Here is an 886168-nt window from a genome sequence, read left to right on the forward strand (position 1 = left end):
TGGGTTCACGCCATTCTCCTGCCTCAGCCTCCCGAGTAGCTGGGACTACAGGCGCCCGCCACCGCGCCCGGCTAATTTTTTGTATTTTTAGTAGAGACAGGGTTTCACCGTGTTAGCCAGGATGGTCTCAATCTCCTGACCTCATGATCCGCCCGCCTCGGCCTTCCAAAGTGCTGGGATTACAGGCATGAGCCTCCGCGCCCCGCCAGTACTCACGGTTTTAATTATAGTGGCAAGTCATGGGAGGCAAGTCAATGTTTACCAGTGAAACAGTAGTTAATAAATTATGATACAACCAAGTAGCTACTAAAAGCTAAGTTTCCAAAGAATATTTAAAAGTATTTTTTAAATGTTCACAGTACACGGGAAAAAAAAGGGTTAAAGAAAGAACTGCATACATATTCTGATCTCATGGGTGAGGGTGAGAAATATACACCCAAAGAAGCCTGGAAAGACATATCCCGAAATGTTAAAATTGATTATTTCTGGGAGTAGATACCAGGTGATTTTTGGCCTTCCTTTTACTTTTTGGTTTCTCTCAGATATTTTTTTGCATGTATTGCTTTTATACTTGGGGGAGAACAATAAATGGTATTTTGTGGGGGGGAACCACAGAAGATAGAAAAATCTAGTTATGCTTTTTCATTCTTCCCATTTTTAAATTACTAAGAATCAAGATGCTTAAATCTATGCATGAAATAAAAAAAGAAAATGTCTAGGGGATTCTTTAGTAATAAAAATATTTATCAAATCTAAAAGTGTAGAAATACTGCTTTATTGGATAAACTTACTTCCAAATTACTTTCATGTTTTTTAAGAAGTCCTAATGAGCATTCAAGAAGAAAACATGTACTGCTTCCACAGGAATAAGGACAAATAAAATGAGGTTGACGCTTACCACAAATGATATTTCCTAAAAGAAAAAAACGTAATATTTAACTTTTCTTCTGTTGAGGCAAGGTAAGTGAACTGCATACATCATAAATAAGATTTTCTTGGCTGGGCGCTGTGGCTCATGCCTGTAATCCCAGCACTTTGGGAGGCCAAGGTGGGCGGATCACGAGGTCAGGAAATCGAGACCATCCTGGCTAACACGGTGAAACCCCGTCTCTACTAAAAAATACAAAAAATTAGCCGGGCGTGGTGGCGGGTGCCTGTAGTCCCAGCTACTCGGGGGGCTGAGGCAAGAGAATGGCGTGAACCCAGGAGGCGGAGCTTGCAGTCAGCCGAAATTGCGCCACTGCATTCCAGCCTGGGCGACAGAGCGAGACTCTGTCTCAAAAATAAATAAATAAATAAATACATAAATAAAATAAAAATATTTTCTTGCTTTACAAGAAGGAAGAACTGAGATCCTGTTTTTTGAATGCAAGTTAAATACAAAATCCACTCTCTGACCAAGATGAGGGGAAAAAATCATTCTTCAACATTTCAATTCTCATGCAATGAAATCCAAAGGTCTGTGGAATCCACCTTTTCGATTCATCTACTGCCCGTACTTCCTCTTCTGAGAGACAATTATGGCATAGGCATTTACAGAGCAATCCACCTTCTCACCTTTTGTGGAGTCAAAGGAGACAAATTCCATTAACTTCATCATTTCTATTTCTTCCTCTGTTTTGCCCTCTAAGTCTTCCTCAGTAATTTGCCATTCTTTGCTCTTTGTTTCTTTCTTTTCCTCATCTCTTCTTTCGTTCGGCTGAGAAGGGGAAGGAGATGTGGATTTATGTCGTCTTGGAGATCGGGAGCGTCCTAGGTGCGGGGTTGGCGAGCGGTTCCTTCTCCCATCTCTCTCCCGAGACCTGGACCTTTCTTGGAGCCTGCGTTCTCTCTCACGGGATGTGGACCGGGAACGCCTACCTTTCCTCCGTGGGGAGCCGCTGCGACTGCCACCCATTTGGAGTCTCGCTCCCCGGAAACGACTGGTTTTTTCATGTTTGTTTGTTTGTTTTTTGGAGACAGGGTATTGCTCTGTCACTAAGGCTTGAGTGCAGTGGCAGGATCATGGCTTACTGCAGCCTCAACCTCCTGGGCTCAAACGATCCTCCCAGTTCAGCCTCCTGAGTAGCTGGGACTACAGGCACGTGCTACCACATCCGGCTAAGTTTTGTATTTTTTGTAGAGATCGGATTTTGCCATGTTGCCCAGGCTGGTGTCCAACTCCTCGACTCAAGCAATTCACCCGCCTCGGCTTCTCAGAGTGCTAGGATTATAGGCATGAGCCACCCTGCCTGGCCTCTTCTGAAATCTACTTTGTCTAATATTAATATAGTCTCTCTAGTTTTCTTTTGATTAATGTTAACATATCTGTTTGTGCCTATCTATTTATTTATTTGAAATGGAGTTTCGCTTTTGTTGCCCAGACTGGAGTACAATGGCGGGATCTCAATTTACTGCAATCTCCGCCTCCCGGTTTCAAGCGATTCTCCTGCCTCAGCCTCCAGAGTAGCTGGGATTACAGGCATGCGCTGCCACACTCAGCTAATTTTTGTATTTTTAGTAGAGAGGGGGTTTCACCATGTTGTCCAGGATGGTTTCGATCTCCTGACCTCGTGATCCGCCCACCTCGGCTTCCCAAAGTGCTGGGATTACAGGCATGAGCCACTGCTCCTGGCCAAAAATACAAACTATTTTATAGTTGAAGAATTTGCGGGGCGCAGTGGCTGACGCCTGTAATCCCAGCACTTTGGGAGCCCGAGGCCGGTGGATCACGAGGTCAGGAGTTCAAGACCAACCTGGCCAAGATGGTGAAACCCCATCTCTACTAAAAATACAAAAAATTAGCCTGGCGTAGTGGCACGCGCCTGTAATCCCAGCTACTCCGGAGGCTGAGGCAGAGAATTGCTTAAACCTAGAGGGGCGGAGGTTGCAGTGAGCCGAGATCGTGCCACTGCACTCCAGCCTGGGAGACAGAGTGCGACTCCGTCTCAAAAAAAAAAAAAAAAAAAAAAGAAAAAAAGAATTTATGTCTGTAGTTGTCTGAGGATTGGTTAGGGGTAGAGTAAGCAGGGATGAATGAGTAGAAAAGATTACAAAGGGGCACAAGGAAGCTCTTGGGGGCAATGGTTATGGTTAATTACCTTCCTTGTGGTGATGATTTCATGAAAGTATATATATGTCAAAAATTATTGAATTGTACTATTTAATAATGTGCAGATTATTGTTAAGGTTGTAGGAAATAATTGGGAAGTAATGAAAGAAAAAATTGATCTACAGCCCTGGCAACATGGTAAAACCCGTCTCTATCAAAAAAATACAAAAAAAATTAGCCAGGCATGGTGGTGCCCACCTGTAATCCTAGCTACTCGGGAGGCTGAGGTGGGAGAATCGTTTGAACCCAGAGGCAGAGGTTGCAGTGAGCTGAGATCATGTCACTGCATTCTAGCCTGGGCGACAGAGTGAGACCCTGTCTCAAAAAAAAAAAATTGATATATAATCTTACTACCCAAACATGAGAATTGTTAGTAATTTGATCACTATCAAACTCTACAGACACATTTTCAAATACCCAAGTGTTATCTGAATTTTTTTTTTTTTTTTGAGACGGCGCCTCGCTTTGTCTTGCCCAGGCTGGAGTGCAGTGGTGTGATCTCAGCTCACCGCAGCCTCTGCCTCCTGGGTTCAAGCGATTCTCCTGTCTCAGCCTCCCAGGTAGCTGGGATTACAGGTGTGTGCCACCACATCCAGCTAATTTTGTGTTTTAATAGAGATGGGGTTTCACCATATTGGCCAGGCTGGTCTCGAACTCCTGGCCTCAGGTGATCCACCCGCCTCAGCCTCCCAAAGTGTTGGGATTAGGATTATAGGTGTGAGCCACCGAGCCCAGCCTAAAGTTATTATTATTATTATTATTTTTTGAGACAGAGTCTTGCTCTGTCTCCCAGGCTGGAGTGCAGTGGCACAATCTCGGCTCAGTGCAACCTCTGCCTCCCGGGTTTAAGTGATTCTCTTGCCTCAGCCTCTTGAGTAGCTGGGATTACAGGTGCCCGCCACTATGCCCAGCTAAATTTTGTATTTTTTGTAGAGATGGGGTTTCACCATGATGGACAGGCTGGTTTTTAAAAAATTGTAATATTTTATTGTGTTAATAAAAATAGTTTGACATTTCTCACATTGCTAAGGTCAGTTTATATTTGTCATATAGTAGCCACTATTATTGCAATTTTACTGAAATGTGTATTTTTATTTTAATATTCACCCAGTCATCCAAACAACAGAACTTGAAACTTTTCCAGTATATCTCTCTCACTACCATAATCAACTAATCACAAAATTCTGTCATTTCTACCTTCTCGTCTCTCATATCTGTTACCTCCTTTCTGGTCTCATTGTTAATGTATTAGGTTAGACCCTCATTTCTCTTCTGGACAATTACAATAATGTGTCCCATTTTCTTTTCTTATTGCTAAAGACATAAAGCCAGGGAAGGTGAGGTGGCTCAGGCCTGTAAATCAGCACTTTGGGAGGCCAAGGCAGTAGGATCACTTGAGGCCAGGAATTTAAGGTGAGCCTGGGCAACATGGTGAGATCTTGTCTCTACAAAAAAGTTTTTAAAAAATTAGCTGGGGACCAGGCGCGGTGGCTCACGCCTGTAATCCCAGCACTTTGGAAGGCCCAGGTGGGTGGATCATGAGGTCAGGAGATCGAGACCATCCTGGCTAACATGGCGAAACCCTGTCTCTACTAAAAATATAAAACATTAGCCGGGCGTGGTGGCGGGCGCCTATAGTCCCAGCTACTCGGGAGGCTGAGGCAGGAGAATGGCGTGAACCCGGGAGGCAGAGCTTGCAGTGACCCGACATCAGGCCACTGTACTCCAGCCTGGGCGAGAGAGCAAGACTCTGTCTCAAAAAAAAAAAAAGTAGCTGGGCATGGTGGTGCATGCCTGTAGTCTGAGGTACTCCAGAGGCTGAGGTAGTTAGGAGCACTTGAGCCTGGGAAGCAGAGTCATCTGCAGTGAGCTGTGATTGAGCTAGTGCACTCCAGCTTGGGTGACAGAGCAAGATCCTGTCTCAAAATAATAGTAAGCCAATAAATTTAATAAAATATGAAAAGACAATTTTCCTTGAATATTTAAATGTTGATTACAAGCTGATCAGCTATGTATTTTGTGATTGTTATACATATATGTTTACAAATATATATAATGTGTATTTAAAATATTTCTTTCTTTTTTTTTTTTCTTTTTTTTGAGACGGGGTCTTACTCTGTCACCCAGGCTGGAGTGCACTAGCTCAATCACAGCTCACTGCAGACTTGACTTCCCCAAGCTCAGGTGATCCTCCCACCTCAGTTTTTGTATTTTTGGTAGAGACGGGGTTTTGCCATGTTGCCCAAGTTGGTTTCGAACACCTGGGCTCAACCAATCTGTCCGCCTGGACCTCCCAAAGTGCAAAGATTACAGGAGTGAACCACCATGCCCAGCCTTCTGTATTTATATATATATATTTACAAACACCATTAACATCAAGGGTTTTATTAATTTTATCTTTTTTTTTTTTTTTTTTTGAGACGGAGTCTCGCTCTGTCACCCACACTGGAGTGCAATGGTGCGGTGTTGGCTCACTGCAACCTCCGCCTCCTGGCTTCAAGCGATTCTCCTGCCTCAGCCTCTCAAGTAGCTGAGATTACAGGCACCTGCCACCACACCCAGCTAATTTTTGTATTTTCAGTAGAGACGGGGTTTCACCATGTTGGCCAGGCTGGTCTCGAACTCCTGACCTCAGGTGATCCGCTCGTCTCGGCCTCCCAAAGTGCTGGGATTACAGGCATGAGCCACTGCGCCCAGTCTGGTAATATTATTTTGATGCTTTCTCAGGATTACATTAATATTACAGACCCAAAAGAAAAGTAATACCATCTCACACAAACTGAGATGATAAAATCTGGGTCACAGATAATTTGATTCTTGGTTGAAGTATAGGGCTTGGCTGCTTCTTATAGAGTCATTTGATTGGTTTCTCTATTTCTAGTCTTGACACTCTTGACAAGCTTTTAAATGTTTCTTGAATGTAAGATTTTCCTGTCATCTTCCAAATAAAATACAAATTCCGTAGCCTGACCTGTAGTACCCTTGATAATAAAACAATTATCACCGGCAGCCTCAACCCCGGCTAGTCTCCCATACAAACAGGCTTCCCACCAGGCCCAACAGCTCTTTCTCAGCCAAATCCACCTCCCCTGGAGGACTCTACCAAACTTCCAGCAATTGTTTAAGACTCTAGGCACTCTAGCAAGACTTTTGCAGCACTTACATCTATAATTATTTATTAATAGCCTGTAAACCCTCAAGGGACAGGGCCAGGAACTTAATAACAGTTGTTAAAGTTTGCTTGAATTAATAAGTTTTCTCTTCTGTCCACGGGCACAGTGACCCTTCAAGATTGCTAACTAGAGAGGATTTTTCCTCGTGCAGATGTCTCGTGGTTTTGGTTTACATGTTTTGTGATCCTAGATTTTGTTATGGATTTGCCTAGTACAGGAATCACCTTTTCAGAGTCCCCTCAGGACTTTTATTTATTTATTTATTTATTTATTTATTTATTTATTTATTTATTTTTTGAGATGGAGTCTCACTCTGTCACCTAGGCTGGAGTGCAGTGGCATGATCTCAGCTCACTGCAAGCTCTGCCTCCCAGGTTCATGCCATTCTCCTGCGTCAGCCTCCCCAGTAGCTGGGACTACAGGCACCTGCCATCGCGCCAGGCTAATTTTTTGTATTTTTAGTAGAGACGGGGTTTCACCATGTTAGCCAGGATGGTCTCGATCTCCTGACCTCGTGATCCACCCACCTCGGCCTCCCAAAGTGCTGGGATTACAGGCGTGAGCCACCGTGCCCAGCCTATTTATTTATTTATTTATTTATTTATTTAATTTTAGCTTAATTTTAGGCTAGCCAAATGAAACAATGGGAGTGGAGAAGGAACAAAGAAATCTGTAACTGGTTGTGATCAATTAGTTGTAAACACCACTGGACTTGGACCAGCCTCCCTCGGGACTTCTTAAGGAAGTGAATCAGTTTATCGAGTAGATAGCACAGTGTCCAAACACTAAAAAGTTACCCAGCAGTTCTATGATTTTTCATTCTTGATTTTGTCCACAATTTTTGTTAGAGAACTATCTGGAGCTGAAGATTTATAAATGAGGCCCAACATTACTCATTGTCTTTATTCCAAGTGGTTCTTAGCATATGGCAACTTGTATTGTTTCTTATTTAATTTTAAATTAGTCATGGGCTGGGCGCAGTGGCTCACGCCTGTAATCCTAGCACTTTGGGAGGCTAAGGTGGGTGGATCACTTGAAGTCAAGAGTTCAAGACCAGCCTGGCCAACATGGTGAAACCCCATCTCTACTAAAAATACGAAAATTAGCCAGGCAGTAGTGGTGCGCGCCTGTAATCCCAGCTACTCGGGAGGCTGAGGCAGGAGAATCACTTGAATCTGGGAGGTGGAGGTTGCAGTGAGCCAAGATTGCACCACTGCACTCCAGTCTAGGGAACAGAGTAAGACCTGTCTCAAAAAAATAAAAAATTAATTAATTAATTAATGGAGTACTCACTAATCATGGCAGACGGTGTCTCACACCTGTAATCTCACCACTTTGGGAGGCTGAGGTGGAAGGATAGCTTAAGCCCAGGAGTTCGAGACTAGCCTGGGCAACATGATGAGACCTCATTTCTAGAAAAAATACAAAAATTAGCCAGGCATGGTGGCACACACCTGTAGTCCCAGCTACTAGGGAGGCTGAAGTGGGAGGATCGCTTGAGCCTGGGAGGTCAAGGCTGCAGTGAGCTGTGATCATACCACTACACTCCAGCCTGGGCAACAGAATGAGACACTATCTCCAAAAAAAACAAAAACAAAACAAAACAAAAACATAGATGTTCACTACTGTTCACTTGCAAAATTTCATGATAAAAAAAATAAACCCACTAAGACAGCATGAACAGGAGAGGAGTGCATAGGGGTGCATCTCCTTACATAAACTTTCTACCAGTCTGCTTTCAAGCCCTCCTTGTGCCTTGGCTGGCAGAAGTCTGTGGTGCCATCAAGTTTGGAAGCTTTTCAGAGTCTGTGGCTTGCTTCCTGTTGTCTTTTACTCACTGTGGGCTTGGGCTTTGGCTTTCTTTGGTTATTCAAGTCAACATCTGCTTTTCAGCTTCTAGTATAGTTGTCATTTCTCATCTGTTACATCTCCTATGGTGAATAATTTTATGTGTCAACTTTACTGGGCTAAGGGATGCCCAGATAGCTGGTAAAACACTATTTCTGGGTGTTTTGGGAAGAGATTAGCATTTGAATTAGTAAACTGACTAAAGAAGATCCATTCCCCTAGGCATCATTCAGTCCATTGAGAGCCTATATAGAAATAGAAAAGGCAGAGGAAGAGAGAATTCTCTCTTTATTTATTTATTTTTTTTGAGACAGAGTCTCGCTCTGTTGCCCAGGCTGGAGTGCAATGGTGTGACCTTGGCTCACTGCAACCTCCACCTCCCAGGTTCAAGCAATTCTCCTGCCTCAGCCTCCTGAGAAGCTGGGATTACAGGCACCCCACCACCACACCTGGCTAATTTTTGTATTTTTAGTAGAGATGGGGTTTCACCATGTTGGCCAGGCTGGTCTCAAACTCCTGACCTCAGGTGATCCACCCACCTCAGCCTCCCAAAGTGCTGAGATAACAGGCATGAGCCACAACACCTGGCCTTTATATGTCTTTGTATAGTACTTTCCAAAGAAGAGTTCTGTTAATGTTTGTGGTTATTACTGATTAGCTTGAATAGCAGACACAAATGCCCTGGGGGGTACACAAAAAACTTTCAAGAACATTGAAGTTATTAAAGCGATTCTCCTGCCTCAGCCTCCTGAGTAGCTGGGATTATAGGCATGCGCCACCGTGCCTGGCTAATTTTTGTATTTTCAGTAGAGATGGGGTTTCACCATGTTGGTCAGGCTGGTCTTGAACTCCTGACCTCATGATCTGCCTGCCTTGGCCTCCCAAAGTGCTGGGATTACAGGCGTGAGCCACTGTGCCCAGGGGTGCCTGGCTAATTTTTGTGTTTTTTGTAAAGATGCGGTTTCACCATGTTGGTCAGCCTCGAACTCCTGAGCTCAAGCAATCCGCCTGCTTTGGCCTCCCAAAATGCTGGGATAACAGCCGTTAGCCACCGCGCTCAGCCTGGAACCACCTTAATCAAGTGATCAAGGTCAACATTGCCAGTAATAAATAAGACACATGAACATTATGAATCTCATGATATGATTGAGGACATTCCATTTCCGTAATATTCTTCCAAAAAGCATAACCTCAGTTCAATCACAAGAAAATATCAGACAAATCCAAATTTTTTTTTAGACAGTCTGTCACCCATGAAGGAGTGCAATGGCACAATCTCGGCTCACTGCAACCTCCACCTCCCAGGTTCAAGCGATTCTCCTGCCTCAGCCTCCTGAGTAGCTGGGAGTACAGGCGTGCGCCACCACGCCTGGCTAATTTTTTTGTATTTTTAGTAGAGAGGGGGTTTTACCATGTCGGTCAGGCTGATCTTGAACCACTGACCTCAAATGATCCAGCCACCTCGGCCTCCCAAAGTGCTGGGATTACACGCGGGAGTCACCACGCCCGACCAAACAAACCCAGATTGAGGGGTATTAGACAAGATAATTCTTCAAAAGTGACAAGGGCATGAAAGACAAGGTAACACTGAAGTATTGAGACTGTAGTAAAGGTAGAACTAAAAGTATTTCTGGGTAGTATTCTGGAATATAAAAAGGATATTAGTGGGAAAATGAGCAAAATATGAATAAGGTTTTCAGTTTAATAGTATTTTACTATGCTATAATAGGATGTCTTTAAAAAATAGTATTTTACTAGATGTTAAATTTCTTGGTTCTGGCAATTGTGACATGGTTATGTAAGACGTTAACACTATGGGAAGCTAGATGAGGTTTATAAGGAAATTGTACTATTTTTGCAACTTTTCTATAAATCTACAGTTCAAAATTTAAAAAGAATAAATATGGCTAAGAATATGAAACACCCTCTCTGCACTTTTTCCACTTCCAGCGTTAACTTATGGCTAATGCTGTATTTTCATTCTAGGGTAAAATTGCTATATAAAGTCTATTAATATAAACAAAATGTGTGTGGAATGAAAACCTATGATCTAACGACTCCTTTTGATATGAATGTGGTTAAGTAACATACTCACTACATTTGCCAGGGACTCAACTTCCAGAGTCCTGCCTTTAGGCAGGACTAAAAATAAAACTCTCTAGAAGTTAGTCTCCACTTTGCCATTGATTCTGTTTTTTGTTTTTTCTCACTCTGTCACCCAGGCTGTAGTGCAGTGGCACACTCATGGCTCAGTGCAGCCTCAACCTCCTGGGCTCAATCTATTCTCTTGCCACAGCCTCCTGAGTAGCTGGGACTATAGGGGCACATCACCATGCCCAGCTAATTTTTTAATTTTTTGTAGAGACAGAGTCTTACTATGTTGTCTAGGCTGGTCTCATATTCCTGGACTCAAGTGATTCTCCCGTCTTGGCTTCCCAAAATGTTGGGATTACAGGCATGAGCCACTGTGACCAGCCTGATTCTGTCATTTTGAATGAAATGTGTGACTAGAAGAACTGAGTTCCTGCTCTCTGTACCTCTGCAGTCATACTTTTAACAGCCATAATAGTAAAACTTTAAAATTGGAATTTGTTCAAATGTCTTTACACCTCAAATGGAATAACTGACATTAAATAAAACACTAAAGAGATAACAGAAGTTTAAGCTTGTGAGCACAAATTGTGAGTTTTATTTAACTGCAAGTGATGCAACCTATGTAACACATTCTTTTCTCATCCGTGTTCTTTAACTGCTAATATTACCTTTACAGAGACAAACATTATAAAATGTGCCTGATTGGTAATTTATTAACTCTATCTGTCAAGTGATAATATTCTGTAGGCAGCCTTTGAAATGATGTTTTGAGAATTTATTTACAACCATTGAACACAGATGGTTTTGTAAAACTGACAATTACAGGCTCCTTAAACTCACAACATACATATATTTCAATATTTAAATAGCCTGTTTTCTTCAAAAGTAATTTTCTACTGCTTTTTCATAAAAATATAAAAAAGACAACATTTATAGTTTTAAAAACCTATATTTAACCCAAATCAAATTTTTTCTACAAATGATACCTCTTTCCAAAAAGTTAAAAAGACATCACAGAATACTGTGATGTTAAACCAAAGACTCATCACAATAACAGCATTTTACTTTTAAGAAATATTGTGCAGTATCTCCTTTTTAACCTTTCATGCTAGATTTCAACTATGTATATCCTATGTAAACACACCAGATTAATCCTAGTCATTCATATATATGCAGTAGACTGTCATATATGACCAGTTACCATACAAACTATAATACCATATTTTCAAAAATAGCAAAAAGCAATCTTTATGAAAGCTTAAAAAAAGCTTTTAATAAAAGGCGACCAACATTGCCCTAATTTTCAGTAAAAATTACCTCTTCTTCCTACCTTTCCCCCTGCTTTGAATGGTACCTTTTATTGCATGTTAATACACAAAGATATTTCTAGCACTTCTATTTAAGTTAGCCTCTTACATGGCTGCTTTCTTTTCTGATACACTGACTTTTAACAGAAGGCACCAAGATTAGACTCCTAAGAAGTTTCAATTTTTTTGTCCCTTTTTAGGTTCCTCTAGAATAATTTTCCTCAGAAAAGGATAACTTGAAAAACTTAAGGAACCAGAAGAAAATGAATGACGTAACACAGCAATTTGAAACTTACAGCATTCAAAAACTATAAATATATTAATAGGCTCCTTGAACATACCACTTAGGACAAAAAGTCAGATAACTTTCTGAACATAAATGTAAAAATAGAGCACATTTATTAATAGTAGGAAAACTCCTAAGCTTACAGTAACAACATATTAAATCTTACATAACATACAGCCAAAAGCATTAGAAATCCACTGCCAGATATCCTGACGCACCATCCTGAAAATATGTCTGATACATACCACTAACATATATAACAAAGTATGGCATTTATTTCACAGAGAGAAAAGATAGTTTCATCACACAAACAGATTTGCAGATTTCAGCTTTAAGTTCTAGAGATATATTTTAAAGATAAAAAAAACAAGATTCACCCTTCAAATAAAAGTCTCTCTCTATAAGCCATTATTAATATTCTCTATGCTCTTACAATGTAAAACATTTAGAAACTTTTGAATTCTAGAAATGTTCACCAGTTAACCTACTTGGCCTTAACATATTCTAAATTCCCTTTCAAGAATCACATCAATGTTTTCAGTCCATCAGTCCAATATGAATGGAGCAACTCTATTTCTTTTTCTTCTTCTTTGGTGGTTCATCGTCAGAGCTGCTATCTGTGCTGGTGCTACTGCTACTGGAAGAGCTGGAATCTGAGTCTGAATCAGAGGAGGAGGAAGAGGTTGTGGAGGAGGCTGAGGATGAGGAACTAGAGGAGCTTTCATCAGTGTCACTGTCCTCTGAGGAGGAAGAGGTAGATGTTTCTTCACTCTCTGATGAAGAATCACTGGCAGAACTGTCACTGCTACTGCTACTGGAACTGGTTACACTCTTAGACCTATTAGACAATACAGAGTTATATACATGGGAAGGTGACATGTAATAGAATGTTAAAAGCAATTTCATTTTTTTTTTCTTTTCGAGACAGAGTCTTGCTCTGTTGCCCAGTGTGGAGTGCAGTGGCACAATCTCAGCTCACTGCAACCTCTGCCTCCCAGGTTCAAGAAATTCTCTTGCCTCAGCCTTCCAAGTAGCCAGGATTACAGGTGCGCACACCGACGCCCAGATGATTTTTGTATTTTTAGTAGAGACGGGGTTTCATCATGTTCACCATGTTGGCCAGGCTGGTCTCGAACTCCTGACCTCATGATCTGCCCGCCTCAGCCTCCCAAAGTGCTAGGATTACAGGCGTGAGCCACCGCGCCCAGCCAAAAGCGATTTCATATGATTCCATATATATGCTTATATATTGAAGCTTTGCTAGCATGTTATCCTTAGGTTTGATATTTTGGAGATTGCCTGTTGTAAACCACAGTCCCTCTCTTTACAAGGCATTGTTACTTCAGCAACTTAATTCTCTTGGATGGAATTCAAGATAAGCATATCTACTATATTACATTTCAGAGGGAATAATGTCAGAATAAAGCTGCAGTATAACAATTGGGTCTATTTAAACCTCACGTAGCTTAGCTGGTGACTGTTTCATCATCTTTATTTTAACTACTTCAGACCAGATATGGCTGGCCAACAATTTCTTACCAGTCTATTAACACTTCCTATTCTAAGCCAAGAGAAGACAATTATTTATTGTTTCCACGTACAAGGACTCTAGAAAGTTGGAGTAAAAGGAGAAATGGAAGCAATGCATTTCCAGACAGGTTAAAAAAAGGAACTTATCAGAAAATAGGATGATTATTTAATTATAAATTGCAGTAAGAGGCTTCAGATCCAAATCTTATAGCTATTTTTTTTTGAGACAGAGTTTCGCTCTGTTGCCCAGGCTGGAGTGTAATGGCATGATCTTGGCTCATGGCAACCTCTGCCTCCCAGGTTCAAGCAATTCTCCTGCCTCAGCCTCTCAAGTAGCTGGGATTACAGGCATGTGCCACCACACCCAGCTAATTTTTCTATTTTTAGTAGAGACACGGTTTCACCATGTTGGACAGGCTGGTCTCCAACTCCTGACCTCAGGTGATCCACCCACCTTGGCCTCCCAAAGTGCTGGGATTATAGGCATGAGCCACTGCATCTGGCATAGCTATTGTTTTAAAATCACCTTTCCCATCCCGCCAATTAGTATTACATGTTATCTATAAAACACTGCTAAAACCACACATACCTTTTTTTCTTGGCCTTTCTTTCTACATTGGTTTCTCCAATGCTGATAAACACGAGGGGGAAAAAAGCTCCTGTTAATAGAGTGATTATACACAGCTCAGACAAGCCCTTCTACTATCCCCCAAATCATTTTACTCTGGAGAAAGATTCTGTGTTTTTATCACATACAGAGTACAGTATTTCTTATTATAAGCAAGTGGAAAGTCTGCCATTGTAGGCTGTATACGGTACATGCAGTCAACTTAACCAGCATTTAAGCAAGACAATGCATCTTAGCACGTGTATAAAAGTCAGGTAGGTTAGTAGTTAAGATGATTAAATTTTTTTAGTCTGGAACTTAGGCTGATATAGCTGTATCACTACCTCCTGAACAACAGAACAAAGCTAATAGCACAATAGCCCTAATTTGTAGTTTGAGTTCTCAGAATCATACAAATAGCCATTTCATAATTTTTCAAAAGCAGCCCTTTAATTTAAAATAACTATTTCTTTTTCTGCATGTCCCGTTATTTACTTTTTTTTTTTTTTTTTTGAGACAAAGTCTTGTTCTGCTGTCCAGGCTGGTGCAGTGGCGCGATCTTGGCTCACTGCAACCTCCGCCTCCTGGGTTCAAGGAATTCTTCTGCCTCAGCCTCCTGAGTAGCTGGGACTACAGGTGTGTGTCACCAAGCCCGGCTAATTTTTACATTTTTAGTAGAGACAGGGTTTTATCATACTGGCCAGGCTGGTCTCAAACTCCTGACCTCATGATCCGCCCACCTTGGCCTCCCAAAGTCCTGGGGATTACAGGTGTGAGCCACCCTGCCTGGCCGAGTTATTTACTCTTTAAAGACCAGAAATGTAATACTTCAAAACTATGCTCACTCACATTAGTTATAAAGTCTGGTAAATTTGAATGAAAGGGACAAATAGCTTGCTGCTATTATTCTGTCAAACAACATGCATACTAAATCAGGTTTTTAAATTACACAATTAGGCCAGGTGCGGTGGCTCACACCTGTAATCCCAGCAGTTTGGGAGGCCGAGGCAGGCAGATCATTTGAGGTCAGGAGTTCGAGACCAGCCTGGCCAACATGGTGAAACCCTGTCTCTACTAAAAAAAACACAAAAATTAGCCAGGCTTGGTGGTGCATGCCTGTACTCCCAGCTACCCAGGAGACTGAGGCAGGAGAATCTCTTGAACCTGGGAGGCAGAGGTTGCAGTGAGCTGAGATCGCACCATTGCACTCCAGTTTGGGCGACAGAGCAAGACTCTGTCTCAAAATAAAAACAACAACAACAACAACAACAAGAAAAAAACAATTAATTCTATCACCACTGTCCTGTAAATTTAACTTTTTTTTTTCTTTTTGAGATAGGGTCTCACTGTTACCCAGGCTGGAGTGCAGTGGCATGATCTTGGCTTACCGCAACCTCTGCCTCCCAGCCTCAAGCAATCCTCCCACCTCAACCTCTGGAGTAGCTGGGACTACAACACGCACCACCATGCCTAACTTTTGTATTTTTTGTAGAGACGGGGTTTGACCATGTTGCCCAGCCTGGTCCTGAACTCCTAAGCTCAAGCAATCTGCTCACCTCAGCTTCCCAAAGTGTTGGGATTACAAGTGTGAGCCACCACACATGGCCAATGTTTTTATATCCTGGCCTTCTCTATATTTCCTAGATAATGCTTCCATCATTGTTTCCTGAGTCTCCAAACATAAACATGTATTTATGTAAAGTTTTTTACACAATGGAATTACTTACTGAATTGTCATTTTGGGCATAAAATAAGAGGGTGAAGTATACTTATTAAATTATAACTGAATCAAAATTCAGCAATCTTTTTTTTTTTTTTTTTTTTTTTTTTTGAGATGGAGTCTCCCTCTGTCGCCCAGGCAGGAGTGCAGTGCTGGATCTCGGCTCACTGCAAGCTCCACCTCCCGGGTTCATGCCATTTCCTGCCTCAGCCTCCCGAGTAGCTGGGACTACAGGTGCCCGCCACTATGTCTGGCTAATTTTTTTGTATTTTTAGTAGAGACAGGGTTTCACCATGTTAGCCAGGATGGTCTCGATCTCCTGATCTTGTGATCCACCCGCCTCAGCCTCCCAAAATGCTGGGATTGCAGGTGTGAGCCAAGGTTCCTGGCCAGCAATCTTTTTTAACAGAGCCAGATTCATGTAATTATATATATTTTTAGACCAAAATACTTGTGAGATACAATTAGAAAAACAAAAGTAAATGTCAAAATAAAATTTTATTTATGTATTTATTTTTTGTAGAGGTGAGACTTGCTATGTTGCCCAGGCTGGTCTCAAACTCCTGTCCTCAAGTGATCCTCCCACCTTAGCTTCCCAAAGTGCTAGGATTATAGGTGTGCGCCTAAACTAGAATGAAAATTTTCATAACCCGTATTTCATTCTTTAGGACAGGGGTCTTCAAACATTTTTTTGCTTACATTCCTAATAAAATAATTTCTGGAAAACTCATACTTGCAATTCTAAGTTTTAATATTTGCAAAGGGCATATTATATACATATTATAAAAAGTTCTACAATAATTTAATACCTATTATTCACATAAGAACATATGAACATTTTTAACAGCTGATACTTTTTCTTTTTTTTGAGGTGGAGGCTCGTTCTGTCGCCCAGGTGGGAGTGCTGTTGCATGATCTTGGCTTACTTCAACCTCTGCCTCCTGGGTTCAAGCAATTTTCCTGTCTCAGCCTCCTGAGTAGCTGGGATTACAGGTGCCCGCCACCATGCCTGGCTAATTTTTGTACTTTTAGTAGAGATGGCGTTTCACCATGTTGGTCAGGCTGGTCTCGAACTCTTGACCTCAGGCGATCCACCCACTTCGGCCTCCCAAAGTGTTGGGATTACAGGTGTGAGCCACCACGCCCGGCCTTTTTTTAAGAAACAGGGTCTTGGCAGATACTACTTAGCCCAGGGCCTGGTGGCTAGGCTGGTTGTCTCCTTTCCAGTTGGAGGCTTCTGCTGCAAACATTCTCCGCCAGATCATGGGTCAGGCCAAGAAGCATGCGAAGTTGATCCCCCTTTTTGTATTTATTGGAACTGGAGGTATTGGAGCAGCACTGTTTCTCTCGCCTCTGACATTGTTCAATCCAGATGTTTGTTGGGACAGAAAGACTAACCCAGAGCCCTGAACAAACTGGGTCCCAATGATCAATACAAGTTCTACTCAGTGAATGTGGATTACAGCAAATTGAAGAAAGAAGGTTCAGATTTCTAAATGAAATGTTTTACTATAAAGCTCCTTTAGAATGAAGGTCTTCCAGAAGCCATCCGCACAATTTTCCACTTAACAGGAAATATTTCTCCTCTAAATGCATGAAATCATGTTGAGGTAATCTACTGGAGATTACACTGATTAATAAATAACTGAAAGTTGAAAAAAAACCCAAAAAACCCAGCATCTTGCTATGTTGCCTAGGCTGTTCTTAGACTTCTGGCCCCAAGTGATCCTCTTGTCTTGGCCTCCCAAAGTGCTGGGATTACAGGCATGAGCCACAGCATTTGGCTGATAGTATAAATTTTAATAACTATTACATTAAAACAAACTTATTGGTAATGTGTATATATATATATTTTTGGCGAGATACAGTCTCACTGTATCACCCAGGCTGGAGTGCAGTGGTGTGATTTCAGCTCCCTGCAACTTCTGCCTCCTGGGTTCAAGTGATCCTCCTGCCTCAGCTTCCCAAGTAGCTGCGATTACAGGGTGCACCACCGCACCTAGCTAATTTTTGTATTTTTAGTAGAGACAGGGTTTTGCCATGTTGGCCAGGATGGTCTCGAACTCCTGACCTCGAGTGATCCACCCACCTCGGCCTCCCATAGTGCTGGAATTACAGGCATGAACCACTGTGCCCAGTCCGGAAATGCATTTCTTAATGACAGATTTTTTTCTAGTTTATGTATCTATAAATAAATATTTCTTCATGGTAGAATGTGACCAGGTTTGGCATCAATTAAATTCCTATTTTTAAATTTTATTTTTTCAATAGAGATGGCTCCTTGGGAATTATTTCTTATTTTTAATTTCTTTTTTTTTTTTTGAGATGGAGTTTCGCTCTCGTTGCCTAGGCTGAAGTGCAATGGTGCAGTCTCGGCTCACCACAACCTCCGCCTCCCGGGTTCAAGTGATTCTCCTGCCTCAGCCTCCCAAGCAGCTGGGATTATGGGCATGCGCCACCACGTCTGGATAATTTTGTATTTTTAGTAGAGACGGGGTTTCTCCATGTTGGTCATGTTAGTCTCAAACTCCCAACCTCAGGTGATCCACCCGCCTTGGCCTCCCAAAGTGCTGGGATTACAGGCATGAGCCACCGCGCCCGGCTTAGTTCTTATTTTATTTTTATTTTTATTTTCTGAGACGGAGTCTCGCTCTGTCACCCGGGCTAGAGTGCAGTGGCGCGATCTCGGCTCCCTTGCAAGCTCCGCCTTCCGGGTTCACGCCATTCTCCTGGCTCAGCCTCCCGAATAGCTGGGACTACAGGTGCCCACCACCACGCCCGGCTGATTTTTTGTATCTTTTTAGTAGAGACAGGGTTTCACTGTGTTAGCCAGGAAGATCTCCATCTCCTGACCTCGTGATCTGCCTGCCTCGGCCTCCCAAAGTGCTGGGATTACAGGTGTAAGCCACCGTGCCCGGCTTAATTCTTAAGTGTTACATATTTAACCTAGAGAAACCCTAACCTAAATAGATTGATTGGAATGGAAAGACTTTTGTTATTTCCATGTCACTCGATTCTCTGCATTCCATCTGTTATATGCCACAAGTCACATAATAATATTCCATTAAAATATGCTTTTTAATTGACAATTCAATTAGGTCATCTTCAATTTTGTTGAGGGAAAAACCTTAAAAAAGAATTTACTCTCAGCTGGGTGCGGTGGCTCACGCCTGTAATCCCAGCACTTTGGGAGGCCGAGGCGGGCAGATCATGAGGTCAGGAGATCGAGACCATCCTGGCTAACATGGTGAAACCCAGTCTCTACTAAAAATACAAAAAATTAGCCAGGTGTTGTTGCACGCACCTATACTCCCAGCTACTCCGGAGGCTGAGGCACAATCACATGAACCTGGGAAGCAGAGGTCGAAGTGAGCTGAGATCGCACCACTGCACTCCAGCCTGGGTGACAGAGCAAGACTCTGTCTCAAAAAAAAAATTTTTTACTCTAAAAAATTATGGCCAGCTGGGCATGGTGGCTCATGCCTATAATCCCAGCACTTTGGGAGGCTGAGGTGGGTGGATTGCTAGAGCTCAGGAGTTTGAGACCACCCTGGGCAACATGGCAAAATCCCATCTCTACCAAAAATACAAAAAATTAGCCAGGCGTGGTGGTGTGCATCTGAAGTCTCAGCTACTGGGGAGGCTGAGGTGGGAGAATTACTTGAACCCAGGAGGTGGAGGTTGCAGTGAGCTGAGACTGCACTCCAGATTGGATGACACAGTGAGACTCTGTCTCAAAACAAACAAACAAAACTATTATGACCATTCACTTTCTCAGCACAAACACCACTATTCTGCCATCTAGGTTTTTATACGTGAGGACAATACACTAAGGTATGTTAGAGATGGGTGAGAGGTATACCTTTCTTTTGTGAGATTAGAGAAGCGTTGTTAGAAAAGGGGAAGTAGAAAAGGAGACCAGTAGGCAAGTTCTCATCAGATTTGTTTTAGGAAGAATTGTATATGAATGTTGATAATCTAGAAATTGGTTATCTATTCCTGCATAACGCTTGAAGAACTTTCACGTCACAAATTGGAAGACTGTTGCCTTGAAAGTCTAAATATTTAAGACACTATTATACAGCTAACAGCCCTTAGGAAGATGCTGCTTTTTTTTTTTTTTTTTTTTTTTTGAGACAGAGTCTCCCTCTGTTGCCCAGTCGGGAATGCAGTGGCACAATCTCAGCTCACCAAAACTTCCACCTCCCAGGTTCAAGTGATTCTCTTGCCTCAGCCTCCTGAGTAGCTGGGATTACAGGTACCTGCCACTATGCCCGGCTAATTTTTGTATTTTTAGTAGGGATGGAATTTCACCATGTTGGCCAGGCGTCGGCCTCCCAAAGTGTTGGGATTATAGGTGTGAGCCACCCCGCCCAGCCAATTCTTCTTTTTATAAACATAAATCATAGCATATTATATATTCTGTTCTCTACCTTAATTAATATACCTGGTACTTCTTGGATAGCTTTCCATGTCAGCTCATATAATCTATCGGTTAATTCAATTGTCATTTCATTGACAGTTGAGGCAAAAAAGCAAAATGATTAAGACCATGAATCTGGGGGACAGGCTGCATGATTTAACACTTACTTTTTCTTCTTACTAGCTGTATGACAATGAGTAAGTTATTCAACATCTCCTTGCTTTAGTTTCTTCATATGTAAAATGAAGACAATAATACTACCTACCTTAATAGTGTAGATATCAGGTTTAAATAAGCTAATACTTATAAAGACCCTAGAATAGTACTTGGCACACAGTAAGCATCTATTAAACATTAGTAACATTATAATTAAAATCTGGAGAACCACCATGAAACGTTTGGTCCTTTAATAAATTCTATATACACATTAAAAAAATATTCCTTTGGATACCACATGTAAACCTACCTTTGTTGCAATAATAATCTGTTTTCTTTTTCTTTTAAAGCTTTCTTTAGTTCTGCTGTCCTTGAGGGCCTATGTAGGTATTTTCTTTTTCCTGTGCATTCATAAGTCCAATGTCCAAATTCCAAGCATTTCTGACATCTTACATGTTGCTTATTTGCTTCACTACAGAACAAAAAACAGAATACAAGCCTTAAAATTCTGTCTTGTGACTTTCACCCTAAAAACTATAAAAAAATATAAAGGATAAAATTATGTTTACTCTTATGGTCCAATTCATAAAAATCAACATTTTACCCTTGTGAGATTTAATACAACAAAGTATAATAAGTGTAATGACATGGTTTGGCTGTGTCCCCATCTAAATCTCATCTTGAATTCCCACATGTTGTGGGAGAAACCTGGTGGGAGGTAACTTAATCATAGGGGCAAGTCTTTCCTGTGCTGTTCTTGTGATAGTGAATAAATCTCACAAGATCTGATGGTTTTAAAAATAGGAGTTTCCGGCTGGGTGTGGTGGCTCACACCTATAATCCCAGCACTTTGGGAGGCTAAGGCAGGCGGATTACGAGGTCAGGAGATTGAGACCATCCTGGCTAACATGGTGAAACCCCATCTCCACTAAAAATACAAAAAAATTAGCCAAGCGTGGTGGTGGGCGCCTGTAGTCCCAGCTACTCAGGAGGCTGAGGCAGGAGAATGGTATGAACCCGGGAGGCAGAGCTTGCAGTGAGCCAAGGTTGCACCACTGCACTCCAGCCTGGGCAACAGAGCGAGACTCCGTCTCACAAAAAAAAAAAAAAACAAAAAACCACAGGAGTTTCCCTGCACAGTCTCTCTCTCTTTTCTTGCTGCCGTCCATGTAAGATGTGACTTGTTCCTCCTTGCCTTCTGCCATGATTGTGAGGCCTCCCCAGACATGCTGAACTGTGATTCCAATAAACTTTTTTGTTGTGTAAATTGCCCAGTCTTGGGTATGTCTTTATCAGCAGTGTGAAAATGGATTAATACATATAATAAATGGTTAAAAGCATAGACCTTGAAGTTAAGATACAGTTGAATTCAAATCTTGGCTCCTCAATTCTGTTCCAGTTATGTGAGACTAGGGCATTCAGACTACTTTCCAGCTCAGAACTAGAAAAGACCGTCAAAACATTTTTAACAAGCTTCTTTAAGAATCGGAAAATCAGCCAGGTGTGGTGGCTCACACCTGTAATCCCAGCACTTTGGGAGGCTAAGGCAGGCGGATCACGAGGTCAGGAGATCGAGACCATCCTGGCTAACACGGTGAAACCCTGTCTCTACTAAAAATATAAAAAATTAGCCGGGCGTGGTGGTGGGTGCCTGTAGTCCCAGCTACTGGGGAGACTGAGGCAGGAGAATGGTGTGAACCTGGGAGGCAAAGCTTGCAGTGAGCCGAGATTGCGCCACTGCACTCCAGTCTGGGTGACAGAGTGAGACTCTGTCTCAAAAAAAAAAAAAAAAAAAGAATCAGAAAATCAGGCCGGGAGCAGTGGCTCACGCCTGTAATCCCAGCACTTTGGGAGGCTGAGGCAGGTGGATCAGGAGGTCAGGAGTTTGAGACCAGCCTGGCCAACATGGTGAAACCCTGTCTCTACTAAAAATACAAAAATTAGCTGGGCGTGGTGGTGGGCACCTGTAATCCCAGCTACATGGGAGGCTGAGGCAGGAGAATCATTTGAACCTGGGAGGCGGAGGTTGCAGTGAGCCGAGATTGCGCCATCGTACTCCAGCCTGGGCAACAGGGTGAGACTCCATCTCAAAAAAAAAAAAAAAAAATCAGAGAATCAACAAGGGGGTCAAGCTGACCAGCTGAAATGGCTCAGGTCTGTAATCCCAGCATTTTGGGAGGCCACGGTGGAAAGATTGCTTGAGGCCAGGAATTTGAGACCAGCCAGGCAGGACAACACAGCAAGACTCAATCTCTACAACAAATTTTGAAAAATTAGCCAGGGCCAGGCCTGGTGGTTCACGCTTGTAATCCCAGCACTTTGGGAGGCCAAGGGAGGCAGATAACTTGAGCTCAGAAGTTTGAGACTAGCCTGGGCAACATGGTGAAACCCTGTCTCTAAAAAAAACTACAAAAATTAGCCGCGTGTGGTGGCAAACAGCTGTAGTCCCAGCTACTTGGGAAGCTGAGATAGGAGGTGCAATTGAGCCCAGGAGTTTGAGGCTACAGTAAGCTATGATTGCACCACTGCACTTCAACTTGGGTGACAGAGGGAGATTCTCTTTTTTTTTTTTTTTAAAGATGAAGTCTCACTCTGTTGCCCAGGCCAAGAGTGCAGTGGCACGATCTCGGCTCACCACAAGCCTCCCAGGTTCAAGCAATTCTCCTGCCTCAGCCTCCTGAGTAGTTGAGACTACAGGCATGCACTATCACGCCCGGCTAATTTTTGTATTTTTTGTAGAGGTGGGGTTTTGCCATGTTGGCCAGGCTGGTCTCAAACTCCTGGCCTCAAGTGATCCACCTACTTCGGCCTCCCAAAGTGCTGGGATTACGGGCATGAGCCACTGCACCCTGCCTGATTCTGTCTCTTAAAAAAAACCAAAAAAGATGGCCAGGTGCGGTGGCTCATTCCCATAATCCCAGCACTTTGTGGGGCTGAGGTGGGCGGATTGCTTGAGGTCAGAAATTCGAGACCAGCGTGGCCAACATGGTGAAACCCGTCTCTACTAAAACAAAAATTGCCAGGCTTGGTGGCACACACCTGTAATCTCAGCTACTCAGGAAGCTGAGGCAGGAGAATTGTTTGAACTTAAGGAGGCAGAGGTTGCGGTGAGCTGAGATCATGCCACTGCACTCTGGCCTGGGCGACAGAGTAAGACTCCGTCTCAAAAAAAAAAAAAAAAAAAAGAATAATCAAAACAAGATATGGAAGAAGATAGAAATCTAGAATTAAGTCAACTTTTGTGCTGGGTGTGTCTGTCCATCGCAACAGGGTAAGCATCACATATTACAAGCTAGGGAGATAAACTCTGTGTCAGAGTTAAGACGAAGGGCTATACCCTACAAATAAACCCAAGTTCTTAGAAACTTCAGCCAACTTCTAGTTACCTAGAAGACTGAGAAAAATCCAGTCCCTGAAATTGGACTGAGATACAGCCAAGGAAGAAAAAGAAGTAAAAGAATTGAAAAGGAAGAAATAAACCTGTCATTTCTTATCGATAAAGTGTTAGGTACACTGTAAATCCTAATGAATCTACAGATAAAATATTTTGAAATAATTAGAATTAAGTGAGTTTAGCAAGGTTTTAAATTTGGGTCAGCAATTTTTTTTTTTTTTTTGGAGATGAAGTCTTGCTCTGTCGCCCAGGCTAGAGTGTAGTGGCACGATCTTGGCTTACTGCAGCCTCTGCCCCCCAGGTTCAAGCAATTTTCCTGCCTCAGCTTCGGGAGTAGCTGGGACTACAGGCACACACCACCACGCACGGCTAATTTTTTTTATTTTAGTAGAGACGGGGTTTCACCGTATTATCCTGGCTGGTCTCGAACTCCTAGGCTCAGGCAATCCACTTGCCTCAGCCTCACAAAGTGCTAGGATTACAGGTGTGAGCCACCGTGCCCAGTACAGGTCAGCAAATTTTTCTGTAAAGGGTCAGGTAGTAAATATTATAGGCTTTGTGGAACAAGAGGCAAAACTGTGGATGTTATATAGGTACTCATATAACATGAGAGAAAACAAATTTCCATATTTTGTGGATGAAATGAAGGCTCATATATAAACAACATTCTTAGCTTATGAGCCTCCAAAAACAGGTAGCAGGCAGGATTCAGTGACCATGGTTTGTGGAACCTTATATTAGCTATAGAGACACCATATAAAGACGAATTGAGTTTCTATATAACAAAAAACAGTTTTCGTATTTTGTTTGTAGAGATGAGGTCTCCTTATGTTGCCCAGGCTAGTTTCAAATTCCTGAGCTCAAGTGATCCTCGCACCTTGGCCTCCCAAAGTGCTGCGATTACAGGCATGAATCACTGCACCCAGCCACAAAAACAGTTTAAAAGGAACTTTTTTTTTTCTTTTTGAGATGGAGTTTTGCTCTTGTTGCCCAGGCTGGAGTGCAATGGCGCAATCTCAGGTCACTGCAACATCCACCTCCCGGATTCAAGCGATTCTCCTGCCTCAGCCTCCCAAGTAGCTGGGATTACAGGCGCCTGCCACCACACCCAGCTAGTTTTTGTATTTTTAGTAGAGATGGGGTTTCACTATGTTGGTCAGGCTGGTCTTGAACTCCAGACCTCAAGTGATCCACCCACCTTGGCCTCCCAAAGTGTTGGGATTACAGGTGTGAGCCACCGCACCTGGCTAAAAGGAACTTTTTAATTTAAAAATATTTTTTTTTTCTTTTTTAGAGAAGAGGTCTCACTAAGTTGCCCCGGCTGGTCTTGAACTCCTGGGCTCAAGCAATCCTCCTGCTTTGGCCTCCCAGATTACAGACATGAGCCACTGCATAAGTGAACATTTTAAAAAGATAATATTTATAATAATCCTAAAAACTACCAAATACCTAGAAAACAGAGAAAAGAAGTGTGAGACTTTTATGCAAAAACAAACCTTAGGCCAGGCATGGTGGCTCACACCTGTAATCCCAACACTTTGGGAGGCCAAGGCAGGTGGATCACAAGGTCAGGAATTCAGGACCATCCTGGCCACGATGATGAAACCCCATCTCTAATAAAAATACAAAAAAATTTAGCTGCGTGCAGTGGTAGACACCTGTAATCCTAGCTACTCGGGAGGCTGAGGCAGGAGAATTGCTTGAACCTGGGCAGCAGAGGATGCAGTGAGCCAAGATCATACCACTGCACTCCAGCCTGGGCAATACAGTGAGACTCCATCTAAAAAAAAAAAAAAAAAAAAAAAACCTGACTGAGATAAATTAAATACCAATAAAAGTAGCTAAACAAATAGAGAGATATACCATGTTCATAGACTGGAAGGTTCAGTATTATAAAATGTCAGTTCTCCCCAAATTCCTGTATAGATTCAAAGCAATTCCAATAAAAATCCCAAAAGTTTTTTTGGGTGCAGAACTTAACAAGCTCATTCTAAAATATGTACACAGCCAGGCTTGATGGCTCTCTCTTGTAATCCCAGCGCTCTGGGAGGCCAAGGTAGGCAGATCATTTGAGGTCAGAAGTTCGAGACCAGTGTGGGCAACATGGTGAAAGCCCATCTCCACCAAAAAAAATTTCTAAAACATTATCTGAGCATGGTGGCAGGCACCTGTAGTCCCCAGCTACTTGGGAGGCTGAGGCAGGAGAATTGCTCAAACCTGGGAGGCAGAGGTTGCAGTGAACCAAGATCATGCCACTGCACCCTAGCCTGAGCGACAGAGTGAGCCTCCATCTCAAAAAAAAAAAAAAAAAAAGAAAGAAAGAAAGAAAAAAAGAAAAAAGTGGGCCAGGCTCAGTGGCTCACGCCTGTAATCCCAGCACCTTGGAAGGTTGAGGCAGGCGAATCACCTGAGGCCAGGAGTTCGAGACCAGCCTGGCCAACACAGTGAAACCCCATCTTTACTAAAAATATAAAAATTAGCCGGGTGTGGTGGTGCATGCCTGTAATCCCAGCTACTTGGGAGGCTGAGGCAGGAGAATTTCTTGAACTCAGGAGGCAGAGGTTGCAGTGAGTCAAGATCACACAACTGCACTCCAGCCTAGGCAACAGAGTGAGACTCCATCTCAAAGAAAAAAAAAAAGTGTACAGAAATTCAAAAGGCCAGTAACAGACAAAATGCCCTTGTAAAAGAACAAGTAGGGAAGATTTTAATTAAAAAAAAAAGAAAGATGGATAACAGAAAAATAAGATGAAGTAGAATATGAAAAGATAGTACAAAAATGGGACTAGGGGCCGGTCACAGTGGCTCATGCCTATAATCCCAGCACTTTGGGAGGCCAAGGTGGGTAGATCACTTGAGGTCAGGAGTCCAAGACCAGCCTGGACAACATGGTGAAACCTCATTTCTACTAAAAATACAAAAAATAGGCCGGGTGTGGTGGCTCACGCCTGTAATCCCAGCACTTTGGGAGGCCGAGGTGGGCGGATTACAAGGTCAGGAGATGGAGACCATCCTGGCTAACACGGTGAAACCCCGTCTCTATTAAAAATACAAAAAAATTAGCCGGGCGCAGTGGCGGGTGCCTGTAGTCCCAGCTACTCAGGAGGCTGAGGCAGGAGAATGGCGTGAACCTGGGAGGCGGAGCTTGCAGTGAGCCCAGATAGCGCCACTGCACTCCAGCCTGGGTGACAGAGGGAGACTCCGTCTCAAAAAAAAATTAAAAAAAAAAAAAAATAATAAATAAATAAAAATAAAAATACAAAAAATTAGCTGGGCATGGCAACGCACACCTGTGGTCCCAGCTACTTGGGAGGCTGAGGCAGGAGAATTGCTTGAACCCGAGAGGCACAGATTGCAGTGAGCCGAGATAGCACTGCTGCACTCCAGCCTGGGCGACAGAGTGAGACTCCATCTCCAAGAAAAAAAAAAAAAAAAGGGACTAGGAAACACAAATTAACAATAAACATATGAAAAAGTATTCATTAGTAATCAAAGAAAAGCAAATTAAAACCCCAACAAAACACCACTACACAACTCCCAGAAAGACTAAAAATAAAAACTAGTAATAGCAAATGTTAGCAAAGATATGTAGCAAAAGAGGCCAGGCGTGGTGGCTCACACCTGTAATCCTGGCACTTTGGAAGGCTGAGGCGGGCAGATCACGAGGTCAGGAGTTCGAGACCAGCCTGGACAACATAGTGAAACCTCGTCTCTACTAAAAATACAAAAATTAGCTGGGCATGGTGGTGCGCGCCTGTAGTCCCACCTACTTGGGAGGCTGAGGCAGGAGAATCGCTTGAACCCAGGTGGCGGATGCTGTGGCCAGCCAAGATTGCGCCACTGCATTCCAGCCTGGGCAACAAAGCAAGACTCCATCTCAAACAATATATATATATGTAGGAAAAGAAACATCCATCCACTATTGATAAGAATACAAATTGGTACAACTATTTTGGGAAAAAAAAAAGCCTCAAAAACAACCATTTACTATAGTTGAAAAGATATGCTTACTCTATGGCCCAGCAATTCTACTTGTATGCAATAGAAATCTATGCACAAGTATACCAAAAAATATTTACAATATTGCTTTTCCTTTATGTATTATAGCTTTTAAAAATTTTCAGTCACAACCTTACAGAAAAGTTCTAACTCTGTTTCAAATAATTATTTTTCCTGAATCATTTGTAAGCTGCCCACTTGATTCCTCATCAACCCAGAATATTTTCCTGCATATTTTCTGTAAACTAGAACTTTCTCCTATATATCAATCAAAATCAAGAAATTAATGTTGATACATTCCTACTATTTACTCTTTTTTTTTTTTTTTTTTTTTTGAGACGGAGTTTTGCTCTTGTTGCCCAGGCTGGAGTGCAATGGCGCGATTTCAGCTCGCTACAACCTCCGCCTCCCAGGTTCAAGCAATTCTCCTGCCTCAGCCTCCCCAGTAGCTGGGATTACAGGCATGTGCCACCACGCCTGGCTAATTTTTTTTTGTATTTTTAGTAAAGGGGGGGTTTCCTCCATGTTGGTCAGGCTGGTCTTGAACTCCTGACCTCAGATGATCCGCCCACCCCAGCCTCCCAAAGTGCTGGGATTACAGGCGTGAGCCACCGCGCCCAGACCTATTTATTCTTTAGACCACACCTAAGTTGCATCAAATGTCTTAACGTCCCGTATAGCAAATTCAGTTCAGCACCACAGTTGCACTTGTCACATTTCTTTAGTCTCCTTCAGTAGGGAAGAGTTCCTCAGTCACGTCTTGCTTTTCATGATCTTGACACTTTTAGAAGATTGCAAGCCAGGTATCTTCACAGTGTGCTTCAATTTGAGTTGGAAAATTTGCTTCCAAGCCCACTCATGTGGCTATTTGCAGAAGGCTTTAGTTCCTTGCCATGTTGGCCTTTCCACAGTGCTTACAACACAGCTTCGCCCAGAGTGAATGACCAAGACCATCAGTTTTGCTGTATTCTACTGATCACACAGACCAACCATGGTATAATGCGTGATTACACAAGGGTGTACCAGGAGACAGAGATCATCATAGTCCATCTTAGAGGCTGGCTATCACATCTGATATCTCTGAGTATCTTTGGCAGGAATAAAACAGAAGTGATGCTGTGTACTTCTCATTGTATCCTATCAGGTTAACATAAGATTTCAATTTGTTTTATTACTGATGATGTTCACTTTGATCCCTTGATTAAGGAGTGCCTACCAGACTTCGCCACTGTGAGGTTTTTTTTTTTTTTTTTTTGAGACTAAGTCTTGCTCTGTCACCCAGGCTGGAGTGCAGTGGCGTGATCTCAGCTCACTGCAGCCTCTGCCTCCTGGGCTCAAGAGATTCTCCTGCCTCAGCCTACTGAGTAGCTGGGATTACAGGTGCGCACCACCACACTCAGCTAATTTTTGTATTTTTAGCAGATACAGGGTTTCACCATGTTGGCCAGGATGGTCTCGAACTCCTAACCTCAAGTGATCTGGCTGACTTGGCCTCCCAAAGTGCTGGGATTACAGGCAGAAGCCACCGCGTTTGGCCTGTAAAGTTACTTTTCATCCTTTTGTAATTGTGGCAGTTTTAAAATATGTTCACAAATTTTGTGGAATTGTAATTCCCCTCTCCTTGGGTGTGGCTTGGACTTCACAACTTGCTTCCAACTAACAGAATGAAGCAAGGTGAGGGAGTGTGACTTTGAAGACTAGGTCAAGTAGCTGCCATGTCATGAAGTTACTCAAGCAGCCTCCACAATGACCCATGTGGCAAGGAACCTTACCCTGCTGTCAATAGCCATGTAAGTGAACCATCTTGGAAGCAGATTCCCAGTTCTGGTCAAGCCTTCAGATAACTGCTGCCCCTGCCAACATCCTGATCACAACCACATGGGAGAGACTGAGTCAGAACCACTCGCCTAGGTCACTCCTCAATTCCTGACCCAGGGAAACTGTGAATTGATATTTATTGTTATAAGCCACTAAATTTTAGGAGTAATCTGTTACACAGCAATTGATAACTAATAATTATTTTGTGGGCTAATACTTGAAAATCCATAAATATCCTACTCCTCATTAAATATTTAGTTCCTTTATTCATGAGTGTGGATTAATGTTTTTCCATTTTATTCAATGGGTTATAATCCATCACCATCTTTTAGTCTGAGGCTCAAATTGTCACAGTTTTGGTCAGTGGGAGCTCCTTCAAGCTGGATTATGTGTTCTTTTGACATGGCTCCTTTATTATTTGGGTATTTCCTTGATTTCTGGTACAACAACAAAAAAATATAGGCTCAGTTTGTATTTTCCCTGCTCCAGCCTGAAACCAGCCATTTCTCCAAGGTGATCTGATAATGTTTGGAGCCAACATGGGGGCACACACGTGCTTGCTGTTACTGGGACATTGCGCTCCAGTTAGTGTCAGTGGACAGAGCTAGGGAACACACACACCTACTCACCTGTCAAATATACATACTTACATCTATATTTAATATTTTGAAAACCATGATTTCACACTGATAATTTTAATTCTAACCCAATTTCACAGATTTTTAAAATTTTTCTCCGCTTGATCTTAGCCAAAAAGCTGAGAAGCAATTATTATTTATTTTTCTCTTTTTTTTTTATTCTGAGACGGAGTTTTGCGCCTGTGCCCAGGCTGGAGTGCAATGGCGCAATCTTGGCTCACTGCAACCTCCGCCTCCGGGGTTCAATCGATTCTCTTGCCTCAGCCTCCCAAGTAGCTGGGATTACAGGCGCCTGCCACCACACCCGGCTAATTTTTGTATTTTTAGTAGAGGTGGGGTTTCACCACATTGGCCAGGCTGGTCTTGAACTCCTGACCTCAGGTGATCTGCCCGCCTCAGCCTCCCAAAGTGCTGGGATTATAGGTGTGACCCACCGCGCACAGCTATTTTTCTCTTCTATACTTCCTTCTTCAGGAAGAAACCTGGCTCCCACTATCCTTAATAGATTACTTATTTGGTCAATTCCCCTTATGTAACCAATTGCCCATTGTTGCCACTGCTGCCTCCTCCCCCATATCCTCTTAACTTCACTTGGAATCTGCCCTGCACCCCCACCCACGACTCCCATTGCCAGGCAGGCCCCCCCCAGACACATTTCTCTTTATACACAGGCTCTGGTACCCTATACCAAATTATACCTACTCACATACCCTGTGTGGATATTCTCTCCATGAGGAAACAACTTTTGTTAAACTGCCTCGTGTGGATATTCTCTCCATGAGGAGACAACTTTTGTTAAACTGCCTCGTGTGGACACCTTTGACCCAGCTTGGGATCTGACACCCTGCATTGGACTTCCCCACTACTGGATGACCTCTGCAACCTGCTGACATCACAAGCCAGTTCAAGCTCCTCTGTAGGTGCTCTCCTGACCCCACATTCAGCTCTAATATTTCAAAGCCAAGTTGACCCTCTGCATAGACACCTAGTGTGCTCTATTCTACCCAATACCTTTAGGATTGCATTGTTCAGGAAGGGAAGAGGAAGAACTATAAAAATGTCCATAGCATGATTTTTTTTTTTCATTTTTGAGACAGTGTCTGACTCTGCTGCCCAGACTGGAGTGTGATGATGTGATCATGGCTCACTGCAACCTGAATCTCCTGAGCTCAAGCCATCCTTCCACCTCAGCCTCTCAAGCAGCTGGGACCACAGGTGCGCACCACCACACATGGCTAATATTTTTAGTTTTTGTAAAGATAGGGTCTCACTATGTTTCCTAGGCTGGTTTCAAACTCCTGGCCTCAAGCAATCTTCCCACCTCAGCATCCCAAAGTGCTGGGATTGTAGGCATGAGCCACTGTGCTTGGCAGCATGATTTGCAGTATTCTCAAAATTGGAAATAATATGAAAGTAGAACAGAAGTTTGTGGTACAGAATACAGAGGAATACTTCATGGTAATAACAAAGAATAAATTACAGCTTCATTTAACATAAGATATAAGATAGACTCAAAACAATCCAAATTGAACGATTGAACGATTCTATACAAAGTTTAAAGAGACAGCCAGGTGTGGTAGCTCACTCCTGTAATCCCAACACTTTAGGAGGCCAGGTGGGTGGATCACTTGAAGCCAGGAGTTCGAGACTAGCCTGGCCAACATGGCAAAACTCTGTCTCTACTAAAAATACAAAAAATTAGCTGGGTGTTGTGGCACATGCCTGTAGTCCCAACTGCGTGGGAGGCTGAGGCCTATGAATTGCTTGAAACCAGGAGGCGGAGGGTGCAGTGAGCCGAGATCGCACCACAGCACTCCAGTCTGGGCAACAAAGTGAGAATCTGTCTCAAAAAAAAAAAAAAAAAAGACAAAATTAAACTCTAGTGCACAGATAGTAAACAAACCAAGGCCAGGTGTGTTGGTTCACACCTGCAATCCCAGCACTTCTTTAATGTTTTAAAGAAATCTTTACTCTTTTACTACATAGCTATATGATCTTCAGCAAGCTGATTTTTTTTTTTTTTTAATTACAATAGAGAAAAGGTCTCACTATGTTGCCCAATCAGGTCTCAAACTCCTGGGCTGAAGCAATCCTCCCTCCTTGGCCTCTCTCTTTTTTTTGAGACGGAGTCTTCCTCTGTCGTCCAGGCTGGAGTACAGTGGCGCAATCTCGGTTCACTGCAACCTCCGCCTCCCAGGTTCAAACGATTCTCGTGCCTCAGCCTCCCAAGTAGCTAGGACTACAGGGTGTGCCACCCTGCCCTACTAATTTTTGTATTTTTAGTAGAGACAGGGTTTCGTCATGTTAACCAGGCTAGTCTTGAACTCCTGACCTCAGGTGATCCTTGGCCTCGGCCCACCTTGGCCTCCCAAAGTGCTGGGATTACAGGCGTGAGCCACCACGTCCAGCCTGCGCTGCATTTTTATGGGCAAGAATCTTCTGCAATACTGTAAGTTTCCTATGACTTAAAGATTTGAGAAACAGTGCAAAGACAATGAAAGAAGCAGGCCCTCATAGAGTCACATAGCCAGGAAGGTTGGACTAGACAGAGCACTCAGTAATCGTCTTTTCTTTCTGTCCATTTCAAAGCCTTTCACGATTTTCCCTAAAAATGAAAATATGTGAGGGTGTTGGCGGTGGGGGTCCATAGTCTTCTTTTCCAAGCTTATAGGTTGTTTTCTCCATATTGAGAAACTGGTAGCTTGGGACCCTAGTCATTAAAAATATCCACCAGACATTCTGGAGTTTGTTTTTTATTGTTATAAATACGACATTCACAAATATCATCTAAAGCTCAGGTATGAGGCTGGACGCAGTGGCTCACGCCTATAATCCTGGCACTTTGAGAGGCCAAGGCAGGATCACCCGAGCTCAGGAGTTTGAGACCAGCCTGGGCAACACTGTCTCTAAAAAAAAAAAACAGAGAGAGAAAACAAATGAAGCCCAGGTATGATTAACATATTTTATATGTATGTTTTAAACACTCACAACTCACAAATCACCCCTAAAAATACTAATTTTCCATAAAGATTGCTGAGTTAGACAAACAAAATTTCGAAACAAACAAGATTACCATTTCTTTCTACCCAAATGAATTATCTATTCAAACAATATTTCATTTCTATTTGCTAAGGTAAGGCTGAGGGATGTATTGTAACGGTACAGGCTTTTTACGTGAAATGACGTTCTTTGATACCAAAAATACTAGGACACACTTGCCATATTGGCAAAGTTGTTTTTTTAATGCCTATTGTTGGCAAAAGCAGGGAATAGCCACTCTGTAAATGGACACCGCTGGTAAGAATGTAAAGTGGCACAAATTTTTCAAAGGGCAACTTGTTAATATGCAACAAAAAAATTTTAAATGTGCATACCAGCTGGGTGCAGTGACTCAGACCTGTAATCCCAGCACTTTGGGAGGCGAAGGCGGGTGGATCACTTGAGGTCAGGAGTTCAAGACCAGCCTGGCCAACATGGTAAAACCCGTCTCTACTAAAAATAAAAAAATTAGCTGCGTGGGGTGGTGCATCTGTAGTCCTAGCTACTTGGGAGGCTGAGACAGGAGAATTGCTTGAATCCCAGAGGCAGAGGTTGCAGTGAGCTGAAATCGTGCCTCTGCACTCTAGCCTGGGTGACACAGTGAGACTCCAGCTCAAAAAAAAAAAAAAAGAAAAGTACATACCAAAAAGAGAACATAAAAGATGATCATTTATCTAGAAAATACCTAAGAATCCAAACAATAGAGCAACTAGGCCAGGCACAGTGGCTCATGCCTATAATCCCAGCACTTTGGGAAACAGAGGTGGGAGGATCATTTGAGCCCAGGAGTTCAAGACAAGCCTGGGCAACATAGTGACACCCTGCCTGTACAAAAAATAAAATTGTGGCCAGGAGCGGTGGTTCACACTTGTAATATCCCAGCACTTTGGAAGGCCAAGGCAGATCACTTGATACCAGGAGTTCAAGACCAGCCTGGCCAATACAGCAAAACCCCAACTCCACTGAAAATACAAAAATTAGCCTGTAATCCCAGCTACTTGGGAGGCTGAGGCATGAGAATCACTTGAGCCTGGGAGGCAGAGGCTGCAAGGAACCGAGATCACGCCACTGTACTCCAGCCTGGGCCACAGAGCAAGACTCTGTCTCAAAAAAATATAAATAAAAAAATAAAATAAAATTGCTGAATGTAGTGGGTTGCAGCTGTAGTCTCAGTTACTCAGGAGGCTGTGGTGGGAGAATCATTTGAGCCAGGAGTTCAAGGCTGCAACGAGATATGATCATACAACTACACGCTAGCCTGTCTGACAAAGCAAAAGCCTGTCTTTAAAAAAAAAAAAAAAAAAGAGCTATTAGAACTAATAAATTAGTAAGGTCAGAGGACATAAGATCATTAGACACAAGACTACCAGCAACAACTGAAACTAAAAATTTTTTTTTTTTTGAGACGGAGTCTCACTCTGTCACCCAGGCTGGAGTGCAGTGGTGCAATATTGGCTCACTGCAAGCTCCATCTCCCGGGTTCATGCCATTCTCCTGCCTCAGCCTCCCGAGTAGCTGGGACTACAAGCGCCCGCCACCATGCCCGGCTAATTTTTTGTATTTATTATTTTTTTTTTCTGAGACAAGTCTCGCTCTGTCGCCCAGGCTGGAGTGCAGTGGTGCAATCTCGGCTTACTGCAAGCTCTGCCTCTCGGCTTCACGCTATTCTCCTGCCTCAGCCTACTGAGTAGCTGGGACTACAGGCACCCGCCACCATGCCCGGCTAATTTTTTGTATTTTTAGTAGAGATGGGGTTTCACTGTGTTAGCCAGGATAGTCTTGATCTTTTGACCTCGTGATCCGCCCGCCTCGGCCTCCCAAAGTGCTGGATTACAGGCGTGAGCCACCGCGCACGGCCTAATTTTTGTATTTTTAGTAGAGACAGGGTTTCACCGTGTTAGCCAGGATGGTCTCGATCTCCTGACCTTGTGATCCGCCCACCTCAGCCTCCCAAAGTGCTGGGATTACAGGCGTGAGCTACTGCGCCCAGCCTTTTGAAACTAAAATTTTTAAAAAACACTATTACAATACTTAGGGACAAATCTGACAAAAGATGTGCAAGACCTCTGAAAACTACAAAACACTGCTAAGAGAAATTAAAGATGACCTAAATAAATGGCGAGATATACATAAGCACGGATCAGAAAACTCAATACTGTTAGGATGTCAATTCTCCATAGGTTGATCTGTACACTCAATGCAATCCCAGCTGAAATCGCAGCAGCTTTTGGTAAGCTAATTTAAAATTTATCTGGAAATACAATCTAAAATAGTCAAAATAACTCTGAAAAAGAGCAAAATCAGAGGACTAACACGTGGATTCAAGACTTATTATGAAGCTACAGTAATCATGACACTACCATAGACTTTATAAATACTGTACATTAGGCTGCCCTAAATTTATAATTTTTTTAAATTTCAATAATAAATTAATCTTAGCTTACTACAATTTTACTTTATAACTTTTTTTTTTTTGAAACAGAGTCTTGCTCTGTCACCCAGGCTGGAGTGCAATGGTGTGATCTCGGCTCACTGCAACCTCCGCCTCCCAGGTTATAGTGATTCTCCTGCCTCAGCCTCCCAAGTAGCTGGAATTACAGGTGCCCGCCACGACACCTGGCTAATTTTTTGTATTTTTAGTAGATATGGGGTTTCACCATGTTGATCAAGCTGGTCTTGAACTCTGGACCTCAGGTCATCCACCCACCATGGGCCACCCAAAGTGCTGGGATTACAGGCATGAGCCACCGCACCCGGCCTACTTTATAACTTATAAATGTTTAAAACTTTTTGACTCTTTTGTAATAACCATTAACACACAAACACATTTATAGCTGTACAAAAATTTTTTCTTTCTTTATATCTTCATTCTATAAGCTGTTTTCTATTAAAATTTATTTTTCTTTTTAAACTTTTTTGTAAAAAACTAAGACACACACACATTAGCCTAGGTCTACACAGGGTCAGGATCATCAAGATGTCACTAGGCAACAGAAATTTTTTTAGCTCCATTATAATCTTATGGGACAACCATAGAATTAATATATGGGATCTGTTATGTGGTGCATGACAATATAGAGAGAGATCCAGTTATGGCCTGCATGGTTTGGTATTGTTCAACTTTTTTTTTTTTTTTGAGACAGACTCTCGGTCTGTCGCCAGGCTGGACTGCAGTGGCGAGATCTCGGCTCACTGCAACCTCCGTCTCCCGGGTTCAAGCAATTCTCCTGCCTAGCCTCCCGAGTAGTTGGGACTACAGGCGCATGCCACCACATCCAGCTAATTTTTGTAATTTTTGTAGAGATGGGGTTTCAACATGTTGGCCAGGATGGTCTCGATCTCTTGACCTTGTGATCCACCTGCCTCAGCCTCCCAAAGTGCTGGGATTACAGGCATGAGCCACCACGCCCCGGCCTTGTTCAACATTTTTATAAATGCCTTGTATGAGGACACAAATGTACATATTTATCAAACCTGCAGTTGACACAAAGCTGAGAGGGATACCTAATAACGATGGATGGCTGAATCAGGATCCAAAAGGTCTTGACAGGCTGCAACTCTGTGTCGAATCTAACAAGATGAAATTTAACAAGGACAAAGGTAAGTCTGACACTTAAGTCCAGAAAATCAATACAAGGCAGGGGAGGTCTGACTTGATGACAATTCAGGTAGAAAACAAGGTTTTTTAACTGACTGAAATCATAGCAAGGTTCAAAAACAAGGGAGTAAGAAAGAAATGGGGTTTAACTTTATAAATATTATTGTTTTTCAGCTCAACATAAACTTTTAGATAGATTTGAAAACACAACAGGCCACTTCAGGAGGTAAGTACACATTACTGGAAGTCTTCAAGCCAAGTTTGATGACGACTCTGGATGTTGAAGAAGGAGTAGTGGAATCTCATATAAGGTTTAATAGAAGAAATGACCCCAAATAATGCCTAGACTCCATAATTTACTTAATATAGGTAGATGTAAGTACAGTTTACAAGGTAAAAATAATTAAATCAATTATTTCATTCCAATTGATTTAGTAGACTGACTAGTTAAGTCTCCGAAAGATCTACTGAATGAGGAGTTCGTATTTAGACTTTTTTCCCCGTCTTCTTCTATTAGTCCAAAGACCTTTTTTTTTTTTTTTTTTTAAAGAACGATAAAGCCAGGTGCGGTGGCTCACACCTGTAATCCCAGCACTTTGGGAGGCTGAAGTGGGCAGATTACCTGAGGTCAGAAGTTCGAGACCAGCCTGACCAACATGGAGAAACCCCGTCTCTACTAAAAATACAAAATTAGCCAGGCGGGTAGCACATGCCTGTAATCCCAGCTAAAGGAGGCTGAGGCAGGAGAATCACTTGAACCTGGGAGGTGGAGGTTGCGGTGAGCCAAGATCATGCCACTGCACTCCAGCCTGGGCAACAAGAGCAAAACTCCATCTCAAAAAAAAAAAATTGATGATAGTGCTTTCTCATTTCTCATTACTAACTTAAAAACTATTTTAAATTTGTTGTTATGTAAGTAATATATGCTCCTTGTAAATAAAATTAAACCTTTTTGATGAATATAAAATGAAAAGTAAAGGCTCCTCTCCTGCTTTCCCCCCAAATTCTCTTGGACTTCGCAAGCCTCTAAAGGCCCTCCTTTGCTGAATCCCTTGGAGACTTACACTCTGTATACCACAACACTTTTTATAATATGCCACATGTTTGCTTCCCAACAAGACCAGAAGCTCCTTAAAGGTAAGATTTGTCTTTTACAAATCATGTAACTCATGTACCAAATACAGACATATTGTAGATATAAAAATTTGTTTAACTTTTGATACTTCTGAAACAAGAAATAGCAGTATTATTCAGATGCTAAGTCTTATTTTCACTTCATATTTAAAGTGGACATTGGTTTTGCCAATCCTGCATTCATTTAACTCCTCTGACCTATCCACCCTGGTTATCATTGGCTTATGGTCATCCATTCAATTGTACTGAAAGGAGAATAAGATCTCTAAATCAATCAGAGCTTCACAATCCCACAGGCATGGTTTAGCACTGGGCATGTAATCCAATCTAGACCAAAGAACTGCAATCAACTTGAAGCTGAGAGAATAGATAGGACCCTGGATACTGCAGCCATCTTGGGAGCAAAGAATAGAGCCTATCCAAATATGGAGCCAACAACGAAAGAGCAAGCATGAGAGACAGACAGGGAGAAATGGGATCCTGGTGACATCATTTAGCACTCCCTTTAAGTATCACCATCCCATTTTTGATCTCAGAATTGTCTGACTTAATGGTGGGCGCAGTGGCTCATGCCTGTAATCCCAGTACTTTGGGAAGCTAAGGTGGGCAGATCACTTGACATCAGGAGTTCGAGACCAGCCTGACCAACATGGTGAAACCCCGTCTCTACTAAAAAATACAAAAATTAGCAGGGCATGGTGGCGGACGCCTGTAGTCCCAGCTAGTCGGGAGGCTGAGGCAGGAGAATCATTTGAACCAGGGAGGCAGAGGTTGCAGTGAGCCAAGATCGCACCACTGCATTCCAGCCTGGGCAACAGAGTGAGACTCCGTCTAAAAAAAAAACAAAAAAAACCTGTCTGACTTCGAGCCTTCTTCCTTCACCAAGCTTACTACTCTAACTCCCTAAGTCTGTCTGTACATTTGAGGAACTCTTCTTATCAGGCCTGAAAGGGTAGATGGAAAGGAGAAGAAAAAGGGATTATTTGAATTAAAAAATATAAAAAGATATACAGATAAACACACATACATATACTAGCAGACTCTGAGCTACATATAGACATGAAAATGGAGATGGCATGAAATATTTATGAAAAAGAGGCAGATGTCTGGATGTGCAAAGGCTGTTGGAAAAAAAAGCTTTATAAGAAAGGGGTTGCCGCGCGCGGTAGCTCACGCCTGTAATCCCAGCACTTTGGGAGGCCAAGGCGGGCGGATCTCGAGGTCAGGGGATCGAGACCATCCTGGCTAACACGGTGAAACCCCATCTCTACTAAAAATACAAAAAACCAGCCGGGCATGGTGGCGGGCGCCTGTAGTCCCAGCTACTCGGGAGGCTGAGGCAGGGGAACGGCGTGAACCCGGGGGGCGGAGCTTGCAGTGAGCCAAGATTGCACCTCTGCACTCCAGCCTGGGAGACAGAGCAAGACTCCGCCTCAAAAAAAAAAAAAAAAAAAAAAAAAAAAAAGAAAGGGGCATCTGGGGTGACCCTTGCATTATTTGTCAGCTATGAATCTCTTCTGCCACTCTCTCTTGTTCATTAGGCGTAATGGCTATCTTTCAGTTCTGTAAAAAGTAAGTTTCAGGCTCAAAGCAATTATGCCACTATCCGGATGCTCTTTCTCAAAATCCTCGTATGACTGTTCCTTTTTCATCCTTTAAATCTCTGTTCAAATTCCACCTCTTCAGAGATGCCTTTCCAGTCCAACCAACCTAAAGTGGGCCTTTCCCTCTTTCCATCACAACAGCTTACTTCCTTCAAAGCTGTTATCACCAGCTGTATTTACAATTTGTGGTTTATCGACTGTTTCCATCACTAGAATGTAAGCTCTCTGAAAGCAAGGATTTTGTCTTGAACACCTCTATTTATACCCAATGTCTGGCACAGAACGGTAGGAACTAAATAAATTAATATTTATTGAAAGAGAGAATGAGTAGCAAAAGGTGGTAAGATAGCCTGGGAAAGCAATCGGCATTGAAGGCAGGGTGTTCCTAAGGAAGGCGCTAGAATAAGGAAGTAGGAAAAGGCAGCTGGGCTGGACACTGAATAGGAAACTGAAGGTTTACGTCGGCTGGAATAAAGGTGTCGGACCGGGGCTTCAGGGCTCCCCTGTCCACGCGTGGGGTTGGCGGAGGGGCATAAATCACTGAGTGACCAACTGTGGGCGTTCCTTTCAGAGAAACCAAACGCGACAGTTGTCTTCAAACCCCGCTCTGTCCCGTGCCGCAGACTTTACGCGGCTGTCTTCCGCGAAATCGCTAACCCCCGGTCACCAGACTTATCGCCCGGGCCCGAGCCCCCCGGGAGCCAGAAGAGTGTTTGAGAAACGGACATTCTCCGCCGGTCCCAATAGGGGTCCGACACCAGCCCGTTGACGCGCGTTTCCCCGCTCCCAGCCCTCCAGTGGACCCGAACCGGATCCTTACTTACGCTTGTCTCCGGGCTATTAGCCGATGCATGGGAGTCGCCATCTTAGCGCGGTCAAAGCCGGCCGCGCAGGGTTTTGGGAAACTCCTCGGAAGGGCGGGGCTTCCAACCGGGAGGCCGTAGACGTAGGCGGGGCCAGACAGGCTTCTAAGGGGAGGTATCTTAGTGCCGGCTGGTGGGTCGGGAGGGGAGGGGCTGGAGGGTCGGGAGGGGAGGGGCTGGAGGGTCGGGAGGGGAGGGGCTGGAGGGGCTGGAGGGTCGGGACGGGAGGGACTGGTGGGTCGGGAGGGGCCGGTGTCTCCAGTATGGGTCTCGGGTTCTCGGGCCGAACAGGGTTTCAAAGGATGATTACAGGCAAGAACATTATCTGTGGAAAATGAGGACAACATTCTCGAACGAGGGATACACATACAAAGACAAAGAATGAAACTTTGGTGTTCAGAAAACTAGAAGTAGTCTGGAGAATAGAAAGGAATTAGTTGACCAGGATTGAGACCATCAATTGAAAGAATGACTTTAGCAAGCCATGGAGTGCAAACATATACGTTATTTCTGTTTTTTATGTATTTCACAGCGTTGTTACGAGTACTAAATGGGACTGTATAACTAAAGCTGCTTTATCAAGCAGAAAAGGACTATACAAATATTTTAGAATATTTTAGCTGCACCTACATCTAATGTCAGCTCACGGAGCTATTATTCTCTTAAAACCCACGTTCTCTGAAATATATATAATTTTCTGAAGTGTGTGTGTGTTTCTGGGTCATCCATATTTTTTCCTTTTTTTTTTAATTTGAGACAGAGTCTCGCTGTGTCGCCAGGCTGGAGTGCAGTGGCGCGATCTCGGCTCAGTGCAACCTCTGGGTCCCTGGTTCAAGAGATTCTCTTGTCTCACACTCCCGAATAGCTGGGATGACAAGCACGCGCCACCATGCCCAGCTAATTTTTGTATTTTTACTAGAGACAGGGTTTCACCATGTTGGCCAGGATGGTCTCGATCTCCTGACCTCATAATCCGCCCGCCTCGGCCTCCTAAAGTGCTGGGATTACAGGCGTGAGCCACCGCGCCCAGCCATATTTTTTCAATTAATAATTAACACTTAAAATGTTTTAGGAGCTGAGGACAGAGCATTTGAACAAATAAAATCCGTGTACACATGGAACTTTCTACAGACAATGAATGAAGACTATTCTCATGGGCATAAGTACTCTAACGAAAAATATTTCAGAGTAAGGGATTAAAGAGTGATTAGGAGTTAGGGAAGGTGATGATGTGACCTTTGAGCACAACTTGTTCTTCAAAAAAATAGGCTCTTACATGTTGTGTTCTCCAGCTTGATTTTTTCATTCCTCAGTGTACTTATGAAAATGTTTTCCCGGCCAGGCGCAGTGGCTCACGCCTGTAATCCCAGCACTTTCGGAGGCCGAGAAGGGCGGATCACCTGAGGTTGGGAGTTCAAGGCCAGCTTGACCAACATGGAGAAACCCCATCTCTACTAAAAATACAAAAAAAATTAGCCGGGCGTGGTGGTGCATTCATGTAATCCCAGCTACTCGGGAGGCTGAGGCAAGAGATTCGCTTGAACTTGGGAAGCAGAGGTTGCAGTGAGCCGAGATCGCGCCATTGCACTCCAGCCTGGGCAACAAGAGTGAAACTCCATCTCAAAAACAAAAAAAGAAAAGAAAATATTTTCCCATGTCTGCACATACAGATCTAATTCATTCTTTTTATACATTATGTTATGGATTACATGGATATTCCCCAAGTATCCAGCCAGTACCCTATTGCTGAACAATTAGATCATTTACCACAACAACAGAAAGAGTAAATCCCCCGTGTTGCTATAAGATGACATCCTAGTAGGATTGCTGGGTCAAAGGACATGCACCCTGTTTTTCTTTTTTTTGAGACGGAGTCTACCTCTATTGCCCAGGCTGGAGTGCAGTGACACTATCTTGGCTCACTGCACCCTCCGCCTCCCGGGTTCAAGTGATTCCCCTGCCTCAGCCTCCCGAATAGCTGGGACTACAGGCGCCTGCCCCCGTGCCTGGCTAATTTTGGTATTTTTAGTAGAGACAGGGTTTCACCATGTCGGCCAAGCTGGTCTCAAACTCCTGACCTCAGGTGATCCGCCTGCCTTGGCCTCCCAAAGTGCTGGGATTACAGGCATGAGCCAACGCACCGGGATGGCGCTATTGTTTTTTTAAAAAATGTTTTTACCCTTTATGTTTTACCATTGGTTATTGTAACTATTCAGGAAACCTCGGTGCTGTAAATGGTAAAATTGGAATCTGGTACAAAAATCAAGTGTAGGTTTACCCTTCATATGCCTTGGCATAGAACAACAAGAACTCTTCTTCCAGTAGCATAAAAGAATTTAACTAACTTGGCTGGGCATGGTGTCTCACACCTGTGGAATGCAGTGACATGATCTTGGCTTGTGGATCACTTGATGTCAGGAGTTCAAGACCAGCCTGGCCAATATGGTGAAACCCCGTCTCTACTAAAAATACAAAAATTAGCCGTGAGTGGTGGTGCGTGCCTGTAATCCCAGATACTGGGGAGGCTGAGGCAGGAGAATTGCTTGAACCCAGGAGGCAGAAGTTGCAGTGAGCCGAGATTGCACCGCTGCACTCTAGCCTGGGTGACATAGCGAGACTTGTCTCAAAAAAAAAAGAATTACCCAGGCATGGTGGCACATGCCTGTAATCTCTGCTACTCAGGAGGCTGAGGCAGGAGAATCGCTTGAACCCAGGAGGCAGAGGGTGCAGTGAGCCAAGATTGTGTCACTGCATTCCACACTCTAGCCTGGGCGACGGAGCAAGATTCCATCTCAAAAAAAAAAGAAAGAAAAAGAAAAAGAATTTAACTAACTTGGCTAAATAAGGGAGTGGTTCAGAGCAGGGTGACCATTCATTTTGTAAAGAAGAGTGGCTATGCAAGGGGATTTGAGAGTGGCCATTCTGGGCCTCTGTGAGTAAGAAGCTCTGATTCTCCAAATGAAAACAGGATTGGCTCTTTCATCCACCTCTGGGCATGAGGGCATGAGTAGTGCCCGAAACTCCCCAGAATGAGGTGAGAGCTGCTTTCCTTAATTTATTTCCACTTTCCAAGAAGACCTAAAAACAAAATGCTCAATAGTTGTGTCATGTTTCCTTATCTTCAGATGAAGCTGCTTGGGTTCCTTAAAGTCCTCAGGCTTTGATGCAACACTTTGCTGTGACATAGATCATAAGGCTGTGTGATTGTGAGTCCAGGATTTGCTGGCTCCTCTGGTGATTTAAACTAGTCTGCAGTAGAAGAGAAGGAAATTGACATGCCAAGAGAAACAGAGATGAGAGACAGAAAAAGACCTACCTAGACTTGATTCGCTTTTCCTTCGATTATTTGGGGTTATCTCAGCTTCCTCAGTATATTCCTTTTTTTTTTTTTCCTACGAAGTCTCACTCTGTCACCCAGGCTGGAGTGCCCCAGCATGATCTTGGCTCACTGCAACCTCTGCCTCCCGGGTTCAAACAATTTTCATGCCCCAGCCTCCCAAGTAGCTGGGATTACAGGCATGCATCACCATGCCTGGCTAAATTTTTTGTATTTTTAGTAGAGATAGTATTTCACCATGATGGTCAGGCTGGTCTCAAACTCCTGGCCTGAAATGATCTGCCCGTCTTGGCCTCCCAAAGTGTTGGGTTTACAGGCGTGAGCCACTGCACCCAGCCTGCATTTCTTTTTTTATTAAGATAGTTCAAGTTAGGTTTCTCTTTCTTGACCCCAAAGGATCCTTGACTTTATCACCACAGGTAGGGTTTATCCTCATTTTACAAATAAAGGGACTGAGACTCAGGCATGTTAAGAGATTTGTCCAAGGCCCACAGCCTTGAGCTTTTTCCATTACACATCTATTTCTCCCTTCCAGCCAGTTTTGTTTGAGATAACACAGAACCAATTTCCTTATGTCAATTCAGATTCAATTGCAAGAAAAACAAAACAAAACTCTGGCCACATAAACAATGAATTTATTGGAAGTTTATTGGCTAGCTCATAGTATAGAAGTAATTGAACACCCAGGCCTTGCAAAGATCTTGAATCAGAAAAGTTCAGATCTCAGGACTGGGAACTTGTGTGCTTCCTCTTTAAACAATTGCCAGCAGATCATCAGGTTCAACCCCCTGCAGTATCTGTGTACCTAATATTGCCTCGGCTTGAGCTGAGGTCACACCACTGCACTCCAGCCTGGTAGACAGAGTAAGACTCTATCTCAAAAAGAAAAATACTAAATCAAGATTAAGTTTACATGGTGTGTAATGCAAAATAAAACAGTAATTATAATTTGTTTTATGAATAAGAATGGCAAGATAGCCTGTCTCCACAAAAAGCAAATATAGCTTAAGAACACTTTAGGGCCAGGCATGGTGGTTCATCCCGGTAATCCCAGCACTTTGGGAGGCTGAGGTGAGTGGATTGCTTGAGCCCAGGAATTTGAGACCAGCCTGGGCAAAATGGCAAAACTCTGTCTCTATCATATATATATATATATATATATATATATATATATATATATATATATATATATATATATGATAGAGCTATATTACATATATATAATTTTTAATTTGTTTTTATTTATTTAATTTTATTTTTGAGACAGTCTCACTCTGTCACCCAGGCTAGAATGCAGTGGTGCGATCACAGCTTACCGCAACCTCTGCTTCCCAGGTTCAAGCAATCCTCCCACCTCAGCCTCCCAAGTAGCTGGAACTGTAGGCATGTGCCACCATACCTGGCAAATCTGTGTGTGCATGTGTGTGTGTGTGCACGCCCAGGCTGCTCTTGAACTCTTGGGCTCAAGTAACCCACCAGTCTCAGCCTCCCAAAGTGCTGGGATCACATGCATATTAAAGCTTGCTGCAAATTTCCAAGTATTGCCAGCATTTGTAAATGTGTCCACTTTAGGTAATACAGTACACTTGTCCATTTATTATATGTTGGACCAGGATTATTTCTGTGACAAAATATTCATGTTCTGTCTCTGCATTTAAAAACTACTGTTTCTGGCCAGGCGCAGTGGCTCATGCCTGTAATCCCAGCACTTTGGGAGACGAGGCGAGCGGATCACCTGAGGTCGGGAGTTTGAGACCAGCCTGACCAATATGGAGAAACCCCATCTCTACTAAAAATACAAAATTAGCTGGGCATGGTGGCACATGCCTGTATTCCCAGCTACTTGGGAGGCTGAGGCAGGAGAATCGCTTGAACTCAGGAGGCAGAGGTTGCGGTGAGCAGAGATTGTGCCACTGCACTCCAGCCTGGGCAACAAGAGCAAAACTCCATCTCAAACAAACAAACAAACAAACAAACAAACAGTTTCTTTTCCATTTTCTCCAATGAAATTTTATTAGCAGTCACTTAAAAATCGATGTTCTGGCTGGGCGCGGTGGCTCACGCCTGTAATCTCAGCACTTTGGGAGGCCGAGGTGGGCGGATCACTTGAGGTCAGGAGATCAAGACCATCCTGGCTAACACAGTGAAACCCCATCTCTACTAAAAACACAAACAATTAGCCGGGCGTGTTGGCAGCTGCCTGTAATCCCAGCTACTCGGGAGGCTGAGGCAGGAGAATGGCTTTAACCTGGGAGACGGAGCTTGCAGTGAGCCGAGATGGTGCCACTGCACTCCAGCCTGGGAGACAGAGCAAGACTCTGTCTCAAAAAAAAAAAAAAAAAAAAAAAAAAAAATCGATGTTCTGAAGGGCTATTTTTTTAAATTTTAATTTAATTTAATTTTTTTTGAGATGGAGTCTTGCTCGGTCGCCTAGGCTGGAGAGCAGTGGCGCGATCTTGGCTCACTGCAACCTCAGCCTCCCGGGTTCAAGCGATCAAGCAATTCTCCTACCTCAGCCTCCTGAGTAGCTGGGAATACTAAAGAGCAGTGGTGCATTCATAGCTCACTGTAGCCTCGACCTCCTGGGCTCAAGCCATCCTCCAGCCTCAGCCTCCTGAATAGCTGGGATTACAGGCATGTGCCACCATGCTTGGCTAATTAAAAATTTTTTAGGGAGGGGGATAGAGACAGGGTCTTGCAGGTTCACGACCACATAGGCTGGTCTTGAACTCCTGGACTCAAGTGATCGTCCTGCCTCAGCCTCCCGAGTAGCTAGGACTACAGGTGCTCACCACCAGATCCAGCTAAAGGGCTTTTCATCATTGATAAACCCTCAAAGTATATTTTAATCCCTGGCATTTTTATGTGAACATACCTACTGCACTGCATCATGAATTTTATATGTGGTAGACTGATTCGTTAGGGCTCCTCAAATTGCAGGTGAACCAAAATCCATGAAAAAAAAGTGTATTTAAAGGATGGGAAGATACTGCAAGACGCCAGAGCAGGGAAACTAAGCACCTCAGCCCAGAACCAAGGATGTGATGCCTTTTGTCAAGACAAACTAGCCTCTGCTTTCCTCCAAGTAGTGATCTATTTCCTTCAGGCCTCTCTGGCTGAAAGTATGGCCACTGAAACCTTGGGAACACATTCTTATGATTCCACAGCCTGTCAAAGACAAAACCCAAGCAAATAAGGAAATTGATTTTATTCAGGCTGTTGTGATAGGGCAAGCACCTTAGATCTGAAGGTCAGACTCTTGACAGGGTATGTTTGTCCGACACTTATAGGGAGGAGTCGGTAATTCACAGGTGGGGTGTTTTATAGTTGGAATTGTTTTTGTGATCAAGCTGAATCTCAATCAGCTGAACAGGAAATATCTCTATGGCTAGCTAGTCTCAGAGGGACAAACAGTTCCCCTTATGAGACAAATAATGCAAATTTGGAGAGTCTGTGTCTGGTCTTGCCATAAGTAAACAGTGGTATCATCAGTGGTCTTATCTAAGTCCTATCCAGAAGAGTGATTCTTTGTAGTAAGCTGGGACAAAGAGTGTGTGTGTCAGCGTGGGGGTGAGGGGGGTTGGGGGGGCAGGTGGTTCTTAACCATCTCAGTTTTCCAGAAGTGTAGGACTTACACAGAGTTCAATGTTATGAAAACAGGAGAAAGACTATTCCACCAGCTGAGACACTCTGAAGAGAGCGCCATGTGCTTGGTCACATGTTTATCTGCTTATCTCTCCTTCAAATCATTGTGGTCCAGTGAGAGGAGGTGCTGTGAATAATTCAGCTTGTGTTATGCCCACTCCTATTGTTAGCATAGTAGAGAGAAGGGGGCCCGGGAAGATCAAGAAAAATCACCACCACAGTGGGCAAACTGTCAGAATTTAATTCCAGTGGAACTTAATTTGAAAACTTTTTCTTTTTCTTTCTTTTTTTTTTTTTTTTTGAGACAGAGTTTTGCTCCTGTTGCCCAGGCTGGAGTGCAATGGCATGATCTCAGCTCACCGCAACCTCCACCTCCCGGGTTCAAGTGATTCTCCTGCCTCAGCCTCCCAAGTAGCTGGGATTACAGGCATGCATCACCACGCCCGGCTAATTTTTTGTATTTTTAGTAGAGACGGGGTTTCTCCATGTTGGTCAGGCTGGTCTCGAACTCCTGACCTCAGGTGATCCGCCTGCCTTGGCCTCCCAAAGTTCTGAGATTACAGGTGTGAGCCACCATGCCTGGCCGAAAACTTTTTCTTATAGCAGAAAAAGACACAAACCTTTGTTCAAAATTAGATACAAAAATAGATAAAATTAGATAGTGGCACTGTAATGATGCTCCTAAGTTACCATGAATCTTTTTCTTGACCTTTAGACAGTCCAAGAAGTCTCACGTGACATCCCACGTTTCCTTCCTCATTCAAATCGCCCCTCCCTCTTTCAAATCTCAATTCTATAAAATTGAGATGGCAAGGCCAGGCGTGGTGGTTCACGCTTGTAATCCCAGCACTTTGGGAGGCCGAGGCAGGCAGATTACCTGAGGAGGCGGGCGGATCACCTGAGGTCGGGAGTTAGAGACCAGCCTGACCAACACGGAGAAATCCTGTCTCCACTAAAAATACAAAATTAGCCGGGGGTGGTGGCACATGCCTGTAATCCCAGATATCCAGGAGGCTGAGGCAGGAGAATCGCTTGAACCTGGGAGGCGGAGGTTGTGGTGAGCCGAGATCATGCCATTGCAATCCAGCCTGGGTAACAACAGCAAAACTCCGTCTCAAAAAAAAAAAAAAAAAATGAGACGGCAAATGTTAAGAAGCGTTGGTAATATTTCAAGTTACTCTGTTTTTGACAATTCTTTTGGCGGTACTTCCTAATTTCCCATCCTACCTCAAGGTGTAATTTGGCTTAATGTGAGCTAGAGGTCACAGAAATCCCTGTTCCAGAGATCCCTGTTCCCAACACCTAAGAGCTTTAAAGCCTCAAGATATCTGAATCAGTAAGGTGGGAAAACAGCCTATTGCAATAATGCTCCAGGGAAATTGGATTCCTTGGGCCAAAATAAGCAAATATAGACAGGAAGTCTTAGAGCTTAAGAAACACAGAAGAGTTTTTAAATCCTCACCTTTCCATTCCAACCAGCGAAAATGCAAACAGGGAAAAAGAGCTCAGAAATCTCTTCTTGTGAATAATTGGATTTCCAACCAGTAGTTAATTGGGCTTAATGTAATCACAGGTTATTCAATCAGGCTGCTATTGGTGAAATCTACGTGGTTTTCTTTTTTTGACCCTTAAAATTGTAACCCAGGTGTTACCTAGGGGCTTTGTTGAACTTGGAGAACTAGGTAATCTTGGCTACAACATCTAGGGTCTAAGGTAGTTGAAAGACGACTCTATACTTTTAGTGGTTTAATTTCACGTAGGCTTCACTGTCTCTGTTCCTGCTCCAGGTCACATCTGAATAAGAGGCTGCATCTCATTTGTGGGTGCTCACTAGAAATCCCACTGCACCAAGCATCTCATGATTTTATTGAAGGCTTGTGGGCTGCAGTAAAGGGTTGTCACATGCCAGATGATGTGACCACTGTCTCTCTGGCTCTCAATGACTTTCCTCACTTCCTCTCTGATCAGGACCCCTTCCAAAATCCCACAGTCCCTACATATTGCCTTGTGAAACTCCCTGGAAAGTTATGTAAATAAGTGTCCCCTCCCCTATATAATTTAACTCAAAGCCCACCCAGGCCTATTTGGATTCCTCTGCTCACTGGTACTCTGGTACCAACTTTTCCTCTAATTACATCAACACTGTGAGATATCTTTTAGGGTATTTTTTTTTTTTTTTTTTTTTTGAGATGGAGTCTGGCTCTGTCGACCAGGCTGGAATGCAGTGGCGTGATCTCAGCTCACTGCAAGCTCCACCTCCCAGGTTCATGCCATTCTCCTGCCTCAGCCTCCCAAGTAGCTGGGACTACAGGCGACCACCACCACGCCTGGCTAATTTTTCTATTTTTAGTAGAGATGGGGTTTTACCATGTTAGCCAGGATGGTCTCGATCTCCTGACCTTGTGACCTGCCTGCCTCGGCCTCCCAAAGTGCTGGGATTGCAGGCGTGAGCCATGGCACCCAGCCAGGGTATTTTCTTTTTTTTAGATGGAGTCTTGCTCTGTTGCCCAGGCTGGAGTGCAGTGGTGCGATCTCCTCTCACCGCAACCTCCACCTCCCAGGTTCAAGAAATTCTTCTGCCTTAGCCTCCCAAGTAGCTAGGATTACAGGCACGTGTCACCATGCCTGGCTAATTTTTGTATTATTAATAGAGATGGGGTTTCACCATGTTGCCAGGCTGGTCTTGAACTCCTGACCTCAAGTGATCCACCCGCCTCAGCCTCCCAAAGTGCTGGGATTACAGGCATGAGCCACCACGCCTGGCCATTTTAGTGTATCTTTCTAGTTCCTGATGATAGTTCTCTAAAAACTGGATGTTGGTGACCCTGTACCCCTAGCCACACTTGACTGAACTAGTTTGACTGATCTGAGCTGGGTCAATCAAGTCCTCTTACCTGAGAATTTTATGTTAGAACTAACGGTCTTTACTTTTCATCCCTGTGTAGGGCTGGTCCTGAAGCATGTATATTCAGAGCTGAGGGGCAGCCAGTGTCTGGAGAGAGAGAAATCTGGTCTACAGAGAAAGAAGGCTGAGGCAGGTGGATCACTTGAAGTCCGGAGTTCAAGACCAGCCTGGTTAAAATGGTAAAACCCTGTCTCTATTAAAAATACAGGGCCAGGCGTGGTAGCTCATACCTGTAATCCCAGCACTTCGGGAGGCCAAGGCGGGCAGATCATGAGGTCAGAAGTTCGAGATCAGCCTGGCCAGCATGGTGAAACCCTGTTTCTACTAAAAATACAAAAAATTAGCCAGGCATCATGGCACATGCTTGTAGTCTCAGCTACTTGGGAGGCTGAGTCAGGAGAATTGCCTGAACCCAGCAGGCGGAGGTTGCAGTAAGCTGAGATTGCGCCACTGCACTCCAGTCTGGGCAACAGAGTGAGACTCCACCTCAAAAAAAAAAAAAAAAAAAAAAAAAAAATTAGCCGAGCATGTTTGCACATGCCTGTAGTCCCAGCTACTTAGGAGCCTGAGGTGGGAGGATCTCTTGAACCCAGGAGGTGGAGATTGCAGTGAGCTGAAATGGCACCACTGCACTCCAGCCTGGGTGACAGAGCGAGACTCTGTCTCCAAAAATAATAATAATAAATAAATAAAAATAAATGTTTTTTGTAGAGACAGGGTCTCACTATATTGCCCAGGCTGGTCTCAAACTCCGGGGCTCAAGTGATCTGCCCACCCAGACCTTCCAAAGTGCTGGGATTACAGGTGTGAGCCACCGTGTCCGGCAACCATCACTACTACCTGTTTCCAGAACTTTTTCATTATCCCAAATAGAAACTCTGTATTCACTTAAAAATGATTCCCCAATCTGGCTGGGCACAGTGGCTCATGCCTGTAATCCTAGCACTTTGGGAGGCCGAGGCTGGCAGATCACAAGGTCAGGAGTTGGAGACCAGCCTGACCAACATAGTGAAACCCCATCTCTACTTAAAATACAAAAATTAGCTGGGCATGGTAGTGGGCGCCTGTAATCCCAGCTACTCAGGAGGCTGAGGCAGGATAATTGCTTGAACCTGGGAGGCGGAGGTTGCAGTGAGCCAAGATGGTGCCACTGCACTCCAGCCTGGGTGACAGAGCAAGACTCTGTCTCAAAACAAACAAAAACCCCATCCATTCTGCTTAGCCCCTGGTAACCTCTATTTTACATTCTGTCTCTGTGAGTTTGCTTATTCTAGGTACCTTATATAAGTGTAATCATATCCTATTTGTCCTTTTGGGTCTGGCTTATTTCACTTAGCATAATAATTTCAAAGTTCAGCCAGGTGGTGGTTCACACCCGTAATCCCAGCACTTTGGCAGGCCAAGGCAGGTGGACTGCTTGAGCCCAGGAGTTTGAGACCAGCCTAGGCAACATGGCAAAACCCTGTCTCTACAAAAAATATAAAAATTAGCGAAGTGTGGTGGCATAAGCCTGTAGTCCCAGCTACTCAGGAGGCTGAGATGGGAGGATCACTTGAGCCTGGGAGGTGGAGGTCTCAGCAAGCTGAGATTGTGCCACTGCACTCCAGCCTGGGTGACACAGTGAGACCCTATCTCAAAAAAACAAACAAACAAAAAAACAAAATAATGTTTTCAAGGTTTATTCATGTTCTAGCATTTATCTGGATTTCATTCCTTTTTATAGCTCAATAATGTTCCATGTATGGCTGGGCATGGTGGCTCCCACCTGTAATCTCAGCACTTTGGGAGGCCGAGGTGAGTGGATCACCTGAGGTCAGGAGTTCGAGACCAGCCTGGCCAACCAACATGGTGAAACCCCGTCTCTATTAAAAATACAAAATTAGCCGGGCGTGGTGGTGGGTGCCTGTAATTCCAGCTATTTGGGAGGCTGAGGTAGGAGAATTGCTTGAACCCAGGAGGCAGAGGCAGAGGTTGTAGTGAGCAGAGATCGTGCCATTGCACTCCAGCCTGGGCAATAAGAGCGAGACTCTGTCTCAAAAAAAAAAAAAAAAAAAAAAGAGTCTATGTATATAGCACATTTTGTTTACTCATCTGTTGAGGGACATGGGTTGCTTCCATCTTTTGGCTATTGTGAATAATGCTGCTATAAACATTGGTGCGCAAGTATCTGTTTGAGTCTTTGCTTTCAATTCCTTTGGGTATACAGGCACTTGTGAGTGGAACTGCTGGCTCATAGGTAATACTATGCTTGGCTCTTTGAGGACAAAGTATAATTTTTATTTTTTTGTTTGTATTTTATTAAGGAAATGTCTGAATCATAAAAGTATAAGTTTTAAAAAGTTATGAACATGCAAATATATAGTGAGGGTATGTCAGTGATTTATTTAACTGACTCATGAGACAGCCAGCAGGAGAACAAAGCTGATTCAATAGAGAATTCAAGAGACTCGTGAAAGAAAGAATGCTGAAGTTAGATTTCAAAATTAGATATAAAACTTGTTATTCTACAGAGCATAAAAACATACTTTTGGAGAATATTTTATCTTTTTCTTTCTTTTTTTTTGAGACGGAGTCTCACTCTGTAGTCCAAGCTGGAGTGCAGTGGCATCATCTCAGCTCACTGCAGCCTCCATCTCCCAGGCTCAAGTGATTCTTGTGTCTCAGCCTCCCAACTAGCTGGGACTATAGGCACGCACCACCATGCCTGGCTAATTTTTTGTATTTTAGTAGAGACGGGGTGTCACCATGTTGCCCAGGATGGTCTCAAGCTCCTGAGCTCAGGCTATCCACCTATCTCGGCCTCCCAAAGTTATGGGTTAACAGGCATGAGCCACTGTGCCCAGCCTTTTTTTTTTTGAGACAGAGTCTTGCTCTGTCGCCCAGGCTGGAGTGGAGTGGCACTATCTTGGCTCATTGCAACCTCCACCTCCCGGGTTTAAGCGATTCTCCTGCCTCAGCCTTCTGAGTAGCTGGGATAACAGGTGCTTGCCACCATGCCCAGCTAATTTTTATATATTTTTTTTTAGTAGAGATGGGGTTTCACCATGTTGGCCAGGCTGGTCTCGAACTCCTGACCTCAAGTGATCCCCCTGCCTTGGCCTCCCAAAATGATGGGATTACAGGCGCAAGCCACCACTCCTGGCGGGGAATATTTTTTTCTACCAGACACAAATAATTTACATCTCAGCTGGACATGGTGGGTGAGTTATGCTTATAATATTAGTACTTTGGGAGGATGCGGCAGGCGGATTCCTTGAGCCCAGGAGTTTGAGACCAGCATGGGCAAGATGAAGAAATCCTGTCTCTGCAAAAAAATAAATAAATTAATTAACCGAGCATAGTGGCATGAGCCTGTAGTCCCAGTTACTCGGGAAGATGAAGCAGGAGGATTGCTTGAGCCTGAGAGGTGGAGGCAAAAAAGAAAAGAAAAAAAAAAGAAATAATTAATATCTCTACCATACAAAAATTATTTGCTGCCAGGTGCGGTGGCTTACGCCTGTAATCCCAACACTTTGGGAGGCCGAGGCGGGTGGATCACAAGGTCAGGAGATCGAGACCATCCTGGCTAACACAGTGAAACCCCGTCTCTACTAAAAATACAAAAATTAGCTGGGTGTGGTGGCGGGCGCCTGTAGTCCCAGCTACTTGGGAGGCTGAGGCAGGAGAATGGTATGAACCCGGGACACGGAGCTTGCAGTGAGCCAAGATCGCGCCACTGCACTCCATCCAGCCTGGGTGACAGAGCGAGACTCCATCTCAAAAAAAAAAAAAAAAAGAAAAAAATTATTTTCAATTTATCAGTCTTCTATAAGTTAACATCTAATTTTATAGTCCGAGCCTTAATCAGTAGAAAACAGCAAGTCAAACAGTTACATTTTCTTTGAGAAGCACATGCCTATTAGATGGACTTATTAGACAACGATTTAGTATGATATTGAAAGGTCAAGCAAGCCAGGCGCGGTGGCTTATGCCTGTAATCCCAGCACTTTGGGAGGCCGAGGCAGATCACCTGAGGTCAGGAGTTCGAGACCAGCCTGACCAACATGGAGAAACCCCGTCTCTACTAAAAATACAAAATTAGCCGGGTGTAGTGGTGCATGCCTGTAATAACAGCTACTCGGGAGGCTGAGGCAGGAGAATCGCTTGAACCCGGGAGGCAGAAGTTGAGGTGAGCTGAGATTGCGTCATTGCACTCCAGCCTGGGCAACAAGAGCAAAACTCTGTCTCAAAAAAAAAAAAGAACTTCCATTGAAAGTCCTAGAAAAATACACTAACTTAAGGAAGTTGAAAGCAAAGCAAATGCTGAGTGATTGTGTGTGTGTGTGTGTGTGTGTGTGTGTGTGTGTGTGTGTGTGTCTAGGTGGGGAGAGATAGAATCAGCAAACCTGTGTACTCAGAGAAGGCAAATAAATGAAATCCTTGACTTCAGTGGTTCTCAAAAGAGGAGGCCTGGTTCTTTTATGTACGTTTCCCTTTAATTGCCACTTTTCTTTTTCTTTTCTTTTCTTTTCTTTTTTTTTTGAGATGGAGTCTTGCTGTGTCGCCCAGGCTGGAGTGCAGTGGCATGATTTTGGCTCACTGCAACCTCCGCCTTCCAGGTTCAAGCAATTCTCCTGTCTCAGCCTCCTGAGTAGCTGGGATTACAGGCGCCTGCCACCACGCCTGGCTAATTTTTTGTGTTTTAGTAGAGACAGGATTTCACCATCTTGCCCATGCTGGTCTCGAGCTCCTGAGCTCAGGCAATCCACCTGCCTCGGCCTCCCAAAGTGCTAGGATTACAGGCATGAGCCACCTCACCCAGCCACCATTTTTCACTCTTGCGCTTCTTAGGCCATATTCCTTGAACTGAGGCTGCACCTCCTCCTCTTCATCCTTGCATGCAGTGAGGTCTCAGGAACAGGCATGCAGGGGCCTGCCTACACTAGGAAAAGAATGGCCTGTTTCTGGGAATGATCTCCCAGAAGTTCAAGATGTGAGTTTATGGGATTTTAACTGCCAGGCAGAAGTGTTAAGAGCAGCCTTCCAAAACCAGCCAGGGACCACAGGTCTTCATTCTTTGTTTTCTGATCTGTCCCTTCCTTCTCCAATCTTCTTAATTTATCCCCTCCTCCCTAGGTCAGGCACGCAGGCATTGTCTCTCCCTATGTTACATGTGCCTGCATGCCCACACACCCACAATTGGGCTTGTAACTTTAAGTTCATAGTACCTTTGCAATCTGGCTTGCAACTTCATATTCAAAGTCCCTTTGAAGCTACTCCATGTACCCACTGAATACTGAGTTAAGATTTGACCAAATCAGACCCAAACAAATGAAGAGTAATGATGCACCTAGAGGAAAGTTTGGTTGGTCCAGGTACCCTGTATTCTATAGTTAGGCTATGGTATTCAGAGTCCTATCTTTTGATTCCTTCTTATCTTCTCATGGTGTGTGTGGGTTTTTGTTTTATTATTTTTATTTATTATTATTATTTTTGAGACGGAGTCTCACTCTGTCACCAGGCTGGAGTGCAGTGGCATGATTGTTTTATTATTTTTAGGTGGTTTCACTTCATCTCCCAGGCTGGAGTGTAGTGGCATGAACAGGGTTCACTGCAGCCTCCATCTACTGGGCTCAAGCAATCCTCCTGTCTCAGCTTCCAAAAGTGTTGGGATTGCAGGCATGAGTCACTGTGCCCAACCTCCTGGTGGTTTTGAATTAAAACAGCAACCTGATTTGGCCTATGGTAGGATCTCTAGAGGGATTCAATATGCTGCCACATAACTTTCCATTCCTTTAAAAGGGTTCTGTTATTAATGTTAAATTATTTTCGCCACTCTCCAAAAACAAGCCTACCCTAATGGATTAGATAGTGCACAGTCAGCCCCTTCAACAGAACAGTAAAGTTGGTAAGGTTTGTCTGCCTTTGCCCCTTTGAGCCTTCCTTCTTGTGCATGTGACTGTATTACATACTTCTTCCTAAACTCCCCTCATTTCTGTGGTTATCATTTGTCTTCATTCACGGGGAGATCTCAGACTGTTACTTTGTCTCCTAACCTTGGAAAGGAATTTTACTTTGAGAGAGGATGCCCTTGGAAAGAACATGAGAGAGAAGCCCTAATGGAGATATTTCAGGTACTATTCTAAAACTGCTAAAAGTGACTTTTTAATTTTATGTATGTGTGTGTGTGTGTATGTATGTATGTATGTATTGAGACGTAGTCTTGATCTGTCGCCCAGGCTGGAGTGCAGTGGCGCAATCTCGGCTCACTGCAACCTCCGCCTCCCGGGTTCAAGCGATTCTCCTGCCTCAGCCTCCTGAGTAGCTGGGACTACAGGGGCGCACCACCACTCCTGGCTAATTATTTTGTATTTTTAGTAGAGACGGGGTTTCACCATGTTAGCCAGGCTGGTCTCGAACTCCTGACCCCAGGCAATCTGCCTGCCTCGGCCTCCCACAGCGCTGGGATTGCAGGCATGAGCCACCGCGCCCGGCCAAAAGTGATCTTTTTAGTATAAGTAGGACCCTCATATATATATAAAGAAGAGTTTATTAAGTATTAACTTAAATGATCACAGGGTCCCACAATAGACTGTCTGCAAGCTGAGGAGCAAGGAGAGCCAGTCCGAGTCCCAAAACTGAGGAACCTGGAGTCCGATGTTTGAGGGCAGGAAGCATCCAGCACAGGAGAAAGATGTAGGCTGGGAAGCTAGGCCCCTCTCATCACTTCATGTTTTTCTGCCTGCTTTATATTCACTGGTGGCTGATTAGATGGCGCCCACCATCTAATTCCCAGCCTGCCCACCATCTACTTCCCTAGCCCACTGACTCAAATGTTAATCTTCCCAGGCAACACTCTCACAGACACTCAGGATCAATATTGCACCCTTCAATCCAATCAAGTTGACGCTCAGTATTAACCATCACACTGATCCTTTATCAAATTGCAAATATTCACACTCTGGGCAGGGCGAGGTGGCTCACACCTGTAATCCCAGCACTTTGGGAAGCTGAGGTGGGTGGATCACCTGAGGTCAGGGGTTCGAGACCAGCCTGGCCAAAATGGTGAAAACCCATCTTTATTAAAAATACAAACAAATTAGCTGGGTGTGGTAGTGAGCGCTTGTAGTCCCAGCTACTTGGGAGGCTGAGGAAGGAGAATCGCTTGAACCCGGGAGGCGGAGGTTGCAGTAAGCTGAGATCATGCCATTGCACTCAAGCCTGGGAAACAGAGTGAGACTCTGTCTCAAAAAAAAAAAAAAAAGTTTTGTAAGTTGCAGGAATGAGATGGCAGCTGCTATTACTGCAGTACAGTTCCCTGTAGGGGCCTCTATACTTAGGGACAGGACAGGGACAGGCCAGGCTAGAGCAGAGCTGGGCTGAGGAGGAGTCATGTTGGGCATCAGCAGACTAGGCCAATAGGGAGGACTTGGGGGTGGAGTTGGAACGTTAGCTGCCAGAGGTGGAAAAAAACCTAGTCTGGGGCTAGGTGAGGAGTGTTGGAGCCAGTGAAAATGTGAGTCATGTCAGGAAAATCACTGGTGATCAAGGGGCCTAGACGGAAGGTTTAAAATTTCAGAATGTCAGCTTATATGGCCCAGAGAAATCTGTGCAGTGTTCCCCCAGCACTTTTTTTTTTTTTTTTTTTTTTTTTTTGAGACGGCGTCTCGCTCTGTCGCCCAGGCTGGAGTGCAGTGGCAGGATCTCGGCTCACTGTAAGCTCCGCCTCCTGGGTTCATGCCATCTCCTGCCTCAGCCTCCCGAGTAGCTGGGATTACAGGTGCCCGCCACCACACCTGGCTAATTTTTTTGTATTTTTAGGAGAGACAGGGTTTCACCATGTTAGCTAGTATGGTCTCAATCTCCTGACCTCGTGATCTGCCCGCCTCGGCCTCCCAAAGTGCTGGGATTACAGGCGTGAGCCACTGAACCCAGCCTCCCCCAGCATTTAAAAGTTACAAAGAGGGAAAGCACTGGGACTACTAATGACGCTGCAAGCCATATACATTAAGTGAACCAGCCTGAATAAGGACAAAAAAATAGGGCTTAAGAGAAAAGGCCACTGGATGAGATCATAGTGCTGTTATGTAAGCCGACAGTTTGATAGCCAGAGTGGAGTAAAGACCCTGGGATTTTAGCCAATTTGGAGTTAGAAGTGAATTGTGAGGCCGGGAGCGGTGGCTCATTCCTGTAATCCCAGCACTTTGGGAGGCCGAGGTGAGTGGATCACGAGGTCAGGAGACCCAGACAATCCGGGCCAACATGGTGAAACCCCGTCTCTATTAAAAATACAAAAATTAGCTGGGCGTGGTGGCGCGTGCCTGTAATCCCAGCTACTCAGGAGGCTGAGGCAGGAGAATCACTTGAACCAGGGAGTCAGAGGTTGCAGTGAGCCAAGATCGTGCCACTGCACTCCAGCCTGGCAACACAGTGAGACTGCATCTCAAAAAAAAAAAAAAAAAGAGAAGTGAACTGTGATGGTAGTTTTTGTATCAAAAGAGCATTATGGGCCTGGCATGGTGGCTCATGCCTGTAATTCCAGCACTTTGGGAGGCCAAGGTGGGAGGATCACTTGAACATAGGAGTTCAAGTCCAGTCTGGGCAACAAAGAGAGACCCCCATATACACAAATAATTACAAAATTAGCTGGGTGTGGTGGCATGCACTTGTGGCCTGACTACTCAGGAGGCTGAAGCAGGAGGACGGCCTGAGCCAGGGAGGTTGAAGTTGCAGTGTACCATGATCAAGCCATTGCACTCCAGCCTGGGCCACAGAATGAGACCCTGTGTCAAATAAAAAAGCGTTATGCTTAGAAAAATGCTTGAGTGGCCATGCGAGGTGGCTCAGGCCTGTAATCCCAACACTTTGGGAGGCCAAGGTGGGTGGATCACTTCAGGTCAAGAGTTTGAGTCCAGCCTGGCAAAATAGTGAAACCCTGTCTCTACTAAAAATACAAAAATTGGCCAGGTGCAGTGACTCACGTCTGTAATCCCAGCACTTTGGGAGGCCAAGGTGGGTGGATCACCTTAGGTCAGGAGTTTGAGACCAGCCTGACCAACAAGGAGAAACCCTGTCTCTACCAAAAATACAAAATTAGCCGGGTGTGGTGGTGCATGTCTCTAATCCCAGCTACTCGGGAGGTTGAGGCAGGAAAATCGCTTGAACCTTGGAGGCAGAGGTTGCGGTGAGCTGAGATTGTGCCATTGCACTCCAGCCTGGGCAACAAGAGTGAGAGTCCGTCTCAAACCCCCCCCCCAAAAAAATTAGCTGGGCATGGTGGTGGGCATCTGTAATCCCAGCTACCTGGAAGGCTGAGGCAGGGGGAATCGCTTGAACCCAGGAGGTAGAGGTTGCAGTGAGCGGAGATCACGCCACTGCACTCCAGCCTGGGCAACAGAGTGAGACTCCAACTAAAAAAAAAAAGCTTGAGTAAAAAAAGCAGAAGACTAAACTATGTTCTCCCAGTATTTTTAACCCGGTATTTCTCTTTTTTCTTTTTTTTGTTTGAGAAGTCTTGTTCTGTTGCCCAGGCTGGAGTGCAGTGGCACGATCTCGGCTCACTGCAGCCTCTGCCTCCTGGGTTCAAGCAATTCTTCTGCCTCAGCCTCCTGAGCAGCTAGGACTACAGGCGCGCAGTGTTACACCCGGCTAATTTTTGTATTCTTCATAGAGATGGGGTTACACCATGTCGGCCAGGATGGTCTTGATCTCTTGACCTTGTGATCTGCCCTCCTCGGCCTCCCAAAGTTCTGGGATTACAGGCGTGAGCCACTGTGCCCAGCCATTAATCTGGTAGTTGTGTTTTTTTTTTTTTTTTTTGACAGAGTCTTGCTCTGTGTTTCAGGCTGGAGTGCAGTGGTGCGATCTCAGCTCACTGCAATCTCTTCTTCCCGGGTTCAAGTGATTCTCCTGCCTCAGCCTCCTGGGTTGCTGGGGTTATAGGTGTGTGCCACCACGCCTAATTTTTGTATTTCTGGTAGAGAAGGGGTTTCACCATATTGGTCAGGCTGGTCTCGAACTCCTGACCTCGTGATCTGCCCACCTCGGCCCCCCAAAGTGCTGGGATTACAGGCGTGAGCCACTGCCCCCAGCCCCCAGTATTTCTTATATTTCTATTTATGATTATACAAAGTTAAAGAGGTTTCCCACAGGACTTCTCAGAACCTTAAACATGGTAACATTAACCTATCGATATCTCCTAGAACAAACGCTGTCCTGTGAAACACAGTTTGGGAGGCCGAGGTGGGAGAACTGCTTGAGGCCAGGAATTCAAGACCTGTCTGAGCAATGTAGTGAGACCCCCATTCATTTCATTCTTTCTTTCTTTCCTTCCTCTTTTTTTTTTTCCCCAGAGTCTTGCTCTGTCGCCCAGTTTGGAGTGCAGTGGCGTGATCTCAGCTCACTGCAAGCTCCGCCTCCCAGATTCATGCCATTCTCCTGCATCAGCCTTCTGAGTAGCTAGGACTACATGCACCCGCCACCATGCCTGGCTAATTTTTTGTATTTTTAGTAGAGACAGGGTTTCACTGTGTTAGCCAGGATGGTCTCGATCTCCTGACCTTGTGATCTGCCCACCTGGGCCTCTCAAAGTGCTGGGATTAGAGGCATGAGCCACTGCGCCCGGCCTCTTTTTTTTTTTCTTTCTTTCCTTCCTTCCTACTTCTCTTTCTTTCTTCCATTTTTCCTTTCTCTCTCTCTCTTTCTTTCTTTGAGACAGAGTCTCTTTCTCTCACCTACGGTTGGAGTGCTGTGGTACCATCTCAGTTCACTGCAACCTCTGCAACCTCCACCTCCTGGGCTCAAGGGGTTCTCCTGCCCCTGCCTCCTGAGTAGCTGGGATTACAGATGCGTGATATCAGGCCCAGCTAATTTTTCTATTTTTAGTAGAGAAGGGGTTTCACCATGTTGGTCAGGCTGGTCTTGAACTCCCAACTTCAGGTGATCCACCTGCCTAAGCCTCCCAAAGTGCTGATGAGAGGTGACAACGTGCTAGCAGCCCTCGCTCGCTCTTGGCGCCTCCTCAGCCTGGCGTCCACTCTGGCCATGCTCGAGGAGCCCTTCAGCCCGCCCCTGCGCTGTGGGGGCCCCTCTCTGGGGCTGGCCGAGGCTGGAGCAGGCTCCCACTGCTCGAGGGGAGGTGTGGAGGGAGAAGCACAGGCAGGAGCCGGGGCTGCCCGCAGCACTAGTGGCCTGGTGTGGGATCCGGGTGGGAGTGGGTTTCGCGTGGGCGAGGGCTCAGTGGCCTGCACTCAGCGCTGCCGACTGGTGCCTGCTGGGCTTGATGGGGGGATGAACTCCCTCTGGGCTGCTGGAGTGCCCCGGCTAGATGCCACAAAGTCCCATGGTGAGTGCCATTGAGAGGTGAAGCCGGCTGCGCTTCTGGGTCTGGTGGGGACTTGGAGAACTTTTCTGTCCAGCTAAAGGACTGTAAACGCACCAATCAGAACTCTATGTCTAGCTAAAGGTTTGTAAACGCACCAATCAGCACTCTGTGTCTAGCTGGAGGTTTGTAAATGCACCAATCTGCACTCTGTGTCTAGCTAATCAGGTAGGGTACTTGGAGAACTTTTGTGTCTAGCTAAAGGATTGTAAATGCACCAATCAGCACTCTGTGTCTAGCTAAAGGTTTGTAAAGACACCAATCAGCACTCGGTCAAAACGGACCAGTCAGCTCTCTGTAAAATGGACCAATTGGCACTCTGTAAAATGGACCAATCAGCAGGATGTGGGTGGGGCCAGATAAAGGAATAAAAGCAGGCTGCGTGCCCCCCACCTTCCCCAACAACCAGCAGCGCAACCTGGTCAGGTCCCCTTCCACACTGTGAAAGTTTTGTTCTTTTGCTCTTCACAATAGATCTTGCTGCTGCTCACTCTTTGAGACTGCGCTGCCTTTAAAAGCTATAACACTCACTGCAAAGTTCTACAGCTTCACTCCCGAAGTCAGCGTAGAACACGAACCCACCAGAAGGAAGAAACTTCAGACACGTCCGAACAGCAGAAGGAACAAACTCTGGACACACCATCTTTAAGAAATGTAACACCGCGAGGGTCTGCAGCTTCATTCTTGAAGTTAGGGAGACCAAGAACCTACCAATTCTGGACACACTGGGATTACAGGCATGAGCCACTGTGCCTGGCTAAGAGATCCTCATTTTTACAAAAAAATGAAAAAATGAGTTGTATGTGGCAGCACATGCCTGTAGTCCTAGCTACTCAGGAGGCTGAGGTGGGAGGATTGTTTGAGCCCAGGCTGCAGTGAGCTATGAACGTGACACTGCACTCCAGTCTGGGTGACAGAAAGCGATCATCTAAAAGAAGAAATAGAGAAGCAGTGTAGTTGTGAGAAAATTGTGTGACCTTGAACAAGTACCTTAACCTTATCAGGTCTCTATAAAATAGGAAAAATATCACCTACCTGATGGGCTTGCTATGACGAGTAAAGGAATTATATTGGTATCAATACAGTGTCTGGCGTAATGCTAGCATATGCTGTAGGAATGCCAGAGACATGGTAATTACCATTATTATTGAGTTATTGGAGTTTTGGTGTTTAAGAAAGGGTTGTTGCTTTGACTAAAAGCATTGCTCCACTCACTGTAAGATCAGGGAAGTCAGAAAATCACCATTATCTGAGCAGGTAGTTTCCTTGTGAAGCAAAAAATTGCAGAAGCTGCTCCAGAGCGTAGGGCAGGATTCCACTGGACACTTGTCAGGGAGAAATATGAGTCCCCAGCTGATGGAGAACCTTTTGTCTTTTGTTGGGCAGCCTATGAACACTGTATATTTAAAAACAAACACTTCTGTGATTGCTTAGGACTAAATTTAATCGTTGTATTTGAGAGTGGCATTTAACAACTTCCTGCTTTTAAAATACTTAAATACCTAAGATACTCTGCCAAATGGAAAGAATTTGTTCTCCGAACACAGTGCCTCCAACATTAAATATTCTGGACACTTCGTTGGTTCGCAACTGTGATACTTGGAAACTTGCCACGTTAGATTCTTCAGGATTCTAAAATAACCTTTTCCTGACTTCATTTATTTAAATATCCCAGAATAATCTCTTAAGCTATAAGTTTGATGATCCAGGAAACTATTTATAGGAGGATGAGTACTCTCTGTGACTGATGGTAGTTATGTTTTATTTTGAGAAGGACAAATCATTAAAAAGATTGATAGGGCTGGTGGTATTTTAAACTGAAAGCAGTACCAAGGCAAACAAGGCAGTTGAGGTATGAAGTTGGAACATAATAAGATATGGGTGTAATTTTCATCAACTTAGCTAAGACCTAGGGAGGTCTTCCAATAGAAGGAAGGCAGAAACAGGCAGTAACACAGACAGTGATCTTTTAGGTCCACTGGACACTTTAGCTTAGGCAGCTCGGGTTGTTTGCTCAGTGATTAACAACTGAGATAAACAGATGGAGACAGGACTCTGTCATAATTAAGGTCAACAGTGTGCTTGGTATTATTGATATTGCCCCTAGGTAGGAGAAAAACAGAGGAAGGAAGGTCAAGGTCAACCTAACTTAAAAAAACTTTAAAAAATTGTGGTGAAATATACATAAAATTTACCATTTTCATCATTTTTAAATGTACAAATCTGTCACTGATCATGCACATTGTTATGCAACTACCACCAGCATCTATCTCCAGAACTTTCTCATCTTCCCAAACTGAAACTCTGTATCCCTTAACTCTCCATTTCACTCTACTTGTGAAACCGCTTTTCTGTCTTTATGTAGTTTATTGTAGGTGCCTGATACAAGTGGAATCATATTAAATTTTGAATATAAAATTAAAAATTAAAAAAAATTAATTTTGATTTGTTTGGCTTTCCACTTAGCGTATTTTCAAGGTTCATTCATGCTGTAGCATTTATCAGACTTTCATTCCTTTGTCTTTTCAAAGCTGTATAATGTACTGTTACGCGTATACACTAAATTTAGAAAACTCATTCATCTGTCAATGGACATGTGGATTGTTTCCTCCTTTTAGCTACCGTGAATAAACTACTATGAACATGGGTATACAATGTACAAATATGTCCCTGCTCTCGTTTTTCCAAAGGCTGTTCCTGGCTGCCTCTACTCTTTTTATTCCCAGTACCCTTTTACAGGTAGCACCTGGTACTTGTCTTTGAAGAATTAACAGGTTTTAGTTAGGCAAAATGTGAGAACAGTGTGGCCATTTGCAAGTTTTAATGGTAATCAACCCGGGTTTGGGGTTGCTCCTATAGAGTGAAGTACCTCCGGAGGTGGCAGGAAATGCAGGTATTTAAAGGGAAGGGCATACCAGGGCAATGTAATTTCTTCTTTGCTCATTCACTTTTAAAATGGCTGAAGGGCAGGTACTCTAGCCTTGAGACCTTCAACTCATGATGTACCCTCCAGCAACGGAGAATTTCTTTTTAGTCCTTAAACTATGGTCTCTATTGCTAGTTTTCCAAACTTGAACACAGCCTTTTCCTTTTCTGGGAAGTTGTCCTAGTCTCCACCATTCTGTGCATATAGCACTCGCCATTCTGTACTGGGGTCACCTTTACTTGTTTAGCCACCCTCATGATGGGGATGATCCAGGTTTTGCAGAGGTGAAACTTATATACCATTGGGGGGCCCTACAAATACACAAAACAAATAATTAAAACGACAAATCACAACACATTACTAGAGACTTGGAGATTCAGATTCTCCTTAGATCTCTCTGGGTAATTTATTAGAAATGCTTACATAGATTTGCTTCCTAATCTCAAGCTGGCTTCCCCTCTCCACAACTCAGCAACTATCTATTCTCCCAGGAGGCCATACAAGCGAGGGGCCCTGAAGCTTAACATTTATTAACTTCATGTAAAGGTCTGAGCGGACCTTTCAGGCCAGGCAGCGTGTCACTTGCCTGTGTTCCTTGTTAGGGCCTACCACCGGGTAGGTGCTTGGAATGTGCTGTGGATTAAAGGCTTAAATCCTGCGGGCCCCTCAATCTGATCTAAGGACATGAGTGGCTTAGAGAACGGCGCAACAAGGCTAAGCGAAAGAAAACAAAGCGGTGTGGCTGGGAGTGGGCTCCTTCCCTCCGCTGGTGAGGGTGCGATCTTAGACTCTTGAGAGAACCCGACATAAAGGCCGCGTTCCAATGGCGGCCTTCTCCCCTACCGGCCAACCTGCCCCGAAAAGAGCAGAAGGCACCCTGCGGGATCTGCAGATCAGCTTGCGTCTCATTCTGGGGCACCGACACGGTGGAATGCAAGACACCCCACTACCGGAAGTTTCTTTGATGTTAAGAAAAACGGCGGAAGTAGGCCGCAGCGCTTCCTCAGTATAGTGCCTCGAGCTGGCTCGCCTACTTTCTACGGTAAAGGGAGGTGCTCCACATCTCTATGCAGCTGTGCAGCGCCGCAGGTTCCATGCGCAGGCTCGGTTGGCTAAATGCGCTTTCCAGCCATCTTTCAGCCACCCAGTCCTTTCCCAGGTTCTCGAGCCAGGACGTGACGTATTCAGACGTACTGGGGGCGGGGCCTCAAGGGGAAAAGCGCCTGAGCCGGGATATCGCGAGAACATCCCGTTCTTTCGTAGCTCTGGTGCTGCGGCTCCGCTCTCGTCGCAACGAGATCTTTCGAGATCTTCTCCGCCCCCGCTACCGGCGCCTCCTCTGCGGCCACTGAGCCGGAGCCGGCCTGAGCAGCGCTCTCGGTTGCAGTACCCACTGGAAGGACTTAGGCGCTCGCGTGGACACCGCAAGCCCCTCAGTAGCCTCGGCCCAAGAGGCCTGCTTTCCACTCGCTAGCCCCGCCGGGGGTCCGTGTCCTGTCTCGGTGGCCGGACCCGGGCCCGAGCCCGAGCAGTAGCCGGCGCCATGTCGGTGGTGGGCATAGACCTGGGCTTCCAGAGCTGCTACGTCGCTGTGGCCCGCGCCGGCGGCATCGAGACTATCGCTAATGAGTATAGCGACCGCTGCACGCCGTAAGTGTGGGCCGGGCCTGCCGCGTGCACTGGGGTTAGGAGATAATGCTTGTTCCAGTCTGGGACCCTCGCTGCTTGGGGAACGCGGGCCGAGGAGTCGCCTCCGTTCCGAGCCGAGGTCCCGGTAGGTCAGGGACCCCCAGTAGGTATTAGGACACTAGGGGCCGCGGCCCACTATGAGCGTGGGTGTGTGCTAAGCGCGAGGGCCTTTTCCCCGGTGGCCCGTCGGCCGAAGAAAGGCTTCTGGCCGGTACTCGGACCAGCGGAGGGCACGGGTAGGAACTGGAAGGACTGCAGGCCTAGGATGTAAACGGATCGCGGTCCTTTTCTTGAGGGCAGAGACCAGGCCCAGGTCGTACTGAGTCTTTTGAGTCCAACAGAAAGCTCAGAACTTTGCACACAGCAGGCGCTTAATAATAGTTGAATCGAACGGGTTCTGGGGCTTGCCAGCCGCGAGACCGTGGAGCGGTCAGCGTCCCACGTGAGTGGGGGCGGGGCAGCGCCCGGAAGAGAGCGAGCTGGAGCAGCCTCAGGCACGGGTTCCGGATGGACTCGGGGTCTTGAGATTGGGTTGGCACGGATAGGAATTTAATAAAATCGGTGCTCTTATGATAACTTTGCAATCGCTTTTGTTTTCCACATTATTTCGGGATATTGTGCTATATTGGGTCACTCTCTGTTTTGTGCGCGTTAACCCCTCAATAGGGTTGCACTTTAACGATAATGCATTCTAACCAGTGTGTTGGCCACAATTGTTAGTGGCTCAAGGGCCCGCCTTGACTTCTAGAACCCATAGTAAGTTTTGGGACCAGCATAGACACAGTTCTAAAAAATGGTGGGTCACTCAGGTCTTTCACTGGTTACAGTGTCTGCCTTTTGAATACTTGTAGATACATTTTAATCCGTTGTCGTGTTCTTAGACAAAATCTTGTAAGAAGTTCTGTATTATTTGCCATTCAGGGTCTCTCTTCTTTTTTTTTTTTTTTTTTTCTTTTTTGAGACAGACAGGGTCTCACTCTGGCTGCCCAGGCTGGAGTGCAGTGGTGCGATCTTGGTTCACTGCAGCCTCGACCTCCCTGGCTCCTGGCTCAGGTGATTCTCCCACCTCAGCCTCCTGAGTAGCTGGCGTTGCAGGCGTGCGCCACCATGCTTGGCTAATTTTATTTATTTTTAGTAGAAATCGGGTTTCACTATGTCACTCAGGATGGTCTCGAACTTCTGGACTCAAGCAGTCCTCCAGCCTCGGCCTTCTGGAGTACTGGGCTTACAGGCATGAACCACCGTGCCCTGCCCAGGGGCTCACTTGTTATTGATTGATTGAGATGGAGTCTCGCTCTGTCGCCCCAGGCTGGAGTGCAGTGGCATGCTCTCGGCTCATTGCAACCTCGGCCTCTGGGGTTCATGCGATTCTCCTGCCTCAGTCTCCTGAGGAGCTGGGATTACAGGCGCGTGCTACCATGCCCGGCTAAATTTTGTATTTTTAGTAGAGACGGGGTGTTGTCGAGTTGCCCAGGCTGGTCTCGAACTCCTGACCTCAAGTGATCCTCCCGCCTCGGCCTCCCAAAGTGCTAGGATTACAGGCGTGAGTCACGGTGCCCGGCCCCAGGGGCTCAATTCTAAGGTCCATTATTTTCACCCTCAATTTTTGTCACATTTCTTCAGCAGGTTTCAGCGAAACTAGATTGTTCAGAAGTCTCACATTTCCTTTCCACTTGTCAAATTTCCGCACCCCCCACCTCCTAACCCAGGTGCTTCCCCTGAAAACTCATCCCAGAAGCCAAAACGGTAGTTTGCTGTCCCTTTGCTGAGTTTAGTCTTGTTAACAGCCCTATTAAGGTTTATTTATTTATTTATTTATTTTGAGAAAAGGAGTCTTACTCTGTTCCCTACGCTGGAGTGCAGTGGCGTAATCTCGGCTCACTGCAGCCTCCGCCTCCTGGGTTCAAGCGATTCTCCTGCGTCAGCCTCCCGAGTAGCTGGGATTACAGGTGTGCGCCACCACGCCTGGCTAATTTTTGTCTTTTTTAGTAGAGACAGGGTTTCACCATGTTGGCCAGGGTGGGCTCGAACTCTTGACCTCAAGTGATCTGCCTGCCTCGGCTTTCCAAAGTGCTGGGTTTACAGGAGTGAGCCACCGCACCTGGCACAGCTTTATTAAGGTTTAATTCATATACTATACAATTTAACCAGATGAAGTGATCGTTTTTAGTGTAGTCACAAAACAGTGCAACCATTACTGTAATCAATTTTAGAACATTTTTATCACTCCCCCAAAGCCCTGTGCCCTTTAGCAGTTTATTTTCCCTATTTGTACTTTTTAACAATGGGTAGTCTAACTTGGCATCTCCAGGGAAGTGTATTGTGCCCTGAAGTTTTTTTTTAAGCATTAAAGTTTGTTTTTAAGCATTTTAGTATTTGAGAATATCTTTGTATCCGTGTTTTCTTGGTCTATAAAATGTCTCCCCTAAGGAACTGAAAAGGCTAAAGCGCTGAGTTAATGTATTTAGTGTTTTGGTCCTTTCCTGCCCTGTGATTGAACACGCTTTAGTTCCAAAGGGCGCACAGGAAGAGAATCCCAAGTATGGGGAAGAACAGTGTTCCTATCCTTTCTTTTAGATTATTATCACATGCTCCTGTTTTTCTTTTAGAAAGACAATAGCTACAACAATTATACCATGAATTCTATTTGAAACTGAGTTGTTGCAGATAAAAAATTTGCCTCAAAGACATTGTGATATATATGACCCCATACACCACGGAATTGTGATAAGAAAATTCCATTTAAATAATTTTCCTTACATGTTTTCTTTATATTTTCCTTCATAGTTTTCATTAACTTACAGGCATGCCATACATTTCAAGTGATTTCTGAACTGTATGATTTTGATTCACTTTGATTACTCTGTTTTGGAGTCTTGGGCTAAATAGAAAATGGTAGCAGGAAGGTTGATTTTTTTTTTTTTTTTTTTTTTTTTTTTTTTGGTAGCGGTTATGGAGGAATGGATTTGGAGCTCATATGTAAAAAAGACTGCATGTTGTGGGTTTGTTTTAACATGAGAGTGGAAATGAGATGCAAGTCTTAGAGGGTTTATGATGGTGGAAGTACCTCGTTTCAGATATGGGTGTAACAATCTGGATTAGGTTTTTGAGGAGCCAGTGGAGTCTCATCCAGAAGAGACCCTTGATTTTCCACCCAATTTAGGCTTCCTTCATTTTATCAGATGTTGAGTGCCTCTGATGTGGTAGCCATTTTTCTAAGCACTGGAGGTACTGTGGTGAACAAATAAGGTCATGCCATTATGGACATGGCTGGTGGATTAAACCAAATACTAAACAAAAATATGTAGTAATTACTAACTGTGGTAAAGGGCAAGGTGGAAAAGTACAGAATACAGTGAGAGTATAGAATAAGCGGGTCTAATTTAAATTGGATGGAAGGACCTGGCACGATAGCTCATGCCTGTAATCCCAGCACTCTGGGAGGCTGAGGTAGGAGGATCGCTTGAGGTCAGGAGTTCGCAACCAGCCTGGCCAACATGCTGGAACCCTGTCTCTACTAAAAATACAAAAATTAGCTGGGTGTGGTGGCGGGCGCCTGTGGTCCCAGCTACTCTGGAGGCTGAGGCAGAAGAATCGCTTGAACCTGGTAGGTGGAGGTTGCAGTGAACCGAGATCATGCACTGCACTCCAACCTAGGTGACAGAGCGAGACTCTGTCTCAAAAATAAGTTGGGTAGAAGGTGCTTTGAAAGAAGTACCATCTGAGACCTGAGGATGAGTAGGATTTTACCTTGGAGGTCACAGTAGGTTTGAGGAAGAGTTGTTCCAGGCAGAAGGAACAGCAAGTGGGAAAGACCTGAGCAAGAAGAGCTGCATCCTTGATACATTGAAGAGCAGCCACGACTCTTTCAGCTGCTTGAGAGAATGCTGTGAGATGAATCTGAGGAATTAGGCAGAGCCTTGTAAATAATAATAATGATTTTTACCTAGGTGCAGTGGGAAGATTATTTTTTGACACGGAGTCTGGCTCTGTCACCCAGGCTGGAGTGCATTGTTGCGGTCATGTGCATACATGCGGCTAATTTTTGTATTTTTAGGTAGACGTGGTTTCGCCATGTTGGCCAGGATGGTCTCAAACTCCTGGTCTCAAGTGATCCGCCCGCCTTGACCTCCCAAAGTGCTGGGAATACAGGCGTGAGCCACCGCGCCCGGCCTGTAAAATTCTTTATTATGGCTCTAACACGTTTTCTTCAAACAGGTTATTTCTAACTTTTTGCTGTTACAAATAGTTCTTCAATAAGTAGCCTTACATATTTATGTTGTAATGTTAATGCTTTTATTTTTATTGTATAGATTTCCAGAGGTGAATTTGCTAGGGTAAGGGATATACTGTATATACTTAAAGTTTCAGTAATATTGCCAGAATTCTTTACACAAATATAACAGATTAATTTGCAGTAGGAACAGATGTGATTTCTCTACTTCATTGGAGATTATGAGAATTATAATGAGTTAAAACTATAACTTATACCTTTTTTTTTGCCATAGTGCTCAGAATAATGCCTGGGATTCAGTAAATACTGCCAAAGTATTTGCTAATAATACTATTACTTTTTGTATTTTTTATTAATTTTTTATGAGATTAGGACAGTAAGATGAAATCTATGGAAGTTTACCTTTTGGGTTCTACAACTGTGTACTTTTAAAGTGCAAAGGTTAATTACTGAGGAATTTGCTGTGTTTTTAGGAACAGCAAATCTCAAAAGTATGAGTTGTTTGGTCTGTTGGGTATCAGCTCTTTTTGGTACTTTCTAGTCCATGGCTAATGCAGTAACCAGAGAGTACTCTGATTAATGTCTCTATTTCCATTCTAGTTTTGCCTATCAGTTGTATGTGATAGTCTAATTATTGCGGTTTCTCTGAAAAGCTCATTTTCTCCTATTGTTGAAGAAAGTGAATTAGAGCAATGGCTGTTGTAATATCCTGAGAGTAGTTCTGCGTACCTTTTTTTTTTTTTTTTGAGACAATGTCCCACTCTGTTGCTCAGGCTGGAGTGCAATGGTGCAATCTTGGCTCACTGCAACCTCCGCCTTTCAGGCTCAAGCAGTTCTGGTGCCTCAGCCTCCCGAATAGCTGGGACTACAGGTGCATGCCACCGCGCCTAGCTATGCATACACTTATAAAAATGAAACTATACCTTTTAAAGGACCTATGCCAATTGCAGCTGTTCATAATATCCTCTCAGAATGTGCATAAATATTCGGTCAGTAGTTTCTTTTAAGAAAAGGAAAACAGTGATATTGTCTGGCTGAAAAAAGAAGTAATTTCTAGGACTTAAAGATTAGAACAGAGGGATCTTAAACTTGATTTGAATTAACTCCGTGCAATTTGGAATGGAGGAAAAGCAATGTCAGTCAAGCAGCAAATGTGTGAGTACTTCTTATGGATTAAGCAGCATTGACTTGGCATTGTGTGTAGTATAGAAGAAGTGTAAGATAGAGATTCCTGCTGTCTAGTTGTAATCAATGTGGTTAAAATATGAATAACATAAGCAGCAGTAAATAGAATGAGTCCAATTATGGACAAGGCTGTGTGATACAGACCTAAAATACCATGTTCAAAGGAGATGTAAGCAGTGGAGGCTAAACTGATGAGGAAAGGCTGGAGTGAGACTTGAACAAATAGGATTAGATAATACATGGAATAAAGGATTCAGATAGTTTGAGTGAAGGATGGAAGTAGGAATGAATTAAGGCTGGCTGTGGTGGCTCATGCCTGTTATCCCAGCACTTTGGGAGGCCGAGGCAGGAGGATTGCTTGAAGTTAGGAGTGTGAGACCAGTCTGGGCAATATAGCGAGACTCTGTCTCTATAAAAAATTTAAAACATTAGCAGGCTGTGGTGGCATGCCAGCTACTTGGGAAACTGAGGTGGGAGGATCACTTGAGGTTAGTGATCAAGGCTGCAGTGAGCCGTGATTGAGTACTACACTCCAAGCCTGGGCAACAGAGTGAGAACCATCTCTTAAAAAACATAACGGGGCTGGGCACAGTGGCTCACGCCTGTAATCTCAGCACTTGAAGAGGCTGAGGTGGGCGGGTCGCCTGAAGTCAGGAGTTTGAGACCAGCCTGGCCAACCCGGTGAAACCTTGTCTCTACTAAAAAATACAAAATTAGCTGGGTGTGGTGGTGCATGCCTGTAATCCCAGCTGAGGATGAGGCTGAGGCATGAGAATTGCTTGAATTCGGGAGGTGGAGGTTGCAGTGAGCTGAGGTCATGCCATTGCACTCCAGCCTGGCCATCAGGAGTGAAACTCCATCTCAAAACCCCAAAAACAAAACCAAAACAAAATAGGGCCGGGTGTGGTGGTTTACATCTGTAATCCCAGCACTTTGGGAGGCCGAGGTGGGGGGATCACTTGAGCTCCGGAGTTTGGGACCAGCCTGGACAACATGGCGAAACCCCATCTCTACAAAAAGTACAAAAATTGGCCGGGTGTGGTGGCTCACACCTGTAATCCCAGCACTTTCGAAGGCCGAGGTGGGCAAATCCCCTGAGGCCAGGAGTTTGAGACCAGCCTGGCCAGTATGCTGAAACCCTGCCTCTACTAAAGATACAAAAATTAGCTGGGTGTGGTGGCACGCGCCTGTAATCCCAGCTCCTCAGGAGGCTGAGGCAGGAGAATTGCTTGAATCCAGGAGGCAGAGGTTGCAGTGAGCCGAGATGGTGCCACTGCACTCCAGCCTGGGTGACAGAGTGAGACTCCGTCTCAAAAATAGTAATAATAATAATAATAGAATAATAAAAGAGGCTGGGTGTGGTGGCTCGTGCCTGTAATCCCAGCACTTCGGGAGGCCAAGGCGGGCGGTTCGCCTGAGGTCAGGAGTTTGAGACCAGCCTGGCCAAGATGGGGAAACCCTGTCTCTACTAAAAATAAAAAAATTAGCTGGGTGTGGTGGCAGGTTCCTGTAATCCCAGCTACTTGGGAGGCTGAGGCAGGAGAATCACTTGAACCCGGGAGGCAGAGGTTGCAGTGAGCCGAGATTATGCCATTGCATCCAGCCTGGGTGACAAGAGTGAGACTTTGTCTCAAAAAAAAAAAAAAAATTAGCTAGGCATGGTGGTACACACCTATAGTCCCAGCTTCTTGGGAGGCTGAGGTAGGAGGATTGCTTGAGCCTGGGAGGCGGAGGTTGCAGTGAGCAGATATCGAGCCACTGCATTCCAGCCTGGGTGATAGAGTGAGAGACCCTGTCTCAAAACCAGAAAAAAAATCCAAAATGTGTGTATACGTGGGGTTTGGAGTCTGATGGTCCTAATTTTGAATCATAGACTCTAATACGTTTCTGGGCACACTGACTTGACTTGAATCAGCTCTTCCTGTATACTAATCCCATTTCTCAGAGAATATAGGATTATCAAGTGTAGGATGCTTAGCACACCACCTGGCACCAGAAGGCTCTGTAATGAGAACTATGAAACAAGGGATCTTGACCTGCTTGGATGAGAGAGGATTCCTGCCATGGATAGGGATCAGGGATGTAGACTGCAAGATTTGAAAGTTCTTGTTGACTGGAAAGTAGTAGGTATATTTCCTTTAAATATTCTTGTCTTGCTTATTCCGTGTCAAAATCCTCAATAATTCAGCCATTGAAGACTTTTCAGAGCATTTGTTGAGGAGAAGCAAACTGATTGTGGTATATCAGTTTTACTTTTTTTTTTTAGGACTTACTAGATTTATTAGGATTACATAGGAGTATTTACCTAAATGTTAATAGTGGCCCTCTGTGGTGGGGGGAGGGTTGTGGAAGTATATATAATTTTTATTTTTTTCTTCATACTTGTCTGTTTTCTAATTTTCTACAGTAAACTTGTACCAAGAAGCATTGACCTATGTTCTAGTGCTAGCGCTAATATTCAAGTTAATCTTTTTGAGTATTCATATCATTTAAATATTAGGTTTCTTTATGTAAGCCTTTAGTTTTCAAAATCCTTCAATTTGTGCTGTTATACTTTTTTTTTTTTGCGACGGAGTTCGCTCTGTCGCCCAGGCCGGAATGCAGTGGTGCAATCTCGGCTCACTACAATCTCTGCCTCCCCGGTTCAAGTGATTCTTCTGCCTCAGCCCCCTGAGTAGCTGGGATTACAGGCGCGTGCCACCATGCCTGGCTAATTTTTGTATTTTTAGTAGAGACGGGTTTCACCGTGTTGTCCAGGCTGGTCTCAAACTCCTGACCTCAGATGATCTGCCCACCTCGGCCTCTCAAAGTGTTGGGATTACAGGCCTGAGCCAGCGCGCCTGGTGCTGTTTTACATACTGACCCAATTCAGCAAATTGATCATATTCTGTTTTCAGTTGTCGTTTTTTAATGGAAGTAGGACTTTTTTTTAAAATCCCACATCAATAGATAATTTTAAAGGTAGCTGACTAGATTTCAGTTCCAGTAGGTGAAACAGGACTTTTTTTTTTTTTTTTTTTTTGAGACAAGGTCTCGCTCTGTCACTCAGGGTGGAGTGTAGTGGCATGATTTTAGCTCACTGCAACCTTGACTGCAAGAACTGAGTTTTAAATTTTATTTAATTTTAAATAATTTAAATTTAAATAGCCACATGTGGCTAGTGGCTACTTCATTAGACAGCATGTATCTGTAACTGAAGACCTCAGATTTTACATTTTTCATTAAGACTTGGTACGTGCACACACACAACTGAAAAGCTTCATTAAACAACAGTACTTTCACATGCAGTGCATACATGTGTTTTCTTTTCTTTTTTTTTTTTTTTGAGACGGAGTCTTGCCCTGTCACCCAGGCTGGAGTGCAGTGACGTGATCTCTCCTCACTGCAAGCTCCACCTGCTGGGTTCACGCCATTCTCCTGCCTCAGCCTCCCAAGTAGCTGGGACTACAGGCGCCCGCCACCATGCCTGGCTAATTTTTTGTATTTTTAGTAGAGATGGGGTTTCACTGTGTTAGCCAGGATGGTCTCGATTTCTTGATCTCGTGATCCACCCGCCTTGGCCTCCCAAAGTGCTGGGATTACAGGTGTGAGCCACCGCGCCCGGCCGTGTTTTCTAAGTTGCTGTTCATGACTTCTTCCAACCCCTGATTGATTTTAGACCCACACATGGGTTGTGACTTACGGCTTATAAAACATTGTTTTAGCAAGGGAAATAAATGTGTTAGTATTGATAATGTAATTCGGTTTGTGGTTGGTGTTAAGTAGAAATTAAACCAAGTCCAGTTTTAAGAGGTAAAAAGGATTACCACCCCTCCCCACCACCCGACTGAGTCTTGCTCTCTTGCCCAGGCTGGAGTGCAGTGGCGTGATCTTGGCTCACTACAACCTCCACATCCTGGGTTCAAGCGATTCTGGTGCCTCAGCCTCCCGAGTAGCTGGGACTACAGGCGTGTGCCACCACGCCTGGCTAATTTTTTTGTTTTTTGTTTTGTATTTTTAGTAGAGACAGAGTTTCGCCATGTTGGCCAGGCTGATCTTGAACTCCTGACCTCAGGTGATCTGCCTGCCTTGGCCTCCCTAAGTGCTGGGATTACAGACGTGAGCCACCGTGCCCGGTAAACGATTACTTTTTATTTGGGGGCTGGGGTGGGTTGAGAAGGCTTTACAGACAAAATAGGTGGAATTTCTAGAGAATACGTGAAGGTACTAAGCATTTCAGACGTCAAAAGTGACATAAGCAAAGCAGGAAGATTGGGATACTTTATTCAACTTGTGTTGATTGTGTGGATGAAATACAGCTGGAAAATGGGATTGGGTTGGGAGAGGCCTTAGGTTCCATATTAAGGAATATAGGTTTTATTTGTTGGTAGTTGGTTTTGTTTGGAAGGTAATTAGAAGCAAGACAGTTTCAGAGTTACTGACATAGAATAGGAAATTAACCCTTCAGCAGGATTTGCAGGAAAGTTGGGGATTGTAATTATTTTGAGGAGATAAAGGTTTGAAAAAGGGCTGCAGGAAACAATGGAAGATGAGTAACATTGCCTTTTAGTTATGTTGTGATTGGGGTCATGGTGGGATATACCTTAGAAATTTAGATCTGGTGGTATTTAGAAAGATGGAGGTGTGCCAATTATTAGGCTTATGCTAGGCAGCCTTTTTGAGGTGGAGGAAGTGGGTAAGATTGCCTTGGGCAATTTCCTAAAGGGTAATATGGGCTTTGAGAGGAGAGACATTTACGTGGTAGTGAGGATTTTTTTTTATTTATTTGCATCTAGTGTCTAAAACAGAGATTTTATTTGTTTTAGTGATTGGTGGCATAGTTGCAGAAAGGCTGAGCTTGACACCTTTGCTTTTGAGGGGCTACTCCCAGCACTTTCTAGGCCCAAAAGCTTAGGATTTGGAGGAATTCTGATGAGGTCCTAGGGTGTACCATGTTTGTTCTTCCTGTCATTTAATAGAAGTCATGGCTTCCTGTGGCTGCCCTGGGAGATTGGCTTACAGGGGTTCTTAGCCATTGGTTGTGAAGGACCACTGAAGCCCAGGGAGGCCCAGCATTCTGCCAGTTTCCACAGGGCTCTTAAGTTTATGTTTCTACCAAATCAGTAGTTCATCTAATTTAGTCAGATTTGGACCAAGGCAGTATGGTTCCAGAGCTCTTATTTACTCTGTTGACTTGGAAGAATTAGGAGTTCAGGGAGGATGAGAGTCAAAGCTTCAGACATCACCTAGAGTCCTGACTTCATTGCTTTCAGGTTGCATGACCCTGGATAAATTTATTTACTATCTTTTTTTTTTAAGGCAGGGTCTTGCTTGCTCTCTTCCCCAGGCTGGAGTGCAATAGCATGATCACAGCTTACTGCAGCCTCAGGCTCCTGGGTTCAGGTGATCCTCCTGCCTCAGCCACCCCCACCCCGTGACTGCCCCATAGCTGGGATTACAGGTGCTCACCACCATGCCCAGCTAATTTTTTTGTATTTTTTTTTTATAGAGACAGGGTTTCGCCATGCTGCCCAGGCTGGTCTTGAATTCCTGTACTCAAATGATCCACTTGCTTTGGCCTCCCAAAACGTTGGGATTACAGGCTTGAGCCACTGCGCCCAGCCAAATTTACTCTTTTTTTTGTTTTGTTTTTGAGACGGAGTCTCGCTGTTGTTGCCCAGGCTGGAGTGCAGTGGTGCGATCTTGGCTCACTGCAACCTCCGTCTCCCAGGTTCAAGTGATTCTCCTGCCTCAGCCTCCTGAGTAGCTGGGATTATAGGCGCCCGCCACCATGCCCAGCTAATTTTTTTGTATTTTTAGTAGAGACGGGGTTTGATCATGTGGGCGTGGCTGGTCTCGAACTCCAGACCTCAGGTGATCTGCCCGCCTCGGCCCCCCAAAGTGCTGGAATTACAGGCATGAGCCACCACGCTCGGCCAAAATTTACTTATACTTATTAATGCCCTTTTTTGTTTGTTTTGTTTTTGAGATAGGGTCTTGCTCTGTTGCCAGGCTGGAGTGCAGTGGCACAATCTCGGCTCACTGCAACCTCCGACTCCTTGGTTCAAGCAATTCTCCTGCCTCAGCCTCTTGAGTAGGTGGGATTACAGGCACATGCCACCACGCCCAGCTACTTTTTGTATTTTTAGTAGGGACAGGGTTTCACCATGTTGGCCTGGCTAGTCTCGAACTCCTGACCTCAGGTGATCCGCCTGCCTCAGCCCGCCAAAGTGCTGGGATTACAGGCGTGAGCCACTGCACTTTTTAAGCGTAAGCACAGAGTTTTTATTTAACCTTCAAGCAGGTTTCAGTTTCGCCTTTCTAAAAGAAGCAGTAAATGGATTAAATCAGGAGATTGTGTATGAATTGGTGATTTAGAAGAATGTTCAGAAGTGGGGTTAAAGTTCCTTGTCAGAAATTCTGAGTCCTGGCCAGGTGCGGTGGCTCACGCCTATAACGTCAGCATTTTGGGAGTCCAAGGTGGGTGAATCATCTGAGGTCAGGAGTTCGATACCAGCCTGACCAACATGGTGAAACTCCATCTCTACTAAAAATACAAAAATTAGCTGGGCGTGATGGTGCATGCCTGTAATCCCAGCTACTTGGGAGGCTGAGGCATGAAAATCACTTGAACCTGGGAGGCGGAGGTTGCAGTGAGCTGAGATAGGGCCACTGCAGTCCTGCCTAGGCAACAGAGTGAGACTCTTGGAAAAAAAAAAAAATTGAGTGCCTGGAAACTAGTTGTAGAAAAATTACTTTTTTACTTATTTAATAGGGCGAGAGTTGTTTTCAGGGTTTGTAGACTATATTCTTGGTGAAGTTGTGAGCTGTCTTAAAAATGTTAATTGATACATTGATGTGAGGGTACATTATTTTATACTGGGATTTTGAACAGGAGACTTGAAAAGTAATTAGAGGATGGTAGAGACTGTCTAGCCCACCTCTCTAGTATTCTAGACAGGTAGTTATCACATCAGATCTGTGCTCCAGCATGTAAATGACAGGACTCAGTTGTAAGAGGCAACCTGTTCCATGGACAGATTTACTCAATAGAAAGGTCAAAATCATAGATTTGTACCATTAAAATATATGGCATTTTAGCTGATACTCAGATCTTGCCTGCTATGCTTTTGGATTTATTATTGTAGTAAGATTTAATTCTTAAGTGCTTTTTTTGTCTTCTAGGGCTTGCATTTCTTTTGGTCCTAAGAATCGTTCAATTGGAGCAGCAGCTAAAAGCCAGGTAAAGTTTCATTTTTTTCCTAAAATGACTTATTTCTCCTCTTCATCCATGTGTTCAGCAAGTAGTTGAATGCCCATTATGTGCCTAACACTGGTAGGCCTTGGGAATACAACTGGCAGATACAGACCTCTTCTCTGTTCCCATGTACAGTCAGCCCTCAGAATTCCATGGGTTCTGCATCTGTAGATTCAAACAACTGTGGATCAAAAATATTTTTGGGAAAAAATACAACACTGGAACAATAAAAAATACAAATGAAAACAATCCAGTGTAACAACTACTTACATAGCATTTACATTGTATTAGGTGTTATAAGTAATCTAGAGACAACTTCAGGTATACAGGAGGATGTGCATAGGTTATAGGCCAATACTATGTCATTTTGTCTAAGGGACTTGAGCATCTGTGGATTTTGGTCTAATTCAAGGAGTGCCCTGGAATCAGTCCCCTGCAGATACCCAGGAACCACTGCTTCAGTGAGAAGCACCTGGCCTTAAAATAGCATTAGCAGTATAATCTGTTTAATGCAAACTGCCAGGGTGTATTTTGTCCAGATCTTGTTAAGCAAGGCTTGCTTGTTCCTTGATATTTTACATGCTCCTTAAGTCTGTCTTGTTGGGCCTTTCATCTTACTCATATATAAGGTAAGTGTTGATCTTGTTAAACAAGTTTCTCAAGGAAGGAAAGCATACCTCTAGAAATACATTAAAGGACTTGCTTTTAGTTTACTCTGTAAACCAGGAACCTGACGTAGTTGCTGGTTTCTGAATAACCAGAGCAGCAGAACCCCAAGAGTTCTGTTATTCTAAGTGTCTGAGATATCTGTAAAATTAAGGAGTTGCATGTTTGACCTTCTTATGGTTCAGCCTGGAGCAACCCTATAGGGTGAATCTGTTTTTGAATGGGGCAGGGCCTAAAATTTATTAGCCTAAAAAAGTGGTGCTTGGCCAATTGGTTTTTAATTAAGTTGGATGTTTTATAGTTCATTTTCACAGTGTTCGAGATCTTTTAGGAGACAGCAGGTAGAAAATATTGGGCCATTTTGAAATCTCTTCCTTCTAAAATTTGAGCAAATCGCTCCTGTTTTTTAAACCTGCTTTTCATGATTGAGAGACAGTTACTATACTAAACTGGCTGCCCAGTTCTAGGTTGATACAGTTATTGTGTTACAGAGTTTCTGTTTGGCAGCTTGCTCGAGGAAGGCATGATTTGGGTGGCCTCATCTGTTTCATAAAAGGACTTCTGTGTGTTCCCTTTCATCTAGTTGATACAGGAGCTTACTACATCTCCTGCATTGGGAGGAGCAGCCTGTAAATCTTAAGCAGAAGGTCATTCTGGAATTTTTTGAATATTTTTGTCAGCATTTTCCCCTCATAAATTGTGATAGTTTATTCTAGAAGAATTAGAAAACATAGATAAAAAAGTGTAAGTCACCTGTTCAACCATTATCCAAAAATCATATAGACATTTGTCTTACCACCTTCTGAAAACTTTACCTGTTGATATTTCATTGTATGAATAGCCCATAATTTAAGCATTTCCCTGTTATTAACCATTTAGGCTGTTTCTAGGCGTCTGCTACTACAAATAATACTCTCCCAATATCCTTTTGTGTTCATTTTTGTGTACTTAGTATGATTTTTTTTTTCCCCTTTATGAGAAATTTGTTTCACTGGAATTTTTTTTCTTTTCTTTTTTCTTTTTTTTTTTTTTTTTGAGAGTGCAGTTTTTGAGAGTGCAGTGGCCCTGTCAGCGCAACCTCCACCTCCCAGGTTCAAATGATTCTCATGCCTCAGCCTCCTGAGTAGCTGGGGTTACAGGTGCGCACCACCATGCCTGGCTAATTTTTTGTATTTTTAGTAGAGACAGCGTTTCACCATGTTGGTCAGGCTGGTCTCGAGCTCCTGACCTCAAATGAGGCCCTGGCTTCTTTCAAAGTGCTGGGATTACAGGCGTGAGCCATGACACCCGGCCTTAACTAGAATTTCTAAATCAATTTATGTATTGCTGAGTTGGTTCCTGGAAACTTTCAACCATAAACTATGGGCAATTTTTAAAGGCTAAAAGTTATTTTATGTAAATGTTTATTAGAAGTTTAAGAACAGAAAATACTTATGCAAGTATAATGACCTGACTTCATGGGATATAGGAAGAGCAGGGCTCTATTTTTAGCCCTGCCACTCTGAGACCCATGCAAATCCCTCCTCCCTCACTTCGCATGCTAGTGGGCACCATTTAGAAAAGTTTAGGGTCTGAAGAAACCAAAACCAAGAAGGAGACTCTATATAAAGTTAAAATGTTGCTAATTTAATCTGAGGCTGTTGAAATAAAAAAAAAATTAGTAGTAGTCTTTCCACTCTTTGATATTCTTTCTCTTAGGTAATTTCTAATGCAAAGAACACAGTCCAAGGATTTAAAAGATTCCATGGCCGAGCATTCTCTGATCCATTTGTGGAGGCAGAAAAATCTAACCTTGCATATGATATTGTGCAGTTGCCTACAGGATTAACAGGTATAAAGGTAAGGTTGTCAGGTTAATGCCTTTTAATTAAAATGCATTATTATATTTTATCAGTTCAATATCTATCTGTACTTTTCTGATGTCAGATTGCAATGAAAATGCTTACAGTTGCTTAGGGAAAGCTTTTTTCTAGTAAAGACTATTTGACAATTTTTGAATGATCTGGATGTTGGTTGGGAGCCATGAGTGGTGCTCTTAATATGGGTTGGAGACCTGGGTAGTGATGGTTTGAAGTTAATACTGCCATTGCTGCTTGTTTTGCTCACTGATGCAGTGGGCTTTTTAGCATGATTTTAGGGAATGACTTCTGGAAGAGCAGGCAAAGCAATCACAGTTTTTTTTTTTTTTTTTTGAGATGGACTCTCGCCTTGTCACCCAGGCTGGTGGGCAATGGTGTGATCTTGGCTCACTGCCACCTCTGCCTCCTGGGTTCCAGCGATTCTCCTGCCTCAGCCTACCAAGTAGCTGGGATTACAGGCACGTGCCACCATGCCTGGGTAGTTTTTTGCATCTTTAGTAGAGACGGGGTTTCACTGTGTTGGCCAGGTTGGTCTCGAACTCCTGACCTTGTGATTCCCCTGCCTCAGCCTCCCAAAGTGCTGGGATTACAGGCGTGAGCCACCGCACCTGGTAGGAATCACAGTTTTAAGTCACTAGCAGATAGATGGACATACTCTTGGAGATAGGATTTAATTTAGAAAGAGATGTTCTTTTGGGGAAAAGTGAGTTTGGTCTTTATCTCTGGTACATCTAGTGGAGTCTCTGTGAAGTATGCAGTGAACTGATCACAGAAAAAGGGTAAGAGGCTGGGAGATGGATAGGGTGGACACATTTGCCTTTCTTGCACTCAGAGGTAGTAAGAGGAATCCATGAGGGGGGGTGGGGGCGTGATTGGCTTTCCAGGCAGGTGAGATTACGGAGAGATTTGGTTTTGGAGGCCAAGAATCAGGAGAACAGGCTGGAAAGCCAAGAGATGTTGAGAACCATGAGAAAAAGGTAGTCTGCTGTTGCAGTGTAGCTGATAATTTAGTTGTATTTAGAAGTGAAAAATTCTGAAAATTAAAGAATGATGACTGGGTTTTCTTAAAATATCTGTGGTAATTAAGGACAGTTTGAATGGGATAGTAAAAGATGAAGCTGAAGCACAGGAGAGAGAAAGGGGTTAAAAAGGGAGGTGAAGAAATGTGCAATACTTATTAGAAATAAGAAATAAAGAAATAGGATAGGTATTGGCAGATTTATTCATAAGCATTGCAAGAAGCAAAGGAGAAAAAGACTAGGAAGAAGATTTGGGAAACAAGTAGATGCAAGTCTAAAAGTGGTGGAATTGACCTCAGAATTAGGCAAATAGCAGGGAAGAAAGAGATAATTTAGAAAGGGCACCAGGAGGGATATTTCCCCATCTTTATCATGCAATAAAGTAAGAACTGTTCAATTCTAAACCATAATAAATTGTGGTTGGGCTGGGGAGTCAGAAGGTGGCACGCAAGCTTGAGTTAGGGCAGCAGCTAAAAGAAGAGAGCAACATGTTCTATTCTGGATTGTAATTTGGGAATATGGGCATGTAGGATGGGTTGGGATTGTTTTAGGCAGTCCTTCAATATTTAAAATTCGTAACTGTTATCACATTTGCAGACTTTTATCTGGAATAGGGCTTTATCTTGAAGCTTTGTTCATTATTGTTACTTATTTAAAATTTTTTTTTTTTTTTGAGACAATATCACTGTGTCACCTAGGCTGGAGTGCAGTGGCACGATGTAGGTTTACTGCAACCTCTGCCTCCTGGGTTCAAGCAATTCTCATGCTTCAGTCTCCCTAGTAGCTGGGATTACAGGCATGGACCATCATGCCCAGCTAATTTTTTGTGTTTTTAGTAGAGATGGGGTTTCACCATTTTGGTCACGCTGGTCTTGAACTCCTAACCTCAAGTGATTTGCCCGCCTCAGCCTCCCAAAATGCTGGGACTACAGGTGTGAGCCACTGCACCTAGCCCATCTTTTATTATTTAATTCAACCAGTATATATTGTGCCAGGTCCTGTTCTAGGTGCTGGAGCTATGGCAGTGAACAATCAGACAAATGCATGTCCTCATATTAGATTGAATCCTAATTGTGGAGATGGATAATAAACAGTAAACACATTAAAATACACATAGTATGTCAGATAGTAAAATAGTTTCTACCAGCAGCCTCTTTATGGAGGGACAGTGTGGGTCATGGTGAGCTACACTGATTTGTCTTTGCAAAGGAAGTTGTCTTAAGATTTGTTGTTTTACACTGTGGTCCTTCATCTCCAAGTATCGTGTTTGGTTGAAAGCTAAAATAGGCTATGCGTGGTGGCTCATGCCTGTAATCCCAGCACTTTGGGAGGCCGAGGCAGGAGGATTCCTTGAAGCCAGGAGTTTTGAGACCAGCATCGGCAACAAAGCAAGAACCCTGTCTCTGCAAGAAAAAAATAAATTAGCTAGGTATGGTGACATGTGCTTTTGCTCCCCGCTACTTGGGAGGCTGAGGCAGGAGGATTGCTTAAACCCAGGAGGTTAAGTCTCCAGTGAGCTGTGATCATGCCACGGCGCTCCAGAGAGAGAGAATGACAGAGAGAGAGACCCTGCCTCCAAAATAATAATAATAATAAAAAAAGAAGCTAAAAGTGACCTTCAAGGTATTACTTCGAAAACTAGCTTTTTTTTTTTTTCAATCCCCTCTTGAGATAATGTTGCATTGATAATGGGAAGCATTGTTCATTTTAGCTTTTAGGACTAGGACATGAAGAAAGAAATATAATAAGTCTAGGCCCCTTTGTTGTTTTCTTGCAGGTGACATATATGGAGGAAGAGCGAAATTTTACCACTGAGCAAGTGACTGCCATGCTTTTGTCCAAACTGAAGGAGACAGCCGAAAGTGTTCTTAAGAAGCCTGTAGTTGACTGTGTTGTTTCGGTGAGTTTGATCCCTATACATTATTGGGAATTTGCATGAAGAAGCAGAGAGAAGAAAGCTGCTAATTTCAAGTAAACTTGTTTTTTTGTCTCAGGTTGTAATGGTTATTTAAAATGTTTGTCAGGCCGGGTGCAGTGGCTCACGCCTGTAATCCCAGCACTTTGGGAGGCCAAGGTGGGTGGATCACCTGAGGTCAGGAGTTCGAGACCAGCCTGGCCAACATGGTAAAACCCCGTCTCTACTAAAAATACAAAAATTAGTTGGGCGTGGTGATGGGCACCTGTAATCCCAGCTATTCGGGAGGCTGAGGCAGGAGAATCACTTCAACCCGGGAGGCTGAGGTTGCGGTGAGCCGAGATCATGCCATTGCACTTCGGCCTGGGTGACAAGAGCAAAACTCTGTTTCAAAGAAAAAAAAAATTTATGAAACTAGTCTTCATTTTCTTACTCTCTTCTGCTGCTTAGCTTTTGCTCAGGCCTCCTTTGTTATTCTGCCTATTTAAATCTCTTCTGTTTTTCAAGGTGCATTCATCTCAGCCTGCCCACTTCTTCCTGTATTTTTTTCATCGCCTAGCATAGCACAGGGTAGCCACTCATTTGTTGAATTAGTTGGATACCCCTAATTGTAAATGGCACTTGTTCTGTATTTGTATTTGCTGTTGGTATCTAGCGTTAAAGACAAAGGCAAGGACTGGGCATGGTGGTTTAATCCCAGCACTGTGGGAGGCCAGGGCAGGAAGATTGTTTGAGACCAGCCTGGGCAACACAATGAGATCCCTGTCTTTACCAAAAAAAAAAAAAAAAAAAAAAAAAAATTAGCTGGGCATGGTGGCACACACCTGTAGTCCCAGCTACTTGGGAGGCTCATTCGAGCCCAGGAGTTTGAGGCTGCAGTGAGCTGTGATCACACCACTGCATTCTAGCCTGGACAACAGACTGAGACCCTGTCTCAAAAAACTTATCCAAAAAACAAAGACATGGCAGCAGTTGACTTTATCTTTTGCATATCCCTGTTAAGATGGAAGCCTGGCTACTGTAGTTTTGTGCTTTAGTTTGGTGGAATCCTTAGGGACTGTTGAAATATGTGTGGTTACATTGGCTTTGCCACCGAATCTCCTCATTCTGTAATTGTTACCTGATACTTTAGTTTCATGGCCTCTTTTGTCTTAATGTTGGTGCATTGATTGGCAAAGCAAGGACTGTTAGGTGGCTTTTTCACCCCAGAGTCTGTTGCCTGGCGGATTTCTTGGTCCTTGGTTATTGTAAAGTAGAATTGACATTTGTCAGAAAGAATTGGATTATAGTTGTGTACACCATTCTGGGGGTGGGCTTTATTCTTTATAGAAGAATGAAAATTCTGTGTTCCTTTAAAAAGCTCAGATTCAGTGACCTTGATTCCCCAGTGGCTGATACACCAGATCCTGTATTTCTTAGATGTTTCCTACCTTTCCTCAGCTCTTCCATTGGTCTCCCAGATTTGTTTCCATTCCTCCATCTAGTGCCCCTAGCTTTGATCCTGCATAACACTCTGTGTGGGAGTAAAATTTATGTAAAATATTGGAATGCGTAAGTGTCTTCCAGTTTTGGGTATCAAGTTAAAAGGTGATAGTGTTGAGTCATGTTTGGGTGGGGCCTCAAGATCACACTGGAGTTTTGGTAATTTGCTTAGGAGGGTTCACGGGCCCTAGCGTATAGCTATTCTCATGCTAAGATTTATTGTAGTGAAGGGATACAAAGCAAAATCAACAAAGGGAAAAGGCACATGAGGCAGAGTCTGGAGGAAACCAGGCACAAGCTTCCCAGAGTCAGCCTGTGCTTAACTCCAGCAACAGGTTGTAACAATACGGGTGAAATGTCCTCTACCACAGGAGTTCTGCCTAGCCTGGTCCAGGGTTGTTTTTTTTTTTTTTTTTTTTTTTGGAGACTGAGTTTCGCTCTTGTTTCCCAGCTGGGAGTGCAGTGGCATGATCTTGGCTCACTGCAGCTTCCACCTCCCAGGTTCAAGCCTCAACCTTTGGAGTAGCTGGGATTACAGGCATGTGCCACCACACCCAGCTAGTGGTTTATTTTTTTTTTTTTTTTGTATTTTTTGTAGAGATGGGGTTTCACCATGTTGGCCAGGCTGGTCTCAAACTCGTGACATCAGGTGATCCACCCACCACGGCCCCCCAAAGTGCTGGGATTACAGGCGTGAGCCACCACGCCTGGCTAGTCCATGGTTTTCATCAGGGGTCTGTCACATTGGTACCCTATACCTAGCATGAACCAAAATTCCAACTCCCAGAAGGAAAGCCGGTAGTCAGCACAAGCTGCATGTTTATATAAACAGTTTAGGTACAGTGAACCACTCTTAATCATTTAGGGAAATTTTTTCTATTGATTTAGTGAACTGTTTGCAAATCAAGGTCCTAGATGCCAGGCAAGGACCAACATGCAAGCAGGTGTTTTCTAAGGATAGCAGTTTCTGGCCTTTATATTAACTCTTCTCTGCAGTCACTACTTCAGCTGTTGGTATTTTGGTCTGCCATGTAATGAGTATATGTAAGGTAATGGTACGGCTATTTGTTTATCCTAACACTGCTTACTAAATATTCTAACTTTTCCCTACTAGTTTGAAATATTTTCTTGATCATATACAGAATAAATTGCTGTAGGTATTTGATGGTGTTCCTGGATTTTACTAACTAAAATTAGAATCTATAATACAGTAAGCATTCTTTTTTTTTTTTGTAGGTTCCTTGTTTCTATACTGATGCAGAAAGACGATCAGTGATGGATGCAACACAGATTGCTGGTCTTAATTGCTTGCGATTAATGAATGAAACCACTGCAGGTAAGGAGGACCGTTGATTATTTTTTTGACTTGGTTAATCTTGAAGATTGTGAAATTTTAAAACCCTGGGGTTTCTTGCTCTTTATTTTGCTTTCAGCACTGCTGCTCTTGCTTACCACTGTGGTCATGGTGTTTTTGGATACTGTGTCACTTGTGAAGAATTAATCTGACCAGTGCTTTTTGTGTACCTTTATAGCATGCATTTTGGTATTTAAACACATGCTTGTTGGGGAAGGAGAACACTTAGCGTGTGGAGCAGTGCTTTGGGTTAAAGACTGGTCTTCTCTTAGACTTGTGGACTGGTAGAGTCAGAGGAATGGGACATTAAGCAGCATCTCATGGACAGAACATGCGGGGATGTTAACATAGCATAGGGGTAGAAAAGATCCAGGAAAATATATTTGGAAAATGGGGGAAATGGCTTGGAGAAAATTATGCCAAAGTCCATTGGCAACTGTAAGGAAGTCTAAGTGAATATCAGTATTTAACTCTTGGAAGATAATCTTTTTCTTGAATAAATTATACAGTGCTTATAAAGAATTTGATTTCTAAAACATAACACATGTAGTTGCATTCGTTATATATAAAACCTCTTTTTTCCTGCTTAAATGAATTTTATTTACTTAGACGTTATTTTTAATTTTTGTGTTTTTTCTTCTGTAGTTGCTCTTGCATATGGAATCTATAAGCAGGATCTTCCTGCCTTAGAAGAGAAACCAAGAAATGTAGTTTTTGTAGACATGGGCCACTCTGCTTATCAAGTTTCTGTATGTGCATTTAATAGAGGAAAACTGAAAGTAAGTATATATTTTTTTTCCAGAAGACTGTTAGTAGTATGGTAATTATGAAATTTTGAGAGACAATGATTTTTTCTCATCTACAATATGGGAGAAACAATGCATACCTTACAGGGTTATTCAGAGGATTTTTTTTCTTTTCTTTCTTTTTTTTCTCTTTTTTTTTTTTGAGATAGAGTTTCGCTCTTGTTGCCCAGGCTGGAGTGCAATGGCGCGATCTTGGCTCACCGCAACCTCCACCTCCCAGGTTCAAGCGATTCTCCTGCCTCAGCCTCCCTAGTAGCTGGGATTACGGGCATGTGCCACCACGCCCGGCTAATTTTGTATTTTTAGTAGAGACGGGGTTTATCCATGTTGGTCAGGCTGGTCTCGAACTCCCGACCTGAGGTGATCCACCTGCCTCGGCCTCCCAAAGTGCTGGCATTACAGGCGTGAGCCACGGCGCCCAGCAGGAGGATTTTTTAACATGTAGTTCCTTGGTGAATTTTACACTGGGGATTGAGAGGGTGGTACAGGTGCTCTGTACTCTTGCTCATGAGGTTTTGAGTGTTCTGGAAAAGGGGTTTCTTTTGGATGCCAAAACAAACTGGACTAGGAATTATAGATTTCTAGAAAGCCTAAAGTTTAAGCAGTTTTGTACACACAGAAGTATAGAAGGCAAGGAGGGGCCAGAGGGTGATTGATCTCTGTCATAGTTGAGTTTGCTGGTTTATGCTAGTTCCACAGTAGGGTATAAAATTCTCTGTCTAGATGATTTTATCTAGAATTTGGTGAAGAACCAAGGATTTCTCAAGTGTTTGCTTTAATTATTTGAATTGTATATTAAAATTGTTGGTGCCAAGGTCTGAATTGACTGCCTTGTACCCATTGGAGATTGGTGGAGAGGGATTACCCCAAACTAAATATTTGGTAATTTTGGAGGCATTTTGAGACTTCATTTGTTATGGTCTTGTTTCTTTGAAAAATAGACGTTTCCACTTTATTTTCTGGTTTTATATTGTTTCTAGGTGGTTTTGTTTTTAAATAAAAAGAAAGCGAGTCTTTTAGATAATTGGGAAATGAGAGATTTGTGATTTTGCTTTTTGACAGCTATAAATGGTGGACCAAATGTAATTCTCAGTGTTTAAACTTTAATCACTAATAGAATTTCTAAGATCTATGCTATGCTTTCATCTTTTTAAACGGAAGACTCTGGTTATAATTTAGCCTGGCTTTGGATCAGAACGATGTGTATTAGTAGCCATCTGCTTCTGTTTTTCTAAATTGTCCTTCTGTGTTACCTGTCACCTGTCAGTTTTGCAATCCTTTTGATTACTTTTAAATTATAAAAATATTCATTACAAAAATCTCCCCAAATTGGAAAACATTTATGTGTAAAGACAAGTCTGGGCAACATGGTAAAACCCTGTCTCTACAAAAGTTAGCTGGGTGTGGCGGTGTGCTTGTAGTCCTAGCTACTCTGGAGGCTGAGGTGGGGGGATTGCTTGAGCCCGGAGTTTGAGAACAGCCTGGGCAACATGGCAAAACCCCGTCTCTACAAAGAAAATACAAAAATTAGCTGGATGTGGTGATGTGTGCCTGTAGTCCTAGCTACTTGGGATGCTGGGGTGGCGGGATTGCTTGAGCCTGGATGGTCGAGGCTACAGTGAGCTGAGATTGTGCCACTGCACTCCAGCCTGGGCAACAGAGTGAGACCCTGTCTCAAAAAAAAGAAAAAAAAATAAAGAAAAGTTACTTACAATCTTACCATTCTTAACAGCTTGATGTATTTCATTCTAATTTTCTAAGAAAACAGAATTGGAGTCACTATATTTAGCTCTGTGTCCTGTCTTTTTTTAAGTTAACATACTAAGAAAATTTCCCCCATGACGTGTAGCATTCTTTGAAGAGATTGTTTTTACTGGTTTTATTCCTTCATAAGGATGTCATCACTTATTTAGCCTAACTTCTATTACTGAATCTAATTAGATCTAGTTTGCTTCTAATCTGTTAGAGATTTGAAAACGGGTAACCCAGGCTAATTAGACTTCCAGGTTAAATAGAAACACATTGCGGTGAGCTAAGGCTTTAAGGAATCCTTTGGTAGTAAACTGCAGAGAGTTGAGCCTTTGGTATTACTCAGTTTTGTGATACTGAGTAGACTAGAAGTATGTACATGACATGTTAGTATATTTTACCTTGGACATGTAACTGCTATTGGTTGTCAGACTGGTGTAGTGGGGAGGGCATGGACTTTGGAATTAAGGAGATTTGGCTTTGAATTCCACTTCTACCACTTAGTAGCTTTGTGAACTGCAGTTTATCTCATCTGTCTAGGTCTGTAGCATTATCTGTAAATTGGGGATTATAGTGCCTATTTTTACAGTGTGGGGTAATAAGGATTAAATGATGTATACATTGCTTTGTTTTAACCTTAATGTAACCCTCCCTCTTTTTTTTTAGATAAACAACTTACCAGGTAAATATATATCATCTGTTTCAAAATCGATTGGTTAATTGTTAGATTAATTCTCATTTTTTCCTTAAGGTTCTGGCCACTGCATTTGACACGACATTGGGAGGTAGAAAATTTGATGAAGTGTTAGTAAATCACTTCTGTGAAGAATTTGGGAAGAAATACAAGCTAGACATTAAGTCCAAAATCCGTGCATTATTACGACTCTCTCAGGAGTGTGAGAAACTCAAGAAATTGATGAGTGCAAATGCTTCAGATCTCCCTTTGAGCATTGAATGTTTTATGAATGATGTTGATGTATCTGGAACTATGAATAGGTAAGTATATTACTATTTCGATGTTAAAGTGAAGAGTGAGTTTTCTCCACATATATTAACCTTTAATTGGCTAATTGTTAAAATAATCACGGAGGTTATATGATAATTTTGGTTCTATTTTAAAAATTAGAAGCCATTCAGGACCCTGCTTTTTATGTAAAGTTGGGTCTGGTTAATAATGTAGACTAATGTTTTTGTTCTGATAAATTGAATATTCCAACATGTTGATAGTTCTTTACATATGCATTTGTTATACACGAGATTTCAGTTTCCAAAAAATCAGGGCAAAGGGCTGTAATGCAGAATTAAATTGAATTTAATTTACCCAGTGACTAAGAAATTGTAATTTTTTTTTTGAGATGGAGGTTTTTGCTGTTTTGCCCAGGCTGGAGTAAAGTGGCACAATCTCAACTCACTGCAACCTCCACCCCCAGGTTCAAGCGATTCTCCTGCCTCAGCCTCCTGAGTAGCTGGGGTTATAGGTGCCTGCCACCACGCCCAGCTAATTTTTGTATTTTTAGTAGGGACGGTGTTTCGCCATGTTGGCCAGGCTGGTCTCAAACTCCTGACCTCAGGTGATCCACCCACCTCAGCCTCCCAAAGTATGAGGATTACAGGTGTGAGCCACCGTGCCTAGCCCGAAATTTTTCTTTTTGAAATATTCGGGTTCACTTGAGGGTGACAGCTCTTTTTGTATAGTGCTGCAAGAATTCTGGGTAATTGACATTTCGGGGTTATCCTCAGAAACTACCCAGAGTGTTATTGTTGCCTGGTTCAGTTGCTTGGATGATGGGAGTAAGATGTTCTTTTGGCTGTGAACTCTACTGGTAGAATTCAGGCAAGACTGATGGTGTATTTGGAGACATGGGCCTGAGCTATCCGTAAAAAAATTGAAATGGTGTTTATTGTTGCTTTGTATCCAAATTTTTAGTCACCTCTCCCCCTACTTGGAAGAGATGGCTTTCGTTTTTGTTAAGCAGCAGTCTTGTGTGTGTGTATGTGTGTTCCATGAAGTCTGGAGGTAAGCCAGTATGTTTAAGAAATTGTTAGTGAAATGTTACGTGTTTGTAAGAGCTAAGTAGATACTTATTAAGTAGTTTAAATTTTTTAAAAACTGAATTTGCCTGTGTGCTGTTGTTTGAAAATAGTTGTGGCCTGGTACGGTGGCTCACGCCTGTAATCCCAGCAGTTTGGGAGGCAGAGGCAGGCGGATCACGAGGTCAGGAGATTGAGACCATCCTGGCTAACATGGTGAAACCCCGTCTCTACTAAAAATACAAGAAATTAGCCGGGTATGGTGGCGGGTGCCTGTAGTCCCAGCTGCTGGGGAGGCTGAGGCAGGGGAATGGTGTGAACCTGGGAGGTGTAGCTTGCAGTGAGCTGAGATCGCACCACTGCACTCCAGCCTGGGCGACAGTGAGACTCCGTCTCAAAAGAAAAAAAAAAAATAGTTGTACTGTGATGGGGCATGGTGGCTCACTCCTGTAATCCCAGCACTTTGGGAGGCAGGTGCATCACTTGAGGTTAGGAGTTAGAGACCAGCCTAGCCAACGAGGTGAAACTCTTTCTCTACTAAAAATACAAAAACTAGCTGGGTGTGGTGGCAGGCGCCTGTAATCCCAGCTACTTGGGAGGCTGAGGCAGGAGAATCGCTTGAACTTGGGAGATGAAGGTTGCAGTGAGCTGAGATCGTGCCACTGTACTCTAGCTTGGGCAACAAAGTGAGACACTGTCTCCAAAAAAAAAAAAAAAAAAAAAAGTTGTACTGTATTTACATCATCAGAATACGTAGCTCTTATATGTTCTATATTATAGCCTTCATTTAGTGTGATTATTGTTGTTGTTATTTTTTTGAGACAGGATCTTACTCTGTCACCTAGGCTGGAGTGTAGTGGTGTGATCTTGGCTCACTGCACCCTCTGTTTCCTGGGCTCAAGTGATCCTCCTGCCTCAGTCTCCTGAGTAGCTGGGACTACAGGCACGTGCCACCACGCCTGGCTAATTTTTGTATTTTTTGTAGAGACTGGGTGTCACCATGTTGCCCAGGCTGGTCTTGAACTTCTGGACTCAAGTGATCTGCCTGCCTTAGCCTCCCAAAGTACTGGGGTTACAGGCACGAGATACTGTGCCTGGCCCCCTTCATTTAGTCTTTTAACATTCACCTTTGTTTAAATCGATGAAACCAGATTATTTGACATTATATTTCTTTTAATTAATGGTTTCTTCACTTAAAAACTTGAGGTGAAATTCAAGTATCATAAAATTAAGCATTTTAAAGTAAACAATTCACTGGAATTTAGTAAATTCACAGGGTTGTGCAATGGCCACCTCTATGTAATGGAAAAACATTTTCATCACCCCAGAATAAAACTTCATACCCAGTAGGTGATTATTTCCTGTTTCCCCTTACCTCTGGTCCCTGGTGATCAACAGCCTGTTTTCTGTTTCTGTGGATTTATCTATTCTGGATATTTCATATAAGTGTAATCATGTAATATGCGTCTGGCTTCTTTCGTTCTGACTTCTCAGTGTAATGTTTTTGAGGTTCATCCACATTCTGTATCAGTACTTAATTTGTTTTTTTGGGCAGATATTATTTTCTTGTATGGATATACCATATTTTATTCATCCATTCGTTTGCTGATGGACATTTGGGTTTCTACTTTTTAGCTATTGTGAATAGTGCTATGGACATTTGTGAACAAGTACTTGTTTTCAGGTCTTTTGCTTATATACCTAGGAGTGGAATTGCTGGCTTATACAGCAATTCTATGTTTAACTTTTTGAGGAATCTCCAAACTATATTTCTCAGTGATTATCCCCACCAGCGCCCTACTGGGTTTCAGTTTCTCCACGTCTTTGTCAACACTTATTTTCAATTATTTGGATTATTTTGGTAGATTACTAGTAGCTTTGTGTTAATTCATCGTTTTGATGGTTGGAAGTGCATTCTCCTGCAGATTCCTAAGGGATAGCACATGTGAATAGTGTTCCTTAAGTTCCTGCATGTTGATGACAGTTTGCCATGTTTATACTTAAAAGTCACTTTAGCTGGATAGAACATTCTTAGCTTTTCTTTCCTTGTTGAGGATCTTAAATGCAGTAACAATCTATTTTCTTTTGGTGTATAATATTGCTGTCAAAGTGTGACAGCATAGTTTTTAGATATTTGTCACTTGTTCTTTTTGCTTAGATGCCCAAATGTTTTTGATTTTTTTTTTTCTTGAAAGTCCATTTGGGTGTGGTGGCTCACACCTGTAATCCTAGCACTTTGGGACGTCGAGGTGGGCGGATGGCTTGAGCTCAGGAGTTCGAGACCAGCCTGGGCAACATGGCAAAACCTCGTCTCTACTAAAAATACAAAAAAGTAGCTTGATGTGGTGGTGTTCGCTTGTAGTACCGGCTACTCGGGAGGCGGAGGTGGGAGGATCACCTGAGCTTAGTAAGTCGAGGCTGCAGCGAACCATGATCACACCACATTGCACTCCAGCCAGGGTGATGAGAGTGAGACCCTGTCTCAAAAAAAAAAAAAAAAAAAAAAAACCCAATAATTTTACTACACTATATTTTGATGTTGGTTATTTTGCATCAGTTTTTTTCCAGGTACGCAGTGTGCCTTTTCATTATATAGTTTGACATTACAAATTTAAGTTTAATTAAAATTTCTTAAGTTTTCTTGAATTATGTTTTCTAGTATTCTGTTGTAGTGCTGTGGTTTTCTCTTTTGGGAATTCCTACATAATTATGTTGGATCTTCCTTGCCTATCTTACATATATATATATTTTTTTTTAGTTTGCCTTTTTTTTGTATTTGCCATTTTTGGTCCAGTCCTTCATGGCATTTCTCTTGTGTACTGTTTAGTTTTCATTTCTGACATTTATTCTTATACTTCTAATTCTGTTCTAGGTCTTTCTAATTCTGATTTGTTCTTTCATTTCCTGTATCACTTTTATTGAGATATAATTCACATACCATAAAACCTTACTATTTTAAAGTGTACAATTCCAGGGTTGTGCAACTGTGACCACTATTTAATTCTAGAATGTTTTTATCACCCCAAAAAGAAAACTTGTACCCATTAGCATTTACTCTCCATTTCCCTCCATACCCTAGGCAATTACCAATATGTTTTCTGTCTCTATAGATTTGCCTGTTCTTTTTTTTTTGAGACAGAGTCTCAGTAGGTCACCCAGGCTGGAGTGCAGTGGTATGATCTTGGCTTGCTTCAACCTCCACCTCCCGGGTTTAAATGATTCTCATGCCTCAGCCTCCTCAGTAGCTGGAATTACAGGTGGGGGCCACCACGCCCAGCTAATTTTCGTATTTTTAGTAGAGATGGGGTTTCGCCATGTTGGCCATGCTGGTCTTGAACTGCTGACCTCGAGTCATCCACCCGCCTCTGCCTCTCAAAGTGCGGGGATTATAAGTGTGAGTCCCTCTTTTGTTTTTGTGAAATATTTTAAAAATGTGGCTTAACTTTCTGAGATGTTTTCCCTCCCTCTTTTGTGTTTACTGTGTTGTTCTGCTTAGTTTGGATTTTTTAATCAGTAGTTTTTCTTCAGTGAGTTCTTTTTTCTTTGAAGATAACTTTAGGTAGGGCCCAGTTTGCTGTGGTTCCTGAATACCTTATTTGAGGACCTTTTATACTTGTTTTGGAGGATGCCAAACCCCTGCTGATTTCAGCTGCTGTTTTCAATTTGGCTCTCTGAGTTAGGTTATTCTGGAGTTTTCAGGTCAATTATATACCCTTTTGTTTCCTTCTGTTTATTTTGTACAGAGCTGATACTAAGCAGGAATTGTAGTTGTGGGTGGTTTGTCTCTGCCTATATGTATTTTGAGGTTTGTGGGCATATTTCATTACCTAGTTTTGTTGCAGGATTGTTTAAGCCCAGGAGATGGAGGCTTCTGTGAACCATGATTGTGCCACTGCGCTCCAGCCTGGGTGACAGAGGGAAAGCCTCTCAAAAACAAAACCAAAAAAATCTGCATCAAATTATCACATCATTCAGCAGTTGTATTTCTAGATACATATTCAAGAGAAATGGAAACACATGTCCACAGAAAAACTCATATGTGAATGTTCATTGCACTACTCATAATAGACAAAAAGTGGAAACAACCCAAATGTTCATCAACTGATGAAGTGGGTAAATAAAACATGCTATGTTCATACAATGGGATATTTTTGGTACTTGAAAAAAATGTAATACAGATACATACTAAAACATGGGTGAACCTTCAAAAGTTCACGCTGCTGAAAGAAGTCACAAAAGGCCACATTTTGTATGATTCTATTTATATGAAATGCCCCGAATTGGCAAATCTATAGAGACAGAAAGTAGATTTAGTGATTGCCTAGGGCTGTGGGAGTTGAGGAAAGTAACAGTTAAGGGTGATGAAAATATTCTTTTTTAGACTGAAAATGTTTTAAAATTGATTGTGGCGATGCTTGCACAACTCTGTATATATGAAGTCACTGAATTGTATACTTTAAAAATATTTTTGTACCAAAACCTCATGCCCAAAAGTCAATAATTACATACTTTATTTTTATCTTTTTAATTTTTAAAATTTATTTCTTTTTGAAACAAGTTCTCACGTTGTCATGCAGTCTGGAGTGCAGTGGTACTATCTCCGCTCACTGCAGCCTCACTCTCTCGGGTTCTAGAGATCCTCCCACCTCAGACCCCCAAGTAGATGGGAGTATAGGTGTTCACCGACATATCTGGCCAATTTTTGTATTTTTTGTAGAGACAGGATTTTGCCATATTGCTCAGGCTGGTCTCAGATTCCTGAGCTCGGCCACCCTCCTCAGACTCCCAAAGTCCTAGGATTACAGGTGTGAGCCACCTCACCCGGACGGGAATTATATACTTTAAATGGGTGAATTCTATAGCATGTAAATTATATTGCAATAAAACTTTTTAAAAAGAAACTATCAAAAAACCTCTACTGTCCAGGCATGGTGGCTCACGCCTGTAATCCCAGCATTTTGGGAGGCTGAGGTGGGTGGATCACCTGAGTTCAGGAGTTTGAGACCAGCTGGCCAATATGGTGAAACCCCATCTCTACTAAAAATACAAAAATTAGCCGGGTGTAGTGGTGGGTGCCTGTAATCCCAACTACTCGGGAGGCTGAGGCAGGAGAATTGCTTGGACCCGGGAGGTGGAGGCTGCAGTGAGCCGAGATACTGCCACTGCACTCCAGCCTGGATGACAGAGCGAGACTCCATCTCAAAAAAATACAAAAAAAAAAAAAAAAAATTACCCGGGCTTGGTGGCGTGCACCTGCAGTCCCAGCTACTCCGGAGGCTGAGGTGGGAGAATTGCTTGAACCTGGGAGGCGGAGGTAGCAGTGAGCTGAGATCGTGCCACTGCACTCCAGCCTGGGTGACAGAATGAGACTCCATCTCAAAAAAACAAACAAACCCCTACCGCTGTTGCCATCTTCTTAACAATCTTTTCCTTTGCTTTTCACAATTTTGATTTCAGATAGTTTCAGACATGCAACAAAGTTGGAAGAATTTTACAGTAAATGTCCTCATCCCACCACTTAGAGTCTACTGATAACATTTACTGTACTTGTTTTATTATATATTTGTTCATATATCCTATAAAGCCATCAATTTTTAATTTTTTTATTATTATTATTTTTTGAGATGGAGTTTTGCTCTTGTTGCCCAGGCTGGAGTGCAATGGCATGATTTCAGCTCACCTTAACCTCCGCCTCCCGGGTTCAAGTGATTCTCCTGCCTCAGCTTCCCAAGTAGCTGGGGTTACAGGCATGCACCACCACACCCAGCTAATTTTGTATTTTTTGTAGAGATGTTGTTTCTCCGTGTTGGTCAGGCTGGTCTTGAACTCCCAGCCTCAGGTGATCCGCCCGCCTCAGTCTCCCAAAGTGCTGGGATTACAGGTGTGAGCTACTGCGTGGCCTGGCCTCAATTTTGTTTTTAGCATATCTCAAAGTAAATTGCATCTGTATACTTCTTGCAGAAACTTAAATTGCGGACATCTATAAATGTAGACTTCTCCCCAAATACTAAGGTTTGCATATTAACCAGAATTCATTGTTTTTTGGATATATTTTTATATGACATACTCAGGTTTTAAGTGCTCATTTGCTGAGTTTCAACATACACATATATCTTTGTAACTAATGCCATTATTATGAAATAGACCATTATGTTGGAATGTTTCCTCAGGCTTCCATAACCACTGATGTGCTTTTTGTATTTTTCAGTCCCTAGATTAAGTTTGCCAATTCTGTAACTTCTTGTAAGTGGAATCATGTATTATGTAGTTTTTTGTGTAAGGCATTTTTTAGTCAGCATAAAATTGAGATTCATTTGTTTGTTTCACATGCCATTTGTTGTTCTTCTGTATTGCTAACTACTGTGCCATTGTAGGTTTGTTGTTATTGATGGACAGTGACTCTTTAGCTTTTTTTTCTATTAGAAGTAAAACATTTTAAACTTGAACATGTAAGATCTCTGGTTGCTACACATCTCACCAGTATTGAGGTTAGCAATCCTTAAGTTTTGCATGCTCTGGTGGGTGCATTCTATACTTTACTATTCTTTTTTTTTGAGATGGAGTTTCACTCTTTTCGTCCAGGTTGGAGTGCAGTGTCCTGATCTCGGCTCACTGCAACCTCTGCCTTCCAGGTTCAAGCGATTCTCCTGCCTCAGCCTCCCAAATAGCTGGGATTACAGGCATGCACCACCACGCCTGGCTAATTTTGTATTTTTGGTAGAGACGGGCTTTCTCCATGTTGGTCAGGCTGGTCTCAAACTCCCGACTTGAGGTGATCCACCCGCCTCAGCCTCCCGAAGTGCTGAGTTTACAGGCATGAGCCACCGCACCCAGCCTACTATTCTTTTTTATTGAGATGTAATTTAATAAAGTTACCCACTTTTCCCTTTTTTTTGGAGAAAGGATACCTATTGCCCAGGCTGGAGTGCAATGGGTTGATCATGGCTCACTGTAGCTTCGACCTCCCAGGCCCAGGTGATCCTCCTGCCTCAGCTTCCTGGGTAGCTGAGACTACAGGTGTGCGCCACCATGCCTGGCTAATTTCTTGTATGTTTTGTAGAGATGGGGTTTTGCTGTGTTGTCCAGGCTGGTCTTGAACTCCTGGGCTCAAGCCTTAGCTTCATGATGTGTTGGGACTACAGGCGTGAGCCACTGCACCCAACTAGAAGTCACCCTTTTAACGTGTATAATTCAGCGATTTAAAAAAAAATTTTTTTTTTTTTAGTATGTTCGTAGAGCTCAGCAGCCATCATCACAACTAAATTTTAGAACGTTTTCATTACTTCTTAAACCCTAAATGAGTGAGTAATCAGGCTGTGAAAAGACATTGAGGAACCTTAAATGCATATTGCCAAGTGAAAGAAGCCAATTTGAAAAATCTGCATACTGTAGGATTCCAACTATATGACATTTTGGAAAAGGCAAAACTATGCAGACGACCGGGTGCGATGGCTCATGCCTGTAATCTCAGCACTTTGGAAGGTGAGGCAGGTGAATCACTTGAGGTCAGGAGTTCAAGACCAGCCTGACCAACATGGTGAAATCCCATCTCTACTAAAAAAAAAAAAATACAAAATTAGCCGGGCGTAGGTGGTGCATGCCTGTAATCCCAGCTTCTCAGGAGGCTGAGGCAGGAGAATTGCTTGAACCCGGAAGGTGGAGGTTGCAGTGAGCTGGGATTGCGCCACTGCACTCTAGCCTGGGCAACAAGATTGAAACTCCGTCTGAAAAAAAGCCCTGCCGCCCCCGCCCCCCAAAAAAAACTATGCAGACAATAAAACAGTCAGTTACCTGGAGTTTGGAGCAGGGAGGGATGAATAGTTGGAGCACAGGGAGGGATGAATAGTTGGAGCACAGGGAAGGATGAATAGTTGGAGCACAGTGAAATTATTCTGTATGTTACTGAAGTGGTGAATACTTACACATTGTTAAAACTCATAAAACACTAATAGGAACTATCATTTATCAGCATTGACTCATTAATTGTAACAAATGTACCATACTAATGCAAGATGTTAATAGAGGAACTGGGCTGGGAGTGAGGAGGGGATGTATGGGGATTCTTGTTATGTTCATTTCTCTGTAGACCTAAAACATCTAAAAATGTGTATTAATATAAAAGAAAGAGACATGGTTGTGCATGCCTGTAGACCCAGCTACTTGGGAGGCTAAGGTGGGAAAATCACCTGAGCCTGGGAACTCACTGCTGAGGTTGCAGTGAGAGTGAGCCAAGATCGTGCCACTGCACTCCAGTCTGGGCAATAGAGTTAGACCCTGTCTCAAAAACAAACAAACAAAAAACAAACTCTGTACTCATTAGGTGTCCTTCCCATCTCTTCTTCTTCCCTTTTGTCATTGGTAGCCGCTCGTCTCCTTTCTCTGGATATACCTATTCTGAATATTTCACATAAATTTTTGTTCTTGTTTGACTTTAACCCAGCATAATGTTTTCATGTGTTGTGATATGTATTAGTTCCTCTTATTGTATTCATTCATTTGTATCGCTTTATACAGTTGATAGGCATCTGGGTTGTTTCAGCTGCTTGTGAACGTTGATATACCAGTTTTGTGTGTGAACATGTGTTTTCTGTTCTTTTGGCTATATACCTAGAATGGAATTGCTGAATCATATGCTAACTCTCTAACGTCTTGAGGAACTGCCAAACACTTTTCCCAAGTGGCTGCACCATTTTCATTTTCTATTACCTGGGAATGTATGAAGGATCCACTGTCTCCACATTTTGCCAGCACTTGTTGTTACCTGTTTTTTATTATAGCCATCCATTCCACATAAAAGTGGCATGTGATTTAATGTACTGTGTTTTTTGTTTTGTTTTGTTTTTTATAGAGGCAAATTTCTGGAGATGTGCAATGATCTCTTAGCTAGAGTGGAGCCACCACTTCGTAGTGTTTTGGAACAAACCAGTAAGTATTTTTGTGATTGAATTTGTTTGCGTATCTCAGACTGTTTGGAAATTGTTATTTATTATCTTACTTTTGCAAGCAGTGATAGAAATTTTTATTGTATGAACTAATTCAGTGGTATATATTAAACTTTTTTTCAACCTGTATCTTCCCCCTGCCCAAAGTAATCTTTTGAAATGTCTAGGGAAATCTAATAAAAGTTTCTCCAAGAAACTGAATTCAGACTGAAAGTTGGATATAAGCCTCACAATTATTTAATGGTGGTAAAAATTGTCTTTTGCGATGCTGATATGGTAGTCTTATAAGCTTTTCTGTCAGTGAATTCTTCCCTAGCTGGATGAGAGCTACAGCAAAGTGGGAAGGTAGGATAACCACATACTTATTTAACAAGATGCTTTAATTTTGTCTCAGGCTAAAAGGTGACTGTTTGATTTAGGAATATATACTAATTTTCCTAAAATCTTTCTTTGACAAACCATTTACCTGGACTTCACTGTTGTGTTGATTGCTATTTCAGAGTGTTGGGATATACTGTCAGCTTGGCACAGGCTTTCCTCTTTAGTGATGATGGCAAATGGGCTTATTTCCACACTGGGAAAGCCCATTTCTTTAAATAGCCCTTCTCAAGAAGTTATCAATGGTTGTTAGATAAAATGTGACCAGGAAATCAGGTGATATTAAGAAGTATTTTATGAGCAATAGCAGATCCTTTGATACACACCTTCTTTCTGATACGAAGAAACTGTACCTGTAGTTTATTTTTTATTTTATTTTTATTTTTTGAGATGGGAGTCTTGCTCTGTCACCCAGGCTGGAGTGCAGTGGTTCAATCTCAGCTCACTGCAACCTCCACCTCCTGGGTTAAAGCAATTCTCCTGCCTCAGCCTCCTGAGTAGCTGGGATTACAGGCATGCGCCACTACTTCTGGCTAATTTTTGTATTTTTAGTGGAGACGGGGTTTTACCATGTTGGTCAGGCTGGTTTTGAACTCCTGACCTCAGGTGATCCGCCCACTTCGGCCTCCTAAAGTACTGGGATTACAAGCATGAGCCACCATGCCTGGCCTCTACCTGTGTTTTAACGTGGACTATGTTTATGCCTTGGATTAGAACACTGGAGTAGCTGGATGTGATTCTTCTTTTTTTTCCTTTAATGTCAGGTCAGAATAACTCAGTGGTTTGAGGCCCTCTTATTTTCCTGATGGCTAGCGTGTTTGAATGTTTGGTCTGTTGATGTTTTAACACTTGTTTGTGTGAGATTGTGTGAGAAATTCAGGACCTGTACACTGCAGTACATTTGAGGATTCCTGGCCCTCACCTCCTAAATCCCACTAGCTACCCTTCCCCCATTATTTTGAGAATTAAAACACCTACTTGTTTCCAGATGCCACCTGCCTCTGTGAGTGTGGGCATGAGTATGTGTGTGTTGCGGAGGTGGGTGAGGGAGTTGGAGGAGTTTTGTTACACATCTGAGTTATTTCATCATGGTAAGATGTTATTGTTCTTTCATTTCATTAAAAAAATCTGTCTAATTCTTTAAAAATAGAGTTAAAGAAAGAAGATATTTATGCAGTGGAGATAGTTGGTGGTGCTACACGAATCCCTGCGGTAAAAGAGAAGATCAGCAAATTTTTCGGTAAAGAACTTAGTACAACATTAAATGCTGATGAAGCTGTCACTCGAGGCTGTGCATTGCAGGTGAATATTCTTTCTTTTATAGGTAACCATTTATAAATCATTGTAACAAGATGGCAGTGGTTTATGTATCTAATAACCTGGGATTAGCTCAGGGTGACTTCAGGGTGTTGAGATTCCAAAACCTTTGTTTTAAAATAGAGGTGATGTTCCTAAAAATAATTGTACTCTATAGCACATAAGATGAATTAATTGACTAGAAACATAGGTAACTCTGAGCCTGAAGTATGACTGGAAGTTTGGCCTGTTATGTATGTCTGTATGAAATAGTGTACATTAATTAAATAAGGGTTGGGGTTAATAGAAAAATAAGGAATAGCTAGATTATATAGGTAATTGACATGATAGAAGTTTGTAAAACTGTTCAGACACCATTAAATTACTAATATAAATATTTTAAAAAGACCATTGATTTTCTGAAGTAATTTGTATGTTTAAGTGATATTATCAGTTTATATTGTCTATACTTGTTAAACGGAATTTTTGAAAATTATTATTCTAGTGTGCCATCTTATCGCCTGCTTTCAAAGTCAGAGAATTTTCTATCACTGATGTAGTACCATATCCAATATCTCTGAGATGGAATTCTCCAGCTGAAGAAGGGTCAAGGTATCATGTTTATTAATCATTTACATATCTAAAGTTAATTGACTATTAGGTCTGAGTAATATGTTGCTTTTCATTTCAGTTTACATAAATCTGTAACATTTTATCATAGTGCATGAAGGAAGTGGTCATTTATTTTAGTCAGAATAAATTTGTGTCCTTAATTAGTTTCTCACACTTGATTCTGCTGAAATCATCAGTGCCTTTTATGTGCAGATTGACGTATATTCCTTTTTTACTGACTTTATATATAAAGATTCTTGGGAACTCTTATAATCTGGAAATAATACCAATTGAAAAGAGAGAGAAACTAACACTGTACAATAATTACAAACCTAGAACACATGGGTAAAAGTGTTAGGAATATCCTGAATTTGTGTTTTTGTCTTTTTCCTCCATTCAGTGACTGTGAAGTCTTTTCCAAAAATCATGCTGCTCCTTTCTCTAAAGTTCTTACATTTTATAGAAAGGAACCTTTCACTCTTGAGGCCTACTACAGCTCTCCTCAGGATTTGCCCTATCCAGATCCTGCTATAGGTAAGTAAAGAGTTGGAAATTAAAAAAGAAAAAAAAAAAAAAGCACAGTGGCTCACAACTGTAATCCCAACACTTTGAAAGGCTAAGGTGGGAGGATCACTTGAGCTGAGGAGTTCGAGATCAGCCTGGGCAACATAGTGGGACCCTGTCTCCATTTAAACAACAACAAAAAAAAGCTTATCTACTTGGAGAGTTCGCATAGTAGAAAGAACAAGTATGGTATTCTGAAATTTAGGGGCTTTAGATTGCAAAAGAAAACCTCTTCCAGTCTCGTTAGCAGGTTTAGAACCAGCCAAATGGCTGTTATTTAATTGGATCTCCCATTGTATCGGCAGTTTTTCTTGGTTAGCGCACATTGTAATTATAACTTATGTATAAGGTGGTGCTATATACTATAAGGAGTTAACGAAATTCAGTTTGGACCCTAACATACAGTTATAAGATGTATATAGAAAATAGCCAGGTGCGGTGGCTCACGCCTGTAATCCCAGCACTTTGGGAGGCCAAGGCGGGCAGGTCAGGAGATCGAGACCATCCTGGCTAACATGGTGAAACCCCGTCTCTACTAAAAAAATACAAAAAAAAATTAGCCAGGTGTGGTGGCGGGCGCCTGTAATCCCAGCTACTTGGGAGGCTGAGGCAGGAGACTGGCGTGAACTCGGTAGGCAGAGCTTGCAGTGAGCTGAGATCACGCCACTGCACTCCAGCCTAGGCGACAGAGCGAGACTCTGTCTCAAAAAAAAAAAAAAAAAAAAAAAAAGGATGTATATAGAAAATCATTAGGAGATGGTGATACAATATCAAAACATACTAGGTTTCAGAACCGTGTTATCTAGAGTAGTTATAGACTCTGGGAAACTCTTATCTGGAAATAATACTAGTTGAGAAGAGATAGAAACTAGTTATAGTATAAAGACCTAGAATATATGGGTAAAGAAATTAGGAGTATCCTGAATGGCATTTAGAAGCTGTGGAAAGTTAACCTATTCTTTTTTCCCCATCTGTAAATCTGTAAAACCAGGAATAACAATGATAATTCATACTTTGCAGAGTTCTGGGAATGAAGAAAATGTAAATAAAAACCTTGTACAGTCACTGGACCTAGAAATGGCAATTTACTGATAAACGACAAGCAGAGTGGAATCATTTTTTTTTTCTGTTTTGTTTTTTGAGTAGAGAATGTGACAAATCTGTTTTAGGAATTAATCTGAAAGTAGCATATAAAGATAAATGGAAATAAGAAATTGGAAGAAAGGAAAGAATCGGGAGATATTTGAGTTCTTAATTGGGGCAGGATAAGATAATAAGAGACTGTGAAAGAAGAAAGAGAAATCTGATGATTTAATAAGATTCTAAAAGGACCGATTTTGCTTATTTTAAGCATCATGTTACTGAGCTATCATTGAAAGTAGACATAATCTAGCAATGTAGGCATATATTCATGCTTGAATTCATCCTCTTAGGTTATGTGTTCTTTTGTCTCTCGTATGTCCCTAGCTCAGTTTTCAGTTCAGAAAGTCACTCCTCAGTCTGATGGCTCCAGTTCAAAAGTGAAAGTCAAAGTTCGAGTAAATGTCCATGGCATTTTCAGTGTGTCCAGTGCATCTTTAGTGGAGGTTCACAAGTCTGAGGAAAATGAGGAGCCAATGGAAACAGATCAGAATGCAAAGGAGGAAGAGGTAATCTAGACATTGTATACCACTTGTGATGGCCCAGAGGTGACTTGTCTAGAAATTGTAGCAAGCAGACTTGGTGGCAAGGCCGGAGCATTGTGACAGAGCTGCTGAGTGAGAGTGGGTTTGTATGTTTGCCCTTCCCCCAATATAAGTGAACCAGCAGTAGATTTTTATGCAGAATTTGTATAGAAGTGGAACACAAGTTGATTTCTTCTTTCAGATCATACACTTCTCAACTTGAGTTATTCCTGATTCTGGTTGTTGAAGAGTGCTCTGAGTCTCAGTTAATTATTTTCAAAAGTAGAATTGATTGTACACTCATTTGTTGGAATTATGCACTGGGTCTTGTCTTCATTGTGCATCAGAATCAAAGCTTTACAAAACTACAAATTACCTATGATTCCAGCACTTTGGGAGGCTGAGGCAGGAAGATTGCTTGAGCCCAGAAGTTTGAGGCCAGCCTGGGCAACAAAGTGAGACCCTCATCTCTACAAAAAGTTAAAAACAACAACAACAACAACAAAAAAACTAGCCAGGTGTGGTGGCACACACCTGTGGTCCCACCTGCATGGGAGGCTGAGGCAGGAGGATTGCGTGAGCCTAGGAGGTCAAGGCTGCAGTGAGTCCTGTTTGCGCCACTGCACTCTAGCCTATGTGTCAGAGTGTGACCCTGCCTCAAGGAAAACAAAACTACAAATGCTTGGGTTTCATCCCCACAGATTTTACTGAAGTTGGTCTGAGCTGAGGTAGCAGTAGTTTTAAAAGCCTCTCAGGTCATTCTAATATGTTGCAGGCATTGAGAAGCCACTGGTTCAGGCTCTCCACAAACCTTCTTTCATTGTTATTTTTAGGCTTTGTAATTTTAACGTGTTCGCCTCCCCGAGCACATGCAGTGGTCATACTTTTGAGGATGAAGAGAGGCTGACTTAGGAACTATTTGAAAAAGTTGGAACTTTTGAGAGAAAATACCTTTGAGGAAGCCTGGAGAAGCTTATGCTCTCTTCAGGTTGTATTTTGTAGATTGTATTAAATGATGCCACATTGTGAACTGTGAGTACTTAATGGTGTACAAAGCAGTTCCACAGTTATTCTTGTGTATGTAAGGGTAGGGCAGGGCGAGTGTTATCCTCATTGTACAGATGTATTAACTAAGATCCAGAGCGGAAAACTTCTGTGTCCTAGGTAATGTGGCCTACCTGGAATTTTAGCATAGGCCTTCTGATTGCTGGTAATTCAGCAGGAATTACATAACTATGTGACTTTGTCAATGTGTAATGAAGGTTGTTTAGTCTTCCTAATTGCAGGATTTAATTTGACCTGTTTTTCAGAAGATGCAAGTGGACCAGGAGGAACCACATGTTGAAGAGCAACAGCAGCAGACACCAGCAGAAAATAAGGCAGAGTCTGAAGAAATGGAGGTATGCATTGGGTGGTGTTTTTTTTTTTTTTTTTTTTTTTTTTTTTTTTGAGACAGAGTTTCAGTCTGTTGCCCAGGCTGGAGTGCAGTGACATGATCTCGGCTCGCTGCATCCTCCACCTCCTGGGTTCAAGTGATTCTCCTACCTCAGCCTGCTGAGTAGCTGGGATTACAGACGCCCACCACCACGGCAGCTATTTTTTTTTTTTTTTTGTATTTTTTAGTAGAGTTAGGGTTTCACTGTGTTGGCTAGGCAGGTCTCGAACTTCTGACCTCAGGTGATCCACCTGTCTTGTCCTCCCAAAGTGCTAGTATTACAGGCGTGAGCCACCACACCCGGCTGAGTTGTGTTTTAGAGTATGCACTGCAGTCTTTTTAAAGTACATGGTTTTGGCTGAGGGGCAGTGTCTTGAAAGATAGTTATACTAGAAACTCTTAATTTATTTGAACAATTTTTTTAGGAAGATTTTGTAGTGATTTGTAATGTGCTATTTGCAAGATGGCCTTTAAACTCTCTCCTGGTTGATACATGGGAAGAAAGCACTCAGGAATCCTAGTTTTACTAGGCTAGTGATTTATTTATGCTAGTTTCTGAATGGCTTATACTAAGTCTTTCTACCCATAATTTAATTCATTACTGATAAACAATAATGAAACTGAAAAAATTTTCAAAATCATCAATGATCCATGCCTTTTACTTTTTAATCTTTTTATTTTTTTGAGATGGACTCTAGCTCTGTCGCCCAGGCTGGAGTACAGTGGCATGATCTCGGCTCACTGCAGCCCCCGCCTTCCAGGTTCAAGCGATTCTTATGCCTCAGCCTCCTGGGTAGCTGGGACTACAGGCGTGCACCATCACGCCCGGATAATTTCTGTATTTTTAGTAGAGACAGGGTTTCTCCATGTTGGCCAGGCTGGTGTTGAACTCCTGACCTCAAGTGATCCTCCCACTTCAGCACCCTGGGATTACAGGCATGAGCCACTGCGCCCAGCCAAAATAACAACTTTTAATAAAAAGGCATGGGGCCTGGTTCAGTGGTTCATGCTTGTAATCCCAGCACTTTGAGAGGCCGAGGTGGGTGGATCACTTGGGGTCAGGAGTGAGACCAGCCTGGCCAACATGGTGAAACCCCGTCTCTACTAAAAATACAAAATTTATCCCAGTGGGGTGGTACACGCTGGTAGCTCCAGCCACCCAGGAGGCTGAGGCATGAGAATTGTTTGAACCTGGGAGATGGAGGTTATGTGAGCTGAGATTGTGCCACTGCACTCCAATTTGGGCGACAGAGCAAGACTCCATCTTAAAAAGTTATTTTAAATAATGGAATAATGGATTTAAATATATTTTGTGATTAATGTAAATAATGTATTTATTTCAAAAAGAGTAGTAACATTTTTGAATCCTTTACAACCTATTCTTTAATTTTGAGTTGTCATGTTTAAATTTTTTTATCATTGAAAATATCTTTTATTTATAAAATTACAATGTATAATCTCACCATCTTAGGAGTTTCTAATTTTAAAAAGTTTCTAATTTTTACAAATTTCTAATTTAAAAGTGACATTTAAAAAAGTTGGACAGAACCTTAAAGTGGCTTAAGTCCGTTGTATATTTTCATGTCAATTAACAAAATTTAATTGCTTTTCTTTAGCTGTGCAAGTAATATTAAAAAGGAAAATGGACAGGAAATGGTGCTTACAGATTCTTTAGTTGGGTCAGGCCTTTTTCAAGATGGAAGACCCTTTATGTTGTTGGGTGGGATGGGGGCAGCAGTGGCAGAGACAAGGACTTGTTCTCCTATATGTTTGTGGAAGGTGGGTGAAGAGAAGGGAGAAGTGACGGCTGCTTCCCCAATGCCTTTGAGCTGTGGGAGGGGGTTTTAGAGGTATTAGTTATCTAGGCTTCCTTGGGATGGCTCAGAAACTAAAGTGCCTTTTGCATAGCATTGCTTCTAAAGGCAAATGAAATAGAAATGATAGATAAATTTCAGCAGCCGACTTAAGTTAGTTATAGGAGGTGGGAAATGACATTAAGGTTTTGCTTTATCATAGAACAAATTGAATTCCAGATGAATTCTAAAGTTGAAAGTTGAAAAAGCTTGAAGTGAATATTTTTCTAATCTGTGGATGAGGAAGGGCTTTCAGAGTATGAAAGCAACATAAGTAATCTCAAAGGAAAAGATGGATAGATTTGACAGTCAAAACTTATATGTAGACAAATAATACAGTTAGAAAAAACTAGAAGAGTCGCTGTGGCTCACACCTGTAATCCAGCACTTTGGGAGGCTGAGGCAGCGGATCACCTAAGGTCAGGAGTTCGAGACCAGCCTAGCCAACATGGTGAAACCCCATCTCTACTAAAAATACAAAAATTAGCTGGGCAGGAGCCTGTAATCCCAGCTACTCAGGAGGCTGAGGCAGGAGAATCTCTTGAACCTGAGAGGCAGAGGTTGCAGTGAGCTCAGATTGTGCCATTGCACTCCAGCCTGGGCTACAGAGCGAGACTCCATCTCAAAAAAACAAACAAAAAAAACTAGAAGAGTCAGTTGTTTGTGGGGGAAAGAAACACTGCAATCCTAAGAGAAGAGTGGATAAAATATTACTAGGCAGTTTGAGGAAATAGTTACATATGGCTTGTAAGTGTCTGAAAAAGGTTAAAAGAAACTCATACTGAATAACAGTGAGATGATGTTAAATGAATTCTCATTTGTGGACAGGGTGCAGTGGAATGAGTTTTTTCCTTGTGAGAATATAAATAGTTACAGACATTATAGAAATCAAATTACCAATATGTTACTACTGATCCATAGATATTTCATACCCTCCTCCTCACTAACTTCATTTGAATGTCTATATGTTTAAATAAAGGTAGAAAAATTTTTAATAGTAATTATATATTGATACGGGATTGTAGGAGATATGTATTTTATAAAATTTACCATCTTAACTGCTTTTAAGTGTACCATTCAGTAGTGTTAAGTAGATAGACATTGTGGTGTAACCAATCTTCAGAACTTCATCTTGAAAAACTGAAACTCTATACCCATTAAATAACTTTCCATTATTCCCCTCCCCCATCCCCTGACAGCCACTATTCTGCTTCCATTTTTATGAATTTGACTGCTCTAGATACCTCATTGTATTTACTTATTTTTTATTTTCTAGATGTTATGGTAGTCCTAAGTTACTTAGATCATCATCAAAAGAGAACGAAGTAAAAAAAGCAAAAACAGTTTTCCAACATGACTCATTTTGAAGTTTAAGGTAGTCTGTATATGTGTTTGTTCTTAATGATTTCTATTGTTTTAGACCTCTCAAGCTGGATCCAAGGATAAAAAGATGGACCAACCACCCCAAGCCAAGAAGGCAAAAGTGAAGACCAGTACTGTGGACCTGCCAATCGAGAATCAGCTATTATGGCAGATAGACAGAGAGATGCTCAACTTGTACATTGAAAATGAGGTTGTTATTTAAAGTCTATTGGAACAATGAGCTAACAAATTAATGTTACCATAGTATTCAGACTCTGTGTCTAGTGACTTTTTGCATTTTTGATTGTTTGGACTTAGAGAAAATAAATTAGACTTTTGTGTGGTATTGTAAGGGCAAGTTGAAGCAATAGATCCCATGTTATGTCAATTCTTTTATGGTGGTACTAAGATGTCTGTATTGCTAGAAGCTCTGTTATGAAAATTTTGACATATAATGTCTTTGGTGTAGGGGAGGTATTGTTCATTTTTGAATACGTGGGTATATTTGTTCACTAGAGATTGGGATATTTGAGGTTGGTGGTCATGGAAGTTATTCAGTAGGAGAAATCGTATGGCATTAATGGTGGCAGTATTTTGCTTATTCCTTTCCGTTGCCAGTCAGTATGTAAATATAGTAACTCTTACTGAGTGATGCAAGGTTTGGGATTTGTGAGCACATTTATTGAATTAATTTTTGTCTATGAGGTTTCTTACCAGGTTTCCACTGGATCTTAGAATAGTTTTGTCTTATGGAAACTTCAGCATTTATACTGCGTGAATGAATTTGATTTTTCTTATCTCATATTAATACAGCAGAGGATATCACTTAGTGACATTGAACCAATAGTTTTTTAAATTTCTCTTGTCTTAAATTCTTTAATTTTGCTTTTGAGTGTCTACACCTTGATATTTCTATTGTTCTTTTTTTTAATCCCACCTACAAAACTCTTTTTGATATTCAAAGTCTGTCAAGGATTAGTCTTCCCACTTACCTTTGTTATGTGACTTGCAGAACTAAAAGGATTTGGGGAAGAAAGAGTCTCTACTTTTATAATTATATTGGTATTTAAGAGGAAATTAGTTGTCCTAATGTCTGATTTATACATAATATTTATTCTCAGGGTAAGATGATCATGCAGGATAAACTGGAGAAGGAGCGGAATGATGCTAAGAACGCAGTGGAGGAATATGTGTATGAAATGAGAGACAAGCTTAGTGGTGAATATGAGAAGTTTGTGAGTGAAGATGTAAGTCTGCCACAATATGCCTAACTACTGTGTGTCTTCTGTGAACATCTTTAAGTGGGTTAGAAGGGAAGTGTGCAGCTATATGTGTATAGTAGAATTATTAAAAATGGAGTTTTTCTGGGGGGGGCAAAATTTTATATTTTTTTATATATTTCTCTATTAGTACAGTGTTTAGTAAGGTTTGGTCTTTGTGCATCACGTTCACAAATCACTTTTGACACATTCGAATATTGTTATTTATCTTGTATCTTTCTTTTCTTTTCTTTTTTTTTTTTTTTTGAGACAGAGTTTTGCTCTTGTTGCTCAGGCTGGAGTGCAGTGGCGTGATCTCGGCTCACTGCAGCCTCCGCCTCCCAGGTTCAAGCAGTTCTCCTCCCCCAGCCTCCCGAATAGCTGGGATTACAGGCATGTGCCACCAAGCCTGGCTAATTTTTGTATTTTTAGTAGAGATGGGATTTCTCCATGTTGATCAGGCTGGTCTCTAACTCCTGACCTCAGGTGATCCGCCCGCCTTGGCCTCCCGAAGTGCTGGGATTACAGGTGTGAGCCACTGCGCCCAGCCTGTATTTTTCTTTAAATTGTTAAAGCTCACTTTTTCCTGTTTATTGTAACTCAGAATTTTTAGTTTTTTTTTTTTTTTAATTTGAATAGCTCTTGGGTACAGGTGGTTTTTGGTTACATGGATGAATTATATAGTGGTGAATTCTGAGATTTTGGTGCACCTGTCATCCACGTCCTGTACATCATACCTAAGATGGTAGTTTTTTTATCCCACACCCCACTTCTGTCCTCCCGCTTTTGAGTCTCCAAAGTCCATTATATTTCTGCATATGCTCCATAGCTTAGCTCCTACTTATAAGGGAAAACATAGCAGTATTTGGTTTTCCATTCCCAAGTTACTTCACTTAGAATAATGGCCTCCAGCTCCATCCAGTTGCTGCAAAAGACATTATTTTGCTACTTTTTATGACTCAGTAGTATTCCATGGTGTGTATATACCACGTTTTCTTTATTTTATTTTTATTTTTTATTTATTTATTTTTGAGACGGAGTCTCGCTCTGTCGCCCAGGCTGGAGTGCGGTGACGCGATCTTGGCTCACTGCAGGCTCTGCCTCTCAGGTTCACGCCATTCTCCTGCCTCAGCCTCCGGAGTAGCCGGGAGTACAGGTGCCTGCTACCACGCCTGGCTAATTTTTTTTTTTTTTGTATTTTTTTTTAGTAGAGATGGGGTTTCACCGTGTTAGCCAGGATGGTCTCGATCTCCTGACTTCGTGATCCACCTGCCTCGGCCTCCCAGAGTGCTGGGATTACAGGCGTGAGTCACCGTGCCCGGTCTACCATGTTTTCTTTATTTACTCATTGGTTGATGGGTACTTAGTTGTTTTTATTTTTTTATTTTTTTGAGATGGAGTTTCGGTCTTATTGCCCAGGCTGGAGTACAGTGGTACGATCTTGGCTCACTGCAACCTCCACCTCCCTGGTTCAAGTGATTCTTCTGCCTCAGCCTCCCTAGTAGCTGGGACTACAGGCATGCTCCACCATGCCTGGCTAATTTTTGTATTTTTAGTAGAGACGGGGTTTCACCATGTTGGCCAGGCTAGTCTGTCCTTACCTCAGGTGATCCACCCGCCTCAGCCTCCCAAAGTGCTGGGATTACAGGCGTGAGCCAGTGTTCCCAGATGCACTTGCTTTTACATGCAGTTTTTATTCTGAAATTTTTTAACTTACCGAAAGCCCTCCACGGCAGGGAGAATAATATAATAAAACTCCCCATACCTATCAAGTAGACCAACATTTGCCATCCTTGTTTTCTGTATCTCCCATCTCCTTACTCCCCCTGTATCTTATCTTATTTTTTTTGAAATGGAGCCTTGCTCTGTTGCCCAGGCTGGAGTGCAGTGGCCCCATCTTGGGTCACTGCAACCTCCGCCTCCTGAGTTCAGGCAGTTCCCCTGCTTCAGCCTTTGTAGTAGCTGGGATTACAGGTGTCTACCATCACGCCCGGGTAATTTTTTTTGTATTTTTAGTGGAGACGGGGTTTCACCATGTTGGCCAGGCTGTTCTTGAACTCCTGACCTCAGGTGATCCACCTGCCTCAGCCTCCCAAAGTGCTGGGATTACAAGTGTGAGCCACTGCACCTGGCTGCCCTCTGTATTTTAAAGCAAATCTCAGATACATCATTATATTCTATGCCTCTGACTGTATTGGGGATGTAATTTTTGATTGACCTAATTATAATATTTTCTTTATCATTAGGATCGTAACAGTTTTACTTTGAAACTGGAAGATACTGAAAATTGGTTGTATGAGGATGGAGAAGACCAGCCAAAGCAAGTTTATGTTGATAAGTTGGCTGAATTAAAAGTAAGTGACTCTTGAGAGCAGAGGTATCCAGAACCCTTGTTGAAGCTTCCTCTGAGGAGCTCAAATTTGGGAGGAATTCTCAAGTAAAGACAGACTGAAAATGATGTTTGATGAACTAAAATAAACCCTTTATGACTTAGGCTCATTATCATTCTCACTTTTAGAACCTTGTAATAACAAAATGATTTTTCTGAAAATTGACTTTAGGTTTGTAATGTTTCACTGAACTGGATGTTTAGTGCATTCTTGGTGTCAAGAGATAAAATGACTGCAAGACTTAGTACCTGCCCTAAAGGCACAGGGAATGCAGCTGGAGCAGGGCTGTTTCTGTTTATGTAGTTTGGATTCTTGATAAAAGCAAAGCATCTGGTGGTTTATTTTTTATTATTTTATTTATTTATTATTTATTTATTCATTTATTTATTTTTAAATACACAGTCTTGCTCTGTTGCCCAGGCTGGAGTGCAGTGGCGCAGTCTCGGCTCACTGCAACCTCTGCCTCCTGGGTTCAGGGGATTCTCATGCTTCAGCCTCCAGAGTAGCTGGGATTACAGGCGCGTGCCACCATGCCTAGCTAATTTTTGTATTTTTAGTAGAGACAGGGTTTCTTTTCACCATGTTGGCCAGGCTGGTCTTGAACTCCTGACTTCAAGTGATCTGCATGCCTTGGCCTCCCGAAGTGCTGGAATTATAGGTGTGAGCCACCATGCCTAGCCAAAGCATCTGGTTTTGTATTTAAAGCATCTGATCTTTTTTTTTTTTGAGACGGAGCCTTGCTCTGTTGCCGAGGCTGGAGTGCAGTGGCGTGACCTTGGCTCACTGCAAGCTCCGCCTCCCGGGTTCACGCCATTCTCCTGCCTCAGCCTCCCAAGCGCGGTGGCTCATGCCTGTAATCCCAGCACTTTGGGAGGCCTAGGCGGGCGGATCACGAGGTCGGAGATCGAGACCAAGGTGAAACCCTGTCTCTACTAAAAATACAAAAATTAGCCGAGCGTGGTGGCGGGTGCCTGTAGTCCCAGCATCTGATCTTTTAACATTAGGATTAAACATGAAAGAATTACATAAAATTGAGGCCTTTTGTTCAGAAAAGGTTGCAGATGCACAAGAATGAACTTTTTACATTTCTCTTTAAATTTAGCTCTGGATTACTTGGTTTCTTGTGGAACTGGGCCATTTTGAATCTCACTCTGTCAGTCGGGCTGGAGTTCAGTGGTGTTATCACGGCTTACTGCAGCCTCGACCTCCCATGCTCAAGTGGTCCTTCTGCCTTAGTCTCCCAAGTAGCTAGGACTACAGCTGTGCGCCATCACGCCTGGCTGTTTTAATTTTTTTTGTAGGGAAAGGGTCTCCCTGTGTTGCCCAGACTGGTATGGGTACTCCTGGACTCAAGCAATTCTCCTGCCTTGGTCTCCCAAAGTGCTGGGATTACAGGCATGAGCCACCGAACCTGACCAAGCACATCTTAATATCACTGTTGTATTAAGTTTTCAAGTTCCAGTTATTTCATAAATGATTTTTTTGTTTGAATCAGTATCCGTATAGGGCTCATAGATTTTATTGATGTCGCTTATAACTGTGTCTATAGTTCTTCTTCCGTTATTTCCCCATGTCGCCCCACCCTTTCCTTATTTAGTTTATGAGGAAATTGGATCATTGGTCCTGTAGGATTTTCCTCTAGTTGGATTTTGCTGATTTTCACCTCCCTGGTGGTATTTAACATTATTTGTTAAATTGATGGTTACATTTAGAGGCTCCATCAGATTCAGATGTTTAAGATTTTAAATTAAAACATTTTTTATTTTTGGCAAGTATACTTTATATTTAGTACTGTGTATCTCCATTAGGAGGCACCTAATTTTTGGTGGTCTCCCTGCTGTGTTTTGAGGGCTCAGGTGACAAATTGAAGCGATTCCAGATGGATCAGTGTTGAGGTATAGTTTCATTCCCCTCCTGAAGTAGCTTCATATTTCCAAAGGCCTGGAGAAATATATTTAACTTCTTATATATAGCACACGGAGATTAAATGTACTTTATCACTAGTTTTAGTGGAATCAGTACTCTGGATCGTTGAACTGCCGTATGAAGACTGTGTATTCTTCTGTTAAGAATCTAGGTCAACCTATTAAGATACGTTTCCAGGAATCTGAAGAACGACCAAAATTATTTGAAGAACTAGGGAAACAGATCCAACAGTATATGAAAATAATCAGCTCTTTCAAAAACAAGGTAACTTTTTTCTTTGTCCTACTCTTATTTTAGTAAAGTTAACTTTTTTTTTTTTTTTTTTTTTTTGAGACGGAGTCTTGCTCTGTTGCCCAGGCTGGAGTACAGTGGTACAATCTCGGCTCAGTGCAACCTCCACCTCCTGGGTTTAAGCAATTCTCCTGCCTCAGCTTCCCGAGTAGCTGGGATTACAGGCGTGCACCACCACGCCCAGCTTATTTTTGTATTTTTAGTAGAGATGGAGTTTTGCCATGTTGGCCAGGCTGGTCTCGAACTCCTGACCTCAAGTGATCCACCTGCCTTGGCCTCCCAAAGTGCTGGCTGGTATTACAGGCGTGAGCCACTGCTCCCGGCCGTAAAGTTAACTTCTGAGGCATTTACATAGCATTTTTTTCTCTTGTTCTCATTAACTTGTTTAATAGCACTTTTTATTTTGGATATTAATGTAATGTGTAATGTTTTATAGCGTCTTAATAAGAACCATAGGATTTGCTGTATCTCTTTAATAGGTGGAATCTGGAATTGAACAGTGTTGTTCAGTTTCCTTTTCGTTGGTGTTTGACTTAACATGCACTATCCTGGTCTTTCTAACACCTGAGGCCAGTAATTATCCACACAGTACCTTTATAAGGTAGGGGGTGGTATCAACATTTATAGATAAATTCCAACTTATTGAAGCCTCACTTTCCTTAAGCAACATTCAGGGTCACTAAATTGGGAGAACTGTCATTTAGCCAGAAGTCTGACTCCAAAGTTCAGACTTTGGAGTATAAAGTTCCTCCATTATACCCCAGGTTCTTGACATATTGTTAGTGTAAGAAACTTTGAATGATAAATTGAGCTTTTGTGGGTTTTTGTTTGTTTGTTTGTTTTTGTGTTTTGACAAGTTCTCACTTTGTCACCCAGGCTGGGGTGCAGTGGTGAAATCTCGGCTCACTGCAGCCTCAATCTCTCTGACTCAAGCAGTTCTCCTGCCTCAGCTACTTTCTAAGTAGCTGGGACTATAGGCACGTACCACCACACCCAACTAGGGTTGTCTTTTTTTTTTTTTTTTTGAGATGGCATTTCACCATGTTACCCAGGCTGGTCTTGAACTTCTTAGCTCAAATGATCCACCCACCTCAACCTCCCAAAGTGCTAGGATTATAGGCATTAGCCATCAGGCCCCTCCTTTTTTTGTTTTTTTTTCCTCCTTCTTTTTTGTGAGACAGGGTCTCAGTCTGTTGCCCATGCTCTAGTGCAGTGGTGTGATCGTAGTTCACTGCATCCTCAACCTCCTGGGCTCAAGTGACTGTCCTGTCTCAGCCTCCTGAGTAGCTGGGACTATAGGCACATGGCCCTCATGCCTGGCTAATTTTTGTATTTTTTGTGGAGATGGGCTCATTGTGTTGTCCAGGTCTTGAAGTCATGAGCTTAAGCGATCCTCCTGCCTCAGCCTCCCATAGTGCTAAGATTACGAGCGTGAGCCACCACGCCTAGCCCGAAAGGCCTTCTTCTTCTTTTTTTTTTTTGAGATGTAGTCTCGCTCTGTTGCCCAGGCTGGAGTGCAGTGGTGTGATCTCGGCTCACTGCAAGCTCCGCCTCCTGGGTTCACGTCAAAGGCCTTCTTTTAAAAATAGTATTCATTATAGTTTTGGTTCCGAACTAGCATGCTGAAACTTCAGCTCTCATATCTAATGTAATTTTTTTGCATTGTGAAATTATCTTCCTAAGATTTTGTATAAATCGGGTGCTGCTGTTTATCTTGTTGAAGCCTTTTAATTGATACCTTATGAATTTTCTTGACCTTTAAAATTTAAATCTATCCTGAGTGTATTCAAAAATTGTGGTTAGGTTTCTTTTGAATAATTCTGTTCAGATTGTGAGGCTAAATATGCTTTATTTTTTGAAAGATTATAAGTTTTTGAAAAATGGCAGAAACTAGACAGTAGTTGCGGGGAGGGAGGGTATCACACTTTTAGCACTTGTTTGACTGTCTCCTGGTTGCAGGAGGACCAGTATGATCATTTGGATGCTGCTGACATGACAAAGGTAGAAAAAAGCACAAATGAAGCAATGGAGTGGATGAATAACAAGCTAAATCTGCAGAACAAGCAGAGTTTGACCATGGATCCAGTTGTCAAGTCAAAAGAGATTGAAGCTAAAATTAAGGTAATTTAAGACTTTTTTTTAATAGTCTTTTCTTGACAGCCTTATTATTAATAGTCCTCAAGTGACACTTAGGAGGGAACTTTATTATAGTGTTTTAGCTTCTAGGTTGAGGATTGGGTGGTGGGAGAGGGCGGATTTGGGTTTAGCATGGCTTGTAAAATTTGTTAATTTTATAAGAAACCAGTTTTCTGTCTTACCCATTCCAGGAGCTGACAAGTACTTGTAGCCCTATAATTTCAAAGCCCAAACCCAAAGTGGAACCTCCAAAAGAGGAACAAAAAAATGCAGAGCAGAATGGACCAGTGGATGGACAAGGAGACAACCCAGGCCCCCAGGCTGCTGAGCAGGGTACAGACACAGCTGTGCCTTCGGATTCAGACAAGAAGCTTCCTGAAATGGACATTGATTGATTCCAACACTTGTTTCTATTAAAACAGACTATTATAAAGCTTTAAGTTGTCAACTTTGTTCTAAATATCAACTAGCGCAAGTGAATACTGAAGATTTCTTAGTCAGTTTTTAGGGGATTTTCGGGGAGGGGAAATAGGTAATGTATGGAGCATTTTCACTTCTAAATAGTTAGATACAGAAATTAAGTGCATTGTATCTTTTTCATAATGGTACTATTTAGAAGCCCAGTTAGTCTTACTGAGCTTATGCTTCACTCCTTTATGTTTAACCATGTGTCTACAAGAATAAGTTTGTTTTGGAAAGTTGAGCTATAGCTACAGCTCTAGCTATCCAGCAGACTTTTCATTATGACTTACATGGCAGGAGCTCTAATTATGCTTTAAAAATCTGTTGTGGAGATTGCTTTAAATGCTCCCTGCCTGGTGTGGGGATGGGGTCCCCCTCTTTGTGAGGGCTGGAGCATGGCACGGCATGGATTAACACGGCAGAGGAACAAAGGTGTGCTCTGAGCTTCTTCATATTTCACCTTCACCCTCACCTGTGTTCTCTTCCCTCTCTCCCAATAAAAGGGCTCCCATTATAAATGCCATGTACTTCTCTTGGGAAAATAGACCCCCTTGCCTAGAGTAAGTTGTTAACTGAGGGCTTTAAACCTGGAGGCTCTTCCTGAAAGTATGTTCATGAATACCCCAAGCATCAAGGTCTAAATAATTTTCAGAAGATTAGAATTGGGTAGATATACTGTTGGATATAGCCATGGTAAATTTAACTGAGGAATTAAATCCTTGTTAATTTTGGTGTAAAGATTTGTATCCTGGCCTGTTTATTCAGGTGGGAGATGTTCTGTATAATTTTGAGGTATAGCTTGAACTCCTAGAACAAGAGTTAAAAGTTCTTTTTAGCTCATTCACAATCACTTGTGTGTTAAGTGTTAATATCTGTCATGAACCTGCCAATTTGTACGTGTTAAGCAGCTGACAGATGATGCAAAAAAAACTAAGATACACTGGATTGTACTGGATGAGTCTGAAATTAGTGTTAAAGAAGTGTGGTGCCTGATGTTATAACAACACCTCATTCTTAACTGTGTGGCCAATGTCAGGTATACCAAAGCATTCCTCTGACTGCTTTTTGGGGCAGTGTTGACAGGAGTGAGGCATTTTGGAAACTCCAAGGGAAGCCTGTGTTTGAGGCCAGAGTTGGTACCTGCTTTAAGAAACTGTTACAGGGCTTGTTGGTAATGTTTTGAATCTTTGTAAAAATTGATATTCTGTATAACAGAGTGCCTCTCTGTTACTTTTGGCCTATGTTGTTAGAAATAAGATGCTATCTTGCATAGTTAGAATTAAGCGTTTGTCCATCTCTAGATAACATTGAAAAGTTTGAGTGTTACAGGCTCTAAAGTGCAATGGAGAACAATTGCTTAGGAGGAGGAAGGGGAAAGTATACTTATGTTGGTGTGTAAGCATGCATGGAGGCCTCGAGGCACCACAACAAGGCCAGGTTCTTAGCACATCCTCTGTTCTCTACCTGTCATGCTTCAAGAGTTCCAGCTGGCCTGCTGTGAAGCCAGTAGCTATTTTAAAAGTGCTGGCTGCAGGATTAAGCCAACCCTTTACAACTGGCCCAGACCGTAATGGCCATTTCTTCTTAAAAAAAAAAAAATTTTTTTTTTTTTTTTTTTTTTTTTTTTTTTTTTTTTTGGTGTGTGTGTGTGTGTGTGTGGGGAAGGGTGTGGGTGCTGGGATGGGGGTGAATTTCAAGTTGAAACACGATGATGTGGTCTGCTTGCTCTCTGCTTAGACAGGCTTTAAGACCAATTGGATTTTCATGGAGGCCAGGACAGAGAGTGGTAATTGATGGCTTGTGTACAGACAAGCATTTATCCAGGTTGCGTTATCCAAACTGATTTGTTAAAGCTCCAGGTCACGTTCTTACACTAAGAAAATCATTCAGTAAACATGAGACAAGTTTAGGAAAAACTAATAAAATAAACCTGTCTTAAACTTGAATGGTTTCCTTAATTCCATAATGAAGGCTGCTGGGTGTGTGTGTGGGGGTGTGTGTGTATGTGTGTGTGTCTGTGTGTATGTGTGTGTGGGGTGGGGGCGGGGGGTGTGTTTTCAATAAAAATGTTCTCTAGGAGTAGGAACCCTCTGAGCTAAATTTCACTTAACATCCGTTGAAGACTTCCAGTCTGAAGAGTGACAGCTGAAGCACACTGCCTACTTTGTGAGAAAATGTTGCCTAATTTTTCTGTACTCAAACTCTCCAGTTGAGTCTTGGCCCAGTTCCTTTGGTGTTAGGAATCCTTGTCTTGCTCCTGTGACTGGGCCTTACTTTGAGGGTTTTGTTAGCAGAAGGCGGGGGTTATGGCATAAAGGTAAGTGCTAGGACTTACACCTGGCCAAAGAACAGCGCGGTCCAGAGTGTGCTAGAATAGTTGGCGCCACTGGATGTGTGGTGTGGCTGCGTGGAATGTGTGTTGGTGTATGTATGTGGTGGTGATGGGTGTTTAAAGGGCACTAAGCCAGTGAAAAAGACCTTAACTGGATAAGGCATGGGTCTAGACGAGGAGGGGTCAGGGGTCTTGTTCCCTGGGTCATGCCCCTTGCACAGTCCTAGTCCTCTGGCTGTAGGAGCAGCTTACCTGCCAGGGCCTACCCAGGGCCTATTGTAGCCACGTGTCTGAGAAACGTGTGTCTAGTAGGTTTGGTTTCCTCCTGAGCATGTAAGTGGTTTCTGTAGGGGAATTGTTAGATGTGGTAGAAAGAGCTGAGATAGCTGGGTGTGGTGGTGTGCACCTGTGATTCCAGATACTTGGGGGGCTGAGGCAGGAGGATCACTTGAGCCCAGGTGGTCAAAGCTGCAGTGAACTGAGATTGTGCTATTGCAACTCCAGCCTGGGTGATAAAGTGATACCCTGTCTCCTTAAAAGGTGGGGGCCTGAGAGATCAGGGTTCTGTTGTGGGGCAGTGGGAGCTGCTTTGCAGGGGCACAGGGGGCCTGGGGGTTGTTGGAGGTAGTGGGACTTAGTCCACCTTTGAGGGGACAGCCAAATGAAGGGGAAAATTGCTGGTTTTGGTACCTGCAGGAAGAGGGAAGATGTAAGCATGGTTCCAGCTGAAAACCATGCTTTAGAAGTTGGGATAGTAGTTACTCTTTGTGGAGTAGTGACAACATGATGTGAGGCTTGGTGATGCTTGTTTTTTGATCTGACTTGATAGTGTACTCATGTACACTTGATCTATTTCAATAATTTTAAGTGGCTTTAACAGAAAGGTGTGTATTTTTTTTTTTTTTTTTTGAGATGGAGTCTCGCTTTGTCACCCAGGCTGCAGTGCAGTGGCGGGATCTTGGTTTACTGCAACCTCTGCCTCCCGGGTTCAAGTGATTCTTCTGCCTCAGCCTCCCGAGTAACGGACTGGAGGCGTGCGCCACCACGCACTGCTAATTTTTGTATTTTTAGTAGAGACAGGGTTTCACTGTATTGGCCAGGCTGGTCTCGAACTCCTGACCTTGTGATCTGCCCACCTTGGCCTCCCAAAGTGCCAGGATTACAGGTGTGAGCCACCATGCCTGGCCTACATTTTTACACACACAATGTAGGTTATAAAACTACATAGCCTCTCATGTTTTGAAAGAACATTAAATGGGTTTGCAATAAAAAAGCCAGAAGGATTTTCCCAGATGAAGTGGTTTTTAGGGTGGGATTGTGGGTGATTGTTTATTTTTGCTTGTTTCTGTTTTCAGAGTTTGCTACAATAAGCATTTAGGGCCAGGCATGGTGGCTCATGCCTGTAATCCCAGCCAAAGTGGGAGGATCTCTTGGGTCCAGGAGTTCAAGACCAGCCTGGGCAACATGGGGAGACAAGCCCCTACCCCCCACCGCCTCCTGTCACTAATAAAAGCATTTAGGAATTTTATAATGTTAAGAAAACTAGAAGTGTGTTTTAAGAAGAATGGCTCCAAGGTTTCAAACCTAGAATACGGGATATGATTGTACATGTGGAGCTTCTAGTCTTGAGTCATTGGAGATGTGGTGGGAGTTTAGATTGAGAAGTTTTCCTGGGTGGGGTTGAGACATCGAAGCTCCAGGTGGGTGTGGATGGAAGCTTTTGGGGCTGGAGTCGTGTTCCTCATTGACGGGATGAAGGCTTGTGTTGAGATGTGTTAGGAAGAGGAAGTAAAAGCTTTGAAAGAAGGAACTGCCAGAGAGGAGTTATGATGCATAAAGCATGTTGGGAGGAAGGGAGCTAGAGATGTGAGATGTGGCAGTGGCCAGCAGGGTTAGATGCTTCAGTAGGGTGGGAGCTGGGTGGGGTGAAGGGGCTTGAGGTGAGGCTGCAGGTGCTGAGTACTTGGTCAAGAAGCTTGGCCTCAGCCGCCCCGTCCGGGAGGGAGGTGGGGGGGTCGGCCCCCCGCCCGGCCAGCCGCCCCGTCCGGGAGGGAGGTGGGGGGGGTCAGCCCCCCCGCCCAGCCAGCTGCCCTGTCCGGGAGGTGAGGGGCGCCTCTGCCCGGCCGCCCCTACTGGGAAGTGAGGAGCCCCTCTGCCCGGCCAGCCGCCCCGTCCGGGAGGGAGGTGGGGGGGTCAGCCCCCCCGCCCAGCCAGCCGCCCTGTCCGGGAGGTGAGGGGCGCCTCTGCCCGGCCGCCCCTACTGGGAAGTGAGGAGCCCCTCTGCCCGGCCAGCCGCCCCGTCCGGGAGGGAGGTGGGGGGGTCAGCCCCCCCGCCCAGCCAGCCGCCCTGTCCGGGAGGTGAGGGGCGCCTCTGCCCGGCCGCCCCTACTGGGAAGTGAGGAGCCCCTCTGCCCGGCCACCACCCCGTCTGGGAGGTGTGCCCAACAGCTCATTGAGAACGGGCCAGGATGACAATGGCGGCTTTGTGGAATAGAAAGGCGGGAAAGGTGGGGAAAAGATTGAGAAATCGGATGGTTGCCGTGTCTGTGTAGAAAGAAGCAGACATGGGAGACTTTTCATTTTGTTCTGCACTAAGAAAAATTCCTCTGCCTTGGGATCCTGTTGATCTGTGACCTTACCCCCAACCCTGTGCTCTCTGAAACATGTGCTGTGTCCACTCAGGGTTAAATGGATTAAGGGCGGTGCAAGATGTGCTTTGTTAAACAGATGCTTGAAGGCAGCATGCTCGTTAAGAGTCATCACCAATCCCTAATCTCAAGTAATCAGGGACACAAACACTGCGGAAGGCCGCAGGGTCCTCTGCCTAGGAAAACCAGAGACCTTTGTTCACTTGTTTATCTGCTGACCTTCCCTCCACTATTGTCCCATGACCCTGCCAAATCCCCCTCTGTGAGAAACACCCAAGAATTATCAATAAAAAAATAAATTAAAAAAAAAAAAATAAAAAAAAAAAATAAAAAAAAAAAAGCAAAAAAAAAAAAAAAAAAAGAAGCTTGGCCTCTGAAATGAGGCATCAGTCTGCGAGAAAGGAGGTTGGGCAGTGTCCTGTGTGTAAATGGGGATGGTTCCCACCACTTACTTGAGACCATTGGGAATCTTGGAGTTGCCAGTACATTCCTTGGATGTACTTGGCTTTGGCTGGGGCAGCCCTGGGCCATGACCCTCTAACCTGGAATGCCACTGTTTTTGTGAACTGCTATTTTGAGCAGATATTGCAAGAAGTGTAGAAACTAAAGAGGTGACTTCTTAAGCATCAGTCTAGGAGGCAAATAGGGAAAATGGCCAAGTTGAGGTACAAGCAACACATCTGGAAAGATAAAGGAGGGTGTAAATTTCTGGAGGATCAGGGAAGGAAAGACCTCAGAGTATTTAAAAAAATACAGAATGCTTTCCAGATTTGCTCAATATCCATGGGCAAGTGCCAGGCTAATCCTGACCTTATTCCTCCAGTTTCAGCACACGTCATTAGGACAGGGTGAGTAGAGACTCTTTACTCTCCCTTCGTAAGTGGCATTCGCCAGCTTCAAACACAACACAGAAAAGACTACAGAAAGCTGTGTTTTTATCGGGCCTGTTCACTAGTGTGTCTGGGTTTACATCCTTCAAGGGCGAGATGGACTATTAGATTTGGAGTCCTGGATCAGTTGAGGGAGAGAAAGCACTGCAAGTACTTTATCACAAGTAAGCAGACCTTTACTCACCACATACTGGAGGTCTCCCATTTTTTTTTCTACATGAACTTTAAAATGTATTTTAAAATATCTATTATTTAAATTAGACTCAGCTAATGCTTGCAGAAGAGAAAGCTGGAAACAGATGGTCTTGGAAGACCAGTCAGTGGCCCAGCTTCCAGGATGTAAATCCCAGCAAAGGATTTCTAAGGATGAGCTGGGTCAGTATATATTCCACAAAAGGATGGTTCCAGTTATAGGGTACCTTTCAGGAGTGCCAGTGGGGAGCTTTGTAGGACCCGTGTAAGGCTGCCATGAGGAGCCGGTGAGCTGTCTGGGTTAGGAAAGTTGAAAGGGCCCATGCAGTGGTAAAGGAGGCCGCAGCATGAGTGAAGGTCTTTCCTCTGTGACTGGTCCTGTCCTTGTCTTCTACATCCCACAACTGAAGGAGGGACTCTGCCTGGGTTACAGCTGCCTCCGTGCAGCCCGGCAAGAAGCAGGGAATGGAGAAGGCGCTCAGTGAATACTTGAAGGCAGAAATGCAGTATTTTACTGTTTTCTATTATTTTCAATGAGGGGAAAAACGGTAAAACTCTTTTTGAAGTCATCAGACCTTCCATTTTTGGGGATGAGGAAAGAGTCTCACAGAACGGGTGGATGGCAGAGCCAAGAATTTTAATGCCAGCTGTTTTGAAGAGTGCTACTTTTCTGGAAAGTTGTATGGCTAGACTATGGGGCTTTTGCCTTCCAAGAAGTCGCCCTGAGTGTAGCATTAGTTGGAGTAACACTCCCTAAGAATCTGACGTTCCCCTCCGGCCAATTCTGATTTGGTCTTGTGTGAAATCGCAGTGCTTGTGTTGCCACATGGGGGCGCCATCGCTCTTCCTTTGCCGTGGTGGTTGGTTCCGTGCGTAGATCAGACTTCACTCCTTGAGGAGTCCCAGAAGTTTGGAGAACACAGACGGCCACCTCCTCTCCTTCTGGGTAGCTAAAAGCAAAATAAGTATGGTTTAACAGAGTCCTCAAGCTAGCAAGCAGGGGCTCAAGCAAGAAAGTAGGCCTTTTGCTACTAATCTCTTAGGTCCTTACCACCCAAAGTATGACATCACTGTTAAAAAGAAGAATCTTGGACTGCTCCCAGACCTCAGGTAGATCCCAGCCCAGTGCTTCTCAGTATACCTGGGGATCTTGCTAAAATGCAGATTCTGATTCAGCAGGTCAGAGTGGGGCTGAAGAGTCCATTTTTTTTCTTTTCTTTCTTTCTTTTTTTTTTTTGATGGAGTCTCACTCTGTCACCCAGGCTGGAGTGCAGTGGCGCGAGCTCAGCTCACTGCAACCTCTGCTGCCCGGGTTCAAGCGATTCTCCTGCCTCAGGCTACCAAGTAGCTGGGATTACAGGTGCCTGCCACCACGCCCGGCTAATTTTTGTAGTTTTAGTAGGGATGGGGTTTCACCATCTTGGCCAGGCTGGTCTTGAATTCCTGACCTCGTGATACACCTGCCTTGGCCTCCCAAAGGGCTGGGATTACAGGTGTGAGCCACCATGCCCGGCGAAGAGTCCATTTCTATCAAGTTCCCAGGAGATGCCTATCATGGACTGTGCTTTGACTGAGAAAGACAACCTATAGGAGCCTCAGTTCCTTCGCCTGTAAAACGGGGGTAACACCAGGCCTGTCCGGCATGTGAGATGATGCATGCGGAAGGCACTGAAGACAGGAAGAACAAAGGTATTGCTCACAACAGGTGTGCAACTTGCCCTTTAAAGTGCAGAGTAGCTGACCCAGACATAAGTAGTCCGAGTTACCATAGCCTCCTGGCCTTTCTTGTCCTTACCCCACCAGGAGCCCAGGCTCCAGAGGAACAAGGTAGAAAGTCAACCTAAGAACCAAAGATGTACCGCCCTCCCGTGTGACATGGTCATAGTCCCCGGATGGGGAGGGAGTGCTGCTTCCTGCCCCTGGGGTGACACGTGAATCCATCCCACCTGGATGGAGGAACGGAGGTCCCTCTTTCCTTTTGACTTGAGCCAGTCCAATGGACTCAGCCTCGTGTGATCCTATTAGTAGCTTCAGCAAGGAGCAGGAACAACACACTGACCCCTGTTCAAGGTGGAGTTCTGTAGCTGTGGGTAGAGACTCCTAGAAAGCAGCGATTTGCCTCTGAATCCTGGACATCTGCTGTAGAAAAGTGAGGAAGAGCTTCAGAATGCCTGGGCTCCGTGTGAGGCTCCTGAGGCCCAGTTTTATTTCCTTGCCTAACTTGTGGTGGAGAGGCCAAATATGCATGGCATAAAAGAGACAAGAAGGCCGGGTGTGGTGGCTCATGCTATAATCCCAGCACTTTGGGAGGCTGAGGCAGGTGGATTGCCTGAGGTCAGGGGTTTGAGACCAGCCTGGCCAACATGGTGAAACTCCGTCTCTACTAAAAATACAAAAATTACCCTGGTGTGGTGGCGGGTGCCTGTAATCCCAGCTACTTGGGAGGCTGAGGCATGAGAATTGCTTGAACCTGGGAGGCAGAGGTTGCAGTGAGCCATGATTGCACCACTGTACTCCAACCTGGGCGACAAAGCGAGACTCTGTCTCAAAAAAAAAAAAAAAGACAAGATTTCTTGGTGTATGAGGGTTCCCCCCTTCCTTCAAAGAGGATTGCCCCTTGGCATTCATCACTGTCTACAAGTTCGGTCTTGGTCATCTTATTTTGCAGATTTCTATAATGCCCAATCTGGAAAATGGGCAGAAGAGACAACACAGGAGAGGTGGAGGAGAAAGGGTGGGAGGAATCTCCTTGTGGACCAGCTCCCAGGCTCTCCTTTGAGGTAAAGCAGTGGCTCGAGTGTGCATCTGAATCCCCTGGGGGCCTGGTTACACAGATGACTGGGCCCGCCCTCCAAGTTTCAGATTCCATAGGTCTTCAGTGGGGTCCTGGAGTTTCATTTCTAACAAGCTCCCAGGTGAGCCTGCTGCTTTTGTTCTGTGGATAGAGAGTCCGGGTGACGGGTAAAGGAGAAATAACTGGGGCTGCTGATTCACATCACAAACAGCTGCGGGTGATGGAGGTTGTGGGCGGGAGGTGGAAAGAGCGAGGCTGAGTACAATGGTGAGGAGTAGGAGGAGAGGGAGAGGCACAAGCGTTTCTGAAGAAATGCCAAAGAAAGTTTGGTATCTCTCTGGAACTGTTTCTGAACACAGGACATTGTGTCTTGTGGGCTATGTGACTTGGCCCTAGCTTGGTTGTGGCCAGTGCTAGTGTGTGGAGCAGCTCTTCTCCGGGCGGCTGGCTTATCTCCATGATGCTCCTGGCTCCCTGGCCTCGCTGAGTAGTTGGCACGTCTGTGACTTCTTTATCCACGTGTGTCTTTTTCCTGGCCAGGTGGAAAGCTTCCCCAGGGTGGAGGAGATGTTTGCCAGGTTAAGGTCCCTTCTCTAATGGTACCCACAAGCCAAGCTGCACCCCTGTCTGCCCCTCTCCACCCCTGTCCTCAAAGTGGAGAATGGCTCTGTGGCTTGGAGGGGCCTTCACAGCCCAAGGGAAAGGCCTCAGGGTCTCCGATGTACCCGAGTGAGACATGCATGTCAGTCAATTTCCATTAAATCAGATCCAGCGCTTCAGCTTGCTCCACACAGCTTTTAAGGACACTAAAAATAAGCCCTAAATTGGAGCTCCTCAAGCAGCACTATCTGTTAATGAAATTGCTTCCTGTTAATTTGAGTTTACAAAATAAGTATCACCTGACAATCTGGCGTGGCTGTCACGGCATCCACCCCCAGGAATGGGCAGCTGGTGGAGGACTTCACCTGGGAGCTGAGGACTTTCTGGCCTCAAGTGCCATGGCAACCAAAGGGGACCCGGCGGTTACAACAAATGGGGAGACTGGACTTCGTTTGTTGGCTTGTTTGTCCCTTTCGTAACCATTCTCTGAGCGGTCAGCTCTTCGTCTAGCGGGGCCTACAGGTAAATAGATAATTAATAATCAACGTGCAAGGTAGCAATAAGAGAAGTACAAGGAGCTAGGGAGCAGCCTGAGGTGGTAGCCAGGAGCGGTGCGGGGGTAAAGGATGAGTGCATGTCGGTTGCATAAGTGAGTAGAGAGAGGGTTTGGTGAGGGAGCTGGAGGCAAAGGGGACAGCTGGACCACAGACATGCAGGGAGTGACCAGTAGTTGGAGTAGAAAGCTCAGGGCAGAGAAAGGAGAGAGATAAGGCTGACAAGATGCTAGCTGGGGCCTGCAGCACAGATGCTGTCAGTGGGTGAGGTCACATAAAAGGCTCCCCCGCCTTCTTTTTGCAGTCACTGCTTGATATAGGGGTTAGGAGGATGCTGCTCTTGAAAAGGGAGCCTTGTGATATTCAAGATGATAGACACCATCAGAGATGGGGTGGTGACAAGCAAAGTCAGATTCTAGGAAAGGGCAAAGGGTCCCTGGCGGGGAGGAATCTGGCCTCATGATACAGGAGGGAGGAGGGCATCCTTACCCCAGCCCCTGCAGCTTGAAGGCATCTGGGTGTGGGCATGGAGAGAGCTGGCCCCTGAGTCACAATGCCTTAGGCCCAGGCACCCTTGCTGGGGGGCACTGCTGCCTAAGTGTGGCATGCTTGAATAGGCAGGAGAGTGGGTCAGGAAGTTCAGCAGGTGTAGCACATCTTGGGGGCTGCTTGTGGCTCTGGGGCCTGGCTATGGAACCTGCTGATGCCTGGTGCCCCTTGTTAGACAGCAGCCAAGTCATCCATGTAAGCAACATCTCAGGGAGGCCTGAAATATTGGATGGAGGGAATTCCTGGGGCTCAGAACACTTGTATCTTTCATATTGAGACAAATGAGGGCTTCATTTGTACCTAGACAAAGGGCCTTGATTTTTTCCTTAGGGTATTGGTAAACCATGTTGAGTTTTTGTTTGGTTTTAGAGGTAGGGTCTCACTCTTTTGCCCAGGCTAAAGGACAGTGACATGATCATAGCTCAATGCATCCTCAAACTCCTGGGCTCTAAGTGATCTTCCTGCCTCAGCATTCTGAGTAACTGGGATTCCAGGCATAAGCCACCACGCCTAGACAGCCATGGTGAGTTTTAAAGCTAGGACACAGCCCTTCTCCTCCAATGCCTGGCCCTCAAGGGACAGGGAGTTGAGGGTGAAGGGGAAGGACTGGGTGGGTTTACAGGAAGAGAGGCTTTTGTGAGGATGCAAGTGGTTTGGGATGAGGGCAGAACTAGGGGGCTCAGACCCCAGTGGGCTCTGGGAGTGCTCACTATAAGACATGCTGGCTGTTATCCTCGTTCAACTAGCCTCTCTAATGTCTCACATTCTGTTGTAAAATAGCTCTGTGGCTGAGCTGCCCCTGGAAGGGTTGGCCCCCATTTATAATAGCAGTGATCAAGGCAGTTCCCAGATAATGTGTGACCTCACTTTTTCTCTGAAGCAAGTGGGAAAGAAGAATAGGTCCCTCCCGGGTGGCAGAGGATACAGTCCAGCAGGGTCAGGGCCCAATAGCAGGGCTACAGTTCTTAGGAAGGACACATGGGGCCAGGGGCGGTGGCTCACACCTGTAATCCCAGTACTTTGGGAGGCTGAGGCGGTTGGATCACTTGAGGTCAGGAGTTCGAGAACAGCCTGGCCAACATGGTGAAACCTCATCTCTACTAAAAATGCAAAAATGGAGTTGTGATGCGCACCTGTATCCCAGTTGCTCGTAGGCTACTCATAGGCTAAGGCATGAGAATTGCTTGAATCTGGGAGGTAGAGGTTGTAGTTAGCTGAGATCATGCCACTGCACTCCAGTCTGGGCAACAGAGTGAGACTCCATCTCAGGAGAAGAAAAAAAAAAAAAAAAGTACACACGGACGCTGCTCTTTCAGGCCAGTCCCTTGTGTGTCTTCTACTTAGCGCCCGCTTTGTTCCTAGTGGACCTACATGTGCTATCATTGGTCATTTTCTCCTCCTGGTGAAAACGTGGATTGACATCCCTACCTCCCTTTCACACTGGGCCCTTGGGGGACAAGCTAGGCAGTGTGTTAAAGGGTTTCTTTAGAGGTTCTGGGGATGTCCCCTTCATGCTGTTTTCTTGGGCCTTTTTCTTCTTTCATAGGCAGAGCTGATGGTGAGTAAACTTCCCTTTTCTTTAGCTCTATTTGTGTTAAAATGGCCCAGTTTACACTACACCAAAACCATGGAATCATGTGGATACTTTGTTAGGGCCCCTCCTGGGCCCTGGAGGTGGAGCCTCATGTTAGGGTGGATGCGCCTCTGCCCTGAATCTGCAATGGGCCAAGTGCAAAGCTGTGTTGTCAGTGCCAGATGGCCCAGTGATAGTGAGTGTACTGGTTTCGCAGGGCTGTCATAAAAAAGTACTACAGCCTAGGCAGCTTAAACAACAAAAGTTTGTTCTCTCACAATTCTGGAGGCTGGAAGTCTAAGATCAAGAGGCCAGCAGGGCTGGTTCCTTCTCAGGGCTGTGAGAGAATTGGCTTCACACTTCCCTCCTGGCTTCTGGTAGTCCCAGGCATTCCTTGGCTCATGGAGAGCCATCTCCCAGTGTCTCTTCACATAGTCTTCCCTCTCTGCAGGTCCCTGTGTATAAATATCCCCTTTTCATAAGGACGCCAGATTAGATTAGGGCCCACCCTAATGACCTCATTTTAACTTAACTCTAAAGACCTTATTTCCAAATAAGGGGATATTCTGAGGTGCTGGAGGTTAGGACTTCAACATATCTTTTTTAAGGGGACAGAAACCATTACAGCCCCCTTTGCCTGTGGGTTTCTTGGGGACTTCCAGGGCACACATGCTCAGGCAGGGCCGTGTTGGCTGAGGGTTTCTAGGATCGCCCTTGGAGCAGGCACAGCAGCTGGCCTGCCAGGAAGGGCTCTGGGCTTGAGGAAGAATGCCAAGGAACTGCGTTGAGAATTGTTGGGGCAGACTCTTCGCTGTTCTCCCTACCTCTGTGTCTCCCCAGTTCCTCAATGGGCAGTTGTGTAAGGAGGCTTGGGAGCAGAACTGGTTGCATGACTGGCTTCCTGGAGCCTCCACTATGGGAGTCCTGGGAAAGTTCCAGAGAACCTGTAGGCAAATCACATCCAAATGTGCATGAACCCACCCTCCTACTTGGCCTGTATATACGTGCCAAGAATCAGGCTGATCTGGGTTCTGGAGGGATGGGAGGGGCCTTGCCTGCTGGTCCAGGTTTGCATCGCTTGACCTGTAAATTCTGAAAGACAGGGGCTGGCGACCCCCTCTACCTCTCCTCCCAGGACCCGGGTGGTCAGGGCTGAGCCCCGGGTGGCCTGGGCTCTGCTGCATGTCTGTCCTCTGCTGTGTGTCGTGCAAGGTTCTTTTCTGCATGTTGTTCACAGGAGTTGAGTAAATTATGAGGACATCAACTCTAAAATGTAGCCTTGGCTTCAGAAACGTGGGACAAAATGGCAACAACTGAATTTCAGATGTAGAGCTCATCGCATTTAACATTTATGAGTGGCAGTAAAAGGGAAGGTTGGAATCGTATCTGCAGTTCCCAACCACAAGCCATAATTTTACACGCTCAAACATCTGTTTTAAGATTGTAGCAGAGAGTGTTGGGTAATTGGCTCCCTTTTGTCCTAGGCCCATCAGTTAGGCCCCATCAACTTTATTATAAATTCTCGGGGATTTATTAGTAAACAACATTTGGGGAGGCTGATGCCGCCGCACTGTAGCCAGGGAGCTTGAAGTGTCTGAGTTAGGGCCTCTGCATCAGTGCTTTCCTGGGCAGTCAAGAGCTTCTAACCCAGGGAGCCTCTACTTCTCAAGAAGCCCCTGGGGCAGGAGGGAGAGGGAGAGAAGCTAGAAGGTGCAGCTTCCTGGGAAGGAGGTTTGTTCCCACAGCCTGACCTGCCCTGGGGGCCGGTCTTGGGAGATTTGGGCACAGAGCTGTGCGATGGGACAAAGGTGGTCTCATCCTGGCTTCACCACACGTAAGCTCGGTAATGACGGGCAAAGCGTTTATGTTTTCTGTGCCTCCGTTTCCATATCTGTAAAAATGGAGATAATACTCCTATTTCCTGAGGTGATTGTGGAGATTAACATGAACACGTGTGAGGGCTCAGCACTGTCTGGGCACACGGAGAGACCTGGCAGGTGGGATATTAGTACCAGGGAAGTGAAAGGAGAAGGCGGAACTAAATAGCTGGAGAAGGAGATGGTTGTCTGCAGGAGCACTGGGGGGCCCTGGGGAGCCAACAGAGCTGCTTCACCCACAGTTCCATGTGGCTTCCAGGTGTGGGCCTATCAGGAGGGGGAAGTTGCTGACTGTACCTCCGTGTCAGGGCTGGGAGAGTGGGCGGTGTCCCTGCACTGCCTGGCCCCTGCTAGCTCTGCAGGCCTCATTCTAGCCCTTAGGTGGTCCTGGTGCATCCGCAGCCCTTTGCCTGACATCTTGTCCACCTGCCGGCCCACCACTCTGCCTCCACTCCTTTGGGGGTGCTGAGCAAGGCCTAGTGTGGGCTGTGGTTGGCTGCAGGGGACTCCCATGGGTGGGTGGTTCTTCTTAAGGAGGGCTGGGGGTAGGGTCTGGCCCAATTTACTTCCTTATTTGTATGTTGGGTCACTCACAGGACAGGAGGATAGTGGGAAACCAATTGGTCTGCAGGCATGAACATCAGGGTTTGTGTGGAGGGATTGCCTGGCTTGGAGCCTCTCTTTTGGGTTTATTGGCCTTGGCACAGCCTGGCTGGCTGGCCTGCCTGGAAGAGCTGAAGCTGGAGCAATTTCTCTGGGAGGTGCATGTCCCAGGATGGCTGCTCTCAGCCTGGGCCAGAGACAGGCTCAGCTTTCCTGTTCATGACCAAAAGCTCCAAACTGGCCTCCCTGGGTGGGGTGATGAGGAGTCCCAGTCTGCCCCAGAGCACCTGAGGGTAATGGGATCCCAGCAACAAACACACAGCCTGGCTGTGTAGCTCAGACAGCCCTGAGCCTGAATCCCCACTCCCCTGTGACCCAGCCCTGGAGCCTCTAATTAACCTCTCTAAACCTCAGCGTCTTCATTTGTGAACTGGGGGGTAATAATAGAATCCACCTGTGAAGATTGAGCAAGCTAATGCGTGGCAAATGCTTAGTGCCACACCTGTCACCTACTAAGCCCTAAATCAGTGTTAGCTGTTCTTGTTCATCAGGTTACATGAGGCGTTGGCATTCAGTGGGAGATAAACCTAATCCGGGCTTCTTGGTGAGGCATAAAGAACACAGCCTCTTGAGTCTCATGAGGCCTGGTTCAAATCCTGCCTCTACCGTCTGTGTGACCTTGGGGAAGTTACCACCTCTGGGGCTCCATGTCCTCCTCTGTAAAGTGAGCGTAAAAATATGACCTATCTCATAGGGTTATTGTGAAGATTAAATGAAACTGTCTCAGTAAATATAAGTTTTGTTGTTATTAATAGTATTATTCACATTCAAAGGAACTTTTTTTTTTTTTTTTTTGAGCCTGCTTCTCCAGCCCAACATGCCCTGGCCCAGTGTCCAGCTACGTGGGGGGTGTGTGGGGGCAAACCCTTTCAGTGTTTGGCATGAGAGGTGAGGATCCCCTGAGGCCAAAAAATTCACCCACAGTTTCCCTGGGATCAGCATGTATCCATGTATCCTCTCGCCCCCAACTCCAAACTGCCCAGGGAAGCCTTGAGTCTCAAGGCACAACCAGAAGCTGGTGTAATTTGCATTCAGGTCCTTGCAGGTCCAGGAGGGAAACGATATTTTTTTGCCCCAAATAGGAAATTAGTGGCAGGAGAGGCCAGCTTGGCAGAGAGCTTGTGCCACGTTGTCTGCCAGTTGGATTCAGAGGCATTCTCACTGGCAGCTAGAGCTCTGGTCTCACCCAAGAAATAAACCTGCGTGTCCCCCCCCCACCCCAGGGTGAATGCAGTGCTGCCTTCGGCCTTTGGGCACCCCTGGGAGTGACTACCCTGAGAGGCGCCAGCTTCTTCCTGTTACAGCCCAGGAAAGTGCACCAGGCCTCTGTTTTCCACCAGCAATAAGACTTTGTCTTGTGTGATCTCAAAGGCCTTGGAACAGGCCAGGGCCTCATCAGTAGGTGAGGAACAGTGACTCGGTGTCTGAGGTCCTGCCCCAGCCCACCTTCTACCCAAGTGAATCGGAGCATGCTCCCCAGTGGCTTCTGGTGTGCTTTGAATCAAACCCTCCCTCTTCACCAAGGAGATCTGGGTCTGGCCTCACCCTGACCCACTGTCTTCCTTCTCCCCTGGACTCCGGCTCCCCGAGCCTGCCTTTTATTCCTTGAATGTGCCCATGATTGGTTCTGAGTCAGGGGCTTTGTGTAGCAGTTTCTACTCCCTGGAAGCCTCCCCACACACACTGTCCTGCCTCCCTTCCTCACTTCCTTCAGGTCTCTGTTTCTTCCCAGAGAGGCTTTCCTTGATTTCCCTCTGCAAGAATGGCCTCACCAATCGCTCTTTTCTATCACCCCGTTTCCTTTACAGGTCTTATCACAAAAGGTGCAGAGTGAGGGGATTGAGAGGAAGGCCTTAGACCTAGACACACCTGGGGTGGCTGTTCTTGATCTCCCCGTTCACTGGCTGTGTGACCTTGGACAAGCTACTTACTCCCTCTGTGCCTCATACATAAAGTGGAGATAATAACAGGACTTTCCCTTAAAGGACTAGGTGAGTTAATCCATGTGAAATGCTGAGAATCATGCTTGCTGCAGAGTCAGTGCTCAGGAAATAAGAGCTATTATTATCACAGTCTATACTTCGTTACTGGTATTGCAGCTGCTGGACTATAAATTCTAGGAGGAACCACATCTAACCGGTTTATTGCTGTACTCCAGGATATCAAGGGTGCTCAGTAAATGCTCACTGAATAAACCAATGGTGCCAAGGTGATCACAGTGAATAGCAGAGCCTGGCCTTAGGTGCAGAGAGGCTTGTTCTGGGGCTTGAACTTTGTTCATTCCACACTGACAGCCCTGGGTCAAAACATTTCAAATTATTTTGACTCAAATACTCTGGTTCAATTTTATGCTTTCCCTCAGAAAAATGATTTATAAAACAAAAGGGTGTCCCTCCTTCCCACTCAGGCTTGGCACCGAGCTCTGCTGTAGCAGGAGCGTCTTGGTCACAGTGGTGGAGGTGAAATGGGGCAGGGGGCAGAAGTCAGCCTGGCCTTCCCTTGCCCTTCACAAAGGCTATCTGCCATAAAAGGCTATCCGCCCCGGTGTGCAGGGTGGGGAGTGCTGGGGACTGTTGGCTCTGCCTTCTGGTGCTCGGATTCCCATGGGGGTCTGCACAATGGCCTGGACTTTGCCCCTGGTGTCCACTGCAGCCCAGCCTGGTCCTTTGGCCCTGGGAGATGAGTAGAGAGGGGCCTTTGGGGCAAGGATGGCAAGTGCTTTGGAAGATGGGCCCGTGTCCAGTTTTCCTGAGGGGCGAATGGGAGAAGGGGCTGGCAGTGTGGCCCTCAGGGTGTGCCTGGCCCACTGAGCGGGAGAACACTCGGAGGTGTTGGCGTCTGCCTCCTGAGCAGCAGGGAGACAGGTGGCTGAGCCCACTTTGCTTACCTCATCTTGGACACTTCATGTGACCTCTGAGAGCCTCAGTCTTGTGTGGAAATAGACATTTGTCTTATTATCTCCTCTCCCCTCTGCATCTGCCATACTTTTAGGCCTGCGGCAGCACCAGGACTTAGAATTCCACAGTTCGGAAACCATCTAGGCAGGTGAACTGGAGTCTCCCCTCTTGGTGGCACCCCTGCCCGTCACGAGTGGCACTCAAGCCCCACATAGGTGTGGGAGCTGCACCCCTTTTCTTGTCCCCTCTGGGAAGGGACACTCCGCAATACTCTGCCCCTTCCTAAGAATTCCCTTTTCATAACGTAAGTGTTAAAAAGGCTGGAGAGTGTCTCCTCCAGCCTCTCTTCTACAGGCAGGAGGGGTGACAGGGTGGCTAGATGAAGGGCCCACTTGGCCACATCTTAGTAAGTTCTGCTCAGGTTGCCTAGGTGCTCTTTTTAGAGTGGGACTTTCCTCCCAGTGTCCTGAGTTTTGGGATTCAATCCAAATTCCAAATCAGGAAAATCCCATCTACCATCATTGACTGCTTCGTCAGGAGATCAGCCTGGCCAAGTAACAATTTATTGGAGGGGAGGGGCTTGCCCCTCTCCCACTTCCTCGCTCCCCTTCTATCTTCTCCCCCTCTTCCTATCTCCCCACTTGGCTGAAGTGTCAGAGCATGCAACTACTAGAACACCGCATTCACTCCACAAACATGTACTCACTACCTGCTGTGAACAAGACTCCCATTTCTGCCTTCTTTAGCTTGAGGTCCACTGGCAGAGGGTTTGGGGAGAGCTGCGTTAGGAGCCCAGGGGAGTGGCGCTCAGGCCCTCACCCTTCCCTGTCTCTTCTCCCCCACTCTGAACTCAGTGTCCATAAGACTTAGGGGCTGCTGGCCCACGTCCAAGCCTCCTCATTACTAATGGGACTGCAGCTTCATTTGTTTGATTTATGTTTAATATTCTACTGGTTTATACCTTTTCTCAGCAGCTTAATAATGATCCACAAACCTGTCTCTCTGGACTTAGATTTGGAAGGCCTGTGTCTCTGGGGGCCATTTTGATTTTACAAAATTTTTAAAGTAACCAGGGGTCTAAACCCTATCCTGGCTCAACATATTCACATCTGTTCCCTGACACTCAGCCCCATCGGGAGCCAGTGCCCAGCACACTCTCCCCCAACATTTTATGATTCCCTTGTATGTTCACGGGCAGGCTGAGATGGGGACCATGGTGGTATCTCAGTTGTGTTCTTTCTCCTTGCTCCAGGTCCTGTCTGCTGGGCACTGTCAGGTCCCATGGGCCCTGCTGACTCTGGCTCCTGTTCTGAAGGGCACTGTCATCTCTCCCTGGAGCCACTTTCTAGAGTACTTCAGGTTTACCCATGTGGCCCTGAGCTCATGCAGAAGTAGAAAGGTACCTCTTCCTTATTTGTGTTTGACTCAGCTGTGCGGTCCTGTAGTCAGGTGTTTGGGGTCCTTTAGCACTGCAGTGTTTGCATGAGAGAGGCTCTCAGGTTTCAATTTCTAGCTCTCTTCTTTCTTGCACCCAGGTTGAATCACCAGGGACAGAGCTGGCCATGCCTCCTCTCTTACTGCCAGGTTTGTCTCTGGGTCCAGTTCATCGTGCCTGGCCCTTTTTGTCTCAGGACAAGTCCTCTCCTGGGAGAGGCCTCAGTGTCTCAGCAGGTGGATACCTGGGGGCTGTCATTCCAGGCTGTGAAGCCTGCCATTCATGAGCCCAGCCAGGGTCACCCTGAAACATCTCTCCATATGCTTTAGGCTTTAGGGGGTTGTTTAGGGATGATATTTTTCTCTGAAGAATGTTGAGGGGCCTGTAAGATGAAGGCTGCATGTATGGGTGGGGACAGGTAAGGGAAGATGGAGCTGCCCATGGGTGGGTAGGTGATTCTGGTTTAGCGGACCCCAGATTTCTTAGAGAAATGCCTAATGCTAATTGTCCTATGGTCACTGGTGTTCCTTAGAGGGGCCTCAAGACTGTGTCTGGGAGAGTGCTGGGATGTACGTCCCTGAGGATACGGATAAGTGGCCCTGAGCTATTGTATTAGGATTCTCCAGAAAGACAGAACCAGTAGGAGATAAGGAAGGGAGAGAGAGAGAAAGAGAAAGAAGAAAGAAATGTGGGAGGGAATTTATTAGGGGGATTGGCTCACATGATTATGGAGGCTGAGAAGTCCCACTCCAGGCTGTCTGCAAGCTGGAGACTCTGGAATGCTGGTAGCATGGCTCAGTCCGAATCTGAAAACCTCAGACCAGGGGAGCTGATGGTGCAACTCTCAGCCTGAGGTCCAAGGCCTGAGAAACTGGCAGGCCACTGGTGCAAGTTCCAGAGTCAGAAGACCGGAGAGACTGGAGTTCTGATGTCGAAGGGCAGGAGAAGACAGATGTCCCAGTTCCAGTGGGGAAAGAGGGTGAGCTCCTCTTTCCTCTGCCTTTTTGTTCTCTCCAGGCCCTCAGTCATTTGGATGGTGCCTGCCCACATTGGGTGAGGGCGGATCTTCCTTATTGGGTCCATTGATTCAAATGCCAATCTCTTACGGAAACATCCTCACATACCCAGAAATAATGCTTTACCATCTGACTATCCCTTAATCAGTCAAGCAGATACCTAAAATCAACCATCACAGGCATCCAGTCTCACTCAAGGGAGTTATAAATGAAGGGTTGGTGACAAGGGTCAGTCTTGGGCCACTGGGGACTGACTTAAGACAGGCTGTCTTAGGGAGAGCATGTGCTGCCTCTGAGAAAGGCTGCTTGACCTATGACATTAAGACCCTGATCTTGTCCTTGTTCATTGTTTATTTATACAATAAGTTTTTACCGAAGGTGAATGATGAGCAAAATAGATGCTATGGCTCCTGGACTCTACTGGGGACAGACACTTAATAACCACACATATGAAAGCATTGCTGTAAACTGACAAGTGCTGTGAGGAAAATGTACATGGGCAGGGAGTCTTGCACCATGGGAAGGCATGTTTAAGCTGAGAACCTGAAAGATGACCTTGAGTTAATTGAGCAAGAAGGGTGGGGTGCGTGTGTGGGTAACGACGAGAAAGAACACACACATCCAGGCCTCAGACTCAGCCAAGAGGACTTGGGGCTTCCTTTGGGCAACAGGAATGATGAGGGGAACAGTTTCCTTATGCAGTGTGACCCTGTTCACTCCCACTCACCCTTTTGGGTGGGCTGTGGCTTCTCTGGAAATGATGCCCAGTGTTTTGCTTATGGGAAAAATCATTAGTGTTCAGAAGAAGTTTCTTGGCCGGCTGAAGATATCCTTTTTGCTTTGCTTTATTCATCGTTATGAATTGCAATCAAAGACATTTTAATGGGGAAATTGCTATAAAATGGGAGAGAAAACATTTCTTTGGATATTAGTTTTGTTTTAGTAAATTACAAAGTAGTGATTTAACTTGCCATCTTCAGGATTATTTCTGCCTCTCAGTGGGGTAATATAATCAGCGAGATCTACTACAGCCCTCATTTTCTAGAGAACACAGATAAATAATCTCCCAATATTCTCTTGAGCAAATTAAATTACCTGTGACATTTGATATCCCCCATACAGAACCAAGGGATGTCACTTGGAGCGTGAGGGTGTTTGTGGAGGATGCTAGAGATTCATGGGAATTCTGCAGCAAAGGAGACAGTGGATTAAAGATGGAAATTGGATCCCAATGGAGAATCACTTGAAAAGGATCCCTGCATGTGTAAATATATGCAGGAGTTTCCCAATGGCATTGCTGCACCAAGGCTGGGAGTCAAATTTAGCTATGTCCGCAGTCACATGGGAGTCCAGAGAAATGGAAGGAGGCTGGAGCACAGCCAGCCCTCTCATGATGCAGGCTATTTGCGCATCACGAGCTTTCCAGCTGACATTTTAGTAAATGTGCTGCCATAGTGACCACATGGCTGTTTATTTTTTTTTAATTTTTTTGAGACGGAGTCTCGCTCTGTTGCCCAGGCTGGAGTGCAATGGTGAGATCTTGGCTCACTGCAACCTCCGCCTCCTGGGTTCAAGTGATTCTCCTGCTCAGCCTCCTGAGTAGCTAGGATTACAGGCGCCTGCCACCATGCCTGGCTAATTTTTTTTTATTAGTAGAGATGGTGTTTCACCACATTAGCCAGGCTGGTCTTGAACTCCTGACCTCAGATGATCTGCCCGCCTCGGCCTCCCAAAGTGCTGGGATTACAGGCATGAGCCACCATGCCTGGCCCCACATGGCTATTTAATACACATTTTCTGAGTCTCTACTATGTGCCTGTTGGACACTGCTGGGGTAATAGTTTCCACATCTGTCCTCTGCAGAGCTCAGAGTGTGGAAGAGCAGTGAGACTTGAGTACCACCAAATATGTTGTTCATAGGACAGAATGTGGGCCAGCGATCATTCTGCCTGGGGCTCTCAGGGAATGCTTCACTGAGCTAAGGGTCTGGCTGAGCCTTGAAGGCTGTAAGAACTATTCCAAGCAGAGAAGGGAAGGGAAGGAAGGACAGTCCAGGCAGAAGGGACATCATGGGCAAGGGTGCAGAGGTGTGAAGTCCTGCTGTTGTTGAAGGCAGTGGGCAGGTGCAGTTTCCAGAGGGTGCTCTTTGAGGGGGAGAGAGTGGGAGGAGGGTGGGACCCAATGGTGAGGGGTCTTGAATGATAACTCAGACTGGGCTCCTCCTCATGGGCCTGTCTTCAGGATGGAATAGTTTTTGGGATTTTGGAGGAACCCATCTGAGACCCATTTCTTCAGCCTAATTCCATATCTAGAGGGGCTGCCTGTGGGAAAGAGAGAGAGGAAATGGGCACAGAGTGGGCAGTGGGCAACCTGGGACCTCATCTACTGCATCACTTTTACTGATACCCTATGTGTCTTTGGGTAAATCACTCAGCCCCTTTGAGCCTCAGTTTTCTCATCCCTAGAATGTGACAGTAACCCGCCTCTTCCCTGCCTGTTGGCTGCTGTGAGAGTCCGATGAAGTCACAGGAGCCCCAGGTACACAGAATGAGGCAGTCTCTGTCCCAGGGATAGGTATCTCTGTGTTTTCCCTGCCTTCTCTGCTGGTCCTGGGGAAGAAAAGGTTTGCCTGAGAGAGGAGCTCCACCTGAGCAGTGGTGAAGCTAGTGAAGAGGCAGGCTGGCTGGGTGGTGTCCTGGAGCCTCACTGCTGAGAGGAGCTAACACTGCCTGGATCGTGTGAGAAGTGGAAGAAGACTGCGGTGACAGAACAGCTCTCTCTGCAAGTGGCTGGAACAGATGAACTTGAGGGGCTTCTAGGGAGGGGGATAGCCTTCTGAGGGGCAAAGTTCAGTACACAGAGGGTGACTAGAATGGTTGGAGGAGGCCAGCCTGGCAACCATGGGGCCTGGGCTTTGCTGAGAGGGGTGTGCAAATTTGGGGCTAGGCCTTATTTGCTCAGGACAGTGGAGGTCCTGTGAGTCATCTTCAGTACCCTTTGCTTTCTGTCCTTGCCATGGTGCTTGGCTGTTCTTCTGAGTAGCTGCTAAGCAAATAGTTAGCAAATGTCAATTCGAAAAGGTCCCACATGGTTAGGGTGGCCTCATGTCTTGGTCTGGACTTAAAATAATGGTGGTAGGGTCTAGAACCGCACTGGCCAGTGTGGTAGCCACTAGCCACATGTGGCTATTGAGCATGTGGAATGTGCCTGGACTGAATTAAGATATGCTGTAAGCATAAAGATACACACTGGATTTTGATGACTTTGTACAAAAAATATAAGCTGAGTACATGGTGAAATAATATTTTAGATATATTGGGTTGAGTGAAATGAAATATATATAAAATATAGTATTATAATTTCACCTGTTTCTTTTTACTTTTTAACATGGCTACTAGAAAATTTAAAATTAAATGTGATTTGCACTATATTTCAATTGGACAGTGCTGGTCTAGAGGCTGAAGGGAGGAAGCATTGTAGATGAAGAGCTCTTTGCATCTCCAAAGAGGACTTTCTCCTGCCTAGACTGGCCACTTGAGTGGCAGCTGCTCTGGGAAGCTGCGCATTCAGTTAATAGCAGCCCCACATGGGTGGTTGTTCCCCTCTTCTGCTTTCTGAGCCTTCTGGGAAACTGTCTCTGGGCCAGGCAGTGATGGGGCTGGGATAACCAGAAAGTGTTGAGGATCCCAGACAGAGAACATATTCAGGCCTACAGAGGAGGTTACTGCATGGCCATTATTCATAAAGGCTCCTATTCATTAGACAGAGGTCTCTCTGGATGGGGAGCAGCTCATATTCATTCCTATAGCCACAAAACCTGGCACAGATCCTTCATACAGTAGGCTGACTGGATGGATAGGTGGATGGTGGCAGGATGGTTTTTTAAGGACACAAATGAAACATAGAGACTAAAGACAGTGCAGCTGGATGAATGGTGGCTGGATAAGGCTCAGAGAGATGGACAGTTGGGTGGCTGGGTGAAAAGATGAATGAATGAAGGGGTAGATGGAGATAGAGGGTGTTGAATCTGGGGGTGGATAGATGAAAGGGAGATGGATGGATGGATGGATAAATAGATGGAATGGGTAAAAGGAAGATGGATGATTAGGCAGCTAGATAATTGAATGGTGGGTTGATGGAGGATGGAAAAAGAATGAAGGGGCTCATCCCAACACAAGCAAGCATTGGTCAAGGTTTGTTGTGGACATTTTACCTCTTCTGCCCAGTGTGCAGCACCTTTCCCTAACTCTTTTTGTTTTGCTCAGACATGTCTGGAGCTTCTCCAGGCTTTCATTGGATTCTCTGGAGAGTTCTCATTGCTATGGCTGTGCTAGTCAAGTCTCTCTCCCTAATTAGAACTGTTAGCTTCCTGGTGGGCCACCTCTGTCATTTTGAGGGTTGGAGAGCAGGTTGGCAGGCTGGGACATGTGTATGAGGGTGCAGATGATGTGTTTGTTAGACTGTCTGGGAAATTCTTTATGACAATCATTGTTTTATACAAACATCATAGGATTCTCCAAATAATCAAGGAGTCAAGAGTGTGAGAGAGGAAGAGAGAATAGAAAGAGACCCGAAGGATTCTGAATGAATAGGATAGGGGAGAGAAGATAGAGATTTCTTTTTACAACCCTATTCCTGATGCTTGTCGGAGTATAATAACTGCCTTCACATGTACAGACATGACTATGACCTTCCAGAAAGTCCTTTCTCTGTAGCCCATTCTCCTTTTTCATGTCCTAGAAGGCCACATGGAAAGCCTGAGTCTCAGAACAAAGTACTGCCTTGGTATTTCTGGATTTGAGTGGTTTCTCTGGAGGTGGCAGGAGTGGGTGCTGAATGGGAAGCTCGTAGCCTCTCTAGTGACAGGGATCCTAACAGTACAGAGGAGAGAGTAGTCATTCATTGTCAGCTAGTGAGGCTGCATCACTGCCCAGGACAGTGGGTGGGGGCGCCTGAATTTTCTGCATCCGCAAAGGCTTTAATCTTTGTGATCAGCAGTCAACTCATCACCATTAATTGAATTACATTTCGAACAAGCTTCCTGGAGAGGTTCCACTGCAAATGGTGCAGAAGGACGGCTGGAGCCCTTCTGCACACCACAGCTTGTTCTGCATGCTGGGGAGTAGTCTGAATGTGTAGTTGCCGGCAGTACTTTTCTCAGGAGATGTCCAAACCTTCCTCTAGCTCCCTTTCCTCTTATTTTTAAGATTAAAAACCACCAAATATCATCCTCAATACCCTAAGTAGCAAATAAATCACTTTCCCTACTGTATAATTGAAAGAAAACTGGACCTCCTTTTATTAATACAATCTCAGTACAATTATGCATCTAAAGGAAATGCACAAGGCCCTAGAAGCCTTGTGAGGGTCATGAACAGAGTTGCTGAAGGTTTCCTTAGGGGGGTTGCCAATGGGGAGTTATTTGGCAAATTTCCTAAATGTTCTCTCTTACCCGTTTATTTCCCTGATGCCTGGATTTTCTAGCAACTGCTGAGCTCTCTGCTTTCTCTTCAAAATGCTCAATCTCTGGGCTGGCTTTCTTCTCTCTGGCTCTGGCCAAGACCATTTAAACAACTTCCAGCTCCAAACTTTTGTTTTCCTTCCAGCAAAGGCAAGCCCATCCTTCTGCAGATGATTTAGACTCTGGCTCATTCCTGTTCTCTTCTGGTTTCTCACCCTGATCAGTATGATGAAGGGAGCCCGCCAAGCAGTTTTGGCCAAACGTGCCTGGGGTAATTCTAGCTTTTGGATGTGCAGACTGAGCTATGAGTGGCAGCCTCTGAAAGATGAAGGCTGAGGTGGAGAGAAGTCAGGGATGCTGAATGAGGTGCCCTCAGAGTGCTCCTGCCATCCTGAGATTTCACCTTTAGAAATGTGTTAGAAAATTGTCCTTGAGTAACAGAAGCCCACTTATACTAGTTCATGGCAAAAATTATTATAAAGACATAGGAGTTGATTTCAGAGCCTGAGACCAGGAAGGAAGCTGGAGCTCGGGAATGGGCGGAGACTAGAACCTGGAAAGTTGTCAATTTCCTCACTTCCTCCCTTGCTCCCTCCCTCTCCTCCCTTCGATTCTTCTCTCTCCCTCCCCCCTTCCACTTCCTCTCTTCTCTCTCCTCCCCTCTTTTTTCTCTGTAGACCAGCTTTCTCTGGCCATAACGGGGAAGATGGCCACCCCCACACTCTTTGAGCTTTGCTTGGCTCTCAGTTCCAGTCCCACGAGGAAGTTAATAACTGAGTCTACCTGGAGAAGATTCTCACTGACCCACCTTGGGGCAGGTAATCTTCCCAGGTAATAGGTCCTGTCACCTCTGGCCAGGGAGATGTGCTTCTGAGGTGCACACATGGCTGCCGTGACCCACACTTGTGGTGTGGGAAGGCAGTTTTCAGGACAATGGGATGACCCATGGGCTGGGTGAGTCATCCCTTTAAGGTGTTTCCCGCAGGAGGCACTTATGTGACAAATCCATCACCCAAGTGGGGGAAATGCTTATGGGGCTCCTGTTGCTATTAATGTGGCTAATCAGACGACATAGGATTTTGCACTATTGTCTGAGCAGTTTTCCATGTTATTACAAACATTTTATAATAGAGACTTTAAGTGACTTTATTACAAATTACTTAATAAGAATCTCATTGTGGGACAGGTTTTAATTTTGTTTCTACTATTGCAGGTAAAACAACAGTAGTCATCCTTATGCATAGGCCTCTATCTAGGTTTTGGATTATTTTCTTTGAAATAGATTGCCAGAGGTGGAATTATAGGTTAGAGTTTTTATTTGCAAATGAGAGAATCCACTTTCTCTAGACCTTGATGTTTAAGGAGAAAGGAGTCTTTATAGAAGATACTTAGCCACTTTGGGGGATGGGTGCAAAGAACCAGGTTGGGATATGACAGCAAGGAATGATGTTGCTAGGATCAGTGCTCTGCCCCATTATGGGACTTTCCAGTGAAATATCGGTGCTGCTGCGGCCTGCTGACTGGCACAAATGACCCCAGGGCTGGTCTTCAGAAGCTCTGCCATAGATTCTCTAAAAGGACCAGTTTTCTCCAACAGCATACTACTAGAAGACTGAGCTGCTTGCACATGGCTGTCAATTCATCTCCCCTTCCATCCATATGGTTGGGTCTGATTGGCAGAACCCGGGACACATGTCCTCAGTGTAGAGTGAGGATGTCTGATAAGTGGGCTTTGGCTTTGTAGTACAGGAAGGTAGGACACATGAGACTGCCAAAATATCAAGCGGTTATTAAAAAGATGCCAGTTGTCTATGAATGGTAGATACCTACTATGTGTTCAGATGTAAGTTTAGAGGAAAAACTATACAGGCTGGAGCAATGGCTCAGTGATATTGTTAAAAGCTCAGGTGCTTTCTCTCTTCCAATGTGTTGACAGAGTGTCCAAGGAGGAAAGGAAGGTATGGGAGCAAAGGGGATTTATTCTTAAGAGCTCTCCCTTTCCAGGAATCAAAGTCTCCAGCAGGGCCGGGCACAGTGGCTCATGCCTGTAATCCCAGCACTTTGGGAGGCTGAGGTGGGAGAATCATTTGAGCCCAGGAGTTTGAGACCAGCTTGGGCAACATGGTGAAACCCTGTCTCTACTAAAAAAAAAAATATATATATGTGTGTGTGTGTGTGTGTGTGTGTGTGTGTGTGTGTATGAATATATATATGTATATGTATATGTGGTAGCCAGGCATGGTGGCGCACACCTGTAATCCCAGCTACTCTGGAGGCTGAGGCAGGAGAATCACTTGAATCCAGGAGGTGGAGGTTGCAGGGAGCCGAGATCGCACCACTGCACTCCAGCCTGGACGACAAAGCGAGACTCTGTCTCAAAAGGGAAAAAGAAGTCTCCAACAGACTTTCTTGTAATGGTCTAAGTCAAGTACCCACTCCTAGACCTATCTCTGGCAAAGATAACGGGACTACCCTGGTTGCATCAAGGCTGGGGACATTGCCACCCAGGCTGGAGTGCAGTGGTGTGATCATAGGTCATTGCAACCTCAAACTCCTGGCCTCAAGTGATCCTCCTGACTTAGCCTCCTTAGTAGCTGGGACTACAGGCACATGCCATCATGCCTGGCTATTTCCATTTTCTATTTTTATAGAGATGAGTTCTCCCTATGTTGCCTAGGCTTGTCTCTGACATTTGGCCTCAAGTGATCCTCCCGCCTTGGCCTCCCAAAGTGTTGGGATTACAGGTATAAGCCACTGTGCCTAGCCTCAGCTGCTAGGTTCTGTTAGCAGGAACGAGCAGCTCTTGGGAAAGTAATAGTATCTGCCACAAGGGGTATTAACTTTTTTTGTATGAACGTTTTAAGACTCTTGATGCATATTGCCAAATTATCTTCAAAGTGGTTGTACCAACTCAAATTCTTATGAACAGCATATGGGTCTATATGTTTTACCACATCCTTGCCAGCTAGTTTCACATATTTATTTATAACCATAGTACTGAACTCTATTCTTAGTAATTCTGATAGTTTTTTAGATTAAATGACCTTGAATTTTATAGAAATACAATCTTATGAATGAATAAGTAGAAATGATTTTAGTCTCATTTTTAATGGTTACATTTTATTTATTTATTTATTTATTATTATACTTTAAGTTTTAGGGTACATGTGCAGAATGTGCAGGTTTGTTACATATGTATACATGTGCCATGTTGGTGTGCTGCACCCATTAACTCGTCATTTAGCATTAGGTATATCTCCTAATGCTATCCCTCCCTGCTCCCCCCACCCCAAAACAGTTCCCGGTGTGTGATGTTCCCCTTCCTTTGTCCATGTGTTCTCATTGTTCAATTCCCACCTATGAGTGAGAACATGCGGTCTTTGGTTTTTTGTTCTTGCGATAGTTTGCTGAGAATGATGGTTTCCAGCTTCATCCATGTCCCTACAAAGGACATGAACTCATCATTTTTTATGGTTGCATAGTATTCCATGGTGTATATGTGCCACATTTTCTTAATCCAGTCTATCATAGATGGACATTTAGGTTGGTTCCAAGTCTTTGCTATTGTGAATAGTGCCGCAATAAACATACGTGTGCATGTGTCTTTATAGCAGCATGATTTATAGTCCTTTGGGTATATACCCAGTAATGGGATGGCTGGGTCAAATGGTATTTCCAGTTCTAGATCCCTGAGGAATCGCCACACTGACTTCCACAATGGTTGAACTAGTTTACAGTCCCACCAACAGTGTAAAAGTGTTCCTATTTCTCCACATCCTCTCCAGCACCTGTTGTTTCCTGACTTTTTAATGATTGCCATTCTAACTGGTGTGAGATGGTATCTCATTGTGGTTTTGATTTGCATTTCTCTGAGGCCAGTGATGATGAGCATTTTTTCATGTGTTTTTTGGCTGCATAAATGTCTTCTTTTGAGAAGTGTCTGTTCATGTCCTTTGCCCACTTTTTGATGGGGTTGTTTGTTTTTTTCTTGTAAATTTGTTTGAGTTAATTGTAGATTCTGGATATTAGCCCTTTGTCAGATGAGTAGGTTGCAAAAATGTTCTCCCATTCTGTAGGCTGGCTGTTCACTCTGATGGTGGTTTCTTTTGCTGGGCAGAAGCTCTTTAGTTTAATTAGATCCCATTTGTCAATTTTGGCTTTTGTTGCCATTGCTTTTGGTGTTTTAGACATGAAGTCCTTGCCCATGCCTATGTCCTGAATGGTATTGCCTAGGTTTTCTTCTAGGGTTTTTATGGTTTTAGGTCTAACATGTAAGTCTTTGATCCATCTTGAATTAATTTTTGTATAAGGTGTAAGGAAGGGATCCAGTTTCAGCTTTGACATATGGCTAGCCAGTTTTCCCAGCACCATTTATTAAACAGGGAATCCTTTCCCCATTTCTTCTTTTTGTCAGGTTTGTCAAAGATCAGATAGTTGTAGATAGGCGGCATTATTTCTGAGGGCTCTGTTCTGTTCCATTGGTCTATATCTCTGTTTTGGTACCAGTACCATGCTGTTTTGGTTACTGTAGCCTTGTAGTATAGTTTGAAGTCAGGCAGCATGATGCCTCCAGCTTTGTTCTTTTGGCTTAGGATTGACTTGGCAATGTGGGCTCTTTTTTGGTTCCATATGAACTTTAAAGTAGTTTTCTTCCAATTCTGTGAAGAAAGTCATTGGTAGCTTGATGGGGATGGCATTGAATCTATAAATTACCTTGAGCAGTTTGGCCATTTTCATGATATTGATTCTTCCTACCCATGAGCATGGAATGTTCTTCCATTTGTTTGTATCCTCTTTTATTTCCCTGAGCAGTGGTTTGTAGTTCTCCTTGAAGAGGTCCTTCATATTCCTTGTAAGTTGGATTCCTAGGTATTTTATTGTCTTTGAAGCAATTGTGAATGGGAGTTCACTCATGATTTGGCTCTCTGTTTTTCTGTTGTTGGTGTATAAGAATGCTTGTGATTTTTGCACATTGATTTTGTATCCTGAGACTTTGCTGAAGTTGCTTATCAGCTTAAGGAGATTTTGGGCTGAGAAGATGGGGTTTTCTAGATATACAATCATGTCGTCTGCAAACAGGGACAATTTGACTTCCTCTTTTCCTAATTGAATGCCCTTTATTCCCTTCTCCTGCCTAATTGCCCTGGCCAGAACTTCCAACACTATGTTGAATAGGAGTGGTGAGAGAGGGCATCCCTATCTTGTGCCAGTTTTCAAAGGGAATGCTTCCAGTTTTTGTCCATTCAGTATGATATTGGCTGTGGGTTTGTCATAGATAGCTCTTATTATTTTGAGATACGTCCCATCAATACCTAATTTATTGAGAGTTTTTAGCATGAAGCGTTGTTGAATTTTGTCAAAGGCCTTTTCTGCATCTATTGAGATAATCATGTGGTTTTTGTCTTTGGTTCTGTTTATATGCTGGATTACATTTATTGATTTTCGTATGCTGAACCAGCCTTGCATCCCAGGGATGAAGCCCACTTGATCATGGTGGATAAGCTTTTTGATGTGCTGCTGGATTCGGTTTGCCAGTGTTTTATTGAGGATTTTTGCATCAATGTTCATCAAGGATATTGGTCTAAAATTCTCTTTTTTGGTTGTGTCTCTGCCAGGCTTTGGTATCAGAATGATGCTGGCCTCATAAAATGAGTTAGGGAGGATTCCCTCTTTTTCTATTGATAGGAATAGTTTCAGAAGGAATGGTACCAGCTCCTCCTTGTACCTCTGGTAGAATTTGGCTGTGAATCCATCTGGTCCTGGACTTTTTTTGGTTGGTAAGCTATTAATTATTGCCTCAATTTCAGAGCCTGTTATTAGTCTATTCAGAGATTCAACTTCTTCCTGGTTGAGTCTTGGGAGAGTGTATGTGTCGAGGAATTTATCCGTTTCTTCTAGATTTTGTAGCTTATTTGCGTAGAGGTGTTTATAGTATTCTCTGATGGTAGTTTGTATTTCTGTGGGATCAGTGGTGATATCCCCTTTATCATTTTTTATTGCGTCTATTTGATTCTTCTCTCTTTTCTTCTTTATTAGTCTTGCTAGTGGTCTATCAATTTTGTTGATCTTTTCAAAAAACCAGTTCCTGGATTCATTGATTTTTTGAAGGGTTTTTTGTGTTTCTATCTCTTTCAGTTCTGCTCTGATCTTAGTTATGTCTTGTCTTCTGCTAGCTTTTGAATGTGTTTGCTCTTGCTTCTCTAGTTCTTTTAATTGTGGTGTTAAGGTGTCGATTTTAGATCTTTCCTACTTTCTCTTGTGGGCATTTAGTGCTATAAATTTCCCTCTACACACTGCTTTGAATGTGTCCCAGAGATTCTGGTATGTTGTGTCTTTGTTCTCGTTGGTTTCAAAGAACACCTTTATTTCTGCCTTCATTTCGTTATGTACCCGGTAGTCATTCGGGAGCAGGTTGTTCAGTTTCCATGTAGTTGAGTGGTTTTGAGTGAGTTTCTGAATGCTGAGTTCTAGTTTGATTGCACTGTGGTCTGAGAGACAGTTTGTTATAATTTCTGTTCTTTTACATTTGCTGAGGAGAGCTTTACTTCCAACTATGTGGTCAATTTTGGAATGGGTATGGTGCTGAAAAGAATGTATATTCTGTTGATTTTGGGTGGAGAGTTCTGTAGATGTCTATTAGGTCTGCTTGGTGCAGAGCTGAGTTCAATTCCTGGATATCCTTGTTAACTTTCTGTCTCGTTTATCTGTCTAATGTTGACAGTGGGGTGTTAAAGTCTCCCATTATTATTGTGTGGGAGTCTAAGTCTCTTTGTAGGTCACTAAGGACTTGCTTTATGAATCTGGGTGCTCCTGTATTGGGTGCATATATATTTAAGGTAGTTAGTTCTTCTTGTTGAATTGTTCCCTTTACCATCATGTAATGGCCTTCTTTGTCTCTTTTGATCTTTGTTGATTTAAAGTCCGTTTTATCAGAGACTAGGATTGCAACCCCTGCCTTTTTTTGTTTTCCATTTGCTTGGTAGATCTTCCTCCATCCCTTTATTTTGAGCCTATGTGTGTCTCTGCATGTGAGATAGGTTTCCTGAATACAGCACACTGATGGGTCTTGACTCTTTATCCAATTTGCCAGTCTGTGCCTTTTAATTGCAGCATTTAGCCCATTTACATTTAAGGTTAGTATTGTTATGTGTGAATTTGATCCTGTCATGATGATGTTAGCTGGTTATTTTGCTCGTTAGTTGATGCAGTTTCTTCCTAGCCTTGATGGTCTTTACAATTTGGCATGTTTTTGCAGTGGCTGTTACTGGTTGTTCCTTTCCATGTTTAGTGCTTCCTTCAGGAGCTCTTTTAGGGCAGGCCTGGTGGTGACAAAATCTCTCAGCATTTGCTTGTCTGTAAAGGATTTTATTTCTCCTTCACTTATGAAGCTTAGTTTGGCTGGATATGAAATTCTGGGTTGAAAATTCTTTTCTTTACGAATGTTGAATATTGGCCCCCACTCTTTTCTGGCTTGTAGAGTTTCTGCTGAGAGATGAGCTATTAGTCTGATGGGCTTCCTTTTGTGGGTAACCTGACCTTTCTCTCTGGCTGAATGGTTACATTTTTAAGTATTATTTTTATCTTATATGTATTGATGAGGCCTTTCTGAACAGTGTTAGATAATGGTGGTGATGAACTCCTTGTGTTTTCCTGATTTTTTTTTTTTTTTTTGAGATGGAGTCTCACTCTGTTGCCCAGGCTGAAGTGCAGTGGCACAGTCTCGGCTCACTGCAACCTCCACCTCCTGGGTTCATGCCATTCTCCTGCCTCAGCCTCCCGAGTAGCTGGGACTACAGGCGCCCGCCACCATGCCCGGCTAATTTTTTGTATTTTTAGTGGAGATGGGGTTTCACCGTGTTGGCCAGGATGGTCTTGATCTCCTGACCTTGTGATCCGCCCACCTCGGCCTCCCAAAGTGCTGGGATTACAGGCGTGAGCCACCGTGCACAGCCGTGTTTTCCTGATTTTAATGTCAAAACTACAGTGTTGTTTTGGTAGGTTTGATGTGAGTTGTTCGTTTGAGATATTTCTTATTTTCTCAAATTAAGCTATTGCTTATAAGATGCACCAACTTAATAACAGCTTTTGGAGGATGGAGTGGGGAGAGGAAAAAGCTACTTAATATTAACCTTACACATTGAAAGATACTCTTATTGCAATGAAGGTAAATGTGAAACAAACGTACCTTAGAATAACTAAAGGAAAAATTATATAAAAAATTTTCCCTTCCATTGTTAGTGTCATAATTAAATACACACTCAATTGATGTAAGCAGTATCCTCACAGAAGGTAAGTTCTTTTTTTTTTTTTTTTTCCTGAGTTGGAGTCTTGCTGTGTCACCCAGGCTGGGGTGCAGTGGCACGAACTCAGCTTACTTCCACCTCCGTCTCCTGAGTTCAGTCTCCTGCCTCAGTCTTCCAAATAGCTGGGATTACAGGCGCCTGCCACCACACCCTGCTAATTTTTGTATTTTTAGTAGAGACGGGGTTTTGCCACTGTTGTCCAGGGTGGCTTCAAGCTCCTGACCTCAGGTGGCCCGCCCACCTCAACCTCCCAAAGTGTTGGGATTACAGGCATGAGCCACTGTGCCTGGCCAGATAAATTCTTTATACAGTATATACTTTATGATGTTCAGCAAGTATCATTCTATTCTATTTTAGAATTTTCATGAGAAATGGATGTTGAATTTAACAAGAGTCTAAGCGTAAGGCTATCATTAGAAAGACTGATGCCCTGATATGAATAATTTCCTAATGCTAAACCATTTTTGCGATCCTGGGATAAACCCTACTTTATTGCTCTGTATTATTCTTTTAATAGTATGTTGAATTGTATTTCTGGTATTTTATTTAGGATTATTACAGCTATTTTCCTAAGTGAGGAGGATCCATGGGATTTTTTTTTTTTTTGCCTATTCCTGTCAGATTGTGGTGTAACAGTTATGATCATTTCATTACATAAACTCGATGGTTGTGCATCTTTTTTTAATGTGGTAGAACAGTTTATATGACAAAAATTAGCAGTTCTTGAAAGCAGATTCAACATCTGGACCTAGAGTCTTTTACGGAAGTAAATATTTGGTAACGTCTTCAACTTTTTTCTTGATTATTGGTCTTAAAAAGCCTTATAGGGTCAGTTTTGAGAATTTATATTTTCCCACAGAAATTCTTGTCATTGAGATCTTCAAATTCGTTAGCAAATAATAGCGAAGTATCTTATAATTTTTAAGTCTTCCCTTTATCTGTTTCATTTATTTATTTTTATTTTTTATTTTATTTATTTTATTTTGAGACGGAGTCTCGCTCTGTTGCCCAGGCTGGAGTGCAGTGGCGTGATCTAGGTTCACCGCAACCTCCGCCTCCTGGGTTCAAGCAATTCCCCTGCCTCAGCCTCCCTAGTCACTGGGATTATAGGCATGCACCATGATGCCTGGCTAATTTTTGTATTTTTAGTAGAGATGGATTTCACCGTGTTGGCCAGGCTTGTCTCAAACTCCTGGCCTCAAGTGATCCACCCACCTCAGTCTCCCAAAGTGCTAGGAGTACAGGCGTGAGCCACTGCGCCCAGCCTGTTTTATTATTTTTGAATTAATTTACTTAGCTCCTCTCTGCTTTTACTGAAGTCATCTGATGTTCTCCATCCAATCAGTGTTACGTCTCATCTCGTCTCATCTCATCTCTTTTCTTCTCTTTTCTTTTCTTTTTTTGATGGAGTCTTGCTCTGTCTCCCAGGCTGGAGTGCAGTGGCGCAATCTCGGCTCACTGCAACCTCCGCCTCCTGGGTTCACACCGTTCTCCTGCCTCAGCCTCCTGAGGAGCTGGGACTATGGCTGCCCGCCACCACACCCGGCTAATGTTTTTTATATTTTTAGTAGAGACAGGGTTTCACCATCTTAGCCGGGATGGTCTCGATCTCCTGACCTCGGGATCCACTTGCCTCTGCCTCCCAAAGTGTTGGGATTACACGCGTGAGCCACAGCGCCTGGCCTTTTTTTTTTTTCTTTTTTTTGACAGGTGGCGAGAATTGGGTTCCTACTTTGACCTGTGACTGTTTTGCTGCTGAGTTTCAGTGTTTCGTCATTGTTCTGTGAGTAAATGCTAAGGGGAAAGGGGCTTTGTTCTTTCACTCTCCGATGTTTCCTGAGCATCTAGAACACTTCCTGGCCATAGTAGTGGTGCAATACTTATTCATTGGGCAAATGAGAAAATGACTGTGGGGAAACAGGTGAGAAGCTGTCAGAAGCCTCCTTTTCAGGGAAGACCTCATAAGGACAGAAAGAAGTAGGCAACAGGTCTTCTCCTGTCTTCAAAGGTGAACTTTTGCTATGACCACTCCCCGCCTCACCCACCCACAACCACCGACCACACAGTTCGAATGGAATTCTTTCTTGGAGTTGTTGGTGGGTGACTGGTGTAAGGGACCGTTCCCTCTGAGCTCCCTGCTCCCAGGCCTGAGCTTTCAGGGCAGTGAGGCCTTCTGATCACAGAGATGCGCAGGCAGGAGCATGATGGTGGGGAGACAGGCGGGCTCCTGGAGGTGGAGAAGGTGACCGCTAGGGCAGGAGATGAGTCACTTGGATGAGGGGCTTGATGGAGGAGGTCTTGGGACAGGGGTTGAAGTAAGAAGACAGTTACTTTAGGTAAGGTTTAACTAATGGTCCTGGAAAGCTCTGAGCTTGAGCCCAGAATAGCTGAGCTGTGGCTGCTGACCATGAGGGTGACTGCATCAGACTCTGCCTTAGGGATGAGCGGGGCCCGGTGGGCTGGTCAGGAGAGGCCCTGAAGGTGGACACCTGCCTTCACTTCATCTTCAGCTAGAGTTGCCAGATAAAATGCAGGATGTCCAGTTAAATTAGAATTTCACATAAATGATGAGCATATTTCTTTAGTATGAGTTTGTCCCATGGATTTGGGACCTCTTGATTTACCCATCTCTGAGGCAGGGGACTCCCAGGACCTGGGAGGGGCTTCTCACTGGGAAGGCAGGAAGGCGCCTCCCTCTACCCTATATCCCCCCAAAATATTCCCAGCAAAAGGGAAATCTTTAGCCGCCAATGAGCAATACCCCTCCTCCCTCATCCACTCTTGCTTCTCAAATGGAAGCATGAACTAAGCACACTCTCTACACCCTCCTCTGCTTGGGGGTGGCCTTCTGGCCAGCTTTATAGGCTCTCCTGGACACAGAGAAGAGCGTGAGGAGTGCTTACCTCCCAGCAAGCCACAGTCAGTCAGAGCAAGGTGAGGCATAGGCCCCGGAAATAGGAGTCTAGGCAGGCTGGTGGGCTTCTGTAACCTAGGGTGAGGGGCATAATCAGGATGGTGGGCTGGAAGATGAGGTGGGGAGGAGGGGCAGGCAGGAGGTGACCAGAGGCCGAGGGGAGCAGCCCGATGGTGTAGAGTGGCAGGGGCAAAGCAGGAAGGTCCTGAGCACCCCCTCCCTGGTACTTCCTCGGTGCTATCTGCTCCCAGGTGCTCTGGAAAAGCTGAAGGTCAAATTCTAACCTTCTGGGCTAGAAAGTAAGCTTTGGGAAGTAAGTGTTGTGAAGGAGACAACCTCTAGGTATTGTCACAAAGTTTGTGTTACCCTCAGATTAGCCTCATTTATTTCTGGCAGAAGGTTAAAAACTACACAAATAATTTTTATGGACATAATTATGTTCTCATCCCAAAATAATGTGGCACAGTTCCATAATTACTCAGAAATGATAATTGTGTGAACAGCTATTAATTAGTGAATAGCTTTGGAAAAAAGTTTCAGTAGGTTTGGGAAGCATTGCTAATAACCCATTATGATATGTCTGGGGGTCAAATCACCATGTCATGTCAAAGCGTAGATTTATAGTTCCATTTTAAATCATTTCAAAATAATTAAGAATGTGCTGTGCATCTGAGTGGGCAGAGTTGAGGCATAAAAACCATATATCTGCATTAGGAAGGGAACGGATCATTTCCGGCCAAAATGGAGATCAAAGCTCTTTCAACATCCATTTGGCAAGAGCACTCACATTTTATGGCTTCTCAAGAAGTATCAGTGATTTTAGATAAATAGCATTCAGCTCTTCTTTCCCTTTCCCCATGGCCTTCTTGCAAGCCAAGAGAGGAAAATTACAAATCACCAGGAACTTCTGACCTTGACTTAGAATTTCAGGTGGGAGTCCAGCCATATGCGCTCTTCCTGGCAGAGTGGGGATATTTCTACATTACTCTTTGCTGCCTTCTAGAGTGGGTCTGGGGGAGACAGCTCTGCTCTTTCCTCTGAGACAACATTCTCTTTTTGGGGTATGTGTGCTAGAATACCTTTAGCCCAGCAACCTTCCTGCCTCCCTGGAACGTTAGGGCACCTCTAGTCTTTTGGAGCCGCCTTTCCTCCTGGGCATCCTTGGAGCCCTTGTTGGGGAGGGGAAGGAAGCTGTTCCTTACTGAGTGCGGATGTGCTCCGGGCCCTCTGCTGCACACTTCATGCACATGATTGCAGCCTCCAATTGGGCAGGTACTGTTATTCCTGTGCGGCCAGGGAGGAGATGGAAGCTCAGAGAGATGAGAGGATTTCTGCAAGCTTGGGAAGGAAGCCTACAGCTGGAGGGAATCTTTAGGTTCAATATGCCATATACCCTCAGATGTTCGACCCCTCTCCCCCACTCCCTTTTTTTCTTTTTTTTTGAGATAGGGTCTCATTGGGTCACCCAGGCTGGAATGCAGTGGTGAACAAAGCTCACTGCAGCTTTGACCTCCTGGTCTCAAGTGATCCTCTCACCTCACCCTCCTAAGTAGCTGGGACCACAAGCCTGTGCCATCACTCCCAGTTTATTTAAAAATTTTTTTGTAGAGACAGAGTTTCGCCATATTACTCGGGCTGATCTCCAACTCCGGGCTCAAGTGATCCTCTTGCCTTGGCCTCCCAAGGTGTTAGGAATCCAGGTGTGAGCCACGACACCTGGCCTGGCTCCCTTTGGTGACTTACCCATGATGAGGTCATCTAGTCCAGGCTTAAACACCTTTTGTGGAGTGGTGCTCACTGCCAATGACGTGTTCCATTCAGCATAATTAGTATACACCCATTGTTTAAACCAAAAATGCATATAAAGTAAAAGATGTTGGGTTCTCCTATGCCCCTGCTAATCCTATTCCTCAGAGGAAATCACTGTCAGCAGTTGGGTGTGTATCATTCCAAATACCTTCCTACGCTATATATATGTACACTGAAAACATATCAGTAGAATCATACATACTGATGTGCTTTTTCACTCAATAAATTGTGGATGTTCACTCAGGTGTATGTATGCACCTACATCATTCTATCTATTGTCTGTTGACCTAGCTCTCATTGACATGTCTTTCATCTCTGTTTTATCTCTTTCTATTTATTTGTATAGTTACTTCTGTCTTCCAAATATGATCTTCAAAATAGATCTTACCGTTTCTCTCACCTTGTCCATCTCTGATGTGGACTATTATCATAGCCTCCTACCTGAAATCCCTGCTTCTGCCCTGGCCCTGCCCTATAGCCTGTTCTGAACCCAGCAGGTGTAGTGGGCCTTTCAAAATGCAAGTTGCATCATGTCACTTCTCTGCTCAAACCCTCTTATGGCTTCCCTCCCATCAGAGTTAAAGCCCAGCTGTCCCACAGCTTGGAGGCCATCCATGCCCCGTCCTCCTGCCGTCCTGCTCCTTGTCTTTGGCTTCGTCTTCCCATTGTTTTCTCTGCCCCTGCTGTGCTGGCCTCATTGGTGTCCTTTGGACTTGCCAGGCCTGCTGCTACCTCTGGGCCTTAGGACTTACCATTCCTACTGCCTGTAAAGTTCTTTCCAGAAATCCAGGTGGCTTGCACTCTTACTTCCTTTCAGATTTTTGTTCAAATGTCAGTGAAGGCCTTCCCTCCCTACCTCTCTGTAGACTGATATGATTTCTTAAGGTGAGTTTAAAAAATCATCTACACATATACCCCAAGTCAAAGCTGGCATTATACTTACTGATGAAACAATGAAAGCATTCAAATTAAATGAGGTACTTACGTACCTGCACTGATAGTCTGGGAAGAAAGAGAAAGGACAAAGAACTGGAGGGTCTGGAGTGGTCAGTGATTGTCCAGTGTAGCAGTAGTCTAACAAGCTGGAAAGGGAGGGTGTGGATATGGTTTGAATTAATGATACTCATAGGGGAGTATTATTGGTGGATGACAAGGTCCAAGATGGGATGCTGAGCAGCCAAGATGGAGTGAACAAGGACACTGGAGTGAGGTGGTGATATGGTTTGGCTCTGTGTCCTCACCCAAATTTCATCTTGAATTGTACTCCCATAATTCCCAGGTGTCATGGGAGGGACCCCTTGAGAGATAATTGAATCATGGGGGTGGTTCCCACCTACTGTTCTCGTGGTAGTGAATAAGTCTCACGAGATCTGATGGTTTTATCAGAGGTTTCTGCTTTTGTGTGTTCCTCATTCTCTCTTTGCCTGCTGCCATCCATGTAAGATGTGACTTGCTCCTTCTTGCTTTCCACCATGATTGTGAGGCTTCCCCAGCCACGTGGAACTGTAAGTACAATTAAACCTTTTTCTTTTGTAAATTGCCCTGTCTTGGGTATGTCTTTATCAGCAGCATGAAAATAGACTAACACAGGTGGTGAAGGAAGTGAAGGTCAGGGTGCAGGTTGGGCCGTCCATGTGGATGTTGGTTGCCTAGGAGGAAGGAAGGCCTGAGGGTGGAGGGGAAGATGGGCACTAGGTGCCCAAGTCTCAGATGAGTTGCCCAACCTTGGTCAACACAGTGAGGAGGGTCCTGGTGATGGGGAAGTAATGATGTAAGAGCAGAGAGGACAGGGACTCCACTTCCCATCCCTGAGGGCCCTGGGGAGGTGGCATCCACTGTGGAAAGCCAGGTTTCATTCAAGGCAGAGAAGGCCTGAAGGCTGGTGATATGGAAGGGTTTTGACTAGAGGCTGGTGATATGGAAAGGTTTTTAAGTTGTGGAGCTGCAGCTCTGGAAGGCCCAGTGGAAGGCTGGGGTGTTAAGAGAGCCTGTCCTACAGACTTGCAAATAGTAAAAGTCTTAATAGAAAATTTCAGACATCCTAGGCCAGGTGCAGTGACTCACGCCTGTAATTCCAGCACTTTGGGAGGACAAGGTGGGCAGATCACTTGAGGTCAGGAGTTTGAGACCAGCCTGGCCAACATGGTGAAACCCCATCTCTACTAAAAATACAACAAACTAGCTGGGTGTGGTGGTGTTCACCTGCAGTCCCAGCTACTCAGGAGGCTGAGGCAGGAGAATCACTTGAACCTGGGAGGCAGAGGTTGCAGTGAGCTGAGATCGTGCCACTGCACTCCAGCCTGGATAACAGAGCGAGACTTGGTTTCAAAAAAAGAAAATTTCAGACATCCTTAATGTATTTATCATATTTATACTTATTTTCCTTCACAGTTTATCAATCTAAGTATAATTAGCATCTGATTGAGGCCAAATTCCTGCTTTCTATATACTTTATGATTCCACTGTTGTCTCAGTTGGCATGTCACCTTCCAAATCTGAGTAAAAGTACCTTCTGCTCTAATTGCATCCCCTCTTTCCATAAGTTCACACCCGAATCCATGAGCCCAGCTGGGGACCAGTATCCAAGACAGCTTCCGGCTGGATTCTCCCCAGCCACCATCCTCCTGAACAGCAGGCCCGGGGCATGGGCAGCTGTGGCAGGAGTGAGGCGCTGTCATCCACAACACTCCCAGAGAGGGCTGTTTGACCTCACGAGTGATTGCCCCAGAGACCCCATTTTTACTCATATTTCTGGGGAAATCTTACTTGAGGATCAAATGGGAGAGAGCCTATAAAAATGTTTAGCAAGTTGCTTGGTACATAGTAGGTTGTGTGTTTTGCTAGTCGAAGGCATTCTTCTGGCAGTGGGATGTCCGAGCAGCTTGTCTAGCCTTCTTGTTGCACAAACACTGCTGCTGCAGGCCCTGTCTATCAGAACTGTTGCTGTCATGGAAGAAGTTGCCGATGCACAACCATGAATCACAGTGTGAGAACTGCTCATAATTGCCTCATGTGTGTTTTCAGTTCTCAAATTTAAAACCATTTACTGCTGGGAACAGATGTTAAATTCAGGACGCTTGTCAATTGTTGGCGCGATACACAAAAAAAGATGCTTAAAATTAGAAGCCTGATTGAATTTTAAGTACAGTGATCACAGTGGTTGGAATGAAAATAATTGAAAGGGTAAACAGCTTATTGTGAGAGATGGAAGTACGCAATGGAAGGAGAAGCTGAATTTGAAATTGGAAAACTCATGATGTGGAATTGTAATAGGGATTCTACGATGATCATTAAGTTAATTAACAGTTAATTGTAATAGAAACTCTCTAACAGCACTTAAGGAACATTAATACCAGATAGACTCATTCATAACTTAGGTGATCACAAGAAAAGCCATGTGGATTCAATAATGATAACAATGATTACTCTTATGTGTTGTGCACCTACTATGTGTCAGATAATGGACTTGAACCTGTATCTATCTGATTAGCGTTTAGACCACTGATTGTTCTTGGAGACCACGAAGAACTGGCAGTCCCTTGCTTTGGCCAATTGAAAAAAATCATGCTAAAATGACATAAAATTTACCATTTTAATTATTTTGAAGTGTAAGATTCAGTGGCATGAAGCAAGTTTACAACACTGTGCAACCATCACCACTGTCCATTTCCAGATCCTTTTCATCATTTCAAACAAACTCTGTACATATTAATATTAAACAGTAAATTTCCAGTCTCCCTCATTCGCTGGTGGCCTCTACTATTCTTTCCATCTCTATGAATTTGCCTGGGCCAAATTTGGTAACACTAATGTCACCTCTACCTCACCCCAACTCCCAAACTGCTCATTGATGACAAGGTCTGCTGTCCTCATTGTGCTGATCCCTCATGGCATGCAGAGCTGGGCAGGCTGGCTGGAAACACCTCTGGACCCCCAGAACGTTCTCAGAGGCATTAGAACCAGAGCAACTTCATCTTGAATAGGAGCTGGGTAAAATAAGGCTAAGACCTACTGGGCTGCATTCCCAGACCGTTAGGCATTCTAAGTCATGGAATAATATAGGAGGTCGACAGGAGATACAGGTCATAAGACCTTGCTGATAAAACAGGTTGCAATAAAGAAGCTGGCCAAACTCCACTAAAACCAAGATGGCGACAAGAGTGACCTCTGGTCGTCCTCACTGCTACACTCCCAGCAGCGCCATGACAGCTTACAAGTGCTATGGCAACATCAGGAGGTTACCCTATATGGTCTAAAAAGGGGAGGCATGAATACTCCACCCCTTGTTTAGCACATCATTAAGAAATAACCATAAAAATGGGCAGCCAGCAGCCCTTGTGGCTGCTCTGCCTATGGAGTAGCCATTCTTTTATTCCTTTACTTTCCTAATAAAGTTGCTTTCAAGATGGACTTGCCCCGAATTCTTTCTTGTGCTAGATCCAAGAACCCTCTCTTGGGGTCTAGATTGGGACTCCTTTCTGGTGACAACATCACAAGGAGGTCGTTCTCAGAGAAGCCTGGACACCTGCCATCAGGCTGCGGTAGGCCTGCTTCCCCTGTGAAGGCCACGTGCTGGCTGCTGGCTGCTGGCTGCGTTCCTCATCCTGTCAGGGCTCAGGATGGAGCGAGCACGTGGAGGGTAAATCCTCCCATATTGCACACCAACTGCAGCAGCTGCTTCTAGTTTTGTGAGTGGGCTACAGCCTTCCTGGCTTCCAGGCATTTGGACATGTTGATGCTTCTTTCAAGAACACTGGCCCCTCACTGTCTCTTTTGCTTTGCAAAGCTAACTTATAATTCTTCAAGTCTTGGCTGAGAAGTTCTTCCAGGAAGCTTCACTGCTTCTGCCAGGGTGCCCCTCCTCTGCCTGGTATGGTGTCCAGCATCCTCCCAGGGTGTTCTGTGTGTCTTGTACCCCAGGTCTGATCACACTGGGCTGCCGGCATCTGCTCACCGGTCTGTTTGTCCTCCTAGCTCAGGGGTTGTATGAGGAAGACCCAGGTCCCATTCACGGCTGCAGCCCCCATCATTGGCACCAGGCCTGGCACATAGTTGTTATTTGGTAAGTGGGATGAATCCCCTCCATAGCCTCTGCACCCCGGAGAAAAATCACAGTACGTGGCCCCTTCTCTGCCTGTTTTGACTGGCATGTGCCCGAGTTCCCATGCTCCTGTACTCACAGGGTTGCCCAAACACATGGACTTCTGGGAATAGATGTATATGGAGGGTCCATGGAGAAGTGACAGAAAGGGGAGGAGGCTGCCAATCACCCCTGCTCAGAGGCTGCACTTTGGCTCCCTGAGGAGTAAGTGTATTGTGTTGCATAGAAATGGGTATTTGTTGAAATTCAGTGAGTTCAGGTCACGACTCAGTTTGTTTCCTTCTGAAGTTTGCTCCTCAGCTGGGATTCCTGGCTGCACATGTGAGCTGTGAGTGTCACAGTCTTGCTTGCTTCCTGTTGTGGTTGCTGGTGGACTGTGAGCAAAGTGAATTTTAATTTTCCTAAACCTACAAATGTTATTTCAGTTTGAAATGAAACAGAGATATCCTATTTCTGCCTTGTTATCTGTTTTGTGTGGTGGGTGAGAAAATTATGATGTAAATACTGTGTGTCAGGCCTGGATCTTACATAAAGAACTCGATGAAAAGCACCAAGAGGGTGCCAGCCATCCAGGGAAAGTTCTTGGTGATGTTGCAGAGTCCGAGTTCAAGTCTCCATTGTGAGGTCTTGACATGGAAGAAGCATGGCCAGCACTGTCCATCAGTGTGAACAGAGGACTGACATGCAGCTTGGGAAAGTCAGAGCCCCTCACGTCTCTTTCCTTTACTGAGTCCTTTCCCAAAGGTGCATCTTAGACACATGTGTCCATAAATTTGTAATTGCCACAAGGCAGTGAATGATTAAGATAGAGTAGATTTGAGTTCAGGTTCTGTCACTTATTAGCTCTGTGACTTAGGGCATGTTACTTACCTATTTGGGCCTTAGTTTCCTCATCTGTAAATTGGAGGTGACAATTCCAGCCTCCTAGAGTGGTTGTGAAAACAAAATGAGACAAAGCAAGTGCTCACCACTAGGCCTGGCACAGCGTGAATGTTAAGTATAGGGTAGGTATAGTTTTAGTTCAGTTACGACTTAGAATTGCTAGCACACATTGAATTTGGGTTGCAGTCTCCCATGTGCTACCAGACGGACTGGTTTCTATATTCTTTCTTCTTTCCGGAGTAGAATCATCCGTGATTCCTATCCTGAGACTAATTTATTCTGTGATTGAATAAAACATCTTCAGGAGGGTGTTCCAGGCAGCTGTGTGCCTCCCTGCTTAGGGAAGACTCTTCTGTCTCAGGTTATTCCTGCTTAAGGTGTTTGGCAATACAACCATGAAGGAGAAATGTTTGGTGTGGTTGGGGCAGGTAACAAAGGACTTCTTGTGGCAAGTCTGGGTGTCCCTATACTATCAATTGTGTGCTCCTCAGCAGGGGAGGGCTGTACGCACATGGGCATGTGCGCGTACATGGCCACGGAGGCCTCACTGTGCCTGCTGGGGGCCTGGGATTTGCCCAGCTGTCTAATGTTGACTAAAGCTGCTGCTGTGACAGATGTTCTTTTGCTTAGAGATTCACTGTGGAGTATTTAGTACAAGAACTTGGGGTAAGCAGTTACTGCTTGAAGATTCATACTCTACATTAAAACTTCTTTATTAGCAATCTGATTTAATGGGCAGATAATCCAGAGTCCTGGAGACAGTCATCTGCCACCGTTTGAACACATTTTATCAGATAATGGTGTGAGAACTGTCTGGGCAGCAGCCCTGCGGGGGCTCAAGTTGCTCTCAGAGCTCCCAGGATCTAGCAGAGGTTGTTCTTTTTTTTTAAGTGTCTAAAGGTATCCTCCGTTTCCACTTTATCTCAGTCCTGCTAGTTTTTATATGCAAAATCCCTGGTGAGTAGAGTCAGAGGGAAAGAGCTGGGCCTGGAAGTCAGGCTCTGCTGCTTATTTGCTATGTGACCATTTTGCCTCTCTGGCCTGGCCTTGTGACCATGTCACTACCTCTCATAATACAGGTTATGGAAAATTCCCTCACAGCCCCTCTGATGCAGAGTTCTGGTCTCACGGAGGAGAATGGGTGATCACTCAGCTCTCACCACCCTTGATGAAAGTGCTCTAAGCTCCCAAAGCTTTCCATTTATCTTCCAAACAGCCAGGGTTATAGGTCTCTTGAGAGGGTTGCTGCATGGGCCTGGCTATTCTGGGGTTAGGAAACTGTTAATGGAAACAAGATGCAACGTTTGTCAAACTCCCCTTGTGTTCTGCCTCCTGGGGTCTCTCTCATGGGTATTTTGTTCTTGGTTCTGGAAAAGTCTGAGGGATGGTAACAAAGGCAGCTGGAATGCCCATGATGCCAACAGATATGCTTCCTGCTCAGGACATGGGAGCCTGGTTTGCTGGTTAGCCATAGAATTCTTTTCTCTTTTATATTTTCCATGGTGTGTCTCGTATATTGCCTCTTTTCAAAAGCATTAGTAGGTAGTTTTCTTAAAACAAGAAAAAGGGGCTGGGTGTGGTGGCTCATGCCTATAATCCCAGCACTTTGGGAGGCAGAGGCAGGCAGATCACCTGAGGTCGGGAGTTTAAGACCAGCCTGACCAAGGTGGAGAAACCGTGTCTCTACTAAAAATGTGAAATTAGCTGGGCATGGTGGCACATGCCTGTAATCTTAGCTACTCGGGAGGCTGAGGCAAGAGAATTGCTTGAACCCGGGAGGCAGAGGTTGCGGTGAGCCGAGATTGCGCCATTGCACTCCAGCCTGGGCAACAAGAGCGAAACTCCATCTCAAAAAAAAAAAAAAAAAAAAAAAAAAAAAAGGAAAAAAAAAGGGAGAAAAAGAAAAATAGATTGAGCCAAAGCAGGAAGAATATTGAAAAGTAAGATCCTTATCTAGTTTGTCTAGCTTTGCAAAATCTTATTTATCTTGACTAATATTTCCATATTTCATCTTATTCTTCCTTATGTATTCATACATTAAATCAATGTGCTGTGACTTGCTCTAGTAAAGTGGAACTGAAGGTCAAGAATTCAATTGCCCAGTAGCCACAGGGATACTCTTTGGTGTAACACCTGACTGGTTAACAGATGGATTTCCGGTTATGGAATCCATCAGGGCCTTCAGTGGTCCTCACAGTTAACTCTCACAACAGAAGCGTGGCTGCTCATTTGTAAAGCCTGTATCTGCGTTTAAGTGCTTCCTCAGGCATATCCCCAGACTTGAGGGAATGGTGGCACATGTGTGCATCTGGCTTTCCATTCTCCTGCGAGAACCCCCTTCCTGGTGTCAGGAGCCATGTCTTGGTCCATAGGGCAAGGAGTGGGCCTGCAGGGCAGGCAGTGCAGGCTTATAGCAGATCACTTTGCTAAAGCTCAGAGAGCGTTGTTGGCCTGGAAAGAAGTTGTACCCAGTCGCTAGCTTTCCTCTTTCACCTGGACCCAAGCCTATAGAGGTACATGGCTCTTTGTGGTGGGGTTTGCAAGGGCATCAGAAAAGTCCCCCATTACCCTGAAACACAGGTAATTTCATTACCCTGAAACACTGTCCCCACCAACTTGCATTTGTGTTTGACATCCTAGGGCGCTACCCTTTTTGTGTTAAGACACTACCCGCCCCCATGAGGGAGTATCCATATAACTATGACCATGGTGCTGGAGGACACTGGTGGTTCAGCTCCTTTCTCCAAGGTCAGGGCTGGGCCCTGGGACCGGTGAGGTAGAATCTCCAAAGCCATATGGGGCCTGGGAGCTTTGTCCCATGTCACACTGTCAGTTTGTTTCAGAGTGATGCAGTCCTCGCCAGCCTGGTAAAGAAGAACTTAGTCACTGAAGTGAAGGTGTTTCCTGGGGCTGCTTGACTTCGGCCCTGGGATTCAGTAAATTCTGGGATTATAAGAGCTGAAAGGGAAACTGACAAGGCTGGGTGCAGTGGTTCATGACTGTAATCCCAACACTTTGGGAGAGGCAGGAGGATTGCTAGAGCCCAGGAGTTCAACACCAGCCTGGGCAAGATGGCAAGACCTCATCTCTACAAAAATTAAAAAAATAGCTGGGGTAGCCAGGCTTGGTGGCTCATGCCTGTAATCCCAGCACTTTGGGAGGCTGAGGCAGGAGGTTCATTTGAGGTCAGGAGTTCAAGACCAGCCTGGCAAACATGGTGAAACCCCATCTCTACTAAAAATACAAAAATTAGCTGGGCATGGTGGCGGGCGCCTGTAATCCCAGCTACTCAGGAGGCTGAGGCAGGAGAATCGCTTGAACCTGGGAGGTGGAGGTTGCAGTGAGCTGAGATCATGCCACTGCACTCCACCCTGGGTGGCAGAGCAAGACTTCGTCTCAAATTAAAAAAAAAAAAAGCTGGACATGGTGACACGCACCTGTAATCCCAGCTACTCGGGAGCCTGAGGTGGGAGGATCACTTGAGCCCAGGAGTTCGAGTCTGCAGTGAGTTATGGTCACACCACTGCACTCTAGACTGGGTGACAGAGTGGGACCCTGTCTCCATTAAAAAAAAAAATAGTGACATGGATTTAGCTGGTCCAAGTTCCTTGCAAGCCCCAATCTCAGAGAAGAGAAGGTGATTGGAAGAAGGTGATTGCCAGAGGCAGGTGCTGTGTGGAGATGGCCGGCCTCCGCTCCCTGTGTCCTCGTTGAACTTCCTATACGGCCAGCTTCCCCAGTCTCCCTTAAGAGGATGCCCTTAGCAGTTGGGCCCCTCTCCTTCTTGGTGTCCTTCCCTCCTCTGTAGCTCTGTATTTGTCTTTGCCAGCTCCTTAGCTTCTCTGGCTCAAAAAAATCTCTCAGTCCTATCTGTGCTGTGGTAGCCCCACTTTTTTCTCTTGGAGTTTTCTGGTGGCTCTCTGGGGCCTTAGGTGGGTCTCTGTATGCAAAGGGGCTGAGCTTCAGGCAGACGATTGGCTCGGGTGGGAAGGCCCAGCTTTCCTCAGTGTCCTTGTCCTGGCTTAGTGTCTGTGAGGGGCAAGGCCGGGGCTCCTGAGCCCTGACAGGAGGCCAGAGTGTCTAGAACAGGGTGGCTTGTAGGGATGGGTGTTCCTAACCCTAAGGAACTCTTCTGTTGGGGGCTGCCAGGGCACCCTCCTGAGGAAGTTGTGTTCCAAGCTCTGCCTGAGCTCCTCCAGCATGCATCTCTCCTGTGTTATGTTCCTGTTTCCGGACTGGGAACGACAAAGCTTGGGCCTGTGTGCTGGTGCCTGGCCTCTTCCAGGGGTTAACGAAGGTGCCAGGTTGGGGATATTTGAGGACTGGGTGCAGTGAGGGGGATTTTCTCTTGGAGCTCAGTAAAATGATCATGGGTAGAAAGAAAATGTTCCCACAGCCACAAAGCTGAAAACAAGGGGAGCATAAATAATTAAGACAGAAAATCCTTTGGGGCTCATGTCTGAGGTGGGAGATACAGATTTGATAATCAAATTTCATCAAAGTGCCACATGCAGGCTGGGTAGCCAGACCAGTGGGCAGCAGAACCAGGATGTCTCTCCAGCCTGGAGTGTGGCACCATCTGATGCAGGGAGTACAACAGAGATTCAGCTAATACCTGTAATTTCCAGAGAAATAATTTAGGTGTCACAATCAGAGCATGGAATTGGAGTGAAGAAAATGCCCAGGAGCTGATGAGTGTCTTCAAAAGGAATTGGAATTTCGTGCACATTTTTTTTTTTTTTTTGAGACGTAGTCTCACTCTGTCACCCAGGCTGGATCTTGGCTCACTACAACTCTACCTCCTGGGTTCAAGCAACTCTCCTGCCTCAGCATCCTGCGTAGCTGGGATAACAGGCACCTGCTACCACGCCCGGCTAATTTTTGTGTTTTTAGTAGAGACAGGGCTTCACCATGTTAGTCAGGCTGGTCTCGAACTCCTGACCTCAGGTGATCCACCCACCTTGACCTCCCAAAGTGCTGGGATTACAGGCGTGAGCCACCGCATCTGGCTCAAGCACAAATTTCATATTCACCGAAGATGAGCAGAGGGAGCCCAAGGAGGAAGATGTTTCTTAAATGTTGAGTCCCAGATCAGGCCCTGGGACTTTGCCTAGAAGAGATTGTGTAGAGGATCCTGATGGAGGGGTCATCTTTGTGGTCACACCCCAGACACTAGACAGAGAGGTAGGCCAGTTCTTTAGCCAGGAAAGAAGTGTGTGAGGAATGAAGTTCACTCTTGACTGCATTTGTTCAGGTCAGAACCATTTTGGAGGGCTCTTTCTTGGTCTTTTTGCCCTTTGCAGGCAAGGTTGTCTAAGGCAATGACTGTCCTTCCTGAGGGTTGGAACCATGAAAGCCTGGGAGTTGCCGCAACTAGGAGGGGACAGAGGCTCTTAAATACTGGACAGAGCTCATGGCTAGTAAAGACAACAGGAAACCAGCAGGTGCTGGTAGGTGTCACTTCCACCCTTAAAACCTCTCCCAGGCCGGGCGCGGTGACTCACGCCTGTAATCCCTGCACATTGGGAGGCAGAGGTTGGTGGATCACCTGAGGTCAGGAGTTTGAGACCAGCCTGGCCAACGTGGTGAAACCCCGTCTACTAAAATACAAAAATTAACTGGGCATGGTGGTGCGTGCTTGTAATCCCAGCTACTTGGGTGGCTGAGGAAGGAGAATTGCTTGAATCTGGGAGGTGGAGGTTGCAGGGAGCCGAGATTATGCCACCGCACTCCAATCTGGCAACAGAGTGAGATTCCATCTCAAAAAAAAGCCTCTCAAACATATATACAGTCATGCACCACTTAGGATGGGGATGCATTCTGAGAAATGCGTCCTTAGGTGATTTCATCATTGTGCAAATATCATAGAGTGTACTAGCACAAACCTAGATGGTACAGCCCAATACACACCTAGGCTATATGATATGGCCTGTTGCTCCTAGGCTACAAACCTGTACAGCAGGTTACTGTACTGATTACGGTAGGTACTTGTAAAACAATCCTAAGTATTTGTGTATCTAAACATAGAAAAAGTACAGTACAAATATGGTATTTATACATATATACATATATGGTATATTCTATGTATCTACATAAATACAAATATACTCATTGAAAATTCATAGTACTTGTGGGTATGTTTATGTGTGTGTTTAAAAATAGGAGAGGTAATAAATACATTCTACAAACTTGCTTTTTTCATTTAACAAAATTTCTTGGCTATCCAGCCACATTATCAGTATCTAAAGGTCTCTTATTTTTTAAAAACAGCTTCAGGATTGTGGTAGGCAGAAGAATACACTCTGCCCCCCAGCCCTCACCAGATGTCCACTGTGAATATATTATCTTCCATGGCAGAGGAACTTTGTAAATGTGATTATGGGTAAGGACCTTGAGAGGAAGAGATTATTTTGGATTATGAAGGTGGGCCCAATCTAATTAATGGGGGCATTAAAAGTGGAAGAGGGAGGCAGAGGGTAGGTCACAGAGAGGCGATGGGAGAAGGACCTGCTGTTTGGAGGGTGGAGGAATTGGGCCATGAGCCAAGTGATGCAGCAACCTCTAGAAACTGGGAATGGCTCTCGGCTTGCAGCCAGCAAGAAAAAGAACAAATCAGTAGGAAATGAATTCTCCCCGCAAGCCTCCAGAAAGGAACACAGCCTGGAGACACCTTGATTTTAGTCTGGGGAGACACACGCTGGACTTCTGAGTACCAGAACTGAAAAGGAATAAATTTGTGTTGTTTTAAGTTGGTAATTTGTCATGGCAGCAATGAAAAAGACCACAACAGTGTTCCTTGGGGTAGCCTCCCCATGGTTTATTTAGCTATTCCCCTGTTGGTGGCAGAAGTTTACATTCCTTATTTTCTTTAATGGAATGCTTTATGGGAAGTGTGTACACAAGGAAAGGTGTTGTTCTAGGACAGGGTTTTCTAAAAATATCTTTGATAATCTCCAGTAAGAAATACATTTTATGTAATGATCCAGTGGACATACCCACATATAAAACAAAACTTCAAGAAACTATACTTGTCCTCAATACCTGTGTTACATTCTGATTATTTCCTGGGCTACTCTATTCTATTCCATTCAGAACAAATGCTGGTTGCCAGCCACTAACTTTATTTCACAGTTCCTGAATGGATTTCAACCGAAAGTTTAAAAAAATACTACTCTAGAAGCCGCTTGGCTAGGCTATCATGTGGTAAACTAAGTGAACGTGTGCTCTGATCACCACTCAGCCTAGCAGGGACACCAAAAAATGAGGATTCATTTTTTTTTTGGTTCTTAATTTTGAGGATTCATTTTTTGATAACATAATCTACAATTCTGCCATCAGAAAATTTAGAAATAAGTGATTTTAGCATATGTTTTATGGTTTAGTATTGCTCTTATTCATTAAATTTAAAAACTTTTTATTTGGAAATATGGAGTCCCAAGAAGTTACAAAGACACTACATAGAAGTCCTGTGTGCCCATCATCCAATTTTCCCCAATGGTTACATCTTACATAATATTTTTTTGAGATGGAGTCTCACTTTGTTGCTCAGGCTGGAGTGCAATGGTGTGATCTCGGCTCACTGGAATCTCCGCCTCCTGAATTCAAGCGATTCTCCTACCTCAGCCTCCCAAGTAGCTAGGATTACAGGCACCCACCACCACGCCTGGCTAGTTTTTGTATTTTTAGTAGAGACGGGGTTTCACCATGTTGACCAGGCTGGTCTGGAACTCCTGATCTCAAGTGATCCACCCACCTTGGCCTCCCAAAGTCCTGGGATTACAAGTGTGAGCCACCATGCCCAGCCACATCTTATATAATTATAGAACAAGATTGAAACCAGGAAACTGACATTGGTATGATGTATTGTATGGTTAATATCACTTTATCAGTTGTGTGGATGCCTGTAGACAGTGCAATCAAGATACAGAACTAGTATCTTCCTGTAAAGATCTCCCTGGTGCTACCCCTTTAGAGTCAGACTCATGCCTCTTCCTCAGCCATTCCGAACCTCTGGAGCCACTAATCTATTTTCTGTCTCTATAAATTTGTCATTTTGAGAATGTTATATAGATGGAAAAATATGTGACCTTTTAAGATGGGTTTTTTTTTCACTTAGCATAATGTCCTAGAGCTCCATCCAAGTTGTTGCATGTATGAATAGTTCATTCCTTTTCATTGATAGTAGTATTCCATGGTATGGGTGTTTGACCATCATTGTATTAAAGGAGGTTTTTATTGTTTCCAATTTTTGGCTATTGTAAATAAAGCTGTTATGAATAACCATGTTCAAGTGTCATATGGATATATTAGTATTCCTCATTGACTTCTGGGTCATACGCAATTGCCAGTCATATGATAAGTATATATTTAATTTTTTTTTTTTTGAGTTGGAGTCTCACTCTGTCGCCCAGGCTGGAGTGCAGTGGTGCGATCTCGGCTCACTGCAAACTCCGCCTCCCAGGTTCACGCCATTCTTCTGCCTTAGTCTCCCAAGTAGCTGGGACTACAGGTGCCTGCCACCATGCCCAGTTAATTTTTTTTATTTTTAGTAGAGACGAGGTTACACCATGTTAGCCAGGATGGTCTCGATCTCTTGACCTTGTGATCCACCTGCCTCGGCCTCCCAAAGTGCTGGGATTACAGGCGTGAGCCACCGCGCCTGGCCGTATATATTTAATTTTTAAATAAATTGCTAAGTTGCTTTCTGGAGTGGCTATATCAGCAGTGTGAGAGAGATACAGTTTCTCCACTTCCTTGTCAGCAGTTGGCATTGTCACTATTTATTTTAGCTGCTCTAACAGCTATAGTGATAGCTCATTGTAATCTTGATTTGCGTTTCCCTAATGGCTAATGATGTTGAACATCTTTCATGGGCTTATTTGCCATCTGTGTATTCTTTTCAGCGAGATGTCTCTTCATGTGTATTGTTTTTTATTTTGAGAGTTTCATGCTAGTCTGTTGGGAGATGCGGTAGAAGCACAATATTTTTTGGTGATTTTTAGTGCTGAATGGATACTAAGCTTTGAAATTTCTGGTCTTTGAATAATCAGACATAGACAAAGTGACTATAGTAGTTTATACTTCTAGCACTTTTTGGGGTTCCTGTTTCCACATACCTTCATAAATATTTAATGTTGTTAACCTTATTCTTTTTTTTTCCAACTTGATGTGTCACAATTGATCCAACTATTTTAATCTGCATTTGACTGAATACTAGTAAGGATAAGCATCTTTTTATAATGTTTTGGACATTTGTATTCTCAAAAATGATCTGTTTGTAGCTTTTGCCACTTAAAAATGAATCTTTAATCACACAAATAAATTACATCTTATTTATTTATTTATTTATTTATATTTTGAGACAGAGTCTGTCTCTGTTGCCCAGGCTGGAGTGCAGTGGCAACATCTTGGCTCATTGCAACCTCTACCTCCCAGGCTCAAGCGAATCCTCCTACCCCAGCCTCCCGAGTAGCTGGGATTACAGGCCAGTGCCACCACACCCAGCTAATTTTTGTATTTTTAGTAGAGATGGGTGATTTGATTTGGCTGTGTCTCCACCTAAATCTCATCTTGAATTGTAGTTCCCATAATCTCCACATGTCGTGGGAGGGACCTGGTTGGAGGTTATTGAATCATGGCGATGGTTACCCTCATGCTGTTCTCATGATAGTGAGTTCTCATGAGATCTGATGGGACACTTCTCCTTCCTGCTGCCTTGTGAAGAAGGTGCCTTGCTTCTCTCTCACTTTCTGCCATAATTGTAAGTTTCCTGAGGCCTCCCCAGCCATGCAGAACTGTGAGTCAATTGAACTTCTTTCCTTTATAAATTATGCAGTCTCAAATATGTCTTTATTAACAGTGTGAGAATGGACTGATAACAAAGGGGTTTTGCCATGTTGTTCAGGGTGGTCTCGAACTCTAGAGCTCAAGTGATTTACCTGCCTTGGCCTCCCAAAGTGCTGGGATTACAGGCGTGGGCCACTGGGCCTAGCTTGTCTTATTATTCTTAATCATTTTTTTTAAAAAGGAAAATTATCGGTAAGGCTAAAGTCCCTTTGAACACCATTCTGTCTCTTAACATATCACCCCAACACTTAGTTGCTTAAAATGACAATCATTTATCCATGAGTCTACAGGTTGGATGGGTAGTTCAACTGATTTGGGCTGACCTTGCTCAGCAAGCTGGATGCCTGTGGTGTAGTTGGTCTGATGGCCTGGACTGGAATGACTTTGCTTTCCTGCTGTTATCTTTCATATCCTTCCATTAGGGTATTCTGGGAATATTCTCATCATGTGAGTCCAAGAAACATTCAAGCACTTTTTGAAGACCCTTCTTGCGTCAATTTTGCCTCTGTCCATTGGCCAAAGCAAGTCACATGGTTAAGTACAGAGTTAGTGTGCAGTGATACTACTAAAAGGCACAGATAGAGGGAGGCGTGAAACTTTGGGGCCACTAATGTAGTCAGTCTACCATTGTGCACTTTTGGCCACAACTAACCATATCCCTCCCATATGCAAAATATGCTCACCCCCATTCTAGGATCCCCAAAAGGTTATCCAATCACATCATTATGTTTGAAGCCTAGGATCTCATGATCTATATCAGCTCTGCTTGTGGCTCCTTGGATGAAATTTCTCTTGATCTGGGGACCTATGAACTAAAAAGATAATTTATCTCCTCCTCCCAACATACAGTGGTAAGACAGGGACAGGAAAATTGCAATAGGTACTCCTACTCAAAAGAGTGGGAGGCACATTGCATCACTGTCGGTAGCAATTCTACAATCCAGCTTGGAAAACATTGTCAGGTTCCCCTGTTTTGGGAAGAACTTCACTTGCAGATACCCCTTACCACAGGGGTGGTGAATATCCCTTGATTAACACCCAATTCTGCTCACTCAGAGTGGCTTTCTTTTCTTTTCTTTTCTTTTTTTTTTTTGAAAGAGGGCTTCTGGTTTCTATGAAGTTTTCAAATCCACTATTTTCCAAGGCCCTTGGCTTCACCCTTTGAGGTGTCCTCCTTTTTCCATTATCCTCCTTGGCCACTTCTGAAGACAAGATGTGCCCTTTAAGCAATGTCCTTCTCAGCCTTCTTCCTGTCCACAGACCTTTTTTTCATTTTGAATAATTTCTACTCAGACTGGGGGCATTTATGACAATGGAACATCCTCAAAAACATTGTGGGTTTTCTAGGCTTCTCATTGCATTTAATGCCATTTGTCAAAAGCCACACCCATAATTTTTTGAGAGCTTTCTTTTTTAGACTTAACCACTGCTGCTCTGGGTATGTCAGACATGTTTTAAAGACTCCTAGGTTCCCTTTCTTCAGGGACAAGAACTATAAGGCAATACCAAGTGTTCATTCAAGCTTCTGCTTATGCCAAGTTTTCTATTGCTCCATTGGCCAAAGCAAATACATAGCTAAGCCCAGTGTTAGTATGGGCAGGCAGTGCAAGAGGGCATGGATTCAGGGAAATATGAAAAATTGAGGCTTTAATGCAATCCATCTATCATAAAAGGTAATTTAAAAAATTTTGGTGTGATTTCTTGGGTGTGTGTGCACATAAATATTAACTGTATATGATTCTGCATCTTGCTATTTTCACTTAGTAATATCTTTTCTTTGATAAATTTCTTTTAACTGCTACAAGAATTTCATAGTACAAATGTATAGTGCATTTTACTGAGCCATTTCTGTGATGAACGAACATTTAGGTTATTTCTAATTTTTTCACTATTACTTTATACAGTCTGAGATGTACTTTCCCCCCCTCATTTTATCATCTCTGATATTATTATGATACCTTACAAGTATTTGGAAGTTTTATTCTTAGTATGTAGAATAACAATGCATCTTGTAATCAGTGTTGCTTTAGGTTTGATAAAATGTGATACAAATGTTTATGAACATTCTGCTTGGACTGATTGCTGAATCAGTTTAACCATTTATACTCTCAGCACTGCTTTCCATCCTGCCAATAATTGGTTCATAGTTAGTTTTTCGTGATTTGCCAACATGATAGATGTGAAATGGTATCTCACTGCAATTTTAAATTTACTTTTCTGATTATTAGTTAGGTTAAACATTGCTTCATATTTCTTGGCCATTTAGGTTTTCTTTCTGTGAATTATCTGTTTAGATCTTTTCCACATTTTTAGGGTTGTCTTTTTCTTACTGATTTGTAGAAATTCTTTATATATTATAGACACTAATCTTTTGTTGGTGTGTTGCAAATATCTTCTTCCATTCTGAAGTTTAACTTCTTTGTTTGTAGTGTTCTTTATTATACAGATAATTTGAGTTTAATGGAGTTGAATTTTAAAAATTAATTTTTTAATGGTTTGAAATTTTTGTGTCTTGTCTAAAATATTCTTCACTACTGTTACTACTAGTAGTAGCAGCTACTATTTCTCCAACAGTTACTATGTGCCAGGCACTGTTCTAAGTGTATTAACTAATTCAATTATCATAACTCTTTTGGATAGTTTTTATTATTAACCTTACCCTACACCTAGAAAACTGGGTGAACCAGTTTGTGCTAGGTTAAATAATGCACCACCCCAAAGATAACCACATCATTATTCCTGGAACCTGTGGATATTACCTAAAGGATGGATTTTATATGGCAAGATATATAATTGAGGTGAAATTATCCTGAATTATTTGGGTGTGCCTCCAGTGTAATCATAAGTATCCTCATGAGAAGGAGGCAGAGGGAGGTACCACACAGTAGAAGAGGAGAAGGCAATGTGGCCACAGAGGCAGAGGTTGGCATGATGCAGCCACAAGCCAAGAAATACCAGTACCACCAGGAGCTGGAAGAGGCAAGGAACATGGAACATACTTTCACATTATTGTCTATGGTGTTTTTCCTCTAATGAATTGCCTGTCTATCCACTTTCCCGTTGGGTTCTCTTTTTTCCTGGGAGATCTTCATATAGACTGGATACCTAGTTATGTGTATGATACATACATATTTTCCAGTGTGTAACATGACTTTTTGTGTTGCTTATGTTGTTTTTTGCCAAAATTTTACATTTTGATTTAGTCAACTTTATTATTTTTTCTTTATATACATCTGTTTGTGATTATTATGTATGTTTCTAGTGACAGGGTCTCATTCTGTTACACAGGCTAGAGAGCAGTGGCCTGATCATGGCTCACTTGAATCCTAGTCTCAGGCGATCCCTCCATCTCAGCCTCTGGAGGAGGTAGGACTATAGGCACCCATCACCACAACCAGCTAATTTTTTTTTTTTTTTTGAGACAGAGTCTCGCTCTGTCACCCAGGCTGGAGTGCAGTGGCACTATCTTGGCTCACTGTAACCTCCGCCTCCTGGGTTCAAGCGATTCTCCTGTCTCAGTCTCCTGAGAAGCTGGGATTACAGGTGTGTGCCACCATGGCTGGCTAATTTTTGAATTTTTAGTAGAGGCAGTGTTTCACCATGTTGGTGGTCTCAAACTCCACCATGTCAGGCTGATCTCGAACTCCTAACCTCAGGTGATCCACCTGCCTTGGCCTCCCAAAGTGCTGGTGCGAGCCACCACGCCCTGCCTAATTTTTAAAGTTTTCTGTAGAGGTGGGGGGTCTCACTGTATTGCCCAGGCTGGTCTTGAACTCCTGGCCTCAAGAGATCCTCCTGCCACAGCCTCCCAAAGCACTGGGATTACAGGTATGAGCCACTACACTTGGCCTGTTTGTGATTTAAGAAGATTTTCTCAAACTTTATATTGTCTTCAAAGCTTTCACTTTTTGGAATATTTAGGTTCTTTCATCTATCTGGAATTTAATTTTGAGAATAGTGTGTAGGGGCATAATTTTATTCAAAAATAGAGAGTCAGTTGCCTCAATACCATTATTAACACATCCAGTTTTCTCCCACTGACTTGAAATGATGCTATCTACACATGAACCCATTTCTGAGCTCTCAATTACATTTCTTTGGTCCATCTCTCCTTACTCTAAAACCAAACAATATTAATACCTGTAGTTTCATAACATGTTTTGATACTTGGTAGGGCAAGTTCTCCTCTTTTCATTTCAAAACAGTTATTTACTACGTTCACATATTTACATTTTCGTGTGCATTTTAGAATCACCTTATGCAAGTCCTTGCAAATCTTGTTTTGGTATTGGGATTGTGTTTGCATTGAATGTTTAGATTATTGGAAGGGAGCTGAAAATGTTATTATAAAAAATCTTACTGTTCTCGAAAATGGTTTCTCTCTCCGGGTCATTTTCATTATTGTTCAGTTAAGTCTTACAGTTATACTATTTCTTGCACATTTCTTATCAGGTGTATGCCAAGGCACATTATGGTACTGATATCTTTCCTTTCCTACTATAAAACTGGTTAGTGCTAATATATAGGAGCAATTGATTTTTTGCTATATAGAAGTTTGACTTGGTTGTAGTTGTAGTCGAATTTATGATTTTTTTTTTAACTTTAACAGCTTCTAGATTTTAAATTATATGAAGGAACGTTCTCTCCCAATCATGATGTTGGATATTCACCTGTGTTTTTTTCTAGTACTTGTATGGTTTCAGTTTTTAACTTTTAGGCCTCTGATCTGTTTGGCATTTATTCCAGGGTTTGGGTTAAAGGATGGACCCAGTTTTATCTTCTTCTCCATGACTATCCTAGCGCACCAACTCCATTTTATCCCTAAAGCCTATCTTTCCCCACTGATTTGAGATACTGCCCTAATGTAAACTAAATGTTCTTATTTCTGAGTTTTCTCTTCTGTTCCATTAATCTGTCTAGTCATGCACAGTACTCTACTGTCTTAACCATAGAAGCCTTATAATGAGTTTTCATGCCTAGTAGGGCTGGGTGTGTGTGATTTATTTATTTTGGCATTTAGTGGGCCCTTTCATTCTGCAGACACATGTCTATCTTCTGTTATGGGAGGTGTTTATTTTTCTTCCTTCTTCTTTTCCTTTGCTAATTTTCTTGTGTAGTTTCTATCATTCTATTCTTTGGTGACCATTTCTGGAAGAGCTCTGGGCCTCTGATTCATTCTTTAGATGTGTTAATTCTGCAACTCAGCGCTTTTATTATCTTCTTAATATCAACAGTTCAATTTTTATTGAGACTGGTTCTTTTTTCATTGCCTGTTCTTTTTACTTAATGGATGTGGTATCCTCCCATATTTTTCTAAGTATATAAAATATTCTTATGGTAAAAGATTCTGTTCGAGTCACGCTATTGACCCTGTTTCCTTTGAGCTCTCCTGTTTGGTGAGTTTGTCTCTCCCTCATGGCGTAGACAGTCCTCAAATGTTTGGAGATCTGTCATTGTGCGCTTATTTTTAATGGAGAATCCTTTAGCGCCTGTCTGTTGCCTGTTATGATAATTGCCCTATTCAGTCACCTCTGACCCAAGCCTTCTCTAGCTCTGGGTTTCTACTGTGAGCATGAAACATCTTGTGTTTTACCATCCTTTTCTTTTCTCCTCTCCTTTCCCTCTTTCTTTTCTTTCTTTCTTTCTTATCCTGGCCAATGGCATTCCTTTGCCGCTTTTTTTTTTTTTTTTTTGTCTTTCAGGGACTTCTCATATTTTGTGGTCAGCCAGAGTGTCCCTTCTTGTTTTGAGCATGAGTATATAGTAATTATTAAAATTTTGCCCAGTATTTGAATAGATTTGTTGCAGGAGTGGGAGACTATCCTTGATTCAGTTCATCATCTTGAAACTGCAACTTCATCATGTTTTCTCTTTTCTTTCCTTTTTAAAATTTTGAAATAATTTTTTTCAGGATTCATGGTAATTTTCCCCCAATTAAAAAATATGTTGGAATATACATAACATAAAATTTACCATCTTAACCATTTTAAAATGTACAGTTCAGTGGTATTAAATACATTAATAATGTTGTGCAAAGATCACCACCATTTTTCTCCCAGACTCTTTTCATCTTACAAAAGTGAAACTGTGTACCTGCTAAGCTACTTCCCGTTAGCACTCCCTCCAGCCCCTGGATGCCACCATCCTACTTTCTGTTTCTATGAATTTCACTACTCTAACGACCTCATATAAGTGGAATCATATAGTATTTGTCTTTTTGTGACTGGCTTATTTCACTTAACATAATGGCCTAAAGGTTTATCCATGTTGTAGCATATATCAGAATTTCTTACCTTTTTTTTGTTATTGTGTTGTTGTTTTTGAGACAGAGTCTCGCTCTGTCACCCAAGCTAGAGTGCAGTGGTGCCATCATGGTTTACTCCTCAACCTCCCAAGTTCAAGCAATCCTCCCAGCTCAGCCTCCCGAGTAGCTGGGACTGCAAGGTGCATGCCACCACACCTGGGCTAATTTTAAAATTTTATTTTGTAGAAACTGGGTCTTGCTATGGGCTCAAGGGATCCTCCTGCCTTGGCCTCCCAGAGTGCTGGGATCATAAGTGTGAGCCACCGTGCCTGGCATTCTTACCTTTTTATGGCTGAATAGTATGTGTATACCACATTTCATTTATTCATTCATCTACTGATGAACGCTTGGGTTGTTTCCACATTCCAGCTATGGTGAATAATGCTGCTGTCAACATAAGTGTACAAATATCTCTTTGAGACCCTGTTTTCAATTCCTTTGTGTGTATCCTCAGAAATAGAATTGCTGGATCATATGGTAATTCTATTTTTAATTTTTAATTTTTAATTTTTTTTTTTTTTTGAGACAGACTCTCGCTCTGTCACCCAGGCTGGAGTGCAATGGCGCGATCTTGGCTCACTGCAGCCTCCACCTCCCGGGTTCAAGCGATTCTCCTGCCTCAGCCTCCTGAGTAGCTGGGACTACAGGCACACGACACCACACCTGGCTAATTTTTTTGTATTTTTAGTAGAGACAGGGTTTCACCATGTTGGCTAGGCTCCTCTCAAACTCCTGACCTTGTGATCTGCCTGCCTAGACCTCCCAAAGTGCTGGGATTACAGGTGTGAGCCACTGCACCTGGTGTATTTTTAATTTTTATGGAAGCCTCATACAGTTTTCCACAGTGGTTGTACCATTTTACATTCCCACCAGCAGTGCACCAAGGTTCCAATTTCTCTACATCCTCTCCCACATGTTATTTTCTTCTGTTTTATATATTTTTTGATAGTACTCATCCTAATAGATATGAGGTGATAACTAATTGTAGCTTTCATTTGCATTTCTCCAATGATTACTGGTATTGAGCATCTTCTCATGTGCTCACTGGGCATTTGTGTATCTTTAGAGAAATGTCTATTCAAATCCTTTGCTTCTTTTTGAATCACGTTTTTGTTTTTTTTTGTTCTATTTTGGATATTAATCCATTATCAGATATATGGTTTGCAAATATTTTCTCCCATTTTGTGAGTTGCCTTTTTACTTTGTTGATATACAATTGTCTTCTGATGCACAAAAATTTTAAAGTCCAATTTGTCTATTTTTTCTTCTGTTGCCTGTGTCTTTGGTGTCATATCCAGGAAATCATTGCTAACTCCAGTGGTGCAAAGTTTTTGCCCTGTGTTTTCTTCTAAGGCTTTTATGGTTTTAAGTCTTACATTTAGGTCTTTGATCTATTTTGAATTAATTTTTATTACAGTGTTAGGTAAGGGTCCAACTTCATTATTGCACATGGATATTTGGTTTTCCCAGTATCATTTCTTAAAAAGACTGTTCTTTTCCCATTGAATGGTCTTGGCATCCTTTCAAAAATCATTTATTTGACTATGAGAAAGTTTATATCTGGGTTCTGTACTTCTTTGGCCTGTATGTCCATCTTTCTGTTAGTATCACATTGTTTTGATTACTGCAGCTTTATAGTATGTTTTGAAATCAGGAAGTGTAAATCCTTCCACACTGTTCTTCTTTCTCAAGATTCTTTTGTCTATTTGAGTTCCCTAGTGATTCCATAAATTTTAGAATGGGTTTTTCTATTTTCGCAAAAAAAATCATTGGGATTTTAATAGGGACTACATTGAATCTGTAGGTTGCTCTGTGTAATATTGATATCTTAACAATATAAGCCTTTCAATCTATGAACATGGAATGTGTTTCCATTTATTTATGTTATCTTTAGTTTCTTTCAGCAATATTTTATATAATAATTTTTGTTGTTCAGTCTTTCACCTGCTTGGTTAAGTTCCTAAGTTTTTATTGTTTTTGATGCTATTGTAAATGGAATTTTTTTTTCTAACTTTCTATTCAGGTACTTCATTGTCAGTGTATAGAAATGCAATTGATTTTTGTGTGTTGATTTCATATCCTGTTACTTTGCTGACTCATTTATTAGTTCTAATACTGTTTTTGTGGAATCTTTAGGGATTTCTACATAAGACCATATAACCTGCGAATGGAGAGAATTCTACTTCTTTCTTTCCAATTTGGATGTCTGAAAAGATTTTTTTTTTTTTACATTCCATCAGTACCTAGTTTATTGAGAGTTTTTAGCATGAAGGGCAGTTGAATTTTGTCAAAGGGCTTTTCTGTATCTATTGAGATAATCACGTGGTTTTTGTCATTGGTTCTGTTCATGTGATGGATTACGTTTATTGATTTGCATATGTGGAACCAGCCTTGCATCCGAGGGATGAAGCTGATCTGATCGTGGTGGATAAGCTTTTTGATGTGCTGCTGGATTCGGTTTGCCTGTATTTTATAGAGGATTTTCACATCGATGTTCATCAGGGATATTGGTCTAAAATTCTGTTTTTTTGTTGTGTCTCTGTGAGGCTTTGATATCAGGATGACGTTGGCCTCATAAAATGAGTTAGGGAGGATTCCCTCTTTTTCTATTGATTGGAATAGTTTCAGAAGGAATGGTACCAGCTCCTCTTTGTACCTCTAGTAGAATTTGGCTGTGAATCCATCTGGTCCTGGACTTTTTTTGGTTGGTAGGCTGTTAATTATTGCCTCAATTTCAGAGCCTGTTATTGGTCTATTCAGAGATCCAACTTCTTCCTGGTTTAATCTTGGGACGGTGCATGTGTCCAGAAAATTATCCATTTCTTTTAGATTTTCTAGTTTACTTGCATAGAGGTGTTTATAGTATTCTCTGATGGTAGTTTGTATTTCTGTGGGATTGGTGGTGATACCCCTTTATCATTTTTTATTGCGTCTATTTGATTCTTCTCTCTTTTCTTCTTTATTAGTCTTGCTAGTGGTCTGTCAATTTTGTTGATCTTTTCAAAAAACCAGCTCCTAGATTCATTGATTTTTTTGAAGGGTTTTTTGTGTTTCTGTCTCTTTCAGTTCTGCTCTGATCTTAGTTATGTCTTGTCTTCTGCTAGCTTTTCAATGTGTTTGCTCTTGCTTCTCTAGTTCTTTTAATTGTGGTGTTAAGGTGTCGATTTTAGATCTTTCCTACTTTGTCTTGTGGGCATTTAGTGCTATAAATTTCCCTCTACACACTGCTTTAAATGTGTCCCAGAGATTCTGGTATGTTATGTCTTTGTTCTCATTGGTTTCAAAGAACATCTTTATTTCTGCCTTCATTTTGTTATTTACCCAGTAGTCATTCAGGAGCAAGTTGTTCAGTTTCCATGTAGTTGTGTAGTTTTGAGTGAGTTTCTTAATGCTGAGTTCTAATTTGATTGCACTGTGGTCTGAGAGACAGTTTTTTGTGATTTCTGTTCTTTTACATTTGCTAAGGAGTGCTTTACTTCCAATTATGTGGTCAATTTTAGAATAAGGGTGATGTGGTGCTGAGAAGAATGTATATTCTCTTGATTTGGGGTGGAGAGTTCTGTAGGTGTTTATTAGGTCTGCTTGCTGCAGAGCTGAGTTCAGGTCCTGGATATCCTTGTTAACCTTCTGTCTCATTGATCTATCTAATATTGGCAGTGGGGTGTTAAGTTTCCCATTATTACTGTGTGGGCGTCTAAGTCTCTTTGTAGGTCTCTAAGGACTTGCTTTATGAATCTGGGTGCTCCTGTATTGGGTGCATATATATTTAGGATAGTTAGCTCTTCTTGCTGAATTGATCCCTTTACCATTATGTAATGGCCTTCTTTGTCTCTTTTGATATTTGTTGGTTTAAAGTCTGTTTTATCAGAGGCTAGGATTGCAACCCCTGCTTTTTATTTTGCTTTGCATTTGCTTGGTAGATCTTCCTCCCTTAATTTTGAGCCTATATATGTCTTTGCACGTGAGGTGGGTCTCCTGAATACAGCACACTGATGGATCTTGACTCTTTATCCAATTTGCCAGTCTGTGTCTTTTAATTGAGGCATTTAGCCCATTTACATTTAAGGTTAATATTGTTATGTGTGAATTTGATCCTGTCATTATGATGTTTGCTGGTTATTTTGCATGTTACTTGATGCAGTTTCTTCATAGCATCGATGGTCTTTACAATTTGGCCTATTTTTGCAATGGCTGGTACCGGTTGTTCCTTTCCATGTTTAGTGCTTCCTTCAGAAGCTCTTGTAAGGCAGGCCTGGTGGTGACAAAATCTCTCAGCATTTGCTTGTCTGTAAAGGATTTTATTTCTCCTTCACTTATGAAGCTTAGTTTAGCTGGATATGAAATTCTGGGTTGAAAATTCTTTTCTTTAAGAATGTTGAATATTGGCCCCCACTCTCTCTGGCTTTTAGGGTTTCTGCTGAGAGAAATGCTGTTAGTCTGATGGGTTTCCCTTTGTGGGTAACTTGACCTTTCTCTCTGGCTGCCCTTAACACTTTTTCGTTCATTTAAACCTTGGTGATTCTGACAATTATATGTCTTAGGGTTGCTCTTCTCGAGGAGTATCTTTGTGGTGTTCTCTGTTATTTCCTGAATTTGAATGTTGGCCTGCCTTGCTATGTTGGGGAAGTTCTCCTGGATAATATCCTGAAGAGTGTTTTCCAACTTGGTTCCATTCTCCCCATCACTTTCAGGTGATCAAATCAAACGTAGATTTGGTCTTTTCACATAGTCCCATATTTCTTGGAGGCTTTGTTCATTTTTTTTTACTCTTTTTTCTCTAACCTTGTTTTCTTGCTTTATTTCATTAATTTGATCTTCAGTCACTGGTAACCTTTCTTCCACTTGACTGAATTGGCTATTGAAGCTTGTGCATGTGTCACAAAGTTCTTGTGCCATGGTTTTCAGCTCCATCAGGTCATTTAAGCTCTTCTCTACACTGTTTATTCTAGTTAGCCATTCATCTAATCTTTTTTCAAGGTTTTTAGCTTCTTTGAGATGTGTTCAAACATCCTTCTTTAGCTTGGAGAAGTTTGTTATTACTGACCTTCTGAAGTCTACTTCTGTCAACTCATTAAAGTCATTCTCCACCCAGCTTTGTTCCATTGCTGGCAAGGAGCTGCGATCTTTTGGAGGAGAAGAGGCGCTCTGATTTTTAGAATTTTCAGCTTTTCTGCTCTGGTTTCTCCCCATCTTTGTGGTTTTATCTACCTTTAGTCTTTGATGTTGGCGACCTACAGATGGGGTTTTGGTGTAGATGACCTTTTTGTTGATGTTGATGCTATTCCTTTCTGTTTGTTAGTTTTCCTTCTAACAGTCAGGTCCCTCAGCTGCAGGTCTGTTGGAGTTTGCTGGAGTTCCACTCCAGACCCTGTTTGCCTGGGTATCACCAGCGGAGGCTGCAGAACAGCAAATATTGCAGAACAGCAAATATTTCTGCCTGATCCTTCCTCTGGAAGCCTCGTCCCAGAGGGGCAGCCGCCTATATGAGGTGTCTGTTGGCCCGTACTGGGAAATGTCTCCCAGTTAGGCTACACGAGGGTCAGGGACACTTGAGGAGGCAGTCTGTCTGTTCTCAGAGCTCAAACGCCATGCTGGGAGAACCACTGCTCTCTTAAGAGCTGTCAGACAGGGACGTTTAAGTCTGCAGAAGTTGTCTGCTGCCTTTTGTTCAGATATGCCCTGACCACAGAGGTGGAGTCTAGAGGCAGTAGGCTTTGTTGAGGTGTGGTGGGCTCCACCCAGTTTGAGCTTCCCTGGCTGCTTTGTTTACCTACTCAAGCCACAGCAATGGCAGATGCCCCTCCCCCAGCCAGACTGCCTTCTGGCAGATCCATCTCAGACTGCCACAGTAGCAATGAGCAAGGCTCTGTGGGCATGGGAGCTACTGAGCCAGGCACGGGAGAGAATCACCTTGTCTGCCAGTTGCTAAGACCTTGGGAAAAGCACTATATTTGGTCGGGAGTGCCCCATTTTTCCAGGTAGCCTGTCATGGCTTCCCTTGGCTAGAAAAGGGAAATCCCCTGACTCCTTCAGCTTTCCGGGTGAGGCGATGCCCCGCCCTGCTTCAGCTTGCCCTCCGTGGGCTGCACCCACTGTGCAACCAGTCCCAATGAGATGAACCAGGTACCTCAGTTAGAAATGCAGAAATCACCCGTCTTCTGCATCAGTCATGCTGGGAGCTGCAGACTGGAGCTGTTCCTATTTGGCCATCTTGGAACGCCCTCCTTTTTTTTTTTTTTTGAGATGGAGTCTTGCTCTGTTGCCCAGGCTGGAGTGCAGTGATGCAATCTTGGCTCACTGCAACCTCCGCCTCCTGGGTTCAAGCGATTCTACTGCATCAGCCACCTGAGTAGCTGGGATTACAGGTGCCCACCACTACATCCAGCTAATTTTTTGTATTTTTTAGTAGAGATGGAGTTTCGCCATGTTGTCCAGGCTGGTCTTGAACTTCTGACCTCAGGTGATCCACCTGCCTTGGCCTCCCAAAGTGCTGGGATTACAGGTGTGAGCCACCACACCCAGCTGAAAAGAATTTTTTTTTGAGACAGAGTCTTGCTCTGTTGCCCCCAGGTTGGAGTGCAATGGTGTGATCTCGGCTCACTGCAACCTCTCCCTCCCAGGTTCAAGCAATTCTCCTGTGTCAGCCTCCCAGGTAGCTGGGATTACAGGCGCTTGCTACCAAGCCAAGCTAATTTTTGTATTTTTAGTAGAGACAGGGTTTCATCATGTTGGCCAGGTTAGTCTCGAACTCCTGACGTCAAATGATCTGCCCGCCTCAGCCTCCCAAACTGCTAGGATTACATGCATGAGCCACTGTGCCTGGCCACTGAAAAGGATTTTTATTTATTAAAAAAATTAGAAAATTATATCCAACATCCAGAGTTACATTTGTATGTGTGAATAGATGATCACAATTTATGGTATATACTTATTTATTTGTACTTTAAATAATAAAAAGTATAGCAATGAGTTAGTTGTTTAAAATATGAAATACAGTAAAGTATAAAAGTTGGAATTCTCTCAAGTTTTTTTTTTAAATATATCAGTTATTTAATTAGGTTCTTTGTAAGACATTTAATTTACCAATTTGTGAGATAAACTCCTTTCCTCAGGGCAAATAGATCACAGGTAGCCCTGGAGATGAGAAATAGCTTTGATTTTTGATGAAATTTTCAAGTCTACATCTTTCTGATCAACCCTGCACTGCTTTGTAATCTCATATTTCTCTTTGTGTGTCAAAGATCTCACCTTCCTGGCTTCTGGGCTTTCTCAGCTGCTGCTTGACGTAAGCATCAGTGAGATTATTTGGGATTTTCACATTGCTGATATTAATTTTTATGGAGGTGGCAATGATAATTTCTGGTGTGTTCTATAAAGAGGAACTTGCTTGAAGACCAGAGGTCTAGTCACAAGTAGCTCAGCTGCTTCAGAAAAGCCACCCTCTTGTGTCTGTAGTGCCCAGTGATGATGGTCAGAGGGTCTCGGGAGCGATGCTGGCTCACAGTTTTCTTGGATGTTGACTGAAGGGTTTTTGCCGTGGCTTGGCAGCTTTAAAGGTACATCTTCAGTAGGGTAATATCTAGGCATTTTGCAAAGTTTACCCACCTGGGTACTACCATTCTCATCACCACCAGTTTTTTGGTTGTGTGACAGTGGCAAGAACCTTCTCCTTTTTCTTTTCAATCCTGGATTTAGTGGCTGAGTATTTCCTTTTTTACTGGAATACATAGCAGATAGGGAATATCTGCCAGTTCCTCTGATGAGGACAGGATTTCAGCTGTCGTGGGGCTTCCCCTTCTTGGGATTTTTGGCCGTGAGTTTATCCTTTTTCACCTTGCCACCAGCATCAGCCTTCTTGGCTTCACATTTCTTCTCTTTAGTATCTGGCTTCTTGACTTTTTACCTAACATCTTGCAAGAGCTCTCTCAAGATTCTTGAATTATTTACAGGATGGGTTTAACTTAAAATTTATATTCATTATGTAGAAAAGTACAGAGGAGTGTATAGCAAATACTGATGTGTAATCATCACTTACTCTTTGCTACTCTATCAAATGTCAATGCCATATTTATTTAGGTTAATTTTATTTAGATTAAAAAATAATAGAAAAAGTCTTATAGATACAGTTGAATTCCATTACACATCCTTCCCTTCTCCTATTCTTTTTACTTCTACTTCTGAGGTAACCATTAATATGGATTTTTTGGTTGTCATTATCATGTATATTTCACTGCATGTAAATGTAGCAATGGACAATGCATAGTGTAATATTTTGCATATTTAAAAACCTATATAAATGGCATATTGTGCACATCTTTATAAAATTTCCTTTTTGTTTTCTTTTTCCTTCTTTTTCTTTTTGTTTTTAGACAGAGTCTTGCTGTCACCCAGACTGCAGTGCAGTGGCATGATCATAGTTCATTGTAACCTCAATTTCTTGACCTCAAGTGATACTCCCACCTTAGTCTCCTGAAGCATTGGGATTACAGGTGTGAGCCACAACACCCGGCCTAATTTCCTTTTTAACCTTCCTTGACATTTATCCATTAATACATGTAAATCTAATTCATTCATTTAATATTTCATTCTGTAAATATACCACGATTTATCTGTTGCTTTGTGATGGTCATTTAGGTTGTTTCCAGCTTTTCTCTATTACAAACAGTGTTACTGTGAACCTTCTAAAAATGTTTCTTTGTGCATATGTACTAGAGTTTCTCTAGGGTATATACTTAAAAATGTTACTGCTGGATTGCAGGATGTACACATCTTTAACTTAATTAGATTTTGCCAAATTGCTCTCCAAAGTGGTGGTGTCAATTTGCACTCCACTAGAAGTGTATAAGATATTCTATGTTTCCAAGTGCTCACCAACACTGGGTGTTATTGAACCTGTTAATTACTATCACTCCTCTGAGGGTGAAATTGTATTGCAATGTATATTTAAACAGCATTTTCCTGATTATTAATGAGATTGAGTAACCTTTCATTTGTTTACTGGCTATCAAGTTTCCTTCTGTGATCTGCATGTTCATATCTTTGTCCAGTTTGTATTAGATTATCTTTTTCTTAAGAATTTCCTTATGTAGTCTGGATACTAATGCGTTATTTATTGTATGACTATAAATATCTTGCTTCAAATTATATGCCTTGTGTTTTTACTTTGCTTATGGTGTCTTTTGAAGTATAGACTTTAAAACACTTGTTTGTAAAATAGGTAGTATAATCACATGGTTAACACTATTGTAATTACTTAATTCCACTGGTGTACCTTTGTCTGTCCCTACAGCAATACAACTGTGTTTTAATTATTGTAGCTTTATAAGAAAACTTACCTGGTAAGATTAATTCTGTCATTCCCTGTGCCCCAGATTGTCTTGGTTATTCTTGGCCTTATTGGCATTTGATTGGATTTAATTGGAATTAGGCACTGCATAATGATGTTTCAGCCAATGATGGACCACATATGTGATAGTGGTCCCATAAGATTATAATGGAGCTGAAAAAGTGCTTTTCTATGTGTAGATTCGTTTAGATACACAAATACTTACCATTGTGTTATAATTGCCTATAGTATTGAGTACAGTAACATGCTGTACAGGCTTGTAGCCTAGGAGCAATATGCTGTACCATATAGGCTAGGTATGTAGTAGGCTATACCATCTAGGTTTGTGTTAACTATGATGTTCACACAATGATGAAACCACTTAATTATGCATTTCTCAGAACATATCCCTGTCCTTAAGTGGTGTGTTACTGTACATAACATTTATGGATTAATTTGGGGGAAAATTTCTATCTTTAGGATACTAGGCCTTCCTAGTCATGAACATAACATATATCATCATTTAAAAAATTTTATTTATTTATTTTTTTGAGACAGAGTTTCACTCTTGTCGCCCAGGCTCTAGTCCAATGGTGTGATCTTGGTTCACTGCAACCTCCGCCTCCCTGGTTCAAGCGATTCTCTTGCCTCAGCCTCCCAAGGAGCTGGGATTACAGGCCCCTGCCACCACGCCCGGCTAAGTTTTGTATTTTTAGTAGAGACGGGGTTTTGCCATGTTGGTCAGGCTGGTCTCAAACTCCTGACCTCAGGTGATCCACCCACCTCAGCCTCCCAAAGTACTGGGATTACAGGCGTGAGCCACCATGCCCGGCCATATCATCATTTATGTAAGTCTTTATAATGTCTTTTATAAACATATAATTTTCTCCATAAAACACCTGCGTACTTTTTGGTTAGATTTATTTTTTGGTATGTTGTATTTTTGTGCTATTATATATTATGTATTACTTAAAAATTACATTTTCTAATTGTTACTATTATATAAGATCACAACCAACTTTTCTATATCTATTGGCAAAGTTACCAAACTCTTATTAGTTCTTAATAGTTTATCTTTAGAAACTCTTGGATTTTGTATGCATTTACATCCACTGTAAATAATGATACTTTAATTTTTTCTTATGCAGTTCTTATGCTTGCCATCTGTCTGTCTCTCTACCTTACTACACTTGCTAGGACCTCCAGCTCCATACTGAAAGGAGGGAGCCATCCTTGATTTGTTGTTGACTCTAAAGCGAATGGGTTTAACATTTCACCTTAAATGTGATGTATTGTTTCATTACCTCCGTTAATTAAGATAATATTAATAGCGCCTATAACAAGCATCAAAATCTCAGTGTCTATAATAAGTTTATTTCTTGCTCAATTAAATTTCAAAACATGTATTGCTGATGGGTGGCCAGTCTCCAAAAGATCACTTAAGTGGGCTGGGTGTGGTGGCTCATGCCTATAATTCTAGAACTTTGGGAGGCCAAGGTGGGTGGATCACTTGAGCCCAGGAGTTCCAGAGCAGCCGGGGAAATCCTGACTCTACAAAAAAACACAAAAATTAGCTAGGCATGGTGATGGGTAACTGTAGTCTTAGCTACACGAGGGGCTGAGGCAGGAGGATTGCTTGAACCTGGAAGGTCGAGGCTGTAAGTGAGCCAAGATTGCGCCACTACACTCCAGCGTGGGTAACAGAGTGAGACCCTGTCTCTTGCAGAGTAGGATTTCATGGGCTAGGTCTGGAAGTGGTGTGCACCACTGATGCCTGCTTTCAAATCAAACTCCAGGTGATGTGCAGGCCTCTCCTTTAAGTCCTGATGTAGTTTCTTGTCATGTGGGGATCCATGAACTCAAAAGACAAGTCCCAGCCCCGCTACCCCCCGTGCCCCCAGTGAATGACCGGTGGTGTTGCAAGCACAGGAAAAAGCACAATAAGAATTTGTATTCAGAAAAAGGAAGAGGAGATACATAGCCGTGCCTGGTCAGTAGCAATGATTAAAAGCTGCCAGGTAGGCATTGGGAGGTCGCTCTGCCCGCTCAGTTTCAAGTGCCAGCAGTCTCATCCAAAGATCATTACTAGAGGGAATTCTCAAATCTGACTTATTTCCTAAGGAAATTGCCATCTATTCCTAATTTATTAGGAGTGTGTGTGTTTTTATTAAGCGGGGGGGGGGTCTTGCTGTGTTGCTCAGGCTGGACTTGAAGTCCCAGGGTCAAGGGCTCCTCTTGCCTCAACCTCTCGAGTAGCTGGGATTACAGGTGCATGCCACTGCACCTGGCAGGAGTTTATTTTTTATTTTTGTTTTTTTATTTTGTGACAGGGTCTTGCTCTGTTGCACAGGCTGGAGTATGGTGGTGCAATCTCAGCTTACTGCAACCCCCTCCTTCCAGGCTCAAGCAGTGCTGCCTCCTCAGCCTCCTGAGTGAGTAGCTGGGACTACAGGTGTGTGCGCCACCATGCCTGGCTAATTTTTTAATTTTTTTGTAGAAACGGAGTTTTGCTATGTTTCCCAGGCTGGTCTTGAACTCCTGAGCTCAAGTGATCCATTGGTCTCAGCCTCCCAACATGCTGGCATTACAGGTGTGAGCCACCATGCCTGGCCCAGAGTTTTTTTTAAACGATGAATGGGTATTGAATTTTATCAAATGTTTTTTCTGTATCTACTGAGGTGATCACAAATTTTTCTTCTTTAATGTGTTAATGGAGTGAATTACATTAATAGATTTTCTAAAGTTGATCTACACTTGTATGACTGGGATATTCCCTTCTTGATCACGAGGTATTCTAAAATCTGACTTGCTAGAATTTTATTTAGAATTTTTCTATCTATTGCTCTTGAGTGAGATTGGCCCATAATTTTCATTTCTTTTACTGTTCTCATATGGCATTTGTTTCAGGGTTTACTAGTGTCATAAAATGAATTGAGGAGCTTTTCCTTTTCTATTTTCTGGAACATTTTATGTAAGATAGAATTGCCTCTTAAACTGTCTGGGCCTAGTGCTTTTGTTTTTGTGTGTAGATTAACTATTGATTTGCTTCCTTTTGTAGACTTACCTGGGTTTTCCATTCCTTTTTGAGTTTGTTTTGGCAAACCATTTTTTCTAGGAAATGGTCCATTTCATTTAGGTTTTTATATGAATTGCATAACGTTGTTCATAGTGATCTTTTGTTTTAAAACATCTTTGCTTAATCTGTGAAAACTGTGTCTTCTTGTTCATACTTAATATTGTTTATAGTCTTTTTCCTGATCAGTCCTGCTGTGCATTTGCTATTCTATTAGTTTTTGTAAAGAGTCAGCTCTTGTTTTTTTCAATCCTTTTTATAATTTGTTTTCTACTTTTAAAATGTCTCCTCTTCCTACTCTATTTTTGGCCTTCTACTTTCTTTGGTTTTACTCTGCTGTTCTTCTTGTGATTTCTTGAATTAAATGCTCAGATCTCTGATATTTAACCTTCTATTCTTTTCTAATGTAGGCATTCTTTTGTAATGTATACATTTCTATTACTTCATGTGCAGTATAAAGCTCTGATATATATCTCTAATATATCAACTAGTATATTTATGATTTGATATATCTATGCATATCAAGATATATGTATGTATATGTATAGTTATATCTCTGGTAATTTAACTGGAAATATTTTCTAATTTCCATTATGATTTCTTCTTTGAGTTCTGGATTAATCATACCTTTTTTTTTTTTTTTGAGATGGAGTCTTGCTTTGTCGCCCAGGCTGGAGTGCAGTGGCACGATCTCGGCTCACTGCAGCCTCCACCTCCTGGGTTCAAGCGATTCTCCTGCCTCAGCCTCCCGAGTAGGTGGGACTACAGGCGCATGCCACTGAGCCCAGCTAATTTTCATATTTTTAGTAGAGATGGGGTTTTACCATGTTGTCCAGGCTGGTCTCAGACTCCTGACCTCAAGTGATCCGCCTGCCTTGGCCTCCCAAAGTGCTGGGATTACAGGCATGAGACACCGCGCCCAGCATAATTACACATTTAAGTCTCCAAATGTATGGAGATTCTTTGGTCAGCTTTTTAGTCACTGATTTCTATTTTATTGCATTGTGGTCAGATAATATGCTCTATGATTTTGATTCTGTGGTAGTTATTGGAAATTTTCTTTGGCATTGTACCTAGTAAATGGTTAGTTTTTTGTATAGTTTCATGTGAGTTTGAAAAAAAATGTATTTTTTTCTAAATTCTATATGTAAGGTTCTATATACATCTATGGATCAAGCTTATTGTGTGGCTCAAATATTCTGTATTTTCATCAGCTTTTTAAATTTATTTATTTATTAAGTACAGTGGTGTAATCTTTGCTCAGTGCTCTGCCTCCTGGGTTCAAGTGAATCTTGTGCTTCAGCCTACTGAGTAGGGATGCTACTATTACAGGCGCATTAGGATTACAGATGTGCCACCACACTCAGCTAATTTTTGTATTTTTAGTAGAGATGGGGTTTTGCCATGATGGCCAGGCTGGTCTCGAACTCCTGACCTCAAGTGATCCACCTGCCTCGGCCACCCAAACTGCTGGGATTACAGGCATGAGCCACTGCGTCTGGCCATTTTTATCAGTTTTTATTTGTTCAAGACAATTACTGAGAGAGCTATGATGCTCTCTCTCTCTCTGCTGTGATGATAGATTTGTCAGTTCCTCGTAACACTATCAATTTTGCTTTATATATTTTGAGGCTATGTTTTTAGAATTTGTTTTATCTGCCTGATGAGTGGACACTTTTATCAGGTAGTAACTGTCTTTATTCCTGCTGTTTGCCTTAAAGTCTATTGTCAGGTATTAATATGACTACAACAGTTTGTTTTTAAAAAATTATTTCTTGGTGTGTATTTCTAATCCATTGTTTAAAAAATTTATGTATATTTTATTGAGATATAATTCACATACCATAAAATCTATCATTTTAAAGTATACAATTCAATGGTGGTTATAGTTTATTCACACAGTTGTGCAATAATCACCACAATCTTTTTCCAGAACATTTTCATCTGCCAAAGAAATACTATAGTTAGCTGTCAATCTCCATTTTCCTCTCCCCCAGCCCCTGGCAGCCATGAATCTCTCTGTCTCTATAGATTTGCTTATTCTGGGCATTTCATATAAATGCACTCATATGACACATGCCCTACTGCTGTGCCTGTCTTCTTTCACATAGCATAAGGTTTTCAAGGTTCATTCAGGTTGTAGCATGAATCAGTATTTCACTCCTTATTATGGCTGAATAGCAGTCAGAGTTTTTTCTGATACTTTTTCATACTTTTTCTAGTTTCCCTGAGCTAATGGGTAAATTTTTCTCCAGATCACTGTTTCTCTGAAGATAAATTCCTTTGAGTGTCTCAGGTTTATTCAGGAATCTCAGTTGACAATGTTTCACCTCGCTTGGGTCCGAGGTTTTATCTCTGTTCACACTTGTGTATCACAACCCAAGCCCCAATTTGTCCATACTTTCTCGTATTTATCTTTTTCTTTATTGTTTTTTTGTAGTTTTTCTTTTTCTTGGCTGTACAATTTTAAAGGTATTTGTTTTCTTTTCTCCAGCATTTCTGGGTAGTAGTGGATTTTTTTTTTTAAACATGGTTCATGATATTGCCAGAAACAGAAGTCTTTTAATAAACATTTTAATATAAGATATAACATAATGCACAAAGTACATATAACATAAATGTACAGTTCCATGAATAATTATAATCACTACCAGGCCAAGGAATAGAACATTGTAAACACCCAAGAACCTCTCTTTGTGCCTCTTCTTTGTAGTAATCTCTTCTCTTTTCTCCTGATTCTGACTTTTGGGATAACCATTTTCTTGTCTCTCTTCATAGTTTTATTACTTATATGTGTCTGTGATAAAGGACAGTTTAATTTAATTTTGGCTGTTTTTGAGCTATGTCTACCCTTTTGTTTGACATGTTTGTGAGACTTATTTGTAATGTTTTGTGTAGCTGTACTTAGTTCATTTTCATTGCTGTATTCCATTATATAAACGTATCATTTTTTTCTTTGTTCTGCTACTGAAGGATATTTGCATTGTTTCCAGCCTTTGCTATTACAACAACTGCTGCAATGACTATTCATGAACATGTACCCTGGTGTATGTATTCCAGCAACATTTATTGAAAAAGTTTGTCTTTTCCCCACCAATCTGGAGTGCTACCTCTGCTATAGATAACATTTTCATATATACATATATTTATTTCTGATTCCTATATATATTTTTTTCTTTTATTATTATACTTTAAGTTTTAGGGTACATGTGCACATTGTGCAGGTTAGTTACTTATGTATACATGTGCCATGCTGGTGCGCTGCACCCACTAACTCGTCATCTAGCATTAGGTATATCTCCCAATGCTATCCCTCCCCCCTCCCCCCACCCCACAACAGTCCCCAGAGTGTGATGTTCCCCTTCCTGTGTCCATGTGATCTCATTGTTCAATTTCCACCTATGAGTGAGAATATGCAGTGTTTGATTTTTTGTTCTTGCGATAGTTTACTGAGAATGATGATTTCCAATTTCATCCATGTCCCTACAAAGGACATGAACTCATCATTTTTTATGGCTGCATAGTGTTCCATGGTATATATGTGCCACATTTTCTTAATCCAGTCTATCATTGTTGGACATTTGGGTTGGTTCCAAGTCTTTGCTATTGTGAATAGTGCTGCAATAAACATACGTGTGCATGTGTCTTTATAGCAGCATGATTTATAGTCCTTTGGGTATATACCCAGTAATAGGATGGCTGGGTCAAATGGTATTTCTAGTTCTAGATCCCTGAGGAATCGCCACACGGACTTCCACAGTGGTTGAACTAGTTTACAGTCCCACCAACCGTGTAAAAGTGTTCCTATTTCTCCACATCCTCTCTAGCACCTGTTGCTTCCTGACTTTTTAATGATTGCCATTCTAATTAGTGTGAGATGGTATCTCACTGTGGTTTTGATTTGCATTTCTCTGATGGCCAGTGATGGTGAGCATTTTTTCATGTGTTTTTTGGCTGCATAAATGTCTTCTTTTGAGAAGTGTCTGTGTCCGTTCATGTCCTTTGCCCACTTTTTGATGGGGTTGTTTGTTTTTTTCTTGTAAATTTGTTTGAGTTAATTGTAGATTCTGGATATTAGCCCTTTGTCAGATGAGTAGGTTGCGAAAATTTTCTCCCATTTTGTAGGTTGCCTGTTCACTCTGATGGTAGTTTCTTTTGCTGTGCAGAAGCTCTTTAGTTTAATTAGATCCCATTTGTCAATTTTGTCTTTTGTTGCCATTGCTTTTGGTGCTTTAGACATGAAGTCCTTGCCCATGCCTATGTCCTGAATGGTATTGCCTAGGTTTTCTTCTAGGGTTTTTATGGTTTTAGGTCTAACATTTAAGTCTTTAATCCATCTTGAATTGATTTTTGTATAATGTGTAAGGAAGGGATCCAGTTTCAGCTTTCTACATATGGCTAGCCAGTTTTCCCAGCACCATTTATTAAACAGGGAATCCTTTCCCCATTGCTTGTTTTTCTCAGGTTTGTCAAAGATGAGATAGTTGTAGATATGCGGCGTTATTTCTGAGGGCTCTGTTCTGTTCCATTGATCTATATCTCTGTTTTGGTATCAGTACCATGCTGTTTTGGTTACTGTAGCCTTGTAGTATAGTTTGAAGTCAGGTAGCGTGATGCCTCCAGCTTTGTTCTTTTGGCTTAGGATTGACTTGGCAATGCGGGCTCTTTTTTGGTTCCATATGAACTTTAAAGTAGTTTTTTCCAATTCTGTGAAGAAAGGCATTGCTAGCTTGATGGGGATGGCATTGAATCTGTAAATTACCTTGGGCAGTATGGCCATTTTCATGATATTGATTCTTCCTACCCATGAGCATGGAATGTTCTTCCATTTGTTTGTATCCTCTTTTATTTCCTTGAGCAGTGGTTTGTAGTTCTCCTTGAAGAGGTCCTTCACATCCCTTGTAAGTTGGATTCCTAGGTATTTTATTCTCCTTGAAGCAATTGTGAATGGGAGTTCACTCATGATTTGGCTCTCTGTTTGTCTGTTGTTGGTGTATAAGAATGCTTGTGATTTTTGCACATTGATTTTGTATCCTGAGACTTTGCTGAAGTTGCTTATCAGCTTAACGAGATTTTGGGCTGAGACAATGGGGTTTTCTAGCTATACAATCATGTCATCTGCAAAGAGGGACAATTTGACTTCCTCTTTTCCTAATTGAATACCCTTTATTTCCTTCTCCTGCCTAATTGCCCTGGCCAGAACTTCCAACACTATGTTGAATAGGAGTGGTGAGAGAGGGCATCCCTGTCTTGTGCCAGTTGTCAAAGGGAATGCTTCCAGTTTTTGCCCATTCAGTATGATATTGGCTGTGGGTTTGTCATAGATAGCTCTTATTATTTTGAAATACGTCCCATCAATACCTAATTTATTGAGAGTTTTTAGCATGAAGCGTTGTTGAATTTTGTCAAAGGCCCTTTCTGCATCTATTGAGATAATCATGTGGTTTTTGTCTTTGGTTCTGTTTATATGCTGGATTACATTTATTGACTTGTGTATATTGAACCAGCCTTGCATCCCAGGGATGAAGCCCACTTGATCATGGTGGATAAGCTTTTTGATGTGCTGCTGGATTCGTTTTGCCAGTATTTTATTGAGGATTTTTGCATCAATGTTCATCAAGGATATTGGTCTAAAATTCTCTTTTTTGGTTGTGTCTCTGCCAGGCTTTAGTATCAGAATGATGCTGGCCTCATAAAATGAGTTAGGGAGGATTCCCTCTTTTTCTATTGATTGGAATAGTTTCAGAAGGAATGGTACCAGTTCCTCCTTGTACCTCTGGTAGAATTCAGCTGTGAATCCATCTGGTCCTGGACTCTTTTTTGTTGGTAAGCTATTGATTATTGCCACAATTTCAGATCCTGTTATTGGTCTATTCAGAGATTCAACTTCTTCCTGGTTTAGTCTTGGGAGAGTGTATGTGTCGAGGAATTTATCCATTTCTTCTAGATTTTGTAGTTTATTTGTGTAGAGGTGTTTGTAGTATTCTCTGATGGTAGTTTGTATTTCTGTGGGATCAGTGGTGATATGCCCTTTATCATTTTTTATTGCGTCTTTTTGATTCTTCTCTCTTTTTTTCTTTATTAGTCTTGCTAGCGGTCTATCTATTTTGTTGATCCTTTCAACAAACCAGCTCCTGGATTCATTAATTTTTTGAAGGGTTTTTTGTGTCTCTATTTCCTTCAGTTCTGCTCTGATTTTAGTTATTTCTTGCCTTCTGCTAGCTTTTCAATGTGTTTGCTCTTGCTTTTCTAGTTCTTTTGATTGTGATGTTAGGGTGTCAATTTTGGATCTTTCCTGCTTTCTCTTGTGGGCATTTAGTGCTATAAATTTCCCTCTACACACTGCTTTAAATGTGTCCCAGAGATTCTGGTATGTTGTGTCTTTGTTCTCGTTGGTTTCAAAGAACATCTTTATTTCTGCCTTCATTTCGTTATGTACCCAGTAGTCATTCAGGAGCAGGTTGTTCAGTTTCCATGTAGTTGAGCGGTTTTGAGTGAGATTCTTAATCCTGAGTTCTAGTTTGATTGCACTGTGGTCTGAGAGATAGTTTGTTATAATTTCTGTTCTTTTACATTTGCTGAGGAGAGCTTTACTTCCAAGTATGTGGTCAATTTTGGAATGGGTGTGGTGTGGTGCTGAAAGAATGTATATTCTGTTGATTTGGGGTGGAGAGTTCTGCAGATGTCTATTAGGTCTGCTTGGTGCAGAGCTGAGTTCAATTCCTGGGTATCCTTGTTGACTTTCTGTCTCGTTGATCTGTCTAATGTTGACAGTGGGGTGTTAAAGTCTCCCATTATTAATGTGTGGGAGTCTAAGTCTCTTTGTAGGTCACTCAGGACTTGCTTTATGAATCTGGGTGCTCCTGTATTGGGTGCATATATATTTAGGATAGTTAGCTCTTCTTATTGAATTGATCCCTTTACCATCATGTAATGGCCTTCTTTGTCTCTTTTGATCTTTGTTGGTTTAAAGTCTGTTTTATCAGAGACTAGGATTGCAACCGCTGCCTTTTTTTGTTTTCCATTTGCTTGGTAGATCTTCCTCCATCCTTTTATTTTGAGCCTATGTGTGTCTCTGCACGTGAGATGGGTTTCCTGAATACAGCACACTGATGGGTCTTGACTCTTTATCCAATTTGCCAGTCTGTGTCTTTTAATTGGAGCATTTAGTCCATTTACATTTAAAGTAAATATTGTTATGTGTGAATTTGATCCTGTCATGATGATGTTAGCTGGCTATTTTGCTCGTTAGTTGATGCAGTTTCTTCCTAGTCTTGATGGTCTTTACATTTTGGCATGATTTTGCAGCGGCTGGTACCGGTTGTTCCTTTCCATGTTTAGCGCTTCCTTCAGGAGCTCTTTTAGGGGAGGCCTGGTGGTGACAAAATCTCTCAGCATTTGCTTGTCTGTAAAGTATTTTATTTCTCCTTCACTTATGAAGCTTAGTTTGGCTGGATATGAAATTCTGGGTTGAAAATTCTTTTCTTTAAGAATGTTGAATATTGGCCCCCACTCTCTTCTGGCTTGTAGGGTTTCTGCCGAGAGATCCGCTGTTAGTCTGATGGGCTTCCCTTTGAGGGTAACCCGACCTTTCTCTCTGGCTGCCCTTAACATTTTTTCCTTCATTTCAACTTTGGTGAATCTGACAATTATGTGTCTTGGAGTTGCTCTTCTCGAGAAGTATCTTTGTGGCATTCTCTGTATTTCCGGAATCTGAACGTTGGCCTGCCTTGCTAGATTGGGGAAGTTCTCCTGGATAATATCCTGCAGAGTGTTTTCCAACTTGGTTCCATTCTCCTCGTCACTTTCACGTACACCAATCAGACGTAGATTTGGTCTTTTCACATAGTCCCATATTTCTTGGAGGCTTTGCTCATTTCTTTTTATTCTTTTTTCTCTAAACTTCCCTTCTCGCTTCATTTCATTCATTTCATCTTCCATTGCTGATACCCTTTCTTCCAGTTGATTGCATCGGCTCCTGAGGCTTCTGCATTCTTCACGTAGTTCTCGAGCCTTGGTTTTCAGCTCCATCAGCTCCTTTAAGCACTTCTCTGTATTGGTTATTCTAGTTATACATTCTTCTAAATTTTTTTCGAAGTTTTCAACTTCTTTGCCTTTGGTTTGAATGTACTCCCGTAGCTCAGAGTAATTTGATCGTCTGAAGCCTTCTTCTCTCAGCTCGTCAAAGTCGTTTTCCGTCCAGCTTTGTTCCGTTGCTGGTGAGGAACTGCGTTCCTTTGGAGGAGGAGAGGCGCTCTGCTTTTTAGAGTTTCCAGTTTTTCTGTTCTGTTTTTTCCCCATCTTTGTGGTTTTATCTACTTTTGGTCTTTGATGATGGTGATGTACAGATGGGTTTTTGGTGTGGATATCCTTTCTGTTTGTTAGTTTTCCTTCTAACAGACAGGACCCTCAGCTGCTGGTCTGTTGGAGTACCCTGCTATGTGAGGTGTCAGTGTGCCCCTGCTGGGGGGTGCCTCCCAGTTAGGCTGCTCGGGGGTCAGGGGTCAGGGACCCACTTGAGGAGGCAGTCTGCCCGTTCTGAGATCTCCAGCTGCGTACTGGGAGAACCACTGCTGTCTTCAGAGCTCAGATGGAAATGCAGAAATCATCTGTCTTCTGCGTCGCTCACGCTGGGAGCTGTAGACCGGAGCTGTTCCTATTCGGCCATCTTGGCTCCTCCCATCGATTCCTATATTGTTTCATTGACCTGTTTGTCTAATGTTGCTCAGTTACATACTGTCTTAATTACTATAACTTTATATTAAGTCTTGTATTTGATAGAGTAAGTCCTCCCAAACTTTCTTTTTTTTTTTTTTTTTTAGATGGGGTCTCACTCTGTTACCCAGGCTGGACTGCAGTGGTACAATCTTGGCTCACTGCAACCTCTGCCTCCCAGACTCAAGCGATCCTCTCATCTCAGCCTCCTGAGTAGCTGGGACTACAGGTGCACACAACCACACTTGGCTAATTTTTGTAGTTTTGGTAGAGATGAGGTTTTGCCTTGTTGCCCAGGCTGGTCTTGAACTCCTGAGCTCAAGTGATCCACCTGCCTTGGCATCCCAGAGTGCTGGGATTACAGGCGTGAGCCACCGTGCCCAGCCCTTCCCAGACATTTTTCTTCAAGAATTTCTTAACTATTTTTGACATTTTAAACTTCCATATAAATTTTAGAATTAGCTTGCCAAAATCCTTTCTTAAAATTGTAATTGGGCGGGCAACTGTAGTCCCAGCTACTCAGGATGCTGAGGCAGGAGAATGGTGTGAACCTGGGAAGTGGAGCTTGCAGTAAGCTGAGATTGCATCACCACACTCCAGCCTGGGCAACAGTGCGAGACTCCATCTCAAAAAAAAAAAAAAAAAAAATTGGGATTGCAATTATTCTCTAAATCAGTTTGGGATAAATTAACATTGTTATATTATTAAATCTTCCAATCAACATGGTATATCTTTCAATTTAATGTTTTTAATGTCTCTCAAAGTTCTAGAATTCTCTTTAGAGAGATCTTATATATCTTTATTGATTTTATTCCTATTAAAAATGTTATTATAATGGTATTTTTTTTAAAAATGCATTTAAACTGTTGCTGTTATGGAAAAATATAATTATGTTTGTTGTATTAATTCTTCATCATCAACCTTGCTAAACTCTGTTGCTAATTTTAATAATGTATCTTGTATATTCATTTTAATTTTCTTTTCGTAGAGAGAGGGTTTTGCTGTGTCGCCCAGGCATGCAGTGGCACAATTATAGCTCACTGCAGCCTCGCTGGGCTTAAGCAAGTTTTCCAAGTAGCTGGGACTACAGGCATGTGCCACCATGCCCAGCTAATTTTAAAATTTTTTGTAAGACTGAGTCTGGCTTTGTTGCCCAGGCTGGTCTGGAGCTCCTGGCCTCAAGCAATCCTCACGCCTTAGCCTGCCAAATTGTTGGGACTACAGGCATAAGCCACCTAGCCCAGCCCCCTCATTTGAATTTTTTACATATACAATTATATAGTCTTGTTTCTTTCCAATTCTTACACCTTTTGTTTCTATTTCTTACTTTATTGATCTGGCTAGGACTATAGTGTACAGTGTACAGTGCTAAGTCAAAGTGGATCCTTGCCTTATTCCCTGTCTAAAAGGAGGCACTCTCAATGTTTTACTTTAATATTTTTACTTCAGTGAAGCATGTTTGCTATAGACCTTCATCTCTAATAATTAAGACAATTTCTGTTTCTACTTTGCTTAGAGGAAATCATGAATATGAATGAATTTGGGATTTTCTCAATGCTTTTTCTACATCTCTTGAGATGCTCATATGCTTTTCCTTTAAGCTGATAATGTGAATTACATCAATTTTTTTTTCTAATGTTAAATCAACTTTGCATTTCTGGGATTCATCCAACTTACACATAATGCACTATCCTTTTTTCTAAATTGCTGGATTTAGTTTGCTGATATTTTGTTTAGCATATTGGTATTTACATTATGAGTAAAATAGGCTTGTAATTGTCCCTTTCTGGGGTTGTTCTTATTTTCTAGTATTGCAACCTGAGTTGGGGATTTTTTTCATCCCTTTCTATTCTCTGGAAGAGTTTGTGTAAAACTGGTGTTACATCTTCCTTAAATGTTTGATAATATTCACTGGTGACACCATCTGGCCCTGGAGGTTTTTGGTTTTTCTTTTGAAATAATTACAGATTCACATGCAGTTATAAGAAATACTATAGCAAGATCCTGTGTACTTATGCTCAGTTTCCTCCAAAAGTAACATCTTGCAAAACCATAGTACAAGATCACAGCCAGGATACTGACATTGACACAGTCAAGATACAGGGCATTTCTGTTGCCATAGGATCTCACATGTCATCCTTTTATAGCCACACCCAGGTCCCTCCCACTGCATCCCCCTTCTGCATCCCTGATGATCATTAATCTGTTCTTCATTTCTACAATTTTGCCATTTCAGGAATGGTATATACATATATACAGTATGTAATCTTGGAATGGAATCATGTACAGTTTGCAATATTTTGGTATTGGCTTTTTCACTCAATTTAATTCTCTGGAGAGTCACTCAAGGTCGATGTGTCTATCACTAAGTCATTCCTCTTTATTGCTGAGTAATATTCCATGGTATGAATAGACTGCAGTTTGACTCTTCACCCATTGAAGAACATCTAGATTGTTTCCCATTTTAGTCTGATATGAGTAAAGCTGCAATGAACATTTGTATAGAGGTTTTTGTGTGAAGGTAAGTATTTCTGTGGGATAAATGCCCAAAAGTACAATTATTGAATCAAATGATAGTTAAATGCTGATTTTTAAAAAAATTGCCAAACCGTTTCTCAGAGAGTCTGTACCATTTTTTATATTCCCATCTGACATGCATGAGTGACCCAGTTTTTCTGCAGCCTCAGCAGTGTTTTTTGTCACTATTTATTTTATCAGAGTAGTATTTTCACAATTGTAATAGGTGTGTAGTGATATCTCATTGTGTTTTTAATGTGCATTTCCCTAATGGCTGATAATGTTAAATTTCTTTACATGTGCTTATTTAACATCTATATATCCTCTTTGGTGAAATATCTGCTTAAGAATTCTTTTTGCCCATTGTCTTTTCTTTTCCTTTTTTTTTTTTTTTTCTGAGACAGGGTCTTGTGCTTTCACCCAGGCTGGAGTGCAGTGGTGCGATCTCAGCTCACTGCAACGTCCAGCTCCGGGGTTCGAGCAATTCTCCTGTCTCAGCCTCCCAAGTAGCTGGGATTACAGGTGCATGCCACCATGCCTGGATAATTTTTGTATTTTTAGTAGAGATGGGGTTTTGTCATGTTGGCCAGGCTGGTCTTGAACTCCTGACCTCCAGTGATCTGCCCACCTCTGCCTCCAAAGTGCTGGGATTATAGGTATGAGCCACTGCACCTGGCTTTTTTTTTTTTTTTCCGCCTATCTTCCAATTGAATTGTTTGTTATTTTACCATAAGTTTTGTGAGCTCTTCATGTATTTTAGATACTAGGCCTTTGTTGGATATGTGGTTTGCAGATATTTTCTCCTAGAATGTTGTCTTTCTGTTAACAGGATCTTTTACAGAGCAAAAATGTGAAATTTTGATGAGGTCCAGTGTATCAAATTTTCCTTTTATGGATCATGCTTTTGGTGCCAAGTGTAAGAACTCTTTGCCCACCTGTAACTCTTGCCCCCATTTCCCTGTGAGGCCACTGGAAGGAAAGCCCAAGTGTGTGTGGAGAGACAAGCGCTGTTGGGAGAGAAGCAGCTCCCTGCCCTGCCCCTGTCTCTGGGCGCTCACTTCTCCATTCTTTCCTCACCTCCTGTATGATGTTCTTTAACATTTTTTATTTTTAAAAAATTTTTAAAAGTGTTTTTAGTGGTAAAATTGTTCTGAATGATTTAATCTTCCCCCTGAAGAGGAAGGGAAATCTGACCATTGTTTCTGAGGTAGAAGTTGGTGAGGCACTTACATACTTGGTGGTAGCCCAAGGGGAATTCTTGCCTGGGTGTAGGAATGAGTCCATCTTCTTCGGCTCATCTGTTTTGTTTTCCTTCCCTCCTTTGCGCAGGAAGGAATAGGTAGGATCTACAGGCTCTGTAATCGTGTCTCACTCTTGGGAGATAACAGTCTCCCCTCAGGGTGCCCCTGTTCACCAAAGACATGAGTCCTTGTTCCTGACTGCTGCAAAGGGAGCAAGGGTGGACAGGGAACCATGCTGTCTGTGTTGCACCTGTACCACTCACGAGTGAGTGTCAGTGTCAGATTTCTCTTAATCTTGATCACAGAAGTGATATAAACAGTTTACTGTAGAAGTTCTAGACAATAGAAATAAACATGTAGAGGAAAACCAGATCCACTTATAATCCCACAACACGGTGTTTAACATTTTGGCCTATTCCCACTTGCCCCTGACCCCCGAATTCTACTTTTTTTTTTTTGAGACAGGGTCTCACTCTGTCACCCAGGCTGGAGTGCAGTGGCGTGATCTCGGTTCACTGCAACCTCCACCTCCTAGGCTCAAGTGATCCTCCTACCTCAGCTGGGACTACAGGTGTGTGTCACCACACCCAGCTAATTTTTGTATTTTTTGTTGAGATGGGGTTTTGTCGTGTTGCCCAGGCTGGTCTCCAACTCTTGGGCCCAAGTGATCCACCCACCTTGGCGTCCCAAAGTAGTGCTAGGATTACAGGCATGAGCCACCAGGCCACCCACCCCCAACTCCGCCCGCCCCCGCACTCCAGTATTCTTTTATAAAATGAGAATATACAGCATGCATTTTCTTATATCCTGAAGAAATGTGAGTGAGCTTACCTAGCAGTGCATCAGGAGATGCTGATTCAGATTGCCCTGCAGGTTCCAGAGAGCCTGATCAGTGGGAGCACAGGGCCTGGCTCCTTTTAGGGTTCCCCAAGGGTCTGGTTTATAAGTCACATTCTCTGTCTTGTGCCCCAGGGATGCTGAAAGTCTCCCTGTTGTTGCTCTACCTGGGAGTGCATCCTCCCCATTGCATACAGGGTGGGTCCTGGGGGTCGTCACTTCCCATCCCTTCTTCCTGGGCCGCCCAGTTCCACTGGTCACTGCTGACCAATATCTCCTGCTTGGTAACTGGATTTCACTTTGGCAGGAGACTCTGGTTCAAGGGGAGGAACTCTGAACATGGGGATTATGGCCAGTGGCCTTGGATAAGTGAGAGTTAAGGAAGCATAAACTAATTTTCTTTGGATGGAAGTTTACACATAAAGATGATACTCACCTAGACTTGCAGATAATATGATGTACTATTTATTGCATAAATACATTTGATTTTAAAACAATATTAATTTTAGCTCTGGGCATATCCAGCCTTAGCTAACTGAAAATTGTAGCTCTGGGACCATCTGCTGGCTACTCTCCAGACTGCCACACTGGTCTGGGAAGCTGGCTCTCTTGGGATGGAGGTTAGAGCAAAGCCCCTGCTATAGGTAGCTTTTGCTTCCCGGGGTCTGCAGGGAAGTGAGGCTGGAGCAGCTGCAGTTCAGACATTTTCATGGTGGTGGATATCTCGGGCAGCAGGATCAGCAGTTACAGTATGCGTTCTGACCACAGACATAGATTCGAATTCTGGCTCTGCTGCTCTGAGCCTCAGCTTCCTCTTCTGTAAAGTGGGGATAATAATAACACGTACCTTGTTGGGTGGTTATAAGGTTTAAAAACAGGTGCTTATTAAGTGCTTATCACAGGGCTAGGCACATGTAGTAGTTTACACCTCCAGGAGAGATGGGGAGCAGTACCTTGTTTATGTCACTGTGATGATTAATGTTATGTCAGCTTGGCCAGGCCACTGCTAAAGACTGAATGTTTGTGTTCCCCACAAATTCATATCTTGAAAACCAGCCCCCATTGTGATGGTACTTGGAGGTGGGGCCTTTGCGAGGTGATTAGGGTATGAGAGTGAATGGGATTGGAGCCCTTAGAAAGAGGCTCCTGGAAGCTCCTTTGCCCCTTCCACCACGTGAGGACACAGTGAGAAGATGGATGCCTAGGAACCAGGAAGTGGCCTCTCACCAGACACCAAGTCTGTTGCTGTCTTGATCTTGGGCCTCCCAAACTCCAGAATGATGAGAAATAAATTAGTTTATAAGCAACAAAGTCTGTGGTATTTTGTTATAGCAGCCTGAACAGACTAAGACAGCCGTGGTCTCTGGTGTCTAGTCAAATACTACTCTAGATGATTCTGTGAAGGTATTTTAAAAATGAGATTAACATTCATTTCTTGGTTTTTATTTCTTGAGACAGTGTCTCACTTTCTTACCCAGGCTGGAATGCAGTGGTGAGATCATGGCTCACTGCAGCCTCAAACTGCTGGGATCAAGGGATCCTCCCACCTCAGCCTTCCAAGTAGCTGGGACCACAGGTGCCCACCACCATGTCTGGCTAATTAATTAATTAATTTTTTTTTTTTTTTTGTAGAGATGGAGTCTACCTGTGTTGCCCAGGCTGGTCTCAAACTCCTGGGCTCAAGCGATCCTCCTACTTTGGCCTCTCAAAATGCTGGGATTACAGTCATGAGCCACCACGCCCAGCTCAGATTACCACTTAAATCAGTAGACTTGGAGGAAAGCAGATTACCCTCTGTGATGTAGGTGAGCTCCATTCAATCAGTTGAAGGCCATAATAGAAAAAGACTGGCCTCCCCTTAAGGAGGGGATTCTGCCAGCAGGCGGCCTCTGGACTCAAACTGCAACTCTTCTCTGGGTCTCCAGCTGCTGCCTACCAGGCCGATTTTGGCCTTACCGGCCTCCATAGTCACATGAGCCAATTCCTTAAAATAGATCTCTCTTTCTGTCTCTTTCTTCATATATACACACGCACCCTAGGGGCCCTGCCTAATACTGTCATAGCATAGCCGTCTTTAAGCTCACTGAAGGCAGGTGCTGTGTCTCCTTTGTTCAGCCCTCTGTGGGTCATACCCGGCACAGTGCTGGCTCCCCGTTAGTAGCCTGGTGATTACTGGGCACTTCCCACTTTCTATGTCTCAGTTAGAAGGTCTGCCCCAGTGAGAGCCAAGAGTGGGCGGGGTAATGGATTAATGTCTGGAGCTATAGTGAATTTTTAGTGCCTGCCAGGGCAGATGGTGGGCACTTTTGAACCGGATGTGGTTGTGCATTTTGGGAGCTGAAACTTCCACATGGAGAAGAGAGACTTCTGGGTCCAGATGCCTGCCTTTGTCGAGCCACTCTTTGGACTGGGCCAGAGCACGACTATCGCACTGTGATGAGCAGGAACCTGCAATTGCGATGGAAAGGTGGGAGAAGGACGCAGAGTGGTTTTGCCTTAATCAGTTCTCACTTTAACAACTGCAAACAGACTGGCACCAGAAAAAGGTGACTTTTCTCAAGTTTTATTGTAAAATCCTCAGAAAAAGAGCATTTACAATGACAATAGTTTATGATAATTTGGAGTCATGGTTATACCAAGTGGTACTGTAAATACACCATGTGTTCAATACTGTGTAATAGGTCAAAGTAAACACAAACTTATTTCAAATGCCACATACAGTTACTGTGTTGGTACAAATTTCTACTAAAGTTGATGTATTAAAAATAATTTATATATATTTTATAAATAAGGAAAAATTCACATGTATAATAATTACAGGAAGCCTTTTGAGAAATACAGGTGATTACAGAAAATATATTTTGGAGGCTAGACAATGGTTCAAAATAATGTAATCTGCCTTGACATGAGAGATCCGAGAGTTTTCTGAGGTGGGGAAGCATGAGACTCGAATAGGACAAATGATGTGTGTGGCTTCACATCTTGAGGGTCACTCAGCTGCACTACAGCATGAAATGGTGTGTGTGACCACGCCAGCAAAACTCCATGCCCAGTTCTGCTTTGAGATAATCTCACACAGCCTTTGGGAAGCATGAGAAGCAAGGGAAAGGTAGGAAGCCACAGGGCCAGGCTAGGAAGGATGAGGGGGCCGGCCAGCCGCGGGAGCCAGGCAGGGAGGGAGTCGGGAACTGTGGGTCTGTGGTATGCGGCTTGCAAACCTGTTTCTCTCACCTGTCCCAAGTAGCACAGGACCCACAACGCTTCAACCTATGGCAGATGTCATGCTGGGCAGTGGATAAAGGTTTAGATTTGGGGCATTTTCTCAAGTTAGAGCTCTTGGGCCTCACAACCCAGCCAATACTGGTTGCTCTTACTCAGAAACAAAGCTCTGATCCTGAAGAGGGTGCCTCTGAAGGGCAGCAATCTCTGATCTGGCCGAGCACATGTCGCCAAGCTTGGTGTAGGGGTAAGTCAATGGTTATTGCTTTGTGGAGTGCTGGCTGAGCCCTCGAAAGCCCTCTAGGGCATGGCCCATGTTCTCTGGGGCCACATGAGCAAGGGCTGGTTCCATATATGTAAAGATGAGCTTGGAAAGAAGCGTGCATGAATTGTGTGTGTTTTTTTTAAAGTGCATGCTAAATACTCTGGTGCTGGCTAAAGAAGCCTCGCTATGAATTTTGGAGGATAATCCCCACTCTTGTATTCTCCATAATTTCATACGTTGTTATTTAGTTAAATTAGGCTTCCCCACTTGCTGCCCACAGCTCCAAAGGAGGATGTGGATGCACAGGACAATGCTTGTTGGTGTCCCAGGGTCTGCTGCATGGCTGCTGCCTAAAGCATGCAGACCCAAATAAGATGCTCAAATCCTCATGTGACTTAGCAGGTAACCTGGTATAGATAAAAGCAGGGAGTGGATTGCATTCCACTGGCTACCTGGGGTCTTGTAGTCACACTCTGAAGATAGGCACTGTATTTTTTTTTTTCCCTTGAATTTTTAAGCATCTCTGTTTTATGATCTCTATAATTTTGGAGAGAAACCAAGGCAGCTAGTGACTTTCTTGAACAAAATTTCTTTGCCTACATGCCAGTTTGGGAGGACATAGTAGTATCTGGCCTATGAAGGACTTCTGGCTTGTACCCCAAAGCAGGAAAGCGGCACGGGCAAAGACCACGGGGTAGGGGCTCGTGTAGCGGTCAGGTCAGTTGCTCCTTGAATGGTAGGAGCTGTTGTGGAATGGCTCATGAGCAGGGGGCCTGAGACACAGGAATGGAACAGGAAAGAGGGGAGAATAAAAAGGGAGTCGGAGGGAGGCTGCGGGGCTTGGGTCCTCTGAGAGATGATGCTTGGCTGAGATGTCGTGGTCTCGCTATTCCTGCTGGACGACACCTGACTTCCCTGATGGTTTCCAGCCAGCTCTCTCCAGTCTTGGTCATCTAACTCCAAAGGTCTGCAAGCGAGGGTTTGGAGGGTGTGATTCTGGGCAGCAAGGGGCTGTGTCCCTATGGGTTCTGGCTGTACTTGGAGTGGAACCTGGGGTCCTGGGTGGGGGAGGCTGTCGAGGACTTCTGTGGCAGTGCTTCAATCTTATGTTACCTGCCTGGCCTCCTGGCTGGGGGTGGAGGGGAGTAGCATTCCGGGGGTGCTGGGTGCAGGGGCAAGCGTGAGGTAGATTGGTGGATGCATAGGAAGGAGCTGGGAGTGGTAGTGTCAACTCTCCTGGAGGCTTGCTTCTGAAAAGGAGGTTTGAAGAGTGGGAGAGAGAGTTGTGGGATTTGCTAGTGAAGACGGTTTGTTGTCTGTAATAATGGAATGAAACACATCATGATAAATGATCAACTATACTTTTTAAGCCCCTTGTAGAAAAATATATCCAGAGTGAATCTGTTTCACATCTCAGTTCTGAAATCTTCTTTAGTTCACAGGTTATTGGTCGACAGAAAACAAGATGTGGCCGTACAAAGCCAACTCCTGGCTGCTTTCCTAAATGAAGACTCAGTGGTTGCAATCTCTATGGCAGCAGGCCGTTCTCTCCTTTATTTGGGGTTGAAAGCCGGCTTCCAGTGCCTACCTGGAATGGGGAGCCTTGTCTGGACAGATGGAGATGGGGAGATGTCTGGGTTGGGGGTGGGAATTGTAGGGGTTGAGTTTCTGTCTCTGGTGATGCTATCTCTAGGTCAAAGTACCTGAAGTTTGGTATTAGTAGTTGGCTCCAGCCAGGATTTACAGGGCTCTTCTAGCTTCTTCCTGGAGCTTGGGGAAAAGTAGGACACTCGAATGACTTGGAGACTGAAGAAATAAGCCTGGGCCAGCCCCAGGCAGGGTGGGCTGGGTCAGTGTTGGTGAGGCTGGGATGATAGCTTTGGCCGTGGGTGCAATGCCCATCAACCCTCCTCATGCAGGCAGGTCGTGCCATCGTCCCGAAGCTGACAGTCCCCCTTCCTGCCATCCGTCTGGGGCTGCCTGGGTGGGCTTTTGGACCCGGAGCCTTTATGCAAGGTTCTGCCCACTGGAGCAGAAGAATGAGGGCCTCTATTTCAAAGCCTTCCTGTCACCACAGGTGCAGATTTTTTGTCATTTTGGGAAAAAAAAAACTATCGAATTTTTGTAAAATTAATTTTATTTCAAAATGACTGAGGGGGTTTATATAAATAGCTTTCTTGATGATTCTTTTGGTAAAGTCAGTACTTCTTTAATAGCTAAGATATCAGTTGTGAATTGACCTTGTGGGTTCATTAGGAGGATTACCGGCTGGGCTTGCTACAGGAGGCCCCCCTGTAGTGAGGCATTTCCTCCCAGTGGCTTTCCAACTGTGTCCCATGAACCTCTGCTGGGGTGAAGTATGGGAGAAAGGGCAGGCCAGTCTGGCCTTCCTCCTCTTCCTCCTTCTCCTCCCACCCCTGACTCCCCACCCAACCAACTCTATTGGTTTTCCTGCCAAAAGGCATTTACCTCCCTGCATTGGTGACTTTGCCTCCTGGGGCTGGACTCCTGAAACCCTGACCTAGGCTTCAGGCCTGCTTCGATTCAGTTGTGTCTGGCATGCTGTCAGTGAGACCTAAGCCTGCCGTCTCCAGGAAATGCACTCTGAGGACAGCAAAGGGCAGCTATGCTTTTTTAGACACATTCCAAGATGGAAGGGACAGTGGGGGAGAAGCAGGTGCTGCAGAAGTTGACTCTGTCACTCCTGATTATTTTAAAAGGCCAGTTTGGGTCAAACTGGTCTTTGACTTAGGAATCCTGCTGCCCAGAGGGGCTCGTGTTCTGGTCTGGTAGTTGGTGGGACTTTTCCTCCTTTAGGCTCAGAGATCCTTTTTCTGTCAGGGGCTGATACAATGGAAATTTTTCCAAAAAAAAGTTTATGAAAGTTGGAGAATTTTAGTGGTAAAAATGGGAGATTGGGAGTAAACATAACATATCAAGATATTGAGGCAGGAAAAAAAAAGGGGTGAGATGGGTCATCCATGCATCCCAGCTACTGTGAAACTGCATTCTAGGCTTTTGAGGTGAGCTTCCTCAACTTATATCTACATAGCATATCTTTTAAAATAAAAAACAGACGTACCTGTCTAGGCGCACCCCTAGGAGTTACAGGGGACAGGCGTTTGGTGGACCAAGTTGCGTGAGACATACAAGTGATTGATCTCATGAGATCTGGGGCGGGGGATGCAGGTGGCTTGGCAGTCAGGCAGGAGTGAAAGGAGCTGTGTGTGTTGAGAGTGACACAGAGTCTAGGGTTTCCTCTCCTTGAAAGAGTTCATTCCTTAATGGCAAAGGAAAATCCTGGTCATGTCAGTAGGTGAAGGTGGCCAAATTAGCAAAGACGTCTGTGGTGAGACCACCTCTCCCAACCCGTGTGGCTTGCAAAATGATCATTCAAACCAGGACACATGTAAGTTCCACTCATATGTGGGAGAGGGAAGGCGAGCCTGTTTTTGCTGAGTCTCTGATCTAGGCGGTCTCCAGAGGGCTATGTGGGTTGTACTTCTTCGATGCCCATGTGAGAGTCACCACAGCCTGAGACACATAAGGAGAATGCAGTAGTGCCAGCCTGTGGCCTTCTGTTCTGGGTTCTGCAGTGTGTGTGTATTGATTGGGGAATGTGGGTAAGAAAACCCTCGCCGAAATGTGTTCTCTCTGCAGTGCTGATGCGGGGATGGGGTACCAGAGAGGAGTGGATGGGCCACAGGTAGGAAAACAAAATCTGTTTTGAAAAGGTATAGCTTCAGGAACTCACCTGGCCCCACTCGTGTCCTTGGGGTTTCTGCATTGAGCCTGGAGGCCACCCATACCTTGCCAGGCAAGCCCAGTCTGCCCTGAATCTGGGGTACCAGACCTGACTAATGAGATGTCTCCCTTCTGTGCTGAAAGGAGGCACACAGAACTTGTTCTGGTTTTTTGGGGTCCCAACACAGAACCGAGTCCTTACGGATGAGGTGGCCTGGTCTGCTCTTGGAGAAGCAGGGTGGCAATAGTCGACAGGGCCAGTATTCTCAGATGACCATTGTTCTTTCTGGCTGTGGGATGTGGGGTTGTGACCACCCCCGAGACTCGGCCTAAGGCAGGGAAGGATATAGTTGGACCTCGGAGAGCATCTTTCTGCTTACTAGCATTTGAGATTATAAAATTTTTTTTTAATCAAAAATTTCCAAAATAAAGTGAGTGATTTCCCCATCCCCCAAGATGCAGTAAGTCTTGTTGGCTCTCCCTCAGGCTTACAGCAAGTCAAATGGAAAGAAAAGCAAGAAGCAGCTGCGAGGGAGAAGATGCGGTCCCACGCGAGGACGGATGGGCTTTCAGTTCGGGAGGGAGGCCCCTGCTCCTGGTCGGCCTCTGCTTCCGGGCCACTCCGTCAGGGCAAAGTCTGGCTGGGTCTGGCAGTAAGGGACAATGACTATGTGAAGGCAACTGACAGAGGTGTCTGCTTGGAGAGCAGGATCCCTTGGTTCCATGATGTCCCCAGGTCACTCGGTGTGCAGCTTGGCACAGAAATGATCCCTTTACACAGCAGCATATGTTCTCATCGTAGCTCAAGGCATAAATCATACTTCCTAACGAAAAAACCCCAATCTTGGTAGCAGCGCATACCTTATACTAGGAAACTTGCAAGGAGACCAGTGTTGAACCACAAAGCGAGTACAGGTTTTTGCTTTTGTCTGTAAAAATGTACAGCGTACCTGCTTGAGGCTGCAGTGTCAGGACTAGGGGGTGTTCCTTGGCCCAGGGCTCTGCTCTGGGCCCTTCATACCTCACCCACCCACACCACTGTGGTCCCCCCCTTTATACCTGACACCTCACACCGCAGCGTGTTTTGTCTCCCATTGATGAGGAACAGTGACTCTCGGGCTGGTGTGAGGAGGTACTGTCCAAACAGCCCACTGTCCCTCATGATTCTGTGGGTACCCCCCCAGGGCTGAGCTGGCCCTGCGGGTGGCTCCTTTAAGTTCTTCAGCATGCCCACCTTCCCCGTGGACAGCTCCAGGAACAGCAGGTCCGGCTCCGTGTGCAGAGCCGCGTAGATGTTGTATTGATTGCTTTCAGTGAAGGAGCGCTGGAAGGCCAAGTCTGAGATGCCCGAGTTTATTTGCAGGTCATACAGGGTCTGGATCTCGCCCCGCACTGTGATCTCCTGCACGTGCAGCCAGGGGCTGTCAGCTGCAGCACTGACTATGAAGCGCCCGTCGGGGGATGTGTGTGGGGTGCCTGTTACATCACCATTGGGGCCAAGCACAGAGTCTGTGACACTGTCAACGAGCAGCTGTCGGGCAGCAGAGGCGGGGCTGTCCTGTCGGCACTGGATGAAGAAGTAGCCGCCCAGGTGGGTGTGTGCCATGGCCTGGGGCACGCAGCCATGGTGGTGCAGGCCGATGGTCTTGAGGGGCATCATTGTTTCCAGGTCCACCTTGTGGACTGCAGGATCAGACTTGTTGAAGATGAAGCCAAACCTGGGAGGGGAAGAACTGAGGTCAGAAGTTGCCTCCAGGGGTGGGGAATCTGTCATTTGTCTTAAACAATTACATCCTCTGCCTTTTCCCTTTATTATAATCCTTCAGTGATCTAATAGCCTAGTAATAAGATCTATCATTCTGCAGGGGATGTCTTCATAAACAAATAATCTATGATCTCAATCCAAACGCAGTGGAGTTACAAATGTTCCTGGATTTATGCTCTTGTAACATGCACTCATCGTTGGAAATGATTATGGAGGAAGGCGAGAGGCGCTTCAACTGCTTCTCCATTTATAATACTTATGAACTGTTTCCCTGAGGCCCATGCCAGCTAGAAAGGGGAGAGTCTGTGTCTGGATGGTGAGCATGGAGGAAAAGGGCAAGAGATCCCTGCCCCGATTCTGCCTGTTACAAAGATAAGAAAAGAGTTCTATATCCTTGCTGTTTTCTAGACTAACTGGCAAGTTAGAATTTGAGGATGCAGATGCAGCTGAACAAGTGCAGATGTCCTGTTAGTACCCTCTTCCCCTGGAAGGGAAACATGTAGGGGCAGTCTCTTCTCTGACCACATTGGTGATGCGGGTAGGAAGAACCCTGGGCATTGGGGTTGAGGACAGCTTTTCCCTCCGGAGCCAGATGGCCTGGTGCCGGCACACTGCCCTGCTAGCTGCAGAGCCTGGGGCAGGCTGCTTGCCTCTCTGAGCCTCAGTGACTGTAACCAGGTTAGCTCCTTCCTAGGGCTATTGGGAGGATTTGATCTAAGAGGGAACTTTAGCAGAGGGACTCAGGTAGGTGGGAGTTGCTCAAATCTGGATTTTCTAAAATTCCTCTTTGGAGGCTGGTTGGAAGTATGGAAAAGCCTGACTCCAGGCAGGACTTCCCTTTGATCTTGAGAGCCTGTGCCTAAATCCCTTGCTCACAGAGGCCTTTTGGTGCTGTGTACACCTGCAGGAATAGAGCAGAATCTCTTCTGTAGTTTTCTCTAGAAAAACTGTACCCCAGAGTAGAGGAAAATACTCCCTCCAAGGCACATCTTTAAAGCATCCTTAAAGAACCAGAGCATGGAAATAGCAAGAAAGAAAACTCTGCTCTTATAAGAAACTTTAAGTTAAAAGCCACACACAGGAACTGCAGAACCTCTGAGTGTGCCCGACCCTCAGCTGAATACAGCTGCTTTATGAGGGCTTCATCATTTAATATACTCTTAGAGGCTCTTGCACAGGCTCTCTCTGCAGTGGGAGGGTTCATAAAGTGGCTTTCTTCCTTGGGTGAGGGTGAATGGGTGCATCTCCAGCAACAACTTGCAAAAACGAATCATTTCTTTCTGCAGAGAGGTGCTTGATGGCGGATTATAGAAAGGTATAAATAGTGCTACAAGACATTTGGGGTCTTGATGGCTTAGAGACAGGCTTGGTCGTCTGGCAGTGGTAAGTTTACAGAAGATATTGGGGGCTCTCTGAAGTGAATACGGATGGGGACTGACCATGCTGGGCCGAGGTCTGCAGTTGAGGCCATGGCTCTTATTATTGGGTGGTTGTTTTAGGTAGTGGCAAACCATGGCAATCAGGAAGCCTTGTCTCGTTGTGGGCTCCCCACACAGATGCTCTGGGGGTTCCTAAAGTATTATGGGCTGTGGTTAGATGGGAATGTGGAAGAATGGTGCACTGAAACAAGACTTGGCTTTACATTTAGTCTGACTTTGCCAGTTCCTAGCTGTGTGACATTGGTCAGTGTCTTCACTTCTCTGATCCTCATCTATAACATAGGGGTTAAGACCACTGGGACTAGATTTTTGTGTCTAGCAAGCAGAGGGTGCTCAATTTACTGCTACTGTTTCTTTCTTTCCTCTGCTGTCTTTACCTTAAGGATGGGACTTCCTGACCTTTCTGGGCCACTGAGGGCATTAGGAGCTGGGTGCCTTCAGTATAATAGAGTTATTGACCCCAAGCAATGAGGACTAGGCTCTGGGTCTGTTTTACTGGACCTTCTCTGTTCCTTCGTGATGGGGTCCAAATCCAGCATGGGAGTGGAGGAGACAGAGAAATGAGCAGGTCCCATGCTGGGCAATGCTGCCCCTTGCAGGGCTGAGCTGGAGCGGGGAGTGCCTTAGAGGCATCATGGGCCAGTCTCACCTGATGTGGTTGATGATGAGGTTTGTTGGGGGAATGAAGAAATCATCCACTCCTGCAAAGGGTGTGCGGATGAGGTGCTGGCTCTGGCCGGTGCTGGCTTCTGTGATCACCTACAACACAGAGTGGGAATCCTAGTGAGGGCCCATGCAGGTGGGGGCTGAACCTGGAGACACCTGTACGCTCAGGTGGAGTCACCCCGGCAGAGGGGTGCTTGGGAGAGAGATGACTAACAAACCTCAATCTCAGGGAAGAGGCAGGAGCAAAGTGGGAGCAGTTCAGGCACATCCTAGGCAGGGACCCATTCTTCCTGAAAGAGGAAGTGGTGGGACAGGACTGATTGCCCGAATTGCTTCTGCCCCATGGTTAAGCCTGCCTTGCTGCACTTTGTCAGCCACCATGATGGCAGAGTGAGAACCTGAGGGGTGGTGGTGGGGTTTCCAAGGGAAGTAAGTCTCCAGAATGGAAACATCACTGTGGTTGCTCAGAGACCACCTCCTCTCGTAATGGGGAATCCTACCTTCTCAACATGTAAGCCAGGCTAGGGAAAGTGGGAGAGGGCTGTCAATCATGAAAATGTCACGTGGTGGAACTGTCTACTGGGAGTTCATTTTTCTCTGGTGCCAGATGCCTGGGCCAGTTTGTTGGTAGTCTCTGTCGGATGCTGCTCACAGGCATTCTCTGAGGTGCGACTCCAGGACTGATGAGAGAAAGCAGACATCCTACGGGATGCCACTCTGACATGCTGGGCTGTTGAGATGTCTTGCATTTAGAATGCTGGGAAGAGGTCCTGGTCTCACACAGGAGACTTGCTGTAGAAAGTCAACAATTAGGCCCTGTGCCTTGTACAAATTGGTAGTGACAGAGCACGGCTGCCTCTGTTTCCCTGGAGGTAACGCTTTCTCCCCTGTGGACTTGGCAGGAGACAAGAGCCTTTCCCTGGTGTGTGTCCCAGCTGCACTCATGTCAGGGAAGGCACAATGGCAGCTCTGAGCAGAAGCCAGGTGGTGTGTGAAGTCAGATAGGATGAGTGAGTGGTCTGGAGTCCCTGCCATGAAACCCCTGTGGTCAGGCTGGGCAGCCCCTCTGTCAGCTAGTGAGGCCCAAGCCAGCCAGACTGTGTCCTCCTGCCTTCTGCATATGCTCATCAGCCTTGAAGTTCTAGGCCACTGCCCAGAAAGCAGCAGACCAGTGGTCCGATGAGGGGCTTAGCCAACTTACAGGCCCCGAGAAGCCCAGACCCTCTGTGCAGGAGAGGAGGCAGATGCTGGGCCCCTGAACGGGAATGTGAGACACTTTTTCTAATCATGATATTGTGGCCACATGTGTAGAAAGGAGGGTCTAGATTTCTGCAGCCTGAGGCTTGGCCTGCAGGGTGAGAGCTGACTCTGGTGGGGGCTTGTGACTCCCATGGCTGAGAGCTCTGGATGCTTCTACTTTTTAGGAATGGAGCTGCCTTCTGGCTTTTACTTTTATGACAAAACAAACAGCACCTGGCCTGCCTCCTCAGGCAGGCTGGAGGCTTGTGTCTTTTTTCGTCTTGCTTTCCTCTGCAGTCAGCAGGCAGAGTGCTGGGCTGGAGTGATGCAAGCCATGATTTTCAGGTTTGAGGCAGTCCTCATGTTGCATTAGGTTATTTCTCTGTGATTTTTTTTAAGAGGCCAAATGATTACTTCTATGGTAAGCTCATAGGAAAAAACTCATAGAAGTGGGTGTTAAGAAAATATCAGCGTTAGGAAACTGGATCTTAGAGAGTCTGAAAAGAAAATGCCAGGGAATTCCAAGAAGCCATGCAATCATTGCTTGGTATCAGGCCTGTCATTTTAGCTCATAGTAGAGATGGAAAATTACAGGCTGTCATTGGTCAATGTCATTCACGCTTCACTGCTCTGACACCCTAGATTCAGAGGTTACTTCATCAAAACGCAGTGCCATGGGCCATTGAACTGATGTGGGCATGTCAGCCTCGTTTCTCTGAGTCACGAGTTCCTCCTCGGCTTTTTCTTGTGTCCTGACACACAGCTGGGCCCACAGTGCCCTAAAGATAGATAACTGTCAAGCCCCTCACATTTGCTGCCGTATGGGCTTGGTACAGGAGATGCATGTATGTGTCTGAATCTCAGGATATGCCCATCAGTTGGCAGGGTGGGGACAGCAAGGCTGGGCATCTCCCTCAGAGGGGTGTATGAAGCCAGCTGGGAAGTGGCATGTGGAGGGGTGGGAGAGAACATGGTATCCAGAGGACAGGCTGGGAGGCAGCTAAAAGCTGGCCTGAGAAAGGGGGTGGGCCAGAGAGTGCTGGGCAGCATTGGAAAAGATGCCAAACCTTCCAAACCTGGGTGCTGAGGGCGGCTTTGGTGGAGGGAGCCTCATTTGTACAAACACGTTCATGTAGTCTTCCCAAAGTGTGTTCAACAAATCCTTCAGTGTTGGATATTTAGAAACAATATTAGGATATTATTTTTAATCTCTTGCAAATACAAACAATGCAGTAACAAACATTGTATTTGTGAGAGATTAAAAATAATGTCATAGCTCAATTTTTGTCCACATCCATGATTATGGCCTTTGGAAAAATTCTGAGAAGTCAAGTTGCTGGATCAAAAATTACTCTTTCACTGGCCAGGCATGGTGGCTCACACCTGTAATCCCAGTACTTTGGGAAGCTGAGGCGGGCAGATCACTTGAGGTCAGGAGTTTGAGACCAGCCTGGCCAACATGGTGAAACCCCATCTCTACAAAAAATACAAAAATTAGCTGGGTGTAATGGCATGTACCTGTAATCCCAGCTACTCAGGAGACTGAGGCACGAGAATTGTTTGTTTGAACCCGGGAAGAGGAGGTTGCAGTGAGCCAAGATTGTGCCACTGCACTCCAGCCTGGGTGCAGAGTGAGATTCTGTCTCAAAAAAAAAAAAAAAAAATCTTTCAGGCTTTTGGTTAACACTTCCCAATGGCTCACCACAAAGACTATGCCAGTTGAATTTCCAGGAGCAGTTTTTGTGAGCAATGGTTTCTTTAATCCTAGCCCACAGTGATGAAGGTAGGTTTATTCAAATGATTTCATACTTTTTTTTTGTGATAATGCATATCCTAGACTTTCCAGTTATGAGAAGGGAAGCATCATGCTGTAATTCCTGGTATTATGCTTTCAGTGTTTTGCCATTTAGGCAAAGGTAAACTATTGGTTATTGGTTTTGGAGAAGTAGTCTTTATTATATTTAAAGAATTTCCTTCTATTCCTATGTTTAGGCTTTTTATTAAGAATGCCTGCTGTATTTAATTAAATGTCTTTTCAGTATTTATTGAAAACGTCCTACATGTTTTCTCTTTCAATTTGTTGGTGTTATGAATAATATAGACTGATTTCCTGACAGTGAACCATCGTTGCATCCTGGGAATGTGTTCCCTGCTTGAGCATTTAGACACATTCCTGGATTCTATGTCTTTTTCTTTGCGTGTGTGTGTGTGTGTGTGTGTAGTGTTTGTTTATACACATGCGTCTCTCCTGTGAAACTCCCTTTTTAAAATAAATTATCCTTGCATAATATTCCTGGATTTGTATGTTAGACAAGGACATGGGTCCAAGTCATCTCTTGGATTCCAGTCATTCCTGTAACCAAAACCAATTCTTCACAATTTATTCCTTTAAAAAAATCATAAGCCATGTGGTTTCAATGCGCTTTAATTTGAATTCAATTAAAAAGAATTTAACAAGTCAGCTTTTCCCAAACAAAACTTTATATTCTATTTTCTTTAGGAGCTCAGTGAATCTAAACATTAAGTTTCAATATAAAATCTTTAGAAACACCGTAAAACTATGTAAACAGTGGTAGTTTGCATCTCTTTGTTTGTAATCAATCACTGAGCCCATGAAATTCAAAGCCAGACAAATCCTTGTACTACTAAGGGTCATAAGCCAGAATGTCTTAAAAAATATCCTCAAAGCTTTGGAATCCAGTAAGAATTAGGAAATGAGTCGGAGTCAGACACCCCGAGCACAAACTAGCGCAACCCCACAAAACATGTTTGAGTTTTCATCCTGGACTCTATTTTTAATAGTATGTTAGAATTAAAAACAGAATTCTGCCTCTGTATTTATAAGTGAGATTAGTCTACAGTTTTATTTTTTATACTATTTTAAATCAGGTTTTATAATCACAATAACACTGGCTATTTAAAACAAACTGTGCATTTTCACCCTATAGTCTTGGGATAGTTCAAGTAAAATTATCTATATTTTGAGGACTTGACAAAACTCAGCTGTACATTTTTCTATGGTAGATTTTTCTTTAAAAAATCCATGGTAATTGCTCTAGCTCAAGTTTCTCTTTTCATAAGTCAGTCAGTTAATTTTTTTAAAACATTTTGCAAGCATTCACTCATTTCCTCTAGGTTCTAAAATTTGTTGCCTCAGAGTTGCAATGTAGTGTTATTTATTTTTTGAGATAAAATCTCATTCTGTCACCCAGGCTGGAATGCAGTGACACGATCTCGGCTCACTGCAACCTCCACCTCCACCTCCTGGGTTCAAGCGATTCTCCTGCCTCAGCCTCCTGAGTCGCTGGGATTACAGATGTGCACCACCACACCCAGCTAATTTTTGTATTTTTAGTAGAGACAGGGTTTCACCATGTTGGCCAGGATGGTCTTGAACTCCTGACCTCAGGTGATTCATCCACCTCGGCCTCCCAAAGTGCTGGGATTATAGGCATGAACCACTGCGCCTGGCCTATTTTTCAAGTCTTTTCATCCTCCTGTATCTGGAATAAAATTCCCTTTCTCATTCCTCATTTTGTCTATTTTTGTTTGCTTTTTTCTTTATTGGGGTTGTGAAGGATTCATCTTTTTTGTTTTGCTTTCTATTAATTTTAGTCTCTATTCTTTCTTGCAAGTTTTGTTCTCTTTCAATTTCTTAAATACTTCCTTTTCAGGCTTTTAAGACCCAAGAATTCCTTGGTACAGCTTTCTCTGTATCCTGTAAATTTTGATATGAAATAATTAATAGTCTCTTTTTCTTTGCTTTTGAGACCATTGGTAGTTTTCCTTTTAATTTCCTCTTTGATCCAATAGATATATCCAGGAATGTTTTCTTAATTATCAGAAAATATAGCCTACAACATCTACTTTTACAAAAATTTAAAGTTTCTTTAGTGATATACTTTTTTATATGGAGACATACTAAAAAATTCTATTTGACTGATGAAAGGCTTTCTATGTTTTTATTAAACCAAACTTCTTGTTTATATTCAATTTTCCTGTCATCTTGTCTCTTCGTATATTTTAAATCAAGCTCTTCTATGTTAATCACTCTTGTTTTACGTATTCGTTACGTTGTTTGTTTGATATAGATCAGCTGTTCAGCACCTACTGTCTCTCAACATGCTTAGTGCTCTTAACCCTAAATTCCACATTGCCTGACGCTACCATGCATGCATGCTTTTTTGTTCACCTGTCATCACTATTCTCACCCCTTTAAGGGCAACCTTTTATTATCACTTTATGTGTGTTTCTTGGAAAAAAGTTATTGCTAGTTTTTAAACCCAGTCTGCTCATCTCTGCTTTTAATTGGGGAATTCAGTCATATTTGATACGAGATATTCACTTCTCAACTACCAATTTCAAACAACATTCTCTGTATCCTCTCTTATCCCAATAAAATGAGGTTTAAAGTGAAGTTTTGAGTATTTTTACTCCCCCTTTCTGCATACTCCCTACTTTTGTTTATTTTTTGAAACAGGGTCTCACTCTGTCACCCAGGCTGGAGTGCAGTGGCATGATCTCGGCTCACTGCAGCCTCCACCTTCTAGGCTCAAGTGATTGATTCTCCTGTCTCAGCCTATCAAGTAGCTAGGACTACAGGTGCGTCAGCACACCTGGCTAATTTTTTTATTTTATTTTTTGTAGAGATGCGGTTTTCCTAGGTTGCTCCTGCTGGTCTCCGACTCCTGAGCTCAAGTAATCCTCCTGCCTCAGCCTCCCAAAGTGCTAGGATTGCAGGTAAGAGCCACTGCACCTGGCTCCTACTCTTTTTACTGAAACAATTTATCTTTAGTTACAGCTTGGTATCAGAATTTCTTTCATTGTCTCTCTCCTCATTCAAATGTCCTCACCTGGCACTTATTGTACATTTCTAGATAGCCTCTCCTCATCCATTTTACTTTTAATTTTAGATCTTCCTCTCCTGGTTCATTACTTGCCACTATCTCTGTCCACCTTGATGTCTCTAATCTGGCTCATCTGATGTTTGTCTAGTATCTTTCCTTAGGTGTGGCCCATGAGTGATGGGCTCCCTGAGTTCCTGCGTACCCGTATATCTTTCTTTTGTCCTGACAGGTAAATGATGTCTTGCTTGGGAATAGAACCCTTGGAGCGTGTAGATGGGATACCACGGTCTTCCAGCTCCTATTGCAGGTGAGAAGTCCACTGTCAATTTGATTAGTTTTTCTTAAAACTTGGAGTGCTGGAACTTTATCACTAGTGAAGAGATGTGTCATTTCTCATCAGTTTAGCCTGGACTTGTAGATTCCTTTTAATCTACAGGATTAAGTTTCTTCAACTTGAATATTTTATTGGAAACTTATTTAATGTTTGACTCCGTTCTAATAGTTATCTTTTCTTTCTAAACTTCTGTTCTTCCCACTTCACGGCTCAACCTCTTCATGGGTTTGCTCTGTGATTTGAGAGAGCTTTTCTTGTTCTTTATCTTTCAGACTACTATTTTGGGTCTCAGTAGAAACCATGCATTTTTCTTTTTTTGTTTTTTGAGACAGAGTCTTGCTCTGCTGCCCAGGCTGGAGTGCAGTGGTTCCATCGTGGCTCACTACAACCTCTGCCTCCAGGGTTCAGGCGATTCTCCTTGCTCCTGAGTAGCTGGGACTACAGCTGTGCACCATCACGTCTGGCTAAGTTTGGTATTTTTAGTAGAGACGGGGTTTCACTATGTTGGCCAGGCTGGTTTCAAATGCCTGACCTCAGGTGATCTGCCCACCTTGGCCTCCCAAAGTGCTGGGATTACAGGCGTGAGCCACTGTGCCTGTTCACATTTTTCATCTATTGCAGTTTTAAACTGGGAAATCTTTTTTGTTCTTTTTCTAGTGGCCCCTCCTCTTGAATTTTCTGAAGTGCTTTCTTATTTTTTGTTGGTATTTCTGGCAGCTGTATTTCTTTGGGCTGGTACTCTGTTCTGAGTGGCCTTTATTGTGGTGTCCAGGCTCTCTGATAGGTTATTACTATTTTTTGTCACCTCACTGGACCCAAGAATGGTTGGTGGCTTCCCCAGTGTGACAGTGGCCTCAGAGTATAGAAACTGAAGTTGTGAGTGATGCAGAGGTGCAGGTAGGTGGTCAGTCCCTAGAAGGAAGCTTCTCCAGACCCTGGTCTTTCTGCCCTCTTGCCAGTCTTGGTTCCAGAGGGTTCTACAGGGGAGTTAGCTCCATTTGCAGCCCTTCTCACCTTGGGTTCTGAGAGAGAGAGAGAGAGACCCTAATCTCCAGAGGCATCCATTATATGTAATGAATTAACTTTTCTCCTGTGCACCCAGAATGGTTCTTTGCACCATCTTTGGGAGAATTGAGAAAATGGGCATTCAAATCACTTTACAGGGCTCATTCCTCTTATGGATCCCTGATGGGCAAGGCTGGGCAGGGCATACTCAAATTGCTCAAGTCAGGGTTGCTATTGACCTTTCTTGGCTGATGGGGGAAGGGATCCCACGGATCTCTGGAGCCCAAGCTCTACCCAAGGGAGTGCTAGATGTTTGGGCTCCAGAGCCACACTGTCTAGGGTGGACTATAGGCAAATTATGGAAATTTTCTGTAACCTAGCACACTGTAAGCACTTGGTAAGTGGGCTTTTGTTTACAGATATAATTGCTGCTGCTTCTCCTTCTTCATTGGCTAACATCTGCTGCTTGCTTTGACACTATTCTTCAGCCTCCCTTCTGGACCCCAGAGCCTCATTCTGTTGGGACCCAGGAGCTATTGGCTCAAGAGAGGCAGGATTGTGGGGCTGGATGGGGATTGGGTGCCACATTCTGATTGTTGTGATGTCAGAATCCTATTCATCATCATTATTGCTGTCATCAATTGCCTGTGAGGGGCATTGGCCTGAGGCTGTTTCCTACTCTCTCCTTGAGCCTTTATGGATATATTTTGGATAAATGTAATTAGCTACCCGGGGAAGCAGGAGATACTTATTTTATAGGGAGAGAGTTCTTCTCTCAGTGGAGTGTGGGTATCAGCCTCCATGTGCTCAACATACCTGGAGACTTGGTCGGGACTTGTGCACGTCCCCCCAGCTCAGGACCCACACTTGGTCATGTGACTTGTCATAGGACAGCTTAGCCGGCAGAGGGTCCACACCTATGGACTTGAAAAAAAATAGTGACATGTTGTGAAAGCTGACATGATGGTCATTTCTGGGCGTTGTATGCATGGGCATCACTCCTGGGCGAGGGGAAAGCCAGTCTAGAAGCCTTGCCAATGGTTCCATTTGGGAACCCAGGGCAGAAGCTTCCCCTCTGTCTTTTTTCTCAGAGGCATTATTATTATTATTATTATTATTATTATTATTAATTTTTGAGACGGAGTCTTGCTCTTGTTGCCCAGGCTGGAGTGCAATGATGTGATCTCGGCTCACTGCAACCTCCGCCTCCCAGGCTCAAGAGATTCTCCTGCCTCAGCCTCCCGAGTAGCTGGGATTACAGGCATACACACCACGCCCTGCTAACTTTGTATTTTTAGTAGAGATGGGATTTCTCCATGTCGGTCAGGCTGGTCTCAAACTCCCGACCTCAGGTGATCCGCCCACCTCAGCCTCCCAAAGTGCTGGGATTACAGGTGTGAGCCACTGTGCCCGGCCCAGAGGCATAAAATTAGTGGTCAATAATGTTCCTTATTTTCCTGCATGTTACTTAAAGGGACCTAGACCAACATGGCAAAAGTCTGAACACAGAGGCTAAGTTTTTCACTCAGGAACCAGCTCCAGGGTTCCTTCGTTCTTCCTGAAAGTCTTGGACCCTCAGCATCCTTCCCTAGACTACTCTGTGGCCTAGATTCTGGTGAGTTGGTCCTTCCTCCTAGGTCATCTGAGGTGGACTTTGAGATCATCCATTATCACCCCTCTCTATCTATCTTTGTTCTACTCTGGGCAGTTTCTATCTTGCACAGCCTTTGACTGGCGCCTCTGGGTCTCAGACTATGGCATCAGCAGACGTGCTCTTTTTTAACTGCAGTACTGCTATCCCCTGATGATATAGCTTCTCCTATGGCCCTGTCAAATGAAAGCTGTTTTCTACTTCTTATAGATTACAAGCTCAAAAACTCTGTTCTATAATGCTCATGCCACTAGACTATGGCCCCCTGCTCTTCTTCTTGTCACTGGTCAACATTCTAGTCCTCCCTTTGCTGTCTTCCTCTCTACTACTCACTTGGTCACTAAGTTTGGTGCCTTCAATCCACATGGAAGAGTCATCCAAAGCCCTCCTTTTCTTAGTTCCTTCTTGGTTTCAATGATCTTTTCCTCCTCCCCACCTCAGCCACCTTATACTTTGTTTTATTTCACCCACTCATATTCTAGTATTCTAGTCTCTCCGATGAGGGGGAGAAAAACTGCATCATCTCTGCCTCCACTGGTCAAAACTTTTCTAAAGAAGTAAGCATTTCTCCTTAACTCACTTTCACCAAGTTTCTGAATTCGTGCCGAATTCAGAGACCATTCTGTAATCCTATTTGACATTTCAGTAAGATTCCACATGATTAAACCCTTACATACCCTTCCTTACCTCACGTGGCCTCCCGCCTCCCTGGCTTCTCCTCTTCATTCTGACTTCATCTTTGACTGTCTTCTCTCTTTCACTGGAATGCCATGGCTTCTAATAACCCTCTATACTCTGATGACTCTAGAATTCATTCATCTGTTGATGATCTCAACCTAACGTATAGAGAATTGAACTCTTGATTTTTCCCACCCTGCTGAAATATATCTCTTCTCCACTCATCACCATCTTTGAAGTCTCCCTTTACTCTCTTGCTTTAATTACTCTCTTGCTTTAATTAAAAACTCTTGTCCCCTGAGCCTTAAGTAGAGGCTGCTTTTTATTTTCTAGACTTTACATACCCCGAGGCCTTTGTAGCCTCCAGCTACCTGTATTTGTTCCTGCCAGTTTCTCTTCATTCACCAAAGGCTTTAGCACCTGACACTGTCTTCCTCTACTGAGAGCTTCCTAACCCATCAGTAATGATACCATCTTGACAACACATTCTCCTCCAGCTATCCTGTTAAACTTCCCTCAAGTTTGGACTTTAGCTGTTCTCTCTCCTTTCTGCTTAACCTTCTCCCATTGGATTTCATACTCTTATTCTAAGGTGGTATGGAGCAGGAGTCCAGAGAACTTAAGCCAAAAATCATTTAAATTGAGGACAGAATTTTTCACAGTCTCAATGTGCTGAGCAGCAAGGCTATGGCAGCCAAGAGATCTGATCCTGGCAAACAAGCCCCAGGATTAGGGGCAAATCAGAGGCAGGCTGAGCCCTACAGAAGCTTCAACTCAGTCTCTACTCTCTTTGCCTAGCAGAGGAAAGTGTAATCTTCTATATAGAGTGTTTGCCATTAAAAGGTTTATTAGAAACAGAAGATAGGTTGATAGAACATATCCAAATTGAAGCAGAAAGAGACATGTGAGACCCAATGGAAAGAATGGAAAGTCCTAACTTTTTTTTTTAAACAGAGTTCCCAAAGAAGAGGTGAGAGAGAACGAGGCAGCAGAATATATGAAAAAATAGTGGCTGACATTTTTTTTCAATCTTTTGAAAGATATCAGTATACATATTCAAGAAATACACATATTCTTTGTAAATCCCAAATCATAATACAAAGAATGCCATATGCACACACATAATAAACTGCTAAAGATCACGGAGAAAAATCTGGAAAGTAGAGAAAAATGATACAGCACCTTCAAAATAGCAACAATAAGACTATCAGCAAAAATAACTGAAGATAATGAAATGATACCTTAAAATGCTGAAAGAAAAGAATCGCTAACATAGAATTCTATACTCAGTGAAGAATAGAAAGTAAAGATTTTTTTTTTTTTTTTTGAGACGGAGTCTCCCTTTGTCACCCAGGCTGGTGCAATCTTGGCTCACTGCAATCTCTGCCTCCCAGGTTCAAGTGATTCTCCTGTTTCAGCCTCCCAAGTAGCTGGGATTATAGGCCTGCACCACCACGCCCAGCTAATTTTTGTATTTTTAGTACAGACAGGGCTTCACCATGTTGGTCAGACTGGTCTCGAACTCCTGACCTCAGGTGATCCACCTGCCCTGGCCTCCCAGAGTGCTGGGATTACAGGCATGAGCCACCGTGCCTGGCCTGAGAAATACAAAGTAAAGTAAAGATATTTGAAAAGAAAAACTGTGAGAATCTGTTTCCAACAGATCTTCAAGCAAAGTTGGTGTTAGAACTATTCAGGAATTAATGGCAAATGTGTGGGTGAATATAAATTAATGTCCTGTGGGGTTAAATTACATATACAGATAAAATTCATTACCACAACAATGCAAAAGTAAGGGGGAGGAGGGTTGAAGGAGTTGAAGTGTTTTATGGTTCTAGCATTATTGGGGATATTAAGTAACAATTTGTATGAGACTGTATTGATGCAATGATGCATGTTATAATCACTATTATGTTAACAACATAAAAGAGTGCATCGTCAACAACAGAATAATTAAAATGTTTGGCAAATCCACAAGAAAGCAAAAAGGAGAAAAAAGCAACATAAACAGGTAGGTCAAATAACAAAAGTAACATAGTAGATAAAAATCAACTATATAATTAATTATGTTAAACATAAATGTATCAAATACTCCAAGTAAAAGACTAAGATGATTAAATTAGATAAAAACCCAACTACACGTGGCTTTATAAAAGAGGACCTTAAATATAATGACATAGAAAGGTTGAAAGTTAAAAGGAGGGAACAATTATACCATGAGAAAACGAATTAAAATAAATCTGATTTAGCTATACTAGTGTTAGACAATAGATTTTCAGGCAAGCAGCATTACCAGAGATAAAGAGGGATATTTTGTAAGAATAAAAGGAAAATGATATAATTTTAAAGCAAAAATGAGTAGAACTTTGCGAAATATAGTGGAAGATGTTAACACACCTCTCTGCAGCTGATGGACTAAGCAGACAAGAAAATCACCAAGGATAGATCTGAACAATACAATGAACCAAGTAGACATAATTGACACATATATAGAATACAGTATCTAACATCAGAATGCACATTCTTTTAAAGTACACATGGAACATTTACCAAAATTGGTCATAAACTCAGTCATAAAACAAGCTTCAATAAATCTCAAAGGATCGATATTATTCAGAGTATGTTCTCTGGCCAGGGGAATCAATAACAAAGAGGCAGTTGGAACATGTCCCATTGTATTTGCCAAGAGAAACACGACCCTGGCTATTTCCAACTTTCTTCATATAACAAGCCTTTACTGGGGAAACTGAGCATTGTTGAAGAGATCCAACTCTGGTCTCACTTTAAATTTATACCCACAATTCTTAAGTGGGCCCTCATTGTTGCCCAGCAGTCCTATCAGATTTGCCTGGCCAGTTCAGTCTCATGTTGAACTTTTACCTCTCTCTTCAAACCTCCAGGCTTGACTGAGAAAAAACAACTCAAAAAGAAGTTCATCTAACTACCACCCATTGCATCACCTATTGTACTTGTGCCTGGATGTAAGATATTCCACTTCCTCCTGTTATAATGAAAGGATGTGATTTTATCTGGGGCTAGATCTCCACTTGTGTGCTTTGGATTTCATTGACTCCTGCCTAGAGTCAATGCAGGATGAGGATGCAGGAGAGAAAGAGAAGAATTGTGGGAGTAGTTATTCTCAGTAGCATATAGTGCTGTAATGTCACCTACTTTAAAAAGTTCTTTTGTCATTCCCTTCCAGGCATTGCCTCATTTCTTTACATTTACTCACCTTTACAGCAAAACCCTTCCATATGATTGCCTGTATTCACCATCTCCATTTCCTCACCTACGATTCTAACTTGAATCCACTCCAGCAGGCTTGCATTCCACCATTATCCTATCTGTTCCTGCCAAGGTGATCCATGACTCTATTGTACCAAATCCAATGGTCAGTCCTCAGTCTTCATAACATACACATGCTCATCACAGCACAACTCCCTTGAAACACACTCTTCTTTTAGCTTCAAGAATATCTCTCTTTATCCTAATTTTTTCCTATCTTTCAGGTTATTCCTCCTTGGTCTCCTTTATTGGTTTCTTCTCTCCTTACTGATCTTTAAATGTTGGAGTGCTTCAGGACTCCAATCTTGACCTCTTCTCTGTCTATACCACCTCTTGGTAATTTCATCCAGTTTCCTGGATTAATACAGTTCATATGGTGACGATACCCAAATCGATATCTCTAGCTTAGGCCTCTCCTTTGACTCCAGACCTGTTTATCTAACTGCTTACTTGACTTCTCTACTTACACATCTAACAGTATTTTAAACTTAAATCACCCCCCAATCTGCTCCCTGCCTTGCCCGAAGTCTCTTCTCTTCTAACAGTATTTTAAACTTAAATCACCCCCCAATCTGCTCCCTGCCTTGCCTGAAGTCTCTTCTCTTGTAGTGCATTAGTTTCATATTGCTGTAGTAACCAATTATTAGAGATTTGATGGCTTAAAACAACACATTTATTCTCTTACAGTTCTGGAGACCAGAAAGCCAAAATCAATTGAAACCAGCACTCCTTCTAGAGGTTCTAGGGGAGAGTATGGTTCCATGCCTTTTTCCAGTCTCCAGAGCTGCATTTCTTGTATCCCTTGGCTTCTGGCCCCTTCATCCCATCTTCAAAGACAGCAATTCAGCATCTTGTTTCAGTTCTCACATTGCCTTTTTCATCTTTGCAGTCAAATTTTTCTTTGCCTCCCTCTTATAAGGACATTTGTGATTGCATTTAGGGCCCATCCAGGTAATCCAGGATAATCTCATTTAAAAATCCTTAATTGAAACACATCTGCAAAGTCCCTTTTGCTATATAAGGCGACATCCACAGGTTCTGTGGATTAGGATGTAGACATCTTGGGGGCTATTATTTAGCCTACCACACATTGTAAATGGTATCACCCTTCTATAGTTGCTTAAGTTAAAAGACAACTTAAATCCTTTTTACCTCAAGCCTTATATTCAATCTGTCAGAAAGAATCTATCAGAAAGTCTTTCAGGCTTCATGTTTAAAATATGTCAAGAAACTGATCCTTTTTCACCACTCCCACTGCTGTTGTCATCTCTTGCCTGGATTACATCAGACCAGATCCCTGCTCCATCTTCCTGTTCTTTTGAGACAGAGTGTTGCTCTGCTGCCCAGGCTGGAGTGCAGTGGTGTGATCTCGGCTCACTGCAACCTCCACCTCCCGGGTTGAAGTGATTCTCCTGCCTCGGCCTCCCGTCAAGTGATTCTCCTGCCTCGGCCTCCCGTCAAGTGATTCTCCTGCCTCAGCCTCCTGAGTAGCTGGGATTACAGGCACCTGCCACCACGCCTGGCTAATTTTTTTGTATTTTTAGTAGAGACGGGGTTTCACCACATTGGCCAGGCTGGTCTCAAACTCCTGACCTTAGGTGATCCACCCACCTCAGCCTCCCAAAGTGCTGGGATTATAGGTGTGAGCCACCACACCCAGCCCGTTTGTTAACACAACCACCAGGTTGATTCTTTAAAGATCTAAGTCAGATTGGATCAATCCCCTGATGAAAGCCCTTCTGTGACTTTCTCACTGAAATGTCCTCACTTTGGGCTTTGTTTTAGCTCCTGACTGGCCTCCGAGGCCCTGTGTGAGTGGGCCCTTGCTTGGCCTGACTTCATCCTCCCACTCTACCCTTCATCACTGTGCCTTCTCTCAGAGTCTCGGTCCTACCTGGCATCTCATTCACCTTGAGGGAAAAGGCCAATTGAAAATAGTCTTCCTGTTCCTCTTTTGCTTGGAACCTGGTTTTTCATAGTCCTTATTACTTATAGTTCTCTAAAATTCTGATTTATGGTCCCCAACTAGAATATGAGTTCTAGGGAAATTATTGCTCATTCATGGCTGTTTCCCTACATAGTAGACAATCAATACTTCACGAATAATTACACATGAATCTTTTCTCCCTTCAGTCTGACCACCTGGCACAGGAGCTGGGGAGTATGCAGAAAGCAAAGAAGAATGTGGCAGGCTGTGCCCCAGAATTTGAAGTTTTCCTCACTCCATTAAAGAGGTGTACCTGTAGGACTTTCTGGGCTTGGATGTCGACCACAAGGACTCTGCTCAGTGCTGGCTGGGCCACATAGATGTACCGGTTCCGGACATTGACTGCAGATACCCACTGGCAGGGCTGGGTTGCATTTTTTTCTCTTTGAGGACAGATTTCTTCCTGCAAAGGAGATAGGCTGTCATATATCTTCTTAATTGCCCTTTCCCTCCAACATCTCTAGGTACTCTCTCCCCTGACCCTCCTCTGTGCCTTTCTTCCTCTCTCTTAGAATCCTTTGGATCCATAGAACAGGGCACCCAAGCCCTCCAACATCACTGACTTCTCACTTAACATTCCTTTAATCTTTTGGGGCTAAAACTCCCTTTGCACCCGCTCAGTTAGCAGCTTCCAGGTTCATGTTCTTCTATTCTTACGCTATCTTCTCCCTCTCCTCATCTTCATTTTAAAAACTTCTGTTCATGGCCAAACTTCTGAAAGAGTTGCCTATACTCCTTCTCCACTTCCCACCTCTTGCATGCTCCTTAACACTCTGGCTCTAGTCCTCAGAGCTGACGTTGTTCTCCCCAAGGTCAACATGGACTCCCCACTTATTACATTAAACCTGTGTTGACTCCCTCTGTTCCCTCCCCTCCATCCTCCCTCGGCGGCTGATCCTCTGTTGCTGGACTCTGCTCAGTGTGCTGATCTCTATATGCTAGGGTGTCCAGGGTTCACGCCTAAGTTTCTTCTCTAAAATCCACCCCCTTGTTAATCTCATTGAAACCTATGGCTTTAAATACATTCTATGTGCTCACAACTCCCAATTCATACCTTTAGCCCAGGCCTCTTCCCCGAACTCTAGACTTCAATAACCAACTGCCTAGCTCCACTTGGTTGTTCAAAATCAACTCTTGATTTTACTTCTTAATCCTGCTCATTCTACTGAAAACCTGGCAAGTCTGCTGTTTTACTTCCATAGGCCAAAACCTTACAATCTAGTGAAGTGAGGCCATCCTTGATGCCTCTAACCTCAGGCCCCATCCAATGTCTCACAAGTCATTTCAGATTTACCTTCACAATATATCCAGAAATAGGCTCTGACCATTTCTGCTCCATCACCCTGGCCAGGTCACACTACCTGCCACTTAGGTGACTGCTATAGCATCCGTGTATGCTCCTGGATTCCACCCTAGCCTCCCAACCTGTTCTTGACCCAGCGGCCACAGGGATCACTGTAAAATTCAAGTCAGATCATGTGACTCCTCTTTCTCAATTCCCCCTCACTCCCAATAACATTATTTCTTGTTCAGAATAAAATCCCAAGTCTTTCCTACAAGGCCCTCTACATTCGGTCTGCTGCTTTTCTCTCTTACCCACCCTACTCCATGCCATGGGCGTGCTCAGCACTCCTCAATCACGCCGCTCTCCTGCACCAGGGCCTTTGCCTTGGCTGTTCCTTTTGCTTGGAATGTTCTTCCCCAGATATCTACAGGGTTTATTTTCTCATTTCCTTCAGGTCTCTGCTTAGTATCACCTTATTGGGAGGTCTTCTCTGACCTCGTCTATCTCAGCTCTCCTTGTACCCTTACTCTCTTACCAGCTGCATTTTCCATTTACCACTTGACTTTCTGCATTCATTTGTCTACCTGGGCACAGCCTTTCCTCCTTCACTAGATTGTAAGTAAGTTCCTTGAGGGCAGGTCTTTGGTTCACTGCTATATGATTAGCACCTAGTACAGTGCCTGGCACAGAGTCAGTGCTTAAAATGTATTTGCTGACAGAATAAATGAGTGTAAAAGGGGACCTTCTTTTCCTTTGTCTTACATGATATACAGTCTCATGGTTTTCCTTGCGATTGTGGCCCAACTCTGTCTGAATCTTCTTTGTGGTTCCTCTTAGTCTGCCTGTCCCTGAACTGTTGGTGACTCCAGGGTTCTGTTCCAGATACCCATCTCAAATCACTTGCACATGCCCTTGTCTGTCCCATTTGGCCAACACTCACATGCTAATGGCACCCAGATCTGTCTTTATCTCAGAACCTTCTCCAGCTCCTGCTTGGTTCTCTCATGCCACCCCCCATTCTCTCCTAGGTGACTGCAATAGCTTTGAAACTAGTCTCTCTCCTTTTACTCTTGTTCTCATATTTAATCCTTATATAATCCCAACTTGCCTATGAGACAACTGCAGCTTAGAGAGGCTAGGTAACTTTTCTAAAGCTACTTAGTCTACAGAGGTGGGATTTGAACCCAAGTCTACCTGACTCTGAAGGCTATGCCTTTATCTGTGACATCACGCTGCCTCCTTCTGGAAAAAGTAGACATCTAAGCCAGCAGAGAGGCCTGACGTGGGATGCCCCAATCTCCTACTCACCAGCCCTTCAGGAAGAGGCTTGTCCCATTGTAATTCTCGTTAGGTGTTTGAGCATTTTCTAGATGGAAAATCGTTCTTTGGGATCATTCCCCAGCTCACCACAGTCTTATATTGCCTGAAACACCTTCAGGACCTCTCTGTGTCTTGTGTCTAGCTTCTTATCCAGGAAAACTGAATCCCGGTTAGGATTTGAGAGAGTCCCTCCAAGTTACAGGTTAGGTTACTACAAATATATGAGAAATTTGTGCCAATGTGATGGAGTGCAATTATTTAAACCTAATTGCTGGAACTCTTTCTAACTGGCTTCATAGCTGTTATTAATATATGGAAGGAACATTGATGGGAAATAACACTTCTAAAAAATAATGAAATAACTCAAATGAAACAGCCTGGAAAACAGCTTTTCCCAAAGCCACAAATGAGAGAAATGGAACAGCCTGAGATATACCAATAGCTAGCACAGCAATGCTTTAGGAACTTGCCTGGGCCAAGCCCACTTCCTCCATGGGCTCCAAGCCCGTAACTATTCACTGAGTGAATTGTGCACAGTTATTTCATTCTGTACAACTGAGGACACACTGTATCCTCAAGGGGAAGGCATATGGGGCATTGACATGACCCTTTGGGATTCAACACTATAGTCCTGTCCTCAAGGAGCGCAGGGTATCCTGCAAGGCCAAGTGGGAAACAAGCCAGAGGAACAGAGGCCTGGTGTGGGGGCCACAGCCCTGGGGGAGGCCTCCTAAGGCTATCCTGGAAGGGCTTTCCTGGATCCTCTATCAGCAATCATGCTCCTGCCTCTGCCCACTGAATGTTCCATCGTTATTTTCTACCTGGCCTTAGTTTCCTGAAGGCTACTGAGAAAACACATGTTTGGCAGCTGTCTGTTCACATTGCTGTCTCCATCGTTTGACTGTGAATTTCTGGAGGCCAGAAACCCATTTGTACCACCTGGGCCTCACCTGAGGCTCAGTGCAGAGAAGTGGCTTCTGGATGAAGGAATGAGAATTTTAAATTCTCAGCCTCATCTATTCCTCTCTTAGCCTGGGAAAAAATTTGGAACCACACCACATATAGCAAATGGAATTTTAGAAATCAAATGGCATGCCTGGTTAAAGATAGACTTTTAGGATTTTGCCTGTGTATGATGTAGAAGCTGCCCCAGGCACAGTTACTTACATAGCTCATGAAAATCTTTTCCGTGGGTTTGAGGTGCCTCTGGATCTCACAGTCCACAGGATGGATGACGATGATACCGTCGTCGGAGAAGACATAGAACATGTTTCCCACGCTGAGGCCTGGGAGGAGCAAATGGAATGGGCATGCCCTCCAAGCAGTCGGCCCCTGGGCAGGGTCACACGCAGCATTGAACACACAAGAAACCGGCCACGTGGATGCATCTGGTGCAGGCACGAGATGCAATTCCTGGTCAGGGTGGGGTAGAATGAGCAGCCAGCTTGTAGCTGGATGGGTGCAGAGAGGGCCCCCCAGGACTATGAATCAGTAAAGCATGTCACAGGCTACGTACAGCTGCCCTAAGTCATCTAGAGTTGGCCACAGGTTTTCAGATAAAAGCCTTGGCTTTGATGTACATTTGACCTTTCCTGTTCTGAAAGGGAAAGCCTCCCTTGATTGTTTATAATATACTAGTCACATCAGGATGGATCAGTGGATGCCAAAGTAGCAAAGGCTTTCATTTGCTTTTTTAAACCCATGTATGTACAGTGTCACTTCCTGGAATGTGGAGTCTAAGAATGCTGCCCTTTGCCCAAACTCTGTCCTGGCTGTGCTGGCCAACCCCTCTTTCCAGACAGCTTGCTCTTACTTCTGTTCCCTGCCCCCCCACCGCCCCCCACCGTTTCTCTGGCAGCCCGTGCCAGGCAGCAGAACCTACACTCCAGTCATGCCCCCCTGACCCCGGCCCAGGGCTGTAGCTGTCTGGGGAGAAGGTCTAAGCAAACCAGCTGAGAAGGGGCCTTGGGGACCAGCTAGCTCAGCCTCCTTATTTTAAAGACAAACTGAGGTCCAAGGAGGGAAAGGGACTTGTCTGAGGCCACCCGTCTCTGTGCCAGAGCTGGAGCTAGACCCTGGGCCCTGCATTCTGGCCTCTGTCCCTCATTCTGTCTCTATAAAGGGGGAACAAGGTACAAGGAGATGTAAGCTCTAGAGTGCTCCTTCCCTCTCCCTGTCTTTCTGTCTCCTCCCGACTCTGTCTCCTTATTTCTATCTCCCCTTTCCCTTCCTTTCTTCATTTCTTTTAAATCTAGAACATTAAGATCTCTGTAAATTCTAGGGTAAATATGTAGAAAAATCTCTTTTCTAGTTTTTTTTTTTTTTTTTTTTTTTTTTTTTTTTTTTTAGCATGCTGAGAAAACTGGTATGCTGGTTTAATGGACTATCTGGGCAAGTTTTTAGTGAGTTAGAAAACAACAAAACAGGAATCACTGTTTTACTTTTTTCCAACAACTCTGCATGCAGTTTTCTGGGCCTTGGGTCCTTGGCACCCAGAGGCACTAATGTGAGTGGTCCTTGCTGTTGAACAAGGGGCTGACTCTATGATAAACCTCAGCCGCCTCCAGCGTCTGTGCTGAGACAGGCTCTGGGCAGGAGGGCTCCTGCCACCAGAAGCAGCTGGAACCCAGCCTCTCAGAAGCTGTGAACACCAGGGAGTATCCAGCATAGCTCTCCATAAGCAATCCCGGGGGAATCAGGGGCGCTGGGCAGCCTGTTTCTCAAAAACCAGATGAAGCTCAGCTCCCGCCAAGAGTCAGTCTTAGCTCCACAGCATCTCAGTGTTTGGAGCCAGCACTCCAGCACACACCTGCCCTGACCCCATCTATCTCACCCACAGCGGGAACTTCTCTTCTGTACTCTTTCACCTGACAAACTGCTTCCACGCAAACCTAGGGGCCAGAGGGGTCAAAGTCCCCACTAAGCCACAAACTCCAGGAACAGCCTCCCAAGTCTGCTTAGAAAATCGGTAGTTGGAAGAACCAACATAAGATTGAAAGCATAATAGAGCCCACATGGGGTTTGTGGCTGTAGCTACATTCTGGGCTGAGTGCAGTACCTTGGCCTTGCTCACAGTCGGCCCTGGAATATGAGGCTCAACAAACAGTCATTCAACAAGTAATTGACTTCACGGGATACCCAGCCTCCTGATCCAGCTCCCTGGAAGCTGCCTGAGTGTAGCTTCTGCTAAGAGGGCCCGAAGGAGCTGTTTTTGCTTTTGTCTGTTCTCCTCTCATTTCTCCTGTTGAGACTTGTGTGTCCCCTGAGGCCTACTGGCCTCTTCATTTTGGCTCCTTATCCCTATCTCCAGACCTTGAGTTTCAGGAGTGAAGGGTACAAGCTACCCAGGCAGTATTGAATTTGTTCACTGCTCAATTGTTCAATATACCTACCAACCCTATGCCCCAAGGCGGCTGTGGGTCTTTAGCGGGCACTGGGGTCTTTGTAGCTGATTTCACATTCCATGGGGCCTCTTGCATTCGTGGTAGGTCTCTACTTCTGAAACTTGAGACCCTTTGTAGTAACCTCCCCTAAGGAAAACACCACCTCTTAAACACTTGAGTGACTGTGCATCTCAGCCTAGATGCTGCTAGTTCAGCAGCTGTGAGAGCCTAAGGGGCCGCTGTGATCAGCGACTGTTGCTATTGACAGCAGTTCCTCGTTTTCTGGGCTCTGCCTTTGTTTTGTTCCCAGACTTATCATGTCAGCTTTAGTTCCTGACGTTCAGGAAATTGTTCTGAGTATGTGTCTGCATGCATATGCCAGACTGCAGGTAACACCGTGTGAAGTTCTTGAGGAAAAAATGAGATGGGAAATGTCTTGGTTTTCAAAGAGGGAGATTTTGTGCTTAACCCATCAATCACATGGTACCTCCTGCTGCTGCCCACTGAGCTGGAGAATGAGTTGCCACAAGGGGATTTGGACTCAGATCTGGTTGTGGGGACACAGTGGGGACTGGGACCCGGGCATGCACCTGCACCCCACACAGTGACTCAGGCTCTGCCACCAGCTCCCACACATGCCCACTATATTTTCAGCCATATGAAATTGTCAATCTTAGACCACTTTGATGCACAAAAATGGCAACTTCATATGGCTCAACTTACTAAAGATTTGCTTGATAAATATGTTTCTAAACATCTATACATTTAAAAATATACATTGGCAGAAATCATGGCAGCTTTTTTCCTCGGGTTTTCCTCAATCAAAGCATATTTAAGGTACAGTGACTATCTAGTAGAGATCTACAACTTGTTTTGTCTTTTTAAAACCACACAAGATAGGCAAAACACTAAACCCAACACCAGTCAGCTACTGGAAAAAAGTTTAAGGCCCAGATCTGACCAGGAACCCTTACCAACTGTTCTGCTTCAGCAGAGGTTACAAGCCACTTTTAATGAAAGCTTTGCATTTAAAAATTTCTCATTAAAGACAGGAGTACATTTTAAATTTGATTCAATGCATATGCCACTTGAATTTGACATTGACTTCCTGCTCCCATAGGGCTGCTTTGTGTGGGAAAGCTGGTGGCAGATCATGGAAAGACGGCCCATCATAGAACCAAACACACGTGATCACAGGCATGACGCAAAACAATGAAGCTTGGTACCTTCCTCTCGCCACAGGATGTTTGCAACTGCAGCAGCAGAGAATGAGGAAAGCAGGAGTGTGATGGAGTCAAGGAAAAAGAAGAAAGCAGTGTTAAACCGTCACTGCAGTGATTCCATTTATGAAGATCCTGGTACCTAGTCCATCACTTACAGAATCTATACCACTCATTGCCCTAGGAACAGTATCTTGGGGGAAGCTCTGGACATGAACAAATGCTTTCAGGTCTCCAGACCCTTTGATTCTTAAGTGAATCTTTGAAATCATGCCCTAGGACCACAGAAGCTAATGGAATTTCTCACATTTCATGGATGATCAAGAGTAAGCAACATCTCTCCCAGATTTCCTGGACAACCAGCAGGAGAAGTGACTTTCAACTAGGATTCTCCTAAGATGACCACGTGAAATACTTCTGATTATCTACTTTGATGAAAATGGCTTAGCCTGGAGTCTTTGACCATGATTAACACCCATGTCTATGAAATCACACCTGCAGGCCTACCTGGGGAGCAGTGGTTATGAGGAGAGCACGCTTAGCACACCGATGGGCTGGACCCCTAGTGTAAAGGCTACCACACTCCCAATGGTGTGCATGTGTGCACAGGTCAGGTTCTGGGCCACTGTGGGACATCACGTGGATGAAGGGCAGAGGTTCAGGGCATACAGCAAGTAAAAAGCAGAGCTGGGACTCGACTATTTGGGTTTCCTTGTGTTCCTGGGCTCTGTCTGCTGTCCAGGGAATCTCCCTGTCTGTTTCCAGAGTTGTCTAGGTTGCCAGGGAAGGCCTGCTCACCTCTGGGTGCCCTCCAATTCCAGCTTTATGCAAAGAGGGATATGAGGCTTACCCCTGTCTTCACGGGCTCATGGTTGGCAGCTGTGGCCCTGGTCAATTGGTGCCCTCCCTTGCCACCCAACACCTCCCAGCCAGCTCAGTGAGAAGCATAAACGCGTGTCGACTTACGGGTCTTTCTAGCTGAGTCTTCAATGAAGAGCGAGGAGATATCTTCATCCACACCCACTTCATTTTTGGCAATGCAGGTGTATGCCCCTGTGTCTTCATACCGAACACTGCTGATGTGGAGTTCGCTCCCATTGGCTGCAGACAGGACAGTGCTCAGGGTGGACTGCTCAGCTGGAGACCCACTCACTTTCCTTTATGGGGCCATTGAGAGTGTTAGGGCTGCCCAGCCCCTGGGCAGCCAGCAGCCCTGATTATACGCCCAGGAAGGGCTGGCACATCTGAAATGCACTGAGGGTGAGCTGGACCTGAGTGACAGCTTCTCATCATTGCTGTCAGAAAGCCCCAAAAGATCTGTGTGAGCCCAGATAACAGGGAAATTTGGGAGCCATCTGTTCACTCCTAACCTGTCTGACTTATAAACAAATTATACCTCTCGTTTCCATTCCTGGAGTCTCAGCTTGATTTGAATGGGAATATCGCATAGACGTCTACCAAGGGCAGTTCTTACCTAAAAGGGAGAGCTGTTTGGACATCTGAGTTGAGACATCCACGCCGTTTTTCAGCCAAGTGATTCTGGGCATGGGAATGCCCTCAGCATGGCATCTTAGGCTGGCTGCCACTCCAGGCTCCTGTGCCTGGCTCTCTGGATAGACACGGATGACTGGCGGCACTGTGGGTGAGAGTCAGTGCTGGTGAGAAAGAGACGGCCCTGACCTGGACTTGGGCCTGTGGCCCAACCTGAGACCCTGCTCCAGAGGGGGTGAACCCAAGTAGGTGACTGGAGTTCTGTGTTTAACCAAATTATAATAATCCTGTCCAGCAACGCAAGCTCTAAAAGAAAGGGCTATAAAATAGATTGCAGATAATAAACATGTCAGACTTTGTACCCTATGACTCATGGCTTTCATCATTATTCTAAATACGATCAGAAGGCCATCCAAATATTTAATGCTGTTCAGCTGCTACATGTAAAGAGCAGCAGCCACTGAAATTTATTTCTGAATAAAATTTAGATACATTCCCTTTCTGTTATCAGAAAGCCATTGGATAGGGGTTAATTTCTTGCAGGAAATGTATCAGAAAGCACTTATGGCACTGACTGGCAGGGCCTCTGTTCTGGGGAAGTTCATTCATTTTCCAGTGGGCCATTCTCATTTCTCCACTTCTCAACCCCTGGAACATGGGTGAAAGGCCAGGTGTGCCCTCCTCAGCTTGGAGTGACTCAGCCATGGGCCCTGGCAGTCAGGTTCAGGGTTGGGGGTGTGAGCCTGCCCACTCACCAGACGAGCATGGGTGGGCAAGGCTCCAGCACCCTCCACAGAGCTCTGGCCCTTCCTACCCAGCCTGGCTGTGGGGAGGGGCCTGGAAGAAGCAATGAGGGTCTGGAGGACCCTCCCTCTTACCCCTAGCTCTGGGTCCAGGAGATAAGTATCATTTTTAGTGGAATTGAGGGTTCTTCCTTATCTATAACTTTTACTTTACACACTTTCAAAAAAGATTTGTGAGATGTAAACATACCTGCATATTAAACTAAACTAAACACACTGTCCCTGGAGATGGGGGAGATGGATTCTTCTTGAAGTGGACAGCTACATTTTCCTAGAGTTATCTGGAACTCCCTGTTGTTCAGTTAAAGAAAGCATCCCAGTACTTTAGAATAGAGAAGATTTTTCTTGGAACCAGAGCATAGAACAAATTGGTACTTATGTACAAAAGGCAATGGTGTGGATCCCGGGACCTGAGTGGGGTAGAATTTTTGTGATGCATGTGGGGTGGGCAGAGGATAAAAGAAAAACTCCACGGCCTCCCTGTGAGAAATGAACTCTGTAGCTCCTGTCACAGCTCCTCAGGGGCTGCTCATAATTCCATCAACTCAGTCTGAATTTCAAATCTTTTCTTGATCTGTGGGACACAGTTGGAGGCAGAGGTGAAAGCTAAATGGACAACTGCCTAGGGAGACAATCCCATCCTCCAATGGTCCAGAGCTGTTTCAATAACATGAGCTCAGGGCACCCAATGCCAAACCACACAGAGACCCAAAACAATAAAGTCAGAGTCCTTGCCTCAGTTTTTCTTTGTTTGAAGCCCTGGGGGAGAATGCCAGGGAGTGGCAGAAAAGCCTGTCACAAGTCAGGCCACTAGGGGTGGAGGAGGTCCACGGAGCTCCAGCGGAGGCATGTCTGGAGGACTGCTTCCAACATAAATGTGTAGCTCTCTTCTCTGACCCGTTTGATCCAAAGAGGAAAGAAGGAAACTTCCCTGCTTGATTCAAAGAGGAAAGAAAGAAACTTCCCTATACCTTGCCTTGGGTAGAGGGAGGAGTGGGGTTCCCTTTGAATAGATAGAATTTTGGTCGGAATTCAGTAACGCAGAGAGAGAACCAGGAGTACTGGCCTTGGGGGTGGTTGGAGAAGGTGGTAGCATAGAGCCACCAGAGTTCTAGAATAGGAATGGCCAGGACCTGGGGTTAATAAGCTTGGGTTCTTACTAGATCACTGTCTATTTCTACAAGCCTGCCTGGCAACCACAGAATAAACTTAAAGAAAGAAGAAGAATCAATGGAGACAGAAGCATAAATGAATGAATCAACCAGAAAGCTGAAGAACAGAACTGGTAAAGAAATCTAAGAGCTGTTTGTAAAAACCAACAAAACAGCCAAATTCCTGGGATGTTTGATCAATAAAAAAATAGAAAAAGAACACAGAAGGGATTAAAAAATATGAGAATGCTGTATTCAATTATTGGTAATAAATGTGAAAGTCTCAGTGAAATGGATCATTTAAAAGGAAACTTTAGGCCAGGTGCGGTGGCTCATGCCTATTATCTCAGCACTTTGGGAGGCCGAGGTGGGCAGATCCCTTGAGCCCACATGTTCGAGACTAGCCTGGGCAACATGGCAAAACCCCACCTCTATCAAACATACAAACATTAGCCGGGTGTGGTGGCACACACCTCTGGTCCCAGCTACTCAGTAGGCTGAGGTGGGAGGATCCCTTGAGCCCGGAAGGTTGAGGCTGTAGTGAGCCATGATTGTGCCGCTGCACTCCAGCCTGGGTGACAGAGCAAGAACCTCTCTCAAATAATAATAATAAAAATAAAAAAAAGGAAACTTGGAAGTACCAGCATTGAGTTAAGGAGAGAATATTTAAAACAACTGTAAAGTACTACTAACTCAAAAGGCACTCTGACAAGTTTTATCAGACAATTCCTTCATTCATTTAAGGAATGAATAATCCCTAGAGCATGGAACAGGGAAGATGTTCCAAATTACATCATGAAGGTAGCATAACCTGGACACCAAAACCTGGCAGAGAATGCAAAAAAGACTACACACTGATCTCACTTAGGACGTGATACACCAAAATTCTAAGTAAAATATGGACAAGTCAAAACTAGCATGGTATTAAAAGAACATACTGTGGGCAAGGGTAATATGTTTCAATGGCTAACTATTAGGAAATCTACCATTAATCATTCCAAAGTCAAGGAGAAAAACCATTTGATTCTCTTGCTAGACACTAGAAGGGCCTTTGAAAAAAGTTCAAAATCAATTTCTTGGGGAAAATCCCTCAATAAAATAGGAACAGAATGATATTTTCTTCGTGCAATGCAGAATATCTCTATAAAAAGAAGAAACGACACCATTCTTTTTCAAATGGTGAAACATTAATTTGGGAAAAAAGAAAAAGGACAAAGGAAGAGAGGCAATACCAGACTCCCAATGTCACACTGGATGTTGTCAATGGAAGGCAAGAAATGAGAGGCACAAATAGTACAAAGATGGAGAAAAATCATATGTAGTTATATCCAGGTAATGCACCAATAAAGTTATAAGGATTAATTGGTACGTAACGAGGCCAGTACTAAAATATACAAAATTAACAGCTTGCTTATACACCAGCAATGGCCAGACAGAAAATATAATGGAACTCAATGAAGAAAACAATATAACCTCACTGATGACATTAAAAAAGGCTTGGATAATTGGAGAGAGATGCTCTTGGATAGAAAGACTTAATATCGTTAGGAAACAAATTCAAAATTAAGCCATATGTTTAATCTAACTCCAATTAAAAAATCAGTTGGTAGGTGCCAGGCACCGTGGCTCATGTCTGTAATCCCAGCACTTTGGGAGGCTGAGGTGGGCGGATCGCTCGAGTCCAGGAGTTTGAGACCAGCCTGGGCAACGTTGTGAAACCCTGATTCTACCAAAAATACAAAAAATTAGCCAGATATGGTGGCATGCGCCTGTAATCCCAGCTACTTGGGAGGCTGAGATGGGAGGATTGCTTGAGCCTGGAAAGTTGAGGCTGCAGTGAGCCTAGATCATGCTATTGCACTCCAACCTGGGCAACTGAGGGAGACCTTGTCTTAAAAAAAAAAAATCAGTTGGTCAGGGCTTGACAAAACAATTCTGAATTTAGAAGAAAAAATATCCAAGAACAGCTGAGGAAATTTTGAAAAAAGGGAGTGATTGTCATTTTGCTATATCAGATATTACAAAGTTAGATAATACCAAATGTTGCAAAGTGGGGTGCAGGGAGAGAGGACTGAGGAAGAGCTGAGGGCGTTCTGAGTGTGGCACCGCCTTAATGATCTTGATGCATTTTACAAAGCTGTCAATTCAATACTGTGCAGCCAAAGTTTACTAAATGCCAGCCAAGTGTCAGGCAATGTCACACATAGAAGTGGGGAGATAGCCTCAGGCCCTACCCTCATGGAGCTTTCTGTCTGGGGGAAGTGATTCAAGAATGAACCATGAGTGAGACAGTCACTTCCAGAGGGAGCTTTGGGAGCACAGGGACAGTGGTCCCAGAAAATTGTCAGAATAGGGAACAGACTCCACCCTCTCACTTCACCCAGGAAGTGCTTCCTGATGTCTATGGTGCCTGTCCTTTTACTGGCGGTGGGCTTGTCCAGTGAACTGGAAACTCAAGGAATGAGCTTGCCTCTGTATGGTGGGTGGTACACCGGCCCCTCAGTGAGGTGGCCAGCACCAGGGCTGGACACTGGCCTGTGCCTCAGCCCTGGCCTCTGATAGGAATCCTGCAGACCCACATGAATCGCATAGGGGCAGGTCGGGGGAGCCTGGTAAAGCACGATGCTGGGCTCACCCCCAGCGTCTGATTCCTAAGATCTGAGATGGGGCTGGAGGATGTGCATTTACCTAACAGGTTCCAAGGGAGACCCTGAGTCAGTGGTGACTTGGAAGCTCTCCCAGACCAATTCAGGGCTAATTTTGAACCGAAGTGCATGCCAGTGTTCTAGAACAAAATGAAACCTGCCTGCAAGTCAAGGGTGTGGAATGAATCATTCCCTTAAAAATACATGACTAAATGCAAGACACCTGGGTCTCCATTAGCAGGGGCAAAAAGATGGCTCACATGTGCTTAGAGTGAGATGCACCCTCTGCTGGTCTTGAGGTTTTTTTGAGCCAAAGCGGGTAAGATGACTCCTCACTGGCCTCCAGCCCTTCAGCAGGACTAAAGAGGGGGCCTCAGATCTGCCTGCTCCACCTCCGGTGCCCCTGCGTCTCCCCAGTTTTGCCCCAACTCTCTACTGGGGATCACTAGGCCTCTTCTCCTCCTGCGCCTTATCCCAGATCATGCCAATCTCCACTAGAAGCCTAGGCCTCTGGGGCATCCCTCCTCCCCAGAACCTTCTGTCGTGCCTTCTGGAACTCATGTTCTGTCATTAGCAACATCTCCCACATCCTCAGACTCTTCTATGAGCACTCCTTCACCTTCTTGCTCTAGTGGAAACCTGGCTTCCTCCTGAGGACGCAGCTTCTCCTGCAGTGGCTTCAGGGGCGGCCCCTTCTCTTGGTACCACTAGGGTGGGAGGTGGGGTAGGCGTCCTCCTGGGCCCACGTTGCCACTTCTAGATCATTCTCGTGTCACACCCACCTCCTACCTAGACACCACCCCAGCTCGGACATAGCTCCCACGCCTCTCACTCCTGCATCCTGGTCCCCTTTTCTACTGGATTTTTCCTGTTAGCCCACAGAATGCTTTTATTTCTCCTACCTTGGAAAAAAAAAAAAACCCTTCTCTTTATCCCAGTTTCTCTCTCAACTATGCCCCATTTTTCTCCTTGAAAACACCCTGAAGTGTTGTCCATACTCAAAGTTAGAGCCAGCTCTGGGCAGCTCCTACCCGTGCCAGAGCTCTGGATCCAGCCTCCCACCAGGAGGATGGAGCAGTGTGGACAGGGAGGGTCTACGTGGGTGTGTGAAGTTCCTGGGGCCCTGCCAGGAAAGGTGGAGACCAAGCTCTCTGCCAGCAATGTGGCAGAGACCCAACTCTTTCCTTTGGCCCTGATATCCTCTTTTGCTTTTGTGTTAATCCACACATTAAAAATAATGTGAAATTAATATATCCTAGGCACACACATTCATTTTCTTTTTTCTTTGAGATAGAGTCTCCCTCTGTCGCCCAGGTTGGAGTGCAGCAGTGCTATCTCAGCTCATTGCAAACTTCACCTCTCCGGTTCAAGCAATTCTCATGCCTCAGCCTCCCAAGTAGCTGGGATTACAGGCACGTGCCACCACACATGGCTAATTTTTGCATTTTTTGTAGAGACAGGGTTTCACCATGTTGGCCAGGCTGGGTTCGAACTCCTGGACTCAAGCGATCCAGCCTCAACCTCCCAAAGTGCTGTGATTATAGGCGTGAGCCAGCACACCGGCCTCATTTTCTCTTAAATTTGAAAATCTTCAAGTGAAAATATTTGCATCCATAACACAAAGGCCCGCTGTCTTTGGGAAACACCGACCATTCCCAATGTGAAAGGCAGCGTAAATAGATCCTTAAGAGGCACAGTCACGAAAGTAGCATGCGGGAGTAATAAACAGATTCAGGAGGTTATTATTGTGTTTTTGGGAATGAATCGCTACTTGTCTGAACTGTGGGGAGGTCAAGGGTGTTTTTAATTTAATGGATTAATCATTTATGTCTGATTTCTTTTTCCTTCCTATGAAAGCAATGCAAGAGGTTTACCCAAAGTTATAAATCACGTCAGTGCTCGGGCCGCATCTCTGGGAGGTCTGGGCTATGGGCAAGTTATACTAATAATTTGAGAGAGGAAGTAGTTGCTGGAATGGTTTCTTTAGTCAACCAAATCAGGGCAGAGTCATGGAAGGGGAAGTCCCAGAAGGTGGTGGCCCCGCCTGTGCATGGAATCTTGACCCCACTGCTGGCAGTGTGGCAGCTCCAGGGAGAAGCAGCCTATATTCTATTCTTGGCTTGAACGTTTTCTCTGGGTCTTGATTTTCCAAACTGTATAATGGGAAGGAGGCTCTCTGAGGGGCCACCAGCTCTGACCATCTGTGTCCACCAAATATAGCTAAATTTGGCTTGAGTTACACCAACAATCACCCCCGTATCTACCCTACCTTGGACTGTGAACTACATCCTCTGCCAGGCATTTCCCAAGCATTATATACATATTCTATTTCATCAGACGAGGTTGAGGCAGCCAGCAGTGTGACCTAGAGGTCAGAGTATGGGGTCTGGATCCAGAGCAACACCCAGCAGTTGTGTGACCCCAGGCAAGTGACCTTTTTTAGCAAATCATCCATGAACTGGATTAAGATACGTGGATGGGAAGGTCCATGTGAAGGGCTGAGTACAGGGACTGACCAAGGCAAGTGCTGGGAAAACCCTGGCTACTGTCATCAGGAGGCAGTGAATTCTTCAGTTTCTGGGACTCCTGGCAACACAGGGCCTGTGAGAATCAAGGAAAAGCTTCCAAGCCTCAGTTTCTGTCCTGGCTTGGCTAAGATGAGGCTCATTGGGCCTCCTGGGGAGGGAGACGGACACAAGCCCTTGTCGGAGGAAATAGAGCCTCCTAATTGAACAAGTGATATGGTTCCATACCACCTGGAAGGAGTGGTGGATTTCAGTTTCTGCTCGCACTAGACCCAGAGGCCACAGCGGCTCACCAGCACTGTGTTGCCTAAGGGGCATGCTCCATGCTCCACACTGTCTGTGGCAGCCCCAGCTGCTGAGCGTGACTGGCCTGAATGGCTCACGCCATGGCACTTGGATTTGTTTCACCTGTGGAGGCTTTGGGTGGAGCCAAATATGAAAATTGGTCAACAGACTTTGCCCTTTCCACACGGTTCCCCTTTACTTATAAGAGAGATGATATATTTTGGGGTTAGATATTTCTTTAAGAAGACAGAATACAGGAGGGGGCGAGGGTTGATCTGAGCAGCAGTTTGGGGAGGCTATGAGGGGACAACATGCATGGAGCCATTTACTAACCATTCACCTGCAGGACGTGGGTCTGGAACAGCTGCTCGTGGCCGGAAGCATGGCAGGTGTAATTGCCCATGTGGATGGTGGTCACCTTGGTGATGTACAGGGAATCATCCTCTCCAAAGTCCTGCACAGGGCAAAGATGACGATGAGACTGGCCTCTTTATTGAACGGGCTGGAAACCATAGCTGTCTCCTGGTTTTCCAGAAATCCTGCAGCTGGGAGAGAGTTCCTTTCTGCCTGGCCCTTGCTCAGCCAGAGCTGTCTGCAGGGGTGAGCCGTCCTGGGCAGCAGCAACCCCATCTTGCCTCCACATTGTGGGCCCAGACCTCTGCATCTGTTTAAGGCCTTGTGTACCTGGCCCCTCCTCCACGAGGCCCGGTTTGAACACATCCCCCAGCACACGCCCTCTCAATTTCAAGCAACTAGGCCCACGTGTCCCCCCATTTACCGGCTGCCTGCTTGATTCTCAGGGGTGTTGCTCACCTGATGAGCAGCTCTGTTTCCGGAGGCCAGGCCTTGTTTAGAGCGGGGGTTAGCTGACTTTCTTAAGGGGCTAGCGAGCAGATATTTTTGGCTTCATGGGTAGCACAGTTTCTGCCAAATACCCAACTCCGCCACTACAGCATGAAAATAGCCTTCAAGACACATAAATTAATGAACGTGGCTGTGTTCCACTGAAGTTTTATTTAAAGTTGGTGGCCTGGATTTGGCCCATGGGCTGCAGTTGGCCTGCCTATGGTTTAGATCCCACCTCAATCCCAGCATGATTTCAGGCTGCTTGCAGAGATCTTGGTAACCCAAGGGAAGGGAAATAGAACTAAAGGGAAAATGGGGCAAACAAAAAAACCAGGGCAGGAACATCAAAGAGCACTAGGAAGGGCGGATGCCCATGGGTTCCACAGGAAATGGCTCAATAAGCCTCAGCACTGTCATCTCTGCAGCCTCACACGATGGGGTCTTACTGGGCCAGTGCACAGAGGAGGGATGGGCAGGAGGGGCTTTTGGCTGCATCAGAGTCCCCTGATGAGCACTGGGCACCAAGCACTTGCCCAGTCAGCTGCATTCCCTTTTGCAGACCTGTGCCCAATGCTGGCCCTTCCAGGCACCAACTACAGACATGCCAGGAATTGGAATTACCCGTTTTCTACAGAGAGCCCTCATCAGGTTGGGCCTTGGCTACCAAACATTTCCCAGGATATGGTGCTCAGAGCTGATGGTACAGAGAAGGCCCAGGCTCACTAATGAGCAAGGGGGTTGTGCACTGTCATCTGTGGGGAGTGATGGGAACTCAGGACATCCAGGATTTAGCTTGAGCTCTGCCATTGACCAATGTACCCAGTCTCTCTGGGCACTGGCTTCTCCACCTGTAAATTGTGGACAATATATACGGCCTGCCTGCCTTATGTGGTGTTGGGAGATCCGGTGAGAAAATGCATGTGAGTGTATTTTTGAATGTGGGATGCATGATATACACAGGGGATGTTATTTTTCTTGTTATTATTAGCAGAAGATGCAAAACTCCTCTTGACCCCTGGAGAAAACACCAAATCATCCCTCCTGCCTTTCCCTGGCCCTTTCTGAGCTCCCTTTTCCCACAGAAGCATTCTGGTGGCAGGAGAGAAGGCCGTGGTGGCATGAGGGCTAAAAGCAGCTGAGGGCAGCTCCCTGGGTCCTCCGCTGATACTCATGTGAGCTCCTGTTCCTGAAATGCTGATGTTCTCTCTTGCTAACACTCCAGAGGGCCCGGCCACAATGGTCCCGAAACCCCTTAAAGACACTTTCTGAGCCGGGCATGGTAGCTCATGCCTGTAATCCCAACACTTTGGGAGGCCGAGGCAGGTGGATCACTTGAGGTCAGGAGTTTGAGACCAGCCTGGCCAACATGGTGAAACCCTGTCTCTACTAAAAATACAAAACAAACAAACAAACAAAAAAATTAGCTGGGCGTGGAGGCGGGCGCCTGTAGTCCCAGCTACTCAGGAGGCTGAGGTAGGAGAATTGCTTGAACCTGGGAGGCGGAGGTTGTAGTGAGCTGAGATTGTGCCACTGCACTCCAGCCTGGGTGACAGAGCGAGACCCCACCTCCAAAAAAAAAAAAAAAAAAAGACACTTTCTGGCTAATTAGCTGGATGAAGGGGTGCCGGCCCAGAGTGAAGCTTGGGGTAGGGCAAAGGCAGGAAGGTAGATGGTGAGCACATGCAGCCTGCTTGCAGGGAGGGTCAGGATAAAAACTCCTAGCAGTGCTCTCAAAGAAGTAAAATGTTGCAGAGGGCTGCGGAAACCCTGAGAGTTTGTTGTGAAACACTGCTCTGCTTCAAAGAGCCCTTTTCTACCATTCTGCGGAAGCCTCCATGATAAAATAAAACACCAGATAGCTGATTTGTCCTGTATCATAAGAGTCATAAAAGGTTCATATCTAAGTTGTTTATGAAAAGTTAATGACTAGTCAATTCTGGGACCGACATATTTCTAGTCTAAGCTGTTTCCTGTGTCAAAACTTAAGTCTGGAGGAAAATCTGTTTAGCTTGGAGTCTCAGTGGTGAGATGGCATCCTGAAATGGTACAGCCATTTCAAAGGGAAAAGGGTGGCAGGGCTTGGAAACTCCTCAGCGTCCCAGTTGGTGGGTCCCAGGGCAGACACCATCCGAGAGGGCAAAAACCAGAGCTGCTTGCAGGGAGCCTGGCGCTGTGGACCTGCTGGCATTTTCCCTCCAAACTGCCTTCCTGAGCCTTCACATCCACAGCCCCTTCTCATGATGGCCCTTGAAGCTGGCCTCAGGCTCTGGCAGGCCCTGCCCTCATCACCACCTGTGTGGTGGTGTTTAGTCATCAGCACCACCACATTCCTCAGGTTGAGATGGGCCCTGGGCTCTGAGGGCTGTCCCAAGGCCACTGTTCCCAGATATCAACCTCAGGTTGATACCCATTAATACCAACATACGGTCTTCAAGAGGTTACCGTGTGCCGGGAACTTACACGTCACCTTGTATGTATTTAATCCTCAGGAAAAAAAAAACCCTGAAAACCCCAATCCAGAAAACAAAACAAAAGCCCAGTTCCCCAGGGGCTGAGACACTAGGCTCTCCTTGCAGATTCATTCAGAGTGGGGTCTTCTCTCACCACCTCCATCGCTCCTGCTCTGGCCAGCTGCCACCTTCCTGGGTGATGCCAGGGACCCCGGCTTCCGGCCCACAGACTCTGCCCTGAGCCAGCCACATCACGCCCCTCATACTCAGAGCCTTGTTTGCTGGGGGCCAGCCCCTCTCAGACCCTACTGCCTCGCACACTCCCCTTGCTGTTGCTCTAGTGTGCCAGGCATGCTCCCCTCCTCCCAGGCTGTCTGTCTGTCTCCCTCTCCTGCAAGTCTGCTCCAACCTTGTCTGGCAGCCCCATTTCTGGAGCCTAACCTCTTCCCCACACCCTGCTTGGCGCCTCCTGTGGACGCACTGCTGTGCCGCCTGCTGCTTTCTGTACTTACCTTGTTTGCTGTCTGTCTTCCCCTGCAGAATGTGAGCTCTGCAGAGGAGGGCAGGGAGGCTTGTGCCCTGTGTGCCTGTCACAGTCCTGGTGCACAGTGGGCCCTCAAAAAATAGCTGTCGAGGGGACTGTACAGGGCACCGAGCTAGGCTTTCTGAGGGGATTCTTTCAGTTTGACAGCCGAGGTGCCCACCTGCCTTCCTGTCCACTCAAATATTACCCAGCCACACAGGCTCAAAATGAGGCAGCTGGCGGGAGGAGCAGAGCACTGGTCTCAAGTCTCGTCCCCACTTCCCCACTTGTCCCCTTCTCCGTCCTGCAGCCCTCGGGAGAACTCGAGGCTCTTTTGCACTCCTCAGGCTGGGGCACGCTGGAATTGACCAAAGCTCAGAGCAGCAGGAAGAGATGGAAAAGCCCATCGCGCATGGATTCCCACCCGCTACTGATGACTTGTGCTGTGCCTCCAACACAGTCATTTAACCTCACTGTCTGTTTCTTTCCTGCTTACCAAGTACACATCCCTGCTCCCCAGGAGCAGAGACTTAACTCTTGGGCAATCACTCAGGTGCTGAGGGGTGTGTGTGTCAGCCCTTGGAGGACTTGAGGGGCTCCTGGGTGTGTTATGGCTCTTCCGTGAGAACCTAAGCATTACCTGTCTGTGGCTTCAGCTCGGAGGAGAAGCTGACTCTGTAATAAGTAAAATAACGTCTCTGGGTGAAAATGATAGGCATCATATAATTACAGAACAAAGCGCATATTGTTTTCTGGATATGAATACTGGCTACAGAAATCAAATTTACCTCATTGGATGTGAGAAGAGAAAATTACTTTAACAATTGATTTATAAGAAGCTACATAAAACTAAGCCTGCAATCCTTCCTCTCCTGAATGTTCTTTGAGATGCATCTGAATACTGCTATCAACGCTTGATTGCATCTCTGTACTTGTCTCTTTATGGATGGCTTTTTTTTTTTTTTGCTCTGATGCATAGAACTGTATTAGCAAAATCAAGGTTCCTTACAGAAATAAACAGATGTCAGATTAGACCATTCTTTGTATTGATGCATATCTGTTTTCTGGGAAAGAGACAATTTTAAAGACATGGTTCTCACCTTTTAAAAAGCGATTTTCTAAGTATCTGCCCTTAATAAAGAACACAATTAAATGAGACTTAAGTATTAAACAATAGTTAAGCAGAGATGAGATGGGGGATGTTGTCATAGTGATCCATGGGAGTCAGGTATATATGGAAATGAGTCATCAATACTGAATATTTAGAGACTAAATGTTCAACGCAAGGACTCCAGAGTAATATTAGAGTTTAGGTTAATGATACTGTCAATGTTACAAGTTCAGACTCAGTTGAGAAACAATTATTCAGAGCTTTTCCGACATTGCCCTCCTCAGGAGCACCCCTGGTTCTCTTTGTGGGAGGAGGGAGCAAAGGGGGGGTCTCTCCCCCAACAATCCTTCAATTCTGGCCCCCAGAATGCCACTAACTGTAGCATCTCACCTGCACAGTCAAATGCAGCAAACTTAAACACAGAGTGACATGTGGTGCCTCGGTGATGGCCATTCCTCGAACACGTCTAGACTTCCCTGGCCCTTATCCAGACCAAGCCAGGACCACATGCACATGTGGGTGAGCACACACAGGCATCCACATGGACACATGCAGTACATGCGAGTGTGCACATGTGGGTGAGCACACACAGGCATCCACATGGACACATGCAGTACATGCGAGTGTGCACACATGGGGGAGGGAGCGCACCCAAACATCTACATGGACACGTGGTACACATGATGATGTACACGCATGAGTGCACACACGTACCAACATACTGGCTCCCTAGTGCTGACCTTCCCGACCAACACTGAGGTTACGGCGACATTCACTTCATTCTAGTCCCTCATAGTGAGAGATGACAGCATGCTGGCAGCCCTCGCAGCCCTTGCTCGCTCTCGGAGCCTCCTCGGCCTTGGTTCCCACTCTGGCCATGCTTGAGGAGCCCTTCAGCCTGCCGCTGCACTGTGGGAGCCCCTTTCTGGGCTGGCCAAGGCGGGAACTGGCTCCCTCAGCTTGCCGGGAGGTGTGGAGAGGCGCGGGCGGGAACCGGGGCTGTGCGAGGGGCTTGTGGGCCAGCGTGAGTTTCGGGTGGGCATGGGCTCGGCGGGCCCCGCACTCGGAGTGGCTGCCAGCCGGCAAGCCCCGGGCAGTGAGGGGCTTAGCACCTGGGCCAGCAGCTGCTGCGCTGGATTTCTTGCCGGGCCTTAGCTGCCTCCCTGCGGGGCAAGGCTCAGGATCTGCAGCCCGCCATGCCTGAGCCTCCCCCACCCCCACCCCCCTCCCTGCCAACGTGGGCTCCTGCGCAGCCTGAGCCTCCCAGAAGAGCACTGCTCCCTGCTCCAGGGCGCCCAGTCCCATCAACCACCCAAGGGCTGAGGAGTGCGGGCGCACGGCACGGGACTGGCAGGCAGCTCCACCTGCAGACCTGGTGCAGGATCCACTGGGTGAAGCCAGCTGGGCTCCTGAGTCTGGTGGGGACTTGGAGAACCTTTATGTCTAGCTAAGGGATTGTAAATACACCAATCAGCACTCTGTCTCTAGCTCAAGGTTTGTCAACACACGAATCAGCACCCTGTGTCTAGCTCATGGTTTGTGAATGCACCATTCGGCACTCTGTATCTAGTTATTCTGGTGGGGACTTGGAGAACCTTTATGTCTAGCTAAGGGATTGTAAATACACCAATCAGCACTCTGTATCTAGCTCAAGGTTTGTAAACCCACCAATCAGCACCCTGTGTCTAGCTCAGGGTTTGTGAATGCACCAATCGGCACTCTGTATCTAGATACTCTGGTGGGGACTTGGAGAAACTTTGTGTGGACACTCTGTATCTAGCTAATCTAGTGGGGACCGTGGAGAACTTTTGTGTCTAGCTCAGGGATTATAAACGCACCAATCAGCACCCTGTCAAAACGGACCAATCAGCTCTCTGTAAAACAGACCAATCGGCTCTCTGTAAAATGGACCAATCAGCAGGATGTGGGTGGGGCCAGATAAGAGAATAAAAGCAGACCTCCGGAGTCAGAAGTGGCAACACGCTGGGATTCCTTTCCACGCAGTGGAAGCTTTGTTCTTTTGCTCTTTGCAATAAATGCTGCTGCTCACTCTTTAGGTTTACACTGACTTTATCAGCTGCAACACTCACCCTGAAGGTCTGCAGCTGCACTTCTGAAGCCAGCGAGACCACGAACCCACCAGAAGGAAGAAACTCCAAACGCATCCGAGCATCAGAAGGAACAAACTCTGGACACGCTGCCTTTAAGAACTGTGACACTCACTGCGAGGGTCCGCGGCTTCATTCTTGAAGTCAGTGAGACCAAGAACCCACCAATTCCGGACATAATAGACGGACTTGCCATCCTGCAAAGACCTGAGGAACCATCCTTTTTCTCAGAGTCCTCTCAAGAAAAAGAAGTCTCTGCAACTTGGAGCAATCTCTAAGTAGCTGTCTGAGCCCCCTGGAAGAGGGCTGTTGTGGGCAGCTGCATTCAGTGTGAGCAACCTGGAGTGGGCCTGTCCTCCTGCTCGTTCCCAGGTTCAGGCCTGGAAGAGGGAGTTGGAGGCATGAGAGAAGCCACTGTGGGGAGAGCACCTGGTTCTTCCAAGGCTCGGGGCATGTGTGGTCCCTGGCTGACTTGGGTGTCCTCTGGTGTGTGCGGTCAGTCTTCTTCTGACTGTGGATGCCAAAGGGGAGGCCCTTATCTCTTAGCGCATGACTCATCTCTTCGCGCATGACTCATCTCTTTGTGCATGACTGTATTATTCTCAGCGTGTCATGTGGTTCCTGTGCATAACTGAGCTCAATGAATATTTGCTGATTTCAGGGAGTGTGTTAGCCTAGGATGCTACCTCCTGGGAAGCCCTGAGAGGAAGGATAGTTAAGAATTCATATTACCCAGGGAGGTCTGGCCTTGCCCTCTTTGGCTACAGGGAGGCAATCTCTAGGCTCTGGAATGTCATGCCTCATAGGGGTCTCTTTATTTGCCTGGGGTCTTTGGGCCAGGTGGTACCAGTTCTGTCTCTAGAGGGGCTGGGGACGAGAGGGCAGCCATGTGGGCAGTATTTGAATGAGCTCCAGCAAAAGCTTTGGACACCGAGGCCTGGGTGAGCTTCTCTGGGAAATTGACACTGTGACAGTGACATGTCTGTGACTCCACTGGGAGAGGAGAACAGAGATTCCACGTTTAGAGCCCTCCTGGGCTCTGCCCTTTGGGCTTCATCACTTGGCTGACTTTAATCTGTACTCTTTTTGCTGTATTAAACTTTAACTGTGAGTATAACACTTACAATGAGTTCTGTTTTTCCAGCAAATTGTTGAACCTGAGGGTGGTTTTGGGAACCACCTGACTTCCAGTTTATGTCAGAAGTGAGGGTGTCTTCTGTCGAAGAGCCAACTTCAGTTGGCTCAAAAACTCAAATAGGGAAGTTCTGACCTAGTGGTATGCGTGTTGAAATTGCGTATAGGGACAAACCTGATTATCTGGGTATACACAGAGGCCCAGGCACCTGCAACAGAAGGCTCATGCCAGAGACATTGCTCTGAGCCCTCCACTTGTCCACCCTTAGAGGCCAGCAGGCAAATACCTCTTGACATGCCAGGACTCCAGAGTGTTATGTAGTAGGGGTGGCAGCTAATGGGGCCCTCTGGTGAGGTGCAGGCCTGAGCCCTTGAATGGGGCTTTGGCTCCTTGGCTAATTAGCTTGGCATCCCCAGCTGGGGCGGGAAGGGACTCAGGTTCTAGACTGCACTGTAGCAGTCATCTGAAGTTCCAGACCACCTCACACCTGCTGCTTTCCTTTGGGAAACCTGCAACCCTCTTCCTGGGGATCCTTGGATCCTGAATCCCCAGGCTGAGAAGGCCTTACCAAGGGTTTCAGCTCCTGACTCTAACTTGGACCACACTCACAGCCATGACAGCTGATTCCTGTCGTTGAGACACTCCAGAGAGGATTTAAATAAATTTCCTTCTATGGCTCATTTCAGGGACCAAGACGACTTTCAGTTAGGAATTTCCTCCTGACACTGTGTTCAAAACTCTTACACATTGTTGGAGAGGGCGTAGACTGGTGCAGCCATTTTGGAGAGAGATTTGGCAAAACCCATCAAAACTGAAAATGCATCACTTCCGAGAACTTATCTTACACGTCAACTTACACACATGTGCAAAGAGGTGGGTATAAGGATGTTTACTGCAGTCTTGTTTGCTGTAGACAAAACCTGAAACAGCTGCATGGGGCTGGGGAGGGGGAGTCCAGGAAGAGCAGTGCTTGGGCATGGCTCATGGGCTGCAGGACCTCCTGGTGACTCCCTTGTCCTTGCTTAGTGCAGAGAGTGCCTTGGAGGGGTAGGCTCCAATCTGTAGTGGCCAAGAGAGGCACCAATCGGCCTCCTTCATTGACTGGGCCTCTGTAGGGAGGCAGTGAGGCTCAGGGAGGAAGAGACTCTGTGGGGAGTTCCTGGGTTCTGCAATCAGGGTATAGAAGCTGAATCAGAACCTTCCTGTGGGACCCTGTACCTTGGAGATGGGGCCGGAAGTGGTCACTGAGTACAAGTCAAGCCCTGAGGCCAGGGCTTCCCCTAAGGCTTTCCCCTAAGAGGGGAAAGAGGACCTCGAAAGAGGCACTGAGAAAGCAAAGGCCAGAGGAGACACTTGGCAGGGCAGAGTCACCCCACAGGTTCCACAGGCTGGAGTACCATAGGCCCCGGCCCCCATATCTTGGAGATCTCTGGACACTACTCCCAATGGTTTGAGCACATTCAAAACTCTAAAGAACTGGATGTTCAGATGTTTTTGACACAAGCTACAGAGAATTGGCCAAAGCCTTTAAGTGCTTCAAATGTAGTGTTTTCTAAGATTTTAAAACAAAATGTACCCAAGCATTTAATGAGATTATTTTAATGCAGAGCCTACAACCACTGTCTATCGTGGTGCAAACAGCTCTCCATGCTAATCAAACGCCTCTCATCTTTTTACAATGAATTCATGACTGGTTCATATAAAGACAATAAAAATTAAATGAGTCATGAGCTCCTAAATCATTTTCTTTTGGTCTTTTTAATAACTCCCTTCCAAAGAAGAGCTAGCTGAGAGCATACGCTTCATTAGAATTATTTGTTCCTGGTTTTATACCATTTAGGTATGGGGAGAAAAGTGAACATTTTAACACATCCTTCAAACACTGCCACAAATACTTTCTTCTAATGGGTTTTGTTTTTTGCTTTTATCACCGTACTCTGCCTGCCGACATTAGAAAGCCCCAAATAGCGAGATTCAGTGAAAAAAAAACCCAAAACAAAAAAGAGTGGCTCTTTCAAGTCATTTGAAATATACTGAGTTTGTTGTAGGCCTTTTTGTTTTTTCTGTTTTTTTAAAAAAGAATACAATAGAAAAATGTTTTCTCTCCCTGAGAATATCCTGGCTAAACAATTCCACGTGCTGGTCTCAGAGCATGTTGCTTCCTTCCTTGCTGGGGCCAGAGGCCAGCAGCCAGTAAGAATAGGAGCTCCACACACAGGGACCCATATCCAATTTGATACATTCCACTGGGGCCTGGGAACTACAGACAGCCCCACAGCAAAGATTTGGAATTGCTGGGGGCTAGATATTATGTCCCACAAGCAAGAAACCCAGAGAGCTCTGGGCCAGGGCATGTAGGTGGCTGTAGGCCCATGGGCAAGTTCTCCACTCATCTGAATGAGTTAACCCCACGTGCCTCATGGGGCAGGGGTATGGGATGAGCTGATGCTTATGACCTCACAACCGGCACGGAGCCTGCACCGTGTATGAATGGTAACAACACTGGCAACAACACTTGTGATGGTTCAACCCAACAGCCATTACCTGTGACTTTTGAGATGCCCTGTCCCTGTTTCTGCCCGTTCCTGTCTCCTGGCCCTCAGGATCATAAAGGACAGTGAGGAAGACAGTTATGAGATGAAGGGTGGGTGACATTGTTGAGGCAGGATGTGCCGACTAGGTTTGGGGACAGTCACTTCACCCTCCGAGTGGCCGCTGTGCAGGCTGGGTGGTCAGAGAAGCAGAGGGCTGAGGCCCAGAATGGGTTTGCATGTTCTGTTTCTGCAGAAAGTGAGGCAGCACCCCATCCTTCCCAACCCCAATACCTAGAATGGGGGCCAGAGTAGGGAGGGAATGTGTGGATCTGCTTCTGAGATGGGTCTCACCCCAGCCCCCAAAGCCTGGACCTGAGTCCCCAGGAGACAGGGGCTACAGGGGAATCTCACCAGGGAATGGCCCCTTGTGGGGGCCCCACAGCAGGGGCTGGGGGCAAAGTCTCCCCTTCTACCAGACACAAGCACAGGCACACTCCTGGGGGCCGCCTGGCCCAGGCCCAGGTCATGCCGAGCACAGGGTGCTGCTGGTGGCCACGCCTCTGCTTAGCTTCTGAGGTGGGGGCAGTGGGCTGTGCCTCCTCAAGGACTGAGGTGAGTGGGGACACAGGGCCAGGTCAGAAGCACATCCAGACACACAGCTGCTTCAGTAACGAAACCCACAGTCAGCCAGGAAGTAAACAAATTACAGGCTGCACTTTGTTAGCTCTGGGGAACATGAACGTGAGCAGACACTACTGATTTCTCATCAAACAAACAGAAGGCGGCGTCATAATCCAGAGACCCACTGCCAGGAGGGGCTGCAGCATGTGCCCTGGGCTGCTGATCTGCTGGGGTGCACCTGTCTTTGGGGGCCTTACACCATTCGTCCATAATTCTAGCCTCTGCTCAGTGGTGGATTTGTTTTCCCTCTTACAAGCTGGGCTGGGTAAGGCTAAAGCCTCCTGCAAGGCAGTGGCTCAGGTGTCCTTAGGAGACATACCAGGTCCAGGCCCAGGCTGAACTTCCTGACAACCTTAAGAAGGCAAAGGCCAGGTACGGTGGCTCACACCTGTAGTCCCAGCACTTTGGGAGGTCGAGGCAGGAGGATCACTTGAGCTCAGGAGTTTGAGGCCAGCCTGGGCAACATAGCAACACCCCTCTCTACAAAAAAATAAAAAAATTAGCCAGGCATGGTGGTGCATGCCTGTGGTCCCAGCTACTCTGGAGGCTGTGATGGGAGGATCGCTTGAGCTCTGGAGGTCGAGGCTGCAGTGAGCCAAGATCATGCCACTGTGCTCCAGTCTGGGTGACAGAGAGAGACCCTACTGCCTAAAAAAAAAAAAAAAAAAAAGGCAAAGTGAAGACATCATGAACTGAACCACTGCCCCATCAGGGGAGCCTTGGGTGGAAGCCAGGGAGACCCTGGGGCACTGCTGCACTCCAGATGTGCCATTGGGGAAGTTAGAGAGGAGGAAGACTCAGAAAACATCAACAAGGCTCCCCTCACTTCTGGACCCTCTGTTATGTGAACTCCCTCTTGGATGCATGTTTAATCTTAGGCTGGAAAAGGCGCTCCAGACTCTTGCAGCACACACATCTGACCCTGTCACTCCCCCATCAAACATCTGCGCTTCCCCACTGCCCACAGGGCAATTGCTAAGACTCTTAATGTTAATATTCAAGGACCTTTATGTTCTAGCCCCAGTCTGTCCCTATACACTTCTTTCTCACTCGCTTATTCCTGTCTCCTGAAGCCCCAGTCAGAAGGGCTCCTTTCTCTTGCCCCCAGAACAGTTGTTAGTGGTTACTTCGCCTCCCTGGAGGCTGCGGACAGTGTCTTTGTTCTCTACTCTGGTACGGAGCTTGTGACTCTCAGGCACTTAGCAAGTGAGTCAACCCAAATGATGACTCCCCATGTACGCCACCTGGATGGGCCACACACGATTGGGTGACTCATAAGTGCTTCTGAGAGCAACATTACTCGCTGCAAAATCTGACTGGCTCCTTCTTACTTGGCTCCAGGCGAGAGGGGTACATTTACTTTCTGATCAAATATTATTCTGATGCTCAGGGCATGCTTGATGTTTGCAAGTCAGAAAAGTTTAATTACATGTGTCATTAGAATGGCATTCTGTAATAGCTCTGTGACTGAATTCATTAATAGAATTCTTAACAGATAAGACAAATTAATATTTTGTTGCTCACGAAAGCTTCTCATTAAGAGAGTAGTGAAAAAGTGGTTAATATTTTGTTGCCAATCAAGATGTCTCATACAAACGACAAAGAAAGGAGGCCCACGCTCCTTCGTGCTCTGTGATCTCCCCGCCTTGGGTTTTGAAGGCCGATCAGCTTGCCCCCGTGCAGCCGTGTTTGGGAGTCACCACTGATTACAATGCCGGTGATCGTATTTCATCTCCCACTGCCGTGGGGTGAACGTGGCCACTGAGACACCTCAGGCTGAGGGACTCTGGGAGCCTCATCAACCCCAGAATCTTTGCTGCATCAGTGTTGCACTCCTGGGCTGTTCTCCCCTAATTCTTGCTTCAAAAATGCAAGTGAATCCCGATGACCTGGCTTTAGCCCCCTTCAGCCTGATTTCTTCTAAGGTTTGCTTTCCACACCGTCCCAAGTGGGCCTACTGCTTATGAGCACCTCTTGTGTGCCAGGCACTGAGCTGGGTCCTTGGTACACTTCAGCCTGAAAATGCCCATGTAAGGAGCACATCATGCTTTTTCTCCACAGGCTCAGAGAAGTCCAACAGCTCACCCGAAGCTGCTCTGGATTTGCTGGAGGCAGAGAAGCAGTGCCTCCCTCCCTGCGTGAGTCAAGGCTGACGTGGACAGTGAGACCTCCGTCCCCACTGCGAGCAGCGGGGGGCATGCCAAGGTCCTATCTGCCTGACTAGGGAGCCTCACCCAGCTGTTGCTGGCTGCTTGGTGGGGACTCAGGCTGCAAGCTGCTGAGAATATTATTTAGCAGCAGCAGGAATAATAATACAATAATAATATTAATGATAGTAACAATAGTAATGATGACAGTGATAATAGCATTTATAGAACACCATACGTGAAGAGCCTTACATGCATATTGTCATTTAGTCCTTACTGGAACCCTATGAGGCTGGTACCATTATTTATCCCCATTTCACAGAAGGGAAAACTGGAGCTTAGAGCAGTCAAGGTTACTAGACTAGTAACTTTCCAAGGTTCTAGTTAGTAAGTGGCAGACCCCAGGCTCATGCCCTTCCCTAGGAAGCTGTGCCGCCTCCTTCCCTCAGGTAGGGGAGGTGTGCGTGTGTTTTGTGTGTTTGTACACATCGGGCTTGGACCCCTGCGGGGCTGGTGCTGCCCTGCTCCCTCGTGTAGGGGGTTCTGAGAAGCACTGGGCCCTGCCTATTTGCGGGCTACTGACTCAACCACGAGCAGCAAGTGTTTCCTGGGAGATAATGAGGGGCCATTCATCTCTGGTTGCACCCACAATTACCCAAATTGCTAACCTTATTGTGAAAAGTAGAAATGCAATTGAGTTGGTGCTGGAGGCATGTTTGAGGGAGAGGAAGACCACTCAAAGTAATTTAATTAACTGATGGCAAGTACATTAAGTGGAGTTTTGCCTCTGCTTTTATTTCTGATGTCTTTCAGTGGAGCGCCAAGTAATGCACATGAAATGCTCCCACAGACACAGGTGGAGCTGTCCCAGTACTGATCAATCTTTCCTGGCCAAACATGTTTAAAAGCTGGCACTGCACCTTGTGAGCAGGTACAGTAGAGGACATCACACTCACAAACATGCACCCCAACACAGTCCAGTCTTTACAGATAGGACACTGCTCTTTCTTGCTAAGTTCTCAGACAAGCCCTGGCCATCGCAGGCCCAGAAAATGAAGGGTTCTGCCCATCCAGCATCTGTCCAGCAAGCACCCACCAGGATTGTGCTGCATTGACATTCAAAATTGTATAGGATACTGGCTATGTTCACCATGGTGGGAAATCACAAGAAAACAATCCTGTCCAGTGTGACAAGGCTAGGGGAAGGGCACTCCTTGGCAGCTCTGCCCAGGGTAGAACCTCCAGAGTGGCCCCCTCTTTCCATCTGCTTCCCCCATGACCCCCAGGGTGTAGCTGAAGGGGCCTAGAGAGTAGGAGAGGACTAACTTTGGTGGTTCCTGCAGCATTTCATGCTGGGTCTCTCTCCCCACAAGTCTCAGAGTTGGAAGGGACCTCCAAGGTCACTGGGTTTAGCTGCCCTCTTGTGGCTAGCAGCATTGCTGACCACAGTCCCTGCCTGAGCTTGCATATGCCCCTTGGGATAAGGAGCTCAGCGCCTCCTGTGGCGGCTCTGTCTCCATGGTGGGGCAGGTTTGATGGCTGGAATGGGGTTCCATCTAAGGAGCCCAAATTGATCTCCTTTTGAGGTGCACCTTGTGCTAGTCCAACTCAGGGGGTCACACAGCCCAGGTCAGCTCCCTTTGCCCCAGCCCCTACCCCACCACCTTCGAGATGTTAGCAGGAACTGACCATTCATCCCATGGGTCTTTCTTTTCTGGGCAAGCATCCCACTGTGGACCAGCTGTCCTGTCCTGAGCCAACAAGGCTAAGGCTGCCCTCTCTTCTGCATGAAAATTATATTCCAGTTACTGTAACCTAAGACCCGTCAGCTGTCCTGGCAGCTCACTACATGGGTGACATCACTCTGTCTTCTCACATGAACTTCTGGGAAGCCACATCACCTCTTGTGCCAAACCTGGACCAATAAATATCCTTGAATTATGCCACTTCTTTAAGTCTAATAGAAGGGAAGTATTGCTAACGTTTTTCTTATAGATTAATTCATTGAGGATCGGCAGGTTAAGAAATTACTCAAAGTCACAAAGCTGACGTGGGTGATGCTGGGACCCCAACGGAGGCTGCCTGGTTCCTCAGGGCACAGACGTACCCCCTGATGGCCACACTAGGCTGCATGAGCTCAGTTGCTTTCTTCTTCCACACAGCACCACTTAACTCATCACACCCTCATTCCCTTACCCAGCAATGAACGTCCCCAAGGTGGGTCCCCTCTGGCCTGACCTGGTTTCCCTCTACCTTCTCATCTGGCACCTGGCATTTGTCTTCCAGCCAACCCAGCCCAGTGGCTCACCTCTGCCCTCCACAGGGACCACCCCTTCCCTGCACACAGCTGTCTACAGCCTACCCAGCACTAGGGCCCAGAACCTCCTCCTAAGGTCCCCCAGCCCACTGTTCTCTCAGCTGTGGAGCCTGCTGCTCTCTCTGCTGGCCTGTGGTCCATCTCTCTGAGCCCTGTGAGCAGGCCCACACAGTCTGTTCTCAGGGTCACCTCCAGGCCTTTGCTAATGCAGCCCCGTTCAGAGGCCTCCTGTCCCACCCATCGCATCTCTCTTCTCTTCCTTAGCCGGACATAGCATGGCCACCATTCATCTATTTTCTGCTGTGGTGGGACTTGGATTTTCTGATACTGCCAAGCTGACAACAGGCTAGAAAAGCACCAAACACAGGATGTTAAACTAAAACTCTCCCGTCCTGCCACTGTCTGTGGCATCTTACCCAGTGTACTCTCCCAGGGAGGTGCGCTTGAGCTCAGAGTGAATTCCAGGTGACTTACATTGATGTCTTCCAAGTCCAGGAAGTTCAGGGTGAGCCCGTTGCGCTTCCAGATGATTGGTGGCCTCAGGTCTCCATGGACGGCGCAGGTCAGCACTGTGCTCAGCCCCACGGTCACTGTGGTCACACTGACCCTGTCCTCGGGGGCGAGGCTGAGCTGAACCACTTCTGCAGAGGGAAAGGAGGAGGCACGGTCAGGTGCAGGCCCAGGGATTGGAGTCTCAACTCAAGGTGAATAGCCATGAATTTCCTGGGTGGAAGAGGCCCAGAAGGGCTTCACGACTCCCTGAAAATTGTTTACAATGTGCTGACTAAATGTAGAGATAGACACTTTTGCTGGGCGAGGAGCCAAGACTTAGGTCAAATGCCCAAAAGGCTATGTGAGTCCAAACAGGTCAAAAACCATAAGTAATGTGCTGAGGACAATCTGGGCCATAGATTTGTGTCAAGCCAAGAATGTGGGCTGCGAAGGCCAGGGGGCCCACCACAGAGAGACCGGGGGGCAGGGGTGCAGCGCCCTGCTCACAGCTCCCCTGGCCTATTGGAGTCTGGGCCTTGCTAAGTGCAGACAAGGTCTGCTGAGTGAGCTAACAAGTTTCTCATCCATCTGGGGTCAGTTTTAAAGGTTGCGCTGTCTGAAGTCTGGGGAATGAACTGGCTGATCTTTGAAGGTTTGTTTCTGTCTAAGGATTCGCTGAACTTGGATTTGGATTTCTGTCCTATGAAAATGCACTGTAGCTTTTAATTTTTTGAAGAATACTTCAGGCTGCAGAAACTATTAATCCTTGCCATTTTGAACTTGATAACTGGCATTAGGACTGATCATTCTTCAGGCAAATGGGAAGAATCTAAGATAGTTCTCTGCAATCACAAGCTTTTTGAAATTCTCAGGATTTATGAAAAAATTAATCAAACTCAGGCTGCTCAAATGACCAAATGGGATCAGGCTTTGGGGGACAGTCAGCGGCCCACTGATGGGACTGGCTCCCTTTTGCTCTTCCCCCAAATCTGTGCACTCAGGGAGGCTGGGGCAATAGCCAGAGGTGGCATGAGCTGAGGGAAGCAGGCTGGCTCTCGGTGCAGTGGGTACTATTTTGTCTATTCCCTATTCATGCTTACGACTCTATTGGGACCTGGGGGACCCCAACAGATGTATCCCCCTGAACTGGAACGAAGCAGAGTTGGGAGCTGAGCTCTGCTATTCTGCGGGACGCTTGTGAGCTGTGACCAGGCAGCAGCAGCCCCGCAGGCAGCACATCTGTGCTCACACCCTCTTGCCCGTGTGTGTGGGAGAGGGGAAGAGGGAGCGAAAACAGCCGCAGGTGCAAGGCACAGCAGAGCAGCTGAATTGAAACAGGGTCCTGAGGTCAGACCCTGAGCAGCAAAGCCCTCCTTCTTCCACAGATGCTGAGTGGCTCCGCCCTGGGCTCACAAAGATGAACAAGCTACGCTAGGTGCTTCATCAGTGCTGTTGGATGGATGGATGAGAAATGGAGAAAATGAAATAAAGAAGTAAAAGAGCCAATAGGCCGGTGGGGAGGGGACAATCACACACAGGAAAAATGTGACTAACGGTGAAGGAACCCTCAAGGAAAGATGAGCACCCAGTGATGGATGCAGACGCAACTGGCATAATATTTTACCAACAATAAAGTGATGCATTTCAAGTTCCCCCTTAAATCAAGTTCTGCTCACTACCCTCCCATCTCCGAGTCATGAGGCTTATTGCCCAGGGCAGGAGAGAGAAGGCACTAACTCTGTAGCATGACCCGGCCTTTGGAGAGGGGAAAGAGAGAGAATGAGAATTTGCTAAAATGGTTTAGCTCCCACCGTACTCTGCGGGTCTGTAGGACTCAGACCTCAGCATTCTCCCCAAGAGTAGAGGAGGCATCCTTTCCTCATCAGATGACCACGAGGCTCCCCTGGGCCACGAGGCTTTGTGCCGCTGCTCCTGCCACCTGGGGCAACCGCATGTGTCTGGGCAGAGAGCCAGAACCACCTTGGCTCCTGGTATGGAAACAGGCCCAATTTTCCCAGATAACTGAAGCTTGAGAAACTTAAATTTGTTTCATCTGAGTTCTTTTAACAGGAAACCAAACACCAGGCCTCCTAGATCACTGCATCCGGACAATGAGACACACCTGCTGCCTATTGACCATCTCCTGTCTTACCCCTCCCTAATTCCCTGCTATCTAAACCCCGAACTTTAGTCAGAGAGATGGATTTGCAACCGGTCTCCCATTTCCAGGCTGATGTCATTGAGATTAAAGCCTTTCTTCCCTGGCAATATTCCATCCACTCAGTGATGGACTTTCTGTGAGGTGAACAACCAGACCTAGACCGAACCCCTGGTGTTCAGCAACATAATATCTGGACCTGAGAACTGCCTTGGGCTGCCAGACCAAGGTCCAAAGGGAAGTGCTCCTGGCCTCAAGGGGCATGGAGGCCAGTGGTGGCTGTGGGAGGCCTTGCTTGGGGGAATATCCTGACCCGCGAGTACACCAGACTGTGAGCCCAGATCATGAGCACACCCAGGGCTGAGCTCAGCTTCAAGTGACCTCAGACAGGGCAACTCAGAGTCCCTTGCCGTGGGAAGTGAGGCCGCAGTGCACCACCACGCTGCTTCCCTGGACACTCAGAAGCCAGCCGGGGAGAGCAGCTGGGACGTGGGGTGGAAGCTAGAGACACAGAGCAGTTTTTAGACAGAGCACTACTTACGTGGACTGTTAAAATCGTCAGCTCGTGCTAATCTTTACAATGGATTGAGCATTTAGTTGTGCTTTTCTCCCATTGGGGTGAGGCTTGTAAAGTCAGGTTAGTTACAAAAGGAATCAGATTTTCCCTGCACGTCTGATCTGTGGTCAGACTAGAAGGAAAAGACCAATTGGGCCATCGGGGAGGGGCTCTTGGAGGCAGCAGCAGGGCTTCCCCTGGGCCCTAGAGATCCGCTTCTCAGGTGCGGCTCCCCAGCCACCTGTATCATATCTCTGGGGGTGGGTAATTAAAACACAGATTCTTGCCCCTCTGCCTCAGGCTGATGCAGATGCTCTGGTGGGCTGGATGGACATCCAGATTTTAACAAGTGGGCTGGGTGGACATCCAGATTTTAACAAGCATCCCAAGGGGTTCTATGATGGCCTGAGAACCACTGTGTTACAAGATGAGAAGGGCTCTGGGTACATAGAGAGGGGGAATGCAGGTGGGAGACAGGGAGACGAGGCAGGTCTGGTAGGCTGGGGTTTCCTGGGGCTCTAGATACAAGGCTAGGAGCATGGCCCCTCATTTGGAACATAGGACTGATGTGAAAGGTAGGATCCCTTCCTCCATGTGGCCCCAAAGTCATATATTCCAAGCGGCTCTAGAGAAAGGTCTGCAGGAGCCTCAAACATGGGGCTAATAGGAAACAAAAATCCAAGTGGGAGACGGAAGTCTTCTGTGTCCCTCCGGTCCTCTGCTGGCTGGGATAACTGGCTGCTGCATCCTCCCTGAGTTATTCCCAGCCATTTGCATGTAGAAGATGTGCACTTTGCGCAGGAAAAACTCGTGCAAAATTAGAATGTGTGAATACTGATAGAACCATCGTAGTTCTGCTCCTGTCAGCTACATGAATATTAACCAAACAGCAAATATTTGGATCACTTAAAATTTAATTAAATGAATGTTTTATTGGATTTAATTTGTGTCAATATTCCCCAGCTCCTTTCACAGTTCTGAAGGGATTTATGGCTACTGAGCCCTCTCCTTCCACCCTCACTCCCCGTTATTTCCTGGTCAACAAGCCTCCCCCTGGCGGGTCCTCCTTCCTTGCTAAATGGAAAGAGTAGGACTAAGTGGCTTCCCAGGGTGACTTCCAGGGAGAGTAAAAAATGAGACAGCATCATGTGCTAGGCCCCGAGTGAGCAGGGCAGGCCACCTGGCCCCCAGGCCTGGCTCTGCTGCTGACAAGCTCAGTGGCCTTGGCAGCTCCCTTCCTGTCACTGGGCCTCAGTTTAGACATGGATACAATGAGGGCTTGGGCCCCCCTCGCTTTTGACTCGGAGCCGATTATTCTATGTTCATGCCCCTGGAGACCCCCTGAGTCTTGCAAGTGCTCCCACTGCATCTTTTCTTGCCCCTAAGTGTCATCTGCCCCTGTTCTTTGCCCACTTACCCATGATGGTAAAAGTGACGCCTCAAGTGGCAGCACCAATGGGTGCCAAGTCCCACTAAGGCTTCCCTCCCGATACCCTTTGAGGACTCCCCTGCCCCATCCCAGGCCCCCTATAGCCTCCTTCATGGTCACCCCTCCAGTTTGCCCCTGCTGCCTGCAACTGTCTTGTTGCCACTGGCAGAACAAGGTACATCTCAGCCCTGCTCAACAGCTGTCAATGGCTCCCTATTACCCACAGATCACCACATAGAATCCAGAAGAGTCCCCAGTCTTGACCCTGCTGTGTCTCCAACATTATTTACCACTGTGCCAGCTGGCTCCCCATGGCATTTGTGTCTTCAGACCTCAGCGTGGGCCTGCTTGGCACCTGCTGCTCATCCATTCTGAGCTCCTCACACTATTGGCCCCTACCTCCAAGATGACCTCATGGGATGTTTCTGGGACCCTGAAGTTTTAATGTAAAGAAACACTTGGACAGATATTAGGTGAAGAAGATTGAAAGAGACTGTCCTGGTGAATTTATCAGAACTTTTTCAGGCTTAGTAACAGAAACACTCAGAAATGCTCAACTATTAATAGCTTAGGGGGAAAAAGGTGGTTTAGTTCCCACAATGGGAAATCTAAGGGAGGTGGAAGAGGTTGCAGGCATCCAGGGCCTTCGACAGTGGCATTCTCTACTTGGTTGCAAGATGTCCATTGGTGGCCCCACACTCACATTGTTTCTGTATGTGGGATCCCAGAGGAAGGGAACAAATCTTGCCTGAGAGCCCTGGAAAAAGCATGGGGGAGCTCTGATTGGCCACATACAGCTCCTGTGTTCTTCCCTGAAGCAAACACTGAGGGCAAGAGGACTGAGTATTGTGCAGGTGTGGGACTGATTGGCCCATCAGGCCTGGGCCGTGTGGCCACCTCCAGGGGCAGGGACTAGGTGTTTGGGCTGGGGTAAAATGGCTAATGGAAAGGGTATATTGGGCAGATTGACACCCTATGACCATCATAGGGATGCAGAGAGGGCCCCCTCCCTTCCCCCTATCTGCATCACAACTGCATCGGGAAGCCTGGGCATCGTGCGTGATCAGGGCAGATAGCCGCAGTCATACAGTGAAGACGGTAAGAATCGTCAGAACTGAAACCTGATTTAGGCTACTACAGTCTTGCCTCCACCCTGCGCCTTCTCTGGAGAGTGATGGGGGCAGCTTTCACAGGGAGGAGATGTGGCCCAACTAAGCAAACCCCATCATCCTGTTGAGCCTCACATCCTGATGGCGAGGGTCTGGAATTTGTGGAGATGGCCTTCTGTGTTCAGTGATCACACATCTCCTGAACCTCACCTGCGCTGGCCACATCTGCAGGGCTGTGGACCAGTTAAGCCCCAGGCCTGGTCTCTGCTCTGGTGGGGAGCCAGGCCACATGAGAGGAAGATGAAGATGCCACATGCAGCCCTCTAGGGGGCAACGAGTGGTCCTTCTGGCTCCTGGCTGTGGCTCCAATGCCCCTGTGTTGACTGACCATCTGTGGGCTCATTAGCCACTATGTGGGAAGGTTTCCAAGGTCCCTGGACGACCAAACGTGATATGCCCAGCACTCAGAGTGTGATCAGGGGTCAGTGAGAGAGGGCTCAGCCAGACGCTGTGTCTGGGGTGAGAATGTGTCTACACACTGAGGCTGGTGTCTTTGGAAAGAGAGGGCTGGGTTGGGGGTCAGAGCAGCCCATCAGGGAGCTTGTCTGGCACTACTGGGCAGAAGTCTGTGCCCACAGAGGGACTGACGCCCTGCTATGAGAACTGACATTGGAGAGCTGCTCTGCAAGTAGGGAATCTGAGGAGGGCAAGGGAGTTGGGGGGTTCTCAAAGCTCAGGGCTTCCCATGATATCCCCCTGGGATGAAAACAAATGGGTCACACTGCAGTGATGGCCCAAGTCAGTGTGGGTTGGTTGGCACAAGACAGAGCTTCCTGGACCACTAGCTAGGCTGCGTGTCCCACAGTGGGATTCTGGGCAGGGCTGTCTGGCACTCTGGTGCCTAGCACAAGGCATGGCACACAGTAGGTGGGCTCAAGGCCATGACCTATCTCTCTAGGCCCTTCAAACCAGTGCAGTAGCATACCCTTGGTTTTCCAGACATGAGATGCCACAAACACCCGTCCTCACCTTTCTCCCTGAGTCTTGGAGCTTGGAGAGAAGAGGCAGTCACAGGGAATTAATGGGCTTACCATAAGCAGGCTAACAAACACCCTTCCTGAAAGCAGGAGGCCATAACATTTCAGTTGTTGGAGAACTGGGTTTTAGTTCCTATTACAGGTTTCCCTTAATCTCAGGCGCTATTTCTCACACTGACTTGAACTCGATAAGACACTCATAAACCCATCAGCACCCTCTCAAACAGGATTCTGGTGCTTTGTAGTGATAGAAATTAAATTTCTCAAATTCTTGTCAAGCTGGTGTTAGTTTTCTTATGTCAGAAACACACTAATGGAACACATTCCTACTTGGATATTTGCCATTTTTCAAATGATGCCATTGGTGAAAAAAACCCTGTCAAAAGCTCAGTAACCTGCCTGCACATCAATATTTTTGACTGAGCCTCGGAGGGCAAACTCAGGCTCAGGGGCCTGCTTGGGAATGAGGGCAATTTGGAGAGAGCACAGGCCAGGCGCTTAGACACATCTCTCTAACTGCGGCCTCTTCCCACATTATTCTCCTTCTAAATTAATGTGCTTTCCTGAAACAAACCCCTCAGGTGACCTAGGTGCCACCAAAGAAGCTGGGGCATTGGAGTGACAAAGTCTATTGATCTGGTCCCATCCCTGTGACCAGAGTCACACTGTGAAGTTGGCGAGTAGGGGAGGAGCCAAGGGGGAGTGCGCATGCCCAGTGTCTCCTGAACAAACAGGGCAACATCTCCCGGACCTTGTGACTTTGGCTGGTGTTTACAGAGTGAAGCTGCTTTGGCGTATCCTGGTGAGCCGGGCAAGGCGGGTGGGAGGGATGGTGTGCTTTTTGTCTCCTCTGTTCCGTCTACCAGAGATTGTCACTCTGGGATCCTTTCAAATAACTGCTGAATGTTTGTGGATGGGAGGCTGGGGACAGGATGTCTTAAAGCCTTTCATCTTGACATTCCTGTTTAGAGCACCAGGGTGCATCCAGCCTGCACAGGTGGCTCTGTATTAGCCAGACTTGCTCCAAAGCCACACAAGAGAGCACTTGCATCTGTCCCAAATCTCCTGTTTCCTTACGTGTAACCAGATTCAATCTTCCTGCCATTGTCATTCCCTCTTGCTTGCTTCATTTTGGGGATGGCAATAAAATTACTAGTTAATTACCTGCGGGTCAGTGGGTAATTTACTTTTTCAACTGGCCTATGTTGCTTGATGTTGCTTCAACTTTTATTACAGTTTAGTTATCAAGTTCTGCTCTCTGGTGTGAACAAACACCTTTGTAAGCTGCATAAAGGCAGAGACTATATCTGTTTTATTTATGTTGTATCCCCAGCACCTAATACAATGCCTACCACGCAGAAGGGACTTAATAAGCAGTTTTAAGCAAGTGAACTATTAGGCTAGTGCTCAGTCAACAATTATTTATGGAGCTGGTACCAGGAGCCAGGATACAGTGGGAATATACTGGCAAGAAAAACAGGCCCAGTGCTTGCTAACCTGGAGCTCATGGCTTAGCAGAGAAGACAAGTGTTAAGTGGGGAGGGAGAGCAGAGGCCTGAACCTGTCTACAGACCCCAGGTTAAGGGCCCGTGACTCCTGTAAAGCCTGGTTGCCCTCTTTCTTGGTAGAGCCCTCCCTGTGTGCCTGGCAGACCTGTGTCCTGCTATCGAGACATCCTAGTCTGATGTAGTATCCTCCTTGTTTGCAGGAGGGGCCGGCCTGTGCAGGGGCAGGGTTACCTGGGCATCCCTCTAGGCTCTGGGGTTCCATTTAGCCTCCTCTGGCCAATACACCTTTTTAGTTTTGAGAAAACTAAACCTCAATGTGACTGCTGTGTGCAGACGAACAGGAAGTTAGAGCAGAACTCAGTGCCCAGGGGCTGTGAGATCACCATTCTGGGTATCATGGGGTGCCACAGTGTGGCAGGCAGGAGAGGCATCCATCAGAAGGAGCAAAGGGTCCTTGCTGAGGTGGAGAGCACAGGGCCTCCTGGTCAGCAGGAGCATGGCTGTCACAGTGCTGCATACCAGCTCTTCCACCTCCGCTGGTTCCTGTGTGTGGGGTAGCCTTGGTCAGCTTGGCCACTCTATGGGTCTCTCCCACCCTACTGAGTCTACACCCAAAGATGATGGGCATACCTCTGCTCAAGATATTTGCAAAAGGAGAGTATCCTAACTGCCTATTACTTTGGTGTCTTAAGGGGGAAAAGAATGTATTACCTTATGTAATTATACAGAGCTACTCAGAATTTACAAAAATTCATACAGATCTCTAAGGTTGGATCCAGAATCTCCTGAGCAAGTCAGTGGAGAAGAGCAAACAGTTTTTACCTAACTAGCAAGAGGGGGCCATGCTGTGTGTTTCCAAATGCCAGCTCATCTTCCAATTCCTGTGCACTCATTATGACTATTTCGTGGCCTCTCTTGGAGCCAGAATGGGGCCATGTCATTGGGTTTGACATGGTAGGTGATAGGAGGTGACCAAGCCTGGCCACACAACCTCTGTGTCATTGTCTTGGTTAGTTTTATGTGTTACCTTGACTGGGCCACAAGGCACCCAGATATTTGTTCGAGCATTATCCTGGGTGTGTCTGTGAGGGTGTTTCTGGATGAGATTGACATTTGAATCAGTAGACTGAGTAGAGAAGATTGCCCTCCCCAATGAGGGCAGGCCTCATCCAATTCGTTGAAGACCTAGATAGAAAAAATGAGCCTGGGTAAGAGGGAAACCCTCCTGTCTCACTGCTGAGCTGTGACATTGGTCTTTTTCCTGCTTTCAGACTGAAACTGAAACACTGGCTTCAACAGAAGCCAATGTTTTATTGGTTCCGTAGAAGACATATACATCTTCTGTTGGTTTTATTTTTCTGGAGGATAACACAGTCATCATCCATGCTCTCCTCTCCTCGTCTTTGGAGGTCATGCATTTGATGAGAGTGAAGAACATGGTCTAGTCACTGTTTAGGGAGAGCTGCCTGACCCCATCGGACTTGATGAGGATGGGAAACCAGCCTTTACTATACTACACTACTGAGATTTTGGGATTTCTATAGCAGCTGGTGTTAATTACATAACACACCCCCTCAGAAGGGAAAGAAATACCAGTTAACGTATTTCCACTGAAGAAGTCATAAGGAAATGGGAAACAGTCTTTTGACAGGCCAAGTCATCCAGGTCAGGAACCTTCTGAGAATGTTCTAACAAGAGTAGGTCCAACTTTGGCTCCAATCCCCAGAATACCTTCTGTACAGGGAGCTCACTCCTTCACTCCACATCTGTATCTGTTGCTACAGCGTCCAAACTGCTGGACTGAGGGAGCAAGGGCTGGGGGTGGGGGGTGTCTCAGAATAGGCTGGCAGAGAACATGCAAACAAATTACACAGTACAATAAGCATTACGGATAGAAAGAACAAGATGAGAGAATACCAAGAGAGTAGCAGGGGAGGGCTATTAAGGTGTGTGTGTGGGGGGTGGGTGCTGGTGTGGCGGAAAGCCTCTTTGAGTAGAGAATATTTAAGTGAAGATCTTTAAAATGAGAAGAAGCCAGCCAGGCCAAGAATGGGAGCAAGGACATTCTAGTTAGAGAAAACAGCCCATACAAAGGTCTTGAGGCAGGGTGGGGGCTTGGAGTGCTCTGGGAGCTGAAATAGACCAGTGCAGCTGAAGCACATGGCACAAGGCAAGGGCATGTGGCACAGATGCGGTCAGAGGCAGGAAATAGCTAGTTAGAGCAGGCAGAGCAAGGTAAGGACTGATGGCTGTAATTTAAGGAGATGAAAAGTGATCAGAAGGATTTTTTTTTCTTTTTTTTTTTTTTTTTTGAGGAGGAGTCTCGCTCTGTCACCCAGGCTGGAGTGCGCGGCACGATCTTGGCTCATGATCAGAAGGATTTTAAGTCAATCAGGGATGTGACATGATTTGCATGCTAAAGGGTCACTCCGGCTGTTGTGCAAATAACGGACTGGTGGGAGAGAGGGAAAAAATGCAGGGGGACCATTTAGGAGGCCAAGGCAGTAGTTCAGGAGAGAGACAGGTGGTGACTGTGGAGATGAAGAGGAAGGGACAGGGCTGGGAAATAGTTTGGATGGGGTGGGGATAAAAGAGGTGTCAGGAATGACTCCCGTGTTCCTGACTTGATCCTCTTGCATAATACGGTGTGATTTCCTGTGGTGAAGCAGGCTGGGAGGGGAGGTCCAGGGACCCCACACAACATTGAGGTCCCATCTTTGTCTTGATGATAACCCCCTAACCCTCCCAAGGCATTTGATTTGAAATGTAATTTGGGATCACTTTCTTGGCCTCCTCCAGTGAAAGAGATTTGAAGATGATTTCTAAACTGTGGCATTCTTGTTACTAAAAACCCTCCTCCAAGGAAGCAGAATAGATGCAAGTCTTTATCATCTGGGTCCCCGTCGTCCCAAGTTTCCTGGGGTTGGACTGTGTCCGGCGGGCCGCTCGAGCAGCCGAAGGCAGACACAGAGCCTCCCCTACTGCATCCCTTCACCATTTCCACCCCACAGCACAGGCTGTGCCCTCTCCAAATGGGGGACTGTGCTTCACATGCAGGGAGGGGAGAAGCCACTGGGTCCTGAAAGAACATGAATAAATATAACTTGTTTTCTGTTTAATTATCCAGTCTCCTGAGAATGCTCTGTCATGGCTGTGTTTTGTAAACAGGCATCTGCAGACCATTTTGAACGGTTTACATCAGTGTATTTGTTTTTGATTCCAATTTCCTGAGCGTGCCACAGTGGCTGATGAACTCCTGATGAGGGGTTCCTGTGCCAGCCGTCAGCTCTGCTGCTCCCAGGGACCACAGAGCTCCTGCTGCCTTCTTTTTGTAGAGGAAACATTGCTCACAGCCTCCCGGCCCCTCTCTAAGCACGGCTCCCAGGGACCTCCGCCCTCCACCTCCTGGTCCAGGGGAAGCCATGATCAGACTCTGTTTCCCACTATGAGAGACTCCTGGTATCCTGTTTTCAGGGCTCACCTGAGAAGCTCTTACAGCTTGTTTGCTGAATATTTAGTAACATGGCAGGGAGCTCAGCTGAGCCCAATTGTTGGAAGGGCAGGGGCACTGGCCCCTGATGGCCTGATTTGGACTTTGGCAGAGGGGTTCAGGAGTGGGGTTTGGAAGAGCCTCATCCCTCTCCAACTGGTGACACTGTGGGCACGAGCAGAAAGTGGAAACGTGGAGTAAGGAAGCCCTCTGGGGGCAGTGGTAAGAAAGGAGGCTGGAGATGTTGGGAGGAGGGCTGGCGGGGCCTGTGGTCTGGTAAGGAGTCTATGTTTGATTTTCTAAGAAGCTGTTGTAGGATTCTAGGCAGGAGACTAAAATGGTCTGATTTACACCTTTAAAGACCATCTGTGTATTGGTTGAGATGGTCTTCAGCTGCATTAACAGAAAATCCTGACTGGAAATGGGGCTGGCTAATTCGGAAATTCTATCTCCATCACGAGAAGGCCCCACTGCATGTTTCCTGGGCAGGTTAATTCCATGGTTCCCGAATGTCACCAAAGCCTCAAGCTCTCTTTTCTGCAGTCCTCAGAACGCTGTCTTGATGCCCGTCGGGGTTACTGGGAAGCCTACAAACAGGTGGAGGCATCACACGTAGGTACATATCCGGTGGAAAGGATGTGAGTTTTAAGAACTATAAACTAAAAATAAAATCCTAAGACATCCCCCAAATGGATGGACCCCCCTCTTAGCCGAGAAGACCCCAGAAAACTCTTAAAAACTGACTTCCCAGCCATGATGGGATAAAAGGTTGGACACGCCTTGTTATATCCACTCCGTTTTGCAGTTTAGACACAACAATGGACCAGCATTCATGTTAAAACAGAGCTCATGAGAGTGACAGGCCAGGCGCGGTGCTCACGCCTGGAATCCCAGCACTTTGGGAGGCTGAGGTGGGTGGATCATTGAGGTCAGGAGTTTGAGACCAGCCTGGCCAACATGGTGAAACTCCGTCTCTACTAAAAATACAAAAATTAGCTGGATGTGGTGGCACACACCTGTAATCCTAGCACTTTGGGAGGCTGAGGCAGGCGGATCACTTGAGCTCAGGAGTTCAAGGCCTGCCTGGACAACATGGCGAAACTCCATCTCTACAAAAAATACAAATAATTAGCCGGGCATGGTGGTGTGTGCCTGTAGTCCCAGCTACTCAGGAGGCTGAGGTGGGAGAATTGCTTGAGCCCAGGAGGCGGAGGTTGTCGTGAGCTGAGATTGCGCCACTGGACTCCAACCTGGGCAACAGCAGAGTGAGACCTAGTCTCAAAAAAAAAAAAAAAGTGACAGAATAGACTCTTTGTGGTAATAAAATACCCAATTATAAATGGGACCTAACGCCATGTCAGGCAAAGGTTAAGTCTCGCACCCCCTATGCTTGAATAAACTGCGCTCTACCTGCCACTAGGCTTTTCCTTTCCTCCAGCAGCTAAACAAGCACTGGCCTTGAGATAAGCAATGCTGGAACAACTGCAGCTCCCCTGGAGGCCGACTCACTGCCCCAGCCCCTGTTCTACAGGTCGCAACTACAGCTTCGACTGGATGAGAGACTGATTTCAGTAACTTTCTCCTGATAAGAGGACCACTGACCCTGGACTGATTCTGTCTGCTTTACACAGGCTGCACACTTGAGTGCCTTTGCATCCTGAAAAGACCTTTTCACCTAAAGGGCCTAATTGTAATAGAGTGAAATGTTAACTTTCCACTCCAAAGTGAAAATGGGTCATATGTTACATGCATGCTTGTTCAATACCCATGCGCCAGGACCACCTTCCTAAATGTCCACAGCTCCTCCTGTAACCTGTAGAATATGTCTACTTGGCCAACCACATTCAGCATAAAGCTCCGACCACAATCCCTTCTCCTTCCAAGCGCCTGTCTCTGGTCTTTGCTGCAGGCTGCACTGCCCAGCCTGCGGGATGGTAACCTTGCAGGCTGTAATCCTTTATAAGAAAGAAAGTCTCCTTTTCTAAATTGACACTTATGTGATTTTTTTTAAGTTAACAAAACAAAGAAGCTTCTCCAAGAGGCCCCCAGCTGACTTCCCCTCAGGTTCTTTGGCCAGATCCGTGTCACATCACTCCTAAACAAATGTGGAAAAGCCACCCTGACTGGCATCAGGTGGTGTGGGGGGAGGTGGGCAAACAGGTTCTGTCAGGAAGGAGGGTGGGGCTGAGGGTGTTGGGACAACACTCTGTTGGTTTGGGTGTCGGGGGGTGGGTGATAGAGGAGGCTGCCACCCAGGCATGGCGCTCTGGACCGAGCATGGCTCTGAGAGCAGGTGCTGGGGGCAGACTGATTGGGCCACCTGCTGGAAGAGGGGCCAACAGGCTTGACTGGATGGGGAGATTGAGGGAAAGGGAGGAATCCAGGATGAATACTGGGGTTTTGGCCTGAAAAACTGTGTGGGTGTTGGTTCCATTTGCTGAGAGGCTGAGGGTTAGGGTAGACATTTCAGCTGAGATGCAGAGTTCTGTCTTTAACCATGGAAGGTGGGCTGAGGGGTGGTCAGTTGGATATGGGAGTTTGGGGCTCAGGAGAGTGGCCTAGGCTAGGTGTGCAACCTTGAAATTTATTGATGCATAAGTAATACTTAGAAACACAGGATCACATGAGATCCCTGGGGAGAGAGTGTGGAGTGAGGAAAGAGATCTGAGGGTGGAGTTCTGGGACCCCCAATGTTTAAAGGCGAGAGGATGGGCAGGGGCCAGTGAGGAGGGTAGGGCTGAGGAAGAAGGGCCAAGGAGGGTGTGGCTCACTTGTGCCCAGTGTGGCCGAGAGCTCTAGGTGGATAAGGAGTGAGATTTGACTGTGGGCTTGGCAACACAGAGGTCATTTGGGACCTCTAATGTTTCGTTAGAGCACTGGGGAATGAAGCCATCTTTGGAATGGGTTGGACAGAGAACGGGAGGTGAGAAGGTGAAGAGGCATTCTTTAGAAGGGTTTTGTCATGATAGAGAGCAGAGAAATGGGATGGTAGACAGAAGGTCAAGGATATTGGCTTGTTATGTTTTTAAGGTGTTGTGTTTGTGTGCTAATGGGAGTGATTGGATAGAGAGGGAGAATTGTATGCTACAAGAGAGAGAAGGGAGAATTTCAGAAGAAAAGTCTCTGAGTGGGTGAGGCAGGGGCACGGAGCCTGAGTGGGGGCCCAGCCTCTGATGGGGCAGAGACCTTGTGCATTGTGACAGAAGGTGGGCAGAGCCTGGAGTATAATGGGGATGTGGGGAACTGAACCCAATGGTGGAAAGATTGGGTAAAACCCATTTGGTATACATTAGTGCCTCTCAAACAAAGTGAGTTTTCTCAAGAGACATTTGGTAATGCCTGGAGGTATTTTTGGTTGTCACAACTTGGGGAGGGGGTGGTTTCTTACTGGCATCTGGTGGACGCAGCCTGAGGATGCCATGGAACAGCTCAAAATACACAGAACAGTCTCCATGACAAAGAATTAAATGGCTCCAAATACCAATAGTGGCGCTGTTGAGAACTGTGCTATATATTAATAACCACAATGCTAGCAATAAAAATGTGACTTGCACACCCTTAAAATAAATACTTATTTTTCGTATGTTGGGAGTGGCTGCCCACCCACTGCCCTGCCCGAGGCAGGGGAGATCACCTGTGTGGATACATCCCTGTCCTAACTCACCCGTGTCTTGGTGGTTACACTCTGGGGAGGCCCCCTGTCATTCCTCATCCTGAGCTCGACAAGCCCAAACCTTGCCCGGGGGTGTGGCTATCACACTCTCCTGCAGACACCAGGCTTGGGGGGCTCACCTGCCGTTCCTGGTGGTGGAGGGTCTCTGTGCAGGCAGCTGACTGGGAGGGAGACTCAGAAGAGTGGGTGTCACCACAATTTGCCTTTGCCAAAACCTTTTCTGTGTTAGGCAGACGCATGGCAGCAAAGTTTTAAAGTATTGGGATGCGAGAAATCTCTTTCCCTTATATGGGACATTTCTCTCTCTCTTCGTCTTGGGTAGGTTCTTTAAATTATCTTGCAGTGAGAACCCTATCATGTCATGTATGCTTTGTCCAAGGACAGGTCTTGGTAAGAAAAATGCCTCGTTTCCTCTCCAAAGACTCCTCTGCCATCTGTCAGTTTGGAAATCTCCACATCTTGACCCATGGCAAATTGCTTCTCAGCAGCACTGATGTGGGGCTTGCCTTAGGAGGCACAGGCAGAGGCTGCCAGCTGGCTGAGTGAATGGTCCATTTTAGGGATGAATGAACCAAAATCTCGTCCACTCTCCCCATCTTAACAATTACAGCCAGGCACCCTCCCACTCCTCTGAAGCCACACTTTTCTCTTCATCCCCTCTGTGCTGCTTCCAGTAGGGACTGCAGCATTTGGTGGCAGGAGGTGGCCTCTTCCCTGGGAATGCTGGCCATAGGGTGGGTCTGTGCAGCACCACCTCCTAGGCCCCGTCCCCCCACATCATCTCGGAGGGAGCGGGCTCCTCTGCCTGGCACTGAAGGCCTGCCAGCACCTGATTTCCAGCCTCATCTCCCACAACTCACACTGAGCTGGACACAAGCGGAACTGCCGGCCACTCTCCAAATGTCCTGGGCCTTCCCCCGTCGCTGGCCACCAGGGAGGGCACCACCTCACAGAGGAGCTCAAAACTATGCAAATATGCCCAGATCATCTCAACTCAAACTTGGCAGCTGAAAGTCAATGTGAAAGTTCCAGGCTTTAGTGACATCTCTGCCCTGCCCTTACCCCACCCTGCCTCTGGAGGTGACACAGGTGTGGTGACTGCCCTGCACCCAGTAAGGATGCCTGTCTGGGGCCTCTGGGGCAGGGGTGGGGCAGGACACAAACCCACAAAAATAAATTTCAATGATCACAAAGGTAGGGGTGAAACTAAACGTTTGAAAAAGTATCCTTTGACAAATTTGCCATGTGGTGGGTTGGGTTTTGGAGAATTGGCCTGTAGTCTGAACGCAGGGGAGTCACTCCCCCTCCCACTAGGGACCCACAGGCTGGCAGGAGATGCTCCACAGGCTGCCCCTCCCCCAGCACCCCTGCACGGCTGGTCATGCTGGACCTGATGCCACTGACAGGCCTGTCCCATGTGGGGATGTGAAAGCGGAGACCCAGAGAGGTACTGTGGTACTGTGGACACTAGGGTGGGGGCCCTCTCCTAGGGGCCTCATTTGCTGTGCTGAGTGTGGTTGGGACTTCACAGCCTACCACCCACACGATGGGGGATTGTCAAATGGCTCCAACCAAAAGGTACTCTCCCTAGAGGCTGGTGGCAGCCCTACAAGTCCTGGTCATGTTGTCCGCACCCAGGCCCACATAGAGTGGCTAAGCCCTCGCTAAGGGTGAGCACACCATGACTACACAGCTGGCAGCCCCGAATCCCACTGCCTGAGCCTGAGCACTCCCAGGAGGCCCTCACTGGACATCGTGAGCCCAGCCAGCGCTGGCCAGACAGTTCTGAGCATGCAGAGCACAGAGCCCAGGCGTGGGGGCCCCTGTGGGCAAACCCAGGGTACACAGACCACAGCACGCACACCCAACATGGCTGCTGACTATTTTCAAGGTCCTGACCTTGGCAGCTTCTACAGACGGATTAGGAAGTTGTGGGCAGAACGGCTTTGTGCTGTCCTGAAACAACACTCTGGTTTAATGAGCTCCTTGTACACGCAGGGCAATTGTCAGTGAAATCTGCCCATTAAAATGCATGTGGTTTGGAAGGAGGCTTGGCCCTCTCCCGGCTGAGGCCGAGGCCCTGCCCGGCTCCTGCCTCTCCACCCTTCCCCAGGGCTGCCGTCCACATGGGCTCGGAAAGAAGGTGGTGAGCCAGGAATGCTGTGGAGCAAATCGCTGCATATCAGCAGAACCTGGGCTTCAGGATGCCTCTGTCCCTCTGTGAGAAGCAGGTGAGGCAGCTGCCTAGCTCTGCAGTCTCTCACTGATTAAGGAGTGGGGGAGTCTGTGGCAGCAGATGGTAAAGGACACTGTCCACTCCTGTCCTCTGCTTGCCTGGTGTCCTGGGAGCCAGGAAAGCTGGATCAGGCCTAGGACTCCCTCTTGGTCAGCCTGCAGCAGACAAAGCAGCCTCTGCTGCCCTGCTCAGAGAGAAGCCTGGGCAGTGGAGGTCCGGAGCAGTGACCACAGCTTCCCCCTTGTGGGCTCCTCACTCAGTGTCCTCAGCTTTGGGAGGGTCCTGACGTTTCTGGATCTCCCCCATGGGAACCAGAAAAGGATGTGCACGTCGCTGCCCCCAGTGCCTTCTAAGAGCACAAAGGTCCCCACAAGTCACACAGGTGGAGGGTCTGGCCTGCCAGTTGGGCAGGGTGGGCTCCTGTGCTGTGTCTCCACACGTGGAGTCTTCCCAATCCCATGTCTCAGGACCACTTTTCCCGGGAGGAGGAACGGTAGTAGGAAAAACTGGGTGATGATTCAACAGGTTCTGGGGATAGGGGAAGAAAAGGGAGGAGATGGGGTCTGGGAGGAGGAGGTGCAGGATTCTGGTAGGGGGTGGTGAGGAGGCGGGCACAGGACAGGCCCAACACCTGCCATCTGAAAGCTGCAGACTGTGTTTGCATGGGGCTGTGAGGGCCTGTCCCTGAGCCCTGGCTTAGGAGGGCCCCAGGACCCATGAGAGGGCCTGGGGCTGGGGTTAAACAGGCAGGGGCAGTAATGACAACCTGTTCTTCACAAAGCACGCTCATATCCACAGCCGCATAAGCCCCACAGGGAGGCCGGGTGAGGAACATCTGCCCATCACACAGATGAAGAGGCTGAGGCTGAATGAGGTGAAGCAATTTGCCCCAGGTCTCAAGTGGATCCTCTCCCCTGATGCCCAGGCTGGTCAGAGCAAGGGAAGCACCATGGCCATAGTGCTCCTGGGGTGCCCTTGCTAAAGGGGGGACTTGGTGTTGCTCTCCTGCCAGTGGATACCTGAGTCCATCACTGAAGATGTGTTTCAGAAACTGAGACACACCTGGGAAGGAACTGCCTGCCATGCTGTCAGTCATTAACACACAGGCAGAAGAGACTGCTAGATAGGTTCCAAGTGGGGGAGGTGTGATTTGCTTGGGGCAGAGGTCAGGGTCCAGAGAACAGGAAGAAGGTCATGAGACATAGGAGGCAAACCCTCCTGACCTCCACATTTCACTGGCTTGGCTGGGGCAAGAAGGGCTGCATTTAGAAGGCACGTGAGCTACACATTCAGGCTCAGCAGAAATGAACAGTATCATTGAGGAGCTGTGTCTGCCACTGACTCTGGAGGAATTTGCTTTCAATAGCATTAGCCATTTAACTGAAATTTTACCTTAAAAAAATGCCAAAACTAATGGGCTCAAATAAAATGTTAGCTATTATGTAGTAGTTTCTGAAAAATCCAGCTGGTCACAACTCAAGCTTTAAAGGGAGTTCACTTGGAAAATCAAGGAGCCAGAGACATCAGGTAATCAGAACAGAACTGATAAACCCACTCAACAGGCTTTAGCATGAGCACTGTCTTCACCAAGAGCGGAGGCTAGATTCCCCTTCCTGGGAGCTTCATCTATTGTCGCCCAAGCTCCCAGGTCATCAGTTTACAGCACAGAACACTTTGGGTCCGGTCAACTTTGGTCTGTGCCTTCCCACACCACATGATGGAGAATTCTATGCTGACTCCCAGGGCTCCAATTCCTCCCTGGCCTGTGTGCTGTCCCCTACTTTGAGTGAGACAAGTCACTACCCCCCTACATGGGTGTTGTTTGAAAGGCTGGGCTAATGCACATTTGAGTTCCTGGGTGACTGAGGAGTCCTGGGGAGTTCTGAGGACTTTGCAGGTCAAATGGGAGGTGGTGGAGGCCCGGCTCATTTGTCTTGGTAGCCCGGCTTCTGCAGGAGCATGGTCCAAGTGCAAACCTCACCTGCCTTCCTGCTCATCCTGAGACAGGGAGGAGGGAGTGAGCTGTTTCATTTTTTTTCCTAACTTTGGAAACCATAAAACATGGAGACAAGAGCCAGTCACTTTTGGAAGAGTTGTCAGGAAGCCTCTAGTGAAGGTATCCGATGGTATACTTGCACAGATGTGCAAAGATATCTGTGACCAACGACGCCAATTGCAGTATTATCTAGTGAAAAACTAAGAACAACCTGAATATCCATCATCAGGGGATTGGTTATTATGTTTTGGTTTCAAATAGAATTTGAAAGAGCCAGGCAGGCTGGGCGCGGTGGCTCGTGCCTGTAATCCCAGTATTTTGGGAGGCCGAGGTGGGTAGATCACCAGGTCAGGAGATCGAGACCATCCTGGCTAACACGGTGAAACCCCATCTCTACTAAAAATACAAAAAAATTAGCCGGGCATGGTGGCGGGCGCCTGTAGTCCCAGCTACTCGGGAGGCTGAGGTAGGAGAATGGCGTGAACCCGGGAGGCGGAGCTTGCAGTGAGCTGAGATCGTGCCACTGCACCACTCCAGCCTGGGCGATGGAGCGAGACTCCATCTCAAAAAAAAAAAAAAAAAAAAAGAAAGAGCCAGGCAAATCTATTTGTACTGACCTGAAATGGTTTTAAATGAGAAAAGCAAGTTGCAAAACAATGTGTGGAGTCTGATCCCAGGTCACAAAAATACCTGTGTGGTGTTTGTACATGCAGGAGAGAAAGCCTGTGTGGGTCCAAGCAAATTGCCAGTGGAATTTATCCATGAGGCGTGAGACGGGGGATAAGAGAGCAGTGGGATTTGGGAGGGGTTATCTTTCAACTTCTTATGTGCAGTAGTGTACAATTAGCATGTATTACTTTGAACAAAATATATTCCAGAAGAAAGGAAAGAAAACCGAGGAACATCCGTGTCTCAGGGTCTAACGATGGCCACATACAGGCAGCTGGACTTGAAGGATATGTTCTTAGGAACTCATGCTCACTTGGGTTCTGGAGTTTTTCAATCAGCCCAATGCTCTGGCCCAAGCCCTCACTAGAGATGGTCCTTTGTCTGGTCCTTTGTCTGCTCCATGTAAGGGGTGCTGGACCTGTTAATCCTGTTTGCCTTTGAGCTCACTTTGGTTGGGGTCTGGAAAGTTCTACCAGTCCCATCAGTGTGTCTCTCTCATCTTACATGCTGACTGCAGACTTCACTGCAGCTCGGACCCTTATGAATATGGGTTTGGTGAACACTGTGCTTGTAAAGCTTAGAGAGGAGGTCTCAAATTTGACGGCATCTGTTGCTGCCTATCCAGTTCCGATGGAAGCCTCCATGCCCACGCACCTGCTCTGCTTCTCTCTCTCTCCTTTCCTCTCAAGTTTCTTTAATTCAGATCAACCTTCCCTGGTAGCCCCTAACTCAATAAAGTACGTGTGCCTAACATGGCCCTTCCTGCAGGGTTCCACTTCATTATCTCCATAATCAAACCTGGGGCTGCATAAGAAGAGCACAACCACTCTCCAAGTGATTTAACAGGATGCTTTAATGATGTATTGAGAATGAACATTGATCCCAGGTAAGAGGTGCTAAACTGATACTTTAAAAGCACACCACCCATTTCGCTCTGATGGACTCTCCTCCTTAAATCACCGTGTTGTCATTTTTACGATGCAGATCTAGCTATTGAGGCTACAGGACTGTGAAATGTCATATAAAAAAGCCAATAAGAAAAAAATAAAATTAAGTTGCGGAGAGCGTGTATTAGCATTTCAAAAATGTTCTGTTGCATTATGCTATTATTCTCTCTCTGTCAAGGGGCACTGGGATCCTTTCCTCCCCATAAAGAGACTGTGCCACAGAATGTATTAGCGCTCCGTTCCTGAAACGGCGTGGCAGCTGAAGGGCATAGTTACAATAATGGCAAAATACATTCCGGACTAAATTTGATAGGACGTGGGGGCAGTCCGCCTCCTCTGATGACAAAGTCCTGATTGCTTCTCTCCTTGTTGGCTCAGTCCTGTGGCTTTCAAAGTTTTGACAAATGAATGTTTTCAGCATTTCTGCCCTGCAAGAAAGTGAGGAATGAGATCTGCTGAGGTGAGGGTCTGACTCTTGCATTTCAGATGACAATGCGGGGACTGGGATTTTGTAAAGGGCAGGTCACCCCTACTCTATGCTCTCCTGCCCCATAGCTTGTATGATAACCCCCACATTATCCAAAGCCCAGAACTACTCCAATTGCTGGGTCTAGGGTTGCATAGTCATAATCCGCTGTGCCATCTGGAAAGGACGAGTTTAATAACTCACAATGGGCCTCAGTCTTCAGGACTGGAAGCCTTTGAAAAACTTTACCTCCATCCTTGGAACTCAAACACTTGGCTCTCTGAGGTTCCATTGTAAGTTGGAGTTCAGTTAGAGCTACTTCCTGAGCTCTGCTTCCAGGCCTGAGTTGGGCCAGATGGAGGGAAGTGGCTGCAGCAGGAAGAGGCTCTGCTTGCCCGTCTTGAAGGGCCCTCTCAGTCTCCTGGGTAACTGTGGGAATGTGATTCCTTTCGATGGCTCTTAATTTGCCCAATTGGGGAAGATGAATCTAGTGCCCCTGGTAGGTGATTACATTAAGCCATTGAGACAATTGTAGTGCTTTATCTGGGACTTTTCAGAAAGCTGACTTGTTCTTTAGGAGCCATCGGCTTAATGGAATTCCACTGTGTTATTTTCCAGTGTGATGTGCTGCAAGATGGGTTTGATCAGCACTTTGGTTTGGGGAATATATTTTCATTTGAGAAGATGCCTCTGCTGGGCTTCTTGTGGCATTGGTTTTGGAAGCACAGATTCTCAGCCCAGCCGAGGGAAGGCCACGACACATACAGGGTGTGGAGAGCACAGACCTGCTTTAAACTTCTTGCCAGGAGTGGCTAGCCTTTCCTGCCCCCCACCGCCCCAGCATCAAGCCCAGCTAGTGAGATTCTGTTCTGAATTGAATTTTAGCCTTAATGAGATACCAAGTCCCTTCTGTTCTCAGTAACAGAGACCTTGAGAGTTTTTATTAGAGAGTGAGTGAGACAAAACTTTTCACTGTTTTTCATGTTCCTAATAACAGCCTAAGTCGTAACCTGAATTTTTATGTAACTAATTATGACTGTGACTTGGGTATGAAAGATTTATACAATCAGAAAAGAAATTACCTGGGTTATCTCTGAGCAGGCGGGGGATGAACTGCATAAGGAAGTTAATCAGTTTTCTAGGTCATACAAAAGGCACCTGCACGGTGCTGGGTGGCATGGCCAGTGGCAGAGGGAGGGAGGGATGCAGGGGATGCCCTCCTGGGACCTCAACAGAGCTGCTTTTCCTCCTCCACCCTGAAGAGCAGCCAGCTTTGACCGGGGGGCTTTGGAATCGACACTTTCTCCCAACATGACTTTCTCACCCCCAGCTTCCTAAGAGCGACTCATGGTACGCAACAGTTCCAGGGAAATTAAAACACAGTGAGGTGAGTGGCTTAATGGGAAACAGGAGACATCCCAACAAGGGGAATGTACCAGGAATGTCAATTCCTACAATCAGAAAGGAAGCCAGAATTCTATTAATTTTTGCACCTTAAAGTTTCATTTCAGTTAAAAACAGGGACTGAAAATTAATGACACGGCCATTTCTTGAAGCCAACAACCAAAGGAATGAGTGTTTGCCAAGAAGCAATAGCTCTTGTAACACTTACACTCACTGCATTCTTAACGCATTGTTTGTCTGTGGAAAAAGCAGTTTGCCCAGCGTGGTGGTAAGGAGGGCATGATGGAAAGCCGGCGTGGAGGGAGAGAGGAGGCACGCGCGTGCAGCGCCGTGACGTGCATTTAGTTACACGACGGCTTCTGGAGGCCCACAACTGATTAATATACACGGGCTTGTTCATTTACTCAGCATTATGTTTAATCATTTAATTTCGCAAGAGTTTTTAGATCTTTTAATCATCCTAATATTCTTCTTATTGCAACATATTACTAAGCTGTTAGTTCAGTTCAATTAAAAAGTGTCATCCAAAAGTAATTTATTCCATATGCGTCATTAAGTGGATACCCCAGATATGTCTGCATTTTAAAGGAATAATAACTCTTCCGATTTTATTAGTCTGTAAATGAGTGCGCTGCATTAGCACTAAAGGCAGCATCGCGAGTGGTGAATGTTTGTAGGCATTGATGTGGCAACAGATCTATAACTGTTTCTCTGGATTTTGTACTAAAACTCAGAAGAGAAGATGAAAACTTGGGCCATCTGTTAGGACTTGTAATTCTCAGGTGGCCCCTGAAACCCAGTTTGACTTTCTGATGCTGATAATATTTGTCATAGAACAGCCCTTCAGTTCCCCTTCTGGGAGCTTCTTGCCAGGGTTTGCCATCCCCTGCAGGAGCAGGACGGATTGGGCCATCAAGGGCCAGAGTTGCATGTGCTGGGGGCCAGCGCTGGGCATAGGGAGAGGTTAGTCCCTTGTCACAGTTCTGACCTTCCTGGTTGACTCTTGTGATATTTCCTCTGTTCTCTCCAGGGAAGTGCTGTCCAATGGTATGGCAATGCAAGCCACATATCTGATTTACATTTCTTGTAGCCAAGTAAAAAGAAGAAACAGCTGATAGTAATTTAATAATATCTAAACTACTCTTTTAACATAAAATCAATGTAAAAATTAGTTAATGAGATATTTACCTTCTTTTTCCACAGAAGGCTTTAAAATCTAATGTGTATTTTATACTTACATCTCAATTTGGACTAGCCTAATTTCAGGTGCTCAGCAGCCACACATACCTAGGACTTGTAACATAGCCATGTTGGAGACTTAGCTCTAGAGTCCTCCAGCCTGGGGCCCTGTGTGGCCTGTGGCTGTGGCTTACCTGGGCCTGTGGCTCCTCTTAATGGAGGAGGGAGCTACTTGGGGTCAGGGTTACCTGGGGGATCTTACTGAAGAAGTTGGCAGCCCTGTTCTTCGAGCTTCTCCCAAGGGGTGCAGAACAGTGGATACTGGCTACTGATGACCTCTGAGGCTTGACTTACCCTGAGGTTTCAGGAACCCAGCAGGCCCCAGGCTGGTGGAAAGAAACAGCTGCAAAGATGCTTGTGACCACGTATCTGTGTTCACAGGCCTTTGCGTAGCTGAAGGGAAACCTACGTTTGCAGGCAGCGGAAGGAGTAACCCACTCCAGGGATAACAGGGAGCTCTGCCCAGGGAGGGTCCATATCCGCCTCTCACTCCACCGTCCTTCCCCCAAGCATGAGTCAGGGCATGCAGGAGGTGCTGACACACAGCGGAGTTCCCTTCTGTGCCTCCAGCAGGAGACTAGCCTGATTACTGAGCTCAGAGAGTCAGCTTGGTCCTTAGCCTGCTGCATCCCACAAGGAAAGATTTACTCTCCTTGGGGAACAAAGTCTTCCATGATGAGACACTTAGGATATTAATGCCTGCACTTTGAGGCCCAAGTGTTCATTTTTCTTTGGCAAACTCTCAACATGGCCAGGGCGGTGGCTGGGGCTGATGGAGTTGCTTGCAGAGATGTCCTCTGGGCAGGCAGGGATGTTATTTAATACTTGAGTCTGGTGACAGCAGCCAAAGGTGGTTCCCATTTCCTGAACTTTAAGCAGTTAATCCCCTCAGCCTGTGTCCTATTTGGGCCAGCAGAAGAGCCTTGAGAAGTGAGGGACAAATAGAGAGACCTTGCAAAATCTTAATGCCCTTCTCTACTTTTGCAAAATGCTGTGCTTATTAATATCTCATTCTCAGAAAAAGGGCAATCTGTGCTTTTTTTTTTTTTTTTAGGAGAACAGCAATAAAAAAGGAAAATTAAATTAGCAACTCTGTCTGAGCTTCTCATCCATTCAAGTGTCTTCAACTTCATAACCTGTTAACTTACTTAAACTCTGGCCACCTATTTAAGAGGTTTCAAGAAGACAGCAGTATTCTGCCTGACCCCATTGGAATGTCAGCCTAAGAGACACAGGTCTGAAGCCTAGGGGCTGGTCCCGAGTGAGAGGGCTTTGGTGGGGTGGTGTGCTCAGACCGCCCACGTGACCCAGAAAGCTAATCCTTCCGTCAACACAGCAGTCCTCGCTCCAAAGCACACACTCAACTCCAAGAATTAGTCAAATACAATTACACACATGAGGTGGCCTCTCCACCCCTATTAAATAATGGGAAGATAAAACTGTCATCAGAGGAAAACATCACAAAGAATCTGTACTTAGTAACCAGGACAAGGTACCAGTAATAGCTGCTAACAGTTATTGGGTGCCAACTGTATACCTGACTTTGTCCTATGCATAGGACCTGCTACATAATTTACAGGGCCTTGTGTAATATAAAAATGCAGTTCCCTTTGTTTAAAAAATTATAAGAATTTAGGCTGGGCACAGTGGCTCATGTCTGTAATCCCAGCACTTTGGGAGGCCGAGGCGGGTGGATCACTTGAGGTTAGGAGTTTGAGACCAGCCTGGCCAACATGGTGAAACCCTGTCTCTACTAAAAATACAAAAAAGTTAGCTGGGCTTGGTGGTGCACGCTTGTAATCACAGCTATTCGGGAGGCTGAGGCAGGAGAATCACTTGAACCCATGAAGTGGAGGTTGCAATGAGCTGAGATTGCACCACTGTACTCCAGCCTCGGTGACGGAGGGAAACTCTGTTATGAAGTTCAAAATGTGGCCAGGCACAGTGGCTCATGCCTATAATCCCAGCACTTTGGGAGGCCGAGACAGGCAGATCATCTGAGGTCAGGAGTTCGAGACCAGCCTGACTAACATGGTGAAACCCTGTCTGTATTAAAAATACAGAAATTAGCCAGGCGTGGTGGCGGGTGCCTGTAGTCCCAGCTACTTGGGAGGCTGAGGCAGAAGAATCGCTTGAACCCGGAAGGCGGTGGTTCCAGGGTGCCGAGATCGTGCCACTGCACTCTAGCCTGGGCAACAAGAGAAAAACTCTGTCTTAAAAAAACAAAAAAAAAAGGAATTTCAAGATGTCGACAGCAGAGCATTAAAGCAAGCATGGGCCCCTTCTGAGTGTGGACCCCTGTGTGACTACACATGTCTCAAGCCAGAAGGCTGCATTGCATCAACTGGTTTAATTCTCGTAACAAAATACATACGAATACCCTCTCCATTTTACAGATGAGCAAAGCAAGGCTTAAAGAGCTAAGGAGACTGTGGGAATGAAGGTTTCGAAGTGGTCTGAATGGAGAAAGAAGCGGTGGGAGAGCTGAGTCATCATGCAGCACACGGCAAGGTAGCAGAAAACCCTGGAGAACAACAGCAGCCTGCCCCAGAGTCAGCCGTGAGCGCTGATTTAGTTTCAGGAAAACAATAACACTTTGTCCCATTAAATTAATGTTGTTAATTTGAAGTTTATTGGTTTTGCAGTTTGCTTTTATTTCATTTATAAATTTGTTTTAGCTTTATGGCTGTGAGAGAGCTCCCTGCATAAGGAACGTGTACCTGGTTTTATGTTTGTACATATTTAAGTAACATTATACTAAATATAACTCAAGTCAACAGAGAGCAATCACAATGTTTCCCCTCTAAGTGGGGTCTGCACCTTCCTTAAGGAGGGAAATACATCTCTTGTCCCCCAGGGTGGAAGCCATAGAGGGTGCTCACAACCCTGTCTTCAGCTGGCTGCCAGCAGGGCTGTCCTGGCTTGCTTGGGGCCTGTGATGCTGGACCCCAGTGGAGAGGGAGGGCACGCGTAGGTGGCTCCTCTGAGCAGGTGGCTGTCTACAGGCTGGGGATGGCAGGGCCCCGGAAGGTCTGTCCCGCCCTGGCCTCCCTCCTGGCTGCTGCCCTACATTCCTTTGTCTTGGCCCAGGGAGCCCTTAGCCTTATGGCAAATTCTTGAAAAGTGTCCCTGACCCAAAGGCAGGGAGGGCCCTGTAGGAACACCCAGGGTCTCAAGGCCATGGTGGGGGAAATAATAATGACCCCTCAAGACTGTGTCCCAAGCTGGCCCTGAATGGGTACCTTGGGGCCAAAGGCCATCCCTCCCCACTCCCCACCATGGTTAAGTGTCTACTCTTATAACAGGAGCATGTTTAAAACCAGGCATCAATATCTTGTTACTCTGTGCATATTCTCCACCAGCAATTTGATGCGAAGAGATAGATTTCTGACAGAGATGCATACCAAAGGCTTGCACAAGAACATTCATAGGACCATTATTTATAATTTTCCCAAACTGGAAACAAGCTGGTACATCAACCCAGGTGGCATATTCTTACAACAGAATATTATCATCAATGAAAAGGAACAAACTCCTGCTATAAATGAAGTGACAATAGGCAAATCTCACAGACATAGTTTGAAGCAAGCAGCCAGGCACACAGAGGTCATTCTGTATGAGTCCGTTGATACAAAGTTCAAACATAGGCAAAATTACTCTGTGATATTAGAAAGACAGGGTAATAGGCTGGGCGCGGTGGCTCACTCCTGTAATTCCAGCACTTTGGGAGGCCAAGGCGGGTGGATCACCTGAGGTCGGGAGTTTGAAATCAGCCTGGCCAACATGGTGAAACCCTGTCTCTACTAAAAATGAAAAAATAAATTAGCTGGGTGTGGCGGTGTGCCCCTGTAATCCCAGCTACTTGGGAGGCTTAGGCAGAATTGCTTGAACCTGAGAGGCAGAGGCTGCAGTGAGCCGAGATTGTGCCATTGCACTCCAGACTGGGCAACAGAGCAAGACTCGGTCTCAAAAAAAAAAAGAAAAGAAAAGTGGGATGATAATTGTGTCAGGTAGGAGGACGGGTATGGGGATTGGGTGCAGGCAGGAAGGAGGGCGTCTGAGGTGCTGGCGGCACTGTATTTCTTATGGGGACAGTGGTTGCACAGCATGCTCTTGTCTGCTTCATTGAGCTGTGCACTTTTCTATGTATGCTGCACTCCACTTACTATCTAAAAAATAACTGAAATATTATCATAGAAAACATAGGGCTAAACAGCAAATAGAATCTTTACAGAGGAAAGAATGTATTGCTATTCCCCATCAGCTTCCTTCTCTCTGCCCCTGGGCAAGTCCTGGGAGGAGCCTGCAGGAAGGCTGGGGCCCTCCTAGACCTGACTTGCCCCTTGGGGTGGCCCCTGATGCTCTGGATAAAGCAGCCTCACGAGTGGGGCTGACTCTGGGGGATCCTGGGGCCCTGGGCTTTCTTCCCCCACCGGCATGATGTAGGAGGAAGCCCTCTTCTGAACTGTTTTTGGGGGTTCATGCCAGGGACACTTGGTGCTGATGTGAAGCAAAAGATAAAGAACAGCCAGTCCGGAGTAGGTGGGGGCCTCATAGCAAAGACGCCACGCGACAAGGGATTTCATCACCCTCTGCCCATTCTTGTGACCAGAGCCGTGTGCTCTTCTGAGCTCAGTCCCGTGGCCTGGAACATGCGGCCCTCACCACAATAGCAGGAGGGTGAGCCTAATTCACAGGTGGGAAAACTAACCCCAGGAACCTTAAAAGATTTGCATGGGTGCCCCCAGGATCACCCCCAGCACATCAGAGGTGACTGGTCTCATGGCCTGTACAAAGGGCTGCTGGGCTGACACAGTGACATTCAGAAGCAGAGAGGTCCCATGACTGGCTGCAAGAACGGCCAGTCTATAGGAGGGCTAGGCATCCTGTCCAGAGGCCTGTCTCCCTAGAGCTCTGGGGTTCCATGTGGCATGTCTGTTTGGAGCAAAGGGGTCTTGTGAAGCCCTGTGTAACTCTCTCAGCTCCCCAGGCCCTCTGCCACACCTCGGCTGCAGTCTTGGCTTGTGTTCCCAAATCCTACTTGTCCTCCAGCCACATGGAGAGCCCTTCCATTTTCAGGAGTCCCAGCTCCCAGCAGGGCTCTGTCTGTGCTGGAACTTTCTTTCCCACGTTCTGTCAGGGCTGATACCAGCGTATGCTTCCTGTTCTCTCAGGAGTTGGGTGTGTCTTAGTGATGACTTTTTCCCTGCAACACAGTCTAAGGGAGCTCAGACCTGGTCTCCTGCCTGTCCCAGAAGGCCATACCAGGTGAGGTGGCATCAGGAAACCTCTTGGCGGACATGAGAGGTGCAAGGAAGACCTCAGTGGAGCACTGGACCCTAGGAGCTGAGCTCAGAGGGACATGTTCCTCCCTAGAGAGGGTTCCAATAGGTCTGCAGGCCACTGCCATCTAGAAAACGCCAGCCGCTTCCTCACAGCTATGCAGGGGCATTTCTTGCTCCAGACCAAGATATTAGGCAGGCATGAGCCCTTCAAGACAATCTGATCCCCTGCTCCTCCCACAGACGAATCAACTAAAGCCCAGATGGCAAGGTAGCCTCAGGTATACAGGGTAGTAACAGCCTTCCTGGGCCTGAGTAGCTGAAGATGTAGCTGCACATGTGTTTTGCCCGCCCTGCACTGGGAGGCCCCAGCAACTTGCCAGCCCTGGCCAGCAGGCTTATACTGTGTGGTTGCAACTCAAATGCTGCTGTGAAGCTGGGGGTTCGTGCAAAAGAATGTCAGTTTCTATAGAGAAGTTCTTTAGAACTGACTGTGTGTTCTCTGTACTCCTAGTGCCCTAGACCAGGGGTTCCCAATCTCTAGGCCGTGGATGGTCCATGGCCTGTTAGGAGCCGGGCTGCACAGCAGGAGGTGAGCGGCGGGCACTGAGTTCTGCCTCCTGTCAGATCAGCAGCAGCGTTAGATTCTCAAAGGAGCACAAACCCTATAGCGAACTGTGCATGTGGGGGATTTAGGTAATGTGCTCCTTATGAGAATCTAATGCCTGATGATCTGAGGCTGAACAGTTTTGTCCGAAACCATCTCTGTTCTGCTCCCCCACTCCCAGTCTGTGGAAAAACGGTCTTCCAGGAAACCAGTCCCTGGTGCCAAAAATGTTTAGGAATGCTGCCTTAGACTGTTGCCAACAGGTGGGGCCCAGGAGCCTGGCAAGGAGATGCAGGCTGAGTCTGGGTTGGCCACGTGCACACATCTCCTAGGATGGTCCAAGGGGAATGTGAGCACGGGGAGGGTGGAAGCCACAGGATCGGAGTGGTCAGGTGGGGTGGAGGGGCCACAGGGCTGGTAGGCCTATGAGACCCACGTCAGGGCATGAGGCAGGGTCATGTGGCAGGGGCATCCTCCTTGGGGCCTATGGTGGGTTGAGTAGTGTCCCCAACCCCTCACCAAATTCATGTCTATTAGAACCTCAGAATGTGACCTGATTGGAAAATAGGATCTTTGCACATATAATTACTTAAGGATCTTGAGATGAAATCATCCTGGATTTACTGTGGGCTTGAATCCGCTTACTGGTGTCCTTATGAGACGAGGAGAAGACATGGGGGACAAAGAAGGAGGCCCTGTGAAGATGGAGGCAGACACTGGAGTTACATTGCTGCAAGCCAAGGAATACCAGGAGCCACCAGAAGTGGAAGAGGCAAGGGCCTGGAGACTTTGAAGGGAGTGTGATCCTGCCAGCACCTTGATTTCTGGCTTCTGGTCTCCTGAGTGGTGAGAGCACACGTTTACGTGGTTTAAAGCCACCATGTGATCATCTCTCATATCAGCCCTAGGAAACCCATGGAAGGTCCTTATTGCACTCAGGGAGCAAATCAACCTCTAGTACCCTCTAGGCCTCAATGTGGCCACCTGCTCTGACCCCTGGCCAATCATTTCATTGCCAACCCCAGCCTCATTACATGGACAGGATTTAGGTGGCAAGTGGCAGGTGGGTATGGGGAGGGGGTGAGGGGAGAGACCTTGAAATGGCAGGTTGCAGGCTCAGTTGGCCCACTCAGACCCTCTGCAGTTAGCACAGAGCTCGCCACCTCAGAGCCCAGGCATAAATATTTGTGAGTTGAGTTATTCCCAGTCAAGACTGATGCCATTTGGGACATGGACTGGGCCAGGGGTGTGCAGATGAGGCATAAAAGTCATCCCCAAGCTGCTCTGAAAACTGCTCTCAAAATGTGGCAGCACCAAGTCCCCAGCCCCAAAGCAGGTCTCCAAGATACTGACCACAACTGGGAGGCTCCCCTCAGCTGCCTGGTCTTGCTCCTGGTGTTTTGCCAGGGCTTAGCAAAGAGCCTGGGAACACACATCCTCCAAAACCAAGGCCCACTCAGAGCCACAGGGTAGCCACTGAACACAGAGTAAAGACCACCCTCCTTCTGTGATGGCCTCCCCTACAGCTTCCCTGGCCCTCCACATTCCAGCCACGCTGGCCTGCCTCCAGCCCTTGATTACAGCAAGCGCCTCCCTGTCTCCAGGTCTCCTGGACATCTGGCTAGTTCCTCTCACCTCCCTGTCTCTTCCTTTACATTATCCCTCAGACAGGTGCCCTACCCATAACTACCCTATCTAGAGTAGACTGCCGCTGTTTTCCTATCTTTCTCCCTAGAACTGTAAGTTCTCCAAGGGCAGGAACCACATCTGGCTTTGCTTACCATTAAATGCCAGCAGCCTGCCCAGTGCCCCACACATGGAACGTGCTGGGTAAACAGTTGGTGGGTGAGCAGTGAGCCTGCACACCGGTCCCTGTGTCTGGGACACCCCCTGGAGTTGCTTTTGTCCTGCCCCTTCCACCAGCCCAACCTCCTTGGAGCCCTGAGCCAGCTGGTTCTCTCCTTTAGCTCAAATCCTGGGCCTGGTATTTGTGATCTGCATTAATGGCCTTGAGGGACACTTCAAGGTCTTGAGTCCAGAGACCTCAGAAGGTCCCTGCTGACTGTTGCCTGAAACCCTTTTCCTAGGAAAATATCTCTGAAATAGGTGGGACTTAGGAGGCAGATAATAACAGTAATAAAATCTGACATTCCCTGAGCACCCTGCCTCGCACTCTGCTAAGCCCTTTACACACATTTTCTCCTTGAACCCTCAGAACAATGTTTCTGTACAATTACTTCCATTGTACAGATGAGAAAACTGAGACTCAGAGAGGTAAATCTGCCCAGCTCTGCAGGATTCCCAAGCTGAGCTCCCTAAAAGCTGCTGCAGTCCTGGGCCAGGACTCTTCTATGATTTGGGCTGAATAGCTGGAACCAGAGAATAAAAGTGGAAGGCTGTGATGGACAAGCAGACGGAAGGGGAGTGGCCAGGGAGGGGTTTTCTTTTCTCCTGAGCTACCAGTTGAGGGTCTGCACTGGCAAGGCCCCCTGTTCTGGACTAGGGCAGTCCCAGCCCCCAGGACATGAAGAGGGGATATAGATTTTGGAGGATTTGGCTTTTCCAGGGCATGGGTTGGGTCTCAAAGGAGCAGGTCATGGGGTTTGGGTCAGGACTTCTGGGGAGTGTGGTGGCTGAAATTTCACTAGATGAGTTGTTGACAAACCTGGGTCTGAAATCCAAGGTTCTAGGCTCCCAGACTAGAGACCAGGCCAGAGCCTGGCCTATCAGGTGGGTGGAACTGGTCAGGAATCTGAGCACCTATGTTTTCCCCGAAGCATGAATTCATAGAGCACTCATGATGTGCCAAGCCCCATGTAAGCTCTTGGGAATGGCGGATGAGTGAGTCCAGGGGAGGCAGATGAGAAGAGACATGGGAAATGCTTGGTGGGCATCTGTGGTGTCCTTAAGGCCTCTCTGAGCAGGGGACACTTGAACTGAGTCTTAAAGGAGTTTGCCCAGAAGATGGGAAGGTAGGGCCTGAGGAGGGGCTTCCAAGCAGAGGAAACAGTATGTGCCCTTCTGTGGGCACACATGAACACGGCCAGGAGCACCAAACCACATGCTCAGGCAGTGGTAGAAATTCCTGAAACACTGGGGCCCCAGAGGAGTCTTCCTGGTAGATCCTTGCATGTTCCAGGGTAGGAAATCTGTGGCCATTTGGGGGAGAAGCCACCAGTTCTGGTTTCTGGCCAGCTCACAGTTGCATTGTTGAGTTCCAATTAACATTCACGGAATAATTGAAATATGTAATTGGAAAACTCAAAATGCATTTTAATCCCATTAGCAGCAGGATCATTTCTCCCATACGATTCTTCTTGGGGGTGAGCTGGAGGTGCAGCAGTGGCTCCTGTGGGTGGGAGCAGAGGTCTTCCGTTCTGGGAATGACAGCCATCCCCTCTTCGTGCCCTGGGGGCTGGGACTGCTCTGGTGTACCCTGAACAGAGACCTGAGTTGCTTCACCAGTGAGTGAAGCCTGCTGACTCCATCTGGTCAATGGGAACTGCCCTGAACCCTCACCTGGGCTCAGCCCCATTGAACCAGGGGTTTGTCACCCTTGCCCTAGTTGTCTGAGGCCCTGAACTACCGCTCTGAAAGGGTCTGTACTGACCTTGTTACCACAAAGAGCAGAAGCCCCTTTCCCAGGAAGACAACTTTCTCTAAACAAATACTACAGTCTTGCAATGCTCATCTGACACTTGTCTCTTTCCAAAGAGATAGCCATTAACACTTGTTAAGTTCTGAGAAATGATTTGGGAGCAGAGGGGCATGGAATGTCTGTTAGCACAAGGTTGGGGCCCTGGGCTGGAGGAGATGTACCCCACCAAAGTAAACATGCCATTGTTTTCTCACCAGGCACAAGGGAAACCTGCTGCTCACCTCTGAGAGCTGCTCATTGGTGACAGAGATTTTCAAGAGTGGTGGTGGAGAAACTGGGTGTCCTGAACCGTTTGCATCCTAAAGGTGTGCTGCGCTTCCTGGGGTCCTCTGGGCCTTTAAGCCTAGCGTGTGTGTGTGTGTGTGTGTGTGTCTGTGTGTGTGTGTGTGGCAGTGTTCTCCAAGGCTCTAACGGGGCCATGCCGTGCCTTGAGACTCCATCTGGTGGGGCTGGCCCTTGTCCAAATGGTGGACAGTGACCTGGGCCCTGTCTTGGAAAGATGTGTCCATTGGCAAGTGACAAAGAAAGCAATACAAGAGACACAGCTGGTGAGGAGTCTATTACATGGTCCAGATCCAGGGGGACAGTCTGCTTTCCACTTCTCTCTCTCACCTTCTTGTTCATCCCAAATAATGCCAGACACATGGTGGCATTCCTTCCTATACAGACCTGGGGCAGCAGATCCCCAGGGGTAAGGAAATTCTAGTGCTGCTTGGGGTAGAATTGAGAGCAGGCCCTGGAGATGTTTGACCATAAGGTGCATTTGCCAGGGGCAGTGGCTCATAGAAACCATTATGAGGAATTGGACAGTGGGCTGTTGGCTCACAGCACTGCATGGGTGTAGGGCAATATATTGGTCTGTTCTCACACTGCTATAAAAAACTACCTGAGACTGGGTTATTGATGAAGAACAGAGATTTAGTTGATTCACAGTTCCTCAGGCTGTACAGGAAGCATGGCTGGGAGGCCTCAGGAAACTTACAATCATGGCAGAAGGCAGAGGGGAAGCAAGCATGTCTTAATATGGCAGAGCAGGAGAGAAAGAGCAAAGGCGGAAGTGCTACACACTTTGAAAACATCAGATCTTGTGGAAACTCACTATCATGAGAGTGGCAAGGGGGAAATTTGATCCCATGATCCAATCACCTCCCATCAGGTCCCTCCCCCAGCATTGAGAATTACAATTCAACATGAGATTTGGGTGGGGACATGGAACCAAACCATATCAGGCAAAGACCAGGAGACACATGTAGAAGGCAAGATGTTATCTCCACAGATGTGGGAGGGGGCTGCCCAGCACTGTCCCTTCTCTCACGCTGATCCAGCCCCAACCTCAGAGAGACCATCTGCAAATTTGGAACTCCAAGCACATCATAAGGAGCAATTCTCACAAGTCCATGCTCCCAGGTCAGACTGCTGCTAATCAAAGTGTTGCTTCCTCTAATTAGAGTGAGTCAAGTCATTAAAAACACTATCCTTCAATTGTTGGAGTGTGACATTTCTTCTTGATCCTAAGACAGATGCCCCTCAGGGCAGAAGTGGGACTGGAGGGAGGGGAAGGAGTGGGCAGAGGGCAGCAGTAGTTTTGCTGCTGACGCCCTGCTGATGTGAGCAGTGCCTGCCCGGGCAGTCTCCTCCCTCTACATCCTTGCCATTATCCTCTTCCTCTTCCCACTCAACCTGTGCAGACACAGCCCCTGGCATGTGCTGCTCTGGAACCACTCCTTGGACTCTGCCTTGGACACTCGCTCTTTTTCTTAAGTCCTTGGGCAACCCTCCTGGAGAAGATTCAGGCATCCAAGATTTGGATGAACCCCCACAGGCCAGTCTTCTTGGCATTCTCTACTTTGAAATGATTATAAACTGTCTCAAGTTGGAGAGGATGCTCGGTGTCAGATGCTGGAGGATATCTGACATGGTCCTTGCCTTCCTTAACATATTAGCTTTTTGCTTGGAGGAAGTCCTGGGGTAGGGTAGGGGAGTAAACAGACCCACGGGAAGAGACAGGCTGAGTAGGGTGTCAGGGTGCTGTGAAAGGACTGGCTAGGGCACGAGACCTAACGAGCAGGCAGAGGTGCTCAGACTTGGTGAGGTGGGAAATAGGGAGCCAGCGAAGGCTCTGGAGTAAGTGGGCACAAGATGATAGGTGATGCTATGGAAGCCCCACTGGGCGGCCCTGAGAGTGGTCAAAACATGGCATTGAGTCAATAGGCACACCCTTGGTGTTGCCCCTTCTATGCCTGGCTAGTTCATGAGGGAACAGGGAGATTTGCACAAAGTTTATTTGTCTTCTGATTATAAATGGGCAGGGCACTGTTTGAAAGAAGAGAGAGAAGTCAAGAAATATTTGTAAACAATGAGAAGAGAAGCGAGAAGACAAATGGAAATCTTGATGGAGGTGGCACTGCTAAAATCTTGTAATAGTAATAATATTTCAGCTTTGACCAGTGTCCTGGCAGAATGAGGGGAACACATACAGCTCAAGTGAGGTTCAGTCAGGTGCCAGCTGGCTGGGACCCTAGCCTTTCCCTGAAGGCTGCCTCTGGTACCAAAGGTTCTCTCTGACTTGGGCAGGAAAGGTGCCCCATTCCCTTGGCCCTAAAATATTACCCTCAGAACTGCCATGGAGTAGGATCTGAATTCTCACATTTTCCTCTTAACAGTTCCAAAGGAATGATTTCCCTGTTTCCTCCAAGGCCAAGGGCATGTCCTGCCACCACAAGGAGCCTCCCTCACTCATCTCACGTGATCTTCCTCTGTGAGGAAGTCACACAAAGCTCCCAGCTGTGGAGTCAGTCAGTCACACAAAACTCCCTGGCGAGTCAGTCTCTGAGGATCACTCAGACTATGAGGTCCAATGGCTCCTTCGCTGCCCCAGCTGCACCCAGCTCAGCACCACCTGGCCCGGTTTGGTGATTCACTTTCCATAAACCTCAGGATGGGCCTGCAGGCTAGGCCACGCCCAGGCATAGACTTTGCCAAGACCTGTCCACTGGGCTGTCAGCACTCTCAGGGTTGACCACTTGCCCAGAGCACGAAGTCCTAGGAAGGGAGCTGGATCGGTGGCCCCACCTGCCAGGGCACCAATAACTAAGCTCTGTGCCAAGCCCTGTCCTGGGTGCCTGAGCACAGCAGAATCTGACCTGCCCTGTGTCCATGGCACTTGCAACCTAGGTGTGTGTGTGACATGGTCACGACACAAGGCTGACCTCTAAGCATCCCTGGGTGTGATGTTGTGCAGTGCTTAGGAGCCTGGGTTCTAATCCCAACTCCACCATTTACTGACTATGCAACCTTGGGCAAATTTCTTAACCTCTCTGGACCTCAGTTTCCTCTTCTTTAAAATGGGACTCAGAATCTGCCTCATAGACTTTTAGTGAGGACTGAATATGTGAAAAGTATTTAGCATGTATCAGGCACACGGTTAACACTTGCTAGGTACTAACAGAGAGGGACAACGGACCTTAGAGCTTTGGAGGCCCTACCCAGATCTCCACATTCAGGCATGTAAAAACACTTGCAATGAGACCTAACTTTTTCTGAAGAGATCTTGTTTCTGTGGAGCACGTTTTTGATGTACATCCACCCGCTACAAGTTAATCGCCTCTTCAATCTTGACAAAAACCTTTCTTCTCACCCATAGGCTATGGTTCAAAAGGCTTAAAAAGTCAACTCATGACCCCTGTGGCTCTCTGGAGCCCATGGATGTTGCCCCAGCTGGAGGCCACATCATCACATTGGGGACCCTCCACTATGCATCTGAAGCAAGGTAGGACTGCAGGCAGGGGACTTAGGGAGGGCTTCCTGGAGGAGGTGGCATCTGAGCTGGCCCACAGTGGACTGCAAGGATCCTAACAAGCAGATCAGCCTTCTTTGCTGCTTTTTGGAAACAATTTTGTTTCTCTCTGTTTTTACTTTAAGTGTCTGTGAGCGTCTGGAAGTTTTAAGACACACTGATCGCCTCAATGCTGCCCTCAGACCACATCTCTCCATGGGGCTTGAATGGAGAATTTTCAATCCCATAAAAAGAAAACCTAATTTGAGAAGTACTGATTGTAAATATCATTCTGTCTCTCTTACTTAAAAACAAACCCTTGACTCTAGGCAGCCCCTGCATTGCCTGGTTGCATTCCCATCTTTATGTTCACAAGTCCAAATACCAGTGCTTTTCAGGCAGAAATCCTCTGCTTTCAGTGTGTTAAAGCTTTGTAGGTTGGCCGGACGCGGTGGCTCACGCCTGTAATTCCAGCACTTTGGGAGGCTGAGGCGGGTGGATCACAAGGTCAGGAGATCGAGACCATCCTGGCTAACATGGTGAAACTCCGTCTCTACTAAAAATACAAAAAATTAGCCAGGTGTGGTGGCGGGCGCCTGTAGTCCCAGCTACTCGGGAGGCTGAGGCAGGAGAATGGCATGAACCCAGGAGGTGGGGCTTGCAGTGAGCTGAGATCGCACCACTGCACTCCAGCCTGGGTGACAGAGCGAGACTCCATCTCAAAAAAAAAAAAAAAAATGCTTTGTAGGTGACTATTCTACCGAGGAGGTGAACACTATTGCTGGGAGTCTGTGAATGACAGCTGCATGCACATCTCTTAAATCAGCAGTGGCTCAGGATGCTACCTGGGTGCTGGCCTATGATGGAGGCCGCAGTTGGGTCATTTCATTTCCTAAGATGCAGGCATAGGCATCCCAACCAGCTCAGCCCTGGATCTGCTTCTCCCCTGCCCAGAGCTTTGGATGGCTGTTCTTGGCCTCTCATTCCAGGCCTCTATAGTCTGACTGACCTGACACTGTGGTCCCCACTGCCTCCTGCTGCCCGCACTCTGCTCTAGGATGACAGCAGTGCCGTTTCTTGAATGTATTCTGTGTCCTCCAGCCTCAGTGTCTTTCTTTGCTCCCACTGTTCTTCCTGCCCTTTACTCCAATCACACACATCCTTCTGGATGCCATTCAAATGCCAAACACCACCTCCTCCAGGGAGCCTGCCTTCCATGACTGCCACATCACAAGCACTCTGCATCTCTCCCTCATGCCTTATCCCCAATCTCCTGCCTCAGGAAAGCAGAGAAAGGCTGTTTGTTTTGGACTTGGACTTGCCTGGATTTAATCCCAGCTGTGCTATTGCCCAACCTCAGTCATCTCATCTGTAAACTGGGGTTACTAATAGTACCTGTTTGAGGACTGAACTACATATAATATAAATGATTTAACGTAGTGCCTGGCACAAAGTAATGCCTCAGTAAAGAACAATTATTATTTTAAAAAATGATTAATGTATTTTGAGTATTCCAGCCCCACCTCTTACTAACTAGGTAGCCCTGGGAGTGAGTGACTTAACCTTTCTGAGGGTGGGGCTTTGCGGACTCTGCAGGCCTTAGATGAGAGTTTTGGAGACAGGCTGCAGGGGCCCTGTAGTAGAGGCCCCTCTGTCCCGGGGGTCCCCCATGGTGGGACAGGGAGCCCCAGGCACCCTCAGCAGCACAGCCAGGGAGAGGCTGCTGCCTGCCCCTCCCAGGCCTGTCTGGGTCTGCCCAGGCCCCACTCCTGGCCCGCTCACTGAATTGAACTGTTTGGAGCGATGTTGCTGTTCATCTGGAAACAGCTTCATATTCAGTACCCACAAGACCAAACACAGACCCTGCCCAGCCACGAGGGGCTCAAAACCTGTCACAGTCACAATGCTCAGAGCCCCCAGCAAGAAACTCATCAAGATGAAGCACCAAGCTTTTAAAGAGCCTCTGCCTGAGCCCCTTGGCCCTGGATGCTGGGACAGAGCCTGCCTAGGGAGAGCCTTTGTGTCCTGGAAAGTGAAGGTAGACCCAAGGCCCCAAGGTGCCTGTGAAAAGGGCTCTGGCCTCGCTTGACTGACCTATCCGAGTGGCAGCCCCTGTCAGGACAGCTGGACAGCGCTGGAGGGGGCATCTGGGGACTAAGCATCACTCCATTTTTCTGGGTCGCATGTCCACCTTGAGAATTATTCCTCGGTTACAGGAAAACTGTCTGCTCTCTTTCTACAAAGACTGAGGTGAGGGTCTGTCAGAGGCTGCTCTCCATACCCTAGAGGTGGTGCTGTGCCATCCTCCCGTCTCTGCAGCCTGGGCTCAGAGGCACAGCCTGGCCTGGAGGAGGCCCTTGGGCAAGGGAGCTCCACAGAGTGTATGCCCCTCTTTCATGCAGCATTTCTCAGGAGCAAGGTCAGATCCCAGCTGCCCTTGGGAACTGGGATAACAGTGGGAACCTTGGGGGCTGCGAGGTCTGGAGCCTCAGGGCAAAGCAGGGCAGAGCTGAAAATGAGGTCACAACCCCAACTGCCCCGCTATTGATCTGCCCACCTTTAGCAGGTACTTAATACTGAAGGAATTATATTCTTGAATCCCCACTCCTAATCCTTCTTCTGAGCCTTTCTCTTGCCTTGAAGTAGAGCCCTTTCCTTCTCTATCTGTCCAAATATATCCCACCTTCATTCTTCAAGATCCAGCCTAAGCCCATCTTCTTCCAGGAAGCCCAGATGGTTCCACAGCACCTATCATCCCAACCCTGTGGTTTAACACTTGATATTTACATACCTCCTTCTTGCCTGGGAGCCCCACTTCCCTAGATGGGTCAGGAGCTCCTGAGAGTGGGGCCTTGGCTGCCACTTTCTCCCCTTCCTGAATGAATGACTGCATGTGTCTCCCTTCCCCAGGATCCATGCTGAAGGAAAAGGCCTCTAAGACACAGGGCAGAGGGGCAGGTGTCCTGCTGTGGTAGGCACCTGTCTTCCAGCTTGCCCAACTCTGGGACTAGTCCTGCAGCCTGTCCTGGCACAGATGTAGCCCAAAGCCTGACATTCTGCCTCCAGAGCTGCCCAAAGACCAGCACCAAGCCCTTAACTGGTAACACAACCTGATGGTACCATGTCTCAGTGATGGGTGGGGGGACTTATTTCATCTGGCTCAGCCAGGCACAGAGTTGTTTATTTCAACTCTCTTTGGCTGTCAGTTCACTTGACGAGAAACAGAAATGAAGCAATGACTTCTGAAACAAAAAGAATCTTGTCTCAATTGCATTTGTATTCAAATGGGCAAAATAAATTCCAGGGCCTTTCTGAGAGTGTGCCGGGAGTGAGGCCTGCGTGCAAAGTGGGTGCTGATGGCTCTCCATCCCCGAGAGAGTGGCCAAGATCAAGAATTCAGCCTCAGAACAAACCTTCGGCAGCCAATCTGTTAGGCAGCTGCCCAGGTGCAGCACCAGCAGGGTGTGGCCCCTCGCAAAAGCAGCCTGATGATTAATTACTGTGTCTTGCCATCCAGGACTGTGAGGAGGAGAGTGAATAAACAACAGGGAATTTTATGTACCCATGATGAGCAGGAGACAGGTGAGACTGTTTGCTGCTCTAAGTGAACAGAATGTTTGGAGCTGCATCAGAGGGCACTCGCAATGCCTGCACCTCTGCTGATGCCCTCTGCCGCCAGCACTGGGCGAATGAGGAAAATGGAGCTGGGGGCAGAGCTCCTGTGAGGGCCATCGGGGAGTCCTTGAGCCTCTGTGGCATGGAGATAAGGCAAAGCTTCCAGCCTGGGTCTTCCCTCTTCATCTGGCATCCCTGCTTCCCAGCAGGCCAGCAGCCTTGGGGAGGGGTCCCACACGGGCGACTGGGGCCCCAGGGAGTTGTACTTTCCACTGGGTCTGTGGATTATGACATGGCTATCTGAAGCCCCTGAATTTTAGCTCTAGGCATTATGCCTAGGCTGTGTGGTCTCCTAGGATGAGGTAAAGCAGGAACCACAGCAGAGGGTGGCATGTGGCCTCCAACACAGTCCCCGCCCCTGGAGCCCTCTTGGATGGCTCTAAGCACTGCCCTCAGCTCAGTGACCTCAGCACACTTGGGGATGGACAGGCCGGCAGACAGGGGCCCATGGCTCCAGGCCACCTGCCTTTGGCCCGCGGTCCCTCGCCTGCAATGTGGGCTGCTTCTTTTCAACATGACCCCCTGTGGGACCCCACTGAAATGACAATACAGCTGAATGCTGGCCAGCCCGTCAGGGAGGAGATCGAGCCCAGTGAGTCCGCAGTGCTGGGCTTCCCACTCTTGTGCCGCATCTCCCAGCCCCTCAGTCTCCCTAGAGCCTCCGTCTCCGACTCCCCACCCATCTCCTGAGCCTGCGCTCAAGGTCACGTGCAGCTCTCAAAGACTCAACCGCCCACTTGGAAGCACTTAACAATCCGATTACAAAAGAAGTACAATGGGAAGGGGGAAAGTATGTTGGTGAGACAGGAGACACAGGAGGGGAGGGGAGTTTGGGGGAAGAGCGGGCCGTTGAGTCACACTAAGTGTGTGGTGCCTCTAAGTAATGACCCTTGGACCTCTTGGTCCCCTTGGACCTTAGGGACTTCTGAAGACCTGGTGCTGGAAACCTCATGTCTGGAGGCGTGGGTGGGACAAGACCCTCCCCAGGGCAGAGTAAATTGAGGGGAGCAGCGCACCTGAGTGTCTCAGACAGGCCCTCCATCTGTTTTTGTAAATCAGGTTTTACTGGAACACAGACACATTCATTTGTTTACATTTTATCTACAGCTGCCTCACGTTGCAATGTCAGAGTTCAGTGGCTGTGGTAGACACTGTATGGCTTACAAGGCCTAAGATGCCTACATCCTGGCTCTCTACCAAGAAAGTGTAAGGGGCTGGCAGGGGAAAGGAGCTCACTTTCAAATAAGATGGAGAACAGGTGGCCAAAAAGGTGGAGAGCAAATGAGCGTCTCAAGGAGGGAGAGGTCCGGAGGGCCTGATCTGCAGAGAGGTCAGACTGGATAAAGATAGGAGTGTTCTCTGCCTAAGCCAACCGCAGGGCAAGAGTGACCTGTTGCAGGCCTCAGTTCCTGTACAGGTGTAGGGGAGGTGGGGAGGGTGTGGACGGAGCACAGAGGGAAGCCAGGGGTCAGGATGAAGGCCATGGAGTTGATGAGAAGAGCCAGCCTTTCTGAAGATGCTTGGCTAGTTCAGTGGGAGGGGAGAGGGCTGTGGGCCATAGGGTACATGTTTTAATCAGCAAGCCCTGCGATTTCAGACCTAAGCCTTGAACACTTTTCTAAAATATCAGAGACTGCTTTCCTACCTTGGTTACAACTGTCCAGCAGCTTCCCAGACTTGGCCCTGCCAGGCCTTGAGTCTCCACCCAGCCCATGGAGATGGGCACTGGCAGATGGAGGATCGCAGAGAGAGGGGAGTGGCAGACCAAGGGCAGACCCTTGGGGTCGTGCTGCCCTGGTACTTCCCGAGCCTGGGTCAACTCGCCAGTTCTTTCTCCATCTCTGACCCCTTTTCCACACCAGAATGCAGAAAACAAGTCCACCTTGCCATGCAGCCTTCTCTGACCCGTGGCTCCCAACCCTTCCTCCTGGGGCTGCACTAGCCTCTGGGTTCTCTTTGTGGCACAAGAGCTCAGACCACCAGGCCTGCCTGGAAGGGGCCAAGGGGTGTGAACCATGCCCTTTCCTCCAGGCCCCAGTCCTCCTGCCTCTACATGCTACCTCCCAAGGCTGTGCCTCCCTGCCCCTACCTCGCACAGCTTGAGCACAGTGGCCGCTCCAGGAGGGGTTGAGTCAGCCCACTGGCCTCCTGGGGTGTGCCATCATGATTCATCACAGTGGTGCCACAGCTAGGCCTGAGGCCCACCTGTGAATCAAAAAAAAAAAAAGAAAGTGTGAAGTAGCAAACTCATCATTTGAGACTCTCATGCTTCCTGAGATGAGATGATTCCCATTAAAAAAAACCTTCATTTTCAGAAAATCCATGTTCACAGCTTGCTCTGTAGAGCCTGCCCCCACAAGTTATGATTTATATTTTATTATAAGGTGAAAAGAGACAAAAAAAAAATCCTCACAAGGGAAAAAAAAAAGCCCACTGACTCTTTACAGCAACTCCCAGGGCATTTGATTTAAAGGGACATTGTCATCTTTAATGTTTTCATTCCGAGGAATTAGAGAGCGCCACTGTGATAATTTAGAAGCTCCTGATTTAAGGGGCAGCCTTCGTGGTCTAGCTTCACTGTATTTCCCTTTTTATGATTCCAGAGAGTATTTTCTGAGAGATAACAATGTTGGGTGATATTTCTCCTTCGTCAGGTGGAGGCCTGAGAAGAAAATTAAAAGAGATCCTTTCTTCTCCCCTCTGTGGGGCCAGGCTATGGACTGCGGAGGACCGTCACAGCCACCTCCCGCCACTCCATCTCCACAGGGCCTGACCCTGCCTTCCGGCACCCCCAGAGCTAAGAAGGAGAGGCAGGCGGCCATCTTGGCCCTGTGGCGAACTCTCGGAATGGTCTTCACTGTTCAGCTCCTTCTCTCCCAACCGCCACCCCACGCAAGGGCCACAAGAGCCTCCCAGAATCATCTTTCTTTTTGTGCCCTTTTCTGTTCCCACTTTTGCATCTGTGTTCAGGTCTTCTACAGTCTCTGGAGTTTCCTAGTCCTCACTCTTCCCTGTGGGTGTCTACAGGTCGGTCCTCCTCAAACTGACTTTGACCACACCCTCCATGCTTCCCTGGCTTCCTTGACATGCCCAAACTCTGTGGCCTGCATGTCTTTGGCAGAGAATGCTCTGTGTTCACCTCAACCTGCATCCATTCCCTCCTGTGGACACAGCTGGACTACATTTCCCAGCTCTTCCTGTAGTTGAGGCATCCATATGACTGAGTTCTGGCCAGTGGAATGTGTCAGGAGGGATGGGTGCAAGGGCTTTGCTGGGCTCCAAAACAGCTCCTGCAAGCCTCTCTACTCTCTCCATCCTACTGTATACCGGCCAGATGCAGCATCCAGTAAAGGAATCTGAGGCCCCAGGAGACGGAAGAACCACATCCTGAAGGTGTCCGAGTCCCCATGTCACTGTGTGCACAGAAACTGAACACCAGCCTTGAGCTGTTACAGGAATGGAGAACAAATCTTTGCACTAATAAATATTGCACTAAGCCCCTGAGATTTGGGGGTTGTGTGTGATTGCATTTAGCTCCCTAACACACGCCCTTGCTGTTATCGTTCTAATCCCTCCCTCCTGCATCATTTCTTCTCTTTTATTTGTCCATGGCACGGGACGAGTTGGCCATATTAGATGGTCTGGAGCCTTCCCATCTGTTCTTACGCTTAGGCTGTTGCCTCTGACTGGGATGCCTTTTCCCACTCCCATACCTGCCTGTGAAATCCCATCGTGCCCTCCTTTGTGAAGACTAATAGCATTATTTTGCTTAGCTGTGTTACACCCTCCTCTCAGTTTCCATGGCGTTCTTTTGGCAACCGTCCCACAGCCTTTTGCCTTGTTTTTGCACACGTCTTGTTTTCCCATAGAAGAGTGGACTCCCTGGGGCCAGGGACCAAATCTTACTCATGGTCAACCTGTCTGTGTTGGAAGGTACTCTGTGTGGTGTCCAGGGTGTTAATTTTGGAGGACATCCCCTGATTTGAGTTTCATCTCTACCACCACGTGCAACTTTTTGATGCCTCCGTTCCTCTTCTGTAAAATGGGCATAAAAAGAGACCCTGCCTCAGAGAACCTGCTCTCAGGGAGAAAGGGAAACCCCCGTGCATGCTCCACGTGCCACCCACCGCCCCTCTTTGCTGCAGTCACCTGCTGACTCTGGGTTATGCCCCACCCCATTTCCTGTGTTGTAGCCTATGGCTAACAGCAGTCTCCCTTATATGCCACCTGTGTAAGTGCCAGGTGATTTAAACATCCAAGTTGATTACCTGCCAACTCTCCACCTTACAGGTGGCCATATCCTGGAGTCCAGACACTGTCATTACAAATTATAGCAGCCTGAAAACTCATATCTACAGGCATCCTACTCTCTGATCACCTCCCATCTCTTCTGGTTTATTCTGTCTGGTATCCAGACTCCAAGAATTCTTCAGCCCCACCGGGAATCTACTGACCAACTGTATGCCTGTCACCTGTGGTGATGTTGCTTCCTCCTTACCATGGAATTCCATGGAATTTAAATCACTGGAATGATACTGTTGCACACACTCAATTCCCTTACCCTCTCTTGACAACCCTCCAGCCCTGGTGAAATCTGTCTGGGTGCTGTCTGCTTATACCCGGGTAGCTGAACATGCTGGGGAAACGGCCACCCTGCTGACTAGTCTCACTTTGGATTCAGGACTAGGGCCCTCAAGTGGGTCCCGAAAGCTGCCCAAAGATCACTCCGCCTCCTCTGCATCTGTCCCTCTTTCACTCTCCTACACAATCGTTCCCGACCTTCTTCTCCCTCCTCAGACTTCCACATCTCTTCCCTTATCCTCACGCTCAGCCATGACCTTGCTTCCTGATTCACTGAGAAAACAGACGTCTGCACACGCACCCACCACACCGACCCACCCATCTCTGTCGGTTCACACTCTCAGGCTTCTTTCCTGTTAACTGGGTCTGCCGCCCATCCATCTAAGACAATCCCCAACCTGGGCCCTGGATTCCACCTCCCCTCGCCTACTCAAAGAAGTCATCTGGTTGTACTGCCTCTTCCTTCCACAGCCTCAGTTTCCCCTTTCTACTTGACTCTGCTCATCCACAGACATGCCGGTTGCTCACGTGTGTTTGCAAAAGCCTTCTTGGCCCTGCTATCCTTTTAGCTACTGCCCTATTCTGTTCTTTGCTGCAAAACTCCTCAGAAGATTTATCTTCATTTAGTTTCTCCAGTTCCTTTCTTCCCACTCCATCTTAAACCCAATCCAATGAGACTTTTGTACCCTCTCCCATCCCACTGCGTGGAAACTGCCTTTCAAGCCGAAGACCTCCAAATGACTAATACAAGTCTCTTTTCTTTGTCCTCATCTTAACTGAGCTTTCAGCACTTGGGACAGCTGACCGCTTCCTGACTCACTCTTCTCTTGGCTCCTAGGACATTGCACTTGCCTGGGTTTCCTCCCACCACTCTGGCATCTTCCTCTCATTCTCTTTTGGGGCTCCCACTCCTCTTCCTGACCTCTTCCCATCAGAGGCTCTTAGGGCTCTGTCTTGGCTTCTCTTCTCTATCCACATTCACCTACTCAGTGATCTCATCCAACTCAGAGCTTTAAATGCTGTCAGTATGCTAAGGGTTTCCAAGTTTCCATCTTCAGCCTAGCCCTCTCCTCGTCTATCCAACTGCCTGTTCAACACTGCCACTTGAATGTCTGATAGCATCTCAAACTCAGTATGCCCCCAAATTAACTCCTGATCTTCCCTCCCAAACCTCCTCCACCCATGGTCTCCTCTGTCTCAGTTAATGGCAACTCCATCCTTCCAGTCCTCATGCCCAAAACCCTGGAGTTATCCTGGACTCCTTTCTTTTCTAATAACCACATGCAACTCATCAGCAAATCTCTTTGGCACCGCCCTTCAGAATATACCCATGATCCAGCCTCTCCTCACCACCATCGTGCCCATTAGCTGAATTATTGCAACAGCCTCCTAACTTGTCTACATGCTCCTACTTTTGCCCTGTAACAGTCTTTTCTCAAAACAGCAGCCAAAGTGCTTCCTTTAAAATATAAAGTCAGATCACATCCCTTCTCGACTTGAAGCCCTCCAATAATCTAGTTTCACCCATTGTGAAAACAAAAGTGCTTAGGTTAGCTTCCAGGGGCCCCCAGGACCTTTGACCCTGCCCCCAGCTTCCCATACCACTCCTACCATCAGACCTATTTTTACCTAGGGGGCTAGGACACATCTTCCCCCAGTGACTGCGTGGCGAGTGCCCTCACCCCTTCAACACCTGGCTCACATAGCCCCTCTGGATGAGGCTTTCCCTGGGCTATCGTATTTAATTTTGCCCACCCCTGCCCTGCCCTGCCCTACCCTGCCCTCTGTGTTGCTGTTCTCAAAAGTACTACCCACGTTGTAATCTACGCATCCATTGTTGTTTATCTGTGTCTCCTCCCTGTAATACAAGTTCCGTGAGGGCAAGAGTTTTTGTCTGTGTTGAAACCTGTTGAATTTCTGCAGCCTAGAACAGCTCCTGCCAGGAAGTATTTGTGTGAATGACCGCACACTGCCTCCAGGGCTAAGCACTTTTCACCTGCAGGCCTGCCTTGGGGGCTGGGGCTGGTGGGCACACTGCAGCCTCAGGTGTAGGTTCTGAGGGGGCACCTCTAAGGTCACATGGGCAGGGAGTACCTGCCTACCTTGATGGTATCAGGAAGTCTTCCAGAGTTCATAATTGCACCCTTTGATGGAAGGCATTTTGAAAAAAAGCTCTCTACAGGAGAAAAAAGGACAATTTTTCATGTCAAATAGTGTTACCAAAAAAACTGATTTTGCACAAATGGTATCCTACGTGCAGGATCTCAAAGCATTTTGCAAATGCGTATTAATTGGTTATTACAACATCCCTGCCAGACAGAGGAAGAATCAACCTCCTGAATAAGAAGAGAACACTTGGTTTTCATGATTAAATCAGGCACAAAGATGGAATGTGTGAGCCCCAGGGTTCCAGGGGCAGAGGAGGGTGCTCCCACCTGTCCTCAAGCCAAGGCTCGGTGGGACTCGTGGGTGGCAGGTGGCCTCATCAGATGTGCTGATGGAGTGCTGGAGCCATCATGCATGGGTTGGAATTTTTGGTCTACTGGGTAACCGCAGGCAATGACTTAATCTCTCTGTGTCTCCGGCTCTTCACCTCTAAAATGAGACACGTGGTATCTTTTCATAAGGATTGAATGTCACTAAATGAGATAATGTTAAGCTGCTTAACACTCAGTCAATGTTATTAGTAATAACAAATGTCACAGCACAGCCACCAGCCACAGCCTCCTGCTCCCTGCCTCCTTCATGAGAATCCTGTGCACCTGACTGGCCCCAGCTCTCACAGAAATCTAGAGTGGGCATATGAAGTCTCAAGAAGTGCTTGCCAAATTGGGTTTAGGACCCCTGAGGCCTCACTGTAGTCCCTCCTGGACTCTGCTGGGTAGCACAGATTCTAGAAGCCAGGGTGTTTCTGATGGGCTGGCCCTTGTGGGACAGGATGCCAGGTGGGGTGTGCAGCGTCGGGACCAACAGTCCCCCATCCCTCATCTGGACCAGCAGTCCTCTATCCCTAGCCACTGGTACCTGCCAAGTTTGAGGCACCCAAGGGGTCTCCCGAAACAGACGCTGGTGACCAAGATTGTCTAGAATGACTTGAGAGGCAGCATAGCTTAGTAGGTAAGAACACAGGCTTGGAAGCTGAACTCCTGGGTTCAAACCCTGCCCTGTAACTCTCTAGCTGAGAGGTGGGCAAGTTACTCTAGCATGGTGCCTCTGGGCCTCATCTATAAAAAGGGGATAACGATAGTTCCTCTCTCATAGATTGCTGCAAGGATTAATGAATTCACTTAGAACAGCTTAGCATCAACTATGAATGCTGTATGATTACCTGAAATTAATTATGTGGCTTCAGAGGCAAGCTCTGCAACACATGGTGAGCCCTGCAATGCTCTGCTCCTTAGGTGTGTGATACCTGTACACCAGGTGCTGGGCAAGTGTCTGCCCATCCAGCCAACACTCCATCGTGGGTGGGCTTCCCCACTGTGGGCCCTGGACTAGTTTCTTAGTAATCAACTTGCAGACAGGATGACAGGGCCAGGCTTGTCACATCACCATTCTTTTCCCAGGGCTCAGTCCAGAACTTGCCTGGGGCAGATGGTAGGCATGAATGGATACATAAGAGCAAATATTCACCTGTTGTGTTGCTTCAATTTGGGGCGTTTCCTTAAACTCCTGCCTACTCAGAGCTGAAGCCCAAAAGCTTCCTAACCTGTTGGCTTTGTGACTTCAAAGACCATGTCTGTCACATCTGAGAGCAGGAAACTCAGCCATGGTGCTGATTCATGTGGCACCTGCGGGGGTGTCTCAGTTCGCTCTGGAAGCTTACTGCCCTCTGCAGAGAACTGAGGGACAGCCACTTGCCAGGCCATTCTCCCTGGAAGTGCCCATGGCATCAGAACATCTTCATCTGAGGATCAGGAACCGGGGCTGGAGACCAGGAGGCCAGTCCCTTTGGTGAGACTGAGGCCCCGGCCAGAGCCTTTGTGGTTGTGCCATTGTAAGGACCGCACTTCTCCCCTGGGATGAGGGCTACTCCCTGCAGCCTGGGCATCTTGGTAGACATTTGAGGTTACAGAGCTTGTAAGGGCCTGAGCCTTCTGAGACACTGTTTTCAAAAGGAACAGGTTGGGTGCAGTCAGTCTAGTCTAACACAGACTTTTTAAAGTCACACTGCTCACTCTGGGGCCTGGGAATATTTCATCTGCTCAGCTGCCTGGCCAGGGCTGCTTACAGAGGGGCTGGGGCCTGTGGTCTCAAGGGCAGGGATCATAGGCTTGGGCTGAGTCCGGCAAGATCAATTACCTCTCCTGACTTCAAAGGGAGGTGCACACATGAGTGTGAAGGCTCAGGAAGGGCCTACATGGCCAGATGTCCCCAGTCTCTCTCCTTATGTCCATTTAATGCTGAGTTCCTCCCTCCTCTCAAAAACCACTACTTCCCAGAGCCCTTAACCAGCAGCACATCCAGTTGCTTTGAGTTTCCCCCACCCTGTGCTGTCTCTGCTTCCCCTTCACATGGGCTGCCTTCAAATTCTAACCAGGCGGCGGCTGGCAGGTGGGAGGCAGGGAGGCTGTGGAGAGTCTGGCATGAATTTTCCAAAGTGGACAGTCAGCCTCTGAATGATGGAGAGCTGACTCTGGGTCTGGGGGCCCTGCTCAGCCCAGGCCTTTATTGTTAATTTAGAGAATTCGAGGGAAGCATCCAGAGGGGAAGCCCACTGGCATTCCTTTCCAATTAGAAGCAGCTACCAACTGCTTCTCCAACCAGCAGAAGCCAGAGCTCCCTGAAAGGCTGCCCCATCACCGCTCCTCCTTGTGTCTGGGAAGGTGTGTGCACATCTTTAGTTGAAGGCAAGGGGAGATAGGTGCTCTGTGATTGGGGGGCTGGGGAGGGTGAGACCCAGGAAAAATGAGCAGAACTTTGAACTGCATGGAATACAATTAGTCGGTACACTGTCTACAGGGCAGACATCTGCATTTAGCCTGAGACACACTGGGTTGCCTCCAGGGCTGCCTTTAAGGTGTGGCCACTATTGCTCCTTTTCCAAAGCCCCACCTTCCTCACAGCTGGCCCTTCTGCCACGGAACATTCCATATTTTCTGTGTTTTCCCAAACTCAGAAGCCCTTAGCTTTACCAGGAAGCTCTGTCCATCGCTTGGCCACCATTCACAGGACAGGCATTCTGTAAGTGCCCTAAGCCCTCAAGCCTCAAGGGTGTTGGTGGAGGCCCGGGATGCAGGATGGCCGGATCCAGCTGTACCTTGCACCTACTCTGCTCCCTCTGCACTAGGGGACATGAGGAAGGAGACATGGTGGCCACATCTCCCACAGGGACACAGTCTGCTTGTTACCAAGTCTGCTCTTTCACTCAGCACCTCCAGGTGTCAGGGGTGGCAGGGCCCTGGGCTAGCTTTGTTCTAGAGCTTTCTAGATGCTGAGTTATTTAACCTGTAGTACTTTTAGGCCCCGTTCCCCACCCAACCCTGTTTGTTCTGTCTGAGCCAACCAGGAGTCGACTCCACTGCCCTTAAATCCCCTACTGTGCCCTGAGCATGGAGCAGTGGCCTCCCCAGCTGTGGCCTGGTACAGTTGGCCTGGACAGTATTCAGCCTGGGGCTTCCTGCGAGCTCCTCCGAAGGCTGTCAGCCTTCACCAAGGTGTCAGCAATTTACCGAGGGATGGGTGTTTCGAACACCCATGAAAGGCAGGGATGTGACTTCTGTTTCCAAGCCATCGTTTCCCTGATGTTGAACCTGCTGCCAAGCATCAGCACATTTCCAAGCACCATGGCACAGAGGTAGACTATTGAGGGTCAGGACCAACACCAGGGCTGGAAGTGGCTCAGAAGAGGAGTCTCTGGAGGTGCATTTATTTGTGGGAGCTGAGAAGGAGTGGATATTTGATGGGGTTTGGGTTTGAGAGAAAGCAGCCCTCCACGGGACACCTGTTCTGAATAACAGCTCTGCTGCTCGGGCCCCGCTTTCTCTGTGGAGCCGGAAGCCCTGAGCTTTGTCAGGAGGTTGGAGGCGTCAACTGCTATGGTTCTGCAGGACAGTAATCCTGCTCCTTTCACACTGTCATCTGAAAGGGACCCAGGTGAAATGTGTCTGAAAACACCTGTGGCACACGGACTTCAGGACTCAGAAAGGATGCCACTTCAGGGGCCCTGCCATCTGCCGCAGCACAGGTGAACAGCTCCCAGAGAGGGTCTGTCTCACTGAGCCCACCCTCTGCCCACCCCAGAGTCACACATCATGGGGGAAGACACAAAGACTCCAAAGAGTCGTGGCTGGAGCAGAAGTGCAGCCAGCATCCTGCCAAAGTGCGCAGGTCTAGAACTGCCACACCTCGCTGTGAGTTGGGCTCTGCAGCCCCAACCTCTTTGGGCCTTGGTTTCCTTATTTTTGGAACTCGGAGGTCAGGAGAGGTTCTGCCTGCCAGATGCCTCTCATGGCATCTGGCACGTGGTGAGCACGCAGCCTGCAGTGTTTGCTGGGAAGCAACAGGCTCTGGAGAGTCATCAGCAACTCGCTAGTGGAGGCTCTGTCTGAAGGGGATAAGGAAGATGAGTAAGCCCAGAGACGCCACCCAGATGGAGAATGTGGGGTGGGCTTGGAAGTGCCGCTCCATACACTGCCCATCGCACCACCTGTGGAGGGGGAGAGAGTCCTTTGGGGCCCATTCCCACCCCACCTGGATGCGTTTTGCAGTCCCAACAAGTATATAAACAGTTGTTCTGCCTGAAGCACCGTCTGACGAAAAATTGCCCATGCCATCTGGAGAAGAACGGCTCTCCAAGGGCATAGCTTGCAGGCTGCCCCAGGCGGCTCGCACAGAGGCCTCCTTGCACCTTCCCTGAGAAGATCTAGATGGGGAGTGGGGCACGGGATGGGACTGTTGCTGCAGTGTTGGAATTCTAGTGGAAGCCCAAAATGGAAAGCCATTACCAAGTACCCCCAAGCTAAATAGTGACAGAAAGCCACCTCGTGTTGGCGACCAAACTGCTGAGCGGTCCTCAGCTCATCACCCTCCTCAGCCCACAGCCAGGGGAAGATTTGGATTCACCGGGAAGTCTGAGCAGAGGAGAACAAAACTCTTCTGCTTGTACCTGTGCTGAGTCCAGCCTATAGTTCCACAAACTAGTTACGAGCGTTCGCTTGTCCCAGTCAAAATCAGGATCCCAAGGGTCCAAAGATGCTATCAGCCTTCATATGTAAAGGCAAAAACCTGGGACCTCCAGAACCCCACCAAATCCTGTGTGAGCTAAATGAGAACTCGGGGCTCTGAACATATGGCCGTTACATGTGCCCCCTTCTACATAGACTCAGAACATCTGCTCCTCCATCCACGGGGAAGATCTCCCATTGGTTTATTTCCAGGCTGCACTTGTGATGACCTTTCTCTTCCTGCTTATCAAGAACACAAATAAATACCCAGAAAGATCAACTTCCACAGCCTCTGCCATCCTCTGACTTCACAGGTCTTCGAAAAAGGGAAATCAGATAAGACTTGGGTACAAACACTTTACTGCAGGGCACATTTTAATCCCACTCTACCTCTTACCTCGGGCCTCCTTATGGTATCCAGGGAGCCTCTGGGAGGCATTTGGTAAGGACAGATGCTCTGTTATAAAGGGTGCTAGGGTGGCTTGGCACTGTCCCGTGGAAGGCCAGCTTTGGGGGAAACAGGAGTCCCACCAGGACAGCAGTGAGTAAACGGGAGCATGGTGCCAAACCGAGGGGTGACTGCAGGTTCCATGTCCCCTCTCTGCCCCTCAGCCATCAGCTCACAGACCACTGTGTGGAACCATGGTGAGCTGCTCACCCGGCGCATGCCACACGTGGGCAACAGGATGATTCCACCATCAAGGGGAACCCTCAGGTCTGTTCTTCATTCTCTCTGGGAACTGCCACAACAGCTCTGAACATTTTCTCTTTACTACAACTTTTAAAAAGTCCACCATGGTCTTTAATCCTGGTGACAAATGTTTGTCAAGCACCTACTCTGTGCCAGGCTGAATGCCCACCACATGGAAAGTGCTAGGCTCCTCTTCCCTGCTCTGCTGGTCTTGTCCTCCCGCTGGAACAAGAGCCTTGGGCCATAACCACCCTGCCAGCTCTTCGAGGTCACCCCTACTTTCCCTTTGTCCTTTTGTGCCTCCTGCGTTTGTTACTGTATAGCCCTGCTGCCGTCTTTGCATACACTCATTAGTCCTGTGGCCTCTGACTATATTTCAACCACCTGGCGACTCTCCTGCTCTCAGCCTGCCTTGGTCCTCAACCCAGAGTGAGGGTGTGGGGAATGGCTGGCCTCTGGGCTAGAAGAGGTGCTCCTTAGCCTTTGGGGCTAAAGAGCTGCTCAGGAAGGGCCACGATAAGTAGGGATCAGTATTGCTGATGCTGAGAAAATCTCAGATGGGGCACTGGCTTATCTTCTGGGGGTTTCCAGCTCACTCCTCATCTGCTGCTTCAGGCAGGCAGTAGTAGCTCAGGTGTCCAATGCCTCTCTCTGCCTAGCCAGGGACTGTCTGTCCCCAGGGTCTGGCTCTCCAGCCAGCTCCTATCAGGGGCCACTTTGGTGCCAAGGCTTCTGAGTGCCCTGGCCCTGAGTGTGGCCCACAGCTCTTCACCCAGTCAGTCACTATGTCCCGTGTGAGTGGAGTTCCTCTTACATCCCCACCACTCCCTAACCCCAGGACACAGCTTGTTCCCGTGCAGCCCACAAGCTGGGCCTTGTAGTAGTGGTGGTGGGGTTCTGCAGGGCACTGTCATGGAGCCTGAGAACAGGTGACCAGAGAGGAAGGAAAGAGCAACAAGCTAGAGAACTGGTGATTGTGCCCTAAGCATCCTTCCTAGGCTGGTACAACCTCAGGCAAGGTTTACCTTTCAGAAGCATGCCAAGGTGGGTCTTCTCTACACCTCAGTACACCTGGTTATCACTAGGTACCTCAGAGCTCACACCACCCACACTCACGCTGAGACAAGGGCAGTGCTGGCAGGCCAAGGAGGCAGTGGGCTTGGGGGCACTCCCTGTTACCCTCAGTTTGGTTTCTGGGCTCCTGCCTGGAGCCTGGGAGGTAGCCTCGGCCATGCAAAGATTTCCCTTGAGATGTGAGCTCTGGAAGGCTCAGGCATTCACATCCTAAGCCCGTCAACACCTCCAATCCAAGGGAGCAAGCTGAGAAATCGGGAATGTGACCTTCAGTGCTTAATTGCACATTGAAGTCCTCACAAAAGCTTTGCAAAAACATGGAGATTTATGAGGACAATATGGTGCTATCCTGGTAAAAAGCTGACATTTAAATTGTTCTCATTTTATATCTTTGTAATGAAATTCTTTGTTTCCTCTGCAGCCATTTTTGAGTATTTACTAACATTCAGAGAGCTCTCTCCTGCATGCAAAATTTCGAGCTTTATGATGTCAGGCTGGGCTGTGTGACACATGAACATGAGGCTGTTCTGCAGCTCCTGGGGGAGTTCTTACCCCAGGAATAATGAAGGACAAGGTTTCCAGCCACCCCGTTCCTGCCTCTCCCTCCAAGAGGAGGGTTTAAAAAAATCACCAAAGCTTCATATTTTAATGAGTTTTCTTTGCAATTTGTATATAATAGATTTTCAATAACAACCTGTAATTAGTTCATTTTCTGCTATTCAATTGCTCTGCACGGAGGCCATTGACAACTTCCAGCTGGGATCTTTAAAAATGGAAAGTGCTGGAAGACTCAGCTCCAGACAATGACTAGAAAGTGCCCGGTCCCACCATGCAGCTGTTAGAAGTAAACGATTGAGATGGGAAAGGGGCAGTCTGGGTTTGAAACTTCCAAGTGTGGGAGAAGAAGGAACTGGTGCAGGGTGCACTGGCCAGCAATCATCAGTTCTGGTTCAGAATTGAGCCCTCTGTGGTGTAATGGGGGACAGAGATTGTTCCACCCAGAACCCCAGTGCACAGATGGGGGCCCCATTCCTGCCACCCCTGTTCCTCATGCAGATGAGTCACTCATCAGACACTTGCCAAGGGGCTCCTGACAACTTTTCCTGCACAGCAGGGGCAGGTGGAGGCAGATGCATGCACTCAGCTGTGTTTCTGTCTTTATATAGCAAGGGAGAGCCAAAAAGGACAGAGTCCAGACCCCAGAACATCAGGAGGTCTTAGATAACAGCTTTAGGTCCTAGGAGGTCTTAAATAACAGCTCTGGTTGCATGTCTGTCCCAACAGTCATCACCGGAGGCCTTCAAAGGCCAAGTCCAGCTCTCCAGCTGATACTCAGTCCCCTCTCCAGCGGCTTGCAGGCTGGCATACCTGCAGTGATGGGGACTCACCACTCACTGGGCAACTCTGGAGAGGCTGGGGAGGGTCCCCCTCACAGCCGAGCTAAGCTGGCCTTCTCCAAGCCCTGGCCTCTGAGTCTGAGTTCTGCCTCCGGGGCCCTAACTGTGGTGGCGGCCTTTCTACCCTGGGTATTGCCTCCTCCCTCAGTCAAGCCCCTTGTCCCTTGGGATCACATGCTCCCCTCACCTGCCTGGGACACCTTTTTCCTCACCCTCTGCCTAGTTATCTCTAGCTCGGCGTTCAGGTATCCACTCCGATGTCCCTTCCTGACCTCTTGGGACAGTTGGTCCTCCTGCACCCAGGACGCTCTCTCTCAGCTCCTACTTTGTTTATTGGGTCATCTTTCTGCCTCTCTACCCGCTGCCTCTCTACCCAGGTGGCAAGCTCCCCATGGGCAGGGCCTGCTGTGGTCTTGCTCACAGCTGAGTCTCTGCCCAGTGCTTCCCCAAGAGTGAGCTCTGTGTGCGTTTGCTGACCTAACACCACCTCATCTTTCATGGTTCTCCTCCTCTTATGCTTCCCAACCTCAATTCCTCACCCTTTCCCTGTGCTGCTCTCCCTGCCCTGGTCAGGTTCCTCTGAAAGGCTCAGGTTGGTGGCCTGCCTCTTCCATGCCACTCCACGCCAAGTGTACAGATGGGAGATGAGACCGGGCCTGTCCCTCCCTGCCCAGGAGCTCACCCTGCTTTCAGAGAGCCTCAGCCTACGGTAGCTTCAGGGCGGACCTGCTGGCCTTCCCACGGTGGTCTTCCTTCCGCATTTGTCCTCACCTGCAGTGGGGAGCTTGGGTATTTGTGGCTGACGGTTTTGCTCCAGAGGCCTGCCTTGCCAGCCTGCCAGGGCCCAGCATGGAAATACAAACCCATATTCTATGCCTATAAATTATTTAGAAGGTATGCAGATTTGCACAGCCAGCAAAGCTGACCTCCAGGTGAGGTGGCAGGAGTTGGGCCGGGTGGGGCTGCTGGTCTTGGGCTGCTGAAGCCAGGTTCTGCTGCATCACGAGGGATGTGGCTGTAGGCCAGCAGGCACGCAGGGCTGAGGAGCGGGCTAAGCGAGAGCCCTCCTCTGCATACGTGGCTGCCGGAGGTAAAGGTAATTACGCAGCCTGCCAGCCGACCAGAGCACTTACTCTGAGGAGGGTTGAATGGCCAGTTAGCGGCCCTCTGGTCAGGATGAGAGCTTTCTAGTGTGAGTTACTTTCATCTTCAATAAGGCATCATTAGCCCATGTGAGAAGCAGGGGCTTCCCTCACACCCAGTTGCTCATCCAGTGATTAGGGATGTCCAGGCTGGGGATGTCCAGCTGGCCTGCTCCAGCCAGGCTGATGCTTCTCTACCAAGGGCTCCAGCTGTGGGGCCCCAACAAGGCACTTCCTCTGCCCCTGTTTTCTCAAGGCCCCCTGGAGGCATGCAGAGACCCTCTGGGATCGCTGGCCACAGCTGCATGTCTGGACTCCTCTCCTTGCCCGATGTATTTCTCCATGTCCTTCATGCCCTCAATGAGCAACTCTGACCAAGGCCTTCCTGGGTGCCATACCCCATGCTGAGCAGGAGTGCAGGATGGGTGAAGCAGCCTCTATCCTCAGGGAGCCTGTGGTCCCTGAGGGGGAAGGACAACAATGGCATGGCACAGGGTGATGGGGCACACACAGAAATCTTCATCATTACCCTCACCGCCGCCATCATTGACCTGGTTAATGTTTGCCTAATATTTACTATAGGCAAAGTCTCATGCTACTAATCACTTTACATTAAGTAGCTCCTTTAGTCCTGAATAACTCTGTGCACGGTTGTTATTCCCATTTTACAGATGGGAAAATTAAAGCCCAGTTTAACCTCTGGTAGGGAACTGTCCAAAGTCACACAGTTAGTCAGTCGCAGAATAAAGATTCAAAACCAGGTCTAGCTTGGACTCTGGAGTCCACACTCTTAATAATCAGGCCACAGCCTTGTTAACCCAGGGCTGTGGGCACACAGAGGAAGGTGTGTGGGGCTTGGTGGAGGAAAGAGAAATTGAGAAAGACCTCCTGGAGGAGAAGACCATTGAGTTGGGGCTTGAAGTTTAGGGAAATCACTGTGAGGACAGTGAGATTCTCTTCAACGGAGAATGCAGATGTGTTGCAAAGTTTGTTTAAATGCATGAGAAAGTTCTAGAATCAGACACGCCCACTAAATCCTGACTCTGCTACCTGCTGACTATGTGATCTTGGGTTAGCTACTTCTCTGAGTTTCAGTTTCTTCATCTGTGAAACTGGACATAGTGTACAGTGCTGACACATGTTAAATGCTGGGTATCACTTTATACAACTGGAGTACTAAGAGCCTATTACTAACTACGGCGATATTGACAAGCAAAGTCATTCAAATGGAACACTGACTGTGAACCCTGTCCTCCAGCGCTGGCCTCAGGAGACTCACGTGGAAGTGGGCTTCTTGAAGCCCTCTCTATGTACTTGAAGTCAGGACAGCACCCCCAACTCTGTCTCTGGGAGGAGGTGGTGAGACTCACACCTTCTGTCTCCCAATTTTCTTTTTTTTTTTTTTTGAGATGGAGTCTCGCTCTGTTGCCCAGGCTGGAGTGCAGTGGTGCGATCTCCACTCACTGCAAACTCTGCCTCCTGGGTTCACGCCATTCTCCTGCCTCAGCCTCCCAAGTAGCTGAGACTACAGGCGCCCACCACCAAGCCCGGCTAAGTTTTTGTATTTTTAGTAGAGACGGGGTTTCACCATGTTAGCCAGGATGGTCTGGATCTCCTGACCTCATGATCTGCCTGCCTCGGCCTCCCAAAGTGCTGGGATTACAGGCGTGAGCCACCGTGCCCGGCCTTGTCTGCCAATTTTCAATTCCTCCCTTGGCCACTCCAGCTTTAACTGTTTTGTGCCCTTGAGAAAATGAGGGACCAAGGGCAGTGAATCAGTTCTTCGGCCACTTTATTTGCAAATCCTGTGTGGGAAAACCAGTGTCTTCCTTTGGGGTAGGGGGAGTCACTGGCACCCATGGTCTTGGCTTCAGCCAAAACTGAAACCAGCCCATAGGCATTGCTTGCTCTCCAAATTCAAGAGCCAAGTAAATTCAGATAAAATTTTTGATGAACCCCATGCTATTTAAAATCTTGTTACTTACTATCCAAAACTCAGGAATGAAATGGAGTAGAACAAAGCAGTATCCTTGCCATCTAAGCTCCTTGTCTGAACTCACCCTACCTAGATAAAGAGCCAGATAGATCTGGGTAGTGAGGATGCTTGCGGTTGCTTATTTTACCATCCTGCTCAACACAAGGTGGGTGTGAGGATTGGCTGAGATAGCATGTGTGGAAGTCTGGTATGGGGCCAGGCACTATTAGTTCCAAAGGATAGTGGTGTGGTAAACGAAACTGCACCATCCCTTCACTTTGCAACAGAGATGGTGAAAAAACAGATGTAAATTCACCAGGTGACCATATCATCTGTTTCATAGAGTTGCCCTGGCTGTAGTGGTAGTGCTGTAGATGAAAACACTGTTTTCCTTTCTGCTTGCCTGGAGCTTACACATGTCAGAGGTGAGGAAGGGTGTCTGGCTCCCCTACATTCAGCACCCCAGGTCCTCCTGACACCCTGCCTGTGTGGTCACCGGACCTTCACACGTGAAGCCCTTTATCTGCTAGCTGCTCAAAACCTTCCCATGCATCCAACACATTCGTGGGCTTTGATCTCATAGGAGTAATTAAAAGGACAACTATTTTCTAAAAAGCAGAAGAAACTTGCAATGAATTTGAAGTGAGAAAAATCCTTGTTTTAGCAACGTGTTTTCCCCTGATCCCAACCTGAGCACTCAGAACAGTGCAAAAACCATGCATCATCAAGAAGCTTTTTAGATGAGCAACTTTGAGGTTAATTTACTGTGATGAACAGACAGGGCCAGCACACACCTTGCTTATGGTGACCCTGGAGCCTGGGTCTCTGCCATGGCAGGGACAGGTGGCACTACTCCTTGTTGGGGTGGTGGGGGGTGGCGTGGGGAAGGAGAGGCAGAGGGCACTGCTGGAGAAGGACACTGAGCCTTTAGTTCCTAGATCAGCCTGTGGTTTGGGAAGCCAAAACAATGCAAAGAGAACGTTTAGTTGACAAAAGGAGGAAGTGGGGGCACCCTCATATTTCATTCCTGTCCCTGTACAGAGAGAGGCAATTGGGAGCCTTGGCTCCATCTGACAATCAGAAAGAGACTTAACTGACTCCCATGACTAGGCACTGCCTGCCACCCTGGAGGAGAGTCACCTGTTCCTCAGAGCCAGGAAGGGGGTACAGCCCCATCACGAACCAGCTCAGCACAGACATCCACCAGCTGTGGGACTCCTAGCATCACCCTCCACCAGCTGCAGACTGTGGCAAGCATGGCCCAGCCAGGGCCAGGCCAGCTGCATGGGAAGACATGATTCAGGAGACCACCCCCACAAACCTCAAAAACTGATAAATACAACTTCCTTCTCTGGGTACAACAGCCCCAAACCCATCATCCTTTAGTAAAGCGATTGACTCCGCATCGGTAGGCTACTGAGCTGGAGTCACCCCACAGACCTCACCCTGCCTTATACCCAAGGACGCCAGCAAAATAGAGACTAGAAAATAAAATGCTAATGCCTCAACCTCTGCCAGCCCATCAGCTCTAGTTTTTAAAATTAAATCCAGAATGTTGTTGCTGAAATGTTTGAGATATTACTTTCTGGGTTTTAGTGAGATTTCTTTAATGCCCATCGATTGCTGGGTAATAACTTGTACCTATATGTCTCATTTCAATTACCTATTTAAAATTCGCTGAACCATAAATCTATTACCAGAGCTATGGGAATTTAGTTTAGAGTTCCTGTGACTTTGAAAAACCATTGATCCCCATATGCTCCAAGTGGCTGCATGTCAAGCCTTTATAGTGGGGGTTAACTCATTTTGCGGCTTCCTTAATGGCTGTGAGTTTACGTTTTATTGCATATCTATTATTTGGGCTGGGCTGTGATGAATGGTTTGGCTGTCTGGTTCAAAACAAGTCCAAGGCGACAGCAGAATCTAATTTGCTTTAAAAATGATGATTATAAAGCTTTCCAAATAATAATCCAGGAACGAAGGGAGCTGACACCACATTGCTCTGTATGAGACATGTGGCTGGAGGTCAGGTAATGACGTCCTTCCCTTTCCAGGGTAGCTCATGTTTACAATGACCTTACTAGGGAAGCTGGAGAGGCCTTCTCTTTCATCATAGGCAATAGGGATGCTTCCATTTCCTTGAGAGCAAAGCCAAGAGCATGCTGTTTGGCCCCAGACCCACTCATGGGAACTGTGCTCATAAAGCAGAGGCTGCTATGGTACCAGGCACCAAGATGGTGCCCAAGCAGTGCTATAATCTGCTTGATGACGGCATCTGGGACATTAAGTAATGATGCCTGGTATGCCCCACAAATCCCTGAAGTCCAGTCTTGGCCTCTGGCTCTAAAAATGCACTGAGCTTTTCCTTCATAACTCCTTTGGCAGAGGGGTCTAGGCTCAGAGAGTGTTTTTGGGAATGTCTTGGAACTATCCCCAGAGAACATGTTGCTGCTTTCCTGACTCAGAGAGCTGCTGTTCCTGTAACCTGCCCTAGCTGCTCGAGCCTACTGTTGTTCATGTTCCATGGAATCATCAAGGAGTCTCAGTGAGGGGAGGTGGGTGGGGAAGATATTGCCAGAAGTGGACTCCGAGGGCAGGAGAGAGGGTCTTGTCCAGTGACATGCAGGTCAATGTATAACAACCGGCTCCCTAGAGAAGAAAAAATGTCCCCCCTTCCCCTTTTTGGTAGCATATGTGTGGTGTGAATTTCTATGATGTAAATATTCTCAACGTGGCCAATTTAAAGCGACCAAGTGTCTAACTGTTTGCTTGTAAAATTCCTGAAAATTTAACAATGAGCTCTCATGAACCAGGTGTGGGGAGTTGTGGATACTTCCACACATTCCAAATGCATTTCTGGAAATAATCTCTTTGGCCCACAAGACAAACACCTCCGCAGCAGGATAAGCCTACCAGTCACTCTCACCTTATTATGAACCAACATAGGCAGGTATGAGTTTGACTAGTGGGCGGGGAGGAGGATGACGGGGACCCTGCACAGTCACAGTAAATCAAGCAAAGCTCTGGAACCTGGGGTGGACTTTGGTACTAAGGATGATATGAACTGGAAAGGCCCCTGCAACCACGTCAAGCTCATGGACACTGCCCATAGGGAAGAATCATGCTTGCTTCTCTCCTCTTATGTCATCCAAGTACCTCTCTATTTGCCACAAGAGCCCTTCTTGCCAACAAATCACAAGGATCCCTCTTCAGGCCTTGTGAAGGTGTGGAATAGCAACAGCCCAAAGAGATGTCACTCTGAAGCAGGAATACTTTGCTGGAAAACGGGAGTCCAGGTAAAGGCTGGGGTTGAGGGAGGATACCAGGCTCTGTGGCTCAGGGTACTCAGTGCCCCTGGGGGTGGGGTGGGCTTGCACCCACCTCTTGAATGCCAGGGCTTGCACTTAGGAACTGTGAGCTGGCAGGTCACACCCAAGGGTATATGCATTGCCCACTTTAAGCAGAGCTTGAACATCTTCTAATGTAAGGGGCTTCATCTCTTTTGGGCCAAGGATGTCCCCTCTAGTCTCCAGCGTGGGCCCAGCACTGCCCTTTCCTCTCCTCTCTGCTGACCCCTGCCTGGAGCTACGAATGGCTCTTGTATCTTGCATTTCTTGTAAGTCCTGTCCCAGCACCACCTCTGGTTAATGTAATCTCTTGGAAGATCACCTCAAGTAAAAGATACAGGTCCTGAAGGCATCCCATCCACTTGCATATGCATGAGGCACTCTTTGGAGGGGCACTCAGAGTACCTCCTCTGTTTTCAAACAGCACCCACTTTCCCTTCTTCTCCAGGGATCCCCTGCCTCTCTTCACATTGGACCCTCACTCTCCATTGTCCTTGGGTAGTCACTGCTCCCTGCCGCTGCATGGCCAAGCCTCCAGGCCCTCCTGCAGGGTGTTTTTCTCCAGGTAGGGCTCCCCACATGGCCAGGCCCTAGCCTGAGGATAGCCCTAAAATCTGCTTCCTTCTCCTTCAGTCATAGAACCCCCAAAGGGTGTTCACAGTGCCCTCACAGCTATGCTTCAATTACAGTCCTGGGCCCCTCAAAGAGCGAGAAAAATCTTTATTAAAAAGGAACAGGGCAAGCCCTCTCTGGCCCCATCCACTCTCCGTTTAGTCTTTTCTTAAAGCTCAGGCTTGTTGCAGAACAAATTCACCAGCTTTCCTCTGTATAAGAAACCAACCTGGGAGACAACTGAGGACAGACTCCAGGCACCCAACAGCATTTTGGTGCAGAAGCACCTGCAGAAATAAGCCCTTTTCCCACTGGGACCCAACTTACGGAAGGCCATGTAGAACTCGCGGAGGGTCAGGGAGCTGTCACTGTTGTAATCGTCAAATCGGAGGAGGTCACCTGGTGAGCAACCAAGTAAGTCTTCATCCAGGTCCTGCTTCTTCAGCACATGCTGTGGGGTGAGGAGGAGAACAAGGCCAGAATCAGATGAGTTTAGAGTCATAGGCATTGATGAAAATGACTCAGGCCAAGAGGGAATCCAGGGACAGCTCAGTGGGCCTTGAGGGGTACCTGAAGCTCTTTGATTTTGTCTTGTCTGACTCCTTCATTTTATGGATGAGAAAACTGGGGTTCAGAGAGGGGAAGTGGCTTCCCCAGGTTCACACAGTGCTTGGGGCAGACTCTAGACTAGAGCTCAGGTGTGTCTTTTCCTTGTCTAGGCAGACAGACCCAGACAGTCTAAGATGGGAATCCTTGAGGCCACCTGCTCTACTGCTGTGTGCTATAGATGGGGAGACAGGAGAGAAAAGACCCCATCGGATAAACCCAGCAAACAGTGGCTGAACTCAGTGTGGGGACAGAGGTCTGCCAGCTTCCAGCTGCATAGAGCTGGAGGTCACTGCTGCATCATGCACCCACCCATCAGCCCTTACCCATGGCAGGCAGTGCTGCCTGGACACAGCACACTCCCAGACCCCTCCGTTCTATCCACCTAGACCTGAGCTTCCCCCCTGCCTGCCTTGTCCTGCCCAGGACACAGATGTCCACCCTTGTGACTCTGGCACGGAGGCTACAGACATAGGCTCTCGTAAACTCCTCTCTGGTTGTGGTCTGAGCCATAGGACACAGAGGCTGCCCAGCATGATCAGCCACACGTCCCAAGGTAACTAAGGGTAGAAATTCTAGGCACCCTCACTCAGCTGGAGCTACAGCCAGAAGCCAGTGTGCTCGGAACTGAAGGTCTTGCAGGGAAAATGCTCAGAAGGAAATCTCAGAAGAAAGAAAATGATTTTATTTTATTTTGGTGTGGGGGGAGGGGGGCAGAGGCATTTTCTCTTTATTTAACATTCTCAGCTTGGTCTGCTGTATTAAAGGCAATTTAATGTGATAATGTTAAAAAAATGACCCTTCACCAAGCAAGTAAGAGTGTTCGATAAAAGGGAGATCAACCATAATGCCTGAGATCAATCTTCCAAAGATGGAAATTTCCCTTTGTCTATTTCTGCATTGGAAATTGATTAACTTTTTATAGGACTGACAAGTTCTTCCCCAGCACCTTTGATTCAGTGTCAAGGAAAGGCCCACTTTAGCCGGGCTCTGCTTGGCAGATTTATGAAATGGACTTTAACTATATTAAATTTTAAAGAGGAAATCATTGTCCAATTACCACGCTTGTTAATGGCTTCAGGTGCCTCAGGCCACATATCTGCCAGGTTAGAATGAAGTGCCTGGTAAGGCTCTGTTTACCTGGAGCCATGTGGGCCTGGATACCAAGAGCTCATAGCAGCTTCTGTTCAAGACAAGCTGATGCCACCTGCCCTTGGTGCTCCCTGCTCGGTAGTTTGAGGAATTGCCAGGTGGTTCTTCCTGCAAGTAGCTGTAACTATCAGGACCTGGGATTTTCCCAGAGCAGCCTGAGTCACCTGCAGGTCCCTGGCCCTGCCCCTCAGGGTCTTAGCCAGAGCTGGGGCCTAGTGCTGATGGAGGTGGTGACATGCTGGCAGGGCGGTTGCCCCGGGGGCCATGGGCAGCAAGCCTCCTGGGATGCAGGCCTTGAATGGGCTTGCGCGAGCCACTCAGGTATGAGTGAACAGAGCAGAGTCATCTGAGATTCCCAACGTGCTTCCTGAAAGCAGGCTCAGGACTGGCTGGGACGGAGGGCCTATGTTCCAAAGCTTCTGGTGGCTACTCCTTACTAGGGTTCTGGAGGTACTTGTTGTCCCTACAGACCTTGAAGGAACCATGTGGTGCCTCTTGGTGGGAGCCATTCTCTCCAGGGAGATTCCAAGTGCCCTGAGGAGAGCAGGTGCATGCAAGTCAGCCTGCCAGGGTTTCATCTCAGTTCCATCATGTCCCAGGCAGTGAACAACTCAGGCAAGTTGTCTGATTTCTTAGAGCCTCAGTATCCTCATCTGAAAATATCTGTGAAGTGGAATAATAGTCGTCCCCTCCTTACAGCAGAGGATGGTCGAAAGATTTAAGGAGGAAATAATAATAATAAAAATGATGATGATGGCAACAATACTGATGACCTCTCTATTGAAACACACCATGTGGCCAGGCACAGTGGCTCACACCTGTAATCCCAGCACTTTGAGAGGCCAAGGTGGGCGGATCACCTGAGGTCAGGAGTTTGAGACCAGCCTGGCAAAATGGTGAAACCATATCTCTACTAAAAATGCAAAAATTAGCTGGGTGTGGTGGTGTAAGCCTGCAATTCCAGCTACTTGGGAGGCTGAGGCAGAAGAATGGCTTCAGCCTGGGAGGCAGAGGCTGCAACGAGCCAAGATTGCGCTACTGCACTCCAGTCTGGGTGACAGAGCGAGACCATGTCTAAAAAAGAAACATACCACATGCCAGGTACCACTCTAAGCCATTCACTATCTTAGCTCATTTAACCCTCATGATGACCCTGTGAGGTTCACAGCTGAACACAGAGGCACAGCGAAACGACATTGTCTCCCAAGGTCCACTAGCTCATACATGCTGGACGCAGCACTTGACCTTAGGCAGTTTGACTCTAAAGTCTGCATTCTTTGCCACTATCCTACATAACAACGAACTCTTCTGTGTTTATTAATCATAGGTCAAGGGCCTAGCTCAATGTCAAGCACATGGCTCAATGAATGTTAGGGCACTCCCCACCCCACTTCTTCCCAATGACCGGGCCACAGCCTTGAGAAGGTCCCTGTGCCATGTTTAAGATATCTTTAAATTGGCATCAAAGGTGGGAACCTGTCTTTATTATCCATCCACTGGGTGGACAGTCTGTGGTCACAAGAAAAAGGCTGCCCACCGCCCCCCACCACCCAACTCAGGGAGGCTGATCTCACTCTCCTTGCAGATCTTGTACCTGCCTGGTGCAGCTCTAGGGCTACAGACCCTTAGAAACAAACCAGTAAGCAGAAGTAGGAATGCAGGCCCCTCCAGCCCACCCCAGCTTTTCTACCATCAGGACCCTACAGGCTCCTCCCTGCAACTGGCAGTGGCTGTGGCCCCAGTGAGTGAGGTCACTCTTTCCTTGCTTTCTATGTTGCAGACACTAACTACCCCTGCTCCACCTTGTAGCTCGACAAAGGACATGTGTGCTGTGTTGAACACTGCAGTCTCAGGGGAGGGAGGCAAACCTCAGGGTGTAATGCAAGTGTTTTCCCAAATGAGAGCAGGGCTTGGTGGGGGTTGACGGGTAGACACAGGGCTTTCTGCAAACAAGCAGTCCGAGGTTTGGGTTCTTGATCTTTGGATACTAAGGAGCAGTGATGTCCTAAGGTAGAAGACTTGGGGACTTCCAGGTTATAGCTCCAATGGTGTTCAATGGAAACCAAGCACTGCTTCCTTGTAACTTTTCTGCTGAGTAACTAATCCTACTCAAGGAAGAAAAGATTGATTTCCTAGTCAAAACATCAGAGACCAGGCCCTCTGAAGTGAGTTTTTTGCCAGATAGCTGAGAGGGCCTGAAAGCTTGTTTGTAAATAGAGGCTAAAGGTGGCTGGTGGGAAGAACCTGACCTCATTTTGTTTGTGAGATGTTCTCAGAGGTATTGAACACATGCTCTTAGACACCAGGGGGCCGGGGTGGGAAATGGAAAACTGGATTCCTCCATCATGTGACTTTCACTGAACACGATGCCCACCTGAGCCAGTTCGGAGCTGCTGAGGTGGCCATTGCCATCTGCATCTAAGTCCCTGAACAGAGATTCCACCAGGAGGCGCTTCTGGGAGGCAGGGTCTTGTCTGCTGTCTCCTTCTTGGAGTGGCTGCAGACGGGTCTGGAGTGCCAGAAGGACATTCTTCAAGCGGGCGTAGCCGGCCATGGTGCACGTGTCACCTGAAAGAGAAGGTGAGGTTATTATTTTGAGACTTATCCCGTGGTCTTGAGAGAACATTCTTGCCGCTGGTCCATTCATCTCACTCACAAATAGCCACCAGGCGTTCACTATGTGCAGTGCACGGTGCAACTGTCGTCGATGGGACTTGTTTGTGTTCTGCTCACCAATCCATCCCATAAATATTGATGGAACATGGAATGCATGCTACACATGATGCAAATGCTGGAGGGAATCTGTCCATCTGACAAATATTTGTTGAGCACCACTACAAGCCAGACTAGAGTGACTGCCAGATGGAATGGGAAATTCTTCCAGCGGAATATATAGCGGCAGCCCCACAGAGGCTTTAGGAAAGCTACCCCCAATTCCATTTTGTAATCACTGGTTTTTGCCTTAATCCTACCTTAAAGGCTGCTTTTGAATACTTGGCCTCCTAGATTAGGGAGTTTTAGTTAACAGGACTAATAAGCCCTGCTTATGTTAATTAGGCACCCTCCCAGAGCTGGATTACTTCAAAACAAACATATACACAAGTCTATGACCAAGAAACAAAAAGAAGCTTTACAACGTTAAAACCGAAGCACACAGCTCGTTTTATCCCAGGCGCGCTTGCTGAACAGCATCAGAACCATGCAGTGTTTGGGGAAGTAAAGCCTGGGATGCATTGCAGCATGGCACAGTTTATCTTGCTGGTGACGGGCTTCTAGGATGGACATCACGCAGGGCAACGCCCATACACTGGGATTGCAGGAGTGTCAGCGGAGAGGGCAGCCCCTCCAGCCCCACTTCCCGACTCCCTGGGGGATGAGTACTTCCAGCGCCTGGCTTTGCTGAATCCTGGAGAATACGCATGGGCTCCTCACTGACCATTCCAGGTTGAAGGCCAATGGGTTGCTGGAGCCTGGGGCTCTTCTCCTTAATTCCAAGGCCAGTTTAGGGCCTGAGATAATATCCCAGAGTTGGAGAGTCAATAGAAAGAAGTGTTAGAGAGCATGAGCTCTGAGGTCCCCTGGGTTTGAGCTCTAGCTCTGCTGCCATCAGGCATGTAGCCTTGGGCAGGGTGCCTCAGTGATCTCATCTGTGAAGCAGAGATACCAGTGCCTCCCACAAGGGGTTGTTACGAGGATTAAGTAAGATGTGCACATACAGGCCTTTGCACCAGCATGGCACCCAGTAAGGGCTCATAACATGATAGCTACTCTCTCCCTTGACATTATGGGAACCACATTTACTGAAGAGCAATCATCAGGGAAGCTACTGGGGGGAAAGGGATGATGGGGAAGTCTGTCTGTCTGTTTCTCTCTTCCTCCCTTCCTCTTTTCCTCCCTCATACCCTCCCTTGATAAGCCTGGACAGCCCAACCACTTTTTCTTGTGCTTGTTTGTATTTCCAGATTTTCTTCCAATTTGGGGTCAATTGATTTCTGTCAGAAACAGATGCCCATTGCCATTTCCTCCTGCATGTTTATTTAGAAAAAAATCAATTGTTGTGTTCAATATAATCAGATCTATTTGCTCTCTGGGAGTCTTCATGCTCTGACAAGAACGCCTCTCTCCCACACCCTCACCTTGCTTGCATCCCTCTTTTGCCTGGTAGGATATTGATTCCTGGGGGTTCTTGGGGCCTCCAGTTGGCAAACCCAATTCTCAAGTCTGTAGAGCTACAGGGCATTGAAAATAGTGGCTTTGTGCCCCTACAAAACTTGATGGGTTTTTCCTTTTTCTGGGCCTGGATAAGGATAAGTTTTGGGGAAGAGGAGGAATAGTTTTGCCTGAGTCTAGCTCCTCACTCCCTGAAAGAGGCTGAAATTTTGTCCTGGCAAATAGACCAGAAGTGGGGGTACAGAATGAAAGTGGAGGTGGGGCCAGCTGCTGGGGTAAATGGAGATGGATGTGTGCCTGTGTGGAGGGTCTGCAGGAGCCAGCATTTCTGCAGCCCCCAGGACTTCCTGGAGTGGGGGGCATTTATACCCAGATACTGAAAAATTGATGTACACAGCAGGTGGATATGGTGTCAGGAAGAGGCTGTACTCAGAAACACCGGTGGACAATCAGGCTCCGAAGAACATGCTGCAGCAGGGCCACCTGAAGGTGAGGACAGGCTGGGTCAAAAGGGCAGGATGCCCCATCCTTGCAGATCCCCCCAACCTTCCTCCTGGACCTTGGTGGGGCGTAAACCACTTCTGAGCTGCCTGCTGCCCTGGGCAAGATTCCTTTCTGGGAGCCTCTTATTTCGTCTCAGGACCCCAGTGGCCAGGCTGGCCTAAGCATGGAGAGCGCCCTGGGAGTTCTTGGGGTCACCAGCTGGCAAACCCATTTCTCAAGTCTGTAGAGCTACACGGACTGGCGTCCCCCTGTGAGCAGGGGTCTGCAGCTGGACAACACCTCCAACACTGGCAGGTGGGGGAAACCATCCAGGTGGGTCTTGCTGGGATGGAAGTGGGGTGCTGCAGCATCCTCCCCAGGCTCGGCCCCACCTCACATCCTCACAGCTGCCTGTGAGCGCAGACTTCTGGCTGCTTCACCCTGGCAACTGCCCAACAGACACCTTCTGGTCAGGAAGGTATGTGCAGGTCTAGAAGTCAATCATCTGGGGGAAAGGGGTGGGCCCTCCAGGTCTCCAGCATCAGCTCCCTGAGCCCACGGTCCCACCCCCTGCTAGGGCCCACACTGTCCAGGCCACTCCCATCCTTTTACCAGTATTTATTTACATACTGTGTGCCCGATGCTGGGCAGCCTCCAGTCCTGGGCACTGTGGGTGCCTGTGGTGGGAGGCCAAGGGAGGGATGTTCAGGATGAGACCTGTAGGAGGAGGAGTTGTGGGAGGAAGCAGAGGGAAGAGCAGGCCAGGAGCAGGACTGCGCGTGCAGGAGCCATGGTGGGGCACGTCTGGAGACTGGTGAAAGCTGGTGTGGCTGGGCTAGAGGGGCTGAGTCAGGTGGAGAGTGAAACAAGACAGGCAGGAGAGGGCAGTGGGACAACCCAGGCAGAGCCTCCAAGGCCTTGGGGAAGTGTGTGGCACCGTACATCATGCTGTTCAAAACTTCCTTCGTCATTTCTTCCCTTTACTGAGGGCACTCCATGCCTGGGCCAAGCTTGCCACTGGGGTCCTGAGATGAACCAAGGGATTCCAGGAACAGAATCTTAAATCCTTCTTTACCCCAGGAGCAACTGTGCTTTAATGAGTTGCAAGAGAGAACTTTGCCCAAACTTAAATCATGAAGTCATTTGTCCGAAATTACTGAGCTCCTCTGGTGCCCGACAGCACTGGGGAAGGGCCATGGACCCTGGAGGAAAGGCAGCCTGATGCTCAGAGCTCTGCTTCTGTGCAGATGATCACTCGAGATCCCAAAGTCCAAACTCGCTTTTTGGGAAGGCTTTTGAGCCTTCATCTCCAAGGGCTGCCCTCTTGGTGGCTCCCTGCCTTCACTCCCTGCCTTTGTCATCCGAATTCCACAGGGCTTGAGGTGGAGTGGGGGAGGGAAAACTTCCTTCCTTGCCTTCTTCCAGCCCCCAGAGGCAGATGCCCCAAAGCTGCAGCCTCCAGCTCAGTCTCCCTGGATAGATTTCCTCCTTCACAGCTGGCCTTGGCTTCCAGGATAGATATTTTCCTAGCAAGGTGTGTCAAAGTCATAGGTTACCAAATTCCAGTTTTATTTTTACATTCCTGCCCCCTGCTGGTTTCACTGTGGGGTCAGATAGGAGTGACTTAGCTGTGTGAAGCACTGGGCATTTTGGACACCACCGGACATGTCTTCAGCTAAAGGCTCCCTCCCCTCTTCCAGCTTCAAACATTTGTCTAATTCTAGAAGAAATACATGCCCATCAGAGAACCACTTGGAAAGTGCAAATAAAAATAAAGAAAAAGAAAATAAATCATCCCGAAATCCACCTCCCAGATGCAGGTGCTGTCAACACACTGCTGGCCAGATGTGAAGCTGGGCCCTCTCCATGAGTGACACTGAGCCCATTATTGAAATGAGCTCTTTCACGTAGTCCAGCCCTCGTCTGCTGTGCGGGCTCCGAGACCTGTTTTCTGATCTTCCTCCTATTCTTCTCAAATTCCAATCATTGGCTGGGCGTGGTGGCTCACGCCTGTAATCCCAGCACTTTGGGAGGCCGAGGCGGGCGGATCACGAGGTCAGGAGATTGAGACCATCCTGGCTAACACGGTGAAACCCCGTCTCTACCAAAAATACAAAAAATTAGCCAGGCATGGTGGCGGGCGCCTGTGGTCCCAGCTACTCGGGAGGCTGAGGCAGGAGAATGGTATGAACCCGGGAGGCACAGCTTGCAGTGAGCCGAGATCACGCCACTGCACTCCAGCCTGGGTGACAGAGCGAGACTCCGTCTCAAAAAAAAAAAAAAAAAAAAATTCCAATCATTTTGGGCAAGAAAGTGTCAACACCCAAGGTTCATGTCTTTCTTATCTTCACCCCAGTCAGCCCTGCCCACCTGCCCAGCAATTCCACACAGGTGACTACAAGAGAGGTGGGGGGTATGGGGGGACCAAGGGGACTTCAGCAGCACTGATCACTGGGCATGCTCCTGCCCAGGGGCCTGGCATTGACTATCCCCCTGGCTGGAGTGCTATTCACCCAAATCTCCACCTGGTGTATTCATCTTGGCCTCTGCTTAAACATCACCTGATGTAAGCTGGCACCCCTTACCTTCATCACTCTCCGTGCCCTGACACTGTGTGTGTTGGGCCTGGCTCCCAGGTAGGGAGGGAATCAGATCTCTCCGGACAGGGGCAGGGTCCAGTCTTAGCCTTAGCCTTGATCCACAGGATACTTTACTCCTTCGGAGGGAAGGTCCCTGGGGTGTGTGGCAGAGGCTTGGGGACCACCCCACTCCTCCCTGGTGCCCCTGTGGGTGATGGTCAAGATGATGTTGAGAATGATAGTGGCAGGCCGGGCGCGGTGGCTCACGCCTATAATCCTAGCACTTTGGGAGGCCGAGGCAGGTGGATTACCTGAGGTCAGGAGTTCGAGAGAATGGTTCGAGAGAATGCCATAAGGAGCCCTGAGCTGGGGCCCGGATCCCATTGCCAGGGCCTCTCTAACTCAGCCTGGGATGGGGAGACTCAGAATACAGTTGAACTTCAGCATTGATTAATCCGGAGGCATGACTCTTCCAGAGAAAAGGTGGGATGCTTGCATATAACCTTGACGTCCATGCCTTGAATGAGGCTCAGCAGGGGCTGCCAGGTTGGGACCCGCAGGGGACCTGCTTCATGAGTGGGCAGGACCGCCGTGATTTGGACTGCACAAGTTTCTGCCCACATGTTTGGAAAGTCATTTCAGTGTTTTCTCTGAGTCTTGCTGGTTTCCAGGTAAAGAGAACTTTGTGTTGTTCTAAATAAGGGGATTTTGTCTTTGCCTTTGTGGTAACCTTGGCTAAGTCAAGCCTTACAGTGAGGTTTGGAGAATTTCAGGGAAGCCCCCTCCATAGCTGGAAATTCCCTATGCTCTGAACACAGCTGCGCTTTCTCATGCTGCCCCACCCCCTTCCTGTCTTCAGGCCCAATCCACCTCGTCTGTAGGAAGCTTGTCCACTTACACACACACACCCACACACACACACACCCCCACACCCACCCACACCCACCCACACCCACACACCCACACACACACACACCCCCACACACACCCACACCCACACACCCACACACACCCACACGGGACTGCCTTCTCCCTCAGCTTTCCTTTCTGCCTGCTATGAAATCCTTTCTGAGTGAGGCTTGCCCCAGCCTTAGTTTGGGCTCCCCCAAAGCAGTCCCTGAGATGAGGATCTAGGGGCAAGCAGCATATTTGAAGATGATCCCAAGAAGTGCTGGAAGGAACAGGAAGTAGACTGGGAAGGGAGAAAAGCCAACAAAGGGTTCACTCATGAGTGGGTTGCCGCCGTGGGCAATGGGGGTTCAATCCCATGGGGTCCTCAGAGGGACTGTGTAGAACACACCGCAGAATTGCTTCACTGAGGTGGGAGGGAGCCAGGATATTTTTCTACTGACTTCCATCCCTATTAGCTGAGGTTGCTCTTGGAGGAATTCACCACCTCCAGCTAGCAGTTCTGGACCTCCCAAATGAGGACTGAGTCCACGCCTGAGACCGGAAAATGTCCTCAGGCTGAAGCTGCAGGTGCCTGGGATTGGATGCTCTTGGCAAGTGTTATGGGGAATCGTCCATCCAAGCTGCACATCACCTCTGGGGTTGACTGAGGGAAGCTGGATGGGCGGCTTTCAGCATCTGCTATGTCCCCTTAATGGGATTACATGTTCTGAGCAGGCAGGAGTTGAAGTGGACAGCTCCCCATGCAGCATTACAGTATGAAATGCTTGTTGAATGAGAGGACCAGAGTCCTGTGGCTCCAGGGCATTTTCATGAAGCTGGAGCCAGGGTGATGGGCTCACCCTATAACAACCTTGTCTAAGGTCTTCAGGGGGACACAGACTTCATCTTAGGCTGCCGTGTCTACCTGATATTAACACTGCTAATGACAGTCACCACAAGGTCAGACAGAACACTGGGTGGAGGATCAGGAGACCACCTGACTTCAGCTGTGAGACCTTAGGAAAGGCATTCACTCCCCTGCCCTTCCTACTCCTATTCCCTATCTTCACATGGGGATAATAATAGCTTCTTACTGCCTTCCAGGGTCATAGCATACAAGGAAATGTGAGGACTTAGCAAGTGGTTGGCGAGGCCTGGGGTCTTCTCTTGGTGAGATGGGCTCAAAGCCCCAAGGGAGGGGTATGGCTCATTTGTCTTTGTCCCCTTTACTGTGGGGCCTGGGACAGGTTGGCAACTAAATCAGTGCTCATGGCTAAACAGAAGACAGAAGATGTCCTGATCCTCTCCCTCCCTCCTGACCGCCAGTGCACATGCCCCATCTGGGGCTTCTTGGGGAGAGAGGCTGCATGTCCTGGTAAGCCTGACACTGACAGCGTCATTGGCAGGCTCTGTGAAGGGCTCAGCCACCTTCCTGCCAGCCTGGGTGCCCTCCATGCCACAGGGCTGGCCTGGCCAGCCCCTGGCCCTGGCCTCAGGCTCCTTGCCAGCACATGCGTGGGGCTCCTCCTGCTCCCAGACCAGGCCTGCTTTGGCAGATAAAATATTGATCAGCTTGCCGAGGAGCCCAGAGTGTGATCCTATTTTCATGTCAGAACTTGGTAATGAACTACATTTATCAAGCCCGTTCTCCATGAGAAAGGTCAGTCGCAGATCCGGCTAAGTTGTTATGACACCTCATTAATCTAGTTCCCTCAATAATTGTCCCTCTTTGAAGATTCTAATGTTCTCTCATTCCCACTGCACTCCCTTCACACAGAGGAAGATGATTATAGCAGGAGAACAGGCACATCCACATTTAATTTTTGAGCAAAGGGAGATAGGTAGCAGGTAGCAGTCTCTGGAATTAAATGTCCATCAAAGAAACACTTTCTATTGCAAAACAAAGGGAAGCAAGGGAGACATTGTAAATATTCCATCAGCCACTTGTGCCCCTGCCAGACTGTGCTCAAAGGGACCATCTTCATTCTGTGGCAGGTGAAGCTCCTGTAAAAGGCGTGGGTGGGGCTGGGAGACTCCGAAGAGTCAAGGGGAGGGAGGCGTTGTGTAATGTGGGCAATGTGGAAAGTGCTACACAGGCTGTCGGGAGCTCAGATTCTGAGAGGGAGACAGGCCATGTGGTCAAGGCCCAAGCCTTGGATCCCAGGGGTGAGGCACCTGCATGGTGGTGGGGCGGGAAAGTGGGCTCTCTCTTGCTGCCCCGTCCTACTCTCTCACTGCAAGGTGTTTCTTCACCAACTCCTTCAGCCTCCCTCGCCTAACACACCAATCCTGCCTAACGGGCACCCTCGTGTGCTGCCCTGTTCTCTCTTGCCAGCCTTCTCCAGCCTTCAATTTCTGTGACTTTTTCATCCACTGTGGATCATCAGGCTCCCTGTTAGACTGTGAGCTCCTCCAGTGCAGTGGGGCCTTGCTTACAGGTGTACCCCCAGCACCTGGCCCAGCATCCACACATAGAAGGGGCTCATTCAGTGTCTGTTACCGGTATGACTGTGGAAGACAGGTGGCAGGTGGGCTTGGAGAGTGGCTACGGCCCTGCCCTGAAGAGGAGACAATCCCAGCCACCCTGCACCATGGTGACGGGTCTGGATCTCTGAAGGGGGCTAGTGCCTGTGTCACCCATCATGTCAGTTCCTTGGGGGGCATGCTGACCATGTGGTACATGTGGCCATGCTCACTGAAGCCCAGACCTCCATACCTCACCCAGTGGGGACAACCCAAAACCTGCAATGCTGTTCCCATGGAGTGAACTCCAGCATGGCCAGGCTAGGGGTGGTGGCAAGGTGGTCTCTGGACACTAGGTTGCATAGAAGTGTGGTGGGCACAAGGCAGCTGCCTGGGAATTGCTTCTGGAGAGGAGGAGGAAAGCTTCTGCCCTCTTGTCTTGGCATTGCTGGTCAGGAGAGCCGTGGATCACCCTGTGAAGAGGCCAGCTGAGCGCCCTGTGCTTGAAACAGCCACCCAGGTAAGGAGGCCTGTGGATGAATTTGGCTATGGCATAGCTTCAGGAAAGACCCTGTTTTTTGCCCCGGCTCTGATCAGTAAATGAACAGAGCCGACCCTGTGGACCATCTGTGTTCTTGGGGACAGCTTTATACACAGGCAGAATGTGGGGTCAAGGTGGGTGGGGGGAATCCCCAGGCCACTATAAGACCACAGCCCCATGAGTCTCCGGGGTGCTGGAATCTCCCTTCTTGGGGTCACTCTACTCTCAGGAGTCCCCCTTTGAAGAATATCCAAAATGTACTGGAGAGGGGAACGCAGGACATGGCTCAACATCATGAAAGAGCTCAGCTGCCACTGCTGGAAGCAATCCCTTTGGGGAAGGGGGCGTGGACCTAGGGGCAAAGGCATGGGGAAGAAAGACTTGCCTGGGTGGGGGATGGTGGGTCTGCTCTGAATGCCAACAAATGGGGTGAGGATCTCTCTTCCCAAACCAGACACAGGCCATCCCTGCAGAAACCACATAGTAACCAGCCACTCTCTGGAGCTGCAGTCACTGGGCTCCAGCCCCTCTTCAACCTGGCAGGGTGGCTAGAGCTCAGATCCCCAAACCTCACCTGAGAACCCCCCCAGAGAGGCCCAGGGGAGAGACAGGACATGCCCCCATCCTCTTGGCTGCCTGTCCCCCAGACATTAGCAACACTGGTTCCCACACTTTCCCCATTAGCCTGGTAAGTCATGTCATGTGCTGCCCCAGCAAAGCTTCGATCTTCACCACCAAAGCAAAAACCTGGCTTAATTGTCTGGCACCCATGTTATATAGCTCAGTGCGGCTGCGTTACAGGGGCCTCAGTTGTGATGTGTCATTCTGAGGTCTATTTTGAAACTGCTAAGCTGCGCAAAGAACAAGCAGGATTTTACTCCCAGCTCTAATTTAGGAGCTGCCGTAACTTTGCTGGAGTTTAGCTTAAGAGGAACAGATGTTTAACTTGATGTAAATTCATGAACATTAACAATCTTTCTGCTGCCATTTCTGGGAAAATTCAATTAACAATAAATGCCAAAACCAATGGGCTTATCTTTAAGATATATTTTAGCTAACATGATGTCGTTTCACTGACAGTGTTGACTGAGCCACAAAACTCTGAAAATTCCAAGAGACTGTTACACACATATGATACAGTCTTCTCACAATCCCCAAACAAACATGGACAGGTGTACTGGAAGTCGTGCCACTTGGTAACCCACTGCCGCTGTCCCCTGGGGTCTGTGACTTCTAAGTGAGTGGGTCACTATCCCCTTCTCTCAGCACCCTGTGGCGGTGTTTATGCCTGTCATTGGCCTAAAACCACTGGCTACTCTAGCCTTGAAGGCCCTCCCAGTGGTCCCAGTCTGGCTCCACTGACTTCCCACTCCCTGCCAGAAAGCCCGCCCGCAGAGCTTGCTCCCAGGTGCCCCACTCCTGGCAGACCCTCTCTTCAAATCTGACTTTTCTGCCAAGGCCCAGTTCCACAGAGCTGTTTCCATCCATTCCAAACCACACACTCTGGACCTTGGCTCTGTGAGCCTGGAGGGGTTTGTCCTTGTCCTATCTCCTAGACTGAGCTTCTTAAAGCAAAGACTGCTCCCAGCATCTTTGTATCTCTTGGGTGAATAACTTCACGTTCTTAGAGAACACTGCTAACAGGGACCTACGGTGGGCATACCTTCACCAGGTGCTGCAGCCTGCCCATGGCCTGGAGGAACTCAGCCTGCCTCCTGTCCCTTCCATCACTTGGAGCTTTCCCTGGAACACTCCTCACTCCTTAGTCCCAACACCAGAACCAGCAATGAGCCAAATGCAGTCATTAGACAGATGGGAAAACTGAGGCCCAGGGTGGGGAAGGGACGTGGCTGGACCACGGGGCAGACTAGTAGCAGATCCAAGATCAGAACCCAGATCTCCTGACCCTGGTCTTTCAACCACATAACACCAGGGCCTCAGGAAACTCAACGAAGAACCTGTTTACTCTGGCTTTCCCTAGAGGAAGCCCAGGACAGGCCTAGCTGAGGAAACGCAACGGTATGGGAGAGCTGCTATAGATTCTCACCTCTAGAAGGTCTGCAGGTCTGTTAGAAACAAATTTTCAGCTTCTAGAAGGGTAGCAAGTATGGGGTGAGGCCCGGAAAGCTGCATTTTAAGAGTCTGCTGATTCTAGCACAGATAGTCCACTGAGCACGCTTTGGGAAACACAGTTTTAGCAAACATGCTTACCTTCCCCCTACCTGACAGGGCTCACTTGGCCACCTTGCTTGAGAGCTGACTGGCTCTCAGGAGGGGCCTGGAAGGGAAAACTACCAGGGATTAAATCAGAAAGAGAAACTGGGTAATAGCTGGAGGGTGCCCGCCTCTCAGCCAAGACCCAGAGACAGAGCCGAGCAGTTCCTTCCAACATCCTGGCTCTTGCTTCCCGGTAAGGCATGGATGTGCTGGTTCCTCTAATTGGGAAACAGAGGCCAGTATAAGGGCTTCAGGGGGAGGAGGGCATGGCTACAGCACTGGGTCTGTCTCTTGTTGAGCTGAGCTGACAGCCATCACAGGCAGCTGAGTTTGCGGCTGAAAGGGTTGGTTCTCTCAAAGGTCACCTGCTGGCATTTGGCCATGCCAAGGTCCTGGGATCCTACATAAGGATTTTGGCGTGTGGGTACTCTAGCATCCAGGGACTGGCTGAGGGAAATCAAGTGGTTACAGCCTCTTAGATTTAGCCCCTCATCCTCCCAGGATTCAAAGAGGGCCTTGCATCAAGGCTGCCAAACTATTCTCAGTCAGTTTCCATCTGGTCTTTTCCCTGGAGTGTCCATATTTGTCATCTCAGCTAATTTTGAATTTTCTAGGTTGAAGGTACAAGGCTCACTTTGGAACCACAAACAGAATCTGCATGTCTAAGGCTTGACATGGCCTTTTACCCAGGGTTAAACACACACGAGGCCATGCAGACCTTGCGCCTGGTTCCCCGGCTGTGCTGCACTGGAGCAGATCCAGCCGACTCCAAGGCTGGTGGCAATATCCACCTCCACTTGCACCTGAATACGCAGACAATGCCTCATCTCAATTTGCACCCCAGCATCAGGTCATTTAAATTAACAAAACCACCCAGACCTTTGTTAGATAAATGGTACATTTGCTTATGAATGCCTGGTTCAATTGATGTTGCTATACAATCTGCTGTCTGACATTTACAATCCTCTCTTTTATTCCTATTAGAGAAAGCAAAATTGGTTGGATCCCTGGGAGAGGGATCCACATATACTTTTTATGGTTGACTGGCAGATCTGTCAGGTGGCCCCAGAGTGAAAGAGCACTGTATGAAAACATGAATAAATGCTAAAGCTCTCCTGGTATTAAGAACTTTATTTTTTACTATTGTGTTAGTGGAAAACCTCCACCAGCTAGATTCCCTAACAGGTCAGCATTCCTTGTGGAAGGTGGGCAACAGCTTCTTATGAACTCCGGCTCCCCCTTTGCCCTGTCCAGCAGCTCAGCCCTCCTCCCACTCTCCCTGTCACCAGCCCCAAGAGCAGAAGCAGTAGTGCTGGACTAGAGGTCAGTCACCAGGCAGGGAAGTCGGAGGGGATATGGGAGTGTGGGTGCCTTCTCCACCTCCTGTTTAATTTTATTAATTTTGTTTCCAAGACTTCCTTGGGAGGCTGCATCCTCCCAAACATCTAACTAAGGGGAAAAGGCCGGCTGTGGAGCTGGCAGTAACTTTGCTCAGCGTCAGCGAGGCAATGGCGTCAGTGATGTCCAGAAATGTAGCTGCTTTGAGCTTGAGCTACTGTGGCCTTTGAGTGGCCACTAGACTGAGTGGTGGGCACATCCATAGAGACACGGCCGGGTCTGAGGCTGTCGCTTCCTCCGCGAGTGATCAAGATGAGGGTTACTGGCTCCAGACTGAGGCTGATGGGTCAGGCAAAGGGAGCACTTAGCTCCCACATGGACTCATCGCACATGCAAGGAGTCTCTATAAACGGTCTCAACAAGGGCAGTGCTGTCCCCAAGAGGCGTTTTGGAATTTTGTGGGGATGTTTTTGGTTGTCACAATGATTGGAGGGCCTTGGTAGCACTTAATGGGTGGGGCCAGGGGTCCTAGCGATCCTGACCTTCACGGTACCATCCTGCACAAAAACTTCTGCTGGCCTGGTGTATTAGTCGGGGTTCTCTTAGAGGGCCAGAACTCAAAAGAGAGAGAGAGATATATATATATTTATTTATTAAGTATTAACTTACACACCTGTAACAGGTTCTGTTTGCAGCTCTCACAAGGTCCCACAATAGACTGTCTGCAAGCTGAGGAGCAAGGAGAGCCAGTCCGAGTCCCAGAACTGAAGAACTTGGAGTCTGATGCTCGAGGGCAGGAAGCAACCAGCCTGGGAAAAAGATGTAGGCTGGGAGGCCAGGCCCGTCTCTCCTTTTCACATTTTCTGCCTTCTTTATATTCGCTGGAAGCTGACTAGATTGTGCCCACCAGATCAAGGGTGGATCTGCCTTCCCCAGCCCCCTGACTCAAATGTTAATCTCCTTTGGCAACACCCTCACAGACACAGCCAGGCTTAATACTTTGTATCCCTCAATCCAATCAAGTTGACGTTCAGTATTAACCATCACACCTGGCATCTCATCTGAATTTTTAAATGTCTCACTCACGGCAGCAAAACATCTGGTTACTATTACTTGAGCCTAGAATCTAATGTGTTACACGACATTCACCCCCTTTGCCCCGGGTTTGGCAAAGGCATTCCAAGGATGCACCTCTGCTGTCAATTGTAGATTCTGTTTACTATTTTATCAAGAATCATTCACCATTTTGGAGAATCCCATCTCTAAAGCGACAACACTTGAATATTCAAGTTGTCAACATAACAGACGTGTAACAGGTTCTGTTTGCAGCTGTTGTATTCTTAGGGTTCCACGTGTAGGTGCTGACATCTGGCCTCCATGAGTGCAGCTGGTGCCCAGATATTTACATACTGAAAGGTTTATTTTATGCTCATCACTTTTCCTGCATTTCTCCTTTTTATCACATTGTATTAGGCTGTTCTTGCATTGCTATAAAGAAATACCTGAGTCTGGGTAATTTATAAGAAAAGAATTGGCTCACAGTTCTGCAGGCTGTACAGGATGTATAGCGCTGGCAACAGCTTCTGGTGAGGCCTCAGGAAGCTTTTACTCATGAAAGAAGGTGAAAGGGGAGCAGGTATCTCACAGGGCAAGAGCAGGGGCAAGAGAGTGGGCAGAGAGATGCCACACCCTTTTAAACAACCAGATCTCGCAAGGACTCACTACCGTGAGGACAGCCGTGAGGGGATGGTGCCAAGCCATTCATGAGAATCCCACCCCCATGATCCAATCACCTCCTACCAGGCCCCACCTCCAACACTGGGGATTGCATTTCAACATGAGATTTCAGGGTACAAATATCCAAAGAATAATACACCACACATATATGGGATAGAACTTAGATATATCCCTCATATCAAATATATGTCATATTTGATGACATGTATCCATTTCAAGATAATAAAGGGGGGCTTTACAAAAGATTTGCTATAAAAAGGTGGCTTTAGGTCTGACAGGGGGTAAAGACAAGTGATTTACAAGAGCAACCCAAATCTGTGGCCTTACTTCTTTTCACACTCCCAGGTACTGTGATTTTTAAAGAACAGCGGGAACAGTGTGGGAGTATGCCTGTGTGTGCATATGTGCTGAAGTGTGAGTGTGTCCCTGTGGTTATGCTGTGGACACACGTGCACCTGTGTGCAAGCTCTGCCAGCATGGTCAAAAACAGGGGGGCAGGGGATTCAGGGTCATGCCTGGGGGCCATGGAGGCTCCTGGCCTCTAGGAAGGCAGCCCACAGCAGCCCCAGAGGAAGAGGCATCACCTCTGTGCACTGGGGTAGAGACAGCAAGCCCCGCTGAGAGGGAAAGCAGCCCCGCATAGGTCCCGGCAGGGCCTTCTCCAGAACTGGGCTCTCTCCTGTCTCTGTTCTCCCAAGACACCCCCAGGCAGGGCAGGTGTGCCCTGAAATAACAGGTGGGGAGACTGGGGCAGTAGCAGTTTCTGAGCGGGCGTCTCACAGGCCTGGCAGCTCATGGTGTTTTTCTCTCCTCTGTGTTGATCTTCAGCTTCTGAGCCAAGCCAAAGAGTCACTGGGTTTTCAAGACAACAAGCAGAGATTCTGGTCCTCTGATGTGAGGGGTGCCTGGACTGCAAATCAATGCCATTGAACTGCAGTCTCCAGGAAGGAACTCCCCAAATGTTAACACATTCCACATTCACCTGCGGAAGGGGCTCCTGGGGTCATTTACTTTAGAAGAAAAGGTGTTACAGGGAAACTGCCTCAGAATGCTCTCAGAAAACGGGTCTGCTATAAGCCGGCGATACGTGCTCTTACATGAGCTTGGCAGGAAATGGCATTTCAGAGAAGAATGACCCAAACAGAGGGTTTTAGACCTGAGACGGCTCAGAGAAATTTCCTGAGGTTTGAAGATTTATCTTAACCTCTCGGACTTGAACGATTGACAGTAAATCCCTGGTCAAAATAAAACAAAACTCCACAACTCTGAAAGCGAACACCAGCCATTTCGGGAGATCTTTGGAGTATTTCCAGGGCTTGAGCCTCTGGGAGGAGAGTGAGAAGGCTCTCCTTCCCCGTCACCTGCACTGCTGTTCTGAGGATTATCTACACGGGAAACTTATCAAAATGTGGGCAGCCCGTGGAGGGAGCTGCAGAAACCCTCATTTCTGTGAAAGTCGGTGCCAGGCGGAACGTGTGGGTTTTTCAACCTGAAGCTTCTGAGCTGATGCGCAGGCTGTGGTCTCAGCTCACATCCAGAATGCAGGGCCTGGCAGTGTGAGAAGCCGGGGCTGCCGAGGGAGGGTTGGCAGTGGGGATAAACAGCAAACCAGGTGTGGGTCCTCCGAGCGCTCAGAAAGCCCTCCTCTTCCAGCGATGGAGTTTGATTCCAGACACATCTCAGCCATAATGCATCTGCACTGCTCACTCCCTGAACACCGGGAAAGGAGCGAAAGCAGCAGCCTGATGGGATTTGGCAGATGTGCTGGCTCTCACTAGACTCACACACTGCGCAATGACTCCAGCCTGCTCTCTGCCTCCATATTTATCAGTTCCCAGAGCCTGAGAATGGCCTCCTGGCTGCCTTGTCTGTCATGGTAATGGATTCAGATGCTTTGAGAGGTTCAGGATCCACAGTTGATGGGAGTGACAGGGACCCTCTTGGATTCTCCAAAGAAAAGTGTACACAGCTCAGAGAACACCTGGGGCCGGAGAGGCGGAGCCAGTGGCCTGCAGCCTGAGGGTCTTCCCATCTGAGATCCCAGCAGGAGCCCTATGCACCTGTGTCCCTGTGGATATGGTGCAGATCACGTGTCACAGAATTAGCATGTTTTGCTTCAGAATGTGTTAACCTGTCTTCTGACTTATGCTTTGAAAATGTGGTTAAAATATTCATAAAGAACTTTCCAGGCAGAAGGGCAAATACTGAGAAATCATCTGGTAAGTGAGGCTCAAGAAATGCCACTTGATGATGTCATGGCTCCTAATAAAAACAGGAGCCATCAGCTAAATAAGCCAATCACACTCTCACCTCCATTTTTGTTTTTACCACGAATGGTGCTCTGTGTTTGGTGAGGATAACACTCTGGTAAGAGTTTCACAAGGCTGGGGTGAGAAACTCTTTCATTTCTTTTGGAGGCTCATGGCACCCAGTATAGGCTCAGGTGCAGAGAGGACACTGGAGAATAGGTCCTTGCACGTGCAGGTGTCCTCTCTCTCTCTGTCTCTCTCTCTCTGTCTGTCTCTCTCTCATGCACACACATACACACACACTCACTCACACTCTCACACACAGCTGTGGATCTGGGTGTGCATCCCAGTGACACTGCACATGTGGCGGCAGCTCAGCCCCAGCCCCATCCTGCACCCTGTTTGCCTCTTGGAGGCTCCTATGCAGCTGGCCCATCACAAATCCCAGGTCATAGTGCCCAGGAGCAGGGATAAAGGTTTTGGAATGATGTAGTCCAGGCTCCTCATTTATTGATTAGGAAACTGAGGCCAAGGAACAGTGAGAGGCCTGGGGCCCCGGGCAATGGCGATGCAGCCAGGCCGTTGCCTGCCTGTCCTTTTGTGCCCCACATTCTTGTTTTGTTTTTCTGCCCATCTCCACCTCCTTTCTCTCCTGCTTCCAGCCTTCCAGCTCTAACTGTGATGGGAGAGGACAGGAATCTCTATAGCACAAGGACCACGTTGAAACCCTGCCCAGGCATAGGGGCCCCTTACTGGGCAAATCTTATTGTCACTAACACACTGGCACATCCTGCCTTTTACTGCCCACAGCTGTGGCTCAGAAATCCAGACGTCTGGGCTGGTCATCTATCTCATCCAGGGCTGAGAAATGTAGGGAACACAAAGATGGGATTTCCAGGTCTTTTAACTGACAGGAATGACCTGTAGCCGATTCCCAGAGCAAGGTACCCTTTGGAGCAAGCAGAGTCACACCCAGCGAGGGCATCTCCACGTCAGGCAGAGGCTGACCTGCACTGCGCAGGGCCTCCTGCATCAGGCAGAGGGTAGTGTCTGAGACTGAAGGGAAAGGAAATCTGGAAAGATCTATGTTGCAGGATGTTCTTCAGGGCCCTCAGACACAGAGCCATGAGTACAGCTGCTCTTGGGAAGGGCAGAGTGAGCTGGACCCCAGCCTGAGCCAAGAGGGCCCTTCAATGCCCCATGTCTGACCTCTGAGGCATTGGAAGGGCCAGGCCCCACCCAGGTCCCGAGGTCTCACCTAGAGCAGGAGGAAGCCTGAGTGCCAACAGGAGATCTTTGTTTTCTGCTCCACAGGTAATTTGTATCGCTTCCACTCAAAAGTCTGTCTTCCTTTGGGCGTAGAGTCTAGAAATGGTTCGAGTTCCAAACTGATATTGCAGCCGAGTTCCAAACTGATAAAGCATCTGAATCCATTACCATGACGACAAGTTCCTAGGTGATTGCTTCAAGTTCTACATGCAGCTTCCAGTCACAGTTGGCGAGGGTCCTGCCACGCTCACTGGGTCGTTCTCTTCCACACTCACATGAAGCTTTTCTTTACCTCATGGCCTCTGCTCTCTTCCCTGTTTCCCCTCTACCTGGGCACCCCTCTAAGTGGCAGTGCTGGTGTTAGCCACCCTTCTGCTTTGTCACAGTCATGCCCTCTCCTCTTTCAAAAGGCCACCTGAGTAGTGGGTATGCTTGGGTGGGTCACACTGGAATAGAGCATGGTGTGGGGTGCGTCTGGGCACTGGTAAGATTCTGTCTTTTGATCTGGGTGCTGGTTACGCAGATATGTTCTCTGTGGAAGTTCACTGAGCTATACACTTATGACTTATTCATTTTCTCTCTGTGTTATGCTTCAATGATATGTTTATTTAAAAAAGGTAACCTGATGTTTCTCAATATGTCTGAAAGACAGCAGTTGCTTTGAGTAGACAGTATTTGTCCTCAGCCAAGCCCAGGCCTAGGTACATGGGGGAGGGGTGGGAAGGTGCGGGGCTCACAGGAGAGGGTCACTGATATGGAAGTGGCGGCAGCTCATCTGGTCCCTGAGACTCTGCCATCCTGGGCTGGGCATCCCTTCAACCCAGGGCTGCCAGGAGGCCTGGGGTCTCTGGGGAGGAGGCTGGGTGGGGGTGTGGGTTTTGCCAAGCAGCCTTAGGAGAAGAATACAAGGCCTAAGAGTCAGGGGATCCCCACTGCCCCAGGGCGTCCTGGCCTCACCCAATACTCAGCTCCCAGAGGTATCTAAAGGAGGCTTAGTCCAGGAGCTAGGACACCTTGGGGTGTCCTACACAAACACTGTGAGCAAGGCTCCCGAAACACCTGGCGGTCTGTGCTGACACGGCACCACCTCCTCATGTTGAAGGCGTGGCTGGCCGTGGCTCCTGGCTCAGAGGTATCGGTATGGAGGCAGGTGCTCAGTTAGTCTGTTCTTGGTGAGGGTTTGTCATGGGCCCTGACATAAAACTGGGCCTCCTTGGAGACCTCTGAGCACACAGGGCCAATGTGTAAGGCCTGAGGAGCCTCTCACAGGCCATGCCCTGGCCTCGTCTGCCCTGCTCTCCCCTCCTAGGCTTCTCAAGGGTTTGAGGACTGAAGTATGGACTCAGGCACGGCTGGGACTCGACCTTCACGGCCCTGGCTGTTCAGCTCACGTGACACAAAAAGAGACGTCAAGGGTCTCCTGCCCAGGAGGAATCAAGATGGACTTTTCTGCCCCTTCCCCTCATGGTCCAGTCATGCCTGACTGGCCAGCAAGCCACCCCCGGACAGGCCCAGCCTCCCTCCCTCCAGGCCTTGCATGGTTGGCCTCCTCTACCTGAAATGTCCCCCTATCAACCCCTAAACTGTCCCCTGGGGACAGCTTCAATTTCTTTTTTTTTCTAGAAAGCCTTCCCTGAACAGCTCTCCCCTCCCCTTTCTTGGGGGGGGTGGCAATCAGAGTCCAAATTCTGCACTTGACTTTCAACATTAACTGCCCTATAAAGCTGATTCTTCCTCCAGCATGCAGTGTGATGCCCACCAAGAAGATGGGCCCTGATGCACCAACACTGGGATCCTTGGGACAGGAAGAGTTTTGCCTTCTGAATTATTATACCCACCACACCCATGAGGGGTGCTTCTTAATTATTTGGAATGAACTAATGGATCCCAAGCTATGTGGTTTGCATTGAGGGAGCAGAGGGACCTCTACTTGACAGTGGGAGATATTTATAACCATTCCAAATATCTGGCTTGGCAGAGATAGGCAACCCATAGCTTACCCTGCTCTGTGAATTCATGAGCATGTGAATTACTACCGGGACTTACTGTAACTCTAGATCCCAGATTGAACATAGACCAAATAGGCACAAGGTGAAGAGCTCCAAACCATAACCACGGGACAGCAGCCCTCATCATTTTGAGGCCCTGGAACTGTCCCTGACCCTTGCCGCATCCTCCCCAGCAAAGCTGGGCTGTCCAGCTCGGGGAGGAGGCAAGGGTGGGGTGGGGAATGAGCACAGCCAGCCCTGAACAGTCCTCATCACTCAACAAACAAGCACTGACCCCACCCTGCCTTCCACTACGCTGAGGTGTGAAGTGGGTGGAGAAGGGGGCGAGGCTCGAGCCCTGCTCTCCAGAAGCCCATGCCCCAGGACATGAGAAGATGTGGGCACAGCTGGCTGAGCGACTTCCCTTCTGGCTGTCTCTCTCCCATCCTGCTCCCCTCTCCTGACCACAGCCGCCTCTGCAGTCAGCGTTGAGTGCTGAGAGCTGTGTGAATGCTCTTCTGTTAAGGAGGGTGAGAAAAGGATGGTACGGATTTTATTCCCTGCCCCCATTGACCCAGGGCAGGGGTGAGAGGCTGACTGATGAAGTCACTGCCTAGACTTGTCATCAGGGCCCCCACATCTTCTTCAACACATCCTCCTGCCCACTCCATCTAAACAACCCTACAGCCAGTTCTGTCCCATGGTTCCCTGCAGGCCTGACCCTGTGTGCCTGTCTTTCTATTGAGCCAGCCAGGTCCTTCATCCTCCCTGGGGCCTTTTCTGATTCCCCAGCCTGTGCTTGTCTCCCTTGAGCCCTTCTAGGCATGTAGCATCTAATGCTTGAGGAGAGTGAGCACCATTTCCATGACCACACTGTGTACCCCGGGGCAGGGGCTGTGTCCACCCCTTCCCAGGCCTCTCCAGATCCATGGGGATGGAGGGCTCGCAGTATGTGCTCAAGACCTGTGACCACTAATGGAATGATGAATGATTTGCCCTATCACAGCAACACACCCCTGTCTCGGGAACGGGACACCTCTGGCAACTGGGCACAGGCCTGTGTTCGGGGATGGCGGGCTGCAGGCCCACAGTGCTCGATTTGGGATATCGTCCTCTCCGGTAAGGCCCAGAGCCCCCAACCTGCCCTTGCACCAGCATGGGGCTGTGGTGGGCAAGCTTACTTCCAGACAGCGTGCACCAGGATGATGAGGCAAACCATTGAGGGACATCATGATTGCATTCTAGGTGGGGGCTTCTTGCACCTGTGACCCAAATGCAAGGCCAAAGGTACATTTTCCAACTAGGAAGCGGGCTGTTAAGCGTCCTCTGCAACGGACTCTTGCCCACACTTTCCCTAGTTTTTAAATGCAGATGAGGTAGAACTCACGGGGGCAGCTGGCTCTGCTTGTTTAATTGGGGTGCATTAGCGCTGAATTGGAGCCCGAGGCTTCTTCGAGGAGTGGATCTGGGTCCATTTATCTGGATTGCATCCACCTGAGCAAAGCGCCGTGATTATAGCTTTTAAATGACTTCCTAGAGCTAATGGATCACAGAAAATAGTGTGGGACTAAAAGTAAATATAAAATGAGGGAGTTGGCTGGCTTGAAAGCTGGGCTGCCAAATGGGAATACCAGCAATAATTACATTTGAAATGCCACCCATGTCTTAGGACATTTTCCCAGCTTATGCCTCCAAGTTTCAGGCTGGATGTTACAGAGTCGATGCTGCACACCACTCAGAGCTTTCAACATGCTCCAAGTAGCTAAGGCTAGTTGTCCCCTCCATCAGAAAGCAAACATAAGAGCTGGAGAAGCATCTTTTAAAAAGTGAGCCAACTCAGTGGAGTTGATTTGACTTTTAAGGCGCTAGGTAGTGAGCATTTTGGAGGATAGGATACTGTTTGAAGAAATGGAGATCAAATGTGAAGACAGTCATGGTTCTTGCCTACAGATCACTTAAAATTGTGTGGCCTTAGATGAGGGGGTTTGGGTGGTGAGTATGCGTGCGGAGGGCTTCTGGCAGGAGAGCTCCAGGGGTGTCTTTCCATCACAGGATGTATCCGAGTGTGAGCTTAACTCTCTGGGTCCCTGGTGTGCACATAGGTCTCCCAGGTCACCCATGGGGAGATGTCTGATTGGCAGGTGTAAATGTCGATTGAGTCATGTTTCTAGATGACTCGGGTCACTCACTGGCCCTGGCCCTGATGACCCCCCGGGTGTGTGCCCCTATTCCTGTCTGCTCCATGCTTAGAGGCCCTGGTGGGGTGTGCTGACCCATTTATGCCAGTGCACACTCTGGACTGGCTCCTGCGGGAGAACACAAGAGTGGCCATGGAACTGGCCTCCACCATGCTCCATCTTCCCACCCTGGTGTTCTCAGGCCCTTTTAAAGGTGGTCGTTGCTGAGAGTATTTGGCTGCTTCTCCTGCCCCATGCTTTTCTAGGTTCCCAGAAGCTGTGGTTCTTTGGGACGTGGAGTGGCATAAGCTATACAGAAACTTCCCTCTGCTCCCCCATGGATACTCGGTTCCCTCAATCGAGGCTGGTGCAGGGGAAGCTTGGAGCGGTGTCTACTCACTATCCAGCCCAGTATCCACTATCCTCTCTTGAGCTCCTGATGTCCCACCCCACTGTTGGCCTGACATTTCCCCACATTGTCCCACAGGCCCCTCAACTCAACATGGCCCAAATGGAACTCACCATCAAGACTGCTCCTTCTTTCACATCCCAGCCTCAGCCGACAACCCCTCCACCCAAGCCCCCTGCTTCCCAAATCGCACACCTGGCACTACCTCACCATCTTGCCCATCCCCAGCCAATCAGTCCTGGCTCAGGTCATTTCTACCACTGTGTCTCTTAGGGTGCCAGTTTCCCACCACTCCTACCACCTCTGCTGTAGTTCAGGAAGCCATTAACACCCCCGGATGACCACTATGCCTCCGATCATGTCCCCACCAATCCTCCCCCACTCAGTAGCTGGAGGAATCTTATGGGGGCTCCCACTGCCTTCGGGCTGGAGCCAGGCAGCGCCCTCCCTGACTTGCCCTGTTATGTCTCCAGCCTCATCCTTCCCCACTCACACACCCGTTCTGGCGACCCTGCGCCACCTCAGTTCCTTAAACATGCCTACCATCACCTTGGGGCTACAACACCACAGCTAGAATCTTGCCCCCGCCCCTTTCCAAGCCTCTTCAGATCGGTGGGGCTGTGCAGAGGGCTGGCTTGCAGCATCTGCTCAAGACACGTGGTCACTGATGGAATGATGACTGCTTTGCCCTATCATGGTAGTGCAACCCTGAATAGGGAGCAGGAATAGGACACCTCTGGCAACTGGGCACAGGCCTGCTCTCAGGGAGGGAGGGGTGGAGGGCTTTGGGTCTTAGCTGGCACGTGGCTTTCCTGCATGTCACTATCCTGACCACTCCTGGCTGGGTTCAGTCTCCTGTGTATTCTGAGAGCCCTGGACACCCCCTCAGAACATCGATCATCTCTGCTTCCTCTACTTGTCCACATGTCCCTCCCACCATCGACATGAGCCAATGGGGGTCCTGGCATACAACTAGCACTCAACAAACATGTGCCAGATAAACAAAGGAACGAACACATGGCTTTGTCCAGAGTTGCTTCTACTGAGACATGCATGGCCTCTAAGTTTCCTTTGACCCTGAGTCCAGGCTGCCATAGGACAGCCCCTTGGTAAACTGAACAAGAATACTCCATGCTCACAGGCTTTCCCTTTTGCTTCCTCTGGAACTTTCCTCCAGTGAAATCCAACCCCTTTGCCTAGGTGAGAGCAGAAGAGAAACCATGACAAATAAATCCAAGTGCGAGGTGCTCTAGCTGAGAGCTCTGCCCCTGGCTAGGACCAGGCTTGATGACCTGGGGTCTGTTCTCCTCTTCAGAGATGGGGAAGGGAGCTCCACTCAGTGTGAAAAAGTATGGGGATTGGAGTCACTGTGGTTTGAGAATCCTCCCAGTTCTCTCTTTTGCTCTTATTTCCCTGCATGAGTGCTCACAGGATAGGCCGGAGGGCGTGGGGTGCTGTTTCCCCCCACACTCGTGTTCCAGGCATGGGGAGTCTCAGAGCAGAGCAGCACCCACTTGCTTGCTTGCTGGAAGCCCAGGGCTTCTCTCCCTGGGCCTCATTTCCTCATCTGTCAAATGGGGCTGATAACCTCTGTCCTGTAATTGCTATAGGAGTCAAGGCCCAGAATGGCACCTTGCCTGGCCTGGCTCCAGGGGAGGAGCACCCCGGATGGCAGAGAAATACTCTTTGAATTTTAGTGGTCAGATTTTCATCCCTCTGAGGCATGGGGTGAGTGTGGGGTGTGTGGAAGGTTCTGGGGGTCAATCTCTCTCCAGAGGAAACCTCCAGGGGTTTGATCCCAGGGAGTCCACAGGATCCAGGGTAGATGTCCCCTCCTGGCAGAACTGTGTGTGTGGGGTGCTCATAAGGTGACTGTAATGGAAACATAAATTGTCCTGCTTCAAGGCAGCCACTTCAAAATGTTGTAATAACCATTATAAACCCATTCTCTGCACACCCACTAATAAATACCTTAGTCCCACGTCACATTTCCTGGTATCTCTAAAGCCACCAGGAGAAGGCAGGAAGGCCATAAAAGAAACACAAAAACACAGTTGCAGATGAGCCTAAAACCCATTTCTTTGAAGCTTAATTGATGGGAAAACTTCTGGCCCTAGAGAACTTAAAGGCCTATCGTACAGATATTTGATTAAGTGTCCTCATATCACAGACCAAGCTAAACTGGAAATCATTATGCAATAATTGGAAATACACTAATAAAATGAGGATGTGGGTTTGCTCAGGACATAAAAAGGAATAAAATAATTCACTCAGATAACTCAACAAAAATGAGCAGGCTGCCCCCGAGACAGCTAGAAGAGAGCCTCCTGAGACAGTGCCTGGCCCTCTATTGTCAAAAGCTTTTAGGGTAAGTGGATGCATAGCTAGGCTTCAAAACCACCCCAAGGCCCAGGTGCGGGGTGCCTGAGGGCGCTCCAAAGTCACTGCCCACAGCAGGGGCCGCCAGCCCACTCTCATTCGCATCACACAGCAGGGAGAGACCAGGCTCTAAAGACAGTGTTCCTTAGACGACTTGTGCAGACATGACCTCCCTTCGAAACTAAGAGCTCAGGAGAGAGTTCACATTAACTTTACTAGTTAACGTGAATATGTTTGAGTTCCTGCTCACATTTTTTTTTTTTTTTTTTTACTTAGGGGAAAGTAAAAAAAAAAAACGTGTGCAGGAATTCAAACATAAAAAATATGTGCAGGAATTCAAACACATGCACATTAACTAGTTAAGGTCTCAGACAAGGTCAAGGTGACTCCCTAACCATGAGGTGGCTTCCCACAGGACGTGAGTTGGGCTCAGCGGCTGGCTCTCATACCCCAGAACACGGCTTCTCCTGGCATTTCCCTTGCACGTGGTCCTAGGAATTCCCACCAAGCCCCTGTGTGAGTGCATGTGAAGGAAGCAGCAGAGGATGAGGGACAGGCCGGTGGAGACCTCTCAGACAGGAACCCTTCCCCCTCTCTGTCTGGTGCTCTTTTGCCAAGGGAGCACAGCCACCTACCAACACCTCTGTTCTAACTCCAGGGCCTGTCACCTCTCTGTGCCATTCTCTCCAGCCCCCGCTCTCTGCTTCTCCATATCCCATATGTCCTGCCAGGCCCACCTTGAAGAATTCTTCCTTTAGGAAACCCTAGGTGTCAACCTTGAATGTGCCACTTATAAGCTATGTGACCTCTGGTAAGTCACTTACCCTCTCTGAACCTTAATTCTGTCATCCATGATGCAAGAACACTAACAGTATCTTATTGATGTAGCTGTGGCCCTCCAATGTATGACAGTCAACCCCCACCTCTCCAGCCTATAAGAGAGCTAGTAGCTTTGCCACCAGGCCTAGTACCTGCTCCAGCACTGTCTCCCAGGCACTCAGGGCTTCCTGTGTGATTTCTCTGAGGCTAGAGCCATCTCCTCACTGGCTCTGGCAACTCGCACAGACCCCACACAGGGTGGGGTCCACAGAGGCCCCAGGAATGGACAGGGAATCAGGCAGACGAGTGGCAGGAAAGGGAGCTGGAAGGAGAGCCTTCCTGTTGACAGGAGGGGGCACTGAAGGTCTGTGGTGAGGTCGCTTGAAGTTCAGGGAATGGCAGCATTGGCAGGAGGGAAACAGGCGCTGGACCCCCATGTGGCTGCAGAGAGAGGCGGCAGAGGTAGGAGGAGAAGCTGTGGGGTCAGGCTGGTCAACACCATGGAGGGGCTTAGAGGGCACCAGGGGCAGGTTGCAGAGAAGGGGCAGGGGAAATTTTAGCTTGGAGTCAAAGAAAACAAAACTGTGCCTCTGCCAAAGCAAGGAAGTGGAAAAATCCTGTGTCAATTATCTCTGAACAAGCAGCACCATTCATCTTCTACTTACAGCACTGCAGTGAGGAGGCAAGCTGTCAACCTGCTCATCCACAGCGCTTTTACCCCAACACCTGATGAAGGAGGAACATTTGGAGTCGGCCTCTGCCTGTCTGCTCTGGCCAGGGCTGTGTGTCCCATGAGTCTTTCTGGAGGGCCTACTATGGACGTCCAGCCTGAATCAGATGCTGCAGGTGAGCTGAGCAGAGACACCCCAGACACAGGGCAAATGTCAGTTAAAAGCAAATTAACATTGTAACCCTAAACATTCCCCTTTCATGGGGACTATGAGAAAACTTGGGAAAAAGAAAAAAAGAATGACCAGTGATTCTCAGACCCCTAACAAGGCCACATCGATTTGTGCATACCCCCTTGGTCGTTTGCCTTCACGCTGTGTGTGTTTGCACATGGCAGCCATAGAACCCATGGTACCCAGAGTATGCCTTTCCAATAATCTCCCAGAATACCCTGGTTTCTGATTGCTCACGGATCCTTATACCATAAGGGGAGCTGCTTCTCACCATCTCTAGAAAACCCACCTGCCTGTGATTGTCCTAATGACTGTGGGAGTTGAGGCCTTTCCTTCTTCCTAGAAGCAGGCCAGGGACCACCCCTGCCGGCCCATCGAGATGAAGGATGCTCTTGTCGCACGGGTGATTATTGTGCATCATCACAAGGGCTCAGGCCACTTGTCCTGGAAAACTTTTTTATTTCAGTTAGCAAGAGGTAAAGCAGGGTGCGGATTCCCTTAGCAACTCTGGAAGAAGAGAGAAAGTTCTGAGTCCTCTGTGAGGAGGACAGAGGGAGGGTTGACGCTAGCTCTGATGTGAAATGTCTCCTTAGGGCCACTAGCGGTGCCAACAGAAAGCAGACATACCTTGGCTGGGCTGGACACTCAGCACGGGTGTGGAGACAGCCTGCAGCCAGCATCTGGGCTCCCTGGGAGGCTGGCCCACGGCCACCTCTCTGTTCCTGGGAACACCTGAGCAACTTGGCAGCTTCATACAGAACGTGGAATACAGAGGACTTTTCAAAACACTGCGGCATCCTTCTGAACCCTGGGGCTTGAGAATCTTAGGTCTTCCAAAACCACACATATCAGAAATACACGTTTTGGTCAAACTGCTTAGCGCAGTTGAAAGAAGACTCTGACCTTATAATTGAAAAAAAGTTTTTTATAGCCGGGGGCTGTGGTTTGGTGATGTTTGGTTGTATTCAAGGCAGTAAGAGACATTTTATCAAGGGTGCAGTTCCCATCTACTGGGTTTCTGTTTACTCTGCAAGTCCTAATTCTGTATTGTCATTCTGTGAGCAACACCACTTGAATTCAATTGCTAGATTTTGAATTTCCTTAAGCAAGTTCTATTTAGTTGAGGCCAGAATCTCAGTGGGTGGTAATAAATATCAAAGCACAGGATGGTCGAGGGAAACAAAGTAAAAATCCCAAATCAAATACGATTATTGATCAACGCTGAACTGCTTTAATCATTTCTATGCTAATTCCAGATATATACACACATATTGGCATTTTCATTACATAAATACATTGATATTTTCAACTGAGAAAATATATTGAGCAATTTAAAATTGCAATCTTTGAAGAATGGCAAATAAATAAAAATATAGTAAAAGGCACAGAACAGAAAAGGCAGTGAATTCTTATAGGCCTGAGACAGCCTGTGAAACACCTTCAGATATTTAATATGGCACCACTTTCTTGAAAATTTTTAAAAGCAAAATATGCATACCATAAAAAACAAAAACTGCAAATAATACAATTGGACAAATTAAACACCTTTCTTGCCCCTTCACTATGGAAAAAATCAATTCCCTGATCCTTCCCTGTTACTTATACAGTCTAAAACATTAATTTTTACCTCATTACATTCTGTAACTATAAGTAATAAGTGTAAGTTTCTATTCATTGACTCTAAAAGTGAAAATGAATAAAGAACATTATCAACATTCTGATGATGTAACCCTCATCCATGGCAGAAAGATACAGTGAACCTCACGGCAGGGGAGATGTCAGCCCAGGTGACTCACCTGTGCTGTTTGAAGGAGATTATTTTAAGCTTCATAGTTAAATTGTTCTCTTTCTTCATCTTCCTTTAATTGCTCAAAATCGTGACATATTTTAGTTTGCTTAATATTTTATGATGTCTTTCTGGTTTAGCAATTTGCCTTCTCCAGAATTTTTAACTGCCTTAAAAAATTTATTGAGGGATAGCACATACGTATTCTTCATCATATCTCTGAGGTCTTCCAGTTTCTTCATCTTATTTTTGTTCAATGGAATTAACTTTCTTCTTGAAGACTTGCTTTTCAGAACCTTCTGACTTTCTGTTCTAACTTGAATGGATTCTCTCCCAGGTTTCTTACACAGTTGTCCCACAAGTCCTGCCGGGGTTTTGTTTCACTGGATACCTGGCTTAGCTCTTCTGTTTCTTGGACCAGCTCTTCTTCTTTCTAGGTTCCTTTTCTGTCTTGCTGGATTACACTCCTCACCCTCCATGCCCCCACTTTTTTTTTTTTTTTTTTGAGACGGAGTCTCGCTCTGTCTCCCAGGCTGGAGTGCAGTGGAACGATCTCCACTCACTGCAAGCTCCGCCTCCCGGGTTCACGCCATTCTCCTGCCTCAGCCTCCCAAGTAGCTGGTACTACAGGGCCCCCACTTTTTAAATCAGAAAGATATACAAGAAATCTCATTTCTTGTATACTGAAAATGTTTTTATTTGGTATAGAAGTCTAGGTACAAAATTGTTTGCCCTTAGAAATGTGAAGGCAAGTGTCTGTTCATATCCTTTGCCCACCTTTAGATGGGGTTGTTTTTCTATTATAAATTTGTTTAAGTTCCTTGTAGATTCTGGATATTAGCCCTTTGTCAGATGGGTAGATTGCAAAAATTTTCTCCTATTCCGTAGGTTGCCTGTTCACTCTGATGATAGTTTCTTTTGCTGTGCAGAAGCTCTTTAGTTTAATTAGATCCCATTTGTCTATTTTGGCTTTTGTTGTAATTGCTTTTGGTGTTTTAGTCATGAAGTCTTTGCCCATGCCTACATCGTGAATGGTATTGCCTAGGTTTTCTTCTAGGGTTTTTACGGTTTTAGGTTTTACATTTAAGTCTTTAGTCCATCTTGAATTAATTTTTGTACAAGGTGTAAGGAAGGAGTCCGGCCAACAAACATATGAAAAAAAGCTCATCATCACTGGCCATCACAGAAATGCAAATCAAAACCACAATGAGATACCATCTTACACCAGTTAGAATGGCGATCATTAAAAAGTCAGGAAACAGATGCTGGAAAGGATGTGAAGAAATAGGAACGTTTTTACACTGTTGGTGGGAGTATAAATTAGTTCAGCCATTGTGAAAGACAGTGTGGCGATTCCTCAAGGATCTGGAACCAGAAATACCATTTGACCCAGCAATCCCATTACTGGGTATATACCCAAAGGACTATAAATCCTATTCTACTATAAAGACACATGCACATGTATGTTTATTGCGCCACTATTCACGATAACAAAGACTTGGAACCAATCCAAATGCCCATCAACGGTAGACTGGATAAAGGAAATGTGGCACATACACAACATGAAATACTATGCAGCCATTAAAAAGAATGAGTTCATGTCCTTTGCAGGGACATGAATGAAGCCGGAAACCATCATTCTCAGCAAACTAACACAGGAGCAGAAAACCAAACACCACATGTTCTTACTCATAAGTGGGAGTTGAACAATGGGAACACATGGATAGAGGGAGGGGAATATCACACACTGCGGCCTGTCAGGGGGTTGGGGGCAAGGGGAGGGAGAGCATTAGAACAAATACCTAATGCACGCCGGGCTTAAAACCTAGATGATGGGTTGATGGGTGCAGCAAACCACCATGGCACATGTACACGTATGTAACAAACCTGCACGTTCTGCACACGTATCCCAGAACTTAAAGTATAATAAATAAATAAAAAATAAAAATAAAAGAACTGTGAAGGCAATTACCTCACTGCCTTCCAGTGTTGCTAATGCCAATCTGCCAACAATGATTCCTGATCCTTTGTTGATAACTTGTCTTTTACCTCTGGAAGCTTTGAGAATCTTCTCTTTATCCTAAATGTTCTGAAATATCAAGAGGATACGCAACTATACAACTGTGGGTCTTTTTTCATTCCCCCCTGCTTCTGTCTCAGTGGGTCATTCTTTTTGAAGGTCTATATCTTAGCTCAGCTCTGGGGAGTTTTCTTCTGTTATTCCTTTGGTAATTTCCTGCTCTTAAGTTTCTTTGTTCTCTCTTTCTGGGTTGATATTAGTTAGATATTGGTATTGCTAGTCATCTGTGTTTCTCAGTTTCTCTCTCGCCTTTTCCATTTCTTTGACTTTTAATCTAAGTTGTGGGATACTTCCTTGACTTATTCTTCGGCTCCTTCTATGGAAGGTTTAATGTTGGTGACTGCATTTTTAATTTCCAAGAAATACTTCTTGGGCTATTTTCCTTTCTCATAACAACCTGTTCTTATTTTATGGAAATGTTTTATCAAGTCCCTCTAAAGGTTTTTTTTTATTAGATTTAAAAATTTAAAAATTTTTCCTTTGTTCCCTATCCCCCACAGCCAGTTGCTCTTTTCCTTCCTGTTGGTTCTTCCCTTTTGTGCTCTTGGCTTTCTCAAAATGTCTCACGATCCCCGTTTGTCTGCTGCATTGTGCATGATGGGTTGATCAGTGCAGGCAGTAGACACCGGTGTGCATTGCCTGTGGCTGTGTAGGTCTCTGTCTCTTCCCCTGGGAGGGCTGCGTGTGAACTCCCTCTGTCGGGAGGTGTGTCACACAGCAGGCTCAGTTTAGTATGCTCCCTGGGCAGCGTACAGGTGACCCCACCCAATCCTCTTGACTTCTAATCTTTTTTATTTTTACTTTTTTGATACAGAGTCTCTGTTGCCCAGGCTGGAGTGCAGTGGTGTGATCTCAGCTCACTGCAACCTCTGCCTCCTGGGTTCAAGTGATTCTCCTGCCTCAGCCTCCTGAGTAGCTGGGACAACAGGCGTGTGCCACCATGCCTGGTTAATTTTTGTATTTTTAGTATAGATAGGGTTATAGATGGGGTTTCACCATGTTGGCCAGGCTGGTCTCGAATTTCTGACCTCAAGTGATCCACCCACCTTGGATTTCCAAAGTGCTGCGATTATAGGCATGAGCCACTGAGCTCAGCCTTGACTTTCAATCCCTTGAGGTCAGATGAACACCACGTATTTTCCTTTTCTTAGTCCTCAAGAGGACCTTGAATAAGACAATGATTAATAAAAACAAAAACAAACAAAACCTCCCTTACTATTCATTAATGGCCCACTCTGAGCCAGGTATGTTATAGCTGCATTATTTCTATTTATTTAATTCCATAAATAGACCTAGTTTCCACTTTAGAGATGAGGAAACAGACCCAAAAAGTGTAAGACACCTGCATCATAGCCAGGAAGAACCTGAGAGACTAGCATATCCAGCCCCTCACTCAAAAGACAAGGAAACTGAGGCCCAGTTTTGTCCAAAGCCATAGTTTGGTGAGGATAGTATTTCAGAATGATGGCCAGTGGTTTTTCATTTTCAGTGAATTGTTTTTTTCTCCTAAGTTCTTCCACCATTAAAATAAGACATGAGGCTGAATGTTATGGTCTCAGAGAAAAGTATGGTGCACAGAGCATAAAGGTATCAAACTCTTGGCTCTTGAAAATCATACCAGAGACCATTTTCTGAAAATGAAGGCTTTTGATTTGCAGAAAACAGGCTTTTGAAAGGTAATTTATGTCTGAAGCTGCAAAATCTTAGCTTTTCATAGCAAAGAATAAAGCTATGGAGTCCATAAAGTTTAGAGTCTAAGCAGAGGCACTGGGGAGAATGTGTAGGAATTTCAGAGCTAGTTTTCCCTCCCAATGAGAGATCAAGTCACTTGTCTGGGAGGGAGAGGGGAAAGGAATTTGGAGATGAGAACAGTAGAGACAGCCACTAGAAGGGGAGTCTACATCCCATTCTCCTGGGAGGAGCAGATCATAACCCCATAGGAGTTGGTGGGGGTCCCAGGATGCCATGGGAAAGGGGCTGCAAGCCTGTGAGAGCCCCCAAGTCTGGCCAGGTGCAGGAGCTGAGGGGCAGAAAGGGCAGGAGTGCTCACGGAGGTGACTGGGCGGGAGTGGGCCACTCTCAGCTGTGTGTCCTCCACTTCGCAACCTGTGCCTCTCTAGTCCAGCTGCTCAGAACTCATAGCCGGCTACCTCTGCTTCCTTGTGGAGGGACTGTTGGCTACTTACCTGTGCCTCAGTTTCCTCATCTGAAAAATGGGGATACTAATAGAACTTGCCACACTGGGTAGCTGTGAGGATTAAGTGAGATGGTGTACGGAAAGTCCCCAGCATGGAGCCTGGAACAGAGAAACTGCCTGGAAAATGCAGCTCTTATAAGACCAGGTTTAAAATCTACCCGCCTGAACCAGCAGAACTAGGGTACTCCTGCATGGAGGCCAATTAAAACAGCTAAGTCATCACCATCTTTTCAATAACTGCCACTTAGAGTCCTGACACCAGGGCTTGTGTGGTTTCTAATCGTATTCAGTGAGATCTCAGAATAGTTCTCTCAAGTACACAGACCCCGTGTCCTCGTGAAAATAAATAAAACACATCTTGTGACAACTTCAGTCCTCTTTGCAGAGGGAAGGCTGGGATATGGACCCCTGCCTATGTGTGAGACCCACAAACCCAGAGATGAGCAGTGGGTAGTCCTGGGGGAAGAACACCAAACACTCTTTTAATTGCTAAAAGATGGAGTGCAAGGGTGCTCCCCTGTTGAAAGCCTCTCTCTCTGTGTGTGTGTGTGTGTGTGTGTGTGTGTGTGTGTGTGTGTTTCTCCATGTGTCCTCTTCCCTGTAGCCCCATCTCTCTGAGGAGCTTCCAGCGGTGCAGAAGTCATTGACCCACAAGGCACAACCTCACTGCACCAAAGAAGCTAAGAGTGCAGCCAGCACAGCAGAATACTTCCAAATGTCATGCTGCCATGTGACTGTAAAGGATCCATAGGATGGACTTTATGTTTGTCATGCTGCCATGCGACTGTAAAGGACCCATAGGATGGACTTTGTTTGTCATGCTGCCATGCGACTGTAAAGGACCCATAGGATGGACTTTGTTTGTCATGCTGCCATGTGACTGTAAAGGACCCATAGGATGGACTTTATGTTTGTCATGCTGCCATGCGACTGTAAAGGACCCATAGGATGGACTTTATGTTTGTCATGCTGCCATGCGACTGTAAAGGACCCAAAGGATGGACTTTGTCATGCTGCCATGTGACTGTAAAGGACCCATAGGATGGACTTTATGTTTGTCATGCTGCCATGCGACTGTAAAGGACCCATAGGATGGACTTTGTTTGTCAGGCTGCCATGTGACTGTAAAGGTCCCATAGGATGGACTTTATGTTTGTCATGCTGCCATGCGACTGTAAAGGACCCATAGGATGGACTTTGTTTGTCAGGCTGCCATGCGACTGTAAAGGACCCATAGGATGGACTTTATGTTTGTCATGCTGCCATGCGACTGTAAAGGACCCATAGGATGGACTTTGTTTGTCATGCTGCCATGCGACTGTAAAGGACCCATAGGATGGACTTTATGTTTGTCATGCTGCCATGCGACTGTAAAGGACCCATAGGATGGACTTTATGTTTGTCAGGCTGCCATGTGACTGTAAAGGACCCATAGGATGGACTTTGTTTGTCATGCTGCTATGTGACTGTAAAAGACCCATGGGATGGACTATATGTTCTTTCTGTTCTTGGAGATAGTGTCATACACTTACCAAGAGTGATGGTTATTAGAGGCACTGAGACAAACCCCTTCTGGGGACCAGCACTGCTGTGCCCGCTGGGGCCCCAGTCTGCCCCTCTGTGTCCAGCCCCATGAGAACCCGCTGTTGCACGAAGGGCCCACACAGCATGGGCAGATCTTCCCTCCAGCCTCAGGCTCTCAGGGTTGACTACCTCCCCTGGTTCTTCACTCCCTCTCTTCCTTCTTAAGGTTTCTCTCAAGGTTTAGGTTCCTGTTTTCTTTCCTACAATCAAAAGCTCTTTGGTATGAGTGAAGATTAAATTTTCTGTAACAGGTACGATCCACATAATGGATTAAACAAATGATAAGTTTTGCTGTCTTTATGTAAAAGAATACAGAGGCGGGTGATCCAGAGCTGGCATAGTGTCCTCCATTAACTTGTCAGAGACCCAGGGTCATCTCAGTTCATCATTCTGCCATCCCCTGGGTGTGGCCCTGGGCTCCATGGTCCAGGATGAAGCTAGCCAAAATATTCTCCTTCCAGGCAGTGACAGGGAGGAAAGGAAGAAGGAGGACATCCCCTCTCTTCCTTAAGGTGGCTTTCTGGAAATTTCACATAACACTTCTGCTCCATCTGATTGAAAAGAACATGGTAGGAAGGCTAACTTAGCTATAAGAAAGGCTGGGAAAGGTAGTTTCTTATCTGAATGGCAATGTGTCCAGGTAACTTCAAGATTTTGTTACTAAAGGAGGAGGTGGGAAGATGTTTAGTGGAAGGCAACTAGTAATATCTGCATATGTAAATTTTTTTATTTTGGCCAGCAGAGGGAAAGCGGCACAGATGTCTCCACTGCCCCTTTGCTGCATTTCCAGTCCCTATACCTGAGCCCTTCTCGTAGCTTCTAATATTATTCCATTGTGTTCTGGCATCTGTTGTGTTTTTTTTCTGTCTATATAATTGTCCCTTTGTAGGTAATGTCTTTTATCTCTGGTTGCTTTTAAGTTTTTCTCATTATGTTTGACATTCTACAATTTTACCATTAAGTCTTGAATCACTTTTATAATTTTGCCTGGAACTTATTATACTTTCTCAATCTGAAGATGAAAGTATTTTTCAATTCTGGAAAATTCCCAGCCATTATCTCTTCAAACATTACTTTTTCATTCTTGCTATTTTCACCTTCTATAACTCCTATTAGATGTATATGGGTTCTTGTCATTGTCACCCATATCTTAGCTGCTGTTTTATGTTTTCCTTTTCTTTTTCTCTCTATGCTATATTCTAGGCTATTTCTTCAGCTGTCTTCCAAATTTTTAATTCTCTCTTCAGCTGCCTAATCTATATTTTTAATTTTTATTTTTTTTTGAGACGGAGTCTTGCTGTGTCTCCCAGGCTGGAGTGCAGTGGCATAATCTCAGCTCACTGCAACCTTCACCTCCTGGGTTCAAGCAATTCTCCTGCCTCAGCCTCCCTAGTAGCTGGGCCTACAGGCATGCACTACCTTGCCCAGCTAGTTTTTTTATTTTTAGTAGAGATGGGTTTTTGCCATGTTGGTCAGGCTGGTCTCAAACTCCTGATCTCAGGTGATCCACCCACCTTGGACTCCCAAAGTGCTGAGATTACAGGTGTAAGCCACTGCACCTGGCCTTATATTTTGAATTTTTAATTAAATAGCAATTAAATTTTTCCTATAAGTCTAGTATGGCTCTTTTTTTTATTTTTGAAGAGTATTTAGATCTGTCACAATTTCTTATTGCTTTAAATATTTTATTTTGCTTTTTTTTGTTGTTCTCAACTTTTTAGAATTGGGGGGTACATATGCAGGGATGTTACAAAGGTATACTGTGTGATGCTGGGGTTTAAAATATGACCAAATCCGTCACCTTGGAAGTGAGCATAGTACCCAACAGGTAGTTTTTCACCCTTGCTCAGTGCCACCCCTCCCCATTAGTCCCCACGTCTTTTGTTCTCACACACATATATATATACACACATATATATATACACACATATATATATACACACATATATATACACACACATATATATATACACACATATATATACACACATATATATATACACATATATATACACACACATATATATACACATATATATATATACACACACATATATATACACATATATATATATGGTTTTCTTTGAGACAAGTTCTCGCTTTGTCACCCAGACTAGAGTGTAGTGGTGTGATCTTGGCTCACAGCAACCTCAACCTCCTGGGCTCAAGTGATCTTCCCACCTCAGCCCCCCAAGTAGCTGGTACTACAGGGACATGCCACCATGCATAGCTAATTTTTACAATTTTTGTAGAGACCAGATTTTACCATGTTGCCCAGGCCGGTCTCAAATACTGTTCCCATCTTTATGTCCACATGTACCCAATGTTTAGCTCCTACTTATAAGTGAGAATATGTGATATTTGGTTTTCTATTTCTGCGTTAGTTCACTTAGGATAATGACCTCCAGCTGCATCCATGTTGTTGCAAATGACAGGAACTCCTTCTTTTTTATGGCTGCGTAGTATTCCATGGTGTGTATGTACCACATTTTTAAAAAATCCAATTCACTGTTAATGGGCACCTGGGTTGATTCCATGTTTTTGCTATTGCGAATAGCTTATTGCTTTAAATATTTTAAACACTCTTTAAAAATTATATTTTAATCAAAGATACATAAGCCCATAATTTACAGTCCAATAATTATTTAAGGTTTTTAAATGGAAAACAGCAGATCTGTCCTCTTCTTCCCATTTCTCTCCCCTTCCAGCCCATTTAGTTGGTTCTTTTGGAATTTACCTTAAAATATCCTACTTGTGCATTTGGCATCTATTAACTTCCCAGTATAAAGATGAGAATTTAGCTCTCTTTTACACACTTCCCCTACCCCCTTTACAAATAAACACCCTCCTGCTCCTCCACCCCTTCAATAAAGACAGATAGCATTTTGGTTAGCTCCGTGTTTATGTAATTGGGCCTTACAAATGCCATTCACAGCCAAGCCAGGAAATGCACTGTGAAAAGTTCTTTTCTTGAATGGCTTCTTTTCTCTCCTACCTAATTTTTGGTGATGAACAAATAACCCCTCTGCAGAGGAGGAAGCAAAGGTCTGCATGTGGGCTGGAGCCAGACTGCTCCCCGGTCTGAAGGGGCGTGCGAGGGGTCCCTTCCACACCCCCAAAAGAGGCCCCAGGCGTTCCTCCTGCCCTCCCCTGGAGTTTGGCAGGAGAGTGTGTGGGGCACCATTTCTCAGATGGAAATAACTAGGAGTGAAAATGAGGGAATGTTGTAGAAAATGAGGGACAGAGCTAGGTGAGGTGGGGGTGGGACAACCAGAGTCATACAATTTGGATCAACATTTTCTAGAAGTTTTTCTTAAAAAGTTGCCACCTGACAGTGTTATAGCAGAGGCCATAAGGCCAAAGACAAAAATAACTGTACACAAGCGCACACACACAGTTGCCATCTGAAATAACAACCCCAGAAGCAGGAAGGAGGCATGCTGCCTGCGGGGCTTTGTTCACCACGGGCCTCTGGGTTGCAGTGGCACTTCCCAGAGGCCAGTTCTTTGAGCAGCGGCAGGAGCCCTGAGCGTGCTGGACAGCGTTCTGGACATGCGGGGGCAGTGCTCATCCTGCTTGGCTCTTCCCTGCTGAGGACAGGCAGGCCAGAGTTACTGAGACTGGGGCAGAGGTCAAGGGGTGGGCTTTTGAAAACAGGCCCCTGCAGCTATTCTGCACTGGCCGCAGGGTCAGGAGCTGCATCCGGTCTTAATTCTGCTCCTGCTATGTGGCCTCAGAGAGGTCACTTATCCTCCCAGAACCTTAGTTTGTGCATCTGTAAACTGACCCCTATTATACAGGACTATTATAAGGATGGAGAGATAGCCGCCAAAAAGAAAAAAAAAGCACAGGGAGTTGATGATGCTACGGACCAGGTGGGAAGCCCTTAAGGCCTTACCAGGGTGGAAAGAGACAAGGGGCTAGAATGACACACGCATGAGCCAGCGCCATTTGGCCCTGCGACAGAGGAGCGCACAATCCCTATTGCTGAAATGGGAATGTGATCAGCTGGTTCTAAAAGGGGTTCCATGAATGTTTTCAAAGATGGATGGAGATGACTGGGTAGGCCTGGAAGCTCCTCCAGCTCAGCCCTCGTGGTTGAGTGTGCATTGAAGTTTTGACATGCAGAGGACATCCTGGAGAGCCTTGGTGGCCCAGGCCCAGGTCTCACTGAGGAAGTAAAGTGAATCCACACCCAGCAGTAACTGGCAGTTCCTTTTACTTCCTCAATGAGACCACGTAAGCTCCTTGTGAACAGAGTTTGAACTCATCCCTCCTGTGGCCTCAGAGAGTGGGCAAAGGGCGGGGCACTGGGCAGGGAATCCATGAGACCAATCCATAGATACTGGTATAACTAAGGGCACAGCACCAGTCCTCTAGCTGATGGCCTTGAGACAATCTTATAATTCAAAGGCCACAGCTGTGCCCATGCAGATCTCACGTCACCTACATCACACCTGCAGCCCCGGGAGCACCATCTTTCCACCAGAGAGTGAGACTGATGGCACCCAAGTGATGACAGTAATGTACATGCATGTGTGGGATGAGGAATGTCACTGCCGTGCTGGCCTGGGCCTAGGCCTGCTCTGTGCCTGCTGGCTCCTGTCATGCTGATGGTGGGCTCTGTCTACTGCTAATTGAGTCTAGGAAGCCCTGCTGTCAGCAGCGGTCTCTGGCTGTGGTTGATGCTGAACTCCTAAGGGCAGATTTTATCAGCCCTAAGCAGTTGTTGGTATGTAGTTTGCATGTTAAAAGAGGCGTAGCATCCTGACAGGTGCTACTGGAATTGCAGAATACATATTCACAGGTGCCAGCCACCTGTGCTAGACGTCTGTGCAGCCTGGCTGAGGAAGGCAGTGCTCTAGACACTTGAGTGCTCTCCTCAGCTATTCCCAGACAGCTTCCCAAGTTTTGAAAACAAATAACACTTAGCATGAAGCTAAATTGAATATGACTGAATGTTTCTTTGGGTTCAGAAGACACACTAAGCTCTAGCAGAAACTTAGGACTAGCATTAACAATGTCTAGTTTTGGGCTGGGCATGGTGGCTCACGGCGGTAATCCCAGCACTTTGGGAGGCCAAGGCGGGTGGATCATGAGGTCAAGAGACCGAGACCATCCTGGCCAACATGGTGAAACCCCATCTCTACTAAAAATACAAAAATTAGCTGGGTGTGGTGGCGCATGCCTATAGTCCCAGCTACTCAGGAGGCTGAGGCAGGAGAATTGCTTGAACCTGGGAGGCGGAGGTTGTGGTGAGTCGAGATCGTGCCACTGCACTCCAGCCTGGGCGACAGAGTGAAACTCTGTCTCAAAAACAAACAAACAAACAAAAACAAAAAGAACAAACAACAACACAACAATGCCTAGTTTTGTTTTAAAAGAAAGTAGGAAACAAATCTTCTAGTTATTTAGGTTTTAATGGCCAAGAAGGGGTTTCTAATCCTTTATTTCAGACTCAGAATTCTGTTTTTGTGCTGGTCCGTGCTCCCCTTCACACTCCTGAGAAACTCCTTGAAACCAACACCCATGGCTGTGCCCTGGTCCCATGGGAAGATGGATCGAGAACTGTCTGACTCTTAGTGAGGACCGATGTCCAGGCATCTCAGGAAATCCTCGCATGGCTAGTGTTTTATCTTTTAAGAGGAAGAGGCTCAAGGCCTCTTACAGAGGCTTGGGGGCCTGGGTCCCAGGGGGCCTTCTGGGTCCTGGAGGCCAGTTATAACTGCTGCCCAAACCTCCCCCACAGCCAAGGGCTAAGGGGGCTGTGCTGTAAGAAGTCCTGATCATGAAAACATAGTCTTTTCATGCAGACAGCTATGTACACTACGAAATAATTCTTATTTGCCATAGATTCAATCACAAACACATACTGTGTGCCCACTGTGTGCTAAGCCCTGGGGACACCACTGTCATCACCAATCAGCCCCTTCATTCATGGGCTCATGGCTTGTGGGCGCCAAGACAAATTTGGGCATGCCCAGGTAGTCCACTGATCTCTACCTGGATATGCCACTGAACCTGGATTTAGAGATGAAGTCTGGGAGGGACTCTAGGAGGAGGTACTGGGAGGGGGAATTTGAGAGGAAGAAGTATGTCATGGAGAGTTTTGATGGCCAGGGCCAAGTTTTAGACCCAAGGTCCAGCCACCTCCCCTGGGGAGAGGCCAGGCTGAGAAGGACAGGTAGACGCCCCTGCAGCATGTTTCAGGAAACCTCTCAGCTTTCTTCAGATGGGACTGGTTACCAGAGAGGCCCCAGGAGCCCGTTGATGAGTAAGTATATGGTAGTGACAAGTGAGCAGAAACCACTTTGTAAGTGTCAACTGCAGGGTTGCCACAAGACTAGAAACTTAAAGGGAAAAAAAGCATGAAAGACCCACCTGTGTGGTGTGAAGCATGGCTGCCTCCTGGCCTGCCTCGCAGGGATCCCTCAGGCCCACGCAGTCTTTTTGGCAGGGGACCCCTCACAGCTTCCTGCAGGACTTTTATGGGGACAATGCTGGGCATGCAAACGAGGCCCTAGGCCACATCACACAGCCCCTTCCCTGCCCATCAGGAAGAGCCTGTGCTGGAGGCTGAGCTGGTAAAGGGCCATGCCACCCACTTTTCCATTTCAGGTTGGTTTTACAGTCCAGGGCCAGAGTGGGGCCCAGCACCCAACTAAAGGTTGCAGTAACTCTGGAGTCTGAGAAGTCCATTGGGCACAAGTGTGGAGCTGGGGCGGACTGCAAAGCCCTGGACAGACCCCGGGCAGGGACCAATATAGCCTGCTGGTCAGTGTGGCTAGATCAGATCCCTGGCAAGTGGGACAGGAAGGACAGCATGTTTGAGATTTGGTGTGATTCACCTCAGCTGGCCTTGGAAGAGCAACTCTGATCCTTTGGCAGAGTCTCAGTCCCCCTCCTGTTTGTGCTGTCCCCGTGCCCTGCCCTGCCCCTAGGAGAACTCCCCGTTGGCCTCTCTGTCTCCTCCTCCAGACTGGAAGCACTTCCTTCACTTTCTTCCCTCTCTTCTGCCCCCAAGGCAGAAGCTCCTCTCTCTAGCTGCATCTTCAGCCTGGCTCACAGGAGATGCTGATAGATATTCATACAAACAACAAACTGGCAGTAAGGAAAAAAGGGACAGGGATTGGGAGCCAGGGAGCCAATTTCTAGTTGTGTTTGGCCTATCAATGTCTGTTTACAGTTTAGAAGGGGCTGATTTCAGCTAAGGCTTAAAGCTGACATCATCCCTTGTAAAGCAAAATGGAATTCTTCCCAAGTAACTTAACCGTGAGAACGGCCATTTGCTTCCAAACCTACAGGGCCCTTTCATTGCTTCATTGGCTTCTGCAGGCTCTGCAGACCCAGGTTTCTTGCCTACCTCATTTCTTAAGATTTACTCCTTCTGGCCTCTCTCCCTAGCACCCCCCACACCCCCTAAAATGAGGCCAAAGTAGTTGACTTGGGCTCGGAGACACCCATGCTGAGGTCCCCAAAGGAGAAGTGTGCTAGGGCCACAAAACACCTGGGGCCTTCCAGAGGCCTCTGCCGCCCCCAGCTTCTCAGCCCACTCCTGTTCTAGCTGAGTCTGGGCAGAGGCAGCACAGTCAGTGCTGGTGCCCACTCAGGAGGACCAGTCGGCTTGGGCTGGGCATAGAACTCCAGCCATGCTAGCCAGTCTGTGGTCAGCTCAGCCTGGCAAAGTGTGCAGTGGACCCAGGGCCACCTGCTATCTGCTCAGCTTGTCCTTGTCTGCTGTAGGATGCCACCTGGCCTGACTCATTTCAGCGCAGCATCCTCAAATTTCCTCTGACTGACCCCCATTCACATAGCAGGAACCTTATGATTACATGGAGCCCTCTCGGATAATCCAGGATAAACTCCCCTGGGTCTAGAGCCTTAACTTCACCTGCAAAGTCCCTGTGCCATGTAAGGGGACATACTCATAGTTTCAGGAAATTGGCTATAACTATCTTTGGGGAGGAGGAAGCAGCATCCTGACGAACACACTGGCCAATTCAGCCCGTCAGCTCCCAGCATCAACCTGGGAAGGCTGATTAGAGGAATGACGGCCTTACGTGTTGTTCTCCCAGTGAATCAAGCAGCAGGGGCAGGACTCTGAGAGCAAAGGCAGCCCCCAGCAGGGAGGGCGAGGGGGCCTGGGCTGGCTATGCCAAGTGCTGTCCTCCCCAGGCCCTGAAGCCCGTGCTGCTGATACCTTGTGTTCGCTTGCACGATGGGGCCCATCCCAGCCAGGGTTCTATTTCTTTTTTTTTTTTTTTTTTTTTTGAGGCGGAGTCTCACTCTGTCGCCCAGGCTGGATGGAGTGCAGTGGCGCGATCTCAGTTCACTGCAACCTCTGCCTCCCGGATTCAAGCGATTCTCATGCCTCAGCCTCCTGAGTAGCTGGGATTACAGGCGCCCGCCACCACACCCAGCTAATTTCTGTATTTTTATTAGAGATGGGGTTTCACCAGGTTGGCCAGGCTGGTCTCAAACAAGTGAATCACCCGCCTCAGCCTCCCACTTCTTTTAAGTAAAATGCTATTTCCCGATTGCAAAACAGCACATACTCCCTGAAGACAAACTGGAATATAAAGGAAAGAACTAAAAAGGAAATAAGTCTCCGATGATCCCAACATGCAGAGTGAGCATTCAGGTCTGGTTACCCATGTGGAAATTCTCACACGGTGGGGTCTTTCTGTATACCCTAACTTTTGTGCTCTTAACCTGTTGGCATTTCTTTTGCCATTGGCCGCTCTTCTAGCTAGAGCGTGATGTGTAACAATGCATAGGATTTGGTCCTTCCCTTCTCCTATAAATGACTTAATCTTTGGTGGCCATTCTGTGTGCCTTTCTCACTAATATTGGTAATGCTGCCACCTACATCTTTTTGTATCATTGTGATAGTTTCCTTGGGACAGATTCCTGGCAGTAGAGAAGCTGCGTCAAAAGGCGCATAGTAAACTCCAAGAAGGCAGGGACTGTATCTATCATTTTCCTGGTTTATTCGCAGTGTGAATTCCTGTGGATATGTGAAGACTGACTGACTATGGGAGACTGATGAATAAAGGTGATGAATTTCAAAAATATTCAGCCAAGGAAATGAGGCCAGACACAAAAGAGTACTTACAAGAAGTTTTAGAATAGGCAAACGAACTTATCATATTAGAAATCAGATCAGCAATGGCCCTTGGCAGGGCAGTGATGGGGGGACTGACTAGGAAAGCACCGGGAGGAAAGTTCTGGGGATGACAGCAATGGTCTGTATCTTGATTGGCATAGTAGTTACATGGGTGTGATGCCTTTGTCAAAATTCACTGAATTTAGCCACTTATTGTTGGCAGTAATATTAGTGTCTTGCTTCTTAAAGATTTAGAGTACACTTGAATTAATGAAAGGCCCCACATCTGCCCCACCCTCATTCAGCTTTTAAAAGCATTTCCTTTACTCTTCTTTGGCTTAATTGAAACTCTTCTCTGAGCCCCTTTTCCTACCCGTTCTGCTGCTGGTGATGGCCTCAGTTGTCCCTCACGGGAGCTTTCCCGGGGAGCCAAGGAGGCCAGGGCAGGTGTGGAAAGGCCTCTACCTGACTCCCCGTGCTGCTGAGACTGCCCTGGCAGACCAGGGAGCCAGTATTCTGAGCTCCAGCCTGCCTCAAGGCTCTCTGCTTTGTAAACCCCATAAGTGGGTTCCAAGAGAACAGATTTCCTGAAGTGCTGCCCAGGAATCAAACAGCCCTAACAGTGGACCCTCAGCGTGGCCTCCCTTCCCTGCAGGGCTGGGGCCTTCATGGGAACACACCCTGTCCCTCTCCTCTTCGTCCCCAATCGGGTACCTATAAAGTACACTCCAAGTACAATCTTCTCAACGTTTACTCAAAATAGGAAAGAGAAATTCTGGCGATTTTCCTCCCACCAGCACCTCGCTGTTCCTTGACCTTTTAAAGCCCATTTGATGATGAGAAAGAAAGAACCCACTGTTGAATTCAAAGCTGGCTCTAAGATCTGACCTTAACACATGAAAATGTGTTCTGGTCCAATGATCATTTTGCAGAATCTAAGTCTGAAAATATTCCTGCTTCAAATCTTAAGTTAAAAAACATAAACATCACTATAGTGTCTCTTAGAGTTTGTTTTCAGGCAATAATTTTTTTTTTTTTTTTTTTTTTGCAACAAGTCAGCTTTCATTATTTGTGAACAATCTTTAAATTTACCAAGTTTGATAGGCTGGAAAAGGAACCTAGACAAAGCAATAAAATCTCAACAGCAAAGTTCCTATTGATGTGATTACAGTTTTAAAGAAACAAGAGATGACACATTTAAAAAGTAAACTTTTTATATTGTCCAATTATGCTCAGTAAAAATAAAAATAAGCTCATAGAAGGGCTATGTTTTCAACGTCCACTTTAATTTCAGACAGTTAAGAGCGGCAATGCATTACCCTTCAAAAATAATAAATAAAGTTCCAGAGTAATTGAAAAGCCTCTTCGTCTCTTCTGAGATGGCGCGTCCCATTCTCTGTCATGTTTCCCAATTATCACCGTGAGTGATACTCCCTAACGCAGGGAGCTTAATTGCCATCTTACCGTGTGTTGCATTTACCGTGTATTCCTAAAGCAAAATTTGGGAAATTAAATCTTTGAGAATAAAACTGTTCAATCACAATAACACAATTGTGTAGGACCTTTTTTTCTCTTCTTGGAGTTTACAAACCTCGAAATTCTGCTCTGAGCAAGAAACCCATTTTAGAAATGAGTTAAATGACCCAGAGTCAGGAGAACATCAGATTAACTTTTTCTGAGCCCTTGAAGCCGAGAGCAAGTCTGAAACATGATTCCCGACCTCTTCTCGCTCTAATAAACTTTTCAAGGAGGGGTCGCATTCCGACCCTGCAGTGCTGGCTTCTTTCCAGAGCTTTCTAATGACTTGGTATTGTCTCTGGATGAAAACCATCCTGGGAGTGGGAGACCCTTACCTCTGCCCCTTTGTATGTTATCTTGAGATTTCGCGGTTGACTGCGATAATCCTTTATAGTTATTTACTATCTAATTGAGAAGCACCCTTTCTGTCATCTGCAGTTTCTTCTACAACAGCAGCAGGCCCTCTCTTGCTCTGCCTGAGCTCCAATCTTTCCTCTTTTCATCCTTATCTGCCCAAGGATCTCAGGGCTCCCTGGAGCATCAGACCAGCACATCTTGGCCAAAACGCATAGGTATCTCTTTCAGAGTCTTCTGCTCTTGCTTCCAAATGTCCCTTTTTACCCCAAAAATTTCCCTAAAAATTTTGAGACTGGGAATGTATAGCCATGAGGAAACCCAAAGGAGGTGTCAAATGCCTTCTAGTCCTGACAAGTTTCTCCCTCTAAGACAGTGGTTCTAAGTGGGGCAGAACTGCCTTGTAGTGGTTTTTTTGGCAATCACTGGGGCATTTTCAGCAGTCTCAATGATTGAGGTGGGGATGGGGTTGCTGTTAGTATTGAGTGAGCAAGGACCAGGGATACCAGACATTTTGCATTGTATAAGACAGTCCTTCACAACAATACATTGTCACATGCCCCCATTTTTTGGATATCCCATTGGATATTCACGTAGTTGAAAACATATTTATAATTATTTGAGCCTAGAACCTAACTCTAGTTATCCATGAATACAAAGTATTTTGTGCATGGCTTAATATACTTGGAATTTCTCTGGGATACAACTACTATAAAAACCAAGGAATGAGTACACATTATTTTGTTCAGAACTTTATCAACAGTTGTTCATCATTATCTCGTTGCCAATGGCAACACAGTGTTGTGGCATATGAGTTGCCAATTCCATAAACCTGTATCAGTTGTATTTGTAGAGGCTGCCTTCATGCCAGCATCTGGCTACATCATTATGAATTCCACTGTGGTCTTGCATATTGAAATATGTAATATTTTACTACAAATTACTTCCTTTGTATTTCTCATTTATATTTTAATTAGGACATCATATTGTGAAATTAAGTGTGGAAGTGGATTACATTGTCTATAATTTTCGTTTCAGGGCAATACATGGGGTGTTATTAAATATTTGTTCTAAAAAGTCGGCACTGGATCTGAAAGAGTTGAGAACCAGTGTTTGAAGATTTGGCAGTGGAACCCAGTCACTCCTCCCAAAAGAGGGCAGGAGGAGCCTTTGTTCACTTGCGTTTTTTGATAAGTTTTCACTCACCCAGCACGTAGCCTGAGCGCTTTCTCAGTGCGTCTGTGGGGCTCCCTGTCTATGCGTTCAGGATTTCTCTGATAGGTCTGGGGGCTGAGGCCTCTGGGCCTGCTGTGTGCCTGTGCACATGGGAAGGCAGCCCTTGCCCATGGAGACTGGAAAATGCTCCCTGTCCAGAGCAGGCAAAAGAACACAAGGGCGAGGCTGAGCACAGGAGGTGCTTCCAGGCCTGGCCCCTGCTCTCCGGGAACTCCTTCCCATAGTCTCAGCAGCCATTTCTAGATCCTAGTTAATTTCTATTTTAAAAGCATCATCTCATACTTTTATTTTAACTCATCAATTACTATGCCTTTAACCTATCTCCTTTTTAAATCACTCATTTTAAAATTCATTTTTTTCTTTCTTTCTTTTCTATTTCATCTTAAGTTTAATATCTGAGATTTAAATTCCAGGCTAATTCCTCCTCTCCTGTCTCCTATAGCTGTCAGCCCTTTAGAGCTCTTATTTTAAACCTCTTCTGTTTTATTGATTTCTCTCTCTCCTAACTTCTTCCCTTTTTACCTCCATTTGGGGTTTTATGACTGCGCTGTCATTCTTAAAGAAAAATAATTACCCTTCTTTATTTTCTCTTTTTGAATAATCTGCATACTTCACAGAGAAAAAAAACATACAAACAAAACCAGGTGTACAAATTACCTCATGGTTAAGCATGTGGTGGGGGGCAGCAGCGACAGGTACCAAGTGCCCACAGAAGCTGCCCACATTTCCATGAGTGGGGGTGTTCCAGGAGGCCCTCAGCTCTAGTACTGCTTTTCCTTTGGGGGATATCAGGTTATGGGGGAGTCATTTACGGTAGCCCCCTCAATCCTTGTTTTCCCCCAGCAACTCTGGAAATTCCCACCCTTAATGACTTTTCTTCTTCTACTTGTCACAATCACGCCTTCCCCCAAGCTTGGTCACTAACAGGAAGGTCTTCCCTGACCACCGCAGCCTGAAGTACTCCGTCCAGCCCTGAATTTGAATGGCCAGCCGCAATGTAGGTCTAACTATATTAAGTGCCTTTTCATTTCACTTTCCTTGCTCTTGCCTTAAAAATAACATTTAGCATCCACGTGGGAGGCCAACAAGGCTGCTCCTGAACCTCCAGCCAGTGTACTTGGCAATACAGCCAGGATGAAACCTGGGCTGAGGGCATCTCAGAGCTGGCAGGCCGTGGACCACAGGGACCAAACTCCTGCTTACTACCTTGGTCGAGCTGCAATTTCACATCCCAAGGGTTGTCTAAAATGAGGGCTGCCCACACCCTGCCCACCCCTGTCTTTCCATCAGCCTTAACAGCTTTGTGCAGGCCCTCTCACCGCTGAGCTGGCCTCACACTGAGCTAACTCTAGTGTTCTAATGGCTGGGTTAATTCATAGACGGCGGCTCAGAGGGCACTGAATTAACACTTGCCACTTTGCAATAACTCACCAGCCTTCCCGTAGATGCTTTAGCCCACCTCTGGGCCCTGAATGTGCTGCTGGGGACAGATCTTTAAATAATTCCCTTCTCACTGAACAGGGCAGCCTGGCTAAGGCAGGACACGCCTGACATTCCAGCATCAGCAGGCGATTGACAACTCAGAAATATGGAACCAAGAGTGCCCATGGGGTCAACAGTTTCCAACACTGCTCAGCAAGGGACATGTTCAAAGTGCATCTTGAGCTAGGCTCTGTTTCTGAAAGTCCAGGTCTCCAGACTGCTTGTAACAACTAAAGCCCGGTTCTGTTGGGGGTGTGGGGGTGGGTGGTGGTGGTCACAAGTAAAGCCTGCTGTCTCAAGGCCTGAAACTTCAGAGGGGACTCTGAGTGTACTCCCAGTGGGCACCTAACCTCCTGATCGAGGTGGCAGCAGGCCACCGCAAAGGAGGAATTGGCAGGGGCTGCCCCATGCCAGGGGCCTCTTACACCTGCTGAGCCCTGATTCAAGGTCCTATGATGAAGACTCCCTGCTCCTCCTGCAGGAATCATCCCTCCTGACACATTAGCAAGCAACGTTTGGGAAATTGTGCAGTTATGAGGCAGGCACCTAAATGAATCCTGAAGGAGATGGTACATTTTTTAAGCCACTTAATTGAATCTGTGCCAGTAAATCTTTTAGTCTTCTCTTAGCATGTAGAATTTCAATTTTGTCCATGGATTTTTGTGCTCAGCCCCCAGTGAAAATGAACATTTGTGCTGAAAAGCTTTTTATCAACCGTTCTCAAAATGTCAGTCCCCCTTATCTCCAAAGCCCACCGAAATCTTTGTGCCCGTGGTTTTAAAAATATATTCTGTGTATGCTGTTTCTCCCTTTCAGATTCTAGCATTCTTTATCTTGGCTTAATCAGAGTCATTTTTGATGTTCATCCCCCTCTTAATCTCCTTAGATTTCTTTTTAAGGTGAGCTTTCCACTTCAATCCAGCTTCACTGATCTATTAAGATTCTCTGAGGCCGCTGCCTCACAGATGAAGACACGCTTCTGTGGAAAGCCCTCAGAAAGCCCTCTATTTTAGCGCACAGAAGGTTAATTGCCCAGTTTTTAATTAAATCAGTCATTTTTCTTTAATGTTGTTTGTGGAACTCTGTAGTAAATTAAGCCATAAACCTGTCCTCCTTTTACGAGGAGTTTGAGTTTTGACTGTTGTTGCTTGCAGTCAAAACTCAAAAAGGCTGGTCATGGCAAAAGTTAATTTCTAAAATAATAATAATAATAATAATAATAAACCTTAATGGAAAAAGAACACAAGATATCCTGAAAGAGATCAACTTTTAGGGATTTTAATGGCAAATGTTTTATTTGGGGAAAGCTGCTTTTTAATAGTTTTCTGGTAAAATGGTAACAATCTCCAGCCAAGTTGCTGAGCCAGGGGGACCACCCAGGCAGGTCCAGATGGGACCTCCCCTCTGGGGTCTTTCAAATGCGGCTGTCATTTGAGCGGCCACCAGGGGACAGCATGCCCCCACCTGCTGATTTGCTAATCAGCACCCCTGCTGCCCTGAACCCCTGCACGAGGCAGGATGTTCTATCGATTTCTCCCTGGCCCTCTGGTTTCCCATGAGCCTAATCAGCGGTGCAGTCTTCAGTCCTTGCTCCTTGATTTGTCAGGAGAATGAGTTATCCGAGCTGACGCTCCCTGTGATTTGTAGGTTGGAGAACTCAGCCGTACTGCTGTGACCTTTTCAATATTCTGTTATTAGATGGGCTGGCCATTTCAACTTCCTCCTGAACAAAGTATCTTCAACATGTGCTGAAGAGGGAGAATGGCCAGTTAATCAGAACACCGAATGCTGAAAAGGTCGGACCAGGGCCACGGGTATTAACATTCACCATCTGCGTCAGCCTCCTGCAGCCTGCAAGCCTCACGACTGGCAGGGGCTGGTGGTACCCGACAAAGGGATGAGGGCTAGCCCTCAGCCCTTCTTCCACCCCTTGCAGACAGGGACTGCTTCTCCCAGTATTACCCTCCTCTAATGGGCAACCCAGACTCTTGTCATCCACAAGGCCCCACCTGCCTGGGCTTCTGGATCCTTCTCCAACATCATCTCCTACCACCCTCTCACTTTTGATGCTGCAACCACAGTGGCCTTTGTGTGCCACCTTGAACGTGTCAAGCTCCTTTCAGGTTCAGGGCCTTTGCACTTGCTGAGCCTTGGTGTGGGTCTCTCTTTCCCCTGATTTTTGGATGGCTGACTCCATCTCAAAATGCAGCTCTCATCTCAAATGTCATTGCACAGAGGCCTTCCGAGGATACCCCAGCCATTGAAACTCCGCATTGAAACATCTCCCTCAATGCTTTTCTTTATGGTCTTTACCACCTGTCATCCTTGTCTGTTCATGTGTTTATTCTCTGTCTCTATTCAAATGTGAGCAGCTTGAGGGCAAGGATACCGTCTGACATGGTCACTGTTGTATCGCCGGTGCTTGACACAGCACAAGTCCACAACAGGTCCTCAATCCATGTTTACTGACAGAGTGACAGTGACATGCAATTTATTTTTTTAAAAATCCGTAACTCTGACTCCTCTCTGGTCACTGAAAACTTTCTTCTGCCTGCTTCCCCATGTCCCTTTCCTCACTTTCTTCTTGGAGGAAACCCTCTGGTGACTCAAGCACACCCTCTGGTGACTCAAGAAGTCAGGTGAAACCCAGCACTCAGAATCTGAACTCACTGCAGCTCTTCAGTCCAAGGAACATCAACGGACCAATCCAAGATGGAAGCGTCTCACACAAGCACAAGGCGGCATCCTAATTTATAGTAATGGGACCATTTTCAAGACTCCAGTTTTGAACTGAGGTCTACTTAAAATACTAATAGCTTGAAAAGGCCAAAAAAATTCCTACAATTCCCTTTGCTTAATTTTTTGGTGCAGAGCATTCTAATGCTGTTAAATGATATATTTAAATGTTGAAGTATTTTAAATGAATATTTAAATGTATTGAAATGTTGAGCCAAACAACAGCAGGATGAGAAGGCATCCCCAGCCATTCAGGGTCCTCCCCTTGAAGGTCTCTCCTGAAATAGTGACTCTGTTAGCTGCTTGGGGGCAGACTTTGGTGGAAGACAGCTGTTCTTCTTTCCTGGAAGAGCTCAGCTGGGGACTAGGAAAGGATGAGACAGAGCCAACTGATCTGCTTAGGCAGCAATGAGAAGAATGGACACCAAGATGTCCATAGGCCCTACAGGGAATAAAGACTCAAGTCAGCCAGTAATCCCTGTTCCAAAGGCCTGAGATTCATGTCTATATCCCCACAAAGTGGAACAAGACTGGTTTTTAGCACCACAAAAATGTGTGAGGTTGGATGTGTTGTCTCTGAAACAATGTGGAAGATTTCAGTCCAGAATGTCTCTCTTTAGCCCCAAGGTAAACAAGAAAACAGCCATATGGCAATGCTTTATTCTCAGAAGTTTTCTAGGAATCCAACCAAAGCATCCCAGAAAGGCCTGCGTTTTTAATTCCTTTCCAATTAGACCCTGGGATTTTAGGACAGCAACATGGGGAGGCTTCACTGCCACAACATGTGACAAATTTCTGCTTTCGCTCCAGATCTTGGTCGGCAGCAGGCAGAACCATTTGAACAGCTGCAGCTTGGCCACGCTCTCTCTCCTTGGCTCTCCCGCACCTCAAGGATGAAAGATGTTAAGAAGTGCAAGGAAGCGGGTTTCCCTGCTACTGTGGGGTTTCTGCAGTAGGCCACATCAGGAGTTGGAAACAAAGATCAGGAGAGTAGAAAAGGAAATGTAAGCTAATGGTTTTAAAGAGCCTGCCAGCTATGATCCTTGGGAGAGAACAAATCAAACACAGTTCCACAGGTGACACAGGATGTACCTGAATAGAAACCTAACACAGTTTCACATTTCATTTGGCTGGAACTTTGTTCTCCATGTTCTGCTGTGAATAAACCCAGATCCAACAGGCAGGATCAAGATCCCAGAGTCTAAGACTTTGGTGGAACCAGGAGACCATCTCATCTAGCCTCTGCATAAGAAAGATACCCTTGTCCAAGGGGAGTTCTGGCCTTTGCCCCCTGCCCCTGGGAGGGGATTGCTAAGCCCTTGGACTGTGCTGCCTGATAAGAGCATCTTTGTTTAGCTGGGGGCTTTGGGCCATGACACAGTCTATGCTAACAATGTGATTTATGGTGGGAGGCCACGGACCATGTGGTGTCAGCTCAACCTCTGGAAGGCCAGACACTACGGTCAGCCATGCAGCCAGCCAGCCAGCCATATCCATGTGACTGAGTCCCAGTAACATCCTTGGATGCCAAGGCTCAGGCAAGCTTCCCTGGTTGGCAGTGCTCTGAGTGTATTGTCACACACCAGTGCTGTCTGCACAACTCCACTGGGAGGGGACACTGGGGAGTTATGTGCTTGGAACTCTTCTGGGCCCCATGCCCCTCTTCCCTCTGTTGATCTTAATGTCTCCTTGTGCTGTAATAAACCATAACCATGAGCATAAAGGTTTTTGTGAGCTCTGTGAATCCTTTTGGTGAATTATTGAGCAGCTGATGTCAGAAGTGAGGGTACCTTAGGGGACTGCCAACCTCTGTAGAAACTAAGGTCCAAAGAGCAACAGGAAGAGCCTGGGAGAACTCAGGTCTCTTGATGCCCAGTTGAGTTCCCTAGCACGGGAGGTGCATCACACACAGATTCCTGAGCCAGGAAACAAACGTGCACCAGAACAGAACCGGTGGGTAGTCATTCCTGTAGTCTAGCCCCATGGGCAGCTGTGCCCTTGGCCTTGCTGTCAGATGTACTTGGACCCTCCAAGCCAAAGTCTACTTGGTCCCCTCTTTGTCCCCCAACTGTGGACATGTTGGTTTGTCATCTAGCCCATTCTAATAATTCTATTTCACTGAATAAAGATCAGCTGGCAGGCCAGGACTTTTCCTAGTGCCAACTGGCTTTTTCTGCATAAAGGGGATTTTCCAGCAGACGGTGCTTCAGGGATTCAGTTTGTCTTATGCTGGGAAAAGTCAGTCTTGAGCCAAATGTAGGTACCCATCCCAATAGACGAAGAAGCCTCAGGGATGGACTTCCAAGGCTGGCTTGGTCTCCATGCAGGGTTCTGGCAGGCACACCCACACATGGCCTGCTGAATACCACCAGCCTCCAAAGCTACCCAAGTCTGTCCTTTTCTTGTTAATGTTAATCTCTGTATCTTCCAAAGTTTAATGCCCATCTGGCATTTGAGGCTTGGCTAAAGAGAATCATGCCTCTTAATAAAACAAAAAGCCAATTACACAAGTTGTTACATTTGGCAGCTGGTATCTTGCTAATTTGCAGCATGGGCGGTCCCTCTGTTAATCCCCTCCCTGGGCTCATTGCTCCTGTGTCTCCTCAGCAGGACCTGGGTGGAGAGCCACACCGAGACATCTCATGCCACTCACAGCAGAGTCTCAGAATATCATGATGAGAAGGGGACTGAGAAAACAGTAAGGCCAATCCCCTCTATTGCACAGAGGGAGAAACTGAAGCCACCTGGCAGGGGGTTGGGTGGGAGGACCAGGCTTGTTCCGTCACAACCTGGTGAGGTTAGAACACCAAGTCCTGGCACCCAGCCTGACACAGCCCCTCCCACTGCCCAGGCACCTACTTTCTTATTCTCCACAAAATGCTCAGCTTAGGTGGGCCCCATTCTGACAGGTGGGCGCCTCCTACACAGTGTGATTTTAGAGACTCTAGCAGGCTCATTTGGCCTCAAACGACACCATTAAGGGCAACACACTTGTGCCATTTGATTTACTGGGTGGGTTCTGTCACCTGGCATCAGCAGGGCTTAGTTAACCCATTAGGCACCCCACTCCAGATAGTCTCAGAGCTGAGGAATCCCTGGTGGCAGAGGACACAGGGCAGCTAGCTATGACACAGGTAGAAGAGCACCTCCCTCCCTCCCTCCCCAGGTGCCAGTGAGGCGCTGCTGATTTGATCCCTTTGTTGGGGTTGGTCCTATCTAGCAGGGCTGCCCTCCACCCACCCAAGCCAAGAGCATCCTACTGGATTCCAATCCCCCTCCTCCAGGAAGCTTCCTGGCCACCCAGCTCTTACTGTTCTAGCTCCTTTGAACTGTCACCGTGCATGTGGTCATAGCCCCACAACCTTCATCTTCAATCATGCCCTAATATTTTCTGTCTGCCCTGATGAGACCCAGAGTTCTCCAGGGCAGAAGAGGAACATGATTTCTGCCCAGAGTTCTCTGCTTGTCGCTGAGGAAATGACAAGGTCGCTTGGAATATGGCAGCTGTGGTTGGCAGGCTGGGCTGTGGGCAGGGAGACAGGCTGAGACTGAGATGGCCCCTCACTTGGTATCTGCCTGCAGGCCAGCCTCTCTAAAAGTGAAGCATCTGGATCCTATTTAAGGAGCCTCTCCCTGTGGGAGAGTCCTAATTTTTTTTTTAAACATTAGCCATGGCTGGGCAGGAAGCCTGCTGGAGGATACCCAAAGTAAGACAGGGGTCCCAGGCCTGAAGGGAAACAGGACAGTAGTTCTCCCAGGCAAGCCAGCGTGCTCAGGGTCCTGTGTGGTCTGGCTTCCTAGGCAGAGTTGTGTGAGGACAGGCTCGGGGAAGGGCAGCATGGGTCCTGAAGCATGGTCTTTGGGCAGTCTTGGGGTTTGGACTCCTGTCCCGCCAGCTGGAGAGAAGGAATGAGGGATGAGGCGGTGCTGTGGGAAGTGGGGAGAAGGGGTAGGCAGGTGTGAGGCAGCAGTGAGTCAGAGGCTCAGGCAGCCTCGCCCTCAGAGCAGAGGGGGTGGTTTCAGGAATGAGAAGAAGGAAAGAAAGCCAGAGTTCAAAGACTCATTAGGGTCTAAGGCAACTGGCCCCATGGAGCAACAGGGAAAGGCAGGTTGGGGTCATCGAGTGGGTGCTGGGGTGCTGAGTCAACCCAGGGTAAGAGATGGCTCTCCCCTGCCATGACTGGCTGCAAACTGGGTTCCCAGCACAGACGTGAGCTTGGACATCAGGCCTGTGATGACAGAGGCCCTGGCTGCCTCCCTGGCCAGTACCAGCCTGGTTCTCTGAATGCCTGGGTAGTTCTGGGCAATGCTGGCAAGCAGGGCCCATGCAGGGATGGGGCATGGAGGGACAGCGCACAGAGGGCCAACGGTCCCGAGGACTCAGAGGGTCACCAACCCCAGGCCATCAAGACCGGCCAGCTCTGGGACTTAATGGAATGAGCCACACAACCTACAAAGGGTGTCCACTCCGAGACTCTGACCACGTAAGCTCTGCCCATGTTTTGGGGCTGCCCAGAAGCCAGCACTGCTTTCCCAAGGCCCTCACCGCAAGAGGCATTCCTGACATTTAACATATCTACTCTTGAGGGTTTATCCCATGTAGGTCTCGTGAAATTTAAAATCATGGCTAGTGTCCCTAAAACTCCCAGGATGGGAAAAAGCAAGCATGAGGGAAGAGGGTCTACGGAAAGTGTGGGCCTGACTCCTGGTGGCAGGACGGACCTGTCTAGGGTGTGAGAGCCGCTGAGTGTCCCTACAGGGCCTCCACTTGTCTGGCACAACACAAGAGCTCCCAGGGGAAAAGCCTCCATTTGAAGTGCCTGTAAAGTAATGCGGAATGTGTCAGATGATTCATGTGCGTAAATATCAGTTGGCAGACAAGGAAATGTCATTTTCACCTTTGTTCTCAGATTCTTTTGAAGTGTGAAAAAAGATGGTTTCAGCGATCACTGGGCATTGTTTGTTACAGGAGCATCATTAAAGAAACTGATTTGGGGCTTGAAAAACACTGAGGTATGAACACTGTCTGTTAGAGCTGGAAGGACTCCTCATCGTCAGACCTCGCTCCCGGGGCAGAAATTCCTCCGCCTCTTCCCCAACAGCCTCGGCTGCTGCTTGTCCACTCCCAGGGACGGGAAGCCCACTTCATCACCGGGAGGCCCATTGCAAAGGCAGCCCCAGCTGTTGGAAGGCTCACCATTTTATGGTGGAAACTGCTTCCAGGAGAGAGGAATTGAAATCCATGACACTGACAAGCAGGGCATTTGAAATTGGCCTCCCTGTCACCCACCCACAGGCCGAACATGTGCCTGCTGGGGCTGCCAAACACACCTCATCAAACTTCCAGGTAAAGGGCCATCAGCTTTGGAGACAGTTTTCATGTTTCTCCCGCCAGGGAGATAATGCTTCATGCTGAGATTTGAGGACTGGCAGGGGAATTATCTATCTATGTATCTATGTATCTATGTATCTATGTATGTATGTATGTATGTATGTATCTATCTATCTATCTATTTTTTAAAATTTATTGTCCTGTGGAATAAAGTTTTTAGACTGTGTGTGATCCTAGTCTTTGCCCCCTGGAGGTCACCTGTGTGTCAGAATCCCCCTAAGCACGTGACACCAAGGAGAGAACACATAACTGAGCTCAGTGTTTACCTTGGTATTAGGACTGGGTCATGGCCCAAGGCTCCTAGTCGCCAACCTTCCAGGCCTTTCCACAACGAGCCCTGGAGTCAGCAGGAAGCCAGCCAACAGGCTTCTGCAAAGGATCTTTTAAAGGTAGTAAAAAGCCAATGAGGACAACCACAATTCCAAGCAACAGTTGGAGTGGGAGCCATAAAACCAGCCCGATGAAAGAGAGCTGTTGTGTTTTAGTGTTAACATCACTTATGGGGGAATGGATCCAGACACATTCTGAACAGCCTTTGTTTCCCCTTGGGTAGCCAGCTCCTCTCTGGAGAGTTCAGGGAATCTGCATATCAAATGTGGCATTTTATGGTGCGAACTGAGCCTCCAGCGGGGAGGAACTGAAATTTCTGGCATATACAGGCCGGGCACTCTGCTTTAATTGTGCCCAGAGGGAGGGTGACTCCTTGTAACAGGCTTCTTCATGTTCTTTGTCACAGCTGCTTTCTCAGCAGCTCCCACCTGTGAGAACATCATGGCTGGCTGCTATGGACCGAATGTGTCTCCCCAGAATTCATACATTAAAGCCTAAATCCCCAACGTGAAGGTATTAGGAGGTGGGGGGAGCCTCATGAATGGGATTAGTGCCTTTCTCAGAAGAGACATGAGAGAGGATCTCTCTCTGCCATGTGAGCATGCAACAAAAAGGTGGCTAAGAAGCCACCCCAAAAAGGTGGAATAAAATTTTCATAGTTGTCTAAATCACCTATTTGGTGCTATTCTGTTAAGGAAGCCCAAATGGACTATTCTAATCCCTGCCAGGAAGGCCTGCGGCTATTACGAAGAGCCCCCAGGGCTCTGCAGCCAACAAGAGCTGACATGACACCACCAGCCCACTGCCTTTTGGGGTGATGCAGGAGGTGGGCGGTCAGCACCTTGAATCTTGGACTGTGGGAATTATAGGGATTGGAAGAGTTTTTTCCGAGGGTAACTTCCTTGAAACACATCCTGAGAGTAAGAATGTGAAATCCATGAGTAACACCACCATGTGGGAGGGTTGCACAATGAGCTATATGTAGAAGCAGAGATCCACTGGATGCACATACAAGAAGGAACCAGTGTGAACAGGCGGCAGCACCAATGTGAAAATGAGTGAGCTGGAATATACTGCTTCATGGCCAAGCTGATCCATAACTTAACACCAGGTTGGGTGTGTGGGATGCTGGCCCCACACTGAACAACTGTTTGGGGCAGACCCCACCAAACCTACCCTCCCTTCTTGGGAAGCCTTGATCATAACCTAGTCCATGTAGACTGGGTTGGGGCCACAGTGCACCCTCCATCTCCCTGGGTGGGGCACTAAGATGGGTGAACAGCACAAGCACCTGAGCAGCAATGGTCCCCAAAATCTCAGGATGAAGCATCACTTGCCTCTACCTTCAGCAGCATGATGCCCTTCTCTATGTTGGCTTAAATAGAACTGGTCACAGAGCTTCAGAGTTATCCCCACCCCTCAGGAAGCATGGGAAGTTTCTTCCCTTAGACTCCAGCTCTCTCCTGCAGTAACCACACTCAGCAGCACAGATGTGAGGGCTAAGCTGCTTGCCTCTGCCTGACCTGAAATGAAGTCCCTTGGGCAGGGAAACCCTGAGCCCCACATTAATCTAGCTAGCCATGTCCTGAGTGGTAACTTAGAAGGGTGATTTCACAGGATCTGGGAAGGTCCTCCTGCCCCCTCCCCTGGCTTCCCTATCCTCCTCCAACTGCCCACACTCAGACTTACTGACCTGGGCACAAAGGATTTTATTTGATAATTACAGGTGGTTAGATGTGCAACTTTCTCCTATTCGGTCATTATGGAGGCAAATTTATTCACGAGAAGTCCCTTTCTGGACAAGGGTCCATTGTACTGGTGGAGCTGAAGGGAGGAAAGGGGTCCACACAGGGGTTCTGGGCCCAGGGCACACAATGATTTTACCAGAGACAAGCCTGAGTTCACCATCTCTTCTCTGTGGAATTGAGCTGTGCAGATGAAATGGTCTTTTAATATTATCTCTTCTAGAAAGAAATTGTGACAGTACTACCATCTTGGTTAAATATGAACTTTCCAATCATATTCTTGGTGGGCAGTTAAACAAGCAAACCAAAAACCCCTAACTATGCACTGAATGTTTGTGTCTCCCCAAATTCATATGCTGAAGCATAAATCTCCAATGTGATGATACTTGGAGGTGAGGTGTCTGTTAGGTAATTAGTTCACAAGGATGGAGTCCTCATGAATGGGATTAATACCCTTTTAAAAAAAAGACAGGAAGAGATGATCTCTCTCTCTCTCTCTCTACCATGTGAGGTCACAGCAAGAAGATGGTCATCTGCAAACCAGGAAGAGGACCCTCACCAGACACAGTTCTGCTACCACCTTGATCTTGGACTTCCCAGCCCCCAGAACTGTGAGAAATAAATTTCTTTAAGCCACTTAGACTATGATAATCCGTTATAGCACCAGACTGACTAAGCACCCCTCATTTCAACAACTCAGGCCTATGACAGTGTTAGGTGACATGGGACCACAGATCAGACAGAAATCTTGGAGTCCCAAAACTTTAGAGTTGGATGGAACCTTGAGAGGCAATCAAATTCACGTCAGCCATCTAGAAATCAGTAGGTGGTATTCGAGGAGTGAGCTGGTGCATAACCTGGTTGGCAGTCTCAACTTAAACACCTCTGTCTCTCCTGAAGGGATTCTCTGCACTTTCCCTGCAGCACTCTTGAGCACCCATTACCTGCTGTTTTCCAAAGAAAACAATGGTTTGACTTACTGTTGTATAAAGAGATCCATTTATAAAGAGCTATTTTGAAAAAAAACCCAAAACATAGGGTGTGCATGGCATATATATATATATATATATAAAAGACTCTAAAGTTACATACCAAAATATTATCCCTGGTTCTCTCTGATGGTAAATCACTTTTATTTTTCTCTTTTGTGCTTTTCTGTATGTCCTAAATTCTCTGGAAATAATACATAATACCTTTGTAATCAGAAAAACAACAATAAAAGGAAAGCAACAGCAGTTACTTTTAAAGACCCCTAATCAATATTTTCCTGCCTTGATTGAAATAGCCAAGCCTCATGCTAGTTCCCCATTGTCAGAAAACAGCTGGAGTGTTGGTGAAAGCATGAAAGGAAATAAACTGGTTAGTAAAAAGCAGTGGAGGAGCTTTAAAGTAGGTGCTACTTTGTGATAAAAATGTACCTTATTCTACTCTCACTCCCGTTGGGTATAGTTGATCCATTAGAGGCAACTACCAAAAATATCTACTTGTCTAGAAATCTGGCTTTCTGTCACATTGGGATCAGTAATAGCCTCTAAAGTTAATTTGTTCTTCCCACATTGACATGATTTAAAGTGATATGAACCCTTGTGAGATGAGTGGAGAGAGTAGAAAATATTACAAGTTTCTGGAAGATCCATGGCCTTAGAGAGCACACATACTGCTTGCATCAGTTGATATTTATACTTAAGTAATGGAGAGATATACTATGTTTACGGATGGAAAGCCACAGTCTTGTAAAGATGTTGATTCTTCCTGAATTTACCCATAGACTCAATGCGATACAAATCAAATTTCCAACAGGTTGTGTGTATACACACGTGTGCACTTGACAAGCTGAATCTACAATTTATAAACATATACAAAGTCCTGAAGACAGCTTCAGTGCTCTCAAAGAAGAAGGACAAGGGCTTGTCCTATGAGATATCAGAACTTACTATATAAAGCTTTTATAATTAAGACATTGTGGTATTGGTGCAGGAATAGATCAACTGAACAGAAGAAAGAACTCTGCAATATGCTCCTGCAGAAACAGACATTTGCTACAAGACAGAGGCAGTATTGTAGATCTCTGGGGGAACAGATAGACTTTTCAATAAATGGAGTTAGGGCAAATTGGAATTGGAATTCATGTGAAAAATAATAAAACTAGGCCTTTGCATTATACCATTCACAACACATTAAATCCAGGTAGACTAAAAAAATAAACATTGGGTCCCGCTTTTAGAATTATGGCATAACGAACTCTGTAGACATGCTCTTCAGAGAAATAAATATAAATGGTGAAATGATGATTTTGATTTTAAAAAAAACACACACACTCCAAACCCAACCGGTTAAAGTATCTGGAAATTTTCCTAAGTACCTATAGCACATGAAGAAACATTTATTCAAGAAAATCTACTTTTGGGAGGCCAAGGTGGGTGGATCACCTGAGGTCAGGAGTTTGAGACCAACCTGACCAACATGGTGAAACTCCGTCTCTACTAAAAATACAAAAATTAGCCAGGTGTGGTGGTGGGCACCTATAATCCCAGCTACTTGGGAGGCTGAGACATGAGAATAGCTTGAAACTAGGAGGCGGAGGTTGCAGTGAGCCGAGATTGTGCCATTGCACTCCAGCCTGAGAGACAGAGCAAGAGTCTGTCTCAAAAAAAAAAAAAAAAAGAAAATCTACTAAATTCAGTAAAAACAGCAAGAGTCTTACTTGAGCCATGATCTGCTTGCTCCCTCTCTCTTTGCCAGCTAAATGTGAAGGAAGCTTCATTCTGGATGGAAGTGCCAAGGAGACAGGGTTCCCTCTTCCCCAGCTTCCAGTCAAGGTATATAATATTTCCCTGGGAGGTCAGGATGCCAGCACAACTAATCCCTGCCAGCTCCAGGCTGTGGAGACTAAATTCCAGGCAAATGCAACTGAGCAGTCTGGGGCTCTCATCTTCCACTCAGCTCTGACTCATAAGATGGAGACTCTACTGCTGGTGTGACAGGGCAGTAACACTGGGACCCGAAGTTCCCTCACCCCAGTTTACTCATAGGACAGAGATTTCATGCTGGGAGAAGTGAACTGAGAGACCAGAGTCTACCATGACAACCAGGCTAGAATTACAACTAAGGGTGTCATTCTAAGAGAACTGGGCCATTATGCCCACACCAAACTCTGGAGCAGTGGCTTGGAGATTTTGGCCATGGGGCGAGACAGGCCATTAAAATGGAGAGCTCTGACTGAGAGGAATTTGGAACAGAGTATGAGGAAGTTTGAGCCTAAAAGTACTCTTAAAACAATGAACATTTTGGTGGTAAGTAATTAAGAGGAGGCTGGTAGCTCCATGAGAGCAACAAGCTAGACTGTAGGACAGCTAGTTTACTAGGGAAGAAAATGAACCAAAAAAAAAAAATGAACAAAGCCTCAGAGAAATGTGTGACACCATTAAGCACACCACCATATGTGCAGTAGAAGCACCAGAAAAAGAAAAGAGAAAGGAACAGAAAATTATTTGAAGGATTAATGGCTAAAAACTTCCTAAATTTGATTAAAAAATTAATCAGTACATCCAAGAAATTCAACAATCTTCAAGGAAGATATACACAGAGATCCAGGTGCACTCTACTAAAAATATAGAAAACAAAGACAAAGAGAAAAATTTGAAAGCAGCAACAATTTTTTTTTTTACTCGTGTACAAAGGAACTTCAATATGATTAACAGCTGACTTTTTGTCAGAAGCTAAAGAAGCCAGCAGACAGTGGAATGACATATTCAATGTGCTAAAAAACAAAACTGTAAACAAAGAATCGTATATCCAACAAAACCACTTTTCAAAAACGAAGGCAAAATAAGGACATTCTCAGATAAACAAAAACAGATAATTCATTGCTACATACCCACTCTACAAAAGGTGAAAGAAGCTTTTTAGGCTGAAAGCAAGTGACCCCAGATGGTAATCACATCTACACCAAAAAAAAAGAGCACTGGCAAAGATAACTATGTAATTATAGCAGACAGTATAAATATACATTTATTCTCCTTTCTTGTTAGCTGATTTTAAAAGCAATTGTATAAAATAATATGTTTATAACTGTACAATTGTGCCTATAACATACAGAAATATAACATACTTGAAAATAATAGCACAAAGGATGTAGGTGGGTGCAAAACTGTATTGGAGTAAGGAAATGATATCAAATGATAACTTGAATCTACAAAAACACTGAAGAAAACCAGCAATGGTAAATAAGAAGGTTAACATACAAATTATATAACTATATACTTGCTCTCATTTATTCCCTCAGCTTCAAATGACAAAATTATTTAAATCAGTAAATTTAAAACATGTATTATTGGGTTTGTAACATATATAGTTTTATTTTGTGTAACAGTAATAGCAGAAAAATGTAAAGTGTAAAATACATATAGGAATAACATTTCTATATCTCACAGAAATTAAAAGTTTTAGTATGAATTTGAAGTAAATTCTGATAAGTTATGATGTATATGGTAAACCCCAGAAAAATCACTAAAAACACCCTCCAAAAATGTAGGAAAAGTATCATTAAATGACTTAAAATGCTACAACAGAAAATGTTCAGTTAATACAAAACAAAGCACTGAGGGAGAAACAGAGGAATAAATGAAATGAGACATATAAGAAGCAAAGTAAAATTTCAAATATAAATCCAACTATATCAATAAACATATTAAATGCTAATGAATTAAGCAATCCAATCAAAAGGCAGAGATTTTCAGACTGGATAAAAAAGTAATATTCAAATATATGCTGGCTGTAGAACACATACTTTAGAATTAAAGATATAAATAGATTGCAAGTAAAAGCATGGAAAAAGAAACTATAAGAAAGCTGAAAGAGTTATACTAATATCAGACAAAATTAACTTTAATATAAAACAATGCTACTGGAGATAACCAGGTGTTATATAAACAGATAATAATAAAAGGGCTAATCAATTTGAAAGATTTAATAGTTTTAGACATATACACATCTAACAAGAAACCCCAAAATACACGAAGCAAAAGCGACAGAACTAAAGAAAGAAATAGATGACAATAATAGATGGAGGCTTTAATATCTCACTTTTAATAATGAATAGAACAACTAGGAAGATCAACAAGAAAATAAAAGACTGACAAAACTATGATACAACTAAACCTACTAGATCCCGCTGGAACACCCTATTTAACAAAAGCAGAATGCACATTTTTCTCAAGTGTACATAGAACATTTTCCAGGACAGACCATATACTAGACCAGAATAGAAAGTTCAATAAATTTAAAAGAACTGAAGTCACACAAAATATGTTCATCTACCACAAGACTGAAATTAAAACCAGTATCCAAATGAAATCTGGGAAATTCACAGATACGTGGAAATTAAACAACACACACCTACATAACCAATGGGTCAAATAAGAAATTACAAGAGAAAATACACTTTGATATGAATGAAAATAAGGACACAACGTAACAAAACTTACGAGATGTAGTAAAGGAGTGCTTAGAGAGAAACTTGTAGCTATTAATGCTTACATTAAAAAAGAAACAGGCCAGGCACAGTGGCTCATGCCTGTAATCTCAGCATTTTGGGAGGCTGAGGCAGGCGGATCACAAGGTCAAGAGATCGAGACCATCCTGGCCAACATGGTGAAACCTCATCTCTACTAAATATACAAAAATTAGCTGGGTGTGGTGGCTTGCGCCTGTAGTCTCAGCTACTCGGGAGGCTGAGGCAGGAGAATGGCGTGAACCTGAGAGACAGAGGTTGCAGTGAGCCACTGCACTCCAGCCTGGTGACAGAGTGAGACTCTATCTCAAAAAAAAAAATAAAATAAAATAAAACAAATTTCAAATCAATAACCTAATCTTTCACCATAACACATAGTAAAAAGAAGAGCAAACTAAACCCAAAACAAGCAGGGCAAGCAAGTAGTAAAGATTAAACTGGAAATTAATGAAAAGAGAATAGAAAAGCAATAGAGTAACTCAACAAACCCAAAAATTGGTTCTTTCAAAAAAAAAAATCAACAAAATTGACAAAACCTTTAGCTAGACTAACAAAAAAATTTTTTAGAAGTCTCGAATTACTAAAAATAGTAAGGAGGATGATATTACTACTGACTTTACAAAATAAAAAGGATTATAAGGGAAGAGTATGAACAAGTATATGCCAATAAATTAGACAACTTTGATGAATTGGACAAATTTGTAGAAAGACACAGACTATTGAAAGTAACTCAAGAAGAAATAAGAAAACTATATAAGTAAAGAGATTTAGTTATTTAAAAATTTCACACAAAGAAAAGCAAGGGACCAAATTAATTCACTGGTAAATTCTATCAAACATTTAAATAAGAATTAATAACAATTCTTCATAAACTCTTCCACAAAATAAAAGAGAAGGGAAGATGTTCCAACACATTCTGTGACTTCAATATCAACCTTATATCAAAACCAGGCAAGACAACACAAGAAAACTACTGACCAATATCCGTTATGATTATAGATATAAAAAAATCCTCAACAAAATACTAGCAAACCATATCCAGCAATATATAAAATATATATCATATATATATATAACTTATAAAATAAATTTATACCTAATATCAAATCCAGGGTATAAAAAGGATTATACATCATTACCAAGTGGGATTTATCCCAGGAATGTAAGATTGGTTTAACATATGAAAATCAATTACCGTAATAAACAATAGGAAAAAGGGCAAAACCCTCAGTAGTTGCAGAAAAAGCATTTTGTCAAAAAGGGGTTTTATAGTCACAAGTGTTAGTAAGAATATGAATTATGGGAACTCACACACTGTTGTTTCCAAGGAAAGCTGGTCAACAATTTTGGGAAAGAGTATGGTGATATCTAGAAAGGAGAGTGAAGTACAGTGCCTAGAGTACACGCTAGAGGAACACTTTCACAGGTGCACAGGAAGACATATCCAAGAATGATTCCAGTTGCACAGCTTGGAATATCTCCAAATGGGAATTAACCCAAATGCTGGCTGTCAACAGCAGAATGGATACATCGTGGCATAGTTATACAAGGGGATATCCAGGAATGAAAAGAACAAGGTATGACTATACCCCATATGAACTAGTCTTACAAATCAGATACTGAGTGTAAGAAATAAATCTGAAAAGAACACCCGCAGCATGGTTCCATTTATATGGAGTTCAAAAACAAGAGAAAGTAAACCATGTTGAGACACATTTATGAATATAAATTTAGATAACTATAAAGAAAGCTGGAAGATGATTATCACAGAACGGACAGTGGTCACCTCCAGGCAGGGAGGAGGACGTTGAGTAGGGAGGGGCACGAGAGAGGGAGCATTTCTAAAGCACAGCCTAATTCCTAAAACACGGCTCTTGTCTTCACGATCATTCTTTCAACTGCATGTACACATTTTCATCCCACTGTCTGTATGCCATACGTCATAATAGAAAATGAAGAAAAACATTTCCTTTTCACCAAGTGGTTTCCCTTCCAATTCTATGAATATGCCAGTAGGTCAGCCTTGCACGTGGACACAGCTATGTGCAGGGTTGTGTGTTCAAGCGTTCCTATGAGCACTCAGCCCTCACTCTAGTTAAACACGCTGGCCGGGATGCCGTGGACTGAGGAGGAACATGAGGAAGCAGGGCCTCTGTCCTCCAAGGAGAAAGTTAGCCAAGTTAGCTGTGGCTGTGTGACTTACTTTTCCAAGGAAATGGGGGTTTAAGTGAATGTGTGTCAATTCCAGGCTCTACCTTGGGGTTTTACTCCCTCTTCACATCCCCTTCCCCATCCTGCACTTCCTCCCGGTCATCTCAGAGCCCAGACCATGGTGGGCTCAGCAGGGTCTGCCCAGATACCCCCTGAAGAGGTGGGGAGAGACACCCTCTCACGGAGGAGGTTTGCTCAGCCTCTCCTGCCAAACCCTCCTGCCAAAATCCTCCTGGTTCTCAGATGCCTGGCCTTCCCTACATCACTGACTGCAGAAGGCCATGTGGGCCTGGGTCTGTGAGCTGAGCCCCTGCGGACCCATGCTGGATGTACTGCGTGAGTGAGAAACTTTTACTGGGGTGCCGAGGTTTTGCAGTTGTTTGTTACTGTGGCATAACCTAACACTCCTCTGAAACCTCCATTTCTTTACGTGGGTAATAATTTCCACCTACTTGTGATGATTGTTAGTTCTCATCATTCCCTCCTCCTCCTCCTCCTCTCACTTTAAACTGGATGCAAGAATACTGAGCAATAACTCATTTGTTGAATTAGTCATTTACTTATAATCCAGACTGTGATTGTTTGGAAAATTGGAGAGAGGGATTTCTCCAATAAAAGACAAACTTGCTGGCTCATGTGGGGTTGACAGCATTCACAGGACCATGAACGGTCAGATGGCATGGTTCATCCCCTGATGCTGGGGAGCATGGGTGATCATCTATTTCAGACTGTCTCAACTCTGCTAGGGAAACTGCTTAATTCCCTCAACATAGAACTAGTAGCTTGCACCATGTAATACATACTCCCAGTTAACTGAGAAACACATTATTTCAGTCACTTGTTTTAGATATGTGTAGGCACACTCAAGTCAGACCTCACAGGGAGGGCACGGAAAGGGAAAATGAAATAGGAGGTGAGAAGATGAGGAGGAGTACAGGGAAAGAAAGAGGGCACAGAGAGAGACAGGGAGAGAGAGAGAAGGGGGGTGGGAGAAGGAGGAACAGAGCGTGCAACTGCCTGGTGGATATTCAGGTGGCTGGAGCAGGCTCTGCGTGCCCACATGGACTTTACTGACATGTTACTCCTTGGCCCATTTTGAAATGACCTCTCCATTGGCATGACCAGCTACTCCCCAGCTGGCCAAGCCCGGCCCACCCTGATTTTGTCCTACCCTGAGTTTCAAATGTCTCCCAGTCACAGCTCTTCCTGTGGCCCACATCCTGCACTTCCTCCTGGCCATTCCAGAGCCCAGACCCTGGTGGGCTCAGCAGGTGCTTCCCAGGTACCATCTGAAGGGGTGGGGAGAGCCACTCTCTCAGGAAGGAGGTTCGCCTTCTCCTGCCAAAATTCTCTTGGTTCTCAGATGCGCAGCTGTGCTTTTTGGCTTTGAGATTCCTGGGGCTAGAAACTCCCAACCAGAGAGTCTCAGTGGTGGTGCTAGGGTCGGGGGAGAGGAGAGCCTTTCTGAAGGACGTGTCCTTTCCTGGGTCAGGCAAAGGTACTTGTCAAAACCAGATCTCCATCCCATTGAATGACAAACCAGTGCCCACTTCCCTGGAAGGAGTTTTTCTCCAATTAACTTAAGTCATGTACCTGCCTGTCTGACTGACAGGCCCCAGGGCCCTGGGAGAAGACAAGACATCCCATCACTCGGCGGGGACACCTCAAACATTTGCTCTGTTAATTGGCTGCTGCCTTATTAAGAGGCGGGTCTCCTGCCGCAGCCTTCATTACCGATTTCCAGGAGTAACTAGGCTCCCCCATGCTCCAGTCACCAAGGCGGTTGATTAAATACCCAGATTCCCATGTCTTTGAACTCAGCAGCTTGCTGGTCGAGGCGTGCATTTCTCAGACAAAAGTATCCTTAGAAAGGAGGCACACTTGGATCTAATCAGCAGCCTCTGTGCTCTGCCACTCCTCTCCCTCCAATTGTGGACTGTTCTTTTGTTCTGAGAAATCCGACACCTAAATTCCCCTTTGGTCTTTCTCCCCTTAAGTTTGCATCTTACATTGTTTAAGTGTTTAAATATAATTTCAAATGGATATTGTTTAAATTATTAAGCTTTTGGAAGAAAAGAAGACTGCTGGGAAAAATGTGATTGGCAGAAAGCACCTCTGAGGCTGGTGGATGAGGAGAGGTAAAGACTTCTGGAATCAAGCTGCTTCCCCACCCTCCTGCGGAACCCCTGCGTACTGGAGGTGGAGGTTGCAACTCAGGAAAGGAAGGTGCAATGACCCTAGAGTGCAACACTCCATCCATCTATAGTCCAGGACAGGGACTGAGCCACAGGGTAGGAGAATCACACTCTGACTTCGGCATCCAAGCCACATTTCCTTTCTGAGTCAGTGGCCCGCTTTCCAGACGGGGTGGTGACAGGGTGCGCCCTGACGAAGGGCTGACACTTTCCCAGGACTGTTCAGGGCCCAGCCCAAATGGGAAACTTGGCTCTTGTCAGTTGAAGGATTTCACTCAGGCCTCGCTGAGATGACTTGTACTTCTGCTTAGACGAGGACTGGCTAAGGATGGAGGAAGGCAGTTAGAACCATCCTGGGGTGGGCAGGTGTGATGGTTAATTTTCACAATCAGTGCCTGGTCCTGCTGACTGTATTTTTCCTAAGTGATTCTCCGGTCTGCCCACTCCCCCGATTCAGGCTTCTGTGTGGCTTTGTTGAATGTCCTCGATGCCTCCTGCTGGGCCCCTGCCTCCAGGGTCACTCTGTCCCAAGGGCAACACAGGTGATCTTTCTGAACACCAGGCCTATGGTTTAAAACCCTAGAATGCTGCCTCCCCTTGCATCCAGGAGAAAGTCCACACTCCTTAACCTGATGGTCCAGGTCTGGCCCCAGCTTGGCCAAAGCTCCTTTCCAGGCTTGCCCTTGCTGCTTTCTCTCTGCCCTAAACTCTATATTTGGAGAAACACCAATTGGCTTGTGGCTCCCCATGCTGGCTTCATATCCTAACCCTTGGCCTAGAAGACTCCCCTCCTCTTTCTCTAACCCATTTCTCATCATTTAGTACTCAGTCCAGATGGCACCCCCTTTTGGAGGCCTCCCTGTTCCTTCCATAACAGACTGGACGTGCTCCGTTGTCGCGCTCCCCACCCTGGTTTACAATAGGCAGGGGGTGTGTGTCCCCTCTCAGCTCCCCATGGGCAGGGCCCTCTCACACTCCTCTTGGACCCCCGCCACCGGGCCCTCGACTAGGCCTGGTACACAGCAGGCACTCAGCACTGTTTGTTGAAGCAATGAAATGCGGAATTGCAGAATCCTGCCAAGGTATGAATGGCCCAGATGCAAGAATCACAGATCTTTCTATGAAATCGTGAAACACAAGAATGAAACTTGATCGGTGCAGTGTTGAAAACAGGGACCACTACTTTACTATCCTCAGGAGTGTGAACAAACAGGCAGGATGAGGTTTAGAGCACATGCCGGTACCACTCATGGGTTCCTGTGTGATGTACACTAGAGAAGCTCTATCCCTGATCACACCCACCCTGAATTCCTTTTCCAAGACTGCCATCTCGGGCTGCCCCACAGGCTCCTGGTCCCCCTAGAACCCAACATGGGCTGCACAGAGGCTGAGTCCACTGGCAGCAAATCTAGTTAGCAGCTCGGTCCTGAGCCCACCCTGTCCACTGGCTCCTCTGAGGTGAGCCATACATAGTCCCCGGCTTTTTGCTAATTTTGAAAAAGGGAGAGACTGCGCAGGTGCTCACTGCAAGGCCTCCTTCCTTTTTTAATTACAGGAATCATTATATACATAGACAGTGTGGCATAGTAGAAGGAACAAAAACAACAAAGAAACAAAGATTTTCAAAAACCATCACAATTTCTTTGTCGAGTCAAGAGTGGCTAACAACACGGGCACATGTCAGCTACACGTGCAGAAAGTTGCCTTCAGAACACAAGTGAGAGTGCAGGCACAATCTGCCCAGTTGCTGAATGATAATCACTATGTGTGTGTGTTTTTTTTTTAAATTATACATGTAAGAGATGTGGCAGAGCAGACAGAGCAAAGACAACATTTAACATTTCAAATCAGTCTTTATTGCAGCTCTCCTCCTCACCGGTTGAGTGGTGTTGGGCAAGTCATTAAACCTCTGTGAGCCTCAGTTTCCTCACCTGCCAAGTTAGGGGTAATAACAGTCCTTACCCTGAAGGGCTGTCACAGAATTAAAGAACAGAAAGTGCACAGAATGCTCAGCCTTGGACCTGGCATGTCACATGGGCTCTTTGAGTTAGTTGTTACCCTGCCCTCCATTCTCATCCAATCTCTGGTTTTTTAAAAAGGGTAGGATGTGTAAAATCACAATCATTTGCTGCAAAGCTTGATGATTATAATCACAGCCAGCAGAGTCTCCGTGGGGCTATAGCCACAGGAATCCTGGTGGTGCCTTCACTCAAGTTCTTTCCTTCCCAGCCTTCTAGACAGGCACGCTCAACTGTGCATCTTGTTTTGTGCCAACTGTTTCTCTAAATTAGTATATGGGCTTCTGTCAGCATGTTTTACAGAGAGAAACCACATTTCTCAGCAGTGGACTTTGCCTTCCTTTTGTATAGATTCCCCATTTCTTCAGGTCTTCCTGATACCCACAGTTGTTTACCCTGAGAACCACAAAAGTTTTTAATATGGAAAGTTTGTTCCTTTAAAATTGCTAGGAGAATGTTTATTGAGACAAGCCTGGCACATAAACGAGATCTTCATGTCACTGAAATTTGGCAGGGGGCAGAGGTGGGGACACTGGCGAGAAGGAACCCAGGCAGAAGTGGAGAGACAGAAAGGTGTGACCGAGAAATATGGACGTTTTTCTTCCTGTGCAACGAAGCCCTCACCCTGTGTTTCACGTGGCATTGGCGGGGACTTTCTTCCTTTGTAATGTGCTCACTGGGGTTGTCACGTCACATAGCCACGTGGAGACAGCCACTGAAGTTCAAAGACAAGATGGGTGTAAATGTGATTCATTTCATTAAAACAACTGGATATACAATATTTGATGTCTGCGGTAACTCTAACTTCTCCTCATTTCCCTTTAGGGGAGTGAGAGTTTTTAGGTACCTGCTGTCTGATCAGTTGCAAGTGCCAAGTCTGGTGGAGGAGGAAGGAATGCAGCCATAACATCAGCAAAGCTGCATGAAGTCTTTCCCTCTGCTGCTGCCCCTGCCCTGTACCTGGTTGTTCATGTCCCACCCACCCACTCTTCCAGGTTCAGGTCAAGCCCCACTCCCTGACAAATATCTCTCCTAATCATGGGAGTGGCCACTGACACACACTGAAAGGGGATGGGCAGGTGCCAGTACTGGTGCCGTCATTTACAAGTCCAGTAACTGGGAAAGTTATCTGGCTTCTCTTTGCCTCTCAGTAAACACCAACTAGGAAAAGGAGTGCATGAGATGACGTCCATACAGCCCCTGGCGGTGGGCTGGCAGCCTGGCACATTCTCCGTGAATGAGAATGTGTATTTCCCATGATCCTATCCACCCCACCCTGATGGCCATTCCTTCTTTTCTGCAAGGCTGTGTCCCATGGTGGCCCTTTATTGCCTTGGGGGTTGAACTTCTACCTCTATCTCTTAACAGGGCAGCTCTTCTACCTTCTTTGCCTTTTCTTGGCAACAGAATTTGGCTCTTATGCATTTCTCTCTAATTGGTTAATCACATTGTATTGACTGCAACATTAGAACCAATAGTTCAGGCCTTCCCAATTGTCCTGACCATGTCACTGGCATACTGACACACGCCCATGAACAAAGGCTTCATCACACAAGGAAGACACACTATGACCCGCTGCGGTTTTCTTCCACTTCAGTTGTAGCCCTGCATGCTTTCTGGGGAGCACACTCTAGCCACCGAGATGAAGGCACGGGGAGGCCCGACCGTAGGTCGAACACGTCAGTCAGTGGCTGATCCTTCCCATGGTCTCTGGATACACCAGTGAAGGCAGGAGGTGAAGTCTCCCAGATCACCTGGGAACAGCCATGGACACTTGTCTGGGGCTGCATGAGGTTTGTTCTGGGCTCTGATGGAATATTGCCCTCATGTATGCTTTTTAACATACCGAGTCAAGGATTATGCAGGATCTGTTGAAATTCCAATAAGTCAGTCAAGAAAATTAAGCGCACTTAACCTCATCATTTACCCTTTGCAATTTTTGGTAACTATATTTGAAAAAGTTATTTAGACACCTTCTCATTTCAAGAGCCTCTGTGCTCACCTAAGCCTTGAGTTCCTCTTTGTCAGATTCTCTGATTTCTCTGTAGAATGTGAAGGGTTCATCTTTCACTTTTTTTCCCAGCCAAGAGTACACGGATGGTGTATTATTTGAACCCTTGCCCAGCAGAAAATACTTTTTATTCTTTCCATACATGGATCACCATTTGATAAGTGTAGAATTCTTGCATCATGGTCTTACCACCCCAAAATTCTACCAATGTTCTTCATTGCCTTCTTGCTTCTTAATATCGCAGAAAAGTCCAAGAACAGAATGTTTTTTTTCCTTCCTACCAGACAGTGTCTGAGACTCACCTTTGACACAAATGTAACTGAAGGGGAGAAGCTGCCCCTGGGCAAGCCGGTCAGCTGAAACCACTCAAGAGCCCCCAGTGCAACACCAGGTAGGACTTTTTTTTTTTTTGTCTGCTTTGTTTTTCTCTCTCTGGATATTTCAGATCACTTTAATTTTTTTTTTCAAAACCTAAAATGTCAGCAATTATATTTTGACTTATTTGATAGATCTTTCAGTATAGGGCACTTATTTTTTTGGATCTCTCTTTGCTTATTGTGTCCATTTGAATTGCTCTGAGGTCTTTAAGATAACCAATCACTATTATTTTAAATCTTTTATCTCTGTCTTACATAACTATCATCCTCTCCCACAGTATTTTTTAAATCTTCTTCTCATTCTCGGTGTATTTGGGGAGCGGTTTTCAAGTTTGTTCCCTGTATTGGAACAACTATGATTTCTGTATGGTTAATCTTTCCTTTGACTGCTTGAAGTGGAGAAGGAACTTCTGCAATTGTATTTCAGGTTCTTTATATTCTTTCCTTACCTCCCCCAGCTTCCATTTTATTTTTGACTGTGGCTCAGCCAATTTACAATCCCATTTTTTATCTCATTTCAGAGTTCATGTTTTCTTGCATTGGGAGTAGAACACAGTTGCTGTCTAAAATGAGCTTCTGTTTCTTGTAATAATTTTTCCCCAAAGCATGCTCTTTTGCTGCATCTTAAGTGTGTGCTCTCCTCCTCCTCTGTTGCAGAAGCCAGCTTCCCTTTCATTCGTGTTCAGACAGGTCTGTTCAGGCTTCACCTCTGTTTACTCTCACTGCAGCCCAGTGAGATTGACCAGACTGGAATTACAGCTAAATCCATGGTCACTGCCACGACATATTGCATCTGGAGAGGGGTCTTAACTTCCCTGTAACCAGCATTCATGGCTAAACAGTTGAGAGACGCCCTTGAAAATCTGGAGTTCTGCAGGTGGGTGGGAAGGAGAACAAGCAAGCTCACTCTCTGCGGAATTAGGATGATGTGTCACTGACCCTTTCTGACACCCCTGCCCCTACCCTGGTGTCCCCTTCTGAAACCTCCTCCTTTGTCTAGGGTATTTCTTCTTTTGTAGCTTTATAAGAGACATCTTCCTCGCCCCTGCTTTCCTGTCCATCACCCACCTATCCAGAAAGGTTCTGCCCTTCATATCCTCTGATGTCTCTAATCTCGGGTTCCCCAAATCATTGGACAAGCTTGCACGGGGAAAAGACTAAAGTCTCAGCTATGAGGACTCATGCAGACCTGGGTCTGTACAAGCTCCACCTGACTGGATATAAGTAAAGATCTCTGAAAATCCCTATAAAAATACCTTGGGTTTATTATATTTTGATGGAAATATGGATCACTGGATGAGCATCTGAGAAACAGAGACAAAGATGGGGTGGAGGAAGGCAGAAAGAGACAGAGATGTACAGGTGTATTGGAGGAAAAGTCAGAGAGCTAGCCAGGCCGAATGAGTGAGGGAGGCAAAGGCTCAAAGAGGCATTTGCTGGACCACTGTAGACCAGGCCTTTGGGCATACCTTAGCCAACTGAAGGGGGCATGGAGTGCACTGAACACAAGCAGTGGAAGAGAAAGCACAAGTTCCCTAAGGAAGACAAGAAAAGAGACATGGCTGCTAAGTCCCTGGATGAGCCCTTTTTTCCAGCTACAAAGAGAAGTGCACAACTGAGATCACCCTGCTTATAATAAGTGGACGGAGTTCACTGCATCTGGCTATTTTAATTACCTGCAAGCAAAGTGATTTTGCTACTTTCCTTTAGAGGAGCTTTTTGAAAGTAGTTTTCACTCTGATTACTTTCATTAACAAGTGATCAAAATGCATCAAAGCAGAAATGAGCACAACAAGAAGAAAAGCAGAGGGAAGAACTCTCTAGGAGATGTCCAAACTCAGTAGTCACTGTTAAGCTCTGTCTTCCCTCATTAGCCTGGAGAATACATGTGTTCTGGATCTGGCCCTCATGAGGCACCCAGGTGCAGGACTGGGCACAAGCTCACCTACAATCAGGAAGCATGGGTGGTTCCCGGAGACCCAGGATGCTGTACAGGGCTGGGCCCCAGCTTTCTGTAGTTCTGTCCCTCAGTTCTCCTGGCTGAGGACTCAACTCCACAGACCTTACATTCAGTTGTTTGGTGTGGTCTTGTTCCTCCTTCATCCAATGAGCCTGCTCTGCTGGGAAGTGTTTACTCCTGAAGACACTCTCTGCTGATGGAGATGAGCAGTCATTTACTCTCCCCTGGGTCACTGCCTCCTGATCCCCCTCATTTATTTCAGTTAACTTGACACAGTGGCAAGTGCTCCTCCCTCTCTTTGGAGAAGATGGCCCAAACTGGGTCACTGCTTCCCTGTCCAGAAAAGCAGGCAGAGAGGCTGAGTGATCATGCGAGGCACAAGGGCTGGGGCGAGGGAGGGAACAGCCGAGCCCCCAGGCCTCTGCTCAATTCTTGTACCCACTGTCCTCCCAGCCACTGGCCCCTTCAATGCCTTATATCACTAGGCAGCAGAGGAACCTGAAAGGGATCCCATATCTAGAAAAGAGCATGAAAGTCCTGTCCTTGAGCTTGCTAGTGGGCATAAAACACTTTGAGGCAGGCGTACAGAGACCACGTATTTGAGTTGTGGCTGGTCTGACAGCTGCTGAGTCTATCACACAGATAATTAGACAAACTGCTTGAGCACAGAGATTCAATACATGGTGTCATTTAGCGGCTGCTACACGGGGGCCTTGATCTTAATTGAAGGCACGATAGGGGAGAACCTTAAAGGAGTCCCAAATCAACTTCTTCTTGCTCCAGTAATTAAACATCTGGCTCCTGGTGATCATCTGAAACCTCTCGAGTGTTGGGCATAGGGTCCACTCACATGGATCTGAGCACCTGAGCCACCGGCACCCCTCCTGTCCACACAGGGCCTTCCTCAAACAGCCTCCTGCGGAGAAGCCTGGGGAGGAGGCTCCATGTCACTCCCTCCCCTCATCAAGGCCACTTTTGGGTGGGCCTCACGGAGTAATGAGAAGGGCAATATAGCCAAGTGGCAAAGAACTTGGGCTTCCAATGGCCGACAGAGCCCTATGGGGAGATCAACCCCATCAGCCCTCCGACTTGCTCAGTTTCTCTCTGCTTACTTACCCTGGTCCAGCAACTCTGGCCCCCTTGTGAGCCCCCAAACACGCTAGGCAAGCTCCTACCTTAGGATCTTTGCAAACTTTGTATTGCCACTGCCTGGGATACTCTTCCCCCAGATATTCAAATGCCTCACTCCCTAACCCCCCGGCCTGCTGCAGACCTTTGCCCAAATGTCACTTCTCATATCAGAGGCTCTGGCTAACTGCCCTCCTGGCTTTATTCTGCTCCATGGCACTTGTCACCATCACATAGACTTCATCTCTTGTTTACTGTTTGTTTCTCCCACAAGACTGTACCTGCCATGGGGACTGGGCTCTGTTTTGTTCCCTGCTGTGTCCCCACATCTCCAAATAGTATCTGATGCATAGTACATGAATATTGCTGAACAACTGGACAGAAGGGTTCGAGCAGGACAGCACCATGGTCAAAGTTCCATCTTGGAAAGCTTACTCTAAATGCCATATGGAAAGTGGATTTGAAGAAGCATCTGACCCGGGGCTCAGAGAATAGCTAGGAGGCCATAGAGGTCATCCAGCCAGGAGATGATGGTGGGATGGACCATCCCAGGTGGAATGAGAGGTAGACTGAAACGTGAGGAGAGGTCAGGGATGAAGATATGGTTGGGTCTTTGCTCGTGGGACAGTCTGGGTCTTTGAGGCATGGCTGGAACTGTGAGAAGAGAGCCCCAGGGGAAATACCTGGAAGCAGCTGCAAGAGAAGGAGGGATCTACGGAGAGTCAGAGGGATGGGGGCTGGTCCCTAGAAGACAGTGGAACAGGGTTGCAGAGAGGATGACAGAGCTCACTGCAGGAAGGATGCATGCAGCAAGACCAGGCCTGGAAAGTGCCTTCTTGGCATTTAGAAGGGTAAGGTGATCTTAGCAAAGTCAGTGGCAGGGGTAACAGGACAGGAGCTAGGTGCAGACCCTAGAGGGCAGAATTCAGGGAAGTTGCAGAAGTGGAGACAGCCAGTGCAGAAAATGCTCTGCGGCCTGACAGGGAAGAGATGAAAGGCTACCTAGGAGGATGCTGGGACAACAGCTTGCTCCTCTGGGCTTTAGGATGAGAGAGACTAGGCCGCCAGCAACCAACGGGACTGAGGAGTGCACAGCAAAGGAGGGGTTGGAGAAAGAAGGACAGGATGCCAGAAAACAGCAGGAAACAATGTGGGGGACTCGGAGGCTGTAGCTTGTTTCCATAAGTGAAATCAATGCACCACGAGACTTACTCAGCTCAGTAACTTCTTAGCAATTTTTAATTACTGGAATGTAATTAATTCATTCAAAGTACAGCAGTTCTGTGGAGCACACCACACATGCCGAACTGATAATATTCTTGCACATTTGCGGGGTGCTCACACCAAGACAGTTCCTTGCATAAAACCTGGAGGAAATATCCAAAGAACACACATATTTGTTTTAGGTCACTTTTCTTGATCCTGGAAGCAGATACTGTAAATGGGACAACTGAGCTCCCAGGGATGCTGGACTACGGGGCTATGAGTGAACTGTCAGTTCAGTGAAGTCCTAGTTGTTTTCACAGATGCTGACAGAATCCGCGGAGGAGTGAGGAGAGGGTATCCAACATGAGAGACAGTCCGTAAAGATTCCCGTTTGTCCTTGAGGTCTTGGAGGCATCTCTGGCTAAAGCAGCTCCCAAAGGATAACCCAGAGGGTGGAGATGTGTGGCGTTTCTTTTGGCTATAAATTCCTTGAGGTCAGGCCCGGTGTTCTGATCATACTGGTATCCTCAGGTCCTGGCACAGCCTTAGCACCAAGTGGGCATTCAACAGATGTCTGTGAAGGTGAGTGGCTTGGCAGAAAACAGCCAAACCCTCTTCTGTGGAGCTTAAAGTGAAGGCCAGGAAGAGGGCTGGGGACAGAGAGATCCCTTTGCAAAGACTGAAAGAACAACAGCGGCTACTGGACAGAAATGTGGGTAGGCCCAAAAGTGGAAGGGCAACTGGAGGGACAGGAAAGGGAGTCTGGAGAGAAAGTGGAGGCCAGCTTCCAAGGCCAGACCAGGCTGAAGGTAGGCTTGTCCCCAGAGGCTCTGCCTGCTTTTGACCCCAGGTTCCCCTGGTAACCTTCTGGGTATCCCTCAGTTTCCTACTCTTTCCTTAGAAAGGAGACAAGGGTCTAGTTTCCTGATGTCCAGAAGCTCTGTGAGTTTGGGATGATTGAGCCAGCTTTCCCTGGAGAAGGTGCAGCTGGCTTCTTAATGACCTGCGGAGCAGGGAAGCCCCGCCCAGCAGTGGCACACGAGGCCCTTTCCACTGCCCATGGCTCCTGAGCCTTCCTTCTGCACCAGGAGGTCTCCTGGGGAAGAAGCATAAAGCAATTGCATCTGTTAGGGACATGCCTTGCTGAGCCCTAACTAAAAACAGCCACAAAGCTATGGGTGCCTTTGAAGGGCCTGCCACAGCAGCAAAGGCTGGGCCCTGGCTTGGCTCTGCCTGTGTGACTTGGGACAGGTACTAGCCCTCTCTGGGCTTCACGGTCCCTCTTTGGGAAATGAGAATGTTGCAGTAGCTTATCTGACACTGAGAGGTGACAGCATGCTGGTAGCCCTTGCTCACTCTTGGCGCCTCCTCAGCCTTGGCGCCCACTCTGGCCATGCTTGAGGAGCCCTTCAGCCCGCCGCTGCACTGTGGGAACCCCTCTCTGGGCTGGCCGAGGCTGGAGCCAGCTCCCTCTGCTTGCGGGGAGGTGTGGAGGGAGAGGCACCGGCGGGAACTGGGGCTGCGTGTGACGCTCGTGGGCCAGCCTGAGTTCCAGGTGGGCATGGGCTTGGTGGGCCCTGCACTCACAGCGGCCAGCTGGCACCACTGGCCCCGGACAGCGAGGGGCTTAGCACCCGGGCCAGCAGCTGCGGAGGGTGCGCCAGGTCCCCCAGCAGTGCCGGCCCACCGGGCTGTTCTCGAATTCTCGCCGGGCCTCAGCTGCCTCCCCGCAGGGCAGGGCTTAGGACCTGCAGCCCGCCATGCCTGAGCCTCCCCACCACTGTGGGCTCCTGCGTGGCCCGAGCCTCCCCAACGAGCGCCGCCACCTGCTCCGTGGCACCAGGTCCCATTGACCGCCCAAGGGCTGAGGAGTGCGGGTGCACTGCGCGGGACTGGCAGGCAGCTCCACCTGCAGCCCGGTGAGGGATCCACTAGGTGAAGCCAGCTGGGCTCCTGAGTCTAGTAGGGACTTGGAGAACTTTTATGTCTAGCTAAGGGATTGTAGATACACCAATCAGCACTCTGTATCTAGCTCAAGGTTTGTAAATACACCAATCAGCACCCTGTGTCTAGCTCAAAGTTTGTAAATGCACCAATCAGTGCTCTGTGTCTAGCTAATCTAGTGGGGACTTGGAGAACTTTTCTGTCTAGCTCAGGGATTGTAAACACACCAATCAGCACCCTGTCAAAATGGACCAATCAGCGCTCTGTAAAACAGACCAATCAGCTCTCTGTAAAATGGACCAATCAGCAGGACGTGGGTGGGGCCAGATAAAGGAATAAAAGCAGGCTGCCCCAGCCAGCAGTGGCAACCTGGGTCCCCTTCCACCCCGTGGAAGCTTTGTTCTTTCGCTCTTTGCAATAAATATTGCTGCTGCTCACTCTTTGGGTCCGCACTGCCTTAGGTCTGCAGCTTCACTTCTGAGGCCTGCGAGACAACGAACCCAGCGGGAGGAATGAACAACTCCAGACGCGCCGCCTTAAGAGCTGTAACACTCACCGCGAAGGTCCGCAGCTTCACTCCTGAAGCCAGCGAGACCACGAACCCACCAGAAGGAAGAAACTCTGAACACGTCCAAACATCAGAAGGAACAAACTCCGGACACACCATCTTTAAGAACTTGTAACACTCACCGCGCGGGTCCGCGGCTTCATTCTCGAAGTCAGAGAGACCAAGAACCCACCAATTCTGGACACAACACTGGTCAGCTTGAGTTCAGACTTCCCTGCTTGGCACACAAGGCCTTTCCCCAGCTTGCTGTGATCCACTTGTCTGCCTTTATCCCCAACTATGCTCTCCCCTACACCCAGGATCCCATAATCACTTGCTCTTCCCGGAGACTGGAGGTACTTCATGCCTGTACTCCTAGAAAGCCTTCCCCACACTCTCAACCTAGCAAACCTTCCCTTGCTCTTCAAAATCCACCTTGAAGGTCCCCTCTCCTCCAGCACCTTCTCTAAACGTTCTCATCTTCAGGCAGATGAATTCTTACCCCAGGCTCCACTGGCATTTCCTGAGAGCCCGGAGGTACATTCTAGGAGCTTTGTCCAGACTGGGGATCAGAGATACCTGATTCTCCCCTTGCTTTTCTACTAACCTGCTAGATGAACTTGGGTGGCTCCTTACATCTCTTAGCAAGACAGAGAAGGTGATCATTAACTTTGATCAACTGGAGGTCAAATTCTAGTCATTCATTAAATAAATATGGAGGGCCAATGTTCTTCTCTCCCCTCATTCACAGGAGGACCCACCACCCCTGACCTCTTAGCTCATTACAGAGTTGTCACATAAATGGGCAAGGGTCTTACAGCTTGTTGCATCTGCTCCTTGAATAAGCCGTGATGTTACAACGGCACCAGCATCATCCCTAGTGCTGTTGACACTGCGTAGAGAAGAATGCTCACTGCATGCCAGGTGCTGCTCCTGTCATACTCACAACACTCTATGAGGTAAGTGCTGGTATTATCCCCATTTTACAGATGAAGTAAATGAGGCACAGAAAGCTCACGTGCCAAAGCAGTGCCCTTGAGCACGTGCCACATTGTCCCATCAGCCTGGGCCTCCCTGATGCTTCCACAGGCCCCAGCACCTCTTGCTATAGGGACTGCTCCAGCAGAGTTACACTAAATCCCCTATCAATGCCTGACAGCATCACAGCCCTGCAGCTGGATCTCACACATCCCAGGAAGTGAGTCTCCCGCTGAGAGCTGGACTGGGCTGACAAAGCTGGGGATGTAAGAAGCTTTCCCTGGCAGGACAGAGAATACTTGTGGAAGTATAGAAATGCCCCTGGAGGTGTGGGGCCCAATTTAAATTCCTAAAGTAACAAGACTCAGAGTAACAACAACAGCAACAAAATAACAAGAAGAAGAAGAAAAAAATGGCTCTTTGGCAGGAAGCTCTATTTGCTCTGCTAACTTGCAACAAAATACTGAGTTTTTATGTCTGCTTAGTAACAAGTAAGAAAAAAAGATTTCTTAGTGAGCCTGTAGTATGTTTAATTTGTTTCCAAAAATGGAAATGATTTCCTGTCTTTCATTAGGTTGGGAACTCCCCTCTGAAGCACCCAAATCCACCTGCAACCGCCCGCAGGCTGAGGAAGCTGAAGGGGCCCCTTAAAACAGAACCTCTAACAGTCCCCTTTCTTCCATAATTTCATGGTTTGTTTGGAAAACTGCCCAACTATGACATTGTATCATCTGGTATAATACAACGCTGGCTTGGTGAGTGATTGCTGAAAGGGAAGCTCATCTTCGTGAACAGCGTAGGAGATAAAGCGTGAATTCAAAACCAAGAAAAATGAGTTTAAAAGTGCCAACTAATACACAAATAGGAATGCGATGTCACAAGATAACTTTGAAAACACAAACTCTATAAGAAGTTAAACAGTGAAATCCACCCAATATCTTGGCATTCTCTTGGTAGGATTTGGTGCTGAGGAAAAATGTGACTCTAATTTTGCTACAAGAAGAGATACATCTTTCCCACACCTCCTTTTGTCCCAGACTTTCAGTGAGACCCTGCTTGTGACTCAGGAGATCTGGGATCAAAGCTGTAAACTCTAGCTGCAGCAATCCTTTTGAGTCTGGTTGATTTCCCGTACATGCTAATGATCCCTAAATGATATATTTCATTTTATATTCACAAGGAATCCCATTGCCATAGCAACTGGAATGTGATACCAGAAGTTTTCTTGTAAATGGGTTTAGAATGCTGCCTCTTCTCCCTTGCAGGGTGGTGAAGGCTATGTGTCCCCCCACCAGTCCTCAGGAGAACCCCCTCCCTGACAGGAAATCAGGGCCTCTGGCCACAGACGGGAGCTCTGAACTGTAGCAGCTTAGCCCAGCACAACCCATCACTTCTCTCCTCTTGCTCCACACACTCCAGCTGCACAAGGACTTGTCCTAATATTGATTTCTGGGGACAGATAAAGTCCCAGAGAATGAAGTCACAACTTCTTCTTGTAAAGTCTGATAGAAATAGAGAATGAAAGATGGATGATTTTAGAATTTTTGCTTGCATGAAAAACAAGGTATTTTTTTGTTTCCTGTATTAATAACTCCCTGGAAAATTGGGACAAATGACAAACTGTCATTCGTGGACCTCAAGCTGTTATTAAATATTCTGCTGCCATTGTGGGGTGGGGACTGTAGGAACTTGTTCTTTATATCCTCCTTTGTTCCAGGACCCTCTGTCCCCACAGAGGTTCCCGACAGAGCCTCTGTCATCTATTTCGTTCTACTCCCCCCTGGAGCCATGGTTCTGGTGAAGGTGACGTGCTCACCCCAAGGCATTCACCTCAGGGCTGGCCTGCCTTCCATCCGTCAGGCTCCTGTGAATCAGTGCCCAGGTCTTTCCTGTTTGCTGGGCACTCCCTATGGGAATGATCGAGGAGAGGCAGCCCAGCTCTTCTGCCCTCCCACCAGGACTACAGCTGACCCTGAGGGTGAGGCACTGAAGGCTTTCCACTGGAGTCCAGACCCAAGAGGCCATCTGCAGAAAGAGAAGCCCTGGCTCTAGGTGGACATTGCTGGGAGAGGCCCCAGCAATGAGTGTCTGCCTGACACTCATGTCTTCCTTACCCACTCTCCAGCTACCATTAAATAATCTGGGCCCAGAAATCTCTCCCCAAACCTCCCAGACAGAACCCTTGCTCCTGCCTCTGCGTTCTTCACAGTTTGTGCATCTCTCTACTCTCGGCCTGTGGCCACGCTGGATTAGAATAAATAATGATGGCAGGTCTCATGAACACCAAATCCATGCCATGCACCAGGCAGCGTGCTAAGTGGTGCTTGTGCAGCCCCTCCTTCACTTCTCTCCATGGCTGCAGCAGGTGGGTACTGCCATTAGTCCCATTTTACAGTCGAGGAAAAGGCCCAGAGAAGCAGAGTGATGCAACCAACACCACACAGCTGGGAAGTACCAGAACTGAGATGCCACCCTTGGTCTTTCTGGGAGCTCACAGGCACCACTCTCCACCAAAAAGGGGTCCTTAAGAGAGGAGCACTGCTATACCAAGTGGGCGGCAACTCACAATGTGTGAAAACCTCAATGAGTCAGAAGGATTCGGTGGATAAATTCAATCAGCATGAAGCAGAACTGAGCCCTGATCTGCTCAAGGCTGCCTGCCCCCCGCTCCACGCCAGCTTGTCCCCATCACTCCTCACCTCGGTGGGTTTTGTGGTGGCTGGTTTTTCCCTCCCATTAAATGAGAAATGTTGTTTGAATAACCAATGGTGAGGGAGGGTGTGCACACTCTGATGCAGAAATAGAAACCTTTAGGAAGATGCAATTTGAAGGATATTGGAAACCAGAGAATGGAACATCAGTCTATAAAATTCAACACGGCCAATAAAGCTGGAGCAACTGGTCAAGTGTTTTAGTGTGCACGGTTGCAGAGGAACTGGCGGCACGTGGCTGGGCAGTGCTTCCAGAATGGGGACGTTTTTCCTAGGCTCATTTTGGCCTCATTTCCATAATGTGTCTCATGATCTCTGAAGCACCTTGGCATTAGCATCATAAGCACAGCTGTGAAAGTGTCCAAGACTATTGTCATCACCCGGTAAAGGCACATTTCCCAAGCCCTGCCCTGCCTAGCACTCTATGCTGCCACGACTGCTGAGTGGAGTGGCCCATTAGGTGGGTGCAGGTGACACAGATAGATGTAACAGAGGCCAACACACCTTTGCTCCACCACCTCAGCCATGAATCCGCCTCCGCTCAGGTGTGTCAGCATCATACCATCCTCAGTGGGGTTCTGTGAGGGTGAGGCAGGAGCTCTGCCCCTTCCCACTTGGTGCCCAGGCCTTTACAGCCTGGACTGCTCTCACGCCTTTGTCTTCTAGTGTTGCAGGCACTTGGCAGGTGTCTAGTCCAAGCCTCCTCCTCTCCTCCCTGTGCAACCTAAAGCACATTCCTGACCTCACATAACTCCAAGTGGGCTCTCGTAGCTCAGGCTATGTGGGCCTGTTCCCATCTGCCTGCAAGCTGCTTCTGTCTTCTACACACTTCCTAATTCATGTATACCCATTTTGTACACAAATATTTGTATACAATAAATACTTCCACAGGCCATGGCATGTACTATTTACCAGGGCCACATCAATCAACCCAGGATGTGCATTCTGACCCTTGTATCTTCAAGCATCTGGGAGCCATTGAGCATTTTCTTGGTGCAGGGCACAGTGCTAGGTGCTAATACATAAGCGCATAAGACAGCCATAGCCGCTGCCCTAATGGTTCTTACCGTCTAGTGGGAGCTGGTACTTCCCTTCTTTTCTGACTCAATCTCAGCCTAAAGCATGAATCCTTGGCCCCAGCTCCACAGACATGTTCTGATGTCCATGCAGGGGCTTCCTTGTCTTGCTCAGAGGTGTTCTGGACAGGCAAGACATGGGATGCCTTCCCATCAACAACTGCCCCAGGCCAGAGTTTGTGTCCTTGTCACGCTGGAAGACATTGCGCTGGTGTCTGCCTGACCACATTCTATGCACAGCACAGCCTCCTGATTCATGGGACTCTGTGCAGAAGGGTAAACATGGTCCTTGTCACAACCTTGCAAAGGCCCGTCCTATGTGGAGACCTGGGTAGTGCCCTGTTGCCTGGTCCCTAGTGAACCTGTACCAGCCAGGTTTTAATTTGACCTGCCTGGATTCTACTCCCCAAGGAGCTTCCTCTAAGGGCAGGGGTCTCTGGAGGTGGGACACAGAGTATGCATCACCAAAATGCCACTGCTGCTATTTTGTTACACACCAGTCTTTGTCTTTATTTCCTAAACATATGTAACTTGTAGACTCAGCACCCAGGTCACTTGTCAAAAAGGCATTGGAAGACCCATCACAAAACCCAAAACCACAGGGCAAGGGCCCTGTTCCTACCTTTGAGGAAACAGTCCTTGCTGTGGATGACGGTGATCCTCTTTCCCAGGAGGCAAGCAGCACGGTGGAGCTTACAGTGGTTTTCATAAAACCTCCCATCAGAGCCGCACACAGGCACGTAGCTGGGCCTGCATGCCTCCAGGCACTGGCATTCGGGCTCCCCTGTCTTCCTGCTGAGCACGCACCGGCTCCCTCGGCTGCAGAACTTCTTCCCGCAGGAGGCCAGCAGCTCGTTGTGGCTGGAAAGCCCTGCCAGACACACAAACACAGAGGGTCAGCTGTAAACACTCAGAGGGTCTGGGGTCGAGGGCTTCCTTTGTAGCTCACAAGCACAGACTCCATTTGCCTGTGCAGCCAAGCTACTCAAGGTGGGGCCTGGGGGCTTGGGGTCTCCTAGGGAGTCCCTGTCCCTCCATGAGGTGGTCATTGGTGCCAAGAAGGGTGTCCTGCCTTGCAGAGCTCAGGTTTCATGGCTGACTCACTCTGAACATCTGAAACACAACACCTTTCCAACCTAGGACCCAGCTGGGGGCTTTTGATCAACTCTTGGTTCTTTCTTAGGCTTACTTTTCCTGCTTCCAGTTGAAAAATGAAAACACCCAGCTATTCCGTGCTCACAAAGAAGCACCTTGCACAGAAGGACAAAGCCTGCCACTACTGCTCCCAGGCTCACAGTCAGCCTCCTGGACTAGAGGCCTATTAAAATCAATGACTTTTTAAAAAAGTGGTCCCCTCCACCCCCTGCCTGCAATACGTTTTCCTTCCTTCCTTCTTTTCCTTTACTATGTCATGACTTTGGACCAGGCTGTGTCTTAGGCACCTTAGGGGTCTCAAAGATGAACAAGTCATACCTTTCCCTCTTTCTGACTTTGTCATTCTGTAAGGTGGTGACATGTATGCAGATCAGGCAAAGAGCATGGGAGCCAGGGAGCTAAGTTTGGAAGAAGTAACTGGGAGTGGCGGAGATCATGGAGCGGGTGATGTGCCAGTGGGCCCTGCAAAGGAGAGAAAGGTTTTCCCAGAAACACAGCAGGCTTGAGCCAAGACTCCCCCAGCCGCCCTGTGGGTGGCATTTGCAGGTCTCAGGTAGAAGACTAGATGTGAGTAGGAGTTTTGTACAGTGGTGGGGTTGGGGGTCAAGGTGTGATTTCTGGGAGACTTGGAGAGCCAAGCAGAGAAATTTAGGTACACTACTGTAGGCACTGGGGAGTCACTGCAGGGAGGAAACGTGGCATAAGAAGAAAGTCATGCTCCAAGTGTTCAGGATGGGGGTGGGGGTAGCCGAGGTAGGGAGACCAGAGGCTGGCCATTTCCTTGGGGGAGAATGTGGTTCTCCATGACACACGTCATCAGGGGAGACACCAGCAGCCTTTCCCCACAGCCCAGTCCTTTCTAGCACAATGTTGCAGTTATGGGCAAGAAGGCTGAGCCCCTGGAAACGGGCGCTGCCACATTGCTTGAGTGTCCCCTGCACCCTACAACACCCACAGTGATCTCAGGCAGCAGCACCCAGAGCTCACACACCAAAGAGGTCAGGGCAGCTGGAAAGGGCACGTTTAAGTGAAAGGCGAAACAGGCGTCCATCACCAACATCACACTGCATTCTGGGAGTCTGGAAATGAGATAATCAGCACATGTCACTAAAGGTACAGATGGAAAGTTGAGAATTACACAGGGACACCAAAAGACAACTGAAATGTGAATACAGATTTTTACAGCCTCAGAAGACTTTGCTTTAAGTGTTAATTAAATCTCCATCAAAATACTCAGCAAGACAGAATGGCCCTAGTAATCATGACCAAACTTTTAGCCCCGGGTCCTACCCATGGGATTAAAATGTCTAAGCAAAAAAGAAGAAAAAAAAAAGAAAAAAATATATTTTTCTTGTTTTTGGTTAAGTCTGCTTTTCATCATTACAGATTTGAAAGGAAAAAAAATCAGTTATCGGCAGATTAACTGCTTGATTCAATAATTCATTTAAATTCCTCCAGCCTTGGCAAACTAAGAAGTATTGACTTTTTCTTGAATCATAATAAACTAGAAGGTCAAATATCTCTGAGCAGTATAAAAGTGCAGATCCTAAGGAGGCGGGAATCTCTTTTATCCACTTTGCTAATTGTTCGCATGTCACCATGAAGGCCCAGTGGCATTCAGCGGCCCCTCTGCACGCCTTCCTGTCAAGGTTGATGGTGGCGGGGAGGGAAGGAGGCGGAAGGCAGGCAGGCGCCTGGCAGGGAGGCTCTGGGCTGGAGGCCCCCCACTCACGGTGTTTATGGCCGCTTTGCCATGGAGCATATTTGATTAGCGTGATTCTCCTGGGTTGTTGGAAAATGGGTTACCCTAGAAAGTGCTGGCGCCTACTAGAAGAAACTAACAGCTCTGAAAATATCAGCCTTTGTTTCTCTCCCAAGACAGGGCCAGGACGCAGAGCATTGCCATGGGATCACTGTTTTAATAACCTTCCCATGCAGATAGGATGCAACCCACTAATTGCCCATTTTGAAGAAACAAGAGGCAAAGTCTCTGTGCCCTGGCCTCTCCGAGCCTGCTTCAGAGCGTGTGCCCTGGCCCCCATTGCTTTCTCCCTCTGGCTAAACCAGCTCCAAGTCACTGTTGTAGGCATTTTCTCTATGAAGTGCTTGCTACCAGCCCAAGTCCAAGTGTCCCTCTCTGAATCCTCCTACCCCAAAGTGCCTGCCCTGCTCTGGCCTCAGGAGGTCCCACAGGTGCTAGGCCTTGCTCCTCGTGTGGCCCCAGTATACTCAGGTTTTAAGAAATGCAGAAATTTTCAGAACTGATCTCCTGAAGGCTAATTCAGTGCAGTTAAGAAGCCAGGCTAGGGGCTCGGATGGGGAGGGTGGTGAAGCCTCACATGTGTTGACCCGGTAGGGGTACATTTTCCCTTGCCTTCTCCAAAGTGGGCAGGAAGGAAGTGGAAGGATGGAGGTATGAGGGGAAGATGGATGTCCGTGGAGGTGGGTCTTCTGGAGTAAAGAGAACTAGAATCCTGGAGAAGCAGAGTTGGAAGGGGCTTCAGAGACCACCTACTCCATCCCAGGCAGGCAAACCAAAGCCAGTTCATGGGGGGCTGGGGGGAGAAGCTACTTTCCCTGACCCCCTCCTTTGAAAGCTGTGTGTCCAGATGGTAGTGAGCACCTCTGAGGCCCAGCGTCACACAGGGCAGCAGGCACCTACGTTTGCTTAACTTGCTGGGGAGGCTCCCATGGCCTTCCCTGCAGGCTGCACTCTGAGGGGTCAGTGTTAAGGAAACACTGGTGCCAACCTGTGGCTGCTGAAGTTGTCAAGAACACTCAGGTTCTCCCTGACATGGAAATTGGCTGTCGGCAAATATTTGATTCCTGATTACTTGCAATTAAGACAAAAGTAGCATGAAGGCCCTGCATATGCCCTTCACAATGGCCCCACAGAGGGCTGAGGATACCCCGGGCGGGGTAAGGCCCAGAATCTGATCCACAGCTACACAGATGCTGACCCAGGGGTGGGCTCCTCATTAAACAAGCCCCTTGTTACCACTTCCTCCTTGTCATTAAAACAGAATGAATTCCCCACTCCTACCACAATGATGATAAAACAGTAATGGGAAAGGTAACCAAGTGAGACTACCAGCAACTGCCTATAGTATTTATGAGGACAACCACAATGCATGAAAAGTACAATGGGCTTAATTTATAGTCATCAAGAAAGCCATTTACTCAGGTTAAAAACTGATCATCTTGCCAAATAAGCTGCTTTCCAACACAAATTAAATTTACTGAACATGGTCAGAAATGGGAACAGTTACATTAACATTATGGCGGCAGGAGAAATGAGTCTATTGGTACCAGTTGGTGCTGAAGACTCCCTCTGTGATCTGAATAAGGATTTTCAATAAGAATGTCACAGACCCAGGACTGCCATGAACTGGGAGCATAGATAGGTACAGGTGGTGTAATTGAGCGGTTGTGGAAGGCAAGCCCGTCTGACCCCGGTGGAAGGCATAAAAGGAGGCTGAGTCCTGAGATGGGCCCCAGAGAGAGTGAGTCTACATCCACATGGAGCAGGAAGCCCCTCCGTTGTTCTCCCACAGCCAGCCACAACCAAGAGCACAGACAGTTGGGTAATTTTGCTTCCAAATACTGACTCAGCCTCTGTAACCGCTTCCTGGGCCCAAAGAAAACTAACGAGTGCTCCCTTCTCAGGGACAGTGCCCCAAGTGGCAGTGAGGGAAAACCCACGAGCTCTTCCACTCTTGGATGCCAGCGGCCTGCTGGCACGTTCTTCCCAACACAGCTTTTCTGTGTCTCAGACCTCATCTCCAGCTTGACTATTGATGACAGCCCTGTCTCTCCTGACCAGGCCTTGGGAGCTCCCTGCTCCCATCTCAGCCAGATGTTCTGCCTAGGCCTGCTCCTGAAGGCTGTCAGTGCCCCCAGCACACGACCTAGCACTGAATTCCACAACCTCACCCCAACTCACTATGAGGCCTCAATGAGGTGATGGCTTGGCTCTGAGGAGGCAGTCACTGGAAAGCCCAAAACTGGCTGAAAAGAGCAAGGCGTGAATGCAGAAGACCAGAGGCAGTGTGTGCAGCATCAAGAACCTCAAGAACCTCATCTGCCACCTGCCACGAACCCTGGCCCAGTACAGCAGCTGTCTCCACCTTCTGCAGACAGAGGTACTTGTCCAGCCAAGTGCCTGCCCATGGGCAGATACAGCCCTTACACATGGCCTTATATACTTTATCTTCCAGGTACTGACACACCAACACACAGGGGAGCGGCAGCCCTCGCCTGGGGTCATGGTTGGGTTTCTCAATGACCCAGAGCGAGGCTTTGCCTGCGGAAGAGCCATGTACATGTAGCCATGTGCAGATATGTGGGGTGCGCATCCAGGGATTGGACATAACGGTCCCAGTATTCTTCCCCGCTTTAAGATAACTTATACCCTCACACGTGGCAAGGTGGTCCAGGGACAGAGAGTGCCTGTCAGTGTCGACTCTCTCATTGCAGAAACCACCCAAGTGCCTGGTATGCAGCTGCAGAATTCAGGTTTGTGTGAGAACCAGGCAGAGGCCCGACGCTCCAGTCCCGTGCCATGTCTACCCTAAGATGGGGTGGGTGGTAACAACGGGGCACTTCCGCAGTTCCTGCCTGCCAGCTCCTCCCCTATCTATCCACCCAACAAATATTTACTGAGCACCTGCTATGTGCCAGTCCCGATTCCAGGTGCTGAGGATTCAGACAGAATAGGCTCCTATCCTCAGGGCACTAACATGACAGTGTAGGAAGACACACAAGAGGGTGAACTGGCAAACAAAAAAACAAGACAAGTGTAGATGGTGTTAAATGCGAGGAAGGAAATAACCAGGGTGCTGCAGCGGGCACACTTTACTCTGGTCAGGGAAGCCTCTTTGAGGAGGTGAGATTAGACCTGAGACCTGACGGTGAAGATGGCAGAGACCTGGGGGAAGGAGAGAGTGGAGCACCCTTGGGTGCCCTGGAACCTGGCATGCAGGGAGAGGAGGCCTGGTATAAGAAGAGGCCTGGCTCCTAAAGCCCTGCTCCAAGGTAAACATCACCAGGCAGACTCAGTCTGCAGGGAGCTGTGAGGCAGATGCAAAGTTTCACCCTGCCCAACTGTCCCACCTGGGAAGTGGGGTGAGGCCCTGCCATCCCACCACTCAGCCCTCCCAGCTGAAAGAGGTCTATCCTCTTAGAGGCCAGAAAACTCTCGGCACCCCTCAGGGCTGCTGGTGGGAAGAGAGCAGCCCTCTCTGAGCTCTGACTACAGGCTACCTTGGTGAGGGCCTCCACACTCCTAGATGCCCTGGATGCCGGGGCTGCGTCAGGTCCACCTCCACCCTGTAACGCCTCATTTATATTCAAGGGTTGGGATGAGAATCTGTAATTCCTCCCAAGGACATGTGTGTGTTAACACCCAGCCAGAGAAGGCCATGTGTAAAGTGACTATTATTTACTGAGGCAGGCCCACCAGGCACCATGCTAAACTCTTAGAATCTATGAGCTCATCTGATGCTCATTTAATCCTCCTTAAAGCTCTATTAAGTAGACACAGAGGCCCTACTCAGCACATATTTGTGGCATGAATATATGCCCATTTTACAGATTAGGAAACATGAGTCAAGTGACTTGCCTATGGTTAGACAGCAAGTAGGTGGTAGAGCCTAGCTTTGAATCAGTCTCACTCCAAATCCCTTGAACTTGGGATAATCTGCTCAGCTGGTGATATGGTCTCTGCTTCAAGTTCAAGGAACTCATGCCTGGAGGATCTAGATGTCCATAGTGTGAGCTTCTCCAACATCAGGATACATCCACACATCAGCAACCCTGGCCTGCAGGATGGCTGCTCCTCACCCACCTCAGGGACACATAGCTTAGAGGCCTAAGTAGCAACTTCTCTAAAGGCTGGAGGTTTGCAGGGCTGCAGAAGGAAGCCCTGCTTGGATCTGTGAACATCACAGGCCCAAACCCACTCCTTGTCATGCATGGACACCTGGCCATTAAGCCCCTTACCTCCCACTATGATGTTTCCATCTTCATCACCTCCCTGTCTCCTCTCCTGCTATTTTGCCTGAAACTGGACAGGTGACTGCTGGGCAGATGTGATGTATTCTCAGTGACCACAGGTGATTTCAAACTCAACCGGTGAGCACAGCCTGTATGCTGAGGTGCTTGTGCACTTGATGAAAGCAGTTTGACCAGTTCTGAAAGACTTGACCACATTCTCCAATCCCAAAGCTCAACAGAAACACATGGTTATCCATTGCTGGAAGGTAATGCAACCTGCCATGCATAATGTTTACAGATCCTAACCTGAGGTCTGACAAATTGACTTCAAAGTCAGAAATGCCTGGAACAAGAAGAGAGAAGGAACACCTTTCATCTGTCAGGAGGCCTGTCAATTCTGCCAAAAGAGTTTCTATGTAACCAATTTGTATGAAACCAAAGCACAAATAGGTTTCTACATATTGTCTAATGTCCCTGGGCACGGCTTTTGGAGGTGGTTATTTCTGGTCACAGCTGAAGATCAAACACCAAACACAAGTGCCAAAGCATACTTTTCAAAAACTTAAAAATGTGACTGTCACGATAATCTAAAGTGAGCATATGTTAAAGCTGTGTTTGCTTTCTTAATGAGAGAGCCCACAGTGCAGACGCTGATTCAGAGGAGGACTTGAGGAGCCACATGGGCACTGGAGAAAGAAGGTTGGGATGAGATGCCTAGGCTAGGCACACAGTAGGTGAGTGATCTGCAGGGTAAGAAAACCACAAACTTTCGGGTTCTCTTTTCCACCAAAAAGAACCATGTGCATTTTTACTGGGAACAAATGTGCAAGTTAACATGTCACTGCACAGTCTGGGCCTTTAATCAGCGGCAAATTGTGAGTTGAACAAAGACGTAACCCTCTAGCCTGGATCAGTAAGTAATCCTTGGGCAGATCTAGTAAACAAGGTCCCAGAGGGAGGACTTGCCACCCTCTTTTTCCCTTATTCCCAAGTTTTGGATAATTTTCTCAATACCACCCAAATCCCTGCAGTAACCAACGTCACCTGAGGGAGCTGCCAAGGTCTCTCATCTCTTTCTTCTGCCTGGGGCATCTTCCTTCAGAGCCCCCAGCCTCACAAAAAGACCCCAGAAAGGCAGGAACGTGAGGCTCCAAGCCACTTAACTGAGACTTACTGAGACAGAGAGAACTTTCTCCTGGGAAAGTCCCCTGGTGGAGCAGAGGGAGAAGGGGCTGGAGCCAGAGGCCACGCTGCTGTGGGGGAGCTGACCGAGCTGAGGATGCAGCTCCTCTTCACTGAGGCGGGGGTGGAGCGGGGGCGGGGTGGGGTAGGGGGAGTGCTGCAACAGAACTTCCTACGGTACTTGTGTTGATCCCGCTGGGTCTCAAGTAACACAGTAACACAGTAAAACCTTGGCCTCCACCCAGTCCTGTGCTCCTTCACAGCTGATAGTTGTGTGAGCCCAGGCAAGGTTCCACCTTCTTTTCCCTATTTAAAAGTGACGATAACAATGGTCCTTACGGGATTGCCCCTTACAGGATTGCTTTGAGGATTACATGAGATAATTCATGTAGAGAGCTAGGCACTTAGTAAGTGCTCAATTCGGACACTGAATTGGTGAAAGGTTGAATAAATAGGACTGGAAAAGTAGTAGCCATTTGGTTTTACTGATTCAAGTGCATGAACATGTGGGGTAGTTGCTGTCTTCGGGAGGCCAGCCTTAATGGAAAGGTGAACATATTTATACTGAAAGTATTGAATGGTTTTTAAAAAGGCAGATGCAAAATAGCATGCTTCAAAATACCCAAAGGAAATGCTTCCCTTGCAATTTCCCTTGCGCCAGGGCTTCACTGGACCCTTATAAACTCCGCCTGGCTTCCAAGGTAGGGGAGTCTGAAATTATACATTCTTAGGGCAAAGTGACTGGAACTAACTCACAGCACAAACTGCAGGCTCTACTCAACACCTAAGGGCAGTGTCAGGTAGTCACCAGGGCCGCTGGCCTGCCAGAGGAACCCTGGTGACAGTTTCAAAGGCATCCCCTGACCTGGGCCCAATGCCAGCGTATCTTGCAAACCTCTCAGGCTCACCTGCTACAGACAGGTCCTATGGTTTCTCCTCCTTCTGGGAGCCCTTTGCACTGTGTGTCATCTCCCCATCTGCTGTCTGTGACAATAGTGAAGCTACCTGACTCACCATTTCCAGAGCTTTCCCCCCAGCCCTCCCAGATCTCCTCCACCTAAAGGAGGCTGCCAACCTGCTGGCCTGAGGACCCCCGCTCCTGTGGTTCCTTAGACGGAACAGCAGGCCCCGAGGCAGGGCCCCAGCAGCGCCTTCACAGCTGCTCAGAACTCCAGGCTGGGCATCAGGCAGTGTCTGTGGTTTCAGGGTTGGGACCAGGCTCCACTTCATTCAGAGCTCAGCACCAGGCCTGGCACAGATTGGGCTGGGTGGAGGACTGAATCTGATGAAGATGCTGCAGAGACCCAAGACTGGCTGGATAGAGAGCTGAGTAATCCATCAATGGTTTTACAGAAACAGACATGGTCACAGATTGAGTGGAAAGAGTGGAGACTGTAGAAAGCCCTCGGTGGGAGAATAGCGACCTGGGATCTACAAGGTGTGTCTCTTTCACATGCAACCCTCAGTTTCCTCGTGGGTACGTGAGAGGGCTGTATAGAGATCCCTGAGATGGAAAAAATTATCCCACATCTGTGAATTGAGGATGTACATCAGAGCCTGTGTTTTAACTTGGATGTCTTTTGGCTACAATAAAACTGCACAAACCTTTTTCTTTTCCCTCTATTTGTCCTATCAAGTTATCTCAACCGGCTTTTGAAGGGTTATTTTGGAGACCTTCTTGGGAAGAAAAGCTGCATAAAAATGTCAAGTACAATACGATTTCTGCCCTTGGGAGAGTTTCTTTTACAAAACGGCTTTGTTTTAGACACTTCCTCCAAATATATTCCTACCCCCGAGTTCCTTTTCTTTGCCTAAAGCCTCTTCAGCTCGCATCTGTCTTATTCCCTGTCACCGGCCCTCATTTTTCCTTCAGGTACTTAGCTCCTTTGTCACTTTCCCCAGCTCCTCTGGGCTCCCTCCGTCTTGGAGCCAAGGGGACCAGATGTTGCTGCTCTCCACGGTCTGCACCGTCTCGCTGATGCGCCACTACGTGGGTTCCTTCCTGCTTTTCCACCAACTAATGATTCAAGGCCGTGACACCCCAGGCTGCCTCCAATTATTTCAAGAATCACTGTGGAGTTACTCTGTGAGCCGCCGTGATGCTCCTTGTCACTTTATCCTTGGAGACTTGCCAGCACAGATGGGGAGCTAAATTCTTCCAGGGCCCTTTACCTGCCATACAAGGGCCGCCCCGGTCCGCACCTTGCCTTGGTTGGATCACTTGTCATAGATGTGTCTCACAATAACAACATGCTTTTCTCCTTCATTCTACTTTTAAAGAAAAAAATGGCTCAGTTAAAATATCTAATATTAGCACAGAAAACTACCATTTTCTAATCAGGAGCATTTCAATTTCTCCTCTCAAGGATCTGCCCTTGTCTCTCAACGGGATTATCAGCCATAAAAACATGCACTGGATAATATCAAGACAAAGCTTAGTAACAATATCGGACAATCTGATTTCATCTATTCTCAACTTCAATCCCCTGGCTCAACCGAGCCAAGCAGTGGCTGAGGCCTCTGACAGGTGGGCCTGAGGGTTCTGGGAAGCTGGCTTTCCTGAATGCATGGGTGGGCTGGTCTGCTCTACCCCTGAGTACAGAAGAGCATGTGGAGACCAGGGGTCTCCACTGGGGCCTGACAACCTGTCTACTTCTATGAGAAGCTCACAGGGTCAGCAATTGCCCTATCAGGTACTCTCTGTGAGACCACCACTGCCTTAAGGTACTTCAGTGTTGCCTTCAAACAGGCTATGGAAAAGAACCATATACACTGGGAGCTCCAGCCTCTGAAAAAATGACTAGAATTACAGCTACTGCAGAGGAGGAGTGACACCTTAAATAGTGACAACAAAATACCAAAATGCCACGAGAATCAAGCACAGCACAAAGAAGGCTTTTGGGGGAACTATGATTTTTGAGCCAACAAGAAAATCAGGAGAATTTCAGGAAAGAATTTAAGGAGATAATGGTCACTATTGAGATGTCAAGTCTTCCAAGGTTAAGAATATCAGGGCAATTTAAGGAGACAATGGTCACTATTAAGACTCCAGTCTTCCAAGGTCAAGAAGAAGACATATCTCAAAACCTAGAGTGAAAATAGAAATAAAGAAAGTCTTAAAATACAGTAATAATTCCATTTAAAACTCTAAGGACAAAGAAATAGAAGAAAACTCCTTAAATAGCCAATCACTAACTGTTTCCAATTAAAATCAGGAGCCAGACAGGGATATTTGTTATCATCATTCTTATTCATAAAGGAAGTATAATAAGACAAGACAATGAAATAATCATTAACATTTGGAAAAGAAAGACAGCTAACAACGATCTCTTTTTGATGATTATGTATCTGTATACTTAGAAATCCAAGAGACTCCAGTGAAAAAATATTAAAATTATAAGAGAATTATGAAACTAGTTGGACAGATGATAAATATGCCAAAATTAATCATTCCTCTCAACAGTAGCAATAAATAATTAGAGGTGAAAAACGGAAAAACCACCTACTCATAATCATGGTAAAAACCATAAAATATTAGTAAACAAATTTGACAAGAAAGCCATAGGACCTATATAAAAAATGGCTGTAAAACCCTATTGAAGGTCATAAAATAAGATTGGAACATTGCTTATTCGTGGGTAGGAAGACATTCTCATAAATACACAAATTTAATGCAATCATTTTAGACTTAGATGAAATGATCTTAAAAAGTTCATTTGAAGTAATAAGTGCCCCCAGATAACCAAGGAAAATAAGAGAAAGAATACTGTAGGGGGATGTGCCTTCCCAGATACTAGAACATTCAACCCAGAAAGCTGCTGTGATAAAATCAATATGAGATCAACCTAGGAAAAGGCAAATCAGTGACTGCAGATTTGGCAATAAAATAGAAAACAGGATCCAGAAATAAATGCCAATGTATATGAAAATTAGATGTATAATAAGAGTTACCACTCCAATGGGAAAATGATAGCTCTCTGATAGATGATGCTGGGGCAACCTGCTATCCACCTAGAATGAAACAACATTGGAAACCTATTTCACACCACACAAAAAATCAAATTTGAATAACTATAAATGTTTAAATTATTTCTATTAAATAATGAGTAGACAGAAAAGAACACTTATCCACTCTATGGATGGCTTAAGCATTATCGTACAACAAACGGATGAATCCATTCATTTAAAGAAAAAGAACGGTGTCTTTCATTTTGAATTTTCCCATGTGTCCCTCTCCAGTTCTATTCCCTCATTGCCACACAGAGACCGTCATTAGCCTGAATTTTGTGTTTATCATTCTTTTGGTTTATCTCACCTTTGTATTTCTATGCAGTATGTTGTTTTCCATGTTTTTGAACTTTATATAAATGAATCACACTCTATGTACTCATCAGAGACTTTCTTCTTTTGCTCTCCCACGATATTTAGTTACACCCATGTCTGCATATAGTGGTGATTCATTCATTGTCCTTATAGTACCCCCACATAAACATGTTATTTATTTAGTTTATATTAGATTGTTTATTTGCCTTTTTCTGTGGTCCTCTTTCTCTCTTTTGGTTCCTTATTTTGAATCAAATACTTCACCCTGATTTTCTTCTTCTGCTCATATAAAAATTAAATATCTCTTTTATTCTTCTACTGTTTATCTCAAATTTTAAAATGTATAATTAAGCCAAAGTCTATAATCAACACTTTAACCCTCCCCATGAAGAACCTTAGAACACCTTAGAACCTTTCCTGACGTAACTATATGACAATACTGTATATTGTGAGTCTGTCTTTATTCCTCATAATTCCTTCTTATACCTCAAATTCTCTTTATGTTTGTCTAAAATGTCTATTTTATCCTAATTTTAAAGAGTTTTTTATGCTGTGTAATTACTCTTATGTTCGTGTATTTTTTTTCTTTCAACTTGATAAACCTTTTGTTCCCCTGCCCTCTGGCTTTGTTGAGATGTTACCTGATAGCCTTTTCATTCCCTTATAGGTAATCCATTTTTGATGTCTGGATAATTTTAACATCTTCTCTGGTTTTCTGCAATTTCTCTGTGATGCAAACACACATATTTCTTTGCATTTATTCTGCTTATAATTCATCAGGTTTCCTGAAAGTGAGGATTTCTATCTTTCATCAGTTCTTGAACATCCTTACCTATCTTCCATTAAATGGTATCTCTATTCCATTATTTTTCTCCCTCTTTTCCAGGTATTCTAATTAGAAATATGCTACAAATTTTCATTCTATTTAAGTATCTCTTATCTCTTTCGCATTTCCCATCTTTGGTTTTTCTATGTTGCATTCTGTATAATTTTTCAAATCCGTCTTCCAGCTCTTAAATTAACTCTTCAGCTATTTCTAACCTACTGTTACACTCTTCCACTGAGTTTTGAATTTTGAATTTTCAGAAGTTCTTTTTAGCCATTCATAAAGATGATTGGCCATTTGTATAATCTCTTGATTTTCAATCATATTTTTAATTTTTAAAAAATATTAAATATACATATTTTATATTCGGTATCATTTTGTTATTCACAGATTTTGTTGGTTCTTACATGGCATTCTCCTTTTGGTGTTTTGATTTCTTTTTAAAAGAGCTCACATTTTCTGGAATATAATCTGTGAAAATTTTTTGAGATATAGTTTGGATATAGGCTCTTCTTGATTGTGCCGGGCACCCAAGGACTCCACCATTCTGGGTTAAACTAAATTTTATGTTTGAGATTTTTCAGGTTACTCAGGTAGTTTGCATATGAGCTACAATTCCTTCTGGCGATCAGTCTATGGTTATACATTTTCAAGGAAATTTCTCTCTGTCTACTCAGTGCCAAGATTTGAGGCAGGAACATTTTCTTGCCAGTCCTTGGGACTGGGTGGATTTCTTTCTTTCTTGTTCACCCTTACACTGCAGATATAGCACTTGAGGGGCCCAGGTGTATATATATAGGGGACTGGGAGTGGGAACCTTCCACATATGCCTACCTCGGAAGGACCCTGGGATTTGTCCTTGGTATCCTGAGCCACGGAGGGTATGTAAACCAAAACCAACGTTCACCTAGTTTGGCAAAAGCCCTCAAGGTAAAGTCAGTCTCACAGCTATCTTACCTCTCTGGATTCCTGATTTCACTTGTATTTTTAGCCTCTAGGTAGTCCTTATTTTCTTACCAAGCACATCAGTGTTTAAAAGGATTTTAAAAAATATTTATCTGCTATGTTGCCAGAGGCAAAAGTCAGATTATGACTTTTAAAAACAGAATCCAACAATTAAAGAAACACTTCGAGGTAAATACCGGGGTATTATTTTCAACACGGCACCATTTAGCCCTTTGGAGAAGAGACAAGAACAATTCCTATTGCAGAAGAACCCTAGGAGCCTGGGTTATTGCCAGACAGCCTATTTTCATTTTCCTGAGCCCACCTGCATGTTAAAAGCAAGTTTAAACTCTCCTGCCACCAGGAATTTAAACAATAAAGAGAAGCCTATTAATGGGATACAATGGAGGAAAAAAATGGACACATTTGTTACCAATAACCTATGCACCTCTCTTCCACCTCCAAACCCAACTTAGAAGCCCTTAGCATCAGTACTTTCTTTCTTCGATATGTAGATGTGGCTGGCTACAAATACAAGGTCAGTGACTAGTTCCTTTTGAGCCACTTCTGATAGAAGAAATCAAAAGACTGAGTTGAGTTTGAAGTATCTTCTGAGCAGGCAATGCCTTGCTTTAGGCAGGCCCACCACAGTGTGGGTCTCGACCTATAATGTCATCTGATCTCTCATCTATGTTGGTCAGGACAAGCCTGTTTGACTGTCCGGCTCTCCTGAGATGGTAGCATCCGAAAGTGAAGGCTTTACCCTCCACTGTCGTTGATGTATTTCCACCTAAAGCTTGGACAAAAGTCATTCTAAGTACTGGCTCAGTCTTACTTATGGTGGCAAAATTAGACAATCTTAAAAATCAAAATATTCTTCTGAGCAGGTCACATTAACCAAAACTAAATTATTTTTGATTCTTGTTAATATACTTAGATTTCAACTCTAAACACATAAGAATGACTTTCACCTTTTTTTAATTCCAAGGAGAGGAGATTCTAACTATGTTTTATCTTCAAAAAGTCATAGTAAAGAGGAGGTGGCAGAGCATGGTGGTGGCCAAGTGGGGGTCAAAGCCACCACGAGGAAAGGGACATCACAAGTGGGAGGGTGGCTTTGTCGGTCTCCGGTAGCAGCTGAGGCAGGTGGTGGCAAGGTGGGATTAGGTGCAGGAAGGTGGCTGAGTGGTGCGGCAGCGTGGCAGGGGCAGGAGGTTATCTTATATGCAGGAGAATCTAACAGTATATAAATATATTGAGGACAGTGGGAACTAGGTTTTTCATGGAAGAAGAGAATTACAAATATGAAAAGAGGGAACACTAGAATGAACTCTGTGGTTGGACTGGCATTGGAGGTATTGAAGTGAACTCACAGTTTATAGCTCAAGATACATGTGTATGTGTCTATGTATACATAGGTCCTTACCCCGCTTTCAGAGAGAATCTGCAAGCAGCAAAACCCCAATAGCAAGGAGCACGTTTAACGCTCACATCTTTGCTTCTCAAAATAGCTCACCACTAAGAAGAACCAAGGCTCTTTGAAAAAATGGTTTGTTCCAGGGAAGGGGCAGGGAAAAAATAAGAATAGCCTAGAACATCTTGTACCAGAAAGTAAGGAATCACTTAAAGAATCATGAGATGCATCAAAAAGGACATAAAAGGCAGTCTGAAGAAGCTCCTACTGGCCAAGTCTGGGACATTTTAAGCATGAAAATCGTAAGGTCGTAATGGGTAATAGCTTTCTGTTAATTTGGTGGAACTGATTTTTAAAAAGTGAACAAATAAATGGGGACAAGAGAAACTCTTCTTTACAGTAAATTTTAACTTGTAAATATAGAAGAAATGATGGAACTGAACATTTTCATTTGGCAATCACAGTACTAGTTAATTCTGATTACAGAATTGAGACATGTTAATATTAGCGGGTGAAAGAGAAACAACAGGATATTTACATAGTCTCAAAGTATCTCATCCGAAAACATTTATTACTTTTATAGACTTTATTAATTTTAAAGAAAAACAGGACAAGTTTATAGTGGAGAAAGCTGGCAGATATCATTTTACTCAAGTGATCAAAATTAACATTACCAGTGGTGTCACCAGTTGACATAAATTCCTACTTGATGGGATGTGGGGAGAAGAGCTCGGCATAATTTCAGTAATATTCTTGCCAAAAGTTCATGAAGAAACATCAGACAAACTCTAATAGAAATAAGTGGCCTGTAATTTTAAAAACTGCTAAGGACATAAAGATCAAGGAATGACTCAAGCACTGTTCTGAATTGAAGTAGGCTGAGGACAGATGACAGCTAAGTGCAATGAGTGCTCTGGTTTGAATCTTCTTTCTATCGAGGACATATTAAGACAGCTGGCAACATTTGAATGAGGTCTTTGGGTAAAGGATGTGGGGAAGTTCTGTGTACTGTACTTGCAGTTTTCCAATAATATTGAACATACTTGAAAAAATAGGGCATCCAAAATTGCGTACACAGAATTCTACTTCTAACTAGGATACAGAAGTTTGAAAAAGATTGTTGTTCTCATAACAAAAAATGCCAAATAAACTAAAATTCATATCTTTTTAAAAGCCATGGGGCAGTAATGAAGGAATATATGTCTAAGTCAATCATATTCCAGAGAAGAACAAGCCTTTAGTAGAACTGATATATACAACATCTGAAATAAAGGATTAATGGGCTTCGATAAGATTAAGAGCTGACTGGACATAGCAGAAAAAGGGATCAATGAATTCAAAGACAGGTCAATAATAAAAAAGGCCTGTACTGAAGCACAGAGAGAAAAAAGAATGAAAAAAAAAATTAAACAGATCATTAGAGAACTGTGGGACAATAAGAATAGGACCAACATACATGTAATTGGAATTTCAGAAGGAGAGGAGATAATGAATAGGGCAGAAGGAATATTTGAAAATATATTGGCTAAAAATTTACAAAACTGAAGAAAGACAACTCAATATCTGAAGCAAGGAATCCTCAAGCAAAATAAATACAAAGGAAACCACAAAGGCAAATTATTATCTAACAACTGAAAACCAAAGATAATGAGAAAACATAAGAAGCAGCCAGAGGAAGAAAAGACACATTATTTTCAGGGGAACAATAAGAATGAGGTTTCAGCTGGGTGTGGTGGCTCACACCTGTAATCCCAGCACTTTGGGAGGCTGAGGCAGGTGGATCACTTGAGGTCAGGAGTTTGAGACCAGCTGGGCCAACAAGGTGAAACCCCCATCTCTATTAAAAATACAAAAATTAGCCAGGCGTGGTGGTGCACAACTGTAATCCCAGCTACTAGGGTGGCTGAGGCAGAAGAATCTCTTGAACCCGGGAGGCGGAGGTTGCAGTGAGCTGAGATTGCGCCACTGCACTCCAGCCTGGGTGACAGAGTAAGACTCCATCTTAAAAAAAAAAAAAAAAAAAAAAAAAAAAAAGAGGTTTCACTTATGATCAGAAACAACAGGAATCAGTAGACAGTGAACTAACTTTCCACCTCAAGAATAAAGAAAAAGGAAAGAGTGTACCAAAAGGAAGCACAAACAACAAAAGTAAGGAAAAGACATCACTAAACTAGAAAACGAGTAATAGAGAAAAATCAGCAAAGCTAAAATGTGGTTCTTTAAAAAAATTATGAATGTATAAATTCTTAGCAAGTCTGATCAAGAAGAAAAAAGATGGATATTATAAATTACCGATATCAGGAGTGAAAGAAAGAGTATTTCTATAGCTATTACAGACATCAGAAATTATTAGGTGATATTAGAAATTTTACACCAATAATTTGACAAATTAGATAAAATGAAAAATTCTGTAAAAAGCATAATTCAAGAAACAGGTCAATATGCTCACGGATTAGAAGTCTCAATATATCTAAGATGTGGATTCTTCCTAAATTTACCTACAGATTTGACACAATTTCATTCATAATACCACCAGACTTCTTGAAAAAAATCGACAAGCTATTCTAAAAATTATATGGAAATGGTTATAGAAATAAGGAAATAAACTTTATATAGAATATGCAAAACAATCTTGAAAAAGAACAAGCTTGGAGAACAAATGCTACCTTAACTCATGAATTACTATACAGCTACAAAAAATAAGACCATGTGGTACTTGAATAAGGAGAGTGACTGAGAGGATGGAAATAGCATTATACTATACAGTCATTTGACTTTTAAGGACACACCTTCATTGAAGTATAATTGACAATTAACTACACCTATATACAGCATACAATTTGAAAGGTTTCGACATATATGTACACCCATGAAACCATATCACAACCAAGACAACAAACACATCACCCAAGATTCCTCATGCCGCTTTGTAACCCTCCCTTTGCCCCTCCCTGTCCCTCCAACCCAAGTCTGATCTGGCTTTTGTCATCAGACATTAGTTTGGATTTCCTATAATTTTATATAAATGGGATCACGTAGTAGATGCTCTTGTTTTGTGTGGCTTGTTTTACTCAGCATAATTATTTTGAGATTCGTTCATGTTATAGAATACATCGATAGGTTTTAGCTTCATTAAAGTTTGCCATGTGTCAATAGTTCATTCCTTTTTTTATTTTTTATTTTTATTTTTTGAGATGGAGTCTCACTCTGTTACCAGGCTGGAGTGCAGTGGCATAATCTTGGCTCACTGCAACCTCCCAGTTTAAGTGATTCTCCTGCCTCAGCCTCCCGAGTAGCTGGCACTACAGGCACGTGCCACCATGCCCAGCTAATTTTTGTATTTTTAGTAGAGACAGGGTTTCACCACATTGGCCAGGATGGTCTCAATATCTTGACCTCATGATCTGCCTGCCTTGGCCTCCCAAAATGCTGGGACTACAGGCGTGAGCCACCACACCCAGCCAGTTCATTCCTTTTTATTGCTGAGTAGCATTCTACTATATGGATATACCACAGTTTGTCTATTCATTCAACTGTTAATGGACATTTGGGTTGATTCTAATATTTTACAATTTCGAATAAGGCTGCTATGAACATCTATGTACAAGTATTTTTATGGATATATGCTTTAATTTCTTTTGGGTAAGTAGGTAAGAGTAGAATGGCTGGATCATAAGGTAAAAGTAAAAGGTTTACTTTTTAAAGAAACTGTCAAACCATCTTCCAAAGTGGTTGTACCATTTTACATTCCCGTCAGCAGATTATGAATGTTCTGGTTCTCCCAGATCCTTGCCAACACTGGCTATGGTCAGTCTGCTAACTTTCAACCTGTTTAAATTTAGTGGCATATTACTAAATGCGTAGTGGTATATCACTGTGATTTCAATCTGTATTTCCTAATGACTGATGATCTTGAACATCTTTTTATGTGCTTATTTGCCACTCATAGGTATATATCCAAGAGAAATGAAAGACTATGCTCACAAAAGGACACATACAAAAATATTTATGGAAGTTTTATTCATAGTAGTTCCCAAATGGAAACGAACCTAATGTACATTAACAGGAATCACAAAACAAACTGTGATATAGTCATACAATAAAATACTACTTAGCAATAACAGGAACGAGCAATGGATTTTCCCAGCTACATGGATAAAACTCAGTGTTATATTGAGTTTGAGTCAAAGAAGCCACAAAGTTTCCTTACTGTATGGTTCCACTTACATAAAATTCAAAAATAGCTAAAACTAATCTACGATGCTAGAAATCAGAACAGTGCTTGCCTCTGTGAATGGGAGGGTTGACTAGAAAGATCATTTTCTAGGTTGATAGCAATGTTTTATATCTTGATTGAGTGATGGTATATACATGTGCTGAATATCATTGACAAAAATCTATGCATTTAATTGTATGTAAATTATACCTCAATTTTAAAATAATTCATATTCAGGTTTTACTTTTTGTTCAAACCACACTTGTGATTAAATAATCTCAAGTGGAAATTTAAGAAATCTTTTATTCCTCCCAAATCTTAACAAGCAATCCAGGGCTTCACACCTGTGCAGGCTGGCTGGCAGGGGCTCTGACCCACTCTAGGCTCTGAAGATGAAGGGGGCTCTCAGGCAGGGACTACTGTGCAAATTCCCTGACCTCAAATGATGGTGCCACCATAGCAGCAGGAGCAAGAGGACAACAGGGACCTGGTGTGGTCTGGAGCTGCTCAAACTGCAGAGATGCTTCTAACACAGGAGAGGGTCACACACCCATGCTGGTGGGCCCTCTGTTCATGGCTGCAGCCAGGGCTGGCCCACGGGTGCATGGCTGTAGAGTAATACAGGGTCCCACACTCAGAAGGGCCTTGAGCTTGGGGCTTACTGCTGGGGTTCTTGTCTTGAAATGCTTGCTGATCCTCTTTGAATTTGTGTTCTATACGAGAAGGGTGACGGGACAGTGGAGAATGTGCCAGGGCTTGCAGCCTCGGCTCATGTGTGGCCCTGACTCTCACCTCCTCCTCAGCATCCCAGGATGGCTCTCTGCTGCCTGCTTCTCACCCCTATCCCCTGGGTGGTCTCCCCCACTCACCCCTGCTGCTGCCTTCAACCTTGAACAGTGACCTGGTCACATTGAGGGAGGGAGCATTCTGCCATTGCCCTCCACCCCTGGCAGGGGCCTGGGTGTGGGTATGGGTGAGGCAATGGTTGGGCCCACACCACCAGGCATCTCAGGGCGGGGCAAGGGTATGGCTGTCACTGCCCAGGCTGATAGCACCATGGTGCATACAGTGGGCCTCTTGCTCACCTTCAAGTCAGGTTTTGAACACATCCTGGTACAGGGGTTGCAAGCTGTTGGATGTTGTCTGTCTGTAGAGGGTTGGGCAGTGGGCCCAAAGGAAACCCCTAGCTGAGGCTCTACATTTGCCTTCTGCAGTGGGTCCTACAAATTATGTGGCCAGTTCTGGCTACAGCCACTGTCGGGGGACTCCCCTGCCTGCTGTCTGTATACTTTCCCTTGCATGATCCCAGGCCCGACAGCTGAGCATATGGGATAAGAGTTTCCCCATTCGCTGAGCTCTTCGCTTGCCCTTGTGGTGTGCATTCCACGGGGTGGCCATTGCCCTAACGGTGGGTAACACTAGCAAGCTGGTCCAGGAGGGGGAGCCATTTCCAACGCCTTATGTGCTGTCTTCAGAAATGATCTCTAAGTGCTGCTCTCAGGAGGATAACAAGTGAGCCCATCCCGCCACCTTGAATGACAGCCCATAGGACACAAAGATTGGCAGCAAGCTGCTTTGGGTGGGCATCATGCTCACTCATTCATTCATTCATTCATTCAGATACCTATTGAGTGTGTGCCAGGCCATATTCTAAGTGCTAGAGATATAGCAGTGAACAAAACATACAAAAATCCCTGCCTTTATGGAGCTTATATTTGAGTGGAGGAGACAGGCGGGAAGTGATAAGTACCATGAAGAAAAAGAAAACTAAAAAAGGAGATGAGGAGTGAAGGGACAAGGGATATTTAGATAAGGTGGTCAGGGAGGGCTTCTTGGAGGAGGCAGCCTTTCAGCATGGAGTGAGGGAACAAGCTGAAGAGGATCAGAGTCCAGACCGAGTGCCAAGTCCCTCGGGTGGGAGTGAATTTGATGTTTTCAAGGAAGAGCAAGAAGGATGATTGGGATGAAGGAGAGAAGAAGGACGTGGGCAAAGATGGGGTTAGAGGCGAGTTGGGGACAGAGCAGCAGGGCTGGGTGGGGAGCTCTGGCTGTGTCCTAAGTGTAGTAACAAGCCACTGGTGGATTTTAAGCAGGAGAGTGGTACGATATGATCTATGTTCTTTCAAATGCATGCTGGCTGCTGGGTGGAGGATTGACAGAAATGTGGCAAAAGGAGAAGCAGGGAGGCAGCCTAGGTCTGAGCAAGAGAGCCGGGCCTGGACTGGGGGGCACTGAGGAAGAGCGGAGGGCTTGGTGAGACAGTGGAGGGTAGTGTGAGTGAAGGAGGCGGGGTAAGAAGGACTGTGTAGGTTTGCAGCTGAACAATGAGGAGGATGCTGTTTACCGTTTACTAAAAGGGGGAAAACGTGTCAAGACCAGGTTTGGAAGGAAAAAAAAAAATCAAAGAATTTGTTCTAACTACTTTAAGAATGGGATGGCTATTACGTGTCTAAGTGGGGAAAATCAAGGAGGGAGGTGTCCCTGGAGATGTAGAAATGGAAGATTTTAAAGTCATGGGACTAGAAGACATCACCTAGGGAATGAGAGTAAATAGAAAACAGTGTCATCCTACACAAATTACTCTTAGACAATTATCGAGCATGGTAATTTGTGAAATTTAACAATTCTATCTCTACATTAGGAAAGGTGTGTTTGACTTGAAAATATGTGTTTAATTGGGTCATTCAGACCACTTCAAAACTCTTGCCACGTTTATTTCATTTTTCCTTTATGGCTGCAAGTTGTAATGTCTTAGAAACAACACCCAAGCCCCTCTGGGCTGAAGTGATTGTTCTGATGAATGAGGCTTTCTGTCTTCTGAGAGAATGAGGCTAAATGAACAAGAAACAGGTCAGTGCTGTGCAGGCTCTGAACGGCCGAGCTCTAGTTTTGAAGTTTCATTTGTACAGTTGCTGCCTGGGGGAAATGGAAAGAAAAAGAAAAGATCCCCTGGTATTTCTGTCACAACAGGTTGGAGCTGGCCCGCTGGCTTTGTTCTTGGACTGCACGAATGAATGGGCGGCTTGTTTCCTGGCCCCTTTTGACTGCTCTGCACTGCTCACCTGGATGAGGCGCAGTCCTGAACTGGGGTCTTGGGACATTTCCAGCATTCGTTGACATCAGCAGAAACTTCAGTCCTAAATGCATCCAGGCGGTACCTCGTGCTGTCCTGTCTGCCAGCTAGGAGCTGGAGAAGGCCCATCCTCCCTCTGCCTTGCTCTCTTGGGTCCTTCCTGCCCTCCTTCCAAGAGCCTTTCACAGCACTCTCTGTGGAAGAGGCCCTCAGCCTCCCTCCTGGAACCTCAGCGGGCAGGGCTGCCCAATTCTGCTGCTATGTGAGGAGTTAGCCCCTGCTACAGGAGCGACAGAGTGCATGGGGTGACAGTAGTAAAGGCACAAAGGTGGCTGTGGTCATCGAGGGGTGGTGGGGATGATGGCGGTGAGGCGGTGGTGATGGCTAACGGTGGTGGAGGCAATGGTAGTGGTGACGGCAGGGATGGTGGTGGTTGATGGCAGTAAGGATGGCGATCGGGGTGGTGACGATAGACGTAGTTAGAAACAGCTCATTTTCTTCCCCTCTGAGAATGAGTACAGACAAATGACTCATGACTGAGGCCACGGGACTGCTCTCTGCACAGAGCAGGAAGAAGACATACATAACTGAGTATAACTTTGTCACAACGGAGTACTCGGTGGTGCACAAGACTGGGTGTGCACGTGCCAGGACAAGTCCCTCGGTGCACACAGCGCACGTGAGCTGGAGCCCAGCATGGAGCTGAGGAACAGCGCTGGGGTCCCGGCGGTTCACCAGCTTACCACCAGGTGTCGCTGTGTGCACGAGGGCAAAGGGCACCCGCAGACCAGCAGGGCCGAGCCGGGCTCTGCAGAATCGGACTGGGCTCCCTGTGGGGAGACCACATTCTGTCTGACGCCAGCAGAAGAAGTGCCTGTCCCCAAGATTTCAGGGGACACCTCAGACCCGAGTCATGCAGCAGCTCCGAGGCAGGTGGTGCCCCTGAACTTTCTAGCCGTTCAAAGTCAGTGCACATCCAAGCGTTTGCTGAGTGATTCTGCTGCGCGGGTAACCACCCAGACCCGTGAACAGTGCAGGAGGCCAGTTCGGAAGTTATCATGAGATGATCACCCAGTGTGATGGAAGCATCTCCTGGGACCGGCTGACAATTTGGGAAGTTTACAGAGCACTTGAGAGAGACACAACCCGAGGGGACTGTTTTGGAGATGGGAGATAAAAGGAGATGATATTTGTATTCAATACCTTAGAGACAGGAAATGACATGTTTTGTGAGCTTTGCATTTCCGAGCAGTCTCTCAGATGATGGTCTTTAGAATGTCCAGGGGCACCTGGGTTCTCTACGACTTCCCTGGTTGTGCTGTCCCACGGCGTCTCCAGGTTGGTGACACTCAAGCACTACAGGAATACGTGATGGTGTCCTCTGAGAGGCACTATGGCACATCTCAGGCCAAGGGAAGGCTGGTCTGGACAGGGAAGCTGGCAGTGACCATGTGGTCACTAGGCAGCATTCCCATAGCTGGGCTCACTTCTAAATACCACGTAAAGGAGAGAGTACTGGCTTTGGAGTCTAACGATCTTGAGATCTTGAGTCTAATTCTCCCATCTGGAAAATGGGAGAATAAGCCTTTCCCTGAAGCCCATAGAGAGAAGCACATGCCATAGTGAAATGTAAGGCACTTAGCATGGTTCCTGGTGCACAGTGGGTGCAGAAAATGCTAGGCCTTTCCTCCCTTCCCATCAAATAGATAACCTAATCAAAAGAAAATCTGTAAAAACAAAACAAAAGATATAGCAACATTTCTTATGCGCATCAGACTGGGTCTAACTATTAGACTGTGGATTAATCTATTTCAAGTGAGTATTGATAGAAAAGATCTACGGGCTCACATGTATTGCACATTTATTATGTTCCAGACACCATAAGGACTTGATGTAGATTTTGTTACAGATTTTTGACAACACTTTATTATAAAGTTTTTAGTTTGTAAATCTTTTTAACATTAAGATTTCTTCAAAGTGACCTAAAAAAAAAGGTACCTTAGCTAAGTCCGAGGTTTGTCTTAAGAGCTGCTCTCAAGCTGTTTGAATGGCCTGTCCCAGCCTGGTCTTGTCTCCCAGCAGGAGACCCAGAGCAAGTCAGCTAGAGGCTGGCAGAGATAATGCCATCCCCAGGTGGCAAAGCTGTTAACCGCGCATCGCCAAACCCTCCAGGCCTGAGGTTTAACAATGCCCCACAGCAGGAGTTGTGCTGAGATATTAAGAAAGAGACAAAAGGGAAAGCTATGTCGAATGTGAGTTCAAATTGTTCAGCAGAAAACCTGGAAAAGTAATTAGCAGACTCTTGTGAGGAAAGAATTAATGCCCAACTGACCTCCCAAGACTCTGTAATATCTGAATTTCCACTGTTGGATATTCATTTCTTTGAATAGCCCTTCTGGGTTCCTCTCTGAAACTCTACATTTGAACTTTAAAGTTAAAGCATTAATTAATTAATTCACTCATTGAATAATTCTGTGTTCCTACTGTGGGTGAGATGCTAGGTCCTGGGACACAGCAGAGAATAAGGGAGATATGGATCCTGCCCTCAAAGCTTATGATCCAGTTTCTGGCTGTCAAGTGTAGCCGTGTGGTTTGTCCACTGCACGATAAGCCAAGTGGCGGAAGAAATCCAGAAGCTGGCTGGGTCCAAAGGGAGAACAGGGACATAGGATAAAGAGCCTGCATTTGAAGTTAGGGTGAGGAGAAGGGAAGCAGGAATGACGTGGGGGGCTCTAGTCTTCCTGTCTAAGTGCTGGGGACCCCCCCTGAGCAAGACCCTTCTCTCTTGGCCTTGGTCTTCTCTTCTTCCACATATGGGGAGCTGGAAGTGGACCAGTCTTGACTTCCTCTGTAGCTTTCACCTTCCTCATTGCCCCAACATCCCTGAGAGTGTGCCTTTGATCTCAAAAGAAGTCATCTTTCCCAGTTAGGAATTTTTAAAGCACAGAGTGTGCTAGCAGAAGACAGAGTGTTGTCCTTCAAGCCTGACCAAAGGAAAGTCTTTGCCATGAAGGGAGGACACAGGGAGCAAAGGATAGCCGGGAGTCTGGGGAGGTGAGAGGGGGAGACCTGCCTCCGTGGCTCTCCTGGGCTGTGCTGACCCGCAGGACCAGTGGCTTGGGTCTCCTGCATAATGAGCCCATGTCACTTCATGGGGGTTCTGGGCAGATGAATAGCGCTGCCCTGCCCCCTCCGCACTCCCTAATTGGAGAATGTCATGAAGTTGGTCTCCAGACAGAGATCATTAGGAAGAGACTAACAATTCTGATCCCTCATAACGGAGCTCTCATGGCCAATTAGCAGCAGAGGAAACTGAACTGTACCGTGGGTTGGGGAATGATCAATGCCGGCATTGTGCATTCTGGCAGGGTGGATCACTGGGTGGCTGGGGAGTGGAGGCAAAAGTAGTAGAAGCGGTGGCAATGGGGGCTATGGAGGAGCAATCTCTGGCTGGAGGCACAAGCCTCAGTCCTGTTATTTCCCAGGGAGACAGTCAGCCAGTTCTGCTTTAATAATGCACTGATAGAAGCTCCAGTTCCCTTCTTTAGTTTAGCAAACACCACTGCTACTGCAATCCAGAACCCAAACCAGGCTAAAATGTTTCCTTTTTCCGAAAGTCAGCACAAGTTCTGGGAGGAGTAAGCTGAGATTTCAGGTTCTAAAACAACCTAAATCTCAGCATGTCTTATGTTCTCAGTGTTCCGTCTCTCAAATGCCCAACGGCCCAGAGGAATTTTGGTTTATCAAACCTTGAAATACCCCAACATTCCTCACAGTACTCTTCCATCCTATGAACTAGCTCACACTGCCCCCCAAGACTACCCCAGCAATGTCACCACTGGAGAACACACAGGCTCTGGAGTCAGGCAGCCCTGGGTTACAATCTCACTTCAGCTGTGTGACCTTGGACCAGCCACATAACCTCTCTGGGCCTCAGTTTCCACACCTATAGAGCATGGATAACAACTACTATCTTCCCCAAGGACGAGAGACGGCTCATGTGCAATGCCCAGCACAGTGTGGGCCACCAGAAGGTGCTCAGTAACTGGAAGGGTGCCTTGTTTTATCAGCTCCCACAGCTGAGCCCTGTTCTCAAGGAATGAACCCAGGGGCCTGAGAGGATGTAGCCCCTTTTGGCAGTAGAGATATAAGAGTCCACTTCCGAGGCTTGCCTTTCTCAATTTGCAGGGCTACTGCCTTCTCCAGACCTCCCAAGCCCAGGAAACTGTTGGTAAGTGAAAGGGTGAGTGAGTGTGTGTTGCGGGGGTGGGAGTTCTACACAACACAGGCGGCTCTCCTCATGAGTGCTTCCAGCAATTAGTGCACGCAATGGCGGGGGGAAGGGCGGGAATGGCGGGGGCGATAGGGGTAAAAATGCAGATTCCTGGACTCCACACCCAGTGACTCTGTTCAGTAGTTCTGAGGCAGGGTCTAGGAATGTGCCTTTTTAACTAGGACCGTGGCTGAGTTAGGTTACAAAGCTGTGGTCTTAGATCACATGTTGAGAAGCCCTACAGGGTTGCAACTTCTGCCATCAGGACAGACAAGGCTTTGGTTCCTTCTCAGAGGTTTCATCTGGCCATGTGGCTCCAGAGAAGTGTGAGGGTTTGGGTTTCTCTGGGGAGGTGCACACAGGACCTTTGCTGTCTATAGTTGCGCCTTCTGGAAACATTGGGCAGGCACAAGGGGTGAGAGGTGGAGCTGGGGAGGCAGCTATTTCAAGAACTCTTCTGGAGTCCCTAATGGGAGAAAAATCACACTCTATACCCAGATATCAACTTGTGTGAGTTGGGAGGTCACAAGTAATGTGTGAATAACAATACCTCAGGTGTGCTGAGTTGGAAATGAGTTGTTTTATGATAATGAATTTCAAGTGGATTTAAATTTATCCCTGTAATAATATCATTGCCATACACTTACACGATGAAAAACTGTGTGTGTATAAAAGGGATTGCAGCCAATGTGTGGAACTGGCAGGACTCTTGATCTATTTTACCTGGGTATGCCAGACAGATGATGTAATCTGTCATACGCATCATGGCAGAAGTAGGGCCTGCTGCACCATCTGGGCTGTGATCTCTGACTCTCTGGCTTGCCCTAGCTGCCCTAAGCTGGTGCCTTACTAAGCTCACCTTGCTGCCACCTCCAACTGGACCATGGGTAGGGGCTGCCCAGGGCCTTGCTTGACATGCTTGTGGAGGGTACCCTGTCCAGAGCCAACAGGACACGAACAACAGAAGGGTCAGGTCCATTCTGGGTTCCAGCTATCCACTGTGAGGCATCTGCTAAGGACATCCTGGGCATGAGACCTGTGTGAACTGGCACCTGTGCTGTTCTCAGCATGGCAGCAGCTGCAGAGACCGAGGCCCTGAGCACCAAGTGGTCACACAGCACAAGTGACTGCCCAGGTGCAGAGGTGCTGCATATAGGGGCTCCTGTCCTCACTCTCTGCAGAAGCAACCTCGACTCCAGATATTGAGGGCTCTCTCATCCTGGATGCTCCTTGCTCTATGGCCACTAAACTTAACATGACTCTTCCAAAGGGTTTTTCTGTTAATTGTCAATGCCAGCCCAGGGCTGGCATGTAGTGGGCATGCAATGCTTCATTGTTAAGAGTAAACTACGACACACAGAGGCACCATTTCCGTTATGGTGTGAAATGCAAATGTCATCATCCTAAGCAGCTTCCCCAAGTCTCAGCTGTAGTTTCCAGAAATAAGTGACTGCCTTCTTATTCACATGCAGGAACTTCAGTTATTTCTTCCTGGCCCTAGTAGTGGGATCCTAAGGATAGCATAAATCAGGGGAAGAAACCCAACACTAAAGTTTCCATAGAGCATTACCCTGTGAAAGCCTCTTCTCCGGAGGGCCCTAACCTGGGTCCCAGATGTGGTTAAACTGATTTGCCCCTCGTTGGCTCACATCAGCAGAAATCTGCTCGTAGGACGCCCACAGCCCATGGAATCATGAATGCCGAGGAGCTGCCCCCTTCATCTTTAATTCAAATGAGCCTGAGGATGACGATGGCAATGGCACTGATGTGGGCTGAGCTCTTACCACATGCCAAGTTCTGCTTAAAGTGCCCTCTGGAAATGATCATCTCCACAACAATCTCACAAGGGAGGTAGAAATAATACAACCTATTTCTATTTTCTTGGTGGGAACACAGGCTGAATGAGGATTCTACCCCAGGACTGCCTGGTACCAGGTCTATGCTCGTGACTCCCCCACCCCAGGGATGAAGGGAAGAAACCACATAAGCTGGAACAACAGCCAAGCCAAGAGAAGATATCAGGAATGGGGGCTGACTTTAAGCTCACTCTCCCTCCAGAACCTGCCTTCCTCAAAAGTAGGCCTGTCCTCTTGATTGTGAATCTCCAGGCTCCTAAAGACTTATCAGGTCATTTGGATTCCCTGTACTATGGGTTTCTGGACTCTTGGATGCACCGTACTATGGGTTGCTGGACTCCCTGGGTTGTCTACAAGAAGAACAGAGCACGGTAAGTTTAGGAATCCATTCCCCGTGAGGCATCCACCTTCAGCATGAGGCCACCATCCCTCAGTGACCTCCCAGAATCCATCAGCTCACTCCACCTCAAGATGTAACTCAATTAGAGGATAAAGTCCCTTCTCTCCTATTTCAGGTTAATTGGGTCTGTGCCAGAGTTCACATATTCTTGTTTTCGCATCTCTATTGATTAATGGGCAAATCATTGGTAATAGACACACACTGCATACTATGAGTATTTGAGACGTGAGCTGTAAATAAATGCTCATAATTAGTACTTGAGAAAGATTGGACAGCCATAAGATATACAAAGCACTTGGAAAATGTGAGGTGCAATTTTTCCTTGTCCAAGCAATTTTCAAACTCTAGATAGAAAGCTGCTTGGGTGTGGAATGTAAGTTGAAAGTGAGACTTTCACACTAGGGGCAAACTTTGCAACAGAGGAAACAATTGTAGAAAAACCAATTTAGTTAATTGTCTTTGTTTCACCTGCTGTTCATGTGTACCTGGAGCTTGCTGCTCCCCTGAAGCCTAGTCTTGCTCCAGTTTGAGTGGCCCTGTGGGGTAGGTCTTGCTGCTTCTGCATGGATTTCCACATGTCTCAGAGGTTAGGGTTAATGAAAAAGTGGTATTTGCAAAGGGTTTGAGGAGTGGCTCTAGGACAGTGATGTTTGTTGCCATGGAAATGAATACAGTCTCCAATTCATCACTATCATCTCAGCAGGACTTGGGAGAGGAATAGCCAAGCCAGAGACCTTACAAGTTTGGTCACAGATGCACCCATGAACTAGCAAGAGAAGTGGAGGAAAAACTGTTCAGGCATGCCTCGGCACCACCCGTGTCTTTTTAGCCAAATTAATACCAAAATCTTACTCCACAGAACAAAAGGGTAAAATATGACTTTCCAAAATAACAGATTGGCTTGCTCTTCCCTCCCTCTTTCCCTTCCTCAAATTCCTGATGTACCTTAGACACAAAACACTGGTGATATTCACTGACTGTTTTTTGAAGAATGCACCCATAACTGGATATTGAGATGCTTAGCTGGCTGTGCTTAACTCTAACTTGGCAAAACTATACAGGGGGGTCAGCAGAGTCTTCAGTAAAGGCCCCGCAGAGGAGGCTTAGAGGAAAAGGACACCTTATACAAACAAGAATTTCCCCTTCATTCCTGCAAAGTGGTGGTGAACAATAAAGTGTTCTATTAAACTTCCTGGTGGACAATAATTAAATGCAACCAGAATGGACTTTTGATGGAAAAAACAGCACATACATGTTGATAGGAAGAAAATAGGAGAGACCTAGAGGGGTGCATCATGAGGGAGAAATTTCTAAGTCAAAGTTTGCAAATATAGGGCCCCCAGGCCCCCATTCCCCCAGCAGACAGTGGTAAACATCTGGCACTTTCCCACTGAACCCAGGTGTGGCCTTCTTATTTACCTCTCACATCACTCCAGGCAGCCACTACCAAGAGAACTGTGTTACCACCTGTGGTAGATTAAAGATGGCAACACATTCTCTGATGCTCCTTCCTCTGAGACGTAGAGTACAATTTTTCTCCTCTCAAATTAGGTGTGGCCTTAGTAACTTGCTTGAACAATAGAATGGAACAGCCAAGACTTGACTTCTGAAGCTAAGAAGGCTTGCAGCTTCCACATGAATGTCTTGGAACACTCACTCTTAGACCCCTGAGCCACCATGTAGGAGATCTGACTACCCTGCAGGAGAGACCGGGAGGAGATACTCTGAGACTACAAGGGGTGGAGGAGTATAGCTAAGCCCAGCCTTCCAGCTGACCCTGTCAAGATGCTAGATGTGTGGGTAACACTGGATAAGGCCCTCAATTATAGCCCAGCCAGCAGCTGAATGCTACTGACACTACTGAGTAACCCCAGTCAATGCCACCTGAAGCAGAAAAATCACCCAGCTGAGCCCTGTCTTAATTCCTTATTCACACAATCATGAACTAAAATACAATGGTAGTTGTTTTAAGCTGCTAGGGTTTGGGGGTAATTTGTTACACATCAGTAAATAACCTGAATACCACACAAAACAAAACGCATTGGCCACCTGGGTCTAGGTAAAAATTGTATTCAGGGTCCAGAATGAATCCTTGGGGTTTTTTTCATTAATAATTACAATAGTGATACTAGCATTTATTAAGTGCAAGATACATTGGAACCATTTTATATAGAAGAACTCATTTATATGCAAAATCCAAGTACCCAAGGGTAGACACAAATCCCCATGAACTGAGCCAAACACTGATGGACCTACCTCAGTTGAGAGTTAAATAACAATTCAGTAAGACAGAGGGTGTAAGTATAAGTTGTCAATCACATCTGTTCTGTCATTGCACTTCACTATACCTCCATTCAAGCAGGGCAAGACTGGTTTCATTATCTTTAAAAAAAATAGATTAGAAAACAGAGGCTCAGAGAGGTTGTGATTTGTTGAAGTTCACACAGGTTAGTGAAGGAGGTAAATTTGGAATCCAGATGTGACAAGTCCAGGACCAATGGTCTTTTTGTATGTCACAATGCCTCTCTAAACATTAGCTAATGGAGAGAAATTCTCTTCATAATGACATTTCTGCCTCTCCCACAATATCTACCCAATGCCATGAACATCAGACAATAACCTGCAAAGGAAATAAACTTTCAAATAGACATGCACTGCACGAGAGATTTGTAGTACCTAATTTCTCAGGCTCCCTTCTGCCAAACCTACCTTGTGGGGGTGGTGTGAGAATTAAGAGTTCGAGCTGCTATGAGACTTGAGCCAGGTGAGGCACACAGTGAGTGCTCAGTAAATGGGGAAAATATTACTTCTCCTTTAACTTATTCAACAATTATTTATTGGGCATCTGCTATCTGCATGTGCTGTTCTAGGCACCAGGGATTTGGTGGTAAACCAAATAGGCAGAAATCTGCTCCTTACAAATCTTATATTCCAGTGTCAAGTGGAAACCTATGGAAGATAGGATGCTGGGTGGGTGGGTGGCTGGCGAGGCCCACTCACTTGGTAACTGACTGATTTTCACACAGCAGCATTGGATTACACTTGATTCAAATTTATCCACAGCAACATAACAAATCTCCATCTTTAGAGATCCTTGCAGTACACCCCAAGCCACAAGCACTAAATCTGGCAATTTTTCATATGCTTCTGTGCCTTGCTATGTGTGGCATGGCCCAGATCTTTTAAGCAGTACTAAGAAATGGCTTACAAAGAGAGTGCAGAAGGCTTCTTGGGTTCTTTCTCATTAAAAGGCATCTGGCTCCTCTATTCTCTCTGCCCCTGACTCCTCAGGCTGTCAAAGAAGGAAAGAGAAATTTCAGGAGTTGCAAGGCAAAGAAAATCTAAGCTGTTCTCTTTTTCAGTGAACTAAAAGCCAGAGCTGAAATCCTGCATGTTTAAAACTAGAGCTCATTGGAATTCACCAAAACCTGGACAAGTTCCCCAGAGACCTGCAAAAGCTTAATAGTCCTATTTGTTTTTGAAGTAAGGGATACTGTGCAAATCCATTCCACCTGCCTGTCCATATTAGTGTCATTTTCTGGTCTGGTGGGTTAGACGGGGGAAGGATTACCCACTAACTGGCAACGGGGTACCCACGCAAGGGTAGGGCACCCCTTCAAGCCTGGAGATTTTCCAAAGTATTTGATTTTTTTGAGCACTGTTAGTAAGTCAAGCTGTTTGGCATGATTTACCTTTTTCAGTTTCAATGAAATGTTTTTGGTTTGATTTCTATTTCATTCATGTGGCAAGCATTTATTGCCTACTAAGTGCCAGGCAGTGTTCTAAGTGAATATAGCAGCCTGCAATGGAATTTATATTCTCATGGGCAAAGCTTAGACAATACAGAAAGGAGTCAGTTAAGAAAAAAAATCAGATGGTCGTGAGTGCAGACAATTAAAATACATTGATTCGATAGGTAAAGTCAGGGTGGCAACTCTGGGTGATCAGGAGGCCTCTTGGAGGAGGTGGATTTAAGCTGAGACCTCAGGAGAAGTCAGCTCTGTAAAGAGCTGGGGGAAGCACGGCAGGCAGAGGGAAGAGCTGGTGTCAAGGCCAGTGCAGGTGTCTGGGCCAAGAGGGGAGGCTAGAAAGGCTGAAGCAAGGCGGGAAGGGAGCGTGGCAGGAGATGAGGTCAGATAGGGAGGCAGCAGTGGGATTCCAGGGGCCTCCGAGCCATGGCAAAGGGAAAAGCTTAGGATTTTTTTTCAAGGTGTGATGGGAAAGCCCTGGAGGGTTTTAAGCAGAAGGTAATACAATCTGATTTACATTGAAAACAGATTACTATGGCTATTGCATGGAGATTGGTCTGCAACGGGGCAAAAGGGGAGGGAGGGAGACCAATGGGAGGCTTCTAAGTTTCTAAAGATGAAAGATGATGGTGGCTTTGACTAGGGCATAGTAGTGGTGATGAGAGAAGCAGACGAGACTCAAGGTGCGCTTTGGAAGTAGAGTTGATAAGACTTGGTTTGATGGATTAGATGAGGAGCTGTGGGGGAATGTTATAAAATAAATGGAATGTTTTTCAGAGAGAATAACTCCACATTTTACTATATTTCACCTTAGTCTTTTCCAGTTACATAAATATACATATGTACTTTATAAAATTGGAATCTGGAAGTAGTTTTATATCATGCTTTTAAACTTAACATTCTTTTTGTGACTATTTCCACAAGTCATAATTTTTAATGACTGAATAATATCTCATCATATGGGGCACACCATATTTCCTTTAACCAGTCACTGCTTGACATTTGGGCTGCTTCCAAAACTTCTGCTTTGACAAACAAAGCTACAGTAAACATCCCTGAACATAAATCTTTAGGCAATCTCTGATTTTTTTCCTTGTGATAAATTGCCTGAAGTGGAATTACTGAATCAAAAGCATGTTTAAAAAGAGACTTAATAAATAAGTACTGCCAAATTACTGGCCACAGAGTTGGTGCCATTTTATATTTTCATTGGCTACATTTGAGAGTCCCCTTTCACTCTATCCTTGCTAAAACTGAATTTTATCATTAAAAATTGCTGATTTCATGGCCAAAAATATATTGTTAACTGTTTTAATTTGCCTTATTTTGATTATTAGGAAGGTTCAGAATCTAATATTTAATAATGATGTGTATTTGGTGGATGGATGTGAATGTCTGTGTGTGTGTGTGCCCTCTGTTCATGTTCTTCACAAACTTTTCTATGTGGATGGTCATCTTTTTTATTGATTACTAGGAGCTCTTTCTATAGTAAAGTCATTCATAACTCCAACTATTTTTCCCCAGTTTTTCATTTGCCTTATGATATACAGAAGCTTAAAGATTTTATGTCATCAAATATATCAACCATGTCTCTAATTGTATCTTCCTTTTTTATGTGGTTTAGGAAAGCCCCACTCACCTTAGTAAAAGTACAAAAATATCTGCTCATATTTATTTGAGGTCTTTTATGATTTTATGTGTTTTATTTAACTTTTTAAGCCACCATTTCCCAAGTGATTTCTGCAGAACATGAAACACCAGTCTCACAAAATACTCAAGTAATTCTGGGAATAGCATGTGCTATAGTTCCCTCTTGGGATTGTAGCATGCACAGTAGCACCAAAGATGGTTAAAAGTCCTGCAATAAAAATATCTGCTTAACTTTGCTTACCATGGTGTTTTGCAGATGTATTTGACTCCAGAATCCTTTTCTTGTTATGTTTATTAATGTCGTGTAAGAGCGTTTTGGGACAAGTGCTTTAGAAGAGCCACCATATCCAACTGCAATATGAAGTCATCCACCTTATTAAAACAAATACTTAATCATTTGGCCCAGTACCATTTGAAAATAACTGATGATCCTTTTTCTCACAGTTTTGAAATGCTGTGTTAGGTTAGCACTATGTTCTAAGGTTTGCTCCTGGCCTTTCTGTTCAGTTCTACTGGTATGTTAAACTCTCACACTACGATTGTGCTCCTATTTTTCCTTTTATTCCTAACAGTAATCACTGATATTGTGTTATTTGGTACATAAAGCTCCATGACCACAGCATCTTCTTCATGGATTTTATCACCATAAAATGGCATCCCTTTTTCTCATTTAGTGTTGTTGCCTTGAATTCTACTTCCCCTCTAAATTGCTACCCTTGCTTTCTGTTTTTGTTTTTGACAAACAGAACTTCGCCCACTCTTTTTCCTTTAATCTCCTTATGCCATTTGGCTTTAAGTGTGTGTCTTTTCATTCTCTCATGCATCAGAAATGTATTAATACTTCCCACATGCCAAGTGTTAGGCACTAGAGAATACAGTGGTAATCACAAAAAAATACAATGCTTACCCTCTTCTGAGGGTATTCTAAGTATAGTATTTATTCTAAGTATAGTATAAAAGACAGACATCAGCCAATAGTTTCATAAGTATATGTAAAATTACAATGGTGGCCTATGTTTTATGGTATATGGCATTATGAGCTAAGTGCTACAAAAGTTTACAATGGAAGGACAATTTAGTTTGGTGGAATTGGCTCAGGAAAGGCTTTCCTAAGGAGGGGACACTTGGGCTCAGCTCCAAAAGATGTGTTTGTTAACTAAACTGGGTAAGGGGGAGGCAGTGGGAGTGCTCCAGATGGAGGATGACCTGTGGCAGGAAGGAGTGTGTTGTCAGTTAGTGGGGTTAGGCATGGAGAACAAAGAGAACATGGTGTGAGTTGAGGCTAGAAAGGTTAATAGGGTCAGACCATGCAGGATCTTTTGGATCCTGCTGAGAATTTGAGCCTTTATTCTAGAAGCATTGAGAAGTTATTAAACAGTTTTAAGCAGAAGTTTTACAAGCAATGATATGCTGGAGACTACTATTTATAAGGGCAGATGATTCGTATCTCTTCCCGACTCTGTGTTCCATGACATCACTGGACTGGTCAACTGAAGTCATCCACGGTAGTAGTATTTACACTACGGAAATTGGCAAATGCTATAAATTAGGACTTTTCCCACCGAGAACCGGTTGTTAAACATTTATCAGCACACCACTGATTGACATAATCACCAATTGTGTTTTGAAAAGAAATCACTCTGGTATTTGGGTGGAAAACAGATTCCAGGGGAGCAAGAAAGAATGCAGGGAGACTGGTTAGGATGTGATTATGAGAGTCTTGTTGAGAAAAAACTGTATTTTGAATTAGAGTGGTGGTATTGGAGATAGAGAGAAGTGAATGGATTTGAGATGTGTGTAATATTTAGAGCCAAAAATATTAATGATGGATTGGATTGAGTTGCTACAGGAGAAAGAGGTGACAAAGATGGCTCAAAGATCTATGGCTTAGGAAGATGGATGAAGGGTGGTACCAATTACTGAGATAGAAGCACTGGTTGGAGAATGGTGCTTTTTTGGGTTGTTGTTTATTTGTTTTTCTGGCAGGAAGGTTAGTGATGGGGAAAGACCATGAGTTTAGATTTGGACATTCTGAGTTTTAGTTGCCGGTGAGGCACTCAAGTGCCTTTGTCAAGTAGGCAGTTGGACATATTGGCCTGGAAATCAGAGCAGAGGTCTAAGTAGGAGCCGTCAGTGACAGTCACCGCACTTGGGCACTATTTCAACCTTTGGGCATGGTTGAGGTAGCTTGAGAAGGTAATATGGAATCAGAACACAGGATTGCTCATTTAATCTCTAAGATTTGAGCTTGAAGAAAGAATATTTAGTAGCCAACATTTAATGCAAACTGTATATAGTATATAGTAAATAGGTGTTTTTTTTTTTTTTTTTTTTTTGAGATAGAGTCTCACCCTGTTGCCCAGGCTGGAGTGCAATGGTGCAATCTTGGCTCACTGCAACCTCCGCCTACTGGGCTCAAGTGATTCTCCTGCCTCAACCTCCCGAGCAGCTGGGATTACAGTTGCTCGCCACCACACCCGGTTAATTTTTTGTATTTTTAGTAGAGACGGGGTTTCGCCATATTGGCCAGGCTGGTCTTGAACTCCTGACCTCAGGTGATCCACTCACCTCAGCCTCCCAAAGTGCTGGGATTACAGGCATGAGCCACTGCACTTGGCCAGTAAATGGTTTTTTTTTTTAGTCAGTTTGGAGTCTTTGCATTGTCATTGAGAAGTTGTTCTCTTCACTTTCTTTTAAACATTTTTTCATTATTTATGTTATTGAGCTTTCTCCTTTTGTCCTTTTCCTTTTATTATTATTATTGTCTTCAGCTTTGTGGGCCAACTTTTCTTTCTTTGGTTGGAATTTATAGCTACTGAATTGTAACGTATTACTCTAATTATATATACTTAATTCTATAATTGACTTGTTTGGAATCTCATGGCTCATTCTTTTATGATACAATATTTTGATTCATTTATCAGTTAGGTGGAGCATGACTTGAAGTACTTCTTTTAAAAAATAAGAAAAAGCAGGAAGATGGTGTATATCTGAACTCTTGCATATCTGAGAATGCCTTTCTTTTGCCTTCGACATGAACAACATCTAGGCAGAGGACAAATTCTTGGATCATAATCTTTTGTCCTTGAAACATTCCAAATACTGCTCCATTATCTTCTGGCATTCAGTGCTTACAGGCAAGAAGTCATGAATTGATTTAATTTGTTCTTCCAGAATGCTAGTAGAGTTTTTTGGTGTGGGTATTTCAAAACCCTTTCCAGGATATATCCATGCAGCAGATGGTATTGGTTGGAAGGAGAATATATGATATTGGTGGTAGGAATTATATTAGGGGTTGTTAATAGAAAAGAATATATGAAGTCCCTGAATTTAGGGACACATGTACATGTCGTTAAGATGTAGAGAAATAGATACAGGGTGTGGAGGAAGGAGGTGGATCTGGTGGAAACTGCAGAACCTTTACATTCACATGATCACAAGTGTGGGACGAGTGAGGAACACAGTGGGAGTTTGACTAAGTAAAGATTTCAGTGAAGGCTGAAGTGCAAATTCATCATCCGGATTGCCCTGACAATGGGGCTCACACCTCATGGAAATGACATTATAATGAGGAAAACCCACATGCAAGATATAAATTTGATTTTGAGGATGAGCAGAACTGATCTAGTTAGCTCTGCCTTTGGGGAAGGTCTGAGGAGGAGTTAGGGAGGTATCTGGCTGCAGGCTAAGAATGGGGTTATGTGAGAAACAACTTGCATTATATAAAAAAGGGCTGGGATGAGCGCGGATGCTCAAGATCTTCTGGAACCTCACGCGCCTTTGATTCCTCCTGCCCACTTTGGTGGAAGTCAGTGTAGGTAATAAAGCATGTACCTGTGAAGTCACATTGTCTTGCTCTTATTCTACTTATTGTAACACTGTCTAGAAGGAAACTTGGACAGAGAAATGGCCAAGTGTGTTCCCTAATAGCTTGGGATGAAGTGATGGGCTGTAGGGATTTTCTCCCAGCCCTTGCTAACATCTAAGCAGTTTGGGCCACCTGAGGATGGGGTGGGGTGGACAGGGTGGACAACGGGAATAGAACAAGAGTGTCTAGGCCTATCTTCCTTTTTATGTTTCTAGAACTCTATGAGACCTTTGAATCTATTATTTATTGACTTTAAATAAAACATTCTTTTTAGAAGCCTTTTGACATGACCGGGCCCAAACTTGCCAATATTTGGTTACTCCTGGAGCCATGAATTTCTACCTTCAATCAGGACAAAAGCTATTTGAGGCCTCTGGGTGGGACTGCGATTGATACCACACATTAAATTTTTCATTCTGTTGTTGTCAGGTGGGAGGCTGGCTGTCCTTTCTACCGCTAAAAAGAAACAGCTCTGGAGGACCAGGTTGCTAGCTAACTTAAGAAAACGCCTTGCCTTCATCCCTCCTGCTTCAGAGGTCTTCAAGTGCCAGCTCGTGGGGGTAACTGGGAGAGTCCCTTCCCTCTTGGGGCTGATCTCTCCCTTCGTCTAAAACAGGGCTTAGAATAAGAGGTGCTGCAAGCTCTGGTACCAATATCTATGAGGGCAAAGAGAGGGTCATTCTCCAAAGATGGCTGTGCCTGACAGCGTGCAGGCTCCAGATGCACATGGGAGAGCAGGCCACACCACTGGGAAGGCTTTGCCGAAGGGGGCAGGTACGGGGTTTTCATGTACTTAGCCCACCCCCACCCTCTTCCCCACACCTGGCACCATCAGTGCTAGAAATGCCTTCATTAGGAATTCACTTCCTCAGTAGTAGGCATTGTTTTATTCAGGGCGTGGACACCCTGGGAGGGGTCAGACGTTGATCTGTGTTAGCTGTAAGCATAGAGGATCTGTTCAGTCATGCTGCAGACCCACAGTTCTTAGTGAGCAGAGCCCTGGGGGTGGGGGACATGCTGGGGTCGGGAGGAAGGAAAGGAAGAGTCACCCTGGAGCACAAGCCCTGGCTGTGGAAGAATGGCAGGTCCAGCTGGGCGAGTAGTACAGGAGAGAGCTCTGGAACCCGGGGCTACACCCATTCACTGAATAATTTCTGGGCGCTGTGGAGGGAGAGGGCCTCAGCGGGCAAGGTGGGCCGCTGACAAGGTGTCTTGACAGGAACAAGACACATCATTTGGGTGGCTGTGGGCAGCTCAGGGGTGCCCGTAAGATGCCTCACCAAGCCTGTTTTTGGCAAGGGTTTGGACTTCAAGGCCCTTTCTTGTGGAAGGCTCAGCATCTGTCAGCTTCTGCTCCACAGGCCCATGGGGAGCTCTCAGCAGCCAGCCTAATGTGGGGCTGCACTGAGCCCTTACATCTGGCTGGCCGACCAAGCTGCTTATGGCAATGTCAGGCTTGAGCTGAGACTTTAAATTCAACTTCCTGGGAGAAGCAGTCGGTACTGGACTTAGCTTATCGCCTCCCCAGGATGGATGTGCCAAGGAGGGCTAATAGTTTTCCATGGAGCTGGGTCACCTCCCTGGAGGCACAGGGTAGTGGCCTGAGTCATTCCACTGGCAGAACACAACCTCTGAGAGGCCTGGGAATGTCCAAGCAGGGGGAAGAGAAGACAGTGGAGACTGCAAGAGGCCTAGCCCAGACACAGCGTGGAAGACACGTTTCAGGCAGGACATGAGAACCACGCCCCCAGCCCTCACCCACCACTTCTCCACACCTCCACTGGGCCCACCTCAGCACCACACAGAGGAGGAATGTGTCCTAGAGGCTCAGATACAGTGGACTACTGCCTCCTGCACTTGGCCTCCTGGGTCTGGGTCAGGGCCAGCCCTGCTCCTGAGGATAGTCAGAAAAAGGAAGAAAACACTCCCGGTGTCAGGGCCTGCACAGCACAGGGCCTGGCTTGGGGCAGTCTTGATGTGGTTCCTCTGAAATCAGACTCTGAGTAGGAATTGAATGCAAATATATTGGGAAGTGATATCCTAGGAAGCACTGGTAGGGAGATGGGGAAATGAAAGAAGGGAGAGAAAGAAGCCAAGACGGGGCAAATTAATGAGCAGGTTATCACTGTGGGCAGCTGGGATTAAGCCTGCCAGGAAGGCACCTGGGAGATGGGGCAGGATGCCTTCCTGCACCTGAGGGGTGCAGAGCTGGTACTTATCCAGCAACTCTTGCTCATTGTTGGTTGAAGGCTACTCCTGGACACATGAACTCCCAGCACTCCTGGCTTGCCCTGTGCACTGACCAGACATGCCCCTGCATCCTGGTAGCACCCCGAGGGGAGACAGAGAGTTGCAAAAGATGCCTTCAGTGTGTAGGAAACAATGAGAGCACTGCCAGTATCTGCTACAGTGGCCGAGAAACGTTTAGTGCAGATAGGCAAACTGTGCCTCCAGCCCTCACCCATCACAGTGACAGAGGGATGCAAGTGGAAAATCCACCAGCACGGAGCACAGGACAAGGGAGGGCCACCTGCTTGGAGGCCTGAGGCAAGCAAGTGATAGACAGGGCTACTGAACCCCGGAAAAGTCCAGGGAAATTGAGTCACTTCCATGAGGCCCTAGAGATGGCTGGTGGCAAGGTCAGGACTAGAGAACTCAGATTTCCCCACTCCAGCAATGTTGCCACCAGAGCCCACTCCCTCCCACAGGCATGCTCCAGTGCAGCAGGGTCGGCTGACACTGCTCCGCACATGGTAGCTTCACACAGTAAGTGACTGGCTACCTGGCAAGCCCAGCTTCTCTCTTGCATGGATTTTAGTCCAGGCTGGCAGGGCCTGGGACAAGTGGATGTTCACTGGTGGAGCTCTTTTCATGCCTCTGAATGGGTATGGGTGGCCATGCTGCCAATCAACCAGTGAGTTGCTGGCATTGTACCCACAATGGTGAGAAGCTGGGCTGGTAGGGACAGCCCCTGTCACATGGCGAAATCCCATTCTGTGGATTTGAGCTGTCAATAAATTCTCAGACATGCAGGTCAGAGGCAGGGCCACACAGCATCCTCCAGGAGGAGTGAGGATGAGTCTCCATGCAAAGGTCTCAACTGATTATCTGAGGTGGCAATCACCTTCCAATGGCTAATTGGCTAAGGATAAACTACTCAGTGGTTAAATCCTACATGTCCGTGCCATGGGATAACAAGATCCTAGCTATCAGTCTCCTTCTATTAGGTTACACGAAGAGACAACAGGACTGAAAATTGATGACACAGGCATCCCTTTCAGCTCCCAATAACTTCTCTTTGTTGCTAATTGTATAGTTGTGGTATCTGGCCATTAAGTCATTAGAATGAAAGATGCTAAATAGAGCTATGCTTGCATGGAGTCAGATCCATTTTTATTGAGCCTTCTCTTCTGCAGCTTTTCTTGAGATGTGATGTTGATGCTTTTTATCTACTATTCATCAAGGTTAAGGAAAAAAAAAAATCCTCATCCGTTTTTGACCAGAGTCAATAAAAGCATGTTCAGCAAAACCAATATAATATAGCATGGTGTCATTCTTTTATTTAGTTTTTTAAAAATGCTCACGCAGTGGTACATAATCTTGAGCCCTGGTAGAAGTGAGAATTAAAAATATGGAGGCATCTGTGGTATGACCCCCTGGGTCACAGAACCCCTAAATTTCATGTCCTCCCTTCTCCTGAGTCATAGAGGCTCAATCAGGCTTTTGGAGTCAGCAAAACAAAAACCACTCAGTGGCAAAGCCTGCATTATACAACTGACCCAACACCATTAGCATCTCTAGACTTTATACCTGATCTATCTGTTTCATTTTCATCGTATCCAAGTACACACACCATACCTTCTTCAAAGCAACAACAGGTATCCTGTATATCTTAATAAGTTTAATAAATGTGAGCAAAGCACAATAAGTCAAATCTGGTGATTTTTAAAGAATACTTCTGAAGATTCCATTTATCAGAAAATTGTTACCTCTAAATACACCTGCAGAAATATCATTCTTGTTCCATATGGACCACCTTTATTTCTGCGCATCCTCAACCTCCTTTGGAGAATGTCTTCTGCACGACACCTTGTGTTCATAAGGTAAGTGTCACATTCTAATTAGAAATCAAACATGGGTGGTGGAGTCTAAATGTGGAATTTAAATTCACTCAAGGTCCAAAAATAGCCAATCATTCCTATCTGAGATTTCTTCCAGGTGCAAGAAAGTGATAAGCGGAGCTCGATTCCTCTAATTTGCCTTAAAGAAGAAATTGCAACATTTAAGGATTCCCATCTGGGAAAGCAAAAACTCCAATGTTCTAAACATCCAAGCTTGAACTGAAATTGTCACACTCTCTAGTGTTGGCGCAACTCATTCATGGTGTTGGGAGGTCCCCAGACCCTTCTGCTAGGACATCTGTTTCTTAAAACCAGGGCAAATGGTTAACCCTTCAGGCCCATCCCTCTGGAAAAGGGGAAATACTGAGCTTTTACCTAACGTGGCTGCTTTTTAGATGATGTTCTCCAATCTGAGCCTGGGTGTGTCTGGACCTGGAGTGCTTTGGTGGTGCTCTGACTCCTCCTAGTCAAGAAATCCAGCTCCTCTCAGGCCAGCCTGTCTGTGGGTTCAGCCCGATATTCTGAGGAGGGCACAGACTCACTCACTCACTAGTGGGTCAATTACTGCCCATAGGGACCCTCCAGCCTCATAGGAGGCCCCATCCCATCTCTGCCCCTTGCACCATATTCCAGCCACACTTCACTGTCTGCGGAAACCCACTACCCCATATGGGGCTCTGTCTGGCCTGGGCTTTCACCTACGCAATTCTCAGTTCAGAATACTCCCCCTCACTCTCTTGCTTAAGACCGTGGTGTGCTTTCAGTTTAGACATTGCTTGGTCCTAGGCACCCATCCTATCTCTCCATTTTGGGACTTGGGGTTCCTCCTATATGCTCCTACACACCCCCTTCTTTTCCTCCTGGGCACTTGTGCTGGGCTGCAGTTGCTCACCCACCATGGCACATGGAGGGTAGGAGCCACGTCTGGATTGGTGACTGCTGTATTTCCAGTCCTTACAGTGTCTGGCTCAAAGCAGGCACTCAACCAATGTTTGTTAAATGACTAAACAACTGAAAGGAAGGAAGAAAAGAAAAATAAAAACATAACGACAGACAGATAGGTAGGCACCTTCTTGCCCACAGTCCCCATGGGAGGATTCGCCCTCCAGACCGTTCATGATTTCATGATGGTTAGAAGCACTGAGCACAGTTGGGCCACCTGGCTTCTCCAGGGCCCATGACCAATGAAGGCCAGTCCTGGGAGCTCCAGCACCCTCCTTACCTACAGCCACCCTGCCTGGCAGTGCCCGGCCCTCTTTGGGGACCATACTGGCCCTCTGTTCTCTCTCTTGCCCAGACATGTTGTGCTCAGACTCAGTTAACTCTGTTCCATGCAGGGTGATCAAAAAAGGTCTGTTATGTCTTTTCATTTTTTCTCTCTTGCTAGACCAACGTGTGCCCCCAGTGCTGCTCTATCCAGGCCCTGGCCAGCTTTGAATCAGAGGCCTTGAGCTGCTGGGCCCTGGCTTCCCCTCTCTGAGCCCAGCTATAGCCTGTGGGCTCTCAGGGACCAGGCAGGAATGAAAGTGAAGTAGGGGCTTCTGCAGGGAGCTGGATGGGCCTGTCCTTGGGGTAACTCACTCTTTCCCCAGATACGTGGTGCTTATTAGCTGTGGGCCCATGGCACAGGGAATGAGATGAGCAGACACGAGGGCTCAAGCAGCCCCTCACCCACTCCACTAAGCCCATGGCATCTCTCCTTCCAGCTTCCATTTCTGGGGCCAAGGGAGGAGGGCGAGATGCCAGATTGCTCCTAGCCCCTGTTTAACCCCCACTGTCTCCTACTGCCGCCACTGACCTTGGTGCATAGCCTGTGGAAAGGTGGAGGCAGCCTCCAAGCTGGGCGCAGATGGAAACACACACCTTGTAGCCAGCATGTGTGAAAATACATTAAGCCCTGCACCTAGCACATAGCACCTCTTGAAGGGTAAGGACTGAAGACCCAGCAATCCAGACCTGCTTCTGCTCCCAGTGTTTTCACATTCAAGCGAAAGAGCAAGTCTGCCTTCTTTTGGCATGGGAGGTGCCATTTACTTTCAAAAATCGAGAAGCAGAGGGGCAGCTTCCAGCTAAAAAAGCCTTACTGGTGAGGGTCCATCTATGGGGATTTCCAGGTGAGGGACTGGCCTGGCTGCAGGAGTGCTCCCTCAGATCACTGCTGCGGGGCAGCACAGGCCGGGGAGTGCTCCCTCAGATCACTGCTGCGGGGCAGCACAGGCCGGGGAGTGCTCCCTCAGATCACTGCTGCGGGGCAGCACAGGCCAGGGAGTGTGGGTCTGGCCTCGTCTGGGTCACCTATGGGCCGGCTGCCACCCCATCGGCCCTGCCTGCCCTGACACCTGGCTGCAGTGCTGGGGTATGCTGTCTCACCCAGGCCCTCTGTTCAAGGACTCCCAAGGATCCTTGTGGAACCTGGGGATGAAGCGCCACTCCTGGGAGCCAGTTGGCCCCACCTGGGAGTCTCTAAGATACCAAGCTGAGAGCAGACTGGGATGGGTAGCTGGGAGTATGCCAGGAGGGGCTTCAATCGGGGGCTTTCTTCCCCAAAACGTGCACAGGCCCTCCCGGGTCCCCAGGCCTGTGTATTTGCCTGTCAGAGCTGCAGCAATATTTAACAGAGAGAAATTCTTGGGGATTATTTAAGTGAGTTTTGAATTTATACTTGAGTTTTAAAGGAGAAAAAAAAAAGACAGTCTTCTTTAAACAACTTCCATGAAAGGTTATAAAACACAGATAATTTACATACAGGAGCAGATGGCAGGCTGGGTGCCATTCTAGGCAAACCACGTGTCCCCTGGCAGTTCTTTTTAATGGATACTACAAGTTTATATGTGGTTTATAAACTCAAGGGCTAGCCATTTCCCCAAGTGATTGATTGTAGGGTATAAAAATGATGGCAGTCATGACCTTCATTTCATCTGAGGAGACTTCTCCACCCCACCCCTATTTGGGGGCAGCCAGAGCTATTTGAGCCCCACCAAAACCTGCAGGCTCTCGGGCCAGGCTCGGTGGCTCACGCCTGTAATCCTAGCACTTTGGGAGGCCGAGGCAGGCAGATCACTTGAGGTCAGGAGTTGGAGACCAGCCTGGCCAACATGGCGAAACCCTGTCTCTACTAAAAACACAAAAATTAGCCGGGCGTGCTGGCAGGCACCTGTAATCCCAGCTACTTGGGAGGCTGAGGCAGGAGAATCGCCTGAATCCAGGAGGTGGAGGCTGCAGTGAGCCGAGATCGAACCATGCCACTGTGCTGCAACAGAGCGAGACTCTGTCTTAACAACAACAACCCCTCACGCTCTCGTCCACTAGTGGGTTCTGCTGGCTACCTGTTCCACACTGTGGGGCTCTCTTCTGCTCCCAACTTGCTGACACTGGCACTCCCCCCACTCCTCCAAGTGTTCTCTTTCGAGTGGTTCCTAACCAACTATCAGGAGAGCCTGCCTGGAACACACTGGGGCTCCTCCCTCCCGGGGCCCTCCGCAGGTGGGAATCAGGAGCCGGTCCTCTTTCAGGCAGCCGTATTCCCACAGCCCAGCCCCCTCCCAAAGTCTACAGCAAAGGTTCCTGTTTCAGCACAGGCCCCTAAGAGGACATGTCTGCACACCGCTGCTCCCTCTTCTGATGGTGGATCCAGGTTCCAGGCCTCTCCCCGGTCCTCCCCAGCTCTGTGGCTCCACTCATCCTGTCCCCTCTGTGGACCTCAGTCTCAGGCACTCTGACCATCCATGACTGGGCTGGTGGCTGAGGGGGTTCTGGAGGCAGAGGAAGAGAGCACAGGTCTAGGGTATTCAGACCACAAGTGGCTCCTGTAGGCTGAAGAGAAAAGACAGCTCCTACAAAGTACATCTTTCAGCTCTTCAGGACCCAGGAGACTGTTCACGGTGGGCTCCCCTGCCGATGCTCTGAGGCCACCCATGTGCTGTGATGTCAGGGCAGCAGAAGAGGCAGTAGGAAGAGCAGTGATGCTGATATACAGGAGGACTTGTGTGCCAAGCCCTGGGACAAGCCTCTTGGTGAGGTGTCACCACCAGCCTGTGTGACAGCCGGGGAAGTCAAGGCACAGAGTGTGGGCACCACCTGTCCAAGCCTCTATATGGCCAAGTGTCCAGCCCAGGTCACCTGATGCCCAAGTCCACCCTTTAAACCACTCTACTATTCTATCTTTTCTTAAGGCCAAACTTTTATCTGATGAATCAGAATAGTACCTGATGCATCTCCCAGAAATTTCCAAATCCTGTGCTTTTGAGAAGCACCTGGCTGGCAGATCAGAAAGAATGACCCGCTTCATAAGATGGTAGGTCTGGTTCCTGCAGCTCGAATTCCATAAAGTTCACCGAAACACATGATAAGCAACCATGTATGTGGGATTATAATTTCTTTTTCTTCTCTTTTTTTTTGAGACTGAGTCTCACTCTGTCACCCAGGCTGGAATGCAGTGGCGCAATCTCAGCTCACTGCAACCTCCGTCTCCTGGGTTCAAGTGATTCTCCTGCCTCAGCCTCCCAAGTAGCTGGGACTACAGGTGCCCGCCACCACATTCAACTAATTTTTGTATTTTTAGTAGAGACAGGGTTTCGCCATGTTGGCCAGGCTGGTCTTGAACTCCTGACCTCAAGTGATCTGTCTGCCTTGGCCTCCCAAAGTGCTGGGATTACAGGTGTGAACCACTGCACCCAGCCTAGGATTATAATTTTCTAAGATGTCATTTTAGTGCAAGCTACATAATCCCACCATTCTGATGGAAATTTCCTAATTTTTCAGCAGAACTCTCCTTTTTTTTTTCTTTCTTGGAACAGATGGCAAGATTTTTTAATTTCAGGTACCTTCAAGGAGGAAATTGTCATTTCTCCTCTTTGTTTGCATGTGTGAGTACACCATGTTTCACATTTAGCATGAAAGTAGCCGTGGTTTAGTCTTTGCTCACACTTGAGATGCTGAGAACACACTTTAAATTAAGCACTATCAGTAAACAGTGATCATAAAGTAGGAGGAAGATAACATTCCGTTAATTTGCCCCTGCTGAAACCATATGCTGCTTCCCTCCCCAGGGCTGCCCTGCCGAATGGTTTCTGTTCACTCTGTAGTCACAGTCATGGCTTCTAGACTTCTCCCTGCACCTCTATTTTCCACAGGCCCAGGGACCGTCCTCAGTGGCTCAGGAGATCACCAGGCCCAGCACCCACACCGTCTGAAGGAGAGAAACAGGGGGGCCCCCGTATGCTGCCAGTGGCACAGCCCAGAGTGCAGGTGTGTGGACGGCTCTTTGTAACCCATCCCTTCCAGGTGCCACCCTTGGCTTTTCAATGCGTTCCCTCAGAGCACATGATGTCAGGTGTTCCCTGCTCCCGGGGCTCACAGTAGAGGGCACACAGAAGTTAAAGGGCGGTAACAACAAAGTGAACGGCAGCAGTGGGCACTTGCCTCTGTCAGAGCTCAGCTCACTGTCACTGTCCTCACCATGACACCATTGGGAACACACTAACGTCCCCACTCTCGAGACAGAAGACTGAGGTTGAGAGGTCGCTGACAGCTCCCAAGGTCAGACAGTGCGGCTTCAGAATCCCCAGGGGTGCGGGGGCGGGGGGGGGGGGCGCTCAGAATTTTCCGCCTTTTGCGCAAACTCCCCAGATGCTTCTTAAACACAATGAAGTTTGACACCCAAAGGTGATAAGATGGGGTTTTAAATTCAGGTCCCCAAATCTAGTTCTCTTTTGAAGCCACAGCTGCCACCAATGTTTAGGTAATCAGCTGACTAATTCTCACCCAGATGTTTAATGGCGATTGACTAATTTATACTGGGGAGGTAATTCTGACAACTCCCAGATAACATTTCCATTTTAGTGGTAGCCTTCAGGCGCATATATATATATATTATATAGACAGGGGTTGAAAGGGAAGGGAGCATCTCTGCAAACAGCCCCACTCCTCTGATCCCCTGAAGATGACCCCAAACAAGCGCTGAGTGTTCTACAGAACGATCCGCCCCACGTGCCCCTGTGCCCCTGCGTCTGTGCACACCATAGGCCTGGGGGGTAGGGTGGCCTCGCCCTGCACTGCCCCTTCGCGCCTCACCTTGAACCTGCTTGCCAGGTGGATTCCTGGCACTGAGATGACCCCGACACCCCTCTTCAGAACGCTGGGCCTGGTGCCTTGTTTGGGGGACATCTCAACCCCATCATGTGGAGTTCCGTGGCATCAGGCACCACACAGAACCCTTTGGGGTTGTGAGAGGGAGGCTGGCATGACACTGTCAGCTGAAAGCTAGCAAGGCCAAGGTAAACCATGGCCAAATAGTCTAACACGCGCGGGCCTCTGAAAGGCAGGAGCTGTGGCTGGGGTTGGGGCCTGGAGACAAGCCCGTGGTTTGGGACCCAATAAAGCAACCAGGAGTGATCTCCATGTGGGGAAAACCTGGAAAACAGACAGTGACTGAAAGGGCGGATTACAGGGAGAGCCTTCCTCAAGCAACCACCCCAGGCGGGGTCCGAGGTGAGGGGTGAGGTCTGCGTCCCTCCCGTGTTTCAAGGTCCATCACAGCAGTTCCCAGACTTCTGTCTGAGATGGCGGGTGTTCCCTGTTGGGTGCGCTCTTTTCCTCTCCCTTCCAACACCACTGTGCAATTCATTTTCCCTGCGGGTCTTTTAAGTATTGGCAAATGCAGGAAATTTTTTAAAAAAATGAAATGGAGGGCAAATTGGATTTCATCCTGAGCAAAAGGAATCTATAGAATTGATCCCCAGGACCTCTGCTCTTGGGGTCCCACTAGGCCTTTACTGGGGACACACTGTGGTCAGTTGTCTAGCAGAAGTTACAATCCAGGCTTCTCTTTCTGGGTTTAGGTCAAGTTTGCTTCAGAAATGTGAAAGGGCTTTTGTGTTGGCAGCCCCTGTACAAGTGGCTTTGGAATAGCCACTTACCAGCTGGCTTTGAAAGAATTCTTTTTGCTAAGAGCTTTACTTAGGTTCCTCACCAAACACAAATACTAGTCTTTCCTCCATCTCCATGCCCAAGGAAAAAACAGCCCATGATGCAAACCCACAGCAAGCAAGATGATTTCTATCAGGGGAGACTTTTACAGGCAGACCAGCTGTAGGGTCCATTCTCTTTATGACATGCATTATGGATCTCCCCAAGAGAAGAAGGCAGAGGAGGTCACCTGAGGGTGAACCTACTGAGCCCAGAGTGATGGGCCCCTCAGGAGCTGGGAGGCTCAGCCAGGACTGTGCCCTAATGGCTGGGGGAGGCTATGGGCTCCGGCCCTGCTGCTTCCTTTTAGCCATCTGCACACACACCGAGCACTCACGGCCCACAGGGCCCAGGGGAGCTCTGAGAACCACCACTGGTCTTGTCCATCTTTCATAATTCAGAAGAATCAGGGTTAAAAAAAGTGCATGAGCAATCGACATAATTTATATGTTGCAAGTGGACGAGCTGGCATCCTCTCACATCATAAAGTTTAAATAACGGTGGTTTAACACCAGATGTAAGTGCAGCTGTCCTGAGCGGAACGCCATTAACTCCATTACAACAGGAGATGGTACTTTTCCCAGTTCGGCATCCCCAGGAAAACATCACACCTGTCATCTTGGTGCCACAAGCAGCTGACTTAATGCAGAGTCTACCGGCACCTTTTCAGATCAGATCCATCAGGGAGCTGGAGCATTCACAGAGGAGGGGAGATCAGGGCTGCAGACCAATGGGGGAGAGCCAGGTGATGCCAGCCCTTAGTACATGCTGGACAAGACCCAGACCCCAGGTGTTCCCAGGTAGCCAGACTCTTCACCCTGGAGGGGGAATGGGGTGAGTGGAGGGAGACAGGGACAGAGGAGGGAGAGGCATGATGGGAGGGAGGAAAGAAGGGGAACTGGGAGAGGAAGAAGAATGGAGGGAGAGGAAACCAAAAGGATGGGAGTTAGATCTGGGCCTAAGTAACTCGGAGAAGGAAGCTCTTTCCCAGTTATGGCAAAGTCCCTAGAGGGCAGGTTGAATTGATTTAGGCAGGCAGGGTCTGCACACATTGATTTGTTCCACCTGCATTGGCTGAGGGTCACTGTTTCCCTTCCAATCAGGAAGCCTTCTGAGGGCCTGCTGTTTACGAAAGGAAAGTTTGAGAATGTTGGCCAGGCACGGTGGCTCATGCCTGTAATCCCAGCACTTTGGGAGGCAGAGGCGTGCGGATTACCTGAGGTCAGGAGTTCAAGATCAGCCTGGCCAACATGGCAAAACTCTGTCTCTACTAAAAAAAAAAAAATTAGCTGGGCATGGTGGCAGGCACCTGTAATGCCAGCTACTTGGCAGGCTGAGGCAGAAGAATCGCTTGAACCCAGGAGGGGGAGGTTGCAGTGAGCTGAGATCATGCCACTTCACTCTAGCCTGGGCAACAAGAGCAAAAGTCTGTCTCAAAAAAGAAAAAAAAGAGAATGTTAACATCAAGAAAAGGCCAACAGGACCAAAACACAGCAGAAACACATGTGTGGAGCAGAGCCACCACCTCTGTCTGTACTTGGGCTAAGCCAGGGTCCGTGGAACACTTTGCTGGGTACAGAGCAGCCTCATCTCAGAGATGAGAAACTGAGGCCTGGGGGGAGGGACAGGAACTTCTCCAAGGCTCCTGAGGCATTTGAGAAGGAAACAGAATTGTTCAAGTTGGGCGGAAGAATTGAATATTTCTGTTTGTCTGGCAACGGATTTGCTGTACCTCTCCACCAAGGGAAGAGAGCATCGAGATTGCGCATGAGCTATAGGCACCAAGGTGGCCACAGCCAAAGAGAGAAGGAGCCATTTGTCCTGCTGTCTGCCTGCCTCCTAATGCTTCCCTGTCAGGCACTGTAGATGCAGATACAAAAAGTATGGTCCCTCTTCCCCCAGGAGCCCACACCTGGCTGGGGAGATAGACCTACAGAGTATCTGGGGCTGCCGTGGAGTTCCACACAGCAGGCTGTTGGGGCACAGAGGATGGAGCCCTCCCAACTTGGCAGAAGAGCCTTGCCAGGAGAAGGAGAAGCTGGCTGCCTGGCCTCACTCCCATTGGAAATATAAAAACTCTAGCTGCATGGCAGAGTGTCACTCTTGCCTTTCTGATTACCTGGGGAGAAGCATGTCTAAGAAGATATAGACTATTCTTGTTGTATCATCCTTTGCTCATATCTCTCAAGTACCAAACCAAACAACTGAATTTTTTAAAGGCGACAAAGGTATTTGTGTTTCACTGAGCAATGAGAGGAAAACAATGCAGGAATTCTTAGAGGGATCTGCAGCCAGAGAAATTTTCCTGAGCTAAGAGATTTCTGTGCAGGCAATTTCCACAGGCACTTCTCATTTAAATGGAAATTCCTCCAGAAACACCACCACCAACAACAGCTAACATCTAGTGCTTTACTAAGTGCTAGGCTCTGAGAGGTGCACATGTATTAACTCATTTAATCCTCACAACTTCCTTATGAGGTAAGTGCTCGTATTAAATGTACTGTGTAGATGAAGAAATTGAGGCTCAAAGAGGTTAAGCAATCAGTCCAAGATCGCTCAGGTTGTAAGTAGTAGAGCCAGGATTTGAATCCAGGAAAGCAGGAGCTGTGCTTGGGCAGCCCCAGTGGATGCTCTTCCAGGGACCCCAGGCAGCTGAGTGGAGTGTCCTGTTGCTATTCCTGCCAGAGAGAACACACATGGCACAGCTCTGCTGTTCTCAGACTACATCTAAAAGACAGGATGATGACAGTTCTTTATTGCAGGCGCACTCTGTGCAGTGTCCCATTTAGTCAGAGTCCTACCAACAACTCTATGAAGCAACTGAGGCACAGCAGTGAAGTCACTTGTTGGAGGTTATACAAATGGTGCATTATGAACTTGAATTCAATATCAGTGCCTAGAACAATGCCTGTGCACATACAGGCTCAAAAATGAATGAATGAATGAATGAATGAACAGATGAGTGACTCCAGATCCAAGCCCAGGCCACCCCTCAGTGTGCCATACTGTATCTTCTATGTCACTCTTCTTCTACATCCAACGACAACACAGACAGTGAGAAGGCAGTAACAGAACATGGAATTTTTTCTCCTTCCTGAAGGGCCCCATTCATGCCACCTTCTCTTGAAGTCTGTAGTTCTTCATCATCACCATCATCATCATCATCATCATAATTCCCACGGTCTTCATATGACATCTGAGTGTACACAGACTGCATAATAGCTTTTCCAAGATCTTGTATTCAGACTAGATGAACTTCTGAGTGGATGCTCCCACCCCCAGGCAATGGAACCTGTCCCTGGGAGTAGCACTTCACTACACCTGGGCAGAGGGGCCTCACATAGGGACCTATGCTGTCTTATCTTGGGCTATCTCAAGGCAAGTCCCTCCTGGACCCAGGCCAAGGAGCTGGGGACCAATATCTGCCTGAGCTTAGACCTTGGGGCCAGCCCTGACTCTTGCCCACCCAAGGCTGTCAACTTGGAGAAGGAAATGGAAGAGAAGGAACAAGCCACCTTCTTAGAAACCTCCTAGTGGGTCTGTGGCTGGGAGCCACAGCACGCCCCAAGCAAGGGCACTGATCCCCATGAAGGGCCACCATGTCCAGCACGGAGTTGGTGTCCAATAAGGACTCTTAGGTCATCTCATGACTAATCAGGAAGAGGGGGCCAGGTTGAGGGGATGGAGGCTTTGGAGGAACAGTGGCTGCCCAGCCTCTAAGGCAGTGTTTTCACAGTCCTGAAAACATTACAGCATTTTTATATTTCCTAAGAAGTGGAAACAACTAAGTTGGGTTGGGATGAGGCATCCCAGCAACACAGCAGCTGTCAGAAGAGAAGCACAAACCATTCTCAGCAATATAAATATCACATTTCCTCCTCAATCAGCGAGTTTTAATTTATTTATCTAGCTGAGCCATGATGGACACAGTCTGCCCAAATATATTACATGAGGATAATGCAATCTCTTATCCAGAAAACCACCATATTATAGATACTATCACGCTACTTTCTCAAAAGCATTTGGTACCCTAGCAACCAAAAAAGAAAAAAAAACAACAACAACTAGGACATAAAAATTACATTGCATCTGCAATACTTTGTTGAAATTGGTTTTGCAATAAAGCATGTATTGTAAAAACAAAGGTTTAATGATATATCAGTTTGGTGAAAATCTGAGTACAAAGCAAAAATACCTACATCTGAGTAAAGTTGCAGAGCTTTTAAAAATGAAACTTGGCAAGGAAATCCTGGACAAGCTTCAGCTGGAAGGGTGCTGGATTTTAATTTTTTCTGAATGGTGGGTTTGCACCAGCGATACCCCTTCCTCCACACACAACTTCGGCATCAATCCTGAATCTGAACCTTCAGCAGCAGTCGCTGGATCTCATAAGCTCACAGAGGTGGCAGATGGCTGCCTGGACATAGAAACTATTTGTCAAGAAAGGAAAATATCTCTGCCCTCAAAGGCGGCATTTCTCTCACCATGGAATCACACGTTAGCTGGGAACATTTGAAGGGAATTCATGAGGCAGCCGAGCGCGAGTCACGATGGCTGCCCCGCTCTGTGATAAGCCACCACCCACATTCTGTTGACCTAGAATTTGTCTGTTCTGAATACCACACAAAGTTTGCCAGTCACCCTCTGGGGCTTGAAGGCTCTTTTTCTTTTCTGTGGGGGGTGGTCCCTCAGCAACCAGACCAGGCCTGCAATTTCTGAGACCCCAAGATGTGTGGGCTCCTAAAGCATTCTCTCCTATCACAGGGGTCTCCTCATGGCATTTCATTTTAGAGTTTTCTCTGTTGACAATCTCCTTCACAAACTGAGATCGCCTTGAGGGCAGGGCCTTGTCTTGTTGACTCGGTGCCCCACTCCCAGCCCAGTACTTGGTGCAGAGTAGCCCTCACTCAACATGGGTTGGTTAAATGAAGGCATGAGTGTCAGGCTCCATACTAAAGGAGGAGGGTAGAGAGATGAGGGAGACGTGGCCCCTGCCTTGGGAGGTTTGTGGTTGAGTTGAGGAAGAGTGGAGAGGGAGAGGTGCACATGGCACATTCAGTAATCTCCCCATGTTTAGATTTCCTCCTCTTTATTCCTTCATCTACCCAGGCTCCTCTTCTTGGTACTTCCTAGCCTTCCTGCTTTAGAAAAAGGACAAACTCATCCTATGAAAATGCTGGGCAATTATCTTGAGAGGTATTTTTATTTCCCAAGAAAATAATAGGCAAGGAAACGCTGAACCCATAAGAATGAATGAGAGCATTTCTGGCATAGTAACTTCTGGGCGAAGGTAAAACATTGCAACTGCTACCGATAACACAGCAAAAGATAAAATAAATTTGTTTTTTAAGCATATATATATATATATGTGTACCTCATTGATTACATTTCTTAACATACATTGATTGCGTTTTCAAATACCTGCTAGAAAGGCCCAGGCATGCAGACTTAGCCAGCTGAAGCTGACAAGAGAGGGTCTTTGAAAGAGGCCTGCAAAAGAGAAATGTCTAGATGGAGAGAAAAGAAGGAAAATCCCAAGGGAAGTTTTATGTCAGCTCAAGACCATATTCAAGGAGGCTTCAAGAGCAAAATGATACTTAAGGTCTTAGAAGAGAAGTGAATGGTCAAAAGGCAAAGGGTTGGTGACATGGAATTATGAACAAGACTCCTGGCCTGGTGCCCACACTCCACCACAGCCTGAGGACATGGACTTCTGCAAACCTGTGCTGGCCTCCTGCTCCCTTGCCAGGAAGGGAATGCCTCCAGCCTGGGCTAGCACCCAGAAGTTCATGTGCATGCTCCCTCTGAACCCACAGGGAGGCTCCTGGAGGTCTGACAGTCGCCGAATACTTCTAGGTTCCCAGCTCTCGTAGTGTCTTGTCATCAGCAAGTTCTACTTGCTACGTGTAAGGCAGGGGAGGGCGTTCTGGGGATAGTAAGTTAGCAATGCAGGTATTTCCTGTAAAGAGCCTCAGCCATGTGGATCAGTCTTTTGGGCATAATGTCCTGGTTATATTAGGACCCCAGGGACTCTTGGAGGAGCTCCTCAGGGTCCTTCTGTATCTCTGATTTCTGCAGCACATCATTCACTGACTCACACATGCACATACACACACCCTAGCCCAAACCTCCTGGTGGGTGGAGATGAAGCCCACTGGCTGTGAAGCTGGCCGTCCTGAGACAACAAGTGGGCCATGCTCGGACTGGACGCCAACTTAGGCCTTGTGATAGCTTTGGCTTCTACTTTTTGCTTTAGCTTTGATGTGCTCTGGGTTACACACTTGGCTAGTGAGCCCTGCTTTTGGGGGATGGTCACCCTCCCCTTTCTTCAGTGTAGCTTACGCATTAGTCCAGCTTAGGGAGGGGGAAAACCAGCTGATTCTCTGCCTGCTGCCTACACTGCCTTCAAGACCCAGACACAGGCTTTCCCTGCTGAGGCCAACAGCCCTTGGTGGTCACTGGCACTTTGGGTTAGGACCCAATAGTATGAAGCTTTCTTTCTTTCCTTTTTTTCTGAAGACTTGTCAATGGTCAAGGCACATCATACAAAGTTGTACTTAAAAAAACAAAACAAAACAAAACAAAACAAAACAAAAAACCCTGAAGCACAAGTAACACACCACATAAGCATGCAATTTTCTTCACTATGGTTTTGCCCCAGCATAGGAACGAGCCCCCAACTATCTGTGACATGAATGGTTCTGAGTTGAGAAGAGCTGGGAGCACACACAGCCTGGCTGCACCCAGAGGATGCCCCAGGAAACCTGTCTGCTTCCTACCTCTGGTCCATTTGTGCCCTGCTGACTTTTTGAATTTTTGCCCTTCAGATCTCTACACAGTACAGGAACTTGCTGAAAGACCTCATGAAATATGACTGGTGAGATTCCATTCCTCTGACCCTCAGCAAGGATGGAGCTAAATGCACTGGGTGGAATTTACAACCTATAATTTTCTGTAACATTTTTCCTGGAGTGGGGAGATAGAGAAAGAAAAAAAAAAAGAAGAAGAAAAAAAGAAAGCTAAGAGAAGGAAATATAATTTCAATTCATTCATGATTTATCTATTCCCTCCCTGTGGCTGCAGGGGAATTTTAACTCGGTTGCAAAATGGCCTGGTTGTGCAAGATGCCACATGCCATGGAACTGCAAACAGCATGCGCACGTTAACCTTTCCTTTGCTGGCTGCTTCCAGCCTTTCACCCTGCTGCTACCTGGCCTGACATTTTATAGATTTCAGCAACTGGGCAGGATATCACGGGCCTTCTGGAGCACACAGGTGGGTGGTACCTGGTATGCATAGACTCACCCCTTTCCCCGCACAAACAAAACTCTGTAGCCAATGTGAAACAGAATGTTTGAAATCTGTGTCCTTTCCACTTCTGCTGCTTTCTCCTTTATCCAATGCCTTTCCTTTGAAATGCTGTGAAGCCCTGAAGGGATGCGAGTGAGCTGTGAAGAGGAGCCTCTTAGAATTGTCAGTTTCATGTTAGCCAGCCAAGGCAGCGGGGCCAATCAAACGCTTCTCAGCTGCCTGTGTCATTTGCACTGATGGGCTCCACCTACAAAGGAGTCGTCAGCATCTCAAGTCTGCATTGCCCCACTTGGTGTAACAAAGCCCTTCCCCATACATTTCCCCATTCAATCTGCTTCTGCCATTTAATCAAGCATTCTTTAACTTCCAGAAGAAAAGGGAACACAGTGACCTTGGAAGGAGTGGATGAGGCCATTAATCAATGGTCTCTGCATGTAAATGAGGAGCAGCCAATTCCTACAGCTGAGCATCAGATTCCAATTAGTGCACAAGACCGAGTCCGGGAGGAAGGGGTTAATGTCAAATGTCACCAGGCAGAAGAAACACAGGAAAATTCATTCCCATAGCCTGGCCTCCGACAAGCATCTATCTATCTATACGTTCAGCTGAACTTTCCTTTCCCATTCTGCGCAGTGAACAGTCATTGTTTAAAAATGTCATGATAATAATCAGCTTTTGCGGCAAAGATATGAAAAATGTATTTTAAGATCAAAAGGATGATATTGTCTTCCAGCAGATTACACATTCCGCCCACAGAAAAGGCTAATCTGATGTCCTCAGAGAGGAAATAGGTAAACATTTTCAACATTATCACCATCTGTGTTTCATTTCTTTGGGCCTGCTCAAGAAAAAAGTTATTTATGTATTAATAAAAAAGAATGATTTTGTCCTTCAGAAAATGGTAATGGCAGCCTTGAAATATCTGCCTTGGGTTTTACAATCCCAGCTGTGTATGCCCAGGAAGAAACAGGGATGCCATCAGCTCACCTCCTTGGGTAGTGAGCCTCCTTCCTCCCCGTTCTCTGTCTTCATCCCAAATTGAAGTTAGGTCTGGCATTGGCCAAGGCAGCATCTCATCCCATGTATTTCATGAGGAGAGAATAGGCTTCCTTAATGGGAATGCCAGAGAGGTGCCCTGGGGTTGGAATCCCCGTCCTTCTGCATCTGGCAAGCCACATGTCCTCTCTGGGCCTGGGTCCCATCTGTGGACTGGGGATGGCCTGGCCTCATGGGAATGCCCCCAGATGATGGGCAACTGTTTTCCAGTTACCAGGGCCTCACAGACACAAGCACTGGCATCACTGTTGTCTGTGGGAGTATTATCACCAAACACAAGGTGGGAGAGGAGGAGGGAAGGATTGAGTGCTGTAAAACCTGCAACCTTTTAGATTGTTTCAAGCGTTGGCTTGGACAGCCTCCTGTGAAGGCCCCATCACATCCTCCAGGAGCTCTGGAGCAGCAGGGGGTAGGGTGCACACACACCTGTTGTAGACGGGGACGGAGGAGAGGCGCAGCGGACATTAGACACCCCAGCTCCCATGGCCTCTGAAAGTCAGGCTGGTGCTGATGGATGGCTCAGACCTCTGCCTTAGAGGTATGGTGTCACTGCCCCCACCTCCAACAGACCCCACCTGCCTCTGGAAGCAGGAGGGCATGTGTGGGGCTGAAGGCTCTCGGGAAGCTTTCAGCCAGCAGTCTTCCAGAAACTGCAGAGATTCCACTGTTTTTCCCCATTTCCTTGGGCCTGAGAGGCTGAAGCAAAGGGCACATATGTTTATTCTGAGGCTAAAAACAAAGAGCAAAGCAAACCCACCGACAGTCCCCGAGAGTGCTTTCCCTTTCCACCACCCTGGGGTCCGTGCAGGGCAGCCCTTCCTCCAAAGCAGTGGAGAGGGAAGCCCCCATCAGCCACCACCCATGAAGAGTCTGCATGTGGAATTAATAGCATACCAAGAGTCACTCAGTATTTAGGACAATTAAATATGACGAGGATTAGATTTTTTTAATTCCAGGTTAAAAAAAACCCACTTATTTAGAACTTCAAGTGTCAATATAAAATAATGTTTTTTTAAAAATTGTTTTGCTCTCAAAAATCTACCTTAGAGTTGAGTAAATTAAATATTCAATTAGCAGATATTATCAAACATCTGCAGAGGAGACTGTGGAGAATTAACAACAAAGCAAAACCAAACAGACAGTCCTTGTCCTCCAGCAGTTTGTAGTCTGAGGCAATGGGGTCACACAGGAGAGGAAAGAGGCTGTGGGGGCCAAGGCTACCTCTCTCATGGGAGAACAGGAGACCATAAGCGTCAACTCAGGCTTTGGGAAGTGAAATGCTGTGGCGCTGAGTTTTGGGTTATCTTTGATGAACTCTGGCTTATCCACACTGGACTAGTGAGCTGTGTGTCTCACCACCCTCCCCTTTCCCTAGGCAAAGAATCATGCCACACTCTCCCCCTGCCCCTGTCATGGACACAGGGTCCTCCTTTGAGGTAGGAAAATAGGATCTGGAGGCAGGAAACACATGAGGCTGATTCACACTTCAGCTACGAAAGGAAATATCCTCCCCATAGGGTGTACGCCGAGTAAATGACTTTGTAACTTTACTTCATCCTCTTCATTTAAATAGGGTGTAAACCAAGTAACCAATGGAATCCTCTAGAGGGTATTTAAGCCCCCATAAATTCTGTAACGGGGCCCTTCAGGCCCTATGCTCAGGCCCGCTCCCACACTGTGGAGTGTACTTTCATTTTCAGTACATCTCTGCTTATGTTACTTCATTCTTGCTTTGTGCGTTTTGTCCAATTCTTTGTTCAAGACACCGAGAACCTGGACACCCTCCACCGGTAACACCTTCCCCAGTGCTCTTTCCAAGGGCAGCAACCAAGCCACCGGGGGGATGACAGCGCCACCTAGTGTGCAGCTGTCTGTCCGCCATCTGATTTTGGGGTCCCCGCTCCTCCTTGCAGGGACCACACATTTTCTGCTCCTGGTCTTTTGCAGTTTCCAGCTCAGTTAGTTTCACCTTATCATTGCTTCTCGCATGAACACACATTTCTTTTCTTTCTGTCTATGAGCTCCAGGGCTCTATTCCTAGAGAAGCCTAATAGTCGCAAGCCTCATCTCCGTTTTAAGAAGTAACAGGGCATGTTTTATAGTGAAACTGAAAAAAAGTCGACTTTCCAGTGGGGCCCAACGCTACCTAGGGGATCTGATTGTCTCTTTGGAAACTTTCTACAGGGAGTATTCACTGGGTCAGGGCAGGCCTGAATGCTAGTCACACTGCTGGCTGTGTGACTTTGGGCCAAACACCAAATTTCTCTGAGTCTCAGTTTCCTCGTTTGATAAACAAGGGCTTGAATTGAGCTCTGGCTCAAACGCCTTCCAACTCTTGCATGCTCTGAGGCTAACTTCTCATCCTCTTTCAGTTAAATCTGTTTCCTTCAGGTTACGCCAAGCAAGAGAAAATAAAGGAACAATTTCCCTTTCAGTGCTACAATTTTTCTTATAACATTGGATTCCATGATATTAATTGTATGTATAAAGTAGTTTTTAGCAACATTGAAGGTTAAATAAAGTTTTGGACACTAGTGCAGAAGTCAAACCACATTCAGGAGAATACTCCTGTGGAAAAAAATGCATTTTTGTTTTCAAAGGTCTAGATGACTGCCTAATGCTAAACTGCTGGGAGCAAAACTCTCTTGTGAGTTGTGGACTGCTTGCACAAATCACTTACTCAAATTCCATCTGTCAATGTGGCTCTGATATTAAAATTGCCAATCTAAAGGGACAATACCCTAACTAGCATGGGTTTCAATCCACGACACAATATTGGGGCCTCCATCCATCCTCCCCTGTCATAACAGACTGATTACCTCCAGAAGTGGTTCTTCAAGAACAGGGTGACTGTCACATTTTTGGCATTTTGGCCTCTTGCAAGGGACTTAATTACATTTCTAGGTAGTTTACTGGAGCTTTAAACATTTTTCTGTTCCATATCCTAACTCTACAGTGCAATCTCCCAGTTTTAGTTCACCAATGTTTGTTGCTGTAAATCTGTCCTTGAAACATCCTGGGATGAATGCAAATTTGATTTTTACTCCCTAAACAAACAAACAAACAAACAAACAAACCCTCCGAATTAGCAAAGAAATTCTACGGAAGTTACAAGCTAGGCTCTGTTGCTGACTGACTGGACATATCTGGGGCGCCCAATAAGATATTTTTCACTCCAGTGACCTTGGAGAAGGGTTGGATGCTTCATCCTTATTCACTATTCTGCTATTCATATCAAAGCATTTTATACCATTTATATGATTTATCATGCCATTTGATCAGCCTGCGTAATAAGTCTCATAAGTTATCTTCATTTGAGAACTTTACTCCCCCAACACATTTAAAAAGAAAAGACCGAGACCTAGGATGTTTAAATAAGAAAATAACTACACATTCTCACAACCACACCTCAGAACCTCCTGGCTCTCAGCAAGGATGAGACAAGCTCTAGGCCTATGCAGGTTTAGAGGAAGAGTCCTGCCAAGCACAGGCCCTGCTGCCAGCCATGATATGAGAAGTAAACAATGGTCTCAGGCAGCAAGTGGGGGCCATCTGCTTTCAAAAACCATCTGACCTCACCTGAGTCCATCACAGACACTGTCCAAAGAAGGGGCATTGGGGAGAGAAAGGTAGACACAGATCTCAAGACCACGTCCTCACTGAGGCAAGAGAGCCACGACAACTGCTTCTGTGACATGCCCCGATGTCCCCTCTGGCCCCCCAGATGATGTCTTCTCAAACAGAAAGCTGGCCAGGTGCTCACACACAGGCTTGGCACTCATAGCCCTTGAGGGGCAGGGCCTGGGAGCTTGGTCCTCCCTCTCCCCACACCCTGGAGAATTCCTAGGAAATATGCCAAGCTCTGTGTCCCTTTGGTGCCAGGGCACATGCGTGCTCTTGTTCTCACTCCAAGATGTAGAAAACACCTTAATTATCTTTCAGCCCATTAACACTCAACTCTGTGGCCCAGAATTCAATTCAACTCAAGTGGACTCAAAGTAGCACATGTGGAGGATGCAGGGGTTGACTCTGGAGCCTCCACTTCACTCCTAACGATTAATCAAAGACACTCCTGAAATCCCACTTCCATGACAACGATTGGTTCGGGAAGGAGCCGGTAGACTACCCTGGCCAGTGAAATGTGAGGAGTGCTAAGAAGGATTCTGAAGAGATAGTCTTTTTCCTTGGATGTGGGTCTGTGAGTGACTCTGCACGGTCCAGCTGGAAGGCTAAGCTGGCCCACGAAGGATGATAGAGTGGAAGGAAGCCGGCGCTTGATACTGATGATGGTTCTGAGCCTGGGGCCTGCCCTATTCATGGACTTGGCAATGTGTAAAAATAATTTTCCCTACTATTTGAGCCAGTTTGGGGCTTTCTGTAACCTAGAGAGCAGGTGACCTGACACCACACTCAGTTTCTGAGCTGCGCCTGGGCCAAGGTCTCAGAGATGGGAGACTTTGTGCTCCTGGAGTTCGCAAGCAACCAGAGTCTGGCTTCATCTTCCTTCCAAAGCCTGGCTGAGGAATGCCGTGCGAGGCAGGAAGTCTCTTCTAGGTCTCAGGGATTTGACCATCTTTACTATGCATGAAGCACCAGCAAGCAATCACGGCAGGCCCAAGGCCACGCCAGCATCCTTAGTGACTGTGTGTCAGGCCTCACAGACACTCCCTGTCCTATGAGTACCTGGTGACAGAGATTTGAACAAATTTTAGTCAGGCTTTTTTGAGCCCTCTGCTTTGCAGGGCCTAATCCTTGGTCTACTGGGCCCAGTTTTAGCAAAGAATCCTGAGAAGCCAATTTATCCAGGATCCTCCACTCTTGATATCCAATCAAGTGTCTCTTCCTCCACCTAGAAGTCTAATCAAGTTCCCCACCCCCTACACCAAACTAAGCCCTCTTGGTAATTTTCCATCCTTTCCCTTACTCCACCAGCTGTAAATCCCTACCTGTCCCTGTCGTATTTGGACTTGAGTTCAACCAAGTGTTAGAGCAATTTCTCTTCACCACTGGCCATCCATTTTCCCCTTGTACCTGTGCTTTGTGTTTCTTCTCTGGGGTGCAAACCCAGACAGCAAGGCAGGGGAAATGGTCTGTTCCCTAAAGCACACTCTCCTCCCTCATCTTTTCCTGGCTTCTCAACCTCCTAGGACAAATTTCTTACATAATCAGAGGACTGGGTTTTTCATACAGCTATGAAGATTAAAGTACAATATCCTGTGTCAAGGAGTTTGACTTTAATATATCCTGGCATAGATGACTGATAGCCTTTCCTGAGAGCAAATGAGGAGAGAGAACGAATACAAGTGACTGCATGAATGAATCAATTACTAAATGAAGGTGCTGAGCACCTGAAGGCAGGCTGGAGAATAGGAAGGACCAGCAAAGTTAGGTGGAGGCTGGGGAAGCCAAGGACTGGCTTCTTCACTGGCATTACAAATTTGGTGCAGAGCAGTTCCAAGCCTTCTTGCCAAACTATTCTTCCATGTCAGTATCGATTCATTGTTTTGAATTCAGTCTCAATCACCTCCCAAGGTGACAGTCCCTGAACCTGGAGTGTGTACTCACTGACATATCACAACTGTGATGGATCAACCGTCTCACGTCTCAAGGTGCCCTTGGATGTTCCACCTAGAAGCTCTGCTTCTGAGATGACACTTACACTAAGCAGTGTTGGGGCCGCCCCTCCCCGTCTGCACAAGACATCTGTAGCCCAGCCCTGCCTTTGCTCTATCTGAGCGCAAATCCACCAGGCCAGGTGCGGCAGTGGAGGTGCCCAGAAGAGCCCAAGTTACTAACTTGAAGGCTGCTACATTTTCCCAAGAACAAAATCACTCTTCATTGCTGAGTCCATATGCAGGTTTTTCTGGTTTAATAATGAGAAAGACAGTCCCACCCCCACACCACCAAATACCCCAAACAAAACCATAGCCCAGGCTTAAAAGGTTCCAGTTGTTCAAGGGATATCTCTCTCTCTCTTTCACAAAAGGAAAACCTTTACTGGTTTTACAAACACAGCATCAGCAGAGGGGCCGGCCTCGTGGGGAAAAGTTCATTTGACTCCTGTGGCACAAGCAACTCTCCCAGAACAGCAGCTTCCAGCACTGAGCTCATACTCCTACCTTCCCCCCATGGAGGGGAGAGGTGCAGGTCAGCCATGAAGGAGGGAGAAAGCTGCTGCAAGGAAGCCTGGGGAAAACTTGGTCCCTGGACCTGGAGGCCACACAGAGTCGAGCCAGGGAGTTGCTCACCCAGCTGCAGGATTTGATCGGGGAAATTCTCAAAGGTTATGCAAAAGAAGAGGCTGTTTTCATACTTTTTATGTATGTATTTCATACAAAATATAGCGGACTCAACTAGTAATTTAAGTGGGACCTTTCTGTGACCTTCCCTGATAGGAGCAGTCTCTACTCAACCACATCTATAATACATCCCCAAGAAGTCAGTGCTTGGCTTCCCCAACCCCCACCTACCTTTGCTGGTCCTTCCTATTTTCCAACCTGCCTTCAGGTGCTCGACACCTTCGTTTATTAATTGATTCATGCATGCAGTCACTTTGTATTTACTCTCTCTCTCTCCTCATTTGTTCTCAGTAAAGGGTATCAGTCATTTATATGAATGGTAATTTGCACATAGGGCAGTCCGGCCTGCTATCTTTGCTAGTCCCTGAAAGGCGTTGCCACATTGGTCTCCCCTGGCCTCTGCCCATGCCATGCTCACTCCTTTCTTTGCCTGGTGTTCCCTCCATTGGGAGCACCCATTCTATTTCTTACCCACCCTTCAAAGTCAGGCTCAAGTTCTTATGGCCTCTCAAAGTCTTTCCTACCTGATTTAACCCATATTAGTCTCCTCTGAGCTCCTCTCATCCGTAAGACCGTGCCACAGAAATATGAACAGGATTCTGTGCTGTCTTGTATTATCTTGTTACTTTCCCCCCAAATAGAGAATAAGCTTCCTGAGGCCAGGTCCCATGCCACATATTCCACGAAGCCCCAAGCAGGGTGCTGAGCCCAGCCCATGGTGGGAGCGGTGGTTGTTCAGGAGTGAGGCAGACTAGCTCTGGGTTCTAGTCCTGGGTGGGTGACCCAGAATCAGTTCTTGCTCTGGGCAGGGGGTGGGGAGGCCACTCCCCACACACATGGAGGAGCACAGTGGGGTTGGGCCAGTGCTCACTGTCCTGGTAAGGGAGCAGTTCCTCTCAGACTTTGGTGAGTGGCAGCACAGCTGCAGGTGGGCCTGGGTGACAGCGACTGTGTGAGCCTGAACAGAGGGTCAGTGCTGTCTAAGGTGGGAGGAAGAAAGTCTTAATGAGGACCCTGACAAAGCAGCATGCAACATGGGCACTGAAACCAACTCTAACAGGGATACTGGATTTCCAAGTGATTTTATCGATGGTTGAAGGCTCAACATCGTGGCTAGCTTATCGTAGAGACCAGACCTCTAATCCCTATGCCAACAAGCTTCCAGTGCTTATGGGAGAGATTAAGTTAGGATTTGTACATTTTCCTGCAGTGGGGCAGGGGGAAGGAATAATTTGTGCCCCTCACTTGGTTGTGAGTGGAAGGAAACGGGACATGGCCTCTGCCATCAAAGTGTTTACCCACTTCTTGAGCAAGTTTCTCACCACATCCTGCTCCCCATATGGGAAAGGAGGGGGCAGGGTGGGGACAGAGTCCCTGATGAGCCAATCCATCAATCTCTCTCTTCCCCAGGGTTCTCATTTTGAGTGGAGTTGAGGTAGAAGAATTCCTTGGGACAAGAACACTTACCGGCCAGGTGCGGTGGCTCAAGCCTGTAATCCCAGCACTTTGGGAGGCCGAGGCGGGCAGATCATGGGGTCAGGAGATCGAGACCATTCTGGCTAACACGGTGAAACCCCGTCTCTACTAAAAATACAAAAAATTAGCCGGGTGCGGTGGCAGGCGCCTGTAGTCCCAGCTACTCGGGAGGCTGAGGCAGGAGAATGGCGTGAACCCAGGAGGCGGAGCTTGCAGTGAGCCGAGATAGCGCCACTGCAGTCCGGCCTGGGCGAAAGAGCGAGACTCTGTCTCAAAAAAAAAAAAAAAGAACATTTACCAATCCTCAGGGTTACTCATTCATTCAAAGTTCATCCATCCACCCATCTACCATGTATCCGGTCAACATTTATTGAATTCCCTCTGAGTAATAAATAGACCCTTTGCCACATGACAGGAGTACAAAGTGAACAGGGCAAGGCCCTGCCTCTCTCAGGCTGCTCACAATCTGGCAAGGGCAACAGAGAGACAAATGGATGCAAGACAGTGTGAAATTGAGATAAGTCCTAAGCCCAGCACGCTGGGGAAGGCTTCACAGGGAAGGACGCCTGGCCTGAGGAATGAGGAGCAGTCTAGGGTCAGAGTGTGAGTGTGTGTGTGTCAGTGTGAGTGTGTGTGTGTGTAAGTGTGAGAGTGTGTGTGAGAATATGAGTGTGTGAGTACGAGTGACTGTATGTGTGTGTATGTGTATGAGTGTGAATGTATATGTGACAGTGTATGAGTGTGTGAGCATGTGTGAGTGTATGTGAGAGTATGATTGTATGAGTATATGTATGTATGTGTGCATGTGTATGTGTGAGTGTAAGAGTGTGTGTGTATATATGTCTGAATATGTATGTGGGTGTGTGTGTGTATATGTGTATGTGTGTGAGAGTGAGTGTATGAGTGTGGGAGTATGCGTGTATGTGAGTATATGAGTGTGTGAGTATATGAGGGTGTATATGAGCATGTGTGAGAATGAGTATATGTGAGTGTGTGTGTGTGTGTGTGTGTGTGAGTGTGTATGTGTACACCACTGCATTCCCTGGGACAGAGGCTCAGTGGCATGACAGAGTGAAGGTGTGAGAAGCCAGGTTTCCCACGGCTGGGCCTGCAGGAGGAGGCTGGCTCTCCCCTCCCTGATGCCAAGGGTTGTCTGATACGTTGTCTCCTAGCTTACAGGAAGCCACAAAGCCATTAAGAAGTGGCAAATTATGATCTGATTGTGTTACTTGTGTCTTGGGCCGCCCCTACTGCGACTGAAAGGAGGGCAGCTGGGAGGAAGACAGTGACCTCAGCAGGGGCTGCTGCAGAAATCTGGGTCACAGAGGGTGGGCCTGAGTCAAGGCTGTGACGGAGGGGATGGGCAGAAGACAGAATCCATAGGTCTTGCAGGCAAGGGGGAGAGAAGGGCAGGAGTTCCCTCAGAGAAGCCAGGAGTAGAGGCTTGCACCCCCACCCCGATGGAGCACACGGCTCACCTCATAAAGGCCTCAACCTCCTGAGCAGCCTGTGCTCCCTGGTGACTGCTTTCTGGCTGTTTGCTCAGACACTGCTGGCTGTGAACTAAACACTCCTAAAATGTTTCTTATACATTGCAGACGTTTTTCTACCTTGAAACACTCGGGTGGTTTAATTTGTTTTCTGAAATAACAAAAGCAATTAGAGTAATTGTCTTCAGAATGGGGCACTCCTAGGGAACAACCTCAACCCCACACAGGAGGCGCCTGGCAGATTCATTCCAGGTTCATAATTTATGGAGCAATTTGCCTGTCCTCTCACAGGCAGGAGCCTCTCAGCAAGGGGAAGGTGTACCAGGCACCAGGTGACTTACTTGGTAGCCTGTTTGTAGCTCCTCTTGCTGGGAAGATGAAAATAAGAGATAGTTACTTCCCACCATGGGGAAGGCTGGGGGAGGCAGGCAGGGGGAGGCCTGCCCACCCAGCACAGGACCTCTGGGCACCAACAAGGGCTCTGTGGGTCTTGTCTTAGTGCCCTGTGGGTGTCCCTGCCCCAGGGCATCGCTCTCCTGGTTTGCAGATGACTCCATCCCACTGAGCTAGAACCAGACCCTGGGTGCCACAGTCCAGGATGGGTGGGAATGATAAGCTGGATGTGGTTTGTGGCTGTCTGTATTTTGGTTCATTTCCAAGACAGGTGATCAGCAGTATTAGGGTGAGTTAAGAATGGAAGAAGGTGACTGTGGCTTCATCTCTTCCTCTGTTTTCTTATGAAGGCCGACTCGAAGTTTCTCTGAGAGAATTACTAGACCTGCCCTCTAAGGCAGAGGAGCCCAAGCCACGGAGCCACTGCCTTTTCTCCCTCTAGCCATGTCAGCATTGTATCAGCAGCACCACCATTCAGGCCGCAGGTCAGCTGCTCAGCAAGCCACACCCCAGCCTAAGGTCCAGGTCCCAGACCTGAGACTCAGTGTGGCAGCACCGGGCAAACTCCCCCAGTTGTTCCTGTGCTGCAACCTCTGCCAAGGGACTTCTGACAGGCAGGCCAGCTATGACCAAGCTCACCTCCAGGACTTTCCAGCTCAGTGCGGGAAACAGACGGCTACCCAACCAACATGCAGAATGACCTATACGTTACACAATAACACACACGAGGGAAGAGCTGAGAGGGTGGAGGGGGTGAGAGATTCCCTACAAGTGCAGGAATCATGAAACTTTCTTGAGAAATAGCATTTAATCCAGGCCCTAAAGGAAGGGCAGTATTTGAAAGGCAGGTATAATTACTCTTAATTGCAAAAACCACAATTACTTTTGCACTGACCTCACAGAAGTCAGTGCATCTCAAGCTGAACAAATGCACAGACATGTGAAAGCAGAAGATGTGTCTGAGAGGGGACTGCTGGTCTCACTTGGCCAGAGGGCAGGAGCCAGAGGAAAGCAGAGGGAGGTAAGGTTAGAAAGACCCCTCAGGACCGGATTGTGAAGAGGCCGAATGGCGATCAAGGTGATAGATTCTCCTCTGTGTGCTGGGAGACCCAATGCCGCCAATTCTGAAGACCGTGGGCTGCATTGGCCAGGGATGCAATGGAGCCAGGAACTCTGTTGGCAAGATCTGCTCAAGGAGAAGAGAACAGTCCAAGAGCTCATAACCAGAGCTGCATTGAGATGTGGCTTTGGGAAAGGGATGAATGACAGATGACCCAGTTTTCCACTTTAAGCAAGTGGGTGAATTTTGGTGCTGTTCCCTGCAGCCAGCATGACTGGAGGAGATGCAGATAGTGTTGGACCTGGCAGAGGGGATGGAACAGCTTTGCTTTGGGCATGTTAAACTGGGAATGCCACATACTAATATTAGAAAGCCAGATGTTTCAAACATTTTAAAAACAAAAGGAGAGGGTTCAAAATGACAGGGTAGGTACATGCATTTCTTTCGCCTGCTGAGACTCAATTACAATGTCTTTAAAAGAGTAAATTACAACAGTAAAGATAGTGGAAGAGGCACCCTTGGTGAGCAAGGGATTTAAGTACATTTCCAGAACATTCACTGGCGCACAGGACAGAGGACACCTCAGTCCACAGCCCACAGCCCAGAACATATGCAGAAGAGGCAGCCGCCGTACAGGGAGCCCACCTCCAAATAACACCTCCCTCAGAGGCACAGTCAAGATAAGGATGGGGAAAAATTGAAGCGCTATATGTGGAAAACTCTCTTATGCAGAAAAAAAAAACAGAAGAATTTTTTGCCTAAAGAAATGGAATCCACAGCCCGCAGAGAACCACGGTGGTTCCTGTGGGTGTTAGCACCTTCCATACTCTGGAAGGGCATTGCGTAGGGGCTGCTCACGTGACACCCAGCTCCCAGCCTGCTCATCCTAAAGTGGAAACTGCCAGCTGACAGGCCCTGCCCTGGAATAAGAGCTTCCAGTCAACCCTTGTGCTGTCCTTACTTCCGTATTGGAGTGGACAACCAAGAATTGCCAGACCCGCAACAGAAAACACACAGAGCAGTACCACAGATGAGCTGAAAACAAACAGATGAACAAACAATGACAGCTGACTAAAAATAAAACCCAAACAGAGATAATCCATGTGACAGAAGAAAACTAAAAGTAAAAGCATAATTCCCAAAGAAAGCCAAACACTGCAAACTAGTATCCTCAGTCGGTTTCAACAAGATGCCACTTCTAGGAATCAGAAAGCAAGAAAGTGTGCTTGAAAATTAAAAGCATGAGTCTTAGGCTGGGCGCAGTGGCTCACGCCTGTAATTGCAGCATTTTGGGACGCTGAGGCAGGCGGATCACCTGGGGTCAGGAGTTTGAGACCAGCCTGGCCAACATGGTGAAACCCCGTCTCTACTAAAAATACAAAACTTAGTCAAGAGTAGTGGCGCGTGCCTGTAATCACAGCTACTCAGGAGGCTGAGGCAGGAGAATCGCTTGAACCCAGGAGGTGGAGGTTGCAGTGAGCCAAGATTGCACCACTGCACTCCAGCCTGGGGAACAAGAGTGAAACTCTGCCTCAAAAATAAAATAAAATAAAATAAAATAAAATAAAATAAAATAAAATAAAATAAAATAAAAATAAATAAATAAAAACATGAGTCTTGAAACAAAAAGTTCAATACTCAGATCAGATGATAAAGCCAAGAGAATTTTCCAGAATATAGAATAAAATATATAGAACAGACACTTTAAGAGAAAAGTAACAGAAAATATTGATACAGGAGGTCTCACATGCAATTAAGATTTTTAGAAAGACAGAAACCTGAGAAGAGGAAGTTGCTTAAGAAAATTATAATTGCTTTTATTTGAGGAAGGATATATGTCTTTAGGCTGAAGGACCCACAAAAGGAACCACAAAGTCAGACACATCATTGCAAAATTTTATAACATCAAGGACATTAATGTTATTTTGTTCATCATGGATTTTTTTGCATTAATTTTGATTTGTAAAATATTGCATTAAAATATTATTTGTTTTAACTACCGCGTCTTTGTGTTGGAGGCACGCACCTCAATTGCCTCACTCTGATCCTCGCCCTGTTTTGTGCCAGGCATAGAAACTGGAGATAAGTGAGTGAATCAGCTTCTACTCTCATGAACCTTAAAGGGTTCATGAAGGGATTGCTCTGGTCCCAATGCTGTGTCCCCCTCAACTCATATGTTGAAATCTTAACCCCCAAGGTGATGGTATTAGGATGTGGGGCCTTTGGGAGGTGATTAGGTCAGGAGAGTGGAATTCTCATGGATGGGATTGGTGCCCTCATAAAAGAGACCCCAGAGAGGCCTCTGCCCCTTCTGCCATGTGAGGACACAGCTGAAAGGTGCCATCTATGAACCAGAAAGTGGGCCCTCACCAGACTCTGACTTGGCCAGTGCTTTGATGTTAGACTTCTCAGCCACCGAAATTTTAAATTTCTGTTGTTTATCAGCTACCCAGGCTATGCGATTTTGTTATAGTAGCCTCAGTGGACTAACACAGGGATGATCCTAATAGCTTCCAGATAGATTAAATGGGTCACCCACAAGGAATAAGGATCAGTCTAGCATTGGACTTTTTACCAATGACACTGCTTGCTTAAAGATGATGCCTTTAAAAGTATGACGGTGTGGTTTTTCTCTCCTGGATACACAGTTAACACTACACTTTTCATCCCCCTTGCTCTAGAGGGGGCCATTCCACTAGGTCTCACATACAGGGTGTGAGTAGAATGATACGTCACCTCTGGGCTGGATCAGTTAAGAGCTGCTGGGCCTTTTCCATGTTCTTTCAAATCTCCCTCTCATCCTTGTCCATAGTGACCTTGGGGGCCACACTATAGAAGGAATCTGGTTTCAGAATTACCGTGTGGAGCAGAGAACTCCTGCACTCCATCAGGGGAATGAGCAGGCTGTGCTGTGAGTATACAATAAACTGTATTATACTACTGATATTTGGGGGTTATATAGCAGTTATACTATCTTGACTATTAGAAGAAAAAATTTCAACCTGGAATTCTATATCCAGCCGATCTGTCAATCAAGTACAAGTACAGAATGAAAGCATTTTCAAATATGTGAGTAATAGAAAGTGGAACTCCTGTGCACACTTTCTCAGGAAATAACATAAGGGTGTACCCCAGAAAAGAGAAAGTGCAAGCCAAGAAAGGAAATTCAGGATAACTTGGGAAGGAGAGTGCGAGCAAAAAGAACATTCTAGATTAGAATAAGAAAAAGAGGCTCCAGAAGAAAGGACTCCATAAAAAACACAACTGATGATAAAAGAAATCATATTAGTGAATGCCTAGAAAATGTGAGGATATGTGGAAGGCAATTGATGGAGGGTAAAAAAGGAGAATTTATTTCAGCCTGATACCAGAAAAGAGTCTTCACTGAATGGCTCAGAGTTGGTATGCTGGATGCATAGAGAACTAAATGAAATACTAGGACATGATTTGACTCTCCAACATTGGCATCTCACAGTCATACTAATGTAAATGCGATTTATTTGTCTTCAACTTTCAGAATCAGCTTATAGACAAATGATAGAAGACCATCCAAATGCTGACATGGCAAGGACATCTTGGTCATCAAGTCTAACCCCAGCCTTGAAAGATGAATACACCAGGGTTTGAACAGGGATGTGATTTTCCCAAGGTCCCTGAGTGTGTAGCAGGGGTTGGAGGGCAATGGCCTTGGTGCCTGTACTCCCAGTCCCACTGTGCCCTGACTCTTGTACTGTTCACCTTGCCTGGACTCACACTCACAAGCCATGGCAGGGGGAGCTCCTGCCCATGACCTTGCTTTCTCAGCAAAGGCTATTGTGACTCCTGCAGGGTTTATCACCTAGTTCCAGTTCTGACACGCCTTCCCCTCCCTGTTTCTTTAGACACTTTTCCTCCCAGTAGGGGCAGCTGTTGATTTCTTCTCTAGAGAAGATAACCTTGCCTGTCCAATGTGTTCTAATCTAGTGCTCTGTTTCTACAGTTTTCAGATGCTATTGGAGAGACTCTGATTTGAAAAGAAAAGAAAAAAAAAATCAATGGTGTGTTTTGTACAGGTGACACGTCAAAGCATGTCAGCTGCTTGGCAGTTTGACTCCTAACCAGCTGGTCTGCAGTATCAGCGACAGGGTAGAATGCTTGGCCCTTTGGTCGTGACTGGACAAAGTGGCTCCTAGCTGCATGCAGTGTGTCCCTCCCATGGTCTGAGATCAGCACCGACCAGTCATGCTTGACCCCGTAACCACTTCGACAGCCATCAGCACACGCTGCAGCACCACACATGCAGTGTGTGGTGAGGGCTGCCCAACTGCTTAGGGGGTCAAGAGGTTATTAGGCCAGACCTCTGCCTCCGCGTCAACACATTACCTACATATGCTTGAATAGAGGAGTCTTCCACATTTGGAATCTCTAAGAAAGGTGTAATAACAGAGATAGAATCTCTAGAGAAATCTTAGGTATTAGTCTGTTCTCATGCTGCTGTGAAGAAATACCTGAGACTGGGTAATTTACAGAGGAAAGAGGTTTAATTCACTCACAGTTTCCCATGGCTAGGGAAGCCTCAGGAAACTTACAATCATGGTAGAAGGCACCTCTTCACAGGGTGGCAGGAGAGACAATGAGTGCAGAGTGAAGAGGAGAAAAGCTCCTTATAAAACCATCAGATCTTGTGCGAACTCACTCACTATCATAAGAACAGCATGGGGGAGCTGCCCCCATAATCTAATCACCTCCCATGAGGTCCCTCCCCCAATACATGGGGATTGCAATTTGAATTACAACTCAAGATGAGATTTTGGGTGGGGACACAGCCAAACCATGTCATCTTGCTACAGGGATGGTATGATCTAACCCACAGTAAAGAAAACAGATTCTAAATCTCACCTCAACTCCGCCTGCTGTATTTTCTTTCCACCTTAGGCTCATCTTCAGGGGGAGCTGAGACATGGGGAGTGCAGCATCTGGGGTGGCCTCTTGCATACAGGTGGTGCCTAATAACCAGGGAATGGGACATTCACACAATCCCTCCATGCCCCAGTTTTTGACCCCTGCATCACCCTCTCTCATCACGTCCTCCACGCATGCTGCCCAAGAATGAACAAACGGGAGACAGGGCCAGGCTCTTGCTGAGAACTGCAAGTGCCAGTGCCCAGCTAGAGAGCACAGCACCCCCCGGAACACAGGTTCAGGCTGGGCATTTTCATCTGTAGCCCCCGTGAAGGAGTGTCCCTAGCTCCATCAGTGCACTGAGAAATGCACAGGCCAGTGGAAAATGCCAGGATTTGCTCATTTCTGTTAATGGTTCTATTCTGTAGCTGTCATTAAAGGCATTCTGTGCTCAAGGATGGGCAAAACTCCATGGCTTTCGTGACTTACAGGCAGGCACTGCAACATTAAGCAGCTACTTGTGAGGAAGAGCCTTCATTTTCTGCTTCCCTACCCTGGCATTAATAAGGAAAGCACATCTAATTGCCAAAAATGGTTGATGCAATGAGAGAAAACTCCGAGCACCAGGGTCAGTGGAAAGGACTGGCTCACCAATGATTACTCTTAAATTATCTCTCCTCTGTCTTAGCAGCTTCCTTTAAACGCAGTAAACAAACAGCAACTGCTTTGCAGTTTTGACTGATAAGTATCTCATGAACGAGGCCCGTAATTTTAATTGATGGCACCCACTTCCTCCCGGTGCTCCCAACACCCATGGGGGAACTCAGCCTCACAGTGTTCGCGGGGAAACCCAAGTCATTCCGTGGCCCCGAAGTCATCCTAATGTTAGGTTCCCAAAGGCTGTCCTCAGCAGAGAGAGAATAAAAAGGAATGCCTCAGCTCATGTGTCACAAGCAGGCTGTGAGCCTCGTGTGCAGCCCAGGCTGGCCCCAGGACATGGCCCGGGCAGGCATTTAAGTATGGGAAGCAGGGGAGCTGGACGTCCGTCACATGTCTCAGTTAGGAACTAAAACTAAGCTTCAGGCTCCTGTTCCCGAGAATTTGCTCCGTCCTGACAAAAACCGCATCAATTTTCCCAGTTAACTACCAATAGGTGGGAGAGAAGGGCACACACCAAAATGTCATTTATAATTTAAAATTCATTATTGAAAAGGGCTCTGCAGTAATAGTTCAACCTCAATCATTTCAAAGATGCTTTCACAAAGGCGGCGTCCGACCGTGGGAACGGGGAGGCCAGGAGGGTTTTCCAGGGCTGCCTTCCCTGTTCCCTGTACCGTGCCTCCCCCTCCCCTGCCACAACCCTCCTGTCAGAAAGCTATTTTATCTCTGGAGAAGTTTTATGCCAGGGATATATGACCAGAATACATGAAGGTCTTTTGAATTTATTTTCAATAGCCCTGCTACTCTCTTCTCTATGAAATATTTAGCACTTAACTCGTTATTTCTGCTGCTGGCAAAGTCTCAGGTGCAGGTGGCTTTGTAGACATGGCAGAATGTCACACCAAGGTAATTGTTTCTCTTTATTTCCTCTAGATAAAGAATAAGTAATAGGCAAGTCGGAATTATCGGGTGGTGCTTCCATCATGAGCTCCTGTGATAACATAAACTGGGAGATTGAATTTGGAGTGGTCTGCATAATCAGCCCTCCCCGCTACTTCAACAATTTGCCTGTGAGTGAATCTGCATTCGTGAGCCACCTCTGCTACCCTGCTCTCACGCGTGTGTGAGAGTTCCTGCCTTCTAGGAGCTCTGAGTGGTGGAACTGGCTTTTAATGTCCACCCTCCAGAGGAGTCTGGGCGAATAAGGCTTATCTTGTGGGGCTCTCTGAGAAGGTGGCAGGAGGGTAAGGTGGGTGAGGGGTGCACAGCAGAAGCAAAGTTCAGGAAAGGAGGAGGACGAGAGAAAAGGAAAGTAGCAGAGGCAAAGAAAGGTGCTGAGGCCAGCAGAAAGGTGTGAAGAGAGAGGCTGCTGGGGCAAAAACGGGCAAAAATGAGATCATCACTCCCGGATAAGAGGCTTGCTGAACAGCTAAACCAAATGGAATCAGTCTCCAAACCTTTGGAGGCTCTGTCATTCAGCTTGAGGCAAATTCCATTAAGCTCAGTTACAAAAAGATGAAGGAACTGGGCGGCTAGTGAGTGCTACATCTTGGGCAACGAGCTTATGGCCCCTCGACCGCCTTGTCTTGTGTATACCACATTGCAGTTTGGTTTTCATGCATGGCTGACATGGGCTTGACATGAACACTGGTCAAGGCCCTCAGTTTAGCAGCACATTGTTATACCAATGCTTTCATAGCTCTCAGGAAAATTTAAGACTGAGAACAAAGTTTGTTCCTCCAATCCCCAGCATTTTAAGCAGGTGTAAATATTCATGCATGATGGGAAAGCTAGTTAGAGAGAAGTTGTTGTGGAGAATGGTTCTGTGAATTTTTTATAGCCTAGCCACTTACCTCCTTGGTAAACTCACACAGAAAAAAAGTGCACAGATGTCAAATTTCCACCTTCACTGACATATGTCCATTCTCTCAGGATAGAGGAGAAATCTCTGTCCATGTCCAACATGTCCTTCTGAGCCCTATTTACCCAACTACAATTCCCCTATTCAAGGGTCAGAGCTTGTCCTTTCTCTGTAGAGTGGACCTCACTGACCCCGAGTCAGTGAGACACTCATTGAGCCATCTTTATATATACATATATGGTGGTCATGGGATCCTTCTTCACCTGAAGAAGGATCAAGCCAATCAGAATGAATCTAACTGACCCACCTAAAGTTTACACCCATGACCTTGGCCTCTTAGGCAAAGTGCCTCAACATCTGGGGGTGGGGCTGCATCTGGCACACAGTACGTCCTCAGTAAATCATTTTCTTATTGAAGACTTTTGTGCCCCTGCAGCCTTATTCTGCTGTCAGCATTTTGCTTAAGAAGCAAGCAAACTAATACTATTGACATGAAGATGTTTACCTACTATTTAGGTTTAAAATTTGGTTTAAAATATGTTTAAATGATTCAATAATTATTAGTGAGTAAAAATCTAGAAAGAAAAAAGAAAAAGAAAAAGCTTAAAATATATTCTTCAAATCTGCAGATAGCTTAGTTGGCTTATACAAATACTACTCTGATTTCTAAAGGAAAGGAGTCAAATTTCTCACAGATAACCAATAAGCAGTTCAGCCATTTTCTCTCTCATTTGCTCTACTATTCTAACAAATTCCATTCTTTTTAGGTCTTTTCAATAGACTACCATTATGTTGGGCATTTACTTTAGGCCTGCTAGTCTGTGTTCAATGATTTTCATACAACTCATTTAATCCTCCTAGCAAACCTATGGAGACAGGGTTTAACTATGTTCCCAATTTACAAATAAGGAAACTGAGGCTGGAGAGCACATGTGGCTTGCCCAAGGCCACCAGAGTTGCATATCAAACAGTGCTGTGTGATTCCCAAAACCCCGCTCTTAATGGACTCAAGTTATTCTCTTCTCAGGAAGACACGGGGGGAAAATGACCCTTTAATGTTTTGTCTGCTTCTCTTCTCTTAGAGAACAACCTGCTGAAATTTTATTTGGTTTGGGCGGCAACTTTTCTGAAAGCATCTTCTTCAAACTTTATCTTCAAAACTCTGCAAAAAATGTTTTTTTTTCTTTTCCTGAGAAGTGCCAATTTTCCAGAGAATTCAGACAGAAATTTGCCCAAATAATTAAATTAATAACTCTGTCTTAGGTACTGAGGCATACCTCTTGTTGGGGACATTTCATGTCACTTTATGCTTCAATTACTGGAAAGTTCCCATTGTCTGGCCAGTGTGGCTTTGACAGCGATGACATCTGAGGGAGACGCCAATCATTAATGCCAGCCATACAAGTATCTCTTCCTGATTTTCACTGTGGTACATATCGTTGTGTGAGTGAGTTTCATTAGGAGGCAAATTATGTTCTTCTACTGAAGGTCCCCATTGAACCAAGAACCACTTTTGATGTTCTTCCAAGATATTACTAATGAAAAATGTGTGGGAATGAGCCACATAACCGATTCCCTGATTTTTTTTCTCTTAATAAAATGTATGCTGCATAAAGCCCACATTGTGGCCCCATTTGGATTTAGGCTCACTCAGCTACCTTCATCTTCACGATTTATGGTGTGGCTATACACACAAACAGTTTAAAAATATCTTGACTGCTCATCTGAAATTCTAACTGTATTGGTGAGCAAGTCGTCTGTCTCTGGACTGCTTCCATAACCCACTCGGGTTCAGACCACAGGAAGGAGCATCCGTAGCTGTGGTAACAGGCGGGGATAAATAATGCATTTTCAGGAGAGAGCCTTATTTTGCTGTAGTTGTTAGAATGCATTCCCCATATTACAGGCTTGCAAATTTAATCTTAATTTCTTCTGTGAGTTTCTCTCTAAGATTCTCCATTGATCCCCTGAGTCAAGAAAATGTGTAGTTTATCATCTGCCTGATCAACAATAGCTGAGTTCCTCCAAGTTGCCTCATCCTTTTCCTTACATCAGATCAGGACAAGATTTTAATTTTTCATGAAGAGTAAAACTGTAGCTTTCTACATGGCCAGATAACTGGGGTAATTTGCTCACACACACGAGTGCAGTTTCTGCTTGGGGCTATTGAGGCCTCTGCGATGACCCGGATTGCTAAATGGAAAGGAGGGTGCCTTGTTAGGCAGGGGTGGCAGAGGGAAGCGAGGAGTCCTTCACTGACCCCACAAAGTATGGAGAGAAGCCGCCCCATCCACAGCAGTGTCTCAGTCCCTAAAGCATACAGATAAAAATGATTTCTCACCTCTCAAATCTTTGCACATTTTCCATGTAAAGTGAAATGTATTTGGATAATTCTTTAAGTAAAATAGAAATGTCTACTGCCGGGGAGAAATTGAGAGAAGTTTAACTAAAATTAAAAAGCAGAAAAATTCTAAAGTCCTTATTATATGTCTCCACATTATCTTATTTGATTTCCTTCCCAGCACTCATCACTACCTAACACTCACCTGCCTTGATTTGCTCACTTACTGCTTGCCTGCATGACAATCCCATGAAGGCGGGGACCATGTGCGTCTTACTTGCTGCAGGGCTCCCAGGGCTGAGCCCAGTGCTGGGCACAAAAAAGGAGTAAATAGGTGTCAGTTTCGACACCTATTTTGAGTGAATCAACCAGAAGGCACCGGCCTGGGCCAGCCAGACTCCACTGATGATGTCTATACCGAGGCCGTAAGACTTCTCTAGGATGCAGTTCTTTTTCCATCTAAAGAGGGTAATACAATAGCCAAAGAGTGGAAGCAACCAAGATGTTCATCAGCCGATGAACGGATGCACAAAATGTGGCACATGTGATGGAATATGATTCAGCAACCAAAAGACATGCAACAACATGGAAGAACCTCAAGAACACTGTGCCCAGTGGAGAAAGTCAGAAACAAAGTGACACATTGTGTATGAGTCCATGTGAGACATGCCCAGAGGAGGCAAGAGTACAGTGACAAAAAGTGAGTTAGGGGTTGCCTAGGGCTGGGGTGGGCATGGGGGTGCCTGGATATCGGCATCAAGTTTCTTTTGCAGGTGATGAAAATGTTCTAAAATTAGATTGTAGTGACAAACTAATTTTAGAAAATTCTGCAAACAGACCAAAAATCATTGACTTGTACATAAAATGGATCAGTTTTCTGGCATGTAAATTATATCCCAATAAAGCTGTTAGAAAATGAAATACTATGTTAATGCCATGAGTTTTTGAGTTTTTTTCCTGTGGTCTTTGGGAAATGCACAGCAGTGTGGCTAATGTGTCTTTTATCTGCTTAAACAAAATAAATTGAATAAAAACTCCAAAAAATTAGAAAAGACGGGGACACTCTACCCTCCCTATAAGGATCCAATGGGACAATGTTTGTGACAGGACCTAACACCGAATGCAAGGGAGAAAGGCAGATGTGGACCCCAGGCGAAGTTGACCCTGCTGGTCATACCACCCCCGCATGCAGTAGGCAGATGGGGAGGGACTCACAGGCTGGAGCCAGACTGCCTGGGTTCAAATCTCAGCTCCACCACTAACTGGCCTGATGCCCTTGGGCAAATTACTTCACCTCTGTAAGCCTCCGTTTCCTCATCTGCAAAATCGGGACCATAATATTAACCTTTCACCATGAGACCTGTACCTGGTGCAGAATAAGCCATATGTAAATATTTGCCATTACTACTATTTGAGTTTCTCGCAGAAACCGAGGCACTTAAAATACCACCAAAGTGCTTCATGGTCATCCTGCGGCACTGAAGGTGAGAGGTGTGGGTATAAGAGACCTCTGGAATAGCACACATGGCTTTCAAAGTCACCAAGGTTTTGCCTAAGGGGACATTCTCTGATTCAACCCCAGCCACTCCTTGTCCTGGTTATACCTGGCTTGGATCAACGTGAAGCCGGTTCTACTTGTGGGCCCAGCTCCTGGAGAGAGGGTGACAGAGCCCTGGTATGGACGCGGTGGGAGCCAGGATCTCCTCTGCCTCAATGTTTTCCACTGTATTCTCCCCAGCGAGGCCTCTGGGCAGTCCCCTTGCAATCTAACATCTAGACCTTAAACCTCTGCTCCGGATGCTGCCACCCCAGCTGAATAACCTTCTTCATGATCCTGAAGAAATGCTTTAGTGGATGATAGTTCTTCTGTTTCTCTGGGAAGTGGAAACTTGATTTTTAAATGAGATTTCTCCCTAAGGCTTCACCTACCTTTCAGCAAAACTTCCAAGAAAAGAGCAGCTCCCGACACCAAACAGCAGGTGCCGCACATCACATTTACGGCCCCGTGTGTGGAGGAAGGCAGGCCAGCCCATGACATAGCAGCGGTCCGAGTAACCCGCTGGGTTCCAGTGGAACCCAGGCTGGAAGGGACCGTGGCTGTTGGCCTAATAAGCCCTAACAAGCTAGCCTGCCAGGGGCTGTGCACTGCGCTGTTTACCAAGGATGTCCTGAGGTCAGTACATGTGACTCCATGAGCAGTGAGCATGTTGCTCTCTGGCCTTGAGATGTTTAACTCTTGGTTGGCGTTAATCTGGATTGCAAGTTTTATTTCTGAGACTGATCATTCAAGAGCTATCAAGCATTGGTCAGGCACGGTGGTTCACATCTGTAATCCCAGCACTTGGGGAGGCTGAGGTGGGTGGATCACTTGAGGCCAGGAGTTTGAGACCAGCCTGGCCAACATGGCAAAACACCTATCTGTACTAAAAATACAAAAATTAGGTGGGCATGGTGGCACACACCTATAGTTCCAGATACTTGAGAGGCTGAGGCAGGAGAATCACTTGAGCCTGGGAAGCAGAGGTTGCAGTGAGCCAAGATTGCGCCCCTGCACTCCAGCCCGGGTGACAGAGTGAGACTGTCTCAAAAAAAAAAAAAAAAAAAAAGCTATTAAGCTTTTTTAAGGGAACTCATCACAGGTAGTCAGCTGCTCAGCTTGAAAGAACATTCTATTTATTTGTACATTCAATAAATGTTTATTGAGTGCTCACTATGTGCCAGGCTCTGGACCACTGTCTGGGTTCACAAGGGTGAACAAGTCAGACATAGACCCTACCTACATGGAGCTTACAGTCTGATGAAGAAGCCAACAGAGCAACCCGGAATTGACCAATTGACCTGTCATCAAAAGGAAGAGGTCTGCTGCTGGGACAGCAGCTCAAGTGCAGTCATAATAAAAAGGGCTGTAAATCTCCAATGCCTCTCTGTGCCATCTAAGGCATTCATACCCCAACAAAAACCATGAGAATAGGCAGAAAGTGCTGGGTCCAAGCTTTGGGGAATTTATCTTGAGAAGGAGGGAAGGAGCAAAGGAAGCTGCCACCAACATGGAAAAGGAAAACATCTGAAGATGAACTGTGCTGCGGTCTGGCGATGTCTGCCTGCAGATGCAGTGCCAGTTTCACTAACAGCTAATGCAAACTGATGCAAAAACGTCCATATTGCAAAGGAAAAGTGGAATCCCAAGACTGTTGATGGAATCTGCTCAGTATGGAAGGAAATGCCATGCAAATGTGTGTTTGAAAGATAATCAGGAAGCCAGACTGCAATGCCAAGAAAAATAAACCCAGTCTGATAATCCAGACTATCCTGGGCCAAAGAGCCAGATCTGAGCATTGCACAGGTTTCTGGCTGGCACTACCCTAGCATCAATGCTGCAGAGCAACATTTACTACAAGCAACTGAAACAATAGGAGAATCTGTTAAAAATAATCAGGCTCCCATGAAACATAACTGGCAAGGGTAGGGGCTGCCCAGAGGTTAGTCTGGGCTCAGCCATGGTTGTTGCAGGCCCTCAAGAGTTCACAGAAATGGACTGCTTCCAGAGAATGCTGTAGGGCTTACAGAGGCTGACCCCTCACCTTGCCCATGGTGCACTTCTCCCTGCCAGAGAACTAGCCAGGCCACCCACAGCACAGCCTCACAGCTCCACAGCAGAAACAGACGCCAGGGGCCCCAGCTATGGTGAGAGTGAGCAGGTGGCAGGGGCTGTCTCACCACAGCACATGGCTTGCAGGGTGTGCAGGTAAGGAGAAGGTGTTGGTATGCACGAGAGTGGGGATCCCAAGGCCTCCCAGGGAGGGCAGGGGCTCTGAGATCCCTCAGCTGTACAAATTGGCAGGAGGGAACTTCAGAGCAAGCCTACAGGGAAGCTCTGCATTTCCTGGGAATGATGACTCCTGGGCCCCTTGCTGATAATCCAGACTACCCTGGGCCAAAGAGCCAGGCCTGAGCATTGAAAAGGAACTTGCAGGCTGTCATGGACCAAAGCCACCTATGGAGAATGATATGGTTTGGCTGTGTCCCCACCCAAATCTCATCTTGAATTGTAGCTACCATCATCCTATGTGTCGTGGGAGGGACCCAGTGGGAGGTAACTGAATCATGGGGGCAGGTTTTTCCCATGCTGTTCTCATGATAGTGAATAAGACTTATATGAGATCTGATGGTTTTATAAAGGGCAGTTCCCCTGCACAAACTCTTGCCTGCCACCATGTAAGATGTGCCTTTGCTCCTCCTTCACCTCCCACCATGACTGTGAGCCCTCCCCAGCCATGTGGAACTAAGAGTCCATTAAATCTCTTTTTCTTTGTAAATTGCCCAGTCTTGGGTATTTCTTCATAGCAATAAGAAAATGAACTAATACAGAGATAGCACAAATGCCCAGCAAAGGGCATGTGACAGAAGGCCGGCCTTGTTCAGGGATGCAAGTGTACATGCCCCTACATGTGTGTGGACTGCAGAAGCCCATTCCTAGCACCCATCCCAATAAAAGGGCTAGGATAAGCTGGCTGGGGCTCTGACTGGACCCTCTTTAAAGCCTGACCATTTAAGCGCACTCCAGTCCCCCGTGGATGGGCTAGTTATCATCTATTCTTTCATCACAGTTTACCCTCTGACACTGGCTTCAGAGTTGCCTCATTATTTAGCCTGGAGGCCAAGGCCAGGTCATGATCCAGCCTTTTCCTTTTGGTGCTTCGGAGCTTCTCATGATAAGTCTTTGTGTTTCAGTAAGGCACAGGCGGGACATGGTAGTGGGAGACATCAGTAGGTCTCCAGGGCAGGTAGGGGCCTCTGGGTAGGGGCAGAACATGCTCAGCAGGAAATAAAATCCTTTCCTGCTGCCAGTTCTGTTATACAGCTCCCAGGCTGCCTCCTTGGCTCTCACCCAGGGCAAGGCCTTGCCCAGCATTCTGCACTACAGAGGTGCTGGCTATAAAGGCTTTCCTGTCTGTGGCTCCTCCCTGCAGCCTGCCAGGCCTCCAAGCGAGAATGTCCACTCCTGCTGTCTTTCTCTGGACTCTTCTCTCCCTACCCCCACCTCAAATCTCCAGCTCTCCTCATCCTGGCTCCAGCCACCTGGCTGCCTTTCACTTCCTTCTACCTTCCTCCACATACACCTCTGCCTAAGTAGGAGGTCCATATAGATTCTCTCTCCCTGGGTGTGGCACCTTCTCTGCTGTACAGCAAATTGGGCAATGTCCTCCTCTCCCAGGCATGGACTCCTGAAGCAAACGGAAGGCCCTGCACAAGTGGCACCATCATCATCTCTGAGCCCTCTCTTTGCAGAACATTGAAATGGAGGAAGAAAAAAGCTTTAAGCAGCATTTCATTGAAAGGCTTCTCACACAGAACTTTGACGATGACACTGGGAGAGGCTACTTATAAAAATAAAACTTTTTAAGAAATAGAGTTTTTCTTCACTCGGTTTTCTTAAACCAAGATTTAAGAAATCTCGGTTTTCTTCAGTAGCCCAGGAGGAAGGAAGAATAGAAGATATCTACTAGCCCACATGAGAGAAAAGCTTTATTCTCTTACATTTACAAGAATCATCATGTGTCAAAGAGAAATATGCTATTCTATAAGGTTTAAAACAGGTCATCTTAGAATTCTCATCCTGCCTTTGCCAAAACATAAAGAGAATTTCTCCTGCTTTCTAGACCTCCACTGCTGTATCTGCACTTGGTGGAAGCCCTTTCTACACGCTGCTCAGCAACATGGTCTCTATCGTCTCTTAAGTAACAACATAACACAGTGAAAAGAGCCTAGTGTCAGCGGTCAGGGTCAGGACACTTGAAATGTAGCCACACTTCTGCAACCGATGTCAGTGTGAGGGCTTCATATTCCCCTTCTGTAAAATGGGGATTCCTTCCTTCTTACTTTGCATAGGTGTCATAGAATTAGTTGAGATCGTGAATGTGACAGCTCAGAGCTTTCTAAATGTAAGCACCTTGTATTTATTAGGTAACAGTTCTTATTATTGCTGCAGGGAAAGGTGCCATGCAGTTCAGAATCAAGCTCAATTCAGGCATGGTTTGAAGGGTAACTTCAGCCAAAGAACTTTCTAGCTCTTCTCCTTTTTCTTTGTCAAGGATTTTAAAACATTAATATTACCCTTGACAGTAACCATAAATTTTGGTTTAAAAATGAAATGTGTCTGCCCCAGGTAGTGCCATTTCTCTGTCCAGAAAATAATTTCATGAGACATTCTAAGAGTTTCTTTCAATGGCCACAAAGAGGACACTTCAGCAGCCGCTGCTGTAGGAAAATTTGTTCTCTTAAGCATGTGCTTCTGAACAACCAAGGAGGCAGAGTTCACATTCACAGCCAGCTCTTGGGAGCAGATGCTGAAGAATATCTGCCTGGAGACTCACAGAGAAAGCAGGAGGGAACCCTTTATGGGCAGGTAATGGCGCAGCTTCCCATGCAGGCAGACCTTGCTGGTTCAGGCTAATTGGGAGGACAGCCAGCCTGTGTTGGCAACAGCTGAATTTGGGAACATTGAAAGTGAAAAGTAATTTAATTTCAGTACATGCAGCAACTCAAATTAGGCTAAGGAAGCATGGCCAGGACTTGCTGCTCAGCAGAGGTCCTTTAAACCCACTTTAAGAGAGGTAAATGATTTATAATCAGCACATTCCAAGCAAATATGCAAATAGCAGGAGCCATTGCAGCTGCAAACAAGCTGCGGTCCTAAGTGGGCTGGCAGGGCAGGCAGGAGGCACTCCTTCAGGCTGCAGCAACGTTCGGGTCCTCGGCAAGCACTCTGGCCCTGGAAAACTCAGCCCAGCTGCTGGCTAAAGAGTCAAATACTGTACAGGACCAGGGCTGAGTTGCTGAGGTTTGCCTCGAGTGCCTGGGAGCATCTTACCCACTGTACATGGACATGTTTTGTTCCTGATCCACAGTTATCTGACACATTACTTGTCACAGTGGGCTTCTTCCAGAAAACAAACTCTCCTTCAAGTGGCAAATCCCAATTTTCTCCAGTTCGGGACTATGGAGCCTGTCTTCCCATTGGTAAATGGGCATATTCCCAAGGGAGCAGGAAGTACAAAGGCCCAGCTCCTGGGGGAATGGCACTCACGGTGAGAATGGCTCACACTCATGAACATGTGGCCTTCATGCGACCATCGGTAAAAACACGGGCTCATGGAGGAGAATAAGCAAGGTGTGGGCAGAGGCGCCTGAGAGACAGAGACAGGATTGGGGGAAGGAAGGAGAGAGAGATCGGGAGCAAGAGACTGACACACACAGACACACTACGAGAGTATCAGAGAGAGACGTAAAGAGGAGGACAGGGTACGAGGGGCGGGGAGAAACAGAGACCAAGAGAGGGCAAGGAAGAGAGATACACAGAGACAGTGAGAGACTGAAGGAGAGTGATGAAGAGCGGGAGGGAGAGGAGGGGAGAGACAGGTTGGGGGAGAGGAAGAAAGAAAGAGAGACGGCAGAGGAGGGGGGATTGATTTCTCTGAGGAACAGGAGAAAGGGACATAATTGCAGCAGGCGTTCCCTCTCCTGTTCTGTCCTTCATTTTCTTTAAAACTAGCTTAATCATCAACCACATCTGAAAGCGCATTTGAGGAGATAAGTTGAAGAAAAACGTGTTTCCCTATGAAAAATCCATCACCCGACACAAGCTACTCTCATCTCTTGTGCTAAGAAAGCCAAAACAACCCTGGTGACCCTTTACAGTTGTGTTACTGCAAAAACCTAGAAACGGCCCCCTCTTCACCCTGCCAAACCCCAGCTCCTGGTCTGAAGTGATGGTCTCACAGGGGTCAGTGATCCCAGAGCAGGAGCTGGCGGTGGGTGGGCGGAGCAGAAGGAACTTTGAACCACACCTTCTTAGGCACAAACATACATATTGAAGCGCCACAAAACAGAGCAAAGTAGTGTTATCCCTGTTTGACCTATGAGGAAATTGAGGCCCAGAGAGGATAACTTGCTCAAAGTTATGCAGCCAGTAGGGGAGAATCCGGGTCCCACCTGACATGTGACACTGGCAGGAGGCCCCTGACCCTGGCTTCTGAGAACTGCACACCCTTACAGCACACAGCTTTGCCATGGAGTGCCACTTACTTATATTACCCTTGCCAGCAGCTGTATCTGGGGGTAGTGGGTCTGATTCTGGAATCCCATACACCAATGAACTGCATAGAAGGACCCTGTGAGCACATTGCTCAAGAGGACGCTCTGATGTAGGCATTTTCCTCTCTGAGCACGTGGAAGGCCTGACACAGAGCTCCTGGTCTCACTGCCCAAGTCATGCCCTTACATCTCCCTGCACTTGGCACGTGGCTCTGCACTCCTCCCAGGGTGACTGGGTTCAGGATGATCACACACAGCAAAGAGAAGGTGCCTGTGACGTATGTTGCTGCTTGATATTCACTTCCTTCTGCAATCTGAGCTGTCACCATCTTTCCTTGCAGATGATGGAGCATGAGCCACTCTGAGGTTCAGCATCACTCACAAAGTCCCTGCATGTGCAATGGCAGAGTCCTTGTCTTGGTGAACTGTTCTGCTGTTCATCAATCTCTGTGACCTCAGGTGAGCTCCTGCCTCTGAGCCTCAGGCTTTCATTTATTAAATGTAGAAGCTGTACCCCATAGGGTTGTTGCCAGTGTCTCCCAAGTTGATGTACATTTCAGCACGGTGCCTAGTTGATGACGAGTCCTCTCTCAGTAAAGGAGGGTTGGCCATGGAAAGCTTCTCCCTATGCAGGTGCTTCTCCCTGTACAGGTGTGGCCAGGGACTGTGTTCACCTCACCATCTCAGGATGGTGCTGACCACCCCCAGCAACTGCCCCACTGAGCTCATTTCCAGCCCTCCACTGAGCCACAGCTAAGGACTAGCATGAGCACTTCGTGACTGTCTCTGAGCTACTTAAAATCCTGCAGACACCGGGTCTGGCTCTAACTCTGCTGCTGAGGACACTTGGGCAAATCTCCCCACTGGTGTGGGCCTCAGTTTTGCCATCTTTAGAACCAAGCGTAGATCATCAGGTCTGAAAGAGACCAACCAGTCAAACACCAGCCTTTTGCAGATGGGAAAACTGGCATTCAAAGAGGGAAGTGCTCACTACTAATACAAAGATAGTGAAGGAAATAGAATTCAGACCTCTTCCTGAACAGCTGATGCTTTAAAGGACTGGAGCTAATTTGAATATCTGCTACCATATACACATATGGTTTTTAACTGGCATTTTATAATTTTGATTTTTGCTGATATAATTATCCTGCATTGTTTAGGATTATTTTAAAAAAGAAAAGCCAAGATAGCTAAGATAATCTTTGCGACGAGCTCTCTTTTTTTGAGATGGAGTCTCACCCTGTTGCCCAGGCTGGAGTGCAGTGGCACAATCTCTGCTCACTGCAACCTCTGCCTGCTGGGTTCAAGCGATTCTCATGTCTCAGCCTCCTGAGTAGCTGGAATTACGGGTACCCACCACCACATCCAGCTAATTTTTATATTTTGGTAGAGATGTGGTTTCGCCATGTTGGCCAGGCTGGTTTCTAACTCCTGACCTCAAGTGATCTGCCCACCGCGGCCTCCCAAAGTGCTGAGATTACAGGCGTGAGCCACTGCACCCAGCCAAGCTCTCTTTTTATGGTAAGAAATCTACACAGATTGATGACGGGACATGTCCTTTCATGTGTAGGGTAGAAATCATGTTTATCTCTAGATGAGAAATATGCTATTAAAAATGTAGATTTGGAAGTAAATTCCCAAACCATTGTCAATTTTTATTCTTGAGGAAAATGAAAACATAGTAGTAAGAGCTTCTGTGGGATGGGAGTGGGTATGGGGGTGTTGGCTGCAAATGAGCCATGAGTGCTTCAGAGGGCCACCCTCACCCCAATCTCATGGGCCCCATGATGCCCCTCACCCCTCCCACTGCCTCTAGATAACTAATCCTACTCTCTGGCATCTGGAGACTGCCCGTGAGAGATTCACAGAGCCTGAAAACTCCAAAGCTCCTGCTGTAGGACCTATCCAAAAGGCCATCTTGTCAACCCCCCATTGGACAGAGGGTAGGGGTACTGAGAGGGGCCAGGTAGCAGGGGTTAAATGAGCACAATCAATGCTATTAGATGGTTGACTCCTCCTTCCTCTGGGTCCTATCCTGGCACGGGGTGCCACTACTAATCAGGCCCAGAAGCATCCAAAATTCTTAAGATAAATACCAAACTCTGGACCTCTGAAGTGATAGGGCAGACCCTCTGGAGAACCCGTTTCTCGGCTAACCTTCTGTGGGGCATCTGCCTGGCCTAGTCCACTGCAGAAACCTGGTTCCTGTTCAGAGATGTTCATTGCACTGAGTGTTGGGATGGGGCCAAGTGTCATGAGAGGCGAGGAAGAACTCAGTCAGCTAAATAATGTAATAATCCTACACATGTGGCAGTATATGCAAGTGACTTCCATTGCCACCACCTAAAGTAGCACAGAGGGCCTCCATTTCTCTTTTCTTTTTTTTCTGTCACATGTCTATCCCAGGGGCTTCCATTTTTCAAGTGAGAAATGCTAGAATGCCTTTGAGGTACTATCTAGAAGGTTCTGCTAGCAGATATCGCCTGTAACATTCAGGAGAACTTGGGGCTAAGACTCTCAAAATATTCTTAAGAAGACATGCAAAGAGCCAGGCTCAGGGACCAATGCCAGTTCTGGTGGAGGAAAGTTCCCTTTTAGCACATAGACAGCACACTGAGCTGTCTGAGCAATGGATACATAGTATGTCACCCCCAAAATAGCCCCAGCTTCTCCACTCCATGTTGACCAAGAGAGCTCCTTGGCTCTACCTGTAGGGCCCTGATGCCCTCCCTAGGTGGTGACAAAAGACAAGGAGACACTTATCACTGACATTTGAACAGATGCCCATGAACATTAGTGAGATCAAAGGCTTACCTCTAGCCCTGAAAGCCAGCCTCCAGCCTGAAACCAGTGACATCATCTCCTACAACTGCAACCAGTGACATCATCTCCTACAACTCGTTCCTTTTGCCAGGAAATACCTGTTTCTATGCTAACCTTGACTGCCAGGAAACATCTCATTCCAGGTTCTCAGTACAGGACATTCTCCTCTTTGTCAAATCAGTTTCTTGCCTTTATAAACTTAATTTTACCTGCTCTGGTTTACATGTATTTTCCTCATAAGTCTCCCATCTTTGCCTCATTGTTTTTTTTTTTTTAAATCTGCAGGGTGCCATGAAAAATGCCGGAATGTCCTACAATAGAAGTGTTTTGTTCAGGTGTCACAGAGTACTAGTAGCTGTGTGGTGAAATTAATAACAAACTGATCTACTTCTTAGGTCATTTTGACCTTTGAGTGAATTAAAACATAATTCACATAGAACAGTCTCTGGCACATAAGCGTTTACTGCCAGTCTTGTCAGAGTTTGACAATTTTAAAAGTTTTTTTTTTTTTTCCAGGGGGCCAGATTTTGATTTTCTTGATCCTCACTATTGCTTCTTTATTTTCTATTAAGGCACGCTCTTTTCTTTATTATTTTTAAAGTTTGAGATGAACTACTGGCTCTAATTTTCTAAAATTATACTGAAGGCTATAACTTTTCCTCCAAGTATTGCTTTAGCAGCATCCTATATACTTGAATATGTAGTGAATTCATTATTGCTTGCTTCTAAACTTTCAGCGATTTCAGTTAGGACCTATTCTCTGATCCTTGAGTTATTTCAAAATATGTTTTTAAGTTTCCAAGTGTATGGGTTTGTAGTGGGCTTTTTATTAATTTATGATTTTGGTGCAAATTAGTTAAGGAATATGGCCTATCAATTAGTTGGTATTTGTTAAAACTTGTTTTGTGGCCAAGAATGTGGCTAATTTTTGTATTGTGCATGCAAAGAATGTGTATTAGGTGTGGAGTTTTACATATAATGAATGGATTAATCTTATTAGTCATCATTTTCAAATATCCAGTTTTTATTGAGTATACACGGACACAAAGAAAGGAACAATAGACACCAGAGCCTACTTGAGGGTGGAGTTCAGATGAAAGGAGTGTAAGGACTGAAAAACAACTATCTTTACTATGCTGTTTACCTGGGTGACAAAATTATCTGTACACCAAAACCCTGCAACATGCAGTTTACCCACATAACAAACCTGCACATGTACCTCTGAACCTAAAATAAAAATTGGAAAGAAAAAAAAATTGTTTTTAATAAATTTTTGTTTGCTTGACATCATTTTATAAAAATATGTGTCACAATATCCCATTATTGTAGATTGTAAATTTGTCGATGTTATTGTATAAGTTCCTAGGCTTTGCATTATGTCTGTTTAGGAGCTGTGTTAAGTGCATATAGGTTTATGATTATTATGTGTTCCCAGTGAATTGTTTCTTTTGTCACTGTGCAGTAAACCCAATAATGCTTTTGTGCCTTAAACAATACTTTGATATTAATGTTACTACAAACAATTTTTTCTTTTTTTTTTTTTTTTGAGACGGAGTCTCACTCTGCTGCCCAGGCTGGAGTGCAGTGGAACTATCTCGGCTCACTGCAAGCTCCACCTCCCAGGTTCATGCCATTCTCCTGCTTCAGCCTCCAGAGTAGCTGGGACTACAGGCGCCCGCCACCACGCCTGGCTAATTTTTTTGTATTTTTTTAGTAGAGACAGGGTTTCACCATGTTAACCAGGATGGTCTCAATCTCCTGACCTCGTGATCCACCCACCTCGGCCTCCCAAAGTGCTGGGATTACAGGCATGAGCCACTGCGCCTGGCCTAATTTTTTCTTTTAGTATTTGTTAGCATATATTTTCAATTAATTTCATTTCAAATTTTGTGCCATTATATTTAGACATGATCTTTGTAAATAGCACATCCGTGTATTTTAAAAATTCAATCTGAAAATTGCTATTGACTAACAGATAAATCCAATCCACTAAAACATATTACTGATATATTCAGTTTTTGCCAACTTAATTTGAGTATTTATTTAATATTATTTTTATTGCTATATATTATTACCACTTATGATGCCTTTACTTTGCTTCATTTTGTCTACTTCTCTGCTGTCTACTGAACTGCAATCTACTGAGCTGTCTGAATGTTATTTATCCAACTCTTTTTTTCCAGACTCTTCTGTTAGAGGTTATATTCTATTTCTTTTCTTTTACAGGTTACCCTTAAATTTTCAATATACATTCTGACTTAACGCCTAAAGTTTTTTAAGGCCTAGTATCTTCTCAAATAACACAAGAAGCATAAAATTCTTTAGTACTGACCATCATCACCATCTCTTGTTTCATATTTTAAATGACCCCAAATTAGTCATTTTATTATCAATGCTTTTCTTCAGTCAACACTTACTTATAATTATGCCTATGTTTTTGCCTATTCCCTTTCTCACTAGCAATTATTGTATTACATTATTTTCTTCTGGGGTCAATTGCCTTCCTCCTAAAGTATATATACCTTTAGTTCTTTCAGTAAGAGTTTATGTAACCTCTTCAGTAACCTCTTAAATCTTTATCAGAGAGTATCTTTGCCCTTCACTCTCAAACAGAATTCTAAGTTGACTATTTTACCTCATTGTTTAGAAGATATTATTCAATTGCCTTCTGGCTTCCATTGTTGCTAATGAAGTTTGCAATTAGAAATTGTTCCTTTGCAGAGAATCTTTTTTTCTTCTTTGGTCACTTTTTATCTTTGGTATTCTGCAGATCATTGTAACATAATTTGTATTTATACTGTTCATGATTTGGAGTGCTGCTTTTATCTAGGCATTTATATCTTTAAAAAAATTTTGGAAAAGGTCTAGCTATTATCATTTCCAGTGTTTCTTCTCCCTCACTTCCTCTACGCTTTTCTTATAGACTACCCTACTTGTTCTTCAAAACTCTTAATAATATCTTTTAACAATATTTCTTAATATTTCAATATCTTAATATTTTCTCTTAATATCTGTTTTATATTTTCTATCTTTGTGTCTCTCTGAGCTCTTTCCTGAGTAATTTCAGAGCTATCTTCCTGTTCAACAATTCTCTCTTCAGCTGTACCTAATATGTTTTTAAATCATTTATTGTATTATTAATTTAAATAATGTTAATTTCTAGAAATTCTACTTTTCCAAATTTGCTTGTTTTTCCCCTACAATTCCTTCTTTATAATTCTCTTCTTTTTATTATTCTAATAATTTCAAACATAGATTTTTAAATAGTTACTTTTACATTGTGTTTTATTACGTGAAGATTCTGAAGGAGCTAACCCCAGTGTGTGAGTCTGGGGTTAACTCTTCCCGATGGCAAATTAGTTCCTTATGATCTGCAATTTTATGTTGTAGGTTGAGATTTTCTTTTTCCCATCGGCATCCTGTATATTCTGGTGTGGAGATTGTCCTTTATAATGGGTTTGCATGTATTTCTCTAGGAGCTCTAGTGGTTTTACTGATCTGGGACCTATCTTTAAGTTTATTTCTAGGTTTAGAATTTCTGTAACGTGTAAGTAGTGTAAATTCAATGTGGTTCAAAGTCTAGGCAGACCACAAGCTACTTGCCACATTCCTTGACCATTAGGTAAAATTTTCTTAGTCCCCATTTTCACAGAGAGGGCAGTCCTCCCAGGTCTCAGCCTTAAGTAGAATCCTTTCTGTATTGTGCAGGCCCAAAGTACACTTGCTGTCCTGGGATGGAGATAAAAGCCTTTGCCACTAGCCCTGAGGTGGCCCGTGCTGGGTCTGACGCTGCCCCCTCAAACCTCAGGGTGCCATGACATTGGCTTGCTCACTCGTCACTGCCTTTGAGAGTGGTTTGTTCATTTTTGTACCTAGAAATTTCTCTAACCTTCAAGTCCAGTCATATATTTAGAAAAATAAACATTTTCCCCAGTAATATTTTATTTTCTATATGTTTGGATTGAGGAGAATGGAGGGGTCCAGGGTCAACTCAGATCGTCCTTCTGCCGGATATTGAACCTTCTAGCCCCTTTCTTCAATATTTATTTTCTTCTGAGACAGAAACCAGCCCCCAGCCAATCACTGCTTCAGACTACACAAGGTTATGAGAAAGAAATCCCAATAGTGAATTACAGAGCTTCAGCATGTGTAAAAACAATAGCATATTTACTATGTGCCAGAAACTGTTTTAAGCACTTTAGCCATACTAAGATATCTGGTTCCTATGACAGCCCTGTGAGGTAGGTATTATTATCCATTTTACAGTTATGGATACTGAGGAACAGAGAAGTTAAACACACCTACTGCGTGCTTAATAACATGTAAACCACAGCAGAAAGAAAAAAGAAAAGGAAGAGATTTCCACTTCCCCTGGAATCTGGGATGATAGAGGACTTCATGTGTGATGGTTTTGCAACTTTTACCTGCCACTGGGGCCTTAACACTATGTTATCCTGCCTAAGATGATACTTGTGATATCTTTTTTTTTTTTTTTTACAACACTGTGTTGTATGAATGTGTAATTTAATTTCCTTAAAAGCTTTCCAAGTCTAGCATCACACAGGAGTGAGCTCACTGAATCACTGGTGTTGTTACTAATGTCCCCAGCAGACATTAACACAAACGGAGTCCTGCGCTGAAAGCACATTTTCAGGCATTTTTGGATATCCTGCCACCACAGAATACACTGAGAGGCAGTAATTTTTGAAGATAAAATGTTCAACAACTGCGTCTTTTGACCTTCTGGGATTCCTATCATAGGTTTTGATCAACTTAGTCTGAATTCCATGGGGCTAAACTGTATGTGAGAAAATGTGAAATCCTGATATCCCTTTGAAGAGTATGACCTGGTTTATGTGCACATTTATTTCAATATGACATTTAACAGAAGAGGGCCTGTGGCCCGGGTGTGCTGAGGAAACCCCGCTCCTGAGACTCTCACCTTGAGCACATCCCTCTGGCACACAGAGGGGCACCGGCTTGCATTTTAAGGCATCTTATGCAAATGTTTTTATCAACATGGAAAGTGAACTGTGTGTTTTCCTTCCTCTCAATCCTGGAACTGTAGGTTACGTTTAGTAAATATTTTGACTGGTGAGGCTGTAAACAACTGTCTCCATTCTGAGGCAGAAAAGCAAACATATCCATGTTGAATCAACAAAGCGGATGGGATGTCTCATGTCTTGTCCCATAGCATCCTGACAGGAATCCATCCGGGGAAACGAGCAGCCAGAAACATTTGTGAGAAGGATCCACACACATGCTAGCCCACTTACACACCGGTTGGGAATGAGGGATTGTAGCCAGTATGAGAGATGGGAGAATCGTGCTATTAATGAGCAAGGCCAAAACTCGACCAGGCCTCTGCGGGGAAGGGCTGGGTGGATAAGTGGGTAACTCTGAGCTCAGAGAAACTCTGCAACTCATCTCCAGGCCACTCACTGTGATTGCTGGAGAAAGGAGCAAGGATCCCACGATGTGGCAGGCACACCCAGGAGGCAGCTGTTCTAACAGTGGAAGAAGTAAGTGCCACAAATCATTCTCTAAAATTGGTTCATTTGCGGACATCTCTAAGGGGATGAGCGATAATCCAAATAACTGAGCTTAAGGCCTTTACATGACAAAATATGTTTTATTCTAAGTGTAAATATTTTGGATGGAGTTCCTGCTCTGGGGTATAACACACTTCCACACCTTCTACAAAGAGAGAACTGAAAAGTCTCTGGAGCTTGATGGGGAAGTTAGGATCATCACAGTGAACAGCAATGATGAGCCCATGCTCTGCTCCGGGGACCACTCCGGGGCCTAACGAGAAATTAGAGGGAGGTTTGAGGCAACCTTGTGTAAACTAGTGGCCTTCTGTCCACTTTTGCAATTTGCATTTGGGTGGCCACCTGTCCCCTGCACTGTGACCAAAATCTGTCTCTGAGAGCTCCTTTCCTGCATCTAAATGTCCATAGGCCATGAAATCAGATGATCAAGGTGGTTAGAATTATGTTTAAAGCAGGAGACACTAGGCTGTGAGGACATCAAGTGGGGTTCCTCCACTGAAGTAAGTAAGAGCATAAACGCAGGGACAGTGGCCTCAGCATGGGTAGCTTAGGGGTCTTTGGGGCTCCTGCTGGGTTTGAGGATGTTCAGAGGCAGAGGAGGGCAGATGTGTTGTGCTGCAGCTCTGACGCTGGGAGCAGAAGGACCAATGCCACCTGCAGCACATAACCTGAGATTCCATCCTCCGATCGTTCACTTCTGACTATGCCACTACACTCCACAGCATGTGCTCTGACATCCAAGCCCACCTACACCCAATTCCTTTAAGTAGAATGTATGCAACTCTGTAAAATAAAGCAGGGAGATGTAGCAAATGCTCTGTAGGTATGGAAACAGTCAAACAAACAAAGAAAGCAATCTTGTAGATAAAAATGCAGGGTGCTTTCCAAGATGTTAACTTGGAAGAGAAGAAACTGCCCAATTCCGTGGTCTGACACTCAGCTCTCTCTCTCTCATGCTAACCCCCTTCAGAGGGCAGGTGTGCAGACATCTAAGATTTAAGACAAAAAAACCACAGTTGACTTAGCCTCTCCACTAAACCTGGCCACATGGCCCTCCCACCAAAGGAATCAGGGAGCCCTGGGACCTGTGTTGTAGGCAAAGATCTGCATTCATGGCATGAGGCTTTGAATCAACCCAGGACCAGGAGAGGAGGCTCCTGCATTCCCTGACGTGGTATCTCTGGCCACAATACCCTCGCAGATGCCCCATGATGAATGTCATGGGAGGCTCCATAGGAAATGCGGACACGAGGACAGTGAGGGAGGTGATCCTGGCCTGCTCTTCCCCTGCCTTTGCCCCATTCTGAGACTGGGGCTGTCCCAGGAGGGAGGTTCTAAGGGACGCTCAAACCACTTGCAACCAGGCTGCACTGCCAGTCTTTCCCCACCAAGCCATCGTAAGCCACTGTCCCGCCCTCTCCCACTCAGCAGCTAGTCTTGCTCTTGTCCTCCCTGTACGTCCAGTTGGACTGCCCAAAGCCCTGACTCCCCCTTACTGCCTCCCGCCCATCTTCTGGTCTTAGCCAGCCCTACCCCAATCCTCTTCCCTCACTTGTCCCCTAGGGGTACCTGGGCTCCCCAAGAGCCTCTGCCCACCTCAGCCCAGGGTCTGCTGTTCCTTCATGGGTGCCGTGCTATAAACATACTTATACTGACAAAGAAACCAGAAATCTCTTCCCCTGGGCCCATCCTCACTGGCACTGCCCACGGTGCCCAGCTCTGAAGCAATGGGTCTACCACAGCATTAGCTGAGACCCCCACTTCCACATGAAGAAGGAGCCTTCCCTGGAGGGAGCAGGTCACTGAGCTCTAGGCTCAGGCACATCTGAGTTCCAATCCTGGTTCTGTCACTCAGGTGGCTGTGTGACCTTGAGATGGTCACCTTCCTTGAGTTTCCTCTCCCGATGGAAGAAGATGGATAATAAAGCCTATCTCATAGAGGGGTTGGGGAAATCAGAATAATATACATAGAGCACTGCTGAACACATAGTGCATGCTCAGTAAGTGGTAGCCATAGCTGCTGAGAGTATTTTTGCTGTTGTTTGCCTGAGGGGCAGGAGAAGCCTCTGCATCCCCTTCAGCCCAAGCTCAGGCAGCTCCTGAGGCTTGTTCCTTATCCTCACTCATCAGGCCTCTTTCTGGGACATCAGATCCTGAATCTGTGGGGGTCACGCAGGCAGACAGGGGTACTGGGGCTGAAACCCTCTGACCTGGCACTGGGGGATTGGAGTCTATGATGCATAGACATCCATCTCTGATAAACTTAGAATATGATTCAGACCCAGATGCATGAACTTGCTGCTTCCAGAGAAGCCCTGCCTACATTTTCCCCCTTGCTCTTTAAATGGCAAGCATAATAGAACACGGTTATACAACTAAAAAGAAAAATGTTTTCTAAGTAGGAGATGCTCTCAAGAAAGACCAGATTTAGGTGAAGGTTTACAGAAAGGAAATTCGCATGAAAGATTTTATCTAGAAGGTGCTTCTGCTGAACGCATACTAAGTGGTCAGAAGGGTTTCTGAAGGCCCAGCTCTGTGCACTGGGCTTGTCTGTGACTTGCGGGGTCTGTCTCCATGCATGGCACCCAGCCTACACACTGGTGGCACTGAGGGGCAGCTGGAGAGAGGGAAGCCTCTGCTATCCCATAATATTCTTTAGCACCCCCCCAATAAATACATACTGGGAGTTGGAGCAGTGGGTGTACTGTGCAAATGAGACTTCCAGATAAATCCTCAGGTGCCTCACCGCACGGTGACTGCCTCTCCAAGCTCTTCTCCTTAGAGCTTCCAGAGCTGCTGTTGGGGCTAATCCCACATTCTCTCATCTCTGTCTTCAGTGAAATAATGTTTGAGAAAGTTTCCTCTCCCCAAGACTCATTATTCATGGTCTTGCTTACTAAGAATTGCAACACAGAGGTGGATAGAAGCCAGGATTATTATTACAGACTCTATACATCTATACATTATTGATACGTCTATACATTTAAAGTTATCCTTTAAAAAATAATAGATCAGCCAGGCATGATGTCTCACACCTGTAATCCCAGCACTTTGGGAGGCTGAGGCAGGCAGATCACGAGAGGCTGGGAGTTCGAGATCAGCCTGGCTAACATGGTGAAACCCAGTCTCTACTAAATATACAAAATTAACTGGGCATGGTGGCACACACCTGCAATCTCAGCTATTCGGGAGGCTGAGGCGGGAGAATCACCTGAACCTGGGAGGTGGAGGTTGCAGTGAGCCAGGATTGCACCACCACACTCCAGCCTAGGTGACAGAGTGAGACTCAGTCTCCAAAAAAAAAAAAAGGATCATGCCTTTTAAGCCCTTTCCAACTTTCCAGAGTACTTTTCAGTTCTCATAAGTGACCATATTCTCCCCTCCCTACATATTCAATCCACACCAACTCACTCACTTTTTATTGAGCACCTGCTGGGGCCTGTCTTCTGTGAGGTCTGTTTTAGCAGAACTAGAGATGGGAGTAGGAACAGACACAGACCCTTGTCCTCAGGGAGGCTCTTGGGAATCAATGCCTGGAATCCCAAAGGCCACCATGTTTTCATCAGCAACAAATTACACACACACACACACACACACACACATTGCACTCGCAGGTAATTTTCTAAATATGTAACAACGGATATAGCATGAGCAGTGACCAATCAGAATGAATCCAAGTCATATATGCCCAGTTCGACCACACAGTTGCAGACTGAGTGAATAACAATTCTTCTCATGACCATGTTTCAAAAACTACACACAGGAGATCTGCAAAGCAGCTTTCACGCCATCCCTGTCTAATGTCCTGGGATGGCTGGTTTAGCTCAAATCTCTGGAGGGATCTGACCATTTGAACAGAGCCCTCTCATGGCTACACACATCACTGGGTCCTGGAAGTGCCTGGGAGATGTGGTAGGATTCCCCTAGTAAGTAACACAAGGGGAATACACACACACACACACACACACACACACACACACACACACACACACAGAGTGTGTGAGTGTGGATCTAAGCAAAAGTCAGACATCTATGAATCTGTGATCCGGGCTCTGAGGGTGGCGCGTCTAGTATCAGCTTGCACAAATTGGAATTACCAACTGCTTCCCCAAATCCAAACCCAAGAATCAACCTCCTAGGTTGCAGTTCAGCTGAAATGTGCTGTTCATAACAGTGACAACTCATATTTGCTTCAGTGAAGCACACTCTTACATGATTTTCAATTCCTTCTGTGACTGAGCACAGGCTCAACTGATTAATCCTGTGCTGGGGATTTGGGGCCTCTGACATGCTGCCAAGGCCATGCCACCCAAGCCTCTCTCTCATCCCTTTGAAGTCCTTGAGGCAGCAATGATCTCTACCCATCTCTACCTCCGACAGTACACATTTTAGCTTTATTATGAGATCCTGGAAAGGTAGAGCCTAAATCCTGCCATGTCATATTTTGCTTGACATTCATTTATTCGATCAACCAATATGTATTTAATGGCCCGCTCTGAGCACTCTCATCTTTACCACTAGACCAGACGGGCTGCAAACCATGCCGCATATTTCCTTTTTATCACCTCTCATGGGCCAGGAAAAGGCTGGGGATGTATAGGGCGCTTCATAAACACTTAGAGCATTGAATCAATATTTGCTCTGCTACAGGAGTAGAGCAGGAGTTCTAAGAGCATGTCCTGGGCCCCATTTCAAGTTGAAGGCTTACGTTGAGTCTTTTTATTGCCTGGGCCTGGCTCACCATCCTCCTCTTCCCTGAAGTCTTTACACTTTCATTTCTGTGAACTCATCTGATCCTTGAGTGTCCCTGGAAGAGAAACTGAGCTTTCATTTTGCAGACAAAGAAAGTAGTTAGCTGATTTGTCCCTGGTTTTGTATGCCAACGACCCTTAGCATTGAGACTGGAGCTCATGCTTACTGAACTCTGAACTTGGGCCTGTCACCCTGCCTGACTCTGCCTTTGAACAAAAGGTAATGAGATCTAAGGTATCGGTTCAATTCCTTCCTCAGAAGGAACGCCTCATCATCCTTTCTTCACAGAATGCCCCACAACACAAAGCTTTGGTTTCCATGGGTCCTGTTAGACCAGATATGCCTGGAACTTTACCTCGGCAACAATAAGACCCAGCCTCCTGACTCTAGGGGTGTCATGTCATCTTGGGGGTACAAAAATCAACACACATACCCACAAAATAATGAAGGTGTTAATTTTCCAAGCTTGCACTCTCAGGCTATTTTACAAAATAGTCATGTCAAAAAAAATTAAACTGATTAACATATTAACCTTTGAGAATGTAAAAGCTGATAAAATAGCCAAACCTATTTCCAAAAAAGATTTCCTATGACTAATTCTACCTCTAACCTTTCTGGATAGAGTAGATGATCATATAATAATTTAGCACAATTAAATTCTCCAAAGGAAATTGCCCAGAAGAGAACAAACTGGACACACAGTGGGAAGCCATTCAGTTTTCAACACTCTTGTAAAGCACAGAAACTGACAAGACTCCTGTTTGCTTCATGAAAAAAAAAAAAGTCATCTGCTTTAACTTTTGAATTTGCTTGACATCTGGAGGAAGGGGAGATAAAAGGGAGACTCTAAGTGCCGTGCAATTTTAGCCAGTTGCAGATGGAACATGGCTATCACTCATGGTGGGAAATGTGCTTCTGGGGAAGATGAAAAGAGAGGGCAGATCACAAGGTGGCCATAGAGATGACTCCAGCCTGAGCCTGAGTGTGCTAAAGAGTGAGGTACAGCAGACGGCTGGGGAAAGGAAGACATCTTCCAACCAAAACCATGTGAGAGAAAATGCAGAGCAATTTGTTATATGCCTTACAATTTTAAGAAAAAAAAAAAATAAAAAGCAAAAGCAAACTTTCCTTTGCTGGGGATTGGAGCACAAAATTGGTCATGTTTGAAGGATGGAAGAGTTCTTCATTTTCACTGTGTCTTGTACCAAATATCGTAATCAGCTCAGGCACTGAGTTTCTAGGAGTCTGTCCCTCTGGAAGGAGAACAGTGCAGTCCATGAGAAAGTCCTGTTTGTTAGGCAGACAATACTCAAAACTGGAGGAAGGAGGAACAGGTATAAACTGAGGTCATTCAAGGAGGCACCATGGATGACATGGGATCTATTTTTAGGTAAGTCAGCAGATGAGACAATTATTTAAAGGGCACCTTTGAAGACTATGGTAGGCAGAATTCTAAAAATGCCTCCTCACCACCCAATATTCCATGCCGTAACCCCTGGGACCAATGAATATGATGAAGTACCATTCATGTGATTATGTTCTATTTTGTTACATGGCACTGTTATGGGTTGAATTGGGTCCTTCAAAAAGGTATGTTGAAGTCCTAACTTCCAGTGCCTGTGAATAGGACTTTATTTGGAAATAAGGTCTTTGCAGATATAATCAAGTAAAGATGAGGCCATTGGTGTGGGCCCTAATCCAACATGATTACTGTCCTTATAAGAAGTGATAAGTTTGGACACAGACACCACAGAGAGGAGAACGCAGACACACAGGGAAGAGACCATGTGAAGACAGAGGCAGAGATGGGAATGATGCTGCCATAAGGCAAGGGACACCTGGGGCTTCCAGAAGCTGGAAGGGGCAGGAAGGCCTCCTTTCTTAGAGGCTTTGGAGGGAGCACAGCCCTGAGGACACTTTGATTTTAGACCACTAGCCTCCAGAACTGTGAGAGAATAAGTCATTCCCAATGCTTTAAGCCACCCATTTTGTGGTACTTTGTTACAGCAGCCCTAGGAGACTAACACAGGCACGGGTGATGCAAAGACAGAAAGGTTATCCAGGTAGGACTGATAGAATGACACAAGCCCTTCAAGCAGAGAGCTTTGTCTGGCTGGTGGCAGAGGAGAAGTCAAAGGGAATCAAATCCTGACAAGGATCTAACATGCCACTGCCAATTTGAAGATGGAGAGCCACACGGGAAGGGAAGAATGCAGGTGACTTTTAGGAGCAGAGAGCATCCCCTAGCTAATAGTCGGCAAAGAAAGCAGGTGATATGGTTTGGATCTGTGTCCCCACGAAATCTCCTGTGGAATTGCAATCCCCAGTGTTGGAGGTGGGGCCTGGTGGGAGGCAATTGGATCATGGGGGCAGAGTTCTCATGAATGGGTTAGCACCAACTCCCCAGTGCTGTTCATGTGAAATGAGTGAGTTATCATGAGGTCCAGTTGTTTTAAAAGCGTGTAGCACCTTCTCCCTCCCTCTCTTCCTCCCACTCTGGCCATGTGAGACGTGCCTGCTTTTCCTATGCCTTCTGCCATGACTGCAAGTTTCCTTCTCCTCAGAAGCAGAAGCCACTATGCTTCCTGTAGAGCCTGCAGAACCATGAGCCAATTAAACCTCTTTTCTTTATAAATTACTCAGTCTCAGGTATTTCTTTATAGCACTGTGAGAGTAGCCTAATACAGCAAGGATCTCAGTTCTACTCTCACACAGCACTGAATTCTTTCGATTGATTTTAACTTTGTAAGTCCCTAAGCAGAGAACCTCATTAAGCCCTCATGAGGACTCCTAATCTCCAGAAACTTTAAGACAATAAATTTGTGTTAAGTTGCTATGTTTGTGGTAATTTGTTACAGCAGCAATAGAAAACTTATACAGAGACTGAGGAGGTTCACTGTATCAATGTAAAGTCATTTGCTTACTCGCTCATTAGCAGAAAGGGCTGGTAATTTACGACAAAATTAGAGACTTTCCAGAGAGATATAGAAATGATCACAGATCATGCTTACTCCCAGATTCCAAGGGAAAGAACCCACAAAGTTGCACTAGAAGCAAAGATGAGTTGGTTAGAAACGGAGATATGATGGTAAATGTTAAACAACCAGCACTCCAGGAAGAGGGAAAAATAAATTTAAAACCTTGATTAGTAGAATTTGACAATTTCCATGTGTGATTGCTCCTAACATGGCCAGTATCAAACAAGCGGCTCACAAAATTCCTGCAAATTTAACAATAAGCTCGCATAAGCCAGTGTGCACTGGCTCCGGCACACCACCGGGATCATAAAGCAAATGGAGGAAGTTGTCTTGAGGGAATTCAGACAGGCTTGGTGTAAAAGAGACAAGGAGACTCAGCCTCAAATGCATCCACCTTCCCATGAAAGAGGTCAGTGGCTCTGGCTCTCCAGGCCCTGTGGTAGACCTTCTTCTCTTCAGATTCTACCTTCTTGCCCCAGACAATTTTAGCCACTTATGGCTTCTTTTGCCATCCACATGCTGATGACTCCCAAATCTCCATATTCAGCCCAGTTCCCTGTGATGCATTCCAGCCCAACATAGCCAACAGCCTATGTGCTCTCTCCTCTCCCATTGGCACATCTAACTTAACACGTCTAAACCAGAGTCCATCATTGTATTAGTCCATTCTCACACTGCTATGAAGAACTGCCAGAGACTGGATAAATTATAAAGGAAAGAGGTTTAATTGACTCATAGTTTCCCAGGGCTGGGGAGGCCTCAGGTAACTTACGATCATGGCAGAAGGGGAAGAAAACATGTCCTTCTTCACAATGGTGGGAGGAATGAGAAGAATGAGAGCCGAGCAAAGGGGGAAACCCCTTATAAAACCATCGGATCTCGTGAGAACTTACTATCACAAGAATATCATGGGGGAAACTGCCCCCATGATTCAATTACTTCCCATCGGGTCCCTCCTACCACACGTGGGGATTATGGGAACTACAATTCAAGATGAGATTTGGGTGGGAACACAGCCAAACCGTATCAATCATTTACCCCCAAAAGACCTGGTCCTCCCCCCGAAACTCCCTGTATTAGTGTTTAGTGCCTCTGTCCAGGTGAAAAAGGCAGGAATCTAGGAAGTATCCCTGAAGCTCCTTTTTCACTTTCCATATCCAGTAAGTCACCATATCTGATCAAAACGCTCCTCAAACATAGGGAAAAATAGGTAGAATCCATCTATTTCTCCTATGCCTACCATTGTACTATTCCAAACCACAAGTGTTGCTCTTCTAGGTTATTATAGTAGTTTCCTAACTCAGCCTCCATAATCCCCATTTTTTACAACAGAATAATCCTTTAAAACTATAAACCTCATCAAGTCACAACCCTGATTACAACCTATTGATGCTTACCACTGCTTTTAGGATCAACTCAACATTCTTCACTGGGACTCTGAGCGACCTAGTCACTGCCTACCTCTACTGCATTACCTTGTCCCATGTATCCCCTCACTCCCTAACCCATGCTGGCTCTTCTCAGCTCCCAGAGCTCTCGTCTTCCTCCCACTCCTATCCTGGGCTCTCTTTTTCTAGATAACTTTTACTCAGCTACCAGCTCTTGGCCTTCATGCCACTTCCTCAGGGAAGCCTTCCTGATTTCCCCAGACTAGTCAGGTGCCCACAGCCCTCTGTTCTTTTCCTTCATAGCTCTTATCACAATTGCAATCAAATAATTACTGGTACAATTATTTGTTTAATGCCTGCTCTCCCCCTGTGAATATGAACTCGAGTAGGGTCAGGACTCCTGTAAGAGACTGGTCATTGTTGTATTTTCACAGTTCAGATGTTGTCTTTATGCAGAGATGCAGAATATATTTTTTAAGTAACAATAAAGAAAAAATATAGTGCTAAGTGAAAAACCTCAGGTCATAGAATAGATTGTACAGGAAGATTTCAATTTGTACAAACAACATAAATGCATTAACAGAGAATAGGCTGGATATAAATCAGAATAATAACAAAGACTATTTCTAGGTGGTGGTATTACAAGTAATTTTTGCCTTCCTCTCTCTCTCTATTTATATATTCAATTTTTTCTAAAAAGGACAAGTTTTGTTTTTATAACCAGAAAAAAACTATAAAAGGTATTATTTTTAAACATAGCAGAACAGGCATTGTGTCTGAGGTTAAAGAACAGAGGAGGTTCCTGTCCTTCTCCATTCTCCAGTCATCAGCAAGTCACTGAATAAATGAGCACCCTCAAAGCACATCTGTGGCAGCAGCAGGTTTCACAGGCAGATGTCTGTGTCCCAGAAGGTGCCTGCCCCAGTAGGTGCCGAAGACAAGATTCTCTTCCTAAAGTCTGATTAGCCCAGAAGACAAACAGTAAGAGAAGAAAAGCCCATCCTTACAAGTCCTTCTTAATCAAAGCCCAGGAGATATTCTGAGCCATTAGACAGGATTTTTATTTCCACTGGGATGAAGATATTTTGGAATAAATTCTCTGTCTTATTCCTTAGAATGAATTCTTTAAAAGAAGGGATGCATTCCCTACAGCTGCCCAATTTTTTCACAAGTGGATGAGAAACTGCAACTCTATCACCTACGTGATAAATTAAGGTTCCTACTAGCAGATGAAGCAACGGAAGGTTGTTTATAACGTTACTGCTCCTGAGGCCTGGAATCACAGCATCAGGGTTACATATCAACATCTGGCAGAAACAAATCAGTTGCAAGATAAAATCCAATCAACTACACTTCTTCTCAATCCCCATCAAAAATACCCATCCTACTTGCTTCTGAATATATTCTTCAAGTAGGTTTATTTAAGGAAAGACAACTATAGAATCCCAGACAGTGGGCAAGTAGGCTGCCTGCCAATGCTGGCAAGGTGGGAGTCTCTTTTGGAGCTGGGGAAGGACCTTCACCTTCAGGAAGTCTTCATTGAATGGAAAATCATCAGAGCTGTCACCCAAACCCACCTCTTACAGAAAATGCTGGTAATTGTTTTGTAAAAAAATAACGACTGTCAATTCATTTGATTGTCCAGGGATTTGTGACATGGCAGAAATATGCTCTTACCTCGTTAGGAAGTTTTAGTCCATGTGTTTCCCTAACTCTAGCTAACACAGGATCCGTTGGAGCCAAAGGCAGGGGATTTGTTTGACAAGCTGAGGACCTTGTGCCAGGATAGCAGCGAATGCACAGCAGGATAATATTAAGCCATTATTAGCTTCCCAACCATTCACACAGATGAGTTGATTCTATCAACTTGTCACTCTGAAAAGTCAACAGCTCCACTCGAGAGGAATGAGAAAGGGGACAGATTTGGTCTGATGAGCAGGGAGGAAACAGAAGAAAGATTGGAAGCTCAAGTGGGTAGACAAGACAAGCAGGACGAATAAAAATTCTGGGTTTTTCCACTTATTCATATGGTTCATATAACCGCTACACAGTCTTAAGCTCCATTTGCTCACCTCTGTAACGGGGGAATAATTTGCCCAGCATTGTTATGAGAGCAGATGTGACACAAAGTATTTCATGAATTTGAGGGTTAAGGCAGGGCACAAACAAAAGTGAGAATTAGGTTGAAAACAAAGTTGTCTAAGCATCCATCTTGGCTCTCAGTGCTCAGATCAGTGCCTGGCAAAAGTGAGGTCATTCAATAAATATTTGTTGGATAAATATTTGTTGGAGGAATGACTGGCTGGCTGAATGAATTAACAAACAGCACGTATTTCTGAAAGATTCACCTGAAATAAATTAGACTGGGCCTTTAAAAAGCAGGCAATAGGCCAGGCGCGGTGGCTCAGGCCTGTAATCCTACCACTTTGGGAGGCCAAGGTGGATTACCTGAGGTCAGGAGTTCCAGACCAGCCTGGCCAACATGGCAAAACCCCATCTCTACTAAAACTACAAAAATTCGCTGGGCATGGTGGCACATGCCTGTAATCCCAGCTGCTTGGGAGGCTAAGGCAGGAGAATCGCTTGAACCCAGGAGGCAGAGATTGCAGTGAGCCGAGATCACGCCACTGCCCTTCAGCCTGGGTGACAGTGAGACTCTGTCTCAAAAAATAAAATAAATAAAATAAAATAAAAAGCAGGCAATATAAATATTAGTTTAGTTTAATTTTTTAAATAAAAATGAACAGAACAATGCAGCATGCTGTACCAGCTCTTGATAATCTCCCCAAGCAGGCTGAAAGTGTTTGAGCCCCTTGGGTCCTTTCTGCAGACGGATCAGAAAGATGCTTTGGAACTAGCTCAGAAACTACCTTCGCCATTTCCAGAGTCTACTGCTCTTTTTTGAAAGTAACTACGTACAGTCGGCCCTCTGGATCTGCGGGTTCCACATCTACAGATTCAAACAACGGAGACTTGAAAGCATTTTTTTTTTTTTTTTTTGATACTGAGTCTCGCTCTGTCGCCAGGCTGGAGTGCAGTGGCATGATCTCAGCTCACTGCAACCTCCACCTCCTGGGTTCAAGAGACTCTCCTGCCTCAGCCTCCCAAGTAGCTGGGATTACAGGCGCCCGACACCATGCCCGGCTAATTTTTGTATTTTTAGTAGAGATGGGGTTTCGCTATGTTGGCCAGGATGGTCTCAATATCCTGACCTCATGATCCGCCCTCCTCGGCCTCCTAAAGTGCTGGGGTTACAGGCATGAGCCACTGCGCCTGGCTGAAAGCATTAAAAAAATAATAATAATAAAATAAAATAAAAAATAACATAACCATAAAAAGTAGAATTTTTTAAAAATACAGTATAACAACTATTTATACAGCACACTGTGTGAGGTATTACAGTCACAGATTGCTTAATGATGGGATCTGTTCTGAGAAATGCATCATTGGGTATTTTGCCGGATGTCATCATTGTGCAAAATTGTATTATGAAAGGGAACAGCAATGAATTTTTCTTTTAGCTACACTGGTCCCTGGTTGCATGAGTGTGGGCCCTCTAATTATGTTACTAAGTCTCTTTGCACCTCACTTTCCTCATCTGTTAAATGGGGATTAGAATAGCACCACCCCCTCAAAGTGATGAAAATTAAATTGCAGGTAGGATTGGTGCCTGGCACTCAGCAAGCATGCAGTGAATGTTAGCTAACTGTTATTAACTATTATTCTGCCATGGGGATGGGTGGGAATCATCTTAAATTGCAAGGATTCTAAAATAGCCCTTTCCTTTGAGGTCAGGTCTCATGTGTCAAATGCTTGGCTTTCTATCTTGAAGGTCTGAGCTACCTTTGGGAGGGTCAACTATGGATAAGCTAAGTACTCCCCAGCATATTTTGCAGTAGGTTTGTTTACACCAGCATTGCCACAAACACGTGAATAAGGATTATGCTGTGATGTGATGACAGCTATGACATCACTATGTGACAGGAATTTTTCAGGTTCAGTGTAATCGTACAGGACTTCCACTGTACATGCGGTCTGTTGTCAACTGAAACATCATTATGCAGCACATGACTAAGTAATCCAGAGATCATTTAAAGTGTATGGAAGAACGTGTGTAGGTTATATGCAAAAACGACACCACTTTGTAGAAGGGACTTGAGCATCTGAGGATTTTAGTATCTGTGGAAGTCCTGAAACCACATGAGTGAGAAGCAAATAGCTTTAAAATAGCATTAACAGTATAATCTGTTTAATGCAAACTGCTAGGATGTATTTTGCCCAGATCCTGTTTAAGCAAGGCTTGATATTTTACATGCTCCTTAGAGTCTGTCTTGTTGGGCCTTTCATCTTACTCTTATATAAGGTAAGTGCTGATCTTGTTAATCATCTTACTCATATATAAGGTAAGTGTTAATCTTGTAATCCTTCCTTGTTTCTCAAGGAAGGAAAGCATACCTCTAGAAGCACATTAAAGGACTTGCTATTGGTTTACTCTGTAAACCAGGAACCTGACATAGTTGCTGGTTTCTGAGTAACCACAGCAGTACAACAAATGAAAGGAAATAAATCTAGTTTTGATTTTCAAAATGCAGGCCTATTCCAGCCACCCCATCACTTTCCCATCCCTGTGTTTAAGCCTCCTTCAGACCACAGCAGAGCTGCCCTGCTACACTGGGTGAGCCCTTCTCCTGCAGTTTTGCCCTGGCTACAGAGCTGCAACCCCCACACCTCATCTCCTCTGGGCTCTGGATTCTCAAGAGACAGAAACCTCCTCTTTTTTACAACACAGCAAAGACCTGGCCAACCTTCTCCGTCTCCTCTTTTTCATGGCCTGTCCAGATTTTTGCTTTTCTAATTTCCTCTTCTGATTCTTTATCAGAGAGGAGCCTTTGTGGTCCAGGGCCTGCCTCCTCCTTGCTCATTTCAGCCAGCACCCAGAATACCCTCACAGAGAAGCAAATCACTCAGCAAGCACCAATTTATCCCAAGAAAACCTTTTAAGGGGTTGAGACCAATGAGTGTTCACTCTCGCTATTTAAATGGTTATTGCTCTCAGCCCAGGAGTATGGCTGTTGGAGCTTTCACTTGTTTTCTCCTGGAAATGATTCATTTCATAACAACAGAGTCCTTCAGCGAAGGACTGCAATAGCTTCTGGGTTGCTAAACACTCTGAATGTTTCATTATGGATAATGGGCCTAACACGATAACATATGTAAGCAACCAGGAAAGGAGAACAGATACAAAGACAGCCATGAAGCTGGGCAGGCAGTGTGACAGCTCTGTCTCTCCTGCTGCCCTGGGCAGTGCCCACTGACCCAGAGCCTTGACCCTGAAATGCTTGCTCTGAACCTTGGCAGGAACCTCAGAAGTCATGCACGTGTTCACTGACCACAGAGCTCTAGGGACAAACATCTGGTTTCCGATATGGAGTGTAGGCAAAAGATCTGGTCCACTCACTCATACTTCATAATCATAACCAATGATTTAGTGCCCACTGTATGCTAGGCCCTGTGCCAAGGTATTTAGTACGTTATATCCTTTAATCCTCAGAATAACCCTATGAGGAAGGCACCAGCATTATCCCCATTTTACAGTTGAAAGAACTGAGGCATAGTGTGATTAACTAATTTGTCTAAGGTCACAGAGTTAAGTGGCATGGCCAGACAATGGAACCTCGTTGCCTTACCCTCAATGCTGTGAAACAATAGACAACAGCCCACAGCAACACCCTCTACACAGTGGTTCTGGGCAAAACACCTTGTTGGCATCATATATTAACAAATCCACTGACCCCCAAAAGACCATGTGGTAAGTTAAATGAGCTCCTGCTTATTTCTATATAAAAAATTACCTTTCAAACCCCAAGGACTGTGCATGGATATTCCCAGGTTGGGCTAAAGCTCATGTTGTCCAGGTGGTACCTTCCTGTCAGCTCTCCACGATTCATTTATGAGTCTGGAGTTTGCTACTGGACCTACCCAACAATGTTCCCAGCCTTCCCTGAGAACAGACCATGCAAGCTTTCAGGAAGATCAATTTTTCCAGCAGAAGGAGAAACCACAAACTTAGCTCCCTACCCAGATTTTATCTCCCACTCCAAGAGAACTGGGGGAAAACAAAACATTTTAAAGGCAAACAGGAACAAAATGTAGTGTAAATGTTACTGAGAGCGCTCTCTTCATGGAGCCCCAGGGAGTCCTTTCTGGAAGACAGGAGCTTTGCGATCCTGTCCTCTGCCTCTACCGGTGAGTCAGCAAAATGGATCTGAGCGCAAGGCTAGAGCCACAGCCGTGTCCCACTCGATAAGGTTTCCGCTGGTTCTCTCCTCTGACGTCAAAACCCATCTGTGAGATGGGGACATGAAAGCCAGCTCTCGCTCAAAAAGGGTTTCTGTATAGCTCTCGGGCTGGCCCCTGTTTCAGAAGCCATTCTTACAGTGATTTTGTAGCAACTGATGTTTCTCTTGCTTGGTCATCTCTCACCTCCAGCTCAAGGAGTTTTTGCGAGCTCAGTTTCTGGGCCTGAGATGAGATGTATCCCCTCTGAGTTCCATCAAGGCCACAGGCCATGCCTTCAAGGGCACCCCAAGCACAGCCAGACCAGCTGTGGGCCAGGCTCCTCTGGGTCCCTCAACCTAAGCTGGCATCTCTCTGTGGCACAAGTGGTCTGCCATGGGCCTGGGTCCCTGGTTAGGACATGATCAGCACCCTGAGATACTCAGGATCATTCAGCGATGGAGTTGCATGTGCTCTTCTTCTTTCCAGCCAGACCTTAAGGACAAAGAACCAGGCTTCTGGATTTGCGCTGTTCCCTCTTCTCCTCCCCAGTAGCCAGCAACATCATACCAATCCTGTCAACCACGATCCTTACCATACCCACAGCCTCTTCTAAGGAAAACTGTCTTGACCGCAGACCCAACTGAATAAGTAGCTCCAGGCAGCCATATTTTGTACCCCACAACTTGCTGTGACCACGTCTAACTGGAGCAAGGGGCACACGTGACCCAAAGGCTGCAACTCCAAAGACTCTCCCGTGACACATCCTAAGAGGTGAGCAGAGCCAGCTGGACAGAACTTTTTGAAAATTTACACTGAAAAAATGATTAATTTTTCAAGTGATTAATCAGTTTGCCCCAATAAAAGTGAGACTTGGAGGAAGCTTCAAAATGAGGTATGCCAGGAACCAGAGGGATCCAAGCCAAGCTGAGTTAGGAGGAGGCAGAAGCCAGGAGTATTCAGAGGCTGAGAGGCAGAGGAAAGAGACAGGGCAGCAGGGATGCAGCCAGCTGACATGGCCATGGTGGGTGGAGCAGGCAGAAGGGGGCCAGAAGTGAAGACAGAGCTGAGCGTCATTCAAGGTGGAGTGATGGAGTGGCGGGTGAGCAACCACAGCTGCATGGTGGGAGCCAAATGCTTTGGACCAGTTCCAGTTTCATGGCTCCACCATGTTTGTAGTGTTCAGCATTCTGCAAGGTCCTTGCTCCCTTATTGCCCCTCATGTAACCCACAGTACCCTCCTTCTACATCCTTCACTGAGGAAGATTCTACAGGACATGCATGCAGGCCCACACTGGGCAAGGCCATTCCTCCCTCCTCCAAAGCCCAAAGCCCACGCATCACCCTGCCTCGCCACAGCGTCACTCTTTCCCTGGGGCTGTAGGCGGCAGACCGTGCTTCTCACCTGTGTCCTACCCACCTCTCTCTCTGCCACATGTAGTCCAACACACAGTTCAGACTCGATACTGATCATACAAATCTCCCCACAGCTCACTGGATTCTCTTCAAGACCCTCAATAGGTGCTGCAGATTCCCAAATGACACAGTGAGCAAACAACTATGATCTGTGATCTTACTTAGAGGGCTTGGATCTCAAATAGATTGGAGATTTGGAGTTGAAAATCAGCTACTGTCCAGTGAATTTTTCCAGTTTGTTTTTTAACAAGAGATTTGACATAGAATAATGTGGGTAATTCTTTAAAGAATTTTACACATTAGACTTTTATAGTACATGTCCTTCAATTATACTGCTACATATCCCAAGCAGTATTTTAGGCACTTGAATGTGTTTTTCAATCTCTTTTCACTCTGCATCATAAATTATGTAGTATATTCTGTAATAAGATAAATGTGTACCTTCACACATATGTATATACCCAGATACCTGTACACTCAGAAGGAAGAGCAATGGCTTATGCATATGATGCTGCAGTAGCCTTAGTTGCCAACAGGGAGGTAGGACTGGGTGGAAAGGTGATGCCCAGAGACTGGATAAGATTTTCTTCCTTTTTTTTTTTGAGACAGTTTTGCTCTCTCTCGCCCAGGCTGGAGTGCAGTGGCGTGATCTTGGCTCACTGCAACCTCCACTTTCCAGGTTCAAGCGATTCTCATGCCTTAGCCTCTTGAGTAGCTGGGACTACAGGCATGAGCTACCATGCCTGGCTAATTTTTATATTACTTTTAGTAGAGATGGGGTTTCCCCATGTTGGCCAGGCTGGTCGTGAACTCCTGACCTCAAATGATCAGCCCGCCTCAGCCTCCCAATGTGCTGGGATTACAGGCATGAGCCACTGTGCCCGGCCTGGATAAGATTTTCTAGTATCTCACAGACCTCCTCCAGAGAGCTGCGCCTTTGCTAATCCTCTTCTGTAACAGGCATTTTGCTTTGATGACGCCTAACTCCAAACTATAAGCATGGAATATCTTGGTATACTTATATTCACATCATATATGTTCCAATAGGGCAGAATTGTTTCTTTTTACAAATATGCATATTATTAATTGCTATATGAGGAGAAACGTTGAATTGTATTCTTTGGTCACAGAGAAGAATGGTTACCACTAGGACAAGCAGGAATACATGAAATTCACACCGACACAGTGGGTAAGAGCAGAGACCCCAGCAGCAGTATACACTATGAACTGCAGTGTGTCCTGTGCCCATCCATGTGTTCAGCAGGGCAGAGCAGCAGCCAGTGGGGCTGGAAGAGGAACTGCATGAAGTGGATTCTTCCTATAGAATTCTTCCAATTCCAATTCTATGGAATTGGATGCTATTAAACCTGTCTTCAGCCATCCACATGGACAGACGGCAAGGACAAAGGCTTCTAAACATCCTGACTATTGGTCAGCAGTGACTGGGAATGGATCACTTCTTTTTCAGTGGTAAGTACACGAGATTTAAACCCAACATGAGGCCTGGTACAAAGGAGTGGGGATAGAGGTGGGAGTAGAATCTGTACATTGCGACAAACAGAACATTATCCTGAAGGGTCCTCTCTGAGAATGATCTACTTTAGAATTCAGAAGAAAACGTAAGAGAACTTCGGCACCTCAAGAGAATTAAATAAACTGTCGGGGCCGGGCGCGGTGGCTCATGCCTGTAATCCCAGAACTTTGGGAGGCCAAGGCCGGTGGATCACGAGGTCAGGAGATCGAGACCATCCTGGCTAACACGGTGAAACCCCGTCTCTACTAAAAATACAAAAAAATTAGCCAGGCGTAGTGGTGGGCGCCTGTAGTCCCAGCTACTCGAGAGGCTGAGGCAGGAGAATGGCGTGAATCCGGGAAGCGGAGCTTGCAATGAGCCGAGATCGAGCCACTGCGTTCCAGCCTGAGCTAAAGAGCAAGACTCCGTCTCAATGATAATAATAATAATAATAATAATAATAATAATAATAATAATAAACCGTTGGTTCAGGGAGAACAGGAGGAATCTCTAGAGAAGAGGAACAGATGAAGAAACAAGAGGGTGAATCAAAGGCTCGAGAGAAGAGGATAAAGGAAAAACATGAGGAAATGAGAAGTGAGGTGACTTAGAAAAAGGAGTGCAAGAGGTGGAAAATGCATTTGCATAATTAGCATCCACATAGGAACCAGTAAAGAGCAGAACTGAAATGATACAAAACTCAGTCAATGACATGTTGGACAAACTTTAGAAGCTGTCCCAGAGTGCAGAGAAGAAAAGGAGCAGATGTGCAGGGCAGGCAATAGAGTTTCCACTACACACAGACAATTTCAGAAGACAAGGCTAGAACAAATAATCAAGACAAAGACATAGTTGTGGGAAATGTTCCTAAAGACTGAAGCATAGATTAAAAGCATTCATCATGTTCCAGAAGAAAAAATGGTAAGAAATCGATACTACACTTACCCAAATAAACATTTGGATAATGAAGACAAAGGACAAGTGGTTCTAGCATTTTAGCCAGCAAACCACAAAACAATTTATTTTTTAAACAAAGGAAACAAACCAGGCCTCCCTTAGACTTTTATTCTGGAATACAAAATACTGGAAGATAATGGACCAATGTCTACATAGTTGTAAGGGAAAGTACTTTTATTTAGGAAGTATAATAAGGAAGCTCGTCTTTACTATATAAAAGTAATACTTTGTATTCTTGGACATGCAGTATTCAAGACAATATAACACCCATGCATTCTTCATTCAAAAACATCGCTTGAAAATGTAACATTAATATAATTAACCTAAGAAAAGAAAATTAACATCTGAAACTATAATATAGAAGAATCCCCGATAAGCCATGCAACCAAATAAATAACAGATAAATCTAAATAAATGCTATAATGTTGGTTAATAAGCTGAATAAATTGTCAGCATGTTTTAGAAAGAAAAGACTAACAAAAAGTCTTTCATTGGTTGGCTCCAAATTCCTAATAATAATAGAAACTAAGAAGTGGTACAGGGCTAGGCATGGTGGCTCACACCTGTAATGCCAGCACTTTGGGAGGCTGAGGTGGGAGGATCACTTGAGGTCAGGAGGTCAGGGCTGGAATGAGCCATGATCACACCACTGCACTCCAGCCTGAGCAACAAAGTGAGAACCCCATCTCTTAAAAGGAAAGGAAAAAAAAAAAAACTTCCAAAATTTTTAAAGGTAACCTATGGGAGATTTAAGATTAGGGAATATATGAGGCACTGAGAGATGATAATAAAATAACAACAGTTTATAGAGTACAATACAGGAAACAAAGAAAAAGAAAGCATAAATTCAGAAAACAAAATAAGCTGCAAGAAGCAATTCTGATCATAACACATATTATAATAACTATAAATAGGTTAAATCTTCCTGTGATAACATAAATAATTCTCAGATTGGCTCAACAAATATCACCTGCTTTTTTTTTTTAAAAAAAAGCAAAACGTACAAAAAATATAGATTAAATGATAAACCAGTAAAAATTAGTATTTAGAACATAGTATGCACTCAAGAAATATTTGTTGGCAAAGTGAATGTCAGAAAAACCAAATGACAAAAAAGCAAGGTTGGTAATAACATCAAAGTACTTAGGAGGGCAAACAATATTCAACAATTCCGTATATTGAAAAAATTGAGTTTCTTAACTCATTTTCAAAGTGCATCAGCCACCATATGAGAAATGAAATGTAAAAACTAAAATCTACAGCTCATGAAAAGTAATGCAAAAATAAATAAATAAAAACCTTAAGTAAAGAATACCAAATCAAACCTAGCGCTATTTTTTTTTTGAAAGACTAACGTGCCATGACCAAGGAGGACTTATTCTAAGAGTTCAGTGATAATTTACCAATATCATTTTAATGAACCACTTAGGAGCAATCCTTTTACTTTTAGAATTAAGACAAAGAAGCTCACGTACTATGTACTAAGACTTTGTTTCCTGGAAGGTCTAGACCCTGCAGTTAGACAAGAATACAAGATAATAGTCAAAAAACATTGAAAAGAAGAGGAGAAAATTATCATATTTTCTGGAAAAAAATCTACAGTTCACAAAATTACTATTAGAATTTGTAAGAGATTTAGTAAGGCACTGTTTACAATATAAATTAATACAAACACATACACAAAACCAGAAAATTATAATGACAAAAAATCCAAAAGCAACCAAAAATATAAAATGTCTATAAAATGTGCAAAACACCTATGAAGAAAATGACAGAAATTTATTGAGAAAAACAGGAGGGTTGAGTAAACGGAGAGACTCTGTGTCCCTGAATAGGAAAATTCAGGATTGTAAAGATTTAAATTTTCTCCATATTCCCCTATAACAGTAACACAATTCCAATAAATTGTGAATGGGATTTCTTTTGGGAACATAACAAAAATTATTCAAATTCACTCATGTGGAAAACATTTCTAAAAAAAGATTCAGAAAAGGCAGTCTGAGGTGTTGACTTCTCTAACATTAAAGTGCATTGTAAAACTAAGGTTACCAAAACAATGGGGTATGGCAGCAGGAACAGGCAGATCAAAACAACAGACTAAAAATCTAGGAAGATACATGTAAATAGGGTGTCATTTCAAGGAAAAAAAGAAAGGATATGTCATTTAATTTATGGTGTTGGAACAATTAGTTAACCACATGGAAGATAATTAAATCAAATCTCTGCCTCTCTGCCTTGAGGCTGGGCTCCTATAATCCCAGCACTTTGGGAGACTGAGGCAAGAGGATCTTTGGTCCCAGGAATTCGAGGCTACAGTAAGCCATGATTGCACCACTGCACTCCAGCCTGGGAGATAGAGTGAGACCCTGTCTCAAAAAAAAAAAATCGGCCTTATAGCAAACATTGAACTCTCAACCGACTAAAAAATGTACAAACTGGCCAGGGTCAGTGGCACATGTCTGTAATCCCAGCACTTTGGGAGGCCAAGGTGGGTGGATCACCTGAGGTCAGGAGTTTGAGACCAGCCTGGCCAACATGGTGAAACCTGTTCTCTACTAAAAATACAAAAATTAGCTGAGCATAGTGGCAGGTGCCTATATTCCCAGCTACTCAGGAGGCTGAGGCAGAAGAATTGCTTGAGCCTGGGAGGTGGAGGTTGCATTAAGCCGAGATCATACCCATGCATTCCAGCCTGGGCGACAGAGTGAGACTCCATCTCAAAAAAAAAAAAAAAAAAAAAAAAAATATATATATATATATGCACACACACACACACCACACACACACACACACACACACACACACACAAACTGAAAGCATAATAATACTAAAAGAAAATATAAATAAACATTTACATAATTTTTGGCTGTATATTATTAGAGTTCTATAGAGAAATAGAACTAATTGTGTGTGTGTGTGTGTGTGTGTGTAGGGTGATTGAGAGAGAGGGAGAAATAGATCTTTTTTAAGGAATTGGCTCATGTGATTACAGAGGCTGGCAAGTCCAAAATCTGCAGGGTAGGCTGGCAGGCTAAAGTCCCAGAAAAGAGTTGATGTTACCACTCAAGTCCAAAATCTGCAGGGTAGGCTGGCAGGCTGAAGTCCCAGAAAAGAGCTGATGTTACCATTCAAGTCCAAAGCAGTCTACTGGCAGAATTATCTCTTCTTTGCGGGAGCTAAGTCTTTTTTCTACTAAGACCTTCCACTGACTGGGTGAGGTCCACCCACATTATGGAGGGTAATCTGCTTTACTCAAAGTCTAGTAATTTAAACGTCAATCTCATCTGAAAAGTATCTTCACAGAAATATCTAGAATAATGTCTGACCAAATATTTAGGCACTATGGCCTAGCCAAGTGGACATACAAAATTAACCATGCCAAATTGGAAAGCACTTTATATGCATATAAACGAATGCTGATACCATAAAGGAAAAAAGTTAAACATTTTTGACTAAATAAACATTACAAACCTTCTGTTTATCAGGCCTACCATAAACAAAAGACAAACGACAAATTGGGAAAATACTTGCAAAATGTTTGCTGAAAAGTCAATGTCTTTAATATATAAAAGTGTTATTTTACAAATCAATAATAAGAAGAAATACATCAATAGAAAAAAGACAAGGAGTAGTCAAACTACAGAGAAATCAATACAACTGGTGAATAAACACATGAAAAAAATGTTCATCACCAATAATCAAAGAAAGGCTAATTAAAACAATGAAGTACCATTTTTATACTATCAAATTAGTAAAGATGTTTAGAAATGTTAGCACCCAGCAAAGGACAGGTGGGGAAGGGGGCAGCATTATCTTCAATTTCTGGGATGTGAATTGAATAACCTTTCAAAATGGCAGTTTGACACTATAGTTCTAAAGATCTGAAACTCTGCATATATTCTGCTCTACACTCCAACAATTTTACTACTAGACTCTATGTTAAGGACAAAATTAGGAGTATATGGACAAGGATATAAGAACAGAGATGCTGAATGCTTGTTTTTCTTAACCCGTGCATAGGAAAAAGCTTGGTTGGGAGATACATGCCAATGGTAATGGTTTTTAATGTCTGGATGATAATTTAAAAATATTTTTATGTGCTTTGCTATATTTCCAAATTGGCTACAATGCAAATTTATCCATTTTGTAATTGGGGGAAAAATTTAAAATCGTTCTTAAAACCAAATTACAAAGGATATTTATTCCCTGACCCCCCATGGAATGCATTAAATTAACAATAATCTTTGTATGTGGTTAGTACTTGAGTCTTTCATCAATCCAGTGAAAGAAGAAAGACTATTATTAGCACCACTTTACAAATAAAAGTATGAGACCTGAAGGGAAGAAAAAACTTTTGTAAAACCAAGCTCTCTGTTTTGAGGCTCACTTGTCAGGCAGAGTACAAGGTGCTCCATGCAAGGAGGGGGTCCCCTCCTGCCTCTGACCCTTAACATTCCATTGCTTGTCCTTATAATCTAACATTGCTCATGGTACTTTCCAAAGGCCACCATTTGTTCTGACTGTTGTAAAAACACACAACACATTTCCACCCCAGGGCTTCTCTTCTATAAGCTGGAATGCGCCCCTGCTTTCTGGATGTACACTGACTAATTGGGCACTAGAAGTCACACATATGGCTGGCTTCCTCCCAGATGAACACCTCTCAGACAGGGACCAAGTCCCTTCTGTTCCTATCCCAGCACCTGGCACCTTGTGAGGTGCTGAGCTGGCCTCAGGAAGCAGGTGCTGGGTTAGTGCCTTGAGGCTGTCATGCCGCCAATCACCAACGTGCACGCTTCTTTCTGTCTGCTCGCTCCAAAGCAGCAACATAAAGGAAAGCCGGGATGGCCACAGTTGATTTCAACACGTCAGCCTTTCCGAGAAGGGCAATAGCAGTAATGATGGTGCCTGGGCCCCTTTGGTATTTTTCATGCAATAACTACCTGTACTTTTCCAACCAGGTATTATCCCTCCTTCCCCAGCAAGATGCCTTTTATAGAGAATTTTGTTGTTTAGCAAGAACCATTTCTGCCCTAAGAGGCACAATCAGGAACAAGAAATCAAAATAAGTCATCCTAAGATCTTCTAATCGGAGAGCAAGGGCACTGAGCCTTTGACCCTGCAAGTCACATGCATTTCATTTTGGGTCTAATGACAATACTTAGGCAGGAGATGTAGGTGTCACCCTAGCAAGGCGAGCTACAGAAGATTGAGGGTAAATTTTTTACATGAAATTACTTGGGATAAACAAGTAGCTAGAGTAGACCGTGGGCAACTCTGTATTGAAAGAGTAACAACATAAAACAGATGCACATGAAAAGAACCTGCAGGTGGCAATTGCAGGTGGGTTTCCGTATTTCTTTTCTCAATTTTTCTTCTGCTTTTTTTCCTCTTTTCTTCTCCTTTCTCAGGACCCTCCCTTCTCCTTCCCTCATTTTCTTGTTTTGCAATGTGGCTGCATTGCTTATGTACTTAAAACCACAGGTTTGGGGAAGAAGGTGTGGAGTGGATGGGTGGAGAGCTCTCAGAATTTGTCACAGGACACTGGAGGAGGTGCAGTGAGCAGTAGAGACGGCCCTGTGCCCACTCCTTCCCTTCCATGCTGCAGGCCTCTTCTCTTCATCTCGAGAAAGCCACTCCACTCAACCATCCAGAGCACACCACGGAGGGCTGTGGGGAGCACCAAGATGGGAACCCCAGGGCTGCCCCCAGAGATATTTGGCGTTGGGGTGGGGGTGGGAGGGGCCAGAGGAGAAGCAGCCAGTGATGGACAGCACTTTCATAGGACACAAAGGACCTGCCCTGGAGTGTAGCACTTCAGGAAGAAAAAATGGTGCATTCTTCCAATGGCAAGGTGCTAAGTGTGAAATTAGGGGGCTGGTGGGTTCCTGCTGTCAGCAAGTGTAATCTTTGCCTGAGATCTGTCAGAAGGCAGGGGAGGGTGAAGAGTGTTCACAGAAGGGGTTTTTAAGAGCAGGGTTGCTTTTATGAAAAGTCACATATATCATCCAGACACAGGTATGTGTGTGTATTCTGCATACATATATTTCTCACTGTGCATAATATAGAATGATGTAGCATTTGGGGCAGCACAAAGCTAGGCACTGAGAAGGAGGTGTGGGCTAGATGGGTTCTGATGGGATGGAGGGGTGGGTCTGAATCACTGGAAAAGCTGATGTGGAGGAAGAAGGTGGTTCTGGCAGCGGGGACTAGGCAAATATTTCTCCTGCTGCTTCCTGAAGAAGCACCATGTAAGGAAAGATGTGGGTTCGAAGTCCCTGTGTGGATTAAACTTTCTGAAGTTTGTTTAAAAACTTTAAAAAGTAACTACCTTAAAGAAATTTTTTTTTCATCAAGCATTCACTGTTCCTTCCTAGGGCAAGCATGTCCTGAGCTTGCTTTAGCAAAATGACCCCAGCCCCACTCTTAGGGTGAAGCTGACCCCCCATCCCCAGCAGCAGGGGGAAAACATGTCTCCACTTAACCTTAGGTACAGCAGTCTTTCCTTCTCTATATAACTGGTGTTCAGGGATGGTCCCAGGACCCAAGCTGGTCCAGCAAGAGGAAACCTCAGAGATTCAGCTGAGCAGTCGGGCAGGCTGTCACTTGCTTCCCTGCTGAGCCCTGAATCCAATCCAGCAATAATATGGAACCAGTGATCACTAGTCTTCCCAGTTACAGATCCTTTTCTCCTGGCTTAAAGCACTTTGGGTTGCATTTTTGTCACTTGCAGTTGGAAATCCTAATTCATGAGGACTTGCAAGCTCACCAAGGCAGGAGCTTTGTACTGCCTGCCACCCTATCTTCAGCACCGGGGAGAGTGCCTGGCATCTAGTTGGCTCTCAGAAATCTTTGAGGAATCATCAAATGAATGATTCCAAAATAGCAACTCCTTTGTGAACCTAATACATTTTAACAGAAGAAATGATTCTCAATAAACATTATTTCCTTTTCTATTTTATTGCCCATTATCCTATCAACTCTTTCTAAATTAACTCCCAGAGACGAACCCTATTAACTCTTTATTTGGCTATTAATGTCTTGTGAGAATTTTTATTTAGTTTCCTCTCATGGAGAGGCAGAGTGAGCAGCCATGACACTGCACCCATCTTTAATTTCTAAGTAAGAAAGCCGCTAGATGTTTTCACCACAAAGGGGCTTCACAGGTCATCTGATTTGATCTCCTGCCTCCAGGTAGATGGATTTATAAACTGCAGGGTTGTCCCAAGAGCACTGTGATGCAATTGAGAAGAGATGCCAGAAGGCAGAATTAGATGATGTAAAGCTCTCTAAGTGCCAAAGATGTGGAAACTTCAGGAGACACTGTGCAAAGCAGAATAAGGGTATAGATCCCCAGGCCCTCAGAGTTCCCCACAGTGACATATAGCTGTGGGGAAAATTATCTATGAGGAGCAAGAATTCTACCAGGTGGGAGAGGCTTGAGTCTATGCACATGAACCATTCCAGACAAATAGCTGTCAAGACAGGACCACCGATAGTGCAATTCCCTTGCTGGGAATTAATTCAGCATTTAATCACACTAAAAATCAAAATGATTGCTTCTTTGCCCCCTCCACTTCTCTTATGCTGGACTTGAGCCCATGACTCCTATTAAATTTCCCAAGAAAATATTAAACAGTTGGTCAGCATTCTTCCTTTAACGACCCTAGAAGATAGTAATTACCTATGTGCCACAATCTCTTGGGCATTGGGATTTAAAAAATAAAAAATGCAACTCTTATCACCTTTTCTCATAGCATTATTTTCTCTCCCTTAATTCATCCTGTTGTTTATTTCTGGACCTTCTCCAGCTTTCTCACATTCTGCCTAAATTCTGGAGGCCAAATCATGATATAATGCTGATGCAGACATCTCTCTGATGTGACTTGCAGACTAAACAATTTTCAGTAGCATCTTTCACATTTCCTATCTCAGTGGCTGCCACTTTTTAAATTAAGCTAATTGATTATCCAATTGACACGTTCTTAGCATGTGTCTGCCCCAGTGGCCCTTCAGGGCTGAGGGGCTTCAACACGGGCATCCAGCATTCATTCTAAAAGCCCCAATTATCATTAATAAAGCACACAACTCAATGAGTCCGAGATTTGAAACGCTAAGTGCCTCGGGGGCAGGGATCACATATTTCAATGTTTTCTAGCCCTCAAGCACTGATTGGGAACTGTTAATATTACTTTTGTATTTTAATCAGTTGGGTATAATTAAGGCATCGGAAAAAGTGTTTCCACAGAATGTGTAAGGGACTGAATTGTGCCCCTGCCACCCCCGAGTCCCCCCTACCCCACATTCATGTTAAAATCCTAACCCCAGTGTTACTATATTTGGAGTTAGAATTCTCAAGGAGGTAATTAACGTAAAATGAGGTCAGGAGGGCAGGGCTCAAATCTGATAGGACTGGTGTCCTTATAAGAAGAGACGCCAGCCGTCTCTCTCCCGGCATGCGTGCAGAGGAAAGGCCATGTGAGGACACAGCAAGAAGGTAGCTGTGTGCAAGCCCAGGAGAGAGGCCTCACCAATCCTCCCAGTACCTTGGCTCAGACTTCCAGCCTCCAGGACCGTGAGAAAATAAACTTCCGGTGTTGAAGCCACCCAGTCTGCAATACTTTGTCATGGCAGCCCAAGTAGACTAACACAGGACAGACATAGGAGAAATCTGAATGGACTGGCATCCATGCCTGGAGCTGCGTGGGTGCAGAGTGGGAGAGAAAGGGAAAACCAGCCAGCAGGGAAAACCACCAGATAGTGGATGACATAGCAAGTTACCTACTTCTTCTTTAGAGAAAGGGCATGGGTTTCTGAACCAGTCAGACCTGGGCTTGAATCCAGGCTGTTACGCCTATTACAAAAGTGAAAATCATGTAACATTTGTGAATCTTGGTTTTTTTTAATATGTTTTTATATGTAAAGTGAGGTTGACAGCACTGGTCACTTGGGTTTGGTGTGATGATTAAATGTGGAGCCTGACACATAACAGGTACTCAATAAACAGCAACTACTCCTATCATTGTTGCCATTCATTCATTCAACAGCAGTCCAGGGACCTAATATACAATTTATTATTTATTATGTTACCCATTTATTACAATTGTAAATTTGAAACACATTTTAAAATACCAAGTCTGAGAGGACATTTTTGTCTTAGAGCCGACATCCTAGTCCACTGTACAGACATTAAACAATAAATAAGACAATTTCCCATAATAACAATTGCTGTGAAGAAGCTAAAACAAAGTCACAGGTGGGCAGGGAAGACGGGTGTCCTTGTGACAGGAACGTCAGTGGTGGTCTCTCTGGGAAGTTAACATCTGGGAGACACCAGATGAGACAGCAGCAGTCACAAAAGATCCGAGGGGAGCCGCTCAGGGAGAGGGGACAGCACAGCATGTGCACAGGCCCAGGGTGGGAGCAGGTGTGTCCTGCTTGAGGGGCAGAAGGAGGACAGGTCAGCGTGTCTGGAGCATGGGAAGCTGGAGAGAGAGATGGACGGGCTTGAACGGAGACAGGCAGGCAGAGGTGAGATCACACAAGCCCTTGGAGGCCTGGGAAGAAATTGGATTTTATCCTAAGCCTAATGGGAGATCACTGACAATTTAGGAAGATAAATCATTTTCATGACTGTGGGTTTTCCAAGGTCTGACATGATAAAGGGAAAAGGCTTTGTGATGACTGAAGAGTGAAGAGCCAGAGTCACAGCCTCTGGCAATGCAAGAAGAAAGGCGAGAGCGGTGTCAACTCTGAGGAGTTTGTAGGGAATACACACCATTTGCCCGTGTGTCACTTTGCCTCATTCAAGATGCTGTAACTTGCAGAACAGAGGGCTAAAACAACTTCGCGCAGAGAAGCCTGCTGTAGACAGGGGCACCACAGAACGTGTGCTTCTTCCAAGCTGCGTCTCTTTGGACCCGTACTTGCAATACTAACAGGTGCATAGAGGGCCCTCCAGAAATGCACCCCCCACCCCGCCCCTGGGTGGGTTGTACAATACTGCAGTGATTCAAACGTATAGCGCTAAAGCCAGGAAAATCACAACCAACAGACAGCCCCCATGGGCCTCTGCACACAAAAGGCAGCCATCCCGCTGCCTGGCCCAGCTAGTGAGTGAGGCCACCCACTGGGCACCCACTCAGATGCACTGGCAGATGTTAGGTTTCAGGACTGAATTTGGCCTCACTGTACTCAGTCCTCCTCACAGCCCTTTGGAGTCACCTAATCTTGCTAATATGTCTGTAAATGCTTTAGATGAGGAGTCCCTGAACAGACACATGCACCACTAACTTCATGGATCAGAAAGTCCTCTGAAACTTTACCTTTTTAACCCTGTTACATGGAGTCTTCCCAGCAGACGGGTGCCCCAGCCTTTCCGCTGTTCTGGCAAAACAGGCCCACAGTCGATATGTCAGTTTGATGTCTCAAGAGCTACCATTAATTATGTATCCCTTTGGTTAGAAATGCAAATGACCCTTGGCAGTCATTTAGATCTCCATGTGAATTCGCTTATCACGCACATTCCACCCCAAACAGAGCTGGCCAAGCCAAGCGTGATGCTTGATGAGGGCTGGGTTGTTTCCCCCTGCACTGCCCAAGTCCATGTCTGGTTAGCCTGTGCCTGACTTCTACCTCACAAGGATACACAGAGTTCCCACTCAAAGGCAGCTTCTTTGTTTCCCACTGAGAAAGAGCTGCTTAGGGAGAATTAGAGCAAGCTAAATTAGGGGCATTGAAACCATCCTGCCCAGTGGTGTTCCCCAGCTCTGGATCCATAGCTTTCTCATTTGATGGTGAGTGGGGGGAGTTTCTTATTCATCTTAAGCAGTCTCCTCACGGTCTCTGTTCTCCTGAGACTGGCAAATGATCATCAGAAACCGTCCTGGCCTTGGCAATGATGCCGGCCTCACTAAACAAGCTATATCGCAGCAGTGTAATTGCCAGTTAAAGAGCACTTCGTCCTAATTAACCTCTTCAGGGAATGAGTAAAAGCATCAAGAATTCCAGAGTTCACAGAACCTGTGCACAAGCCCTTGTCATGCAAATGAAGAAATTGAGTCTTGGGGTGAGCAGGACCCGAGGTCCCTCAGCTGACCAGTGCAGGACTCGGACCAGAATCTGGACTTCTAGACTGACTCCTGAAGCCCTGGTTTACTCCATCAGCCAGTGGGAACTGTCAATATTCTCCTAGCTCTTTATGCCTTCAAATATGTCTGTCAAAGACATATTAGTTGAGCATGTATTACATGCTCAGCACTGTGCTGGGTGCTAGGGTCATGGGGGAGACGGAGCAGCTTGTTATTCTCTCAACTGTCTACTGAGCACCTCTCACGGGACACACACACTGAGGGCCCTGAGGAAAGCACGACTTTAACAGATGAACAGCTTTGATACCTAGCACTGTGATTTTCTAACTACAATGAGACATTGATACTTATCACACACAGTTATTGGACATACTAAATGCCATGATATTTATGAGGCCTACGGTAAATGATCAATACACTGTGGCTATTTTTATTCTCTTCACTATACAGCTGGGGAGATGAAGCAATTCATGAAACCAAGGGGGTAGCCTCATTATCAAGCACTGGACAATGAGGGGTGGGTTTTGAGTGTTGAGGGAAAGAAGGTGAACAGGAGGGAACTGAGAAGTCTTTGCAGAGATGAGATCTCAGCTGGGTCTTGGAGGAAGAGGAGAATCCATTCACAAATAGGGAAAGCCCAAATGTACAGCCAGAACGAAGGGGACTTGCTGGGTTAGGGTGCGACTCCTATTGGAGAGGTAGGGTAAGGATCCCCCACGGATGGTCTTGAAATTTGGGCAGAAAAAAAGTGAGGGTTCCTAATGACCCCTGGAGGCCATTTAGATCTCCACGTGGATTAGCTTATCACACACACTCCAACCCCAACTGAGCTGGCCAGTGGTGAGAAGATAACATTTGCGGACGAGTTGTGAAGTGGCGCTATGCAGGCAGGGTCAGGGAGGCTCATGGGGAGGCCTTTGCAGGGAGCTGGGGATGAGGACTTTGACCACATGGGAGTAGCAGGAGGAGATGGGATGAATGCGAAACAGGAGAAGGAGCAGAACTTGTCGGCCAACCTGGACAATTCAGACTTGGACCAACAGGAGCTGGTGAACGGGCTGAAGTTTTGAGCTTGAGTGGACAGAGTTGCCAGCCAACTTCCTTCACCTCCAAAAGGCTCTCCGGAGGCAGTTTCCAAGTCCTCCTTTTTCCTACCCAACAGAGCGGCAACTGGCAGCAAGCTGCCAGTTGTGTAAGTCCACACAGCCACAATCACTGTGGATGAGGATGAATCCTGAGTGCAGCCCTCTGTCCTGAGAAGCTCATCAGGTCTGTGTGGGTATCTCCAAAAGACTGCTAATGCACTCATTCTCAGTCCCCACATGTCCTCTCGTCTCTTGTTTTGTTTCTACATTGCTGGAAAATGAGAGGTTTCAGCAGAAGATGGAAAATTATCCTTTATTTTGATTCTGTGTTTGAACACCTTCCACTTCTCTGCAAATTGAGGGGTATATTTTAGTATAATGCTTGGCTCATGGAACCAGAGAATCAAAAATTAGTCAAGGTTCCAAGAAGACTGGTGAAGCTTTATGCCTCAAAGAGACATGCTACTTTCACTAGAAACTGCTTCTGACTCCTCATGAAGACCAGGGTTCACCCCCAAATCAGGCAGGGCTAGCCAGTGTCTGTTCTCTCAGCCTCTCAGTTGTGATCTCTTTTGCTCTGAGATGTGCACGTGTACACACACACACACACACACACACACACACCCATAAGTGCATTCACTGCATAACTGACCGATGTTATAAGCATTCCAGACATAAAATGCTGTTAAACAGCCAAGCATCATCCCTGGAAATGCAGGCCTGAACTGATCCTATAAGAATTATAAACTGAACAGCTGAGGGAACTCAGAGTAGCAAGAGTCATTCACATTATAGAAATATTCTCCCCTTCTCTCCATTGCACTTTTCCTTATTTGGAAACATGAAGGTGAAGGTGCAAAAGACACATCACACACAGACTGAGCTATGGAGTGATAACCAGCAGGGTGCCTGGCCCAGACAGCTATGTCAATTCTGGGCCCAGACAAAAGAGTCCAAGTAACCCCCCTGATATCCAGGGGTCAGCCACCCCACATGGCAGCCTTGGCCTTGCTTGGCTTCCCACCCCCAAGGAACACTGGGCACTCACCTGCAAGTTATTAAGACACAAATCTTATTAATTTAGCTCCTCCAAGCCAGATGCCTATGTTGGGAAGGAGGGTGAACCTGGTCATCAGGGTTAGCCCAAGCACCACAGAATAACCTTGATAAGTGTTATCATTTCAGGGATTTGGTTCAGGTGTACACAGTGGAACAGGTGGAATGTGGTTGCAGGTAAAATGCCATGTCCCCTCTTGCTGTTTCCGTAACAATTTCAAAGACACACTATTATGGCTCTAAGAAATAAGTCACCTTTAACAAAGGGGGGATTTCCCACAGAAAGGTGAGCTGCCCATTAGGCCTCACTATGGCCTACAAGCTCTGCCAACCTTTCTGGTAACTCTTGGCTTCTTCTCCTCCATTTAACATCTGCTCATATTGAGTTTTTGTTCCTAACTCAAGCCATGCTCTCTTGCTCTCATGGAATTTTCTCTGCTTTAAACACCCTCCCTCCACCTGGCCCCTGCCCCACCCTGCCCCACTGGGCCATCTCCTTCTGTTCTCTGGTTAGATGCCCTGTCCTTGGGAAGGATGTCCTGACCACCGCGTCTGGATTCGACACCACATGCAAGCTCTCATGCTACATGTCACGCTGAACTGTGATTCCTCCTCCCTGAGCTTGTCATGGGATGACTACATCCCTAGCACCCAGGGCAGAGCCTGGCACGCTCCTCTGTGAACACTTTTTGAATTGAGTTGTGCTGCTGAGACACCAGCAGAACCCCTGCCCCACTCTTCTGCAGGCCAAGGCCACTGTTCCCAGCCAACAACTCCCTTGTCCACACAGCTCCTTCCATCCCAGGTGACTTGATATCCATTATAGTGCATGGTTCCCCCAACAACCCGTGTAAGTCAGCATGGCAGGGATACCACCTCATATTTTAGAAATAAACAAATTGAGATGTCTAGTAAAACCTGTTCTTGTTTGGACACAGAGCTGTTCGCTATCTCCAGCCTCTCTTGCCATTAGATGTGGCCATGTGATTAAGTCTCCTCCATGAGAATGTGCATGGCAGTGAGCAGTGCCACCTCCAGGTCTGGCCCATGAGAACGTCCCACAGGCATGGGGGAGCCTCCATGCTCTTGCTCCGGCTGCCTGGGATGCTGATCCCCAGGGTAATCTTGGAAGCCATTGTCAGCCTGGATCCACGAATGGCCATGTGGAAGACAGCTGCCTTGACAATCTGAACACCTGCTCAGAATTGTTCCTGGAGCAAGAAGTAAATGTCCATTGTGTGAAGCCACTGAAATCATGGAGACTATTTGTTATTGGAACCTAGCATTCCCTGTGAATACCCAAAGGCTCAGAAAAGATAAATGACTTGCCCAAAATATTAACAACAAATGCCAGCACCAGAATCCATGTTTTAATTAAGAATCCTCACATGACTCTGTGGGGAACTAGCATTCATCACAAGGTATTTTATTCAGGTGTCTCCTTCTCTGTCTTCCCTATGAGACAAAAACCAACCCAGACACAAACAGTCAGCCCAGGAACCTACCAAGCTAGCACCAGGCCTGGTACATTGCAGGCTCCCAATGCTTTCTTGAGCACACACTGACATAATGCTTACTATGCACCAACCTCTGTTTTAAGATTTTCATAAATTTTAATTTATTGAATTCTCCTAACTTTATGAGGTATGATTATTATCATCTCCATTTTATAGATGAGGATAATTAGACAACACTGCCTCCCTGGTGCCTGATCAAGGAGCTAAAAGATCCCCAACCCAGACAGGGCATTTCTGGTTCTAAACCCTCTCCTAAACAGAGGCTCAGCAAATGGTAAAGTTCTGCTTCGTTGAAGACTCACCCTTCAGAGTTGCTGGTTCAGAACTCTGTTGAATGGTTTTTTGTATATTGCTATTCATCTGTGTAATATTTATTTTCTATGGGAAAGGAAAATAAAGCAATAAAATGTTTCGGGTTTTTTTTTTTTTAAGCGTCCTGTCTGATTGGATTTGTGCAGCAGTCCTCAGAACACGGATCCAAACCAGTACATGAAGACGTGACTTTGTGTAACCATTTCTCTTTTCTAAGGCAGCGAGTCCAGCTTTTTGGAGTGTGACACCCAATTTGCTTGTTTGGATTTTGTTAGACTTTTTTTCTTTCCTGCCTCCAAATTCAGCTAAAACTGCTGTATTCTGTGTATTTGTTTTTTGTTTGAAGCAAATGGTTTTGAGACTTCTGTGCCAGCCCTTGAGACAGCTGGAGACACCCTGGGGTGCTGTAAAACCGACGGTGGGAATCACTGATCTCAGAGAGAAGAAAAAACAGTTCAGGGAAAACTAGCAAATCAGCATCTTCTGAAGCTGCAGCATGAGCCAAGAGCACTGCGGCCCTGGATAGCACCGTTAGGAGCCGCAGAAATGCCTCCCCACTCATGCTGGAATTCAAGGTTACAGCAGGTTAAAAACACCTTGCTGGACTCCAGGTGCCCACCTCAGCACCTTCGCTGCCTGCTCAGGGACATTCACAATGGAGCAGTTCTCAGGGCCCACGTGTAATCCTCAGTCACGTGACATGCATTGTGTGCTCAACACTAGCCTAGGTGCCTTGAAGACAAAGACAAGTAAATAAGCTTAAATGAAGCAAATCTAGTTTCTGCCTTCAAGGAGATTGTGGTGAGGAAGAAGATAAGACACAGGCATAATATCTTGCATGTGTCCTGGAGAACATATGAGTTTAGCTAGAAAGAGAACCTCATCTCCTCCAGCTAGAAATTGCTGTGTGGCTGTGCCACTTTTAGGTGGACCTATGGCCAGGGACCCTGCCCCGACAACAGGGACCCTTCACCATGGAGCCCCAAGATAAACAAGGCACATTGACAGAGGAGGGCCAAGAAACCCCTAACTAAGGGCTATACCCAGGCCCCACACCCCAGTGCAGAGACCTGGCAGGCTGAGCTGGGCCAGAGACTCAGACTCACACAGGCCCTGAGTGGGCTCTCCGTGGTCTTTCCCTCTAACACCCACAGACTCTGATATGGGATCTTGCCCCAGTGCCAAATGCTGCGCAAGCCTGGACCACAGTAGGCTGTGCCCAGACTGGACATGGGCCAGACTCACATCTAGAAGGTGGGACTGAAGATGAGGCTCGGCCCTGGATAGGGCCGATATTCTTCTTTGCCGGGAGAGCGAATGCAGAAAAGGATGGGCTCAGACACACGGACTGACCCCTCCTTGTGTCTCACTGGCTGATCATTGATGGGATGCTCTCTTCACACGGTTTCTTTCAACATCTTTCCATCGAAATCTTAGCAACCTTCTTGTCAACATGTTCCTTTAAAGCAATTGTTACAAGGCACCTCTTTGGAAGAATGTGCTGACCCCGTCCCCCAGTGGTATGAGTGAGGCATGAAAGGGGAGGAAGTGAGATGTCTGGGGCCCTGACTTTGGCCCTAATCTCTGTGGTCACCTTGTCAGAGAGGGACCCACATCATGAGTTTCAGGATTATTCTTACCCATGACTCATGAGGCCTTAAGCGTCCTACTTCTGCCGTGGAATATCCCCTGGAAAGACTGAGGGCCAGAGCTGAGTGTGGAGTGTGGATCCCTCCACACTGGCAGCAGCCAAGCCCCTCCACACTGCATTTGTTCCCTAAAAGAACATTTTTCTAAGCAGGCCTCTCAGCTCTGGGGAATGAACAGCGATGGAGTGAGCAACAAATTGTTTCATTTGCTAAGACTGTGAGCTACAACTTGCAATAAATCAGTGTGAAATGAGAAAGTAGAAAGGGAAAGATGATCCTTCTCCAATTGCCAGTCAAGCTTTAGTTTACAGCACCACAGGTTTGGTGATAGGGCGGAAATCATCAGACTCCTCGCTCACAGTCATATTCTCAAAGGAACCATACTGAAAGCATTCCAGTGAGCTCATTCCTGGCATCCATCCCCGTAGGACACAACCCTTCAATAATCTGCATGCCTTTACTGTGGGAAGGAAAACCAAGTACACTCCAGGTCAGGGATGGAACAGGGCATGCCTCACAATAGATGGAATAACGGCCCCACAGATATCCACATCCTAGGCCTGGTACCTATACATATGTTCTCTTACACTGCAAAACGGACTTTACAGAAGTGAGTGAGGTAAGGATCTTGGATGGAAAAATTATCCTGCAAGATCCAGGAGGGCTCAATACAATCACAGGTCCTTCTAAAAGAGAGGCAGGAGGGTCACAGTCGGAGAAGGAGACATGATGACAGAAGTAGACAAGTAGACGTCAGAGTGATGTGGGGCCACAAGCCAAGAAGGCAGGTAGCCTCCAGAAACTAGAAAGTGCAAGGAAATAGATTCTCCCTTAGAGCATGTAGAAAGAAGAACTGCCTCTGCACTTGTTGGCAGCCCCATAGGCCAACTATTATAAATAACTTCCAGGAATCTACAGTCACCACAAAATGCCCCACATTATCCCCTCCATGCTGTGTATTTTCTACATTCCTAACATAGAGAATTATGTTCAATATCATCTCCAGATCTGATTGGGAATAGAAACAGCTTCCTTTTTGGTTGTGTAGGCACACGGCAAAGCCTCTATTGTAGAACAAGGCCAGGGAGGGAGGTATTCCGGTTAACCCAGGACACTGGTTACTTAAGAGCTCCCAAGGAAGACCCTGCTAGACAGAACAGAGGCCCCTCTCATGAGCCACTCATAAACAGGACTCTGGGCGTCAGAACCAGGCCTTATCTACCCCATAAGGACTTCTGATTCTCTGAACACAACAGGACAAAAATGTACATTGCACGGTAAACATACGCTGGATTTGCTCTGATAACCAAGGTCAGAGCCTCCTTTAACAACATCAGTAGGGGCAATGTCACCTGTGGCCATCCTGGCTCAGAAAGGCCGGTCACAGATGGGCTGGCCAGCCAGAGTCCTAGAGTACCAATCCTGAGTCTCCCCTTTGGTCAAGGGCCCTGGAGTCTCCCCTTTGGTCAAGGGAGTACCTGGAGAAAAACCATTCAGAGGACAAAACACAGCCAGGGCAGGTGATCTCCAAACCCCAAGCATCCAACCAGAAATGAACCCCAGAGACCCTGTCTCAGCTGTGAAACTTCTAGGGCACAGTTCCAGGGATTCCTGCTCAGCAACAAACAGCACTTCGTGGATTCTACGAGTTTATGCAAGAAACAGAGGGGACTTGTGGGCTTTATCATGGAATTAGAGCTACCAAAAATAATCCTCATGGTCATGATGTAGCTTTCACAATCTACATGATGTAGATTTTAGCTTAGTGAAACTGATCTCAACTTCTGACTTCCAGAAGTGAGATAATAAGTTTCTGGGTATTTGTTGGGTTTTGTTTGTTTGCTTGTTTGAGACAGGGCCTCCCTCTGCTGTCCGGGCTGGAGTAAAGTGATGTGATCTCTGCTCACTATAGCCTCAAACTCCCTGGAATCAGGTGATTCTCCCATCTCAGCCTTCTAAGTAGCTAGGACTACAGGCTTGTAGCAACATGCCCAGCTATTTTTTTGTATTTTTAGTAGAGGCAGGGTTTTGCCATGTTGGCCAGGCTGGTCTTGAACTCCTGGCCTCAAGCAATCCGCCCACCTCAGCCTCCCAAAGTGCTGGGATTACAGGCGTGAGCCACCATGCCTGGCCAGTAAGTTTATACTTAAGCCACCCAGTCCGTGGTAATTTGTTACAGCAGCAATAGGAAAACTAAGCCAGGCTCTCCATGTTCACAGTTATCTCCACCCTGCTTTGGGCAGGACAGACCTTCAGCAAAACCTAGTGAGGAGCGGAACAAACATTCGCTTCATCAGCAACCTCATCCCACATTGGAAATGAGTCACCCTGAGTGCCCACCCCAGAGCAGATGGACTGTGAGCCTCAATAAGGAAGAGTGGGTGGTGGATCTAAGTGCCCCTGAGGAGTCTTCATCCTGCCCCATCACCCTTTCCTGCCCCAACTTCTCTCTCCAGGTGCTCCCACAGCTCTGGCTCCCCCGAGTCCTTGCTCCTGCTGCAGTGCTCCTCCTGCAGTGCTCCTCATCTACATCTCCTCCTGAAACCTCAGGCCTAATACTGTACATTGGGCCTAACATTCTCCTGCAGCACCTACTTGTCTTCATCTGTTTTGTGCTACTATAACAGAATTATCTGAGACTAATTTATAATAAACAGAAAGTTATTGGCTTATAGTTCTGGACTCAAGGAAGTCAAAGAACCCATCACCTGGAAAATAAACTGGTTGTATTAAAAAAAACCTGATTGTAAAAAAAAAAAACCAAATAAGTAAATTGAGTCTCCTATGAAATAGTGGAGACTCCATGTTAAAGCTAACAAATCATCCTAAACTATCAGATGCACATTATTTTTCTGTCACTTGAGTTTAAGAAAAGGTCAGTAAGAAATTCCCTCTGCTGTTTTCCAGTGAGTCGAGGCCTTCTCTGCCTTCTAGAATTTGGTTCTAACTCTGGGACAAGTCCAGGCACGGGGCAAACTGAGTTCCAGGATAAAAAGTGGATCTTTTCTAATACATTTAACTACAGTAATGAATTCCTTATATTCTGATGTATTTCTTCACACTATTCCTGTTACTTTTATGCCTAGTGATGAAGTTTCAGATAGCTCTGCCCTCCATGTGCCCATGATGACTATTATTGTGGAACCATTAAATTCAGAACTCATAAGGTCCAGCCTCAGAAGAATAATGTGGTTGAAGGAACATAGCCCCAAGGTCAAAAATAATTTTAACAACACAAATTCTTTCCTTGCTTTTTTCAAAAATGGTTACTAGGATACAAATACCTAATTCATGGAGACATTTGATAACATCCCTTCTTTTCTCCCCCAGTTCCCTCACACGCCCAGCTGTCCCCAGCATCACATCCCCAGCTGTCCCCAGCATCTCTCCCAAAATTGTCTTAATCTCTTCACTCCCAGCTTCTCTGCAACTCCCTTCCTTTTTTCCATGCAACCTCCTTTTCATCCTTTTAATATGTGAGCCAACCTGCCTCTTAATGAGAAAAGAAGGAAAAAGGGGTGCTATGAACTGAATTGTGCCCCGCCTAAAATTCGTATGTTGAAATTCTAATCCCCAATGTGACTATATTTGGCATTAAGACTTTCAAGAAGGTAATTAAGGTTAACTGTGGTCGTAAGGAGGGGGGTTATCTGACAGGATGGTTGGCCTCATAAGAAGAGGCACAGAGAACTCTCTCCCTCTCTCTACCATGTGAAGACAGAGCAAGCAGACAGCTATCTACAAGCCAGGTAGAGCACCCTCACCAGAAATCAAGCTGGTCAGCATCCTGATCTTGGACTTTGCAGCCTTCAAAACTGTGAGAACTGTTGGGAGCAAGCCCCCCAAAATCTGGCCATAAACTGGCCCCAAAACTGGCCATTAAAAAAATCTCTGCAGCAATGTAACATGTCCATAATGGCCATAACGCCCAAGCTGGAAGGTTGTGGGTTTAAGGGAATGAGGGCAAGGAACACCTGGCCCGCCCAGGGCGGAAAACCGCTTAAAGGCATTCTTAAGCCACAAACAAAAGCCTGAGCCATCTGTGTCTTAAGGGCATGTTCCTGCTGCAATTAATTCTGCCCGTCCCTTCGTTTCCCTTAAGGGATACTTTTAGTTAATTTAACATCTATAGAAACCATGCTAATGACTGGTTTGCTGTTAATAAATACGTGGGTAAATCTCTGTTCAGGGCTCTCAGCTCTGAAGGCTGTGAGACCCCTGATTTCCCACTTCACACCTCTATATTTCTGTGTGTGTGTCTTTAATTCTTCTAGCGCTGCTAGGTTAGGGTCTCCCCGACCGAGCTGTTCTCGGCAGAGAACAAATGTCTGTTGCTTAAGCCACCCAGTCTATGACATTTTGTTATAGCAGTCCAAGTAGATTAGGACAAGGGGGATAGAAATTGGGTTAGAAATTATGGGATTTTCTTTGGTGGACTGAAGGAAGTGAAGAGGAAGTAAACATTCTCATACTAATGAGTGTCGTCGTTTTGTGTCATAATAGTGCATATGGCACTAGGTTATTATTTACACAGAGACTGAGAGACTGAACTGCTCCAGAGTAGGGACAATGCCTTGTTCATCTTTCTTTCGCTATCACCAAGCAGAGGGCCTCTCACACACAGTAGATCCTCTGCAAATACACACGGAATGGTGAATAAGCAAGTGAATGAATGAATGAACTGAGCACATGACGGAAAGGCATGCACTGGTCTCTGGTTAGCATCAGATTTTACCCCCATTATAAAAGTAGTATCTGTTTATTGTGGGAAAATATTAGAAAATACAGATAATAACGAAGGAAAGAAAAATTATTCCAACTGACTAGTCAGAAATAAACCTCAATTTTTAGTCTATATTCTTCCATATTTATCTCATTTATTTATTTATTCAGATTAGAAACTGGAAACCTACAGTACATTCTATTTTTAGAACTTGCTTTCCTCCTCCCTTAACAGCATATTGTGAACAACTTTCTATTTCAACAAAATATTTGTAAAGGTGTAACATTGTTTTAAATATTTGTTTAGTATGCTATGACATGATTGTATTGTCATTATTTCAGTCAATTACTTTTGGGGGACATTTAAAGGTACTTTATTATTATAATCAATGCCATAATAAATATTTAAAATTTCTTTAAAATTATTTAAAATTAACTTATGAATAGAAGCAAAGTAGTTATAAAGTATATGTGGCATATAAAATAACAATACAGTGATTATCCATGTATAATTTATGTATAATAATTTTACTTGTTTTTGTCATTGCTTCTTTTTGCCAAATATTATGTGCCTGAGACTCATCAATTTTATTACATGTAACTGTAATTCATTCATTTTCACTCTGGGTATAGTATTCCAGATCTATCTCTTTATATTCTATATATTATTATAGGATAATTGCTATATTCTTTATCACTGTAGACTATATCACAATTTAGAATTTATACATTCCTCTGTTGCTAGATCTTAAAATTGTTTATAATTTTAAATTATGAACAGAGGTGCTAGAACTTTCTTGTTCATGTCTCCCAGTGCAAATATGGAAAAGATTCTATGAGAGGTTGCTCCTGGGAGTGGGGTGTCTGGTTCCTAGAGTACGGCATTTTCAGCTGTATTAAATAAAGCCAAACTGTTTCCCAAAAGAGTTGCACAAGCTTCTGCTCTCACCAGCAGTGTCTTGTGCTATTTCTTTAGGGTGGCCATCATTATTTCTGGTCCTTTGGTTTCCACATAAATTATAGAACCTGCTTGTCAAATTACACACACTCATTCATATACTTTCTATAACAAGTTAATACACTGTTCATTTTGGGGGAGAATAAACTCCTTTACAATACTGACCTTCTTATTAATTAATTAGCCCCTTCAACAAAGTTTCATAATTTTTTCTCCATGAGGACCTTACACATTTTAGTTATATTCATTCTTGCTTTATATTTTTGATGCCAGTAGTGGTATCAATTTTAAATTACATTTTCTCTTTGTTACTGTTATACAGATAAGCAATTACATTTTGCATGTTGATTTTGTATTTAACAACCTTATTAAAAGATATTAGTTATCCTAGTAATGTATTCACAGAGCATTTGGCTTTTCTACACAACCATATCATTTGTGAATAATCACAGTTTTGTTTCTCTCTTTCAAATTTTCATATTGTTTATTTCTTTCTCTTGCCTTACTGCACTAGCTAGGACCTCCAGTGCAATATTAAATAGAAGTGAGATAGCAGGTGCTCTCATCCTGCTCATGTTTATTTTGATATCATTTCAAACTCACAGAAAAATAGCAAGAATAGTATAAGGATCTCCTATACTTTATCTCAGATTTAGCATTTTGCCCCATTTGCTTATCATTTCTCTCTCACATATATATATATATACACACACACACACACACACAGAGACACACACATATATAGTGTGTGTGTATCTATATGTACACACATATATATATAAATATATAGGCATACATGTATATATTTATACATATATAAACACAGTACATACATGTATTTTGGGGGGAACCATTTGAGAACAAGCTAAAGCCCCATGTGCCTTTAATCCTAAAGCGTATATTTCCTGAGGTCAACACAGCCTCCTACAGTATAACTGTAGAAATCAGCATTGTTATGATGCTTTTACCTAATCCACAGTCCATATTCAATTTTTGTCAATTATCCCAATAATGTCTTTATATCTATTTTTTTTTTCCTAGTCCAGGTTCGAACCCAGGATCACAGATTGCATTTAGTTGTTATGTCTCTTTAGTCTCATTTTATCTGGAACAGTTCCTCAGCCTTTCTGTCTCTTGACCTTAATATTTTTGAAGGGTACAGGCAAGTTATTTTGTAGAATGTCCCTCAACATGGATTTGTTTGATGTTTCCTCCTAAGATTCAAGTTATAAATTTTTCACAGGAATACCAAAGAATTGACACTTTGTCCTTCTTAGTATATCACATCAAGAGGCATATGATGTTGATTCATCCCAATATTGGTGATGCTAGCTTTAATTGCTTGGTTAAGGTTATATCCACCTTTTGTAATTAAAAAGTAATGTGTGGAGAAACACTTGCAGAATATGTAAATATTCTGTTCCTCATCAAACTTTGACTGTTGGTTTTCCGTATCTGCTGAGACTTTTTTTTTTTAACTCCATCTTTCCTTCTATATTTCTTATCTGGCATTCTACCAGGAAGAGCTTTCCTTTATGTCCATCTACTTATTTATTCATTTATGTATGTAGGGACTCATGCACTCCTATTTTATTCAGTGTGTTATAATTATTTTCCAGTTATGTTTTGTTGTGTAACCATTCAAAAGCCTGGGAGTTTGACACAACACTTATTTTATTATCTTTCATGGTTTCTGTGGGTTGGGAATTTGGGATGGACTCAGCTAAGTGATTCTGGCTCTGGGTCCCTCATGTGGTTAGAGTCAGACAACAGCCAGAGCTGGGAGAGCGGGGGGCTAGCCAGCTGGGGGCTTGTTGAGCGTCTCTCTTTCTCTTCGTGTGGCCTCAGAGCATCTCCACGTGGTCTCTACATGTTGGCTCACTTGGGCTCCTTCACAAGATGGTAACCTCAGGGCACTGTTTATATGGTGGTTCGGGGATCCACCGTGAGCAATCTAGCCGGCAAGGTGATGATTTGTCATTTGTATGACAAAGCTTTAGAAGTCATATAGAATCACATCTGCCACAGTTACAACCTGCCCAGATTCAAGAGGGGAAATAGATCCCATCTCTACATGGAAGAAAGGTCAAATTCATGTTATAAGGATATGCGTGATGAGAGATATTGCTGCTGCCATCTTTGGAAAATCAATCTGCTATGATCCACCCTCTGGCCACAATTCACATCCCTCCCATATGCAATAATCCTCTCTCTAATATCCCCAAATCTATTAGTGCAGCAGCACAAAATCCAGGATCGAAATCAGGTTATCTGTTATCTAAATCAGGTCCAGGTTCAGACAAGACTTCTCATGTGAGGTTCCTAGGATTCAGCTCCTCGCACACCATTCCTCTGAATCTGAAGACCTGTAAACACTCACTCCACAGGCCCATGCATAACAGTGGGGCGGCACAGGACAACTTCTACAGATATTTTCATTTAAAAAGGGAGAAAATGTGAGGCACACATCAGGTGCTGATGCATAGCAGTTCTGCAATTTAGCCAGTACTTGTTTCTAGTCCCTTGATTAGGGCTCCGGTCGACTCCAGGAATAATTCTCCAGGGCTCTTGGCTCCACCCTTTTGAGTCTTTCTTCCTTTCCATACAAAGTAACCCATGTTAAGTAGTTTTCTCAGCCTGCTTCCTTCTTGTAGAAGTTAGGACATTCAGGGACCTCTTCATTTTGCACTGTCTCTATCACTTACAGTTTAAGCTTGTATAATTTTTGAAAAAACAAACTTGCATTCTTTTAGTGTATCAGTTTACAATGTACTCTGTGGTGATTAGTGTGTCATCTTGGCTGGGTCATAGAGCCCAAATATTTCATCAAACATTTTACTGGATGTTTCTGTGAAGGTTTTTTTTTTTTCTTTGATGAGGTAAACATTTTAATAGCGACACTTTGAGTAAAGCAGATTATCTTCCATAGTGTGGGTGAGTCTCATCCAATCAGTTGAAGGCCTTAATAGAACAAAAATGGACCTCCCCCAAGCAAGAAGGAATTCTGCTAGCAGACATGGCCTTTAGATTCAAACTGCAACCCTTCCCTGGGTCTCCAGCCTGCCAGCTTACCCCATCAGATTCTGGATTTGCCAAGCCTCCACAATTGCAAGAGATAATTCCTTAAAATAAACACATTTTTAAACACACACATACACACACACACACACACGCACTCATTCATTCTCTCTCTCTCTCTGTTGATTCTGTTTCTGCAGAGAACCCTAATACATACTTTTTCCAAGAAAAGCCAAACTCACAAATCTCTTCAAGATAAACCCTACCATTTCCTGGGCTCCCTATGGGACAATGCTCTTAAGATGCTAGAAGCCCTGTTGTTCAGCAGCAAGGCACACCTTAAGATCTGTAAAAGTCCTCCTTTTTTTCCTGGATGGAAGAGTCTATGATACCTTGAATATTTCTGAGGTTTTTAACAAAGAACCTTATAGGTACCCCTCATGGATTTTCTTTTTGACCTGAAATCTTTTCTTAATTTGACAACTTTTCACCACCTTTGAGAGGCTGGAAATGGAACAAGTTTGACTTTCAAGCCTGGTGAGTCTTGGCTCCTTTATATTTAACAGTTTGTCCTCCAGCTCACCTCTCCCTCTCATGTTTTAACATAGGCAAAAAAAAAAAAAAAAAAAGAAAGAAAAAAACAAACAAAAAAACTAATCTGGTGGTACTTTCTAAGTTCTGTCTGATAGCCTCTTTAGTGGAATCATCAAGTTTATTTAGCATATTTCCTATCTTACTGCATTACCAGAGGTGACAATATTATTAAACCACCCACTACCCCACATCCAGGGTTCTTCCATCCAACTTCTTGGAACATTTTCCTCCCTTGACTTTAAGTGCCCACTGAGAGCCTCCTCAGGACTCTGCCAGCCCGCTCTCACAGCCCCTGCAAGCTTTCACCAGCAGTCTCAATGCCTCCTGCCACCAAAACCAAAGTCAGGTGTTTTGAGGTTTTGTCATGGTGTCATCTCATATTTTTGTCCCCAATCTATTATGATTACCTATTGCTATGCAAAGAATTGCCACAAAACGTAGTGACTTAAAACAACAACAAGCGTTGCATTATTTCTCGATATTTCTGTAGGTCAGATATCTGGGGAGGGTTCAGCCAGGTGGATTCAGCTCAGAAGCCTCTCACACAGTTGTTGTCAGATGGTAGCTGAAGCTGTTGGGGGCTGATGTGGCATTCTTCTCTTTTCAGGCTGTCTCAGGCTCTTTCCATGTGGTTCTTCCACATGGACTAGTTTGCACAGGGACCTCAGGACAGTTAGACAGTTGACATGGTGGCTTAGGCTCCAGCATGAGTGTTCCAGCCAGCATGGTGGAAGCTACCCTGTCATCTACGATTTGGCCTCGAAGTCCTACAGCATCACTTCCACAAAAGTCCCCAGGTTCAAGACGAGGGGACATAGACCCTGCCTCTCAACAAGAGGAGGGTCAAAGACACATTGTAAGAAGAATATGTGAAATGGAAGATACTGTTGTGGCTAGCTTTGAAACATACAATATGCCACAAATCCATTAACATGTTTTTTTCTTTTTAAAGCTCAAATTGTCCAGATGTGGCCAGCATGAGTCCTTTAAGTTGACTATTGTATCGTTTTGACAAGTCCCCATGATGTTTTGAGCGCTGCTTTATTTTTCTGACACCAAATAACCTTCCAGATTCATTGTATACTTTTTCTGCTCCATTTCCCCACTTCTCAAGGAAGCTTAGTTCCCTTCAGTGGAAAACCTGGCTGCTAGGGGTGTACATTGCTACTGGAGTATCACTGCTTCTGTGCCTTCTCAGCACACAGAGCTAGAGAATGTTACAGACACACACACACACACACACACACTCTTAACTTTAAGCAATACTTAACTGATACTTCCAACTCCCATCTGAAAACAAATGTACCATTCTAGACTTCCCACTTTCCATATCTGTAAAACCCTTTCCTAACAGTGAAAAACCTTGCTCGCATTATATACTAAATACATTTATTATTTGCTACTGGTTTAAAAAAAATGGTGTTTGAAGTTAAAGAAGTTCCCTTCTATTTGGTTCTCCTAGTGTAAGAATTTTTTCTTACACTAATAAATGAATGGATATTAGATTTTTAAAATACTTTTCTTATATCTATTGAGATGATTATATGACTTATCCACTTAAAATTGTTCTGTGGTGAAATACATCAAGAGACTTCTAGTGGCAAACAAATATAGTTTGAGATAAATCCAAATTGTTATGGTTTATCTTTTATTAATAGACTGCTAAATATAGTTTGCTAATTTTTGCTTAGGACTTTTGTATTTATGTACAAACTGGCATTTAAAAAAACATTCTTACCAGGTTTTGGTGTCAAGTTTATGTTATTCTCATCAATATACCCACTTTTTCTGGATTCTGGAGTAGTTCATATGAGATGAAAATTGTTGTTGTTGGAAAATTTGTTAGTACCCACTGGTAAAATATCTGGATCTGACATATTCTTTGTGGGAAGATTTCCAGTTAGAAATCTGATTATATTTCTTGAATGATGCTAAGACTGATTAGGTTTTTTATTTCTACTGAAGTGAGTTTGGACAAATTTTTTTTTCAGGAAATTTGACCAGCAGAGCTTTCAAATATATTGGTGAAATAAGATTCTATTATTGTTTTGATTTCTGCAGCTTTAATTATTACATCTTCTTTTCATTTCTGATATGTGTATTTATTCCCTCCTCCTCCCTCTCTCCTCTTTCCTTTATTACTCTTGACATAGTTTTGTTAGATTTATTGGTTCTTTCAAAAATCAGCCTTTGGCTTTGTTGAACCTTTCTGTTGTACTTTTTTTTTTTCAATTTTATCCATTCCTTTTTATTATTGTTCTTTATTACTTCCTTCCTTCAACTTTATTTGGGTTTACTCTGCTACTCTTTTCCTAACATTGTGAGGTGGAGATGTTTAACTCATCAACTTTGGTCCTGTCTTATTTTTTCTTTTCCTTGCTCTGCCACCAGGCTGGAGTGCAGTGGTGCCATCAGAGCTCACTGCAGCTTCAAACTCCTTGGCTCAAGTGATCCTCCCACCTCAGCCTCCTGAGTAGCTGGGACTTCAGGTGTGTGCTATCATGCCTGGTTAATTTTTTTATCTTTTTGTAGAGACAGGGTCCCACTGTGTTGCTCAGGCTTGTCTCCAACTCCTGGCCTCAAGCAATCATCCCACCTCAGCCTCCCAAAGAGTTGGGATTACAGGCATGAGCCACCATGCCTAGCCTCTTTCTTCTCTTCTAATGGAATTATTTAAGATTATGTAATAGCTCCCATTGTGATCATGAGCTTATCTATTTCTCCTTATAAGTCTGTCAATTTTTACTTTACATGTTAATCTGATCTTACTCGGTAAATACATACTTGGAATAGTTATTATCTTCCTGGTGAATTTAATCTATTATTACTTAGTGGTCCTCTTACTCTCTAGTTATGCTTTATGCCTCTATTATATTGTGTTTCACTTTATTATACCTATACCAGGCTCTTTCTGCTATTTTTCTGGAATATTGTTTTTCATCTTTTATTTTCAGCCTTTATCCTTGTATTTTAGATATGTTTGTTTGTTTGTCAAATAGCTGGGCCTTTTTTTTCTATTCTGATAACTATTATCTTTCAATTGGAACATTTGGTTTGTTTACATTTATTGTAATTACTAATATACTTGAATTTAAAGCTAATATTTTGTATTTTCTATTTTTTCTGCCTTTTCTATTTTTCATTTTCTCCCTTGAATTCTTCCTAGATTTTTTGAATATTTTTCTCACTTCATTTATTGTCTACTACTAAACTTGAAAGTTATGCTTTGTTAGTGGTTTCCTTAGACATTTTTACCCTCTATACTTATCAAAATTAAGTTTATAGGTATCTTTTTTCTTTTTCTCAACTATACAAGGATTTCAGTACAAAAATTTGAAGTTGTCCTTTTTTGACTGATCTGCTATATTTTCACATATTTTCTGCCAAACTTTTAAAGTTATGAGACATTATTATTTCAAGCAATTAATACTTAGATTAACACAAATATTCCCACTTTTAATTAATTAATTAAAATTAAATTAATTCCCAAATATTAACCCAAATATTGCCACTTTCTTTACTCATTATTGCTTCTTATATCTTAGACTTTCCATTCTTCCTGTTGGAAAACATCCATTAAAATTGCCACAAATGAAGGTGTGTTAAAAATCTTTTATTTTTTTTTCAGAAATGTCTCCATTTTAAAATTTTATTCAAAGATATTTGATGGTATAAAGTTCTATACTGAGGAAACATTGGCAACTTATGGTTCTGGCTTCAATAAAATAGCTGTTGTTTGACTTAAAAATCACTGTACAGCTGGACTAGAACAGTAAAACAATTCTTTCTAGGCCCTGGAGGCAGGCATCATGTGCTGCTATTCTTGAAAGAAAGAAAACACACGAGATGAGCACCACACTCACCCCCGTTTTCTTCCTGAGGGTAGTTTTTAATGGGTTCACGGCCCAAACCTTGTCACAGGGAAATGGAGCTCAAGTAGAGAGCAGCAGTCTTACTAGGCAGAAGAAAAAGATGTCAAAGTCTGAGATTTCTGAGACTGGAATTGAGCTCAGGATAAGAGCAACTTACAGAAAAGGAGCCCCAAAAGCCTGAATAGGGTTTCTCTTTGGTCCCGGACTAAATCCTAAGCTGTAGGAACAGCAGCAAGATTTCAGGGGCCTGGAAATATTTGGGGAGCTAAGAGCTCAACAGAGATTTTACAGGTTGTATAGCACTGAGTAGGTGAAATTCTGGCCCAGTCAAAGTATAGAGAGCTTGGTAAATACTCTGAGCTTTTGGGCAGTGGAGACCCAGTGGTATAATAAAGAATTTGACTGGTATTTGTCCCTGGTTTCTGAAAGGGAGAAAATCCTTGGAGTAATAGGAGTATCTTTATTATTTATCACACCTTATATCACACCCTTATATCACACCTGAGTTTACATTAAGAGATGAGATGGCTCAGGACAGGGGCTGGTCACCAGAAATATCAACCATGTGAGTAGAGGGTTAGGTCTTAGAGCTAGCCTGACTTCTGGACAAAAAGAGCTCCCATATATGGTTTGAGAGTGCTCCCCAAGATTCCAGCGTGAGATCTGGTCCCTGGTGTGGCAGTGTTGGGGGTAGAGTCTTTAAGAGGCGATTAGGTCACTAAGAGGGATTCATGCCACTCTCGCAGGACTGGATTAATTCTCGAGGAAGTGAGTGAGTCCTTGCTCTCACAGGACTGAATTAGTTACAAGAGTGTGTTATTATAAAGCAAGGCTTCTCCCTGAGTTTTCCCCTTTTCACACCCACCCACTTCCCTACTATATTATGTCATGATGCAGCATGAAGCCCTCACCAGAAGTCACCCAGATGTGGCTGCCTGATCTTGGACTTCTCAACCTCCAGAATTGTGAGCCAAAACAAACCTCTTTTCTTTATACGTTACCCACTATCAGGTATTTAGTTATAGTAACAGAAAATGGACTAAGAGAAAATTGACACAAAAAGTGGGGCTACTGCTATACAAATACCTGAAAATGTTGAAGCAGCTTTTGGAACTAGACAATGGAACAATTTTGTGAATTGTTCCAAAATTGTTCCAAAAAAGTGAATGCTAGAAAAAGCCTATATTGCCATGAATGGAGGATTTAGGGTAATTCTGGTGAAGGTGCAGAAGAGAAAACTAGGGATAGTCTAGAACTTCTCAGAGATTATCTAAATGGTCATGACCAGAATGTTCACAGATATGTGGACAGTAAAGGCCACTCTGACAAGGTCTCAAATGGAACTGAAGAACAAGGTATTGGAAACTGGAGTAAAGACTATAAAGTTGTAAAGAACTTGGCTACATTGTGTTCATGCCCTAGGGCTCTATGGACTGTAGAACTTAAGAGCAATGAATTAGAATATATGGTAGAAGAAATATCTAAGTGTCAGCAAAGTATTCAGGCTATTATATGGCTACTTTTAACCACTTACATTAAGTAGTGAGAGAGGAAAAAGTGACTTACAGATGAAACTCATAATCAAAAGGGTAGCAAAGTGGAAAGACCTGGAAAATTCTCAGGCTGGCCACATAAAGAGTGAAAAAGTGGCTGGATGCAGTGGTTCATGCCTGTAATCCCAACATTTTGGGAGGCCAAGGTGGGTGGATTACCTCAGGTCAGGAGTTCGAGACCAGCCTGGCCACACGGTGAAACCCCGTCTCTACTAAAAATACAAAAATTAGCCAGGCGTGGTGGCACGTGCCTGTAATCCCAGCTACTTGAGAGGCTGAGGTAGGAGAATTGCTTGAGCCCAGGAGACGGAGGTTGCAGTGAGCTCAGATCATGCCACTGCACTCCAGCCTGGCTGACAGAGCGAGACTTTGTCTCAAAAAAAAAAAAAAAAAAAAAAAAAAGAGTGAAAAAGTGTGTTCAGGAGAGGAAACCAAAGATGTGGTCCAGCAATCTTTTGTTAAGGAGATTAGTATAGACAGAAGGGATAAGCAAGACAATAGAAGACAGATCTTGAAGGTATTTCAGAGAACTTCAAGGCTGCTCCTTGCATCATACACCCACAGGCATAGGAGAGCAGAATGGTTTCAGGAAATGAGCCCAGGGCACCCTCCACAGGCTTGCTTCCCAGGGCCTCCTGAGGTCTCTGTTCCCCACATTCCAGCGTAGCACTCCTCTGCCAACCCAGCCACAGCTTCAGGTATAGCTAGTGCCACTGCTCTAGAAAGTACAAGTTGACCTTTGTGACATTCAAGTGGCATCAATTTTGCAGGCATGAAGAATACAAGAGATATGGGGGCATGGCTTCCTCCCCCCAGATTTCAAAGGATATTGTGAACACCCTGGGGGCCCAGGAAGAGACTTGTCAGAAGGATTGAGCCACTGCAGAGAGCCCCCATTAAGTAATGCCTAGTAGAGCCATGGGAATGGAATCACCATAAAGACTTCAGAACCATGGAGCTACAGCATGCAACACCATTCTGGGAGAGCTGAAGTGTGAGACATGGAGTCAAAGAAGATTATTCTGCAGCCTCAAAACTTAATGTTGTTCCCTGTAGGGCTTTGGACTTACTTGGGGCCTGATACTCCTTTCTTCTTGCCTGTCTGTCTGTCTCTCTCTCTCTCTTAGAAGGGAAATGTCTATCTTATACCTGTCCATTCATTGTATCTTGGAAGTAGATAACTCATTTTGATTCCACAAGCTGCTCATAGGTAAGACTTTGGATTTTTGAGTTTGTGCTGGAACAAGTTAAGACCTTTGGGACTATTAGAATGGAATAATTGTATTTTGCATTGTGAGAAGAACATGAAATTCTGGGGGGCAGGTGTGAAATGCTATGGTTTCAGTGTGTCCCCCAGAATTCATGTGTTAGAAATTTGGTCCCCAGTGTGGTGGTGTTGGGAGATGGGGGCTTTAAGAGGTGATTGGGTTGTTAAGAGGGATTAACACTGCTCTTACAGGACTGGGTTAATTCTTATGAATGTGGGAGTCCTCCCCTTCATGGGACTGGATTAATTACCACAAAAGCGAGTTGCTATAAAGTGAGGCTGTCCTTGCATTTGCCCTTTTGGCAAGCACTCAGCTCACCCCCATGTTATGATGAAGCATGAGACCCTCACCAGAAGATGATCAGATTTGGCAACCTGAGCCTCTGGAATCATGACCCAAAATAAACCTCTTTTTTTAAAAAAATAAATAAATTAACCAGTCTCAGGTATTCCCTTATAGCACCAGAAAATTAACTAAGACAAGAGGGGAAGCTGGATTACATGGCCAATCATTAAAGTTACCCGGCCAATCATTAAAGTGATAATACCTACAAAATAAAATCCCAATAAAAGCCCTGGACACCTAAGCTCAGAAGAGTTTCCTGGTTGGTGAACACACTGATGTGCCAGGAGAACAATGTAGCCTGATTTCATGGGAAGTGGGCATGGAAGCTCTGCATTTAGGACCCTCCCAGACCTTGCTCTATGTATTTCTTCATTTGGCTTCATCTGTGTCATTTACAATAAAATGGTAGTCAAAAATATAGAACTTTTCTGAGTTCTGTGAGTCACTCTATGAATTATCAAACCTAAGGGTGTCATGGAAAGGATTTATGGTCAGTGTTTATAGTCAAGAATTTATAGTCAGTAGGTCAGAAATGCAGGTGACTTGGGGGAACCCTGAACCTATGGTTAGCGTTTGAAGTGAGAGCAGTCTTATAGAGGACTGAGTCCTTAACTTAGGGTGTCTGCTAACTCCAGGGGGTTAGTGGCAGAAATGAATTGCAGCATACTAGTTGATATTCAGACTACACAAAAAGGCTTTGTCCTATGGGTAAGAATCATATCCTAGGAATAAGGCCTATACATTACAACTGAGGGAGAAACCAAAAAAAAATCTCCTAACAAAGTCTAAACATGAACAGCAAAAAATGGTAACCTGTAATCATGAGATAAAATCATCAGTTGAGGTAGACCTAGAGATACTAACACTACTGGCATTAGCAGACAGAGGACTTCAAAATTACTATCATCTGTGTGGCAAAGAAAAGAAAGAGTAGCTCAACGGAGAACTGGAACCCATAAGACAGAATCAAAAGGATCTAGAACTGTAAAATATTATATTGAATTTTAAGAATTCACTGGCTAGAATTAACATAAAAAAACTCTGAAGAAAAGGTTAATGAACTCAAAGGTAGATTGAAGCTTGAAGGGGGAAAAAAGAAGGGAAAAAACAGAAAATAAGAGTAAGAGTGTTGTGGAACATGGTTAATAGGTCTAAAATTCTAGATTGACCAATGTTTTCTCTTAGCATATTAAAGATATTCCAATGCTTTCTGATTTCTACTGGGAAATAAACTATAAGTCTCTCATAAGTAATCTGTTTTTTCTCTCTAGCTACTTTGAGGGTTATCATTTTGTCCTTAGTATTCTGCAAGTTTTTGTTGTAGATAGCCTTACGTTTCTTTTTGTTTATCCTATTTGGGATTTACTGGGCTTCCTGTATCTGAGGATAGCTGTCTTCCTTTAGTTTTGCAAACTTTTTTCAACCATTATCCCTTCCAATATTACTCTTCCTGTTTTCTCTCTTTAACCCCAATTACAAATGACTGAGTCCTCCTTATCCTAGTCTCCTTGCCTCCTAACCTTGATAGCTTTGTCTCCTCCTTGCATTCTGGTTACATTTTCAGATGTATCTTCCAGTTCTCTTCAGTTATGCCCTGTTTGCTCTGAAGTCTATCCTTTGATTTTTAAAATTTCAATTACCTTTTTTAATTTCTAGAAATTCTATTTGGTTATTTTTCAAATAATCAAGATAGTTTCTATAGGTTTATTCTTTGTTTATATTTTCAGCTCCCTTTTTATTGCTTATAACACAGCATGCACAGTTTTTTAAATGTTAATTCTATTATCTGGTCTTCATAGTTCCTTTCTGCTGGCTCTTCTTTTGGTGTTTTGCATCCTTTCATTTTTACAAATTTTAACTGGGAGCTCATATTCCTTGGATGGAAAACTGTCAAAATTATTTGAGGCCAATACTGAAGAAGAGTTCTTTTACATAGGATTTGTGTTTGCTCTACCATGTACCTAGGAACACTATCAACCAGGACTGTTTCAAGCAAAATTCTTGGCTGAGGCTTTCTCAGACTAGTCTGTTATATGAATTCTACTGAAAGCTTAGCTTGTGGTTCCTGTTCTCAGAGGAAACATTTTGGCTCCCACTCAGCATCAAGGTTTAAGGCAGGCAATTTTCTTCACACATCCTTGAGAGAAGACAGGGCATGTTTATTTTTATTTCATCCTTACACTAGAGAGGTAGCCTACTGGGGTCTGTTGGGGTCTCAGCTTTTATGTAGAGGAGGTTTTCTAACAGACTGATCTGCCCTAGGCTTGACTCCTGTCCCCATATCTCTTGAGGTCGTAACAATCAGAGTTCAAGGTCACCTGCATTGGGCAAATACTCTCAAAGCAAAAGTCTGCTTTAGAACCCAACTTTCTCTGAGTTTTTGGCCTCTTATGAATCTTTAGTTCCTGCTTTCTCACTGAGGTATTTAAAGGATTGCTTAAATGTTTTATCCATTATTTAAAATTGTTTTAAGTGGGAGAGTCAGCTAAGTTATCTAGCCTCCCATATAGCCAGAAACAATAAGCTGCATAAATAGTTCTAAAATTTTCATGTTATTAGTATCTACTCTTTCTGAAATGGTGGATAAATGTGATTACTCAGTTTTGAGGAAAGAAAATAAATTGGTCCAGTTAAATCCAAGGCTTTCTAACCCAATGCATTTCAGTAAGTATTCACCAAAGACATCCTAGTCCCCCATACTACAGGCCCACTTAGAATTAGAAGTCACAACCCCAGGCAACCCCAGCCCCAACTGTGGGTGAATAATAGCTAACAATGATGGCTAATATAGAGCCTACTCAGAAGGTGGGCCAGTGCTATGCTAAGCTTTTTAATATGCATTTAATCCATACAACTGCCATAGGAGGTAGATAGAACTATCACCACTATTTTAGATGTGAGAAAACCAAAGCACAGAAGTTTAAATAACTTGTTCAAAGTAATATAACCAGTACATTGGATCATACTCAGAATGTCTGGCTGTATAATTTTGAAAAACTACACTGAATAGTTAGAGAACACAGAAGGAGACAACTCTCAACTCAATGAGATCATATGAGTAATAAGAGTAGGATAAAGTCCCAATGTAATGGTGGCTGGAAATGTTATAGAAAGCCAACTTTTAGGTAGAATGGAGTTTGGCTTCTTTTCACTGTATGAGCGATGATTTTCTTGTCCTTTTATATAGTGTGCCATATTATGTGGTCATTGTACACTTACGATGCCTGCCCCAAGCTGGAAAGACTCATCTTGCTCCTCTCCTCCTTTAGGGAGGGAGGTTAGAGTTTCCATGCAGACCCTGTTAATCCAACTTTCTTACTATTACTTAGAACATGTTTCTAATAAACCTCCTGGGATTCATATAAGTTCTTTCATAGCAGTCAAGCAATTGGGAATGAACCATCCTAAAGACAACGGGCGAGCCACTCAAAGCAACCAACAATACCACCAGCTTTGTTTGCCTGGGTCTTGCCTCTGTTTACGATACTTGGGGGAACAGCAAGTGTGGGAGGGAGGATAAATCACAAGATAGCTTTTATAAAATGACTAATAAAGAAATAATGGGAACCCAATAACGACCAATTACAGAGGCAAGAGAAATAATAAAAATAATAAAGCAGAAAATGTACAAAGCAAACAATTAAGACTATTTTATCAAAACAATACTGCGACTCAGAAAGCATTAATTCTCACTGCACAAGGGCAGTAACTGTTTATCATCTGAATTTTGTACATTAAGAAAATGACACCAAGGGAGTTAATAAGTTCCTCCAAGCTCTAGAACACTTCGGAGCCCGGATTAAAAGTTAGCCATGCTCATGCTCCGCTGAGATGTCATCTCTCATTAAAGTCTAAATCAGCTCAGAGAACACACCACATTTATTATTTTTTATAAAATCGTGTGATTCTGGAGGAGCCAACAGTATCTTTGGGATAAACACACTGATTAAAAACATACTTTTAAAATGTCTCTTTTTCTAACCCAGTGGACCAAATATATAAATTAGAGCTATTCTGGTCTACTGAGTACTGTAAATGTATATTTAGATGTAACAAAATATCAGTTGGAAATATCTTTGGAAAGTAATTACTCTGCAATATACGCGGAATGTCTTAAATGCTTAAAGCAATTGCCTCATTTTAAAGACATAACTTACATAGAGAGGCACAAATATTAATTACCAAGCTTGAACCTTGCTTGTAAATTTACTGCCTAGAGTGAATATTTATAGATTAAGGCACAAATATCAAAAAATAAGATAGAATGATGGAAGATTTAACTGCCTAAAGCAAGGACCCACTTCTAGACACCAGCATCATTAGAGACATTCAAGGAGGGCTGAGGAGGTAAAGGGTTGCTTCAGCCTTTACTCTAATTTTCCCCACCTTCCCTCCTGCCCTCCACTTTCCTCTCTCCCCCATCTCCTTACTGACATCTGACTCTACTGGTCCATAATTAACAAGTTCTATACCTTAGTACAAAACAGGGATTGAAAACTCAAATGTCTATGGAGGCCACACAAGTAATTTAAGGAGCATGGGTCTTCTGGAATTTCTACTTGGTCATATTTATTCTACAGAACTGTATCTAACACACTTAGTCTCGCTATGAGGAATGCACTAGGGAGTGGTGAGGACTGTGGAAAAGCAGGAGAGCATGTATTCCCTTCAGAGACACGGCTGCTCTCACCCAAGCCTGTTGCTGCCATGAGGTCATGTGGGCCCAGGGTTATCAAAGCATTTTGCTTTCCAAGATCATCTGTATATTTGGATATTTGAATCTGTTGGTAAAATGCCCTTATTTTCAAACGATGGCAACTCATTCATATTGAAATATTTTTATGTTTACAAAAAACCTCTGCAGGCCAAGATGGTATAAATCAAAATATGGCTGCAGGCTGAATCTGGCCCACGAGCCACCAGTTTGAGACCTGTCATATGAAACAAATATGGAACAGAAATCGGGCTCAAGGGTCTTAGGAGAAACCTGTCTTACTTTTCTTATGAAGAGGCAGACAGGCTTGGTGAGTTTCCAGGTAGGAGATGATGTGGCTCAACGAAAGTTCAGCTGTTCTTTCAGGACCCAACGTGACTTTGGGGGTATTCATAAAGAAACAGGGGATGAAGCCCTAACAGTGGGTGTTCTAAGAATTAGCAGCAGATAGGAGAGATATATGTGTGCAAGTCTTTTCTGGACACTTGCACATGGTAGAAGAGCCACAGAATTCTCAACTGTAGGGTTCAGGGCAAGCGACCTCTGGGTAAAGTCTCCTGGTCCTGCGGTTCCCTGTGCTCCAACTGCAGCGGCTACTTAGTCTCTTGCCATCAGGTCTCTGGGCCTGGAAAACGTAACTCTCCCTCTGACCTCCAGGGGGCGCGGGAGAGAGGGTGAGTCCCGCGGTACCCGGAACCCACAGTCTGTATCAAGAGGGAGGAAGCCTAGGCTTGTCCAAGACTAATAGCCTGGACCAGCATCTTCCCCTCTTTTCCGAGGCATGGCAGCATCTTCTCAGTGTCTTGTCTCGGACGTTTCTTTTCCATTTCCCTCTGTCCTCCACATGTTCCCCTCCCATCAAGCACAGCTATGGATGCGCCTGCTCTTCCTAAGCTTTTCAAGGACTGTCCATTTAGAAGTGACCTTGCAGACTTGCCTTAGAGCTGAGAGTCCTCAGGACAAGGGTCCTAGCAAAGCTACAGTAGCAAGACACAGGGACATCCCACCACAAAGGAATGAATATTTAGGTACAGTGAGGTCAATAAATAAGTCACCAACTTACTGAAACGCCCAGCAAACCAAATCACAAATCCTTTCAAAGCTGTGTCTTCTCATTTCTAAAACAGAATATCACACTATCTGGCTACATTGGACTATTGTGAGTGTTAAAATAAGTGAACTTAGCATAGCATATGGCATATGGTGGAGGCTTTAATAACAACAGTTGTCATCATGTGCCCCCTCCCATATAATCTCCGATCCCCTAAGGCAGGAAAACAAAACACTTAGAAATAACTTAAACGAAAGTCAAAACATAGAACTTAACTAGAAAACTCAGTTAGCCAGGACCCCCATCACTAGGATATGGCGGCTAAGTCTCTGGGATATGTTGGACACTGTGCCACCCTACAGAGAAGGGAGAACCTGGACTCAGGGGTGGGAGGCAAGGAAAGGAAGCAAGAAAAACAACCCAGAGAGCCCTGAGAACTAAGAGCACTGGCTTAGAGCCCCAAATCCCTCCTCTGCTACTCACTAGCCCCCTGGGACCTCAGGCACGTCACTGTACCTGTTCAAGCCTACCTCATCTATACAAATAAGGGGTGACCCTGTGGGGCCTTTGATCTGGAGTTGGATCATTTGGATGATTCCATGAATGGTAGAGACTAGAAGCAAGCCCGACCTTGCAAGGAGGGAATGGTCACCGCCATGCCCAGCATTCAGGCAGGCTGCTTGGTGGACAGAGTGCAGTCGTGAAGACTGGCTACGCAGCTGACCTTTGGGAAATCCAGACAGAGAGCCTGGGGAGATGGGGGGGAGGTGCCTGGACCACAGTGGTGGGCACATCTAGTGCTCTCTCAAGTCATCTACATGGGCCTCTGCTGCGGGTAGCATGTTTCTCGCTATATTTCAAATGTCTCTGATCCATGACACTCGCGTCCTAATGGATCCTGCTGTCAGCAATGGATGAGCATTGAGCTAATAGATGTCAAACAGCATTTACATTTCTGAAATGGCTTCATCTGCTCCCTCTCCCAGGACTCTCCAAAGTGAAATTTGAAATGTGGACAGACGGGTCAGCTCTGGACAGCTCCACTTCCAGAATTCTCGTGGGCAAGAAACAATTATTTATTTTTTCCTAAACAGACAGACAGTGCTGAGCTTATTCAACAACAACAAGCTGCTTTTCAACCTTGTCTTCTTGGAAAGGCATGCAATTTCCTAAGAGGCACATGGAAATATCTGTCACCTTGTAGTTTAAATAGCATTCATTCATTCATTCAAAGCACACTCACAATGAATTATCTTGTTCATTAGAAATTCTGCAGAAGACCAGTGAGAGGTTTGGATTGGAGAGAGCATGGGGGAGTTTAGCATCTGCGATGCGGTACGAGAATCAAACCGCGCTGCTAGATTCACCCAAGCACCCTCTGCATATTGACGGCAGGGTCAGAATGGTATTCTCAGTCTGGGTTTCAGTAGCAGGGACATCTGTAGCTATCAGAAAATGCTGCAGAATCATCTGTCTAGGGACCATCTGTATTTGGGGGTTATTCCAATGTAGCACCTGACACATGATAATGAATGGATTTTTCTGGCTCTCTCTGGCTCTATTTTAAACTGTCATCATTTTAAACCATGAAATATGTCAAGTGATAATTAAACCTCACCACAGACAGGTACTGTGAAAATGATTAACTTTTACCATTTCCTCCATACACATTTTGAATATTTTGAATACCCCAGGTATGGGATCATTACATTGACAGATGAGAGAAGTCATCTTTACAATAATTTATTTTTAAAAGAACCAAAACAGGACTGAAAATTCTGTGTTTTCCCATTGGGTCTTAATTTGAAAACTTCTGCCATAAACTCTTATTTTCAGAGGAAGCCTTGGTGGGAGTAATACAGAACTGGACGCTATAATCTCCAACTCTGCCTCAATTAGCTGTGTGACCCGGGGCAAGTCCCTTGCCATCTCTGAGTATCAGTCTCCTCCTCTGTCAAATACCAATGACCATATCTTCACTCTTCCCAACTCACAGGCTTTCTTGAGCATATTAAATGAGAGGACAAATGGGAAAGCTCTTTGAGAGCAAAAGGCACACCGGTTACACTATTTGAATGTAAGGTATTATTTTAAATTCCGTATAAAGGGGAAAAAAGTAATATGCCAGCACAGCTTTACAGGCCTACTGTTTTTAAAAAATAAACACACACACACAAAACAGAAACCTCAACTCATTTTATTTTCCGCTGAAGTTTCTGAGCAGGAGATTAGATCTGACCCTATCAAATCAACGTCCCCTCTGAGCCACAGGACTCCCATTTTGTGTCCAAACATGCAGGGGCTCACACAAATGATAAAAATTCAAATGAAGCAGCCAAGCAGCTGGATGGGAATGTTGCTTCCAGCAAAAAGGGAGAGCAAATAACTGCTAAAATTAGTAAAGCGAATAGACTGAAATATATTTTTACCCCCCACAACGCATTGCCCAGACCCGTGGGTTTTTTACAGGCCTATTTCTTCTGAAGTTGGGGTTCTCTACTCCCCTTTGGTAGCAGCAGCAAGACACAGCTCCCCGAGATGGGAGGTTGGGGGAGGTCCCAGGACCTCTGACTCTGCAGGCATGCTGACTGTAGAACAATGAATCCACATTTTTGAATACGAATATTTCAATCAGAATTACACAAACATTATCAGATTCCCACAGAATGTATCTTCCTGAATGACCTCAGTGAAGCCCATTTTAATTCTTTGATCAATTTCCTACAGAGTACAAAAGGTCCTCATTTTTTAAATTTACAAAATAAGATTGCAATGCCTATCTCAGAGGTTGTTTATGAAGATTAAATAAGAAGTTGAATGTGAAAATGTTTCCATTTCCAATCTACAGAATTTATAGTAAAGGACTAAAACTTTTGCCTCTAAATTGTCTTGAATGTGTGGACACATAGGAAATTACTTACTAAAAAGTGGCTCCTGGCGGGGTGCGGTGGCTCATACCTGTAATCCCAACACTTTGGGAGGCTGAGGCAGGTGGATCACCAGAGGTCAGGAGTTCGAGACCAGCCTGGCCAACTTGGTGAAACCCCGTCTCTACCAAAAAATACAAAAATTATCTGGGCGTGGTGGTGCATGCCTGTAATCTCAGTTACTCTGGAGGCTGAGGAAAGAGAATCGCTTGAACCCAGGAGGCAGAGGTTGCAAAAAGTTCAGGGCTCCTGAACAGCAGCCCTGGTTATAGGTGAGGTCCATCCCCCATCCTGTGTTCCTGTCTGCCACCCCATGCCCATTTAGAAGCAGCCAGCCCAGCGAGCCTCCACCAACCCCTTCCCAAGAAAGAGGGTGATCTCTTAGGAAAAGTGGAAAATAAAAGCTTCTGACAAACATCATCAAGGAAAGGACTGAAGCCACTGCCAGGTGAGGGGCTTGCTCATTCACTTTTCTCTCTATTTTGGGTGATTTCATCATTTGATGTTCATTTGCTTTTCATCCTTATGTGCTTTGGCTAAAGTGCTAAAGAAAGGATGTCATGTTTGGGGTAAAACCCCTCTCAAGTTTCGGCTGGTGAATGCTTGATGCACCTCCCCAGGTACCTCCTGCAGCTACCCTAGGGGACAGGGCAAAAGAACAAGGTGAAAGAACCCAATCGCTGGAGGCAGCTGTGATTTGAAACAACAAAAAAGTGCCCTTTATTTGTCATCAGGGACTTGAGTTCAAACTCACACTCTGTTAGAAGCTTCTGTGACCTTGGGTCAACTGCTTAATCTCTTAGCCTTGGATTCCTTCTGAAGACAGAAGAGAGCACCTCCCCCCTGAAACGCTAGGTGAATGTTTGCTGATTCTTAGCCTGCTTTTCAGGCACTCAGAATCCTTTTAGGGGTGGAGAGTGAGAGACACCCAGATGTGAAATCATTAAGTAGACGTTAATATGCTTAGAGAATTTCCTTTTACCTTCCTGCTTCTGTGTCCCTTATTCAGACCCAATTGCCATTTGGGGATCCACCTTCCTCCCACTCTCACTTCATGATATCCTGACCAGCGGTATGGCTGGTGACTTCAGGAAACCCAACAGCACACAGCATTAATTAAGTGCATGAATCACATGACCTGAGTCTGTCCAATCCCAGTGAGCTTTAGCACTTTTGTGGGATACACTGGACTAGAGGCCATCTGTCTTCCACTGGACCTGGAGCTGTGAGGAGGGGAGGCTGGCACTCACCATGAAGGGGAACCCCCAGAGAGGGGCAAAATGGAGGGAGAAGCCAGGTCCTTACACTCCATATCAAGTATATCTGAAGCCCAGCACTCCTCACCTTCCACCCTCACTGGACTATCCAATTACATAAGCCATAAGTCCTCTTTTTGTTTGAGCTAGTTGGGTTGGGGTTTGTTATTTGCAACAAAAACGTCACCACTGGTACAGTGTGCCCTTAAAAGTCAAAGGGGACCCTCTGCTGAGACAGCCATGCTTTGGAAAAAAGATCCTGAAACTTCACCTCCACCAGAACATTCAGAGAGTTGTTCTCCCAGATTCCAACATCAATTACACTGAACAAATGCTCTCTCTATGTTGCGGACCCAACTGAGAGGTGGCTGGCCATGGTGCAGGTACACCAGGTAGACATCTGTCTGCAGGACGCTTGGGCATCTTCTCAACTGACTCATCTATAAGGGCAGGGACTATGCCGGGTCATCTCTGCACACCAAACTCCAATCAGCCCAAGGAAACTTCTATAAGCAACCAATAAAACCTCAACAAACTCTGAGAATCGTATTCACCTTTCCAGAGGAGTCATTTCTCCAATGCAAGTAGTAGTTATCAAACTAGAGTCCCAGATATTGTTTTTGAGGCACTGATGAGGTGAGAGAGCCATTGAGGGGCAGAGAATGGAGCTGAGAAGCTGGAGCCCCGAAGAACAGGGTAGGGGCAATCACTGGCTTGCAGTACATGGGAGAACCAGCTCTGTGCACCATCCAACTGCACTGACTGCGCTCAGACCCCGGCCCAGGTCTCCCCACTATTGGCTGCACTCTTATCCCGGAAGGCTGTGGGTCACTGTCTCCATGGAGCCAGTGCCCATCCTACCTGCTCATTTCTGGGACACACGCTCCCTGACTTCCTGGAGAGTTCAAAGCAACATTCAACATTTTGTGAAAAGGTTTTTGTTTTTTTTTTTCTTTTTAATGCAGGCCCTGACGCATTTCTTGGAACCCAATGGCAACCTTGGCCAAGAAATATAACCCAAATAAGAGCATGTAGAGACCAGTGGGGTGCGTTAGAATGCACAGGATTTTCCAACCCTGGTTGCCTGATCTGCCAAGACACTGTGGCTTATTCACCAAGCCCAACTTGTACACCTTGGAAGCCCTCACCACAGCCACAGGAGAGAAATGGGCCAAATGCAGAGTGAGTGAGGCCAATCAGGAGAGAGAGTGTTGGCAGGTCTTGCTGATTTAGAGGAGAGGTCTCCCCTTACAGATTATTTCCAGTCCTGGCTCTGCTCCAGCTGAAGCAGAGAGATTAAAGATTTGTTAAAAAAACAACACAATCTTAAAATAATGAAAAGACAGGTTTGTTGTTTTTTACAAAAGAGCTTTAAAAGATGAACTCATTTTGATGAAAAGAATAGAATTAGAACATAATGGTCAGTTGCATCCTGTACTTCGTTTCCTAATAAAGAAAGATTGCCAAGCAGCAATGAGATAAAAGAGACAGAAACAAATGATTTTAACTCACAGATAATTAACCCCAGAGGCTGGTGGATAGCACATTAATATGCTGGGGCAAATAGCTTAATGAGGTTTGAAAAGGGCTTCAGTGTTTATATGAAGAAGATAATTTCAAGGGTTCCTGAAAAGCAAAGAAATGCCTCTGGCTTGGGGACTGGTCAAGTAACGAAGATGACAAATGTCAAGCTTAACTTCTGCTGGGATCTGAGAGATGAGGGTGAGTCTCCTGGGTAGGGTGGGGACCTCAGCAGGTATACAGGGAGCACCATCATCTCTCTCCACTTGTCCTGGAGGGGCAGGATCAGCGTGCTTCAGGCTGGCTGACACCATCCTGTCTTTTGGTCCTTAGGAATGTGCAGTGGTTCATACCCTTTAGGGGTCATGACCTCTTCGACAATGTGACTCTTCCCCACAAATTCCAGATAGTGACCTATGCCCAAATATTGCAATGCAACCTCTAAGGAGACCGCTAGGCAAGCACGAGTGATTAGGGGTTCATTATCCTGCCCACACCGACCTATAGCTTGCCCGTCATAACCACAGAGGTTTAGCTCATGTGCATGAACACAGTTTAAGCTCCTTCTAGCAGAGGGACCCACAAGTTGTTAGAAAGGGCAGAGGAGCTCTCTGAGGATGGTAGTTAAGGAAAGTGAGCATTCCCAGGGACTGGTGGGAAGAGCAAGCTCAGCAAATAGGACCAGGTATCCTGGAGCTATGGGGTTCACAGTCAAACAACCTGGAAGGCCCTGTATCTGTGATCTGACCTTTGTGAGAAACGGAGAGATGACATAAAGCCAAGTCAGCCCTGGGACATGCCAGGCATCTAACACTTTTTCAGTGCCCACTCTGTGTCAGGGACAGGGGACCCTGGGAGGCAGACATCTGACCCCTGCGTTTCCAAAACTTGTGCCTGCACAGCAGCATGAGAGCTGTCCCAGGGCAAAGGCTACAGGTACCAGGTGAGTGGCGCTGTGGCTCTTGGGGAGGATTTACATACCTCAGGTTCGGATAGCATCACTGGCAGATCCATCGTGAGCCCTGAGCTATCCACCACAAGGTCCTGCTGCCTCCAATCCCTGGAGAGAGCTGAGCTCAGCCAGAGGATGGGATGGTTTATATCTGTAATGCTTAAGGATGATTTCTGACACCAGTGCTCAGAAAGCCCCTGATCTTGGGAGAGAAGTTTATGTTTGTCTTTAAGTCTCACTCTATCTCCCAGGTTGGAGTGCAGTGGTGTGATCTCGGCTCACTGCAACCTCTGCCTCCTGGGTTCAAGTGATTCTCCTGCCTCCTGAGTAGCTGGGACTACAGGCATGCACCAACATGCTTGGCTAATTTTTTGTATTTTTAGTAGAGACGGGGTTTTCACCATGCTGGCCAGGTTGGTCTTGAACTCCTAACCTTGCAATCTGGCCACCTCGGCCTCCCAAAGTGCTGGGATTACAGGCGTGAGCCACCGTGCCCGGTCGTTTGTCTTTAAGTTCTTAAAGGCACCATCTTAAAGGCTTAGTTCTTCTGATTGTAGAAAGAGAGAATTAGAGCATAAAGTTAAAGAAAGACTCTGACAGAGGAAAGGGACCAGAATAGGCTAAGTTTAAGATAATTCTTCGGCCAGGAGTGGTGGCTCACACCTGTAATCCCAGCACTTTGGGAGGCTGAGGCGGGCAGATCACGAGGTCAGGAGATAGAGACCATCCTGGCTAACACAGTGAAACCCTGTCTCTACTAAAAAAATACAAAAACTTTAGCCGGGCATGGTGGTGGGCACATGTAGTCCCAGCTACTCGGGAGGCTGAGGCAGGAGAATGGCGTGAACCCGTGAGGCTGAGCTTGCAGTGAGCCGAGATCGCACCACTGCACTCCAGCCTGGGTGACTGAGTGACACTCGGACTCAAAATAATAATAATAATAATAATAATAATAATAATAATAATAATAATAATAATTCTTCATGGAAAAGTCAATAGGCCACAACATCCAGAGTCTCATGAACACATCTTGGAGACAGAAGAATGAACTGGCTTACTTGAGAAAGGCCTCTATGTCTATGGCCAGGCCTGTAAGAGCTCTAGTAAAAATTACCCATGCACTGAGCACTGCCAACATTGCCTGTCCTGTGCCAAGGCGTCTGCACACACAGTCACCCCTCCCAATATGTCCACGAGGCTGTGTGGACACCGAACACATCCCTGCACAGAATCTTCCTTTGAGGACCAAACCATTGCCTGTGGTCTGGATGAGGATGATTTTGCAAACCCTGAGGGGATTTTTCTGGTGTCATTCTGGGGGAAAAGTTTCACCCTCTGAGACGGTGAGCAGGCAGGACTCTGAGCTGCAGCTGCTTGTGGCCATCCTGGAAGGCTACCTGGAAGAGGCCAATGTGCCAGGAGAAGGAAGGACAGGATGAGTGTGAGAATCCTTTTATCAGCTGTTCTTGAAGCCAGATCCACCCTTAGATTCTGCAGCTTCATAGGCCTTTCAGGCTTCAGCCAGCACAAGTTGGGTTTCTACAACTCAGAATTGGGACTGATGGTTTGTACTATTACTATCCGCATCCTTTTTCAGGTAAGGTTGAGTAACTTACCTGAAGTCACACTGTGAGTAAGCTGCCTACCAATTGGTCATGATCAAAACTGGGCACCAAATCACTACTTAAGCAGGACACATCGGCTAGGTGCACCATGCACTTCCCATTCAACTTCAGGCAACTAAGCACAATATAGTTTCCCAGCAGCTGAAACAAGGCAACGCAACCCAGAAAGAGCCAATTTCTGTGAGGTTGGGAGACAGGAGATAGATGTCACTCTCAACTTCTTTGAGCCCAGTGACTGTAGAAGAACACTCAGTGCCTCACTGCATGTGAGAGAGGGTGGCATGGGGGAAGGAAAAGCCATCTCTTTCCCCAGATGGCAGTCTTGAATTGAAAAAGACCCACGGCTCCAGGCACTGTCAAATCTGGATGGCTCCCTTTTAAATTCCCTACATCTGCAGCTATTAAAGAAGTTACCCCAAAATAACCTAGGAGTTTATTAATCTGTTTCATTGAAGACAGTCAGCCACTTCACATTATACCAAGATAGATTAGGCAGGGAACTGAGAGATCCAGAAAACATCTGCTACACAAAATCAAAATTAATGGTAAACAGAATGCAGTTCTTGATAGCTGAAGTTCACCCAGATGCAGAGAACTATAAAGGGGCTATTGGAGGCAGCTGCCAATTAGGGACCGATTCCACGGGTTTTCAGAAAGTGAGGCTCTAGTTTCACACTCGGGACTGGCAGGTCATGTTTGCTTAGGAGATCTGCACTGCAAAGGAGCCAGAGCCATGCTGAGTGTGCACGTGATGGTCACCCCCTTTTTTCCTTTTCCCTGAAGACAGCAGCAGCCCTCCTCTCCCGGGTTCCCTCACAGCCTTGCTAGAAGCCAGGCCAGGCTGGACAGGGCTGGAACATGTGCGGGAGCCAGCGCTGGGAGGTGGGCAATGCAACATGACATTGGTGCTCATCCCCAAACTCGCAGCCCCTAATCACAGCACAATCACGGACATCTGGAATAGCTTACAGATCGTCCTATGCTCCTCAGAGATGGCTGACAAGGGCTGAATTATCCCAGCCATTTGCTCAGCTTACTCAAGTGTTCGCTCATGGCTGTAATTCAACATGATGGGAACAGTCAGAGAAAAGTACCGGTTTGAGTAGATGAATTTTGGCAGTCGCAATCAGCATTGGCCCTCACAGTGGACACGGGAGTATCTTAGAAAGGTAAGGGTGGCACCTTTTGCTGAAGCTTCAGAAAAGGGTGAAATTAAATTTTAGATGTCTGGAGGGAGTTATAAAAATACCTGCACTGGAAAGCACAGAGAGATGCAGCCATCACTCTTTCCCATGCAGCTCATATAGGGAGGTCCCAGGCATGAATATCCAGGGTCATACGGAACTGTCCTGAAGGAGGAATGGCTCTGTCTCCCTTGGGGAGGCATGCACCCTTCCCAGAGGACACCCTATCAGTCTCGTAGTCCTGCCACAATCTTTGCTACTGTGTCTACCTTCAAGTCCCACAAATCTAACTTGGAAACAAAGCACCCCCAGCAAGTCCCTCTCAGCTCTCTGGGCTTGGCAGCCAACATAAGGTACAAACACCCTTGGATGTGATGAAGCAAGATCAAGTCACTTAAGCAACCACCACCCACTAAAGAGAGGTTCAGGGCATCAGAGAGGCACCAGCCCAGAAGCATTCCTCATCCCTACTAAAAATTAACATGAAAAGGAAGGAGTCTCATGTATGCAGTGCTATCTGCTCTGTGTCACAGGTTACTCAAGGGAAAGGGAGGTAAAGAACGTGAACATTCTCTGAAAACATCAGAACAACCAAGAAGATATTCTTATTATTGCTGTCACACTGTTCTGTACATGCACAGCCCATGGAGCACAGTCTGGTGCCTGGGCACTCTGAGGAAGCTCTGCCTCTTCCTGGGCTCTCTAGGGCAGGGTTTGCAAAAGGCACTGCATGGAATGCCTGCCCTGAGATGGTTAAAAACAACACAATTAATTTTGTTAAATCCCACAGAAAACCAAGTTTGGAAAATGCTGCATATTACATTCCCTGTTGAGAGTGACATTTTGTCTATGAAAAATCATGAGAGATTCTCCAGTCAAAATATCATCATCATCAACAACAATGAAAACTAAAGTTTACTGAGTCCAACATTTTCCAAGTGTATTACTGTCCTAGGGCCACCATAATAAACCACAAACTAAGTGACTTAAAACCAGAGAAATGGATTTTCTCCCAGTTCTGGAGGCTGGGAGTACAAAATTAAGGGGCTGGCAGGGCTATGCTCTCTCTGAAGGTTCTAGGGATGGAGGGTCCCTTGCAACTTGCCAGCTCATGGTGTTTGCCAGCAATTCTCTGCTTCCATCATCACACGATGTTCTCCTTGTGTGTCTGTGTCCAATTCTCCCTTTTCTTGTAAGGACCTCACTATTGGATTAGGGCCCACCCTAATCCATTATGACTTCATCTTTATATCTGCCAAAACCCTATTTCCAAATAAGGTTCCATTCACAGGTTCTGGTTTAGGACTTTGACATGTCTTTTTGGGGAACAAAATTCAACCCATAATACTAAGCTTACTTGAATTTTCTTCAGTGCATCAGCCAGGAAAATCTAATGATAGCCATAGAACATTTCTTTAAAGGTGCCTTTCCAGAACCAAAGGGCCCAGTGCCTCACTTGTATATTACTGGGAAGGGCCAGAATGAAAAGGCAACACCCACAAAGCAAATGTGTAGCTTGCACTTACTTTAAGAAACAATTGTTGATTAACTACTGGCCCTGGGCTAGAGCTGTGAGGAATGTGGGGATGAAGAAGGCAGGAGGGTCTCTGATCTCAGGAAATTAACCTGATAGGAGCCCTTCCCTCTCCAATTAGATAGGGTAAGCTAAACACTTCAAGAAAGAGAGTTGGAAAGGATGAAGGGGAGGTGGATTTGACAAGGATGAGGGACAAGGCATGCAGGAATAGTCTAAGGCCAGAGGCAAGAAAGCTAGACAGCATGACATCTACGGCTGGAGGGGAAGAGGGGGAAATAGGGCAGAGGACAGGTTTAAGGCACACAATGCATTCACTTTGCCCCTACTGTCGCTAGTTCCCACTATGATTTGGCTTGGACTCGATTTCCACTGCTAACATTAGCCCCTCTCACTTCTCAACACACATACTTAGTCAAGAGTTTCCAAAAGTCACATAATGTGAAGTTGCAGTTGGTTAGCCATTTGTGGCCCTAAACCTTCAATGGAGGGGATGCTCCTGAGTCAGGTACAGTATTGAAATAAGGCAAACCAAAACAGGAAACCTCCTCAGGTTCTGTGACTGGAAGCTTCCTCTCTAGACCTGAAGACTTTCTAGACTCTCCTGGGCCTTGTAAGCTGTGCAGAAAAATCAGCTATTACTCATCTGTTCCTCTTTCAGTCCGGGGTCGAGTCAGAGCTGGGAACCAACCCAGGTGTTCATTGCTAGACAATATCTTACTTTTCTTTGACAGAAAAATAGTTTACTGAAGCACCATAGTGCTTCTATTCTTTTTATACTTGTACACTGTTCTGGAGAAGATTAACAACCCCACAACCCAAGTCAGTGAGTCAGTGAATTCCCAGACCTAAAAATACTTAGAACCAGCCGGCAAGGTCCCACTCCTTTTCTTCCTGCCAGGTTGTAAGCATTGACGTTACAGCACTGGGCTATTTCAGGAACTCTCAAACATTCAACTTTGACAGAAACAAGCAAGAAAGACATCAGTGCACAATAGGAAGAAAAAAGTTTCTGTGATGTTAGAACAAATTTGCTAGTACAAACCCACAGTGTATGTTCCTAAGTCAACCATTTGCGAAGGCTGACACTTCCAGCGGTGGAGAGGTTACAGATGAATGGAGTGCAGCCTGACTACACCTTCACTCCTCCTCTGGACACTCTCATTCTTCTGGGAGTTTGAAGTCATAAGTTCACTCAGACCTTTTTCATGCATTTGAATAGAAATACATGGCTCTTTTATAACCCCAGCCTTATTAGAGACATTTTCAACACAAGGACAGTAAGATTCCAAAAAGGTTAAGTTTATATGTGATTTTACAATGCAAATCAATTCCAAACATTCACAGTCGGGATTCTGGCATAAACAGAATATTATTCAAAGCCAAAGTTCATGTCAAATTCTCCTCTCCTTATGGCTATTTCTTTCCAACTTACATGGTCACAGTACCCATTGTGAACACTACTTTCCATAAGAAACCTCCTTCCCAGCTCCATCAACCTTCATCCATTTGGTTTTGATATTCAAACAATGCAGTTTGCTTTACATATTGTCCTATAGTTCAGAGGACATCGAGTCCGAAGCCGAAGATAATGGCAAATGGGAATGTAAGCCAGAAAGTTCATCTTAGAGTCAGATTATCCAGATCCTATGACCCTAGGGATCCAGCACCATGGACAGCAGCACACTACCAGCTGGACTCAATATAGTGTGAAAAGTTTGTGTTACCAAGGTCCCAGGCATGAATATCCATGTATCAAAGCATGTTGATAACATAGCCATTCTATGTCTTTTGCTGTGTTGCATAACACAAGAACTAATCAGGAGGCAAAGCAATGTTAGATTTAGTAGTCAATATAGAATTTGCTAATTTCTTTTAGATTGTCTCCCTCTTTGGAGACAGTACCACAGAGAAGGATGTGGTGAAGGGTAAAACCAAAGCCACATTCTAGACCAGGAACTCATTTTCGTTTCTGATCTCATCATTCTATCCATGTAATAAAAAGATGATTGTTAATGATTCCACAAATCATACAAAAGGCATCCCTTATTAGAGACTAGGTATTACTGAAAATGAATAAGGGAAACTTCAATTTCCACTAAAAGATTTCTGAAAGTAACACCCATATATGTTTACCTCAGAGACCATAAAACAAATGTGCTACAGGAACTCTGGCAGGGGAAACAGAACATCATGGAACTGTTTTCAAAAGGAAAATTAATTAGTTATTTCTATTTCAGCTTAGCTGAAGCTGTAAGAAATCTATTCAGAAATATTTTTCACAGTGGCATCTCTTCCCAGATATTGAAATACCACAAACCATAGGCCATTTTTTGTGTTGTTCACGTTGCTTTGCTGGGTAAAACTAATAATTATTCCAAACTTCACTCAAGAATGAGGCTTCTCTTAAGAGACCAAAAACATGATTGCGAATGAGCCAGTTCTTCAAGTATCCCACCTCTGGTACTTGAAGGTAGAAGTCATAGTTTTCACAAGCAAACCTGGCCTTCAGTCCATGCAGTCCCTACAGACAAGTGCTAAGCAGTCAGCACCCAGAAAAGGCCGCATGAAATTTCAAAGAATGAGCTGCCCACAGTCTGAAGTTCATCTTAGTTTCAGCAAACTACTTCAAAAATGTCAACACTGAAAATAAAATGGGTATGAGTGCATTTTTCCTACCTTCTCTTCTTGTGACTTCAAAGCTTCTGGGCTCCTGCAAGAAAAGAAAGACTTTGTGTTTTCTGAAGAATAATTCATATGTACAGATACTTGCAAATATCTCCTCTCTTGTTAGTCACACATTTATGAAAAGGTGAACAATCTACGAAGAACATGACACTGAGCAATGTTGGTCTACTAAACTCTCAACATGTACATCTATAAATGTAAACAACTTGTTGCTTTGAGGGCTTAGGCAAAAAAAATCCTGTTAATCACAAAGTTTTTAATGAGCACAGCTCATTCTCAGGGCCTTCCTTATTTGGAGTATGGGCTGGTACCAAGTGTTAAGGAAGACCCTCTTCCAGGTTGATGACCCACCCTCTGCCTGAACTGTAGGTGCTTTTAGGGACTGAAGAAAACATAAGCAGATGGGCTAAAATTATCTGGCCAGCAGCAGGTTCTGTTTTGTGGTGCTATGGTGAAGACCACCACTGCTACTGGATATGTCACTGACATCACCTGATAATAGATTAAACACAATTTATAGTTTCCAAAGGGTGAGATCCTATGAACAATTTGGATAGCCAGTTCATGCCACTGGACTAAATTAAGCCCTTGGGTTTTCTTAATTCAATCCTATCTTTATTGATGCTTACTATGCGCAGGGCAATAAGCAAAGTGTTTCAGAAGTTACCCAGGTAAAACTGAGTACCTGCATTGATATTCACAGTTGATTAGGGGGCCACAGAACAAACACAAATTACTGAGAAATGAAAGGGTGATTTGTCTTGTAAATACCAGCATTTCACATTCCAGTTGGAAACATAAGGAAAAGTGTTTTTAAAAGAACCTTTGAAAATAGCACTGAAGAACAGGCAGATTTTCAGACAAAAATGGGGGAGGGAGGGTGGACCAGGAAGAGAGAATAGCATAGGAAAATGTTGGGTGGTATGAAAATTCAGGGTAGCTCTAGAAGAATGAAAAGTCCTGGTGAGAACTAATGGGGGGAAAGACTAGAAATGCATATTGCAGTTTCATAACTAATATAAAGTATCTCCAATTCATCATAAACGACATGTTTTGGATAAAAAGCCTAAGGTTAAAAATAAGCTGAAAGTCCATACTAGCAACTAAAGAAGAGAAGAGAAAACACCAAACTGGGACTACCACCTCAACACCGCAGCCAAGAAGGTAATTCAGCAACAGTGCTTTTTAAGGTAATAGCATTGTCTTTCACACCTTAGCATTCTTGTCTAGCATCCTCTTGTCAGAAGGGGGAGGCAATATTAGAGATGAAACTAAGAGGGCACTGGGAAGGTTGTCCTACCCAAATTACATTCCCTGACTGCTACCTTTCTACTGAGCAAAAAGCCCTGGTGGAGATCAGTGGAAGATCCATGTCACATGCCAACAGCCCATCACACAAACCAAACTCTGGTTCCTGAAGGAGTACTCATCAGGTAAGGGTTCAGAGGAGGCGGCATAGAGATGACAGGTTAAATGCAGGAAACATAAGCCACAGAGCGTATTTTGCACAAAACAAACCCAGCTCCTCCCAAACTGTTCCTCAGTAACCTGCTCCAAGGCCTGGCACCTCTGTTTCTTGAAACAACTAGTATTCATGGAACAGGAGATATTCATAATCAGCTCCAGAAAAAAACTATGAAATTTTTGTTGTGGTTACATAAAATTTATAAATTAATTTAGGGAAAGCTGACATCTATATAATGTTGCATGTTCTTATCTAATAACACAGGATTTTAATAATTGTTTGAGTCTACTTTTGCTTCTTTCAAGAGTATTTTATAGTTTTCCTTGTGCGTATTTTGAATATTTCTTTTTTGTATGTCTTTTGTTATCATAAATGGGATGTTCTCTTATTATTTCTTCCAGCTGATTTTTGTTTGTATATTTGATGGCAATTTAAAAATATTTTTTATATTTATTTTATAACCAGCTTCTTGGTTAAATTTTACTGTTTGTAATAGTTTTTCCATTGATTCTTTTGGGGTTTCCATTTGAGTATTTATGTAATTTGCAAACAGCAATTATCTTATCTCTTCTTTCCAATTCCTATACTTCCAGGTGTTTTCTCTTGCCTTAGAGCTTTAACCAATTCTCAACCCATGTTAGGCGTTGTGTTCATACTGCGCACCCTTGTCTTGGCTTTTGCTTTCAGAAGAAAACCTTTAGCATTTCCCCATTAAGTGACAGGCTGGCTTTTAGCCTGAGATATGTTTATTATATTAATGAAACCAATATACATTTTACTGAGTTTTAAAAATAAATGTATGTGCTAGTTGAAAAACAGCTTGTTCCTTTACTCATTTGTTTATTGACTGTTTCCCTCTAGTGGAATGTGGGTTGGGATGGCGCCAGTATCTTTTTCACTCTTGCATCATCAGTGCTGTAGCAGAACAGATGCTCAATACATATTTGTTGAATAAAAAATAAAATAAAATAAATGTGTTGGATTTTATCAAGTACTTTTCTCTGGCATTTAAGGAGATAATCATATGATTTTTCTCCTTAGTTCTATTAATAGGATGACTTACATAGTAGATCTCATAATATTCCACTACCCCTGTATTTCTAAAACAAGCTTTTCTTAGTCATAATATACTTTTAAAAATATGCTGCTGGATTCTGTTTATTATTTTAAATATGTTTTACATTTATTGGTCTATAATTTTTTGTACTGATATTCATAAATGAGATTGGTCTACCAATCTCATATTTTTCTTATCAGATTTAGAAATTGCCCGGGCGCGGTGGCTCTCACCTGTAATCCCAGCACTTTGGGAGGCTGAGGCGGGCGGATCATGAGGTCAGGAGATTGAGACCATCCTGGCTAACACGGTGAAACCCCATCTCTACTAAAAATACAAAAAATTAGCCGGGCGTGGTGGTGGGCGCCTGTAGTCCCAGCTACTCGGGAGTCTGAGGCTGGAGAATGGACTGAACCCGGGAGGTGGAGCTTGCAGTGAGCCGAGATCGCGCCACTGCACTCCAGCCTGGGAGACAGCGAGACTCCGTCTCAAAAAAAAAACAAAAAACAAGAAATTAAAATGAAACCAACTTTATGTAATGAATTTGGAAGTTTTCCTTTTATTATACTCTGAAATAATTTAAATAAAAATAGGATTATCTTATTTTAAAATTTTTTTATTCTTGAGACAGAGTCTCACACTGTGGCCCCGGCTGGAGTGCAGTGGCACGATCTCGACTCACTGCAACCTCTGCCTCCCAGGTTCAAGTGATTCTCCTGCCTTAGCCTCCCAGTTCTTCCACTTCATTTCTCAGAGACTGACTGAAAGGGAGGAGAGGTTAAACTTGTCCAAGGTCTCATATTTTGGTCGGTGGCCAGCTAAGATTTAAATCCCAAAGTCTGATTCCAATGCCTATGCACACAGCATTCCAACTTTAAAAATAGTCATGATAGTTAATTCCTAGGGACATTGTGAAAATTTTATGAGATAAACTTCTTCTTTGTGCCATAAAAAAGTAGCTTGTATGAGACTAATCCTTCTGCTATCAACAATTATAAAAGTGGAATTAAAAAAAAGTTTTTGAAGGCATCCAACAGCAACAAAAGCAGCCAGAATTTAAAGGAAAGTTATGAGAGAAAAGTCCATTGAGATGAGCCCCATATTCACTGCCACATTTCCCCTTTGCGACATTTGCTGTTTTGCATAGAAGCCAAACAGAATATAATATTCTAGAACTTAGAGAAGTCTCTCTGAGATGGGAAATAAACATCAGAGTGCAAGGCTACCAAAGAAGCCAGAAAATGAGGGTCAGAAACCCTGGAAAAGGAAACCAGAAAGAAGTGAGCTCAACATTTTCGGCTTCCCCTTGAGTTATATGATTATGCCTGAGCTACACACATAAAGGGCAAAAGGCTGAGAAACAAGTTAAAAAGTAGCCTTGAACAAGAAAAAAAAAAGCCTCAAATAATAAAATCTAAGTATAGATTTTGAAAGTACATGGTACTAAAGAGACAAAAATTAGGCTTTCCAAGAAATAGTCGCCCTGACAAATGCAGCAGACTTACTGCTAAGACCATATATTCTCAAATTATTCCTATTCTTGAGTAGATAAAGATGATATTCCAGGACTCTATCTGTCTAACAAGGAAAAATAAATCCTCTGTGGAAATCTATAAAGTGATCCACAGGCTTTACAATTTTTCATATATAATCTCCAGCATCCAGTCTAAAATTACCAGGCATAGCACGAAATGGGATCGAATGGCTAAAATCCAAGAAAACAGACCACAGAAACAGAGCCACATGTTATCCAGATCTTAGAATTCTTAGGCACAAGCTTTAGAATAACTATGGCTAATATGTTTAGGAAAATAGGAGAAAAGATGCTGAATTTCATTATAAAACTAGAATCGAATAAAAGACTACACATTGGGTACACTGTAAAATGCTCAGGTGATGGATGCACCAAAATCTCCGAAATCACCACTAAAAACCTGTAACCAAACACCACCTGTTCTCCAAAAACCTATTGAAACAAAAATAAACAAAAAATAATCAAACAAAAATTTCATAACTGAAAATGAAATAACTGAAAAATTCAATAGGTGGATTTAACAACAGATTAAACACAACTGAAGAAAGGAATAGTAAGATGGAAGCTAGATCAGTAAAAATTAACCACACAGAAGATCTGAAAGGAAAAAAGATAAAGAATGAAAAATACAGAAAAAGTATGAGACACTGTAACATCATGAAGAGTTCTAACAAGCATGTAATTAAATTTTCAGAGTGAAAATTCAGAGAAAATGGGCAGAATCAATACTGAAAGAGACGCTTGTTGATACTTTTCCAAAACTAATGAAAGACATCAAGCCAGAAATTTGGGAATCTCCACAAGCCCCAAGCAAGATAAATACAAACACAACCATACCTAAGTACTCAGTAAAATAGTTGAATATTCAAAGACAAATAGAAAATCTTTAAAACAGCCAAAGGGTGGGTGGTAGAGATGGGGAGAACATTGCCTATAAGGGAGCAACAGTAAGTGGGATAGCTGATTTTTCAGTAGGAAATAATGGAACCAGAAGACAATGGAATGCCATCTTTAGTTTTTAATTTTTTTAACTTTTATTTGAAGTTCAGGGGTATATGTGCACATTTGCTATACAGGTAAACTGCATGTCTTGGGGATTTGGTGTAAAGCTCACCCAGGTAATAAGCATAGTACCCACCATCTTTAAAATTTGAAAAAAACATTAGAATCCAATGAAAATATGGGTATTCATAAGGTAAAATAAATGAAGGTAAAATACAGATATTTAGACAAAAAAACCCTGAGAGAATACATTGCCAACAAATTAACACTAAGAGCAATACTTTATAGCGAACTTTTAAGGCAAAAACGCAGAAAATTATTCAGATGAATGTATAGCTATGCAAGAAGAAATAATGAGCACCAACAAGCATTAAAAAAACCATAAAAATACATTTCGGCTACTTAACACAACAATAATGCACTGTAAGATAAAAATATTTGTAGAACTAAAATACATAGTAATATGATTTTTTTAAAAAAGATCAGGAGGTCAAATGAGATTAAAGTGTTATAATGTCCTAGTACTGTCCCAAAAATGGCAAAATTAGTGCTATGACACCAAAGGAATGAAGTAACCAAAACTGTCTCATCCAAAAGAAGACATGAAAGGCAGAAGAGAAAAGGAATATAGAACAGAGAAAACATGGGTTTATATTTAAACCTATTTAACTATAAATTGGCTGAATAATCCCATTAAAACACAAGGATTGGGCTGGGCGAGGTGACTCATGCATGTAATCCCAGCACTTTGGGAGGCTGAGGCAGGTGGATCACGAGGTCAGGAGATCGAGACCATCCTGGCTAACACAGTGTAACCCTATCTCTACTAAAAATACAAAAAATTAGACAGGCATGGTGGTGGGCACCTGCAGTCCTAGCTACTTGGGAGGCTGAGGCAGAAGAATGGCGTGAACCCGGGAGGCAGAGCTTGTAGTAAGCCCAGATTGCGCCACTGCACTCCAGCCTGGGAGACAGAGTAAGGCTCTGTCTCAAAAAAAAACAAAAACAAAACAAAACAAAAAAAATAAATAAAAAATAAAACACACAAGGATTGGCATAATAGAGAAAACAATATCCAACTATATGCTGCCTACAAGAGACATATCATAAATATATGTTTACAAAAAGGCTGAATGTAAAGAATTTAAATGATAAACCATATTAACTTCAACCAAGAAAACATGGCTATAGATAAAGTAGGCAAGAATTATTATCAGTGATAAAAAGGGATGGTTCATAATTAGAAAAGGAACAACTTAACAGGAATATATAGCAATTCTAAACTTGTACATACCTAGTAGCATAGTCTAAATATATGCAAAGCCAGAACTCAAAGAACTAAGAGGAGAATTTTTTTAACCCACAATAATGGTTGGAAAATTTAAAAAATCTCTGTCTTTAACTGATAGAACAAGTAGAGGAAAAAAGCATCAGTAAGGATATAGAAGAGTTGAACACTATAATTTTAAAACTTGACCTAATTGACAGACATCAAACACTGTACCAAATAGCACTTCATTTCAAGTGTCCATTCGAGATTTATAAAAATTGGCCGTATGCTGAGCCATAAGCAAGTTTAAACACATCATGGCAACCTCATGGAAAAAATGTTGGACGTATCTTAGAACATACATAAAAATCATTTCCTGATGGATTGTAGAACTACATGTGAAAAGTAATGCAACTAAGTCTCTATAAGATATCAAGAGTATCTTCATGACTTTAAATACATAGGTGAAAATTTCTTAAAGAGGATGTGAAAAGCAAACCAAAAGAATATCTCAGACTTTATTAAAATTAGGACTTCTGTTTATTAAAAGATAGGATCAAGACAATGAAAAGGGAAGCCATTAAGGAAATATATTTGCAATCCATATATCTTACGAATGACTTATTGAGAATATATAAAATACTTTTGCAAATCAATAAGAAAAATACAAATAACCTAATTGAAGAATGAGTAAAACATTTGAATAGGCACTTCACAAGTTGAAACCACAGTGGGATACTGCTATAAACCACATATAATAGATGACATTAAAAAACTGTTAATAGTAAATGTTTACAAGGATATGAAGGAACTATAATTTTTATACCCTCAGAGGAACCAGCACCAGCAAAACTTTCCTCATTGGTCTGAGTCCCAGTATGGAGAGGCTCCTCCCCTGGAGACAGTAGTGATAAAGGTATTCCTTCCTGCAGGTACTGCTCTTAACTATTGCAGTGTTTCCTTTTCCACCTTCTTAATCCTTTAATATCTGTTTAACCAATTTCCTGTAATTAAATTATGTTAAAATAACTATTGTGACATCTATGTTCCTGACCCAACAATTTAACTCCTAAGTAAATGTCCAACAGAAGTACATTCATGTGAGCACCAAAATGCATGTATAAGAAGGCTGAATGCAGCATGATATGTAATGCAAATGTCCACCAATGGTGGAACAGATAAACTGTGGCATATCCATACAATGGAAAACTTCACTGCAGTGCAAAAGAAAAAACTCTGCAACATGTGATAATGTAGCTGAATCTCATTGTCATAGCGCTGAGGGAAAGAAAGCAGAAACAAATAGTACAGTTTATAAGATTTTATTTTTATAAATCTCAGAAACAAGCAAAACCAATCTCTGATGACAGATGAGTAGTAACCTTTGCGAGGATAATGACCGGGGGACACAGAATGGTTTGTGGGATGCTGGAAATGTTCTATATTATCATCTTGGTGGTGGTCACATAGATATGTTCACTTACAAAATATTAACCAAGTGCTACACTCAGAATATGTGTCTTTACTATATATTTGATATGCTCCAGTAAAAATTTTTAAAATAAGACAAATTACCCAGGAGTAATCAGAAGTTTGTTAAATAGAGGGAACAAACCCCACTTTTAATTTACAGATGAAGAAAGATGTACTGAGGGAAAGACTGCAACTTGCTGAATTTCACATGAGAAGTGGCCACATCAGGACTAGACTCAAACCTCTGAGGTCCTACCACTATACTCTACTTCCTCCAAGGAAATGCTCAACACACATTCGTGAAAAATATGACAGGGATTAAGAGTGGGGGCCAGCTGTGCCTCTGTCACCTTTGTTGAATTATTTAACATTTCCTTAGTCTCTGTTTGTTGATCTGTAAAGGCAGAAATAGCACATTCCACATAGAGTAGTTGTGATGATCAAATGAAATAATAAGCTTGTCCCATGCTTAGCATGGTGTCCAGCACACAGGCAGTCCTCCAACATGTGCCACCATCATCAACAACATTACCATTCATGAAAAGAGCTAAGAGAGGGAGACGATCAGATTATTTTTGGGAGGTAAATGAGTTCAACGGCTTCCTCAATTATTGAGGCTAAATAAGAATCCATCTTTCCAGTGCTTAAAAAAGCAACCCCTCAAAAGCTGTAGCAGAAATGTAAGGAGTGAAATTCATTGACATAATGACACCAAGGCCCTGGATGCATTGTCTAAGGAAGAAATTATTTTCTGCAGAAGCTTCAAACCAGATGGTTATAAATGAGACTTAGTGCATGGGCATTACTTAATGACTAAATTTCTTTAACTAAAAATCTAATTTTATTATAGTATAAATCACACTTTCTTGAAGCAGGGAATTAATTTTAGATTTTTCATTCACTGCTCATAACCTTTCTACGAGTTTGACAGCCAAATCATTTAAAATGTCATTTAACCAATACAATACAACAGCTTTATTCCTCATTGTGCCCTTCCTGAATCCGTTATCTCTCACTATAATGTAGAAGAACTTAAATAAAAAATTACCATTCTATAAAGCTGTATTTTACTATGCAGTTAAACTACACAATCCTTATTTTTGAATCAATATAATATGAGTGCTGAGCAATATTTTTCATAATCCAAAAGCCGATTACAGTTTCTCAGCTACCAAAAAACAGTTTGAAGGCTGCTGAAAGAGTATAAATGAGCACTCTCAAATTCTACCCCTAGGTCCATCCCATGTCCATCTTGGGCACAGGGGGTGAGGCTCTGGAAAAGGATGGTGAGGCCCTGCCCCAGATCATAGTCACGCCTCTCCATCTGTGCTCTCAGAGGTCTTTGGTTAGGGAGTAAGCCTCAGTCTGTCACCCAGAATATTATGGGATTCACTGGGAAAATATTGGCTATGTGGGTTACGAAAGTGGGGGATCAAAAGCAACCACACTGAGAAGAGAATGCAACGAAAAAGTAAATGGAGTGGAGCTCCATGTGACCAGATCTTCGTAGACAAAGCAGAATGGAGTGGAGCTCAACGTGGCCAGATCTTCATAGACAAAGCAGAAAGGAGTCCGCTGTACAAGGGGCCCGGCCTGAGGAGGTCCCTGTGCCAGTGTCCTGAAGATGGGCCCCTGACTGGCAGCACCTCCATCCAGCAGCAGAGGGGCTGAGGAAGCTCCTGGCTTCAGAGTTCCTCAGGCCTCAACTTCCTGAAGACACACAAAAGGAAGCCCACGTGTCCAATTTATGAACCAATTAGTACAGATGAGATGGAAGCTTTGCCATGGGATTCATCGCTACTGAAATTCTGACATCTAAGTTCTAAGTTTTTCATATCTGAGATGTTCTTAAAATGAATGCTTCTTTAACAATCTTTCTTACAATTTTTCATTTATTCACTTGAATTTTAAAAACTTGACTCTAAGCAGGTTCATTTTTGCTAGCAAGACACTATTCTGCAATTAAAATCTTCACTTGGACTGACAAAATACAGCTAAATAAAGTGGCGCCTTATGTAGCATGTATTCCACTGCTGGCTCCCACTTACTGTGCACACAGTAAGAGTTTTGCACACTTTATCTCATTTATATGGCTGAGTTAAAGGCAGAAGGAAAACTATTGAGTTGTTGGATTTCTCAGCACACCATGTCTGGGTCTTCAAAGCCAGAGAAGGTGAGAGAATTAACCCTAAACCCGGGGCTAGTTTGAAAGCCAAGCTGAATAATCCAGCAAAGAACAGGATATTCTGGGGGAGGGTCTAAACACCCCCTGCTTCCTCCAGTTATGCAGAGCTTGCTGCAAGTGCTCATGAAAAACACCGAAGGGGTGCTGGCTCTTGAGAAATGCCACTTAATCGAGGGGTCAGTGTTCCCCTCCTGCACCACAGAGAACAGTGTCAGATGGCTCTGGGGTTAGAGAGAGGTGTGTGTAGCCCTGGTAGATGGGCTTACTGCCTTAAAGAACAGTCAAAGGTGGGGGAGGCACAGCTGCCAACACTAAACCTTTAGGGGCTTAGATAGCTGAGGGAGTTTGATAAAGGCCAGGGGTCCCTGCACCTTTCAGCCAGCCCTGCCTAGGAGTTGCCCAATCAGCAGAGGCTGAGCTTGCCTTTCTCATCTTCCCAGAAGACCAGATGTGAAGGGGAGAGGGCTGGGCATGGCCATATAGGCAAAGAATGTGCAAGTCTCCTTTGAGCCCACGAGTTCGAGACCAGCCTGGGCAACATAGTGAAACCCCCCTCTCTACAAAAAAATATGAAAATTAGCTGGGCATGGTGGTGCCTACCTGTAGTCCCAGATACTTGTGAGGCTGAGGTGGGAGGATCACCTGAGCCCAGGGAGGTAGAGGCTGCAATGGAGCGCCACTGCACTCCAACCTGGGTGATAGCGTAAGACTCTGTCTCAAAACAAACAAACAAACAAACAAAACAGTGCAAGTCTCCAGCACTTTGGGGCTGAAACAGAGATAGCACAGCAAGCAAGCTCGATGTCCCCTCTATTGCCTATCTTACAATAAATGACAATAAATGGATCAATGTAAGGAAACCAGTATTACATGAGGCTGGGAAGTCTAAAATAACTAAGCCAGAGAGTTTAAAGGGAGGTTTATCAAGACAAAAGGAAGAGATCATGTCACATGACTTTTTAAAAATACCAAGGAAATGTCTTTACTATTAAGGTACTCTTTTACTTTACTAATTTAAAAAAGAATCAACATGATAAACCCATCAATAGCTTCTTGTGGGCAGACCTGGGAATACCAACTTTATTATGCCCATGAGGGCAAAGCCTCCAGTAGATCTGAATCACCTGATTGTTTCAGTAGCTGCTCCACCAGCTGCAGGCCTGAGGAAGCCACCCGGATACTTCCCACTCCAGTTTGCCCATCTGTAAAACGGGCAGACCCGACAGCCCAGCCAGGACAATTGAGGCGATATCTCAGAAACATGGGCAGAATCCCACAGAGAGTTCTGTCCAGGGCTTTCTGACAGGAAGCAAAGGGTGGTCAGTGAAGGAGAAAGCTGTGATACTCTAAAAAGAAATGGAATTAATGGTGATTACCAGACACTAGACAGAAAAGAAAGCAAAAGGATAGGTGCCCATCTTCAGAAATTAAGATGATTTGGAAATATTATATGAGGATTTAGTGATTTTAAATTCTAGATATCATTTAAAGCTTTATGCTAAAGGTTATTCATTTACAATTTAAAAAGAAAAGTTAGCCCTGAATTTAAGACAGTCTTTGGTAGCAAATCCACCAATATGAGTAAACATTCAGTTACATTTGATGAAATAAATGTCAATAACTGATTGATCACTGCTCCTTGTTAAACATAATCGCCTGCACACAGCCAGATTAAGGGACCAAGAAGGCAAGAGGGGAATTTTCCAGTTGTATCTCTCAGACAACCCAACAAATTAAAAACTAATTAACTTTTTGATTTGGAAAGTAATCCACATCTCTCAGAATGAGCAATCACCACGTCCAAGACCATCACAACAGTTAGCAGCATGGGGCTCTAACTCAGCACCCTGAGGAACAACCTCATTAACATGTCATTGCTATTTCCACTGACACTAGCAGGGCTCAGCCTAACACAGGCATTATCTGCAGAGCTGCTTAACCCCAAAAGCAATGGTCATACTGGACTTTAACTACAAGAGGGGTGTCCATCTCCCCCAGGGTCCACGTCTCCTTCATGTCTTACTGCAGCACAGCGCCTGGCGTAGCGTAGGCCCTAAACACATTCTATTGCTAGAATGAAATCAGATTATCCCAAGATCTCCTGGTAAGAATATGGAGGTGAGTGCAGTTTCCCAGCTGGCTCACGGAACATACTGACTGTCACTGAAGCCTGACGTGCTCTATTTTTCCTTTTGTAGGTAAAGTTTCTACAGAAACACAGGGACAGCCTGTGATGCGTTCCTCATTCTGAGACGCTTCATGTCTACCAGCTGTCGATCGAACAAGCTTCTTTCCTGCACTGACTTCATTCCAGCAGTCCATGATCCATAAGAAAATCATGACAGTCTTGTAGGTGTCTGGGGGAGGAGAGAGGACAGCAAGGACAAGTGGCTCTTGAGAGGAAAGGGGGAAGGAGTTCATGTTTAAATTATTTATTACACCCTCCAGGAACCATCCAATAAATGATACAACTTAACATCCACCTGTTTAACATGATATTCCAATCTGCTACTTTTCTTTCTGCCAACTGCAAGCCCAAGATGAGGTTTAGAATAACCTGTGCCTAGAAAATTAAAAGACAAAAAAGGAAGAAAGTGTGCCCTCCAGTACAGTCCTCATGTCTGAGTCTATTTTTCATTCTTTGTTTTGCACAGAATTAGGGAGTCACAGATACAGACGGTCTGACATAAAGATGCAAAATGTGCCAGAGTCATGGTGGGGCCAGCGGTGATTGATCAGGCTGGAGCCTCTGAGAAGGTGAGCAAGCTGGGAAAGGGCCGGCTGGGAGCAGGACTGGGTGCAAGTGGCGTCTGATTGGGATAAGCTGAAAACACCCAAAGTGGCCAGTGCTTAAGGTCAGGCACACCCTCTTCTCCAAAGGGACACTTGAAGATCCCTTAATCCAAGACTTCCAACCAGAAACTGTCATCTGACACAGCAATAGGTCCCCTCCCCTTGGATCTTCCTGCTAGCTAGTGTTCCCTCTGTCCTCCTGAGCATCTCCTCTGGCCCCTCTTCACTTCCACTCCCATCCCTCACAGCCTCTGTGGCTCAGCTTTGTGGATGCCTTCCCATCAGGTCCTAGCTTGCAATTCCCACCTCCTTGACCCTCCCCAAGACCCTCAGCCCCATCACCCAGGTCTCTCAGCAGAGCTCTTGACGGGCCTCCTGAGCAATTCATTTCATCATCCCTTCGTTTGTTCATGTGTTCACTCATTCAGTAGATATTTATTGTCCTGGAGATGTAGCAGTGCCAAGGCAGCCCCAGCCCCAGTCCTTATGAAGCTTAGGATCTCACTGGAAGAAACGGGCAACAAACAAACACACAAACAAAGGAAATGTAGAGAATATCTCATGCTAAGAAGTGCCACGGTGCAAAATGAAACAAGGAAGGGGGATAGACTGCCACAGGGGAAAGGATTTGCTGTGTGACATCAGGCGGTCAGGCCGTGCCCCTCCTGGGGGCTGGCACTGGAGTAGGTCTCTACTTCAATACCCAATCTGAGCACGTTTGTCTGCTCAGGACTGTTCAATCCTTCCTGCCCACCAGGGGAGCCTCTCTCTTCACTGTCATCTCCCTACTTTGTAGCTGTGGCACCAGCAGTAAGAACTAGCAGGGGAAGCAGCGGAGGTCCTAGGGATGGCAGTAGCATCCCAGTAGCAGCTTCCATTTACTAAGCAATTACCCACGCCAGGCTCCATGCTAAGCCCTCTCCACACCCGCCTCCTTCAATCTGCACAGCCCCCAGAGGAACTTCCGACTCCTACCCACACTCATGAACCTCCACCATGTGTGCCTCACTCAGGGTCTGGTGATTTTGGATTGCTGTCTGAATAAATCATTGGTTTGGGCTCCCACAGGCTTTTTGTACAGGGAGGTAAATCCCCATACACACTTTGATTAGAAGGCACTTTCATTGTACCACTATAACACTTATATTAAAAATGGAACTTAAAGTAGTTTAAATTAAATGAGTTATATTTAATTAAAAAGGCTTTAAGGCACAATAAGACCGTTTTTCAATTTTCTTTTACAACAGAGTCAAAAGGAAGAAAGGCCCCCAGTGGTCAGCAGAGCTAGATTGGTGTTTACTTAGGACCTGGCCCATCTGAGAATCCCAAGGAAAATCCAGTTTTATTCCCTGTCCTCTTTCTGTTCCTCACGTAGGATGCACCATGAACTTCAGTTTCCTCGTCTGAAGAGGAGATTGAAAGGTGCTACCTATAAGATTGTCGTGAGAAAGGAATGAGGGAGCATGCAGACGGCATGCAATGTCACTCCTCAAGTAGAGAAATACCTGCCCCACACGTGCCACATCAGGAATCACGCCAGCCTTAGCCACCCACACCTCCCAGGAGGGGCCTTGTGCCTGGGCAAAGGCACAGGGAAGCTTTGTCCCCTGCAGCCTGAATCAGTTATTTCCCTTGAGGAGTAGGTGCTGAGAAAGACAATGAGGACAGAAGTGGGCATTTTGCCCACACTTCTCTCATAGGCTAACCCAGCAGTTCTCAAATGGGGACATTTAAATAATCCAGAGTATAGGCCATACCCTAAACCAATTAAATCACAATCTCTGGGGGTGGGACACAGGCATCAGCATTTTTTGAAGCCACCCCAGTGGTTCTAATGTATGGACAAGTTTGGGAACCACTGGGTTAATCATGCATCTTAACACCTTACAAACTCTTGCCCCAGTGGGCCTGGCCAGTGCTCTGCACCATGGTGCCCAGCTGCCTCAGACAAACCTCTGCAGGTGCCAGTGGGCTGGCAGGGTTCTCCAATGAGGGTGCCCTGTTACTCCCACATATGGGGAAGGGTGTCCCTTCGTAACAGAGGGTATCAGCTGGGTGTCACAGGCACAGAAACTAATGTAAACAGTGGTGCCAGTTTCTCTTCCCAGCAAGTCAGTGGAGCCAGAGGATGGCTTGGGCAGGCCCACACTCGCCTTCCATGAGGACCGATGCCAGCTCAGTATCCAGAACTCACTGGATGCAGGTGGGAAGAGTAGGCTCAAGCAGCCAGGACTGAGAAGCCTCCTGGTGACATGGAGAATGGGGCCACTGGGCTTGCAGTGCACGAGACACAAAGGGGCTCACCTGCACCCCAGACCCCCGGCACTGGGTCACCATATACATGGCATTAACCTCCAGGAGCTTCAGTTTCCTCATCTGCAAAATGAGGTAGGGTAGTGTCTATGAGACTGCAGTGAGAGCTGAGAGAGGAGGGCAAAGAGCACTCAGTATCTGGTAGCTGCTGTCCACTTGCCAATTTCCACCCACAAACAGCATCCTGGTTGTGCCCCCAGCAATCAGCATAGCACCCAGCCTGAAAGAAGTGCTCATCATTGTTTCTGAGACTCTGGAGTGGGGAGGGGTCCACTAGTTCTACTGTGGTCAGTAGGCAACAGCTGGGAGACACAGGTTGGGGGAAAGGCATCTGTTGGTACAGTGTCAACCCATGGGCCATGGCCAACCCCTGTCAACACTGCTCCCTCACACCTCTTCTTCCTTCCATGCTAGGCTCTTACCCATGACTTTCTCTCAGCCTTTGGGGCTGCCCATTGGCTCATTTGTTCCAACCCACTTGAATGCCAGGATGCCTTCCACTTGGTCTTCTGCAGGTATAGATACCTCATCTGTCCTGGGCCCTGTATGTCCCTGGGCTATCCCTGTCCTGCCCTTTGAGATGCCCTCCTCTCCTCACTCATGGGCAGCTCTGACCACTCACTAGCCATGGCCATCCCATAGCGCAGGGGTGCTCATCCACCTAGATGAAAGGGGCATACTCTGAAGGAGCCACCACAGCTCAACCAATCTTTAGTACTCAGTGTGCCTGGGGGTGCCTGACACTTCCACCTCTAAGGAGGAGGCTGTCCCTCCATGGCAGCACCTCCAGCAGAAGTACATGAGCTTGCCTCTGGCCTCATCTCAGCAGCAGCCCTGCTGCTGTCTCCAGCGGCCAGTGGAAGAGTCAGCAAACACCAGCACATTCCCACTGGGTTTCCTGACCCTCCAAAAGCCCTTCACAGTAACCACAGTTGGTATCACAGTAACCAACTTGGCTGCCAATGCTGGGAATCTTACCTCCTCCTTAAGATCAAGGCCCCAGGAGGAGCCAAGATGGCCGAATAGGAACAGCTCCGGTCTACAGCTCCCAGCGTGAGCGACGCAGAAGACGGGTGATTTCTGCATTTCCATCTGAGGTACCGGGTTCATCTCACTAGGGAGTGCCAGACAGTGGGCGCAGGCCAGTGTGTGCGCACCGTGCGCGAGCCGAAGCAGGGCGAGGCATTGCCTCACCTGGGAAGCGCAAGGGGCCAGGGAGTTCCCTTTCCGAGTCAAAGAAAGGGGTGACGGACGCACCTGGAAAATCGGGTCACTCCCACCCGAATATTGCGCTTTTCAGACCGGCTTAAGAAACGGCGCACCACGAGACTATATCCCACACCTGGCTCAGAGGGTCCTACGCCCACGGAATCTCGCTGATTGCTAGCACAGCAGTCTGAGATCAAACTGCAAGGCGGCAACGAGGCTGGGGGAGGGGCGCCCGCCATTGCCCAGGCTTGCTTAGGTAAACAAAGCAGCCGGGAAGCTCGAACTGGGTGGAGCCCACCACAGCTCAAGGAGGCCTGCCTGCCTCTGTAGGCTCCACCTCTGGGGGCAGGGCACAGACAAACAAAAAGACAGCAGTAACCTCTGCAGACTTAAGTGTCCCTGTCTGACAGCTTTGAAGAGAGCAGTGGTTCTCCCAGCACGCAGCTGGAGATCTGAGAACGGGCAGACTGCCTCCTCAAGTGGGTCCCTGACCCCTGACCCCCGAGCAGCCTAACTGGGAGGCACACTGACACCTCACACGGCAGGGTATTCCAACAGACCTGCAGCTGAGGGTCCTGTCTGTTAGAAGGAAAACTAACAACCAGAAAGGACATCTACACCGAAAACCCATCTGTACATCACCATCATCAAAGACCAAAAGTAGATAAAACCACAAAGATGGGGAAAAAACAGAACAGAAAAACTGGAAACTCTAAAACGCAGAGCGCCTCTCCTCCTCCAAAGGAATGCAGTTCCTCACCAGCAACAGAACAAAGCTGGATGGAGAATGATTTTGACGAGCTGAGAGAAGAAGGCTTCAGACGATCAAATTACTCTGAGCTACGGGAGGACATTCAAACCAAAGGCAAAGAAGTTGAAAACTTTGAAAAAAATTTAGAAGAATGTATAACTAGAATAACCAATACAGAGAAGTGCTTAAAGGAGCTGATGGAGCTGAAAACCAAGGCTCGAGAACTACGTGAAGAATGCAGAAGCCTCAGGAGCCAATGCGATCAACTGGAAGAAAGGGTATCAGCAATGGAAGATGAAATGAATGAAATGAAGCGAGAAGGGAAGTTTAGAGAAAAAAGAATAAAAAGAAATGAGCAAAGCCTCCAAGAAATATGGGACTATGTGAAAAGACCAAATCTACGTCTGATTGGTGTACCTGAAAGTGATGTGGAGAATGGAACCAAGTTGGAAAACACTCTGCAGGATATTATCCAGGAGAACTTCCCCAATCTAGCAAGGCAGGCCAACGTTCAGATTCAGGAAATACAGAGAACGCCACAAAGATACTCCTCGAGAAGAGCAACTCCAAGACACATAATTGTCAGATTCACCAAAGTTGAAATGGAGGAAAAAATGTTAAGGGCAGCCAGAGAGAAAGGTCGGGTTACCCTCAAAGGGAAGCCCATCAGACTAACAGCGGATCTCTCGGCAGAAACCCTACAAGCCAGAAGAGAGTGGGGGCCAATATTCAACATTCTTAAAGAAAAGAATTTTCAACCCAGAATTTCATATCCAGCCAAACTAAGCTTCATAAGTGAAGGAGAAATAAAATACTTTATAGACAAGCAAATGCTGAGAGATTTTGTCACCACCAGGCCTGCCCTAAAAGAGCTCCTGAAGGAAGCGCTAAACCTGGAAAGGAACAACCAGTACCAGCCGCTGCAAAATCATGCCAAAATGTAAAGACCATCGAGACTAGGAAGAAACTGCATCAACTAATGAGCAAAATCACCAGCTAACATCATAATGACAGGATCAAATTCACACATAACAATATTAACTTTAAATATAAATGGACTAAATTCTGCAATTAAAAGACACAGACTGGCAAGTTGGATAAAGAGTCAAGACCCATCAGTGTGCTGTATTCAGGAAACCCATCTCACGTGCAGAGACACACATAGGCTCAAAATAAAAGGATGGAGGAAGATCTACCAAGCCAATGGAAAACAAAAAAAGGCAGGGGTTGCAATCCTAGTCTCTGATAAAACAGACTTTAAACCAACAAAGATCAAAAGAGACAAAGAAGGCCATTACATAATGGTAAAGGGATCAATTCAACAAGAGGAGCTAACTATCCTAAACATTTATGCACCCAATACAGGAGCACCCAGATTCATAAAGCAAGTCCTGAGTGACCTACAAAGAGACTTAGACTCCCACACATTAATAATGGGAGACTTTAACACCCCACTGTCAACATTAGACAGATCAACGAGACAGAAAGTCAACAAGGATACCCAGGAATTGAACTCAGCTCTGCACCAAGCAGACCTAATAGACATCTACAGAACTCTCCACCCCAAATCAACAGAATATACATTTTTTTCAGCACCACACCACACCTATTCCAAAATTGACCACATAGTTGGAAGTAAAGCTCTCCTCAGCAAATGTAAAAGAACAGAAATTATAACAAACTATCTCTCAGACCACAGTGCAATCAAACTAGAACTCAGGATTAAGAATCTCACTCAAAGCCGCTCAACTACATGGAAACTGAACAACCTGCTCCTGAATGACTACTGGGTACATAACGAAATGAAGGCAGAAATAAAGATGTTCTTTGAAACCAACGAGAACAAAGACACCACATACCAGAATCTCTGGGACGCATTCAAAGCAGTGTGTAGAGGGAAATTTATAGCACTAAATGCCTACAAGAGAAAGCAGGAAAGATCCAAAATTGACACCCTAACATCACAATTAAAAGAACTAGAAAAGCAAGAGTAAACACATTCAAAAGCTAGCAGAAGGCAAGACATAACTAAAATCAGAGCAGAACTGAAGGAAATAGAGACACAAAAAACCCTTCAAAAAATCAATGAATCCAGGAGCTGGTTTTTTGAAAGGATCAACAAAATTGATAGACCGCTAGCAAGACTAATAAAGAAAAAAAGAGAGAAGAATCAAATAGACACAATAAAAAATGATAAAGGGGATATCACCACCGATCCCACAGAAATACAAACTACCATCAGAGAATACTACAAACACCTCTACACAAATAAACTAGAAAATCTAGAAGAAATGGATACATTCCTCGACACATACACTCTCCCAAGACTAAACCAGGAAGAAGTTGAATCTCTGAATAGACCAATAACAGGATCTGAAATTGTGGCAATAATCAATAGTTTACCAACCAAAAAGAGTCCAGGACCAGATGGATTCACAGCCGAATTCTACCAGAGGTACAAGGAGGAACTGGTACCATTCCTTCTGAAACTATTCCAATCAATAGAAAAAGAGGGAATCCTCCCTAACTCATTTTATGAGGCCAGCATCATTCTGATACCAAAGCCGGGCAGAGACACAACCGAAAAAGAGAATTTTAGACCAATATCCTTGATGAACATTGATGCAAAAATCCTCAATAAAATACTGGCAAACCGAATCCAGCAGCACATCAAAAAGCTTATCCACCATGATCAAGTGGGCTTCATCCCTGGGATGCAAGGCTGGTTCAATATACGCAAATCAATAAATGTAATCCAGCATATAAACAGAGCCAAAGACAAAAACCACATGATTATCTCAATAGATGCAGAAAAAGCCTTTGACAAAATTCAACAACCCTTCATGCTAAAAACTCTCAATAAATTAGGTATTGATGGGATGTATTTCAAAATAATAAGAGCTATCTATGACAAACCCACAGCCAATATCATACTGAATGGGCAAAAACTGGAAGCATTCCCTTTGAAAACTGGCACAACACAGGGATGCCCTCTCTCACCGCTCCTATTCAACATAGTGTTGGAAGTTCTGGCCAGGGCAATCAGGCAGGAGAAGGAAATAAAGGGTATTCAATTAGGAAAAGAGGAAGTCAAATTGTCCCTGTTTGCAGACGACATGATTGTTTATCTAGAAAACCCCATCGTCTCAGCCCAAAATCTCCTTAAGCTGATAAGCAACTTCAGCAAAGTCTCAGGATACAAAATCAATGTACAAAAATCACAAGCATTCTTATACACCAACAACAGACAAACAGAGAGCCAAATCATGAGTGAACTCCCATTCACAATTGCTTCAAAGACAATAAAATACCTAGGAATCCAACTTACAAGGGATGTGAAGGACCTCTTCAAGGAGAACTACAAACCACTGCTCAAGGAAATAAAAGAGGACACAAACAAATGGAAGAACATTCCATGCTCATGGGTAGGAAGAATCAATATCGTGAAAATGGCCATACTGCCCAAGGTAATTTACAGATTCAATGCCATCCCCATCAAGCTACCAATGACTTTCTTCACAGAATTGGAAAAAACTACTTTAAAGTTCATATGGAACCAAAAAAGAGCCCGCATCGCCAAGTCAATCCTAAGCCAAAAGAACAAAGCTGGAGGCATCACACTACCTGACTTCAAACTATACTACAAGGCTACAGTAACCAAAACAGCATGGTACTGGTACCAAAACAGAGATATAGATCAATGGAACAGAACAGAGCCCTCAGAAATAATGCCGCATATCTACAACTATCTGATCTTTGACAAACCTGAGAAAAACAAGCAATGGGGAAAGGATTCCCTATTTAATAAATGGTGCTGGGAAAACTGGCTAGCCATATGTAGAAAGCTGAAACTGGATCCCTTCCTTACACCTTATACAAAAATCAATCCAAGATGGATTAAAGATTTAAACGTTAGACCTAAAACCATAAAAACCCTAGAAGAAAACCTAGGCATTACCTTTCAGGACATAGGCGTGGGCAAGGACTTCATGTCCAAAACACCAAAAGCAATGGCAACAAAAGCCAAAATTGACAAATGGGATCTAATTAAACTAAAGAGCTTCTGCACAGCAAAAGAAACTACCATGAGAGTGAACAGGCAACCTACAACATGGGAGAAAATTTTCGCAACCTACGCATCTGACAAAGGGCTAATATCCAGAATCTACAATGAACTCAAACAAATTTACAAGAAAAAAACAAACAACCCCATCAAAAAGTGGGCGAAGGACATGAACAGACACTTCTCAAAAGAAGACATTTATGCAGCCAAAAAACACATGAAGAAATGCTCATCATCACTGGCCATCAGAGAAATGCAAATCAAAACCACTATGAGATATCATCTCACACCAGTTAGAATGGCAATCATTAAAAAGTCAGGAAACAACAGGTGCTGGAGAGGATGTGGAGAAATAGGAACACTTTTACACTGTTGGTGGGACTGTAAACTAGTTCAACCATTGTGGAAGTCAGTGTGGCGATTCCTCAGGGATCTAGAACTAGAAATACCATTTGACCCAGCCATCCCATTACTGGGTATATACCCAAAGGACTATAAATCATGCTGCTATAAAGACACATGCACACGTATGTTTATTGCGGCACTATTCACAATAGCAAAGACTTGGAACCAACCCAAATGTCCAACAATGATAGACTGGATTAAGAAAATGTGGCACATATACACCATGGAATACTATACAGCCATAAAAAATGATGAGTTCATGTCCTTTGTAGGGACATGGATGAAATTGGAAACCATCATTCTCAGTAAACTATCGCAAGAACAAAAAACCAAACACCGCATATTCTCACTCATAGGTGGGAATTGAACAATGAGATCACATGGACACAGGAAGGGGAATATCACACTCTGGGGACTGTGGTGGGGTCGGGGGAGGGGGGAGGGATAGCATTGGGAGATATACCTAATGCTAGATGACACGTTAGTGGGTGCAGCGCACCAGCATGGCACATGTATACATATGTAACTAACCTGCACAATGTGCACATGTACCCTAAAACTTAGAGTATAATAAAAAAAAAAAAAAAGATCAAGGCCCCAGAACCTTGCTTCTGAAAGGGAGACTGCTGTGGTCAACCCTTAGGAACTTCCCAAGGCCAATTCTTAAAAGCAGAAACAGAGACCACCAAATATCACACACTTAGTCCTCCACCCACAGACACTGCCCTCACTGTCCCATGTGAGGGCAGTAGCTGCCAAGTCCCCAGTGGAATCCTGGAAGAAGTGCAAGGAAATAGCCAAAGGAATGTTAATATGTTAATTCTCAGAGGTTCAGTGGCTGCCTGATGGTGAAAGAAGAGAAATTGTTGGGGAGGAGGGGGAATAGGGGCAGAACTCATCTCTCCCCACAGAAGGTCAAGAGGCCACCCACCGCCCAGCCCCAGAAGACCACCTCAAACTCTGCTGCCCTCCAGGAGGAGGGGATGCCTCCTCTGATGTGACGTTGTCTGCTTTGGCCTTCCAAAGCTCAATGTCATCAAATGTCCTTTCCCTAGATTCAAAAATATGTCCTTGGGGATAAGAGCACAATACTGTGGTTAGGAATACATGCTAGATAGTCAGAAAGCCAGATGCAAACCCTGGCTCCACCACTTACTATATGGGAGATCTCAAACAGCTCACTTATCTTGAAGCCTCAATTTCTACATGTGTAAAATAAACAAATTAATAATACCTCATAGACTCTCTTTGAGAAGTCAATGAATTAATCTACTTAGTGCTTTGGCAAAATGAAAGCTGTTTATTAATTCTATCATATCAATAGCTATGGAATTAAGAAATTCATATTAGGAATGAGAATTCCTATTGGGAATCTCCTCTTTATTTATTTATTTATTTATTTATTTATTTGAGACACAGTCTTGCTCTGTCGCTCTGTCACCAGGCTAGAGTGCAGTGGCATGATCTTCCTCTTTATTCTTATAAGAGAAGGATAAGAGGAGCCATTCAGACTTCCAGCCCAGAGCTCCAGATGACACTGCCCCCTTTCATCCTCACCCTAGAGATGTCCCTGGTTCCCTAGCCCTCTCTAACTCTTGGCTACACAGAAAGAGATATCACAACAAAAACCAAATTTTTAATGCAATAAGACTTTGTATCTAGCTGGGAGCAAAGCTGAGATTCAGAACTGGGGAGGTGGGGAGTGCATCTATCTCATCTTGTCTTCCATGATGACAGGCCAAATTATCCCACAGCAGCTCAACTATTTTGCTTGCTGGATTTGGCAGGGTGGTGGACCTTCTAAGAAGAGGCATCTGGTCAAGCCATGACTCCCCTCCCATGTAACCCCTCTTTCTTTCCAAGAATGATTCCAGCTAAACCTCAAAGCAGCTGCACTAAGGAGCTCCCTACAGCCACAGGATATGTATCTCTGGAGTCACAGGGCCACAACTGAGCACCAAAGCCTGCTCCCCTTTAGTGAGTTTGATGGGTCAGGCGTGGACACAGGCTGCCTTAGTCCATTTTGTGCTGCTATAACAGAATACCTGAGACTGGGTACTTTATAATGAACAGAAATGTATTGGCTCACAGTTCTGGAGTCTGGGAAGTCCAAGATTGAGGGGCTGGCATTTTGCAAAGGCCTCCTTGCTGCATACTCCCATGGTGAAAGGTCAAAGACAGAGAGCAAGAGATCCAATTCCCAGTCTCAAGCCCTTCTGTAATCGGCATTCCTGAGGATGGAGCATGGAGCCTTCGTTACCTAAACACCCCCATTAGGCACCATCACCCAACTTGTGGCACTGGGGATTAAGTTTCCAACACATGCTTTTTGGGGAACACATTCCAACCATAGTACCCCAGGAGCCAAGGGCACTGGCACCAGGATGGAGGGGAGGACCAGGGTAGTGACTGGCAAAATGCAAGTCGGCCTGTGGAGGCCAAGCCTGTTTTACAGCCTGTCTGCAGGGACATCCTAGGAATGGATAAGTTGGGCTTCTGAGCTGCCCAGCCACAGACAGGCCGGGTTGGTGAGGTAGGGTATGGCGAGGGTGCTGACAAGACAGGGAGAGGAAGGCAGGCAAACAAAGCAGGGGAGCAAAGATTTAACAGCACAAGGCAGGCCTTACTGCCAGGGCCAACCCCTGCTCTGAAGATCCAAAAATGCAACTCCATAAAATGCCCCATGTTTATACAAACTTGGCTCACGTTTCTCTGTGTGCTTGCTGAGAGGTTTGAGGCTGGCTCTGCAGCCTCACCAACTGTCCTCCACCCACAATAACCTCCTGCCACTCCTTCACAAGAGCCACCCAGCGCTGCACCCACATCCTCCCCTCAGAGCCCCTGGAGGGCCCCTCACCCACTGGGACCTGCCTCCTGGCCACAGGCAAATGGATCTGGGAAGATATTTCCCCAAGCTGAGCCAATAAGGCTCTGCCCCTTGAGAACCTGAGGATACAGACAGAACTCAAATGAGACAGTCTGGGGCCCAGAGCTGCAGCAAGGGCTACACTCAGAGCTCTCTGGAAAGACCAGTCTCTGGAGAGAACAGGCAGAGGAGGGAGAAATGGAGAAGGGAGACAGTGTGGCTCAGAAGGGAGTTGGGAGACAGACTTCCAATGCCTCTAAGCCTGAGCCCATGAAGGCATCCTGCCATTGGCTTTGGGAGAAGGTCTGGGGCCTCATGACAACCCTTCTTTGTACATGAGCATGTTAGCAGGCGATTCTGCTCCTGGCCACCAAAGCGTCCCTGATGAATCCCCTGGCTCACAGACCCAGATACCCACCTTAACCAATCTGTTCCGTTTTCCCCTCCTGACAGATATGGCCCTATTCCACCCTACACCTAGACTCTGAGGGTTACTCCTCCTTAAATACTCTAATACTCTGCCCACCCAGATCCTGGTCTTCCTCTCCAAGTACCTCTGCCTCCAAGAGGTCCTTCCCAATCCCACCTTCCACCCAGCGCATTTCTGTGCTAAATTCTCACGTCACCCACGGTTTGGCCTGTGCTGCTAACTAAATATGCTTTGTGCTGCATTCGCCGCTCACCATTGTGCTCACCACATTCTTAAAGCTGTTTGTGATGATTCTTTCTTCTTTCTCATAATCCCACGGTGAGATATCAGATAAGAATTTCTTGTACAGTGCAGTTCATGATCATCTTTACTTGTAACACAAGAACAGTCATTTTGAATAAATTCAGATTTAAATTATATATACCATTCTCATCTGGAATGGATAACGAATCACAGATAATTTTGTTCTAGTCAGCATGGTCATAAAAGTGTTTCTGTTCCTAAGAATTACTGGACAACTGGTGCTATGGTTTGGATGTTTGTCCCCCGCCAAACCTAATGCCAAAATTTGACCCTCAGTGTTGGGGGTGAGGCCTAATGGAGGTGTCTGAGTCATGGAGTTGGATCCCTTAGGAGTGGCTTGGTGCCATCCTTGCAGCAATGAGTGAGTCCTACCCTACTAGTTCCCAAGAGAGCTGGCTTTTAAATAGAGCCTGGAACCTCTCACTCTCACCTTGCTTGCTCTGTTACCGTGTGATCTCTACACACACCCATTCCCTTTCACCTTCTACCAGGAGTGGAAGCTTCCTGAGGTCTCACCAGAAGCAGATTCTGGGGCCATGCTTCTTGTACAGCCTGCAGAGCCATGAGTCAAATAAACTTACTTTCTTTATAAATTACCAGACTCAGCTATTCCTTTATAGCAACACTAAATGGGCTAAGACAATTGGCCACAATCAATTGGACCAGGAAGGATACCTGGACCAAGGTGCAACTCTACAGCAAGGAATAAGACCTCCAATAGGACAGTTTTGGCCACCGGGGTGGTAGTGTCACATGCTGCAGTACCCTAAGCAAGATGAAGGACGACAGAGGAAGCTGGGAGTCTCTAAGTGTCACCCACATAGGATAGACACAGTGCTGAATGTGGCTGCCCTGTGGGTGTCCAGAACCTCAACAGCCCCTTTCTTCACCCTCTTTCAACACCACCCCTGGCCCTGAAACTTGTCCACCACTAATAATGAGCACCCACATCCTCTACACTGCCAGCCCAAGTCCTCTGAGGAGAGCTTAGGTGTCACTGAGCCAACAAGAACACAGCCATATCAGGTGGAACCACTTCAGGGGAGAGGTCCCAGAGCAGTACAGGCTCTGGTGGATAAGTTTTGGGAGGGAGTGTTGAAGGACGGTAAAGGAGGGGGCTGGTGGAGGTTCTGGACACCAGAGGGCTGCTGCATTCAGCACTATGTCCATCCTATGCAGGTGACACCTAGAGACTTCCGGCTTCCTCCAGCCCCCAACCCGCACTCTTAAGGACTTTAGAACAGCTGAGCCAGGGGCCAGGACAAACCTGTGATACCAGATCTGCTATCAGCCACATGCACCTGGACAGGGAATGTCTGGACTATGAGCACAAGTGTCCTGGGACCAGGCGTGGGGAATCCGGGAGGCAGATGGACTTCTTTCTTTATTAAGATGTACTTCTTTCTAATAAAGATGTACTTCCTTCTTTATTACTTAATAAATATGCCCACTTTTCTTTAGGCTAAAGTTGAGATCTTAATTTCGACATTATATACAGACTAGAAAAAGATCATTAACTAATGTAGGTGATTCCTTCTGCTAACTTGGAATCCATTCTGAAGCAGCTGATTGCTCCTACCTCCCACCCCCACCCCAATGGCCCTCAAGCCTCAAGGATAGAATCACAAATCCCATTTCTCTTCAACCACTTAGCCAGCCTTAGTACAGGGCCAGGCACACAGCTAGGTGCTCAGTGGGTGTCTGTTGATTACTAAGATTTAAGTCAACCAGATGTCCCGATTGGCCAAGCCAGCCCAGGGCTCAGAGACCCTCTAGGTAGGGATAAGAGAAAGTCAAATGGGAATTTCTGCTTCAGGACACAAAGATATGATCCTAAGCCATACTGCCAGGCATGAACACTCAAGCATGAAGCAGAGAAGCCTACTTTGTTTTTATTGAGACAGTCTCACTCTGTTGCCCAGGCTGGAGTGCAGTGGTATGATCTTGGCTCACTGCAACCTCCGCCTCCTGGGTTTAAGCGATTCTCCTGCCTCAGCCTCCCAAGTAGCTGGGATTACAGGTGTGTGCCACCATGCCCAGCTAATATTTTTGTATTTTTGGTAGAGACTGGGTTTCGCCATGTTGGCCAGGCTGGTCTCGGACTCCTGACCTCAGGTGATCTGACCGCCTTGGCCTCCCAAAGTGTTGGGATTACAGGCATGAGCTACTGCACCCGGCCAGAAGCCTGCTCTTCACTCTTCAAATGCTAATATGAGAACAGCAGTAACAACCAAACAGAAAATAGCAGAGGAAGAAGAGGAGGCACCATGGGGCATATTTTAGAGCCACTCTAATTAGAGTATCTGCCTGGCAGGCCTCTCCCGTTTGACACCTCCCAGCATCCCCACATGAAAGCCTACTTACCTGGAATGGACATTCAAAATGTGGCATCAGCAGAACCAACAGAAATTTGACATCTTTTCTATAGAGACCAAAGTTTTCAAGGACGTTTAAATGCAAGGCCAGAAAGAGAAATAAATGGAAAAAGAGTTCTGTTCTCTTTACTTAGAGAGCAAGCTTTAAATGATAGCAGAGCTCAAACAAGCTTTCAGTTCAATTGTCCTAAGACTGGCATTAAGGAAAGCCATCAGGAGTCTTATACCTACTTAATGACATTTTAAAAGAGTAGTTCTGCTCCTTTCTGCCCTCTGTGAGGATGGCTGGCAACCACCTACCCCGGAGCCACAGACTATTTCTACTGACCCTGAAAATTCTAAGCACAAACAAAGCATCCTGCATTTGTTTGACTTTACATTTCACTCTCTGGATTCATGGTTTTGGCAAGGGTCTGGCTGCCTGCCAGTGATGCTGGCCTCTGCAGAGGAAACAGTCAGAGCCAAGCAGGCCCTCAAAGCCATTCTAGGAAGGGGATGGCAACTGAGTCAGGGTCCCACCTGTTCCTACACACATCCCATACGATTCTCTGAAGCCTCTCCTGGTTCAAGAAGAAAGTTAAGAAGATTTGAAACTGATGGGATTCTATCAGATGTGGAAGCCCAAGGGAGTCCAGTGACTATCTCCTGGGATTTCTTATGTAAGGAGTCCCAAAACTCAAGACACCTTGTCCAAACCCCATACGATGACAAAAGGAATAGTAAAAGATGGCTGACTCGTTCACTTATTCAACAAATATCTGAACATCCTGCTGTGTGCCAGGCTTTCTGGACACTGAGGATATGGGGCCCAGTCCCAAGATATTTACCACTCCACTGGAAAGAGGACCCTCCCACTCTGAGGGCTGCCTTGCTACGTGATATGTGGCCATGGCCAGCAGTGACAAGAACTGCAGCAGCTGAAGTTGACACATCAGACTGTGGCTCAGGAAGGGCGCACAGTCTTCTTGACAGCCACTGACTGAGGTTCTGGGATGACAAACACAAAACCACAGCTCTGTCTGTTGTGTTCTGTGGAGGCAATCTGTGCCGGGCACCTCATGTACCATCTTAGTGCTCATGACAACCCTGAAAATGGTATTGTTATATTGCCTGTATTTCACTCGTGGCAAACCTAAAGGCTGGAGAGGGCGATTCCCTTAGCTCCAAAGCTGGCTAGGGAACAAACAGATTTTAGCCTCCGGGGCCCTCTGAGTTGAGGGTGCACTTGAAGCAAAGGCAGGGCCGGGGATGCCTTAGGCGGCAGCACAGGCAAGAGGCAAAGTGATTTAGCCCCAACAGGAAAAACCAATTGTGGGGTTTTAAAACAACAAACATCCTGGAGGAGAAAGTGGCAACATGAAACACACAAGGTGAGAGTTAACAGGGTTCTATGGTGGGGGAGGAGGACAGCAGCCATTTCTCCCAGGAGCCTAGAGAGCCGTGCACATCAGCCTGCCTATACCAGCAGCTAGCCCTGCCACCAGCCAAGCAGGCCACCAGAAGCACTGAGGACTTTCAGCCTGAGCAGGGGAAGAGACGTCCTCTGAAAAAGCAGGCCATGCTTCAGGGGCCCAGGCCCCTGGCTGGGGCTGAAGCGTGGGTTGTGCTGGAGGCGTCTGTCACCTCTGAGGCTAGGCCAACTCCCTCACAGGTGGGGAGGCGCTTCTGTCAGCTGCATCACAGACTCACTGGTGGTCTCACTGATTCTCTGGAAAGGGCTTTTGCAAGAAATAGAATATGACTTCCATTCTCAACTCTTAAAAAGAAAAATACACACAGTTTTCAATCTAGATCCCAAATAACACAAAACCTTAACCTTCAAAGTATTTTAACAAAAGCAACAATGGCAGCTTCCGTCTCCAGCTAAGCCCTCCAGAAGGGTTTCGATTTGCACCCAAGGCCCTCTTGGAACAAAGGAAGAAAAGCCAAGGGCTCAGTGTCTAGACACAACATCAAGCAGGTAGACAGGTGCTACCTTAGCCCGGTCCCACCGACCAAGGGAAGACAATGCTCTCAGAGTCTCCTAACCAAAGCAAGCACCAGCACCAGCTCTCCCAACCCCAACCCCTGTGCAAGATCAAACTGAAACTCACCCTGTGATTGAGGGAAGACCTCAGCCCCGCAGGCCACTCACACTCATTCTTCACCTCTGCCAAGAGCACACACTCCTGGCAGGAGTAAAACAAGGCTGATTTTTATTAGGAGGAAAGACATTGGGTTTCTCTTGTTCCAGACCTTCCTGACTGAAGGGAATGCCCCAAAGGATGGCTACCCATCAAGAGAGAGGCGAGGCTGGTGGACAGATGGCTTCTCAGCCACCTGGCCACACTTCCTCCCCCCAACACCAATGTGCCAGCACCCACCACAGTGTTCTCGGTGTCGCCTGCTCAGAGCACTGGGCCCATATCCTCCCACATCCTCCATGTCTAGTTCCAGTATGCTCCACCTCCCAGGTGGCTGGTGACAAGACAAAGCCCAGGAGCCAGTGGCAGAGACCACAGCCATGGAGGCAGAAGGACAATGGCTCTGGCTTGGCAGGCCTGAAGAGTAGAGCCCACTCATTGGGCCTTGTTAGAGCCTGCCTGACACAAGGACGACATTTACTTCCATCCAAATGGGAAGCAAAAGCAACAACCCACAGGGTGTAGGGGATAAATCAAGCAGATGATTGGGACTTGGCAGATCTGTGCTGCCAACTCCCCGAAAAATAGAAATTGGAGCCCCATTTACAATGCACAGCCTGATGTCTTCATTACAAGGGTGGGAAGTTTCCTACAGGAGTATAGATAATTTAGCAACAGAGGAATAAATAAAGTAGTTAGACAAGTAAATGCTAAATTAAGAGGAAGAAAAATAATGGGTTTCTGTGAACTCATAAATGCTCATTTTCCTGGGTCACAGAACTTTTCAGGGCCAATTAAAATTGTCAACTATGATCTCAAAATACCAAAGAGGCACACAGTGCACTAACTGGTACAGTGTGGAAGGGCTGGCTGGGAGCAGTGGAGAGGACACAAAGAACAAAGACAGTGACTTTCCCTGTTCAAGGATAAAGAGAAAAACAAGACTCCAAAACAGCTCACCAATGCAGCAATGCTCATCCCCAAAACAGGCTGGCTGGGCCTAGGGACAGAGATGGGATAGGACACCAGAAGGGGAGCCACGGTGGTAAGCAAGAAGTGAGTGCGCTGTTGGTCCTTGGAGCAGGGGGTGTGGGCTAAGCCTCAGCATTTAAAATCACCTCTTTCAGAATTTAAAACCACCTACAGACAAGCCAGGGAGGAGCCACGGGTTCCAAGAGTGAGAGTTACCTGTCCAGCTGCTTGAAAACAGGTGCAAATGACCCTAGAACCAAGGTTGTTTAAGTTCATCTTTCCCATCACCTACCTGCCCACTAAGCTAGTCTCATCAAGCTATTTTCCAGCATGACTGCAGCCTGCCCATTTCTCTCCTTTCCCTGACTGCAGTCAGCATCATGTCAGCAAGAACTAAAAAAAGGCCAGAGTCAATCCAACTGGGATTCTCCTTGTGTGTGTGCATGCGAGGAGGCAGGGGGCTCCTCTAAGGCTTTTCTTCCCAGTGTCCCCCAGGATCTGAAGTATCAGCATCACCTGGAGCTCAGAATCTTGGGACCCACCTCAGATTTGCTGCATTAGAATCTGCATTTTAACAAGATCCCAGACCGTTCACAAGCACATTGCATCTCAAGAGGTGCTGGCACAGGTTACAGCACACCCCATTCTGCAATTGGGAATGGGTTAATCCCAATGCCCCTGAGACCTTGGGAGGTTCTGCCACCATCATTTGCCTTGAAAATTATAAATGTACTGATAACGTCTATAGGTGGGAGGTTGTGCCCTCCCAGTTGTACCTGAAAAACGAATATCCACATCCTCTGACTCAGAATAATCAGCAGAAAGCCCTGGCTAAGTGTTAGGGGCCCAGAGAAGTGGCCCCCACATCAACCAGCACCGCACCTGCAGAGGAAGTTCTGGATCCTTTTGAAAGGAGTACGTGGTTCGGTTATCCCAGGGTCCACGGCCCTGGGGAGACCATTCTCGCCTCTTGCTGAGAGACCTTGCCCAGGGTCTCATCTTCTTTGAAAGCAAGTCAAGTACTAGAATTTGCAATGGTGAGTATCACAAGGGTGATGTGGCAGAAAAGCCATGAGAGATGCACACGTACTGTAGGTGAGGCTTAAGAAAATGCGAACGTCCAGCTTGGACCCCCGTTGGTTCACCGGGAAGAGGGAGTTCCTTTTATTTATGCCCACAAACCAGCTGAGGGCCAGGGTGAGTACAAACACCAACGGGCAGATCTCAAGCCCTACAGACGACCAGCTGTTCTTCCCCAGTAATCAGTCAAAGAGCACAGTCAGGGTTATGGGTGGTGGGGAGAATTTTATCAGAAAGGGTGGTTGGGGGTGAGGGACACTAGCGTTAAGACAATGAATACATAAGAACAGTGAAAGTGTTTTTGTAAAAATCAGTGCTCAGTCTTAGCAGCCCAAGTACTACTGAATGCCCAGCCAAGGCGGAACGAAGCCACGGAGCATCTAAGGGACTCTGCAATTTGAGGTTGCCATGCCTCGCGGGGACAGGAGTGTCATGCCTGCCATCAACACTTGTAGCAAGGGGAAGGGGCCGGTCAGTCAGGGTAGGATCAATGCTGTCTTAGGCTGACCCCTGAGGTTAGGGAGGCGGGGAATCATGTTTAAGTTAGCTGACACCACTCCACATATTTCTTCTGCAAAGACTTTACTTTGAGAGAATTTGCAAATACTGAAAACCCATGGTGTCTGAGCTCAAAACCTATCTCTGGTCTATAAGCACTGAGGCACATGAGGTGACAATTTAAGAAAGAATCAATATTAACATGTACAGGTATGTAGTACGTGACTATGTATATGCCATGGGTAAGAGTCGTTTAGAAAAAGTTCAGTAAAATGCATGAAAGACGTATAAGACCATGTAACGCCCACCATTCAATCTCAGAGCCCAGCAAATGGGTGAGATGCTGGTGCTGGAACACGACACCCAGGCCCCAAAAGTGGGAGGCTCCCACCATAGCACCCAGGCCCCAAAAATGGGGTGGCTCCAATGGCAGCACCCTAGCCCCAAAAGGGGAGGCTCCCGCCACAGCACCCAGGCTGCAAAAGTGGGGGGGCGGCCACTGCAGCACCCAGGCCCCAAAAGTGGGGGGCTCCCACAAATGCCTATTTCTCAAAAGCAGGTATGCTCTCTGGAGGCTGCTACCATATCACTTCTCACCCCTTCCTGGTTCCTTGGTTCCCCCTCAAATACAGAATTCTATCAATATTGATTTTACTACTATATTTATCTTGACCAGTGTACAGACAGTCCCTGACTTAGGTTTGGTTTGACTTAGGATTTTTCAACATGAGCATAGTATGAAAATGATACACATTCAGTAGAAATCGTACTTTTAAGTGCCCATACATCCCTTCTGTTTGTCACTTTCAGTACAGTATTCAATAAATTACATAAGATATTCAATATTTTATTATAAAATAGGCTTTGTGTTAGATGATTTTGCCCTAAGTGTAGGCTAATGTCAGTGTTCTGAGCATGCTGAAGGCAGGTCAGACTAGGCTACGATGTTTGGTAGGATAGGTGTATGAAATACATTTTCGACCTATGATATTTTCAACTTACAGTGGGTTTATTTGGATGTAATCCCGTCATAAGTCAAAATGCATCTGTGTAGGATAAAGGGGGGGGGGATATAACAACATTTCATTATTTCAATAAATTGTACCTCTCAGAATTGTTTCCTCTGAATTCAGAATTCCATTAGTATTCTAGGGCACGTTCTGCCACTCCACTCTTATGAAAGAGGCACTCCACCCAGCTGTATTTCTTTTTATCTATGTCTGTAAAATGGTAAACTCCTTGAAACTATTTCCACTGCAGTCTTTGTACATAAAACAATAATTTAACACTTGCTATAATTGCTTTAAAAATATGTGCACACACACGCGTTGGTCATTTAATTCTTATTTACCCTTAGGTCAATCAAGTAATTGGTATAATAACTTTAAAGGTAAATCAAATCTTATTAACGCTTTCTAAGTACTTTAAAAATCTTAAGTCAATGAGTATTTGTGTGAAGTACTACTACTGGGAAGAAATGCAGAAACATTTTAATATCTGGTTCCTGAAAAAGGTTTTTCACTTATTTAGAGTCTCAGGAAACTCTGCTGGTTTTGATTCTTCCAGGAAATAAGACTGTCTGCAGAAACTGCTAGAGGAGTTTAATATGGTTTGGACTGTGAGTTATCGATACATTAATAGCTACAGTTCAAATAATAAACTACCCAGAAACTATAACACGCAAGGACTATCTTGGATATTAGGATGCAAGCCTGTCCGGCCTGCAGGCTGCTCACAGATTTGCTGGGGAAAACCATCCACGTCCCCACTGGGAATGAACCTGCTGTGCAGGGAGGTATGCCCTGCGCTGAAATACCTGATGGTCTGGTCTGAATTTTGGAAGCACCAGAGTGACTTTATGACCAGGACCAAAGGTCACATAAATATCGATTGGCTTAAAAATGCATCAAACCTCTATTTTGCTTATAAAATTATTAGGCACTGTAAGGAAGAAAAGATAAATAAGACAGGCTCCATCCATATGCTAACGTAAAAATAAAAGAGTAAGAAAACAAAAAGAGAAAGGAAGGACTAAGAATTCAGAAAAAGAGACCAGGTGTGACCAAGAGTGGTCAAAGAAGGTTCTAAAGAAAAAGTAAGAACCAGAGCTGGGCCCTGAAGGAGGAGGAGAGTCAGGTGTAGAAAGCAAAGACATAGAAAGGAGAGACAGCACGCTCTGCACGAGGCCCCTGGTGGGCAGGGGCATGGGGGTGCATGGAGGGATGAACAGAGTGTGAGCAAGGGCTGCAAACAAACCGATTAAAATAAATGTTCTGCTCTCTGTTTTCTTTTTTTTCCTTCGAGTTTTTTCTTTTTCTTTCTTTCTTTTTTTTTTTTCTCAGACATGGTCTCACTCTGTCACCCAGGCTAGAGAGCAGTGGCACAATCATGGCTTGTTGCAGCCTTGACTTCCCCAGGCTCAGGTGGTACTGCCACCTCAGCCTCTCGAGTAGCTGGGACTACAGGAGTGCACCACCACACCCAGCTCACTTTTGTATTTTTAGTGGAGACAGGGTTTTGCTATGTTGCCCAGGCTGGTCTTGAACTCCTGGGCTCAAGTGATCTGCCCACCTCGGCCTCTCAAACTGCTTGGATTATTAGGTGTGAGCCACCGTACCTGGAAGTGTTCTGTTCTCTGCAGCTAAACCTTTAACCTAGGCCATCCTAAGCCCTAGGCCCATTCCCATTATTATCATCTCATTTAATCACTGATAGAAACAGTTTCAATGATTAGAAGTTATAATACTGCAAAAACAAAAGCTATAGCAAAAAACTATATATATGATCAATAGGGCAATAGTTCTTGTGGTGCAGAATCTACACAGTCATCACCTCCCTTTCCTGAAGCAGCAACATTCCTGGACTTGGAAGACAAAAGCTACCCTGGAGCAGGGGTTGCAGGGGAGCAAGATAACAACCCCCAAAAAGCGTTACTTCCTCCCAATGACCAGCATCTGCTCCTTCTTGTTGGCACACAAAGAATTAGGGTGTTAACAGCTAAGATAAAGAGGCCCTGGGTTGATATTAACTTACCTTCAATTTACCTCCAGCTAAATCCCACCTTAATTGACTTGATACTTTTATTTGAAATAAGTGGTTTAAAACAGTGGGCCGATGAGCCCCAATAGTAAGAAGACTAAGCTTACCTGTGTGTTTGTCTGTTTGCTTTGCTATTAAATATTCAACAATATATGTGTAGGATTTAAGTGATCATTTTCTCTTGGTATGGATATGAGTGTACTGATAAAGCTGTTCCCATAAGGGAAATGCTGTTCTCACCAGCAAGCCAGCCTCCAGACTCTTTCAAAAGAGCATTAAATTGCGTCCTTCATGGATTTAGACGGCAGAGATAGCGTTTCTGTTTAATCATCTGCTCACCACAAAAGGAAGGCACACTAACTTCTGCAGGAAAAGTGTACATTAAATTACTTCTGAGGCTCCCCAAAGATTAAGGCTGGTAGGTTTGGGATTGCATTACAATTAAGTAATAATGAAAGAGAAATCATGTCTTTTGATCAAATAATGCATTAATCCTACCCTACACTGAGTAACCTTATTCACTCTCTGGGAATGTTGACTTTTTGAGGTAATTTTTATTTCTCATTCCGCAGGACAGGAAACAGGGACAAAGAAAAAGAGAACGGCAGGCATCAAGGAAGACAATGGGAGGAAAAGTGCCCTGGAAAGCTGCCTATTAGGAATTAGTATTCATCACAGCATAGAGAAAATCCCAGGTGGTTTTAATGGAAGGGTGAAGTCATTCCTTAAGAGTCAGCACACACAAAGCATTTTCTGCAGAAAAATACATTTTGCCCATGAACCCCAAATTCATGGGACCTACTACCTTGGAGAGGGCCAGGTTGCAGTTTATGGATCCTCTTTACTACATAAGACCAGGGTTCACTAAGCAATTAGCAGAACATCCAGACTCTCCAGGGAGGTATTTGAGGACAAGTTTTTCAAGCACTTTAGAAGCATTTATATATACCTAACATGCCATTAATCATTCTTATCTGTTCATTAAAGCACTCTCCCTTAGGACCTCCACTTGCCAGTTCTTTCTCAGCCTGGTGCTTTCTATCTATATACCTGAAAAGTAGTCCATTTCTTTTCAAATATATTTTATAATTAAAATACTTCACTAATTCACATGGGTGTGCTCCACCAATTACTCTGCATTTTCAGAGTTTTATTAAATATACAGAAAGGCCATTCTCCTGAGGGTCTTTGTAGAGACTAACCAGGCAATTCAAGCTTGGTTTCGGAATACACTTTCAGCATCTGAGAGGTTTTAGAGCCATTACTCACATCGTGTTATCAACCTCTTGTCTGTATCCACACAGGTTGCCTTCTTCTGTCCCCACCAAAAAGGAAGTGCAATTTTAATTCACTTTGTGATCTAACTGATCTAAACTAAAGGTGGAGGGGAAATCAGATACTGTAACATCGGAAAGCAATCAGTTTGAAATGTTATGTCCGCAGGGATTTGACTATACCTCTGCCTGTGACTCCCCCACACCCACATCCGGGCCTCTGCTGGTTCCTGGGTCCATCCATCCCAGCGCAGCCGGCAGGGAGGCTCCGAGCAGTGTGAGATGCAGCCAAAAGCCTCCTGGTTTCATTTTGATGAGTCTGTTGAAGAAATGACAAATGCTGAGAATAAAACATTATGAGATGGATATAATAAGTCACAGTGAGTTAGTATGTGTTCCCCAGAATCAGATAAGCCTGGGTTTAAATCCTGGCACCAAACTTCTGTTCTACCTTGGAGAGGTTATATTACTTCTGAGCCTTAGTTTACTTATTTCTAAAATGGCAATAATATGTACCTCGAAAGGCTTTTGTGAGGATTGAAGGAGTTAGTGTCAGGCATAGAGTAAGAACTCTATAAATGCTGTTACGTGGAAACCCATTTGAAATGCCACCTACCGTTACATCTATAAGAACAAACCAGGGTGAGGCAGGTGGGTCACCTCTATTAGGCTGCCATATAGCCACGCCTTAGTTTCCTGAGAAAGCATTTGGGGCTAGGCACACAATTAGTGCTCGAGAAACTATGATTATGGCTGGGCGCAGTGGCTCACAACCTGTAATCCCAGCACTTTGGTAGGCGGAGGTAGATGGATCACTTGAGGTCAGGAGTTTGAGACCAGTCTGGCCAACATGGTGAAACCCGGTCTCTACTAAACATACAAAAATTAGCTGGGCGTGGTAGCAGGCACCTGTAATTCCAGCTACTCAGGAGGCTGGGGCAGGAGAATCGCTTGAACTCGGGAGGCGGAGGTTGCAGTGAGCCGAGATCATACCTCTGCACTTTAACCTGGGCGACAGAGTGAGACTCTTGTCTCAAAAAAAGAAATGATGATTAAGAATTATGTTACATCTCTGGCACCTCATTTGCAGCCGACACCTCAGTTTATAAGACAGTGAGCTTCAAAATGGCATCATAAGGTCTAATATCTTAGTTTCAAGACCAACCATTTTTTGTGGCAGAATCCAAGCATCCAATGATTCAGAATTTCAATAACCTTTGAGGTGTTTCCTGAGGCTCACTTGATAACATTACTGTATACAGTCCTAAAAGACAAGAAGTGAGCAATTCAAGGTAATCAAATAATCACATGGATGAAAAAACTAAGGATCAGCTACAACAAATATTCAAGTCCAAATCATGTGCTAAGCATTGTGCTGAGGAAATGAGGATACAGACTATCTTACTTGTCCAATAAGCTGTACTTTTTTGGAAAAAGTTTTCCACTGTGAACACAGTCCAACCATAATTTCAGTATTCTGATTATGAAACATAACCAGATACAACTCATTATGTAGTACTTAGAACCCCTACTCAAGGAAACTTTAGGGGTTATTGATTTCTGCTTGTACCACACAATTTAGTGCTTAATCACATATGGTCCACACTGCATCCTGATCTAGGCTGGTGAGTTAAAGACACCGGAGCTCCTTGGAGGCCAGCATCCAGCATGAACTGGCTTAGGGCTGGTCCAGAACAGACATCCAATTCAGAAAGAAGTGGGTGCTTGAGGGACCTGGCAGTCCATCCCTGCTCACTGCCATAGGCAACAGCTTTGGAGCATCCCTACTTTAGACAATGGGGTGGAAGTTGTCACATAGTCACTAGTGCTGAGTCCAGGGCTGGCAAACAATTACACTCCTGCCACATTCCAGGTTTTGTTTGGCTGCTATCCACATCCAAATAGAGCTGCCTCTCCACATCTGCTTTATGTCTCCAGCTGGAGACAGAAATGCCCACAGGGAGGAGAAGTCAGACTCAAAATTGTGGGCCTATGGCACTGGCCTATGAAAAGGCAAGGTTATAAGGCATGACTGTCTTTTAAGAGAAGGTGTCTGCTTGTTTTAAAAAGAGTCCATAAGCTCCCACTCTTATATCTGTTTCTTCGGTCACTCATCTTTGACATCTGTTGACAAAGCTGAGCTACCAGGAAAAGAGTCTGGGTGGTCAGTAAATATAATCTGAAGGTCACAGTCTCACCATCAGCACCTGCCCCACACTCTGAAGAAGGCAGAGTTGAGTGGAATAATGCCGCTTCAGCTGCCACCCGGGAGAGGACTGTGAGGACTGCGGCAGTCACGGCACTCCCTCCCCTGCCCCCCAATGGCTTCTGCGCTCTTGATCCAGTGATCTAGCTAGGGTGTGTGAAATCTTACAGGGAGAAGGAGCAGGAAAAGAAAATCATATTCGGGACTAAGAATAAAAATGTCTTCCCCTAACTGCAACCTGTTTTTATTGTTTTCTTGAGATGGAGTTTCACTCTTGTAGCCTGCGCTGGAGTTCAATGGTGCGATCTCGGCTCACTGCAACCTCCGCCTCCTGGGTTCAAGTGATTCTCCTGCCTCAGCCTCCCGAGTAGCTGGGATGACAGGCATGCGCCACCATGCCCAGCTAATTTTGTATTTTTAATAGAGACAGGGTTTCTCCATGTTGGTCAGGCTGGTCTCGAACTCCCAACCTCAGGTGATCCACCTGCTTCGGCCTCCCAAAGTGCTGGTATTATAGGAATGAGCCACCATGCCCAGCTGAGCTGCAACCCATTTTTCTAAAAATAAACAAGGTAACTCCCTATTCTCCATAAGTAATCCTCTTCTGAATGCAGAGCCACTTTCCAGAGACTGCAGAAAACAGCGAGTGGATTTTTGGAATTTTTAAAAACCAGCCATAGAAATTTAAGCTAGAACTAGAAAGACATTGCTTCTTATTCTCATTAATTTTGTCCTACTTATCTACTATCAAACATTGCTCACAGAGTAAACACACAGAGCAAGGTCTACTTTTCTCCCTTTCCATGTCTCCTAGCTCACATAAACGAAAAACAGCAAGATAATCCAAATCTATTCTAGTTAATGTACAGATGTCAACTCTTGGAGTTATGAAATACATAAGCCACAAAATCTGGTATTTAACTTTTAATCTGCTTTGTAATCTAAGATCAATTATGTTTTATGTTTTGGTACTAATGGGTAGCATTAAAATAAAATATATTCATTTCAACTGTGATTTTGGCAAGCGCCAAATCAGTTCATAAGAGGATGCACCAAGACTGCTGGTTTCTGGGTTGTGTTTCAGAAGGCCCAAGATCCAAGCCTGGAGCTTGGCCTGGAGTTGCCACTGGTTTTATCTGGTTTGTGTTTATATTTCCTGTAAGATTGTATCTGGAAACAGGAAAACTCTGGAAACAGGAAAACACATGAGCCAGGCCAACTACTGAAATACTCCTGGGCAGCTTGTTTGTAAAGTTTAGCTCAGTCTGTCTACCACTAGCTGTGATTTCATTTGCACTGTGGATGTGTTTTAGATGTCATTTTATACTTAACGGTGATTGACAATTCATTATATCTACAGCACCAACAGCCTGGAAATTTACAGCTCAAGTTTTATGACAGTTCAGTTCATAAAAAGGAATTAATATTGGGTCTAAATCAATTTTGATTATCTGTCTAATAATCAAATAGAGACTATCTATTTGGTTAACACTTATATAGCAATTACGATGTGTCAGGCACTGTTCTAAGCACTTCACAGGTATTAACTCATAACCCTCCTTTTTCTACTCCATGATGGGGGCAATGATTATCCCTCAATCAGATGAAAGAGGAGATGGGGTCACAGAGAGGTTAAGGACTCTGCCAAGGCCATGTGGCAGACAAGTGGCAAAACTGAAATTCCAAGTCAGGCACGTAGACCCACGACATCTATTCTCTTAACTCCCACCTGCTGCCGCCTGTCTGTTTTGTTTTGTCCTGCCTGTTTTGTTTTGATAAACAGTTGTTTTTAGTATAATGGGGAAAATCTAGAGACAGTAAGATAGGAGGCCCTGGCCCCGAGACTCTCCTTTCCTCTGAAAGCTGCCACGAGCTACTCTCCTCCTCATGGCTCCAACCAAGGGCAGAGAGCCAAGCTGCTCACCCTTAATTCCCACATTCTACCCCGGGATGGGGGCCCCTGGGCAGACTCTCCTCAGTCCTCACTGCTGCTCTATTTATGGGCTAAGAAAAAATACGGTAGAAGGAAAGAAGGGAGGGAGGGAGGGAGGGGAACCATAAAAAGATGCACAGAATCCCAGGCCGATGCCCCTCAGCTCACGGAGAGCACCAGCATCATAAGGCTAGTCACTCTGGAGAAGTAAATCTGTTAACAAATTAATTACTCCTCAAATTCAAATAGTCCTACTGGCCTTCAGATAGAGGCAAATGCAAGAATCTCCCCATTATAGAATTGGGAAGGTGCCATCCATAAGGTCACAAATCCCCTTTTAAACCTAGAGCTCCTTTTGAGATCAATTTAGATTAATAAGTTTCATTCAATCCTTGCTAAGCCCTAAGTATTAATTATAAATCTACCTAGGACTGTCCCCATATAAAGAGCTGAGACTACCTTTTGTTCCAAACAAGTCATAAAGTACACTGACTTGATGCTTTAACCATCTTGTTTGGAAGGGAGGTGTTTCATTGCTTCCCCTGTGGTTTCCTACCAGAGCTTCAACAGACATTCCCCCAGTCAGGAGAACCTGGTGCTAACCTGGCTGCCGCATAGATAGGACACCAGAAGACCAGAAGGTGGACGAATCCACCCAGGTTCAAGGACAAATCAGTGGCTAGGCCTAAACTGGAACCCAGGCATCCTGCCCCCAGGGCAACTGTTTGGTTCCTTATATTATGGCACACTTACATCTAGAGTGGGAGTTTGGATTCTTTGTTTAGATAGGCAGATTTTGCTTTTCTCAATGCTGAAGGACCTCCACTAGATTGTCTACCTCCTTGTGAAAACCACAGGATTTTCAGGTGTTCTAAAATAAGCTAATATCTGTGCTATTATTTATCTGTATTTAGAATTACAGAGGTATTACAGGTTAGTATGATGTAACATTCCAAATACTGACTTGCTTTTTGAAGAAAGCTGAAAAAGCATGAAATAGGAATGCAAATTGTTAGGGAGAAATAGGTATTCATATGAAAATACCAAAATCTGCCCCACCCAGAGAACGCACACAGGCATGTAAGCTGTCTTTATTGACCAAGTTCATAGGCCAGAGAGAAGCAATCCCATTAAACTGGCAATGGGTTTAATACAAACTTCTCTTTCTATTCCAGGAAACAGCCCTGTTGGGAAGAATGGGAATTCTGGCCCTCAGAGTTTCGGTGGCATTGTTCATCCATTCTCTCTCTCAGCCTCTCTCCCAGAACTTGGTAACTTTACCAGACTAGCCATTAAGGATTAGCCATACAGAAATGGCTTCTTTTTGTAATCAACAGGACCAGAAATTACAAAGATGATTTGGCAGAACCAAGCAATGCCACCCAGCCTTGAAGAGAACAGTCAGATTTGTGACCCTGAAGCATCTGCATTCTCAACCTTTCCAAATGAAAAAGTGTCTGCCCTACACACACTGTAGGTGTGTAGCATTTCATACATGGCATGTTGGCAATCAACATATAAAAATCAACTGGGATTCTGGAATTCCAAATACTGACTGAATACAACGTGGAATTCTCTTCTGCATGTCTGCTCAAATTTAAAGGGGGAAAAAAAGCCACATCAACCCCAGCGTGAAACCAGGAGGCTGTACGGGAACCTCTCAAAGGCTTACGACCCTAGTTTTGATATGTGAGTGTTTTAGAAAAAAAGAAAGTGGTACAGATTTCCTAAGACAGTCCCTAAAACACCAACCCAGGGAAATTAGGCATGGAGATATAGCAAGCTAACGTTGCAGCAAGCCCTAATGAAGTTAAATTGCATTTCCTATTAATTATCTACTCTATATCATTAGTTAATTCTTCCCCAACACTTGATAAATTAGATGGCTACATTATTCTATGTGCCATGTATAAATCTCTATTCCTATTTACTCTGACGTTTAACACAGACACACATGTGACTTCCAATAACCTTTATCCTTACAACCTTCAGCTCATACCTCTTAAGAACCACATGCTCTTGATTGCAGTTCTATTTTATTGGAAATTCCATGCCTTATGTTATGCATTGAGACAGAAAATGTAAAGAAAGATGTGCTCTTGAAATATCTAATTGCATTAAGCTAGGAAGCACACAACTAACCGCACATAAGCAACTCAAGAAGGTTGAGTTTGCAGAGAAACACTCAAACAAGGCAAGGTAGGAGTTAAGGTAGTTTTATGAAACAATGACTATTCAATGCTAGTCTCTGAATATAGTGTTAAGTCAAACAAAAGATCATAACGTGAAGGTCACATTTAAAAAGTCCTACGGCCCTTAGTAAAAGGAAAAAAAGTCCTCAGTGACTGACTGGTCATGGTGGAAAAATCCAACCTCCTCTTCCCTCACCCACCTCCAGGGCACAGCCGAAAGGATAAAAGTTCTCCTAATACCCAGAAAAACAAGCTGGCCTTTTCCAGAAGAAAAAGAGCTTTCCTAGAATCAACAAAAATTGAGGATGATCATAAAAGTCTAAGAGAGAAAAAAGCACTAGGACAACTCTAACGAGCAATTTAAATACATTACATCAAAGTGGACTATTTTCTTATGTGAACTTTGGCTCAGTCTGAAGTCTTTGGAGAGGGTGGTGCCTTTTTTTCCTAGGATGGGAGGGAAAAAGCGAACATTTAGCAGAGTATGGCAGAAATGGTCTAGTGATGCTGCAGTGCCTCCTTCTCACAACGCTAAGATGGGAAGCAGACACGTGCCCTGTAGGGCATCTGCTCGTATGTCCGGCTTGAGCTCCTGCCTGAGAGTTGCTGTGGCTCTGGAGTCTCAGAAGCTGCATCACTCACACCTCCGACCATTCCCTTCCCAGGTGGACCCCCCGCCAACCAGACCCAGAGTCTGTCCTGGGGGCCAGAGGGGCAGGCACAGAAACTGGCGCCTGGCTCCCAGGATTAAGAAGACACTATTAAAAAGCATCGCTGGTTTCCCCTAAATTTGGCAGTAGGAAAATAACTTAGGACTTTCAAGAAGAGTCCTAGTCGCTCACTGATCCGTCTTTTCCCCTCACAGATTGTGACACAGGCCCATTCCCGGTGAACATTTTGGCTGGCAGTTACTTCACCACCTATTGAAATTCTGTTTACGTTTGGCCCAGAGAACCTGGACGGATGTTTGTATCTCGGGGGCCCCATCTAGTACAATTCCTGGTGCACAGGCTTGCAACAAATTTACGAAGGTAACAGACCAAGCTGCCGGCGCTGTTTTTCACTGGAGGAAAGCTCGGCGGAAGCGACACCTAGAGGGGAGCGGCGGGCTGTGGCCGCGCCATTCATCAGTGTCGGCGGCCCGCGGCCGCGAGCGAGGGCTGCTGGACAGCGCCCCGGCACCCGCTCTCGAGCCGCGACACCGACCTCGCCGGGCCCGCCCCGCTGACCCGCGCACTCCTAGTGCACTTGCCGCGCCGCGCGGAGGCTCGCCGCGCTCTGGAAAACAAGAAACCCCACTGCCTCGGCGGCTTTCCGCTCCCGCAAGAGTTGCGGGCACAAAGTCCTCAGGTGGCAGGCCTGGGGTTGGCGCCGCTTTGTCGGCTGCAGGGAGCCCCAAAGACTAGCGTCAGCTCGTCCCCAAACTCGAGGCGACAGGCGCCGAAAGCAGAGTGCTGTGCCTGCCTCGTCCAGGTCCCTCCTGAAACTCAGAACTCGTCTTTGTTTTGCGGGCGCAAAGAGGGCGGAGATCATCCACAGTGCAAGCTCTCTTAGGACCAAGCCCCCAGCCCGAACGCTGAACGCCCCCAACACACTGCTCCCTAGACACGTTCAAGCGGGTACCCCGGGCCGCTCACTCTGGACCGCGGCCGGCTACGCACAAGCAGCGCCGCAGGCTGCCTGGAGTCGGGTCGTGCCCTGATTCCTTCCTCCCCAGCCTCACATGCGGCGGACCCCGGGGAAGCCAGGGCCAGGCGAAGCGCAGCGGGCCCTTTGGGCTGCAGCGAGGAGACGCAAGTTTCCCCGCAAAGCCGCGGGGAGGAGGTGCTGAGAATGCCTGCCCGGCGCCCCAACCCGGAGCCAAGGGCACCGGGCCCGGGCCGAGGGGCCGCGCTCGCCTGGCTCCGCCGGGGCCGCTCGGGGTCCTGAACCCAAGAACGGCGCCTGCAGGATTTCGGAGCCGGGCGCGAGCTGCGGGCTCGGCCCGAGCGCTTCTGCGTGGCGCCCCGCGTGCCAACCGGGTCACTCCGGTCCCCACCGTAGACCCCGGCCACGAGCCTCGGCGTCCCAGCCTCTCCTCGAGTCCTGGCCTTGGCCGGGGTAGCCCTGCCGAGCCCTGGCCCAGCGGTCCCTTCCCCGCGGGCAAACTTGGCTTTCCCGGCGCGGGCAGTAAGGACAAGCAAGCGCCCGCGCCGGGCCCTGCAGCAAGATGCGGGGCCGCGGGCGCCAGGACCCCAGTGGGGTGCAGCGGGACCGGCTGGTGGCGGCGCCAGCGACATGGCACCCTCCCCGCGCCCGCTGGGAGCTGCGCCCGCGTACCTGAGACGGCCGGGGCCGAGGGGAAGACCAGGTGGCCGGACTTGGGCGGGAGGGAGGGAGCACCCCGTGGCGGCGGCGGCGACCCCGCCCCGCGTCCTTCGGCTGGTTTCTCGGGCTGTCGGCGGGTCCCGGGCTCGCTGGAGGCTGTTGAGGCTCCAGCTCCCTGAGCCGCCGCTGCCCGCTGCTGTGCCACCGCCGCCGCGGCTGCCCTATTTCTGCCGCCGGGACCGGAGCCCGTGACGTCACCCTCTGGGCCCCGCCTGCCCAATCGCCGCCACCTGTGCGCGCCGCCCGCCCGCCAGCCGGTCAGACCCGCGCGGCGGCCACGGCAGGTGCGCGGAGCAGGCGGGCGCGCACGCGGGGCGCGATGACTCCGGAGCGCTGGGGCCATCTAGGGCCCGGAGGGAGGAGGGCCAGCGTAGCGCTCCTGCCTCTGGCTAGCGTGGAGCTCGGCAAGTGACAGCCCCTCTTCACCTCTGCTCTCCTCCAGGCTCCTTTCCGGGCCAGGTTCCCCAAAGCTGTGCTCTCCAGGCGCACAGGGGGTCTCTGAATCCGCGGCCATTGCTCGTGGAGTCCAGGCGGGCCGGTACACCACAGCAGGAGAGCTGTCCCTGGGGACAAAGTGGGTGAAATCCCCCGCCGTTGAGACCCAACAACCTGGGAAACAGCAAAGGTTTTCTCTTTTCTGAATCTTCCCTCTTCCAACTACAGAATCTTAAGACATTCAGGGCATACAGGGGCAATCCCAAGTGACATTTGCCTACCTGACCTAGCTGGGCCCAGAGGGTCCCTTCTCCCTTAGAACAGGATATTTCCCCATCCTGATCCCATCCCCAAGCCTGGGGCTCCCAAACTTTTCTGAATCCCTCTTTAACATCAGCAGCTTTTGAGATCAGTCTTCCTTCCCGAATGAACTGGAAACACCTTTGTAACAACTAGGGGCCCATAAATGGTCATACGTAGCCTCAGTCTGGCAGGAAACTTAGGAGGGAGCCCCTACCCAGGCCAGGCTGATGGCCAGGAGACTTTCTGAGGGCCTGCCTCCTGCTCTGGCTGCGTGGGCACCAGGGGCCTTCCTGGCTTAGGTGAACAGTGTTCTGTCCATGCCTCTGTAATCTCTCCTGGCCGGGGGGAGGTGACAGAGGGGATTTTTCTGAGGATGAAGTTAGTTAAATATAAGGAAAAGGGGAAGAATAATGGAAGGCTGACCTGAAGAAAGAGATATTACGTTTGTTTTTTCCTTCCACAGATTTTCCTGCCGCTGAACCCCTCCAATGCAGCAGGCACTGTGCTATTAATAGTTGCTAGAGATACAGCAGTGAATGGGCCAGCGCGGTCTTGGCATCACACAGTTTTGGTCTGGGGTCCAGCTCTCCCTCTATCACTGCCAAGCTATGTAATGCAGAGCCAATCGTATCTCTACTGTAGGTATCAGTTTCCCCACTTGTAAAATGAGGGGTTGGACAAAACCTGGTTGACTTCCCATGTGGATACCATGATTTTTACTCAGAAGGATAAAGGCTACTACATCCTCAGTGACCCTGGGCCCTAGCCAGTGTGATCCTCTCTCAGATTTGACTATGAATCTTTGCCAAGGCCACCATGACTGAACTTCTGGGGCTGGCTAGGGGCCAGATTCTCCATGGCAGGACTGGGGAAGGGATGGCACTTTTCATCTTGGGAAACAGAAAAGAGAAAATGAGTATAAAAGGAAGCAGGGAAGTTTGGAAATGTGCTGTGCCTCCCTCTGAAATGTAATTCTAAGTCTGTGGTCAGGAACGTACACCATGGCTTAGAGGCTGGATTCGGCTCTCCTCTAAGACATGAGGTATTTGGAAAAGCAGATTTCTATTCTCAGCTCTGATCACAAAGTCCCTGAGTCAACCTAGTGGCCTTATTACATAATCAAAGCAGGACTTTGTGTATTTTTTGTTTTTTAGTAACTCAAGGTCATATGTAAATCAGGGTCTATAGGTTGACCAAGATCAGAAATAGCTCTGTTTAATGCAGTGAACAGGCACTGAACTTCTACACGCTTCCCAAAGAAGGAGAAGAAGGTAGTTGCTGCAAACCAGATGTATGGAATATTCCTTAGAGAGAATGCTAACATCTGAAGTGAGCTGTTTAACTACTGTGCATAAAATAAGAGTGAAATTAAAAGTCACCTCGGAATGAGAAAGGTGAAGTGTGAATGACAAAATAAAACAAGGCTCCAGGGAAGCAGCATCAGATGCCAGTAACCTTGACACCTCTTTGAATTGCTCTGTGCTTTTACCTCTCAGTGTAATTTTTTGTTTAATAGTACACCCCAAATTGGAAAATAGGCTAGATTTCACACTGAGAATTTCAAAATTTGCCTGAAACCCTGTTTCAGAACTTGCAAGCATACTGATTCTCAATAGCCAACTAGGATTCTTAGGGGAAATAATGGTTAAGTTTTGAACTTCATGTAATTCAATAAGCTTGGAATAGGGGAGCTAAAAGGAAACATAAATTCCAGTTACTGCCCCCCAGCCCCACTCTGTTTTTGGTGAGTGGTTCAGCCAGAGACACACATAAAAACATTATTAATATACTTTTACAAGATCAAAAAGTTTAAGCAACCCAAATATTTTTTTACGTTGCTGGTTTAAAATCTTTTTTCTATTTCTAATCCTTACCAAAAACACAACAATATAATGAAAAACTACTGCCAAATGATGTGTGTCTCTTAGGACATTTCAGATTACACCTGCATATCAGGATACTCAGAGATGACACATAGCCATGGGAATCAGGAGGAAGCAAGGCACTTTCTCCAGATCCAACCAAAAGTATCTGCATCACTAACTGTGGGTCAGCTTACCCTTGGGAGTCCCCACTAGGCTGGTCAAACAGTGCCTAGAAATACCCATTAGAAGCCAGACTGGGAAGTCATGTGAGAAGGTGGGAAAAGGCAGGAAAGAGTCTTCCTTGTCTTGCATAATTTAACGTTCTGCTGCCTGTTCAAAAAATGTTTTTGTAAATCTTCAAACCAAACCATGCAGTTTACTGAAGAGCCAGCCCTGTGCTTAGGAGAGCCCTGGATGGGAGGCACAAGGATGGGGTCTCTCTCCCGCCTCAGCCTCTAGGGCTCAGTGAGCCTGGGAGAGTCACACCTTTCCCAGAACTTGTTTTCTCTTAAGTGGGAATTGGGAATGGGTACATGGGAGGCAGTCATACTAAACGACATGTCTAAGGCCATTTTCAGTTCTAAAGGTCTATGCCTTTATTTTGCCTGTATTTATAGAAGTTCAGTTATTCTGATCTAAACAGAGCTATGATGTTGAAGTTTTCCTCTAAGTCTAATATTAATGCTTATTTTTAAGATGATAATTCATTAATCACCTAGAAATTAAGGGAATGTAGGCAGTAAGTTCAAGATCCTAGACTTAAGATTACACATACATAATTGTTTTTAACTTTATTTCAGGGAGAAAAGTAGCTAGCATGGAGATAAGGTATTCATTCAAGGGACAACTGTGATTGGGGAAATTTTTCGAGACAAAGAAGAAGTGGTATAGAGTAGGAATTTTAATGAAGAAGTTGGGATAAATGAGAAGATGCAGTGATGGAAAGGGAATTGTGAATGGTAAAAATGGAGGGAGATGAACATAAAACCCTCACCATGGCATTGTTACCAAGGCAAATTCCCAGCAAACTCACAGGGGCTGGATTGATGGCACAAGGGGACCAAGAAAGGTGCTGATAACAGGAGGAAACTGAAGTCTGCTACTCTTAAGAATGTATTGTTTACAAGGGATAATTGGGGATGAGATGGCCAGGCCTACAGCCACAAACTATCATACCCTACTGAGTATAGGCAAAAGGGATGAAAGAGGGAACATATTAAGAGGAGAGTGAAAAGAGGGGCCAATTTCCTTTCTTTGAAAGGGACAACATAATTTTTATCATGACCCTGTTTTCCAACTCACCAGTATAGAATCATAAATAATGTGAAAATCTAAATCTATCTATCTATCTATCTATCTATCTATCTATCTATCTATCTAATTTTAAAGGTGAACTGCTACCTTAGGGAGCTTCCATTCTTTCTTTTCCTCTTCTTTTCTTTTTGAGACAGGGTCTTACTCTGTCACCCAGGCTGGAGTCCAGTGGTGGGATCACAGCTCACTGTAGCCTCAACCTCCCTGGGCTCAGGTGATCCTCCCACCTTAGCCTCCCAATAGCTGGGACTACAGGCATGCACTACCATACCCAGGTAATTTTTGTACTTTTTGTAGAGACGGGGTCTCCCTATGTTGCCCAGGCTGGTCTTGAACTCCTGGGCTCAAGTAATTTGCCCCACCTCGGCCTCCCAAAGAGCTGGGATTACAGGCATGAGCTACCTGGCTGGCTGAAGCTTCCATTCTTCTAAATAAACGTTCCTTTCAAATGAATATGCAGTATTATGATGGGTCACCTCAAGGGCTATGAAGACAACTATCCAACCTTCAGGGGTATAAGATGGTACTGGACTTAGTTGATAGGCCACCCTAGATCTGAGCAGCCATTCTGACCTCTTTGACCCTAACCTGGACCAGGGCTTTGGACACTTACTTGTCTTGCTTCCTAGCAAGAGTGGCCCTATTAACTGTTCCATGCCATCTCCACAGTCTTAGAGCCAGTTCCCCTCTGCTGTTACTGCCACTACTTCAGATCAAGAAGTCCTGTCTGGCTGGGCATGTTGGCTCATGCCTGTAATCCCAGCTCTTTGGGAGGCCGAGGCAGGCGGATCATGAGATCAAGGGGTCGAGACCATCCCGGCCAACATGGTGAAACTCCGTTTCTACTAAAAATATAAAAATTAGCTGGGCATGGTGGCACGCGCCTATAGTCTCAGCTACTCAGGAGGCTGAGGCAGGAGAATCACTTGAACCCGGGAGGCAGAGGTTGCAGTGAGCCGAGGTCGTGCCACTGCACTCCAGCCTGAGCAATAGAGCGAGACTCCATCTCAAAAAAAAAAAAAAAAAAAAAAAAGTCCTGCCTGAGGCACCAAATGATAGCGAGAAACTGGCCTCCATGCCTACGCATTTGTCAGACTCAAGACCTGGGGCTCTGGCTTCCCCAGAGACCTCCTGAAGAGGCTACTCAATACAGCACAGTTAATGCCCTGAGGGCTGGACTTTGACCAGTGGGAGACTGGGCACAGGAGGAAGCCAGCAGACAAATTCCCCCTTGTTTCCCTGGATGGTCTCTACGGAGATGCAGTGCCCCAAGTCTTCTTTGAAGATACTGTGGAGGCCCAGCACACACACAGCTGCACTTGTTACAAGGCTGTGGCCTGCTCAGCATTTGAGCTTTCCCCTTCCCTGCACCTGCTTCCCTAGGATTTTCCTTCTCCTTGATAAAGTGTTAGCTTATAAACTTTGCCTCCAGTTCTGTATTCTAGAGACCCCAGACTGATAGAAGTAACTGGAAGTAAGAGTGGTGACTTTTCAAGAGGGCAGAGGACAAAGTTCTTTCACAGGGGTGCTTAGGCAGAGATACGATTAGATGAGGGCGTGGCATACGAGAAGATCTAGCTGGGAGGGCATTTAGGCAGAAGGCCTAGCAGGCATAAAGAAGGAACTGGCTGATGTAGCTAAGCAGAGGGATCCAGGCAAAGAGTTGCAGAAGAAGGAGAGGGCTAGGCAAGGACCAGATCACACAGGGTCCTGACAAATGCAGTAGCCCTTCGTTATCCACGGGGATATGTTCCAAGACACTTAGTGGATGCCTGAAATCATGGATAGTACTGCACCTGTATATACTGGTTTTTCCCATACATACATACCTATGATAGTTTAATTTATAAATTAGATACAGTAGGAGATTAACAACAACAATAATTCATAACATATAACAATATATTATAATAAAAGTTATGTGAATATGATATATATATCTTCCTCTCAAAATACCTTATTATATGTAATGTTTCAGATTGCGATTGACTGCAGGTAACTAAACCTGTGGAAAGTGAAAGTGAAACCTCAAATAAGGGGGAACCACTGAAAGGACTCTAGATCTGATGTTAGGTGTAAGGAAAGCCATGGAGGGGAGGAGGGTGAGCAAGGATCTATAGTATGTTTTTAACAGATGTCTCTGGCTGCTGTATGAAGAACAAACTGGATAGAGAGGATAGTGACCAGATGCAAGAGTGAAAGCAGGAAAGACCAGATGCTCAGTTGTCAAGAGGTGCAAAGTGATGTCTAACCCATTATCGTCATCACTACCATCCAACCAGCACCTAAGGTTTATTGATTGCTAACTATGCCTTGGACACCAGTCCTAGCCCTTTATATGTATTGTTTTTCCTAATCCTCATGACAACTCTGTAAGATCCTTATTGCATAAATTAAGCTCAAAGAAGTTACCCAGTTTATCTAAGGCAATTTGGCTGGCAAATGGCAGAGCTAGGATTTGACTCAGAGCCTGTCCTCATAATCACTACACAATTCTGTATCAGTTACACACTGTGTGTGTATATGGCAGCTATCACATATCTCAGGATTTACGTACTACAAATAGGTGCCTAGAGAACCTTCTCTTCTGAATCTATTGGTATATTTAATTAGTTGTCCTCATCATGAACCCTTGTCACATAAAATCAAAACCAAACATGTAGTCTAAGAAATTATGGTAGACATTGTTGATTGGATACTCAAAGTATATTTCTCTCTTCTTTTCTGCATATAGAATGTCAGTTCCATTCAGGTGTCTCACCTTCAGCATGGTCTAAGCCAATCATGAAGCTCTTTTCCAGTGGTGATCAGGGAGCCCAGTGCTGGCTGAGGAGAGGTGAGAGAGTGTCAGCTGGGGAGACAAAGAGGTACACAGGAAGAGGTGGTACCTCTTTTCCCTCTTGATACTTTCATTAAGTATAAGACACCCCTAGACCCACAGCCACCAACTTGTGACCCTGTAAATGGCTAAGTTGGCTCATGGAGGATGGTGGAACAGGGAGAGAAAAAGAACCTAGGTCCTTAATGAGCTGCGCAAATAACCCATTCTAAAGCTGTCCTACCTCAGGATTTATTTTCCTTCCTACTTAAATCAATTGAGTTGGGTTTTTCTGTTACTCAAAGTTGAAAACACATCAAATGAAAAAGAAGTCGAAATGTAAATAAAAACCCGATGCATTATTTGAATGGCTTCAGGCACACAGCATGGGAGGCAAATGCTATTAATATGGGCATCATCCCCACTTTCCATGTCGAGATGCGTTTTGTACATTATTTGCCAAGAACCCCAAGCTGGTCAGCAGTTGAAGTCTCCTGACTCCAACCCAGTGCTGAGACATATGGTAATTTTCAGTTATGGAGAACATTTAATTAACTAAGACCCTCCATTTCCTAATTGCAGTAAATAAAAACAGTGGGCATATAACAACTGACATGAACAGGATGCTTTAAAGCTGACAAATGCATGCACATACATCAGCATTGCCTAGCCATATGTGACCTGCAAGCCTTTCACTACAACCCTCTTCAAAACATTTTAAAATAGTCTTACCATTTTGGTGTAGTATATAACAAATAAGTGATTTGAAGTTTAAACAAATTATTTCAGAGTATCATATTAAATGTTATCTTCTAAAATTGGCTTTAATGCAATCATTAATAACATTCTTAAAATACAGTCATTACAGATAAGTTCCATTTTGTATCATTTAACAAGTATATAATATTTAATTTCTATTTAATTAAATGAAATAAAGCATCATTGTCTGACGCATATGCTAAAAAATGATGTCATATCTAGTTAGGGGATAGAATGTATACAAAAAAGTGTTTTAGGACTAAAATCCTTGACAGTGCCTCAAGTGTAGGCAAAAAACTGTCTTTCAAGAATTGGTGCCTAAAATTCTGGAATTTCATGCTTTAAAACACTGCCATTTTATTTATATATTTTCTATGTTTTGTTTATAAATGGCAGGAGGGGAAAGATTTCAGGCCACTATTTCCAAGCACTCTGCAAATAACATATTGTGGGTGTGGATACAGCCTTTATTCTCAACACATGAAAAACCAAACTGAATATAATTGTCACTCTATTTTTCTCTTTTTAACACTGTTTTTGAAGTATGAAAGACAGCTTGATAGTCTATATATAAGGATTTTTATCAGATGAATGCAATTTACAGATTGGTGAAGGTAATTTTGAAGCAAAATTGTAGACTTAACATTTTTTGCTCTTAATTAGCTTGTATTTCATCATCAGGTTCCTTATGTTTCTAGTCTTTAAACACAGCCTATTATGGGCACAAATCAAAATATATGACTAAGAAAAACACCAATTTAAAATTATAACAGTCTCAAGCATCCCAGCAGTCAGTGATGTTCAACCAAGAGATAAACTGAGTAAAGGAATCATCAGTGTCCTCATCTGCCTTCCTCCACCTAACCACTGTGTGTGCTTGCTTGTTACATACCAACAGGCTTTCAGTCTTTTATTATAAATGGAAAAAACTGTGGTGATCAGGGAACACTTCTACACTGCTGGTGGGAATGTAAACTCGTAGAGCCACTATGGAAAACAGTGCGGAGATTCCTTAAAGAACTAAAAGTAGAACTACCATTTGATCCAGCTACAGGTTATCTACCCAGAGGAAAATAAGTCATTATTCGAAAAAGATACTTGCATATGCATGTTTATAGCAGCACAATTCATAATTGCAAAATCGTGGAACCAACCCAAATGCTCATCAATCAAAGAGTGGATAAAGAAACTGTCGTATATATACACGACAGAATACTACTAAGCCATAAAAACGAATGAATTAAGAGCATTTGGCCGGGCTTGGTGGCTCATGCCTGTAATCCCAGCACTTTGGGAGGCCGAGGTGGGCGGATCACGAGGTCAGGAGATCAATACCATCCTGGCTAATACGGTGAAACCCTGTCTCTACTAAAAATACAAAAAATGAGCTGGGCGTGTTGGCATGTGCCTGTAGTCCCAGCTACTCGGGAGGCTGAGGCAGGAGAATGGCGTGAACCCGGGAGGTGGAGCTTGCAGTGAGCCGAGATCATGCCCCTGCACTCCAGCCTAGGCAACAGAGCGAGACTCCGTCTCAAAAAAACACAAAAAACAAAAAACAAAAACAACAAAAAAAGAGCATTTGCAGTGACCTGGATGAGATTAGAGACTGTTATTCTAAGTGAAGTAACTCAGGAATGGAAAACCAAACATCGTATGTTCTCACTGATATGTGGGAGCTAAGCTATAAGGACACAAAGGCATGAGAATGATACAATGGACTTTGGGGACTTGGGGGAAAGAGTTGGGAGCGGGTGAGGGATAAAAGACTACAAATATGGTGCAATGTATACTGCTCGGGTGAAGGGTACACCAAAACCTCACAAATCACCACTAAAGAACTTACTTATGTAACCACATACCACCTGTATCCCAACAACTTATGGAAAAATAAAATAATAAAAATAAAAATAAAAACAAATGGAAGAAAACCAATATATCACTTAGTGATTTTTTTATTTTTTTAATTTTGAAATAATTCTAGATTCACATACATTTGTAAGAAATAATACAGAGAGATCTTGTGTACTCTTTACCCAGTTTCCTCCAATGGTAACAACTTGAAAAACCATAGTACAATATCACAACCAGGTAACTGACATGTATAAAATGAAGATACATGGCAGTCCCATCACAAGAATCCTTTCTGTGGCTTTTTTATGCCCATCCCACCTCCCTTCTCTCTCTCCCTCCCCCCTTATCCCTAATCTCTGGCAACCTCCATTTTTTTTTCTCAATTTTATAACTGTGTCATTTTAAGAATGCTATGTAAAGGGAATCATACAACATGTAACCTTTGGTAGATTGGCTTTCTTTGCTCAGCATAACTACCTTGAGAATCATACAAGTTGTTTCATGTGTCAATAGTTTTGCTCCTTTGTATGACTGAGTAGTATTCCATGGTATGGAAGTGCCACATTTGTTTAACCACCTGGCTTTTTCTATTTTTTGGTGATTACAAATAAAGTTGCTATAAATATTTGTGTACAGGTTATTGTGTGAACATAAATTTTCATTTTTTGGGATCTATGCCCATGAGTACAATTGTTGGCTTGTATGATAGTTACATGTTTACTTCTTTAAAAAAGTGGCCAATTTCGAATAAAAATGTTACACGAAAAAGCCAAAAAATAAAAGAACCAGCAAAATTATTTTTCAGAATAGCTGAATGATGTTACCTTCCTACTAGTAATGTATGAGTGATTCCATTTCTCTGCATCCTTGCCTGCATTTGGTGTTGTCACTATTTTTTATTTTAGCCATTCTGACAGGTGTGTGATTTTAACTTACATTTCTCTAATGGCTCATGATGTTGAACATCTTTTCATGTGCTTATTTGTCATCTGTATATCCCCTTTGGTGAAATATCTCTTCATTCTAATTGCATTGTTTGGTTCTTTTACTGTTGAGTGTTGAGAGTGTTTTGTACATTCAAGATGCTAGTTCTTTGTTGGTGTGGTTTAGAAATGTTTTCCTCCAGTCTCTAGCTTGTTTTTCCAATCACTTAACGGGTCTTCTGCAGAGCAAAAGTTTTTAATTTTGATGCAGTCAGACTTATCATTTTTTCCCTTTTGTGGGTCTTGCTTTTGGTGTCAAGTCTAAATACAAAATCCCAAAGATTTTCTCCACTTTTTAAATAAAAGTTTAGTAGTTTTATGTTTCACAATTAAATCTGTCTCCATTTTGAGGGAATTTTTATACAAGGTCTGAGACTTAGGATGAGGTCTTTTTTTTTTTCCTACAAATGTCCAGCACCATTTGTTGAAAAGCCTATCCATTGACTTATTTTACATCTTTGCCAAAAATCAACTGGGTAGAAATTGCAAGTGTCCCTGAATAGCCAAAACAATCTTTTAATAGAAGAACAAAGTCAAAGGGCTCACACTTCAACGCTTACTACAAAGCTGCAGAAATTAAAGTATGGTACTGGTATAAGGACAGACATATAGACCAATGGAATAGAATTGAGAGTCCAGAAATACACATCTATGGCCAACTGATTTTCAACAAGGGTTCTAAGACTATACAATGGAGAAAGAACTATCCCTATGACAATTGGCCCTGGGATAACTCAATATCCACATGCAAAAGAATGTGTTTAGACCCCTACCTCACACCAAATTCAAAAACTGACTTAAAATTGAATTATGACCTAAACAAAAGAGCTAAAAACCTAAACTCTTGGGGGGAAATCATAGGAGTAAATCTTCATGACTTTGGATTTGGCAATGTATCCTTAGATATAACACAAAAAGCATGAGTAACAAATATAAATAAGTTTGAGTTTATCAAAATTTAAAAACTTTTGTGTATCAAATAACCTTATCAAGAGAATAAAAAGACAACCCACAGACTAAGAGAAAATATTTGCATATATATCTGATAAGGAATAAGAACTTGCATGACTCAACAACAAAAAGATGAACAACTCAATTAAAAGCTAGGCAGAGGACTTGAACAAACATTTCTTCAGAGAAGATATACAAATGGCTGAATATTTGCATTAAGGAAATACAAATCAAACCACAATGATATACCGCTTCATACCCACCACAAGGAAGGCTATAATAATATATATTTTAAAGGAAAATAACAAGTGTTGGTGAGGATATGAATCACTGGAAGCCTCATACTTTGCTGATGGAAATGTAAAATTGTTCAGTCGTGGAAGACAGTGTGGTGGGTCCTTAAAAGTTAAACATAAAATGGTCATATGACCCAGCAATTCCACCCCTAAGTATATGCCCAAAAGAATTGAAAATAAGTGCTCAAAAATTTGCACATGAATGTTCGCAGCAGCAATACTGACAACAGCTAAAAGGTAAAAATGACTCAAATGTTCACCAATGGAAGAACTGATAAATGAATTGTGGTATATGCATACAATGGAATATTATTTAGCCACAAAAGGAACAAAGTACTGATACATGCTACAACATAGCTGAATCTCAAAAACATGTTAAGTGAAAGAAGGCATACACAAAATGTCACATATTATATAATTCTTTTAATATGAAATATTCAGAATAGGTAAATCCATAGAAACAAAGCAGATTGGTGGTTGAAAGAAGGAATAGAGAGTAATTACTTCCCATAAGGTATGGGGTTTTATTTTGGGGTAATGAAAACGTTTTGAAACTAGCTAGAGGTGATGGTTGCGCAACATCGTGAATATGCTAAATGTCACTGATTTGTTCATTTTAAAATGGTTAATTGTATATGAATTTCACTTCCAAACAAAAAAAAATACTCAAGCACATTTAGTGGGTTTATTTCTGGGTTCTCTATTCTGTTCCACTGATCTATGTATCTGTGTCTCTAACAATATCACATAGTTTTGATTTCTATAGTTATGTCTTGAAATCAGTGATTCCTTACAATTTTTCTTTTTTTTCAAAATTATGTTAGCTATTCTTGGTCTTTTATCTTTCTGTATAAATTTTATAATCATCTTGTCTATATCTACAGAAAATCTTATTTTAATTTTGGTGGGAATTTTGTTAAACCTGTGTATCATTTTGGGGAGAATTGACATTTTACTATGTTGAGTATGTCTCTTCATTTATTTAGAGCGTCTCTCATTTCTTTCATTACTTTTAGTAGTTTTCTCTTTATTTCTCTTGGTATATAATTCTTTTTATATTTTGTTGTATTCTCTGCTAATATTTCCATTAAGAATGTTTGTGTCTATATTCATGAGAGATATGGGTCTTTAATGTTTTTTTTGTAGTGTTTTTGTCTGGTTTTGGTATTAGGGTAATACTAGCTTCATAATATGAACTGAGACATATTCCTTCCTCCTCTGTTTTCTGGAAAAGATAAGTGTAGAATTGGTGTTAGGTCCTCAAACATTTTGTAGAATCCTCCAGTGAAACCATCTGAGCTGAAGATTTTCTTTTGGGGAATTTTTAGTTGTTAATTCAATTTTCCTAATAGTTATAGGACTATTTAAATTACTTTAATATTGGAGGAGTTGTGGAAGTTTATACATTTTGAAGAATTATTTCATTTAATTTTAGTTGTCAAATTTGTGTGTATAGAGTGGTTAATACTACCTTATTCTTTGTTTGATGTCTATAGAGTCTGTAATAATAGTCCTTGTTTAATTCCTGGTATTGGTAATCTGTGCCTTCTCCCCTTTTTATTTTTGTCAGACTTTCTTAAGGTTTGGTGTCAATTTTATTGATCTTTAAAAATAACTCTTTGTTTCATTGATTTTTCTCCATTGGGTTTTTGTTTTCAATGTCATCAATTTCTTTTCTTATTTTTATTACTTCCTTAGTTCTGCTTGCTTTGGGTCTATTTTAGTCTTCATTTTCTAAGCTCTTGAGGTGTGAGCTAAGATTATTTGAGACAGTTCCATATATATATATATATATATTCCATATATATATTCCATATATATTCCATATATATATATTCCATATATATATATATTCCATATATATATATTCCATATATATATTCCATATATATATTCCATATATATATATTCCATATATATATTCCATATATATATATATTCCATATATATATATTCCATATATATATATATTCCATATATATATATTCCATATATATATATATTCCATATATATATATTCCATATATATATATATTCCATATATATATATTCCATATATATATATATTCCATATATATATATTCCATATATATATATATTCCATATATATATATTCCATATATATATATATTCCATATATATATATATTCCATATATATATATATTCCATATATATATATTCCATATATATATATTCCATATATATATATTCCATATATATATATTCCATATATATATATTCCATATATATATATTCCATATATATATATTCCATATATATATATTCCATATATATATATTCCATATATATATATTCCATATATATATATTCCATATATATATATTCCATATATATATATTCCATATATATATATTCCATATATATATATTCCATATATATATATTCCATATATATATAATTTGTGCATGTGTGTGTGACAAAGACAGGTTTCTCCCTGTTGCCCAGGCTAGTCTTGAATCCTGAGCTCAAGCAATTCACCTGCCTCAGTCTCCCAAAGTACTTGGATTACAGGTGCGAACCACCGCACTTGGCCCTCTTTTCTAAGGTATGCATTTAGTGCTATAACTTTCCCTCTCAGAACTGCTTTATGTCCCATAATTTTTGATATGATGTGTTCTCATTTTCGTTCAGTTTAATATATTTTTTTATTTCCTTTGAGACTTCCTCTTTGACCCATGGATTATTTAGAACTGTGTTGTTATGTTTCCAATTGTTTGGAAATTTTCCTGTACCTTTCTATATGGATTTCTAGTTTTGTTCCTTTGTGGATGGAGAATGCACACCACGTGATATAAATTCTTTCAAAGTTAGTGAGGTTTGTTTTATGGCCCAGTATATGGTCTATTTTGTTACATGTTCTGTGCACACTTTTAAAAATGTGTATTCTGCTGTTGTTGGGTGGAGTATTCTGCAACTATTGATTGGATCCTGTTTGTTGATGGTGTTCTTGAATTCTTCTTTACCTTTGCTGATTTTCTATCTAGTTGTTCTAACAGTTGTTGAGAGAGCAGGTATTGAAGTCTCCAACTATAACTGAATGTGTCTGTCCCTCCTTTCATTTCTTTCAGTACCTGCTTCACGTATTTTGTAGCTCTATTTATGCTGCATACACATTTAGTATTGTTATATCTCCTTGGTAGACTAACCCTTTTACCATTATATGATGTTCCTCTCTGTGTCTCTTTTTTTTTTTTTTTTTTTTTGCTATGAAGTCTACTGTATTAGGCTGTCCCCACACTGCCAATAAAGACATTCCCAAGACTGTGGAATTTATAAAGAAAAGGGGTTTAATTGACTCATAGTTCCACGTGGCTGAGGAGCAAGGCACAATCATGGCAGAAGAGCAAAGGATGTCTTACATAGCAGCAGACAAGACAATGAGAGCCAAGGAAAAAGGGGTTTCCCCTTATAAAACCATCAGCTCTCATGAGACTTACTCATACCATAAGAACAGTATGGGGGAGATCACTTTCATGATTCAATTATCTCTCACTGGGTCCTCCCATGACACATGGGAATTATGAGAGCTGCAATTCAAGATGAGATTTGTGTGGGGACACAGCCAAACCATATCATCTATATGATCTGCTGTTAATATAGGTACTTTGAATTCTTTTGATTAATGTTTGCATACTTTTACATTCAACCTGCCTATAATGTTATATTTGAAGTGAATTTCTTACAGACAGCATATAGCAGGATTATGTTTTTTAATCCATTCTGAAAATCTCTTTTAATAGCCTATTTAGACCATTTACGTTTAATTGACATGTCAATGCTTAAGCCTACCATTTTATTTTTTGTTCTGTGTATGTTTTCTCTTTTTCATTTCTGTTTTCTTTTTCCTGCCTTCTTTCACATTAAACTTCTAAGATATATTTATATATAATATTTTTGCATTATTTATATTTATTTTTATTCAATTTGTATTTATCTGTAGTGTTTTTGAGTATATCTCTTTGTATCACTTTTACCTGGCTGCTTTAAGAATTACATTATATAAAACTCACTCAAAACCACACAACTACATGGAAACTGAACAACCTGGGTAAATAAGGAAATTAAGGCAGAAATAAATAAGTTCTTTGATACCAATAAGAACAAAGACACAACCTACCAGAATCTCTGGGACACAACTAAAGCAGTGTTTAGAGGGAAATTTATAGCACTAAATGCCCACAGGAGAAAACAGGAAAGATCTAAAACTGACACCCTAACATCACAATTAAAAGAATTAGAGAAGCAAGAGTAAACAAATTCAAAAGCTAACAGAAGACAAGAAATAGCTAAGATCAGAGCAGAACTGAAAGAGACAGAGACACAAAAAACCCTTCAAAAAAATCAGTGCATCAGGAGCTGATTTTTTTTGTTTGTTTCTTTTCTTTTCTTTTCTTTTCTTTTTTTTTTGAGATGGAGTTTTGCTCCTGTTGCCCAGGCTGGAGTGCAATGGCATAATCTCAGCTCACTGCAATCTCCACCTCCTAGGTTCAAGTGATTCTCCTGCCTCAGCCTCCCGAGTAGCTGGAATTACAGGCATGCACCACCACACTTGGCTAATTTTGTATTTTTTAGTAGAGACAGAGTTTCTCCATTTTGGTCAGGCTGGTCTCGAACTCCCAACCTCAGGTGATCCACCCACCTCGGCCTCCCTAAGTGCTGGGGTTATAGGTGTGAGCTGCCGTGCCCAGCCACCAGGAGCTGTTTTTTTGAAAGGATTAGCTAAATAGATAGGCCGCTAGGCCAGACTAATAAAGAAGAAAAGAGAGAAGAATCCAATAGACACAATTAAAAAAATGAATAAAGAAATGAATAAAAAAATAAAAAAATAGGAATTCTTGTGATTTTTGCACATTGATTTTGTATCCTGAGACTTTGCTGAAGTTGCTTATCAGCTTAAGGAGATTTTGGGCTGAGACAATGATGTTTTCTAAATATACAATCATGTCGTCTGCAAACAGAGACAACTTGACTTCCTCTCTTCCTATTTGAATATTTCTTTCTCTTGCCTGATTGCCCTGGCCAGAACTTCCGATACTATGTTGAATAGAAGTGGTGAGAGAGGGCATCCTTGTCTTCTGCCAGTTTTCAAAGGGAATGCTTCCAGCTTTTGCCCATTCACTATGATATTGGCTGTGGGTTTTTCATAAATAGTTCTTATTATTTTGAAATACGTTGCATCAATACCCAGCTTATTGAGAGTTTTTAGCATAAAGAGGTGTTGAATTTTATCAAAGGCCTTTTCTGCATCTATTGAGATAATCATGTGGTTTTTGTCATTGGTTCTGTTCATGTGATGGATTACATTTATTGATTTGCATATATTGAACCAGCCTTGCATGGGGATATCACCACTATTCCCACAGAAATACAAACTACCATCAGAGAATACTATAAACACCTCTATGTAAATAAGCTAGAAAATCTAGAAGAAATGGATAAATTTCTGGACACATACACCCTTCCAAGACTAAACCAGGAAGAAGTTGAATCCCTGAATAGACCAATAACAAGTTCTGAAATTGAGGCAGTAATTAACAGCCTATCAACCAAAAAAAGCCCAGGACCAGACAGATTCACAGCCAAATTCTACCAGAGGTACAAAGAGGAGCTGGTACCATTCCTTCTGAAAGTATTCCAAACAATAGAAATAGAGGGACTCTTCCCTAACTCATTTTATGAGGACAGCATCAAGCTGATACTAAAACATGGCAGAGACATAACAAAAAAAGAAAATTTCAGGCCAATATCCCTGACGAACATCAATGCAAAAATCCTCAATAAAATACTGGCAATCCAAATCCAGCAGCACATCAAAAAGCTTATCCACCACGATCAAGTCAGCTTCATCCCTGGGATGCAAGGCTGGTTCAATATATGCAAATCAATAAATGTAATCCATCACATGAACAGAACCAATGACAAAAACCACATGATTATCTCAATAGATGCAGAAAAGGCCTTTGATAAAATTCAACACCTCTTTATGCTAAAAACTCTCAATAAGCTAGGTATTGATGCAACGTATTTCAAAATAATAAGAACTATTTATGAAAAACCCACAGCCAATATCATAGTGAATGGGCAAAAGCTGGAAGCATTCCCTTTGAAAACTGGCAGAAGACAAGGATGCCCTCTCTCACCACTTCTATTCAACATAGTATCGGAAGTTCTGGCCAGGGCAATCAGGCAAGAGAAAGAAATAAAGAGTATTCAAATAGGAAGAGAGGAAGTCAAGTTGTCTCTGTTTGCAGATGACATGATTGTATATTTAGAAAATGCCATTGTCTCAGCCCAAAATCTCCTTAAGCTGATAAGCAACTTCAGCAAAGTCTCAGGATACAAAATCAATGTGCAAAAATCACAAGAATTCCTATACACCAATAATAGACAGACAGCCAAATCATGAGTGAACTCCCATTCACCGTTGCTACAAAGAGAATAAAATACCTAGGAATCCAACTTACAAGGGATGTGAAGGACTTCTTCAAGGAGAACTACAAACCACTGCTCAAGGAGTTAAGAGAGGATGCAAACAAATGGAAAAACATTGCATGCTCATGGATAGGAAGAATCAATATCGTGAAAATGGCCATATTGCCCAAAGTAATTTATAGATTCAATGCTATTCCCATCAAGCTACCACTGACTTTCTTTACAGAATTAGAAAAACAACTAAATTTCATATGGAACCAAAAAAGAGCCCGTATAGTCAAGACAATCCTCAACAAAAAGAACAAAGCTGGAGGCATCACGCTACCTGACTTCAATCTATACTACAAGGCTACAGTAACCAAAACAGCATTGTACTGGTACCAAAACTGATATCGACCAATGTAACAGAACAGAGACCTTGGAAATAATGCCACATATCTACAACCATCTGATCTTTGACAAACCTGACAAAAACAAGCAATGGGGAAAGAATTCCCTATTTAATAAATGGTGTTGGGAAAACTGGCTAGCCATGTACATATACAGGGAAAACTGACACTGGACCCCTTCCTTACACCTTATACAAAAATTAACTCAAGATGGATTAAAGACTTAAACGTAAAACCTAAAACCATTAAAAACCCTAGAAGCAAACCTAGGCGATACCATTCAGGACACAGGCATGGGCAAAGACTTCATGACTAAAACACCAAAAACAATGGCAACAAAAGCCAAAATTGGCAAATGGGGTCTAATTAAACTAAAGAGCTTCTGCACAGCAAAAGAAACTATCATGAGAGTGAACAGGCAACCTACAGAATGGGAGAATATTTTTGCAATCTATCCATCTGATAAAGGGCTAATATCCAGAATCTACAAGGAACTTAAACACATTTACAAGAAAAAAAAAAACAACCCCATCAAAAAGTGGGCGAAGGATATGAATGGACACTACTCAAAAGAGGACATTTATGCGGCCAACAAACTATGAAAAAAAGCTCATCATCACTCGTCATTAGAGAAATGCAAATCAAAACCACAATGAGATACCATTTCACGCCAGTTAGAATGGCGATCATTAAAAAGTCAGGAAACAACAGATGCTGGAGAGGATGTGGAGAAATAGGAACACTTTTACACTGCTGGTAGGAGTGTAAATTAGTTCACACATCCTGCAAGACAGTGTGGCAATTCCTCAAGGATCTAGAACCAGAAATACCATTTGACCCAGCAATCCCATTATTGGGTATATACCCAAAGGATTATAAATCATTCTACTATAAAGACACATGCACATGTATGTTTACTGCAGCACTATTCACAATAGCAAATACTTGAAACCAACCCAAATGCCCATCAATGATGGACTGGATAAATAAAATGTGGCACCTATACACCATGGATTACTATGCAGCCATAAAAAAGGATGAGTTCATGTCCTTTGCAGGGACGTGGATGAAGCTGGAAACAATCATTCTCAGCAAAGTAACAGAGGAACAGAAAACCAAACACCGCATGTTCTCACTCATAAGTGGGAGTTGAACAATGAGAACACATGGACACAGGGAGGGGAACATCACACACCGGGGTCTGTTGTGGGGTGGGGGTTAGGGGAGGGATACCATTAGGAGAAATACCTAATGTAGATGAAGGTTTGATGGGTGCAGCAAACCACCATGGCACATGTATACCTATGTAACAAACCTGTACGTTCTGCACATGTATCCCAGAACTTAAAGTATAATAATTAAAAAGAATTATATCATATATACATAACACTACACAGTCTTACTAGTTTTATAATTTCACCAGTTCAAGTAAAGTATAAGAATATTACCTCCCTTTACCCTCCCCTGTTTATAATATAAGGGTCTTAAATATTTTCTCTACATACATTTATAACCACAACAGATGGTGTTATAATTTTTGCTTCAAATATCAAACATAATTTAGAAAACTCAGGAGGAAAAGGAAAATCTGTTGCATTTACCCATATTTCTGCTTACCATGATTTTTCTTCTTTCTCAATGTTCCAAAATTCCATTTTTATTTTCTTTCTTTTTAGAAAACTTCCTTTAGACATTCTTTCAAGGTAGTTCTGCTGGAGACAAATTATCTTAGTTTTCCTTTTCCTAGGAATTGTCTTAATTATCATTTTATTCCTGAAGAATATTTTCTCTAGATGTGGGATTCTGGGTTGACAGTTGTTATTCTTTCATCAGTTGAAAAACGTTGTGCCACTTCCTTCTGGCCTCCATAGTTTTGTGTTTTTTGTTTGTTTTTTTTGTTGTTGTTTTCTTTTGAAACAGGGTCTTGCTCTGTTGCCCAGCCTGGGGTGCAGTGGCATGATCATGGCTCATGGCAGTCTCAACCTCCTGGGGCTTAAGCAATCCTCCCAATGCAGCCTCCCAAGTAGCTGGGACTGGAGGTACACGTCACCACACTCAGCTAATTTTTTTTGTATTTTTGTAGAGATGGGCTTTCACTATGTTGCCCAGGCTGGGCTTGAAATTCTGGGCTCAATGATCCACACAACCTGACCTCCCAAAGTGCTGGAATTACAGATGTGTACCACTGTGCCTGCCCAGCCTCCACAGTTTTTAATAACTCCTCTGTCATTCACATTATTTTTGCCATATAGATAAAGTCTCATTTCTCTCTTGTTGCTTTCAATATTTTTTTATTTGTCCTTAATTTTCAGAAATTTTAGAAATTATCTTGGTGTGGATTTATCCTGCTTGGAGTTTGCTAACCTCCTTGAATGTGTAGATTGAGTCTTTTGTTACATTTGGGAAGTTTTCAACCATTATTTCTTTGAGTGCTTTTTCAGCCCTGCCCTCTTTCTCCCTTCCTTCCAGAACTCTAATAATAACATAGGTCCCACAGGTTCCTGAGACTCTGTTAATTTCAGTCTATTTTCTCTACTATTTTCAGATTGGGCAATATATTGTTCTATCTTCAAACTCACTAATTATTTCCTCTGTCCCCTCCAATCTGCTATTGAACCCATTCATTAAATTTTTTATTTGTTCCTGTATCTTTCAGCTTTTACATTTTTATTTGGTCCTTCTTTATATCTTTTATTTCTTTGTTGAGACTTTCTCTTTTTTTCATTGATTTCAAGTGTGTTTCTAATTGCTTACTGAAGCATTGTCATGATGCCTACTTTAAAATCTTATCAAATAATTCCAACATCTCTGCCATTTCAGTGTTGGCATCTGTTGATTGTATTTTTCATTGTTTGATATCTTCCTGGTTGGTTGTATGATGATGAGTTTTGAATGAAACCTGGCCAGTTTGAATATTATGTTCTGAAACTCTGGATCTTATTTAAACTTTCTGGTTTAACCAGCTTTCTCTGACATCACTCTAGTAGGAGAAGGGACAAAGGTGTCATCTGTTACTCCCCAGTGGGTATAGAAGCCCAAGTTCAATACTTAGTGTCCGTTGAACTGAGAAGAGGGAGAGGCTCCTTCTTGGTGGTTGGCAAGGGTAGGAATTCAATCTTCCTATTAGGCCTTCACTGAAACCTCCCTGGCAGGGAATGATAGGAGTGGCTCATTATGGCTCACCACATGGCTTCCACTGACATCATGGGGTGGAGAGAGGTGGTGGGAGAGTGGCCTTGTTACCAAGGGACAAGTAGTGGTGGTAAAGGTCCTGACTCTCCACTAGGCCTCCTCCAATGCTACCTCAGTGGCAAAGAGAAAGGGTGCCTTCTTCCTGCTGGTGGGGTCAAAACCAAACTCCCTATTTGGCCATCTCTGACACCATTGTGGTGATGGTACTGGGGCACATTGTTGCAGCCTGGCAAGTGTGGTAGTCTAGGATCCCTACTTGGCCTTTGTTGGTGTGTGTAGGGATGGGGTCACAGGTCTTTCTGGGATGGTTGGGTGAAGTAGACTGGTTAATGTCTAAAAGTTTTCTGTCTTGCTAGGCTGCCTCTTTCCTGGTCCTTTGGCTAGAGAAAACAGGCTTTTCTCTCTCTCTCTTTTTTTTTTTCCTCTGTACCTGTTGGCATTTCCAGATTGCTGCCTCTTCAGCTCCAAGTCTGGAACATATGAGGCAAAGAGAAAACCCAGAGAACTCATCTCTGTGACAATCTTTGGGTCCTAAATTCCCTAATGAGTCTGACTTCTTCTCCTCACCTTATGTCTCTTTATAATGTCCAGAGATTTTAGCTGTATTTAACAGGAAGAATGGGGTGGGGGTGAGGAGAAATGTCTACTCCATCATCCTAGAAGTGAAAGTTCATTTGTTTATTGTAAAAATAGCAATCTGTACTCTCTAGAATATCTCCAGTTATGAGGTACTTACACAGATGACATCAACTGAGATTTGTGATATGTCAGACATGTTACTAATTGAGAAAATAACTACATGATAAGGTTCTCATGCCTGTTCCCCCACCGTTCTTTGTCTAATCTTCTCCAGAGAGTACCCTCATAATCTACAGCAAATAGCATGGCAATTAATTTCCCCCAGGATTCAGACACAATATGGATTGGAGAGTACTGCCTTGTTCATCCAGAGCTTAGTTATAAATATATTGTTTTTAAAACAATAGACTCCAGACAATAGGATCTCTTATTTATTGCATCCTTGGTGGAAGGTAAAGGAATAAATAGTTCCTCTACTTGGCATTTTATTGATCTCTTGCCTATTTTATTCTTTAAAAAAAAAAAACATAGACACTATAATGTCACCCCATCTGTTCTTTATGTCTAAGTTGGAGTGGAAAGCAGGCCCCTGCTAGTTTACATATGAAGGCAGTTAGGAAGAGAGGATACATTGGTTTCAGGAGGCTTCAGTGATGAGTCATATGCATGATGTACTCTGAGGATCAGACTCCACAGGGAGTGAATGATTAAAACTCAACATGACTACTGTGGTCAGAGAACACAAGGTAGCCTCCAGAGAGCACTGCACTTACATGCTTAATAACAGTAGGTCTTGATGTGAAGTAATCCAATTGCTTCCACAATAAATGTGGAAAAGGATGACAGCTACATCCCTGATATATGTATATGGGAAAGTACGTGGACCAGAAGTCTTACCAGTTCCTTAAAACTGCCTTGGCGGCTGGGCACAGTGGCTCATGCCAGTAATCCCAGCACGTTGGGAGGCCAAGGTGGGCAGATCACCTGAGGTCAGGAGTTCGAGACAAGCCTGACCAACATGGAGAAACCCCATCTCTACTAAAAATACAAAATTAGCTGGGCGTGGTGGCACATGCCTGTAATCCCAGCTATTTGGGAGGCTGAGACAGGAGAACTGTTTGAACCCAGGAGACGGAGGTTGCGTTGAGCTGAGATCACACCATTGCACACCAGCCTGGGTGACAGAGCGAGACTCCATCTCCAAAAAACAAACAAACAAACAAACAAAACTGCCTTGGCTCCTACTTTCTGTGTTTGCAAAAACAAAGAGTGAAAATATCATCACTCCTTTCTCTTCCCCTAGAAAAATCCAACCCAGTTCAACTTAAGCCCAGTGGTGAGAGGAGAGGTCCTGCCGTGGGCACGAATGACCATGAGTATGAGAAGGAGGCAGTAAAATCACTATAGTACAGTGTCACCTCATAGTGCATGGCATCACGTGAGCAGGGACTCTGTGCTGTCATCATTATAACCCAGGGCCCAGGTCGGCACCTGGCCTATAATAGTCCCTCAATAAATGTATGTTGAATGAAAGAATAAACAACCTTAAGGGGTTGTTAGGACAAATGGCTGTTTCGTAGAAGATATTTACTGGCTTCTGGTTATATTCAAGGCAAGACCAAGAATCAAAGACCCAGAGGTCCCAGAACAGAAGCCTGATATTCACTGGGGAGTTTATAGTCTGGCAGGGAGAGAGGCTGGGCTCATCTGCCACAGTGAAACTCAGCAGCCTGAGAGCTCCACTCTCTGAGTGGGATAGAAAGGAAGGGCTGTGGGAATTCCAAAGTTGTGTTTTAGGACTCAGCGATCAGGAAGCCCAGCCTGTGGGCTCTTTGAGGACATAGGCAGGGTCTTTTACATGTCTAAACCCCTTGGTGTCCAGTGCTGGGTCTGATTCACAGTAAACACTCAACAAAGGTTTACTGAATAGTGAATGAATAAAATGACCTGGCTCTTCCACCTATGAGCTGTGCAACCTGAGACAAGGCATCTAACCTCTCTGTGCCTCAGTTTTCTCTTCTACAAAATTGCAACAATAATAGAACCTACCACTTAGGGGTTACTATGAGGATTAAATGAGTTAATATATGTAAATTACTCATTTAGTTGAGAGTAAGCACTATGTAAATATTTGCTGTTATGATTATTATTGTTGTTATGTCTAAATGAATGGATAGTTTTTAACAGGATCCTAGAGATGATTTTAATAGATGGACTATGGTGCAGGGTGGTAGAACTAGTAAAATCAAACATGAAAAAACAGGAATAAAAATTATTGCTATGTTTTGAACAACAACTGAACATTGGTGCTTAACAGCCCAATGAGGAAAATATAATTATCCATACTATACAGATGAGGAAACTGAGGCTCAGAGAGGTTAGGCAACTTATTCATGGTTACACAGCTGGTAAGGAACATAGCTGGAATCTGCACTGTTTGGCTGGAGTGGAAGCATAAGTAGAGGGATAGTAAAAGGCAAGGTCAAAGGATAGACGGCAGCTGGATTATGGCAGGAGAGTTTGGAGTTTATTCTGTAGTGGTGTAACAATGACAACATGAAACCCAGGCTCTTGAAAGATTACCCTATTTACGATGTGACAGGACAGACTGGACTTGATGTCATAATTCTTCCACCTAGAAGCTCACTTCTCTCTTCTCTGTCTTGTGCTTGCCCTTTCTTCTCCCTGAAACCTACTCCAAACAGGCTTTCATTGTCACCACTCCACTGAAACTCATCTTGTAACGTCATCTACGACCTCCCCATTGCTATTAATACATCCAATGGCAAATTTTCAGTCCTCATCTTATTTGGCTCCCTTATTCACTCAATAAAAATTTTGATTGAGCATCTACTATATTCTAGGTCCTAGTTTAGGGGCTGGAGACTATGCATAGAATAAAATAGAAAAATGTCCCTGTGCTCATGGAAGTTGCAGCCCAGTAATGAGTAGAACTAGACACAGCTGTTCACTCACTTGTCTTAGAAACTTTCTCCACTTGCTTTCTGGGACATTGCACTCCTGGTTTTCTTTCTATCTCCTTGGCCACTTCTTCTCAGTCTGCTATGCTGGTTTCTCCTTATGTCTCTTCCATCTAAAAGTTGGGATGCTCTGGGTCCTAGTCCTTGAATCTCTTCTCTGTCTCACTTGTATGGAAGAGCTCTTCCTCTTCATGGGTTTTGTCACCTTGTATAAGATGGCAACTCTGAAACTTACATCTCCAGCCTGGACCTCTCTCTTGAACCCTAGACTCCTACATCCCATCACCTGAGCACTTCCACTTGAATGGCAAATGGGCTGTTAGCTGACTTAATGGGCTCCAGTCACCGAGATTGTGCCACTGCACTCCAGCCTGGGTGACAGAGTAAGACTCCGTCTCAAAAATAATAATAATTAATAATAATAATAATAATAATAAATTAATTAATGGGCTCAAATCTGAATTTCTGATCTTACTCTCTGCAAAACTGTTCCACCCAAACTTTCTGAAATCACATCACAGCAGCTCCATCCCTTCAGTTAATCAGTCTGAAAGCCTTGGAGTTATCCTTGGCTCTTCTCTTTCTCTCACATCCCAATCCAATTTATCAGCATATCTTAGCTCCACTTTCCCAATATAGCCTAAATCTGACAGCTTGTCACTGCCTTTACAGCCACCACTCCCTTACAGGCCACCATCAACTCTCAGTTGCATCCGGAGCTCCCTTCTTCCCCTCCTCACTCCCCAGGACTATTCTCAAAGCAGAAGCAGAGCTATCCTGTGAAATAGCTGTTGGATCACAGCACCCATGTCTTGACTCCCTCCTTCAGGACTTCTCATCTCACTCCAAGGAAAAGCTCAAGTCCTCGCAGGCCCCATGCAACGAGGCCCCTGTCATCTCTCCAACTGGGGTCCTACTTCTCTCCCTCTGCTGCAGCTCCACTGGCCTCCTTGCTATTCCCAGGATACTCCAGGCATGCTCCTGCCTAAGGACGTCCCTTCCCAGGTACCCAGTGGGCTCACTCCCTCCTCTTCCAGACCCTGCTTCTCAATGAAGCCTTTTCTGACCAGCCTCCCTAAAATTTCAGCTCCTCCCACCCTAGTATTACCTGTTGCCTTTCCCTGCTTTTTCTCCCATAGCACTTACTGTCTTTCAGCATACTCTATATTTTGCTTATTTCTTTTGTTTTTTTTCTGTATCTTCCCACTGACATATAAGCTCCACGAGGGCTGGACGTTTTTTCGTATACATACACTGCATACAATTTGTAAATTACTTTTTTTTCACTTAAAAGTATATCGTGAACACTTTCTCATGCCCCTACATACTCATAGCTTAGCTCCTGTCATTAAGTATTTCTCTATTGACATGTATTTTAGGTTTTTTTTAACCTTTTAAAGTGTGCTTTATTGGAACTTTTATTATTTATTTTATTTTTTATTTTAAGTTCTGGGATACATGTGCAGAATGTGTAGGTTTGTTACATTGGTATACATGTGCCATGGTGGTTTGCTGCACTTATCAACTCGTCATCTAGGTTTTAAGCCCCATATGCATTCGGTATTTGTAGTTCTCCTTCCCCTTGTTCCCCACTCCCCGACAGGCCCCAGTGTGTGTTGTTCCCCTCCCTGTGTCCATCATTCTCGGCAAACAACACAGGAACAGAAAACCAAACACCACATTTTCTCACTCATAAGTCAGAGTTAAACAATGAGAACACAGGGCTGCACTTTTATCTATTGGGTTCATTACTACGTCCTCAATACGTAGACTCATATGTGGCAGTAGTCGGTGCTCTATAAATATTCACAAGTGGGATGCTGAGATTCAGAAAAGGGGGGTCTGTGGACAGCCATCAGGTTTTTCCCAAACTCAAGTGAACAAAGAAACTGTGTGAGGCCCATGGGGTGAGCTTGGTGAGACACAGGATTTCCCAAGCAGATGAGAAAGCCTTTGCTCCTTCCCTGAGAAGGGCCCTTGCCCTGTCCTCAGAGCTTGCCTTGCTTCCAAAGCAAACCCAGAGCTTTGAGTCAAGTCAGAAGGTTCCAGGCAGGGCAGAATCCCCAGAAGAGGAAGAGGAGGATCTCCTACTCTCGGGCCATCTGTGGAAGCCCCATGGTGGGCAGGGAAGGGCAATGGGTGCAGAGGAAACTTGGGGGGAATGCTTTCTCTCTCTACCACGTTACCTCTGCCCATGTTCAGGAGGTCCCATAACAAGTGGGACAAGCAAGCTTTTATCCGCATCTTATGTGCTACCAGCTCGGGGTTGAGCTTGCATGCAAGACAAATGTCTTCACCCCACCCAGAGTGATCTTTCCCACAAACTCCGAAGGGTCAGCAACTGAGACAGGGACAATCTCCAGGCCCACACTCTATGAGCCAAGAACAAAAAAAGAGTCAGAACTGACTTCTTAGAAAGAAAAGAAAGACTCTGCACTGGTTTTGATTAACACTGAAATACAGATCCCATTCACACCCACCACAGTTATGTTAAGCAAACACAAAAGTAACAATAGGCATGGTGCAATGACAGAGGAGCCTACAGTTATCACAGTGACAGGGTGTGCCTTGCCCACAGGCCATTCTTTAAGGCTTTTCACTCTGATGATGCATGAAATTACCCACCCTGATGGAGCTGTGCCTACATTCATGCCAACTAGCAAGATGGCATCTCCTCATTAGCCCCTTGGTCACAAATCCACCCGGAGAGATGTGATTAATGAGAATCTCATAAAACCTGGGAGAATGGGCCATCTTAGATGCCTTGGAAGGGAGACATTGTCATTCACAGCCACATAAATCACCATGTGTCAATCCCTGCTTTCTCACTGTCACACTTTGGTGAGCTGCCCTACCGCCTCCAAGATGTGACATGGTTTCTAGGACAGCAGAACCTCCTGCTCTCTGGGACACCGTGTACCTAGCTTCAAAGCAAGGTCAGAGTTGAGCTCTAATTATCCCAGTACACTCCTGGCTCTGAGACCTGCTAACAGGGTGAAGGAAAGGAGCAGGATGTTAACATCAGGAGAAATACCAAATGTGGAGTGCTGGCCTGATTCATTTCACAGCTGTAGTCTTTTTTGATTTGTTTGTAATTTTCTACACTACTGCTTCCAATTTGATACTGTCTGGGCCTGGGATGAAAATAAGAATGGGATAACAGATGATGAGTTCAAAATACTGAACACAATCATACTCACCCTGCATGTATGTACAGCCAATATGTCATTTGGAAGAAGGGACCATTGGCCGCTGGGCAAAGTTGAGAATGTAAAATGTCACAGAATTTAAGATGCATTTCTTATGTACTTAGGAGCTGTCACCAGAGCTGCCTCGCTGCTCTGGAGAGGAAACTAGGCTTCATGTTTCATAATCAGTTACCTTACACAAATGGATTAAAAGTCCAAAAGGAGTATTGGAAGAATTTCCATGTGACTGCTCTTGCTTTCCTTGGCAGGGGTACCATGTACTGTTGTGCAGGTTGTGTACTGCACTATTGAATGGGGCACAATTCCCATAGACTACATCTTCAAATAGCACCTCCTAGAGTCATGAAGTCATTACCCTACAACCATATGCAGCAGCCCTGCTGCTGATTGAGTAACTTGGAGTATTCCTAAGGGCTCATGGGAATGTCACAAATAGATCACAAAGACCCAACCATATAGTGCCCACACTGATAGCCTAAAAAACAAAACAAAACAAAACAAAACACACACACAAAAACAAAAAAAAACACGTACTGATTCATGAATTACTAATACAGTTGGCTTACTGTTCTCAGGCTCAATAGGACAAGGGGCCATTCCATTTATTCTAGATATTCTGGAATAATACATTTTTTGTATACTTGAATATTTTTAAAACTCCCTAAACTTAACAACTGTTTTAAAAATGATCTTTCTTTGCTGAGAGGCACTTCTGCAAACTTTTGGGAAGACAATGTTATAATAAGTATAAATATGTTAGATTTCAAATACCCTGGGACCAACACTTCTACTCCAAAGAATTAATCCTATAAATAAAAGTGTATGAATATATTTGCATGTTTGTGTATATATGTGTATGTGTATATACACATACATAGGCAAAAATGTTCACTATAGTATGGCTTTTAGTAGCAAAAAATAAAGGAAATTGTTTGAATTTGTACTAATAAGGGATTTGCTAATTACAATATATGCATACAATGAAATACAATGCAGTCTTTAAAAGAATCCACATAGCTACTTGTACTTGTAGAAGACTATTCTTCTTTTTCTCCTCCTCTTCCTCCTCCTCCTTCTTCTTTCCTCTTTCTTCTTTCTTCTTCTTCTTACCTTTCTTTCTTCTTCTTCTCCTTCTTCCCCCCTCCTCTTCTTCTTCCTCCTCCTCCTCCTTCTTTCTTCTTCTTCTTTCCTCTTTCTTCTTTCTTCTTCTTTTCTGGATTCCTAACAGCTCTTGAACTCTCTTCTAATGTTTGAGAAATTAACTGTCTCTCAATACCTTCTTCCCAAGGTAGAAGGCAGACATCACACTTCCAGGCTTCCTTTGCCACTAGGTCCCAGCTGTGTAACCTGATTTCACCAGTGAAATACACCACATAAGACTTCAAAAGGGAAGTGAGGAAATGGGATCAGAGAGGGGCAGGGTTTTTCTGGCAAGAATAGTGCTTGAAACAACCTCTTTTGGCACTTACAAGGCTAGCTTCTGAGATAGAAGTGCTACCAGCGTTAGTGGCAGGGGCAGTTTCAGCAAAGATGAGTCCCCAACAGAGCCAAGCACTGCATCTGAATGGCTTACTGGTGGCAGCACTGGGGTTTTCTCATCAGTGCAGTTCTGCAGTGTGGGTTTGGCCACTGTTCCTCAAAGCAGAGCTCCAAACCTACTTCTTTGTCCCTCCAACACTTCTGTGAGCTGTCTGATCTTCTTTTGGTAAGCTTCTTTCTTTTTAATGAGCTGAGTCAACTGCCTGCAAAGACATCCATGATACATGATCCTTAACTTTTGTTAATCCACACTTCTGTACACCGCCCATGGAGACCCTCCAAGCCAACATTCAGATGCCAGATTTAGACCTTCAGAACTCAGCAGAAGAATGCATATGCAAATTTTGCAGGGTGGAACTGCCAGCCTGTCCCCAACCTAGGTTAAGGAGCATGACCATCTCTGTCTGCACAGCAGGACAGAGTTGTACAATTATGCTCAAATATTTTATTGCATTATGCTCTTGTTAGCTTAGAAAAATAATAAGAAATTTAAATGTTGACATGTACAACAAGAAGACAAGGTCTAGTATATGCTTAATAAAATTGAAACAAAGAAATCACAGGGGTATTACAAGGAGGAAGTCTTTGGCCTTGATTTGCTACTCGTCGAACTTGAGCTGGTGGACTTGGTGTTCAACCATAAAGCACAAGAACAAATTGCAAGAATGTGAATGAGATGCCAAGATAATTTAGATCTCTGAGACTGCAGTAACCTTAGAAAATGTATGTCTATTATTCACTTTTGCATATTTAACTTCCAAACATCTTTTCAGAAGTGTATTATGTGTGAAAGTCGGAGACTGCCTATATATTCTAAAGTAAAATAAGTAGGATGCAGAAGAGTGTGCATAGGTTTGAACTCAGCTTTAAAGCATACGTATATGTATATGTAAGTATTTTATATAGGCATTGAACAAATCTGGATGTATACCCTGCAAACTCTGAAAAGTTGTTAACTCTGTGGGTTGAGATGGTAAAGAAATTTCCTGTGCTATTTCACACAGCCTTGAATTATTTGAAATTTTGCAATAAGCAAGTTTTTCACGCTGTTATAATCATCAAAAACCCTATAAGGCATATCCATTGGGAAGAAAAGGCACAGTGGCTCTTCAGAGCTTCCTGAGGCCTGAGGCTATTGTGTAGGGATGGGCCTCAGACCCTAGGTCTCAGGAGGCCTTTGTCCTCCTCCAAACTTCCTTCAGGCTGATGTGTGGTTGGGTGCCTGCCACGCCACCACTCTAGGCCTTATGTCTAATCCCTAATATTAGCGGGTTGGCACACACTATCACGGTGGTCCTCTGGAGTTCTTCACAACAAACACAGGACTCAATCCACCAAGCAGGTCATCCACCCCAGACAGATGCTCCTTGCATAAGCAGACAATAAACACAAGAACTATGTCCTGTATTAACAGATGGTGCCCCGATGATGTAGTGTGTTGTGAGCAAGACTGATTGACTATCCTGCCTAATAAAGTGAGATCCTGCCCTGAAGGGGGCATAGGCCACAGAGCTCACAATGATCAGAGAGAAAATCGAATGAAGCCAGTATTACCCCATACGTACAAGGAGGAAGGTGAGAGCCTCGCAGCAATTCGGGAGAGGATGAAACAGCATGCAAAGAAGACATAAGGATGGGATGAAACTGTTCTTATGTTAGTGCTTTGAGGGAGGCCATTTACACTTTCTAACACTTCTAATACTTATTCTATTCTTCTAGTAAATAAAATTAAAAGATTTCCTAAATTCAAGTGGTTATCAAAGTAAAATGGTGGTGGGAAAAGGGTAAAGGTATTTTACTTGGTAAAATGTGTCCTTCCCAGGGCCACAGGGATGCACTGTGCTAGGAGAAAAGAAGGTTCACTGGACACACAGAGGAGATGCGTAATCTGTGCTTTCAGCTGGAACAGCCCTTCTGGTCGCTAGAGTCCGAGCTTGCAGCTGTGCTAAAAAAGACCATTCCATTGCTCATCCTTTTCTTTGTTCCAACTTCTGAGTAAAAAACTAAAGTCTTTTTTGTGTGTGTTTTTTTTTTCTTTTTAACCCTGCGGCAGGGGCAGGAACTGAACCGTGAAACCCACAGTGGAATTAACTTGCTGAGATTCCTCTGCCTGGTCCTTGTTAATGTCATGGTGGCCTTTAGCCCCTGCTCTCTGCAAGCCTCTCCCTCTGCTGTTGGTTCAGCATCTTCATTCCCAGTGGCCGGGCCCCAGAGTGACAACAGTAGTGTAATTGTTGGGATGAGGATACAGGGAAACCACCGTGATGGTCCTGCCTGCTGACCTGGGAGGACAGCTTTGGTGGAGAAGACATGGAAGGAAAGACCAACTGGAAGTTTCCTACTCATTGTTCACTTACATCAGACCAAGTGACAGCCCGATTATTTGAACAAAGGCATTGCTGGGAACCTGTTCTGCTGGTTACTTTCCATTCACCTCTCCCCCAGACCCATACCCTGCCCTCTACCTGGGTCTGTGCTTTAAGAGGCTGACCTCTATGGATTGTGGTCAACATCCACAAGCTCCCTTTTCCTCTGGCTCTAGCTGGGTTCTGCCAACTGCTTACACCAGTAGATCAGAGGCTGGAAGAACAGATTGGGTATTACTTCATTGGCCCCTCCCTGATTTGGCCCATCTCTCAGTGACTATAGCTCCCGACAGGCAGCTCCCCTCCACAGCCTCAGTTCTCATAGGGCTCTGTGAATGTTATTTCCTCCCCTGTCCCTTTGGTCCTAATGGTGGTAATAACTTCCCACCGGAGACCTCATGACCCTTTGGTTTTTTTCTTCACCTCTCCACTATAGAGTATTGTAGCTCTCTTATTGAAATCTCTTCATTTGACCCATCTGCATCAATTCTGTGTCCTTTCGAAATCCCGATACATCTGCCATTCTTTTGCTTCAGGGGTCTGCTTTTTCCTCCCCAGTGGGTGATGCAGAGGGTCTCTGAAACTGGGGTATACCTATATGAAACTATACTATGAAACTGAAACCTTATCTGTAGTTCTGAAGTAAGAGAAGCCCCAAGAGGTGTGCATGGTTCTAGGATGGTGAGTGAAGCAAGTGCCTCGAGTGTGTGGGCAAGTGTTGATGCAGGATGGCAAGCACCTCTTGGAAAGGACACCCAAGGTCAGGCATTTCTAATCAAGGGTAAGGGCCTCTGAGGAAAGCTGGCTGGTTTCTCTGGTACTACCTTTTTTCATTCATTCGACAAATGTTCTTTGAGAACTGACTAGGTGCCTGGCACTTCACTAAGTATAGTAGGCTGACTGGTAACCTCCCAGAAGGATACATCCATGTCCTCATCCCCAGAACCTGGGGATGCTGCTTTTATGGACAAAGATGTGATTAACGAGTTGGAGAGGAAGAGTTTGTCCTGAATTACCTAGGCAGACCCTAAATCCAATGACAAGTATCCTCATGAGAGTGAGGAAGAGGGAGATTTGACAGGCAGCAGAGGAGGAAGCAATGCGACCATGGGGACAGAGATTGGAGTTATGCAACCCATCAACTAAGGAACACCTGGAACACCAGAAGCCAGAAAAGGCAAGAAAGTTTCCTCCTCTAGAGCCTTTGGAGGGAGCATGGCCCTCCGAACACCTTGAACTGGGACTAACTGGGTGGCTGCAAACAGCAGACAGAACTGTGCAAGAATAAATGTCTGCTGCTTCAAGCCACCCAGTTAGTGCATTGTGTTATGGCAAGCCCAGGAGATGAATATACCAAGTACTGGGGATCCAGTCATGATCAAGAAAGACATGGTCCTACCCTCCTAGAGCATGCAGTCCAGGAGAGCAAACAGATAATGATCAGGTGGACAAAAATACACAATTACAAACTAATAAGTGCAATGATGTGCTTAGATAGAGAAAAATGCAAGAGACCTTATTTAAACTGGGGGTCAGGGAAAGCATCTTTGAGGAGGTGACCTCTGAGCTTGGACCTAAAGGATGAGAGAGAACCAGCCATAGAAATCTCTCAGGGAAAAGTGTCAAGGCAAAGGAGAAAATAAGTCAAAGGCTCTGAGTGAGGGAACAGACTAACATGTTCAAGAAACTCAAAGAAGTCTAGTATAGTTGGAATGAGGTCAGAGAGGTAAGCAGGGCCAGGATGCACAGAGATTATGGGCCATGGTAGGGTCTTGGGATTTTATTCTGTGATGAGAAGACTTCGGATGGTTGAGAGCAATGGAATGCCGTGAGCTAATTTAAGGTTTTACATCAACCCGTCTGGTTACTGGTATGGAACTGGTTGGAGGGAAATTGAGAGAGAGCAGGGAGACAAGTTAGTAGACTGTCACAGCTTTCCAGGGAAGCGGTAAAGATGAACTAAGGTGGTTCCTTCAAGGTGCAGAGGAGATGGATTGAGGACATAGTTTGGAGATAGAACTGTCAGGAATTGATGGATATGGGATATGAGAGAAAGACATGAGTTAAGGATGACACCAAGATTTTAGGCTAGAGTAACTGGGTGTATGTGGTGCCATTTATTGAGTTGAGAAGATAAGAAGGGGTGAGGAAGACCCAAGAGAACGACATAACTGGGAAATGTCCCCACAATCCCTTTACATTTGTTATCAAAGTCTTCTGAGTTAGAAAAAGCTGTACCATTTTCGTCGTTTTAGAGGCCCAAGAGAAAGTATCCTGGCTCCTGCAAAGGTGTTACTGGAACCATTGGTCACCTAGATTTAATCACTCTAGCACCACAAAAACAACATAATAAGGAGCAGAGAAAAACCACAGAAGTACAAAGCTGGGTCTTCTAAAGGCAATGTTTGTTTTGTCTCCTGTGCTGCATGAAGAGCGGCCCAATGTAAATTGTGGGTTCCATGGATTGGGATCTAATCTAATAAGCACCACACCGCACCCAGCTCTATCCACTCACTGTGGTCTTGACTCCATTGGTGGCATCAGGAGAAGATACAGCAGAGGGAGTAGTTGAGAGATATATCCTGAATATCTGAACAACCCACCCCTTACCAAACACTCCACTAAAATCACTGATGTTTTAGCCAAATGTTACCTCAGTATATTGAGTTCCGTAAATTGACTACCCTTCTCCCTCAAACATAGGATTATGAGAAAGTGGCCCTGAGAAGGAATAAAATACCCACATTATCTAAACCTTCCTCAACTACTATTCTGCCTTCCAGGGAGCAGAGACAAAGCAACCTGCAATGATAGAGCCTGCACAGGGCCTACCAGCAAACTCTGCAGTCTTATATTGAAGTCCTAGATAAGACCCTTTCTGGGGAAGTCATCTGAAGAATAATCTCCCAAATCCATAGGTTATTTCTTCATCCCTTTCCAGGAGATAGCACACAGCTAAGAACCAGGAAGAAGGAAAGATGCACACACAGCCTCAAGCCATAAGCTAAAGGCTTATGCATATTTCTCATCGGAAATCCAGAAATCCATTCACTGTAGTCTCTTTACCCTTCTTAGGGTTTACTTAATTTCTTATTTTAAGGTCATGCCCAACTCTAACATTCTTGATGATCTGATTACTCAAGTTAGATCTTAGCAGTAATAACTGTGAAGGGAAGTGATATGGTTTGGCTGTGTCCCCATCCAAATCTCATCTTAAATTCCCACGTGTTGTGGGAGGGACCCAGTGGGAGGTAATTGAATCATGGATGCAGGTCTTTCCCGTGCTGTTCTCATGATAGTCAATAAGTCTCTTGGGATCTGATGGTTCTATAAAGAGGAGTTTCCCTGCACAAGCTCTCTTTGCCTGCTGCCATCCACGGAACATGTGACTTGCTCCTTCTTGCCTTCCACCATGATTGTGAGGCCTCCCCAACCATGTAGAACTGTAAGTCCACTAAACCTCTTTTTCTTCCCAGTCTCAGGTATGTCTTTTTCAGCAGCATGGAAATGGACTAATACAGGAAGAAAAATAAAGTACAAACCAGTGAGTGACACCTAAAAGCATGAGAAAAAAGGAGGTGATAGAAAATACAAATTAAAAACCAGAAACAAGAATTGGAAAAGCTTAGAGCTAAATAGTGCCAGAGCAAATGTTCCAAATCAGTTTAGTAGCCCAAGGGGGCAGCTTTGAATTGCTGCATGGTTTAATAATTGATTCCAAGCACAGCAACTGGACAAGGAGGGTATCCCTTGACTACACTTGTCAGGCCCAACCTTTCCAGGGCTGGGCTCAGGGTAAACTGTCTCTCTCTGGGCTACCCCCATACCTGACCCTCAGCAAGAGGGGGTCACATAGCCCATAAAAGTAGGCATTCATCAACCCCCTATGGTACATCCAACACAATTCTAAGCCTGGGAAGAAGCTTAATGCAGCTTCCTCCAGAGTCATGGGATGCTTATCAACCACAGTTCCCCGGGCTTCAAAGGGTCTGTTGAGCACTGACACTCTGCAGGGCAAAGAAAGGGACCCAGTGCTGACTTTTAAAAAATGGACGACTTTTTAGAGCAGTTTTTAGGTTCCCAACAAAATTGAACACACAACACAGAGATTTTCTACATACCCCCACCTCCCACATGCATAACCTCTCCTACAATCAGCATCCCCCACAAGAGTGGGACATTGGTTACAATCAATGACTCTACATTGACTCATCCTCATGTATGTGTGTCTATAGTTCACATTAGGGTTCACTCTTGGTGTCGTACATTCTATGTGTTCAGACAAATGTAAAATGACATGTATCCACTATTATAGTATCATACAAAGTAGTTTCACTGCCCCAAAAATCCTCTTTGCTCCACCCATTTGTCCCTCCCTTCCCCAACTCCAGGCTACCACTGATCTTTTCCTGTCTCTATAGTTTTGCCTTTTCCAGAATGTCATATGGTTGGATCATGTAGTACATAGCCTTTTCAGGTTAGCTTCTTTCACTGGGTAATATGCATTTAAGTTTCTTCCGTGTCTTTTCATGGCTTGGTAGCTCATTTGTTTATAGTGCTGAATAATATTCCATAGTCTGATGTGCCACAATCTATCCATTTGCCTACTGAAGGACATCTTGGTTGCTTCCAAGTTTTGCCAAATATGAATAAAGCTGCTATAAATATCCATGTGTAGGTTCTTGTGTATAGAGTTTTCAGCTCCCTTGAGTAAATACCAAGGAGTGTGATCACTGAATCTTATGGTAAAAGTTTTTTTAAAAAAGATATGTTTAGTTTTGTAAGAAACTGCTAAACTGTTTGCCAAAGTGGCTGTACCATTTTACACTCCCACTAGCAGTAAATGAGCATTTCTGTTGCTCTACAACATCAGCGTACTGGGTTTTGACCATTCTAATAAGTGTGTAGTGATATCTCATTGTTGTTTTAATTTGTATTTTCCTGGTGACACATGATATGGAGCTTGTTTTCATTTGCTTATTGCTATCTACATCTTCTTTGGTGAGATGCCTGTTAAGGTCTTTGGCCCATTTTTTAATTATAATGTGTGTTTTCTTATTGTTGAGTTTTTAAGAGTTCTTTGTGTATTTTGAATAAGGGTCCTTTATCAGATGTTTCTTTTGTAAATATTTCCTCCCAGTCTGTAGTCTGCCTTTTCATTCTCTTGAGAGTGCTGTTTCCAGAGCAAAAAAGTTTCATTTCAATGAAGTTCAGTATTTTAGTCCATTTTGTGTTGCTATAAAGAAATAGCTGAGGCCAAGTAATTTATCACAAAAAAAAAAAGGTTTATTTGGCTCACAGTTCTGCCAGCTGTATAAGAAGCATGGTGCTGAAATCTGCTTGGCTTCTGGTGAGGGCCTCAGGTTCCTTCCATTCATGGTGAGGGCAAAGGGGAACCAATGTGTGCAAAGATCCCATGGCGAGAGAGGAAGCAAGAGAGAGTGGGGAAGTGCCAGGCTCTTTCTACCAGTCAGCTTTCATAGGAACTTACAGAGTGAGAACTCACTTACCCCAAGAGAGGGCATTAATCTATTCATGAAGGATTCACCCCCATGACCCAAACACCTCCCATGGGCCCCATCCCCAACATCAGGAACCAAACTTCAACATGAAGTTTGAGGGGACAAATATCCAAACCATAGCATGTACTTAATCAATTATTTCTTTTATGGGTTGTGCCTTTGATGTTATATCTAGAAAGTTATCACCATTATCACCAAACCCAAGGTCATCTAGATTTTTTCATATGTTATCTTCTAGGAATTTTATAAATTTGCATTTTAAATGTATGTCAGTGACACATTTTCAGTTAATTTTTGTGAAGAGTGAAAAGTCTATGTCTACATTCATTTTTTTGCACATGGATGACCAGTGGTCCTAGCATCATTTATTGAAGAGGTTGTCTTTACTCCATTGTATTGCCTCTGCTCTTTTGTCATATTTATATGGGTCTATTTCTTGGCTCTTCATTCTGTTCCATTGATCTATCTGTCTGTTCTTTCACCAGTAAAACACTGTCTTGATTACTATGGCTTTATAGTAAGTCTTGAAGTTGGGCAATGTCAGTCTTCTGACTTTGTTCTTGTCCTTCAACATTGTTCTGGCTATTCTGGGTCTTTTGCCCCTCCATATAAACTTTGAGATCAGTTTGTCAATATCCACAATCCATATATCAAGTTGGACAAAACTAACGTCTTGACTATGTTGAGTCTTTCTATCCAGGAACATGAAATATCTCTTCATTTAGTTTTTTGATTTCTTTCATCAGAATTTTGTAGTTTTCCTCATACAGATCTTATATGTACTTTGTTTTATATGAAAAGCATTTTATTTTTTGAGTGCTAATGTAAAAGATATTCTGTTTTTAATTTCAAATTCACATGTTGCTGGCATACAGAAAAGCAATCGACACTTGTGTTTTAACCATGTATCTTGCAGCTGTGATATAATTGCATATTAGTTCCAGGAATTTTTTTTTGTCAGTTCATTTGGATTTTCTACATAGATGATCATGTCATCTGCACACAAAAATAGTTTCATTTCTTTCTTTCCAATTTATATAACTTTTATTTCCCTTTCTTGTCTTATTGCACTAGCTAGAGTTTCAGTACGATGTAGAAAAGCAGTGGTGAGAGGGGACATCCTTGCCTTGTTTATAATCTTAGAAGGAAAGTTTCAAGTTTCTTGCTAAGTATGATGTTAGCTATAGGGTTTTTTTGTGGATATTCTTTATCAAGTTGAGGAAGTTCCCCTCTGTTCCTAGTTTACTAAGAGGTCTTTTTATTATTATGAATGGGTGTTGGATTTTGTCAAATGCTTTTTCTGCATCTACTGATATGATCATGTGATTTTTCTCCTTAGCCTGTTGATGTGATGGATTACATTAATTGATTTTTGAATTTTGAACCAGTCTGGTATACCTGGGATAAACTTCACTTGGTCATAGTGTATAACTCCTTTTAAACATTGTTGGATTTGATTTGCTTATTTTTTTTTTGAGGCGGAGTCTTGCTCTGTCGCCTGATTTGCTTATATTTTGTCAAGAATGTTCTCATCTATGTTTATGAAAGATATTGGTCTGATTTTCCTTTTCTTGTAATGTCTTTCTTTGGCTTTGGTATTGGAGTAATGCTGACCTCATAGAATGACTTAGAAAGTATTTCCTCTGTTTCTATCTTCTGAAAGAGATTGTAGAAACTTTATATAATTTTTTCCTTAAATGTTTGATAGAATTCACCTGTCATCCATCTGGGCCTAGCGTTTTCTGTTTTCTTTAATAGATATAGGCCCTTTCAGATTGTCTATTTTGTGTGTGTGAGTTTTGGCAAATTGTATTTTTCAAGGAATTGGTTCACTTCATCTAGGTTATCAAATTTGTGAGCTTAGAGTTGTTCATAGTATTCCTTGATTATCCTTTTAATGTCCATGGGATCTATAGTAATGTCCCCTCTTTCATTTCTGATATTAATAATTTGTGTCTTCTGCCTTTTTTCTTAGCCTGGCTAGAGGCTTATCACTTTCATTAGTTTTTGCAAAGAAGCAGCTTTTAGTTTTATTGATTTTCCCCATTGATTTTCTTTTTAATTTTATTGATTTCTGCTCTAATTTTTTATTTTTTCTTTTCTTCTGATTACTTTGGATTTAGTTTGCTCTTCATTTTCTAGTTTCCCAAGGTGGAAATTTAGCTGAATAACTTCAGATCTTTCTCCTTTCTAATATATGCATTCAGTGCTATACATTTTTCTCTTAAGTGCTGCTTTCATTGCATCTCACAAATTTTGATAAGTTGTGTTTTCATTTTCATTTAGTTCAAAATATTTTAAATTTTCTTTTGAGATTTCTTCTTTGACCCATATGTTATTTAGAAATGTGTTGCTTAATTTCACAGTATTTGGGGATTTCCTAGCTATGTTTTTATTTACTTTTACTTTTTGCTTGCTTTAATTCCATTGTGGTCTGAGAGCAGACATTGTATGATTCCCATTCTCGTAAGCATGTTAAGGTGTGTTTTATGGCCCAGAAAGTAGTCTATCTTCATGAACATTCCACATGAACTTGAGAAGACTGCGTATTCTTCAGCACTGACTTTTTAAAATCAGAAACAAGGACCACACTTATTCTGGTTAACACTGATATCCAGACAGTATTGTAATCAAGCTATAGATGTATTAAATAAACAAAAATGTGACAAAGAGATGATCAATTAAGAGAAGTAACTGTACCCATCGTGGTAACAATGGGTGTCTTGCCCACATTCCATCTCTTGGGGGTTTAATTTTCATTATAAAATTATCCACAGACTGAGATCCTATGTCCCTGCCAGGACTAGATTCATATACCCAGAAAATAGTCTATATAGAAGTGCTCATTCCTTGTGAGTGTCAGCCAAACGCTGCATTAGGTTTTAGACAAAACAAGACATAACACATACACCTACATGCACATACACATTCACACCACAGAGCCCAGGCATGCTGAGTCAGGCTGTAGACTGTTAATGCTAGAAGGAAGGGCCTTTAACAATGATGTACCTCTGCCTCCTCCTGAGGGAAAACTCAGGTGAAGGAAGGAGAAATTCTAAAATCCCCTCAGTTCAAACATGTCACCATCCTGACTCACAGATGTATGTAGTTCACATAGCGTTTGTCCCTGGGGCCTCATCTCCTCAGCAGATGATGAACTTTCTGAGGTGAAGTACAACCCACAAGGCACCCCAGCCAATTGGAGGCCTCCATAGAATCCTAACCACTCTGGGTCACAAAGAGGCGCCCCGTGTGAAAGCTAGCTCTGGGTATCTCCCTCGGGACTGCATCCCTCCCTGCTCCAACTCAGGCCCCTGCCTAGCATCTTCTTCCTCCCGCTGAGGATTAACTGTTCTGCATCTTCGGCAGGAAATGAGTTCTTTGCTGTTTATTGTGGTCAAATCCTAAAATGAAGTCAATCCAGCAGTAAAGGCTGGATAAGCTGATGTCTCTTTATTAATGCACGAGGCACTTTGCAGTCCACCACTGTCCATGCTGAGATTGATGGAAGCTGAAAAGGAAGTGTAAGTTAAATTATGTCTTTGATAACTTCTGCTTAACTTGCCTGTCAGGGTCCGAGAAGATTAGATATCTGTGATTTATTCCCATGTTAATCTGAATAAACACATGCACACACTCACACACTCACGCACATGCACACATGGCTGCTCATGAGAGACTGCACCGGGCTGCATTGTTAAAGGCAGTCTGCAGTGGTCTGCACTGACAGGACAGAACAGAAGGTTCATTATTCCTTTCTTTATTCCTTCATTCCTTCGTTCATTTGCTCATGCAAGCTTTCCTCATCGGCTTCTGTTCTTGCTATGAAGGGCCTTGTGCTGGGCAGGAAGAAAACTCTAGGGGCCCTAAAGTTTGCCAGTTTCTAGGCAAATGGTCTGGCAGTAATTAATCTAGAGGCTTATTTGAAGCAATTCCTAGCAGCTCCAGCCCTTCTCTCACAGGTGAGGCTGTCTGCAACCAGCTCCCTTTCCCCAGTCATTCTTTCCTCATGAGCAAACGGTGAAACCAGAGTGCTTCATAATCATCGCAGCCACCATTTACTGATGCTCATTATGCATGGGGTCCTTTACATGAATTATTTTAGTTAATCCTCCCCACAGTCCTCTGAAGGAAGCACAGTTGTTTTGCTCTTTTTACTATCTGAGGCTCAGAGAAGTTACACAACCTGTCCAAAGCCACCAAGGCATGAAACAGGGATTCTAAGCGCAGAAGGTAAGACTTCAGAGTCCATGTTCTTAACCCCCACATCAGACTCTTGAGTACAGTCCTCATACACTAGCATCAAGGCCAGGTGGGTGATCTTACAGGTCTTTGGACTGCTCTGGGCCACAAGTGCTCATTGCCTGCATTCTCTATGGTTTTCCAGGGATCAGCTTGCTACTGTCTTTGAGTGATGCCTTCATGCTACCTTTTCTTTTCAGACTTCTGCTGATGATGCTGGTCATGTGGAAGGGACTTGTCCTAGCTTGGCCTTCAAGGACTCCCAGGGCTGAGTTCAGAGCCATGGGGATACCAGGCAAGGGTGGAGAAAGAGGACAAAGTGATCAGCATCCTTGATGGAGAGCGCCTGACACAAGTGCAAAGGGACCCACAGGGATCCACGAGTTCAGGTCCTTCCCAGAGGTAACAAAAGCCTCAGGGCTGCCCTGGCCACCTCGAAATCTCAGGAGAGCCCTCTGGTATTGCTTGAGATTCTCCTTGGACATAAGTTGGTGATCACATCTCCTTCCACTGCTTCAAACTTCCCTATGCTACAACACATCCATGAGTTGATGTCTCCAGTCCCCATCTTACTCCTAAGCTGCAGACCAGAATATCCAACAGGATACCAACATCTGTCTCCACCAGGTGCCCCCAGAGACTTTTCCAACCCAATATAGCTCAAGCTAGATTCAATGTCTTTCCCCTACACCTATTTCCTCCTGTGCTTCTTTTAACTCTCCATCTAGTCTGGAACCAGGCTCTAGACCTCAGGTTCTTCCTTCTTTTCACCTTCTCCTATCAGCCTTTCTCTTCTTCCCCATAATTACTATCTGTGTTCAGAATCTCTGCATTTCTTATCTCTTCACCTTAGATTAAGCCAGAGCCTCTGGCCCCACCAGCCTCTAGCTATCCCAGTCCATCTGCACACATACTGCCAGAATGGGCTTCTGGAAACATAACCCTGAATCAAGTCACTTCTCTGCTCTAAGCCCAGCAATGCTCACCCCTGCCCCATGCCTTCACAGCAATTTTCAAATTGCCATCTTATTGGGCAATGACAGGTACACAGAGAGGAGAATCTTTAAGAAGCTTTTAAGAATGGTGTTCATTAAGAGTCATTTACTAAACAAATGTCTCTTGAGTATCTCCTATCATCCAGGCCTTGTACTAGGAACTGGGGATGTATTGGTGAACTATACATTGAATACTTGTGTTCATGGACCCAGAGGCCCATGAAGGGAAACGGAAAACATAAAATGAACAAACAGCCTTGAATATAATATCAGATAGTAATATTTTCAGTGGGAAAAAAAAGACAAGGTAAGGGAAGAGAGAGGAACAAAGCCAAGACTTATTTTAGTTGGGGTGTTCAGGAATTGCAAAAGATGTTTATGGAGTGCTTACCTCATGTCAGGCTGTATTCCAAGTGCATCATATTTATTAATGCAGTTACTAATCATGGTAAACCAGTGAGATAGGCCGTTATTATTACTCCTCGTTTTGCAGATGAGAAAACCGAGCATAAAAGCTCAAGTTCACAAAGCTAGTGACTAGTGGAATCACGCTTTTACTCCAGGCAATTTGTTCCCAGAGCCCGCCCTCCAGGTCACTATGCTGTGCTGATTCTCTTAAGACATGATGTTTAAGTTGAGGACTGACAGGGTAGGGGCTACCTTAGTCTGCATTCTCCTAGAAGCAAACCTGAGACAAGGATTCATGGGCAGGTAGTTTATTTAAGAGGTACATCTCAGGAGGCCCTGGTAGGGGAGTGAGAAAGTGAGACAGGGAAGAGAAAGAAGCCAACAAGGACTGTGTTGTCAAGCAAGTTACCACTGTGGGCAAATGGAGCTTAATCCCACTGGGAACTCTGGGATCTAGTATAAAACACATGTCTCTAAGTCTCCTTCCCACCCAAAGGGTTGAGGGAGCTGGAGTGTTTATACAACAATTCCCATTTCATTGTTTGAGGGCTGCTGTCAAGGGCAGTAATTTTCTGGACTTATGACCTGCCATTTGCACAGGCAGTGGCAGTTCTCATCTGAGAAAGCCCTTGGGCAAGGAGGCACAGGTTCTGGCAGGTGGGAGTCTGGCTGAACACATAGAAATGTTGAGACTCAGGGGGAATACAGCCAAGGCACCAACAGCTTCTGCTTGAGCGTTCTGGGTGGAAGGGACATCACACGTCAAGTCTCACAGGAGAGAACAGGCTTGGTGTGCTCAAGGAGCAAAGAGAAGGCTCTGGCTACTGGATTGATGAAGGCAGTGTGTTGAGAATGGCATTAGAGGCCCAGCCAAGTAAGGATGTGTGTGCCTTGATAAGGAATTGGCATTTTACTCTAGGTGTGATGGGGATGCAGGAGAGTGACTTTGATTTGTGTCTTTAAAAGATCACTTTGGTTGTTGGATGGAGAATAGACTGCAGGGTGCAAGAATAGAAGAAAGAAGACCAGGAAGGAGACTGACAATAGTCTAGGTGACGGATACGTTGACTTGCACTAGAGTGGTGTTTTAGTTGTGGTTGGATTCTGGCTATTGTTTAAGTTTACTGTTGGTAAGAATTAATGATGGAATGGTCAGGGGTTATAAGTGAAAGACAAGAGTCATTGACTAAGATGGAGAAGATGAGAGGAGATTCAAGTTCAGAGCAGCAGGTGGGGAAATTCAGAAGTCAGGTTTGGACATTTGGTAAGTCTGAGATGCCTATTAGTAAGTAGATTGTTAAATACAGGAGTCTGGGGTTCAAAAGAGAGTGATGAAGTCCGCTACGCTGTGCTGTAACCCCTCCCACCTTTCCTTGCCACTCAAGGAAAGCCCCCGCTAGACACACAGGGCAGTCTGTAGCACGTGTGGCATTGAGTGGCACATAGTTTGCAAGAAGGATGGTGGACTTAGAAACACGGTGGAGAGCTGTGATGTAGGAAGACCAATAACTCTAAGATGACCAGGAAAAGAGTTAGCCCCAAGAGATAGTAGTTACCATAGCATCCAAGTGACCATGTTATATGAGGTGGACAGGGACTTCTTTTCTTCTTTTGGTCCTCAGGTGCACAGAGTTGAGTACATCACATTGCTCACTTCAGTGCACACAATGTCCATTGGTTCATGAAGGGCTCTTCTCTAGTTTTGTTATTTTATTATTTCTCCTAGTTCCCTGTTTCCATATCTGTTCTTTTCTGCCCATAGGCACCTTCTCTAATGTATGTATTAATGTTACTAGATATCTGGGTATCCTTGAAAAATATGTAGTGTTGTTTTACATGTTTATATAATTCAAAATGTTATACATTTCATTATCCTTTTTTACTCAACACTATTTTAAGATCTATTTGCATTACTAAATGTAAATCTAGCTTACTGTTTTTTGTTTTTTTTGTTTTTTTTTTTTTTTACCAATTTCTGTGTAGTTTTTTTCTAAAACAGATGTATAGACTACATTTTCTCCTAGGGACACCTGGGCTCCCTTAAAGTCCTCCTTCATAAATAATGCTACAAGAAATAACATTTTAAAAAATTAGATTTTAGTAAATAGCCTTTGTTAAGATTGGAAATTTTCCATTTATTCTGGTTTCCTCTGAGTATATTTTAAAATAATGAATATGAATAGGTGTTGAACTTTCTCAGGTATTTCATTTGCATCTCCTAAAATGATCATGAGATTTTTCTTTTATTCCATTAATAGACTGAATCACAGTTATAGATTTTTTAATGCTTACACTTTCTTAAATTCTAACTTGATTGCATGTTTTAAAAGATAAACTGTTACATTTGATTAGCTAATACCATATTTAGGATTTTCACATCTATGTTCATAGGAAATTGACCTAAAATATTCTTTCACTGTATTGTTTTTATTCATTTTTAGGATCAGGTTTATACTAACCTGACAAAGTTATGTGAACAGTGTGCTCTTGATTTCGGATGGTTTGTAGCAACATTTTCAGATTGGGATCATCTATTCCTTGAATGTGTTGCTGAACATAGCTGTAAAACTATATGGAGCTGGAAATTTTTTGGAAAAAATGTGAATGATTTCATTTCAGTTTAAGAGTTATAGTTATACTAAGATCTTTTCCAGAACTTTATCTAGTTCCTCTTTTTATCTCACATTTTTAAAAATTTGCATTTCCTCTTTTATTAGTGTCACCACAGGCTTATCTATTTTACTAGTCTTTCTGAAGAACACTTCCAGTTCATTTCCCATTGTTGTTATTTTCTCTGCATTTATTAATTTCTGCCTATCTTCTTATTTACGTTTTTCTTGTTTATTTGGGTTTACTCTGTTTCCCCTTTGAATTTTTTAAGGATAAAGCTTAACTGTCTTACTTGCATTCTTTCTTAATTTCTAGTAAATTTATTTAAAGCCATAAATTTACCTGAGTGCTGCTTTGAACATGACTCACATAATTTAGCATGTGCTGCTTTCAAATGGTGAATTTTCATTCACCTCTAAGTATTTAACAACTTCTCTTTGGTTTATTGTATAGCCCAATGCTATTTGGGAGTATTTTTAAAATTTCCAGACATATAGGGTTTTAACATTTAATTTAATAGCATCATGGTCAAGAACATTGCATGCATGATGTTGATTCTTTTAAACTTATAAAGCTTTTAAATCTAAGCAAAGCTTATTTTGGGCTTACCACATTATAATTTGTTTGTGTTTGTTCTATATGCATATGAAAAGAAAGTATTTTGCTTATTGGGATACATATGAAGAGATAAATTATATTACTCTAATGTTCCATATCCTTGCTTATTTTTGTATGCTTCAAGTATTAGTTTTTGAGACTGTGTATTAAAACCTGCAGCTATTTTTTAAATTTATTTCCCACCCCAGCTCTGTCAGTTGTTGCTGTATGTCTGTTGATGACACATTATCAGAGGTGTACATATTCGTTATCATTCTATTTCTTGACATATTACTTGTTTTACCAATATATAGCATCCTCATTTTCCCTTTCTAATAGTTTATGCCTTAAATTACTGTCTTTCTGATACTAAAATTTCTATTCTGGCCTATTTCTGGTATATCTTTTCCTATCTTTTCTGTATCCTTTTGTTTCTAATCTATTGTTTGGTTTTTATCTTGATTGCTTGGTTTTTGTCTTTTAAATTCACTTAGAGAGTCATTATACTTTGATTAATGAATGACTTTAAATTATTTACTATTATTGTAATTCCTATTATAAATACATTGTAATATATTAATGTTAATATTAATTATAAAATATATGAACATTTATTTCTGCTTTTTTTATGTTTTCTATTTTCCACATCTTCTTCTTCCCCTTTCCTTTCTTATATTCTATTAAATAGATGGGATTTTCTTCTGCTAGCTTAAAAGTTAAATATTTTATTTTTATTCTTCTAGGAGTTGTGCTTAAGCTATCAAGAACTGTTTCCCCCCTATCAATTTCTTAAGCTATCAATATCTATTAATATTTTTCCTCTAGAAAAATAATTCAGAGAAATAGACAAAAACAAGCCCAAGTTATAGAGAGAAGAAAGGGATTAAGGGAAGGAAATAAAGGAGGGAGAAAGAGGTCAGCAAAGAACAGAACAAAAAGAGACAGAGAGAAATAAGTTGACAAAAAGAAAGAGTTAGGGGCTTAGAGAACGAAGCCAGGAGTTTTGTCTACCCAATATGCTCAAATTCAAACAGTGAGGAAAAAACACTAGGCTTCATTGGTTTCTTTCATGTAATGTCCCTAAATCATTTTCTTTTCTTCTTTTGGTTGGGAAAACATTCCAAATTATTTAATGTTTATTTACTAAGCAGTCACTGTGTTCTTGGCCCTCTTTCAGGCCTGGAGACAAAGCAGTGAAGAAGGAGACCCTCTCCTTTCCCTCCTAGAGCTCACAGTCAAGATCAGCAGCTTAAAAAGCAATTACAACAGAGTAGAGGAAGCATAGGGCACCTTAGGAGCATCCAGCAAGGGAAACCCAGCCCGGTCCATGGGAATTAGGGAAATCCTCCTGTACAAAGTGACAGCTAAGCCGAGATTGGAAGGACATAACTTCTTCACCTGTGGTGCCAGCAGCAAAGACTGGCCTTACCTGCTGCCCTCCTGCTGGCCACAGGCCCCCTGCATCCTATGGGGCTATGGGCAGAACATTCCCAGATGTGAGTAAGACCATGGTGCTTGTGCTCAGCATGGAGTTACGTGTCTACAGCCTACAGAGAACTGAAGTTGTCTCGGTTCAAATGCCCAGGATTCATAAGGTGCCCACCCTGTCCCTCTCCCCAGCCTGTGCCACTGGGTGACTGCAGACTGATGTCATTTTGTTCCTGAGGCCTACTACTTTTCTACAAAGCCTGCCTACCTATTTGCTCAGTGTCTTAATTTTCTTTTACACACAGTCATAGTCACTAATTTTGATAGATTGAGGAAGGAGTCTGTTAAGAAATCTTTGAAGGAAAAAAAGCAATTATTATTGTTTCCAAGGAGTAAATCCAGTGAGGCCTGCCTTGACTGACATCCACGCTGGTTTTAATGAACAGACAGACACTAACCAGTATGGAAACAGGAGAGGAGCTCGTGAGCTCTAGCTTTAGAGACAGCCAACTGTGTTCAAAACTTTATTTTTTTTTACTTTTGTTTTTTTGAGATGGAGTCTTGCTCTGTCACCCAGGCTGGAGTGCAATGGCACGAGCTCAGCTCATTGCAACCTCTGCCTCCTGGGTTCAAGCGATTCTCCTGCCTCAGCCTCCCAAGTAGCTGGGATTACAGATGCGCGCCATCATGCCTGGCTAATTTTTGTCTTTTTGTAGAGATGGGGTTTCACCATGTTGGCCAGGCTGGTCTCGAACTCCTGACCACAGGTGATCCGCCCGCCTCAGCCTCCCAAAGTGCCGGGATTACAGGCGTGAGCCACCGTGCACAGCCTTAAAACTTGATTTTACCGCTTACTGTCACTATGACCTTGGGAAAACCACCGAAGTGCTCTGAACTGCAGGCTCCTGGTTTGTAAAGATATAGTAAGAGCTTCACTCGGTGGCGGTGAGGATTAAACAGCACCATGCCTGGCACACACTTAGCACAGAGCTGGTACTTAATAAAAGCTCAAAAAGGTAATTGCTCAGCATTTGTATTAGTGTAAGTAATAGATGTAGTGTCAGCATTAAACATTAGTATTAGTTTTAATATATTACAGCCTAACCTCATAGTGGCATGACATCATCATGAAGGAGATGATGTCACTATTTTCTCCAGTTAGAAAGGTATTTTGAATAGAGGCTGCCTGTTGTTAATCAAAGCATGGAAAAGTATGAAAAGTGGTTTCCAATGGATGTATAATACCCAATCTACAGTATCTCATAATCATTTCTTAGAATTGGTTTAAACAATAAACAAAGCTCTTGTTTATAAAGATAACTCTGTAATTAAGTGAGGGCATTACAACAGATTCTTTACAAACTTCTGTGTTGTCCTTAATTGGTTTAATTTAAGAATCTAAGGCATCTGGTCACATTTTTATTAACTTGTCCTTATTCATTTATTTAGTCACTCATCGTGTATTCAACAGATATTTGTTGGATTCCTATCAGAGAAGCATATGCACAAAGTAGGCATTCAATTAAAAAACAATTTTATTACCAGAATCCAACCATACATATATGCTTGATTATATTTAAAAATAGAATCAAGTTTGAGTTTTACTTTGCTTAAACTTTACAATAAACTAGCTGAACTATAGCCAGTACATTTTTACTTCTTGAGGATTGTTTTAGAAAATTTATATTTCATTAAACTTTCCAGATTTCTAAAAAGGCTTTAAAAAAATCCAAACTCCCTATATAGTGGCAATGCTATAAATAGATAAGCTCACTAAATAATCATTTCCATTCCTAAAACATGAGCAGCTTTCTTTTCTATCTAATCCTCAATTTTTACATATTTTACTTTTCCATTTACAGTTGAAATGCTCTGCAGTGCCATTAATATTTGCCAAATTACAGTGGATATTTTCACTCTGTAGCTAATCACTTCTGAGTTTACCAAAGTTGGAATGCAATTGGAATTTGTACAGCTTTTCTCCAGATCAGACAACCCTAGCATACAGACCCCCTATGAAGGCATACACCGTGGAGGGAGGAGGGAACGTGACAGCCTGTTGTCCCTGCCAAAATGTTTTCCTAAAAAAAATCTATGGTTTGACAAGTTTAATTACCCTTGATTTTTATTCCTGCCTTTTGGAAACACTGAAATCTTCAGGCCATGAAAAACTTTAGTGTTTGAAATCACAGAATCATTAGAAGAGGACGGCAGAGAGTCAGGTGTGTCCCATTCACAGTTCCAGAGCCCCTGGGAGCTCCCCAGGGCTGTGCTTACTGTGAACGCTCCTGTAGGGTCACCTGGCTCAACGTGGCTCAGGCTGCCACCTCTTCAGGTACTGGCTGTGGGGCTGTGAGTCACTCTTCCATCCTAAGCCAAAGGTTTACTCATTTAACCATGTGCCTTGGAGAGGCTTTGTCACATTGCTCAAGTCTAAAATTTAACGCCATCCAATAATTTAAGATCAAGAGTACACATATGCAAAAGATTCCCATGAGCATTACCCTGAGTTAAAAAAAAAGGCAGTCTCAAAAGCTTACATATTGTACAATTCCAACACTCTAGCATCCTCAAAGTGACAAAATTATAGTAGTAAAGAACAGATCAGTGGTTGCCAGGGATTAGAGTTGGGAAAAGATTTGATTATTAGGGGTAATGTGAGACCATTTCTTTGGTGACTGAACAGTCTGTAATTGCGGTGATGGTTACTTGAATCTACACATGTAGTAAAGTATCATAGAACTACACACACACACACGAATACATATCAAAACTGGTGAAATCCAAATAAGGTCTTTCACTGAGTTGAAGTACTGTCCCACGCACAGTTTAGACACTGGTTTAGACAAGGTATTATAGTTGTGTAAGATACTGCCACTGGGGGAGGTTTCATGAAGGGAACTAACTCTACATCCTGTTCTTGCAATTTTTTGTGAGCTTTTGGTTATTTTAAAATAAATTTTTAAAAAAGATATCAATGAGCCTTTCTTCACCAATAACTTTTCATGGGACCAAGAGAACAGCCATTGGTTAACTGATGAGTGTTTTTGTTTGAGAATAGAAGTGCTAACACGTGCCTCTTCACGTGCCTCATCTACATTACTGACAGCATGAGGAAAGGGGCGTTCAATTGCTGCACACGTGGTCTCATTGTCATGACATGCCTTTCTGCTAGAGTTGAATGATGTAGGAGTGAGATTCAAAAGGGGATCTTTCCAGTGACTTCACTGTAGGATAGAGAAGTTTGAGCAAGGAGGCTTTTCAAGCCAGAAGTGCTCCCCCATGGGCTCTGGGCTGGTGCTGTGCCTTGAGGCAACATGGCAGCCAGGGGAAATGTAAGCTGCGGGGTCCTCAGACCAGGGCCTTTGACAACTTGAACAAGCCAGGGAGGCCATCCGGGAGGTGAGGGGTCTGGAAGCCTCTCTAGGGAATCTTCCAGTGCTTCTGTGAGAGACTCAGCCTGGAGAGCCAGTGTGGGGAGCCCTGTGTATATGGGTGGGGGGATGTACCCTGAATGCTATGAGCAAATGTCCAAAGAGCTGTTGAATGGGAGACCAAGTGGGCTTGTACTGTATGAGTGTGGGGGCACGCTGATTATCTGCAGGCCGCAGCTACATGAAAGCAGGTTTCAACTCAACACAAAGAATTATCCAGTAGGCCTTCTTTGACAGGTAATAGGTTTCCAGACACTGGAAATATTCGAACACAGATCAAATGATCACGTGTCAAGGAGGCAATCAGGGGACCCATTCAAGGGACCCATTCTACTCTAAGAGGATGACACCAACAGTGAGGATGCTGTGGGCGGCAGACCCTGATCTGGAAACATGGCGCAGCATAGCCTGCTGATTCTTTTTTTTTTAAAAAAAATTCCAGTAGAATTTCCTAGGCACATTAACTCTTCAGTGGTTTATAGTGTCCCAAAACGAATCTCACCCCACCACAGAAGATCTATAGGCCTCTTGATGAGAGGAACATCGCTTTTACTGCTCATCTTCCCCAAGGGAGGCTGGCACGAGGTGAGTCAGAAGCAAAGCTCTGTAAACACCTGACTCCAAATGAATGATAGCTCTGGCATGCCTGAGGCAAGAAGCCAGCCTGGCTGCCCACTCAGCATCCTCTCACCCTGCAAGTCCATATATTTTATGACCCCACTGTGCTTCCTGGCCCAGACTCTCCAATGATGATTCATCTGTCCTTTGCAGCTTTGTCAGTGTTTGGGTTTTCTACTTAGTTCTCAATGAACTAGCTATCATAGTTATAGCTCCCTAGAAAATGCCATACAGTAACTCTGTCAGGGGTTTTATTTGCTTAGATGGATCATTTTATTTCAGCAAGTTGTTTTACTAGCTTAGAGCATCATGAATCACTTCAAACATAGATGAAAAATGACTCAGTATACATGATTTTATGTGGAATGTGGTTCTTTCTATTGAAGATCATGTCTCCTTGATTAGGATATGAAATCAATTTAATTTCATGCAAATTATGAAAAATAGAACCATATCAGCATTTCCATGCACCTACCCAGCCGGAGCTAAGAAGTTGACTCCAACACGCATTTGGTGGCCACTGCTCAGAAAATTGTCCATGAGCATAGGGTTATAATGGCCCCAAATGAAGCAGTATGAGGCTCCTTCTCTGAAGCATATGCCTTCTTGGGCCCAAACCACACCAACGACTAAGACCCCCAAAAGTATGAGTGGGACTTTGAAAAAAGAATTGCAGTATTTAGGATAGACTCTGCCATGCTGCAGTAACACCTAAATTCCTAAACCTCAGTGGCTTGACCCAGCACAAGCTTATTTCTTATTCTCATCAGGTTTCAATGAGATTTGGTCAGGCCATGTTCCATGGTGACCAGGAATCAATTCGGTCCTCTTCCATCTTGTTATAGAAAGAACAAGAAGGAGGATAAATAACTCTACGGAGTTTTAAATGCCTGGGCCTGGATGTTAACACCCATTGCTTTTCCTCACAGCCTACTGGCCAGATCCTAACTGCAAGAGTAACACAGAAGTAAGGGAGCACCCAGATATTCTAAGCCCGACATGCCTCTGCCACGGTGCTTGCCCCTAAGAATAACTTTCTCAGCACCCAGATATTGCCTTGACCTGTCACCCTGGTGGCTACTGGCATCAAGGTTTGTTCAGGTGTGTATGCTGGACTGAGAAAGCAGCCTTCACTTCTGTGCCTGGAGAAGAAGGAGGCTGCACATCCCAGAAAGCCTATTCTAGAAGCAAAGGCAAGGGTTAAATGTGCTGAACCTGGGAACATCTGGCTGACATAGGGGTACATAACAGAGGGGGCTGAGGGTCTCTTCCCCCTCCTCTGTATTCTAAATCTGAAAGCACCTAACCATCAGAAAAAATGCGGAGCAAGAGAGCCCAGGCCTGTCTCTACGCAGCCCTTGCTCAAAGGCTGGTCCTGGGGAGCACCTCTGTTTGAAGCCTGCAAGCTGGGCCACTGCAGAGTCCGGAGCATCACATACCTGGGCCACTGGGGATTGGCAGCTCAGCTGCAGTACTGTCCCTAGGCCCTGACCTCACTGGCTTAACCCCGATTAAAGTCCCCTTCAGGAAAGTCAAGAGTGGCAGTGTCCACATATCCTATCACTTGCCAATTTAAAAAAAAAAAAAGGATAATCACCAAAGGAATAGCTGCTAAGACCCAGCAGAATCTCATCTGCACACGAACCTGCCAAGCTGCTCAGATATTATATTATACTACTATGGAACTCATGTTATAATATCTTCAATGTAAAGAATCATTTCAGTGAGCGAAGCACTTTTTTTCTTTTCCAAATCCTGTTTTAATTAGAAAATTGATGGCAAATATGGAACTACCACCCCATAGTTACTTTAAAAAAATCTATTTGGAAGCCTTGAAAATATTGGTGAATTATAAAAGAAATTGAATTCTGATACTTTTCTCCCATTTTATTGTTCCCTATTCCCTGAAAAGCCTCCAACGTTGTATTTCTGTAGTTTGGAATAAGGACATATTTTGCCCTTAGAAACTGCAGGTATTCTAATTATATGTAAATCAGTTCACAGAAATAAATATCCATGGTTAAAGGATATTTAAAACGTTAAAGCTTTTTCTCAACTGTTCTCTGTTTAAAAAAAAAAAAAAAGTCTGTTTCCAGAACCCTGGTGGCTTTAACACCGTTTTCCTCTTTCATGAATGCACACAAGAACCTGCTCGTGCGATATAGTTTCTGAGGTGTTCTCCACTCTGAAAAAGCAATTCCATGTTAACTTCCCTTTCCTGACAGTTAAAACTTTTTTCTCTCTTATTCAGAATCAAAATATTTAATTGGACAATGAAACTGAATAGAAATTAAGAAGGTTGTTCCCATGTTGAAAAAGGTTTCTTAAGTGTTGTCTTTTACTTTCTGAAAACATTGCCACAGTTGTATTTTTAAAGGATCATTATTTCCCTGGTATCTGAATTATATTTTAGTCTAGTCTCCTGGCTATAAACACCATCAAAATGATGATGATCCCCAAATTTCTATTTCCACCCCTGAGTTCCAGGCTCATGTAACCAACTGCCTATTTAATATCTTCACTTGGTTGTCTAATAGGCATTAAAAACTGAGCCTGTCCAAACCTAATTCCTGATCTTCTGCAAATCTGCTCCTCCCTAACTTTCTCCGTCTCGACAAAAGGCCCACACCTTGCTTCTAGGTTCTCAGGGCAAAAGCCTTGCAGTTACCCTTGATTCTGCCCTCTCTCTCATAATTCACTTTCAATTTATTAGCTGAATTCTGCTGGCACCCCTCAACCTATGTCCAAAATGTTACCAGTTGTTATCACTTCCACCATTATTACCCTGGTACAAGCCACCATCATTGCCTACCTAGATTTTTGCAATGGTTCTCTCTTTGATTCTGCCCTTGTCCTCCTACAATCTGACTTTAACACTGCAGCCAGAGTGGTCCTTTTAAAACATAAAGATGATGTCATTTCAATGCTGTAAATCCTTTGTGGCCTCCCATCCCAACCAGTGTTAAAACAAAGTCCTTTAAATGGTCCATAAGACCCTGTTTAGCCTCATCTCCTGCAACTCTTTCCTGACTCACTCAGCTCCAGCTCGAATATATCAGACCCACTTCTGTCCCAGGGCCTTTGCACTGGCAGCTCCTCTGCCCAGAAGGCTCCTCTTCGGATATCTGCAAGGCACTCTCACCTCATCAAGTCCCCACTCCAACATCACCCTGACTACTTACAGTGGCAACATCCTCACTCCTAGCCTGCCCTCCCATCCCTGCTACATCTTTCTTCATATTACTTAGCATCATCTGACATACTTTATATTGTACTTATTTGTTTATCTGTTATTTTCTTCTACTAGATTACAGACTCCATAGGGACAGGGATGTTCATCTGTTTTATCCACTGTGATGTCCATGCAGAATGGTGCCTGGCACACAGTAGACAATAAACATTCGTTGAATGAATGAATAAAATTGCATTCAGTGGTGAATCAATGTGTTTGGCTAAATTAGGGACTCATGCTTACTTTTCATGCCTGATAACACTTCTCACTCACATGTTTGTGGTGATTGAACCAGTGGCTGCCCCAGGAAGCTCTTGTGACAGGACTAGCAGGTGCTAAACCTGTGTCCAGACTTTAGGGATGATTTCAACATCTGAATGTTCTCGTGTGCTGCACACAGCATGCTGGAATACACTCCTGGGCTCGCTGCACAGGGTCAGTCACTGCAGGCACGCTTATGGACTGGTCAGCACAATTCTCTCATATCAGGAACTAAGAAACCCTCAGGAAGACCACCCATCCTGCAGGGAAAACAGAGCTTCAGGGGTCAGGGGGTATGGGTGATTTAGAAGAAAGTCACATGGAACCAGGAAATCAGCCTCTCTCACACACTCTTGGCTGGTCAGGGGAGGGATGTAAGTAAAAATGGAGACTTATTTCACTAAATGATAGACTACCTGCAGACAGGTGTATGACAGAAGAGAGAAGTACCTTCTCAGATACCATACCATGCATCTCTATTTCCTCTACATTCTGCGAGCTGCCAGAGCGAATGGTCTGTGAGCTCAAGAGATACTCTTGGGGTATATTACAAAAACATGCAGGAAGGGCTGCAGGCCTGAGTGGCCAGCCTTGTGCTAGACCTTCTGACACTGGTTTCTGTTGCTAACATGACCTTGCTAGTAGCCAGAGATTGGCTGGGTCTGGAGACATTTGGGCCCCTTTTGGATGGCAGTTCCAGCTCTGATGCTTGCCTGGATACTGTCTTGTGACATCGTCAAGCTGGGGGTTAAGGCTGCCCATGGAGGGGTGATTTCGGGTGTGAGATCAGACGTCACCAAAACAAATGAGCCCAGGCCCATCAGGCATAGTGCATTAGATGAATTCTGAAAAATTCTGAGATGTGGAGAAATCTGATGAAATATGTCATAAGCAGAAAGGGCAAGAAATGTTTCCAAGTTTCATTCACTCTTATGAAGTGACATCTAGAAAGAAAAGGAATCAGATAAAAAGGAAAAAGCAAATTATGATATTAAAAATTCATTCCCATTTAGCAAATTTGCTATTAGCATCACAATTCAGGATATTTTAATAATTCCAGCCTCACAGAGGTAGCATAATTGGATGCTTCAATGATGGGATTTAGGGAACACCAGAAAAATCCCTTCACCAAAATCACTTCTTCAACAGCCTGAGCTCACCCACTACAGCTGGACATGCCAGGTTCTTCCCTGGCTTCTCTTCTAAAATCCACATTCCCCAAGGGGTCAGCTACGGAGACCCAGCTCTTCCTGGTGAGCAGGTGGGGCAGATGAGGGCCCCAAATCCTGAGATGGGGGGGCAAGAGGGAGCATGAGGTGGACAGTCAGGCTCCAGGCTGGCCACCCTGCACCCCGGGGGCTCATCCTCCCTGAGCACTTCTTCACAGCCTGACCAAAAGTGCTCAGGAGGGCAACATGCTCTGTGTTCTTGTCTAAATCATTGAAAACAGAAGAAGTTCACAGGAAAATGACATCCTTCAGCCAGGGAGGTGTCTTGCCAGGTTCCGGTCAGCAAGGGCTGAAGTGTGCCCTGCCCCCAGCAGCTCGGCTTGGCAGCACCAGCCTGTGGTGTGGCTGAGGACCCACCTGCCTCCTTCAGCCAGGCTCCTTGGGAGCATCTGGGACTAGCAAAGGATGCTGCTATTACGTTACCTCAAATATCCACCCTCACACACCAACTGAGAACCAAGCGAGTCCAGAGGAGATAAGCCCTGGTGGAGTCAATAATTCTGAGGCTGCGAGTGCCTCTGCCTTCTACAGCCCAGCTCAGGGAAAGTGAGTTTATTCCCAGGACCACAGATCCACCCAGCCCATGCCCTAGGCTAACCTCCCCGCACTGCAACCAGAGGGACTTCTGAAGTGCTAGGCTGAGCCTCTCTGCTCTCTAGCATAAGAGTCATTAAGAGTTTCCATGAACCTCAAGATAAAGACCCAAATCCTAGCCTGGGGTCACTAGATGCATGAGATGTGAGTCCTGCCCCTGTCTCAGGCCTCCCTCACCACATTCCCTCAAGACCCCTGTGTTTGCTACACGCTCCGCTCCCAAGATGCCCACACTGCTGTAGGACCCATGTCCTTCCCTCCGACAACACACCCTTTTCCGTCGTCAACATAGCAGTAAATCAGCTGAGAGAGAGGGATATTTGACATAAATTGTGGATGTGCCTTTCTGAGCATGAGGTGGCTATCATAAAATACATAGAAACTCCACAGTGTTTTTAATATGAATTGAACTGGTAAAAGTACTGCCAGGCTGGGCTAAAAGAAACTGAGTCTGTTCAAATTGCAAAAGGACCTCTGGATCCTTAATTTTCTATGGCCAGAAAACAGGCTGAGAAAACTACTAAGCTGTCTACATCAACCATGTCTTCAGAAGTAGCCATGGAGTGTGACACAAAGGAAAGCGTGGGCAAGGCCAAGAGCCCGGGGAGTGGAACCAAGAACTGTGGACACACTGGACTGGGGCATCATTTCCAGGGAGTAGAACAGTGGTCTAATCAAGGAATACTTTTCACCCCAGAGTTGGGGGCCCCAGCAACATTTCCACCCTGTGGGATTTCAGAATTATTATGGAGTAGTAACTAACCTGTTTCAAACAGGAGAGTTTATTGCTATTATGCTGTCCCTGTCTCATCAGCACATGCTGAGGGTGTGGGAGACAGATTACTTTGCTCTCTCATTCACTGGGTCTCCAGAACAAAAAGTGCTCCATCTGGATTTTTATGTAGATTTTATAAGATCCTGAATGTTAAGCATTAGGCCAGGATGGGATGAGACTTTGAGGGTCTTCAGAGGGAGTGAGTACATTTTGCGTGTAGAAGGATGTGAATAATTTTGATCAGAAGGCAGACTGGTATACTGGTTGTACAAATGGCTCCAATTCCATATCTACACCTTTTGGGTGTGGCTTCACATCTCTACCCATCAGGACCTGGATTCCATCTCCAGATCCTTTGAATCTGGGCTGACTATGAAATTTCTTTGGCAGATAGAATGAGGAAGAGGTGATGTTGTACCAGTTCCAAGCCTAGGCACATCAAGGCTACTATTCTTTTGCTTTCTTGGTTTCCTGCCTGCTCCATGAAAATAAGCCAATACTAGCCTGCTAAGGGGCGAGACCTTGTGAAAGACAGCCGAGGTGCCCCAGCTGATGGCAGACAGCCTCTGGGAGCAGAGTTCCCTTGATGACAGACAGCTGATAACCCAGGAATGAGACAGCCCCACCAAGACCAGAAAAACTGTCCAGATGAGCCCTGCCTAAATTGTCAAACTGCAAACAATCTATGTAAATGCTTGTCATTTAGGCCGCTCAAGTTTGGTATGGTTTGCTACACAGCACTACATAACAGATACACATGCACCATCTCTTTTAATCTTCACAACAACCAAAGAGATAGATGCTGTTATTATCCTTATTTTGTAGGTAAAACTAAAGGTTAGAGCAAGTTTCATGGGTATATAATGTTACAAATGCTTGTTCCTCAGTGCCATAAAGAAATAGCACTTGAACATAAATTTAATTTCCTCAGCAAGGCCATTTTTACTTTCTGCAGAAAGGGTACACTCGCCAGCAGTTTTGCCACAAGAGTACACCGAACAAAGGAGACAGGGTCATTTATAACCTGATGCATCCACTCTACTGCTGTGTCCGGTTTCCATTGGCTGGAATGGGACCTCACATTCTATATTTGTCCTGATTGGCTAGCAACTTAGAACATTTTAAAAGAGGCAAAGGCAGAGGAAAACAAAGGAAGGAGGAAGTAACTTGTGGAATGCTGAGAAAGGTAAAAACATGTTCAAATAAGGAAGAGGAACAGGCTATGACCTAATGCTTGCTTGGACCAGTATAAGCATGCCAGGGCAAATATTTAGGCTAAATTGTGGGGGCTAAGAACGTAAAGTACATTGATTTCTTTATTATGGCTAGCAGATATTTAAGAATGTTACCACAGGTCTTTGAATAAATTTTGCTTCTAAGAGAAGTTACTATTTATTCCTAATTAGATGGGGAGGAAAGCCTTTGAAGAGGAACCTCTACTTTACTTTTTACACTAAGGTCGTACAACTAGCAATGGCTTTTAGTCAGCAGAGCTGTTTGTTAATATCCTGGTTCTCCTTCCAGGCACTTGGTGAGGTTAAAGTTGAGGAGAGAGTCTTGGGATGTGCTTTGGACGATAAAACTCAAGCGGAAGCAATGTGTATTACTTCCAGGAAAAAGACTATTATGAAATGTATTATTTGCAATGTTTGCTTTCTCTTGCTACTGTACTCAGTGGTGCCGTAGATAGTGATGGCTCCTACAGCCCAGGTCTCTCAGTGTGACTTGGAGCACAGCCCCCAGCCACCTCATGATGGGCATGAAACATGATAGTGAAAAAACCCATTTTTGGTTTAAGCCAGTGCGATTTGGGATGATCACTGCAGCATAGCATAGACCATCCTGACTGATACAGTGGCTGAGTTAGAATTAAACCTCATATCTATCTGGTTCCAAAGCCCATGCTCTTATTCATGAATGTATGAGTGAATAAATGAACTTTGTCCAAAGGACAAGACCAACAGTGCTAACTGAAGTAAAAGAAGGAGAGAGAGAAAAGATTAAAGACAACAAATCAATGCAATTGAGACAGCAGAGGTGAGGGGAACACATTTTCTGTCCAGGGTTCAAAGCATCTATGGAGGTGTCAAGAAAGGAGGTTGTTCCTGCCACAGCTCTCCAGAGCTGTGCTGCAGGGCTGTGAAGAGAGCTGGCTTCTGCTTCTCATCCCAAGAGATTTGGAAGAATCAGCTTGTGAACCCAGGAAATCTGAGACAGATTTCAGTTAATTTAGAAAGTTTATTTTGCCAAGGTTGACTATGCACCCATGACACAGCCTCAGGAAGTCCTGACGACATGTGCCCAAGACGGTCAGGGCACAGCTTAGTTTTATACATTTAGGGAGACATGAGACATCAATCAATATATGTAAGAAGTACACTGGTTCGGTCTGGAAAGGCTGGACAACTTGAAGCAAAGGCAGGAAGGCTGGAGGTGGGGAGGGAGCTTCCAGGTCACAGATGGGTGATACATAAACAGTTACATTCTTTTGAGTTTCTGATGAGACTTTCCAAAGGACACAAATCAGATAGCATCTATCTCAGTGAGCAAAGGAGTGACTTTGAATAGAAAGGAAGGCAGGTTTGCCCTGAGCAGTTTCCAGCTTGAGTTTTCCTTAATGATTTTGGGGGCCCAAGGTATTTTCCTTTCACAAACTGAAAGCAGGCACTACAGGGCTTGCTGTGAGTACAGGTGTGGCACCTCCAGCCCTTCTCCATGATGCAGGAAGCTCAGCAGTCACCAGGGCAGAGCAGCCCCAGCCTGGACCACCCAAAGTCCCTCCCAGGGCAGGGGTGTTCCCTCCTGGCTCTGCTATCCTGGCTGTTGCTCACTGCCGGATATTCCTTCCCTAAAATTAGGTGGAACAGGGTAGCTTGTCAGCACACCTGTCACTCAAACCGCTTCAACTCAAAGGTAACCAAGATTGCCTAATTAACCAGCTCAGATCCCTAATTTGACATCTCACGATGCCTGCCAACCATTGTGGATTCAAATTCAACTCATCTGCTTCTACTTTGAATTCTCCAATTTAAGTGACATTTCCAGATTCCAAACTTTAATTCTATGCAAATCAACACATGCTTATCTAGAGCCTATTATATGCACAGAGCTCTGGCCAGGAAATAAATAAAACATCTTCTCTGCCTCCAGGGACTCACAATCTAGTGAGGGAGAAAGATACAAGTAGAAGAAACCGCAATTCAAAGCAGCATTTGATAGGGGCTGTAATGGAGGGACAAAAGCAACAAAGAAGCCAGGAGGGCAAGACTCAAACTCTCCAAGTTCCTCTAAGTGCCAGAATTAACTTCTCTGTTTTTGTTCTTACTATAATTTTTCACATTGCCATTCTTATTGTTTTTGCCTTAATAATGAGTAGTCTTAGGAACATATTTAAACTTTTGTGATGACCCTGGCAATCACTGAAATGATAATTACAGTGCACGCTGTGATACAGCAACAACAGAGGCCCCCACCATAGCAAAGGTTGGGGGCCTGCACGGGGGCTCCAGGTCACTACGTTGTGAGAGGACTGACAACCCTTCCTCCACCAGCGAAGGGCTCCCCACACTGCTGTCTGTGAATCACTGTTTTTATCCTGCCAACTTAAATCATTCCCAATGATCTGGGTGCTGAAGGCTGTTCTGCCTTTCCACCGAGTAAAATGCATCAGCTGTATGACAACAATTTCCCCCTCTGCGAGATATTTGTTCCCACCTACTACAAAGCTTTTGGCTATCTTCTTAATGGTGGAGGTCACTGCAGTTCTGGCCTTTAGATAAATGGGGATTGTAGGATCATTTCTAATACTACCAGTAACCATGAGGATATACCCTTCACACAAAGTAACCAAAAGAGAAAAAGGATCTTCATGTACTATAATAAATAGGAAAAGCTAACTTTATTAATTTAGATCCCATTAAGATGAAAAGAAACCTTGAGAAATCCCGTAGAGAACGAGACAGGCATACCAAGGAGACTTCCATATGTGTGTGTGTGTGTGTGTGTGTGTCTGTGTGTGTGTGTGTGTGTTAATAAAAACCGAACCGATGCATGAGAGCGACCTTTTTTGGTTCTGCTCCCTGGGGATCATAGTGTATGTCAGAATACCATGCCTGGCACACAGTGGTGCACAATAAATTCAAATTGAATACATCAGTGCAATCACATGAGTTGTGTGGGTAATGAAAGGGGAACGTGCTCATAGGCGTTAGGGTAGGAAATTGAATGTTCTTCTTCACATAAGCTGGTAGATTTCTCATGATAATCACATATTCATTAATTTAGCCAAGAAACCTATTCAATGCACTTGTATTGAGTTCATCCTATGTTTCAGGCGCTAATTTAGGTACTAGGCTCATTGCAGTGAATAAGTGCTCGTGGAGATTGCATTCTAGTGGTGACACACAATGAAGAATCAAACAAACAAACTTAAAAATCAGGTCGTGATTTGTTCTCTAAGAAAATAATCTATAAAACTGTGACCTGATGGTGTTGGGGCAGGGGGGTCCACGGGGGCTCATGAAGGCCTCTCCGAGAAAATGGCATTTAAGTAGAGACCTGAGTGATAAGAAGGCTCTTTCCATTCATGTGACAGGAAAAGCACCAGGGCAGAAGAAACAGCTAGCACAAAGGAGCTCGTGTGAGAAAGAGCTGGGCATGGAAATGGGAACACAGAGTAACTGGAAAAGTGGGAAGTGTGTTTTTAAATTGACATTTTAAAAAAGAGATTTGTTGCCAATATCTCCAAATCGCAATTTGAAGGAGTCAGCAGAAGCCAAAGATTTTTAAACCAGCCATTCTTTGCTACCGATGGCCTAGTGTGGTGGCCAGAAGGCTGTGGGTCTGCACGGCTGGGCCTCTTGTTCCCGTGGCCGTCAGGCAAGCCACTCACCACTCTGCCCCAACACCAGTGCCCACAGGGGTGTTTATGAGGATCCAATGAGAGAATCCGCTGTGTCAACGTTAGTGCTGGTGCCAATGCCTAGCGTGGTGCAGTCCCTGGCAGCAGGCAGGACAGTGCCTGAGTACCTGCTGGACTGGGTCACATGAGGGCTTTCTGCCAAACCAGGCCCCAGGACTTGAGATTTAACCCTTCCTGGCTAGCTTGTAAAATATGTCCTTGTGACCACCCTAAATTGACTGGGATTCACAGTACACAAAAAATGGGGGTTAAAGTGGGAAGAGCCTACTAATTTCACCCGGGCAGATCTTAGAGAACCTCTCAGGGGATTGCAGAAGGGCAGGAAGGAGTCACCATCACTCCTGAGGCTAGCCAGGGGAAGCCTTGGTCTCCGGGCCTGGCAACAAGGCAGAGTCAGCCTAGGAGAGTCTGACAGGCCCTGGGACCAATGGGAATGCTCCAGGGCCCCGCCCTTTGTGACTCTGCCACCTAGACACAGGCCCTCCCCACCCTAGACTCCATGACCAGGTGCCAGGGGGCTGGGAGACCCTCAGACGTATGAATGAATTAGAATGTTTACTTTCTGCTGGAGTAGAGGATTTAAGAGGCGTCGTTAGAGACCACAGCAAAACACAATATGGGGTGGGAGGATTACTTTCTGCACATTATATTTGTTTTCTAAGAAATATCTTATCTTAAGAATTTTTAAAAAGAAGTTTCCAACACTGAAATTAGTATGGAAAAATAAACGAGGTCTACACATTTCTTCTATCTTATAACCCTATGGACTAACACTGCCTCTGGGATTTTTCTGGTTACTTTTCAATCCCTTTCAGATAGATGGAGAAAACTCATAACAATACCTTTTGTTAAGAACACTTTAAATTCCAAGTGTTCTTCATTCTCTTAAAGTGATCCTGTTTCTAATAGGGCTTTTTACTAATTAGTTTCTTCTTTCAAAATTTCAGTTCTCCAAAAATCCTTTGAAATGTAGCTGTTCTCCTTGCATTTTTCTTTTTCTTAGAATAGCCTTCTTCTCAGCCTTAGAAAGAGTTTGATAATAACCAATTTGGAGCTTAAAAGCAAAAAACATTAGTGCTAACATTGCCAATTTTCTATTACATGAAGATGTAAGAACACCATGAGGTTTTGCTTTTCACTAAATCTACAGGCTCAGATATTTAAAAGATAGATTGCTCTTTTGGCCTTCTTAGAATAAAACTGAGTCAATTTTGTGTCAGCCTGAAAATTAAATTGTGAATATTGTTATAATGGAAATTTCTTATATTTGCAGACCAGTCCCTTCATCAGAAACTGGGAAAAAATGTATATTTCTTTACTTCTCTTGTCTAATTCTGTATTCTGTTGAGTCTTTTGATGTTAATAGTTTAAATTACTCTGAGTACTTTTCCACCACGAGGGTTTTAATCCTGCTTTCAAACATCTATAGATATAATGATGTGCTTCCCCAAATGCCATAAGAAATTTTATGAACTCTTTTAAGAACCCTTCCCCGGAGAAGATGCATGTAATAGACGAAAATGTCATGTTTCATTAGTACATTCGTGCTCACACAAATTTAGTCTTTGGAAAAGATAGTGCTTGTAAAACTGAAACCAAAATTGACAAATTGTGCCTCTGCCTCTGTTTAAAGGCTGAAATCCTCAAATACAGGATCGTTCACACACACGTCAACCTGAATCCATAAAACATTTACTTTCCCCTGGAATGAAAATTCTTCTGCTAAGACTCTTTTCCTGAGAGGCAAATCTAGAGGGCCCGAGTCCTGGGCCCTGGAGGTCATTTAGCTGGATTCCATGGGATCTGGGCAGCTTTATCCATGGTTTAGCCCCTGCATGGATGTGGATATGGAATTGGGAATGCCTTATACTCTCATTGTCCATGCAACAGCACATTAAGGACTTCTGAGGTCTCTACTGCACTTTGCCTCCAGCTATGAAACCAGAAATGCTTTGTGCAGAAAGACCATTAAGTTAAGAAGCAAAGTCGATTCCATCCACAGGAGATACTAACGGAAGGATAGTAAAAATGTATCCTGCAAGTGAATAGACTTAATTTCTGATCCTAAGAAAATAGTCTCTCCAAGCTTTAAGCAGCCTAGAAAGAAAATACGACATGAAGAGTCTAGCAGAGCATTCAGATCTGTAACTTTGGACTCAGTAGATAATTTAAATCTGGAATCTGCCGTTAATAACTCAGGGACTTTCGTCAAGTTGCTTAACATTTCTGAGTCTTAATGTCCTCAAGCAAAGGATTAAATAAGATGCTGTGTTTATTCATTTATTTATGGACAAATAACTACCAAAAATACTACAAGGGCCAGGAATTATTCTAGGTGCTGAGAAGAATGCAATAAACAAGCCAATAAGGTTCCCACTCTCATGGAGCTCACATTTTTTAAATCATTTTTTAATTGACAAAATTGCATATATTTATCAAGTGCAACATGATGTTTTGAAATACATGTATGTTGTGGAATGGCTAAATTGGGCTAATTAACATATGCATTATACCTCACAGAATTATCATTTTTGTTCTGAGAACACTTAAAATCTACTCTCTTAGCATTTTTCAAGAATATAATATATTGTTATTAACTACAGTCACCATGTTGTGTGTGGAGCCCACATCTTAATGCAAGGAGACAGATAATAAACCAATACATGTAGATGATGTTGGGTGGTGATAAGTACTAGGCAGAAACATTTTAAGAGCACTATTCTTGCTGTGGTTGAGAACAAACTCTAGGGAGACAGAAAGAGAGACCAGTTAGAGGGCTGTTGTAATAAATAATTCAAGCAAAAGGTAATGACAGCTCAGACTTGGGGAGTGGCAGTAAAACAGTGAAAGCTAGGCAGATTCTGGAATTACTTTGATGGTGAAGATGATGGAATTTGCTGACAGCTTGGAGGTGGAGTATAATAAAAGCAAGCCAACAAGGGTAATCCCAAGATTTTAGATCCAAGGAGCCATTGGATCAATGTTGGTAGCATTAACCGAGATGGGGAAGCCTGGGAGAGGGGCAGGTCTGTGTTTGAGCGTGTGTGTGTGTGTGTGTAGGAGGAAATCAAGAGTCCAGTTTTGGACATGCTCATTTTGAGATGCCACTGAGGCATACAAGTGGAGCTGTTGAATATGGAAGTGAATGTATGAGTTTGGACTTCAGGGAGAGAAGTCGGGGATGGAGTTACAAATATGAGAATCATTGCCGTCTAGCTGGTATTTAAACCCCTGAGACTAGATAAGATTACCTAGGGAAGGGAGTGCAGATCTAGGAGAAAACAGAGCCCAGGATTAAGGCCTGGAGAAGTCAGTATTTTGAGGCTGGGAAGAAGAGCAGGAGCCAGCAAAGGAGGCTGAGAGAAGTGGGAGGGTGGGCGTGGCAGGATACGGACAGAGAATCCTTCTGCATCATCACGTTGTTCCACACCACATTGCTGTCGATCAGGGATCTCATTTCACAGCAAAAGAGGTATAAAAATCTGCTCAGCAACATAGCAAGGCTATATCACTGGATCATGAGCAGGGAAGACACAGACAGAACCTGGAGGAATCTGTGTGCAGGCTTCCCTATGCCCTCTCCCTCTCAGGAGAGGACACACAGAGCTCACTCTTCCCTCAGCAACATGCATGCAACATTTCTGCCCAGGGAAGCTCATTAGAGCCCAAGGTTTTAATCATAGGCTGGTCACACAAGCACCCTCTGCCTAGCATGTACCCAAATTCCAGACTCCCAGGAGGAAAGCAGATGTTCAGCATAAACCACATTCTCGGTACAGTTTAGGCACAGTGAGCCACCCTTATCATTTAGGGACCAGCCAAGTTCCCAGACACTGGCCAAGCACAGCCTTGAAAGAAACCTTTCTGTGGGTAGCAGTCTCAAGCCTGCCATGCTAACTCCTTTTTGCACAGTGGGGATCGTGCTCCCTCAAGCATCTGAGGACTCAGTGCTGGTCTTGGACCATTTCCTAGGAACCTGGGTACCCAAACTCCTGAAAGGCCTCAGAAGGTGTGCCCATCACTTCGGGGAAGCCAAGAAGGGACCTTCTTGGCATGGACTCAGAGAGCTGGAAAGTAGTTGGATTCATTCTAGGCCTCACCTGGGAATTCCTGAAAGTAAACTCTGACAGTGCCTGCAAACAGGCCACAGCCAGTCATCTATTTGCAGAACAGGCTGTCTGCTCATGTCCTGAGCATGTGGGAGCTTCCCTTCTCCATAGGAGGTCTCTGCACATGGCCTCCTGCTTGTTCCTTAGTCTTCTGACCTCATCCTATCCCAGGCCTACCCAGATCTCAGGCTGCATTTTCCTGGACTATGGCAATAGCCCCTTATCTCTACCCCTGGCACTATACCTCCCTTTCCCTCCAACCAGGTAGCTTCCTGTCACTACTCTCCCAAGAAGTCCACCCCATACTACCCACAAACAGATAGGATGCACATGTGGCCATGGATAAGACTGTACTAGAACTCAGAAAAGTCAAGATGGTGAGAGGAGCTAGGATGTCAGAGCGATGGGCAGGTGTCTTCTTTTATTTTGTTTCTGTAAATCATAAAACCTGATCATGTCAAACAACCTCTGCTGGCTCCCCAAAGTCTACATACTAAAGCCCACATTGCATTCCACAGCATGGCATGGTCTTCCATGCCTTCTCACTCACTCATTAATTCATACTTTCATTCATTTGCTTGTATGTTCATTCATTTATTCAACACTACTGAGACCTACTATGAGGCCCTGTGCTGAATTCTGGAAATACACAAACAGCACACCATCCTCCGCACTCTATAGCATGCGGCTAAGAGAGGGGGCACACCTATGATCCAAGGATTTCCACCAGACGTGTAGCACCTGAGCCAGCTCCAAACACAGGATCCTTTCCAAGGTGGTGGGCCCTGCCCTTCCAGCCCACTCTCATACCCCCTCCTTCTGTGGGATCCACATGACCGAAAGTAAGCACTCCCTCTCCAGGGTTCCACAATACAAGGCCTCCACTTCTTAGAGGATTACTGAATTTTACCCTCTGATCTCCTCTTCTTGATGATCTCATAGAGGACAAGAAACAGCCCATGTTCATTATTGCAGAAGAACTTGCCTCCCAATGTGTCCTCAATACACACCTGCCAAATGAAAACTCCTTGTCAGCCCCATGAGACAAGGCTCTTCCTTATAGGCACCCTGTCCCCACCTTTTGGCAGAGGGGAGGGGTAGACACGAAAGCCCTGCAGTTATCTGGTTACAGCAGAATGAATACTGACTGACCTCACAACAGCTGCCATCTGCAAGGACTTAGAGCATTGGGGATTCCATGTTAATGACTTCACGTGTGTTCATTCTTGTTACAGGTGAGGAAATTGGAGCTCAGAGAGGGGAATGCCTTGCTCTAGGTGATGCAGCTCATCATGGGCACAGTCAGAACTGAACCCAGACCTGTGGGATTCTGGGGCCAGAGTCCTTCTCCATCATGTGCAGTGGCCTCTCTACTCAGGCCTGGATGTCTGAAGGCTGGACAGAGCAGAGGCAGCCAGGGCAGCTGAGGTGTGCATGGCACAGGGCTTGTTCTAACGAGTGTGCAGTGAGCAGTGCAGCACCAATCTCCTGGAGGCGGACAGGCAGGCAGGTGGGCAGGCAAAAGCCCCAGGCTTGGCCTCCTGCTTCGTTTCCAGATCCTCAGTTGTCCAGGGAGGGCAGACCCCGGGCAGTCCTTGGCAAGCGGTCATTCACTCCCTTCTTTCTCTGAGCTCCCCCTAAATAATGTGAGGCCTGGGCCAGAAGCGGTGAGTGAGGCAGGGCAGACCTCTGCCACACGGGCATATGCGCTCCTGCCTCAGGGGGATTGGAGGGGACTGCAACAGCCCTTCTTCACTCCAACAGAACTGAATCAGATGTTTCCCATCTGGAGCTACCAGACGGACTTGGCTGCGGCCCCCATGGAGTCTGTGATCCAGTCCTAGATACGTTAATATATTCTAAAGCCAAAATGTAAGAGTGATTTACTCATTGAAAAATCAAAGGGGAGAATGTCTGATCATCCTCTCACTGAGGAAAAAGAAAAAAAAAACTTGACAATTGTCATTGATAATGTGATGTACTTGACTTGCATGTTTCTGGGGCTCATTATTACAAAATGTGATTTTAGAAATGCTGCTAATCAGGAGGAATTGGACCCCCCATGAGAGAAGCAAGGCTGGGAACATTCCAGCTGGTGGAAGCTCTGTGTGATGGGAAAGTAGAAATGACCCATCATCAGAGCAGGGTGGGCCTGGTCTCTGAAGGACCCAGCATTCCAGACTCGTCCTTGGGTCCCTCTTGTATAGAAGAGACTGCTGAGAGCCACCCTTTGGCCCCAGCCTACCCTAAAATCCACCTCTAAATGAGACCCGGAGGATGCAACCACCAAGCCACACTCAGGAAATGAGCTCCTGGCATGGAGAAAGTGGGCTGTTGCTGGTGGTTCCACAGTGGTTTCGTTCCATTGCAGAGATTCCCCAGGCCTGCTTGCAGAGGGTAGGCTGGGCAAGTGAGGCTCTCAGTGCTTTGTGATACAGTAAGAGGAACCCCAGTGTGGCACCCACCCTCTTGGCCCAACTGACATCCTCTGCACAAGGATAGCCCCACCCACAGTCTCTGTCTGGAAGGGAGGAAATGCAGCAGCTCAGACCCTATTCAGACATGACATCCATCAGAGTGGAACTAAGGGGCTCTCTGAAGCAGAGAAAACTTGCCAGGGGCAGAAGTGTGAGTTCAGCCTCCCAGGTAATGTCAGAAGCACTTCCTTACTCTCATTCCCAATCCCCCTAGTCTGTCCCAGATCATAGCACCCATCTCACTGCATTGTTATTTTCTCCTGTTTTACTCCTCGAACGCAGGGACTGCCTTGAATTCATGCTACCTAGAATAGCATAAAGCCCCCATGTGTAACCCAGTGGGTATGGAAAGGACTTACTTGCTAAACTCCAATGCTGGCAATATGCACAGCTATCTACTACAGGAAAAGTCTTTAAGGAAATGATGCCGCCCCTTTCCAGGCACCTGGATGATGACACATAGCAAGGGGCTGCCCTGGAGACAGAGCTTCTGAGAACAACCCAATTTGTGCACCATTTGTCACTGCAGCCATGTGACTGGGAGTCCTGAATGGCTATGGCCACAGAGCAGCCTGAAATGCTCACACATTCCACCCAGCTGAAAGGAAAGGAGGGCTGGTGGGTGGGGTGGCCTCCTGCAGAAAGAGGATGCGGGGTACAAACTCCTACGGCAGTCTTGATGTTCAGGTTGAGAGGCTGCGTCATAGCCTCCCTTCCTTAGGATCCATGTGTTGATGCTGAGGCCTGTGTTGGGGCAGTGACCCCAGAGAAAACTACCAAGTTCTCCATTGTAGCAGAGTAAGGCTTGTGTACAGTTACCCCGCAAGATTTGCTTTGGACACCACTGAGCCATCTTGGTGGGAAACCCAAGTGACTAATATCAAGATATCTTTGGAAGAAATATTTATTTAGCCTTTGGGATGTGGTTGAAGCCTTTGCACATCACAGAGAAGCAGAAAAAGAGATTTGACATGGTCCATATTTTCCCGAGTATTTTCTAGGTGTGTCTGCCAAGGGGTGTTGAAGCACAAGGTGCAGATCGGCAAGGTTTGCATATTTTGAGACCAGCTACAGGCAGAGGGAAACCCTAATGAGAAAAGATGAATATTATGTTTGGTATGCAGGGAGGGCACCAGTGGACAGTTACATCTGCCATCCCCTAAATTAGAGCTATTTGTCCTCATAGAATTAATTGCAGAAATAAATAAAATTTATCTTCAATGTTTGGCATGCTATCTTAAAAATTAGAATTCATGAGCTCACATTTTCAATAACTCACATAATAAATATAGACAAACGGATGTTTTAATGCAAATTTAATACACAGTAGTTAAATTAATGATTTTTCTCCACTCGTTTTTAATTGAGAAAAAAATCCTCAGAGCCACACCATATAAATCAAACTTGCCAAGCATGTTTGCGTGATAGAGAAGTCGGCACGTTCACAGGCCATGCATCAAGATCCGATTTGTTTAAAATAAATGGCTCCTGTTTCCAGCTCCAAACGCAGCATCATGCTAATACATATTCCTAACTGGCCATTTATTTCCTTTTTCCCCCTCTCTTCTCAGTTTTATATTTTCTGGATTGAAAACATAACCAAGGACGTTGATTCCCAGAGGCCACGTGGGTCAGGAATGCTGTGTTCGGTAGGATTAAAGAGGTGATGAAGCTTCTCCCACCACCTCAAATGCAGAAAGGCAAGGCACCTGCTTCAGAACTGGACTTGGGCTGCTGGATGGTGCCGCAGGAGCCCTCCCTGCTGGGGCGAAGGTGGGTGCGGGCACAAGGAGATGGTGAAGGACGGGACCCTGGACGTGGGCTCTGCTAATTGCTGCTGCGTGTAGCTCATCTTGCCTCATCCGCAGTGATTGCCTCTTGATTTCATGCTAGATGGCTATACTGCTATCAGGAGCCTCTTGGTGAGTTTGTGGACCATACCAAAAAGGCATTTTTATCACCGACTTAATGCCCCATGGCTGACAGGGAACAGGCGAGAGAGAGAAGTGATGCTACTGCTCGGGCATTAAAGGGATCATTAAGCTCTGCGTTCGGAAAGGTCTTGTTTTCAGTTAGATGTCAAGCTCAGGGCTGAAAGTGACGGGTAAGCAAAAGATAGCAGGCGGGGATGCTCACCTTGTCTGGGCAGCTTCTGCCCTGCACCCTCACCTTCCTCTGTCCTCCCCGACCCTCGCAGGTCAATGGCTGGGGAGGGAGGGTGCAGAGGGGAGAGCACCCGTGAGACTCCAGCCTAAGTCCACTTATTGGTTGCATGCCTCTAGGCAAGTGATTCAGCCTGGACTCCCTCCCAGTACTTGTTGCTTCTCTCTCTCCTGAACCTCCCAAGCGCAGAAAGGCAGCTACTGGCACTGACCTTCTCCCTTATCCCAGGCCACTTCTGCAACCAAGACTTCACAGTTTTCTCCCTCAAGTACCCATTGAGGCCTTTCTTTAATGCTTGGCAGACAGAGTTCCATACAGATTCTCTGTCAAACCTAATCCCTGGTCTTTCTGCCTTCGAGTATCCAGGGACTCATCATTGAGATATAGAGTTTGTGGAACATAAGCATTCAACCAGGGGACTCGAAGCATTTCAAGAAATGGGAAATTGTCCTCATGGTACAATTAACTGGTGCATGGATATCACCCACGGTGATGGCAGTCTGGAGAGATGGCTCCATGTAAGGAAGAAATCAAGCATAATTGAGGGCTGCATAAATTACGGATGACCTGGGGCAGCTGTAAATAATGAACATCCCCAAATAATTATTCATTGTTTTATTAGGCATCCTGCTTCTTTCCAAAGAGAAGCTCCAGGGATTGAGATGTATTTGTGACAAGATTTAAATAGCAGACATGCTTCACTTTAGTCTACACCCAGAGGACCTGCTCCAAACAGCCTATAAATTCTTCTCTAGCAAATGGTTGGTAGCATCGAACTCTAGACTAAGTGAACAGGGCCTGTCCAGCCTTGGCAGGGTCAGCCAATCAGTGGCAACAGAAACACACAGTTCTAATTTTCAAAGGGCATGGGCAGCATCTCCTCTGGTGCAAAGGACTTTCAGGAGCCTGCCCCTGGGGCTCAGCATCTCTCCTGGGATGGGGCCCATCCACTCTTTTGGATGGTCATTGGATTTCTTTTGCTAGAAATCTGTCTTTGAGATGACAAACCCTTCCCCATTCGATTCAAGGTTTGTGCGCTTTGAATATGGCTCCTCGGAAGAAACATGACAGCTGACATTGAGGCACGGTCCTTGGCCAGCTGCGTTGGGAAAGGGAAGCTAAAATGGTCCAAAGAGAAAATCTCCGTCCATATAGCAGTGACCATCAAGAGCCTAGCACACGCTGTGTCTACAGAGAGGAAAACACCCAGATGTGCAGAATGTAGTGATGAAACAAGAGATATGTGTGTGCTTGGAGACAGTGAAGTGCTGCATTCATGTGAGGGATGCTCACCCCTGTGGCTGCCAGAACACTCCTGCTGCTTTCTAGCACCTCCGCAGGCCCCACCCAGGAGGGAACTGCCTCACCCCTCTCAGTGGGATTCTTGAGCCCTCTTGGGCACCCACAACATGATAGTCCTGGAAGGCTGGGACAACTAGCCAGGCATGAGCCAGAGGGTATGGGCTTATGGCCAGTGCTGGCAGGAGGCAGGCAGGCCCCAATTCTCTGGGGACAGATGCCTGTGAAATCAGTCCCAATGCCTCCACTGGCAACTGCCTTAAAATCGCACACCCTCACTGTGTCCCAGCCGTGTCCCTGAGGCTTATCAGCTCTGACATACTCCCGATTCATTTATTTTTCTTATTCGCCACACAATCTCTTCTAGAGGGGCATCATTTCCCTGGCAAGTGGCACGGTTGTCAGATCACCTGATTAAGAGGTCTGCATTCATTACTGTGAAACTGCCCAGCCCTGCATCTATGAGGCGCCCACAGGACAGCACAGGGGACTCTGTTCTGGGATTTTTGTTTTCTCCCCTGATGTCAAATAAAAATTATAATTATGAGCATCCTACATGTCTTCTATGACAAAGCTGTCATCCCTCTGGCCCTTACTGGCCTTGGGAAAATAATCTGTGTAAAAGTGAACAGCCCAGACCCCAGAGTCAGACTGCCTGCTTTCAGACTCTGTTCCTCTACTCACTAGCTCTGCACCTTAAGCAGTGTCATCAAACTCTCCTCAGTTCTTCCATCTGTAAAATGGGGATGAGAGAAATGCCCACCTCAGAGAGTGGCCAGTAGGGTCACATGAGGTAGTGTTACATGAGGTAGTGTTATAAGGTAATATTATAAAATGCTCACATTGTGTCTGGCACATGGTCAGTGCTTTATAAGAGTTACACGAATCAGTCAGGCCCATCCTTTGGATAGTTCATTTTATTCAGTGTCAGAATTAATTGTGTTTATTGGATGTGGCTCAGAAGCCACCCCATTAACACAGCATGGATAACTGACGTGTATGCCCATGTCTGTGCAGAAGCTTCCCCTTATCCACACACGTTCTGTCAATACCTGCAGGCCAGGTGGGATAGGCAGCAGAGGTATTATCATCCCCATTTCACATACAAAGGGACTTCAGGTCAGGGGATAAGGGAAATGACTTATTCAGAGTTACAAGGATAGAATAAAACCAGGATCACTTGACTCATGTGTTACTTTCATTGATGTTTACTCTGATCTGTGCATCAGGAATTAAGGTGTAGGCAACCCAGGCTGCCAGAGGGGAAGACTCCGGAGAACTGACCTCTGCAGAAACACATTTTGCAATGGAAGTAAGATTGTGTGGGGAGCAGCCAGGCATGGAAGACTGGTCCGTCTGGACAGTGGTTGGTGGGAAGAAGCAAAGGCTTAGTCTTGGAGGGTGAGATGTTCCCCGGGTGAAGGAGGCGGGAAGGGCACTGCAAGTGTGCACACAACAAAACATACACAGGCACCAGAGTAGGAAACAGTGGCATGCCTGGGAGCCACAGGTTGCACAGTGGGACGAGCCTGTGGCCCAGGGCAAGTGTCGGGGGAACTGGGACTGAGGACCCCACATGTCACAACTCAAGGAGTGTGGACTCGATCCTGTGGTCAGCAGGGAGCCACTGAGAGGCTAAATAGGGGGGGCATGGGTTGTATGGTAGGATCTGCGTGATAGAAATACTAAGAAAAGTGATTGTGTGGACTGGACTGGGGAGGAGGGCAGTGAGCCCAGCGGCAGGGAGGCCAGGTTGGAGCCTTATGTCTTTTAATTCAACCAGCCCCTCTTATCTGCCAAACACTCTGTGGCGTGAGGCTAAGTGGTAAGCAAAACAAAGCCGCAGCCCTCTTGGAGTTTACCTTTCAATCCCGCAAGAGGTGATAAGCTCCTCAGCCCGGGTAGTGATATTCCAACACAGAGAGGAGGAGAGAGATCTGAGGAACACCCAGGGGGGCTTTACAGGGCGTCAGTTAAAACTCATTGCACACTGGAAGGGCTTTGGAAAGCCTTCCATTCTTCCTACTCACTAAGGAATGCCTCCAAATTCAAACATGTTTTGGGTTGCCAAAACCAGAAGGTGGTTTGTTTAGGCACGTTCCTTATTCTCCAAATGCATACATTCAACTTTCAAATTAAGAATTATAATTGATGATCTAGATGTGGCTGCTATGAATAGAGATCCAAAATAGTAGTAGCCTAAATAAGAGAGACGTCTATTTCTCTCTTGCACCACAACTTGGGCACCATCAGTGCAGGCTGGCGCCATGGCTATTGCACACAGTGTCAGGAGCCCAGACTCCTTCAATCTGCCTGCTGCTCCCATCCCCAGGGAAGCTGCCTCCTCCCCAGGTCCCAGATGGCTCACCCCCACTATGTTTGCATTCCTGACAAAATGGGAAGGAAAAAGGGGGAAATAGAAGGCAGACCCTTTAAAGGAACCACCTGGAAATAGCTCACATCACTGTGCTCAGCTTGGCCGGAACTCAGTTAACTGGCTAAACCTAGCTATCAGGAAGGCTAGGAAATGTAGCCAACTAAAAATTGGTGGTTCTAGGCCGGGCACAGGGGCTCACGCCTGTAATCCCAGCACTTTGAGAGGTCGAGGCAGGCGGATCACTTGAGGTTAGGAGTTTGAGACCAGCCTGGCCAATACAGTAAAACCCCGTCTCTACTAAAAAATACAAAAAAAATTAGCCAGGCGTGGTGAAGTATGCCTGTAGTCCCAGCTACTCAGGAGGCTGAGGCAGGAGAATTGCTTGAACCCAGGAAGCGGAGGTTGTAGTGATCCGAGATCACACCATGGCACTCCAGCCTGGGTGACAGAACGAGACTCCGTCTCAAAAAAAACAAAAGCAAGCAACAACAACAACAAATGGTGGTTCTAGAGAACGAGAAGAGAATAGATGTTAGGAGACAACCAGTTCTCTCTGGCATAAAAAGTTTTGGTGCTTTGTCATTGACTTGAAAATGCTTTATGACTCAGCCTCGAAACAGTCCTTGTCCTCCACTGTTCTCAACCCAGTCATTCTGAGGACAGAACAGAGATTCTGTAGACAGAGCTCACACAGAAGATAACTGAATTTAGCCTCCAAGGGAGATAAATAGGTCTCGCTCAGGACTCATTTTTTTCTAAAGTCAATGATTCTGACTTCCTCAGTAAACATGTGACTGATGGGAAATATGACAGGGCCCACAGTTCTGATGACCTGCAAGGTGGAAACTTGTGCTTAGCTGCTGACTGTCCCGGACTTTCTGTTTTGTCCCTACCACGGGGCCAGGGATGTCATCTGCTGGAGCCCCACGCCAGGCGAACTAAATTTCAGAGCCTGGAGAAACAAAGTCCTGTAGCCTCCTCACACGACTTGGTCCTTTAGCTCCTGGGTGTGGGTGGCAGCCGCTCACTCAGGGTGACAGGAGTCCTTGCTGCAGGCAGAGCGTCGCTAAGACTCTGGTGTCATTGCTTGGGTCCCCAAGCAGGGCCCTGCAGCCAGCCCCTTGCCATCTGCCCTCCCCGTGGTCCTCAGTGTTTTCCCCTGCTCCATATCCTACTTTTCTAACCCCTCCACCCAGTCTCTCCACAGTGGCCCGGTTGGCCAGCCAGTTTCTTCCTTCCCACCTCTTCAATCTGCCCTTGCCTTAGTTCCACAACAATCTCCTCAGGGCTCATCTTGGACCACTCCCTTCCCTTGTCCAGATAACTCCCAGCTAACCACACCTGGGGCATGGTACCCTACTTCTGAGGCAGGAGGTCCTCGTCAACAGCACAACTGAACCCCAAACTCGAGAGCAATTATATAAGTTTAGAAAACATTGCTTGAGGCAATCTACAGTGCCAAGCAGCTACTTCAAATTCAGTAAGCCTTTTAAATACATTTGCATTTTTTTCCCACAATAGCCTCAATGTATTCAGGTACAGTAGTGGGTATATGTGTGAGAAAGATTATTTATTTGGTCTACAGATAGTTGCGTATGCTATGCTGGGCACAGGGATGGGAAGATCTCCTGCACAATCTCTGAGCCACTCAAGGAACCACAGTACCCTGAATAAAGAGAAAACTCTTTCCTTTGGGGATCCAGGTTCCTGTCCTTTTGACCCTGCCCTACTTTTTCAAGCTTATTGTTTCTTATTCCCCAAAATTCAACCCACAAACACAATCAGACTAGTGGTCTCAGCACTCTAAGTGCCCCAATAAAACTTCTCCACCAGGCCAGGCACGGTGGCTCACGCCTGTAATCCCAGCACTTTGGAAGGATAGGCGGGTGGATCACCTGAGGTCAGGTGTTCGAGACCAGCCTGACCAACATGGTGAAACCCCGTTTCTACTAAAAATACACAAATTAGCCAGGTGTAATAGCAGACACCTGTAATCCCAGCCACTCCGGAGGCTGAGGCAGGAGAATTGCTCGAACCCCGGAGGCAGAGTTTGCAGTGAGCCCAGATCACACCATTGTACTCCAGCCTGGGCAACAAGAGCAAAACTCCATTTCAAAACACACAAACAAACAAACAAACAAACAAACAAAAACTTCCCCTGACCTCCCCACCGGAACTTCCCTTCCACAAATCAACTCATCCTCATCTCCATACCTGTGCCCTGCTGGGAACATGCCTATCTCCTCTCTGTCACCTAAAATGACCCCCTCCTCCCATTATTCCATTAATAAGATCAGACATAGATCTAGTCCCCACCTCCAAAAGGGCTATCTGCCTGCCCAGCCTTCTCTGGATCCTATCTCATATCCAGAAAGGACTCCGTAGTTAGGACAAGAAAGAGAACCAAGGTGGAATTATGCCATGCTTGCTGACTTTGTCTTGCAAGCAAAATGCCACTTTCCTTAAATGAAGAATCATGACATATATCTGCTGCACCTCAAATATGCTTGGCATAAGAGATCAATAAATACCTAATGGCAGATTATAGTTATTGAAAACCTAGCAGTTGATCACAGTTCTTAGAGAAGGAATAAACCATTTTCAATTCCTGCCTGCATGCATATAGGACCCCATGTAGGGACTATCAAGCATCTGGGTGAATGATAAATTCCACTGATGCTCCAGATGTTTCTAAATATAAAGATGCAGGGCAAACACGCAGGGGATGAACTGAATTTCTGACTTTTGATGTGAACGTTTTGTGGCTATGCATATACAACCTAAAATCTTTTTTGTAAACCTTTGCCTATAGAGACAGTGACTTGCACATCCTCTGTCCAGCCATCTCCAAATTCAAAACTTCATATTTGCTTCTTCTAATAATTTTCCTCTGCCCACCTACCTGCTGCTCCGTTAACATGGGATGACTCAGAAAGAACAAGCCCTCCTTTGCTGTCACGTTTCCTCCACCCTGGCAGGGGCATCTCAGGATTTATGCTGTCTCCCAGAGAGCTCCATAAAAGATGAGCTAACTAGCGGGGAGAACTTTGGGAATCAGGGAAGCTCTGAGCTCGCAATCATAATCCTGCCATGCTTTGGATCCGAGGACACTGAATTAAACCTTTCTTCCCCTTTACCACATCGGTTTTTCAGGATGTCTCTGAAAAATCAATTTGGAAAGGCGTTTTGGGGAGAAAACAAATAAAATTTTGTTACTGAATTTTATTTAGAGAAAAATGCAGTACTTTTCTATAAAAATACAATTTGATTATATTACAATTTCATCCCTAATATGTGTTTCCTATGCCAAAGCATTCTTTAATGGATCAGAAATACATAATTGCCAGCCATATACTCTGTTGCAGCCTCCAGAAACAATGTATCTCTAATGTCTTCTCTCCAGGGTCTGTATTCTTGGCAACACTCGGCCCAGACTCCCACCAGATGGATGCCCCACCCAGCTGGCAATGTCCTGCCAGCCAGCCCATTATGATTACAGAGGTGGCTCTGACCCACATCTAAATTCTGAGCTGCCCAGAGCTGAGGGATCATTAACTTGAAGGCGTGGACCTCCCACATCATTTCCCTATTTATTTCTGAATTCCTTGCTTCTATCCCAAGAAGGGTTCGAGGCTGAGTCACCACTGAACTCTCCTTTGGTCCAAGTCTCACACTGAACCCCGCTCTTATTCATCCCTGTAGGACTGAATGCTCAAGACTGGGGTGAATGGAGGGAGGGTTACCTGGCCTCCACACTGACTCACTCAACAAGCAGAGAAATGGCACACAAGAGGTGCTCTGTAAATAGTGTCAACAGGAAGCCACAGCCTGCACAGGGATAAGGGTCCATGTGAACTGTCCCAGAAGACAAACCCTCTTAAGTAGCTGAGAACATCTCAGTGACGGCAGGGGATGGGACACAGCCACCTGGAGCTGTATCTTCACCACTCACTGGTTTACTGAACACCTACCATGTGCAACCTATTATATACAAATTAATAGCACACTACACTATAGATAAAACAGATGTGTGCTTGGTCTCATAGAATTTACAGTCCAGAGGGGGAAAACAAATACTGATCAAGCATCTATAGTAAAATGCAATGGAGAATTACAGCAAGGAGCTGGAAAGAGAGGTGCAGCAGGAGTGATGGGAAGCTGCCCTGAAGAGGTGTTTTAAACTGAGAATGGAAGGAAGGGTAGGAGTCTGCCAGATGGATAAGAGGGCAGAGTCCTATTGGCAGGAAGTGTTATGGGGAGAGTAAGTGGTTTGTGCAAAGACTCTGAGGACAGCATGAGTAGGGCACATTCACGCCCCCAAGATGAGCCAAGTGCCTGGAGTGGACGAAACAGAGGCCACAAGGATCTTGGAGGAGGTTGGAGCCTTAGCGTGGGTTTCATCATTTGGTTACGGGGAACCACTGGGGGTTTGAGCAGGGGTGTGATGTGATCAGATCTCTCCCTCACGAAGATCCCTCTGGCTGTGAAGCATGGCATAGTGGCTGTTGTTAAGTAAGGTAAGACACAGTAAGAAAGGGCAGTGGCCTGGGCTTGTACAAGAAGAGCTAGATTCAGTTCCTGGAGGCACAGCTTGCAAAGCACAGAAATTGACACGGAGAACCCCTTGAATAGAGTGTTGGTGGAAGAGGCTGGGCTGTGGGGGCTCTGCCCTCTCCAGCAAAGGTACAAATTCCATGTTCTCTGAGATGAGATCCTTACCTGTCTGGCCACAGGAGATGTGAGAGGAAGAAGTGGTGTCTTCCAAGAGTGAGCAGAGAACAGGTCAGACTCCCTCTCACTTCCTGCTGCTCCCTTGACTTGGGGTTCCAACCTCCCCATCCTGCTTATTATCCAATGACTTCCTACTCAACCTTCACAGCCCAACCAAATATCACTTCCTCAGGGGGCCTGCTCTGACCTCTCCCATTAGGTCAGGTCCACTGCCATCTGCCTCTGCTGCACTGTGTACCTTGCACCACTGCTCACATCACAGCTGCGATGTTATGCTTCTTAATAAGAATATTTGAGCCACATATATCTCACCCTTATGTGGGTGCTCCATGATGGCAGAACTACAACAGTGCCTGGCACAGAGTAGGTGCTCAATAAATGCTTTTTGAATGAGTATGAACTAAACACAGCCACATACTGAGGAAGTTCTCTCACTCCTGGCTCACCCTTCTGGGTGGACAGGGTCTTGACAGGGCCATTGCCTCTGCTTTGCTGATCCAGCCCCACTGAAAAGCATATAGCTAGCAGAATCCAAACTTTACACTGACTCTCTCATAAACATTTAAAAATAAGAAAACTTTTAAAGATGGGCCATTCTGGAGCTGAAACAACATCCTCTCATAATTAGAAGATTAGGGAGCCTTTTATGGGAACAGAACTATAATCATCACACTTTATTACAAGAAATTATATACAAATTATACAATTATGAAAAATTTTTTGCATCCTCCCAAATTACAATACCCTATGCATCTCCTGAGGAAAATTGTACTCTGTTCCCACCCAGAGGGAAGGAGCGATTCTGATTTGACATTTTGAGAAGAACTGGCGTGGATTAGTGTCAGCAGCCATATTTTATTGATAAACTGATTTACTTGGTTGCTGCAGCCCTGACCTCCCAAGGGCTCCGACTGCCACCTTGATATGGATAAGTGCTTCCTGTGCCAGACATTATGAGCTGTCTTAGTACATTTTGTGCTGCTCTAACAGAATACCTGACACTGGTTAATTTATGAACAATAGAAGTTTATTTGGCTCACAGTTCAAGAGGCTGGGAAGTCCAAGATCAAGGGGCTGCATCTGGTGTAAGTCTTGGAGTCTAAAGGTTGGAGACCCTGGAGTTCTGATGTCCAAGGGCAGAAGGAGAAGAGTTTCCCAACTCCAAGGTAGTGGGGGGTTGCTATTTCTCTGCCTTTTTTGTTCTGTCTGGGCCCCAGCCAACTGGTTGTTGCCCACCCACATTGAAGGCAATTCTTCCCCATTCAGTCCATAGACTCACATGCCCATCTCCTCCAGAAACCTCCTCACAGACATGCCCAGAAGGCATACCTTATCAGCTCTCTAGGTATTACTCAATCCAGTCCAGGTAACACCTAAATTTAACCTTCCTATAAGCCTTACCTGAATTCTATGTGGAGGTGCAAAGACTTCAAATTCCAGACTGAAATATTCCCTCCCATCCCCAGCAAAGCCATGAAAAGCATCAACTGATGCAATTTGTGCCTAGCATGGGGACAGGATCTGGGAGAGGAGATCAAGAACCTGCCCTCCAAAGGGTGCTGCCTCTGGACTGTGCTGTCCTCCCAGGCCCAGAGTGGGCCCCATCTGTGAGTGCCACAAAGGCCCAGATATACCCGAGGGCCTAAAACTGAGTTTGCCTGGGCGATCTGCCATGTACCTCCTCTACACCTCCACTCCACAGAAATTCTTTAGTCTCCTCCTCTCAATCAACAACATTCACCCACAAAACATTAACTGAGCATGCGCTATGTGCCAAGCACTTTGCTAGGTGCTAGGGCACCGTGGACTGTGAAACTCAGCATGGTTCCTCTTCTCCTGGCGCTCACAGCCTAGCCTGGGAGACAGAAGCTGATCTGCATGCTCCCACATACACACATAAGCATGAGCTCTGTGTGGGAGCACACAGTACCCTCCTAGTGCTCTGGGTTCCTGCTTCTAGCACCTGTGACCATTCATCTTATGTCTTAGTTTCTTCAGGCTGCCACAACAAAAATACCACAGACTGGGTGGCTTAAACCACAGAAATTTATTTCTCATGGTTCCGGAGGCTGCAAAGACCTAGGTGTCAGTAAATCTGGTGTCTAGCAAGGGTCCTCTTCCTGGTTTGCAGATGGCCATCTTCTTCTGTGTCCTCACATGGCAGAGAGCAGAGAGAGCAGGAAGCAAGCTCCCTTGTCTCTTTTATAAGGGCACTAATCCCATCATGAGGGCTCTGCCTCCCGAAGTCCCCACTTCCTAATACCATCAGCTTGGGGGTTAGGGCTTCAACATACAAATTGGGACTGAATACAAACATTCAGTCCATAATGCCTTGTTTTCAGCCACTGTGTTGTGGCATCAGATGAGGGCTAGGATCCTCAGGTCCCTCCCATCCCAGAGGCTTTCCAGCAGATATAGGGAGTGAAACAACAGACCTGCCAGGCCTGCCATGTTGCAGTTGACTGCAACCCTCTTTATTAGCCACTGCTTCCTCATGATCGTCATCATCAATGCCATCATAGCTACCAGCTTCTGAGCACCCACCAGCAATGAAGCTTCGCTAGCACATTCTCAACTTTCCCTCATGGTTGCAAACAGTTAACCTCAACTGTGCATACCAGGTTCTGGCTCACATTCGTGATCTGTGGTCCCAGACACCCAGCACAACAGCAAGCACCCTCACCCACACTATAAGCTCAAAGAGAACTCCACATGTCAAATGTCAGAAGGGAAGGCAGGTTTCCCTTCTCAAATGTCAAAGCAAGCAGAACCTTTATTCCCCTTAAATTATCATTTTCTTCCAAGGGATTTGTACATAAACATAGTTCCCACTCAAGCAGTCCCCTCCCCAAGGACCAAAGAGGTCATAGCTGGAGACCTTACACCACTGACCTAACGGGGACAGCAGCCACAGTAAGGAAGATGCCCGGGATGCCACTGAACCCAACATTCAAGTCCAGCTCCTGCTTCAGCCAAGCTCTTTCAACTTGTCATCATCAGGATCCTGAGGCAAAGCTCAGAGCCAGGTACTGCTCCTCTCCTCAGGGGGCCCCAGACAAAGCCAGGACAGCTAGAGACCAAAGGCAACCCCCTCCCCTCCCTGCAAACCAGGAGTATGTAAGAATGTGGGAAGGGGAGATGGGACAATATGGAAGTAAAGATGTGAGTGACCTCCATGGAGGCCAGCCTTAGTAAGGTCTGTTCTTCCCATGAAGTGGAGCCCAGGTTCCAATGTCTGCTTCTGCTGGCTCCGTTCCTGATCAGGCCAGCCCACCTCCCTCATTCCTTCTGTTCTGAGATAAAGCCACACTTTTCCCAGCACTCCATCTCCATTTAAACTCTGGGAAAGAGTCTGTGCTCAGTACTTTGTATTCTTCACACACACAAACCCTGTGAGGTGGCTCTTATTCCCACTGTGTCGTCTAAAGAAGTTGCAGAGTAGCCTTTTCCCATGGCTGGTCCGTAGAAGCCTGCAGGGAGAACGCAGGGCTGCCCGGCTCTGAAGCCTACGCTCCTGACTTCCATATTGACCTCCTCTCTCCTCCTTCTTTGCTCACTCCTGGTTTTCAGGGCATGCAGGGGACTGGGGGGTATCTTTGGTCTTCAGCTGTCCTGGCTTTGTCTGGGGCTCTGAGCTTTGCCTCAATATCCTGCCGAAGCCCTGTGACCATCCTCTGGGCATCCGCCCCATCCACCAGCCTTCCTGCAGGTCCTTGGGGCCCATCCCAGGCCTGTGCCCTGTGCCTCTGCTCATGTTCACCCTGACCCTAGAATTCCCCTGCCTGATCTCCCTGTCCTCGAAGCCCCAGAGCCCTTTATCTGGGCTCTCCTCTGGCATGTCGTATCTCATTTTAATGAGTCGTGTCTCTCTCTCCTACCAAAAGGTCACCTCTGATCATTTCTGCATTGCACACTTCTCTGACATGTGGCTGGCCCTCACAAAAGTATCTGTTGAGTGAATAACTACATGTGGATAAGTGAACAGATGGACAGATAGACAGATTCCCCAGGTGGCTCCAGTTCATCTGGATTAGGCAAGAAGGGCTGTGGGGAAGGAGGAGGGGAAGCCCCAGTGGGCAGCCCCCATGAAGACACCCACAGCCTCTGTGTTAGGTATGCGAGTGGGTACAGGGGTGTGTGCATGCTCTTGTGTAGATAGGGGTCTGAAAATTATGCTGTGAAATCATCAAAGTGTGAGGCTGAGAGGTTGTCCTTTCTGAGCCATGGCCTGAGGCCCACGAAGCCTAAATGGACCCCAAGCTTGCCTGTAGGAGAGGAGCCCCAACACCCTAGCGTCAGGTCCTTGGACCAGACAATGCAGCTACCTCAGCCGCAGTGCCCGAAACACAGGGCGATTAGGAGGAATGAGTGGAGGGTAGGGGGAGGGCTTGGAAACCACCATGGCAACTGTGGGCACATCTTTTGTGTGGTGCTCCTCTTTGTCTCTGCCAGTGACTAGCAGGGATATTATATAAGCAGCAAATGTGCTCTCTGTTGGTGCTGAGCCCACACTGCTGGCAGGCCAAGGGCTGGGAGGCACCACATGAGAATCCTGCTGTTCCCATCTACCACCCTGAGGAAGGACTCGGTGGGGCTACAGCCAGGATCAACTCAGGCAACCCCGGGTGAAACACGGCCCTGCCCAATTCAGCGCCCACTCTCCAGATGCAGCCTCTCCACCAGCCACACTGGGCAGCCACAGTATGGGATCAGCAGGTTCCTCCCCCTGCCCCAGACCATGCTGACCTCTTCCCAATGACAAATATACACATTCATCCTCTCTGTCTTGGAAGCAATGGAAAAGACAGTCTCTACCCCACCTTCTCCATTTGCATGAATTTCCCAAGAAAACCCAAGACACATCAACAGCTAATGAGGAGTGAAAACTGAAGCCCCACTTGCTAGAATCTCTTTATTTTTAAGAGGCTGAATTTATAAAGTCAATCTGAAATGGGCCCCTTCTGGTATGACAGAAAGCTCCATGTAGATGGCAGGCTTCAGCAGTCCCCTCTGCAGGCTCTGGCCCTCAGAGGCAGGGGAAAGTGAGGGCCCGTTGCCATGGCCCAAGGAAGGGTCACCACTTTCCCAACCTCACGTGAGACTATCCACCAGCATGGCCTGGCAAAATCAGCAAGGTGCCAGGACCCGTTGCAATTCTCAACAGATAATTTCCTGCTGGAGGGCACGTGCCCGCTGTACTCCCCCAGTGTCTGTCCCTGTCACCAGGGGAAGTACCCCCAAAAAGATAGCTCCCATAGATGAGGGCTTATCTCCAAGTCTTTATCCTCAATAGAACAGCTTTATTTCTACTTGGGTTCTAGCATTTTCTGGAGGGCAGATTCTTTTTTCCCAATTCAATTCCATGAGGATTTATTAAGCATCACTGTGAATGTGTGGCTTTCATAAAAGAAACCAGAGCAAGCTTCCTCTGACCCCTGACTATCAAAGTCAAAGCCACAGGGAGGAAGCAACTACTTCATACCCTTACTTAACAACCCACACCCTGCTCGCGTCGAAAAATCATTCAGGCAGCAGCAAGCAGCACCCCCAGAGACAGGAGGAAAAGATCCAGAAGCCAGGGGCTGCCAGAAGCTTCCAGAGATGGCAGGAGAGCATCTGTACTGAGGGCTGAGCCTCACCAGACAGACTCCAGGGAAAGAAGGAAGGACAGACAGACAGGGACAGTCATTGTGGCAATGAAGAGTACAGTGTGAATCACAGACCTGAGTCCAAATCCCAACTCTGCCACTTATCAGCCAGGTGACCTTGGTGGGGTGGGTGGGGAGCACTGTCTCTGTCAGCCTCCATTTGCTCTTCTGTCAAACATGATGGAGCCGTTGTGACTATTACATGCGATAATGCATGATGATTACGTGCAATAATGTGTGACCATTACATGCGATAATGCGTGACCATTACATGCAATAATGCATGACTATTACAAGTGATAATGCGTGTAACGTGCTTGGCACAGCATCTGCAAAGATACAGGGCTCCATACATGGGAGATGCTTTCCCTGTTAGGTAAGTGAGGAGATCTCAGGACCGTCCTAAAAGGCTCCTTGAGAATCTGGAGCTCTCAAGCGTCTCACAGCAATGGCCAAAGTCCCCTCTGGGCTGGAAGGGCTGACAGCTACAAAATACAACGAGACCTCGGGAGGCCGGGCAGTGGTTCTGTGAGACCTGGTGGGTTTCCCTCAAAGGAGACAGACCCACGGCTCTCAGGTACACCACCTTTGCTTTCTATTCAGAGAAGCAAATTTATTCCTGAAGCCACAGTATGAACTGCTCTGACCTGTCGCTTATAGGATGACAGTGACAAGCCAATGCCTTGAGGGACAGCATCTCAATACAGCCAGAAGGAGAGGCAGTCAATGGTGTCCTGGAGGTCAGGGCCCACTACAACCCAGGCCTCTGGACTCCAGCCCTCTCACCAGCCCCTCCTTTCTGAGGGCAGAGTATGACATTTAAAACAGCTAAGAGGAAGGAAGGTGCCCTCACCATGAGACTTGGTATGATGTCACTTAGGCTCACCAGTGTCCACACAGGGCCTGAGGAATCTGTGCTAGATTCCACTTGCTTCAGCCAGTCAGGCCATTTGGAGCTGGGAAGCCAGGAGGAAACAAAACTAGCCAGAATCAGCATCTGCCTAAAAACCAGGCACTCCCCCTCTGCTATAAGGACCATTTGCATCAAAAACCACCCCGAGGAAACTCCACCTGCTCAGAAATGAGTACTTACTACACACCGAGAACTGTGCTTACCTCAGCTAACCCTCACAACTGCTCTACGAGGTTGGTGTTAGTGTTTTGATTTTATTCATAAAGAAATGGAGGCTCAGAAGAGTTAGGTACTTCCCCAGGGAGTAGTGCTAGTCTGTTTTCACTGTATAACCAAAAGCTTCAAAAACCCCAGTGCCATGGCCGGGCGCGGTGGCTCACGCCTGTAATCCCAGCACTTTGGGAGGCCAAGGCGGGAGGATCACGAGGTCAGGAGATCGAGACCATCCTGTCTAACACGGTGAAACCTCGTCTCTACTAAAAATACAAAAAATTAGCCAGGTGCAGTGGCGGGCACCTGTAGTCCCAGCTACTCGGGAGGCTGAGGCAGGAGAATGGCGTGAACCCGGGAGGTGGAGCTTCCAGTGAGCCGAGATAGCGCCACTGTAGTCAGGCCTGGGTGAAAGAGTGAGACTCCATCTCAAAAAAAAAAAAAAAAAAAAACAACCCAGTGCCTTACACAACATTCATTCTTCCAGGTCTGCAGGTTGGCTACAATTTAGCTAATCTAGCCTGGGCTCGGTTGTACCAGACTCAACTCCAGACTTCTTGTCAGATTCACATTTGCCCGCGGTCTTCATTCAGGCCCCTGCTGCAGGATCAACAGCCAGGTGGGATGAGCTTCCTCAACCACACATCGAGTAGCATCAGAGAGCAAGCCACACCAAACCACCACACCAAAACATCACACTGAACCACCACACTGAACCACCACACCAAACCATCACACCAAACCACCACACCAAACCATCACACAAAGTCACCACACCAAACCACCACACCAAACCATCACACAAAGCCACCACACCAAACCATCACACCAAGCCACACACCAAACCACCACACCAAAACATCACACCAAAACATCACACCAGACCACCACACCAAACCATCACACCAAAGCACCACACCAAACCACCACACCAAACACCACACCAAACCATCAGACCAAAGCACCACACCAAACCATCACACCAAACACCACACCAAACCATCACACCAAGCCACCACACCAAACCACCACACCAAAAGTTTCTGCTCACGACAGGTCTGCTCATCCTCCAACAGGCAAGGTGAGTGTGCCTGATGGGGCAGGTGCTCTGCCTATGCCAAGGGCACAGATGTATCACTGTATTCCGGGATGGAGTGCAGCCCCAGGAATGATACCCAAACCTACTGCAAACAGCCCCCAAGGGGCAGAGCCAAAAGAGGTGAACCCAGGCAGCTCATTCTCATTACTGCTCTGCCATCCCAACCACCATGTGACCTCTCAGGGCCTCGGGTTTCTCATCCACTCAGGGGGTAACACATGACCTACCTCACTGGGCTTTCTAAGGCTTAAATGGAGTGTGAAGATGAGTCTTTGAAGGGACCCAGGTATACATTTAGAAAGAAGTTATTCCCGGCCTTCATTTGGAAGTTCCATAGGACTCCAAATCTTCCATGCACAGATAATGTCGAATGACAAAAAGGCAGAACTGCCCCCACGGACTTGAGAAGGACGGGCCTCTCTCTGCTCATTCAGACGCAGGCGGAAAATTAGGTCCATTTTGTGTAGATAAGAAATGACAGTGTCTTTATCATAATTTTGACAACTGTCCAGGGTTGACCAGGTTGACTGCCCCAGGGGGACATTCCATATTGAATAGAAAAACCAGGTGAGAGCCAGGCATGGTGGCTCATGCATGTAAACCCAGCATTTTGGGAGGCCAAGGCAGGCAGATCACTTGAGGTCAGGAGTTCAACAGCAGCCTTGCCAACATAGTGAAACCCCGTCTCTACTAAAAATACAAAAATTAGCCAGGCATGGTGGCAGGTGCCTGTAATCCCAGCTATTCCAGTGGCTGGGGCAGGAGAATCACTTGAACCCAGGAGTCGGAGGTTGCAGTGAGCCGAGATCACGCCACTGCACTCCAGCCCGGGCAATAGAGGAAGAGTCAGTCTCAAAAAAAAAAAAAAAGAAAGAAAGAAAAGAAAAACCAGGTGAGAACCTAGTCAGAAAGACACAGAAACACACACACACACACACACACACACACACACACACACACACCCCACAGGCCAGCCTCAGGTTCCCTGAATGGCATTGCTGAGGAATGCAGGTGACCATGGTTGGAGGACACAGTTCAGTACTGCACAATAATCTGTTACTGTTCATCGCTGGTTCTTAGTTCTTCCGCACACACCTTCTGATTGGTACCTTTTGATATTTCATTTTCAGATCAAAGTAGCAGCAAGGGGTCAAGCTTAGAAATTGTAGCAGGAACACAAAAAGCATAGGGTTCCTTACAAAATGCACACAGTAGAACACGTTTGCGTGTTTTCCCCAATAAAACGCATGAGTGTGTGCCCCGTGCAAATGCCTGAGCTCATCCCACTCAGTTCCACAGAGAACAGCCAAGAGAACAGGTCCTGTGATAGCCCTGCCTGGGTTCAACTGATGCTGTGAGCATTCCATAAGGAAACCTATGTAGAGCACATAGCTCATGTCCTGGCGCCCAGGAAATCCTCAGTAAACTCTACCACTGTCATGAATACCAATCTGCTCCCTTGACAGGCAGCCCCTGAAACCATCCCCCACCCCAGACTTCTCTCCAGCTTTTGTACAGATTCTGGGAAGCAGATATCCACATGTCCCTAAGGAACACATTTTAGTACTGAGCACACATCACTGCAATCTGATTTGAAGCATCGCTGTGTAAACATACGACCCTTTAATTCTATTTCAATTCAATTATGCAAATGTCATCACACATTCGGCATCAAACCATTTTTCTTTCCTCTCAAAATCTGTCCACCAATAGCCAACTGAACCTAGTATCAATCCTAGACTCAGAGTGAGCAGAGTCCCAGCATCTTAAGCTTAAGCTCTAGAGAAGGCTATGGCTCCTCGGCCTGAGCACAGGGCCAGACCAGCGGCAGGTGCTGGACAAATGAGCCAATAACCCTGGAACCTCAGAGCATTGGGGCAGGAGGTAGGACCAAGAATACCCCTCCAGGCCTGTTCACACTGTGCTCCATGGGGCCCCCGGAGTCCGGGGGCTTGGGGACATCTCTGTGTTGGGGAGCAAGAGGGGTGAGTGGGAACAGGCAGGAATACAGGGCCCATCCTCCATCATCCTTCAACACCACTTACCACTTGCCTGTTCTCTAGACTGGGGCTCCAGGGAAACCTTGGTTTGGAAGAAAGTATGCTTTTATAGATATAAAAGAAGTAGTTAATTAGCCTTATTCTAGAATCCTTCTTCTAGAAGTGGAGAACTGAGGACTGAGTTCCAGGGAAGGAAAGGAGTTAGGTAAAATCTTGGAGAGCCTGGGAGCCAGAGCTGAGAGCAGATTCCAGGGCAGGGCTGTTCGTACGCAGAGCCTGGCACTCACTGAAGAGGCAGGGCACTGGAGCTTCCTCCACAGGTGCCAGGCACACAGCTGCAAACAGGGCAGCACATACCCATCGCTCTCTCTTCTCCCTACATGGGGACAGAAGTGGAAGATGCTGTGGACAAGACACAGCACAATGCTGCCCCACCGTGATCTGTCTGCTCCCATGACAGGGAGGCCCTGTGGGCAGGAGAGCCGTGTCACCTACTGTGGGGAGCACAAGAGGCCTGCAAAGTCTTAATATGACCTGTCTTAGCTTATTAACTGGAGATGGATAATATCTGACAAATGACAGGAGATAAATTGTTAAGCAATATGCAAATATGCCTGCAGCAGGAATGGAAAATTACTATACAGTAAAAACCTTTTATGGCTGCGAGAGAATTCAGAGGTAATTTGTCTCTGCATCTCCTCAAATTCCAATCTCGCTGTTAGCTGTGGCAGAATACTACATCCGTTACCATTCCAATTAGATCATTTTAAAGGGGCTCCTGCATAGCCATCAACTTTGAAGGGCTGGGAGGAGAAAGCATTTACAAAGCCAGGGTCGGCTCCTCCCAGGGCTCTATCTCTCTGTGGACTGTCACTTAGACAAGAGCCCAGATTAGACACCAGGACTGTCTCTGCCAAATGCATACCCATCTGGGCCATTAACGATCACTGCAGCAGGCCCAACTGACGGTTCTTTGCGAGACACTTCCGTAGAATGTCAGATAGGTTGTGCAAATGACCAGTCTGCCCTGGCTGAAGAGAGGGGCCAGCCAGGATGGAAAAGTCTTTGTACCTGAGGAAACTTCCAGAGAGGAAATGGAGCCATCTGTGAAAGGAGCACCTGCAAGAATGCCCAGGCTCAGCCTGCTGTAGAAACAGATAATGAGACGAGGCTCTGCAGGGTCCCAGGCAGGAAGAGAAGGCCAGGAACTCGCTGAGGGCACAAAAGTAGGCCCCTGAACTGCAAAGCCTAGTGAACCTCCAGAGAGGAAAGCCTCAGAGAGAGGAGGGGACTCCAGGGCCGAGCAAGGGATGCTGCTCCTGCCACTCCAGGACATGCAGCTAGCACAGGCGGCAAAGCTTGATTTTCATTTCGCTCAGGCCCCTTGATTTTCCATTGAGAGGCAATATAGGAGAAAACCTCTGAAGGAAAATTGGTGTGTTCAAAACACACTTGTGGATACCTGCTACTCACCACACGGATGTGAGGCTGGGCTGTCCTAGGGGTGGGAGGGTGGAGGGACAGGGAACAGGGCTGGGGATAGGAAGAGGTTATCATCTCCACACCATCAGAGACAAGATCTTGACTGGTAGCAGAGGGCCCTCTCTGGAGTTCTGCAAACAGCTGTCTATGTGATGGAGGAGGAAACTGGGAAATTCAGTCCCATAACTAATTTGTTTCAGCTTGTTTCCACTTTAGTATTTGATTATTTTGGCTAATTGTTCTAAGAAATTGTTTTAACAAACAGCTTCATGGAATTGACTGGCAATTGTGAGAAGCTGTGGGCACAGCCCTAGTGAAGGATCTAGAGCAATAAGCAGAGATCCAAGAGACCAACTTTATGGTTCCCATGTCTCCCTACAGGCCAAGGCTGGGGTCAGTGACCCAAGGGTTCAGGCCCCCAGGCAGAAAGCAGACCCACAAACATTCAGCTCAGATTGAACTAGGAAATGGAATGCCAGTCCTAAATCCTACATCCTCATCAAAGGGGCTCAAAGGCACCGGGTTGCCATTGTTCTTACAAGGTAAGAAGCACCCAGGTAACACCTGGATATGGCCAGGGGCATGTCTTGATTCAAATTTACAGCAGCTCAAGGATTCTCTTCCTCTGTGAGGCTCCCCAGCCTGGGCATGATAAGATACTGTCAGCAGCGTGGGCTTCACTCCACCCCCTGGGGTGTACCCAATGCCTGTCATCACTACTTCAGGTGACTGCCTGAGGAAAAGGCCAGTTCTGCCAGCAGTAACCTCTGCTATTTTCAGGCATGGTGTCAGCTGGGTCACACACCAGATCCTAATGGCACACCCACTACTGCTCTAAGATGCGACACCAACAGAATCAAGGTTCATCTGTGATATGGAAACATGAAAACGCATTTGCCTGTTCCCTGGGAATTATAACTGCAGGTGACAAGACATTTCTTCCATGGAGCTAAATGGCACAGGCATTTGGATACTGGCTAAGTGCCTGATGTCTGTGGTGGGATGTGAAAGTTAGTGGAATATATGTTTTTGTTGTTGTTGTTGTTTTGAGATGGAGTCTCGCTCTGTTGCCCAGGCTGGAGTGCAGTGGCACAATCTCGGCTCACTACAACCTCTGCCTCCCAGGTTCAATAAATTCTCTGCCTCAGCCTCCCAAGTAGCTGGGATTACTGGTACCTGCCATCACGCCCGGCTAATTTTTTGTATTTTCAGTATAGAAGGGGTTTCACCATCTTGGCCAGGCTGGTCTTGAACTCCTGACCTGGTGATCCACCTGCCTCGGCCTCCCAAAGTGCTAGGATTACAGGTGTGAGCCATTTTGCCCAGCCAGAATATATATTTTACAGATTAATTCTAGCCATAGTCAGGGAAATGGCACAGAGGCTGCCTGCAGGCTCCACACACCTCCTTCTGGAATGGTGGGACCCTGGCTCTCCTCTGCTCTGGCGTCCACCAGGCCTCTGTGCAGGTTCCTGCTCACCTCTTGGCTCTGGGGCTGCCTCAGTTGGGCCATAAATCCTTCTCACAGGACCCCTGACAACCACAAGACCCAGGATCACCTTGTGCGTTCCTGTGATCCTGCAGGGATCTTCCTAGGGGATTCATCAGGGACAACCCAGCAGCCTAGGGGCATGGGACTTGGCAACAACAGAACCCCAGTACCTGCGTGAGCAGCATCTTCAAATCTCTCCATCCCTGTGATGGGTCCTCTGAGTTCCCATCCAGAGCCCTTTCCCCTCTACTCATCCTCTCCCTCACATTATTCAGGATCCAAATCAAGTTGCTTCTTTTCCAGAAAGCCTCCTGCAACACACACACACACGCGCGCACACACACACGCACACACACACACACACACACACTGTGGCTCTAGCACTTCTCAGCTATTTGAATCATGTGAATGGCAAGGAAACTTAAGAACCTTGTTTGCATTTCCTTTCTCCTCTGTGTTTGACCATCTCCCCAACTATGCTACAATACATGGGCTGAGTGCATCCCTGCAAATGCTCCCATAAAGTCTGTCAACAGTGTAGGTGTCCAATAGCACCGTAATAGGAAGGAGGTGAGCACAGAAATGGAATCAAGTCTATCCCTGTCCCTTGGTCTGTATGGTCTTGGATGCACTATTTAATCTCTCCAAACCCTATCTGTTAATTACGGGCAATAATACCTACTTAATAGGGTCATTGGAACAACAAAACAAAATTCATATCAATTATTTAGCACACAGGGCCTAGTTCACAGTTGGCATTCAAAAAATGATACCTATCATTATGCTTTAGTTACTTGTATATCACCATTATGATCAATACTGGAAAATTGATGGATGATACCTCTTTTACCAAGCATGGTTAGCAAAAGGATGTTCTGGTTCATTAAACATCTTAGTTAAAAGAAAATTACCAGAGTTGCTTAACTAGAATTACCAATTTTTTCAAGGAGTAAAATAAAATACACTACAACTTAATAACTGATGAGACTGAAGGCATTTAAGACTCTTAGAAGGCTTTCAGTCATCATGGTGAATGCTGACCATCTTTTGTACTGGGAAATTTCATAAATGCCATGTGACAGACCTTTCCAACTGCTAGAAGGATGTTTCATCCACCCTTTACTGTGCAAATTACAGACTTGCATATTCATAAACACTCACAAGCATGTACTTCTGACCAGCCCACTTCCACGAGGCTCTTCCACCTCCAACCAACACAACAGAAACAGGATGGTTTCATCCCATCCCTCCCTCCTGCTATACCAGAGCCCTTGAATTTGGAAACCGTGCAATACTGCTCAGGGACAGGATGACATGGAGGAGGAGCGGTAAGGCAGTGCAGACGGGCCCCACCCAATAGCAGCTTCCATGATTCTCTGGCAGCTCATCATGTCTCCACTGGGCTCTCGGGAGGCCACAGCCCACACCCATGCAGATGGCGAGGTAAAGGCACTCTCTCACACTGCATCATCATGAGGTCATAAGCACAACGTTATTCCTTTTATCAGGGGCTAAGCATCCATGAGAATCTAAGGCTTGGGTGAGTTTCCCTCTTCTACAAAGAGGAGTGGTCAGAGGACCAAACTAGTGCCTGGCTAAGGAGCACTGGGCAGCTCCCTGACTCACCTCTTCCCTGCTGCTGCTCTCCCATTCCCTAACAATCCTGTGGCAGGATTTGTTTATATGATAGGTATGATTTCATGGCCCCGTTCCTCCAGGATCCTGCCCACCAGCAGTTGCCAAGCTCCACGGCCTCTGGACGCTCCCCTCTCACTGATGTCTTGCCTATCACATGGTCTAGGAGGCTGATGAGGCCCACAAAATCCTCTGGAGCCTGCCAGCAGTGGCTGTTGACATTTCAAAAGGTCAATCAATCACTCCATTTCATGGAACATAATCATCTTCTGGGACCTAAATGCAACAATAAAACCAAATAGCGCCAAACAATTGGGGAAAACGAATGATGCACATGAAGGAGGAAGGCTATAGCTGGCTTGGAAAGCATCCCTGTAGCCTGGGTCAGGAACAGGAGCCTGGAGCCCAGAGCTCTGCATCTGAATCCTACTCCTTCCATTAGCCCTGAGAAAGCCCTTTCCTTTTCTCAGCCTCAAGGATGAAGTGAATTGGCTTTGGGATGCTGTGCTCTGAGGACTAAACAAACCTTTCTTCAGAGGAGGAAGTATAGGAAGCTGGTAAAGTTTGTAAGGCCCCATAGGGTACCCTGTGGGGTGAGGGCCACCAGGCTAGAGCAGCTCTCCAGAGGCTGCAGCCATCCAGTTGGGTTGCAGAGAGGGCTCCTCTCATGCCTGCCTGGAGCCCTTTCTGCACAGTGCTTCCCTTAATTCCAGGCTTCAGGTGTTGCTTGAGGCCCGGGCACTGGGGAGGCTTCCTTGCATTTCAGGGCCCTCCCATCTGTACTCCCAGGAGGCATGTTTAATTACCAGGTTAGAAATTCGTCTATGGATTCCTTGAAAGCTGAGCATGTGTAACTCCAATGCTTGGAACAGAGCCTAGTACATGATATTGTCAGTAACTAGCTGTGGGGTAGAAAGAAAAGAGGGAAGGAGGGAAAGGGGGCAGGAAAGGGGAAGAGAAAGAGAAGGGGGAGGGAGGGGGCAAGGAACGAAGGAAGGAAGGGAGAGAGGGAGGGAGGGAGGGAGAGGTGGGGAGGGAAGGGGAGGGAAGAAAAGAGGGAGGGACTCAGTTCATTAAAGACGTCCAGTTGCCTCCTTCTCTCTAGAATGAGGTGGCTTGCTTGTATTTGGCTCTGGCTACACAGCTTCCAAGGTAGGTTTCCTGGCAACGCCCTTTTCATCTCCTCCAGGACCCGCTGTGGGTGGGTCTCTGCCCTATTTTGTCATGGTTGAGGCTGCTATACTAGGGCTACTCCCCAGGTGGTCCCTGACCTTCACTATGTGACCTGATTACTCTCCAGCCTTATTACTCTCACTGCTGGGCCTGAGTCATGAACCAGAGCCACTGGACCTGACCGTTCCTCCTCCCAGACCCTAGCTTGTCCTGCTCCATTAGAGCAGATACAACCTGCCTCACAGGCTGTGTATGGCCCCAGTGGCACAAGGAAATCCACAGAGGAGGGGACAGTCACAACCCCGGCCATGTGTTCCCTAGGCACAGAGCCAAAGGAGCTGCAACTCTATCTCCTGACATTACCTTCCCCTCTGGTTATTCTCTCCTTTTAAAAATTTGAGAACCAACCAGTCAATGTGGCCCAAATGTAGGCCAGCCCAGGGAGTTGCCTATGATGTGGGGGCTATTGCCTTGGTCTAGGTCTTCCTGAGATGGGGTTGGGAGAGAAACATAGCTGGCCTTAATTTACAGGGAATAGGAGAGCCGGTGAAGTCTAACTCCTCCACCAGAAAACCAATTCCATGAGAGCAAGGGACTTGATGGCTGTATTCTCCACTATATTCACACCAGGCAGTCTCTGGCACATAGTAGGCATTCAATAAATATCACCTATTATGACTGATTATAATAACAATCCATAACAAACTTCCCCAGGGCATTAAAAAGAGATCTGAGTTATAAATTATTTTATACACAAAATTGTAGACACATGGACTGTGTCAAAGTGAAGCACAGCTGTCACATACAGGCAGGAAGGCCATCTCTTCAGATTACAGACCACCCCCGGGTCATATCCATTTTGATCACTTTAGAAGGAACTAAGAAGATGGGGAGGAAATGAAGGATTTTTATAGTGATTGGACCAAACGTTTCCCAATCAAGAGCCCATCTATTCACTGGAATCAGCTCCAATCTTGAGACACCAGCTGGCAGTGTTGTCAGATAAACCACATTCTCTCCTGTATGTGCAAACTCCACATTTGACTTCTATAATACTTGAGAGATGTGCTCTACAAGGACTGGCTTCACTTATTCTGAAAACACTGGCTCCTTCAGTATATTTTCTTCAGTCTATTTTTCCTGCCTTGGCAGCAGGAAGAGCACTTTCAGAGATGTTTATTTTCCCTAATGAAAAACAGCCATCAGCTGCTCTTGGCATGCTGAGCAATGGCTCGGGCCACTCTGCAGCATTTCAGAGCAGGCTACAACTCCTAAGTCCACCTTCCTGGAACAGTGACTTGTCCTAATCATACCATCTTTTCCTTCTTCTTCTCCCTCACTGCCAAAATGACCAGAAAAATGATGGTTTCATCTCAAGCCACCTGAAGGGCCAGAGACTCCACTGTAAATATTAATAGTTTCCAGACGTAGCATAAGGCTCATCCAAATGCTCATGTCCCCAGCCAGTTCTAAAGGAGCTATCTGTGAGGATAGATCTCACTTTTATGTTGGAGATTAATATTATTTTTATTGGCTTGGAGATGAAGGGGCTCTGACACATCTCTGTAAACTTGCAGAAGCCCAATATGCTCTCCCTGGGCACGCTGGGCAAGAGGACTGAAAAGACACTGAGTTTAGGAAACTACCCCTGCAGAGCCTGAGATGTGTCTTTCCATGCTCTGCAATCCAGAAAGATCTGCATCCAGAGGATCTCAGCCAGAACTGACGCTGGCATGGATGGGCTCAGGGAGGAGTGCCATGAGGCAGGGGTCAGCCCACTGCACGGGAAGATGGTGCTTCTCTCTGCCCTGGACATGAGCCATCAGCTATCAGCCATCAGCCCCCCACAATGCCTATTCCTTGGATAAGGGAAAAATGGACTCTGCAATATGCTCACCATGACAATCATTGGTTGCATCTGACCAAACCATCCCTTCCTGGGAATTTGCAATCTGAATACAAGCCCGGCCCTCCACCAGGCTCAGCCCAAGAGCACCTATCTTCATGAAGCCTTCTCTTGACTCAAGTGAACCAAATGTCCCATTTGCCAGGGACAGCCTGGGTTTACACTTACTGTCCACTCTATTTATCAGTAGTACCCCCTGTCACTCAAGCATCCCAGTTTGGATGATAACTGGGATGAGTGTCCTCTTACTTTCTTACCCCAAATCCTCAGATGCATGCACCCATCAGAATCACACTGTTTCATGGGGCACAAACCCACCTTCCTGGGATTTGGCAGTTACCCAGGGAATGGAGGCCACATCTCCTTTCTTTTCTCCTGGGTACTCCACAGCCCTTGGCCCCAGCCTGGCCATGCAGAGGTACCCCTAGAGCTGGTTAAAAAGCATGACCCTGGCCTAGGCACTTGGCTGTGCAACCTGGTTGTTGTATAAAACTAGTCAAATCATAAGTAAATTGGCAAATAACCAATATTTGAAGACAGTTTCAGCATCTGTGGGTTGGGAGATAGTGGAATGGCTCAGAACATCCTCATCATATGAGAAAAGAGTAACCAAATAAATGTTCACACAATACCATCACCGTGCCACCTTTGTCCCAAGACTTAAAATAAATACTATCAGGAACAGTAAAACTTGCAGGATGAATGAACAAATATATGCACAAATGAGCAACTGAACAGGGGAAACCTCCGTCTCTAGTTGCACTCTGCGCTCACAGAGCCTCTCTCTTCTGAGCCTCATGGCCTCTCCAGATTCTGGTTGGATGTGCACCTGGTCGTGTTCTCAGTCAGAGAATTTAAGTACCAAAGAGCAGTACAACCCCTGTTGGGTCCCAGTGCTGGAAAAATGGAGGCCCAGGTTCCCAGAGAGCTCTGTCTCTGGAGGAAGAAGGAAAGCATTTGGGATGGGATGCAGCTTGAAGACCAACCAGTTTCTCTGGTTGGACACTTCATTCCATGGACTTTGGGCACATTGGGCAGTTTCTAATACACTGTGTGAGGCAGAGGCTAGATGGAAACCCAGCCCCCATCTAAAAAGAGCAAGAACAGCCTGACTCAGGAGCCTGCAGTACAGAAGGAAAGGCACTAACTGGAAATCCAGAGAGGAGGGAAGGAGAGCCAGGAGCTCTTACCCAGGTGGCCGCTGAAAGGGCCAGGGATGGAGGGTGTGAGGGGCCCCACCAACCCAACAGACTTGCTAGCTAGCACCAGGTCTCTTCCCATGGGAAAAGGCCACTGTTCCTCCCATATGTAGGAGCACACAGTGCTCAGAACTCCAGAAAGAAAGGACTGTTCCTTTGTACTCTGCCAACCTACTGGTGACAGACACAGAGCTGAGCACTGTGATTATAGAGAAGAAACAACCGTCCTTGAGAACTTCCTGATCTGATGTAGTTTTCTAGGTCATGGACTCTTTGGGAAAACACAAAAACCATGATCGCTGCCCCCTCCAAAATACTTTCGTGTGATACAAACCCCTTCCTGCATTCCATTTCGTGGACTGACCTTCCAAGGCCCAACCATGGGTGCTGGGTGAAGAACCCTTGGGCTTAGAGGAAAAATGGTGGAAGGACAGGAGTGCTGCCATGTGCTGGGCTCAGGGCTTTAACTCTTCTCACAACAGCACACAGAGATGTTGGCTTCATTTCACAGATGGGAAAACTGATGACAGCTCAGAGAGGTGACATAACTGACCCAAGGTCACACGGCTACAAAATACCCCGCCCAGGGCTTTGCACTATTCTCTCCATCCCCAGGCCGCCCAAGAACAAGTGCCATACAAGGGGCTATGTGACAACCAGAAGGATGAGCTATCCTATTCGGAGCAGGCAGTTAAAGTCCACTGAGGCCAACTCAGAGCTGTAACTCCCCATCACCATGCGATTTATGCAGACGTTTCCCATTAGCTCTAATGGATGTGGGGAGCATAATTCCAGGGCACAACTCCAGACAGGCTCTTGTGATCTGAATGCCACTAAAATCAATGGCATCGTCCAGGACTGATATGGCAATTGTGGTGCTTTATAAGTAGGCCTGTGGGGTTGGAAGGAGAAGCAGCGTGGGCCCTCCTGTCTCCATGGTGCCCCATCTGGTGGGAATGGTGCCCCTAGATAGGCAGTCTGGAAGAGTGGGTCGAGAGCTGATTTCAGAGCTGGGTTGACTGGGTTCAAATCCTGGTCCCAGCTCTTTCCAGCCACGTGACTTGGCAAGCTATTGAAGTGCTCTGAAACTCATTCTCAACATCCGTAAAGTGGGGATTAATGAGTTAACACGGGTAACCCCTGAGAACAGTGCCTGGCTCCAAGGTAAAATTTCACTTTGAGAAACACAAAAGGCCTGCAAAGGTCACTTCCAAGGGAACCTCCCCACTGGGTTACAAACCCAAGCTGAGGCTAGAGCTATCAGGTTGCTCGTGGATTTGTCCTGGAGACCTTCTAAGCAGATGTCAGCACTGAAGTCCAGTTGGCTTAAGGGCCAGGATTCCCAAGGGGGCCACTTTGAAGGCCTATGCCCACGATGCTGTGTGGCATCTGGAGGGTCAGGAGGGAGAGTGAATGGCCGCCCAGCTCAGCCCCTGCAGGAGGTCCAGGCCGTGTGTGATTCTTGTAGCCATCCTACTTCTTTCTCTCCCCTGCCACGGGATAGATGAGCACGTAAGAAGCTGGTGCTGAGCCCCACTAGAAGGCCAGAATTCCATCCTACTCTTGACAGCATAACCAAATCAACATTTCAATCAATATTTTGAAAAAGAAATATACAAAGAGATCCTGTTATCCTAGGATAACAGGTACCAGAAACAGAGCCACAGCAAATCCACACAAAACAGGTACAAAACCCATAGTGAAAGGTGAAGAAAAGTTTTATTGAGACTTTATCTTAAAAATTAAGATAAATTTATAAAGATATGTTTACTTTTATATTTTAAAATCTATGTGATAATTGCAACTCTGCTAATTATTAGAATGAATAAAGAATAAATTATGAGTTGGTATAATCATCTAACATTTGCTTTAGACAAACCCATAAAAAAGCAAAGCAAATTGCATGATCTGATAGGAAGGAAATAGCTCAGGACCTGCCTTGCCTGGCTTCAGCTGCCCTAAGGCTGCCAGGCTACCCCTTGCTGCAAGATCCAGATCTGACTGATGGTACCTTTGCACTGTAGAAAGCAAGCACCCAGTGGTGATGCAGAGAACTTGAGATTGAAAGAGGGACAATAAAAGTTCCCAGGATTCCCAAAAAGTAGGATAGATGCACTGAATCAAGAAGCCATGAGGTCAAGCTAGCTACCAGACAGCTTTTGGAGGATCCTTCCATCTTCCCAGGATACCCCCTGTTTGGGCCAGTCCAACCCCCAAATAGGGAGCTTCATCTGGCTATGCAAACCAAGCCACTGGGTCCTGGGTGGGAGGGGATGGGAAGTGTCAAGTCCTTGATCTCTCTGTCTAAGCAAGATCTCAGAATTTTGGAGAAGAGAAACAACCAGACTAGAAGAGATGGGATAGCTCATTTTCTTCCAACGTTGAAACTAGGGAAGTAGCAAGAGTGAAGTCATTTCAATCCATCATACACTGTAGTGTTGGGCAATGCACAGCCACACATCGGCTCTCCCATAAACCTGGCCACAAAGGGAGCCCGGACGCTGAACCCTTCTTACAGCTAGAACCCTGGAGACACAGAGCTGCAGCCAGGGTTTTTCTCACAGCAACAAGGCACTCTCCAGGAGGGAGACCCTTGCTTTTCACAGACCCTTGTCCACTGACCCACAGAAGAGGTGAGAAACTAGACACAGCACCAAGGGCTCGTCTGGGCGCTGGGTTTGAATCACACAATAATGATCTGGACAGAGGCTGCTCCACAAAGACATGCCTCCAGCTCAGCCCAGCCCAGACACACATGGAGAGAGAAAAAAATAAAATACCAGATGTGGCTGTTGTCCAACATGGCCCCCCGTCTCTGGCAATGTAAAATAACCTTTGCTTATCAAGCCCTTTCTACAAACCAGGCCCTGGGCTCCCTTTAATCTTCTCATCAACTCTATGACTCACGTACTCATTTGACAAATGTGAGAGCTCAAATGCACGCCTGGACAGTGGTGTAGCCCCAGATTCTAACTCATGCCAAGCCCACGCTCTTAACCCTGAAGCCCGGCGATCTCACCAGGAAGATGAGAGCTCTGCAGATCAGATGCCTGGAACAGTGTCTGGTACAGAGGAGGTACTCAAAAATACTCGATGCCTCTTTGCTGCGTCTTCACTTCACAACAACCTGGAGAATTGAAAAATCTTGGCAGATAATCTAAGCTTCGTAAAACTTCTGCCAAGCTGTGATGAGTGAGTAAATCTTGACTGTGGGCTCTTGAAGGTAGGAACTGAGTCAGATCCTTTACTCTCCCAGAACACCATATGCCTCCCCTGCTCTGCGTGGAAGTGTGGTCCTGTGATTAATTAAGTCATGCCTGTCTCCTCCACTGGGATATGTGTTACCCCAGCGTCATTTCATGATTGACACACAGTGGGCAACAATGGATATTCCTTGAATGAAGAGGCTAATAACCGGCAAGGAGGCTGGTGTGGCTGGATCTCAGCCAGGAAGACAGTGAGCTCCAGAAATGAGACTTATGCACCAGCTGGGTCCCCCAGACATCCCTTACGCCCTTGAGTTTCCTCATCTCTTCAGGATCTCTCCATGGGATCAGGGCAGTCTTGGCTTCCTGGTTCAGCCACCTTCGGCATAGACATTACTCAGTCAAATCTTCAAAATATTCCTCAGTCATTTAAATATGAAAATTTTGTCCTGAACTGAAGAAAATGCTCTGAAAACTTGTGTTGTCTTTCAAATGAGCAGATTCCCTAAATTATGAAAGCAAACAAATTAGGATAGAAGATCTCCAAATAATTGCATAAACTCCAATTTCCTATGTTTTAATATAAACATCAAAATAATAAACTCACACATATACAGGGAGAAAAAATATCCAGCTTGATGCTGTTGCAGTCTTTAGAAGCTGAAACCTAAATGACTAAATTGGCAGTTTATTAACAGGAAAATTATGCTAAGTAGCTTCATGTTGATGTCAAGAATTTTATGCAGTGAGTTATGGCATGGTACCCTGAGTGCTTCATTTGCATTTTCTCATTTAGAGAGAACAATGGCTCCAAATGAGTGCATCATGTTCACATTACAAACCCAAGAACATTTGCACAGACAGAAAGGCATATCTTGATACCATAGTGATTAAGCCTTTTGTTCATTATGCTTCAGCATAGACTTAGGGGAAAGAGGGCAGATTAACTTTACTTAGGCTGGTAATGAAGGGACCTGGGCCAGAGCTCTTAAACTTCTCAAAGGACAAGCAGCCACAGCCCACAGGACTCTTTATTTTTCAGGACTCCCCTGTTTGATTTTGCTCAATGAGGACTGGGAGCTGTGTAATAGGTAAGTAAATGCACACCCTACTTCACATCGTGGAATGCCTTGCGAAATCCCAAACACTGCGAAGAATAGGAAGGAGACTCTCATGCAGCCCACACCTGCTAAACCTGGGCTGCTTTGCTTTCCCCACTCAGCTCCACAGAGTGGGTACTTCCCAGGCCCTGGCTTGTTCAACCAATGCTTATTGAAAACACACATTTATTGAGTATCCTCATTGTGCTTAGTCCTCGGCTGAGTGAAGGAGCAGAAGAAAGCACCATGCCGGCTCCTTAAGAGTTCAAGAAAGAATTCTTAGATGTGCAGCACTGCTAGAAATCATGTGGTCATCGATAAGCAAGTACTGGTTCAAATGCTGTTAAAATGTCCAAATGTAAGTGCAGTTAATCAGGCCATGTACCATGGAAGAATCGTTGGAAGAAGTAACACTTGACTGAGTGTCTAAGAATGGATCCAATTTTTAGCTCATCCAGCAAGAAAATGGAAGGTATTCCAGATGGAAGAAACTGCACAAGCAAAAGTACAGAAGGACAAGTGAGCTTAGAATCTGATGTAGACCATCAGGAAGAGTAGTGTTCATTCATGCAGGCTTATTTTCTCAAAACCACAGGCCATCAGCAGAGATGTGCCTCATCAGTTTATATAAGTTTATATAAGAATATATATATATATATTCTTATATAAACTTAACCTGTTCAAGACTTAACATGGCAGAAATAATGCTATGTGTTTGCCAAATTTCATTTCATACCCCTCCTTAACTGGGAACATGTTAAACTGTGTTTTAAGCTTCCCTGCAGTCAGGCAGGACCACGGAACTACTTCTGTGTAAAAGATATTAACTTTTGTCATTTAATCACATGGAGATTTGGAGGGTGCTTGTCACTGTGGTATAACTTATTTTATCTTGACTAATACATTGGAAAAACCATATTCATTACTTGAATTCTGACGTCATAAATTTATACAATCATTCAAAAAATATTTAAGAGCCCACTGTGTGCCAGGTACATTAGGCATCGGGAACACAGGAGTGAGCAAAACAATAGTCTCTTATAGTTAAATGGAAATCATTCCCAAATATTAGCTTTTATGAATCACAGAAACAAATTCCATTTTTAGAAAAGGGAAACTTTAGACACAACATTTCTTAAATTACTGAATTGGAATAATAGCCTCCAACCCAGTATTTCATTCAGTCCAAGTATTTGTCCCTTGGCCAATGGCCAGTTGGACTTTTGGCAAATCCCTTATCTGGTTCCTAAAAATCAGGAGTCTGTCCTGAGCCAGAATGACCCATCAGGCTGCACCTCTCTGGCCTGTAAATAGTTTCTTCTGACTCCCATCACAGAGCAAAAATCTGGGGGTTTATCATCACAGACAACTATTCAAACTAGTTAAACGTTAGAAGCAATCCAAATAGGAATTGACTATTTCTGACTTTTAACTAGTTTGAACAGTTAAAATTCCAACAGTTGAGTGGATAAGCAAACTGGTATATCCATATGATGGAATACTATGCAGCAATAAAAAGAGCCCTTATACTCCTTATAGGGTCCTAATTTTAGAACTTCAAAAGAGGCCTGTGAGAACAACATTTGTTTTCTCCAGGACAATACTAGTATTTCATTAGGATGGCAGAAATATGCTGATTGTTTTAAATTTGATTGGTACTATTTTGTTTTTTAGAAGTTCTTTATTTGGGTGTAATTTACATGGAGTAAAATGCACATATTTTAAGCATAATGTTGATGCATTTTGATAAATTTCCACTCTCGAGTAACCAGCAACTGCAATCAAAATATAGAAAGTCTCCATCACAGCCAAACGTTCCTTAGTGCCCCATCCCAGTCAATCCCACCAACCCCAGGGCAAACAATAATCTGCTTTCTGTGGCCATAGATTAGATTTGTCTTTCCCAGAGGTTCAGATAAATAAAACATTACAGTGCCTATTCTTTTATGTCTAGCTTCTTTCATTCAGCATAATGTTTTTAAGTGTCGTCCATGTCATTACATCTATCAGTAGTTCATTCCTTTTTATTGCTGAGTAGTACTGCATCATGCAGATACACCATACTGTCTATTCATTTATCTGTGCATGGACATTAGGATTGTTGCCAGTTTTTAACTATGAATAAAGCTGCTATGAACTTTCATGCATACCTTTTAGGGTAAACATGTGTTCATTTCACTTGGGTAAATACCTAGAAGTGAAATTGATGTGTATTTTTAACTTTATAAGAAACTGCCCAACTGTTTTACAAAGTGGACATATCATTGTACATTCTCACCAACAAGGTATGAGAATTCCAGTTGCTCCATATCCTCTCCAATATTTAGTTTGTTTGTTTGTTTGTTTTTTGGTTTTTGGTTTTTTTTTTTGAGATGGAGTCTCACTCTGTCACCCAGGCTGGAGTGCAGTGGCACAATCTTGGCTCACTACAACCTCCGCCTCCCGGGTTCAAGCGATTCTCTTGCCTCAGCCTCCCGAGTGGTGTGTGCCACCATGCCCAGCCAATTTTTGACATTTTTAGTAGAGACAAGGTTTCACTATGTTGGCCAGGGTGGTCTCAAACTCCTGATCTCGTGATCCGCCTGCCTCGGCCTCCCAAAATGCTGGGATTACAGGCATGAGACACTGCGCTTAGCCAGTATTCTTTTCATTGTAGCTACTCTAAAGAGTATGTAGTGGTCTCTCCTTGTGGCTTTATTTTTACTCATGCATAGGTCTTCACACACTACACACATGTAATTTATTGTATAATGTCTGAATGTTCCAAACTTTAGAGTTTAAATACATATACTCATGCAAGTTTATTTTCTAATGTCTTATTTTGACGTAGAAAATTTTATTCTTGATTGACAAAGAAAGCATTTAATTACCTGACAGGGAGAAGAGGGAAAAAGGAAATAGAGAAAGGGAAATATGATGATGTCATAACATCATTTTTATTAATTGTCTTCAACCACATTTTGATTTTACAGATTTGGCCTCTGAGTGATTTTGGATTTCTATGTGACAGCCCTAACGGCCACAGATTTTCACATAATTAGCAAGCATTTACTCTTGTGACTTGATTATTACCTCCTATTCAAGTAAATGTATTACTGCCATTGAAACCATGTACATACCAATAAGCTATTTGCTGTTCAGTTTTAGTTCTTTTTAATTGCTAAATGTAAAGAATAAGCAACATATATTCTACAAGCTATATTAGTTCAAAATATATAAATAAAATGTAATCCAAAATAAGTCATTTAACTTTATGATAGATATAAAAATATTTTGGGGGGAAAACCTGGATGACTGCTTCACTTTTGAATTTTTGGTTTTATACATATAGTGAAAGTAATCTTCTGTTTTTGAATATCTCTTATGCTTTGGCTACATTTACAAGTCAGAGTAGTAATTATTCTTACTTACAAATCCAATCTGACACTGCTAAGAGTTGGACTTAAGAAAAAGCTGCTAAATTACATGCTTAGTACACACATTTGAAGTAAAAAGTTTCAGTGATTCTGTAAAGGATCCCTTAAAATTATTTAAATGAGTTCTTACTTGAACTGTACACAGAATATTAAATATATAGAAAAATAAATCTTTAAGGGGTCTACAGTCTGCTATGGCCAATAATAATACATTATAAAAGTCCATTTGAGGCCAGGCGCGATGGCTCACACCTGCAATCCCAGCACTTTGGGAGGCCAAGGCAGGTGGATCACCTGAGGTCGGGAGTTCGAAACCAGACTAACCACCATGGGGAAACCCCATCTCTACTAAAAATACAAAAAAAATTAGCCAGGCGTAGTGGCACATGCCTGTAATCCCAGCTACTCAAGAGGCTGAGGCAGGAGAATTGCTTGAACCCGGGAGACAGAGGCTGCGGTGAGCCAAGATCACGCCATTGCACTCCAGCCTGGGCAACAGGAGCAAAACTCCATCTAAAAAAAAAAAAAAAAAAAAAAGTCCATTTGATTATATTAGCAATGAAATAGTTCCTTATTTATAAATATAGGCATTAATACTATATCTTAATACTCTGAAAAAGAAAAGTAGTATGCCAATTTTCAGTTATTTTTATAAAGCTCCCATGTCCTATATTACATTTAAATTGAAGATGGCAGTATTCATGAGCTTTGGAAATACAGGATAAGATTGGAGTCAAGTCTTCTGACTCTAAAGCTATTTTTCTTCCTAGAGTTGCCACTTCACTTTCTTTATGAACTTTGAAATAACCTCATGAATATCCATATTCAAGCTTCATTATGGGAGAACTGGCTTCACACGTATCCACAAAGATTTCTAATTTAAGTTTAATGACCATAGAATTGGAGATAGGTGTATAACAGGCCTATAACTTTAGCAGCAAGAAATATCATCTGTTAGATCAGAAACTTAGTAACTATAAAGGAATGCAATGATACTGTTACCCACTAAAAAAGGAGATGCTCATAGTAGGAAAAAGAAAATTCTCATTTTGTATCAAGGAGAAAATGAAATAATAAAGTCCTTTGGAATGCACTAAATATAATTTGTAATTCAAGTTCTTTTTGTGGCAACCTGTAAATACAAACTATCAATACATGTAAATAACTAAATTAGTTTTCTATTAATCTGAGGTGGACTTTGCTTGACAATCATATTTTCATTGAAAATGATAGGGCTAACAACAATAGAATGTATTCCCTTGAATTGTCAAAGCTCAGATGGCCTCTCCTCACCATGTCCAAATACACAGGACAAGGATTCCAAGTAGTGAAGAATTTTACCAATAATGAAGAAGTTCTGTAATTAGTGAACATGTATCACAAGAAAATAGGTTAACTTCCTCTGCTTCATCCTTGGAAACACTGTGTTTTCTACCACATTGGCTACTTGGGGAAAAAGAGTCATCATCTTTTTTCCAAGGCACTTTTTCAAGGTATAGTTGAGCATCTACTGGTTCCATATTTCTTAGATCATCTTCATGCCACTGAGGATCATACTCTTTTTTTCTCTTCATTCCCTAGAATTTTCCACGCCTGATCAATTTCAATGAATTTCTGTATACAGTCCTCCACTATTCCTGCTGGCACATCTGTACTTTGTTAATCTGAATGCTGCTTTAATGTAAGTTTTTTATACTTTTGTTTTAGGTTTGACACATTTGGGTGTGCCCCCAAAAATGCTATACCAATTATTTTTTGGCATCAGCTCAAATGCCATTATCCATTGAATAAGAACTGGGCCTTCTCAGATGAGCAAGCTTCATCTAGCAGTCACCAGTGCCCACTCTTTGCCTGCCACTGGCCAGAACTCGAAACCAGCTTCTCCTCTCTGTGGTTTTAATTTGCATTTTCCTAGTGATTAATCCTGTTGAACATCTTTTTATGTGTTTGTTAGCCACTCACATATTTATTGTGTGTGAAACAATTGCTCAAATACCTTTTGCCCATCTTTTTTACCCTCTACCCACAACAATTTGTTTTTGATGTCACAATTTACATATTTTTATATTGTATATTCTTTAACAACTCATCGTAGCTTTATTTATTTTTGATGACTTTTTGACTTTTAACTTTCATAATAGAAATTTATATGATTTATACACCAGCGGTATTATAGTTTTCTGGATCTGGCTACACATTTACCTCTACCAGTGAGTTTTATACTTTCATATATATTCATGATGGTAATTATTGTCCTTTTATTCCCACTTTAAGAACTCTCTTAAGCATTTCTTGTAGGGCAGTACTAGTGGTGATGAATTCCTTCAGCTTTTCCTTATTTGGGAAAGACTTTACTTCTCCTTCATTTCTGAAGGACAGCTTTGCTGGGTATAGTATTCTTGACTGACAGTCTTTTTTTTCCTTTAGCACTTTGAATATATCATCCCATTCTATACTGGCCTGTAAGGTTTCTGCTAAGAAATATACTGATAGTTTAATGTAGGTTCTCTTATATGTGACTTGGTGTTTTCCTCTTGCTGCTTTTAAAATTCTCCCTTTGTCTTTAACTTTTGACAATTTGATTTTGTGTCTTGGAGAGGACCTCTTTGGGCTATATCTATCTGGGAACCTTTGAGCATCATGAATTTGGATGTTCATATCGCTCTGAAAACCTAAGAAGTTTTCAGTAATTATTTTATTAAATAAGTTTTGTGTCCCTTTCTCTGTCTCTTCTCCTGTAACTCCCATAATGCAAATACTTGTTTGCTTAATGGTATCTCATAAGTCCCATAGACTGTCTTCACTGTTTTTCATTCTTTTTTCTTCTCTGACTCAGTGATTTCAAAAGACCTATCTTCAGGTTCACAGATTATTTCTTCTGCTTGATCAAATCTGCTGTTGAAGCTCTCTATTGCAGGGATCCCCAACCCCTGGGCCACAGACCAGTACCAGTCCATGGCCTATTGGGAACCCAGCCACATAGCAGGAGGTGAGTGAGTAGTACGTCCTGAGCTCCACCTCCTGTCAGATCAGCAGGGACATTAGATTCTCATAAGAGTGCAAACCCTATAGTGAACTGCATATGTGAGGGATCTATGAGAATCTAGCCATGCCTGATGATCTGAGGTGGAAGTGTCATCCCAAAGCCATTCCCCCACCACCCAGTCTGTGGAAGAATTCTCTTCCATGAAACTGGTCCCTGGTGTCAAAAAGGTTGGGGACCACTGCTCTCTCGTATGTTTTTTATTTTATCAATTGAATTCTTCAGCTCCGTGATTTCTGTTTGGTTCTTTTTAATGATATCTCTTTGTTGAATTTCTCATTCAGACCATGAATTGTTTTCCTGATTTCATTAAGTTGTCTATTTATATTCCTTTATATCTCACTGAGTCTCCTTAAGATCATTATGTGGAATTCTCTTTCAGAAAACTCATACATTTTCATTTATTTGGGGTCAGTTAGCAGAGAATTATTGTTTTCCCTTGGTAGTATCACTTTTCCTTGCTTTTTCTTATTTCTTGTGTCCCTGCATAGGTGTCTCCACATCTGGTGGTATAATCGGCTCTCTCAAACTTTATAGAGTGGCTTTCAGAGGGGAAGATTTTCATCTGCAGATGGGCCTGGGGCTTTTGGTTGAGCAGGCTCTGGTGGCTTTCATTTCATGTGGGTGAAGGGATGTAGACTCCTTGCAACTTCTTCAGTTGTGATCAATATCAGTGATGAATGCAAGTGCCTCAATGGTCTGGGCTACAGAAGTTTGTGGCCATGATGGTGGCCACATAGGTATTAGGTCAAAGGCGTTAGTGATCCTCCTGTTTTTGTCTTCCCCACGGTTAGGAGTCATAAATGAGGTGATTTCTCTTGGTGTTGGGTCTTACAGGGTACACTGGCAGCTGCAGCAGGACTGGGATCTAATGCACAGGTGCACAGAGCAGCTGTGGAGCCAGGGTCTGGGTTTAGGATCTTGTGAAAATACTGTGGCACCTGGGATGTGATGTACAGTTTTACTTTTGAGGCACAAGTGGATACAGTTCTTCCACTAAGCAAGGGTCTTTGTTCTGAGTTATAGCCCAGATACTTGGGCCCACAAGGCTGGGATGTGGCTGTAGTTTTCACCCCAGGGCAGGAGGGCAGCAATTGCATGGCTCTGGAGAAGAAGACGTACTCCAGAGGCTCAGGCCTTGGAGAGCAGAACATAGCTGTAGTTTGGGATGCAGAATCCATATGACACAGCGGGAGCTTGGCCTTTGGGGGATGAGGTACCACACAGTGGTGACTCTGGGCCCTGGGGTAGTGGGACATGGCAGTAGCCCAGGCTCTGTGAGGCCAGGTGCAGGAGCAGCAAGGATCCAAAAGTGGCAGGCTATCACTATGGCTTATGAATCAGCAGGAAGAAAGCAGCTCAGCAATGACTCCACTCCTCAGAGAGGTGGCGTGCCTCAGCAGCTCACACTATGGGGCTGCAAGTCCAATTCCAGGTAGGCAGGGGATTGTGGCTGCTCAGCCAAGGCTCTGATTCCCTGAGAAACAAGGGCATGCATCTGCTTAGCCCCCAGGGAGTGTGGCTACATGGATCAGTGAAGCCTTTTGATCCCTGGGGGATAGGTCATCATGTCTGCTATGGCACTGGGGAACCCAACTACTCCAGTATGCTGGAGGCCTGAGGTCCACATTGGCTGGGGAACCACTTCAGCTCATCCCTAAAAGTGCACCAGCAACTGGGCTGGGGAAACGGAGAAGCTCCATGGTAGCTTGGCCCTAGGGGTTAGGGCATAGCAGCAGCTCAGCTCAAGGATGGTATACTGCCAGGTGGGCATGTTGCAGTGGCAGCAAAATTGGGCAGGCTGTGCCATCCTCAAGGATGGAGAAGTACAATGGCTACTTGCCCTAGAGCAGGACACACCCCAGCAGTGGCTCCCACTCCAATATGGCACAATGTAGTCACAGCAGGGGGCACAGTGGAGGTTGGGGAAACAGTGTCAGCTCCCTCTCTGGGGGTAACTCAGCATGTGGCCTTGGGAGAGCTCTCTCAGCTGGGCTTGAGCCTGTAAGAGTCTTTGGTAGCAAAGACTGCAGTGTCTGTGGAGGTGACAGAAGCTACTGGGATCCTTTTGCTTATCTTTTCCCTGCAGAAAGGAGTCCCTCTTGGTTCCAAGATGATCCTAACTGAGGAGATTGGGTGGCAGAGGCAAGGTGTTTCCTTCCTTTCCCTATATGACCATCCTGGGTTTCTGTGCTCTGCAAGATTTCTACTGCTTCTTTGCTGTTCTCCAGAGCTCTCCTTCAGTCCTTTTGGTTGAAATATAGGTGTTTATTCATTGTTTTTTGTTTTCCTGGGTGGGGGGGCGGGAAGAGCACTAGGAGCTTGTAGTCAGTCACCTTGTTGACATCACCTTTTTACCCATTTTTTAAATGGGGTTGTCTCTGAGTTATTGAGTTCTGAATATTCTACATTCTAAATACAAAATCTTTTTCAGAAATATGTATTGAAAATACATTCTCTCAATCTGCGGCTTGTTCATTTCCTTAACAGTATCTTTAAAAGAACATAGTTTAATTTCATGAAGTCAAATTTATTAGTTTTAGTTTTATCATTTCTATTTCTTGGTTTTTGTGTCCTAAGAATCTCTGCCTATCCGAAAGTCATGACGATTTTTCTCCTAATTTTTCTGGAGGTTTTATAGTTTTAGCACTTACGTTTAGGTTTATAATCCATTTCGAGTTGACTTTTGTGCATGGCATGAAGTAAAAGTTGAGGTTCATTATTTTCCTTATGAGCATTCAGGCATTCCAGCACCATTTGTTGAAAAGACTAACCTTTCTCCATCAAATTACCTTGACAAATTTGTTGAAAATCAATTGGCCACCTATGTAAGGGAGGATTTCTGGACCCTATTCCATTTCATTGATCTATGTGTCCATATTTATGCCAATGCCATGCCATCTTGATTACTGTAGCTTTATAGTAAGCCTTTCAATCAGGTAGTGTAAGCCCTCCAACACTGTTCTTCTTTTTTAAAGAAAAAATTGTTTTAGCTCTTCTCAGTTCTTCCCATTTTCATAAAAAATTTAGAATACCATCATTAAAAGGTATTTAGGAATGTGGTAAGTTTCACTGTGTTGACTGTAGCAGAAAAAAAGATGAAACTAGATCCAGAGATGAAAACTTAGATGCAAGTTGGAGGTTGGTTAGTTCCGTGCAGTGATGGGGAAAATGGCCTATTACCAGGATGCAGTATTATTCTGTCAGTAAATAACAGTTCTACACAGAGATGTGTTCTCCACGAGCCACCCACTCCCTTTCTTCAGGAGAGGAATGTCTTTCAGATACACATGCCACGCAAGTACATTGTTAATGGTAGAGACAATCAACCTTCAAAGTCCCGCCTCTATTTCACTCCTGTCTTTTACCAAATCTTCTCACCTCTGGGTGAGTTGACCTGGACCACATGGGGGTACTCACAGGTATGTGGAGGGTGGTAATAAAACGTCATGATGGATGAGGAGGTTTGAAAAGGATGAAGCTCTACACCAATATAAGGGGTTGTTATTAATAACACTCTTTATAATATTTGAAAGAGGGTGGGGTGTGTGTGGGACCAAAGCTGTCTTCATGACTCCAAAACTTCAGTCAGTCACATGAAAAGAGCAGTTTACCTTATGTTTGGCATCAGGTGGGTTTCCACTTGTTGAAACTAGGGACTCAGTTTAGGAAAAACAAGAGGGCAGGGTCTGGATCAGGAATTCTGTTAGCACCTTTGTCATTCTTGAGTTAAAGCGTGAAACAACAGTCACCCCTCACCAGCATTCTCCTGTGGTCTGAAGAGTGCCAGAGTCCAGATCAAGCCAGCTAAGAAGAATGTTACCATCAGACCATCCTTATTACATTTACCTTCTCCAGAACGCTGGGTGATCCTGCTGACTATTAGCTGAGAAAATATCGAGGCATGGCTGATAGCATCTCCTCCATATGGAACTGATTCCCATATGAGCAAGTCAGTGTCCCTATGCCTGACTCCTGTGCCTGAGCCCACCTCACCCACACAGACAAGGGAAGCCAGGCTAAAAAGTGGTTGCATGACTCAACTCAGCCATGCCACCTATCAAGACCTTACTGAGAACCCTAGATTAGGCAGCTATGCCGAACATTTATATACTTGGTATCCAGAGACGCCATCGACTCTGAGCACAACATGCCCCACAGTCCCTGAAACACTCCTCTTGCAAAAGTAGTCCTGAAGCTGGTGGGTCCCCATCTACAAGGAAGGGCAGCTTCCCCATCTGTGTCCTTTTTGGGGAGCTTTATCTCACCGAGGCACAGCCATCCTCACTCTCCTCCAGAAGATGTTACTGCTACTGAAATTATTCCAATTTCCTTTATCCCCATGAGCGAGCCAGGAGAAGGCACAGAGGGGGTTTTTGTGGCTCTAGGGGCCATTTCTTTCCATTGCAGAGTTTAACATATTTTAGTATTGTGTGCACTGAAAATAACAAAGGGATAGATTCAAGGGGGGCTGGGCAGGTGGCTTCAAATACAGCCCCTTGTATGGAAAAAGGATCCCGGCTGAATAATGCACCTTCAGCTTCAAAAAAGTATGAAGCGATTTAATTTGTAAAACCAATCAGACTTCAAATAATGAAAATAAAACCAGTTTGAACAATTCTTTCTTATGCTCCCATCCTTTGCTGAACGAAATTAAGATAGGCATATCGCCACTTCACATGCAAGATAAAGCTCTGTTTCACATAAAAGCATCTTTTTCATTTTTTTCAAAGTCTGGATCCTCCTATGTTAATGTTTGAATTATTCCTGAGCTGCAAATTGGAGACCGTGGCATGTCGGTGTATTAACTATGCATTGGAAAACCGGGTGGCAGGTGGGGAACCATCACTTTATTCTCAACCATGTCTTCACATCATACAAACCACATCCCACATCCAGAGCTAACTATGTCCCAGACAAAGAGAAGATGCAGGGACCCAGAGACCAATCAATGTTCAGAAGTAGCAGGACAGAAAATGAAATGGAAAAGCTCCAGCAGGCAGCAAACTTTGCAACAACAAAGGGCATTTTAATGACTATAAGATTTAGCTTGACCCTAGTGCAAGCTGAAATTCAGACAGCTACTTCCTGAAGGGTTAAAGAATCATTGCAGACAGACCAGAACACTAGTTTAAACTTAAAAAAAAAAAAGTTATCCTCTTCCATTGTTGAAGCTGTCATTCTTGCTGAAGCTGTATCTATATAATAAATGCATCCTGAAGAGCAGCAGGAGAAAATCATCAACATTCCACCCATCTTCCCACTGGGCACACCTGGGGACCAGTCACCAAGGGCTGTGGTGTGAGGCTAACTGTAAAGGGACAATTGATCAATAATTTCTCCAAGAGCCCAGGGACTGGGAGAGACTGCCCTACAAGGTTGAGGTAGGACAAGGAGCCTCTTCAGGGTCAAAGGAGTGAAGGCCCAGCCAACATCTTAGCTTCTAAGTCCAGGAAGACTGCAAAGCAGGACACAGATTTTTGCTCACATCTGAATCCTGGAACCATTCCACACTAGAGTAAAACAGAAAGTTCAGTATGAATCAGTGGCCATCCTGTTTCAGACAACTGAAATAAACCCTTGGAACACAGTGCCATGAAGACAGTGAAGAGCCTGGGAACAGGAAAGGATTCCAGGATGCAGCGTCAGGGGAGCCAAGAGCACGAGGGCTGTTGCTGGCCTGAGGACACCTATCACCATGTCTTGAAGCCCCACTAGGAACTGAGGGTAGTGGAAAAAGGATGGAAAGAGAGGAGCATCAGTAACTTACAGACAGGTTTTGCTGGCCCTTTGTGCATATAAGGAGAGAAGGGTGAGGTGAAAAGGGGCCAAGATGACAGTAGCAGCTGCCCAGCCTGACCCAGCACAAGGACAGGGCCTGTAGAAGAGATGGCATTCCAGCCTGTTTACAGGGACCTGTGCTTTACAGCCACTCAACAGATTTGTACTGTTCCAAGCCTGGGAGTAGCTATTTGAGATAGAAATGTGAACAAAAACAGGGATCATCACTAGCACATAGCAGATTCTGAGCACTCAGCAAATAACTGTTGCATAGCCAAATGGTCCCCAATGCTCAAGGACCTACAATGAGAACCTGCAGAAGCAAAAGTCTCCCAGGTACAGGTTCAGAGCTGCCATGTATCCCAGTCAGCACCTCTGTGGTTAGTACGCCTGGAGATCTGTGTACCTTCAACCAGGGAAGTAGCCTCCAGAAAACCTCAGAAGTACCCACACTAGCATACGATTTGGAAACTAGGTGCTGGGGGTAAATAAGGTCCATCCACCTTTATCACTGGAAGCTGGACTTCATGCTTCCTAAAGAAGACACCTCCAAATCAAGGGATAGGACTAAAAAGATGCAACTGGCAGGAGGATATGATTCCTAGATTCCTGAAGGAAAACTCTTTTGTTTAGAGGAACTGGAATCAGCCTGCATGAAATATGATAGTCCTCAATGTGGTACATTTCTCCTTGGAAATTGCAACATGGTATGAAGTGATTGGAGACAGAATGGTCTGTAGTCAGATCGGATGTCTAACCAAATAAAAGAGGTAGGGAGAGTATCAGATAGTGTTCTTTAATTGTGAGCAATGTATATCAGAAGGAAAGAAGGAAGAGAAGGAAGGGAGGGTGGGGGAAAAAGAAAAGAGAAAAAGAAAAGGAAAAAGAAAAGAAAAAGAGGAATTTATCAGAAGGATAAAGTGTAGCTCAGCTAGTCAAAGGTCTTCAGAAAGACAGGAATAAATCGGCCCAAGAACTGCCTTGAGTGACATGAGCTCCCAGGCCATGACCTTGGGGAACAGCTCTGAGGAAAACTGCATTCTACATTCCAAGGCCAGGAGACAGTGTCTGATAGGCCCAGTTCAGCCACATGCTGAAGCTGAGAGGAACAATTTCTGGAATTAGGTGGGGAAAGGTTCCTGAAAGGCAAGAGGGGTCCTCTTATCAAGGAAATAAAAGAACCCCATCACATACGACCCCTTGGTTGCCTGGCACATGAATTCCTGCATATGTAGATTTATGAAAACACACACACACACACACACACACACACACACACTCATACCCCTGTCCAGGCAGCCATATAACTGAAGGGCTTTGGAGGCAGATTGTCAAGGTTTGAATCCTGGCTTGACCAATGCATGACCTTGGGAGAGCTACTTAAACTTTATACGTCTCTTTCCTCATTTGTAAAACAGGTATAATATCCCTACTAAGTGTTGCTGGGAGGGTTAAATAAATAATGCATATGGAATTTTAGCACAGTATCTGGAGTGCCCAATAAGTATTAATTGTGGAGGTTTTCCACATATACTTTTTAAAATCCCCCCAACACCTAACATTGTATTACCATCTCATCTCTTCTCAAAAGGAAACAGCCCCAAACCATTTCTAGTTACTGCATTTAACTTCAAGCCCAAGATCTCTGGATAACATTCATTCCTCCCACCTCAATATTCTACCACCTACAGGCTAAATGGCAAATTTACCCACCACCAACCCACCTTACTAAATGAGGGAGAAGAGAAGAAGAAAAAGAAGGAAAATTTCAAGAGTATAAGATTCAGAAGGCAAGGAGATATCTAGAGAGTCCTGCCCTTTGTATTACCCCACCCCCCAATCCTGAGGAGAAGATGCCAGGTTCTGAAAACACCTGGCTCTGGGTTTGAGAGGAACGAGTCTCTCAAGCGGAAGGGCAGGCTCAGTGGGAAGAGCCCTGAGGACACCTGACACTCTTGACTCTCATTCTGGACTCACCAAACAACCTTCAGACAATTCAGGCAGTTTCATGGCCCCAGAAAACGCAATGTGGCCACCTGCCATCTGGTAGACTGCTTGTCCACTTCTCAGATAGTTGACTAGTAAATTGACTTTGATTGTGGGAGCCTGAGGAGACTGATGTGAGGTTAGCCTGGCTGAAGCAGTCCTTTTTGGACTTGATTTCCCATATATGGACAGACTGAAGGCAGATATTAAAGTCATGTGGGAAGATATAACTGTGCCATTCCTTATCTCTAGGGCAGTGGCCAGAGAGTTCCAAAGTGGAGGAAGTAAAATTTCTCATCTCTCAACTGTGTCCCCTCATCAAGATTCTCTGTATTCTTCTTAAAGAAGAGCCAACTATTTTTCTTCTCACTGTGTCTTATTAAGCCCCTTCTGTGTCAGGCTTCCTGACATGAATGAAAGTGAACTAGACGGGACTCAGGAGACCTCACTTTTATTCCCAGCTGTGTGATCCTGTCAGCACATTGCCCTCTGAGGCCTCGGGTCCCACAGCTGCACGATGATGGGAAGGATGACCTGGTATGCCAGACCCAGCCCAAATCACTCCTGATTCTACACAAGTCTAGAGAACTCACATCCCAGCTGGCCATACCTGGACAACGGTGTCCTTCATCAAGTCCAGCAAAGCTGCTAGACGCTTTCTGGAAGGAAATATGGCCAGGCCCAGATGGTTGATTAAAAACAGAAAGTTCCTGTGATGGCAAACCAGCCATCGAGGAGAGGCATGCAAAGTTAACTGACACATCTGAGCCTCCATTTACTTTGAGATGATTTTTAAATTTCATCTTGGCTAAAGAAACCAGCCCATCTGTCTGGCTTCTGGAGCAATTAGAGAACACAGTAGAACTTGGAAGGCAGAAAGTGAAACAAACAAACAAAAAAGAGTGAGAAATACAACCAAGAATGGGGTGCTTAATGCCTTGGATGTGTCCAAGAGAAGAAGAGAGATGGGAGGTAGACCCTGGGGAATGGATGCAGACTCTGGACCTGACTAGAACATTTTAGGGCCAGATGGCCGCTCTGATGCTGATCTGCTTGAGAAATCCCAGGCAGTCTGTATGTGGGGCAGGCAGAGAACTGGCCCATTTTCCCTTTATAGAATCAGCAGAGAAAAGGGGTAAAGAAACACTGGGCACGATTTAGGGTGGGCACTTGTTTCTTGCCTGATATCGGGGCCGACACTGGAAAGCTCTCTCGGGGAGGTTGTGATCAAGTCATCTGTGTCCATGGAAACTCCAATTATAACCCATTCGTACTGTGGTCTGGACAGGACTCGACTGGACGAGCCCTGGCCTGAAGACAGGGATGGAAAAAAAGCAAGTCATCTACACTCTGGAAAAGATGCAAAACCCTGTCTCAACCCATCTATACTGCAGCCTACATAAGAAACCACATCTCACAGGAGAAGGAGAGTAGGCTTAAGAGGGGAACATCACAGGGAACCAGATGTCAAGAGATACCCCAAGGCCACACAGCAAGCTAGAAACACAAACACTCTAACACATGGTCCAGTTCTCTTTTCATACAGAATCTGGAAAGTGGGAGGGAGGCTTCTTAGAGAGATGATAGGCTGGGAGTTTACACATATGCAGGAAAAAGACTAGGTATTTAGAGCTTGGCTTGGGTGGGGGGCCAAGGGAGTCAGAGGGTCACAGTTATCCTTATACTATGCCCTTGAAAGTAGCAATAAACAAAAAGGGAAAAAAGATAAAGCAGGACAGAGGGGCTGCCGGCCGGCAGTGGGATGCCTACTGAGTCACAGAGCATCCCCCAAGGTGCAAGGAGCTGCTGACCGGAGAGGAAGCAGACAGACACTGCTGGGGTGCTGGCAGCTTTCCTTTCAATCTGGTCAGAGACTTACTCCAAAAGAAATAAGCATTTTCTAATTATCTCTAAAATTGGCATTCCTTCCTCTCCCTTATTCTAAGATTCTAGATACTCAAAAGCTTCACCAGCCCCTTTTTTCCAGAGGGCAGGAGAGGTCCAGCTCAGGCATCATCTGATAAATGCCCACTCCCTCCAGCTGAGGATGGTCCCCAGTGACTCAGGCACAAGCAACCTGTGTGCTTCCCACCGGGCACTTGGGATTGATGGCTCTGTCCTAAGAGTAGGACCCTGCTAAGGTCAATCTAGAGCCAGGTATCTCTATCAGGCAGGCCCCACACAGGCTCTGAGGAGCAGGAAACCTGTTAGGTAGTCTGTGATCACCCAGGGCCCCCGAACTTGTTTACTAGAGTGAGAAGAAGGGGAGGTGTGTGGTGCAGGTACCAACCTGGGCCTGTGTACTGATCCTCACTGGGCCTGCACTGTGGGCCCCGAGGAAGATGGCCCTGCACAGGGGGTCAATCCACAATCAGCAGACCCTAGAACTCCCAGAAGAGACACTGGGCAGAACCAGAGGGCTGGAGACACTCCAGTAGGTGCCATCTAAATTACTCCCTGCACATCTCTGGAGCCTGTCTGTGCCACAGATGCTTTAATTGCCCTTCACTTCCCTAGTCCAGCCCTAGGAACAGGGTGAGAAACTTCCAGAAAGCCCATCCGTCAGCAGGTTTCGTCTCCCCACCCACACCCAGCGAAAACTACCATCTCACCAGTACTGCTGACTACCCCTTGCACAGCCTCCTCCCGGCCTCCCCTTTTCACCCACTTACATCGGTCACACACTTCCCACTGCCCGCCCAGCTCCAGATCCTGCGCTTGCCCACTACCACTGCTTTCCTCTTTGCTTTTCCACAGGTCCAGGCCCTCCGGCAGCAGTGAATTGAGAGCCCAGGCCTGCACGGCCCACAGTGCAGGGGTCCCCGGGCTCTCCATCCCCACTTCCAGTTGGCTACCCCTGATGAAGGGGCCACCTGAGGTGGCTCAGAGTAATATCCAGACCCAGCCAGTGAACAGGGAGATGGATGCTGCCGGCTTTGACTTCTCACTGTGTGTCACTGGTTCCAGGTCCACCAGACCCCTCATGCCACACATGGCTTCTCTATGCTCAAGTCCGTAATTGCATTCCTTCCTGAACAGTTCAAGTTCTGACCCCCACCTAGCATAGTGCTTCAGCCCATGGGAGTTTCTCAGATACTTGTTGAATTCACAAATAAATGGCACTTATCCTCAAGGTAGTTTTCCCCCAAGAAATATATGTGGTACATATCTCTGAACTTTTGTACATAGGAATCAGTCATTCTGTTGTCTTCACTCACATGTAAAAACCAGCTTCATTGGTTATAACACTCTTAGATTCCCAGTATATCTCATGGTGGGTAATCTAGTTTTTCTGACTACATGCTTGCAATGTAGGTAGAATTTTGCCCTCCGTCCTTGAAATTCAAAAATGTTGCCCGACCATCTGAAACCCACTGATCAACATTAACACTCCTATATGTGTTATACCTAGACATTGGGTACCTCCTGATATTCATAATCACATGCACAAAACACCCCCATGTGAAGTATTCTGGCCAAAAATACTGAACCCAAATCAAGGTTCTAGAGCAAACTTCCATTTTCAGGAAATAGAAAAGGCAGAAGAGCTAGTTAAATGACACTATATGGAAGTTAACAGAAAAATCCAGATGGTGGGACATTCTGTAAAACAACTGACTCTATTTCTATAGCATGAAAAAATAATAATAAAAGGAAAGGTGTTCTGTAGATAAAAACAGATTAAAATAACAACTCCATTAGTTATCTATCACTGCATGACAAATTACTCCAAATTTTAGTGCTTAAAACACAACAAACATTTATTAGCTCATGGTTTCGTGTGTCAGGAGCTTGGAAGTAGATTAGCTGAGTCACAGTGGCTTGGGTCTCTCATGAGGTTGCAGTCAAGATGGGAGCTGGGGCTGCGGACTCATTCAAAGGTCTGACCGAGGCTTGGATGCTCTTCCACGTGGGCCCACTCCCATGGCTGGAGCATTGATACTGGTTGTTGGCATGACGCCTCAGTGCCTCCCCATGTGGACGTTTCTGCAGGCTGCTTGAGAGTCCTAATAACATGGCAACTGGGTTCCTCAACAGAGAACTCTCTGAGAGAGCACAAAGTGTAAAGCCAAGTGTCTTCTATATCCTAGCCTTGGAATGCAAATATTGTTACCTCTGCCTTATTCTCTGATAAAAGAAAGTCACTAAATCCAGCCCACATTCAAGGGGAGGGGAAGGAGTCTCCATCCTCTGAAGGAAAGAGTGTCCAAAAATGTGAGAACATCTTAAAACCACCATAGCAAGCAAATGTAACATAGAGACTTTTGTTTGGATCACAACTAAGACAAACCAATTGTAAAGGCATCCTGCAGTCAGGGAAATTATATTATGGATAGGTCTTACACAGTACCAAAGATTATTGTTAATTTTACTAGGTATGATAATAGCATTGTAGCCATATGAGAAAAATGCCCACATTTTTACATATGTGTACAAAATATGTGGAGGTGTTATCTGAGATTTGCTGCAAAATACTCCAGCAAAAATTAAAAGAAAGAAAACCAAGGGAAAGGAGAAAAAGAATGAGAGAAGACAAGAGAATAGATGAAGCAAATGTGACAAAATTTTGATGACTTAAAATCTGGGTGACAGGCACACGATGGGGAGTCATTGCACTAACACTCTACATCTGTGTATGTTTGAAATTTTTCATAATTTGTTTTCAAATGCTAGCAGGCTATAGCTAGTTATGGATCTCATTTCACTTATCTTGCTTGGAGCGTGGTGAGCCCTTTCAATTTGTATACATGTCTCATTTCTCAGCCCAGTGTTTTCTTCTATAATATCTTTATTTCTTCTATTTCTTCTGCTCTGCTCTCTTCAGCAAGTTATCCTTGTGTCAGATCCTGGTTATCCGTGTGTCAGATCTCCACTCTCTGCCTTTCCATGTCTGTCACCTTTTCCCTCCAACTCCTTTGCATTCAGAGGGAGCATCTTGTACGTAAACCCTCACCATCATGGGTCAACAAGTGAGAATGAACAGCGGGCTGTGCAATGCAGGAACTCAAAGAACAGGGGGCCCCATGGGACTGTGCGAGGAGGCTCCTTATCACAAAGTGCCCCTCATGCTCTCCCTCTTCCCAACAGGCCTTGCAGCATTGAAGGAAAGTCCCTCTTCACAAACATCCATTAGAAGGGAGTCCCCTGGCAAGCCCCAGAAGCACCTCATGCCTGACCCATCCCACAACCAACATGAATTTAGAAAAAAAAGGCCGGCCGAGCACAGTGGCTCACGCCTGTAATCCCAACACTTTGGGAGGCTGAGGGAGGCATATCACGAGGTCAGGAGATCAAGACCAGCCTGGCCAACACGGAGAAACCCCGTCTCTAGTAAAAATACAAAAATTAGCTGGGCATGGTGGTGTGTGCCTATTAATTCCAGTTATTCAGGAGGCTGAGGCAGGAAAATCACTTGAACCAGGGAGTCAGAGGTTGCAGTGAGCCGAGATCGTGCCACTGCATTCCAGCCTGGTGACAGAGCGAGACACCATCTAAAAAAACAAACAAAAAACAGGCCACAGCTCATTCCTCACGATGGCTTTTTCTTTTCCTTTGTCATTCCCTTCACCAAAACACTTGCCTGTCCCCAAACAACCTTTGCCATTTTTAATCGCTGCGGCTGCCTTCCTGTTTCTGAGTCATAGTCTGTTAACAAGGGTCTGAGGATTTCTTTGCAACTATAGAAATAGAAAAACATATTTACCAACCTGCTAGCGTGGGTCTATTTTCTCACAAGCAATGCGAGGCCTCTGCAAGCTGAAGAGGGACCTCACGTCTCTATAACAATGTGGATTCTATTGTTATGACCCCTCCATTTGTATGGTCCTAAGCATAAGATAAATGTGTTCCTGAAAACCTGCCCTAGTGCTTCAGCTCTCCTGAAAGAAGGAGAGAGAAAACAAAACTGCATCATGGTAGAGTCGTGAAAACTAGGATTCACTTCTCCACTACCCATTTTCTGACTCAGTAAGACAAGTCTCCAGTCTCTGATGTTGAAATGCAGAGGAAGATGACAGTGGGTAGAAAGGTTTGTTACCTACACTTGACCATCCCTGGCATGGATGCTATCAGGTGACAAGGAGGCAGGATGTGCACAGTGCCTGGAGGATGGAGGGTACCAGGAACCAACTGTGCAGGGCCTTGCAGACCATGCCGAGGAGGCTTCCAAGGAGTATAGGCCTTGGCCTACGGTAAAAGGAAGCCAAGGAGGATGTGTTCAGTTGTATTCCAGAAAAACCTTTCTGTCCACAGTGCAGGGAAGGGACTAGAAGAGGCAGAACTGATGGTAAGAAGGCCTGTTAGAGGTTGTTTTCAAGTCCAGGATACCAGTTATTACTTCAATTCTGGCATTAATTACTTTCATGCACAACCCACTCCCATGGATACCTCTGAATCACAGGCTCTGAAGGAGGGAAGAGAGGCTGCAATTCCCCTAACTTTTCCTGGAATGGTACCTCTTGTCTTCCATTAAAGCAACAGCAGAAGGAACATGAGATTTAAAGCCACAACCTTGATTCTGCTAATCTGAAAAAAAGAAAATTATTTTGAAACACTGGTCCTTTAGTGGTCAGTCATTTGTGACTTGTGACCCTTTTTGCCACCAACCTGGATGCACAAGGAGCAGGTGGCAGCCTCACAGTCCAGACAAGAGACACCACGGGTCTGTGAACCAGGGGTGCACAGTGGAGAGAGAAGTGAGGGAGCAGACATGAGACAAGCTGAGGACGTACAGCCAAAGGCACTGGTGCCTGGGTCCCTGCTGAGCAGCCCCTCAACTGCATTGCAGCCTGCTGGTGTCCAACCTGCAGCATGGCTCCCCAGAACAGCAGGAGACAGGTTTGCAGATGGACTGCAGCCTTGTCAGCGTCAGTCATAGGTCCAGCAATGTGAGAGGCTGGCTGTGGGAGACGTGTGCATTCTAAAGCTGGAGACGTGCCCACAGAGAACAAGGGGATCTTTTTTAAAAAAATGTTTGTGGGTACATAGTAGGTATATATATTTATGGGGTACATGAGATGTTTTAATATAGGCATGCAATGTTAAATACGCACATCATGGAGAACAGGGTATCCAGCCCCTCAAGCATTTATCCTTTGAGTTACAAATAATCCAATTATGTTCTTTAAATTATTTTAAAATGTATAATTAAGTTATTATTGACCATAGTCACCCTATTATGCTATCACATAGTAGGTTTTATTCATTCTTTCTAACTATGTACCATAGTTAGAAAAAAATGGGTATATTTTTTGTACCCATTAACCCTCCCCACCTCCCCTAATCCCCCCACTACCCTTCCCAGCCTCTGGTAACAATCCTTTTACTCTCTATGTCCATGAATTCAATTGTTTTGATTTTTAGATCCCACAAATAAGTGAGAACATGCAACATTTGTCTTTCTGTGCCTGGCTTATTTCACTTAACATATTGATCTCCCATTCCATCCACGTTGTTGCAAATGCAGGATCTCATTCATTTTTACGGCTGAATAGTCCTCCACTGTGTATATGTGCCACATATTCTTTATTCATTTATCTGTTGATGGACACTTAGGCTGCTTCCAAATCTTATCTATTATGAACAGTGCTGCAACAAACATAGGAGTGCACACATCTCTTTGATAGGCTGATTTCCTTTTTTTTTTTTTTTTTTTTGAGACGGAGTCTCACTCTGTCACCCAGGCTAGAGTGCAGTGGTGCGATCTCAGCTCACTACAACCTCTACCTCCCAGGTTCAAGTGATTCTCAGGCCTCAGCCTCCCTAGTAGCTGGGATTACAAGTGACTGCCACTGTGCCCGGCTAATTTTTGTATTTTTAGTAGAGACGGGGTTTCACCAACTTGGCCAGGCTGGTCTCGAACTCCTGACCTCGTGATCCACCTGCCTCAGCCTCCCAAAGTGCTGGGATTACAGGCGTGAGCCACCGCGCCCGGCCTGATTTCCTTTCTTTTGGGTATATGCCCGGTAATGAACATGGGGATTTTACTGTGTGCAGGAAGGAGGGGCTGAGGACACCCTTGAGGCCTCCCCAGCAGTGCCTGTTTCTCCGGGCTCAGGGTTATCAGGTAGCTCTTGGGACGTGCTTGGACCTGTCTCTGGTTCAATTAAGTAGAAACATTCCATCAGCATCCTAGCCAGCCTGTCTTCATCCGTGGCTCCCACCAAGCCAGATGTAAAGAATCGCTGGACTTCTACCTCCCAACATCACTCTCTCTGTCCTTCACAATATGCAGTCCCAGAGCTCAGAGACTGACTGGATTACAGCCTTCCTAATTCAATTTCCTTGGAGTTTTCTCTCTGAGGAGCTCAGTGCTCTGAACTGTGAACTTACCAAGTTTTGCTTGTTTGTGTGTCTGTGTTTTTATAAGAGCATTTCATAACTCAGACCTCAGTCTCCACTTGTGAAGAGTGTAGAGCAGGACGTGGTCTGAGCCTTTTCCCTCTCCTCCTGCAACCTGAACAGGCCTGGCCAAGGCCACGTATATGATTCAGCACCTAAGGATGGACCACATGAATGAGCCTGTGTACTTGAACAGGCTCCAGATCCCCTCCCCTGCATGCACCACCCCACTCTGCTTGGCCATGGCAGTGGACACTAGAGTGGCTCTCCTTCTGACCCAAAGAACTTCTGTGGCCTCTCTAGGTAGTAACTCAGGCCCTGATGCTGTCTTACGGCTGCCCCTTGCTTGCCACCTCGTTTATCTTGGGGGAGGTAGTACACTTCCCCTAAGAAAGGATCAAGTTTTCAGGTGGGGCTGAGAGATGACGGGAGCAAGTGACCACAACATGGACAGCCAGAAAGACCCCAGAGTTCTAAGCATTGCGTGTAGGAGTCAGGGATGCCATTCTGGGCCCAGAGCTGCTGAAAAATGGAGATTTTACTTCAACAAGGCACCAGAGCCAAGGCTGGGGCCCCACAGACCTAACCCACACTTCCTCCTCATTCCTACTCTCACTCTTTCCATCCAGAACTTTGTAGGGGTCCTTGGTTGGGGGCTGCACAGGTTGCTGCTGTGGGCCTTACTAGGCTGGGGTTTACTGATCAATTGCCTTGAGCCAGTGCCACCCCCTCATGGAAGCAGCTGTGCCCCTCAGAGCCCACAGCTGCCAGGCAACAGGATGGCTACACAGCTGCCTACAAAGCACCTATGATTTTTTTTACTGAGCACCAAATCCAAATTCCTATTAGACTCAACTCTCAATTACACAGAAATACTCTAACCCAGAGGGAGAACCTCAAATAATCACAAACTGCTGATGATCCAAAAACCTGCCACACAGAGCCTAAGAAACCAATGAGGGCTTTGATTTTTCTTTTTCTTTTTTTTTTTTTTTAACACTAAGTGGTTTTGTGATTGAGCAGGCCTTGTGCTGTCATCAAAGTGAGCCCGCCAGGAGGCACCACGTAGGGAGTCGCAGGCGAGGAACAGCTACAAAGGAACCCACTGCCAGCAGAACATCAAGGCTCTGCCCAACTGGGTCTTTGGGAAAATCTGTGTTTATCTCACCCAATCAGAGGGAGAGTCAGATCTGAACTTCACCCACCCTGACAGGAGAATTTCTGAGATGAGTAGAAATCATGCAACTGGGTCTTTCTCCATCATTAAGCCAGCCATCCCACAGCGTAACCTAGGAGCCCGCCTAAATCTTCAAGGGTCCTCAGGAAAGGCCTAGGCCCTCGGAGGAAAAGCTCATGTTTACTGAGCACCAACCACGTCCCAGGCACTGTGCTAAACACGTTGCATACACAATCTCCTTTAATACACGATCTCCTTTAATCTTTACAATAATACCTTCCTTCTGTGGAGAAGGTACAAATTTGCTGCACAAATGAAGAAACTCAGGCTCAGAGAGGTTAAGTAGCCCACCAAAGAGCTCCCAGCTAGTAAGGAGGAGAACTGAGATCATAATGAAACATAAGCTCTGTCTTTTTTTTTTTTTTTTTGACAGTGTCTTGCTTTATCACCCAGACAGGAGTGCAATGGTACAAACACAACTCACTGTGCCCTCAATCTCCCAGGCTCAAGCAATCCCACCACCTCAGCCCTGCAAGTAGCAAGGACCACAAGGGTGCCTGACTAAATTTTGTATTTTTTGTAGAGACAGGGTTTTGCCATGTTGCCCAGGCTGGTCTCAAGAGTCGTGCACTCAAGCAATCTACCCACCTTGGCCTCCCAAAGTGCTGGGATTACAGGCATGCACCACCACACCCAGTCCGAAACATAAGCTCTTAAGTTCTAAGTGATACCCCCTTAGACAGGTGGAAGACAGTTGTTTCAAGTTCCTTACACCTGGGATTGACACATCAAACTCTAAGAGTGGGGCAGGCATTCTCTCCTATAAGCACATGTCTTAAGGCCTGCCCCTGGCCCCACATCTAATCCATAAAGCAATCCAGGCCCATTTTGTTAATCCCTCGATCTTGATATTAAAATACATATGACACTCAAACCCATACCCCCAGCCTGGCCCAGATAGTGTGTGCCAACCCGCCCCCACTCCTCACCGCAGGCCACGTGTTGTTGACCTGCTGATTGAAATAATGCAGTTAGGGGATACAGAAAATCCATTCCACGTGGTGCCATCTGCATTCTCTTCTGACAGCTAATTTGATTGGTGCTCTGTAATCAATAAAGCACTCACGCAGCAGCCAGATCATTCACCTCGATTTTCTCTACACCATTTATAAGAACACTCCCTCTCCTGCATCTGCCAGTGGCCAGGGGCAGGTGGCAAGCCTCTGAAAAGCAAGCTCATGAAATGGTGGAGAATGGACTAAAGGTGTGTTGGTGCTGGATCCACAGGGCCATTTCCTACTTCTGGGTGGCTGTTCTTCTTGGCTGGAAGCAACGGCATCCACCCTGGTAGATGCCAGCCTAGAAGGGTTAGGTAGCCCCGTGCAGGACCATCTGGGCAGAATCTGAATCCTAATCTTTCCTTTTATGGGAGAGTTTGAAGTCAGCCTCTGGATGGATGGATGGATGGATGGATGGATGGATGGATGGATGGATGGGAGGGTGAATGGATGAATGAATTGATGGGCAGGTGGGTATATTGCAAGCATATGAAACACCAAAGGAGAGGAAAAGAGAGCAAGGGTAACCAGGCAAAAAAGAGAATGGGTTGGCATAACTAGAATGAATAGAAGACACCCCCACCAACAACTGCTAATAGGTTTCCAGACACGCCTATGCCGATGACACAATCCTGGTCAACCAAGTGTCTTAAACCATATTCCCGGAAGCAGAACCTAAGGCAGGGATTTGGATTTATGTGATTTACTGAGCAAATATTATCAAGAAAGGGGGATGAAAGAGCAAGATGGGTAGAACAAGGGCATGGTTGCAGCTGGAGTCTGGCTGCAGCCAACTCTGTGGCATGCTCTGAAGCACAAACTGCCCCTCAAGGCCAGCCCCACCTTGAGGAAAGTGGCCTGGCCTTTTGTGCCTTCTTGTTATTCAGTCACTGGCTATGGACTGTCTCCCCATGCAAGAGTGCAGGAAGTGGGAAAACTTTCTCGGCAGAGGGTGATTCCTAGAGAACCGCAGCCTGTGAGCAGCAACCACCCATAGCAGCCAGGGAATGGGAGCGGGGGCAAGAAAAGTGGCCAAGACAAGACCAAGAGCATCCACTACATCACACAATGAACAGCAAGAGCCAGAAAGCCCTAAGAGAACACAGAGGCCTCTCTGCCCAAGTGGGAAACATGAGGCTCAAGGTTGTCACAGTAAAACTCATGTATCCACACTCCCCGCACTGTGCTGTGGCCTGAGGCACTTCCTTTGTCCACAGGCCATGCACTCAAAAGCTAACACAGAATGGCACAAGGAGTCAGTGGGGCCTCTCCCTGCCAGCTCTCATGACCGAGGGCAGTGTAAAACATGGTTTAGGAGATGTTTCTATCCTCAAGAAGACATTCAGCACCAGGCTTCAGAACTCAGATTGGTTTCTCACCACTTTGAAAGACTGCATGACTCTTCACCCACTAGAGGCATCACCTCCCCAGGACAAACAGCCCTCCATCATGAAGGACCAACATTGCATGAACTGGTGCTTGGCCCCACCAGAGGGAAATGCAAACGTGGCATTTAGCCCATATGGCTTTCTTGCATGGGGTCACTACATCAGTGCCATGGACCCCTGCACCCTCTTACCCTTGGCGGGTCCACATGGTGACACAGCAGCTCATTAATTTGAACACAAACATAGTCAATCATCCTGATGGTTGGCCACATGATGCCAAGAAACTAGCAGGGCCGCCCTGTGGAGTATGCTGAGCAGACTGACATGTGGCCAGGTACACCCAGCCACCATCAAAAGTGTCATCTCATGCCCCCAAACCCCAGCTTCCCAAAGCCCTGATGGCATCATTGACACTGGCTAAGCACAGACATTTACAACCACAAGGAAGATGTATACAGAGAGAGAAAAAAATCAATGTCCTTCAAATTAAAAGGGAGGTGATATATAAGGAAACAAAAGCTATTTTCAAGATTGGTGACAGAGACACCTACATAACTGGAGGAAGTGAAAGCTCAGATGTAACTGTCACTGGGCATCCTTTCAGCAGTAACACCAAGTTGGTAATACAGAGCAGTATACTGACGTATGTGGGTACCTGTTATCCCTCAACCATGAAAGGTCCTCAGCTCTCGGAGGGCTGACCCTAAGGAGACAGAGAGGTGGAAAGGACACCGTGGCAAAACCAGATAATAGGCAGAACAAGCTACTGAAAATTAAACTGTTTCCTCCTCTGGAGGCTGAGGAGGTGTGAGGGGGTTAGTGCTTTCATCTGATCCTATGAACTGGAGACCCATGTGGGCTCTGTGGTGTCCCTGAAGGAACAAGGAGCATAGCAGGCTGGGGGTGTTCAGGCAGAGTGCCTGCCTGAATGACAGGAGCGCGCGGTGGAGATCAAAGTCCCCGGACTGCCTGGTGACGTCTTTCAGGCAGATCTACCGTCATCCCGCCGGAAAGTCATCCCCGGGTGTGACTGTTTGTGGCTTTTCAATTCTCTGAGATTAGCAAAGAAAATATTTGAATATTTCTTTCATTTAGGGGAAAAACAAGAGCCTATCAAAGCAATCATCTCTCCTAGGAAGAAATATACCAGGGAAAAAAATTCCTTCTGCCTCTCAGGAGAAAAAAATCTAAGTACAGCTCAGACTCAGGGGGCCCTGGGCTGTTGTTGAAGGTGGGAAAGACCTGAGAGACTGCAGAGTCCAAGCTCTCATTTCGTAAGTGAGGCAGCTGAGACTAGGAGAAGGCAAAGACCCAAGGTCTTAAGGTGTATTAACGACAAGAACAGACCTGGAACCCAGGAATTTGGACAGCATTTCTTGAGAAAAACCTGTAAAAATATTCAAACTGTTTGTCATTGGAAAATCCTCACCTTGCAATATGTATAACATAGTGGTTCTGGTACGGTACCTTTAAATGCATGGATTTGGAGTCACAGACCAGGGGCTGAACTGCTGGTTCTACTGTTTGCTGCCTTTGTGACTCTAGGCAAATCCATTCACTTCTCTGTACCTTGGTTTCTCTACCTGTACGAAAAGATTGATGATGATGGAAGATAACAATTTCAGGGATTTGTGCAAAAACTAAATAATGCAATTCACATGAAGTGATTAACATATTGTCTTCTCTAAGATCTAATGGTAAATTCTCAAATAAATGGTAGCCACTGCTATTTAGGAACCTAAGCTCTTTTCATTATAATTATCTGTAAACAAGATACTAGCAGGCAAAGCTATGGGTAAACTCAGCCATGTCTTTTTTGTGATGAATATTCATTGCCTGCCTTTCTGAATCTAACCCGCTTTAACAGCTCCTGATTTCCATTTGGTTCCCATACCCCAAAGATGGAGCTTACGAGCTCCTTCTGTCCACCAGCAATTGGTTCAGGAATAGTCAGGTGACCCCAGCCAGTCCAGTCAAAGTGAATCTCAGGGACTGCTGGGAAAATTGAGATATAAATGTTTCTACTCCCTGCCAGACATAGAGGAAGAAGCCCACGGCCCTAGGAGTGGCTGGCAGCCAGCGGAGGCCCATCTAGGAAAGAAACTGTCTTTGGTGACATCATTCAGTTCCTGGATCAGTCCTCACCTGAACTTACATCTGGACTTTTTTATTCACTGAACCAGCACATTTCCTTCATGCTTTAAAGCCAGTTTGATTGGGAGGAGGGAGGGGAGTCACCTGCAACCCAAAGATTCATAACCATCATGATGATCTTAAATGCCAAAGCCACATCTTCCCCTTTTCTAAGTTGGAACTTCTGTAAGCACCGTTGAAACTACTGTGTTTATTAAAAACAAGCCTCATGGAATCCACTCGTTCCTCTAAGACCCCAGTCAGGACCATGATTCTGTGGTTTCTAGTCCTTGCGTCAGGGATGAGCCCAGCTCCTGCTGTGTGATAAGCGCCCCATGTAATCCAGGCTCTGTGATTCCGTAGCCCACAGCCCCCGCTGTGCCGCATGGTGCTGCAGACAAGGCTGTCACTAGGCACCACGACATCCCTTTGTAGGTCCTGCCCTGGTACAGAGTGTGTGGGCGATGACACCATTGAGCAGAGGCAGCTGTGACTAAACTCATCTCTTTGCTCCGGTGGAAATCAAAGCTCTGTCTGCTCACCCTTCTTCCCTGGAAGCATAATATTACACCACCCAGGACAAAAAGCCATATCATCAGCTTTACACATTTTCCTCCATCTGTATCCCCCTTTCTGCCATTCAGGTTGAATGCAAGCAGGCATGCACCGGACTAAGATGCACCCTTCCTGCTCACTGAAGTGTCGGTGGGACGTGGGAACTCGGAACAATTTCCTTAGAGTATTTTAAAGATTCCACTTGGGTTTCCATGGTGATTTTACAGAGCCAACACTCAGCAAGTGTTTGCTGGATTGAATGTATTGAAAAGTAAAGTGAATTGGATACTCCCATACCTGGTCTGCATCACCATAGAAAACTACCTGGTCCATCAAAGGGACAGGCTGGGAGTTGGAGGCAAGGAACTGCTATCAGCCATGGGATCAAGGCTGTTTGTTTTCAGGAATGAGGAGCCGGATCTGGCCTTCTTCCCGTCTGTGCCAGGAAGATGACATCCTGTCAGAAACCAAGGGTGCTTATTTTAGAAACAAAAACCTATTTTTAAAAAGAGACACTCACTGCTAGCCCATCCTGCCATGAGCAGAAAGGTTTCCAGAGTGAGGGCACTTGCTCCTCAGCACAGGCAAAGCCCTTTCAATGGAAATACGCCAAGGGCCTTCTATGGACCCAGCTTCCCTTCCCACTGGATGATCCTCAAGCTTTGCCTTTATTGGAAAATGTTTTAGACCCAGATTAGAATTTAACAGGCAAAACAGCTGAATAAGGGCAAAAGTGAAAAGCCACCAGCTCTAGCAGGGAATCAATAGCACATAATTCAATAAGCACATAAGAAGTCAGCCACAGAAGCTGCTGGTGGGGGGTAGAGGGCTGTGTAAAATTTATAAATCCACACATAGTGTATATATAGATTAATGTTCTTTTAGCCAGAGACCCAAATAGACACAAATGTTGCCTTCCCTAAGCGGGCCAAGTATAGCAGGTGGGCTGAATTGCAAATGAACTAGATCCTTGGCAGAAAAGTGGAATTATACAGGGATTCCAGGTTGCCCTTTGACCTCTTGGCCTCATCAGACTCATTCATAAAAACTTTGCCCAGGGCCAGAGCTGCCTGGTAGATTCATCCACAAACCAACTTCCATTCCATTTGCTAAAACTGCCACTTGTCAGCTTTGTTAAAACTACGAACTGTCATTTTGTCAATAGGTACAGCCCATTTCTGAGGTTAGATCGATTCCAGAACAAAGTTTTGAGTGACAACATTACCCCTGCAGGGGTTCCAGGAGCTTTTGCTTTTGCGTCCCCCTCACGTTAATGACAAACAAGTTCCCCGTGATGGATATACCTGCAATTAATATTGAAGGGACAGTTAATGATTTCAAGGCACCACGATACAGGCCTCATATTTCAAATTTAAAACTCTCCTTTCAAAGAAGGACTCATTTTCAAAGCCTAGAAATGAATGCTAATAAATTAGGCAAAACAAGTTTTTTAACGCCTGAGAAAATAAAACAAAGAAAATTAATATTAAGGACTCCACTCAGTTGAGACAGCCCTATTATCCTTGAAAACCTCACAATGAGGCTTTGTCCTAGAGGATGTCTTGTCACCATGTTTCAAAAGATTTGAGATCTGCAAATCATGGATTCAAAAGCAAACAATATATTACTCTGAAGATCACATCAGTTAGCAAGCACACTTTAGTACGTGTGTGATTCTCTTTCTCTTTTTTAGCCTAGTGGAGATTATAAACAAAAGTTCATGAAACTACGTGGTCCTGTCCTTCTCTCAGATGGGCATGAGCAGACAGCTATTTCTACATTTCTTAGGAAGGAAAACTGAAAACTTACAAAGCAAAAAAAAATGTACTTTATATCTGAATCATGTAAATCAGTTTGTCTTCCGAATCTGGAAAAGTGCTTTCCAGAAATAGTGAGCAGAAAGGTTTCCAGAGTGAGGGGACTCACTCTGGATAGAAAAAATAATTTTTTCTCAGACAGAAAAAATAATTTCTGGCTCAGAAAGCCAGACAAACTGCTCACAATGACCAAATGAAACACCAATTACAAGCTAAATGAACAAGAACCAGAATAGACAGAAACTGGTATTGCAAAAAAGACATTGCCACTATACAAAAAAAGCGATTCCATTTTCACCAAGAAAGCAAAGAGAAACTGGAAAGACATTTAGGTCTATCCTAATTGTCTAAATGTTTTTGCCTAAAACAGCAAATCTAACCATTGAAAATAACAGTAGCCAATCATTGCCCACTGCTAAACTGCCTGGTTTAGCTCTGAGAATACCGGGCAGATGAGAGAATACTCATTCAGGATATTTATCCAGAGGGATGAAGTAACAAGCATACTTAAGTATGCTTGCTAACTGGCCCAGGCATCCTGACGGGCTTGGAGGAAATGCCCCCAATGACTCCTCCTGGCCACCAGGGGCACTGTGAGGGGAGATGAGAAGCTTCTCTTCGGCCATAGAGCACCCAGCCTAGAGGCCATGGCTGATGGCCTCATGCCACCCCGCCTGTTGTTTCTATTGCTGTAAGGTGGACTTTCTCCTGCAGGCCTACTTTGGTGCCTGGGACCTCCTGCCCTTTGCAGCAGTGGGTACAGTGAAGGCAGGGCTGAGAAACCAAGGGCACAGGGGCAGATCAATGCACTAAATTTGCCAAGGAAATTATTCTTAATTAAAAAATTTAAGTTTTCCTTCCTAACTTCAGCTAGCTTTGGCAGGCCTGTGGAAGCTAAAGTACTACCCCAGCGAACCCAAATCCAGTGATTCTATCAGAGCTGTGGCACCCGGTAATTTAGTGACCCTTTATTGAAATGCTAATCAATCCTGATGGCAAATCCCATAACCCAAAGTAAGAACTGTTAGTAGCAACCTCTCATTGTACAGAGACCTCGGGTTCTCCCAGATTCAATGCTCACAAAAAATTGGCTCAGCCTACCCACCCCAGCTAGAAGTATGAATCCAACATGAGGCTCCCAAAGTCTATTATTGCCAATTAAAAAAACAGGTTAAGAGAGTATGTAAACCAAACTAGATTATGTAATCAGGCTCTAATAAGATCAGCGATTAGAGAATGAATCTGGGTTAATTTTCTTTTTATTTTATTAGCACCTAAAGAGCTGCTGGGAAACTTCTCTGTGTCCTTGGTTGTCTCCTCCCTCTTCTCCCTATCTTCTGACCTCACCTACGTCCTGAGGGCAGCTGGGAGTGGGGCTGGTGTTGGACTGGCTCTGGAGGATGGTTTTAGACAGTGATCCGGTGGGTGATGGGTGGGGATCAAATGGCTGATATACTCAGTTTTGAAAACCCAAACCCAGGCTGGGAACAGTGGCTCACGCCTGTAATCCTAGCACTGTGGGAGGCTGAGGCAGGCAGATCACAAGGTCAAGAGATCGAGACCATCCTGGCCAACATGGTGAAACCCTGTCTCTACTAAAATACAAACATCAGCTGGGCGTGGTGGCACGTGCCTGTAGTCCCAGCTACTCGAGAGGCTGAGGCAGGAGAATCGCTTGAACCCAGGAGGCAGAGGTTGCAGTGAGCCGAGATCATGCCACTGCACTCCAGCCTGGCGACAGAACGAGACTCCGTCTCAAAAAAAGAAGAAGAAAAAAAAAAAGCCCAAACCCTTCTTCAACCAACTGCTCCCTGCCCTTGTGAAGTCGCTGGGAGGAATTTAAGCATAGAGAGGCCAGGTGTGGTGGCTCACATCTGTAATCCCAGCACTTTGGGAGGCCAAGGCAGGTGGATTACTTGAGGTCAGGAGTTCAAGACCAGCCTGGCTAACATGGTGAAACCCTATCTCTACTAAAAATACAAAAAATTAGCTGGGCTTGGTGGTGTATCCCTGTAATCCCAGCTACTCTGGAGGCTGAGGCAGGAGAATTGCATGAACCTGGGAGGCAGAGGTTGCAGTAAGCCGAGATGGTGCCACTGCACTCCGGCCTGGGTGACAGAGCGAGACTCCATCTCACACACACACACACAAAATAAGACAAAAGAGAGTTCCTTAATTGCTAACTGGTGATTTGCAACCCCTCCCCACAACCTGCTCAGGGAGCTGGGCAGACTGGCTAGATTGGGAGGTTTTTGCTCTCGGCTGGAGGCAGCAGAGTCAGCCCTGAAGTGTTTCTTCTGAAATACAGGCACACTCCACATCGTGACTTGACCCAGTCAGGCCTTCCTAAGGTGGGGGCAGCAGCCCCAACCCCTTCTACTCAAGCATTTGGAAGGGAAGAGAAGGCAGAAAGAGAGAGAGAGCGTTGAGAATAGAAGCGAGAGAATTCCAAGAGCAGCTCTCTCATAACAGTCAGGGCCAGAGACACAAAGCCCAGAGATGCAAACCTAGGGGGATTTGGGTAAAGAGCAGATGCATGAAACTATGAACATATACCCACCCTCTCAAGGATAGGACAATTGGTGCCTCGGGCAGGAGGACATGCAGGTCAGAGGCAGAGGAAGCTCTCTGGGAGTGGGTTGGTTGTGGGTAGATAATAGGTTAGAAGAGTTGATCTTAACCAGTTAGTGCTCAGACAGAAGCCACTGACTGGGCTTTGAATCCCTTAAGGAATGCAGTGATGAATGAACATCAGAGAAGTGGCACTGGGAACCGGGGACAGGGGTACAGTTTAGGGAAGTAGCAAATGAGAAGCCAAAGTGGATGGAGTTAAGGCATGGGTACACTTTCTTGGAGGGATTCAGAAAGCATAGACTTCTGAGTGACCAGGCTTCACTCTGAGACCAGCCTGAGGGTTTCCAGCCAGTGCCACCAACCAGCCTATTATTTTGTATGAATCAGAAAATATGATGCCCCTAGGCAGATACAGCCCCAAGGGCACACAGTTGCTATTGCAGTGAAGACTGGATTTCAGCCATTTGCTCCCGCAGCTGAACCCCTTTGGGCAGTGCACAACCTGTTCAAGAGTCCAGCTGTTCAGTGAAATAACAGCCATGGGCTGAAAGCAAGAACCAAGGCCCACACACATGTTGCTGACACCTAATAACATGTTCACATTTTGCCCTTTCCAAAGCCTCCCACACCCTTATCTCCTATGGAAGGGATAAAGCAGGGATTACTGGCCTGTTTCACTGAAGAGGGGACAGAGCTGGAACCAGCCTTGTAGCATGTATCTGGCAGTCAAGCTCTTCCCTCCCACGATCACTGCCACCCTTCTCAGTCCTGTTGTGAGGTGGAGGTGTCAGAAATAAAAGCATCGCATCATCACTGAATCACCCTGAGCCTTAGAAATGACTTGAGTAGGGTTTAGGGCAGAAATGTTTAAGCCAGGTATTATAACAGCTCAAGTGACATTGTGAAAATCTCATAAGAAAATTTTTTTAATCCACTTCCTTCTTAAGTTAAATGTGTTCTGCAGAGGGGAACAGGCCACAGAATCCTCTTCTCTCCAGGGGGCTCCCAATCCAGATCTGTAGGAATTCACTCCACCATGGTGTGAGCTGACTAAAGGTTAATGGGAGGGGTGAGCTGGGGATGGGAGATGGATAAAATCATATTTTGAGCCAAAAAACAAGTCAGAGTTAGGTGACCTTTTCACAAAGTGGCACCAAGAGAGGACAATACTGGAAGGTGCAGGACCCAGAGGGACCCTAAGACATCATTTTTCTGGTAGGCAACCTGACCTACTATCTACGAAATCCAGGGCAAGTGCTTGCTCCATGAAGTAATTATTCAAAAAAGCCCAAAGCAGTGGTGAATTAAAGCAAAATGTTGGCAGAAGGTGCTTTTTGGAGAATCACTGCACACTTTCTGTGCCCATTTCCTCACTGCCCTGGCCTCTGAGGACATCTGCCATTTATGAAACAAAGAGATGTTCTGACTCCCAGCTTCCCTCCCTCCCATCACAGCCCAGGCCCCCCAGGGTGTGGCCCCAAAAGTGACAACCAGAGGATTGGGACCAGCAGGAGCATCACTGTGGGTGAGGGCAGACGTGCCTCTGAATCACAGGCTCGGGTCAGGGCCCGTGAGGAGAGAGGAGCGCGAGGGAAAACAAGTCCCTAGAGTGGGTACGAGAAGCCCACCTCCAGGGGCCCAAAGGAGCCCAGCCACCTCCCTGTCCCGGCTCCTAACATGGCCATTGGCCTTAGGGATTCGTCTACTAAAACACCCCCAGATGTGGGATCCACTGCCGGGCACAGGGTGGGCCTCAATAATGGTCACCCCTATGATTAGTCCTGGAAGCTCTCCCTCCATGGCTGCAGGGCTGGGGCACAAAACACCCCTGCCCTCTGCCTGCCACACGTGACCACTGATCTATGCTGACCAAGGTCAGAAGTCTACAGCCCTGAGAACGCATCCCTCCCTCTGCCCACTGAGCAGCCTCCCCCACCCAGTACTCCAGTGGGCCACTCTGCACTTCCACTGCAGAAAATAATTTGGATGTCTTCACCCTCCCTGTCCCCCCAGCTTGACTCTTATCAAGGCCCTCCCATCCTTCGCCACCCTACGTGCACCCCACCCACCTCTGCATGAAGCTTCTTCTGACCCAGCTCCCTCTCCCCCCAGCCCTCAGGGTTCTCCCCTACTCAGAAGCCCTACCTGCCAGTCATGCCTGTCCCAAAGGCCCCCAAGCAAGAGTTCTCACTCCATGCTTCTTCGACTCCAAGAAGACCCCAGGAAACAGGACACAGGCCCTTGCTTCTCACTGAGAGTTTGGCAGGCCTTTCGGGCTAAGAACAAGACATTCTGGAAGAAAATGTCACAGAAGGCAGTGCACGTTCATCAAAGTCAATACACAGTGTATTTCAGCACCATTTGTCATTCCAGTGGCCTAGTTATCAACTTCCCATCTTGTAAATATATTCCTCTGGAAGTAAGAACTGTTTCTTTTTGTTATCTAAGGAAATTGTGAAATACTAGTGTTCAATGGAAGAGTTGTCAAATCTGGCTTTGGAGTGCCCCATATAGCAGGAATTAAATGTTTTCTTCATCTAGCCATATTGAACAGCCAAGATTGCCATGGCCAGTCATTAGAGAGACAGATGCTCCCACGATCGGTGGGGCGTCTGCAGCAAGAGGCGCAAATTCCGGTAGCAGATGGAGGGGGAGGGAGCACGGATAATCAAAAACAAACTGGAATTATTGACTGTCTGAGAGGTGTCGGGCAAAATAGACTGCACCTAGAATAAATAGTCTTTTTACAAAATGCTTTTGGGAGGTGCAACAGCAATTTCTTCTTTCTCTGCCCAAAGCTGTCTGCCAGAGGGGCACAGACCAACTGTTTCTGATGAAGGCTTTTTGGAGTCATGGGTGGGTTTTGGATCTTTATCTTACTGAGTCTGATAAATCAGTTGCTAATGGATCAGACAAAGGAAGACTCACTGGCAGGTCAGCAACATCATCCCTTCTCCACCGTCTCTGCTGCTAATGGAAGCTGGATGGCAAAGGCTGCCAGAACGCTGGCAGGAATCGTGCAAGCCCCGCCCTTCCAGGCACACTGGAGATGCTGTCCACCTGAGATGCTAAGCCATAGAAGGTGCTGAAAGGGCAACCAAAAACCTAGACAGGCGAAGGGATTGGGCCTGCCTTTGCCCAACCTGCTCAAAACACTCTGTCAGGACTGGATCCTTGGTTGTGGGCCTCATTTTGGGTAGAATCTTAAAAACCAAAGGAGTTATCTATCTCCAGCTTCAAAGAGCGAAGTCAGCAGCTTATGATTAAGCCAGCACTATGGGCCCCTGGCTCAGACCCCTGGGAGTGAGAGAGAGGGCAGCAAAGGCAACGGGCACTATGGCTGAGCCTATAGGTTTTCCCAGTAACTGCCTGGCCACAATCCCCCTCTCATAAGGTCAGGAGTTTGAGACCAGCCTGGCCAACATGGTGAAACCCCGTCTCTACTAAAAATACAAAAGCTAGCCAGTTGTGGTGGCGGGTGCCTGTAATCTCAGCCACTTGGGAGGCTGAGAATCACTTGAACCCGGGAGGCAGAGGTTGCAGTGATCTAAGATTGCGCCACTGTACTCCAGCCTAGGCGACAGAGCGAGGCTCTGTCTCAAATAAAATAAAATAAAATTAAATTAAATTAAATTAAATTAAAGGGCTTCCTTTCCTAGCATTCGTGGAAAATAACTGAGATGTGGAATTCTGAAAGTCCTCTTCCACTGCCTATATAACAGTGATCATTTGTCACTGTGCAGGGGTCATAGGGGGCAGGGGGGTCAAGGGTCAGTGCTGCCAGCACAGACACCCCAGAATCTCACACAGAGAAAAGCTACCACAGCCTGTTACTGGTCGACCAGCTCTCTCCCCTTCTAATGAGGTCAAGTTGCAGTTATTTTCTTGCGCTCTGAGCCCCACACTTTCTTTCTTCATGTGAATGTGGATTTTCAAGAAAGAAAAGAAAAAACAAGACCTCTTTGTGATTCTCATACTATTTTGATTCTAAGTATAATGGTTGTTATGAAATAACCCCTTTAAAAGAAAACTACACCACAATGAACCAGCTACCCTTATATAATCAGAAAATGTAAATATGTTATAACAACAAAAAGAAAAAGTCTTTTTGTGGTCAAGACCAAAGTTACCTGTATGCATTATTCACAATAAAGGCAAACCAGACTTGCTCCCAGGCCCACAAACTGAAGGGGCAGCCTTCTCCTCTGCTCCCTGCTCTGCATCTTGCAAACAGGGAAATGAGATCTGGAGGGTTCTTTTGGCTCCTTATAACCAGAAAATGAAAATTGGACCCTGCTGAGAGTCACAAAAGCCCCAGATGGGCATGTGTCCACTGGCAGGCATGGTTACTTCTACTCAGTGACTTAACAGCCCTCATCACTGATGCTTGTTCTCCCAACTCCTCTGAAATAAGGGAGGGTGGGACCCAGGAGTCCCTAATCTCAGGTGGCTCACATTGCCTGGTTCCCCCATCAAATTGGCCACTCGATGAGCTGGAGAAGATTCACAGACACTTATATGGGAAACTGAGCTAAGCCAGGTGGTAACTCTCACTAGGGGCTGGCCAGGGGACTGGACACATGGTTCCAGCCAGCTGTACCACTCAATAACTATTTGACCCTGCCTGGACTTATCCCTTCTCTCCCCTGGGCCTTTGTGGGTCCACATTTGTTCTGTGTGTGTGTGTGTGTGTGTGTGTGTGTGTGTGTGTGTGTGTGTAGTGGCAGGGAAGGTCTGGCCCAGACATTCTGTGACCATAACCAACTCTCCCCATTCCTGCATAGCATCAGGTAGTGAGTGGCTGTCTGGGCACACCAATACAGTGAACCATAGTGCAGCCCAGTGTTTAAACTATGGACTTTAAATGCAGATAAGCCTAGGTTCAAGTCCCAGTTATGCCCCTTAACTTCTCTAAGCTGCAGTTTCAGCCTCTATAAAATAGGATAAAAAAGGAGATTGCAATAAGAAAATGGCTGTGAGTGTTAGCATAATGACTAATAGTGGGGAACCCAGGCAGGAAGCTCTGCTGTACCATTCGTGCCCTGAGGATATCCCAGCCCCATGTTCCGCCAACAGTGGAGACAACTTATACACAGCATACAAAGTAATCAGAGTCAGACAAGAGAATTTGACTTACAATTCAATCATCCAACTCTAGACAAGAGAGCAAACCGGAACCACCTCAGGGAGCCTAGTCTTCATTTTGTAATAAGTTAGTGAAGAAAATAAATACAAACTATCAATTTTTATCCTAGTCATAATGAAGTTTATTAGAAGGTATAATTGCTATGAAATAGAACTGACAATGATTAAAATTCCACACTGCACACTTTGTTAGAGCTAAAAGATATATATATATAAAAAGATCAAAATGTCCTAATAAAATTTAGATCTGCAAATATTTGTCCACGTAAATTGGATTTGAAAGAAACAATGGCCACACAAAAATTCACAATGGCAGAAGTTATAATGGATAGTTTGATAGATGTATTCAATCCTCCCTGTATAGTTTACACAAAACAGAATTAAATTCTTTGAAATAATTTTAGTAAAATTAGTATTACAAATAAGTTTACTAGACAGGATAGAAAACTGATGAAGGAATTAAACTAGTTTAATGAGGCTCACCTCAGAAAACCCACTATGTCTGCATTCATAAACACCAAGCCCAAGAGACCATGGTCAAAATACCTGTCAGGTCCACGCTCTGGGGACAAAATGCCCAGTGCTCACTAGAGGGCAGTATCCTGAGCCCAGTGGAGCTCAGACGTGTGAAGACAACATGTTGATTCTGCTCTAACTCTAGAGCCTACCGTTTAAGACAGACATTCCTGGACACCATCCACCTTTCCAGCCATCCCTCCCACCTTCCCCCACACCCTGAAGTCAAACTGGATTATTTTAGCCTGGGTTCCTTCGTGTACATTATCCCCTCTGTCTGGCAGGTCTTCCCATACCCCACTTCCCACCCTTCCTTCAAGACCCAGCTCTTGCTCCTCCTCCTCATTGCCTCCCACATGGCCTCCATCCCCCTGCAAGCCAGACCTCACCCTTCCTCATAGGCTCCTCCTGCCAAAGTCACCAATGACCTCTTCGTTGCCAACTCCATGGAAACTCTCAGATTTCCTTCTCTACCCATCACTCCCTCCTTCTGGCAACCATTTCTTTCTAAGTTTCCATGACCCCTTGGGCAATGCAGTTCCTTTTGGCCAAGGGCAATTCCTAGAAAGGGATGCAGCTGTGAGCTGTTATCAACCTACACCCAGGATAGCACTCTCACTCTGTCCCAGTTGCCTGGAAATATCATTTTTATTCTCTCTAAACATTCTGATGACCAAGAGCTGGTCCCGGGACAATAAAAGCAGCAATGAACCTGCCCCTCCACCTGCTATAGACAGGATACCACCATTATCCTTCCTCCACCAGCTCTCTTGGCTCAGAAATGGCCCTAAACCCAAAGCAGTAAAACTCAAGCACCTCTTCCATCAGACCCTCACATCCTCTCCTCCCCCTGCCCACCACCTCTCACACATACTCTAGACCTCACCCACATTTCAGCATACCTCAAATCTTGGCATAAATGTGCACTCCCCTTTTTCTGCCTGATGGGCTTCTACTTGCATCTTCAAAATCCAGCCCCAGCATCACTACCCAAAGCACCCTTCTCCATGTAGATCATAGCCAGCTCTCTGCTTTACAGGAGGACTGTTTCTTAGCACTGGGAGCTGAGACTCACCTTCCACAATGCTTTGGACTCCAAGGGGAGCACCTGGCGGGTATAAGCATAAAACAACCCTGTTCTTTCTCACAACTGTCTCTCTTCATCAAACTGTGTTCAGCCCATCTTCTCTTCCCAGGGAGAAAATCTCTGGCAAATTTCACAGCTGTTTGGTCACTGTCATTTATCCATTTCACAAATATTACTGAATGCCTACTATGTCCCAGGTTGCAGCAACACACAATGAACAAAACAAGAAGCAAAATGCAACACAACAGAAACAAACTTCTTGCCTTCACAGAGCTTACATTCTAGTGGAATACACAGGCAGTAAGCAATACAGTGCAGAGCATGTTAAGTAGGGAGGAGGCAGCTGGCAAGAGCGGGCTTATAATTTTAGTCAGGCTGAGAAAGTGGTGTTTGGGAGGAGACTCTAGGAGGAGAGGAAGGGAGATGCACAGACACCTCAGGCAAGGCATTTCGGGCAGGAGGAAGAGCAGGCACAATGTCCTGGGATGGGATGTGCCAGGACACCAGGGAACCTGGGTGGCAGGAGTGAGGTGGAGGGGACAGTAGCAGAAGATGCAGAAGGGGTCTGCAGGTCCAGTTCACATGGAGCCGTGCCATCATAGGACTGTGGCTTTTACTCTGTGTGGCAGAAAAGCCACTGGGGATTCCAAGCAGAAGAGGGACCTGATTTGACCCACATATTAAGGGGTTCAATCTGGCTGCTAGTTGAGAAGGATCATAGGGTAATAAGTGCATAGCCTTTTGGTCAGAGTTTTAAAGCTCTAAATTCCACCAGTTTAAGGTTTCCTTCCCCCAGTTCCAGCCCACCACGGGAAGAGGGGTTGTCAGGGGCTTCTGCATACCCCACCTTGGTCTTCACTTCTTCTCACACCCACTGAGTGCACCTGGCCCTCCGGCATGGAGGTGGGGGAGGAGGGTGCGGGATAGAGGCAGGGAGGGTAGAGTTGTGATTTGTCATTGGTGCTGTCTGGACATAGCAGGTGCTATATCCGGAGCATTTCTTCTATAGGCATTGTGGTGAGGTTTTTTTCTAACAGATCTTTCACCATCCCTGGGGGGTTGTAGTGGGAGGGTCTCTCTCTTGCAGTCCTCTGGCATGGATAATGCCTCCTCCAGCTGCCCACTTCAGAACCCCCTCAGTAACCAGTTTCTGGGAATCTACCATGTACACAGGAGTCAGCTCACCCCGCCCCAGACAATGGTCTCATGTGAAGCCCCTCTCAAGTGGCCCCCATCTAACTCTTCTCTTTCAGTGAGAGCCATATCTGGCTCGCCATGCTTACAAGAATCCTGGGCAATTCGCCCCCAGAGACTCTAGAATTGCCAGGCCCCTCCCATTTAGCAAAATCCTGCACAAATGGTCTAACCTGCACAAATGGTCCTGCACAAATCCTGCACAAATGGTCTAATCCAGTGAGCTTCATATGTAACTTCATATTTTCTAGTAACCACATTAAAGAATAAAAAGGTAAAAATAATTTTAATAATTTTTTTATCTCAGTATATCTAAGATGTTGTCATTTCAGTGTATAATCAATATAAACATTTATCAATGAATATTTTACTTTTTTTCCATACTAAGTCTTCAAAATCCAGAGTGTATTTTATGCCTGCAGTGCATCTCAGTTTGAACCAGCTGTATTTCAGTGCTCAATAGCACGTGGTGATTGGTGGCTACAATACTAGACAGCACAGGTCTAACCGCTTGCTTTAGAATGTGGGATACTTGGCAGCTGAAATTTTGTTATCCACCTCGGAAGCCTTAGCTAAATGCTAAGAAAACAGGAAAAGATGGATTTGGCGTCATGCTACATGTTTGCTGAGTTAACTGATTCCAGCAGCCCCACCCTCATGGAGCACTCGGCATGGTGGGGAGAACAATCTAGGGTGCCCTGAACTTCTCTCAGAGGAGTGAGTAGAAGGAGCTGGGAACACAGAGCTTGGAATGCGAGGCAGTGAAGACCTCAGACAAAGACACCCGAGGCTCTTCTAGTTGATTCAGGGATGCATCATTTGCATGATTTCCACATAAATTTGAATGTTGAAGTCAAGAGGTGGTAACTCCACAGATGTACAATATAAAATGAAGCTAACTAATTTGTACCACCTACAAGGATTTTAAATCCAAGGGCTTGACACGTGTGAAAGGCAGTCAATCTCACTGCTATGGAATGAGAGCAGCCTGGAGCCCTGTGAGAGCTAGTAAAACAACTCATTATATATGTTGTATGCACACACTCTTAATACACAGTTTGGTTACTTTGAGTCAAGGGAGTCGGCATAGGTAATGTTTGCTTTTATTTCCTTTGATTATGAATAAAAGCAGTAGCAGCAAATACTTATGGGACGTACTTACCATGTACCAGGCACTAAGGTCGATCCTTTACATCAACTATCTGATTTCATCCTCATCAACCACTCACTGAGGGATGTGCAATTATTATTCCCATTCTACAGACATGGCAGCTATAATTCAAAGAATTGAACTAGGAAGGTTGAGAATAGATATATCACTGAATTCATCAATTTTTAGTTACTGTTAAAGTAGTCTTATCATAAAAATCAATTAGAAAATACAAAAATAAATCTCATTCACAATATCAACAAAAAATATAAAATGCCCTAAGAATAAACATAAGGAAAGTGGGGAAGGGCAAGACCTAAACAAATAAAACAACCAAGTTTACTACAAAAGAATATTTCAATCTATGTTCCTGGCCAAGAAGAACCAACACTCTTCTCCCAAGTAAAGGAAAAGATGTTGCCTCTCCCCAAAATAAGTATAAATTCAATGCAGATTTAGTAAAAATCCTAAGGGATATTTGTGACATTTGCCTACAAGTAATTGATATTCATTATAAATAAAAAGCCCTTACAAGTCAATAGGAAAAGACAAATACTCTGCATTATTTATCTATTGCAGCGTAACAGATTACCTCCAAAATTTAGCTGTTTGAAATAATAAACATGTATTATCTCACACATTCTAGGGGTCAACATTTTGGGAGGAGCTTAGCTGGGTGGTTCTGACTCAGATCTTCCATAAGGTTACAGTTAAGATGACACCACCAGAGCAGTCATCTGAAGGTGTGGCTGGCTGGCAAGTTGATGCTGCTGCTGATAGCAGACCTCAGTTCTTCATAGAGCTGCTTGAATGTTCTCACAACATGGTGCATACTGTCCCCTCAAGCAAACTATTTCAGAGGATGGAAACTGCAAGTTCTTTTATGACCTAGACTTAGAAGTGACTTATTACTTCTACCACATTCTGTTCTTTAGAAGTAAATTGCTAAATCCAATTCACATTCAACGGGATGGGAATAAGGGTCCACCCTTTGAAGGGAGGAAATTCAAAAAACGTGCAAGGGTATTTTAAAACCATCACATACTCCAACAGAAAAATGAGCAAAAGACATAAACGGGAAATTCTGAAAAGACTAATAAATATATGAAAAACTTCAAGTTTGTTAATAACCATGGAGATGCAAATTAAGCAAGCAAATGCCATCAGACTGGCAGAGGTTAAAAAGAATGCCAATACTCAATGGTGGAGGTGGAATGGAAAATGGGCCCTCCTGTACATGCATAGTGAGAGCATAACTTGGCACAGCCCTTTCAGCGAAATGTGGTAATTCATATGCACTGATCTCAACATGTAACTACCTCTGACCTACTCATCCAATTCTGGGAATGTATACTGACCCAAAAAATTCAGAAATGTGAGCAAATATTTACCTACAAAGCTATTTATTATGGCAATGTTTGTAACAGAGAAAACTTGTTAATGGCCTTAAAGTCCAACAATAGGGCCCAGTACTATGTGATATATACAAATATAGCACTATACAAGTATACAAAAAATTTTAAGCAATATACAAAAACATTTGTACCATATAATCCTATTTCCATGTTTCTCTAACTGTGGACCAAGGCACCCCAGGTGCTGCAGCTATTCATGCCGTGGGATATTTTAGATTTTTGAAGGAAACACAGGTCTACTTAACATTGTTGGATGCCACATGAACTACTAGTTGAGTTAGTTCACCGTTTCAACACTAAATGATTCTACATTCTATTGTAGATGAGATGAGAGGTGATTTTTTTATTTCCCACTGTGCTTCTCTGTTTAATAAGGATGGCAAAAAACAAACAAACAAAAACACATACAATGAAAACACTGGATGCCAAGATGTGTTTTATGTCTGGCTGCTGTGGAAAAACCAAACAGGCTGAGCTCTTTTTCTCCAGTTCCCACTTCATCCCTACCCGGCTTCCCTGGTTCTTGCAGACAGTCTATGAGGACAGTAAGAGACAGGGCCTGTCCCTGGAGATTGTACAGGGCTTGCAAGGACAGGCTGGTCCTGAGAGCATCAGCCCTGTCGTGACTGTACCCCAAAGAGGCATCAGGCCCTTTGGGAAGTTGGACAGGAACACCAGAATGGCCAGCCTTGACTGCAAGTCCCTGGAGTGGTGAATGGAAGCCACAGAGTCACTAGATGTCTAAGGGCCACAGAGTCATTTCAGGGCTCCTGCTCTTCCAGTCTCACCAGAATTATGTGGTTCCTGGAAAGGGAGCAGAACCTCTACTTTCTAGGAGTCACTGACTGGCTACTGACTTCCTCATGGCCTTCACTGTCTGGTGCAACTGGTGGGTCTCTGCTGCCTCCATGCCATAATGTAAGAAAATGGTACCCCAGGGCTGAAGCCCCATCTCTATAGATGCACCATATTTGGGCCTTCTCACCTGACCTGGAGTGTCCAGACAGGGCGATCTCCATTTAAGGGTAATGGGGGTAGCTCTCTGCCTCTTCCTTGCCCAGTGCACTCTGTCGTTTTCCCAAAATCCCATTTATACCATGGTCTTGGGCTTTTGAAAAATAAAAGCCAACAACAAGTCAGGCAGGTGACTTCTGCTTGCAGCCTGGCCACGCAGTTCCGCTGAGGCAACAAAACCCCAAGTCTGCTGCCTGCTAGAGTGAGAAAAAGGAAGAGGGGAAAAACCTAGAGAGGAAAAAAAAGCAAGAAAAATGAATATCTCAAAATATGATTCAGCCCACAGGCAATATTTGCTCAGCCATGGTGGCTTGGTGTGTTAGCAAACCAGAAGAAGGTGAGTGGTATTTTATCCACTGACCTCTAGATTCAAGTCACACCATAAAATGGAGAACAGCATGGCCAACTCCAGGCAGAGGGATGTGGATAAGTGACCTTTGGGCCCAGCATGGCGGAAGCTCCTTGCACACAGACTTCATCCCGTTAGAGCTAAGCCGTAATTGATCACCGCAGCAAATCAATGTGAGTGAGGTCCCTTCCAAAGCTCTGTACAAACTGACTTCATAATGAAATATGAGCTTGTGAAGTTTCTCATTTTGTTCTATTCTGACATTTCTTGCAATGTGATTAAAATATAATAAGATCAAATAGAAAATACTATTTGCTCAATCACCTCCAAACCTAACACAGTCAATAGTCCAATTCCATCCAGGAAGAAGTCATTTCGAAGACTCCATAAAGAAGCCTACATTGAAATTTCATGTTCTCTGCTGTTACTGTGAAAAATTGCTTGTTTTAAATATAGGACAAATACAGGGTAGGCCAATTCTTGTTATAATAAATTTTATTCTAACATTCTCGGTAAATAAAATCTCCAAGCTCCAACCAATGAATGGCTGCTTCAAGGTTCATTCAATAATACATAATTCCAGTCCAAATAATGATTTGCTCAGTTCCTTTGAAGTCTAATTCAAGCCCCATTTCCCCTGAGAAAACCCAGATTCCCAACAATCGTTTGCTTCTTCCAGACTTCTTAGAACATGCACAGCCTTAAATGTAGCCTAGCTGTTAGGTTTGTGTACCTTCTCTTCCAAGATTGACACAGCAGCCCCTCAACGTCAAGGGAGGCTCTACCCTTTCTTTAATGTCATCCAGAATGCCTGAATTCCTGGGTACTTGGCCCAGTGTTGGACAGGCTGGAGGTGCTTGACAGCTATTTACTGATTGAAAGAGGCTGTAATGATGGCATTTAACCCATGGCAAGCTTTCTAGCCATCCATCTCCTGTGCTACTAGTCCGCATCACACCAGTCATTTCTAGTGAAGACATTATGTTATCCTCCGAGACCTCGACACACACAATCATTTTACACATTGTCAGCTGCATCTATTAATTTTCTTACTGTCAGAGACAGTTAAGGGAGCCTTTGTGGAAACATCTGAGGATTTGTAAAATGGAAGCCTGTTTGTTTGGCTTCCCCTGACACACAGGCTAAGAAACTGTGCAATTTTAAGTACCAGAGTGAGCTGTATGACTTACAGATAATTGACTCTGGGAGGCAAGAACACAACTTGGAAAGAGAATTTTCTCTCTTCACTAGTATTTTCCAGTCTACAGACCATTTGAAGAATGAACCTAAATCTTCAGGTTGGATTTTTCTAGATCTAGACCACCCTCAACCCCCAACATACCACAGGCTAGGCCAGCCTCTAGACCTGAGCACCCCAACAATGCAAAGAGGGTCTTTCCATGCTTTTAAAGGGACCTACGGTGACTGGACTAAACAAGGGCCCAGCACAGGTCAGCTTGTAGATTCCAACCTCTCTGGACAAGCAGAGAACTAGCCCTCAAGTCATAGCCCCAAACTTTCATTTTCACCTCCTTTGGAATGTAGTCCCAGAACATAGACTATAAAGTCAAATAATCAACTTTTAGGACTGAGAGGATCCTTAGAAACTAACGTGTCCTGGCCCTGTATATCAGTTGGAAAGCACTCGATGCAAGAATCAAAAAAGCCAAATCAAACTGACTTGAATGATAAAGGGATTTATAGACTCGTATATCCAGAAGGTCCAGCTCCATTTCCTTGTAATCCTCTCTGCTCTGCTGCCCTCCATGTGTTAATTTTATCTTCAGAGCAGGTTTGCTCATGGTCCCAAAATGGCCACCAATAGCAACCAGGACTCCATGCTTCACTTTTTACATCCAAAGGGAAAGAGAGTGTCATTTCCGAGACCACTGAACTAAAGCCCTAGACTTTGTTCTGACTGGACCATCTCTCCCTCTCTCTCTCTATCCCTCCAGCAAGTGGGAAGTGGGATTTCCCTGACTCACTTGGACCAATCAGGTCCACCCAAAGCATGAAGCTGCTGGACCTGGGGAGGGTGAGATGGATACTGGCAAGGCACCCATGGTGTCCATTTCCTCCTGCATCTGAGCAGGATGGCACTAAGCCCTCCAGCCTTCATCCTCTTCCTAACAGTTCTGTCTCCTTCCTTGGAAATGGCTTTGGGTCCAGGAGCACTGTCTGTGATGGCATTCAGTTTAAGCCAAACCTCAGGAGTCCTAGGAATGCTGAGAACCACTCATCTCCTCTCCAGGACTGTGAATCCTGAAATCACCAGTACTTTGGACATGAATTCCTCTATTCAGTAGGACATGCCCAATAGCCCTTGTAGGTGTGTCTAGAACTCTGGGATAGGCCACTGGCCATGTTTACCTACAAGAGTAGCCAATTACTGCTCTTCCATTGAGAGTATGTTAAGCCAGTCTTCTCATCTCAGCCCTTCAACATCTTGGAATTAATTAAGTGACTCTAACAACTGACTCTTATTCTCTAAAAAGGGCCAGATCATCAGCTTAGGGCACAGATGGAGCCCTAGCTCCTCCTTCCTTGGTTTTCTTGACAAATAATTCCCTTCGTGCATTTATCTGCATTACAGATGAACCTCTCATGACGGTCCCACAGCCCCTCTGAGCCTCCTCCATGCATTTTCCAGGCAGACCTGGCTCCCTGTGAGCATCTGCTGGACCAGCTGACTGCACAGACCCATAGCCCAGACAGCAGGATCCCATCCAGCACATTCATCTGGGCCTTTGTTTCCCCAAGTACCTTCATTTTATAGTTTATAAAGCCTCATCACAACTCCTCCCCACCTCCCCCAACCAACCCTGGGAAAAGGAAAAACAGATATAGCTAACCATTCTTCAAAAAGAGAGAGACTGAAATATGAAGTGAGGAGGCAGGTGATCTGAGGTACCCCAAGGGCAAGAGGCAGACCAAGACCCCAGGCCCCTGACCCTTCTCCACCTCTGCTGACTGCCTTGTTCAGGCAGCCCCTGGCAATACTTCTGGAACAGAAAAACATGGCAGCAGACGGGCCCGTGCTCAATTCACCAGAGCCCAAGCCAGCCCAAGGCAGCTGCTTCCTGCTACAGAGAGTCGCTTCAGAAGTGCTTTGTGCTACAGTCCCTGCCCGTGGCATCCAGGGCTGGCCAGAGCCCAAGCCCTCCCCAGGCTCAGAGGTAACTGTTCAGAGAGTGAGCTTCAGAAAAGCCAATTTGTCTTTCCTCTTGCAGTCTTTACTTTGCTTATTGCTTTGAGATTTCTTTTGCAGTGATGTGGGTCTTTGATTCACAGTTTGGGTCTTTGGTGAACACTGCCTTTTCCTTCCTCCTTCCTGCCCAGCTCCCAGCCCAGCCTTCCTAGAAAACCAAAGTAGCCTCTTTCCTTCAGGAAGATGCCAGGCAGAGGGCTCTGGGATCAGAGCAGCCCAGGTTCAAGTTCTGGTGTGGCCATTTTCTTCTTTCACCTATTGAATCACTCAGCCTACAAATACACAGCGGGCCCGTATGATGCACCAGGCATGATTCCAGGAGTGGGAACCTGGGGACCCAGCAGAGAACAAGCCAAAGGTCCCCTTCATGAGGCATCTCATCTCCTGAAACCATGCCATAGGCAAGCCAAAGAATTAGCTCCCCCAATTCCTTGCAAATCCAAAGAAAAGCCCTAGACTTTCTCCCCCAAAACAATGCACCTAAGCACAGGCACATAAAACCATGTGCCTTTTCAGAGGGCTGGTGGATCCCTGAAGCCCACAGGTGGACTCCTGGGGGTCTGAGAACACCAGGTTAGAAACCTCTGAGCAAAGAGAAAGCTGGTACAAGGCCCTCTTCAGTGGGCAGAGCTCTCTAAGGGTTCTGTTCAAATACCACCATGATCTGTCAAATTCCTTCCATGGATCATAGACACATTCGATCCGAATCTTCAGATCTTGACTTTCCTGCATTCCAAAGACAGATTCTTACAGGTGAGCCTCTTAAGATAAAAGAGTAGAAGAAATATGCATTCTGGAATGTGAACTAACTGCCCTGTGGGATTTGGGGGTAGAACATCCACATCAGACTTGCAAATTATCTTTTCCTCACATACGTGGGGTAACAATTTTCTCCAGGTGAGCATGAATATGCTGCGCTTTATGCCGTCCCTATGCTCTGGAAAAGTTATACCTGAATCAAAACCTTGCAAATAAAACCACTTAACATGCACTCAGGGAGCTTGCTACTTTATAAAAGCTGGCAATGAATTCTTCTGCGAAGCAAGGGAAACTTTGAAATGTGCAAATTATTTCTCCTCTTTGTTGAAGTGGATTTCTGTAGAATGGGTAACTATAAGTGAATAATGCCAGTGGGGAGAGGGGGAGGTTAAAGCATAAGGTTTCTATTTATCATGTATCTGTGCATCCAGGAAGAGTTTTTCATAGAAAATATTACTTTGTATTATCTGTTTCAAAAACCAAATGAACCAGTATACAACTAAATTTTTTGATGTGAAGAAGACAGACAGGATGTCCGGGGACCTAATTCATCATGAAGGCACCCACCATGGAGGACAGAACAGGAAAAGGGGCAGACATTCAAAAAACCTTGAGTCCAAAACAGCACTGGGTGCAGCCAGCAAGGGACACCTCACTGACTACTGACCAGCTGTGACCTCAGGCCAACATCAGGGCCTGTGCCCCTGCAGAGCCCAGGGGATCAGCAATGGAAGAAGTCTGGCTATCAGTGTGAGAGAGTCCATCAGTGATTCTTGGGAAGGCCCTTGAATGGCAGGAAGGGAGGAGAGGTGGGTGAACAGAGGCCGAGCACAGTGGAAGAGGGAGGCTACAATAACAAGAGACAGGCACCGGCAAATGTGGTAGGGAGGGGTAAAGGATTGGAGCCTATTAGGAGGTTAATATGGGGTGAGTTTCCAAAGGAAAAGCAGAGATAAGATTATGCCATTACCCTGAAAATTCATTAAGCAGCAGCAGCCATTTAGGAAGGAAGAGACAGCTGAATTCCAGCTGAAATTAAAATTGTAATCAAGTCAAGAGAGCCACACTGAGACAGCAGCCATGGCAGGATGGAGCAAGAGCTGTGCAGGAAAGTTTCCCCACCCAGATGATGGGCGCTCCCTTCAATCTCTCCGGCATATTTTCAAACACCTACCAGATATGTACCCACACTGAGGAGGGGACCCATAAGGAGGAGTGACTTTGCCAGATAGGTGCCAGGCAGAGTGTAGGTGCTCAATAAATGCTGGAGGGGTGAATTACTGCATAAATGCAGGGGTCAGCAAACCTTGGCCTATGGGGCCAAGTTCAACCCATGGTCTGTTTTTGTACTGCCTAAGAATGGTTTTTCCCTTTTTAAAGGGTTTTAAAACAGAAAAGAGGAAGGAGAGGAAGAAGAAGAAAGAGGAAAAGGGGAAAAGGAAAAAGAAGAAGAGGAGGAAAGAGGGAAGGGAAGGAGGAAAATACGTAACAGAGACCATATGTGTCCCACGAAGTCCAAGATAGTTACTATCTGACCGTTTACAGAAAAAGTGTGCCTACCACTGAACTAATGAGTTAACACCTTGAATTTAAGACTCAGCTTGTATTTTCCTATCCCCATAGACACTATCCTAATAAATGATTCACTGAATTTATTGGTTGCCTGGAGAATTTTAAGAGCCTTTCTTGGCCTCTAGCTTGGAGGACAGTTCTGAGGGGAGACTCAACTGGTCTCCATAGGAAGGCTGTGGGGTACTGTGCTACTGAGGCTCAGGATGAGTGCCTTGGCACAGTGAAAGGAAAGAGAGGGTCACGGTGACCTGGAAGAGCTGGGTGTGGAGGGTTAATGCAGCCAGCATTTGTTGAAGATCCAAGTGCCGAGTTCCAGGTTAGGCACTGCAGGAAATAAAAACATAAAAAGGCCTCATTCCTACCGATGAGACAGACATCAAATCCAACAAACAATATAATGTAGAGAAGAGAACCAACAGAAAGTGTTGTGGGAGTGCCGGGTGGGTTCTTTTGATGCTTCCCACATGAGGCCACCTTTCAGGTGAGCCTAAACATAGCAGGACTCTAGAAGGCATCCTAGGTGGAGGACAAGGCTTGAGCAAAAGTGCGAAGACAGGTGGAACCAGGAGATGGTCAAGGAAAGGCAGAGGCTCTGGTGAGGAGACAGAGTAGGAAAAGGTCATTTGATGACTTAATTTGGGTTCCTCTAGAAGCAGATCCTGAAATGAAGACTTGAGCAAAGGTAGTATATTTAGGAGGTGGTAACTCCTGAAGGCTACCAGAGTTAACCTGATTGGGGAACTCTGGGAGTCAATGCAGAACATGAACCTCAGAGTTATCCCACCCGAGGGAAAGGAAGCTGTAATGTATCTATAGCAACTCCCATCAGTCATTCATTTATCGAGAGTGGCTCTCAGGGGTGAGGGGGGCATCGATTCTAGCCTGTCATGTGCCCTTGTAGAGTGGGTTCTGCACCTGCACAGCTATGCCAGAGAGCCCTCAGGCACAGGGATGCAGATATTGGCACCTGGAAGGTGGAGGGTGGGCCTGCGTGTGCTGATATGGTTAGACATAAGGGATATGAGAGGGCATCAACAGGATCTGCTGCAGTTGGGTCCTGATTGTGGAGAGCCTTGAATGCATCTATGCTAGGGAGTTTGCTGGTCTATAGGCAATGGGAACCAACAAGGTTTTTGAGCCTGGAGGTAGCATGACTACCACCTAGAAAGCTACTTGACCATAGTACAAATGAGTCAAGGGACAAGTGAGCTCAGAGCTTCATGGAAAGATTCTGTAACTATCCAGAAGGATGAGAATGGGGGCCAGAACCAGGCCCCCATGATACTGAGGAAGACAGGAGGGAACACATGTACAGAGTGATGCCTGGATGCCATCAATAATGCTCCCATGGTTCTAGCACACAGGCAGCTGTGCAAAGAAGCAGAGAGAAAAGTAAGGTGGATGGGTCACAGGATGGATAGGGCTCTGCAGGGGTGCTGCTTTGTGCAGCATCTCCCTCTGTAGCAACTAGAATGGAGTCTGGAGCTTTAGAGAGAATGCAGGACTGAAAACTCCGGTGGAAAAACATTGACAAAGAGGTCAAGGCATGGCCAAGATTACTCAGGGAAAGGATTTTGAAAGAAGACTTGTATGAGAACTATGAAAAATATTTATGCTGATGGAAGAGGAGAGGAATGAGCCAATGAAGCAGAAGAAAAAATCTGGGAACCCAAGGAAGAAACGAGAGGATTTTTAGCAGCTAACTCTTTCCTACACGAAGGTATTCCTCCTCCTGGGGTCCACACCCAGGACCAGCACCATCTCTCCATCCAGAATGGAGCAGGGAGTGTACCCGGAGTTGTGACGAATCCAACTCTCTGCCATTCAGGATGATGGATGTTGTTATACCCCTATGTCCTGAACCTCAAGTGTATACATTTCTGGATAATCTGAACTTTCAACCACCACCACCGGAAGTGTTGGCAAAACCCAGTGTGCCTGTGCAGCGAGCATTTTGTGGAGGAAAGGATCTATCACTTTCATTGATTCTCAAAGGGCTCCATGAACCTATGAAGGACAAGAATCACAGGTCCAAAGAGCCAGTGAAGTAGCCACAATGAACACTCATTCAGCATTAGCCTGAGGTGGAATAGCAAGAGGGAGACCAGAGACCTCCCTGAATAGGCAGGGATGAAATTTTCCCTATACTTTGCAGAAAACTGTCAGAACCAAAAAACATCACCTGCCATTGCTTCAGGCACATCTACCAAGAGAGTTTCATTCTGTGTAAAGTTTGCTTTTGTGCCTGACCTCAAGACCACTGCTGACCTGGAAGATCTGCTGTGCAGGGCTGCTAACAGAGCCACTGGGCAGCAGAAAGGTTACCCTGAATTTTCCCTCAGAGAACAGAGAAGCTTCTGTTATGGAAAAAGGAAGAAGAATAAAGCTCCAATATTAAAAAGCTTTGAAAAGTGTTTCAATGCAAGGAAGTTAGCTCCACTGCTGGGGTACCTTGATGCTCAAGAAAGACAACTATTGTTTCCTGCATGTTACATCAGGTATTCAAGCCTCTTCAGGTCTGTCCTGTGGATCACAGGATTGTTGTGTGGAAAGCTACACTGCTTCTCCAAATAGGACACAGAGCCTGTTGCAAAGACATCAGTACATCTGAACTTCTGCTTGCTGGCTTTACCAGCAGCTTCTGGCTTCAAAGAAAGTTCTTTGGGCGATGTTTTCTAATTCCGGAAGAGAACCACATGTACCTAAATCTTCTTGATTCGCCCAGGTACACATCAAAAGACAGGATTTGAAATCATTTCTGGATTCCAGAGATCAATCCTGTCTTTACTGCTCACCCAAGCCCTGCTGAGCCAGAAAGCCATCATGCCTGCCACAGGAAAGGGGGATTGGTGATTCCAGTGGCTGGAAATGTGCCCAATAGCACACATTTTCCAGAATCATTTATAAGGAGAAGTGACAGTGCTTGGTCTCATCATGGCTCTGACACTGGTAAATCTCTGGGATTCTGTTTCCTCCTCGGTATACAATATTCAAAAAGATGTGGACCATATGACGCCAATGTCTCTTCCAGCTCTGACATGCTGGATATTTGACTTCCTGAACATGCCACTCTGTAGGGTCTGGTTACCCCTGCCCCACGTCCCATAAAGCTACTCTGGTCCATCAGTATCATCAGTGGCAAAGCTAGAGCAAAGGGGCCCCTAGCTCTGCCCAACACAGCCATCTACAAACCTTCTGTGGGGTTATAGATGGTAGCAAGGGTTCACCTTCATAAGTAAGTATTTCCATTTCCAGTCTTTAAAAAATTACATAAACTAATTCTTTTTAAAAAATCTTTATGTATTTAGGAGGTACAAGTACAGATTTTTTATATACATATATTGCATAGTGGTGACACCTGGTCTTTTAGTGTACCCATCACCTGAATAGTGAACATTGTACCCAATAGGAATTTTCCATCCCTCAATCCCCTCCCAACTTTCCCACCTTTTGTAGCCTTTGGTGTCTATTATTCCACTCTATACATCCATGGGTACCCATTGTTCAGCTCTCACTTATAAGTGAGAACATGTGGCATTTGATTTTCTGTTTGAGTTATTTCACTTAGGGTAATGGCCTCCAGTTCCATGTATGTTGCTGCAAAAGACATGATTTCATTCTTTTTGATGGCTGAGTAGTATTCCGTGGGGTGTGTGTGGGTGTGTTTGTGTGTGTGGGTGTGTGTGTGTATAACATTTTCTTTATCTAGTCCTCCATTAATGGACACTTAAGTTGATTCCATATCTTTCCTATTGTGAATAGTGTTACAATAAACATATGAGTGCAGGTATCATTTTAATATAATTATTTCTTTCCCTTTGGGTAGATACTCAGTTGCTGGATTGAAAGATAGTTCTATTTTTAGTTCTTTAAGAAATCTCCATATTATTTCCCATAAAGGTTGTACTAATTTACATTCCCACCAACAGTGTGTAAGTATACTCTTTTTTCCACATCCTTGCCAATATCTGTTGTTTTTTGACTTTTTAATAATAGCCATTCTGATGGTGTAAGATGGCGTCTCATTGTGGTTTTAATTTGCATTTCTCTGATGATTAGTGATGTTGAGCAGTGTTTTCATATGTTTGTTGGCTGCTTGTATGTCTTCTTTCAAAAAAGGTCTGCTCATGTCCTTTGCCCAATTTTTAATGGGGTTTTCTTGTTGAGTTGTTTGAGTGCCTTACAGATCCTAGATATTAGCCCTTTGTAAGATGCATAGTGTGCAAATATTGTTTCCCATTCTACAGGTTGTCTGTTTACTCTGTTGATTGTTTCTTCTGCTGTGCAGAAGTTTTTAGTTTAATTACATCTTCTTTATTTTTGGTTTTGTTATTCTTGTTGTTGTTTTGTTTGTTTGAGGACCTGGTCGTAAATTCTTTGCCTAGGCCAATGTCCAGAAGAGTTTTTCATAGGTTTTCTTCTAGGATTTTTACAGTTTCAACTTATGTTTAGGTCTTCAATCCATCTTGAGTTAATTTTTATATATGGTGAGAGGTATGCATCTAGTTTCCTTCTTCTGCATGACTATCCAATTTTCACAGCATCATTTATTGAATAGAATGTTCTTTCCCCAGTGTATATTTTTGTCAACTTTGTTGAAGATCAGTTGATTGTAAGAGGGTGGCTTTATTTCTAGGCTTTTTATTCTGTTCCATTGATCCATGTGTCTGTTTTTATAGCAGTGCCATGCTGTTTTGGTTACTACAGCCTTGTAATATAATTTGAAGTCAGACAATATGTTGCCTTCAGCTTTGTTCTTTTTGGTGAGGTTTTTTGATGATTCAGGCTCTTTTTTGATTCCATATGAATTTTGGTATTGTTTTTTCTGACTCTGAAAAACAACATTCATAATTTGATAGGGGTTGCATTGAGTCGGTGGATTGCTTTGGGCAGTATGGTCATTTTAACAATATTGATTCTTCTAATCCATGAGCATGGGATGCTTTATTTGTTTGAGTCTTGTACAATTTCTTTAATCAGTGTTTTGTAGTCCTCCTTATAGAGATCTTTCATTTCCTTGGTAAAGCATATTTCTAGGTTTTGTTTAGTTTTGTTGTTGTTGCTGTTGTAGCTATTGTAAATGGAATTGCTTTCTTGATTTGGTCCTCAGCTAGATTCTTATCAGTGTATAGAAACACTACTGATTTCTGTACATTAATTTTTTTGTATCCTGAAACTTTACTGAATTTATTTATCAAACCTAAGGATTTTTTTTTGTGGAGTCTTTAGGGTTTTCTAGATGTAACATCATATCATCAATGAACAGGGATAATTTGACTTCCTCTTTTCCAATCTGGATGCCTTTTATTTTTTTCTCCCGCCTGATTGCTCTGGTGAGGACTTCCTAAACTAATTCTTTAGAAATTAAAGATCTCTTTAATGTACATCAAGAGAGCAATAGCAGTTTGTGAAGATCAGATGAACCTGCAAACAAATCAGTTTTGTAATCAATTTGTAACTTAGCTGAACAAGTGCTAACTGCCATAGTGGGTTTGATCATTATACTGTTTTCAAATGTTCTTATTCTTAGTTATACATTATTTAATTTCTACTCACAATGGATCATTGGTTAGAGTCAGAAAGCATAGAAACACTGATGCTAACATACAATAAATTAATGAAGACTGCCAAAAAGGACAATAATTCTTCAAAATAACCCGGGATGATTTTTGCCAGGTAAGTAAGTTGCATCCATCTGATCAGAAATCACATATAATGCATCTAGATGTCTTTAGTACTGCAAAATTAAAATGTTTAAAGAAGAAAATATAGTGACAATTATATCCAATTTGGCTTTCCATTTGTTGGAAATAAAGATTGCTCATAGATGCCATATGTTATTTGTGGCAAAGTGTTTACAAAAAACAGCATGAGGCCATCTCTCTTATCTTGTCATTTAAAACATAATGCAAATGTTGTAAAAATAAACCATTTGTGTTTTTTAGTGCAAAATGCAAGAATCCAAAATACCAGGTCATGAAAGTAGTTTTTGTCCATTTGATGTTGAATCATGTAGTTAAATTTCAATCTGCATTTTAATATATATTCAGTCTCCAACTGTCTTAGTCCAGTTTGTGCTGCTATAATAAAATACCACCAACGGAGTAATTTATGATGAACAGAAATTTATTTGGCTCACAGCTCTGGAGGCTGGGAAGTTCAAGTTCAAGGGGCCATACCTAGAGAGAGCCTTTTTGCTGTGTCATTCCATGGAGGAAGGTAGAAAAGCAAGAGAACACATGTGCACGAGAGAGCCAGGGAGGGCCAAATTTACTTTTATAACAAATCCACTCCTGCAATAACAAACCCACTTCCAAGATAATGGTATTAGTCCATCATGAGGGCAGAATCCTCATGACCTAATCACCTCTTAAAGGTACTACTTCTCAACACTGTTGCATTGGGGATTAATTTCTAATAATGAACTCTGAGGGACACACACAAACCATAGCACCAACGAATGTCATAATTTCTTTGTTGGCAAAGCATGCTTTTCCTTACGTAACTAATTAAAAAGAAACTAAATTGACTAATGCCTGTAAAGCACTTAATATGGCACCTAATATATAAAAAGCACAAAATAAATGTTAACTATTATTATTATTATTAAATTATCAATTGTTAAATGGGAAAAAGTTTAATTTGTTCTAATACAGAATTAATATTACTAAATGCTATTTATGGGAAAAAATTATAACACAAACTTTAACAATATTGATCTCAAATTTTTAATTACAATTTTACCTTCATTATATACCATTCAAGAATGACTAAGTGATTTTTAAAAATTCTTATGGGGACTGGAAGATTAAAGTACTACAAAATAAGTTCATATGACCAAAAAAAAAAAAAAAGTTGAGAAAGAGCAATGACCCTGCTCAGCCACTGTCTTGATTTGTCCTCGATATTTCTTTCTGCTTTTCTCTAAGAAGAATGCTCTGCTCTGTGCCTGGGGAGACTGACCTGTATAGATTGCAAATATGGGTTTCCTTCACCTCTGGCTTCTAGTTCAGCCAACAGGAGGCACCAGGTGATTAGAGGGTAGACAGAGAGAGAAGACAGAGTATTTATTCCCTTACCTACTCTCCTTCTAGGCAGCAATTTAACAGGAGCCACATTTCTCTACCTAAGACTACAACAACGTGATAGACCTCTCTCCCTTGCGTACAGCTTTCTTTGGGTCCCAGTAACAGCTTCTTTCCTTTCCTCTTTCAGTTTAGAGAAGGTATCAGCTTACTGTTCTTACTAGTTCCTGCGTGCTTCATCTTCTTTTTGTTTGTTCCCTTCATCCTGCTCATGCCTTTATAAATAGTACTTGCATTAACCTCTCTTTAATTACTCTTTTGAGTGTGTCACTTTTCTCCTGACTTTTAAAATAATTGGTATTGGAACTGGCCCCAGGAAGCAGGCCTTAAAAATAGAATTTGAAGATTGGGTTACTCACCCATTTGTAGAGAGCAAGAACAAGCTTCTAAGGGTAGACGGGATAGTGATCATCTGTAGCATTACGATTAAAATTATCACTGGTCATGGCATATGATGGAGTGCAGGTGGAAGAAAAAGAAGTGTTGAGACCTGAAGTGGCTCTGGCACTTTGTCACTATAAGAGCAATGGTGATTATGAAAACCCTGGGATACGCTAACCGCTTCTGACTGCTCTAGAGAGAACACACACAGAGAAGGACAAAATGAAAACAGTGAATTCCTGAATAAAAGAATAGTTGGAAATCAGGAAGACTTTCTTGGCAGTTTTGAAGGAGTTTCTCATCATCTGTAGTTGCAGAACAGATACGGCTGAAGATCAAGCATAAAGCCTAAGTATGAGGATTACAGAGTTGTGGTACCAGTGAATATGCCTCTTTGCCAGGGCTCTTAGGCTAAGGTAGCGATTCTCAATCAGAAGTGATTTGCTTGTCAGGGAACATTTGGCAATGTCTGAAGACATTTTGGGTTGCCACAACTGTAGAGGGTACTACTGGTATCTAGTGGGTAGAGGCTAAAGATGCTGTAAACGTCCTAGAATACACAGGATAGCCCCCCATAACAATTATTTAGCCCCAAAAGTTAGTAGTGCTGAAGTTAAGAAACATTGTGCTAAGGTCATGTCACTGATAAGCAAAATCTAAGACACTGATACATGGGATAGGGACACTTACGTAGTTGAGAACATTGAATCCCTAAATCCTCTTAAAATTTGTTTGCTGGTTGAAACATACTCTTATCTTATAATAAAAGCCATTTGCTTTCACATGGCCGGGATGGCAGTATACCTTTGCCATCTTATCTACTTATAGATAAAGCTATTATCTACCCTCTTATTCTCTGTCATAGTATAGCCTTAATTGTTTTGCTATCTCATAGAAAATCACGGTAGTCTGTTACATTGATATTATTAGGCTAATTGTACCTTTTGAGCAGGACTAAGAACCATACATATTTTAGCAAGACATGCATGCCAGAAAATGGATGATAAATCTTGCACAAATTCAAAGACTTGACACATAAGTGAAGTTTCTAAGAATGCAATAGTCTAGAATGTATAGGTATATTTCTTCTAAAATGACAAAAAAAAAATGTTGCTTTTCCTTCCACCATTCACTACAAAGAAAAGCACAACTTGATTGAGCCTCTTGGAATTGCAGAGGAAACATATACCTTGCAGTTACCTCTTGCCAAATAATGGGTAAATCTCCTAGTTTGTGAGAGGTCTTGATCAAGACAAGTTTCTATAGAAGGTCCTGGCAATAAACTTCTCTATTATTTGGTGATCCAGTATATCCAGTTGTACTAGAAATATCTGTGGCAGACAGAGATGTTATACAGAGCATCTAACAAGCCTGAATAGGGAAATTACAGCATAAATCCCATGGTTTTAAAGTAAGAATTCTGCCAATAATTGTTCTCCATCTGTAAAGCAGCTTCTGCCTTCCCAGTAAGCCCTGGCAAAGACCAAACACCAGATCATGGGACACCAATCTAGTGGGTAGAGGCTAGAGATGCTGTAAACACACTAGAATTCACAGGATAGCCCTCTATAACAATTATTCAGCCCCGAAAGTCAGTAGTGCTGAAGTTGAGAAACACTGTGCTAAGGTAATGGTATTGACGACAAAAACCACCGATTACAGTGTTATGTGATTCACTGAATCATAAAATTGGAAGTACATAGCGGAACTCCATTTTCAAATGGAAATGATATTTATAAGATCAAGCCTGAGCAGGCCCAGAAGGTGGAAGAGTAGATTGTACAACAGGTGACTTAGACTCCTGTGGTACCTGCTCCTACTGATTCACCACTTCTGTCTTGACCCACACCTCATAGGGAACTTCCTATTATCAACAGGAGAAGAAAGCATGGCCTGGTTTACTGACATTTTGCACAGTGTGATGAAATGAGTCAGAATAGACAATATATTACAATCCCACTCAAGGGTGACTCTAAAAGACGATGGTGAAGGGAAATGCTCCCAGTGGGCAGAATCAATGTTAATTGTTTATTTTGTTCTCCCATTTTCCCCACTACCTTATATGAAGGACACAAGTAGAAGCTAATATTTTAAGCTGATTCCTAGGAATTGACATCATCCCAATAAGACCCAGTAGCTGATGAGACTCTGTGTTCCACTATGTTGGGGCCATGCTTTTTCCCTGACAAGAGAGTAGAGCAGGGGCTGAACATGCTGGAGAGTCCCTATTTGCTCTCCAGGTCTATGCTCCACCCATCTCTACCCTGCTCTGTGCTCTGGGTGGCAGCCTACAGAGACTATATCACCCAAGTTCCCTTGTCCTCTGGCTTTGTGGTTTAGTTTGTCAATGGGAGGTACCAGCAGCCAGAGGAAAAAGAGATTGGGGTGTTTATGTCCCAAGCTGCCTTTATGCCAAATCTTAGTTTACAATAATAGCTTAAGGCCACAGATTCTGTTTGGCAGCCTCTCTCTTATGGCTACAGCTCTCCTTGAGTTCCAGTAACATCTCCTTCTCCTTTCCCCTTCAGTCCTAAAGGTAGTAATGGTTTGCCCATGTTGCTAGTCCCAGGGTACAACAATCATCTCTTGCTGGTTCCCTTAATCCTGCCCACAGTATTCTAAATAGCCCCTTCTTTAACCTCCCTTAAATTGCTCTTTTGGGTTTTCTATCTTTTTTCCTGGTAAGATCCTAACTGAAGCAAATACCTTTATTTCTCAGAGCAGAGAACTGAGGCCTAGAGGAAGGATAGGTACAGCTTCTCCTTGACTGCCCATGAGAGGCACTCTGGGGACCTGATCACACCGAGTACTTACCTCCAGAAACCTCCTTTTCTGTATTCAGATAACAAAATGGTTTGCAGGCTGGTGAAAAAGGTTTTCCATAGAGGGAAACAGAGTTAGCACCAAGGTAGGTCTCTAACCCAGGGCTCTAGGGCCCCAGCTCTGAATGCTTCCAGGCCATCTATTGTCAATGATTTCACAGAGGAGGCCTGTATGTCCGAAAGGTCCCACTGACTTGGCTTACCCACCTCTGGCTTGAATGTATGGCCTACCCCTTTGTGCCTAAATGACCCTCAGGAGGGCCATGGAGAGCCCACCCCTAAGATAGTACCTCAGCTTCCCATCACTCATTCATTCACACACACGTGCACATGAACTCACTCCCCACCATGTACCAGGCACTGCACCAAGCATAGAAATAATGATTTTATTTGGCTCACAAGACAGGTGGAAGAGTTCCTAGGCAAATAGATATCACTTTTAAAATGAGAAGGAAAAATAGGAAATAGTTAAACATTCACAATGGAAAATTACACAGCTATTAAAGATATGTATATATATATACAATAGAGAGTTTAAAACAGCATAGAAAGTTTTTATGACAAAATGTTTAGAGGAAAAGTAGAATACAAAATGTTATACAGTATGCTTATGTAAAATGCATAAGGAAAAAATGGACTGGAAGGAAATGCACCAAAATGCTAATAGTGGGACGTAGCGTGACATTTCTCTGTATTTAACAACTTTCTTATAACAGATATCAATTAACTTATGTCTTGTTATGACCTTCTTAATTACACAAGTAGTTTTGAAAACTATTTTTTAGATATTCAAACTGTAGTTATGAAACAAAATCCCAGTTGAGAATGCCACTTCTAATCCCAGTCTCCTCCCAAGACAATCACTGTTTTCAGTTTGATTTGTCTGGTTTCTTATGTACAGAGAGAAACAAAGTTAATATTTATGGGAGGTTTTCAACATAAGTGGAACATTACACAAATTATTCTGCAACCTCACTTTTTTCACTTAATAATAAAGCTTGGGGATCTTTTCACAGATACTGTATACATATCTAGCTAAGGGTTTGAAGCATTAATAGTAGATCCTAATATGGCTATTCCACCACTTATTTAATATTCAGGCCATGAAGGTTGTTTCCATTTTGTCATTATTAAAAACAAATTGCAATGAACAGTCACATAGATGTCTATTTGCACATATGTAGGACTATGTTTCTAGAATGGACACTAAGAAGCAAACTTTCTTAGTTGAAGTTTTGGATATTTTAACTTTAAAAGCTTCCTTATAGAGATCCCATTCCCCCAGACACCACTGGCTACTTCTGGGAAAACTGGGGGTCTCAGCTTGTCAGTGGGGTCTCAGCTGGTCAGTGGGCCCCAAGGCTCTAGAGGTGGGGTTTCCCAGCATCCTCGAGGTCCTTGGGGTCACTGATGTGCTGCCTATCACCCAGGAACACAGACCTTCCACATCTGCCCCCCAGATGTGCCCTGTGGATCAAACCACAGGCCCTGCCTGGTGCCAGTCACCTGCAACATCCTGTTTAGATCATGAACAAATGAGCAACGTGGGAGAAAAGGCTTCTCAAAGAAAGCCCACCACCCACTGAAGCTTACCATCATTCTTTTTGCCTCACGCAGAAAGGAGGTGTTTCCTCTAAAAAAAAAAATGTCCCTTGGGGACCTGAAAGTCAGAGCCAAGTGTTTTAATATTCCAGATAATTAATTTCTGGAAAAAACATAACTTAGAATGATTATCATTGCTTTCTCAGGAAACATTATCTTTCTTTGCAGAGGCAAAGTGGACTCCAACTCAACCCAATTGCAGCCAAAGTGAGTTCATTCTGGCCCTTACGCTGAAAAGAGGGTCCTCAAGAGAGCTTGTGGGAACTCTGAGCTTGTGGGATGCTGGGTGACACACCGTCCACTCAGTTCACCTCACCGAGGCTGTGACAGAGCAGGTGCCTCTGGGAGAGAGGGAGCCTTTGACCTTTCACATCCCAGGCAAAGCTTTCTCCAAAACCTCCCTTTGAAAGGCCTCAGAATTGGCCTCAGAAGGGTTTCGGCACTCGCAGCGCTGACTCTCTTCATTCTAAAGCAAGGAACCAGGCCTCAAAAGGGGCAGAATCTGCCCAAGACCTCACCGTCCTGCCCAGGGCTCTTCCCACATAACTCCTCTCACAAGGCCCAAGCTGGGCACAGCCTGGCAGCAGGAACAAAGGCAGGGCATAAATAGCTGGGACAACGTACAAAGTGACCTGGTAAAAAGGCACCAACAAGGGCTTCCTGGGTTCAGAGGAAGGTTACTTCTTGTCTCTATGGTGGGGCAGGGGGAGGACCCATGGAGTAGGACCTCTGTGGGACCACCAGTGGCCCATAGTACCCATCTTGAACTCTTAGACCTGCTATGACTTTGGGAAAACAATAAAACTGAATCTGTATTGTCAATCATCTACCAATCCTCCAGAACAAATCCCAATCCCATCTCCTTGGCTCCCCTCCTAGTTCAAGCCCATCCTCTCTGCTGGGTGACTCCCGCAGCCTCCTTCCACTCCTGTCCCCTAATGGTCCATTCTCGACATGGTGACCAGAGAGATCTTCCCTTATAAAATAAGTGATGTGGGCCAGGCATGGTGGCTCACACTTGTAATCTCAGCACTTTGGGAAGCCAAGGCGGGTGGATCACAAGGTCAGGAGATGGAGACCATCCTGGCTAACACGGTGAAACCCCATTTCTACTAAAAATACAAAAAATTAGCCAGGTGTGGTGGCGGGCACCTGTAGTCCCAGCTACTCAGGAGGTTGAGGCAGGAGGATCACTTGAACCTGGGAGGCGGAGGTTGCAGTGAGCCGAGATCTCGCCACTGCATTTCAGCGTGGGCGACAGAGCAAAACTCCATCTCAAAAAACAAAACAAAAAAAGAAACAAAATAAAATAAGTGATGTGATGTAACTCTTCTGCCTAAAAACTTCCAATCACTCCCCACTGCTCTTGGAAGAATTCAAATCTAGCATAGCCTACAAGGCCCCAGATGACCCAGGCCCTGCCTAACTCTCCAGCCTCGGCTCTATCCCACCTCCCCAGCTCTCTGCTGGTCTTCTCACTGTTCATGTGACAGACCATGCCCATTCCTGACTCAGGGTCTGTCCCAGGTTTCCCAGAAGAAGAACCTGAGAGGAGGGGTTCATGTGTAAGTGCTTATTAGGGAAGTGTTCCCATGAAAAGCCAGAAGGGAGGTGAGCAAGATGGATCAGGAGGGGAAGGAGGCCAAGGAGGTGAGCACCATATCACCAAGGCCTACAGAGGGCGTCTGTGACCCAATACCTCTGGGGAGCCCTGGAAACAGCATGGGTCACTCCTGGAGCCATCCTCACCAGGGACAAGAGGGCTCGCAGGTGCACACCCATCAGTCATGGGTCAAGGGCTGCCCCGAAAGGGATGAAAATTCCCAGCTACCTCCTGCTATCTAGGGAAGGACAGCAGTTCCAGCAACCTGAGGCCAGTCCGCCAATGCAGAACTGCCAAAGAGCCGCAGATGTGGGCACTGGGAGGAGGGGTGTACACGAGCAGGGGACGCAGACACGTGGGGATATGGGCAGAGCAGCAACAGCATCTCTCTCCCTGCTCTTCCCATCTCCTTGCATGACTCATTCCCTCTTTTTCCTACAATGTCCTTTCTATTGTCACTGGCTCCATCTCTCTAAAATTACCCTCCCTCCCACCCTGTCACTCTGCCATCTTACCCTGCTTCAGTTATCTTCATGGCCCAAACTCTCTCTGAAATGATCCAAGCAAATCAGCTTGTCTCCTGTGTATTGTTGGGGTCTCCCACTGGACTGGAAGGGTGGGGACCTGGCCTGGCTTATCTGCATCTTGTATACCCAGCACTTAGCACAGAAGACATTTTGAGGACTTTATTAATACTGCCTGGAGCATAGCAGGGCAATTTACATAACTAAAACTTTTCATTTATTTCCATTTCACAAGCACCTGCATAGCATTTACTATCTAAATTCCTTACAACCCATTTAATCCCCAGAATAACCCGATGAGGTAGGTACTATTATTATCCTCATTTTCCTGTTGGGAAATTGAGACTTGGAGGCTACAGAACTTGCTCAGAGTCACACGGCTGGTAGGAGATGTGGGCCAGGGCGCCAAGCCCAGGCCAGAGGCTTCAGAGGATCTGTTGGCTCTAAACAGCCTGCTGCAAGGTGGCGATCATTATCCTCTATCCAGGAGAAAACACTCAGAGAGGTTCCATGACTGAGCTCAAGCCCCAGAACTCACGGCAAGTGGAGCAGAGATTCTGATTCCAAAGTCAACCCCCAACCCAGGTGCCGCCATGAGTGACTTTACGGGCAGCATGCACAGATGCCTCATCCCTCCTTCCTCTGACTCTTCACTGCATGCTCTTGGCCCTCTGCATTGGTCCCTGGTGATCACCTCCAGCCCACTTTCCAGTGAGGAGAGACATGCTGCCCCATGGCTGAGGAAGCCTTTTACCTCCCACCTCCTGCAAACTACGCAGGCTATTTGGTGGCCCAGCTGGGATAGTAACAGGTCCAGACATCTTGCAACCAGCAGCCCTCCCTGCAACACATTCAGCTGCCCCTGCCTAGAGGTAGAACACAACTCTCAAAAAGAAGCATTCCAAACAAGGTCACTGATTGTTAAGCGGTTGTGTGTGTGTGTGTGTGTGTGTGTGTGTGTGTGTGTGTGTGTGTGGCGTGTATGTGTGTGTATGCATGCATGTGTTGTCTTAGAAGGGGTAGGAAGGGCCAGAGGGATGTGTGGACAAGCAGATGAGCTGGCAAGGCTGGAAACTTCCCACCATTACCATTCACAGTGAGACTTCATTAACCCAGATACCACAGTGCTAGAGACTGGAGGAGGGTGCAGTGTGGCCCACCACATTACCCACCAGCAAGTCAGATCCCCTGAGGGGAACCCTCCGAACTGGTGAAGTGATTCCTGCCACACTGTGTGTACCCTGCTCAACAATCTGGCTTTGAAACAGACACATGTGCACCCCCGCCCCCACAATCAGCATGCCCACCTCCCAGCTGAGCTTGCCAACAATTACGGCAATTCCTAAATCACAGTAGACAACTCACTGGGGGTTATTCAGTACCTTCTAATTAGTGTTACACACTGATTATCTGAGGCTATTGATATTGGCTTTAATGGTAATTATAATTTTCACATAAAATATTTAATAACCATTCATAATACAAGAAATTTGATTAAGGAGACAGCATTTTTCTTGGATTTCCACATTGATCTCCTGAAGGCTCAGCTGGGTTTATTCCAAGCAGGAGTAAATACAGCTGACACAATTACCCATCAAAGGCTGTGGAAAACAGCAAACTCAGATTTACCCACCCCCACTGCTTCTCTGAAATACTCAACAACAGCTATGAAAAACGGGCTAAGGCCATAGACAGGAGATTCACAAAAGAAGCAATGTAAATGGCCAACCCATCTGTGGGAAAATATTTAGCCTCACTAATAATCAAGCAACATCCATTTAAATCAGACACCATCCCTTGTATCAAATCGGCAAAGACATATTTTATAACTACAACTGCTGCTGTTAACAAAAATATGTACTGGGCCACTACAGACTTGTCTGCCACATTCTTCCCCTTCTAGAACATGCACCCGCTTCCTGCAAATAATCACTTTTCCACCTTCTGCAATCACATGGTAGGAAGTGGGGCTGTCGTTTTCTGTCTGTCACCTCCACCTACTGTAAATGGCCAGAAGTAGATCTTTGACCTAAGATGAGCCCGTCACAGATGCCCACCTCACTGCCCTTCACGACTGGTCGGCCACAGGCATCTGACCCAGCCAGGCCAATGAGAGTGCTTCCCTGTGATCTTTCTTTCCATCTGGGAGCACAGACAGCTTCAGTACCTCTTAACAAAGGGGCAAATCTGGGAGATGGAAGCTGGGAGAGCCAGCAGCAGCCATCATCCGTCAAACTCTCTGTGACACTTAAACATGGAGTTGTACAACCAAGACCCAGGATACTGTAGAGCCGGTTAGTATTTTTGTCATCCACAACAGCAAACAGTACCCAAGCCACATCCCTCAAGTCCCTGCCTGTTTCCCTCAGAAACTATGACAATTTGCCTGAGTTCTCATCCCAGGCCATCATGAGGACAATCCAGGAAGCCCAGAGCAAGCTTGGAATCAGAACCTCACGCTGCTCTATGGGAGGGAGGAGGAACCCTGTCCACTACTTTCCTCTGTCAGGGACTTGCAGGTGGCGGCCTAGGGGATGCCCTTCTGTAGGCATTCCAATGATTGCTTTGCAATGTCAATTCTCAGCACCGTCACCAGCACCTCTTCCAACACATAAAACGCTACAAAGTTTACATTTCGTGAAGTGATTTCCAAACTTCTAGAAACCCCCTTGAGGTGACAGAACCCAAGTACACAAACTCCCAAGTGCTCACAGTTTTTGCAGCTCCCCACCACAAGCCTTCCAAAGACCTCTGTGGCTTCCCTCTTCCAAGATACCTACTCTGCGTCAACCTCAATGAAATTAGGTGCTCTCTCACGTGACTTCTAAATATGGACATGACTCCAACCAAACACGATCCTGCTCTTCAGAAGCCAGAAGGGCTGCTTTAATAAATAAATAGGAATAATTATGATTGTACCCAAGGACAATCCCAGCTTAACGCCTTTTGTCCCAGCATAATTATTAATAACACCTTTCCCTCTCAAAGGCATCCTGGTTTAGGTGATAAATTAGCCTTATCTATCAATAAATCTATAAGGCATCCAGCCCCAGCCTAACAAACACACGGCCTCACATGTCCTCCTGCTGCCTTCATCATAGTGGAAAACGGTGGAATCTCTTGCCTCATCTGAGCTCCAGGCAATATCTTTTAAACTTTCCTTCCACTGTGTGCAAAATGACTGAGAAGGAAAGTCCAAGTTCTCTTTGTCATCAGCTCACAAAATGGCTGAGCCAGCTGGGCCCTTTTCTTTGTGGGTTGTGCTGCCCCGTCATTTCCAGCATGCCAGCATCCTCAAGTGGTTTGGGGAAACGTTCCTTTCTCCAGACTGGACTGTAGTTCAAGGGAAGTTACAAATCTAAAAGAAAATGAATCACCTTTGTGAGGCTCCTTTTTTCAGGTTTGTAGAAAACAGGAGCAATTCCTTTCCACTGCCCCCGCCCACCCCCCAAACATAAGCAGAGTCTGCGAGAACAGTTAGCTCACAGGCAGGAGTTAGAATTCCTACCACATAGGCCTCCTTTATCTCTCTGCCCTGCAGTCATACTGCCTGGTTCAAACCCTGCCTCCTCCACTTACTAGTTCTATGACCTTGGCCACCTTGCTTGACATCAGTAGGTTCAGCTGCATCATCCACTGAGTTATGAGATTAAATGGGAGGATACGTACAGGGAATTTAGCCCAGTGCTCCCTAACATGAGAAGCTTTAGATAAATGTTAGCTATTGTCATTAATGATAGTAGTAAAGATCTATCAATCTTTACTATCAAGTAGTAAAGTTTAAAGTAGATGGGTAGGGTATGCTTTAGTGAGAAATTCACTCGGCATTTGAAAAGTTGACTTGCTGATATTTATGACTAATCTGACCACATATTAAGTCTATTTTATGGGTGCATAAACTGAGGCCAGGAAAAACAAGTGCTTGCCCCCAAACTCCACCCTCTAAAAGGCCAAGCAGGGCTGAAAGTCCCACACACATGTCACCATCCTGGGGAGAACACCCCATTCCTTGAAGAGTACTGGTCAGAGAATTCATGTTATAAGCATAATGTGAGGTGGACATCATTGTTATCCCCGTTCTGAAGTGGAGAAAACAGATCTACAGTGGTTAACTTCTCCAAGGCCACACACAACTTGTAAGTGGCAGAGCAGGGATATGATCTCTGTGTGAAAGTCCAGATCCTGTGATATTAAGGAGTAAGTTGCATCCCGGCTTCCACCACTCCAAGAAAAAGATTTTGCTCTTGCCTAGCAGTAGGGCAGAATTAAGTGAGACCTGTTAACATTTTCATTCCCTTAAGAAAAAAAAAAAAGCAGCACATAATAAATTGTTTTGGCACAAAGTTTGTTTTCAGGTTTCAGGGCTAGATATTCATATGGTCCTGTGTGTTTCTATGAGTGGCTGTTGGCATAAGAAAATTCTCCTCCTAGTTTCTTCTAAATGAAATTGTGAAATGGTGACTTTGGCCACCTTGCTTAACATCAGTAGGTTCAGCCGCATCATCTACTGAGTTATGGGATTAAATGGGAGGACTTTGGGGGAGAAGGAATAGAGACCCCAAGGGAATAAGGCCATAAGGAGGATGACAACCCAGCCCACAGGGACACATTCCTGCTCCTCTGAGCTCGAGAAGGAACAGATCTACTCCCGACAGGGCACACCCAACACCTGCTCTGCCTCCCCTCACAAAGCTCTCAGCCCTCAAAGCACACGAAGTCTTACAAACCATGCTGGGCTTACCCACTGAGGACATGCTGGTGAGAAAGCAGGCACCACAGCCCCTGTTCCTTCCTGATGGTCATGTGCAGCTGTGCTCCAAAGGACAGGTGGGCCTAAAACCAAGAGACCAACTCCAGATAGAAACATGCCCTAATTCAAAAAGGCACCTATAGGCCAAGAGTGACCTACCACAGGGAAGGAAAGCCCGGGAACGTTTGCCGAGATACCTTTAGCAAGTAACTCACCTTTACTGCCCCCATCAGGCTCCAGGGAACCTCTACATGCCCAGCTCAATACTCAGCTCAATGCCTCTGACCAGTACTCTTCAAGGATGGAGACATGAGTTTGGGACCTTCAGCCCTGCTTGGCCTTTTAGAGGTTGGAGTTTGGGGGCAAGCACTTGTTTTTCTTGGCCTCAGTTTATGCACCCATAAAATAGACTTAGTATGTGGTCTATGAAGAGGAGGAGGAAGAAGGTGCCATCTTCCAGAAGCACAGCACATTGTCCAGGTTCAGATGAGAAACACGGGGCCCTCAGTGGAGAACAGAATCGAGGGCCAAGTGGTGTGGCTCAGGGTGAGGTTGGGTTCTTTCAGAGATAGAAGTCATGGCTATGTCTGGGACAGCCATGGTTGCCGAAGCTCAGGGGAGAAAGGCACATAGACAATGTCTGCAGGGTCACAATCACCTGCCCGTTCTCCCAGATGCCCTAGTCACCAGCAGCATGCAGGCCAGGTGAAGCTGGCAGATGCCAGCCCATTGTCAGGTCTGTGCTGCTGTTAGCCAGGAGGTAGGACAAGTAGGACACCTTTGGGGGATTTTTGAGGACCCTGAAGTTAAAGTGTCTCTAACCATACACCCACGATGTGCTGGCATGCACCTTTTTGCCCTGGGTCAAAAGAGAAAAAACTTCAGCATCCCCAACTGGGCCCTTACCTGACCCCTGTACTCCCAGAGCCTCCGTGATTCTTCCCCACCCAAGCAAGCCCAGTTTTGTGTACTTTCCAAGTGGCCTTTTCCTCCCCAGGTGCCTACCAGCAAAGCAGGTCATCCTGGACTTTACAGCCTCCCTTGGGCCAGGCCTGTATCCTGGACCATCCCACTTTTCTGAAGAATGGAATGAGGGATGTTTTCTATTTTAACGGCCGCAGTTAAATGTTTCATGGGCCAAAACGGAGGCCAGATCACTTTATAATCATTCTTCTGGCCCCTGCATAATTTATGCCCCTTATGCACTTTTCATGATCTAATTTATCTACCTCCTAAAATATTTTGTAAAACCTGAATCCCATCTGTAATGATCTATGTCCTCGTATAAAGTCTACCAAAGAATTTGCCATATAAGCTGCAGTTGTGGATCTACACTCAGCTGCATTAGGTGAAGGCAGGACTGTTTCCAGGCAGGGCTGGAGGCCCGATCGGTCAAACAAGTCTAGCCTCGGCTTGGGAAACACACCCAGGGGAGAGGGATGCAGGGAGGGGGAATTCCCAAGACAGGCCAGCCTTGAGGATGGTGAGGAAGTGAGACAGGCATTGAGGGAGCAAAAAGGACTTCCTAGGGTCAACTACAGAGAGCCTGTGTGGCCCATCAGGTGGCAAAGATAACAACAACAACAACAACCATTATAATAGCAATAGTAACAGTGGTGACTGCTCTATCCAGACTGTTAAGTGTCAGGCACTGTGTAAGCACTTCCCAGGCATTAGTTCACTGATTCTCACTCATGAGGTGGGGACTATCACCATTCTCATTTCACAGATAAGAAAACTGAGGCTTAGAAAGAGGTAAGTGACTTGCTTGAGTTCCGGTAGTTAGTACATTAGAGAGATGAGATTCAAACCTGAGCAGGCTGACCTGAAGCCAGGTTCCCAACCCCTGCACCACCCTGTACTCCTAGGTGAGTCTGCCTTCTCAAACTTGATGTCCCAGGAACCTAGAAACCCTGACTTTCAATAACCAATCAGCAAGCATTTTAGGGTAAAGTTGCCAGATTTCATTAAAAACAAAAACAGGACACCCTGTTGTGTGGGCAATATTTGGGATATACTTATACTAAAATACGGTTCACTATTTATTTAGAACTCAAATTTAATTGGGTAGCCTCTATCTTACCTGGCAGTTCTATTTTGGGACCACTCACCATGTGTCCAGGACTGTGCTAGGATTGGGACTACAGGGACTGCCTTCAACTGGAACCCAGCCTGCCTGGGTTTAAAGGAGATGGACACCAGCACAAGGGACAAACATGGGAAGGGGCAGTCTGATCCAAGTCTGCCTGCTGAACGCCTAGGGTTGTTGGGGGTCAGAGGCTCACAAAACCATGTCTTCCTGGAGGAGCACGGGGCCTGAACTGAACCCAGGGATGGGAAGAAGAGCAAAGACAGGAAGGAAGGGAGGCCACCCTCCCCGCCCCCACCCCCAGTCCCACGCCCTGCTCCTGAGGCCTGCACTCCACTCCTGGGTGCAGCCAAAATCCTCACTGGAGTCCAACACTCAGAGCAACAAACTCCAGGGCAAGCCAAAACTTGGGCCAGGCCCATCAGAGGGGCCCACCTGCTATCCCATGAGCTGACTCAAGTCCACAGCTCCCTACACTCACAGCCCCAGCCTGTGCTCACTCTGCCCTTCCCACTTAGAGGCTGCCTGTCCTCCCCAGACCCTGCCTCTCATCAAGGGTCCAGCTCCACCCTCCCCTGTTCTACCTGCCAATCTCACGCCTGCTGGCCTGCCCTTAGACTATATCCCTTAGACCAAACATTTGCACATTGTTTATTATGCACCTAGCATGGAGCCTGGAACTTAGTTGGTGCTCGGTAAGTGGTCGTGAATGACTGAGAGTCACTCTGTCTGGCACCCTGCTTTCTATGTGTGTGGTTCCCCAGCAGAGGTTGGAACAGAGGGCGTGTCGGAGGAGATCCAGGGACAACACTCAACAGAGGAACACTGATATGTCTCCATATCCCCAGCGCCCAGCCCAGGGCCTGGTGTGGAGCAGAGGTAAGAACTGTTTGCTGGAGAAGGGGACGTGAGATGGGGAGATCAGAAGCACGGTGGGAGAGTCCAAGCCTGGGAAGTGCTGCCTCTCCTCTGCTTCCCTCCATGGCTTGTTCTAGGACTTGGACAAGTCACAGACCACTCTTCGCTTCGGTTTCCGTGGCTGGAAAATGGAACATGGACACATTGCTCTGGCTGCTCAGCAGCCGGTTGCTAGGATGACGGGACCACTGTAATAGTAGTACCTCCCTGCAAGGTGAGGCTCACACGAGGCCTAAAATGCAGTTGACTTGAGGCCCTGGACCTTGGCAAGTGCCGCTCACACCAGTAGCCTCCCAAGCCCCAACTGGCCACGGCCCTGATGGTGACAAACTCCCCCTCCACGAGCCCAGCCACACAGCACTGCCCATGTCTCTGTGGCTTCTCCAAGTCCAGCCTCTCTGAGCAGAGGCCAAATAAAGATGGATTTGCTCTCTCTCGCGGCAAACACAACACCTCCGTCAATCTCTGGGCACCCAGACCATGCTCATTGTTCTTGTGTGAATTCCACAGATGCTTATAAACACTTCCACTACTTCTGAAGTTTTATTTACGGTTTTTGTTAAACCTTTACTCTGAAATTTGCCATTTTAAACACTCCCTGACTGAGTAAGATTTATGCGGTTTCCTCACACAGAAGCTACCTATAATGGACAGAGCCAAAATCAATTTATAGGGCCTCCAGAGCAGCAGACAACTCGTTTTTATTGGAAGAAGGTGTTCTCAGGAAGGAGAAGAAAAAATACATTACGACCCCAGAAACATCCACTCCTCCAAGAGGCTGATTGCACTGGGCACCCCTCTCTGCTCCTCCTTCAAAATGAGCTCAATAAAATGGCATAGAACCTGCTCCCCTTCAGACCAGAGATGGAAACAAGGATGCCAGCCTCCTCAGGAGAGGTCCCTGCCCCTCAGTGGCTTGGGATATACAGGTAGGGCACATGCTAACCTGAGCCCAGTGATTCAAATGGAGCCAGGAGTGGGAGGTGGCCAGGGTGGTGGGGGAAGGTTGGCCATGTTACCAATTCATTCATGTTCTAAATCTGCATCCGAAGGGAACCTCACCCACATGTTTTCAGGCCTTGTCAAATAAATTAGGAAATCTCTTCCTTTGAAGATCAATGGTATGGAGATGACTTTGAACTCTTAATATCAGGCATTAGCAAGATAATGTTAGGTTTTATAAAGAATGAAAAGAATTTACCAATTTTCTTCCAGCAATTCTCTCTGGACTCTACAAGGAAGCTAATCACTAGATAATTGTTCAATGACTCTTCAGGTCCATTCAAATTCATTGAATTTTTAGAGAGGGAAAAAGTAGAAGTCCCTTAAAGGACCAATTACCAAACTGCTGGGACCTATACCTCTGCCAGAAAACACAGTTCTGGGAAAAGCCGGGATGCAAAGAGATTGGTGTATTAGTTGGCTCAGGCTGTCGTAACAAAGTACCACCGACTGGGTGGCTTAAACATCAGATGTTTATTTTTCTCACAGTTCTGGAGACTGAAGTCCAAGATCAAGGTTCTGGCTGATTCAATTTCTGTCAAGGGCATTCATCCAGGCTAGTAGATGACCACCCCTCACTGTCCTCATATGTTGGGGTGGGGGAATCTCTGATGTCTCTTCTTATAAGGACATGAATTTTATTGGATTAGGGCCCTGCCTTATGTCCTCATCTAAACTTAGTTACTTCTTCAGAGGCCCCATCTCCACATACAGCCATATTGAGGACTAGGGCTTCAATACATGCATTTTGGGGAGACATAAATATTTACCCCATAACGCTGGGTCTGCCACAACTTGGTTCTCCACTCACAGGATTCCATTTCCTACCCCTATGTGGTGGCCCAAACCTTCTCCATGCTCTCCACCTCTGGTCTCCGCCTCTCCCTCCCCAGTACCTTCTACAAGAGCCTCCAGTTCCCAAGCCACAGCTCAGAGTCCTTTCTCTGCTCAAAAACTTCAATGACTCCTCCATCATGCATATAATTAAGTCCATAAGTTAGAAAGCCAGTAAATGCATTGATCTAAAAATGAACAAACTTACTTCAGAGTCAGGCAGACCTATGTGAAAATCCTGGCTCTGACCTATAGTAGCTGTGTGATTTGGGATAATTTACTTAACCCCTCAGAGCCTCAGGTTTCTCATCTACAACATGGGGAAAATAACAGCTCTTACTTCATTGGTTTGTGGTAGAGATGAAAAGAGGGAATGCTGGGAAGTGCCTAGCAGAGTGCTTGGCATTTAAAACCAAATAAAATGTTAGCTCTGAGTGTCATTATGCTCTCTCAACAACCCACTGGTGATCACAGCCCCTCTTACGGTTTTAACACCATCTAAAGGCCAATCAATGGCTCCTACATTTCCATCTCTAGCCCTGACCTCTCTCCAGGACTCCAGATGAACGAAGCCAGCTGCCCCCTCAACATCTCCACACAGATGTCAACAGGCATCTCAGGATCATCACGTGTAAAACAGCTCCTGATCCACTCCAACCTGTTCTACCCACAGCCTTCCTAATCCTGACTGCTGAGGCTAAAACTGTGAAGTCATCTTTGATTCCCCGCTGTCTCTCACATCCCACATTCAGATGTTAAGAAATCTTCTGTGTCCAGAACAAAACCACTTACCACCTCCACGGCATTCGTCTAGCCCTCGCCTCTCACCTGGAGGCAGCAGCAGCCTCCTGACTGGCTCCCTGAGTCCACCCTTGCCCCAGAATGCTCAAGTTTTCACATACACACACAAAATAATACTTTTAAAACAGAAGCCCCCATCTCACTGATGGTAAAGTCCAAAGCCCTATACTGGCCTGCCAGGCCCCATTGCCTCTCTGATCCCTTCTCCTACCACAGTCCCCTCACTCACTCTGCTGTAGCCACACTGCCTCCTTGCTGGTCCTTAGCATGCCAGGCACACCCCTGCTTCAGGCTCTCCTGCCCTTGCTACTCCTGTCTGGAGTGCTCTTCACCAGATAGCCACCTGGTTAGCTCCCTACAGCCTTCTCAAATTACTCAAATATCATCTTCCCAGAGAAGTCTACTCAGCTACCCTTGGTGAAATTGCAACCTGCATGCACATGTGCGTGCACACACACACACACACACACACACACAGTTCCCATCCTATCTCATCCTACTCATTCTTGTTTCCTTGCACTTACCTCTTCCTAACATACTATATACATTACATGTATATTATATTTATTTGTTTATTGTCTGCTTCCCCTTGGTAGAAACTAAATTCACATAGGAGTGATATTTGTTTTATTCACAGCTGTATATCCAGCCCCTAACACAGTGTCTAGCACACAGAGGTCACTCAGTAAACGTTTGTTGAACTAATGAGAGCTGAGCCATTCACTCACACATTTATTTAACAAATACCTGCTGAGCATCTTCCAAGCCCATCAGGGCTCAGTGTTTCCAGCCACTTTCCCTGGATGTCCCTCCCCAGAACCTCTTACCAAACTGCCCTCGTCTGTCTACACACCTGCATTCTGAGTGCCCCTTCCCCTGCAGCCTTGTCCATTCCTATTCCACCTGTGGAAATCCTAGGCCTCCGCCAAGGGCAGCTCCCCTCCTCCTCCTCTGTGAGGTTTTGCATCGATGTGGGAGCCTGGCCCTTGAGTTTCCCCATGCCTTTCCTCTAGCCATCTTCCCATTCTGCTGGGCATCAGCATGGGTTATGGCCTGTCCTACATTCCCACTGATCGCATTTTGCTCCTCTCAATCTCACCCGTGGTTCCAGGCACACCTCAGCTGTTCCAGAAAGATTTAGGAGTGAGTTGGCATGCCTTTGCATCAACCTGTAAATTAAGTAGGCAAAAGCAAACCTTAGTTTTGGAGAGTCAGCTAATTTGGCCCCTTGAGACAAGAGTGGTACATAATGATATAATTACCTTCCTCCTGCCAGGTTCACAGCCCCATCAACAGCCCCAGAAGGAACATGCTGCCTTTCCCTCATGACATGTCTCCATGATGCAGCTGACCTGTGTCCTCCCACTAAATGCAGTTGCTGCACAGCCTGCCCTCAGGCCCCACCCCAGGCCCCATTAGGACTGCCCCTCCCAGCCCATGAAAAATACTGTGCATTCAGGAACAGAACAATGATACATTTGCTATGAACATGGGGTCTGCCAGGCACCACACTCCACTGGTTTTTATCCTTGAAGGAATGAGTTCTGTTGAGCAATTTCTTGCTCAAAGATGGAATAATACATATGATCAAAAGCATTATCTTCCAGCCCTGCCCTGCAACCTCATTCTCTGAGAAAATAGGTGACACACCACCCATGACATCCCAGAGTTCGTGTGTCCCCAAAGCTTGCTTCATCCATGCACATCCATGTAGAAATTAACATAAAAACAACATCCTTGTTTCCGTCACTCTGTCTGACTGTCACTGACTTTAGCTCCTGCTCCTAGCAGGGGTCTGAGGGCACCGAGGTTAGGTGGGGAAGGCGAGGCCTATGTTGTAATCACATTTCCTCTCCTTTTGCTCATCTTCCCAGAGGAGAATGCAGTGGAAGTCATGGAAAGTCGAAGGAGAGGAATTATATTAAATGAGACATCCCTCCTCAAGTCAGCAGTGATCCCATGGCCCAAAGCAGCAATCCAAGTTTTATTTGCTCATAAACATTAATGGGACCAAACCTCATGGAAAGGAACAGGAAAAGCCAAATGGCAGAGAGCACAATGATGCTGTAAAACTCGGGCTCAGAGCAGGAGGGGAAAGGTCAGAGCTCTGGGGAAAAGGGCGTTCAGAATCTCCCCTTCACAGAGGGACTGTCCTTGCTGGCTCTGGCGGGTAGATCTGGGCAGGTTTTTTAATTCCTTGGAATTCTATAAGTGCTTTTCTTGGAGAGGAAGAAAAAACTTAAAATACACGGTGTGCTTTTAATGGCCAACCTCTGCCAAAGAGCAGTGACAACTGAGGCCCACCCCTCAGGCTCTACATCCCTGACCAGCTGAGACCTGGGGAGGGACCACCCTCTTGGTGCAGGGACAGGACATCCTAACAGAATAGACAGATCCCAATCCCAGTCTCTGCCCTGTTAGTGACAACCAAAATGATTTTAGGTAAACTCATACAACTGCTCTCAGTCTCTGCTTTGTTATCCCCGCCATGGGCACATCCCCTCTGCCTGCTGCTGGGGCTTAGAGCTGGTGCAAAGCACCATGTGAGCAATGAAGGTGCTCCCAGGCACCCTGCTGAGCTCCCGCCCACACCAACTCATTTGAGCCTTTCAGCAACCCTGTGAGATAGGCACTACGTTCCCCATTTTACAGATTAGAAACTGAGGCTCAGAGGACCTAAGTCCCTGGTTCAAGGTCTCACAGCTGGAACATGGCAGCGCCAGGACTAGAACTCAGGTCTGTGTCAGGAGTTCGTGTTTTTCAGCCAGAAGCTACCTGACCTGATTCCACACTGCGGCAGCCCAAGACTAGCACACAGCAGCTGCTTAAGCAAAGCCTGCTGAACTTTGCTGAATTGATGCCCACTCCCGCGGTCTCACATCTCGCGGCAACCCCTCAGGGTCAGCACCACCTCCTCCCCTGGCCCTACTAGAAGCAGCCCCGGGTTTGTTTCTCCCTCTCTGATTTGGAGGGAACCACAGGAGCATGGAGGCCATTTCTGACCCTCCAGCTCTGTATTCAGGTTTTAACTTAGAGGGAGGAAAAGAGAACGTATTTTCTTTCCCAATTTCCTCTCTCATTTGAATATTGAATTCTGTGGGATTTGTAGACGCCCAGTTTCCTGGAGGAATTCCCTGAGAAGCCATCTGCTTGTGTGCTTCTGAGACTCCTTGGCAAATGAAAATGTAGGAGGCTAATCAATCATCCTGGGGAGCCGCTTGCCCTTTCCTGGGAGATGGGTGTGTATGCACGCCCTTGAACATGGGGCTGCACCTCTGGAGCTCCGGGCTCTGCAGATGCACTGCCATTCTGGGCTGATCTCTGACTTGGGCCAGGTCTATCCAACCCAGAGGCCAAGGCAGTGACAAGGCCAAGAGAGAGGGCCAGGATAGCTTTTAGAAGGGCTCATGCTTTGGGTCAGAAATGCCAGGGGGCCACCACTGTGTGTTTGCCCACAGCAGACCCCACCACGGTTACAGACAGCGATGCAGACATAACACTACAAGCATATCCATCAGGAGTCAAGTCATGGGGCTGTCCCCAGGAAATCAGCTCATTAGTGTGGCTGACCAAGGCCATGCTGGCCCTTAGAGGTGGCTGCTCCAGCTCCAGCAGCAACTCTATGGGCAGGAAAGCCTGGGTTCTGTTCAACCCACAGCAGACCACACTCAGGTGGGCCCTGTAAGTGAGCCCTTTCTTCCAAAATGGCCACTGGATCCAATTTCTCTCACTGGGAATCAAGGCAGCATTGGTAGGTAACAAATGTGTGAACAGACAAACCAGCTTCTGAGTAGAATCCTATTACATAAAACCTGACAAGCTGCAGAGGGCATCTGGTCACCCATGTAGTTCTATCAGTGGGCAAATCCAAGCACTCTGGAGAGGGACAAGTACTTGCCTAATGACTGCAAGACTCCCAACCCAGCACTGTATCCAAGCACACACCACAACCATGTCCTCCCAGACTCCTGGTCAGCAGTGCCCACCTTTTGCAGCTAGCAGGCAGAAGACGGGGGGAAGATCCATCACCAGCCACCCTTGAGCCATTCCTGGACCTCTCAAGGAAGCTCCACCTCTGAAGTGATTCCTCTTTCCCACTGGCCCTTCAACTCCTCCCTCTAAGCCTGGGGGGTTTTCTGTCACATGTCCAGGCTGCTCCTGGTGCCTTGACAAAAAGGTTTTCATAACCAGAAGAATTTCTTTCAATATTTCATCATTATATGCAAAACAAGGCAGTCAGAACAGCCCGGGGCCTAAGCAGCTGCAGGTGATTGGGGATGGGACAGATGGAGAGTTTCTGCACACATCCTGTCCCCTGCAGAGCTTCCTGGCCCCAGGTGAGCTTTATTTGGCCGTGAAGCTGAATGTACAGGCTGGCTATGGGGCCAAATGCTCCGATTGAAGCAGGAAGCAATCCGTCTGCAAACTCAGGCCGGCAAGGGGATAGTGGGGTGGTGCAGAGTGAGCAAATGCGCCTGCGCCCTGCAAGCTCAGGGGAGGCCACAGCAAGCCAGATAATAAATGCCCTGCCTCATGTTCACTGTGGAAGGAGATTTCAAGCTTGTAAGTCCACAAGGCTGTTAGCATGAGAATATAAAGTCATCAGAGTGCCCCAAGGTGTGCATGTCAACTTTCACAGCCTTTCTATGACAAAAGGGATCTGTGATCAAATAAGTTTAGGAAACACAGGATTTAAAAAAAGTTTAACAGGTTTCTTTAGCAGAAGGACTTCGGAAAGCTTTGGAATGCTGATTTTCATTGGGAATCTTCAAGAAGGAAGCACAGAATGGGACGTTTTCCAGGATTATTCAGTTGGCCGTAGGCAGCATTAACAGAGCATCTTAGAAGACTCTACCGCCATAAGGCCTTCTGAAATGGAGTGAAATCTTTTCTAAGGAAGTTCTGGAGAAAGACACAAGTGCTCACAGGAGCCGAGTCTCTGTGGTTTTGGGCAACATGGCCTCCTCTTCCATGCAGCCTAAATTCCCCATCTGGGAACCTCCAATGAGTAAGGGAAGCACCATGCCCAAAGCTTGGAGCCCAAGTGGACATTTAGAGTGTGAATCCAGGCCTGCGTGGGGAGGAGGTCACCTGGAGTCCACGGGGTCTCCCAAGCCCTGAAGACCCTGGCCCCTTGCTCAGTGTCCAACGTCCCTGCCCTGCACTTCCACCCTCTTTTCTCCCCTGGTCACTAGTCCTTCTGCTCTTCTTACCAGCCCCCCTCCCACTCCTCCAACCACTTTCCCATGTGCTCCTTATACAGCTGTCCCTCAGATAAGGACATAAGTCTTATTTGAAACGACAGAGAAATCTGTGCTACTGGAATGGGAGAGTTCCCTGAACCCCCACGCAGGACATGCGACAGGGGTGTAGCTCACCTGTTCAGTCACCGCTGCTGCTCAAATCCCTTATGGGAGGGGGAGCACACAGGCAGACCAGGTGCAGGAGCCCAGGTGGGCTTGTGTTACAGTATGCCCTTTCAGCCTTGCTGTCTGCGGACAGCTTGACTGTCAACCAGCTCAGTGGGCCCTCTGCCTTTCTGCAAGGGCAGAGGGCCAGTGTGACAGCTTCCTGTATCCCGAGCTCTGGTCCAGCATCCCAGAAAAATCAGGCCACACACAGACTCGAAGGATGAATGCAGGAGTTGTATTGAGTGGTGGAGGTGGCTCTCAGAGGGATGGATGAGGAGCCAGAAGTGGGGGATGGAATGGGAAGATGATCTTCCCCTGGAGCATGACTGTCCAGCAGCCAAATCCCTCTCCGACCACCCCCAACCAAACTCCCCTTGGCGTTCAGACATTCCTCCTCTTCTTTCTCTGCCGCGTCATTCCGCTGTTCTGCCATCTGTCTGTCTGCTTGTCTCATCTCCTCACCTACTCTGGAGCCTGTGGTTCAGGGCTTATATGGGGTACAGGATAGGGGGCATGGTGGGCCAAACGGCAACTTTTTGGGGATGAAAACAGGCATGGCTGTTCCCATTTAGGGCCTCGGGTATCCAGGCTTGAAGGTGAGGCCTTTGCCAGGGAATCGCCCTGGGTAGAAGTGTTTCCCCCTCCTGTCTGTGTCACTGCCAGATTCACCAAGTCAAAAAGTGTTATGAAATCTTGGAGATGAACAGTGCCCATCCTTGGCTCCACTGAAGAGTAGACTGCATTGAGCCCAGGAATCCTCAGTCCCCTTTACCACCCTTCCTCTTGTTAATGGAAAAAGCAAACTCTGTAAAATATTTTAAAGAGATTTATTCTGAGCCAATATGAGTGACCATGGCCTGGCAAAATACAATCCCCAGAGGTCCTGACAAAGGGCACCCCAGGCAGTCAGATTCCAGTTTGGTTTTATACATTTTAGGGAGGCAGGAGTTACAGGCAAAGACATAAATCAATACATGGAAGGTAGACATTGATTGGCCTGAAAAGGCAGGATGTCTTGAAGCAGGGGCTTCCAAGTTTAGGTGGATTCATGGATTCTTTAACTTGTAGTTGGTTAAAGGAGCAAGGCTCTGTCTAAAATTTGGAGTCAGCAGAAAGGAATGTTTTGAATTAAGATAAGGATGCTATGTAGTAAGACTGATGACCTGCAGGGTTGACTTAATCCTTGCCTTGCATGGCCTTAGATGTTGTTTAAAATTTGGCATTATTGCCACAAAGGCTCTGTTCCATCTGTCTTAGGATCTCTATTTTAGCATTAATGCTGGTCAGTTGTGCCTAAACTCCAAAAGAGAGGGGGTATAACCAGGCATGTCCAGCTTCCCTTCCCGTCATGGCCAATAACTCAGATTTTCAGATTTCTCTGGGGTCCTCTTGGCCAAGAGGGGGTCCGTTTAGTCCTTTGGGGGTGCTTAGGATTCCATTTTTAATTTACAGTCTTCTCAGTTCTCCGTAGGAGTCCAACTCAACCTCCTCCTTCCCCAGGACTGGGGTACCTTATCTGCATCTTCCATCATCAAATGCCCCTTGCTTCAAAGACCCATCTCATACCCTGAGCAGCGCTTTGCTCCCCAAACATGTCCTGAGGTCAACCAGTCCCGCCGCAGGGGACCCAGCCAACCTCCTGCTTCAAGTCTCAAGTCAGTCTGCTCTAAAAACAACCTCGTGGCCCCAGAGCACAGCCACGAAAACCCAGATATGCTAAACTTCTCCCCACCCCCACAAACACACACACACACACCATTGTGCAAGGACAACACTGGCCCACAGGCTCTTCCTTCACACAAGAGTCCAGCAACACCTATAGCTGAGCCAAAGCAAGTGCAACTTGGCTCATTCCAATCCTATGTGGCCCTCCACTCATCTGTGAGCACGGGCCCATCCCAGACCCTACTGCTCAGCATATTTGCTTTTTCTCAGGTGATTTTCTCCTTCTGAGGTTTCTTCCCCTCAGGCCAAAAATAAGTAAAAATAAAATTTTAAATCATACATTTTGAGTTTCCAGAAGATGGGTTCTAGAGGTTTGGAATGTTATAATCCTTGAAATTCAGCTACTTCAGCCATCTCGCTTCCCAGAGGAGCAAACTCAGGGTGAGAGGGATGAAGGGAGCTGTGATTCTCAGAGGGAGGTCTGTACAGGGAAGTTTTTTTAAAAAATGCCAGATTTTATCATTGTGGACAAATGAACTCTTCTCATATATTTGTTTCCTGGACATGGTTTTATGTTAGCTAAGCTGTAAGACTAGATTTAGAAAAAAAAACTTAAAAAAAAAAAAGACACCAAACTGCATTTAACTAAGGGAGAGCTGAAACAGAAACAAGGGACGCCATGTACAGGTACTGGGCTCCCGCTTCTCTCCCAGTCAATCCTCATGCACAGGGCTCTGACCTAGACAACCTCACGACATCCTGCGGTGGCCATACCCAGCCATAACCGAGAACATCAAGGGACAACCGAAATCTTAGAAAGCCTCTCGTCCCCGCTCAGTTCTGTGGGCTCCTACAGCCCTGTACTCCCCAAACCCATCACCCCCATGCCTACCAAGTAGCTGTCGGTTCTGTCTGCCTCCCCCACCCTGAAGGCACAGACCTTAGTCATTGTATCCCCAGCCTCCTACGGTGGGCCTAGGACACATTAATTAATTTATTAATGGAGGCAGGGGAGGGAGAGAGAAAGGGAAGGAGAGGATAAGGAAGGGAGGGAGGGAGGGAGGAAGGGAGGGAGGGAGGGAGGAAGGGAGGGAGAGAGAGGGGAAGGGAAGGAATTAGAGGGGAGGAGAGAGGGAGGAAGGTAGAGAGGAAAGGAGGTGGGGAGGAAAGGAAAGAAGGAGGGAAGACAGGGAGAAAGAATCTAGCCAGCCACCCCTGACTGGCGAGACACCAGCTTCCCTGGGTTCCACGTGCCCCTCTTCCCCTGGGCATGTAAGCTAATGTTCACAGGTCTTCTAACACTGGGATCTTCCCAGCACCCCGTGGGCACCAGGCCCAGAGATGAAACCTAGTGGGGGAGTCAACACCAGGGGTGAGCCATCCCTGCAGACCTTTCTGGTCTGGCACTCTGAAAATGGCCCACTGTGACCAGCACCCATTCAAGCTAGTTTCAGCAGAAAAGAACTTATGAGGTCACTAAAGCATCCCACGGTGCTCAGAGACTCAGGAAAATTCTAGAACTGAAGATGGGTTAAGCCACAGACACTGCTTCTCATCTCCATACCTCCGAGCTCCTGACAGGTGAGCCACTCTGCCCTTCCAGAAGTCCACCTGTCTGCAACCCCACGCTAGGTACAGGGCTCTGAGGCAGGCCCTGGGAGCCCACTCAGACTCAGAGACATGGGGTACCTGTGGCTGGCAGCCACAACGTCTCTCCTCCTACCCTGCCCCCAGCAGGAGATGGTTGTGTGCTATCTGCAAATTCTTACCCATCTCATCTCTCTCCCAGGCTGCAGCTGGTAACGCCTCCCCCTCCTGGCCCAGCTTGCCTAGCTGCCCTCACCTTGACAACCACAGAAAAGCCAAAGACTGCACACATGTGCACCACACTATTTATCCTCCTGCCTGTGTTTGCTACAGTAGCCCCACAAAAAACATAACAAGGCCACAACAGAGATGCGACACGTGCCATGTACCAACTCCCCACACTTCTCAAGGAGGAAAGGCACCTGGTGATGTTCTGCAGTTCATCCCCTGCAGCACCTGAGCACCCTTCTCTCTCAGCATACATCCCTGCCTGCTGGAGGAAAGCCAGGGACCTGCACGAAACATCAGCACGCGGCGTCCCAGCCCATGCAGTTGTCATGGACAACAGGAGTTCAGAGGAAAGTGTGGGGCATGTAGACCATATGGGCTGCAGGAATTCAGGTAGCTATCAGAGTCCAGGATGATTTAGGGAAAGGAGTTTACAAAACAGGCTTATTTTGGAAAGGTTGGTGCTGAGAAGCAGTCCTTCCAAATATTGGGGGGCAGTCAAAGCAAGGGCAAAGAGATGCAGATGGGATAGAGACAGTACTCAGGGAGGGGACAGGGAGGAACCACCTTCCTGGCCAAGGCTGGTGAGGCAGTCTTGCACCAAGGTTTAGGGCAGGGGTATCCAATCTTTTGGCTTCCATAGGCGACATTGGAAGAAGAAAAATTGTCTTGGGCCACACATAAAACACACTAACACTAACGATAGCTGATGAGCTTTAAAAAAGGTCGGTGCATAAATGTCATAATGTTTTGAGAAAGTTTATGAATTTGTGTTGGGCTGCATTCAAAGCCATCCTGGGCCACAGGTTGGACAAGCTTTGCTTAAGGGGAACAGGGACCAACCGCTTCCTCCTCCCACTGCCCTGCAAGCTGGCATTTTCTCCTTCCCCTCCCCCTGCAAATGACCAACTTTCTCAAAATAACTACTTCGCAGCCCTTTCTTGAGGGGCTTTTAATGGCTTTTGAAATATAAGCCCGGAGCTACAAATGCTGCCTGGCCAATTTACTCGAATGCTTCACCTCCCCAGACATTTTTTCTAAAATGACTTTCCTTCTTCCACCACAAACAGAGCCTTTGGAGCAATGTGCCTTTTAGTCAACAATTATAAGAAGTTTTAGAAGTCACTTTTAAAAGGCTGTCATGGCAAAGCTGCTCAGCTATATCTCTATTCCTGAGGGACTGCCTGGTGGTGGCAGGAAGCAGGCACCGGTGGGAGGTGGGGAGGTGGGGAGGTGGGGAGCAGCCTTCATCCATCACGCTGCCACGACAGGCCCTGGCACCCGGGGGTCCTCGAAGTACACATCTGCAGCCCGGCAGCACTGGCATGATTTATCGCAGGCAGGTTGTCGCCTTCACCTGGTCGGGTTTCTCCGTTTTCTGGTTGCTTCTCCTCTCACCGACCTCCAGATATTTCTGTTCCTCGGGCCCCAGGCCTGGTCCATCCTGACCCCACACATTGGTGCCCACTGCTGCGACTTTGCTCACTGTCTCTGAACCAACAGCTTCCATGCCTGTGTCTCCAGCCCAGACCCAGAGACCAACTGCTTTTCAGGCATCTCCTCAAACTCAATGCCGAAGAACACGTGTTTATTTCCTCCCAATCAGCTTCTTCCCAGCCTTCTGCACCTCAGCCAGTGGCACCACCATCTCCCCAGGCCACAAGCCTTGCCATCACCCTTCATTCCTCTCTCTCTCCACACCACCGTGTCCCAAACCAATTCCATCCATGAGACCAGTTGGCTTTACCTCTTAACCACATCCTGAATCTGACGCTCCGTACCACCTCTGCCGCTTCAGCCTCCTGTAGCAGCCACCATCTCTCACCTGCACAACAGCCTAGCCTCCTTTCTTTCTGCCTCATGAAGCAGTTAGGGAGGCCATCCTGCAGTGAGCATAACCACAGCGGTGTCCCCGCCCCACTGCCAGCCAGGGCCTTGATGCGAGGGGTTCAGCCCAGGTGCAGTTAGGGGAACCCCTTCCTCCCCTCCAAGTTATCTGGGGCTGAAGAGACAAGAGGAGGCATGGGGGAGCCAGACAGTACCCATTCCTCTGATCCTCTCCACTGAGGGCTCTAGTGGGACAGAACCAAGTTCATACTCCCAGGCGAGCTGGAGGTGGCAAGTGGAGACCCTCAGTCATTGCCCCTTCCAGCCAGCAGCCCTGTGCTCTCTGGTCAGAGCCTGGGCATGCAAACACACCTCCCTGCTCCCTACTCCTTTCATCTCATCAAGATCCAAAATCCAGCCCATCCTTCCTCTCTCAGCCTACTGTGCCCTTCTCAAGGGAGCCTCCTGCCCCACAGACTAGGTCAGTCCTGAGCTAATCTGAACACCTGTGCCTCTCCTTCAGAGCACTTAGCTCATTGCTGCTAAGTAATATGTTAACCAACTGGGTAATGTCTTTGGGTTGAACACTTGACTTCCCCGGTGGACTTTTAAACTCTGTAAGGGCCTGGACTGATTTTGTTTACAATTAATCTCCAGGGCCTGGCACACCGTAGGTTTTCAGTAAATATTGACCAAATCGATGCATAATTCTGCAATTCCTAAGGAGGAGGTTGATGGGAACTAAGGAATCAAGGAAAGAGGAGAGAGAGGGAATGTTTGGATCACTCCTGGATGGGGTGTTTTCAACATAAAACCCATGCAGCTGAAAGGTCGTTATCTTCAGACACAGTATCCAGGGAAAAACCAAATATGACATTGAAAATAAGCTCATGGCAAATACAACATCACTGAAGGAAGCAAGAACCTTTGTAATGCTCCAGGGAGGAGTCCAGCCGCCGTCATCCCCAGTCAGCCTGCAGGGCGCTGGCCAGCCTTACCAGAGCTGGGAAAGGGCCTGGCTGGACTCCCAGCTACACACATGTAAGATGATGCTGACCAAACTGAGGGCCTCACACGGCATTTGTTCTCTGCACAGAGCACCATCATCCCAGCCCAAGCCTCTTCCTGTTCTATTTATTTCTGAAAATAGATTGCTGTACCTGCAACTTTTATTCCTTTGGGGAACCATCCCTTCTGCTCTCCTTGTGGTCCTGTGGGACTACCAGTCACTGTTTCCCTCCTCTAGCCCCAGACTCTCACCACAGAGGTGGGCAGCTGTGCCCAGCTGAAAGAACTACAGTGCCACATCTCCCCAAACACAGTAACTGGTATAGGTGTACACAACTTAGCAAGGCGTCTCATTTCCAGGCGCATATACATAGGTGTGGAGAGGAGGCTTGCTTTCCACTGACTGCCAAGCTGGGGCCACGTAAGCCTGGAGTTGCTAGCAGCCATTTTCCCTGACTATATGAAGGAAGCCCACCTGTAGTAGGGGAGAATTAGACTCACACATGAACAAACAATCAGATAGAGCAGAACCAAGAGAAGGAGGAGAGAGAAAGACCATCATTTGTGTTGCTGGATCTGACCTTACCTGAAGGCAAGCACCCCTGAATGTCTCACTTTGTGAGTCAAACAACCTTTTCAGCTTGAGGGGTTTGCCTGTTGTGTACAATCAAGAATACCAATGAATATAGCTTTCTTCCTGAGACACTCCCCCAGATTGACCCACATACCTGAGCAAACTCACCTCCTCCAACTCCATGCCAAGTGTCTAAGGTGTCTAAGATTATAGTCTGCATGTAAGAGCTGGCCAGGCAACAGTAAGCTAGAAGAAGGGAAATCACAGTTGGGCCCCGCCTCTATACTTCAACCCAACCCCCAGGGATATACCTCCCACTACAGGCTTTTGTTTCCCCACCTTAGGAAGCTTGGAATACAAGAGGCACAACTGTCATCTCCCCAAGTCCAAGAGCACCTCCTGGAGTCCCAGACCGTCTCTCCTCCCAAATGGGAAAAAGTCCTCTGCAAACCCACTATTCACCCCACCCTAAGTGGCAGAAACATGGGGGCAGAAGCATGGTCTTTCTGGGTGGAGTAGGGATGCTCCTCTAAGTGGTACTCCCACCCACTCTTCATTTCTTCAAAAATTGTGTATTTAGTCCTTACCTTGTGCCAGGCACTATGCTAGGCACTGGGGCTACAAAGACCCTCATGCCAAACTGTCTGTTGTCTACCTGGTATCAGTGAGCCTTCTTCTACACCCTCTTCCACATCCCAGGAGTCCCATATCTGCAGGGTTCCAATTAGAGTATACCAATGAGAGGCGCTCATGTGAGATTTGGAGGGCAGAAGAGAAAGAGAAGCCCTGATTTTCAGGTGGAAGCTATGAGCCAATGAGTTGAGGTTTCACCAATGGCCTCCAGGTTTCCTCTGCGAATCTCCTGCTTCAAGGCTGGAGGCAGTTGAAATCATCAGCTAGCTTCCCACAAGATGCTTACATTTCCAAATCCTGAATGTAGCCTTTCTGAATTTTGCTTCCCCCATCCCACCTCCAACAATTGGATAAGCCTCTAAATCCCTATATTCAATCCCTTTCTGCTCAAAATGCCTGGAAAGGTTCCTGTTCTCCATGCCCTAAAGGACCTTGGCCTTATCCTGGATAAAGGCAACAAGACCAAAGTCTCCCCACAGTGGCCCAAAGGAAAAGTTGGGTCTCTCCTGGCACTTTGGAGAAAAGCCTTGCCTGGCCACATTGTCCTCAGGGCCTGCCACGATACTGCATGGCTGATATAGTGCAGTGCCCACTACACCATAGCAAGTCAGCACAGCCAATGACTGTACAGTCACTGAAAACCCGGCAAACCCTTATAGGATCACACCAAGCAAGGATAAGTGAACTTAACCTAGTGGGTATACTATGGCTGAAAACACACACACAGGGAGTAAAACTATATCTCTGACCCCTAAACATTGAAAAGGGCAGAATAGAACAAGCCATGAAACAGTCTGATTCCTTGTTAACTGATCTGCATGATACCCAGAAAGGGGTGCAGGGAAGTCATTTATGCCAGACCCAGTCACCCACTGTCACCTGTGTGGAGCCCTCCTTGGCTGGGGCTTCCACTCCCTTCCTGACTCTCAGAACTGCACATGTTGGGCCGAGGCAGGTGTATCATGAGGTCAGGAGATCGAGACCATCCTGGTTAACACGGTGAAACCCCATCTCTACTAAAAATACAAAAAATTAGCCGGGCATTGTGGCGGGCGCCTGTAGTCCCAGCTACTCGGGAGGCTGAGGCAGGAGAACGGCATGAACCCGGAAGGCGGAGCTTGCAGTGAGCCAAATCGTGCCACTGCACTCCAGCCTGGGCGACAGAGTGAGACTCCGTCTCAAAAAAAAAAAAAAAAAAAATAGAACTGCACATGTTGGGACCCTCTTCACAGCCCCTCAGGCAACCTTCTCCTAATGCCACCTCTCTCTTAGCCCCAACCCCACTGCCTCCTTGGTTTCTTAATTCCCTCTGCTTGCCCCTCCCAGAATCCCTCTCTTGGCCTCCTCAGTCTTCAGACTCAGTACTCCTTCATCCACTTCACCCACCTCCCCTCATTTCCCAGCCCATTTCCCCATTGAGCTTGAGAGCCAGGCCCCTAGGGAGGCAATGAAGGTCCCACATTCAAAAATGCACCAGACAATCATGCCCCTACTCTGCCAGGAGTCCACCCTAGGCATAACCCCATGCGCTATTACCCGGAAAGAGCCTCCGCCTCCACTCCCTCCTTCAGCTGCATCACTCAAGAGTCCCTTGAGCTATCCCAACTTGGTGTATGCCCCACAAGGAAGGTTTGTGCCATGCTCCAGCCAGAGGGTGGAGAAGAGGGAACAAAAAACTCAAGCTACCACATGTGCATATGAAAAGAAATGTGCAGAAATGTGACTATCGTATCCAGAGTGGTGAGAGGATGGGGTTGTTTCCTAAGATTCCCTGTTATTGCATGATCTTTTCAGTAAAAAGAAAATAAATAGAAAGAGATCACATGATCACTTAAATCTTCCTGAAGGTGTGTATGAGTGCTGAAATTAGCACATGTGGCACTGTGGGAGAAGAATTTTTCCAAGCTCTCCTCTCCCAGATAGCTGTTCCACCTCCAGGATGTCCTGTGCCCTGCTCTGCTCAGTTCTCCCAACATGCCTGAGACTTCCATGGTACTATTACTGGAGCACCATTTTGAGTTTGAACTGTTTGGAGACTGTGGGTGTAGCCCTGCACCAGCCCTCAGTTCCTTGCCAGACTTCTCAGCTCTGGGTCACTGTTGTGAATCTCAGTGTCATCATCTCTATGTGGCAGAATGTGCAAACTGAGTTAACACCACAGTCAGGCTGGGGCCAGACCCCCCAACCCCCGATCAGAAGGTTCCAGTTCACCAAGTTGCCTGCATCCCCATGTATGGGATACCGCCTAATGAAATTTGCTGGAATCACCCCAGCCAATACTGCTAACTTTTCTTTTATTTTCTATTCCAAAAATCTGTCAAACTCATCATCTCTGGCCCGCAAAACAAATTTATTTTTTGAGTCATGTAGCAAAAAATTGAAGTTGAAATGCTGCGAGGGTAGAGGCTTTTGTCTTGGTGTCGGACGTCTGTGAAATCTAATGGAGTCGTTCTTTGACAACATTATCTGTGTTTGGTTAATTTGGTGGAGTAGACAACGTCCTCCACTGAACAGGAAGAATAGAATGCACAGTCCTAGGAAAGCAGAGAGTTGGCCCATGGTAGATAATTTCCTTCCACTATTCATCCTGCAGATAGGCACTCAATTACAGAGGTGCTCATAGGTAAATTTCCATTCATTCTTTTATCACCTTGCAAATGAAATAGTCATTTTTTAAATAGCATGAGCAGAGATGCATGTCAGTAAACAAAAGGGCAGGCCTCCTTATCACAGTATATTTTGTCCTGATTATTTGTTCTTCTATCCCGCAGAAAGCTCTGCATCTAATTCACAGGTTTGGCCACCTCTTGCCAACTTGTTCTTATTAATGCAGCCCAAACTGGGTTGCTGATGCACAGTAACAGGAACAAACCTTTCCTGAGCTCGACGTTCAGGGGCCTCGGCCCAGAGCTGAGCGGATGGAGGATAGGAAGTGCCCCTGCCCCTGAGAACTGCCTGAGTGCTGCTGGGTGGCTACTGGTACCAATTACTGGTATTAGCTTCTGGTACCAACTATGCTGCCCCATAACTGCTTATTTTCTGAAGCAGGACTCGGAGCAACCTGGAGGGGGGCACCCTGCTCCGCATAAATGGAAAGACAAGTACCCCAGATGATCCTCCAGGCAAATGCCACCTAAGGGAGCCCAGTCTTTGCAGAGCCCACCTAGTCAGGGCGATGCCCATAATCATGACTGAAAGGACTTATGAGGATGCTCCAGGGAACATTTCAGGTGTGGACTGTCAATCACGCCCACATGCTATGAATATGCATAAGTTTCATGGATATTCATGAGCATTCCAGCAACCTCAAAGTTCCTCCTTACAACAATAGCACAATTCCTTTTGTTGTTAAACAGCCTCTTCACATTAAGCGGTCTGCTGGGTCAGAAGAGGAGGCTAGGAAGAAAATATACATCTCTCCTCTCTGTTCCTCAATCTCCCAGCCAGCCAGGGCTAATATTTACTTACTGTAGCTAAAATGCTTTGTGCCTCAAAGGCAAGTGGCTGCTTTCAAAATGCAAGCATGACCCCTTGAGTGTCACTCACCTCACCCAGTGCTATATAGGGAGACTGTGTTCAAACTCCATTTCTGTAAATAGAATTCTACTTCAGAGAGTTTTTTCTTAAAACATTCTTTTATGACCAGCTTATATGGGGTCAAGGGGGCTCCTCATACTTTAAACGGAGGACAAATGGCTTAATCAAAGAGGATGTTCTGCAAACAGATGTTTAACAGCACAGGAGGGTACTCAAATTTCAGGAAGCCTGTCATGCTGCTCTCCCTTGGAACTCTGTTCCCTCTCTTTCCACCAGCTGAATTGTGCCTCTGATAGTCAGTGAGGATGCTCTGTAACCAGCAAAGAGCTGTAGGTATGTGGGCCGTTGAGGCAACGCCCTGGAAACCAAGAGGTCTTTGGTAAACAGGATAGGGCAGGGAGAACCACAGGGTTATCTCTTGAAGCTGAGACGGCCAGTGGGTCATGTCCTCTCACCGCAAAATCCAAATGGAACTAAGGGAGACCCAAGTCACACATCTAGACAGCTTAACTTATGAGTGAATCTTGTCCCTGATGGTAGAGACAGTGTCTTCTCCTCACGCTTACGATGGTGCCTTCTGGGAGAACCTCCTTGATTTCCAGCCTGAATCCTCCCTGCCCTAGACTTCCTGCGCTCAGCTTCCCAGGCACTCGGACACTGCCTTCTGCTGCCTTGGATTTTTTCTGCTTCTGTCTCTACCCACCAAGCACTATGAACTCCTTAAAAAAAGGGGAGTTCATCTGCACGACCTGCAATAGATCCTTGTTAGATTACACAGAGAACTTCACGTTTCTAAGGCATGAAATGTGAAATCCTCCACTGAGGCTTTACTTTTTAATATAGTCAAATATTTTATTTTTCCCCAGAATTTAAACTTCTATCAAAGTTGTCACTGCAAACTAGAATGCATCTTTAAGACATAGTGCATCTCTAACAGAACACAACATGTGGCTTTTCTAAGTAGCCAGGGTGCTGAGAGCTCGTGGAGCCCTCGGGGCTAGACCCAGGGAGAACAGAGGAGGAGAGTGTCCCAGGACAGAGCAGGCTCAAAGGAGCGAAGCCATGTTGTTCAATCTGGGGCACATCTGGTGATGCTCAATCTCCAGTCCTGATGGTCCAAGCCAATTAACTGCTACCAGACATGACTCTTGTCATCTTGTCCTCAAACCCACCCAGGCTTGAGGGCTAGTGTGAAGCAGGAACTGAGGAGAACACCCGCAGCTGGAAGTCCAGATGTTAAGGGACTTCAGTGTGAACTTCGCAGTATTAAAAATAAAATCAAAAAATTAAAGAGAAAAGTTAAGTATGCTATCTTGGCTTGTTTCCTTCAGGATGACTTTGAAAGCCTGATGGTGAAACTGAGCCTTCCGAAATATTTTCCCTCACATCTCCCCCAAAGTCAGTGAAAGAGGACATCCGGGAACAAGCCAGCTGGGATTGCACTCAGCTGCCCCTCCATGCTTCTGTGCTGGAGGAGAAGATGGAAAAACCCAGAGCCAACCTGAAAACCCAAACACCACAAAGGGCAAATGTACCCTTCACTCACTCCCCGCCCCCCGCCACCCCCCACCGCCCCCGCACACAAACAAAACACAACTGAACCTGGAAAATAGAATAGAAAAAGGAATTCAGTGAACCACCAGGACTGTCAGGACGTGTGGTCACTAGCAGCTCAATCTGCTCACTTCAAGGGCAGTTCTTTTGGACAGGTTGTGTGAACTTGAGTATAAGAGCCAGAGAAAAGAGGGCCATTTCCTAGTGGTAGGTATAATAAGAGGACCTCAGGCCAGGTGCGGTGGCTCACGCCTGTAATCCTAGCATCTTGGGAGGCCAAGATGGGTGGATCACTTGAGGTCAGGGGTTCGAGACCGGCCTGGCCAACATGGTGAAACCCCATCTCTACTAAAAATACAAAAAATTAGCTGGGCATGGTGGTGCATGCCTATAATCCCAGCTACTCAGGAGTCTGAGGCAGGAGAATTGCTTGAACCCAGGAGGTGGAGGTGCAGTGGGCAGAGATCGCACCACTGCACTCCAGCCTGGGTGACAGAGGGAGACACTGTCTCAAAAAAAAAAAAAAAAAAAAAAGACCTCAGAGGGTAATGTGGTTGCTGAAGATGGTGTGGCAGACAGAGGAGTGCAGGAGTATCTTTTGCTACCCCCAAAGCTCTCAGTCTGGTGTGTCCCAGCATCCCCTCCTGGGCCTGCACCCCACTTTCAGTAGAATTGGTCTCAACAAACAAGATCTGGGGTTTCAAAAGCTCCAAGAAATAAAGTCCACCCCCCAAGTCAGGATAGCACCAAAAATGGAAAAAAAAAAAAGAAAAAAAGAACATCATATAGAAATAAATCCCAAACTACCATGTGGCCAGATGAGACTAGTTCACAGAGACAGAAGGAAGGAGTAAGGACCAGTGTGAGGACTATACCTGAAGCTGCCAATGCCATGCGTCCCACAGCTGTTAGAGGCTGCATGGAAACTGGAAGGTATGACTTCTTCTTCTGTGTGAGGTCTTCCCAGCCTGACAGTCCAGACCAGGAGGACACCACTGCCTTCCAACCAGTCCAGAGACATTAATTGAGCACCTGCTATTTTCCAGGCCTGGTGCAGGGGTCTGGGAATATCATGATGCACAAAGGCAGACCAGGGCTGCCCTCAAGGCATTCTGGCTCAGCTTGGGATATAGACATTCAATACACAATTACACAAAGAGGAGCAATGCACTGATAGGCGGGACAGGTGCTTCAAGGCTGTAAGTCTCTTTCAAAGACTGCCACATGTGCCACAGACTCGGCTCATTCTTGACAGCAGGGAGAGCCTGGGAATGACACCTAAGGACCTCCTCTGCATAAAACCTGCCCATGCAGATCTTCTGGCTTTTGAGGATCTGACTCCTGGAGCCACCACTAACTACTAGGGTTGCCCCTCTTACAAATGACACCTGGGGGCTGGCCCAGAACTTCCAGGCTATCAGAATCCTCCAGTTCTTCTGGCACAGCCTTCCCAGGAGCCTGTGTCCAGCTCTCCAGACATGATGGCTACAGGATTTGCATTTCGAAAATTCAGTTGCCTTTCCCATTGCCTCATGCCAAATTAATCAGCCTCAAACACCACCTTTATCTCATCATTCTGAAGCTGCGTTGTTGTCTGTGGTAATATCCAAGGTCCATTGTCTCATGCCAAGAAAATTAAGGACAGGGACACATACAAGGCATGAGTTTAGGAGCAGGGGTTTAACAAGCAAAAGAAAGAGAAAGAAGAATATCTCTCTCTCCTGCGAGAGAGAAAGGGGCGCCCAAGTGGGAATTCTGGCCCACAGCGGAGTGCACCAGATTTTATAGACAGGCTTGAGGAGGCAGTGTCTGATTTACATAGGGCCCAAAGATTCGTTGGACCAGGTGTGACGTTTACATAAAATGTGGGGAAACTGACTGCCCCACCTAACCTTATTATGCAAATGGGGTCTTTGCCCGGCCAGCACCATGTTGCCTGTTCCTCACTGCACATGTGACTGGCAAAGAGAAGGGAAGATGAAGCCACCATTTTGAACACACCTAGTCCCAGGTAGTCTTCTCTTATTGGCACAACTGCTGGCATTCACCTGCGCAAGCTTCCAGCTTGCTTGTCTATGCTTGCAGCTCGATTTTACAGGCTGCTTTTTGTTAGAAAAGAAAATTATTTGGGGGCTGCTTTTCGTTAAAAGGAAAACCTTACCAGGGGCTCCCATACCGTCACTATCTGCCTAAATAATTTCTTAAGTCCTATATCAATTCCACTCCTCAAAAGTGCATTATTTCCAAGCAGGCAGTCGTGGGCCTGTCCAGCTCTATTTCCCTTATGCACCCAAACAAAACCTCTACTTTTGAAGAAAAAACAAAGGTTATTGAGTTCTGATATAGACAATTAGCAAGCTGTCACACTTACCCTAGACCTCTTCATAATCCCTTTCCTCTTCACCACTTCCCCCGAGCACTTTGAGCTACTTCCACCTCAAGGTTTGGTTTCATACCTAGGGGGCCCTTTCATATCTTTATTCTCCCTGCCCTTCAAGGCTTGCTCAGGACTTGCCTCTTCCATGCAGCCTTCCTAGATTGCTCTCATAAATGGGTGTCTAAAATCCTATCCTGAACAAAAGCTCCCAGCATCCTGGGTACACCCTGGGACTCAGCCAGCAGGACTGCTGCCCGAGGCATCCCCAAGAAGCATGTCTTACACACCCAACCCTGAGCCGCCTTGGGCCTGAGAATTCCTCAAACACAAATCAGCAAAAGGCCAAAAACTGACAGTTCATGCCTGACACCACACAGGGCTAAGGAGTTTTAGACTTTTTCTGGTTTGGCTTCTGTACTTTTAATCAAGTTTACCTTCACCTTTGCTGTTCTCTTTCCCTGCTCAGCCTCTAAATATGGGAAGGCCCTAAAGCCTCAGGTTTCCAGAACTCTGCCATTCCCCATCTACCCTCACACCCCTGGGGAGCCCATCCAGATCTGCAGTTGTAAATGTCACATAGGTGCCCATGGCTTCCTTGTTTCTATCACAGGCCCAGACCTTTCCTCTGAGCTGTATCCTGGGTCATAGACTCAAGACCCTCCTCCTTGTCTTCACTTGGAATGTCTAATGTAAGCTTTAGCTCAACATGTCTGAAACTGCACTCTTAATAACCCTCTTAATTCCCACCTGTTGCAGAATTCATTTCCCCCACCCAGGCCTCTTCATCTCAGTAAAGGACACCATCATTCAAGTATCCAGCTGCTCAGGATAAACATCTAGGCATCGTCCATATGCCTCTCTTTCCCTCATATTCCACAGCCGAATAATCAGCCACTCCACACAGCTCTACCTCCAAAATAAATCTTGAATTCAACCACCTCTTTCCACTTCCACTGCGTCATCCTTGTTCACTTACTACCATGTCTTGCCTGGGAGGACCCTCTTCAGTGGTCTTCCTGCTTCCAGACTTGCACCTCTGTGGTCCACCCTCCACTAAGGGGCCAGAGTGGTCACATCACTCCCAGATTGAAACCCTGCAGGGTTCCCAGAGTCTCAGACTAAAATCGGAACCCCTTACCATGGCTACAAGTTCCCCCATGATCTGTCCCCTGACACTTCTCCATCCCCAGTTCCTATCACACCCTTCCTATGGGTCTTCCTTCTGGTTCTCAAACACACCAGGCTTGGTGAAGCCTTAGGGCCTTTGCACCAGCTGATCCCTCTACCTAAAACATTGATTTTTCACATTTCTGCATGATGGGCTTCTTCTTGTCATTCAAATCTCAACTCAAGTATCATCTCCTCAGAGAGGCTTTCCTAGACAATCCAGTTTAAGGTCCCCACTCCATCCCCCATCATTTTCTACTCAGTGTCCCCACTTTATTTTACATCCATGCAGCTATCACTGCCTAAAGGCATCTTGTTCATTTATTTACATACCTGTTTATTGTCTGCCTCCACTACAGAATGTAAGCTCCAGGGGTGTAGGAGCTTACCTGCCTCGTCCACCACTGCATCCCAGTGCTCAGGAAAGTGCCTAGCACTTGGGAGATGCTTAGTACATTCATGATTGTTGAATATTTCCCAACTCTATGACCTGGGGGCTCGGCTGCTTCCTTCATGGTAGCACTTCTGCTCTGAACGAAGAAAAAACATAAACTGGGCTGAGGTTTCCAAAAGACAGTTCAGTGGAAGATGGCTCCCTTTGGCCATCGTGTTAACATTCTGTTGATTGGCTTTCCAGGAAGAACAGACTCTGGCAAAGGAGAGGCTAATATGGGCCAGTGAGTTTCTCAACCACATGCCCACACTCATCTCCAGAAGTCAGCAGCCTCCTGTCCAATGGAGGAGAGTCCACTCTCCTCCACACTGTCCTACAGAAATGAAAGCCACGTATGTAGCTTGGAATTGTCCTGTGGACACATTTTTAAAAAGAAAAAAATAAACGTGAAATAAATTTCAATAATACATTTTACTTAACGTAACATATCTGAAATATTGCAATTTTTCATTGCTTCAGACAAATAATAAAAATAGTATAATTTCATCAATATACAAATTTTATTGAATATTTCACTTTTCTTGGTACCAAGGCTTCAAACACCCAAGTGTACTTTATACACATTGAACATCTCAATTTGGACTAGTCACATTTTACAGGCTCAGTAGTTACATGCGGCTAATGGCTGCTATATTGAACTGTGGGGACCTAAAATAACCAAGCTTCACACATGTAGATTTGAGGAAAGCATAATGTCAAATGTAGGATTCATTTTGTTCTCATATGTTTAATCTTTTTACACAATGCAGGTTTTCTTGCCATAAGACTAAAACACAAAGGCTGCACTGATTTTTCTTCTTTTCCCCTACATTTTTGCAATACTTTCCTTTGGCATGCCTTAAATTTGCTGCATGTGTAAATAATGGGCACCAGCCCTTCCCTGCCAAAAAACAGAAGCAGTGTTTCTCCCCATCCCCATGGCATTGCTACCATCAGGCTCCTATATTTCCTGGCTTTGAGTTCACTGAGAGACTATTATAGTTTATTAACTGACTTTAATAGGGATCTGCTTCTAATAGCAGAATTAATGAATCCTATAAACCAGTTGCACAGGGTGAGAGCAACTCCATTGCAAAGAGACAATATGCTTATTTGGAAATCTGAGCATGTGTAGGAATCATACACCTTCATATTAACAAATCTCTCCCCTGACTCCTACAACTCGCTAATTGTACTGGGCTAAACACCAGGCAACGGGGGCTGGGAAACCAGGGACTGTCACCAACAAGGACAGCAACAGCCTGCTGAAGTAAGAACACAAAACCTGACACTAATACTTCTCAGGCTTGCCTCTTTGGGTGGATCCAATGTGGGAAGAGTGAGAAATTTAACTGAATTTGATGCAGTGAGTTTTTCCTGAGGGCTGGCTGGGTCTTCGTGCAAGGTTCTGGGGAGGAGAAAGGGAGGAACTGGGCAGGATGTGCATCCTCCGGTTGGAGGTTGCACGGAAGCCACGTGGAATGTGAAAAGCCGTCTTCCAGTGCTCAGCATAACAAGCACGTTCCTGTCTTGGAAACTGAATCGGGCAGGAGTCCCTGGGTGTGGCTGGAGGGTGTTGGTGGATAATCTGTATTCCACACCAGTGCCCCTGACACATCACAGCAGAGAGTGACACCACCCAGCCCGGGAGCTAGGTCACACTGGAAATAAGATGATGGAGAAAAACACAAGGGATGGCTGCAGACTTCCTCCTACTCCTTTCTTTTGGTGTTCTGGAGAGAAAAGGTTCAGATGACTTAGTGGACCAGAAAGTTAATCTTGCCCTCACAAAAAAATAAGGGCCAGAGAAGGCACAGATGGTGAAAAGCAGCATTAAAGGCAAGCAGTAAACCAAACAACTATGTTGAGAGCGGAAGTCTGTCCAGTCAGCAAGCAGGGATCAGAGGGTGGCCACCGTCAGTGTCATTTTGAAACAAATTGCAACAATGAGAAAGATGTTTAAAATTATCTGGAAAATGGAGTAAGACAACTCAGTGATGAGAAATAACTAGAGTGTAGTAAGGGAAGTTCTAAACTGTGCCCTAAGTGTTTATATTTTCTCAAATTGTGCTCCAATTTGTTTCCTCTCATACTGCACACATGCATGTGAGCTACATGGCTTGTTCCAGGGGCTTCTCAAATCCAGCTCGCATCAGAACCAAGCCCAGGGCCTCACCACAGAACAACTGAATCCAAATCTCAGTGCAAGAGGTCTGGGTATCAATATGTGATTTTGTGGTACAGCCAGGGTTGAAAACCACCACTCTAGGATAAGACCCGTGGCCTAAAAGGACAGAGATATGGATACTGATCCTCTAATGAAGAAGATTCTAACAGGTCAGGCTGCTCTTGGAGTCATCAACATGGCAAAAGAGTGAGCTCCTGTAGCTGGAAGGGGTCTTGCAGGGAATAACTAGAGCAGAGGAGATTCTTGAACTATTTGGCTAAAGTAGCTTCCAAATCTTAGATAAGAGAATTATAAATCAAAGGCTTCATGATGATTTTTCTGGGAAGGGTGCAGTTTCCATTTCCTAACTCAGGACCTGAGGTCTGGACAATGCCTCCTGCCTGATTTATGTTTGAGAGGTGGCCTGAGAGATTCACGTTGGGTAAAAAGCCTGAGGCTTTCTGGACTATTTCCGTGGTTTATGGGAGCAATGAAACAGAATGCTCGAAATACGACTGTCCTCAGAAATGTAAGATGTGGCACAGTGGTAAGGGTAATTGGCTGGCTCATGTGCCAGGGTTCGCACACTGGAGATCAGAATTACCTGGGGGAATCTGGTTTCAAAATACACATCCCCAGGCCCTTCCTCCAAATCTACTAAAGCAGAATATTAGGGGTACGGTTTGGGAATCGTATTTTTAAATATTTTCCCCCAAGTGTTTCTGGCACAAAGTCAGGTCTGAAAATGTTTGGTGTATAGTTTTCCCTTATCCACAGGCGGGAAAGTTTAGGTGATTGGCCCACACAGCAATACCCTAAAAGCTCTGGCTTCTTGATACAAGTACCCAGAATTGTACCCAGGGCCCCAAAAGGAAGTCCAGATTCCCGTAGGGTTGACCAGGCAATCCCATGCATTATACAGACCAACAAAGACACTCCAGCCTGACATTTACAAAGACCTGGAGAATCATTTAAAGCAAAACATAATGACATGTCTATTATACAATACAGAGGAAGACAAGAAGGATAGAGTTAAGCGGGCTCTGGACAGCCAGGGAAGGTTCCTTAGAGCCTTACAGAACAAGTAGGATCTTCATTCATGGAGAGGAGACCTGAGTGAAGTAGCCAAAGACTAGGGGGCCATACTGAGCACCCTGGAAGCTGACCTATCTGAAGGTGAGGACGCTTGTGAGGCAAGTGGGCTCCCTGCAGTGAGGGCACATGGTAGAGTGGAGGCCTTGCACTCTGGGCTGCTGGAGCTACTCCAAATACATGGTTCCCAGCTCCAGCTCTCCAGGACCACCTGGGAAAAGGCAGGGTCTGACAGTGTGGAGTCAGGTGGGCAGTCTACACTGTCCAGGTGACCTGCTTAGGATGCAGGTTGTCTCTGCTGATTCGGATCCTTCCAAAGTTTGCACAGTCCTGGTTTGCTCAGCACGACTCTTCCCTCCTAGAGATGAAAAGCCCAGGGAAAGCCATTTACAATGGAGATGCTGACCTGTCACTCCACAGAAGCCTGAAGGATGGCACATCGATCGGCTCCCAGGCCCTGCAACTCCCAGATAACCCCCAGGTGAGGCCAACACCACCAATCCCCACTAGAGTGTCTAAGCGAGCAAGTGCTGAGAGGTTTGGCCATTGAGTAACAGATAAAATATTGTAGCTCTCCAAACCCCACGAGTGTCATTCTGAGGGGAAAATAACATTATAGGTTTGTTTGAGGTCATTGGCTAATTAGGTGAAATGAATAAGTAGATTTTAAAAGCCACACTGCCAGCAACTCTTCAGATTGAGGCACTGACCCTTCCTCTCTTACCTGAGCTCTGGAGACTTGGGGAAAAAGTCATGGCACCAGGTGGCCCCAGGGAGGGCCTAGCCTCTGCTGCTTAGCTGAAGCTCTGAACCAAACTGGGAGGAAGCGGCAGGGAGATCAGGGGTGTAAAGACTGCTGTACTCCAGGCAGCCCCCATTCAAGCCTCCCATGGCTCCTTGCTGCCCACAGATACCCAGGCCCAGGCCCACTGCCTCACTTGCCCTTCCCAGTGGCATCCCCAACACTCCTGGGCCAACCTGAGAAAGCAACACACACATCTAGAAACAAACTCTCATGTGTTGATGTTCACTACCCCGCTGTGTTAAGCTTTTCACTTCTATTGTTATCTTTTTAAATCCTCGCGACAGCCCTGCGAAGCTGAGTCTATTATCGTCCCCATTTAATGGATGCAAACACAGAGGCTCAGGTCACACTGCAAGTAAGGAGTGGAGCCAGGGTGTGCAAACCTTGTCTTGTCTGACTCCAAGGCCATGCACTTGTTATAACTAATGGGAGTTCCACTGTATCAGTCACAGTCCGGTCAAGGAAACAGAAGCCATTCTAGGTCCTTCAAATAGAGGAGCTTTCACATAGTGAATTGCTTACCAGGTGTGGTGACAGTAAGAAGGAAGATAGGGTGACCAAAGATTAGGTAATGCAGGAAGCCAATATCTCCCCAAGGGCTGGGAGTCACAAAGGCAAGAGATAATGTGACCTAGACCTGAAGTGTAAGAGGACCGGCTTCTGTCCCAGGAGCTGGCAGCATGGAGGAAGGGCCACAGCTGCCCCTGCCTCGGAGACACCCCTAGAAGAAGAAGACAAAGAGCAAGAGAATGAGGAAGAAGGAAGGCTCTTCTCTCTTCCAGCCCTCTGACCTCCCATGGGCAGAACTTGGCAGGGAGCCACCTGGAAAGGGAGCCCAGAAAATGCAGTCTGTGGGTGTTCTGGCCCAGAAATACAGAGTATGGAGGGGCAGGTGAAAGCTGGGACAGAGAATAAAGAAACAGCATGACCTGGCACAGTACTAAGTGCTTTCCATACCCTAAGTCACATCATCCTCCTAACAACCTATGATGCCAGCAAAAACAGTGGCCCCATTTTAAAGATAAAGAAAATGAATCTTGAGAATACACATGACATGTTCAAGGTCATCCAGTAGAATCTGGATTCAAACCCATATCTGCCTGGCTCCTAAGCCAGGGAACTGGGAGTAAACATGGCAACCTTATCCAAGAGAACTTCGATCCAAGAATCTCATGGCATGTGGCCCACCTGAATGACTCTCCTTCCACGTGGTGCAGCCTTGTCACCCCTTTAGGGAACGTGAGCACGGGGATGAATCACATCTTACCTCATCACAGCCCTCAGCATGCTCCAGGTCCCAGAAATTCTGATAGCAGCAGCAAGAGTCAACAATGGGCCGTGGATTAACAGCATTTACTCTGCAAGGAGCTGCCAGGACTGGGAACACACAGCATGGCCATGCAGGGGCTGTTGGCCAGAGAAGCAGCCCCATCACAGAGCCCAGCTGCAGGCCAGTACTGAAGGCCTGGGTCTTGCTGCTTTGGGTCACTCCCAATTTCATCCACATCCTAAACTCCACTAGCTCTGTGTGCTGCCTCCTTGCTGGATCCAGCTACTGGAGAGGGGAGCCGGCTGTGTCACTGGGGAACTTAACAAGGCTAATTCCACTGAAACCTCCATTAACTTTACTACTTCTGTGTAAGTGTTTCATTGTAAATAATGATTCCCCACCACAGAAACACACTGCCAGAATCTCCCGGCGGACATAAAATTAAATCCAGCCCCCACAGCCTACTCACGAAGTGCATTGTGATAGCTGCATAATCTTCCAAACCACAGAGGGCTGCAAGCACTTTCCACCAATTTCAGGGGAGGCTTGACTTTAATCTGCCCTAATGAACAGATCTATGCACCCCTACACCTTCCCCTGCCTCACACCAAATCCCCTTTCAATTCAGATTCCTTTTTGAGGATGAATTGTACCACAGTTCTGAGCACAAAAGAACCTCACTCATCTCAGACAAGGACTCAGCTTAAAGCCCCCCACCCAGCCCTTCTCTTCCAACAAAGTCCAGGAGAAGATGTTTTAGAAGATACTATATATATATATATGTACACACACACACACGTACGCATGCACACACACACAATTTCCAGGAAGATCAGCAGAATTTCTAGAACGAAGGAGATCTGCCCAGCCGTCCACCCACATGCCCACCGCCCACACACATAGCTTCCCCAATCCTTTCTCAATGCTGGGTCGGAACCTGCTGTTTCCCTGCCTTGCGTACACATGAAACACTTCCCTCCAACCCTGGAGAGAGACTGCACAAGGTTCAGCTAAAATAAGAACCACCTAGAACAAGAAAGTGAAGTCAACTTCACTTTGAAAATAAACAGGCATGCCCTCTGTCTCTCCCAGCCTGGGCAAGGGACAGGAACAGCTTTTGGGTGCAGGGCCCTTGGGAGGAAGCCTTCCCTTCTGAGTTTTTAGATGCAGGTTTCAGGAATGCCCGGACCACCAAGCCTCTGTCTGCTCCCTGCTCACACCCTGCTCCTCCACTCTGCTCAGTGGCTGAGAAGCATGGAGGTGTCATTGCTGAGCTCTCAGGAGCCTCTCTGACCTCCTGGAACCCGCACAAGGCTCTTCACCCTCTCTGTGCAACGACACTCAGCCTGAGGGGTGCACTGAACTGTAGGCTATAATTTAAGCATCTGTTTGTGTGCTCTTCACTTGCTAAACTCATAGCACCGTTGGAGGCGCAGGCAGGTTTAGGTGACCCGAGAAATTCACAATACATCCACAGATCAAGATGAAACCGGGCTGCCCACGCATTGTTCCAGATGAGACCTCCTGTTTCCACATTCAAATTTCCAATTCTGATTTTAAAGAAGAAAAGGAATAGTCTGTTTTTCAAAAACTAAAATCCTGAATGAAGCCTTGCACATAAAGAATATTCAGGCTGAGGGACCTCCACATCAACTGCTCCTGGCCAGCACCTCCTTGTTAATCAAATGACAGTGTGGCAGCCACCCTCCCTGCCCTTGGAGATGGGGCTGCTGCGTTTAGTCCTCACAGCAGCCCCATCGGGCATTAGTTTCAGCTCCATTTTTCACATGAGGAGGTGGCCGCTCATAGGTACACTGACTTGCTCAAGGTCACACAACTATAGAAAACGGCAGAAGGAAGACTCAAACTTGGGTCTTCTTGCTCCAAATCCTCTTCCCAGCACGGCACGGCGCAGGTTCTGCAGTGCCTCGTGTCAGCAGGCCTGAGGGGTTGCAGTCGCAGAGGCCTGTGTCCTCCAGGGCCCCTTTCCACCCATGCCTCCTCCCCCAGAAGTCCTTCCCCACAGAGCAGCACAGCTTCCCCGGGCCGGCTGGGAGGGTCCAGCTGTCACGCTGCATTTCTCTCCACTTATTTCTGCTTCCCTCATGACCTCCGTTTCAACAAGATGTGCCTTTAAATTAGATCCCAGAAGGAACTTCAAGGCAAATTCCCACATTTGTGACGTTTATGGAACTTGTCATTGTTTATGCTATTATAGTGCCATCAGCTGTGAGGGCACATTCTTCCTGGTTACAACATTGTTTTTCTTCCCTTTGGGAGGGAAGCACCCTTGAAACCAGAGGCTTGTCTGGTACCCGCATAACCTCCTTATTCCCTACTCCACTTATGTATATTTTTCTCTGTGGATCATGTACATGGTCTTTCAATTTCATGTCTGTGATTTATACATTGCAGTGTTTGCTATCCTCTGTACAACAGAGAGAAAATAGTTACTTTACAGGAAGAACAATGTGACAGGCTCCCAACTCTGCAACATTCGCCAAACCCGGAGTCAAGTGCAGCTTTAGCTTTCGTAAGTGTTGGAATTTAGGCTTCATGTTTCACTTACTCTTGCAGGCAACTGAAGAGCAGAAACCAACTGTTTGTGGCCAGCCCTGAGCTAGGGACCAAGGAAGAACCAAGACATGTAATATCTTATATCCTCTCCCTGGGGACTTCTCAACTTGTTGGAGGGAAAAAAGATACATTAAACTATTAGAAAACAATGCAATGTATGTTATTGATAGTGTATTCTAATAAATAAGCTGCTATTTTCAGAAAAGGGTGGTAATAGGAGATGTTTCGGATTTGAAGGGAAGTTATACAAGAAAACATTGATTGTGTTTGAAAACTATACATTTTCTGAAAACTTGTTATAATGTATCCCTTTAAAAGCTTAATACAAACTATCTCATAGGCTGTTGCCAAGCTTTGAAAAGTCCACAAGGAGGTAAGGAAAGAAAGAAATTATTAAATTGTAAAAATACTGATTAAAGGAAGAAGACCCTTTCTTTAGAAAAAATAATATTCTTCTGATTAGTCACAGAATTTCTTGAGGGTTTCATGCTAACATCATGCCTTCAGCAAAAGGTCAAGTTTTCCTTCTCATCTGGTTCTTGATCAGCCTGAGCTAAAGACAGACCCTCCCTGGAAATGAGCCATCAAGGATGAAAGAGACAGAAGCTGAATTTAGCAGGAGGGAGAATGAAGATGAAAAGTGAAAGCAAACAGGGGTAGGACGCAGCCCCAGTGACCACATGTCCTGGCTTGCTGGGACAATTCAATTTACACCCACTGTTCCAGCATTAATTATTAACAGTGTCCCTTTTCCTTACCAGAATAATCCTGATTGGGACAATAAGTAACATGGGCCACTCTAGAAACAGTGGGAACAAGAGTCCAGAGGCAGGAATTGGCAGTGTGTGTGCTCAGGGGTGAGAGGTGCTATGAAGACTCCAGCTCAAGTGGAGAGTTGAGCACATGTGGGGACAGGGAAGAGGGCACTGTGGAGGAGGCGCAGGACTGGATCCAACAGGGCCCAGAAGCCAGCAGGGAGGAGCTCCTACTTCATCCCATGGGTTTATTAGGGAGTCACTAAGGATTCTTGAGCAGGATAATTATGACCCCAGGCAACATGCTCAGAAAGGACAAGGAGTGAGATACCAGAGAAAAGGAGACTGGTCGGAAATTCAGTTGCCAGGAACGTAGCGGTGCAAGGAGGAGGAACACAAAAGGCAGGAGGATCAGATGCCAAGGGTCTTATGGGAGCCCAACGGGGGCACAGTGAGAAGGGAAGAATGAAGACAAGTGACCCTGGGGGGTCACACTCAGGCATATTTCTCAATCAAACCTCCTGCACTTCTTGAGTGACAAAGATGACTTGCCTCCAAGACTCTGCATTGCAAGAACAAAGAGAAAAGCTGATATGACAAAATGCTTAGAATTATGTCTTTGATGTATGAACACTCCTCGCCCCCTGGACCCTGATAAACAGAGTTCACCCCAGAATCCCTTGATGTATCCAAAGTGCACATCTTTAATAACAAGAGGTCTCTGAAGGTAGATTTCCTCTTCCATTTGTGGAGCTATTTCAATTTTTAGGGGCTTGGAGATGCTTCCGATTAATTGTTAAGTTAGCCTTTTGAGACCTCAATTTATATGCAGCATTGACCAGTGTCTGCAAATAATCTGAGCAGAGGAAGGAATAGATCCTTAGGAAATTAATGTAATCGTTTCAGCTCATTATTTGAAGAGCATATTCTCAGAGCCCAGAAACTTCATTCATTCATTCAAAATTGCTCTGAAATCCAATTAAAATCAGGGGTCACACACAGAACCATTGTTTATTTCTTCATTACTGAGATGGGAGAGTAGACTTTAAAACTGCAGAAATCTAAGGAAGGTGAGGGTGGAGCCGTGGGAAATCAGGGAGGGTCCCTGGTGAAGCCAGAAAGCTAAGGATGTGAACATTCCGGGGGCGTCATGGAAAGGCACACGCACCGATGCTCCTGGAAAGGCAACATTTCAACAAGAATATGAATCCCATCTTTAATAAATAGTTTTTAGTCCTTCAGCAGATATTAAACATCCTTTTTCGGACCCACGAACTCTAACGCCATGCAAAAGGAAGCCCAAAACCAAAAAACAAAGAGTAGAGAATTACCTCCCAGAGGTAATTCTGCCAGAAGTCTGAAGATATGTGGGAAGGAAATGTGATTCATTTATTCATGTGTCCTTTTAACAATATCCATAGAGATCTTACCTAAACTACAGCAGTGAACAAATCAGACAGTCTCTCTGCCCTGGAGTAGCTTTCATGTGGGGGCAGGAGGTGGGGTTGGGGGCATGGGCATGGAAACAGACCATGAACAATAGACAAAGTAAACAGGTAAAGCATATGGTACATTAGAAGGTGATCAAGTGCCATAGCGTTCAGGAGACAAACCTTCAAGGCAAGAAGTCAAGAACTTCTGGATGGGCAAGAACAAAACAGGAAAAGAAAGCAGAGCCCAGAGCTGGTCACCACCAGGTGCTCCTGGGCCATTCATAGGTCCCAATCAGCTCCTCTCAAAAGTAGCTTCAGCACCCCAGGAAATAAGTTGAAATTAAAACATCAGAAGAGGGTGTCCCACAGCAGCCCTGCTGGTCCCCTGAGCAACAATTACATTCCACAGGAAAGGACTTCAGCACAGCCCCAAATCATGCCCCTGTACCCAGAATCTCTCCCCAGCCCTGCACTCTCCTCCTCTCCAGGGGCTGGTTTGGGCCCCCTTGGACAGAGGGAGTGATGAGGCCTTAGTCTGAAAGTCAGTCTTAGGGGACTTGTCACACAGAGGGGAGATCTCACTGGAAGCCAGATCCTCAGGATGTCAGAGACTCAAACACCCAGCAGGTCTGAGAATAGCTCCCAGAGAGGCAGTATGGTGTCCCGGACAGAGTGCCCCTGTCTCCTTCCCCACTCCTCCACCAAGCTGGAAACCAGGGGAGTCCTGCTTGGCCAGGAGCCTGCTGGGACACATGGACCAGTCCACTCCCCTCTCTTGTCTCAAGTCCCTCTGTTGTAAAATGAGGAGGCTGATTGGGTGGCTTTCTGACCAAGGTCAGCATACCCTGGAACTGGGGCATGGGGAAGTCCTCATGCCCCCTCCAAAGCCAGCCTGCCCCTGGGGAGAAAGGGCCAGATGGGAGGGCTGCAACTCCCCGCTGCAGAACAGCTCCCCTTTTCTTTGTCTTACATATTGAGTTTCCTTCTAAGGTTTAATTTTTTAAAGAATGTTGCTGCTAGATAGATGTTTGAAAGCCACTTCTAGTGTTCTGAGACAAATACCTTTGAAGAGACGGGACAAAGACCAAAGTGTTTTTCCCTCTACCCCCACACCACCCAGGCACTCAAGACAATACTTCTGACACCAGATGCATGGGAGGGTTTTCTCACACACCACGCAATTCTGTAGGTGATTCTCTAGCAGACACCAGCTGGGTGTCCTCTTCTTCAATTCAGTTCTGACACTGTCTACCTGGAGAGAGCATCAGATCCCACAGGACTGCTCCCACTCCAGATGCCAATCATAAATAGTGGGTTGCCACCTATGCTTCTGATGGACCCACTATAAATGAGGGTTCCCACAGCCCCCTCCTTGGGTTCGATTAATCTGCTATAGCAGCTCACAGAACTCAGGGAAACGCTTTACTTACATTTACCAGTTTAATCCAGGTGAAAGAGATCCACAGAACAAGGCATGTGCCCCCATCCTGAGGCTATTTAGGGGCCACCAGCCATCTCAGAAGCAGACAAAAGACACTCATATCCCTCTAGAGATTCCAGGGCTTCAGGATCTCTTGCCAGGAAAGGGAGATGAAGACCAAATGTATATTTCACAGTATCAGAGTACCTGAGTATATTTCACCACCATTAAACAAGAGGTGATGCATGACTCAGCTCCATCAGAGAAGTAAGAAGACTCGGGGCGAAGAAGGCCCTGTGCCTTTCTCTGGCACACTGGAAGCACCTGCTTGTGTACCAGCTTCTCACCAAGACCCCTGTTGCCAAAGCAACCAAGTTTGGCTTTTCCTGCCCAAAGCACGCAGGCATCCTTGAGCAGGGGAGAGGTGGAGCCAGGCATGCACCGGGAAACCACCACATACCATGTCCAATGGCTGAGCCCTTTGAACTCTCAAGGTTGCTAAATGGTACCTGAGTCCAGGACTCCCACCAAGACACCCAACTCCACAGACAGACAAGTTAATAAATCACAGCGTGAATCCCCTTCAGAGGGTGGCTGTGTGTAAAAATAGAGAGGGCACCACAGCTTCCTGCCCACCTTTTCCTGGTGTCCCTGGAATCATTCATTACAACCACAGGGCAAGAGTCCGTGGTGGCAGAGATGAAGAGGCTCAGTGGCCTGGCTCCACCTCCTCACTTCACAGAGACACTGAGGTCACTCAGGGACTCAGTGCCTCGCTGCACTCACACAGAGACTCAGGAGTCAAAACCAGTTAAAACCAGGCCTCAGGTCTCCCTACTCCCACGCCACCTTGAAGGACACACCCCCCAGAAACCACAGCTCACTCCTTTTTCAGGACTTCATAGTCAAGAAACAAGCCCTGCCAATCCTATGCTCAAAAGTCCCCAGGCTGAGATGCAGGTCTTTCAGGTGGGCACCAAACTTTGGTCTGGAATCTTGAACTCATTTCAAAGTGTTTCTCAAGATGGTTCTTGTATAATTTCCACCTTAGCACAAACTAATAGCTCCTCATTGCAATTCCTCTGCCTCTGCAGCCATTTACCACTGCATTGACCTTTGCTTCTAGGTTAATTATCAATAGTTTTGTCTATTGAAGAAATTGAACTGAATTAGCTTAGTTTTAATCTCTCATCAGTAATTCAAATGACCATTTCCCACTGATGAAAAATAAAACTATCCGCGGGGGTGGGTGCAGGAGAGCCACCAACTCCTAACAAGGCTTCACCAGGCAGGGAGGGGCATGGCCCTCACCAGTAGGCATCAAAGCCGTTCCCCTGGCGTCCCATGCTTGAGTGCCCTCGGTCTGGACTGGACTTGTGCCAGGGAGCACGGAGGATGTCCCAGGTTGGTCCGGCCCTGTCTGACAGCCCATTAGCTCCAGCTGTCGGTGACATCTGCCTGCTCTGATTACCGTCAGAGCTGCGGAGAAGCAATGGCCCCCAGCATCGAGCTGTCTCCCCCTGTGCTCAGCTGTCATCAAGTATTGTGTTTCCACCTCAAGGCACTCAGAACCCATCCCCGGCTGCTATTTATAACCTTCCTTGAGGTCGCCTGCCGGTGAGGCTGCAGAAGGGGTGTGCCACTTCAGGGCAAAAGGCCCCAAACACCACCAACTTCCTGCCACTGCCTCCAGGTGAGAAGCAGGCAACTTCTGAGCTGAGCAAAATCAATTCACAAAAGTACATGCAGCATCAGGTCAGCTTCCACTGCGCTCCATGGCTGGGGACTCCAGGCTACATGAGAGGGACACTGAGACTAGGGCAGCTTGCGATGTCACCAGAGGCCTGGAGAGATGGATTCAGATGGCGCCACATGGCTCCATGCTCAGCCTGACAGGACTGCCTCTGATATCTAAAAAGATGCCACAGTGATTGCAAAGGGACTGAAAATCCCAGCCTTTGACTTGTGCTGAGCCACCCATGTTAGTTTCCTGTGGCTGCCATAACAAAGGACCACAAACTGGGTGGCTTATAACGACAGAAATGATTCTCCCACAGTTCTGAAGCCCAGAAGCCCAGAATCCTGCCACACCAGACTCCCTCCAGGGACCCTAAGGGAGAAGCTGCCTTTGCCTCTTTCAGCTTCTGGTGGCCATCAGCATTCCTTGACTTGTGGCCGCATCACTCCAACCTCTGCCTCTGTGGCCACACTGCCTCCTCTTCGTGTGTCTTCTCTGTGTCTCAAATCCCCCGTTGGCCTTTCTCCTACAAGGACACTTGGATGCAGGGCCCACCTAGGTAATCCAGGAGTATCACCCCATCTCAAGATCCTTAATTTAATTTCACCTGCAAAACTGTTTTTCCAAATAAAGTCACACACACTGGGCTCAGGGACGTAGATACATCTTTTGGGGGACCACCTATTCAACCTAGTCTATACCCCAACCTAAGGGAATAAAACAAGAGTCTGGCTTTTAGAGTCAGGAAGCACTGGGTTTGAATCCCACCACTGCCACTGACTTAATAACTAAAATTCTGTCTTTTCTTAGGATGTCACCAGCACCCAGTGTGATTCCAATAACAGGGCCCAGCAGGGCAGGGATCTGAGAACAGGCCTTGCCCTCCTCCCCTCTCACCACAGAAGGCCCAATGGCACGCCCAGTGACAGTCCCGCCCCAGGCCCAGATGGGAGCAGGAACTTTGTGGGTCCGTAAAGACGGCCTGCAGAGGAGCCATTTGCTTTCCCCACTCCAGGGAAGCAGCACTCTGTCACCTCTTATGATACCGCATCATCCTCGGCTCTGGGACCTGGCTGCCTGCCTGCTTGTTTCTGCCTCAGCGCCCCCAGCAGCACCAATAGGTCTCCATCCAGGCTTTGTTTGCTTTTAATTACTAAGCCAACTAAGTGAGCCCCCAGCACAGACACACCTGGCTGCCTCTGACAGGTAATGAATCGTTCAACCATGTTCAAGGACAGGCCTTCCTGACAGCAGCGGGGCGATCAACTGAACAAAGTCAGGGTGAGCTGGGAGGGCAGAGAATATTGACTAAGGAGTGTCGCGGATGCCTGCCTCCCAACACTGCCCCTGAGCTCAGCTGATATGGATGCAGATAGTCTTGGGACCACAAGTTTCTGACGAGGAGGATTGATTTCTCTAGGAAAATGGAGAGTGGACACTGTGCAAATACTCTCTTATATATCAGCACCAACATGGAGATCCTTTAAACATCACTTTTCAGTGACCAAAAGAAGAGTTTTTCTTAAGACCAGAGAGAAGACATCCAAGTCTGTGGACTCCTCTTGTATGATTTTCCTCCACAGGCTGAAAAGACCTACAAAGCCATGGGTTTCTTCCACACTATCTCACCCCAAATTCTGTACATTGCACACAAGGCTGGTCACACACCTCTCTGGAGCCATCCTCAAGCAGAAGAGGGTCATGTTCAACAACCCAGGGTTGACAAAGGACAGAGCATGAGGCATGGGCACAACTGGGGGTCTTGCAGGCTATAAGGATCAAGATTTGCCTCAAAACTTGAGAGGTCAGCCACACCCTGTGCGTCAGTAGCTATCCCAGCCCCCTGGGCAGGAGAGAGCTGCCAAGAAATGCTGAACACTTGGTATCTCCTGGGTCACAAAGCCATCGAGGGAAGCCAGAGGGTTGGCCACCCCAACTCCTGTCCCTGGCGGCAACATGGAAACTCCACCCCGGTGGACACAGACCATTGGGTTGGGGACATATGGTCAGTGTTCAGTCACCCTCCTCTGCTGTGTGTTAAGCTGGGGAAGATTCCCTAGGGGAGGACAAGGGCCAGGAACAAGGAAGGCTTCGTGTGAGCTGGTGGGTCTGGTGGCTTCCTGGGGAACCAAAGACACCAGGGCTGGGAAGGGAAAGAGCAAGTGCGCTCTTGACACCTTTCTTATAAAAATTCTAAGTACATATGTATAGGTATACATACACACATGTGCCTAGTGGATCCTAAAGTTTGCGCACTAAAGTGTTCACAATGCTTCACCCTCAGTGACAGGATTTTTCACTGTGCTTTGTCTCTATTTTCCAAATTTTCTACAATATACACCATATTACTTTTATAATGTGAAAAAGTGCTATTTTTTAAAAACTGTACAAATGCAAAGAATTGGCACTCTTAATCTCAGATCGCTACATCCGTTCTGTAGGAACGAGTGCCCTATTTGTCAACTTTTTGTAACAGACTGTGCCTAATTAAATTCTAGAGAAAACCCAGTCACACCCTCAGCCAATTCTGCATCAGGCACTATGGGCACCGTGATCCTCCAGGCCCAAGGGGGACACCGGACTGCTGGTTCTCTCCTCTGCAAACGCTGGAGCCCCAACACCACTATTTATCCCATTTAAGAATAACCAAAAGTACAAAATAGATTTCATAAATCACTTAGTCTTTACAGCTTGCTCCTCAAGGACATGCATGCAGGCTTCTAGCAAAGATGATGCAAAATAACAAGACAGATGTAGTAACCAATACGAAGTGCTTGCTTCACTAAACAAAGAGCTTTTGATGCTGTAACTCAATTTGCGTTGGCATAATAGGATCTGAGTGGGGCTAAGAGGAGCCACATAACAGCGGGCAGGCAGCCTCACCAGCAGAGGGGAGCATGGAAACACACGGCAGAGCCTCCCGGGGCCACGTGCTTCTCATCTGGGACCTCCGAAAGGCACCATTTCTTCAGGTAATCCTCAGAGGGATTGCTCATGTTCCTCCAAGAAAAGGCTCAAACAGCTTGGCATGGTGCCTCACGCCTGTAATCCCAGCACTTTGGGAGGCCAAGGTGGGAGGATCACCTGAGGTCAGGAGTTCAAGTCCAGCCTGGCCAAAACAGCGAAACCCTGTTTCTACTAAAAATACAAAAAAATAAAATTAGCCGGGTGTGGTAGCATGTGCCTGTAGTCCCAGCTACTCAGGACTTGCATCGCTTGAACCGGGAGGCAGAGGTTGCAGTGAGCTGAGATCGCGCCACTGCACTCCAGCCTCGGCAACAGAGTGAGACTCTGTCTCAAAAAAAAAGAAAAGAAAGAAAAAGCTCAAACATTTCATGGTTGTTTGTGGAACCAAAACCCAAACCAAACAGCTCTTCCTTCCCTGTGCCCTGCTCTCCCATTCATTTATTCAGCACCTGCTCTATATTGAGCACTTACTGTGTCCACCAAAGTGAGTAGGGAGAAGAATTAGACACAGTTGCCAACACTCAGGCTGACAGGTGCTTTCCTTGTGTTGTCAGGGGGAGAGAAAGGGTTCATGGTTTTGCTGCCCCTGCTGCTCTGAGAGTGGTAGAAAAGAACCAGAACTGCTGGCTCCCAAATGTCCCAGCCCAGGGAGAGATAGAAGAACCTCATGCCAATTCTTCTTATGAAGTCTCTTATTCTCAAAGAGGCTATTTCTAGAGCCTTGCTGCCAGCCCTGAGGAAGAAAGCCTCCCCAGAGACAAGGTCTCTGGGGTTTGCTCCAGGGCGGCCGGTCAGCTTCCCTCCACCCTCACAGCCATAGTCCCTCTGCCCTGAGAAGATGCTCTGGGTCTGGGAATCTAGTGATCTACCCTGGCTCAAGACTCCCATGAGGTCTTGAACAAGACCCTAGCCCCCACTGAGGGATGGAATCCCCCCGGTGACAGCCAAGGTTGGCCTGGATGAGGATGAGGGGTGGGCCCACCTCTGCCCTCAGACATGCTCTGAGGATGTTTCCCTGACATGCAGGCCCCAGTGACAAGATCAACAAGCATGTCCTCACATCAGTGGACAAATGGGCTAATGAGATAGTCATAGCCCTGACCCAGAACTGTGGGTGTTCATTTTGTGCTCAGACTTGAGTACCCCAGTCAAGGTGAAAGGATCAGAGGGGTGTGAGATCTGGAGCTGCCTCAGTGATGAGTTAACCCCTGGCTGAGCAGGCTTCTGGGCCATAAATCTGGATGTGCCTGTGTCAGAAGAGCCAGCCACTTGGCTCTCTGTACCTAGGGGTGCTGCCCAGCATGGCTAGAAGTAGCTCTCAGAGGCCCTGCCAGGGACAGGGTCTGGAAGTACCACCGCATGGAGGAAGTGGGGGGCCACCATTGCCAACAAGGGCACAGGGCTGGGGCAAGGCCCTGCCTCACTGTACTCACTCTCCCTCCATCTCTGCCCAGCCTCCCAGAGCCAGGGAAGGGACACAGAAGCACAAATGCTTTCTCAGCAAGCCTTCTATGTGATTCTCACAGGCACAGAGACCATCGGGACAGAAAATCATCCCCACTTCCCAGATGAAAAAACCGAGCCTCAGGCAGGGCCATGCTTGAAAGGACAGAGCTGGCACCTGTGCTGGCCTCCTGCCTCCAGTCCCAGCACTCCCTGCTCCGTGCTGCTCTGCCTCATTTAGGGGAGTCCTCGTCAATTAGGTGAACACCCCAGACTCCGCGGCACAGCCTGAAGCACCCTCTGCCTGACACTGGAGCTTCCTCTTTTCTCTTATCCATCCATTTAAAGTCTGGGCCTAGGAACTCAGAGAGACGGTCTCTGTTCTCTGCTTGGCCACTCATCAAGAACAGATCACCTCTGAGCCTCAGTTTCTCCATCTGTAAAGGGCATCCAGGGCCTCCCAGCTCTCCCCACTATAATTATAGGGGCATTTGGGAGATGTTCACTACCTGTCAGAGTGCTGAAAAACACAGGGCCGAGACGCTTAGCAGGTGGGAGGTGAAGTTGTTTCTGCCCTGGTGTTGTAAAAGATACTGAAAATGAAACCATGGTTCCACACAGCCCATGAGCCAAGGCTGTCCACCACAAGGTACATGGATTTAAGCCCCAGTGAGTGCTCTGAGTGTCCTAGAGGTAGCAAGAGAGCTGGACCCCATGGAAGGGTATGTCTGCATAGCCCCTGGTCCAACCTCTCAAACAGCAAGGTGCATCCAGGCCGCTGTATCTGTGCATATGAAGACTTTCCCTGAGCTACTAACTCCAAGAAGGACAAGGGCCCTACATCTTGAGGTTACCAAATTCCTTTTAATGACTCTTAAGTGCTTCCTTACAACTTTCTATAAATCCACCAGCTCATCCCCACCCGAGAACTCCACACGCAACCTCATTAGGAGGCAGTGAGTGGTGGAAAATATTGATACTTCTGGCTAATGGCGTTATTAATACCATTACCATTCATATCACCTCGTAAACGACTCTTATAGGACATTTAGCATGGCTAAGTCCAAATGAAGATAATATTGTTGCTAATTATCTCTCTATAAACTTATTTCATGGCAGGGAACAAGGGCCCTTATATCCTCTGATTACTCAGTTGCCAGAACCATAAGGAAGTAGGAAAGACTGCATGAAGATGTGCCCTCTGGGGATGATTCATTATGAAGAAGTGTGGTTTGCAAAAGCACAAGAGCTGTTTGGAGATTTTTAAAAAGAAAGGAATGCTAATTTGTGAGAGAGGGGACAGGGAGGAAACATCTCAGGGAGCCAGAACTGATCAAGGCTGACTCTCTGGCACCGCTGGATGGGATTCGCAAGCTGGCTCTCTCGGGTCCCTGTGTCCAAGGGTCAGAAAGTGGCCTAGGTAGGGCACGCCTGAGCTGCTCATTTTGGTGATAACTACACGGTGGAGCTCCAGGGAGGGAAGCTGAGCAAGTGTCCTCATCTCATGAGAGGGTTCTAAATCCAGCAGCCCTACAATCACATTTTGAAATGACTCGCATTTTCTTATTTACTCAGTGGCTTACTTAGCACTTGCGGACTTAACTGGGGCTTGTCTGAAGCTGGTGGAGGGGTTTATGCTGTCTCAGGAAGCAGTGTCAGCCTTGCGATTTCGCCTCCTGCATTGTTTGGGAAACATTACTCCCAGATAAGACTCCAAAGTGATTACTCTAAAGGAAGCTGTGAATAAGAAAATAAATGTTTTTCTTTTTCTCTTTCTAGCTGAGCTCAGACGATTTACAGTATTAAATGTCCCCTTGTACTCAGGAGAACTAGAATTGATTTTTTTTTCTTAAAACTGCTCATTGGGTTGCTTATAAATTTCTCTAGCTGTTGTTATCAAGTTGTAAATTGCAGTTATGAGAATAACCACAGATCGATGGCAGTCATTCTGAGGGAGGACCAGGTCTGTGTGGACGAAGGCAATTCAGGCTTTTAACAGACATTTATAGTCAATTATCTTTAGTCCAGATTTGATTAAGAATTGGTGAAATCTCAGCCAGATACTAGGTAGGAATTTACCTTCGCTCTGCCCATGGGCAAGTCCATATGGCCATTCACCAGATATTTCCAGCTTTCCTCCCTACATACATTTCTCCATCTCTTTTGCAGTTAGGCAAGACCATTAAACTTGTTTTGACCAACAAAATGTGAGTATGAGCATCACATATTAGTGCCTGGTAGGTGGTTTAAAACAAGAGGCAGATAACTTTTTTTATAAAAAGCCAGACATACATTAAGGCTTTGTGGTCATATGGCCACTGTCACCAACTATCCAACTCTGCCGTTGTGGCACCACCAAAGCAGCCATATATAATAGTATCAAATGGGTGTGGTGTATTCCCATAAAACTTTACTAATGGACACCAAAATTTGAATTTCATATGATTTTTGTGTCACAAAATCTTTTGTTTTTTTAACCATTTTTGAATGTTTAAAAAAAACCCTTATAGAATGCACAAAAAAATGTGAAAGGTCAGATTTGGTCTCGAGGCCATAATTGACCAACCCCTGCCATAAATAAAATCAGTGGATGATTTGCTATATCCCCTCTCCCTGCTGAGACAGCTCTGTCATCGGTCCAGGTCCATGAATGCCTATGAGGAGCAGAGCCCACAGTCAGTTCCCAGCAGACATGGAGAGTGAGCAAGAAAGAAACCTTGATTGTTGGAGTCACTGAGATTTGGGAGGTTGTTACTGCAGCAAACCTACCCTCTGAAATGGTCTCTGATGGGATTTTCTAAGATAACTAATGGACTAGACAAAATTGCAATATGAAGAGATTATTAAGAAATGATTTTTTTGAAACATACTTTATTTTTTGTAGTACCCATTGTTATTAAAATCATAAATTATGCATAAAGAATATTAATCTGTTCGTTAAAGCAGATCCTGAATATGCTGAAACTTGACAACATCTCCTACATCTATTTAGAATCACGGGGAAGTTTCAGAGTCATGACCTTTCTTTTCCTTCTCAAGGGTATTTACATTCATCCTGGGCTTTCTCCTCATCTGTCTCATCAGTGACACTGACCGTTTGGGAATCTCAGTCTCATACCCAACCTTTCCGTCTTTAACCCAAGAGATGAGTAGGATTCCAGACAGAATGAACCATTCCAGACATCACATTTTAATAATGAGACAGGAAGAGGCAGAAGCAGAAAGGTATGCCATGTGACTTCAAGTATGTCCCTTGTCCTTTCTGGGTCTTTTTTCCTCCTGTAAAACTAGGAGTTGGAAAAATAATATTTATAAGCTCTTTTAGTTTAGATATTCTAAGACTAGATATAATGTCCAACAATTTAAAACAAACCCTTTTGGATCTGACTACAGAAACAAACTAGAAAGAGCCTTTGGACCCACTCAATCTAGCTCTTTATCTAAGAGTCTTCTAAAGAAGTCAGACGTGTCCCTATTTTGATCCCACAGAATTAATCTAGAATGACCTGGAAACTGACCAAAGAAGAAACACAAATGAACAATGAACAATGAAAGTCTGAGAAATATTCAGTCATATTCAGTCTTGCTAGAGATTAGAGTAATACAGATTTAAAGATCAAGAACCATTTTCCATCTACTGGCTTTGCCAAGGTTCATAAGGAGGATCATATCCCATGTTGGTAAGAGGAGGGAGTCCAGAGACCCTGTGCTAATGGGGAAGTAAGCTGGCATGGTTTTTCTAGAGCAATATGTATTGAAAGCAATAAACATGGGCACCCCCTTTGACTAAGCAATAGCCCTACATCTACTGTTTTTTTCAAAAAAATGGATAAGCACAAGACAGGTAACACAACAAACAGATACAGCATCATTTCTAATGACAAAAAAAATTAGAAACAGTAAATGACTAAAGGTAAGGAATGATATAAATTAAAAATGGTACCTTGATAAAGTGAAATACCATCCTGCCATTAAAGATAATGCTGCCATACATTATATGAGCCTAATTTTGTGGGGGGTGGGGGGAGTAACAATTATAGACATACATAGAAAAAGGACTGGAAAAAGTATCAAGATGGAAACACCAAATATCAAAAATATCAAAATACCAAAAATGGAAGTAGTTATCTCTAGAGGTGTTAATTTTCTGAATTCTACTTTTCATTTTCCATATTGTTATAGAATCAGAAAAAATAAGCATTAAATGGAAGTAAAAACTAAAAAAATATAAATCTGTATATTTATTGATTTCAAAGGTGTTCTTGACACAATTGAAAAGTTATTTTTCTAAGTTAGCTATCAAATAACATGTATAGTTAGATCCTGTTTTGGAAAATGAGAAAAAGACTGAAAATATCTTTATGATATATATTATATATATTTTATGAAAAATGCATAAAAATTAAGTGATTTGTGGGGTAGGGTTATGAGTGAATTTTTTCCTTCTTGTCTTTTTTCTGATTATTCTACACTGAACATATATGTGTAAAAACAATAAAAAGGAAGCAAAACTCTTTAAAAATAAGTGAATTAAGAAAGATCCAGATGCTTCAGGCAAGTTTGCTCTCAATGCTAAATAAGTCACGTAGATCAGTACCCTCCTCCTACACACACACAAAGACAGCAACCTCCATGGTCTTCTATAACTTTCCCATGATTCTATATCATCACTGCATGGATGAACAGGCTGCCTTGAAGAGGCAGGCGGGAACATTGGGAGCCCAGCACACTTAAGACTAGGGACACACTTTTGATTCTTGCTACTGACTCTCAAGGGTCCCGATTCTGATAGTCTGTCTTTCCACTTTTGGGCATCTCACAGCCAATACCCATCAGCCCATGTGTGTTCTGTGTGTGAGCCTCAATTTGCTGACTGATATAAAATATTAGGCAGTAAGAAGAACATGGTTCTGGAAGAGCACCAAAATGGACGTTTGGCATTCTTTAAAGTTCTTACCTGTTCCTGAAATTTGTTCAGGTAGTTAGACACCCAGGAAGCAGGGCACTTACTATGTAACACTTGGATGTAGCAGTATACTTGATCTGTATCATATGAACCAGGAAGATCTCTCTTAGTGAGTAATCTCTACTTATATATACTACAGAAATCTCCATGAGCACATAAGACCACAGGTAAAGCAAGCTCTAAGAAAATGCCTGCCCTGCTATTATTTTCCAGTGATACTTGTTTTTATTTATTTTGTCATCTGCTAGTGCTAACTTCAAATAAAAGGTATCAGGACCCAGATATTTAAGAAAAAAATATATGGGAGAAAAAGTTGGGAAAACTCTATTAACTTGAAAAGAAAATTTCCTACCGTGATTATAAATAAGTCTATTTCTCCTTTTGAGTCTAACAATTTTTGCTTTCTATATTATGAAGCTATGTTATTAGGTGCCTATAAATTTGGATTTGTTATAGATTCCTAGTATGTTGACACTTTATCATCATGAAATGATTATTTTTATCTCTGGTAATGATTCTTGCCTCTATACATTGTGCCTCCGATTAATATTTGCATAGTAAATACACAGTAAAAGTTACTTTTTCTCCTTTTACTTTCAATCTTTTTGAATTATCACATATAAAAATATGTCTCTAAGAAACATAGTTGAGTTTTGTTTTTATCTAGTCTAACAATCTTCATCCTGTAATTAGTCTATTTACATTCAATGTAATTACTGATATATTTGAGTTTATAATCTTACTGTTTAATTTCCAGTTGTCCTGTCTGTTTTATGTTTCTTTTTCTTACCTCTTTTGGATCAAGTATTTTCACTATCTCATTTTTCTTCACTCTTAGCTAGTTAGTTATACATCGTTTTACAAATCTTATAGTGCATACCCTATATTGAGTGCATTCTTGACTTGTTAAAGCCTAAAGTAAATTAGTATTTTGTACTACTTCTTGGACAAATTTAAAATTTTAATTTCATTTGTCCCAAACCCACTGCCATTTGTACATTGTTGTGTATTTTAATTGTATATTTTTAACCCTAGAAGACATAGTCAGATTTTTACCCATACATATATGCACACATGTATGTGTGTGGATGTATTTATACTTTTTGTTGCTCTTCATTCATTCCTCAATTTCCATGTTTCCATCTGGGATCAACATCCTTCTGTCTTCAGATGTTCCTTTTTTTTTTTAGGGTGGATATAATAATTTCTCACAATTTTTGTCTAAAAATGTGTCTCCGAAGTTTTTCACTGGATATAGAATTCTGTGTTGGAGATTATTTTGTTTCACCATGGTTCTGATATGTGATATTTCAGTGCCTTCAAGCTTCCGCTGTTCCTTGGAAGTCAGTGTCACGCTCACTGTTGCTCTTAGAAGGAAATTTGTCCTTTTTTCCTCTGAATTTTATAAGATTTCCTCTTGTTCCTTGATTTTCAGTCGTTTTATCGTGATGTGTCTAGGTGTATTCCTTTTAATTTTTTCTATGTGGGGGTTCATAGTGCTTCTTGAATGTGTGGCTTGATGTTTTAGTCAGTTTGGGGAAATTCTTGTCCCTTATCTTTTCAAATATGGCTTCTACCCCTCCCTAAGACTCCAGTTACGCATGTTAGACCATTTTACCACCTCACATATTTCTCTTAAGCTCTTTCCTGTATTTCCTATCATTTTTTTTCTGTCTTTTAAACTGGAAGTTTTCTACTGATCCTTCTTGCAGTTCACTAATCTGCTCCTCCACTGCATCTAATATGCCATTAAATCCCTCTATTGAAGTCTCAGTTATTGATTTCTCAATTCTCAAATTTCTATTTGATTATATAGTTTCCAATTCTCCACAGAAGTCTCAATGTTGTTGCTCAAATTCTTGAACATATTAACCACAGTCATTTTAAAGCTCATGATGGATAACTCCAATTTCCAGGCTTCCTGTAAGTCTATTCTCCTACAGGCATTCTCTCTTGGTTTTCAGTCAATTATTGTCTTTGTGCACACCTAGTTATTTCTTTACTGGATTCCAGATACTGTAGAGATAATGTGAGTTTCTGGATGATGTGGCCTCATTCAAGAGAGGGTTCATGTTTGTTTCTGGTGGCAGTTAGAGTAGGAAGAGATGACCTTAATCCAGTAAATAACTGAGCTGATTTAATGATGGCCTTTGTGAGAGCTGGCTTATTTCAAGGTCAACTTTACTCTTATAAATTTCAACTCAAAGTTGGGGAGGTGTTTACCAGGACTTCCTATCTGGTAGAACCACAATTTTCCCCTGAAGTCCCATGAAAAATGCCAAAAGCTATGATCAACATCTCAGGCATTTCGAGCCACTTTCTGCTCAGCCTCTCAGCAGCTGCATTCACGTCAGCAAATTTGGGGTAAAAGTAGCACCAAGTATATGGCTCTCCCCTTGGGATTTCCTTTCTTTATTTTTATTTTATATATATATATATTTTAGGACAGAGTCTTGCTCTGTCACCCAGGCTGGAGTGCAATGGCACAATCTCGGCTCACTGCAGCCTCTGTCTCCCAGGTTCAAGAGATTCTCCTGCCTCAACCTCCCCAGTTGCTGGGATTACAGGCACCTGCCACCACACCCAGCTAATTTTTGCATTTTTAGTAAAGACAGGATTTCACCATGTTGGCAAAGCTGGTCTGGAACTCCTGACATCAGGAGATCCACCCCACTCAGCCTCCCAAAGTGCCTGGATTACAGGTATGAGCCACCGTGCCCAGCCAAGATTTTTCTTCTTCCAAGAATCTTGGCCCTTTGAGCCAAGCTCTTGTCACCTTGATAGCTTTCCGAAGACTTCAACTCATTTTTTATTTAATTTTGTAGAGTTGTATTCCAATTACTATGGCAGCAAAACAAATTCCCCTAAAACTTAGTGGCTTAAAACAAAGTCAATCATTTATTATCTCCCACAGTTACTGTAGTCAGGAATTCAGGAGCAGCTCAACTGGACAATTTTGGCTTGGGGCCTCCCGTGAGTTTCCAGTCAGATGCTGGCTGAGCTGGACGATTCTGGTTTGGGGTCTCCCATGAGGTTGCAATCAGATGCTGGCTTTGGCTGGGCTCATCTCAAAGGCTGCTTCACTCGCATGTCTGGTACCCAGTCTGGAAAGACTCAAATTGCTAAAAACTGGGCTCCTCCAGTGTCTCTAACTATCTTTATGTACTCTCTCCCTGTAACTTGCTACCACATGGAAGCTTCAGATTAGTTGGACTTTTACAAATTGGCTCAGGGCTACCAAAAGCATGTATCCCAGGGGAGAAAAGGAAAGGCAGGAGGTAATTTCTATGGCATAGTGTTGAAAGTCACACAGCTTCACTTCTACTGCATTCTGCTGGTCGTGACAATTACAAAGGCCTATCTGTGTTGAAGGGAAGAAACATAAAAGCCACCTCTCAGTGCAGGTGAGTCAATGTCTCCCTGTAAGGAGACATCACACGCATGGGCACACAGCATGGGCGAGCTAGTGATGTGGCCATCTGGAAAATACAACTGCCACAATGGCTCCAGTTGTCCTTGATAGGAGGTTGGTCTCAAACAAGTCAGTCTGCCATTTCCAGGAGTAGAAAATCCCCTCTCCGATAACTCGGAGTTTTCTGTCACTGAGAAAAGACTGCCGTGACTGTGTTCTAATGGAGATACCTCTGTGTTGGAGCCCTTGTGTCAGCTCAGCTGAACCCATCTTCTCAGAGACCCAGTGAGAGCTTTGGCACCATTTCAGCAAAGCTTAGGCAGACATGGCCTGAGTCTCCTGCTGCCCCACTCAGACTCACTCCCAAGGCTGGTTTCTAGAAGCCCAATAAAGAAAATCCACACCGCTCCTCATGGTCCACTCTACCTTTGCTTTATTCCTGCAGATGAGTACTGCACAAAGAATATTCTGTAAAAACGCTGTTTGTACAAGATAAGAATTCTGTTACAATTTCTTTTCAGAGAATGTAACATATTCTTTCCCCCTCTTCCAGATTCATAATGCATATTAGCGTAAAGCCTCTGAAAAGTCCTGTAGCAAGAAAACTTTGTTTCATCCCCATTTTCATGAATTTATTTAATGACAGAAAGTGGGTTGAGGGGCTATCTTTTTATTAGCAGGACAGAAATTAACACCCCATGAACATTGTACAGAACATGCAAACATTGTACAGAGCATCCTTAGACTTCTGATCCCACCATTGCTCTTGCGGGACTGTGGAGCTAAGTTGTTCATAATAAAACATTGTGTCTCAAATTGCCTTATGGGAGCTAAGTCATGGCTGAGCGCCCCTTTGCTGAGTGGTATGCTTTTTTGGGTGTTCCAAAGCAAAGATGGGCCATGTACCATTTTCCAAATTAGGCTGATGAATGCATCAACCTTTTCCACCTGCCAGTAACACAACAAGAAGTTTTTAAAAGGCTTTTGTTTACTGTCTGCCAATACACACGGGGCCATTAGCCAGTTGGCAGGTCTTGTGTGAGCTTCATTTCTGCCAGCTACAGTGAGCTGCCCACTCCTTAGCTGACAGCCTCGATCAATGCCCCTTCAATGCTAAAGGGCTGCAGGGGTGAGAGGTGGGGGAGAGCAAGTTGGTTTGATGAGAGAGTAAGAAACAAGGAGAAAGGGACAAAACCTTCCTTCTACCCTTCACATTACAGAGTCCTCCCACTCAAAGCCTCATTACAGGCATTGCTGCCTGTCTGTTCTACCAATCTTTTGATAATTTAGTTGTGCTTCCAGTTGAGAGCTGTGTTGTTTAATAAAACAGAGACAATCGACTCTTCCTCAGTGTTGTAATAGCCTCTCTGTGTGTTTACTTGAGAACAAATGCTGTTATAATTTCTTTGGGGAATCAATATCTTCCAGTGCATATGCACAGCCCTATTGGAGGTTCAGATTGTGTAAGGAGAGAAGGGGAAATTTATTGCCTTGTAAATGCTGGCAGAAGGTAGTAGGTTTAGTGAGAGCTGTAATTAAAGTTTTGCTGATAATAAAAAATGGAGGCAATAAACACTCCGATTTTCCAGTCCTCAGTCTCAGAATGGCTGAACCATCACAGGGTCCTGGACTCTTGCTGGTCTCTGCACAATTAACCTCTGAAGGTAAAGGTCCCAGGGCCCAAAGGCTGCCAGCTCCTGGGCCCTTGAGATGCCCTCCATGTGCTCACAGGCCCATCTGCTTTCTTCAACTTTAGCAGCAGCAAAGTCAACCTTTATTTTACCAACTGATTCTAAAGCTGGCTATTCAAGCCAGAGCTACCAGGCTAAAAGTCTACACAGGATTTGAGAATGAGGAGTTCAACCTGGAGGCAAGCACCCGTACTCCAAAAAGAACTGAAGTATAAGAGGAGATAAATCACTCGCTTGTCAATCTTTCTGCAGGGGGACCCCTCTCCAGGAATTCATTCAAGTCTTCCAAAATAGCACACAAAGATTTTCCAAAGGTGATTGCTTGTTTCTCTGCTAAGCACTTGCTGTGCAGGTTTGTGTGTGCTCCAGGTTTGATGGAGGCAGAGGAACTGCATGGTTGGGAAGGGGATGGAGACCTCCTCATGCCCACAAGGCGGCAATGTCTACAAGGTACCACTGACACCTTGCCACTGGCTAAGGACATCTGCATTGTCTTTTCCAACTGGGATGAAATCACAGTCACCTCTCTCCCTGCAATTCCTGGCTGTGTCCACAACAGTATCAGACTATGGAAGAAGGAGGCAATTTCTCTGACCCACTGGGATGGGGGCATCTTCAAGGCTTCTTTGGCCCTGGGTATCAAAGTAAGATCAACTGGCCTGGGAAAATCAGAAACTATCCTCACTCACCAGCCCCACTACCACCATCACCCCTAGGTTAAGTTCCCAAAGGGGAAGAACTTGTCTATAATCTCTGTAGCCATCCAGACAATAAATACCTACTGAGCACCTACTATTTGCCATGCACGGTATCACCGCACCCAGCACCAAACTCTTGCAGAAAGAACAAACAAGTGAGCAAATTGGCCTCCATATCCACCAGGAGGTTCCTCTGAGAATACAGGAGCCCGAGTTCTTCTAGAAATAATAAGATGCTCCATATTGACCACCTACTATGTACCAGATGGCCTACACAGCCCTTTACACATGTCCATTCTCTCTTTTGGTCCTTACAACCACTCCCCACTGTGAGGTAGAGATGGTGGTTGTTGTTGACAGTAGAGGACGGTAAGGCTCAGAGGGGCAAGCCATGTGCCCAGAGCCAACGCCACCCAACACACAGCACAGGGCCAGCAGGGAAGGCCCCAGCTGATGATGCTCCAAAGCCTGCATTCTTTCCATTATGCCATGTTCCCTGTCAACAATGTCACATGAGCCCCTCACCTGCCATCACTTGTCTTCTCCTCGCAGGGTCTGCTGAGAGAGGAGGTGGAAGGTGCAAAAAGAATTTCACTCCTGAGTCCTTGAGAGAGCTCAGCAGAAAAAGGGCTAAGCAGGGCTGCCAAGCAGCACCACGGGGAAGCAGCAAAGGGGTCTAGGGCTTACCTGTCCACAGGAGGCAGGCCTGGCTGGGACCACTGGCTGCCGGCATTTCTGGATTCTGTGCCTTTCTCTCCTGTCTCATCTTCCACCTTCCTTCCCTCCTCTAAAACGTTCAGAGGACTAAGAGCCTGCAGGGAATCTCAGTCCAGTCCCCTTGCCAGCCCAAACACCTCCCACTGGGTGGCCCTTAGCCCTGGGTCTCGTCCAGCCAGTGCCAAGCATACGCAGCCCCTTTCCAAGGCCGGGCACATGTGGTGCAAAACCAGCTAGGCACCAGACATAACAAGGTACTGGTGAGGTGCAGAGGCTGGCTGTCCCCAGAACACAAGACCCTCCCGGTGTGCAGCCCTCTCCTGGGCAGCTTCCCTTAGAGAAACAAAGCTCCCAGCAGCAAGTTCCAAGTCCAGGATGGTCCTGCACCAATTCCGATGCTGTCCCTGCAATCCCTTTCTTCAGATGCCTAGCACTTGCACAAACTTCAAGTTGCTCATCTCCAAATGGGTGAGGGACTCACTCTGTCATATCAGCTTCCCTGGATCTGCCCGCAGGGAGCAGCAGGCCCAAGGGAGAGTCTGGAGAAAGTGTCCACATTTGCAACTCTCCAACTCTGTGACTTCTCCAAGGTACCCAATGGCCCCACATGAGAGCTCCAGAGCTCAGGCTGCGGTGGGGACCCTAGGCCGCTGATTAGCCAATAACATCACCAGCAGGCATTAAATCTATCCTCAGTTAACCCAATGTCTTTAATAATAAAGAAGATTTTGCACTGGGGATAAATACTGTGTCTCATTTTCTCACTCTCACTGGTCTCCTGTCACTGTGCGCTTATTAATACAATCACTAACATATGGCTCCCAATCAGCCACTAAAATGCTGCTGTTATTCCTACTAATTCGACAATAAAATATGGCTGTGCCAGGCCATAAAAAGTAGGCTGCCATGTGACTGGGGGCTCTGTGGGAGGTAAGCCAGGGGGCCCAGAGCTCTAGACTGGCCACCGGGAACTGAGCCACCATGGCCACGGCCCTGCAGGCCCTGACTTCCAAGGGCCCAGACACCACCAGAAACTCAGAGGTGTTCCCTGCTATATTTCCATTACTGTATAACAAATTACCACAAACAGCAGCTTAAAACAACACCCATTAATCGTCTCACCGTTCTGTAGGTCAGAAGTCCAGGCGTGACTAAATTCTCTGCTCACAGGCTCACCAGGCTGAAGTCAAAGTGTCAGCTGGGCCACATTCGCAGTGGGAGGCTTGACGAGGGCGGAATCCACTTCCAGGTGCATCTCATTCAGGCTCTTGGCAGATTTCTATTCCTTGCAGCTGTAGGACTGAGGTCTCTGCTTTCTTGCTGGTTGTCAGCCGGGGCTCACTCTCTGCTCCTAGAGGCTGTCTCAGGTCCTAGCCCCCCACCCCTCCACAATATGGTAGCTTCCTTCTGCAAAGCCAGTGGGAGAGTCTCTTCAGTCTTAAACTGCATAATCTAATCAGGGCTGGGGGCGGGTGATATCCCATCCTATCCACAGTCCCACCACACTCAGGGGGAGGGGCATTCTGCAGGCCATGTATACCAGAGGTGGGAATCTTGGAATCCTGCCATCTCAGAATCCTGCCCACCACACACGGTATTAAGATCTTCCACTTGCCTGTCTTTGTGTGTAGGCAGCCTTTCTGCTGACAACTGGACCTTGGTTCTAATCTCACTCCCCTTCCCCCACACACCAGAGAAGAATCCTACAGCATCTGGCAGCTCTTCTCCCAGGCCAAGCCTCCACCACTGGCCAAACAGAGAAGAAAGCAGTGGGCTCAGGTAATGTGATGTGCAAGGGATGGACGGAGGGGCTCAGGAGCAGCCCCACCCTAGGCTGCACAGCATGGAATAGGTATTTGCAAAAGCATTCTCTTCACCAAGTAGCAATAATTCACTTCCAATCCAAAGAAGGCCCTTCCTCAGACCTTCTTACGGCTTCTCCTAAAAAAATCTCCTCTCTGTAAAGCTCCCAACTACTGAGGCAAAGCAAATCCCATTACGCCCCAGGTTATTTCCTCACCCTGGTTCTGAGCACCCAGATTCCTGGGCCCCACCCCCAGATCAGTGGACCCAGAGAAATAGGATCTGCCTTTGTAAAGCTCTCAGCCAGAGCTGCTGCCCAGGAGCTCTGAGGGAGAAGCAGGCCTGGGGCCCTGCCCTGATCCAGCTGCTTTCAATGAGCTCTTCAAGCCCAGAGAGGAAACAAAAACAAACTGGCTTTTGATTTTAAGAATCAGGTTTATATGAAAATACACTCATCGTAATTAAAACACCATAACCCCAAATGATCCCTATAGCCTTCCAGATAATGTCCACCTTCTTCCGGCTCCCCACTCCCAGGCCTGCACAGGGGGCCCCTCACCCTGTCTCACTGGCCTTCTCTACTCCCCATTAGTCTTCCTGAGCCTTTACTCTTAGGGTCCCCTCAGCTGGGAACACTTTGGGAGGCCGAGGCAGGAGGATTGCTTGAGCCCAGGAGTTCGAGACCAGACTGGGCAACATGGTGAAACCCTGTCCTTAAAAAAAAAAAAAAAAATTACTTAGCTAGACATGGTGGTGCATGCCTGCAGTCCCAGCTACTCGGGAGGCTGAGGGTAGGAGGATCAGTTGGGACCTGGAGGTCGATGTTACAGTGAGCCATGATCATATCACTTACACTCGAGCCTGGGTGACAGAGTGAGACCCTGTCTCCAAAAAAAATAAATAAAGTCAGATTTTGCAAAATCTGAAAATGAGAGTCAGACTCTCGGCAGGTGGGGACCTCATCTCAAGCCCTTATCCCACCCCCTAAACTCAGGTGGCAGGGGACAAAGACTTGAGGCATGGCAACAGACTATGACTTTAGAATAAAGGCAGCCACAGCCATCGGCATGACTATGAGCTGCTGGGCATCAGTGCCTTTCTCCTGGCAGCAAACAACCCCCACGCCATAGCCTTGGGGCAAATCTCAGAGAACAGGCTGGGCAGAGGGCCCTAGCAGGGGAGTCAGCTTAGGTCGTGTCCTGGGGATAGCTACATGCGGCAGTCCTGCCGCCGTCCCCCTGTGTCTCCACACTTTCCCTGGCGTCTGGGACCTGGAGACTCAGAGAACATGTTTGCATCTGTCAAGCCCAACAAGTCATTAATTACACCTTGGGGAAAGTCACAGAGGCAGGGTGTGGATGGGCAAACACTGTTCAAACATGCTGAGGCAAACCTCGAGGTTGTGTTTGACACTGCTGGGGTTATTGTGGTAAGTCTCTGTTTTGGTTGACTACAAATCCCAAAACTTTCCAGTGTTCCTTTTGGAAGATCTTTGAATTGAAAGATTCAAGCCTATACTGCTCCTTCCTTCCCTGAGGGAGTTCCCTCAGTCACTGTGACCTCACCTATGGTCCTTGAGGCCTGAGGGGTCCTCCCCAAGGTCCCTCTCCTAGCCCCCAAGGTGAAAATTCCCCCCCAGAGCTAATGCCAGGGGGTTGGAGCAGGATTAAACTTTGTCACAGCCCTCGGCCTGCTGTTGCCCTGACTCAGGATTCTAGGAAGGACTTTTGGGCTAGGAGCCTTGTTTGGTTTGTTGGGTTTTAAGATGGAGTTTCACTCTTGTTGCCCAGGCTGGAGTGCAATGGCGGGATCTTGGCTCACTACAACCTCCACTTTCTGGGTTCAAGAGATTCTCCTGCCTCAGCCTCCCAAGTAGCTGGGATAACAGGTGCACGCCACCACGCCCGGCTTTTTGTATTTTTAGTAGAAATGGGGTTTCACCATGTTAGCCATGCTGGTCTCGAACTCCTGACCTCAGGTGACCCACCCGCCTCAGCCTCCCAAAGTGCAGGGATTACAGGCGTGAGCCACCGCGCCCAGCCAGGACTCTTGTTTTACAAGTGGGCTCAGGCCCACAGCAAGCAGGATCCTATCTAGCTTCAGCTGAGCTCTGAGTTTCTCGAACTGTAGAGTCATCTAGGAATCCTGTTAAAGTGCCAGTTTGGACTCAGCAGGTCTGGAGTAGCACCTGAAATTCAGCATTTCCCACATGCTCCCAGGTGACACCCATGCTGCTGGTTCACAGACCACACTTTGAGTAGGAAAGCTCAAAAGTAGCACTGCCCAGCAGAAATAGAAGCAGAGCCACATAAGTCATTTTAAAGTGTCTCCTAAACACATCAAAAAGTAATTGTCATAATGTATTTGATTTAACCCAATGTGTCTAAAAGAGTATTATGTCAACATATAATGAATATAAAAAATTACTTATGAGATAGCTTACATTCTTTTTTTGTACTAAGTCTTCAAACTGCAGGGTGGATTTTACCCTTACAGCACATGTCAGTCTGAACTAGCCACATTTCTGCACTTAGTGGCCACATGTGGCTAGTGGCTGCTCTTTTGGACAGTGCAACTCAAGGGGATGGGAGAAAAGGAAAAGAATATGAGAGGAAAGAAGAAAAATCAAGGAGGAGCCACTGGGTGACCCACCTTGGGACAATACAGAAAGAGCATAGCAATGAGTTCTAGATGCAGCCCTGCCTGTCATTCAGTGTATTGCCTAAAGAGAGTCAGGTAAACTCTGGACCTAGCCCTTTCCACCAAAAAATGGGTACAGCAATGCCTGCCCATCACTAGCCCCAAAATCTGGGCGAGACACTGTTCCCAGCTTATGGGGCTTGTCAATATTGGATTCTGCCAAGCAGAAACCTAGAGTCTCCAGGCAATTAATACCTGGCTCTCCAGGGTGGGGCCTGAGCCCTCCAGAGAGCTCCAACAGGAGAGTCTCTATGTTCACTGTTCAACAGAGCCTCCTGGGGAGGGGGGTGGGCAGGCTGGCAGGGGCTTTACCCCCACTCCAAAACTACCCTGAACAATCTGGCGCTATTTAGGAAGGGCACTTTGCTGTCACTGTGAATCGAGGAAACGCAGGCAGATAGAATTAGTGCTGCCCACCCATCTCACACTGTCAGAGGAGCTATTTTCAGGTCCTTGCTGCTGAGTTCATTTTCACATCCTTTGCTCTTTTCCTGTGTTTCAAGAGCTGAAGCACCAGAGAGGCCGGTCCCGATGGGTATTCTGGTCTGGCCACTTCCTGGATCTCTGAGGCCCAATAGGGATTTGGGGGAAGTGAACTTTGTAGAACTCAGGAGCAGGGTGGGGCACGAGGTTTGAACACCAGCCTACACTAGTGAAGCACTGAATGCCACATATAATCTTAGTTACCTACGCTTTACAGACATCAAACCTGTGGCAGGAGGAGGAAAAGGAGCAGGAGGAGAAAAGTAAAGCCAGGCTAGGTGACAACCTAACCCAGCAAATCCCTAAGCCAGGACCTGAGCTTTCCAATTCCTGGTCCTGTGATGCTGCTGCACCAGCGGATGCCAGGTGAGCCAACTGCCCACCTCTGGCTCCCCTTTGGGGCACCAATGGGCATAGTGCCTGGCCCAGCCTCCAGGGAGCCACACACACAGCTCAAGGGCCTGGTTCTCTGAGAGGGCAGTGAACCTCCCACCAATGGCCCAGACTTTTCCAGCCCCTGGTCAAGAGGCAGTCTTGTCTCAGTCATACTAACAGAGTCTGAGTCAGGGGTCCTCGGCGCCTGCCTGTCTCACGTTCCTGAAGGAGGTACCAGAAGTCCTCCAAACCTCAGCCAGGAACCAACCATCCCCAGGTACTGGACGGAGCTTTTAGGTTAAACAGAGGCAAAAAGAACCTGTGGACTCCTTCCGTACCAGCTGGAAAGGGAAGGTGGGTCTGATGGCCATGCCATCTCCCAGCAATACCCAGATAAGGGTCCCAGCAGGAGAGGTCGCTGGCCCCTACATCACCCTTGATATGAGGGCACTCACTCATCTCCCTTTGGGCCTTGAGGAAGTTAACAAAAATAATTAATTCCCTACCCTACCTGCTGGAACCACCTCTTGGTCAAGTTCTCCTTGCCCAGTGATACAATACATACTATTTGTTCCCAGGCTATTTCGTTCCCCAACTGGTCCAAGGGTCTGAGGGTAAGAAACACTCCCAGGCTCCCCTCCCCAGCCTAAGACAACTTCATCATGCCAGGCGGGCCCTGGTGCCAGCTGCCCCTTGCTGTCACCTCCACAGTCCTTTGAGCTCCATGGGTCTGGCCACATGTGTCCCCATATCTCATAGCATTCCTCTCAAGGTGCCGGGCCTGCACATGGCAGACCCGGAGCCCCATGCTTCTCTCCTGGAGGAGGAAAGTGCCAGTAGGGTGACCTCTGCTCATCCGTCAGAGTTCAATTTAGACATCACCTCTTCCAGGAGGCCCTCCCCAGCTGAACCAGGTACCTCTCCTCCAAGCTCCCACAGAACCCCATCCTTCCCCATTCCCAAGGGAAACTGGGAGGTAACCTGGCATCTTTGTTTGACCAGTGACTGGTATATGCAGTTGGTACTCCAAAAATTCTGGCTCACGGAAGGAGCATGCTTCTCAACAAATCCAGCCAACCACATGGCCCAGGGCACTGATACACACAAATACTCACAGACTCAGCAAACACACCCTCCGGAGCCATGACCGCAAATATCCTGCTGAGAGCGCCTTTGAAGTTCAGAGAAATGCTGGGCACAGTTCCTCAGGCCAAGATAGGGGCAGCTGGGTGAAAACAGGCCCCCTGCCAGTGCCACTGCCTACCCCCTTCCCCCACCCCAAGAAACCTACACAGCACTTTCTGGGGGAAAAGCAACCAACAAAGACAGCAGCTGCCTCCCTCAACAGCCAGACCCCCAGAGAGTTTAAATGGAAATAAAATAATCTCACTTCGTCACCCCAACCACAGATAGGCACAGTCAGGGGAGAACAGCCGGCTAACTGCTTCTTTGAAGAGGCGAAGACTCTTTTACCCAAAAGCTATTTGTCCTCCGTAAATGGGATTTTAGAAACAGTGCTGAAAGGGAGGCTATGGCCGCAAGAGCCTAAGCTTGTATTATACATTAGACAGATATTTAGAAATAAAGCTTGATTAAAAGGAAAGCCATAAATGACAGCGGAGAGCTCCAGACCCTCCGAGGCCTTCATGCAAATGTCTGGCTACTCTGTCCATCCCAGAAATCTGGGCCAAACTGTAACCATTTCTCTGATTTTTTAAAAACTGTTGTCTCCCCAGCTGCTTTGAGGGGCTGTGTTCTGTCCCTGGTGGTAGGCTCGGATCTGAGGAGGGGAGGGTCTGAACAGGGACCAAGCACTTGTGCCAGGGGGCCCCTTGGAGCCGCTGTCCCGCAGAGGTTGGTGTGCATGCTCAGACTCCCCTCCGCAGGCTCCCCTGAACATCGCCTGGTCCAGGAGGCCTCCCCTCGTCTGTCATCAGGCTAGGTCGGTGTCCTCTTTTCACAACACTCATCACACCCTGTGCCACCAGGCTGTGTGTGGCTTCCATGGGGTAGGGAACCCTGCCCTGCTCTGGGCAGTCTGTGAGATTAACTAAAGAATAGTGTGTCCCACACACACACACTAAGAGGCATGTCAGGAAGGAGGCCAAACCCCGGCCAGTAGACACCTGTGTAGTCAGCCTCACTTGGTCTTGTTAGTTACTGCTGTTATTATTATCAACATTCATCAGTGATGGCTGCAGTTCCAGTCTTTGGCTAATGCCTCCATTTATGCCTAGTGTTCCATTAGTGGAAAGCTAAGCATGTGGGAGTTATTTATATCTTACTGCTCAAGGTCATCACCAAGGTCTGATTTTTCAAATTCAAAAAATTACAACCTCAGGCATAAATGGGTTAATCACTGTTAAGACCCCCTTAGAACTATCATAGGCTAAAAACTCTTCTGAGTCTTCCCTTTTCAGAGAAAATGAGCTTACTTCCCGTTCTTTTTAACTGAAGTCCATACTTTATTCAGATTTTAGTAGTTTTTACCTGGTGTCCTTCTCTTGTTCCAGGGTCTTCTCCAGGATCCCAATTACCCTTAGTTGTCACATCTGCTTAGGCTCCTCTTGGCTGTGAGATTTTTCTCATACTTTGCTGGGTTTTGATGACCTCAACCGTATTGAAGGGTACTGGTTGGGTTTTTTATAGAATGACCCTCTATCAGAATTTGTCTGATGTTTTCCTCATCATTAAACTGGGTTTGTGGGTGGAAAACCACAGAGGTGAAGTGCCATTTTCATCATATCATACCTGGAGTACATACTACTAACATGGTTTATCATTGTTGATGTTTATATTGGTCAACTGGCTGAAGTAGTGTTTGTCAAATTTCTCTAGATCTTTTAATTGAAATCTTTCCCACCTCTCTAAACACCACATCAAAAATCACCTCCTCCTAGAAGTCACCCCAGATTGCATGTGCACACACAGGCACACATACTCTATTGGCTCCTCTCAGGACTTAGCACACCTCAAAGTATTTCAGATGTCTGTGAACTTTCCAACCTTATTTTGACTGCATGCTCTGTGAAGCAGTGACCTAATGCCCAGCAAGCATCTAGCCTACGATGAAAACTGACCACACATTTAGTGCTCACTGATAGTACCTCACAGGCACTATCTGGCTATAACCCAATGAGGGAAGAAGGTCTCTTGTTATTGCCATTTTACAGATGAAGAAGGATCTTGTACAGCAAGTAACCAGCAGAGCCAAGATCTGGCTGTGTGGCTGTGCGATCGGTTCCTTCTTGGCTCTGCTCCACTCCTTCCCCCGGGGGTAGGTAAGCACTGTCAGCTTATCCTCCACAGCTGGTTCAAGGACATGCTGCTGTAATGGAGGCAGAAATGTTTGGTGGGCTGAGAGTCTGGGGCCTCCAACAGCAGCACCAAGGATGTGAGGCTCTGTCCCACCCAGGCTCTGTCCCGCTCCCAGCCCTGGCAAGTATGGACCATGACACCAGCACACCCACATCCCTATAAATCCTCAAACAACCACAGCTTTTTTTTTTTTTAACGTCAGATGGGTAATATGCTGATGTCATAATGAGGTTTAAGGGAGGCACACCTCAAGTGAGTTTGAAAACTCAATCATCACACTTAGGAAACACAAAAGATCAAGCCTTACCAGTTTTGACATCCAGAGACGGGAGGCCGGGCTGTGCACTTGCTAACATGCTGTGTCAGCGAGAAGTCAAATGATGTACGTGGAACTGGAACATCTCCCATAAATTTTATTAAATTTTAAACTTTAATAAAACAATGACACAATTCAAATGCCAGCTCTGGACTTCCTCATCCCCACCACCTACCATCATGGGTTCCCCAAGAACCCTCCCACTGGCAGAGTCTTCAGAGTGTTCAAGGCTTTCCTGTGGTGTTGGCATTGGACTCTGGGACCTGGACCAGGGAACCAGAAGACAGGGGGCCTAGTGGGAGTCGATGGCCTCAGAAGACCCAGGTGGGCACACAGCTAGATATGACCCAGGCAACCAATACAAGAGGTTTCCAGTCTCCAAGATGGGAGAAAGAGAGAACGGGTATTGTCAGCTCTGATTAAGGATGAGGCTCTCTGTTGATTCCCCAGGGACCCAGATTTAACAGTGTAGTTAAGAGCTAGGACCCCAAGTTTCCTAGAGTCAGACAGATGGTAAATCGGGCTCCAGAACAATCGCCCACTTCTCTCCAACAGCTACAGCAGAAGAGCAAATCGTCCCTTCTGTGCCCCTTCTCCTCCATCTTCCTTCAGATTCAGATAAAAGGTAGGGAACAAAGTAATCAGCATCCACTCAGCCAGGATACTTCTCCAAGCTTCACTTCTCCAAATCATGCCACCACCACTCTGGCTCTGGTCTGGGGAGATGAGAGGACTGTCCACGTGTCCCCACATCAGCCCCCTTCAGCAAAAAAGGAAGTAAGGAGGTCTCTATTTCTGGGGGCAGGGCATAGCTGAACAAAAGGCAGCAGAAACTTCCAGACTGAAACATCCCTGTCTGACAAGCTCTGAAGAGAGCAGTGGTTCTCCCAGCATGGTGTTTGAACTCTGAGAAAGGACAGACTGTCTCCTCAAGTGGGTCCCTGACCCCTGTGTAGCCTAACTTGGAGACACCTCCCAGTAGAGGCTGACTAACACCTCATACAGCTGGGTGCCCCTCTGAGATGAAGCTTCCAGAAGAAAGATCAGGCAGCAATATTTGCTGTTCTGCAGCCTCCACTGGTGATACCCAGGCAAACAGGGTCTGGAGTGGACCTCCAGCAAACTCCAACAGACCTGCAGCTGAGGGACCTGACAGTTAGAAGGAAAACTAACAAACGGAAAGGAATAGCATCAACATCAACAAAAAGGACATCCACTCCAAAACCCCATCTGTAGGTCACCATCATCAAAGACCAAAGGTAGATAAGACCACAAAGATGGGGAGAAACCAGAGCAGAAAAGCTGAAAATTCTAAAAGCCAGAGTGCCCCTTCTCCTCCAAAGGATCGCAGCTCCTCCCCAGCAACAGAACAAAGCTGGATGGAGAATGACTTTGACGAGCTGACAGAAGTAGACTTCAGAAAGTCGGTAATAACAAACTTCTCCGAGCTAAAGGAGGATGTTTAAACCCATCGCAAGGAAGCTAAAAACCTCAAAACAAGATTAGACGAATGGCTAACTAGAATAAACAGTGTAGAGAAGACCTTAAATGACCTGATGGAGCTGAAAACCATGGCACGAGAACTACGTGACGCATGCACAAGCTTCAATAGCCGACTCAGTCAAGCGGAAGAAAGGGTATCAGTGATTGAAGATCAAATGAATGAAATGAAGTGAGAAGTTTAGAGAAAAAAGAGTAAAAAGAAACGAACAAAGCCTCCAAGAAATATGGGACTATGTGAAAAGACCAAATCTATGTTTGATTGGTGTACCTGAAAGTGACGGGGAGAATGAAACCAAGCTGGAAAACGCTCCTCAGGATATTATCCAGGAGAACTTCCCCTACTAGCAAGGCAGGCCAACATTCAAATTCAAGAAATACAGAGAACACCACATAGATACTCCTCAAGAAAAGCAACCCCAAGACACATAATTGTCAGATTCACCAAGGTTGAACTGAAGGAAAAAATGTTAAGGGCAGCCAGAGAGAAAGGTCGGGTTACCCACAAAGGGAAGCCCATCAGACCAACAGCAGATCTCTCGGCAGAAACTCTACAAGCCAGAAGAGAGTGGGGGCCAATATTCAACATTCTGAAAGAAAAGAATTTTCAACCTAGAATTTCATATCCAGCCAAACTAAACTTCATAAGTGAAAGAGAAATAAAATCCTTTCCAGACAAGCAAATGCTGAGAGATTTTGTCACCACCAGGCCTGCCTTACAAGAGCTCCTGAAGGAAGCACTAAACATGGAGAGGAACAACTGGTACCAGGCACTGCAAAAACATGCCAAATTGTAAAGACCATCAAGGCTAGGAAGAAACTGCATCAACTAACGAGCAAAATAACCAGCTAACATCATAATGACAGGATCAAATTCACACATAACAATATTAACCTTAAATGTAAACCTGGGCTAAATGCCCCAATTAAAAGACACAGACTGGCAAATTGGATAAAGAGTCAAGACCCATCCGTGTGCTGTATTCAGGAGACCCATCTCACATGCAGAGACACACATAGGCTCAAAATAAAGGGATGGAGGAAGATCTACCAAGCAAATGGAAAGCAAAAAAAAGCAGGGGTTGCAATCCTAGTCTCTCATAAAACAGACTTTAAACCAACAAAGATCAAAAGAGACAAAGAAGGCCATTACATAATGGTAAAGGAAGTAAGGGGGTCTCCTGCACAGGAAGGGCAGTGTGGTCCCCCAGTTCCCCCGTCACACAGCAACAGCCTCAAGGACCCTGCTTCCTCATCCCCAGCCCACTTCTTGCCATTTGCTGGATTGCATGCCTTCTAAAATCAGACTTCCTGCAGAAATGCTTTCAGAAAAACATTACAAAACAAACTGGTGACTGTGAGTACAACACTGAGCTTCCTAGCACCCTGCCCGACATGCCCCAGTCCCTCCACCACACACTCGTGATGAAACCCCTGGGAGGCCCCCATGGAAGTTCAGCCTACTTAGCTCAGCACCTTTCAAGCACCATTTCCAGCCATCATCACTTTTTTCCAGGCCAGAAATCTTGTTGAAAGGATGGAAGAAAAGAGAGAGATCTGCTAGCCTCGGAACTAATCCATTGTCATTCCAGCCAAGGGGCCCTCCATCAGCTTTGTAAAGCTTTCACTATGAAGCAGCTTCTAAGTCCAGGCAAACAAACCAGCCTATGGAATTCCATCAAGAACCCAGGAATCCTTGGAGTTGGCACTACAGACCCTCCCCGCTGGTGTTGGATTTCAAGGGCCTCCAGGATTGCTGACTCTCCCTGCTGCAGCCGCTGCCTCTCTCACTTCCACACCAAGCCCATTAGGTTTTCTTCAATTCTTAATGCCCTTCAAGGATAAACATGTTTCCTTAAAATGAAGAAATTTTTTCTCCCCCAAAGGGTGAGAATGTTTCACACTAGGGAGAAGAATAGGAGAAACAGTTCAATTAGGTTTAAGGCATACGCCCACAAAACCCACTCTGTTGTAATTGAAAGTAATGAAGTTTAATAAAAAACCAGCACAGCCCCTTCAGCATCAGATTAGATAGATGTCACTGAAACTCATTTGAGCGCTGTCTTTCAAGGTTCCTTCCGCAGGGCATTGCAATGAGCAAAAGCCAAGGAGAAGGAGGACAGGTTAATAGTTCTGACTCCCTTCTAATCAGTCTCAGCTGGGAGGGGATTCTGGGATTGGATGCCTGCTGCCTGCCAAAGCCCCTCGCCAAGGACCTGTTGAGCCCACATCGGGGCTCAGCCTTCACGGTCACTTCATGCGTTGGCTAGGCTGGGAACACACAAATGTGCACACATGCACACATACACAGCGGGCTTGTGGAGGCCAGGCCACAGCGCCCCTCCCTGCCAGCACCATCTCTCACCCAGCAAGGGTCCTTCAATCAACTGCCAAGGGGCCCAGGGTCATCAACCCACCTGCAGAATGCTCATTCTCGCCCAGGGGCATTTTCAAGAGACAGATTCACAAATTCACTCCTTGAACTCTGACCCTCTTCTCCTAAATGCCGCGGGGCCTGTCACCTCAGCATAACTGAACCGAATCATCGAGCATCTTTCGCCCAAAACAACTACTCCCCCTGACTTCCCTAGTCTTCTCTTCCATGTTTTTATTACAAAAGTAATAGATGTTCATTATGGAAAATTCAAAAAATACAGAAAAGCCATAAGAAGAAAATGAGAATATCTCATAATATCACCACTCAGAAATCACATTAACATTTTGGTTTATAGTCTTCCGCGCATTTTTGTGTGCATATGAAGACAGGTTTTTCGTTTCGTGGGGGTGTTTTTTCTAAAGCAAAAATGGGATCCGAACATTGGCTTCCTTATCTCTGTTCCTATCAAAGTGCATTCTCTGTCACACAGACTCAGAATCTATGACTCCTGCTCCCCCAAAACCCACTTCTGGGCACTCACCAAGCTTGCGGCACCTCCTTCATTTGTCCCTTTATCTGCATTCTCATTGCTTTGTGGCTGCATTCAAATTCCCCAGTGTGGTAAGGCCAGGCTCTCACTATCCTCCTAGCTGTTCTTCCCTCCTAGCCCAGGAGGAGGGAGAGGTTAATTGGTTTTACTCACCATCTGTCTGTGTTGTAAACACATCTGAGCAGAGTTCACAATCTCCCTCTCCAAGGAACGGATTGCATCAGTCCCAGAGATTGGTCAGATGATGGTATATTCCAACCATGGAATACTACGCAGCCATGCATAAATGGTGCAGTGGGACAATGTTTAAGACTTGGAGAAATGTTTAAAAAGCAGCATACACAACAATATTTATAGTAAAATCTCAATCTTCTTCAAAATTGGGTACATTTATAAATATACACATATACCTATAATAATGAAGCGATATGCACTAAAAAATTAATACTAATCTGCAGATTATTTAAAATTTCTTCTTTGTGCTTCCCTGGATCTTCCAACATTTATATATTGAACATTTTTGCTTTGGGAAATTTTTATTTTTAAAAATGTAAAAGCTTGGGAGGATTTAAAGAAAAACTGCCTAGAGCAATGGTTCTCAGATTTTATCCACATCAGAATCACCTGGAGGATTCATTAAAACACAGATTTCTGGGCCCCGTGCCTGGAGTTTCTAACTCTGGATCTGGGTGGGAAAGCCTGAAAATTTGCACATCTAACACGTTCCAGGTGGGGCTGATGCGGCTGGTCCAGATCCTTTGAAAACCACTGTCCTAGAAGCTCCCAGCAGATGGCATTTAGGAAGAAGGCAACAGCACCGTGCTGAATCAATGATGGGGAAATACCTCCTCACTCCTGCAGGAAGCCATCAACCTTCTAGGGATCCCTGAGCTTTTTCCCACGTGGACAATGCGCAATAGACACCACTTGTGTCCCTGACTTGTGTCCAGAGGACACTGCTGCCCTCTCCTTTTCCCAGAATGGGCCCTTCAAGACCCATTCGCCTTGAACTTTTTTGGACACTGCTCTGTCCTGCCACTGTGCCCTGGGGTCCAAAGAGATGCTACAGGAGAGATGAAGGGCAGGTCAAGGAAGCTGCCAAGCTGTGAGCTTCTAAGGGCCCAGGAAAGCCCCACACAGAGATAGCCAAACACAGAAATCCAATGTCAGCGCATGCTCCTACGCATCAGGGAAGGACTCCTCATCCTGTGGCCCCATGTTTCCAGGACACTCTTCCTTAAATAGCAAACTCTCCTGAGCCCATGCCTTCATTCCTTACTTTCAGTTATCTGTCTTGTGCCTGGCTTGTCATCCTATCTAGCCGGACAGAGAAGAAACCAATTATGGCAGTGCAGGGAGGCCCATCCTAGGACCGAGGTGTACATGAGGGCCATCAGCACACCAAGGAGGGCCATTCAAATGGTCTGAGGACAGCAAAAGTGTTTAAATAATGTAGGCTCAAGAAAGCAAGACAGCAAAATGGTTAAGAAGGTGGGCTCTGAGCTCACCCAGGGCTGGATTCAAACCCCAGCTCTATCTTTTACTAGCTTAACCTCTCTGGACTACAGCTATCCCACCTGTAAAGTGGGTGGGTAAGCAGTTTCTAAAATGATCCCCAATGATCTCTGCCTGCTGTATTCACACCCCGATGGAAACCCCTCCCCTTGAGTTGAGTGTGGTTGAATCTAGCCACTGGCTTCTAATAAATAGAGTATGGTAGAAATGATAGAATGTCGCTCTTTTATTTTCTTTTTTTTTTTACTGGTTTTTTTTTTTTTTTTTTAGTATTTATTGATCATTCTTGGGTGTTTCTCGGAGAGGGGGATGTGGCAGGGTCATAGGATAATAGTGGAGAGAAGGTCAGCAGATAAACACGTGAACAAAAGTCTCTGGTTTTCCTAGGCAAAGGTCCCTGCGGCCTTCTGCAGTGTTTGTGTCCCTGGGTACTTGAGATTAGGGAGTGGTATGACTCTTAACGAGCATGCTGCCTTCAAGCATCTGTTTAACAAAGCACATCTTGCACCGCCCTTAATCCATTTAACCCTGAGTTGACACAGCACATGTTTCAGAGAGCCCGGGGTGGGGGTAAGGTTATAGATTAACAGCATCCCAAGGCAGAAGAATTTTTCTTAGTACAGAACAAAATGGAGTCTCCTATGTCTACTTCTTTCTACACAGACACAGTAACAATCTGATCTCTCTTTCTTTTCCCCACATTTCCCCCTTTTCTTTTCGACATAACCGCCATCGTCATCATGGCCGGTTCTCGATGGTCGCTGTCTCCTCGGAGCTGTTGGGTACACCTGTAGAAAGTCTGTCACTTCGCACTTGGAAGATTGCACAGCGGCCAGGCAGAGGCGCTCCTCACATCCCAGATGGGGTGGCGGCCAGGCAGAGGCAATCCTCACATCCCAGACGGGGCGGCCGGGCAGAGGTGCTCCCCACTTCCCAGACGGGGCGGCTGGGCAGAGGCGCTCCTCACTTCCCAGACAGGGCAGCCGGGCAGAGGCGCTCCCCACTTCCCAGCGGGGCGGCTGGGCAGAGATGCTTCTCACTTCCCAGACAGGGCAGCTGCTGGGCAGAGGCACTCCTCACTTCCCAGACGGGGCGGCTGGGCAGAGGCGCTCCTCACTTCTCAGACGGGGCGGCCGGGCAGAGGCGCTCCTGACTTCCCAGACGATGGGCAGCCAGTCAGAGGTGCTCCTCACTTCCTAGACGGGGCGGCCAGGCAGAGACGCTCCTCACATCCCAGATGGGGTGGCGGCCGGGCAGAGGCGCTCTCCACCTCCCAGACGGGGTGGCCGGGCAGAGGCGCTCCTCACTTCCCAGACAGGGCGGCGGCCAGGCAGAGACGCTCCTCACCTCCCAGACGGGGTGGCGGCTGGGCAGAGGCGCTCCTCACTTCCCAGACGGGGCAGCCGGGCAGAGGCGCTCCTCACATCCCAGACGATGGGCGGCCGGGCAGAGGCACTCCTCACATCCCAGATGACGGGTGGCCAGGCAGAGACGCTCCTCACTTCCTAGACGGGGTGGCAGCTGGGCAGAGGCTGTAATCTTAGCACTTTGGGAGCCTAAGGCAGGCGGCTGGGAGGTGGAGGTTGTAGGGAGCCGAGATCATGCCACTGCACTCCAGCCTAGGCAACATTTGTGCATTGAGTGAGCGAGACTCCGTCTGCAATCCCAGCACCTTGGGAGGCAGAGGCGGGCAGATCACTCGAGGTCAGGAGCTGGAGACCAGCCCAGCCAACACGGCGAAACCCCATCTCCACCAAAAATACAAAAACCAGTCAGGCGTGGTGGCGCATGACTGCAATCCCAGGCACTCGGCAGGCCCAGGCAGGAGAATCACGGGAGCCCGAGGCAGGGAGGTGCAGCGAGCCGAGATCACGGCAGTACAGTCCAGCCTCGGCAACAGAGGGAGACCACAGAAAGAAAGAAAGGGAGAGAGGGAGGGAGGGAGGGAGGGAGGAAGGGAGGGAGGAAGGGAGGAAGAAAGGAAGGAAGGAAGACTCTTTTATTTTCTTTTGAGACAGGGTCTTGCTCTGTTGCCCAGGCTGGAGTGCAGTGACATGATCATAGCTCACTGCAGCCTCCAGCTTCTGGGTTCAAACCATCCTCCTGCCTCAGCCTCCTGAGTAGCAGGCACTACAGACATAGGCCACCACACCCAGGTAATTTTTTATTTTTATGTTTTTGGAGAGACAGGGTCTCACAAGGTTGTTCAGGCCTCAAGCAATCCTCCCACCACGGCCTCCCAAAGCACTGGGATTGCAGGCTTGCATCACCGTGCCTGGCCAGGATGTCACTTCTGAAACTGAGGGCTGTGACTTTCACTTTGCATTCTTTCACTCTCATTCTCTTTCTCAGCATTTGCTCTGGGGGAAACAAGCTGCCATGCTGTGAGCAGCCCACTGGAGAAGCCCACGTGACAAACTGAACTGAAGCTTCCAGCCAACAGCCAGGGAACCTGAGTTGGGAAGTGGGCCCTCCACGAGTCAAGCTCTTGGATGACACCTTGACAGCAGTCTCATGAGAGACCCTGAGCCAGAACCACCCAGCTAAGCTTCTCCTGGATTCCTGACCCACAGAAACTGAGAGATAATACATGTGTGTTTTCTTGAGCTGTTTTTTGTTACACGGCAGTAGATAACTAATACGGTATAAATAGTAATGGTACCTGACTGCAGGCTCTCAGTAAGGAGCGAATAGGCAAGCGCAGGTAGAGCTCCTAGCACAGAGCACGGCACATAGTAAGTTCTTACGAATATTAATTACAATAGAGAATATCTGCTTCCCGCAAGTGCCTCTAAAGGAGCGAGTCTGGTGGTATCATTGTGGGCACATAGCAAGTTGTATGTAGAGAGTCGAGGGTGCATGTATCATTTTCCATAGCGGCTGTAACAAATTACCAAAAATGTACTGGCTTAAAATGACACAAATGTATTACTTTACAGCTGGGGAGGTCAGAAATCCAAAATGGATCATACAGAGCTAAAATCAAGGTGTCGGCAGAGATGTGTTCCTTCTGGAGTCTCTAACAGAAAATGCGTTCCTGGCCCTGTCCAGCTTCCACAGGCTGCCCACATTCCTTGGGTCTTGGTGGCACCATTCTGAACTCTGTTTCCATTGTCACATCTCCTCTGACTCTGACACTCTTGCCTCTTTTTTTTTTCTTCTTTTTTTTTTGTGAGACAGAGTCTCACTGTCACTCAGGCTGGAGTGCAGTGACGCGACTCACTGCAACCTCCACCTCCTGTGTTCAAGTGATTCTCCTGCCTCAGCCTCCCAAGTAGCTGGAACTACATGCATGTGCCATGACGTCCAGCTAATTTTTGTATTTCTAGTAGAGACAGGGTTTCACATGTGGCCAGGCTGGTCTCGAAATCCTGACCTCAAGTGATCCGCCCACCTTGGCCTCCCAAAGTGCTGGGATTACAGGCATGGGCCACCACACCCAGCTGCCTGTCTCTTAAAAAGACCCTTGTCATTTCATTGGACCCACCTGGATAATCCAGGGTAAGTTTCCTGTCTCAAGACTCTTCACTTGTTCACATCTACAAAGTCCCCGATGCTGTGTAAGGGAACCTATGCACAGTTCTGGGGATGAGGAAGTGGACATTTTGGGGTACATGATTGAGCCTACCATAACAGGATTCCTCCTTGGTCTCTGAGCCTTCTCTTCCCCAGTCAAGGCTGTTCCCTGTTCCTCCCACCAAAGAATTCCTTTCCAGGCTGGGCATAGTGGCTCATACCTGTGATTCCAGCACTTTGGGAGGTTGAGGGAGGAGGATTGCTTGAGCCCAGGAGTTTGAGACCAGCCCAGACAAAAAGGCAAGACCTTGCCTATACAAATTTTTGTTTTATAATTAGCTGGGCATGGTGATACACACCTGTAGTCCCAGCTACTTGGGAGGCTAAGGCAGGAGGATCACTTGAGCTCAGGAGTTTGAGGCTGCAGTGAGCCATGATTATGCCACTGCACTCTAGCCTGGGTGACAAAGCAAATCTCAGCTCAAAAATGAAATGAAATAAAATAAAATAAAATAAATTGATCTGAAGGCCACCTCTCCTCTCAAGGTTCTCCATGTCTCTGCCACCTGATTCTTTAAAACATCAGGCTGAGATAGGAAATCTTGACACTGTATTCCCACAGGACTGAATTTAATAAGTGAAGATTTTGGTTCTCACACATTCCGCAACACTTCAGGAAAACAAACAACATATCCTCCCCACATCTCTAACACTGATAGCAGCATGAAAATTCCTACTTCCTGTTCCAGTAGCTACGAAGTTGCTCACATGAGAAAAGGTGAATTATTCAGTGCGGTGTTTAACTAGCATTTAATATTTGATCAATTAGCAATTGATCCGTTTCCTAACAGTAGGATGTCCCTGGCTGCTGTCACAGGATGAATGAGGCTCGTTTCAGAAGGTGGCTGTGGGTGTGGGCTCGCGTGTATGCAAGTGTGTGCACATGCATGTGCAAGGGGAAGAGGTGCACACACACACCTGTGACCTGTGCATGAAACACAGAAGCACAAGCAGCCCGTGTTGAGAGTTGAGGAGAGCGAGGAGAGCAGGGCTTCACAACTTAGCAGAGTAGACGCCTCCCTGGGAATCCCCTGCCTTGCCAGCTGAGCACCCACAGGGCCACCTATGCCCAATCAGCTTGCATCACTGCCACCCCCACCATGGCTTTGGCAGCACCATGTGGGCACACAGCACAAAACTAGCATAGGATCAAAGCAACAAGTGATCCAAACTTGGGGGGCTCAGGGAAACCTCTACTCCCAGATGTCCTGTAGGTTTTGACTCAGGACCAGTCCTTGGCTCCCACCTGCAGCCAAGCCAGGACTGTGGAAGAGTTTAAGATCTGATGTAAATGTTCTTTGTCCCAACAAAGGAATTAATGAATCACCCTCAGATGGATTGTCTCCTGCTTTGCCAATTGTCACTTGTAGGAAACTGAATACTTGCTTTGATCTTCAGTTTCTAAAATGAGAATGTTACCTACAAAACCAGTCCCCCCCAGAAAATGAGGTCTTTCCCTCTTTGGTGCCACAAAGCCAATACACAGATCCAAAAGTGAGCATCAAGCAATACAGGCTTTATTTCATGGCTGTAGAACTGAGAAGCAGGAGGGGCCAGGCGCGGTGGCTCACGCCTGTAATCCCAACATTTTGGGAGGCCAAGGCAGGTGGATCACAAGGTCAGCAGATCGAGAGACCATCCTGGCTAACACGGTGAAACCCCATCTCTACTAAAAATACAAAAAAAAATTAGCCGTGCGTGTTGGCGGGCGCCTGTAGTCCCAGCTACTAGGGAGGCTGAGGCAGGAGAATGGCGTAAACCCGGGAGGCGGAGCTTGCAGTGAGCTGAGATCGTGCCACTACACTCCAGCCTGGGGGACAGGGCGAGACTCCATCTCAAATAAAAAAAAAAAAAAAAAAAAAAAAAAAAAGGCCGGCCGCGGTGGCTCATGCCTGTAATCCCAGCACTTTGGGAGGCCAAGGCAGGTGAATCACGATGTCAGGGGTCCGAGACCAGCCTGACCAACATGGTGAAACCCTGTCTCTACTAAAAATAGAAAAATTAGCTGGGCGTGGTGGCGGGAGCCTGTAATCCCAGCTACTCAGGAGGCTGAGGCAGGAGAATTGCTTGAACCTGGGAGGCGAAGTTTGCAGTGAGCCGAGACCGTGCCACTGCACACCAGCCTGGGCAACAGAGCGAGACTCCCATCTCAAAAAAAAAAAAAAAAAAAAAAGAATTGAGAAGCAGGAGCTTGGCTTACAAATCAGCTTCTTGACTAGTGAGGGGTGAGGGAGTTAAAATATAGACACCAGGTAACAAGAACACTGCAAAAAGAGGAATGCTACTCCTGACTCATTAGGGAGAAGCCTGGGCATCACACAGACACACAGGCACACATATGCACATACATACATATATACACGTACTCATGTATATATACACACATACACTTCAGGAATCTCTCCAGTTGAGCACAGCTCATCTTGGGAGCTAAGAGCCAGTAACTACTCTGAAAGAGGCTGTCTCTCACAGGTACCTTCCCAGCTTCAGCTCAAGGCTCCTAGATGGGAAAAGGGCTGCAGAGAGGAGGACTTCTGATCAAACATGGCCCAGGACCTGGCCACATTGTCAGAACCCTCCTGCCACCTTCCCCTATTTCTGAACAACAGCACAAGTCAAATGTGCTGCTTAACAAACCAAAAGTGGCACTTTTATATCAGAATGAGGCTTTATAAGTTTCTGTGCCTCTCCCACTGTGAAGCAATTTTGGCATATCCATTTACTTGTCCCAAACTGTGAAAAGAACTGGGGCTTTTGTTGGTTAGGTATTATTAAACACAACCATCAGCACCTCCCATATATGTCACTGATTGAGATAAATGACACTATTTTTTACTTAAAAAAAAATCTACACTTAATGAAGTCTCTTTGGTGCCAACATCTCAGCAGTAGAGATAAATGAGAAACAATTTCTTGGTATCTGTTATTTTAAATTACAGACATAAACCCTGATGCCATTTTCAAGGTTTATTGAATTTTCATAGACTATCATCAGCTTCGACATTCCACACATGTAGTAGAAACCTGATCTCAGACAGGTTTGATGGCCTCCTTTTAAAGCCTCAATGAGAATGAGCCTCATATCCTAGACTCCCCAAGAAACCTTCCGGAAACTTCTAGGCTCTCTTGGGCAGACCAGGAGAGAGATAGAGAGGGAGAAGAGAAATCTGCAGAAGGAAGAGAAGTGGAGGAGGGGAACAACCAGAGGGGGTCACTGCTTTCCTCAACTCTTTCCCCAGCATGGAGGCTCATCTGTCCCTCTCCAGCCTCCCAGCTGAGCAGGGCATCATTTCTGAGTGGCTGGCTGCCCAGCTGACTTCTCCCAAGCCTCACTTCCCTTTTGGATATAACTTCCATGGAAAACTAGACCCACCAGCTACTTGACTATAGCCTGGAGTAAACACTTAGTGAGAAGGCATTTTGACACCATAAATCCTCATGGAGTCTCTCTCCATCCTCACTCCTGGTCAAGTCCCTCCAGACTCCTGCGACCTTCCTCCAGCTGCCACAGCTGACCTGGCACATCCCACATTCGACACTGTGACCTCCAGGGGTCACCAACAGACCAAGAGAAGCTGGCGCATAAGCTCGTGGATCACCAAGGGAGGTGGTCACAGAGAAGGTACTGCTATCCCTGTGCAGGGAAGCTGAAGCCTAGAGAGGCTAAGCTGACACAGTGTGGCCACACTGTAGGAACACTGGTGGCTTCCACAAACTGGATCACAAATAAATGGAAGGAGGTCACGAAGTTCCAGGCACACTTGCTCAGGAGCAACCTCTGTTCCTAACTATCTGAAGGCCCCAAGCTGCCAGAGCCTGCAGAGACTTCTGGTGTATGGATACGTCTGCATGTACACCCAGGCTCGTGTCTGTAGGTAGGCACACATGCGTGGGTGTGCACGTTCATTTGACAGATGTTTATTGAACACCCTGTGTGTGCCAGATCCTGGGAATTCAGCAGTAAACCAGACAGTGCTGGTCCCCTCAGAATGTATCGTCTAGAACGGGAGATGAATAGTAAACAAATAAATTTAAAAGAAAAGTAGGTAGGAGTCCTAGTCAGAAAGTAATGGCACCATCAGACCTGCTACTTGGAGGGGGGGCTATTGATTAAAGTGTGTGTAAGGCAGTACTTAAGGAGGAAGCAGTGACCTATAAGCCTGAGAGTCAAGGGAAGGGCAAAGTTTCTGGAATGCTGGGAGGGGAACTGCATAGAGAGAACCCCCTGACGGGGGCTGAGGCCTTCCTCAAAGGGACACAGGGATCAATGTATAAACACGCCCATCTCTCTTTCTTTCCACCCTCCAGTCTCTGGCCTGTGCCCGCACTGAATGAACACAACAGGATGCTGGAGGCAAGGGAGCCCCGTGGTGTGGCCCATGCATGGGAGCTTCCCAGCCCAGAGCAGGTGGCGAGGGGTGCAGAGTCTGGAGGGATGAGTGGACAAGCCAGATATAGAAAGACAAAGTATTGCTGGGCAGCATGGGGCACAGCAATAAGATTAATGGGAGGGAGGTCAGGAAGATCTTTCCAAAGAGTGACTTTTTTCAGGAGAGAGGATGAGAAGGATGAGCTGAGGACCCTGGAGGCAGGCATGTGGTGTGTGAGGAGGCTCAGGGTAGGAGAGGGCTGGAGGCAGCGGCAGCAGCAGCTCCCACAGGCCCAGAAGAAGGTGGTAAGAGTCCAGGCTTCATTCTGAATGTGATTAGAGCCCACTGGCAGATTTTAGAAAGAGACAGTAAAAGGGTGACGCCCACAAAGATGTGAATGGGATAGGAGGCAAATGGCATCCAAATTTAGGCAGCTGGAAAGCAGATGGGTAAACAGTGACTGACATAGCCGACCAGGGAAAGCCAAGGCGAAGCCAGCAGTGGAGAAGTCTGGAAGCAGCTGATTTGCAACCTCCTCAATGCCACCCGGGCTCTGGAATGAGAGGCCCAAGTGCCTGTGAGAGGTGGGGGAAGGTGGCACTGCACAATGAGGGGCTGCTGGAAATCTGTGGAAGAAGCACTGGATCCCCAGTGCCCTCCTTGCTTTGTACAGCTGAGAGCTGCTCACCACACCCACCTCCCCACTTGTCTCTGGCAGGCTGGAAATTTGCCCTCAAGACAGGCTGGTCCCCAAGGGCTGCTTTCTGGGACCCCAGGCCCAGCTGAGTGCAGGGCTCATCCTAAAGATAAATGAAGTGGAAGTCTACTTACCAAATGGCAAGAGTCCCAGCCCCTCTCCTTGCCTAGTTCTGATAACCTTGGTGAACTGGCTCACAGGAAGATTACAACCTCAAGAAAAGAGACTTATAGATACAGACAGACAAGGGTCCCCCTTTCTGGTGGGTTGTCATGTCCACTCAGAACCTCAGAATGTGACCTGCTTTGGAAAGAGAGTCTTTGCAGATATATTAATAGTTGAGGTAAAAACCAAGACGGGATCATATTGGGTTAGGCTGGTCCCTAATCCAATGAGAATGTCCCTATAAGAGACAAAAAATGGACAGAGAGAGACATGGGGAAGGCAGTCGTGTAAAGACAGAGGCAGAGACGGGAGTTGTGCTGCCATGACCCAAGGACACTAGGAGCCACCAGCAGCTGGAGGTGGCGGCCCTGCCTGCACCTTGATTTCAGATTTCTGGCTTCCAGAACTGTTTATAGTCATTTGTTGCAGCATTTTTAGGAAACTAAAGATATGATACCCCTCAAATCCAATTACCCTCTGCAGTGAAGCCCACTGCTAGACAGAGCACAGGCGTGCACACACATCACACACACACACTCTTCTATTCCACGCTTTAGTGCCTCACTCTTAAATATATGCACAGCTCTGCAGAGCTGTAATTTAATAGGATACTCAACTTTTTCCCCAAGGGAGTGGGGCACAGAGTTCAGACAGCACTGAGGTCTTCTTCCTCCTTGCTGCGCTGCTGCCTGGGCTTGCTTCTCACCCGAGGAAGGAGAGAGAGCGTGAGCCTCCATAAGCAGCATAGCCTCTCTTCCCTGCCTCCCTCCCGTAAGAGCCAGGGACAGCACTCCCCAGAGCCCAGAAAATCCTGGCAGCCTACCCACTGGCTGCCACCCCTTACTGGCCCATCTCCTACAACACAGCCCCCATCAGGATAAGCGTACCCTGGCAGCTCTGTAGAAGATGCAGAGGCCATACCCTGGGGCCACAGGGATGTGAGGGACCCATGGGGTCTGCAGTATCTGTCCTCACTTTCCCCTCTTTGTGTACACTGCCTGGGCCTAGAGACTGCCCCGTCCTGGACTCACACAGATCCCGGAGGCCTGAGCTCCATCCCCGGCTGAGGGGGTGAAAGGCCATAAGGCAGCCCCTGGCCCTGCCGGAAACCCAGAAAGCCAACGTCACACTCCCCAGGTACTGCTTTTCCTTCCAGAATAAGGTGTAGTGTCCCTTTCAGCATCTGCAAGGTGAGAGGCTAGCCCTCCCTGGCTTCAAGCTTTAGGCTGGAGCCCCTTGTCCTCCAATCCCTTCTCCAACCGCTCAGCCCTCCAGGTGGGGGAGCAGCTCCAACCTCAGAGGGCTCCATAGTTCTGCCTACAGGATGCCACCCCCTTTTGGACATACCCTGCTCAGAATCCCCAAGCAGAGAGACAGAGAAGGAGCAAGTGCAGACACCTTGCTCTGGCCTCTCAGGCCCCCTGTGATCTGACCTCAAAGGCACTGGCCCCTCTTCTTGCACCCCATGCAAGACAGCCTGGATCACTCCTAACGTTGTCGTCTTTTCCTATCTCTGAGCCTTTGTCCTTGCCACTGCCTCAGCCCAGAATGCCATTCCCCTTCCTGTTTATCAACCCTGCCCATACTTCTAGTAAGAAGTGGCTCAGCTCCAGCCCCTACTCTTAGTCCCCAACACCCCTATGATTTTTCTTCGATTCACTGAGATTAGGACTTGCTGAGGCCCAAGCTGTGTACTTGGTCTGGGAACACAAAGACTTAAGGATGAGACTCCTGAAGTGGCGCTTGAACCACATAATCCCATGAGCCGATTCTGTTTCCTCCACTGGACTGTGAGCTCCTTGGGGGAGTTCCCTCCCTGCTCAGCACACACAGCCACCCTCAGGGAAATGCAGCAGCTACTTCATGACACACATGGTGAACACACAGGTGGAAACATGTCCACAGACTCCCTGATGGCCAGCACTACAGTCTGCAGAGACACAGCTGACCGCATGCCCTACTTTGCAGATGGGAAATGGTCCTTTGAGAAAGGAGAAGAGGCTCCTGGGGGGAGAAAAGCCCAAAGCACTCCTCCAAGGATAAAAGGGATGGAAAGTGGAGCCTTGAACTTAGATCCCTTGGGGCCCGGAAGCCTGGGTTCGCATCAAGTCAGGTTCTTCCCTGCCCTGCCCTATCCTCAGGCCTGCAACACACACCCTAATCTCATTCTTGCTCTCAGACTTTTCCCTCCTCTTCTTCATAACTTGCCCCACTTCCTCCAGAAGCCGTCTCCAGCTCACTCAGTCCCAGTCCAGGCAGATCTTGCCATCTGCTCGTCCTTACAGTAAGCTTTCCAAGGCCACAGTCCTGCCCTCAAGTACAGCCAGAGCCTGGGATCCTGTTCATGACCTCAAAAGGTGGCCCAGGCAGTGGGGGAGCTGCTCGCTGGGTCCCTGGGTGACATTTAGCCCGCCTCTCTGATCACTTGTCCTGTACATTAAATATTAGTACCTCGGCTCATCCAGGGTTACTGAGGCCTTTAGGTGTGCCAGGCACAGTGCTGGGTGCTGAGGGAACAGCAGAAACCAGACACGCTGCACCCTGTCCTCATGGAGCCAACAGCCCAGTTTGGAAGATGGCCAGTGAGCAAGTATGCAGAGCTCAGGGTGAGAGCCGGGCCAGTACCATCCTGGGGAAGGTAGCACCATTTCCATTCCATGCTCTGCCTGCTCCCCCAACTTTCTTAACATGGAAGGGAAGTTGTCTGGGACCTGCAAACTACAACCCGTCCCAGCCCCACGCTCTTAGCCAACTTGGGCTCTGGTAGGTGTGGGGCAGGGGGTGGGGAAGGGAGGGGGTATGTATGCATGCGTGTGTGTGTGTGTGTGTGTGTGTGTGTGTGCACATGCATGCATGTGCCTGTGTGCATTTTCAAATACTTTCAACTTTGCAAAATAATGACATCTCTAACATAAAAACAGAAAGCCCATCAGCTGCAATCTGCCATTATATTTTTACTGGGACCCTCGTTGATCAAGAGTGTAATCTGTAAGATAACATAAGTGCTAATAATATTTTCCAGGGAAGCATTTCTCACTGTTAAGAACACAAAATGCTATTAGGGGGTATATTTGTTAACATTGATGAGACATAGATTACCCAGCTTCTGCAACAAGATGGGAACAGGCTGATTCTTTTCCCCTCTAAGCTGTTCAACTTCCAAAAAAAAATTAGCATAATGTGCTGAACGTTCTATACAATTCTAAGTTAATCTTAAAAACTCCTTTGTGATTCCTCTCCCATTAAAGACTTTAAATATCTTTATTCTCTTTTAATAGAGCAATTCATCAATGTATTCCTCTCAAAGGTAAGTAATATAGAAATATTAGATGGGGGCGATGGGTGACATGTTACATAAAAAGGAAGGCTCCATCAGAATGAATACGCTAATTAATACCGTACCTGGCACTTAGTAGGTACTTAATAAATGGATATTATATTACTTGATTGATCGAAATTCCCTAACATTTATAAAATAAAGCTTTTCAATATCATGTCAAGATTTTTAAAATACGAAACGCTTTATCATCATTTCCTGTTTAATTTTGAAGTTGGGTAGATTCTCGAAGCCCTTGCGTGCGACGGGCTTTCCTGCCTGGGCTTGGATCTCAGACTTTTGACAGAGCGCCACCTACTGCCCGAGCCTCACCACCTTCTCGCAGACCCGCTATTAATAAAATCGCCACAAGAAAAAGTAGAAAACAGTGTGTTTTATTCTCAAGCATTCAGCCAGCCCTTACTCTGTATGTGGCAGACCCTGGGGGAACAGACAAGACAAAACGCATCCCTGCTCCGAGATGTTCAATCTGCAAGAGAAATGACCAAGGAGGCAGAGCTAAATGGGGTGACATCCACCATGGGATAAGTCACAAGACAGAAGCCCAGGTCAGCTACAGACCCCCAACACTTCCCACCAGATGACTGGCCATGAGCAGGCAAAGCCCTCTTCCTCATCCACTCAGATCTCTTTACACACCCAACACAGCTGCCAGGTCCCTCCTGGTCCTGACCTCTGGGTGAAGTAACGGTCCTCGGCCAGCACAGTGACGATGGCTGGTCACTCGGGACTTGGATGCTGGCCATTAAAGCTGCACTGTGTGCAGGAAGACTCACAAGGAGCAAACAAAGGCTTTGGCAGCTCTCAACTCAGGCCTGCTCTCTACATCGCAAACAGGTTGTATTCCCCATGTTGGCCCGAGATACAATTAAGCTATTGATCCTTGTGCAAAATGGGCATTGATAAATCAATATGGAGCTGATGCTGTAGATAAACAGCGCGAGTCATCAGCAGGCATGGCATGTGTAAATGATTCGATACAGATTGGTATCTGGGGAAATTCTCCCTCAATATGGCCGAGAATGCCGAACGCTGTTAGGATGTGCAGCAGCTGCTTTTGCCCTAATTTATTGCTGTTGTCTTATTTACTCAACAAGAAGAGACTGAGCTCCTTCTGTGAGCTTGGCCATGTGCTCAGTCTGGGGACACAGGGACAATTGAGCCTCCCCATCACCATCCCCCATGAGTTCATGACCCAGGGCAGAGCTGGTAGAATTCTCCCTGCCCTCTGGAAGGTGGAAGACCTGAGTCAGGGTGGTCCCCTGCTGAGTACTCACTATGTGCCAGGCCCTGGGCTGGACATGCTATAGACAAACCTCTCAGTCTCCTGATGAGGACTGAGATAGAAGTTCCTGGCTCAGTTTTACTACTGAGAAAATTGAGGTATAGAGAGGTTAAGCAGTCACATAGCTAATAAGTGGTAGAGTGGGGATCTGAACCCAGTCTGCCCAGTTCTAAAGCCTAGATTCTTCCCTTACCTGGTTTATACAACGAATATCTTAGATCTGATCATCAAACAGGCTATTTCCACAACCAAAAACCATTCTCTCATCACAGGCAGCCAAGTGGCATTGACCACATGAGAATGGGGACACCTAAGAGCAGCCTTGCCTGACCTTGGAGGCACAGGTTGGAGGCCAAGGCCCCTAGCAGGTGGGTAGAGCAGGAATACAGTCACAGACACACAACCACAAACCACATCTCCCTTGCTAACAGAACCCTGGTGCTGTCCAGGCATCCATGCAGCAAGAAGGCTGGCCTGTATCCCAGCCCCACAACAGGATGTGAAGCTGGATTAACCTTAAACCAATTAGGGCAGTTGCATTCCTTTTGCTGATGACTAGCAAAATTCTGGCCAAGGAGACACTGCTCAGGAGAACAAGTCTGCTAGAGAGGCTCCTGGGAACAGAATGGTTTCTTAGCTCTTAAATAGAGACACAAGAATCATTTTTCACCCACCATATTGGCAAGAACCCAAAAGGTTGAGAACACATGCTACCGGTGTGGGGAAACAGGCCACTCATACGTCGCCGATGGGAGTACAAACTGATATCAATCCCCATCTCCCAAAAAAATTCCTCTAAAATAGCAGTATCTTAAAGTGACAGAAACCCACAAGGACAAAGAAGAGAGAACATGGTAGAAAACAAGTTATATCAACAAGACTTTGGATGCTGAAAAGCAGACGCAAGAGCTGACTTAGCAGATCAGAAGGAGCTGAAACCTAAGCCTCAGTTTGCATGAGTGAGTCCATTCAGAATCCAGAAAACCCAGGAATTGAGAGAGCACCAACTTCCTCAGAAGGCAGAGACATAGGTGGGGCTGAAAACAGGAGGAACTTAACACTCAACAATAAGAAAATAAACAACTCAACTGAAAAGTGGACAAACGACCTCAACAGACACCTCATCAAAGCTATGCCAAATAAGCATATAAAAAGGTGCCCTACATTATATGTCATTAAAAAAAATTACAAATTTGGCCAAGCACTGTTATTACTTGGCTCTTGCCTGTAATCACAGCACTTTGGGAGGCCAAGGCAGGAGGATCATTTGAAACCAGGAGTTCAACACCTGCCTGGGTAACATGGTGAAACCTCATCTCAAAAAAAGATTTTTTTTTAAGTAGCCTGTAGTCCCATCTACTCAGAGGACTGAGGCAAAAGCATCATTTAAGCCCAGGAGGCCAAGGCTACAGTGAGCCCTGATTGTGCCACTGCACCCCAGCCTAGGTGACAGAGCTAGACCCTGTGAAAGGAAGGAAGGAAGGAAGGAAGGAAGGAAGGAAGGAAGGAAGGAAATTCCAAATTGAATCAATGAGATACCACACACCTATTTGAATGGCCAAAACCCAGAACATTAGCACCAATGCTGGTGAGGATGTGGAGTGCCAGGAACTCTCATTCATTGCTGATGGGAATGCAAAATGCTACAGCTACTTGGGAAAACAGCTTGGCAGTTCTTACAAAACAAAACAAAACAAAAAACAAAAACGAACAAAAGAACATTCACAAAAAAAAAAACGGTCTTGGAAATTAAAAATATGAGAGCAGAAATGTTTTTATCAATAAAATGTTTGAAAAATAGAGAAAATCTCCATTAAAATTAGGGGCAAAGTAGACAATAAGAAAGATAAGTAAATTCAAGGATAAATCTAAGAGGTCCATCATTCAACTAATGAGTTACAGAAAAAGAAAATAAAACAGAGAGGATGCAGTTATAAAAAATAATATAAGACACTGCTCCAGAACTAAAGGGACTGTATTTCAAGATTTTATGGATTCTCCAAGTGCATGGCACCATGAATTATACCTAAAAA

General features: G+C 45.5%; 3 protein-coding genes, 6 long non-coding RNA genes, 2 other non-coding genes and 4 pseudogenes across 31 annotated transcripts, besides 55 other annotated features; 5 read left to right on the forward strand and 10 right to left on the reverse strand.

Moving 5' to 3' along the window:
* On the reverse strand, nt 208-1925 carry LOC402230 (small nuclear ribonucleoprotein U4/U6.U5 subunit 27 pseudogene; annotated as a pseudogene).
* Nucleotides 10772-40336, reverse strand: ZCCHC10 (zinc finger CCHC-type containing 10). Of its 15 annotated transcripts, none has more exons than NR_131766.2 (5): nt 40280-40336; nt 25126-25242; nt 20546-20707; nt 13919-13988; nt 10772-12637 (listed from the first exon to the last, which is right to left on the reverse strand). NR_131766.2 is itself a non-coding variant. In NM_001300817.3 (5 exons), exons 1-5 carry the CDS (start codon nt 40322-40324, stop codon nt 12370-12372), a joined length of 561 nt encoding a protein of 186 aa, NP_001287746.1. In that variant the 5' UTR covers nt 40325-40336; the 3' UTR covers nt 10772-12369. The 15 variants fall into 15 exon arrangements, 12 of the variants coding, with proteins under 12 accessions (NP_001287746.1, NP_001287745.1, NP_001287751.1 ...); NM_001300817.3 differs by lacking the exon at nt 25126-25242 and adding an exon at nt 36628-36693 and having other exon boundaries at nt 10772-12619; nt 13919-13960; nt 40284-40336; NM_001300816.3 differs by lacking the exon at nt 25126-25242 and adding an exon at nt 36628-36693 and having other exon boundaries at nt 13919-13960; nt 40284-40336.
* COXFA4P3 (COXFA4 pseudogene 3) lies at nt 14183-17152 on the forward strand (annotated as a pseudogene).
* Nucleotides 40096-40405: an enhancer, noted in NCBI's record as "active region_23097". NCBI's record gives its function as "activates an Ori minimal core promoter by ATAC-STARR-seq in GM12878 lymphoblastoid cells {active_cell/tissue: GM12878}" and the evidence as "EXISTENCE:reporter gene assay evidence [ECO:0000049][PMID:35858748]".
* Nucleotides 40486-40615: a silencer, noted in NCBI's record as "silent region_16345". NCBI's record gives its function as "represses an Ori minimal core promoter by ATAC-STARR-seq in GM12878 lymphoblastoid cells {active_cell/tissue: GM12878}" and the evidence as "EXISTENCE:reporter gene assay evidence [ECO:0000049][PMID:35858748]".
* Nucleotides 57444-57738: a silencer, noted in NCBI's record as "tiled region #5371; K562 Repressive DNase matched - State 9:DNaseU". NCBI's record gives its function as "represses a minimal TATA promoter and a strong SV40 promoter by Sharpr-MPRA in K562 cells {active_cell/tissue: K562}" and the evidence as "EXISTENCE:reporter gene assay evidence [ECO:0000049][PMID:27701403]".
* Nucleotides 57444-57738: an enhancer, noted in NCBI's record as "tiled region #5371; HepG2 Activating DNase unmatched - State 5:Enh". NCBI's record gives its function as "activates a minimal TATA promoter and a strong SV40 promoter by Sharpr-MPRA in HepG2 cells {active_cell/tissue: HepG2}" and the evidence as "EXISTENCE:reporter gene assay evidence [ECO:0000049][PMID:27701403]".
* Nucleotides 65087-66049: an enhancer, noted in NCBI's record as "NANOG-H3K27ac-H3K4me1 hESC enhancer chr5:132386992-132387954 (GRCh37/hg19 assembly coordinates)". NCBI's record gives its function as "activates a minimal SCP1, AML or CMV promoter by ChIP-STARR-seq in naive H9 embryonic stem cells {active_cell/tissue: H9 hESC(naive)}" and the evidence as "EXISTENCE:reporter gene assay evidence [ECO:0000049][PMID:30033119]".
* Nucleotides 65236-65285: an enhancer, noted in NCBI's record as "active region_23098". NCBI's record gives its function as "activates an Ori minimal core promoter by ATAC-STARR-seq in GM12878 lymphoblastoid cells {active_cell/tissue: GM12878}" and the evidence as "EXISTENCE:reporter gene assay evidence [ECO:0000049][PMID:35858748]".
* Nucleotides 65356-65405: an enhancer, noted in NCBI's record as "active region_23099". NCBI's record gives its function as "activates an Ori minimal core promoter by ATAC-STARR-seq in GM12878 lymphoblastoid cells {active_cell/tissue: GM12878}" and the evidence as "EXISTENCE:reporter gene assay evidence [ECO:0000049][PMID:35858748]".
* Nucleotides 65596-65775: an enhancer, noted in NCBI's record as "active region_23100". NCBI's record gives its function as "activates an Ori minimal core promoter by ATAC-STARR-seq in GM12878 lymphoblastoid cells {active_cell/tissue: GM12878}" and the evidence as "EXISTENCE:reporter gene assay evidence [ECO:0000049][PMID:35858748]".
* Nucleotides 65800-120236, forward strand: HSPA4 (heat shock protein family A (Hsp70) member 4). The gene is made up of 19 exons (NM_002154.4): nt 65800-66144; nt 78767-78824; nt 81204-81344; nt 84161-84283; nt 87017-87116; nt 87780-87913; nt 90441-90685; nt 100569-100645; nt 102191-102342; nt 102842-102948; nt 103349-103482; nt 104980-105161; nt 106487-106576; nt 109885-110037; nt 110948-111073; nt 113332-113439; nt 115546-115665; nt 117652-117813; nt 118020-120236. The coding sequence occupies exons 1-19, from the start codon at nt 66038-66040 to the stop codon at nt 118221-118223; spliced, it is 2523 nt and encodes an 840-aa protein (NP_002145.3). The 5' UTR covers nt 65800-66037; the 3' UTR covers nt 118224-120236.
* Nucleotides 67014-67976: an enhancer, noted in NCBI's record as "H3K4me1 hESC enhancer chr5:132388919-132389881 (GRCh37/hg19 assembly coordinates)". NCBI's record gives its function as "activates a minimal SCP1, AML or CMV promoter by ChIP-STARR-seq in naive H9 embryonic stem cells {active_cell/tissue: H9 hESC(naive)}" and the evidence as "EXISTENCE:reporter gene assay evidence [ECO:0000049][PMID:30033119]".
* Nucleotides 71898-72398: an enhancer, noted in NCBI's record as "H3K4me1 hESC enhancer chr5:132393803-132394303 (GRCh37/hg19 assembly coordinates)". NCBI's record gives its function as "activates a minimal SCP1, AML or CMV promoter by ChIP-STARR-seq in primed H9 embryonic stem cells {active_cell/tissue: H9 hESC(primed)}" and the evidence as "EXISTENCE:reporter gene assay evidence [ECO:0000049][PMID:30033119]".
* Nucleotides 122304-122353: an enhancer, noted in NCBI's record as "active region_23101". NCBI's record gives its function as "activates an Ori minimal core promoter by ATAC-STARR-seq in GM12878 lymphoblastoid cells {active_cell/tissue: GM12878}" and the evidence as "EXISTENCE:reporter gene assay evidence [ECO:0000049][PMID:35858748]".
* LOC105379178 (uncharacterized) lies at nt 124855-138272 on the reverse strand. The gene is made up of 3 exons (XR_948792.2): nt 138016-138272; nt 128046-128262; nt 124855-125302 (listed from the first exon to the last, which is right to left on the reverse strand). It is a non-coding gene; the product is annotated as an uncharacterized LOC105379178 (long non-coding RNA).
* RPL6P15 (ribosomal protein L6 pseudogene 15) lies at nt 186005-186829 on the reverse strand (annotated as a pseudogene).
* Nucleotides 209584-210085: an enhancer, noted in NCBI's record as "H3K4me1 hESC enhancer chr5:132531489-132531990 (GRCh37/hg19 assembly coordinates)". NCBI's record gives its function as "activates a minimal SCP1, AML or CMV promoter by ChIP-STARR-seq in primed H9 embryonic stem cells {active_cell/tissue: H9 hESC(primed)}" and the evidence as "EXISTENCE:reporter gene assay evidence [ECO:0000049][PMID:30033119]".
* Nucleotides 210242-855854, reverse strand: FSTL4 (follistatin like 4). Of its 5 annotated transcripts, none has more exons than XM_011543283.2 (16): nt 855739-855854; nt 617645-617780; nt 580973-581006; nt 414525-414773; nt 330246-330439; nt 326441-326564; nt 263197-263363; nt 247204-247324; nt 239445-239606; nt 238937-239071; nt 237977-238003; nt 234535-234653; nt 231016-231165; nt 223978-224085; nt 215720-215829; nt 210242-213584 (listed from the first exon to the last, which is right to left on the reverse strand). In XM_011543283.2, exons 2-16 carry the CDS (start codon nt 617768-617770, stop codon nt 212882-212884), a joined length of 2529 nt encoding a protein of 842 aa, XP_011541585.1. In that variant the 5' UTR covers nt 617771-617780; nt 855739-855854; the 3' UTR covers nt 210242-212881. The 5 variants fall into 5 exon arrangements, with proteins under 5 accessions (XP_011541585.1, NP_055897.1, XP_011541586.1 ...); NM_015082.2 differs by lacking the exon at nt 855739-855854 and adding an exon at nt 626112-626328; XM_011543284.3 differs by lacking the exons at nt 237977-238003; nt 855739-855854 and adding an exon at nt 626112-626328.
* Nucleotides 213288-213787: an enhancer, noted in NCBI's record as "H3K4me1 hESC enhancer chr5:132535193-132535692 (GRCh37/hg19 assembly coordinates)". NCBI's record gives its function as "activates a minimal SCP1, AML or CMV promoter by ChIP-STARR-seq in primed H9 embryonic stem cells {active_cell/tissue: H9 hESC(primed)}" and the evidence as "EXISTENCE:reporter gene assay evidence [ECO:0000049][PMID:30033119]".
* CTB-49A3.2 (uncharacterized) lies at nt 221674-239827 on the forward strand. 2 transcript variants are annotated; one of them, XR_007058938.1, is made up of 3 exons: nt 221674-221715; nt 222052-222129; nt 237871-239827. It is a non-coding gene; the product is annotated as an uncharacterized CTB-49A3.2 (long non-coding RNA). The 2 variants fall into 2 exon arrangements; XR_001742887.2 differs by lacking the exons at nt 221674-221715; nt 222052-222129 and adding exons at nt 223780-223878; nt 224636-224776.
* Nucleotides 233977-235176: an enhancer, noted in NCBI's record as "BRD4-independent group 4 enhancer chr5:132555882-132557081 (GRCh37/hg19 assembly coordinates)". NCBI's record gives its function as "activates an origin of replication core promoter dependent on BRD2, P300/CBP, MED14 and CDK7 cofactors, and independent of BRD4, by STARR-seq in HCT116 cells {active_cell/tissue: HCT116}" and the evidence as "EXISTENCE:reporter gene assay evidence [ECO:0000049][PMID:35650434]".
* Nucleotides 249407-250271: an enhancer, noted in NCBI's record as "H3K4me1 hESC enhancer chr5:132571312-132572176 (GRCh37/hg19 assembly coordinates)". NCBI's record gives its function as "activates a minimal SCP1, AML or CMV promoter by ChIP-STARR-seq in naive H9 embryonic stem cells {active_cell/tissue: H9 hESC(naive)}" and the evidence as "EXISTENCE:reporter gene assay evidence [ECO:0000049][PMID:30033119]".
* Nucleotides 253871-254371: an enhancer, noted in NCBI's record as "H3K27ac hESC enhancer chr5:132575776-132576276 (GRCh37/hg19 assembly coordinates)". NCBI's record gives its function as "activates a minimal SCP1, AML or CMV promoter by ChIP-STARR-seq in naive H9 embryonic stem cells {active_cell/tissue: H9 hESC(naive)}" and the evidence as "EXISTENCE:reporter gene assay evidence [ECO:0000049][PMID:30033119]".
* Nucleotides 254302-254581: an enhancer, noted in NCBI's record as "active region_23102". NCBI's record gives its function as "activates an Ori minimal core promoter by ATAC-STARR-seq in GM12878 lymphoblastoid cells {active_cell/tissue: GM12878}" and the evidence as "EXISTENCE:reporter gene assay evidence [ECO:0000049][PMID:35858748]".
* Nucleotides 254302-254872: a biological region, named in NCBI's record as "H3K27ac hESC enhancer GRCh37_chr5:132576277-132576777".
* Nucleotides 254372-254872: an enhancer, noted in NCBI's record as "H3K27ac hESC enhancer chr5:132576277-132576777 (GRCh37/hg19 assembly coordinates)". NCBI's record gives its function as "activates a minimal SCP1, AML or CMV promoter by ChIP-STARR-seq in naive H9 embryonic stem cells {active_cell/tissue: H9 hESC(naive)}" and the evidence as "EXISTENCE:reporter gene assay evidence [ECO:0000049][PMID:30033119]".
* Nucleotides 257594-258115: an enhancer, noted in NCBI's record as "H3K27ac-H3K4me1 hESC enhancer chr5:132579499-132580020 (GRCh37/hg19 assembly coordinates)". NCBI's record gives its function as "activates a minimal SCP1, AML or CMV promoter by ChIP-STARR-seq in primed H9 embryonic stem cells {active_cell/tissue: H9 hESC(primed)}" and the evidence as "EXISTENCE:reporter gene assay evidence [ECO:0000049][PMID:30033119]".
* Nucleotides 259276-260475: an enhancer, noted in NCBI's record as "P300/CBP strongly-dependent group 1 enhancer chr5:132581181-132582380 (GRCh37/hg19 assembly coordinates)". NCBI's record gives its function as "activates an origin of replication core promoter dependent on BRD2, BRD4, P300/CBP, MED14 and CDK7 cofactors, with strong dependence on P300/CBP, by STARR-seq in HCT116 cells {active_cell/tissue: HCT116}" and the evidence as "EXISTENCE:reporter gene assay evidence [ECO:0000049][PMID:35650434]".
* FSTL4-AS1 (FSTL4 antisense RNA 1) lies at nt 270232-289759 on the forward strand. Of its 2 annotated transcripts, none has more exons than XR_007058939.1 (2): nt 270232-270305; nt 289528-289759. It is a non-coding gene; the product is annotated as an FSTL4 antisense RNA 1 (long non-coding RNA). The 2 variants fall into 2 exon arrangements; XR_007058940.1 differs by lacking the exon at nt 270232-270305 and adding an exon at nt 283857-283961.
* Nucleotides 276252-276753: an enhancer, noted in NCBI's record as "H3K4me1 hESC enhancer chr5:132598157-132598658 (GRCh37/hg19 assembly coordinates)". NCBI's record gives its function as "activates a minimal SCP1, AML or CMV promoter by ChIP-STARR-seq in naive H9 embryonic stem cells {active_cell/tissue: H9 hESC(naive)}" and the evidence as "EXISTENCE:reporter gene assay evidence [ECO:0000049][PMID:30033119]".
* Nucleotides 279417-279496: an enhancer, noted in NCBI's record as "active region_23103". NCBI's record gives its function as "activates an Ori minimal core promoter by ATAC-STARR-seq in GM12878 lymphoblastoid cells {active_cell/tissue: GM12878}" and the evidence as "EXISTENCE:reporter gene assay evidence [ECO:0000049][PMID:35858748]".
* Nucleotides 327620-328121: an enhancer, noted in NCBI's record as "H3K4me1 hESC enhancer chr5:132649525-132650026 (GRCh37/hg19 assembly coordinates)". NCBI's record gives its function as "activates a minimal SCP1, AML or CMV promoter by ChIP-STARR-seq in naive H9 embryonic stem cells {active_cell/tissue: H9 hESC(naive)}" and the evidence as "EXISTENCE:reporter gene assay evidence [ECO:0000049][PMID:30033119]".
* Nucleotides 328122-328621: an enhancer, noted in NCBI's record as "H3K4me1 hESC enhancer chr5:132650027-132650526 (GRCh37/hg19 assembly coordinates)". NCBI's record gives its function as "activates a minimal SCP1, AML or CMV promoter by ChIP-STARR-seq in naive H9 embryonic stem cells {active_cell/tissue: H9 hESC(naive)}" and the evidence as "EXISTENCE:reporter gene assay evidence [ECO:0000049][PMID:30033119]".
* Nucleotides 332792-333309: an enhancer, noted in NCBI's record as "H3K27ac-H3K4me1 hESC enhancer chr5:132654697-132655214 (GRCh37/hg19 assembly coordinates)". NCBI's record gives its function as "activates a minimal SCP1, AML or CMV promoter by ChIP-STARR-seq in primed H9 embryonic stem cells {active_cell/tissue: H9 hESC(primed)}" and the evidence as "EXISTENCE:reporter gene assay evidence [ECO:0000049][PMID:30033119]".
* Nucleotides 333310-333826: an enhancer, noted in NCBI's record as "H3K27ac-H3K4me1 hESC enhancer chr5:132655215-132655731 (GRCh37/hg19 assembly coordinates)". NCBI's record gives its function as "activates a minimal SCP1, AML or CMV promoter by ChIP-STARR-seq in primed H9 embryonic stem cells {active_cell/tissue: H9 hESC(primed)}" and the evidence as "EXISTENCE:reporter gene assay evidence [ECO:0000049][PMID:30033119]".
* Nucleotides 341796-342503: an enhancer, noted in NCBI's record as "OCT4-NANOG-H3K4me1 hESC enhancer chr5:132663701-132664408 (GRCh37/hg19 assembly coordinates)". NCBI's record gives its function as "activates a minimal SCP1, AML or CMV promoter by ChIP-STARR-seq in naive H9 embryonic stem cells {active_cell/tissue: H9 hESC(naive)}" and the evidence as "EXISTENCE:reporter gene assay evidence [ECO:0000049][PMID:30033119]".
* Nucleotides 342504-343211: an enhancer, noted in NCBI's record as "H3K4me1 hESC enhancer chr5:132664409-132665116 (GRCh37/hg19 assembly coordinates)". NCBI's record gives its function as "activates a minimal SCP1, AML or CMV promoter by ChIP-STARR-seq in naive H9 embryonic stem cells {active_cell/tissue: H9 hESC(naive)}" and the evidence as "EXISTENCE:reporter gene assay evidence [ECO:0000049][PMID:30033119]".
* Nucleotides 345446-345969: an enhancer, noted in NCBI's record as "H3K27ac-H3K4me1 hESC enhancer chr5:132667351-132667874 (GRCh37/hg19 assembly coordinates)". NCBI's record gives its function as "activates a minimal SCP1, AML or CMV promoter by ChIP-STARR-seq in naive and primed H9 embryonic stem cells {active_cell/tissue: H9 hESC(naive and primed)}" and the evidence as "EXISTENCE:reporter gene assay evidence [ECO:0000049][PMID:30033119]".
* Nucleotides 345970-346493: an enhancer, noted in NCBI's record as "H3K4me1 hESC enhancer chr5:132667875-132668398 (GRCh37/hg19 assembly coordinates)". NCBI's record gives its function as "activates a minimal SCP1, AML or CMV promoter by ChIP-STARR-seq in naive H9 embryonic stem cells {active_cell/tissue: H9 hESC(naive)}" and the evidence as "EXISTENCE:reporter gene assay evidence [ECO:0000049][PMID:30033119]".
* Nucleotides 354854-355353: an enhancer, noted in NCBI's record as "H3K4me1 hESC enhancer chr5:132676759-132677258 (GRCh37/hg19 assembly coordinates)". NCBI's record gives its function as "activates a minimal SCP1, AML or CMV promoter by ChIP-STARR-seq in naive H9 embryonic stem cells {active_cell/tissue: H9 hESC(naive)}" and the evidence as "EXISTENCE:reporter gene assay evidence [ECO:0000049][PMID:30033119]".
* Nucleotides 355721-355908: a silencer, noted in NCBI's record as "fragment chr5:132677626-132677813 (GRCh37/hg19 assembly coordinates)". NCBI's record gives its function as "represses an EF-1alpha promoter that drives an FKBP-Casp9 reporter gene in an ReSE screen in K562 erythroleukemia cells {active_cell/tissue: K562}" and the evidence as "EXISTENCE:reporter gene assay evidence [ECO:0000049][PMID:32094911]".
* Nucleotides 374501-392629, reverse strand: LOC124901068 (uncharacterized). The gene is made up of 2 exons (XR_007058941.1): nt 390733-392629; nt 374501-374724 (listed from the first exon to the last, which is right to left on the reverse strand). It is a non-coding gene; the product is annotated as an uncharacterized LOC124901068 (long non-coding RNA).
* Nucleotides 377684-378185: an enhancer, noted in NCBI's record as "H3K4me1 hESC enhancer chr5:132699589-132700090 (GRCh37/hg19 assembly coordinates)". NCBI's record gives its function as "activates a minimal SCP1, AML or CMV promoter by ChIP-STARR-seq in primed H9 embryonic stem cells {active_cell/tissue: H9 hESC(primed)}" and the evidence as "EXISTENCE:reporter gene assay evidence [ECO:0000049][PMID:30033119]".
* Nucleotides 379009-379532: an enhancer, noted in NCBI's record as "OCT4-NANOG-H3K4me1 hESC enhancer chr5:132700914-132701437 (GRCh37/hg19 assembly coordinates)". NCBI's record gives its function as "activates a minimal SCP1, AML or CMV promoter by ChIP-STARR-seq in primed H9 embryonic stem cells {active_cell/tissue: H9 hESC(primed)}" and the evidence as "EXISTENCE:reporter gene assay evidence [ECO:0000049][PMID:30033119]".
* Nucleotides 384295-385494: an enhancer, noted in NCBI's record as "P300/CBP strongly-dependent group 1 enhancer chr5:132706200-132707399 (GRCh37/hg19 assembly coordinates)". NCBI's record gives its function as "activates an origin of replication core promoter dependent on BRD2, BRD4, P300/CBP, MED14 and CDK7 cofactors, with strong dependence on P300/CBP, by STARR-seq in HCT116 cells {active_cell/tissue: HCT116}" and the evidence as "EXISTENCE:reporter gene assay evidence [ECO:0000049][PMID:35650434]".
* Nucleotides 384597-385131: an enhancer, noted in NCBI's record as "H3K27ac-H3K4me1 hESC enhancer chr5:132706502-132707036 (GRCh37/hg19 assembly coordinates)". NCBI's record gives its function as "activates a minimal SCP1, AML or CMV promoter by ChIP-STARR-seq in naive H9 embryonic stem cells {active_cell/tissue: H9 hESC(naive)}" and the evidence as "EXISTENCE:reporter gene assay evidence [ECO:0000049][PMID:30033119]".
* On the forward strand, nt 401669-409863 carry CTB-3M24.3 (uncharacterized). Its single transcript, XR_948794.4, has 3 exons — nt 401669-401757; nt 402260-402366; nt 409052-409863. It is a non-coding gene; the product is annotated as an uncharacterized CTB-3M24.3 (long non-coding RNA).
* Nucleotides 414223-414757: an enhancer, noted in NCBI's record as "H3K4me1 hESC enhancer chr5:132736128-132736662 (GRCh37/hg19 assembly coordinates)". NCBI's record gives its function as "activates a minimal SCP1, AML or CMV promoter by ChIP-STARR-seq in naive H9 embryonic stem cells {active_cell/tissue: H9 hESC(naive)}" and the evidence as "EXISTENCE:reporter gene assay evidence [ECO:0000049][PMID:30033119]".
* Nucleotides 415447-416361: an enhancer, noted in NCBI's record as "H3K4me1 hESC enhancer chr5:132737352-132738266 (GRCh37/hg19 assembly coordinates)". NCBI's record gives its function as "activates a minimal SCP1, AML or CMV promoter by ChIP-STARR-seq in naive H9 embryonic stem cells {active_cell/tissue: H9 hESC(naive)}" and the evidence as "EXISTENCE:reporter gene assay evidence [ECO:0000049][PMID:30033119]".
* Nucleotides 437504-437553: an enhancer, noted in NCBI's record as "active region_23104". NCBI's record gives its function as "activates an Ori minimal core promoter by ATAC-STARR-seq in GM12878 lymphoblastoid cells {active_cell/tissue: GM12878}" and the evidence as "EXISTENCE:reporter gene assay evidence [ECO:0000049][PMID:35858748]".
* Nucleotides 437644-437938: an enhancer, noted in NCBI's record as "tiled region #9043; HepG2 Activating DNase unmatched - State 4:PromP". NCBI's record gives its function as "activates a minimal TATA promoter and a strong SV40 promoter by Sharpr-MPRA in HepG2 cells {active_cell/tissue: HepG2}" and the evidence as "EXISTENCE:reporter gene assay evidence [ECO:0000049][PMID:27701403]".
* MIR1289-2 (microRNA 1289-2) lies at nt 441383-441493 on the reverse strand. Its single transcript, NR_031621.1, has one exon. It is a non-coding gene; the product is annotated as a microRNA 1289-2 (primary transcript).
* Nucleotides 471209-472408: an enhancer, noted in NCBI's record as "CDK7 strongly-dependent group 2 enhancer chr5:132793114-132794313 (GRCh37/hg19 assembly coordinates)". NCBI's record gives its function as "activates an origin of replication core promoter dependent on BRD2, BRD4, P300/CBP, MED14 and CDK7 cofactors, with strong dependence on CDK7, by STARR-seq in HCT116 cells {active_cell/tissue: HCT116}" and the evidence as "EXISTENCE:reporter gene assay evidence [ECO:0000049][PMID:35650434]".
* Nucleotides 495918-496419: an enhancer, noted in NCBI's record as "H3K27ac hESC enhancer chr5:132817823-132818324 (GRCh37/hg19 assembly coordinates)". NCBI's record gives its function as "activates a minimal SCP1, AML or CMV promoter by ChIP-STARR-seq in primed H9 embryonic stem cells {active_cell/tissue: H9 hESC(primed)}" and the evidence as "EXISTENCE:reporter gene assay evidence [ECO:0000049][PMID:30033119]".
* Nucleotides 496420-496919: an enhancer, noted in NCBI's record as "H3K27ac hESC enhancer chr5:132818325-132818824 (GRCh37/hg19 assembly coordinates)". NCBI's record gives its function as "activates a minimal SCP1, AML or CMV promoter by ChIP-STARR-seq in primed H9 embryonic stem cells {active_cell/tissue: H9 hESC(primed)}" and the evidence as "EXISTENCE:reporter gene assay evidence [ECO:0000049][PMID:30033119]".
* Nucleotides 538607-539107: an enhancer, noted in NCBI's record as "H3K4me1 hESC enhancer chr5:132860511-132861011 (GRCh37/hg19 assembly coordinates)". NCBI's record gives its function as "activates a minimal SCP1, AML or CMV promoter by ChIP-STARR-seq in naive H9 embryonic stem cells {active_cell/tissue: H9 hESC(naive)}" and the evidence as "EXISTENCE:reporter gene assay evidence [ECO:0000049][PMID:30033119]".
* Nucleotides 566826-566905: a silencer, noted in NCBI's record as "silent region_16346". NCBI's record gives its function as "represses an Ori minimal core promoter by ATAC-STARR-seq in GM12878 lymphoblastoid cells {active_cell/tissue: GM12878}" and the evidence as "EXISTENCE:reporter gene assay evidence [ECO:0000049][PMID:35858748]".
* Nucleotides 579892-580092: a silencer, noted in NCBI's record as "peak5467 fragment used in MPRA reporter construct". NCBI's record gives its function as "represses an SCP1 promoter by STARR-seq MPRAs in K562 erythroleukemia cells {active_cell/tissue: K562}" and the evidence as "EXISTENCE:reporter gene assay evidence [ECO:0000049][PMID:32103011]".
* LOC124901066 (uncharacterized) lies at nt 588616-594534 on the reverse strand. The gene is made up of 2 exons (XR_007058937.1): nt 593451-594534; nt 588616-593324 (listed from the first exon to the last, which is right to left on the reverse strand). It is a non-coding gene; the product is annotated as an uncharacterized LOC124901066 (long non-coding RNA).
* Nucleotides 596568-597260: an enhancer, noted in NCBI's record as "H3K27ac-H3K4me1 hESC enhancer chr5:132918472-132919164 (GRCh37/hg19 assembly coordinates)". NCBI's record gives its function as "activates a minimal SCP1, AML or CMV promoter by ChIP-STARR-seq in primed H9 embryonic stem cells {active_cell/tissue: H9 hESC(primed)}" and the evidence as "EXISTENCE:reporter gene assay evidence [ECO:0000049][PMID:30033119]".
* Nucleotides 597261-597952: an enhancer, noted in NCBI's record as "NANOG-H3K27ac-H3K4me1 hESC enhancer chr5:132919165-132919856 (GRCh37/hg19 assembly coordinates)". NCBI's record gives its function as "activates a minimal SCP1, AML or CMV promoter by ChIP-STARR-seq in naive H9 embryonic stem cells {active_cell/tissue: H9 hESC(naive)}" and the evidence as "EXISTENCE:reporter gene assay evidence [ECO:0000049][PMID:30033119]".
* Nucleotides 616601-617186: an enhancer, noted in NCBI's record as "OCT4-NANOG-H3K4me1 hESC enhancer chr5:132938505-132939090 (GRCh37/hg19 assembly coordinates)". NCBI's record gives its function as "activates a minimal SCP1, AML or CMV promoter by ChIP-STARR-seq in naive and primed H9 embryonic stem cells {active_cell/tissue: H9 hESC(naive and primed)}" and the evidence as "EXISTENCE:reporter gene assay evidence [ECO:0000049][PMID:30033119]".
* Nucleotides 625010-625059: a silencer, noted in NCBI's record as "silent region_16347". NCBI's record gives its function as "represses an Ori minimal core promoter by ATAC-STARR-seq in GM12878 lymphoblastoid cells {active_cell/tissue: GM12878}" and the evidence as "EXISTENCE:reporter gene assay evidence [ECO:0000049][PMID:35858748]".
* Nucleotides 697974-698138: a silencer, noted in NCBI's record as "fragment chr5:133019878-133020042 (GRCh37/hg19 assembly coordinates)". NCBI's record gives its function as "represses an EF-1alpha promoter that drives an FKBP-Casp9 reporter gene in an ReSE screen in phorbol 12-myristate 13-acetate-treated (for megakaryocytic differentiation) K562 erythroleukemia cells {active_cell/tissue: K562(+PMA)}" and the evidence as "EXISTENCE:reporter gene assay evidence [ECO:0000049][PMID:32094911]".
* LOC101060035 (dnaJ homolog subfamily C member 24-like) lies at nt 734282-734721 on the reverse strand (annotated as a pseudogene).
* Nucleotides 749291-749491: a silencer, noted in NCBI's record as "peak5468 fragment used in MPRA reporter construct". NCBI's record gives its function as "represses an SCP1 promoter by STARR-seq MPRAs in K562 erythroleukemia cells {active_cell/tissue: K562}" and the evidence as "EXISTENCE:reporter gene assay evidence [ECO:0000049][PMID:32103011]".
* Nucleotides 756284-757483: an enhancer, noted in NCBI's record as "BRD4-independent group 4 enhancer chr5:133078188-133079387 (GRCh37/hg19 assembly coordinates)". NCBI's record gives its function as "activates an origin of replication core promoter dependent on BRD2, P300/CBP, MED14 and CDK7 cofactors, and independent of BRD4, by STARR-seq in HCT116 cells {active_cell/tissue: HCT116}" and the evidence as "EXISTENCE:reporter gene assay evidence [ECO:0000049][PMID:35650434]".
* Nucleotides 838607-838656: an enhancer, noted in NCBI's record as "active region_23105". NCBI's record gives its function as "activates an Ori minimal core promoter by ATAC-STARR-seq in GM12878 lymphoblastoid cells {active_cell/tissue: GM12878}" and the evidence as "EXISTENCE:reporter gene assay evidence [ECO:0000049][PMID:35858748]".
* An 8789-nt stretch (nt 855855-864643) lies between the features above and the next one.
* Nucleotides 864644-864744, reverse strand: LOC124901210 (small nucleolar RNA U13). The gene has a single exon (XR_007059174.1). It is a non-coding gene; the product is annotated as a small nucleolar RNA U13 (small nucleolar RNA).
* Between the last annotated feature and the right edge of the window lie 21424 nt (nt 864745-886168).

This window comes from Homo sapiens, chromosome 5, assembly GCF_000001405.40.
Source record: "Homo sapiens chromosome 5, GRCh38.p14 Primary Assembly".
In the NCBI taxonomy this organism is placed as follows: Eukaryota; Metazoa; Chordata; class Mammalia; order Primates; family Hominidae; genus Homo; species Homo sapiens.

Bases quoted from the DNA above. Each gene is read 5' to 3' on its own strand.
- ZCCHC10 (NM_001308127.2), bottom strand. From the start codon at position 40,324: ATGGCGACTCCCATGCATCGGCTAATAGCCCGGAGACAAGC. The intron at 36,694-40,283 runs GTAAGTAAGGAT...TCATCTTGTTAG, and splicing joins CTAATAGCCCGGAGACAAGC to ATTCGACACAGAGTTGCAGC. The intron at 20,708-36,597 runs GTTTGATAAATA...TTTGTTCTGTAG, and splicing joins CAGCTTTGTGTCAACTGCAG to TGAAGCAAATAAGCAACATG.
- HSPA4 (NM_002154.4), top strand. From the start codon at position 66,038: ATGTCGGTGGTGGGCATAGACCTGGGCTTCCAGAGCTGCTACGTCGCT. The intron at 102,343-102,841 runs GTGAATATTCTT...TTATTATTCTAG, and splicing joins CTCGAGGCTGTGCATTGCAG to TGTGCCATCTTATCGCCTGC. The intron at 105,162-106,486 runs GTAATCTAGACA...CCTGTTTTTCAG, and splicing joins AGAATGCAAAGGAGGAAGAG to AAGATGCAAGTGGACCAGGA.
- FSTL4 (XM_011543283.2), bottom strand. From the start codon at position 617,770: ATGAAACCAGGAGGCTTTTGGCTGCATCTCACACTGCTCGGAGCCTCC. The intron at 414,774-580,972 runs GTAGGAAAAATG...TGTGTCTGGCAG, and splicing joins TGAAGTCACAAGAAGAGAAG to GGCTTTCCAGCCACAACGAG. The intron at 239,607-247,203 runs GTTAGTAAATGG...TCTCACCCACAG, and splicing joins CCACGTCCTGCAGGTGAATG to TGCCGCCAGTCATCCGTGTC.